The sequence below is a fragment of the Typopeltis vanoorti genome, chromosome 10 (genome assembly GCF_054136105.1).
Source record: "Typopeltis vanoorti isolate ZY-2024b chromosome 10, IOZ_Tvanoo_1.0, whole genome shotgun sequence".
NCBI classification, from domain to species: Eukaryota; Metazoa; Arthropoda; class Arachnida; order Uropygi; family Thelyphonidae; genus Typopeltis; species Typopeltis vanoorti.
This window is the reverse complement of record NC_143558.1, coordinates 66617501-67530000: the sequence shown is the minus strand read 5'-3', so window position 1 is coordinate 67530000 and position 912500 is coordinate 66617501. Positions and strand designations below refer to the sequence as shown.

General features: G+C 35.4%; 2 protein-coding genes across 5 annotated transcripts; both read left to right on the top strand.

The window, feature by feature from the left end:
* The first annotated feature begins 28482 nt into the window (after window positions 1–28482).
* Window positions 28483–233109, top strand: Fntb (Farnesyl transferase beta subunit). 2 transcript variants are annotated; one of them, XM_090398657.1, is made up of 13 exons: window positions 28483–28642; window positions 40496–40563; window positions 53499–53574; window positions 69155–69246; window positions 89572–89621; window positions 110828–110924; window positions 146612–146695; window positions 158690–158776; window positions 180406–180535; window positions 206260–206392; window positions 222888–222999; window positions 223276–223390; window positions 231378–233109. In XM_090398657.1, the coding sequence occupies exons 1-13, from the start codon at window positions 28538–28540 to the stop codon at window positions 231513–231515; spliced, it is 1287 nt and encodes a 428-aa protein (XP_090254783.1). In that variant the 5' UTR covers window positions 28483–28537; the 3' UTR covers window positions 231516–233109. The 2 variants fall into 2 exon arrangements, with proteins under 2 accessions (XP_090254783.1, XP_090254784.1); XM_090398658.1 differs by having other exon boundaries at window positions 222888–222995; window positions 231378–231511.
* A 65921-nt stretch (window positions 233110–299030) lies between these two features.
* Window positions 299031–847001, top strand: LOC150102479 (uncharacterized). Of its 3 annotated transcripts, XM_090399124.1 has the most exons (20): window positions 299085–299120; window positions 412997–413086; window positions 443192–443378; window positions 478892–479266; window positions 487974–488287; window positions 498838–499005; window positions 517276–517474; window positions 547071–547195; window positions 646809–647036; window positions 659373–660898; window positions 683561–683915; window positions 693761–693919; window positions 705324–705506; window positions 721420–721569; window positions 732630–732741; window positions 755717–755925; window positions 798646–798797; window positions 814928–815051; window positions 820300–820517; window positions 846074–847001. In XM_090399124.1, exons 4-20 carry the CDS (start codon window positions 479083–479085, stop codon window positions 846363–846365), a joined length of 4698 nt encoding a protein of 1565 aa, XP_090255250.1. In that variant the 5' UTR covers window positions 299085–299120; window positions 412997–413086; window positions 443192–443378; window positions 478892–479082; the 3' UTR covers window positions 846366–847001. The 3 variants fall into 3 exon arrangements, with proteins under 3 accessions (XP_090255252.1, XP_090255250.1, XP_090255251.1); XM_090399126.1 differs by lacking the exon at window positions 412997–413086 and having other exon boundaries at window positions 299031–299120; XM_090399125.1 differs by lacking the exons at window positions 299085–299120; window positions 412997–413086 and adding an exon at window positions 385635–385798.
* Window positions 847002–912500: the final 65499 nt, after the last annotated feature.

Here is a 912500-nt window from a genome sequence, read left to right as displayed (position 1 = left end):
CGTTGCTTGAGAGAGGTTTCTCGCTTCCAGAAAGGAGCTTCTCGGTTCGAGACGTCGCTAGAGAGAGAGACTACTTCTAGGTCGCAGACAAGGTTTTAAATTGCCGAAAGGAAGAGTTCCAATTGCCGGAGAAAAGTTTCCAGGCCAGGTTAATGTCAGATATTCACCAGTGTGTTGCGTTTTCATTACAGTTTGATAAATCAAACGACTTCACTGATATTGCTCAGTTAATGGTATTTATTCGCATGGTATTTCAAGATTATTCAAGTAAAGAAGAACTTTTGAAAATTATACCATTATTGGGAAGGACTAGAGGAGAAGACATTTTTGCGGCATTTGATGAATTTGTGAAACAACACAAACTTCCGCTTTTTAAACTTGTGTCTATTACTAATGATGGTGCTCCTGCAATGATAGATAATAAATCAGGCTTCATTTCATTATGTAAAAACGATGACAAATATCCAGATTTTTTAACGTACCACTGTATTATTCACCAACAAGTACTGTGTAGTAAAAGATTAGACACAAGATGTTTTGGATATTACATTTAAAATTGTAAATTCTGTTCGAGGAAAAGCCCTGCAACAGCGGTTATTTAAATTACAGGCAGATGATGATAGGGAACTTCTGTTGTACAATAATGTTCGCTGGCTTAGCAGAAGCCAATTTTTAGAAAGATTTATTGTATTAATTAATGATATAAAAATTTTTCTTGATGAAAAAGGAGATATTTATCCACAATTGAGTGATAAAAGATGGTTGTTACACTTATCATTTTTAGTAGATTTCTGTACGAAATTAAGTTATTTAAATTTAGAGTTACAAGGTAGAGATAAAAATTGAATTGACATGTTAAGTTCAATAAAAACTTTCCAACAATACTTACTTTTATTAAAGAAAAATATAAATGACTGCGAATTTAGACATCTCCCATATTTATTAAACTTTTTTGAACAAAATCAAGAAATGCTTCGCTATGATTTAAAAGAATTTATTCGTGAAATAGAATTGGTTGAGGAAGAAATAAATTCAAGATTTAAAGATTTTAATAAAACTGAAATGATTGTATCTTTTATCAATAATCCATTTCAAGAAAACTTGAACATCACAGAAATTTCAAATAAAATTAGTGGGCTGTTTGATATAAACCAAGCTGAATTAGAACTTGAGATAATAAACATTCAGAAGTTTACATTTAAAATCAATAAACAATGAAGTCATTTGAAAGAATGCTCATCAAAAATTCCCAATATTAACTGATATTGCGCGAAAAATTCTGTCGTGTTTCGGATCGACATACTTGTCAGAATCCGCTTTTTCAAATATGACCCTCATAAAAAATCAATTAAGAAACCAAATTACAAATGATCATTTGGATGGTTGTCTGCGATCGACCACTTCTTCATATCAACTCGACTATGAAAATATTGCGAGGTCCAAACAATGCCAAATTTCACATTAACTTTTTTTTTTTTTTAATCAACCAGCATTTCCTGTAACTTGTGAGTTTGTCATCAATCGGTTGTTTTTTCTAACTTTGGTTTTTCGAAAACAGAGAAATAAATATTTTATTCCAATATATATATATATATATTTTTTTTGTTGTTGTTGTATTAAAATATTTGTTGTATTAAAATAATTAAAAGTGATAAATAAATTTTTAAATACACAAATAAAGTTTTTAGTTGTATATTTTTTTAGTTGTTTATTTGTGCATAATCAAATATCAGGTTGGGGGAACGTGATCTATATAAGAGAGTAGATCGCCGAATAACTTTTTATAGAAAAGTAGCTCGCGTAGTAGAAAAGGTTGAACACCACTGTCCTACGCTGTTTCTATATGATTTTTTCATTCTTCTTTCCGTTTTTGGATCCAATCGTTTATTGGCTGTATTCTACAATTTTCTTTGATTTGCGATTCCTGATTCAGTTTTTCTTAACGCTTTAATCTCAGTAGTTTGACTAATTTGTCTTATCTCTGTAGTTGCTGCACATGTCAGTACTGGTCTCACTACTCCTTTCCATCCGTTATGTGTCATCTCCGATTCAGGAGATTGGCTACCATGATATAACTCATAGTTAACTACGGGAGTTACATCATGTGGTGAGAATCCTATCTCTTTCACATTGTCGTAAGTATTCATGGCTGTAGATCCGTGTGTGTTCACGGGACTGGTTTGCCTATTCTGAGGGAAACCCGGAAACTCTGAGTTTCCCGGTGAAAAAACTCTCTACCAAAGTGAGTTAGCCGTATGAGACCGGCTAACTCACCTTTAGTCGAAAGAGACCAAATAAAGGTTCCTCGCATCATGGGCGGGAATCGAACCAGAGGTGTTCGTCTATACCGACTGAACTACGGAGGCGTTGATTACTCGTTTATAGATTCTTATTTTTGTTTCTTTGCTTATGTTCTTAATTCTTCCAGATGAGGTTATCGAGGCATTCAGATATTCTGCTAGTGCTTGATCTTGTACTTCATTTTGTCTGATTCCATAATTGTTTATTTCTATTCCTAAATATTTAATTTTACTAATTTGTTCAATCATTCTCCTTTCATTTTCTTCCTTGACTACTGTTTCCTTTTCTTTTCTTTCTTTCTTTCTTTTTTTTTTTTTTTTTTTTGTTGATGTCTTCATATTTTTCTTTTCTGCTGCATTATTGAATTGAATGTATTTGGTAATCTTTGTAGGTCTTTTTTAAATTTATATTTTAAAATTAATTGACCTGCGTTTTTTTTTTTTTTTACTTTATAAACTTTATGTATAGTTTATTATGCACTCTATAATAATGTACACTGCTTAAATTCTCTTAGTCGAATAACAACTGGAAGGACATGTACGTTGTAATTCGCTTAGCAACTGAGCAGTAGGCTGGGTCACTGAGAGACAAATAAACAGCGAAAAATTTTCTAAATCTCTATTTGTGCAGAATATTCTGTTTTTGTGTTTTTCAGGGAAAATTTTGTTGTTATTTTTAATTATTATTATTATTTAATTTTTCTCCTTTACAACCATACTGGCATTAATCGAAGCGTCGTAAACAGAACGCACCCTTTTGTCTAATTTGTCCCTTCGTGACCCTGTAAATAGTCCGATTGAAACAAAAACTGAGAAAACTGGACAAAGTTTCAAAAAAAATCCGTTCTAGCAGAGGTGAACTGTTTACAGCATAACATCATTATAAATTGCCTGTTTATTTTACTCGTGAGTTTGAATTGTAAAGTATCTTTGAGAAAGCTCTTAGTGATATTATTAACTCTCTTTAAGGGTTATAAGTAGTCAATGTTGTGATTTTTGGAAAGATTTTAGTGGGTAGATTTTCCTCAGTTCCACGGAGTTTGATCTTTCGTGCTGTCAATTGCTCTAGAGATTTTGAAAAGAAACCCGCAAATACCAAACTTTTATCATCACAATCCGTCTACTGAAAGTGGATCTGTTAATACAGATGGCTTAATAATGCAGTACTAACTAGTTTCTGGATATGTCAATAAAAATACAATGATTTGGTGTAGTTAGCATATGAAGATACAGCACTGCCATGAGGCAGGTAACGCACCATCTTATGAAAGCAGTATAACACTAGTGGTTGTACTATATTTTTGTCTGTAATTTGCGGGTGAGAATAAGGTTAACCGGTTAACTAAGCTTCAATAGAAAAGCCATAATAATAATAATAATAATAATAATAATAATAATAATAATAATAATAAAGGTTCTTCTCATCCTAGAATGGATTCAAACTCACGTTTTGGTATGGGCACATGACACTAGAAATATTTCATTCCATATTATACGTATGGCAGAGTAGCTAATCGCTGGTGTTTTATGAAAACTTTTATCATAAAAATTCGAGCTAAACTCATATATAACAAGAATGCCATTTTCCACCTTGTTAGATTAAGTTAATAGATAGTTTCTTGGAAATATTTTAGCCTTGGTCAAAGCCTCATTAAATTGCGATTTGTTCCTTGTGCAATGTAGTTTCAGTGAGACGTCAGTAGATGTGTTATAAGAATATTTAATAGTGTATTACACAACGTATAGTAACAGCATAGATTTCGTGCTGAGGCGCAACAGCAGGGAGATTTTTTTAATTAATTTCTTTATATTTTTATAAACAACACTAAATAAAGTTTTAAACCATTTGTGTGTGTGTATAACAAAGTGTTTGGGAATTCTCGTCTTATTCTTTTTTGTTTAGTCTCGTCACCAGATTTTCTTAAATAGTTTCAAGAAGTGTGACGATACGCATCGCTGAAGACCATGGGAAATTGTTCTCTATGAATTCCAAACTCTTCAAGGAAAACTATTACACATGTTTTCAAAACCAGATTAGATACGAAAATAAAACGTCACGTTACAAACATAGTTATAAAAATTACGCACTGTGTCCTTCAATACTGAAATATTGAAGGATATACGTGCTTGGCATTTATTTATCTAATTTTTCAATGCTTTAGTAATAAATGCATTTAACTTTTTAATATATCCTTTTCTATCTCTTTTTTTTTTTTTAATCTAATGTAAAAGACGTTTTGTTGTATATTTCGTAGCATTATGTATTTAAAATATCTTTCCTCCTGGGAATTCTATACCGTTACCATAAAAGGGGTGGGGATAAAATGTCAAATGATGCTCGCTTGAGTTTACTTAAAAATATAATAAAAATAAAAAAATAATAAAGCACAACTGTATTTGCCAAACTGGCCGGCGGGATCCGAATTATCTTCTTCAGATGTTAAAGAAATTCCAAACGGGAAAATGTTCGCTATTTTTTTTTTGTATTATAATGAACGTTTCCGATGGACTATTGTGGATATCTATTTGTGTGCGAAGTCATTAATTGCTAGATGATTTTCGTTAACCAGCCTGAAACTATCACTAGGGCTGAAAATTTCATATTTGATTTCTAGATCAGGTTCCCAAATCATTCACTCTTTAACCTATTCACGGCACTAGATGTGTAATACATTACCAGCCTTTCGTGAGTGGGATGATCATCTTAAAAAATGCTTTAAAAAAAGACGCATGTAATGTACATAACACACACACACACACACACACACACACACACACACACACACACACACACACACACACACACACACACACACACACACACACAATCGGTTTGAAGGAAAGTTCATTTCCCAAAATCTCTGGGAAAGTTCATTATAATGATCACCTCCTTTAATATAATGATAGTCTCTGATGTATTCCATGCTTTGGCCTGAGAACTAACGGCAGTCTCATACCCATGAATTGTTGATAACTTATTACACATGCCAGTACAATGGCAAAGAGAAGAAAGTAGTGGATGGAAATGTTATAACCTATGTGGTGAATCCAGTTCATTCTTAAGGCACACCAGTGACTCTGGCTTTTTTTTAATTTTTATTTTTATTTAATCTATGTGAACGAGATAAATACGAGTAGATAGCGGTGTACTCTATGGATCTGAAACGTGGGTAATAAATAAGGAATCAAGAAAAAGAATTTTGGCATTTGAAAGAACTTGTTAAAGGAATATTCTAAGAATAGGATGGGAACAGAAAATCATAAATGAAGATCTCTATCGGAAAATACAACCAAAGGAGAATTTAATGCAAAAGATTATACAACGGGAGCTGCAATTATTTGGACACATCTGCAGAATGAGCGAAGATCGGAAGATAAAGATATTCATGTTTGGTATTATGGATGGTGTAAACAGAAAGGTAGACCATACAGAGAATGGATAGACGACAATAAAGGACTGGTGTGAAATGGGGTTACAGAACTGCGACACTGTGCACTGGACAAAGAAAGGTGGAAGAAGAGGCATCGGACACCAACGAGCAGTATATCCATGGTTCCTGATGATAATGAGTGAGATTTTTTTTAAAAAATTAAATAATAAATTTATGCATTATTTTTCAAGTATTATTTTGACACTTTTTCTTGTTAAATTTCTCAGTTAGACAGTTCAGCATTATGATTTGGATTTGTGTTTATTTATCTGATGAACCTCTCATTCATCAAAACTGTTTTCAATACAATTTGAATAGGGATCAGAAGGAAAAAAAAGTTCCATGTTCTAGATAATCGACCTATCAGAAATACTAAATATGATATTAAATTATACATCAGAAACAGCCTACTTTCTTAAATAATTATTATAACATTCAGAATTGTATAGTTTAATTTTAAGATGAGATAATTTTTTTTTTCATTTTACTTTCATTTTTGTAAAATACAAAACATTTCTTCCCAAATCATCAGCTCCCACAAACATCAGGTGGCCTTTGGAGCATTAAGTATTGTGTATATTTAATTTTTTTAAGAGGCTATCAAAAATCAAAAATAAAGGATAAAGATATGTCATTATCGTCTTGGAAATTTTACGGCTGATTTTTATGAAAAAAATAAATCGCATTGCTTTTGGCTTATCCAAGGGAGGGACATGTAGTGACCCAGAAGTGTGTTTTGTTTCTGTTCTCCTTCCTATAGAATCCGAATGATGTATGTTGCGTATTTCATCAAAGCGACAAACAGCTAACCTTAACTACCCAAAAATGAGCGTGCGAGTAACCAAATTTTTCTCCCAAAGCTTTATACAAAAACGATCACTTTCTTGAAAAACGGACGTTTTTTTTTTCCTTGTCAAAACAATCTTTACAGCATTTTTTTAAACTTGAAAATTTCTCATGCCTATATAACGATAAAAATGCCTTAATCTATACGTATGTATATTATTCTAACATTTCTATGTCCATAATTTCTGAAATTGGTAAAAATCATCGGATTGGCAGTCGATCGAATGATTTTTATCAATTTCTAGTGCTTTCATAAACTTCTTTGATTGATTTACTAGTGTGTTAATACATTTCTTCTCGGTAAGAGCCAAAAGAGAAGTTTATAAACCTTCTGACAGATGGAAGTCCCAATTACATTTTTTAAATATGTAATCAAAAGTTCGTAGAATGATTTTTTTCGAAAAGAGTTAAACTAATACTTTTTTTTCCTAGTTAGCTGAGCATTTCGCAATAGCCAGAAGTAATTTTGTTCTTTATTACATCTTTCCGTATTTGTAGCATCTGAAACGTATCGCAATAACCAATACTGAACGACATGAAAATATAAAATTTTCAGTAAGACTATAATTAAAACAGCATAACCGAATGTCGCTCCATTAATTCAACTATTTTAACAGGTTAAGAGTTTCAAAGGAGGTCTGGAAAACCTTCTTTGAAATATATATATTAATAAAAATAATATATATATAAATATATATATTATTCAGAGACTATTCTATATCCGAACTTGGAACGCTAATTTGTATGTCGTTTAGATAAACTGGCCTGATTGTCGCTCAACCTAGTTATGGCGTTTGAGGAATGATATAACCAAACTTTTTTTCTTGATAACTGTGTGTCGCTGAAATGGCACGTTAGCGGAAGTAATATCAATGAATTTATCCTGAAATCAACGGCAACGCATAACCCATTAGTCGCCTGTTATAACATTTTAAGATTTTCTAGCCACTGTAAAAGTTGGCAAGTTGCTCCAGCAAGAACTGATTAATTATGAAAACTACGGTCATGAATGCAGTAAGTTTATTTGAGAAAATTCAACAGACTATAGATTATAGAATTATATATTAAAAAAAAATAAAGTTTTGAATTAAAATTAAAGAAAAAAGAAAATCAAACTTTTAATTAATTGCTGGCGAAATTAATAAAATAAATGAATAGTTTCGCACATTCCTGATGCTGCACTTGTTCCGACTGAGTGAAAACACAAATATAAAGAGGTATTTATAAAGAGATTTCTGAATTACAAACTGTCATTTTTTTAATTCATTCGATACGCGACAGATGTTGAACATAGGAACAAGATATATTCGCAGCTCATCGTTACAAGATATAACATACCATATCTCATTGCCTAATTCATCGCGTAAATCCTTTATGTATACCTCCCATAGTTGATTTAAAATTAGATCTTGGTTTTTGTTATATTGGGTTGGATATCTTATCAGCTCTTGTCTCCTTAAATTTACCTACATAATTGTTAAATTCTGTGTATGGCATTTTAGTGAGTTGCTAATTGACTTTGTGGTTTTCGTTGGTGGTGTGAGTAGCTAGTTTCAGATTTATGTCCGTTTTGTTCCACATCTCTGACGGATTTGACCGCCCCGTTAAATCCGTCAAACGCTGTGCTTACAAAAGATTTTATATACTCCTGATCTCTTCATAGATTGATGAGGTCGTTTTGGTGATGTAGAGGTCAAAAGAGGTCTTTTTGTAGAGGTCAAAAGCAACTTTAAAGCTATGTTGTTATATTTTTGCTATTTTGTCTATAACATTTCTGATGTAAGGTAAGGTTTGGAGCAAGGCCGTATTCATGGGTGTGAGAACTGTGCATGGCACAGGGCCCCGCAAAGCGCAAAAAATTGAAAAAAGCAAATCAATTAATTTTTTTAAATTATTATATAAATTAATATTTTCTATATAATAAATATATTATTATATAGAAAAATATATGTATATAATTTTACAATCAACTATTGTTGTTATAGTAAGCGAAATAAGATCGTAGCGCTAGAGCGATAGTATTTGAAACTACTCTAAGATATATAACAATATCGTACAACATAGTGTTAAATAGGGAAAAGTGCATTTTAAAACAGGTGTTTTTAATTATTTTAAGGAGTTTTTCGATTTTAGTTTATGATTTTATAAACAAGTAAGTATATACACGTACTGTCATGGCAATTTTTTGATGTGACATTACTTGAAAAACATCTTTAAAAATATATTTTGTAAACTGGTTTTAGGTTATCCGACATCAGAATTTTTCTCCAATAGCAGTTTTCAATCTACATTAGATTTATTTATTTTCTAATATTATCTATTTTAGATATATTTTATTTATCAGGTAAGTAATTTTGTTTTAATTTATTAACTTATTTTATAATTAAATATATCGTATTTAATTCTAGAGTATGACTAGTCGTGAGAGAGATTATTATGGAAGAAAATACCCAAGTGGGCATGAAAAACGAAAGCGAAAACAAGAAAAAGAAGCGGCTGAGGAACGTCAAAGAAATTCACTGTTTAAATTTATGAAGTTGAACTCATATATTTGTTCGGATATATCAGTTGATAACGGGATTTCTGAAATAACTACAAACAGTTTTTCGGCTTCAACATTAATTAATAATGAGAGTTCTGAAATACTCAAAGGAAGCGAAGAACATGACGAGTTTGGTCAAACAATGAGTATTGAAGATCCTAAAATTGAGACACCAGAGGAGGGTGAACTATTTACTATTGATTATCCAGCAACATGGCCCAAAATTTTGAACTAACACAAATTGTACAACGTGGTCCACCGTCTCCTCCGACTGAAAATGATTTTCCAAAAGATGACAACAAGAGGTTTTTCCACAGTGAGCTGTGGAAAAACCTCTTGTTGTCATCTTTTGTTAGGACAAATTACAAACGGAGAGAAGCAAAACAGAAGATGGCTTGTATATTCAAAATCTTGCAACTCTATTTTTTGTTTTTGTTGCAAATTATTTTCTTCTGATGATAATTTTTTATCTAATGGCTTTTCTGACGGCGAGATGTAAGTGAAAGATTAAAGTCGCACGAACGAAATCCAGTGCGCATGAAATGCATGTATTCATGGACACAAATGGAATGCAATTTAAAAAATCACAATATAATTGATCAGGAAAATCAAAATGTCATAAAATTTGAAGCAAAACGGCTAAGAAATGTTTTAAGACGAATAGTAGCAGCAATTATTTATTTATCCGAACATAATTTAGCTTTTAGAGGTAATTTTGATACTTTGTACACATCCCATAATGGTAATTTTTTTGGAATTATAGAATTAATTGCAGAATTTGATCCACTTTTAAAAGATCATTTAATGCGATGTTCGGAAAACAAAATTATAGGTAAGAAACAAAATTCCTATCAATCACCCATTGTGCAAAATGAATTAATTGTTGAAATGGGAACCAAAATTCAACAAAATATTGTAAATATGATACGACAGGCAAAGTACTATTCAATAATTCTCTATTGTACTCCTGATGTTAGTAATCAGGAGCAAATTTCAGTACTTTTTAGATTTTTACATATATTTGAAGCAGATATTGAAATTCGTGAACACTTTTTGACGTTTTTAACAACTAATGACACTACTGGTAAAGGTATATATGAAAATATAAAATCACTTTTGAATAAATTAAATCTTAAATTGTCAGACTGTAGAGGGCAAGGGTATGATAACGGCGCGAATATGAAAGGAGTATATAAGGGAGTCCGTGCTTACATCTTAAATTAAAACGAAAAGGCATTTTATACTCCTTGCGCATGTCATAATTTAAATTTTATTTTAGGGGATATCGCAAAATCATCATTTATAGCAATAAATTTTTTTAATGTTATACAAAAAATATATACATTATTTGCTGCCTCAACTTTACGTTGGGACATATTAAAGAAATTTGTTAAACAATTAACTCCAAAACCGTTATGTGATACAAGATGGGAATGTAGAATAGAATCAGTTAGAGCTGTACGTTTTCAAATTCCAGAATTTTTAAATGCACTAAAAGAATTATTTAAACTGCATCAGATAATACTATCAAAGTAGAAGTGGTTTCAATATATGAACAAATAGATTCATTTGAGTTTATACTAAGCCTTGTAATTTGGTATGAGCTTTAGTCAAAAGTTAATTTAGTAAGTAAAGTATTACAAAATGCAAAAATTCCCATAGACGTAGCAACTAAGCATATTGAAGAGTTAGTGCAGTACTTTGAAGAGTAGAGAATATCAGGATTTGATAGCTGTTTTGAGATTGCTAAAGAACTGTCAAATCTATTAGAAATAGAAATTAAATTTAAAGAAAGTCGAGTACGTCGAAGAAAAGTATTTTTTGATTATGAAACGCCTGATGAATCACACATAGGTGATAACAAAGATAATTTTAGGATAAATTTCTTTTTTGTAATTTTAGATACTGTTCTACAATCTGTCAAGCAAAAAGTTTGAATTGTATGAAATTCACGAAAAATCATTTGGATTTCTTTATGATATGAAATTAATAAGGAAAATGATGAATTAAATGAATTAAAATTTTGCTGCACCCGGTTAATATTTTAAAATTCATAATTGCAAATAATTTGTCGAATATTTATCCAAATATTACTACGGCATTTAAAATATTATTGACCAGTCCAGTTACGGTGGCATCAGCAGAAAGGTTCATTTTCCAAATTAATTTCCAAAGGTTCATTTTTAAAATTAATAAAAACCTATTTGCGATCTTCTATGTCTCACGAACGTTTGTCGTCCCCTGGCAATAATATCTATAGAGCATGAAATTGCAAAAAAATTGAATTTTGATAGTTATAAATGATTTTATTGATAATCGCATTAGGTTAAATAAAATTTAATATATTAAGATTTCTTTTAAATCTTATAAGTTGTTATACATATATTTCATTCTTTATACTAAAAATGGATATTTTATTCATATTTTAATATTATTATTTATATTATTAAATAAATCATTGTTCTGGCTTATTTATATCATAATGTGTACTTACATCATAAAATAATATATCATGTACATAAACACATTTATTTTTTAATTAATTTTTTCCCTTTACTTAAATTGATGCTAAAGAGCATACTTGTTTATTTATGTGCATAAATATTTTTCATATTTGAATTAATTAATTAATTAACAAGATATTCTTCCATTTGAAATTTTCATAAATGTTACAGCTTTCAGGGGCCTCGCTTTTCCATTTCGCACAGGGCCCGCAAAATGTAGAAACGGGCCTGGTTCGGAGTCATCTGGTTATGGTCTTGGAGCATGCGATGGTTTATTTAAGACGTTATTGATAGTTCTTTGTAAATACAGTACCTCTTTACATTTGTTTTGTCTCAATCTGAAGACGTACACAGTAGGACTGCACGAAACTAGGCCGTTATTTTATTAATTTTTTTACATGGCTTTCACCAGCAATTAAGTTGGGGAAAAAAATAACGAATACAACAAGCCAAGAGAACTTCAACGGTCTTAAAATTAAACTTTGTTGAAAAAAACTTTTAAAAGGAAATCTAATAATAAATAAATATACGACTATGCAGAGTGTTCTCATATAGGAAAATTACTTTAGGTCACTTATTTTAGCAAATGAGGATGATGAAGAGAGGAGAGAGAGAGAGAGAGAGAGGGGGGGGGGGGAACCTTCAATCACTAAAATGATATTTCTACTTGCACAATGACCTCAATAACATCAGATATTCAGGAAAAAAAATTTCTGAATATTTGATGTCGTTGGGGGTGTTGAGATAATCTTAAAAAAAAAAAAAAAAGCATACATTCCATTTCCAAAGATTGCCAGGACGTCTGCAATTCAGATATCCTGGTACGAGGTTCAGACATCCTCGTAATCCTGACAGATTAAATAATTAGGATTGCCAGGCAGCCTGAATTTTTTCAGAATCGGCTTGTAATCAATGGCTCAGTGCCAGCCTGAAAGGAAGCAATTTGACGACTACTGAGATTTCTAACAGAATCATTACTTTTCATGTAATATTTTGAGCTTATTTGATTCCTTTCCCTCCAACGTGTACTTAAAAGCAAACACTCTGCCAGGAGTGATATCGCATATGGTATAAATCGAATGAGTCATACAAACCACAGAAAATTAAATAATAAAAAACAACTTTTAAAAAAAAATTCATGCTGCTATGCAATTTCATTTTCCTTTTTGTCAATTAGTACTTTAGGCAACACCCATATCCGTTTGGTCTTACGCTTCCGGTGAGACACCTGCATATCTACTATCAGTTACGCGAAATGAATTCTAATAGGTGTATAAATGAGAAAGGTTTAAAGCGATTTACTAGTAAATAGAAAATTTAAAGGCTCTTAAAAATGTATATGTTTTCATTCATAATATAATGTCTGAATAATGAGTATATTGGCTTTAAAACACAACACCTACAAAAAAAAATAATAATAATAAATAAAAAAAATAAGGAAATATAAGGTTGGTCGATTGGTAGAGCCTCTGTTACTAATGGCTCAGCAAAAAGTTAAGCAAGTTTGAGCGCGGTTGGTAGTTGGAAGCAGAGGCGTAGCTAGGGAAGGGCGGAGGGGGTGATCCTCCCCGGGCGACACTTTGAACCTTTTTGAATTTTTGCAGTTAATTCTAAAATACAGTCTCGAGAACTAATTTCCAAATATTGTAATACTACCGAATTTTCCTCACAATTGCTGTAAGTGTTGCTAATTGTGAGAGGAGTTTTTCTAAATAAAATAGATTAAGAATTACCTACATTATTATGAAATAGACTTCGCCAATGTCATCGACGATTTTGCTAACAGGAAAGCAAGAAAAATAAAATTTTAGAATGTTAAAATTAAAGTTTTATTTCAAAAATAAACATAGTGTTTTAATTTATTTCCCTATACGTCGTTTTGACTTTTTGTAGTATTTTCGGTGTGTATTGAGAGGGGCGGCAAACTCAGGGACCGCCCCAGGTGGCAAAAGCTCTAGCTACACCACTGGTTGGTAGGGAATCAATCGTTCGATGCTGTTGGCACACACTCTCCCTCGATGAGTCTTTTGGACTCCCTGGAGGTATCACATAATAATAATAAAAAAATATGAACGAATAATTCAGTTGATTCAGCAAACGGATTAATTCATCTCTTATTAATTACTTTAAAATACTTCTAAGATGAGAAACTTATGGTTATTCATCGACTACATTTATTTTTAGATTTCCTTTTCATATATTAAATGACAAAATCCGTTAGAGATGGAATATCCCTTTCTTAGTGAAAGAATTAAAATAAATACGATATATGACCATTTGTGCTGCTTTTAATGATTACTTAAGATTGATTATTCGTTACTCATAATAAAAGAATTTTAATCAACGAATTTTAATTTTCTTAATAGATGTTATCAAAGCCTTTTGATTTCTTTGGAGTATGTGCATACTCTTATCAAATTGTTAGGAATGTATATGACAAACTTTGCGTGACGTTATAATGACTGTTGGAAAAAACGGCACTAGCATATTCTCAGTATTTTTAATAGCGTGATAAATGAAAGAGAATATGGAAGCGATTACAAGCGACATAAAGAGCAAAATAAATTAAAATGAGCTAAATTTAGCAAATGGCAGGTATAATAAAATTCAATTTATATTAAACAGTCCTGTATATTTTTAACATTCTGAAAAAGACACAATTTTTGTTCATTGAGAAATTATTCAATTAAATAAAATAAATGCACCTGATCAACTTTGCTGCTTTTTAACTTCTGACGAATATTTAATCTCTTCAGGCACTATAATAAAATGTCTTTTTATATTAAATAGTCCTGCATATTTTTAACAAATTTTTAATTCTGGAGACACGGCACGTCTTTCGTTTGTTAAGAAATTATTTCTTTAAATAAACTAAATTCACCTAATAAATCTCGCTTCTTTTTTAACTTTGATATATCTCCTCTTGAAAGAACAAATTCGGTAAGCTTCTCGTCGTCTGCTAATCAGCAACGCTAAGGAGACACGACACGACTAGTATACGAAACAAAAAATAATTCTGGATCTTTTATTATAAGCCTTTTTTTTTATTTCATTTAAATTTTTAAAGCGATATAGTTTACATTAAATTAGAAAATCGACATCTTTTTAAAATTAAATATTTATTAACTAATACTTATTAATACATTTTTTTGTAATTTGACAAACTCATTATTCTAATACCCGGGGAAAATGTCACAATTACCCAAACCTAGCGTCTCTTCCAAATCAGATTTTAGATCCATAGGATTTCATCCATAGGATGCCAGTTACCCAATGGGTGCAGCCATTTTTTTAAAAAACAAAACATGTATACATGTCAGATAAGTAAGACAATAATACAAGCGATATCATTTCTGTAAGTCAGGTACGTCTTTGAAGGTACTTTGCCAGTTGCCATTTCTCCCTTTTATTGTCTCGCTTGATCCCAAACTGTTTTTTTTTTTAATTATTATTTTTTAATGGCAGTTCCAAACAGGAAGGGTTATCCAATTATTATTCAGTATCACGGAAGCAGGGTCAGCACTATATATGAGCAAGTGGAGAAGTAGCCCTGTTAATTCAATCAAAAGTACTGATTCACCAAACAGGTCCGGTATGCGCGCGCACGCACACACACACACACACACACACACACACACACACACACACACACACACACACACACACACACACACACACACACACACACACACACACACACACACACGCACACACACGCACACACACGCGCACACACACACACACACACACACACACACACACACACACACACACACACACACACACACACACACACACACACACACACACACACACACACACACACAGGGTGTCTATAAAGTCCTTTATTTGTTCAGGAATTACAAAGAGGTGGTTTCGAAGAGTAGTAGTAGAAGAAACTGATGATATTATAGAAAAGGCTCTAGGAATAGAATTCTATAGAATCTACAATCACCAATCTAGAAATAAATGCCTGTAGACAATGTAGGCAACGAAATATGAAACAGAGAAAGTGGAAAATAAGAAAACCAACAATTTTTATGGCACTAACTCAGTGGTGTAGCTAGAACTTTTGCCGCCCAGGGTGATCCCTGAGTTTACCGCCCCTCTCAATACATACAAAATACTATAAAAAAAGTCTAAACGACGTATAGGGAAATGAATTAAAACACTATGTTTATTTTTGAAGTAAAACTTTAATTTCAACATTCTAAAATGTTATTTTCTTGCTTTTCTGTTAGCAAAATCGTCGATGACATTGTCGAAGTCTATTTCATAGTAATGTAGGTAATTCTTAATCAATTTTATTTAGAAAAACTCCTCTCATAACCAACAATACTTACAGCAATTGTGAGGAAACTTCGCTGTAGTATTAGAATAGTTGGAACTGAGTTCTCGAGACTGTATTTTCGAATTAACTGCAAAAGTTCAAAAATGTTCATAGTGACGCCCGGGGCGGACCTTCTCCCCCTCTAGCTACGCCTCTGCACTAACTCAAACGATTCGATAGTCGGAAGACTATGAAATTTGCAAGTTTGCAAAAGACAGATAACAGAATGGGGGTTTACATAAAATACCTTTATTCTATGACCTGCTGATTTTCTCTGAAATTTTCCACAGCATTTGTTCACCTGTAATCAGAAAGGAACTTGAGATCATCAGCATTTAAGAAGTCTGTGAAACGATCTAATCTAAGGTGGCATGGTGACTTAATTTGAATAGGAAAGGTATGCAAAACTCTTCTATGAAAGAATGGCAAGAAAATGACTAGACGAAAACCAAGATCTATCACTATTGAAGACATGATAAATGATATGCTGGCCTGATCGACTGAGTGGTTACTGTATCAAAGTGTATCCAAGTGGTTTTTCCAACCAACGTACTTTGATTTCAAAATTTTGGTTCCAAGAGCAGAGTTCCAGGATTATCTAGTCCTGGGTCCATCCATGATATTGATATTAATGTACCGTATGCTATCAGTGTGTTTTAGGTAGAATGAAAAAAAAAATAATAGGTTATTTAGAAGAAAAAATTTGATAGGAAGCTATTAATAAAGTAAAATTAATTGCGTAATATTATCATAATATTATATTATGATATAATCCCTTTAGGGTATATGTCAAGAAATGATTATGATGATAACCATAAAGTGCGTTTGCTACTAAGTGAGGAAGAACCAATTAGATTTCTTTGTCTATACATGTTTATTCTAGAAATCATCATTATCTTTCCTTTCGTGTTAGGCTCAATGGCCTGTCACGGCCAAATAACTTAGCTTTTTTGAAACCTAATATTGCTAATGATAGGGCTGTCAGCATTGTTTGTACTGTCTGACACGGCTGTAAATTGTGTGCGTGCGTGTGCTCTTCTGGTTGGCTGTTTTGTGGGATGAAAAATCAGAGTTTCCGAAAGGAAACACTCCACTTCCGTACAAGATCACTACACCTTTTGCTAAAATGCCTTCATGAAGGTTCTTCGTATCCTAAACGGGATTCAAACCCAGGTCTTTCCAACGAATGGGCATCATTATACCAACTGAGTTACGCAAGGCTCTTTTTAGAATTGTGGCTGGATGAATTTTATTCAAAGTTGAGATTTTTGAATTCTTACAAACGTTTACCGAATAATAATCTGTTTCTTTTTGTTTGTTTCAACTGAACTATCTGCGACTGCTACATAGAATAAAATTAATAAATTAATCTCCCAACTCCTTTTCTTTCGCCAAAGCGAGTTGGCGTATTTACAGGAGATTATCAAAATAATGGAAATACGTACAAATTTTTTTTGGAGAATTTTTTATTAATAAACTTCCTACATCGTGATGTTAGAACACCATGAATTCGACGTGGAATACACTGATATATCATGTACTTAAGATAATGGAATTTTCTTAAGCTGTTGCACACAAATTGCGCAACAGCTAATTCAACATCGACTATGGCACTGCTGTGTGATAGCCGATATCATACTGCATCTCACATGGCAGATGACGTCTCTGTGATTGCTGTTGTGCAGTTAGTATCTAAAATCTTTTTTTTTTTTTTCATTTATATAATGACAATCCAGCGCGAAAGATTGTATATTTTTGCAGGGGTCCTTCCCGGAATTCTGTTCTAGAGAACATACATATTAATCCAGTTTATGTCTCCACTAAACAGGGTCGTCGTCTCAGGCCAGATAACGAGAATCGTGAACAGCCTAAGAATATTCGAACAAGAATCGTTTTGCATATTTCTGAAATCATTCGATTCAAACCATCGTTTCTTTATTCACCAATTTTTGTGGAGGTAGTACTTGAAAAACTCCAAATCAAAGTACAAATTCTAAAGAATTAAAAATGCATAAAATAACAGGAGTAGCTGCTGATTAACACGTCACTCTCCGGCTTCATAATTTTAGAACAACCTTCTTATTCCTTCTCTTTCATTCCATCTATTTGTAATACTTATTTACACTCTCCCAAAGGACTACAACCATCAGCTACTGAAGAAACACATTAACAGATTAATTTTTTCTCCTTTACCACTTACCAACACAAGGCACTTATGGTTATAGGCAACTACTTCTGTCTGCCATTGATTAAGAAAAAAATCATTAAATTTCAATCAACCAAAGCAGTGTCATTAGTGTGTATACTTCGAAATAATATTTTTGTCTAATTTAATCTCTAGAAATGTCCGATTTAAAACAAAACAGAAATGACCACAAATCTGAGTATCTGAGGCATTAAATTTTCATTAAAATCTGTTTAGCTAGAGTGAATTTATTATATGCATGTTTAATGACAGATGGACAAAACGATTCTCATTTGACGTAACCCATCAAAGGTATTGTCTTATTTACGATTCTACTCAGCCACTTTGGGAAACAATAATTAATCCATTAAAACCATCTTCACAATTTCTGAGGTGTAAAATTGTAACTAAATGTGTCAACATTTGAGGAATGTTTCTTCGTTTTCTTTTACCCAAAAAAATATCATCGTGAAATCTGTTAAGTACTTATCTATATACTGCACGCATATATATATGTAGTTTCTTAGAGTCTGAAAAGCGACGTGTTCTAAAGGTGATTTCGTTTTCATTCACACTGGATTCCAAAACTTCATATGGCAGCTGAAGTGACGCAAAACAATGTTCTGTTTCGTGGGAGGTTTTCGGTATTGCGACCACATCTTCTTCTTCTTCTTCCTTTCCAGGCTTATAGGTCAAGTGGCCTGTTCCGGACTCAATTCCATCTTTTTAAGGGTCTTCCTCTGTTGCATCGAGTACCTTTTGGGTGTTAGAATTTGTTTAGGTATTCTGCTTCTATTCATTCTTAGTATGTGTTCTTTCCATTTTTCTCTATAGCAAATAACTGTTTCATTTAGGGAGGTTGTAATACAAGTTTTTTTCTGATTTCGCTGCTTTTTATTTTGTCCATTATTGTGACTCCTTCAGTTCTGCTCAGAAATTTAATTTCGGATGATTCTATTCTTCTTTCATCTGCTTTTTTATTAATCATATCTCACTGAGATATTGTCCATATCTCACTCGAGACCACATTATTATTTAATTAAACAGTTTAATAAAAATAACCAATTAAAACAATTTAATGTTCTGTTTTATTCGGGAGGTCTGTTTCTGGGGTTTGCCTTCTTTGTTTTAAAAATATAATTAAAATAAATTAAAAAAAAAAAAAGCATTAGCTGACCTGCAGAACAGTTTTGTCAAATGGGAGAAGTGTTTAACCGGAATGGGAAGTTTCCTGTGACTAAGGAAAGGCCGTTTCTTCAAACAGATAAACACGTGGATGTTAGTTCACACCAAAGCTCCGCTGCCGACGAACTAAGATAGCCAACAGGAAGTGCACTGTGGGAAATTCTTTAGTTGAAATCTGTCCTTTGGCAGCTGATTTCCGGTTTCGCTTCTGTCCTACTAGACTAGAGGAATAGAAGTAAAACACGTTTATAAAGAACAGAGAAAATATATAGAATATAGAATGAAGAACTTGAAATTAACTTAAATGTAAATAACTTTTCGCGTTATAGTAGAAAACGTCTTGATAGTACGTGATTCATTTGTCATAATACTGACAGTCTTGATATTATTTACCTCTAATGCGAAAAGAGAGAAATGCCGCGGGGATTAATCTTCATAATTACAATAATTTGGAAGTTTGCCAGTTAGACGGAAAGCAATTAAGAAACTAAACACTTCGAAGTTAATAAAGAAACTTCCTTCCGTCAATTCAGACTGGCATGAGTTTCACATTTTTATAAAATACATACAACAAACAAACGAGATTTGAGTGTTTCCACTTTGTGTTGCACAATGGAGGATAAACTGCCAACTTACAAGCCATGAGTTGGCAGTTTATCCCCCTTCGTGATTACGAGAACCCATCTGTAAAATGCTTTATTCTTGCTCATTTTTTTTTTTTTTTTTTTTACTAGACAATTTTTACCTAAGGCGATATTACACATCCCCAGGACGCCAGTAGTGTCCGGCGCCTGTGTGCAAAACTTTAGTTGGCGCCCCTATTCCCCCCCTCCAATAAAAAAATCACTTTAAAAAAACGGGTTTTTTTTTTTTTAAGTATTTCTACTCTTTGGGGCCTTTACTATCCTGGTGCATGTGTGCGTCGCACACATTGCACATATGACCGGCGCACCCCTGCACATCACAAGATAAATCATCAAGATGTGCCCTGGTAACCTTGACCAGAAATAATAGCATATATTTCATTCAACGGTTGTCAGGTTCACTACTTTCAGGAAGGTTATGGTTTTGGTTTGGTTTTTTGTTTCAGTCCACAATATTTATGGTTTTTTATAAAACCAAAATTAATAGCGTTGTGCGTTTTTAATAGAGTAAATAAGCATTCGTAGTATTTTATGTAGCTATAAAACTGATACATCTCCAAGAAAGCGTTCAAAAATATATACTCTTTCTTAGTACACATCCGTGACTCAAAGACAAATTGCCAATGAATGTGGTGTTGGTTTGGGTACTGTTAATGCGATTTTAAAGAGGTTTAGGGAGACAGATGCTTTTCTTCTGACAGAAAAGGAAAATGTGGGCGATAAGCGGAAACTATACTTACCCAAGATCGTTTACTAGTTAGGAAAAGCAAAATGATTTCAAGATTGTTTGCTGTAGACTTAAATAGAGACTTGGTAGCAAGTAGGATTAATGTTTCTAACATGATAGTCCATCGAAGATTGTTAGTAGCAGGGGAACTGCCCACTAAACAAAAAAAGAAACAACTGTTGACGAAGGCTATGTAGAAAAAGAGGTTCCAGTGGGGAAAAATTGTACAAAAGATTGGCCTGCTGAGAAGTGGATGAAGGTCATAGTCATATTATTTGTACACGTTTCCCCAATTGAGAGCGAGTATCCTATGTTCATAAATCAGCGGCTCAGAAGACATCTCCAGCCTACCTTCAACAATATCCTAAACATCAAGCTAAAAATATGTTCTGGGGTTGTTTTACACATCCAGAATCACTCGTGACTGTTGACGGTATGATGAAAAGTGACCAATACATAAAAATATTACAGAAAAGAGTGATCTCATAGATCCAGAAAGACACCGAACTAATCTTCCAATAGGATCTTGCTCGATGCTACACTTCAAAAAAAGCGAAAGAGTTCCTTAAAAATCACATCCAATAGCTTCAGTGGCCAGGTATCTGTCCATACATTATTATTATTATTATTATTCGTGACACCTCCAAGAAGTCTGAAAACTCATTGCGGGAGGACACCTACTAGAAAACACTCCGTCTCCACTACTACACCGAACCTCTGCTACCAATCACCTACATCAACTGCCCAAAACCACCACCACAGCTAGTATTTTTTGTCTGTAAATTGCGTGTCTAAAGGGCCGATTTGTCTGTATGTGGGATGAAAAACCAGTGTTTCCGGGAGAAAAAAACCCCTGCTACCGCCGTATGAGATCGGCTAACTCACCTTCAATTGAAAAAGTCCATATAAATATTCCTCCCGTCGTGACGAGAATCGAACTTAGGAATCGAAGGGCGCAACGTACCGTCGGCCTTCCAATTGCGCTACGGAGGCGCTTATACCGAATAGAAAAAACATATAGCGAATAGAAAACCATCACACCCAAATTTCGAATCTCATCCACTTCCTGCAGTATAGAACCATCAATATAGTACACAGCCTTATATTTCTACATTCCAAAATACAAAACCTAACACTTATAATATTAAAACTACAACCTACTCCTTTGTTCAGTTCAAAAGTCTATTCAAATTTTCTTGAAGGAACCAGCAATGATACGAATAACGCCAGCAGTGATACGTATAATTCTCCCCAACTTTGCGTTATCAGCAAACAACAGAAGATCCGAGCCAGATCACATGATATATCATTTACAAACAAGGTAAACAGCAGAGTCCCAAGACCATGGGAACGCCACTGATTATCCTCCTTTTTATGTGCACTGCTCAATTATACACAACTTGCTGGTATCGTTCAGACAGCCAATCTCCGATCCATCTAACCAATACACTATCCGTGCCCTTCCTATACAATTTTTACACGAAATTATCATGTGGTAATCTAGCAAACGCTTTCTGAAAGACCATGAATATCACTGTATGTGATTCTCCCTTATCTAACGCTCGTTATCTTATCATAAAAATGCAAGTAATTTGCTAAAACAATATCTACCCTCTACAAATTCATTCTGATCATCATAAAGAATGTTATGTCCACCAACCCAATCCTGCGTTCTATTCATAACTAATCTCTCCAATACTTTGACCATAGCTACAATTATACTGACAGTTCTATAAATGAAACTTCTGTCCTAGTACCATGCTTCTGGGGTTTACTATTTTGGCTTCATTCCACTCCTTAGGAACTCTACCCACTGCAAGACTTTCATTTAGACATTCAGGTCAAGAGCAAAGTTAACTGTTGTGCACATTCCTTAAGAATATATGGTGATATGTCATCTATTCCCATAGCCTTATTAACATCTAATCCAATCAACACCTGATACACCTCTGATTCCCTCATCTCCAATTCTCCTAATATTTGCCTCCCTTCTATATATTGCACAGCATCATTTACACCTGTATGATATACACTGATAAAGTGATTATACATTAATTCCACTATATCCATTACACTTGTTATTCTGCTGCCATGACTATCTACCAGTGTCAACCTGCCATATTTGTTCTTTCTCTTACTTGACATATAGCAGAAAAATTCCCTTGAATTAATCTTGGCATGACCAGCCAATCTTCTCTCCTACTGCACCTTTCCTATCTCGTATACCTCATTCATAGCATTTTCTATTCCAACACTGCTTGCTTCATTTCACTGTTCATCCATTTCATTCCTACTCTGCTTACTCACTTAACTCTTGGCATGCAGTTGTACATTCCTTGTGCAAGATACTGCCTTATGAATTTGAATGCACTGTCAACATCTTCTCTGGTCAGCTCACATACCCAACGAACTGATGCTAATTGACTACAGAGCGTCCCATAATCACCTGATTTAGACTTCTATCATATATCCATTTTTGGCTGTATCCCTTTCTTGTTTCACCAATTCCCAAACAAGTACTTCAGGAGCACTCTCATCAACTAGCGGCAGTGTTAATACTTAACTACCACATCTTGTGAAGTTATCATCAAATCCAAAACATTAGAGCTTCTAGTTGCTTCAGTCACATGCTGCTTAATATATTTATCTCTGAGACATTCAAGAAACTAGCTCTCCTTATTCCCACACAATATCTCTTCTTTCCATTCTATATTCCTATAATTAAAATCTCCCGTCATGATCACCTTTTTACATGCCTAACCAATTTGCATAAACTTTTCACAATCAGTATTCTCTACATTCTCTGGCCTATAACAGCAACCTATTAGATATACTAGCCTGTTAATTTCAACTTCACACCACACAGATTCAAAATCTGTGCATGTACTAACAACTTCACACTTTGTGGACACAATTCCTCTGCAATCATTAACAGCACTCCCCCCCCCCCTTCCTGTTTTCAAATTTCTATCCTTTTGGAAAATTATATATCCTTCGATTTCTATTCCCGACATCACATCCTTCTCAGATAATCAAGTTTTACTTATTCCAAATATCTTTGGGCACACGGACTAAATCAATGCAAGAAACTCAGCTCTCTTGTTTAGAATGCTCCTTACGTTTTTGTACAAACATAAGTCTTTGATGCCATTCTACCAGCACCAACATTCTCTATTCTAGCTGCTATATCACACCTCTCTCTTCGATCTGACCACCCCCGTTTCCCTGATCGTGACTCTGATTTCCATTCCTACTTGTCTCATCCTTACCTTTATGCATTCCATCACCTTGTGCTGCTGCAACCACATCTTCAACCTTGTATTCATCTTCCTCCTGCCTTACAATCCGTTTAGCTGTGCTATCCTGCTTCAAGTGGATTCTGATCATTTACTAAATTAACTTCTTGACTCTGTGCCTTCTCAGAAATCAGCAGCCTTTCTAAATGTCCAACACCAAACCCATTCAAATGCAATCCCAGCAACTTTAAACCATTCCAACTTTCCTTCAAATTCACTCCTTAGATTTACAAACTGAATTCCCTTTACATCACACAACTCACATCTTAGTATTCATTATCTCCGCTCTCCTTCTCAATTCCCTGTTGTCATATTTGGGCAACAAGCTAACGACTTTTCCAACAACACTATTATCCTTTACCTTCTACAACAACTTCCGCAAGTCTCTATCGACATTCTTTTTTTCCTCTTCTGTGCCCACGACTACCATTAATTTTGATGCTTGCTGTTTCCTTTTCTTCAATGCATCAGTTATTTGTTTCATTGTTCCAACAGGAATACATTCTTTCCTGGTGGAACAATAACTAATGTTTATTAGTCATCATACCCACCTCTAATGATCGAATCCCCATACAGTGATATACGATGATCATTTGACTCTTTCTTTGTAATACTAACTTCCTCTTTGTCATCAACCAATCTCTTCTTTAGATATTTAGTATCATCTTCCAGATATTTCATTTCACTAACTCCTGTCTAAGCTCTTCTACTACATTCCCGACTCTTTCACTCATTTCTAATTTCTCTAATCTATGAACACACTTTCCACATACGTTAATGTTTTCCTTCTTGTAATTTACCCTTACCATACCAGTGCACAAAGCTTTCACATTTTTCGGTGCATACATGTAGCAATTTTTCGGAAAGCATCCACTGGGTAAAATCCATGGCTGAACTCGACCTTCGTGCCGAAGTTTTCCGTCCGTAAAGAAATGCGCTTCTTCACGGACGCCATTTTTAGAAGCAGAAGCAGTAAGAACAATCAAGCAGCAAAATACAATATTAACAACAAAAATTACAAGAACAACAACACTACTGAAGGATACTTGTATTCTTCGGTAGTGTTGTTGTTCTTGACACTAGCGCCTCAACACGTTTTGGTGATGCTGCTATCAGAATGATATCGTCAGCGAATCCTGATTGCTTAAGTATTCTCCACAGCCATCTTTTCCTTCAGTTCAATTTTCTTTTAGTATATTCTAGGGTTGTAGCAAATAATTTTGGTCAGATAGATTTTACCTGTCTAACTCCTCTTTCTATTTCCATTTCTCTTTCTTTTCCTTTTAAATTTATAACTGATGAACCTCTCTCTCATATATATGAGTTATGTTAATATAAATATCGTATTTTCGTATGTTTCCAAGCTTCAATCATTTTACATAGGTCTATTGAGTCGAAGGTTTTTTTTTTCATGAAATTTGTATATTATGTTCTTTTGTTTTTTTTTCTGTTAATTGATTTACGGCTTGTAAATGATATAAAGTTGAGAAAGATGTTCTGAAACCTGCCTGTTTTTCTTTATTAAAATTTAATAAAGGCGTTAGCTTTTTTTTATTTTATTTAATATATTGTTTATTTTGTCATGTATAATTTTTGTAAATAGATTATGAAGAACTGGCAGAAGAGTTATTAATCTAAAATTTTTTATGTCAGTTTTATCACCTTTCTTATACTGAAGCAGGAATTTTCTGGTATTACAACTTTTAGGCATTTTTTCTGTTCTTAAACACGTGGTATACTATTCTGATAGTTTCGTATGCAAGAGATATCCTCCATTTTTTTTTATTTCTATTAGTATTCCATCAAGTCCAGGTACGTTTTCATTTTTATAAGTGCATGTTTTACTTCCTCATCTTTGACTGTATATTCATTATAGTTTTCAGTATCCTTTTCTCTATTGTTACATAGGTTCTCTATTACTTTCCCTTTATTTGTATATAATTCTTGATAAAATTTAGCTTTTATCTCCCACATGTTTGTTCTATTAGTAATCATCTTCCATTATCATCTTTTGCACGTATAATATAAGGAAAACCAGCATTATTAAGAAGTTTTCTTTATAGTGTTTTTATTTTCTATTGCCGTGTTTATCATTTCTGTATCGTATATTATTACTATTATTACGGGAAACTCCAGGGAGTCATTAGACTCATCGAGGGAGGCCCCAAATCATATTCATCACAACTATTCGACATTCATACAGTATCTATCATACCTCGCCTTAAACTCATTCACTGTCACAGCATCCACCACAGACTCAGGGAGCGCATTGCACTCATTCACTACTCTAAAAGTAAAGAACCCAGCTCTAACACCTTTACTAACCACACTTTTGCCCAGTTTCCATGGATGTCCCCTAGTCCTCCCACAACCAGCCCTGTTCTCAAAAATATCTTCTGAATTAATTTTATAGAAACCCTTCAGTAATTTGAATGTCTCAATCATATCTCCCCTCCTCCGCCTATCAACCAATTTTTGCAACCCACAAATCCTCAACCTGTTCTCATACGGTTCATTCCACAGACCTGCTATCATCTTGGTCACTCGCCTCTGGATCCTCTCCACCTCCTCCCCATCAAGAAGAAACCTAGGTGACCAAATCTGAGCACAGTAGTCGAGATGGGGTCTTATCAAGGCTCGATACAGAGGAACAATAACCTGCTTGTCTCTGCTTGTCAACGTACTCTTCAGCAACCAAGTGATTTGATGAGCTGATTTGGCCACTTTTGCAATGTGTCCCCTAAATTTCAATTCCTTATCCACCAACACTCCTAAATCTCGTGCCTAATCAATTTCCTGGATCACGGTTCCACCAATGCAGTAAACTGCCGCCAATCTTTTCACCCCAAAATGCATAACCTTCATTTTGCCACATTAAATTGACATCCATTCTCCTTAGCCCAGACCTCCAATCTATCCAAATCATCCTGAAAAATTTTGACGTCATCTGCATTCACTATTGCCCTACCCAACTTCGCATCATCCGCAAACAAATGAACTGTTCCTCTCAGATCATTTCCTATATCATTTATGAACAAATTAAACAGCAGTGGTCCAAGAACAGATCCTTGTGGCACACCACTAGTCACAGGCCGTCTTGTGGACTCTACTCCTGAGTAAACCATTCTCTGATATCTCTCCATCAACCACCCTCCTATCCATCTCACCAACCCTATGTCCATTCCCATATGCTGCAATTTACTGATTAGAATTTCATGTGGTATCCTGTCAAAGGCCTTAGCAAGGTCCAGTAGAATCACTGTAAACCCATTACCCTTATCCAGTTCAGCCGTCACTGTGTTATAATACGTGAGCAAGTTACTGAGGCATGACCTACCCCTTCACAAAACCATGCTGTCCCCGATACAGTATCCCATTTTCTTCTATCCAATCTTGTATTTTCCTCTTGACTATTTTCTCTAAGACCTTGATAATGATTCCTGTTATGCTGATTGGCCGGTAATTTTCAACAGCAATTGAGTTATCTTTGCATTAGGAACACCCACCTAATAACGCGTTGGTCCACCTCTCTGTGCAATCATGGTATGCGTCTAGGAACAGATTCCACAAGATATGGAACTTCTTTCACACAAAACGTAACCCATTTCTGCTGCAGCAACTCCGTCAGTTCACGCTCATTCCTTGGAGGAGGATCAGCACTTCTCTCCCAAAGTTCTAGCATATCCCACACACGTTCAATGGGGTTAAGGAGAATTTGGGGACCAAAGCAATGTAGCGAATTCGTTGTTGTGTTCCTCCAACCACTCAGTAGTTGTATGAGCTGATGACAAGGTGGTCTGGTTTGCCATTCAGTGTTTGTGGGAGGATAAACAACGGACCTATGGCATTCCAGGAAAAGCCTCCAAGACTATAATACCACCTTCATCAGCCTGTTGAACCCCAGCTGTGCAACCAGGGAATGGAAATGGGTCTAACTTCCCCGCTGTTGTACTAGTGGATGAGCTGTGTGACTGTTTCACGTCGTTGTTTAGATACCAGTCGTGACTCCCGATGCTTACGTCTAAGATCAACCACAGCTGATGAATGTGAACCCTTCTTCTGGATGTCTATTCATGGTTAATTCAGTCATGGTACGCCTGTGAAACAGTAGTACAGGAACAACCAAAAAGAGCGGCTCTTTCTGAAATATTGGGCACCTGCTCTACGGGATCCCAACTCTCTGTCCGTGGTCAAATTGGCTTACGTCGCTACGTTTCCCCATTACTGGCAAACGTTTACTGATTACGTACATAGAATAGGTATGACTATTGATAGTTACCGCACGTGACGTTGTTATCACGTGGTACTTCGTTATCACCCCGAATATGTAAATCGGAGGGGGCGTTCCTAATGCAAAGCTAACTCAGTGTATATCACCAGTTTGCACTCCAACATCTAGAAAAATTCCGGAACCTATTAAAATTCCACTTAATAGGTGGCGTTAATGTCTAGTCTACATCTAAGTAATCATTCCGTCTATACATGCGTTGTGCGTTTGCATTGATGGTGGTGCTGGTATAGTAAGAGTTTATCTCTATGGATGTAGAATGGCGAGGAGTTTGCGTCCAATGAGTTTACGATGCGTAGATCCAAACATTGAAAATGAGAAATTTAATGATGATGGACTTAAAACGCTGTCTTCCGAAGAACAAGTAAGCCTGCTTCGCTCTATATAAAATGCACTCAGGAAATTCATATTACAAATATTGAGATAAAAAAATAACAAGAGTAATAAATAAATGCACACACACCTTTTAATTGAGCAGATCCCTTTGTCCATTCTAGTATTTTCTTCGAATATGTAGTGTGGCATAATGTTTCCGACGTTTCTAGCAATGCAGACAAATCTGTTTTTGCCGGTCACTTCAAAAGGAAGTTTTATTATTATTATTTTTTTTTTATTCGCAAGCTCTTTGCTTTATCCGCCTTTTCTTCATGTGTATGTATATATTTCACATTCATGTCTCTGCAGACATTTAGTAATAAATATATTGTTAATGCCATTTACTTTATATTTGTTCAGGGATATGAAATGCATTTATTTATATGGCATGAAACAGCAGCAGAAAAAAAAAAAGCCCAAGATATCAAGTATATTGATCTTAAATACTTCTGGACAAAAGCAACTTAAAAATTTTTAGTTACAGTAATTAATTAAATCAATGTAATGTATAAATATTAAATTAGTAATTTAATGGGACAGACCAGTGCACCTCAGTTGCATTGGTCTGTCCCATGAAGTTTTTAGTATTAGCATGACTTCCAAGCTTCCATGGAGTCCAAACATTCATTGTGGGAGGTCAAACACTCGCAGACCACAATAATTATCACACTTTGCCTTGAACACATCTATGTTGAAGTATTCATTACCTACTCTGGCAATGCATTCCACTCCTTCACCATCCACCAAGCAAAAAATCAGTTTTTTTCATCTCAAGTACACCCATTTTGCACATTCTTTGCTAGCATTGAAAAAACTGAAAATTAAAAGGATATAAAAAGTAAACTGAAAAAAAAATATATATATGTATATATATATATATATATATATACTGATATTTTTACGTTTTAGTGTGATAGTGATTTTTGTAAAAATGTACTAAGTTTTTTGCGGCTGAAGAAGATATGCCTGAGATGTGTTGGTGCTAGGAGAGGAAGGAGGTGTAAATTAGATCAAGAAAAGAAATTCGCTCCTGTTTGGAGATCTTGGATATTATCCAGAGTAAGGGGAAAATAAAGTGAGATCTTTCTTATGAGAGATAAGCAGGACTGTGTTTTGGTGCCATTAAAGTTCACAAGGTTATCCTTGCACATTTTAAGATCTTGATGCTTCTAATGATTATGCACCACATGGTTTATCAAAGAGGAGTTAGATTATACTATCATCAGTAGCTATGAATAATATCTGAGGTCAGTGAGAGCAGGTTTATATGTATTCCTGCATTGGTGAGGAGGAGGAGCCATCAACAATGACATGCAGAAAGAAAACTAGCAGCTGGCTTAGTTGTCAAGGTTTGAAGGCAGACCTTAATGTGGCAGTTTGCTGAGCAGGCCCTGTGCCAGACCTGAGTGATTGCCTTAGAAATATCAAGATCAACCACCTTAGTTTCTCCATCCTTTTGTGTGACTTTTGTCTAAATCTGGCCATCCCTGGATTGAAAGTGTTGCAATCAATATTGTTTCTCAATGACTAGCTGCCTTGTCTCTAGGTCGTGAAGATGTTAGCTGTTAGCGATATGATATTTGAGAGAACTTAAGGAACAACCAATTGGATGGTAGTTTGTTGACTGATTTATAATTTTTATTTTTTTTTCTCAACAGATTTGAATACACACTTCCATGGCTGTGCAGCATAGATGCCACTCAAGTAGGAAAAATTGGAAAGTTGATATAGAATAGATGTTCATTCTGAAGTATGGTAGGAGGAATACCATGAGAACCAGATGACTTGTTGGTATCTACATTGTTCAGAATTCTTCTGATTACTTTTTCATGCAGTGAACAGTTCATGTAAAAGTGTATGAGTGTGTGTGGGGGGGGGCTTTGCCTTTGTCATCAGTCCAGGGATTATAGGAGAAGAATACTAGTAGGTAAGCAGGGCCAGATTAAGACCCATAGAGGCTATAAGCACTTAAAAGATTTTGGTGCCCCATATATGTAATTCAAAATATAAACAATAATAAACCATAAGATAAGTTTTTATTTTTCAAAATGAAACAAAACTTATAGTAAGATGGAAAATAATGTTTATTTTATATACTTCAACTTTATTTAGATTTGAAAAGTTTTCTCCTACTTTTTTTAATTGCAAAGTCTTTGATCAGATCCTCAAAATTAATCTTATGGTTTATTGCAACAAGGCAGGTTGAATGCCTTATCTCTTCTATACTTAGTAGAGATAAGGCATTCAACCTGCCTTGTTGCATAGTTGTTCTGATGGGATTTTTAATATACTTCAACTGAGAAAATGAACGCTCAGCTGAGCAATTTGTGACCATTAATGTTAAAAATATACAAAAGACGATGTCTACATTTGGAAAGGCACACTCAATATTGTCCTGTACAATTATTTTATAAAGTTCAGTATGACTGAATCTTGTTTTTACATTTTTTGCTGCACTGAACTTATGGCGCACATATGAGTGAAATTGTTGAAGCTCAGCTGAGAAATTAGTGTTCAAGTCCTCTGGGTAAGCATCAATCAGCTTTTGACAACACTGAGAATACCTTTCAATTTCAGTAGATGATGAAGTCACTGAAGTAACATTATGTGGCACATCGCTTAGAAAAGAAAATCTCTCTGATATTTCTTTGTATATCTCTCCTCTTCTTCTCATCTCAGTTTCAAGTTTGTCAACAATTGTGTAAAAGGTAGAGATACGAAATTTATCTCTGGCATTCAGATATACTTCTGGAGCATCTCCGTCATTGGGTACCTTCTTTCTGATAGGTTTGCGCATTTCAGCTGCCTTGTAATCAACATCTGGTAGCACTTCCTTTGTAGCTGTTTCATATCTTTCAAATTCATTTTGTGAAGTGCACAATTGGTCAGCTAATGATCCATACAGATCTGCACATGTTTTTAAGTTGACATCCTCATTCTGTAGAACTTGGCTTACTCTATGAAAATTTTGCAAAATCTCATCCCAAAAATTCAACATAAAAACGAATTATAGCTCTTACATCTTATTTGCAATATTATCTGCTTCTCTTCTAGTGTCTCCCTTTTGTGACTGGTCTTCAGCTATACAGTCTAATGCTTCTAAAATTTGAAAGAAAGGATTTCAAAATTGCTGCTGTTGCCATAGCATGTGCCTCCCATCTGGTATCAGAGAGGAATTTTAAGACATTTTCATTTCCAATACAACCTTTAAGAATTGTCCACCGGCTGGTTGAGGCTGAAAAAAAGGTATAGAGCAACCGCACTGTAGAGAAGAAATTAACCGCCTCTTGACAGCAGTCAACAGCACTTTGGCCTACCGAATTTAGTGAATGAGCTGCACAGGGCACATATATAGCAAACTTGTTTGTTTCTAAAATTTTTTGCTGCATCCCCTTATAATGCCCAGACATGTTAGCAGCGTTGTCATAAGACTGACCCCTACATTTTTAAAAGTTTAGCTGACAAACTTTACATAAGAACTGCAACACCTGATTTGCCATTTCCTCACCGGTATGGCTTTTCATTTCCAGAAAGGTTAAAAAGCGTTCAATAGGCTGTCCATCTTTTAAGTACCTAAGTACAACACTTAACTGGTTGATATGTGACAGATCTGGTGTTGAATCAACTGACAAACTAAAATAACCAGAAGATTTTACTTCATCAACAATAAGCACGTGGACCTTTTGAGCCATCAGTTGAACGAGCTCCTCACAGATGGCTTTGGACAGATAAGAAGGATTTCCTTTGCCACAATTTCCATATTTTGCAATGTGATCTTCTAAAAATGGATCAAACTGACTTATGAGCTCAAGCAGCCCTTAAAAGTTCCCATTTTGCAATGATCCAAATCTTTCTTCTGTTCCTCGAAAAGCTAAGCCACATTCAGCTAACATACGAAAAACAGCTAGGACACGCCTTGGGACATGTTCCCAGTAATCACACTCTTCCTGAATTTGTTTTTCCAGCTGTTGTCTCAACCCTACACCTTGTCTGTGAGTTAAGTATGTTAGCATAGAGTCGGTGAGTAGTGCTTTTTTCATGTTGATCAATTACAATAGTATTTCATGAGTCACTGAACCCTTCTCTTGTAACAAAATGTGAGAAATTTTTAGGAGCAAACAGTTTATAAACAAAACAATAAACTGATCCTGTTGATGGTGAATACAATAACCACTCTCTTGTATTCCTCACCATTGGCTTTTGTCCCAACAAAAAGTTTCTGCAAACAGTATCTTACTAGTTTGCCACTACTGAAATGTCGGTAAGACTTGTCAAATGGCCCATCGTGGTGTTGACAGTCACTGGGTCCACAAGCAGTCCAATAAGCCACGTCATCAGCAGAGAAATCAAGCCACAACCCTGGATCTTTTGCTATATTTACTTCATCTTTTGCAGACTGAATCATTTCACCACCATCACCATGGCCCACTAAACTTTCATTTTCAGCTATTATTTCAACCTCAGAATGTTTTGTAAAGCAACTTGCATCAACATTTGCAGTAGCGATATCAAGTGACTTTACAGACAAAGTGAGGTCAGTAGTGAGACATGTGCTAGATGAGCCTGCGTGTGACACCTTGATGATTCCAACATCATATTTTGATTTTGAAGTGATCAAAGTGGTATTTGTGTCCACTTCTGATGACTGAGATTGGCTCTAATCAGGAATTGGTATATAATGTTGTGGAACTTGTATGAAGAAATCAGTCAGCTTTGCAGTCTTGGAATCTAATTCCAAAGTTCCTCTTGTTTCTTTTTTGATAGTTTTTCTTTTATGCACTACTTAACTGAACTTTTCATCTTGGCTCTTGGGATCTGTTAAATACAGAAATAAAAAGATTATTTTGTTGAATATTAGGTGGCAATCAACATAGTTACACATATCACAGGCAAAATCATACGAACAATTTAATTTTTGGCTTACAGCTGAATCTTGTGCTTTCGTGCTTTAACTAACTCTTATTTTACCGGAGTCGCACTTCTGCGACAGCTAGGCCTTTTACCAGAGGCACGTTTCTGAGACAACCACGTGATTTGTTTTATATTTGCTTCTGGAGCCTTTTATAAGACATAATTTATTAAAACAAGACCTAAAACAGACAGGAAAATAAAAAATAAAATGATTACGTTAATTATAAAAAATTACCTCATTTGACGCAATGGTAGTGCCAGAAAGCGTCGTGAGTGATAATATGGTGTAAACGAACCGTCATGTACGTGGTTAGAGTTTTATTAGGCCTTCTACACATCATTATTTATTGAAATAAAGTAGGTAACAGTAAGAAAAGATAAAAACAATGAAAAACTAATTAAAAGTTAATTTAAATTAAATTCGTCATCTAACTAAAGCAGAAATTCTGTGGCCCCCCCTTTCCATGATGCCCTAAGCACGTGCTTATTTTGCTTAATGGTTAATCCAGCCCTGTAGATAAGCCTTGTTTTTGGATGATGTTACTATCTGGATGGGCAGAAGTTGTGTTTTGTGTCCTTGAAGGCTCAACTGTCATTTGAACAGGAGGCGGGTTTTCTGATTTTGCTCTTCTCTTTTTGCAGCTGTTGCAAGTTGCAGTGTGAAAGAAGCTGTAGCTTGTTCTTGAGTCACTTGTGATGTGCTGAGTCCCCCCCCCCCCTTCGACACTCACTGCCTTGTTGGAGAATCAAGGTGTGGATGGTAGTTGGGAATTTTGGGCAGAATGAAGATGAAAGCTTTTGTTCCTGTAAGAATTGTTTCTGTTTGTTCTGAACAAGTATTTGGATCAGAAGATTGGAAACAATAATGTGATAATGGAAAGGAGGACTAGAAGTCATTTATTTCATTCCATTTGAAACCTTTATGTCGGTGGACATACTGAGAATAGCTGGGTGAAATGTTATAATTAAAAAAAAAAAACCTGGATTAGATTATGGTCTGAGCTACTAACTGAAGAAGTGATAGAAGGAGCTGGTTAAGAAAAGGTCAGTGGTTGTTAGCAAGATGGTAAGGATTATCTGGTAGGTAGATGGACCACCTGTGTTCAGTTATTGCTAATGGCAAATATCTTAGCATCTTTACCAGCTTGATCAGCAGAATTGGAGAAGGTAAGCGGTTTGTATTGTGGATGTTGAATTCCCCCAAGGAAAGTAATCACAGAAAATGCTGCTTAAGAAATAGGTAATTGGAGTGCTTATCAGGAATTTGGAGAGCAGTAAACAGCAAATCTGTGCACTGAAGATTGCTAAGAAAGTTTTTTTGAGCCAGAGCAGATCAAGTGGAGTGGGGGGGGGAGGAATCCAAGGTATGGAATATCAGTTCTGGTGAATTCACACATGTGCCACTGCAATGAAAGGAATTGTGTCAGGTAGCATTTGGGTATTTGAGGTAGACTAATTGTTGAGGTCACTGAGGTTCCTTAAGAATAATGGGTTGGATGACTGTATCACATTTAAATTGCTGTTAAGGCCTAGAATATATGAAAACTTTTTTTACAAGTATTCTTAATGTTGATGGAATGTTTTTTGGGTTGGAATCTTTTGAGGGAATTTTTGGGGAGATTGTTTTTTTGTAAGAGAAATTTTGTAATCTGCAATAAAATGTAATTTGAATATGTTGTCTTTCATTGTTAGTGTAGAAGAAACGTTAAGTAGGGGCATGCATTGGGAGATGAAGTACCCATGGACATACTACTCACACCAAGGGAACACTGTCTTCTGTTCAACAGGGCCTCAACATTCTCCTCCATTTCAAATTCCACTGTTCTCTCTCTCTCTCCCTCCCTCCAGGTACAATCTGGCAGAGTAAGTGGCAGAGTAGGATTATTTGGCAACTGGCCAGGAATCCTCATAATTCATTACTCTGAAGTTTGGCTCAGTGCACTATTTAGCACTCCAACTGCAGAAATGCTTTTACTGCTCTTGCATGAGGGAAGATCTAGCTCCTCCCTAGGCATTTGACTTGTTCTTAGGGTTTCATCTGCACTGCATATGATAAAATAATGGGGGAGATTAGACCAAGATCTCTTGCTCTGAAGACTAAACATCACAGTAACCACTTTAAGTCTCAAGTAAGTGAAGTAGTGTTGTTTAATTAGGTGATAGCAGTACTCTACCATCGAGAGGTGAGTTGCTGTTTGCTTCAACTAGAGCAATTATCATATACCTTTGTAGTGGCAGTACTTACCAGAGTGTTATGCATTTTAATTGATAGTTATCAGATCATTTGTAACTAAGAAGAGGACATGGCAGGGGGATGCTTGTCCCAATGCCCAAGTGGTTTTTGACTCCCTTCTGTTGGAACTATACATGATTGCGTGCGTGCAAATACGCACACACACATACACACACATTAGTATTGTATTTCTGTAATTTCCCTTATGTTACCAACTTTTCATGCAGTAGATTTTTGCCTGGAAATTAATTATATGATCATTCTTAACTTCAGATTCCATTTTTTCTAGCAGATGCCATTTATTGTATTAGTAGAAGCTTTAAGATCTCACTTTTCTTGTTAGGACAGGAATAATAAATAACTTAGAGAAAAATACCCATTTCTGCTCGTGTTTTCAGTTTCCCCATATTATTTTAAAATCATCAGTTGAAACTGCTGTGCTAATCTCAACCATTTTTCTAGTCATTTTTATTCAGTCATTAAAACTAATCTCAAGCAAGGATTTTATATATCAGGAATATCATTTTATATATCAAGAATACATATATCAGATTAGTAATTTCAAGTGCCTGATTTCCCAGGATGATAGCAAGCAACATCTTGCAGATATTTATAATCCAAGTATTCACAACCAAATATGTGAGCTGGTTATGCACAGCTGATATAGATTTTCTGACTTCAAATTTATGTATTTCTGTGGAAAATTAGTGAGAAATATCTTGCAAAATACTAGGTATATAGAAATCTTGAAAAACAGAACTGTTTCTTCTTCTTTTTTTTTTATTTTTTTATTTTTAAAGATCAGTTAACTAAACATTTCTTTCCATGAAACGAAACAGTGATTAGCTTTCCCTCTTACAAATTTGAGTTTTTCATCCTGCAAAACTGATGAATACACAATTCACAGTTATAAATACTGCTCTCACAGTCTTAGCTGTGTTGACCATAATATCAACAAAATCAAAGTCCGTGTTTTGTAGGCAACAGATGTTGCTGACTATTAACTGCCATATTAATAATAAAGTATTACACCTTTTTGCTACTTTTATATGGGAAATATTCTGGGTTTGGTCAGTTCCTACTGATGAGACCTCAGTAAATGTCGAAACCAGTCTGGGTAGTATCCTCTTCTTATAATTATTATTATTATTATTATTATTGTTCCGGGAAACTCCAAGGAGTCGACAGACTCATCGAGGGAGACCCTAACATCATGTCAAGAACAACTATTCAACATTCACACAGTATCTATCATACCTTGCCTTGAACTCATTCACGGTCGTAGCACCCACAACAGACTCTGGAAGCTTATTCCACTCATTTACCACTCTCCAAGTAAAGAACCTAGCTCTAACACCCTTGTCAACCACGCTCTTGCCCAGCTTCCATGCATGGCCCCTAGTCCTCCCACCACCAGTCATATTTTCAAAAATATCTTCTGGATCAATCTTATAAAAACCCTTCAGTAATTTGAATGTCTCAATCATATCACCCCTCCTTCGCCTATCGTCCAATTTCTGCAACCCACAAATCTTCAACCTATTCTCATAAGGTTCATTCCACAGACCTGCTATCATCTTGGTCACTCGTCTCTGGACCCTCTCCACTTCCTCCCCATCACGAAGAAACCCTGGTGCCCATAACTGGGCACAGAAGTCCAGATGGGGTCTTATCAAGGCTCGATACAGAGGAACAACAACTTGTTCGTCTCTGCATGTTAAAGTATTTTTCAGAAGCCAAGTGATTTGGTGAACTGTTTTAGTTACTTTTGCAATGTGCCCCCTAAACTTCAACTCCCTATCCACCAACACTCCCAAATCCCTGGCCTCATCAATCTCCTGGAGTATGGTTCCACCAATGCGATATACTGCTGCTATTCTTTTCACCCCAAAGTGCATAACCTTACACTTTGCCACATTAAATTGACATCCATTTTTCTTAGCCCAGTCCTCCAAACTATCCAAATCATCCTGTAAAATTTTGACATCCTGTGCACTCACAATTGCACTACCCAACTTTGCATCATCAGCAAACAAGTGAACACTTCCTCTCAGATCCTTTCCAATATCATTGATGAACAAATTGAAAAGCAGTGGTCCAAGAACAGAGCCCTGTGGCACTCCACTAGTCACAAGACGTCTTTTAGACTCCTCCTGAATAAACCACTCTTTGATATCTCTCCTTCAACCACCCTCTTATCCATCTCACCAACCCTATATCTATACCCATCTGCTCCAGTTTACTGATTAGGGTTCCATGTGGTATCCTATCAAAGGCCTTGGCAAGGTCCAGTAGTATCACTGTAAACCCATTACCCCTATCCAGTTCAGCCGTCACTGTGTTATAAAACGTGAGCAAGTTACTGAGGCATGATCTACCCTTCACAAAACCATGTTGTCCCCCATACAATATCCCATTTTCATCCATCCAATCCTGTATTCTTTTCTTGACTAATTTCTCTAAGACCTTGACAATGATTCCTGATATGCTAATCGGTCGGTAATTTACAACAGCAGTCTTGGAACCACCTTTATGCAGTGGAACTATTTTCCCCTCTTTCCACCCACTCGGGACTAACCCAGACCCGAGACTCAAATTAAACAAAATGGTCAAGGGTACTGACAATTCTTTAGCTGCTTCTCGTACAACACGAGCTGGTATACCATCCAATCCCACAGATGTATTGACATTGAGGTTATGCAATAGACTACTCACCTCCACTTCATTAACCACAATTCCCGTATAATCTACTGGTTTATTCGTTTCTGCAATGTCACCACCTGGATGATATACTCTTGCAAAGTGCTCACTCAGTAACTCAACTATCTCAACTGATTCAGTTACCTCCCTACCATCGGCATTCTTTAAAATCAATCTGGCATGTAATACATAGCATTATACACACCTAAAAGAATGTGTGCTTTGCATTATGGGATACTAAGGCAATTAATGTGCAGTCATTAGTACATTCACAATTAGCTAGTTGTGAAGATACTGCATGTGCGAACTTTGCTTACGCTTTGATAAAGGATTAAACAAGAATATAATTTCTGGCATCTTAATTTAAAACCAGGTTCCACATGAACTTTACATAACATGGCAGCAACACACCCACACTATAATATGCAAGTGTTTATCTGTGTTTGTGTGTGGGAAACATCTTCATGAACCTGCAAACTGAAACTGTTTGAAGTTGAATTTCTGGGGGAAAAAAAAAAGAAAAATATTTTTAGAAAAAACTAACTGCTACAAATTGTGTTAAAAATAAATAAATTTGACTCAGCTTGGTATATGCTAAAAGGCATATGTGAATAAATGTTATACATTTAACCTTTAAATTTAATAAAATTTAAATGGCTTGTGGTGTTCATTTTTTATGTGATTAAGAATTATGCAATTAAATGTTAGTCTGTATATAACTACTCATCAGCTGAGGTCAATATATATATATTATTTATAACTGTGCTGTTTGGCTGACTTGTCTTAGAGGTTAAAAACCATGCTTCTTGAGTGGAGAGAATTGTTTCTACTTAAGATGGGCTAACTAGCTTTATTTGAAAAAAAGTGCAAAATTCTGTGACAGATATAAATTTAATCTTGAGCACTTCCCATAAACTATTAATATTTCTGCTATGATTTCTGAAATTCCTAGCTGGCATCTTGATTTCTGGCACCCCAAAAAATCATTAATGCTCAGTGACATTAAAATTTCTCTAAAATCAGTAAATTTATTGCCATCTCAATGACTAATGATCATGTATTACATGAAAGCATGCTTTCATTTTGATTGTTTTGAAGTTTTGGGGAAATGTGACTTCACCAAACTGCTCAGGTGAATTAATTCTCCTGTCCATCTTGAACACAAATGATATGGTTTTGCATAATATATTTTCAGTCACTAGCAATTGAATGTGTTGACTGTGTGTGTTTACTACTGAATGTGTTTAACTACTCACATTTTCACATAGTCCAGAAACCCTGCTCTAGAGACCAAACATGGAACTTTTTTCAAGCCACTTAAGGCCTCCAATAAGTAGGATGTGGCATCACACTTGGTGATGAAATTCATCTTCCACCTAAAGACAATCACAAACATTGATGCCCATGGCAGAATTCAAGCCTATAACCTCTTGGTTGAAGAGCAGGTAAGCTAACCACTTGGCAAACAAAATGCTAACAAACACCTGCCTGGTTGGCCAAGTGGTTAGTGTATGCTCTCCAGCCAAAGGGCTGCAGGTTTGAATTTCATTGTGGGCATGGAGGTTCGATTTTTTGTAAAAATACTAGTGGTGGTGGGCAGTAGATGGAGTTGGTGTAGATGATGTGGTTTGCTGTAGTTGGTGGATTGTGAGTGGTGGAGATGGAGAGTTGTACAGTAAATGTCCTCTCTGAGTCTTTGGACTCCTTGGAGGTGTCATGTAATAATATTTAATTTGTGGTAATAATCTTGTCACTTTTATTTATTGATACAGGTGAACCACATTACAGGATTATTCTAGAATTATAAAGAATTTGATTTGTATGATTAAATGATTATTAATTTACCACTCCCCCCCCCCCTCCCAAAAAAAAAAAAAAAAAGTTTATAGAGCTTTGGGTCATAAACTTATATGATGATCAGTAATGAAAATATTGTTAATTATATAATTAGTTCCAAAGAGGAGAAACTTTCTTAAAGTGAACATTTTTCTTTTTAAGGTAAAAGTAGAGGAATCGGTGCAGACTATTTTTGATTATGTAAAGAATATGGTTGATATTGATCCTCAGTAAGTATAACTTTTTTTAATGGCTCTGATAACTTTTTTTTTTTAGTTTTCATATCACATTTACTATGAATGTGCATATACTGCTTTTAGAAAATCCATATTAGCTTTAGCTTACAAAACTGTCAATAATGGTAATATCTTTTGGTCAGAAAGATGGGTTCAAATCCTGTCTAGGATACAGGAAACTTTCTTTTTTAAGGGCCTTTTCAACCAAATATGAGTGAGACAGTCATATGGAGGTGTCAAATTTTTCATAATACTTTCAGATTTTTCATATCACAAAATAGACAGATAGGCCAGAACAACAAACACTTAAACTGGTTTCATATCTATAGTTGAAAGTTTTGAAGATACTTCCAGTCAGGAAGATACTTCATCTGCAAACTTTGTTTGCTTACACTTAGATAAAGGATTAAATCAAGAATATAATTTCTTGGCATCTTTCATTCATAGATGTAGTTCTTCACTGTAATTAAAAATGGCTGACTCGAAGCTTTCAAAATGCTCTGTAGTAATATTACCAAGGAAGACTATTGTCATCTTTGGATTGTGTGATGGACAGGGAAAGGAGTAAAAAGAATATAATCTGACCTCATTCTGGACACTCGTAAGTGTTTAGTACATTATGAAGAAGCTAGTAAAGCGAAGAAAGAGGTCACTCTTGCAGTACAAGTCCAATGGTATGGCATGTGGTTATCTAGTTTGAGTAGTGTGCAGTTGTGCTTATGCAATGGATCAGTGTTTTCCAGGAAAACATGAAAAAATCATACTGTCTTTCATCATAGCTTGCACTATTCATACTACTGCACAGAATGAATCATATACCACTTTCTTTGTATCTTGGTCCTTCTGCCAGCCTAATATGACAAAAATTGGAATCCGTCAGATAAGGGGACCTGTTTTTCACTCTTCAGGTAACCAGTTTGTTCTCTGTTCATGTGAAGAAAGGGGTGTGTACCACAGTGGTTCCATATGTTGTCATTGAATGAATTATACTGAAATGATTTTTAGTACATTTGGCTTCAGGTGTCCCCTAACATATGTTTAGCAATATGCATTTTCTTATCTACCTCTTTTGTTAATTATGAACCATTTTTGATTTGTTTAAACATCCAATTAAGTCAGCTGCTTATACTGCTACAGTTGACTCTTGCTATTGCAAACACCTAAGGATCATAGGAATTGTTTGCTATGGGGGATTTCTTCCAGCATAATGTTGTATCCTTGTAGCTTTGGTCAGAATTATTAACAGCTTAATATTAGCAAACAGCTAATATTAAGCTAATACAGTCTAAAAATTATTTTAGACTGTATTAGCTGTTAGTAATTTGTTGTTAGTGAGTTTCTTTGTAATTATGTTTGCTGTAGTGAGTAGACATAATTTGACATTTTCATATCATATTGAAAATGTCAAATTATGGTTTTACTCATTCATTTAGAAATACTATATAGATTATTGCCTAATATACAGCCTTTTTTATGTTTGATAACCATATTGAAATGATGTAATGTTAATATGTACAAAATATGATCAAAAAAGTTTTTAGACTGTATTAGCTGTTAATGGCTTATTTGTGTAGTCTCTTTCAAAGTAGTTCTTTTACTGATTTTGCTGCTGATAGAAGTAGTTATGGATGTTACACTCATAATTTCCTTGAAGATATATTAGTTTCTTATTCATTTCTGCAATGTATTGAAATCTCCTCTTTCCCTGCTAAGTTTTGAAAACAAAGTCATAAGGGGGAGGATCTGAGGAAGACAGAAGTTGTGAGGGACCAGAAATTGTTGTGCAAACTAATTGATATGAGTAAATAATACACATTTGCTTTTAGAAGACTGACGTATTTTTTTTTACGTGGAACAAATTCTTGATTGTTCTTTAAGAGATACTTGTCACATGACAGATTTTTTTAAATAAAAAAAAATGTGGGGAAAATTTGGAGAAAAGAGGAAAGCTAATAATAATGGAATGTACTTTCTGGATTTCTGTTCAGGACATGGACTAATTATTATTAACACCATGTCCTCATATGGAGAAGATGCAAGAAATAAGAAAAAAGTCTCACTGACTGTGAGACTTTTTAGTTTTGAGTAGGATAAAATTGAATTGCATATTGAAAAGAAGTGTATAAGAAAGTTTTAAAACTAATCAAAGTTGAGCAGCTTTCAGAGGCGACTTAAATATACAAACATTATTCAAGAAAAAATGAAAGAGGTTGAACACAAGAACCGAAACAGATTCGCTGGCAAATCCTAAAGGAAATGTTGATTCATTCAGAGAGGCATGTGGTAAAGTTGTCTGCAAGGATAGAAAAATCAGAATTCCATGGTGGACTCAAGAAGCTAAAGAGGCAAGCAAGAAAAAGAAGAAAGCATATTGAAAGTTCCTGGCAAGTAAGTCAGTTTGTGCTCTTAGAGAATACAGAGAAAAATGTAAGAAAACAAAGCACTGTGTAAAACTAGCCAAACAAAAGTAAATATTAGGAAGGTGGCAAAATATTGTGGAGCTATTGAAAAAGCTTAGAAATGGAGGAAATAGTACTGTAAAGGAATCAGATGATAAAGGTGACATGAAAACTGAAGAATAAGATATTCTATATGTCTGAGGTAATTACTTCGAAAGATTGCTAAATGAAATAAGTAGTGACATCACAGTGGTAGTGATGTCACTGCTCAACAGCAATGCAATCAGAAACGCATATCAATACTTGAAGTAGAGAAAGCCATTAAAAAAGCTAAAGTTGGAAAGGCTGCTGGAGTAGATGAAATTTGACCAGAAATGCTCAAATATCAAGTTATAAAAATTTTACAATGGCTGCATTGCATAATTCAGAAGGCCTGGTCAGAGGTTTGAATTCCTGATGATTGCAGTAGAGCTCTCATAGTACCCATCTATAAATAGGGAAATAAAACTGAATGAGAATTATAAGGGAATATTCTTATTGAATGTTCCTGGTAAGATTTATGCAAGTATACTTAAGAAATGGCTAAGAAAAATTGTGGAAGGAAATCTTCATGAAGAGCAAGCTAGATTTAGGCCAAATAGAAGTTGTCAGGATCAGATTTTCACTGTAAAGCAAATAGTTGAGAAATCTTGGGAATAAAACAAGAATTTGTATTTATGAGTTTCATAGATTATATCAAGCAATACATAGTCTCTATTTAAGCTGTAAGTCAACTGGTCAGCTGTTAGAATTGAAGGAGGTGCAGGAAAATGGTTTGATGTTAAATCAAGTGTGTGACAAGGATGCACATTATCTCCACTGTTATTCATTATCTATATGGATCACATTATGAAGGAAGTGGCATTGGTATTAAATCTGATATCAAAATTGATAATGTTAATCTTAGCTCTTTACTTTATGCACACAATGCTATACTTCTAAATAAATCCAATACAAGTTTATAGGATTCCCTAACTAAACTGAATAATTTGTAATATATTTGGTATGAAATCAGCAATAAAAAAACAATGAGAATAGGCAGAAACATTGAAAACATGAACTCTATCCTGAATGGAGAACCTATAGAACAAGTCGAACATTTCAGCTATTTAGGCACAATTTTTAGTGAAGATGGCAAATTAAATATGGAAGTAGGCAACAGAATTAGTAAAGCTGGTATGGTAGGAAGTCAGATGAATTAATTTATATGGAATAAGAAAGAAATTAGTCAAAACACTAAATTAGCTGTATATATAAGACAGTGTTAAAACCAGTTTTTAACTTATGGATCTGAGAGCTGGGTTAGAAATAAAAAAATTGATCAAAGACTGGAGACCACAGGTATGAGATTTGTGAGAAAGATTAGGGAAGTGAACAGTCAATGGCAGTATCATTGAAAATGAGAATATTAGGAAAGAACTTGCCATTCTTATCATTCAGGAATGTGTTAGCAGAGATAATCTCAGGTGGTATGGTCACTTAAACAATATGGCAGAGGGAAGATTAGCAAAACAAGTGTTCTTTGCCAGGTTGGTAGGAAAAAGACTCAGAGGAAGACCAAAATGTAGGTGGATTGATACAGTAAAAAGCACCTTAGAAGACAAAAATATAAGATTGATAATGTTGAAGTCTTGACAGATAACAGATTAATTTGGAAGAAAATTGTTGATTGGAAGTTAGTAATGATGTAAGTTTCATGTAGTACTATCATATCCTGTATGCCCCTTGAGGGTACATGTCAAGAATATATATTATCTATGTATTTTAATATACTAATATTTTATATTTATTATATATATTTATTATTTATATATGCAGGTATCCCTCGATTAAATGGTTAATTAATCCCTGGATGTTACTGCGTATATCAAAATCGCGTTAATCAAATCTAATAATCAATAGTAAAAATTACAATTCGTCCATGATCGATTACTGTATGAATAATTCGTTTTATATGGTACTCTTTTAGGAAAGATAAAAAATGAATGCAAAGTAAATGTCTAATAAATACTTGTACTACATTATTTACTGCAATTTTTTTTTATCAAAAGAAGTTATCAAGATCGTTTGAACAGTTTTAGTTTTTTTCTTATCAGCATAAATTCTACGATAACAAGCAAAATGACTCTCCAGACCTTGGCAAACAAGCAATAAAACATAAAGAAAAAACACTGCAAATATAATACATGATGGTACAAATTAAGTGGATATTGAATCCAACATTATTTCATAGCCGAATATAGAAACTAAAAGTTTCAGCAGATGCAAGCATATACACAATCTTATGGGCAACTCGTAGTAAAAGTGGTGTAAGCTCCAGATCACTTTCCTTAGTATTTTCCATAATGTAAAGCACATCTCCTAGAGGACATGTATGATAAATAAACTTTGGCTCTCTATTTCAGTAATACATGATGGTTTATTTATTTTCAGTTACAATCTAGAAATTATTGAACAAAATAAAAAACTAAACCATACTATACTGACATCAGAGGTCTAGCAACCTTATGATGCAAGCATATACGCAACCTTATAGGCAACTTGAGTAAGCTCCAGATCACTTTCCTTAGTAATTTCCATAATGTAAAGCGCATCTCCTAGTGGACATGTATGATAAATAAACTTTAGCTCTCTATTTCAGTAATACATTATGGTTTATTTATTTTCAGTTACAATCTAGAAATTATTGAACAAAATAAAAAAACTAAACCATACTATACTGACATCGGAGGTCACGGTATCTCATAGATACAATTTACTGTCAAATATCACATACCTTTACATAACATGTGTTAAATCAAACTGACAGCAAAAAACAGTTCAGAATATCACTCATAACATATGAATGCACAGCTAATGATCTCCAAGTTATACACTGAATTGTGTAAGAATATTTATATTAAACATTTTTCATTTATCTGTCAGATCAGCAGTGAGGTGCATTAATCAGAACTCTTGCCGCGTATATCAAGGGATTGCCGCAGTTCATTTCGGCATGTTAATCAAATCTCAAGTTAAGCAAAATCACATTAAGCAAGGAATACCTGTATTTATTCTAATATATTATATATATATATATATATATATATATATATATATATTAGATATAAAAGAGATAAAAATAAATTAAATATATATAATTTTTATATATATTAGATATATATAAAAATGTTTGCTTGTTCTGTTTGCCCACCCAATAAGAAGATACATGTTACAAAGTAAAGTAAGCTACCACCAAATGCACAACATATGCAAAACGTCCAGTGTGATTGTGTTATAGCATCTTTAAACTGATAATCACTGATTTATTCTTCCTTTCTTAGATGGACAGTTAAATTAATATAAAAATAAAGACAGCCTTATTTGTTTCCAACTAATGTCTAGCCTTAGTTTGTAAGGTCCAAGTTGCTTTGCTATCACTCTGCATCATCTTAATTTGTTTTTCATCAGTTGGTTGTGGGACACAAGTTTACTATTCCCAGTACTGAAATGTACTCCTGATTACATTCTTCTTTGACATTTTCTGTTACTTTTCCATCATTGATATTTGTATATATATATATATTAAGGTATTACTATATGTATTCTGAAATATCCTGTTTTTAATTTTTATATAGGAGCCCAAGAACAGGGTTCTATTCTTTTTGCCCCTGCTGTTTAACTTGTTTGTAAATGATATATCATGTGGACTGACTGGGGATCTTCAGTTGTTTGTTGATGATGCAAAGTTGGGAAGAATTATAAGTAGCACTGCTGATGTAATTCCCTTCAGAAAGATTTGAATAGACTTTTTACTTGGAAAAAGGAGTGGGGTTATAGTTTTGATAGCAGTAAGTGCAAGGTGTTGCATTTTGAAGTGCAGAAATATAAGACTGTGTACTATAGTGATGGCGCTATACTGCAGGAAGTGGATGAGATTAAAAGTTTGGGGGTGATGGCTGACAGTAGACTGAAGTGTAGAGGGAATATTGCTATTGTTGCAAAGGCTGCACATCATAGTGCTGCTATGATAAGTACTCAACATGTAGGGCTAAGGAAGTGATTGTGCCACTGTATAAAGCACTGGTCAGACCACACTTGGACTATTGTGCTCAAATCTGGTAATCTGGTTTTCAGTGTGATATGGAAACATTGGAGAGGTGAGTGACTAAGACAATATCAGGACTTTGGACTGCTGGCTATGGAGAGACATTGAAAATTGTGGATTACAGAGTTTGGTGAATAGGAGGAAAAGAGGTGATATGATTTAGTTAGTGAGAGGATTTTATTGGATTAATCCAGATGAGATTATAAAAAAAGAAAGCGAGAGGGGAAAACCAGAAGTCATCCCTGGAAGTTATATAAGAGTGTGGTAAAGAGGAGTGTGAGGAGTAAATTTTTTTTACATAGAGAATTGTCAGTGAATAGAACACATTACTAGAATAGGTTGTTAATGTAAGGCATATTAAGGATTTTAAGATTCGATATGATAAATATTTATTATTAAGTGACACCTCCAAGGAGTCCAAAGGCTCATCGAGGAAGGGCACCTACTCTACAAATCTCTGTCTTCACCACTGAATCCACCAACTACATTGAACTGCATCATCTACACCAACTCCATCTACTGCCTACCACCACTACCACCGCTAGTAGTTTTACAGACATCCATGCCCACTGTGGGGGATTCGAACCTGAAGCCTTTTGGCTGGAAAGCAGATATGCCAACCAGGCTGTGTGTTGTTATATGTGGCAACATACATCATATGTTGTCAGTTGAATGAACCTCCTGCGATGGGTCTGCTGACTCCATGGAGAATGCAATAATAATGATGATGATATCATATGATTCCTTTTGTGATACATTTTCTTCTGATGATTTTTAACATTGCTAAACAAAAATCATGCTTCTCCAAGGGAATGCCTCCCTGAGGATAGAGATGCAGCAGTGTTCTTATAACAGTTTCCATCACATAATTCACAGTGCAGTACTTTGTACATTGCTTGTGCATGTTTTCTCTCTCTTTGACATTTATTCATGTATGGTATTTGCATTAAATCATCATTGATATCATCAAATTCCTGACATATATCCTCAGGAAGGTGTACAAAATCTTATGATAGTACTAAAGTTACATCATTACTAACTTCCTATCAACAATTCTCCTCCAGATTAGCCTGTTAATAATGACTGAGTGGTTAGCATACTTGCTCTCCAACCAACAGGTCATTGGCCTGGATGTTTGTGATTGTCTTTAGGTGGAAGATGAATTCCATCGCCTGGTGTGAGACCACCACCCTGCTTATTGAAGTCCTGAAGTTGCTGAAGAAGTTCCATGTTTGGTCTCTGGAGTAGTGTTTCCTGACAATGTAAAAATAAATAAAAAAAAATTACAAAAAATATATCAAATTTACAAAAATGGGGGGGGGGGATCCTTAGCCAGCTCATGCTACAAATGTACTACAGGTTTAGTAATAGCCTTTCATGGGTGGTAACCATAAAGGGGGAAAAAAAAATCAAGTACTCTAATATCCATTCAAAGTTATGAATAGCTTAATGATACGATTTTAAGCACCTCCGTAGCACATTTGGAAGAACGATGGCATGTTACACCCTTAGATTGAAAAATGGCTAAGTTCGATTCTTGTCGTGCTGAGAGAGGAAACTTTATATGATGTTTTTCAATTGAAGGTGAGTTAGCCGATCTCATAGCAGGGTTTTTCCTTCCAGAAACTCTGGTTTTTCATCCTGCATACAGACAAATCAGCCTTGAGAACACACACACGATTTACAGACAAAAGTACTAGTGGTGGTGGTGGGCAGTAGATAGCATTGGTGTAGATAATGATGATTGTAGTGGCGGTTCGCAGTGCTTGGATTAAGTGGTGGAGACAGAGAGTTGTAGAGTAGGTGCCCTCCCTTGATGAGTCTTTGGACTCCTTGGAGATGTCACATAAAAATAATAATTATTATTATTATCTGTCAACATTATGATATTATTAGATGTCTTCTATAAGTCTTTTTCCTGCCATTCTGGAAATGAACATATGTTTAGCTAATCTTTCCTCTCCCATTCTGTTTAAGTGGCCATACTACCTGAGATTAGATCTGCTAACACATTTCTGAATGCTAACAATGCCAAGTTATTTTCTAATATCCTCATTTTTAATATGATACTGCCATCTGTTCAGTCTCCTAATCTTTCTCAGGACTCTCAGATCCATTAGTTAAAACTGGTTTGAATACTGTCTTATATATAGCTAGTTTAGTGTTTTGACTAATCTCTCTCTCTTGTTCTATATAAATTTATTCATCTGACTTCCTACCATACCAGCTTTTATTAATTCTGCCGTCTATTTCCAAATTTAATTTTCCATCTTCACTAAAAATTGTGTCTAAATAGCTGAAATATTTTACTTGTTCTGTAGGTTCTTTATTCAGGATACAGTTGATGTTTTCTATGTTTCTGCTTATTTTCATTTTTTTGTCTTTTTAATGCTGATTTTCATACCAAATTTATTACTGTAGTTATTCAATTTAGTCAGGAAATCCTGCAGACTCTTCCTGGATATATTTAGGAGTATAACATCTGCATAAAGTAAAGAGCTGAGATTGGCATCTCCAATTTTGATACCATTTATATCAGATGGTAATAATGTACATTCTTGTAGCACACATGACTTAACATCAAACCATCTTCCTCTACCTCCTTCAATTCTAATTGGTGTTTTATATAAGTTGCAATCAAATCTTAATTCTCTAAATTGTCATATATTGTGAATTAAGCATATTACTCTGGATGTAGGCTTTATACATAAAATTAGTGCAAATCAGTGTTTTATGAAACAAAACTTCATACCCAAATGGATATTTAATGTGCTGAACACAATAAAATAAAGATGTTGCCTTTGCTAGTTTAAATTAATTTTATTAATAATTATCACTCTGGTTGTATGTTAATTTTATGCAGTTTTTAATTTACAAATTCACCGAGATCACACTGTTAGGAATAGTGTGATCTGAGAAATGTTACATTCAAATATTAATATTTGTAAATGACAGATCTGATTAATCTTAGCCATTATATCATTTGAAGTATGTTATATTAAATTTTATACATCAATGTTCTGTATCTTAGTACAACTGTTTTAGAAAAAATATTAAGTGCTTATTGCGATGTCACCTAATAGGGGGGGGGGGAGTGCAATGCAACAAATGTTTCAAAGATTTAGGTGGTGAAAGGTATGTATCACTGTGTAAGGTTTGTAAAGCACTTTGTGCTGATTTGCCAGTCAGGAAAGTTGGCTTTTTCTTTCAGCAACTTCTGTGAGCTGCTAAATGCCTAACAGGAATTTTTATATCAGTCTAATTTCATATACATCTATAAACCATCTAAAAACTTCTGTGGAAAAGGGTGTATTGGAATTTTTGGATGTGATGGATCTTATTGGAGTGACACTTTTTCTGCAATATTGATGTGACTGCTTTTACAGTTAGCTAAACTTGTAAGGGACTATTATAACATTTCTTTTAGAACAGTGTGTGCTTATGGATATGTGGTCAGAAGGTTCTATTTATTATAATGCTACTTGTTATTTTATGAGTATGCTATACATCTGTTAGTTTTATGGATATCCTTATCAAAAAGGTGTTATATCAAATATTGTTTTGCTAGACACTTAGAAGAAATCTAACATAAAATTAAAGAATCAAGATGTTGGCAACAAAAATGTTTAATTCTTCAAATTATTATGTAGTATATGTGGGGTAAAACATTTTTGTCACTTTTTTTCACTTGCATTTGGAATCATCTTGATTAGTTTCTCATTTAAAGTATTGGTCAGATGTTCAAATGAATTTTCACTAGTTTTTGCAAAGTTACAGATGTTAATTTTGCTTGCTTGGTTGGCTGAATGTTCACATCTGCTTTACAAGTTGAGAGTTTGAATCTTACTTTGACATGGATGTTTTATGAATGTCATTAACTAGTAGTTGATTTTCAATACCTGGCATGAAGCCACCATCCAGAAGCCTAAAGTAGCTTGAAATATACCATATCTGGTTTCTAGAGAAAGGTTTCCAATTTATTGAACCTTGGTTCAACCACAATACTAAGATACAGTAAGTTTAAAGTGGGACATGTTCATTGTAAATATTCTTTAATAACAATCCCACCTTTCAATTTTTTATAATTGTCATTATAAAAAAAAAATACTGCATTGGCAGAGAACAGTCTTGATGGGATGACATTTTGAACTTCTTTTGAATTAGCTTTTTTTTTTTTCAAGTCAATACAGTTAGACAGTCCTATGTACAAAAAGTTTTATTTTAAAGAATAGTGAAATTTACAGAAGTAATTTTGTTTTCTCTTTCATTAGGTTGACTAACCTACAAGTACATAATTATTTTAAAGAAAGCAGAACTGTAAACTGGTGATGCTTTGAGTATATAGACATATAAGATTACTTATAAATATATTTTCTTGCTACTTCACCCCCCCCCCCCACTTCATACAAAAAAAAAAGTTATGTACTGTCATTAAATAATAAGCTGACAATTTAGGACAGTATATAATGCTGATAAAAATGTTTCTTCTAAACCAAGTCGACCTGGCTTCTTTGTGCAGATGTTTGCTCTCCTTAGCTTGGTTTAAACATAGATTTTCATTCTGTTTTACTAAGTAAATTTAGTAGTAGTATGTACTATATATATAACAAGCTTGAAGCTAATTGCTTTACTGTTACTATGATAAAAAAATATAAATTTTTTCTATATTTTATTTCTGATGGCTTATTTTGACAATATTGTGATTCAAACTAATTTCCTTTCTTTCTTTCTTTCTTTCAGTATTATCTGCATGATATAAGCAGGATATATGTTGATAATATATATCACAGCTCAAAAATTTTTTTTGGCTTTGTTAATTATTGGAGGGGATGGTGATGGATGAAAGATAAAATAGCAACTGCATTTTTAGTATTGAAACTTAAGGAGTAGATAATACACTTATGACCAGATTAGCACTGTCTTATTGTTTATATATATATATATATATATATAAAAACACCAGGAGCGAATATTCTAGGTGTGCGGTGCTCATCCACCAAATAGGAATATCACCGATATTATATTTTTGCATTTATTCCCGTTAAAGGCCCCTTGTTTCTAGACTTCGTATGATTCCTAAAAGTAAACACAATATACTTGTGTGTGTGTGTGTGTTCAAAATGCATACACCTTTGAGCCCTTTGAAAAGATGTACTAATGGCGCAGGGGTCAAATTCTTAGTATTCTAGTAGTTTTAAACTACTCAGAGGGCAAGACAGGGTGAGCTCTGCGACAATGGCACCTAGCGGCTGTGATTGGTTATTGTGTCAACCAGTCCAATTGAACGTTATCATTTGTTATGAGTTGCTGTTTTTGTTTTCTGAGTTTCATCTGTTTTGTATGTGTGAACTGATGTGATAGTCAAGTTTTTATATATAATATAGACAAATTTTTAATATATAATTTTGGATAAATTTATAACTCTTTTGCCCATATTTACAATGTGAAACAGTATTGTAGTCGAAGGAGGTAAGCCTTGTCCTACTCTTCCAAATTTTACACCTTTGAGTAATTCAAATATACCAAACCCAATATAGTATTCTCCTTCATTATTGTTTTCTAGTATACATTATCTTAAAACAAACACATTGTCCCCAACTCTGCACAGATTTGGTTACAATTAATTGCATTAGACCAATTAGGATGAGCACTGATGGGATATACACTCTTCAAACTTTCATACATCGATAAAAATGTAATCATACAGTCAAACTGACTTAAATTTTGTAGCGTGGATTGCATAAGCTATGACAGCACACCCAACCAAAATGGGCACGTGACGCTACTGATAAACACACGAGAAGTGGTACTATATTGTATAAGCATCACTCCATTATATAGTACCCTTTATTCAGTGTTGTCATCACCAGATGAGGTGGCAGTATAGTGTGAAATATGCTGGTTAGAAATGGCAGCGGGAGTCAGCAGTGCATAGAATTACTCAACAATTCTTGGAACTTTTTGATAGTTTGTTATAGTGAGTGAATTTGTTGCATGTTGATAGAATTTTGCTACAAAAGATCTAGGAATGCTAGTGGCCAGAGAGATGTATCTCAGAGGACACATTGCAAAAGTGATCAAAATGATGCAAAGCAATGCTGCAGTGTCAAGGACTATGCTGACAGGATATGGAAGTTATTTCTCCTCTTTATAAGATGTTAATATGTTAGCATAGAAATTTTAGGATAGCAATTAGTATGTGATGGAAGAAAGAGACAGAGAAGTCATCCGTGGAAGCTGTTAGAGTATGATCAGCAAAGATGTGTGAGGGTCAGCTTTTGCCAGGAATAGTGAATGCATGAATTAATTTTCTAGTGATTCTTAATATTTCATGGAAATACCCAAATAATAAAAACAGTAATATACACACAAGGCTTTTTGATAGTGATGATTAATATTTTCAGGTGTCCAACATTGCTACGAGATAGACATGCAAGTTTTCTAAAGAGGGGACTGCTACATTTATCAGAATCCTATCAGGTATGTCAAAAAATTGTTGCCATCATTTGGGGGGGGACAGCAAAATGGAATTTATGCAACTTTCTTACTGAAATTACCCGTTTTCTGGATAATGGACAGTTGCTTCAAACTGACCCTGATAGTTTCAGTTGTCCCTGAAACTATTCCGTTAGCATTCTGTGTTTAGTCTGGGGGGGGGGGGGGGGGACATCCATAATTTTCCTAACACAACTTGAAAGTTCATGTATTGCATTCTGCTGGCTTTAAGTATATATGAAGATAATTTTTTTTTCTTTTATGACATAATATTAAAGTGGAAGCTGTAAAAGCATATGATATGCTAAATCAGTTTTTAATTAGTATCCGATTAAAAATGAATTAACATAAAAACTGAATTAAAACTGAATCTTTTAATCTGTATCTGACTTGCCATAGGAATGCTTTATTATAATTTTTTTTTTTTTCAGATTATCCTGTTACTTTGGAAAAAATAATTTGATTTTCCCAGCAGATGGATATATCATGCTGTACACCAAATCATTAAGCACTGAACAAACAAAGTGTCATACAACCAATGGAAAGCAAGTGCTTGTATAATCATAGGCTATCCATTTGGTCAGACTCAGTATGCATCACTTGAACTATGAGACATAATAACCTCACATACTTTATCATTATTATTACACCTTCCATGGAGTCGACAGACTAATTGTGGGAGGTTCATCTAACTGACAGCATATTTATCATATAGAATCTTAAAATCCTTAATACTCCTTGCATTAACGACACATTCTGGTAATGCATTCCATTCGCTGACAACTCTCCATGAAAAAAATCCATTCCTACCTGTCTCATCCTCACCATTATGCATCCCATCACCTTGTGCTGCTACAACCGCATCTTCAACTTCATATCCATCTTCCTTTTGCTTTACAATCTGTTTATTTGCTATCCTGTGTCACAGGTAGGCCCTGATCATTTGCTACATTAACTTCTTGACCCTGCACCTCCTCAAAAAACAATAGCTTTTCTAAATGTCCAACATCAAATCCATTCAGATGTAATCCATCAGATTTATACCACCCAAACATAAAAGAAGTTTAATAAAATTTAATGCGATGGATGTGTTTCAATACTGCTACACCATATCAGGTGAAATATTTGAAACTGCAATTCTTAGATTACTGCTCTGAAATGAAAGTTATATGAATAAGCATATATTTACTACTATTGATTAAGTGCTGAAATACGCAGGAAGCAAAATTTGTGAACCAACACCAATATGTGATTTTTTTCATTAAAATATAAAAAATAACAAAAAAAGAAATAATAAAAATTAAATACGTTTCTTTTAAGATAAAAAAAAAAACTAATGAAAAGATTTTCATTAGTTTTTTTTATCTTAAAAGAAAGATAAAAATATATAATTTGCACTCAACAAAATCTACGGCCCCCCCAAGGGGGGCTGCGGCCCACAATTTGGGAAGCGCTGGTCTACATCATCTAGTGATAAATTTGATATCTCCTAGATATCAAATTTATCATTTAAGTGCTACTTAAATGATATATCATTTAATATATCATTTAAGGTTATAAGGTTACAGCATTCATATTTACGAATTTAGGGACACAAAACACACATGTTGAAATGATTATTTTACTAATTATTAATAAAATAACACTTGACGTTTCGACCCCTGTATTGAGGTCATCGTCAGAAGGATACATGTGTATAGGGAACCAAGCTACATGCTCTTGCACTCTATAAAGGTAAATTAAATCTATGCTGTTAATTAATCTGTTTCTTAGCCCGACCTCTAATGATAATTAAATAAGATAAAATAAAATTTAAATTTTAAAAAAATTACCATATTTGCCGGCGTATAAGACTCACTTTTTTCTTTGAAAATAGGTCTGAAAAACAGGGTGCATCTTATACGCCGATACTCAGTTTTTTATTACTTTCATTTCTGGAAATTTTCTCTGTTCCGAGTTACACGATTTCTTTCTTGCTTCATTGCAGTGTGTGAGAGCATTCCAGTTACGTAGAGTTCAGTGGATGCGCTTAAAACTGCTTAAATTTAATTTCTGGAAATTTTCTCTGTTCCGAGAAAATGCGATTTCTTTCTTGCTTCGTTGCGGTGTGTGAGAGCATTCCAGTTAAGTAGAGTACAGTGGATGCACTTAAAACTGCTTAAAGGAGTGCTTGTACATGTTCACACAAAAGGCTGTATGGATGAAGGAGGAATGAAGTTATGGATAGCTAAACTGTGGTCTAGGTGCCCTGGCAGACTGTTGAAAAAGTCTGCCCTGCTAGTACAGGTTCAGTTTTGTTCTCACAGAACAGAAGATGTTAAAAATAAACTCAAGGAATTGAAAACTCAGTTGGCTGTAATTCCAGGAGGTCTAACTAGTCAGCTTCAACCTTTAGATGTCTGTATTAATAAACCATTTAAGGGATTTATGAAGGAGAAGTGGAACAGCTGGATGCAGTCTTCAGATTTTGAGGTTACGCCATCACGAAGGAAGAGGCTAGCATTTCGCAAGTTTGTGAGTGGGTCAAAGCTTCATGGGATGCTGTGAAAACTGAGACATTGGTTAAGTCATTTAAGAAGTGTGACATTAGTAAGGCACTGGATGGTACAGAGGAATTTGTTGTATTAGGACTCAGATTCTGATTTAGAAGAGGTTTCAAGTGTCTCTTCATTTAGCTCTAGAGATGAATTTCTGGGTTTTGACAAAGAAGATTAAAAGGTGGGTACCCTTTCCTAGTTAGATTAGATATTTGTTGAAAGTAGACCTACTTATTACTTTATATTTGAAATACTGTAAATTCATTATAATATTCAGCAATAAAGTTTTTTTCCTAAAAAATGCGTACAAAAAAACGGGTGCATCTTATATGCTGGCAAATACGGTAAATAAATTAAATAAATAAATAAACTACAATAAACTCTGTTAAAGTCCTCGTACTAAGATTCTTCTGGATTTGTACAATTCAGATTGTTATACTGTGATTTTCTTCAGGACTTGTACAGTTCAAGTTGCTGTTGAATGTTAAGGGGGGGAAAAAAAAAACTTCAAGTTTTCTTGTAGTGGGATTTTTCTTTGGCTTGTTCTGGTTGCTATCAAGCTTGCAAATGGGTCCTCCACATTCTTGGAATGGTCAGGCCATCATTTTTGTTCAGATTTGGATTATGTTTGAGCATTTCACATGCTTCTTTAAATTTTCTCTCGAACCAGGTTTTGGTGTGGTGTAGGGACTTAGCATTTTTCCAATCAATTCTGTGGTATGTTTGGAGTGCGTGGTCAGAAAGGCCAGTTTTTCCAAAATGAAGGTATTTAATGTGTCGTTTGTGTTCGTCCTTCCTAATTGGGATAGTTCGTCCTGTTTCCCCCTATGTATGGTAGGTTACATGTGCATCGTGTTTTGTATACCCCTGGGTGCGCTAGATTCGTGAAAGAAGATCTTTGGAAGAACTGAGTAGGTGTCTTAATTTTGTCGGGGGTTTAAAGGTGGTTTTGATGTTGTATTTGTGTAGTGTTCTGTCTATTTTTTTGGAAATGCCTCTAACATAAGGTATGGTAATAGCATTCTTGAAATCTTTTTTGTTTTTACTAATATCATTCCTTAGCCACCTGAACAAACAACACAAACGTCTCCAATTCACCATTGAAAAGTGAAAAAAACAACTCTCTTCCGTTCCTAGACACATTCGTCACACGTCTTCCCTCAGGCTGTCTCTCCTTCTCAGTCTACCACAAAGCTACACACACAGGCTAGTACATACACAAAAATTCGTATCACTACCCAACACAAAAACTAGCTGTTATAAGCACCCTTAAACACAGAGCTCAAACTATTTGTTCAAATGAACAAGCTCTAAACCAGGAATACAAGATCATCAACCATACATTTATAAAAAATGGATACAGTGAAAAACTATTCACACGATCCTCCACAGAGATACTAGTAAAAACAAATCCTTGTGTTAGAAGCATTTCCGAAAAAATAGACAGAACGCTACACAAATACAACATCAAAATCACCTTTAAACCCCCGACAGAATTAAGACACCTACTCAGTTCTTCCAAAGATCCTCTTCCACACCTAGCCTACCCAGGGGTATACAAAATACAATGCATATGTAACCTACCATAGATAGGAAAAACAGGACGAACCATCCCAATTAGGAAGGACGAACACAAACGACACATTAAATACCTCCATTTTGGGAAAACCGGCCTTTCTGACCATGCACTCCAAACATACCACAGTTGATTGGAAAAATGCCAAGTCCCTACACTGCACCAAAACCAGGTTCGAAAGGAAATTTAAACAAGCATGTGAAATGCTCAAACATAATCCAAATATGAACAAAAATGATGGCCCTAACCATTCCAAGAATGTGGAGGACCCATTTTGCAACCTTTATAGCAACCAGAACTAGCCAAAGAAAAAATCCCATTACAAGAAGACTTGGTGAAGCATTTTTTTTTTTTCTTTCTCCCCTTAACATTCAATAGCAACTTGAACTGTATAAGTCCTGAAGAAAATCGTAGTGTAACAATCTGAACTGTACAAATCCAGAAGAATCTTAGTACATGAGGACTTTAGCAGAGTTTATTGTAGTTATTTTATTTATTAATTTTTTTTATATTTAATTTTTATTTATTTAATTTTATTTTTTTATTTTATTTATTTTTTATTTTATTTTGTCTTATTTAATTATCATTAGAGGTTAGGCAAGAGACACATTAATTGACAGCGTAGATTTAATTTACCTTTATAGAGTGCAAGAGCATACACCTTGGTTCCCTATACACATGTAGCCTTTTGATGATGACCTCAATACAGGGGTTGAAACGTCAAGCGTTATTTTATTAATAATTAGTAAAATAATCATTTCAACACGTGTGTTTTGTCTCCCTAATTTCATAAAAATGAAAATACAAAAATCGTCTGACTGAACAATAAAATTTCCACAATACATATTATAAAGCATTTGGATGCCATATTGGTGGTTTTCAAATCCATGTTTCTTTCTAACCTTCCATAATTGGGATTTTAATTCATTAATTATAAAAATCAAAATTCTCTTCCCATTACTGACAGGTGGTGGGTATTCTAAAAAAAAAAAAAATAACCTGTTCTGTTGTAAGTAATGGAATGCCCAACACATTACATAATCTGTTCCAAATACACAGGGCAAGAGGGCAGCTGTAGAATGCATGTTTTACTATTTCCAATCGATCTCCGATGTTAAAGTACCTCCATTTGATGGCACTGACTGGAAGGCAGCCATATGTAATTCTCCAAGTAAGATCCCTCCTGTTAGGGTACTCTTGTAACTTCATCAATTTATGAAACAAAATATTGTTGTCTGTACCTAACTGTGGAACTTCGCAGCAAAAGAAATTAAAGATTTTTTTATACTAACTTTTATTTTTTTTAATGGAAAGAACGTCAATTCGAGAATGTTTTAGCAGTCTTAGAGTTAAGCACAGTGTTGTAGTATTCAGGAACAGTCTCAGCTTTTGGATCTGTATAATCATTAACTCGAAACAAGGGACAGTGAAAACCCAAGCAGTACCAGAGAAAATCTGCACATGTGTGATCAGTCTGCAATATTTTATAGATTTTAGAAGCTGTATTGCTGAAATAGCAGAATGTTAAGACTGGAAGTTCAAAGCCTCCATGCTTCTTTGATAGTTTGAGAAATTCCTTTTTAACTTCTTGCTATCAGCTAGACCAAAAAAAATTGCAGAGTTTTACTTCATAATTTCTTTTCTTCAGCTTCTGTGATATCTGTAATATTTATTATGCACAACTGAGCAGGAAATATTATGGTTTTGAGTACCGTAGCTTTATAAGAAAAGGAGATTGGCCCTATTTTCCAGTCTTCTAGCATTTCAAAGTTCTTGTTATATAAGTTCTTGAACTGGTAACATTGGGTAATTGGAGAAGGGAATTTTAAGTATAATGAGGGGATTCTCTCTTAGGAGTTAGTCCAAAAGGAATTCCACCAAGATCCCATTTTCCATAAACTTTTAATTTTGTCTTGTCTGCATTAATAATTAATGCACTGCTTTTGCTGAAATTTTCCAAAATACCAAAAAATATATATATGAAATTATTATCCTTCAAAGTTCCCACTACATCATTGGCATATTTACTATATTTTTGGTTTTACCTAATACCTTATTTTCCTTTATAGTTGAAGGAACAGTTATTCCTCGCGCAGCATGTGTATTGTTGTGTTAGATCCTGAATGAAGGAATCTTGCAAAGAAATCATTCATTCAGGGTCTAACATACTAAACTATACAAAGAGAAATACCTGCACATCAGCTGAAATTAAAGTGAAACTTCTTCACATATGTATAAAATTGCATTTTATTTTATGTACCATGTATTTTAATCTATTGTGATCATCCCAATATCGAATCAGAGCTTGTCTTAAAAGAGGAATTTGTTAATATTATTTAAGCCTCACTTTAGCTGTATAGAATGATTGTGAGTTACCAGATAGATATTAAGTAACAATTCATAGAAGGTATACAATTACACTCCAGTGTAATGCCGGAGGCAGTGGCTTACGCAGAAAGTATGTCGACACGAATTCCGTGAATACAAGAGTGAATACAGCAAAGGGAGAGCAAGGGATGAACCCAAGGGGAGAAAAGATACAGGTCGTGTGCAAAGGGAACTCCAAAAAAGGAGGTGCTCGAATGAAGAATATAAGGGAATGCGTGCAGTATCGGCTCTCTCTTGTCTTATCGTTTTCCTGGTTCCTGGTTTGGAAGTTAGCTGGTGGTTCGAGTAAGGGGGATGAAGCGCCAGAGCTACAATGTCGGACGGCAAGCTTTCCTGAGAATGTTGTAGGATTCCATGCAGAGCCGAAGGTGAAATTTTCCAGCCCTAGCAGAATCGAACCCTCACTGAAGAGTCCCATCGAGAGGAATAGAGATGTTTCCTGAGACGCAAAGAATCAAGTCCGTAATCGGCAGTAATTATGAAGATAGCGTAGCCCCTACACTGGCGTGAGGATAGCCAATAGGCAAGAGGTAACCAGACGTACACGTGGTGCAGAAGGACGTCGGAAAAGGTTCGGTAAAGTAGAATTATTCTATTTTGTGTTTAGAATTCCTTAGAAGAGAGAAAATTATTTGTGAATGTAAATTGTGGACAGACTCTAATTAGAAAGTTAGCCTCCTTTTGAGAATAAGAATTGTTTGGAAGAGGTCTTTTTTGTTGTATGTGATTGATTTGACATAACGAGATTAGGACTCTAAACTTATAGTAACTGAATGACATTAGAATGTTAGTTATATTATCTTATGAATAGCTTGCTGAAGGGAAGTTTAGCTTAACACCATATCATTTGCTATCTATCTCAATTATCAGTCACTGTGTCTTACATGCTTTATAACCTTGGATTTAAATTTAAAGTGTGTTGATCTTTTAACTCGAGTTTCCTTATTCAGTATTGAGATAAATTGAATGCCTGAATTTCTTTAGTGTATTTTGCTTTGATATTCCAATAAACATGATTTATTTGCCTATACCTGAGTCATGCCTGATTATGATTTCGAATTACCACTTATAAAAATAGAACCTCTTTTGGCGGGAAGGAATTAGAAAGTGTATATAATCATAGATTTAGGTCACGACTGCAGTCTGAATCTATACAGTTGTATTAAAGTAAAATATAGTGTAAGAACACCTCAAAATCTAGTATTGTCTCCCTGAGTAAGGATCTTTTCTGCTATAGGATACTGGCTGGCACAGCATAATATAACTTTGCCAGTATCCGAAGAGGAAACAATCCTAGATGTGAGTATATTAGGCCTGATATCTGAAGAAGTAAAATAGCGATTGAAAGATAGAAAGAAATCGAGATGATATAAAAACAAGAAAAACAATGACGTAACAGTTGACTTCCTGTAAGAAAGGTTCAAGAACCAATGCCAAGAGCAGTGGACTGAGAGGGCAACCTTGCTTGACTCCTTTTCGAATTTTTACCGGGTCTGACAGGAACCCATTAACTAGGAGGCAAGCGGTTGAATTGGCATAGGCTCCTTTGATAACGGATAGTAGTTTTTTACCTATACCAATTTGCTGGAGGATGTGGAACAGAAAGGATGCCAGACATTATCAAATGGTTGAGTAAGGTCTACTGATAGCACTGCCATCGACTGCTTTTTCGTGTTAAATAAGCAGATTAGATCATGTAGCAGAAATAAATTAAATTCTACTGCTCTATCTGGTACTCCATACACCTGTGTGCTTTTAATTATGTATCTCATTCCCACTTTGAGCCTGTTATTGATAATGCAAAAAAATATCTTGTAGTTGGTATTAGATAAAGAAATAGGTCTCCAGCTGCTGATTAAAGTGTGATCTCTGTTAAGTTTAGGAATGAGGACAGTATGGCTTGCTAGAAATTCACTTGGTATGTGTCCTTATGAGAGAAAGGAATTAAATAGTCTAACTAGAATGGGAAGAATAAAATCCCAGACCTTGCAGTAAAGTCCTATCCCTAGACTATCAGGTCCTGGTGATTTTCTTGTCTGGCATTCTTTATAGACTGTGGTAACTTCAGATGCTAATGGGTTTGTCAAGCCCATCTTGGATATGAACAGTAAAGCCATTAATGTTCCAAGTTATAATTTCAACAGTACTATTGTCTTCAAACAGATTTTTGTAATGTTTTTGAAAGGAGTAAGGATGTCTTGAGTGGTGGACATGTCTTCTCCATCAATGTAGATTTTAGTGATGGTTCTTTCTTCGCGAAATTTTGTGAATTGTCTGTTGAAGAATGCAGCTGAAGGGCTATCTACTAAGTGCTGCTTTATTCTTATCTTAAAATTTCTTTCTTCTACTTGTTTCTACTTTTCCAGCTCTATCTCTATGCTAATGTTTCTAATGATGTTGCTACATTCTATACCATTGCGCTGGTATAGAATGTAGCAACATCATTAGAAACATTTTTACACTTCTCTCTTTCAACTTTTTCCTTTTGAGGAAAGCCTGTTCCTTTCCCCATTCCATCATATTCTGCTTTACTGCTACTTTGAATTTTAACCACATATCCCAATTCCAGGTAACATTATTCCAATTTGAACAGAGCGTCTGGAATTTAGTTGAAAAGATTATTCATGATCCAGAAGAGATCTCTACTTTTTCCATGCAGTGTAACTTAAGTAGAACTGGATTATGATCTGACATGTTGATGTCAAGTTGTTTTATCTGAATTATTCTATTTATAAGGGAAGAAGAGATATAAATTCGATCAATATCAGTACAAATACCTTGATTCATGTATGTGTATACCTGGAGATTAGAATTACTAATCCTCCATATGTCTACTAGTTGACCATTGTCGAGACATATTTTTAGCTGTGCAATCCCACTTTTCCACTCCTTGGGTGTCCTAATGTGGGATTTTCAATACAATCCAGTCTCTGGCTGCTATGGTGTAGTGGGCACCATATAAATATGGCTTCAATACCTGGAAGAATTTCCGTCTAACTGTTCCGAATTGAGCATAAACATTTATAAACCTTATTACACATCCACAGTATTTCCAGTCAGTTGTCAAGATTCTCCCTTTTGCATCCCTTTGGATATTACAGAATGACCCAAGGAGGGAGGGAGGGGGGGGGCAAGAATAAGAACTCCTACTCAGCCCTGTTAAATCTTCCAAAGCTCCAATAAGTAAGAAGTGGATATCTATCTGTTAAACTTTTTATATCTTTATATCTGCAAAAGTATGCTTCTTGGAAAAAGAAAAAAACCTGATATTATGTCGTAGCATAAGTTTTCTTATGCTACGACATAAGAAAATCATACAGTTTCTTGTTTAATTTGCCTGTGGAATCCTTGTACATTTAATGAGGCTTGATTAATGAAGTGTCACTGATAAGTCTTTAACGTATAAATTTTGGATGAACCTGATGAAGTCTTCAATCTGTGAAGGAGCAATTGTGTAACCTGCTTCTTGTAAACTGTTTACCAGTTTTTTACAGTTGCTTTCCATTATTTCAATTTCATGCCTATCATTCTTGATTTGAAAGCTGGTTATTTATTTATTTTTTTTTTCATGTAGGTGATAACTGTACTGAGAAAACTTTGAATCAGTAAACTTTATTATATTTTATTTAATTGTATCTCTTGCTTTCTCTTTATTAGCACTTCATAATCAATAAATTCTTCTGAGCCTGAAGAGTTTTCATTTGATGATCTACAGCCTTCTCCATCTTTACATTTTTTATTACTTCTTTTTCTTTTAGATGTAGTCCCTTTCTTAAATTTTTTTTTATCTTCAATTTTTTTTATGAATTCATCTTTCTTTTCGATGATGTCTTCATATTAAGTTCTTTCAGTTGTCTTACTTGCTTTTTTGTTGCTTCCCCAGTTTCTCCTTGTAGAACAGTTGCATATTTTTGCATTTCATTTTGTACCTGTTCAGTTGTTATATTAGGTTCATTATTGATAATTTCAGCTGATGTTCTGTCAGTATTTGACTGGGAAAGTTGCTCCCACAGATCTGGAATTTTGAGATTAATTTCTTGCTGATTTGGTCGCACACTTTTTGTGATTTTAGCAAGTATAGTTTGTTTAATAATACCATCTTTACTAGACTGAAGATTTGGGAACTCTTCATTATGCCTCTAACCAGTGCCCCTACTCTTTCTGTAAAAGTGCTAAAAAGACAGTTGTTAACGCAGTGTTCAGAATTTTTGCATTTCTGACAAGGTTTGAGGCACTGATTAGCGATATATCCGATCTCCATGCAGTTGAAACATTTAGATTTGGAGCAGTTGTGGTTCATACAGTGATCATATGAACCAAAATGGAGGCATTGCCATTGTACTCCGGGATAGTTTACCATAACTCGGGTTGTACCAAAATTTGGTACAGGCGTCTTTATATCCATTGTGAAGGTAACATTACCAGAAATCCAGTTTGGATCTTCACCTGATAAACCTTTTCGTATATTACTAATCTTACCCCATCTTGAAAATGTCTGATAAGAATTTCATTACTGTTCTCTATATATTCCATTGGAAATCTTTCATTTTTACTGTTTTTACTTGGATCCTGATCATTATAGGATAACTGTGCTGCCTTCAAAAGTAAAGCCATATAATAGTTTGTCCCTCGTTTCCACATCTTTAACTACAATTAAATATTTCCCTCCACTGTAAGTGGTAAAAGAATAAATCTTGTTTGTGCCCGACTATCTCTTTTAAAACCTTAAAAGAGATAGTTGGCATATTAAATAATCCCATGATTCAGAAATAATTCTACGCCACCAGCAAATACTTTATTTGAGCTATTATAAAATGGTGGCAACCATGATACCACTAAAAGTAATCCCATAATGCAGATGTTAGCTGCACTACCAGCAATTTTATTTATTTAAAAAAAACCCAGTGCTAGTCGAAACCACCACTAGCACCAGTAAAACAAAAAAGTGAAAAACAAAAGAAAGAAAGACAAAGTACTTATGAGATTTTTTTTTCCCCACTTGATTAGATTTATAATAAATTTAGTTTAATCCTTTAATTAAGTGTAAGCAAACAAAGTTTGCACTTGAAGTATCTTCAGGACTGAGGCAACTCGTGGTAAAGGTAGACCAAGCTCTCATCACTACTTGTCTTAGTATCTCCCATAATACAAAGCACATCTCATTGTGGATATGTATAATGCTATGCATTAAGGGAAGGGCCACTACTCAGACTGGTTTCGACCTTTATTGAGGTCTCGTCAGTGGAAGCCAGACCCAGAGGTGGTGATACTAAGGTTGAAGCAATGGAGAAGTCATATTTACTTATACGAGTTGCTAAAAGGTGTCTCACCTTATTATTAAATTACTCTGGATTTAGAGAAAGATGTTGGAAGTTTGAGAGCTTGGTCCACCTTTACCACAAGTTTCCTCGGTACCTAAAGCTACTACTTCAGGTGCAAATTTTGTTTGCTTACACTTGGATAAAGGATTAAACTAAATTTATTATAGTCTCAGCAAGTGGGAAAAAACTTCCAACATGTTTTTCTAAATCCAGAGTAATTTAATAATAAGGTGAGACACCTTTTGGCAGCTCGTATAGGTAAATACGACTTCTCCATTGCTTCCACCTTAGTATCACCACCTCAGTCTGGCTTCCACCGATGAGATTTCAATAAAGGTCGAAACCGGTCTGGGTAGCAGCCCTTCCCTTAATGCATAACATTATACATGTCTGCAAGGAGGTGTGCTTTGCATTATGGGAGATACTAAGACAAGTAATGACGAGAGCTTGGTCCACCTTTATCACGAGTTGCCTTAGTCCTGAAGATACTTCAGGCGCAAACTTTGTTTGCTTACACTTGGATAGAGGATTAAACCAAATATATAATTTCTTGGTATCTTTAATTTATAGTATAATCAAGTGAAAAAACTTCCAACAGCACAATTTGAGACAAAAAGCCTCACTATACTCTAATTAAAAACACAGCTCAAATCGACCACTATGTTCACTAGCACCACTTATACTGTCATTAATATCTTCTTGGTTGCTTCCTTTCAAGATCTGCTATTATTACTTCCTGTTTATTTTTCATTTATTTTTCTAAAACAAATGTTTTAGAAAATCATTTCAGAACACAAATTCAAGCCAGTATGGTAGCTAGCAGGCTACTTTATTGATAGAAAAACTTTTTTTTTTCAAAAATTAAAAAACAAACTCATTATTTTACAAACAAGGTTTGTACAGTATAGCAAATTTTTGGGTATTACAGGAATTGTTTATTATAGTAGATAGTTTACTACAGGGAATTTCTTCAGTTGTAACATTTCAATTGTGTGTTATAACAGTTAATAACAAAAATAATTTTTTCAACCACAGTGCTGCACTGTTAATCATTTTCTGAAACTCTTGTTGACTTACTGGGGCATATCAATTAAAAAAAATGGGGTCTTAGATGAGTAATTTTTTTGTGTGGCAAGTAATGTTTTACATTGAAGGGCTTGATAAAGCCCTTAGGTTGAAATTTAAAGGTCACATTACAGAAATTGCAAATATGATGACTCTCAGAGGATAATTGTGATGTTGAAAGGGTCATTGCCATGTAAGAATAGGGAAGTCATTTTACCTCTTTACAAGGTCTTGATATGAGCACCTGGACTACTGTGCACAGATTTAGTCTCTGGGTTTTAAAGAGATAAAGAAGCTGTAGAAAGGCTGCAAAGAAGTTACAAAGATGATATTGGAATTATGGAATGTAGATTATGAGGATAGATTGAGAGTATGTAAACTGCAGACACTGGTAAACAGAAGAAAAAGGGGTGATATGATAGAGGTCTATAAACGTTTGAGAGGGTATTATAGGATATCAGGGAAATATCAGTAGTTTGCTGATAATTGCAGGATGATTTAGATAGGCTGACAGTATAGGTAAAAGATAATGGGTATCAGTTTAATGTAAAGTCACACATTTTGGGATAGACAGATTACAAGCTGTGTCCCACACTGATGGAACTGTACTCTGGGATATAGATGAAGCTAGGAATTTTAGAGGTGGTAGTAGATAGAGTTGTAGTTTAGAGAATATATTGCTAAGATGGCCAAGGCAACTCATAGGATTACTTGGTTATTGAAGAACATACAAGTAGAGACAAGGAAGTTATCATCCTTCTTTATAAGGCCTTGATATACATCTGGATTGCTGTTCTCAGGTCAAGTCACTCGGATTTCTTGGAGATGAAGTAGTGGAGAGGATCCAGAGGGAAGTGATCAAGATGGTGTTGGCTGTGGAATGTTACTTATTATGATATTGAGGATTTTTGGGTTGAAAAAGTTGGTTAATAGGCAAAAAAAGAGGGCATATGATGGAAACATTTAAATTATTTGAATGGTTTGATAGAGAGGAAATATTTCAGCATTTTCTAGAGGGAAAGAACAAGAGGTCATCTCTGGAAAATGACTAAGAGTATTGTTAGGAATGGTTTGAGAACTAGATATTTTGCTTGGAGAGAGGTGAATGAGTTGCCAGAGTGTTGTGTTTTGTCAGCAAGTTCAAGAAGAGATATTGTGTAGATAGTTTGGATCTCCATGATGAATCTTTAGACTTCATGGAGGTGCTCATGCAGTCATTTATTAATGTACCTCTGACTAGGTAAGTGCATTAAATCCTTTTAATAAGGTAAATGCTAAATCATAAGAGAAATGCTGATTATTAAGAATAAAGTGCTTGCAAGGATTTGACAGTTTGAATTGATAAGCTTGAATAGTTTTAAAGTAAAAATTTGGTTCCAGATCAGGTATCTGTCTTCTACAGGGTGGCTCATAAGTCACAAAGGGGTTTAAACATTTAATAATTTTTTATTTATTATTATTATTATTTTTTATTTAATTTTTTTTTGTTAATGAAATACAATGAAATACAGAACCTGGATATATAATAAAAAAGTTATTTATTAATAACTTTTTTATTATACACCGGAAAATATCCATATTTTCCGGTGTATACGATGCACCCAAGAAATTTAATACAATTTTCTGGAAAAAACCTAAAACCTAACACAAAATATCTCAACATGTCAACTCAATACTGATAAACATCGGTAACTGATTACTCGAATAAGATATTATGAAACTTGAACAGGGACTCCCCATTCTTAGCCAATGACGCGCTAGAAGTCACGTGAAGGTCATGCATCAATTTGATTGCACCATTAGCTGCAAAGATCTTGGAACATAAAAGGGAGTGCGTATGACTTTGAAAAGAGGAAACAATCTTTACCTTCATTATATAAGACGCACTCCATTTTTAAGATGAATTTTTAAGGTAAAAAAGTGCATCTTATACACCGGAAAATACGGTAATTATTTTTATTCTTTTATTGTTATAATGAAATATAGAACCTGAAGATTTTTTTTATTAGTTATGAAAAACATGTAAATGCACATCACGTAAATGCACATCACGTAAATGCCATCCATTTTTGGCTTCACAAAGATGGATCCTTTCTATGGTATGTTCCATGACAGCTGTTAATGTTTCTGGCTGCAGCACAAATGTTCTTCTGTGCGGGTTACCTGAAAGAAAAGGTGTATGTGACAAGCCCTAGACAATCCAACAGCTGATAGGAGAGCATTTGTGCAGAAATTAGGGCGTTGCAGCCAAAAACATTAGCATCTGTTGTGGAACATGTGTAGAAAGGACCCATCTTTGTGAAGCCGAAAATGAAAGGCATAACAACTAATAAAAAAAATTGTTCAGGTTCTGTATTTCATTATAACAATAAAAAAATTATTAAATATTTAAACCCCTTTGTGACTTATGAGCCACCCTGCATAAATACCCAACACTGTAAGAAAAGGGATTTCATTATTAAGCTTCATTGAAGAACGCATTCTCTACAATAACTGAGGACTGCTTATGTGATATACCATATAGATTATAGTACTGTATATACTATAATTATATCTTAATTACGAAATTAACATTTTTTTAATTTAAAAATTAAAATTTTTCATTGTTCAGCTATTAATAAGAAATAATGTTTGTAATAATATATCGTTATAAATTGACTTTGTACTTTGCTTTCCAGTGTCTTGATGCCAGTAGACCATGGATATGCTATTGGATAATCCATTGCTTGGAACTTTTGGAGGAACCCATGAGTGAGGAAATGAAATCTCGGTAACATATCATAATCTACTAATAAATTTTGCTAGAATGAACATTTGGACTTTTAAATAATGAATAAAAATGTCACTTCTTGGTCTAAATGTTTCTAAAATTTGCCTGTTACCATATTTGTTTAAAAGGGTATTTTCATTGTCAAATTGCTGCAGTGCAACCTCATAGATTGTTCAGGATACTGTTATAGTAATATGTGATTGTTTACATTATTACTAGCTTCCTTTAACACTTTTCTGAAAAATTAATATTGCCAGATGCCTGCATTGTCAGATATTACATATCACTCCTCTAGGGCAGTGTTTCTCAACCTGTGGTCCGTGACAATGGGACAGGTTGTTCGCAGACAGACTTAAATTAATTAAATAAATATATATTTTTTTAATTATTGAAACAAAATAAAATTGAATAAGTAAAAATTATTGAAATCAAATGGAGACTTAAAAAAACCCAACAAATAGCGTCAGAATGTTCAAAGACGGAAGCAATAAAACTATATTGTTGTTCACCACCCGTCTATTATTATTCATCATTCTGCAATAAAACTATATTGTTGTTCACCACCCCTCTTTTATTATTCATCATTCTGCCACTAAATTTGTAGCAGCAGAATAATAAAAGAGGGGTGAAGTGAACAACAATATAGTTTTATTGCTTCTGCCTTCCCTTGCTGTTTTATCAGATTTAAAGTGAACATATGTTATCCACATTTCAACCAGTTGCTTGTTGTTCACTTCTGAAGATAGACTAAGGCTCAGTCTCTCTTCAGAAGTGCTAAGTGATACTTGGACAAAGTGTGTCATGAGTTAACCCCAGTATTTATATATTTATATATTTTTCGGAAACGTTTTTTAATAATGGAAAAGTGGCGTAGAACTAGGACTTTGAAAAGAAGAGCAAATGGAACAGGTGATGCTAACCCTAATTATGATACACGTGTTGTAACGGTGAGTAAATCTGATACTATTAAAGTAGAAGAAACGAGCAGTTCAAAGAAAAAATACAGTAGGAAATGTAACAGTTCATATTTGGAATTCGGGTTTACTTGGTGTGGAGATAAAGTGAACAGAAACCTCAATATGTGTTGTGTTATGAAGTGTTGTCGAATGAGTGCATGAAACCAACGAAACTCCGACATTTAGAAACTAAACATTGTGATGTGAAAAATAAGCCAATTGAATTTTTTCAACAATGCTTAGAGACATTAAATCATGGGAAAGATATAGTTTTCCAGCCATGGGTTCCATTAATAGCAAGGCACTGGAAGCATCCTATCTCTTAAGTTTGCACATAGCGAAAACAGGAAAACCTCATTCTATTGGGGAAAATTTACTACTTCCAACTATAAAAGATGTGGTATAAACTATGTTTGGCAACAAGTTACTAAAAGATGTTGATTTGATTCTTCTTTCAAATGACACTGTCATTCACAGAATTAATGATATGGCAAGTGACGTAGAATCTCATTTAATAGAAAAAGTTAAGAAGAGCCTTTACAAATAAATGAGACTACTGATGTTACAAATAACATGCAGTTAATTTGCTATGTAAGATATGCACATGATAACAACGTTCATGATTATTTAAAATAAATAGCCAATAGGCTTCATTTCGGCGATGTAAAACATTATTTAAATTAAGGGGATATTAAATCCAACATTGTTTCAAAACCGAATAAGAAACTCAAAGATCGGAATCAAAGAGTTTCATGCCAAATATAGTAACTATAAAAGTATCGTTCTAGCGTAAGCTAAAGCACGTAGTATAAGTATGTAGTACAAACTAGGGCAACTCGAAGCAAAGGTGGGGAAAGCTCTGATTGATATTCTTAGTATTTTTCATAATGTAAAACCCATCTCCTAGGAGATGTATGATGTTATACATTATGGTGGGAGGTCACTAGAGGTTTCAATCTTTATTGAGATCTCATCAGTGAGTAGCTAGACTAAAAATAATACTAAGGGTATAGCGAAAAGAACTTATATACTCTGCTATACGAGTTGTCAAAACGGTGCACCCATAAATTATTTAAAATAAAGAGCCAATAGGCTTCATTTCGGTGATGTAAAACATTATTTAAATTAAGGGGATATTCCTTTGCTACGAGTTGCCCTAGTTTGTACTACGTACTTGGACTACGTGCTTTAGCATACACTAGTAGTTGCCGATACTTTATAGTTACTATATTCGGCATGAAACTCTTTGATTCTGATCTTTGAGTTTCTTATTCGGTTTTGAAACAATGTGGGATTTAATATCCCCTTAATTTAAATAACATTCATGATGATATTCTGTTTTGTAGAACTTTGCCATCCTGAACAACTTGAAGAAATATTTCACACTCTCAATAATATGAATTGGGTACATCATTTCATGCATAGGGAAGCGTTAGCCTCCAAAGGAATGCCACCAGAATTTAAAACTGTGCTATACAACGCTGTAAAGCTAGTCAATTTTATTAAAGCTCGACTGTTAAATAACAGGTTATTTTCAGTACTCTGCAATGAAATGGGCAGTGAATATATACAAATTTTGCTTCGTTCTGAAATACACTGGCTTAAGGCTCAAAGTTTTATTATTTGTAAATGAACATAATTCTAATTTTGCATCACTTCTTGTTGGCGAAACATGGTTATCAATACTATCCTATCTTTCAGACATTTTTTCAAAATTAAATGAACTAAATCTCTCCCTTCAGGGAAATTCTTTAACTGTTTCTTGATGCCTACGACAAAATAAAGGCATTCGAGAAAAAACTAGTTTTATGGATTAATTATGTAAAAGATAGACAATTTGTACCTTTTCCAACATTGAAATCCTTTTTAGTAGAAAATGATATTTTTGTTGATTATGAGTTCCTGGAAAGGGTTTGTGACCACCTCAAAAATCTGAAACGGATTGAAACGTATTTTCTGAATAACTTTTATGAGAAATTTCTGTGTGGTTTCGCGATCCATTTCTGGCTTGCAGTCATGAGAATGAAGATAGACAATTTGCACCTTTTCCAACATTGAAATCCTTTTTAGTAGAAAATGATATTTTTGTTGATTATGAGTTCCTGGAAAGGGTTTGTGACCACCTCAAAAATCTGAAACGGATTGAAACGTATTTTCTGAATAACTTTTATGAGAAATTTCTGTGTGGTTTCGCGATCCATTTCTGGCTTGCAGTCACGAGAATGACCTTTTGTGATCAAAAAAAGAACAGTTAATTGAGCTTTCAAGTGGCAGTGGACTTAAAATGCAATTCCGTGATCTTGGTTTGGCTCGTGATCTTTTGTGTGTGCCGATCTTCGACTGAAGTTGACTAATATTGAGCGGATCGCTCCCTCCCCCCCAGCTACGCCTCTCTAACTTAGTGGTCCGTAGAATTGTTTTAGGCATTTTACTGGTCCTTGGGCTCAGAAAGGGTTGAGAAATGCTGCTCTAGGGCATTGCTAACTGCATCAGCCAACCTAGATCAGTGTTTTCTAATCTCGACCCACAATAAAAAAAATACATTTTACATCATGACCTGGTACACATGCATACACATTTTACTCACATATATATAAAATGAAAGAAAAGTTTCACAAAATAATTCCTATGATTACTACATATGATGAAATAAAAACCTAACAAAGTTAATATCAAATATTATTTTATTAACATTTACATACAACATAGAAAAAATAAAATAGAAAAACAGAAATTAGGAAATATTTTATTTAATGCAACAGTTGTACTTGGCAAAAAACATAGGATTCATTTTTATTCACATGATTAAACATTTTTGCTCACTATGCATATTCTTTTGGAAGACTGCAATGTGTCTCTGTTTAGTGATAAATATCCTTTCCTCATTCTACAGATACCATACTGTAGATGCAAGAAAATCAAGTAGCTCTATTCTATCACTAAATAGAGTATGGAGACAATAGTGTATGTATTATATGTAGCTACAGTTAGAATATAATGAAAAACATCTTTCCTCCCACAGACACTATACTGCAAACAGACAAGCAAAACACTTTTATTGTAGTACCAAATACAGTATCTAACTAAATGCACTTGTCCTAACAACCTATTTCAAATTTTCAGCTGAAGAAAATATGTGGTAACAATTGTTTATAATGCAGTCATTGAATGCAGAAATCAAACAATTTATGTAAAGCAAATTTTCAAAAGCAAATAAAGATATATAACCCTTGACATCGCAAGGTAAAAGAGGGAAAAGAAGAAGATCAGATAATAATAATGAAAATATAATAAAATTTACTCTGAAACATTCAAATTAACATGCTATATATGTTTAAAATTTTGTCAAAATGCACCTACTTAATGTGGAAGGGACATAATATACCTCCATGCACGATCCCTCCTGCATACACACTGAGGGCAAAACTCATGGAATGTTGCTGCCCAGCATGAATGTGTTTAGGCTACAAAATCTGCAAGATACATTCTGATATTTTTATGGTCATAATCTGCTAAATTAATTTCAGCAGGTTGTGACCTGCAGTTTGAAAAACACTGACTTAATTCTGACTTTTCTATATCTAACTTTTCCTCTTTTTGTTCGATCATACTACCTTAGATTAGCTCTACTCACACATTTTTGAATGCTAACAATATGAAATTCCTTTTTTAATATCTTAAATTTCAATATGGTTCTACCATTGATGTTACCTGCTTGCTCTTCTAATTTTCCTCGATTGTATCTATGGTCTGTAGCATTTGATCAGCTGTTTTATTCCTAATCAAATCATATGTGATGGAAAAAAAAAAAAAAAACACTACTGAACCTGCTGCAGAACATATATTGTTTTAGTTATTCAGTACTTTTTTTTTTTTTTTTTTGAAACATACTGTAGATCCATAAAAATAGATGTAATTAAAATGGACTTAGGTAAAATTCTTTGCTAGCAGAATTTTTGGCATACAACCTACCGAAAAAAAAAAAAAAAAAAATTGGCAAATCATCACAACTTTAGTAAAGTAACAGTCGATAAATTTTTAGATAAAATTAAGAAGGATTATTAGATTGAAGACGATATTTCCCATAATGGAGATAAACAATGGTCATCAAACCTATTCTGGTTGGGACAATGTAATGTTTCAAATTTTGCTTTATAAAGCTTCTCCATACAGAATCTACTTTTATGTAGAATTGTGTTCATCTGCAGGGTATAGGATTTAAGAATATAATATCTTGTTGAGTATAATATACATTTAGCCAATTGGAAGCATCACACAAGAAAGCAGACCTTTGCATAACTCTCTCTCATCTAGAGTATTTAATGAGGTGGAGGAATTCAAAAGGAATGCAATCAGGTTTCTCAAGTATTAACATACACTGAGTGGTCAATTTATTAGGAATACATTTTCCTAATAAATTGGCCACTAATTTATTAGTAAATAAATTAATAGCCAATGCCTAATTATTCCTAATAAAGTGGCCACTAAGTGTATGTTAATACTTGAGAAACCTGAAATGTGAAAAGGTAGCTGGAGTAGATTATGTTAGACCAGAGGTATAAAAGTTTTTACAGTGGCCACACTTCATAATTCAGAAGGAGTGGTCAGAGGGCCTAGTTCAAATTTTTGAATACAGTTTTCATAATACATATCCATCCATAAAAAGAAAACTGATTGCAGAATTACAGAGGAATTTCCATACTAAGTGATCCAGATAAGATTTATGTAGACATACTTGAGAAAAGACTCAGAAAAATTCTGGAAGAGAAACTTGGAGATGAACAAATTGGATTCATGCCAAATAGAGATTGTCAGGATCAGATTTTTGCTTAGAAACAAATAGTTGAGAAATCATGGGAATATAAAAAGGATCCGTTTTAAGTTCTGGAAAAGGTGTGATAATATGCCAAGAGAAAAGCTGTTCAAAATTTCTATAATTATATGGGATAAATAAGACATATCAAATACTGCAGTCTATATTTCAGTTGTAAGTCAGCATGCAGAATTGAAGGAAATATAGAAAGATGGTTTGATGATAAATCAAGCTTGAGACAAAGATACACATTCTCCTCTGTTATTCATCATTTACATGGATTGCATTATGAAGGAGAGTGACATTAAATGTGATTTCAAAATTGAAGATGCTAATCTCAGCTCTCTACTTGATGCAGATGATATTATTCTCCTAAATAAATCCAGTACAAATCTATAGGATTCCCTGACTAAATTGAATAATCACTGCATAATTGTCATGAAAATCAGCAATAAAAAGACCGACACAATGAAAATAGGTAGAAACATTTAAAACATCAACTACCTCCTGAATGGGAGAATCTATAGAACAAGCAAAACATTTCAACTGTTAAAACACAATTTTTGGTGGAGATAGCCTAAATATGGAAATTTTTTCTTTCAAGGTTACACAGTGGTCAGCATTCATTGTGGAGAATTTATGAAGATTTAAAAAAAAAAAACATTAGAGCAATTACTTATAATTAAGAAAATAACACTCAATGTTTTGGCCTATATATATCGATGTCATCATCAGGAAAGTATATGCACAAGAGACAAGCTACACAAAAGTAAGCTAAATCTAATTGCTTTGTTAATCGTTTATGCTAGCATGACCTCTTGTGAAAAAATAAAATAAAAATGTTAAAAAATAAAATCAATAAATAAATGTGATAACTAATAATTAAGGAATCGACAGCATACACTAGAAATATAAATTAAAACAACTTTAATAAATACTTTCCGATATTTCGGCAACGTCACTTTGCAATCTTCTATGGGAACTTAAAATAAAGAACGGGTGCACGCAAGTACTATATAACAGCAAATGAGAAAAGAAGCGAGGAAGCTACCGTTTTCCTAACGTCCTGATGGTGCCCTCTGGCGGGCTATATTGGTAGTTATTGGCCATTAGGCTGAAGTTTTTCTGATATATGTTTTCCAAATTTGGGGCAGTCTTCTGCACCCAAATATGTTGAGGTTTGGCATGTTCCTAAGGGTCAGTTTTGATGTCTCCCCCTTATTCACAAATGTCCCATCAAAGAAACCTTAGAGCTAATCCAAGCTAAATTTCCTCCCGATATCTCAGCAATATTTCAGTTCACAATGAACTCAGGCTATTTCGTTTGGCAGGAAAAATTCACAAACAGATAGAGGGGGGACAGCCATGGGTTCACCACTTTCCCCACCCTTGGCCAACTTCTTTATGAAGACTTTTGAAGAGAAAGCCTTAAACTCTCAGCCCACAAAAACCTATCATATGGCTTTGCTACATTGATGATGTGTTCGCTATCTGGCCACATGGCCTGGATACACTCCTCTCCTTCTTAACACACTTAAATAACCAACACCCTAGAATCAAGTTCACCCTGGAAAAAGAGAAAAACAATAGCCTCCCCCTTCCTAGACACACTAGTCACCCACCAACCTGATGGAACCTTGATTTTCTTAGTTTATAGAAAACCCACCCATACAGGCAGATACATTCACCAACAATTCCCCCCCCCTCACAACAATATGGAGTTATTAAGACACTATTCAACAGGGCAAAACTTATCTGTTCCACTGATCAAGCCCTAACCGCTGAACTAAATCACATCCTTAACACTCTCTCAGCCAATGGCTACCCCCCCCCCCCCAAAAAAAAAATCCAAAAAATACTTAAACCAGTTATCCACAACCTACCTCCTTCCCCCTTCACAAAAAAAATTACTCTAAATCCATCACCATCCCCTACATCTGAGGCACCTCGGAAAAAATCAACACAATCCTAAAAAAACATGACTTGACCGCCTGTTACAGACCATATAGAAAATTGGTATCCCTTATCTGCTCCACTAAAGACCAACCACTTCCCCTAGACCTACCTGGTTTATACCAGGTCCCTTGCAGCTGTAAATTGGCCATGCAGGCAGGACAGCAAATATCAGAATCTCAGAACACAAGGACTACATCCGATTTCACCAGTATAGCCACTCTGGGCTTGCAGACCATGTTCTGGATACCCGCCACAGAATAAGGTGGAAGAAAGCCACAGTAATACGCTGCAGCAAGTTCAAATATGACTATTCATGGAATCAGCCTCATCCCTTAGGAACATGCCAAACCTCTACAAATTTGGGTGCATAAGACTGCCTCAAATTTGGGAAACATATATCAGAAGAACTTCAGCCCAAAGGCCAATAACTACCAATATAGCCCGCCAGGGGACACCATCAGGACTTTAGGAAAACGGTAGCTTCCTCGCTTCTTTTTTCATTTGCTGTTATGTAGTACTTGCGTGCACCTGTTCTTTATTTTAAGTTCCCATAGAAGATGGCAACGTGATGTTGCCGAAATATCGGAAAGTATTTATTAAAGTTGTTTTAATTTATATTTCTAGTTTACGCTGTCAATTCCTTAATTATTAGTTATCATGTTTAGCCAGCATATAAGCCTTTCAACAAGAAAAAAGGAATAAATAAATGTGTTGTGTGTGTTAAGATCCATCGAGTCGTTTCCGACTCCTTGCGACTCCATGAACATACACTCTCCATTCCGATCTGTCCCTGATCATGTCCTTCAGAACCTCCAAGCACATTCCAGTTGCTTCTTTAACTCCATCCACCCATCTAATTCTTGGTCTTCCTCTTCTCCTGCTTCCATCAACTTTAACAAGCATCATAATCTTCTCCAGACTGTCATTTGCTCGCATAGTATGTCTGAAGTATGACAATTTTTGCTTGATGATCATAGCTTCAAGGGAGCAATCTGGCTTTATTCTGTCTATCACTGATTTATTGGTTTGCTTTGCAGTCCATGGTATTCTTAGTAAGCGTCTCCAAACCCATAATTCAAATACATCTATTCTTCTTTCACTTTTTCTCAGGGTCCAACTTTCACATCCATACAACACCACAGAGAATACCATTGCTTTCACGATTCTGATTTTTGTTGAGGGCTAATATCTTTATCTTTAAAGATCTTGTTTAAATTTGTCATTGCTTTTTTTCCAGTAATAATCTTCTAACTTCTTCAGTACAATAACCATCTTTATCAATTCGATATCCTAGGAACACAAAATTGTTAACTGCTTCCATTTTCTCCTCATCTGCTTCAAAATCATTAAGTCCGCATGTTGCCATAACTTTTGTCTTTTTGAGGTTAAGTTTAAGACAATATTTAGCACTTTCTTCTTTAACTTTCATAATAAGTTCCTTCAAATCTTTGCATTCTGCTAGTAAGGTGGTATCATCTGCATACCTCAAATTATTAATATTTTTTCCACCAATTTTAATTCCAACTGAAGACTCCTCCAGCCCTGCCATTCTTAAAATGTATTCGCTGTATAAGTTAAACAGGTATGAAGATAAAATACATCCTTGTTGCACCCCTTTACCTATTGTGAAATACTCAGTTTCTCCAAGATCTGTTCAGACAGTAGCTTCTTGTTCATAATAAAGATTCGTCAGAAGGATAATGAAATGCTCTGGGACTCCTATTGTTCTTAACACATTACGTAGTTTCACATGATCTACAAAGTCAAAAGCCTTGCTATAGTCAAGGAAACAAAGGTAGACATTTTTGTGATATTCCTGTGCTCTTTCTATTATCCATCTCACATTGGCAATTTGATCGCTTGTTCCTCTGCCTTTTCGAAATCCTGCCTGTTCATCTGGCATTTCTCTCCTCATGAATGGTTCCAGTCTTTTCTGAATGATCTTAAGTAAGACTTTACTTGCATGAGAAATCAATGCTATAGTTCTGTAATTTTTGCACTCTCTTGCATCGCCTTTCTTCAATAAAGGTATATAAACTGATTTTTTCCATTCTCAGGCCATCTAGTTGTGATCCAAATTTGCTGACACATAGAGCTGTTAAAATTTTAACTGCCTTTTCTCCCAGAGCTTTGAGCAGCTCAATGGGTATTCCATCTCCTCCTGGTGCTTTCTTACTGGATATCTGTTGCAGTGTCCACCTCACTTCATTCTCCACTGGTACTGGTTCCTGTGTATAATTCTGCTTTTCAAATTTCTCAGTAATTTTAGGATCCTTTGTGTAAAGGTCTTCTGTATACTCTTTCCATCTTTCTTTGATGTCTGCAGCTTCTGTAAGATATCCTTTGTGTTTACTTTTCAATATTGTCACCTTGGCACTAAACTTTCCTGTTAATTCTCTGATCTTTTTGAAAAGATCTCTTGTTTTTCCTTTCTTCTATTTGTTGGCATTCCTGGTTAAAGTATTTTTCCTTGTCTCTTCTGGCTTGTCGTTGAAACTCTGCATTCAAATGCCATACTTCCTGCAAATTTCCTGTGGCCTTCATTTTCCTCCTTTCCTGAGCAGTTTTGATGGCATCTTCTGACAGCCATTTGGACTTCTTCTTCTTACAAACTGTTGGGATATTCTTCTTTGCTTCTGTTTTAATTATATCTTTAATCTCTTCCCATAGTTCATGTGGTTCTCTTTCACACAAATTGAGTGTGTTGAATCTGTTCTGTATGCTAATATTGTATTCAGCTGGTGTGTTTCCAAGATCATATCTAATAGACATTTGTGATGTTTTCAGTTTCCGTAGTTTCACTTGTATCGTAGCCACTAATAACTCATGGTCTGTTCCACAGTCTGCACCTGGAAAAGTCTTGACAGACTGAATTGCACTTCTCCATCTTCTTTGTCTAAGTATATAGTCAATTTGATTTCTGTGTTGTTCATCAGGTGATACCCATGTGTACAATCTTCTTTGTGCTGTTTAAAGCAGGTGTTAGCAACAAACAAAGAATTTTCTGCACAAAACTCAACTAGTCTCTTCCCTGCAGTGTTTCGAATACCTAAACCAAAACGACCTGTTATTCCTTGTTCCTCAGTCTCTCTCCCACTTTTGCATCCAATCTCCAATAAATACCATAAATCTTGCTTTGGTGCTGCATCTATCATGGAATCTTGTAACTTGTAACTTGAACCTTCTTATAACTTGCCATAAAATTCTTCAGTGTCTTCTTCTGATGCTTCTGTAGTAGGTGTATAAACCTGAATGATGGTCATATTCATTGGATTGTCCACTCACTCTGAGAGAAATGATTCTGTTACTCACCGGATTATAACCCAATACATACCTAGCCATCTTTTTCCTGTGTAAGAAAGATACTCCATTTTTTCGACTTGTCTCATGTCCTGAGTAATACACCATATAGTCCCCTGACTGAAAATGGCCCATTCCTGTCCATCTAAGTTCACTTATTCCCAATATATCCAGCTTCTTGTGCTCCATTTCCAGTTTACCTTGATTCATACTTCTAACATTCCAAGTTCCAATCCTGTGGTTTTTGTGAAACAGGGAGCCTCCCTTTTCCAACTAGCAACATCTGTGACCAAGCTTCCTTCCAGGTTTGACCTGGACTCATCATAAAAACTAGTTCTACTTGTGGAAGCCCTCTGTTCTTCTCCAGTTGCATGTTGGATGCCTTCAGGCCTGGGGGTCTTACCATCCAGCACCATATCATACTTTCTCATTTTTGGCATGTTCGTGGAATGTCCTTGGCAAGGTACAGAGGTGGTTTGCCATTGCCTTTCTCTGGAATATTTTTCAACTTTCCAGTCTAGATCTGCACTGTTCTATGAAAACGGGGGCACCTCTGGAAGGATGTGACTCTTCGCCACACAGTGCTGTCTTGGTAAAGAAGAGGCTAGGTCTCTATAATAGAGATGTATTGCACATATCTTTAGCCTGGAATAAATAAATACTTATACATAATTAGTATAATAACATATACTTTAAAAATAATAAAAAAGATTATTTAAAAATAATAAAAATTGCAGTATAACTGATCTGTGGAATATACCCGTGAGGATTAGCAGCTTGAGGATTACAAAATTTGGTTGATAAGCACTTACTAAAGGAGGGATGGGAGTTTATAGGAAAAGGAAAGATGAAGAAATTTGGGAATGAATAGTCAGTTGGTAGCTTAGTTACAGGGATGGTTGACCAACAGGAGTTGTGTGGGAGTGCAGTGTCCTGAAAAAGGAAGGTGACTAGTGAAAGTAGAAGTTGGAAGTCTTCCAGTAACCTTTCTTTAATCCAGAGTAATATAATAATAAGGTGTGACACCTTTTGATAACTGGTATAGGAAAATATGACTCCTGCATTACTTCAACCTTAGTATCACCTCTGAGTCTGGCTTCTGCTGAAGAGACCTCAATAAAGGTCGAAACCAGTCTGGGCAGTGACCCTTCCTATAATATATAGCATTATACGTGTCTGCAAAGAGATGTGCTTTGCATTATGGGATACTATGGCAAGTGATGTGAAGTCATACCACCTTTACCACGAATTGCCCTGGTCCTGAAAATACTTCAGGTGCAAACTTTGTTTGCTTACGCTTGGATAAAGGATTCTTTTGTTGTCACTCAAACTATCTGATGGAATGAGAGAAAACACTGTGCCCCTCGGAAATTTCATGCTTTCTTTTCATTGAATGCGCTATATATAGTAAATAGTTCTTTAATTGTCCCCAAATCTGTGTAGGGATGTGACGACAATGTGTTTGTTTTAGGATATACAGTAGACGCCACTTGTTGTGATCGCTTTGGGAGAGTCGCTTTTTGATGATAATAACTGGCTGATAACATTACGCAAAGGATATAAAAAATTGCATAATTTATTTCAATTTATTGTTATAAACAACTTTTTAATAAGCAATAACATAAAATTTATTTTGAAAACTTATCTAGCACTGTCTGTTGTGTGTTTGAATGTAGTAGTTCATGAATAAATTGCTCAATACTCATTGAAGTTTGTTGAAGTTTGTTGCTCTATGTTGTATGCCATGACGAAATATTTGTAGCTTCTTGCATCTGGGCATTGGTTGGAAGAGCTTCTAAAATTTGTTCTGCTATACTTGTATTGGGTTCACTTTCTTCTTTTAGTTTAAAGTTCTTATTGGAAGCAGCTTGACATATTTCTGACACTGTCATCATAGCCACCACTTCAACGTTATCAATATCCAACCAATTTTCAAATTCTTCCTTTGACATACTGTCTGGGGTTTTATCAAAAATTTCATTTGTAAGATATTCAAATTCTTTGGAAGAAGGAGTTTCAGAGTTTGTTTTAAAAAAAATCCACTTTTTTGGAAGCAATTTTCAATAGCCTTCTTGGAGATTTGCTTCCATGACATTGCTACCAAATGCAATGCATCAAGAAAGGAAATCTTTTTGCAATTACGCTTGCATCAGATTGGTCTTTTATATAATCAAGTTAAGCTATAATTCTCGCATGAACTTCCCTGTGATAATAGGCTTTAAAAACTTGTATGATGCCTTGGTCACATGGTTGAATTAACGATGTAGTGTTCAAAGGCAAGAAGATTACTTTGATGTTAATTAATGATAAATTGTTTGTTTTTGTGTGCAGTGCAGTTGTCTACTAACAAGACAATTTTTTGCTTTAATTTAAGATCCCACTTAACTAACCAATTATTGAAAATGGCATTAGTCGTCCAAGCATTTGCACTAGAATTGTAGTCAACAGGCAACTTTTTGACACCTTTAAAACACTGAGGATTTTTTACTTTTCCCAATCACCAGGAGCTTTTGTTTCCCAACTTTCATATTAGCACAACAAAGAACTCACTTTCTCTTTTGATGATTTAAATCCTTTATTACTTTTATTTAGAGTCTTGTTTTGTCTGCATTGTAAATATCCCCGGGAGAATATTCAGCAATAATTTTTGGCCACTTGTTCTTAATTCATGCATCAGCTTATAAAAAATCAGCAATTTTTTTCTTCACCATGAATATGCTTGTACACAATATTCTCTCACTTTTTCCACCTGTTAAACCATCCATCAGTTGTGAAATTTTCTTTGCCCATTGTTTTTGCAAGTTCTGCTTTCTGACACTTCCAAGGCCCATTAATCAAGCATTATTTTCACGAACATTACTAAGCCAAATTTTTAATGCTGATTCAACTTTGAGTATCCTTACCAGATTGGGCTCTATTCTGATCAATGTTCTCATTAGTAAGAGCTGAAGTTTCAATGTTTGATCTGGCTTTTAAGATCTCACACAAGAGTGGGCATGAAATTTTTAAAAGTACAGCTGCACTATGCTGACTCATTTTGGGCAACTTATCATAACACTCCAAAATTCTTTGCTTTTCTTGAAAAGAAATCTTTACGTTTTTTACATGCTTCTGCCATAATAATAAGAGCTGTTTTAATGAGCACTTAAAGTCAAATTCACTTATTGAAAGAGAGCAAAAAAATAAAGTCGAAAAATCACAATTCGACTGCATTTATATCCATCTGCATTTGCCTGGAAGATATAAGATATACAGAAGAATAAGATTACAAGAAGATTAACACAAAAGTCAGATTTCGATAAATGTTCTTTGAAAATTTTCTGCTGATTAACCCTTCAAGTTCTTAATTTTGAGATGCAAAAGGCTAAACATTTGAGGATTTTGATAACAATAACCAGAACTTTGATTTTAATAGATGGCTTATTTTTAATTCATTTCAAATGGTGTGTTTTAGGACTGACTGAATTTGATAACAATAGCTGATTGATGATAATATCTGCAATCACAATAAGCAGATTCCACTGTATTAGAAAAGAATATGTAGGAGAATGCTATATTTAGCTGGTATATTGGAATTACTTAGGTGAAAATATGTGAACCATCATTAATAAGCCATGTGAGAATGGAAAATCTAAAGGAAGGAACAAGTGTAAGTAGAAATACTTTCATTACTGGCAAATGAATTATTAATAATTAACATTTGTGATATTATATGTGTGTCTTATAAGTTGTTGGATGGAGTGAATAGCATGTGATCCTATAAATTCAAGCCATGTGTAAGTGAATGTATGATGGCATGAAAAACTTACAAAGGAGAGGGAAAGAGATTTACTTGTAAAGTATAAGTAACTAACCAATAATAAATATCCACTGTATGCATTTGGAGTTTAGTAAATAATGATAGGAGGGACTAATCTAATGAACTAATCTAGATTCATTTAGGTATGGCAGGAATACATGTGGGTTGATGGATCAGCAGATCATCTTGTAAATTTGTTGTACTTGTTAAGAGTATCACTTCTATTTTCTTTATATTTTGCTTAATTTTCTAAGAATTTTCTTTTGTTTACTGAGAATTAGTATACTTTAGTGTGAATAATTCCAATAATAATAAGATACATAATATCTGATCATTATCAGAATTATCCACTCTTTTGCGAATCCTACATTAATTACTTTTTTCTTTTTTGTCATCAGCTTTTATACCTTATCAATAATAGATTTCTCACATATGCTGGTATTTTGTTGTAGATAAATCACTTCTTATAATGCATAGAAGTATTCATTTTTATTCAGGAATATATATAAATTTTTACTATGTCCTTTATTATTTTTTTTTCACCTATACTGTGAAGAAATTCAGTCTCAACAGATGCTATACTGCAGAAGGAAGAAAAACAAGTAGATCACTAAAAACAGTACAGAGGCATTTATTGTCTATGTACTAAATTTAGCAACAATTAATGTAATTAGAGACAACTGGAATGACACCCGTAATGGAAAACACTCTCCTTCCACAGACTATGCTACATACATGCAAGATAAATAGATTTATTGTAGCACTAACCATACCACCTAACTAGACACATTTGTCCTGACATCTTTCAAATTTTCAGTTCCAGAAAATATGTATAATAGCTTAAATACTTAAACTCTCTGATTCCAATCTTTGAGTTTCCTATTTAGTTTTAAAACAATGTGGGATCTAATATCCCCTTAATTTAATTAATGTTTATATCACCGAAATGAAGCCTGTTGGCTCTTTATACATTTAAGTAACTTAATGGATGCACCTTTTGGACAACTCGTATAGCAGAGTATATAAGTTCTTTTCGCTATACTCTTTGGTATTAATTTGGTCTAGCTACTCACTGATGAAGCCTCAATAAAGGCTGAAATCGGTCTGGGTAGTGACCTTCCACCATAATGTAATAACAGCATACGTTTCCTAGGAAATGTGTTTTTACATTATGGAAAATACCAAGAATAGCGATCAGAACTTTCCCCATTGCAACGAGTTGCCCGTGTTTGTACTACGTTCTAGGAATACTTGCATTTAGCTCACGCTAGTATTCGCTGATACTTTTATATAGTTTTTTATACTATATTCAGCATGAAACTCTCTGATTACCATCTTTGAGATTCCTATTCAGTTTTAAAACAATGTGGGATCTAATATCCCCTTAATTTAATTAATGTATGATAGCTGTTTATAAGGCAGCCATTGGAATCAGAAAGCACACAATTTATATAGAGCAAAAAAAATGATCAATATAAGAATGTATATATATATATATATAACTTGAAATTACCTTGAATTACATTTGAGATATTCAGTATCATCATCATTCAGTATTTCATCCCACAAAACAGGCAAACTGGTCAGAACACACAATTTATAGTTATTATATACTGCCCTTGTAGCCTCCTTAGTTGCTTTGGCTATAAATCCAAAACAACCAACCAGTTCTCTAAACTTATCATACTCATCATCATCATCAAATTCCTGACATGTACCCTCAAGGGACTTCACAAATGATAATTGCACAAATAAACTTCTACTGAAAAAGTTGCAACCAACATGTGTATGATAAATTTAGTTTAATCCTTTATCCAAGTGTGATCAAACAAAGTTTCCTCCTTAAAGTATCTTCAGGACTGGGGTAAGGTAGTACAACACCGGGTAACTCGTTGCAAAGGTGGATCAAGCTAACATCACTCCTACCTCAGTATCTCCCATAATGCAAAACACATCTCCTTGTGGATATGTATAATGTTATGCATTAAGGGAAGGGCCACTACCCAGATTAGTTTCGATCTTTATTGAAGTCTCGTCAGTGTGAGCCAGGCCCAAGTGGAGATACCAGACAGAAGCATTAGTAAAGTCATCTCTACCTATAAGAGTTGCCAAACAGTGTGCTACCTTTTTATTAAATTACTCTGGATTTAGAGAAAGATGCTGAAAGTTTATTTTTCACTTGGTTAGACTATAATACATTTAGTTTAATCCTTTATCCAAGTGTGAGCAAACAAAGTTTGTGCCTGAAAGTATCTTCAGGACTGGGGTAAGGTGGTACAACACCAGGGCGACTCCTTGCAAAGATGGAGCAAGCTACCAACACCCCTATCTCAGTATCTCCCATAATGCAAAACACATCTCCTTGCAGATATGTCTAATGTTATGCATTAAGAGAAGGGCCACACCCAGACTAGTTTCGACCTTTATTGAGGTCTCTTCAGTGGGAGCCAGGCCCAAGTGGAGATACCAGGCAGAAGCATTAGCAAGGTCATCTCTACCTATAGGAGTTGCCAAACGGTGTGCCAAGATACTTTCAGGTGCAAACTTTGTTTTCTCACACTTGGATAAAGGATTAAACTAAATTTATTATAGTCTAACCAAGTGAAAAATAAACTTTCAACATGTGTATGAGTTTTGTGAAAATGCAACTGCTTGACGTGGAGGCAGCATACAAAATGCCAAGCTACTTCCTGCCAGCGATTTATGCATGTGCAAAATGTTAAAGAATTCTTTTCCTCTCCTACCCATGACAAGTAAAAATAAATTAAAACTAATCCTATTATAGTGCAAAAAGTGGCAATATAAATTTCCTCTAAACATCTCCAGAAAGCTTGGGTTTTTTCATCCCACAAAACAGGCAAACTGGTCAGATCACACAATTTATAGTTATTATATACTGCCCTTGTAGCCTCCTTAGTTGCTTTGGCTATAAATCCAAAACAACCAACCAGTCCTCTAAACTTATCATACTCATTATCATCAAATTCCTGGCATGTACTCTCAAGGGAGTGTACAGGATATGATAGTACTACATGAAAAATTTACATCATTACTAACTTCCTATCTACAATTTTCCTCCAAATCAGTCTGTTACCTGTCAAGACTCCAACATCACCAGATCTTATATTTCTGTCTTCTAAGGTGCTTTTTACCATATCAATCCACCTATTTCTTGGTTTTCCTCTGGGTCTTTTTTTTGCCAACCTTGCAGAGAACTTTGTTTTGCTAATCTTTCCTCTCCCATTCTATTTAAGTGACTATACCACCTGAGATTAGCTCTGTTAATGCATTCCTGGATGCTGATAGTGCCAAGTTCTTTCCTAATATCCCCGTTTTTAATATGATATTACCATTGGTGCCATCTGTTCATGCCCCTAATCTTTTTCAGGACTCTCATATCTGTGGTCTCTAGTATAATAACCCAGCTCTCGGATCCATTATTTAAAATTGGTTTGAACATTGTCTTGTATACAGTTAATTTAGTGTTTTTGACTAATTTCTCTCTTATTCCATATAAATTTATTCAGTTGACTTCCTACCATACCAGCTTTGTTGATTCTGTTGTCTATTTCCATATTTAATTTACCATCTTCACTAAAAATCATGCCTAAGTAGCTGAAATATTTTACTTGTTCTATAGGTTCTCCATTCTCACAATGCAGTTGATATTTTCAATGCTTCTGCCTATTTTCATTGTCTTTGTCTTGTTATTGCTGACCTTCATACCATATCTATTAAAACAGTTATTCAATTCAGTCAGGGAATCTTGCAGACTTGTATCGGATTTATTTAGAAGTATAACATCATCAGCTTAGAGCAAAGAGCTGAGATTAACATCTCCAGTTTTCATATCAGGTTTAATACCACTTTCGTTCATAATGTGATTCATATAGATAATAAATAATAGAGGGGATAATGTACATCCTTGTCTGACACCAGATTTAACATTAAACCATCTTCCGGTACTTCAATTGTAACTGCTGACTAACACCTCAAATAAGGACTAAGTATTGTTTGATAAAATGCTCCATTGACACCATATAACTGTAGCGTTTTGAATAGCTTCTCTCTTGGCACCTTGTCATATGCCTTTTCCAGACCTACAAATACAGATCTTTGTTATATTCCCATGATTTCTCAATTATTTGTTGTAAAGTGAAAATCTGATCCTGATAGCCTCTATTTGGCCTGAATTCAGCGTGTTTTTCACTAAGCTTCTCTTCCACTTATCATACTTTATACAGTAATTGAAAGAGTTGAACAATTTATGTGATGTCATACAGAAACAATCATTCAAAAATTAGAGCTCACATTTCTTGCTTTCACTTACATGCCACCAGTAATTCCAATCAAAAAATAGCTGAAACATTTTGAAGCAAAATATTTAATATTTCTATAATTCAAATATATATTGATGAAATGTAGCACTAGTTATCAGCAATAATTATTGGGGTGGGGGGGGGAAGAATACTAATATCTCTTAAAAGAAAATGATGGTGGCTTTCCCTACATTTCTCCATTCATTTTCCACTATCATATATATAGATTATGTGCAAATGTAATGTTTCAATCGTATTATGTTTGCTTAAAAGTGTAATTAAATTATTGAAGTGATACTTTTATGTGGATGAATAGGGAATTGTTTTCAGAATATAGCTACTTTGTGTACAGCAATATGGTTTTAATTCATCTATTATGTGCATATGGTTTATGTATAACAAAACGTTATGTTTTTGAATCTTTTGTGGTAAATGATATTGGAGTTTCATTTCAAATGTAATTACTACTCTGTTGATGTTTAGGCATTCATGAGACAGATGTAATTAGAGAAATTTGGTGGAAGATGGAATCTGCCATAATGCAGAATTGTTCAAAACAGAATTACTGAATTGAACTGTGAACAATTTATAATACAGCTTTTTTCTGGAGCATTCTAGACCAGCAGCTGAAGAGGTTTTAAAACTGCATTCTTCATAAAGATGCCAGTGTATATAAGAGTAACAGTGCTGGAGAAGATGATTTTAAAATGTGCAGTGAAGTTTTGTATACAAATGTATTTGTGTGCATGGTCAACTGTGTCACCATGGCACTTTACTGTACCCAGTGAATTTGTTGAAATCCTGAAAAGCTTGATTGAAAAACTGCTGGAAGCCTTCTCCCCCCAAATCACCTTTTTTTTTTTTAAATGATACACAGATATAGACTGAGCAATAACTGCTGTTCATTAACTACAGCAATTTACTCAACTTGGAATCTTTTGCAATTCATTTTCAGTATTATATACACAGATTAAATACAGACCGAAATGAGTTGACTCTATCTTAATGTATACTAATGAAAACAAACCTCTCAGTCAATTATTAATTTATAGACCATTTTACAAAAAATAAATAAATACCAAGAAAGTATTCTGAAAATTATACTTTATTTAAATAAAAAATTACACATTTATTCAAAAAGATAAGAATTTAGCAGTAACTAATGCCTTTGTTTAATTCTAGCATTGCCCAATTTTTAAAAAAATGTCAGTGTCCAGATGGAGGATTTGCAGGTGAGCAGATAATTGTCAGTTTTTTTTTAGCATATACAAGTTCAGCAATTTTATAGAAATATACTTGGTAAAATGCTCTATCATTTAGAGAATTACATTTGCGTTCTTGATGAATTACAGATTGCAACTTGCAATCTGTAATTCATCAGGTATAACGATATAAATGTGATTATGTAATTGAGGATGTTGCAATAAGAAAATTTTCTTCTGTTGCTAATCATATGATTTATATTTTACTGTTGTCTGCCATCTTGATTAACAATAAAAAATGAAATATAAATTATTTAGAAAACTACATAAAGGCAGTAATGCATTACAGACCACTGACTTATCATTCTCATTGTTGAGCAAGGGTTTTCTGAAAATGAACTTTGAAGTTTGACATAACAAGCTTGATTGATAATATGACTTGATGCATATTTATAAATTTGTGAAAATTTCAACGTCAGATTTCATTCAGAGAAATATATCGGAATTGTTTGCCAAAAGACATTTGGCAAAAATATCTTTTTTAATCAGCCTCTGATCTTATTAGTTTGCTAATATGTCATTAATCTGGAAATGCTATTCATCAAAAATGAATGTTTTGAGAATACCCATTTTGTTCATTGTTTATGTAAGTGTTATATTTTAGCAGCTTAAGGTTACCACACTTTGGATTTGTTATATTATAATTATGGCTTGAGCAACTTATTTTGTAATAATAGCCCATGTTATGGTGATTGAATACTAAACACTACAGCTGTAGGAAAAAAAAAAGGACACTATTATAATTCTGAATATTTATTCTAAAGACATCAGCAAACTTGTTTTCTTTTATTAACAATGTCTGCATTCTTCTAGCTTGAATTTTCAATTGCAAGACCAAGTTAATTTTTTTTTATTTGTATGCAACACTTTTCATTGCATGATGTTTATTCAATAAATAATTATTTTGATTGCTTTTGTCAGTTATTTTTTCTCTTATTCATAAATTTGTGCTATTTTTAGGCATCATATGATTACATCTTTAAATTATGCAATATGATTATACTACTTCTTGAATCAGTCTGGTACACTTTTTTGAAATCAGCTGTGTATGCATACATATTTAGATGGTTTTATTATTATTATTATTATTGTTCCGGGAAACTCCAAGGAGTCGACAGACTCATCGAGGGAGACCCTAACATCATGTCAAGAACAACTATTCAACATTCACACAGTATCTATCATACCTTGCCTTGAACTCATTCATGGTCGTAGCACCCACAACAGACTCTGGAAGCTTATTCCACTCATTTACCACTCTCCAAGTAAAGAACCTAGCTCTAACACCCTTGTCAACCACGCTCTTGCCCAGCTTCCATGCATGGCCCCTAGTCCTCCCACCACCAGTCATATTTTCAAAAATATCTTCTGGATCAATCTTATAAAAACCCTTCAGTAATTTGAATGTCTCAATCATATCACCCCTCCTTCGCCTATCGTCCAATTTCTGCAACCCACAAATCTTCAACCTATTCTCATAAGGTTCATTCCACAGACCTGCTATCATCTTGGTCACTCGTCTCTGGACCCTCTCCACTTCCTCCCATCACGAAGAAACCCTGGTGCCCATAGCTGGGCACAGAAGTCCAGATGGGGTCTTATCAAGGCTCGATACAGAGGAACAACAACTTGTTCGTCTCTGCATGTTAAAGTATTTTTCAGAAGCCAAGTGATTTGGTGAGCTGTTTTAGTTACTTTTGCAATGTGCCCCCTAAACTTCAATTCCCTATCCACCAACACTCCCAAATCCCTGGCCTCATCAATCTCCTGGAGTATGGTTCCACCAATGCGATATACTGCTGCTATTCTTTTCACCCCAAAGTGCATAACCTTACACTTTGCCACATTAAATTGACATCCATTTTTCCTAGCCCAGTCCTCCAAACTATCCAAATCATCCTGTAAAATTTTGACATCCTGTGCACTCACAATTGCTCTACCCAACTTTGCATCATCAGCAAACAAGTGAACACTTCCTCTCAGATCCTTTCCAATATCATTGATGAACAAATTGAAAAGCAGTGGTCCAAGAACAGAGCCCTGTGGCACTCCACTAGTCAAAGACGTCTTTTAGACTCCACTCCTGAATAAACCACTCTTTGATATCTCTCCTTCAACCACCCTCTTATCCATCTCACCAACCCTATATCTATACCCATCTGCTCCAGTTTACTGATTAGGGTTCCATGTGGTATCCTATCAAAGGCCTTGGCAAGGTCCAGTAGTATCACTGTAAACCCATTACCCCTATCCAGTTCAGCCGTCACTGTGTTATAAAACGTGAGCAAGTTACTGAGGCATGATCTACCCTTCACAAAACCATGTTGTCCCCCATACAATATCCCATTTTCATCCATCCAATCCTGTATTCTTTTCTTGACTAATTTCTCTAAGACCTTGACAATGATTCCTGATATGCTAATCGGTCGGTAATTTACAACAGCAGTCTTGGAACCACCTTTATGCAGTGGAACTATTTTCCCCTCTTTCCACCCGCTTGTGACTAACCCAGACCCGAGACTCAAATTAAACAAAATGGTCAAGGGTACTGACAATTCTTTAGCTGCTTCTCGTACAACACGAGCTGGTATACCATCCAATCCCACAGATGTATTGACATTGAGGTTATGCAATAGACTACTCACCTCCACTTCATTAACCACAATTCCCGTATAATCTACTGGTTTATTCGTTTCTGCAATGTCACCACCTGGATGATATACTTTTGCAAAGTGCTCACTCAGTAACTCAACTATCTCAACTGATTCAGTTACCTCCCTACCATCGGCATTCTTTAAAATCAATCTGCCATGTACATTTTTCCTTTTACTTGCTACATATCGAAAAAACTGTTTAGGATTCTCTTTAGCCTGCATGGCCAATGTTCTTTCGTAATCCTTTTTTGCTTTTCTTACCACACTCGTCACCCTTCTGGCCTGCACTTTATAGCGTTCATGTGCCTGCCGGTCACCCTTCTCCTTAAATTCCCTCCATAGTTGTTTCTTTTTTTGCAACTCAAGCTTAATGGTGTTATTCATCCATTTAACCCCTACTTGATTTATTATTCGGACTCTAGGTATACAGTCAGCCATTGCTTCATGCAAGCACTTCTTAACTACCTCCCATGCACTATCAACTTCTAGTCCTTGCAGTTGTACATGCCATGGCACTGAACCAATCAAACTCCTAAGCTTGTCATACTTTCCAGTCCGATAAGTCCACATGTACCCTGTCTTAATTGAAAATTCTACACCTTTAGCCACCTCCCAAGTTAAGACCCTATGATCACTCTCACCGATTGGTGGCAACGTGGTCATATTTGTTACAGCCAAATCCTCAGATGTAATTACTAGGTCAAGCACTCTCTGACCCCTAGTATTTTCCATTGCATGCTGTCGCAGATAGTTATCCCTTAATAACCGCATAAAATCCAGTTCCTTCCTCCCGTGTGTCCTCTCCTCACTCCAATCAATGCGACCATAGTTGAAATCTCCCATAATAATCACCCTCCTTCCACCCATTTCTTCTATTTGCTTGTGCATACTGTCACCACAATCTTTTCCATCACCTGGTCTATAGCAGCACCCAAGTGTATATTTAGTTCTGCTAGCCACAATCTCACACCAAATGGCCTCAAATGTGCTCTTTTCTCTATCCTGGAATTCAACTTCTATTCTCCTTGGCTGGAGCTCATCAGCTATCATCAACAATACTCCTCCCCCCATTTTATTCTCTCTGTCATTCCTGAACACACTATACCCATCACATTCAATCCCACTAGTTATATCATCTACAGTCAGCCATGTTTCACTAATACCTATAACCTGTGGTCTGGAAGTGCCAACCATGGCCAAACACTCTTCCTTCTTGTTCCTAATACTCCTAGTATTAGTGTACATGAATTTAAGACCCCCATTAGCCCCAACCCTACCTTGATGCCTTATATTAACTATCCCACTCAGATTTGTTGTCCTTATTGCTCTGGCATATTATATTCATTCTTACATTCAACTGCCTCCATAAGGACTGTATATCTACTCCCCCCCTTAACAAATCTAGTTTCCCTGAATTTGCACATCCACTACATTCAGCAACACTTTCTCAAGTCTTCTTACACCGTAACCATTCAAATGCAAGCCATCCATCTTATATAGATCCTTTCGCCCATCAAACTCACTCCACACATCCACAAATTCCACACCACGCGTCATACATAACCCACGCATAAAGTCATTCGCAATTATAGCCCTCCTTTTAAACATTTCACTGTCATACCGTGGCAAAAGACTAATCATTCGAACTCTCTCACTCTTTTCTTTTGCTACCTCAAACAATTCATTCAGGTCTTCTATCATTTCCATTTTATCTCCTTTGAAATCATTCGTACCTGCCACAACAATCATTTCTTTCACCCTTTCCTTTTGCTCTTTAATAGACTCAGTTACGTCCTTTATGGTCGCACCAGGTTGGTACGATTTTGTCAAATCCTCTACTAACACACCTCGTACTAACGAGTCTCCATACAGCACTCTATCCTTCATTTTGTTCATGTTCACATTCATACGTCTATTTTTCCTGTCATACCTTTTATTATTGGTTGGTTCATTCAGTCTACTTTTGTTCATGCACTCTAGCTGCTGTTTTGCTCTTTCTATCGCACTATTCAACAACGCAATCTCACTCAATGCATCTATCTCATCTTTTTTGTTCTCTGAGAAACCATTTATACTATCATTCACACTTTCTACATTCACACTCTCACAATTTTCATGTACAACCTTGCCGTTTCTTGTCATATCCCTATTTCCTTCATTCTGAAGGTTGAAAAAAATATCACACTCACGATCCGAAATACACTTCAATTCCTCATTCTCCCTACATTTTCTACACACATTCAATCCTTTATTATCTTCTAACCACACTTTGACCGCACTCCGCAAAGCGTACATTTCACAGCTAGTACACTGACTCATTTCTTTTATGCTACCGTTCTTTGATAACGATGCCGAGCCTTCATTACTGGCCGCCATTTTCCTTCGCACAGGTGCCATACTTATTTCAACGTGTTTTGTCAAATTATACGTTATAACACACCAAAAATAGACGCACTAAAATATGCAAGGCAAACAAAACAAAACTACACAATATTAAGTAATTTGTATCGATAACTGAAAATGATACTTATCTTATCTGGAGCTTGCACGAACACTACACATTACGAATTCATCTATCGGCGACTTCCCGACATAGATTATGTTATAAAACACTTTAGTACACTAACCACGCTAATAAAGCTCCAATAATATACCAAAATTACACACTTAAGTCCATTAAATTGAATCCAAAACATCAATAAATCAACAAAAAACACAAATCCAAAGTTTAAAACTCTTTTTGACATACTTCACCATTTGTACACATCATGTCACATTAGATTGTAATAAGTAGATTAGAAAAAGAAATAGCTAAGATAGCATTATCTGAATTAAAAAACAGAAACTAAGAAAATATAGTAAAAGTGACTTTTGAATCTGCCAATCACTTACCGAGATAAATCTTAAAGATTGCAATGTTTATAAAATATCATTCATCATTTAAGAGCACAGAATTCATACATCTTTCATATTATTTGAAAACTTTTTCACTTCTACATGTCATACTGTATTTGTTCCTTGCCATTTTTTTAAAATGATTTACAGGAATGTAAATAATGAATTATTTTTCATTCACCCACGTATTACTAATGTATTATAGTGTTTCCAACCTTGCATGGGATTAATTTAAAAAGAAAAACAATGAAAAACAGTAGTGTTGTATCACAACTGTTTATATCGATTATCATGAAACATGGATTTCAGAGCCTCACCATTTCAGATTCAAGAAAATTGTTCTTTTAAATAAAATTAAAGTGTACTGGGATTAATTTAAAAGGGGAAGATTAACTCAGTCCTGAATGACAACTGATATTTATGTAATGCTTTATCTTAAAAGCAGTTTATTTGATCGAAAACTAGAGCACTCGATCATTGATAATGTTTATTTAAAACACAATGAATATGAAGTCACTAGACTGCTTCAGTTATTAATTCTGATAATAAATGTTTATGTTGAAAACTGCTAAATCAGAAGAGACGTGAGGTCCTCAAATATGCTGAATCAATGTAGTGACAGATTCATTAGCTTTATTTGCAAATAAAGTATGAAATTAAATTATACTGACATTGAGGAATGAATCTTTCTGTAATAATGAAGAAGCACCTATCAAATATTTAAGAATAGTTTTCTCAAATATTCATCATCATCTGGTTATTGGACATCCACAGATGCTGTATGGTTACTCCGATGCTCGGTGATGTGTCACACTAATCCTTGCCATGTAGTCTTGTATGCTTTTCTGGAGGCTTCAACTCTGAAGATCAGTCACTCCACACACACACACACACACACACACACACACACACACACACACCATCTGTCCATCTCATTGAGTCTACCCCTTTCTCTTTTTCCAGGAAATTTCTGAAAAGCCCTCCTTCCATCCTTTCAGTGTGTCTAAAATATTTTAACTTTCTTCTGCCAATATCCTTAAGGAGTCTTAAAGTTCTAATCTTTTAGACAAGTATGACTGTTGTTTTAGCCATTCCTAATCTTCTTATGATGTCTTCTGAACAGCAATTTTGCACATTAATAATGGATCCTAGGTACTCAAACTTGCTGACTTCTTCAATTCTTTCTTCATTAAGGTACACTTATTTCTGAAGAGCTTCCCTGTCTATATTTCCTTTGAGAACTATAATCTTTGTCTTGCTAGGATTAAGCTGAAGTCCTCTGTTATTACTGATCTTGTTAACTTTATCAAGAATTTGTCCTTGTTCTTCCTTGTCATTACAGAGAAGTACAGTATCATCGGCATACCTCAGATTACTGATCAATCTTCTCAAATATTAATGAATGATTATTAAAATAGATAATATAAATAAATTTATATATTTGTCTTTATGTGAGTAATGAATCTGAACACCGAAAAATTTTTACCATCTGATAAGCTGTATACTTTAATTTGAAATAAAAGAATTGTTACAGAGGATAAAAAATTGTAAATTTTTTGAAAATTGTCCATAATCATAAAGAATTTTTTTCTTCAGTGGCAGTATGGAAGAAGAATAGATTTATCTTCCAAAAGAAAAAAAAACAGAAGTGGGAATTGAAAGTTTTATAGAAACTTAATTCAGTTCTTCAGAATCACTGGTTATTTCCTTTAGCTTTTGATCAGTACCTTCTTTTAACTACTATGAAACCTTGACATCATCTATGCATTGAAGCAATGAATGTAATGTAATCTTGTGGTAATTCATGGTTCCATCTTCCCATAATATCATCTACTAATAATCTTTTCTTTACAGGTTTCTTCAAGGCCATTGATGTTTGATTAAATGCCAGAAATTCTCAATCTGATTAACTGGTGAGTTTCCTGGCTATTCTAATGTTGCAATTTTGATTATCTGTCAATCTCTGCATCCTTTTAGCCTAGTAAGCAGTCATAATCACTTCGTAGATAATATCTGTTATGAATTGCTGATATGTAATCAAACAAGAGCTAGCTTTGCTTTTGATTATATAATCAGATTACCAATCTGTGATTTACAGGATGATGCTCATTCAACAAAATCAATGGGAGCTAGTCATAAGAATCAGAAGTATTGCATGAACACATTTAAACTCATTTCTTCAATGCATAGAAACATTGTCAAGTTTGTTATAAAAATTAATAAACCGACTAGATATTAAGAATATATAGTAATTTATAAATTTTTATAGAATAACCCTTGATTAACCGTACTTCTTCTAGAGGTAGAGTTAATGCCAGTATACTATCAGTCTTTCCTGGTGGTGCTTATTTGTGTTTCAGATAAGTAATTCTTTCTGGAATTATCATTTGACAACTAATTTGAAATAAAATTGGTTGATCTGTTGCCAAGAGCAGCTTACACACAGGACATCTGAAAGCTCTAGATCAGGGGTTCCCAACCTAGGGTACCCATACCACCTGGGGGTATGGTGAATAGCAGGTAAATAAGTATATTATGCTATTAATATATTCCAAAAATAGTTATGTTATCAACCTTTCCGGGCTATTCCATGTCGGTACTGTCTGTTAGCCACACCAGCAACATTTCAGGTCTCTTTTCGGACACAGACACAGTGAGGTTGCATAGACTTTTTTCTCACTGCAGGGTCCAGTAACTCAAAATGCCTGGTTAAGATTCAAGATAACTAGTGAAATTGCCAGATTGGTGCCCCCCCTTGAGGCTCACCTCCGCCACATCTGCACCTCCTGCGCATGCATGTGACATACTGTATGGTACACACTCCATCTGCTTCATTTCGACATGCTCACAGTACACACGTTTCAGCGATAACCATAGGTTAGCTAAATCCTTTCTTTCAAGCTAAATTAGTTAATAATTTTTTAAGCTAAATAGGTTAGCTAAATTACACTTTGCTGACTTTTGCTGACTAAATTTTAATCTAATCATAAGTAGCTTATAGTTTATTTTTAGCCTATTCTAAAAATATGAGGATAGATCAAGATTTAAATACATTAAAATATTATTTATTTTTAGCTTATTTTTAAAATGAAAGGTTAGATCAGGATTTATATACAAAAAAATATTATTTTTGCAGACCCAAGGAATGACCATGCCAAAGAAACGTTGTTATCAAGATTCATATGTGCAATATTACTTTTGTGCTTGACAAAGAAGGTGTGCAAAAACCTCATTTAGAATAAAACGAGCATGATTTGGTAAGAATATCACACTTCATGACCATGGATTTATTACCCCGAAGAAGCCAGCACTGGAGGCCAGTTATTGCGTTGCAATGAAGAGCTCCAAAGAAAAGAAACCACATACAATTGCTGAGACATTAGTGAAGCCGTGTGCTATGGACATGGTTGAGTTGATGTGCAGTAAAGAAGCAAAAGAGAAAATTGCACAAATACCATTATCAAATAATACAATTTGTGATCAGATTCAAGAAATGTCAGAAGACATACATGTACAGGTAGTGGAGGAAATCAAGAAAAGTCTGGCAAGAATTAGTTTACAGTTGGATGAATCAACTGATGTCTCTAACTGCGCACAGTGCAGTTAGAGACATCTTGTTGATCAACAAAATTTTACTAATATCTAGTAAAAACATCTTGTTTTTACTAGATATATACATCAGAATGAAATAAAAGAGGAATTTCTTTTTTTTGTAAACCCTTGAAAGAAACAACAAAGGCAGTGGACATTATGAATTTAGTGAATGATTTTTTTTTTTTTTTTTTTTTTTTTTTTTTTTTTTTTTTTTTTCAAATGGCCTTTTATGGGAATTAGTAGAATCTATTTGTACTGACAGTTCTCCCGCTATGTTGAGGAAAAAATCAAGTTTCACTGCTTTAGTTAAAGAAATCAACCCAAATATTTTTACAAGCCATTGCATCCTTCACTGGTATGCTTTAGCATCTAAAACACTTCCACATAATTTGAAAGCTGTTTTGGGTTGTTGTTCAAGTTGTGAATTTTATCAAAGCAAAAGCATTGAATCACTGTGTGTTTAAGTCTTCATGTGAAGAGATTGGAGCAGATCATATCATACTGCTGCTTCATACAGAAGTACGATGGTTATCCAGAGGAAATGTTTTAGGAAGGGTTTTTGAACTTAGACATTTAATTGAAATTTTTTTAGTCGAAAAAGAATCTGCTTTTGCTTCATATTTCAAAGATCCAAACTTTGAGATTTCTCTGGCTTATCTTTCTGATGTATTTGGAATTCTTAATTCTGTGAACATTTCGCTGCAAGGTATAGATTTCATTCTCGCAGAGGCTGAAAAAAAGATGCAATCGTTTCAAGAAAAATTGACTCTCTGGGGAAGAAGGGTGGAGTTAGGTAACTTTGCCAATTTCAAATCTCTTGATGAAATCACTTCAGATCCGGCATATGAACTAAAACAGAAAGTTTGTGATAGCATTATATTGCATTTAAAAACTTTGAAAGAGGCAGTTGCAAGAATAATTCCTCCTGACCAAATGAAAGAAGTTTGGATACGTAACCATTTTCATATTGATTTAGAAAAAAATCAGTGACAACGGCCCAGTGAAAGACCAGCTAATTGATCTCCGCAATAACAAGAAACTCCGAATTGAATTCCAATCAATGAAGTTACAAAATTTTTGGTCCACACTTGGTGACACATATTCTGCTATCACCACACATACTTACATGGCTATAATTCCATTTATAACAACTTATTTATGTGAATCAGGATTCTCAGTTCTGTTTTCAATCAAGTCCAAAACAAGAAACAAACTGGAGCCTGAACATGATATGCGGGTATCTATTTCAAAAATTGTACCAGGAATAAAACTGTTGGTGGATAAGAAACAGAATCAAAGGTCTCACTAGTCAATTTTACTGCAGTTTAATAAAGATTTTACAATTTTATGACAATGTAATTGATTTATTTACCAAACAAAGCGTTTATGAAAACTTAAGAATTTATTTCTTATTACAATGAATAGAGGGTACCGGATAATTTACTAAAAGCCAAGGGGGTATGGGAACCAAAAAGGTTGGGAACTCCCTACTGTAGATTATCCTCAATAAACATTAATAGCTTGAAGCTGTCTGCTTTCTTTCAAGTATTAATTACATTACATATCATATCGCTTTTTGTAATTTTTATATGTATTACATATTTCATGTAGCCAAAGACAAAAAAAAAAACATGCTGAAAATACTGGAAAAATTAGTTCCGATTAATAGATATATGGTTTTATTCTAATTTGATACTACAGGTCACAAAACTTCTCAGTTTGCTTTGTTATGAGTTCCTCTCTCTTCCAAGTTATTCCAGTTGTTGCAGTTGTTGGCATCTACCCATTAGTTATTAGCGTGCTGCATGTGTCTCAGTTAATGATCCAGGGTACTGTTCATTTCTTATTGAATCTTTCAGTGTGGGCTCTTCACCTTCTCTTGTTTCCATAATTTGTTCCTATTACATTTATCTTGTTTATGCATCTTTTTTTTGCTACTATTGCAAATTTGTGCTAAGTTTCGTGCTGATTTATCCTGAAATGATATCTTTTGTTTTTTTCTTGTTTTTTTCATAGGTTAGTCATGAAGTGTTATTGCTTGTTAAATATTGTAATGATATTATATATACGTGAGCTCTAGAGGACTTTTAACTGAATATTTGGGAAAAAAAAAAAAATTCATCTCTAAACCTAATCAGTACTCCTCCTGTTTATTAATATGTGATTAATATATATTAATCACATATATCATGAATATTAATATACATGGGATATGTGATTCTTATTGGCTACCTCAGAAAGCTTCTGTTTGTTTTGTTAAAATATAACTGACCAATTACAATTACAGCTAATAACATTTGGTTTGAAAGTTTGTACTGTCATGAAATTCAACTTAATCTATTTCTTTGTCTTTATCTATTTTTGAGTCCAGATTATAAGAGATCAAGAAGCTGTGGGAAATCCAAAATTCTCCTTTTCTCTTTCTCATATCTATAATTTTATGTGCATTTTTTTTCCAAGGTAGACATTGATCTTTTTCTGTGAAGTTCCATCAAAGTTATATGATCACTTCAGTACTAGTCTGTAAGTTTCCTTGTTAATATTCCATGTTTTAAATAATAATAAAAAAGGATGCTATTATGTCCAGATAAACTACAAATTTAACAAATCAACTAGTTTTGCAGACTAGTCTACTTCAGGATTAAGTTGACAAACTATTATTTAAAAAGATTTTGGATGTCTGGAATAATTACTTTGAATGATTATTAAATGAGATAAGTAGTGATAGAACAGTTCTAGAAAATATTCAAGAGTAATGCATTCTGCATTCAGGAGTACATATCAATAACTTAAGTAGAAAAGTCTTCAGAAACCTGAAGCAGCTGAAATAGACATTTCAGCTGCTTCAGATTATTTGACCTGAAGCAGGCCAAATAACTTCAGGTTATTTGGCCTGCTCCATATTTGAGCATTTCTGAAATAACCAGAAATGCTCAAATATGGAGGTATAAAAGTTTTACAGTGGCTGCAGAAGGAATAGTTAAAAGGTTGAATTTTAGATTGGAGAAGAGTTCTCATTGTACCTATCCATAAAAAAACAAAATGAAATAATAAGATTTTCTTAATGAATATTCTGAGTAAGATTTATGTAAGCATACTTGAAGAGATGCCAAGAAAAGTTGTGACAAAGAAATTTTGAAAAAAGCAAAAACAGGTATATCTAGTGCAAATATGAGTGGAAAAGCCATGAAAAGACTGATAGACATATTGATGCAGTTAGACTGAAATTAGTAGACTTGAGTTATTGCTGCATTGGAAAGAGAGGCAACCGAATGAAATGATATCACAGCTGAAGGTTTAAGTAAATATATCAGAACATAATTTCGTAGCTTCACTAATGATGCTTTCAGATTTATTACCTCATTTATCTAACTTGTCTGGATCATGGCAAAGGCAAGATGTTGACTTAACTGAAATAGAGCCAGTCTTAGAAGCCAGAAAACTTTCCATCATTGAGAAAGACACTCCTGGCAGTCATTTACAAAATCTTCATCAGCATCTTTCAGGTGAATGGTCAGACCTTCACATCGATTATTCAAATTCTAATGTTATTACGTTTAAGACTACAATATATAATAAATACATAGGCACAGTTATTAAACACCTAGGAGCAAAATTTCCAGATATGCCAATCATTTCCTGCTTTTTCGAGACTTCAATGCAGAATGTCATGATCAACATGAGGCTTCTGAGATTCTTTTTGATTATTATTCTAGAAATGGAAGTCCTGTAGTTTTAACTATTATTACTTTATTATTACTACTATTATTAAACTATGAAAGTACTAAACTAGAATGGGCAGTTGCATCAAAAATGATTAATGGACAAGCATACAAAAATCTAGATTCAAGACAAATTCTGCTGAAATTAGCAACAATATCTGAGCTCAAAGAGTTTTCCAAATGTAGCAAAACTAGCTGCTGTTGGACTGGCCATACCTGTGAGCACAGCTGAATGTGAAAGGGGTTTCTCTGCATTAAAAACCTGTATGAGGAATCACATCAGTCAGAACACTCTAAATAATCTGATGCTGATTTCACTGGAGGGACCAGATCCAACAGATTTTAATTACGAAAAGCTGCTGATTCTTTGTACATTAATTCTTCTCTTCTACTTAGAAGCCCAGTTGTGAGCTTCTAAGAAGAAGAGAAGAATTAATGTATAGAATTTTAAGCTGTGAGCATTACAAAGTTTTTCATTACTTAATGAGAAAATAAGAAAAATCCTAATCTTGTTTGTTATAATTACTATATAAAATATTATCCTTGTTTGAAGTAATGTCTAATAAAATTACTATTTTAATTTCTTATGAAAAAGGGTCTTTCTTAATTCATTCAAAAATTTTATACGCCCGGCTAATGCTTCATTCCACCCGGCTGGTAAAAATTTCTGGGGAGAACACTGGTATGGAAATGTTTTTTTAATTGGATTTTCTGTTTTTTATAATTTTTTTGTCTAATTGTTGAGGGATTTTTAATTATATTAATCTATGATTATTTTTCTTTCCAGGTTAATTTAAATGAATGATTGAATAGAGTAGTTAAAATGCAGAGCAGAGACACTTTTTGGACATTCTGTCCATAGAGTACTAAATCTCCTTACTGCATCAACCGATTAGGAAGCTTTATAGTTGCTATCAGTTTATCTTGTGTACTATCTGATGGCAGGCCTGTGGAATATTTTACTAATGTATCCTCTCGTAGACAGGCTTATATGTTAGTTATGCATTAATAAATCACTTAAGGAATTGAACAACATATATACGAATATAAATTAAATTACACTTTCATAAATATTTCCGATATTTCGGCAACGTCACGTTGCCATTTTCAAAAGGAACTTACAGAAAAAGGCACGTGCACGTAGGCAATACAACACAGTAACTGAGAATGAAGAGATGAAGCTATTGTTTTCCTAAAAGTCCTATTGTTTTCCTAAAAGCCCGCTAGAGGGCACCTGATGGTGCCCTCTAGCGGGCTAAGTAGGTCTTCTTGGCCATTGGGCTGAAGGTCTGCTGATGTAAGCCTCCCAAATTTGGGGCATTCACATACAATCAAATTTGTTGAGGTTTGGAGAGTTTCTTAGGGCTGAGGCTGATTCCATAAATAGTCTTTCGAATTTGTAATTGCTACGATGTATTACTGTAGCTTTCTTCCACCGTATTCTGTGGCGTGTATCCAGAGCATGGTTTGCCAAGACCAGAATGGCTGTACTTGTGAAAGCGGATGTAATCCTTGTGTTCAGAAATTGTGATTTCGCTGTCCTCCCTGTTTGGCCAAAGTAAGACAGTTTACAACTGCAAGGGACATGGTATACACCAGGTAGGTCTAGGGGAAGTGGTTGGTCTTTGGTGGAGCGGATAACGGATGCCAATTTTCTGTAAGGCCTATAACAGGAGGTCAGATCATGTTTTTTTAAGATTTTGGTAATTTTTTTCCGAGGTGCCTCAGATGTAGGGAATGGTGATGGATTTAGAGTAATCCTTGTTGTGGAGGGGGCTGTGGTTTGTAGGTTTTAATATTTTTTTGGGGGGGGTAGCCATTGGCTGAAAAAGTGTTCAGGATGTGATTTAGTTCAGTGTTTAGGGCCATGTCATTAGAACAGATTAGTTTAGCCCTGTTGAATATTGTTTTCACCACTCCATATTGTTGTGAGGGGGATGGTGGGATTGTTGGTGAATGTACCTGCCTGTATGGGGTTTTCTATAAACTGAGAAAACCAAGGTTCCATCAGGCTGGCAGGTGACTAGTGTGTCTAGGAAAGGGAGGCTGTTGTTTTCCTCTTTTTCCAGGGTGAACTTGATTCTGGGGTGTTGGTTGTTTAAATGTGTTAAGAAGGAGTGTATCAGAGCCATGTTGGCAAATAGCGAACACATCATTAACGTATTGAAGCCATATGGTTGGTTTTTGTTTGGCAGAGGCTAAGGATTTTTCTTCAAAGGTCTCCATAAAGAAATTGGCCAAGGGTGGGGAGAATGGTGAACCCATGGCTGTCCCCTCTATTTGTTTATAGAATTTTCCCTGCCAAACGAAATAGCCTGAGTTCATTGTGAACTGAAATAGGACTGAGATATCAGGAGAAAATTTAGCTTGGATTAGCTCTAAAGTTTCCTTGAGTGGGACATTTGTCAATACAGCCATTCAGGTCTTGCAGACCATGCTCTGGATACACGCCACAGAATACAGTGGAAGAAAGCTACAGTCATACACCGTAGCAAATACAAATTCGAAAGACTATTCATGGAATCAGCCTCAGCCCTAAGAAACTCTCCAAACCTCAAGAAATTTGGTTGTATGCGACTGCCCCAAAGTTGGGAGGCTTACATCAGCAGACCTTCAGCCCAACGGCCAAGAACACCTACTTAGCCTGCTAGAGGGCACCATCAGGACTTTTACGAGAACAATAGCTTCATCTCTTCATTCTCAGTTACTATGTTGTATTGCCTACATGCACATGCCTTTTTTTGTAAGTTCCTTTTGAAAATTGCAACGTGACGTTGCAGAAATATCAGAAATATTTATTAAAATGTAATTTAATTTATATTCGTATCTACGTTGTTCAATTCCTTAAGTGATTTAGTAATGTACCCTCAAATGGAAGTGGTTGTGGGTCTCATTCCCATTGTAAGGGGTGAGGAGTAGAATTTGGAACTTTCAATCTGGAGTATACATGTGACATTAGTCGCTAACTAACCCTTCTTATAGATCTTACTTCCATTCCATTTTACTTGGGTAATTAATTTAATCATATCTTGCCATCTCGTTTTTTTTAAGTAACGTATTCTAATAATAGCTGGCCTGGTTGGCTGGGTGGTTAGCATGTCCACTCTCCAGCCAAGAGGCTGAGAGTTCAAATACTGCTATGAGCATTGATGTTTGTGATTGTCCTACAAACTCTCCATGGAAAGGGAATCTGCAATCCTACCACTTATTCTGGCAGAAGACGTCACTCCCTGGTGAGGTACAGGAGTGACGATGTGGCATCTACAGACGTCAAATATGGGGGGTGGGATTCTACTAATATGATCTCTGATGGTGTTTTGATGTTCCAGTGTCTGATTTCACATCCCAATTTTTAAGCTGTGGTGATTGTTAGTTTTTCTGTATTTATTTGACTTAAATGATATTTAATTTTTGGCAACATGAGTTGTTAGCAGTTAGTTTTGGTGGTAAAGCTACTACCTCTTTAAAATAGTCAGACATGCATTTTATGTTTAATCAGTTCCTTCCCATACAGATGTTATGATTCTACTAATGATACCTGGTCACCAGAGTCTGTTTTGTGATAACAGGTTCTACCACAAGAAGGTGAGATTAATATTTGATTGGGCAAGGGCTGTATATGTACACTATGAAGCTGAAGACTTAAAAACATTATACATCATGTTTTCTGTGAAGCTAGGCAATCACCTATCAGAGGCGCAATATGGCACATTATACAATCGGTAGCTCACTCACAAATGTAAAAATAAACTTTTCTAACTTCAAATCTTATTCGCAGTTTTGATGATTACCCTCCATTCCTCTTCATTATAGAAACCTATAGTACTTATATGACTCAAGCTGCAAGATCTATAACTGATGTCTTAAACACTGATCGCCTCCCCATCCTCAAGTGGGGTCTAGTGCAGTGGTTCCCAAACTTTTTCGGTTCACGGTGCCCTTAGTGTGTCAGGATTTTTCCACGGCGCCCAAAGTCAGAACATAGGCCTACCGAACAGTTGCAGGGTGCAGTTGGTGTGGTTAGGTTGGTTAAGTTAAAAAAGTAAATGAAACACTTATTTCAAATTCAGATATCAGAGAGTAGTTTATTCAGGAGTAAAGTCAAAAAGACGGCCTGTGACTAGTGGTGTGCCGCAGAGTTCTGTTCTTGGACCACTGCTGTTTAATTTGTTCATTAACGATATAGGGAAGGATCTAAGAGGAACAGTTCATTTGTTCGCTGATGATGCAAAGTTGGGTAGGGCAATAGTGAGTGCAGAAGATGTCAAAATCTTGCAGGATGACTAGGATAGATTGGAGTTCTGGGCTAAGGAGAATAGATGTCAATTTAATGTGACAAAATGTAAGGTTATGCATTTTGGGGTGAAAAGATTAGCAGAGTATACCACATTGGTGGAACTGTACTCCAGGAGATTGATGAGGCCAGGGATTTAGGAGTGTTGGTGGATAGGGAGATGAAGTTTAGGAGACACATTGCAAAAGTGGCTAAATCAGCCTCATCAACTCATCAAGGTTGTTGAAAAATAATTTGATGAGCAGAGACAAGCAAGTTATTGTACCTCTGTACTGAGCCTTGATAAGACCTCATCTCGACTACTGTGTCCAGATTTGGTCACCTAGGTTTCTTCTTGATGGGAGGAGGTGGAGAGGATCCAGAGGCGAGTGACCAAGATGATAGCAGGTCTATGGAATGAACCTTATGAGAACAGATGGAAGATTTTGTGGGTTGTAGAAATTAGTTGATAGGTGGAAAAGTGGAGATATGATTGAGACATTCAAATTGCTAAAGGGTCTATAGGATTAATTCAGAGGATATTTTTGAGATCACGTTGGTGGTGGGAGAACTAGGGGACACCTATGGAAGCTGGGCAAGAGTGTGGTTAGCAAGGGTGTTACAGCTGAGTTTTTTACTTTTAGAGTGGTAAATGAGTGGAATAAGCTGCCAGAGTCTGTTGTGGGTGCTATGACAGTGAGTGAGTTCAAGGCAATGTATGATAGATACTGTGAGAATGTCATATAGTTGTGTGGACATGATGTTTGGGCCTCCCTCGATGAGTATAAGGACTCCCTGCAGTCTCCTGTAATAATAGTAATAAATTCACAAACAGTTTATGTAAAAAGTATTAAATAAGTATATATGAATATTTTGAACAATCAAATCATTGAATAAATAAATTGTAATTAGTGGGATGTGTGAACCTGTTGTTGACTGCACATCTCAAATCTTGGAATCAAACTGGACACAGCCAACCTCATTTCCTGTTCCACAATTTTTAGAATCAGAATTTCCAATTCCATTTCTAAAACCATGTGGGCTAAGTGTCATTTCAGTGAAAATACTGGAATATCTCACGGTGAGCAGTTTGGGAATCACTGGTCTAGTAAATTTCAGAGCTATCAAAACAGTCTTGTTTTATTACCCTGAAGAAAGATCTTTCTTCACTCCTTGCTTTTGATAATGTTCAAATTTCTAGTCAAGATCAGTTCCCCCCCCTTCTTGGACTGACTCACAAATGTTTATGCTAGCTTATGTTGGCATAAACATATATCTATTCTTCCTCAGCCTCCAAAAAACTTGTTCTTTGTTGTTCAAGACACTACTATCCTATCAACTGTCAACACTTTAAATCCCAAATCGAACAAACTTGGAGTATTAGTCTCACATATAGGACGGTATACTTGAAATCCCCCTAAGAATTCCTGACTGCCTACAGAAGAGAGAAATTAGCTAATAGACAATCCCACCTCTTTCCCAGACTTGTTCCAGTCATTTTCTCATAGGCTGTCTATTTTTGCATTATACCTGCCTTTTTCACAGGTACTTTTGTGGGCATTGCTGTATGGAACTGACCTCTTCCTTTCACTTGTTCATGTAAGAACATGAACATAATTTATTATTATTATTACATGATACTTCCAGGGAGTCCAAAGACTCATTGACGGAGGGAGGGCACCTACTCTTACAACTCTGTCTCCGCCAATTACAATGAACTGTAACTACACCAATGCCAACTACTGCCCACCACCACTAGTGTTTTCACAGACAATCACGAACATCCATGCCCATGGCAAGATTCGAATCCATTGCCTTTTGGCTGGAGAACAGGTATGCTAATCACTCGGCCAACCAGCCAGCATTTAGATTCCTTCTTCCTCCCTTATTACTTGTTCTTGTAAGGAGGATTAATCAGGCAGGAGTTAGGTGGATGAGTATTATCATTAAGCACGAGCTGCAGAAGAAGAAATGCTGTGGAGGGTATATAAAGAGACAGGTGACCTGCATGGCAAGGAAGGTAAAATCGAATTATGAGAAGAATTTAGCCAAGCAGGCCAAAGGAAATCCCAAAGAGTTCTTTCATTGCATGGGAAGTAAGAAGAAGAATGACTATGGAAGATTAACCTTAATGAGCGATGAAGGTCACAAGGTAACAGAAGCAGATAAAATAGTCGAGCGCTATTGGGTGACCACTTTGTAACGATATATTATCCTATGGAGGTTTATTGCTTTAACATATGTGACAGACACTAATGCAAGAACAGAGGTGGATGAATTGGAAGTTTTTAGGATTTTTGCAGAATCTCAATGAAAATACAGCTGTTAGATTAGATGGGATATAAGCTAGGTGTTGCTAAAATGCTAGGCTCTTTAAGTCTCAGCTGTGTACAGTTCTATGGGAGTGGAAAGAGGGCAAAATAATTGGTCTATAATTTGCTACTGTAGGCTTAGAACCTTCCTTACAGGAGGTTCTAAGACCACAATAGCAAATTATAGACCGATCAGTATCTCAGGCATGGTGGTAAAAGTACTGCAAAAATTGGTCAAAAAGAGAATTCAAGAATGGGTAGATAAAAATATACTGTATGAGGGGTAACATAGCTTTGTGAAAGGGTAGGTCATGCCTTAGTAATTTACTGACTTTTTATAATAGGGTAACAGCTGAGTTGGATAAAGGAAAAGGCTACACAATTTTGCAAAGGCATTTGACAGAATACCACATGTAACTCTGTTACATAAATTAGAACAAGTGGGGATGGATATGACACTTGGTAAGTGGATAAGAGGATGACTGCTGGACAGATATCAAAAAGTGGTATACGGAGGAGTAGAATTTGTGCATATATGATATAGGAAATAATCTGAAAGAAAATATTCAGTTGTTTGCTGATGATGTAAAATTAGTTAGAGTAATAGTGAATCAAGGCAATGTCAATAAATTGCAGGATGATTTAAATAGGCTGTCAGTATGGGCAAAAGATAATGGGTGTCAATTTAATCTGGAGAAATGTAATGTTATGCAATTTGGGATAAACAGATAAGCTGTGTGCCACATTGATGGAACTGTACTCAATGAAATAAATTAAGCTGGAGATTTAGTGGTGGCAGTAGACAGAGAATTGAAGTTTAGAAGACATATTGCTAAGGCAGCACATAAAATTACATGACTATTGAAGAACACACACAAGTAGATATAAGGAAGTTGTTAATCTTTATTAGGGTGAGATGCATCCACATCTGCATTACTGTGGTTAGGTCTGGTTTCTTGGGGATGAGGAAGTGGTGGAGAAGATTCAGAGGTGAGTTACTTCAATTGTGAGTGGTCTGTGGAATGTTCCCTATGAAAATTGATTGAGGGTGTGTGGATTGCAGAAGTTGGTTGATAAGAGAAAAGTGAGGATATGATAGAAACATTTAAGTTACTTAAAGGTTTTATAGGATTGATGCAGGGTAAATGTTTTGATCATTTGGCTGGAGGGACCAGAACAAGGGGTTATCCCTGGAAGTTGAATAAAGGGGTGGTTAGTAGAGGTGCGAGGACTAGATATTTTGCTTTGAGAGTTGTGAATGAGTGGAATGGATGCCAGAGTCAGTTGTGAGTGCTTTATCTGTTAATGGATAAGATAGGTATGATAGATTTTGTGAATAGTTTGGGTCTCCTGTGATGAGTCTTCGGACTCCATGGAAGTGCCCATACAACAATAATAATAATAATAATAACTTTGGAGGTGGAGTTCAAGAAAAATGGGCAAATGGCTTCTCTGTAGCAGTTCATGCTTGTAAGATAGGCAATGCTACACATAGCCACTAGGACTGGCTGAAATATAGTTTGAATATCAAATTTATATCCCCCCCCCCTTGGACTGCAAGATAAAAGCAGAGATAACAAAGTTTATGTTTGTGCTTGAGGCATGGACTTGCATTTAGCAATTCCAGATATTATCATTTATGAATGAAAATTATAGTTCTGTTAATTTGATATGGAAAAAATAATGCTTACTATAAAAGTTTTTTCCTCCCTTTTAATACATTTAGGAGGCCCCAGTCAGCAAGCTCATTTGGCACCAACATATGCAGCAGTGAATACTTTATGTATATTAGGTACTGAAGAAGCATATGAAGTGATTAATAGGTAAGTACATGTCTGAAAAGTGAAACTGATTTTTGTTTTTTAACATATTTTTAAACATGTTTTTTTATTTATCTTTGAATTTAAAAGTGGATATCTTCATTTGATTATGATGTCAGCTTTTGTTAAGAAGAATTTCTCCATTCAGTTAATGGAGATAAGAGAAAGGAAGGGAATGGTCAAGACCATACTGTGCTTAGTGGTGTAAATGAAGCTCATATGTTATGCAAGTTAATTGGATATCAGTAGTTAGATGATATGTTAGAGTAGTTGCTGTAGACCTGTATGAAGAAAAAACTTAATCTGTGTAAATTTTGCTAGAAACTCTGATAGCACCTTCTGCCAGCTTTAAGATTATACTGGCTGGTCTGCCTTATTTTCCATTAACCTCTTTTTTTTTCTTTTTTCTTTTTTTTAATAGAGGTCATTTGTTGCTGATTGTCTAGGAAAACGTTAGCTATAAACATCTGTTTGAAAGCCACTTGGCAAATATTATTATTATTATTATTATTAAGAGAGACCTCCAGGGAGTCAGAGACTCATTGAGAGAGGCCACATACTACACACACACACACACACACACACACACACACACACACACACCAGCTATCATCCTTATTCTTGAATTCATTCATGCTGCTTGCACTCACAACATCCAAAGGCAATCTATTCCAATCACGCGCCACCCTCTGAGAGAAAAATCTAGCCCTCACACCCTTCATTCTCAGATTCCAAGGATGCCATCTTGTCCTTTCTCCACCCTCCATAAATTGAAAAATTTCATCAAATTGAAATCCTGTATGACCCTTTCAGAAGTTTGTAAGTCTCAATCATATCACCTCTCTTTCTCCTGTTTGCTAGTGTCTACAGTCTACAAATTCTCAATCTGTCTTCATAATCAATATTCCACAATCCTGATATCATTTTTAACACTCTCCTTTGTACTCTCTCTCTCCAGTATATCAGAATCACAACAGAAACCAGGAGACCAGACCTGCGCACAATACTCCAAGTGAAGTCTATCAAGGCCTTGTAAAGAGGCAAAATGATATCCTTATCTTTACATGTGAATGTTCGTTTCAGCATTGCAATTATCTTTTGAGTTGTATTTGCAATCTTTGCTTCCTGGTCCCCTGAACTTCAACTTGCTATCTACTAACACTCCAAGATCCCTAGCCTAATCAGTTTCTTCTAGTATAATCCCACCAGTATAATACAACATTGGAAGATGGTTCTAACTTCGCTTTTCTGGACAGCCGCAGGCGTGGGATCAGCCATCTAAGTGATGGAATCCTGAGCCTGTTGTCCTTCACTCTTGTGTGGAAATATGCAGCAGTCGAAGCCATGATCTCGTGGCTGAATGGATAGCCCTGTCCATTCGGGACAGTACCAAGATATATGTCCTACCAAGCACCAACTTGTGTTAAAAGCAAGGTAGGAGATAGTGGGAAAGGAGAAACCGTCTTTGCTAGGGCTTGAGAGGAGCTTTCTTCAAAGAAGCGATCCCAGCTTCTAGGATAGAAGGGACAGAAGACCTTCCCTTTGGGATGAACATGATACCGAGGTATCTCCACTCTTCCAGGATGGTCAAAGCATGCAACAGTTCTGTGCAGGGAAAACTCTATAGTCTTGACCTTCAGCTTCTTGTCACAACCAGAGGGGACAAGAGCTAAAGAGCAGGACTTCCCTACATTAATAGAGAAGGTAATCCATTCATTCTACAATGTCAAAATCATTGTAGAATGAGATGTAGGTTCATGTTGACAAGGCATCAAGTGTTCAGAGAAAACAGCATGGAGGTAGTCATTTAACTGATCTGTGATATCCATTCCCAGAAGGTGAGTCTGGTGAGAGATTTAAGAATTTGATGCTTATATTCTGGAAGAGGAAGATCACATTGAGATGATGTCAGTATGAGAATCAAAGCCTCTTCTTCAAGAGCAGGATGGTGACTGGAAGATGGAGAGGCAGGGAGAGGAGATACTGAGATATTACCTGTCCCATCTTATGGCAGATGGGCAACCAATTCTTGAACTAAGGCTTTGTAGCTGGCTTTCCGTCTATGACACGTGATGCCATCCAAAGATCTTAATGGTAATACCCTAAATAAAGCCTCATTGATGTTCTTGATCTCTCAAGCTGTCAACTCAATCTCATGAGCGGCGAGGATCTTTTCTTCTTCGGCAGTCCTACGTACTCAGTTCTTATTGCAGCATTGACTTCTGCTGGATGTTTTGAGGTGCGATGCGTGCCAAGGCTGACTGCGGTGGAGAATGCACGATCACAGACCTGACACATGAAGTGTCTGAGATTTGGAACTCCTTGACTGCCGGAACAAGCATGATGAGAACTTAAAGAAATGGATTGATGACAGTCCTTGCAGAGCTTTCTTTTAACTTTCTTCCTGAGGACGCAACTGGGACGGTGTGACAGGATCACCTCTAAACAAGAAACAGACATCTGGAATCACACTCGACAAGTTTCCTGGCTCCAGCCTATAAGAGTTGAAGCCTTCATCTGATGAGTTATTGCAAGTGAGGAAACTTAACACTACCAGGACTTCTAACCCTGGAAGGGAGGAATAGCATTACAGGTCAGTCAGTCACCCGAAGGTGTCCAGGAATCGCCCCTAGGAATCGCCTACTGCTGCACTTGCGAAGTGTCTCAGGGGATGTGCAAGCCAAGATGACAACGTTTCGGATTCCCAAACCTTGTAGACTCAGATCACCCGTATACCACTTTTTTGATATCTGTCAGTCAGCCATCCTCTTATCCATGCTAATATTGTATAACCCAACCCTATTTTCTCCAATTTATGCAGCAGTCTACCATGTTGTATTCTGTCAAAAAGCCTTAGCAAAATCCAAAAGTATCATGGTGTATCCATTCCCCTTGTCTAGTTCAATGGTAACATTGTTATAGAATATGAGCAAGTTGCTAAAACATGACTTTCCCTTATTAAAAGAAAGAATGAATATGTAAGAATAACTCTTCTAAATCCAGATTGTTCTAAACCCATGTTGTTCATTGCAAAGTAGAGATTCACTGTCAACCCATTTCTGAATGCAGACCCTAACCAATTTTTCCAAAATCTTCGCCACCATTCTTGAGATACTAATTGGTCGATAGTTGGATACATCGGTCTTTCAACCACCCTTGTGCAATGGAATTACCATACATTTCTTCCATTCCTGCAGAATCTTCCCTGTTCTGAGACTGATATTAAACAGCCTGGTCAAAGGAATGGCCAGTTCAGCTGAACACTTTTAGCACACGTGCTGATATTCCATCAGTCCCTATTGCTGAATTCTTATTCAGTTTGTGCAACAGCTCTAATATCTCGGCCTCATACACCTGCGTTTCTTCATTTAATGAAGCGGTAACAGTGAGCTCAATGTTGCATTCACCAGGTTGATAGCTTTTAACGAAATGGGCACTCGTTAACTGAACAACCTGTTCTGCATCTGTAACCCTCACGCCATCTGGATTTAGAAGCGTTATTCTTACATATTCATTCTTTCTTTTACTTGCAGCATATCGATAGAATTCTTGTGGGTTGTCTTTAAATGTAGAGCTAGTTTCTTTTCATAATCAGACTTTGCTTCCCTTACAACATTTGTGACTATTCTGGCCTGCTGCTTATAACATTCATAACAGACATCATCCTTATGCAAATAGTATTCCTTCCATATCGTCCTTTTCTTATAAATCTCTTGCTTAATAAAATTACACATCCATTTGACTCCTACTCTATTTATTCTTCAAACTCTTGGGACACATTCTGATATCGCATCGTTTAAGTATTGTTTAAATGCTTCCCATGCACTGTCGATATTCTTTCCATCCAGCAGCCGATCCCATTCCACTGAACTCAATATACTCCTCAGTTGGTCATAATTTCCTGCTTTGTAGTTCAGCATGTAACCTTTTCTGAATGGAACATTCATAAACTTAGTCATATGCATTCAGATGTGAATTTACTGGGGTTGTACTGAACCTTTGGCAATCTTTTGATTGCTTATGATTTTGCAAAAAAAAAAAAAAAAAAAATCCTGTGACACTTAAATTATATTTTATTCTGTTGTATATTTATATTTATGTTCATTTTTGCACAGGATTGGTCTAAAAAGATTCAATAAAACTATGGAAGTACATCCATATACCAAAAAGATGAAATATTTTATGTGAATGTGGGTCTAGGAATGCTTTCTTGCCAACTTTTAAATCATTTTTTTAACATGTATAGGCAAACATAACATGATAGTAGAAAACTAAAGGTTCATAAATGCATGCACAGCTAGTAGGCTGTCCACAACAGTGCTGCAGCATCATCAACTTGGGAAGGGGGGGGTTGCTCTTGATGCAGCTTACATATACTGAAATGAGAATTTGGTGGATAAGCACTTCACTTATAGCTTAGCAGATGGTAATAGTCTTGCAGAGATATCCAAAATGATGTCCAGACATTAAATTCCTTAAATCCATTCGTTATCCTCTTAGGGAATATGGACAGCTTGTTTCTTAAGGTTTTGTGCAGTAGCATGCTGCATAAGTTGCTGAAGGAGGAGTTTGTGCAGCATGGGAAGGGAATCATGAATTTCTGTAATTACCACTTGTGAATTCTTACTTACTAAACAAGAATTCTGATGGAATTGTTCCATTGTATCACCATGAACAGTTCTTCGTCATATATTTGAGCCACTGTTGTTAGTGATTGTTTATTATGTACTATAGTTCTTACACCCAGTCTTATGGCATCAATTTTTTTTTTTAATAATAATAATAATAATAATCTGCTTATTTTGTTTTGTGCATAATGGAGCCTCCCCTGCCTCTCATTCTAGCTTTGCTCTTTGCAAGTTTCAGAATCATACTTATTCTAAGTTAAAGATTCTACGAAATTTTATTCTTAGTTTCATCCTTTATCCAAGTGTAAGCAAACAAAGTTTGCACATGAAGTAACTTCATGACTGGGCTACTTGTATGTAGAGGCTAATGAATTCACATCAATTGCTTTAGTATCCTATAATGCAACTCACTTATCCTTATGGCATGTATAATTCTGTGCATTATGAGAAAGGCCACTACCCAGACTGGTTTCGACCGTTATTGGGGTCCCATCAGTGGAAGCCAGATGTGCATCAGTAGTGTCAGAGATCTGTGGTGCACCATGTTTTTGATCAAAGATCACCAAACCTGATGTATTATCATATCTTGTTTATTTTTACATTGATTAGGTTCTAAGTTTTTAACATTTCTAATGTCATGTCTATTTGTGTGCTCTTGTCTGCACTGCTAGTCCTAATTTACCTGGATGAGTGCTAACATGCATATATATATATATATCTCCTGAAACAGCTTGTTTGTTCTGCATAGTAAATTCCTTATGAATAATTGATTTTGTTTACTCTTGTTTTTGAGAGTAGTGAATGGGAAGGTTTTGTAGGGTGAAGGAGACTTCAAATCTTATTAGCAAGGTGAAAGTTACTTTTATTCATTGTTGATGCAACATGTTTGATATCTTTTGTCTGTGTTGGATCGTATGTAAGGGAATAATACCACTCCTGTATATCTGTTTGTCTAGGAAGCTTCTTTAAAATGTTCATGATTTTTTTTAATTATAAATATTTTATGGAAGGATAATACTGAGGTTTTTTTGGCTTCTCCCTGCTGCTGGAATATGCCCTATCTTGTAGAGTTTTTATAATATCAATTTTTTTTTGTCTGTCACAGATGGTAGTGAGACTTTGCATGGAGGTCTCTTCCTGTGTGCATTAGTTCTATGTTATAAAAATTATAAAGAAACTCAGTCACTGATGTTGATTAGCAATGCTTGTGTTCACTTAACATTTCTTTATTAGCTTTGTCACTCTCATGCTTGTTTGTGCTACATTTTCAGTTTGAGTTTCACCAAATTCTCTTCTATTGTACACCCAACCAATTTTTCACTCTTGTGGTGGTGTACCTAAAACTTTCCTTAAAATCCTTGAAGCCATCCAGATGCATGTAATTGGGCTCATTGATGATCCCTCACTTCGACCTCTATCTCACAGACACAGTGTTTCAGCTCTGTGTTTATTCTATAGATACCTCCATAGTCACTACTCCAGTGAATTGGCAACGATCATTCCTCCACTTTCTGGTGCGCCTGTTAATACAAGAGCTGCAGCTGTCCATCACCTCTTTACTATGCAACAACTGCAATCATACTGAACCTGCTTTTATTCATTCTCTTTGTTTCCATTCACTGTCCTCTGGAACAGCCTTCCTCAAGAAGTATTCCCAAACAATTACAACCTGCGACTCTTCAGAAAAGAACATCAATAAACTTCTATCTTCTCAGCACTGATGTGCCTATAGGTTTACTCGACCTCTCGTGTATGAGATCAATATAAAAAATAATAATAAGATGAAGAATTGAAAATACAACAAAATTGCTATCTTCTTACTATCCCTAGCATCTTGAAACTCAACTGACATAGAGGAAATTCTTGGGATCATTTCAGCTGAATACCTTCACAATTATTGCTTTAGTAGTTTGGTTGAATGTGAGTTATCCCTGTTCTCAAGATTTTTATGCCAGCATTACTATTGAGAAAGGACTGATTTTCCACATGTATTGAATCTGATTTGTCATTGTTCTTTTTTTGTATTGGTATTGTGTGATGTTTTGCTTATGTAATGCATGTTATAGGTGCACTGGATTTAGTATATATCTGAGTGGACCAAGGGAAGAGGGTGATCTTTGGAGAAGTTGAATTAGTTCTTTAATTTTCTGTGAGTTTTAAAATGTGCCATTAAGGTTATATTTGGATAGCAGTTATGCTTATTTTTTTTCAAATATTATTTTTATGTACAGGATGTCTGTGGTCTGAATTTTGTGTGTGTGTGTGTCCCATCACCTTTTCATGTCAGGCTCAAATCGTCTGTTCAAGGCCAAGTAACTTGCTTTTGGTAAAGTGATCCTATCTTCTGTGGTTGTAAATGGTTTATTATTCTTATGGAGGGAAAACCCTGCCATCTCCATATGAGACTGGCTAACTAGCCTTCAGTTGTAAAGCCCTGATAAAAGTTCTTCACATCCTAGACTGAATTTGAACCAAGCTCTTTCCAACCCATAGGCTTTGTCTATACTGACTGAGCTACAGAGGCTTTCAAGTGTGTATTCTGTTTAGAATTTTCTGTTTTTTGCTAGAGCAATTGTTCATAAATATGTTCAGTTGATTATTTATACTTCATTCTTTAAAACTTGCTCATCTGAGCAAATTATTGTGCTATTTTTAAGAGTGCTAACACCTACTTTTTGTATTGAGTAATGGTAGAAATATGTGTATTGGCCAGTTGGACCCAGATGAACAAAAATACGTTGATATTTTCATTTATATTTTGGATTTTAAAGCAGTAGAATCTACTTTTCTTCTGCAAGTAAAAGTTATTTTGTCCCACAACACATGTAAAGAGGATTGGTATCAGGCAGAAATTTGTCTTGTAAAAGAATAATGGCATCAGTGATTGGGACATATATATCAAATTGAAATAAAACATTAAAGCAAAGGTGAAAAAAAATTTTAAAAATATCTTAATTCACAATAGCTTCCAAATTGGGCTCATCAGCCTGGTGTTACCATCTTCATGAGTTTGTTCCTTACTCTTCATGTCTGTTGCTAGATGTCTACCTTTCAGGAACCAGGAATTGACATATGGTAAGGGTTGAAAAACAGACAGAGGAGGCCCAACCAGCTTGATAAACATCAGTGTATTCATGGTCTTCATTTGTAGAGAAGCTCTTAGATACAAAATTAATAACAGAAAAAACTCGCGTACAAATATTATTTAATAGTATAATTTTTGCCTGTGTGTCACAGGCATCTTCAGTACATATTAAGCTCAAATTAAACAATAACTGACAATTCCAAAAAGCACCACCTAAGTAGCTGGTGTAAGATAACTAAAAAGGTCAATAAATTTCCTAAAAATTAATACAATAAAAAGTTAGGAAAGATTAGCTGATTTGTAAAGTACTATCTCCCATAAAGGGGATAGACGTAAGCCGTTGGATCTGTTTAAGTTAGGAGAATGAAGTAGAGTTTCATGTATTTCTTTAAGATAATCCACAAGAGCACGGAATCTGGTAGACACCTGGCATCAGTGATTGGGAATAATGGCATCCATCTATGGCAACGGCTTACGTCTATCCCATAAAGGGGATAGACGTAAGCCGTTGGATCTGTTTAAGTTAGGAGAATGAAGTAGAGTTTCATGTATTTCTTTAAGATAATCCACAAGAGCACGGAATCTGGTAGACACCTGGATGATTAAGATGTGGAAGCTTGTGGATTATCTTATTTCGGACAAACGGGAAGATCTGCCTCTATTCGGCTAGAAGAACACCATGCAGAATATGCCATCTTTACTAGACATAGAGTTCATTGGAGAAAGACAAAAGTTCTTCACAAAAGTCAGTTCCTTATGGAACACCTTTATAAAGAAACATGTGAAACTCTACTTTATTCTCCTAACTTAAACAGATCTGACAACTTACGTCTATTCCCTTTATGCAAGATAGTACTTTACAAATCAGCTAATCTTTCCTAACTTTTTATTGTATTAATTTTTAGGAAATTTATTGACCTTTTTAGTTATCTTACACCAGCTACTTAGGTGGTGCTTTTTGGAATTGTCAGTTATTGTTTAATTTGAGCTTAATATGTACTGAAGATGCCTGTGACACACAGGCAAAAATTATACTATTAAATAATATTTGTTCGTGAGTTTTTTCCGTTATTAATTTTGTATCGATATGTCTACTCACGGTATACCTCTTTTAAAACTTAGAGAAGCTATTGTCGGTGTGATAATCAGGTTCATCTGGGAAAAGCCACGTTCACATTCAGCAGTAGAAATAGGGATGCTGTTGATAGTGTTTATTAACTGCAATAGTGCAGCAGGCATTTTCTTCTCTATCAGGAATTCACGAAAACCTCTAACAACGTGTCTTTCTGGAATTCTTAGCCTCTTACACAAACTCTCCACTTCAGTCTCACCGAAAGTAATATTCCTTTCAGCACCGTCTGGCCAACGTTCTGGATACAAAATTTTTGTCCATTCTGGAATTTGCATCTCTTCTGCAGATAGAAGGCGATCCTCCATTCGTTGTTTCAAGCAGTCATAAAATTTTGTAGGATCAAGAGAACAATTCACATTTATCGACTGGTTATCCTCTTCTCCAAATTCACTCCTTTAAAGATCACATTTTCAACTGCCTTTACATCTTCACGATAAAAAGGCCTGCCGTTGACTTTCCTGTCTTCAAACAGCCGAATCTGCCATGATATACTGCTATGAGCTTTGTAGAGTGTAATATCCCTTTCTTGCAGTTCAACATTAACCTCTGACAATTCTTGGAGAGCATCACACATCAATCCAAGATCCAAAACAAAATCAAAACTTGTTATTTTCTTCAGAAGGCCTTCAGACATTACTCTTTCAGACTTGTCTCTGTTTTCATCTTGTTTTGATGCTGTAAAATGAGCCACAAGTGCTTCATAATCTTTCCACACCGTGGACACACTTCTAAAACTAGAAGCCACCCAATGTGTACTTAAAACTCTTCCAATTTTGAAGATTTCCTTGTCAAGATCTTCAGCTACTTTGCCTAGTTCTCTGACATTTTTGGGTGACTGGTGATAGAGAAAATAAAGTTTGTCGAGAAATGACTTGAACTGGTTGATTTGTTCTGGGAAGTCTTTTTTTACAACATCACCAACAGAGAACTCGAGTCTATGGTTGGCACTGTCGTGACGTTCTATTTTCATGTTATGTTCTAAATCCGCCATCTTGGTTCAAGTCACTCTTATCAATATAATAACTAATTGCGAATTGATCACTGATCCAAAAGTAGGGAAATTTATAATTATACTGCGCCACCTTAATTTTAGATTAGTCTATATAAATTAGTAGGATCAATTCTTAATTAAGTTAGCAGTCTTCTCATTAGGCCGAATCATTTATTATTATTCTACTTGGGGCACCCGCAAGATTCGAATGTTTTATGAACGGTGCAATAAAAGGGAGTTCAGGCAAACACAATATTTAGATTAACAAAATAAAACATTTAATACACGATATGTAGCAAATACATGAATTCTTCTTTTAAATGAAACAATACAAATAACTTAATACATCTTGCTAAGTCACTCATTCCAATTCAATGTTCTAAACTTTAACATACAATTCACTGCTTCAAAATTATAAATTTTCTTAATACAAGTTAATAAAACAAAACTTCTCATTTGATCAGTCTGCACACATCTATCAGTTGTACTTAATGTTTAAATTCACAGCAGGCACTAATCAAGGTAGAAAATACTCCAAGCAATCTTATTTCGGACCTTGAACTTCGAAGATACGTTATAGTTAATGTTAGAATAAACAAACATGTATGACTACTCTTACCGGATACAATCTTCAATACATCAATTTATTGCGAGCACACTTATGAATTAACTTAGTTGAGCTAGCGGAACACATTAAATAAAATTCTCCAACGCTTTAACTGAACTACTGTTAATCGCGCTTCACTACTCTAAAAAAACAGCAATAAGGTACTGATATCCTTCCTTGTTTACTTTCCTGCAACTAGTTAAATTCATTATAATTCTTCTCAGGGCAACATAGAATTAAGACGTAATCCTAAATTAACTGGAACTAATCAGAATTTCCCATTGAATGTCCAGTTCTTTATTTATCCGATTACGACATCAATTTTCCTCTATAACAACAGCTGATTTCACTTGCAGCTGAGTATAAGATTCACTACGTTTCTTGCTTACTTCTAAACACTATGCTCTTGAATTTCTGCCCTAAAGAATTTACAATTTTCTTTTACTTCCTTGCTTATATCCTACTTTCTTTCAGGCTCCGTAAAACTCTTCCCTTTTCTTTCTATAAAATTCTTATTGCCTCCCTTTCTCCTTTTTGGTTCTAAAGTCACGCACTCTTCGACTGTTTATTTCATGCGTCTCCATGACAACCGATAAACGTAAACATTCTCGCGAATGTTACATTAGGCTATACAACTAGATTCAGTTATTACATAACGTTAAACTTTCACAAACAAGAATAAATAGAATATTTGCATTTCAATAAATGCGTAGTTAAATTACAAATACAAGTTCTTATAATATTGACATAACAATAAATAAAATAACTTATGAATATTTAATACAGTCTTTTCATTATTCATACATATATCTTTGATTAAATAATTAGACAAAATTAAGGCAGTTATATGAATATTAAATTTTAAAATAAGTTATATACATTAAAAAATATTTACAAGTCTAGTCTTTGTGATGGAAGATCATGTTGGATTCTGAAGCAAATAATAATTACTCTAATCTCTACATAATCAGAATCCAACAGCACAATGCCAAACCAAAATGTGAGGATAACGTTCCTTAATCAAAGCCACTACTCCTTTTTTCATACCCAACATCACAGGCAATGGCAACAAGATTTTTCCTCTAATAATCATCATGAAACCTCCAATTCATTAAGGGTATTCATCAAGCTATGGAAAATACCTTGTGCGGATACATTTTCTAACTCTACAATGTAATTAACATATTTGATTAAGGATACTTGTGACATAAAGATTGTATAATATAAGCACGTACGCCCAAGAAAGATATTTAATTAGCCAAATATTTCGGTCTGAAAATTGCAGACCATCTTCAGTGGCAATACAAGGTGGAATACTAACAATAGATCATTTATAAATAAAACAAGCTGCGTGATGTTATATCACTAAGTATTAAAGAGAAATAATTTTTAGCACAGACATGATTGAATTAAAAATACTAATTAATAATTTCGGGGTGCTTAAGGGTCAAAGCTGTATAACTGAGAGGAGACCTCCACATAGCCTTTAAAGGAATGCGGAGAACCGACCAGGGCTTCTGACCTAATGTCCAATCCTCACCTTCTCGTGGTGCACCCTGTTGGGTATCTACTTTGATACTGAACGAACGAGGATGGGCTGGCAATTTGGGATTTAGCCGACCAAATTGTATTCTTATTGGTTAAACCAAAATAAAAAATGATGGTACAACATGACAAAATTTCATGCCGGCTGGGGCGTCGCCCGGTTAAACAAGGCCCCCGTTGTTTTCGCCAGGGAACCAGGGCGAACAGCGAAAAGTCAGCTACTGGAACAAATCTGAAAACAAACCCCAACTCAACATCACCAGAGTTAAAGATCGGTACTATCAACTTAAGAAGCCTGAATGGCAAAGAAATGGAGCTAGCTGAGGAATTAGATAAGTACCAGATCGACATAATAGGTGTGACTGAAACAAAAAAGACTAAAACTGGTGAAATCTTTCTGAGCAATAAATACAAAATGTTATATTCAGGCAATAACAATCAAGGAAAAGAAGGAGTAGCCATAGTATTCAACACAAAATACGAGGCTAATCTTCTTGAATGGCAGTCAGTCTCAAGTAGAGTAATGTGGGCAAATATGAGAATGGGGAACTGGACAATGAGACTTATTTGTGCCTATGGTCCCACAGAAGGTTCTACTAAGGTAGAAGTGGAGGAATTTTTTGAGGCTTTAGAAAAAGCAACTGACACAATGAAAAAGGAAAAGTTGGTCCTTGTTGGGGATCTAAATAGTAGAGTAGGAAATGATTGTGAGACATACAAAAATATTTTGGGAAAATTTGGAGAAAAGAGCAAAGCTAATAATAATGGCAAATATCTGTTGGATTTCTGCTCAGGACATGGACTGGTTATTACTAACACCATGTTCCAACATAAAAATGTGCACAAATTCACATGGAGAGAAGAGGCTAGGAATAAGAAAAGTCTCATTGACTATGTTATTGTTGATAGTGATGTTTTCTCCCTGGTGCAGGACACCAGAGTGTACAGAGGATTTGAAATTGGAAGTGATCACTATTTAGTCTTGAGCAGGATAAAATTGAATTTCATATTGAAAAGAATAACATGTAAGAAAGTTTTAAAGCAAATAAAAGTTGAGCAGCTCTCAGATGTAAACTGTAGACTAAAATACAGAAATATTATTGAAAAGAAAATGAAAGAGTTTGAGAACAGGAATCAAACCTTGGAGATTCAGTGGCAAACTCTGAAGGAAACATTGATTGATTCTGCCAGAGAGGCATGTGGTGAGGTTGTGTGCAAAGATAAAAAAATCAGAACTCCCTGGTGGACACAGAAAGTTAAAGAGGCAGTGAAGGAAAAGAAGAAAGCATATCAAAAGTTCCTGGCAAATAAGTCAGCTTTTACTCTTACAGAATACAGAGACAAATGTAAGAAAGCTAAACAATGTGTAAAACTAGCTAAACAAAAGTCATGGGAGGACTTTGGCAAGAATATAGAAAATAAATATCAAGAAGGTGGCAAAATATTCTGGAGGTTGTTGAAGAAGCTTAGGAATGGAGGAAAGAGTGCTGTAAAAGGAATTAGAGATGATAAAGGTGAAATGAAAACAGGAGAAAAAGATATCCTTGAAGTATGGAGTAATTACTTTGAAAAACTGCTAAATGAAACAAGCAGTGATGACAGCACAGTGATAAAAAACACTAACCAGGCATGCAGTCAGGAATACATATCCATACTTGAAGTAGAAAAAGCCATCAAAGGCTTGAAATGTGGAAAGGCAGCAGGAGTAGATGATATTCGACCAGAAATGCTGAAGTATGGTGGTATAAGAGTCTTACAGTTGCTGCACTGCATAGTTCAGAAAGCCTGGACAGAGGGACGAATTCCCGATGATTGGAGTAGAGCTCTCATAGTACCCATATATAAAAAGGGAAATAAAACTGAATGTGAGAATTACAGAGGTATTTCCCTACTGAGTGTTCCTGGCAAGATCTATGCAAGTATACTTGAGAAACGGTTGAGAAGAATTGTGGAAGAAAAGCTTGGTGAAGAACAAGCTGGATTCAGGCCAAATAGAGGCTGTCAGGATCAGATCTTCACTTTACGACAAATAGTCGAGAAAGCATGGGAATATAACAAAGATCTGTATTTAAGTTTTGTCGATTTGGAAAAGGCATATGACAAGGTGCCAAGAGAGAAGCTATTCAATACGCTACAGTTATATGGTGTCAATGGGGCATTATATCAAGCAATACTTAGTCTTTATTTGAGTTGTGAGTCAGCAGTTAGAATTGAAGGAAGTACAGGAAGATGGTTTAATGTTAAATCTGGTGTGAGACAAGGATGTACATTATCCCCTCTGTTATTCATTATCTATATGGATCACATTATGAAGGAATGTGGTATTAAACCTGATATCAAAATTGGAGATGTTAATGTCAGCTCTTTGCTTTATGCGGATGATGTTATACTTCTAAATAAATCCGCTACAAGTCTGCAAGATTCTCTGACTAAATTGAATAACTGTTGTAATAGATATGGTATGAAGGTCAGCAATAAAAAGACAAAGACAATGAAAATAGGCAGAATCATTGAAAATGTCAACTGTGTTGTGAATGGAGAACCTGTGGAACAAGTAAAACATTTCAGCTACTTAGGCACAATTTTTACTGAAGATGGTAAACTAAATATAGAAATAGACAACAGAATCAGCAAAGCTGGTATCGTGGGAAGTCAATTGAATAAATTCATATGGAATAAGAAAGAAATTAGTCGGAACACTAAATTAGCTGTATACAAGACTGTGTTCAAACCAATTTTAACTTATGGATCTGAGAGCTGGGTCAGAAGTAAAACACTTGACCAAAGACTAGAGACCGCAGATATGAGAGTCCTGAGAAAGATTAGAGGCGTGAACAGATGGCATCAATGGCAATATCATATTAAAAATGAGGATATTAGGAAAGAACTTGACATTGTCAGCATCCAGGAATGCGTTAGCAGAGCTAATCTCAGATGGTATGGTCACTTAAATAGAATGGGAGAGGAAAGATTAGCAAAACAAGTGTTCTCTGCCAGGTTGGCAGGAAAACGACCCAGAGGAAGACCAAGATATAGGTGGATTGATACGGTACAAAGTGCCTTAGACGATAGAAATATAAGATCTGATAATGTTGGAGTCTTGACAAGTAATAGACTGATTTGGAGGAAAATTGTAGATAGGAAGTTAGTAATGATGTAATTTTTTCATGTAGTACTGTCATATCCTGTACACCCCTTGAGGGTACATGGCAGGAATTTGATGATGATGATGATGATGATTAATAATTTCAATAATTTTAAATAACATAAAATTAATATGAATTAATGAGTTATCCTGATTAGACTTTCCCAGATTTTTGATACAGATATACAGTCATTCCGATTCAGGTTAGGACGATGGAGTAAGGCCTCTATGCTTTCATTGAATAAATGTTCAAATTTATAGCGAGTTTTTGACCAAAGGATGTTGTGGTTAGTTTCTATCCCATGCTTTCTAATCCAGAGTTTTCAGGTTTGTTGTGATGAATGGAGGATTGATGTTCATGGATTCTTTTTTTTTTTTTCTAGAGAGCGTCCAGTTTGTCCAAAATATGAGAGATCAGTTGCAGGGAATTTGATAAACTCCAGGAGGAGACATAGTTGAGCGTTTGTCTTTAGAAGAAGGAAAATGGGAAAATAATTTGTTAATAGGTGAATAAGTAGCTGTTAACTCACATTTCTTCAGAATTCTTGAAATAGGTTCTGAAATCCCGGAGATGTATGGAATTGGAACTCGACGTATTGAATCTTTGTTGTTTAGTGGTGGATTATAAGAATCGAGAAGATGTTGTGTACTCTTTTTGGAAAAGCCATTGAGTTTCATGTGCTGTTGGATAGTAGAAAGTTCTTTCTGTAGAAAATTAGAAGTAGAACAGTTAGTTTTGGCTCTTTTGATTAGACATTTTATGATTCCTGTTTTTTGACAAGGATGATGGGCAGATTTTTTAAGAATATAACGACCTGTGAATGTTGGTTTCCTGTAAACTGTAGTTGTAAGAGTATTTGAAGGTGACCGGATGAGGAGAACGTCTAAAAATGATAACTGGTTTTTTTTTTTTTTCCCATTTCCATAGTAAACTTTATACAATGATGTAAGGAATTGATACTGTTTAAAAAAGAAGGTAACAAGTCTTTGTTGTGAGGCCATACAGTAAAGATGTCATCTATATGACATCTTTACTGTGAGAGTGAATTTAGATTAAGAGTGACTGACCTGCAGAGGGAGATAGATGAGCTGAAAGAGGAGGTGGAATGTCTTGTGAATGAGAGCAGAAGTATGAAAGATAAGATTAGGAGAATGGAAGAGATAAATGTAAACCGAATCAGAGTAGGGGAGAGAGAGAATTTTGGGAGCGTTAGAAGTGGAGAGAAAGAAAACAGTAGAAGAGAGGAATGAGTGAGAGGTATGGGGGTGCTAGAAGAGAAGAGAATGGAAACAGTAGAAGAGAGGAAATGAGAGAGAGGTGTGGGAATGCTAGCAGACAAGCGGATGGAAACAGTAGGAGAGATGGAATGAGAGAGAAATATGGAAGTGCTAGAAGAGGAGAAGAAAATGGAAACAGTAGGAGAGATGGAATGAAAGAGAGGTATGGGAATGCTAGAAGACTAGAGGATGGAAACAGTAGGAGAGACGGAATGAGAGAGGGATATGGAAGTGCTGGAAGAGGAGAAAATGGCAACAGTAGGAGAGAGGGAATGAGAGAGATGTATGGGAGTGCTAGAAGAGGAGAGAATGGAAAGGAGAGAGAGGTATGGGAATGCTAGAAGAGAGAATAGCAGTAGAGGAGAGGGAATGAGAGAGACCTATGGGAATGGAAGAAGAGGAGAGAATGGAAACAATAGGAGAGAGGGAATGGTAAGAGGTATAATATATGGTGACTCAATGATCCGTGGTGTTCACGATAGGATGTGTGAGGAGTGTTTGCCAGGAGGAACAATAGAAAGGGTGGATGAGATGATTGTGATGGTAGGAATAAATGACTTGAGTGGTAATGTAAGTCGGGCAGCGAGAGATATGAGATTTTTGCTTGAGGCTGTACGGAAGAAGACAGAGAGAGGAAAAATAGTGTGCGTGTTGCCTAGGTATGATAATGATGAGATGAGCAGAAGAGCAGTGATATTGAATGGCATAATAGCGAGAATGTGTGACAGAATATGTAGATGCTTGGAGTGCATTTGAGGAAAGAGAGGAATTGTATGCGAGAGACTGCTTACATTTGAATGAGGAAGGACGTAGGCATCTGGAGAGATTGCTGTTCTAAACGAGTCAGTGTGTCCCAGGGAGGATGATAGCAGGGGTGGCCTCTTGTGGGAATGGATACTTGGGAGAAGGGAGACTACATCAGGTAACACTGAGCCCAGTGGAGTCTAGAAGGGATAATGCTGGGTATAGAAACAATGGCATTTATATGCTTTATACTAATGCCAGGAGTATCCAGAATAAGGGAGAGGAATTGGTGGTGCAGACAGCATCAGCCTGGGCAAAAGTTATTGGGATCACTGAGACGTGGTTGACAGAAGGGGATATAATAACAGGAATAGAAGTTTCTAGGTACAGCATTTTTTGTCAGGATAGGAGGGGAATGCATGGTGGTGGGGCACTGCTTATGATAAGTGATGGCCTATGTCCTCTAAGAGTGGAGGCTTTGGAAGGAAGTGAGACAAATGATTTTGAGAGCATATGGTGTGAGGTAGAGGTAGGCAAGACAGGATATTTAGTGGGGTGTTGCTACAGACCCAGGAGCACAGAGGATGGGGACCAGGAGATGTTTAGACAGTTAAGTTTGGCAAGTGCAAGAAGAATGATTGTTATGGGAGATTTTAACTACAGTAGTATAAATTGGAGAGAGGAAGATGCATGTAGCAATAGGGGAATGGAATTTCTAGAATTCTTGAGGGACAAATGTCTTAGGCAACATGTAACAGAGGGAACAAGAGGTTCAAAAGTTTTGGATTTGGTTATAGCATCAGAAGAGTTGTTGACATCTCTCCCACCAGTTGGAGAGAGTGGCCATATGGTTTTGACTTGGAAAATGAATAGACATGCAGGAGTATCAAAGAGACAGTCACTTATATGGAATTATAAAGCAGGTGATTATGATAGTCTTAGACGTCAACATCGGGAAGTTTCATGGAGGGAGGAATTGGAAGGCCGGGATATCATTAGTGCGTGGGAAATTGTGAAAGAATATGTTAGCAACAATGGTAAGTTGTATACCACGAGTGGAGAAGAGAACACAATTTGGAGTAAAGTGGATGACAAACAATATTAAACAGGAATTGCATGCGAAAAAGAGGCTATGTAAGAGATATAAGGAGACAGGTGAAGAGAAGATGCATGAAGAATATAAAGAATATAAGGCACAGGCCAGAAGAGTGACTAGTGTGGTAAGGAAAGCAAAACTGGAATATGAGAGGAGATTGGCCCTAAGATCCAAAGAAAATTCTAGGGAATTTTTTAGCTATGTGGCCAGTAGGAGGAGAAATGACTGTAGAAGAATGATATTGTGGGATAAAAATGGGAATAGAGTGATTGATGCAGAGGATATAGTGGAATTGTTCAACGAACACTTTATTGGAGTATTTCATCCTGGAGGAGTCAGTTTTAATGCTAGAGGGATAGGGCTGGTTTAGAGGTACAGGAGGAGTGTGTTTCAGATACTGAGAACTCTGGATGTCAGTAAAGCTTTGGGACTGGATGGTATTTCACCACGAGTTTTGAGAGAATGTGCTAGAGAACTGACAGTGCCAGGTTAAAACCTGGCTTTTCAATGAAAGTCTGGCTCTGGGAAAGGTGTTCAGGGAATGGAAGGAAGGTAAGATAGTGCCATTGCATAAGGGTGGTAACAGACTGGAAGTGTCTAATTATAGGCCAGTCTGTGTGTCATCAGTAGTTAAGATCTTGGAGAAAGTAGTGAGGGACCGTATACAGCATTGGGCAGATGAGGGTAATGTTATCTGTGAGAGTCAACATGGATTTGTGAAGGGGCACTCTTGTTTTAGCAATATGCTAGCCTTTTATAATAAAGTTACAAGATGAGGGAAAGGCATATACTGCAATTTTCTTAGACTTAGTGAAGGCATTTGACAGGGTGCCACATGATAAGCTGATATTTAAGTTGCAGCACATGGGTCTGGATGTCAGATTGGTCAACTGGATTCAGGATTGGCTGTCTGATAGGTATCAGAGAGTTGTATATGGTGGAGCAGTTTCAAGGAGGCAGAGGGTTACAAGTGGGGTCCCACAGGGCTCAGTACTAGGACCCTATATTGTTTAACCTTTATATCAATGACATTGCCAGTGGATTGCAAGGGGATATTCAGTTATTTGCGGATGATGCGAAGCGGGGAAGGATTATTAGTAATAGTGCAGATGTGGTAGCCCTGCAAGAAGATTTGAATAAGCTAGATAGATGGGCAAATGAATGGGGGTGTCAGTTTAATGCAGCAAAATGTAAGGTCTTGAGGTTTGGGAAACATCGATGGGATGCAGTATGCTCTATGGGAGGAGTTATACTGGAGGAAGTAGGGGAAACAAGAAATCTGGGGTTGATGATTGATAGAAACCTGAAATTTAGGGGACATATTGCAAAGGTAGTGAAGGTAACACAGAGGATTGCTGCAATTATGAGGACACTGACCTGCAGAGATAAAAGGGTTATCATTCTGTTGTATAAGTCTCTGATCAGACCACACTTAGACTATTGTTCTCAGATTTGATCCCCAGGATTTGAAGGGGATAAATTAACTGTGGAAAGGATACAAAGACAGATGACAAAGATGGTTTCAGGACTGTACAAGGATAGTTATGAGGATCGGCTGAGGGAATGTGGACTGCAGAGTTTGGTGGATAGAAGAAGGAGAGGTGATATGATTGAGACTTTTAAACTGTTGAGAGGTGGTTACAGGGTTGACACTGGGGAGTTCTTTTGCTTGGTTGAACAGCGGGAAGAAGTGATGACAAGAGGCCATCCGTGGAAGTTATGAAAGGAAACTGTGAGCAAGAAGGTGAGGAGTGGTTTCTTTGCATGGAGGGTGGTTGAACTGTGGAATGCATTTCCCCTTGTCAGCTTTGGTGATAATGAGGTGATGGAGTGGTGAGAGCGAGAACAGTCAATGAGTTTAAGGAGTGGTATGATAGACTTTGTGTTTCTTAAGGGGGACCTCCCCTCGATGAATCTTGACAGACTTTATGTTCTTAGGAAGGACCTCCCACGATGAGTCTTTTGACTCCATGGAGGCCTGAATAATAATAATAATAATATATCTTACCCAAAAGGATGGTTGAGGGAATATAGATGAGAAGAGGACTTTTTCTAGATGGTCTAAATAAAAGTTGGCTGAAGCAGGAGAAAGAGGACTTCCCATGGCTGTTCCTTCTACTTGGCTGTAAAATTTGTTTTGACATAAGAAATATCCAGAGTGTATTATGAAATCGAATAATTTTGTAATGTCTTCTGGAAAGATGTCAGCCATAATTTTAAAGTCTCTTTGAGAGGTACATTTGTATATAAAGATTCTATATCAAAGCTCACCATGAGATCTGGAGGTTGCAATGAGATATTTTTCAATTTTTCTAAGAAATCTGAGGAGTTTTTAAGAAAGGAACTAGAGTTGCCTATGTGAGATTTCAATAATTTAGTTAGATATTGGCTATACGGTAAGTAGGAGAATCAATACAATCTACTATTGGATGAAGAGGAAAGTCAATCTTATGTATTTTAGGAAGACCATAAAATCTAGGAAGTCTTGTAAAATGAGTTTTAAGTCTTTCAGTTGTGTCACTATCTAAACTGATGACTTTATCTAGGAGAGAATTTAATTTCTTAGTTGTCTGTTGGTTGGATCATAATCAAGTTCTTGATATGTGAAATGATCTCGAAGTAAAAGAGAAAGTCCTGTAATTTGCGGAGTTCATAACTACTGTTGCTTTCCCCTTGTCAGCTTTGGTGATAATGAGGTGATTGTTTTTTCTCAAGGACTGTAAAGATTTCATTTCAGAAGGAGATATGTTGGAAGGAGGAAGTTTGGCCTTAAGTAGAGAAGAAGCAACTTCTAGGCGAAGAGCTTTATCACTAGTTAGATGACTGAGGTTCCGTTCAGTGTTAACTAGGAAATCTAGATATGGTATCTTATTAGGAACAATAGAAAAGTCATGTCTCCTTTTGAAAGGATGAGAGTTTTGCTATTAGTTAGAGGATGTCCGGATATATTGACGATCCAATTATCTGGAGCTTTCAAGGGCTTGAATTGTTTAGAAGAAAGAGCTTCATATTTCCAGTTTAGATGTTGACTTAGTTTATTATATTCTTGTTGAGTAGAACGTTTAGCCACATTTAGAACTACGTGTAAAAGATGTGGATCCAAGTTTGTAGAAATATAGGTGCGAAGATCAGAAATATGATGACTGTTAATAGCAAGATCACGTTTAGCAGCTTTAAGTTGGTTACGGATTGAAGATAAACTGGTGTTCTGGTAAATATGAGCTCCAGGCTCATATTTACCAGAATACCAGTTGCAGTCGTTGCAGCTTTTTTTTAAAAAATTGATCTTCGCTCGTAACCTACCTTGTATAACTGAAAGTTTTTCTAATTTACCGGTTATTTTGGTGGCATTTTCCCCGTGAAGGATTAAAATTTGATATTTTAAGGATACTTGTGACATAATGATTGTATAATATAAGCACATACACACAAGAAAGATATTTAATTAGCCAGATATTTCTGTCTGAAAATTCAGTGGCAATACAAGAACAGTTTTAAAATACAAGGTGGAATACTAACAATAGATCATTTATAAATAGAACAAGCTGCGTGATGTTATATCACTAAGTATTAAAGAGAAACATTTTTAAGCAGAGACATGATTGAATTAAAAATATTAATTAATAATATCAATAATTTTAAATAATGTAAAATTAATATGAATTAATGAGTTATCCTGATTAGACTTTCCCAGATTTTTGATACAGCTATACAATCATTCCGATTCAGGTTAGGAAGTTTAAAATGGAAGCAGTCCTAGTTTTGAAATACAGGAATACCTCGATCATCGCAGTTATTGTTGCCACGAAAAATACCGCAATAATCGAATCCACGATAATCGGAATAAATAATGCGTGCAAAATGGGTGATCATTGCCAAGGATTTTTCAAATCTATTAATTAAATTTTATATATGAAGTAAAAAAGAAATGTGTTAAATGTGTTAAGTAAAAAATGAAGATTCATTTAGAAAAACAAGATTATTCTTTAATCTTTGTTTATATATAAGGAGTACATACAGTGCATACAATTATTCCTTCTTGGATAAAAATTGGTGTAGAGTTGTCTGGTGGAATTTTTTTCATTTTTCTTCATATAAAACTTGGTAGCAACGGATGGAATTTTCAATTTCCTGACGAACTTTCATTGATCGCTCGAGATTTGGATCGGCGTTCAAGATTTTTTTCTTTAAAATTTTCAGCAGTTCTAAACATTTCGTCCATTTCTTTGAGGGTAAATTCCTTCGTTCCACGTCAATTTGTTCATCATTATCATCGATTTGAGCATCGTAAGCACGTTCTTTCTCTCGAGGTTAATTAGGTCTTCATCATCCAGCTCCTTATCAAGTGACTGAAGCAGGTTCTGAGCATCACCTTTTTCAATTTCTTTTAGTCCTAGATCGAAGCCAAGCTTAGTATGTCATTGATAACATGGTTTACTTCATTTTCAAATCCTTTAAAATCATTTGCACAATGAGGAATAATCTTTTGCTACGCCGCTCTCAGGTTGCTAGACGTTACTTCCTCCATGCTTCCTTGACATTCTCAATGCAATTTTTGATATTGAATGCCTTCCAGAATTCTGTCAAAGTCATAGCTTCATCTCCTGTAGTCCTTTCTGTTGAAAAAGTTCTTCGTAGGTAATATGCCTTAAAGAATGCGATTACACTTTGATCCATTGGCTGGATGATGGAAGTGGTATTAGGTGGTAAATAAATAACTTTTACATTTTCGCACAAATCATTCAGTGCTGTTGGATGACTAGGTGCATTATCTAATATCAACAAGATTTTAAAATCAAGATTTAATGACCTGCAGTACCTTTCAGCTTCAGGACAAAAACAGTTTTTAAACCAATCCTCAAAAATAGTTTTTGTCATCCAAGCTTTTCTATCGAATCTCCAATGGACAGGGAGAAATTTTTTATCTAAACTTCTAAGCGGGTGAGGATTTTGTGAACGATAAATAAAAAGAGGCTTCATCTTGTAATCTCCAGAAGCTTTGCCACATAGTAAAAGTGTTACACGCTCCTTCGAAACCTTGTAACCAGGCTGTGATTTTTCATTTTTTGCTAAAAATGTTTTAGTGGGCATTTTTTTCCATAATAAGCCTGTTTCGTCAGCATTAAATATCTGATCATCAGTATAATTTCCTTCATCAATGATCTGTTGCAATTCACTAGGTGCTACTTTTTCATTGGCACTTGCAATTTCACCTTGTATACGAAACTGTGAATGCTCGATCACTTTTTGAACCGATCAAACTACTCTGAACTTGCAGAGAAAGTTTCTTCCACTACTGACACCGAATCATTTTCGCTTTCTAATTGCTTTCTTTTTAAAATTTCAAACAAATTTAATGCTTTTGTTTTTATAGTCATTTGACTAAGAGGAATTCTCTTTTGGCTACAATCTTCTATCCACACTGACAATAGCGTTTCCATTTCAATCATAAGATGGCTTCTGTTTCTCGTAGTTTGGGGGACCCAGACGAGGTCGATGCACTTTGTTCTAGTTGCGTATAGTTTGCAGCATGGTTTAAAATATGGCGAACGGTTGATTCATTTAGACCGTACTCTCTTGCAATTTTGGCTTTGGTTATGCCTGCTTCATACTTATTTATCATATGCAACTGATCTTCTAAGCTGATCACTATGTTTGTTCTTGATAGCTGTAGATTTGATATCATCCTTGTTTCTTTTAGCATTCATTGTAGGGGTAAATAAGAAGAGAAATAAATATCCACATGTACTTCAGGCAAAGACGGACAGTTACTGGTGAGTAGTGAGCAGGTGCCGTCGGATAAAAACGAAGTGCTACAAGAGAATGATATCTGGAGAGTGGCGACTTGAACTGATTGCATGTGTAGTGGGCTACATCTCGTGGCTGCGATAATTTGAATTTGGAGCGCAATAATTGGAATTTTGGTATCAAATTACAAACCGCGATAAATCAAGAATCGTGATAATCGAGGTATTCCTAAAAGTTTACTGGAACGCGTTCCGGTTGAACAAAAGCCCTGGATATTCCTAATGTTTGTTTTTGTATGATAACTGTTCTTATCTTGTTATTGAGTCTTTGAAATTTGGATTTAAGAATTTGGTTATTTCCCTTCAAAATTATTACTGAGCTGATATGAATTAAACACTCTGAAGAAAAATATTTTCCAACTGCTTAAAATGAATAGTATTCTATATAACGAAATCTAATGAACTCCAATAATTTATTGGTGTAATTTGTGTAGTTTTATAGTTACCAAAATACACAGTGTAATGCCCATTAAATAATGAGACCCATTAGGTAATTAAAATACCCATCGAGTAATGAGATAACAATTTTGTGTATTGTCAAATACACAAATTGAAAGTAATCTCCCTCCAACTGCACACAACATTTATATCTGTCGTACAGGCATTCGAAGGCACAGTGGAAGTCCTGAACAAGAATCTCCTTCTGTCTGGGTCACGCAATGTTGCTGAAGCACTTCCCTTTCAAGGCATATTTCATCTTTTGGAAGAGGAAAAAGTCTGCCAGTGCCAAATCTGACTGTTCACTGTGGTGCCCTCAGGAACAAATTCACCGTGGATGATTCCAGCAGCATCAGAAAAAACAACGACCATTGTCTTGACACGTGATTTTTTGCAACCTGACTTTCTTCTGCTTGGGAGGAGATGTTCCACACCATTCCATGCTCTGGTGTTGCGTTTCCAGATCAAACTGAAAACACCAACTTTCATCACCAGTGACAATTCTTTGTAACACATCATGATCTCGATCAATTGCATGGATGAAATTTTGACAACATGCAACTCAGTGCTCTCTCTCTCTCTCTCTGTTCGTGTGTGTGTGTGTGTGTGTGTGTCAAATTATGTGCCACAAGCCCTGAACAAATCTTACTTTTGTGCAGATCTCTTTCTAAGAATAATCTGTCCATTCCCTAGCTTTCATCACATTTTTATTTGTCTGTGCAGAAACTGTCCATCCCCAGTGATTCATCCTCCATGGACTCCCTTTCCTCTTTAAGCATTGAAAACAAGTTCACGAGTCAGATAGTCATCGCTGTAAACTTTTTTTAGGTCTTGGTACACTTCTATAGCAGTTTTTCCCAATTTATCACAGCTCTTTGCTCCATGATGCAACTTCTGGCACACGAAAACTGCTGTGTCACCCAATTTGAAAGTTGCATCTGCAATTACAACACACTCTAGCAGTCAAAACTATAAACATGTTTGTTACTTCTTTTCAAAGGGCTGTCCTGTAAAAAAATCAGTCTCATTACTTAATGGACACACTGTGTATATTCTCGTAGACAGGCTTATATGTTGGTTATGCATTACTAAATCACTTAAGGAATTGACAACGTAGATAAGAATATAAATTAAATTACACTTTAATAAATATTTCGATATTTCGGTGTCACGTTGCCATCTTCAAAAGGTACAAAAAAAAAAAAGGCACATGCATGTAGGCACCATAACACAATAACTGAGAATGAAGTGATAAGCTATTGTTCTCCTAAAAGTCCTGATGGTGCTCCCTAGTAGGCTAAGTAGGTTTTCTTGGCCATTGGGCTGAATGTCTGCTGATGTAATCCTCCCAAATTTGGGGCAGTCTCATACAACCATATTTGTTGAGGTTTGGAGAGTTTCTTAGGGCTGAGGCTGATTCAATGAATAGTCTTCAGAATTTGTATTTGCTATGGTGTATATTACTGTAGCTTTCTTCCACTGTATTCTGTGGTGTGTATCCAGAGCATGGTCTGCAAGACCAGAGTGGCTGTGCTTGTGAAAACGGATGTAGTCCTTGTGTTCCGAAATTCTGATATTTGCTGTCCTGCCTGTTTGGCCAAACTAAGACAGTTTACAGCTGCAAGGGACCTGGTTATACACCAGGTAGGTCTAGGGGAAGTGGTTGGTCTTAGTGGAGTGGATAAGGGATGCCAATTTTCTGTATGGTCTGTAACAGGAGGTCAAGTCATTTTTTTAAGATTTTTTTTTTTCGTGGTGCCTCGGATATAGGGAATGGTGATGGATTTAGAGTAATCCTTGTTGTGGAGGTTGTGGTTTGTTGGTTTCAATGTTTTTCTTTGGGGGGGGGTCGCCATTGGCTGAGAAAGTGTTGAGGATGTGATTTAGTTCAGTGTTTAGAACAGATTAGTTTAGCCCTGTTGTATAGTGTTTTCACCACTCCATATTATTGTTGTGAGGGGAATGGTGGAATTGTTGGTGAATGTACCTGCCTGTATGGGTGGGTTTTTTATAAACTGAGAAAACCAAGGTTCCATCAGGCTGGCGGGTGACTAGTGTGTCTAGGAAAGGGAGGCTGTTGTTTTCCTCTTTGTCCAGGGTGAACTTGATTCTGGGGTATTGGTTGTTTCAGTGTGTTAAGAAGGAGTGTATCAGAGCCATGTGAGCAAATAGTGAGCACATCATCAAGTAGTGAAGCCATATGGTTGGTTTTTGTGGGGCAGAGGCTAAGGCTTTTTCTTCAAAAGTCTCCATAAAGAAATTGGCCCAGGGTGGGGGGAGAGCGGTGAACCCATGGTTGTTCCCTCTATTTGTTTGTAGAATTTTCCCTGCCAAACAAGATAGCCTGAGTTCATTGTGAACTGAAATAGGGCTGAGATATCGGGAGAAAATTTAGCTTGGATTAGCTCTAAAGTTTCCTTGAGTGGGACATTTGTGAATAAGGAGGAGACGTCAAAGCTGACCATTATATTGGAGTGTAAGGTTTTCTATGCTGGCTTTGAAGTGGGCTGAGTTTTTTATGTGTGATGGTGTGTTGCTAGTATAGTGTGTGAGCACTTTGGCCAAATGTTTAGCTAATTTGCATGTAGGGGAATCAGTGCCATCAACTATGGGACGTAATGGCACATTTTCTTTATGTATTTTTGGGAGTCCATAAATACGGGGGGGGGGGGGGGTTATAGAGTTAAACGGCTTTAATCTGTTGGTAACTTCTACAGGCCAAGAGTGACTTTCTTAAGGAGCCTGTGAAGTTTTCTGATTTGTGAGTTGGTGGGATTGTATTCGATAGGAAGGTAAGTAGCCCGATCTAATAGAAGAGCATTAAGCTTACCTGTGTAGCTCTTTTGGTTAAGTACTACCTTTGCATTTCCCTTATCCGCTTTGGTGATAACTATTTCTTTATTATTCCTCATTTCCTGCAGAGCTTTATATTCCTTGTTGGATATGTTGGTTTTTGGTGGTCTTGCTTTGGAGAGGACACAAGCTACATCCAGTCTTACACTGTTGGTGATTTGATTTCGAAGGTGGCAGATTCTGCGTTCCATCTGGATCATAATATCCTCACTAGGTATTTTTCTGGGAGCAATGGCAAAGTTGTGGCCACATGAAAGCACGTTGAGTGCTTCAGGGTGACTGAAGAAAGGTTGATTACAGTGTTGGTAGGAAGTTTTGGATTGACGGTAGAGTTTTTTTTTTAATTTTTCGAATTTTTTGATCTGTTGACCTCGTATTTTTTCAAATTCTTTGTCTGCGGTGGTACACGGGACATCATGTAAAATTGACCAAAGCTCATGATTTAAGTGCAACGAGAGCTCTTCTTCAAAAGCACGAATAGCTTTGTTAATGTCCGCTAAGAGAAACTGCGTGGCGGCGATTTGTTCCCGAAGCAAAGCGTAGCTGGTGTGGTTATAGATACGGAGAGCTTTTTGTGAAACAAAATGATGGTTGAATTTTACACAATTTGGGATTACCTGATTATCCCGGCAGCATTTTAGGAAAGTTAGATGATTTAATTGTCTCAATAACTTCAACTTCATTTTACAGTATTGGTAGGCCTTCCGTGCGATGGCATTTCCGTTGATGATGGTAATTCTCGTAGACAGGTTTATATGTTGGTTATGCATTACTAAATCACTTAAGGAATTGCCAATGACCAAGAACATCTACTTAGCCCGCTAGGGGGTACCATCAGGACTTTTAGGAGAACAATAGCTTCATCACTTCATTCTCAGTTACTGTGTTGTAGTGTCTACGTGCACGTGCCTTTTTTGTAAGTTCCTTTTGAAGATGGCAAGATGACGTTGCCGAAATATCGGAAATATTTATTAAAGTGTAATTTAATTTATATTTTTATCTACGTTGTCAATTCCTTAAGTGATTTAGTAATACTGTGTGTGTGTGTGTATATATATATATATATATATATATATATGGATATTTTTATTTTTTTTTTCAGAGATTACACCGCTAGGGTCAGTTGTTGATCAAGTTATAGTAGTTCTAATTTGATCAACAAATTAGTGTTGATCAAATTAAAATTAAATTAAAATGCAGTATTTATAATGTCATTGCCATTGTGAATACTGCATTTTGGATGTCAAAAAATGTTGGACTTCAGTCTTTAGTGGAATTAGGACTAAAAGCTGTTCATTTTTGCAAAGAATTTCAAAAATTTGACATCAGAAGTTGCTAGGCCTGGGTACTTGGGAGGAGACTTATACATGATCTATAAAGAAACCTGGAGTTCTTGACTAATTTTTCCCTTTCCTTTTGGGCTCTCTGTTATTGGATGTGTATTTGGATGCTGACTGTACAAGAATGGGTTGGTAATTTAGTATATAACCAACCAGATGGTATTCCATATTTACTGAAACTTAAAATACATTATATTATGATGGTGCATCATAATTGGATATGGTAACTGAGATGCTGCCTTGTTATACAAGATCCTCTACTGTCTCTGTGATAGAACTAGAGTAAACAGTAAAACTCCTGCAACAATATCAGCAGAATTGAACATTGACAATCAAAGCAAGACACTTCAATGAAGAAAAAAAAGAGAAGTTTGAACAATCAGCAGGTTTACAGAAATACCAAATCAACATAATTGGTGTTTCTGAATTTCTTGAATTAGAGTCAGCTTCAAGTAGAGTGGTGTTGTCTCAAAATGTGAAATTGTTCAGTGAGATTTTTATGTCTTGGTCCCATAGAATGTAAGAGAAGTGAGTCTAGGCTGCTGATCTCTAGTATCCATCCTATTGGCCTTGAATTTGAAATCCACTTTAGTACAGATATTTTTTAATGTCTAGGTGTTAGATGATTTTCATCACCCCTTCTCAGTAATATCATTGCTATATCCTTACAAACTTTTGTGTATGGAATTTAAATAGAATTTTTCAGGTTTTTAGAGAGGAAAGTTAGCAAAGAAAAAGGAAAAGCTTTTTTTTTTTTTTCCTAGTTCTTGCTGGAGATCTAAATTGCAAAGTAGGAAAGGAATCTGGAGACTTGTAGAAATTTTTGTAGAAATTTTGAAAATAGCTGGACTAATAATAATAACTACTTGTTAGATTTCCACTCAGGATATGGAATACTTGTTACTAACAGCATGTTTCAATATAAAAAGTGCATAAATTCACATGGAGTGTTCTTGTAGAATGTGTTGACAATACAGTCATATTTTGAATCAGAAAGGAATCAGTTGTATGCTTGACTCTACATTTCAGATTGTGAACCCAAATACTGGTAGAAAGTGAAAGAGGTTGAAAACAAAAATCAAGCCTTAGAGAATGAGTGGAAAAATATGAAGAAATTCCATAGCATAGTTGGAAGAATAATGGAGACATTCACCCTTCAATTGGGAAAGACCAAAGTTGATTCTTATCATAGCTAGAGGAATCTTTATATCGTGAATACAGACAAACTGGCCAGAGAACACATGTAATTAATAGACAAAAATACAATTACTGGGCAGTAGATAATGTAGTGTGTTGATGAATGGTAGATTATTGTCCTCCATGATTAGCCCTAGAACCACATGAAGGTATCAAGTAAAATTAATAATAAATAATAAAACCCTAAAATATGAAAGTGTATAGTGAACTTATCTACACATACACACAGAAAAATATAATCCCATAAATAAATTAAAAGAAGCAGTCTATGAAAAGGAGAAATACAATGTTCCTGGCTAATAAGTAGCATTGATAATATGGAGAAAAGGTAATTTATATGTCGAAATAGCTAAACGTTATTCATTTGGGGGGGGGGGGGGGCTTTGAGAGACTCCAGATATTCAGCCGGAGGAACTTAGTGAAGGTGAACTTATCGACATAAATGAAGGGGTTGTTGATGGGTTGTAAATGATATAGATATTATGAAAGTAGCAGTGTTATGGAGATCACCAAGAAATTTGAAATGAGTTTCACAAAAGAACTGGATAAAGATATGTAGAATAATCATTCAAGTGTGTATATCTGGAATAATTACTGTGGGATGGGGGATCAGTTACTGCAGTATATTAAATGTGAGTAATTGCATAAAGTGCAAGCTTTGCTGCTAGCTCTTAAAGCATGCAATTGTAAACATTCAAGCATCATGGCAGGAAGTAACATCGAGTGGTATGTGTGCAGTATGGCAGAAACTTTAACAACACTGTGCAAATAACTTCAGGATTCAAATTTTAAAAAAAAATGGAGTCATAGAAGAAATAGATGACTATGGAATTATTGACATGCCACCATTTGAGAGACTCTAGATATGCAGCCAGAGAAACTTAGTGAGGGTGAACTAATCGACATAAAAGAAAAAGGTGGTTGTGATGAAAAGAATGAAGCTGTCCCAGAGAAAGTGATGCAGGCAAAAAACTTCACATTAAAGAAACTATCAGAGATATTTCACAACAATGAAAGTGCAAACAATAAAATCTTGGATGCTAATCCAAACTTAGAAAGGCCAATTCACCAAGGCATAGAAAAAATGCTTACTCTGTATCATAAGTTATACGAAGAGAAGAAGGCAAGCACTGTTCAAATTGCTCTTGATAAAGACTTTAATTCTCAATATTTCTAATGTTATAATTCTATAATATAATTATATTATTATAAATATTGACTGTTAAATTATTTAAGGAATTTACAACGTATACTGGAATATTAATTAAAAGAAACTTTAATAAATACCTCCTATATTTCGGCAATGTTGCATTGCCATCTTCATGGGAGCATACAACCATGTAAGTGTGAAACATTAGTGAAACATGGCTGACAGAAGATGACACAGCTAGTGGGATTGAATGTGAGGGGTATGGTGTGTTCAGGAGAGACAGGGAGATTAAAATTGGAGGAGGTGTGTTATTGATGATAGCGGATGAGCTACAGCCAAGGAGAATAGAAGTGGAACCACTGGATAGAGATAAGAGCACATTTGAGGCTATTTGGTGTGAGATTGAAACTAGCAGAACAAAATATACAGTTGGGTGCTGCTATAGACCAGGTGATGGAATAGATGGTGGAGATAGTATGCATAAGCAAATAGAAGAAATGAGTGGAAGGAGGGTAATTATTATGGGAGATTTCAACTATGGTAACATTGATTGGAAGGAGGAGAGGACACATGGGAGGAAGGAATTGGATTTTATGTGATTATTAAGGGATAACTATCTGCGACAGCATGTAATGGAAAATACTAGGGGGTCAGAGAGTGCTTGACCTAGTAATTGCATCTGAGAATTTGGCTGTATGACCACGTTGCCACCAATTGGTGAGAGTGATCATAGGGTCTTGACTTGGGAGGTGGCTAAAGGTGTGGAATTTACAATTAAGACAGGGTACATGTGGAATTATCGGGCTGCTAAGTATGACCAGCTTAGGAGATTGATTGGAACAGTGCCATGGCATGTAAAACTGCAAGGGCTAGAAGTTGACAGTGCATGGGAGGCGGTTAAGAAGTATTTGCATGAAGCAATGGCTGACTGTATACCTAGAGAGTCCGAATAATAAATCAAGTAGGAGTTAAATGGATGAATAACACCATTAAGCTTAAGCTGAAAAAAAAGAAACAACTATGGAGGGAATTTAAGGAGAAAGGTAACCGGCAGACACATGAACGGTATAAAGCCCAGGCCAGAAGGGTAACGAGTGTGGTAAGAAAAGCAAAAAAGGATTACGAAAGAACATTGGCAATGCAGGCTAAAGACAATCCTAAACAGTTTTTTCTATATGTTGCAAGTAGAAGAAAAAATGTATATGGCAGAATGATTTTAAAGAATGCCAATGGTAGGGAGGTAACTGAATCAGTTGATATAGTTGAATTACTGAGTGAGCATTTTGCAAGAGTATATCATCCAGGTGGTACATTGCAGAAATGAATGAACTAAAAGTTTATACGGGAATTGTGGTGAATGAGGTGGAGGTGAGTAGTCTATTACAAAACCTCAATGTCAATACATCTGCGGGATTGGATGGTATACCAGCTCGTGTCATACGTGAAGCGGCTAAAGAATTGTCAGTACCCTTAACCATTCTGTTTAATCTGAGTCTCGGGTCTGGGTTAGTCCTGAGGGGGTGGAAAGAGGGGAAAATAGTTCCACTGCATAAAGGAGGGTCCAAGACTGCTGTTGTAAATTACCGACCGATTAGCATATCAGGAATCGTTGTCAAGGTCTTGGAGAAACTAGTCAAGAGAAGAATACAGGATTGGATAGATGAAAATGGGATAGGGGACAACATGGTTTTGTGAAGGGTAGATCATGCCTCAGTAATTTGCTCACGTTTTATAACACAGTAACGACTGAACTGGATAAGGGTAATGGGTTTTCAGTGATTCTACTGGACCTTGCCAAGGCCTTTGATAGGATACCACATGGAATTCTAATCAGTAAACTGGAGCAGATGGCGATGGATATAGGGTTGGTGAGATGGACAGAGGGTGGTTGATGGAGAGATACCAGAGAGTGGTTTATTCAGGAGCGGAGTACAAAAGATGGCTTGTGACTAGTGGTGTGCTGCAGGGTTCTGTTCTTGGACCACTACTTTTCAATTTGTTCATTAACGATATAGGAAAGGATCTGAGAGGAAGTGTTCACTTGTTTGCTAATGATGCAAAGTTGGGTAGAGCAATTGTGAGTGCACAGGATGTCAAAATTTTGCTGAATGATTTGGATAGTTTGGAGGACTGGGCTAGGAAAAATGGATGTCAATTTAATGTGGCAAAGTGTAAGGTTATGCATTTTGGAGTGAATAGATTAGCAGCAGTATATCACATTGGTGGAACCGTACTCCAGGAGATTGATGAGGCCAGGGATTTGGGAGTGTTGGTGGATAGGGAGTTGAAGTGGGGGTGGGGGGGGGGCACATTGCAAAAGTGGCTAAAACAGCTCATCAAATCACTTGGTTACTGAAAAATACTTTAATGAGCAGAGACAAACAAGTTATTGTTCCTCTATATCGAGCCCTGATAAGACCCCATCTGGACTACTGTTCCCAGATATGGGCGCCAGGATTTCTTCTTCTTGATGGGAGGAGGTGGAGAGGATCCAGAGACGAGTGACCAAGATGGTGGCAGGTCTGTGGAATGAACCTTATGAGAACAAATTGAAGATTTGTGGGTTGCAAAAAAATTGGTCAATAAGCAGAAGAGGGGTGATATGATTGAGACATTCAAATTACTGAAGGGTTTCTATAAGATTAATCCAGAAGATATTTTTGAGAACAGGACTGGTGGCGGGAGGACTATGGGCCATACATGGAAGCTGGGCAAAAATGTGGTTAACAGGGGAGTTTGAGCTAGGGTCTTTACTTGGAGAGTGGCAAATGAGTGGAATAAGCTGCCAGAGTCTGTTGTGGATGCTATGACCATGAATGAGTTTAAGGTGGGTATGATAGATACTGTGTGAAAGATGAATAGTTGTTCTTGACATGATGTTAGGACCTCCCTCGATGAGTCTGTCGACTCCTTGGAGTTGCCCGTAATAATAATAATAATAATGTAAGCACTACAAAAAGCAAATGAAGCAGAAGAGAGAAAATTACTGTTGTTCCTAGAGTCCTAAAGGTGCCTCCTAGTAAACTATATTGGGTTGTCTTGGCTGTTGTGTTGAAGTACTCAAGATGCAAGCTTCCCTAATTTGGGGCAGTCTCATGCACACAAATTTTTTGAGGTTTGGAAAGTTTTTTAGAGCTGAGGCTGATTCCATGAACAATCTTTCATATTTAAATTTGCTGCAGTGTATTAAATTGGTATTACAATTTTTTTTTTTTTTAATTTCCCTATACATTTGTAACCAACAAAAATTTTCCCATTGATTATTATGATTGTTTTGCATGGTTTCAGCTTGCACTATCATGTTAACAATCCCACACTGCCGGGAAAAGTGAGACCTGTATTAAATGAAGAAACATGTCATATAGCAGTAGAAAATATCCAGGAGGAATGCTATCAGAAACATATTTTTCTGTCTCAAACCTTTGGGGTAGAAAAAGCCATCAAAAATCTGAAATGTGAAAGCTAGTTGGATTAGATACTATTTGACCTAAAATGTGCCAGTAGTATGAAAGTTTTACAATGGCTCCAATGCATAATTCAGAAGACTTCATCAAAAGGTTGAATCCAAGATTACTGGAATACGACTCTCTGTAATGATTTAAAAAGGTGGTGAGGGAGTAAAAGTAAATCAAAGGAATTTCTGTACTAGACTGCATTAAGAAAGATTTATGTATGCATACCGAGAAAAGGCTAAAATATTGATTAAATTTTCCCACACACAGCATTTGTTTGCTGTAGGCTTCTCTACCTTATGCATGTGTAGGAATATAGGAAAAAAAAAAAAGGATTAAATCACACATTACATAAGAAAGGAATATAAGATTAACCACATAGTTCATGATGAGTATCTCATTACATCAGAGTGAATGCACAAAAAAGAGAATGGACCATTACATGAAGCAAGAGAGGAATGAACAGAGCTTTACAGAGTGCTTTTGTTCTGTCTCTCTGTGCCAGTCACAGAGTACTATTAGGAACTGGGAACCTAGTCATCAACATAGTTAAAAACAAACATATCCAGAGAATAAAGAATTGCAAATCTCATTACAATGATGTAAAAAAGTGTATGGTACAGAGAAGGTTTATAAAGAGAGATTAATAATTAAAATTAAGATATTTGCATACAAAATTGTATACTGAGATATATACAATAAATAGAAAGCGTATATATATATGTGTGTGTGTGTATACAGTAATACCCCACTTTATGATACTTCACTTTACAATGATCTGCTTATACAATGGTTTTAAGTTATAACCATTGCTCATTTATATGATGTTACTGAATCAACCAATATTCAGTTTTTGTGAGCTGTTTATTGATGGTGTTGCTTGCTACATCTCTCTGCTTTTTGCTATGAATTATAAACTGCTTATAACAATTATTTAATTTTATTATTGTTAATAATAATTGTAAATAAAATAATTGAAGTAAAAGTATTAAATGTATCAAGGATGAATTTAATACTTTGCTTCATTGTTGATTAAAACCTATGGAGTTCATCACTAGAAGAATAATTAATAGTAATTGATTTATTCAGAACCAAACTTAAGATTCATTTGCTTATACTAAGCAGAATTGTTAGATCTACTATTTATCAAATGATTTGACAATACTTAATCTGAAATATTAACTTTCATTTATGCATAATAGGGAAAAGCTGCAAGACTATCTGTTTCGAATGAAAAATTCAGATTGTTCGTTCTGTATGCATGAAGGTGGAGAAGTGGATGTTAGGTAAAATTATTTTTCAGTTTTGCTCAAAAACACTGAAATGTGTAAACAAAAAAACTCATACTTTTTAATGGCTTCTTTGCTTGTAACTGTTAGAATAAGGAAAATGCAGTTTACAGATAAGTTCTAGGTTCGATTTCTATCGACGATGTGAGGAGCTCAAGGATCTTCCTCAGCCATAGCCAAGTTAGCCGGTCTCGGGCGTGGACAGCAGAGTTTTTCTATCAGTTTATGTGGGGTTTATTCATCCTGCAAGCAGGAAAACCAGCCCTGTAAACACACAAGGATACATACAATCATGTGTATTGCCCTTAGGGGATGCAGCAACACGAGTAGTGAACTGGCTGCATTAATATGCCAGTAACTCCTCAATAGGAGGGGACTCAACTCGTCCTAGGATGGATGAGAAGGATAGGATAGTTGTAGAAAGCTATAAACTTACATTGCTGATCCTTCACCAGACATTTTTAAGGGGCATAAATTATCTACAAGTAATCTTTCATTACTTGCAAGAGTTATGCTCCTTCCATTCACAGCAAATTATGATTTTGCAAATTTGGAACTTTATAACCAATCTTCATCAGAAGGTATTATTATTAACCTTCTACCAGAAAGCTTGAAACCTGCAAAAGTGTCATTGGACTGAACACCACAAATTACCTAAATTCATATTTATACCTTGATAATACGTATAACTACTACCAGATGTTTAAGGTCATTTTATAAGAGCGAAACTAGAGTGTTTTCCCAACAAAAGAAAGTATTCCACAATCTGATTGACTCAGTGCTGAAAAAGAAAGTGGAGATGCAAAAAAGAAAAGCAGGTGATCCCATGCACCAAACCAGAATAAATAACGAGATTCACCACATTACATATAAGTTATCATATGTATGTTCATTCATAGTATCTTCTCCTTTTTTTTAAAATTTTTTTTTTATTCATCATCATCATCATCAAATTCCTGCCATGTACCCTCAAGGGGTGTACAGGATATGATAGTACTACATGAAAAAAAAAATTACATCATTATTAATTTCCTATCTACAATTTTCCTCCAAATCAGTCTGTTACTTGTCAAGACTCCAACATTATCAGATCTTATATTTCTATCGTCTAAAGCACTTTGTACCGTATCAATCCACCTATATCTTGGTCTTCCTCTGGGTTGTTTTGCTGCCAACCTGGCAGAGAACACTTGTTTTGCTAATCTTTCCTTGCCCATTCTGTTTAAGTGACCATACCACCTGAGATTAGCTCTGCTAACACATTCCTAGATGCTGACAATGTCAAGTTCTTTCCTAATATCCTCGTTTTTAATATGATATTGCCATTGATGCCATCTGTTCACGCCGATAATCTTTCTCAGGACTCTCATATCTGTGGTCTCTAGTCTTTAGTCAAGTGTTTTACTTCTGACCCAGCTCTCAGATCCATAAGTTAAAACTGGTTTGAACACTGTCTTGTATACAGCTAATTTAGTGTTCCGACTAATTTCTCTCTTATTCCATATGAATTTATTCAATTGACTTCCCACCATACCAGCTTTGCTGATTCTGTTGTCTATTTCTATATTTAATTTACCAGCTTCAGTAAAAATCATGCCTAAATAGCTGAAATGTTTTACTTGTTCCACAGGTTCTCCATTCACAACAGAGTTTACATTTTCAATGATTCTGCCTATTTTCATTGTCTTTGTCTTTTTATTGCTGACCTTCATACCATATCTATTACAACAGTTATTCAATTTAGTCAGAGAATCTTGCAGACTTGTAGCGGATTTATTTAGAAGTATAACATCGTCTGCATAAAGCAAAGAGCTGGCATTAACATCTCCAATTTTGATATCATGTTTAATACCACTTTCCTTCATAATGTGATCCATATAGATAATGAATAACAGAGGGGATAATGTACATCCTTGTCTCACACCAGATTTAACATTAAACCATCTTCCTGTACTTCCTTCAATTCTAACTGCTGACTTACAACTCAAATAAAGACTAAGTATTGCTTGATATAATGCCCCATTGACACCATATAACTGCAGCGTATTGAATAGCTTCTCTCTTGGCACCTTCTCATATGCCTTTTCCAAATCGACAAAACTTAAATACAGATCTTTGTTATATTCCCATGCTTTCTCGACTATTTGTTGTAAAGTGAAGATCTGATCCTGACAGCCTCTATTTGGCCTGAATCCAGCTTGTTCTTCACCAAGCTTTTCTTCCACAATTCTTCTCAACCGTTTCTCAAGTATACTTGCATAGATCTTGCCAGGAACACTCAGTAGGGAAATACCTCTGTAATTGTCACATTCAGTTTTATTTCCCTTTTTATATATGGGTACTATGAGAGCTCTACTCCAATCATCGGGAATTCGTCCCTCAGTCCAGGCTTTCTGAACTATGCAGTTCAGCCACTGTAAGACTTTTATACCACCATACTTCAGCATTTCTGGTCGAATATCATCTACTCCTGCCGCCTTTCCACATTTCAAGCCTTTGATGGCTTTTTCTACTTCAAGTATGGATATGTATTCCTGACTGCATGCCTGGGCAGTGTTTTTTACCACTGTGCTGTGATCACTGATTGTTTCATTTAGCAGTTTTTCAAAGTAATTACTCCATACTTCAAGGATGTCTTTTTCTCCCGTTTTCATGTCACCTTTATCATCTGTAACTCCTTTTACAGCACTCTTTCCTCCATTCTTAAGCTTCTTCAACAACCTCCAGAATATTTTGCCACCTTCTTGATATTTATTTTCTATATTCTTGCCAAAGTCCTCCCATGACTTTTGTTTAGCTAGTTTTACACAGTGTTTAGCATTCTTGCATTTGTCTCTATATTCTCTAATAGCACACAAGCTGACTTATTTGCCAGGAACTTTTGATATGCGTTCTTCTTTTCCTTCACTGCCTCTTTAACTTCCTGTGTCCACCAGGGAGTTCTGATTTTTTTATCCTTACAGACAACCTCACCACATGCCTCTCTGGCAGAATCAGTCAATGTTTTCTTCAGAGTTTGCCACTGAATCTCCAAGGTTTGATTCCAGTTCTCAAACTCTTTCATTTTTTCTTCAATAATCTTTGTGTATTTTAGTCTACAGTTCACATCTGAGAGCTGCTGAACTTTTATTCGCTTTTAAACTTTCTTACATGTTATTCTTTTCAATATGAAATTCAGTTTTATCCTGCTCAAGACTAAATAGTGATCACTTCCAATTTCAAATCCTCTGTACACTCTGGTGTCCTGCACCAGGGAGAAAACATCACTATCAACAATAACATAGTCAATGAGACTTTTCTTATTCCTAGCCTCTTCTCTCCATGTGAATTTGTGCACATTTTTATGTTGGAACATGGTGTTAGTAATAAACAGTCCATGTCCTGAGCAGAAATCCAACAGATATTTGCCATTACTATTAGCTTTGCTCTTTTCTCCAAATTTTCCCAAAATATTTTTGTATGTCTCACAATCATTTCCTACTCTGCTATTTAGATTGCCAACAAGGACCAACTTTTCATTTTTCATTGTGTCAGTTGCTTTTTTTAAAGCCTCAAAAAACTCCTCCACGTCTACCTTAGTTGAACCTTCTGTGGGACCATAGGCACAAATAAGTCTCATTGTCCAGTTCCCCATTCTCATATTTGCCCACATTACTCTACTTGAGACTGACTGCCATTCAAGAAGATTAGCCTCGTATTTTGTGTTGAATACTATGGCTACTCCTTCTTTTCCTTGATTGTCATTGTGTGAATATAACATTTTGTATTTATTGCTCAGAAAGATCTCGCCAGCTTTGGTCTTTTTTGTTTCAGTCACCCCTATTATGTCGATCTGGTACTTATCTAATTCCTCAGCTAGCTCCATTTCTTTGCCATTCAGGCTTCTTACGTTGATAGTACCGATCTTTAACTCTGGTGATGTTGAGTTGGGGTTTGTTTTCAGATTTGTTCCAGTAGCTGACTTTTCACTGTTTGCCCTGGTTCCCTGGCGAAAACAACGGGGGCCTTGTTTAACCGGGCGACGCCCCAGCCGGCATGAAATTCTGTCATGTTGTACCATCATTTTTTATTTTGGTCTTTTTGTTTTGGTTTTTTATTCATTCATAACATTTTTAGACAAACACAAATATTTAGCTGTTATATCAAGTAATTAGATAATTAAATGAAAATTTTAATTAACATATCTCATTGAAGAGAGAAAATGTGAAAATTGTACCTAACTATGACAAAAATGAATTAAAAAGAAGGCTATGATGACCAAAGATTTGATGTGTAGGCTGTGTAGAAGGAATGGATGGGAGTTTGAGGGAGATTGGATTTGTATAAGAGGGATGGCCTACACTTGAATGTGTATGATATTGGATGACTTGAAACTAGAGTGTTTTCCAAACAAAAGAAAGTATCCCACAATCTGATTGACTTGAATCCAGTTATTGTTGAGCCCTATGATTGTAATACTAATAACAGTTTTTCATGTGGCAATGAGTTTGAAACCATGTTGTGTGAGGTGGAATATAACAAGATCAAATGCATAGTAGGGTGTTGTTACACACCTGTGGATCAGTTGCTGATGATGAATTGCATCACCAAGTAAAGACAGTGAGTGCGAAAAGAGCAATCGTGAACGGGGAACTTTAATTACCCAAACGTTGATTGGGTAACAATAAAATCTCATGAGAAGAATAGAACTGAATTTATTGAGTTGCTGCGAGTCAACTTTCTGAAGCAGCATGTGACAGAAGGAACTTGAGGTAAAAGAGTGTTAGATTTGATTATAGTGTCAGAGGATGTTTCAGTTAAAGAAACTATTCTGCCTCTGGTTGGTGACAGTGATCATGCACTACTCACTTGGGAAGTTTATGAATGTTCTATTCAGGAACGGTTACATGCTAACTACAAAGCAGCAAATTATAACCAACTGAGGAGTATACTGAGTTCAGCACAATGGTAACTGTTGCTGAATGGAGGAATATCAACGGTGCATGGGAAGCATTTAAAAAATACTTAAATAATGCAACAGCAGAATGTGTCCTGAGAGTTTGAAGAAAAAATAGGATAGAAGTCATTTTTACTTGGCTATGCTACTAATTATATATTGGCCTTTATCCTTTATCCAAGTGTAAGCAAACAAGTTTGTGCCCGAAGTACTTTCAGGACTGGGGCAACTCGTGGTAAAGGTGGTATAAGTTCTCATCACTTTCCTTAGTATCTCCCATAATGCAAAGCACATCTCCTTGTAGACATGTATAATGCTATGCATTAAGGCAAGGGCCACTACCCAGACCAGTTTCAACCTTTATTGAGGTCTCATCAGTGGGAGCCAGACTCAGAGGTGGTGATACTGAGGTGGAAGTAATGGAGAAGTTATATTTACCTATACGAGTTGCCAAAGGGTGTCACACCCTATTGTTAAAATTCTCTGGATTAGAGATAAGACTATGGAAGTTTTTTCACTTGGCTCTGCTACTAATGTTATATTGGGTTTTATCCTTTATCCAAGTGTAAGCAAAGTTTGTGCCTGAAGTACTTTCAGGACTGGAGCAACTCGTGTATAATACATTACTGGAGTTTTGCTTTATTGGAGATACTAAGGAAAGTGATGAGAACTTATATCACTTTTGGCACGAGTTGCCCCAGTCCTGAAAGTACTTCAGGCGCAAACTTTGTTTGCTTACACTTGGATAAAGGATAAAACCCAATATATAATTCGAGTAGAAGTCAAATGAATGTGTAATCTTATCAAGCAAGAGATTCGTTAAAAAAAATAAAAAAAAAAAAAAGGATGATGTGAAAGGAATATCGTATGCATAAGGATGATGTCTGTTATGAAAATTATAAGTGACAGGCCTGAAGAGTCGCAACTGTTGTATGGAAAGCTAAGTCTGAGTATGAAAAGAAACCGGCTCTGCAAGGTAAAGATAACCCCCCAGAGAATTCTATCGATATACTGCAAGTAAAAGAAAGAATGAATATGAAAGAATAACTCTACTGGATGCAGATGGTGTTGAGGGTGACAGATTCAGAAGAGGTTGTTCAGCTGAGTGCCCATTTTGCTAAAACCTATCAACCTGGTGTATGCAACATTGAGCTCACTGCTACCTCTTCACTGGATGAAGAAACTCAGGTGTATGAGGAGGAGAAAGTATTAGAGCTGTTGCACAAACTGAACAGGAATTCAGCAATTTAGCACCTGTGCTGATATCCAATCAGCATAGGTGCTAAATTGTGTTCAGCTGAACTGGCTTTTCCTTTTAACCAGGCTATATAATTTGAGTCTCAGAAAAGGGAAGTTTGCATAGGCGTGGAAAGAACATATGGTAATCTCATTGCACAAGGGTAGTGAAAAGAAATATCCAACTGTCGACCAATCAGTATCTTAGGAGTGGCGGTAAAGATTTTGTTAAAATTGGTTAGAGCTCACATTCAGAAATGGGGTTCAGGTTTTCAACAGAAAAAAGTGTCTGTGTACACTTCTGTCGAAAATGCACTTTTCATCCAGATCCTGAATTAAGAATGGGACAAACTGTTATTCCAGTAGGTACAGAAGCCAAGTTCTTGGGAATCTTTGACATTCCTTGCACACGTTCGTCAACTAAGAGAAAAGTGCAATAGAGCATTGAACCCCCTTTGCATTCTATCCTCTACTTAGTGGGGTGCTTTTCAATATTCATTGCTCTGTCTTTATTGTGCACTTATACATTCAAAGCTGGATTATGGGGGTAAAGTCTATGGTTCTGCTAGACAGAGTAACCTGCAATAGTTGAATCTTATTCATCATCAAGGTATACGGATAGTTATTGGTGCCTTTTGCACATCACCCACTCGAAGTATGTTGAAGCAAATGAACCAGCTCAATCACTTAGATGAAAACAGTTGTATCTTAATTATACCTTACATGGACCTAGTCTCTTTTCTCTGTGTTGGGAAGCTCAATATCACACACTTCAGACTGCCATATGTCCTTTTGGTATGTGTGTGTGTGTGTGAAAGAGAATATGCAAGTTGTTGGCATGAATGTTGAACCAAACATCCCTCCATGGACATCCCAAATGACAATCCTCCATGGCAGGTTTGCACTCCATCCTGTGACCTCTCACTTTGTCAACTATAAAATTCTCATAATATATCATCTGTCTACCTGAAATTGTTTAATGCACACACAGAGCAACTTACTCTGATTTCTTGCCCATCTATACTGATGGTTCAAGAACTGATAGCTCTGTTGGCTGTGCTGCTGTGTTTCCTGACATTATTACTCCATCCAGATTCCACCTGAAGCAGCAATTATACAGCAGAGTTGCATATAAAAGAAAAGTGATACCAAAAGTGTGCAATTCATACAGACTCATTGAGCTCTTTACAGGCTATCTTCTCTTCTATATATAATCCACATCCAGTGCATAAGGCGTCACACCTGTTGTACAAAATGAAAATCTTTAATTTTGATATTCAGTTGTGCTGGATTCTCAGCCACATTGGAATTAAGGGAAATGAGACTGCAGATGCTAAATCAGCCTCAAACTTTCCATTTACTGTTTGACATTACTATATACAGACTACAGACTATTTGTAATATCAAAGCTAATTGCTCAATGGCAGTCATCATGGTAGAAAGCATTGACAAACAAATTATATGACATTAAGCCTGAAATTAAGCATTGCCATTCTAGTCAGTGTATACAGAGAAGAGTGGAAGTTGTTCTTGCTAGTGTTGTGACGGAAAAAGAGCTGACTCGCTATCCGTAAGCCAATGTGTTTCCGACACAACACAGAGACAATGAAAACCTAAGGATAAGGATATGCTTATGCCTCCAAGAACAGGGCTAAGGGAGTACTGTATATATTCACTCAAAGGTATATCAACTCGACTGAGATTAGTAATATTAAATAAGCTAAGGAAATCTGTGTTTAGAACTAATATTGTCCTTGTAAAATAAGCAAAGGAAAACTGTGTTTCAGGACCAAAATTGTGGTTATTAAATGTGCTTAAGAGATCTATGTTTTAGAACCATGTTAAAACAGTTCAGAGTTAAGGTGACCAATCGGCCGTAACTAAGTATATAACGTAGTCAATGAGAGAGGGCGCTTGCTAGAGGATGCTACCAGACAACAATGACAACGACTGTTGACTATTTATGTGCTGCTGTAACTTTTGACTGTGTATGTGTTGCTGTGACCTCTGCAGTAATTTTGTTTATATGTAGATGCTGCATTGTGGAACTTTATTTTTGTGCATGCATATTGTTTACTAATTTCTATTTGACTGTATATGTGCTTCTGTAACCTTTGTTGTAATTTTGTTTATATGTATATGCTGCAGTTAGATAGGGTGAACGGCCCCGCCTATTCCCTATACGGGAACAAATAGGCATTAGCTGGTTTTTTTTTTTTTTTTTTTGTATATGCTGCAATGCTCAGCTTGGTTTTTGTACATGCATATTGTTTATAATTTTTCTTTGTTTATGTATAGCTGTAGCCTTTTGACTTTGTGTATTGCTGTAACCTTTACTATTGCACAGTATGATGTTGTTGTTTTTTGCCAATAAACTATAAACTAACCAACCAACCAGCATTCAGAAATGGGTTGATAGAGACCCTCTACTTTGCAATGAACATCATGGGTTTTCTAAGGGAAGGTCATTTTTTAACAACTTGCTCACAATCTATAATAATGTTACCATTGAACTAGACAAAGAGAATGAATACACCGTGATACTTTTGACAGAATACTGCATGGAAGACTTGCATAAATTGGAGAATATGGGTTTGGATTATAAAATATTAATGTGGATAAGAGGATGGCTGACTCACAGATATCAAAAAGTGGTATAGAGGGGATGTGAGGCTGCAAAATTTAAGGTAACCAGTGATGTACCACAAGGATTAGTCCTTGGTCCACTGTTATTCAGTCTGTACATTAATGACATTGGGAAGGATTTGATAGGCAACATACAGCTATTTGCTGATGATGCAAAGATAGGCAGGGTAATCAGGAATGTAGCTGATATGGACTACTCTCAGAATGATTTGAATAGGCTGAAACTATGAGCATGTGAAAATGGATGTCAGTAAATGTAAAATAATGCACTTTGGTGTGATTAGATATCCAATGTTGTATTGTATTGTATTGTGTTGGTGTCATGCTGTATTGTATCAGGCTAGGGATCCTGAAGTGTTAGTAGATACGAAGTTGAAGTTCAGGGGACTATGTAGTAAAGATTGCAAATACAACTGAAAAGATAATTGCAGTTCTGAAATGAAATTTGACATGTAAAGATGATGAATGTCATTTTGCCTCCTTACAAGGCCGTGTTAAGACCTCACTTGGACTGTTGTGCACAGGTCTGGTTTACTGGTTTCCATTGTGATTCTGATACAGTGGAGAGAGAGAGAGAGAGAGAGAGAGAGAGAGCAATGGAGAGTTAAAAATGATATCAGGATCGTGGAATACTGATCATGAAGACATTGAGAATTTGTGGACTGAAGATACTAGCAAACAGGAGAAAGGGGAGGGTATGATTGAGACAAACTTCTCTAAGGATCATACAGGACTTCAATTGATGGAAATTTTTATTTTATAAAGGTGGACAAAGGACAAGAGGGCATATTTGGAAGCTTAGAATGAATACTGGTAAGAAAGGGATGAGATCTAGATTTTTTCTCTCATAGAGTGGTGCATGATTAGAATGGATTGCTATTGGATGTTGTCTATTCAAGAACAAGTGTGATAGCTGCTGTGTGTAGTATGTGGCCTCCCTCAATGAGTCTCTGACTCCTTGGTGGTCTCTCTTATTAATAATAATAATAACCTCCAGCCATAAGAGCTGTCTAATTATTTCTTAGTCACATTAATTTCCCATTTTAATAACCTGTTAAGGCCATTCTACATATTTTCAACCCTGGAAATAAAAAATGAATTTCATATGTTTGTTCTTTCTGCCCTCCCCCATCTTTATTATATCCTTAAAGTCTGGTTCAGGAGAGTTCAGCAAACTCCTGCATATCTGATGTCTAAACTATGAATGCCAATTAAATCTCCTCACCAGTTCCTGTTGAATAAATTCATCACATTACTAATAATTAATTGATTCTCATAGCCATTATGATAGAATTCTTCTAATCATTTAATGAATCTTCCCTGAATATCTTAAATTCTCAGGGCATTCATTAAAATACTAGGATGCGTAAAATTTTGAGGTATGATCTAATCTTGGCCTGACCAGAAACATAACCATATCATAAAGTCCTTTCTTCTACAAGTGAATCATCTTTAATTGAACCTACAATCTTCTTACCTGTACTACTTGTTGAACCAGTATGATTCCTGAATTTGAATTCCTTACCAGAATACCTAAATTCTTCTATTTGTTAACTCTTTCTGAAGCATGTCCATTTAACTTATTAATAAGTTAAATGAATAGGCTTCAGAAAGAGACTTATCTTATTGACATTACCTTCTTACCTATTTCCGTGTTGTTGTTGTAATCTTTTAAGAAAATCCTGTAAAGAACTTAAGTCAGTTGAGTACTCTTTACTGCTCTTTACAACACATCCAGCTCCATATCCTCAGCAAGGAGCGAAATTTTATGCTTAATATTTGAACCATTATAATTCATGATTATATTAAGTAACAAGAGCCCTAACATTAAACCCTAGGGCATAGATGGCGAACCTATGGCACGCTTGCCAGAGGTGGCACGTCAGCAATATAGTTGACCATTTTCTTTGTCAAAATAAGTTTACAGTCCAGTTGAAGAAACTGCCACCAGAAGCCCAATCTTGCAAACTTCTATTTAGAACATTTAGAAGCCATCCTCTTCTCATTCATACTGTACACCATCAGCCTTCATTTTGGGTTTGTTATATAGTGATTTTTTGTGATCTGGACCCATAATGAAGAAACATTACCTACTCTTTTTTTTATCTAATATAAACACTGTATTCACTATATCCATGAATTAAATTTACTATGGAAATGGAAAAAGACGACAAATCTTCCATTTTAGATATTCTACTCCTCCACTCATCCCAAGTGAATTAATTCTGTTTATCAAAAACCTCCTTTCACTGGAAGCTACATTCAACATCAATCTGCTCACCATCCCTCACAGAAGACTGGAATTATAGTATGACATGCTCACACTATATGTTCTACATCTTACCAATTACAGCAAGAACTCATAAACATCAAATGATATATGAAACTTAATGGCTTCTCAGAAAGGACCACACAACATCTTTTTGATTCTATTAATCCTAGCTCAGATAACAAGCAAACAATATGTCTGGTCCCTATCTCATACATTTCAGAACCAATTTCCAGAATTCTTAAATGCAATTTAGTGGCTACTTTTCTTCCTGTCAACAAATTATCATGATGGTTCCCATCTTTCTAAGATAAACACTCGCCTCTGGCTTTTCCTTGCTTGTACCAAGTTCCGTATGTAATTCTTGTTGATAAACTTATACATTGGTGATATATAACTGTCAATTTTTAGGGAAAGACTTTAATTAATATAACAGTATATGTTGTCTTTCCCTAAAAATTGACAGTCACGTTCCTTATGATTGTCATTATTCTTTCTTCAGACAAACTGGATGCTCAGTGCAAGAGAATGACAACAATCTTACATCAGGAACAGGAAATTTGAGAAATCTGTCTTGGCACAGCACAGAATAGATCCTATGGGTAGAAATATGATTTCTACCCATGGTAGAAGTCATATTTCCATATACAAGTATGAAAATGTGTATCAACATATTAAAATCTCTGGATGAGAGAGAATTAAAGCAAGTTTTTTTTCAGTAGATTACCAAGAGACTATATACTTATAGATTGGACTGTTGTATAATTTGTTATATTTAGCATTATTTTCTCTTTTTTTAGAAAAAAACTTTGGTATTGTTAGTGGAGTGGAGGAATAGGAAAAAGTATTAATTATTTCAAAGATTTTTTTTTTAATTTGATTTTTTTATAAATTTAACTTTCAGAGGAGTATATTGTGCATTAGCTGTGGCCAGGCTAACTAATATTATTACACCTGAACTTTTTGAAGGGACCAGTGAATGGGTTATGAGGTTAGTTTCTATATGTTTTATTAGCTTTGATTTATTTCATATGGTTTGAAAACATAATCTTACTGGAATAATTTAGTGTTAATAACATAAGACTGATATTTTTACTGTTGTGAATATTTTACCTGTTCTATAGTAAAACCTGCTTGTTGATTCCGAAAACTTAATTTTTTGATTTCAGTGAAAGTAACCTACAAAATTCTCATGTCTATCAAATCAATATAAAGAACATTATAAAAAGAGGAGTCAGGTAGGAAGACCCTATCTCACCAAAATTATTTTCTACAGCCCTTGAATATGCTATGAGAAAACATGGCTGACTATTGATGGAGAATACTTATGTAATTTATGATTTGCTGATGATGATGATTACCAAAAGAAAAAGAGCATGTGATTATTGAATTAAATGAAGTAAACTGGAGATAGGCTTACAAATAAATATAGATAAATCAAAAATATGGAAATACTCCAGAACAGAAACAAATTGAAATAAATCAAAGACAGATTGAAATAGAGTTGATATGAATATCTAGGACAAATCATTATAAACAAACATAAACTTGATAGTGAAATTTCAGTGAATAACAGCAGGATGAAAAGTTTTTAACCATTGTAGAAAGAGAGAGATTTAAAGGCAATTTTCTAAACTGCCTAAAAAAAAAAAAAGCTCTACAACCAGTGTATTGTCAGACTCTAGGTAGTGAAACCTAGAATCTGACTAAAAACACTTAGAGAAACTGTAAACAACTCAAAGAAACATGGAAAGTTCCATTTTGAGAATAATCCTTTTATATAAAAAGAATAATATTTAGATAAGGAAGCAAACAAAGGTAATCAACATTTCATTAGTAATAAAAGGCAACAAATGATGCTGGGCAGAATATGTAATGAGAATATCTGTCAGTAGATTGATAAAGAGAACAACAAAATGGACACCAAGATTTGGTAATTGGAAACCAGGTAGACCTAGTAAGATGGGACAATGAGATAACAAGATGTTATAGACATTTATGGTGGAGAGATGCACAAGACTGGCCAAAATGGAAGAAGCATGGAGAGGCATTTGTCCAGCAGTGGACCAAAAAAAGCTGTTAATGATGATGCTAAAGAATATTGGCTACTTTGTGAATGCCTAAAAATGACCTTTGAATCTTGCTCAACAGTCTGGTTGCACAGTGTTTTCTTGTGTTGAACTGTCACTGCATGATACAGAAGTGGTAGCCAAGAATAATCAGCCTGACACTAAGTTCCAAAAAAAATGTTCAGTGCATAATAGCCATATGGAAATTTAAAAATTTTCATATGGCTATTATGAAATGATTCATAATAGCTATAGACAAAGATAAATTGTAAATTATTCGAGTATTGATGGGATAAATTTCCTGTTCTTTCAAGAGCAAAGAGTACATAAAACTTATGTACTCATAAGCAGTTTGAAATAATAATAAAGGGGGTGCTTAAGGGTCAAAGCTGTATAACTGAGAGGAGACCTCCACATAGCCTTTAAAGGAATGCGGAGAACCGACCAGGGCTTCTGACCTAATGTCCAATCCTCACCTTCTCGTGGTGCACCCTGTTGGGTATCTACTTTGATACTAAACGAACGAGGATGGGCTGGCAATTTGGGATTTAGCCGACCAAATTGTATTCTTATTGATTAAACCAAAATAAAAAATGATGGTACAACATGACAAAATTTCATGCCGGCTGGAGCGTCGCCCAGTTAAACAAGGCCCCCGTTGTTTTCGCCAGGGAACCAGGGCGAACAGCGAAAAGTCAGCTACTGGAACAAATCTGAAAACAAACCCCAACTCAACATCACCAGAGTTAAAGATCGGTACTATCAACGTAAGAAGCCTGAATGCCAAAGAAATGGAGCTAGCTGAGGAATTAGATAAGTACCAGATCAACATAATAGGGGTGACTGAAACAAAAAAATACCAAAACTGGTGAAATCTTTCTGAGCAATAAATACAAAATGTTATATTCAGGCAATGACAATCAAGGAAAAGAAGGAGTAGCCATAGTATTCAAAACAAAATACGAGGCTAATCTTCTTGAATGGCAGTCAGTCTCAAGTAGAGTAACGTGGGCAGATATGAGAATGGGGAACTGGACAATGAGACTTATTTGTGCCTATGGTCCCACAGAAGGTTTTACTAAGGTAGAAGTGGAGGAATCTTTTGAGGCTTTAGAAAAAGCAACTGACACAATGAAAAAGGAAAAGTTGGTCCTTGTTGGCAATCTAAATAGCAGAGTAGGAAATGATTGTGAGACATATAAAAATATTCTGGGAAAATTTGGAGAAATGAGCAAAGCTAATATTAATAGCAAATATCTGTTGGATTTCTGCTCAGGACATGGACTGGTTATTACTAACACCATGTTCCAACATAAAAATGTGCACAAATTCACATGGAGAGAAGAGGCTAGGAATAAGAAAAGTCTCATTGACTATGTTATTGTTGATAGTGATGTTTTCTCCCTGGTGCAGGACACCAGAGTGTACAGAGGATTTGAAATTGGAAGTGATCGCTATTTAGTCTTGAGCAGAATAAAATTGAATTTCATATTGAAAAGAATAACATGTAAGAAAGTTTTAAAGCGAATAAAAGTTGAGCAGCTCTCAGATGTGAACTGTAGACTAAAATACAGAAAGATTATTGAAAAGAAAATGAAAGAGTTTGAGAACAGGAATCAAACTTGGAGATTCAGTGGCAAACTCTGAAGAAAACATTGGTTGATTCTGCCATTGAGGCATGTGGTGAGGTTGTGTGCAAGGATAAAAAAAATCAGAACTCCCTGGTGGACACAGGAAGGTAAAGAGGCAGTGAAGGAAATGAAGAAAGCATATCAAAAGTTCCTGTCAAATAAGTCAGCTTGTGTACTATTAGAGAATATAGAGACAAATGCAAGAATGCTAAACACTGTGTAAAACTAGCTAAACAAAAGTCATGGGAGGACTTTGGCAAGAATATAGAAAATAAATATCAAGAAGGTGGCAAAATATTCTGGAGGTTGTTGAAGAAGCTTAGGAATGGAGGAAAGAGTGCTGTAAAAGGAGTTAGAGATGATAAAGGTGACATGAAAACAGGAGAAAAAGATATCCTTGAAGTATGGAGTAATTACTTTGAAAAACTGCTAAATTGAAACAAGCAGTGATGATAGCACAGTGATAAAAAAAACACTGACCAGGCATGCAGTCAGGAATACATATCCGTACTTGAAGTGGAAAAAGCCATCAAAGGCTTGAAATGTGGAAAGGCAGCAGTAGTAGATGATATTCAACCAGAAATGCTGAAGTATGGTGGTATAAAAGTCTTACAGTGGCTGCACTGCATAGTTCAGAAAGCCTGGACAGAGGGACGAATTCCCGATGATTGGAGTAGAGTTCTCATAGTACCCATATATAAAAAGAGAAATAAAACTGAATGTGAGAATTACAGAGGTATTTCCCTACTGAGTGTTCCTGGCAAGATCTATGCAAGTATAATTGAGAAACGGTTGAGAAGAATTGTGGAAGAAAAGCTTGGTGAAGAACAAGCCGGATTCAGGCCAAATAGAGGCTGTCAGGATCAGATCTTCACTTTACAACAAATAGTTGAGAAAGCATGGGAATATAACAAAGATCTGTATTTAAGTTTTGTCGATTTGGAAAAGGCATATGACAAGGTGCCAAGAGAGAAGCTATTCAATACGCTGCAGTTATATGGTGTCAATGGGGCATTATATCAAGCAATACTTAGTCTTTATTTGAGTTGTAAGTCAGCAGTTAGAATTGAAGGAAGTACAGGAAGATGGTTTAATGTTAAATCTGGTGTGAGACAAGGATGTACATTATCCCCTCTGTTATTCATTATCTATATGGATCACATTATGAAGGAATGTGGTATTAAACCTGATATCAAAATTGGAGATGTTAATGTCAGCTCTTTGCTTTATGCAGATGATGTTATACTTCTAAATAAATCCGCTACAAGTCTGCAAGATTCTCTGACTAAATTGAATAGCTGTTGTAACAGATATGATATGAAGGTCAGCAATAAAAAGACAAAGACAATGAAAATAGGCAGAATCATTGAAAATGTAAACTGTGTTGTGAATGGAGAACCTGTGGAACAAGTAAAACATTTCAGCTACTTAGGCACGATTTTTACTGAAGTTGATAAATTAAATATAGAAATAGACAACAGAATCAGCAAAGCTGGTATGGTGGGAAGTCAATTGAATAAATTCATATGGAATAAGAAAGAAATTAGTTGGAACACTAAATTAGCTGTATACAAGTTAGTGTTCAAACCAGTTTTAACTTATGGATCTGAGAGCTGGGTCAGAAGTAAAACACTCGACTAAAGACTAGAGACCGCAGATATGAGAGTCCTGAGAAAGATTATAGCCGCGAACAGATGGCATCAATGGCATTATCATATTAAAAATGAGGATATTAGGAAAGAACTTGGCATTGTCAGCATCCAGGAATGCATTAGCAGAGCTAATCTCAGGTGGTATGGTCACTTAAATAAAATGGGAGAGGAAAGATTAGCAAAACAAGTGTTCTCTGCCAGGTTGGCAGGAAAACGACCCAGAGGAAGACCAAGATATAGGTGGATTGATACGGTACAAAGTGCCTTAGACGATAGAAATATAAGATCTGATAATGTTGGAGTCTTGACAAGTAACAGACTGATTTGGAGGAAAATTGTAGATAGGAAGTTAGTAATGATGTAATTTTTTCATGTAGTACTGTCATATCCTGTACACCCCTTGAGGGTACATGGCAGGAATTTGATGATGATGATGATGAATAATAATAAAGAATGTTGTGGGGAAGATTGCATTTAACCACCTAACCCTAAACAGTTACATAGATGTAACCGTTTAAATGTCCATCTGTGTTGATGTATAAGCACATCCTGGACACTGTGCTGGTTAAAAGGCAATTTTTTTTTGTAGAAGACAACATTCCGGTAATTTGCATCATTGTTAATAAAAATTGTATGCTCGAGCACAAAGTGCTTGAGTGTACTTGTGCTAATCTACCGTCCTATGGCGTCAAGCTAGTAGTGGGAGATATCAACGCGAAGCTGGGGAGAGAGCGTGTGTGGTGCCCTTTAGTGGGTAGTGAGGGCCTACATGAGGAGTGTAATGATAACGGGATCCGACTTGCGAGTTTTGCTGCCGCTACAGGATGCTTTGTAAAGAGCACTGTTTGTGCATAAAGACATCCACAAGTAGACCTGGAGATTGCCGGACGGTAGAACAGCTAACCAAATAGACCATGTATTAGTATATCGACATCACCACAGCTCCATCTCGGATGTGAGAAGTTTCAGAGGAGCAGATGGAGATAGCGACCACTATCTGGTAGCCTACAATTTCAGGCATAGAATTGGTGGTTCAGAAACACGCGTGTCATACCATACAATTGGCATGGGACTTGGACAAGTTGAAAACAGCGGAAGGCAAGCGGGCTTTGCAGTTAGAGTTGCAGAATCGTTTTGGGGAGTTACAGGAGGAATAGGATGATTCGGATGGGATGTGGGACACCATCAAAAATATATGGTCACGTTATCTGCCTCGAGAACCGTGGGAAAGAGAAAGAGGAGGAGAAAAGCATGGTTTAATAGAGTGTGAAGAAGCTGTAGTGAAACGAAGGGAAGCACTATTGAACTATCTAGCAGATAGCAGGAAGAAAGCTGCATATGAGAGGATGAGAAGAGTGATGAATACATGTCTACACAGGGAAAAGCAGAAGTATCTTAATGAGAGAGTGGCTAGTATAGAGAGAAATAGGGTGACGAATAATGGACGGGAGATGTACCGAATGATCAAAGCCATGCGAGGTGCCCAGACACAAGCGGCAACCATAAGCGATGAGAGTGGAAATCTGTTAACAAACGCAAAAGATGCTCTCGCTCGGTGATGTAGATATTTCGCAAACTTGCTGAATGTCAATGCTGGAACGTCAATATCGGAGGATTATACTCCTTATCAAACTGCTGAACCATTTATTGAAGAGCCGACATTTAGTGAGATTACTCGTGCTATCCACATGCTGAAAAATAATAAGGCTCCAGGAGTGGACTGCATACCGGCAGAGCTTTTGAAGAATGGTGGGGATGTCCTGCTGGAGCAGCTGCAATGGCTCATCTTGATGATCTGGTGAGAAGAACAGCTGCCAGACGAGTGGAAGGAGTCGCTGATCATCCCAGTATATAAGAAAGGAGATAAGGCTCAATGTAGCAACTATAGGAGCATCTCACTGCTGTCTACTGGCTACAAGGTGCTGTCTAACATCATGCTAATGCGCCTCACACCATATGCAGAAGAGTGCCTTGGTGAATACCAGATGGGCTTCAGGAGGAACCATTCTACAATAGACCAACTCTTCACGCTGCGCCAAGTTTTTAAAAAGTGCTGGGAATATAATTGGGAAGTTCATAATATTTTCATAGACTTTTCTAAAGCCTATGACTCAATAATATGCCCAAAAAAGAGCTGGGAATTCCTCGAAAACTCTGAAAAATGGTGCAGGTGTGTGTGTAGCTGGTTCGAGAGCAAGAGTGAAAGCAGAAGGTGACCTGTCGGACCCGTTTCAAGTACAGACTGGTGTGATGCAGGGTGATGAGCTTTCTCCGATTTGCTTCAATCTAGTGTTGGAAAAAGTAATTAGAAACGCACAGCAAGTGGCAGGTGGAGTCGACATGGGGTGCAAGTTAGGATTCTTGGCTACGCGGATGACCTGACTGTCATGTCGCATCAATGGGACGATGCAGTGGCATTGGTTACTTACTGCTATTGAGGAAGCTGCAGAAGAGGTTGGCCTAAAGATAAATGCCGAGAAGACAAAATACCTTTTTATGAGTCGCCATGCTGCTCAAGATCCCGAGGGAGCTGCACAGTTTGAGAGGGTGAAGGTATTTGGGTACTTAGGTTCTTTTGTGACAGAAGACAACAAAGTTGAGACTGATCAGAGTCAGGTAAATGCTGCAAATGTGGTCTAATTATCAAGTGCGTCCCCTTTTCGCCTCGCGCTTGCTGTCTTGGACTAAAAAGGTGGGACTATACAAGACTTTGATCAGGCCTGTTCTCCTCTACGGTGCTCTCACGGCGAGACAAGCTGATCACCTGAGAGTATTCAAGAACAAGATGCTACGACGTATTTCTAGAGGGGATCATGGCAGACGGAGTCTGGAGGAGGTGGTCCAATGCTGCCATAAACGTTTTATACAACTCGTCCGATGTCTTGATGGGCCCCAAAAGGACTGTGAGACAAGTGTGGGAGGCCTGATCAGGGAGGCCGCCAGGGAGAAGGAGATGGGCAGATCAGGAGAAGGAAGACCTGCAAGCTGTCGGGCTGGAGACCAGAATGTGGCAGACAGTCGTCGCAGAGGACCGTACCCAGTGGCGACATGTGGTGCTTGAGACCAAAAGTCCCCCCGGGCTGACAATGCCTGACTAATGTAAAGTAATGTTAATAAAAATTGCAGTAGATTCAAAGAGTTGTTCTGAGGTCTTGGTTTGTGCAATCGAATCTTACTCTGTATTAGTGACAATATAACTGTCAGTGTGGGAGTTGCTTTGGCTTGTACTACCAAGACCTGAACTCAGCCCATGAGCTCCTATATTCAACTTTTATTAGTGCATTTAAGATTCATTGGCCTGGCAGCTGTTTTGAACTGTTTGATTCTTATCAGAGACCAGGCAGAGACCTATTGGACTTTGTTTGCTAGAATAAGACCTTTGGCTCTTTATTTTTACTAATTGTTTTTCTGTTCTTTAAGTTTTTTTATAGTAGAATTTTTACTATCAACAGCTATTTCAAGTTGTATCTTTTCTAATTTTTTCCCTCAAAAGGCCTGATATCCCCATTGCAGACCACACACATTAGGAAATGTTGGTTTATAGAATAACATCCAGTTATTTTCTGATAATGCAAAGTTGAAGAAAATGAGATCAACAAAAACTGATAAACAGTCCTTGCAGGATGATTTGAACATATCTGAGCAAATTATAATGAATGTCAATTTAATGTTGCAAACTTAATGTTATGCAGTTTGGACTGAGGACATTTCAAGGTGAAATTTGGTATAGGTAGTTAGCGAAGCAGGAAAATTGGGAGTTGATGGTGGATAGAGTAAAATTTTAGGCACCACACTGCTAAGTTTGATTATGATATCACATAACAGCACTGCTGTGGAGGGCACTTACTTGAAGTTATTTTCCCACTTTTAGAAGGCTTTGGTAGTCCACATTGGGATTACTCCGAGCAAATATGATCATCTGGTTTCTGTAGAGTGGGGAAAGAGTTGAAAAGATCCATTACTGGGTAACTAAGATTATGTTCAGATTGAGGATAAGAGATGGTAGACTGCAAAATCTAACTTGTGTAGATGCAAGCGATATTTTGCAGTTTGTGGCAGGTGGAAATTAGAACTCAGGATCAACCCTGGAAGTTGAGTAATGTTTAGGAAGATTGTGAAGTGCAGTTTTTGCAGGTAGACCAAAGGATGGCAATTTACTAAGTAGGCCTTAATGACTGATATGATCAAATGCTCTTGAAATATCAAGAGTAACAGCACATGCATCTCCAAACCTTTCCATAGCATTTGTTCAGTGATGGGTGATGTAGGCAAGAAGTCAGCCATGGATCTAGAGTGGCAGAGTCCCTACTGTGGTCATTGATTTACTGGTAAGCCTCTTAGTAGTGAAGCTGACTGTTGATGACTTTCTTCATTATTTTGTTGAGGATTGAGGTGATGATGATGATCAGTCAGTAATTGGATAGCAGATTCATCTTCCTTTTTTTGGAATAGGTTGGATATATGCTTGCTTTTACACATTGTGTTAAGTGCCACTGTATAATAGGTATTTTGGAACACATTTTGAGTGCTATTGGAAAGATGCAGTCGGGATCAGAAGACTTTTTAGTGCCTAAGTTATTTAGTATTCATCTGACATCTTTTTGTTGAAAAGTCACAGGAGACATAGTGCACTGTTTCTAGTATTGTAGGAGGCAATTTGCCTTGGTCATATATGCAGAATTTGGAGGAGGTGATCTTTATTTTTTGGCTGCTATCTGGATGAGAGAGAGAGATGGAAACAATGGTGAACAGAAGCATCCATTGGCCTTTGCAAGGAACTGAAAGGTATGACTTTTAGGCACAAGGTGAAATTTCTGGTATTGATTTTTATGAAGTCATATTTTGGTTTGCTGATATTTGTTTTACATTTATTGCATGCATCACTGTGGGCTGAGTGTATAGTAGGGTTCTTGTTGCAAGTCACTTGCAGTATGTGAATTTTTTTTTTCAGCTTCTTTAATATCCCTATCCAAGTGTATTTGAAGAGTGAATAGGCTATCAGATATTTGGATTGGTAGTGGTACAATTTGCAATAAGTCAAATTGCATTGAAACAGCTGTAATAAGCAATTTCTACATATCCAGCTTAATCTGTAGTGTTAGAAAAGGGAAACTAGTTGAAATTATGGATGCTGCTATCTAGGAGGATGACACTGTGCTATTTCAATACTGAATTACAGAAAGTTGAGCTTCATGGATAAGAATGTGAAGAGGTCAGTGGTTTTTGAAACTTGGAAAGCGGTAAATGCAGCAGATGAATGTTAGTGAATGGAGCAAGGAAACCTTAAGATAGAGGAGATCAAAAGCAGAGGATTCTTATTTGGCAATTTTTGGTAAGCAGTGTTTGATCTCACCAAGGCAGAGTAGCCATCTTTGTGGCAAAAGGAATCGTGTGTAATTTTGTGTTTGGCATGTGGGATACGCTATCTACTTGGCCAACCAGGCCACACACATGTTGTGTGTGGCCTGGTTGGCCGAGTGGATAGTGTATCTGCTCTCCAGCCAAAAGGCTGTGGATTCGAATCCCACCATGGACATGGATGTTTGTGATTGTCTGTGGAATTACGAGTGGTGGTTGGTGGTAGATGCCATTGGTGTAGTTGCGGTCAGTTGGTGATTGAACGCTGAAGACAGAGTTGTAAAGCAGGTGCCCTCCCTCGATGAGTACTTGGACTCCCTGGAGGTGTCAAATAATAATAATAATTTGGACATTGAAAGTGTGTATGTGTTGGGGGGAGGGACTACCATTGAGTGTTGTCTTTAGTGAATGTGTTCGAGAAGACATAAGAACTCGTCAATACAATTCCCTTAAGTCCTTGGACTCCATAATAATATGAAGTCTTTGCTGTGTTAATATGAATAATTATATATATACAGCAATCCCTCGATTAATGTGTTCTTCAAAACAGGTGCATTAATCAAAAATGCACTAATCAAATATAATAACCTATGGGAAAATGTATAACTTGTTTGACCCTTAATTTTTTTTTATAAAAGAATTAGGGTATGTCTCAGGGACTAGTTAAGAGGAAAAAGCATGAAGCTGAAAGACGATAAAACATATTCAGAATATCAATTTATTATTCTGCTTCTTAACAAAGAATTGAGCTAACGTAGTTTGGCAAGCATTCTGTTTCTTTTTTTCTTACAACTGATGGTATGGCCGTATTGCCTCTTCTGCAAATTTTACTAATTCTCTCTTCACCAGGGAGTCACTAAGAAGTGCTGCTTAAAAACTTCAATTGTACAAAAACTATTTTCAAATTGTTTCTGTGAAACCTCTTTAGGCTTGTCAGTGATTAAATTTTCTTCATATTCTTCAGGATCTTCCTGCTGTATATCTAAATTTAGTAGGTCGGAATCACTCAATTTCTCAGAATGAGATTTAATTAATTAGATTAACTTGAAAAGCCTCTAAAATCATTTGCACAATGTGCTACCAAACGGCTCGCATATTGCTAGCAGTAATTTCATTCGCCTTTGCGACTTTATAACCAGGCTGAGATTTCTCTGATTTTTTTAGAAAAGTCGTGGAAGGCATTCGCTTCCAAAAAAAAAAGGCTGGTTTCATCGACATTAAATATTTGTTGATCACAATAGTCCCCTTCTTACACAATTTTCTTTAAAATCTCTGGATATCTCCTTATCTTCACTTGCAGCTTCGCCTGTGATTAGAACATTATGTAGGCTATTTCTCTTTTTGAAACCCTCAAATCACCCAGCAGTAACGTGGAATTCTTTGTCTTTTCCATCCTTTCTTTCCAGGTTACAAAGAGACAATGCTTTTGATTTAATAAGGCCAGTGTTTAGTGGGATTCGTTTTTGGTTACAATCTTAGATTCATGTAAAAAGAAGTCTCTCTAATTCAATCATTATAATACACCTAAACCTCTTTTTACGTGAATTGGGATATCAAAAAAAAAATTTTATGCGATTTTTATTCACTTTTATGTGACCAACCTAAAGTCTAAGTTAGGAAAAAATCCGTAATTCAAGAAAATTTTGATAATTTTGTAGAATTGCATTCTCATTTCAATTAAGAAAATTATAAATTCTTACGAATTTCATTTATTGGAAATTCTCCAAATTACATAACTGGCTGCACATAAAAAAGCAGTTCTTAGCAGTTTGAATTTGGTGTTTGAGTAGACAACAGTTACCGCATTTTTTAAGTGAAATCAAAATAAAAATCGTGTTATAAAATTAATACTTTTGCCTAGAAATAATAAATGGTAAGCTATACGTAATTTTCAAACTTTCATTTCATTAACTGAAGATTTTAATCCAGCCCTCACATGATGTTGCCGATAACCAAAAAAAAAAAAGGAGAGCCATTTCCTTGGATATAAAAATTCAAATTTTAGATCGTCTTCAAACTGGGGAAGGTGCGAACGGCTGTGAGTAAGCATTTTGGAGTCTGTGAATCAACTGTCAGATCTATAAAGAAAAATGAAGAGGCTATTAGAAAAGCGGTATGTTCTGGCACAAAATCGAGTGCGAAATTATCATCATACACAAGAGATGCTGTTCTAGAAAAGGCCGAAAAAGCTTTAGTGATGTGGATAGAAGCTAATGTAGAAAAAAGAATGCCAGGTGACGGAAATTCCATCAAGCAATCTGCATCCGGGCCCCACGATTTAGTGGGCACAGTCGGTACACATTTGTGGAAATGTATTATATTTCAAATGTGTTTTTTTTTTTTTGTTTTCCTGTGCCAAAGCCATTTGCAGGTAAGAGGTTTTACAATGCGTTTATTTACCTCTGAAAAATATTTTATGGCCCAAAAGGTTTCTTGCACCTGGGCCCCTTCATAGAGAAGGCTGGCCCTGCAGTTAAGGAGCACATGTGCAGATGCTGTACTTCTAAGTAAATCCAGTACAAGTCTGCAAGATTCCCTGACTAAAGTGGATAACTATTGTAATAAATTTGGTATGAAAATCAGCAATAAAAAGACTAAGACGAATAAGGTATAAACATTGAAAACATCAACTGTATTCTTAATGGAGAACATATAGAACAAGTAAAACATTTCAGCTATTTTGGTACCTTTTTTTAATGAAGATGACAAATTAAATATGGAAATAGACAACAGAATTAGTAAAGCTGGTATGGTAGAAAGTCGTCTGAATAAATTTATATGGGAAAAAAGAGAAATTTGTCGAAACACTAAACTGTATGCAAGACAGTTTTAAACTTATGGATCTGAGAATTGGGTGAGAAATAAAACACTTAATCAAAGACTGGAGACTGCAGATATGAGAGTTCTGAGAAAGATTAGGGAGTCAACAGATGTCATCAATGGTATAATCATATTAAAAATGACGATATTACAAAGGAACTTGACATTGTTAGCATTCACTTAAAACGAACAGGAAAGGAAAGATTAACAAAACAAGTGTTCTTTGCCAGGATGATAGGAAAAAGATTCAGAAGAAGAAGACCAAGATCTTGGTGGATTGATAGAGTAAAAAGTATCTTAGAAGATAGAAATATAAGATATCATAATGTTAGAGTCTTCACAGATAACAGATTAATTTGAGTGAAAATTGTCAATCAGTGGTGGTAATATAACTTTTTCATGTAGTATTATCATAATATCCTGTACCACCCCCTGAGGATACATATCAGGAATTTGATGATGATGATGATGACATAATATTAAAAGACAAAGGCACTTAGTCTTTGTCTTAAATTTAACAAAGAACACTTTTTGTGTTTACAACCTTTTAAAGGTTGTAATCCAAACGATATACTGTTGGACACTCACAAAGGGGGAAATGCTGAATAATATGTTATTATTTCATTAAGTTATTACTAATTTTCTATTCAATGATTTCTTTTAAATTAATCATATTTTATCAAATCTCACATTTTGAGTTTCTAAGGCACTGCTAATTGTATCAATCCCCAAGATTTTTCTTTGGCTGTTTCCTTGCCATCCAGTCTTGAAACACCTGTTGTGCTTTCCTTTCTTTTGCCATTTTGTTTAAGTAACCATAGCTCTGCTTTCGTGTTAACAATGATGATATTGGGTTCTTTTTTTTAATATAATTCTGTTATTAATCAGTTTATTCTCTGTATTTTTATTAGAACTGTCATGAGGATATGTAGAATTTTTAGCCAAAAACAAATGTGATTTTAAATGATTGACATTGGGTTTTATTATGGCATAATATTTAGTTATGTAATGGTTCATGTTTACCCCTTCATTGTATTATTTTTTTTCTTCCTACCCCAGAAGCTATTAGCATATGTGACAAAACTAGTCAATATAATCATTTGTAATATTAATACTAATAAAATCCAATGGCAGTTATTTAAAATCAGAACTGTCATATCTGTGGTCTCAAGAGAGAGAGAGAGAGACCACACATCTGTTTTGTTTTCAGCTCAAATCTCAGACTATAAGTTAAAATTGGTTTGAATACTTATATTTTACACTAGCATTCTGGGCTAATTTCTGTCTTATCTTTTTTCTTCTTCCTTTTTCCCTCTTTTGTCAAGGTTTTCTATTCATTTAACTGCAACCGTACAAGGATAAAGTGGTTAGGTCTATGCCTTCCTGTATATCCTATGTCTATAGAAGCGTTGAGTTCTCAAGGCCAGTTTGCCTGCTTGTGGGATGAAAAACTCCAGATAAACTGAGGAGAAAAACCCTGCAGTTCAAGAAAAGATCAGTCTTATTAGGGAAGATCCTGAGCTCCTCATGTTAGAGACAGGAATCAAACCCAGGACACTCCTTTCCAAGACATGTTTAAGTAACCATAGCTTTTTCAAATACATTTCTGTTAGCCACTCAGCTAACAGAAATGTTCCGTGCAGTTAGCCACTCAGCTAACTGCATGGACATTTCTGTCTTATTCCATATACATTTTTCAGTTTTTTCACCCATATTATCTTTTGATGCTGTCACAACAACAGGGGAAAAGGGTTGAAAATAAGAGTACAGTGTGCCAACACAGCTGTTTTCTTTCTTCAGCTTCTTTCTGTAGAAAGACATTTTTCTGTCTCAGTACAAACAAATCCACTGAATACCACATGCAATTAATAAATATAATACATATGCTTCATAGTTTTAGCTTCCTCATCATTAAATTCTAAATAGTTCACTCTAGTTTAGAACTTTCATCCTTGGCTGATTGTGTCATAGCAGTGACACTCCAGTTAGTGATATAATGGAAGTAATATATGCTTCCAAGGAAGCATGCTTTTCCAATATGATTCCTCATAGAGTAGTTAATTCCTTTTTTTTTTTAATATGCAAAAAAAAAAAAAGTTTAACAATTGTGTATTATCTTTCAGAGGTTAAATTAAGAACTTTTGCATTATTTTAATTTGATCATTTCACTAGGATTTTTGTAACTTCCTCTCACAAAAGGTTGAGCCTTATAGTACATCGGTATTGTGAGTAGCCTAAGGATTTTTTTTTTTTTTTTTTTTTTAACCCAAGAAAGTCTGCTTTAGAGACCAAACATCATGGAACTTTTTCTAGCCATTTCAGACCTACAGTAAGTGAGACAGTGGTCCCACGCATGGGCGAAAAAAATTCATCTCAAACCTAAAGACAATCGCAAACATCCATATTGCTTACAGTCAGATTCTAACCTGCAGCCTGATAAGTGAAGAAAGCAGATATGCTAATCACATGGCCGTCCAGGCCAGCAGGTGTTAGTTAGTTAGAATCTAAACATAGTCATGAACTCTTTTTTGCGTCACCAAGGATCAAATATATCCTTAACCATTTATAAGATTCTTGCTCAGGTAGATATCAAGGTTGCATACAAACAGAACTTAATAAACACAAAGCTCACATAGCTTCTGCTAATATCAACTTTGCTGTCTGGCTGACCATAAAGTAAAATGAAAAAGGATTGTGATCATTCACTAAAGCAGTAATTTAAATAGATATTACCAGACTCCAAGGAGTCAGACTCATTGAGGAAAGCCACATATCAGCTATCATTCCTTTCTTGAATTCATTCACACATCGAGAGAGAAGCCATTCCCATCACACATCACTGTATGAAGAAAAATATAGTTCTTACCCTTTTGATTGCATTCATCCTCTTCCCACCTTCATAAAATGAAAAATTCCATCTATTGGTATTCTGTATAACTTTTTTAAAAGTTTATATGTCTCTATCGATCCATTCCCCTCCTTTTTCTCTTGTTTACTATTTTCTGCAGTCCACAAATTTTGAATCTGTTCTCATAATCTACATTCACTATCCTGATATCATCTTTACCATTCTCCTTTACCCACCCCACTATATCTGCATCACGTTGTAAACTACGAAACCCGATCTGCACGTAGCAGTCCATGCAAGGTATAAGGACTTCATAAAGAGGCAAAATGACTTCCATATCCTTGCATGTTCAATGTTTAAGTATTGCAGATATACTCTGAGTTGTATTCACAATCTTTGCTATGTTGTCCCTGAACTTCAGCTTCTTGTTTACTGAAACTCCCAAGATATCTCTAGCCTGATCAGTTTCCTCTAGCATAATCCCACCATGTAATATGCCATTGGATATCTCATCACCAAAGTGTGTAACTTTACATTTAATACCATTGAGCTAACTCCAGCCAATTCAAATCATTTTCTGCAATTAGCATGTCAAGCATTCCTCACTACTCTGCCTATCTTTGCATTATAGCAAATAGTATTCTCTTGTCAAATCTTTCGTAATGTCATTAATGTAAAGACTGAATAACAATGGGCCAAGGACAGAACCCTGGGATACACCACTGTTCCTTAAATCTTGCAGACTAACCCCCCCCCCCAATGTACCATGTTTTGATATGTTATTCAGCAGCCCACTTATACAGACTAATAGTTTATAATCCAATTCCATATCCAAAAGCCTTAGCAAAGTCCAGAGGTATCATTATGGTGTATCCATTCCCCTTGTCTAAGTCAAACAGAACATTATTATGAAATGTCATTAAGTTACTCAAACATGACCTTCCCTTAGTAATCCCATGCTGTTCATTGCAAAGTATGGGTTTTTCTATCAACCCATTTCTGCATGCAAGCTCTTACCCACTTTTCCAAAATCTTCCCCACTAACTACTGACCTATAAGTCTCCAGAGAGACTTATAGGTCAGTAGTTAAGACACATCAGTATATGCACCATCCTTGTGCAGTGGAATTATCATGCATTCTTTCCTCTCCTGGGGAATCTTCCCTGTGCTGAGAATCAAATTACACAGCCAAGTTATAGGCACACCTCATGGGGAGTGTACAGGATATAATGATTGTACTACATGAAAAGGTTACATCATTACTGACTTTTTATTAACAGTTTTTCCATCAAATTAATCTGTTATCTATCAGGAATTCAATATTGTCAATCTTATACCGGTCTTCTGAGACTTTATCTTACCATCTGGCAAAAAAAGCTTGTTTTACTAATTTTCCTTTCTTGTTCTGTTTAAGTGATCATATCATCTGAGGTTAGCTCTGTTCACACATTCCTGAATGCTAACAATGTCAACTTCCTTTCTAATATCCTCATTTTTAATATGATTCTTCCATCGATGACATCTTTTGACTCCCCTAATTTTTCTCAGAACTGTCATACATGTTGTCTCCGTTCTTTGATCAGCTGCTTTATTAAATTGGTTAGAACACTGTCTTGTATATAGCTGGTTTAGCATTTTGACTAGTTTCTCTCTCTTATTACACATAAATTTATTATGTTATTTATTTTATTTTATTGTGTTATGGTAGGAATACCATAACAGTTTTGATGATTCGGTTGTCTAATTCCATATTTAATTTGCACAAATTTAAAAATTTTCCTAAATAGTTGAAATGTTTTACTTGTTCTATTGAGTCTCCATTCAGGATGCAGCTGATGTTTTCATTGTTCCTGCCTATTTTCATAGTCTTCCTTTTCATTGCTGACTTTCATTTCAAATTCATTACAGCAGTTATTCTATTTACTTAAGGAATTCTGAAGACTTGTACTGGATTTATTTAGGGGTATAATATATGCATAGAGTAAAGAGTTGAGATTAGCATCTTAGATTTTAATATCAGGTTTAACTGCCACTTTCCTTCATAATGTAATCCATATATATATATATATATATATTAGGGTTACCAAGTAATTTTATAAGCTTGGTTGTTTAACTCCTAATCCCAAGTATGCAAACAATTAAGTTTGTGCCTGAAACATAGTTTCAAGTCTAAAGATGATACAACACCGGGGCAACTCATTGTAAAGGTGGGTAAAGCTCTGATCACTATTCTTAGTATTTTCCCATAATGTAAAGCACATCTCACTAAAAGATGTATACTGCAATACATTAATGGGTGGGGTCACTACCCAGACCGGTTTCAACCTTTTTTGAGGTCCCCTCAGTGAGTAGCTAGACCCTAAAGATGGTACATCTATATCTCCTCCAGAGATTCTTATTAAAAATAAAAACACCTTGCAGCAACTTCTATAGGTAAAGTTGATAAGGCTCTGTATTACTAAAACCTTGGTATTTAGGGTCTAGCTACTCACTGAGGAGACCTCAAAAAAGGTTGAAACTGGTCTGGGTAGTGACCCCACCCATAATCTATTGCAGTATACATCTTTTAGTGAGATGTGCTTTACATTATGGGAAAATACTAAGAATAGTGATCAGAACTTTACCCACCTTTACAATGAGTTGCCCTGGTGTTGTACCATCTTTAGACTTGAACTATGTTTCAGGCTCAAACTTAATTGTTTGTATACTTGGGATTAGGAGTTAAACAACACAACCAAGCTTATAAAATTACTTGGTAACCCGGTAAATACAGTATCTTGGTAAATACAGTATCTCCAAGTTAAAAAATTAATTACATATATATATATATATATATATATAACAATTTGTAGTATTAACTCGGAATTGGGATATGTTCATATTTATATATACTGACTATAATCGAGACTAGAATAACAATTAAATTTATTCAAAATGCAACATGTTTCATCGGATTGTCTGACTTCTTCAGGCGTGGGAATATAGAAAGCAAATAAATACTATAAGAAACATCGTATCACTATAAAAATGACTATTATAAAATTCAGTTAGCTTTGAATTGTAGCTACAGTCCGTGTTGAAGTTCTATTGTTAGGCAGCTGCGTGCGTCTGATTTCACGAGTGTGCCAATATCGGATAGCAGAGCTGAAAGAGTCCAATAGATTATAGCTAAGGTTATTATTTATGCGATGAGGGTCCATAAAAATTTCCTTAGACTCGACTATGCATCGCTCCACCTCGTCACGGCATATATGAAGGTTTGAAGTTGTTGTCTAGTTAAGCCATGTATATTTCAGTAAACACAAATGATGAAGGCCGTCAACATGAAATAAACTGGACAACAACTTCAAACCTTCATATATGCCGTGATGAGGTGGAGCACCGCATAGTCGAGTCTAAGGAAATTGTTATGGACTCTTATCACATAAATAATAACCTTAGCTATAATCTACAGGACTCTTTCAGCTCTGCTATCCGATATTGGCACACTCATGAAATCAGACGCATGCAACTGCCTAACAATAGAACTTCAACACGGACTGTAGCTACAGTTCAAAGCTAACTGAATTTTATAATAGTCGTTTTTATAGTGATACGATGTTTCTTATAGTGTTTATTTGCTTTCTATGTTCCCACGCCTGAAGAAATCGGACAATCCGATGAAACATGTTGTGTTTTGAATAAATTTAATTGTTACTCTAGTCTCGGTTATAGCCAGTATATATATATATATATATATAGGATGAATAACAGAGGAGAATATACACCCTTGTCTCACATCTGATTTAACACCAAACATCTTCCTATATTCCTTCAATTCTAATTGCTGACTTAATATGAATTATGTATTGTTTGATGTAATGTCCCATTTACACCATATAATTGTAGTATTGTAAACAGCTGTTCTCTTTTTACGTTATCATATGCCTTTCCAGATCTACAAAACCTTAGATGTAGATCCTTGTTATATTCCCATGATTTCTCAACAATTTGTCTTGAAGTGAAAATCTGATCTGACAACCTCTATTTGGCCTGAACCCAGCTTGTTCTTCTCTAACTTGCCCTTCTAGAATTTTTCTCAAGTATTCTTGCATAAATCTTATCAGAAACATTCAGTATGGAAATTCTTTTGTGATACTTGCGTTTGGTTTTATTTCCTTTTTTTTTTTTTTAGATGGGTACTATGAGAGCTCTCCTCCAATCATCTGGAATTTGACCTTCTGAATTATGACTAAAGAAATACATGTAATAACCACAGTAATAAGTTTTAATAGGTAAATATTTCATCCTAAGTATCTTGGGACATCGTCAGTACAGTTAATTCAAACAATACTAGGAATAACAATGTTATTCCTAGTATCGTTTGAATAAACTGTACTGACGATGTCCCAAGATACTTAGGATGAAATAATTACCTATTAAAACTTATCACTGTGGTTATTACGTGTGTTTGTTTAGTCATGAATTCTCCACAGGTTTCATTGTATAATAAAGTCTTCTGAATTATGCAGTGTAACCACCGTAAAACTTTTATATCTCTGTATTTGAGCATTTCTGGTTGAATATCATTTACTCCAGTTGCCTTTCCACATTTCAAGTTTTGGATGGCTTTTCCTACTTCAAGTATTGATATGTACTCCTTAATATTTTCCACTGCTATTCTGTTATTGTTTGTTTCATTTCAAAGTAATTACTTCAGACATCTAGAATATCTTCAGTTTTCATGTCACTTTTATCACTTCTTATTCCTTTTACTGTACTTTTTCCTGTGCATAACGTAGATCTTCTAGTTGTGATTTAGATTCCATTTTATTCCTCTTATGTAAACCTGTAACTTTTTTCATAATCCAATCAGTAACTATGTTGAAAAATCCAGACATACACAACTTTCTCTCACACTGGGTTGGCTAGTGTCTGCATTATAATATTTGATTTGATGAATTGGAACATAAGCCATGAAAATTACTTAATCTTAATATGGATTTTACTTACGTAATTTTTTATTAGCATAGAATTTTTTCCCTGGTGTCATGAGCATCGTCATTATGACTTTCAGATTAAACAGAACATAAACTGGATGATTTAACAGTGAAAATGCATGAACTACACATACATGATATAGTGATATGGTCTAAATACATTAAGGTCCTAATAAAATAACTTTAACAAGAGATCATTAATTAATTTTAAAAAATTATTTCCTGAAGTTGTGATATTATTTCCCATAAAAGGGATAATTTCAGTCCATCACTTCTGTTTAGATTCAGTTGATGAAGGAAGGCTTTACAACTTTCTTTATATAAGCATTCATTGAGATAATTACTTTAATGGAGAACCTTAATCTTCTACAGGATTCGATGTTTGGTTGAGATAACGTGTTTTGCAAGTCCAGATTATTCGGGCTCATGGAATTTAATGTAGTCTAGATGTTCATCACCAATTTACTTCTTTGACAGAAATATGATAACCCACACTGCAAGGAATTTGATACACTGAAAGGGCAGCACTTTATCTTTTGCAAAGCCTAGAAAAGTAGAAATCTTGTTAATAGCATGAAAGAATACTTGTAGGCCAACAGATCTAAGTAGTTTGACTATACCTTCAGAGACACATTTCACATAAGGAATGATAACATGATGGACCACCTCTGTATTACCACCATGATGACAAGGATGATACGGAAACTCTATAACTATCAATGATTTGTTGACATAAGATTCAATAAAGCTATTAACAAGGAAGGTGTGATATATTTCCTGAGAGAGCAGCATTTCATTAGAGCAGAGAGCCCAATGTAACAGTCTTAATGGTGCCAAATTTTTGACAAGTATGATGGTGTGAAAGAATGTGAATATAAAGTCCAGTATTGGTTTTCTTTCTAAAAACTAAAAACAGAAGGCTACCATCTGGTTGTAAAAGGCTGATGAAGTGAAAAGAGGTCTTTAAAAAAAAAAAAAAAAAAATCCTCTTTTAACTCAAGTGAACTGGATATGATGGTGAAAACTGTTGATCTTATTGATCTACTCTTGTTGATCCTACAGATCTACAAGAGTATGTCAATAAATCTTGTAGATCTGTAAGGAAACCATGCCAGACTGCAAAGGATATTAAGTTTAATTAATAATATTTGAGAAATAAAAATTGATCCTTGTGCAAATGTAATGTCATCCAATGTTATAATTTTTGTCTTAAAGTGTATAACTAAATCAATTAAAGATGATACATATGGTTTTTTAATATAGGTGTCAAACATACGAGGGAGGATTTGGTGGGGTGCCAGGAATGGAGGCTCATGGTGGCTACACATTTTGTGGGTTTGCGAGCTTAGTTTTACTAGGAAAAGCACAACTTTGTGATGTTAATAGCCTTTTGGTAGGTATCTAAATCTGTATCTTAATTTTTTTATGGAACTCGCATAAAAAACTTTATTAACATAGAATTTTTGCCTAAGTATCATTGGCATCATCAGTACAAAATCACAGAATGGCAATGAAACGATAATTCTAAAATGCTCCACCTAAGTAGTTAATGTAAGAACTATAAAGGTCAATAATTTCCTAACTTATTTTAAAAAAAGGTGTGTGTGTTGGAGATTATCAACTCTGCTCTCTACTTTATGCAGGTAATGTAATGTACTCCTTAACCAAACCAGTGGAGGTCTGCAGTATTTGATAACTAACTTGAATAACTGTTTTAATAGATTTGGTATGAAGATCAGCAATAACAAGACAAAAACAATGAAAATAGGCAGAAGCATTGAAAATATCAACTGCATTGTGTATGGAGAACCTATAGAACAAGTAAAACATTTCAGCTACTTAGGCACAATTTTTAGTGAAGATGGTAAACTAAATATGGAAATAGACAACAGAATCGATAAAGCTGGTATGGTAGGAAGTTAACTAAATAAATTTATATGGAACAAGAGAAAAATTAGTCAAAACACTAAATTATCTGTATACAAGACAGTGTTCAAACCAATTATAACTTATGGATCTGAGGACTTGATCAACAACTGGAAACCACAAATATGAGAATTCTGAAAAAATTAGGCAGTGAACAGGTGGAATCAATGTCAGTATTGTATTAAAAATCTGCATATTAGGAAGGAATTTAACATTGTTAGCATTCAGGAGTGTGTGAACAAAAGTAATTTAAAAACAAGTGTTTTTTTGCCAGGATGGTAGGAAAAAGACCAAGAAGAAACCCAAGGTATAGTAGATTGATAGAATATAATCATTATATTGGATTGAGGAAAATTGTTGAAAGGAAGTTGGTAAAGATGTAAACTTTACATATAATACTATCATAATAATATCCTGTATTTCTGCTCTCCCTGCTGAGGGCATTTATCAGGAGGAAATGGAGGATCAGAAGCTTGAATTCCAGATGATTGGATTAGAGCTCTGATATTACTAATCTATCCTTCCTATTTTATGCTTGTGGGTATTTTATGTTGACATTTGAAAACCAGATCTGACAGAATATGTTGGTTAATCTTTATTTCTGTAGTATGTGCCATTTGAATATGTTCTTTTGGCCAGTTTGCCTGTTTTGTGGGATGAAAAGCCCAAGTTTCCAGGAGAGAAAATCCTACCAACTCTGTATGTAACGAGTGACTTGTCTTTAATTGAAATGCCCTGATAAAAGTTCTTTGCAACCTAGACGGGATTCAAACCCAGTTCTTTCCAGCCAAAGGGCATTGTCAAAATCAGTAAAATAATAATAACAAAAGGAAACACAGTTGGTGCTCACTATAGCAAATCCCCAGGGACCAGCACCATAGTTTGTTGTATTGCAAGGTTCACTATTAGTGAATTTAGAGAAGAAATATTATCTCCCCCCCACCACCACCACCACCACCACACACACACACTATTCCTATCCTATAAATCAAAGGAAATAGCAGGAAAGAGAATGAAAGAAATCACGTAAAACAGAAATAGGAAATGGCCAGAAATAAGAAGAAATCACAGGAAACAGAATGAAAGAAATTGTGTGAAACAGAACATAGGAAATTATGGGAAATCTTATATCGATAATAGAACATAAAAGATTGGCAGTAACTATAAAAGCACATAAAATGACGACATGAAAATGCACAAATGTAAACCATAATGGATGACATTTGAAGGAAAAGTATTAAATTATAAAAATTAAAATCCAGAAATAAGGCTTGAATTTCAAAATGTTATTCTTAGCTTCAATTAATATTACTACCTATAAGCACATTAGTACCATGCCTGGGGTGCAGGTGAGGACTCGGAAGTTTTTTGAAGAGTTGCAGGTTGTATTTTTGTTTGGATGTACTTCTTACATAAGGCTATTCTAGAGGATCAAAGTAATTGAAATAAAAGAGGAAAAGCAAGTTCATTATGTGTGCAGTTGAAGTAAAGGAGGTACTGGGAAGCTGCTGCTCTTGTATTAACAGATGTAGGAGAAATTTTTTCCTCAACTCAACGACCAAGATCTATTAGTCAGCTTTGACATAACTTCCCTTTTCACCAATGTCCCAATCAATGATACTATCCTTCTCTTACGGAACATATTCAACATCATGGCCCTCTTTGTCCACGTACTCCGCTCCGGATATTTTGTCTGGCGAAACAATTTTTACCTTCAAAAATAGGGTGCTGCCATGGGCTCACCACTCTCCCCCCCCCCAATAGCGAACTTTTATATGGAAGATTTTGAGCAACGAGCTCTAGAATCGGCGTGCCTAAAGCCCAAAATTTGGCTCGGATATGTTGACAATATTTTTGCCATTTGGCCCCATAGCCGCCAAGTACTAGATACATTCCTTAGCTACCTGAACAAACAACACAAACGCATCCAATTCACCATTGAAATTGAAAAAAACAACTCTCTTCCGTTCCTAGACACACTTGTCACACGTCTTCCTTCAGGCTGTCTCTCCTTCTCAGTTTACCGCAAACCTACATACACAGGCCAGTACATACACAAAACTTCTTATCACCACCCAACACAAAAAGTAGAGGTCATAAGCACCCTTAAACAGAGCTCAAACCATTTGTTCAAATGAACAAGCTCTTAATCATGAATATGAGACCATCAAACATACCTTTATAAAAAATGGATACAGTATAAAAACCATTCACAAGATCCTCCACAAAGATACCACTAATAACAAAAAAGATTTCAAGAATGCTATTGCTATACCATATGTTAGAGGCATTTCAGAAAAAATAGACAGAACACTACACAAATACAACATCAAAACCACCTTTAAACCCCCGACAAAATTAAGACACCTACTCAGTTCTTCCAAGGATCCCCTGCCACACTTAGCCCACCCAGGGATTTACAAAATAGATTGCACATGTAACATACCATACATAAGGGAAACAGGGCGAACAATCCCAATCAGAAAGGATGAACACAAACGTCACATAAAATACCTCCATTTTGGAAAAACCGGCCTTTCTGACCATGCACTCCAAACATACCACAGAATTGACTTGGAAGGTACCAAGTTCCTACACCGCAAAAAAACCTAGTTCGAGTGGAAATTCAAGGAAGCATGTGAAATGCTCAAACGTGATCCGAATCTGAATAAAAATGGTCTAACAATTCCAAGAATGTGGAGGACCCATCTACAACCTTCATAGCAACCACAAAGAAAAATCTCAATACAAGAAGACTTGGTGAAGTGGTTTTTTTTTTTTTTTCCCTCCTCCTGAACATTCATTAGCAACCTGTACTGTACAAATCCAGAAGATAATCGTAATATAACAATATAAACTGTATAATTCCAGAAGAATCCTAGCACATGAGGACTTTATTGTAGCTTTTATTTTATTTTATTTATTTTATTTATTTTATTTTATTTTATTTATTTTATTTTATTTTATTTTTTTATCACTAGAGGGCAGGCTAAGAAAAAAGATTAGTTAACAAGGTAGATGTAATTTACTTGTATAGAGTGCAACAGCATGTAGCTTGTTCTTATACACATGTATCCTTCTGAAGATGACCTCGATACAGGGGTCGAAACGTAAAGTTATTATTTTATTATTAATCAGTAAAATAATCTTTTCAACAGGTGTGTTTTGCGTCTGTCCCTAAATTCATAAATATGAAAGATGTAGGAGAAAGTTGAAGAATGATGGTTGCCAGTTCATTGAAGCAAATACCATTGAAGTTTCTGCAGAAATAGACATGGAGTAGAAACATTGTGTCTGTGAAATAGAAGTTGAAGTAAATTTCTAAGAGAGGGCTCATCTATGAGCTGAATTGCTTTCTTCTGAACACATCAAGAATTTTTAGAGAGGTTTTAGGTGCTCCACCTCAAACATGCGAGCAGTCTTCTAAGGATGGACAGATTTTGGATTTGTATATAGGTAAGAGTTGATTGAGTGTTAAAGAACAAAATGAAATGGTAAATAAATGAAAGAGAATATTGCGTTTTTTTTTTTTGTTTGTTTGATGCTGAGGAAGCTATTGATATTGGGTGTTTGTGCCAAGAGAGACTAAAGGTGAATCTTAGTCTAGGCAGAGAGATCTGATCTTGTCTAATGATTCGTGCATTACTGAGGAGAAAGGGATGTAAGCTGAGATCTATTTTGTGAGAGAAGAGGCAAGATTGTGTTATGATGGCATTGAATGTAAGCAGATTGTTCTTGCTCCATTGAAGGATAGTACATAGATCAGTGTTTAAGGCACTAGTTCTAGATGATCTCGATTCTTGGGATATCTGCATGCTGCATGGTTTGTCAAATGAGTAGGACAAATAGAGAGTACTATTAAATATGAGACATTTTCTTTGGATTTTATTGGACCATGATTCTTTATAAATATATCTATACAATTGCCAACCAGTTTCGCCAGCTTGGGTCTGTCTGGCTTCTTTAGGATGAGAATGGTTATTACACTAACATTAAATGCTACAACAGAAGAATGCACTAATGACCTTAAAATCAGTTTAAAAAATTGAAAAGGACGTGCAACATTAAGAGCATAAAGCATGGAGATTTAATCATTGTTAGTAGATCGCGTTTTATAGTTTTTCACGTAATTCAGTTCTGCTAAACAAGTTATTTAATAATTTTCTGATGTCTTTTTATCGAAAAATTATGGGGGCATACTGTGTTCAGATTCAGGTATAGGAGGTGAGTTCCCTTGTCATCAGTGCAGGAGTTTGAGGAAAGGAGCGATGTTATGGTGTCAACTTTATCTTTGAAGTAACTGTGATACCATCAGGATGAGTGAGTGAGGGAGAGAGAAGCAGAAGTGAGGTTGAGTAGAAGTCGTGTCTAGTCTTAGCAAGGGACTAGAAGGCACAGCTTCCATTTGGACAGGAGGCAAGTTTTCTGCTATTGGCCTTTATGAAATCAGATTTAGATCTGCTGATGACTGTTTTGCATTTGTTGTGTGCTTTGATACACTTTCTGTTGAACCAGGACTTGAAAAGTGCATGCAGATTTTGGATAGAATAGAGGATGAAGGCCTTCATGCTGGGGAAGATAATTTCTGCAACTCATTCTTAACAGAGACCCAGTTGACATAACTGTAAATTAAAGAATTGCCTCATATAGTGTTTGAACAATCTAAATTTCTGATTCAGAATTAAAGTTTTAACTTAAATTTTTGGTTTTAATTGTACTGTCTGCACTTATTTGGTTCATTATGAAGATTTCAGATAAGCAACATTAATTCAAGCTTCTGTAACATTTGGAAATTTAAATGTTTATTCTGGATTAACAGTATTCTAGTTCTTTAGTATGTCTCCCATTGTTGTGTATTTGTACTTTTTCATGTTGTCATTCTGTGTGATTATGTATAGTTCTTGCGAATCCTTTCGCATGATGTGTGATTTCTCTCCAATCCATTCTGTTTCATACGATTTCTTTTATTTCCCACAATTTTCCTTTGTGTTCTGTTGTCAGTGTATTATTTTCCATGATTTTCTTTGTCTACTGATTGTGACGTAATTTGTTATGAAATTCAGTTTGCTGATGTGAAAGTTTGAACTTTTACTGTATGTAATAGTGAACTTTAAACAGCATTGGTTCTATGGGACTTTGCTATAGTACCTATCCACTTCTTCTTTTACAGCTTTTCCCACTTAAGTAGGGTCGCTGTTTGTGATGACTCTCCTCCACAACTTCCTGTCTTGGACTGAAGCCACATCCAAGTTCTTCATCCTCAAGTCCTCCTCCACCATCTCCCTCCATGTCTTCTTTGGCCTTCCGCACTTCCTCCTCCCCTGCACATCTATTTGCATGACTTTCTTCCCACATACTCTTCCTTCCATCTCATCACATGACCAAACCATCTCAACCTTGCCTCCTGTATCTTTGCTTCTAAGTTCATAACCTTTCATCGTTTCCCCTTACATAGTCATTTCTCAGATGATCCTTTCTGGTCACACCGCACATCCACCTAAGCATTTTCATCTCTGCTACCTCCATCCTACTGATGTTAAAAGGCCACAGTTTCCATAGCATACGTCATAGCTGGTCTCACTACTGTCCTGTAGATTTTGCTTTTTAGATTGATCGGCACCCTCTTATCGCACAGCACTCCAGCCATCTCTCTCCAGTTCCTCCATCCTGCTTGTATCCTGCATCCCACTTCCTTCTCAGCCTCACCATCCTCTTTCGTTGTTGAACTTATCTCAAGTCTTGACCTTCCTGATGACATTTTCTTCCAGCTCCAGATCTGTTTCCTGGCTGCCATCCACTTTGCAACACATATACTTTGTCTTACTTCTGCTCAATCTCATACCTCTCTCTTCCAGTACTTTCCAGTTTAGCTGCCACTTCTCTTGATTCTGCACACAGCACGATGTCATCTGCATAAACATAGTCCAAGGCACGTCTTCTCTCACCTCCTCCGTCACAATATTAAACAGGAATGGACTTAATGTTGACTCTTGTTGCAAGCCAACTGTCACTGGAAAACTTTCTGTCTCTCCCAGGCAGGTTCGAACTCTTGTCTTCACATTTCTGTACATCTCCTGCACCAACCTGACATATTTCTCCGTTGCCTTCTCCCTCAGACACCTCCAGACTTCTTGCCTTGGCACTCTATCATATGCTTTCTCCAGATCAATAAATACCAGATATAGCTCCCGTTGCTTCTCTCGAAATTTTTTCGTCATCTGTTGTAACCCAAAGATAGCATCTGTCGTCGATCGACCAGGCATGAAGCCAAATTGCTCCTTTGCAATCTCCACCTCCTTCCTCAGTCTTCCATCAAGAACCCTCTCTAGGATTTTCATTCTGTGGGACATCAACTTTATTCCTCTGTAATTCTTAGTCTTGTGCACCCTCTTTACTTTTGTAGATGGGGACAAGAATACTTTCCCTCCATTCCTCAGGTATATTTTCCTGTTGACAAACTTTTATTAACAGGTCCCACAGCAAGTCAATTCCCTCTTCCATGCCTCCACTGGGATCCTGTCAGGATCCACCGATTTTCCATTCTTCATCCTCTTTATGGCTTCCTTCACTTCCATTCTACTAATATTCTGCACCATCCCCTCATAAGACTCCATCTTCTCTGTGAGTCCTTGCATTTTCCTTGCATTTTCTTCATTCAAAAGCTCTTCAAAGTATATTCTCCATCTGTTTCTTATATCTGCATCCTTCGTAATACTCTTCCTCCAGAGTCTTAGATCTGCCTCACATGTACCTGTTCACTGTAAAACTGAATATAAGAATTACAGAGGAATTCTGGGTACTTCATGATATATGTGAGATTTATGGAAGCTGCTAGGTAAGATCTACGTAAGTGTATGATTTGAATCTAAGAAAAAATTCGGAAGCAACTGCATGAAGAATAAGATAATTTTAGACTGAATAAGGATTGTCAGAGACCATATTTTTATTTTCCACAGATGTTTGAAGAACGAGATATCTAAGCTTTGTAGATCTGGAAAAGTTCTTCAAAATGTTGTTATAATTAATTAGACATTACACAGAACAATGCACATATATTCTTTACTTAGTTGTAGGTCAACAGTTAGAATTTGAAGGATTTATACGAGAAAACACCTTGATGCAAAATCAGGCATTTTTAACCAGGGTGCATGCTATCTCTACTGTTATTCATTTAAAATCATTCATTTTGATATCAAAATCAGGAATATTAAACTCAGATCTTTACTTTATGCAGATGATGTTATACTTTTCAATAATTCTACAAGTCCACAGGAATCTAATTGAACAAGGCTGCAACAAATTTTGTATACAAATCAGCAATAAAAAGATAAATATGCAATAGACAAGAACATGAAAACAAACTGCATTCTCCATCGAAACCTATAGAACACATATTTGAACTGTTTACAGTTTTTAGTGAAGATGATAAATATGGAAATGGGTAATAGAATAAAGCTGGTATGGTGAGGAGCTAATTGAATAAATATTTGTGGAATACGAGAGAAAATAGCCAGAACACTAAACTAGCAGTATATAAAATATAGAAATAAATTTGATCAAAGACTAGTGACCAGAGATATGAGAGTTCTGATGAAACAGATGGTTTCAGCGTTAGAATCATATTAAAAAGGAAAATAATAGAAAGGCACTTATATTGTTAGTATTCTAAATGAAGAAGAAAGATTAGCAAATGTGTTCAGTGATAGGATGGTCCTGAGGATGATACCAAGATCCAGGTAGATTGATTCATGCAGTTAGTACCTTAGAAGATTGAAATGACAATATAGGTAAGATCTGACAATATAGGAGACCTGACAAATAACAGATTAATTTTGAAGATAGCTGTTCATAGGAACCTTATACTAATGTAAACATAATTGCATAGTACTATCATATACCAAATGTCCTTCAAGCAGTACCCATTTTTCATTAGAATTGCTTCTGTTAAACAATGTAATGTTGTGATTAACAGTTATTTTTGTTATTAAATGCTCAGTTATCTTTCTCAAAAGGTTAGATTATTATTATCACATAACGGTTGAAGATAATTAATATGCTCTCCCATTAATTCCTCTGTTAAATTTGCTATCCTCTCAGATATTCAAACTACTATGCACTCCTTTAAAAATTTTATTACCCTTTTATCATTCCCACACAGACTGCAAGGCCCATAGCAAATAAATGCCATGTGTGGGCTGAGGTCAAGAGTAAAGTATAAAGTAATCAGTTGAAATTCCTCTTAAAGAGCTTGAAGGTTGTAGTCTTGTGGCAGATACTACACAGGGAAGGCTGTTTCGCAGACTGAGATAGATGGAATGAAAGATGACTGAGCGTAACTGGTTATTGGTGAGTTAGAAGTTCAACTGTTCTTGTATTGCTCTAGGTTTAACAGAGATGGGGAGGGGTGGGGGCATAATGTATGCAGGTTCTGCTGGCATACAATATCTGTAGAAGAGACACGATGCAAAAACTGATAATCTGTCAGGGAGTGTCTGAAAAGAGTTCTGAACAGCATCAAGAATTTTTAGAGGTTTAGGTGCTCCATCTCAAATGTGAGAGCAGTATTCCAAAGTTGGAGAGATTTGAAATTTGCATAGAATAAGTAACTGGATGATGAAAAGTAACTTGAGTGAAAGAGGTACCAAGTTTTTTAGAAACTGAGAATGTTATAGAAGTGGTGTGATTATGCCATGAAAAGTTGGGAGCCAGAGTCAGTCCAAGAAGAATGATATAATCTTGACTAAGTTGAACATTGTCAAAGGCAAGGGGAACACTAAGATTTTTAACAAGAAAAAAGACAGGACTGTTTTAGAAACATTTTTGGTGACCAGGTTATTTTCCTGTTGCAAGATCAGTGGAGATCAGTGTTTGGGCCACTTCATGGATAATATTGAAGTTTGAGATGTTTTAGCACTATAAGGTTTGTCATATAAGTAGGATAAGTGGAGAATGCTATCATCAATAAAACTCTGAACAGGGTTTGAGGTCAGTGAGAGCACTATATGAGGAAGAGGGTGGGGGAAATAATAGAACCTTGAAGAACACCTATGTTAACAGTAATATCTGAAGAGAGATATAACACCTTTCACCATTACACTTAGTGAATGATCTGAAAGAAAATTAGTAATCCAGTTGCAAATTGTTGCAAATTGCTGAGAAGGAAGCCCTTGATCTCCAACCCTATCAAATGCATTGAAGGTGGGTGGTGTAGGTGAGGAGATCTGCTGTGGATTTTGATTGGTGAAATCCATATTGGTGGTTGTCGCCAGTTAGTTGACAGTTCTCCAAACCTGAGATCCTAGTGATGACCTCTGTTACTTTAGACCATACTGAGGTGAGAGCAATAGGTCGATAGTTTGAAGGTGGATATTTATCACAAACCTGTAAAACTAATCTTCAGCTACTTTATCTGGAACTGGTAAACGAGGGGGTGATTTTGCCTTAGTCATTTATTATGGAGTTGGATGAGACGAATGTTGCCGGGTTAGCTTTATTTTTAGGTGATATTTCAATACTACTGTCTGGATGATAGGTGGAAGTACAGATGGATAAAAATTGCTCCCATCAGCTTTTGCAAACCAGGCATGTTTTCTACATTTAGTCCTTTCAGAGTCAGACTTAATGATGGACTTGCAAGCATTGAGCTTCACAATAGTCTATGAACAAAACTGGAGTTTTGGTCTTAGGCTAGGATGTATAGGATGCATAGGCTAGTATAGGATGGGAATTTTGAACAGAGTAGGGAATAGAGGGTTTCATTCCAACAGAGAATGAAGCAAATAAATGAATAAAAAAAAATTATAAAAATTAATTTTAAAAAATTCTTAGCTTACCGATAGTAGTAACATACTATAATCTAGTTATGTTTGCTTAGACGATCATCACTTTTGATGTTTAGTAGAGAAAATACACATCTAAAGATAATAACTAAATATACTTAGCTAATTAGATTATTAATCCAGTAATTCACCAAATCATCTTCAGGGATACAAAGAAATATACAAAGAAATATAAGCTCATGCACGCAGGCATGCCATCAGGAAAGGAAACATAGACTGAGTGTAAAAGGCAAGCTCCTACATGAAGATGCCTTGGTGATTAATGTGAACTCTTGGCTTAATAATCTAATTAGCTAAATAAATGTATTTAAATTAAGGGGATATTAAATCCCACATTGTTTCAAAACCGAATAAGAAACTCAAAGATCGGAATCAAAGAGTTTCATGCCGAATATGGTAAATTATAAAAGTATCGGCGGATACTAGCATAAACCAAAGCATGTACAAACTAGGGCAACTCATAGCAAAGGTGAGTCTTTATTTAAGTAAATAAATTGAATTAATTATTTTTATGTGTGTTTTCTCCACCAAACATCAACACATGAGTGATAACCAATGTTTAAGCATCCATACCAGATGAGTGATGTTACATAGAAGATGCAGCAATCAAAACATATTTTTCTCTTTTACAAAAGAGAGTAAACTGATAACAACAGCTGCACTATTTAAGTGCTACAGGACAAGCTGCTTGGTATGCTGAGCATTAGATGATTCTCTCAAACATTTCAGGCACTTCAGTGCAAAAAGAATTCAACTAAATTCTTAAATTTTAAATTAAATTAAACTTGCCAAGAAATTATATTGTTAATCCTTTATCCAAGTGTAAACTTTGCGTGTGAAGTATCTTCATGAATAGGCTACTTGTGTATAGAAACTGAAAACTTCACATCAATTGGTGAAGGATCACATTAACTGGGAAAGATCACTACCCAGACCAGTTTTGACCTTTATTGAGGTTTCATCAGTGTTTGCCAGACTCAGAAGAAATAACAAGTTTGAATTAATGTTTTAGCATTACAATTAACTTCTGGATTGTATTCACAGTCTTTGCTATATGGCCTCTAAACTTCAACTTCCTATCTACTAAAACATCTAAGTTATCTAGCTTGATCAGTTTCTTCTAGTGGCATATTATATTGGTGAGATTATACTAAAAAGAAACTGATTAGGCTTATTCAAATCATACCACAAGTACTGCATATCAGTTGCATTCCTTCCAGCTTCAGTACCATCAGTGGCGCACCAGTAGTGTCCGGCGCCTATGTACAAAACTTTAATTGGCACCCCTATATCCCTATAAAAACGTATCAGTGAGTAAAAATAAAATACGAAATATATTCTTTGGCGCCTTTATTATCCTGGCACCTGTGTGCATTGCACACATTGCACACTAGGCCGGCATGCCCCTGAGTACCATATACAAATTACAGACAGTTTATAAGATCAAAACTAATTGCTCAATTGCAGTCATCATGGCAGGAAGCATTGACATTCTAATCAACGTAGAAAGAGAAGTTTTCTTGCTAGGCTCTGCATAGGTCATGGTCATCTTACACATTCTTATTTACTGTGGGCTGATGGCCTGTATGTGAAAAATGCAATATGCATCTTATTATCTGTGATATTCTGGTGGAGTGAGACACGAGAGAGGAATGAAACACTTTACATGAGAGAGGAATGAAATTTTTACTTACCTAGCCAAGCCATATATGCTCAGGCAGATGTTATCAGACTCAAGCATATTGCATTATGTTTTTTTTAACCTTCTAATTAATTAATTAGAAGAATTAATTTGTACACACACATTTGACTGTAATTTTGTTTATATGTAGATACTGCATTGTTTAACTTAATTTTTGTACATACATATTATTTACTAATTTATCTTTGACTATTTATGTACTGCTGTAGCCTTTGACCTTGTGTATTGCTCTATTTGTCTCTATGTAGATACTGCATTGCTAAAATTAATTTTTGTGCATGTATATTGTTTACTAATTTATCTTTGACTATTGACATACTGCTGTAATTTTATTTATATATAGACACTGCATTACTTGGCTTGGTTTTTGTACATGAATATTGTTTACTAGTTTCTTTGACTATTTATGTGCTGCTGTAACCTTTGACCTTGTGTACTGCTATTCTTGTGCGAATAAACCAACCAATCCTTCCAACTCTCTTTAATGATGATGGACCAAGGACTGATCCCTGGGTACACCATTAGTCACTTTAAATGTTGTAGACTCACATCCTCTACACATCACTTTTTGATCTGTTGTCAGTCAGAAACCTTGTTATCTAAATTGGTAGTTTATAATATTGCAATATTATTGCAATCACAGTTTTCTGCCTTAACTGGACTCGGATCATTTCATATCATTAGTATTAGATACCCTCCTCTCTTATCTTGTCTCTCCTTCTTAAAAATACTGTACCCTTTAAAATCAGTGCCAGATTAGTGACTGATCAGAAGCCACAACATATTCACTAAAGCAACAAACTCAACCCCTTTGTTCTTTGTACTACTAGCATTTGTGTACAGACATAATAAGTTACCTCATGCTTTTTTTTTTAATACTCTCTGTAATATGCATGGTCCACTTAAACAACTTTCAAATGTTCATGGAGTAATTCATCACTTATACAGAAATCCTTATGTACAGAGCTTCACAAATTATGCAAATTCCTGCTCGCCATGAAAAAAAAACACTTGCCAGAGACTTCTTCCCCCCCCCCCCTCTCTCTCTCCACATTATTTTAATAATATATCCCAATAGAAGTTCCATAAATCATCAGTGGTGCTGTGTCATTGTTTGGATAACATCATTTCCTTTGTATGAGAACCATTCTAAGAAAGAAATAATTTTGGGGAAAATTTTATTTGTTGCATTAATTTTTTTTACTGGAATGGCTCTTTATATTATGCATATCCTTATGTTGTTGTGGTTTTTTTTTTTAATTTTTGTTTAGAAAATTATTTTTTACTAAATAAAAAAAGAACTATTTTGTTCTGTCTGCAGCTACTCACAGCTGACAAAATCTACTCACCATGGGAGATTGGGCAAGTGGGTTTGTTGAGCCTTGCTTATGTATAATTAATAAATACAAACTGGACAAACACAGTCATTTTTTCATCATAATCACCACCATTATTAAGCATATTTATATCATTAATATAGTTGCATAATGAACATTAGTTTCTCTTACAAACAAATTCTCACTATTCCTTCCATCATATTCTAGTATCCCTGATACCAAATGTATTCAAGTGCAGGCCATCCTTCTTATATAAATCCTTTCTTCCTTCAAACTCACTCCACACATCCACGAACTTGCAAACATTATTTATAAACAGCCTTCACATCAAGTTATTTGCCATCATAGCCCATTCTTTGTTATCATATTTATCTAATATGCTATTTTCTTTTTCATGTTCCTATCAGAACTACCATCTCTTTTACTTTCCTGATTTTCAGTTACATTTGTTATGGTAACAGTCATTAATTCTATGTTTTATAATTGAATCTCTATACCATATAATATCCATTTTATGATCTGTTTTACCTACCTGATTATCTTATCATTACACAAATATCTTACCTGATTCAATGTTTTATTTTTATTTCTTGTTTGGCTGCTTACCCTTCATGTGTTTCTGATGCCTCTCTCTCTGGTTGACTTTTTCCAGTTCCCTCATCATCTATGTAATGATTAATTTTACTTTAGATATTTCCAAAGTCAGTTCATACTCACTATCCTCAGTAGTATCCAAAATGATGTTCTGTTCATTGGGACAAACCTCCTTGTTCACGGTTTCACTATAGTCTTTGTTGCTGCTGTATAATTCTTGAGGTTTTGGCATAATTTTACAGTACTACTTTAATATTTCAGTATTCCAACAGAATATCAGGAAATATATCAAATACTATAAATACACAAAAATCAGTAGTAATATGCTTGATTATTCTCTTGTACATCTTTAGTACACTTCTTTGAGAGACAAAGCTTAAGATATAAGAAATCATCATCATCATCATCATCATCATCTTCAAATTCCTGCCATGTACCCTCAAGGGGTGTACAGGATATGACAGTACTACATGAAAAATTTACATCATTACTAACTTCCTATCTACAATTTTCCTCCAAATCAGTCTGTTACTTGTCAAGACTCCAACATTATATTTCTATTGCCTAAGGCACTTTGTACCATATCAATCCACCTATATCTTGGGTCGTTTTCCTGCCAACCTGGCAGAGAACACTTGTTTTGCTAATCTTTCCTCTCCCATTCTATTTAAGTGACCATACCACCTGAGATTAGCTCTGCTAACGTATTCCTGGATGCTGACAATGTCAAGTTCTTTCCTAATATCCTCATTTTTAATATGATATTGCCATTGATGCCATCTGTTCATGCCTATAATCTTTCTCAGGACTCTCATATCTGCGGTCTCTAGTCTTTGGTCAAGTGTTTTACTTCTGACCCAGCTCTCAGATCCATAAGTTAAAACTGGTTTGAACACTGTCTTGTATACAGCTAATTTAGTGTTCCAACTAATTTCTCTCTTATTCCATATGAATTTATTTAATTGACTTCCTACCATGCCAGCTTTGCTGATTCTGTTGTCTATTTCTATATTTAATTTACCATCTTCAGTAAAAATCGTGCCTAAGTAGCTGAAATGTTTTACTTGTTCCACAGGTTCTCCATTCACAACACAGTTTACATTTTCAATGATTCTGCCTATTTTCATTGTCTTTGTCTTTTTATTGCTGACCTTCATACCATATCTATTACAACAGCTATTCAATTTAGTCAGAGAATCTTGCAGACTTGTAGCGGATTTATTTAGAAGTATAACATCATCGGCATAAAGCAAAGAGCTGACATTAACATCTCCAATTTTGATATCAGGTTTAATACCACCTTCCTTCATAATGTGATCCATATAGATAATGAATAACAGAGGGGATAATGTACATTCTTGTCTCACACCAGATTTAACATTAAACCATCTTCCTGTACTTCCTTCAATTCTAACTGCTGACTTACAACTCAAATAAAGACTAAGTATTGCTTGATATAATGCCCCATTGACACCATATAACTGCAGTGTATTGAATAGCTTCTCTCTTGGCACCTTATCATATGCCTTTTCCAAATCGACAAAACTTAAATACAGATCTTTGTTATATTCCCATGCTTTCTCAACTATTTGTTGTAAAGTGAAGATCTGATCCTGACAGCCTCTATTTGGCCTGAATCCAGCTTGTTCTTCACCAAGCTTTTCTTCCACAATTCTTCTCAACCGTTTCTCAAGTATACTTGCATAGATCTTGCCAGGAACACTCAGTAGGGAAATACCTCTGTAATTCTCACATTCAGTTTTATTTCCCTTTTTATATATGGGTACTATGAGAACTCTACTCCAATCATCGGGAATTCGTCCCTCTGTCCAGGCTTTCTGAACTATGCAGTGCAGCCACTGTAAGACTTTTATACCACCATACTTCAGCATTTCTGGTTGAATATCATCTACTACTGCTGCCTTTCCACATTTCAAGCCTTTGATGGCTTTTTCTACTTCAAGTACGGATATGTATTCCTGACTGCATGCCTGGTCAGTGTTTTTTATCACTGTGCTGTCATCACTGCTTGTTTCATTTTGCAGTTTTTCAAAGTAATTACTCCATACTTCAAGGATATCTTTTTCTCCTGTTTTCATGTCACCTTTATCATCTCTAACTCCTTTTACAGCACTCTTTCCTCTATTCCTAAGCTTCTTCAACAACCTCCAGAATATTTTGCCACCTTCTTGATATTTATTTTCTATATTCTTGCCAAAGTCCTCCCATGACTTTTGTTTAGCTAGTTTTACACACTGTTTAGCTTTCTTACATTTGTCTCTGTATTCTGTAAGAGTAAAAGCTGACTTATTTGCCAGGAACTTTTGATATGCGTTCTTCTTTTCCTTCACTGCCTCTTTAACTTGCTGTGTCCACCAGGGAGTTCTGATTTTTTTTATCCTTGCACACAACCTCACCACATGCCTCAATGGCAGAATCAACCAATGTTTTCTTCAGAGTTTGCCACTGAATCTCCAAGGTTTGATTCCTGTTCTCAAACTCTTTCATTTTCTTTTCAATAATCTTTCTGTATTTTAGTCTACAGTTCACATCTGAGAGCTGCTCAACTTTTATTCGCTTTAAAACTTTCTTACATGTTATTCTTTTCAATATGAAAATCAATTTTATCCTGCTCAAGACTAAATAGTGATCGCTTCCAATTTCCAATCCTCTGTACACTCTGGTGTCCTGCACCAGGGAGAAAACATCACTATCAACAATAACATAGTCAATGAGACTTTTCTTATTCCTAGCCTCTTCTCTCCATGTGAATTTGTGCACATTTTTATGTTGGAACATGGTGTTAGTAATAACCAGTCCATGTCCTGAGCAGAAATCCAACAGATATTTGCCGTTATTATTAGCTTTGCTCTTTTCTCCAAATTTTCCCAGAATATTTTTATATGTCTTACAATCATTTCCTACTCTGCTATTTAGATCCCCAACAAGGACCAACTTTTCCTTTTTCATTGTGTCAGTTGCTTTTTCTAAAGCATCAAAAAATTCCTCCACTTCTACCTTAGTAGAACTTTCTGTGTGACCATAGGCACAAATAAGTCTCATTGTCCAGTTCCACATTCTCATATTTGCCCACATTACTGTACTTGAGACTGACTGCCATTCAAGAAGATTAGCCTTGTATTTTGTGTTGAATACTATGGCTACTCCTTCTTTTCCTTGATTGTCATTGCCTGAATATAACATTTTGTATTTATTGCTCAGAAAGATCTCACCAGTTTTGGTCTTTTTTGTTTCAGTCACCCCTATTATGTCGATCTGGTACTTATCTAATTCCTCAGCTAGCTCCATTTCTTTGCCATTCAGGCTTCTTACATTGATAGTACTGATCTTTAACTCTGGTGATTTTGAGTTGGGGTTTGTTTTCAGATTTGTTCCAGTAGCTGACTTTTCGCTGTTCGCCCTGGTTCCCTGGCGAAAACAACGGGGACCTTGTTTAACCGGGCGACGCCCCAGCCGGCATGAAATTTTGTCATGTTGTACCATCATTTTTTATTTTGGTTTAACCAATAAAAATACAATTTGGTCGGCTAAATCCCAAATTCCCAGCCCATCCTCGTTCGTTCAGTATCAAAGTAGATACCCAATAGGGTGCACCACAAGAAAGTGAGGATTGGACATTAGGTCAGAAGCCCTGGTCGTTCTCCGCATTCCTTTAAAGGCTGTGTGGAGGTCTCCTCTCAATTATACAGCTTTGACCCTTAAGCACCCCGATTGAGAATTTAAAATGAATGCTTGCTTCCCTACCAATAAGAATTATTTTAGTGATGTGTTCACTGCAGGTGTTTGAATCAGAAAATATAAAACAATAATCCAACCAAGAAAATGAAGCACAGAAATCACAAAGATTGCCATCTTTGGCATTTATATAATCTGACAGAACATGGATGAGTTGTTATATGAATGTTGCTCAATCGAAGAAGAAATCAGTGGTCTGGATTTTTCCATGGACAGACAGCATACACTATATTTGAAGGGTCACTAGTGAGAAAGAGGTGTAGAGTGGAAAGCAGTCATCTAGTATTCTGACAGGCATGTGAACAATTTTTGTATGGTCACTAAAGACAACTTAGCATGTGCCTCAGCTTCCCTACCTGCTGGATCAGTGCAGTTGGAAAAGAAAGCCAGTTAGTGTTTCGAACATTAAATCTCCAAGGAAGACTTCACTATTAGAAAAGTTAGAATGAAGAAAGTCAGCATTACAGAAAGGAAATCAAAGTTAAGAATGTTGTTGACATTAGGAGAGGAATAGAGAACAGCATATGTACAAAAAGTGCAAACATATACATCTTACATATGTCACCTTTGAGTTAGAGTATGTGATCGGAAAACCTGGAGTTTGAGTGTTTTGAATAATGGTTAGAGTTATCTGGTATTTGTGTGAGATCAGGTGGATATGCTGAGGCATCCTAAAAGTCCACTATTAGGAAAGTTGAACCGGAGAAAATCAACATTTAAAGAAAGATCAAAAAAGTTTAGAATGGTTATGACATTAGAGTAGTGGCAGAGATACGAAATGAATTTGGCATAATAATGAGTTAGATTTTAATATTGTTTGTTTAAAAAAAAAAAAAATTAAGATTGTTCATTGTTTTGAAATTGCATGTTATAGAATTGCAGATTAAACATTTAAAGAACAGTAACTTTTAATTATACATCCAATTTTTCAATGTCTAAAAGCTTGAAGTAACATTGGTGTACCTCCTCGCAGGGAAAGGGTAATTTTGAAGAATTTATAATAGTATTATAATTGTAATAGTATCAAACTCAAATAATTGTAAAGGTATTTATATTTTAATTTTTTAACATTTGTGTTATAAATATTACAGACATGGGGAACATTTTTTCAAATTATTAATACATTTTAATTATACAAATTCAATATACATACAGTAGATTTAGTGGAGATATTTAATGAAATTTAGCAGAGTTACAACATGGATGGCTAAAACTATTTGAATTTAAACATTTAATGCACATGGTTCGAGCCACTTGGTTGGAACATAATAAGCCTTCATCCAAATGAGGCTTAATAGAGGTAAGTCGATACATGCTAAGAGCCTTTTAAAACTTTTATATTTTTTAGTTATTGAAAAATTAATTGTAGAATAGACCTGCAATTATCTGTGACAATAAGAAAAGTACTGCATATTCTCCAAAGTGTGATCTATGTATCCCCAGAGTACACAGACTACACTGCTATGCACAATACACAAGTAGAGCATTAGCAAAGGTTGCTCGATTGGTAGCGCTCTGCTACTAATGGCTCGCAAAAAGTTAAGCAAGTTTGAGCACGGTTAGCAGTTGGAAAGGGGTCAAGCATTCGATGCTGTTGGCATACTCTCCCTCAATGAGTCTTTGGACTCCCTGGAGGTGTCACATAATAATAACCACTGTATTGTAATTAGTTGGGACGTTTCAGTAGTTATAGTGAACAAGTTGGGTTTGCTATAACGAGAGTTATCTGTAACTTTAAAGTGATTTACTAGATCTCAAATGTTTTTATAATTCCAACATTATAATAGTAATAAATCCTGTATTGTATTAGACTACCACAGTATCCTCTACATCTGTTGAAGATGTAAAGAACTAGATTAATAACCCATAATGATAATTGAAATTAGTTTGTGTTCATACGTAATTCATGTTTGACAAAAATTCCCTAGAAGATATTTGAATTCGTTATTAAAATATTGAAGTATGTGCTAACTGAAACAATACTAATCTATAATTGTTTTCTCAAGTGAATTCAAAGTAACTAATATAACAAGTTATTGAGGACACATTTTCAATACATCAGAGAAATATTTTTTAAGATAAAATGCATTTGGAAGGTTGATGCAAAATATGTCCTTCGTTCAGAAGGATCTGGGATTCAAGAAGCCTTCATGAAGCTTTTTCAGTTGAAAGTGAGTTAGCCAGTCTCATACAAACATACAGTCTCATAACCTAACCTTGCAAAATTTTAAACCAGCTGAAAAAGAGATGCAAGTAACAGACATAACATACTCACCCACCAAAGCAAGACGATACAATATACAGGGTGTCCCAAAATTCACGCAAGAAGTAATTTTGATAGAAAACACAGGTTTTTAGTTAAAAATTGTAATTTCTTATTGATTCATAAAGCATACAGTATAGGGTTATGCATGGAATAGCATATCAGGTAAATGGCCTCCATGACTTTGCTGGCACATATGCACGCTTTTGTCGAAATTTTCCATGACCATTTTGCATAAATGTGGCTGAATTTTGTTGATACAGTGCTCAATTTCCACCTTCAAGGCATGGGTGGTCGTGGGCTTGTTGGCATAAACCTTAGACTTCAAAAAACCCCAAAGAAAAAAAGTCCAACGCCGTTAAGTCACATGATCTGGGTGGCCAATTCTGATCACCAAAACGGGAATTTACACGACCAGGAAATGACTCATGCAGTAATTGAATTGTTTCTCGGGCTGTATGGCATGTGGCACCGTCTTGTTGAAACCACATGTCGTCCACATCCATATCTTGCAATTTAGGCACAAAAAACTGGATTACCATGTCGCAATAGCGAGCACCATTAACTGTTATTGCCTTAGCAGCTGCATTTTCGAAGAAGAATGGACCGATGATGCCTCCAGCCCAAAATCTGCACCAAACACTGACACGTTGTGGATGCATTTGTTTCTCAACAATCACTCGTGGATTTTGTGAACACCAAATGCGACAATTTTGTCGATTAACGAAGCCATCAAGATGAAAATGAGCCTCATCGCTGAAGATGATTTTGTTCGAAAAATAAGCATCCATAATCCATTTAACGAACTCTCTTCGCTGTGTGTGGTCAGTAGGCTTCAGTTCTTGAGTCAGTTGAACTTTGTAAGCATAAAGATGCAAATCTTTCGTGAGAATACGCTGTAGAGAGCTTCTCGAAATGCCCAATTCAAGACTACGGTGCCGAATTGATGTTCCTGGACTCTCAGCAACACTCACGAACTGCCTCGATGTTTTCTGTTGAAAGACTTGGTGAAGGACAGCCAGAGTGTATAAGATCACTAATTGATCCAGTTTCCTTGAATTTTTTTAATTAATCTTTTCACAGTTGGTGAAGTTAAATCACTATTCCGACCATATTTTGTATGAAAATTGCGAACTGTAGCTGCCAAACCTTCATTATTTTTAAAATATTTTAAAAATGCGTTGTTCTTTCGTGTAGCACTCCATTTTTAATAACCCTGAACTGTCAGCTGTCACGCTGTCTTTTTTTTCTCGTTGGCAACACTTTACCACACAAATGGCGCTAAATTTAAATCTTGCGTGGATTTTGGGACACCCTATAGTTTGCTTTGGTTGGTCTACTTGTACATCATCTTATTGATCCTCTGATTTTATAATATATAGATATGGATAGGAGAATGGCTCAGGGAGAGATACCAGAAGGTGGTGTATGGAGGAGCCGAGTCCAGGATGAGGCAGGTGACCAGTGGTGTGCCTCAGGGCTCTGTGCTTGGGCCATTGTTGTTTAATTTGTATATAAATGATATAGGAAATGGCTTAAAGGGAGATATTCAGTTGTTTGTTGATGATGCAACGTTGGGTAGCACAATAAAATATCAAGCTGATGTTGAAAGTTTGCAGGATGATTTAAATAAGCTGGTAGAATGGGCAAAAGGTAATGAATGTCAGTTCGATGTGGAAAAGGTAAAGTCATGCATTTTGGGATTAAAAGATTACCAGCTGTGTACTACATTGATGAAATAGTACTGAGATTGATGAGGCTATGGACTTAGGGGTGTTGGTAGATAGGGAGATGAAGTTCAGGGGACACATTGCTAAGGTGTCCAAGATTGCACATAGGATTACTTGGTTGTTGAGGAACACACTGACATCCAGAGATAAAGAGGTTATTGTTCCCCCTTTATAAAGCGTTGATACTTCCACATTTGGATTACTGTGCTCAGGTCTGGTCACCTGGATTCCTTGGTGACCAGACCTGAGCACAGATCTGGTCACCAAGATCTGTGCTCAGGTCTGGTGACCAGATCTGTGACCATGACCATGACCCTCTCCACAGCCTCCTCAGGATTGATGAGGAGGCTGTGGAGAGGGTTCAGAGAAGAGTGACTAAATTGGTGAGTGATGTAAAAAATGCTCTCTACATTGATAGATTGAGAACTTTTGGATTGCAGAGGTTGGTTGATAGGCAGAGAAGAGGGGATATCATAGAAACATTTAAATTACTGAAAGGTTTTTATAGGATTGATGCAGGGGAAATGTTTCAACTGTGTGATAGTGATGGAAGAACAAGAGGTCATCCCTGGAAATTAAAGAAGAGTGTGGTTAACAAGGGTGTCAGAACAAGGTCTTTTGCCTGGAGGGTGGTTAATGAGTGGAATTCATTGCCTGACTTAGTTGTGAGCTCTTCATCTGTAAATTAATTCAGGAAGAGATATGACAGAAATTGTTTTGCTAGTTTGGGTCTCTGCGAGTCTACTGACTCCATGGAGATACCCGTAATAATAATAAAATATTACAGAAGTACTGCATTGTGAAGTAGTATATTTTTTTAATTATTGTTAGTTGACTCTATACGTAGCATCAGATACCACTCTACCGATAATTAAGAATCTTCCTAATAAAAATACCCTGTGTGTGATAATATCCCTGCTGAGCTGCTGAAAGCTTTGACTGGCTATGATAAAAGAAAAATAATGCACAAAATTGCAAGGATTACAGAACTGTGATCCTAATATGCCATGCATCTAAAATTATTTTAACCATTATTAACAAAAAAATTGAAAGAGCCTTAATCGGTGAATTGAGTGAACAACAGAAAGGTTTCAGAAGAGGAATGGGAACCATTAATGCTATCCTGGAACTAAAAATACTAATAGAAAGATCACTTCAAAGAAATAGGAACATATACATATGCTTCATAGACGTTCAGAAGGCTTTCGACTGGGTAAAACATAATAAAATGTTCAATATATTATATAAATTAGACATAGAAAATCATGTACTTAAGATTATAAAAATGATTTATGCCAAACAGAAAATCCAGCTGTTTAACTCTCGAGTCTTCTGAAATAAAAAATTTATTTCATCAAAAATTTATTTCATCCTTTCACCAAATTTATATAATATCTATAGTGAGACGGTGATGAAAAAGATTGAATTAGTATCAGTGTTATAAAATACAACAATCTTAGTTCATGGAAGTTGTTTTCCACCTGGTTATGCTACAAATTATATATTTGGTTTAATCCTTTATCCAAGCGTAAGTAAACAAAGTTTGCACCTGAAGTAATTTCAGGTCTGGGGCACCTTGTGGCAAAGGTGATATGACTTCACATCATTTGCCTTAGTATCCCATAATGCAAAACACATCTCTTTGCGGACATATATAATTAAGGGAAGGGTCACTACCCAGATCGGTTTCGACCTTAATTGAGGTCTCATCAATCAGTGGGAGCCAGACCCAGAGGTTGTGATACCAAGGTGGAAGTAATGCAGAAGTCAAATTTCCATATATGGAAATTTACTTTGGGCACAAACTTTGTTTGCTTACACTTGGATAAAGGATTTAACCAAATATATAATTCGTAGCATAACCAAGTGGAAAACAACTTCCATCAACTATCTCTAATACAGAGAATTTCAATAATAACATGTGACACCTTTTGGCAACTCGTATATGGAAATATGACTTTTGCATTACTTCCACCTTGGTATCACAACTTCTTGGACTGGCTCCCACTGATGAGACCTCAATAAAGGTCGGAACTAGTCTGGATAGTGACCCTTCCCTTAATGCATAGCATTATACATGGCTGCAAGAAGATGTGCTTTGCATTATGAGATACTAAGGGAAGTGATGTGAAGTCATACCACCTTTGCCATAAGTTGCTCCAGTCCTGAAATTACTTCAGATGCAAACTTTGTTTGCTTACACTTGGATAGAGGATTAAACCAAACATATAATTCACAGCAATCTTAGTTATGCTGATGATACCATTCTAATAGCAGAAAACAGAAACAAATTAATCAAATTACTGCAGCTACTAATTGAAGAAGGTAAAGAGTTTGGATTAGATATAAATACAAAAAAGATAAACATAAAGACAAAACAGATAAAGACCAAATTTATAAAAACCTCAAAAGAAAACAGATCCGAGCCAGAAATATTCATAAACAATATGAAAATTGAGCATACATTAGAATACAAATTTTTAGGCACCTACTTTATTGCAGATGGAAAGCAAGATAAAGAAATAAAAAGAACAGCCATAGTTAAAAATGCCTTCTGGAAAAATAAAGATCTGCTCAGAAATTCTGTGGGTATTGAGACAAAGAAAAGAATGACACGAACATTAGTGTGGCCAGTTTTCACATATGGAAGTGAGACCTGGTTATTCAAGAAGAGAGTAAGAAAACAGATAATAGCCTTTGAAATGTGGTGCTATAGGAGAGCTCTGAAAATCTCATGGACAGATTATTATTATTCGTGACACCTCCAAGGAGTCCGAAGACTCATCGTGGGAGGACACCTACTGTACAACTTTCTGTCTCCGCTACTACACAGAACCTCTACTACCAATCACCTACATCGATGCCACCTATTGCAATCAAACCTCTAAAGGCTATCATTTTTAAACAAATATTTCATGATCTAAACATGAAATATTTGCACACAATCAACTGTGTTAATAATTTACATAAGAAAAGCATTTTTCAACTATTAAAATATAATAAGAATGAAATCTTTTATAAAACATTTGACTGGCTACTGATTTTATCATACAATTAGCTACCAGAAGGGAGAAGGGTAAAGATAGCGCATGCGCTTATTTTATTTTCAAACTTGGGCGCATTCGTTATAGAGGAGTTGAAACAGTAATTCCAAATAATCTATACACTGCCGAATAGACTAATTTTTGTTAGTTTACCGTATGAGTTTGTCGCTTAATATGTTTCAAAAAAATAAAAAAAAGTAAACAAGAAGAACAAGGGGCTTGCAAATTTGAGAAAAAATTAACAAAGGGCACGCGCGAGCTCACCACTGAGTATGTGGGATGAAAAACCTGAGTTTCTGGGAGGAAAAAACCTTGCCACCTCCGCATGAGATCGGCTAACTCACCTTCAATTGAAAAAATCTATATAAAGATTTCTCCCGTCATGACAAGAATCGAACTTAGGCGTTTTCTAATTGAAGGGTGCAACGTATCATCGTTCTTCCAATTACACAACAAATACAGATGTCCTACAGAGAAAGAGAATGCAGAGATCTTTATTATAGGAAATGATCTAGAGAAATATAAGATTGGCAGGACAGAGGATACTAACAGTTTTAGAAGGAAAAATTATGGGAAAAGGATCAAGATGTAAAAAACGAAGGACATGGTTTGAAGATATAAGATCATGGACAGGATCACATGGCTATGCAGAAACAAAAAAGGAAAGCCACCAACAGAAAGAACCGGAAGGACATGGTGCTGCACCCTCTCACTGAGGAAGCTACATGAAGAAAGACAGTAGTAGTATATTTTTTTAATTATTGTTAGTTCACTCTATACTTGCATTGCTAACAGTCTTAACAATTCTTACTTTTCTAATATGTTTTTTAAGATATATATAACTGCACAGTATATATATTTATTAAAACGTGGTTACCACATTTTAATAATACTTCTTATTTATAATATTTCAAATTTTTGGATAGAGATGGTTAGTTAATAGACAGATGAAGTATGAAGGGGGCTTTCAAGGTAGAACTAACAAACTTGTTGATGGTTGTTATTCATTTTGGCAAGGAGGTACTTTCCCTCTTATTCATCATACACTTTGCTCAACAGGTAATTGTTATTTTGTTAAATATAAATATGCATAAAACTACATATAAATGTATTATAGTTATTATATTATTTCTTAATACTCTTTTTTAAAACAGTTATCTTTAGATCCTGGGTAAAAGAATTCCTATACACACTACATTCACCTCTTCTAGAGAGAGAGATTTGGCAGAGCTAGATATCTTTTGTATTGACATGTTTCTAAAACATGGAGCTTGTGGCTCATTTTAATAAAATCCACCAGTAGTGTACTGATAATTAAAGGTATCCAAAAAAGCAGACATCTGTAAACTGTGTTGTTGTAGTGTATAATAACTGTTTAACTCATCACAAAATTTATGCCATAAAAATTAGCTTTTTCTTTCAGTGTAGCCTGAGTATGCATCTATACAATACTTTGGTTAGATGTGTAGTTAAAAACACTTGATGCTAATATATATATCATTATGCCATGAAACAGTACTAAGCAGAATGTAGAATGTAAGAGGATATTTTGAAACAAATCAGTGGCTTTTGGAAAAAAGGGAGAAGAAAGGAAGAAATATGTTTCTCAGAAGCTACATTGCAAAGAGTGTTAATCAAATTACTTTCTTAAATTAAGATGCCCTACAAATTTAACATAAGTTTTAGCATTGTTCGCTCCATAGCTCAGTATGGAAAGGCTCTCAATGAAGGAGAATTTATTAAAGAAACTCTTCTGAATTTTGCATATCTTGAAACAAAAAATACCTTTTTTGTTTCAAGATATGCAAAATAAAGATGCTATTATTAAGCATATTTCTGATTTACCAAGAAATACCATTAAAGACAGAGTGATGACAATGATCTCCGATGTACAACGTCAATTAAAAGGAGACTTAAATAATTGTAAATATTCTGTAGGAAGTTTTTAGTATTGAGATCACATTGTAATATAAGAAGTTTATTAAAAATCAACAATTAAAACTCGACAAGTTTCATGCATCGTAAGACTTACATCATCAGGGATAACGGTACATAAAAGTTTACATAACCAAAGCCTATTAACGATTAATTACACATATTAGATGTTTTGATAATTTCACAACTGTTAAATAATTGATAAACCAGAATTCAAATGATACATTCGTTACTGCGTGTTGAAATATTGCCTAGTTGTTGCTATCACGTTCTGTGGTATCCCGCGTGCTATATCCTAGGTCCATGGCAGTTAAATTTTTGATGAAAGCATGCCATACTTGATGTAAAATTAAGACTTGATTTTTATTGCATTGTGTAGAGATCCTAAGCATTTGTGTGACTTCTTTAAATTTTCTTGTGAAACAGTTATTATCAATATATATAACATTTTTGTATGTTGCCAGAGTTCTCGATGGCCAGTAGTGGTTGTGTGGAATGCCAGGCCTGATTTGTGCTCGCTTCTTTTTTCAACATCTTTTTGGCAGCATGATTGCATTCTCAAAATCTTGTTTAAGTAAGGGAGTTGCAGGAGATCTATTAAGAATTTTTCTAAACATCTTGAGTTCAAAACCATTAAGCGCAAGGTTCTCTTTCAGGTAGTGCAGTTCTTCATTCCTTTTAATTGGTGTGGTTGATATATTGTATGCCCTGTCTCGTAATGTTTTAATTATGCCTATCTTTTGAAATGGAGGGGGGTATGAGGTGGCATTTAAAAATCTTCTTGTTTCAATAGGTTTCCTGTATACAGAAAAGGATAACCTTTTTTTCCTCTTCATTTACTTGGACAAAGATATTAAGGAAAGTTAATTTTTTGTGCTGTGATTGTACATGGGTCAGCACACTGATATTTTTATGTACATATGAATGAACTGAACTTAAAGTTACAAGGTTTTGACAAAAGTAGTGACATTATGTTTGGATACATAAAAGCCTTTTAAACTGAACTTCAAATTTTCAAATGAGGTGTGGGGACTAAAATTTATAAGTATTTTCCTTCACAAAAAAAAACATTTTGAGGAGGTCATCTTGGATGTGCAAAATAAAATGGAGCCCTTGCATATAAAGTACCAGCACATTTTAAACTCAGTAAATGATCAGTTTGACAGAGATTTAATCAATTTAGAAGTTTAGAACAGACAATTAAAATAATTAAGTATCCAGGTGTAGTAGTATATGCTACTATGGAATTAAATGATTTCCAATGGCTAGAAATTAAAGGATTGGTGCTACAGTTAGCAGAGTTCCAGGCCAGCATCTGGACTCAAGTGTGTATCGACCTGAGGTCTCAACTTTGAGGATCTGGAAAGAAATCGCCTGCAGAATGAAGAGTGCCACTACAAACAAGAAATTTTGAATGCTTGGAAACGAATACTGGAAACTTTTAGCACCCTTAAAAATCTAGCCATGGTTTTACCCAGTTTTTCCCTCTACATACTCTTTTGAGACCTTATTCTCAGTGTTAAATAACATTAAAACAGACAAAAGAAACCAAGTGGCAGATGAAGTTAGTGCTGCTTGCTTGGGCTTGAAGTGCACAAAGTACTTCACTTCAATTTCAGACTTATCCATTAAGACTCAGCGACAAAAAAAGTCATTAATTGATAATCAAATCAAATGTAATGTGTTCCATATTTTTTTTTTGCAGTTCCGTTTAGAGTTACTATTAAAAGTATGGTAATTTTTAGTGCACTATTTTAAGCACAATTATCAGTGTACATATCGATTTTCATTCTCTATAGATTTCATTTTTGTAATTATTTGACATTTCAGTATATATAATGTGTAACACCACACGATTAGACTGCATTTTTTTAAAATAAATGAATATGTAAAGAATTATTTATCTTTTGTTTGGGGGGGGGGGGGGGCATGCCTCAGAAAATGCCTAAGCCATCATGGATCTAGTTTGAGCATTGTTTGCCTAACCTAACCTAACCTAACCTAACCTATGGGCTTTGGTCAGGACTTTTCAGTAGTTTTAATGAAGGAATTTGTAACAGTGGTGTTTGCTATAGTGAGGATTAGCTGTACATACGAGGGTGGTCTGAAAAGTTCTTGGCTCGACCATAGATGGCAACTTATTGGCAAGATTTTTTTTTTCTAAGTTGGTACATCTGTCATAAGCATCCATGTGAAATTGCAAGTCATTCTGTCAAGTATTTTATTTTATACAGCTGTCTGAACCAAAAGTGTTGTCTTTATCACTTGAAATGGATAAAATGGAGTATCATGTGGTTATAAAATTCTTTGTAAAAGAAGGTTTTACGCTAAAAGAAGTTCATAAAAGTTTATGGGCACTCTTCTCCATCATTTTTGACAATTAAGAAATGGGCTGCCGACTTTATATGTGGCCGTGCCCGCCTTGAAGATGATCCATGTGAAGGATGTCCAGAAAGTGTAAAAACACCAGAAATCATTGATCAAATGCACGATATGATATTGGATGACCAGTGAGTTAAAGTGCATGAAATTGCTGAGAATACACGCATTTCAAAAGAATGTATAGGATATATTTTGCATGAAGAATTGCAAGTGAAAAAGCTTTGCGCAAGATGGGAGCCGCGCTTGCTCTCAGCAGATCAAAAATGCACTCGCATGAAAATCTCTGAATAGTACTTGGAGCATTTTAACAAGAATAAAACTGATTTTGTGCATCGATTTATTACTATGGATGAGACTTGGATTCACCATTACACACCAGAATCCAAACAGCAGTCAAAACAGTGGACAGAAGCCAGTTGTTCAGCACCAAAGAAGACAAAGTCGGTTCCATCAGCAGGAAAGGTCATGGCATCGATGTTTTGGGATGTTAAAGGCATTTTCTTTATTAATTATCTTGAAAAGGGTAAAACAATAACCGGGGAATATTATTCTGATCTTTTAACCAGACTAGAGGAAAAAATTTGTTAGAAAAGACCTGGTTTGCAGAAGAAAAAAAGTCATCTTTCATTAAGACAATGCACCTGCCCACAAAGATGTTTTGCAATGGGAAAATTAAGGGATCTGCACTATGAATTGTTGGAACATCCACCCTGTTCCCAAATTTGCCTCCTTCTGACTTCTGTCTCTACCCAAAACTAAAACTCTTCCTCTCTGGTCAGCGTTTTTCTTTGAATCAAGAGGTGATAGCAGCTGTAGAGGGGTATTTTGCAGATCTTACTGAGAACCACTACAGGGACGGGATAATGGCGCTGGAGCATCGCTGGAATAAATGTATTAGTTTTGAGGGAGATTATGTTGAAAAATAAAAATAATTTTGAAATTATAAATTTGTTTTTTCATTGTTAGGCTGAGAACTTTTCAGACCACGCTCGTAAAATAGTGTAAACAGCACAGAACAAAAGGGAATTACAAACATAGCTCAACTTGTATTAATAAATTGTCAGGTTGACTCAAAATCATTCCTTCATTTTTACTGCAACGAGAGAGGAAAGGGGCTCAGATCATGTTGTGATACATTCTTTTAATATTTTTAATTGAAGATATATAGAACATTTAGCCTGCCAGTGGTTTCTTTTTCTATTTTTTATGCCTCAACCTGATTTATCAGCATTTTACTTCATTTTCCAAAACCATCACTTGTACCAAAAAAAGAGTATAATACCTGCTGTTCTTGTAGTATGAATTACGTTTTGCCAGTAAGAGAGAGACTGATATATAGTCGATTTTCACTATAGCAAAGTCATAGGGACATAGGAGTAAAATTGTGGATAGTTTGTTACTACAGTGAATTTCTTTTAGAGATTGTATATGGGCATTTGGGTGGTAATAGTGTTTACTTTAATCAGTGTTGAGTGTATCAAGAATCCATGAAAAAGGAAGTGGAATACAATAAATAGAGAACTGAGGTGTTGCTTTCCATATTAAGTGAATCATAACATCAACTGGCATGTTATGGGAGTTCTAATATATTTAAAAATACAGTTCATAAAGGTGATCTGCAGATCCCACCCACCTTACTGCAATAAATGAGTTGATTTTGAATCACTTATGGATGACTGATCCACTATTGTGACACTGTAGATACTTATGCATTCATAATATAATGTGATCTTTTACAAGCCTAAAACAATCATTTACACATATGGCTTGTAACATGCTTATCTAGAAGTTTCAAAGCAAAATGTATTTTTAAAGAAATACCTACCATATTTGCTGGTGTATAAGATGCACTTTTTTTCTTTGAAAATAGGTCTGAAAAACAGGGTGCATCTTATATGCTGATACTCAATTTTTTATTGTTTTCATTTCTGGAAATTTTCTCTGTTCTGAGTTACGCAATTTCTTTCTTGCTTCCTTGCAGTGTGTGAGAGCATTCCAGTTACGTAGAATTCAGTGGATTTGCATGTTGTCGCGATTGTTGTGAATGGTGATAAATTTCTGCCATTAAATTTTCTCTAAATTTCTTGGCAAATTATGGCTGATAAACATCTGCATTGCCACAATATCGCATACAAGCTACGTGTGATTGCGTATGCTGAAGAACATGGAAACAGGGCTGCAGAGAGGCATTTCAGGCCACCCCCAACTGAGAAAATGAAAGAACTTGGCGAAATCAGGAAGAGGATCTAAAAAAAGCAACTCGCAGTAAACATAACCTGCAAAGTGGAACTGCAAAATGGCCAGAACTTAAGGCAGAACTGAATATTTGGATTTTAGACCACAAAAAAGAGAGACTTTCAGTGTCTAATTTCACAAAAGATGCCAGCTGAATATGAAGGAAAAATTATTGAATTCCATTGATTCGTCATTAACGCAAAGAAACGATAAAATTTTGAACTTGTGCAAATAGGAAACATGGATGAGGTTCTGCTGACTTTTGATGTGCCCTCAAACAAAACTGTAGATTCCAAGGGCACAAAAGGTGTTACTGTTAAAACTTCGGGGCATGAAAAAACTCACTACACGGTGGTTTTATCCTGCTGTGCTGATGGGACAAAATTGCTGCTACTATTGATTTTTAAAAGGAAGACTATACCCAAAGAAAAACTGCTTAAAGGAGTGTTTGTACACTCCTTTAAGCAGTTCACGCAAAAGGCTGAATGGATGGAGGAGGAATGAAGTTATGGATAGATAAAATTTGGTCTAGGTGCCCTGCCGACTGTTGAAGAAGCCTGCCCTGCTAGTATGGGATCAGTTTCGTTCTAACAGAACAGAAGATGTTAAAAATAAACTCAAGGAATTTAAAACTCAGTTAGCTGTAATTCCAGGAGATCTAACTAGTTAGCTTCAACCTTTAGATGTCTGTATTAATAAACCATTTAAGGGATTTATCAAGGAGAAGTGAAACAGCTGGATGCAGTCTTCAGATTTTGAGGTTACGCCATCAGGAAGAGGCCTAGCATTTTGCAAGTTTGTGAGTGGGTCAAAGCTTCATGGGATGCTGTGAAAACTGAGACAGTGGTTAAATCATTTAAGAAGTGTGGCATTAGTAAGGCACTGGATGGTTCAGAGGACAATTTGTTGTATGAGGACTCAGATTCTGATTTAGAAAAGGTCTCAAGTGTCTCTTCATTTAGCTCTGGAGATGAATTTCTGGTTTTGACGAAGAATATTAAAAGGTGGATATACTCTTTCCTAGTTAGAGTGGGTATTTGTTGAAAGTAGACTTACTTATTACTTTATATTTGAAATACTGTAAATTCATTATAATATTCAGTGATAAAGTTTTTTTCCTAAAAAATGTGTACAAAAAAGGGGGTACGTCTTATAGGTCGGCAAATATGGTAAATACTAGTCTAGAGCTCTGTTTGCAACTTATTATTCTGTAAGTTTTATGTGAATCCTGTCCAAGAATGGTTGTTTAAACCTGTCATAGACTTAACATTCTAACTAAGGCAAACTAAGGATCACATAATCCAGAAGCCTTGTTCTTTGAGCTTCCATAGCTCAGTCAGTATTGATGATTGGTATTTCCAACTCTTTCGTAGGAAATACCTGTACTTTTTCATCCTGAAAAATAGGCAAACTAGCCAGAAACTTTCTGTGACTTGGAAAGTGATCTGTGTTTTTTCATGTTTCTGGCAAAGTAACAACTAAGGCTATATGAAGCCTTAATTGTTACTTTATTATTAAAATACCCTGGCTCAGAGGTAGGTGTTAATTTAATTTCTAATCAAGTGAAAAACTCTACATCTGTTTCCGATCCAGAGTATTTTAATAATAAGGTAATATACCTATTTAAATTATACATGTTTTTGGTCGTAAAATGTTAAAACATATAAGACTTATTGTTAAACTGACCATTCAATTCGTAAACTGACCATTCAAATTTTAATTCGTACGTATGTTCATACAATATTGCCTAGCAGTTTCGCTAGTAACTGACTAGCTTTCTCAAGGCTTGCACAGTACAAAAAAAACGGTAAATGCAAAAAAAAATTTAAGAATACAAAAAACGGTAGCCCTCTGTCACCACCATGTGCAAACCTTTTCATCGAGAAATTTGAAAATGAAATCTTCAACATTACTCCTAAACCTTCAATATGGTGGAGATATGCAGATGATATCTTCATCATATGGCGGGACAGCATGGAAAACCTACATATGTTTGTCAATAGAATCAACTCACTCCACAATAAAATCAAATTTACTCTAGAAGTAGAAAACAACGAACAGCCACACTTCTTGGACATACTAGTTAAAAGACAAGGTAACAATTTCAAACTGTCCATTTACAAAAAACCTATGGACACTGGCCGATATCTACATTACTCTTCAAACCATCATAGGTCACATAAACAGAGCATCATCCACATGTTGAGAAATCGAGCCAGAAACTTTATCTCCGACGATGAAGAAGTTCAAACCGAATTGTCCCAAATCGCTATAACACTATCGCAAAATGGTTATCCTCGAAACATCATCAACAAATTTCTTTACAAAGATAACCAACAAGAAAGAACAGTCTCCCAGCAAATTTCAACAGCAGTTATCCCCTTTATGGGTTCAATTTCCACCAAAATTGCGAGATTGTTAAAGGCCCATAACATCAGAGTTGTATTTAAACCAACTACTAGTATCAGACAGGTTCTAAGATCTCCTAAAGACAGTGTTCCATTTTATAAATATCCAGGTGTGTATAATATTCCATGCATGTGCGGTCTTTCCTACATTGGACAAACTTCGAGAAGCCTGGAAATAAGACAGAAAAAACGTGTTGGTGATGTAAATCACAACAGAACTATCACCTCCGGGTTAGCACATCACTTTTCAACTTCGAACCACACGATAGACTGGAATAACAGCTCTATGCCCTACATAGACGAAGATTACAGACATCGATTATTTAAAGAAGCAGCAGTAGTGCTATGTACAGGCAGCAACCTAAACAGAAATCAAGGAGCCATACTGAACGATACTTGGAAAAATCTAATTAATTCCCTCAGTTCAACAGAACTACAGTAAGCATAATAATCATATTATGCATTTCCATGTATCGCATGTTCATGATACTGAGTAGAAAGTCACAATTTCATACAGACATGTCACACGAACGTGTTACCTTAGTTAGTTAACAGGTACTAACGTTTTTTGTATTCTTAAACATTTTTTGCATTTACCATTTTTTTGTACTGTGCAAGCCTTGAGAAAGCTAGTCAGTTACTAGCGAAACTGGTAGGCAATATTGTACGAACATACGTACGATTTAAAAATCTATGGTCAGTTTAACAATAAGTCTTATGTTTTAAGGTGATATATCTTTTTGCTACTTATATATAAGAAATATATTACTTCTGCATTAATTTAACCTTGGTATCTTTCCTGGATCTTGCTCCCACTGATGAAACCTCGTCGTCATCCAGTAGCATCCTCTAGCAAGAGGGTTGCAGCAGATGAGCAGCTCTTCTCCATTTCTCTCTGTCTGTCGCTTCCATCATTCTTAAACCAGTCCATTCGACGATGTCATTAAACCACTCTCTAGTTGGTCTTTCACGTCTCCTCTTCCCCTCAACTTTCCCTTGTAATATAGTTCTTGTCAGGTGTCCCGAAGAACCTCTCAGAAGATGTCCTGCAAATCTGGTCTTTCTTTGCATAATATTCTTTAGCAGTGTTCTTTCCATCCCAACTCGTCTTAAAACTTCTTGATTTGATATTCTTTCTGTATAGCTAATCTTTTCCATCTTTCTATAACACAACATTTCCAATGCATTAATTCTTTCCATATCTCTCTTTCTGAGTGTCCATGACTCGCTTCTTCCATAACTTGCAATACTCCAAACTGTTGCTTTAAGTATTCCAATTCTGACGCCTATTTTAGTGTTCTTGTTTATTAAAATTCTCTTCGTTTCCATAAATGCCGATTTAGCTTTGCCTATTCTATTTCTAATGTCCAACTCTGAAGTTCCTTTCTCTGAGATCCAGCTACCTAAATATTGAAATCTTTCCACTTCTTCTAAAATCTTTCCTCCACATCTTATTTTTACATTATTTCCTATTTTTCTACCCATTATCATTATCTTGGTCTTTTTTTGTGTTAATTCTTAGTCCATACTCTTTACAAGAGTTTTCAATCCTTTGAATAATTTGTTGTAACCCATTTTCACTTTCTGCCATCACTACTACATCATCCGCATATCTTAAGTTATTAATGATTCTTCCGTTTATTTTTATTCCTTCTTCTACATCCTCAAGTCCTCTCTAAACATTTGTTCACTATAAAAGTTAAATAATAATTGATGAAACCTCAATAAAGATAAACAAGTCTGGCTAGTGATCCCTCCTTTAATGTATAGTATTATACACTTTAAATGGAAGTGTGCTTGCATTATGTTACCAGGACAATTAATTTAAAATCATCAGTCTTTATATAGAAGTAGCCTAGTCATGAATATACTTCACACACAAACTTTGTTTACTTACAACTGGGTAAAGGATCTGAGAAATAAATACAAAATGTTATATTCAGGCAATGACAATCAAGGAATAGGAGTAGCCATAGTATTCAACACAAAATACGAGGCTAATCTTCTTGAATGGCAGTCAGTCTCAAGTAGAGTAATGTGGGTAAATATGAGAAGGGGGAACTGGACAATGAGACTTATTTGTGCCTATGGTCCCACAGAAGGTTCTAAAGTAGAAGTGGAGGAATTTTTTTTTGATGCTTTAGAAAAAGCAACTGACACATTGAAAAATGAAAAGTTGGTCCTTATTGGGGATCTAAATAGCAGAGTAGGAAATGATTGTCAGACATACAAAAATATTTTGGGAAAATTTGGAGAAAAGAGCAAAGCTAATAATAATGGCAAATATCTGTTGGATTTCTGCTCAGGACATGGACTGGTTATTACTAACACCATGTTCCAACATAAAAATGTGCACAAATTCACATGGAGAGAAGAAGCTAGGAATAAGAAAAGTCTCATTGACTATGTTATTGTTGATAGTGATGTTTTCTCCCTGGTGCAGGACACCAGAGTGTACAGAGGATTTGAAATTGGAAGTGATCACTATTTAGTCTTGAGCAGGATAAAATTGAATTTCATATTGAAAAGAATAACATGTAAGAAAGTTTTAAAGCGAATAAAAGTTGAGCAGCTCTCAGATGTGAACTGTAGACTAAAATACACAAAGATTATTGAAGAAAAAATGAAAGAGTTTGAGAACAGGAACCAAACCTTCGAGATTCAGTGGCAAGCCTTCAAGAAAACACTGATTGATTCAGCCAGAGAGGCATGTGGTGAGGTTGTCTGCAAGGATAGAAAAATCAGAACTCCCTGGTGGACACAGAAAGTTAAAGAGGCAGTGAAGGAAAAGAAGAAAGCAATCAAAAGTTCCTGTCAAATAAGTCAGCTTGTGCTCTTAGAGAATATAGAGACAAATGCAAGAATGCTAAACACTGTGTAAAAATCATGGAGGACTAAACAAAAATCATGGAGGACTTTGGCAAGAATATAGAAAATAAATATCAAGAAGGTGGCAAAATATTCTGGAGGTTGTTGAAGAAGCTTAGGAATGGAAGAAAGAGTGCTGTAAAAGGAGTTAGAGATGATAAAGGTGACATGAAAGCTGGAGAAAAGGATATTCTTGATGTATAGAGTAATTACTTTGAAAAAATGCTAAATGAAACAAGCAGTGATGACAGCACAGTGGTAAAAAACACTGACCAGGCATGCAGGCAGGAATACATATCCATACTTGAAGTAGAAAAAGCCATCAAAGGCTTGAAATGCGGAAAGGCAGCTGGAGTAGATGATATTCGACCAGAAATGCTGAAGTATGGTGGTATAAGAGTCTTACAGCGGCTGCACTGCATAGTTCAGAAAGCCTGGACAGAGGGACAAATTCCCGATGATTGGAGTAGAGCTCTCATAGTACCCATATATAAAAAGGGAAATAAAACTGAATGTGACAATTACAGAGGTATTTCCCTACTGAGTGTTCCTGGCAAAATCTATGCAAGTATACTTGAGAAACGGTTGAGAAGAATTGTGGAAGAAAAGCTTGGTGAAGAACAAGCTGGATTCAGGACAAACAGAGGCTGTCAGGATCAGATCTTCACTTTACAACAAATAGTCGAGAAAGCATGGGAATATAACAAAGATCTGTATTTAAGTTTTGTCGATTTGGAAAAGGCATATGATAAGGTGCCAAGAGAGAAGCTATTCAATATGCTGCAGTTATATGGTGTCAATGGGGCATTATATCAAGCAATACTTAGTCTTTATTTGAGTTGTAAGTCAGCAGTTAGAATTGAAGGAAGTACAGGAAGATGGTTTAATGTTAAATCTGATGTGAAACAAGGATGTACATTATCCCCTCTGTTATTCATTATCTATATGGATCACATTATGAAGGAAAGTGGTATTAAACATGATATCAAAATTGGAGATGTTAATGTCAGCTCTTTGCTTTATGCGGATGATGTTATACTTCTAAATAAATCCGCTACAAGTCTGCAAGATTCTCTGACTAAATTGAATAACTGTTGTAATAGATATGGTATGAAGGTCAGCAATAAAAAGACAAAGACAGTGAAAATAGGCAGAATCATTGAAAATGTCAACTGTGTTGTGAATGGAGAACCTGTGGAACAAGTAAAACATTTCATCTACTTAGGCGCGATTTTTACTGAAGATGGTAAATTAAATATAGAAATAGACAACAGAATCAGCAAAGCTGGTATGGTGGGAAGTCAATTGAATAAATTCATATGGAATAAGAGAGAAATTAGTCGGAACACTAAATTAGCTGTATACAAGACAGTGTTTAAACCAGTTTTAACTTATGGATCTGAGAGCTGGGTCAGAAGTAAAACACTTGACCAAAGACTAGAGACCGCAGATATGAGAGTCCTGAGAAAGATTATAGGCATGAACAGATGGCATCAATGGCAATATCATATTAAAAATGAGGATATTAGGAAAGAACTTGACATTGTCTGCATCCAGGAATGCGTTAGCAGAGCTAATCTCAGGCGGTATGGTCACCTAAACAGAATGGGCGAGGAAAGATTAGCAAAACAAGTGTTCTCTGCCAGGTTGGCAGCAAAACGACCCAGAGGAAGACCAAGATATATGTGGATTGATAACGTACAAAGTGCCTTAGACGATAGAAATATAAGATCTGATAAGGTTGGAGTCTTGACAAGTAACAGACTGATTTGGAGGAAAATTGTAGGTAGGAAGTTAGTAATGATATAATTTTTTCATGTGGTACTATCATATCCTGTACACCCCTTGTGTGTACATGGCAGTAATTTGATGATGATGATGATGATGGGTAAAGGATTAAACAAGAATATAATTTAATAAGTGGCATTACGATGCTATTTCAAATGATTTAGAGCGTATAGTAAAGTCAGTTGCAACACTTCTGTTTTACTGATGGTGAAAATATGAACTGAACTTTTATATTTTTGTGCCATTTGCTTCTGCATACCATCCTTTAATCAGTAAAAACCAGCTTGAGTGAAGACCTATTAATCTTATATAAGCCAGGTGCTGGCATTATGTAAACAGGTAGACTTTGAAGGTGATTTGTCTGTTTTCATGTTTCTGGAAAGTTCTTTGTAGTTCCTCAAAACATAAAAGGAGCTTTTCAACTCCCATCTTAAATATGACGTTGATCTACTCTTCACTCAAATGTTTAAATTGCATGAGAACATACACATCACACATCAAATAGTTTGGACAGAAGCTAACTGTCCAACAGTGATATAACAGGCAAATTCAGAAGTAGAATGTACAATAGTGGATTTCATGTTTATAGAATGAACTCTAAGCTAAAAGAATAACATCTGACTAGTTTAAACCTGAATAGGGATATGTTATTGCAGGAGGTGGGGAAAATATAATTTTCCCCACCTCCTGATGGTGTGTATATATACATAATTGCGTACGCATGCATGCATGCACAGTGTGTGTACGCATGCATGCATGCACAGTTATTAAGAATTAAAATTTCCCATACTTCTGGTGAGGAGAAACCATCATTCTGATTTAAATTACGGCATTGCAGTATAAGGCCAAGAGCTTCATGAATGTGAGTACATTCATATTTAAAATACCTTCTGTGGATCGAGCATGCATCTGACCAAAGAATTCTGTAGTTTTTGTTAACTCTAGGCTAAGTAAGAATGGATTTGAGGTTTTTTTTTTTGTATCACATGCAGTATTTGTATTCTGAACAGCCAGTTTGCCCAAAATGCAAAAGATGGCATTTGCATGAAACTTGGTAAACACCTAATAGAAAGACGATGGTGAAAGTTTTTCTTGTTCTAGTGATTGGTTCAGAGGTATCAGAGATTGTGGATAGGAACCCCGTTTTCAACAGTGGAATTATGAGAAAGAAAATTATAGGATGGTTCAAATGTTCATCCTTTGACAGGAAAACATAATACACTATGGGAAAGTGTTCCATGACAATGAAGTCACCATCTCTGAAAGGGTGAGCCAACTATTGTTTTTTGATTGCTGTGCTATTCACCATCTCCTCCAAGCAAGAAATCTAGTTCTAACACCCTTGCTAACCACACTTTTACAGTTTCTAGGAGTAATCCCTTATCAAATTGGCCACAATTTGATCAAGGCTGAAAACTAGAAAATCAACGCTGCCAACTAATAAAACGGAAACTGATGAATTGCTAAAAGATGACATCAGTAAGTTAGCGGGAGAATGACTTTGACCCCAGAAATATTGTCAGGTGCCATCATTTCGAATCGACAAATAAAGGATGGAATGATGATCTCCTCATACCTCGTAAAAGTGACTTGCAACATGCTGGCAGGCACGGCAAAACTAATAACAGCAATTAACAAGTTCAAAGGCACTTGCCATAGTCGCAGACTCCCATCATTCAGTCTGTCCCATGACCTCTGCAATTGGATTGTCAGCTTTATAGCTGGATGTACACTGTGTGTGAAGGTGGGTGGTTCTTCTCATTATTCAACCAATGCTGGGGTTCCACAAGGCTCTGTTCTCTCATCAGTCCTCTTCCTTCTGTATATCAATGACCCACTGAAGTAGGGCATTGATACCCCAACCCAATACACAGTTTTGCAGATGACAACACGTTGCACTCCTCCCTTTCATTTGACAAACCTTAATCTACACAAAGTATCTCAACTTTGTGTAGAGTAACAAAACATCAACCTCCACCGCCCCCAGTTCTAATCTCCAAGCCATCCTTCAGCAGGGTTCAGATAATCTCATCAATTTCAGTGCAAAACTCGGGTCTGCCTTATTTCCAAAAAAAAAAAAAAAAACAGTCTTCCAGCATTATCCTTGATAACACTCAAATCCCTAGACAAGATGAGATTTCTCTTCTTGAAATCAACCAGACATCAAGCCTCTACTGGCATAAACACATCACAACCATTGCCTCCTCAGCTTCCAATAAACTAGGATTTCTCTTTCACTTGGGACGTTACTTCACTTCTGAACAGCTTATACAGATCTTATACAAATTGCAAATCAGCCCAGCTATTGAACACTGCTCTCATATTTGGGATAGGCCCCCTAAGAGTTCCCTAAAAATACTTGACTCAATACAAATAGTGCAATCAGACTGATTAATAACCCATCTTTTACCAACTCATTCCAACCACTGTCATACTGGCATTTGGTTTCCTCAGTATTTATGTTCTATAAATATTTCCATGGCAAATGCTTAAATGAAATAGCATCAAATCTGTTGGAACATTTGCAGCTACCACCCAACATCTCTTCACAGTACAACTTGTAACCCATAGAACAAGTTTCTTTCCTTCTCCTCCTTCATCCCTGCTACTGATGTATTGTGGAACAATTCCCCTCCCACCTTATGTGTTTCTCAAGGAATAGACTTTTAAATCAAATGTAAACAAGTTTCTTCTTTCCAACCCACTACCCATACACGGTACTAATGTACTATAGGTTGATTAACCAACCTCACATGTTGGTTAATCAACATGAAAAAAATGAAAAAAAAAATCTCCTTTTCTGTCTTGTATTGAAAAGTTATGCATCAGTCCTATAAAACCCCATAACTATTATGCTTCTATCATGTCCACTCTTTTTTCATCTATTGACTAGCCTTTCAGGCCCACAGACCTTCAGTCCATCCTCATAGGGAGCTTTCTAGAGACCACATCTGGACTACTACATACAGATTTGGCCACCTGGATTCTATGGGGATGAGGTAGAGAGGAGCCAGAAGTGCGTGACCAAGATTGTGGTCTTATAAAGGAAAGGAGAATAACCTCCTTTTTTTTTTTTAATAACCACATAATCTGATGTCATTTTGACTGCCTTTGCAATATGCCCTCTAAACTTCAATTCCCTTTTACAATCCCCCCCCCCCCCACACACACACACAAAAAATCCTTGGCTTTGTCTGTTTCCTGAAGTTCATTTCCATCAGTGTAATACATAGCTTGTGATTTCTTCATTCCAAAGTGAATGATAGCTTACTCTTTGCTGCATTAAACTGGTAGCCATTATCCTTTGCCCATACTGCCATTCTGAGTTGTCTTGCAGGATCTCTCCATCGTCATTGACTGTCATTCTTTTTATCTTTGCATCATTGGCAAAACAACAGAATTATTATATTTCCTCTTCAATCACTAATATACAAATTAAACAGCAGCAGACCAATTACCAAGCTTGCAGTGCATCACTAGTCACCTGCCTTCTCCTGAATTGAATTTTTTCATATACTACTCTATATTTGTCCATCTCTTTATCTAAATCACCAGCTTCATATCCATCCCCACTTGTTTCAATTTCTGATTGTCCATCTTTTCAAAGGAATGACAGAAATTGATTTTATGACAGCTTACATAACCTCTAACAAAAAATGGTCTCTGACATTTACACTTCTTTGAGATGTAATTGGAAGCTTGTTTTTGTTGTAACTCATTCTGGCATTTCTTGATATATTTACTGCTCTATGTAGAATTTATACTTGCTCCCGCTTTATGTTTGGTTGGTCTTTGACCAACTTAGTGTGTCAGATATTTTGACAATGTTTTGTATATCTACAGTATTTCATTAAAGCTAATTTATCTAATTTCACTGCTAAACAGGCATAATTTGCACAAAAAGCAATGTTTTTAATGTTATATTGATTGTTTTATAGGTTCTACTCTCCTAAATACAGAACACTGGCTCTTTAACCAGACAGCATTGCAGGAATACTTATTGATCTGTTGTCAGATGAGCACTGGTGGACTCATTGACAAACCTGGCAAGTTAGTAGATAGAGCAAACTTGTTTAATCTTTCATATATGAAATTTATGTAACGTTAAAATTCTCTTTACAAATACATTTTAATTATTATTATGATTTTATGAAGCATTGAAATAATTTTATTTCTAGATGAGTAACTTTGATAGCATATTTTTAAGATACTGATTTAGATTTTCCATATATCCTTAATATCTGATTTTATTTATTAATATTATCCTTGTTTTCATATAACAGTAGCACTACATCTAATGACATATTTTTCCCTCTTTCGTGCCAGGAATAGAGATTTCTATCACACTTGTTACACACTCAGTGGCCTCTCAGTTGCACAACATTGCTGTGGAGAACAATGTGAAAATGTATACGTAATTGGAGATCCTAAAAATGAATTAGTAAGTTATTTTGAATAAAAGCTATTGTGAAAATTTTGATTCTTTATACTATAAATAGGTAGTTCTAATAGGTTTTTTCTGTTTGCAGAAAGCAAAAATAACCTTTTTTATTTTTAAATCCCACCTACAAAAGATCTAAAACCTATAGTAGTTATTTCAGTAACATATTAGATAATCCAGAAACTCTGCTCTAAAAATGAAACTTAGTGCTTTTAAGCCACTTGAGGTCTCCATAGATTTGATGAGCGTGGTTGATTCATATTGGGTGGTGAAAATCATTTACCACCTGAAGATATTCACAAATATCAGTGATACAGTGAAATTCAAATCGCAGTCTGTAGGTTACAAAGAGAGAGAAAGGAGATGCGATCCACTGAAACTAGCAATAGGTTTCTAATGTCATCATGAGAATTATAAAATGACTTTCTTAGCTGCCTCTCGCACAACTGTTCTTATGTGGTATTTTGACCTAGAGGTGTTTCTTGAACAACTAGAAGTCATTGTCCTGAGGCAAAATAGTGTGAGGACAGCTGTTCAGAGTTGGATGCATTGAAAGAGGAGAAGCAGTTAAAAAAATTGAAACTATACTGTGTATAAATGTTAATCTTCAGCAGTTACTCTTATTTCTACTAGTTTAGAAAAAGCAGAAACAGAATATCTATGAGAAAGTGAGTGAAATGAATCCCTGAGAGAAGGGTTATCTATTAACTTATTGTCCTGTTCAAGTTTAGTGGAAAAACCTGGGTTCAAATTGTGTCTAAGGCAAAGAATTTTAATAAGGGCTGTTCAGCTGAAGGTCAGATAGCCAGTCTTGTATCAGAGTTGCACGGTTTTTCATCCTGCAAAAAAGGCAGACAGACATTCTGGACATTTGCAGCCAGAAGATTTAGGAAGACTTCGTGTTTTGAGAATTAGTGAGTCTGAGATTAGCTTAGATATCAAGTCCAAGATAGTTAGTGTAAAAAAAAAAAAAATTGTGAAAATTATTTTATTTGATGAACTAATAAGCTTTTTTTGGAAAATAATTAGATCATAAATAATTTACATTTGTAAATATTTTAATTAGCAAAAATTTAATTTACACTTATTTAATTATGCTTTGTTTTAATTTTTTTTAATTGCACCCCATTTTAAAATTATATAAAGATCTTAGTCCTTGGTGAATAAATAAATCATCAAAACTAAGAAAAAAATGCACCACAGCTGTTCACTTGTCACAATATGCTTATTTAATTACCTTTTAACTATTCAGCACATAGGAAAGAAATATGACAAAAACAAACCAGTGTATTATAAAGCATTTGACATAGTGAAGCATGTTTATAAACCTCTAATGGTGATTTGCCTTGCTTGAAAGATGTGCTCTCACACATATGAAAAATTTTATTTTGTTGCTGAAAGGCTTGTACGTTTGCATTGTTATTTCACTATAATAAATATTATTCTTTAGTAATTATTGTAATTTATTTTATAACATTTTATTTCTCAAAAATTAAAATGAAATTGATATACATTCATTCCACAAAAGACTGGTAAAATAACCGTAGCCACAAACTACCATCAGATATGTGACACACACACACACACACATTTATATATATACTGTGCATATATATGTTATGGAAAATTTGTGTTTGTTATGAGGATGAATGATCACTAACTGTTGAAGGATATAGTTAATATTTGTGAATTTATCAGACGCACCAGTCGTTAAGTATATTCTCCAATATTAAATGGTTACTTGGATTAATGAATATGTTTTGACCAGTAGGTAAGAGTTGGTCACATGATATCTCAATTATATCATGTCATACAATATTCAACATAATCTTGTTATTTCATAAGCAACAGAACTATGAATAGAGTGCTATTTGAGGAAAGGTATTTAGATCTGAGAACTGAAATAGCACAAATAAAACAACAGAGAAAGCACCAGTCGATTGTCAAAAATTAAAACAGTTGGATATAATATATATAAAGTATGACATAACGAAAAACTCATTTATTCAGTTTCAGATAATTCAACTATAAAATACTATGTCACTTCACAGATGGACTTCAGTATCATACATGAGACATATCTCTTAATTGGACATGGAGGAAGAAATAGAATGAAAAAAGTAATTAATAAGAAATATTAAAACATGACTGCAAAAACTATTATGCTTTATTTGAATTTATATGAATCTTACCAAAAAAAAAAAAAAAAACAGATTGGTAGTTGGACCAGTGAAATGAATAGTCAGTGCCAAGTTGACTTAATTGACATGCAGCCCCCCAGAAAGATCAAAATTTCAAACTTATTCTTGTTTATCAAGATAATTTGAAAAATCGATACATATGTTGCCATTAAAGATAAACACAGCTGAAGGAGTTTTCTATAAACTTTCAGATATATTTACAATATTTGGAGCTTCAAGTGTCATTCAAAATGACAATGAACATGATAGAATTAAAGTTTGTGCTGCATAGCTGGAACTAAAGATTGTCCATGGAAAATCAGGTTATAGTGAAAGTCAAGGATCAGTGGAAAGTTGAATCAAGATGTAGACAACATATTGAGTACTTGCCTTGAACCAATCAAACAACAAAATGGAGCAATGGTTTATATTTTGTACAGTTCATGAAAAATCGAGTGTAGAAAAATAAAGAACGTAGTGTAGAATCTAACAATGGAGACTATGTTGATGGCAATGAACAACTTATGGATGGTGAAAATGTTCATGTCATACAGAATATTTTGATGACAAACATGTTAATAAAACAGATAAAGGAGGAGGAGAATTGATCATATCTGGATTATATTTATCATATTAAGCAGTAATGATTGGAAATTGTTCATAATCACGTGCAATTTTAATAAATAGTAAGCTTTTCATTTTTAATGATTATATTCTCCAAAATATTGGGTGATTATTTACAACCCTCAGCAATTATGCATACTATCCAAAGTAATCAAATTGACCATAACATTTATTTTAAAAAAGCTTAATTTTATTAACTTTCATTACAGATATCAAGAAAATTAATCATTTTTAACTGAATGTTAGTCTTGGCAAAAAATTTTGTAAGTGGTGAACATGTTAATATATACAAAAAAGTGAAATGTGGTTAAATGTTTTCTAAATCCAAATTAATACATGCAATGTTGGAATTGTAAATATGGTGATAAACAGAGCATTATTAGTAAAAACAGGAAACACATGTAAAAAACATACAAAATTTGGATTTAGACTCAAAATTTTGAACAAGTATGGAGTCCAAGTAAAAATTTAGACATGCCAAGTCCATGTATTCAGATTTGAACAATCTGATCTTGTCTGGAGATCTGACTTATTATCAAAGGTAAGGAGAGTAAAGTGATCTTTACCATACTTGAAAATGGCAAGGAGAGCATTGTTGCTTTCCTTGGACGGTTCCAACATTGGTGGGGAAATCTGATGTTAGGAAAAGGATGATGCCAGAAGATCAGTCTTATCTTTGGGTAGCATCTGGATTATAAGCAGTGGTGTGTTGGAGCCAGTTCACATGCACCACTTGTTACATTTCCAAGAATTTTGTAAGCTGGTTGTTAAACTGACAGTAGCTATAAACTGTAGAGCACAATGCACTTCTATCCACAGTGACTAGTAGCAATTGGCTTGTATGGTAATGAATAACAGAATATATCGCAAAATGGATTCAAATGGAGATATTTAAGAATATTATAGAAGAAAATGAATGCCAAATTCTGTATCATAATTGATAAGGCATCTACAGTTGCGGGGAAAAAAAATATCCAAGTAATTTATTTCCAATGTGCAATTTAATCTGCTTCCAAACCAGTAATGTTATTTGTCACTTGAAACAAAGTAGTGAGTTCGTCTGCAGCAGAGTGCATTTTTAATACATTATTATCTACTTGGGAAGAAAGTTGAGTAGCTACTAAGTTGTGATTTGGCACTGTTTAAATCATCGATTGTAATTATCACTCAACAATGCACTTGAAATTATTAAAATTGGTTGAATAATGGGATGACAATTGTGTGGAATGTGGTTTACTAGCTGCTACTGCTGGATGGCACACACATCCTATATCCTATGTTATAATGTATTTTTCAAGCTGTGCTTATCTGGCAGAGAGGTTAGTCAACATTAATTTTTTTTGAAACACCTTGTTTAAATGATAATGTTCTTGAAAAAATTTCTTTACTTTCAACTGCACTTCATTTGGAATGAGTTAAATGTTCAGAAATGCAAAAATTAAATGCACAATAACAGCTTTGTAAAATGTTGAAACTAGAAAACTTGAATCTCAAGCTGAAGATTTGATTAAATCAGGTATGTCTAAAGACATCCCATTTAATAAAAAGAATAAATTCAATACTTTTTCCCTAGGAATGCATTACTAGAAAATACAATTCAACACAAAATTTACATTTTCTTTTGATGATGAAAATATTTAAAATATTTCGATTTATTAGAATAATTTATTTGACCTTATGAAGAATTAACTTCATCAGCTGGTAGGAAGAAAAATTGTATACTGTTTAAGTGAAATTTTAAAATAATATGAAATTGTTTTGAAAAAATTTCAGGATTTTGTAGATAATCATTGTAGAAGCAAATAAAAATGCTTCAGCACTTACAAGCAATTAGAAAACTAAAAAGATAGTTAGCACACTGTCACAGTCAGTAGGTAGTGCTAAAATTGAAAGAGGTTTCCTTTTATAATGAACATAATTTGTACAAGTGAGAAATAGTTTAACAGTAGATTGGATTTAATCTACTGTTAAACTATTAACAGTAGATTAAATTGAATTTAATCCAATATGTGATTTAATTAAAAATTTAATTAAATCACATATTGGATTTAATGACAATATATTTTTTTTTTCTCAACAAGAGTTAACAAATTCGGATGCAATTGTATTTGTTAAGTAATGGTTGAATTGCAGTCAAATTGACTATGTATACAAGAACTCGGCAAAAGTAATGCAAACATTTCGTGAGAATGTTGAAAGTTTATTTTTCACTTGGTTAGAATATAATAAATTTAGGTTAATCCTTTATCCAAGTGTGAGTAAACAAAGTTTGTGTCTGAAAGTATCTTCAGGACTGGGGTAAGGTGGTACAACACCAGGGCGACTCCTTGCAAAGATGGAGCAAGCTACCAACACCCCTATCTCAGTATCTCCCATAATGCAAAACACATCTCCTTGCGGATATGTCTAATGTTATGCATTAAGAGAAGGGCCACACCCAGACTAGTTTCGACCTTTACTGAGGTCTCTCTTCAGTGGAAGCCAGGCCCAAGTGAAGATACCAGCCAGAAGCATTAGCAAGGTCATCTCTACCTATAGGAGTTGCCAAATGGTGTGCCACCTTTTTAATAAATTACTCTGGATTTAGAGAAAGATGTTGAAAGTTTATTTTTCACTTGGTTAGAATATAATAAATTTAGTCCTTTATCCAAGTGTGAGCAAACAAAGTTTGCGCCTGAAAGTATCTTCAGGACTGGGGTAAGGTGGTACAACACCAGGGAAACTCCTTGCAAAGGTGGAGCAAGTTACTAACACAGTATCTCCCATAATGCAAAACACATCTCCTTGCGGATATGTCTAATGTTATGCATTAAGAGAAGGGCCACACCCAGACTAGTTTCGACCTTTATTGAGGTCTCTTCAGTGGGAGCCAGGCCTAAGTGGAGATAACCAAGTGAAAAATAAACTTTCAACATCTTTTTCTAAATCCAGAGTAATTTATTAAAAAGGTGGCACACCATTTGGCAACTCCTATAGGTAGAGATGACCTTGCTAATGCTTCTGGCTGATATCTCCACTTGCACCTGGCTCCCACTGAAGAGACCTCAATAAAGGTCGAAACTAGTCTGGGTGTGGCCCTTCTCTTAATGCGTAACATTAGACATATCTGCAAGGAGATGTGTTTTGCATTATGGGAGATACTTAGAATGTAGCTTGCTCCACCTTTGCAAGGAGTCGCCCTGGTGTTGTACCACCTTACCTCAGTCCTGAAGATACTTTCAGGCGCAAACTTTGTTTGCTCACACTTGGATAAAGGATTAAACTAAATTTATTATATTTTGTGAGAATCAGTTGGCTTGTGTGAAAAATGCATTTGAGGGGAAAAAAAATTAACATTTTATTATTGTTTGAAATTTTTGGATTCCGAACTGTTGTAAATCAGTAAAACTTACAATAAATATATAAACACTTTGTTCACTGAGCATGTTGATGTGAAAATTCAGGGAAACTTAAGCAATTAGGGTGGAAGCAAGTGAGTTTGTGTGAAGGCACACATGAAGCCAGTGAGTGTGAGAATGAACAAGTGAGGAATCTATTCTCTCAAGCAAAAATATTGAATAGGGTAGTCAATTCAGAAAGTAAAGTGGGTGGGAGAATAAAGGGGTGTTGCTGTTTTTATATACTAATGCCAGAAGTATCAGGAACAAGATGGAGGAGTTTTTGGCATTGATTAGTGCAACCTTGCCAAAAGTCATAGGCATTAGTGAGACTTGGCTAACAGCAGATGATGTAGTTACAGGGATTGAATGTGAAGGGTTTAGTATTTTCAGGAAAGATAGAGAAGAATAGAATGGAGGAGTATCTGATGATAGCAGATGAATTGCAACCAAAAAAAATAGGAGGCAGGGAAGCGGGTATCTGTTCATTTGAAGCAATCTGGTGTGAGATGAAAGCCAATAAGACAAATATACAGTCGGTTGTTGCTATATTCCAGGGAGTTCCACAGATGATCTGGAAGATATGCATCGCCAAATTATTACAATGAGTACAGGTCGAGTGATTATTATGGGGACTTCAACCATGGAGATATAGACTGGAAGGAAGAACGATTACATGGCAGAAAGGAAATAGAATTTATACACCAACTGAGAGATAATTACTTAAGGCAGCATGTGATGGAGGGGAACAGGGATGGAAGAGTATTGGAACTGGTCACAGGATCAGAAAAGCTATCTATAACCAAGGTGACAACATTGCCGCCAATTGGTGAAAGTGACCATGTGGTCTTGACTTGGGAAATAGTAAACCATGAGGAATAGTCTATCAAGAAGGGATAATTGTGGAACTACAAGGCAGATGATTATGACATATTTAGGAAGAAGCTTAAATCTGTACCATGGCATAAAACACTACAGGGTAAGGATGTTAGTAGTGCATGGGATATAGTTAAGGGTCATCTAGAACAGTGCTTCCCAAACTGTGGACCATGCTTCCTTGGGGGCTGTGAAATAATGAAAACAAATTTAAAATGTTTTAAGACTAAGTGTTCCATGCCCATAATTCCAACGAGAACACACATTTACAGACAGACTATGATGGCTGGATTGATTTTCCCATCATCTACCATTTAATTAGGTACAGCCAAGTTACATGACCAAGTCAGACTTTTCAACATCTTTCTCTAAATCCAGAGTAATTTATTAAAAAAAGGGTGGCACACCATTTGGCAACTCCTATAGGTAGAGATGACCTGCGAATGCTTCTGCCTGGTATCTCAGCTTGGGCCTGGCTGCCACTCAATAAAGGTCGAAACTAGTCTGGGTAGTGGCCCTTCCCTTAATGCAGAACATTAGACATATCTGCAAGGAGATGTGTTTTGCATTATAGGAGATACTGAGACAGGAGTGTTGGTAGCTTGCTCCACCTTTGCAACGAGTTGCCCTGGTGTTGTACCACCTTACCCCAGTCCTGAAGATACTTTCAGGCGCAAACTTTGTTTGCTCACACTTGGATAAAGGATTAAATTAAATTTATTATACAAGTCAGACTGTTGATTATAGTGTAGTGAGAGGAAGATGAAAAGTTATTCATGGATAAATCAAATTATATCAAAAATTTTCTGCAAATAGAGTATGTACTGGGTTAAAGATGAGTTTGAAAATTATATTCTTGGAAATATTATAAACAGACATTGAATATCAAATGAATATATAAAATTATATGCTTTTTCTTCTTTCCTTTAGGCTCCAACACACCCTATATTTAATATTGGTGTTGATGCTGCAATCCAGGCCACAGAGTATTTCAGGAGGTTGCCTGTTCCCAGCAGTTTAAAACATGTGCATAAAAATGATATGGCAGAACATTTAGAGAAAACATGACTTAGCATGAGTGAATGCTTCTGAGACTTAAGCCTTTACGTGATATATATATTATATATATGTACATATAAAAACTTAATGTAAATTAAGAAATACATGTCTGATCTCTGTTGGCCAAGAACTTGTTTTTCTAAGGTTATGCCGAGCCGATCAGTGATATTTGTGAAATTTAGATTTTTTTATATTTCACTTCATGCTTATCACTATATCAATCATAAACATCAAAGGAACAATGTACTATAATTTTTCTAATCAGGGAAATCAGAAGTAAGGAATGAAGTTGTCCTTAAGGTGTTATGCTGTAATCACATTGTTTTTATTTTAGCTCAATTATATCGTGAAGATTATTTTAATACATTTTGTTTCTTTATGGTCGCATAATCATCTTGAGTTACTATTATTTAAATAGTGTACAGAAGCCTTTTAGCAATTTTGGTAAATGCAAACTTAGTGTTAAAGCAGGTGATTACAAATGTGTGCCAGTTTTACTATTTAACGCAGTATGAAGACGTTAAAGAGGAACTATTTGGACTTATTTACATCAGTTATAATCATAAGCTGTTGACATCTTAAGTTGTTTGCATACCATTCAGTTTGGAAATATATTTGGAATTATAAAACACTGGAATAATGTTTTAAATTTATCAATGTTTTTATTTTTTAATATAAAAAATTTTCCATCCCCCTCCCCCAAATCCTGGTAGTCATTCATTCCAACAGAGATTGGTTGCTTATCTTATAAATTACTGTTAGGTAGCAAATACTACTACTCTACTCCTACTACTATTGCACTACAGTTTCATATATAGTAATTTATTTTTATCATAAATCTTTAAAAGCCTTTACACAAATTTTGGTACTTGCTACAAACTGGTTATTCAATGATTATAAGATGAACAATGATTACAGTAGTTACATTATTGTAGCATTACAGTAAGTATTGTAGCATTAGTGAAAAAATTTCGGTTAAACACTAAAAAGTGTTTCTCATTTAATAACACTACATTATCTACAATTTCATACAGTAGCTTATTTTTGTTATAAAATCTTTAAAAGTTTATACTTTTGGTACATAAATTTGGTACATGCTAATAAACTGATCATTTGAATAATAACCTTGCAATAAATATAGTTTGAATTCTTTACAAATTACTATAAATGTTTTTATTTGTGCCGGAGCACTTTGAAATGTACTTTTGAATTAGTAATACTAGAGAGGAAGGAAGAGATTCTGTCTAGGCAGATTTTGATTTCTATAAATTTGTTTGGAACCTTTGGATAAATATAATATGTGGATTTTTTATGTGAAAGCAATATTTTTAATCTTATAATAGAACTTCAGAATATGTATATATCAAAAAAGTGTCACTTTTATTTCTGTGCAAAATTATTTATCAGATCTGAATTTTTTTACAAAAAAAAAAAAGTGCATTGGAAATCATTATATTGCTGTTTCATTGTCATTTTGTTTAAAGGAGAGAAGAAAAAAAACTTACACTTATAAGTGAAAAAAAATTAGTTGTAATAAGGGCTACTTTGTAGTCTTTTGGAATGATTACTACTGTCTTTAAATAAATTAATTTTGTGATTTTAACTGTTCCTCTTCATTATATACAAGAAGGAGAATCGCATTTGAAATATTAAAAATTTTAATGTACTGGATCATTCCGACTTATTATATACTCTCTGCCCACAGTTGAGAGAACTGTAGCTGGCAGAGTGCCAAGAAGAGTCAATTCATGTTGAAGTGGAGGGAAGAATCAGGAATGCACGAATTGTCACCAACACATAAAATCACATGCTTTCTTGTCTGTTGGTGTACTAACTTGATTTTTGTTGTCCCTTTTTTGCATTGTTTTTTTGGTATTTATTGTATGATGGATCCAGTACCATCATCCAGTGAAATTGCAGGCTTATCGGAGTCAACTGTTAAAAGAATTCTGGGGAAAATATTGCTCTCGTGTTACCTCCTTGGAAAATATGTATTGAGACAGATGAAATTATCAAAGAATTAGGCGAACCTTTGGTGACTGATATAAGTGCTAGTGATTTGGACATTGATTCAGATGATTATGAAGATTAAAAGGATTTGAGAAAGGTTTTTTTTTTAAAAAGTTTATGCATGGTTTTGTTACAACAAGTCATAAATAATTAATCGGTTTAGGACATTTAAAGTGTCTGGGTTCTATCAACTGTAATTTTAGAATGGCTAAATGCATTTGAAAAAATGTCTGTTTTTCTGTATAATTATTTTTTTATACAAAACTTACTTAAAAATAAATTTCACTTGCGATATTTTTTATTTTATACTTTTTTGAATTTTATTAATACTATACATACAATTTTCTAACTGTTATACAAGCAAAATAGTTACCGCTTTAATAAATAGAATGTTCATAAAAGAAAAGCTAATTTTCCAACATGTAATAATCAACAAACTTATCCCATGAGACTGACTGATTACAGTATTATTACTTATTATACCATGCAGAGAAGTGTTGAGGGCTCTCTCATCTGTAGTCGAACAGTAATTACTCAGTCTTAGTTTAAAATTACAGCAATTTTTTTCTTTTCTCCCCCTGGTTTTCCTCCTCTAGAACATAAACCAGCCAGTGGATATGTAGTGGACAGACATAATAACTTGTCTTGTTGTTGATTCTAAATGACATGCATAATTTAATAGAAAGAGTATAACAAAATTCCTTTTATTAAATTATACATTAATAGTTGTGCATGTCATAAGAAGTTCCTGTGGTGACACTGAATATTTCTCAGTGAGAGTTAGTCTACACCAGGGCTCTGCCCTTAGCCTGTATTTCTTTTTATTGATATTAGATGACCTTACTGAATTGGTGCAGGGAGAGGCACCATGGTGTATGATGTAGTTTTTGATTGAGCATACAAGAGAGAGAGAGGGTTAATTCAAGATTGGAAGAGTGGTGGAAGGCCTTGAATGCAATGGATTAAGATTGAGTAAGACAGAAACAGAATATATAGTGTGCTGTTTTAGTGGAGAAAGAAATGATGAAGAGAAATAATGATCGAAAACTATATTTTGAAGGGGAGAGAAAAGTTTGGATATTTAGGCTCAGTGTTACAGAGATAGTGAGATTGGTGAAGAGGTGACTGGTAGAATTAGCACGGGATGGCTAAAGTGGAGACAAGCCAGCACTGTTTTGTGTGACAAGTGTGTCACACAAAACAGTGCTGGCTTCATGGCAGGCCTCACAACTGACAAAAGTCAGTTGTGAGGCCTGCCATGTTGTATGGATCAGAGTGTTGAGCCTGTAAAGAAAATACATGAGCAAAGGATGAATGTGGCAGAGATGAGAATGTTAAGGTGGATGTATGGAATGACAAGAAAGGATAAAATTAGAAATGAATTTATCAGCGGTAGTTTGGAAGTGGTATCAATAGTTGAAAAAATGGAGGAAAACAGGTTAAAATGGTTTGGACATGTTGAATGCGGCTCAGCCACTGAAAGGGTAAATAGGACTATGAATCTAAATGTGGATGGGAAGAGGTAGACTGAGAAAGACATGGAGAAGAGTGTGGAGCAACTGAAGAAATAACACAAGATAGGAAAGAATGGAAAAAGAGGACTAGCAAGGCCGGCCACAAATAGATGGAATAAGGAACAAGAAGTAGTAGTATAACAAAATTTCATAAAATTATGAAATTTCAATTACTGTCTAAACAGTCTTGATTCTGTAAAATTAACAATGGGGGGAGCTTAATTATTACAGCTGCCATGCTATAGATTTCCTTTCCAGATTGAAACAGTGAACCTACTTAAAAACACTTTAGTCTGCACATGAATTATATTCATAGTAATGTTTCAATACCAAGAATAATAACTTTGCTTTGAGTTCTATGTACATCAGGCATGGCCAACTTCATTCTATACGAGATATATGATGAGTGGTAGAGTCACAGGCTGCACACTTTTAGACAGAACTTAAATAAACTCTGCATTTTTTCAAGGCAATAGTTATATGTATTGACTTACTATATTTGCTAAATCATTTTACTACTTGGAGAATAATATAAACTACTTGAAACTGATCACTGTAACCAGATCAGAGCAAGTGACTTTCAATGATGCCTTACTCTGGAGCGCATAGAAATCTACCACTCCCACTAATACAACTCACACAGAGAGCAGTAGATTTTATAAATTAAATAATCTTTTTAAAGCAATTTTGATTCCGTGTTGAGAATATAAAGTGTTTCTGTCATCAGAAATAATGAATATAACTAGTATATCAATCAGAAAATCTGCGGTCAATATTAATAGCTAAATTTATAATACATATAATTTAATATAGTTTTTATCCTGCTGTGGGCCTGCTGTTGGCCACCTATGATGTACATAATGGGAAAGGCATACACTCTATTGAGAATGTATAGGCTTTCTTTAAGTCAGTTTTTATGTTATGTACAGGTAGGCATTCAAAAATCCGGCCATCAATAATCTGGTTCCTTCAGATCTCTAGCATGGATTTCGGAGCATGCATTTTCAAATTTATTGCGTTGGCACGCCACTGTTTTCTGTTTATGTTTATGTTTTGATGGTGCTGTAGTCTATAAGCATTGTGATAACCTGCTTATTCCTTCTCATTTTATCATTTATTTGCTGCTATATAGCCACATTATGGATTCAGCAAAGAAAAGAGGTGGCGTAAAATGTAAACATCTTGCGTTGTCGATCGCAGAGAGAGTTGAAGTGCTAAAAAACTTGATAGTGGCATGTCTGTGCGAACTATTTGTGAAACATACGACATTGGCTCTTCAACAGTGTATGATATTAAAAAACAGAAAAAAACTGTTCAAGTTCTTTTCTGACAGTATATAAAAAAAGAAAATGTTTGTAAGGAAGTCAATGACGGAGGGAAAAAGTTCGGAACCGAAACCAAGTTCTCATAACCTGGTTTAATTTTTGTGTAAGTGAAGGTGTGGAAATTTCTGGTGAATTATTAAATGAACAAGCTAAAATGTTTCACGAAGAGCTGGGATTGCAACACAAGTGTAAATATTCAGAAGTTTGGCTGCATCGTTTCATGTCGTGACGTGGCTTACAGTTTCGTGCGGTGTGTGGGAGAAAATGTTCAGCAGACAAAGATGCAGCTAGTGCATATGTGGATGAATTTGCAAAGTTAGTGATGAACATTTAAGTCCTGAACAAGTGTACAATGCTGATGAGACTGCCTTGTTTTGGAGATGTACGCCAAAAAGAACTCTAACAACTGAGGATTCAGAATCGCCATTGAGGTTTAAAGCTTTGAAGAATCGCATCACATGTGCTGCTCTAATGCTGTGGGTACCCATAGATGTAAGGTGCTCATTATCGGAAAAAGTTTACATCCGAGGGCCTTCAAGAGTATGACACAGTTTCCTGTCCATTACCGTGCCAACAAGAAGGGGGTGGGTTACCACTGATATTACATTGGATTGATTTCAAAACTGTTTTGTTCCTGAGGCTAGGGTTCACTGTAACTCAGTTGGATTAGACCCTATTTGCAAGCTACTTCTTATTTTAAATGAAAGCAGTGACGAAAATGAGGAAGATGTGAGAGAAAGAATCTCTATTGACAGGTTAATTACGTTGACAACTGAACTGCAGGCTGGACTAGAGCAACGAATTTTTGTAAGTGAACAAGAAATCATGAATGTTTACTTGCTCCAAAATAAACTTATTAGAGAAAGACCTAAATATATGAAGCAGCAGACACTGCACAATATATTCAAGAAAATAGCTAGGAAGCAACAGTGGATCCACACTTGATAATCCACTGCCATTAACTTCAAGTCAACCAGATGTGCTGTCACCACCATCAACATTTTATTAATTAAAATTCTGAGGAACTATTTTATTCAGTTGAACTAAAATTCTGTAGAACCATTATATTTAGTTGAACATTAAAATTTCATAAGCTTTTCATTTAGCGCTTAATTTTCTTTCTTTAAAGGACTGTACAGGTAGTCATTTTCTGTTAAAAATATACAGCATATATAACCATCCGGAATCTGGCATTTTCAAAAATCTGGCACTCTTCAGGTCTGGAGGTTGCTGGATTTTTGAATACCTACCTGCATTTGGAAGAATGCTGTTTGAAAAGTGGTGCTTCAGTTGAAGGTATATGCTATAATCAGTCAGCTCTGGCAAACAGTTATAGTGAATTTACTCACTCTAGCAAATTTCTGAAAAGTCTCAGCCAAAGTTCCATAGTATTAATGTTATTCCTGTGGAAAATTTCAATAATGAAGCTTCCACTGTTCTTTTGGTACTGAAAATTTGTTTCAGTAAGAATTGGCTGTTTAAGTTGAAGCAATATTTGATGAGGAAGATGAGAGAGAGAGAGAGAGACAATAAGATATAAAAAGAATTACTGTAGAACTGAAAGCATATTTTTCTTTTGCATTAGATGTCATTTTCTGCTATCTACCAGAAAAATGTTTTAAATCACCTTGTACATGAATTCTCCATGTAATTTTGTTTTCATTTTTCTCAATAAATGATTAACTTTTACATTTTTGTCAGTTTATCTTATCAGTGGCATGTGTCTGATTATATGATTGTAGTTTTTTCCTGTAGAGGTGTCCTAATATTATGCTGGTCAACATAATTGCTGCGCTATTATTCGAAACGATGTTCTTTCGCATTGGGCTATTATTTGTCAGGTTTCTGATTTGATTTGCACTTACTTTTATATATATCAGTCTCACGTGCAAGTGACTACAAAACCTAATGTGTTTACATTAGTGCCATGTGTGAACCAGTTAAGAAGAAACAACAAACCTGTAGTCGAACAGTAATCACTCAGTCTTAGTTTGAGATTACAGCATTTTTTTTCTTCCCCCCCCCCCTCCAGAATATAAACCAGTCAGTGGCTGGTTTATTGTTCAAAGAACAGTTTGTTCTTTGAACAAGTGGAGGGTTGTAGTCCTTAGAGAAAATGGTGTGAGGGAAGACTATTCCAAAGAATGGGGATCAAAGCATGAGAAGTTGGTACAGTATGTGTGAACCATTTTATACAATGTACAGCTGTTGACTAGCAGTTGCTGCTGTGTTTAGTCTTAAAAAAAAGTGAAAGAATGGATTGCATCCAGTTCAACAAAAAATGGCCACCCATGAAAACAGCTATAAGAGAAGGCATAAGTACTTTTTATGCAAAGACATTCTTATTTAGCAAGAACTGTTCCAAAAGAAACTCAGCTCAGGCAGGTCATGCCTCTCCATTTCTTTTTATTATTTTCCGAAATTCTTCCTTCACGAACACTACCAGTTCAGTTTTTTTTTTTTTTTTTCCCCATCATCTCTTATCTGATCTCTCCACCTTTTCCATGGTCTTCCTCTTGGTATTCTTTGTAAATTCATTCTCATTAGATGTCCAAACCACTTCAAGTCGGAATTCATAAGCATTTATTCAACACTTTTTAGTATTAAAAATATTTTATATCAACAATGTTTACTTCATTTTTGGGTTAAAACAAACTTTTTAATAAAAAGAAATACACTGATTAAACAACTTACATGATTTTTTTTTGTGGGAAGCAGGGTTAAAAACAATACACTACCACCATTGTGGGGGTGTCTTGATTATTACTATCTGCACTTATTCCTGGTGGGTTTAACAAAATCTTCCTGCTGCATAGAAATAAACTACATCATTGTTGCAATTTATTTTGTGCATTGTTTTATTTTTCTTCCTTGTGTGATATACTATATAAGAAACTTGGGTGAATATTGGCTTGAAAATAAAGTATTCATATACGTTGAACTGGTGTAATTTATTTTTGATGACACAGAAAACAAAATAATTGTGTTCATGAAAAAAGAGCAACGAGAAGAAGACAGTCATGTTTTAACTCTTCCAGAAACTTGGGAAGCAGCCACAAATATAGTTCTAATTTAGAATAATGATGTATTATAGTAATGGGTTGCTACTTAATTCTAATTTGGATTTGATTTCTTCTGATGTTGAACACTAAGCATAATTATTATTATGTGACACCTCCAGGGAATCCAAAGACTCATCGAGGAAGGGCACCTACTCCACACCTCTCCGTCTCTACCAATTGCAACTGCCTTCATCATCTACAACAACACCATCCGCAACCACCAGTATTTTCACAGACAATCACAAACCTCCATGACCACGGTGGGATTTGAACCTACAGCCTTTTGGCTGGAGAGTGGATACGCTAACCACTTGGCCAACCAGGCTGGCCAAATAAAGTATTCATATATGTAAATAGCATCTGAAGAACTGGACTTTCAAAGAGGTGTGATTATAGGAATATATCAGTGTGGCCTAAATAATTAACTACGTATTTATTTTTTTAATAAGCCACATGGTGGTTGAAAGCATAAACTAATGTTTCATACTTTTCATTTTATTAAAGTGATGCAGCAAAATGTACTGATAACTTTCCATGATCCGTCAGATTTTTGTCTTGTAAGTTGTCTATACTAATTCAAGGTCAAATGACATGATGAGTTTTAAACCTTAGCCTGACTGTGCTTAAGCTGTTAGTCTTAATTTGGCTTTATGGCTAGTCTCTCTGCTGGGGAGGTCCACTAATGACTGAAACTATCATTTGTCACATAACTGATAAATGCACTGTGTTGAAATAAGTTTGACACCTATTTCATAATGAAACTTCCTGATATGTATACTCCTGTCACACATCCCTTATGTTGCTACTCAAGGCAAACAGATATACCTTGTTGACTGCGCATCTGGATATTTTAATAGCATCTGAAGAACTGGACTTTCAAAGAGATGTGATCATAGGAATATGTCAGTGTGGCCTATTTTGTAACATGAGTAGAAAAACTGCAAACCCCAAAATCAGCAGTTAGTAGTAGTAGTAGGACACTATTTAAAAAAGTGCATAGGTTCTATAAAAAGATAGCTGCACATAAGCCAGACATCCTACTTTATGGCATTACAATGGAACTACCATTATCTCTTTCAGCAAGACAGTGCACTATGTAGTCTGCACGGTTAGCCTAGTGGCTTTGCACTTCACAACCATATGCCTGGGGAAGGAGTGTCCTAGGTTCGATTCCCATCAATGGCGTGAGGAGCTGAAGGATCTTCCTCAGCCATAGCCAAGTTAACCAGTCTTGGGCATGGACAGCAGGGTTTTTTCCACCAGTTTATCTGGTGTTTTTCATCACGCAAGCAGGCAAGCCGGTGTGAGGACACACAGATTACAGTCAGGAATACTGACCTAGCCATATGTCTGATTCATCAGCCTATGCCGGTTCCGGAGCCTGGATAAAATTTGGGGGGACTAGATGGTACCGTGAACTCCCGTAAAAAGGGGGGAACTCAGTATCATCACACGAAATTTATTTTTTTTAGTGCACTATCATCATGCTGCTGCTGTAACTGTGTGGTTTGTGGACATGAACATCATCACACTTGACTGGCCTCTACAGATCCCTGATCTTCAACCCTTATTGAATATCTGTAGAATGAACTAGGTCAAGGGACGTTTGCAACATAACATTCCAGGACCTAATTACATGCCCAGAGGAAGAATGGTCCAAAATTTCCATTGTGCTATTGAACCAAACATGGCACTTTTTTTTCAAGTCATTTCAGGCATCTTATTGAAGTGGGGCAGTGGTCTCACACTGGATGATGAAGTTCATTATCCAGTGTGATATCCTGCCTAGAGACGATCAGTATCCATGCAAGATAGTTGAGATCCAACAAATATGCTACGTCAACATGGCTGACAAGCTTATTTCAACAAGTGTATTAAGTTGGTTATGAAATTACTCTCAGATTTTCCTTTTTTTAGTTTTTACTCCATGTCTATATGCACATGTTTTCTTTTAAATTGAATTAAATTCTCATATAATTAGTACAGCTACATTGCAACCTCTCTAATCTGAATTAAGGCACAGTAGTGTTTGTATTACTGAATTTTTTATTATGGGATCTGAGTTTTTAAGAAGATGAAAATGCTTATGTGTAATGTAGTCCAAACTTTCTTGGTTCATGGCGCCCCTAACCCAAAAGAAATACCTAACAATTCCATTTATTAAGTAGTTAGATCCAAACTACTTAATGTAGTGGCTGTGTGAAACAAAAAAAAAAAAAAAAATGCTGAAGCACCATGGTGCACAATTTGGGAAGTACTGGCATAGTATGGGATTGTCCAGCATTTGTGGACACATTAATTATTTCATAATGCTAGATTGTCAGAAAAAGGACCACTATAGATTCAGTTCTAGTTTCCAGCCAGAACTTCTACTAGTTCTTCCTTCAGCAGGTTCTTGAGTTTATTTTTGGCACGGGCATGATGTAGTTTTAGCCTCCTGGAAACTCAGGTTTTTAATTTCACAATTTAAAAAAAAAAAATAACCATAGAACTCGAACTATTTTGGACAACAATAATACAACTATTAGGGTTTAGGATCACAAGATGGCAGAACATGTCTGCCATATGTCACTTCAAGATTTTACAAATGATCACTAGCTCTGAACTCAGCTATCACTAATGGCTATGAGTGAAGACCAGCTGTCAACGATTTTCCAAAAAAAATTACCTAGGGCTAAAAGAGTTCTACTGACTCTCTTTGAGAAGCAAAAAGGCATGGATGTATTAGTATAGTAGATATTTCTGTGAAAACTGAAAATCATATATATGTATATGCATGCATGATTATATCATTTCAAATTAGTCATTTTTTTTTTTTCTTCCTTACACTTTTTATGTGCCTGCTCGCTTTAAGCAAGTACAGGGTGGCCATAAATTAACTTTCCCTCTTTGGAGGTATCTGTAGCTAAAACTAATACACAGAATAAGACCACATTTTATATTGAGACTTTCGAAGGCATGGGGAGATGAATTCCACGAAGGAAAAAAAAAAAAAGATTTAGTACCAAAAGTCGCCGATAGGAGGAATTTTGGCACTGGTGGAGCCAAAAGCAGTCAAATATTTCCAGTAAAAGCAGGTAAAAAGGATTATGCAAATTTTACTGTGTGTACGTGACAGCAGCGCCACCAATTCCACTTAAAAGGGGATTGGGAATGTTCAGGCAGTTATATTAATGACTGAAGAATTGTGCGCAATATGCGTCCTATCTTACCTTAACGTGCTTTACTTGTTAAGTTGTTTTACCTTAAACAGTGCAATGTCGTAGCGCTTTGCTACAATGCGTTGCATTGCAGCAAAGAATGTTTGGAAGGCATAATTTTTATGTAGGCCGGAGCACGGCCACACGTTGAACGTTCAGTACAGTGCCTTTTATGCCAGCATTTCAGTAATGAGAGGATTATCAGTCAGTTCTTTACAGCGGCATGGCCACCTCAATCCTCGGACATCACTCCGTGTGATGTTTGGCTGTGGAGGGTATTTGAAATCCGTTGTGTATGTTGGTGGCATTCCCAACTTGCATGTCTTGAAAGAGAACATAAAACAGGCTGTTATGAACATCCAATCTGACTCCTTAGGCTCAGCTGTAAAACATGTCGCACACCGGGTGCAATTTGTTGTACACAGATTGTGTACAACAATTGTGAAAGGTCAGCATATTGAAAATCGTATATGTGGTCCAGGGGACCCTGATTCTGATGAATAAAACATTATTTCCTGTGATTTCAATCACTACATTAATTTCTGTCTCTCTCGCAAGTTGTTTTAGTTTAATTATTATTATTATTATCATCATTGTAACGTGCCACATATCCAGCTAGAATGAGTGATGTGGCTGTCGCTTACACCGTCGAAATGTTATTATTCCATTTTATCTGCCTTTAATTATCCACTTGTTTTCAGTTCCACCAGTGCCAAAATTTCCTCTCTCGGTGACTTTTGATACTAAATCTTTTTTTCGCGGAAATCATCTCCCCATACCTTCAAAAGTCTCAATATAGAATTAGGTCTCATTCCGTTTATTGGTTTTGCCTCCAAAGAGGGAAAGTTATTTTATGGCCATCCTGTATTAAAACTGGGAATGGCATTCTTATGTTTTACTGAGTTTTTCTTGTTAATATCAGTTTCATTTTCATCTTTCTCACCTATATCCTTATTTTGTTGCAGAACATCAGTTATAATTTTCTTATCAGACATTTCAGAATGTTTGTTTTAATCTTTTCCCAAAGCCAATTAGACTCAGTTTGACTGAAATTTGCATCCAATGAGATTGTGCTTCTGCTAGGTTGAATACATCTTTTAAGTTTAAATTTTCAAGTGTTGTGAAAATACTGTCTTTCTCAGCTACACCATGAATAGTTGCTTATGAAACAATTTACTAGCCTCGATAACATTTTGGTCCATTGGTTGGAATAGATGTGTATAGTTTGGGAGAAAAAATGTGACCTAACTTTAACAAGCTGTGCTGCCCTTTATCCACTTCTGGATGTGATGACCCACCAGTCTAATATCTTAATTACTCCACTGTTGCAGATCAGTCTATAATTATCTGCATCAGTTCTATCTCTACCTTTGTATTGGAATTATCTTGCCCTCCTTCCACTCATAGTTATGTTATTTATTAGTTATTTTTCCCAACCAGGTTAGTTATGCTCCCAACCAGGTTAGGGACATAACTAATTCTCTAGCACACAACAGTGTTAGCATCAAACCTTTGCAATACTTTTAATATCTTACCTCTTCTATTGTCATCTGAATCTGTCTCAGCTTCTGAAGAACTAATGTCTATCAGAAATGTATACCAAAATGATTATTTAAAAACAGCTATTTCCAGCTCATTCAGTGCTTTTCTGCCATCTAATGTATACACCTACTGAGAGATGATTACTTGAGGCAGCTTGTGATGCAGGAGACTCAAGGTGCAAGAGTATTGGACCTAGTCATAGCATCAAAAGAGCTATCCATAACAAAGGTAGCCCACATTGCCTCCAAATTGGGAAAGTGACCATGCAGTCTTGACTTGGGAGATTGTAAAAAATGGGGAATATTCTGTTAAGAAGGGGTATATGTAGAATTACAAGGCAAGTGATTATGACAGCTTAGGAGGAAACTTGAAGTTGTGCCATAGCATAAAATCATGCAAGGGAAGGATGTTAATAGTGCATAGGAGATAGTTAAGGGACATCTAGAGGAGGTTATATTAAATTGTATACGTAAAGTACAGAGAATTAATCAGCTAGGAATTAGACTGATGAGCAATATAATTAAGCATGAGCTTCAGGAAAAAAATAAATGCTGTGGAGGGTAGATAAAGAGAAAGGTGACCAGAAAATCCATGAACAGTACAAGGATCAGACAAGAAGGGTTACTAGTATGGTAAGGAAGACAAAATCAGATTATGAGAAGAAACTAGCCGAAAAGGCCAAGGGAAATCCCAAAGAGTTCTTTTGCTATGTGGCAAGTAAGAGGAATAATGACCTTAATGAGTGCTGATGGTCACAAGGTGACAGAAGCAGATAAAATAATTGAGTTACTGAGTAACCACTTTGCATGAGTGTGCATATAAGTCAGTTTAATGCTGTGCCATATCTGACAGAGGTGGATGAATTGGCTGTTCTTGGGATATTACAGAATCTCAATGTGAATACAGCTGTGGGATTAGATGGGATATTAGCTTGCATTTTGAGGGAATGTGCAAGGGAACTAGCAATGCCTGTGACTAGGCTCTTTATGTCTCAGCTCTGATCGAGTTCCAAGGGAGTGGAAAGAGGGCAGAATAATTCCCTTGCATAAGGGAGGTTCTAAGACTGCAGTAGCAAATTATAAAGTAATCAGTATCTCAGGAGTGATGGTAAAATACAGAAAAAAAAAAAAAAAACAGGAATAGGTGGATAAGAATATGATACTCTATGATGGGCAACATGGCCTGGTGAATGGTGGTTGGTCATGCCTTAGTAATTTTACACATTTTTTTATTAACAGAATGACCATTCAGTTGAATAGAGGAAATGGCTACACAATGATTTTACAAAGGCATTTGACAGAATACCACATGGAACTCTGTTATGCAAATTAGAACAAATGGGGACAGTGGTTATATGGATAAGAAGGTGATTACATGAATGGGCAGATATAAAAAAAATGGTATACAGAGGAGCAGAAACCAAAAGCTGGTGAATGTGGCATGCTGCAAGTTTCAGTGCTAGAACCACTACTGTTTAATTTGTACATATACAATATAAGAAATATCCTGAAAGGAAATATTCAGTTGCTTGCTGATGATGCAAAATTAGTAATAGCAAATCAAGGTGATGTGGATGGCTTGCAGGATGATTTAAATAGGCTGTCAGTATGGGCAAAAGATAATGGATGTCAGTTTAATGTGGAGAAATATGAAGTTTTGCATTTTGGGATAAACAGATTACAAGCTGTGTACCACATTTATGGAACTCTATTCAAGGAAATAGATGAAGCTAGGGATATAGGGACAGCAGTAGACAGAGCTGAAGTTTAGAGGACGTACTGCTAAGTAGCTCATGGCTACTGAAGAACACACAAGTAGAGATAAGGAAGTTATTCCTCTTTATAAGATCATGATGCCTTCATATCGGCATTACTGTGGTCTGGGTTTCTTGAGGATGAAATGGTGGGAGGATTTTCGGAGGCAAGCAACCAAGATGGTGAGTGGTTCGTGGAACGTTCCCTATGTGAATAGATTGAAAATGTGTGGACTGCAGAAGTTTGTTGATAAGAGAAAAGATGCGATATTATATTATATGAACATTTAAGTTAAAGGATTTTATACGATTTATGGAGGGAAAATGTTTCAGCGCTGAGCTAGAGGTCATTCCTGGAAGTTGAGCAAAAGTGTGGTGTGGAGGGGTATGAGACTAGATTTTTTACTTGGAGAATTTTGAATGAATGGAATATGTTGCCAGAGTCAGTTGTCATCGCTTTGTCTGTTAATGGGTTCAAAGAGAGGTAGGATAGATTGCGTGGATAAATTGGGTTTCATGATAAGTCTCTGGACTCCATTGAGGTGCCTATACAATAATAATAATATATTTAAGCAGTAATATTATATTATTATATAATAATAATATATTTATATATTATGAATTGAAAGCACCTCAAACCACAAAAAAGCAATAGCAAATACAATGGAAGAAAGCTATATTAAAAATAAAATTAATAATGAAACAACCGAAAAAATTAAAGCCAATAGAGATCTCATTCAAGGAAGTGGATTATCACCAATGCTCTTTAATATATATGTGTGTGTGTGTGGAAAATTTTTCAAGAGAGTGGAGGAAAAATAAAATCATAGGAATTAAAATAGGAAATTCTTTATTTCCACCATTTTCTATGTTGACGATCAAGTTATTTTTGCTGAAAATGAAGACCAATTACAAGAAAATCTACACGTATTGAACAAGTATGACATGAAAATCTCAATAAATAAAACGAAATCAATAGTATTTCAAGGTAAAGAAATTAAAAGATGCAAACTAGTCATCCACAACAAAGTAATAGAACAAGTGAACAAATTTAAATATCTAGGAAATTACATAAGCTCCAGTGGAGAAATCGGCATTGCATATAAAAAGCAAAAATTCCTAGCAGTCATTGGAACTTTGAACAGACATGTCAATAAACAGATGTCTAGAAGAACCCAAATAAAACTATACAAAATAATAGCCAAACCAATTCTGAAATATGGCAGTGAAACAGTTAGCGTATTCGCTCTCCAGCTGCGGGTTCGAGTCCCGCCGTGTGCATGGATGTTTGTGATTGTCTGCGAAAATACTAGTGGTGGTGGTGGGAGATAGATGGCGTTGGTAGTTGCAGTTCGTTATAGTCGGTAGATTGATTGGTGGAGACAGTTGTAGAGCAGGTGCCCTCCCTCGATGAGGCTTTGGACTCCCTGGAGGTGTCACGTAATAATATATTTACTGAGGTTATTCTACCATTATAATTGTTTTTCTTTTGCTTGCCTCATAGCAAAAGAATTCTCCCAGATTTCCTTTAACCTCTTCAGCTAACTTCTTTTGATATTCTGATTTAACTTTTCTCATCTAGCCGTCACCTGCCTGGCCTTATCTTTGTGCTGATCATCATTTCACACTCTGGCGATTAATTCTTCGGAGTCTGGAATGCATTCATTTATAGCATCCTTCAAACACCCCTTGACCACTTCTTATGCACTACTAATTCCTCTACCATGTTTCTCATACCATGACAGCACGGCTGTGGAGTCAAAATAGTTACCTCATTCATAGACAGAGTTGTTATTACCAGAACTAATATTCTTACACTAGGAATCCTTTCCATAACATGCTGTCTAAGGAAGCTGTCCCAAAGTAATTCTGTAGATTCTCTTTACGTGATTTCTGCTCCATCCAGTCTATATAAAATATAAACTTTCAATATCACGATAGATATATACGGTAAATATATGATAAAACTGGTACTGTTGTCTCATTATCCATGTTCTCCGCAGAAAGCTTAGTATTTCATGCATATGTATATATATATATATATACTAGGGGATCTATGGCGCCCAACCCCCCGAGTTCTGGGCTGGTAAGCCGAGACAAAAAACGTGACATAAAAACGTTTCAAATTTCGGCTTATCTTTATATATAGAGAGTATATATATATATATATATATATATATTTTTTTTTTTTTCAAAAAAACGAATTGATGTGTTTTGCAGAGTTTGTTAACATCAATAGAAACGGAGTTCTTTGTTGAGAAATGATTTTTCGACATTTAAGTATAAATAATAAAAGACATGTAATGCTCTCTCTCATACTAATAGAGTTCTGACCGTAGTATTAAAAATAGCTCTTGTTCATGGATAAGCAAGTGAATGGATTAATGACTAGACAAGGAGAAAGAAAAGACCCCACTTCGGAGGAAAGGGACGAATATTTATGTGACTCACCATGTTTTTATTCCCTTCACTCCGCCGTACGTGCACCGCAACGCCCACACGTGCACGAATTGTATGCGGGGAAAGGGAACGAGGGAGGGTGAAGTTCTGAATGAACGTGCAGGTTTCATGCTGTGCATGGCAGGCACGGTGTTAAATTATGGTTCACCTAGGATCAAGGTTTGACGCCATTTAAAACGCTGCTTCAAAGCAATAAAGAGAACCCAAAGATGGAATGTCATTGGAGCGCCATCAAAAACATTCGAGTGTGAACGTTTATATAGTGGCAATGCAGTTCAATTACTGAAATTATTTTACTTCCAAAGTATAACAAATATCCCAGACGGCCTATATAGAGTCAAACGCTGTTTTGAGTAAATGTTTTTAGATTTCCATTGCACAATTTAGCATTACGTATAGTTATTCTATATGTAACTTCTAATACAGAAGAATTCTAATTGGGATACAGTTGTCACTCCGCATATGAATGGTCGGAAGCCTACAGCACATGAGTGGATAAAAGGTTAGTTAATCCGGGAACCCTCTCCTAGAGATCAAACATGAAAGTTTTTTAAGCCATTTGAGGTATCTAATTAGCAGGATGATAGTCTCATCACGGGACGATGATTGCATCGACCATCTAAAGACATTCACAAACATTCATACCACTATCAAGTAAAAATTTTCATTAGAATATTTCCGAAACATTCGGAATTTTTCAGTTGAAATTTACTTGCAAAATCTAAAGTTAAAAAATGAATTATAATTCAAAAAAGAAAGAAAGAAATTAATCACTTGGATATGCAATCAGATTAGTTCATCTAATCATACAGTAAATATGCCTTGAGATATTCTTTGGTAAAAAAAAAAAAAAAAAAAAAGCATCGAGTGAGGCAATGCATTCAACTTACCCACCACACTCTCCATGAAAATACATGGAGGGAAAAAAATCCTCTTATTCACCACTCCCTTTTGTCATTTTGGCGCATATATCCCCTAGTTCTTGCCCCTTCCTTTTGTTTCACCATCTGAAAAATCGATTACGATACAGACATAGAGGGGGGGAAAAGTCACTTGAAGATATAATCATTAATGCTTATAAAGTCAGGCAAGGTTTTTTATAGTTCATGAAAAATTACATTGCATAAAGAAAATCGAATTTTTGAGTTTCTCCTGATTCACCTCAACATTAATTCAGTTTGTTCACCACGTTCTTTACATATGATACGAATAATCTATTCAAATATCAACTTTTAAAAAAAATCATCAGATCGCACAATTTCATTAAATAGTATATTTCTAAGTATAAGTATGTATGTATATATATATATATATATATTTTTTTTTTTTTTTTTAAATTCCATAACTCACTGGCAGGGCCGCCGTGAGAAATTTTCGGGCCCACGACAAGTCTGTGGTCCGGGTCCCACTTAAAAAAGTGCATCACTTTTGTTTAATAAAAAAAGTCATTCAAAATTCGACACATTACATACCATACAAAATACAAACATTAAATAAAAAGAAAATTTTTAAAAGTTAAACTATTAGCACATTTTTGCTTGAAATTTCAATATCTTGGTGTGCTTCCGTCTTTAAATATTTCAGTAGTAAATGCTTGTTTTTTAAATCTTTTGCCTTCTCACGATACCTTTTCTCCTTTCGTTTTTGATTTCCAGATTTATGATGATACATTTCTGTTGGTCAAATTTTTATTATTAAAAATATAACTTTAATAAGTAAAAAATCAAATTAATAAGAATACTTACTTTTATTTTTTAGCGCACGGCCTACACTATACAGTTGCACACTTTACAAACAATCACAAAACCTTCGTCTATCAAAATACTAACAAGAACGAAGCGTTCTAGCGCTAGCGCAGCCGACTGCAACAACCTTACACGAACGCGTACTGACATCATCACCCGCTATAACTACAGCGATCCGCGCCGAGAGAATCAGTGTCTTCCAGAAACTGCAAGCTAAAGAGTGTAGCCGTCTGTCTAAAACAAAACACAGTATCATTCTTGATATGCCATTATCCTTTATCATTGTTGTATTATTATGAGAATTAAAACTATGCATTATAAACACGGTTATATATGACACGTCGGGGCCCTTTTCGATGCCGGGCCCGTGACAGAAGTCTCAGATGTCACCCCCTGTCGGCGGCCCTGCTCACTGGTATTGATTTGTAATGTACTCATGTGTTTTGAGGGCCTGGTTAGACCTGTGGAAATGGCATTTACTCTTATAATTCTAGATTGCTTAGAGAAAGACTTACAGGTTTGAAAAAAGTTCTTTATTATTATTATTACGTGACGCCTCTAGGGAGTCCAAAGACTCATTGGGGGAGGGTACCTATTCTACAACTCTCTATCTCCACCATTCAACTCATCAACTACAACGAACCGCAACTACACCATTGCCAGACATCTACTGCCAACCACCACTAGTATTTTCAGACAATCACAAACATCCATGCCCATGGCGGGATTCGAACCCGCAGCCTTTTGGCTGGAGAACGGATACGCTAACCAGTCAGCCAACCAGGTCCCAGGCCGGCAAAATGAAAACAAAAACGCTAGTCTACGATCAGGGAACATTTTTTTCAGCTTCCCGAGTTTGGCACAAGAAAGTAGGGTTTCCCCTTCTGAATAGAAACTCGGATTTTTAACTCCACAGCTCAAATGAATGTGGAATACACACTAATACCTAACGCAATATCTACCAAGGCTTTAGATCACGAGTTGGCAGCACTTGTTTACTGTAATCTTTTCCCTAAAAAGCTTGATTCATTGATAGCATTGAGCTCAGCTGCCAGTGATACCTGCAGGAGTGGAGAGTGACTGTCAAAATTTAGGGCTAAAGGACTTCCATCAAATTACTTTGCTAATAAAACATGTTAGATGGTTTATTTATATGTACCTATGTTTTACAGTCCAGTTTGCTGGATTAAAAACTGAAGTTTCTTCCGTTAGGGAAAACCCTACTTGCAGCAAAAAATCAAATAACTTGAATAAACTGAAAATATGTCTCTTGTTGGTAAACTGAATCAAACCTACAGATTTTAATACTGCTGATTTAGTATCATGGAAATACCACGAAGTAATTCAGCTAAAGACTGGAGTGAAGTGAAACTCACTTGCAATTATTTATTTTTGCCAGCAAGCGAATAGGATCTGACGTAGGAGGAAAAAAAATTCACGATAGCTTTATTTATTTTTAAAACAGCATGTATAATCGGTTAAAGTAAAGAATTCTGCTGAACACACTCCCCCCCCCCCCTCTCCCTCTCTAGTTCGGTCACATATCACAAAAGATCAGATAAATTGCCGATCTCGACTTGAGTTTCGAGAAAAGCGATGGACAGATAGAAAATGCGAATGAGACATGAATGGGAATGGTTGAGAAAGTCATGAGTTTTAATTTTTTTTTTTTTATTTCTATCATAATTCCAAATATGCATATATATGTTGGTTCGTTTTTTTTTTTTTTTTTTTTTTTTTTTTTTTTTTTTTTTTTTTGGTTTCCTCTAATTTCTCCCGAGGATTATTCCCAGTTTCTCTAAATCGACCAATTGATTTTTAGATTCAACTATTCGATCTCGATCTCATTGTGACATCTTGATTTTATTAATAGCTGACTTATGACTTGATCCTGTTTTATTACTTCTTAAATAAGTACAAATAAAGTACAAAGTAAAGTACAAATAATTTTTGTACTTTATTACCACGTCTATCGACACAATAATCAAGTAACTAGCGATGTCATTATCCAAATGCCAAGATTCTCTGTCTCGACAATTCAAGCATTTCTTTCATTCTATCTCCCATTTCTGCACTAAAATAATTTCCCGTCTCTCCTTAAATTTGAACTTTTCCATGTTATGCATGATAATAATATATACTCATCATTTGTAGTTTTATTATATAATTCAACTCATCCGTCCTTTAGGATGGATAGCAGGGCTCGACAAAATTCTACTCGCCACACAAAAAATGTACTCGACTAAGAACCCAATATGTCTCAATAAATCAGTAGGAGTTTAATATAATCCGTGATGCTGTATCAGTTTTTTTTAAGTTAAAAAGATTGTGTTTAAGTTGTTTTTTAAATAAATAAAAAATATTCTATTTTGTTCGGTCTGTAGCTACTCGCTACGGGCGAGTGAAGGGTAGACCTCTGATTATTGTAAATTAATACAGCTGGCACGCCACTCATTTGCTGAGTCAGGAGGTCGGTTTGCTTATTTTGACGAAGAATAATCCGAGAAGAAAAACCTTTACCTCTGTTTAAAATGACCAGCTCACCTTTTGAGTGAAAAGACATGATAAAGATTCCTCACGCCATAGACGGAATTCAAACCCGAGTCTTTCCAACTAAAGGGCTCGTCAATGCTAAATGGCCTACGGAGGCTCAGTGATATAATTATATCACATTATTTTGCAAAGGTCTGTGACAGGAAAGCATTTTGAATATTAAAACGATAACTGACCATAAGCTCTTTTTTTTAAAAAAAAAAAGTGAAATGTAAGTTGGTCACTTGAGATTCTACACGCGCGCACGCACACACATAAAAAGGTTTACTATGACAGTGATCCTTTTGCTGTGCTGCAAATGTCTGCAGCATGATGGTGATGAGAAAGATTTAATATTCATATATTTTTAATAATGATATATTAAATTTTGCGAAGGGAGGCAACAAACAGCGGTAATTTCCAAGGCTACTTCTGTCTACTCTTCCCCCTTCCCTCATCAGCCTGACTGTTGTCAAAAGCAGACTAATTATTATTATTTCGTGACACCTCCAAGGAGTCCAAAGACTCATCGAGGGAGGCACTTACTTGACAACTCTCCGTCACCACCACTTAATCCAACTACACCGAACAGCTACTACCATCATAATTATTTTCAAACATACAGATATTTATATGCTGCTCATATGAAAAGGATTTTATTTAGCAAACGACAACAGGACCCATATACTCGTATTTACAATTTTCTAACAATGTATTCAGTATGAAGAATTTCAAAAAGTTTGTTGCTACTCATTCCTTCCTAAATGATTAAGCAATATAAGCCATAACTGTGTGAGCTACAAAATAATATGCATTATAACAAAAAGGCATTATCGTATTAAAGGTAGACTTCATGCTTACTAAGAATTCAATAAAACACGGAAGTTGTTTCAGACATTACCATAAGGCACTAGAAGTACATAAATGTTTCATACTGAAACGGCTTCGTGTCAAACGCTTCAACCAGCTTTCTTGTTACACTATGCTCGTATACTTGTTTTTACGAGATGGAAAAGAGGAGTAAAAACCAACAGATAATCCGGCTTCCATTTTCGCATCTTTGGAATGAATGACTATCATTCCAAAGATTTTTCCATGGAGAAATAAACTGACCGGCTATTTTATATTTTTTCCGTTCTTCTACTGCATGTATCCTGATATTCATACTTAGCTCATTTCTAAACACCTCTGACAGCAGTTGTTTAGAAACAGCTCACTTAGAACAATAATGTGATCCCACTTGGTCTTCACATAGTATGTGTGCCAAAAATACATGAAACTGATATTCTTCTAGATGGCATAAGTTTGCTCTCAATATTCATCCAAGCTTCTCAAAAACCATATTGGACACTGAAACTCCTTCATAAAAAAATAAATAAATAAATAATAATAATAATAAATAAATAAATAAAATAACTGGGTCAGTTGGTGGTGAGAAATTACTGGACATTCAAATCAGTCTGTCAGACATTTTAGCCAGTTTAGACGTAGTATCATTCACAAACGTTCCTGGTTGAAGAATCAGTCAGTATCCTTGAAGATATTTTTCCTCCCGACGCCACAACACTGCCTTCAATCATACTAGAAGCGGTATTTCCAGAAATACCGTTTAGACATGAGCTTCCAGCTATTCTTCCTCAGCAATTCATACATGGAAAAATTCCAAGTTCTGTTACAAGCTTGTTTAAAACGTATGACATATTTTTATTGTTTGAAAACACTCTTAAAAGACCTAGAGGAATTTGTTGGTTTCCTTAACAACCGTCACTCTGAAATTAAGTGTACTCTGGATATCGAAGGAAGATAAGAAATTCTCGATTTTAGGTGTTATCATAGTAATTAAACAAAAAGCGAAGGAATGTCGTTAGAAATCTATAGGAAGCTAACCCATAGGGGAAGATATCTCCACCTCCATGCCAACTCCTTTCATCATTCCCCAACAAAAATTGGGAATTACCACAACCTCAAAGAACCGCTACAAGAATAATCAAGGATGAAAAAAAGGGAAGATTAACTTAATATTATATTCTAGCAATTTCTTCAAAATGCCTACTCAATAAAGTTACTCAATAAATTATTCTTCTCTAGGACCAACGCTTACTGTTTGAAAGCCATTATAACGGTATCAATTCCTTACCATTGGAGAGTTTTAAGATATATACAGCAATATCTAAAACAAATCAATATTCGAACTGCTTTGAAACCTGTTCACATCCTACAGAAGTTTCTATGTGCGTCAAAAGATAGCGTTCCTTTTTGAAAAACATCCTGGAGCATACAAGATTCCATGCATCTAAGACAAAGCTTGCGTCGGATGCACTGGAAGAAGTTTTGAAATAGGACAGCGATACTGGGACATTGTTGAGTATAAAACTTTTTCACAGACCATGAAATGTATTAGTCTTATATCTTGATGCCTTATCTGGAAGGCAATTTATTTTCAAGGACGTTTAAGGAATCCTTGGAGGTAACATGATCGCAAGGTATCTTAAACAGGAACCGGAGCTTCATACGTCATGACATTTGGAAATCTCTTATACGTTTATGTAACCTATCGCACTTCTCCATTATGCCAATAGCCATCTAAAAGACCTTGTACAATAATGAACGTTCACGCTTGATATGTCAGATGACAAGCGTGACTAACTTAAGTTATTAACAATGTTATATATTTCAAAACAACTGCTAATTTTTTTTAAACTGAAACCTTTGCATAATCTCTAGTTACGATTATTTTCTTAACTTAGCTGTTAGTAGCTAGCGTAATAAGTACAAGTTTAGTTTACTATTGTTTCTTTTACAATAAGTCTACTAGTAAATCCCACAATTGTAGTTTCTCTTTGCAACTTTCCACGAGGATACTCGTATACTGGTTCAGATTGCTGCCTGTCACACCGCGCGCACACACAATTTAATTTACACTCTGGTTTTTTAAATAACGAAACATATTTGCAGTCTGGGATCATTCCGAATATGAATTACAACTGTTTCTAGATAAAATTAACCTTCTTCATCATCGCATCAACTTTACGTTAGAAAAGGAATCTCCACAGGGTATCTCCTTTTTGGATTTACACATCCAAAGAAAAGAAGACGGTTACATCGCCACGTCTGTCTTTCGCAAGCCTACATTCTCAGGTCGCTACATTCACAATTCTTCTGCTCATCATCCAGCTCAGAAAATCTGGCATTATTAAATCATTAGTTTCCAGAGCACACAAATTCTGCTCCTCTGAAGAATCTTTAAACCAGGAATTAGAAGTAATAAAAAATACAGCCATCCTAAATGGATATAAGCCTAAAACAACTCAAAAAATCATCAGTAGTCACTTCTCCATACATCAAACCAGACAAGAAGTCCATAGGATTCCCATACCTTACGTTAAAAGCATCATCTCAGAACGTCTTTCTAAAATTATGAAGAAATACAATTTTGCCACTACTTACAAACCTATCAACCAAATTTAAAACTTGTTACCTTCTCCTAAGGACAAACTCTCACCTTTGATGTTGCCTGGCGTTTATGAGATTCCATGCTCATGCAAATTATCTTACTTTGGACAGACAGGCAGGTCTGTTCAGAAACGCATCTCGGAACATCAAGACCACATTCGTCTTTTTAAACCGCAGAAATCTGGCCTCTCTCAACACGGAATTGAAAATCCAAACCATAGGATCCATTGGGAAAAGTCTAAACTTTTACATAGATCTTTATATAAACATGAACGTTTATACAAAGAAAGTTCTGAAGCTTTACTACACAGACCAAACTTAAACCGCAACGACGTTCTTCAGCTAAAAAAAAAAAAAAAATCGGCTAACGCCTTTTTTTTTTTTTTTTTTTTTTCCCCGTATACGGGAGTAGGCGAGGCCATTTAGCCCTATCTAACTTTTGGAGACTGAGTGGGCAGTTCAATCTCCACTGGTACCCAATCAGAGACAGATGGCCCAAGGCTATCACTAATTAAGGGGTACGCAGTGAAGAGAGACGGCTCAAATGTGCCGCCATCTCGTGGTCCCTAACCCTAACACAATATATTTAATGTCTGAAATAATGTGGGTTCTACGGTCGATTTTCTTGAGTTTACAGGACGAAAAACCCGAGTTTCCGGGAGGAAAAACCTGCTTGCCCGTGCCAGAGATCGACTAACTCGGGAACCGGTCGAAAAAAGGCTTAGAAAAATTTCCTCTAGTCGCCGACTAGACTCGAAACCAAGTCTTCCTTCGTGCGGCCAAGCGCGGCGGTGTGCAAACGCCACATCCGCTGAGCTACACAGGCTTCCGCAACAACGTTCTTACTATTCCTCAAGTATGGGAAATTGTCATTCAAAATTGTGTTAAATTATTATTATTATTTTTTTTTTTTTTTGTACTACTGTAGCACGTTATGCACGTTTAATGAGATTCTATTGTAATCATGCGCCCTAACTGTATGTTATTCCTATTTTTGTTTAAACTACTGTACTGATGATGTCCTAAGATACTTAGGATGAAATATTTACAATTAAATAATTTTCACTGTGGTTAATACGTGTGTTTCTTTTAATTTTAATTTTAATTACACTCTGGCAGCTCAAATATACTCCATGAAGAATGTCAAAAGATTACAGACCTTTGAGAGTGATGCAAATATTTAAAATTTTAAACTTATTTCCGTTCTCAAGAGAGAGAATAGAGCATGTATTCTCATAGTAGTTTTGTTTTTAATGCGTATGGCCAAGGTTTCCTGGCAATATAGATAAACAACTTTACATGGTCGAAATTCGAATCTGTTATCAATACACGTCATCCATGCTTCCAGCTAGTAAATATTTTTTTCTTTTTTAAGTAATTGGATAAGTCGACTTTTCTGTCTAAAGAAAACGAATGACAGGCCTATCTTCTGTGTAAACGACTGTAAAATTTAACGTTCCGGTTCTATGATCTGGCCATTTTGAGCATATAACATGCATTCAGGTATACAAGCAGTCTTCAGAAGTTGTTTTTAAAGTAAATTCATAATAGATTAATGGATTGCATTATAATTTCCTTTTCAGCACTGCATCCTGTATAAAGGACATTATTCCATTCATATTTAAAATAAGTTATAAACAAATGTAGAATAAGAACAGGAAAAAAGCTGTAATTTATCATGGTTGTTAATTATTCATTCTTTCCACTTTCATCTACTTGTATGCATGACGTTCCAGATATGTTGTTTTCTAACATCCATTAAGAAGATTACGGTATTCTTATAACGGCACAGTTGAAATGTAGGCCAGCTTTACTATGACTAGTTCCTGTCTGTTAACTTCCAGCGATATTTGCATTTCAAATGAAAGTGAACGGAAAGGTGTAGTAAGCAGTTAAGGTTTCCTCAATAACTTTACGTTTTTTTAGCTTATGATTTTTTTAAATTTTATTATTTTAGCTTCTGAGCTGACGCTGCCATCGATGATGTGTTGCTATTCTTAAATTGCAAGAAATCAACGTAAATAAATATTTGTGACTATTGTTATCCTTGAGCCACTAGTTTAAAAAAAAAAAAAACATATTTCATTTCGCTTATCCGATGAAATTGAATTACAACTCAGTGAAACATAAGCTATTCCAAGTGAAATAGGAGGAGTGAAAATGAGGCGAAATAAGTGAATGAAATGCAGGGAAAATAGTGCTCACATGTGCAAACTAGCTAGTTTTGAAAAGCAATTTTAGCCTTTTGTTAGGGTTACCAAAAACTGTAAAATGTAAAGTGTATGTTACAGTTTCCGTGTAAAATAAAGTACATATTTCAAACGACCGATACATTTCAATATTACTATGTGAAATAAGTACTGCAATAGCACTAAATTTAAGAAAAACCTAAATATCTTCAATAAGACCCACCATTGGCCATGATCACATGTTCTGCCATTCTAGGCATAGTCTGCTTTGTATCCTCAAGTTGAACCAGTCTTTATTCAAAGGTGGGGAAAACGGGGTTACTGATATGCCCCCAAACCCCACAATGCAGGAGTCTGAAGATTGTAGGGCCTTCCAATCGTCCGAGAAAGTATCTGACTAGACAAACTATTCATGAATTTACGTCGCGTAGTGTGATTCAATCCAAAATATTGGAGACAACTAAGTCAGTGGCGAATGTTCATTCAGTCTGTTAATCTAAACTTATTTACATAAACAAAAATGTTAGATGCACTGCACCTAACTTACTCGTCCCTGTAATTGGGATAATTCATTAGGATATAAATTATTTCCAAGTATCCACCAGACTTGTCCATCCGATCGGAAAAGGGTGTAGCATGATTCCTCATTCCATATTAAAGACTTCCAGTGCAACAGATCAATCACAAGATCTTTACACCAGTAAGCTGTTATTTGATTCTTATACTTTGTGTATAGCTTAAATATAGCAGTAGTCATTCCATAAAAGCAAAGACTGTACAGTTCTTTACTCAGTGTCCTGCTACAAACTCAGATTTCCATACTACCCAAGCATCTTCAGTGTTATTTTCCTAGGTCAGTCATTCTGGGAAACTAACACTACATTTCTTGAATGAAGCAGTGGACTGGAATTATGGCCGAAGCAACCAGGAATATGAAGTCAATGTATTAACCTGTTGTGCAGTTATCATTCATTGCAATATAGAAGAACATGAATGGGTAATATAGTATTTTTATCAATGTTACAAACGGCGATAATACCTCTACGAAGTCTTTAAGGCCGTCCTGACATGCCAGTTATAGCATGAGATGCGTAATAGACTCGAGGAGTATAGACCACATGTGCAGACTAGAATATGCAATCTGTGTGTTTCATTTTAAACCAGAACAGCGATGTTTCCATATTTATTTCGACACGGTGCATATAGTTATATGTAATGACGATCAGTTGGTTATCTTCTCACTTTAGCTAGTATTCCGTTAAAGGGCTTTTGTTTTAAACTCTCTCGCTGGAAACGGGAGACAACAAGAAGTCCGTCGCCTAGACAAGCGAATATCATCTTAGTACGGGAAGGGTTCGCGCGGTTAGCCTAGTGGCTGTACGCTTCGCAACCATATGCCTGGGGAAGGAGTGTCCTTGGTTCGATTCTCGTTGGAGACGTGAGGAGCTTAAGGATCTTCCTCAGCCATAGCCAAGTTAGCCGGTCTTGGGCGTGGACAGCAAGGTTTTTTTCCCCAGTTTATCCTGGGGATTTTTCCTCCCGCAAAGCAGACAAACCAGCCTCGTGAACACACGCTTCGACAGACATGGGATTCTACCGGGAATAAGGAGCAACCAACCTATTCCCCGGGATTATCGGTTACGGAAGCTTACGCTGTAAAATGTGTAAGTCTGCGCGAAAGCGTAACGTATGATGAAGACAGGGAGGGAGAAAAAGAGAAAAACTAACTTTGGAATGAAATGTGAATATCACGAACTGTTATAGAATACACAACTTGCGAAATTCGCTACAAAAATACTGCGTATTAAGTAACGATATGCATGCATTGCATATGTGAACAATTGAAGATAATAATAACGACTATGCCAGTTAAAAACAAGTTTAAAAAAACTTAATATTCTTCCTAGATTAAATTAATTAAAACATTTTTTTATCGTCCTTAAGAACAATAATTTCCAGATTTCCGCTGTCACCAAGCAGAACAAATTTGAGCTTTCTTTCACACTTTATGATGAGAAAGATTACTTACTTCTTTTGTCTTTATTGCTTGATGTTTTTCATATAAAGAAAGTACTATTTCACTCACACGCACACCCTTGCTGTAGCGATATCTTCCTGAGTAATATTCTAGTTAATATTCTTCTTATCAGTAAATTGATGGCTTTTTTTTCTTAAATAACTTTTTATGGTTACATCGAAAGTATCAATTTAGATACAACACATATTAAAATGATCCCGTTTCTAAACGTTTCATAAGAAAATTGTTAGAACCGAAAGTAGAAAATGGGGAGATTATCGGTCTCTCGTCTATGTAGTTACCGATAAATCAAAAATATAATTTTAAACTGGAACAGAAACCTTGTTATCTAACATAATAGCCAGGAGAAGCAGCACTATATCACTGAGAGGGGGGGGAAGAAAAATAGTAAAGGGTGATTAATATAAAATATATTTCAAATTTTAAAACTTAACCGGGCAGCTTAACTGAATCTTCAAATAGTAATATCTTTTTATATTTTAATAAACAGACATCTTAAAAGGCATTATTTCACGCTCATTTTAATCTTCACTTTCATTATAGAGACGTTAAATTACAGAGATAAATATTTTACATGTTAGGGTAGGTTATTTTTAGAATCGTGGTTCCAGTAACACGAATGCTTTTGCCCTAGGAGTGACACCCTAGCACACATGTATTCCCTCTTGACCTTGGGATCATTTTCTTTTCTTTCTTTTTTTTTTTTTTTTGGTCTTGTTGTTGCTGTTTTTCCCCATCTCCTTTCTTATTCTTCCTGAACTCTACAGGACCCTAGAAGTATTTTTGGGAAAGAGCACGTCTGCTGGGAATAATAATAATAATAAAAAAAAGTTTACATATTAATTGTGAACATCGTTCTCAAGTTACTTCTTCAAGTACATTGTTTAAGAAGCGAACTTTATTCGTAATTTTCATATTCTAACCATGTAACATGTAGAAGAGATTTTCAGTGAGGATTTGTAATTTTTTTTTCCTATGAAGCTTTTTTTAAACATTTTTATAAGTACCTTATCATGCTTTTCGAAGGTTAACTCGACAAGAAAACTTCGTAGATATATTAACATTCGACCACTGTTTACTGCTAAGACATTTAATATGCAGGTAGTTTCTCAGTTTAATGTTATACTGATTCATATAAATCGCATGACCTTAAAATCTAATCAGATATTAGGAACCATATTGATACCAACTATTGAAACATACCCATGCGTCTGCCAATAGCCATAGTGATTGTCTGATCATTAGAAATACAATTACTGCGTTATCACAAAAGTGCTACGCATTCGCCAGATATTTTAAGAATGAGTCACCTAAAATGAAGACAGTTCGTGAGGTTTTATCAAAGTATAATGTCCAAATACCTCATCAAATCAGGTAAGCAATTGCAATAAACGTTTGTATATGAAAACACAAAACTGTGAAAGGCTTATTTTATTTATTTTTTATTTTTATTTTTTTTTTTATCGGTTTAATAATTTTTTTTATTGTTCTTTCAAATATGTACAATGTACAGATTATGCTGTTTATTATGAATAATTATGAAATATTATGAAAGCTTATTATGAATAATAATAATAATTTAATAATAAGAAGAACATTTTTGGTAAAAAAGATATTAGATCTAGGGCATACGAGATTATGCGAATGACTATACTCATTCATTTATTCATGCGCAATATTTTTGAAATAGTGTTGTGTCACGTCTTTTGCATCCTTTGCTCCACTAGTTAATATTCTTACCCTGAACTAGATTGTATATGCGTAAAATTTTAGTCTAGATGAAGGGTCACTGGAACAGTACAGTGTAAAGTGTGTCAAGGACAGAGAACTAATCACTCTTCGTACGTGGTTTATATGTATTTAATAACTCCGCATTCAAATGTCGACTTTAAATGAATACGATTTTGTCTATGGGTCGTTTTTATACCGCAATTGTGGGTAAAATCAGCTTGACAACATTCTATGGTACTTTAAAGGAAAGAATATAAATATCTAATGTAATATCAATTACATGCGCTTCACGTTTTGCTGTTCATTATTCTTAAAATAGTCGTAATTGTACACCTATAAACGAATACTAATTTTATGTATTTTTTCTCCTTTTCTTGGTTCCTAGTCGCGATGAAAGTAAATATAAACCATTCTCACAGCCGAAATGGACTGAAACCAATGAATCTCACTACGAATTTCATTATAATAAAGCGGAAACGACTTTTCTTGTGCTTATTTTGAAAATTTACAAAGGACTATGAGTGAAGGCGATGATAGATTTTATTTATGAACTTTTTAAAAAATAAATACAAATGAATTTTTCTGTAGGAAAATTAATCAAAAGTTACTAATATATGCAGAACTTGAGTCGATAATTGATTTCAACCTGTAAGTAGAATCACATTTTTAAAAAAAATAAAAAATTAAAGAAATAAATTAGTGTACACTAAATCGAACTCGAATGCAAATAGTAGTCGTGGCGTAATACAGTAGTTTAAGTATTAACTGAATATTTTTGAAGAATGGACTGTATTTCAATGATTAGCAGGAGAGAGAGAGAGAGAGAGAGAGAGAGAGAGAGAGAGGAAGAAAGATCCTCTCAAGGACCTAAACGGAAAAAAAAAATCTTCTTGTCTCCTTGTTGCTCTTTTACATATGAGAACTGATTACGATTAAGTGGGTACTGTATCCAGTTTTAAGATAAAAAATCAATGTATATCACATTTATTTTCGACATTCCTTTTTCAGTCGAATTCAACGTAAAAGTATTTTCGCTGAAAAACTCCGACTGAGCTCCTTCAAGCAGAAACAAACAGACTGATAACACGCTTGTGATGAGTTGTGTTTTAGTTTGGAATTACGGCTGAAGCACCTTAGAGTATGAGGACCAGTGTATTATGTTTGTTAATTGAGTGTGCTTTAACTAGCCGTTTTTTTTTTTTTTTTTTTTTTTTTTTTGAGATGGGAAACTCTACCACATCCGTATGAGACCGCCCAATTTACATTCAGATGAAAAGGACAACACATCTGAAGCATGGCTTAAAAATCAATAATAAATGAGGTCTTAGGATTTAGTTGCCTCTAAATTCCGATTACTGTATATTTCGCTGTCCCGTTCGATTATTAGTTGTATTTATCTCGATGCTGTGTCTATATGTTGTCTAATTTAAGGTCTTCATCTGTTATATAAACAAGGTAAGAATAACTGTAATAGAAACGAAGAAAAATCTATACTGCTGTATATGAAGAATACTATTAATAGCAAAAGTACCTTTATAAGATAAGCTACGTCTTTCAGAAAATTAAATCGTAATGAGACGTACAGAAGATATACGACAATCTCCCGGAAATGCGGACACAGACACCATACTCACTGCAGACAGGGGTGCAACTACCTTACCGTGAAAACCCCGCAATGCGAAGTACAGGTGGATCCGGTGAACGGAACTCCAATGAGAACAAAATACTCTTAAAAGATCCCCCCACACACGTAAAGTGGAAACTTTGAAGAAACTTCTTCCCCCCCTCCCCATTTTGCGAACATTGCCGAATGTATCTATTACATTCTTTTCGTGCGCCACCATATGCTTATAATAATTCCACTGTGTTTGCCTCAATGGATTGTTATTAGCATTCAGTATGTATGATGCCTACTGAAAATTTTCGAAACTTTTCAATTTTCGTTTAAATCGGATTATTTGTATGTTTTATTTTATTTACTTTTTTAATGATCACCTTATCTCCATGTTTGTGTTTCTCTCCTTAGAGATCGCTGTATCTGATATTGAGAATATGCTTCTGTTGGCAAAATGATGTGCATATTTGAATATGATTAATGAAATGTTGCTGAGATGGAAATCACTTTGTTCTAAGTCTATAGGTCACATCTAGACCAGTCTATTAGCAAAGACAATTCCTGACGTCAACAACTTTCCGAAGTAACTAGCGCACATCTGTAGACCCCAACATATGCACATGGTACTTCCAAGATATGCGGAAGGGTAGTATCCTGCACATTTGAAAACTGGCCTTTGTTTTGTGACTACTGGAGCAAATCTGTGCGCAGGCGCAGTCTGTCGATTCTCTCTCTCAACGGCCTCCGAAGATAGGGACTGTAACTACATTCGAGATACAGAAATCCTCACTAGATTCCATGTGAAGAACCTCTCTTTCTACGTAATGGTTTAATATATTATTTTAAAAAAAAATTCATAACAATAAAATAACAAAACTATATGCTTTAATATTTGATACTCAAAGCGAATCTTAAATAAATATTAGACATTTAGACTAAAGCTTAATCCTTAGAATAACAAATAGGAAAATGATCTGAACTACTATAACTTCTGCTTACTGAATTCTAAAACATAAAAAAAAATAATAATAATAATGATAACTTTGCTTTTGTACTTGACGTATATAAAATAAGTATATAAAATCATCTCTTAACATTCCCGACCAAGGAGAATAGAAGTTGTATTTCAGGATAGTGAAAAGAGCTCATTTGAGGCTATTTTGTGTAAGATTGAGACTAACGGAACAAAATGTACAGGTGGGTGCTCTATAGACCAGGTGATGGAATAGATGGTGAAGATAGTATGCATAGGCAAATTGATGAAATGAATGCAAGGAGGGTAATTATTATGGGGGATTTCAACTATGGTAACATTGATTGGAAGGAGGAGAGGACACATGTGAAGAAGGAACTGGATTTTATCCAATTACTGAGGGATAGCTACCTGAGACAGCATGTAATGGAATATACTAGGGGTTCGAGAGTGCTTGACCTAGTAATAGCATCTGAGAATTTGACTGTAATGAATATGACTATGTTGCCACCTATTGGTAAGAGTGATTATAGGGTCTTGATCTGGGAGGTGGCTAAATGTGTAAAATTTTCGATTAAGACAGAGTACATGTGGAATTACCGTGCTGGCAAGTATGACAAGCTTAGGAGATTGCTTGATTCAGTGCCATGGCATGTAAAACTGCAAGGGCTGGATGTTGATAGGGCATGGGATGTGGTCAAGGAGCATTTGCAGGAGGTTATGGCTGACTGTATACCTAGAGTCCGAATAGTAAATCAAGTAGGTGTTAAATGAATGAATAACACCATTAAACTTGAGTTGCAAAAAAACAAACAACTGTGGAAGGAATTTAAGGAGAAAGGTGACCTGCAGGCACATGAACGGTATAAAGCGTAGACCAGAAGGGTAACGAGTGAGAAAATCAAAAACGGATTATGAAAGGAAATTAGCCATGCAAGCTAAAGAGAATCTCAAACAGTTCTTTCAATATTCTGCTAGTAAAAGAAAAACTGTACACGGCAGAATGATTTTAAGGAACGCCGAAGGTAGGGAGGCCACTGAATCAGTCGATATAGTGGAATTACTGAGTGAGCACTTTACAAGAGTATATCATCTAGGTGGTGACACTGAAGGAATGAAGTAACCATTAGTTTATATGGGAATTGTGGTGAATGAAGTGGAGGTGAATAGTCTATTACAGAACCTAATGTGAATACATCTGTGGGATTGGATGGTATATCAGCACGGGTCTTACGTGAAGCGACTAAAGAATTGTCAGTGCCCTTGACTTTATTGTTTAATCTGAGTCTCGGGTCTGGTTTAGTCCCGAAGAGGTGGAAAGAGGGGAAAATAGTTCCACTGCATAAAGGTGGATCCAAGACTACTGTTGCAAATTACCGACCGATCAGCATATCAGGAGTCGTTATCAAGGTCTTGGAGGAAGTAGTCAAGGAAAAAATACAGAAATGGATTGATGAAAATGAGATACACTATGGGGGGACAGCATGGTTTTGTGAAGGGTAGATCATGCCTCAGTAACTTGCTCAGGTTTTATAACACAGTGAGGGCTGAACTGGATAAGAGTAATGGGTTTACAGTGATACTGCTGGACCTGGCTAAGGCCTTTGACAGGATACCACATGGAAGTATAATCCGTAAACTGCAACATATGGGAATGGATATAGGGTTGGTGAGATGGATAGGAGGGTGGTTGATGGAGAGATACCAGAGAGTAGTTTATTCAGGAGTAGAGTCCAAAAGACGGCCTGTGACTAGTGGTGTGCCGCAGGGTTCTGTTCTTGGGCCACTGCTGTTTATTTTGTTCATTAATGATATAGGAAAGGATCTGAGAGGGACGGTTCATTTGTTCGCTGAAGATGCTAAGTTGGGTAGAGCAATAGTGAATGCAGAAGATGTCAAAATTTTGTAGGATGATTTGGATAGATTGGTGGTCTGGGCTAAGGAGAATGGATGTCAATTTAATGTGGAAAAATGTAAGGTTATGCATTTTGGGGTGAAAAGATTAGCAGCAGTATATGACATTGGTGGAACTGTACTCCAGGAGATTGGAGGCCAGAGACTTGGGAGTGTTGGTGGATAGGGAGTTGAAGTTTAGGGGGCACATTGCAAAAGTGGCTAAATCAGGCTAATCAAATCACTTGGATGCTGAAGAATACTTTGACGAGCAGAGATAAGCAAGTTATTGTTCCTCTGTATCGAGCCTTGATAAGACCCCATCTAGATTACTGTGCCCAGATCTGGTCACCTATGTTTCTTCTTGATGGGGAGGAAGTTGAGAAGATCCAGAGGTGAGTGACCAAGATGACAGCAGGTCTATGGAATGAAACTTATGAAAATATGTTGAAGATTTGTGGGTGGCAGAAATTGGTTGATAGGCGGAAAAGGGGGAGATATGATTGAGACATTCAAATTGCTGAAGGGTTTCTATAGGATTAATTCAGAGGATATTTTTGAGAACAGGACTGGTGGTAGGGAGGACTAGGGGACATCCATGGAAGCTGGGCAAAAGTGCGGTTAGTAAGGGCGTTAGAGCTGTTTTTTTACTTTTAGAGTGGTGAATGAGTGGAATAAGCTGCCTGAGTCTGTTGGGGGTGCTGTGACAGTGAATGAGTTCAAGGCAAAGTATGATAGATACCGTGTGAATGTCAAATAGTTGTGGTGGACATGATGTTTAGGGGCTCCCTCAATGAGTCTAAGGACTCTGGAGTCGCCCGTAATAATAATAATAATAATAATAAAACTTTAAATTATTAGAATCAGTACATAAAAGCCTCAGTAATACGCTGGCAGAATCCTCCGCCCAGCCTGCCTCTTTGGTGTTACTAAACTCTATCAACTTAAAAACTTCTGTTAAAAAACTGTTAATCAGAATCAGTGTAATGAGTTAATTATCATGGTAATAACTTTCTAATAATGATAATTTTATAATAATGAATAGCGTAATGAAGAATGATATTTCGAGAAATGTAATATTTTCTTAGTGAAATAATAGGTAGTAAAAGGAGAATAGAGACGATACCCTGTACAAGTTGATTTACTACTGTGGGTGAAGATTACGTATATCTCGTGAACCCGAAATGAAGCAGAAAATACAGTAATATAAACGACGGGTACACTTTATGGAACCACTATATTTGCACACTAATGAAGTTATTAGAGCGTCCGTAGCTCAGCAGGTATGAAGTCCTTTGTTTGGCAAGACTTGGGTTAGAATTCCATCCAGGACGCGAAGAACCTTTATTAGGACTTTTCGACTAAAGGTGGGTTAGCATATTTCATACGGCAGTAGCAGCGTTTTTCCTCCCTGAAACTTGGGTTTTTCATCTCGTAAAACAGTCAAACTAGCCGGAAGAATACACGCAATTGACAGTCATAGAGGACAATATAGAATTAACCACCCTATCATAAGCAATATGTAGTTTTCAAGAAGCCATGCTTGGCCATGACGGGTCATTGAGCCGAACACGAAATGGAAGATGGGATAAGTTATTATACTACTATCATGGGAGATCGTATGAGCGCTGAAAATCATATTTCAGCGAAAACCAAACAAGAATATAGCCGGCAGGCCGGCCGGCCGGGGGGGGAATACATTTAAGTGGGTTAGATAATACCGTAAATTCTCGTTCTTCATATTGATCGAGGCTCTTCTCTGAGTGGTGACACAGGGATTCAAGTAGTTCACAATCTCGAGTTTGCTCCCAATTCGACAGGTTTTACGTAGCCTAAAGCTTCTTGCTTGTCGTAGTCTTACTACACGTTCATGATAACAGAGTAAAAACAACAACAACAACAAAAAAAAAAGAACAGAAAGATCCGTTCTAATCGAAGAATTACAAACCTGATTCCTAGTGTACTTCCACCTTGTTCCAGTCAGCCTTCGCTAATTCCTGATTCGTTTTTCAGAGACTGGGAACGATTATTCAGGTAAATTTGTTAATTCGAGACTCTAAAGGTCCACCTGTACCAGCTAATAAACTGTGATGTTTAACAGATTATCTTGCTGTTTTAATTAAATGATAATACTAAGAAAGTCAATTACCCTCAAGAAGTAATAACTATGCATCTAAATCGTACGCTAAATTTGATTATATAGTAAACTACCTATGAAGTTTAAGAAAGCCAAAGAATATTCGAAAAAAGGCAGTGCAATTATCACATAAATCTGGATATGGATTCATGCATTACATTAAGGAGGGGATGGAATGTGTTTATTTCCATGATAAATAAAAAGGATGAATGACCTTTGTGGGGGGGGGGACAGCCCTACATGATTTTTTAAGAACTATTAGTTATATCCCCTACAACATTTATGACCAAATAAGACAATCATCATAGACAATCACAAATGAACTTGGATCCACTAAAAATGGTGTCCCACTGGAACCGAAATTGAGAATGACTCAACAGGCAAAAATGTACTGCAATTGCAGTAAATTCCATCCGGCCACATTTCCATTATTACTAATTTCGAATGGTTTATAAAAATGCCAAAAAAATTAATAAGACATATTTTACAGTATAGGCCTCTGTAACTCGGTTTGTTTCAACGGAGCCTTTTAGTTGGAAAGACCTGAGTTCGAATCCCGTAAATGACGCAAGGAACCTTTATCAGGGCTTTTCAATTACAGGTGTAAGTTAGCCGGTTTCATACGGAGTTGAAGGTTTTTTCCTCATGGAAACTCGGGTTTTTCGTTCCTCAAATTAGGGGATGTCGGAGAAGCATGGCAAGTCGGTTGCATTAATTGCCTAATACCCCTAATCAGAGAACGCAACCTATCTTTGAGACAAGAATTGGATATATGGATGGATTTTGTGTATATCATGAATACCAAAATTCATTTTGTTAAAGAAAAGGACAATCCACTTAATAGATTAACTCTCTGTTTCTTACAATACCCCAGTCACTCTCTCACAGATGTTTTTTTTTTTTTTTTCTGCTTTATGCCTTTTCGATAGATATTTTTATGGGGCTACTTTTGAACTAGCATCCGTGAATGGTTGATGACCAGCAACTGTTCTTTCCTTGCAATCCTCTCAGATCAAGAACAGTTGCTGGTCATCAACCATTCACTTCAGCATCAAACTTAATGAAACCGTCAAACCTTCCATTCTCTTTTGTCCTCCAGAATAGTCTTCCTCAAGAATACAATCTTATCTGTTCAAAAAACCATCACTAAGTTCTTTCTCTCCTTTTATCTACTCATCCTCAAACAGCAGACAGTAACGACGCACAGTAATACGTTTATAAAATCTCGTGTGCAGCGTTAATAATATTAATAATAAATAAAGTTCCAAAAGGAATAAAAAGATTTAGAAACAAATTTTCGGCGTATTTTTTTCTCTCTCTAAAGTTGAACTCCATACGGTGATTGTTTGCTGTGTTTGCGTACAATGTTATGCCGTATTTAAGTATCGATTCACAAATTCCGTGATATATATTAAAATTTAAATATATATATATTAAAACTTGGCATTTGCAACACTAGAAGTAGAGAAACATATTACCCTACGTTTCGCCACAAACCCTTTTTTCTTTTTCTTTTCTTTTTTTCACATGTGGCGAAAAAGCCAAGTGTGTGCGCGCGCCTGTGCCCGATGATATTGAACACCAGGACTATTAAATATTATCTTATAGGCCTATCATAATATACAATATCGCATATCGTAAATATCATTATTGCTAAGTAGCGATCGAGCAGATTATTTACGATTATATACTAACCCAGTTTATTCAACTATAGTAAAGATTTCCTGTTCTGCAGGGAACTTGTCACTTGCCCATTGTCAACGAATACGAAGGTAAAAATTATATCTGTCTTCAAGAAGATGGGTTCACAAGAGAAACATACTGAGAACAAAGGTAATGATTAAATTAAATCGTCATATTAGAATGCAGTGTCAAACAAAATGGTAGACAGGTGGAAAACAGTGACCTGTTCTGTAGTTTTTTACCTTCTTCGAAACAAAAACATGAAAACTTCCTTTGATAGCTAAATCGTTTCTCTCTCTCTCTCTCTCTCTCTCTCTCTCTCTCTCTCTCTCTCTGTGTGTGTGTGTGTGTGTGTGTGTGTGTGTGTGTGTGTGTGTGTGTGTGTGTGTGTGTGTGTGTGTGTGTGTGTGTGTGTGTGTGTGTGTGTGTGTGTGTGTGTGGCAGCGTAAGGGGTAAGGGAAGCAACATGATTATAATAATTGCAAATTTTACTCTCCCATTTTATTCGTTGTTCACGAGCAGGCTTAACAACAGCTATGTGACTGTTAATTAAGTCAACGTCACGAAATAAGTGACTCATCGTCTGCGATGCGAAAGCGTTTTATTAAGAAATTATTACGAAATTAGAGCATTAACCTTCAAACAATGCAAGTGCATATGTGTTCCAAGCTGCTCGGATGAATAGTGCCTTATGAGCAAGCAACAATAACAGAAGTTTGCTGACAGCTCATTAATAACTAGACCACAGATCAATAGTGCAAATGTCTCTCTGTCTTGCCTCCCCATCTAATCAACATGAACTTAATTATAGTGCGTGTTTGCAATGTAAATATTGATGGATCGTTTCCTTTTAAAAGTTGTGTTTATGTTTACATGCCAACTTTCATGGCAATATCAAATACAGGAATCGCTATTATTTTTGAGTGGTCGCGTTTTTTTTTTTTTTTTTTTTGTCAATAACGCACGCTTTACAGGGTTCACGTGATTTGTCGGAGTTTTCAAAACAGTAAAGCTCCTGGGGAAAAAGAGAAACGGGTAGACCGTCAATGAGATGGATATGTGTCTGCAGTGACTGATCTCACATCAACGAGCATCTGAGTGACCATACGGTATCTGTTGATGTCCAATGAATGGAGGTAGATGTTCGCACGTTAATGAAAAAGCGAATTCCAGGCATCTTAAACGGGAAGAAAGGAACTCCAGGATGTTTAAGGTGCCTGGAGTTCGCTTTGGCATCAGTGGATTCGGACAAAATCCGTTGATGCAGAAGGAAAGAGTGTTGGTATTGTTGGAATTACGGCCAAATTAACTAAGGCTACGAAACCAGTATTATGATATCCGTTAATAGCAAGTGGCATCCGGTCGACTCTCCTATCCATTTCCTTCTTCTTATATTATATGGCTTATCCATTATCACCATTTTTTGCGTATTTTACGGCCGCAGTTGATCTCCGATGCTTTAAATATTTGTGCTGTAATCTCGAGAACTTAACCCTTTCTGCCCTAGTGATTCCAATTGGAATCACTAGGGCAGAAAGGGCTTTCATAGCCCATATTACGTGGCGAATGATTCTAATTCTGAAATGATTCATTGAAAATGAATCATTTCAGAATTCCTATCATGAAATGTATTTTTCAGAAAAATACTTGATACTCTTGCTTTTGTAGACCTAAAGACAAAATAAATAGAAAGAAAAAATTTTTTCGCTTGGAAAAAAAAATTCAGGTCAGAAAGGGTTAATGATGATTATCACGATGGACGCATAATAAAGATGATTATTAGATAAGCGTCTCCGCAGCGATCTTAGGACCATAGGAGCATGCAAGCAGCCTTTCCACAACAAAAGTGCAATTCATAGAAGACTGGTAATTTTACGACCAGAGAAACTAAGGATATGAAGCCAGTGTATTTTAATTGCGCGTTCCTTTTAACTGGTTGCAGGATGGAAAATCGCTATCTACATATCAGACCGGCTGGCTAACCTCCACTTGAAAAGCCCTTATAAAGGTTTCTAACTTCCTAGACGGAATTCGAATCCAGGTCTTTTCAATTAAAGGGCACCGTCGTAGCTGACTTCAGAGTCAAGGGTTGAATGCCGAGATCTACCTGAACATTGTTGCCGACGAAGTACATCCATTCATGCAGGTCGTTTATTTATGAATACCTCCAACAGAACAATGTGCTATGTCACATGCTTTAATAAGGAATGCCTAGGAATAGTTACACGAACACGACAGTGATTTCTTTATTGGATTGGATCCCCCTTCCTGTCACTTAGTCTCAATCCGATGAACATGTTTTGGATGCGATTGATAGAGATGTTCATGACAAAGACTTCAAGCCCTGTCAATAAACCTGTTGGAACTGTCAGAATTTATCGCATCTAACTAATGTGGGATACCTATGGGATGTTACCAGAACGTTGTAGACCGACGTATCGGTATATCGACGATGACGTGGTCCAATGCACTTCAGGTAGATACCTCTTATAAGCTGGCCAATCAGTGTATAATCGACTTTAGTGTGTGTGTGTGTGTGTGAATTTTGCTTTCAGTTTTGGTGGTTCGTATTGACCCATTTAAACTAGAGTGAGACGCGAACCTACTTTTTTTCTAAATTATCATTTCTCTTCTTGTTAAGCACTGTATCAGTGTCACTTGTAACTTCCGTAATATGTACTATATTTAGCGTATATTAACTGTAAAATCCAGTTATAAGGATAATAATATTGTCCCACCCTACAGGAAGTTAGTAGAGTATATCCACTTAATAAACTAGCATTTTTGTTATAAGATTGATTATCAGTCAGAACAGTTTGTTGCTCACGGCCTAGAAATTACCTGCAATATCTCTTGTCACGAAACGGAAACAGGATAGGACTAATCAAAGGTCGCGAGTATTCGGAACGCAGCAGACCTTTGATCAAAATCTAGCTTATTTTGCGCAGTTCAATTCTCTACACGAACTGATCAGTAGATTGATGAGAAAGAAAAGCAAAAAATAGGCTATCTGTTTAGGAATTCCTTATCCGTATATCGTACAGCGTGATTGTAAGCATCCATTTTCCCCATAATTAATTACATTTATTAATGCATGAACAAAAATATAGATGTTTAAACTAGAAAAATAGCTTTTGACTGGAGTTAATTATTTTCTTTCACTTTTTCGTGTTTCGTCTTTGATGTAAATGAATCTTCACATAAAAAAAATAAAATAAAATAAGCTGATCCATATATACTCACTGGTTATTTTATTAAGGCCATGAGCTAAATACGCGTTGAAACGTATTTAGTTGGATTATATCCCTGAAGCAAAGTGACATGACGTTGAAAAGTGTCTCAAGAAATACTGCCACAGTCAGTCAATCCTCAAAAACTGAAGTTATTAAAAATGACATAAGTAGAACAACGAATAAGTCTTTCAATTCCATCTTAAAACTGTTGCATTCATTTCATTAAAAACGAGTTAAAACAAGTGAAATAATTTTTTCAATGAAGATATATTGTACTATACACAGTCCAGTCAAAATACAGTTATTATGGTCACTCCAATTATTTCACAGTCGGTCATTTCATATCACCAGGTGGCACTCGTATCACGGTGAAAGCTGGTATATATGTGTAATGTACTGTTCATTCTAACTTGTTGATTGCCATGTACAAGAAAAGTGACCTAGCAGACTTCGAAAAGGGCATGATTGTAGGTATCTGTTGAGGGGTTGTAGTATCCAGAAAACTGTTAATATTGTGGTTTTTTCTCAGAGTGCTATAGTTAATGTTCTAACAGTGGGACTGAACAGCAGTCGTCAGGCCAACAGTGGACGCTAACGCATCATCGATGCTCGTAGTGAACGCAGGTTGTCCTGCCCTATGCAAGCCCATAGACAAAAGACTGTGGATCGGCCAACGATGTAATCTAACTTGGAGAGAATGACAGTATTTTGCTAGACCACAATCCAAAGTTCATACAGGCATCTGAATTGGCATCTAGTCTAGAAGCTCATGCTTAAACCTAACCATCGACAACTAAGTCTACAGTTGGTACTCATTGAACCACTGAAGACTAAAAGTTGCATTTTTGGATCCCGTTGCTAGCTATGTCGTGTGAACGATAGGTGGAGGCTGGGCGAAAATCTGGAGAAAGAAATCACCCCGATGTCATGGTCCAGCAGAAACAGGCGGGAGACGGCAGTATTATTACTGTATGGGAATCTTGTCCTGGGAATTTGTTGGATCCTTGATACCTGAAGATCACACCATGAATGATACAAAGTACGTATCAATTGTGTTGATCAGGTATCCCCCCCCCTTCGTGACTGTCTTCCCAGAGTACACAGATGCGTACCAACAGGTTGACTGCTGTCATGTTTCCAGTATCACTCGAGAGTGGTTCGCCGAACACACAGCGACTTCCAGAGGTCGCCATAGCTGCCGAATTCGCCGGATATGGATCTCATAGAACATCAGGGTTATATGAATCGAGCGATACTGTATTAGACTCCTTCACTTCGAACACTCGCAGCATACCTCTTGTAACGTTCAGAGGGCTTCTAGAGTCCATGCCGCATCGCGCAGTGTCAGTTTTGGCAGCAAGAGGGGGGGGGGGCTACGAACTATTAGGACAGCGGTCATAATATTTTGACTGGACAATATATAAAGTAAACATATTAAAAACTCTATCATTTTCCATTAGATGTTTGACTGGTTCATATGAAACTCCATTTTTTTATTTTGCTAATATAACAATGGTCTTAGAATTAACATGAGCTGAGCTAAGATTTAAAAGTGGATCATCGACCTTAAATAAGTGCACTATATCAGAACTCCTGGTTTTAGAATTATAGGACGTTTCAGCTAAAAACAGTAGGCTAAGTTTCAAGAGCTTGGCCGATCGTACTGTAATATGCTTCTAGTTTTACATCTCAAATAATAATAGACGTCAGACAAGCAGACATCTGTATGCAGTAATCCTTCGATTAGTGTGTTATTGATTAATGCGATTTTCAGTTAATACGAGTTCTCCATATTCGATTTAGTGCCGTTTTTTGATCAGAAAACCGCGCTACAGTAATATTTTCAAAACGAACGCAAACGGGAAATCGATGTTGATCCCATTGTCCCGGTGTGAGCACTTGTTTACCTATTGTCTGGCGCCATGTCATTACTCTACATAAAGTACAGTACACTGTTTATTATTTTTACATTAACTTCATTAACTATATACAAAAAAGAAGAAAAGGTGAACGGTGGCGGTGATTAAAAAAAAGAAGCAATATTTGATTACGTTATAGGAAAAATTACGAATACTTAAAAAAAAAAAAAAAACACACGAACGTGGTGATAGCAAAAATTGACTAATACTTGGGAATAAATGAATCAGTGCTACGCAAGGTTTTGAACAAAAGAGATCAATATAAGGAGAAGAGCAAAGATGCATCTAATTTAGTAGGAAATAAAACATTGCAAGGTATTTTTCCTCTCGAAACTCGAGATTTCATCCAGAAAACAGAAAAACCAGTCAGAAGACAGTTTTTCACACAAAAATATATTTAGATATACGACTTTATTCTAAAATTATGGAAAGTCAATCTGGATCGGTCGTGGACCTTAAGGACCTGAAGTACCGCAAATTATTATTATTATTATTACCAGTATTGGTATTATTTTCAGATTATCATTGACTCGTAAGACTCAAACTTGTTACTTATTACAACTCCGGGAACGTATTTCACTCATTTACCATTCTATATGCGCGCGCGCACACACTCTAGTTTTCACTTTCTTGCTCACCAATCCTTATACAGCTTTAAAGGATGATCCCTCGTTCTTTCCTATAATCCTGTGCAATCTCATCTCATCTTCCTTTCATCCTCTTTTACCTTGCGGTGTCGAGGATTTATTAATCATCGGACCTTCAAACCGTTCACAGGATAAGGTGGTCAGCCCTACGCCCCGGTGTATCCTTTGTCCGTAGTGTTGAGTTCTCAAGGCCGGTTTGCCTGCTTTTGCGGGGAAATAACCCTACTGTCCACGTCCAAGACCAGCTAACTTGGCTATGGCTGAGGAAAATCCTTCAGCTCCTCATGTCTCCGACGGGAATCGAATCTAGGACACTCCTTCCCCAGGCATATTGTTGCGAAGTGCACAGCCACTAGGCTACCCGCGCGGACAGATATGTCTTGAGTCATCCTGTGCAATAAGTTCACTATATCAATCTATCTGATAGGCTTCTCTCATAAACTTATGTCTTAGTCATACCACTATTTCTATTTTACCAGATTTTGCAAAGTGCGTCTCAGTCTCTCCTCGTATTCAAACATTCCGCAGTCCTTAGACAGTTTTAGTCAGTCGATTCTGGCAAGTGGCTTGGATAAAACATTAAATAAAATCAGAAATACAATTAACTGTTTTTTTTTAATAAAAACATTATCAAAATCTGTATTTTTTTTAAGGAATATGGTATGAAATTACTTTCTTTACTGAATTATATAATTTTTGATTTTGATTAACTTATGAAAAGTTAAGTTTTTATATTATTTTCTATAATTAAAATCACATTCCAGTTTGTCATCGTTTAGGAGAGTATTAAATATTTTATTATTAGTATCTTTTTGAGATATGACATGAGTCTTTAAAAGGCAAATATTTATTGATAAATAAATAAATAAAATGCACGCTTCCAAGGTAAAAAAACAAACAACAACAAAAAAAAAACTAACGTTGTTTTATATCATATCAAAAGAAAACAGCAGACGATATGTGATGACCTATTTAGATTACGTGAAATTTTTTATTTTTCAATATCGTGACGCTTACCTTAAATACTTTAATCAAAACTGTTTCCACACACTTATGAACAGAATCAGCGCTATTGAACATAAAGATCATTCAAAATTGCAGTGTCTGCAATGGACGTTAACTTTTCGCAACTTTACGATCCATCAGATTATGGCGAGAAAATATTATCTACCTGCCAGAGACCTCTATTATTTAGTATCCTTAGTATTTTATGTTATCCCTTGACTGGAATTTTGCTGTGTAATTTATCTTCCTGAGATGGTAGGGAGTGCCGTTTGATATATGGCTTATTAATCAGTCACATTTTCCTGGATTATGTCAATATTTAGGAAATTTTGCTTTAAAAATGTTATCATACTGCACAAAAATATTTCCATTCCTTATAAAACTAAGGATGTCACTTGCCTATTTTACAAGACTAATACGAATTAGTTGCAGTGTAAACAAGTTGAAATTCGAATAGCGAGTAGAATTTAATATAATAAATTAAATGAATGCGTTCGGGTTCATTTAATTTATTATTAAATGGGCATGTATTTAATCAGTTTTTGATAATAAAAAAAATGCAAGATCAATTACTGTTTATCTTTCAAGGAGATACGAAAAAGTTTTCAAGCAGCTTTAATATCAAAATATATGGTCAAATAAGCTGAGCTGCACAACATATTGGTTATGATAAAAAGCACCGAGGCTATATCTTTTGGATAGAGCAAATAGTTAATCCAAACGATGTTAAAATTTTGCAGAATAATTTGGACAGACTGTCAGTCTGGGCAAAGGAGAATGGATGTCAATTTAGCGTCGCGAAGTGTAAGGTTATGCATTTTGGAGTGAAAAGATTACCAGCTGTATACCACACGAGTGGAACTGTACTCAGGAAATTGACGAAGCCAGAGATTTGGGAGTGTTAGTGGATAAGGAGTTAAAATTTAGGGGGGAACATTGCAAAATAGGCTGAAGCAGCTCATCGGATTACTTGGTTACTGACGAATACTTTGACGAGCAGAGATAAGCAAGTTATTATTCCTCTTTAAAAGATCCAATCTTCATATATTCAAAATAATTAATGCACACAAAGTACTTTCAGCTTCAACTCTTTCGTGATTGACCTTATGATCTCTTGTGTCTGATAATTTGCATTTCTAGCTTTCAGAGCGGATCAGATAAATACAATAGTTAATCTATCAAGTGTATAGCCACGCGGACCAGTGAAGGTTTTCTAATGGTCGAACTTGAGTACTTGAACAATTTCTTATACTGCCCTACATTTACGCTATTACAAAAGTATTCTTTTTTTGACAGACGCACAAGGCTGAAGATGCTGTCTTTTGATCTAGTTTACTAGCTTAACTAAAAACCAGTTATGGTTCGCATTAGTCTGTCTGCATAGGAAAATTAAGTTTATCTGTTTTAAGAAAATTCCAAAAATAACTAACCAATGGATGATAATACAAAATGCAGAAATACATACAAAATATATTCATCATCCTTTATTTACATCTACAAACAGGAAAAAAAAAATAATAATAAGATACATTAATTAAGAACCCTAAGGACTTGGATATTATCTGTAGACACCATTTTCTGTCATGTACATGAATAAAGCGTTCTGGAAGGATTTCTTCAAATTAAATAATTTATTTGTGCATACTGTTTGTCCATTCATTCGACCATGCTTTCTTCATCCGTATAAAACAACTAGAAAACGGATGACCTGATTTTGATGAAACTTAATAATTAATGCTTTTTAGAAAACCTGTTGGGTAGTTTCATTTTTTTTTTAATTGATCAGTAAAAGCTACCACTTTGCATCAAGACCAAAATACATTTCCCGCTGTACAAGTGGCACGCGTAACTTCACTGTGCGAGAGATGATGCACGCACTAAAGTTACTTTTCACAAGTCATTTTAAACAGAGTTAATAGCGTCCATTGAATGTAATCTCACATTTATCTTCTTGCCTTTTTTATGAGAGAGTTTTCATATTATGAAAATCATATGTAATCTTTATTTTACTTGTAATATCTTCCTCGGGATATTACGCATCCAGTGAATGTTATCTGGCACTTATCTTTTTTGTACTGATCTCGCCATTTGTTTGTAATAACAGTAGTTAAGTAACATATCGCGATATGCACTGCTGCCGCCATGTGTATTTTCCTACTGGTTGGCTTAGGAACTGCAAACAATTTATTTATTTATTGCCATTCGTAACATAAATTTGCATTGTTTCAAGTCATTCTATTACTAAAATGACTTATTAAAAATAAAATCAAAATCTATTTAAATCAAAATTGAAATGAATTAACAACTGTCAGTAGAGATCATAAATACGAAATTTAATTAACATTTTTTCTTCCAAGCAGATCTTTTAGATACATACAGCATGATACTTATGGAAGAACAAAACAAATTTAATTATGCATTGTATTGTTATTATTTATTTAACTATTGTGATTTTGCTTTTTCCGAATGCTTTCATGTCTTTTAAATGCATTGAATATGACTTGAACTTTAATTTCACGATTAATTTACTTTTATTTTATACTTGGGGGTAGTGGTATTTCTGGAGCAATATTTTTTATTCGTATTTACTCGATATTTTTATGTGCATGCACGCACGTAAAGTTACTTTTTGACACAAGTTATTTCAAGCAGTCCCTCGGGATATTAAAGACGAAATTAATTCATATGAATCCATTCAAGAATATAATATATATAATATGCGAATAGTTTAAACTTTGATTGAAACCATAATCAAGAGTGAAATGAAATCAAAACACAAAAATATTAAGTAAATACGAATAAACAAATTTCTTCAGAAATACTACTACCCCAAATAAAAATTAAAAGCAATTTAATCATGAAATTAAAGTTCAATTAAAGTTCTTAGGATCTCTGGTATATATGGGTCAGTAAGCTATTGCTTACATTTATTGAACTATTTCATTGACAGTGTTTAAATGTCGTTTAAATTTGGTATCAATAGGAACCTGAAACTTAGGAGTTTACCACCTGCTATTACCGAAATTTCTAACGTTAGTAGTTCCTTTCCTCCTCTCTCCCTATCCCTAAACATAGCTGCCCATAATAAAGTGATTGTGGTTAGTTGCCCTACTCTTGGGTCTGTTATGTATTTGGGTGGTATTTGGTATACGTCTGTCAGTTACTCTGAAAAAAAAAAAAAAAAAAAAAAAAAAAAACCTCGTACTGTCGATTGAGAATATCTCACTTACCATCATATAGAAAGTTGAAAGTTTTTCCGCTTGGTTATAAAGTAAATTACATTCCACAAAAAAAATGTCATATACAAGTAGCAAAAAAAGGGGGCCGGATCACCTTATTATTAAAATACTCTAGATCATTAGTCGAAGAGATCCAGGAAGGATTGCATCACGATGGTTTCGCTCTTAAGTTTTTCCAATCCAAAAATAAAAACAAAAACCTGTATCCTTTCAAACATATCACAGAGGAACCTACATCCTAAGGGAACTATGTATTCTGAAGATGACATAACTGTCTTGATTTTTGCAACATCATACCACTTATCAAACAACACTAAATCAAATCTGTTTTCTTCCTCCTCTACTTCCTTATATGTTGCGCCTCTAACTGTAGTCAAAATGCACTTGTCATTGAACCTGCTGAGATATCCAGTTATATCTCAGTAGGTGGAATGTTTATCTCTTCAAAAATTACTGCGATCATCTCGAAATATTTTTTCTTCTTTTTCTTTGAGCCATTTTTTTAATCAAAAATTTCTGTTTATTCCTTATTGCTCAATTTATTCATCCACAGACGTGCTTGTTATTTCGTAACCAGTACGAATATTAACTGTTATTGTGTTATTTGTAGCACTTCGTCCATATAATTATTTGTTTCTTTTCTAGCAGATTTTTTTTCACCTGTTTGTATTTCTTTCTATATACCTGTAGCTTTCAGACTTTATCTACAACTATCTCTATTTTCTTCCTTGTTTCAATTAATTTCTGCGTTATACCCGACCGACATTCTCTATTTACTTATTCAGAACTTGTTCAACAACAGGTTCTGTTTGAGTTATGTCTGCAATAGTTTCCAGATTTGCACTTTCTTCCCTATTATTTTAACAGAAGAAAGTGCTTCAGTATTGAGCTATTTGTATGTTTTTCACGTTTTTCTTTTTAATTTAATTCTTGAAGCCATTTATTAATACAAGGGGAATTGCGTTTATTTCTTTGCTAAGTTATAGGGACAGTCAGAACAGGATGATGGAAATGTAGGTGAATCATCTCTCTGAAAAATAAAAACAACAATAAGAATAAAGAGTCTTCATTACTGTAATATTCCTGGACAGTAGATAGAGCGAAATTTGTGTGTTTACTGCCATTCACTTATATTTTCATCTCCTTTGCTCTGCGTAGTTACATATCTAATGTTGCACTGCGCACAGTTTAAACTGTCTTTGATTATTATTAGAACATTTGAAACAGATATGCTGCCGCTTAGAACAAATATTTAAAGGTGCCATTTTTTTAGAAATACTTTCTTAGTTTAGTTCAGTTCAGTTCACAAAATGAAATATCCCAATTAACAACATGAAATATCCAAATATCCTAATGAAGTTCACGTTATGAGGAACTGACAAATTTTGTAGGGCTTCCATTGCTAAGTCGATATCAACGATGCCCGTTGGTTTGAACAACTTAGGTTTTGAATCCTGTCTTGGAAGCAAAAAAGAGTTTTTTAGTTGAATGTAAACTAACCAGTCTCATATGAGGTTCGGGGTTTTTATCATCCTACAAAACACACAAATGGCCAGAAGAACACACGCAGTTAGACAAATATACATACAGGGTGGTTCAAAATTCCACTTACAAACTTTGAGGGCAGGTAGAGAACATCAAAATCAACCATATTCACATAGCAAAGCATGACCGGAAACGCCACCGGAAGGTACTAACAGGGACACAAAGATACAGAAATAACACAAGGCAGTAAGTAGTATAAAAACTTTATTAGGCGTAACTGAATAGTTCAATAGTAGTTGGATACATAATATGGTAAATGAGGTGCATGTCTGCCATCTCAGCGTTCGTGAAACGACGCATGTTCTTCGTACAACATCGAAAGCTTGAATGAGGAAGCCCCAATTGATCATCTGGATCGCTGGCGAACAGCGCCATCTATCACTTTCTGGATAGATGACCGGAAAGCATGTTTCCGGTCATGCTTTCCTATGTGAATATGGTTGATTTTGATATTCTCTACCTCCCCTCAAAGTTTGAACGCGGAATTTTGAACCACCCTCTACACAAGTGGTTCTCAAAGGGTGCGCCCTAGAAGATTTCCGGGTGCGCCCTGTGGTATTCCAGAGAAATATATGTCCAGATATAAAAAATAAATATAGATACTCTATTATACCTTTTCATTACGGATATACCGCTCTTTTTGTCAACACATCATTATTATGTTAATTAACAGCGGTTTTTCTTGCAAAGAGAATAAGAATATGGTTTATTCTTGTTGTGTATAGTACTAATTTTAAAAGTGTTGGAAGTGGATGTTATGTGCATATTACTTATTTTCAGATAAATACACCCAAATAAAATGGATAGATTTCTCAAAAAGAAGCGTGACATTGAAGAATCAGATTCTGGAAGTGAGCAAAAGTTAAGTGCAAGTAAGAAAGCAAAATCGCGGCCTACTCGCAAATATAAGGAAAGTTATTTAAGCTTTGGTTTCACTTGGACCGGAAGTGAAGATCATCCTTTGCCACTATGTTTAGTATGTAGATGTAAAATGGCAAATGAATCATTGCTTCCTAGTAAATTGAGTAAACATTTTAAAACTATACACTCTAATTTACAAGATAAATCTGTAAGTTTTTTTCAAGAGATTATCTGAACAGCAAACAAAAGCAGCAAATTCTTTTAAAAGTATAATGACTGTTTCTGATAAAGCTCAGATCGCTTCTTATCAAGTCTCAGAACTGTAGCAAAAAATATGAAAGATCATACTTTAGGTGAGTCACTTATTTTGCCTGCATGCAAAAAAATGGTCATGACAATGCTAGGAAATGAAGCAGCAATGAAAATAAGCAAGATTCCTCTGTCCAACGATACAGTTCACAGGCGTATTATAGAAATGCCTTCTGATATCGAGAAAAATGTATGCAGTAATAAACTTCGGTATTCAAATTTTGCATTGCAAGTTGATGAGTCAACAGACATTACCAACAAGGCGCAACTCTTAGCATTCGTCCGTTTTATTAATGAAGATCCAATAGTAAATCAGTTTCTATTTTGCAAAGAATTGAGTGTGTCTACAAAAGGTGAGGACATTTTTAACATTTTGAATAGCTATCTTGATAAATGGCAGTTAACATGGAAGTCGTGTGTAGGCATGGAGCCCCTTCCATGGTAGGCTGTGTTAAGGGCCTTACATCTTTTGTAAAAAAAACAAAATGAGAATGTTATCGTAACTCACTGATTTCTTCATAGGGAGGCCTTGATGGCAAAAACATTGGAAGAAAAATTAAGAAGAGTTTTAGATCAAGTTGTTCAGATGGTAAACTTTATTAAAACAAGACCTGTCAAATCGCGTTTATTCGAAAAGCTTTGTATCGATATGGATTCACAACACAGATGGCTGCTTTTACACACTGAGGTGAGGTGGCTGTCAAGGGGGAAAGTACTTATCCGTGTACACGAGCTACGACAAGAACTTCTTGCGTTTTTTGAAGAGATGAAACAATTACATTTTTGTAACCTCCTTCGGTGCGAATTTTGGATTGCCAGGTTACAGTATTTGGCCGATGTATTTCAGCAGCTCAATATTTTGAATACTAGCATGCAAGGGAAAGAAGAAAATATTTTCACATCCACTGACAAAATGAAAGCGTTTCAGAGAAAACTACAGATTTGGAAAAGAAAAGATGTTGAAGGTGATTTGGAAATGTTTCCATTGGTAAGTAACACTTGCATAAATGAAACACTTCCAATAATAGTTGAACATTTAACAAGTTTAGAAGAAAAATTGAGTTCCTATTTTCCATCACTTAACACTGAACAATACGATTGGATTAGAAACCCATTTATGGAAACTTCAAGCGATTTTGGTTTAACATTAACAGAAGAATAAGAACTGGCAGCTATATCGTGGATTGATGATTAAACTGATCGTGGATTGATGATTAAACATAAGGAGTTGTTTCTTGAAGCCTTTTGGATTTCTATAAAAGAAGAATATGCGTCAATATCTAAAAAAGCTTTGAACATTTTACTACAATTTTCAACATCGTATTTATGTGAATTAGGATTTTCTACCCTCACCACAATTAAGTGTAAAAAGAGAGGAACTCTTCAATGTATTGACGAGGAAATGAGAGTTTGCCTTTCAAATATGTGCCCAAACATTGAAGCAATCGCTAGGACACATCAGGCTCATGTTTCTCATAAACACAAGAATGGATAAACTTAAGGTATGTTTCATTTTATTTTTTTTATCGCATTATTTTTTTTCTGTAATATTTGACTTAATTATTATAACATATTTCTCAGAAATTTGTATATAGTGCGCCTACAATTATTTGTAGGATTTTAAATGCGCCCCGACTTCAAAAAGTTTGAGAACCACTGCTCTATACCTTGTAAAAGTTACTGAATTATAAACTTTTATTAAATACCGTGTTGGACTTTAGCCCTAATTACAGCAGGTTTGACATAAATTCCACAGGGTGTTGGATCCCATCTACGTCTACAACATACCAGGCAGGAAAGGATTTTGCTCCCGGATCTGGTTTTCTAACGTGTCCCATACATTCTCAATGGGGGATCCAGATCTGCTCAGGAAAGATGGTGGACGTTTCTGTCATGGTCGCTGAACCACTACTGAACAATTCTTGCGCGATGGACAGTAGCATTCTAGCCCATAAAACAACCGTCACCCTCTGGATTAAAAGTCAAAATCGCAAGATGGACTTGATCGGCAAAAAGGATGGACCTGATCGTTCCTGACAGACTGTCATAGGACCACAGTTACACCTCAACAAGCAATGTAGATTATTTTTCCACTGATTAAACACCAGAAATATCTCACCTTTTGAGAAATCTGTCAGCTGTTGGCTCTGATGTTTTCAAAATCGTGGACTAGAGCATGGTGACGTACGTGGCCAAGTATTTTGCATATAAGTTGCGAATGTGACGTTTACGTATATCTGCATAACGGTCTCTAATTCCGTTATAGTGGATTAATTGATATTTCTATCAATTATCCACTCCAATTCACTAATTGGAGTGGATTAATTGATAGGTATCTAGAGTGAAGTTTGTTACTTTGGTTATAAATTAAAACTTTTGTAGTAACTTCATCGTTATTACTTCATCCAAGTATTTATTATTATCACTATTTTATTATTATTATTATTTTGATATTCTGAAGTAAATAGTAAGAACCCAAATTCTGTATGAATATTGTCAATTCTGTCTTTATATACAAACAACACAGGCAACTGCCTATAATGCCATATTATAACGAAAAAGTTGTTCTGTTTTTATTTTATTTCCGATAGTGTACAGTTTAAGGTTTAAATGTAATTTAATCAAGATTCACCACTGTTCATTGTGCAAAATCTAGCACACTTTTGCCAATCATGATACTTGATTTGAGTATCTCTTGTACTCTCCCCCCTGCTGTCATGCTGAGAAATTATCTTCTTTCCCTAGAATTTGCTTTATTCTGTATAATCAATCCTATGACTTTCATTTTTCTATTCTCTTTTTCTGCTTATTTACTGAACTCTATTCCTATACTCCTTCGATTTATCTGCATAATCAGCAGTCCACAATCTAGATATCATTCTAGTTATTGAGACGGACAACTCGCTACTGAGAAATGCTATTTTTATCGTTACCTATACAGCCTAAAGGTAGGAATAAGCGTTGTGAACTCTAATGCAGTCTGCTCTATCACTCTACAACGCTTATTTCAAATAGTGGTGAATCCAAAAGAGAGGAAGGAGAGATCGCCCCTTTCATGAAAAAAAAAAAAAGGAAAAAAAATCAAAGATTAAAGCAATCCATGCATTTTAAATTAAATAACAAAAGTAAAGCATTTTAAGGTATTCCCCGTACGACATTGCAGCAAATTTCATAACTACAGATCAGTGGAAGCAAAATTTGATTCTAGTTATCGACTTGTGGAATCTTATTTCTATAGGAATGTTTCCTGCATTTGAAATCTTTCTGATAAATAAGTTGCATTTTTTCTTCCAGAAGAGAAAAATAGCTCGAAAAGAGTGGATCGTACTTCCTTTTGGGAATGAAAAAGCTTTTTCCTCCTGGAGAGAAAAAAAAAAAAAAAAAAACTACTATCCCACACAAATGATAAACTAACTCAGAAATAGCCCGACAAAAGGCCTAAAATTTCTCTATGTGGTGACTAGAACTGAACAAGTAATAGAACTGAACATAGAACGGTTTTTCTTTTGCCGTCTAGCATTCTGAATGATGCTGCTATTATATCTGTTAATTGTGTGTGTGTGTGTGTGTGTGTGTGTGTGTGTGTGTGTGTGTGTGTGTGTGTGTGTGTGTGTGTGTGTGTGTGTGTGTGTGTGTGTGTGTGTGTGTTCTTCTGGCCAGTTTGCCTGTTTTTCAGGATATAAAAACCCGAGTTGTAGCAAATCAGAACAAAAAACAGAATCAAATCATAGCCAGAATAAAGATTATTATAGTTTCATAGTAAAATTCTATTTGTCGACTACAAGAACTCTTCCTAAGGTTTTTTATTTTTGTATTTTTCAGGCAATTCGGAGTTGAACTTTGACACAGGCAAGTAGGGTCCTCCACAGAAACTGGATTTCAACCAGAGACTAGTTTTGCCTATTACTTTTTGTTAATCTACAAATCAACATAATCTACTATAACTTGTATTATTATGCAAAATAGTACGAGTCAATGTTTTTCTAAGTAGCATCAAGGTTAAAGACCCAATTTTTCGAGAGGGAGAAAAAAAGTTATTTACTTAAACTAATTCTGTACGGGCAGAAGCAAAATAATATATATATATATATATATATATATTTTTTTTTTTTTTAGAATATAATTTATAATTTATTGATTGCTAAAATATTTATACATACAATAAACATCTTGTGTGACATTGCACCTTATAATTTTACAGAGTTCAGCACTAAGTGCTGCGTTTTCTACATTGGATTTCAATTAAAATTTTTAATAATACTTTTTTGCCTTTATATTATGTATTTACAACACATGTTCTTCTAATATTAACAATGAAGATTATACAGAATTTTTTGTATAATTTTTTTTTTTTTTCAAAGTTTGTGAAAGAGTGATTATACAAACAAATTTCTTCATTTGTATATAAGGATTACTTGTAGATGAGTGAGGCAAGTTAATCCCACCTACTTCGAAGCTTGGGTTAGCTTTTATGAAGAGAGTGAGCAGAGCCGTATTCATAGGTGTGCGAACTGTGCGGTGGCACAGGGCCCCGTGCCACCGCACAGTTTTTATGTATTTTCTTGATAAAATAAACACCGAATTTTTCATGAAAATACATTCAACTTATACCGATAACGCGCGTCGTTCTTTCGTTGGCACTGCACCGCGTTACTGCACGCCCAGTATCTCACGCGGGAGCAAGACCAGCGATCTGGCTCTATTGTTCGATGAAATAACATTAGGATAAACAATAATTGGTATAGGGCAGTGATCGCGAACCTATGACACGCGTGTCAGCACTGACACACTTGAGGGTTTCAGGTGACACACCTTGGATGTTGAAAGATATTGGTATTCTGATGAAAAACTGTGATAAATCGTGTAAGATCGCTCTCAGTTAAGGCGAAGGTAGGTTTCGGTTCATTGAAAGAATTATATTTTATAGTTAGCCTATTTCTATTTTATTTTGTAGTTAGCCTATTTTTATTTTATTTTGTAGTTAGCTTATTTCTATTTTATTTTGTAACTAGCCTATAAACAACGAGCGTTTTAAGTTTACATTTTCTTTCTTAATCATTATAATTTCCGCATAGTCATATGATATTATAAAAACTTATAAAAATTATTATCAATATTATTCGATACAAAATTATAAATACGTGCTTTATATATTATAAACTTAAAGTTTTCATTTGACTTCTGTGTGAAATTCGTTCATGCATGCATTCCAAGTCTTTCGACTGAGTAATACAAGTTCTAAACATATTTAAAACCACTTTAACAGAAAATATAATTCGCAGCATTAAATATTGAATTTATCTGAGTAAATAATGAAAACATTTTTATAGTTGCAATAAATTCAGTAAATTTTGTTAAATAATGCAAATAGTAACAACTTACGATGACGTCGTAACAAAACCTACTAAATAGCTGCTATTTAGTAACATGATAGAGAGTAAAACATAACAAGGTTGCTACGAACGTACCGGTAATAAATCTGGCAACCCTGCTGAAAGAAGTAGTGGTAGTCTTGCATGGTCTGCCACTTAAGTAATTTGAGTTGCTGGTGTATAATTCATTTCCAGTAATTGTTATTTCTTATAAATTATTATGCTTAATTGCTGCTGTATATAATTGTGTTCTTTTTTAATTTGTGAACCCTTTTACAATGGTAGCTAGCACTAATAAAAAACTAAAATGATCACAGAAAGGAAGTGGAAGAAATTTCCAAGTGCCTGGACTGAACAATATGGTGTTATTGATAGAGGCGATAATAAAGCTCTCTGTAAATTGTGTGGTGAGCTATCTGTGAGTAGAACTTGGAATGTAAGAAGACATTTTGAAACTAATCACGAATGGCTCCTAGAAAAAAACTTTTGAAGAACGCATAGAATACATATCGCAACATCTAAAACTGGCAGAATCACAATCAGGGACTTTAATTAAATTTGTTTCAGGACTTTCAAATTTAGTAGCGTCAAGTTACAGTATTTCACATACTATTGTTGAACATGGGAAACCACTTAGTGATGGTGATTATATTAAAGAAGCTTTCGTAAAGTGTGCACCATTTTTATTTGAGGACTTTCATAATAAGAAAGCTATTCTAAAGTGCATGAAAGAGTTACCATTACGTAAGAATACTATTAAAGATAGAGTGATATCAATGAATGCTAGTATAGAAAATCAAATACAACAAGACTTGAACTCATGCCATTGTTTTTCCATGTGTCTCGACGAAACTACAGATATTACGTCATCAGCTTCATTGGCTATTATTGCAAGGTATGTTCACGGTGATTCTATGCACGAGGAATTAATAAAGTTAAAAAATTTACCTCAAAACACGACAGGCAAAGACATATGCGACTGTGTTGTTAAAGTGTTCCATGAGAAACATACAGATTTATCGAAAATATTTTCGATTACAACTGATGGCGAGCCTAATATGACTGGCCGTAATGTCGGTTTTATCAAACAATTTACAGAATATGTTGGTCATACCCTGGTTTGTTTCCATCGTATTATACATGAGGAGACTCTGTGTGCAAAATCAGGCTTAAAGGATTTGGATGATGTGATGAGAGTTGCGACAAAGTTAACTAATTTTATTGCTGCCATAGCTTTAAACAAACGAGAATTTAATTCACTTTTAAGCGAAGTTGAATCAGTGTACAATGGTCTATTAATGTACAACAATATTCGATGGTTGAGTCGTGGCCAAGTACTTGAACGGTTTGTTGAATGTTTAAATGAAATGAAATTATATTTAAATACGAAGGGCATGGAGCACGAATTTTCTCAGTTGAACGATTCTGCTTGGCTCAGTAAGCTGATGTTTTTCACAGATTTTTCATTGCACCTGAATGAATTTAATAGACAATTGCAAGGTTTCGGAAAATCTGTCGATGTTATGTTTGGCACGATCCAGAGCTTTGAGAATAAACTCAAAATATTTCAACGTGATTTAGAAAGTAACAATTTTAAGTATTTCCCGAGAGTGAAATTTTTTTAACGAAACTAGCCCCAAAAATCGTGAAAAACATATCAACCAATATATCGAAGTTCTAAAGTCAGTAACTGAGCAGTTTTCTTCTAGATTTGAGCAATTTCGAATGTTGGAACAAACAATCCAATTCGTAAAGTATCCTGATGAAACAGAATTCATGGATCTTAAATTAGATGGCTTTGAGTGGTTGGATCTAAAAGATCTAAAAATGCAACTAGCCGACTTCCAGTGTAATCCTTTCTAGAAAAGAAAATTTATTGCTTTTAGAAATGAATTAGAAGAACTTGAGCGGGAACGTCTGCATGATACCGCATGTAAAAATTCAGACTGTGAAATTCTAAGCGTGTGGAATAGTCTTCCCGAAAACTTTCATGCTCTTAAAATCTTTGCTAAAGCTCTTCTAACAATTTTCTCTTCTACATACTCTTGTGAAACTCTATTTTCTGCCTTAAATAATATCAAATCGAAAGGGAGAAACAGATTCAGCAATGATTTGAGCGTTGCCTGTGTAGCATTAAAATGTACACACTATAGCCCTTCTATAAAGCAACTTTCTACCAGTACTCAGCAACAGAAAAGCCATTCAATGTAATGTAAGTTTGTAATTTCACTTTATTAAATGAATTGTATAATATGAATTCATAGATTTTATATCAATGTCCTTTAAATAAATAGTATTTATTTAAAGGACATTGATATAAATGATATGATATGTATAAGTCACCATCTATGATTATGTAGTTAAATTTATAATGCAAGTAGCACATCAACAACGTCAATATTTTTAAAAAAAAAAGATGTTTGACACACCTGGGTAAAAAGGTTCGCCATCACTAGTATAGGGAATAAATTTTAAGATCGTAGCGCTAGAGCGGTACGGTAGTATTTGAAACTACTCTAAGATATATAACAATATCGTACAACATAGTGTTAAATAGGGAAAAGTGCACTTTAAAACAGGTGTTTTAAATAATTTTAAGGAGTTTTTTTGATTTTAGTTTATGATTTTATGAACAAGTAAGTATATACACGTACTGTCATGGCAATTTTTGTATATGACATTACTTGCAAAACATCTTAAAAAATATATTTTGTAAATTGGTTTTAGGTTATCCGACATCAGAATTTTTCTTCAATAGCAGTTTTCAATCTATGTTAGATTTATTTATTTTCTAATATTATCTATTTTAGATATATTTTATTTATCAGGTAAGTAATTTTGTTTTAATTTATTAACTTATATATAAATCTATCGTATTAAATTCTAAAGTATGACTAGTGATGAGAAAGATTATTATGGAAGAAAATACCCAAGTGGGCATGAAAAACGAAAACGAAAACAAGAGAAAGAAGCGGCTGAGGAACGTCAAAAAATTCACTGTTTAAATTTATGAAGTTGAACTCATATATTTGTTCAGATATATCAGTTGATAACGGGAGTTTTGAAATAACTACAAACAGTTCTTTGGCTTCAACATTAATAAATAATGAGAGTTCTGAAATACTCAAAGGAAGCGGAGAACAGGAAGCATTTGGTCAAACAATGAGTATTGAAGATCCTAAAACTAAGACACTAGAGGAAGGTGAACTATTTACTATTGATGATCCAGCAATATGACCCAAAATTTTGAACAACGCAACACTAACACAAATTGTACAACGGGGTCCACCGTCTCCTCGGACTGAAAATGATTTTCCAAAAGATGACAACAAGAGGTGTTTTTCCACAGCTCACTATGTTAGGACAATTGCAAACGGAGAGAAGCAAAACAGAAGATGACTTGTATATTCAAACTCTTCCAACTCTATTTTTTGTTTTTGTTGCAAGTTATTTTCTTCTGATGATATTTTTTTTTTATCTAATAATGGCTTTTCTGACTGGCGACATGTAAGTAAAAGATTAAAGTCGCATAAACGAAATCCAGTGCACATGAAATGCATGTATTCATTGACACAATTGGAATGTAATTTAAAAAATCACAATACAATTGATCAGACAAATCAAAATGTCATAAAATTTGAAGCAGAACGGTTAAGAAATGTTTTAAGACGAATAGTAGCAGCAATTCGTTATTTATCCGGCACATAATTTAGCTTTTAGAGGTAATTTTGATACTTTACACACAGCCCATAATGGTAATTTTTTAGGAATCATAGAATTAATTGCAGAATTTGATCCACTTTTAAAAGATCATTTAATGCGATGTTCGGGAAAAAAAAAGTATAGGTAAGAAACAAAATTCGTATCTATCACCCATTGTGCGAAATGAATTACTTGTTCATATGGGAACCAAAATCCAACAAAATATTGTAAATATGATACGACAGGCAAAGTACTATTCAATGGGTTTGGATCCGAAGATGGTGATTTGGATTAAAGGATGGCTGGCGGACAGATATCAGAGTGGTTTACGGAGGAGCTGAGTCCAGGAAAAGGCAAGTGACTAGTGGTGTACCTCAGGGCTCAGTTCTTGGTCCTCTATTGTTTAATTTGTACATCAATGATATTGGAAATACCTTGAATGGAAATATCCACTTGTTTGCTGATGATGCAAAATTGGGAAGAGCGATAATCAATTCAAATGATGTGGATATTTTACAGGATGACTTAAATAGGCTGACGCTATGGACTGAGGTAAATGGCTGTCAGTTCAACGTGGCTAAGTGTAAGGTGATGCACTTCGGGAGGATGAAATCGCATGCTGTTTACTATATTAACGGAACTGAACTGCAGGAAGTTGATGAGATAAGAGACTTGGGAGTTATTGTGGACAGAGAACTTAAGTTTAAAGGGCATATTGCTAAGATTGCCAAAACATCACATCAAATTACATGGTTGTTGAGGAACACACTAACAAGCAGGGATAGGGAAGTTATTATTCCACTCTATAAGGCATTAATAAGGCCGCATTTGGACTATTGTGCACAGATCTGGTCGCCAGGATTTCTTGATGATGCGGAAGTGGTAGAAAGGATTCAGAGGAGGGTTACAAAGATTGTTGCAGGTCTGTGGGATGTTCCCTATGAGGATAGATTGATGATCTGTGGGCTCCAAAAACTAGCTGATAGACGTAGGAGAGGAGATATGATAGAGGTATTTAAATTGTTAAAGGGATTTTACAGGATTGATACTGATGATATTCTTAAGACCAATGCAGGATGTGAGAGAACGAGGGGTCATCCCTGGAGATTGTGTAAGAGTGTGGTTAACAAGGGTGTTAGGACTAGATTTTTTACTTGGAGGGTTGTGAATGGGTGGAATGCTTTGCCAGAACTGGTTGTGAATGCTTCAACTGTGAATGAATTTAAGGAGAGGTATGACAGGTATTGTGTAAATAATGGTTAGTGTGTCAATGTCGGGTCTCCCGCGATGAGTCTTTTGACTCCATGGAGACACCGTTAAAATAATAATAATAATAATAATAATAATAATAATAATTTCATTAATATTTAGATTTTTACATATATTTAAAGCACATATTGAAATTCGTGAACACTTTTTGACGTTTTTAACATGACGTTTTTAACAATAATGAACACTACTGGCAAAGGTATATATGAAAATATAAAATCACTTTCGAATAAATTAAATCTTAAATTGTCAGATTGTAGAGGGCAAGGGTATGATAACGGAGCGAATATGAAAGAAGTATATAAGGGAGCCCGTGCTTACACTTTAAATTAAAAAGAAAAGGCATTTTATACTCCTTGCGCCTGTCATTATTTAAATTTGATTTTAGGGGATGTCGCTAAATCATCAATTATAGCTATAAATTTTTTAATGTTATATGTTATACAAAAAATATATACATTATTTGCTGCCTCAACTTTACGTTGGGACAAATTAAAAAAATTTGTTAAACAATTAACTCCAAAACTGTTATGTGATACAAGATGGGAATGTAGAATAGAATCAGTTAGAGCTGTACGTTTCCAAATTCCAGAATTTTTAAATGCACTAAAAGAATTATCTAAAACTTCATCAGATAATACTATCAAAGTAGAAGTGGTTTCAATATATGAACAAATAGATTCATTTGAGTTTATACTAAGCCTTGTAATTTGGTATGAGCTTTTGTCAAAAGTTAATTTAGTAAGTAAAGTATTACAAAATGCAAAAATTCCCATAGACGTAGCAACTAAGCATAATAAAGAGTTAGTGCAGTACTTTGAAGAGCAGAGAATATCAAGATTTGATAGCTGTTTTGAGATTGCTAAAGACCTCTCAAATCTATTAGAAATAGAAATTAAATTTAAAGAAAGTCCAGTACGTCGAAAAAAAGTATTTTTTGATAATGAAACGCCTGATGAATCACACATAGGTGATAAGAAAGATAATTTTAGGATAAATTTCTTTTTGTAATATTAGATACTGCTTACAATCTGTCAAAAAAAATATTTGAATTGTATGAAATTTACGAAAAATCATTTGGATTTCTTTATGATATGAAATTAATAAGAAAAATGAAAGAAAATGAATTAAAATTTTGCTGCAACAGCTGTATATCAAAAATTAAATACAGACATTGATGAATCTGAATTTTACAATGAATTAATTATTTTTAGAAATATTGTTCCAGACGATGCACCCATTAATATTTTAAAATTCATTTAAAAATAATATCATTACGACATTTAAAATATTATTGACCAGTCAGTTACGGTCGCATCAGCAGAAAGGTCATTTTCCAAATCAAAATTAATAAAAAGCTATTTGCGATCTTCTATGTCTCAAGAATGTTTGTAGTCCCTGGCAATAATATCTATAGAGCATGAAATTGCAAAAAAATTGAATTTTGATAACCTTATAAATGATTTCATTGATAAGCGCATGAGGTTAAATAAAATTTAATATATTAAGATTTCTTTTAAATATTATACGTTTGTATGCATATATTTCATTCTTTACAGTAAAACTGGATATTTTTTTAATATTTTATATTATTATATATATTATTAAATAAATCATTGTTCTGGCGTATTTATAAGATAATGTGTACTTACATAATAAAATAATATATCATGTACATACAAACACATTTATTTTTTAACTACTTTTTTCCCTTTACTTAAATTGATGCTAAAGTGCATACTTGTTTATTTATGTGCATAAATATTTTCCATATTTGATTTAATTAATTAATTAACAAGATATCCTTCCATTTAAAATTTCCAAGTGAGGTCCCTAACTTTCAGGGGCCTCACTTTTCCATTTCGCACAGGGCCCCGTAAAATGTAGAAACGGACCTGAGAGTGGGTTTAGCCTTCACTATTTGTGTTGTTGCTACTGTTTATGTATGGGATGTAGGCATTGGATGCTAGTGATTTGTGATGTGTATATTAGTGTTAATGGTATCATAACTTTGTTGGTATATTTTCCAGAGTTCGTTTTTTAATATTCTGTAGTTATCTACGTGTTTTAAATTTCTTGGTAGGTTGTTGAGTTGCGTGGGTATCTGATGTGATCTCACAAAAGAACCGTAGGAGTTGTTGAAGGGTGTGGGGATGTAGAGAGTTGTTGTAAGTCGTGTTATACGATATGTGTCTCTGTTGTTTCGATAGGTGATGTCGAAGTAATTCCTTGTTAATATCATGTAGTGTTTCAGGTTTTTAATGCTCAGAATTCTGTGTATTGCCATGCGCTTGTCGGATATTGGTTGTTGCGTGTAAGGTGTCCAGATCACTGTTGACACGATTTTCCTGTGTAGTGTTTCTAATTTTGTTAGGTGGCTGCTTGATGTATTTGCATAGACTGTTATTCCGTATATGAGTAGGGATTCGCAGATACCGTGATGATGCGGGGCGTATGATTCTTGGGTTATGTATTATCAACATCTGTGTTTTGGTGCCGTTGATTAGAATTGCGTTTTGGTGGAAGTATGTTGTGATTTCGTTTAGATCTTGTTGTGCTTTGCAGAGAGCTGTGTTAATGTCTGTGTGGATTGCTAGTAATACAGTGTCATCTGCGTATTGAAATATTTGACTTCTTATGGATATGTTATGAACATCGTTAATGTATATGTTGAATAGAGTGGGTGATAATATGGCACCTTGAGGTACACCGTGTTTTATTTGTATACTCCGACTGTGACATGTACCTATTTTTGCTATTTGTGTTCTGTTTGAGAGGTAGTTCTTGAACCATGTATGCAGTGTTCCTCTTATACCTATTAAGTATAGTTTGGTATATGTCATGTTCAAGTGTATCAAATGCTTTAGTTAGGTCCAGCAGTATGAGGACGGCGTACTTGTTTTTGTCGAGAGCTTTGTTTATTGTGTCGGCGATGTCTTCTAATAAAGTAATGGTGCTTTTTGTTTTCTGAAATCAGTATTGGTTTTGTGAGATGATGTTGTACTTCTGTAAATAGTTCTGTAGTCTGGTGTGTGTGTTATTTTTTTTAGAATTTTTGAGATGACTGGTAGTGTAGCTATTGGTCTGTAGTTCTGAGTATCGTTTCTTTTGCCGTGTTTGTATATTGGCGTAATTACTGCAGTTTTTAGTTGTTTTGGAATAATGCCTGTGTCGAATATTATGTTCACGAGTTTCAAAAGTATTGGATTTATTTGTTCAAAGTGTGTTATAAGGTCTGTGAGTCTTATTTTGTCTATTCCTGGAGTGGTCTTTGGTTTTAGTTGTAGGATTGCTTCTTTCGGTTCCTGTTTTGTTACGGGTGGAAAATACATCATTTGTAGTTGACTTTGTGTCGGTAGTTTTTTGTTGATCGTTGGTAGTTTGTCTTTTTTGAGTTGTGTGATGTTGTTTGTGAAAGCATGGTTGAATGAGTCTGCTAGTTCCTCTTGGTTTGTGTCCTGAACGAAGCTTTTTGCAATAAAATCTTGTGCTGAAGTTTTCTTTTTTCGTTACTAATTCGTTGAGTGTAGCCCATGTTTTCTTCATGTTGTCGTTATATTCCATGAATTTTTGGAAGTAGTAGCGTCTTTTTGCCCTACGAATTTTTGTTGTTAGTTTATTTCTTGTGTTTTTGTATAAAGTTTGTAAATGTGTGTTACTGGGTGACTTTTTAAGTTTTTTCCATAGATTTTCTTTTGCAGATAGTATTTAGTCTGTCGTCATTTATCCATGGATTGTTGTCTGTTTGTCGCCTCGTTTGTGTAGGTTTTTTTGCTTTTTTTGTATATTTCTGTGAACTTTAGTTGAAAATTCTCGTATAATGTTACAGGATCATTTATTTTAAGTAGGGAATTCCAGTCTGTATTTTTTACTTGGTTATCGACAATCCTCTTTAGTATGATCGAGTTTTGTCGACTTTGTGGTGGTGGGAGGGGGGAGGGGTAGGAAACGTAATAAAACGAAGTTGAGACAAAGTAGTGATTGGCAATTTTGACGTTAATTACTGATGATGTATATGTATGGATGGGAGCCCGTATGTCGATATAATCAATGCATGATTTTGTTAGTAGTTATTGAGTATTTCTTCTCTTGATGGGGAGTTAATGGTAGGGTTTATGTTGTACTGACTTAGTATATCTAGATATGTGTTAGTGGTTGAAGAAGCATGGTCAAGCATATTTATGTTAATGTCTCCTATTGGGATGAACCTGCGTGTTGTACGGGGTTCGATACCGCTTAGCCATGTTTCTAACTCGTGAAGAAAACTGAGTGGATTATTATCTGGGGGGTCTGTATATTGTGTTTATTGTGTATTTGATACTATTGTGGCTATTTGTGATTTCCAAAATTAGTGTTTCCGCATGTTCGAAGTGAGTTTGTTTTTCAGTCACATTGTATTTTTCTTTGATAAATGCCACAGTGCCACCTCCTTTTTTGTTTGGTCTGCATAAGTTGTAGGTTTGATAATTATTTATGTTGTATGCGTAAATTTCTGTGTCGTTTATTGCAACTTCGGTTAGTATTAGCGCATCTATGTTTATAATGGCATAATTGAGCTGTGTTATCAATGTAAGACAGTGTTTTTTTTTATACTTCTTATGTTTATGTGTATGATAGTGAAGTTGGTATTGGTGGAAATGTTGTCTGACCATTTCTTCAAAGAGTCAAAGACCTTGAAGTTTATGTTTTCTGACTGGATATGTTCGCCTATGTTTGAGATCTCCATTATATAGTTTTTAAATGAGTTCTAATCTTATTTTTAAGGATGTGGAAAGTTAGTGTTTTATATTGGTAGGCTGCGTAAGTCGAATTCACTTGTAATTATGTATACTTGATTGTTTTCATTCTTTCTCATAAATATCTGGGAATTCTTTGTCCACAGGAACTTGCAGTTTTTTCTCTGTTTTTGTCTTCCTTGCTTGGTATAAAAGATTTTTGAAGTATGGAGTCCAGTGTTCTGTTATATAGGTTGGTGTTGGGAGTTTCTTATCAGTTAGGATCGTTGTTGTCAGCCTTGTTTTCTTGCTTGCTGTAAGAATGGAGTCTCTCAGATTTCTGTTGGTAAAACAATAATAATAATAATAAAATTTAAAATAAGAAAGTGTCCAAAAAAGCAATTAGAATCGATCCAATAACTATTTTAATCTATCGATCTTACATCATCAAATTTGCCACAAAACTCCGCAAACGCTCCCTGTGCGATATTCACTATTTCAAAGCAAAAAAAATAAATAAATAACAATAATCAACATTTTTCATTGGATTAGTGCTGTAATTTAGTCTGAAGATACAATAATTTAAATTTTGCGTGACCTAAAACGTATCCGTTGTATTTTACTTCGATTAGTTAAAGTTCTAAATTTTCATTTTCTAAGTTCTTTCTAAAGAAGATACATCACAGCGTGACGTCTGCTTTTCTTCGTCTGGGAAGATATTTTCTTCATTTCATTTGTGATGAACTTCGTGAGCTTCGTTTTGTGACCAATTTAGTTTTAGCCATAGTTAACTCTTGCGTCGTTAGAGGGCGTTAATAATGTACTGCTGGTTAGTGAATGAATGAGAAGTGTTATGTTGTAGTCTTCCTGCGTCAAAATTATGTGGTTTTTAGTGTTGCCTGTGTGCTGTTGTTTCAAGTGATGTAGAAATATGATGGCAAATGTGAGTAGGCTTTGTGTTGATCTGCTATTATAAAATGTGTAATATAAAGTATGTTGTTAGAAGAAAGTTGGCATTTGGCTTCATAAGTAGGTTCAAACGCTGAAATTATCGTATGTTATGCATTTGCATGCTATTTACGTTTCTATGTTACATTTCGGGTGTGTGTTAAAATGACGGAAACCATTTGATTACTCAATATCGGAAAATTGTAATTTCAATAGTGGAAAATGCGCATATGAATTTAGCACCAGGGAAGTGCTTTACGGGATTCGATTCCCAAGGCCGAAGCACTAGAAATCCACACCGATGACCTCATATACCGGTATCTGTACATACCGTTCGCAGTTAAGAAAGGAAGTGTCAGCTAGTCATCGAAGCACACTGTCCTTAGAAAGTTTAATACTCTATTCATTATTATTTTTTTAATAACATATGTATTAAGTTGCTGCGGTCGAAGTTATGGTACAGAGGAGTTGCGAGTGTTAAAAACATTATTACTGTCAGTTCTGACAGCTGTTTTCAGCGGAGAGACAGTCATCCTATTAATAATCAATTTTCAAGAATAATAAAATTGTCACATTTTATTTTATTTTATTTTTGAAGCATTCGGTGTATTTGCAGTTGAAATTCCATCCTTCGTTAAGTAGTTCACACAGAGGAAGTTAAGGCGCTGCGAGTATGACATGACATGTGGACTATTATGTTCTTAGCAATTATCATTACTTAAACTATAGCTTATGTATTTTATCGTATTGCAATTGCTTCGTATTGCATCGTATTGCAATTGCTTAATGTTTATTTGCAAGAAAAGTTTCACTTCGTGCGCGAAAAGTTTGGAGTAAAGTTTTAAAAAAGGGGGTTAAATACTGCGTTAGATATTGATAATGTCTTCCGGTGTGTCATCAAGTATTGTAAGTGGACGTACCTACATCGTCCGTTTGTAACAGCTGCTTTCGATAACAAACTGGAAACCAGACATTTCGACAACAAAGCTGTCGCTGATTCGTAAAAAAAGATTAAAGATGTGTTAAAATTATGATTCAAAAAATAAATCACGCTTTCACGCTTCGCTCCTTTCTCCACCCATCGCTCTGAATCCATTAAAATAGGAATCAAATCCCTAGAGGCAGAAAGAACTAACAGAACTAACTAAACATGCTTTTAACTTTTAAATGGATTTGTTGACATTTCGTTTGTAGCCTCGTGAGTGTGTAAGGGGGGGGGGGGGGTCGCTTCCTGAAATTGCGTTTAAACTTGGGTTAAAGTTTTCACAATTTCTTATTAGACGCTTTGAATTATTTTTCTTCCGTTTAATAATTGAAAATGAACAAATCTAAATCAGATCGCTAACATGATCACCTCCTTTCACCACATGGTCATGCGAAAAAAAAAAAAAATATATCATTAGTTCCTAGGCATACATTTACCATGGACAGTCCACTAATTAAGGAAACTGTAAGCCAGTGGCGCACCCAGGGAGGGGGCCAAGGGGTCCTGGCCCCCCAAAAAGAAAAAGGAAATAAACACTAGAAAATTTTCCAAAAATCTTTTCCTAATTAAAATTAATTTTTTTTTAAAATTTATGTTGTGTCTTCTACTTCTATACTACTTGTCATGTATTGGCTATCACTGCAGATGCTCAGTCATAGGTCAGCAATGCGTAATGTGTATTTGTAAATCGCCTACTCAACTCGGGCCCTCCCTCCAAGATTAAATCTTGAGTGCACCACTAATGTAAGCAATACAGTGTTTTGCATGTTTCTTAAAATGCCGTAGAGGATATTTAGAAAATGGTGTACTAAAAAATTCCTAAATGGTTCTGCCATTTTATTAATATTCATGTGCCAGCAAAATTTAGACCTGTCAGTCAATGAACACGATCATATAGTTCTTTTCAGCTGTTAGTTGTCTTTACATATGATGAATGACAAAGTACATCTTAGGCCTTTGCAAACTAATCTAACCTTTTAAGTAACTGAAGACATTGACATCCTGAGCTTATTCCCCAAACCTGTGCTATTCAAATTGTGAATATTTTTGGGAACCCTGTAGTGCCTCAAGGAATTGCACTTAAGATTGCCAATAATGAAATGGTCTTATATTTGTGTAAATATTTTGTTTATAAATAAAGGTTATTTTGAAAAGTTATTTAATTTCTGCGCCTGAAAATACATTTTTACTATAAAGGACTACTACTCCTGCCCATTTAAAAGTAGAGCAAATGCTTAACAATAAGGAATGAAAGCACCATACTTCCATTTAATTCTGTTCTTGACCAAGCAAAAATTCATGATGTATTTCAGCATTTATGCACTTTGTAAATGTCACAAAATTAGAGAACAAAAGGAGGGAAAATGGAAAGGAATGGGGTGTAGTGAAATTTATATATTACTTCCTCAATATATAAATTTCACTACATTTTTGAGTCCAGATCCATCTGTCTTAATCTTACTGTCAACACTTATCACTAAATACCATCATTTCAACTTCTGCACTGCTTCAACCTTGGTATCCCATCTGGGTCTGGCATTCACTGATGAGACCTCAATGAAGGTAAAAATCAGTCTGGATACCACTATCCAGAAAGATGTGTGCTTTGCATTATAGGATACTAAGGTTGCCTTTTAGTAAGGCAATTAATGTGACTTCATCAGCTTCTATATACAGAGTAGCCTAGTCGTGATCAAGTAAACTTTCTTAGCTTACATATGGATAAAGGATTAAACAAGAATATTATTTCTTGGCATATTTAATTTATAACCAAGTGAAAAAACGTTCTACAATACCATTTTTTGTAATATTCATTACAAAACTATATAGGTTCTCATCCTCATTTAACAGTTGCACAGTTGCATTTTTTCCCCCCATCATGAATAACTATATTATATGTAGTTCTCCAATTATTAATTCCTATCTCATGAATATATGTCTATTTACCCTTCCTTGATCTTGTTCATTGCTCTTTCTAGAAGATATTTGCAAATATCTTTCTGTAATAAAGAAACTTGTTTATACCACAAATCTGCTTTTTTTTATAATAAATTTAGTTTAATTCTTTATCCAAGTGTGAGCAAACAAAGTTTGCACCTGAAAGTATCTTCAGGACTGGGGTAAGGTGGTACAACACCAGGGCACTCCTTGCAAAGGTGGAGCAAGCTACCCCAGTCCTGAAGATACTTTCAGGTGCAAACTTTGTTTGCTCACACTTGGATAAAGGATTAAACTAAATTTATTATACTCTAACCAAATGAAAAATAAACTTCCAGCATCTTTCTCTAAATCCAGAGTAATTTATTAAAAAAAAGGGTGGCACACCATTTGGCAACTCCTATAGGTAGAGATGACCTGCTAATGCTTCTGCCTGGTATCTCCACTTGGGCCTGGCTCCCACTGAAGAGACCTCAATAAAGGTCGAAACTAGTCTGGGTAGTGGCCCTTCCCTTAATGCATAACATTAGACATATCTGCAAGGAGATGTGTTTTGCATTATGGGAGATACTTAGAATGTAGCTTGCTCCACCTTTGCAAGGAGTTCCCTGGTGTTGTACCACCTTACCCCAGTCCTGAAGATACCTTCAGGCGCAAACTTTGTTTGCTCACACTTGGATAAAGGATTAAACTAAATTTATTATACTCTAACCAAGGGAAAAATAAACTTTCAACATCTCCTTTTCTTGTATCTGCTTGTTCTAAACAAATTATTCACTTAAACTGCACTGCTGTTTGTACATTACTATAGATATCCTTTAATAACTGCATCAATTTATTTACTCATTTTACATGAAACATTTTGATCAACATGCTCTAGATTCCTCTCCTTTAAAATCCAAAGTCTGGCTTAGATACGTTGACAATGTTTTCGCAATATGGCCCCATGGCCACCAGACACTGGACACTTTCCTTAGCCACCTAAACAAACAACACAAATACATACAGTTCACAATTGAAATTGAAAAACAGAACACACTTCCGTTTCTAGATATACACTTGTCACATGTCTTCCTTCTGGCAGTCTTTCCTTCACTGTTTACCGGAAACCAACACATACTGGCCAATATATACATATAAACTCCTACTACCACCACCACCCAACACAAAAACTAGGTGTCATTAATACTCTAAAAAAGGGCTCTGAAGATCTGCTCCAATGAACAAGCACAAAAAGATGAATTTAAAGTTATCAGCAATACATTTTCTAAAAAATGGTTATAGCCATAACACCATTAACAAAATTCTCTACAAGACATCAATAAAAAACAAAGATAAACCAGACTACAATAAAACTATAACCATTCCGTACATTAAAGGGACGTCAGATAAAATAAACAGAATACTACAAAAATACAATCTCAAAGCCACCTTTTAAACCTCCTGCAAAACTGAAAAGCTTACTCAACTCATCCAAAGACCCACTCCCTCCACTGGTCCACCCTGGAGTATACTGTATTTATTGCACCTGTAATATACCATATATAGGGGAAACAGGACGCACAATTCCTATCAGACAAAAGGAACATAAACAATCCATTACACGAAAGAAAAATTTCCTCCTCTCTCAGTTCCAGGTGTATATAGAGTTCCTTGTTCCTGCAAGTTGGCCTATTATGGAGACAGGAAGATTAGCTATCATTCACATGGACAGACATAAAAAATATGCATCTGCAGTCATGACTATGGTTAATCTGGCCTTGCAGATCATTCTTTGTTTGGATACAGTTCACAGAATCAACTGGAAAAAGATCATCATACTCCATCACAGTAAATTTAGAAGAGAAAGACTGTTTTTAGAATCTGCTGCTACTCTTAAAAATCAGCATAATTTGAATAAATATGGTTGAATAAAACTTCCCAAAATATGGAAAACACTAATTCTTCAAGATGCTAGTTTACATCCTAGGCAAGTGTCCATAGGGTACCCCACCTAGTTAGGACTCTAGTTTCTCATCCACATGTTTCGCTTAGTTTTGTACTGCCTTTGTGTGTGGGTTATAAGTCTCATCTTGTACTCCTGGATGACCTCTCTCTCTCTTTCTGTGTGTATATATATATATATATATATATAATTTAGATAAAATATTGGAAGAATTAAATACTATCTTTAATCCTTTCCTAGTGTGAATGCTGGAACAAGAATTGTACTGAGCTATATTGAGACTATCAGAAAATGATTTAGAGACAGATTAACAAACAACCAGATGTCACAGTTCTGTGATGAAGGTGAAACTGTTACTATAAGTAGAAAAAGCAAGGAAACAAATAAAGAATAAAGGTTCTGGAAATGATAACAATTCTAATAAACATGGAGATTCTACATAATACTGCATGGAAAGAAGGAAAAGCATCTAAATGTGGGCAAGATTGATACTTTTAACAGTACATAAGAGAGTATGGTAGAATGTAAATATAGACCAACTGCCATAACAAATCATCTTGGTAAGTGTTGATGATACTAGTAGCAAAAGTGAGAACATAGAAGAATACACAAGAAATGATTCAGAAAAGCCAGCAATCTCATACAATAGATAGAGGTATTATCATTAATAGTAGAGACAGTTCTGTGAAAGAATAAAAATATTTATATTGTACCTTTCAGAAGGCATCCAACTGTATGGATCAGAATGATTTGGAATACATGACAATCATGTGGAGTAAATAAATTCTTTCTTTTAGTGTTCATTTTTCATTTTAGAAATTATGGACTTTACAACGTGTTATAAATAACTATTTTAATTTACCGATGTTTCGATCTTCATATTAAGATCATCATCTGGAGTATGTATACAAATATACAAGGACAAGCTGAGTTACATTATACACAGTAAGCTAAAGGAACAATGCTTTGACCACCAGTTAATCTACTGGCATGACCTCTAGTGAAAAAAAAAAAAAATACAAATAATTAATTATTTAGAAACTACATCAAAACTAAATTCTATTTAAGATAACATAGGAAAAAATTCTTTCTTATAGATAGTCTTCTTTCAGTAACAATGATATCCTATTTTTAGCATTACAATTGTTATTTTAGATTTAGGATTCTGGATTATCTACAGTCCTGTTTATAGTTAACTCTTAGAGAGAAAGTTCTGTGGGTAGAATATGTGCCTTCCTTATGCTTAGGATTTTTAGACCATCATTATTGTTCAGATTGGGGTGGTTGATAAGAATCTCACAGGCTTCCTTAAATTTGCGTTCATACCATGTTTTGGTGTGATGTAAACAACTGGTACTTTTCCAGTCAGTTCTATGTAAAGTGCTGCATAGGATTGTATATCTTTAAGATTTTAGATATTTTTTGCCTCAGACATAAGGGATGGTGATAGCATTACTGAAATCTTTCTGAAGAGAAGGTCATGGACTGGGGTAGGGATTGATTATTTTTTTGATATTGTGGGAACTGTAACCATTAGCTTAAATGTGGTGTATATGATTGAGTTCTACTGCAAGAGAGGTCTCATTGGAACAAAGGTTAGTATTTTGATGACACCATAATGTTAAGGGGGGGGGATTTGTGAATATATCTACCTTCCCGAGTGAGTTTCCTGTATACTGAAAAGGACAAGTTACCATTAGGTGTCTAGAAAGGCTAGACTATTATTAGTTTTCTTTTCCATTGTAAATTGGATTCTAGGGTTGATTGGTTTATTGGTGCAAGAACAGTACCAATAAACCAATAGCAAGAACAGCACCAAAGGTTACAGTAGTACACAAGGTAAAAAGTTAAGGCAGTAGTACATTGAGTCAAAGACAAATTAATAAACAATATCCATACACAAAAACTAAATTTAGCAATGTAGTATATACATAAAAACAAAATTACACAAAGGTCATAGGCTAAAGCAGCATAAACAGTGAAAGATAAATTAGTAAATAATATATATGTATAAACATTAAGTTAAGCAATACAGTATCTACATATAAATAAAATTGCAGTCGAATGTATTTGTACAAATTAATTCTTTGTAAAAGGTTAAAAACATGCAGTCTGAGCATATAAGACTTGGCTACGAGGGTTGTTTGAAAAGTTTGCTAAAAAAAATAAGTTAAACACATTTTTTTTTGAAAAAAATCTCCTTTATTTCTCAACATAGTCTCCATTGAGGTCTACACATTTGGTCCAGTGAGTTTCCAATTTTTTCATCCCTTCTAAAAAGTAGGATTTGTCAAATTGTGCAAAATAGTCATGGACAGCCTTGATGACATCCTCGTTTTAAGAATATTTTTTTCCCACTGATCCAAATTGTTAAGTTTGGGAACAAGAAGTCACACAGGGTCAAGTCCGGAGAATATGGCAGATGTGGAACCAATTCGGACCCCAAATCGTGCAATTTTGCTATTACGACGTCCAGTGTGTGGGATGGTGCATTGTCTTGATTTTTTGGCACATTTTTTCACATTGCACATTTTTTGTGCACCAATCTTGGCCGTTTTCTTCAGTTCTTTTTTTAAACAGTCCAACAATGATGCATAATAGACTCCTGTTATTGTTTTACCCTTTTCCAAATAATCTATCATGATAATTCCTTGGGAATTTCAAAAAACAGTGGCCATCACCTTCCCGGCTGACAAAACGGTCTTCGCTTTTTTCAGTGTTCTTTCACTGGGCATTGTCCACTGTTTTGACTGCTGCTTGGACTCAGGTGTGTAGTGGTGGATCCAAGTTTCATCTACAGTCACGAATTGAGGCAAAAAATCTTGCGCATTGCGATTCAACATCTCCAAACACTGCATTGAAATATTTTTTTGCATGCTTTTTGATCGACAGTCAACAATTGTGCCCATCACGCACACAGCTTTTTCATGTGCAATTTTGTAAACAGGATATTATACACCCATTCAGTTGAGATGCCCACAATCTCGGCAATCTCACGCATTTTCACTCGGCGGTCTTCCATAATGATACCATGGGTTTTGTCAATCATTTCCTTCATAGTGACCTCAGTTAGGTGTCTGGATCAAGCTGTGTTTCATCTTCGATTTACTTACGACCACATTTAAACTCATTTATCCAAAAATAAATAGTCTTTAATGCATGGTGCAAAGTTCCCATGGACTGCATCTTACTCAGCTTTGATCTGCGCGGCCATTCACTTCTTCAAATAAAAGTGTTTTATCACTGCATGAAACCCTTTTTTTCTCCATTTTTATGAAAAATGGGAACAATAAGAACAACATGTCGCACGTGGCTAAAGTTTTGCCAGCGGTCATGAAAATGATGATACGTGTTGACACTGGTATCAATGAATGAATTGTGTTGCCATCTGTTGGAAATTTATCAAACTTTTCAAACAACAACCCTCGTAGATAGGTAAAAATTTCATTCCCCTCTCATGTAAAGTAATGGCACTCCACCAAAATATGAAAAATAGCAAGATTGCGTATTTCATTTTTCACACACAGGTGGGTCATCAGCCCTCATGGAACCTTTATGGAGCTTAGCAAGAACAACTTTCCTCACTTCTCTTTTCATGTTGACTAGAATGCAAATGCTTAATTTTAGGCTTAATATCATTGTAATTTGTTTGTCAGTGCATCCTGCCATGATGACTGCCATTGAGCAATTAGCTTTGATCTTATAAACTATCTGTAGTCTGTATATGGCGCCGTCAAACAGTACATGAAGAAAGTATGAGCTGATCTAGCAGCTTCATCTGCAGTCTGATTTCCCTTAATTCCAGTTTGGCTGGGAATCCAGCACAGCCCAACATCAAAATTAAGGTTCATTATGTTGAATTTTTTTCTTGACAATTATTCATAAGACGACTATTACACTTTTTTTATAATCTTTGTCAAGTAGCTTTATTTTATCCTCCTACATGTTTCGCCAATCTTTTTCTATTGGCATCCTCGCGGAATACAAAACTAGTAAGCTAAAATGAAGGTTACAGACTAGGTTATAACTGATGGTTCTAATTCATACAAAAAATTGGTATTGTGCGTGACAATGTGCGTGTCTCGTTAACGTGATTTATTCGTTATGGCTCATTACGTAATTGTTATGAAAGTTCATTTCTTTGATGTTTAATGATCTGATAAAAGTTTTCCAAATTTCTGGTAAAATTAGACCTTGATTCTTGTTTAGGTTTTCAGTTTTACGGGCGACTGTAGCTGCTTCTTTAAAGGTTCTTGAATGGTAGTTATCTTCTGTGTATGGCATAAGGCTCTTATCCCACTCAATGTGATGGTTAGTAGAGGCAAAGTGGCATGAAAGGCCTGAAATGTCTTTTCTGTTATTTCTGACATATCCTATGTGTTCTTTCTTTCTCGTTTCAAAGCTTCTAGAGGTCTGACCTACGTAACTAATACCACATGAGCAAGGTATATTATATACTCCAGAGTACTTGTAGAATGGGTAAGGATCTTTCGGTGATCTTAAAAATTTCCGAATAGTGTTGATTGGTTTGAATGCCACTCTGATCTTATGTGGTTTTAAAAGGTTAGCTAATTTTTTGGAAAGGTTGCTGACAAAAGGAATCGTAATTGTACTGATATATTGGACGTCATCACGTTGTCAATGTGGTATATCAGTAAAGAGAATCCTGTTATAGAGTCTTTTTTGGGTAACCATTTAAAGAAAGTTCTCTGGATATTGTGGTTAATTCCATTAGTAGGTCATCCTTGTCTGTCGTATACTGTATAGCTCTTTTCTTGAGACTATGGATAATGCTAAGTTTCTGAGCTATGTGATGAGCTGAGTTGAAATGGAGGTAACATTCAGTATTTGTAGGTTTTCTGTATACAGATAGGTTGATACTATTATTGGATTGTTTCTTTATTAAAATGTCAAGGAATGGCAGTATTTTATCTTTTTCCATTTCTAATGTGAATTTGATGGTATTGTGGAAACTATTGATTTGGTTGAGGTAATTCATTAGTTCTTCTTTCGTATGATCCCAAATGATAAAGATGTCATCTACATATCTGTACCAAATTTTCGGTTTTGGAATGATCTGGGTTAAGATTTTTTTCTCTAGATCTTCCATGAATAAGTCAGCACAACGAGGTGATAGGGGGCTACCCATAGCTAATCCAGTGAGTTGTTTGTAGATCGTTTTTTGCCAAATTAAATAGTTAGAAGTTAAACAGTGATTGAACAAATTAGTGATGTTTTTTGGGAACAAGTTGTCTAAGATGTTGATGACTTCAACCACTGGAATGTTAGTAAACAGAGATGTAATGTCCAGGCTTGCTAGTATATCCTCTTCAAAAATAGGGATGTTTTTTATTTTATCTATAAAATGTTTTGAGTTTTTAATATAAGTATCCGAGACGTGAATGTGTTGTTGTTATAACCTAGTCTGTAACCTTCATTTTAGCTTACTAGTTTGTATTACCTGAGGATGCCAATAGAAAAAGATTGGCGAAACATGTAGGAGGATAAAATAAAGCTACTTGACAAAGATTATAAAAAAAGTGTAATAGTCTTATCAAAATTAAGGGTTTTCATTTTGTACAAGTGTAACACCTCACACAGCACTGGATGTGGATTATACGTAGGAGAGGAGATAACCTGTAAAGAGTACAGGTTATACAGCCTGTATAAATTACACACTTTTGGTAGCAGCTTTCTTTTATATGCACTTGTGCGTATAAAAGAAAATGACACCTGTGTTGACTGGCTTCACAGCAGCACAGCCAACACAGGTGTCAGTTCTTAAGCCATTAGTATATAGATGCAAAGAAATCAGTGGGCTACTCAGTATGCATTAAACAACTGCAGGTAGACAGATGAATTATGAGACTTCTGTAGTTGATAGTGAGAGGTTGCAGGATGGAGTGCAAACTTGACATGGAGGGGATGCTGTTATGTTTGGTGTAGACAGTGTTGTCATCATTCATGCCAACAGCTTGTATAGTCTCTTTGTCATGCATACCAAAAGGACATGTGGTAGCCTGACATGTGTGATATTGAGCTTCCCAATGCAGAGAAAAGAAATTAGTCCATGCAGGATGATCTGGAAGAGACTATCTTTAGGGTCTAATTACAAGACAACTGTTTCTATTTAAATGATGGAGCCAGTTCATTTGCTTGAATATAAAGAATTTGAGTGAGTGATATGTGAAAGGCACCAGTAGCTATCTGTATTCTCTCTAGATGGATGGGATTCAACCATCACAGTTATTTTGCCTTGTAGAACCATAGACTCGAGACTTCATGGACTTCATTGCTTTGAGACAAGGCAATGAAGATTGATCAGCATCCCATTCAGTAGAGGATAGAGTGCGAAAGAGATTCAATACTCTCTTGCACTTTTCTCTTAACTGACGAATGTGTGCAAGGAATGTAAGTTTTCTGTTAAAAATGAGTCCCAAGAACTTGGCTTCTCTTAATACTGGAATGACGGTTCACCCCATTCTTAATTATGGATCTGGGTGAAGACTGCACTTTCTACAGAAGTATATACAAACTCTTTTTCCTGTTGAAATCTGAACCCATTACTAAGAGCACATGGAGAAACACAATCAATTGCTTGTTGTCTTTTACTTGCCCTCATGTTACGAGTGTGATAATAAATTGTGAAGTCATCAACATATAGAGTATTGTCTGCAGTAGGAGGAAGCTGTTCAGTGATTGAGTTAAGTAAGATAGCAAAAGGTGTCACACTTAAGTCAGAGCGTTGGGTATGCTATCTCAGCCATACCATCAAGAACAGGGTATGGCTGAGATAGCATACTTCCCACTCTGACTTGGAAAGTTCATCTTGACAAAGTTTTTAATGAATACAGGAAAGTGTCCTCTGACACCAATGTTATAGAGGTTTTTAATACGGCACATCTCCAGGTTGTGTTAAGCTTTTTCCATGTCAAGGAAAACTGAAACCAGATGTTCTTCCTTCAGGAATACTTCTCTTATACAAATTTCTAAACCAACTAAATGGTCTAAAGTTGAACAATTTGTACAAAAGCCACATTGTATATTGGAGAGAGGATCATTACTTTCTGAATACCAGAGAAGCCCACATTAACCATTTTCTCTAATCTTACAAAGACAGCTGGTCAGAGCAATAGGTCGATAATTGTTTGCTTGTGTTGGATCCTTCCTGGTTTTGGGATAGCAGTGACAACTGACTGATGCCAAGAATCTGGAAACTCTTTCTCTGCAAGTATTTTGTTGTATATTAAGAGAAGGAGATCCATAGAAGATAGTGGTTGTTTTATTATTTCATAATGAATGTCATCAGGACCTACCTACTCCACTAGGGTGAGACAGTAAAAGAATTCTTTTCAGTTTATCCTTAATATTCTTCTCAATATTAAAAAATTCTGGAGGATATGAAGCTGTTGCTGAGATTCTGGCAAAATTTTCTCCCAAAGTGTCTGCAATAGCTTTGGGATCAGTAAGAATACTTCCATTATGGTCTAAGTTAGATAAACTGTGTTCTATGTTTACCTTTCATTTTCTGGATTTTTTACTATACAATTTTTGCACTGGTCATTTGATTAATTAATGAGGTAAATTGGATCCAAGATTGTTTTAGACGCTGACATCTCACATAACATGCTTTGGCCTGATCATGCTTAAAAGCTATTAAGTTTGATGTGGTGAGGTATCTATGAAATATACCCCATGTTCTGTGTTGATCATTTTTTGGCTGTCTGGCATTGAGTTCCACCAAGGCTTTTGATAGCAGAAGTCGAGATGATGTTCTCAGAATGGAGACTATTGCTGCCTGGACAATGCAGTCAATGAAATACAAGGGTGGTCTGAAAAGTTCTTGGCCTCGATTCCCCCCCCCCCCTAAGTTAGTACATCTGTCATAAGCATTCATGTGAAATTGCAAGTCATTCTATCAAGTAGTTTGTTTTATGCAGCTGTCTGAAGCAAAAGTGTTTTCTGTATCTCTTGAAATGGATAAAATTAAGTATCATGCGGTTATAGAATTCTTTGTAAAAGAAGGTTTAACACCAACAGAAATTCATTCGAAGTTCATAAAAGTTTATGGGCAGTCTTCTCCTTTGTCCTCTCATACTGAGACAGCACGACTCATAATTTTTACTTTCTTTCTCTTCATTTTTGCTTCTTTCAACAACACTTTCATATCCATTTTCATTGCATATTTCTCCCCTTTCAAATCATTTGCCAAAACAATCAACTCTTTCATTTCTTCTTTCTGCAAACTAGCAGCTTCACTAATATCCTTAATCTTCACACCTGGCAAGTATGCATTTGTCGATTTCTCATTAAGTATACCTCTTATCAAGTCTCCATACAATACCTTCTCCTTATTTCCAGTTTCTCGCACTTTCATACTTTTCCCATTCATTTTTTCTTTCATTCAAAGTATGATATGCTTTGCATCGTAAGGCAGGCCTACCATGGTGGATCTTATGATTCCACGGAGGTTCAGAATAATAATATAAGGGAACTGTAGATAGAGTGCTTAATAAAATTAAGGGAGGGAATACATAGCATCAGTGGTAGAATTATTTTAAAAATTGAGATATTAGAAAGGATGGAGACTTGGAGGCTTGAGAAAGCCTCTATGTTTGTTTTCTAGAGCAGGGTTTCTGAAGTATGCAAAAATATATCATCATTCATCATCTTCCTTATACCCACTTTTACCTTGCGGTGTCGAGGGTCCATTGATCATCGGACCTCACTCCGTTTACAGGATAAGATGGTCAGCCTTATGCCCCACTGTATCCTATGGCCTGTAGCGTTGAGTTCTCAAGGCCAGTTTGCCTGCTTTGCGGGATGAAAAACCCCAGAATAAACTGGGGAAAAAACCCTGCTATCCACGCCCAAGACTGGCTAACTTGGCTATGGATGAGGAAGATCCTTCAGCTCCTCACGTCACAGACGGGAATCGAACCTAGGACACTCCTTCCCCAGGCATATGGTTGCGAAGCGCATAGCCACTAGGCTAACCGCGCGGACTACAAAAATATATATAAAATTTAAAAAAAAATAGAAAACACAATCCTTAGCCACTCATAGTATGAATGTACTATTATTCCACTATTGGAATAAGAGGTAATGATTCTATCTTTTAAATATTAAACATTCTACCTTTCCTCTGTGGTGACTTGGTTTACTTGGTTGCTTTCTTTTATGAGAAACCCAGAGATTTATCTATCACATAATTATTGTCGTGCAAGCGAGTTTTATGATTTGTGATGTTAAATATTAACATTATTTATTATCATCATCAATTGTTTATCATCTTCTCCCTAAGTCATTTTGATTGTCATCAAAATAGCATTAGTGAGAAGAAATTACCATAATCAACCATGTGTTGTAATGCATTGCATCTGTGAATCTACTATCTTTTCTAGCAACAAAATACAACTGCTTACTGTTCACCATGCAAAATTATCTATTGTGATTTCATTATACACAAAATTTCATTACTCATTACTGTTTTTTTGAATGAGTTTGAAGGTAAAAATAAAAGCCACTATATAATATATTTATTGTAATTAGCACTGACTGTTTATTAATAGCTATACACTTTTTTTGGTATTATCAGGAGTTTAACTTACCAGAATGGCAGAGCCGCCCATTTCATAAAAGGAAAGTCAAAAATACATTAAAATGTAATTATCAAAGAAAGAGCCATACTACTTCATATACAGTCATACCCTGACTTATGCGAATCCGGAGTTACATGGTTTCTTATATGTACGTATTCCCATCCCACTTCACGCCTCACCACTAATCGTATCTTTCCGGCGCCAGCTGCATTCGCCAGTGTCGCACATGCTGTGAACAAGCATTAATGTGTTTCATGCGGTCTCCATTCATACACGATTTTTATAGTCTACAAACCTTGCAATTGTGTAATGTTATGTTCTTGATAAAAATTTTATCACATAAAAAATAATAATGTCGTCCAAAAGAAGCAAGTCCGATTCTTCTACAATGTCTTTCTTTTGTATGTAATGGTGTCTCAGCTGGTGGTATTAAGTTTAATATTAACTTATGACATTGCTGTAAGTGCCAAGATGTCAATTGTATAGATTATATACAAGTAGCAAAGATATTACTTTTGTTTGCTTACACTTAGATAAAAAAAAATTAAAACACCTAAAGGATTCTGTTCCAGTATGTCCCCAAACTTTGGACATGCTACCATTCAGGTTGAATCACAGTCCTGAAAGCAGATTGTATTCCACTAATCAGGAGGGTAAACAGAGTGGGGGCTTGAAATGCATAAGTCATGAAATTAGGCATGGATTCTGAGAAGTACTAAAGATGGGGGAGGGATATATGATCAGTTTTATGGTAAATAATTGCAGTCCAGGAAAGCAATAAGTATGTATTGTAAAGAAGTCAAAAAATGATAAGAAACTAGTATCACAAACCAAGTTTAATTGAGAACATATAGTTCAAGGAGATTTCTGTTATGTGGCCAATAAAAATAAGAGACATTGGAAAGTAACTGACAGCAACAGAAGAAACAGTGTAATTCATGTTGGAGGTTTAATGGAATATTATCAGCACTGAGAAAGGATTAAAACTAATTTTAATTTTCTCAGTGCTGACAATATTCCATTAAACCTCCAACATGAATTCTTCACAGCACTTAAGCCTCAATACACGGAAACAGTGTAATTATTTAACATGCAAGCAGTTTGATGATTAAAATCTGTGGTTCATTAGATGTTACTAAAATTGATTGCAAGGAGGATATTCAGTTATTATTATTATTATCAGACCTCCATGGAGTCAAAAGACTCATCATGGGAGGTCGTTTTTAGGAAATACAAAGTTTATCATACCACTTCTTGAACTCATTGACCGTTCCCACTCCAACCACTCTCTCAGGAAATGCATTCCAAGTTTCAATCACCCTCCACGCAAAGAAACCACTCCTCACCCTCTTGTGCACAGCCTCCTTTCGTAACTTCCAGGGATCCTGCCGTTCCACCAAGTGAAGGAACTCTCCAATCTCTACCCTGTAACTGCCTCTCGACAGTTTAAAAGTCTCGATCATATCACCTCTCCTTCTTCTGTCCACCAAACTCTGCAGTCCACATTCCCTCAGTTGATGCTCATAACTCATATTGTACAGTCTTGAAACCATCTTTGTTATCCACCTCTGTACCCTTTCCACAGTCAATTTATCCCCTTCAAATCCTGGGGACCAAATCTGAGAACAATAGTCTAATTGTGGTCTGATTAGTGCCTTATACAACGGAATGATAATTCTTTTATCTCTACAGGTCAGCGTCCTTCTCAGTATTGCAGCAATCCTCTGAGTTACCCTCACCACCTTTGCAATATGCTCTCTGAATTTCAGTTTTCTATCAATCATCACCCCCAGATCTCTTGTCTCCCCTACCTCCTCCAGTATAGCTCCTCCCATCAGTGGATCCCAAACCTCAAGACTTTACATTTTGCTGCATTGAACCGATACCCCCCATTTATTTGCCTATCTGTCTAGTTTATTCAAATCCTTTTGCAGGGCTGCCACATCTGTACTATTATTGATAACCCTTCCCAACATCCACAAACAACTGAATGTCCGCTTGCAATCCATTGACAATATCAATTGACTATTGACAACACCTCTAAAAGTTATATTTAATAATCCAAGTGTGATTGAGCTCATATCATCTCCTCCTTTTGGGTTAGGCAAAATAGTTTGTCACAGCATAACTTGGCTTCACAGAAATCTAATTAATGCTTTGATGGGTTGGTTAATCTTATTTAAATGCATAGTCTGTTATGTTTGTCAATTGAATGTTCTTCAGGCTGGTTTACCTGTTTTTGTAGGATGCTAAACCCAAGTTTTCTGGAGAGAGAGACCTGTTACCTCTGTGTGAGACTAACTTCTTATCTTCAGTTACCCCTTATAAAGGTTCTTCACAACCTAGGTTGAATTGAAATCCTAGTCTTTCTAATTAAAAGACATTGTTTTCAAACAAAGCTATGTGGACCCTTTTGAGTTTACATTGGGTATATAAAAAATATTCTGCAATATACAAAAGAAAGGCCTACTAAATGGTAGTGTATGGTATGCAGTTTTTCTTGTGCATCTACCAGATATGGTATAATAATATGATGGCTTCGCCATTATACTAATATACCATATCTTCTTTCTTCAGCAAGAAAGGCTCGCTGAGTAGTCCGTTATGAATAATGACTATAAAATATACTTGAAGGAAGCAAAGGTCGTTCACATAACCAAGTTTAAATCTGGAAGACTCTGAAGTGAGCCAAGGACAGTAAACATTCCACTTTAACTCACCTTAATTCCATATATCAACAAAAGCTAGTCAACTTATTTATGCCATTAAAGCTAACATTAGAGTACATTAAAGTTGGCAGTTCAATTCATTATACTTTGAATGGTGAGATGCACAAACATTTTATACACACACACACACACACACGCACACACATATATATACATACACACACTCATGAGCAGTTGAATTAGAGATACCTGCCTAGTAATGGGTAGCACCCCCTTTCGCCTTGATGACGGTGGCATGGCATGGACTTTACAAGGCACCAGAAGCATTGGGGAGCCAAACTGATCCATGGCCGCTGCACAGCCTCCCACAGTGCACGGAGATTGGTCGGAGCAGGGTCCAGGGTGCATATATCTCTCTCGACAGCATCCCAGATGTGTTCAATAGGATTGAGGTCAGGGAACCTTGAGGGCCAGCCAAGCATCCTCATGTCTGTGGAGTGTTCATCCACTCACTCGGCCACAATTCGGGAGCGGTGGGCCAGTGCATTGTCTTGCTGTATGTACAGGTCTCCTGCAGGTGCAGAAATGGGTGCACATGATCTGACAGCAGGTCTCTGTATTGTTCGCTGGTGAGGGACGATGGTAGATGTAGCAGGGAACCCATTTCATCCCATGTAAACAGTCCTCATACGAGGATACCACCACCACCGGCCTGAACTGTACCCTGCTGGCACGGGGAATCCATTGCTTCATGTGCTTGGTGACGAACTCGTACCCTGCCATCGGCGTGTACCAATGTGTACCTCGACCCATCGGTCCAGGCGACCTTTTTTCCATGCGTCGAGGGTCCAATGGTGGTGCTCCTGTGCCCATGCTAATCGTTGTGCCTTGTGACATGCAGTGAGCAGAGGTACCCTAGTCGGGCAGTGGCTTCTGTATCCCATAGCGAGGAGATGGTTCTGGATGGTGTGGCTGCTCACACATCGTTGTTGTCTAGCATTGAATTGGCGAATGATCTGCAACACTGTGGCCTGTCTATCTGCTGCTACCATCCGAGCTAGCCGACGCCGTTCCCTGTCATCGACACGTTGTACACCACGGCAGTTTTCCCTGGCAGCTGTGGTTTTACCCAATTCCATGTACTCATGGTACACTCTTGACACAGTGGCCCGTTAAAAAAAAAAAATAAAAAAAAAAAAAAAAAAAAAACAGTACCTGCACAACTTCGAAGATGGAGTACCCCATACGTCTGGCTCCGACTATCTGGCCGCGATCGAATTCACTGAGATCTCGAGTCTTCCCCATTCTGTGCTCGACTATTACTCAGATGGTCAGTACAAGGTCTGATGACATCCCCGTCATGCACAACGTGGCACTATTCCATTTGCCAGGACAACCACAGCACCATTTCACCAACACGTCAGGTATCTCTAATTCAACTGCTCATGAGTGTATATATAACGTAGTTATTTCTTTACCATAGGGAGTTTTCGTACAACAGTGAATATCAGTCGGATATTGTCCTTTAAGGTTCCTGAGATGAATGATGTCATTGTTAGCATGTCATTCTAGTCTCCTATCTGCCTCTGACCTCTCTCTCCCACTCCTCCAGTCATTGTAATCATTAAATTGGAGGGAGAGAGAGGTCAGAGGTGGACAGGAGACTAGAATTAGATGAACTCGAGGTATTTGGAATATCAAATAAATGGGATGCTAATAAGATAGTTGATTAGATGTCAAATCGGGTAATGTATGATGCAGTTAGCATTGCCTTTGATCAGATTGATTAATTAGGGTGCAAGTGGAAAGTTTAGCGCTAGAGGAGTGAAAGAAAGGAAATGTAGTGTCACTGAACAAACATGTCAAACAGTACCTAAACATACCTTCTGGTCTTGGAATGGAGGTGGAGAAGATTCAAAATATTTGAGGTCTGTGGAATGTTAAATATAAAAATAGATTGCAATTTTTAATAATCTTAGGGAAAAAAAAAGATATTGGCTGAAACTTAAAGAAGCTGACAGAAACAGTTTATTAGATTGATTCAGAGATGATTTTTCAGAGGGATAGTAAGTCAGGAAGTGGAAGAGAAATGAAAGTACAACATTTATTCCTGGCTATGTGAGAGTAAATAGTATATTTTTTGTATGAGATGTTGTCTGAATGGAATGCACTGCCAAAAAAAAAAAAAGATTGTTAATGCATCATCACTGAATGAATTTAATAAATAATATTCTATAGAAATCTGCAGTTCTTACAGCTGCTTATCTATTGCATTCTTTGAACATACTGACAAGCTTTATTAGTATTGTTGTTATTATTATTATAGTGATTCTGTTATAATGTCGTTTCCATGTACCACAGACTCAGATATAGCATGATTCTCAGAATGTCTTTCTCTCTTCTTCAGATTAATATTTCCTGGTACTTTTCACAAACTTTGATAAATGTACATAGTAATGTCTTCAAAGCTCAGTATGAAAAAAGTCTTAAATGAAACTTTAAAATTATATGTAATACTTATATCAAGTCAAGTTACTTGTCTGTGAAAAACCATTAAGTCTGGCATTAAATGGAATATGTTTATGTAACATTCTATACTCTTATTTGCATTCAACATGCATGTACAATATTTATTGTGTGTGTACATCACTAGAGTACAACAATAAGAACTGTAAGCATCATTAGCTATACTTCACACACAGCAATGTAAACCCTTGTATACTGTTGTAGGCACTTCATCAATGGGTGTCTGTCTGTCTGCCTTTCTAGGCCCTCATAGTAACCAGGTACAACATATAATTCTTCATGTTGTATTTATATGTTCATGTTATTTATATGTTTCATCACTATTATATGAACTATATTCAGTTCCTATATCTTATTCCTTATTCCTATATATTGTAAATATAAAGAATTCACAATATGAACATATACAAGACAGTTTAATTTTTCTGCAGTGTTTTCAAATGATTTCAAATTATAAGAATTTGTTTATACAACCACCAAATCATGAATATTGTTGTTGTTATTATTATATAAAACCCCCAGGAAGTCCAAAGATTCATCGAGGGAGGGCACCTACTCTACAACTCTCCGCCACCCAATTCGCCAAGTACAGCGAACTGCATTATCTACACAAACGCCATCTACTGCCTGCTACTACCACCAGTATTTTCACAGACAATCACAAACATCCGTGCCCACGGCGTGATTCGAACCTGCAACCTTTTGGCTGGAGAGTGGATACGCTAACCACTCGGCCAACCAGGTTGGCATATTTGGAAAGTTAACATTGTTTTTTTTGTTTGGTTTTATATATATATATATATATATATATATATGAACATCCATTGTGTTTTATGTGGACAGCTGTTGAAAATGGCCATACACTTTGAATTGATCATCTGCACATTTTTAATATCTCTGTCAAGCTGATAGTAATCATCACTTATTGTGAAATTACTGAAAAAAAATTTAGAACAAATATAAGTGTTAAAAGCTAAAGGAATGACAATGAATTCTGTGCATTCATCTGATTTTGTGTGTGTGTGTGTGTGTTTAACATGCAGTCCACACGAGCAATTGCAAACATATAGCATATTAGTAAGATGTGATAAGAGAAAGGACCTATAGATGCGCTTTTTGAATAGCTAAAGTTAGCATTCCTTTGTTGGTAATTAATTTACGGAATTAACAACGCATATAAAGTAAATTAATTAAAGATAACTTTAATGAATCACTTCTATATTTCGACAATGTCACATTGTCATCTTCAGGAACATAAAGATATGGTATGTGCACTACAGGAACTAACAAAGCAAATGAGGAAGAAATTAAGACACTAATTTTGTTCCTAAAGTCCTAATGGTGCCCTCTTGCGGGCTAATTTGGTAGTCTTGGCCATTGGGCTGAAGTTCTCATAATGAAAGTCTCCCAAATTTGGGGCAGTTTCATGCACCCAAATTTGTTGAGGTTAGGAACGTTTTTTAGAGCTGCTGAAGATTCTTTGAATAATCTTTCGTATTTAAACTTGCTGCGATGGATTATTTTTGTCTTCTTCCAACGAATTTTATGGTGGGTATCTAAGGCATGGTCTGCCAGCCCAGAGCGGCTGTACTGGTGAAACCGGATGTAGTCTTGGTGTTCTGAAATCCTGATATTTGTTGTTCTGCCTGTTTGGCCAAAGTAGGACAATTTGCAGCTGCAAGGGACCTGGTATACACCAGGTAGGTCTAGGGGAAGTGGTTGGTCTTTGGTAGAGCGGATAAGGGATGCCAACTTTTTATATGGTCTGTAACAGGAAGTAAGGTCATATTTCTTGAGGATATTAGTTATTTTTTCAGAGGTGCCCTGGATGTAGGGGATAGTGATAGACTTGGTGTAGTCTTTATTGTTGAGGGAGGGAGGGGGGTTGTGGTTTTCAGGTTTTAGTATTTTTTGGATTTTTTTGTTATTATAGCCATTGGCTAAGAAAGTGTTGAGGATGTGGTTTAGTTCCATAGTCAGGGCCTTGTCATCTGAGCAGATTAATTTTGCCCTGTTATATAGTGTTTTTATCACCCCATATTGTTGTGAGGGGGGGGGGATTGCTGGTGAATGTATCTGCCAGTGTGGGTGGGTTTTCTGTAAACAGAGAAAACCAAAGATCCATCAAGCTGGCGGGTGATTAAAGTGTCTAGGAAGGGGAGGGTGTTGTTTTCCTCTTTTTCTAAGGTGAACTGGACTCTGGGATGTTGGTTGTTTAAGTGTGTTAGGAAGGAGTGGAGTGAGTCTGAGCCATGTGGCCAAATAGCAAACACATCATCCACATAACGAAGCCAAATAGTGGGTTTTTGTGGGGCGGAGTTTAAGGCTTTTTCTTCAAATGTCTCCATAAAGAAATTGGCCAAGGGTGGGGAAAGTGGTGAACCCATGGCTGTCCCCTCTATCTGTTTGTAGAACTTTCCTTGCCAAACGAAATAGCCTGAGTTCATTGTGAACTGAAATAGGGCTGAGATATCGGGAGGAAACTTGGATGAGCTCAAGGGTTTCTTTGAGTGGGACATTAGTGAACAGGGAGGAGACGTCAAAAATGACCATTATGTCAGTGTGTTGGAGTGTGAGGTTTCTCACACTCCCGATATCTCAGCCCTATTTCAGTTCACAATGAACAAGGCCCTGACTATGGAACTAAACCACATCCTCAACACTTTCTTAGCCAATGGCTATAACCTCAAAAAAATCCAAAAAATACTAAAACCTGAAAACCACAACCCCCCTCCCCCCCTCAACAATAAAGACTACACCAAGTCTATCACTATCCCCTACATCCAGGGCACCTCTGAAAAAATAACTAATATCCTCAAGAAATATGACCTTACTTCCTGTTACAGACCATATAAAAAGTTGGCATCCCTTATCCGCTCTACCAAAGACCAACCACTTCCCCTAGACCTACCTGGTGTATACCAGGTCCCTTGCAGCTGCAAATTGTCCTACTTTGGCCAAACAGGCAGAACAACAAATATCAGGATTTCAGAACACCAAGACTACATCCGGTTTCACCAGTACAGCCGCTCTGGGCTGGCAGACCATGCCTTAGATACCCACCATAAAATTCGTTGGAAGAAGACAAAAATAATCCATCGCAGCAAGTTTAAATACGAAAGATTATTCAAAGAATCTTCAGCAGCTCTAAAAAACGTTCCTAACCTCAACAAATTTGGGTGCATGAAACTGCCCCAAATTTGGGAGACTTTCATTATGAGAACTTCAGCCCAATGGCCAAGACTACCAAATTAGCCCGCAAGAGGGCACCATTAGGACTTTAGGAACAAAATTAGTGTCTTAATTTCTTCCTCATTTGCTTTGTTAGTTCCTGTAGTGCACATACCATATCTTTATGTTCCTGAAGATGACAATGTGACATTGTCGAAATATAGAAGTGATTCATTAAAGTTATCTTTAATTAATTTACTTTATATGCGTTGTTAATTCCGTAAATTAATTACCAGTTATGTCTAACCAACGTATAAGTCTTACCACTAGAAGCATTCCTTTGGGAAAACATTGTGAATAAGGCTGTTTCAGAGGATTGAGGTTGATTGATGAAATGAAAGAGGAAGGAAAAGCTGGTTTGGTGGGTTTGCAGCTGGGCTGTACATGGATATTGAACAACTTCTGCTTGTATTATGCCTAGAGGAGGAGGAGGAAGATGCCTTTCCTTAAATTTGTTTCGCTGATACTTCCAATGTTAAGTTCAGTGAATGATTACCCATATAAGTATCAGTAGAAAAAAATTTAAGGCAAGGCTCTTTGAGTGTGTAGGAGAAAATCATCAGTTAGTCAAATTGCCCTCTTCTAGAAAGAATTAAGGCTTTTAAGATGGCTTGGTGCATCAAACAAAATATAAGGCCAGTATTCTACGATTTGGAGAATTTGTACATAAATATCAGTGAACAGGTGAGAAGTAAGGTGCTTGAATGGAAAAGCACAAATGCTGTGTTTATGCTATGGAGAAATTCTACAGGCAGGTGTTGTCCCATGAAAAGAGATATTATCTTGTTTATCAAAAAGTAAGATTAAGAGCTATCCGTGTACCACAGATTGCAGTCAAAAAGCCCACGAATTTTCCCGACGAGATGCCGCTGAAGCAAGACATTCCAGAAGGAAGCCTAACATCCGAGATGAAAGGAAGGGCATGGGAACTTTAGTGCAAGACCTTTGGATGAGTGTGTGACGCAGAGCCTCTGTAAGTTTGTTCCGTTTTTTTGTTGTACGTTTCCTTTTATAAGCTAGGAGATACGTTATAGATGGACTGATAAGAATTAAGTTAATAGTAATAAGATGTGTCCATAAGAGTGAGTCATTTGGAATGTTAATAATTGGCATAAGATTTGTGAAATAACTTTGCATAATTAGCTAATCTCTTTATGAGTAAATTAGAGTTTCAATTTGATTTAATAAGCAGAGAAATAATTGAGTAATCATATTGTATAGTTATTAATATTGAAAGGGGAAGTTGTTTCTTTATGCTGAAAGTCTAACGGATATGTAGAGAGAGAGACAGTAACCTCCCTATCGTTTAATTAATGTAAATAATTGTGTTTTATTTATATGTCAATAGAGTGTCGCCTGATCATTTAATTTACAATGCACTGTTCCTAAATAAACTCGGACTTGTGAGCGGGAAACAACTAAGGCATTAAAAGCGTAGTTTAAATACTTGAGAACCATGACTGTTTATTGAGGCATTACTGAGTCTTATGCCGATATAGAAATACTGGTGGTGCAGTCTCAACAAATAAATTTTCCAGTGTTCATAGGCATATAAAAGACTAATAAATGCGAAAGGTGACTAAAAGTGCACTGCTATAAAGAATAAAGAAATTACATTATAGGTATATAAATAGCAAACTAACAGCAAAAGTTTACAATGGCTCAGTAGCTGACAGGATACAATCACAGTAATTAAAATAAGATAGTGGATTGAAACAGTTTTGTAAATAAAGATCAGGCAACTAAATAGAAAGTGTATGTATGTGTGTGTGTGTGTGTGTGTGTGTGTGTATATATATATATATGTATATAGTGTACGAAAATTTAAGAACCATGAATGTGAACAACGTTGATTCGGGAGCCACTAGTACTAACACAATGAGAGATAGACAATTCTTTAGAACAGTGAATCCTCACCTCATAACCCCACAGTTCTCTGGAGAGGACCACGATGATGTGTTGTCCTTCTTCAAGTTTGTAGAAGAGCTAAGGAACGTTGTAAACTGGTCGGACACCCAGCTTCTAATAATTTTAAGGAATAAACTGATTGGCAGGGCCAAGAATTTCTTGTATTCCTCTCCCATACTGAGAGACACTTTGAAATACAATAAATTCAAGGATACCCTGATATCTCAGTTTTCCAAAGTTAGAAGCATGGGTCCGAACCTGTGGAGACTGCAAAAATGTAGACAAGAGAATAAAGAATCTATCACTGATTATTCCAATAGGCTGCTCACCTTAGCTAATAGCTTGAGTGTGTCCAGTGAAGAAAAGAGCCATCTTGATTGGGCAGTCTTCAACCAATTCAGGTTAGGAGTAAGAGAAGAATATAAAGAAACAGCATATAAAAGAAAGATAAGTAATTTAGAAGAATGCTTTCAGGCCATAAAGAGGAAAGGCTAGGCGATCTTCATCCTGCATCTAGTGCCAGCCAGATACACAACATTACAGAGATGTCAGATCCAAAGAGTGAGGTTAAGAAAGATCCTAAAGAAAAAAGTAAAGACGAATAGAAGGAAGGAAAATAAGGCCACAGAAATAAATAACATAGACCACAACAGATTGACTTTCGCAGAGTCAAATAACATGGAAGAACTACACTCTTATATCAAAAAAGAGGTAAAAGATTACAGCAGCCCTTGATGGAGAAACTTGACTCCATTCTAAATCAATTAGGGGAGTTCAAAGCAAAAACCTCCTAAGAACAGCTGGGCTCTGAACAAGAGTGTATTGAAAGGGAAAACAGAAGTAAAGTACCTCAGTGCTATAGATGTAATAAGTTTGGGCACATTGCCAGACATTGCTATAGTGGTAGAAGAGACTCAGATAGAAGGATGCATTGGGAATCTAATGTGGTAATGACTCACCATGATCCCACACGGAGGACTAAGGAGTGGCCAAGAAACATTAGGAATCAGCATGAAAATTCCATGACAGTAATACAGAGTAAAATAAGAGGGCTAAAGAGCAGAGTATTACTGGACACTAGTTCCCAAAAGTCAGTGATAACTGGATCTCTGTTCAGGAAGTTGCGATCCTGAGTATCCGATGGTATCACTAAGCTAAGAACACCTGTCATGTTGAAGGGAATAACAAACCCCCATCATTTATGCCTCGGAGAAATTAAAAGTAAACATGTGGAACTGACTTTTTAGAGAAACACAGGTTCTCCTGCGATTTCTCTAAAAAGGAAATTTCCATGATGGGGGATTAAGCAGTTTTCTCGGATACCCAAGAACGTCTCACTAACGGAGAGATTAGCGAGAATAACACATGGAGCAACCATTCCCAGCTAGAAAAGGGGCGAGCAGAAGAAAAACGAAATCTTGGTCAGAAAGATGGGGAAAATTCTTTGCCTGATCCCCCAACTGTTAGAGATACTGAACAGGTAAAAAGGGGAGAGACCTTGCACATCTTGAGTGTCAAGGTGGTGGCAAATGAGAAAGAGGAATTAGAGGCCACAATAAAAAATGCAAAGAATGTAATAGACGTGAACACATTAGAAAAAAATGATGGTGGAGGTCGCCATCCAGGTAACGGAAGAAATAGAAAGAGAGCAAGAGGTCAGAAGGGAATTAGATGCCCAAGGGATAATGACGATCATGAATCGCAACATCAATCACGCCAAGAAGAGCCCACAGGTCAGGCAGACAGGCAATCCCAGCTCAAAATTAGATGACAAACCTTAGTACTGTCTGACCCAGAGAATAAATGAGACATGACACAGAAACAGATTAAAGAAAAAATTTTTACCCCCGTTCATGGTTTAAAATTTTTTCATGAAGTGGGCCTTTGTAAAACTCGATGTAGCTTGGAAGTACCAAAGCGCTTTACATAGATTTTTACAGAGGTCAAGTCTCATGAGAATGTTACAAAAATAACCTTGTTTGTCTCTATATGTTTTATGCTAAATATTATTGTAAATAACCCTATGGGAATTAACTATACTTACTGCTTTCACAAAAATTTTTAGAATGTCATAAACAAAGGCAATGCTTTGCCACCAGAACTTTGTATAATAGCTCTATGTAAGGGCATAAGGAAGTTGTTTACATTTTAAGTGTATGAGAAAGTTGCTTACGAGCTCTGCACATAAAAACCTTCAAAGTCAGTGTCTAAGAGATCAGCAAGTTTCAGACAAGTTTCCACTGCCTGACAAGATAGAATTAAAAGAGTTCACGGAGGGGAAGAAAGAACGGGTCGGTCTTGACTGAAGATCAAGGAGTTGTGCCAAATTCTTTGGGGGTTGCAACCCTTGTTGCAAGGTCCCGGAGAATGCGAAATAAAAAGGGACTGAGCCGAAAATTGGGTGCGGCAGTAAGAGGCAGAATTATCATTGTCAGCAGTTAGAGGCAGAAGTACCGGGAGTAGGATCTAGAGGACTAGACGTTATGGCGAGCCCATGCCAGAGGAGAAAAATGGGAATGACGAGAGAACAGATGATGTAAATACCCGAGCCAAGTGTCAGTTGGAAGTCTTTTGTCGCGGGAGATCAACCGAAGCCAATAGCTGCAGAGCAAATTTCAAGCACCGGAGAAGTTGCCTGTATGCTGAAACCTTTTGCCTGAGCTATCCGTGTACCACAGATTGCAGTCAAAAAGCCCACGAATTTTCCCGATGAGATGCCGCTGAAGCAAGACATTCCAGAAGGAAGCCTAACATCCGAGATGAAAGGAAGGGCATGGGAACTTTAGTGCAAGACCTTTGGATGAGTGTGTGACGCAGAGCCTCTGTAAGTTTGTTCCGTTTTTTTGTTGTACGTTTCCTTTTATAAGCTAGGAGATACGTTATAGATGGACTGATAAGAATTAAGTTAATAGTAATAAGACGTGTCCATAAGAGAGAGTCATTTGGAATGTTAATAATTGGCATAAGGTTTGTGAAATAACTTGCCATAGTTAGCAATTTACTCTTTATGAGTAAATTAGAGTTTCAATTTGATTTAAGAAGCAGAGAAGTAATCAAGTAATCATATTGTATAGTTATTATTATTGAAAAGGGAAGTTTGTTTCTTTATGCTGAAAGTCTAACGGATAGGTTGAAAGAGTAACCTCCCTATCATTTAATTAATGTACTTTGATATTAATGTAAATAAATGTGTTTTATTTATATGTCAATAGAGTGCTGCTTGATCATTTAATTTACAATGCACTGTTCCTAAATAAACTCAGACTTGTGAGTGGGAAACAACTAAGGCATTAAAAGAGTAGTTTAAATACTTGAGGACCACAACTGTTGATGTAAACTTTAGTGAAGGAATTTATGCTAGTAAGAGAGAGATCTACTGGATGCATTACTGAGTCTTATGCCGATATAGAAATACTGGTGGTGCAGTCTCAACAAATAAATTTTCCAGTGTTCATAGGCATACGACTAATAAATGCAAATGGTGGATAAACATAGTACACAATAGAATAAGTAAGAAATGTTACGAAAGCAAAAGCGCACTGCTATAAAGAATAAAGAAATTGCATTATAGGCATATAAATAGCAATCTAACAGCAAAAGTTTACAATTGAATGCACACAATACGATTGTCAAAAGTAGATATGATTGGTCAAATAATGAGTGCTCATTTTGCAAAGAGTTGTCAAACTGGTGTTCATGACACACACGCACACACAGTGGATGTATCATGGTACACACTACTACATTAGATAAAAAGACAGAGGTGCATGAGAAGGTTCTAGAGCTGTTTCATAACCTGGATTAGAATTGGCAATAGGGGCAGATGGAATGTCAGCATGCATGCTAAAGGAATGCTCAGTCAAATTGGGTAAGCCCTTGACATATTTGTATAATTTGAATCTCAGGAAATATCCCATAGGCATTGAAAGAATGTATAATAGTCCCATCATACAAGGATGGTGCAAAAACTGATGTGTCTAACCACCAACCTATCAGTATCTCTGGAATGGTAGTAAAGATTTTAGAGACGTTGGTAAGAAATGGGTTGACAGACAAGTTATACTTTGCAGGGAACAAAATGGGTTTACTAAAGGTGGATCAGGTCTGAGCAGTTAGCCTATATTTTATAATAATGTTACACCTGAGTTGTATTAACACTGTATCTATTTCCTTTATCCTGTTGGACTTCGCTAATTAATGTGATAGCATGCCACTTGAAAGGCTACATGAATTCAGTAATATGGGATTGGAATGTAAGCTACTGACTTGGATAAGTGGCTGGATGATTATTAAGTGGTGTATGGGGGCAGTGAATCTGCCAGATTTAAGGGAACCAGTGGAGTAACCCAGGGGTCATTCTTTGGACCACTGTTGTTCAATCTACACATTAATAATATTGGGAAGGACCTCTCAGGAGATGTTCAATTGTTTTCTGATGATGCAATGATAGGCATAAAATCAGCAATGTTAGTGATATACAGACACTTAGATTTGAAGACACTAGAACTCTGGGGAAAATGACAGACTGTCAATTCCAGTCTCTTCAAATCTATCTACGTGTCTGTATACACTTAGATCAGATAATTGCAATGCTGAAACAAACTTTCACATGTAAAGATAAAGATCATTTTGCCTCTTTAAAAGCCTTCATGTGAAGATTTGGTCTCCTGGATACCAAGTTGATAAAGAAACTGCAGAAAGGCTGCAAAGAACAGTGTGCTTGAATGAATTCAAGAACAAGTATGATAGCTGGTGTGAGTAGTATGTGGTCACCCTTGATGATAATATTATTAAGAGAGACCTCTAGGGAGTCAGGGACTCAACAAGGGTGACTACATACTACTCGCATCAGCTGTGTGTGTGCTTGAATGAATTCAAGCACACACACACACACACACATATCTGCTTTCACATACATCTAATGGCAAACCATTCCAATCATGCACCACTCTATAAGAGAAAAATCTAGATTTCATCCCCTTCTTAGCTTCCAAGGATGCCCTCTTGTCCTTTCCCTACCCTCCATAAAAAAAAATCCATCAATTGAAATCCTGTGTGATCCTTTTAGAAGTTTGTAAGGTTCAATCATATCATCCCTCTTTCTCTTGTTTGCTAGTGCTGCAGTCTACAAATTCTCAGTCTGTCTTCATAATCAGTATACCACAATCTTGATATCATTTTTATCCTCATGTGCACTCTCTATCCATGTCATCAGAATCGCAACAGAGACCAGACTCGCACACAATAGTCAGAGGTCTTATGAAGGCCTTGTAAAGAGGCAAAATTATCTTTATCTTTACATGTTAAGGTTTGTTTCAGCATTGCAGTCATTATTATTATGTAACACCTCCAGGGAGTCCAAAGACTCTTCAAGGGAGGGCACCTACTCTACAACTCTCCATCTCCACCAACGCCATCTACCACCAACCACCACCAACACTAGTATTTAAAGATTGCAAATTCACAATCTTTGCTACATGGCCCCTGAACTTCAGCTTCCTATCTACCAACACTACAAGATCTCAGCCTGATCAGTTTCTTCTAGCATAATATAAGACAACATTGGATATCTAATCATGCCAAAATGCATGACTCTACACTTGCTGACATTGAACCGACATCCATTTTCCCATGCCCACAATTCTATCCTATTCAAATCATTCTGCAAATACTTCATATCAACTGTATTCCTGATTACTATCTATCTTTGCATCATCAGCAAATAGCTGCATGTCACCTGTCAAATCCTTCCCAATGTCATTAATGTATAAATTGAATAACAATGGACCAAGAACTGATTCTTGTGGTACACTGCTGGTTACCTTAACCACACTACCAGCCAGGACGTATATATACGTCCGAGTTACAATGGATGCGAAGTGCATATTAAAATTGTATTATCATTGATATTACATTGAAATATATGATGGATACGAAGCGTATGAGGATGCATTTTGATCCATAATGGCCGGTAAGGTGATTAAATCTTGCAGACTCACATCCCCTGTTATATCACTTTTTAATATGCCAGTCAGTCATCCTCTTTTACCCACACTAATATTTTATAATCCAAACCCATATTCTCCAATTATGCAAGAGTCTCTTCCATTCTGTATTCTGTCAAAAGCCTTAGTAAAATCCAGAAGTATCATGGTGTATCCATTCTCCTTGTTTAGCCCAATTATTATAAAATGTGAGCAAGTTACTAAAACATGACATTCCCTTAGTAAACTCATTCTGTTCATTGCAAAATAGAGATTCTGACCACCCATTTTTGGATGCACCCTAACTAACTTTTTCAAAATCTTCACTACTTCATACTGAGGTCTTTGAAATAGGATTACCATACATTCTTTCCACTCTTGTGAAATCTTCCCTGTTCTGAGACTTAAACTATATAACCTGGTTAAAGAAATAACCAGTTCAGCTGAACACTCTTTTAGCATCTGCTCTGATATTATTTCAGCTCCTGTTGCTGAATTCTTATTCAGTGTTGGCAACAGCTCTAATACCTCCTCATACACCTGAGTTCCTTCATCCAGTGAAGAGGTTGCAGTGAACTAGATGTTTCATATGGTGAACTTAATGTTGATAGCTTTTAGCAAAATGGGCACTCATTAGTTAAACAACCTCTTTTGCATCTGTCATCCTCACACCATCTCCATTCAGTAGTTATTCTTTCATATTCATTCTTTATTTATAATTATTTACTTAATTTGTCTAGTTAGTATTACAACTTATAATGTTACCTTTTGTGCTTTTAAATCTGCAGATTGATTGATAATGTTATCATAATTTAATATATTATATCATTTTCTATAAACATTATAGATAAATCATTTAAATGAGTCTGAAATAAATAGTAAATAAATATTAACTATCTAAAAATATATTAGAAAATAAATAATAAATTTAAACGTTCACTCAATTTTTAGAGGCATATTATCTTTTTGCTATGTAATTTTTGAGGCCCCTTGAGACGATGTGGCCCTATGAGCGCACCTAGTCTGCCCATTCGGTAATCTCCCACTGCTTTCAGCATATAGATAGAATTCTTGTGAGTTATCTTTATCTTGTAGAGCCAGGTTTTTTTTTTTTTTCATACTCAGACTTAGCTTTCTGTACAACAGTTATGACTCTTCTGGCCTCTTGCTTATAATTATGATGCACACACAGTGTTCCTTCCACATCATCCTTTTCTTATGAATCTTTTGCTTGATAAGATTGCACATTCATTTGACTCCTATCCTATTTATTCTTCAAACTCTCGGCATGCATTCTGATATTGCATCATTTGTTTTTTTTTTTTTGAAATGCTTTCCATGAATTTTAACATCGTCTGTATTAACTATTGCTCTACTCAGTTTTGCATTATCAGCAAGTTCCTTGAGGAAGTTGTCTTGCAACAGCTCAATAAATTCAGTTTCATTCTTCTCATGAGATTTTACTGCTACGCAGTCAGTGTTTGGATAATTAAATTCCCCTATTAGGATTACTCCTTTTGCACCCATCGTCTTTATTTGGTGATGTAATTCTATATACTAGCAACTGATCCACCAGGTCTGTAACAACATCCCACTATGTATTTGATCTTGTTAGATTTCACCTCACACTAAATGACTAAACTTGCTGCCACATGAAAAACTGTTACTAGTGTTGCAATCATAGGTCTCAACACTAACTGGATTCAAGTCCTCCTCTCCTATCCTGTCTATCCATCCTAAAAATACTGTACCCTTTACAATTGATTCCAGTTAGTATGTGTGATTCTGATAGCCAGGTCTCACTAATGCCTACAATCTGAGGGTCCTAACATTCACCAAGGCAACAAATATCCTTCAAAATTTTAACATCCTCTGTATTAACTATTGCTCTACCCAGTTTTGCATTATCAGCAAACAGCTGAATAGTTCCTCTCAGATCCTTTCAAATATCATTAATGTACAAATTAAATAATAGCAGCTCAAGAACAGAGCTCTGTGGCATACCACTAATCACATGCCTTCTTCTGGACTTGACTCCTGAATAAACTATCCTCTGATATCACTCCATCAATCACCCTCTTATCCACTTCATCAATTTTATATTCATACCTATATGCTACAATTTATTATATAGAAATCCATGTGGTATCCCGTCAAAAGCTTTTGAAAAGTCTAGCAGTATCACCGTAAACTCATTAACTTTATCCAACTCAACTGTCACTGTATTATAAAACGTGAACAAGTTACTGAGGCACGACCTACCCTTGACAAAACTATGTTGCCCTCCCCATTGCATGCAGTATCCCCCTTTCCATCTATCCATTCCTGTATTTTGTTGTTGACTTACTTCTCTAGTAACATTGACAGTGACTTTTGATATGCTGATTGGTAATTGCACCACCAAGACTGATGAAGCAAATTACGAATTTGCTACATCAGTCTTGGAGCCTCCTTTATGCAATAAACTATTTTCCCCCCTCTTTCTGTCCCCCTTGGGACTAATTCAGAGTTGATACTTGAATTAAACAATGTGGTCACAGGCACTGAAAATTCCCTAACATCTCATAAAACTCGAGCTAGTATATCCTCTAATCCCATAGCTATATTCACATGCATTTGCCCCTCTCATTTGTAGTATCTCCACCTGGATGATATACTTTCGCAGAAGTATTCACTTAGTTCACTTGCCGGCCTGGTTGACCAAGTGGATAGCGTATCTGCTCTCCAGCCAAAAGGCTGCAGGTTCAAATTCCACCATGGGCATGGGTATTTGTGATTGTGTGTGGCAATACTGGCAGTAGATGGTGTTGGTGTAGTTGTGGTCAGTTGCTGATTGAATGGTGGAGACGGAGTTGTAGAGCAGTGCCTTCCCTCAATGAGTCCTTGTACTCCCTGGAGGTGTCAAATAATAATAATAGTAATTCTACTGTTTTGCCTTATTCAGTTACCTCCTACCATTGGCAGAATGATTTAGCATTGCAGGCCAAAGATAATTCCAAAGAGTTCATTCAGTATGTTGCAAGTAAAAGGAAGAATGTTTATGGCAGAATGATTTTCATGAAACATACTGAATGAACTCTGAGATTATCTTTGAACCTGCACTGCTAATTTCCTTTCATGCTCTGCTTTTACCTTTTTTACCACACTGGTTAGCCTTCTGACCTGTGTTTTGTATTGCTCATTGTACCTGCTTGTTGCCTTTCTCCTTGAATTCTCTCTGCAAATTTTTATTTATTTATTTTATTTTTTTATAGCTCCAACTTAATGATGATATTCATCCATTTAACTCCTGCTTGATTTATTCTCCTGCTATTACTTCTCTCCAGCACTCCTTTACCACTCACCATGTACTATCAACATCTTGCTCTTGTGGTTTCACATGCCATGGCACTGATCCAAGAAATCTCTTAATGTTATACTCACCAGCCCTGTGATTCCACACATTTAGCCACCTCCCAGGTCAAGACCATGTGATCAATCTGACCAGTTGGTGGCAGTGTTGTCATATTGGGTTATAGATAAATTCTCTGATGCAGTTACTAGATCTAGCACTCTTAGTAACTGCATAAATTCCATTTCCTACTATGTGTCCATTTCTCCTTCTAATCTATGTTCCCATAGTTGAAATCCTCCATCATAATTACCCACCCTCCACTCGTGCTCATTTGCCTCCCCATCATCCTTTCCATCCCCTGGTCTGTAAAAAGCATCTAACTGTATATTTTTTCTGCTGGCTGCTATCTCACACCAGATAGCATCAAATGTGCCATTTTCACTGGCTGCAGTTGAACTTCTATTCTATTTATCAGCTATTCTACTGATAGCTGATGAACTCTTTTTGGTTGCAGTTCATCAGCTATCATTCATAATCCTCCTCTCCACCCATTCTTTTTTTCTCTATCCTCCCTGAACACACGATACCCTTCACATTCTATTCCACTAATTATATCGTCTTCTGTCAGCCGTGTCTCACTAATGCCAATAACCTTTGACCAGGATGAACTAATCAATACTACCCACCCCCTTCCATTCCAAATGCTTCAATCATTAATATACATAAAGTGCAAAATCCCTTAGGCCCACTGCTATCCTTATACTTTATACTAACCTATCCCATTTGGGTTTGTTAACAGTGATTCTAACTTAGGCATTTTATGCACATTCTTACACTCACCTGCCTCACTGATATGTGTGTATACCTGCTCAATAGCTTCCCTCCTAAAAGTTCTAGTTTTCCTGATTATGCACATCCACTTTCATTTCATTCAACAACACTTTTTCCAGACTCTGATCACCAAATCCATTCAGATGCAAACCATCCTTCTTGTGTTAGCCCTTTTGTCTGTCAAACTTAGTCCATACATCCACAAACTCCACATTATTCCTCCTGCATAACCTATGCTTTGACTCATTGTCATGGAACCAGTTGTTTTTCATGCAAAAGTTGTATAACTTCTGTTTTTTATTCTGTCTATGCATATTGTTTTGCATTCTTCCATCCAAACTTGAGTCAGATAACTCATGAAGAGCATTATACATAAACCTAAGTCATTTAACATAAAGTTCATAATTTCTTTTTCCTGTAGTCCTTCATATTTTCATGTGTCTTTTTTTTGGGGGGGGGGGGGTCTCAATTTGAATCTTTCTTTGCTTCTTTAAAATGATTGTCTCATAGTTTTCCAAATAGTCAAAATCTACATAGCACTTGTATAAAAACAAAGTAATTTCAAGTTTTAAAAATGGTTATAGCACTTTATTTAGCAAATTTCTTAACAATAGGCATAGTGAAAAATGCAGATTTCATTAAACTCCTAAACTTATTTGAATGCCAGACTCTAAATGTGTAAAACAAATGACTGAATATTATAAATTTCAAAATGTGTTGGTACACTGTACTGTCCTCCCCCCCCCCCAAAAAAAGTGGCGTGGATGTGTTTATCTGATATTGAAATTAACTTAATCCTGGAGAGAGTGAAGTTTTCAAAACTTCAAAAGTTTTGAGCATGTGGTTGGTAGCAGTGGGGAGATGACAAAATTCACATTTCAGCAACACAGATCTTGTAGTTAGTTTGTGTTATCTCTTTTCAGCAGGTCTGCTGAAAAGTGAAGTTTTTTGAATTGAAGACGTATACTATAGACTTCTGTGGAAAATGAGTTAGCTGCTCTCATAATTGAGGTGCTACTGGAAACTTGGATTATTCATCCTGTGAAAGAGGCGAATCTGGCAAAGAGCACATGCAATTTTCAAACAAAATAGTATCATTGCCTCAGTTGTTCAACCGTCCATCCTCACATCCTTGAAGAACAGTTTGGAGATTTGGTTGTATATCTTGAAATTTGAGCACTGCAACATAAGTCAGCTAAAAAGAAGAAGAGTGGAGTGCACTATATCAATGGACAGGGTTTGAAGCCAGTGAGAGAGTGTCATTTATGCACATCAGAAAGGGGATTGGTGATAGAACAAAGTCCTGAGAAACTTCTGCATTAGTAGAGAAATATGAAGAGAGAAAAGAGAAAGCTGTGTACCATGACATTGGGTGACTGATCAGAGAGAAAATTGGGTACCAACAAAGGATAGAAAGTAGTCCATAGAATGGCAATTTGCTGAATAGCCATCTCTGAGCAACAGCAACAATTTCTTCAGCCTTTTCTCTGATACATATCCAGAAGTGGACAGTAAAATCTGAGATCTTCAGTGAAGAATAAAGACTGCTAGAACCCATATTAATGGTCAAACTGTCAGCTTTCAAGTAGAAGTTGACTGTTACTGACCGTTTCCATTATTTTAGAGGAGACAAGTGAGCAACTTGTCTGCAATCAAGTGATAGCTTGATTGTAGGCTTTCATCTCTTATTTTGGAATGGGCTATATATATAGGCTTAATTTCATGATTTAGGATAGATGCTAGTTGAGTATAAGAGTGTACTGATTATATATGATGATTATTAAGTCCGAACAAATTTTAAGTACAATTAAAGGGACAGTTGTGATCCAATTTTTTGATAATTAAAAGATTGCTTAAGAGAGAGAGAGAGAGAGAGAGAAAACCTTGTATATGTTTGTAGTGTACTGTCTTTGACTTAGAGGTGATTTGCTTCAGTTGACTGTAGAGGAAAATAATAAAGTCAGGCGGTTTGGTTATGTCTTTCATCATCATCATCAACAACCATGGGTCCAATGCTTGTAGGTGTCTGCTGCCATCTTGATATGATTCTTCCATTGCATTCTGTTTTGTGCAAGATGACGCAATTTGTGTATAGAGTTTCCGTACCATTTGACGATGTCATCGCCCCATTCTCTGTTTGGTCTTCCTCTTTTGTTCTTTCCTTCAATCATTCCAAACAGCAACGTTTTTAATTTTCTCTCATCATTCATTCTACATATATGGCCAAATAGACGTAGTTTCCTTTTGATTATTTTCTGGATCAGGTTTTCTTTTGGTTGTATTCGTCTGTAGATTTCCTCATTGTTCACTTTCTGTATCCAGATTATTCTCAAGATCTTTCTATAGCACTTCCTCTCAAATGCCAATATCCTCCTTTCAGATTCTCTCAGGAGTGTCCAGGCCTCACATCCATAGAGCATGCTGCTGAAGATACAGGTTTCTACAATGCGCAGTTTAGTTTGCATCTTTATAGCTCGGCTCTTCCATATTTTGTCCATGGTTTTAAAATAGTTGTTGCTCTGGCTATTCTAATTTTTATCTCTTTTTTGGGGTCCAAGTCATGCATCATGTGGCATCCAAGATATGTGAAGTGTTCCACATTTTCCAGTTGAAATCTGTCTATCGTAACTGTGTTCAGTAACTCCCGTTGTCTGAATATCATTGTTTTAGTTTTTTTCAAAGTTGACATTTAGTCCATATCTTTTTCCTTCTGTGTATAGTGTTTGCAATGTCTGTTCCAGCTTTGCTGCATCTTCTTCAATCATGACGATGTCATCTGCAAAGCAGAGGTAGTTTAGGTGTCTTTAGGTGTTGTTATAATAGCACCATATGGATAAGAGAGAGAAATGGAAGCCTATATGGACAGAATTGCAGTCAGTTGCCTTTAAAATGAACAAGAATTCACAGTATCCCTTTATACAAGAGGTAAGTTTCTGCATTAGATTGTTCCATTTCAGATTTTGATTACATTGTTTTGTGCTTCAGTGTAGGATGAGAATGAAATTGAAGTTTGTGCAAGGCCTCTTGCAATATGTTGATTTTTGTGGGCTGTTGTGGCACATTTATTTGGAAAATGGAGGCATGGTTAATAAATGAGAATTTTGAATGGTGTGAAAGAGAAAATGAAGGCCTTCATTCTGACAGGAATAATTTCTGTATATTTTTCAGAGCAAATATTTAGATCAAGAAAGTGGAAAAACTAGTCTAACCATAGAAAGGAAGTATAGAAATTTTCAAGTATTAATCTTGCCTAGTGACATTAAATTTCAAAGGACAGAAGGTTAAAAGTGCAAGGACTACATTACAGAGACCAAGCGGAAAGCAGTTAAACTGTAACCCCCAAAAAAGCAAGATTAATTAATAAAATAATGAGTATTAAATAATTGATAACTGATTAAATGATAACTTCCCAAAGTAGGACACTCTCAGATATTTTTATTAAATTTGGTTGATGAATAAGAACTTTAATACTTTTCCTTATATAGTATAATCTTTCCATTAAAAATGGTCTTTGATGTAGCATCCCCTCCCTCCTTGATGAACCCTGTGTGGAGGAAATGACATGACTTGATTTAGCATAGTAATGGAACCAAATGTAATCTTGATACTCTTCAAGTGTACCAAGAAAATTTAAAAAAATAAATAATTTGAAAAAGTTGATCCCTCAGGGAGTGCAGAAAAGTTGCTAATTAGCAAACAGGATTGAAAGAGGCATGAGGCTTCACTGCAGGAGCCTAGAGAGCATTTCTGACCACCCTTTCACATGCGGAATAGCAACTCTTGAATTGTCTTCTGAGAAGAATAAGGATGAAGGTGTCAGTTGTTTGCACTAGAAATGAGATAAGTCATAACCATTAGAGAGAGAAGTGGATTTAATCAACATCAGTTCTTACACAAGAGGAAATTGCATAGCGAATAGTGTGTGCATTGATTATGCTTTGCTAGAGACGGTGGACACTGCAGAGTCCAATGGAAGAAAACTGCAATACTTCACAACAAATACAAATTTGAAAGACTTTTTTTTTTATAATGTAGCAGATTTAAAAACCAGTCTAATCTTAATAAATATGGTTGTATTAAACTTCCCAAGATTTGGGAAATTGTGAGAGCTAGGACCTTGGTGTCACACTAAGGTAACAAGTGTTACTTTTGTGGATTAGTCCTGTTGCAGAAGTTTATTTTTAATTTTCAATGAGCCTCGTGGTTATTTAGGTCGAAATCAGAAAAAGGTTTTGCTGGTATTAAGAGAAATTATTATTCTATTATTATTACATGACACCTCCAGGGAGTCCAAAGACTCATTGAGGGAGGGCACCTACCCTACAACTTTGTCTCTCCACTAACTATAATGAACCACCATCTGCACCAACTCCATCTACCGCCAATTACCACCACTAGTATATTCACAGACAATCACAAACATCCATGCCCATGGTGGGATTCGAACCCGCAGCCTCTTGACTAGAGAGCAGACGCTCGAACCGCTCAGCCAGGCTGGCTGGCGATCCCCATCTTTCAAAGTAATTTTATAGCGAGCTCAGATCCTTGCTCAGTGTTTCCTTAAGACCTTGGAAGGTATTTGAACCCCATGGTGTAATTTTATAGCGAGCTCAGATACTTGCTCAGTGTTTCCTCAAGACCTTGGAAGGTATTCGAATCCCATGGTGGGATTCGAACCCGCAGCCTCTTGACTAGAGAGCAGACACTCTAACCGCTCAGCCAGGCTGACGATCCCCATCTTTCAAAGTAATTTTATAGCGAGCTCAGATCCTTGCTAACTGTTTCCTCAAGACCTTGGAAGGTATTGTCTTGGGTGGCGATAGCTATGTCATCAGCATAGATACTTTCGACTTAGTTGGAGGGATGTCGCTTGTGTACAGGTTGAATAAAGGTTGGGTGAAGATAGGTACTTGTGGCAAATCCATCCTGTGGATAAATGTTCTGCTTTTTTTGTGAATTCATATGAAACTTTATTTTCCTATGGGAAAGCATTTGTTGTAGTTATTTTTACAGTAAACCTTTCTTTTGTATGGTGTCATAAGCTGATGTTAAGTCCATGAGGCAGTACCCGTTTTTAATCCCTTTTGGTATCCTGCTTCTATGTGCTTGTTAGAGCTAGGACCTGATCACAGTAGCTTCTGTCAGGTCCTAGCCTTTTCACTGGATAAGATGACTTCTATATTTGGAGAAATCTTAAGAGAGGATAATCCTTTCAAAAATATTATATAAGTGCAGAGTAATTCTATAGGATAGTAATTATTAGGGTCATCGGTTGACTTACTGGGTTTTGGCAAAGCTATTATTTTTGATTCATGCCAAAGTTTTGGGAACTGTTCATTTATTATTGAGGAGAAGAAATTAGATAGCCAGGATCTTTAGCCAAGATAAAGTGTGGAACGATGCCATCAGCTCTAGGAGCTTTACCTATTTTAGTTAGTACTAAAATAGGTAAAGTACTGCATCAATTTCATCTGGAGTTATTGGATTGGAGTTCTATAGATGTAGGACATAAAACTTTTTTTTTTTTTTGAGAAGACGATGGATCACTTTTTTGGTAGTATCTATGGGAATTTGGGGTTTAGCTTTTTGCGCTAAGATTTTTACAATACTGTTAGGGTTGGTTTTTCCTTTAGCTCTGTTTGGAGTGCTGGCCTTCCAGTTAAACAGAGCGGTGACTAAGCTTTGCGACTTGATCAGGTAAAGTTGAGGCAGTTCATTTCTTCCTGCCAGTGAGCTCTTCTACCATCATCCAAGGATCTTAAGAAAGCAGAAGCAGGGTCTGGATGGTTCTGTTCTTCATACTCTGCCAGAAGAATACTAGTACTAGTTTCAGTTGACCAGCATAGTGTGTAGATTTTTCTGAATTCTCTCGGGATGTGTTTCTTGCCAGATGCTATGAAAGTTTAGTGAATCTTATTCAATAAATTTTGACCAGTTTGCTTTCCTGAGATTCCATTGGGGTGTTGGATGCTGTTTATTCTATGGGTTATAAGGCGGAGGATTGTCTCTGTCCAGATTTAAAGGTACCGGGTTGTTGTCATAGAAGAGGTGGAGGCTGTTTGCTAACATCCAGTCTGTCAATTGCAAGCCTTTTGGGTTGTCGTCATTATTGTATCCCCACAATGTACTCTGTGAGCTCATCTCCAAGTGTGATGCCAGGATGGGCTAGCTCAAGAAGTGCAGGGTTTTGGCAAGTCAAATAGAGGAGACTTTTATATACATTGTAGGTCAAGAAGTTGTTCAGCCGGATACCAATGAAAAAGTCACTTTTTTGTGAATGATTCAACATTCTTTCCGGATTTGCTTTTGCATAGCTTGCCAGGCCATGTCTGTCATTAGGTTTATCATTGAGAAGATTATAGTCAGGAATGATATTTCCTTGTGGAGTGTGGTAAGTTTCTTGTAGAGCAACAGTGTATACTTTGTACTTGGGAAAGATATTATTTAATACCTCTGATTGCTATCTAGTGAATCCCTCGATATTCAACTGGAGGATAGTCAGGCAATTCCCGATGCTCTTGTTCATTTTTAAGGTGAATGAAATCATTTGGAGACTAGTGGACTTTTCGAACATAACCTTCTGCCTAAGCTATGGACGCGAACCATGTTGACCCAGGCGACGTTTGAGCCGGTATCTACTTGGATACTGTGTTCTCATTTCTTGTAGTGTATCAAATATAATGAGATACATTATTATACATTAATGTTTAGTCATATTTTATTTATAGTGATAAATCAACTATTCAGCCACTCCATGGTTGAAAGTATAGTATTCAATGTTTTCTTGAGCACTTGATGTTACCGGCATCGGAAGATTTATGTGATGGTGATTTCCTTTTTCAGCAAGATTCAGCTTCTTGTCACACTTCCAAGACCACTACTAAATAGTTAAAAGAAAGGTGATCAGTGTAATTCCTTGGCCGACAAACTCACCAGATTTAAACCTCCATTGATATTTTGTGAGGAATTATGAAGAAACATCTTCAAGAAGTTACCCCTAAGAGACAAAAATGAATTTGTTTCTAGTCTGCAGACCATATGGGCATGTTTTGATAAAAAAAAAAAAAAGACTGTGAACCGCTATTAAATAATATGCCCAGTCGTTTACGAACTGTCATAAAAGCTAAGGGAGATGTAACAAAGTACAGTACTAATTATCATGTTTCTAATATTTTGAACCACGTTAAAAATTATTCTAATTTTGTGAATGCCTTCAAATAAGTTTTCTTATCATTTATATTACATTTTTATGTGTTTACATGGTTATTATAATCTACAAAGTACGTAGATTTGGATAATGCTAATTCATAGTCGATAATAATTATTTTCTATGCAATAAATTAGAATTGCAAATCATTCAACACATTTTCTATGATTATTCAAATTTTTTGATTCGGAGGTGTAATATAAATGATTTTTAGGAAAGATAAAAGAAATCAAAACAGAAGGTATTAGCAACAGAATTACACATCGAAAACGTCGGATAATAGTTTTAAAGCTATTAATTTGAAAGTGGCCAGAGCATACTGTATCTTATAGAGAAAGGAAAATTGTATAAGGACAAAAGCAATGGGCCATTAAACCTTAGCTATTAAGCAATCAATTATTAGGGATTTTAACCTTGAAAGCATTGAATTAAGCAGGAAATAACACAATGCTAAAATAAAGGATATTCATTGAATTATTTAAGAGGGTATATGAAGGAACAAACAGGAAGAGATGGCAACCAACTTCGGACGATGCTTAATTATAACATTAGAGGATGCAGGGTGGGGGGAGAGAGAACGAACTGGCATTTTCAACATCAGTTTAGGAGTTGATTTTTATCCAGTGGTCACACACAAGCGGCTAACCTTAATAGGGTAGGAGTGTAGGAAATATCTTCTAAATATATGGTCTGTTTCGTGTTTCAACTCTTTTTTTTTTATAGCCATGTGACAGAATTACCAATAGGAATTACCTTATGACTATGGAAATACATTTTCAACAGTTTTGCTTTGGAATGCTTCTTCAGTTGTTAGTTTGGATGAATGGACTTATATAAGAGCGACAGCCTACACTAGAATGCCTTTGGTATCAGGAATCTAGAGAAATTACTTAATGTATTAGGCCTAATACGAAGAATCAGGGAAACTAGATCATTGTGGGAGGCACGGTGAATATATCTGTACGTAACTGTTCAATTATGTGATAATGATATTGATGTGCATAATCAGGGAGGTGAGTGTGATGAAAGAACGATTAGGTATGTAAAGGGTATCTGCACAAGTGAGGCATTAGATACCAATAAAGATCTGCAAGTTATCTAAGTGAGCCAAGAAGGCTACAGAAGTGGTATACAAAAGAGACTAGCGGTAAGTTATTTTCGTACACAGATGTCAGAGTCACGAACATAGTTGTTTGATGCCTTGGTGAACATGTTTGCTTGGCCCAGATCATAGGCATTAATGAGACTAGGCTTCCAGAGTGATATTCTATATTCGATTCCATATACTAACTGGAATCGAATGTAAAGAATATAGTATTTTTAGGGAGGGCGGAAAATATAAGAGTGATATGCTGCTAATGATATCGGAGGATTTGAATCCAGTCAAGTAGAAAGTTCTGAATGTAATGTTAGTAACAATGTTTCGTGTAGCAGTGAGTTTGAAGCTATTTGGTGTTTGTGGTGGTGTTCAAGATGAAATACATGGTGGGACGTTGTTACAGACTTGGTGGATTAGTTTGCTGGCGAAGATTCATTGCATCGCCAGATTAGACCGATAGATATCCAATGAGTAATTATGAGACTAATTATCTGAATACCATTTGGATTAGCGATGAAATCGCATGAAAAGAACGAAGTCGAATTTATTGAGCTTTTCGTGAGAACTTGCTGAAGCAGCATGTGACAGGGGGGGGACCCGAGGTCAGTGTGTGTTTTATTTGATGATAGTGTCAGAGGAAGGGACGTTCAGTTAAAGACCTGGCTGTTGTTCTGCCGTCGGATGGCGACTGATTATAACGTACTGGCCTGGCAAGTGGCCGAGTATATGGAAAAAAGACAGGAAATTATGATCAGTTAAGAAGAATAATAGGCTAGGTTGGATTTCTTGGGTGGGAAGCAATAAACAAAATACAGTAAACATTCGATTTAACGGACTAATAGGGGCTAAGGGGTGTCCATTAAATCGAAAGTCCGTTAAATCGAGAATTTTTTAAAATAAAAATATCTGTAACATTATGCTGCAATTTTATCAATATTAGCACTATAATAACAAAAAATTGTTTTACACACAATTTTCACAATTTTAGATAAGTTAATGTGAAGTTAAGGCGCTTTGAACAAACTATCAAGTTATTTAATAAGTTAAGGGATATTATATCCCATATTGTTTCTTAGCCGAATAAGAAACTCAGTTTCATGCCGAATATAGAAACTATATGAAGTTCGGCGATTCCAAGCGTAAGAATACCTGGATAGAGCAGCAACTAACCCTTGAAGGTGGTGCAAGCTGAGGTAACTCATAGAAAGGGTGGAGCAAGCTCCGATCACTATTCTTGATATTTACCCATAATGTGAACTTAACTCCTAGGAGCTGTATTATTGTTCAACATTATGAGAGAAGGTCACTACCCAGACCACCTTTTTTGAGGCCTCATCGGTGAGTAGGCAGACCAAGTTCTAATTAATAATTACTAATTAGTAATTATTAATAAACTATCAAGTTTTTTTTTGAACTTTTGCATTCTGCTGTTTTTTTATAATTAACTCCCTAAAATTACGAAAATGTGCGTAATAAAACTGCCGCAGAAAGTCACGCCACACGATAAAAGAACCAATTACAGTGCGATTGGTGTGATCACGTCCTAATCATTCGCCGAACATGTTTTATGAGCGGTGACTCATTTATGTCGGCTAAATTACTACAGTGTTTTTTCAACATATGATAGCCTATTCGCCAAAATTTGTTAAAATTAACAGGAAATTAATAACAAAAATAACCTGTTAATTTAACTATAAGTAAATCTTGGTTAAAAGCATTTTAAAATTAACAGAGCGTTAATTTTCACATGTGACATACGGACCGGAAATTTTGTCCGTTAAATCGACGGTTTATTGTACTTAAAATGTACAATATTGGGATGCCCCCTAATTAGAAGAATAAAGAGTGGTGTGTGAAATAAATATGCACTCTTATTAAGCAAGAGATTCTCAAGAAAAGATGTGAAAGAAATAATGCATTCTAGTTATGAAAATTACTAAGCTCAAGACAATAAATAAATAAATACTGTACGGAAAGCTAAGTCTGAATATGAAAAGAAACTGACTCTACATGGCGAGGACAACCAAAAATAATTCTGTCGTGATGCAGCTAGTAAAACACTAACCCTACTGTATGCGGATGGTGTACCGGTGTTGGTGGATGAAAAAGCGATTGTTTAGTTGAGTTAGCCACTTGCTAAGAGCTCAACCTTGACTACATGCTATGGATATCAGTGCTACATCTGCATTGAATGATGTGATTGAGGTGTATGAAGAGGTACTAGAGCTGTTGCATAAACTGAATAAGAAATCTATTATTGGGACTGATGAAATTTCAGCACGGATGCAAAAGGAGTGTTCAATTCAACAGAATTGGCTGTACCATTTGACCTGGCTGTATAAGGCGACTTTCAACTCAGGGAAGATTTCCTAGGAGTGGAAAGAATGTGTGATAATCTCGATGCATAGGCAAATTTGTCAACCATGTAATCATCGACTTATCAGTATCTCTGGAGTGATGGTGAAGATTTTGAAAAATTTGTCCCTCACGCAGAAATGAATTGACGGAGAATCTCTACTTCGCAATGAACAGCATGGGTATATTAAGGGAAGATCATGTTTGAGCATTCTGTCACATTCTATAATAATGTTACCATTGAGTTAAACAAAAGGAATGGGTACAACCTGATGCTTTTGGACTTTGCTGAAGCTTTTAATAGGATACAACATAAAGTGAATGCTGTTGCATAAGTTTGAGGTTAGGGGATTGGATTATAAACTATTCATTTAGATAAGAGTATAGCTAACTGGCATCTATATATATATATATATATATATAGATAAATAGATAGATAGATATATATTAAGGATACTAAGTAATTTTATAAACTTGGTTTTTTACTCCTCCCAAGTAAGCAAAACAGTTAAGTTTGCGCCTGAACGTAATTCTAGTCTAAAAGTAGTGCAACACCAGGGCAACTCGTTGTAAAGGTGCGTAAAGCTCTACATTATGGGAAATACTAAGAATAGTGATCAGATCTTTATCCACCTTTACAACGAGTAGCCCTGGTGTTGCACTACCTTTAGACTTGAACTACGTTCAGGCGCAAACATAACTATTTTGCTTACTTGGGAGAAGGAGTAAAAAAACCAAGTTTATAAAATTACTTGGTATCCTTAATATATATTATCCTCAAGGTAAAAAAAAAACTTTTCACGTCTTTATCTCATCCAGAGTTTCTTATTCAACGTAAAAGCAACTTGTATAGGTAAAGTTGATAAGGCTCTGTATTACTAAAAACCTTGGTATTTCAGGGTCTAGCTACTCACTGAGGAGACCTCAAAAAAGGTTGAAACCAGTCTGGGTAGTGGACCCCCCTCCACCCATACTGTATAACAGTATACATCTTCTAGTGAGATGTGTTTTACATTATGGGAAATACTAAGAATAGTGATCAGAGCTTTATTCACCTTTACAACGAGTTGCACTACCTTTTAGACTTGAACTACGTTCAGGCGCAAACTTAACTGTTTTGCTTATTTGGGAGAAGGAGTAGAAAACCAAGTTTATAAAATTACTTGGTATCCTTAATATATATTATCCCCAAGCTAAAAAAACTTTTCACATACATACATATATATATATATATATATATATATATATATATATATATATTTGCAAGGATTAAATTGACTAGCGGTGTACTTCACGGATCAGTCCGTGGTCCATTGTTATTCAATCTTTACATCACATATGGGCAACTTGGTATTGTTATAAAATTACTTGGTATCCTTAATATATATTATCCCCAAGCTAAAAAAACTTTTCACATACATATATATATATATATATATATATATATATATATATATATATATATATATATATATATATTTTGCAAGGATTAAATTGACTAGCGGTGTACTTCACGGATCAGTCCGTGGTCCATTGTTATTCAATCTTTACATCACATATGGGCAACTCGCGGGCTGGATCCGGTTCTCTACTTCTTTTGATCCGTCCCTAATCTATTTCAGCGAAGTTTGTCTGATTCATGGTAGGAGAAAACATGGTGTGTTCTACTAACTCACATTAAGCTGACGTCATATGACTTGCGCAAAACACTGTTTTCTCCAACCAAGGTCTCTTTCTCACTTTGACTAGCGGCGTGTGTGAACGTGTTACAACGTGTCAGTTCGGTACTTGCGTTGGTGTTGTGCTTTGTTCAGTGCCTGCGTTGATGTTATGTTCTGTTCGGTGCATGCATTGATGTTGTGTTCCGTTCAGTGCCTGCGGTGTAGAAGACAGTTTTGTTTGATAGTTCTGAATATCGCTTATAAATTTGGGACAATGTCAGGGGTTATTGCAAAAAAAAAGAAAAGTAGATGTAGAGAATCGTCAATTTCAAGACAACTGGAGATGGAGGATTATTATTTTATTCTAAATAAAGGTTTGCTGTGCAAAATCCGTATCCGTCAACAAAAAATACAACTTGAAGAGACACTTTACTTCGAGACATGCGGATCACCTAAAAATTGATGGACAACTAGGAAAAGATGAAATACAGAAGTTGAAGAACTTGGATACCCAGCAGCAAATGTTCGACAAGCAAAGAACGCAGCACCACAGCATTGTCAAAGCCAGCTTTGTGGTAAGCGAAAAAATCGCTAAGCATTCTAAGTCATTTGGTGAAGGAGAATTTATCAAAGAATGTCTGCTGGATGTTGCAAGTATAATATGTCCTGAAAAGAAAAAAGACTTCGAGAATATTCGTTTGTCGAGACATACTGTTGTCCGACGGATAGAAATAATGGCTGATGATATCAAAAAAAGTTTAAAAGAGAAGATTGCTCGATTGGAAGCATTTTCAATTGCTTTGGATGACAGCACCGATGCCTCCGATACAGCACAACTAGCAATATTTATTTGAGGAGTTGATGCTGATTTCAACATCACAGAAGAATTATTGGCGCTTCGGCCTTTAAAAGGAACAACTACCGGTGAAGATATATTTGAAACAGTCAACACAGTCTTCGAGAGATTTGGGCTTAAATGGAGTTCACTATCTGGCATATGCACTGATGGAGCCCCTGCAATGGTTGGTGCACAGAAGGGATTTATTGGAATAGTTCATGAAAGAGCAATAGAACTACAGATCCATCCGGAAAATTTAACAAATTTTCACTGCATTATCCACCAACAAAACCTGTGTGCAAAATCGATTAAATTCATAAATGTTATGGAAGTTGTAGTAGCCAGTATTAACTTGATTAAGTCAAGTTAATACTGGTCAAGTCAAGTTAATCACCGATTTAAGGAGTATTTGGCAGACCTATTTTCGGATGATGAAGATGTGTCTTATTATTGTGAAGTGAGGTGGTTGAATAAAGGTAAAATGTTAAAACGATTTTATGATCTGAGACAAGACATTGCATATTTTATGGACATAAAAGGAAACACAATTAACCAAGTAAAAGATGATGAGTGGGTGTGTGATTTAGCATTCCTTGTAGATATCACTGGATACCTAAACGAACTGAATCGTAAATTGCAAAAACAAGACAATTGGTTCATGAACTGCATGGATATGTCAAAGCTTTTTGTAATAAACTAAGATTGTTGGAAAGTCAGGTAAGAGCTAAAAATTGTTATAATTTTCCTACTCTAGCAACTCATAAAAATATCAATTATAATTGTTATGGAGATGAACTGAAGGCACTAATAGAGCAATTTGATACAAGGTTTGCCGACTTCAAAAACAAAGACGCCACATTCGCTATATTTGCTCGTCCGATGGATGCTGATGTAAATAATATGCCAGAAAACTTACAGATGGAACTTATTGAGCTTCAGGCGGATTTAGTGCTAAAATCACAATTTAACAACATTGCTTTGACGGATTTTTATAAATTTTATTTGGTGGAAGAAAAATATACGCGCCTTTTCAAGAAAAATCATTTGTCTTTTCGGCATGTAATATTAACGTCAATATTGATAGTCTCGTAGTTGAAGTACAAGGCCAATCTTCACATTAAATTGTTATATCGTTCATTATATTATAAAATTTATGTAGAGCTTTATACCAAAGCATTATATTATAAATAAATGAAATATGAAGTAGTAACTTGTTTTAATTCATTTAATATTAAATTATTTTATTTAATAATTTGGTCCGGTCCTTGACTCGGAGACAGAATGATAATTTGGCGCCCGAACTAGGAAAGGTTGTCCATGCCTGCTTTACATTAATAACACTGGAAAGGACCGTATGTGCAGTACTTGTAAAGCGATTTAAATAAGATGGAATTATACCATGTGAAAATGACTGTTAGTTTCTTCTTTCTTATCTTGTCTGGAAAAAAAAAAGAAAATATTTTTTAATTTCCACTGTAACTAATCGGTGAAATTTGACATCGTTCTCAGACTGCAGAAGTTGTGCGTGCAGCTGGTAGCATTATGTGTCACCATTACTACTACTACTCCTTGGCATTACAGTTCATTTAGGGTCTGTCTCAGGATAGCCTTCCATTCTTCACGATTCTGTGCCTTGCTCCTCCAGTTCTTTACTCTCATTTTCTTTAAATTATCCTCCACATCGTCAAGCCATCTCCTTTTTGGTCGTCCTCTGGGCCTAGATCCACCTGGTCCAGACACGAAGACCTTTTTTACGGCTCTATCATCCCCCATTCGCTGAACATGTCCTAGCTTTCTCAGTCTTCTCACCTTTATTTCAGTAATAATATCCACTTCATTGAATTTCTCCATTATTTCTTTGTTATTCCTCACTCTCCAAAGTCCATTCTCATTAATTGGGCCAAAGACCTTTCTTAATACCCTTCGTCCCCATATTTATAATCGGTTTTGATCTCTCTGGATCATTGTCCATGTTTCACAGCCGTACAAAAGTACAGGTTTGAGGATTGCTTTATATAGCTGGATTTTACTTTTTATCGAAATCAAATTAGATTTTAATAGTGGCTGAACTATAATAAGTTCTATTTGCAGCAGCTATTCTATAGGTAATTTCAACTGACATATCATTGCTTTCTGTTATTACTGAACCCAAATATTTGAACTGCTGGACTCGTTCAAAGGTTTCTTCATCTACTGTGAAACTTTGGCTGTTTCCATTTTTTTTTTTATCTCTGGCAACAATTAAGTATTTTGTTTTAGTTTCGTTTGTTTGTAGTCCCATTTTCCTTGCCTCCTCTCTCATTTGTCTATAACCTTCACTGAGGCTTCTCTCAGTCCTTGCAATGCAGTCCACATCATCCACAAAAGCCAAAAGATGCATACCTATTCATAATAGTTCCACCTCTGTTTATAATTACATTTCGTATTACCCTTTCAAAGCATAGGTCGAAAAGCATTGTTGATAGTTGATCTCCTTGTCGTAATCCTTAGGTAATCCTGAACTCAGGTGTGAGTTCGCCCTGTATTTGCACTCTACCCATGGTATTTCTGAGTGTTATTTTACCTAATCTTATCAGTTTAGGTGGAATTTGGAATTCCTTCATGACTTTAAATAGCTTATCTCTACTGATGTTATCATAGGCTTGTTTAAAGTTCACAAACAAATGGTGCAGATTAATATTGAACTCGTAGCATTTTTCCATTATAGTTCGTACTGTAAAAATCTGGTCTGTTGTTGATCTATCATACCTAAAGCCACATTGGTAGTCGCCCAGCGTTTTTTCTATAAAGGGTTCCAATCTAGTTGCTAGTACCCTCGCAAATATTTTGTAAATTACTGCTAACAGTGATATTTCTCTATAATTTTGGCACAGAGACTTGTCATTTTTCTTATGTATAGGAATGATAATAGCAGTGTCCCATTCAGTAGGCATAGATACAGTTTCCTATACCTCTGACAAGCACTTATGTATTTTGATTAATAGTGATTGCCCACCGTATTTTAATAGCTCAACTGGTATTACATCTTCACCAGGTGCTTTATTATTTTTCATTCTCTTTCGGGCTAATTCCACCTCGTTTAATTCTGATGCTTCCTCTGTCTCAGCTTTTTCCATACTTGCCAGGGGTTCGTTAAACTCATCTTCTTCTGGAACTATATTTTCCAAGCTTGTTTGGCCTTGAAGGAGATCTTCAAAATATTCTGCCCACCTTCTCAAAATGTCCTCCTTTCCACTGAGCAAGTTTCCCCCTCATGGTCTCTGCAGAAAGTTGTTCTGGGCTGAAAACCGCCTTTAATTTCCTTTATCTTATTATTCATTTTCGTAATTTGTCCTGTATTCTTCAAAATCTCAATTTCATTTAGCCTTGCCTTTTCCCATTCGTGTTTCTTTCTTCTACACATCTTTTTGGCTTGTGTTCGTTTTTCTCTGTATTCATTCTCATTTGCTCGAGTTTTTCGTTCAAGCATCTTTAGACGAGCTGTACATTTTCTACATTCCAAATCATACCATTCATTTCTTTTATCATTGTTTCTGAATCCCGGGACTTCTTCAGCCACTTTAGTAATTTTATTCTTGATCCCTTCCCATTTTTTATCTGTAGTCACATTATTTGTATGTTTATCCTCATTTTCTTCATTTATTTCTTTTTTCAATATATTTTTGTCTGATTTTTTCCATCTTTTAATTTTTGGATGTCATATCTAGGTGTTCTCTTTCCTGTACCTATTTTATTAATTTTTATCCTTTGTTTATATTTACTTCTTACATCAATGGCATCTGTCGCGTGTCGTCTATCAATCATCACATGATCTATCTGATTTTCCGTTATTCCATCTGCTGATCTCCAGGTAACATTATGTACTTTTTTATGTGGAAAACAGGTTGTACATATGATCATATTTTTGCTTCTTGCAAAATCAATTAGTCTCATGCCATTTTCATTACTTTCTTCGTGTGCACTATCTCTTCCAATTGTTGGTCGGAAGGTCTCTTCCTTTCCTATTTTGGCTTTCATGTCTCCTAGAACCATTTTTACATCATGTTTCGGAGCCTGATCATATATCTTCAATAATTCATAGAAATTCGTCTTGTCTTCTTCACACGAGTATTCAGTTGGTGCGTGTGCACATATAAGTGAAATATTGAATATCTTAAACTTCATTCTCAAACCAATTGTGTTTCCATTTTTTATTAACCAAAAATGCGGTACCAAAGGCTTTTTGATCTCCTCCAGTGTAAAAAATAGTGTGTGTTCTGGTATCAACTATGCCATTTCCTTTCCATCACACCTCCTGCAATGCTGTTATCCGCACTGTATATCTCTGTAGTTCCTCACACACACACACACACACACACACATATACACACTTTCTTCAATGTTCCTGGTCTGTTCAGGCTCAAGACATTCCAGGTTCCAAACCAATATTCATAATCCTTTTTCTGTTGTCCAGGTTGTTCTGTGAAGTCCGTCCGGCTAATTTTCCTTTTGACTTTCTTAACAAGTTGAGTTTTTACAGGACAGGGTTGTTAGCCCTGCGCCCAACCTTACAAGAAGGAACCCAGCTATACTCCCGGGTACTGGGTACCCATTTTAGTCGCCTTTTACGACATGCATGGGCTACATTGGGACTATTCTTTAACCCTGGTCACCACACGGGGTATGTGTCACCATTAGGGATTGCTATATTGCCTCATGTTAGTTCCATTATAACTGTTTCCATGTAAACGCGGTTGATTGCTCAGTTGTTTTCTACGATTTTCGAAAAAGGCGATATCAGATTTACATCAAGTTTTGTTTGTAAACTCGGAAACAGTTTCAAAAGCTTTTTGAAATGTTGTCAACTGCTATCATCAGGAAGACCATCAACACTTGGTATAAAGAGAGTTGTGCATCAGGTGCTCATTCCTGCAAGCTAAATTGTCAACGAACAGTATTGCTTAGTAGGTGTCCTTAGGAGTTTAAGGGAGGATGTTTTTTTTCGAAAACGGCCAGAAAAGAGAGACGAGCATGCTTTCGTAAACCGATATAGTGGTAACTCTCCAGATATGGGAGGTTGCTACTAAAGTTCCCATGGTTTATTTATTTATTTTTATTTACGTTATTCCGCTCGATAATTTTGATGGTAACAAAGTGTGGAAATTACCTCAGATTATCCTGGAATTTGCCTTTGCTATCATCACACTATAGAATTCTGAAGGACTTAACAAAACGTGTGGAGAGATTCAATTTTTCGGCTGAGGCAGTGTATTTGCAAATAGCAAACGACGCCCACTATTTACGGCCATGAAATGCGACTAACAAAATAATCACTATTGCACAATAAAAGACAGAAAACATTCATTTCTTTGGTACTTTTTTTTTTTGTCATAAATGAATAAGATTTGAAATGTGTGTAGAGGCGATATTAGTTGCTTACGCCACTAACACAGGTTAAGGAGTAGGGAAAGTTTTATGCTGACTGTCTGCGTACATTATAGCTCGAGTTTTACTGACATTGTATTCAATAATTAATGCGTGATTACCAAACTAGTCATTCATATCGATTATGTTTTAGCATGAGGTATATGGAATTATTGCCAAAACAACTAAGGCTGTTGAGGTTAACTAGATATAGGATTACTATGTCTGTTAATTGTGTATTTTTCTGGATGGTTTGCCTGTTTGCCGCTGTATGAAACCAGCTAACTCATCTTTTATGATTGTTATAAAGGTTCTTAATCCTACACGGAATTCGAGTCCCTTTCCCAAAGTTTGTAGTAAGCGGTAACTTTCAAGGTACGAAGAAAGTCAGTGGCTCGAGCCTAAGAGTTATCAGTTGATAAAGAAAAAGAATAAATAAAAATAAACCTTCAGGGTTTATTTTTATTATCTGCTCTCGAAGAATATCGGAATATAAATTACTTTGCAGAAGAAAAGTGAGGAAACGTTTTTAATGATTTGATAAAAATTCTTCATATCGGTATTATGAAAAATGATTATCGATTTTGTATTCACATTGACCATAGTGTATAAAAAAGGAGTTATAAGATCTGCATTATAAGGGAATCGCCACTCAATTAAAATAAATTGATCTGTGATATGGAAGACCTAACATATTAGACTGGCTGTTTCATTCTGTTATTACCGTATAGAGCAATGAGATTTAATATAGCGTATAGCTAATAAAAAAAATAGCTTGCTAATCTGTCTAACCGAAAACATCAAAAGGACTGCTTATTAATTTGGCGCAGTGCATATTATATCTTTCCAGAAAAGTGCATTAACGTTAGCTGGTATGCTCAGTATTTTTCATGTAAATTTGCTACGTGAAAACTGTTAATGAGATTCCAGTTCAGAAACCTGTATTCTAAATGACCTTTCGTTTTGATCACATCTCTGCATATTTTAATAAACAATTTCAGAGCCTATAAAAGCATGTTCCATTTCTTAAGCATTCCAGGCTAACGTTTTCTAACAAAACGAGCTCACAGTACGGAATTGCATGAGCATTATTTGAACGCTCTCGTGATTATTCTCAACTTTGCCTGAATTGCGAATACCAGTTGTGAGAGATCCTAATCTTCCCCTGGGAAGGAAACAGCCAAAAATAGTCATAAGAAACATTTCAGCTGTTGTTCTCAAAAACTGTGGAATTTTGTTTTTCGTTATACGTTCTACTACTTTTATCGTTTCTTACCCATATAAGAAAGATCTACCAGTTTAGAATTAACTTCACGTTGCGTTCGTTATTTCCTTCTTCAGCATTAGAACGTGCTGAAGTAATTTTACATTTGATAATACGAAGTGTCCTTGATCCCCCCCCCCCAACACACTTTTTTTTGAAAGAAAAGTCTTATAAAGCGTGTTTGTCTTGCATACTCTGTTCACTATAATTTTTTTGTATACTTCTCTTCCTCAATTTTCAAGCGCTTTCTTAAAAATCTATAGAGATTCAGAAAATGTGGCTTTTGTAGGACTTAATATATTTAAGTTGCTGGTAGAGATAAATAATTCTAGGTTGTCGGAAAATGACAGTAGCATCTGAGTGGAAATCTTGAAAGCTTTTGTAAAATATATGAAAAACAAATATAATGAAAAATATTTAAATGAAATACGCATTCTGTTTAAGATAAATTTCCTACGTTTTACGTGGCTGTCTCAGTACACCGATTTGAATCCTAATAACTGGAATCGATGTGACCTTAGACTTGGGTTCAAATGCGAATAAATTTCTTACAGTATTCCACCACTTATAACTATATCAAATATAAAAACGTAAGCAAAAATACAATATCTATGATTCGAGCAATTTTCTAAAACTGTAATTGTTGATTATACGAGGGTCATTTCAAAAGTTCCGCACACTGTACTTTTTTGTTAAACCAAATTTAACAAAATACATTTGCAGGCTTTCAGTATGCTTATTCTTTCTTATTACTTCGGAATACAATACTTCGTGTTAATCACATCCCTCTCAGCAAAATTCTGTCATCACCTTAGTAGTAGTGAAAAGTTCCTCTTTCTGGAGGGCTCATGACAGGATCGTGTGTGTGGTACTTGATCATAATATGAGATACTTCACGTGAAACATGCGGCCTGGTATTGTCATGCAGAATTGGGGGGTGGGGGGGGAAGAGTCTTCGCTTGCCAACATGTCGAATGTTTTTCCTCGTGTTTGGACACAGTCTTGCAGATAATTCGGTGTGATCTTGTCACAGTCGACCCTGTTCCTATTGTTCATTCTTGTCGTTAGTCATTATCATAATTAATTTAACCTTAGATTGTGGACCCTGACAATTTTTGGACTAGAAGACTTTAGATGCTTCCACTGTCAACTAACTTCAGTCTCAAAACGATGCAGCAATTTTCTACAATCACGTTGCGAGCGGCTTGCTGGTCATTTTGTCAGTGGGTGTGCCACTCACTTTCAACAACCTTTCTCTTCAAAATTTCAGTTAGAATTCTGAAAACAGATGTAGAAGATGTTTCATTTGCGATTTCATTTCTGGCATTTTGTACTGATCTTCCAGCAAGCTGTTGACGATAACAACCAATGTGTCGTCCGTAGCTATTGATGGCCTGCCACTTCTTGGATTGTCTTTAATAGTGGCTCGATCTCCGTCTCACTTCCACAAACTTTATATAGAACACTGAATCTCAGCAGAGTATTTTCCGCGTAAGATTTCAATTTTGTTATACGAACACTGCTAATCGCGCGATATCTGACTTGAGTTGTGTGCTTCATCCATTTTGGAAGTCTTATTTCGCGAGACAAGAATACCAGAAACAGAAAACTAGCAAGCGACATATTTTGTCTATTTAGCTTACAGGTAATGTGAAGCCGCAAACTATTACATCATCCGCGGTGTGCAGAATTTGAAATGAAATGATTTTATAGTTTCTAATATACCGTTCAAGAATCTGTGTGGCTTGCAGTATATAAATATCGAAAAATAAACTAGCTCTTACTGTTCTCTGGGAAAATCACATTCACATTTAGCAAATTTTATAAGATAACCGGAGCAGCAACGGCATAGGCCTTTATTGAGAAAGATTTGATGTATTAAACAGAGAAAAAAATTGTTTTCTTGTTTTTATGTAGACAGACATGCTTTTGTTTTATGATTATTAAGGAAGAATCACAAATTAAATTTCCGTTTATGTAGTGACACCAGATGATTATATTCGTTACTGTAAAACTTAAAATTTTAGTTAGTGCGAATTTCTTTTATTTCTTTCTTTTTTATTTTATTAACTAGCTATTCTGCGAAGAAGTGCATTTCGATAGAGTAGAGAACGTTCGTTCCAATGAAGGCGCATTGGAACGGACGTAATATATCTCCGTTCCCTGGGTTTTACAGCCCTTGTCCACAGAATTACAGTCGTCATTCTGTGGACAAGGATTTCTCTCAGACTGTGAAAATTAGGCTAACATCGAACTGCGCTTTTCCCTCAACAGTACGGATGTTAAGAAAGTTGAAAGCTCCTTAGTACGATTCACTCCAATGCGCATGACTAAACTTAGTATACATTAACAAAGCTCAATCACTGTATTTTAGTTCTTGGCGTTGCATTGAGTATCTTTTGTAAATATTATGGGAGAAGCATTTTCGATTTAACCGAATCTTCACGGTCTCACAGAAGACTTTAAAGAGATGAATAAATAGAAGTAAAAAATAAGGATGTCAATTCAGCTTTAATATGTATTTCATCTTAATGACGCAAGGTAGATTAAAATCTTCATCCAAAGCCGGTTATCGAAAGCGCTGGTAAATCATCGGTTAAGAAACTTTTTTTTTTTTAAATATTATAGAAAGGAAATTTATACCATTCACAAGATTTAAAAATTACTTTAAAATAGCACTGAAAAGAATGTCATATACATTTTCCCCAATATATAGATTCTCATAAAATTAAAATTTAGTCTCATTTACAGCATACACTATCTACCGATAATTGTTCGGACAATTGATACTAGCAGGCGTACCCTAATATTGGGTATGTCCACCTTTGGCTTTGATCATCTCCTGCACCCTTTGAGGGAGGCTTTCCACCAATGTGCGGCAGACATCAGGCGGAATTTGTCTCCATTCCTCCATCAAAAGCAGCACTGACTTCAGCGACAGATCGAGGACGTACTGCTCTGGATCTCAGTCGCCGCTCCAATTCGTCGCACTGGTGTTCGACGGGGTTGAGGTCAGACTCTGCACAGGTCAGGGCAGTCGTTTAACACCCATCTCTTCATACCATTCCATAACAGCTGCGGTACACCTGATTATGTATATTCTAGAATATCAAGGTACTGAGCTGCCTTCATGGAACCACGGACAACGACCAGTGGTCCCACTCTAAACCAGCTGAAAGCATCCCACATTACCAAACTTTACTGTGGGTACAACACACTGTAGTAACAGCGTTCACCAGGCTGTCTCCACACGCACACACCATGCCATCAGACTGGAAACAGGTGAACCCTGATTCATCGCTCCAGAGTGCTGTTTTTCACTAGTCAATTGTGCAGTTCACACGCTCTTTGCAACAGGCCAGACGAGTCGCTGTGTTCGTTGTTGTGATGTTCGGCTTGAGTGCCGCTGCTCTTCCATGGAAATGGAGTTCTTTTCGTATAGTATTAGTGGTCACCATGACATTACTGATGCTCTGGAAGTCATAACGGCTAGTCTCTATCGGTTTTAGCGTGCCACCCGTTTTAACTCTCCTGTCCCTGTCAGCCATTTTCGGCGGTTGCCCTGGGTGGTTTCCTGCACTAGTGATGCCAGAACGTCTCCATTTGTTGATCACATCTCCACCCGTTTATTTTGGATGCTCCAGTTGAGTGGTAATGGCACGTATGGACAAGTCACAAATGTGACAGCCCACGATGACACCTCTCTCGAAGTCACTAAGTTCATGTCGTGTTGCCATACTACCGGTATTCAGCTTCTTCCTATTATATTTACATCGGTTTTTATGCTATTAACAAACCGTGAATGTCCTATGACTTCAAATAACAGGGGTGTCCGGACAAATATGGTAGATTGTGTATATTAAGCCGTCGCATATGTACCGGTTAGTTTCTGGAGGACAAGATAGGATAGTGGTTATTTGTTTGTAACAACATATGAGATTAAACGACTACTGACCAAAGTGTGTGTGTGTGGGGGGGGGGAGTTCATTTCCACTTGGCAGTGGAAATGGCCTATAGTAAACTCACTCAAGAAAGTTATTCCAGATGTAGTATTACCCCGAAACGCTAGCCATCAAGCATTTTGTGATTGGGATCAAAATAAGTCATTTCTCTGTATTTTACGACAGAATTTAAAAGTGGAACGTTCTTTTACGTCGGTTTTGTGTGTTACAAAGTTTAAACACAAGTTTGGTTAATTATGATTCAGTGATAAAAACAATGTCAGTTTCACTGTCTGTTCCTCTGCTTTACCACACTAGCATGAAAGAAAACCTAAATAAATGTAGTGTTACTGCGGCTAAATTAAACAAATAATCTCTCAAAAAATAAATAAATAAAATACAACTTCTTACAAAAAACATCTTCCACATTCACTTCACCAGCATAACATCATCCTAAATGATATGCATAATCAAAGTCTGCAGGTGGTGATCTCCAGTTTTTGACTGAATCCCAAATCTTTGCTACAACAACCACGTTCCATATTAACTGTCAGAACTACACCGTATATTGATTCCTTTCGCCACAAGGGTGGTCCTTGTGCTTATGTGTGATCTATTATTCCTTATCAGATTGCCTAATCTTGAAGCTCCCATTTTGACCTTCTGTGGCGTAAGATTTCATTGCCTCATTAAGACTCATTCATCTACTGTCTCTACCTTTCTCCCAATTCTGAAAATCAGTTTGACTTCTTTAGATTCTTATTCGTGAAGTGTAATTTCATAAAATCCAAATTCTGTAATATCACTTATCTTCCTTGGTGACTTTAATGTTCACAATTCTAACTGGCTTACTTTTTCTAATTTTACCGACCAACCTGGAAGAGAAGCAGATATATTTGCTGCAAGTAACGATTTAAAATGATCTCCCAACCAGGATTTGGATTTCCAGCAATCCTCTCCACACACACGCACCTAATTTTTTCTAAAAAAAAACAAATATATTTTCTTAACAATTTCTCTTTCCAGGTACACTGTTAAAACAACTTCTCTTGGTAATTCAGATCAAAATCATTCAAGTTTCATCTCTTTCAGCCCAAATAGTATCATTGCAACACCACCTAACGAAGGCAGACGTCCTGGCATCATTATTCTTATCCAATTCCTACATAGGTGATGAAGGCAGATCACCTGTTTCTTTATCTGGAACATTGCATCGCATCGCATGCCTCTTTAGCCTTCTACCGGAAAAATATACAAATCATGAATAACATGGATACCAAAAAGGCTTCTAGTTCTTATGGAATTCCACCAGGTGTGCTCAAGATATGTGCTTCTGAGCTAATGCCTATTTATTATACAGAATGGCCATAAATTAACTTTCCCCTCTTTGGAGGTATCAGTAGCTAAAACTAATACACGGAATGAGACTACATTTTATATTGAGACTTTCGAGGCATGGGGAGATGAATTCCGCTAAAAAAGATTTAGTACCAAAAGTCGCCGATAGGGGAAATTTTGGCGCTGACGGAGCTGAAAGCAATCAAATATTTGCAGCAAACGCAAGTACAAAGGATTATGCAAATTTTACTCTGCGTACGTAACAGCAGCGCCACCAGTTCCACTTACGAAGGGTTTCGGAACGTTCAGGCAGTTATTCGAATGACTGACGAATTGTGCTCAATCTGCGTCCTACCTTGCCTCAGCGTGCTTTACTTGTTAAGTGGTTTACCTTAAACAGTGCAATGCCGTAGCGGCCCTTCGGGAAGTTAGAAGGCTTCATAACCTACGTACAGGTCCTACATCAGCTGTAGCACTGAGAGCTATGATTAAGATGTTTGAAGAAACTGGATCACTAGGAGTTAGACCTGGCAGAGGACGGAAAGCAGTGCAAGAAGAGACAATAACAGACGTTGTTACTACGGTGCTCGACGACACAGGGACCAGTACTGATCCAAGCGCTCGTGCCATAGCTCGCAAACTTGATATGGCTTATGGTACAGTTTGGAAAATCTTACGGAAAATGCTTCACTTCTGTCCGTATAAGTTCAGTCGTGTGCAAGCATTAACTACCGCAGATTATGAGAAGCATCTTCGCGCGAACGTCTCTTGCCCGAATGGAGGTCGACAATGACTGGCCTTGGAGAATATTGTGGGGTAATGAGGCTCATTTTTATCTGAATGAGTCGGCAACACTCACAACTACAGAATTTGGGCATCTGAACATCCCCAAGCGATCCAGCAAGTACCACTGCATTCTCCAAAAGTAACCGTGTGGTGTGGCTGGCTTCACAGCCGATTTCATAATAGGACCATACTTTTTTGAGCGTATTACCCCTACAGGTCCCATAACCTGCTCCATTACTGGAGAGATTTATCGACGAATGCTGGAAAATTTTGTCATTCCTGCATTGCAGCAAAGACAATGTTTGGACTCCATAATTTTTTATGTAGGATGGAGCACGGCCACACGGCCGCTTGTTTTCGGCTCCGCCAGCTCCAAAATTTCCCCTATCGGCGACTTTTGGTACTAAGCGTTTGCCTTCAAAAGTCTCAATATAAAATTTAATCTCATTCCACTTATTGGTTTTAGCTACAGATGCCTCCAAAGAGGGAGAGTTATTTTATGGCCACCCTGTTTACATACACACACACACACCTATACTTTTCTGGCATCCACCGTATAACAAGAAAGCAAGTCCGCATAACAACCATAATTCCCATAATTCTGAAAAGGCGGAAAAAAAAAAAAAATTCTACCATCGACCTATTGCTCTCACCTCGGTGTTGTGTAAAGTAATGGGGAAGGTCATCAACAGTCAGGGGCGAATGCTGGTCTTGAAATTCACGCTTGCGCCTGTTATCATTCAGGGAGAGAGATGTGTGATTGAAGTCTGATTAGCGGAATAATGAATTACTGGCCATTTAAAACTATATATAGGTAGTCCTCGACTTACGACGGCCAAAAATTATTATTAAAAATTCTCTAATTTAACTTTGCCGCCAGCATATACATACATATATCACATTACTTTTGTATACGCATCGCAGTATTTGACAATTTTAGGAAACAACAAGAAAATAAATACGGCGCGCATACTTTAAACGCTAGTAAAAGTTGGTTTTATCGATTCAAAAGCCGATTTTACTTACATAACATACGAATAACGGTAGAAGCTGCTAGTTCCGATTTTGAAACTGCCGAAATTATCAAGAAAAATCTGAAAAAGATGATAAAAGATGAAGGCTATTTGCTAGAGCATATTTTTAACGTAGATAAAACCGAACTGAAAAGAATGCCAGAACGAACTTACATTCACAGAGAAGCTACATCGGCGCCTGGTTTTAAGGCATTTAAAGATAGGGTTATGCTTCTTTTTGGAGGAAATGCTGCTGGTTTTAAATTAAAACCATTTCTTGTTTACCGTTCACAAAACCCCGGAGCTTTGAAAAACATTGACAAGAATAAATTGCCGGTTTACTACAGAAGTAATCCTAAGGCTTGGGTGACAATTGTTTTATTCGAAGACTGGTTCTTAAATTGTTTTATTCCAGAAGTACGTGCCTACTTTCTTGAAAAGGCGTTCCTTTTAAAATTCTATTGCTGCTTGACAATGATCCAGGACATCCTCTTCACATCGGCGATTTGAATGAAAATATAAATGGTATCTACCGCCCATACAACAGCTGTGATTCAGCCTATGGATCAAGGTTCGATTGCTACATTCAAGACATATTATCTGAAAACTAAATTTTCTCAAGCAATAAAAGCAATGGACAACGATGCTACAACATTATGCGATTTTTGAAAAAATTACGATATTACCCAATGTATCCAGAACATTGGAACTTCATGGAAGGAAGTATCGGAACAACGTATGCGAGGAAGAGGAATTTGGAAGAAGTTACTACTGCAGGAGACACTCGAAGAGTACAATGAGCATAGTATGTTAGAACAAATTGGTGAAGAAATTGTTGAAATTGCAAGAAAACTGGATCTAGAAATCAATATTACCGATATAGAAGGTGAACTGACTGATCAAGACTTGATTTTCCGAAATGAAAGCGTTGTAGAAGAAGAAAGGAATAAAGATGAAGAAGAGAAATCGTTAAAAAATTTTACTGTTAAAGGATTAGCTGAAATATTTTCTAAACTAAATTTTTTCTGATTAAAAAAGCTACTCCCGATCGCAAGAAATAACCATATATCGTCCAAATGAGTTACAGTAACTCACCTGTTTAATTAAAGACATCGTTAATAAGTTTTTGTTTATGTTAACTAATATTTAAAGGAATTTCCAAAATGCACCATTTTTGATATGTGTTTATGTATTTTTTTATTAAATTTTTCTTTCTTAATTATGTATTTATTTATTTATATGTGCTAATAAATAATTTATAAATGTTTATGCAAGTTTATATATTTTTAACCGTTTTAAGTTAAATAGAAACCTAATTTATGAAAATATAACCGAAATCAAACAAATCAAGAATTAAAAAAAAGTTCTCAACTTATGTCAGAATCGATTTACGACGGCGAAGTTGGAACGGAACCCCGTCATAAGTCGAGGACTACCGGTACTGTATTTAGAAATTTATGTACATTTAATCATACAAATACAACATTTATTTTACAAATGGTATTCTATCTTTTTCAATTTAGCTACTTGAATACAAATTCTACCCTACGGTTCTTTATGAACTGGTCAATAACATCGTCATAAAAAGTTGGTTGTAACTTAATTTTCCCAAGCAACACGTACACTTGTAAAGGCTGGTTGAAGCTCACTGGCTAGAGCTACTTTGACTGCGTATGGCCTGTGTTTAAGTCGACGTGAAGGGAGTGGAAATGGCTATGCGCTCGCATGAAATCACTGCTGCAGCGAGGACCTGTAAACTCCTATAACTGAGCAAGCCAAGGTAGCTTTGACTAGACAAGCAAGCATCGGCCTTCGAGCAAAGCTCAATTATTGGTCCGCAAGTTTAAGACGTCTTCTGTCTACAAAAATAAAAGCCTAAATGGAATGCTTATAAATGCATGCATTTATTAACAAATAAATATGACTTCTTTCCCAATTAATGAGCTTGCATAGCAAGCATGGAGAATTCGCCCCTGTCAACGGTCAACTTCGATATCAGACTAGAATTGTCTGCTAATCAACGGTCTTCAATATGGATTTCGCCAATCAAGATCCATAAGAGATTTCCTAGCCTTCATTTGGCATTTCCAAAGCGTTTGATAGGATCTGGCATCGAGGGCTTCTCAGCAAATTGCCATCTTATGGTCTGTCTTCCTTCATTTGTAATTGGATTGCCAGTATTCTCTCATGTCGTTCACTACGTGTAATGATTGTAGCCGGTCTCTCTTCGGATTTTCTTCAATGCAGATGTTTTTCGAGGCTTTATTATTTCTCTCACCAACACTTTCTTTCATTATATATAATTATCTACTTTCACTATCTAAAATCCTATTCACTGATTTTCTGATGGGGGGCAATTAGAAAATGATGTTGCATTCTTCACCTCATCACTGATATACTCAAAACACTCACCATTGTCGGCGATGGGAGGCATCAAAATCTTTGAGGCGTTAAGGTGGGGCATGATCCAAAAAACGTTGGGAAATACTGCTCTAAACCTTACAGTACTGAAACATCTCAAGCTTCAAGATATCCATAAGTACCCTAAAAACTGATCTTTACACCATCTTACAATGGACAACAACCTCATCATCTTCAACGCTTCAAAAACAATTTCGCCTGTTTTCTTGGGGAAAAAAAAAAAAAAAGTACTTTATTTTTCTCCACTTTTGATAATGTTCATCTCAGTAGTCAAGATGGGATCTTTCTCTCCCTCTCTCTTCTTGGACTGACTGTTAGCCCTAATCTTTCCTGGCATAATCACATCACTTGTATACCATCTTCCAGGAAACGGCATACTTTTTCTCTAAATGATTAAGACACTTGAATAAAATAAATTACTAGTTTCGTGCAGCCCTATTGTGTATTACTTCAGATTGAGACAAAACACAAATATAAAAAGAGAGTTCTGAAATACAAACGGTCATTTTTCAATTTGATATTTGTGTTTTGTTTTAATCTGAAGAAGTACACAGTAGGGCTGTACGAAAGTAGTCGTTATTTTATTAAAGTAATTATTTTCAAAAATACGGATACAACGAACTACTACAATTTCAATTCTTTGGCATACTTCTTTGTTCAAGACTTCGCTCCTGTCTTACTTACATTGTACAGATCTCAAATCCACTCAAGAATTTGGGATTTGAAGAGAGGATTGATGATCCACTCTCTTACAGACTCTTCAGCCGCTGTGTCGTCAGTTTCCGTATTCTGTTCTAAATATTTCTATGGTCATTATTCGGTAGAACTAGCATCCATTATCTTTCCCATTTCTGCTAAACCTACAGAAACACGAGAAGCAGCTGCCCAACATTTTATACATGAAACTGCAGACTCGCCGAACCTGAAGAATTTCCCAAGGACTGCAACCTCCTGCTCTTAAAGAAGAATATCAACAGATTACTTTGCTCTTGATCTTATTCTACATACGGCATTTATTTGCCGTATGTAGAATAAGATGGCCTTGTTGTTTCTCGTGTGTGGGAATGATATAAAAAAGTTACAAAAAAGTATTTTTTGTAACTTTTTACAAAAAATACTTTTAAAAAAGTATTTTTTGTAAAAGATTTATTTTTTATTTATTTTATATTTTTTGTCTAATCTTACAATATGTAAGATTTTCTTACATATTGTAAGAAAATAAAATTAAAAACACCCCCATTTTAAATGTGTTTGTAAGTACTTCGTTTTCTTTTGTACTTCGCTTATCCTTTTCTGTCTTCGAAAAACCAATAGTAGTTCTATCATACTGCATTTCATTTTCTTTTATTTTCTCTAGTATCGTTGCTCTGTTACTACAAACTTTATTCACCCTGCTCGCTTCAAATACATTAAACTTTTCAAGAAAGAAGTCCAGGACTTTGAAAATGAGGCAGGTGTAACGCACTGACCATAGACTGAGTTGCATCGGCTGTAATACATCGGTGAATAACCGAACTAACCCTGCCGTTGTGTCTCTGCTTAACTTATGTAAACAGTCTGCACTAGCCTCTATCTCTTTAATGTGACAGTAAACAAAAATAAAGAAGCAAAAGATTTTAAAGCTGTTTTAAGTATACGTGAAAACCCCACGAGACTGAGTTTGTTACAACATTCTTGATATAAAAATGGTGATAGGTTCAGTCGTGTTCAAACCATGCCTCCATTATCAAACTGCCGTTACATCCCTGGAGGGGGGTGGGTTGCAGAACGGCAGTTGTTAAAATGATACTCATAAAATATTCCCAAAACTATGAAGAACGTACGTATGTTAGGAAATTATTTAAATTGCAGATCTGGCTTCAGCACTCTGAAATCCATTAAATATCGAATATTAATTCAACGACACTGATAGCATTTCAGTTTGACTCGTCGCTAGTATCGAAACCCTTTTTATCACGCAAAAATGCATTCGTGAGCATGAGGGAATTGCTCTTGCACTAGAAAGTCCTAGGTTCGAATTCCATCCAGAACTTGAAAATAAGTTAGCTTTTCAAGAAAGGTCTCATACGGAAGCTGCAGAGTTTTGTTCCGCTAAACTTAACTGATCAGCTGGAGAACCCACGGAATTAAGACATACTGGGCTCACGCTCTTAGCTGCACCGAACATAATTTTCACTAATTCCCAAATCTCACGTTAAAAAAAAAAAAAAAAAAAAAAAAAGTAATAAAGTATAGCCCTGATAACAAGTTCGCTAGTTGCAAGACACGAAATGCACGTGTTTACAATATTGGATTACTCTATTTTTTTTAAAACATAAGAATTTTAGTGATTGGATTAGTCTTTTAAATTCCTAATAATATAATCTGTACAGTATGTCAGGAACAATTCGACAGATTATTAATACTTAATGTACTATTAAAATATTTCATTGAGGGTTGCGTCAGTGTTTTTAACACGATAACGTTGTGGCAGTGCTGTTTAAATTTCCGAATAACAGGAAGAGAGGTAGTTACTGACAATGAACCTCGAACCTTTTTTTTTTTTTTAATCTCCCTCCTAGGTTGCTGCCCCATTGAACAGTAGCGCCTCTTTTGGGAATCACTTTTCGATACTTCCGGTCTTCCTTTGATAATTGGATCCAGCTGCAGCTGCAGTTACGCCAGGATCAAACCTGTTTTTCTTTGCTGTTGAGTTTGAGTCGCACTCCATTGTATCGAGGAAACATGTAAAACCAGCTAGGTGTACTGGGAGAAGCAGTAAGATGCACTAGGTGAGTGAACACTGGCACGTTGAGAGCTAGTAGTGACACCTTTCATTTTCGATAGTACGTCATTCACGAGATCTCCATACTGGAGTAGCGTTGTTGGCTGAGTGAAGGATAGTTTCAGAAGCCATTTGTGCGTGCTGCAATTGTCACACTTAGGATTTTTACACGTTACTGTTTTTATTCAGATGTTGTAGGTCACGCCGGTAAGGATTAATGGTGTTAGAGTGGAAATAGTTTTCCATGCGTTGATTTTTTGCATTGCTGTTATGCATTAAAATTGATATTTCTAAGATGTAGTAAGTATCTTTTTTTAAAAAAATTTGCATATAAACGTGGTTTTTAGATTATTAAATTTCTTAATGAAACACAACATATTTAAAATACATGAGCTTAAGAAATTTTAGTGTTGTATTAAAGTGCACTTAAAGCAACAAAATAATAATTCTATTACTAAAATTAAAATAATAATACTTACGATAGTTTCCAGTTACTGCAAATGGACTCGGGATTTCTAATAATGCGTATTCCGCAAGAGTTCAATATAGTTATGAGAAATCGATATTCCTTAATAGAAGAATCAGTCAATACCCGTATCATGATACTGTTGCTGAAGTTCCTTTCTTAATCAGCAGTTTGACACACTTTGTCAATATCTCATCATTACAGTTGAATACTTCGCATTCTACAATGTGGTTTGCAGATTTTCTCAAACGGGTGTCTAACCGGCTTTGCTGATATATATATATATATATATATATATATATATATATAGAGAGAGAGAGAGAGAGAGAGAGAGAGAGAGAGAGAGAGAGAGATTTTCAGAACGCACCTGCTGTTTTTATTGCTTTACATAACCGCACTTTTCTTCCTCATTAGGATTCCGTGACTCGTTAATTGCTGTAATAGGTCTTCATTACTTCATAGCGTCGTTTGTGTGTGTGTGTGTAGCAGCTCAAGACCTAACTCACGTGGAACTAATAGTTTCACGTGGGTTTGGACTTTCGAATCGTTTTTATTTCGGCATTCTGGGCAGTTCCTTTATGTACATTCTACCGTAGCAAACATGATAGCAAGTTACTATCATGTTGGTGTAGTTAAAATTACAGTTTTAAAACAATATTAATGGTAAGTTATTTTAAGTCAGCGTAAGAATTAAAAAAAAAAAGTGCTCTAGAAACTAAACTTGGTGCTGCCCCCCCCCCCCCCCCAAAAAAAAAAAAACCACTTTAAGCTTCGAATGAGCAAAGCGATAACCTCACAGGAGATAAAATTTAATATACCACGTAAAGACATCACAACCATCCGTGCCCATAGCCAACTAGGCCAGCAAATTTGCTACTGCAAGTGCAATTAATTCTAGTGCGTAATTTTATAAAGAAATATTTTGTATATTTGACACTGGCATTCTACATATGCATTTAATTCAACGAATAGGAAAGAGTTCTAGCATCGTATTATTTTAAAATTCTGCTATTCTTTTACGTGACACGATTTTTTCATCCTCCGCATTATTTGATGATTATAAAATATCGAACTCCGTTGATTTGGGGTACAAGCAGTTTTGAATAGGAGGGTAGAGTAACAAATGTGTTCCTAACCCTCAGTTCATTATTGTCTTCAGCTAGTGGAACTGTTACGGAAGTCTTTTGTGTTTGTGGTGTCCCCGATTACCAGAGCGATGGTTCCCAAGATTGGTCATCTTGAGGTCCAAAACGTTAGCCTTTCAGTTTGGTCTCATATTGTGGCTAGTGGTTAGCAACCTCAAACAGGGTAATTGTTTTTTCTTGATCTAAAGGAGTAAATAAATTAATAATTAAACAACAAATGAAATAGAGAAATCCCTGTGTGTGTGTGAGTGAATATACGCAAGTTAGTACTTACATAGGGTAGTGTTGTTACCCATATTAGTATGGTTCATTTGCTATTCTCTCTCTCTCTTCCCCCCCCCCCCCAGCTGAATTACTCGTTTTTCTGGCCATTGGGCTTCAGAGATCTTAATTGAAATGTTATTTGATTGCTAATGTCTGCCATTCTTCGTTTTAAAAGGGTAAATAAGTTTAACAAATCAAATAGAGAAGACAGAAAACACACTACGCTAGGAGTTTGAATATACACAAGTGAATATTTATATAGGATTATCTCTTGTTAGTTGGATTTAAAATATTTTGGATTTTCCTCATCTTTTACGAAATAACTAGACTTCAATAAAAGTGGTGAAATTTCCTTTTGAATTACAAAGTGTTTTTATTTATTTATTTTTTTTTTTTATTTCACTCCCACTCACGAAAGGTTGTAAATTTATAATGGTCCATGAGTGGGCTAAGAATTTTTTAAATGAATGTTTACAATTTTTTTTTTTAATTCATTCTTACCTGCTTTGTAAACCGTGATGTAGAAACCAAACATACTTTTTTTCAAGCCACTTCAGACCTGCAATAAGCAAGGCGGTTGTCTCACGCCGAACGATGAAATTTATCTCCCACTTAAATACAATAATCACAAACATTCATGCCACATCGATATTCGAACCCGCAGCCTGTTAGTTGGAGAGTGGATACGCTAATCACTTGACCAACCAAGCCGTCAAGTTGGAATATGTTTTTTTTTTTTTAATTTATTTTTTTATAAATCATAATTAGCTTTCTTCCAGTGATTTTTAACGAAATATATTGTGAGAGCGAGATCATGGAAGTGCTTATTGATATTGTTCTAGCATTTATTTTGCTTACTTCAGTAGCTCACGGCAATGTTTTTATGAAGTACCTTATCATAAATTTTATATATGCTGCTGTAGTGTCCATGGGCTCATGTTGCGGAAGTGTTTTTAGCAGTTTCTCGGTAACCTGCGATTTCTATTCTTTATGGGAAGCAGCAACCCAGAAGAAGAAGAAACAAGAAGAAACTGGGACAAGCGACTCATATATTTAGGGTTTGAGGATATTCGGACAGAATATATTAACAGGTTTGACTGGGTCAGTATCTGCAAGCTTTGTATGTTGCCGCAGCGGACATGTAGGAGGTTTATGATTGTATGAACTGTTTTGCAAACATCAGTATATTATGATGATGGTGGGGGGCGGATAGCAAACATGAGTATATTATGATGATGGGGGGGGATAATAAAATACCGATTTTAATATTCTGCAATTCAACACTTCTAAAAGTGGGTATTTTTTCGGTTTCTTATCCACTTACATAATTTTAAGATGAAATTTTTTCCTTAAATTTTTCCTAAGCATTCCCTTGAACTCTTTAAGCATGAGGGCCAGTCAACTTTGCGCAAATTTAAAACTCTTCTGTTACAAAGCAGTTATGCATGATTCACTTTCCGAGGCATGGTATTTCTTAAGAAATCTAAACTTAACGAAGAAAAGCCTCTAAAAGTCACTCGTGTCCAGATATTGAAAATGTCAATCCATTCGTGCCACATGCTAATATCCTCCCCATTATTGTCCCAGTTTCTTAATATTTTCCGTCTTTTCTGCATCCTAATATCCCTTTACCCCCCCTCCCCCCCCAAAAAAAATGGAAAAATCCTTCATCCAGCAAGTTTCACATGAAAATTGCTATAAGAAGTGGGATCAGAGTATCCAGAGCATCACGTAAAGAAGACACACTAATAGTCATAAGTATTAATTTTTTGGAAGAAATTCCATTTTTAATTTTTTTACTTTTGTAAAAATATAAAAGGTGAAAAATTTTTCTGTTTAGCCTTTTTCTATTAATAATATTCTAAAGTTATTTAAAATAAATATGAAAGTTAATTTAATTAATTGATAACATTAAAATTATGTCTTAATGAATATGACAAGTACCATTAGAGGAATTATGTCATTATACTTTTGATCAACACATAACAACCCACGTTTAAGCTTCTTTCGATATTTAACGTATTGAAAAAAAAAATCAGCATCTTTTCATGTTTTAAAGTTAAAAAGTCAGTTTATTTTTGCGAGTTTTTCTATGGGGACTTTTTTTCAGAGCACACACACACACACAAGTCTCCAGAAATACCACTTGAATCTACTAGTTACACACACACACACACACACACACGTCTCCAGAAATACCACTTGAATCTACTAGTTACACACACACACACACACACACACACACACACACACACACACACACACACAAGTCTCCAGAAATACCACTTGAATCTACTAGTTACACACACAAAAGAAAAGTACTCGCCCATAAGTATGAATTAAGTAAAAGGTGCACATATATATTTATAGTATTATTATTATAATATGAAATATTATATCATTGTCATTTCATATTATATACATTATATTGCATATAATTTGACTGTTTTAAATTTTATTAAAAATGTGCTATATACATCCTTAATCGAATTTGAAACGGTAAAATTCAAGTTATATGCAATATTGTGAGATCTGGCATGTCTTTAATTTTTCCATTAGTCCATTTTTTCCCCTTTTAATATGTTACATGATATTTCTGTTCCACGGCTTGCTAATCAATTACCAGTCTTCCTTGACAAGAACTTGTTTGTTTCACTCTCTCATCTCTTAAAGTAAGTACACTGCGTCTGAGTTTTGGAGAAGAATTATATTTTTTTCTTCAATTTTTTTCTGTGCATCTCATATGATGGATATGGTTTTTCTTCATTTGCAATATCTGTAGAAGCAAGAAGACTCGTTACTGCAGTCTTTGATTTCCTTAACTAATTTTGTTTAACAACATCAGCAATAACTGACAAATTCTTTACATTTCATGTCGTGATACTGTTCTACTAATGGGCATATAAAGTTTTGAAGTCAGTAAATGGTTTATTAGATTTAGCTTTATAATAGACTGTATTTAAAAAAAAAAGGCATATTAAGCGTTCAAAAAGTTTAGAATCCATATAGTTGTCTAGAGTGTCTGAGCAGGCCCAGGATATTTTTTATACATTAAAGTGCAGTTTTATCTTCGTAACACAACCACTTGAATTCCTTGAGCCATTGCTTTTGAAAGCACGTCTTGATTGTTTTTAGTTGACGAAACAAAGTAAACTCTTTGCAGTATTTTTAATATTTTCTGGTCGTATACCTCGGTTTTGCACTTTACAAAACTAAGAAGTGTAGTTTGCATTTCCTTTAATTTATTGTCTATAATTAAGGACAAATTTATATAACTCAGTCATAAAATTATTTTTATAATAATTCAATTGGAGAGAAAAGTAGTAGTTTGCGAAAGAAAAAACAGAAAATGGTCAACGGAGCCAGACCAACTTTTTCGTTAGATATTGTTGTTAATAACGATCCGGTCTCCGACTTTTCTTTGCAAGATGATTGTATTTTTAAATAACGCTATAAAAAATCTTTTCATCATGTGTAATTATATAATTGAATATACAAAACTAATTCATGTTGTGAATTATGAAAGTAAGCTTACGTCAATACTACTGCAGGACTCGACAAATTATGGAGAATCCTACTCACCACGATAAAATAATCTACTCGCCCAACCAAGACCCTTCCTCCCCATTTTTAATGATCTTTCCAAATAAGTCTGTAGGAGCTCTATAAAGTGATTTGTGGTGCTGTATGGTTGTTTGGAGAACAACCATTTCTTTTATGCGAGAACCATTCGAACAAGGAGAAGTCAATAAATAATACGAATATGAAGAACAGTAAAAACAACATTGTTTTTGAAAAATATAATTTGTCACATTAATTTTTGTTACTAGGATGGCTCTTTATATACATATGTTCTTCTGTGTTTTCTTCTTGTTAAAATAAGTTGTTCAGAAACTTATTATTATTATTTTTTTAAAATTTATTTTGTCCAGTCAGCTACTTGCCATGAGCTACCATATTTGTCGAGCTCAGTAATACTGCAAACCTACTTTAAGGTTGAAGAGGAGTGTTGGGAGAATTACAGTTGTCAGTGAAATAAATGAAAATCAGTCTCGTTGATTTTTTTTTTTTTTTTTTAGTTTAGTGATATCTCTGATTTTTATAAGAATGTTGATGACTTGCAAATTATGCAAACATAAAATTATTCTGTGGACGCAGGGCAGGCTTCTCTTTATAACAAAGGGTGAAATAGATAAATAACGTTACCTGTGTCATAGATAGAAATTACTTCACATTTGGGAAACATCTGCTAGGGTTTCTTTGAGCGTATCTTCGTGCAAACTAACTTTTGACAGGGACAAACTGTCTACAAAGAAATTAACTTATTAAACACCATCTGGCTACCGCATGACTTTGGCCGAACTCTAGTCTTATGATGGCTCGCCACCTGAATTCTTCAGTTAAATGTCTTGCCTCCATATCCGAGAATTTTGCTATCCCGAAATGTCTTGTTTCTCTTTCCAGACAGGAAATGGAAAACCATTCTAAAACGCTTGCTTTTATGCCGTAGTCATATGCATATACCTCTGCCAATGCCACTCATTTTTTATACAATAACAAGACTCAGCGTCACTTTTTACATAATGTACCTGAATTTCATGTGTTTTTTTCCTTCCCCTCTCCCGAGTTATTGCAATTTTTCTCTTTGTTCCTTAATTTATGGAAACCAGTATAGCAGGGTGTTTCCTCCTGGAAATTTTTTTTTACATTTCGGAAAATATAGGTGAACCCGAACTTACGAACATGCCTTCCTTGAAATGTTCATAGTTCAATGTTTGTAAGCTGAATTAATTTTTTTTTTTTTTTTTGACGAGATATATTGTTAAACTTATATATTAAGATATATTGTTATAACTTATATTGGGAAACTTCAGCCATCGTAAAATTTTCTTAATCGCGGATTTCTGTGTTCGTTAAGTGAATTGGTTTGCAGTTTAGTCCGTGCGGTTTTCCTAAGTTCGAATTGTTCGTTTGTTTAAAGTTTGTGAGTAGAGGTTCGCCTATACATGCAATTAATAGCCATAATATGCACTGGCTTCATAGTATTAGTTGCTTCTGCCGTAATTCCAAACAACATTCTTTAATTCCTTAATTTTCTGCTTATATCCATGGTACTGATGTAGTTGAACAATGCTTCCTAACCGGATTAGTAGAAAAATGTCACAAAGAGTAATGTTCTTGTACCTGTTCTAACATTCGTTGATCATACAATCTCATGCTTAATGTTCATATAAAAGTCAGGAAAATAACCATTCTTAGCTACTACATTCCGATTTTTCGTTAATTTCAATTAAAAAATAAAGTTTTAATTGACTACTGTTCTTGCCATTTTAATCCCGTAAAAACATGCTAAACCCTGTTTCATTCATTGGCAGTATCATATCTGACAGCAGTTTTCACTTTTTTTGACATTGTATGGAATGTATTTATGCTTTGTCTCTAACATAAATACAAAATAAAAGTCCATTGTGATGAGAGTTCACAACAGTCGGGAATATTCATAGGTAATTTTCCATTCTCTGGGATTGGAAAATTATTCCTTCTCTGGAGAATAACTGTCGAACATTAGTATGGTAGTGCAAAATGAATAAATATGAAGCCTGAATCTGAATTACAGTCTTAAAAACAGTTTGAACTTTGATCGCGAGTCAAGAAAGTTCTGGAAAGTTGAAGTGTACAGTTAACATAAATGTTCACTGATTGCCAATCAGTATTTTGTATTTCTCTCCAAACACCCTACTCGGTAGACTTATTGCGTTAATTTCGCACAATCAGTTATACATGTTTCTCCTCCGCAGAAGCGCATAAACATTGATTCCCGACTACTTCCTCTTATTCCTTTTCTCCTACATGGCTGATCAATGTCTAAACAGGTAAACCTTCGGACTCACTTCGCTTGCACCATACTAAATTTGACTGATCATCAGAAATTGAATAATGATGATTACAAGAATTGTTGATGATCATGATATATACTATGTTGTTGCTAGAACGCATTTGTTTTCAGAAGACTCAATAGTGATGGAACATGTTACCAGACGTAATTTGCGCCATCACAGAAAACAACCAGACTCGTTTTCTGGAAATTCTACCACTGCAATGACTTTAATTGAGTTATAGTACCGAAAAAAAAACAAAAAAAAAAGGGGTACTAGTTTTGAGTTAATCGACTTCTAACGGAATTATTATCATGCTGTGATATTAGTCATTGCAGTATAATCTGTATCAAAAGCTTAGGCGAAAAACTGGAAAGAGGTAGGTGAGTACTGAAAAGGGTCGCGCCTTCCCTCTTTGGTGCAACAGTTTATTCTCTAAACCAGAATTCATGGAATATGCCATCAGTTTCCAGTTTGCGTACAAACTAAAAGCCATCTCAAACAGTGCTCGAGTTTGACTTGCTTGGTATACAGAGTTTCCTTTGAGACTGTACACTATTAGTTTTCAGTGAAGAATCACGGTGCACACTCTTCAAATCATAAGCATCAGGGTATGGCAGCAGCCAGGAGAACGTTATTAACCGTCTCTGAGTCCACTTTGCCATAATCCAATATAAAGTGAACTGTGAACGTTATCGGGATAATTCTGTAGCCGGCTTTTTGGAACTTCCAAAAACTCATACTGCAAGGCCTGTGACAACATGGTTCGAGGAAGTGGGAATGCGTAACTCATACTCGTACCCATCAACATAATGTCCGATCAAAGCCCTATAAAAAGTACCTTTGGGACGAATTATTACAGTCGAGGAGACACCAACACTCACATCACTAAAAGATCCTGTACATTTTGGTGATGGTGGTGAGGAGAGAGGGGCCAAAAATACTTCTACGTTTATCAAAATTAGTAGAAAGTCTGCCGAGGAATAACAGTGTTGAGCTTTGTGAGAAAAAATGTTGAACAATGGGATATGTGTAAATTTTGCGATAGTGTGTAGCGCGCACGCACGCACACACACACACACGCCCATCGATAATCATGGGACACATGATTATGATTATCGATGGACACAGGTATAAACCAAACAGCATGTATAGGAGACATAATTTATGGTAAAACTTTGATAGTATTACCAGGGCCGTCGCCAGATTAGATCGCGCCCTGAGGCAAACAATTAAATATCGCCCCTGATGGATTATAAGACAAAAATATAAGAAAATCTCCAATTGCTATTTTGTTTTTATTACAAGAGAAACATTAATGCAAAACAATTACATAATAATATTAATTAAATGTTTGCTCTACGGTGATATCGCACAATAAAACTGTTTATAAGCTTTTCTAAATTTAAATTATAAGCTATGTCCACCTCTATCGATATAATTGCTAGACCAACCAATCTTTCCTGGGTCATTGCTGGTCGCAAATAATGTTTAATCAGTTTAAGCTTGGAAAAACTTCTATCTGCACTTGCTACGCTAACAGGAATTGTTAACGATATCCGTACCTCCGAAGACTTTTCACGTACCCCCAAGGGGTAGATACCCGTACCACACTTTGAGAAACACTGATCTAATAAGCAGGTTCTAAAATGTTTAGTTTTAGTATGTATCACTATATTTTTTATTATTATTCAAATATAATAAGCACATAAACTAAACTATACGCCGTATATTTGTAAACAATCATGTTGCCTTAATGCGGCGCCTACCGCAATATGGCCGAACGAGCGCCGTTATTAAGCGGCGCCGTGAGGCAAGCTCCCTCTTATGCTACACCCTGTCGACGGTACAGAGTATTACGTTTTTCCTTTAAAGTATTTAAAGTTCTACTTGTTCTGTGTTAATCACTGCAGTTATCTGATGTTACCTCTAGTCAAACGGCATATTTCCAATCATTGCTTTCTGACATAAGGATTTTATCGTATTGTAAGGTCTCAGGTCGGACTATAACATTGCTAGAATGTAAAACACGCATAGTTTGTCTAGAACATCAATGAAAGGGTTTAGTAATTATAGTTTAGTCGTGGTTTAGTGCTCAGATAAAAAGCGTTCTCCAGGCCTCCTCCCTACCCAAACATGTTATTCAGACAATTTGCGTGTAACGTGACTTGTTGCCAGACCGATTCCCATTACTTCATTGTCCAGGTTCTGTGTGCATTGGTCCATGCCAATCGAAGATGAGCGTATTCATTGTTTTTAACAAAGCCATTGTTAAACACAGTTCGTCCTTGAAAATACGTAGTATGCAGGGCTCTGCGTCTTGTGAAAATAGTATCTGGTTTTTGTCTGACTGGTTGTATTTACAAGCACAGATTCTGTAGTATCCTAGAAACGAGGCACGTTGTCAAATGTGGAACTTGAGAATGCTAATTATGCACAATACTTTGTATACAGAACTGTTTCTCTAAATGACATTCAACTGTCATTCCACTCTGAAACAACTTTTTCATGTTCTCGTTGTTTAACGAAGGGGGTCGAAATGAATTCTGAGCGCACCGCACCATCTGTGCAGTAAGAAAAAAGGAAAAAAGTGGATTGTGTAGTACATCCTGCAGTCTCAGGGATATCCCTTCATCGTGTGTGTTATATGAATCCCACTCAGAAAAGTTGTAAACTTTAGTATTGCTGGTGGACAAAGAAATATATTATCTGGAGCTGCTATAGAGAGATTAATCATGGAACTTTTTGAGCCACTTCAGGCCTTTCGCAAGCACGGTGGTCTTCACCGAATCAATGGAAGTGTTTCCCACCTAAAGATATTCACAAACATACATACCCACGGAGGGGATTCGAAGCCACAGTATACTGGCTGGAGAATAGGTACGCCATCTACTCGGCCAACCAGACACCAGCCTGAGACTGCAGGATGTACTACACAATCCACTTTTTTCCTTTTTTTTAATGCACAGATGGTGCGCTCCGCTCAGAATTCATTTCGACCTCCTTCGTTGTATTTCAACACTGCGCTGCAAAACGCATCCAATATTGATATGACTAAGGGGAATCGGGACTTGTGATCACCCAACAGATGTGTTATCGTTATACTTCTTCTGTGGTGCATTAAACTCTTGCTACTGTGAGATAGTTAAGGTGATAGTCGAACCCTAATAACGGACTGGGAAAAAAAATAATTAAAATGTGTGTGTGTTTTACAGGGCTCGACAATTTTTTTTAACTTAAAAAATGCAGCACCATTTTTTTTAAGTTAAAGATTTTGTTTAAAATGATTTTTTATTAAGTTAATTCTGTTTGGTCTGATCTACAGCTACTCAAGAGCGAGTGGACGAGCGTATTTGTCAAGCCTTATATATATATATATATATATATATAATGGGGGGTGAACTTTTTATCGAAAAAAAAAAACGGATATTTTCTTTGAATTTTATTATTTAATTTTGCTCAATTTTCTCGTCATGACCTCTGCTCTCCTACACTTGGCCAATGATGTTCGTATAATTACATAAATTTATCACTGTAGTACCTGAACCGAACTGCAGCCTTTCCTCATCTTGACTTCATCTGATATTACAATATTTAAATTACATTGTAAAGTTAAGCACTAATTAATGAGGACAACGTATTGCGATTTGCAGTGATTTTTCCAAAATATAAAGCGAATTATAATCAATTTTTAATTGATATTTGTAGCATTTTTTTTTTTTTTTAGATTATTATAGGCTGGTCAGATATATTACTGAGATCGAAACTTCTTTTTATGAAGGGCATGTTCGTAAATATGTTGGGGAGTGTTTGTACAGCTTATTATTTCAGTAACTGCTCATGTTCAATAGCACGGCTGGAATTTCCTTAGAAATGTGAAGAATGGCACATATACGGTACTACTTCTGCAGATTGTTGAAATTGGCTGAATTTTCCTGTAATCGTGAAAAATCCATAAATCTATTGATTTTTCACAACGGGTTGATGTTTTTCTGACTTTTAAACTATTTTATCAGTTCCTCCATTTAATTTTCATTTGCCACAACCCTCATCACACTGATTAGGGTTGTTTCTTTTGCATTTGGTTAAAAGGCTTTTCTAATGAAGATGAGTTAGCCCGTCTAATATGGAGATTGCAGGGATTTTCATCCCACAAAAACAGTTGATGAGACTGTTTTGCGAGAAGTAAATCCCTCACCCCAGAAACACGCACACGCAATTAATACACTGATCCAATAGCCTTAGTTGCTTCGTCATAATTTCAGAACATCCAATCTCTTCTCTAGCTTCTTGTCAGCCATGGAGAACCATGCATTCCTTTCTCTCGATTTCACTTATCAACATTGATCAAGGCGCGTCTCACCATTGAGTAATAAGCTGGTGAAGAATTTTAAAAAAGTCTCAAACGCAGGTTTTTTATATGTTGATCCACACATGGAAGGTCACAAGACCTATACACTGCAGTGCCATGTGTGGGCAAGTGATTAATGTAGCCTGTTGATATGTCTCTTAAAGAGTGAGAGGTTGTACTTAGTGGGTAAAACAGTATAGGGGAAATTAGTTCAAAGAATAGAGGTGTACGGAATGAAGGAAGCTGATGAGAAGTAAGTTCAGTGTGTTCGAAGCTGGACAGTATATGGTTGTTGGCCAGTGGCTGCTCTAGTTCTATGGTTAGAAAGTTCTATAAATATATTGTTTTCAAAATATAAAATGAAACTTACGCAAATGACTTCTGTTGACAAGAGTGGTGTTGAACATTTAGCTGCATTATTTGTAATTTTTTCGCCATGCAGTTTTTCGTCTGCTCCCTGCCTGTAACAGTTGTTTACTTTATTTAGTAGCCAGCTCATTCCCCAGACCTCAACCCAATAGAGCAGGGGTCGGGAACCTTTTTGAACCAAAGAGCCATTCCACCAAAAAAATTAATTAAAACAAAATTTTGGGAGCCGCAACTTAATTCGATTTTTTCTGGTGACTCAAAGTTGCAGTTAGTTCAAACTTAGGTAAATTTGTTTTTAATTCAGTACTTCCAGATATCAGATACCACTTTTATGTTTACATATAAATTTTATATATATTCAATAAATAAAACACATTAAGTTTGATTAAGTTTTTAATCACAAAACATGTTTAAGTAAGCATAATATTGCAAAAAAAGTCAGAGTTTGTATTGCAAAAAGAATTAGTCCAAAAATACAATATTATGTATTTTAATAGATATTTGATTGTTTTAATTTAAAATTCACTAATGAGACTTTTTATTTTGCATCTTCTCAGCCAATTTACTTAAATCTAGATTGTATGTCGTGCACTTCAATATTAATTCTGCTTTCAAACTTTCGTCAGTCAATTTGTTACTATACAGTACTTATTTTTAATGTAATTCATTGAAGAGAAAAATTGTTCGCAATTGTACGTTGAACCGAAAAGAGTCAAAACCCCAAAAGCAAAGTCGCCTGGCATTTGAATAATTAAGTTGGGCAAGAATTCCAATATTTAAATATAATTTCCTGTGGTGTTTCTTCCATAGTTTCCTCATTTTCTTTAATTTCTGCTACCATTTCCTGAATTTTTTGTACCTAGATGCTTTTATTCTGAATTTCCAGAAGCTCCATTTGTAGTTCTGCAATTGATATTCGGGAAAAGCTTCAATATCTATTAATTTTAAATTGCAATTTAACGGATGTAATATGAATTTCATCATCTCCTGATGTTTTTTAAAATCCTGAAATCTGCTTGTAAATGAATCTAAAATTACAGTAATCATGTCAGCGAATATTTTGCAATCAACTTTTTCTTGATTTAAATTCAATCTATAATTTTTTAGATTTTCAAAATATATAAATGTTTCTTCAGTAACATCTTCGAAAAACACTCTTAGTTTCTGTTCAAAGGTAAGGACGTCCTCTAGTAATTGTAAGGTTGTGTTTCCCTTCCCTTGCAACTTCTAATTTAGCGTATTAAAATGTTCTGTCATATCAAGCAAAAAACAAAACTTTTGTATCCATTTGGGATTACTGAGAAGTTCCACATGATTTACGTTATAATTTTTAGCGGTTAAGAAAACTGTTACTTCTTTTAAGCACCGAAAAAAACGTTTTAATGCTTTTCCTCTTGATAACCATCGTACAGATGTAAATGTCACTAAATCTTTATGTTGACTACCTAGTTCCTCTAAAAATATGTCAAAAAGTCTGTGATTCAACGCCTGAAATCGGATGAAATTGATCATTGGCACAACAACATCCATCACTCTTTTTAGTTATGGTAATAATCCCAAAGAATTTGCAACTAAAGCTTCTTGATGCAAAATGCAATGAAATGAAATAACTCCAAGTGGAATATGAGTGAAGAATAATTTAACAAACCCGTTATTTTTCGCAATCATAGAAGGCGCGCCATCGGCCGTAATGCATACTGTATTATTAATATTTATATTTTTATTCTGTAAACTTGTTAGAAGGTTTTCTGAAATATCTTGACCTGTAGTGTGTCCTTTACTTTAAGTGTTAGCAGATCAAGAAGTTCTCGAATACTAGAAGATGTGATATATTTAACCATCACACAGATTGTGCCATATCGGAAATATCATTTGATTCATCAACAGCAATAGATGTAAAATCGGCAGAATTAATATCCATAATTTGCATATTTGAAACTTCTGCAGAAATTGTTACAATCCGTTCCTTGACAGTTCTAACCGAAAGAGGTAAATCTTTAATTTTTTTACGTATCTCGTCCTTATTTTTCATATCCTTAAATAGAATTTCAGAGACATTATATAGGCAATCTTTTAGAAATTCACCATCGGTAAAAGGTTTTCCCGCTTTTGCTATTTCAAGGGATGACAAAAAACTTGCTTCAGTAGTATTCGACGAAGATTTCGTCCAAGTTGACAAATTTCTTTGCTGAAGCAATGTTTTCTTTTGTAATTCTTCAATAGCTTTATTTTTTTTACTGAAGTCTAAATGTTTTCCTCGAAAATGTCGTTCGACATTACTTGATTTGTTATTTTGAAGTCGTAGATGGCAAATTAAACATTGCGGATTTCCATTTACTTCTATAAATGCATATTTTTCTATCTACATTTTATTGAATCCTCTGTTTTCTTCGATTATTTTTCTTTTTCTTGAACTCATATTAGGAGGGTTATTAACACAAATTTACTTGCAAGTAAAAACACATATTCAACATACTAACATAATAAAAATTAATTTGTGCATAACATTACCTGACACTAAATTAAACACTAGTTTAGTACCACATTAAATAAGTTAACTAACAGAATATTTATTTTGACAGTTAAAATTCGCATGTATCTAAAAACCGTGGTGTTTGACAGGACAGCTGATCAATTAGTTCAAATTTTCGCCGTGGCGCTAGTTACCTTAGGCATGCGTAACAAATTTCATGCGTAACACACGTCACATGCATAGTATCTAGCGTCACGAACAGGCCGTATCAAAAAACAATATTTAGTTGTTTGTATTAATTATGCATCTTTTAATTCAATATAAAAGAGCCGCACTTTGTTCAGCCAAGAGCCGCCGGTTCCCGACCCCTGCAATAGAGCATCTCCGGGATGAGGTGGAACGAGCAGTTTGCAGCAGCAACGTGCCACCATTCAGTCTGCAACATTTGGGCGATGCCACAGAGAATACAAGCTGTTCTTAAGGAAAAAGGGGTTCACTCGTTATTAAATACTATTCTCAATAAAGTGGCCACTCAGTGTATATTCACTATACTTCTATCCTCTAAGAAATTATCAATGTGTATATATATCTTCAAATTTTAACTATAGTGAAGTCATAAATTTACGTAAACTGTTGTATTTTTTAAGAGAGGTGCTGTAATCTCTTAGCAATCTTACCGATTTTTTTTTTTTTTTTGCATGTATTTATACGCTATAGAAGGTGAGATATGTATTTTTTAACTCGCTGCTGAAAGGATTAAGTCATATCTTGCCTTGAAAACTTGTGCAGTATGAGTATTGCGCCAGGCTACTTTGCCTTGATATGATATGTACTATTTTAGCCAGAATAGGATGTTTAAAATTTTCCAGCAGATATCCGTTGACGGTTGATCTTATCCACTGCTTGAAGAATGGTTATCAAGCAAACATGGAAAAGCTGATTCCAAAATGTGGATCGCTCTTCCACCATACTGCATGAAGATCATTTTTGGTAGACTTTGCAAACATGGAAAAGCTGATTCCAAAATGTGGATCGCTCTTCCACCATACTGCATGAAGATCCTTTTTGGTAGACTTTGGGTCAAGGATTAGTTTTCTTGAACTTGAACGAACTTTGTAGCGTTATATAAACAATCATTCGTTTCAATTGATAAGTTTTCGCTTTTTTTGGTTATGCCTAAAATTTTTATCCATTGACTATATCAGAAGTGATATTAAACTTGAAAAATCGATAATAGTTATACTGTCTCATTTATTTTATTTGGAAACAGTGGCAGTGTACAAGCAGGAATAAGTCTTTCAAACAGCTTTATTTTTAAGCATGGCAAGCGATGCATTTCACAGAAATAATTTTTAAGTTCTCCACTAGATAATTTTTTTAAAAAAATAGGTGAAAGCAGTTGTTTTGAATATTTGGTATTGATTATTTTTTAATTAAATATATTATATACCTACAGTATTTTAAATGATTTCTTTTGTTTGATTTTCGACTGTTCATTTTGCATTGTATGAAAACAAGGCGATTTGAAATTACACTGGTTGGAAAGAAGTTAACGGACACCATAGTGGGAGGAACAAACAGCCATGGCACCCACCTTTCGCTGCGATGACTGCATCAGTCTTACTGGTCATACTTTCCACAAGCGTAAGATAGCGATCAATGGGAATTTTGGACCATTTTTTCCTGGAGGCATGTAATGAGGTCCAGGACCTCATTACATGTGGGGGCTTGCATATTGCAGTCCTACCATGTTGAGAGCCTTGGTTCTGAATGTCTTTGTACAGATTCGTGTTCCAGTCGATGCGGAACTCCGCATTCAACGTGTCCGGCGATGAGTGGCGGGTTTTACATATTATCCTTCGTAGTGCCTTCGTAGGTCACGTTCGGTGAGTGGTGGGTCGTCCACTGTAGGTAGCACTTGCAGTTGACTCCCTGCACTTCAATTTCAGTCTGGTATCACTGATTGTTGACCTGGGATGACCCAGTTTGTCAACAATTTGCCGAGCAGATAGGCTTGCAACATGGCATGCTATCACAATGCCTCTTTCAAATTCCGTTAGTTCTTTTCTCGCAGCCATTTCACCTGGACACAGTTGCACTGACTTGGGAACATCATATTCCTTCAATTTATACCGGCCAAAACACATGACTCGTTACATGGCGCGATGCACGTTGCCCGTCCGTTAACTTCTTTCGAAGTAGTGTGTGTTAGCGTGGTCGTTCCTATTGAATTTTTGTTTATAATTTGATATATTTTCATGTGATTTGCTCTAGATAGCTAGCTGTATTAAGTTATACTTGCCTGAGAATTGTGCTTATTTTAATTGACTCAGAAAGTGAACTGAAAAAGCAAACATGTCCTTGTGCTAATTTTTCATTCATCTAAAAGTTTGGACATCTAGTGAGATCTGTCCTGTCTGAGTACGTGTTCTGAGTATTTGCATGTGAGCTGTTTAATGTACTTCGATGTCCTTGATTTTTCGATGACCCTCTTATCTCCGTAGCGCGAACTTGGTTTACGAGGAAGGTATTAATATGCAGTAAAACCGCACCACCTGGCTTTGAAAGTACAGTATTAATGATTTTTTTCTTTTTTTTTTAAACTTGTTTGGCGGGATCTCTTTGGCGCCACCTGCTATTAACTACGAAGCTGCGCTGATACTTTTAGACAAAATCACATTCGAACAATGTCATATTTACATTTTAGCTGCGTATATACCAAACAGTTGGCTAATAAAACGGTCTATTTTATTTGACATATATTTATCACAAGAAAACTTTTATAATTCAGCCAGCGCCAAATCCGCGTGTTTTATTACTTGCTGCCCGTGCATTACTTTGCCCCATTAATAATTTCACCTAACAACTGCTTTAGCAAGGTCACAGTAGATTAAAATTGTTACATTTTCTTCAGGAAATTTCTTTGGATGCAGTTGAAGTTGAATAGTTACAAGAAACATTTATATGCATTGCAAAATCTTGTTACTGCAGCATGGGGATGAAGTGCTTATTAGGTGTTTGGTTTATCCAGCACTTGAATAAGTCATTTTGGCGTCCCTCCATACTTATGTATGGCTATATGAATTAAAAGTTGGTTTGATTGCTATTTTAATAAGCTCTAATTATCCTGACATTGTACACATTTTGTTTACATAAAAATTTAATGAAAATGATGTTTATTGAAATAAAAGAAAACAAATAGAAGAAAATACAAAAACAAAGAAAGTTTGTTTCCTAGTTTTACAATAAGTTAAATTATCGGTTGCTGGCAAATTGCTTCGCTATTTCTTCGTTAAGTTCTAAAAGAGCACTAATGAAAAATAAAATGCAGTGCCCATCGAGAGGTCGTGTATGGCAAAAGTGATGCAAGCTGGAACATATACTCAAAAAGTAAGGAAATTATGTCAGTCATTAAACAAAAAGACTTGAATTTTTGATCAATTCGTTTTGATTGAATGGATTTTTGATCAATTCATTGAAAATGGTTTTTGGCATACATAACGTATTTTAATATTTTTTTGCTTAATTTGGATATTAAATTGTTTCAGTTGAACTGAAACCAATATGAACCCTATGGATATATTGCGATGTCCAATAGAGATACCGATTTATCTGGATAGAGGTCTCCTCCATATACAAAATTTGTATCATCATAATATTACGATACTCTGGTTTTAGAAATAGCTGTAGAAAGTTTTTCACTGGATTCGAAAATATATTATATTTGACAAGAATATAATTCGTCTTTATCTCCTTATTTCATCATTTATTCGCATACACTTGGGCGAATAAAGGTGAAAAATGAAATGAAACAAATATCGTCAATCAGAAGGTCAAGACTTCTCCTTACGAACAACTGCTATTCGAAGCTTGGGGGGGGGGGGGTCATTGGACAGCGATTTGTAATTGGGCCATTCATTGTTGGAGAAAACAAGTCAGATCATATGGTTTAAACGAATACATCACACTTGGCAGTATAATAAATAAATAAAAATAAAAATCACGATCAATTCAATCAAAATCAATTCTCTGTTTGCAGTTGCAGTATCTTATAAAATTTTATCATTTGTCGGAGAAAAACACAGTGAAAGAGCAGCTTAAAAAGCAGCTCATGTTTTTTTGTTTTTTTTTACTATTCATATACATTTATGCCAGTGATTTATTTTTACGTAAATCCTACCCCAAAGATCATCATCCTATAATATATTATGTTTGTGAGCGCGCGCTAAGGGTTCAATTATCGAGAAATCTTGCTCTAGAGACCAATCGTGGAACTTGAAACCACTTCAGGCCTCAACTACGCACAGTGGCAGTCTTATTAAGCGGAGGCAGACGAGGAGAAACAAAAATCATACCGAGTGCGGCTGCGCGTAAGCATTGCTTTTAGATGGGTCATCCATAGCGTTCAGGCAGGGTAAGATCACTGTAAACAAACCGTGCTCTGTCAGTGCTGTAACGGATCGTTAGTGTAGTGCTTATGGCTCCTGGGAGAGAGAAAGGTTATTGGATGGAATATTAGTGAGCAAGATGCCAAATTACAAGTAATGAATTAAAAGTGAATGAAATTATCACTTCGTCGATCTTTGTGGGATTGTATCGCAGGATAATGGCTCCAGTGGAACCTTAATCTACCGATGATAACTTCGAGAAATAAGGATGCTATATTTAATTCATCTGTGATTATAAGTAAGAAAATTAGAAATGTAATAATTCTAGGTGCCGAATAATCATTGTGTCTGGAAGAAGTTCTGGCATTTGTTGATTTTTATTTTCTTGATTATTAAATATAGCTGTATAATACATGTATATTCAGAGAATTTTGTAAAATATTTTAAAATTCTTCTTTTTTTTTTTCTTTTACGTGAAAAAAACAACTTATTTTTCTTTCTGCGTTATTAGTCTGTCCCAGCGGGGACAACAAATTAATTTTAATAGGGAAAATTAAGAGTTAGTTAACAAGCAACCTGTCAACAGAAGATGAGTGTACATTTCCTAATTCTGATGAACATTGACAGTTATTTTTGATCCAAATTTTAATATGATGTGAGGTTTAATTTAAAAACACTTTTATTCATTATGTTTAAATTACTAATAAATTTCAGTGTATGCTTATTTTCTGATATATTTCAATATTTACTTATTGACTTATAGTATTTGAACTCCGCTGCAGAATTGGTCTCCGAAATTGGACATCGTTTTTAAATGTTAGTATTTGTCTTTCACCAGTTCAACATTTATCAGCTAAATATTAGGGGATATACTTTTTACTGAATTAGAAAACTCATATGTAATTAAGTGTAACTTATAGATTTTAATCTAAAATCTTCGATAAAGTATATGTAAAGAACGATGTTAGTAATTTTTCTTACGTGGATAAGACCACGTGTCAGGTAATTTAATTATTTCGTTTCTCATAGATTTCCTCTTTGTAGTGATGGTGCTCACCACCACGTACTGGGAAACGCTGCTTTGGGTGTTACACAGCAGCGGTCGTGGGAACCATCGTTGCTATTAACCCAGTCAAGTGTTTCGTTTGTGAGTCATTCAGTATTACGCTTCACTAACAAAGACAACTTTGTTTAGTAATCAGCACGACAGTAAATCGTCCCTAGTATTGTATGTCGTGTATTTAAGTATGCCACGCTACTAAAATACAGTTTTGTGCAGCTGCGTTGTTATTGACTTTTCTCAAATTCTCAGTTGTTAGTGCAGAAATTTTAAAGTTGATGTACCGATCTTAATAATTCATTAGTTGAATTGCACTGAACTTCATACTGTTAGCTTATTGTATTATTTAATAATTGATTACGGATAATAATAAAATATTATGAAAAGAGGACCATTGCATTCGACGAAGTGGACAGAAAGCTGTCATGCAGAAAGTATCACGCGCATAATATGAAAAGTATTATTAGTCTGAAAATCTCATGGACAGAGCAAGTGACAAATGCAGAGGTACTAGTGCTACAGAGAATGAAAACACAGAAATCTTTTATTGCAAAAAATGATCCAGAGAAAGATGAGACTGGCAGGACATGTATTGAGGGGATCAGCAGGACAGAAGGCACTAACAGTTTTAGAAGGAAATATTATGGGAAGAGGATCAAGAGATAAAAAAAAAAAAAAAGACATGGTTTGGATATAATATCATGGACAGGATCATGTGACTATGCTGAAACAAGAAGAAGAGCTACCAACAGAGAGGACTGGAAGGACATGGTGCTGCACCCTCGCATTGAGGAAGCTGCATGATGATGATTGTTAGTCAGTCATACTCAGTTGAGCATGTTCTCATGATTTTTATGATATAGACATTTAATCTTTCACCGTTAAAATAATTGAACAGTTATTTTTGAATTATCACTTTCCTTATCTAAATAAAATGAAGTTGCTTCTAGAAGGATTTTTTTGACGTCATTGTTTGTACTGTCATAGAGAACTTTTCTCTCTTTCTCTCGTCAAATGAAGTGGTATTTTATTTATCTAATACAATATATAAGCACTCCGTGGTTATATATTGTTATGTTATTGTTATATATTGTCCGTGGTTATCTAACACAATGTTAAAGGCACTCCGTGCCTTTAACATTGTGTTAGATAAATTGGGATTTGGCAAACATTGTCACTAATGAACTTAAGGCAATTTTTTTTTTCATTTATTTAAACTTGTTACATTAAAAAAAAAATAGCAAATAGGGTTTGTTAGTAGGACTAAGTATATTCCGAGTATCGAATATATTTATTATAATAAATCTCTGTGGAGTCATAAAAAGTTTGGATATAGTCATTTATTATAGCTTTGTTGTATTTTTGACATGCGATGAGACTCCTCGTTATCGTTTAACTATTCTTTAGTAACATTTCTGGTTTTTCAACCTTCTCCTCTCTCTGAAATAATAGGAAAATTGCGAAAGTCACCAGCGAATTCGCTGGACACTTCTTGACATAAGCCGGTGTAGCAACATACTTTGTATTCCTTCTATATGGGTGTTTCCCTGGTATGATCAGTGTTTCTAACTTTCCCTTTACAAAAATTCCTTGACACGAATCCTTTAAAGTGCTTTCCGAACTTACTTAAAGCTCTGGTCGTTTCCTTCAACAGGCATACGGGTTTTATGACTTCATACATTTCATAAGAATATAGTACTGATACTTAAATATTTAGCACACTTGACGCCACGATAGAGATTCTCAAACGTTTGGTTGTAGCACACTTCTGAGCCACATCTAAAGCGTTTTCTTTCGCTTTTTTTTTTTTTTTTTTTTTTAAATTTTTATTTAAGTAACAACAATTAACTACAGGAATATTCGTAAGGGCTTCAGCTGAAAGATGAATTAGCTACTCTGTTTTAAGTTTTAAAATTTCCGTTGTTACTGATTGTTTTTTTGACTACTCACATTCTGCTTCATTAATTTTTAATCAGTAAAATACATGAACTTAGGTGCTGATTGTGGAGGCAATGCACACCCAACGTGCTCTTTCGCATTATCGCCCGTAATGATGACGCTTGTTCACTGAAAAGACAGTTTACTATAGGAACATTCGTAAGGACTTCAACTGAAAGATGAATTAGCTATTCGCTTAAGGAGGTGACCGCTTTTTTTTTTTTTTTTTTTTTTTCATATTCCGCATCACATGCAAACAAACTAAGCTCACGCAGTTTACATCATAATACATCGCTTTATAATCTTAGTTGCTTTGGGGTAATTTTACCACCCTATTACCGTGAGCAGAATTAACCCAGCGTTAGGTTTACGACGACACAAGAATTGGCTGTGAACCACGCAAAAAAATCTTTTCCTCATAGGTTATGTAGATTAGTTGCAAGAATGCGAAATAGTTTTTATACTCTTCATTTTGCATAAGGCCATACTTCGTTATTAACGAAATGGTATTACATCTGCAATACTGCTCAGGTTCTTGATTAATATCAGAATAAATCAGCTTAATAAAATTCTATGGGAGAAATGGGAACAATTTCTCATTAAAAAGTGAAACATGCTCTAACGACAAAATAATCAATTTACCGTCAAGGTTTGAGATTTTCTACCAGAAGGATTTTTATTTGTTTTATATATGTTATTTCTCTCGGATAAATACGCCTAAGGAGAAAACATGCGTTTTGTCTGATAATTTAGATTATACCGAGGGAGTTAAATCACAGTATATTTTTATTATTGTTGCCATACAAAATAGTGGAGGGCAATTTAATTCAGTGCTGTTTCTACACTGGTCACGTAACTCATGACTCTAGGAAATAATCATGCTGATCTTTGGCTGTTGTCGAAAGCGTGATCATTTAAGCCTTGTACAGGGTGTAAATATGGAATAACTCAGTTTTCATTTATTCTTTTCACTTTTATGGCATGAACACTGCGGCTTTAACGACTTTGTTTTTTATTTTTATTATTTTGATGACTGAGTTTCAAGATATGCCAAAAGTAAATTATTTATTACTTACAAAAAAAAAAAAAAGTATGCTACGACTGTTTGATTTTTATCTCAGTAATGAAAGGTAAGATTGTCTAGTGTATGTAGTGTAAATATTTTTTAAGATAACTGAGTCTGAAATGTGAAATGTTTACATTTAGACAAAGATATTGGAATTTGAGAGAATGAAACTTGATAGAGTTGGGTACCAATCTTTTGCTCTTCTTCCTCATTCATCAGTGTGGGGAGATGGTGAACTGTAACGTTACGTTAGGTTACGTTTTAGTATGTGACACATGCTTTTACACAGAGAAACTAGGAACACGTTTTTAGTTTGTACTTTGTAACTTTTTATAACTAGCAGTGCTTGCTTGCGAAATTAGTGAATCCCATTTACGAAAAGTGTAGACCTATCGTACGCCAGTACCGTGGGTAGAGTAAGGATTAGAGACTACACATCGACTTTTTTTAAAGCCCGACTGGCTAGCACAGCACACAAGTTATTGCTTGTGTAACCTGTCTTGTCAGCAAGGTATTGAGTCTTTACAAAGGCCTCTACTCACCAGGCCCATATGACTTTTTCCCTCAGAATGAAGTTTCCTTGAGTTGTGACAATTTTCATCATTAGGATAATTTTGAGAAACTCTGGCGTCGGAATTTTTCGAAATCTTCTACTGCATTTTGGAGAGATGGGAGAAAACAAGAAAAGTGAGTGCCGAAGAAATATTGCAAAGGATATGACATGATCACTAGGAACTTTTTTTTTGTATAGAAAACAAACAAACAAAAACGTGGAGGTTAAGTTTTTTTTCCGTTGAAATCATCTATCTTTTTTTTTTACTTCTTAGTTATGAGAAGGCAATCTTCGATGTATTAAGATTCTTATGTCGATTGTTAAAACTTCCATTTACTAATAGATAGAAATTTACTAATAAAATTTACAAAAGTGCTGCAGATATTTTTAATATTAACTATTAACATTACATGTAAATTGCAATTACTACTACTAAGTTTTAAATAGTTAGAACAGAATAATGCGATGCTTTTTTTTTGTATTTGGCAAATCAGAAGTATTAATAGATAACATACGAATTTGAAACCCTAATATTATTTATAATTAGAGTAAGTATAAAATGTCTAGACTTAGAATGCGGTAATATTATTCAGCATGAACATTAAAATAAAGCTTTGGTCATAGACTAACAAAAACAACTATCAGAGTAGAAGAAAGCAAAACATTATTCTGTCCCTTGTCCTTCAGTAAGCGATATTTATATAAAAACCTGATTAAATATCGCTGTCATTTAGATAGTATTGCAAATACTCCCACCCCCAGGGAAAAAAAAAAAGTTCGAAACGGAGAATGTGGCCATTGTCTGGTAAAATGTTGCACAGTCTTGATCGTATATCTCAATAAAATGGAAGTGCTTTCGAAGACGTAGAAAATCCCTTCGCTGATACACACCAGTATCCAATGTGCTTGATTTCTTCAATTTGTTTGATATGTTATGTAGATCGTTGATTCCTCAGAATTCTGTATGGAAAGAAATGACCCGTCATGCTGACTTTATGCGTAGATTTGAGGGTTCGTTAAACGAACCAGAAGATAGAACTGTCAGTATAATTTAGGCATTGTGGTTTTTCGTACAAGAGAAAAGTAGTCATGATTGCATATTCCCATAGAAATTTTCTGAAATTCTGTGTCGTCTCAAAGCAGGTAACGTCATTATCTTTTTTTTTTTTTCCTTTTTTTATTGCGAGACATGTTTTGAAGAGCTCTGTACTTTTTTAATCTCTGTGTCAACAGGACATTGTTACGTATACGAGCATTTTCGCGTAGGGTATGTTATGTGTTGATATGGCTTAGCTGATCTGAGAAGATAAACTACATATCGAATGAAGAGAGACATCCGATATAAAAGAATAAACAGCATTTTATGGAGATTTGTAGCCGAACTATTACAAGATATATATTTAGGAAATCATAATGCATATGAACCATAATATTAGTCCTAGGTCATCTGAGCTCTCAAAACCAGAGCTCTGTTCACAAGTGATATCCTCCTTCAGGAACGTACAACGCACACATAAGCAATAATACTACGAGGAGTTGATAGAGAGACTAAGAAAGAAATTCACACTGATGAATTAAATTTCTTAATTCATCAGTGTGAATAATTTATAACATGATAATATCTTAGTGTCCAGCTCACGATAAAGAACAAGACTTCAAAACATGAGTTTTGCCAGCTTGGCTGAATGATTAACACACCCAGCCAAGCTGGCAAAACTCATGTTTTGAAGTCTTGTTCTTTATCGTTTTTTGTTCTCCAACCAACAGGCTAAGCTGCTGATTCGAATCCGACACGGATGATTGTGTTTAGGTTGAAAATGCATTTCAGCATCCTTTGTGAGATTATTGTCTGCTTATTTGGAGGCTTGAAAAAGTTCCATGTTTAGTCTCAAGAATAGGGGTTTCGGACTATGTAAAAATAAATCAAAAATACAGAATAAATAAAATGATTAAAAAAAAATTCTTTAGCCTGCCCAACGGCACTGATGTACTGTGGGTTTATAAACTTTCTTGGATGTAGAGATGTACCCGCGCGCGCGCGCACACACAAAATGGAATAGATTCCATATAGATGAGACAAACACTATTCTGTGTATATAATTAAATATTAGATAGAACTCCTTTAAAGTTTTATTCCCCTTTCTCCCCGCTTATTAGCTAGTATTCATTTTAAGTCTAAATCTGGTGTTTTCAAGTATTCAGCAAGGTAACTGATGTACAAAGCGAAGAAAATCTATCTAGTATAGGAATTCGTAGATAGGGAATATGTACAATAATGTGTAAGTTACATGATTCTACCACAATTCCTTCATGATGGTTATCACAACTTCTCACTGAATATTTTTCAAAACTGTTAATTAGCTTATCTGAGAGGAGTTTTACACACCCCACCGTTGTGCCAGTGTCTTGCTCTTCACAGTCTCTGAATGGAGAAAATAATTTTCAAATTTGGATCTAATAGTGTTCCGATGCATTTGCCGAAACCATGGTGTGATTTTTTTTTTTTGGTGAGCTATTTCTTTGAACTCGGACTGCATAGGTTTCATATTTCCACAAGTAATAAATAATCCGGTAAGGGGGGGGGGTAAAAGGTTCTCATAAACACCTAGAATAAAAATTATATTAAAGAAACTGATTTACCCACAAGAAAGAATATATCTTAAAACCCCTTTAACCTCCATGTTTCATCAAATTGTAATAATTTGTACTTTTTCTTTTAGGATATATAAGAAATGTCAGAAGTTTTGAAGAAATTCGAAGAAACAGAGATGCGGGCGTCAAGTTTTTCGTGCTGCAAGAAAAGTCCGCAACTGAGATTCACCAAACTTTGTGTGAGATTTAGGGGACTGTGCCCCAGCATATCCAACAGTTGCTAGATGGGCATCCTGAGACAACAGATTCTTTCAGGTTATGAAGACCTTTCACAGCGATCACACCTGAAAATATCGATGTAGTGCATGCCATGATCTTTGATGATAAACGAATACCGAACAAAAACATTGCAAAGACTCTGGGGATATCAAGGGAACGAGTTGGATCATTATCCACCAAGATCCCGACATGCAGAAACTCTCAGCGAAGTGGGTCCCCAAATGTTTGAATGGTGACTTAACAAAAAAACGTGTGCTGCCGTCTCAAGGGATCTTGGGTCATTTTGAGAAATCAGGCGCAAATATTTTGACTCGTATTATGATTGTTCATGAAACGTGGCTTCATCACTAATACCCAGAGACAAAACAACAGTCAGTGGAGAGGAGACATGAAAGAATTGAGGTAGGAAAGGTTCTTGCCATTGTCTTTTGGGATATGGATGGTGTTATCCTTACCAAGTACCTCAAAAAAAGATGAAACTGTTACAGCAGCAGTTTATTCAACAGCTCTGAAGGGAAAATGCTGCGGGAAACTGAGCACAGGGCGTGTTGCTTTTGCAGGACAACACCTGCTCACACTGCTCATGAAACCCAACAGACAATACGTCTGCCTCACCCACCCTATTTGCCAGACTTGGCCCCATCTGACTTTCCTATTCCCAAATTTAAAGAAACACTTGAAAGGAACAAAATTTACAACAGATGAAGTCATATCTGCAGCTGAGGACTGGTTTGTGCAACAAGGGAAAGACTTTTTTTTCTCAGACGATTGCAAATGATGCAGCAGCACTGTTACAAGTGTATAACAATTCGTAGGTAGGGAATATGTACAATAATGTGTAAGTTACATGATTCTACCACAATTCCTTCATGATGGTTATCACAACTTCTCAGCACAACTCTCAGGTCTTCAGAAGAGTCAAGGGGATCTTCATGTAGGATTATCTCTTCATACGGCAATTCCACTAAACTTTTAAACAACAAAAATTTTCGCAATATGCGTTCTCACTCCTACAGTTTGTAGGCTACACGAAAGACATCTAACGAAAAACTGATATTCATAGCATCTGTTCTGCTGTCGATGACTGTTTTTCAAAAACCATTTATGCCAGCTCCTGAAAAGGTTACTCTTCTAGTTTTGATTGTTGTTGACACAGTTACACTATCTAATGTCTGAAACAAAAGTATAGTTAATAACATTAAGCAGCACCCACTTATTTCTCAGGTATTAAATTTCGAAATGGTATTCTGCACTAGTCACGATGTACTACTATTTCAAATAAATTTTACACACTAGTGTTGTCTATATGTACTATTAATTACATAGTTTTGTACTTGAATGGGAGTTGGAAACTTGAGTAGACATGGCAGTTCCGTGTTAATTGTATATTTAACCCCCTTTTTTTGTTGTCCGAATCTTTAAGTATACTGTAGGGCTTTTCTTGAACTTTTAATGTTTGTATCGCCAACATCTAAATGATATTAGTCTTTTTAAAAAAAAAAAAAAACAATCCCGGAAGAACTGTTAAAGCGTTACGCCTTCAGACTTGTTGGCAAAATTCCTGGTAAGTCCAGGAATTCAAATTGCGTATTGTTCACGTTTCTGTTTTTCAGGTGTATTTATTTTCGATGATTGCGTTTGTGTTATTTGTGGCCGGCTCCTCACTTGACCCCTGACAATTGTCTTCTTGAGGGCTGTCTGTAATACGCATGACCTTGCCCTTGGCAGGAAGTACTGAACAAGTTCAACTTACCGCAGCAGTGTCCCCCTCCCCCTTTCTTTAATGTGTATTCTTGTGTGACCTTTTCTTGTTGGGAGCACGTGAAAGTTCTTACGTGATAGGAGGGGGCGGCACCTGTCTGGGGTTGGTTTATAGAGCTTGTCGTAGATTTGTGAGGATGCGCATGATAGTCAGAACTGTCAAGTTTTCCTCGTGTTGAGGAAGCCGGAGCAAATTGCATCTGATTCTTAATGTCAATATCCTTGCAAAATACACAATTTCTATTTATAGTTACACTTTCGATATGAAATTACTGAATATTTGACTTGATTTTCAACTAAGTTCCAGGTATTTATATCCATAATGATATGTATGATATCCACAATAAATATTAGTTGTGAAATGATAGCTTTCATATATGGAAATAGCTCGGTCATTAATAGGAAAGTTTATTCATTGAGTTATATATTTCTTCAATAAAAAGTAAAGGCAGCAATTTATTAAAACTATGTACTATTAATACATAGTTTTGTACTTGATAGTACAGTGATGCAGTGTAATGTGACAACAGTCACATTACACTGCATCACTGTTCAAAAAGATTAAATAGGTTCGAAATGTCTAGTGTACCAGTCATGTCTATTAGTAAATGCTGGTGATTTTTAACAAATAATAAATGTTTTAATGTCCCTCCAACCTTGTTCCAGTTATCTCTTCCGCGATGTTTACTACTAGAGGTCACTTGCTTGTCTGAACATGTTTTTATAATTTTTGTAGAGTTGCAGATGAGTTTTTGGAATGGAAGCGTCTTCTTCTAGGTAATGTATGAGAAGATCTCTAATAACAGACGGTCACACACACACGCACGCACGCACTGTGGTTTCATTATGTCATTCTAGTAGTAAATGACGGACAGTAACTTCGTACACTGTCATTAAAACGTACTTAGTTACGGTTCGTTGAAGAACTGAAATGTATCGGAACGAAGTAGATACTCAGCAGTGAATCGAAGACCTGGAGAAGCGAATAATTGAGTCTTTTCATATATATGATTTTATTTATACAGAGTTATGGAGAAATTAGGAACATTTGAAGATTCCTAGATATCAATATATATCATCAAGAGGTCACGATGACATACACGTCATCGTGACCTCTTGAAATTTACCTATGCAGTTTGCTTCATCTGCAGGAAACTGTACTTGATATTCGTTAAAGCACTCATGGTTCACTACAGAGATATCGACAGGTAAATGAATCTACTTTGCTTCTATTCACTGTTGTTAATGAGGCAATAACAAGTAAACAGAATACATAAGAATGTCACTCTCTATTAGGGCACGGGGTGGGGGAGAATCAGAATACATTGCTGGTTGTATATTCGTACGTAATTGCATATCTTTATTGTAATCAGTATTTAGATTTCTGTCTTGCTATACGAAGAATGGTTCAAAATTCCCATTGATTGCTATCGTGGAAAGTATGCCTCTTAGGATTGCTGCAGTCATCGCAGAGAAAGGAGGTCTTACATCTTATTAAAGTGGGCGCCATAGCTGTTTGTTCCTCGCATTATGGTGTCAGTTGACTTCTTTCCGAGCACTGTATATATCGTGACTTCTTGAAATTTACCTATGAAGTTTGGGAGATCTGCAGAAAACTGTGCGTAATATTCGTTAGAGCGTTTATGATTCAGTGTTTATCGGAAAATTTCAGTATGTATATGTTGATCACAAAATCAAGAACACTTACCACATTGCGCTTCATTCTATTGAACCTGCATGGATTGAGAGATTACCACCCTTCCAAAATATGTCCTGAATTCTTAAGCACCAAGTTAGATTTTATAATGGAGGGAGGTTGCTTTTGAGCTATTGCTGTAAGAAAGGCCTTGAATAGAGTATTGGTTCAATCACTACGTCTAAATCTAGGGCTGCACTTATGCAACAGTAATTAACTTACTGCATCACCACAGAGACTAAGTTGACATATATTAGCCAAATCGACCAGCCTATCTGAACTTCAGAACTGTCTTGAAATATTATTTGTGAATAAGGAGAAAGAAATTTTGTTAAATACAATCTAAACATATTTCGAAAAGAAAAAAAAAAAATTAACGTAACACAGTGCGAAAAATTCATTCTAAAATTAATACAAAAATAAATAAAAGCAAAAATGTATTTAAAATTATATTTACAATGCAGCTTAGACCTCAACAAATATAAATAATCCGAGACAACCATAAAAGATGCGTTTCACTTTTTAACGCAAGAAAGGTTATAAACCTATAGTACATTAATAAGTGAATGGATTAAAGATTTTTTTCCTAATTTTTATTAATTTTATTTTTTTATATTCTTATAAAATAGCGTTCTTTTATGTGATATCATTCATTACCATTGCAGTTGAATCCAGAATTGCTTTTAGTTGCCCTCAGTAACGAAGATACCATTTAGTTACAAAGGCTTGTTCAAATTCTGTCTAGAATGCGAAGAATCTTTATAGATTTTTCATTTGAAGGTGTGTTATCCGGTTTTATATGGACTGGGTGGTGGTTTTCTCTTGGAAACTCTCGTTTTTCATCCCCCATAACAGGCAAACTGACCATAAGAACGCACCCGGTTAACGACCGTTATCAGTTCCTAGTCTTAGTTGCTACTCGTAAACAGCTAATGAAGTCAGTTTTTTCGAAGGTACCATTACTCGATAGAATACCTTGAACACTTAAGTTTGTTAATACTAATTATTGTACAATAATTGAAATATCGACAATCGCAAATTTAACTCTGGATACTTTCAAACTTTATAGTATGTAAATAATTATAAGAGCATGCTAGACTTAATGTTCATTTAGTCAAAGGCATGTAGTGCAGTGAATAATTTTCGTTATTTAACCAGTTCTAGATTAGATTATTTTATTTTGCTTTTATTGGAAAAATAAGTTGAAATGATATAATATTAAAAAAAAAAACTAGGTTTATTGTCGTAATAAATAAAAAACTATGAAAAATTAGCTACATTAATAGCCGGTAGCTTTCTCAGTTACTGGTTAATGAAATAATAATAAAATCTGTACAGTGAGACAATAAAAACCGTTGAGAGTGAAAACGTTGTACACAGTACTTGATTCAAATAGTAACAGCAAGTAATTCACGAGACAGAATATAAGATAAATACAACTGGTCAGTCCTCTTAGTAGCGTTTACTAGATTCTTTGAGTGTAATTTAACGTACTTTAGCCTGTGGGGGAAAGATTAGCATCCGTACTACATCGAGTATCTTAAACCGAAAGTCCTACACTGTATTGGGACTAAACACAGTATCTTCTGTAATAATGCTCTCCTTATCCATAGAAGCAGTTTTAAATCTGAATCTCCTCAGGGAAAGTTTAGGTAAGATTTTCATCCTATGTAAATATCAAAAATGTATCTATTTTATATGATGATTCTAGGGCGTGGTACTTACGGTTATGGATTAACTCGGTGTCCAAACTTTTTCTGTTCACGGCGCCCAAAGTCAGAAAACATAGGAGTGCCTAATAGTTGCAGTGCGCAGTTGGTGCGGTTACGTTGGCTAAGTTTAAAAAAAAAAAAAAAAAAAAAAAAAAAAAAAAGAAACGTATATTTCAAATTCACAATTTATGTAAAACGTATTAAATAAGTGCATATTTTGAACAAACAAATCGTAATAAGTGGGAGGACGGGTGAGCTGTTGTTCACTGCCCATCTCAAATCTTGGAAAATTGGACACAGCCACCCTCATTTCCTGTTCCACGTTGATTTTCGCACAGTACTTGTTTTTATCACAGCGATCGTTGAAAACCCGGCTTCGCACAAATATAACGTCGCAAATGGAATTAAGATTCGATGAGCTTTACCACTTAGCAGCGGATATTCATCTTTTTATGTTGAGCCCATATACGAGAAGTTGGCTGGTCAACCTATAGTACGTTAGTACCGTATATGGGTAGTGGATTGGGAAAGGAAAAACTTGTTTACATTTGATTTAAAAGTCTGTATTCCTTAGGAAATACTTCGAGGGGGGGACTGTTCCACAGTACAGCAGTAGCAGGGGTGAAGGAGGAAGAAAAAAAAATTGTTCTGTGGGTTTCGAGGTGTACTGTGAAAGGATGTTGGGCAGCAGCTGTACGTGTTCCAATGGGCTTAGTACAGAGTGGAGGAATTATTGATGCTGTTTCAGATGAACATTTCCCATGGAAATATTTATAGAATATACAAATTGCAGAGACCAAACGTCTCTGTGAGAGTGAGGGTAGCGCGTTGGTAAGAGATGGGTCATTTATCAGTCTAATTGCTCTCCTCTGTATTGAAGTCAAGCATTTTGAGGGAGCTTTTAGGAGCCCCACTCCCAATGTGAGAGCAGTATTTGATAGCTGGGTGGATTTGCGATTTGTGTAAGGTTAACAGCTGTTTAGAAGTGAAGTAACGTCTTGAGCGAAAGAGAAAACCTAGTTTTTTGGAAGCTGAGGATGCAATGGTTGTGATGTGTTTATGCCAGTTGAGACTCGATGTCAGGGTAATTCCGAGATCATTTACTAATATCCAAAAGTCAATCAGTTCCATGCTGCCAAATTTTGTCTTCAGTGTATTGTCACAAGACAGCTCAATAAGATTTCCGTGAAAATATTGGAATATTTCGCGGCGCACAGTTTGGGAACCACTGGATTAACTGATTGTTGTCTTTCTTTTTGTCTCTAAATTGCTTGTTTGTTCTACACTTCTTTAGCCTCTTTCCATCCACTGCTGGATATAGGCCTCCACTTAACTTCCCAGTTCTGCCTGCCTTTAGCCAGTGTCCACCATCTCATGTCAAATCTTTGCAGATCATTCCTCCATCTTGTTCTTTGGTTATCTTTCCTTTTCTTGGTATGGGCTCAGTGCTTAATTTTGTCCACCTTTCACCTGACAGTCTATTAATATGGCCAGCCCATCTCATCTCCATTTACATGCTTTACAACACTTCACAGTTATCGTCTACTCCAGTCATTTCTCTAGTATTTCTTATTCTATCCTATCCTTTTTTGTGTGTGTGTGTGTGTGTGTGTGTGTGTGTTTTAGTTGCCTATGTCTCACTTCCATAGGTAAACTAGCATAATGCATATAATTAAGACGTTTCTTTTTAGGCATATAGGTAAATCTCCTAACAGGTAATCTTTATACAGCTAAAATGAAATGCTTTGTTTCCTTGTGTGATTCTTCTAATTATTATTTTTATCTTGTTTTTGCTTAAAACTAACTTAATTGATAAATATAGTTCTCCACAATTTCAACACGATTATCTATTAATTTTAGTTCAGCTTGATCCGGATTTATCATCAGTTTGGTTTTGGTTAGATTAAGCTTCAATCTTTTTTTTTTTTACCTGGTTTCTCTATTAAGGTCATTTAGCATTTACAGAGTTTTTTTCTTTATATTTTGCTAAAAGAACAATGCTATATGCAAAACGTAAGTAATTGAGATTTTTTTCTATTGATGCTAACTTCATAGTTTACCCATGAGACGTTCTTAAAGATTTCTTCTAATGTAGCAGAAAACTATTTGGGTGATATTGGATTTCCTTGCCTTACTCCTCTCCCAATACCAAATTCCTTTCCCTGGTGCTCTTGCTTTATACTGGCTCTTAAATTTTGATATGCAGTTTTTAATAGGATATACTTTGTCGGATGAATTGTTTGTTTTAAGCTGTTTATTATTTCTGACTGATATAGAGAATCACAGGCTTTTTCAAAATCTACGAACACTAAATATGCAGGAAGGTTTATTCATTTGCTTTTTCTATTACTTGGTTAATAGTGTGGATATGATGTGTTGTAGAGAATCTTGTTCTGAATCCTGGTAGTTTATATGCTGTTCATCATCCCCAAACCTGGTGATCCTATTTAATATAATTCTAATTTCCAAAGTTCTTCAAATTTTTTCAGTAGTTAAAATATCATTTAACATATCCAGTATGACTTTATGATACTCCCCTATGCCATCACGCGTGAATCAAGATTCATCCGTAAAAAGCACACTTGGGAGATTTTATATGTTCACCTGATTTTGTGTTCTGCTAATATGTCATCTTCTCCAGGACTTTTATTATTCTTTGCTGACTTGAGGGTTTTCCGTAATTCTTCCATCAAAACGGATGATGGAAGAATCCGTTTCCTTTCCTGTTAGTAGGTCCCTATAAAACTCGCTACATATTTTCATGATTTCTTTTCTATATATTGTACTATTCCTTGCTTAATCTGCAATATCCATTTTTTCCTTCCATGTAACTTTCTTTTGATGATTTTTTGTTTTCTATTATGTTCTGAATTGTTCTTGAATTATATTTTCTGATGTTTTTGTTTTTTTAATTTCTTTTCTAAATTTCGCATTTCCAGAAATTCTGTATTATCTTTGTATTCTGTATCGCCTTTTCCTTAGTTCTTCCCTTTCTTGATTAGATCATGTGTAAATTAAGTTTTTCTCTAGAAGTTGTATTTGCTGGTAATGATTTTCTTAAACTTTTAGCAACTTCCACACTACGTAACTATTAATTTCGGTACAAAATATATGTTGTTAATTTAATAAAAGCATAGTCAAGTTAAATACTATGCTTAAAAGTTAAATAACATGCTTCATTCTGGATTACTATTCCTCAGGTATCATTAAGCCAGTAAACACTGCTAATAAAAATTACCGAAAAGCAGTACGAGAAAGCCAATGTGGGAAACATTTGTAGCCCGAGACTTGCATTTTCCTTAGTTAATATTAACATTTTTGCTGTACCATTTTTAGCTATCTTTTCTTCATTTTATATTAACCAGTAACGCTGACAAAGCTGCCAAATATTAAAGTAATAAGACTTGGTTATTTTGTGTTTGTGTATTTATCATGATAATAAACCCGGCTATTTAAGGTATTTCTAAAGTGTTTGGCCAACTTCTGAGTACTTGTTCTACCGCTATTCCCATGGCAGTCATATAAACATAAAGTTGGAAATTCTTTCCTAGCGATCTGTTGAATGGGAAACTGCACATCATGCAACTGAGTAGGTAACAGGCTTGTATTCCAGTACTGTGCATAGGAAATGATTAAAGAAGGCAACTAACTACCTAGGGCTACATCATAGGAAATATTCGAAATGGATTCCGTGAAGAGCAATGAATGCCCACAGCGTTGGCTCGGCGATTGCTGTACAAGCTTGAGAAGTCTCAGAGTATTCCGCATTGTCGTATAAAGAACTTGTTCATCTGGCACCAGTGCAGAATAAACATCAGCTTTCAACTGTTCCATGCAAAAAAAAATCCATTGGATTCATATCGGAAGATGGTCGTAGCCATTCAACTGCCCCCTTTCCCCACCTTCACCTACTCAAGTCGAGATAGGTGAAGGTAGGCAGTTCAACGAAAATGCGTTGGTACTTCGTCATGCATGAACCATGTGCTCAGGCATCTTACTCATGGCACGTCCTACAACAACGTCGGTAGTTCTTCCTTCAAGAAATGTTGATGCTGTAGGCCTTGACTGTTGTTGGCAACATTTGATGAAGTGGTCTCCCATAATGCCGATCCAAACATTCACATGGAATCTTTGCTCGTGGCGAGACTGCCTATTTCATGCGGATTAAGTTCCCTATGCCATCGCGCTTGCATCAAGATTCATCCGTAAAAAGCACACTTTAGAAAAAACCAGGTGTGGTGCAACCTTGCAGAAGACACTGAGCAATCCTGACTTGAGATTTGGGGGGGGGGGAGGACAAACCTGGTGACGAACCTTCATTAGAGGGATGATGACGTGATCCTAGTCATCTCTACAAAGCGATTCCAGGCGTGCTCCGATCTGGATAGAACCAGGGACACGTTATTATCCCTCTAATATTCGTGAAAGTGACGACTTATGGTGGAAGTAGTGTGATAGTTTGGGGAGGCATCTTATTCGGTGGACGCACTGGCCTGTACTAGTGGAACCGTGAATGCTGCACACTTATAGAGATGAGGTCCTGGGCCCTATGTGTCGTCCATATGTGGATGCAATAGGGGAGACGTTTATTCTGCAATACGATAATGCTAGTCCTCGTCGAGCAAAGCTCGCTGACCAATATTTTTAAATAGAGACTATCGTACGTATGGACTGGCCAGCCAGTCCACACGTACCTAGTCCACAGTCTACCTAGAGCATCCCAGACTCAGCTTGTCTGGGATGCTCTAGGTAGACATGTTACTGCTCTTAATCTCCCCCCCCCCTTCCCAAAACCTTGAGGGACTTAGGAGAGCTTTGCAGGAGCAATGGCTATTACCCACTGAGCTTCTGGATACCATTATAAACAGTATGAAACATCGTGAGTGCTGTACTGCTATGAGGGGTGACCACTTTCCTTATTGAGGTACTTTAAAAATGTCATTTTGACCTTTTGATTTTGACTATTGTTTTCATTTATCCATTTTGTTTACTGAAGCAAACTGTTTATTTGCAATTTATGGAAACCAGTGTAGTATCGAATACGTTTTTATTAACACTGAGTTATTAGATAGCCGGAAATGATCTTGGTAAAATGTCCTGACTGGGTAATATTAAGCTATCGTTATGATAGCTCTTGACGCTTGATATCTGTAATGGACATAAAGTTGCAAGTTTCAGTTTTCAGTCCTGAATGTTGAGAATCATGATTGTGAAACCGTATGTACGAGGTGCTATCCAAAAGTTCGGGGAATTTGAATCGTGCGCTCGAACCGGTTATAGTACGGCCTTCTACCGATATAAGGGATGAGCAATACCCTTTGTGAATCGGTATGCCCACAGCCGGCAAGCTGAGAGGCTGCGTACTTGGGTTACGTGCTTTCTTGTAACCTCGTGTTTTAGTGGTTTTCGGCGATTTTCTTCTCCAGCTGAAATGGCGGATTTTAAGGAGAAAGAATCTGCTTAAAAGTGCTTTAAGTTCGCAGCAATATCAAGTACCATGTTTTTGACATCCAAGGCATTGTCCACAAGGAATTCTTTCCCACCTGGTCAAACTGTCATTGGCAAGTTTTGCTGTGAGGTTTGGTTTTAAAGGGCGAGCATTCGGTGCAAACGTTCAGAAAAGTGGAAGAACAAGACTGGGTTCTTCATCATGACAACGCTTCCAAGTTCCTGGCTTCCAAGACACGGTAGCCATTCTCTATCTCCTATATTCGCCTAACCTCTTCCTCTGGCGATCCAGACACAATCGTAGGAAGTGCTCGACACAGCCACACTCGAGAACTTTCAGGGATGCATGGAATCGTGAAAAAAACCACTGGGCTCGCTGTACTTGCCTAAAGGAACGAATTCGAAGGAAACAGTGGAAATTTGGAGTTAGGGTAAGTATTTTTTTTATTTAATCATTAAGGGGATACAAATCCCTTGTTGTTCAATTGCCAGTAAGCAAAACTCTGAGATCGAGAACTACGGATCTATGAGTTTCATATATACTGAAAAACTGTCGGCGAATCCAAGTGTAAATGACCACTTGGTAGTACAACACCAAGCAACTCGAAGCAAAAGTGGAGCAAGCTCCCTCACTATCTTTGATATTTTCTCATAATGTAAAAACACATCCCCTAGGGGATATAATACTGTAATTACATTATGAGGAGAGGTCACTACCCAGACCGGTTTCAACCTTTTTTGAGATCTCATCAGTGAGTAGGTAGACCTGGAAGATAACAAGGTTTAAGTGAAAAGAACTTACATACCTTTACTATAAGAATGCCATAAAGGTGTTATAATATACAAACACACCTTTATGGCATTCTTATAGTAAAGGTATGTAAGTTCTTTTCACTTAAACCTTGTTATCTTCCAGGTCTACCTACTCACTGATAAGACCTCAAAAAAGGTTGAAACCGGTCTGGGTAGTGAGCTCTCCTCATAATGTAATTACAGTATTACATCCCCTAGGGGCTGTGTTTTTACATTATGAGAAAATATCAAGGATAGTGAGGGAGCTTGCTCCACCTTTGCTTCGAGTTGCTTTGGTGTTGTACTACCAAGTGGTCATTTACACTTGGATTCACCGATAGTTTTTCGGTATATATGAAACTCATAGATTCGTAGTTCTCGAACTTAGAGTTTTGCTTAATGGCAATTGAACAACAAGGGATTCGTATCCCCTTAATTATTATTAAGGATGCCAGAAAAATAGCCGTTTGGCTTTCAATTTATGTTATTTTTTTATTTATTTTTATTTTTTTTAAATGATCAAATTCTCCGAACTTTTGGGTAGCATCTCGTATGCACTTCATCACGAAATCCGGTCTGCTCACACAGACTTTACAAAACTTGTGTAAGTGTAAAATTAATAGATTGAAATTCTCATTCCTCCAAAATTCTGTTCTAGATATAGATTCTGCCTGCTTTATCGATTTCCGTTATTCAGTCAAGGATATGGCTGACCCATTCGAAAGCGTGACTTGTTGTGGGGACTGTTATAAAACTTAGCTGAAAAGACTGGAGACTCAAACTATTTCATAGTATTTCAAGAATTAATGTTTTTGAAGGAATATTTGTAATTATAACCTTGGCATTTCATCACTGATGTCTAGTAGTCAGTTTAGATCAAAGTTGCTCATAAAAAGGTCGTTGGGTAAATAGCACTTCACATCCTGTTAAAATAACTTTTTGACTTGAAACTGATCCCTCGTGGTTGTGCTACTTACGATGAGTGCAAATGAGGTAACCTTGACCCTGTACTCTCTTTAAGCACATAAAGCATGATTGCGTTGTTTTCTGCTATAATGAAATTCAGTTAATCTGAACTGGTTTCTGCTACTAGGTGTTGTGTTAGCACGTTTCAAAACTTGAATCGCACTTACTCAATACTGATATCATGTTTATTAAAAATGTGTATATATATATATTTTTTTTTTCATAATAAAACGTTTGTCATATAGATTACATATTAGGTAAATGCTCCAATGAACCAAAAAAAAAAATCATTATGCAAAATTCATGGAATTTGTCCGAATAATCAGTTAGACTAAAGTACATTAGGACTGTATATAAGACAATTGGCTTTCTCCATCTCGTGTTGATATTTATTGAAAACATTAAACTTAGGACAACGCTACTTCACGAACGATAATAGTATTATAAATACACATTTAGTTAATGAAGAGAAACTTGTTAGTCGATTTTGATGGTTATCTATAGAATCTCGTTTTGAATTTCATGTTATAACCATATTAGCGTTTCATTAGTAAATAGTAAGTTTTTTGCGAGTAGTAAAATGTGTAATATTCGCATTGAACGCTAGTTATGTACCATAATTTTGTACGTAGTCTATAACAATGACAAGCACTATCCTGATTATTCCTTGTAAAAGTGGTGTTGTTGGAATTATTAAAAAGTTTTGTGCAGGGTCATGTTAGTTTGAATCTCAGGTTATTGATTTAATTGTATATTTAAGCAAAGAAAGGCTTGCATCTTTCTGTAAAAAATAAAAACAGCAAAGTGATGATAATAACAACTAAAGTGCGCACTATAAATATTGAATGTTCATTGAAGTGTTTGGATAGTGCATAACTTTGATTCTATCCTATAAATGTTGTCAATGATCTGATTATTTATTCATAACAATATAAGCTGTTCAAACATAAAGTTAAGACGAAAAATTTAACTAGTTTTGCTCTATTTACATTTAAATTGGAATTATTTTAGTTTTTCAATTAAGTAAAAGGCTTAGTGTGTCAGTAACCTTTTAATACTTCTCAGTCCACTATAATAGACAGAGGTTGAGTGGACTGGAATAAATTTTTGCTTTATGGATTTCAGGTGCATATGTGAATAATATACTGTATTTCATTGAAAATGTGACAGATATGACTGAAACTACTCTTCCTGTCTTTTTATGAAGGGCTTTAGTCTTTCTATCAAATCAGAATCGATTTGATAAAAAGCTGAGAATGAAATAATGCGAATGCATGATATAATTGCTGAGATATATTCCTTTCCTTCCACGCCTATTTAAGTCCTTCGAAATGATATGAGGCTCCTCCGTAGCTCAGTCAGTATAGACCAGTGATGGCGAACCTTTTTACCCCAAGTGTGTCAGACATCTTTTTTTTTTTTTTTTTAATATTGACGTTGTTGATGTGCCACTTGCATTATAAATTTAACTACATAATCATAGATGGTGACTTATACATATCATATTAGGCTATTTATTTAATAGGACATTGATATAAAATCTATGAATTCATATTATACAATTCATTTAATAAAGTGAAATTACAAACTTACATTACATTGAATGACTTTTCTGTTGCTGAGTACTGGTAGAAAGTTGCTTTATAGAAGGGCTATAGTGTGTACATTTTAATGCTACACAGGCAGCGTTCAAATCATTGCTCAATCTATTTCTCCCTTTCGATTTGATATTATTTAAGGAAGAAAATAGAGTTTCACAAGAGTATGTAGAAGAGAAAATTGTTAGAAGAGCTTTAGCAAAGATTTTGAGAGCATGAAAGTTTTCGGGAAGGCTTATCAATAACACCATATTGTTTCTATCAATATCTCTATCAATGACACCATATTGTTCAGTCCAGGCATCTTGGAAATTTCTTCCTTTCTGTGAAAATTTGAGTTTTTTATTAGTGCTAGCTGCCATTGTAAGAGGGTTCACAAATTAAAAAATAGCATAATTATATACAGCAGTAATTAAGCAGTAATAATTAATAAGAACTTACAATTACTGGAAATGAATTGTACATCAGCAACTCAAATTACTTAAGTGGCAGACCATGCAAGACTACCACTACTTCTTTCAGCAGGGTTGCCAAATTTATAACCGGTAAGTTCGTAGCAACCTTGTTATGTTTTACTCTCTATCATGCTACTAAATAGCAGCTATTTAGTTTTGTTGCGACGTCATCGTAAGTTGTTACTATTTGCATTATTTAACGAAATTTACTATTTCAATAAATTCAATATTTAATGCTGCGAATTATATTTTCTGTTAAATTGGTTTCAAATATGTTTAGAACTTGTATTACTCAGTTGAGAGACTTGGAATGCATGCATGAACAAATTTCACACTGAAGTCAAATGAAAACTTTAAGTTTATAATATATAAAGCACGTATTTATAAGTTTGTATCGTATAATATTGATAATAATTTTTATGTTTGTATCGTATAATATTGATAATTTTTATAAGTTTTTATAATATCATATGACTATGCATGAATTATAATCATTAAGAAAGAAAACATAAACTTAAAACACTCATTGTTTATAGGCTAGTTACAAAATAAAATAGAAATAGGCTAACTATAAAATATAATTCTTTCATTGAACCGAAACCGACCTTTGCCTTAACTGAGAGCGATCTTACACGATTTATCGCAGTATTCTTCATCAGAATACCAATATCTTTCAACATCTAAGGTGTGTCACCTGAAACCCCTCAAGTGTGTTAGTGCTGGCACACGTGTCATAGGTTCGCCATCACTGGTATAGACGAAGCCCTTTGGTCAGAAAGACCTGGGTTCGATTCCCGTCCAAGATGTGAGGAACCTTTATCTGATCTCTTTCGACTAAAGGTGAGTTAGCCGGTCTCATACGGAGGTAGGGATTTTTTTCCACCCGGAAACTCAGGTTTTTCGCCCCCTCCTCCCAGAACAGGCAAAACGGCCCCGTAAACACACGTGGATTACAGTCATGAATACGTCCCAGTCATATGCCGATCCCGGATAAAATAGGGAGGTGGGGAAAGCAATGATGAACTACCTTGTAAAAATCTCACCAGGAATATTTTGTGGGCAAAGCATACAAAGTCACCTACGTTCGGAAACGACCGAAAGGGAAAATCAGTCAGTCAGTCAGAAATTATATGTATATTATGTGAATTGAGTTATAGAACAAATACTGTTCGTTATATCGGTATTGAATCGATTATTCGAAATATTTTTAGCTTAACCCTTTCTGCCCTAGTGATTCCAATTGGAATCACTAACTTTCTTGGCCTTCATAGCCCATATTACGTGACGAATGATTCCAATTCTGAAATGATTCATCGAAAATGAATCATTTCATTTTCAATGATTCATTGAAAATGCAATTTCCATGAATCATTGAAAAAAAATACATTTTCATTTTCTGAAAAATGAAAATGTATTTTTCAGAAAAATACTTGATATCTTTGCTTTTTTAGACCTAAAGACAAAATAAATAGAAAGAAAAATTTTTTCACTTGTAAAAAAAAATTCAGGTCAGAAAGGGTTAAGAAGTTAGCCGTTCTCATACGGATATAATAGATCTTTTTATGCAAAACAGGCAGATCAACCAGAGAACACAGGCCATTAACAGACATACATTTGGGGGGGGGGATAGAGATTTGTAATATGAAGTTGCCTCCCGCGATGAATCCTGGCACTCCATTGAGGTGTCATGCAATAATAACATGCTGCTTTTTTATCAATAAATCATTAAAAAACATGTATTATGTTGATTTGTTTTAATTACAATAGTGAAAAATGCTATGTCATCATACATATCTTGAATAATTTATACTACAGCTGGAGCTAAGTTTGTGTTCTATTTTAAGTCAAAAGCCCTATCATTAATGCATTTATATTTAGAGTTTATGGACGTGAAACGACTACGGTAATCATTTGAGTGCTGCACTACTTTATCTGTGGTGATTTATATAATGGTTATTATCTACCTAACTTCGCAAACTTGTTTTGTAAACGTATTTCGGGCCTCAACGAGAATGGAATTACATTTATCCATTTCTCTCATATACATCTAGGCCAGAAACCATACCGTTATCTCAAGGACAGTATGCTAGATCTTCGATCGCTTTTGTTTGCCGTGTGTTAAGTTTGGTTCATGAAATGTATTCATATTTTTGATATATTTTGTTTAGACCATGAAGGGAGCACTTTTAAATAGTGTGCAGTTCTATTCGTTGATTAGCACTTCTGAATCGTATAAAGTTATGACTTACCAACATCATTATCTATTCTACCAGCAATTTTCCTACCTCTGTATGATGCACGCACTAAACGATAGTGGCTATTTGTTACTGACTATATTTGCATCCTAATGTTACCTAGGACAATTTATCTTAACAATAAGCAGTACTACGATGTATACGTTTTATCACATCTTCAGATGCTACTTCGTTACTGCTGGTCAGTTAGGTTGCCCCGACACTGCGCTGTCTTATACAGGATGTAATAAATCAAACATCATTCTGTTTGTAACAAATAACAAACGTTTTCGTGCTCTGACCTAGACTCGTTTTGTAGAATATTTGTAGTTCCAACTTGCATTTTGTACTCCATATAATTAAGATTTCCAGCTCCCTTCTTGCATATTGTTATCCTGTTAATATGTAGGTGTATATCCAAGCAGTTATTGCGATAGGTAAAAAAACAAAATTTAATCACTGATTGAGGCGATAAGGATAATTAGTTGGACGATGTATAAAAAAAAAGCGTTAAATATATCCGAAGGGAGTAAGGCTATCGTTTTTAAATTAAAAATGAATTTAAATTAAACTTATTTAAATGCAAATGGCCACACAGACAGAGCCATTCTCATGCAAAAGAACATATTTTATTCTATATTTATTGAATTGTTATGAGACATTGTATGAAGATATTTGCCTCAGGAAAATGTCTGGAGAATATATTAATTAGTCGTATATTTATCCTCTCTTAAGACCTTTGTCGTTTTTTTTTTTCTTCTGCACAATTTGCTATTTGTCATATACAAATTGGGGAAAAAACAAAAATTGAAAAAGAGGTAACGACATTGTGTACGCACTCGAGTGAATCCTTGAGTCTCTTCCCTCCTGGTTAATCAAACACGGTTTTCTGACCTTTTGATGTTAAATTTATTGTAAAAAGTATCAATCTTGAATGGGATAACATTTGGATTAAGATGAAATTAGAATAAGATGTTAATTACATTTGGGAGTGCATTCCTTGTTTTTGGAATTCATATGCTTTAAACAATGACCGTTAGATGATTTCACCGTTTTTTTTTTTTTTGGAGGGGGGGGGGAAGAAGAAGAAAGAAGGTGCATGAAGTAGTTTTTTTTTTTTCCTATTTGAACGGTCAGTAAATTTGTTCTCATGTCATTCTTTTTGTTTTTCTGCTGAACTCCGGTTTTAACTTATGATGTTGGGCACACTCGAGCTAGTCCTCAATTTTCCTTGACCTCTCTATAGATTTTCATTTTTCATGAACAATATATCGGTATATAAAAAACAAAAGTCAACGAAAGATTTCTTAATCTAACCGTAGCAACTATAAACTAAAGACCATATCTTTATTATTGTATTGATTTTACTAAAAAAAAATTAACACAATCGTTATATATTTGCATACTTGCACAGAACCTTCGTCACTCTGTCGAGTGGAAAGAACTGGGTTCGAATCCATCTAGGATACGAAGAATCTATATAAGAACTTTCAGCTGAAGGTGAGTTAGCCAATCATTGAGGTAGCAAGATTTTTTCCCTTCTGAAATTGGTATTTCATCCTGCAGAACCAGGCATACAGGCAAGAAGAACGCATGCATTAAGCAAACAAGTACTACCTTCAAATCCAAATAGCCTGTTTTTCATTATGAAAAATATCCCCTTTCTACAGGCTGTGAAAAGCTAGATAGGAAAGTTGAATTTTATATGAAGTTAATTTTTTAATAGCACTTTTGAATCCAGGTACTTTGAGTTGGTAGTATCCTTACGTTCTCTTTCATAATTCACAAAAGACAGTGATCAACGTTTCAGGTCTCTTCCCAACTCAAAAGATTTAATGGAAATTATTCATTATCGTGTATACGAACGAACAATGTTCCCTTTAGAGGACTATACTGCAGCTTTTCTTCAGTGTTGCTTCAGAGAAAGTTTTTCATTTTGACTGTGCAAGTGAAGTGTTTTAACAAGAAGAATCTAGGTGGTGGAGAGAGAAATGCTACTAGCATGCCCTAGACCAGTGTTTCCCAAACTGTGGTCCGCGGACCCCCGGGGGTTCACGGGATAGTTTATTTTCATTAAACTTTATCTTATCATGTTGCTCACACTTGTAGGCCAAGTGTGAACAACAGGTGTGAGCAACATGATATTTGCAATACTGTTAAGAATATGAACATATCCATTTATAACAGTATTGCATTGTCATAAATGACACATTTAGTGTTGTAAAATTGTAATTTATTATTTCATCTTTATGATTTCCATTTTAGATTTTATGGGGACCGCGGTGAATTAACATTCGCTACAGGGTGGGGTGGGGGGAGTCTGAACCATCAAAAAGGTTGGGAAACACTGCCCTAGACCAAACTAGATAACTTGATACGAGAACTTTTACTCGTACTTCCACTGTTTGGTTGGAGAATATTTGGTGGCGGGGGGGGGGTAGCGTGATAATTTCTCCTGCAGTTGTTAAGCGACTCTAAGAAATAGTCGGAAGATATCAAATTGGAAGCATTTGAACTTGCTCAGATTTGATTGCAGTTTAAAGAAATGTGTCAGCGTCTATATTTCCTTGTAGAACGTTGTATAAAGGCGTAGACTGACTTCTAAGTTTCCAGGGAATGCCTTTTAAACAAACTTATTGTTAATCATTCTCTGTTGAGATGGAGTTGCTGCAGATGATCGAGGACTCATCCTTGGTACATCGGAAAGAAACGAAAGACGTAGGACTTCAACATTTGATTACAAGACTCTTGTTCGTATTTATGCATATCAGGTATAATTTATTTTATGCCATTTAACTAGGTTAGCCTTTATTGGATAAAGTGGATGAGTTCTTGCAAAAAAAGACCAACCAGTGGGTTAGCGCAGCCAGCTGAAAGTCACAATATTATGCTCAAATTCGGATTGGTTAAGATTATAACAATCAGCTGACGCTATGAGACGCGTGGATGAGTTTATAAATTGTGTGTTTTCTTTGAGACTAGTGTATTATGTCTGTAAATTGTATGTATGATCAGATTAATGATGAAAAATCTATGTTTCTGGGAGGAAAACTCGGTTCCTAGTTAAAGGGGTTTCAGTATATTCGATTTTGTCCCCATCCTTTCAGAATACTTCAATGGGCACTGCATTGCCAAACGGCAACCTTTTGCTGTTTATATAAAAAAAAAAAAAAAAAAAAGAAGAAGAAGCGAGTAACTTGTATAAATGACTTTTCAACAAGTGATATTCACACATTCTTCCATTTCAAGAGTTCCGGTTAAATAAAATAAATAATTAAATAAAAATAAATCCTTGTTCGTATTCTTCAAATTTATTTATTTATTTATTTTGCCATTTTCATTCTAGATTGTATCGGTTGAGTAGTATGGGAGAAGGGCATTGCTGAATTATGCAGACTCTCCCTCCCCCCAACTGGTGTTTCATCTCACAAAACAGGTAAAGTATGCCGGAGAATGCACGTAGTTAACAGACGCACTTACCTCGTAGCCTTTGTTTCTTCGGTTATAATCCCAGTCAAATTAAGACAGTTAAATCAAGAACAACAAAAAAAAGTTTATTACTATTTAGGACGGTTCTTAAAATTTCTTATATAAGTATAGTTGGTATAATACATGGTAATCAAGTGTTGGCTTGAAGAAACTACTACGACGACCAGTTTGAACGAAGTATTACGCATAGTTACTTGATTTAATACGCAATTTAAATGCGAACTGCAGTTTAGTTTAATATATCTTTAAACAATGGTAAAAGATGCCATAAACCCATTAGCCGACTTTGGCAGGTTTCTCAATCTTTCTGTTTTCTTATCTTAAAGATAATGCTGAAATTTTTTCCTGGCAAATACTTCGTTATCACGATTCCAAAACTAATTTATCTAACTTGAACATACCTCTGAAGCATAAAACAAACACAGATATACGCTTAAGTTTTACTTATTTTTGGTGTTTGAAAAAGATGGCTTGTTCTGCTGTATGTTGTTTGATTGGGGGGGGGGGGGGGTATTTATGGAAGTGTAGATATCCGATTTTTAGAAATTTATATATGTTAAAATTTCTCATCCTTGTGCAAAAATAAATATATAAAAATAAAGTATAATAATAATATAAATCATTTCACCCAGCACTTTTTGCATTTCAGGAGTACCGTTTAAATACAGAATATCCGTATTGTGATATTTTGAGATGGCTTTGGATTTAATTTTCTAATAGTTTTTTTGTCTAAGGTAAGGGATATTACATCCCGTATTGTTTCTTAGCCGAATAAGAAACTCAGAGTTTCATGCCGAATATAGAAACTATATAAAGTTCGGCGATTCCAAGCGTAAGCAAATACCTGGATAGTGCAGCACCTGACACCCATTTGGTTGTGCAAGCTGAGGCAACTCATAGTAAGGGTGGAGCAAGCTCCGATCACTATTCTTGGTATTTACCCATAAGGTGAACTTAGCTCCTAGGAGCTATTACTGTTCTACATTATGAGAGAAGGTCACTACCCAGACCGTTTCAACCTTTATTGAGGTCTCATCAGTGAGTAGGTAGACCTAGTTAATACCAAGTTTGTAGGCGAACAGAACTTACTTCCCTTCTATGAGAATTGCCAAGAAGGCAATTATTCGGCTAAGAAACAATATGGGATGTAATATCCCTTAACTTAAATAAGTTCATGTCGCCGAATTGAAGCCTTTGGCTCTTCATATAATTAGTAATTTATTAGGATACCTTCTTAGCAATTCTCATAGAAGGGATGTAAGTTCTGTTCGCTACAAACTTGGTAGTAACTAGGTCTACCTACTCACTGATGAGACCCCAATGAGGGTGGAAACCGGTGCCGGGCGGATCTGGCTTTGAGAGGCTCCACTTGGAGGTAGGTTTTTGCCTGTCTCTGAGTGGGGCCACCGCTGAGATTATGGCTCTGCTTGGTGGTGGGGTGAGCCTACCACTGGGTAGAGCCAATGCTAAGAAGTTCTTCTCGGTGACGGGGTGAGCCTGTCATCGAGTGGAACAACGTTGAGTTGGGCGATCTTTCGGGATCGTCTTATTTTTAGAGCCCGCTTCACCTATACATAAGGTTGAAACTGGTCTGGGTAGTGACCTTCTCTCATAATGTAGAACAGTAATACAGCTCCTAGGAGCTAAGTTCACATTATGGGTAAATACCAAGAATAGTGATGGGAGCTTGCTCCACTCTTACTATGAGTTGCCTCAGCTTGCACTACCAAATGGGTCAGGTGCTGCACTATCCAGGTATTTGCTTACGCTTGGAATCGCCGAACTTTGTATAGTTTCTATATTCGGCATGAAACTCTTTGAGTTTGTTATTCGGCTAAGAAACAATATGGGATGTAATATCCCTTAACTTAAATAAGTTCATGTCTCCGAATTGAAGCCTTTGGCTCTTCATATAGTTAGTAGTTTTTTTGTCATTTTCATGCTAGATTGTGTCTGATAAGAATCTGAATAGTATGAGAGAGGGGTATTGCTGAATTATAATTTTGTCGAAGTTCGTGTAGTCCTTGTATTTATGCATACAGAGAAATTTAACTTCTGGATTAAACTAGTTAGAAATTAAATACAACGTGATAATAGTATTGCGTTTGGGATGTTAATAAACATTACTAACGGCTGTTGAGCCTCCGCAGCTCAGTCGGTTTCAACGAAGCTCTTTATTTTTGGATAAACATTGGATTTGAATTACTAAAGAAAGAGCCAAAAGTCTTCAGTTTGGCGATGTAAAATTACATAAGTAAAGTGGATTGTAGATCCACTTTTTTTTCGACATTCGGCATTATTTCAATGCCGAATGTCTGTAGAAACTATGAAAGTTTCTAATCCTCGCAAGCTAAGAAAACTTCGGGGATGCAGAGGATTGTATTCTCATAGGCTCTCAGGTCAACTTACGACACTTTCATAGTTTCTACAAACATTCGGCTTTGAAATAATAATGGATCCACTTTACCTGTGTAATAGAATTTTTGAATCCCGTCTAGGACGCAAAGAACCTTTAATTACAGCTTAATTGAAGGGTGAGTAACTGGTCTCATACAGTGGTGGAAGGGTTTCATTCGCAACCGGATATACGGATCAGACGAACACATAAAATAGGCTAACCACCTAATCTTAAAATTACTGTTACGAAAGCCAATTCGGACAGGTCGCAGGTCTTAAGGATCTGTAAATACGGATTATTATTAACGAGTGTTACCTAATAAATGCAAATGAAATAAAATGGCAAGATTAGTGTGAGAATATAAGTGGAAAATAACATTCATTGGGCGAGATGAGTATTCTTGAAGGGCAATTAAAATCGCCGATTGCTGAAGAACAACTTCATTCTGTGCATCGTCGGTGGCCCTGTATACAGTGCATTTTAGTCTTCGTGTAAAGTGAGGTGTTGCTAGATTTTAACAATGAAATTACATGATAATTTTAAATATTGTATTTCATCAAAATGAATTGTTCCATTTTCAAGTTGTTTCATGAGGACTACCGATCTACAGATGACGGTAATAGGCATTGTTCACTTGCGAACGACCTGAAAATGCAAGTTTAACTAAAAGAACTTTTTTTTTCTTGAAAAATTGTATTATATTTTCTGAATATAGACTTGTCATTTTCAAATCTGCCTTTTTTTTTTTTTTTTGGAGATTTTTAAAAAGTTTTTAAAAATCTCCAAAACTTCATTTTACTCTTTTCACTTTTGCATTTAGCAGAAATGGGATCATGTTCGCGAAGAATAACTAATATGCTTAACATTCGCCCTTTTAAGATTGGAGACGGTAGATCCATTATCTCAGGTATTGAACCAAATCGGATATTTTGTAATACACGGATATCACGTGTAATATGTATAATATGAAAGGTATCTATATCCATGGTAGGGCAGTGTTTGTTGACTCCCTTATAGTTCGACACTTGTTCTGTGCAGTAGATATGACCTTTTCGAAATACAGTATTTTCATTTAATGTGAAAACACATGACAACACATTTGAGTTCTATTTCCGAAATACTTTTTTTTTTTTTTTTAAGTGAAAACACACGACACACTTGGGTTTTATTTACATTTTTTGTATTTTGTTAAAAGATCATGAAAGCATCCTGTTAAGTTTTTCTAAACCTGGCCTTTTGATATGTAATGAGTTCAGATTATATTTTAAACTGTAGTTAGTTATCCATTGACCATTTTCAAACCAATCCTACCATTATGCCTATATGCATTTAAAGGAAAGAACATTATGCAAAAAACGAGTTTTCATGTATTCTTGACATTGCCTTTATGATTGAGCCACAATACTGATAGTGTGACAAATTTCAATACTCAGAATTGTTGCTAGGCATCTGCACTTCTGTTCCATTTTATTTATTTATTTTTCTCTCCCCTTCCCTTCCTCCGTGAAAGGTTATGTGCAATTATTAGTTAGGGGTCTTTGCACCGGCTGTCTTTTTTGTGTACATAAAAAGCGATACTTTTTCTTTCCTGAAACCGTTGCTGAACTTCAAATTCTAACCGCAGAGTGTGATCTACTATCTGAGTACCCGAGTGTCGAAATATAGGGTCAGTGCAAGGTTATTAACGATCACTTCATTCGTAATAGCTAAAGATTCACTTTAAACTCTTATCACCAAGACTGCTGAGAAAGAGACACATTCATTGCATCGTTGTTAGAAATCTGCTAGTGTGCGTCAGAACCGGTTTTCACTGTCTTAAGAAACCACCTTAGTATAGACCTATTATATGTAAGGAAGAAATGCAGTAAGTTGTCCTTTTTATCATGCAGTATCATTTGCAGTTAATGAATAGTTTTAATTAAGAAGTACTGAAATTACCGATTACATTAGTAACTCAATGCGTGTGTTAGTTTCTTTCTCCCCTTTCACTAGTTTCTGGAGGGTTACATGTTAAAATTACACTGCCAAAATTGCACAAGGAAGAAATTACACAGGGAAGAAATTACATATAGATAAAAATACACTAAGAAAAAATTACACAAATTTGAATATTCACACCGAAGTGTTTTACTTTAGTTTTTAAATTTTTATGATGAATTTTATATTTATTTTTCGGATAAGAGTTCCGTTAATTTTGTAATACTTTATAAGACCTACCTGTTGACTTTAATTCGATTAAAATATTATTGGTATTTTGTTGTCAAATTAAACACAAACTTTCTTAATATTGCAAATATTACTTTTATTTTAAAAAATAATAAAAAACAAACACTAAGTCATATAAGCTATACAACGTAAAAAATCCAATCGTCTATTAGAGTCGTAATTTTGTACAATATTTGAAATACGTTGTTTTAACGAAATGTACCGACGTCTTGGGTTTCGTTGACCAGTTAAATGCTGCAAATAGTTTGTATGTTGTAAAGATAATTCTTTAACAATGTTATCCAAAATTTTCCAAACAGTTGGATGGAAACACTGAAAGAGAGACTGAAGTCCATAGTGCCATCCTTCGATACAATTTGTAGTTCTATCTATACGGTTGGCTGCAGAGTGTCTATGGTTCCAAGTAGAAATACTGAATAGAGGTTGTCTATAAGTGCCGTTCCTGAGCTGTCGACCTCGAATATATGTACGTTTGAAGTAAAGGAGAACTTGCTCGATTTGTTCATTATATTCGTCTAAATTAGAGAACAGATCAGCAACTTCTAAAAATGTTTCTAACACTTCTTCTTCTGGCAAACGTGCAAGTGATTATAACACTTTAATGTGCACTGCAAATGACTGATTGGATTCATATAGAAATTTTATATATGAATTCCACATTCATTTACTTTGCGTATAATAGATTGTGATAAGTGGAAAAAGCAGCCTTCGATGTTTTCAAACACGGCACGGAAAGCATTCATTGCTGCTGTTTCAAAATCGGTCAAAATTTTTCGTGGTCGAGCTTGAGGAAGTTTCTCCAGTAACATGTTCAGCATCTTCACGTATATTTCGTCCTTTTTTCCCTGGTAGAAGATCCAGTAGACAAGGAAAAACGACGCCTGAATCATATTGGACATGGATACTGTATAACTGATAATATATTTCTGGAACCACTTTAAATGTACCATCTGCTAGCCAAAAATCGTTAACTACAAGTTGATCTAGAAGAGTCTTGTGACCAATTAGTATTATACGTCCTGGATCTTCTGCCCCGGAATCATGAATAATCCATTTAGAGTATTTCTCTGGTATTTCAAAGTTTTTGTTATCTGAATTTGACGGAACTTATCCGATTGTTTTAGCTTTGGATCTATTTAATCGCCTCGTCATGGAGCTCTTCTTCGGTAGGCACATTTTTAATCCGTCTGATCACTAAACTGTTAGCTATAATTGCGCGAGCCGTTGCGCCTGGATTCGACATATATCTTTTCATTTGATTTGCAAGTTGATGAGCTTCAGATTCAAAAGTCCTATTAACATGACAGTGTTCTGAAGACTCACGGATAATCTTGTTGTCTCTGGTATGGAGCAGCGATCGACAATGTAAAGTTCTAAACTTTGCATAACGCCAATGAATAGTTCCGAAAGCAGTTTCACGGTGATGAACAAACTCGAATCCTTTGTAAATTATAATTTGACCACTTTTATTACTAACGCCGTACTCAAAATCAGCCATGGGTAAATTAAAAATTAATTAAAATAATTAATCATGAAATTTATTAACTCGCACATTATACACTAGTTGTATTACGAGTCACTAAACTAGAACTGAAGAATGCAAGACAAAAATTTACTTATATATACCTTCACCCAAACAATTCTTAGAAATTCTTGAGCAGTTCATGGTGATTAACAATTGTCGATTGGTTTTACCTTAGGAAATTATTCCTTGTAAATCTGAGGTAAGTACTAATTAGGGTAGCTAATCACTACATCATTTTGAGTTTCCAACTCAACCACCTCTCTAATCCCCTTGCCCAAATCTGCACTAGTGATTTACCTTTTGCTGGTTATAAATTTTGAACAATTTTTGGTAAATTTTATTTTATGTGTAATTTCTTACTTGTGTATTTTTTCCTTTTAATTTTTTTCTTAGTGTATTTTTATCTGTGTACTTTTTTCTTTGTTTTTGCTTCCCTGTGTAATTTCTTAATTTCGTAATTTTGAAATTACTTGTGTAAATATTTTCCTACTTGTGTATAATTAATCACAAAATTTATTAACTCGCACATTATACACTAGTTGTATTACGAGTCACTAAACTAGATTTTTTCCTTTTAATTTTTTTCTTAGTGTATTTTTATCTATGTGTAATTTTTTGTTTAATTTCTTAATTTCGTAATTTCTTACTTGTGTATTTTTCCTTTTAATTTTTTTCTTAGTGTATTTTTATCTATGTGTAATTTTTTCTTTGTGTAATTTCTTCCCTGTGTAATTTCGTCCTCGTGTAATTCTTGCAGTGCAATTTTATCCCGTGTAATTTTGTCCTGACACGTTCTGGAGATTCTATCCATTATGAGAATGATCATTTGTCCAAAGAGCGTGTAAGGATGTGTCTGAAACAGAATGGGATAGGAGAGAATAATTATCCCGAAAAAAAAAAGCCATTTTATCTCTTAACCTTCCACCAGCAAATCTGAAATCATTTTAATATATCAAGGTTTGATCCTAGGAGCAATTGTAGGATTTGGAAGAGGTGTTGATTGATTCTGTAAGAATCGGAAATAAAATTTCTGGATGGGAGTTAAATAACAAAAGATATAGCCTTAGTTAAATAACTAAGGCTATATATATATATTTACTGTATATATATACATATATATATATTTTTTTTGTGTGTGTGTGTGTGTGTGTGCCTCCCACCCATGAAAGATTGTAAACCTACAGTACATTATACCGTTGGTGAGCTAAGGAATTTTTTTTGTCTGTTTTTTATATTTTATGTATATTTTATTTATTTTTTTACATAATTCGGAAATCCTGCTCTAGAAACCAAACACGAAATTTTTTAAGCCACTTAGGGCCTCAAATAAGTGGGAAGATGGTCTCACGCCGGGCGATAAAATACATCTTCCACCTACAGACAAACATTCATGCCTATGATGGGATTCGAACTTGCAGCCTATTGACTAGCGTAAATAGCATGTCCTTCAGTAGTTCTATCAACAACAATAAATACAACATATGTATTTATCGTACACTAACCTGATGGATCTTGGGGGTTTTCACTCCCATATGAAGAAACTCAACAGATTTTAGTGAATCGCTAAATCTACTGTTGGTGCATACGAGTTGTTGCCGAATGAATGGCTCCGTTCGTAAAGCAGTCAGATAGCGGTAATTGGAAACGATCTGAATTCAAGTTTCCAGTTAATGTGTGAATATTATTTATTAGGAATAGACTTTTCGTCCTCCATTTTGAAGCCTTAATTCGTGAACATGAATACTAGAAACTGAAAACGAGCACAGGATGTTTTACTCAACGGCTGACTTACAGTTGACGTGAACGTGAAACTTGCATCATTCCACTCGCTACACATGCGCGGTATGCCAAACTTTTGAAATGATCCTTGTGTGTGTATATATATATATACACAAGTGTGTGTGTGTGTGTGTATATATATATACACACACGTAACGTTGATTTGAGTGATGTATTTTTTTCTTTGCTCAGCTTATCTAAGTCGTTTGCTTCAGTAGCATTTACTTAATATTAATATTGCATGGGTTGCTGTTTTTTTCAGTTCTCCAACAGCGATGACACACAGTTCGAAGCAAAATAGGAGGAAATACCAGTTATAAATGCAACGTTTTGCAACAGGAAATGCCTGTGGGTTCACATTCTTCGAATAAAACTTCCTTAATATGTCTTTCAGAAAAAGCTCCTTTCAAGTTTTTGTTTTCATGTTGAGCAGTCCAAATATTCATTCTTCCATTAATCTAGTAGGTCTTTAGCATTTAAAAGGTTTACGTTGTGCAGTTGTAAATATTTCGTTTAACCAGTATGCAGGCAGCTATTTAAAATATTCCAGTAGTCATTTAGATTCAATAATTTCCGCAGTTAGAAATTTCGTGACCCGAAAGTTAGCCGAAGAGGCCCAGTCAGTGCCGTGTTACTCATCCAATGATTAGGAACCATTGATTGAAATGATTTGTTGGACACTACTGGAGACACTTAAATATTTCCACTATTTATGGTTTTCTGCTAAATTCATACCAGTGCTTATGAGTAGATCCATTGCACTCAAATTTCGTATTCTTTGCTATTTCCCGCTTAAGTTATGACAGTGCTATTTACATCGCGAAAATAATTAGAAAATTGATAAAACGTGTATTGTGGCGACGACCTTTACCTAGCACACCAAGTCGCGTGCAGTAAAGAAAGTATCGATTTGGTTATGGAATCATTTTAACTGCGAAGTAGGTCAATGCCTTTGTTTGCCGGGGTACCTGCTTCTGGGAGGAGCGTGGGAAGTCCTAAGGCGTGGCGACATTGCTATCATAATACATTAGTCGTACATCTGCGGTACCAGCTACAACCTTCCTCGATTATGCCGAAGCGAGCCTGTACTTGACGATGAATAACACTCTCACCTGCGCTGTCTCCAGGATAAATCGGACACACGTGCAGAAAGGGCTTGAAAATAGTTCTAGTGGTTGGAATAATGGAGTCTGTGCACTTTACTCTTGTTTTAAAATTATGTCACGATGCTTACTATAACAATACGCAGACAATCATTATTTTGTTGCTTCATCCTGAAATTGTGAAATAATTTTTCTTTCTTTACAAAAGTTAGAAAACGCACCCAAAATAAAATATTTTGTTAACATTATAGCATTGATAAATTGGAATATTGGTAATCATTGGAGAGTTGATACCACCACTTATCTCCCGAAATCTTTTCATTGTCCGAGGGTCGACGTTTCCAATGTGGAATTAAACTCAGGTAATAATATAAACTTAATATAAAGTGTAAACTTCACTTTTTCGTCCAAGACCTTTTGTACGCTTAACATTTCTATGCAATAACAATAGATAATCTGTTACTAAAATAAGAGGCAACAAGCTTCATCGGCGAAGTAAAATTATTCAAAATGAAGTGGATATTGAATACCACATTATTTCTTAGCCGAATAAGAAACTCAAAGATAGGAGATTTAATCTAAGAATTTCATGCCGAATATAGAAAACTATGTATAAATATAAAGATCGGCGAATCCAAGCGTAAGCCAACACCTGGTAGTGCAATGCTGGGCGACTCGTAGTAAAGGTGGAGTAAGCTCCGATCACTGTTCTTAGTATTTTCTCATAATGTAAAACACAGCTCCTAGGAGATGTCTTATTGTTCTACATTATGAGAGAGGGTCACTACCCAGACCGGTTTCGACCTTTGTTGAGGTCTCATCAGGGAGTAGGTAGACCTAGATGTAATACTAAGGTTTCAATGGTCAGAACATATCTTTACTGTACGAGTTGCCAAAAAAAGGTGCACGAATACAATTACTAAAATAAGAGCCAACAGGTTTCACTTAATCACTTTTGAATAATTTTACTTCGCCGATGTGAAGCCTGTAGGCTTTTATTTTAGTAATTATATTCGTGCACCTTTTTTGGCAACTCATACAGTAAAGATATAAGTTCTGGCCATTGAAACCTTAGTATTACATCTAGGTCTACCTACTCACTGATTAGATCTCAAAAAAGGTCGAAACCGGTCTGGGTAGTGACCTTCTCTCATAATGTAGAACAATAAGACATCTCCTAGGAGCTGTATTTTACATTATGGGAAACTAAGAACAGTGATCGGAGCTTACTCCACCTTTACTACGAGTCTCTCAGCATTGCACTACCAGGTGTTGGCTTACGCTTGGACTCGCCAATCTTTATATTTATATATAGTTTTCTATATTCGGCATGAAACTCTTAGATTGGATCTCCTATCTTTGAGTTTCTTATTCGGCTAAGAAATAATGTGGTATTCAATATCCACTTAATTTTGGATAGATAATCTGGTTTTGTTGTATTACTGAAAACGTCAAAATAGGCAACAGATGATTAACAATAATAATAATAAAAAACACTACGGTACGTAAACTGATCCAATGGAGACAGTTAATTATACACGGATTGTTGGTGTTTTTATAATGAATATTCTCATATTGATTGAGAATTTTGTATATAATTCAGTTTCTTGTAAAAACATTTAATTTTATCTAGAGTGGGTAGTCTTCGCTGAAAAGCGCTTATTCACTGTGTTTGTTTTTTTAAACCATTGTGTCCCCAGTAGATAGGGACACAATTCCTTTCTACAACTTAACAGTAATTCATTTTTAATCTGATATTTTCACTATTAATCCTTGAAAAATCTAAACACATGCATCTAGGACACTCATTATTCACTTCGCTTGGTTGGTTCTTTATGTATTTAGCATGTTATGAAGTACTTGAAGGATCTTGAGTATGTATGTCCTATATCTACTACGCTGAGGTCAAAGTTACCTAAGTGTGCGACTATATTAAAAATATTTTTATGTTAATTTGCAGTGTGTATAGATATTACTTGCTTTTGAGACAGACCACGAAAATTAATACAGCCGCATGTAACATCACTTGTCTATAAGTAACTTATCTTACTCAGGAAGAGATAAGATAGCAGCCTTTGGCAAAATCAGGCATATTTGTTCGTTTGGATTTGAATTTGAATTATTGTATCTTGGGAAATCTAGCCATGTCTAGTTATTGAAGTTCTCAGTTTTCCTGGAATCAATTCTTCCTTCTTATTTCACAGACTACTACTCTCACTCTCCACCTTTCCTTATGAACACACTTCTTCCGGCTGCAACCACTAGCTAAAGTTCCCCTCCACTTGCGTGCGTGACCTAACATTGTTATGAAGTCGCTATTGCTTCCGTTATGTACATGTTTATGAGCTGGGTAGTGGCATGTGTACTGTTTATATTGCGAAATTCTGTTATCTTCATCTCAGTATGTATGCATTTAGTAGTAAATGCATATTGAAGCCGTCCTCCAGTTCTGTAGCAGTTTGTCTTGAGTTTGATTAAGAGTACTGTACTTGCTATTAATGGTAAATATCAATTATTGATAAATACGAAGGTCAGCTGAATGGGTAGGAACTGTAGTAAATGTGTCCTTAGAGCACATGCCTTTTACAGACAGAGCACACGGATGGTCCACTCTTAGTTGAATTAGCTAAGCCGCTAGATATTTTGTGGAGTTCCTGTTAACGTCTTTCCTGAATTTAGGAATCAAGGCACTCACCGAAATTCATTAAATTAAATAGTAAAACGTGCTGAGCATAATGTACAGTGAGAAGAAGAAGAAGAAGAAAAAAAAAAGCTACCGATATCAACATAAAGAATCTGAGGGAGAGTGTATTTATTATGTATTTGTATGATGGCTCAATTTGGTTTGTTTATCGTACGAGCTAAAAACCCTTATAGAAATGCATCCTAGACATGTTTCGAACCCAGATCTTTTTAACTATTAAGTGTTGTTGCTACTTGATGCACTACAGAGAACAAAAAAAACCATGTCCACTTATCGTGCGATTAGCACTGTTGGTTTTTATTACTGCATAGAAATCTGGTATCACTGTTCCAGGTTCATATGTTAAGAATTTTTATGACGTTTGTAATTAGCCCTACTGAAATAATTTCTCATAATTATCATAACGCCGTGATTCGATATAAAAAGTTATCACCATTGTGTACCCTTAATGACAGTTTAACTATGTCGGCAATACATTCTCAAATCTTTGGATATACCTTTCGCTAATTTCCTGTCTGTAGTTTGAAATTTTTTCTACCTTTAGGATAATAATATTAGGAAAATGTTCTAATACATACACACACTGAATTGAGAGTTCTGCAGGCCCATTAACAGCACTAGGAGCTCAACTTAAATTAAATTCTCGTGGGCTCACTCGTACTCATTTTCACCAAACTCTTGATATATCCTAATCTCAAATTAATTAATTTTTAAAATTAATTTTAATAAGTTTTAATTACCATAGTTTTAGATAACGTAGTACATCTGCGACATTTGATCAGATTTATTTTGCAAAATGACTTAGTTACAAAATATTCTTTTTAAAATAATTCCTTAATAATTCGATGTCCCAAACATCTGTCTGGACTGCTTTTGTGGTTGATGTTGTTCTGTTTGCGATATATTATAATTTATTGTATGTTTATTATATTATAATAAAAGAGGTTGGCATATTGATCCTAAGCTTTAGGACGTTTTCATTATCTGCTATGTAGTCGCAGCGTTGATCAACTTGTACTGTACAAGCTTTATTGCAACTCGATGATGACGGAAAGAGGCTCATACGACTTCTGGTTATATATGCACTTAAAATTGAATAACAAGATAAGTAATTGGCATTTTTCATTTACAATCTGAAAGGTCTGAACTAGTCAATCTTTAACGATTTAAAAAGCGATCTCATCGCTATTACAATTTCACACTAGAACTAAGAAACTAGGAGGAAAAAATAACCGAAGGCTGAATCTAGGAAAAACAGTTGCTTAGAAGAAGAATAGCTTATTGATTTTCTTATACTTGGAAAAAATAGTAATAAGTATGTGCGTGTTGAAATATATCATTCGCTAAGACAAAACTAATTATTGACATTTGGATCATTGTATTTTTTTTTTTTTTTTTTGAGATTGTTGATAAATTGAAATCGTATAACATTAAAAAAAATTATTGAATAACCCTCCGATTATGGTCCGAAATCTAACAATGAACGAGTGCTCAAGTTCGCATAGCATAGTTATAAATAAATATGATTTGGTCTCGAGAAGGAGGGTTTCCCGATTATCTAACTCTTCTTAGTACACTCAAGATGTACTAAAATGTAGGTTTATGGGGAGAGTATTCGAAAAAAAAAAAAAAATAGCCTCCAGATAAATTTTAAATCTTTAAGAGATAAGCAAACCGATGGGAATTTAATTGCCATGCGTTTCATAATCATACATAATATAATAGTTATCCACAGGAATAATCAAAGTGAAGACTACCCCCATCCCACTAAATTTTTTTTACCACCACATATTCATATTAATTACAAAGCATACCCTTCAAATCAATCTTACTTTATAATTTATTAATATATTTTACCAATATTGAACTATAAAGTAAGGTTTGCTTATCTCTTAGCGCATTTTAAATTTTCTGGAGGCTCTCTCTCTTGCGCATACCCTCCCCCATAAACCTTCGTTTTAGTACGCTATGAGTTAGATATATGGGAAGCCCCTTCTACAGACCAAATCATATTATTCAAGCCATTTCAGATCTTCAATAACTACTAGACCAACCCAGGTCTGTTCTTTCTGAAATCTGCATTAAGAACATCAAAGGCTTGTTACAGATTAGACTGTATATGGATCGACGAATATTATTAACAACGCAGTGCATAAAACACTCTGTTTTATTCATATAATGTTGATAGGCCACGTGTATATGCCATCCACATAGATGGTATATACATGTAGCCCAAGTGCCCTTTGTTTTGGAATAATGAGTTTATCAAGGTTGGTTGAAATTTAAGGTGTTAATTAAACTTAATATTTTTTTTTATATCACAGTAAAAAAAAAAGTACAATGTCCAGTTCTGTTTACTCCACCCCCTCCTCTCAACAGAGTTTTTTTTTTTTTTTTTTTGTGCATTCAGAAGAAATGACTTCATTATTATTATTGCTATTATTATTATTGCACGGGCACCTCCATAGAGTCATAAGACTCATCGTGGAAGATTCAAACTATCGACGCAATATTTGTCGTATCTATCCTAGAAACCATTAACAGACAAAGCACTTACAACTGACTTTGGCAACCTATTCCATTCATTCACCACTCTCCAAGCGAAAAATCTAATCCTCACGCTCTTGCCAACCACTCTTATCCAACTTCCAGGAATGACCTCTTGTTCTAATTCCTCTAGCCAAGTGTCGAAACAATTTCCCCTTCATCAAACCTATAAAATCCTTTAAGTAACTTAAATCCTCAATCTGTCCTCATAGGGAGCATTCCACGGACCACTCCTCTCTTATCCCAAAATCAGCGTCTTGGTCACTCACTTCTGGTTCATCTCCATCCAGTGGTGAGCTATGGAAATTTTAACAAAGGGCTCGCATCGTCGAGCAAAAAAAAAAAAAAAAAAAAAAAAAAAAGAAAGCCGTATTTCACACCAAAACTTTTATTAATACAGCTTGTGTACAAATTCCAATCAAACAAAAAGGACAATCAACCTCTAAAGGCTATCATTTTTAAACAAATATTTCATGATCTAAACATGAAATATTTGCACACAGTCAACTGTGTTAATTTATCCTGCATAAGAAAAACATTTTTTAACTATCAAAATATAAGAATGAAATCTTTTATAATCTTTCATAAAAGATTTGATTGGCTACTGGTTTTACCATACAATTGGCTACCAGAAGGGAGAAGGGTAAAGATAGCGCATACGCTTATTTTATTTTCAAATTTGGGCACATTCGTTATAGAGGAGTTGAAACAATTATTCCAAATAATCTATACACTGTCGAATAGACTAATTTTTGTTAGGTTACCGTATGAGTTTGTCGCTTAATATGTTTCAAAAAAAAATTTTTTTTTTTGAAAAAATAAAGTAAAGAAGAATAAGGGGCTCGCAAATTGAAGAAAAATTTAACAAAGGGCTCGCGCGAGCCCCTTATAGCTCACCACTGTCTCCATCACTTCCTGATCCCATGAAACAGGTGACCAGACCTGATTGCGGATCCCAAGAGTGGGATCGGAAATATTCTATTAATCTATTTCGAAAGATTCGAATGCGATCAACATTTATGAAGTCTTTTCAACCGAGGACGATTTCATATTTTTCATAGGAAAGTGATTTTACTCCCAGAAACTGGGTTATTTCCTCCTGTGAAATGGGCAAAACACAAAGCCATGAGTCAAAGCATATGCATTATTGTCCTGAATATGTCAAAACAGCCAGCCAGGCTTAAATTTTTTCATCCTAACCATTTATGCATACATCACGATATAATTGATAATGATATTAATTTTGGTAAATAAAATGATGCTTGATTTTACTTGATTTATTTAGATCTGCATATGAAAAAAAAAAAACTACGTGATCCTAACCAGCTTCGCCTATCAGCAGTATTTATTATGCCAGAGTTCCATCGAATTAATCAAAATGTATTCTCTAAGGATTTAAAAAAAAAAAAAAAAAAAGAAGCTTATTGAATATAACGATTGTCTTGGCCAAGTATCGAAAGAAAGAACAAAATTCTGACATGCCAAATTCGTTTATTTGTGGAATGACAGACGTACTTATAATTAGGTAACTTGCCATAAGGTCGTACACAACACACTACCGGTTTAGAGAATCAGAATTACATTTTATGAAAGAATAATTATCAATAGTTTGTGAAAGGCATAAACCCTAGATATTGAATCCATTTTCATTTGGATATTTTCTCCTCCCCGTGTACCACGGATTATCACTTGAATTTGTGTTATTCTCTTACGACTAAATATTTTTCTTTTTTTAAGTAGTTTCCACAATGACTCTTTTCCCAAGAAAAATAGCTTTTGATATTGATATTGACCATTTTGAACCATGGTAAGTTTGTGAAACCTTCACCTTGATCTCTCAAATGCTCGGTTAGAATCGTGTCCCGGAACAGTTTCGTCATTTTAGGAATTGCCTTTTAATAAGTGACAACTGTTCAACCTTTTTTTTTTTAAGTTAAAAAAAAAAAAAAACGATATAAATAGCTGTTTTCTCGTTCTCCTTCGCTCTCTGATAGAACACAGCTGCATGCCATTAAAGTCGCAAAGAGCAGCATGAAAATTGCAGGGGGAGTGTGCATAGCGTGACTGTTACTTAGCTCGTCTGTCAGGATAATGGGAGTTTTGCCTTCTTCGAATATGGGAAATGAGCTAACCACCGCTTTCATTGTACAGCACTAAACGTTTATTCGGTAATATAATATTATTACCAAAGTTCATTTTTGCTGTCAAGTTTCATGATCTTCAAGATTCATTTCTGTGTAATGAAAAAAAGGAAATATTCTATTAAGTCTGGAGGACTAATAATAAACTTTTGGTTTCAGTCGCATGTATGTCTCCATTCTTCCGTGATTAGTATTATTAACTTGCTTATTAGTTTCAACAAGAATAAAGTTTTCAGTAATTTAATTACTCAGTAACCTCGCTTTTGGAATTTTTATTCCCTAATAGGAGTATTCAGTTATATTTATTAGTGTTGCCTATCGTTTCATGTCGTTTGACGAGAACATAGTTCCTGGGAATTAAAATTGGATTTCACACATTACAGAACTTTCATTAGTAGTATCACGGGTCACTTCATGGGTGTCCAGTGCGTCACGCGATAATAAGTTAATCGTTTCCGGTTTCTAAAGAATTTTTTTCAAGATTTTCAGTTTTCATTGGCAGAAATTCAAGCAGATGGCTAATGTGTTAGGCATGTTAATTTATAAACAAGATATGATAAATATAGGCAACACACTTTGGCGTTGGAATATCTCTTTAATGGCGGCGTATGCAGAATTAAAATTGAAATGGACTGAAGTTTGAAGTTTTAATGTGTGCGTGTAGAGTTTTGAAAATAATGTCCACTTAAATTGCCACTATTGGGAAACACGCTCGGCATTTTTTTTTTTTTTTAAGTATTCAAAATATAACCACCGAATGATTGTGTTATGTGCCTGTAATATATTTCTGTTGAATGTATTACCAAATAAGTTGGACGTACGTATTAACTGCATTCCTTCAAGATGATTATAGTTGGACTATGACGATACTTTGTTTCATAAGCTGTGTACTGTAAATATATAATTAAATCAATTTAATGACAAGAAGCCGAGAGATAGAAAAATACTATTTATTATTTGAGCGCACAACTAGTTTCCTCTTCTTAAAAGACTTCATTGGGTGCATAACATGAAAAGAGAAATACAAAAAATATACATTACAAGAGGCAGCAGCTATAAATTAACTTGCAAACGTATTGCTAACATTTGAAGGTGTTCTGGATGCCATTGGGCACGTCACGCGAGCATGATCTCGTGTACACCAAAGCTCGATAGCTGAAGAGTGACAATCCAATAGGTTATAGCTAAGGTTGGTATTAAGATGGACCGGATTGAGCACAGTTTCTGCTGGTTCCACAATTCTTCTCTCCAGATCATCGTAGCATCTAAAAACGTTTCCTGTTTTGTTCCAGATCACTGGATGAGTGACAGAATCTTCATTGTTAGGTTAAGCAGCATTAAGAACGCGATTAGATAGTGCGCTGGCTCCAATCCTGCAGTACGTGATGTCTTATGTTCTTCCATACGCGACTCAATGGATTTCTCCGTCTGACCAAAATAGGGCACATTGCAGTTACACCAAAGATGTTAAACTCGTGGATACTTTAGGCAGTCATGTTTCAGCTTTGGTGTACCGAGTAAGAAACGGAGTTTGGATAGAGAGGTTAAAGAAATGTGGATTTTAAATTTCTTCAGAATTTTAGCTCATCTTGGTGAAACAGAGAACTTTTACATCATGACTATTTTCATTATGATGAGTAGGTGGATTAAATAGCAGCTTACGAACAGTCAAATTTAGTATTTTGTGAAAAGGTTGTAAGAAGGAATTGTAGTTCTTTGGTGATCTCTTCTTCACTGAGGAGAGAGCGAGCACGTTTACCTAATGTAGAAATGATGCCAAGTTTTTGAGGCTAATAATGATGAGATTGCGCTTGAAAATATCTGTTGGCATGTGTGGGTTTTCTATTAATCGAGATCTTCAGTTTGTGACACACGAGTGAGTTTGACATTCAAGAACGGGAAAGAACCGTTAACTTCCAATTCCGAGGTAAATTGTATTCTTGGATGTTGATTGTTGAGATGGTTCAGAAACTCTTTTAAAGAATCTGGTCCATAGTTCTAAATTAGGAAAACATCATTAATATACCTTTTCCATAATCTTGGCTTTCTAAATATAAATAATTTGCTAATATAGGTGATAATGAGTTGCCTGTGTATAAGCCTCTTATATATATATATATAAGAATTGGATTGACTGACAAGGTAGGAATTTTTCGTTTTGTCTCTTGTTTATTGTTGATCTTATTTTTAATGGACGTAATGTACCAGCCAGTGGCGTAGGATCGCCATGCCATTCGGGCAGGTGCCCTTTTTTTTTATCTTTAAAAAAAAAAAAAAAAAAGGCGCATAGCGCTTCTGGTAGCTCCCAGGGAATGTTGAGCAACAATTTTGAGTATTTATTTAGTATATATATATATAATCGTTTTTGTGTGCTGCATTTCACTCATACTTGAAAGAAAAGTAGAAATAGAAAAATACTATTTATTATTTGAGCGCACAACTAGTTTCCTCTTCTTAAAAGACTTCATTGGGTGCATAACATGAAAAGAGAAATACAAAAAATATACAAAAATATTATTTTTGTTTGTTTGTGTAACTATCGTAGTTGGAAGAACTCCTTGGTTGGAAAGACGGGCGATCTTTTTTAGGAAGTTTTTAAATGGAAAAGAGTTGGGCAATTTCTTTACAAAATGGTATTGTGTTAATTACATGTGTGCAAGAAAACACACGCAGTCAAGCTTCTGGTTTAAGTTGCCTTATAATCAATAACTCTGAATGAGAAAGTAATTATATTGCAAAAGTTACATTAGGATTTGTTGGTATTCTTTCTATTGGATGCTGAAGCAACACTCACATGAGTCAACTGCTCTTACCTCCAAAATAACATAGTTCCATTAATTCTGCACACTCCCACTGTACTCGTCACTGCAGCTGTTTGGTATCGATACACTGCCACCATAGGAAATAGTCACGCAATAATTATGCAGCTGTTTCCATCGTGATGTTTATTTTAAAGCTTCAACAGTCCATTACAGTCGATGTTTTGTGGACAGTTGGATTCGATCTAATGACTGCGATGTTTTGAGGGTGCTGGTTTCATGGCTGCTAAAACGCTATGTTGGGTTTAAGGGGGGGGGGAGGCTAAGTTTCTATTTAAAAAACATCTCAGGCTCTGTTCATTCTATTTATCTGAAAGATTCGACTAGCATAAAAAGTCTAGGGAACTTACTGATTTGTCAGTAATTCTGTGTCTGTTGACCAGGACTATCTATCAGATCACACGTTGATATACGTATGTTCAAATAGATATCAACGTATGATATACTTTGATATACGTATGTTCAGATAGATAATTTCTGCGGATGCCTTGCTGAATAATTGCATCTGGAATTTGATTGACTCTCTTATGATTGTGATAATTGAAGATACTATCTGGAGTGAACATCACCTCGTCCTTGAAAAGCACGATCATCAGCGTCAATATACCAATCGACGCTGATGATTGTTTGGCGAGAGTGCCTATATTCATTTTCAACGGAGAAAGAAGATTTTTATGCACGAACTTCCATACATCTGTGTGGGAGATGCCGCTGCAATCCTTCATGTGCCAGGGGGTGGATTCTGTGTTAGACCGAGTATGTTCTTTTCTGTTACTGGTACTCTGAGGGTTCTTCGTCCGACCTACACCTCTTAGTACAGAAATTTCTTATTCTATTTCTTAGTACAGAAAACCATACTACGTTGAATATCTGAGGGTATGGAATTTGAAGTCGACCCACCTCATGTGCATTTCGGTTGGTGCATCCGTAGTCTTCTTGAGTAATCGCTGCAACAAATTTGGTATGCGAAAGCAACCATAAAAAAGGGTATAAACAATGAAAATAGGCAGGTAAATGTAAAACAGCTGCATTGTTGGTAATTAACTTAGAACCATTAACATCTATTTACTCAATTTTTATTGAGGATCCACCGGTAGAATATGGACGGCTGGTACAGTGAGGAATCAATTGAATAAATTTATGCAAATTAGAGGTAGAAATCGGACAAAACACTTAAAGTAGCAGTATATACTGTGTTAGCAGTTTCTTACAACTCACTCTTTTGAGGAACTGCACAATACACAGGCAAAATCTGAGATCGGCTCACTAACAAATGAATTTGAAAAAAAAAAAAAAAAAAACTTAATTAGGTAATTTGTAGAGCTCTCATAGAATGCTGCACATTTCTTGAGGATATATGTTAAGAAATGATGACACACATTCTGTTTGCCAAACTTGAGGCGTTGATTCCTTGAGTGATTTTAAGTGTAAAAAAATGTTTATATAAACATAAGTTCCAGCAAGCGTTTGTTCTCGTAGCTTATAAAAGTGTGCGATGACTCGACCATATTTAACCTTGTGCTTTTACTGAAAAAGATGCTGCCTAAGTTTTCAAACTGCCGATATGATTTACGGTTTTTGTGACGCCAACGCGAGAGCTGCTGCTGTTGTGGAAGAGTGGTGGCATTTCCCGATTAGATTTTATTGATATATATTGACGTTTGCAGAACCTTACATCATTTGGTGTTGTATCTGAATGTGATGTTAATCACTATCTCCAAAACTTGCTTCGAATATACTATGCATTATCCCGAAATAAATCTGAATTTGTAGTTTGGAGGTGCTAAATTAATGCAAGACGAATAGCACCTTCGAGAGGCAAATCATGAGCATCTATGCCTTGGGGTTCTCTTAAAACCTGATGTTTCAGGTTATTCATGAAGTGACGTGTACTCGAGCCAGTGAACAATACTCGTGGTAAGCATTTTATGGACTAGGAAAACTGATTACGCAATAGTTGAAACGAATTTATGGCGCAAGTATATGGAAAATGTATCGCACGAACAACCAATCAATGCGATACGCGTTCAACGTTCGTCCCAGTAGAAAGGGGAGGGGGAGTTGGGAGGACATATCTAATTTTTTGCTAAATGTGTTGCCTAGCCTTTTGACGGATGTTTCTTTATTGACACAACGGAATATTATGATACAACTTTGCCATATTTTTTACATTAGGTTTTTTGATTATTTGACCCACTATTATTCGAAACATCGAACTGGTTGAGGAGGTTCTCTGGCCAGCCAGATATTCTGAACCTAACTGTTCAGAACGTTAACTGTGGTTACATGAAAGCGATAATAGAGAGAGAGAGAGAGGCATTCTATTGAATAATCGGAAAACACATTCGACATGACCGTCCATAGAACGGAAGGATTATTACGATGAGCAAAACTGTCAATGGGGACGGTAGACAAAATTCGAGCAACTATTATAAGAACTTTATAACTTTCATTAAACCTTCGATTTTATTATTAAAAAATATACTATTTTTAAAATTTTGTAATTTCTAATTCTCCAATAAACGTTTAACTAGATAATCTGCTGTCTTACTTGGTGTGTTTGTCCCAGGATAGACTAGATGAGAAAGTCAACCCAAAAAGAGAAAACGGATCCTTGTTAGTGAGCAGATATTGTCAAAAGTGAGGGAGAGAGTAAAGCATGGCTTTTTTTTCCGGGAAATGAGACAGGATTACGTTTTGGTAGCATAAAATTCACTAGGTTATCCTCGTTTGATAATGACAAGATCAGTTTTTAAGGCATTAGCTGAAGATCTTAACTTATGAATTACCTGAGCACTATAAGGGTTTGAAAATGAACAAGAGGAATGGAGAGCGTTGTGATAAGCAGGTTGTGAATAGTACTGGAGCTGTGGATATCAGAGAGAGGAGATCGTTGATGTATAGGAGGAAAAGTGTACGTGAAAGCATAGATTCCTGAATCACGCCAGCATTGATTGAAAAATTGACGAAAGAAAATGATCCGCAATGGACGTTGGGTGAGGAAGCAGGCAGTCCATTCACAAAGGAGGGGGGAAATTCCAAAAGATGGTAGCTTGGCAGGAAGGCCTCAATGCTAGAGTCGATCCAATGCTTTGGAAATATCAAGAGCAACTGCATAAGTTTCTTCAAAATTTTTCATGTCTTGTGTCCAAAGGTAGGCGAGGATGAATAGGAGTTCTGCTGTGGAACGAGAATGATGGAATCCATATTGGTAATCGCTAAGCAGGTCACAGGATGATAGATTGATAGTTGACTTTTTATTTCCTTTTTTGGAACAGTCTGGATAAAAGCTTGCTTCTAAGCTGTAGGATAGATGCCACAGGAGTATGACGCTTGAAGAGATATAATGCTTTTAATACAACTGGAGGAATATCATCAGGGCTCCTGAGTCTTTTTATGATATCCTTCTGGTGAAATTTCAGAGGAGGCATGCTGTGAACAGTTGGTGGAATAGTGGATGGGGGAGGTTTGTTGTTATATATATGAGTTGGAAGAAAATGCTGATACAAAGAGATATCCTAAAGCCTTATCTTTAGGATAAGTTACCATTGTACCATCAGGATGCAGAAGAAGTGGAAACGTGGAAGAACAGAAGTTACATCTCAAATCATGGCGAGTGACCAGAAGGCTTGACTGCTATTTGAACAGTAAATAAACTTAGTGCACTTGGTCCTTACAAAGTCAGCTTTAGATTTGTTGGTGATTTTTGCAGTTGTTACGAGCTGTAATATAAACTGAGTAAGTTTTGACTTGAGCCATTGAACATATGCTGAATTTTTGGCCTGGACTGCTTTGGCACAGTTGCTTAAGAACTTCGGTCTGGACAGAGGTCGAGGGTTTTGAGTGGAGTGAAGAATTAAAGCACTCATCCCAGCGAGAATAATATTTGTTACTAGACAGAGCAGGTGCTAGAATCAGAATAAAAATACATTGGCGTTATACAGAAGTAGCAGGATTTTTTAAATCCGTAACTAGTTACTTCCTGGGGAACACACAGTTTGTAGACCAAAATACACATGTATATTGAGTATGAGAGGTGTGGCTTTCCCCGATTGTCATAAGAAAATATATGTTTAAAAAAAAAAAAAAAAAAAGAGTCAAGTACTGAGACAGAAGTTGAATCAAAATTTAGAAACAGTTGCTTGGCTGGCACTTTTGTCTTCATTGAATTTCAGAGGACATGTAAAATTTTCTCTGATATTCGAGCATTATAACAGTAATGACAATATCGCTTAAAAATATAATTAAAAAAAAATTGTCAGGTAAGTAGCAGCTTTCAAATTGCAGCCAAATTCATGCTTTAGCAGAATTTGAACAGCAGACAAACTGTTCAAATTCTGCGGAAAGCAATGTCCTCTCTTCCTTGTGTTTGACGAACCATTATATATATTTTCTAATACATTGTCTTGCATGCTAGCAAGCCAGTCTTACTAATAAATTCAAATTGATTCTTAGTATTACATTCTATCATACTTTTAATTGTTCAGAGTGTATACGGAAACCACCCAAACGTAGTCAGTTTGCCAATGGACAAATAGTGTGAATATGTGAAGAAACTGGATCATCGTCTTTACATGAAGAATGAGAAAAATTCTCAGGAAGCTTAAGCAATATCCAGAAACAACTGTGTGCCAAGTTTGGACGGAATCAATTGAATGGTAGGACCTATAAAGTGTCTGGGACGAAAGTGACTCTCTCCTACAATTATCCCTTTCATTTTTGCTAGATAAAGCTGAAAATCTAAGGTTAGCATAAACAGTGTAAGTAACAAGACAGTTCTAAATTTCTTCCAAAATGGTTAAACAATGCGAGCAGTGTATATTATAGCTGTTTATGGAAGAGAAGGAATTTGCAACAAAAAAAAAAAAAAAAAAAAAGCGACGCTTTTTGCCCGTTTTTGCTGTTTGTTCTTTTAATTAATGAATTGGATTTAACGCCTCAGATAAGGTTAGGCAGTGTTCAGTTCATCCTTCGAATGAATGGTAGATAGTTTTTTTTAGGCCCCAAATACAATTGCTTTATACTGGAAACAACTCATCAAATAGGGAAACTCAAAAAACGCATAGTTTAAAATCGTTCATCTAAGAAACCATTACAGTTGACCATTGAAGAACGCTGGTTTGAACTGCGCGGATCCACTTATACGCGGTTTTTTATGAATAAATGCATTGAAAAATTTTGGGAGATTTGAGACAATTTAAAAAAAAAAAAATTCTCGCAGTGTCGAACCGCGTAAGAAATATCGAAAAAATTAAGAAAAAGTTAGGTATGTCATGAATGCTTAAAATATATGTAGATACTAGTCTATTTTATCATTTACTACCATAAAGTACACACAAATCTATTTATAAAAAGTTAAAATTTATCAAAACTTACGCACACAAATACCAGACCGTACATGACCATTTACAGTCGAGAGAAATGTAAAAAACATAAAGATGCAGTGTTAAATCATAACTGCGTAAAATTAATTAGTTAATTAGCATAAAATAAATTTTATAACAATTCACTCATTAGTGTATAGGCTGGACTACAACGAAGCAATCGTATCGATTGCACTGGGCTACCATAAAGCAATCATATTGCTGCTGCTTTGTTATCAATGCATGAATCCTTATACTGTACCTGTAAATAAATATGAATAATTTCTTTTTCACGTTATCTTTTAATTTTTGATGTCTAGTGTCAGTAATACGTATAATCTACAGTGTTTTATATCATATAAGATAATATTGATGTAGGTACTGACAGACATGCGATTCATCTTGGAAACAAACGATGTAAACTGACGGTATCGATAAATACAGTACTCGAAATGTATTTTAACTTCCTTATGATTTTATTTAATAGCATTTTCTGTTCGTTAGCTTACTTTATTGTAAGAATATAATATATATACATACATACCATATAAAATATGTATTAATAGACTGTTTATGTTATCGGAAAGGCTTCCGGTCAATCAACAGTAATCTATTAGTAATTAAGTTTTTGGGGAATCAAAAGTTATACGAGCCTCCATATCTCAGTCCATATGGACGAAGACCTGGGTCGATTTCCGTCAATGACGTGAGGAACCTTTATCTGGTCTCTTTCGATGAAAGATGAGTTAGCTGGTGTCTCATACTGTTTTTTTTTTTTTTTTCTTCACCCGGAAACTCGGGTTTTTCGTCCCCCAGAACAGGCAAACCGGCCCTGTGAACACACGCATCTACAGATATTGGACACACCGGCTAGGTGTAGGGTTGAACACCTTATACCGAATACGGTTGCAAGAATACTTACCTCGACACCGTAAAAGGTAGAAGAGGAGGATTAAGAGAGAAAGAACAAAAGTTATACGCGGAGTTTCGAACAACGCGGGGTCGGCACCCCGTACTCCCGCGTTATTCAAGGGTCAACTGTATTTGTACTGTTTTCTAGGAGCATGAAAATCCTTAATCCAGATATTAAATACGTTTAGGAATTCTCTCATAGTGAAAAAATTAATTAGTAAACAGTTATATTAAGGTCGAGTGCGAATACTTGAATATGTACAGTTGCACTGAAAACTATTTATTGAAGAAATTTGCTTGAAAACAGCTGACGCAGTTGAATCTAAAAAAAAAAAAAGTCAAGCTTAGTTAGGTATCATTGTCAAAAAGCTGCTAGTTTCATAGTGCAGCCACGCGTGAATATATAATGATATTAAATTGTAATTTCATGCATTGCCTTGCTTCGCATATGAACCTTGAATTCATTCTTCTGACACACAGAAGCCGATTAAATATATTTTCATCTTTTCTAATACATTGTCTTGCATGCTAGCAAACCGGTCTTACTAATAAATTCAAATTGATCCTTAGTATTACATTCTATCATACTTTTAATTGTTCAGAGTGTATACGATGAACAGCTTCAAGTACGAGTAAATAATAACTTTGTCAAGTTATTGGGATAGTAATTTCTAATGGCGATAGTGATTATGGATAACTGAATAGTTATTTTCGTATGCTGCTACGATCGAATTTGGTTAAGCATTACCTCATAATCCTGTGGCTTCCTTTTTTTTTTTTTTGAGAGGGTTGCAACTGATTGATTACTAGGGAGAGATGACGCAAGGTGGTTTCCCGTTGTCTTCCTTGTTAAGCAGTACATTTCTGCATTAATCATAATTCAAAGTTTGGGATGACTTGAATGACCTTTTCCACGATCTTAATATGGTATTCATAAAACATGACCTTCTATAATTAAGGTAAACGAGTTCATCTACTGCTGACTCCCGCTGATCTTCTATGAGATTTCTATTCACCCGTAGAGTCAAGATAATGTCGGTTCGTCTCATGCGGAATTTTAAAAGATTGAATAGCCCAAATTTTTATTGCTATTATGTGGAAGAACTGATAAAACAGCAGCAGTTATTGCAATAGTGATCCGGGTGGTAGATCATCCCTCCCCAAGGAATCAAAACAAAAGAGGAAATTAAACCGTTCAGTCTTCGTTTAAATAATTAAAAGAAGCCTCTTCTTTTTATGTTTTTATGAAAAAGAAAAACTTAATGCAAATTAAATACTTGAAAGGTTATTGCTGAACAGCTTAAGCAAGAAAATTGAAGTATATCTCAGTTTTTCTCCTTAGTATGTCATCCCATCCCTTTCTTAAACTATAGTATGGAATCGCTCCTGAATTTTAGAGAGCAAAATGAATACGACAGAGAAGTGTATGCTGTAACTATATAGGGAGATTATTAAATAACAGTGGGTAATGAATTGCTAATTATCAGTAATTCACGATCCTTATTCATTTTGTGTTATTTGAGACGTAGAATTGACGTCAGGGAATTGTACAATAACCATTGAGGTGTGTAATTTACCCCCCCCCCCTAAGCTTTTATGTCAGCTAAAAGGTCTGAATATCCTCATTGAAAAGAATAAATTAATTAATAAAAAATTGCTAGTTGTCTTACTCATCCTTTCTGGTATCTCCAATACTTGATGCCTCGGGAAAGGGTGTTGTTTCAGCCTGCCTTCGTTCAGCCCTGTTGAAATGAATTTTCATTCTTTTGGTTTATTTACCTCACGCTTATTGAAAAGGTTCGCTTGTATTCTCGCATCATCAGTAGTGAAGATGGTTGCTAGGGGTAGGCGACTTGAAAGTGTTGGTTCCGCCCACACATTTTCGTTTCGAAACGGAAACCACCCAAACGTAGTCAGTTTGCCAATGGACAAATGGTGTGAATGTCTGAAGAAACTGGACCATCATCTTTACAAGAAGAATGAGAAATTTTAAATTCTAAGTATAGTATTATGTTGCTGACCTTCCTTATTTTGTACAAACCTGGAATATTAGTTGATGGTTTTGCGCCGTTTCTTATTTCATTACAATATTTCGTAAACAAAGCGACACTCACTATTTGCAGTGTGGCTATTCTGTATGTATATCGCACTTAATCGCTATGTATAAATTTCTTCAACCAACGTGAGTTTAGTACCGTAAACAGCATTTAACTGGATAATGGGCATTTGTTTCTGCGAGCCACGAGTTTAATTCGACGTTTGCAGATGGTCATTTTGTAACCTGCTGTTGATTTTTCTTGAGTGGGGGAAGTTTATGGGTAAAGTTAGACAGAGACTACAAAATAGACTTCCTTGTCACGGTGTTCCTTAATTTCGGGAAAACCAACTAATAATGTGTCCTGTCTGGCAAAACATGGATATACTAACTCTTAGTAACCTACATTCACAGTGTGAAAACTACACATGTTCTCTTCGGTTATGTTCATGTATTAGCATTTTTATTCTCGCGAATGCATTTACTCTCGTCGTTTGCTTTATTTAACCTGAGATAAAGTAATCTTTTTTTTTTTTTTACATTTACAGTGTTTTGAAATCCCATTCTGACAAGCTACAATCCTTTTAAATTGAGGGAATATATTGATGCATGTTATATCTTATTGAAAGTCGACTTTTGGACTTTTATGAACATTGTCCAAATTGCACTTGACGTCTACAAGGATTGCCAAGTTTGACGAACCATTTGAAATTGAGAGGTACTCAAAGCTAGTTTCGGCAACAGGAGGGCTGCAACTAACGGTCTTGGACATTGATTACGTATCTGGTTTATTAACCACCGGTATATTAAGTATACTGCGCGTCATTTAATTCTACCTTACAAATTATACATAAAATTAACCTTACATTAAGAGTATTAGATCCTTTCAGGCTTTCCTTTTCTCTAAATATGCATAGATTTCCACAAAGCAATGTCGGTATTTTAAATGCAGATATCTATTGCAAAAATTGAAATACAGTAATAGATATGATTGGGAGTTTGGAGTAAAGGGATGAAATGTTGAACTCCATGTTTTGCTGGACACACACACACACACACACAATATATATATCCAACTTGTAACTTAGTTATTGCCATGTGCCTCCCATTGAGATGGCTGGAAAATTGGCCTTTGTTCTTTATTTTAACCACCTATTCAGTGCATTTTTTTTTTTTTTTTGAAGTGATTATACCATTACTTCATTATGAAATTGATTTGTATATCATAAAGCACACAGAGTTCCCTCGCCCATTTGAACTGTCATTTCGATGTCTGCTAATTAGTGAGATGGACTCTCATACACACAAAATTCAAACCTATTTTTGATAACCTATTTTTTTTTTTTTTTTTAATAAATTTAAGATAAAGGAAAGTGTAAAATTGGGGAAAGGAAAATTATGTAACCTGAAACAGGCACACCGTGTTTAATATATTTTAATATAGTAATTTTAAATAGATAAATTTGCAATTTGTAAATTTGTTCTTAGTAAAGTGTGGGGGTAGTCGGATGAGGAGAATGATGCCAGTAGTTCAGCCTTATCCTTGGATGTGTGAGATGTGGAAATATGAACAGAATTGTGCTCAGTGACGAGGGACCAAAAGGTTCGGCTGCCATTGTGTTTATTTTACATCAGTTTTCCGAGTTCGGATAGCCCTTTTACCTCCATCTCCTTCTAACTCAGTCGCAGTTTGAATTTGTCTACGATACCAGGAACCTTTTTAAAGATTCCTGGTACTGTAGACAAATTCAAACTCATATATTGCAACGACTCCGGCGTGAGTCGATGAATTTAATGAAAATAGGGTTTAAGATGAACGTAAGTGGTATCCGTATGGTTCAGTTTTGGTCGGATCACATTTATTGGGTATATTAAATATTGAATAATTGGAATTGTTTTTGCCAAATATCGGCAAAAAAAAATCTGCACTGACTGGATGGAACTTAATGGAGTTTTATATTTATAATCTGTTAGAATTATCAGTCGGACTATTTGTTGTGACGCAGTTGAGCACAATTGCAAATACAGGTCAACGTTTCATAAATACGCTTTAACTTTCGACTCTCGTTGTATTTTTAACCAGCTCGATATAATTTTGAATCACATAAATTTGTCCTGCAATATGGTAATTAGGTTAACTGTTACAATTTGTTTTCATTTGAACCATTATCGTGGCAAAGTATACTGCACTACACTACACTACGCATGTCAAAAACGACTTGCGGTTCAGTTGTTGTGATGATAATAAATGGTTTAAAAGAATGCTATTGTGAAAATGCACTTTGTTTTTATGTTGTCTGTAATCATTTTCTTACTTGTTTACTGATAAACATCGCAGTTTGTTACCTTATATGTGCAACCAAACAAAAAAAAATGGTAATTGTTAATTGCAAAAGTGAGATTAACACGTGCAGTGGTTTCTCCCAGATATAGTGATGCATTTTTTTTTTAAACATAAACTTTTTTGTGTGATAATTTTTATGCATATATTTCATTTCAGATTAATCATCATGATCCTGAGGTGGTTAAGGAATAGATTTTGAAATGCTGCAAAGATGCATTTTGCTACAAATATAAATGCACAGGACCGAGAAATTGCTGATATTGAGCAGTACAGGAGCCAGTTTTGTGGACGGCACGATTGGTCACCTTGAAACCAGTGAATGGAATGTTTCCCTTGTTCTGCAGTAAGTTTTATTGCATGCTAGATCCTTCTTTTAGCTTAGGCGATCGTAATTCCTTATTACAAGTAACGTTCAGCCTTGATTACGTGTGCTGTACATCGCAAGCGTTGTGCCAACAGCCAACCTTCGTGTAACAAAAGATCTGATATTTTCCTTATTACCTTCCTTTAATAAACGCTACCTTTTTCATCCTTTTCACATTGCTTTTGATAGGATATCAAAATATTTGGTATAACTGCAGAGTGCCAGCTCCTCAGGAATTAGGGAAATTGGATGCAACAAATTTATTAGTTTACTTAATTATAGGTAGTGTAATCAACGTAGCTTAATTGACCTTTCCACATTGAATGGGTGAAATTACAAGTGATCATAACAGGATGTGAATAGCAGGAGGATTGCCTGCTATTCACTACAAATGCCACGACGCTGTATATCCTGTACAGTGGCGTAGGCAGCAGGAAATCCAAGAATTATTTTTCCCCATTCCTCTAAGATGAGTACATGTCTGCGCGTCAATCACTTAAACTATACTGCTCAAAACAATTAGGGGATATTTTGATTTTCTTGCAAATTATAAAATTATAAAAATAATTTACAAATATAACACAATTTGTAATAAATATCAATTATTTAAACAATATCTCATCAATTACACCCTCTCCATAAGTAAGAAATATTTATTCACGTATAAAGTGTACCCAATGGTTATAATTATTTGCAGAAATTTATAATTATCCGACAGAACCTAAAATATCCCCTAATTGTTTTGAGCAGTGGAGTATGATAGATAATTCCTAATTTTTGAGCAAATTTCGTCATTCGCTTGAAATTATTGTTGCTGTTTGATAGTGTGTACCTGTACAAAAGTAATGTATGTTTATCTTTTTGTCTCTCCTGACAGATTTTCAAATAACTAATATATATTTTTATTTTACAATTTACTTAAAAATTTAAAGTATAATTTACATATTTTGTTTCAATTTTGCAATAAATAAAAATGATGCATTTTTGCTCTGAAAGTATAAATACAGTACTGTATATGATGGCGTATAAGACGACTCTCATATACTACAGAAAACCCCTCGAAATCGTCTTATACGGCGAGTATAAAAAGGGAAGCTTAATTTCTTGGATGAACATTTTGGTATAGATAAACATTTAGGTAGTTACAATACATCGTTATATAAGAAAATAGGCAGTGTTTATAAACAAATCAGATTATTTTTTGTTACATGAATTTATTTAAAATATTACAATAGATGTAAATCTTAAAAAACAATTATTAACCTTAATTTTCTTCATCATCTGTTGAAAATAGTTCTTCGGATTCATTGTTTAAATGATTGGCATATGGATCCCAGTTCGAATCCGGTGAATTGATTTCGTTTTCATCGTCATCAGTGTCCCACAACAGATCATCTTCCTTACCATCCATAAGATTAGAGATACCACACTTTTTAAATGATTTTATTACCGTCTCAACTTTTACTTTATTCCATGATTTGATCACAAAATTGCACAACATATCAAGTGATGCGCGCATAGATCCACCGTTTGTAAATGATTTTTCACCAGTCAACATCCAATTATTCCACTCTTCTTGCATGTGATCTTTAAATGGTTTGTTCAAGTAGACGTCTAGTGGTTTCTATATAGAAGTTAAACCACCTGGTATAAGAACAACTTTTGTGTTTTTTTTTTTTTTCTAGAAGACTTTTAGTATTCTCAGTTAAATGACTACGAAACATATCCCATACTAATAAACTACGTTTCTTCATTATACCGCCTGGTCGCGTGTTCCACACATTATTTATCCATAATTTCACACCATTTTCGTCCATCCATTCTTTTTCGTGAAAATGTACAAAATCACCTGAACCTAGGAAATTTTATCATAGGTTTAGTTTTACGTTTGAAGGGTTTTAACTTGGTTCCATCATCCAAACATGACAACACAACCCTAAACCTTGTTTTTTCATGACAAGGTTTAGGGTTGTTTTTTCATGACCTGTACTTCGAACTAGCGCACTCTTATTACCTTTAGACTCCACTGTTTTATTATTTATCATATCAAAGCTCGTAGGAGTTTCATCCATATTTCCGATATTTAACAATAGAAATTTATGTTCTTGTCTCAAATGAATAATAAATTTATGGAAACTGGTAAGTTTGAAACTGTCAAGATCTGCTGGTAGTTTTTGAGCAATTTTCGTTTTTTGTCGTATTACCAGATTTTGTCTTTTCATAAAACGATTACACCATCCTGAAGCAGCTTGAAATTCTATACTTTTATCCGGATTCAATCTTGACCATTTTAGTGCATATACTCTAATCATATTTCTTGTAACAAGATACCCATTCTGCAACATGATTTTCTAGTTGTGGCCATCGGGTGATCTCCGTTCTCATCGCACATTTTTTTCTTTGGCAATTTTTTAAAAATATATTCTTTCTTCCTCCATTCTCTTACCATCTTCTCGGTTATGTCAAACTTTCTTACAGCAGCACAGTTATTAGTTTGCTTTGCCATTTCGATTACCCTTTTTTTTAAATCGAGCTTCATACTTTCTTCGTTTTGTTGCTGGTTCCATGATTTTAAATAACAATTTTAATAATCCTAAAATTTAAAAAAAAATGCAAAATTAATTAATTAAAATTGTGACTAATCACTTTTAATTAGGGTAATTCGCGTAAATAATAAATCTATGCTATGCAAAAAAAAAAATGGATATAACAATACCTAACGTTGCATTAATACAAGAAAGAAGAAATTGGGGGGAGGGTCTTATACAACCGCCATAAGCTTAAAACCGAAAAATAGCCTAAGTCGTCCTATACGCCGAAATACTGCATACGGTAGGTACTACATTCTCGGTGTGGTATTAGTTTTTGTGTGTGAGAGCGAGTGAATGACACACACAAAGAGAGAATCGCCTTGAAATGTGCAGATAGGATACATTCCTTTTGTTGCTAACTTACTGCAGATTTCATGTAATCCATAAAATTCGACATTTCCGAGATAGCCCGACCTTACGAATGAAAGTCTTCTTTGCCTATAAAAGCAATCATGTGGTCCTTTAGACAGTTTAATTAGTTTATCAGCACTCAGACGAGTGCTGAAACAAGTTATATTATTTGCACCTTTAGTACAAATTCAGTAAAAATACTACCATGTTACTCGTCTCTTGTTTTAATTTTATATATTATTTTTAAATTTTTTGTGCAAAAATTGATTTGTACAAGGAATGTTTAACGTCGCTGTTGATTCAGCCAACAGCGAGGAAAACTCATCAACAGAATATTCCTCAGAAACAGATAAAAACCCCCATGATGTAGTGAAATGTGAAAACCAGGCGGAAAATCCTCAAATAAAAAAAAATTAAAAAAATCGGATGCGTTTTTGTCAGGCATTTAGACTACTTTTCAGTGAACCAATATCATGGCCAACGTATTTTGAAAACCTGGTTCGTATGGACTCCAGAAAGGTCCAGTTAAAATCGTTACAGAGTCCAGGGAACATTTGTTGTGAGTATGGGAACTATGTTTTTTTTTTTTTTTTCAGTCAGAGATGTTAAACTTAGGTCGAATGTATTTATTTGTTAAATGCTTCGACATTTGAAAGCAAGAAAGACTTCATAATTCTAAAGAGTTGAGTAAGAATGTAATCGAGAGAACTCGGAAAAACCATTGAAGTTACTCCTTTTAACCATGCAGTAAAATTAAAGATCCCAAACAATGATAGGCGCTTTTCATCATTCTGTGTGAGACCATAGGAAGGCCCGGAATGGTTTGAAAAAAAAAATTGATAGAAAATAAAACAGACCAATTATAATTATTCAAATCATTTATTTCAATCAATATACTCTCCCTCAGCTTCGATACAGCGTTTGGCACGGTCAATTAATTCGTTAAATGAGTTTTTTATATTGGTTTTTGGGATACTGTTGAGGGTTGCGGTTACTGCCGCTTGAACATTTTCAATGGTGTCGTATCGCTTTCCTTTCATCGGCAAATGAAGTTGGTGGGAGAGAAAGAAGTCACAGGGTGCTAAATCAGATGAATACGGCGAGTGATCCAACACACAAACTTGGTTTTTGCTCAAACACTGTCTCACAATGAGATGGTGCATTATCGTGCAAAAGTGACCAGCTGCCTGCATCACGATAATATTCATACCGTACGCGACGAATTCTCGCTATCAATCGCTTCAAAACTTCGAGATAAATCTCGCCATTGGCCGTTTGGCCAGGCGGAATGAATTCTTTGTGTATAATACCCTTGAAATCGTAGAAACAAATCAGTATTGTCTTTACTTTTGACTTCTCCAAGCGACTTTTTTTCGGATGCCCCTCTTCTGGTGGTCTCCACTCATCACTCTGGCGCTTTGTTTCGGGCTCATACTCAAAACACCACGTTTCGTCACCAGTAACGATCGTTTCAAGGAAGTTTGAGTCCGAGCGGTTTTAGTGATATCCTTGCAGTGTTCATTTCGATACAATTTTTTGGTCGTCGGTCAACGAAGGCCCAAGCTCGATCAAAATGTTGTGCATAGTTGATTTTGGAATCCCCAATTCATCTTCAATCAATCTCACGGACGATTTCGGGTTTTCTTTGACGAAATCACGCGCTGTTTGGATGTTAACTTCGCTCAGTTCATTTTTGGACGGCCCGGCTTTTCGTCGTCCTCAAGCGTCTCACGACCACTTTGAAATCGCTGAAACCACTCGTAAACTTGAGTACGGGATAAGCATTCATCACCGTATGCTTTTCGGTAAAACTTTTACCAAGTTTAACACAAAAGTCAATCGCAGCTCTCTGTTTGAAACTCGTTTTCCGACCGTTCGTCAAAACTCCCTGTCACTCTTGTAGTTTGCCGCTTTCGACAACAAAAAGATACAAGTGGCGCCACTAGTTTCTTCTGTTTTCGAAAAGTTCGGTTTCTTTTTGGACAGAGGGTGTAAATGCTACGATAGGTTTACAACTTATCGTGGATGAGATGGGGGAAAAGGGGGGGGGGTGGAGGAGAGTCAAGGAGATCAAGCTAGCCAAACAGATATATGAAGAGTGATCATAAGATAATGACTTCAGAAAGTGATGAAAGAAAAATAAAGTATTCGGGAATGCTTATATTGCAAAAATAAAAAGGTATATTTCAAACACGAAAAAAAAAAAAAAAAAAAAAACATGGGTTTGTTTTCATTCATAGTAATCTGCAACTGATAAAATTGTACTCCTAATCAGTGAAGGTCATCTTCACAGATTGCAATTTGTGACTCAGTGTTAAACTTTCTACATCTTTCTCTCATCCATAAATGGATGAGAGAAAGATGTAAAAAGTTTTTATCATTTTATCTATATACAAGTAGCTCAGACGTGAATATATTTCACGCGCAAAACTTTGTTTTGCTTATTTGGGAAAAGGCTTAAAACCAAGTATAAAATTTCTTGGTATCTTTAACAAATATATTGAAAAGCAGAGGTGAGAGGGTACATCCTTGTCGTACTGCTCTTGATATATCTTTCCATTCTTAGATTTGTTCTAATTTAAATGCTATTTTATTTTCTGTATATATTTCTTAAACGGATTGTAAAATTTCATTTCGCATATTTAAATCGGTTAATATTTTAAATAATTTTGTCAAAGGCTTTTTCATAATCAATAAAGGCCACCTGTGTTTCTTTTTGAAATTCTGTTCTCTTTTCTAGTAATAATTTTAGAGTAAAAATTGGATCTATGCAGGATCGGCCTTTTCGGAAACCATTTTGTTCTTCTAGTAGTTTGTCCTCTACAATACTATTTAGCTTCTCTTTTAGTATTCCTGCATATATTTTAGATCCTGTATTTAGCAGACATTCCCCTATAGTTATTGCAATCGTCTTTATTTCCTTTTTTATAGATTAGGATAACCAGTACTTTTTCCCAAGAGTTGGGAATTTTTCCAGACATCCGAACCATATTTAAAAAATTTCAGAAGTCCTTCATTAAATTTTTTCACCTGTATTTTTGTAGTTCCATATTTATATTGTCTTGCCCTAGTGTTTTTCTATTTTTCATCTTCTTTATTGTATTTTGCAGTTCTAACATTGCGATATTTTCTTAGGTCATTCTTTGTTTTATAAAGTTATATTTCATTGTTTTCATCTGTCCAGAGATTTTAGAAATAGGTCACCCATTTTTCTATATCTGTTGTTTGTATTTTTATCTTTTCTTTTATTTCTTTGTTCATGTAATTTATTACTTTATAGGTTTTGGGTTGTGGCTTAAATATATCCTTTTCTAATTCCGTTACGAAATTGTTCCATCTTTCTCTGTGTTTTTTCCTTACTTCTCATTTTGCAAGTGCACTGTTTCTTTTATACTCTATTTCTGCTTCTTTTGTTTTGGAATGTAGCCATTTCTGATAACTGTCCTTTTTTTTATTTTTATTATATTTTCTATTTCTTTGTTCCAGTGTCGTACTGTTTATTTTTCTAATCCATTTGCGCTTTATTCCTAAGTTTTCTGTCGCTGCTTTTGTGAGAAATTGTTTGAAATTTTCCCATTCCTCTTCTGTGTCACTTTATTCATGTGTAGTTTCTATTTTTAAGTCTGTACATTTTTGATATTGTTGTCTAACATGGGAGTCCTAACGAATAAATTTTGTAACTCGGTTGATAAGAATTTCCAGTTTTATGTATTTTTAGCCATTTGGTTTAAATCGAATTTTTGCTGATACCATATAATGATCAGACTTTAATTCAAAGCTTCGCTATGCTCTTACGTCTAAAATTTGCAATAATGTAGTCAATTACTGATTTGCATCCTCTGGCTAACCAAGTATGTATTTCCTTGTGCTTAAACACCGAATTCATTATTCTCATATTATTATAAATGACAAAATCTCGCAGTCTGTGACCATTTTGATTACATGTATCTTCGCCAAATTTACCTATGTTTGTTTTGTATTTTTTGTTTCCTTTTCTGGCATTTAAATATCCTGCTAGTACTAAATAGTCAGTTTTGTTTGTTTTATCAATGGCATTTTGTAATTCTTTGTAAAATATATTACTGTCTTCTTCTTTTCCCCTCTTCTGGTGCATATGCACCAATTATTGTTATGCGGCCTCTTAATGTCTTGAGTCTAATTTCTATTAGTCTTTCGTTCAAATAGTTATAATATACAGTATTGTTCTTTAGAGATTTATGTACCGTAATCATTATACCTGCTTTTGCTCTTTATTCTTTTTTCCCCCACTGTAGATTTGTATATACATAGTTTGTTTCTTTTTTACCTTTTTGTTTTTTCTTTGTTTCTGTTACTAGACGAAACTTGTGGTGCGAACAGTCGTGCTATCATACGCCTTAATGGGAACTGGAGAGGAATTTGGTCATACGATCACTGAATTTTCTGGTGTCATGATTGTTCAGGGTTCTTTTGATTTCTTTCTGAGAAGACTTCGAACACGATGCCGTGTTTGTTTTGGGGGTAGTGGAAGCTAAAGGTATCAGGCAGTAGATTAAAGTAAGATCTATTGCCTGATATACATTGCAACTTGAAACATCCGAATACGATTGAACAGGAATATCTTGGAATTCGGAGTTTGTCTCGTTATATATAAACTGGAGTGCAGAATCAAGATTTTCATCATTGTAATGAAGTCAAGAGATTTAAAACTGTAGTATAGCTGGGAAACGAAGAAATAGCAATTGCGGAGATTATCCTGTTATATCTACGATTATTCTAATGCTAAATAACAAGGAGTTTGGAGTAGTTATCATGTGAAAGAAGCTGCACGGGATGAAGAAATCGGAGTTAGTTAGGAGACGGTTGATATCTACAGAACTTTAGGATTATTAGTGAGAAAGGACTATGAATATGAGTAGTCTGTGAAATTTTTTTTCAGAAGTACTATGGTTTAGTATAATTGCGCAACGTGTAATGGCTTATTCGTGGACTAAATTTGCGTGTGTGCAATAAAAAATAAATTCTTTCCTAATGCTGATATCCACGCCTCTACCTAAAGGTCATTTATGAAGAATATGACATTCCGATACGGGGCTGCTTTGGTATTGATAGGCAGAGGTTTTTTCCCACTCGTAGGTTTCTGCCTAGTTTCCGATGAGAGCCAACAGTTCGAGACAGCTGTCATGCCAGTTAAGCCTAATTAATGCAGTGATGAGAGATGCCATTGCCTATGGTTTATTCTCATAAACGCTCTGGTCAAATCGAAACATTTGTTTCATTTTATTTGGCTATAAAATTGATGACGAGTGTCTAATATCCTCAGTAAATTCTTTCCTTTTTTTTATTTCCTAAAAGAAGTAGTCATTGCTTGCTAGCTCTGATTTTTTGGAAATGGTTTGGCAGCTGGTCTCCATCTCATCATCGTCCTATGATTAGTACGACCTGCATATACAAAACCCACGAGGAAAGGCAAATAACTGTCAGTATGTTGTGCGAGTTCTACGATCAAGTTTTCTGGAGTTGGGGATTAAAAACTCGAGTTTCCGACACGAGAAACTTTATTTCAACTCTAAAACCGAATCGAACTTATAAGGTCTCTCCTCCCTGTCCTATCCTTCAAAAGATTATGAGACATTTACATATATAAGTAAAACATTATTGACAGAAATTTATTACTTGTTGTCTTATCTTTGACTGTGGTAACTACTTTTAGTATGTCATTAATAAATTCGCGTAATGAATGGGATCGTCTTGTTCTCTCCCCTCCCCCAAATTCTGCGTTCCAGTTCATCTTGAAGATGTTTTATCGGCTTCAGATCAGGGCTCTTTGCTGACCACTGCGATGTTATTTTCATACAACATATTTACAATCATATGAGATAAACGTTGGAAGGCGTAAGGAATGGTACCTTAAAGTGATCAAGTAAAACATATGTAAGTATTCAGAACGGCATTTTAGACCTTAGTAGCCATGATTCCATGTATTACAACAATTCACACTGCAAGAAGCAACCCACATCATTATACTGCCGTCTTTGAGCCAATACTCAGGTGAAAAGCATTATCTAAGCATGGTTTCCCGAACTGTGTTCCGCGAGAAGTTCTCCTGGAATTTGCCATTTTAGTTTTCTAAGCGTTTTTCATGAATAAATATTTTATAGTGGAAATATTCTGAGTAGAATAATATTCGTGAATATGTCGAAAAGCTCAGACCCAGAACGCCTAATAACATCTGTGTAGCAAATGTTAGTGACCAAGCCGTGTATTTTTAAACGTGGAAGTATTCATGAATTATCGTTAATTTTCATACATCGAAACCTTTCAACATTTGGGAAAGGGAATACCGCTGTTTATGACCGATCATAAAAATTGCCTGCAAGCAGATTAAAATGGACGGCGTATCCTCCGTTCTCAAAACTGAAAGAAATAACATCTGTGTTGCAAATGTTAGTGACCAATCAGCAAGGAATTATAAAGAAAATTTTTCCACTAAAATTGAAGATCAAGGTAGTCGCGTCCGGTTCTCAGATCTAGTAATACTGAATACTTTCTTCGCAAGTTCGTATTGTAGGGGGAAAGTTTCGAAACCGTAGTGCCGTGATTTTTTAAAAGTAATAGGCCTGCAGATTTAAATTTTAATATGAATAAGAGACAAGGGACTTCGTTTAATTTTGGTATTAAGAAATCTCTTATTGAAGGTGTTTGTGACGCAGATAGCGAGTCATCCACCACAGCCTACAAAGCGATCTCCAGGATGTACAAAAGGAGGGGAAAACTACCAGCACACGGAAGAAAAAGTCCGCATTCATTGGTAAGTACTTATAATAATACAGTACTATAAATTTTTGGTGATCAGAATGGGATATGTCAATGAAAATCAGCACAAATTAATCTAATGATGATTATGTTTAATTGACTTTAATTAATTAATAACACTGGCCAACAAAAAAAAATTTTTTTTTGCTGATTATGATCTGACACTTGTTTTTTACTAATTTGGGTACGCTGATTTCAAATATCAAACCCATTTTTATCTATCACGTCAGTTTTTCCTCTATGGCATTTTCTTTTTGCTAATTTGTAAGATTTTGATAGTTTTAAGGAGGCAGTACTATTTAGAGGATCAAAAAAATCGATTTTTTTATATTATTTTCTGAAAGTATGTACTTTTAAAAATCTGTTCCTAACTTTTTATCAAGAAATTCGAAAAATTCCCGAAGATATAGCCTATTATTCAAAGCTGTGCGCAGATCAGAATCGGAGCGCTCACCGCTCTCGCTTGTTAGTAAACGAATAAATGCGTAAGAACCTGCAAGCACGTACTGGCCCTTTGAATGCGAGAGAGGCCGATAACCGACCTAATACATTTAGGTGATGAAAAGTAGGCGATGACAACTGCCTAAAACAAATGAATGCTATATGCGTCATAGCGGACAAAGAACGATCGAAATCAGTCAATCGTTAATCGATCGTGAAAGTATGATGAGCTTATAACGTTTCAATAAAGTCTGTGGGTTTTTTTTTTGTCTTGATAATTGCATGTTAGTCGGCAGTGAAGAAAATACATCACGGCTATATTCGAAATTGTGTCAATAGTGTAGATTCCTTCTGCTACATTTGTGGCAGCTTTACTGTTCCCAGTCAAAGGACAAATATCACTGATTTCGTTAAGAAAGTGTACTTTGCATACTTTGACGTAAAAATTGCAGATCAGGACAAGTCATGGGCTCCAAATAAAGTGTGTAAGTCATGTGTAGAAAATTTACGACAGTGGAGCAAGGGAAAACGCCAAAAATTAGCTTTTGGCATTCCAATGATTTGGCGTGAACCGAAAAATCACCTAGATGATTGCTATGTTTGTTTAGTTCAGACTTCTGGTTATCTTCTTCTTCTTCGTCTATGATCTCTTATGCTTTTAAGCGTCGAGATTTTGCCAAAGAGATTTCCATGCCGTCCTGTCCAAGGTTTGTTGTTTTGCTTCTTTCCAATTAATTCCCTTCTTTTCCAATTTTTCTTTAATTTCCTTTTGCCAACCTTTCCTGGGTCTGCCTATGTTTCTTTTTCCTATTTTCTGGCTTTCGTATACAGTTTTTGCTATTCTTCCTTCTTCCATTCGATTGAGATGTCCAAACCATCTCATTTGGGCTTGTGTTATGAATTGATTCAGAGGTGCAACTTGAAGGCTGTCTCTTATGGTTTGATTTCTTATTCGGTCTAGTCTTGTTTTTTGTGCCACTTTCCTGAGATATTTCATTTCAATTGTTTGTAGTTTATTTGTGTTTCCTGTTGTTAAACACCAAGACTCACAACTGTATGTTAATGTACCGTTCAGTGTTTCTACCAACGCTGGTAGAAACACTGAACGGTACACTGCCATTTTGGTATTTTGGGTGACTTCTTTCTTATCGAGGAGTGGGCCTTTCATTGCATAGAATAGCTTTGTTCCCCCTCTTATCCTGTTGTTAATTTCTGTGTGTAGTCTACCATCTTCTTGTATGTATGATCCCAAGTATTTAAAGGAGTGGACTTGTTCCAGTTGGTGATTCTCTATTTTTATTGTGTGTTTTTGTTGATTTCTAGATATGATCATTGTTTTAGTTTTATTTATATTTATGGTCATATTCCTTTTCTTTGTTTCTTCATGCCAAATGTTGATATTGTACTGCAGATCTTCAGCTGTATTTGCTAGAATCACTACATCATCTTCAAAAGCCATATGTGAAATCCTAGTTTCTTTCAGTTTCCTGTATCCTAAGTGGAACTTTTTTGTTTTTGTTTGGCATGCCTTTAAAATTTCATCCATTACTACGATGAAGAGAAGAGGACTGAGGATACAGCCTTGCCTCACTCCTACATTTGCTTCAAATTCTTTTGATCTATTATTACAGGTTCTTACATAATTTCTATTACTTTTGTAGAGGCTTTGTATGGCTGCTATTAAGTTATCTTGTATCTTGTTTTTCTTTAATGTTTGCCATATTAAGTGTCTGGGAACTCGGTCAAAGGCCTTTTCAAAATCTATAAAACATGAATGTAGTTCTTTTCCATATTCCAATGTTTTCTCTGATATTTGTCTAAGACTGAAGATAAGATCCTGTGTGCTTCTATTTTTTCGAAAGCCATATTGCATTTCATCCAGCGTGTCCTCTATTTGATTCCTAAGCCTCGCTTCTAAAATGCGGGTATATAATTTTCCCGGAACGCTTAAAAGTGAAATTCCTCTATGGTTTTCACATTTGCGGTTGTCTCCTTTCTTAAATATGGGGATTATTATAGCTACTTCCCAGTCTTTGGGAATAATTTTCTTTTTCCATACAACATTGAATAGGTGTAAAAGAAATTTTATGGCTTTCGTTCCTAAATTCTTTACCATTTCTGGTGTTATTTGGTCATGGCCTGCTGATTTGCCCAGTTTTATTTTATTTATTGCTGCTAACAGTTCATTTGCATGAATTTCTTCACTCTGATCTTCTATTTTGCTTGTGTGTCTTGCTCTTAGGGTTCTATTTTTTCCATGTCCTGCATCTACCAATAATTCTTGAAAGTACTGTTTCCATCTTTCCATGATGTCTTCGGAATTTGTGAGTAACTTTCCATCCTTATTTTTGATAAACTTTATGGGGCATTCTTTCTCTGACCTCATTCTTCTTAAAACATTATAGAAGAGTTTTTGGTTTCCTTTAAAATTTTGTTCTAAAGTATGTCCGAAGTCTTCCCAGCATTTTCTTTTCTCTGCTTTCACTAAGGTTTTAACTTTATTTCTTTGGTTGTTATATAGTCCTCTATCAACCTGCAGCTTTGATGTTATATATCTCTTCCATAACTGCTTTTTCATTTTAATTTCTTCTTTTAGTTCTTCAGTCCACCAGGGTGTTTTATGTTTCTTCTGTTTATTATTTAATGATACACCACAAATTTCTTTGCTTGTTTCTAGAAGAAGTGTTTTGAACCTGTACCATATATCTCTTTTTCTACTACTTTCATCTTCTCTTCTATTTTACTTTTATACTCCATGGCTGTTTCTTCTTTCTTTAGTTTGTAGTTCTTTATCTTAACATTTATTTCCTTGCTACTTTTTCTACATTTTTCAACTTTTATTTTATGGATTGTTTCCAATACTAATAAGTAGTGGTCACTGCCTATTTCAGGACCTCTGTAGACTCTTGCATTTTTGTATACTTCCAGTACGATCTGCTTATGATGGCGTAGTCGATTATAGATTTTTCGTTTCTATTGGGCTCTTCCCTGGTAAACTTATATATTTCTTTATGCTTGAACATAGTATTCGTTATCACTAAATTATTTGTAAGGCAAAGATTTATTATTCTTTCTCCATTATTATTCCGGGTTATTTCTCCTTGTGATCCCAACACTTGTTTCGTTTCTTCATCTACTTGATTCCCTACCCGGCCATTAAGGTCTCCTAGTAGTATGATATGCCCTTGAACTTCTTCAATTGTTTTTTGTAAGAGTTCGAAGAATTCATCTTTAATTTCTTTATTGGCATTATCATTTGGGCCATATGCAACAATTACAGTGAATACTTGGTTGTCTGATTTAAAATCTATAGTGATTGTCAACAACCTTGCGTTTATTAGTTGCCATTTAGTAATATATTCTTTGAGATCTGGTTTAATTATGCAAGCTACCCCTTGTTTTCCCCATTCTCTTGGGTTTACTCCTGAATAGAAAAGTATATACCCATCTTTCATTTTCTGGCAACCTTGACCTTTCTTTTTTGTTTCTGTGACTGCTAGCAAATCCAATCTTGATTTTTTTAAATTCATCAATTAATTCGTTTTCTTTTCCATGTAGACTTTTAATGTTCCATATCTCATGTACCTTTTTCCTCACTTTGTCGTTAACCATTTAGGCAGTTCGGCTATCTCTTTGTTATTTCTTTTAATGAGTGAAATTTTAAGGTGTGCAGGGGATTAACCTTCAGCACCCGAGTCTGGTGGTGGGGCTGCCACCTTCGAGGCCCCCAGACCGGCCTATGAGGGAAGTGCTATCCTGTTGGTCCGCGGGAGGTATTTTATTTCCCTCCTACCTTTCATAGTAACCTATGACGAGCATTCCCCGATCCGCCACCAGGGGACGCGCCCGATGGGGGTTACAGGTGTCCCCACACGGGGACTTCTGGTTATAATAAGAAGAATAAGAAAAAAATTGTGTATCCAAATCTCGACTCAGCAATTAGGCCAGTTGCTCATTCCAATGAAATAGCCGTGCCAATTTATTATTACTATTATTACGGGCAACTCCAGGGAGTCATTGAACTCATCGAGGGAGGCCCCAAATCATATTCATCACAACTATTTGACATTCATACAGTATCTATCATACCTCGCCTTAAACTCATTCACTGTCACAGCATCCACCACAGACTCAGGGAGCGCATTCCACTCATTAACTACTCTAAAAGTAAAGAACCCAGCTCTAACACCTTTACTAACCACACTTTTGCCCAGTTTCCATAGATGTCCCCTAGTCCTCCCACAACCAGCCCTGTTCTCAAAAATATCTTCTGAATTAATTTTATAGAAACCCTTCAGTAATTTGAATGTCTCAATCATATCTCCCCTCCTCCGCCTATCAACCAATTTTTGCAACCCACAAATCCTCAACCTGTTTTCATACGGTTCATTCCACAGACCTGCTATCATCTTGGTCACTCGCCTCTGGATCCTCTCCACCTCCTCCCCATCAAGAAGAAACCTAGGTGACCAAATCTGAGCACAGTAGTCTAGATGGGGTCTTATCAAGGCTCGATACAGAGGAACAATAACCTGCTTGTCTCTGCTTGTCAACGTATTCTTCAGCAACCAAGTGATTTGATGAGCTGTTTTGGTCACTTTTGCAATGTGTCCCCTAAATTTCAATTCCTTATCTACCAACACTCCTAAATCTCGTGCCTCATCAATTTCCTGGATCACGGTTCCACCAATGCAGTAAACTGCCGCCAATCTTTTCACCCCAAAATGCATAACCTTACATTTTGCCACATTAAACTGACATCCATTCTCCTTAGCCCAGACCTCCAATCTATCCAAATCATCCTGCAAAATTTTGACGTCATCTGCATTCACTATTGCCCTACCCAACTTCGCATCATCCGCAAACAAATGAACTGCTCCTCTCAGATCATTTCCTATATCATTTATGAACAAATTAAACAGCAGTGGTCCAAGAACAGATCCTTGTGGCACACCACTAGTCACAGGCCGTCTTGTGGACTCTACTCCCGAGTAAACCACTCTCTGATATCTCTCCGTCAACCACCCTCCTATCCATCTCACCAACCCTATGTCCATTCCCATATGCTGCAATTTACTGATTAGAATTCCATGTGGAATCCTGTCAAAGGCCTTGGCAAGGTCCAGTAGAATCACCGTAAACCCATTACCCTTATCCAGTTCAGCCGTCACTGTGTTATAATACGTGAGCAAGTTACTGAGGCATGACCTACCCTTCACAAAACCATGCTGTCCCCGATACAGTATCCCATTTTCTTCTATCCAATCTTGTATTTTCCTCTTGACTATTTTCTCTAAGACCTTGACAATGATTCCTGATATGCTAATCGGTCGGTAATTTACAACAGCAGTCTTGGAACCACCTTTATGCAGTGGAACTATTTTCCCCTCTTTCCACCCGCTCGGGACTAACCCAGACCCGAGACTCAAATTAAACAAAATGGTCAAGGGTACTGACAATTCTTTAGCTGCTTCTCGTACAACACGAGCTGGTATACCATCCAATCCCACAGATGTATTGACATTGAGGTTATGCAATAGACTACTCACCTCCACTTCATTCACCACAATTCCCGTATAATCTACTGGTTTATTCGTTTCTGCAATGTCACCACCTGGATGATATACTTTTGCAAAGTGCTCACTCAGTAACTCAACTATCTCAACTGATTCAGTTACCTCCCTACCATCGGCATTCTTTAAAATCAATCTGCCATGTACATTTTTCCTTTTACTTGCTACATATCTAAAAAAATGTTTAGGATTCTCTTTAGCCTGCATGGCCAATGTTCTTTCGTAATCCTTTTTTGCTTTTCTTACCACACTCGTCACCCTTCTGGCCTGCGCTTTATACCGTTCATGTGCCTGCCGGTCACCCTTCTCCTTAAATTCCCTCCATAGTTGTTTCTTTTTTTGCAACTCAAGCTTAATGGTGTTATTCATCCATTTAACCCCTACCTGATTTATTATTCGGACTCTAGGTATACAGTCAGCCATTGCTTCATGCAAGCACTTCTTAACTACCTCCCATGCACTATCAACTTCTAGTCCTTGCAGTTGTACATGCCATGGCACTGAACCAATCAAACTCCTAAGCTTGTCATACTTTCCAGCCCGATAATTCCACATGTACCCTGTCTTAATTGAAAATTCTACACCTCTAGCCACCTCCCAAGTTAAGACCCTATGATCACTCTCACCGATTGGTGGCAATGTGGTCATATTTGTTACAGCCAAATCCTCAGATGTAATTACTAGGTCAAGCACTCTCTGACCCCTAGTATTTTCCATTACATGCTGTCGCAGATAGTTATCCCTTAATAACCGCATAAAATCCAGTTCCTTCCTCCCGTGTGTCCTCTCCTCACTCCAATCAATGCGACCATAGTTGAAATCTCCCATAATAATCACCCTCCTTCCACCCATTTCTTCTATTTGCTTGTGCATACTGTCACCACCATCTTTTCCATCACCTGGTCTATAGCAGCACCCAATTGTATATTTAGTTCTGCTAGCCACTATCTCACACCAAATGGCCTCAAATGTGCTCTTTTCTCTATCCTGCAATTCAACTTCTATTCTCCTTGGCTGGAGCTCATCAGCTATCATCAACAATACTCCTCCCCCCATTTTATTCTCTCTGTCATTCCTGAACACACTATACCCATCACATTCAATCCCACTAGTTATATCATCTACAGTCAGCCATGTTTCACTAATACCTATAACCTGTGGTCTGGAAGTGCCAACTTCAAGTAAAGGAAGGCCTTATAAAGGACTTCCTTTACTTGAGAACGAGAATGATCGGGATATGCCAGATGTTCTTGAGGAGCAAGACCCGGATGTTGATTTAGACAATGAAAATTTAATTTCTAGTTCTGGACCGCAACGTTTTACTCAAGCGGAATTGAATGACTTAGTAAGAGATTTGGGCCTATCAAAGGAATCATCGGAATTGTTAGCTTCAAGATTAAATGAAAAAAAACTTGCTGGAGCAAGATACGAAGATAACTTTTTATCGCAGCAGGGAAAGTAATCTTGTACAATATTTTAAACACGAGTGTGGGTTTGTTTACTGTAACAATGTGTCCGGTTTACTAACTGAAATGAGTGTTGTACAATATCATCCAAATGAGTGGCGTTTATTTATCGACAGTTCAAGCAGAAGTCTCAAGTGTGTCTTACTACACGATGGGAATGTATATGGCTCAATTCCTATTGACTATTCAGTCCACTTAAAGGAAACATATGAGGACATTAAAAAGGTTCTGAAGTTATTAAAATATACAGACCATAACTGGATCATCTGTGTGGATCTTAAAATGGTGAACTTTTTACTTGGCTCTCAAAAAGGATATACAAAGTTTCCGTGTTTTCTATGCTTCTGGGATAGTCGAGCTAGAAACCAACACTGGAATCAGAAACATTGGCCTCTTAGAATATCCTTAAATGTTGGAGAACAGAATGTTATAAATCGACCTTTCATCGACAGAAAAAAAAAAAAACATTTTTCCACCTCTACACATCAAACTAGGTCTTATGAAGCACTATGTTAAAGCTTTAGATTTACAAGGTGACTGTTTCCAATACATATGTGAAAAATTTCCACGACTTAGTTATGAAAAAATTAAAGCCGGTGTATTTGATGGACCGCAAATTAGAACTTTATTGAGAGACCCAAATTTCATCAACTCTATGAACGAAATTGAGAAAGAGGCCTGGACTTCATTTACGATGGTTGCGAATAATTTTCTTGGAAACAAAAAAGCGTGCAATTAAAAAGATCTAGTGGAAACAATGCTTGAAATTTTCCAGCGCCTAGGTTGCAACATGAGCATAAAGCTTCATTTCCTATACAGTCATCTTGATAGATTTCCCGAGAATTTAGGTGCTGTAAGCGATGAACAAGGCGAAAGATTTCATCAAGACTTAAAAACTATGGAAGATCGGTACCAAGGAAGATGGGATTCTCACATGATGGCCGACTACTGTTGGAGTATTCAAAGGGATTGCCAAAACAGAACACACAGCAGAAATTGCTACAAACAAAAATTTATTCCCTGAAACTTATGTGTAAGTAAAATTGTTATTTTTTTATAAATATTCTTGTAATTTTTAATGAATATTGTTAAGTAGTTATGTATCTAATTATCGGCCTTTCTCGCATTCAAAGCGCCAAAAACGTGCCGTTGCAGGTTCTTACGCATTTATTCGTTTACTAACAAGCGAGAGCGGTGAGCGCTCTGATTCTGATCTGCGCACCGCTTTGAATAATAAGCTATATCTTCTGGAATTTTTCGAATTTCTTGATAAAAAGTTAGGAACAGATTTTTAAAAGTACATACTTTCAGAAAATAATATTAAAAAAATCTATTTTTTTGATCCTCTAAATAGTACTGCTTCCTTAAAACTATCAAAAACTTACAAATTAGCAAAATGCCATAGAGGAAAATGGGTTTGATATTTGAAATCAGCGCACCCAAATTAGTAAAAAAACAAGTCTCATATAAAAGTCAGCAAAAATTGTGTTGGACTGTGTAATTAACGATCAATTATTAATTAATACATTACAAAATAACCAAGGTGTTCCGTGAAAATTTCAGGATTTGTGAAGTGTTCTGTCGTAGGAAAAGTTTGGGAAACACTGATCTAAGACATCCAGCATACATCTATCGGACTGGAAGAGCACGATGCTTGACTCATCGCTTTACTGGACTGATTTCCATTGTCACGGTTCGTATTCTCTCTGCTTTTGTCCATGCCAGTTCATGAGTATTCGTTAACAATGGCATGGGTAGCCGCAAATTTTCCATGGAAGTTCATTGCACCTAGCTGCTCGCATCTCCAAGAAGATTATAGGGTTGAGAGAATGAGATGAAGTAATTAGTCTTCTTATTCTTCTTCTATCGTCAGTCTTTTAGGCCCAAGTTATATTTTGGGTTGTCTTACCTGTGGACTTACGTTTCTTTAGCACTTTTAACATCCTCGGACTTGGGAATGCTTAAAGAGATTTAGCTCAAATGGAAACCGACCAACATCCCACCTCTTACACGGCAACCTCTTTCCGTGCTGGCATCGTTCGGAATGCAAGATTAATTGATTTCCTCCCGAATGCTGACTTTCTTTATAGTTATGAAATTTACATTTTGCTTAGTTACATCAGTTTTCCTGCAGTTGGAAGAACGTCCCATGACTTAGGGCTGGATAGTTCACCTTTATAAATGTTTCATATCGTTATTACAATAATGAGTCTTCAGAATAGCCACATATATTTTCTATAATTCACAGGGATTGCGCCCGGTTCACTCGACCTATTAAATTAGGCGGTAGATCATTTTCGTTGTGGGATTAGTCTACTTATTGGAATGAAGTGGCTCGAAAAAGTATCATGTTTTGTCACCAGACATGATTTCTGGTTTATGTAATCCTACCAAGGTACTAATATGCTATTAGTTGACATGCTTTTGTGGACGAAATCGTCATAAAAATGTATTTTAGTCTGTTAGTCGCGTATATTCTGAGACTGGTTTGTTTGCTTTGCAGAAGAATGAATACTAAACTCATCTTAGATTAAAAAAAAAAACCTCATAAATGTTCCACGTACCATTGCAATAATCACAAATATTATAAATAGAATTACAATTAATCAATAGTTTTGCTTTGTCAGTCTTTGTTGCTAATGCTGGAACGCATTTTTCATGTTTATTTAAAGAATAACCTTTGTTCATTGCAATCCGGAGTTTTTTTTTTTTTTTTCTTTCAGTGTTTTAATGTCGAAACAAGAACTTTTGATGTTTTACAAACTTGAATCACGCCATAAAAAGCGAAGTATTTATTTATGCTTAGTAGTTGTACATCGCTATAACACTCCTCCCACAACAGTAATCTCTTCCTAGACCATGTTTTTGGTCTTATGATGATATATATATTACTTAAATTATAAAATGCTAGAAGACATTGAAAACTGATCCCAGTATGACTCACACACCAGTTGGATATAACTGTGCAATTGCAGTCGCATTTTATGAATTTGAAATACTGCGAATTCTGTATGAAATGATATATTACTAATTTCGCGCATAAAGTGAGACTTTTATGGATTGCAAAACTGCGGATTGAGTGTGTTTACGGCTCACATGGTATATACATAAGAAATTATGCTACTTATTTTGCTGACTATTATGCATTTGGGTTATCATTCATTGCTTATTTTATTATATTTTAATTTTTTTTCTTAAATATCTCACAACAGTGCAAACATAGGGTTCACCAAGTGGTGATAAACGTTCCCAGAAATCAATGACTTTAGAACAGAAGTTAGATGTGATAAAACGCTATGAAGAAGGTCAAACGAACGCCAATGATATGCCGTGCTGTAAATTTAGGAGACAGCGCTCTGCGAAATATTAAAGATAATTCTGAGGTAGAAAAAAAAAAGCAGCAATTAAAATAATCTTACATCAATAATGGGAGAAAAAAATTACTGGCGACAAGACGGCATATCAACGGCAACATAATATTGCTACTAAACCAAGCTGCCGTCTAGAATAAAGCTCGAAGTAATTTTATTTGAGAATTGATATAAAATGTAATAAAATGAAGATAACATTTAATTTTATTGTAGTGAACAACATGAAAGCCTATTATTATTACAATGACACTTTCAAGAAATCTGACTTATCACGGGGGGGGGGGGGGGAGACTAAACACCACACAACCCACTACTACGTTTTTTAATCCTTCTTCACATTTACTACGCTGTCTACCGCTCACTAATAGTACTCTTGTTTGTTAATTGCTTATGCTCTTTGGCCAATTTGCCTATATGCAAGATGAAAAATCTGAGTTTTCTATAGGAGGAAACACTGCTACCTCTGCTCTTCTCATCATGACGAGAATCGACCTCAAGTCAAAGGATGCAAATCAGAAATCTCTCTCTCACACACCACCATTAATACGATTGCTTATTTCCTTATTATATACTAATGGACACATTTATCAAGAGGTCTGATAGTGACTCTTAGGGAAGTATTGTAGCAATCACAGTGACTATCCATACTACGTCCTTCGATCTCGTATTAGTAAAAAATATAGGGTTGAAAGACTTCAATTTGACAAAGATATTAAAATAGAAGATATATTGGATCGACCCATATTTTATAGCCAAGTATAAAAAGAAACTTGGAAGTTTCGAAAATTTACCAGAGAGCTGATCAGAATTTAACCTTCAGCATCGGAGTTACCTTGGTAGGTACTACTTAAAAAAACACACGCTCTGTCCAGGAGTACGTATGTTCGTCTTTCGTTGGTGATTAAATTAGGTTTCACTGGCTTGACAGCTATTTCGAACTGGTTGGTTCTCATCAGAGACCAAGCAGAAACCCATAGAGCTAAAACTCAATACCATAACAATCCTATGTCAGAAACTTAAATTCATCATTAATGAACTGTCGGTAGATGTATTAACAACCTTCAGACAGCCAAACGCAGGATATTTTTGCCCTCAGGTGCTCTGGTTGATTAACAGTCAAAATTGCCTTTTGAAAAACGTAGAGTATCGTTTGGACTCTTCCCTTAATCTCGTTCTCGTTTATTTAAATCACACTGTTTATTTTCGCCTGGTCATTCCATTTTTGGCTGTTTATTTGTTCATCTTGCGTTGCTGAATTAATGGTCAGTCGATATATATATTTTTTCCCCCCAGTTTTCTTAGTTGATGTTCTTTTTGAAATAACATTTATCGTAAGCGCGTTGCAACTGCAATAATAATTAATGGAAAATTAAGAATTACCAAAGTTTTACATTAGGTACACTAACTACTGTCTACCGCTATGTAAATGCTACGCTTGTTCTGTTCACCCTAAACGCATTCGAAGTATATGACTTCGTGCAGATTTTAAAACTCATGTAAATGTCTTTCTTTTGTGAACCAATTGTAATTATCAGTAAATTAAATATGTTGCTCAAGTACCACGATGAATCTTTGACTCCAGGAAGTATTTGTAGTGTGACCCATTTAGGTATTTTTTGCCGTGGGCCAAAGTTTCATTTGTAGGCTCTATGAAATATTTATCCAATGTCTGTGTTTTTATACAAACTTCTGTTTTCGACCGTTTTAGGCGTCTTAATCTTAAGTAGGTATATATTATTTTGCGTATGTTAGCGTGATTATCACGCTAACATATTAAAGCTTAGCAGTATAAAAATGATTATGAAAAAAGTTTTTGCAAAAAACTCTGACGCTTTTAACTCCTTTAAAGGGAATATGCGGAGGATGTCATACCTTCATATGTACTACAGACCTCCTCTCGCTTTCGTAACTCTGAACTGATGTTATTGTATGAAATTATGAGAGTTCTACGATCGAATTTGGCAAAGGGAGGGGGGAAAAAAAAAGCAAAGCTTGGCCACGTGGATCCACACACTCAGAATCACCCACAATTTCCTTACAGAAATGTCTTGTTTGGCAGAAGTCGGCCGCGTTGACTAGCAAAGCTATCTCATTAGACTGACATTGTGTGTCACTAATGCCTCCTTCATATGGCGTGATCGCACTACAGTGAACAGCAAGAAAATGCAGATGTGTACTACTTTTGAGCTCCTTTGGAGTATTTTTTTTGTGTGTGTGTGATTTAGCATTTACTATCGCTTGATCGATGTTTTACGAGTACGTTTAAAAGTCACTTCATGCCACATTTTCGCGCAGCTGTTCATTTGTTGCACAAAGGGCAGACTGCGAGATTTCGATTACTGTCTGAAATTGCAATTGTTCGATAGAAGTCGGCCCCGTTGACTAACGAAGCTATTCCTCTCTCTCTCTCTCACACACACACACAGGTGTCACTGTGTGTGTGTCATTAATGCTTCCTTCATATGGCGCGATCGCACTACAATGCAGATGTCTACTACTTTGGAGCTCCTCGTTTTTTTTTTTTTTTTTTTTTTTTGTCTGTGTGATTTAGCATTTACTATCGCTTGGTCGATGTTTTACGTTTAAAGTCAATTCATGCTGCATTTTCGTGTAGCTGCTCATTTGTTGCACAGACTGCGAGATTTTGATTACTGTTTGAAATTGCAATTGCAAGATGTCTCATAAGTGTGTTAACAGTGCAGACTCATTTTATCATGTATGGAGAAACGACTTTAAATCTGCGAAACAAATATTTTACCCCTGTGATAAAGATAGCATATGAGGTATAGTGCACTTGGAAGGTAAAATAGAGTTTCAGGACTGTCTACATATGTTGGCTTCACAAATGCTGCAGCATGTGTAAATAGTAAGATGCGGATTAAAGGACATCCGTTCATCAATTGCATTTGCCATCCTAATAGTATGGAGGGAGCGGACACCATATCAGTAATTATCACTTCTGTTTAACAAGCATTTCTTACTTCCCTGGAAAGTTGACACTGGTAATAAAATAAACTTGCTATGAAAAATGAGTCCACTGATAGTAGTTTGTCAGTTACTAAACCACATGAGACAATGTGGGGTAGAATTGAAAGTGCACCATCATGTTCTCGTGAACTGAATCCATATTTTCAACTGCAATCACTCGAACACGCCATTAGTTAAGCAAAATTGAATGATCTGGTGAGAGATTTTAATTTTACCAAAATAAAAGTTTGAAAAACGTCAACAAAATTTAGAATTATATACTATACTATATATAGTACCATACAATCCATATGAAGCAATCCTATGAGAATATGGCTTGGCTTCTTAAATATATTAACTAAGATGAATACAAGTGGAACATTTAGTGTGATCGCAAAGGGATAACTTTAATGGATATGCAGCTGCTAGCCTTTGCTTAACATTATTATTTTATGTGGATGAGACGATAGTTATCATCATCATCATCATCATCATCAGATCCTTGACTCAATGGAGACCCTACATAACCCACACCAGCTGTCATGCCTTCTCTTACTCATTCACACCAGATGGACTTGCTGCTTCAACAAGCAAACTATTCCACTCACTGATTTGCGAGTTTATCTTCCACATATGCCCCTTGTACTCTCCCTCACCTTTCATATAACAAAAAATTCCATCAACTGGTTTCCTGTAATACCTTTTTAGAAGTTTATAGGTCTCTCTGTCATATCACTCCTCTTTCTCCTGTTTACCTTGTCTGCAGCCCACATACTCTCTGTCCTCATAATTTACATGGTATACTTGTGATGTCTTTGAAATAACATTTCTTTACACCTTCTTCACAGCTGTTCATCACCTCGGTATCCAATAAGGACCAAATCTTCATCCAGAAGTCTAGGTACGGTCCTTTCAACGCCCTTCTAAAGAGACAGAATGAATTCTTTATCCTCACATGTCAATGTTTGTTTCATCATTGTAATTATCCTTTAAGTTGTATTTGTGATGTTTGCCGTGAGACCTCTGAACAACTTTCACTCCACCAAAACTCCAAATCCTCATCAAGCATAATCCCATCAGTGTAATATGCGATTGGATATCTCATCACAGCAGAGTGCCTAATGTTACACATTCAATTGACAGCATTCTTATTTATTCACAGTACCAGCCTGTTGAAGACATTCTATGTGCTGTATATCAGAACCTGATTTTCCTGCCCATCTTTGCATCATCAACAAACAAGTGAACCTCTGTCAAGTCATTCCCAGCATTGTTAATGTATAGCAGTCGTCCGAAGACTGATCCATGAGGAAAACCACTGGTCACCTTATATTTGGCAAATTCACCACCTCTCCTATATATACCATTTTCTGATACATGACTATCAGCCACCCACTTATAAGTCAGTAGTTTGTATTCCAATCCTGCATCCTCTAGTTTATGCAACAGTCTTTCATGTGGTATCCTGTCAAGTGTTTTAGCCAACCATAGTATCACAGTGATTCATTCCCTTTATGCAACTCATTTGTGACATTCTTATAAAATATGGGCAATTTGCTCAAGACCGCCTTTAGTAAACCCATGTTGTTCCTTGTATAGTATAGCTTGTCTGTCAAAGCTCATCTGTATGCTAGTTTTTACCAACCTCTTCAAAATCTTTACCACCACTCAAGAGATCCTGATAGGTCAGTAGTCATACACCACTTTTTGCACCACCTTTGTACAATGGGACTATTCATGCATTCCTGTGGGATCTTTCCTGAACTGGTACTCAAATTATACAACCAGGTCAAGGCCTAACCAGTTCAGCTGAATAATCCATCGTCATACATGAAGATACCTTACCTGTTCCTATTGCTCAATTCTTATCTTGGTTATGCCACACTTCTAGACTTCTTTCTTCAGTGTCATGTGTTGTAGGCACCTCGTTGATAGATCTTAGCAAAATGAGCACTCGTTATTTGAACAGTCGTATCTGCTTCTGCACAAGCGTACTGTCTGCATTTTTATGAGTAAAAATTCCTATTTTGATGGAATTAGTGCTATGGAAGAAAAACTTTCCACATCCTCTTCTTGGAAAGTCTGAAATACTTCTCCCATTGCTCTCCAAACGTTAAGCTCGGTTTTGTTGAAATATTTTGTTAAATCTTTAAATAAGTATGATGATGGTTTCCAATATTTAGTGGAAACAGTTCCTAAGAACAGGTAATGCAAAATTTGACCTTAGAAATTGGTACGCTCATGAAGGAGATGCATGTTTTGCTGATGCCTTATCGAAAACATTTTTTTTTTATTCTCTTATAAGTGACAATTACGAGATTTTGTAAAATATCATAGCCTGTAACATGATATTTATAATCCACATTTTGTAGTCACATTTGGATTTCCCTCCTGACTTGAATGCTGTCATTGACGAAGATAATGGTGATCAATTCTATCAGATCTTTCTTACGTAGAATGACAGTATACAGACAATTTGAACTACAGTATACCCAATGCTGCTAGTATTTTAATCATAGGAACCACTGATTCAGTTATAAGTAAAATACTCCAAGGAAGACTTATTTTAAACTGTGAATTTAAATATACGCATGCTACAAGTTCATGTGAAATATAATTAATGTCAGCACGTCATTTTGACTCCTGAAACCCTGTGGAAATGCCGTTCGAATGCAGAGAACAAGGCCATCCAAAGAAAGATCATTATAAATTCAATTCTAATCTCTGGCTAAAGACATTTTTTCTAAGCCTTCCTTTGACCGATTCCCACGTTAGCCGATCTCTGCCAAGGGCGAGCATTGTTTCTTTTTTTTTTCCCATTGTAATTCAAGACATCGACTGAACCGTAAAGCTCATGCTGTTTTTGACCGCAATGTAGTTTTAAGGAGCCAGATGGTGGTAGTTGTCTGCCATACTGTTTTCCCTGAATGTCAATTAAAAATAATTGATAGCCTTGAGTCAGCTGTCTGTGATTGGCTGCTTATCAGTCTTCAGAAGTTAGAGCTTAACGGCCTCATCTGCTCCCTTAATGGAATAAAAGTGGATTTAAAGCGTTAGTGGAGTTATTTATGAAAAAAATAAATAACACTACTAAATAGTCCTGGCATCCCGATATGTTTAGTTTGGGACGCTAAATGTCCCGGATTTTTTAGAATATAAAAATATTAACATTTTGAATAAGAATAAGTACAAGTCGTAATATTTTTGGGTGCTTTTAAAAATATATGTTTACAAAACAAAAAGCAGAGACATATTTATTTTGTAGTTCAGTGAATTACCAGAATGTTAGAATTTTGAGAAAACGATTTAGTTCCATACATTTCATTCAACCGGAGAAAAGAATGTCAGAATGAGGGAGAGAGTCACCCAACAAAATGTTAATATTTAACTAATCGCAACCACAGTATCTGTTTCATTCGTCTGGTCGGCCGTAAATTTTTAGTAAAGTTTTGTCACGCACAAGATATCCGACGGTCCGAAATGTTTCTCGTTGGTCGACATGTTTTTGAATATTAATGCACCACGATAGTTCATTTTCTTTCAACCAATGAGAAACATTTCTTTACCAGACTGGTAAAGGCAGGAAAAGGTGCACAACAGCAAGTGGTGATAGAAGAATTGAGAGACTGTGTCTACGTGACAGAAGAAAATCATCTGGGTGTATACAAGATGAAATGGTGCAATACAATGTGAAGTTGAGTGCAAGGACTATTCGGCACAGACTGCAGGAATTTGGTACATCCTGACTTTGAATCTGCCATTTTGTTGGAACATTATTCTTATTTAAATTATCCATTTTTTTTTTTAATTTAATTGTTGGTTGATTACTGATCCAAATATAGAGAAATTTTATTATACTGCGCCACCCTATATTCAGATTAATCTAAGTGAAATAGAGGAATCAACCTTCAACTACATATATTATCTTCTTTTACAGGCCGAGGTTACTAATATCATATAAGGCTTCTGCAAAGTTCGAATAAATTTTATGAGCGGTGCAATGAAGAAAAATCAGGCAAATAACAAATTGAATTCAATAAAATCAACATTTAATACAGGGTTATAAAACATGTACATTTAAACATAATTTTCTAAGCAAGATAATGTAATTGAACAATATTCAAAATATCTCTGAGACACTAGCAGCCACTCGGTTTGGATTAAAGTTAAAATTTGCAGATCTTATTCTTCAACGCTTAAATACTATTATCACAACTTGTCTCTATTTAATGAGATAATTCAATTCTTTTATACATCAGCTTAGTTCAAATACTCATAACAAACGTAATACATTAGGCATCAAACATTCAGCTGTCATTTCTATATTCTTCCGAATAATTGAAAATGGTTCACACAGTTCAATGTTCCAGAATTTTACAGTAATTATTCTTAAAGTAGAATTCTCTAATTCACTCTTAGTCAACGAACACTTAATTTAATTATGAGGCAGTTATCATTTCAAGGGGGAAACACTTTAAAGCTCTATACTTCGGCTATTTGTAGTAGAACACCATAGTTAATGTTAAGATATATCAGGTAGAGCTAACTTTTATTTCTTCACGCTGAAATATAAAACGGACTGCTCTTACTGGGTTACACCTTTTACGCATTGGATTCACTATAGGCACACTTAAAACTTAAATTCAGCTTTGCACTATTCTTCCTCAAAACATTTGGAATTCTTCATAATATTAGAATTTCATAGAAATATTCCGAATTGCCTATTAATTCCTGGCTCTTTCTTAATCGATTTATGGCTTTTCCATATCCCCTTACTGCCACCAGTTACTTCTCTCCTTGCTGTCCTGAATGCTTCTTCCCTTTACTTTCGTTTTCCAATCAAATATGCTTATTCTTTCCCACCCAAAATCCGGTTCTAACCAGTTCAGCTTACATCCTACCGGCCTCTCTACATATACATAGCCGTTCACGTTCTAAGCACGCGCTAACTAAAAACAACTCAGTTCTCCGACCGTAACCAATCAAATCACATCAGCAGAATTCCACACATGTACGTTCTCTTTCAGAAATAACAAATAAAAAAAATAATCCGTAGTTCACATAAATACATTTAAATATAATAAATACAAATTCTTTTAATACGTATGCACAGCTTCTTATAATATTAACACAGGAATAAATAAAATAAATTGAATGACATTTTAACACAGAGTCTTTCATTACTAATACATATCCCAAATTATATAATTAAACAATAATAAACAAAATCAAAGTAATTATATGAATAATAATTTATAAGCAAGAGACTAACAACAAATGATATTTACAGGTCTTAAGTTATGGCAGATTCTGTTAAATGTGAATGAAGTTATTATAATTCCCAAATATCTTCATGCACAAATTAACAGTTGACATGTTTTTGAATATTAATGTGCCCACAACAGTTCATTTTCTTTCAACCAATGAGAAACATTTCTTTACCACACCGGTAAAGGCAGGAAAAATTGCACAACAGCAAGTGATGATAGAAGAATTGAGAGACTGCCTACGTGACAGAAGAAAATCATCTGGGTGTATACAAGATGAAATGGCACAATACAATGAGGACTGTTCGGCACAGACTGCAGGAATTTGGGCTAAATGCTAGAATTTCACAAAAAAAAGCCATTTTTATATCTCAAACAAAGGTTGAATAGATTAAACTGGGCTAAACCCCATGTTAACTGGACAGCAGAACAATGGAAGAGTGTTATTTGGAGTGATGACACCAAAATCTCACTGTTTGGTAGTGATGGCATAAAATACGTAAGGAGAAGAATTGGAGAAGATTTGCATCCTGATTGCATTACACCTACTATGAAACACCCACTTAGTGTTATGATCTGGGGTTGTATGACATCAAAAGGTGTGGGCAGAATTTGCAGGATTAATGGGAATATAAATGCCCAAAAATACATAAATGAAATACTTGAACCCAAACTGAAGCCTTCCACATGTGATGTTTTCCAAGATAATGACGCATTTATATTTCAACAGGATTCAGCTCCATGTCATGTTGCTGCTGTGTGCAAAAAGTGGTTTCAAGATAATCATATTCCACTGCTGGAATGGCCTGGGAATAGCCCAGACCCTAACCCAATCTGAAATCTATGGAGCTGACTAAAGAAACTTGTTAGTCAGAAGCAACCCAGCAATAAAACCCAATGAATAGAAGCAATAATTCAATCTTGGTTTCACATTATAACAGCTGCAGAACTAAAAAACTTGGTTCACTCTATGGGAAGGCGTTGTAAGGCCGTAATTAATGCTAAAGGTTACCCAACTAAGTGTTAACTCACATTGTGAGAATTTTTGTGTATCTCATTTTTTCTACGTGTTTCACTTTTCTTCTTTATAACTGCTGTTCTAATAAAAAAATCCTTCATAAACGCTATTGCATTACATTCTTGATTAAATTATCTTTCCATTGATATATAATTTTATGGTATTACTCAAAAAAAAAGTGGTGTTACGAGCCATCAAACCTCAGAAATACACTTTTTCCAAAAGGCTTCCACAATTTTGGCCACTAGTGTAGTTCTAATTTGAACTGTGGAATGGAATTTTTTGGACTGAAGATTTGCATTCATTATCTCAAAATAACACATTAATTGAATCTTGTAAATATTAATTTCTGTTGCATAAAAAATAAATTCATTTTTTTAATGTGAATTAAAGAAGAAATACAGCAACTAATAGAAGAACTTGTAGGGTAGATTGCAATGTCAAAAACAGACATTTTATGTAGTTTGTCTTACATGGGCTTCTTGGTCTGTGTTTTTCACCCAATGATTGTCTTGAGATGAGATAAGCAACTGAAGTCAGCTTGTCTTCTGATTAGTTAAGCACTGAGTTATTAAAATTATTTACAGAATGATAGTAATTGTAATTTAAGAAATAGTCTTATGCTGTTGGGACAAAGTCTGCCAGATTCTTTAGTCATAAAACATGTATCGCTCAGTTTTCTTTCCAAATCTTTTTGGTTCAGAGGCATGTAATGTAACCTTTTAGCCTTTCAGCACCGATTTTTGCCATGGCTGTCTAAAATAATGTTTCATTTTTTGTTCAGAATCAAAACTTTGCATTTTTATTACCTGGGATTGTGAAAGAAAATCACTATGCTTGGCATTTTTTGAAAAACAATCCAGTTTCACAAAACGAGGTGACACCAGCTAGTTGCTCCATGCTGAAGCAGTACTAGACAGAGCTGGTATTGCTTCACCGTTGCGGTACCAGCTGCTGCAGCTGACTGGGTAGTAGTGGGCAATGACATAGCTAATTTCGTCGCATGATTTTGGTAACATACATGCTGCTGGTTTACTCTGTGTTTGAGAATTTGGAGGCATGGAAGTGCACATAACAATGTTACCTATAGAACACTGTTTTTGCATGCCAACACATGCATATTTTTCGGCTTTATATATTTCTTTCACGACTTCCAAATGATGGCAATATCTGAGTTGGGGAGTGGCAGTAGCTAAGAGATAAGGAACTGTCTCCATTCATTGCTTTTGCATCATACAGAACAGACTGCTATAATGCATTGTGTCTTTCTCATTCTGATCTTCTGTCCCTGTACTCATGCAACAACTATACAGTAAACTCACTGGCACCTCCCCCTCCTTGATTATCTAATATATTATGCTGCAGAGTAAGTTCCCTCTCTTTATGGTTCATTATGTCAGAACTATTAGTCGAGAACAAAAATTTGTATTTTTGCTTTCAATTTTGTTGAAATATTTGTGGTAATCATGTTATATCTATGTTTTATTAGTAATTGTTTTATAATTATGTGTAAAACTTCCATGAAATTTACAGGAAGAAATCAGGTTGTTTCTTCTAGATGAAGATATGTTTGCCTGTTTCGCTTTATATTATGTAACTTATATTGCATTTATTTTTCTTGAAAATTTGCTCTTAATACCATTGTTCTCCTTTAATTGTGTTTTGTGTGATGCTTCATGTTTTTTTTTTGCCCTTGAAATTTTCTGTTTTCTTATGTGTGTGATGTTACATTGCTGAACTGCACTGTGTTGTTGCATTAGTTCCTTCTGTCAGCAATTTTGTGACATTTATCTTATCTTCCATATCATTATCTGGCATATACCAGATATCTTGTAAAATCTGACATACTTTGGGCAGACAGGCTGTTCTGTGGAAAAAAAGAATTAATGAACATCACTGTTATATTGAATACATGAAACCTCAAAAGTCTAGTCTGGCACAACATAGTATTGTCACTTAACACAGTATCTGGCGGGATGAAGCTCGTCTTCTCCATAGAAGCTGTTTTAAATATGAACACCTCATTCCAAATCTGAATTGGAACGATTGTCTCTCTCTCTCTCTCTCCCAAAAGTTTGAGAGATTCTCATTTTATGTAACCATCAAAAGTAGTTTTAATAATATTATTTATTAATATATTAATTTCTAGCATGTGGCATCAGTTTTTAATTGGTAAACCAATTGTTGTATGTACCTTGTATTCCTGTTTCTTTGATTTGCTTTTTCTATTCACTGATGATGTACTGTTATTTTCAGTACAAAATATCTGTACTTTCATTTTATTAAAATTAATTACTGTGGTTATCATGTAATTTTTTTTTATAGTCGTGCCACAGGTACCTTTAAAGATTAGATTTATCTTACATGTTTACTCCTATGCACATAAAGATGTTACATTAAAAAGCCTTATGCTACTAATATACATGTATTTTAAGCTAACACCTTTCACTTGTGAAAAGCTGTTAGTCTATAGTATATGTGTTAGAGACCAAATAGAGAATGTTCAAGTCGCTTCAGGCCTCCAGTAAGCAAAGTGATGAGCCCACAAGATGAAATTTGTATACCACCTAAGAACATTCATAAAACACCAATACTCATGGCAGTATTCCAACCCATAGCATATTGGGTGGAGAGCAGATATGCTAGCCACTTATCCACCCAGACCAACATTCAGAATTGATTAAGTACATTTAGTGGAAGTAAAATTAGCTTAGTAAATGTGAAGTGGATTATTATTAATAGATTTAACTAGAGGTTTTACAGATAGATGAAACAACATATAGTAAAGGAACTGAATTTCTGGGATTGTTGAGGAATGGTTTGTTTCAATAATTGAATACTGTGAGCAATAATTATTTAATGTAATTATTTTAATTACATTAAATAATTAAAATTATTTAATGTAAAATTTTTAATGTAGAGATACCTCTACATTAAAAATGTAGAGGTATCTCTACCTCTTCCAATACAGAAAAAATAACTCGCATTTCTGTCTCTTATGTTCAAGGCATTTCTGAATGCACAGTGAAAGTTTTAAAACCACTGAATACTTTTGAGGCCTTTAGTCCCATCAGAAAAACCTACATTTTTTTTACTTTTCCTAAGGACATACTTCCACCTCTACGTTTTCTAGGCATCTAACAGATTCATTTCTCTTGTGGGTTATCTTATTTTGAACAAACTGTAAAATCTGCTTTTGTTCATCTAGAAGAACACAAGTTTTATATTAAATACTATGAGCCTGAACAGTCTGGATTTGCCGAGCATCTATCTGCAAATCCAGATAAGGTTTATTGGAACAATAAGGTTATTCATAAAACAACTTTATAAAGAAACTTGTGAAACTTTACTTCATTGTCTTAACCTAAACAGATTTGATGGTCACATCTGTCCCCTTTATAGGAGACAGTATGTTTTCAATCTGCTGATCTTTTCTAACTTTATGTATATCTTTTTTTATTTTTTAAAGTTAGGAAATTATTGATCATATTTAGTTATCTTACATTAGCTACTTAGGTGGCACTTTTTAGAATTGCCTGTTATTGTTGTATGATCTTGTACTGAAGACACCCATGACACTTAGGCAAAATTTTACATTAAATAAGTTTTCCTCCATTTTTATGTTTCTTTTGATTGAGGAATGGTTATCTTAATCAGTATCTGATGGAGGATCAAGCATGTTTGAGATTTCATAGTAAGAAGGCTCAAGCATTTTCATTTTGCACTGTAAGAAGCTGTGACAATGATGTTATCTCATCTTTCCCTTAGAGGTGAGTGTGTTCATTTGCTCTTGACTTGAAGTGAAAAGGCATACAACAGCCTTTATACCTGCAACATTGTAAATGAATTATAGGGAATTCAGTTGTTTGCATATGATGTAAAATTTTGATGCATTATTTAGTATTGATATAATGGTCCTGCCAAACATCCATGCCCTTGATGAGATTTGAACCTGCAGCCTCTTGGCTGGAGGAGCCGGTTTGCTAACTGCTCGGACAACCAGGCCATCAAATATTTTGATGGTGTGGTCAAATGAATATGTATCTAATTATAAGTGTGGAAAACACCAGATCCACAGATGGAAAACTGTGTTTTGTTGGTAGGGAAGCAAAGAAGGATAGGGATTTGAAGTGCAGATATGTCAGAAACAATATGGAGGATTTGCTACAATAGTGGCAGAGGGCTTGAGTTAACCAACAGAGATAAGAATGGTATAAGGACCTGATCGGACTATATTTTGTCTGGACTTCGAGAAACGAGAACTCTGGAGAAGGCAGACAATATTTGGAATTTGCAGGATTAGCTATAAGGATTGATTACCTGTCTGTAATCTGTAGTTTTTATGTCTATCTAGGTCTATAATCTGGATAGACATGAGATGGAGGAATGATGTAATTGAAAGATAAGTTGTTGACAAGCATTACTAGATGAACACTGGAGATTTTTTAAAGGATAAAACAGTTCAAAGTGATAATGACAAGGGACTATTCTCTGGAATTGTAAAAAAATAAAAATAAAAAAATCGAATTGGTGAAAAGAAGTTGATCTTATTGTATGCAAAGAGTGCATATGTGCATGGAATACATTGCCTGAAAGAATGGTGGGAGTGCAGATAGCTTTAAATTGACGTTATATATTTTTTGACTCTGTTACAGAATGTTTTTCATTCTTCTTCTGTTTTATGCAAAGAAATTGTGCAATTTTCAGTAATATAAAAGAGTGTGGAGAAAACAATTCATTATTATTTATTATAAATTGTATATGTGCAGCTGTGTGTATGTATATATATTTCTTTTGTGACTATCCCATCCACTAACGTCTTTGCTATGGCACATTAGTACAGAGGGTGTGGCTGAGGGAAATCCAAAATCTTTTTTTTTTCCCCTGCTAGAGATCAGACACTATACTTTTTCATCTACCTTGGGGGTGTGGGGGGGGTCACTACGTAGCTGTGAGTGATGAAAATTATCCGACATTTGGTTTAAACTATATATATATATATAAAGGGGCTGCTTTTTTTTTCTCCTCCTCCTTCTGACATTAATGTGTAATACATAAGCTCTGATTATATTTCCTAAACTGAAGCCAAATTTTTGGCTTGGGTTTGTGATTTGCTTTGAGAATTTTTAAATTGCTACCAGTATTTTTGAAATGCCATTTATAAAATTGTGGAGAAGGAAATTGGAGAACACATTGTGGTGGCTTCAGTCTGTTTAATAACAAAATTGTTTAATAATAAGATAAACTGTATTTAATTTTTAATCAAGAAAATTAAGATAATTTTCTTCATGAAATTAAATGTTCCAATATAATTACAATTTGAATTATTTTATTTGATAATTTGAACTGGACCCAGTGAAATTTTATGGGTGCACTTGCTGAAACTTCTGAGGCTATGCAGCTGGCATATTCTCTCTGTTAACTGCATATGTACCCACCTGTTTTAAAGAATGAAAAACCTTGTTTTCTAGAAGAAAAATCTCTACCTTTGTATGAGACTAGCCAATGCACTTTTACTTGAAATGCTCTTATATAACTTCAGTTGTATTCTATACAGTTTCCAAGCGCAAATTATATGTCTGGTAGGGGGGGGTGAGAAAGAGATTTGTTCATTGTTCAAATTATAATTAATGCAATATTTCTTCATTATAGGAGACCGGTGATGCTGTACAAGAATATTGAAGAGTTTCCTCCTGAAAATAATTTCTTTTTGAGGATAAACATGAATCAGGCAGACTACAACTAACATTCCTAACATAATCCCATTAATTGAAAGAAGAAAAGCAATTTCTTTCTGGAATACTTACAAATTTCAGAATGACTTGCATAGATTGTCAAAAAGCATGGTTGAAGGGGAACAAAGAATTAGGTCATCTGTGAATACATTACATCTATTTGTAGATAATGTTAGAAGATTTGATGCAACTGTTTTATCAGAAGGGCAGTTGGAAAATAACAGTTGCAACTACAGAACTTCCATGGTGACAGCTATGGACACGAGCAGTTCTCAGCCTACTATACTGCAAGGTATCAATTTGTATTATGAAATATATTGATTAATAATAAGTTAAATTGTATTTATTTTTTAATTAATAGCAATATTGTTTCCAACATAAAAAATATTATGGTGCATTTTCCTTTCTTCCAGACATTCCTGCCTTTTTCATAAATACTTCCATGAATGCTATTCTACTAAATTTTTTTTTTTTCATCACTGTCTTCACTTTATTATTATTATCATCTGACCTTCATGGAATCAGAGACCCATCGTAGGAGGTACACACTATTGCACATAATGTTCATCCAACTGTGCCTTAAACTGATTCAGTGTGTCTACATTCACAACACACTTATGCAATGCATTCCACTCACCAATCACTCTCCGTGCAAAGAATCTGCTCCTCACTCCTCTGCTCACACCCTCTTTATACAGCTTCCAGCGATGGCCTCTAGTACTGCTGCCCTCTCCCCTTCTATGAAAAATCTCTTCTATGTCAACCTGATAACAACCGGTGACTAGCTTATATGTCTCAATTATATCCTCCCCCCATCTTCTTCCTATTCATGAAGCTTTGTAACTTGCATTCTCTCAATCTGTCTTGTATTCTCTAACATTAGAAACTAACTTTAAATAATACAGACATATTGGTAAGCTTTGACATCACCTCACTGTTTACTAGTATTCCCTTAAGTGATACGTTAACACTCTTAAAAAACGTTTTTCCTTCTGACATCTTAGATCTCTTTTCTTTTACCATCAATTCTGGTTATTTTTCTTGGAAGAACAAAATTTACAAACAGAAAGAGGAACCGCCATGGTTCCCCCTCCCCCTTGCTAATTTTTATATGGAAAATTTTGAAAAACGAGCCATAGACTCAGCCCCTCTCAAACCTTCTATCTGGCTAAGGTATGTTGATGATGTGTTCTCAATTTAGCCTCATGGCCTAGACATGTTAGAGACCTTCCTCAGTCACCTCAACAGCCTACATCCAAGAATTCAGTTTACAATGAAAAAGGAAAATAATAAAGCTTACCCTTTCTAGCATCTTCGTCACACACCTTCCTAATGGTAAACTTTCCTTCACTGTATATGGAAAACTTATGCACACTGGCAGATACGTTCATACTCTCCCACCACCACCACCACCACCCCACTCAACAATATAGCATTATTAAAAGTCTAACCAAGAGAGCCCACAATCTTTGTTCCAGTGGAATTGCCCTTTCAACCACATATACAACACTTTCCTCTCCAATGTTACAGTGATTACAGTATTAAAAAAATAATCGGTTCTTCCCCCATTCCCTGGCCATCTCTTCAGAAGGAATTCAGAAATGCCATCATCATACCATACCCTACATCTGTGGCACATCAGAAATAAATAGCCAAGTCCTTAAAAAGTACAACCTCCACACAGCATTTAAGCCTCACCGCAAACTTGTTACCCTTTTCTGTTCTACCAAAAATCAACTCAATCCTCTCTCAGTGCCTGCAGTGTATAAAGTACCCTGTTCCTGCAAGCTGACGTACTTTGGACAGACAGTTAGATCAGCAAACATCCACTTAGAAGAATACAAATCATATATCTGCAATCATGACTATGGTTTAGTCTGGCCTGGCAGACCATGTTTTGGGTACAACCCACAGGATCTCCTGAAAAAAAAACCACCATGCTCCACCATAGTAAATTCAAAAATGAAAGACTATTTTTAGAATCTGCAGCAGCACTCAGAAATCAACCAAATCTAAATAAATACAGTTGCATTAAACCTCCAAAAATTTGGAAAACATTAATTATCAGAGATCCCTAGATAGGACTTTAGTCACCCATGTGTTTGGCTTAGTATTGTGTTATATTAGTTTTTTGTAATCCTGAAGATGTCTCAGTGACTGAGACGAAATATTGTAAGTATTAAAATCAGTTTTAATCCTTTCTGATTGCTGTATATATTCCATTAAGCATCCAACATGATGTCCTCACAGCACTTAAGCCTCAACACATGGGATACTGTATGTACCCTGATATACAACTTTCTGATACTTATCTGACAGCCAGTCATGGATTCACCTAAGAAATCTGTTATCCAATTCCATCTGTTTCAATTTATTTAACAGCTTTTGGAAGTTTTTCCATTTGGTTATTATATAATTTAAAGATGCCAAGAAATTATATTCTTAGTTTAATCCTTTATCCAAGTGTAAGCAAACAAAATTCACACCTGAAGTAACTTCAGGATTGGGTAACTTGTATATAGAAGCTAATGACATCATATTATAATGCTATGCATTATGGGTAAGGGTGACTACCCAGACCGGTTTCGACCTTTATTGAGGTCTCATCAGTGCAAGCCAGACCCAGAAGTAGTGTCAAGTAATGTGAAGTCATTATTTAACTTGTATATTAGCTTCTATATACAAGTTGTTCAGTCCTAAAGTTACTTCAGGCACAAACTTTGTTTGCTTATACTTGGATAAAGGATTAAACCAAGAATATAATTTCTTGGCATCTTTAATTTATAGTATAACCAAGTGGAAAGACTTCCAACATCTATCTCTAATCCAAAGTATTTTAATAATAATTTGACAACTAACATGGAAATATGACTTCTGCATTACTTCAATCTCAGTATGACTTTTGGGTCTGTCTCCCACTGATGAGATCTCAATAAAGGTTGAAGCGGATTAGTGACGACCCTTCACATAATGTATTGCATTATACATGCCTGTAAGGATATGTGCTTTGCATTATACATGCCTGTAAGGATATGTGCTTTGCATTATACATGCCTGTAAGGATATGTGCTTTGCATTATGGGATACTATGGCAAGTGATGTGAAGTCATTAGCTTCTATATACGAGTTTCCCAGTACTGAAGTTACTTCAGGCATCAACTTTGTTTGCTTACACTTGGATAAAGGATTAAACCAAGAATATAATTTCTTGGCATCTTTAATATATATTTAACAGTTTGTCATGTGGCAGTCTATCAAATGCTTTTGCAAAATCCAAGTATTTCATCTCCCCTGTCCAAGGTATTTGTCACCTTGTTATAGTACATAAGTAAGTTAGTAAAACATGATCCAGGTTTATAAAAATTCAAGCAGCTGGTGATCAATTTCATAGTCCAGCTTCAAACCTATTCAAAGTAACTTCTCTTCTTTTCATTTTTAGTTACTTTGGTCCTTTGAACATCCTTCCACATGAAATATTTCCTAAAAACTGTGAACTTTTTTTTAAGCTACAGCACCTACCAGAACAGTGTTAATTATTAAAATTGTTATTATTATGTAACACTTCCAGGGAGTCCAAAGATTCATCGAGGGAGGGCACCTACTCTACACCTCTGTTTTTTCTTATATTGCTGATGTTCCCCTCTCTTCCAGAAAATTCAGCTGATTAGACATAAATGTGGGGAAAGAAGTGGCTTATATACCAACACCTCTACACATCTTATCATGCAAAGACTCATTGAGGGAGGGCACTCACTCTCCAACTCTGTCTCCACTAACTACAACGAACCACAATTACCATCATCATCATCTACACCAGTGCCATCTACCGTCCACCACCACTAGTATTTTCACAGACAATCACAAACATCCATGCCCATGGCAGGATTCGAACCTATAGCCTTTGGCTGGAGAGTGGATAACCACTCAGCCAACCAAGTCAGCATAAATGTTATAAATATAATATATATATATATACAGTGGTATCTCGCTAATCCGAACTAATAAAAACTGTGATCGTTTGTAGTAGCAAAAAGTTTGGATTAGCGAATTTTCTCCCAAGAGACAACAATAACTAGCTTTTAAGGCAAAAATAATCAGATTCTAATGGTACATCAATTTAATTCTGTAAATAAATGAATAACTGATAGAAAAAATGCTACTGTACTATAATATAAAAATTAAAAAATAATACAGTATACAAGTTTATTTTAGAAAAAAATTTAGTTTGTGTGTACCTGTATTGTTGAGGATTCTGATTTAATAAAATTGCATAGTTCAGTACATAACTTAATTTGCATACAAAATATCACTTTCTTGTACACAACACACACAAAAAAGAGTTTTTGATTTCTTTGTAAAAAAGTCACTGGTTTTCTTTTGCTTCTTGGAAGTTAAACTTTTTTCGAATGCTTCTCCACTGAGTTGCATTAGCAACACAATTTTGTGGAATGGCGTATCATTTAGCTTAGCACATGCTATACACACACATTAAAACTGTCAACTGTCAACCTGTCAACAAAAAGTAAAAAAAGTAAAAATGAAAGAGTTTGAGAACAGCAACCAAACCTTGGAGATTCAGTGGCAAACTCTGAAGAAAACATTGATTGATTCTACCAGAGAGGCATGTGGTGAGGTTGTCTGCAAGGATAAAAAAATCAGAACTCCCTTGTGGACACAGGAAGTTAAAGAGGCAGTGAAGGAAAAGAAGAAAGCATATCAAAAGTTCCTATCAAATAAGTCACCTTGTGCTCTTAGAGAATATAGAGACAAATGCAAGAATGCTAAACACTGTGTAAAACTAGCTAAACAAAAGTCATAGGAGGACTTTGGCAAGAATATAGAAAATAAATATCAAGAAGGTGGTAAGATATTCTGGAGGTTGTTGAAGCTTAAAAATTGAGGAAAGAGTGCTGTAAAAGGAGTTAGAGATGATAAAGGTGATATGAAAACAGGAGAAAAAGATATCCTTGAAGTATGGAGTAATTACTTTGAAAAACTGCTAAATGAAACAAGCACTGATGACAACACAGTGGTAAAAAACACTGACCAGGCATGCAGGCAGGAATACATATCCATACTTGAAGTAGAAAAAGCCATCAAATGCTTGAAATGTGGAAAGGCAGCAGGAGTAGATGATATTCGACCAGAAATGCTGAAGAATGGTGGTATAAGAGTCTTACAGTGGCTGCACTGCATAGTCCAGAAAGCCTGGACAGAGGGATGAATTCGCGATGATTGGAGTAGAGCTCTCATAGTACCCATATATAAAAAGGGAAATAAAACTGAATGTGAGAATTACAGAGGTATTTCCCTACTGAGTGTTCCTGGTAAGATCTATGCAAGTATGATTCTCGTAGACAGGCTTATACGTTGGTTATGCATTTCTAAATCACTTAGGGAATTGAACAACGTAGATCCGAATATAAATTAAATTATACTTTAATAAATATTTCTGATATTTCGGCAACGTCACGTTGCCATTTTCGAAAGGAACTTACAAAAAGGCATGTGCATGCAGGCACTACAACACAGTAAATGAGAATGAAGATATGAAGCTATCGTTCTCCTAGAAGTCCTGATGGTGTCCTCTAGTGGGCTAAGTAGGTGTTCTTGGCCATTGGGCTGAAGGTCTACTGATGTATGCCTCCCAAATTTGGGGCAGTCGCATACAACCTAATTTGTTGAGTTTGGAGAGTTTCTTAGGGCTGAGGCTGATTCCATAAATAGTCTTTCGAATTTGTATTTGCTACGGTGTATTACTGTAGCTTTCCTCCACCGTATTCTGTGGCGTGTATCCAGAGCATGGTCTGCAAGACCAGAATGGCTGTACTTGTGAAACTGGATGTAGTCCTTGTGTTCAGAAATTCTGATATTCGCTGTCCTGCCTGTTTGGCCAAAGTACAACATTTTACAACTGCAAGGAATCTGGTATACACCAGGTAGGTCTAGGGGAAGTGGTTGGTCTTTGATGGAGCAGATAAGGGATGCCAATTTTCTGTAAGGCCTGTAACAGGAGGTGAGGTCATGTTTTTTTAAAATTTTGATAATTTTTTCCGAGGTGCCTCGGATGTAGGGAATGGTGATGGATTTAGAGTAGTCTTTGTTGTGGAGGGCAGGAGGGGGGCTGTGGTTTGTAGGTTTTAATATTTTTTGGATTTTTTTTGGGGGGTGGGGGTAGCCATTGGCTGAGAAAATGTTGAGGATGTGATTTAGTTCAGTGTTTATGGCCATGTCGTTAGAACAGATTAGTTTGGCCCTGTTGTATAGTGTTTTCACCACTCCATATTGTTGTGAGGGGGGGGGGGGTTGTTGGTGAATGTATCTGCCTGTATGGGTGGGTTTTCTATAAACTGAGAAAACCAAGGTTCCATCAGGCTGGCGGGTGACTAGTGTGTCTAGGAAAGGGAGGCTGTTGTTTTCCCTTTTTTCCAGGGTGAACTCGATTCTGGAGTGTTGGTTGTTTAAGTGTTTAAGGAAGGAGAGGAGTTTTAGAGCCATGTGGCCAAATAGCAAACACATCATCAATGTAGTGAAGCCATATGGTTGGTTTTTGTGGGGCAGAGGGTAAGGCTTTTTCTTCAAAGGTCTCCATAAAGAAATTGGCCAAGGGTGGGGAGAGTGGTGAACCCATGGCTGTCCCCCTCTATTTGTTTGTAGAATTTTCCCTGCCAAACGAAATAGCCTGAGTTCATTGTGAACTGAAATAGGGCTGAGATATCGGGAAAAAATTTAGCTTGGATTAACTCTAAAGTTTCCTTGAGTGGGACATTTGTGAATAAGGAGGAGACGTCAAAGCTGACCATTATGTCAGTATGTTGGAGTGTAAGGTTTTCTATGCTGGCTTTGAAGTGGGCTGAGTTTTTTATGTGTGATGGTGTGTTGCCAGTATAGTGTGTGAGCTCTTTGCCCAAATGTTTAGCTAATTTGTATGTGGGGGAATCAATGCCATCCACTATGAGACATAATGGCCCATTTTCTTTATGTATTTTTGGGAGTCCGTAAATACGGAGAGGTATAGAGTTAAATGGCTTTAATCTGTTGGTAACTTCTACAGGCTAAGAAGTGACTTTCCTAAGGAGCCTGTGAAGTTTTCTGATTTGTGAGTTGGTGGGATTGTATTTGATAGGGAGGTAAGTTCCCCTCGATGAGTCTTGAGAGACTTTGTGTTTCTTAGGAAGGACCTCCCACGATGTCTTTTGACTCCATGGAGGCTTGAATAATAATAATAATAATAATGATGGAGAAGTTGGCATCAGTGTCAAAAGATGCTGCAATTTGTTTAGTGTCATAAATTTAAAAGCAAATCTTTTTGAAAATATTCCTTTATCTTGCATTCTAGAATCTGTATCTTTATTATCAACAATTTCTAAAAGAGTATTGAGCACTGTTTTTAATTGATCTTTAATAGCATTGAAGACATCTATTTTGTCTTTGTGATTTGTTGCTAACATATGACCACCTGAATGTAAAAGAATTAGCAAATGCAATAGTATCAACTTGATTTTCCCATTGAATATTCAACCGTATTTATGTTTGGTAAATGTGTTTTCAATACAACTCAATGTTTCATTGAAGCTGAAAAGTAGTTGTATAGTTGGGTGATATAAAGAAAAAAATTCACTGGTGTCAAAAGAGATTTTTGGTGTATCATCTGACTTGAAGTAATATGTAGAACAAATTAATGTGGAATGCTCCTAAACTTTTTTATGAACCTTATGTTGCGGTCTATTCTCTCTCTCTCTCTCTCTCTCTCTCACAAACACACACTTGTAGCATTATCATATCCCTATATTGTGAAGAGTTGGAAGACGTGTGTAAAGATTAAATAACAGAATAATTTATGTTGGGGAAAAAAAGTTTATATTATGAGTAGAGTTATTGGCCATGTTTTTGCAACCATACTCAATGCAACATGGATAAATTAGAATAGTAGTTGAAATTCAAATGCATGATTTTTATGTTAAAATTACACCGTACAGAACTGCAAACTTCTGAGAAAGCTTTTGGGCATTTTTATGGTTTTCTACAAATGTACAGTACTTATTCATTTTGTTTTAGGGAAAAAAAATCAGTCAAGTGCATCTTTGTGAATAATGTACTGTTTCAAAAGTAAATTAAACATGCAGTTTAGTCCTACATGATTTTTAAAAATTAATTTTAAATTGCAAATTTACTTACATCTGTCTTGTGCTGTAGTGGTCTTTTTTTGAAAGTGATTCTTTTATTGTATTTTATCTTGTGTTCCATTTGTTATCATACTTGAAGATGCCGATGATAGTTAGGCAAAAAATTTATAGCTAATAAATTTATTTCATGTAAGTTTAATTTTCCGTCTTTAATTTTTTCAAACATGGCAGCTTGCATATCTATATTGAAGACATCTATTTTGTCTTTGTGATATGTTGCTAACATATGACCACCTGAATGTAAAAGGATAGCAAATACAGTAGTTTTTTTTTTTTTAGGTGATTCTCACCCATTATAGGCTGTAAACCTAGAATACATTAGTTAAACTAAGGTGAAATAACCTAGGAATCGTGTTCTAGAGATAAAATGATCAAATTTAATTCCTTTTCAAGTGATTTCATGCCATCAGTAAGCATGATGGTAGGTTCATCCTGGAGGATAAGAGTCATTTATTACCTGAAGGTATTCACAAACATATCACACTCAGATTTGAACCCATAGCCTGTAAGATGGAGAGCAGAGACACTATTTGGTTAGCAAGGTCAGCAGTTATAATTAATACTTTTAATGAGGACTTAAAATGCAATGCTGTGAATCAAGTTTGTGCTTCATTTTTATTGGCATATCTCCCATTAAGAGTGCATTGTGTTGTATCAGATGAGAGAAGTGATATAATGCTCATTTATTTTAATTGGTTATTATTTAATGATTAATTTGCCATTTTTCAGCCACTTAATTGGATATTCAAATTTATGAAGAATAGTAATTATGGATGGAAAAACATTTTAAATGATAATTTATTATTATTTCAGGTTGCAAAAGCAACAGCAGCATTAGTAGTTCTTTAAGAGGCAGTTCACAAACAGAAAACGAAATGAAAACAAGTCTTTCCCTGACTTCATTACAAACACTAGGTCAACTAGGAACACCTCGTCATGAAAGAGAGGTGAAGTCAGAAGAAAGAAGTATTGCGCGTGCCTCTGTAACTCCTACTCGTAAGTGTAGTCCTGCAATAGATCGAGAGAGAATGATTCGCCGTAGTCCAACTAATAAAGATGAATGTTGGGATGCATTGTGGATTCACTACAACTACTTAATGAATGAAGAGCTGATTGCAACTTGCAAGGTTTGTGATTAATGGTGTATGAAATTTGAGTGTTTTTGGAGATGATACTATGTTCATTATTATTATTAAGAGAGAACTTCAGGGAGTCAGACTCATCGAGGAAGGCCACATACTACACATACCAGCTATCATACTTATTCTTGAATTCATTCACACTGCTGCTTGCACTCAGCATCCAAAAGCAATCCATTCCAATTATGCACCACCTATGAGAGAAAAATCGAGCCCTCACCCTCTTCATAGTGGCATTCATTCTGTTTACTACAACAGTTTAATGTTGAGTAAAAGAAAATCTGTTCTTAGTAATTGTTTTTCTCCTCAAAAAATATTAAGCAAGTTATAAATCAAATTTCAGACATTTCTTTCACTGATATGCTTGTGATTATTTGTGTAATAATATTTATTTCAGGTTAGGGAACCAGCTAAGGCGTTACTTAATATTGTCAGTTGATATTTTTGATGTGACATTAAAACTAAAATTTTAACCATATTTTTAATACTTATCAGTAATCATTTTCTTGTAGTTATGCAGAAACTACATAGCGTATTCTGTAGCAACAGTTGTGCAAATTTCCAGTTCTGCGAAACAAACTAGACGGCATCATTTTTATGATTTCTGTTTTTTGATTTCATTTCAAATAGGTTTTGCTAGAAATCACTGGCTGAATAACCTAATAATCTTGCTCAAGTGTAATGTTTATCTTGAATAATAATAATATGGATCTGAAAACTACAAATAATTTGCAATAGATCCACATTATCATTCAAATTCCACATTCTGTGCAAATTCTTTAGACAAACTTAACTTTGATAATAACTAATTTTATTTCATTAAACATTCACAGATGATTTATTATTATTATTATTATTGCACCTTCCATGGAGTCGGCAGACTCATCGTGGGAGGTTCATTCAACTGACAACATTTATCATACCAAATCTTAAAATCTTTAACATCATTTGCATTAACAAAACATTCTGGTAATAATGCGTTCCATTCACTGGCAATTCTCCATATAAAAAACCTACTCCCCATACTCCCTCTTCACTACACTCTTACATAACTTCCAAGGATGACCTCTGGTTCTTCCCCTCTCACCTTCTACTCTTTTTACAATCCCTTATGGATTAATCTGATAAAATCCTCTCACTAATTTAAATGTACTTATCATACACCTCTTTTCCTCCTATCCACTAAACTCTGCAATCCACATTTCTTAGCCAGCATTCCAATGTCCTGATATTATCTTAGTCAATCATCTCTGGATTCTCTTTAGTGTTTCCACATCACACTGAAAACCAGTGCTTTATACAGTAGCACAACCACTTCCTTATCCCTATATGTTAGAGTACTGCTTATCATAGCAGCAATACGATGTGCAGCCTTTGCAACACTAGCAATATGCCCTCTAAACTTCAGTCTGCTGTCCACCATCACCTCCAAAATTCTAATCTCATCCACTTCCTGCATTATGGAACCATCGATATAGTACACAGCCTTCTATTTCTGTACTCCAAAATGCAACACCTTGTGCTTATTAATATTAAAACTACAACCCCAGTCCAAGTCCACAGTCTATTCAAATCTTCCTGAAGGGAATTAACATCAGCAAACAACTGAAGATCCCCCCCCCACATACACACTCAGTCCACATGATATATCATTTACAAAAAATCAAAAAACAGGACCCAAGAACAGAACTCTGGGATATGCCACTGGTTACCATCCTTTTTTGAAACATTGTTCCATTATACACAACCTACTGGTATCTTTCAGGAAGTCAATCTCCAATCTATCTAACCAATATACTATCTATTCCCATCCTCTGCAGCTTGTACACAAACTTATGTGATAATCTGTCAAATGCTTTCGGAAAGTCCAAGAATGTGATTCTCCCTTATCTAACACACTCATTACCCTATCATAAAATGCAAGTAAATTCCTATCCACCAACCTCTGTAATCCACATTGTCTCAAACGCTCTTCATAACCATCACTCCAGAGTCCTGATATCACTTTGGTTATTCGCTTTGGACACTCTCTGGTGTTTCCACATCACAATGAAAACTGTGACCAAATCTGAGCACAATAGTCCATATGCAGTCTGATCGGTGCCTTACATAGATGCACTACCATCTCCTTATCCCCACATGTCATTTTTATCATAGCAGCAATATAATGTGCAGTCTTTGCGGCACATATGATGTGCCCTTGGAACTACTGTCCACTATCACACCAAGTTCCCAAATCTCATCCACTTCCTTAAATACAGTTCCACCAGTACAGTACAGTACATAACCTTATATCTTTCTATCTCAAAGTGTAACACCTTGCATTTATTAACATTAAAACTGTAATCCCTCTCCTTTGTTGTTCGAGCTAAAAGTCTATTCAAATCTTCATGTAGACAATTAACATCAGCACTACTCCTGATAATTCAACTTGACTTTGCATCATTGCAAATATTTGAAGATCCTCAGTCAATCCACATGAAATATCATTAACAAACAAGTTAAACAGCAGAGACCCAAGAACAGAACTCTGATCTGATCTGATCTGATCATGCCAGTGTTAGCCTTCCTTATCTGAGACATGGCTCCATCATACACAACTTGCTGGTATCATTCAGAGAGCCAATCTCTGATCCATATAACCAATATACTATCTATTCCTATTCTCATCAGCTTATACACCAACTTATCATGTGGTTTATACAATATAATATAATTTTTTTTATTTATAACATTGTGATAATAACATTGATAGCAATGATCCCTTCTGTATTATGATAGTGTCTATGCACAGATTATGGTGTTTTTTTTTCTTGTGGTTTTAAGCACATACAAATTTTTTCCCATTCCAACTCTAGATATTGCTGACCAAAACAAATTTCAATCCCCAGTAACTTTGTTTATGATTTTTGCTTTAATTACTGACATAGGAAATTATTACTCTTGTTCTTTCCACTTGAGAGACCTAAGTATCAAGGTTGGTGTGGCATTAACTTTCATTTACTTAAAAAAAAAAAAAAAAAAAAAAAAAAATGCTAGCCTGCGTTCAGTGTTTTTGAGGGGATAACCAGAGCACTCAGAAAAATAACCAGTATCAGGAGTTGGGCTATTTACTGGTAAATGCTGTTATGGCAACAATCAAAACATGCAATCATCTTGAATAGGATAGCTGGCACTTCCTTACGTTTACATAATGTTACAATTGAATTCTCTCATTAGTTTGTTTTTATTATTTTTTGTATGTATATCAGGTCATCCCAGAAATAATGTTGTTTTTAGCATTAAGTTTTGAAAGGACATAAAAGATAAATCAATTGCTAATTTAATCAAAATATATTCTCTATTTGAATCAATAATGCTCTTCGAATGCTGTGATGCCATTTCTATAGAATTCAGGAGGTTTGGAGGCAAGGAAATTGCATAGGCTCAATTTTAGTGCCTATAATGTATTGTATTATTTTCATTAATGAAATGTTGCAAACTTCAAAGTAAGTGGTAATCTGAAGGTGCAAAATCAGGAGAATGCAGAGGATGTGGAAGCTTTTCCCAGCAGAGTTCCTTAATCTTGGTATAGGTGATTCTTGCATGAGGCATGTGCTATCATGGTGAAAAACAACAACCTTTTGATTGACCAGAGAGCACTTCTCTTCCTTGAGGTTTTCATTCATTTGATTGAGTTGCTCACAGTATACTTGAGTTTTGTGATTGTTTGGTTTTGTGACAAGAGGTGAAAGCATATAATACTAGCCATACCCACCAAACGCTTAACAAAACCATCTGAGGGTGAAGGTCTTGTTTTGGCTGAGGTTAGCCTGTTCCCCTGGATGAATGCACCACCTTCCCCACTTAACACTCTTGTAAAGTATCCACTTTTCATTACCAGTGACTACACATGACAAAAATGGAGATTGAACCTCTCGAGAATGAAGAGAACATCAACATCTGCACTGCTCTTCATTCTTGATATTCGTCAGTTCGTGAGGAACCCATTTGCTGAGCTTAGACACTATTTCAAGTTCTTGCAAATGGCGATGGATGGTTGATGACGATGAATTAAGATCTTTTTCTAAATCTCCAACAGTTGCATTGGCATTTCTTGCAATAGTGACTTCCAACATCTCATTATTGAGAGAGAGAGAGGAAGGGAGGGGGGGAAGTCTTTCAAGCTAAAGTCCCCTTGTCAAAATTTTTGGAACCATTGCTGGCACTTTCACATATTCAAAACATTATTGCCATACACTTCTTGTACATTTTTTACAGTGTTAGCAGCACTGTTGCCTTTTTTTGAACTCATAAAGCATGATGTGCCTAATGTGCTCTTCAGTGACCTCCATAGTAATAAAGCGTTATTTACACAATAACTTATGTATAATGTTCTTGCAAGGTTGAATTCCTTAGAATGAGGCTGCCTCATTTTAATGGTACTTATAAAGCTTTAAAAATTCATGTCTGAACAAGTACAGTATAAAAATCAACATTATTTTTGGAATACCACAGAAACAATATGATCGTATTCAACAGTGCTAATTCCAAGTGTTTCTCATCAAATGTCTTACCAAATTACTGTTTTTTATAAATGTCCATATGTACTGTGCATTATAATAAATATGATTCCAGATTTATCAGTAATAATAATAATATCCATAACATGTCCTTTACTAGTTGATTACTAATTAACTGTTACCTAATTAATGTTCAAAACACAGCAAACTATAACAATAATTTGCCTGCTATTCAACACAAGGATATGCTGGGTTAACAAGGAACCACATTCTTTTCAAATGAAATGGTATTAAAGGAATGCTTATTATTAGAACATTTTGTCTCTTGCTATCATGAGTCAAAATGATTGTTTCAGTTAAGTTTTGCTATAAGTTGTATGAATCATAGCCTTGTTCCATTGCACAGTCTTGGTGCATTTACACTAGTGGTCAAAATTGTGGAAACCTTTTGGAAAAAGTGTATTTCTGAGGTTTGATGGCTCATAACACCACTTTTTTTTGGAGTAATACCATAAAATTATATATCAATGGAAAGATAATTTAATCAAGAATGTAATGCAATACTTTTTATGAAGGATTTTTTATTAGAACAGCAGTTATAAAGAAGAAAAGTGAAACACGTAGAAAAAATGAGATATACAAAAATTCTCACAATGTGAGTTCATACTTAGTTGGGTAACCTTTAGCGTTAATTATGGCTTACAACGCCTTCCCATGGAGTGAACCAAGTTTTTTAGTTCTGCAGCTGTTATAATGTGAAACCAAGATTAAATTATTGCTTCTATTAATTGGGTTTTATTGCTGGGTTACTTCTGACTAACAAGTTTCTTTAGTAGGCTCCATAGATTTTCGATTGGGTTATGGTCTGGGCTATTACCAGGCCATTCCAGCAGTGGAATATGATTATCTTGAAACCACTTTTTGCACATAGCAGCAACATGACATGGAGCTGAAACCTGTTGAAATATAAATGCTTCATTATCTTGGAAAACATCACGTGTGGAAGGCTTCAGTTTGGGTTCAAGTATTTCATTTATGTATTTTTGGGCATTTATATTCCCATTAATCCTGCAAATTCTGCCCACACCTTTTGATGTCATACAACCCCAGATCATAACACTAAGTGGGTATTTCACAGTAGGTGTAATGCAATCAGGATGCAAATCTTCTCCAATTCTTCTCCTTACGTATTTTATGCCATCACTACTAAACAGCGAGATTTTGGCCTCATCACTCAAATTACACTGTCCTATTGTTCCACTGTCCAGTTAACATGGGTTTTAGCCCAGTTTAATCTTTTCAACCTTTGTTTGAGAGATTAAAATAGCTTTTTTTTCGTGGAATTCTAGCATTTAGACCAAATTCCTGCAGTCTGCGCCGAACAGTCCTTGCACTCAACTTCACATTGTATTGCATTGTATACACCCAGATGATTTTCTTCTGTCACGTAGGCACAGTCTCTCAATTCTTCCATCATCACTTGCTGTTGTGCACCTTTTCCTGCCTTTACCAGTCTGGTTTTGTAGTGACTCAATCTCCTTATACCTCTTCAAAAATTTAGAAATGCCACCTTCGGTTAAGTTTTGACCAATTTTTCTTCGAATTTCTTCATAACTGTAGCCTTGTTCACTTAATAATACTATTTTACATCACTTTCTGGGTGACCAGTCAACTCTTTGCACCATTTCTTTAATTTTATTATGTTTTACAAGCTCAATAAATGAAAGAACACAAAAAAACCCCAACCAACTTGATAGCAATCACATAACACACTGACAAATGTCCTCCTCTCAGCTCCAATACATGACATCAATAGCTGAATCCTACTGTGACCTTATTGGCTCATTGCCAAAACAAGATGACACCTGATTGGCTCTCTAAACACTCATGCACATTGGCTACATTCAAATGAAGGAAAGCTACTTCATATCAACCTAAGCAAGTTGTGCTTCTTTTTTCTGGTTATTTGGCTATAACGTTTCATAGAATACAGATAATTGAACAAACTTTGTTGCATTACATTCTTGATTAAATTATCTTTCCATTGATATATAAATTTATGGTATTACATCAACAAAAAGTGGTGTGAACCATCAAACCTCAAAAATACACTTTTTCCAAAAGGTTTCCACAATTTTGGCCACTAGTGTAGATTTATTAAATAATTGAAGCTAATGGGATAATTTATAATAAAAACTAATGGTATTAAAGTAACATTATTAAACTAACATTAAAAATAAAACTAATTTTTTTGACATTGTGAGACATATTTTGTGTGATTAATTTGGATCTTTTGCAGTACTATAGTACATTTGACTCTCAGTAGCAGACACTGCTGTAAAAAAAAAAAAAAAAAAAAAAAAAAAAAAAAAAAAAAACCCTTGCTCACTATAACAAACTCTTGAAAAGTCCAAACCGCAGCTTCATAGGTGCAATATTCTGCTAAAAAACGCATTGTGGCAAACAGTCCATTATAACAAACTGTTCCTTGTAGTCCTATGAGTTCATTGGTGAGAATCAACTGTAATATTGGGCATTACATATGTGCATTTTTGTACTGTTCATTATATTTTTATATATTGAGAGTTTCTTTTGATTGTAAATATAAACTCCAGGTGATCATAATGATCACTTATGATGTAGGGACATAAAATGAATTACTTTCACATTTGTATATCATTTGCACATCATTACACTTTTTATATCCTCCATTGGATATAAAATCTATGATTTTATATCCAGTGATCAAAAATCTGTTATTTTATATCCATGATCAGATATCTGTAATTTTGCTCAGAGAAAATTATGTTGTAATTTGTCTGAATACATTATCTAAATACATTTTACAGAAATTTATACACTTCACCAGACAGGTATTTTGATTTGAGTAAGCAATTTTAACAAATGTTTGTGAGATTCATAACAGAGCATCTATCTCATAGTAACTATTAATATTTAACACAGAACATTTGATACTGGTGTAATAATACTTCTTCTTTACTTTATTAATTATATTCGTTATTAATTATATTCTTGGTTTTTTTATATATCTAATCATTTATTATTAAAACCTTCGAACTGAGCCTTTATGTTCTTTCCCTTAATAGTCGTAACACAAGTTTGTAGTCATTGCTTGAGCTAGTTCAATCATTTTTAATCCTCTCTGGCTATAATTTGACCCCCCCCTCTCAAGGTCGTAAGTATGCTATTTTTCACTTGTATAGTCTAGATTTAGGAAGTGCTTCGGACTGGAAACAATTCCCTTGTCTATCTTGATGACTTTCTCTTGCACTGATCTTTAAAAATTTGTTTTTCGACTGCGCCATTAAAGATCACTTAGAGGAATTTTATGTCTTTCCCATACATGCAAGAGAAGCATCCAGCTCAACACAGAAGTATTTCTAAAATTTAATTCTAATTCAAGCAACGCTTAATATCAGTCAATCGTGGCTATTCTATCTTCAGGACACACAGGTTCTATGTTTTATGAGACAGCGCATTGGTAAGGCAGAATCAGGAAAGTTATTAATAAACAAAACTGTTTATTCATTCTAAGTCTAGGTAATTACAAAGATTAAATCTACACATATCAAAATATCTGTCTCTGATTTAACTCAGCTAAACAACAATGGAGACAAAGAAAAGCATGTGTCTGGTTCTTACCGCTCGATTAGATTAGCATTTCTCGCTTAAGCCTTTTGATTAAAAAACAATATATAATACATGCTCATAACAAACAGACATGTGGATAGACATATATATACTTTAACGTAACTTAACTCAGGCTAAAAACAGAATTGGGCATAACTAAACTTTATAATCAATTTCCCTTTCATCACATAACATTACCAAATTTCTCTGAACTCTGTAAACAATTAGTTCACAATTAATTAGAAGTGTGGCTTTCCGACTTCATGAATGTTCTTTACGCTAACTGACTATGGGATCGGCATTCTTAGCCTTAATTTTCACAATCTAGGAAAGTTCTACAAAATTCTTACTTGCAACCATGTCAGCTAGTTCAGTACACTAGATCCTAGAGATCACTGAACACATTCCTCTTCCTTCAAGTGAAAACCACATTCAGGCACTAGTTCTCTGCAACGATGATACAGAATACTCAGAGATTGTCGAGAAACTTCATGGTGGGACTTCTGGAATAGACCGTCACTGCCATTATGAACCTCCTATCATTGTAGGCCTTCTGCTGGCAGGACGTGACTCCCCTGTCCTTGGAACGGCTGGACACAGGAACCTCTTCGAAACGAGACCACAAGCGAGAGCCAGGAACAGAGTGTTTTGGCCTCTTGATTTCTCCCTTTTATCCTATTCTCTCTACCTTGGAACTTCCTCAGATTAAACCGTCCGGATATTCTTGGAGGGGGTTTTCTCCGCCACTCCACTATCGCTGAGTTTTGGCAGAGAAAACCCCCTACCCAGTTGACCTTCACGATTGTTGGTAGCCTCAGGTCAAGATGTGTAATCCTGTCTGAGCTATTTCTTTGTTTGTACAATTTCAGTGGTTCTTAAATATTCTAACAACTTACTCTAATATTTTAACAGATTTAATACAGCAAAAAAAAATTGAGGTAAATGTTAATTCAATTACAAGTATTTTGTATAATTTGTTATTTCCAAGTAAAATCAGTATAGAAAAATTTTGTACTAATTTTTTTTCATACAAGATTTTACACTGGCACACCTGTAGACATTTGAAGACATGTTTTCTCTTCAGCTTTATATATATACTTGAATTATCAGATACTGTAGAGCACATTTTATGCATGACTACTAATTGTGCCTTGGTCCTTTTTGTTGTATGCTTCAATGTATTGCCTGGCATCAATAGTTTTCATGTTTCTGAAAATATTACTGCTTAGCTACAGCTAAAGAAAACTGCTGCATTATTCTCCCACTCCTTTCATACATACGTGCATATGCACTTGTAATCCCTAATTTACAAAAAAATTCCTGTGTATTGGGGGGGGGGGTAAAATGTTGATTCATACATTTGGGCTAATTTAGCACCTTTTTTTTTTTTTTTATCGGATTTTTATAAATCTACTATATGAAGGCATATCCAGCATGTACATTTTCTCACTCCTAGAACTGACTTTTTCCAGTTGGACAAAGTCTATTACTGCTAATAATAGACTTGTCAAAGCTAATATGTGCTTTTGTTTCAAAATGGGAGGGGAGTGGAATTTTGAAAATAAATAAATAATTCCTGTACAAACCAAAATTCATTTTAAAATCTATTAAAACTTCCCATTTATTTAACTGAATCCAGGTTTCATTTTGAAGTGTTTCATTTTACCAATATGTACAAGAATTTGAAAAACATCACTAGCATTAACATGATTACCAGCCATAGGAACAGGTTTAGGCTTCTGTGGTATGTGGACATGATGAAATTGTAATATCAGTATTAAACTACATAGAACAACTTGATAGTAAAAAATGAATATTCAGACATTCAACTAGTTTCATGAAAAAACTGTTTCACAACATCAGGAGATATAGATAATAAAATAAGAAATTATGAGATTAACAACAGGTAATGATAAGAAAAAGGTTGTGAAAGACTTATGTGTAGTTCTTTTTTAAAATGCAGGAGAAGTGATATGGATTTTGCCCCTTTCAGAAACTTTTTTTTGTTTTGCAAAGCAGGTAAACTGGGCTAAGTTATATTAGCCATAATTATAAAACTTCCTTTTTATAATTCAGTAAAAGGTTTTAGTTGCATTATAACTCAAATGAGAATTTAGTATATGATATCTGGATGATATCGATATTTTCATTACAGTATCTGATATATATATTTTAATGGCAATTTTTAAATAATTTCCAAAAAGATTTATTTTAATTTTTGAAAAGATTAGATTATATAATTAAAGTATGCAAATGTTTAAAGTATTATTATCCTCTCCATCTAAATAATTGAATTACTATTTATTTTTATTTTATTTTATTTTTTGAGAAAATATAATTAACGAAGCATTTCTAGCAGTTTTTTTTTCCCTTCATTATTATTAGGAGGCTAGTGGTGAATTATCTTGGGATGATGAAGAAATTTCTCCTACGTACAACTGGTCATTTACAGAATTCATTCAACAATTTAATTTATTGCATGATTGGCTTCATAGGTTGCAGTCTAGAGCAGCAGAAGCTGAGACTGCAATGATTAAAGATGATATCACTAAGGTAGGTGATTATGAAATATCTGTTTTAAAAATAATCTTTGTATTAATATTATTGTCTGAGATCTTCAGGGAGACCTTCATCAGAAAGGCTGTAGATCACAGACACCAGCTGTCATACCTTCTCTTAAACTCATTCACAATGGATGCACTCACTACTTCAATAGGAAAACCGTTTCATTCATTAATGGTTCAGTGACAGAAAAACCTAGCTCTCCCTATTTCTTAACTGCAGAGAAACTTAACTTCCATGGATACCCATTATCCTCTCCCCTCCATATAATGAAAAATTTCATCAGTTGATAACCTATAACACCCATTCATAAGTTTATAGACCTCTATCATATTACTCCTGTTTTCTCTGTTTACCACTATAGTTTTCACTCCCAATCTTTTATCGTAATTTACATTTTATAATCCTGATATCATCTTTGTTCACTTTTTTGCACTATTTCCACAGCCTTTCTTTATGAAACAGATTTGGTCTCATGAAACCAGGAGATCAAATCTGTGCGTAGCAGTCTAAGTGCAGTCATATCAAGGCCTAATAAAGAGGCAAAATGACTTCTTTATGCTTATGTTTGTTTCAACATTCCAATTATCCTCTGAGTTTTATTTGCAATTTTTGCAATGCGACCTTTGAACTTCAGTTTCCTATCAACCATAACTTCAAGCTCCCCTAGCCTCGTCAATTTCTTGTAACATAATCCCACCAATATAATATGTTGTTGAAAATTTCATCATGACAAAGTACATTGCATAACTTTACACTTACTGACATTAAATTAACAGCTGTTATCATATGCCCACTGTTCCAGCTTATTCAAATATTCTCTAAGTGTTGTATATCAGTAGCATCCCTGTTTGCTGATGATGCAAAAAAAAAAAAATAGGCATCATCAGCAAACAAATCAACACCTCCTTTCATGTCCTTAATATCATTAATGTATAGATTGAACAACAGTGATCTAAGGACTGATCCCTGATGTACACCACAGGTCACCTTAAATCTGGTAGATTCACACCCACCATATACCACTTTCTAATACTTGTTTATAAGCCATCCACTCGTCCAAACCAATAGCTCATATTCCAATCCCATATCTTCTACTTTATGCAACAGCCTTTCATGTGAATCCTATCAAATCCACATAATCTACAGTATCATAGTGCATCCATTTCCTTTATCCAACTCAGCTGTAACATTATTATAAAATATGAACAAATTGCTAAAATGTGATCTCCTTTTAGTAAACTTATACTCTTTTTTGCAAAGAATAGTTCATCTTTCAGCCTATTCTGTGTGTAAGTTCTTACCGACTTCTCTAAAATCTTCACCACTACTCCAGAACACATCCTTTCAGATGTGTGTGTAATGCCGTATGTGGGAAGCCACTACCTAGATCGGTTTTGACCTGTGCTGAGGTGAAAAAGTAAAGGGTATTCATCATGGGCCTAGAGTATTTAGTATAGGGGTACAAGAGAGCCTGTTAGTATTAGGAGAAAGAAAAGATAGATAGATAGTATGAGAGAGAGAGAGAGAGAGAGGCCTCAGCATATAGCCAAAAGCCATCATTTTTTTTTGTTGTTGTTGTTGTTGTTTATTTTTACCAGTCTCATGCAGATGAACAACCAAAAGACCATTTGAAACTAAAGTGCAAAGATGACCAGTTTAACTGCCTTGAGTTAGCCCTCTCTGCCTGGGATTGCTTTCCAGTCATCCCTGCAGTTGACCATAACACCACATTGAACTAAGAGGATGAAACCATTTAAAAAAAAAACACTCTTAGTAAAAATAGACAGAATTTTATCTGTCCCTGGTGAATATTGCATAATGTGGGTGGTCTACACACACAGCCAAAAATTTGATATTTCCTAGAATGCTTCTTTATAAATACAAAAATTGTGTGACTGAACAATAAAATTTCCACAATACAATATTGTAAAGCATTTGTTATGTCATATTGCTTTTTCAAATCCATGTTTCTTCCTAACCTTCCATAAATGGTATTTTAATTCATTGATTATAAAAATCAAAATTCTCTTCCCATTACTGACAGGTAGTGGGTACTGCAAAAAAAAAAAAAAAAAACTATTCTGTTGTAAGTAATTGAATGTCCAATACATTACATCTATTTCAAATACTCAGAAAAAGAGGGCAGCTGTAGAAAATGCATGTTCTACAGATTGGATCTCCGATGTTAAAGTATCTCCATTTGATAATATTGACTGGAAGGTGACCATATGCAATTCTCCAAACAAGGTTGGAGAATTGCATATGGTCAGAAGACTCTTGGATATCTTCCTCCCCTTAGGATATCTTGGACAGAAGACAGAAGACTTTTGGACCTTTATAATCATTTACTCCAAATAGGGGAAGATGAAAACCCAGATAGTACTGGAGAAGGTCTGCATATGTGTGATTGATCTGGAACGTTTTATGAATTTTTGAAACTGTATTGCTTAATTTTGCTTAATTAATGACAGAATTTTAAAACTGGAAGCCCAAAGCCTCCATGCTCCTTTGATAGTTGAAATTCCTTTTTAACTTTTTTGGTATTGGCTGGGGAAAAAAAAATTGCACAGGTTTACTATATAATTGCTTTCTTCAGCTTCTGCTGTAATGTCTGTAGTATTTATGTACAACTGAGCAAGGAAGATTATGGTTTTAAGTACTATGGCTTTAGAAGAAAAGGGAAATGGCCCAATTTTCCAATCTTCTAAGTTTTCAATGTTTTTGTATATAAGTTTTTGAACTGGTAATATTGGGTAAGTGGAGAAGGGAATTCCAAGTATAGTGAGGGGTTCGCTCTCTCTCTTAGGGGTTAATCCAAAAGGAATGCCTCCAAGATCCCACTTTCCAAAAACTTAATTTTGTATTGTCTACATTAACAGCAAGATCAGTTAATACACTGATCTTGCTGGAATTTTCTAAAATACCAGAAAAAGATGTATATGGAACCATTATCCCTCAAAAACAAAAAATTCCTTATTTTCCTTCATAGTTGAAGGAACTGTCCTCACACAGCACATGTATTGTCAACTTCCTGCAAGAAAGGTTCAAGAACCTTTGTTGAACCAAGAACCAGTGCAAAGTGTAGTGGACTAAGAGGGCAACCTTGCTTGACTCCTTTTTGAATTTTGACCAGGTCTGATTAGGAACCCATTAACTAGGAGGTGGGTGGTTGAATTGGTATAGGCTCCTTTAATAACGGATAACAGCTTTTTACACACACCAATTTCCTGGAGGATGTGGAATGGAAAGGGATGCCAGACATTATCAAATGCTTGAGTAAGGGCTAATGATAGCATGGCTATTATGGAAATACAACCATTCGCTGCTTTCTGAATATTAACTTCTGGAACTCCTTACACTTCTGTGCTTTTAATTATGCATCTCATTCCTACTTTGAGTCTGCTATTGATAATGTTGAAAAATATCTTGTAATCAGTATTATATTGAGAAATAGATCTCCAGCTGCTGAATAAAGTATGATCTCTATTAGGTTTTGGAATAAGAATGGTATGGCTTGCTACAAAGTCACTTGGTATGTGTCCCAATGAGAGAAAAGAATTAAACAGTATAACTAGAATGGGAAGAATAAAATCCCAGGCCTCACAGTACAGTTCTATCCCTAGACCTTCAGGTCCTGGGGATTTTCTTCTTTGGCATTCTTTATAGGCTGTGGTAATTTCAGATGTTGTAATGGGTTTGTTGAGCCCATTTTGGATGCGAACAGGAAAGCCAGTAATGTTCCAAGAGTTATAATTTCCCACAGTACTATTGTCTTCAAACAGAATTTTATAGTCTAACAGATAAGCTTAAGTGTTGATGGTTATTCATGACTTATTTTTCACGGTATTACCAACACCACACAATTTTATCAAAAAGATGTTTTATTAACATCTTTTTGATTTTCAACTCAGCATCATCAGAGCACAACACACTTGTACACGCGACAGTGAGTGAGTGAAACAATATAATTGCAAAAGACAAAAGATAAAATTATATCTAAAGTCCTTATTTACCAATGTACCACTTACAGACACTCTTGATTTAATCAAGTCTAAATTTCCCCCTGATATTTTTGAATTATTTAAATTTACCATGAATGCAGGTTACTTTACATGGGGAGGAAATTCTACAAACAGATTAATGGTACTGCTATGGGTTCCCCCCTCTCCCTCCATTAGCAAATTTTTACATGGAACACTTTGACAACAAAGTACTTACCACAGCTACATACAAGCCACAAGTGTGGTTGCGCTATGTAGATGATGTGTTTGCCATCTGGCCCCATGGACAAGACACTTTGGATGCGTTTGTCACCTACCTAAACAGCCAACACCCCAAAATCCACTTCACAGTAGAAAAAGAATCAAATAGCTGTTTACCATTTCTTGACACATTAGTCACCCGGCTTTCAGATGGATCACTATCTTTTCTATTTACAGAAAGCCTACACACACAGGAAGATACTTACATAAACAATCACATCATCATCCAGTCCAACATTATGGCATTTTAAAAATATTACACACAGAGCCAGAGCCATTTGTTCTAATGATACAGCTCTGACCACAGAACTCCAATATCTGCAACATACTTTCTTACCCAACAGCTATAATCCCTATAAAATAGATAAAATACTACATAGGCCCATTACTCTGCCCTCTCCTAATATACAAGAATACAACATGACCATTTCTATTCCCTATATCAGAGGTACATCGAAAAGATAGCCAAAGTATTGTTGAAACATGGCCTTCGCACCACTTTCAAACCTCATGTCAAGCTGGCAACTCTGATCTACTCACCTAAGGATAAACTTCACCCTTTAGCACACCCAGGAACGTATGAAGTTCCTTGTGACTGTGACTTGGCCTATTATGGGCAAACAGGAAGATCAGTTAACATCTGCCTGGAAGAACATGAAAGATACATTCGCTACTATTACTATGGCAAGTCAGGACTGGCAGACCATGCTTTGGATACTTCTTCACACAGGATTAGATGGAGGAAAACGAATGTGCTATTTAGGAGTCATTATAGATCTGCAAGATTATTTTTTGATTCAGCAATGGCTTTGAAGAATTCTCCCTACCTTAACAAATATGGTTGCATTAATTTGCCAAAAATTTTGGAGACTGTTATCCTAAGGAAAACTCCTGCATAGCTTTTTTTTTTTTTTTCTCATTAGAGGGCACCATAAATAGGACTTTAGATCTTTTGTCTTTTGCAATTATATTGTTTCACTCACTCACTGTCACGTGTACAAATGTGTTGTGCTCTGATGATGCTGAGTTGAAAATCAGCGAAATATAAGTTAATAAAACATCACTTTGATAAAATTGTGTGGTGTTGTTAATACCGTGAAAAATAAGTCATGAGATTTTTATAGTGTTTTTGAAAGGGGGCAAGGATGCCTTGAGTATTGGATATGTCTTCACCATCAATGCAAAGTTGAGTTGATAGTCCTTTCTTCATAGAATTTAGTGAATTGTCTATTGAAGAGTGCAGCTGAATGGCTATCTGCTGCTGTATTCTTATTTTAAAATTTCTTTCCACTTGTTTCTACCTTTTCACTTCTATCTCTGTTAATATTTCTGATGATGTTGCTCTATTCTATACCATTGCATCGGTTTGCTATGAACCAGCTTTCCTCTTTATACAGGTCTTTGAACATTTTTTCTTTTGAGGAAAGTCCTTTCCCCCAGTCAGTCATATTTGGGAGCCAGATCCAGAAGAGATACCAAGGTCCTTATAAGGACTGGCTTAAAGGGGCGAAGGGGGCAAGAATGCTTTTCATATTCCCCGTTATCTGTAGAGGACAGTGTAGGGATAAGGTGTTATTGAGCAATTAAAGCTCTGATCATGGCAGGAGGGTAACAGCAATAGCCTAGCCTCAGTTAGAACTTCATTGGCTACAGCATTGCCATCCATTACCCTCCAAGGATATTGGATTGAATGAATCAATCCACTTTCTTCCAACTCATCCTAACCAGATACCAAGGTTGAATTAATGCAGAGGTCATATACTTCCCATATGCAAATAGTAAAAAGGTGCATCACTTTATTATTAAAATACTCTGGATCAGAGATTATTGTATAAAGTTTTTTCACTTGATGAAAATTAAATTAATTTACACTTAAGACTTCTTTAGTAGACATGCTGATATCTAATCTGGCCTATCGCTGAATTGATATTCAGATGATGCAACAGCTCTTGAACCTCATTGTTATGCATCTCTATCTCTTCATGCAAAATAGTGGTTGCATTTTACACCATGTTTCATACACTTGTTGATAGATCATAGTGAAGTAAGCACTTGTTATTTGAACAATCTCATCTGATTCAGACACAAGGATACATTCACTAAAGACACACATCTACATTCACTAAAGCTATTCTTCCACATTCATTTATTCTTTTACTTGCAGCATAGCAATGAAATTCTTTTAGTTTGCCTTTAGCCTACACAGCCAATTTCTTTTTATACTCCAGTTTAGCTTTCTATACAATATTTGTAACTTTTCAGGCATGTGCTTTATATATTTCATGACTTCTCTTACTCTTATTTTCACAGTATACTTCTGTCATCTTCTTATGGATCTGTTTCTTAATAAGGTTGCACATTCTTTTCACCCTTACCCTATTTGTTTTTTGAACTCCAGGGACACATTCAGTAACTGATACCATTGGACTAAAGATAATATTCTCCAGAGTTTGTCAGAATTTTCAGCTTTGTAATTTTAGCAAGGTAACCTGTCCTAATTGGAACATCCATATGGTTAGCTACTTTCCAGGACACAGGGCATGATCACTATCATCAAGTGGTGGAAACATTCCTTTTTTGACACAATGATCAAATTCGATACTCTTTAACCTCGAGTTCCTGTTTTTACATGCTGCTTGAAAAGGTTGTTCCACATCTCAGTAAATTCTTCTTTCATACTTATCACAAGATTTCTCTTCTATCCAATCAATATTTGGATAATTTAATTTACCCGTAATGATTATTCACTTATTACCCATCAGGGTAATCTGGTGATGCATTCCATCATCCCAAGCAGCTAAACCACTAGGTATGTAGCAAACCCCCCCCCCACCACCATATATATTTTAGCCTCGATGTCACACCAGATGGTCTCAAACTCATGGGACTGCTACATAGGACATTATTGCTATTATTGCCTTCATGAGTTTCTACCCTAACTGGACTCAGATTCAGTGGTGGCTGGTGAAAATTTTAAGTGGGGGTGCTGCATATATAAAATAAGAAAAATAATTCATTTTTTCCTAATCAGTAACTAATTTATTAATAAGTAAATTTACATATTAAAAAATCTGCTTTTTTAAAAATATTATTTAAAAATGAAATCCATTCTATTTTTGCCTTAAAATTTTTCAATAAAAATATTTCACCCTCACCACAAACACACACCAAGAAATAATGCACACAAGCATACAATTTATCTGTAGCGACATTGCTCAACGAGCAGTGTCGGATTCACTTGTTACATGCAGTGGTGACAAGTGCAAGCGAAAATCGGCGAGTCTAGCTAAAACTGACTGAATGTGATAATTCCGACACTGGTTAGAGCATAGTGCATTTGTTTCGTGTAATGTACCGATAATTGAGAAAATATAGTTCTTTTCATATTTTCAACAGCGACACTCGTCATAATTCAGCCTTGTATCTATAATAAATAAATAATTATGTGTAATTATAAGATTTACCAAAAATATTTCACCCTCACCACGAACACACACCAATAATAAAAGTTTTGTATCTCACAGAAATAACACATGCAAGCATACAATTTATCTGTAGTGACACTGCTCAATGAACAGTGTTGGATTGACTTGTTCGTGCAATGAAAAGTGCAAACAAATATCGGCGAGTCTAACCATAACTGACCAAACGTGATAATTTCAACACTGCGTTCGATTGCAGTGCATTTGTTTCATAATCTAAGGCATTAATCAAACAATTCCAATTATTAACTATTCAATCAATGTCAAAACATAAGCTGTAACCTTTAACATGTTGTATTGCACTTATATAATGTTGTAAGCATTGTTATTATTTATAAACACAAACAAAATTTAATTTTTCCGTTTTTTTCCTTGAGGGTGCTGCAGTGTCACAGTGCTTATATACAAGCCACCACTGCTCAGATCATCTGATATCATAAGTAGCATTTATCCTTTTCCCTTTTTCTGTTCTTCCTAGACATATCCTTTACCCTTGATTCCAGTTACTAGATCTGACTCTAATTTCCAGTTTTTGCTAATGCCAATAATCTTAGGCCAAACATATTCACCAAGGCAGTGCATTCTATCCATTTGTTTTTGATGCTCTTAGCATTTGTGTATAGACATTACAAGTTACTTTCCAGTTTTTTTATATACTTACATCTGTAGTCTGCTTGGCTTGGTTGAGCAACTTTCTCTTTTCTGTTCACTGGCACACTAAAATGTCTAAGCCCAAAGTGTAAATTTCTACACCTTCACCAGATTTGTAACCATGCTCAATGTCTTTCATATCATTATTATATTTGCATACTATAGCTGACCTTCCACACACATTCTCATCATTCCTCCCATGATGATCTAGTTTTTCTGATTCTCTGCATTAGGCCTCAATCCAATTTATAATTTCTCCTGGCTTCTGATGTCACCATGCAAGTGTAGGCTATCCCTCTTATACAAATCTTTTTTGCCATCACACCCACTGAACATATCCAGAAACTCGCATCCATTCTACACAACCTAAGCATTGAATCATTTGCTAACATAGCCCTCCTTTTTAACTCAGTTCGGTCATATGTCAGTAGTTAATCTAACATTTTTTCTCTCTCACGTTTCTTTCCTGTTTCTTCCAAAAGCCCTTTCATATCCTCTCTCATGCTCTATTTATCATGACTTTAATCATTAGTTTCAGCAAGGACTACTATCTCCTTTACTTTTCTTTTCAGTCTCTTTATTACATTTGCTGTGTCTTTAATTTTTGCTCCTGGAAAGTTCAATGTAGTGACTGTCTCTCTCTCTCTATGTTCACTAGGCATCTACAGATGCCGTATGGTCACTCCGATGCTCAGTGATGTTCCACACCAGGCCTCACCATGTAGTTCCTGTTGTTTGCTTTTCTGGCAGCCTCAACTCTCTGAAGATCAGTCACTCCACACACGCCATCCATCCATCCATCTCATTGATAGTCTACCCCTGCCTCTTTTTCCAGGAACTTTACCTTCTATTACTGTTCTGAGAAGTCCTCCTTCCATCCTTACTATGTGTCCAAAATATTTTAACTTTCTTCTGTCAATATCCTTAAGGAGCCTTAAAGTTCTACTAATCTTTTCTAACATCCATTCATTTGTACGCCTTTCAGTATATGATATCCTCAACAGCCTTCTGTAACACCACATCTCAAAAGCAGATATCCATTTCTTATCTGACTTCTTTAGGTTCCAAGTCTCGCATCCATAAGTCACTGTTGAAAAAACAACTGCATCTAAAATCCTCAACTTTATTCCCATGGAGATAGATCCATCCTTCCAGATTTTAGATAGGTCTCTGACTGCTGTTTTAGCCATTCCTAACCTTTTCCTGACATCTTCTGAACAGCAATTCTTCACATTAATAATGGATCCCAGGTACTCAAACTTGCTGACTTCCTCAATTCTTTCACCATTAAGGTACACTTGTTTCTCAAGAGCTTCTCTGTTTGTTTTTCCTTTGAGAACCATGATCTTTGTTCTAGAATTGAGTTAAAGTCCTATGTTATTACTAATCTTGTTAACTTTGTTAAGAATTAGTCCTAGTTCTTCCATGTCATTACAAAGGAGTACTGTATCATCAGCATACCTCAGATTACTGATCAATCTATCTTCTATCCTAATTCCTGTCCTGAGCTCATCCAATGCTTCACGCATGATGTCCTCTGCATATATACTAAACAAGTGAGGAGAAAGTAAACATCCTTGTCTAACACATTTTCCAACTTGAAGCCAGTCAGTCAATCCAACACCTGTTCTTACTGTGGCTTCTTGTTCTTTATACAAATTGGCTATCAACCTGATAGTGTGTTGAGGAAAACCCATTCTTTTCATTACTTCCCACAGTTTCACATGCTCAACATAGTCAAAAGCTGTAGAGTAGTCTAAGAAACACATTATCAGAGGGAGTCTGAATTCTTTATATTTTTCTATGATCTGTCTAAGGCAAAATATCTGATCTCTGGTGCCCCTACCTTTCCTAAAACCTGCTTGTTCCTCGGGCATCTCTGCCTCAACTTTGGCCTCAATTCTATTTAGCATGATCTTTAATAAAATTTTGCTTGCATGAGATATCAAACTAATAGTCCTATAATTCTTGCATGCCTTCATATCACCTTTCTTGTGTAGTGGTATGAAAACTGACTTCTTCCAGTCTCTAGGCAATGATCCTGTCTCCCATATCCTTGTAATCAATCTATGAAACACTCTTATCCCTCCATCCCCTGTGGCCTTAATTAACTCTGCTGGGATTTCATCTGTACCTGGGGCCTTATTGCTGTTGAGCTGCTTAACTGCTCTTTCAACTTCATGCCTAAGTGGAGGAGGTTCCAAATCAAAATTTTCTTGGTGGGAGGACTCCACATTTTCTTTATCCACTCTGCTGTACAGTTCCTTACAGTATTCTTTCCATCTGTTTTTGATTTCCAACTCTTCTGTTAGTAATGATCCGTTCCTGTCTTTGATGACATTCAATTTAGGCTTAAACTTGTGCTTTAAGTCACGAACTAAATAAAACATCCTTTTATAATTAGGCCTTCTCATCTGGAACTTTATTTCTTCACATTTATTAGTATAGAACTTTTCCTTGTCCTGCTTGATGGCTCTTCTGATTTCTCTATGTAATCTCTTCTATTCTTCGGTCCCTGTGTCTCTTTGTTTTTCAGTGACTGTTAGCAAGTGCAAATTTTATGATCGAATCACCATACCATGTTACTTCTTTTTTTCTTATTATATAACTGATTTACCTTATTGTTTTTATAATTATTTATTGTTGCCTTCTCAGCTTCAACATTTCTCTGCTTTTTCTTGTTCTGCTCATTTTGCTTGTCCTGACGGAGTTTCTATAATTGTTTCTCAATGTTTTCTAATTCCCAGGTCAGTTGGCTAATAATTTTTAATTAGGATATTTCAAACATCAAGTTATGATCACTTATATCTTCAATAACAACAGTACTGCAATGAACTGTACAAAGCTCCCCCCCCCCCCCCCCGGCTGCTTTATGAGTTTTTGGTACCATTTTTCAAACAACCTGAATTTAACAATATATCTAGAGGTATATTACTAATGTACTAAATACAATAAATCCACTAAGAACTACAATAATGTACTAAAAATGCATGAGTTAACTAAAAATACACCCTCTTATCCAAGTCTTTAAGTGGCCCAAAAAAGTCCTATGTTTGGTCTTTAGAACAGGGTTTCCAGACTGTCTAAAAAATTAAAAATATGAAAAAACATAAATTTAATAAAAATGGGAGAAAATAATCCTTAGCTTTACCCATGGTAGGCTAGGAATATACTATTATCATCATTATTTATTCATGTATGAATAGGGAAATATATACATAAATATTCATAATAACAAACAACTCATGGAAATAGTCTGTTAAATGAGCCAAGTTGCTCTGTTTTGTGCCAAATGGTAAATGTCAGATGGGTCACGAGTTTCATCGTGAAAGAGGTTTGCTTATGTGTTGCCAAAACTATTTTCTTAGTATTCCTCTTCTTCTGTATCCATTAATTGGCCTGTAGCGAGCAAGAGCATCCAACTTAGTTGAAGGTGCATGTCTAAGTTGATGTCCCAACCACCTCACTGGACTTCTTTTGAATTGTTTGGATTAGGAGTCTTTGCTAGCTTTCTTCAAGAATGATAGTATTAGGAATGTGATCTTGCCACATGTATCTTAGTGTTGTCCCAAAGCATTAACTGCTGGTTGAGAAGGGATGTTCCATGTCTGGGAACTATATGTAAAATATTATTATTATTAAGAGAGCTTTCCATGGTGTCAGGGACTCATCGAGGGAGGCCACATACTACACACACCAGCTATCATACTTATTCTTGAATTCATTCACACTGCTTGCACTCACGGCATCCAATGGCAATCCATTCCAATCATGCACCACCCTATGAGAGAAATCTAGCCTTCACCCCTTTCATAACGGCATTCATTCTCAGCTTCCAAGGATGCCCTCTTGTCCTTTCCCCACCCTCCATAAATTGAAAAATTCCATCAGTTGAAATCCTGTATGACCCTTCCAGAAGTTTGTAAGTCTCAATCATATTACCCCTCTTTCTCTTAGTGTGCAGTCTACAAATTCTCAATTTAATAACTTGATAATCAGTATTCCACAATCCTGATATCATTTTTAACACACTACTTTGCACACTCTCTCTCTCTCCAATATATCAGAATCACAAAGGAAACCAGGAGACCAGACCTGCTCACAATAGTCCAAGTGAGGTCTTATCAAGGCCTTGTAAAGAGGCAAAATGACATCCTTATCTTTACATGTGAACGTTCGTTTCAGCATTGCAATTATCTTTTGAGTTGTATTTGCAATCTTTGCTAAATGGCCCCTGAACTCCAACTTCCTATTTACTGGCACTCCAAGATCTCTAGCCTCATCAGCTTCTTCAAGCATAATTCCAGCAATATAATATCACATTGGATATCTAATGACACCGAAGTCATTAACTTCGGCATCATTAGATATCCAATGCTCTATTCTGTCAAAAGCCTTAACAAAATCCAAAAGTATCATGGTGTATCCATTCTCTTTGTCTAGTTCAGTGGTAACATTGTTATAGAATGTGAGCAAGTTGCTAAAACATGACCTTCCCTTAGTAGACCCATGTTGCTCATTGCAAAGAAGAGATTCACTGTCAACCCATTTCTGAATGTGAGCCCTAACCAATTTTTCCAAAATCTTCACCACCACTCCTGAGATACTAATTGTTTGATAGTTGGATACATCGGTCTTTTTCAATTCCTGCAAATCTTCCCTGTTCCGAGACTCGTATTAAACAGCCTGGTCAAAGGAATAGCCAGTTCAGCTGAACAGTCTTTTAGCACATGTGCTGATATTCCATCATTCCCTATTGCTGAATTCTTATTCAGTTTTTGCAATAGATCTAATAAGTCGTCCTCATATACTCGTGCTCAATGTTGCGCACGCCAGTTGACAGCTTTTAACAAAATGGGTCCTGAATAGTTGAACAACCTCTTCTGCATCTGTTACCTTCACATCATCTGCATTTAGAAGAGATAGTCTTTTATATTCATTCTTTCTTTTACTTGCAGCATATCGATAGAATTCTTGTGGGTTGTCTTTTGCAGGCAGAGCCAATTTCTTTTCATACTCAGACTGCTTTCTGTACAACAGTTGTGACTATTCCAGCCTGCTGCTTATAATTTTCATAATGCACATCATCCATATGTACACGGTATTTCTTCCACATCATCCTTTTCTTACGAATCTCTTGCTTAATAAGATTATGCAAGACCTAATACTATCATTTGACTCCTACTGCATTTATTCTTTGAACTCTCAGGACATACCTTGATATCACATCATTTAAGTATTGTTTAAATGCTTCCCATGCACTGTCGATATTCTTCCCATCCATCAACTGATCCCATTCCACTGAACTCAGTATACTCCTCAGTTGGTCATAATTTCCTGTATTGTAGTTCAGCAGTGCAACCTTGTCTGAATGGAACATTCATGAACTTAGTCACTTCCCAAGTGAGTACCTCATGAACAGTCACCAACTGGAGGCAGAATAGTTACGTCTTTAACTGATCCCTCTGACACTGTAATCAAATCTAACACTCTTTGACCTCAAGTTCCTTCTGTCACATGCTGCTTGAGGAAGTTGTCCTGTAACAGCTCAATAAATGCATGTTCATTCTTCTCACGAAATTCTACTGCTACCCAATCAATATTTGGATAATTAAAGTCTCTCATTATAATTATTCTTTTCATGCTCATCTTGTCTATTTGGTGATACATTTCTTCATCACTAGCAACTGATCCACCAGGTCTGTAACAACACCCCACTATGTAATTGATCTTGTTAGATTCCACCTCACATCAGATGGCTTCAAACTCACTGCCACATGAAATACTGTTATTAATAGTACTACAATCATAGGTTTCAACTATAACTGGATTCAAGTCATCCAATAACATTAGCAGTACACCCCTCCTCTCCTATCCCCTTTATACATGATACCAGTTAGTATGTCTGATTCTGATAGCTAGGTCTCACTAATGCCTACAATCTGAGGTCTCAACATATTGACTAAAACAACAAACACTCTACCCCTTTGTTTCTGATACTCCTAGCATTTGTGTACAGACATAATAATCTACCAGCATGTTTTTTTGTATATTCTTATCTGCAGTCTACATGATACAGTTGGACAACTTGTAGATCTCTATTCTTCTTTAGTGCCTTATTCATATAGACATTTTTGCATATGTTTGGTGGATCCAAACCAGCTTTGAACACAAAGTCGAAATCATTCTTTCCTTGTCAACATTTCCATGACAAATCCTATTCCGGTCATTAACACAGTTATATAATATTGTCGCTGTTACACTCACATTCTCACCATTTCTTCCTTTATAGTTTAGTTTCCCTGACTCTCCATGTTAGATCTCATACCAGTTATTAGTTTTTCTAGACTCCTGATACCAAACACATTCAGATGAAGGCCATCCCTCTTATACAAATCCAATCTTCCCTCAAACTTACTCCACACATCCAAAAACTCACATTCATTCCTTCTACACAGCCTATGCATCGAATCGTTTGTCATAGCTTTCATAGGGGGCTGAAAAGTTATGATGAAGACCTAGAACAAAAATGATATTAAAGCAATTAATATAATCACAAGAAAGAAGACATCTTAAAACCCCTTTAACCCCCATGCTTCATCTTGAGACAACAGATGCCCCAGGTCAGGAAGATCTTCCACAGCAATCACACCTGAGAATATCGATGCAGTGCATGCGGTGATCCATGATGATAATGAGTACCAGCCAAAAACATTGCAAAGATTCTGGGGATATCAAGGGAATGAGTTGAGATCATTATCCAGCAACATCCTGACATGCAAAAGCTCTCAGCGAAGGTGGATCCCTGAATGTTTGAATGCTGACCAAAAGAGAGAATGTGTGCTATCATCTCAAGAGATTTTGGGTCATTTTGAGAAATCAAGTCCAAATTTTTTGGCTTGTATTATGACTGTTGATGAAACATGGCATCTGATTATTTCCTATTCCCAAGTTTAAAGAAACACTTGAAAGGAACAAAATTTACCACAGATGATGAAGTCATGTCTGCAGCTGAGGACAGGTTTGTGCAACAAGGGAAAGCCTTTTTTCCTCAGAGGATTGCAAGTGATGCAGCATTATAGCAAGTGTATAACACTTTGTGGGAAATATGTAGAACATGTTTCATCCTGATCCAACCGATGCCCCCAGGTCAGGAAGACCTTATGCAGCAATCACACCTGAGAATATTGGTTGGAAATAGTGGGATTCTTCTGTAATTTGCTGGATTGTTAGGTTGCCTTTTTTGGATATTGATATTATTAGGCCTTCTTTTCATTGTGATGGAACTGGATGCAGCTAGAGCTGTATTACAGATATGGAAACAACTGTTAACAGTTTTTTCCAATGCCCTTTTCCTCTATGTTTAATAACTTCTGCTGTTATACCATCCAATCCAGGTAATTTATCATTCTTTTTGGGTTTTTATTGTAGTTGCCCAATTGAAAGAATGATGGTACATTGTGCCCTTCGATTGAGTTGCAAGTCAGTTAGAATTGAAGGAAGTACAGGAACATGGTTTAATGTTAAATCTGGTGTCAGATAAGGATGTGCATCATAATCTCTGTTATTCATTATCTATATGGATCGCATTATCAAGGAAAGTGGTATTAAACCTGATATCAGAATTGGTATTAACATCTGAGAACTGAGATTAACATCTCTGCTCTTTGCTTTATGCAGATGATGTTATACTTCTAAATAAATGTGTTACAAGTCTGCAAGATTTTCTTACTAAATTGAATAACTGTTGCAATAGATATGGTATGAAGGTCTGCAATAACAAGACAAAGACAATGAAAATAGGCAGAAGCATTGAAAATATCAACTGCATTGTGAATGGAGAACCTATAGAACAGGTAAAACATTTCAGCTACTTAGGCACGATTTTTAATGAAGATGGTAAATTAAATATGGAAATAGACAACAGAATCAACAAAGCTGTTATGATAGGAAGTCAACTGAATATGTTTATATGGAATAAGAGAAAAATTATTTAAATCACTAAATTAGCTGTATACAAGACAGTGTTCAAACCAATTTTAACTTATGAATCTGAAAGCTGGGTCAGAAGTAGAACACTTGACCGAAGATTTGAGACCACAGATATGAGAGAGTCCTGAGAAAGATTAGGGGCATGAACAGATGGCATCAATGGCAATATCATATTGAAAATGAGGATATTAGGAAAGAACTTGACATTATCAGCATCCAGGAATGCATAGCAGAGCTAACCTCAGGTGGTATGGTCACTTAAACAGAATGGGCAAGGAAAGATTAGCAAAACAAGTGTTCTCTGCCAGGTTGGCAGGAAAAAGACCCAAAGGAAGACCAAGATATAGGTGGATTGATACGGTAAAAAGCACCTTAGAAGATAGAAATATAAGATCTCATAATGTTGCAGTTTTGATGGGTAACAGATTGATTTGGAGGAAAATTGTAGATAGGAAGTTAGTAATGATGTAAGTTTTTCATGTAGTACTATCATTCCTGTATACCCCTTGAGGGTACACGTCAGGAATTTGATGATTTCACTTGAAAATGCTTCTACAAATAAGAATGAAAATCCACTTCCTTACTTAAATTAATGAAAAATTTACCAAAAGATATATTGGAATCTCAGTGCAAATAATTATGGGATAAAAATGAAATAAGGATATGTAATTTTGTGTACAATTTTTTAGCTGGGTTAAGACTTTATAGCTAGGATAATATAAGTATGATCAAAATTTTTGGAATTTTGCTTTGTAGCGTATTTTTTATTGTGTCATAAATAGTTGTTCTGTATGCTCAAGCATTTTGAATAAAAATTACATATGATTCATTTAATGTTTTATTGCTTAGAATTTCCAAAATTGTTCCAATTTTAACTTGGACATCCTGAACTCAAAAAATACAGTGGATGAGATCACCTTTGAAGATCAACCTGGTTCCAGACATGCTTTCAGTTTATAATAATTTACCTAGTCTCAACTGCTTGATACTAGGTCAAGCATTTGAAGCTAATACAGTTACAAGCACTTATAGATAGTCAGTACAAGGGAAGCTATGCAGCCTTGATTGTCACCACCACTACCACCACCTTTGCAAGGATAGCACAAGCTTCAGAAACATTCCACATGAGTTGACACCAGAATGCCAGTCTCAGTATCATGTTGATGTCCACAGATTGTTTACTTTTTGAAGTAAATTTGTTATCAGTGATGAAAAGTGGATCTACTCAGTAATCTGAACAATCACTGTTTCAACCTAGATGGAACAGCACTTTGGGCTCAGAAAGAGGTTAGTTGAAGAGGTCATAATGCACAGTTGCTGGAAGTTTGAGGATAGCCTGCTTTGAACTGGTTCTGGAAGGATACTAAGTCTGTTTTCAACACCTAGAGATGCATACCTGCTGTTCTGTATAAACACTACCTAGACTGATTAAATGAATGTAGGTATTTCTCCAATAAGACCAAGATCAGACTGCATACAGCAGTTTGGATGCAAGAAAAACTCAGGGAGCAAAAGATGAAGCTTTTTCTTCACCCAATATATGGTTTGAACTATCTATCATCACTTATTTTACTTGATAATTCATGTTTTGCTTAGATGGTGCCTCACCATCATTGATTAGTTAGATCTGAATGTTGAAAACTATCCCTAACAGAGCATATGTTCATTATGTACTGTAGAGGAATCAGCCTGCTTATGAAGGAATCAATCAAAGCTATAGAACATAATGAATAACAATGTTTTTTAGTTTGTGATTTAGGAAGTGTTAAATCAAAAAGATCATAATTCCAAAAACTTGTGATGATAATTTTATTTATTAATGATATTAAGTTGACAAATTTCATACATTGTAAAAATTTTTTTTTATCTAGTCAGTAATAGAAGAGCTTCAGAAAGTGGCATATCTTTGTAAACTTTTTAATGATCAGGCTCAGAAACTGGCTAAGAGATATCCTGATATGAATGATGAAATAAACAGGCGTCTGAATCTTTTGAATAATAAGTGGGAAGCTGTAGAACAGTCTGTTAATCCACATAAACCTCAGCCTACTAAAGATGGTGTGTTCCATGGTAAGTAAAGAAAATGCTTATTGGGAAAGATTGATTTGACTTCCAAGTTTGACAAATAAAATGGCTGCAATATTTGTCAATTTGCAATTTATTGTGAGGTTTTTGCATAAAAGTACACACCTTTGCAAACTGACTTTGCTTTAAAGCAGGTATATTTCTCTGTTGAATGATTTCCACTTATTATTATGTAACACCTCTAGGGAGTCCAAAGACTCATCGAGGGAGGGCGTCTACTTTACACTTCTCCAGTTAGATATTCAATTCAACACTATGCCCAAAATCTATGGGCATAGATTTTTTTTTTTAAGGTGGGAGATGAATTTCATCACATAATGTGAAACCATTTCTCTGTTTACTGGAGGTCTGAAGTGGCTTGAAAAATCCCATCTTTGGTGTCTAGACCAAGGTTTCTGAATTATGTAAAGAAAATTAATTTAAAAAAAATACAAAAAAATGTAAAATTAAAAACATAAAAGAAGCAAAAAGCCCGAATCCAACTATGATATTAATGGTTTATAACCTTTTGTCAGTACGAGTTCCATAAACAGACATAAGAGTTGGTAACTATCATTATAATTACGTTTTTAATATATCTAACCATTAACAGTTTGTGTCTAAAATGGTGACTGTTCAACTGCAACTATAAATGCAACATATGCATATTTACTTGACAACAAATAAAAATATATTAATGTTAAACATTTTTTCTTTACTCATTTCAACATGTTCAATGTATTTTATTTTATTTTTTTTTTTTTTTTGCAAATGCTGAGTTAAAACAAGGTATGTGTCTTGCATGACTAATTTACTTTTTTTTTAACAAGTAACAACATACAGCAGAATTGCAGTTTTTTTTTTGTGATTTCTCAGAATTATTTAAGCTTAAACATAATTAACTATTTAAACTAACTCATGGCTGTCAGGATTCGGCACATTTCAAGTTCTCTACTCTTAGATCATGATTATCAAACTTTATTTTAAATTAAGCATGCATTTAGGACTAAAGAACTATTAAAGCTGATTAGCTGAAGGGATAGTGACTGCACTTCAACTTGTGTACTGTAGGTTTCATTTCCATAGAAGATTTTTGTAAGTGGTAGTAGAAGATTTTCATTGCTTGTTGACATCATTTGCATTTACTAATATTCTCCACACCTTGAAATCATTCATCCTTTTAAAGAACCCAGATGCAGTTCAAAAAAGTACCCAACCATAGATAGGTGGATAACTTCACTTAATGTTTGCATTGATTGACTAATGAAAACCAACTGCTTAACATGCAGTTCGTCATGAGTAGTGTTGTGGAAGATTCAAAAATGCATGATTTTTTTTCCCCTCAATTTTTTTTTTAATTTTATAACTACAAAATAAAATGTGGACAACTAGTGTGGGTAAGCGTAAAGTTATGCACTGGCATGAAGATTTCTTACTATTATTATTATTATTCAGGCCTCCATGAAGTCAAAAGACTCATCGTGGGAGGTCCTTCCTAAGAACATAAAGTCTGTCAAGACTCATCGAGGGGAGGTCCCACCTAAGAAACACAAAGTCTATCATACCACTCCTTAAACTCATTGACCGTTCTCGTTCCCACCACTCCATCAGGCAATGCATTCCATGGTTCAACCACCCTCCACACAAAGAAACCACTCCTTACACTCTTGCTCACAGTTTCCTTTCATAACTTCCAGGGATGGCCTCTTGTCATCACTCCTTTCCACTGTTCAACCAAGCGAAAGAACTCCCCAGTGTCAAACCTGTAACCACCTCTCAACAGTTTAAAAGTCTCAATCATATCACCTCTCCTTCTTCTATCCACCAAACTCTGCAGTCCACATCTCCTCAGCCGATCCTCATAACTATGCTTGTGCAGTCCTGAAACCATCTGTCATCCGTCTTTGTATCCTTTCCACAGTTAATTTATCCCCTTCAAATCCTGGGGACCAAATCTGAGAACAATAGTCCAAGTGTGGTCTGATTAGAGACTTATACAACGGATTGATAACCCTCTTATCTCTGCAGGTCAGTGTCCTTCTCATAATTGCAGCAATCCTCTGTGTTACCTTCACCACCTTTGCAATATGTCCCCTAAACTTCATGTTTCTATCAATCATCAACCCCAGATCTCTTGTCTCCCCTACTTCCTCCAGTATAACTCCTCCCATAGAGTATGCAGCATCCCATCGATGTTTCCCAAACCTCAAGACCTTACATTTTGCTGCATTAAACCGATACTCCCATTCATTTGCCCATCTATCTAGCTTATTTAAATCCTCCTGCAGGGCTACCACATCTGCACTATTACTAATAATCCTTCCCAGCTTCGCATCATCCGCAAGCAACTGAATATCCCCTTGCAATCCACTGGCAATGTCATTGATATAAAGGTTAAACAATATAGGTCCTAGTACTGAGCCCTGTGGGACCCCACTTGTAACCCTCTGCCTCCTTGAAACTGCTCCACCATACACGACTCTCTGATACCTATCAGACAGCCAATCCTGAATCCAGTTGACCAATCTGACATCCAGACCCATGTGCTGCAACTTAAATATCAGCTTATCATGTGGCACCCTGTCAATTGCCTTCGCTAAGTCTAAGAAAATTGCAGTATATGCCTTTCCCTCATCTAATGTTCTTGTAACTTTATTATAAAAGGCTAGCATATTGCTAAAACAAGAACGCCCTTTCACAAATCCATGTTGACTCTCACAGATAACATTACCCTCATCTGCCCAATGCTGTACAAGATCTTAACAACTACTGATGACACAGAGACTGGCCTATAATTAGACACTTCCGGTCTGTTACCACCCTTATGCAATGGCACTATCTTACCTTCCTTCCATTCCCTGGGCACCTTTGCCGAAGCCAGACTTTCATTGAAAAGCCAGGTTAAAGGCACTGTCAGTTCCCTAGCACATTCTCTCAAAACTCGTGGTGAAATACCATCCAGTCCCACAGCTTTACTGACATCCAGAGTACTCAGTATCTGAAACACACTCTCCTCCTGTACCTCTAAACCTCGAACCAGCCCTATCCCTCTAGCATTAAAACTGACTCCTCTAGGATGAAATACTCCAATAAAGTGTTCATTGAACAATTCCACTATGTCCTCTGCTCACTCTATTCCCATTTTTATCCCAAATATCATTCTTCCACAGTCATTTCTCCTCCTACTGGCCACATAGCTAAAAAAATTCCCTAGGATTTTCTTTGGATCTTAGGGCCAATCTCCTCTCATATTCCAGTTTCTCTTTCCTTACCACACTAGTCACTCTTCTGGCCTGTGTCTTATATTCTTCATGCATTTTTTCTTCACCTGTCTCCTTATATCTCTTCCATAGCCTCTTTTTCGCATGCAATTCCTGTTCAATATTGTTTGTCATCCACTTTACTCCAAATTGTGTCCTCTTCTTCACTCGTGGTATACAACTTACCATTGCTGCTAACAAATATTCTTTCACAATTTCCCATGCACTATTATATTGATGGGATAATGCTCCAAGAAACTAATCAAGCTAGGGATCTCGGAGATATGGTGGATAGGAAACAGACGTTCAAAGGTGACATTGCAAAAATTACAAATTCAATTCACAAGAAGAATTGGGATATTGTAACAAACATTGACTTGACACGTAAGGAAAAGGAAGTCATTTTCCTCTTTACAAGGCCTTGATATTACTGCAGCTACACTACTGTGTGTAGATTTGTCCTCTTGGATTCAGAGGGATAAAGAATTTGTGGAAAGGGTACAAAGAAGAGCAACAAAGATGATATCGGGATTATGGAATATAGATAATGAGGACGGATTGAGAGCATATGGAATGCAGACACTGGTAAACAGGAAAAGAGCGGTGATTTGATAGATCAAATTCTATAAACTTCTGAAAGGGTGAATAGGTTTGTTATATGGTGAATGATATTTTTTGTTATATGGAAGGTGGGAAGAGGTCAAGAAGGATTCTGTGGAAGTTAAGTTTGTGTATGATTAAGGTGTAGGGGGGGTGAGAGATAGGTTTTTCTCTCACAAAGCAATGAATGATTGGAACAGTTTGCCTCTTGAAGTAATGATTGCATCTAGGTGTGAATGAATTTAAGAGAAGGTATGACATTTCGTGTGGATGATGTATGGCCTCCCTTGATGAGTTATTGTTTCCCTGAAGGTCTAATAATAATAGTTTATCAATCAGAAACAGATTCATTTCAATTAGAAACAGATGAAGCTCCATCTGTTTCTAAGAGATGCAATACTACTAACAGAAGTGTCAAATTCTTTCATTTTATTTTGACACAGACGTCTGTCAGTGAGCATAGAACTATGAATATGACATAAGCCAAGATTCAAAAATTGATTATCACATAGATAGTAATATTCTTATATTTGCGGTTCTTAACAGATGTCTAATCATCAGTTGCTGAAGTAAATGGTTCGCTATGAAGTATATGCTGTGATGTCTAATTGATCACCTTGTTTGCTAATTTTGTCTGCATGTTCCATGGCAGTTTTTCTGATTGTGGTTTAAGATTTAGGAAATGTTTATTATTATTATTATTATTATGTGACACCTCCAAGGAGTCCAAGGACTCATCACAGGAAGACACTCTACTCAACTCAGCTACACACATCTCACCCTCTCCACTACTATTTAATTCTTCCACTACAACATTACTACCATTAATGCCATCTACTGCTTATACTACTAACATCCCATCATCATCATCAACAACAGTATTTTTGTACATAAATTGCATGTGTTCTGAAGGCCGATTTGTCTGTATGCAGGGAAAAAAAAAACCCGAGTTTCCAGGAGAAAAAACCCTGCTACCTCTTTATGAGATCAGCTAACTCACCTTCAATTGAAAAAGCCCATATAAGGATTCCTCTAGTCATGACAAGAATCGAACCCAGTTCTTTTCCATTCGAAGGGCACAATGTTCCACAATGTTTCTTCCAGTTGTGCTACGCTATATATTTATATTCTTTCTTGATTAATAACTTTTGCAGATCTTAAGATGTACAAAATTTACTGAAGGTAAACCCATCCTACACCATCATGTATACTACTAAAGTAGAAAAAATCAGGAATTGTTTTATACAAATATGAAGTGATTTTTGATTAAGAAAGAATCAAAATCACCCTTAACATTGATAATGTCAGTGGAAGGTGCTGTATTGTCAGTTTTTTCTTTCTCTCTTTTTAATAAGTTATATTTTCAATACCCTCATTTATCAAATAATCAGGTCACATGAAATATTTTATTCTTTCTTTGACTTTTCACTATTTGACACAATATGTAAACAGCTGATAACAATACTTATTGCTCTCTCTTAATCAGAACAAAGAATCACAGTAAATTTGTCTTTAATGTACATTATCAAAATTAACAGATCTGATTGATTTCATTCATCAGGGCACATATTTCTCTGTTATAATGGATCCCTTTGATGGCTTATAATGATTTTTGAAACTTTATTCTATAACGCAGTAGGCAGGGAAAAGTGCTACCATCGAAACCATATACCTAGTCTTGCCATAAATACTGTTTAAACTTCAGCACACCCTAGAGGTGCAGTGTCCACAGAATTGTGAGAGCCTGGTTCTGTTAGTGGCACTGTATGCAGCCAACATTAATCCAATGTGTATGGATTAACATGCAGTGGGGGAGATCATGAGAACCTATAATAGCACTTCACAAGATTGGAATGCAGCCATCTGTTATTTTCAACATGCTAAAAACACTCAGGATCAGTAGGATATCTGTGTATTGAACTATTAACTGTTATAACAATACAGAAGACTTATCTGACCACCAAAGACAGGTCAACCATACTGCATTAGGACGCAACAGCTTGTGAGAGAGCTGTGAAGGTACACCATCACCGTAATCCTATGAGAACACAGAAAGTGATGTTGCAAGAGATGAATGTTTCACAGAAAACAATGTGATGTGTACTAACTGATGACTTGGGGATGAAAGCCTGTCATCATTCTTCTGGACACTTCCTAACACCACAGTTTATGTGGCAGAGTGATAAAATCAAAAGCACTTCTCCAGTGGTATGCGAATAACAGACATATAGATATCCTCTTCGCAGAGGAAAAGATTTTCATGTTTTCATCTGTTTAATTGCCAAAATGATTGGGTATATGCCCCAGATGGGTCTACAGCACTTGGCATAGCACCAAGGATTTGCCTCCAACCACAAAACAGTGGTTGGAGGTAAATCTATCTGATTGGCCATCTGGAAGTCCTATTTTGAATCTGTTGTTCTTCAAGTTATAGTTAGAGCTTGAGAGAGAGAGAGAGTAGCCTGCAAGAAATAACACCCCAGCATCACCAGCCTGAAGGTGGATTTCAAGAAAGCATCGCCAGCATTCCCATTGGAGGTTGTGTGTACTGCTTTTGACATGTGGCCTCATAGACTTTGGGCATGCATGAAGGCAAAAGGGACATTTCGAACATTGAGTGCTGCTATATGCACATTATACATGTGGTTTGTATATGCTGAAAGGTGTAAGTGATTTACTGATAGATTACAGGTTTATGTGCTGTTCAATTTGTAACTGTATTTATGACTAGAATGTGTATATGTACAGGAGGACATTAGAAACCAATAATTGAGGAAAATTCTATATTTAGTTGGTATATTTAAACTAACCAATGATGAACAACATCTGTATATATCAGTAGATTAGTTCTGGAACAAAAATAATCCTGTATAGCAAAAAACATCTCCCACCACAGACACTGCACAGCTGTAAGCAAACCATCTTTATTGTAACATTAATACAGCATATATAGCCATGCACTCTATTTAGTGACAGAGTAATTACAATATTTAGCATAATTCGAGACATTTATCACCCAGTATAGTGAAAACATCATTTTCTCACGATCACAGCTTGCACAGGTCAGGGAAACGAGCCAGAAAAAGTAGTAGAAGTTTTATTATAGCATTGAATTAAGTACAATGTCATAACAAAGTATTGCAAAGTAATTGATAAGGGAAATTTACTCATTTATATATACAGGTATCCCTTGATTCACACGATTAATTAATCCCTCGATGTTACTGCATATACCAAAATTGCGTTAATCAAATATAATAATCAATGGTAAAAATTACAATTCGTCCATGATCGATTACTGTATTAATAATTCGTTTTATATGGTACTCTTTTAGGAAAGATAAAAAATGAATGGAAAGTAAATGTTAATAAATGCTTGTACCTACGTTACTATTGCAATTTTTTTATCAAAAAAAAAAGTTATCAGGAGTCATTTGAACAGTTTTAGGTTTTCTTATCAGCATAAATTCTACAATAACAAACAAAATGACTAGACCTTGACAAACAAGCATTCTTCGATTAACATCTGGATCCATATCCATTACTTGCTGTTTAAGCGATTCTAAATTGCGAAATATTCCATCCAGTTCTTTAATTGTTATCTCCTTTGGAACTTCATCTTCACATTCCATTTGTTGATGTCTTCATATGCGAGTTGTTCAATTTCAAGAAGATCATTGTCACTGAAGTCTTTTGAGTTTGAATCAAATAATTCTGTAACATCTTCTGCATCAATACCATCAAAGCCAGTCTTCACCAGTTGCAACGATTTTCTTCAGCCACATTGTTCACAGGATTTTGAAAACCACCTAAGTCATTAGCGCATTCTGGCAAAAGGTTTTTTCAAACAGCTCTCATGCAGCTAAAAGACACTTGCTCCCACAAGTCATGAATGTTTTCAATTGCATGTTTAATGTTAAAATTTTTCCAAAATTCTTGAAACATAATCGCATTTTCTCCCGTTGTTGTTTCTACTGCATTTGAGAATGTCTTTTTAAGAAAATAGGCTTTGAAAGTTGCAATGACGCCCATGTCCATGGGTTGTATCAATGATGTTGTATTTGGTGGAAAAAATAAAATTTTCACATCACACAGATCATTAATAGAATTTGGATGACCAGGTGCGTTATCTAAACACGAAGTTCTGCTGTATTTTTTAAATACACCAGAACAATTGGAGCTTGTAATATACCTCTTAATGGGAAGAATGACGTCATCTTCTTATGACTTTCTTTCTCTCGGCCAGGAAACACTCCTCGAGGCTTGCATGTTTTTGCGTGGTAAATTTAAAGGAGCGTTAATCAAAATTCTTGTCGCGTATATCAAGGGATTGTCGCAGTTAATTTTGCTGCATTAATCAAATCCCGCGTTAAGCAAGGGATACCTGTACTTCACTTAGTGCAAAAATAAACAGATTTGTGTGGTGCAAATTTTCAAAAGCAAATAGTTATATTATTAATATCATTACATCTAGGATTTCTGCATGATTCACAAATAATGTTTTTAGAAATAAAAGCTTACTAAATTGAAACTGGCATGCTGCATATTATTAACAATTTGAAAAAAATGTGCCCACCTGATCCTCAGCTCACATGGAACTCAGCTTAGCATGTTAACTTCATAATTTACTAGTGTATAAAGTTAAATTACATACAAAATATTTTGAAGTAATAATGCAAGCAGTCAAATGCTAACATAAGCATGTGGCTACACAGCCATCATTCCAGCTTTTTAAATTCTGTTGTCTGTTTCCATTTTTTATTTGCCATCCTTACTATAAATTGTGCATAAATAATTTAAATGTTTTATTTGCTGTATAGGTTCTCCATTGAGGATGCAAATGTTTTCAATGTTTCTGTCTATTTTTTTTGTCAAAAAGACATCCCCGGGGAATCCTATGGACTGTACTGGATTTATTTAGAGCAGTGTTTTCCAAAGCATACTGTCTGGAAATACACGAAAAGTTTTTAAGGGGAACACGGCACTTTTTAAATTTTAAGGACTTTTTTTTTCTATTTTGATATTTTTGTTAACAGTAAATGCATGTCTATTCTTTAATTAATGTTTTTTCAGTATCTAAAAATTCTAAATAAAGTTTTAAACAGAATGTGTTTCTTGACATGTATCGGCTGATCTCTGTTAGGGCCTTGTCTGATTGACAGCAGGATCAGATTTCAACAACATGGTTCAAAATGTTTGAATTTAAAATTTTAAATTCAAATAGTTCAACCCATAAGGCAGAACTCTCTGCTTAATTTTGGATCATTCATATTCTAAATCGTTACCTTCTCAGTGACTGTTTTGTCACCTTGCAAGCATGTATACATTTTTAATTGTGTTGTTTATATCACAAGTATGACTATTATCATGGATAATAGTCATACTTTTTAGTAGTCGTGATGCAAGTTATCAACAAATCTTGAAATGCAGTTTAATAAATGCATTTAAGAACTGCTGGCCTGGTTGGCTGAGTGGTTTTCGTATTCACTCTCCAGCCAAAAGGCTGCTGGTTCGAATCCTGTCATGGGCATGGATGTTTGTGATTGTCTGTGAAAATACTAGTAGTCGTGGTGGACAGTAGATGATGTTGGTGTAAATGATGTGGCTGGTGGATGAGGTTGAGTGGTGGAGACGGAGAGTTGTAGAGTAGGTATTCTCCCTTGATGAGTCTTGGACTCCCTGGAGGTATCAAGGATTTTAGACCTAGAGTGGCCTGTTCTGCCTTAGAAGTCATCGTTGAATCTCTTAAGAGGACATCCTGGTTTTCTTTTTCCTAGTAGTTTGTAATTTAATTAATTTGGTAATCTTTCTTTCAACGTGTTCCATCCATTTATGTTTATATTTTTTAAAATATTTTCTATTTCTGATTCCTTGTTTAATTCTTTCATAATTTCATTTCTTTTGTGATCGAATAGAGTATACTTTGCAGTTTTTCTCATAAACTTCATTTCAGCTGTTATTAATCTTTATCTTTTTGTTTTATTGTCCAGATTTTACTTCCATACAATAGGATTGGTAAGGCTAATGTATTGTATACTTTTAGTCTGTTTGTTTTTGAACTAGGTTAGGTTTAAATATAGAGTTAATTACACCTGTTATTTTTAAATATTTTGCAATTTTTAGGTTTATATCTTTTTCATTTTCATATGTAATCATACATCCTAGGTAGTTAAATGAATTAACTTGTTCTAAAGTCTTGTTATCTATTACTATTTTAGTTCTTACTGGATACTGTCCTTTAAATGTCATTGTTTTTGATTTTTCTGTTGATATTATCATTCCATAATCTTTGGCTATTTCATTAAATTTAAAATATCTTTCTGTAAGTTATCTTAGAATTTGTAATTATTTGGTCATAGTAGGAGAAAGTTTAATACCTTGATGGAAATTTTTATTCCATTTTATTATTATTTCATTTAGATAAATATTAAAAAGAGTTGCCGAAAGGAGACATTCCTTTTGGACTCCTTGGTTACATGATACATACATGATAGTTCATAATTTAATCTTATTTGTATTTGATTATTTTCATATATACTTTTGATAGCTTTTAGAATATTATTTGATATTTGTCTTTCTTTTAATATGTTAAATAAAATGTCTCTTTTAACTTTGTCAAATACTTTTTCAAAGTCAATAAATGTAATATATGTTTCTAAATTGTATTCTCTTTCTTTTCTCTATTATTAATTTTAGGCAAAATGCCAGGTCTATACATGATCGTCCTTTTCTAAGTCCATTCTATACTTCTAAAATAAAGTTTTCAGAATATTTTATTAATTTGTTATTTAAAATTCTACCATATATTTTGTAACAGAATACGTATACCTCTATCATTTTTAGGGTCATCTCTACTATCTTTTTTAAAGATAGGGATCACAATTGCTTTGCTCCATTCTATTGGTGGGTTACTTGTTGAATATTTAAAAGATTTTATTTAAAAATAATAGGAGTCTTTCTTTGAACCTTATTCCTGCATATTTATATAATTTTGAATCTAACTTATCTTCTCCAGGTGATTTTCCATTTCTTGTATAATAAATTTAGTTTAATCCTTTATCCAAGTGTGAGCAAACAAAGTTTGCGCCTGAAAGTATCTTCAGGACTGGGTTAAGGTGGTACACACCAGGGCAACTCGTTGCAAAGGTGGAGCAAGCTACCAACACTCCTATCCTAGTATCTCCTATAATGCAAAACACATCTCCTTGCGGATATGTCTATTGTTATGCATTAAGGGAAGGGCCACTACCCAGACCGGTTTCGACCTTTATTGAGGTCTCTTCAGTGGGAGCCAGGCCCAAGTCAAGATATCAGGCAGAAGCATTTGCAGGTCATCTCCACCTATAGGAATTGCCAATTGGTGTGCCACCCTTTTTTAATAAATTACTCTGGATTTAGAGAAAGATGTTGAAAGTTTATTTTCCACTTGGTTAGAGTATAATAAATTTAGTTTAATCCTTTATCCAAGTGTGAGCAAACAAAGTTTGCACCTGAAAGTATCTTCAGGACTGGGTTAAGGTGGTACACACCAGGGCAACTCGTTGCAAAGGTGGAGCAAGCTACCAACACTCCTATCCTAGTATCTCCTATAATGCAAAACACATCTCCTTGCGGATATGTCTATTGTTATGCATTAAGGGAAGGGCCACTACCCAGACCGGTTTCGACCTTTATTGAGGTCTCTTCAGTGGGAGCCAGGCCCAAGTCAAGATATCAGGCAGAAGCATTTGCAGGTCATCTCCACCTATAGGAATTGCCAATTGGTGTGCCACCCTTTTTTAATAAATTACTCTGGATTTAGAGAAAGATGTTGAAAGTTTATTTTCCACTTGGTTAGAGTATAATAAATTTAGTTTAATCCTTTATCCAAGTGTGAGCAAACAAAGTTTGCGCCTGAAAGTATCTTCAGGACTGGGTTAAGGTGGTACACACCAGGGCAACTCGTTGCAAAGGTGGAGCAAGCTACCAACACTCCTATCCTAGTATCTCCTATAATGCAAAACACATCTCCTTGCGGATATGTCTATTGTTATGCATTAAGGGAAGGGCCACTACCCAGACCGGTTTCGACCTTTATTGAGGTCTCTTCAGTGGGAGCCAGGCCCAAGTCAAGATATCAGGCAGAAGCAGAAGAGACCTCAATAAAGGTCGAAACCGGTCTGGGTAGTGGCCCTTCCCTTAATGCATAACAATAGACATATCCGCAAGGAGATGTGTTTTGCATTATAGGAGATACTAGGATAGGAGTGTTGGTAGCTTGCTCCACCTTTGCAACGAGTTGCCCTGGTGTGTACCACCTTAACCCAGTCCTGAAGATACTTTCAGGCGCAAACTTTGTTTGCTCACACTTGGATAAAGGATTAAACTAAATTTATTATACTCTAACCAAGTGGAAAATAAACTTTCAACATCTTTCTCTAAATCCAGAGTAATTTATTAAAAAAGGGTGGCACACCAATTGGCAATTCCTATAGGTGGAGATGACCTGCAAATGCTTCTGCCTGATATCTTGACTTGGGCCTGGCTCCCACTGAAGAGACCTCAATAAAGGTCGAAACCGGTCTGGGTAGTGGCCCTTCCCTTAATGCATAACAATAGACATATCCGCAAGGAGATGTGTTTTGCATTATAGGAGATACTAGGATAGGAGTGTTGGTAGCTTGCTCCACCTTTGCAACGAGTTGCCCTGGTGTGTACCACCTTAACCCAGTCCTGAAGATACTTTCAGGCGCAAACTTTGTTTGCTCACACTTGGATAAAGGATTAAACTAAATTTATTATACTCTAACCAAGTGGAAAATAAACTTTCAACATCTTTCTCTAAATCCAGAGTAATTTATTAAAAAAGGGTGGCACACCAATTGGCAATTCCTATAGGTGGAGATGACCTGCAAATGCTTCTGCCTGATATCTTGACTTGGGCCTGGCTCCCACTGAAGAGACCTCAATAAAGGTCGAAACCGGTCTGGGTAGTGGCCCTTCCCTTAATGCATAACAATAGACATATCCGCAAGGAGATGTGTTTTGCATTATAGGAGATACTAGGATAGGAGTGTTGGTAGCTTGCTCCACCTTTGCAACGAGTTGCCCTGGTGTGTACCACCTTAACCCAGTCCTGAAGATACTTTCAGGCACAAACTTTGTTTGCTCACACTTGGATAAAGGATTAAACTAAATTTATTATACTCTAACCAAGTGGAAAATAAACTTTCAACATCTTTCTCTAAATCCAGAGTAATTTATTAAAAAAGGGTGGCACACCAATTGGCAATTCCTATAGGTGGAGATGACCTGCAAATGCTTCTGCCTGATATCTTGACTTGGGCCTGGCTCCCACTGAAGAGACCTCAATAAAGGTCGAAACCGGTCTGGGTAGTGGCCCTTCCCTTAATGCATAACAATAGACATATCCGCAAGGAGATGTGTTTTGCATTATAGGAGATACTAGGATAGGAGTGTTGGTAGCTTGCTCCACCTTTGCAACGAGTTGCCCTGGTGTGTACCACCTTAACCCAGTCCTGAAGATACTTTCAGGCGCAAACTTTGTTTGCTCACACTTGGATAAAGGATTAAACTAAATTTATTATACTCTAACCAAGTAGAAAATAAACTTTCAACATCTTTCCATTTCTTGTTTCTTTCAGGCTGATTTCTAATTCTTCTTTAGTTATTTCATTTTCATTAAATGTTTGCCAGTTATCTTTTTTAAAATATTTATTTGTCCACAATTCTGTATAGAAATTTAGAAATTCTTCTCATTTCAATTCGGTTTAATTTTACATTTTCTTTAGTATCTTAAATGCTTATCTTAAATACTTAAATGTTTCAAAATCGCATATATGTTGGGTCTTATTTTATATAAATCATGTTCTAAATTAGAAACAAATTTGTTCCATGATTCTCTGTCTTTTTCTGACTTCTCTTTTAGCTATGGCTCTTATTCTTTTATATTCTATTTCATAACCATTTATTATATGCTTCTTTTTTCATTTTGATTATTTCTTTGATTGTATTGTCCCGTATCTTCAGATTTTTCTTTTCATTGGATTTTTTTTTGGTTTTTCCTATGCTTTTATTTGCTGCTATATTTATTGTCATTTTTATATTAAGCCATTCTATTTCTTCATTTCATTTTATTTTAACTAAATATTAGTTAATTCTTTGTTCATATAGCCATTATATATTTGTGTAATTAATAATCTAATTTTATAAACAAATGTTTTAAATTTTCTTTCTGTTCTTGTTATTTGTAGCCATTTAGGTGGTAATCTTAATTTTATTTTAACGAGGAAGTGGTCACTATTTATTTCATATCCTCTGTGAACTAAAGAGAACTTTGATGTTATGAAAAATGAAAAGACATTAAAGTTCATCAAATAATAATAACTTAATAATTTAATAACTGACATTAAACATCAGTTTAATGTAGAAAACTCTAGTTATGTATTTTGGGACACAAAGATTACAAGCTGTGTACCACATTGAGAGAACTGTACTCCAGGAAATTGATGAAGACAGGGATTTGGGGCTGTTAGTAGTAGTAGATAGTGAATTGAAGTTTAGAATGTATATTGCTGAAATAGCCAGGGTAGCTCATACGTTTAGTCGTTGAAGAGTAAACTAACAAGCAGAGATAAAGGAGCTCTCATTCCTCTTTAGAAAGCCTTAATAAAACCACATATGAATTACATGTCTAGTCATCTGAGTTTTGGGGATGAGGAAGTTGGTGGAAAGGATCCAAAGGCGAGTGACCAAGATGATAAGTGGTTTGTGGAATGCTCCCCTATGAGTATAGATTGAGGGTTTGTGGATTGCAGAAGTTGGGTGATAGGTGGAAAAAAAAAGGGGGGAGGGGATATGATATAAATATTTAAGTTACTAAAAGGATTTTATTGGATTGATGTAGAGGAAATGTTTCAGCACTTGGCTAAAGAGGGCAGAATAAGAGGTCATCCCTGGAAGTTGGGTAAACGTGTGATTAGCAAGGACATGAGGACAAGTTTCTCTTGGAGAGAGTGGTGAATGAATGGAATGGGTTGCCTGAGTCAGTTGTGAGTACTTTGTCTGTTAATGGTTTCAAAGAGAGGTATTATAGATATTGTTTTAATAGTTTGGGTCTCCCCCGATGAGTTTAGGACCCCCCATGGAGGTGTATATGCAATAATAATAATATGTTTGCAAAGTTGGGCTTCCTATGCTTGGATTTCAAAACAAAATAAAACTATTTTCTTGACATGTAGTCTCATGTATGACTAAAAAAATCAAATATAGAACCAAATTTCTTAAACTAACTTCTTCCCAACAGAAATAATTTCATTTGTCTCATTAAACTTTTTTTTATTATTGAAAATTTAAATTTCATAATTGTTATTTCTGCTGTATACATATCGGGTTAATATAACTAAAATGTATTTAATAATTAAAAAATTTCACATTTTTAATTTATTATAATGCAAATGTTAAAAAAATAATACTTTTATAGTTATTCAAATGAAATATTACTATAACTTCTCCCAAAGTGCCTTTTCTTGAAAGGGCAGTACACCAATGTTACTAAAATTTTAAAAAGGCTATGTTGGTATGGAAAGTTTGAGAAACACTTATTTAGAGTATAACATAGCTTGCATAAAGTAAAGAGCTGAGATTAACTTCTCCAATTGTGGTACCAAGTTTAATACCATTGTGATCACATTATCATTGTGATCTACAGGGTGTTCGGGATAAATTTGACATATTTATAATTAATTATATTTTTCCGTAAGTTACATGTATTAACACACACTTCTCTTCATTTAAAAGGTTGGACCCTTCTTCATTCATATACAAGATGTCAGAAAGGATGGATAGCTGGAACCCACCTGAATCATGGAAGAGAATAACTTGTATCATGATAATTCGTGCCGGCCATCAAAATCTGGTTCTTTTCCGATGAGAAAAACTTTTGCCAGGATCAAAAACACAACACGCAGAATAACAGATGGCTTGCATACAGTACAAAGGACATTCCTCGTGTAATGCAGACTAAATTTCCCCAAACTGTGATGGTTTTCGGATGTGTATCCTCTGAAGGCAATGTGATGCCTCCGCATTTTTTCCAAGAGGGCCTCAGGTTGACTTCAGATGGCTACGTGGAGTTGCTAAACACTGTAGTCAAGCCCTGGATAACAAGGGTAGCCAATGGTAGGCCGTATGTATGGCAGCAGGATTCGGCCCCTTGCCACACCTCTGGGAAAAGTCAAAAATGGTTGTCTGAAAATTTCTACGACTTCACCAGTCCAAATGTTTGGCCTCCAAACTCCCCAGACCTTAACCCCATGGATTATTTTGTATGGGGCGCAGTTGAAAAAGACACCAATCGCACTTCCAGTAATACAAAAGCCCAGTTAATGGATAAAATTAAAACAGTTTTTGCGGCCCTTCCCAGGAAGACTGTAGCATCAGCTTGTTCGAGGTTCCGAAGCAGGATTGAAGCTGTGATCGATGCTAATGGTGGTTATTTTGAGTAAATCTTGTTGATAGTATTGTAATTAACTCTGCCTGTAATGTTTTTTGTCAATTCATTAAATTTAATAGATACAAAGAAGATTTTCTTTTTCCTTACGAAACTGTCAAATTTATCCCGAACACCCTGTATATAGATCAGTGGTTGCCAAAGTGGTCGATATAACATTGTTAGGGATCAATTCGGGTTCAGGGGTCGATAGAAAAATATAAGACATCATTGTACGGGTAATATTTAATTCGGTTAACTTGGATTACCTTCCTGAATGACAACGCAATTGAGAGTGAATCGTGGTTACAGTGACATGAACAGGACCTGTAAGATGGAGCGATGTCATGAAAATTGTTACGGAGGCCAATCAAGTAGACCAAAATGACGTATTTACCAATAAACTGATGTCGATGGTTCCTGCCTGGCCGACTCGTGGCGGGAGCGAGATTGCAACACGTGTGCGGTTGCTTATTTACTTATACTTACACATATTCGACCCCAGTCTCATTTTTGCACATCAACATACAAGTGAGCATTAATGTTCTAAAATTCATCAACATACATGTTATAATTCAATCGTTTTCATTCACGAACTAAACTTCTCTATGTTGAAGAGTTGAGTAGGGCTGGTAGTTTTGTACATCCTATAGAAATACGTGAGTAGGTATATTATTTAGACTTATTACTTTTGCTCAGTGACTTCAATTTTAATTATTTTGCAACAACCCCAGTAACCACAATGCAGCTTCAGATTCTAAAAAGAAATGCAGACAATATTTGTTAGAATATTTGAAACTTGGGTTTATTGCTTCATTAAGAAACGAAACAAGGCCTATGTGTCTTCTTGTGAAAAAACTTTTAGTAACGATGCAATGAAACCAGCAAAAATGAAAGATCATCTTCAAAGACTCCATCCTGATAAGAAAGATAAAGATCTTGACTTTTTTAAAGAACTGAAAGAGAAATACACACATCGACCAACTATAAAATCATTGATGAAAGTACCTGCTGAAGCTGACAATAAACAACGATTAACAGCCTCCTACAATATTTCTTTTAATATAGCAAAAAAAGGAAAACCATATACAATTGCAGAGGATATTGTTATACCTGCAATTAAAGAAGTAATTGAAACCATAATGAAAAAAGATTCTGGCACTGTTTTAAAATGCTTACCATTGAGTGCGAATACCGTGAAAAGACGTATTGGTGAAATGGCTGAAGATGTTGAAAAAACTGTAGTATCAGAACTCAAAAATAGTTAGTTCTCCATCCAACTTGATGAATGTACATTCGATAGTTCTTCTATTCTTATGGCTTATGTAAGATATTATATTAAAACCAAATCAAATTATTGACGAAATTTTATTTGCAAAATATCTTGAAAGTGATGGAACAGGGTTGACAATTTTTCAGTGATTGGAGGAATATTTAAATAAGTATGATATTCCATTTACTAATATAACAGCAGTAGCCACAGATGACACACCTGCAATGGTGGGCCGTTATCGAGGTTTCACTGCCTTTCCGAAAGAAAAAGTTCAAAGTGTACGTACTATTCACTGTGTGTTACACCGAAACCATTTGGTGGCAAAAACTCTCAGTGACGAACTGCATGATACTCTAAGAGTGTGTATTAAATCTGTCAATCAAATTAGAGCTTATCCTCTTAAATCGCGATTGTTTGCCAAACTTTGTGAAAAAAATGATGAAGTAACTCAGTAACTTGCTCACGTATTATAACACAGTGACGGCTGAGCTGGATAAGGGTAATGGGTTTACGGTGATTCTACTGGACCTTGCCAAGGCCTTTGACAGGATTCCACATGGAATTCTAATCAGTAAATTGCAGCATATGGGAATGGACATAGGGTTGGTGAGATGGATAGGAGGGTGGTTGACGGAGAGATATCAGAGAGTGGTTTACTTGGGAGTAGAGTCCACAAGACGGCCTGTGACTAGTGGTGTGCCACAAGGATCTGTTCTTGGACCACTGCTGTTTAATTTGTTCATAAATGATATAGGAAATGATCTGAGAGGAACAGTTCATTTGTTTGTGGATGATGCGAAGTTGGGTAGGGCAATAGTGAATGCAGATGACGTCAAAATTTTGCAGGATGATTTGGATAGATTGGAGGTCTGGGCTAAGGAGAATGGATGTCAGTTTAATGTGGCAAAATGTAAGGTTATGCATTTTGGGGTGAAAAGATTGGCGGCAGTTTACTGCATTGGTGGAACCGTGATCCAGGAAATTGATGAGGCACGAGATTTAGGAGTGTTGGTAGATAAGGAATTGAAATTTAGGGGACACATTGCAAAAGTGACCAAAACAGCTCATCAAATCACTTGGTTGCTGAAGAATACGTTGACAAGCAGGTTATTGTTCCTCTGTATCGAGCCTTGATAAGACCCCATCTAGACTACTGTGCTCAGATTTGGTCACCTAGGTTTCTTCTTGATGGGGAGGAGGTGGAGAGGATCCAGAGGCGAGTGACCAAGATGATAGCAGGTCTGTGGAATGAACCGTATGAGAACAGGTTGAGGATTTGTGGGTTGCAAAAATTGGTTGATAGGCAGAGGAGGGGAGTATGATTGAGACATTCAAATTACTGAAGGGTTTCTATAAAATTAATTCAGAAGATATTTTTGAGAACAGGGCTGGTTGTGGGAGGACTAGGGGACATCCATGGAAACTGGGCAAAAGTGTGGTTAGTAAAGGTGTTAGAGCTGGGTTCTTTACTTTTAGAGTAGTGAATGAGTGGAATGCGCTCCCTGAGTCTGTGGTGGATGCTGTGACAGTGAATGAGTTTAAGGCGAGGTATGATAGATACTGTATGAATGTCAAATAGTTGTGATGAATATGATTTGGGGCCTCCCTCGATGAGTGTAATGACTCCCTGGAGTTGCCTGTAATAATAGTAATAGTAATAAGTATCACGCCAATTACTCTTACACCTCTAGACAACCGTAAGATGGTTGTCTAGAGGTGCAAGTCTACAAAGATTTGTTGAATTGTTCGACTCAACCCTAGAGTTTCTTACAGATGTTAATTTGTTTTTGAATGATGAACTGAAGAGAAATAAGAATCATATTTTCTACTTGGCAGACTTATTTTCAAAATTTAATGACATACAGATCCGTCTACAAGGTAAAGATGTCACTGTTAGTCAAGCTTGGGTGATTCTTTTAGGCTTCCAAGCTAAATTAGCCTTATTTAAATCATCATTGTTACGAAAAGATTTTTAGTACTTTTCGAATCTACGGCAATTGGAAGTAAAAGATGAAGACTTAGAAATATACACAAAACATCTTCAAAATTTGAGCGATGATTTTAAATTGCACTTTGCAGATTTTGAAAACATGCACATTCCAGATTGGGTTATCACGCCATTTTCTGCAGATATTGAAAATATCGAATGTAACTTACAAGATGAACTTATTGAATTGTCAGTTGATCTTGAAGCTAAGATGCTTTTTAAAAATAGGACTCTAAGTTACTTTTGGATGAATATAAATGTAGAAAAATATCCAAAACTTTCTGAAGTGGTACTCCCCTTTTTGCTTGCATTTCCAAGCTCGTACATGGTTGAAGCTGGTTTCAGCCATGTTAATTCCATTTTAACAAAACAAAGAAATAAGCTATATATGAAATTCCGTGGCGATTTAAGGCTGAAACTTACTAATTTTTGAACCCAACATTGCTAATGTTGTCAAGAGTCACGAAGCACACCCTTCACATTGACAACGTTAGTAAATTGTATACAAAGTTAATAAAAGTCTTATTTTCATATGTATAAGGAAGATTGTATTATTGTTATTTTTTATCTAAATTAAATTTTATATTTTATATATTATTTATCCCTCCTATCAAATATGTAATGTTAAGAAGGACGTAAAAAACGTATCCCTTTGATGTTAAGCCAATATAATGATATATACTATATTATACATACAATAAACACTGGAACTATAAAATAAACAATCTAAAAATTCACATAAGCGTCTTTTTTTTTTGCTTGTCCTATTACAATTACGTAATAGTAAAATAGAGGGGGTCGATAAAAAGTCAAGAAACTCTTGAAAGGGTCGACGGTCAAAGAAGTTTGGTGACCCCTGATATAGATGATGAATAATGGTGGAGATAATGTGCACACTTGTCCTACAGCTGATTTTACATAAATTCATCTTCATGTACCTTCTTCAATTCTAACTGATGATTACCGAGAGAGACCTCCACATAGCCCGTTTAAAGAATGTGGAAAACCAAATGTGACTTCTGACTTGATATCTAATCCTTGCCTTCTTGTGGTTATTTTTTATTTATTTTTATTTTTTTTTTTTTTTAAGAATTTCGGTTTAATATTTAATAGTAATTGTGTAGTTTTTCTTCATACTACATACACTAATTTTATTCAATTGTTGTGTAGGAATTTATATAGACTGATAACCATAAAACATTGCACATGCCAATTGAGCGCTATACAGAAATACACTGTTGAATTAAACTATTCTAATATTTAAATAGTGTGTGTGTTTAAATATAGTGGTGGTCAATCTCAAAATGCACTATTTGAAACTGATGACTAAACTAATTTTCAACAATCTAATCTGAAATATCACTGGCTTTGTTTTAGTATAGTGCTCTCGTAGATAGTTTTATCAAATGAGTTTAGAAAGAATGCTAATTCTGTTGAGGTAAGTATGCGAATTATTATAAAATTGAGCTATGGTAAACTATCTTATTCTGTGAGGTGTGGCTATCAAGTAATGAGAAAAAATTGTTATTATTATTAATACGGGGGGTGTCTCCATGGAGTCTGATGACTCATCGCGGGAAACCATATATTGACACACGTGACACACTTCATCATTCACACAATACCTAGCATACCTCTAGCAACGCATTCCACCCATTCACCACAGTTCAAGCAAAAACTCCAGGGGTAACCCCTCGTTCTCTCTCTCTCTCTCTCCCTCCTTCTGCACTGTGCCAAAAACCGTCATCAGTGTCAATCTTATAAAAAAACCTCTTTAATAACATATGATTTTATCATATCTCCTCTCTTACACCTATCAGCTAGTTTTTGGAGTCCAGAGACCTTCAGTCTATTCTCATAGGAAGCATTCCACACACCTGCCACAATTTTTGTGACTTGTATCTGAATCCTCTTCACTTCTTTATCACCAAAGAATAGAGGCGATCAGATCTATGCGCAGTAGTCCACATATGGCTTTATACTGCCTCATAAAATGAAACTATAATTTCCCTATCCCTGCTTTTCAGTGTGTCTTCTTCAACCATGTGACCTGATGTGCTGTTTTGACCACCTTTGCGACATTCGCGAAAGAGACCTAACTTTTGTGTTTGATTTACTGAAGATATGTGATGGGTACTATGTGATGGAATTTCATCCTGCTGGTGATGTTGCTCAGTTAAACTGCTGTTTAACTTTCATGAACCCTGGAAAAAAGAGGAAGTGATAGACCTTTATTGAGATGGATGGCTTGTCTGGAGTGAATGGTCTTCAGAAAATTGAAGCCTCAAGAAAATTATTAAATGCAACATCAAAAAAACAAAAGAAATCTGGATGAATGAAAAATATAAGGAAATAGAAATTCTACAGGAAAAGCATGACAATTTTAATCTTCTTGTGGTTAACTCTTTCAGTAGATATCTATTTGGATACCAAATGAATGAGGATGGCCTATCAGTTTGGGATTTCTGTTTTGTTCTGTTTTATGCTTATGTGTAGTCCCCCACTGTATCATGCAGGCTTTTGAAACTAGAGACCCATTGGAATAGGGTAATTAATCCTTATTTCTGTAGTAGTGTACTGTGGCTGTATATTATGTACTTGTTTGCCAGTTTTGCAGGATGAACATCCCGAGTTTCTGGGAGTAAATAACCCTGCCACCCCCATATGAGATTGTTTAACTCACCTTCAGTTGAAAAGACCTAATAAAGGTTCTTTGCATCTTCGATGGGATTTGAATTCTGGTCTTTCTAACCAAAGGGCATTGTTGAAACTGACTGAGCTATGGAACATCTAGTTTATGATTACTTTGACCAAATTGCTTAAACTAAAACAAAACGATGGTACTATGTGATGGAATTTCATCCTGCTGGTGATGTTGCTCAGTTAAACTGCTGTTTAACTTTCATGAACCCTGGAAAAAAGAGGAAGTTATAGACCTTTATTGAGATGGATGGCTTGTCTGGAGTGAATGGTCTTCAGAAAATTGAAGCCTCAAGAAAATTATTAAATGCAACATCAAAAAAACAAAAGAAATCTGGATGAATGAAAAATATAAGGAAATAGAAATTCTACAGGAAAAGCATGACAATTTTAATCTACACAAAGCTGAAAGAGGCCTCAGGTATATTTAAGAAAAAACAATTCTGTATCCTTTGAAACAAAAAGGGAGAAATAATATCTGAAAAGGATGACAAAATACAAGAATGGGTGAAATATATAGAAGAACTCTTTACTGATAACAGACAGAACCCAGATAATACTAATGAACATATGGAAGGTCCATGCATTCTAAGTTCAGAAGTAGAATATGCACTAAACTCAGCTAAAAATGGTAAAGCCTTAGGCCTGGATAGAATACCAGCAGAAATATTAAAGTTATTAGAAGGTGACAATATTAATATATTAGTAAAGCTATTTAATAAGATCTACAATACAGACATAATCCCTCAAGACTGGTTATTACAGTCGACCTTCATCATGCTATCTAAAAAAGCAAATGCAAAAACTTGTAATGACTATAGAACGATCAGCCTAATGAGTCACGTTCTCAAAATGTTTCTGAAAATAATTAAAAAAAGAATATACAGAAAATGTGAAGACACCATCAGTGATACCCAATTCGGCTTTAGAAATGGTTTGGGAACAAGAATTGACCAAAACAAGGAAATATTCATTTGCTTCATCGACTTCGAGAAAGCATTTTGACAAAGTCCAACATGCTAAATTATTGCACTATTAAAAAGAATTGGATTAGATGGTAAAGACATCAGGATCATTGAAAACTTATATTGGAATTAAAAGGTATCTGTTCAAGTTGATGACATTATTACAGACTCCATTAACATCAAATGAGGAGTAAGACAGGGATGTGTGCTGTCATCTCTTCTTTTTAACATATACTCAGAAGCCATATTTCAAAAAGTCTTGAAAGGAAGGGATTAGTGTAAATGGTGAAATCATCAGTAACATCCAATATGCTGATGACACAGCTCTCTTGGCTGACAATATTCATGATCTTCAAAATCTTCTGGAACTAGTGAATGAAGAGAGTGAAAAAATGGGATTAAAAATAAATATCACCTAAACTAAATTCATGGTCATAAGCAAGAAACCAATTCTTAATTCAGCAATTTCTTTAAATAGAAAACAAATAGAAAGAGTGGCAAAGTTTAAATATCTCGGATGCTGGTTAAATGAAGATTGCAATCCAGAAATGGAAATAAAAGTTAGAATTGAAATGGGAAGAAAAATATTTTCTCTTGATGAAATCAACACTGTGTAACTGCAGTTTAAATTTGGAACTTAGAGTATGCATAGTTAAATGCTATGTATGGTCTGTCGGTGCAGAAACTTGGACCTTGAAGACAACATCAATAAAAAGACTTGAAGCCTTTGAGATGTGTTTATACAGACGAATGTTAAAAATCCCATGGACAGCAAAAAAGTCCAATCAGGAAGTACTGGAACAAATGGGGAAATCCCGTGAACTTTTAGATACCATAAAAAGAAGGAAAACTGCATATCTTGGTCACCTACTTCGTAATGAAAAATATAAGATACTTCAATTGATTATAAAAGGGAAGATAAATGGAAGAAGAGGACAAGAAAGACAAAGAAAATCTTGACTGGCAGACATCAGACAGTGGACTGGTATGAACTCTGAGAGACTGCTCAGAGTGGCTGAATCACTCAAAATTTGCCAAGGTTGTCACAGACCTCTGATAGGAGATGGCACTCGAAGAAGAAGAAAATCCAGAAAGGACCACATCACTAATGTGCATAGTAACCATAATACATCTGGTGCATGACAACTGGGCGATTCACAGTGGGCAACGGTTAATTGGGCGACCATCATGTGGGCAACAGAAACTTACAAATTTTTGCATGCTTAGCAGGCATGCAATTTGGCAGGGTTTTTTTTTGTAAATATATGTAAAATATATATAAATATAAATATGATTAAGACTTATGAGTTATAAGTTATGAGTTATTTCCATATAATTGAAAAAAAAAACTAAAAATAACCCAGACCTAACCTGACCTAATCTTACCTGCATGAATTTGCCTCCGATATTCTAATTTTCGATAAATTAAAAAATTTTATTTTTTCGAAGAATTGATCATTCGAAAAACTTTCGAAGAATTATATCATATATCAAAATTTGTAGGATCATTTGCGAAAGAGATGGATAAAATGAAAATTATTTAGAAATGAAAAGGTATAATTGTACAATATTAAAATAAAGAAAAAATGGTTTTTAATTCATTTATTAATATTATTTTGTAATTAACAAATATTTACACATGTTACATATATACATTAAAACAAAAAAGTATATGAAATTCAAAATAATTTTTATTTTAAATTTATTAATTCATATTATAGGTATACGCAATACCATGTAAATATTCTATTCTATTTTCCCTATTGCAATTTATAAATTTTTTCAAAATTTTTGGTTAGCTTCATCATAACGTCTACGTTTGTGCTGATGTTGAAAACCCCTGCTACTGCTCTTTCATAAGCAACATCATATGTTGTTTTTAATTTTTTATAGTCCATTTATAAAAATCCATAAATTTGGATGACTTGTGCTGCTGCCAAAGCTCAATTGCAATTTTCGATGACAAGCTTCTGCAAAATTATTTGTCCTATCGCTTCCATTTATTGTTCTTTGGTACATAGACCAAACGTTTGAGGAAAAAATTGGTGGAGCCATGGTTCTATTATTCTTTAAACAACCTATGTATGTGTTTATAAACCATTCTAAAATTGGTTCAAATTCATTGGATAAATGATTCTCAAATTCAGAAATAGCGTAAGTAATATCTTGTTCTGGAATGAAAGCAAGCGAAGTGATCATTTTTGAATTTAAAGTGAATTGTGCATCACAATGTATCTGGTTAAAAGTTTGCATGAAACTAAATGCTTACAAAGATTTTGTACGAGATGACAAAAGTAACCATTTATGTTACTTGCAGAAATACTATACATAAAGCTTGATGATTGGCGATTTCATAATCAACATTTATATTTTGGGGATCTAGTAATGGCCACATTTCATGTATCATATAAAATAATTTGGTGTATGTTTCAAGAGTCTTATTAGGTATAAGATAATACAAAACAGGGAAAACAGGACCTCCATCCTTTCTAGCCAAAATAACAAAAATATGAGCAAAAAAAGGGGGAGAAAGTAAAAATATGCCATTCACAAATAATTCATTCATGCTTTTGCTCCCCATTGCATGACTTTCATGACCAAAAATTAATATTCACCTTATGATGTAAACAAAAATATTTATCAACTAGCTGACTCATTTTTTGTATGTGAAATTTCAATATAACTTCTGTATAGTTTTGTAATTCTACACAATAAAATAAACTTAATTATAAGTGAGATTTTTCAAATTTTATGTTTATACCGTTCTTTTAACTCGTTTCTCAAAAAAATATTATTTAAATTTACTGGATAGTAGATCAATAGAATAGCATTGCATATTTGATCTATTATTTTGTTGACCATCTCCAAGTTGACCGTGTCCCAATACATCTGCTGATATCCAATGAAATTATGGATATGGATTGCTCAGGATACAGTGTATACAGAGGATTTGAAACAGGAAATGAACACCATTTAGTTTTGAGCAAGATAAACCTGAATATCATGTTGAAAAGAAAAGTGTATAAGAAACTTGAAAAGAATAAAAAAAAAGCAGTTTTCATTTGTGAACTGTAGACTCAAATACAAAAATATTATTCAAAGAAAAATGAAAGAGTTTGAAAACAAGAACCAAACCTTGGAGACTTATTAATGGACTGAAGAAAACATTGATTGATTCAGCAGAGAGGCATGTGCCGAAGTTGTCTACAAGAATAGAAAAATCAGAACTTTATGGTGGACTCATTAAGTTAAAGAGACAATTATGAAAAGCAGAAAGCATATCAAAAACTTAGAGCAAATAAGTCATCATGTGCTTTGAAGGAATACAGAGAAAAATGTAAGAAAGCAAAGCAGTATGTAAAGGTAGCTAAACAAAAGTCATAGGAAGAGTTGAAAATAAATATCATGAAGCTGGCAAAATGCCCTGGAGGCTACTGAAAAGCTTAAAAATCGAAGAAAGGGCACTGTAAAACACATCTGGAATATCTCACGAGAAGTAGCAATGTGTAAAGAGGACTCCCGTTTGAGATAAGTTTTTTGAAATAATCAATAGTATGTAAGTGTGTACATGAGTAAGAGTTGCTATAAATGTTGAGCGCTTGCAGTGTTATTAGTGTGTGGGATTTTTTTGTTCGAGTTTATTTACAAATTCTTTGAAATTAGAGCCATAGTAACCTGCAAAGGAAAGATGGTGGTGGCTTTGTCCATGCAGGAATTCAATTTCGATTTCAGTCATTTCGTGAAATGTGTGGTGTGCTATATGTATTCATTCGATTATATAGATAAATTGTGGATGTTTAATCTGGATTGAAGGAGAGGGTGTGTGAAGTGTGAGCTGAATGAGGACTTGATGAGTGCTAATATGTTGATAACTGAAAGTGTTAGTAGCAAGAATGCTGTGAGGAGTAGGACGAGTACTCATCTGATAGAAAAGAATGGTATAAAGGAGCAGCAAAAAAATGTTAAAGTTTTGAAAAAGAGAACGAGCAATCTGAGAAACTTAACAATTGATGGCAAGAAAGACGAAAGTGATGCGAATGTGGCAGAGGTTACAAAACAAATTGCAGTTAAAGATAAGGTGGTAAACGGTGTTGACTGTCAATAAGCATGTATAACGCAAGGTTTGAAAGTTCAAAAATTCAAAGGATGAATGAGAGCGAAAGTGTGACACAAGATTTGAAAGATCATTTGGTTAAGATGAGGCAAGAGATGAAATGGATGTGGAATGAAGTTAAGAGAAGTCGAGATATGTATGGAAGTGTGAAAATGATGAAAATGTTGGTATAAAAGAGGTAACGAAAGACCCGCGAGTGGCGTTGTATGGTGATTCAATTATTAAAAGTGTACTGGATGAGAGGATACATAAAGTATATTTTACTGGAGATAGAATGAGTAGTGATTGAGGCATTAGATATGAGAAGTAAGCATGCAAAAGAGTTGGTAGTTATAATAGGTACAAATGACTTGACTGCAAACAAAGAACATGTCATATTGGATATCAGGAGGTTGTTGAGATGGATAAAAGGATTGCTCAGGTATAACAGTGGTGAGATGAGGCAGAGAGTAAGGATTATTAATGATGTGTTAACAGAAATGTGTGAGGAGAAAGGCGTGCAGTTTGTTAATCTGGGGAATGAGTTTGAAGGGTGAACTATATAGGAGCGATGGACTGCATTCGACTGCAGTGGTTTTGGTATAAGTTGCTTGGAGAGACTGCTGATGAATAATAGAGAAGTGAGTGACAAGAATGAATCTGATCAAGTGGCAAGTGATGTGGAAAAGAACTGGAGAGGAAGACAGGAGAGATTGAATTGCTGGTTGTGAATGAAGAAGTGAGCAAATGAGAAAAGTATAGAAAATGAGAAAACAGGTGTGGAAGACGAACAGGAAATGGGGAGGCTCAAGATGGACAGAGGAAAACAGCGTGAGAAAAGTAGATGCTCCAAAAGGATGTGAATACATGCGTAGACAAAAAGGGGAGGGGATGACCTGGGATCAAGAGAAAACAGTTGGATCTGAAGAAGATTCAAAGATAAATAAGAAGAAAAAGAAATGGCTTTGAGTTAAGCATGGAGAAGTCACATCAAATAAGTGGTGTCACTGGAACCAGCTACAGATCCAGGAATAAGCTGCTATGTTTGTATACAAATGCTAGAAGTGTAAGAAACAAGACAAAATAAATGGTTGCATTAATTGAGTGTTCACACCCGAAAATTGTTGGAATAAGTGAGACATGATTGAATGAGGAAATCCTGACAGGAATAGAGATGGAAGAGAATAATGTGTTTCGTGAGGATAGAAAGGGTAAAAAGTAAGGTGGAGTGCTATTGATGATAGAGAAAGAGTTATGTCCATACAAAGTAGGGATGCAAGAGGGAAATAGTGCCAGTGATTTCGAGGCAGTATGGTGTGAGATAGAGGTGAACAGAATGAAATACTTAGTTGGATGTTGTCATAGACCTGGTAATGTGGATGGTAGTGACTATGAAATGTATAATCAAATTAGCCAAGCAAATAAAAGGGTTATTATTATGGGTGATTTTAACTATGGCAATATAGACTAGGATGATGAGATAGCAACTGGAAGTAAATAAAATAAGTTTATTGAGTTTTTGAGGGACAACTATCTTAGACAGTATGTAACAGAGGACACATAAGGATTGAGGATTTTGGATTTGAATTAAAATTTATGTATTTGTTATATTTTCATATTCTAAAGAATATGGAATAATAAAATTTACCATTATTAATTAATCAGTCATGCATACATACGTTTTCATTGGATAAATCACTCAAATCCTCAGTCATTCCCTGTGCACTGAATAAGTTTTTTTTTTACATCTTTTTAGTTTAAATAATTATATTTGTATTTATAATAGAAAAAGATTGCTTTCTGCAAATTTATTCCCAAATTAGCCCACACATGTTTTCCTTGCACTTTTGGTCATGCACTTGAATTTGTGGCTGGGAAGAAAAACAAAGCCAACTTTGTTTTCTTCAGGTTCATCTTTCATATCACTGTTCAGCTCTTTCAGAATGCTTAATGAAAGTTATTTGATTTTTTCTACATACTTTTGTTTTGCGCTTTCCCTTATTTGTGTGTTCATTCATTATATTCTTATCATTTTCACAATCCCACTTTGTTTTCAGAATTGATTCTCTGTGGTATTGTCTGCTGTGCATAATATCACAATCTGATCATGGATTTAATTTCACTGCATAAATGATAGAGAAAAAGTTTTTTTTTTTTTATTTTTCTGATTAATTAGAATAACTACAGCCTGACATTCTCATAATTGGTTTTCTCTGTATTTTCCAATGTTTCAGAAGTATCATGCCAAATGCGTTGCTTGAGAAGATGGTTAAGAGAACTAGAAACTAGACTTCATCCACTGACTGTGTGTTCAACCTGGTCACTTGAGGATCTTGAAGAAAAATATAGCAATCAGCAGGTAAGAGTTTTGTTTGATATAAAATTGTGAACTCTTGATGATCAAGGAAAAAAATTTAATAAAAATCACTCTATTTGATAACTTTAATTATATAATATAAATATAAGTAATTATATAATATAAATATAAAGCTATACATATACCTTAAATAGGTATACCTTTTTATATTTTTATTATTTAAATGTAATATATATAAAGTAATCGAATTTATTCATTACATTACAATTACATATTACAGTATTGTATTGGGTAGGACGACTTTCATTGTCACTAACGGAATCACTGCTATCTGGTGACTCTTTTTCTTTTTGTGCGACTTTAACAAGGAACCTATCCAATGACACTTGCTTTTGCCTCCTTTTGAGGATTTCACAGAAATACAACATTGTTAAACAGATTCATCGCTCTCGCACTGCTACAGCCTTAATCGGGTGGTGCTTTTCTACAAAATTTTGCACTGTTACTGACATTTTACACACCTCCCTAATCTCATATGAAGAGAGGGATGTCTCTGTCTTTTTCTCCTCCTCCTCAGACAAGATTTCCTCCATAACCTCTTGCTGTTGCTCGCAATGCAGATCCATCAGTTCGTCGTTGGCCATGTTCCTCCACCAGCTCTTGAATGTCGTCCTCATTCACCTCCAGTCCCATGGTCTTCCCCAAGGACACAATTTCATCGACAACTGGCAGCTCCTGTTCATGAGCAAACCCCTTGATGCAATCAGACCACAGTTTTCTCCAAGCAGAATTAAGGGTTCTCTTGGTGACCCCATCCCAGTCTTTATCGATGATCTTCACGCAGTTTACGCTGTGGAAATGATTTTTCCAAAACTCTCGGAGGGTAAGGTTAGTTCCTTCGGTGAAATAGTGCCTTGGTGAAAAGCTTTTTAAAGTTCGAAATGACCTGCTGATCCATGGGCTGGAGTAATGGAGTAGTGTTGAGAGGAAGGAACTTGACCTTAATGAACTTGAATTCTTCCAGTAAGTCGTCCTCAAGGCCTGGAGGATGAGCAGGAGCATTATCCATGACCAGCAAGACTTTGAGTGGCAATTTTTTTTCTAAACGGTATTTCTTCATTGCAGGACCGAAGACCTGGTTAATCCACTCAACGAACAAGATACGAGTGACCTAAGCCTTGCTGTTGGACCTCCACATAACGTTTAAGTGGCTCTTCTGCACCTTGCATTTCTTCAAGGCTCATGGATTTTCAGAATGATACACGAGCAGGGGCTCGAACTTGAAATCACCACTTGCATTAGCACACAGCAAGAGGGTGAGACGGTCTTTCATGGACTTGTGACTGAGCATTGCATTCTCTTCTGCTGTAATGTAGATCCTCTTTGGCATCTTTTTCCCAAAAAGCCCCGTCTCATTGCAATTAAAAACTTGCTGTGGCAGGTAACACTCGGAAACCATGTGCTTCTGGAACTCGGCAACGAATGCTTCAGCTGTCTTTGTATCCGAACTTGCAGCCTCTCTGTGCTTCACAACACTGTGGATGCCACTTCTCCTCTTAAATTTATCAAACCATCCCCTACTCACCTTGAAGCGTTCTTCATTTTCTGTAGACATACCTGGCAGTTTACTTCAGGTCAGCATACAAGGCCTTTGCCTTCTCACAGATCAAGTTCTCGGTCACAGTATCACCTGCTAGTTGCTTCTCATTTATCCACACCAAAAGCAACTTTTCTACATCTTCCAGAATATGTGGCCATTGCTTTGATACTCTCATGACTCCTTTTGCTACATCTAGCCCCCTTAGTTCTTCTTTCTTCTTTAATACTGTGCAAATCGTTGACGTAGACTTCTTATAAAATCTTGTGATGATGGCCACTTGCATACCTTGTTCGTGCTTCCCGATGATATCCTTCTTAACTTCTACCATAATCATCTCCTTCTTCTTACCGCCTTCCTTTTCAACCCTTTTCTTCATTGGGGCCATTGTCGTAGTACAGTTAATGAAGAACAGTCACTACATTTGGACACAAAATAAAAACATGCTTTACGCACACACGTGGTCACAACGTTAGCACATATGTTGACTGCACGAATGAGGTATGCCGACTGAGACCAAGCATGCAAGACGATTACCCACAATCCCGAATGGCTTGTGATCACATGACGCCCGGCAGACAAAGCATATAGGTAATACTCGTATTGCAAGACCTCGCTCGTTTATCCAGTTAAAATTTATTAAAAATTTTTGCTTGTCTTGCAAAACACTCGCAGACCAAGTTACTCACAATCCAAGGTACCACTGTATTATGATGGTTTCAATGATTAACAGTGTTAAAAATTATTGTTAACAGTTTGATAAAAAATATGTTTGCTTGTAGTATTATCATACTAGGTAAGCCAGGTTCCACTGTAAGTGGCAACTAGTTTTTATTAAGTTATATCACTGCATGCACTATTTGCTTACTTCCTATTCTCTAATGCAAGGCAAGACATAAATATGACAACTGTCTAAGGTAAATTCATGGGTGCTTTTGTAGCTTCTGATAATATTTCTTTCTTAATGCTAGGCTCAGAAAAACGATCATTATAAGTCCTTTTTTAGTTGCTGACTAGAGGAATTTTCTAAGCCTTTATTCGGCAGGTTTTCAAGTTGGTCAAACTTTGGTGTAGGCAGATAGACTTCCCGCTGAAACTTAGATTTTTAATTCTACATCTCAGAAAAACTGACTATCCAACTCTCACTATTTCACACATCAGGACCAGTTAAAGTTTAGGATCATGAGATGTTGGCATTTGTCAGCCAAGCCTTCACTCTGATGCCATCGAAATCATTGGCAGTCATGCATGCAGCTACAGATGGATACCAGCTACCTTAGAAGAATTAAAAGGTATTGGAGGATTGATTATTTATATAGGAAACTCTTGGAAAAGCCTGCAAGAAAACTTTTGCAACAATGTTTTGACACAGTGTCATTGTATGTTTATAGGGAAATTAAAAACTTGAAAGGAATCCCAAAAGATTCACAGTTGGATAACTGCGAGTAGACTTCTATACTTAGCTTATAAGGAATGTGGAGAACTGAATGAAACATATAATCCAGTATCCAGTTTTAACATTCCTGTGGTGTGTCCCATTAATAGGTATCCAATTGGATGTTGAATGAACGAGGATAAACTCAAGTTAGGAATTAGCCAACCAACTGGTAATCTATATCAGTCGAAACTCATGATAAATCAACATAATCAGAAATTATGCCAGCTGGGGAGTCACTTGATTATACAGAACCTTTGCTATATTTTTTAGGAAACCAGGGCAAATAGTGTGGAGTCAGCAATTGAAACAGTCTCAACAGAATTTAAGATAAGCACCATAAGCATATGAAGCATAAAAAGAAACAGTTGGAACAAACAAAGGAATTAATAGAAATACCATTTTGACATAATTAGAATAGGTGATATCATTCATAAATAATATGATAAACTTCTTGAATGGTAGGCAGTTTCAAATAGTGATTGGACAGTTTCAAAATGATAAATTGGACAGTTCAGCAAATTGGTAAGTACCTGCTAGATTTTTGCTCCGAATACATACTAGTCATTACTAACATATGCTATTAATGCCTTTTATTCTCCAGTGCGAACAGGCAAGGCCACTAACATCAAATTCCATTATAAAAATTATAGAATAAAGAAAAATTTTTAGTAGGTAGTATAGAACACGAACCTCCATAGCTTTCTGACCAAAGCTCTTTGGTCAGAAAGACCAGGTTTCGATTCAGTCAGTGACGTGAGGAACTTTATCTGGTCTCTTTCGACAAAAAAAAAAAGTGAGTTACCAGTCACTATGGAGGTAGGGAGTTTTTTTTTTTATTTTTTCAAGCTATTTCAGGTCTCCACTAAGTTACTTAGTGGTATTTTATACTGGACAATGAAAGTCATCACCGTAGACATTTCAACCATCCTTGTTCAAAAATGTATAGCTCACTTCCCCTCCCTTTCTACCTTAGACATTTCAACCATCCTTATTCAAAAATTTTAGACATCTCACCAGGGCCGCATTTACCATAAGGCGCATGCTGGGGCCTCACTCTATGGGGGTGGGGGGGGAGCACATTTTAAAACCTCACTCCCCACAAACAACAATATAAAAAAACAGCCTAGTTATATTTGCAAAATAAAACACTTATTTTTAAATATTAATTCGTAATATAAAAACTAGAGGCTGCTGAAATATTTGTGACACAAAAAAAGGGTTAAATATCATAGGACAGTAAAGGAAATTCCAAGCAACACAGTACTCGTAAAGACAAGCGACACATAAGTCGCTCCCCCCCCCTCCCAAAGTTAATCCGTTAACGGCTCTAAAATCGCTTCAGGGATTAATGGCAGAGGTGGGTAATTGCTGATGAAGTTTTGATCAATGAAAAATGCTGGGGTGGTCTGGCTATTTCATCCACCTCGCCTGGTAGAGAGGTTAAGTGTTGTTTGTACGCACGCATAACAACTGATAGTTTACTAAAAATAAAGAGCCAGAAGATTTCAGTTCGGCAATGCAAAATTATATAAATCAAGTGCTAAATCCAGCATTATTTCAAAGTCGAATGTAGAAACTATGAAAGATTCATACAAAATTTGACCAGAGAGCTTATGGAAATGCACCCGCCAGCATTTACGAGTTGCCCTAGCGCCGACTTGGCAACTCGTAAATGTCGATATGTTGTCTGCACTAGGGCAACTCGTAAATGCTGGAGAGTGCATTTCCATAAGCTCTCTGGTCAAATTTCGTACGAAACTTTTATAGTTTCTACATTCAGCTTTGAAATAATGCTGAATTTAATATCCACTTGATTTATATAATTTTGCATCCTCGAACTAAAGTCTTTTGTTTTTTTATTTTTAGTAAATACTTTACGCACTGACCGAGAGTTCGCTTACGAAAAATACACCTCCGACACTTCGAGTTCCTTAGTACTAAACGAGAGTTTTTGCTCTCTTAGGTTTCTTCCAAATCTAGTTCCCGGTGAGGGGAGCTTAGATTTCTGAGGGGTTTCCCTTGAGATAGCATTTTGAGTATCTAGGGAGAGTGTTTTCCACCATGGCCCAATGCTTTTTCCTGGAATATGAGTGGTTCTGCTCAGTGGTAGGGTGAGCCTGTCATTGAATGAAACCAATGTTTTAACATTCATTGAGTGAAACCATGTTTTAACCCTAGTTGGACGATCTTTTGGTCCCTCATAGGGAGTGGTCTGGGGGATCGTCTAATTTTTAGAGAGGGCTTTACTTAAAAATTGTCCCCACTGAGGGGGCTTAAGATTTCAGGTGAGTTTTGCCTTGAGAGAGCAATTTGAGTCTCTGAGGAAGTGTTTTCCGGCATGGCCCATGTGGGGTGCCTTGTCAGTGGATGCTTTTCCCTGGAATATGTGATAGGATGTGCCTGTCACTGAGTGGAACCACTGCTGCTTAGACAATCCTTCACTCACTCGTACAGAGTAGTCTGTGGGAATCGCCTAATTTTTAGAGAGGCCCTTACTTAAAAATCGGGGCTTGTCCCCGCTGCAGAGGGCTTAATATTTTGAAGCTCTGGACACTGGCGTTTTCTGACAGGGCCTGTATCGAGGCTGTGTCGGTGGGTGCTTTTCCCTGGAAAATGAGCGGTTTGCTCAGTGTTGCGGTGAGCCTGTCTTGGAGTGGAACCAACACTAAGCTGGGTGATCTTTCGGTCACTCGTAGGCAATAGTCTGGGTAATCGCCTAATATTCTTAAATAGTTGCTGATCTCTGAGGAGAACCAACCAGTTTGAAACAGCTGTCAGGCCAGTGAAATTTTATCAAAATAGACCAGCAGGAGGTCAATTCAGAGCAAGCGATCATGTCTTCTATAAAGTCCATGCTAGGGCAACTCATAAATGCTGGAGAATGTATTCCCGTAAGCTCTCGAGTAAAATTTCGTACGAAACTTTAATAGTTTCTACATTCGGCTTTGAAATAATACTGGATTTAATATCCACTTGATACTTGATTTATATAAACTGATAGTTCAGTTACCGTTATTTGGCTAGTACTTGAAATTATATACAAGTGTATATATATCTGATTATATGGTTAAGTAGTTCTCGCAGTCGGTAAGAATATATTTTTCAATCAATTTATTAGTCTTATGTTACAATTATGATAATGGTAACATGTTAGATGATTCACGACATCTTAAGTTAAACGTAACAACAGATACCACTCTACCCACAAGAAAGGAGGTAGAACAGGTAATTAAGAATCTTCCTAATAATAAATCCCCTTGTGATTATATTTCGGCTGAGCTGTTGAAAGCTTTGACTGGCAATAATAACAACTATTCAGTGGAATCGATTCAGGACATCTATAAAACAATACAATTACCTGAAATTTTTACATCTATCTGCATACCAATTCCAAAGAAGCAATGCACAAAATGCAAGGATTACAGAACTGTGAGCCTAATATCCCATGCATCTAAAATTATTTTAACCATTGTTAGCAAACTAATTGAAAGAGCTATAAGCGGTGAATTAAATGAACAACAGAAAGGCTTCAGAAGAGGAATGGGAACCATTAATGCTATTCTGGAACTAAAAAATACTAATAGAAAGATCACTTGAAAGAAATAGGAACATTTACATATGCTTCATAGACTTTCAGAAGGCTTTTGACCAGGTAAAACATAATAAAATGTTCAATATATTAGATAAATTAGACATAGAAGATCATGTACTTAAGATTATAAAAATGATTTACACCAAAAAGAAAATGCAGCTGTTTAACAATGAGACTTCTGTAGTGAAAATAAAAAGAGGAGTTAGACAAGGTTGTATCCTTTCACCAAATCTATTTAATATCTGTAGTGAGACAGTGATGAAAAAGATTGGAAAACAAAAAATAGGAATTAGTATCCATGGTATAAAATACAACAATCTTAGATATGCTGATGATACCATTCTAATAGCAGAAAACAGAAACAAATTATTCAAATTACTGCAGCTACTAATTGAAGAAGGTAAAGAATTTGGATTAGATATTAATGCAAAAAAAAAAAACAAAAATTTATGAAAATCTCAAAAGAAAGCAGATCCGAGCCAGATCCAAGGCAATCCAAAAGAATTTTATTGTTATACTGAGTAAAAGAAAGAATAAATGTGGAAGAATCACTTTACTGAATGCAGATGGTATCCTTGTGTCAGAAGCTATTAAGATTGTTCAATTAATGAGCACTCACTTTGCTAAGATATATCAACCTGGTGTATGTATATTGTGCACAGTTCTGTTACTGCATTGGAGTAAAGGTGCATGAGTAAGAGGTTGAAGAGCTGTTACATAACCTGGATAAGAATTTGGCAATTGGAACAGATGGAATATCAAAACGGATTCTAAAAGAATGTTCAGTTGAACATTCTTTTAGCATCCATTGGCTAGGTCCTTGCATGTTTGTATAAATTGAATTGCAGCTCATAAAAGATACCGCAGAATTGGAATGAATATATGATAGTTCCTTTGCGCACAGGTGGTGCAGAAATTGATGTGCACATCAGTATTTCTAGGGTGTTGGTGAAGATTTTAGAGAATTTTGTAACAACTTGCAAATAGAAATTGGTTGACAGAGAATCTATACGTACTTTGCAATGAAGAGCATGCATGTACTAAAGGAAGATCATGTTTCAGAAGCTTGCTAACATTATATTATAATGGTACTATTGAGTTAGACTAGTGCAGTGTTTCCCAAAGTTTGTTCATATTTTATAACAATCTTACAGCTCAGTTAGATAAACGGAATGGATATGCTGTGATACTGTTGGGCTTTGCAAAGGCATTTGATATCATACTACATGAAAGGATGCTGCATAAGTTAGAGAATGTAGGATTGAAATATAAGCTCTTGGCTTGGATAAGTGGATGGTTGACAGACAGGCATCAGAATCTGGAATATGGTGGATGGGAATCTGCTGAATTTAACTTACTTCAAGGATCAATCAAACTATTGTTGTTTAACTTATACATCTATGATATTGGGAAGGATCTAACAGGATCAGCTGATTTTCTGATGATGCAAGGATAGTCAGAGCAATCAGGAATGCTACTGAAATTTTTTTTCGCTTAGTTATACTATAAATTAAAGATGCCAAGAAATTATATTCTTGGTCAGTGTAAGCAAACGACGTTTACACGTGAAGTATTGGACTACTTGTATACAAGGCTGCCACGTGGATAAGAGGCATCTTTGTATAAAGTTATATTTCAACGCTCCCACAAATAGAATTTGCAAATTAAAATGAAATTAATTTCAAGAAATTTTTATTTATTTAGTATATAAATACAAGATATATGTATGTGTGCATAAAATAGAGCATCTTTAAAAAAAAAATTATTTTTTCAATTATCACAAAAAAATCACGATTCAAACCTGCTTTGATGCACCACTCATGAAGAAATACTTCAAGGCAAATTGGCCAGAGGTGTAGGTGTGTGTGTGGGGGGGGACACTTTGAACCTTTTTGAACTTTTGCAGTTAATTCTAAAATACATTCTCGAGAACTCATTTCCAAATATTGTAATATTACGAATTTTCCTCACAATTGCTGTAAGTGTTGTTAGTTGTGAGAGGAATTTTTCTAAATAAAATCGATTAAGAATTACCTACATTACTCTGAAATAGACTTCGCCAATGTCATCGACGATTTTGCTAACAGAAAAGCAAGAAAAATAACATTTTAGAATGTTGAAATTAAAGTTTTACTTCAAAAATAAACATAGTGTTTTAATTTATTTCCCTATACGTCGTTTTGACTTTTTGTAATATTTTTGATGTGTATTGAGAAGGGTGGCAAACTCAGGAACTGCCCTGGGTGACAAAAGCCCTAGCTACACTGCTGAAAGCGACTAATTGGTTGTTGAGTTAACTGTTCATTTTTTATCGCCTTACTGTTTATTTTAATTCATGCAATTCTGTGTAGTAAAGTATGAATTTACTACAGGAATAAGAGCATCATATAAAAATTTACTATTATTTATTGTCTTGAAATGGCGCCCCACCTGATCAGGCACCTATGTGACTGGCACACCCACACAGGGCGACCCTGGTAATATTGCATACAAAGCATCTGAAGGAAGGAGTATCGGCACTTATCCACAAGTTCTAGTCGCCATTCCATTGACTGGACTGAGACAGAAAGTGACATGAATCAGCTATCCGTTTAGTAATACCACCGATTCTCGAGTCTTATGAGGATAGGGATCCCATTTTTTGAAAAACAAAAAACCGGGACACAATAAATTTTGTAGAATTAAGGTTTAAGAGAAATACATTTTATTTATTAACATTATGTATTTTAAAATAAAAAAATTAAATATTTATTTGAATTTGAATTTGATTTATTAATGTAGATAACATAAATGTTTATACATACGTCAAATAAATAGAATTCTAATAACACTTAAACACAGATGACAATACTTAAACACGTAACGCTTAAATCAAACATTAATAAGTATATGAAATATAAAGACATAGAATAAAGATATAAAATGTTAATATGTCAATAAAATGGGAACTACAATGTAAATACAATAAGATGTAAAATATGAACAACACGAGCCTTATGCGTATTGTGTAGATGCATAATATCTGAAATTATATGAAAAATAAAATTTAATTTAATTTAATTTAAAAATTAAAAAAATAAAAACAAATTTATAATTAATTTTTAATATATACCTCCTCTCTTCCTTATTCTGCCTCTTCTTGTACATTATAGCTGGTCCTTGCCTGCCCCATTTTACTGCTACTTGCAGAATCATTATATTTGGTTGAAGAATGGATTTTGTGCAAGAGTTGTCGATTCTTAGATACTATATCGAAAAACTCTGAACATGACATGTTTCTGTAATGGGTTTTAACAGCATGATAGATTTAGCTGTGTACATTTGCAAGCGATTCCTTTCATTTGTCCATAACGAATTCATCAATGAAAAAATTCGTTCAATAGAAGCATTTGATCCTGGTAAGGTCAAACAAAAACTTATAATTGAAGCTATTTCACTGTAAGTAATTTGTTCCTTTTTAAAATGACCAAAGATTTCTTTCCACCTATCCTGAAGTTTACAACTGGCATTATTCCATTCATTAATTTTATACTCAATTGCATACATTTTAACATGGCTGTACTCATCAAATAAGTTCTTTTCATTTAAGTTGAAATTTGGTAAGATGGTCTTAATTTCTTTGACACATTCCATTAAATTTTCCCAAGATATGTTCAAGCAAGCCCATTCCATTTTAGTAAATACACTAAACTGATTTTGAGTCCATTCCTGAATATATTGAATTGCAGTGAAGTAGAAATCGGAGATGTTGTCTCTAAATGATGATTCAGTCATTAAACCTTCTAAACAAAGATTTTTCATTTCGATTTTCACTTCACTTTGTAAATACTTCTCATTTTCACGCAATAAAATTTTCGTAATAAGAATGTCTATCTCTTTTTTTACCTCACAACCCATAGCATCTTCTCTTTCGATTCGCTGGATTGCCTCAGAAAATATTTTCATCTGATTTTTTAAAAATAGAAGATAAATGAAAGACTTCTTATTACTGAAAAATGTATTCAAAATAGTTGGATTTATCTTGAGACAAGAAATAGGATTTAAGCCCATCGTACATTTCAATAAAACGAATTAAACATGGCTGCAGTGAAAGCCATCATGTTTTGCTATGACCTAAAATAGTCTTGTATTCAGTTTTCACAAAATCACAAAAAGATTTCAGACTTTTGACTCTGACAGTGAATTGATGAAAATGCCTGAAAACTTTACCCAAAATTGTTTGAATATCTATTGGTAAGATATCAGGAGCAGTTTGTACAGTATATGTATAATGTGAGCTGCACAACCTACACCTATTAATTTTCTGTTTAATTTGTTTTGTAATTTAGTAAAAACATTAATTTTACCTTTCCTTTTTAATCCACCAATATTTGTGTTGGTATTATCTGCCTATTATTTTATCAGTAATGTTATATTTTTGGGCAGCATTTAAAATGTGATCACAAATTACATCAGAAGTTTCTCCAGGAAGGCTAGAAAATTCTAATATTTCTGTTGAAATCCCTTTATCAACAGTGAAATACCTCGCATTGATAGGTACAATCTTAAGATCAATATGATTAGATGCATCTATGGATATGCAACAATATTTTACATTTCTCAGATCTTCCAATATTTCACTTTTTACATGTAGTGATAAGACATTGGTAATTATTATTATTTGACACCTCCAGGGAGTCCAAAGACTCGTCGAGGGAGAATGTGCCAACAGCATCGAACGAGTCCGACTACTAACCGCGCTCAAACTTACTTAACTGAGCCATTAGTAGTAGAGGCTCTACCAATTGACCAACCTAGCCTTGCACTTCGTTTATGCTCATGAAAATTTCTTATTTAAGAATTTTTTTTAAAATAGAGGACGTCCAATCCATAGATTGGAAACTGTGATTGTGTTTAACTGCATGAAAAACAAATGTAGCCTCTTGTGCAACCAACTCCATTTCTTGGCTACCTAACTTTTGATACCCAAAAAATGATGTCAATGATTGACTTGAACCTTTTGCAGACACAGCAGACTTGTGCTTTTTTATATTGATATGGTCAGTTACAGTGTGCACCCAGGATTTAATCTTGGGGGGAGAGGGGGGCGAGTTGAGTGGATAAAAATATTTTTAATACAATGAATTTGCATTAAAAATATTTTTATCCGTTCAGCTAAAATTCGTTAAATTTCATTCATTCAATAAAATTCATTAGGTGATTATAAAAATTTATTTAAAGAATAAAATCCAGTTTTCTTTTCTTTTTACAAAGCTCTTGAATTATTTCAGTCGTGGTTACATTAATCTCTCTCTGTGTGCATATATATATATATATATATATATATATATATATATATATATATATAGCAAAGCCAGTCCGTTCAATCGTGATTGTGTCATGGTAGATCTTAAATAGGTTTTTAAAAGGTGTAAGTTAGAAAATGACCTTTTACTGACGCATGTTGTTATCGGAAGCGTTGCAAATATTTTTAATAAGTTATAGATGTTAGGATATATCATTTTGTCACACTTTGAAACTGCATCAACGGCATTTTAGCATGGAGCTATTGCAAACGGTTTTTCAAATTTCTTATACCACAACTTGAATTCAGCGTTCAAAATTGCCTGGATTTGTATAAGGCAAATCACCGGCATAAAATTCACACAATTGACAAAAATCTTCCATTGCACTTGCTGTTGGAGCATCTTTTCCATTTGGTAGAAGAGAAAAAATTATATTTCAAAATGTTGCGGTGCCGATGAAACGTTCATGAAGTTGAGTCAATATTTGGTCAATAAATGGAATGAAATAGTTCTCCTGAAATACTCTTCTACAGAATCGGCTGGAACATTGGACCTTAATGTTTGTTTTGATGAAGTCCTTGGCTTTTTAATGTCAATATTAAAATTATTGGCTTTTATAATGCTTCATCATAAATATCTTTAAATGAAGAATCTGGTGTTTCACGAACGGTATTTAATTGAGCCACAACATCATCAACAAAATTTAGGACAATTAAGAGGTCACCGTCAGATTTTTGCATTATTTTAGACAATGGTAAGGTGCACGCAAATATTTTTTGCAAGCTAAATAAAGACATTATAAATCTTAAAAGATATTAATATTATAAACATCAAGTACGTCCTGTCTTTTAGGGGTATTGAAGAAATTGTGTACTTTTTTAATTATGCCAATGCAATTTCTTATTTGTCACAGATATAGCATTTCCAAGTGCCAAATTCAAACTATGTGATGCACAATGAACATATAAAGCTTGTCGATATTATTATCACATAACATCTCCAAAGACATATCGAGGAAGGGCACCTACTCAAGAACTCTCCGTCTTCACCAACCACAACTACAATCATCATCATTTACACCAACGCTGTCTACAGCTGACCACTGCCACTGGTATTTTCACAGACAATCACAAACATCCATGCCCATGGCGAGATTCGAACTCGCAGCCTTTTGGCTGGAGAGTCTGCCAACCAGGCTGGATATATAGATAAAAAATTTAATTTTGTGGATAAAAATTAAAACAAAGTTTTAATTTTATTTAACCAATAAATAATATGATAGAATTATGTTACTATTTACTTTTAATGAGATGGATAACTTCTCGACCTTGCAGAGTTGCTGGATATCTGGCTCAGTATTGATCAACTTCAGTCGAAGATCGGCACACACACTAAGACGAATTCTGTATTTTGTTTTTATTTGAAGGAGCGATGAAAATCATTTCTCGCAAAGATAGGTTGTAGAAAACTGCATGACTATTTTCGACTTCTTCAAATAATTCGAGAAATTCACCTCACTGAAGGCGGGATCCAGAATCGAGCCAAACCACGATCACGAAATTGCATTTTAAGCCCACTGTCACTTGAAAGCTCAATTAGCTGCTCTTTTTTCGATAACAAAAGGGCGTTCTCGTGACTGCAAGCCTGAAATGGATCATGAAATCACAGAAATTTCTTATAAAAAGTTATTCGGAAAATGTTTCGAAATTCTGTTTCAGAGTTTTGAGGTGGATAGTATTTACCTTTTGAATACTATCCGGGGAAGCTCCAACCCTCCCCTTCCCTTTCATCACGCGTTCGTAATCAGGCTAATGTTGATGTTGACTTTATATATGCATTCAAACCTGTAAACAATTGTTGAATAATAACACAATAATGTAGGCGTAATTACCGTAAATGGAGAAAAGTCACAAAACAGAAAAATGTTCCTACAAAATAACCAACTGTATTTACCTTTAAATGCGATCCACTGGTCGAGTGTCCAGCAAATTGTGATTGCGTGGTTGCGATTAGTTAAACATACAGTTGAGCTGTATGTTTAACTAATGTCTTTTTACTCAATTCTTAATCTCAATTTAACTAATTGAGACCATCTCCCTCATTCTGACATTCTTTTCTCCGGCTGAATGAAATGTATGGAACTAAATCGTTTTCCCAAAATTCTAACATTCTGGTAATTCACCGAACTACAAAATAAATGTCTCTGCTTTTTGTTTTGTTTTTAAAATTTTTAAAAGCACCCAAAAATATTACGACTTGTACTTACTCTTATTAGAAATGTGAATATTTTTATTTTCTAAAAAATCCAGGACATTTAGCATCCCGAACTAAACATATCGGGACACCGGGACAAAAGTAATAAAACCAGGACGTATGGGATCCCTATATGAGGATGGCTTGGTTTCTGGTTCCAATACTAGAAGTTTATAAACTTTTATATACCTTATGATTCCCCTTAAAATATTTTATAAATTTCACACTTTTCATTCCAGAACAAGTACAAATAAACATGTTTGACATGAAAATCAGTACGAGTACACACATTTCTTATAATATAAAATATAGACTTTTGAAGTATTGCTGAGCAATCATTGTCTTGTATGTTATTACTGCCAGTGACGTTTGCATGTTTCAGCATGACAGTGCTCCATGCCATGCTGCACTGTGTGTCCGAGATTGGCTTCCACAAAACAATGTTGAAGTGTTGGACTGACAGGCTCAAAGTCCGACCTCAACCGTCGAACATCTTTGAGGCAAATTAGAACACCGAATTCACTCCAGTCCACAGCGGCCGTCATCAGCCAGGTGAGGGGGGGGGGTAGCGTTGCTCGAGGAAATGGAAGAATATTCCTGTTGCGACATATCAGAAATTGGTTGAAAGCATGGATACACCTTTTTGCTACTTGTATATGAGAAATATATGACTTCTACATTAGTTAAACCTTGGTATCCCTTCTTGATCTGACTCTCACTGATGAAACCTCAATAAAGGTTGAAACCAGGCTGGGTAGTGGTCCTTCCTATAATGCATACCATTGCACACATCTGAAAGGGAAAGTGCTTTGAATTATGGGATACTAAGGCAATTGATGTGAAGTCATCAGCTCTATATACAAGCAGGGTTGCCCTGTGCAGAAGTACAGGTTGTGCCCTGCACAGAGGTGCCTGATCAGGAGGGGGTGCCATTTCAAGACGATAAATAATAGTACATTTTTGTACAGTGCTCTTATTCATGAAGTAAAACTTTACTACATAGATTGCATGAATTAAAATAAATAGTAAGGCAATAAAAAATGAATAGTAAACTCAACAAACGATTAGCCACTTTGTTTTGAAGTACTGCTGTAAACGGAGACTATGTGTTGCAATTTATAAGCCACCGTTATTATTAATTTTATATTTATTCCTTATTCTCACTATTCCATCTTACTATTGCATACTTAGTTTATCTACCTTTTGCACTGAGTTTTATGCCTATGGATACTAGAAAATTTATTTGATAGGACTGTGCCACCAGTATCTTTTAATTGGCATAAAACTCAGTAATATATGGCTGGTTGATTTCTATCTCTCTTTCTCTAACACATTCCTTCAGTAAAACTTTACACAAACAGTCGTGGTCTATTTGCACTTAACAGTACGCTTTGGCTATCATACTTGGTTTCCAGCTCTTAAGTTCGTTTTTTTTTTTTTTTTTTTTGGAACAGTGCATTGAAAAATAAACAATCAGGCAGCACTCTATTGACATATAATTAATACACATTTATTTACAATAGAAACAAAGCACATTAAATAAGCGATAGGGAGATTACTCTCTCTCTACCTATCCTTATATACTTTTGGTATAAAGAAACAAACTTTCCCTTTTCAATATTAAATCACTATACAATTTAATTACTCTGTTACTTCTCTGCTTAAAAAAATCAAATTGCCGAGACTAATTTACTCATAAAGAGATTAGATAACTAGCTATGGCAAGTTATCTTACAATTTATATTCCAGTTAACAAGTCAGAGGACTCTCTTATAGATATTTCTTATTACTATTTCTTATCAGTCCATCTATGACATATCTCCTAGATTACAAAAGAATGTGCATAAAAAGATGGGATACACTTACAGATGCTCTTTGTCACGACACCTTCCAAAAGTCCTGCATCAAAGTCTCTATGGTTTTTCTTTCATCTCAGGCCTTGGGTTTCCGTCTGGAAAGTCTTGCTTCAGGGGGATTTTCGTCAGAAAAATCAGCAGGTCTTGGACTGCAGTCTTCCTGCTACGCAAAAGCACAGGCAAGAAGTTTCAGCATACAGACTTGAAGATCACTCTGTGGCTTTTGGTTTTGGTTGACTTCCCACAGCACTAGGACATCTGACCGGCACTTGGCATCGGCTGTTCTCCCAATTTTTCCTCTGGCATGGGTTCGCCATAAAGTCTGTTCCTCTGGGTCTGACTGGTTCTCCGCCGACTGCCTCTGGCTTTCTTTGGTAACAGCGCTTCACCTCTGCTCTCTCGACAACTGGATCTGGACACTCCTCACGATGTTCGGCTCAGTCTCCTTTTATTTTTGCCTTCTCAGGACCTTGCAACAAGGGTTGTAAACCCTGAAGAAATCGACATACTCCTTGATCTTTTTGTTAAGGCTGACTCTTTTTTTTGTTTTTCCTCCATGCACTATTTTTCTTTATCTTGTCGGGCTAGCTTCTGAAACTAGCGGATCTCTTTGATACTAACTTTGAAGGTGTTCATGCACAGAGCTCTCAAACAATTTTCTGACACACTTAATCATAAACAACTTTCTTGTGTTCTTATACGTATACAAAGCTTCCGATGGCAAAGCATTGCCTTTGTTTTTGACATTCTAGAAACTTTAGTTAAAACAGTAAATACAATCAATTCCCATAGGGTTATTTACATTAATCTTTGACATAAAATACATAGAAACAAACAAGGTTATTCTTGTAACAGTTCTCATGAGAGTTGACCTCTGTAAAAATCGATGTAAAGCGCTTTGGTATTTCTAAGCTACATCGAGTTTTACACTGCTTCATGAGTGGTGCGTCAAATCAAGTTTGAAATGTGTTGATTTTTTTTGTGATAATTGAAAAAAAAAAATTTTTTTTTTGAGATACTCTATTTTTATGTACACATGCATGTATCTTATTTATATACTAAATAAATAAAATTAAAATAAATATATGTTAAAGATACCAAGAAATTTTATACTTGGTTTATATATATATATATAGAATAAATAAAAAAAATAGCTTCTGTTGCTCAGAGGAAGTGGCACTTGAGTGCACGAAGGAAGACTGATTCAAATCTAATCACCAACTAGATCAACATTTTGTAAGCCTTTTTCCCGTGTTAGTCGATATCCGGCACGAGCAAGTGGGTTTTTTAAAACAGCCTTGTCTCCTCTCTATATAGGAATAAAAAATGTTAGCTGGTTTAATTATTTTATTTTATAAATAAAATTTCTTTAAATTAATTTAATTTTAATTTGCAAATTCTATTTTATGGGGGTGCTGAAATATAACACCTTTTGAACAAAAGCGACTGCCTATGAGGATAGATTGAGGCTGTGTGGATTGCAGAAATTGATTGCTAGAAGAAAAAGAGGGAATATAATAGAAACATTTAAGTTGCTTAAAGGATTTTATAGGGTAGATGATAAATGACAGGAGAAGTGTTTCAGTACTTGGTTAGAGACGACCAAAACAAGTGGTTATCCCTGGAAGTTTTGAATAAAGATGTGATTAGTAGGGGTGTAAGGACTAGATGTTTTGCTTGCGGAGTTATGAATGAATCACTCCACTCATTGTGGTGCTTTGGACTCTATGGAGGTGTCCGTATAATACAATAAAAAAAATTCTGTAATTAGTCTAGTGTGGTAGTCTCTCAATACTTTTTCTAAAAGCATATTCAGAGATGCTGGTATGTTAAGTACTCAAAAAAGATTTGTGAAAATTTTCTTCGTTTGCCTTGGAGACCACCACAAAGTTTCGGTCACAGCGCAAACTATAATCTACACACACACACAAAATTGAAATACTATGTATACTGTTATATAAATAGTTTCTGTAATGGCATACAGGTCACTAGTTGAATATGGGAAGAAATTACTAATGCTGAAACTACTTATTTAGTTTCAGCACTTCATGGTTAATCTGATTTTGTAAATCCTCCAAGTTGTTTTTGTAATAAGTTAATGCCGTATCATCAACAAATGATATCATTTTGCCAAAGTGTGTACTCGCACAGATCATTTACATATATTGAAAATAGGATAGGTCTTAGCACCAAACCATGTGGGACTCTGTATTGTTTTTGTTGCGCTGTTGAAGGTGCTTTAACCGGTATATTCCTTGCTCTTATTCATATAGGATTTGAACCAATGATTAGAAATTCCTCTTAATGCCGTATCTAGAAATTTTGAGAAGTCATGATGCATACAGTCGAGTGCTTTAGACATATTAAGAAAAACTGCTGCTGTACTCCAATTGCGCTTTTTCCGTCTCAATCTGAGGCGAGTAAAAGTGTATGAATTTAGGTAGCTATTTAATCGTTTTTATTAGGATTTCAATACTGTTGAGACTGTATATAGTATAGATACTGGCCTGTAATTTCTGATTTCTTATCTTTTACCTCCTTTAAATAACGGAAGAACAGAAGCAACCTTTAAATGTTCCATAAATTTCATTTGTTCGAAAGTTTTATCAATAATTATGTGTAAAGAACGTTAACTTATATGTAATCATATGTAGTTTTTTGACATTTATATGATTATATTCCATTCTCTCCCTATTTTTAATCCAATTACCGTACTACATTATTTACTTCATCCTCATTTACTGCGTACGGCGACATTGAATTCTTTATCCACATGACTTACGTACTTTGTCCTGTCTGCAAGTGCTAAGTACTATACTATAGTTAGGAAAGAGATTCAACATTGCCCTCTGGGAATTCACGTGTTTTCTCTTTTGTATTGCCAATTACCATGTTTATCAACCACCATTCATTACTTTTATCCCTCGCACAACAAAGAAATTTCGTTAGAAGATAGTTTTCTTTGGTGTACTTTATTTCTTTCTATATGCGTTCAGCGAAATTTTTGTAGCATTTTCAAACCTTAAATTGTATTTAATGTTTAAAAATTGGAATTTCTGTAATCCAATGTATGCGATCTTTTTTGCAATTTGCAATCTTCACATTTAGTCATTTTGATGAATTCCTCATATAATTCATTTACATTTAATAATCATTGTTTAGCAGTTGATATATTTTTTAATCTCAAATGAATGATAATTTATGCTAGTTCAGATGATGTCATTGCTAAGATCATTGTTCATATCACTACTGTCCGGTAGAGATAGATGCAATAGTATAGAAATGAAAGTAACCGCGTACATTGCTTATCATATATAAAATTTTATTTAATTCACACACACATATATATATATACACACACACACACACATGTCACTATACAGTGCCGGCTCTAGGGTCTTGGCCGCCCGCATGCAATTTCTATCTAAGTGCCCCTGTAACGATCCGGGCGTGTGTGGGTTCTTCTACGATAATAAAAATTTAAATTATTTGAAATTTCTTAAATAAATTTTGACAGAACAGCCACACGATGGTTCTCTAAATGTAACGAACCGGGGGTGCCGGCGGAAGCGGGCATGCAGAACATGTCCTCTTCCTCCGGCCCTGTCACTATACATATTGCATCTAATTTTGGGACACCTAATTCCGTCAATACGTCTACAGGAGGACTTTTTTGTTTTTTTTTTCATTACTCCCGATGATAATTTTCCTTGTTGCGTTTTTTAAGCACTAAAAAAATACGATCTTCAGCTGCTAATTCCGCTACAAAGTGAATAATGCACATGTTATTGAAGACTCAGTCAAAAGTATTCGAATTCCTTTGGTTTGACGATAACGCTGTAAATGATTCTGATTTGATGTTAATTTTAAGCCCTGATTTCTTCGGTTTCGCTTAACCAATATAAAGATTTTTTTTTTTTTTTTTAATTGTATTTGCTAAGGGGAAAGGGGAACATATACTGCTTGGAAAGAAGTCAACGGACACCCATGGGTATAAGTTGACTTCTTTCTAAGTAGTGTATGTTGAGTCTTCATTAACGTGCATTATTTACTTTGTAGCAGCTGAAGATTGTATTTTTAGTGCTTAAAAAACTCAACAAGGAAAATTATCACCCAGAGCAACAGAAAAAACAGCATCCTCCTGCTCACAGAATTAGAATCCCAAAATTGGATGCAGTAAGTATAGTGACATGCATTTTTAGCTAATTTTATACAGTATATATGTAATTCAATAAAATTGTGTATATGATAATGCAATGTACGCTGTTAGTTTCATTTCTATACTATTGCATCTATCTCTACCGGACGGTAGTGATATGAACAATCATAGCAAATCTGAACTAGCATAAATTATCATACATTTGAGATAAGAAATTATCAACTACTACACGATGAGGAATTCATCAAAATGACTAAATGTGTAGATTGCAAATTACAATATATTAAAAGACATGCAAAAAAAAAAAAAAAGAGAGAGAGAGAGAGAGATCATCGCATACATTGGATTACGGATGAACTAAAACTACGATTAGGATTAAAGAAAAATTATACAATAAGCATAAAAATTCCAATTTTTAAACATTAAATACAATTTAATGTTTGAAAATGCTACAAAAATTTCGCTGAACGCTTAAAGAAAGAAATGAAGTACACCAAAGAAAACTATCTTCTAACGAAATTTCTTTGTTGTGTGAGGGATAAAAGTAATAAATGGTGGTTGATAAACATGGCAATTGGCAATACAAAAGAGAAAACACGTGGATTCCCATAGGGCAATGGTGAATCTCTTTCCTAACTATAGTATAGCACTTAGCACCTGCAGATAGGACAAAGTACGTAAGTCATGTGGATAAAGAATTCAATGTCTCCATACGCAGTAAATGAGGATGAAGTAAATAATGTAGTACGGTAATTGGATTAAAAATAGGGAGAGAATGGAATATAATCATATAAATGTCAAAAAACTACATATGATTACACATACGTTAACGTTCTTTACACATAATTATTGATAAAACTTTTGAACAAATGAAATTTATGGAACACTTAAAGGTTGCTTCTGTTCTTCCGTTATTTAAAGGAGGTAAAAGATAAGAAATCAGAAATTACAGGCTAGTTTTTATACTATATACAGTCTCAATAGTATTGAAATCCTAATAAAAACGGTTAAATAACTACCTAAATTCATACACTTTTACTCGCCTCAGATTGAGACGGAAAAAGCGCAATTGGAGTACAGCAGCAGTTTTTCTTAATATGTCTAAAGCATTCGACTGTATGCATCATGACTTCTGAAAATTTCTAGATACGACATTAGAGGAATTACTAATCGTTGATTCAAATCCTATTTGAATAAGAGCAAGGAATATACCCGTTAAAGCACTTTCAACAGCCCAATAATACAATACAATACGGAGTCCCAGAAGGTTTGGTGCTAGGACCAATCCTATTTTCAAAATATGTAAATGATCTGTGCGAGTACAAACTTTGATATTGTTCGCTGATGATACGACATTAACTTATAACAAAAACAACATTTGAGGATTTACTACAATCACGCGTTTGTAGTCGGTAGTGAAGTGCTCAAACTAAATAAGTGGTTTTAGAATTGCTAATTTTTTCACATATTCAACTTGTGACCAGCTTTCCATTCTTAACATTTTGCCATTATAGAAACTATCTATATAACAGTATCCTATATGTAAGAAATAACATTTGAATTTTTTCTGTTCAAAATGTAAATGATAGTTTACGCTGTGACTAAAACTTGGTGGTAGTCCCCACGGGAAACAAAGAAAATTTTCACAAATCTCATCCCATTCTTAAGGTGCATCGTGTAACGAGTCACGCATTTGTAGTCGGTATAGCTTGGAGGAATATGTTGCTCCCAAGTCAGTTCAACTACATCCGCGTAAAATGACTGCGAGAAGAGAACTGACGGAGTTTCAAAGAGGCGTTGTGATAGGATGCCATTCTGCAAGCGTATCTTCGGTAAATTTCAACAATTGGGCCATGCTAGGTCAACAGTCAGTGATACCATACCGAGATCGCAGGGAGTCTACTGCAAGTATAACCGCAGTGGACGACCCATCTCACTCACCGAACATGAGCGTACGATGATACGACGAAAAATATGTAAAAACCGCCATTCGTCGGCGGACACGTTGAATGCGGAGTTCCGGGCATCGACCCCACATTACCCGAACCAACATGCAGTGTTGTCTTCATTTGGTGCAAAGAGCGTGTACAGTGGGACGTGGAAGCTTGGAAAGCTTCCACGTTTATGTTATGGAGGGACGAATCACGTTGCACCCACTACCGAGCAAATAGACGCGTATGCCCGGTGAATGTCTCTTACCAAAGTACGTAACCTCAGCTATGAAATCAGAGGTGTCGGTGTGCTGATATGATCCTGGTTTGGCCTTGAATCTCTGTGGTGCTACGAACATTGAGCTCCGAGAAGTATCTGAGCATTTTGGACAATGCAATGTTTTCTACTTTGTGGCGTTTCTATGGAACTATCCATTGTCTTTTTTAGCAAGACAATATACCTTGTCATAAAGTTGCTGCTGTAACTGCGTGGTTTGTGGATATAAACACCACCACACTTGACTGGCCTGCACAGAGCCCTTATCTCAACCCTACTTAAAACCTTATGGAGGTCCTAAACTTTGTGGAACGGACTGACCTCCAGTTCATCTCACAAATGCTCAAATAGGGTTGAGATCAAGGCTCTGAAAGAATGATCAAAAATCCCTATTGATCGCTATCGTAGGCTTATGGAAAGTATGCCCTGTATGACTGATTGCTGCAATCATCGTAGCGAAAGGTCTTACGTCGTATTAAGGTGGGCACCATGACTATTTGTTCCTTACACTATTGTGCCCGTTGACTTCTTTCCAAGAAGTGTATCTTACGGATGCGTTTTTATGGGTGTACTCTTCATAGGAAATTGCAAAAACTATATGAAAAAATTTTCGTGAGAGAAAATTAACTGACAAACACTATTTTTCCCCCTTTTCCAAAAAGATGTTTTTTTTTTTCTTTTCGAAACCCACAACAGATGAAAAAATAGTAACCGAGGAGTTATTCATGTTTATTTAAACCTTGCATTATGTATCAGTTATGAAACGATTTTCAACCTATATATTACTGACGGCTATATAAATTGAAATTGAAATCTAGAAAATTGAAAAAAAAAATTTTTTTTTTCTTTCTTTTCAATGGAATTCATCTTTCATAATATATTTTTAATATTTCTGTTTCTTAGTCCTTTACATTAGTGTAAAGGACTAAGAAACTTTTCATCTACGGTTTTTAAATTCTAAGTTTTTATTCTACAATGTATTTTAACCTTTAGAAGTTTTATGGTGATATTTATCATTAACATCACATCATTCATTGCCGAATCTATTCTTTGTTCATATTATATCTTTTAATCACATCCTATTATTTTTACGCTTTTATACTTTCGTATTTATATCGCAGTTTTTAAATCTTTAAGATTAAGTGGAGTTCTATCGCATTCAAGTGACGAACATTGAGCTGAACGTGGTGTATGCCGGACTGATGGAATCCGGAGGGTAACACGATCCCATGACTTGGGTTTCCATCTCGTATAGCAGTGCTTCCCAAACTTATGGATGTAAAGGCCCCTTTGGAAAAATTTAAATATTCCACGGCCCTCATCGAAAAAAAAATTCACAATACAGTCATATATTATTATAATATTTATTGTATTTATATTCAATACAAAACATACACAGCGAATATTCAAAAATCAAATGTAAATATTACATTTTTAGTATCTTACATACACATTTGACATGCAACATCATCTTATATTTTTATATAGATAGATATATAGTATTGTTAAGTAGATATAATATTCACTTAGTCTTAAAACATTTTAAATTTGTTTTCATTATTTCACGCCCCCCCCCCCCTCAACAAAATAACGGGCCCCAAAGGGGCCGCGGCCACAGTTTGGGAAGCGCTGTCGTATAGGACACTTACCTTTATTAAGGAGGGGTCTTTTAATTTGGTTTTAATATTTGAGAGCAGGATTTTCCCGTTCCTGAAACTTAGATTTTTTATCCTGGGAACATGATATTATGCAATTAATGAGCGTAATACACTGACCTCATAGTTAGATTTAGTTGTTTTTGCCATAATTCCATCTGAAACACAACGACATATTCCAATTTAGAGAACCTCGAGAAAATTATGCAGTTCATGATACATATATATATATATATATATATATATATTTTTTTTTTTTTTTAAATATTTTTTATTTATTTATTTCAAGTAAGTCATGGCTGTTTTGAATCACCAGTGTCTCTCTCTGAGTACATAGATGCCAAAGTTATTTGGATTCAACGCGTTCCTAACAGCTCTCTTCTCATGCATTTATGTGCTTAACTTCGAACCAGAGTTCTCATATACATGTAGTACTTTTCAGTCCATCTGTGAATCCTGTGTTCTTAATGCAGTGCAAGACACTCTTGCACTGCAAGTGCAAGATATGAATTTTTTTTATTTTCAAGATATGATTATGAAAATCATATCTTATGATAAAAAAAATCATAACATATGATTTTTTTATAATTTGTTCATTTCTTCCCCCCCCCCCTCATTCTTTTGTCGGCTGCATTTAAAGTCTGATAGTTTTAAATAGTGTGCATCTGTATGTCGGCCGTTCTGTGATCGTTATATTATTTTAGAGGAGGAAGAACCGTGCCAGTTTAGGTTACTGTCAAGACAAGGATGCACAGCCAATACTAATCATTATGATTTGATTCTTGTTTAGAAAACGGGTGCAACAGAACTAAAGTTCGTCATGACGAAAAAGGGAGCAGTTTAAAGATGAAATTGTGTTAACTGCGACCTTTATCAGCTGTTGCAGCTCTGCTGCTAAGCATTAGTCCGTTACTATTGTCAGAAACTTGCTGATGACGCAGTGCGTTAGCACATCTGTCACAGCATTTTCCTTTCCCTTGGTGGCTCACCAGCTGTCCGACATGATGACGTGGCCATTTGTAATTCTCGTCATTTTCTGTGATTTAGTAATTATTCAGCCTTTTTTTCTAGGTAATGCGGAATTTAACTGCAATGATAAATTTTGCGAATTTTAATATCGCATAACATCAAACATTTATTGGTGCTATTTTATGCAAATATGGTGACAGTGTTACGCAGGCAGTGTTTTTATATGGCTCCCACTCACTCACAAATGTTATATGCAAACCTATCGTACATTTGTACTGTTGGTGGACTAAGGATTTTTTACAAGTTCAGAAACCCTGCTCTAGAGACCAAACATTTAACTTTTTTCCAAGCGCTTCAGACCTTCAGTAAGCAAGAGATGGTCTCACGCCAGGCGATAAAATTCATCTTTCACTTAGACAACCATAAACATTCATGCCCACGGCGGGATACACACCCGCAGGCTCTTAGTCAGAGAACGGATGCGTTAACTACTTGGCCAATCAGGCGGGCATTTGCCTATATCTATATTTGAATCAGTCTACTGACATACATATATGTATTTTGGGTTTTCGTATTTCAATATATCTTAACGATTTGAGGGAGCGGAAATGCAGTAGCTGCATGCATTAATTCGCTAATTCACTTATTTTAGCCATTCCACATTTTATTATAATTTGTAACTATTTCAAATTTGGTTGGTATCGGATGTAGTCTGTTGCCTGAATATTCAAAAAGATGTTGTAATACTTTGTTACAGTTGCAACTCACTCCGAGACGTTTGTTGTACAAAATGCTTGTTTGCTATGATAATGATGTCACTCTTGATGAATTATATTACTTCCTTTTCGATTTAACTGATGCTAGATTCATTGGTTAAATGAATAATACAAGAGCATATTGTAACAAGAATAATGAGTTCAATCGATTATAAAAATTGCTATAGTAAAACATAGTAGTCAGTTTGATGTCTATCGGTTGTTCTAGATTATTTTAATAAGACTGGTATTATAACCCTAATGCTGGAGCCCAGGAATATTAATGTAGAAAGAAAACAAAGATTTTCATTGTAATCACGTATATATACATATACTGTGGGATATGATCAACCTTCTAGATAGTGTAAGATGCGCCTCATCGGAATCCCAGAAAAATCATGGAAATGTTTAAAAAATAATCGTAACACGATTACAATGTGTTAAAGGTGAATTATTGTGGTTTTCAAAATTGGACAAACGCTATGAAATAGGCATTGTAAATTATTAAAATACTTATCAGAAAAATATTGTACAGCTCATCCCAAATATTATAAAAGAAATCGATAAAACTGTATATATACCAATTAAAAATTAATACAAAATAGATACACATAACCACCAATTAAAAATTAATACAAAATAGATACACATAACCAGGAAAAACAAAGATACTCCTCACTAACTATTGCCCATATTTGGCCAAGTGAAAATGGACACAACCAAGTTATATATTTTTACTGAGTCATTCATGTAACCATCTCCATTATGTAATGTTTTTCGAAATGTATAAAACCGCTATTAATTAATTCAAGCATTTGTAATTAAAATTGCTGATGAACTGGCCAAGCATAGTATAAATCTGACATTGGAAGAAGTTAGAATATTGTTGATTGTCAGCGCAGCCTCTTTTTATACACCATCGTTGGCCTCCTCAAATGACATCGTTCACTCATTGACCAAGAATAATCAAAACCTAAATACCTACTCATGACAAATTCTCGTCGGCCAGTTTGTTTTTTATATGAATAAAATAAAATACACAAAATTTGGATTCCCAATGCCAAAGCATCAGTGGGAGAGCGTTGGGAATCAAAACTATTCATCTCCCCCTCCAATCTCCACTAGTGTCTCGTTTTATGGGTGATATAATGGATAATGATTTATTTATCGGAGAAAAATACGTTATTCTAAAACAATTATACTTACTCAGTGACTTTAGTAGGTAGATTATAATATACAGTAGAATGCGGAAAGATTCCATTAATTTCTTAAGTTTAATCTTCACTAGATGATTTATACAATAATATTTTTGTCAAAATTTTATTATTTGGTTTCCTTAGTGCCGAATCAGTTATCATAATTTTAAAGCTGCTAAACACTAAAGTTGATAGTTGTATTGGTCTTACTTTCCTTAATATTGTAGCAGGTATTCCTTATGAAAGTGTTTGTTTTAGCAAATAGATTTTTGTACTCATCGAAAATATTTTAGTTGGATTGTATAAAATTAATGTCAAATCACCTTAAACTTTCGCCCGAGAGGAAGGAAAACTAAAAGTTTCCTGAGACCATCTGAGACTAATTTATCGTTACTTCAAAAAGCATAAAAATGTATCTCGCGTCTTGAGATTCGAACCAATGTTCTCCCCCAAGCTCGTGTGTGGCTATTGCTTACTGCGCACAAAACTCGTCTCCCCGCTCACTGTCAAAAGCGAAAACTTAGAACCACCAGTATATTACTTTTTAATATTGCTTCAATATGTATAAGTTAGGTACAATTATATTTCCGGTTGGGGTAGAATATGTAACTTCTCACTTGTTTTAAATACTTTTTGAGAGTATGTAAAATGTGTTAATCGCTTTTTTGTTTTGTTTTTCGAAAATCGCTGGTTTTCCCTCAAAAAGTAGGCTAACTCATTTATTGCTCAGAAGACATCATGACTTCTCTGACTTGGAGAAAACGTTGATTTGAACTAAGGACTTTCCAATCAAAGAATACCTGTTTTTCTTTCAACCTAGCCATGAAGCGTTATATGCCACTTTAATAAGGTTGTACTTATAGGTATAGTCTGGTTGACTGAATGAATATCGTTACTAACCCATAGGCTGTGGACTTGAATTCCGCTGAGACATAAATGTGTGCCACTCACTCTGATTAATAGAGAGGCCTGCAATAGTTTTAAAATGTATCTTATTTGGTTTCTAGAAAAGGTTGTATGTAACTCATTAATTAATTATATATATAAATCCGCTACTATTCTTGGACGTCATAAACCGAGAATACCACCTGTTCAGGGAAGACTTTTGTATGGGCATATGAAAAGTAAGGAATAATTAATATAATCTAGTGGACCTCGGAATTTGGAATTAGGTGCAGCTTTCGGTAAAAGGGAATACGCATTCATGTTAATTATTGAACTGTTTTAAGACTTCTATTCCATATTGTGAAAGGGTGACACATGTTTTGCAAATGAAAGGTACGAAAAAATTATTTCCGTATTACCAGTTTACTTGTAAGAACAAGTTAACATGTTCTGAACTAAAGGAAGTATTCACTTCTTTTAGTTTCGAACTGTCATAAGAAATGCTTTATAGGGTTCGTCACGAATCGAAAATTCTGTTTAGATAGGCTTTGCCTGTACTGCACCACTCGTTGCAGTAATTGTGGTCTAAATTGTCAGTTGGAAGGAAGTAAAACAGGGGGTAGCTTTGTGAGAGCAAGAGGAAAAAAAATTGAGGATATTGTCATGGCTCAATACCGAAGTATTTAGGGTTCGCCAGTTGGTCAAGCATTGTAACCACCCAACTGTAGCATCGTGATAATTTTTTTTTTCTCGTCATCTGTTCAACATGGCTATTTATCTCTGCTTCATATTATTTGAGCGATATAAATCAAGCAGTTTGACAATTGTTTCACATAATGTGTTTAGGGAGTGGTGAGACATACTAATAGAATATGCTCCTCAAAACCGAAAACAGTAAGACATATGTAGATTATCGACAGACTAGCTTCGGTTACAAGGTAGCTTCATAGGTGGAGTTAGCCAGTAATGACTAAGGAAATTAAATGTTATTTGTGAGTGACTCATGCTCCGTTTGGTACTTATTCTTGATTTTGTTAGATATTGAACCAGAGTTTTGTCGACTTTTAACAGTATTTGATACCGTTAAGTGGCACTATAAGAAACATCACATTCATAATTCTTGTTTTCTGATATAGTACATTCAGGACACTAATTTACCATATTTTATCCGTACACTGAGTTTTAAATAATAGTTTCAGACAAGCATTCTAAAAAATAAATAAATAATAATAATAAAAAATCGGCCGGCCGGATATATGAAATGTTGTTTGTATTTGAATAATATACTAAGATAAGCTTGAATAATGTTCCTATGTTAATAATACGTTCTGTTTGCTCGTATCAATGTACGGATCTGGAGAAATCTGCCTCAGAGAACATATCAAAGATGTGCAGAAGAAACGAGCACATAAATCAGAATTGGCATTTCACACCACCAAAAAAAAAGTATGAAGTACTTTGGATATTTACAAAAATTGACGGTCATAGAATTCAACAACTACTTTCGCAGATTTAGCGAAACGATACGCTGTTCGACCCAATGTCATAAAATCAAGGACTCATCTTAAACCATCTTTGCTCAGCATATATGAAAGACCTGCGTATTAATGAATTAGGCTAGGAGAGAAGTTACACAGCACATCGCAACAATGAACTACGTGGCTGATATCTCGTTACTATATTTAACATCTTGTTTTTGTTAATTCAGTATACACATTAATTATTTTAGAAATCTCTCCGTTAATACCTTTTTTAATTAGTATTTAAATCGGAAGAAGTACATGACAAGATGTACGAAACTAGTAATTAAATAAAATGGTTTTTCTAATAAGTTGTACGTGGTGCTTGCCAGACAAAATAAGTATGGAAATCAATTCTGTTCAACGACGAGTCATGCTACATTTTTCTTTAGTCTGATGGGCGTGTTTGACTATGCAGGATTCCTGGAGAACGAATTTTACTTGAGTTTGAAGTGGTTTCTTTTGGTTCGGTTAGAATAGTGCATGGAATCATGACTGGTAGGTGCTGCATTGATGTTCTGGACAGTTACACATGTCCCACATGTGATAGTTTTATAATACCTATACTCATATCCGGTTAACACGATAAGGATTGTCTCAAAGCAATGATTGTGAATAAATGATTCAAAAAGAATAACATCAGAACATCATATTGGCCGGCAAGGAGCCCAACCCAATCAAATCTCGATAGAACATCTGTGGAATTAAATGGAAAGTAGAATTAGGCTCTGCCAAGGTGTCTATTTTATTTAATTGTTACTAGTGGAATCGAATGTTCTACAGGAAAAAGTGGAGAGGACAGTGCCATCAGTTTTACCAGAAATTCATAAAAAAAGATATTACCAATTCATAATATCTCGATTATTATGATAATAGGCAATACAAGGCATTGTTAATTCTTACCAGTAAAGTCAAGCTTTGTTTATATTTGCAAGAGTCCTATGATTTTTGGTAGGATGGTATATAACTCTCCTGCCTTTAATTGCATCATATGTTGGATATCATTCCGCAAGCTTTTTTACTCGCCATTTACGTTTCTTGTCTCGTTTGCTCATGCTATTTGAATAGAGGGAGCGGTATTTCGGATATGGACTCTTAATTTCAAGAATACTGTGAGGTACACCTTTTGACTTAGCAGTTAACTGCATCAATATATTACGATGTGGCATTTATGACGAGTCCATGAACGACACTATTGCCTACACTATGAAACGCTTATTCGATCAGTGGTCCCATGCGGTTAAAGTATTTTCACTTAACCACTTGTTTCAAAGAAACAGTAAAATGTCACTGGTTTGGAAAGGTGTTAAGGGTATTGTATAAGTCAAAAGTCACGTAGATCAATGCTAAAAATGGCATTCATTGTCACTTTAATTCTTAGAATGAAAGCGACTGCGTCGTGTCTAATGCATACATTTATTCTGGTACGTTGTGAAGTTTAATACCGTTAGTTGAGCGGAGCTTAAAATTTTCTTGGACATTGCCTCTTTCCTGATTATGTTGGATATATCACTACAGAATTATCTTTGTTGATCACTACCCTAATTCGCGGCAAATTTTCCTCAAGTTTTTTTTTTTTTTTTTTTTTTTTTTATGCGACATTGTTTGTTAATGCAGAATTGAATCAATAATGTGTATTTGATAAGACGCGAAAGTATAAACAATTATCCTGTTGTGAAACAAGTAAAACAACTTATTAGTTTACAAAAAAATTAAATAATATGGCATTTTTGGGAAGATTTAAAATTTAGAGAGTTTCACCAAGGATATCTCTTGGAATGAAGGTCTTTGAAGATATTATAGAGCTGGGGATAAGAACAGTTTGAGAATTTAGTGACTAAGCTTAAATTCAGTAGTTTTTTTTTTTTTTTTTTTTTTCTCTCCTTGAAGTAAAAATACTTTAAACTACCAGGCAGAAGAAAAAGTTTCCTGTATTGGTTCTTATTCTGTAATGGCTTAAGGTAATATAGTAATATCTAGATGTGAAGATAATCTTTTATTCTTATTAAGTAAAAAAGTACTTAATAAAAAAAAATTAGAAAGAGATGTTTGCTTTTTTTAAAAAAAATCTTTTGAATTGGATGGAAAAGTTATACGATTTCTCTCTCTCTCTCACAGAGAGAGAAATCGTATAACTATGACCCCACATAGTTATAGTTAGATAACTATAACTATGCTATATACTATGACCCCACATGTATGGGGGTCATAGTATATAGCACTGATTTTAATGCGCAGGTAGAAAAATGAAATCAGTAAGCAAGACAGTTATCTTGCACTGGTCGATGAAGAGAGAAGCAATTGTCCATTGCATGAACTGCATCTTCAGCTTCATGCAGTGATCTCGAAAGCACAGTCCATGCAATGTAAACTTCTGTTTTTATGTGTCCATATGAGTCGGCATGTTCCAGGATCACTCGATGTTTGTTGTGAACAGAGCTCGTCAAATTATGGGAAATCCTACGCACCAGGAAAAAACAAATGTACTCCCGAAGACCTCCCTTAATATTTAATGATAGCAGTATGTCAGTGAATTAATAGAAATTCTGTAAAGTGATTACTGCGCTGCTTAGAGGGATTAGTGTTGTTTGGAGAACATTTCCTTTATATGAGAACCGTGAACCATTCCAAGAAGGAAACATCAATAATAAGAAAAGGACAGTAACAATAACATTAATTTTTTGGAAAATATACTTTCTTTGGTTTTTAGTAGAATGACCCTTTATATTATGCATATTGTTCTGTTTTTCTTAAAGTAAATATATATATGTGTGTGTATGTGTATAGGGGGGAGGGATTTCTAAGCATCGGAGTCTCTCGGGCTGATTTCAAGATACTTTATCTGCTTGCCTTGCAAGTCAAACTGGCAATGTGGTGAACTTTCAGAAAATGATTTCTCGATTCCCCAGATCTGGGGCTGCGTAAACATTAGTATCTAATGTTGGGGCGTAGGCCTCTTTTGGCTTTCTGGCTCCATATGTATGGGGGTCATAGTATATAGCACTGATTTCAATGCTCAGGTAGAAAAATGAAATCAGTAAGCAAGACAGTTATCTCGCACTGGTCGATGAAATTTGTCTCTTTGCTAAAGACTTTCTGTAGTGCAATTCGAATCCGCAGCTTGTTGTTTGTAAAGCAGGAATGCTATTCCCACGACATTCCATATACAATTGTACCTCCCTGTCACATTGAATAATTTTCCCAAATAATAACTATAACTAAATTTAGTCTTCTGTTCATATAATTTTAATACTATTAATACTATTTTAATAATAATAATTAGTATAATTTTGCGTAGTTCATGGACTTTCAAAACGAGACCTTCTCATACGAGGGGGTGGAAGGGTTTTCCCATCCAATAAACATGCGCACTGGCCTCATGGCCTTGTTTCTTGTCATTTCAAACACGAACAGCCATTATTGAACGAGGCAAGTGTGTGTATACACAGACGCACCTATATGGAACTCTTCTGTTGCTAAGTTTTGTATTTTTGTCTTACAAATCGAACTTTTGGATTTTCTACAATCCACCCCCCACCCGCCTACAAATAAAAAAACCTCCCCATAATTAAAAAATAAACCTGTCTGCCCTGTTCAATATTGGCAGTAAACATCAATAAAACATCACTGGTTATCAACTTTGAGATTTATTTTTAAAATAACTTAAAAGGGGGAAAAATCCAGTTTGACACTTTTCTGAGAATGTGTTCGCCTTTTTCTATGTAGTCACTTAAATCATATGCATTGTACTACTTACTGTTGAGCGATTGACTTATTTTCTTAGTGATTGTAGTATTATAAAGTTGTAATAATTCTTTATGGTATTTTATGGTGTGTGTGTGTATATATATATATACACACACACACCATTATATTATAACAAAATGAGATTTAAATACGTTACTCCAACCTCTGTGCATCCTGGTTTGCAATAACCTCCAATCGCTGCATTATTAGACACTTCTACTTCAAGTTTAAGCGATTAAAACAAGAATTATAACAAAAGAACGAGAATTATAACAAAATTCTCATTTTGTTATAATTCTCGGGTTTTAAGTCAGTTAATATTAAAAATGAATATATATATATATATATATATATAGTGTCTAATAAAATTATAACTATTTGTTTAGACCATTGTTGAGAAACTATTAGGCTAGATAGACATTTATGACAGTTTCATAAACTGGTATAGTGTCAGAATAGGTCATGAACCTTAATTATTTGGGAAATTGGGTCAGAGACTGATATAGGTTAGAAACCATAGCTAGTATATTAGTTTGTCATGAGTTAACTTCATGCTAGTATGACAAAGGGTTAATAGCACATGCTAGTCGAGCTCGTTGACTCTATTCCCCCCCCCCCCTTCAAATTACCGAATTTTAAAATTCTGATATAGGGGATCATAAATACTGATAAAAAGTTTTGAGATTGATAAGATTTTATGAATGGGAAGAATTTAATTAATGAAACTGACGTAACACTTGGTAATGTAATGAATGTGCCATTAAGTAGGAAGAAAATTATAAATAGTCCCGAGTTGAAAATTTTTAGCGTTTTTTTTTTTTTTTTTGTAATTTTTGGATTGTTTCTATTTTCATGTTCTAAGTATTTGAACATCCATTAAGCATGTTAAGCGGACTGTGTGTCTGATGGAATACAAGGCTGAATCAAAAATTATCGACACAATTTCTTCTTTTAAACTACTATTACCCGGTGGCTTGGCGTGTTTCCAGTGAAGATGCTCGAACAAATTGCTGCTTGATTATGTAGACATAGTTGTGCGAAGTTAGCGTGATCACCACTGCTCACGTTTTACAGTCTAAGAATGAGGAATAGCAAATATGTATTAAATGAAGTGTAATACTGTAAAACATGAATTCAGAGTTTCGAGTGGTTTCCCGCTGGTTTAAAGATGACTGAACGTATAAAAAAGAGACAAACCCGTTGTTTAACTGAAGTAACAGTTAACTATCTGAGCGCGTTGTTATTCTGAATGTAACAAAAAAAGTTTTCATATTTATAAAACTTTTTATATATATATGAAGAATTTAATCGCTTAAACTTGAAGTAGAAGTGTCTAATAATGCAGCGGTTGGAGGTTATTGCAAACCAGGATGCACAGAGGTTGGAGTAACGTATGTGTTTTTTTCCTGATTCGAAAGATAAACTCATTTATTTACATTAGAATTTTACATGAGTAACAAGTTTTCTATGAGCTCAGACGTTTTTTCAAACGAGTTGGGGGAGGTTTTAGTGATGTGCTTGGAATGCTATTCTTTCTTTCTTTTATTTTTTTAAATCTCTATGGAAGGAATAAATATGGTTCCTCCTCGCTATAAGAGGAACTTTTCATCTTTTTTTTTTTTATCACTTCTTTAGGATGTTGAATATCTTCGTTTTCTCCTTAAGGGAGAAAAGAAAAGCTAACCGCTGATATCTACAGAAACCAACACTATTTTCAATCACTTGCAGCAGAATTAGAAGAACAGCACGTGCTCTTGGTGTGTGTGTGTGTGTGTGTGTGTGTGTGTCAATCCTTCAACTGGCTGTAAAGAACTGTGATCGGCTAACTTACCTGTGAATAAAAGTAAGTTAGACAATGCTATGCAGAGGTGGTAGGGTCCTCCACCACACCTGACAAAATCAGCTGGTATGTTATGTGTGTGAACACTCCGTTTATAAGCGATGTTGCAGTTATCAAGATTTTAATAGACCAGTGAAAATTTCTTCACTGAACGAATTTTGGTGAGTTGTTTAACTGTTTCCAGCAGATAATGACAGTATATTAAAGGTACAAAAATCAGTTTTGCTGTCATTTGTTCATAGGAAGTTATGAGATGTATTGAAATGCATCATTTGATGGAAGTTGTCTTTTAAACTTCCATATTTCATCGTTACAGTAGTATTTATTGCAGTTGCAATCAAAAACAGTGTTCATATTTGTGGGAGACATCATTTTAACCTTGGGCCTCATCTTGAGAGGAATTAATACATAAATATTGTAATAGCGTAACATCAATGGAAACATTTGATTCGCAGCGCGCGATAAGTATATCTTCATTGGTGTTTTGTGAAGAAAGTAGTTATTATATCCACTATGCGATCTCTTTCAGTAATTATAGGGTTTGGGAATATAAATTTATCAAATTTGAATGGACGTTCCTAGAAATGAAAGAAATATCACTGTACCAAAAAAAAAAAAAAAAAGGTCATTGGTTATATTAATAACCTCTTGTCCAAATAATAAAATACCGATGTTATTATTGGATTTTAAGTTACGCTCCTGGGATTTTCAGACAACTTTTTCAGGTTGTACATAACAGTCTACTAACGTTTCAGTTATGCGGGAATTCAATCAAATCACCAGTGATTTGATTGAATAAGTTGCCAATGTGTGCACTTCCTTCCTTCCTTAGGCATTTTTGTTTTTCTCATTCTTCATGTCGGATAATTGAATACTGTCATCAATGTAGCTCCCCCCCCATCTTGCATTTAGTGATCAAAATTACGTTATTTACTGTTGTATGAATGTATGTGGTATATCGTTGGTAAATCAACTTCTTAGATTATTTACCAGCCAATTTTTTGTAGTAGTGTTGTAGTTCATAAACACGAAAGTTTTCATTTATTCATCAAGGGATGCATTTTTCTACCAGATTTCCTTTTCTGAATATATTTTCCGATTATATGAATTATCGAAGCAAATTATCATAATTTTAGATTAGGGAAGACTTTCAGTTTTGGATTCTCACGGGAGTTTTCTGACATCAAAGTGTGCGTCCAGCGAAGTGGCCAAATTGTTTTCCTTGAAGTGTGACCTCGCATTTCCTTTCTAGATGGCTACATCACGTATGGATAACGGAATGCTGTATAGTCAGTCTTTCAGTTCAGCTCCACTGCGTTTTACGACTATTATTTCTGCCCATATGTCAAAGAAAAAGTATGCTTCTTATGACGTGCTTGAAAGTTTTCATTCCATCAGATGTGACTTGCTACTTAAAGTAAGCAAATACTTTGATTTCTTGTTATGATTTGTCTTTATTACAGACTTCATGTACATCATATTGATTCTGGATTATGTGTGATAGTATTTGCGACCTTCTCCAAGCATTTTCATTCACGGTGAATTATAGATCTGCGTTAACAGTTGAAAATGTAAAATCTGCAGATCGCAAGAAGTTTCCATACCCATTAAAGCAACAGGGAAAATAACATACGAGGGTGGTCTGAAAAGTTCTCGGCCTAAGAATGAAAAAACGAATTTATAATTTCAAAATTATTTTTATTTTTCAACATAATCTCCGTTAAGACTAATACATTTATTCCAGCGAGAAGAGTTTTAGTTTTGGGAAGAGATAGAAGTCAGAGGGAGCCAAATCTGGGAAATAGGATGGCTGTTCCAACAATTCATAGTGCAGATCCCTAAATTTTCCCATTGCCAAAACACCTTCGTGGGCAGGTGCATTGTCCTGATGAAAGATGATTTTTTTCTTCTACAAATCCGGTCTTTTCTCACGAATTTTTTCGTCTAGTCTGGTTAAAAGATCGGAATAATATTCCCCGGTTATTGTTTTGCCGTTTTCAAGATAATTATCTTATTATGTATATTAATTATAATTAATAAACAAAATACCTTTAGCATCCCAAAACAACGATGCCATGACCTTTCCTGCTGATCTCATCAGCAGGAAAGTATTCTTTGGGAAATACATCAGGGGATGTATTCCACAGTAGGGATGACGGAGGAAGAAAAGAAACTTGTTCTGTGGGTTACAATGTGTACTGTAAAAGAATGTTGGGTGGCAGCTGTACGTGTTCTGATGGGCTTAGTACTGAGTGGGGGAATTATTAATGCTATTTCAGATGAACATTTGCCATGGAAATATTTATAGAATACACAAATTGCAGAGACCAAACATCTATTTGAAAGTGAGGTGTGTGAGTTGGTAAGATATGGGTCATTTATCAACCTAATGCTCTCCTCTGTATTAAGTCAAGCATTTTGTGGGAGCTTTTACGAACCCCACTCCAAATGTGAGAGCAGTATTCGATGACTGGGCGGATTTGTGATTTTATAAAGTTAATAGCTGTTTGGAGGTGAAGTAACGTCTTGAGCGAAAGAGAAATCCTAGTTTTTTTGGAAGCTGAGGATGCAATGGTTGTGATGTGTTTATGCCAGGGGAGGCCTGATGTCAGGGTAATTCCAAGAAGAGAAATATCATATTATCTGGAAATTTGAGTGTTATCGAAAATAATACTGGGAAAATAGTTCTTTTTTTTTTTTGTGAGAAATAGACAGAACTGGGTTTTACTAATATTGAAGTTGACGAGGCTATCTGAGCCCCATTGGAGGTCAGTGAGGTCAAATGAAAGGAAGGAGTGGAAATATTTATATGCAGTGTGCTGTCATCTACAAAAACTGTATTGGGTTGGAGGTCAACTGAAGTAGGTCATTAATATACAGACGGAAGAGAGTTGGTGAGAGAACAGAACCTTGTAGAACCCAGCATTAGTTGGGTTTTACAAGAGATGTAGAACGAGAGATGTTAAGGATTTGGTAGCAACGGTAAAAGTTGAAAATTATAGAGAACTAGTTAAACTTATAACTAAGTACCATAAACTTCTAGACGTTTAATAAAGACGCGCGTTAGGCATAAAATAAGGTTTTAAATAACAGCTTCACACATGTAAGAGAAAACTGCACTTCAAATTTGATCATCTATTTTTTTGAATCGTGTGAAACTCTACCCCACTCTCCTAATCTTAATCGGAAAGACTGTATACTTACTCTAAGTTCTGGGAAGTGATTGCTGTTAATTGTTTAATTTTTTAATTAATTATACATTTATGCTCACGTCTCTGATTATGCTAATTTTTTCCTCCTACTGTGTACAGCTGCGTATAATATCACGGGCATTGTTGTATGACTCGTTCTTATATTCAGAATTTATGTGTTATTACCAGTTCTTCTGCCCTCTCCTAGAATGAAGCTCATGGCATATTGAGCGAAATAGATAGGAGTAATAAATTCTATTTAGTTTTCTCTTACATGTGTGAAGCCGTTTTTAAAACGTTATACTAAATACCGTAAGATGGGACGCTAGGATGCCATTTGAGATTCACTTGTTATATTCTCTTCCGGACGATTCCTTTCCTGAGAATTGGATGACTAGGAGGGTGAACGGTTCCACTGGAACACCATGAGAATTGAACAATGTTACAAATGAGATGGTATGTATTATGAGAAGCCTACCATTCATTTCCTGAAAGAAATAAGCTTGAGGCACTGCATATAAACACTTAAATTTGTGTATTTTGAGTTAATTCTGACTGTTTATATTCTTACAAAATACAGAGCCTCCGTAGCTCAGTCGGTGTAGAACTGGGTTCGATTCCCGTCCATGACGTGAGGAACCTTTATCTGGTCTCTTTCGACTAAAGGTGAGTTATCCGGTCTCATACGGAGGTGGATTCCCCCCCCCCTCTCGGAAACTCGGGTTTTTCGTCTCCCAGAACTGACAAACCGACCCCGTGTACACACACTTCTACAAACAAAATACCCCCCCCCCCACAACGTTAGGTTCTACGGCAAGTCGGTTGGGATTACGCGCGTCAAATCGCATCATGTAAAAAAAAAAAAAAAGGCGGACCCCAAATAGATTGGGAAAGTCACAAGAGGAAGAAGATATTCTTACGAAATACATTTTTTTTTTAAATCTTTCTCATTGAATAACCTCAGCCAAGTTTGTTTTGTCTTACTTGCAACAATTAACTTCGACGTGCTGAATAATAATAAAAAAAAAAGTTTCATTTTTTTAAAATTTGATGCTCTAAGCTACACCGCCTGTTTTAATCGCAATTTTAAAAGTAATCTTGTTGACCAGTGTATACGGTGGAGTAAGCATACGGATATGTATATTCTTGTAGTCACTCTTGGCTTATACTGTCATGAAGAAAACAGGTACACCCATAGTCGATATTGCATTCATTTACATATTCTTCGCGTGACATTGTTTGTGGAAAAATGACGTGGCAAGGAAAACTTGCTAGAGCTGCATAGATTCTCGATCTCAGTCTAGTAAGAATACCTTTGGGATGGACTGGAACTTCAGGTGCCATCAGATCAAAGTTCAAGAACTTGGTAATGTCAGTCCTGCGATTTTGCTGTTGAGATAAAATATGGAACTGTTTCAAGCCTCTAATAGGAAGAATGGTTCAAATTACGTGACTCACCATAAACAGAGTAAGTATGCTTAAAAGGGCAGAAAGCATGATTAAGGCCAAAGAACCCATTCGCTATTGAGATATGCAATTCAGTTTTCTCTAATGTCATTTCCATATTTATTGAACGTTGTGCATAACACTTCAGTTTTTATAAAAACTGAGGATTGAACCTATATTATACCTAGTAACACTGGAGTCACATAATAATGATGTGGCAGAGGCGATGTAAATCTCAATGTCATCGAATAAATGCTTTTAACTCTCTTTACACTTTCATTCTAGGTCAAGTCATATAAATTAATCTCCAAAAGCTATGTTTAAATCAGAAGCGTGACTAGTATTATAAATCTGACAACAAAAATATCATCGACAGCAATAAAATATTCAGAAATTTTGTTATCCATTTACCATAGACAAGTTAATTTGGATTGCTGAAAAGTAATTTTTCGGGTTTGTTTCAAATCTCAAATAAGTATTTAAATATCTTCTAGCCAAGCGCAATAACTACATTTAAACAGTTAAGCATCTTTAACAATAATCGATTACATTGTATGATGTATGTCAGTAAGAAAATACCATGTCATCGTAGAACTTTCTAATTAGTTCTAGTCTAGTTAGAAAATACTATAACTGGACGGCATGCTGTGGTTTAACTTTTCATTCGTAGTTCATAGAACTTGTATCTCGTATTCGTGGCACTACTACCTAAGTAGATTAGAACTGTATACGTGCGCCTAGGGACCCAGTACAGAGCTCTTTGTTTTCAATAACAGATTAAGTACTTTTGTACTCTGCACTCAATGACAAAAACGTTGCTGTATGCGAATTGAGCGCAAATAAATCTTCGAGATAGGTAGCTTAACACAATATTTATGTTAGTTTGAACTCAGCTATTCTTGAAGAAAAGGTGCAGCTGAATAGTATATAACAGTATTGAAACTATCCGGGGGATTCAGTGCAGTTTGAGGAAACGTTTCCGATCTCCATAACATTAATTTTAATTATAATTCTTCATTTCCGAGTGGAAATGAAGAATTATAATGAGCGAGTTATTTATAATTGGTTAGTTTAGCTATCGCTAGACTTTGTATTCCAGTTGTTTATATCACCAAAATATCTTCTCAGAAACTCGTGATTTTCATCCTACAACACAAGCTGATCGGCCAGAGACCAAATGCAATTAACAGACATAATATGCTAAACTAAAGCTCAATAAAGAAAAAAGAACATAGCAGAATTCAGTTACTCCAAAGTTCAACGTCTTATTTCTTGCGCACCCATACACATACAAAAATTCCAAATACCCTAACAAGAATACGTGCTTTTCATTCTTTGGATAACAGTTCCCTTGGCATCTAAAAAAGTTAGACCCCATTCCCCATTCTCTTGAGAATCCTCGCTTCTAGGAAAGAGGTACTGGCCCTAAGCATTACTTCTTCCCCGAAAATAACAGTACAGTACCGGTATTTGTAATACAGACAGAAGACAACCATCCATGTCCTCGAAAGACCTGGAATTGAATTGCACCAGAAAGAGAGACTGGAAGGTCTTTGCTAACTGCATACAAATGTGCAATGGCTTTTTTTTTCTTTTTTTTTGAGAGCGGCAACACTACAACAAAAATTGCACCTCTGACTGGTACGGTATCACCTACATTCCGAATAGTATCTCCTGCTGACAAAAAGTGGAGTGTTGTAATATCCAGCGGACTCTCACCAACAGCCGCAGGTGGGGGAAAGAAATATAAATAAAAAATTCATCTTTGAGTTCTATATTCAGAAATGTTCATAACATTAAAAATATGTAAAATTAAAAAAAATGTTAGCACATTGCTAATTTTTTTTAAATGTCTGAATGGTGCCGTATATGGTGAAGATTAAGAAAAAAAAGGAGGAATCATTGACGTGCTTTTTGAACAGTTGAAAGTTGTAATTTTGGGGAAGACGCTGAGGGAAGCTGTTCCAAAGAACGAAGATAGATGGAATGAAAGAGGAGGAATAAACGTTTGTTAAGTTTGGACCTGGACTGTAAATGGGCATCGACCAGCAAAACTGTCTCTAAATGTCTTTAGAGAGTGGATCTGTGAGAGAAAGATCATCAGTTAACTGGATTACCTTCTTCTGAATAGCATCAAGCAATCTTTAGCATGGTTGGTCGAATTTGAGATTCATACAGTGTTAGCAGTTGGACAAGTAGGACGTAGTGCCTCACCTACCCAACTGTGAAAAGTGGAAAAGTACACCAAGATTTTGGCGGCTGTAGAAGTGATGACAGATGTGTTCGTGTGAGGAAAGGCTGGAGGGTGTAGGTCACCCCAAGAAGAGAGGTCTAGTGATGTTTGGATATCTGGGTATTATCGAAAGTTAGGAAAAATGAAATTAGATAGGTCTGAATTTTAGTAGCACGAATTCTACAATATTGTCCTTGTCTCATTAACTTATAACAAGGAAATCAGATGTTAGGGCATTGGTTATGATAGATATTGAGGTTTCTAATAGTTGAGCACTACAAGGTTCGTCAAAGTAGGAGAGTGGAGCGTAGTGTAGTGTACTGTCAGCATAGCCTAGGATAGGATTTGAAGTTAGTTGCGCATCTCATTTTTGTAAAGAAGGGGAAGCGGATGAAAGTATGGATTGCTGGGTTACTGCCGTATGGATAAGAGATCTGCGAAGAGGATTCTGTCTACTGTGACACGTAGTGAGCGATCAGAGAGGAAGCTGGCGATCCCGTTACTAAGCACAGAAGGCAGAACATAGGATGATAGTTTGCTGAACAGGTTTATATGCCTAAGAAATATCGACAGTCACCAGGTTAGGTTTTCAAAACCTTTCCGTGGCTTTAAATTGAACACTTAGTGTCCAATTTAAATGAAAATTGAATTATGTAAACCTCAGTAAAAATCTTATAAAAACCATATTTTATCATAATCTCTGGTTATAGTCCTAACGACCAGTGTGACAAGTGTTGCATTGTGTTGAAGATAAACGCCTAGAATAGTGATTTTCAACCTTTTTCATAATATGGCACACCTAGACTAATTATTAAAATTCTGCGACACACTAAAAATATATTCTTTTAATTTTTTTTGACGATCTGGCAAAAAATAGGCATAATTTTGATTGATTTACACATACAAGATATTAATAATAGTAATTACTTATCCTTTTTGCTCCAATTTTTAAACTATATTTTTGACAATTTGAGTAAGAAAAACAAAATTATTTTTAAAAATTTTTATTCATTTTTTTCGAATGAATATATAATATCCATATTAAAGGAATACTATTGAATAAAATTAACTGAACGAAAGGAAAAAAAACAATAAAAGAACTCTTACCAGTTACCTTAAAAATAAGAGAATTAAATGAAGTTATTTTGGAACACGCTTATCAAAAGATTAAAGCTAATTAACACACAATTTAAAACCGATTCATCAACCGTAAGTTTCGTAAAATATAAATAAGGGAGCTTCCGGTGCAGATGGAAGACTAGACACTAATAAATAAATGCGCAAATTACGACATTATTTCTTTCAATTAATTTGTTTTCACAAATCTCGCGGCACACCGATTGAAATTCGCTGGCCTAGAACAAAACTGATATAACCACAAAAAATGTACTTAATAGTAGAATTATGAAGCTAACTTATATTCTTTCTTGTGGTTATATCAGTTTTGTTCTAGGTGTTTATCAGAACTTTCCAGCCCCCCCCCCCGCACACCTCGTATATGTAGTGTAACCTATTCTTGTCGGTGGTGGTCGGTAAATGAATATAGATGGATAGATATATATAGAGAGAGACAATAAATAGATTTTTTGTGTGTGTGTTTGTATATTCTTATTATTATTCATTCTCTCCTCTTTTACCTTGCGGTGTGGAGGATTTTCTACATTTAACCGATACCGTATTAAGGATAAGGTGGTTAGTCTTATGTCTCCGGGTGTTTCCTTTGTCTGTAGATGCGTGTGTTCACGGGCCAGTTTGCCTGTGCTGGGGGGACGAAAAACCCTAGTTACCGGGTGAAAAAGAAAACCTTACCTCCATATGAGACCGGATAACTCACCTTTAGTGGAAAGAGACCAGATGGAGGTTCCTCACGTCAGTCATGGGAATCGAACCTAGTCTTTCCAACCCTTTGGTTGGAAAGACTAGGTTCCAACCAAAGACTGAGCCGCTACGGAGGCTCATTGTATATCCCCCCCCACACAAGAAATCTATTTAGTGGTAGCTTTCTCGTAGTGACATAATTTTACCACAGAATTATAGTCATTCGATAAATGCATAATTATTATTACGGACGACTCCAGGGAGTCCTTAGACTCATCGAGGGAGGCCCTAAACATCATGTCCACACAACTATACGACATTCTCACAGTATCTATCATACCTTACCTTGAACTCACTCACCGTCATAGCACCCACAACAGACTCTGGCAGCTTATTCCACTCATTTACAACTCTAAAAGTAAAGAACCCAGCTCTAACACCCCAGCTTCCATAAGTGTCCCCTAGTTCTCCCACCACCAGTCCTGTTCTCAAAAATATCCTCTGAATTAATCCTATAGAAACCCTTTAGCAATTTGAATGTCTCAATCATATCTCCCCTTTTCCGTCTATCAACTAATTTTGCAACCCACAAATCTTCAACCTGTTCTCATATGGTTCATTACATTGACCTGCTATCATCTTAGTCACTCGCCTCTGGATCCTCTCCACCTCCTCCCCATCAAGAAGGAACCTAGGTGAGCAAATCTGGGCACAGTAGTCGAGATGAGGTCCTATCAAGGCTCGGTACAGAGGTACAATAACTTGCTTGTCTCTGCTCGTATCCGTACATATATTTGGAATTTAATGAAGTTTAGTATTCGAATTTTAAAAAAAATTTTTTTTAAAGGTAATAATAAATAAACATTGTTTAAGTCACTTAGTCACATCAAAATTATATGTTACACTGATAATGTAATTTTTCTCTGATAATGTAAGTATTTAGAAATCTTAATTATTCTGAGATATTAGAAAAGAAAAGCTGAATCTGATGGGAGGTCACAAGGTTGTGAAAATAATTCCACGCAAACTCACTGTATGGGTAAAGGATATTAAAACAAGAATATAATTTGTTTTCTTGTTTTGAAAAATATTCAGCTTTTATAGCAAGTTTTAGCATTTTCTAGTTTATATCTTCAAAGGAGGTACTAAATATTATGACATAGCAGAATTAGATTTCATGATTTGTCGTGTTCGATTATGATGGTACACAACAAACCATTATAATGAATATTGATAAAGGGGGAAAAGCGGAATTTAAAACTATTTTTACCCCCTGTGGTGGCCGGGATAAGAATAGCGCCACTGTAGCCCATGCATGTCGTACGAGGCGACTAAAATGGATACCCAGGGAGGGTAATGGATGGCAATGCTGTAGCCAATGAAGTTTTAACTGAGGCTCGGCTATTGCTGTAACCCTCCTGCCATGATCAGAGCTTATAGCTCTATATTACCCCATCCATATATTTTCTTCTACAGATAACGGGGAATATGGAAAGTATTCTTGCTTCCCCCCCCCCAAAAAAAACTACTTTTAAATTTTAGGAATTTAAAGATATTATTTGACAGAAAAAAAAAGTTCCTTGCTTACATTGGTTATCTTCGAACAGCATAAAATTTATGTTTCCATTTAGAATTTAATCCTCCCATATTATTAACTCAGCGACCTGCAATTGAAATATACTGTATAGTGTGTTCCTTTATTTCTCGAGACCTCGTGTCACTAGTTCTTTCGCCAGTAGGGGTGCGCGCGCGCGCACACATTTATGTCCAACTTGGATGACGTCGGCCAACGTCACATATAACGCGATGAGAAACTTGTTCACGTCTCAGTGCTGACTAGTTCGTAGCTCTCTTCATCAGACCCCGTATAGTTCGGTTCAGGTAGTGTTCCCCACAATGCCTCCGGCCGCCTTTGTGTCGCCACGTGAGTGATCCCGCCAAAAATCAGTGTTGATACATGAATTTGCAGGGTGAAATCAGGCTGTATCACTAACTAGCTTTGTTGGAATTCAAAATTTTTATTGTCGGAATGATCAGTATTCACATATATTGTTGGAGGTAAGTGAGTTTCATTACTTCAGTATTCCTTCAGCTTAGACAGGTGGTTTGTGAAGTGTGCAGTTGACAGCCAGCTGCTGGTGATGTTAGGGGATAAAGAACGTTCGAGACACTATCCCCTTTGAATGCAATTTGTCCATTGATTTTAGTTAGACGTATGCATTCCGGTCGTGATGAAGGGAGGACTCAACTGAGTCAAGTGCCGCGTGAGAGATCTCTTATTTTTGTTCTTGATATTAAGTTGAGCCTCCTTTAAGTTTTAGCCTCCGATTTCAGTTAAGTTTAATCCGGAACCATCAATGTAATACTTCAATACATGATTCAGACATAAGCTTTCTGGAGGTTTAAAAATTCGTATACAGGCTTCGTCGAAATATATACTACTTTACGGACTTTGTCAAATAATGTATGGTATGAATTTAAAAGATAAAAAAAAAATAAATATTGAAATGTATAAAGGTCAACTGTCACTTGTTACACTAGGTAATAGGGAAAAAAATCATAAATTTGTATGGCGCTTTTCTCGAATAACAATTCACATATGTATACTCACACACACATCTCACACCTATTTGCGGCTTCTTGACTATACAGAATAACCATATCATTTACTTCGTTGGTGTATATGTATGCATTACACCAGTGGATATGCGGATTACATAAACCTTCTCCTTTCAGAGAAAGGAGATTAAATGCTTGACCCATTGTAATTAACAAGTCTTGTGGTAGCTTGTTAGTGGAGATAACTTGGAATGTTGTACCCCTATAAGGAATTGGACCTGAAAAATATGTTATCCCTTCACTAGTGATACTTAAGCCGCAAAGGAAGAGATATAACAACCATCAAGAACACCACTATAATTTAATTTATTATATTATAGTCATTATATTATTATAGGTACTGAGCTAGAATAACATACAGCATGCTACGAGGTAGTGTTTATATAAAACTGTCTGAAATGCTTCCTGTTGTCCTGAAGAATAAATTTTCCAAGACCTCAGGATATTTGTAACAAGGTGGAGAAAACTAACTTATTAAAAAGTTAAGCGCATTTAAAAAGTAATTGTCATTAATTTCAATACATGTATAGTAAAATTAATAGCAAATAAAAAACATAGCTTAGTCCATCTACGGTACTAACATATTGTAAGTTTAAGACCTGTCATTGGTAAGTCTCATTTAAAAAAAAAAAGAAAAAATCTCGCTGTATACTTCATCAATCTTTTCTGAATACTCTCGATTTTCCTAACATCCTTTAAAAAAAACCTTAGTGAATAAAGTTGAGTCATCTAGTATTGACCTGACCTGGTAGAAACTTATAATACAGCTAATCCTCGTTTGTCGCGAAATGCGTTCCAAGAAATCCACGGAAAGTGGATTGCCTCATTAAACGGGGATACCGTTTTTCTTTCACGTATTTGCCTGTTTTTGTATGATTTTTAACTTTGTGTCAAAATAACATCACTCCCCTTTTTATGTGCCGGTGTATCCTCATTGGTATGACTTTCCTTCGCTGGTCTTATTGATATGTTTAATAATTATGGGTGCAAGTTAAACTTGTAATAAATTATGTACGTCTGGAAACAATAGCATCGGAACTTTATCGAACCAATGTTTACTTACTACCTCAGTTTATCAAGTTCGTTTTGAAATCAGCAACGAAGTTTGAACTCGCAGATATGAGATGATGTGCCTGTGCACATTCGCACAAATGCGCAGCAACGTACAGACAGTGAAGTAGAAAATTGCATAAAAGCGAATCCGCGTAAATTAAATTGGGAATTGTATCATAATTTTTGTCCTAAAGCATTTTTTTAAGTAACCCTACAATCTGCTGAAGTTTTCCAGTTGGCTTACCAATATTATTTCTGAACTTAAATTTCCTATCAGCCATACTCAAATCTTTATATTCATTAACTCTTTCTAAAGCCTTCCTATCTATTAACCTTATATCCATTAATATAAGCTTAATATAATCCTCTTATCGAATCGCATATACTCTTTTATTTTCTCATCAAATTCTAGTTCACATTTCACTCTTCCAATCATCTTCAATAGTATCTCTACCACGCACAAAATATAAAATAGCTTATTTATCAAGGCTATACAATTACATCCCTTCAGTGTAATCTCTTGCCATGATCTGCACCTGTTTCCAAATTTGTGAGAGCTGCTGGATATCATCAGCAGAAATTGCCTGTTGATATCAGTGATAGTGCGACCTGCTGCTACTCGAAAAACCTTGCACATCACGAAACTGCAGAGCTCTGAAGGGTTCTTTTATTTTGGGGAACAAGTTGAAGTCATAAGAAATCATATCTGATGAATACGGAGGATATTTCAGTACTTCCCATTGCCACCTGTCCAACATCTCTATCACAAATTGCGACACATGACATGTGCATTGTCGTGCAACAAACATGGTGGAGAATCTGTGAAAAAGTCGCTTTCTCCTTAAAAGCAGGACGCAAATGATGCTCTAGAAATTGTTGATAGTACTGTGCGTTAACAGTTTGCCCTTGGAGCACAGCATGATGAAGAACCCGTGAAAAAATGTCGTTTTCTCCTTAAAACCTGGACGCAACGTCGTAAGCGACTGTCAGTATGACTTTAATTTTGCAGATTCCTGATGAAGTTTTTTCGGACGGGGTGATCCTGAATGGCGCCATTGTTGAATTATCTCTTCAATTCAATTCAACTCATAAGCCCTTATCCAAGTTTCATCAATGGCTACAGTACTATTCAGGAGTGTAATCCCCCTTCGTATCGTTCCAGATGGAGGCCAGCAACCGCGTACTTCTTCCATTTTTGCATTTCAGTTAAGTGATATGGAACCAAATGAGCAGTGCCGTAACTAGCTTTTCATGGGCCCTGTGCAAGAGTTTATTTTTGTCCCCTCCTTTTTTTTTGAAAAAAAAAACAATAGAAATAGACATTTTTGTTTATAAATATATGTTTATGAATCGGTCCCCACAGCGGCATAATTTAAAATTTGAAAATATAATACTGATTATTTTTGATATCCCCATTTCAGGGCCCCTTCCTCCTGGGCTCTGTGCCTGTGCACCCGTTGCACCTGCTAGTTAAGACAATGCCAATGAGCTAAAATTTTGCGCATACCGAGGCTTTTTTAGGATGTGTGCCAAACACTTTGGTGGTTTATCCCAGCTTCCTGTGGCAACTGGCATACAGTCCATCGCCTGTCAGCCGCGAGGAATCCCCGAGCAAGCTCAACATGTTCATCTGAAATGGCTGGTCGTCCTGCACGGCAATTATCATTCGGGTGATCTAACCACCCGTGCACTGACCCGTCTTGCGACAGTGGTACAGTACTGTACTGTCGCCACAGGCTTCCTTAAGACCACGATTAAGTCTCTTGCTATTTTACCTTGTGCAACTTGGACTTTGATCCAAGATCAATACTATAGGTCACTGTCGCCACAGGCTTCCCTACGGCCACGATTAAGTTTGCTCACAGTTTTACCTAGTGCAATCTTGATCCGATCCAGGATCGTTCTAATCTCGTGAACATACCTAGAGCGTTGCACCCTGGGACCTTGACTTAACCACTGCGATACAGTCCATTCTAAATAGTGTCCTTGTGTGGAGATTAGCACCTCTATCTGTCAAGTACATTCAATACCAACTACGTCTCCTAACGGTGTTGCCACTACTTTATTTACAACCCTCGTGTGTGTGTGTGTGTGTAATATGAGAGTATTGCTCTGGCGCATAATTCAAATGGAAGGTTGATCGAAATTAGAATAAAGTACATTGCTAACTGGGCAACATTATTTAATTCGTTAACAATCCACACGTTTATCCTTGATTACGGTACCACCGTAATTATTCTCCGCTATTTCTTCTCCCCCTATTATGACTAAGTCGTTCCTGCTCTCGGAACTTTTTTTTCAACCGAAAAACTTCGCTTCGTCTGGAACTGGGTTGACTCAACCTCGATTGTAAAGGCCTTGAAGTATTCTTGTCCTTGAGTGGTTGCGAATTCTAGTTTTCATAATAGAGAAAAGTGTTCAGATATTCCTATTTATAAATGTGGTTTCTTTCTTGCTTATTAAGTTCTTCCCCTTCTTAACTGGTCAGAGTTATTACAACTGTGATGCTCGGTTCCGAATGCACACCTATCCTAATCACGCCATTTTTCATTTGTTGTTTTTCTTTGTGTTTGTCCCCTGCAGCAAATCAGTTACATTTATGTTATTAGGTCTCTGCACTAATCTCAGTAGCAGAGAAAGATAGAGGCAAAATTCATAATTTCGCAATGTTCAAAATAACTAGGATATGAATGCGTGAACAATATAAAGAAATAAAGAATGATATTAGTGAGTGAGATTTTGTTACTCTTAAAATACTTCCTTGTTATATTTTGAAAAAACAAACAAACAAAAGTATATAGTAAAGAAGTTAGGCTAAACTTCGTAATTGACTTTATATGGGATTTTTTCAGTTGAGGGTGAGTTAGCCGATCTCCAGGAAACTCGGTATTTCTTCCCTCATACAGGCAAATCAGCCTTCAGGACGCACGCAATTTACAGACAAAAAATACTAGTAGTGATGGGGGGGGGGGGTAGATGGCGTTGGTGTAGTGATGGAGACGGATGGAAGTGGTAGAGATGGGGTTGTAGAGTAGGTGTCCTCCCTCGATGAGTTTTTGGACTCCTTGGAGGTGTCACGAAATAATAATAATAGTATTAAAGTAAAAGCAACGATCATGTGCATTATTTTTAATTGAAACAGGACAAAATTGTACGTTTTAAATAACGCGCTTCTCCAATGAAAAAATTGAGTAACAGTTTGTCTGATACTAAAATGTGTGTGTGTATGTATATAGTTGATTTGAAAAACTAATGCATTTTTTGAAATCGGTAGCTACCCAGTCTTCCCTCACCATCGCAGTAATTAATTTCGTCCTCCACACCCGTATTAGGTGAAAGGCGAGGTTAATACTGCTTGATTAACTGCCAGCGTCACGTGTTCCTAATCGTCTAGTATTTTAGATTTGTCTTCCTGTATTTATTTATTTTTCCTGTGTTTCTTCCTGAAAGAAGGGGGGGGGGTGAATGATCTCACTTATCCACGCCTGTGATTGATTGATTTAAAATTTATTTATATCTGATTTATCCCCTCCTCCGATAAAACGTTTCCTCTGGTCATTTAAAATTGTCAGTTGTAGTCATTACATGTACTCCTTGTTCGGATTCTCGTAACAGACTAGACGTTACCTGATGTAGAATAGCATAATTTTCTTACTTTCAAAGAAGTGTTCAATAAATGAAAGCGTTCATGATGATTCAGGTTATATTTTACTGTTGACATAATGCCCAGCATACATAAAATTCATATTAAGTAGATGGATATATAATGACACTGATATTGACAGTAACCCAAAATCAAATATACAGTACTAGGGGGATCCCCCTGACGCCTACCCCCCCACGAGTTTCGGACTGGTCGGCCGGTTCTCCTTGAATTCTGATGCTCGAAAAGGGGGTTCCTCCCTCCCCGAGTTCCGGACTGGTAGGCCGGTTCTCCTTGAATTCTGATGACGAATTTTGAAAACTCGAAAAGGGGGGGGGTTCCTCCCCACCGGCACCCAATCCCCCGAGTTGCGGACTGGAAGGCCAGTTCTTGAATTCTGATGACTCGAATTTCGAAGACTCGACACTCAGGGTAGCCCCTGAGTTTCAAATAACTTGACAAAAAACATGGCACATAAACATTACAAAAAAAGGCTTGTCATTTTATATTATAGAGTAGATATAGAATACATTTTAGTGAGGAAATCTGGCAGCGGATTTCATGAGAATTCAAGTTTTGGAGAAGTGAACTATGTGATGGACAATGGTAGACAAACAGCTTTAATACTATCAGCTTTTTTAGTGAAGTACTTAAATTTATTCAGCATATTTTATTTTGTGATAATACTACATTTGCACATGTAATTTGTCGTCGGTGATGATGATTTAATCATTCAGTCGTGTCCGCCTCTTGGTAATTTTGTAAGCAAGTGTTCTTGTCACAAAGTGTTCCCTGTAAGATTTTTAGTGCACCATTGCTTTCCCCAACCCCCATTTTATCTGATTTTGGGACTGGCATATAGCTGACGAATCAGGCCTATGGCTGGGCCGTAAGAATCATTTCTGAATTTATTCTTGCACGTGATTTGTGCATTTGATGGCAAGGTTTTAAGTTGGTAGCGTTGTATATAAATCTGTGAAAAGCAGAATGAAACTCAGGTGTTAATTCACTCCTGTGACAGCCATATATTGAGATCTCTTTGTGATTTGCACATTTAAATACATAGGTTCAGTTGGGTTGGAAGTATTTTAATTTGAATCGTTCTATTTTTACCCATTTGCCTTAAGTCTTGTGTACTCATCTTTGCTTCGTTCCGCTTATGTTTTTCGTGCTAGGTTCATTGACTTAAAAGGAAAAGAACATCGTACTACTGTATGTTTTAAAATCAGTTGTCCATACTAGCAATTTCCTAATATGCATGCTTTATCATCTACTGGAACTAAAGATCCGTAACCCAGTAGCATACTTTATTTTTTCTAGTATGTTTTAGTGTTTAGTTCGATATCTTCCGGGAAGCTTAACATTTTCTTTCCTTAACGGTTTCTAGGAAGTATGATAGTGCTTCAACAGTCGGAATCTGGTAAGGGTAAATATAAAGACTTCGTTTTAAACGAATATCAATGCGCTTTTTTCTTGATTTAAACCGCAACCAATTCACAGGAAAGAAGAATATTACTTCTTTGGGTGGGAACATGTTATAACCTTTTCTTTTCCAATTTATATGCTAAACTTAACCACGGATTAAGCTACATTTTGAAACTTGCTCGGCAGTTTTAATGTTTACATTAGAAATGATCCATTTAATATATCTGTTTTCTAAGAATTTTCACATTATGGTATGTAAAGAAAATGATGCTATGAGCGTGTGCAAATAACCAAGTTGAAATAATGTGTTTATTTTCAAGCATGAAAATTCGTAGGCACATACTGTGTATCTGCACATTTCCGAAATGTCTTTGTCACATATTTTACATTATATACTGTCCTAATTTTTTTTTTTTTTTGCATATACTTATCGCGGAAAATTTGGTATCAAATGAAGTTGAATGACCATTCGATTCGACTCCGAGGAATTTATATTAAGATGACAAATTTAAACTTATCATTTCTAAATTCTCACTTATTTTGTTTGAATAATCAACAGCTGTCAACTCACAGTACCGTATTCATTTGCATACACTACGAGGTAAAAAGCACATCTGAAGTTCCAAGAATGAGAATTTGGTTTGATTGGAATTATGTTCATATCAGTTAAGGCTACGAGGCAGTGTATTCCGTACTGGTCTACCTGTTTTATGTTATGAAATACCCGGAATTTCCAAGAAGAAACTCTTCCACCTCAGTATGACACCGGCTAAATACTTTCGTTTAAGAGTTAGGAAAATACGGCTTTGCGATAAAAGCCTGGATAGAACAAACCTCTTCGATTTATTATGGTAAGAAACAAGTTGGCTCATCACCAACAGTACCAAAACTGGGTACTCCTCGCTTTCAGCAAGTACATATTAAGAGCTGTTTAGCCTGTGAGTCACATACTTCATTGATTTATCGCAATATGGAATTACTGACCAACCTTCGGTTGGTCAATAGTTCCATATTGATTCCACAGGAAAATGAACTTTCAGGTTTTCTACAGCTTCTGTACCCACTTCAACGCAAAGTGTTGAGGTCTAACGAACATTCATAGCCAATATTCAGTCTAATATATGGGTTATAAATTTTCTCTCGTTTTGTATTGGTGGAACAAATGGACTAGTATCTATTATCCGCATACAAATTGGTATATTTATTATTGGAATTTATAACTAAAAGGATTCTTTTTAATTTCATTTATAACTAAAACCGATTCCGCGCAGTTATTATATAATAATCTACCTCAAATTAAATTGCGCTGAAGTCTGTATTTTAATAAATTTTTTCTTCTACTTATTTATCAATAACTGCTCCGAAAAAAAACAAAAAAAAATGTTAGGTTATGCGGATCAGCGCTCTCCATTTCTTTTTATCATCCCAAATTTTCTTCGTGAACACCGTTTCTTTTTTTTTTTTTTTTAGATCTTCTCTTATCTGGTATTCTTTTTGGTCTCTTCCATTCCTATTTCATCTGGTACGTTATTCTTGGTATTCTTTCTGAATTCATTCTCATTATATGTCGAAATCACTTCAAGCTAGAGTTCCCAAGCATTTCATCAACACTTTCTTTGTCAAAAAACATTCACAATGTCCACATTTCTTATTCTATCTTTCCTTGTATTTGCCAACATTTTCTTTAAAACTCATTTCCACTGCTTGTGAAAATGAGTTTTAAGACAAAATAGCCAAAAAGTAACTTCTGACTTCTGATAATCATTGCACTTCAGTGGAACTTCACTGTCCCACTGTTATATATATAAAAAAAAAAGGTTTGGCCTAATGAAATTATCTTCCTGTCTAATTCTCCATTAATAGAAAGTTATATTTCCCAGAGATCTGAAGTTTTTTCTCCAAGATTTGGCCATTGAATCTGACGCCATTAACGCTTAAATTTTTTTCCTCTCCAATTTAGAATGATGCCCATAATTATTCTATGTCACACTGTCCCATTTCTCCAATTTCTTCTATAGCTCCTCTTCTGAATGTGACCAAATCACAACGCCATCTGCAACCACAGTTTCTCTTTTATGGTCGTTAACCATATCAAGGACGCCGTTCCTCACCACTGTTTTTTTCTGAACCTTCCCAGATTGAACCTAAACGAAGACATTTCTCCAAATCAAGAAATGCCATAAATAGGCTCCTTACAAATTTCCGGTGTCTTGCCATCATTTCTCTTACAACAAAAATCAAATGGACAGTTGGTCGTCCTTTTCTAAAATCAAACTGCTCTTCTCTTAGACCTTTCTCTATTTTATCTTATTTTTGTTGCATTGTTCTTTCATAACTCTTTGTACAGTGACACAATATTTTTATATCATTTGTGAAATTTCTTTTGTGCTTAACGTTGAATGTGTCTTAGCAAAACATGCCATAGACTGTTTGTAATAGGTATTTAAATTGGATCTGATTTTAAAAATATTGAAAATTAACCAAAACAAAATGTGGCATTCATGTTTAAAGTTCTCTTTTAATGATTTTTTAAGGTATCTTGCGCAGTAACACCTTAAGTAGTATATAAATGCCTATAAATTGCTTTGTTCAATCATCTATCCCATTTAATAGAGCCGCCCTAGTATATTTTGATAAAATTAGACATTTGATCTAAATGTTAAACGGCGCATCCATTCATATAAAGTTTCTTTATGCTAGCGAATGTAAATATTTTTGAATGAATTCTATTCTGATCAGAGAAAAACTCATCACAGATGAACGGTTGATATCTTTGGCACAACAAGGAATCCTCTTAAGAAATTTTTTATTTGATTTTTATGGCGTAGACATCAAAGATCATACTGCTTCAGGACACAGGTTACAGCAGTGCATATGGTAAACTGTTAGTAAGAAAATCACAAACATCCATGCTCTTGTCTTGATTCGAACCCGCAGCCTCTTGGCTGGAGAACTGATACGCAAGCCACTCGGCCAACCAGGCTTGCCTAGTTGGCCGAGTGGCTTGCGTATCAGTTCCCTGTTAAGAATATGGACACAACGATTATTAAACATATGATCTACCATTATGGCCATATTTACCTCATCTTCTGAATAGAGGTATAAAAATTCTTTATCTATTCATATATGCAAAATATGCAAATTGAGTTTGTAATTAAATCCTCAGTATTTATTATAATTTATAACTACGCACATTATAAGATGAATGCATTTAAATTTTAATTATCAACGTTATTTACGCGATCAGCCGCTCAGCTTCATCATGCGACATATTTGAATCTTGACCGACAATTAGCATTTTCATTCAGCAATGGTAGGCAGGTAGAGATAGCGCAGCTATGAAGACGTGTATATGATTGGTGCGGTATTAACAGAGGATCGCGCGACTCAATGACAAAGGCAAGCCGACGATTGTTGAGTTATGCTGATTCTCTTCATACAAATTCCAAAATATCTGCAACTGCTATAACAACATTCACCATCTATTTCTTAAAGTTTTAAACTTTTTTCGTGTGCGAGGTATATGCGAAACTTGATTTCTTTTTTCGTACAGTAAAATCAGGGGTGCGAGATATACGCGAGGGTGAGTTATATTTGAATAAACACGGTACGTTATTACTTCGCCTCATCTTATATAGGAGGTGAGACATGCGTCGTGTCCACTGCCTCGCATAGTTGTCTCTACACTCATTCCTAACCGTTTGTACAAAGCAGTGTAAATATGAATTCATCTGATCCCGTCGATGCTAAAGATACTGGTGTCCTTACTTTCGAATTTTTATCAACAAGTGCTTATGAATAATGTAATGACTGTAGAACTATTTGGTATAACATAGCATCAGTCAGTATAATTTAGTTTCTTAAGTTAATTTCTTTGTCGGCCTGCCTAGCCTAGCCTAGGATAGCATATTTGCTCTATAACCAACTTACTCGAATCCCACCATCCGGGCTAATGCTTTCTGGTGATAGACGAATTTCATCGTCTGCTGTGAAGCCATTACCTTGTTTGTTGGAGACTTGTAAAAGTTCCATGTTTGGTCTCTAGAGAGTTTCCGGATTATCTATTTAAAAAAATTCAAGATTTACATTTAAAAAAAAAAAAAGGGGGTGGCGAAGCAAACTATATTCTCTGTAGATCTCCTTAATCGTTTTTTGTTTCTGTCATAGATGGATATCACGGCTTGCAACTATTTTTTGCATCATATACTTTGGTTTCATCCCTTCCCCCATACTTGTCGGAACTGACAATAAATTTCTTCTGGAAGCCAAGTATATTGTATTTGTACATTTTGAAACGGGGTTTTGCTTGAAATTTCTGTTTTATCTTTAGAAGTATTACAAATGCTGGATAGTGACATTAAAAGCGTAAAGAAGAATGTTATTTTGATAAACACTCAAAATACAGTTCTCTGCACCTCTGCTGAATTTAGTTGTATATAGTCCGCATAGAAAATTCTTGTGTTAGGTACATATTATTATAGAGATTTTCCCCTATTTGATATGAAAGTGAAATTTGTTGATTCCGAAGCGGAGTACTTCTTCCTGATAATTTTTCCTATAATTCAGAATGCCTTTTCTTTTTAATTCTTTGTGAAGTCAGAAGAAAAGCTAACTCCATTTTTCAAGACGAGCATATTTATGACTTTTGGAGTTAGTTGGAACTTAAGGAGTATGATTCTGGAGTCATACCTAGCCAGTAGTCATCCAGGGGTATCAATCGATATTTATTTAATGAGACCTAATTTGCTTTTGCATTTCTCTAAACCTGTCTCATAAAGTTGACTTCCTGAAGTATGTGCTCTGTTTTTGTAAACCGCGAACCTCAGACCTATTTGCTTGGTCCTGCGTCCGTGTAAACAACATGCTCTCAGGATAGGACGACCTAAGCAACTGTTTCTGACTATGGTGTCGTTCATTTGACACGAGGCTGCATGTCGACCTAACACTTCAAATATATCTCTGCAAACATTGACTTTATCAAAAGTTCTTTTTTTTCCTACCAGGTATCGTTTTTATGTCGGTTACAAGCAAAGGACTGTACTTGGATAACTGTGGAGGAAGACGGAACTTGTTAACATTAGGGCTGGAATAACCGTACTTTGCATTCTTCTAGGAAATACATTTCGGTGTTTCTTTCGTTCCAGAGAATAACAGAGAGAGTGAGTAGGCAGAAAAATTTATTCCGTGAGTTTAAATTATAGTGACGAAATTACAATGCCATTTTTGAAAAATATCTTGAAAACAGCGGAGAAAAATTTATGCATTAGAAACTGAAAATCTGTTGGTAGGTAGGTGGAGCGAATCAGAGAGAGAGAAAAATAATTAATCCAGATGGTTGCTTCTACAGAGAATTCATTTTTAGCTTCATATGATTGGACTCATTTTGGTTATTACTATATTTATATCGTATTTTTAACGGAGTAACGCCTCAGATAAAGAATTTTTATATACTGAGAAGGCGAGAAAGATCATGTTATCTAAAAAAAAAAAAAAAATCATTATCCATCGAACGGGAGACTGAATAGAAAATCCCTTTTTTATCAAAAGTAAGACATTTTATTTTTTTTTTATAATCATAGCAGTTAATAAGATTAATAAGTTAAGATTATCTGTTAATAAGATAATAAAATCTCCATGATCAATTGTCTGGTGATCATTATTTAGCCAATTTCTGAGAATAGACCCGAGTACTAACTGATGTCTAGAGAAATAATCGAAGTTGGTTTGTGTGGTACACATTTTATAGTATACTGACATCAGCATGCTGTAATTTGTGGGGGGGGGGTAGAGTATATGAAAGCACAGTCTTAAAACATAGTCACCTATAAGAATGGCGAATAGCTAGGTTCTAAGGATTAGAAAGCAGACCTTAAGAGCAAAGCTTATTTTAAAATGCCTCTAAGGGATTTGACGCTTTTTACAAACTTTTTGATGGTATGTCCAAAGTGACTGCTATGCGGACTCATGTCAGTAAAAGTTAGCGATTTTCTTTTCTTTTTAAGCATCGAACCAAAAGCAATAGGACGACAATTTCCGTGGAAGGATTTTGCCTTTCTTAGAAATAGGAATACTGCTTAATCTCCAGCTTACAGGATAAATACCAGCAAAATAGCAGAGCATGAAAAGGCAATGTAGTGCAACATAAGTGCTCTAGAGTTTACTACCTAGAGCATAACCCCGGAGACAGTGTGGTATTCACATCCATCAAAATTCTTCTGATCTCTTTCCGACAAGAACTTAAAGAGGCATTCAGTGGGATGTATGGTACTCGATATAGTAAAGATCTACCTAAATTACTTGCGCGAGTGTTCAGAGAACTGTTTGCTTTTTTGTGTCAGTGATGTTATAATAGGGGTGATTCGTATGTTAGAAGAGGTAGGAACCGGGTTGAAAGAAATTGTGATCAATTTCTCCTGTTAGCATTATGAAAATACATAGATCCACAATTTGATAGCGAAAGAGAATACACGCAAGCATCTTGACTGACTGAATTATAATTTGTTATAATTTATCAAAATTCAAACAGACCAGGAAGTATTTGTGCGTGATGCAAGCTTTTGTTTTTGTCGTTTCAATACCAGTTTTGGACTTGATGAATTGTTTGCAATAGTGCGTGTTTCCTAATCAGAGAAAGAAACCGAAGTCTTCGATGAAAGTCCGTTTGATAATTATTGACTTAGTTTGCTCTAATCCTAGGACGCTATTTAGATTTAGTTTAGGTATCAAATAGATTTTCACCTATAATAACGTAGTAAATTATCACAAAACCTTCAACATCACGCAAATTGGTAAAAGGTGATAAAAGGCAGAAAAACGGCAGTTTGCTTAATAAACGAATTATTTATTCATAAATAATTCGTTTATTAAGCATATTAAAATGTTAAAAGACTTTTTTTATATCTTAAAAACACTTTGCTTCATTCACTTCTAAACACGACCACTTGTACTCGTATTATTATCCAAACTGACAGGAGAATGATAACCTCTGTTAATGTGATTTAAGTGTCATTTAGTAGCATGCACTGACGATTCTAAATTATCGCCAGTAAATCTATATTTTGACATTATCACATCTTATGATCTGTTTCAGCGTTGTATATTCGTTGGTTACGTAATATTAAACAAATTTAAGATAGCTTAAATTTGTTTAAGATGTACTTAGATGTACCCCATACAACCAAATGAAAAATAGCGAATTTTTGGTGAAAATAATTGTTCTTCTCTTTGGCTTCTTTCCATAAAAATAAAATAAATAGAAATTGTATGTTGTGTATTAACTGCTTTGGATTAAGATTCCACCGATTTGAAATGAACGAATTTTGATTATTGAATTATGTACTTCAGTGATGCTTATTAATCTTTCTACTGTTAAATCGCAGTCATTCCTATGTACCGCCGTAATGCAGATGTGGCAACTGAGATAATTCACGAGTCTTTAATTGTACGTAGTGCAGTTAAAGATATTTCACTATCTGTCTACCCAACATGCTCTTTTATAAATTAAATAAAGTTAAAAAATTACATATTTTGAATTCCTCCACGTATTCAAATTTATATATTATAGTAAGTTGTTAACGTATCTTCTTTCCAACCAAAAGGCTGCGGGCTTGACAATCACAAGCATCCCTGCCCACATTGGGATGCTTGTGATGGTCTTTAGGTGGTAGTTGATCACCCGACATGAGATCACCGTCGTTTATTGGCCTGAAGTGGCTTGAAAGAGTTTCATGTTTGGTCTCTAGAGCGAGATTTCCAGATTATGTAAAAATAAATCAATAATTTATTTTGCTTTCCTTCCTGTAGCTTGATTTCTAACTTCATTATTTCTTCTACCACGAGTAAGATTTGTGCAATCCGACATTCCATGTCAAAATGACAAACCTAGGATCCCCTCTTTCATTTCTGAAGCTTGACTATGCAGTCTAACTATCCAAATCACAAAAGCAATGCATAAACATTGTACTGTACTTATTTAGCGCAAAATATTCTGTACTCTACCTTTGTCAGTAGGAAATGAAACCAACCCAGACAAGTTTGGGTTGGATTTGTCTGGTCACAGAATATTTGTATACAGAAATGAGGAAAAATTGTTCAAATAATTGTATAAATTATTAGATGTCGGGAATAGTTTCGAAGAGATTGGTTGTGTTCAAGATCTTGTGTGTAAAATTTAAATATTTAATTACTTTTTAAATTAATTTTAAATTATTTTTATATAGTGCAGTGTTTTTCTGTATATAATGTTTTTCTCTTATATTTGACCTAATGATGTTGGCAATGTATTACATAGCCGTCTGTAACTGTGTTTTGTAACCTGGATGAGCTGTTGCTCTTGGGTTGCACATTTTCCAAAACAATTTCTGTGATATGAAGTTTAGAATAAAATTATTTCATTTGAATAATAAATGTTCATTGAATATTCATGATATTTGGATGATTTTCTTAGCAACTCATCCTTTTTTTTTTATTGTAGTAATCCTTAAATCGGTTAATTTGATTTCCTTATCACCGCAGTTCAATGCAAGTGAAGATTTGTCGTTGATTTGGAATGTTCATTTCCATTTTCACCCCGGTTTAGTACTCGACAGAATCATCGTGTTGAATAATCTTTAGTATTTGACACGATGATTCTGCATGTGCTCTGAGTTTGTTGGCAGAATATAAAAATTCTACTGGTTAACCTATGTCAGCGCAGTAGGGTTAAATATATCACAGCTGATCAAGCCATTTAGTTATCGCTTGATCAACAGTGATATATTTAGTTACTGTACACAGCCACCTGAGATCGTGGGAAACGCCTTCTGTAATAACTCCCAGGTCTTACTGATAGCTATGAGTAATATCTTTGAGTTTTGAATGTTTCATTTTGTCTTTATAACTAACATGATGACATTAGTTATAATCGGTTTATGTTCTAGATTCACTTATAAATGTCGGAGTAAATTTTCGTGAGATGTAATCTCACGAAAATTACGATACTGCAAATTTAATAGAAATTATCTTCCATTATTAATATACGGATACGCTAACCACTCGGCCAAACAGATTACTTTGCTGACCTGATAGACTGAGTAGATTCGACCGCCCCCCCCCGCCCCCAAAAAATAATTCTCTTAAACCAAATTCTCATGCCTTCCATTTTTTTTTGATCATCTTCTTACCCCCTCCCCCCCCCTCCTCCCATGGATTGAAGCGTAGGCAATATAAGACTAGAATGCAATGGCCGGTCATATTCACAGGAATTCAGATCCATAACAAGAGTCTGTGAATTAGCACTAATTTACAATCAGTACGGATGAACTGACGAAAGGAATGGCGGATGCTAGGGTTGATGTCTTGTAGTGTACCTTGAGTAATTTGATTTAATAATAACCTGATATAAAGACTCATATCTCGTATTCTCCCACAGCTTCATACTATTCCGGTTGGATTTGGTGGCGTTGCATCTGTAAGCAGACCTCACACGGATATTGTGAAAACGACTAAGAATGATGCTAACTTGTGCAACTACTTGAGCGGCAACATTCGGAAACAGACTCTGTTTGTGTAACTAATCCCCCCCCCCCCCCCCAATGATTCAGCACGGATGCCAGGGTCGATGTCTTGTAGTGTACCTTGAGTGATTTAACTGGATATGGAAAACTTAAAGAATGATGAACTCATGCCTCAGTATTTCGACATGATGCTGATCTATGAGATGAAGTTAAATGTCGACTAATCCAACAGTGGTCAGAATAGGCATCTTATTTGTAACTGGAAATAACTTGGCACCTTGATGCAGACTGTCTGAAGATACAGATACACTGTTATCATCGTCTGTGCCATTAACTGAGATGACTCCATTTCAATTATTTTATCTTCCCCAGATCGCGTTGCTACCTTCACAGAACTCAGCACAGATGGAAATGAGTGACTCAGAAATCAGTAGATTTCTGAGTCTTACTAGGGCGAACGCTTGGATGATATATGCAAATTTGGATTAGTGGATAGTTAGGTTCCTGACCTTCTTTCACCTGTTATCGACATTGTCTTCTCTCTAATATCCACATCTCTCGTGTGTTTAGTTGTGTGATTCTTGATGTCTTCTGTTCCTTTGCAGCTTTACTAATTAGAGTCGCAAAGGGATCTCCAACACCTTCCTCGGAGAAGATCGTTCTGTATCATTACTGATAGAAGAAACAAGCCAGTAGAAAGTTTTAGAGAATGAAATATTTCTCATATAAGAGCTGACTCAATGTGGATTTTTACTCACATGCGGCTTTCGTCCTAGTTTTATAATAACTTTAATGTAACAATTTTAAAAATAATAAATATTGTTTAAATTCTCTAACATTCACAGTAACGAACAATTCGGTTATTCTTTTATTTATTCGATGTCATTAATGACATAGTGGAAGTAAGTCAGCGGAGAGTTTTAGAGCACCCTCCATCCAAGAAAGAGCCGAAATTTTATTATATATAATATACATTAATGGGAAAAGGGAGAAATTTTTGTAATTGCTGTTATGTTGATTTCTAATACCAGTTCGCATTTTAGAATAAATTAAGCGTAGCATAAAACGAGATATTTTATTGATTTTGAGGGACTGTTTCGTAGGTTATTTGAAATATGAGAAAGACTCGTAATTACCTGAGAAGCCATAACCTGTGTTACTGTGCTTTAACTAAAATTACTTGTTTTAGCTCTGAATTTCTCATCAGTGTAAGAGATTTACAGATCTAAACCTCATTCTGTAACCATGCGGACGCGTCTAACAACTCTGAAAGTGATCACCTGATTTGGATAGAAATACAATATATTGATGCTATTCATGCTAACTAGAGATAAGTTCGAACCCACAGTCCTTGGAAGCTTGAAGTGGCTGATAAAGTTCCATGTGTTAGTCTCCAGAGTAAGTTCTTCCAGTATTATCTAATCCTTCTCCTATCCCCAACAGTAAACATGCTATAGTTTCTTTCTTGAAGGATACTGATAAAGTGAACTTTTTCAAATGCAAACAGACATTTGTTTCTGTTGTTAGATTTAATACTTATTAGTAATCTTAAATGTTTTCTTGTTATAAACTGGCTCAGTTTACTAGCACTGCGAGCCCTGAGGGCTCATGCTTACCAAATTATAAAATGATAATAGCTATTATTACCTTATCTGACCATGATAAGATAACCGCTATTTATAGCTCTTAGTGTCAATATGTTGTATTTGAGTTTTCCATGTACTCTATTCTGAAGATGATATGCGATACACAAATAAATATCTATATGTTAACAGTTTTAATTTTTTTAAAAATATTCTTACTATGGATACGCGTGTGTCCATAGTTGTGCTTCCACTAGAAATTTTTCAATCTGAACCAAATTATTTGTAGCATTTCTTGTTCCTTGTGTTTATTACCAAACTTAATCTACAATTTATATTAGTTCGGCATTTTTACTAGTATTTAAAAATGTTAGTCATCGAAAATGCTAATATGAGCGTCCAGTTTAGATTTTCATTGCTAGATTTTTCGATCCCGATGGCAAAGCATGGAACACATGTATATAACCCCCCCCCTCCAGCTGTAAAAATTATCAGTACTACGCTGCAGTATACAGTGCAATTTCGTTTAAGGCTACATCTGAAAATGCACAACTTAGTCTGCTTAGAAGCTTACTAACATATGCAGATTTTTTTTTCTTTCACACAGGGAGTACATACATAAATTTTTATAAATTAGTTTGATATTTATATTCACATATCACTTGAATTTTCCATTTCAAACGATATTCACATATCGTTTGAAATGGAAAATATTCTTACTGGAATTAACTCCTAAAAATTCATAGCATTGTTTCATAAAGCTTGAATTTAGTCCATAGTTGCCTTCACGCATGACAAGGCATACTCTGTTGGGATTATGTAATGGAACGCCTGGTAATAAAAAAAATAATTCGAAACTGAAGTCATAACAGCATTTATCACTTGCGCCTGAATTTCCACGCTTGCTTTTTTCAGGTCCTACTTATTTGGGAAGTTGTGGCGGTGTTCGCAATATTTTGAGAAATCTTTCCACTTTTACACAATAAATGGCAACTTTCTGACACATTTGGTATTGGTTGAATCAGCAATCTTATTATTGGTACTCGGTTGCATAAGCTATCAGTATCATATGATGTGTATTCGGTTAGGGTTTTTGCTAGAGAAAACGCTTTCGCGCAAGACCCATCCAACTTAGCCTTGCTTAAAAAGCTACGTAAATTTCCTGTCATAGATGGATTTGAATTCTTAATTGGTCACCGACATGTGACCTCAATCACTGAAGCATCATACGTCTAAGAATTAATTTTATTTGTAAATAATAATAAAAAAAAAAACTAATTGAGCACATGACACTACTACAGAAGGACGATTTTGTTTACATATTTATTTCTCAAAATTACTTTTCTGGCCACTGCTGTTGGACCCAGCAGCACGCCGAAAATATATTTTTTTTTCATTTCCTTCATATTATTTATATACATAACACATTAACATTAAAAAAGTTCGCTCACAGGTGCATCGAAATATATATAGTATTGAGTATGCTAAGTACTAATTGTGCATCCACAGTTAAAGTATAATACTACAACTGGAATAACTTGTTGGGAATAGTATAAAAATATTTCACATTAAATAACTAATAGTTTTACACCCATATACGAAGCTGACGTTGCGTGATGAAATATATATATAGAAATTTTTAGTGGTTTGACATCGTTATAAAAGCGATTACGATAGCTAATTATTCAGAGAAATTGCTACTTTATTTTAAGATAGTGCAGTTTGCAATAATTGTTGAACTCCTTTCTGCTTGATGGCAAGGAACATCAGCTTTATAGCCGGTAACCAACAGGTTCGCGTAGAATACAAATGAAAGAAAGCGAGTTGTCCGTGCTCTAACCGGTCTAGGTCTTGCTCAGCCGGAAGTAAGGATAGAGACTAACGACCGCAGAATTTCTATATGCCTATTAAATATTCATTTTAATTGCATATCTAAGGTTGTTGAATAGTGTTTCTATGAAACAGCAGCAATATCTCAAGTAACTACCAATATATAGCTGTAATAAAAAAAAAAAAATTGTATTATGATAGCTTAGATCAGCATGTCCTAAGACTACTGCGACCCCTGGCTCATAAATTGTCCTTTGGCTCGATATATCTTTACTTATTTCTTAAGTTTTTATGTTAGCGATGTTTCTGACAAAGCCTTCACTTTAGGTAAACTCTGGTTCAGATGATATAAAAATTCTAGTAATTACTCAATTACAGTCTTTTTATAAAACTGTGAATTACGATATCATATCGAATTAAGGCATGCCCCGGGATCTTGTTTAATATTGCCCGAGGTTAAGAAAATTTAAATTTGGACTGGCCACCACGAAGGTGTGTTTGTAATTATAGTTAGAGGTCGTGCACGTGTGCTACAACGTTGCTTACCAGCTTTTGTCGTTGATACATGTATGACTTTACCTTGATACTGTTTGTGAGTAGTATTTTTTCCAGATGGCGCTAGTGAGCTTTCCAAATGATAGCCCTTCGTGATCAGTGAAACATATAGCTTAAAGTGTACTTTCGGACAGCTGTTTGTAGCCCTCAATGAGTGTGATTTAAATGAAATAGCGTTGGATGCCCAGTTTCGTTTGTGCGCCATATTCTGAACGAATGTCTTCACTAAACGACCTAGATAGTCATTTTAAGAAAGTATAGGGTGTTAATGCTTATTCGGCTTCACATACGCAAACTTCAAGTAAGTTGAGCTTTAGTATTCTTTCGCGATGTATATTTATAACGAAAAGATATAATAAATAGTACAGTACTTCATTTTTTTAATTAGAAATTTTCACCAAACTTTTGAAAAAATTGAAACGCGTAATGAATCTAGTGTAATTTCCTTTATGAAAGTTTCAACGAAACACACGAACACTTTGTAAAATATTGCATGGTTTTTATAATGTCAGTATTTTGAAGCGACTCCTATACATTAAAACCATACATTCTGTACTGTAGTGCAGAATGTATTATTCTGTACTACATCGCGTTATAATAATTCATTTTATGAATTATTATAACGCGATGACGATACATTTCAGTGAACCTCATTGTATAAGTTATTCATATATGAAGTCATCGACTTTGGAATACGACCAAGTTGAACTGCCGCTAAACAAGCGATTGAGACTGACTAAATTGATAATGTTAACTGCATAATTCAAAAAGTTAATAGTTAAAAAAAAACGTATTAGTGAAAAATAGATCATCAGTTCTAATTCCACAGTTATTTTTAGAAACTCATTTGATGCAGTACTAAGAAGATCAATTCCTTTGAGTGCTAGACAAACACGCGCACGCTACCAGGTATTATACAGTAATATCTGCAAGACAATATCCCAAGTAGGTTCCAGGATGATTTCCCATAATAGTCGAAAAGGGATGAAAGAAGGGAAGAAGAGTTATGTCATTTTGTGGAGTTGTCATGAAAAAAAAAAAAAAAAGATTCTTCTTAAGTAACTTCTCCAATTTGGAAGTTATTAATCGTGGTATGCCAGAGTGTCTGATCCTCTGCCACTCTTTTGATCTCATGTTACCGATCCATTTCTTTACATCAACGCAAGAAGTTCATCCCTCTGATTTTTCCTACAGTACTTCTAGAGACGTGTTCCCTGCTGCTCTCCTTAATATGTGACTTGCCATCTTGCACTTTCTCTTTATAACGTCTTCCAAGAGTGTTCTTTTGGTTCCCATTAATTTCAATACTTCTTCATTGGTTTTTTTCTCGTAAGAAATCTTCAGTGGTCTCGTCCACGTCGCACTTCGATAATTCATTGAATTATGTCATTTAATTTCGAATTTGCGTTCATCTAGGGACATAAATTATGTTACTTCTTTCAATGAGAGTATGTTCTCAGACTTGTTTGTTTCCTTTGTATAAGGGAAAAACCCACTCTCATTTGAGTGGGGTTTTGAGCCATAGATTGGTTCAAAGGTTGATGTTCCTTGCTTTCTTGCCTGGTTTTCAAATTAACTAGCATCTATCAGTATTTCGACTGCGACACAGGTATCGAAAAGCAATCCCATTGTAACCGCATAGTTATTGTATTCATCGGTGATATATTTTGTTCTGAATTATTTTGTTAAATTGTGTGCGCGCCAATCGACTTCTTGAAGAGTTGTATTCGCTGAAGAAAACGGTATGAGGAAGGCTGTTCCAAAGGACAGGTATATGAAGGCAAGTATATGTTGACCAGCAACAGTCCGAACACGGGAGACTGCTGGTCAACATTTAATAGAATTTTATCTGCATAAGTTGTTGCTATATGCATATTTCTGCATATGTTTCCCTATTCATACCTGAGTAAACTTTAATGAAGTATTCCTCTGTAATCTCCTAACACTTTGGGAAAGAAACGTCCTACAAATTTTGAAAAATTAGATTCATTTGAAATAGTTGAGTTTTATTCATAAGTTTAGTAAAGATTTTAAAAAAAAAATGGCATAGTGTAAAACAACCACATAATAAATCCGTTTCTAGGCAGAATTTAAATTTTAATCTCAAAACTAAAATAGCACGCATGAATGAATGAATATCAAATTTATCAGCAAAATATCAAACTAAGGTGAATGCTTTCGTTGGTATCTGCAACACAGTTGTGGCCCACTGCTCGGTACATTGTTTGGATCGTGTACAGTGCAAACTGTATCAGTGGATATGAACCGATCAAACCACCAATGCAACTTTTTATGAATTTAATGCACTTTACATATGAATTTTCTCGTATTGCAATTGCGTCACGTACTCTCCTAATTATTTACTTTTCATTTTGTTGCTGAAAGTTATCAGTCCTGAACCGTGAACCAGGCTTATCTCAAAAAAAAAAAAAAAAAAAAAAAAAAAAAACAGAGCAAAACTTTTTTTAAGAAATATTTATTTGAGATGCCGAAATGTGAATGATTTGTATGAAACATAAACAGGCTCGTTGAACAATCCATGGAGTTCATTTTTAAGACTATTTAAGATTACAAAAGGAATGTAAATTTTTACTAAAAATCATTTCTTTAAAATGTATTCAATAAGAATAAAATTAAATCCATTAATTAGACACACACACATATATAATAGCTTAGTGTTTTCCTCATATGATGATCATTGATTAGCATACACCACTATCTTCACGAGATGTCAATGTTATTACATTACTTGGAAGGCAAACTCGATTCCCAATGTGAACCTTATTTCACTTTTCATTCGTGGTTTTTAAGGACTTAAAATCACTCTGTGCACAGTTTGACCTTTGTTGTCTCATTCCATTATTTTGCGAACTCGAAAAAATTTCTGCGTTTTAAGTTCCTTATTTTATTATTCTATAAATAATGTTTTTATTAAACTTATTACAAAAAATATTTTGTTAATTTATTTTTCCACGGAAAAATGCATACAACATCAGGATAATAAGAGCTACTTATTAATATGATAAAAAAAAATTCATTTGCAAAATATCCAATTCATGGTACATTAAAATTTGAGTTGGTTTGGTTCTTTTCGGGCTCTACTGATAAAGAAGGATAGACGAATATTGTAAACAACAATTTTGAGCATAAAGTTATGACAAGTTCGGTATGAACTGCACGTGTAGGTTTTCATACACCCCGACTTCTAACTCGACTCTAATCATATGTATTTGAATACGTCGTGAACAACTATAGGTACTGCGACTCTAATTTTGTCTTTTTTTTGTAAAAGGCCAGTTTTGAAACGTATATTTTATCCTTAATTCTATTGGAAATAATTAAAAAAAAATCTCTAAGGTTTGCAACGTTAGAACTCGCTAGGTTGTTAGAAAACTGCTTTTTTACTTGAGAATAAATATTCCAAGTTTGTCTCATCGCACGATATTTGTGAAATATGGTGGATTGCCTTGTATATGTGGAAAATGATATTAGGACGTCCTGAAAGCTGTAGAACAGTTGAAAAGCTTAGATATTGTTATTGATATTATTAACAACTTAGATATTATTAGTATTTAAAAAATTACTGTCTATTGTTTCTTCGCAAAGAAAATTAGGGTTAGCTCTTCTTTATAACTGAACATCACATTCACTATTTACATTTCCTGAAATATGGAACGTTACCACGTAAACCGAATGGCCAACACTAGATATCCTAAACAGTAAAATATAAACCAAATAGGAAAAGAAAGCCGAGTAGACTTCAAGAGAGACTATTAATATATATATATATATATATATAATATCCGAATGTTATGATGGTTACTTCGCTGAAAATAAAAATACCTTATTAAGGAAATTGTCTTCTTCTTTCATCATTCGTACATACTGGCTTGCCCATCGGTTTCTGTGAATACGATTTGCATGTTATAGGATTTATAATGCAGTCTTTCTGAAGCACTTGCAAACAGTGAACTGAGGAACCAAGCGCAAATTTGTATGTTAATTGTATGCCAGGCTAGGATTTCATAAATATGCTCGCTCAACGCTTGGTTAATACGTTTTCGCTTATTCTCTACAGTTTTTTAATCATTATACCACCGCTAGATATATATCCGATTCGCCTAAATTCATTTTGCATACGAGTTACTGATTCAGACTGCTATAGAACAATTTTGAGCATGTATGGGCAAGAACATTCGCGTAGATGAGCAACTTAGGTAAGGTAATTATTAACAATTCACTTTGTAAAATATGGGTATTATTTTTGGAAACCAAACCTTGTATAATAATTTGGACTTCGTCTTACCGGTATTTTTGAAGATGCGACATCTATAAAAAGATAAAGTGAGCATTTAAAATTTCACACCTACCATTTAGTAATTTTAATGTGCTATGCACGAAAATGTGCCAACTGTTTTCGTCTGTCCCCGTTCTATACAAAATATTACTTTTTTTTTTTTTTTTCATAGTTCCAATAAAAATATCGGTAAGTTCGCGTTATAACATTTTCACACTTAAAAATAACCATATACAGTACTGCTCAAACAATTAGGGGATATTCTTGTTAAAATTATTTCACGCCAAAATGTATAATTTGTTAAATTTGTAATAAATATCGATTATTTAAACAATATCTCATCAATTACATCCTATCCATAAATAAGAAATATTTATTCATATGTGTAAAGTACCCAATAGTTATAATTATTTGCCGAAATTTATAATTATCTGACAGAAACTAAAATATCCGCTCATTGTTTTGAGCAGTGTAAAAAAAAAAAAAAAAAAAAAAAAAAAAAAAAAAAAAAAAAAAAAAAAATGGCATGAGTATATCAGTAGTAGGAACATTGTACGCTGAATTCTGCTTCAGCGTATCGTTTTTGTTCATTTTCAGTCAAGAATTTGGGTAAATAGTCCAGAAATGTTTTTATTAGTGGGAATTTTGGAGAAAACTAACAGCAAAACATTTATAGGATGTGTGTCAAATATGCATGGGATTTGTGAAAATCCTTAGATGACAAAAAATAAATAATAAATGCAGTTTTGGAAATCAGCTTATATGTTATGCCTTTAACAACTTATTCGAATGCTGTTTTGATCTCGCAAAAACAGACAAATCTGACAGGGTACGTACGCAGTTATCACACTCCCATACTGTGTAGAGTAGACGGTGGATTGTGAAATGTTATGCAGTTTAGTTGTTCTGTTATAAGTACTAGGACTGCATGGAGGTGAGATGTAATAATGATAATGGATGACAAATTTTGATTTATGGGTCAGTGCTTTCTTCATTATTTTTATAGCATAATACTGCAGTAAAAAAAAAAAGCTGCTCTACATTGGCAACAATCATTTATGGGAGTGAAAGAGAAGGCCGATCACTAAACATGAATTATCATTTCCTGAATAAACTTTCAGTAAATGATTTAATAAATATGTATAAATATTTTTTACTCCTATCTACAAAACATTTTTGTAAACTGCGTTGCCAGAGGTGGTTATGCTTCATTTGTTAATGAATTTAAAGAGAAGTATAATAAGTATTGTGTAAATAATGGTTAGTATGTCAATGTAGGGGTCTCCAGTGATGAATCTTCTGACTCCATGCACCGTTATAATAATATACCGTTGTTAGGCTAAAAAGAATTTTTCTATTTTTTTTTTAAATTTCATATTTTTGATTTATTTTTTACATAGTCCAGAAACTCTTGAGACTAAACATGGAACTTTTTCCAGCCACTTGAGGCTTTTAGTAAGCAGGACAGGTGTCTTACCCCGGATGATGAAATTCATCTCGCACCTAAGCTACACTTCCTTTTCTTAACAGAAACTCATATTTCTTCTTCGATAACTACTCATGCGTTTTCCCAGTTATTCGGACTCCTACCATCTCAAAGGGAGCAATTATACGGATGTTCTCTCTCTCATATACCATATTGGAGAATCTCAACCTAATACTCCTGTTTTTGATCAAAAATCTGTTCTGTTAAATTCGTTTTCCGTTTCCGCCGGTTTCCCATTGCCATCAACCATTTCTGAAAACTCTTTGATTTCCTTTCTTTAAATGCTGATTTTCTCAACTCTCAACATTCTTAATAGAGAAATAATCTTCTGGAATATTTTTAATGTTCATAACTCATTAGCTTTCCTTCTCCAACTACACTGATTCTTGAGTTAGAGATACTGAGGAATTTGCTATTACTAATTGCCTCGCACAAATAATTCACGTGCCTTGATCTCCTCCTTTCTAGTATCTCTTCTGTATCATGGATGTTTTCTAATTTCCCTGACTGGTTTGCCACCTTTCTCTCTAGTTATACATTACTTATAATGGTGGACAGATTTTTATCCCTTGCAACTAATGCTAGTAGTTCAGTAAGGTATATCAACGACTTCTAGTGCACTGTAAATCTAATACATGGCTTTGCTAATGACATTAAACTACACCCCCCCCCTTTACCACTTGACAAATTCTGTTCATAAATCACAAAAAAAACTCTAAGAATATCACCTTTTACAATCGTAAATTTTGATCTCCAAACTAGCTGTTCTTCATTGGGATTCTAATAACCGTGTTACATTCCGTGCTAACAGCTTATTCCTTCTCCCCAAAATAAAAAATAAAATAACCTCTTTGCTTCAATTCATGCTTGTCAAAACACCTAAATCTGACAAGGCGGGATTTCTCTCTCTATCTTGAGATTACTCCGACAATGACTATAAACACTAGAGGGACACGCCCTTCATTCAGGGGAAAATCCATCCCCCCCGGCGCTCTTTTTTTCGCTACATTTTGTGTTACCTTTCAACGGCCTCCTGGTCCTCCGCTCACACTTTTATAACAATATTATTTTTCAACAAACACCCGCTTAATTTTGTCTTGGCCGCTTCTTTTTGAGGTAACGACATTCCCATGCTCGAGTCCCAAAGATTTAGAGTTTCTAGAATTTCCGTGAACACCCGTAACTAATTTGGATTCGACGAAGCTTTGGTCGGGAAGACCTGAGGTTAGAATCTCGTCTATGACGGGAAGCCGCTTTATCAGGAATTTTTAATTAAATGTCTCATATGGAGGTGGAGATTTTTATCTCCTAGAAACTCGGTTTTTATGTCCCTCAAAGTGAACACATAGATGTACATGCATAGAATACTATTGACATGCTACCCCACCAACTATTAGGTTGAGGAGAAAGAGAAACAATTGTCGTGTACCTAATAAGGTTATTATTACTCATCAAAATTAAGCAGATGTTTGCTCAGTTCGTTTATGATTTTGCAGGTGGGGACAACCCTCTGACGTTTTTTTAGCAAGTCATTTGTTAAAAAATTACCAGCACATTCCTGCCTATATCTCAGCATTCTCACCAGTCTCTTTCACACAGCGGCGTTCATTTTCTGCAGATATTTCCATGATTACTGTTTATCAAATTTGGCATTGATAATTCCCTGTCCTCTAAACCACGTGCGTCAGTAGATAATGAACGCTTCAAACACACAATTTTCCTTCCTCCTGCTGCTGAATTTTGAAACAGGCCTCCACCCCACTATGTGCTAAAGACCATCAAATTAACACAATGTCTTCACATTGTGTTAATTACTTTTTTTTTCCTTTTCCACAACTTTCTGCCCATTCACGGTTCATGCACTGTAGGTTGAACAAACAACTTCCCATGTAGGGATTACCAAGAAAAAAATATATATTATTAAACTGAAAATCTTTGACATAATTTCATTGGTAAAATGACATTCTTTTAGTTATTATTTAAATTTAACAGTATGAATTAAGTTCAAAATTTAAACTAAAAATTCAAAATAGTAATTGAATAATGATACTTGAATTTATTAAACAATATCTCTTATCGATCTATGATACCTTGTTGCACAGATAGCCAGTTCTGGTTCATCTATTTTCCTGAAATATTTTCATGCCTATTGTTCATCAGAATTGACATTAAGTAGCCCATTAATCTCCCCCCACCCAGGGCCGGATTTAGACTTGCTGAGGCCCTAGCTATACAAAACCCAGAGGCCCCTCTACTGTTTTAAATTACATCAGCTGGTCTCAGAAAAATTTTAAATATATACGCCTTTTTAATATATGAAAATATATTGTCTTTTAATTTTTATTAAAAAAATAAAGTGCGTTTACAAAATCACAGAAATAATTATATAATTAAAAGGTTTTAAAAACGACAAATAAGGCTCATAGAACAGAAATTTTTAAATTAAAATAGGAAAATAAAAATTAAAAATTAAATTAATATTACAACATAATTGGTAGTATATATAAAATTAATCTTTTATTCAGGTGAAAATTTGACAGAAGACATCATATAAAATTGGTACCCAAAATTCCAAATAATACGGGTATATATATATATATATATATTTCTTTCAAAAGCAAAATCATTAATTATGTCATCAAAAGATATGCTACGTAACTTATCGCTTTCTATATACATGATGCTAAGTGCAGACAATATTTCTTGAGACATAGTTGCTCTCAGTTCATTTTTTATTCTCTTTAGCTGTGATATGTCTGACTTCATTTGAGTGATTTTACTACGAATATTTTTTTTATCAATTCTTATATTTTTTTTTGTTTTTTTATTTGAGGCCCCGGCAGATTGCTAGGCCCTAAGCTGTAGCTTTTTTAGTTTATACGTAAATCCGACACTGCCCCCACCCCATTTCTTCTAATCTTGTTGAAGTCTAGTTGAGGCACCTTCCATTCAGAGCTGAATTCTAGCTTCATTGAACAACATTGTTCACCTCATTTAGTCTTGTTCCTTGGAATTTTTCCGTCTCGCACACATGTATCCTAAAAAGAAATTGCGACCTACAGCTATTCATTTCCAACGGTATTCATTGGAAATGAATTGAAATTCATTTCCAATTTTTTTGTGACAAAAATGGGAGATTTCATCTGTTTGGGAAAAGTCTTTTAATCCTTCAAAACTGTATTTAATTTTACCACTCAGCTGTTTTCGGCTTGTTTTTCAGTATTATTTTGACAGTAGTGGGATAACGTTATTCCACTTACTTTATTTGGATATAGAAAATGTGATTCACCAGTGTATGAATTGTTGAATATTCTCATGTTGAACATTCATCTTCCTGCAGGTGCGATTCGTAGTATCATCGATTTCTTTTTTCTTTCAATATTTCTTTAGATTTCTTCAACGTTACTCACCTCATTTGATAGTGCACTCACTCTTGCAAATAAATCATCCATCCATCCATCCATTCGAGGTATTTTTACCTCTGTCCTAAATTCCCTTGTTGCTTTTTAGATAGAATAAAATTACTGTGGTGCAGGTAGGGTTATTTAGGACTGCTGAGTCAGGTTGTTATGCTTTGCTTTCGGCAGTCTGATTAGTGCTCGGATATGCCATGAGCGGTTGGTGAGTCACCAGTTCTGCTACAACTAAGATGTCATAGTTTCAAAATGAAATGCTTGCACTGGGATATGTAATTTTCCAGCAAGCTGGCTGCTCCGTGCCTATCAAAGTTGTAACATTCACTGGCAAGAACCACTTTAAGATTGTGTGTGCGCGCATTACAAATGCTCTTAGCTGCAATAATTGATGTTATGCAGTTAGGTGTGTGTGTGTGTGTGTGTGTGTGTGTGTGTGTGTGTGTGTGTGTGTGTGTGTGTGTGTGTGTGTGTGTGTGTGTGTGACCTTTTCAGTGGAACTAAACTTCCCATTTTTTTAGACTCATGTGCGAGCGTTTCAGCAGTGGTAATGCCAAATTTCGGCGAATTTCCTTGAGGGTTAAGTGCTGCCTTAACATTTGATGAGGTCTTTTCATTGAGGCCACGATGACAATGATTACCTATACGTTATCCAATCCAAACAATACTTTAGGGCAAGAAGATAAACATCTTCTTGCCCTAAAGCAAAAAATGATATATCATTATGTTGGATTATCGAATACGGAGCAGATTTCTAATAGCAGAACAGCTGGCGAATTCCCCCCCCCCCCCAATTATTATAATTCCAATTCGCATTCGGTACCGTTTCATTGAAATTAGAAATGCCAATGTGTGTGTTTGTGTGTGCGTGTGAAAATAGTAGCCCTTCCAAGCTGATCACCGCTCATTACTTGTGGTTAGTGGTTATTTCTATTTTTTTTTTTTTTTTTAACACTGCAGGATTACTTTGTGGACCACCAAGAAAATCCTTTTTAAAAATAGCTATGCTAAGCGCCGATGTGTAAATTCTTTTTAGTGCTTGATCTTTGATGGCGAATAAAATAATCGACGCGTGCTTGCTTAAGAACATCAGGGAAGAAATAGATTTCTTTCCCTGAGATCGCCCCCCCCCACACACACATGCACATCGTATGGCATTAATCTAACTGGACATTTTCTCTAACTGAGAGATGCATCGCATTGAATTTGAGTACATTAAATGTCAATGTGAAAAAGCAGTGAATAAGTATTAGTTACGCTTCTATTACGTAGACAACAGAAGTAACGTGAAAGTAATACGAGCTCCTTGGTTTCCCTAAAAATTTTCGCCTTTTTTTACATTTAACAGTACTGTATCAGATTATAGTAACAGCCGAAGTTCAGCTTTGCGTTGAAACGGTTCTCGTCCGGCAAAATCATTTAGCGATACAACAAGAAGGTAAGAACTATACAGAAGCAGTTCAGAAGTAATAATTAAAATTAAGTAGACGAGCAAATCAGAAAAAAAATTAAATGCAGAATATATTTTTTAAGAAAAATTGGATTAAAAAGTAGACTGACTTTATACACACACACACACACACACACACACATACAGTCATCCCTCGAGTTACGTCCTTTCGAAGATACATCCGTGATCCCATAAGGCAGTGTTTCTCAAAGTGTGATACGCGACCCCCGGGGATCCGCGGCAATTTTTGGCTATGCATCATTAACGCATGGAATAAAATTTTAAGTTTGAGATCGTAAAACGTTCCTATTGTATCACTGAATAAGGTACAGAGACATCTGCAGGTTGTGTAATATGTTTCTCAACAAACATATTAGAGTGCAATTAGAGACAACTGGGATAAAAACCGAGACTAACTAATGAATCGCATGACCCCTCCCACATAAAATGCTGTATAGTAGATAATCAAAACCATCTGGTGCACCGGCAACATATGGTTTTGTTTGAGTGAACGTGTTAAAATTAAGAATATATAGTGAATGTGCTTCAGATATTATATAAGGAATTCGGTTGAAGAGAATTAGCATTTCAACTGAACTGTCAGCTTGCCTTTGTCAATTAGTAGCGCGATCTTTTGTTAATACCGCACAAATCATATGAGCGTCTTCATAGCTGCTTTTATCTCTACTGGCCTACCATTGCTGTCTGTTTCGAGTTCTGCTTTCACTAGCCATTTGTTGAAGGACTGTTCGTTAAATACGGTAATTTTTTTTAGTTTTCAAATTCTTAAGTATGGATCGCCGGTTAAAGACTGGATTTTTAAAATGCGCAAAAGAGAGGAAAATAGTAGATACAAGTAGCTGTCAGCAACAAGAAAATGTTGATATTGTATCTGGATCAAGTGAAATTGATAAGTGTGTGTCGTCTGACATCTCTAAAGAACCAACTAGGAAGAAGATGAGAAAACTTCGTAAGTACGATATAAATTACTTGAAATGTGGATTTTCATGGACTGGAAATGAAGAGGAACCTATTCCATTATGTGTAATTTGCGGTGAAACTTTAAAAAATGAATTATGAAACCATGTAATTTAAATCGCCATTTTGAATCGAAACATAATGAATGCAAGGACAAACCTGTCGAATTTTTTCAAAATAAACTAAAAAATTTAAAAGAATCTCAAAAAGTGATGTCGATCGTGTCAGGAGGTGAAAACATGAAGGCTTTAGAATCGTGTGTCGCTATTAATAGCAAAAAGTGGCGCAGCGGAAACAATTGGTGAAACTTTGGTCAAGCCTGCAGCAAAAATAATAGCGGAAATTATGATCGGAGATAATGCAAAAAGATCTTTTGATCGGATTTGCCTTTCAAATAGTACCGTTCATCGAAGAATCACTGAAACGGCTGAAAATATAAAACAAACATTGTTATCCGATAGACGTAAGAGTCGTTATTATGCGTTGCAGGTAGATGAATCCACCGACATTACAAATTTTGCAAATCATCTAGTGTTCGTTAGGTACGAAAAAAATCAAAAAATTCATGACGTTTTATATTGCCAACCCTTGCCAGAACATACAACAGGAAAAGAAATATTCAACAGTATAAATACCCTTATGCAGCAAAACAAGCTTGGTTGGAAAAGTTGTGTTGGAATAAGCACGGACGGAGCGAAATCCATGGTCGGGTCTAAAAAAGGGCTTGATTCAAGCTGTTGCACCAAATGCAAAGTCGACACACTGCTGCATACACAGGGAGGCTTTGGCTACACATATGATGTCTACAGACCTAAGAAAAATTCTTGATGAAACTGTAAAAATCATAAATTATATTAAAGGCCGTCCTCTGAACGTCAGACTTTTCTCTCAACTTTGCAAAGAAATGGGAAGCAACTATACACAACCTCTTTTCCATATCGATGTTCGTTGGCTTTCTCGTGGAAAAGTCCTTACTCGTTTATTTGAACTTCGGAATGACTACAAGTTTATCTTGATGAAAAGTTTGACTTCAAAAAGCATTTACATAATTGGAAATGGCTCAGTCAATTAGCATATCCAGATATATTTACTGTATTAAATAGTCTTAATTTCTCCTATAGTAAACTTAAACACTCTCCTCTTTACCGACGACCAAATAATAATTACAAATTCTGAAGACAAACTACAGAAAGCTATTTTAGATCTAAATGAGATATCCAAAGATTATATGATAATATCAACAGAAAAATCAAAAACTATGGCTTTTAAAGGACAAGATCCAGCAAGAACTAAAATAGTAATAGATAACAAGATCTTAGAACAAGTGAATTCATTTAACTACCTAGGACGTACGATCACATATGAAAATGAAAAAGATATAAACGTAAAAATTGCAAAATATTTAAAAAAACAGGTGTAATTAACTCTATATTTAAACCAAACCTAGTTCAAAAACAAACCAGACTAAAAGTATACAATACATTAGCCTTACCGGTCTTAATGTATGGAAGCGAAATCTGGACAATAAAACAAAAAGACAAACAAAGATTAACAACAGCAGAAATGAAGTTTATGAGAAAAACTGCAAAGTATACCCTATTTGAGCACAAAAGAAATGAAGAAATTATGAAAGAATTAAACCAAGAACCAGTAATAGAAAAAATTAAAAAATATAAACATAAATGGATGGAACACGTTCAAAGAATGAAAACAGAAAGATTACCAAAACAAGCCATTAGGAAAAAGAAAACCAAGACGTCCTCTTGAACGATTCAACGATGACTTCTAAGGCCGGAACAGGCCATGCTAGGCCTAAATCCTTGATACGCTGATGATGAAATAGTCTTAATTTATCTTTACAAGGCAAGGAAATTTCTATATTTCATGTCCAAGATAAAGTGAACACCACGTTGGCAAAAATGAAGTTATGGCAAAAGCGGGTTGGTAATGGAGAATTTGACGCGTTTCCATCGTTTCATGAATTTCTCGCAAGATCAAATGAACAAATTGATGATGATGTGAAAATTACTATCATGCAGCATTTAAAAAGCTTACAAATGAATCTAGAAAAGTATTTCCCTGAATTGGACATTAATATCGAGTGGATAAGCTACCCTTTCAATAAAAACAAATTTATGCCAAAGGGTCTATCGTCAATAGAAGAACAACTTTTAGAACTAGTTTCTGATAGTTTCCTAAAAAAAAAAAAAATGAATACAGCGAGAATACGTTATCATCATTTTGGCTACAAATACAGAATGAATTTCCTGAATTACCGGATAAAGCTCTAAGGTTCATTTTTCTATTTCCAAGTTCATATCTGTGCGAAGTTGGATTTTCGGCCCTTGTAGATATTAAGACGAAGAAGAGGAATCGCATTATAGCTGTCGAACCGCATCTGAGATTGAAATTAACAACTATAGAGCCAAATTTTGCTTAAATTTTATCTCACCATAAGCAATTTCACTCCTCTCATTGATGATAAATTATTTCAAGTAAAACTATATAGTATCTTTATAAAGTTTGTTCTATTAAAAATAAATCATTTTTTGTTTACATGAACATATAAATTCAAATAAAATGGATATTTAATTTTTTAACATTTTAAATTAATTTTAATTAATTTGTTTGTTAATTAATTAGGGGGTACTTGGTAATAATGAAAATTTAAGAAGAGGTCCGCGGATATCTGAAGTTTGAGAAACATTGCCATAAGGGAATAAATAACAGTTTCGGCTATACTTTCGAACAAGACGCAAGCGAACGTAAGGTAAAGCACGCACAATGGCAACAGCGCTTTCAACGGCAACCTCCTTCGGCAGTCGGCACGTGTCTTCAACGTGCTTTTGTGTTTGAGAAATGGGTTATTTGTGTATTTATCGTTAAATATTTCTCGAAGTTTTGTGCAACATGGCCCCTACATGCACAATCAAAAAATCCTAGTGAAGAATCATAGAAAAAGAGGCAACTAATTAATCTTGAAACGCAGTTGCAAATTATAAAGCAACATGAAGCTGGTAAGCCACTCAATGTGATCGCACATGACTTCGGATGGTCTCATTCTACAGTGACGACCATTTTGAAAAATAAGGATAAAATCTTAGAGGCTGTGAAAGGATCGGCTTCCATTAAATCGACGATAGTGACGAAGCAACGACAAGGTTCTGTCTGTGATTTGGAAAAGCTACTTGCATCATGGATAGAGGACCTGAACCAAAAGCGCATACCCCTTAGCACTAGGACCATAACCGCTAACGCACTAAGTTTCTTCAATATGTTGAAGGAGAAAGCAGGATCCGATTACGACTATGAATTCAACGCTTCTTCCGGTTGGTTCATGAGATTCAAGCAGCATTTTGCGCTGCATAATGTGAAGCTGTATGGGAATCTGCAAGTGCTGAGAAGGCTGCCAAGAAATTTGTGGAAAAATTGGATAAAACTATTAACAGAGGAAAATTATTTGCCACAGCAAATATTTAATATGGATGAGACGGCCTTGTTTTTGAAAAAAATGTCCGAGCGGACATTCATCCACAAAAAGCTGAAATCTATACCTAGTTTCAAAGTTCTTAATGCCCGTATCGCGATTCTGTTACGGGTAATGTGGCTGGATATAAACTGAAACTATTTGTGATATGGCACAGTGAGAATCCACAAATCTTCAAAAACATTAGCAAGCATACTCCCAATTCATTATCGGAGCAATAATAAGTCGTGGATGACTCAAAAATTGTTTGAGGATTGCCTTAATCAACTGTTATGCGAGTGAAATAAAAAGCTACTGTATGAAAGAAAATATACAATTTAAAAACTTTATTAATTCTAGATAATGCCCCAGGTCATCCGTCATAGCGGTGATCTCACCAAGTTCAAGGTCATGTTTCTCCCTCCAAACACTACTTCATTGATCTAACCGATGGATCAGGGAGTTCTTGCAGTGTTTAAGGCTTATTATCTACGGAGAACTTTTTCACAAGCCATTTCTGATACTAACGGAAATTACCAGAATCTCATGTAATTCTGGAAAACATTCAATATTTTTCATGCTATTAAAAATATTGCTGTGGCTTGGGAAGAAGTGATCTCTCAATGTATGAGTGGCATATGAAAAAAAAAAAAAAAAAAAGACATTACAAAGGTTCGTGCGTGATTTTGGAAGTTTGTAATAGTGAGCCTAGCAAACAATCTGAATCTCGAAGTGAATAATAACATAATTCAACTCACAGAAAGTTCCCCTGAAGAGTTGACCAAAAGAATTGGTCGAACTGTAGGAACAACAGTTGCAGAGGAGGAAAAACGAGAAAAGGAAGAGGGAGAAGAGAAACAGGAAGAGGTAGTTAAACGATTTACACTGAAGGGTCTTGCAGAAATGTTCTTTGCAGTTAGCGATGTTCTCAAAATGGCTGAAGACATGGATCCCGATGTTGAACGCTACTTAATAATAGAAACGAAAGCATGATGCGTTTGCTTGCTATGAACAAATTTACGATGAAAAGAAGAGGAATAAGCAAAGCCCATTGGACGTTTTTATCAAAAACAAAGGTTACACAAGAAGAGCCACAGCCTTATTGTTCACACAGGGAAGGTAATGAAGATATGATTGTGGAGGAAGATTTGGGTGATTATTCTCCTGTTTTATAGTGGCAGTAACGCACAGTACAGTTTTGTAATAAGGTTTAAAAATTGAAATGACAGTATACTTATTACGGTTAAGTCCCTAACCCCTATAACTCTGTTGATTTAATGTATCGACTTACGTCCTGCCGGATGGAACGGAACCCGGACGTAAGTCGAGGGATGACTATATATACATACATACATATATAAAAAAGGGCAGTTTTTTTTTTTGAATATATAGCTGACCTATACTAGAAAGGGTATCCAAAACCTAGACAGAAGCTATGGCTGAAATGTTTGTGCCGAGTAAGGCTGGAGGTGTAGGAAGCTCAAGAAAGGAAATCTGATCGTATTTGGATATATGGGTATTATTGAAAGTTAGGGGAAGAGACGTGATGTCTTTCTCTCGAGAAATTAGACAGGACTGGGTTTTGGTTTGACGTCTATAAGGTTGTCCACACACCCCACTGAAGTATAGCAAACAGATCCGAGTTAGCACGTTGGTTATGGCAGATTTTGAGATTTCTGATACATGGGGCAACAACTATAATTCTAGTTTAGATGACTGCAGGTGATGGCGCACATCATTTATATTGTTGTTTAGACTACGAATGTTATAAGTGAAGTGCATATGAAACTTTTTTCGAAGAATTAATGCTTGTGCTTTTTGATGCTTGTTTTGATTTTCATGGTTGGATTTTTGCTTTTAATGTTTTGGAATTGCTTCTTCAGCGGGAGATTTTTTATGATCAGCAGTAAAACAAGGTTGTACTGCGGATCATTGATATTCCATCACTCTCAAACATGCAAGGTAGATGGCAGCAGGATTTAGCACTAGCTGATCGGTAACCCTCCGGATTTGTCATTATCAGGATCGGGTCCCTTGAAGTAACTAGCTGCCGGTAGCAACCATATTATTGCTGTATCCCCTAATGGAGGCATGTCGTCCATTCGGAATATTGCCCGAATGGAGGACAGTATCTCCATTTGGGATATTGACCAGTGTAGGCAATATCTCACATACAGTGTGTATATGAGAAGATTTGGTAATTGAGGAAGAATATCATTCAAGTTTGAAATTTCGAGGTCAAGTAAAGATGCGTTTAAATAAACCGTAGAATTAAGAAACTCATTAACTAAATTAAATCGAGATACAACAAACAATTATGATACAAAATGGTTGACGGAAAAATTACCAAGCTCCTGAACTTGTTTAAAATTTGTTCAGCTGTTTCAGTTGGGTCGTTTTAATGGCAAAATTAGGCATAAGTGAATTATGTTAACATTACATATGCTATAATTAGTTTTAAGTTCAACTGTTGTGATAATGAATGGTGTCACTATATGAAGATATTACAAAACACATTACATTTTCTTGATATATATATATATATATATAAGAAAATTTATAATAGGCTGGAAGGAGAGAATCTTTCACCAAGCAGTAATTTTTGTTTTAAACTCAGAACTGGTTACCATTGAAAATTACTGCTCTGCACCTTAACATCATAACAGCTGAATAAATATTAAATCTGATAAGTTTTTAGAAGGCTCTTAATTTCTGTTTTCGGAAGAACTATCATAATGTAACATTTACCGAAATTCTAAGAACTATTTTGTTAAATAAAAAATAAATACGACAGGTGTGCCAACGTTACAGCTCCTCACCGTAGCCTTTGGTACATTTTGACACTTAAACCCGTTTTAGGTTTAGGTATTTCAAACATAATTTTGTTTTACCCAAGTATGCTCTAAAAAATGATCAGATTGAAACCAAAATCGAAGCTGAAGTTTTCTGTAGTAAACTTCAGCGATTGATCCCTTGAATGATTTTAAGCACATCACTTGGATCAATAGGATCCTATTTCTAAATAAATTCTTAATACGTAATTTAATTTTATTACACCCAGCCAATTCTTATTAATATTAATGAATATTAATATGAATATTTTTGTTTGTTTTTAACAATAACTCGATCCCGTGACGAGAATATTTCTGCGTAATAACGTAAAACTTGCAATACAATAAGTTTGCTTTCTCATCGTTTATAAAAGTAGAATTTTGCTTTTTCTCAGTTTTTGTTCGAATCCTAACTCGTAAGCGTCTCCTTACTCAGTAGCAATATCGTCATTGTTGGAAATATTTAGATTCGATTCTCATCTATCAGATTGTACGAGCAGAACACTATAAGGGCTTTTCAGTCACAGGTGAGTTACCCGTCTCACTCAAGTGGAAACGTTTTCCTTCCGGAATGAGTTTTCCATCCCACTAGCAGCAAACCGGCGAAAACGCAGTATAGAAACAGTACATGTTCTCATCTGTAGTGTCTTTGGAATAATTATAAACAGTCATCCAGATGTTGAACTGAAAAATTCATCAATACTGTAATATGATTTATTAACCACTCGCATTAATCTTCCGTTTAAGTCCAAGGTTCTTTTCAGAAGAGAATAGTTAGGTTGATTAGTGATTTCCCATTCATTTTATCCCTCATCCCCCACTTAATCACATATTTAGTTTTAGTTGCACCAATTTTCTATAGTTTATAAATTGGTAGCTAATCCGGATTAGCATCTGTAATGTCGCTACTTTTCATTTCGAATCACTAAATTTCCCAGAACAAACAGGAGGTTTATTATTACGTGACACCTCCAGGGAGTCCAAATATTGAAGGATGGTTTCATTCTTCATATTTATATATACAGATCCCCCCCCCCCAAGGTATTTATTTGCCAAACATCAGCGATTGATCCTTCAATGATTTTAAGCAAAACATCACTTTGATCAACAGATCTTATTTCTAAATAGTATGGAAATATAGCAGTTACAAAGGAGGGGGGGGGACAAAAGTAGAATATAAAACATTTATTTAAAATATGTTTTTAATCTTATCTTAAAACTTACTTTGCAGAATCAGTTTTTTTTTTTTTTTTTTTTTTTTTTTTTTTTTTAAGAAATGAACATATATGAATCTCCTATAATCTTCTCTTTCTTTTCCTCCTTTTTGTGATCGACGTTACTTCTGACATCCCATTCCATAGATTGATATATCTTTAATCCTCCGTTATATGATCTATCCTGGCTCAATTTTTGTTCCATTCATTTGCTATTTCTGCTGCTTCCAAAATTCAAATAACCACTCTAGCAGCTATATTATTATTTGTCTTTGAAGCTTAATGACTCCAGTCAGAGCCGGCGCTAGGGTCTTTGCCGCCCGCATGCAATTTCTATCTAAGCGCCCCTGTAACGACCCGGGCGTGTGTGGTTCTTTTACGATAATAAAAAATTTAAATTATTTGAAATTTCTTAAATAAATTTTGACAGAACAGTCACACGTTGGTTCGCCAAATGTAACGAACCGGGGGTGTTGATTAGGCAGGATAATCGTTAAAAACCGAATATTCAAAAAATTCTCAAAAATTAAAGCAAATTTTGATTATTGAATATAATGATACAGAGATTATAGCCTTCTCACCGATCCGAATCGCTAACAAAATTAAAATGAATTTTAATTAAAGTTAAAATATATTTGAACTAAAGTTTAAAAAATTCTTCATTTTACAAGTTACTAAAATTTTTACAAGTTACTTGTAAAAAAAAATTTAATTTTTTTATAAGTGGAACTATCTTTTAGGAAAATAAAAGAAACTCAAGATAGATGAGAAAATAAGAAAAGAATTCAGAAATAATTAGAACATTTAATATAAGTATTCAAAAAATAACATCTTTACAGAATACCAGAAAATAAATTAAATTACATAACGCTTGAAATTTTTTAAATTAAAATTTTAGGGTTTTTGATTTCATATTCACAAAATTAGAAATAATGGTCTTAACGTCTAATTCCGCACATATATCATTTTCAATAGCTATTAACGCCAAACTAACAAGCCTTTTTTGTGACATACTTGTTCTTAAGTAGGTTTTAATCAATTTCAACTTGGAAAAGGAACGTTCACCGCTCGCTACACTAACAGGTAAGGTTAATAGTATTCTTAAAGCAATTGAAAAGTCGGGGAAAGATAAATTATTGGACACAGTAAAATTAAGAATATCGAAAGGGTTTTGAATATTTAAATTATCCTTCCGAAAAATATCCCGGAAAGCACATAACTCGTCATATAGTTCTATTTCATTTACGTCTTTATTGTCGCCATCCTTCAAGAGAATCTCTAAATCGTCACAATTTTTTCGTAAAACTTCGTTATTAATTTGTAGTAATCTATACAAGAAATTAAAATGATCATATTATGTTTTTAGTTGTTCACAAACACATTGCAGCGTCTATTAACGAACACATTGAAGCGTCTAGAAGTGTATAAAACACATTCACTCTAAATTTATCTACTGGCGATTGTGGCGTTTCGTCGTGAAGCTCGCAGTCAAATTGTCGTGTCCTATTCCGTCGTCGAACTTCCGTACCAGTTTTAAATTCTTGTTCTCCATCCACCTCTTCAGTCAGTTCTTTTGCCGTTTTTAGAACATCTTTAAAATTCTTACAAGAGTATCTGATCGATACTCTTGTAAGAATATTTTTAAGTTTTCGATAGATTCTAAAGCACGTGTAATGTTCATATTTTTGTCTTGAAGCATTTTACTTACAGGGTTTATTCTGTTAAGTAAATCATGCCAAGTTGTTTGTAGTCCTTTATTTTAGCACATAATGTTTGTGCTTCATGCTGAGTTTCTTTATTAAGATTTTCATTATTTAAAATTTCAAAAAGTGCATCGTAAATTTCTCGTAACTGATATCTTAGAGGGCGGATTGTATTAATTTTACTTTCCCATCGCGTTTCTGATGGCTGTTTCAATGTTAAATGTTTTACGAACTTTAAAAGGATTGCCCAACGTTTGTAAGAGAATGAAAAAAATTGTATATTTCTTGAATAATTGCAAATAAACTAATTGTATCTGCATTCAATTTGGCTGCATCGTTAATGATTAAATTTAGAGTATGAGCAGCACACGCACTTAAAAAGCTCGAGGATTTTTGTTCAAAAGCAAATTTTGGAGTCCATATTTTTTCCCTTTCATATTTGCCCTATTGTCATACCCTTGACCTCGAATGTCTTCAATGGGAATGTTCCGTTTTTCCATTATTGTTGCACATAAACCACGTCCTGTAGAATCTGATATATCTGCAAAACCTAAAACATTTTCCCTGATCTTGACAATTCCATTGTTACAGAAAACAAAGCGAATATTAATGGTCATTTGTTCTGTTTTACTTGCATCAGGTGTGCAGTCTAAAATTATGGAATAATATTTAGATTTTCGAATTGATAATAAAATTGTATCCCTGATTGCGTTACTTAGTTTCCAATATTTCATTTTGACTGTATTTACTCAAATAGCGTACTCTATTGTTTCATTGTAAGGCCCTTTCAACATGATTTTCCATAAAGGGATCAAACTTCGCAAACAGTTCGACTGATTTTAAAAAATTGCCGTTATTCCTTTCATATAATTTATCAGATGATCCGCGAAAAGCTAAATTTTGGCTACCAAGGAATTTTATAATTTCAATCAAGCATTCTAAAACACTCCTCCAATGTTTCTTTTCCATTTCATACATGCTTTGAGCCTGACAATCAATAATAGTTTTGTTTTTTAAGTTTTTATCAAGTTGCTTCCATTTTAAGAAATTTTTCATGTGAGTTAAACTAGTCTCATTGATTCAGTAGGTGCGAAAAGTTTGCAACAAAATTAAAAAACAGAATTTAAAGTTTCGGAATAAATGAGCCATGTTCTTGGCACGAACTCCCCGTTTTCCATTTTTCTATTATAATACGTGTCGCCAAATTTACGACCATGTGTATCTCTGGGATATATTTTTCTTTTGAACAGGCCCCATTTCAATTAAAATAACTCGTAATTTTTCATAATATTTCCCCTTTCACCTGGATCTTCTAAATTTACATAGACTAACAATGTGTTAGTTTCGTGGTCACAACTAACTCTTCTCCTAACTGTTTTTCACTTAAATCATGCGTCTTGTTATCTTGTTCAATAGTTGCAATAGTACTTTCATGCAAACTGGATGATGTGCACGGTTCTTCAACTCGGATTTCCGATGTATCGAGTTGGTTACAATCTGCATCAGAATATTTTAATATTTTAACAAATTTATTAAGAGCCCCAGTTTGTGTCTGAATATCTGCTTCTTTTGCAGCATGACGTGCACCGGATAACTTTTTTTAAATTTTTGATTTCATTTCTGTTTTATACCCACAAGAAATTATTACACGACACGACACAGAGAGACGAAATAATAGTCCGCACTGTCAGTAGCCTACTGAGATGCGTACCATATCACTGGTTAACTAACAACAAATGTTTTTGTACGAAAATTCGTTTCTGCGCATAAAAACCGTTCACCGTTTCACTTTAGATAGACTGCAGTAGACACAACATTCTGCAGGCAAGCGTTTAGCCCTCTCACTGCAAAATTGTAAACAGCTGGCTGATCAAAGAGGTGGCAATATACAATTTTTTAAAAAAAAATTATTCAGTGCATTCGGCCTTATTTATTTTAATATTGATCATTCTAAGAATATTTTATTTTTATGATAAAAATTTTGTTTCTTAAAAATGAACTTATGAACCGTGCCCCAGCGGCGGCGCCCCCTTTGTAGCGGAGCCCGCATACTCTGCATGCCCGCTTCCGTCGTCCCTGACTCCAGTGTTTAACTTCTTGGGATAGTTTCTCAGTATGCGGCGAATACGTCGTAATTTTCATTTTCAAACATGACGAAAGACTCACGTTATTTAGTAGGTTTCTCAACTTACTTTTAATAAAATTCATATTAGAAAATATTTGCTCACAGAAATATGTCGATCCGAAAATCGATAGAAGTCCAAATGCGTATGTTTGAAATCACCGAATGTAAGTGTCCGGTAAGCAATTCCACGTGCCACAATCTTATCTTGCTTTTTAAGATCTTCTATTTCAGACAGTTTTTTTTTGTATTGCAAAGGTAGATTTTTGTCTTTCCAACTCCTCCAGGTCAGCTTTAAGATTTCTAAATTTTGAATTCCACAAATCCTGGGTTTTCAGGTCCTCTAACTGAAGTTGAAATGCAGCCTCATCAATTCCAGCAGAAGGCGAAAAATTTAATTCGGCAGGATTAATTTCAAGTGGTCGCATTAAAAATGACATAGTTGCCTTGTTCTTTCTAAATTCCTCAAATCTCCCATTAAATGCAGATCGCATATTTAACACAATTTCTTTGAAAAAGGTTAAATTTATGGAATTATTATCAGCTTGTTGTTGATATTTCTTCAACGTATGAAAATGTAATAACGTGCCTTTCTCTAAGTCTGCCGCAAACAAATATAATTTTTATTCAAACGAAATCACTTCTAAAAGCAAAACTGCTGTAAGAAACTACAGGGAAATTCCATTTCCCTGTAGTTTCTTATTTAGTGCGTTTAAATGGGAAGTTATATCCACCATAAAGTAGAATTTTTATAAAATGTAAATAGAATGTAGAGAAGGATTATCGCGTATGATTTCAAAGAGTTCAAACATGAAAGTATTAATTTTTTCAGCATCACATGTACTATTTTCGCTTGTAAAATATCCTTGACTTAATGTAAAATGTCCTTAATTTATTGCAAATGCTAAATGTAGGGTTTTTAGTTTCTACTTTAATAAATAACATTAATTTTGCATTATTCAAAAATAGATTGTTTAGTAACGAAAAGAGCCGCAATTATTCATTCAAAGAGCCGCAGGTTGCCGACCCCTGAGTTAGACTATGCTTGAATTTTCGAAACTTTTGCGTACTTCGTACTTAAAATGATTTGTTTTCTTTAACAGAACAATAAGAATATGTGAACGTGATACTTTTATTTCATAATAAAAATATCGCTAATTGAGCTGTAAAAGTTTACTTGAATTTCGACTTCGTGTTAGTTTTTCCATCCTGACGTTTAGTAGGTTATAGACCCTGGAGTAGTTGAATGCATTTAATGGTCCTCTTTCGTTAATGCCACCCTTCAGACTGCCCCCCCCCCCCGCTATCCATATTATCTTTACGCCTGAGTTGCTCTAATCCACTAAAATGACCCTCAAATTTATATGTGCAGTATCTAATAAGACATTTGTAATTTTATTAGCTTTAAGTTGTGCTTTAGAATGAAAGTATGGCTGCTTTACCTTTTGCATGAGAGATTATTCAGCAGCAGTTCAAGTGTGTATTTTAACTCCCTGTAAATAAGAATGCATTGTCGCAAATTCACTCTTGTGTAACCTGAACTAGTAGACTGGTTTAACTAGTATTCCCCCCCCCCCCTTTTGCTGTCCTTTTCCTTCAAGCAACTGTAGCTATGATCTTTGAACTCAAATTGTTTTCATATCACTTATACAGATAAAATATCTCTAAGGAAAGAAAATCTTTAAAAAATATTGATACATCATATTTAGTCTCTTTCCCGAAACAAGTTAGTGATAAAAGCTGATCGAAAGTTTCATATACCACATACAAATTACGAAATCGACAATGGCAAGTTTTTATACTCTGTATTGTCATGTGATTTGTGACTTCTAAAGAATTTTCATTTGGATAACTGAACCATGCTCTCGTCATTTATATTTACTCATTTGGTTTTCAAATAATTAGCCGATTGGAAAGGGTGTGATGTATTCGATCAACCCTATGCCTCCATATTATAAATATGGAGGCATACTTGATTTTTTATATATCTAGAAGAGTTCATGATACTGGCCTAAGAAAATGTGAATTCCATTCTCTGTAGTCAAAGAAATCATAACTGCAATGAAATCATATTGTACAAATTAATTTTGGACAAATAAAGAAATTAATACTTTGTTTTCCCCCACTTCTGTGGTACTTGACTTCACAATTTTGTAGTATTGAAAGCACAAGTGTGAAGTATGACTGTGAATATGATGAAACTGCCTAAATTTAATATTCTTAAAACAGGAGGAAGAGAGGAAAGAATATGTTGGTCATGAGGAGGAATATGATTGTCTTAGATCAGGGAAAAATGTTAATAGATGTATTTGTACAGAAAGGATATGCCAAGGAACAAAAGCTTTCTTGATACATATCTAGGTCAAAGTAATCCCTAAGGCAGTGATTCCCATGTTAGGCTATGATAGGTGGGTACAGTGGAAAAGTACTATCACACTATCATGTTTTCTCCTTTCTTTTCATTAAATAATTTTCACAAACACTATCACAGTAAGCAGTTTATTTGTTTAATAAGTTAACAGATTTTAAAGTAAAAATATACAAAGACGGCTAATGCATGATAATTACACATTTCAACTGATATAATAACTGCAAGGCTGATTACATTTACAATTATTTGAATAACTAATGCTGTTTATATTATTTTAAAAAAATGGTAGTAATGTTTGGTGTTGTGATCCACAGGCCAGCTTTTTCAAGGCCAATTTCTCATATTGCTGTGTTCTTTAACACTTTTGCACAGGCACACACACACACACACACACAGCAGTATGAGAAATTAGTGTGTCTGGGAAAAGACTGAAGAAATTCAGAAATAAATCTTTGTATGGGCTTTTTAATTTGAAGGTAATAATAAATTTAGTTTAATCTTTTATCCAAGTGTAAGCAACAAAGTTTGCACCTGAAGTATCTTCAGGACTGAGGCAACTCGTGGTAAAGGTGACCAAGCTTTCATCACTCCTTGTCTTAGTATCTCCCATAATGAAAGCACATCTTCTTGTGGACATGTATAATGCTATGGCATTAAGGGAAGTGCTTACCCAGACCAGTTTCGACCTTTATTGGGGTCTCGTCAGTGGGAGCCAGACCCAGAGCTGGTGATACCAAGGTGGAAGTAATGGAGAAGTCATATTTACTTATATGAGTTGCCAAAAGGTGTCTCACCTTATTATTAAATTACTCTGGATTTAGAGAAAGATGTTGAAATTTTTTTTCCCCACTTGGTTAGACTATAATAAATTTAGTTTAAACCTTTTATCCAAGTGTAAGCAAACAAAGTTTGCAGCTGAAGTATCTTCAGGACTGAGGCAACTCGTGGTAAAGGTGGACCAAGCTTTCATCACTCCTTGTCTTAATATCTCCCATAATGCAAAGCACATCTCCTTGCAGACATGTGTAATGCTATGCATTACAGGAAGGGGCCACTACCCAGACCAGTTTCGACCTTTATTGAGGTCTCGTCAGTGGGAGCCAGACCCAGCTGTGGTGATACCAAGGTGGAAGCAATGGAGAAGTCATATTTACCTACTCCTGAAGATACTTCAGGTATAAACTTTATTTGCTTATGCTTGGATTAAAGCTTAAACTAAATTTATTATAGTCTAACCAAGTGGGGAAAAAAAAATTCAACATCTTTCTCTAAATCCAGAGTAATTTAATAATAAGGGGAGACACCTTTTGGTAACTCATATAAGTAAATATGACTTCTCCATTACTTCCACCTTGGTATCACCACCTCTGGGTCTGGCTCCCACTGACGAGACCCCAATAAAGGTCGAAACTGGTCTGGGTAAGCACTTCCCTTAATGCCATAGCATTATACATGTCCACAAGAAGATGTGCTTTCATTATGGGAGATACTAAGACAAGGAGTGATGAAAGCTTGGTCACCTTTACCACGAGTTGCCTCAGTCCTGAAGATACTTCAGGTGCAAACTTTGTTTGCTTACTCTTAGATAAAGGATTAAACTAAATTTATTATAGTCTAACCAAGTGAAAAAAAAAACAAAAAACTTCCAACATCTTAATTTGAAGGTGTTTGCTGATCTCATACATTTTGTTTCTCTTCCCAGACACTTGGTTTTTCATCTAAGAAAACAGGTGAATTGGTTTGAAAACATGCATAATATTTTATTTATGTTATGCACGTTTTCAGCCCAGTTACAGAAATACTGTGCATCAGGTGTTGTGAATTTGTGTAGTTGTAGAGTGACCTTCTATGATACATCTCAGACTTCAAGGAAGTGTCATGTAATAATTAATGACATTAGTGGTTAAAATATATAAAATACTTGATTTGCACAAATTTCATTCCATAAAAACTGTGTCCAATGCAATAAGATTTACAGCCTGCAATTTATCGACTCTAGTCATTAATACACATCAGAAACAGCCGGTGAAAGTTTTAAGTGGGGGTGCTGCATATAAAATTAAAAAAAAAAAAAAAAAACTTTTTTTTTCTTAATCAGTAACGAATTTATTAATAAAAATATTTACATATTAAAAAATTGCTTTATTAAAAAGGATTTCATCCTTACCACGAACAAACACCAATGATAAAAGTTTCGAATCAATAGCAATGACAAGCACAAACGAATATCGACGTTAGATCGTAGTGCATTTGTTTCGTGTAATGATAACTGAAAAAATATAATTCTTTTCATATTTTCAACCGTGACACTCATGATAATTCAGCCTTGTATCTATAATAAATAAATAATTATGTTATTTTAACAAAATAAAATAAGATTTACAAAAAATAGTTCACGAACACGCACCAATGACAAATGTTTCATATCTCAAAGAAATAACGCACAGCAAGCTTATGATACAATGCCCAAGCGGCAGTGTATAGTATGATGTAACGTGCAACGACAAGGGCAACGAATATCGACGTTAGATCGCAGTGCATTTGTTTCATAATCTAAAGCGTTAATTGAATAATTCCAATTATTAATTATTCAATGTCAAAACATAAGCTGTAACCTTGTTGTATTGCATTTATATAATGTTGTAAGCATTGTTATTATTTATAAACACAGACAAAATTTAATTTTTTCATTTTTTCCTTGGGGTACTGCAGTGTCGCGGTGCTTATGTATGAGCTGCCACTGATATACATCCAATCTCATACCAAAGTAGCAAGGTTTTTCATATGATCCACATACATGATACTTATACTTATACATACATGATAATTATATATATCGAATAATATAATAACTGTAAGGCTGATTACATTTATAATGATTTAAATAACTAATGCCATTTACGTTACATATAAAATAATGTGATTAATATTCATATAATTTAAATAAGATCTGAGATTTTTGAAATTCATTGAAGTGTTGATTTTTAAAATAATAGGCAGTTTCTAAGCATTACATTGAGTGCTATAGAGAAGTATTTCTGTTGTAATTAATTTCAGTTTGCCAATAAACTTTCAGCAAAGTGATATCTTTTGCTGATATTCCATTTTTTTATTAACATTGTGCATGTTTATGCATTCAGTATGAATGTACTTGATATTTATAGTATTTGATCTGATCCTGTGGTTCCCTCTCTTAGAGAGGGTTGCAGCTGATTACTATGGAAATAATGACGCAAGTAGTTTCCCATTGCCTTCCTTGCCGTATATTTTATGACTCTAGCCTGTATGTTCACGAGTCCGGTTTGCCTGCTTGTGGGATGAAAAACCCTGCTGTCCACTCCCAAAACCAGCTAACTTGGCAATGGCTGAGGAAGATCCTTAAGCTCCTTGCCAACGGGAATCGAGCCTAGGACACTCCTTTCCCCCAAGCATATGGTTGCGAAGCGTAAAACCACTAGGCTAACCATGCAGACTATTTATAGTATATACAATTAATATAGTATATTAATTATAATATATACAAATACTTTTTTGAGGGGCAAAAAAGTTTGCAAGTTGCAATTTGCTTAAAACATTGAGTTTGACTTAGAGATCTTGTACAATTCATAGCAGTTTTCATAAAAAAAAACATCCTTTACTTTTCAAGTTGATTTATACAAATTTATTCATTCTTTCTGGTGATTTTGCAATCTCAATGTATTCTGCCATATTCTCCTATTTTTTAAATTTCTGTTCTTGAAAGCAAATTTGTTTTTGTATGTCCACATTTTTTTTTAACTAAATACACAAACTCTAAATTGTAATCATCCTCATGCATGACTGATTTTTTAGCAGTCAGTCATCTTTCCACTAGACTATTTAGATTTTTCTCTTTATGTTTGGTGTCTGATATGCTCTAATGGAAACAGGAGGGCATTGCCCAGGATAGAACAGGATACTGTTTTAAGATATAAGAAAAGCAGATAAAATTAAAGTACAAAAATAACCAAAAAAATTGACATTTTTTTTCCTCTTTGGTAAAGAAATACATTATAATAAATATTTTATAATGGCAAAATTAATACAATTCCCAGCCGTTCAGTGTCAAGTGTTTACTGCAAAGTTCCTTTAGAAATTATAGTATGTAATCTTATTCATCAGTTGTTTCTTCAGTGAATAGAGAAACAGATTGCTTATGCAATTGCAATGAAAGATTATTATACAGTTGACACTTATGACAGCAAACTAATATGGATAACAACAACAGTTTATTATAACAGAGTTTGCCACAATGAATTTCTTTTAGAATAGCATTGTGCCTGTTCTATCCTGGGACATTTCAGCAGTTTGTTATAGCAGTGTTTGCTGTAGTGAGAGTTGACTGTATATTTCTTAAACAAATTCAAAAAATCAATGAAGTATTTTGTTTGCTTTATATATCAGCATTTTCTTTTCATCTTTATTAATTTTGTTTATGGCATTTAATTTTAATATTAATCATATAAGGCTGGAGGTAAGATTTATCATGACGGGGGGGGGGTGATATGTCATAGTGTCTGTCATGTTTGTGATAGCAAGTATTGCCATTGATATTATGAAAGCATTACCTTCCCTAGATCACATCTACATGCATACTAAGACCTCTGTGGTAAATGAAAAGCAACAAAGCACCTTGCTTTATTAGCTGTGTGTAAGATATATTTTTAAATTCGTATACATATACCAGTTTCATTCTTTATACATGATAGGAAATTTTTTATATACAGAGTTTCTGTATTGCATTCATTACTTGTTATATTTTAATGGATCTGCATTATAGCAATAGATGCTAATGTTCAAATAAAAACCAAAGTCAGACCCCTCTTTTTTTCTCCACTCACTCTCTCTCTCTCTCTCACTCTCACACACACACACACACACACACACACACACGCAGTGGGGCAGATACCTTTAGAGTACAGTTGTCAGATTTCTTGGTTGTCAAACCGGGACACAGGACTGATTTCTTGGTTGTCAAACCGGGACACAAGACCGAATCGACGAAATTTTGACAATAACAAAAAAACACACATCCTCTTTCTACAAATGAACTACAAATATCACAGCCATGAGATTCTTTATTTATAAAGATAATACAACTCAACTAGAAAAAAAATCACAGAGACAAATAAAAGATTCTACAATTCAACTAAAAAAATCACAGTAACAAATATGAAAATTCTTTGTTTTATAAAGATCTTACAACTCAACTAAAAAAATCATAGTGATAAAGATAAAATATTAGATATTCAAGTTACTTGACTTTATACTTGAATCAAGTATAACACAAAATTTAAAGAAAAGAAATGACAAAAACATTTTTTTAATTATAACTATAAGAAATAATACTATGGGCTTATTTTAACTATTTAAAAATTACAAAACTAATATTAGTTATCCTTTGTTTTAATTAACATATTACTCTTTCTTTTTGAACTTATCATTAGATTTGGGCCATTTTCAATAGAGTCTTATTCAGTAAATAATCATGCATTTGAAGACGATTAAAATCGTAGTTTTCGAGACATTGAAGAATACTTTCAACAATATTTATTGAGAGTTTATTTCTATCCTCCGTCCATTGGATTTCCATTAAGGAAAATATTCTTTCCACGTTACCATTGTGACCAGGTATAGAAAAAACATATTCACATATATTATACAAATCTTTATATTGCTCCGGAAATTCTGTTTCCATTTTTGAAAATATAAATGCCCATTTTTCTGAAGCCATTTTTTTTATTCCACTTTGAAGATTTTAATTCTTCTTCTAATATGATTTTCAATGCGGTGATTTGATTAAATAAGTGTATCATTTATATCAATATTTTTTGTCTCCAAATATTCAAAACTTTTTTCCTCATCTTCCCATCGGAAGATGCGGAAAAAATGAAAATACTGAATACTTTTATTTTTCCAATGGTATTGTCCGCTGTTTTAAATATTCAGTCATTGTTTCATAAAATGTTATTTCTTCATGAAATTCATTGATTTGTTTTTTTGAAATTAATCCACTTTCTTCATATTTTTTTATTATTGTTTTAACTTGAAATGGTATAAATTTTATAACCTCTATAAAATAGATTTTATAACCTGTAAGACTTCTATAATCGACACTTTTTTCTTCCTTCAATTTTTAATATTTGAAAATGAATACTACCACATTGACTATATATGAACCAAAGATAGGCTTCACTAAGAGGGTTTTAAAAAAAATCTAGTAAAGTCTTTTGTGCTTTTTCCTCTGACAAGAAAAAAGATTTAAGAGTCAAATAATTTTATAGTTCGCTCGATAGCAGGTAGCAGCGATAACCATCTTGTTTTACAATGTGACAGTAATTTTTTGTATTCTACATCCACAAAATTGCAAAAAATCTTTTAATCTCTCTGTTCTTACACTGTATATAGCAAAATAATTAAATAGTTTTAAAATAATTTGTTCACTATTGCAAGATAATTGGTCAGCTGCGGTTTGTAATGCATTGTGTAATATGTGGGCTGGACATCCAATTCCTTCAATGTCTGCTCCAATTTTTGTAGTACATTTTTCTAAAGCTAAATTAAATAGGATGGGTGACAGGGATTCTCTTTCTTCTTGTCTTAATAGCAAATTCATATCATGCTTCGGATGTCAGTTGTGCAAATTTTGACTAAATTTATTATCTTACAGGATGTCCCAGGTTCATATAATGCCCTCCAAAGGCCTTTTCTATGAATGCTATTGTGTGCTTTTCTAAATATGAACAGAATCTGATTATATTCCCATTTTTTTCTCTAATATTTGTCTTAGTGTAAAAATTTATCATCTAGATTTCCTCAGAATCCTGTTTGATATTCATATATATTTCCTTTAGCAAATGGAAAATTATAGAACAAGTAAATCATTTCAGCTGTTTAGTTTTAGCGAAGATGGAAAATTAAATATAGAAATAGATAACAGAATAAGCAAACCTGGTATAGTTGGGAGTCCCTTGAATAATCCTTATGGAATAAGTGAGAAATTATTCACAGAAGATATTAGGAAGGAACTGGACATTGTTAGCATTCAAAATTATGTAAGCAAAGGCAATTTCAGGTGTGGTCAAAATGGGAGAAGAAATGTTTTCAAAACCAGGTATCTAATGCTAAGATGTCAGGATAAGATCCAGAGGAAGATCAAGATCAAGTTGTATTGATGCAGTTAGAAGAGCTTTAGATGACTGAAATGTAAGATCTGTCCAAACAGGAGTATTGACCAATTGCTGAGGAAAATTGTCAGTAGAAATTAATAATTGTGTAAACTTCTTGTCATAATATTTTGTACATATCAGGAATTTGATGATGAAAATATAATACTATGAAAGCAAATGTCTTTTTAAATTGTGTAATAAAGTTAATTTAAAAACAGTGCAACCTGAAAGAAAGAAGCATTTGATGTGTTAATATAAGAGATCTCAAACTCACTTCATTCAGCAACTCGCATTCAGTGTCCTGCTAGTTTTTGTAAGCTAATTTTTCACTGAAAAGTTTCCATGCATAATGTGTTTCGAAATGTTCATGGGAAGCTCACATTAAACAGTATTCACAAAATGCTTATCATACTTCTTAAAACTCATTTACTAAAAAAAAAAAAAAATCTCCATAACCAACTCTGGTAACTTATTCCACTTATTCATCACTCTGAAAAAAAAAAAAATAAATAAAATAAAAAAAAAATAGCTCTTACATCATTGTTAACTCACACTTTTACATAGCTTTCAGGAGTGGCTGCATGTCCTGTTGTGAAAACATTTTTCTGTATCCATGGTATAAAAATCCCCTTAAGTCACTTATGTTTCTATTATATCTCCATTTTTTGTCTGCCTATCAACTGAATTCTACAGACCTATCACTATCTTGAGTACCTGCCTTTGGATCATCTCCACTTCTCTCTCATATTCATGGAATCCATTCATACCAAAAGAAAATGTCATGAAATATAAATTCCCAATTTTTTTTCTCTTGAAACAAAAGCAAAAAACATATAGATTATAAGCTCCATTTCATAATACAACAAAATTAGTAAAAGGGTGAAAGTAATTTCACCCTTTTACTAATTTCACATGAAAATAATAGTTATCAAATAATATAGCAAATATAATTTATTATTATACAATATGAATACAATACAAAATAAATATAATACAAATATAAAATATCGTATCTTTTGAAATTTCCTTAATCTTTGGACTGTACAAAGTATTAGCGGTTTGTATACAAAATGACTTTGAAATCCCTAATTTATATATATATAAATTGGGGATTTCAATAATCATTTTATAATAAGTATAATGTATCATGATTATTTAGTATAATTGATGTGGCAAGTCCTTGGACTCCTTGGAGGTGTCAAGTAATAATAAAATAATAATAGTAATTTTATTTTGTGATTGTTTTCTATATTTTTACAGATAAATATATTGAATGTGTAATTTTTCTTCAGGCTCTTCAGAAAGAAATTGAATCACTAGGCAAATATGTGTCATCATTATTAAAACTGTGTGATCAACTAGGAGCAAAAAGTGAAGAAAGCACAGCACCAGTTCTCTTTTGGGATGCTGAAAGAATTCGACGAGTAGCTGTTAACTTGGAAAGAAGATGGCATACATTATGGCTGCGATCTCTTGAATGGCAATGTCTCATCGAAGGACTTATCCATAAATATAAAGCAGTATGTATTACATCTGCTTTTCTTGTAAGAAGCTTCAGAATATTATATTAAGATGAGAAAATTTGAATCTTGGTGGCAATTCAAAACTGAAAAATGTTTGCACGCCTGATTATGCTGAGCCCACAGCCATGATATTTCATTACATTCTTTTCACTGGAAGCAGAAAAGAGGATTTCAAATATGGGATGGGGATGATACAGATCCAATACTCAGTACCAAGATTCAGTACTGTGGGAAATGAGAACTGTAAAAAAAAATGTGTTGTTCTTGACACCAAGGTTCAAAACTGTCCTAGATAGTTAAATTTATTTATCAGAGCTAGATCAGTACAATTACTGTTGTAATGTATTGCTATATTCTTGCAGTGTTTTGTAAGAGTATATGTTAATTTGTTTACATGTATTTTGTTTTATAATTTATTTTCTAATGACTTGTGCTTGATAATGGGTAAGCTCAGTTGATAACTGGAGAAACATTCTTTCAGCTTTTGATTGTTGAGCCAAAACAGATCTATGGAAAAGTAATCGCTCAATAATTTCAAAAGAAAAAAAAAATTTTTATAATGCTTTAATATTACAATTAACATATTTAAATTTTCACTGATACTCTTTATTTTATCAAGCATCTACTGAACAAATCTCTTTTCATTAAAGCATCTAAAAATTTTGGCTGTGTTGTCAGGTTTTTAAGGAAGATTAATTAGTTTAGCTTTGATCAGGCTGTTATTCTCCTTCCCACCCCTCCCTCAACAAAGGCTGGGTTTACCCTTGGTGTCAAGTTAGTCTTATACAAAAATCATAGGGAAACTTAAGTTTTCATTTAATTTCTGGTATTGAGACCAAGTTTTTAAACATAAAACAGATTTATTAAAATAAACAATACCGAAAGTCATCAGAATTACATCATCAGGGGTACAAAACTTCGTATAACAAAGACTAGAAAAAATTTATTACACACAATTGATGTTATCAGAACTTCAAAACTAGTACATGTAACAAAGTGATGAAAAAAAAAAACCATTGCATTAATTAATATGTCCATTGGAACAATTCTAGTTGTTGTTGTTACCACATCCTGTGGCATGATGCATGTCATATCCCATGTCTGTGGTTGTTTGATTTTTTATGAAAACAGGCTGAACTCGGTGTAGGATTATACCTTGATTTTTATTATGTTATGTAGGGATATGGAGCATTTCTGAGCTTCTTTAAACTTTATTGTAAAACAATTATGATCAATAAATGGCATTTCTGTTTCTTGCCAAACTGTTTGGTAGCTTGTGTTTGTTGTGTGTGAGGCTAATCCTGATCTGTGCTGTCTTTTCTTTTCAATGTCTTCCATGTTCAGATGTGCCAATATCCCCAGTCTGGCCTATATAACAAATGCTAAAAGAGTGGATTAACTCCTTGTTTTTCATAGGAGTGTGTGGAGGTTTTGGTAGATAAGAAATTCAAGATTTTATACATTAGCAAAAAAGGTCACTTTAATGTTAAATCATGGAGCACCATTGCAATTTTGTCTATAACATTCTTGATGTTAAGGTAATTGCATTTTTAAAATTTTGTGTATTTAAATGAGTTGTCAGAGGCTTTAAACAATTTTGTTAATTGTCTTTGGTTTGTACCCTTGAGGTGAGAGTGCCTCAGATAGCACAGTTCTTCTCCTTTTTTTTTCTTTTTCTTTTCTTTCTGATTTACTGGATATGTTATAGGCTCTATCTCATAATGTTTTAATCAACCCCATCGTTTGTAGTTGATGGTGATGTGAAGTGGCATGTAAAAATTCTTCTTTTTTCTTCATTTACTTTAAGAAGGATGTGAAGGAATGGTAATTTTTGTGATCTTCCAGTTCAAGAGTGAATTTTATTATTATTATTATTACATGACACCTTCAAGGAGTCTTTAGGCCACCACACAACAACTCGCCATCTCCTCTACTCATGCCACACATCATGACATTGCCATCATGTGTACTGTCACCCAATTCGCTATATACAGGATGAAAACCGGAATTTCTGTGAGAAAAATCCCCACTACTTCCATATGAGATCAGCTAACTCACCTTCAATTGAATAGCCCCATATAAACAATCCTCTCATCACAACAAGAATCGAATTCACGTCTTTTCCATTCAAAAGCTGTAATATTCTGATGTTTGTTCTTCCATTTGTGCTATGGAGGTGCATAAATATTTTTGTTTGGGTGCAAGCCGTTCAGATAATCTCTAAATTGAGTTGTCTGTTGTCTTGTCTCGACCAAACAAGAAAATATCAATTTAATGTAATCAAGTTTTTTTTTTTTTTTATATAATTTCAGTAGTGTTCTTTACAAAATTTTCCATGAAGAGATTTGTTAGGGTTGGTGACAGGGGAACCCATGGATAAATATCAGGAACAAACATAAGGACTTACCATAACTTCATTTATTAAACCAATCAGTTTAAGACACACTAAGAATTCTCTTCCATTTTATGTTTACTGTTTTATTCCTTCACATTCCATATAAAGACTTCTTCTATCATAATGAGAATTGAACTTAGTTCTCTTCCAGATGAAGAGTACATGTTGTGATGACAGTGGGAAGAGTACTTCCCACTGTCATGGAGGCTATTATCCAGTATGCTTTCATAAATCTTGCTTAAAACTGAAAAATCACAGAGGAATCACTTAAATAGGAAACTTTCTGTAATTTTTATATTGTTTCATTCTCCTTTATAAATGGATGTCATGAAAGTTCTCTTCATCTGGAATTCCACCTTCTGATTATCTGTGAATATCATCCAGTTGTCTCTTCATGTTTTTATAGCTCTGTCAAATTTTTATACATCATTCATAATATACCCCCAAGGGGTGTATATGTGATACTGAAATATACTCATGCCTGCATTCCTCTCTGCCAATTTATCATTACTTATCTCCCTTAATATTCTTTTCAATTAATTATTCTAGAGAAACTGAATATTCTTATTTCAATTTTTATGTCAAACGTTATTTCTGATTTCATTTACAGTACTCTTTTCTCTATTTCTTAATTTTTTCAGTAGCCTCTAGAACATATACTGCCCTTGTGTTATTTTGTATATAAGGTGCTACCCAAAATTTCAGTTAATTTGACAATAAAAAATTATGAAACCTAATTCCCGGTTTCCACTGTCTCCTTTGAAATATTTCCCTCAAGCATATATACAGTGATTCCAGCGGTTTCTGTGATCCTGCCAAGATCACTAGATCATGTCAAAATGATGCCCTTTCAGCCAGAATTTTATCTTGGGGAACAGGAAATAGTTTGCAGGGGAGGGGGGGAAGGTCAGACAAATAGGGGAAATGGGGAGTGAATGTAGTGTTTTTGGAAGCTAGGAACTGTTGAGCAACTAGTGATGTGTAGGTCCAGTTGTTGTTGTTGTTGTTCCACTTGTCTGGACATTTAGGTCCAGTGCTCTTCCTTAGTTACTTCAAAGCATCAGGTAAAATTTTTTTATTGACAGCTTGACCATGGGGGAGGGAGGTTCTTGTGGTCAATGCCTTGGGTGTCAAAAAAAAAAAAAAATCAATATTGACTTCATATTGCTCTGATCTCTACATGTTTCTTTTTGGCCTTTTAGCCTTATCACCAGACACTACCTTAAGCATTCACTGGATTTCTACTGCAGTTTTTTTTTTGAAGTTGAAGAAAAATTTAATGCAGATTCTTTGCTCCTTAAAATCTGCCATTTCAGTTTGAGAAGAAAATCACTGACCCACATAAACACGATGTTACAAAAAATGCACTTAACCAAAGAATACGGCCTCTCAGTCTGCCAGCTATTGGCATACTGATTCATAAAGGGTACTATTTTCCTCTTATAGAAGTATTTGCACACACATTCAAATTCTCCAAACGTTTGGGTAGCATTTTATATTCTTCTCATGACTTTTGCTAAACTATATTTTACTTTCTTCCATTTTCTTTGCATTCTCCAAGAGTATATTCTAACTTATTTCCATGAAGTTTTTTTTTTTTTTTTTTTTTTTTTTTTTTTTTTTTTTTTTTTGTAAGAAAAAAAATGCCTCTTTAACATCATGAATCCACCACGAGGTTCAGATTTTTCTATTCTTCCAGGCAACTTCATCACATTGCATGGCTAAATCATCAGTGTTTCCTTCAGATTTTGTAGTCTGTGTTGTCTGGATCTTCTTTTCAAAATCATTGTTTTTCCCATTTATATATGCCTTCAGTGCTCAACTTTGATTCTTTTCTTTCTTTTCTGTATGTTTTTCTTTTCATTATGATAATCATTTTTCTCATGCTGAAAACTAAATGGTGATCACTTCCTATTTCAAATCACTGTTTATTTCTGTATCTTGGATCACTCTGAAGATATCATCATGAACAGTAGCATAACTGATAAGATATTTCTTGTTTCTTTCCATGTTGAATTGATGCATAGTTCTATTTTTGAACATATCCTGAACAGGAATCAAATAGGTAATACTTATCATTGTTATTAGCTTGGTTCTTTTTTTCCCCTTTTCTTTTCAAGACATGGAATTCATTTCCTACTCTGCAATTTAGGTCTCCAACAAGAAGAACTAGCTCCTCCTTGGTCAGCTAACCTCTCCAAATTTATCTGAAATTCAATTTATGCAATATTAAAAACACAGAGAAAAAATAGTTTAATGAAAATAAAATATATTAAGATATTGTAGTAGTAGTCAATAGTATTCATAAAATGGCCTCAAGAACACACATAAATTGATCAGCAACAGAATACTAACAAGAGCAGTAAAGTTGAAAAAAGGATTTGCCATGCTGAAGAGAAACTTGACGATGTCTGATGAGGAAACTCGATGAATGAATTAACCCTCAAAATCACAAAATGAAAATAGATTATCAGACAGATGACAGGAATTACGAAGGTTGAGGCATTTAAAGGAACATAAGAAAGACAAGAAAATTAAGATGCAAAATGAGAAATAAGCACTGAATCAGGTACGATATTGCATTCTAATGGTAATCAGGTGGGTAAAGTCAATTATAAAAGGATATTATTTGGTATGACAATACCAAATAATATCATTCCATCATAAAACATTCCATTGATGACTACATTATTACTTCAAGTTTTCCTGGAGCAAAAATATAATAAACACCATTGAAAAACAGAAAAGAAAAGAGATGGCAATTCTGTTAGGTATGAATGAACTCAGATTGTAGCCATTAGTAAGACTTAGCTAAATATTGGATGATTTTGAGTCTACTTAGGATAGAATGCTATGACTGCAGTACTAGTACAATTTTCCATATGCCAATGAGTTTGAAGCCATCTAGTATGAGGGTGGAGTCTGACAAGATCAAATACATAGTAGGGTGTTGTTAGAGACCTAGTGAATCAGTTGCTAGTGATGATGAAATGCATTACCAAATAAACAAGATGGGTGTGACAAGTAATCATCACGGATAACTTTAATTATCCAAACACTGATTGGTTAGCAGTGAATTCTAATAAGAATGAAACTGAATTTATTTCGAGCTGTTCTGAGATATCTTCCTTAAGGTGCATGTGACAGAACTTAGGCAAAATAGTGTTAGATCAGATTGTAGTGTTAGACTGGGGTTCAATAAAAGACATGACTCTTCTTCCTTGGGTTGGTGACAGTGATCATGCGGCACTAACCTGGGAAGCAGCTAAATATTTGGATATTCCACTTAGAAAAGATTATATGCTGAACTACAAAGCAGGGAATTATGACCAACTGAATAGTATGCTGGGTTCTGTTCCATGGTATCGAATATTGGATGGAAAGGATATCAGCAGTGCATGGGAAGCATTTAAAGAAATTCTTAAATGATGCAATATTGAAGTGTGTCCCCATTTCCCAAGGTCAAATAGGGGAAATGGGGAATATTAATAATAATGAATTCCTATGTGTGTCCCCAAAAATAGATATCATGTATGATGAAATAGAATGGTGTATAAAGGAAGTTGGAGGCAAGAAAGATAGAGTTATTTGTTCTATGGGTGACTGTAACACAAAAGTTGGATCAGAGAGAACATCTACACATGTGGGTCATTTGGACTAGGAATTTGGAATGAGAGAGGACAAAAGCTGATTGATTTCTGTAACAAGCACAGTCTCATCATAACTAACACTTATTTTGAGCAAAAAACCAACAGCACATGGGAAAATCCAGATGGAAGAAACCATATTGTAGTCAGTAAATGTTACTTCAATGGAATACGGAACTCAAAGGTGATGCCAAGTGCTGACTGTGGATCTGATCATAGACTGGTCTTAATGAAGATGAATATTTGCCTGAAAACAATAAAATTTAAAAGAAGTCAACCCCTAAAATGGGATCTGCAAATGGTACAAAATCCAATAATAAAATCAAAATTCAATGAAAATATTTCAGAACTGCTGTCTGCACAGTTGCAACACGAAAATGAACCCTCTTATTGGAATAGATTACAAGCAGCTATCATAACATCTGCTAAAAACCACATCAATAAACAAGAAGAAAGAAAGAAAAAACCATGGATAACTCAAGACCAAGAGGTAATCAACCTTATTGATGAAAGAAGAACATGGAAAAGAGGAGCAAATGAAGAAGAAAGGTTAAGATATAAAACTTTGGATAAAAGAATCAAACAGTTATGTAAAAGATTGAAAGAAAACTGGATAAATAGGCAGTGCACTGAGATAGAAGAATTACAAAATAGGAACAAAACCAGAGAAGCATTCCTGAAAGTGAAAGAACTTAATGGAAAAGCAAAACATACACAGTCTGATGACATCAAGGACAAAGATGGAAACATACTCCTTAATAAGGAAAGATAAATGGAAGATGGGTGGAGTACTTTTCAGACCGCTATGAAGATGATAATGGTAACAAGTTAGATGATTCACGACACCTTAAGTTAAACGTAACAACATATACCACTCTACCCACAAGAAAGGAGGTAGAACACTCAATCAAGAATCTTCCTAATAATAAATCCCCTGGATGTGATAATATTCTGGCTGAGCTGTTGAAAGCTTTGACTGGCAATAATAACAACTATTCAATGGAATTCATTCAAGACATTTGTAAAACAATACAATTACCTGAAGTTTCTACAACATCTATCTGCATACCAATTCCAAAGAAACAATGCACAGAACTGTGAGCCTAATATCCCATGTATCTAAAATTATTTTAACCATTGTTAACAAACAAATTGAAAGAGCCATAAGTGGTGAATTAAATGAACAACAGAAAGGCTTCAGAAGAGGAATGGGAACCATTAATGCTATCCTGGAACTAAAAATACTAATAGAAAGATCACTTGAAAGAAATAGGAACATTTACATATGCTTCATAGACTTTCAGAAGGCTTTTGACCAGGTAAAACATAATAAAATGTTCAATATATTAGATAAATTAGACATAGAAGATCATGTACTTAAGATTATAAAAATGATTTACACCAAAGAGAAAATGCAGCTGTTTAACAATGAGACTTCTGTAGTGAAAATAAAAAGAGGAGTTAGACAATGTTGTATCCTTTCAACAAATCTATTTAATATCTATAGTGAGACAGTGATGAAAAAGATTGAAAAACAAAAAATAGGAATTAGTATCCATGGTATAAAATACAACAATCTTAGATATGCTGATGATACCATTCTAATTTCAATAAATTATTGAAAAAGGTAAAGAATTTGGATTAGATATAAATGCAAAAAATACCAAATTTATGAAAATCTCAAAAGAAAGCAGATCTGAGCTAGAAATATTCATAAACAATATGAAAATTGAACATACAACAGAATACAAATATTTAGGCACCTACTTTACTGCAAATGGAAAGCAAGATAAAGAAATAAAAATAAGACCAACCATAGCTAAAAATGCATTCTGGAAAAATAAAGATCTCTCAGAAGTTCTGTGAGTATCGAGACAAAAAAAAAAGAATGATAAGAACATTGGTGTGGCCAATTTTCACATATGGAAGTGAGACCTGGATATTCGAGAAGAGAGTAAAGCAACAGATAATGGCCTTTGAAATGTGGTGCTATAGGAGCGCTCTGAAAATCCCATGGACAGAACATGTGACAAATACAGGTGTCCTACAGGGAATTATAACACAGAGATCTTTATTACAGGAAATGATCCAGAGAAAAATGAGATTGGCAGGACATGTACTGAGAGGTTCAGCAGGACAGAGGATACTAACAGTTTTAGAAGGAAAAATTATGGGAAAAGGATCAAGAAGCACAAAAACGAAGGACATGGCTTGAAGATATAAGATCATGGACATAATCACATGGCTATGCAGAAACAAAATGGAAAGCCACCAACAGAGAGAACTGGAACGACATGGTGCTGCACCCTCTCACTGAGGAAGCTACATGAAGTCCCTAGACTTCAAAGGATAAATAGGATAGGAGTGCAATGAATGTAGTCTTATTAAGCAAGTGTTTCTTAAGAAAGAGGATGATGTTGGAAGGAATACTGTGTGCATAAGGATGATATCAGTTATGAAAATTATAAAGCACATACCAGAAGAGTTACAACCAGTGCTTTTTTTAGTAAAACAATAGGTGCCAGCACATATTCTTTGTTAGCAGGAAAAGTTGAAAAGTAAAACCATATCACATCTGTATGTCATATGTCTGTTAATAAAGGTGCAGTATGCCACACCATTGCATACTGTCCCAAAAAAAGCATTGGTTACAACTATTCTATGGAAAGCTAAGTCTGAGTATGAAAAAGAAACTGGCTCTGTAAGCTAGACAACCCAGAAAAAATTCTGTCATTATGCTACAAGTAAAAGAATGAATGTATCATCTTTTAAAAATCATCTAACGCCTTTTTATTCCCTTATACGGGAAGTAGGCGAGGCCATTTAGCCCTATCTAACTTTTGGAGACTGAGTGGGCAGTTCAATCTCCACTGGTACCAATCAGAGACAGATGGCCCAAAGCTATCACTAATTAAGCGGTACGCAGAATGAATGTATATGAAAGAATAATTCTAATGAATAAAGATGCTGTGAGGGTGACAGATGCAGAAGAGATTATTCAACTATTAAGTGCCCATTTGGCTAAAAGCTGTCACCCTGGTGTATGCCAGCATTGAGCTCACTTCTACCTCCTTACCTGATGCAGAGATTTAGGTGTATGAGGTCCTAGAGCTTTTGCACAAACAATAAAAATTCACAAATGGGCTAATGTGGGGATATTGGCACACAAATGCCAAAAGTGTGTTTGGTTAACCTGGCTGCATCTTGTGGAGAAAATGTGTGGTGGTGCAAAGGCTGATCTTAAATATCATGTCAGTGTCTCTGGAGTGGTGGTGAAGATTTTGGAAAAATTAGTATATGAGGTCACATACAGAAATGGGTTGATAGAGAATCTATACTTTGCAATGAACACCATGGGTTTATTAATAGAAGTATACTTGAAGCAACTTGTTGTTTATTATTTTAACGGTATAATAGAACACAGAAACTAAGTAAATAATTAATTTATTAACTTGATGCTGATATTTCGCTGGTATTATAACCAGCATCTTCAGAGCACAAAAACACTTTGTCACAATACGCGAGACTAAAACAATATCGTGTACTTAAACAAAATTGTAGCAGCAACACAAAGACTAGAATCCTGATTTTGGCGCCCTCTATCTGAAAAAAAAAAACAAAAAAAAAACGCTATCATATATTACAAGAGTCCTAGAAAAGTGCTAGTTTTTTCTTAATATGACTGTCTCCCAGATCTTCGGCAAGTTGATACAGCCATATTTGTTGAGATTTGGAGTGTGTTTTAGGGCTTCTAAAAGAACAATCTCTCTGATTTATATGGGTTTCTGTGTAGTACTTTTGTGTTTTTCCAGTTGATCCTGTGTGCAGGGGTATCCAGAGCATGGTCTGCTAGGCCCGACTTCCCATAATGATAATTCCGGACGTATCGTTTATGTTCGCTGATGCGGATATTCACAGTTCTTCCTGTTTGACCGTAGTAGGCTTGATTGCATGAGCAGGGTACTTGGTAGACTCCTGGATGTGATAAAGGAGGAATGCTGTCCTTGGGTGAGCGGATGAGGGTGGCTAATTTGCTACATGGTCTGAATGTAGTGCGTAGTTTGTTTATTGAGAATTCTTGAGATCTTTTTGGATGTGCCTTTAATGAAAGGGATGGTGACTGTTTTGTTGTAGTTCTCTGTGGTGGATGGTGGGAGGGGTTTCTTAGGAGTGTTTAGTATTTTGTTTATTTTTTGTGGATTGTAGCCGTTGGCCAAGAAGGTGTGGCGTAAGTGAGTCAGTTCAGCAGTAAGAGCCTTGTCATTTGAACAGATTGCTCTCGCTCTATGGGTTAGCATTTTTAATATGCCATATTGTTGAGAAGGATGATGGTGTGATTGTTTGTGTAAGTATCTGCCTGTATGTGTGGGTTTTCTGAAAACTGAAAATGATAAGGAACCATCTGGGAGACGTGTGATGAGTGTATCCAGGAAGGGCAGACAGTTGTTGGCTTCCAGTTCCATAGTAAAGTGGAGTTTTGGATGTTGGCTATTTAAATGTGCTAAGAATGTTTTCAATGTCTCAGGGCCATGTGGCCAAATAGCAAGCACATCATCAACATAGCGTAGCCAAAGTGTTGGTTTGAGAGTGGCTGTATTGATTGCTTGTTTTTCCAGGTGTTCTATGTAAAAGTTGGCTGGGGGGGAAGGGGGGAGCCCATGGCTGTCCCATCAATTTGTTTGTATATTTTCCCTTTCCATGTGAAATATCCTGCATGTATTGTGAATTTGAATAGTTCAAATATATCAGGGGGGAAGTGTGACTTCAGTAGATTGAGGGTTTCTATTAGTGGTACATTTGTGAATAGTGAAGTGATGTCAAAGCTTACTATTAAGTCTGAGCTGTTTAGGGTGAGGTGTTGTAAGATGCTTTTTAGGTGTGCTGAATTTTTGACAAAGGAGGGAGAATTGTTAGTGAGAGTGGCTAGTAGCTTCGCTAAATGTCTAGCCAGTTTGTATGTGGGACTATTTATACTATTTAAATGTGAACAAGTTGAAGCAACTTGTTCACATTTGATAATAATGTTACAATGGAGTTATACAAGGGATTGAATTCACCATGAGATGTTTGAACTTTGCTGAGGCTTCTGACAGGATACAGCATGGAGGACTGTTACGTGTATCAGAGAATGTGGGATTGGATTATAAAGTATTAGCATGGATAAAATTATGGCTGACTGACAGCAAAAATTGGTGCATGGAGAATAGAAGTCTTCAAACTTTAAGGTTACCAGTGCTGAACCTTGGTTCATTGTTATTCAGTCTACATTAATGACATTGTGAAGGATTTGGCAGATGACATACAGCTGTTTGCTGATCTTGGATAATCAGGAATGCAACTGACATTCGGTATTTGCAGAATGATTTCAATTAGCTGGAATTGTGGGTATATGAAAATGATTGTCATTTCAGTGTTAGTAAATGTAATGCTATGCACTTTGGTGTAATGAGATATTCCCTGTCATATTATATTGGTGGAATAATGGTAGAAGAAACTGATCAGGCTGATTCACAGACCACACAAACAAAGATTCCAAGTACAACTCAGAGAATAATTGCAATGTTGAGACAAACCTTGACATGTAGGGATGAAGTCATTTTGCTCTTTGCAAGGCCTTGATACCATCTCGCTTATATTATGGTGAAGGTATGGTCTTCTGGTTTCTGTGGTGATGCTGATACAGTGGAGAAAGTGCATATGGGAGTGTTAAAGATGTCAGAATTGTGGAACACAGTGAAGATTGATTTGTGGACTTGAGACATTAGCAATTGGGAGAAAGAGGAGTGATATGATTGAGACTTACAAACTTCTTTCAGAAGTTTGTAAGTCTTACAAACTTCTGAAAGAAGTTTGTAAGTCTCAGTCATGAGACTTACAAACTTACAAGAAAGAGTCATGCAGGATACTAGTAGATGGAATTTTTCATTTTATGAAGAGTGAGGAGAGGGCATTCATAGAAGGTGAGGGTGATGCACTCGAGTAGGGGGTGAAATGTAGGTTTTTCTCTCATATAGTAGTTTATGGTTGGATTGATTACCTTTTGGAGGTGGTCAGTGCAGGTAGCATAAATGAATTCATGATAAGGTATGACATCTGGTGTGGATGATGTGTGTACCCTTCCTTGATGAGTCCTGGACTTCCCTGGATGCCTTTCTTCTTCTTCTTATTATTATTAATAATAAAACTTAACTCAAATATGATAACATCTTGAGTTTGCTTCCATAAATAATAATTTAGGATTGGATATTGTGTTTGTTATATTAATCGCATTTATAAGTTTTTCTTTTATAGGGTTTCTTTCCTGGTGATCCAAACTTCGAACTTAGCTTTAGTGAAGAACCAGTGAAAAAATATCCAAGACTTAGTGGAGACTGGGATGATATTTATCAAAATGACTTTGGATTAACAATGGAAATTGATAGTACAAAGAAGGATGTTTCTGCAAATGGTGGCTCTGGTGATTATGAAGATAAAGAGATAAATCGAGAAAATGAGACCAGAGAAATTGGTATAATTTGTGATGTTCCTGGAGATTGTCCTAATACTAATGACAAAGGGATCATGGTTGGCACTACTGGTATTACTGAATTAAAGGCTGGATGTGGTGGAACAGTAGGCCCTTTTGAAATAATTCAAGATGTTGGTTATTCTAGTGAAAGTTCGACACATTTTTCAAATGATGAAAGGCAGGAATTTATTACAGTCTACAACTATAATTCTGGAAATCACAAGCCACCATTAATATCAGAGTATGCTACAATGAGACAGGAAGAAAATGTGCTTGGTGCTAATAATGTGTTCACATTGCAAAATCAAAGCAGTCCAAAGTCTTCCTCTAGAATTTACCTTGGTCCTGATAAATATCCATTTATGACATATAAAGATTGTCAATTTTCAAATGATGATTATCTTGATGTTATGAAAAGCAAAGCATCATTTTCACAGCCTGATTCCTCATTTTATAAAATGACACCTATCGATCCAGAGAATTGTGATGAAAACTTCAAAATTAGTAAAGAGTGTAATACTTTACATAGCATTAATGATATACCTGTCAAGAACATCAGTGATGTTTCTAGCAATGAGCAAGAAACCAGTAATTCTTTTGGTGAAGTTTCAACACAAGCAGATGAGAAGTTTGAAACGGATTTGTCAACATTTAATAATAGTAAGTGTTTATCTTCTACCTTAATTGGAGAAATTTCGGATCCTTCTGTTGTAACTGTTACTTCCGATCCAGAAATAACTCAACCAAAACAGTTACTTAGTTGTAACAGTATTCATCACTTAGCAGTTCAAGCAGAAAAACTTGTTGATGAGGATGGTAGCTGTGATTCACAATCCTTGTTGTCAGGTAAAAAATCTGCACGGACAGCAAGGGTTCACAAATGGTTGCGAACTTGTTCTTCTGCATGTGAGAGTAATTCTCAAACAAATGTAGATACTACAAATGGTCCAGTTGTTGATAGCTCATGTGATGCAAGTGGAGAATATACTACTAATGAGTCTGAAGGAGAGCAGTCAACTAGCTCTGATGATAAAAATAATAGCCTTGTCCTCACCAGGTCATATGGTTCTGTAGAAACTGTTATTTCTTTAGTAAAAGAAGAGAAAGGCAGCTGTGGTGAACAAACAAACAGTGCTGAACATTCATTCCAAGTTGTAATGAGAAGTAAGAAGAGGCGTAGCAGAGATAGGCCATGGAGTGTGACAGAACTACGGCATTTGTCTGAACATTTGAGACTCTCTCCATTTTCAACTTCAGATGGAGCACTAGACAGATTAGTTGTTTCACATAGAAAGGAACGACCTTTTAGGTAATTGAAATTAAATGGTTTCAAACATTCAGTGTTATATCATCATATATATTAAAATACTTTGTTTTATCTATCTGTATACCTTTTATTGATTTGATTTTATGGATTGATCACTATTACTCCAACATAAACTCTCCCTCTCTTGAAAACAATTAATATTCAGAAATACATGTTGTGCATATTTGGAAATACATTGTTAAATAAGATAAACAAATTCTAGCTATCAGTGAAGTATTTTGCTTTTTTTTTATTTATAATTTTTGGTTCATCCACCTCATTAAGAATAAATAGCCAAATTCAGAATATTAAAAATGTTAATCTTTCATAATTTTGCATACTGTAAAAGTGCATATAATATAATACAAAGCCACTTGCTAACATATTGCAAAGCCATGCCACAGCTGCAGTTTTTTATCTTCTCTCTATTGAGTGATAGTGTAGTGTTTTTGTATACTTCAAATCCAGTTTGTCAATTTATCTACTATTCATTTAATACCATTGTATTATATTTTCCTTTCCACATTTTGTTGCACCCATTTGTCTCTGTTGCTCTCCAAATTCTGATAACCACTCTAACTTTCCTGATTATTTACCTCTGAAACTTGATTCTTTGCAGTGTAAATGTTAAAACAGCAAGGATAACCTTCCTTGAGTACTTCAATGCAGATCGGCTTCCCTTTTCTACTTCCAATGAAAGTAGAGAAGGGAAGCCAGTCTGCATTGGCTGAAGTTGGAAAAAAAAGAAACTTATTTTGGTAATGATCTAATATGCATTGTCCATCTACTACTCACCAGAATACCAGTTCATTATTTCCATCTTTCCAATGTCCTGGGCCTTTTCTTAACCATCTTCTTCCAAACATAGTCTGCATATCAGCTCTTCATTCTGTAACTTAGGCTAGAACCTTATTCACAGCCTTTTCTGTGGAACAACCTTCCTCCAGCTATTCTTGGTCTTGTGTTCTCTGGGAAGATGGTTCCAGTCTCCATTCTCCTGATCTAAACATTTATTAAGTATTATCCTTTTCACCAGCGCTCCAGATCTTTTTTTTCCCCCTTTAACAGTGTGCTCAAAGCAGTCAATGAAAAAAATTTTGACACATCTCAAGTGGAACATAAAAACACTCTGACAATGCACAAAACTACTTCAGCTCACAACAATAAAAAGCACTCTTTCTCAAATGGCACTGAGGTCTTCTGGTCCTTAGGCAAGTGTAACTTCTACATCTCTCACATCTGAGTAATGTTATCCAAATATAAGGCTGACTGTAGGCATTGTTTTTCTCCAGCTTTTGTAAAGATAACTAAGTCAAATTGCCTTCCATTGTACTAAGAATGGCCCGCTGTATCCCCTCCCCTTTGATCTTTTGCCAAGAAAGACATCAACAGAATACTTGTTGGTGTTTAAGTTATCCTTTAATAGCTGGGATACCAACAAGCTTTCTTGTCCTAATAGTATATCCTTCCACCTCCTATTTTGCTCAGAAATTAGGTTTTAGAATTAACATATCATCCTTATAATCTGTTTATGCCAAACAAGATTCTTTGACATAGAAACAAACATATATGAAGTCTATTCCTCAGAGATAAGTCAGTCATTTTCACATTATTCTCACCTCAGTTCTCTTGAACACAAAAGGTAATAAACAGCCAACTTCTTCACTACCTGTAGGCTCATCTGAGTAGCGGTTACCAGATAAATTCTACCGTTCTCACTCTACAGCAAATCTATCCAACATGATCTGCATTTGGACACAAACCATGAAAATGTCTGAAGAAATATGTGGTTTCTTTTGAGATTTCAGTTCATTTGGTAATCTAGCATAGAGACTTTCCAAGCTACCACTTAACCTAATGCAGATACTTAGATGTCGACTATCTCTCCTGTTTTAGTTTAATAAAAATAAATGGATTTAGATGTGAAAAACATCCAGCATGTATACCTGTTTCTGGGTTGCAGACCATGCCATGGCATCCTCTTCAGGTGTGGTAAGGATATCTTGATTGTTGGGCTGACAGTCTCATAATAATAACAGCCTCCCAAATTTTTGGTAGCATGACACAGCAGTCATTATTTATTTAGATCAAGGGAAGGTTGTAAAACAGTGGCAAATTTAGATCTACCTATCTATAAATAAAGATTTTTCTCAGATAATTTTATTCAGTGAGAGAAAAAAATCTTTATTTATAGATATGTAGATTTAAATTTGAGACTGTTTATGGAATTTGCCACTGTTTTACAACCTTCCCTTGACCTAAATAAATAATGATTGCTGTGTCATGCTACCAAAAATTTGGAAGACTGTTATTATTATGAGACTGTCAGCCCAACAATCAAGATATCTTTACCACACCTGAAGAGAATGCCATGCTATACAAAGAATTGCAGAATTACATTATTTGTTACTTAGTCTGTTGTCCTTCCTTCTGCAGTTTAGTCTTATCATCATCATCTTCATCATCAAATTCCTGCCATGTACCCTCAAGGGGTGTACATGATATGACAGTACTACATAAAAAAATTACATCATTACTAACTTCCTATCTACAATTTTCCTCCAAATCAGTCTGTTACTTGTCAAGACTCCAACATTATCAGATCTTATATTTCTATCGTCTAAGGCTATTTGTACCGTATCAATCCACCTATATCTTGGTCTTCCTCTGGGTTGTTTTCCTGCCAACCTGGCAGAGAACACTTGTTTTGCTAATCTTTCCTCTCCCATTCTATTTAAGTGACCATACCATCTGAGATTAGCTCTGCTAATGCATTCCTGGATGCTGACAATGTCAAGTTCTTTCCTAATATCCTCATTTTTAATATGATATTGCCATTGATGCCATCTGTTCACGCCTCTAATCTTTCTCAGGACTCTCATATCTGCGGTCTCTAGTCTTTGGTCAAGTGTTTTACTTCTGACCCAGCTCTCAGATCCATAAGTTAAAATTGGTTTGAACACAGTCTTGTATACAGCTAATTTGGTGTTCCGACTAATTTCTCTCTTATTCCATATGAATTTATTCAATTGACTTCCTACCATACCATACCAGCTTTGCTGGTTCTGTTGTCTATTTCTATATTTAATTTACCATCTTCAGTAAAAATTGTGCTTAAGTAACTGAAATGTTTTACTTGTTCCACAGGTTCTCCATTCACAACATAATTGACATTTTCAATGATTCTGCCTATTTTCATTGTCTTTGTCTTTTTATTGCTGACCTTCATACCATATCTATTACAACAGCTATTCAATTTAGTCAGAGAATCTTGCAGACTTGTAGTGGAATTATTTAGAAGTATAACATCATCTGCATAAAGCAAAGAGCTGACATTAACATCTCCAATTTTGATATCAGGTTTAATACCACATTCCTTCATAATGTGATCCATATAGATAATGAATAACAGAGAGGATAATGTACATCCTTGTCTCACACCAGATTTAACATTAAACCATCTTCCTGTACTTCCTTCAATTCTAACTGCTGACTCACAACTCAAATAAAGACTAAGTATTGCTCGATATAATGCCCCATTGACACCATATAACTGTAGTTTATTGACTAGTTTTTCTCTTGGCACCTTGTCATATGCCTTTTCCAGATTGACAGAACTTAAATACAGATCTTTGTTATATTCCCATGCTTTCTCGACTGTTTGTCGTGAAGTGAAGATCTGATCCTGACAGCCTCTATTTGGTCTGAATCCAGCTTGTTCTTCACCAAGCTTTTCTTCCACAATTCTTCTCAACCGTTTCTCAAGTATACTTGCATAGATCTTGCCAGGAACACTCAGTAGGGAAATACCTCTGTAATTCTCACATTCAGTTTTATTTCCCTTTTTATATATGGGCACTATGAGAGCTCTACTCCAATCATCAGGAATTCGTCCCTCTGTCCAGGCTTTCTGAACTATGCAGTGCAGCCACTGTAAGACTCTCATACCACCATACTTCAGCATTTCTGGTCGAATATCATCTATTCCTGCTGCCTTTCCACATTTCAAGCCTTTGATGGCTTTTTCTACTTCAAGTATGGATATGTATTCCTGACTGCATGCCTGGTCAGTGTTTTTTATCACTGTGCTGTCATCACTGCTTGTTTCATTTAGCTTTTTCAAAGTAATTACTCCATACTTCAAGGATATCTTTTTCCCCCATTTTCATTTCACCTTTATCATCTCTAATTCCTTTTACAGCACTCTTTCCTCCATTCCTAAGTTTCTTCAACAACCTCCAGAATATTTTGCCACCTTCTTGATATTTATTTTCTATATTCTTGCCAATGTGCTCCCATGACTTTTGTTTAGCTAGTTTTACACACTGTTTAGCTTTCTTACATTTGGCTCTGTATTCTGTAAGAGTAAAAGCTGACTTATTTGCCAGGAACTTTTGATATGCTTTCTTCTTTTCCTTCACTGCCTCTTTAACTTCCTGTGTCCACCAGGGAGTTCTGATTTTTTTATCCTTGCACACAACCTCACCACATGCCTCTCTGGCAGAATCAATCAATGTTTCCTTCAGAGTTTGCCACTGAATCTCCAAGGTTTGATTCCTGTTCTCAAACTCTTTCATTTTCTTTTCAATAATATTTCTGTATTTTAGTCTACAGTTCACATCTGAGAGCTGCTCAACTTTTATTCGCTTTAAAACTTTCTTACATGTTATTCTTTTCAATATGAAATTCAATTTTATCCTGCTCAAGACTAAATAGTGATCACTTCCAATTTTGAATCCTCTGTACACTCTGGTGTCCTGCACCAGGGAGAAAACATCACTATCAACAATAACATAGTCAATGAGACTTTTCTTATTCCTAGCCTCTTCTCTCCATGTGAATTTGTGCACATTTTTATGTTGGAACATGGTGTTAGTAATAACCAGTCCATGTCCTGAGCAGAAATCCAACAGATATTTGCCATTATTATTAGCTTTGCTCTTTTCTCCAAATTTTCCCAAAATATTTTTGTATGTCTCACAATCATTTCCTACTCTACTATTTAGATCCCCAACAAGGACCAACTTTTCCTTTTTCATTGTGTCAGTTGCTTTTTCTAAAGCTTCAAAAAATTCCTCCACTTCTACCTTAGTAGAACCTTCTGTGGGACCATAGGCACAAATAAGTCTCATTGTCCAGTTCCCCATTCTCATATTTGCCCACATTACTCTACTTGAGACTGACTGCCATTCAAGAAGATTAGCCTTGTATTTTGTGTTGAATACTATGGCAACTCCTTCTTTTCCTTGATTGTCATTGCCTGAATATAACGTTTTGTATTTATTGCTCAGAAAGATCTCACCAGTTTTGGTCTTTTTTGTTTCAGTCACCCCTATTATGTCGATCTGGTACTTATCTAATTCCTCAGCTAGCTCCATTTCTTTGCCATTCAGGCTTCTTACGTTGATAGTACCGATCTTTAACTCTGGTGATGTTGAGTTGGGGTTTGTTTTCAGATTTGTTCCAGTAGCTGACTTTTCGCTGTTCGCCCTGGTTCCCTGGCGAAAACAACGGGGGCCTTGTTTAACCGGGCGACGCCCCAGCCGGCATGAAATTTTGTCATGTTGTACCATCATTTTTTATTTTGGTTTAACCAATAAGAATACAATTTCGTCGGCTAAATCCCAAATTGCCAGCCCACCCTTGTTCGTTCAGTATCAAAGTAGATACCCAACAGGGTGCACCACGAGAAGGTGAGGATTGGACATTAGGTCAGAAGCCCTGGTCGGTTCTCCGCATTCCTTTAAAGGCTATGTGGAGGTCTCCTCTCAGTTATACAGCTTTGATGCATTATGCCTTGGTCACTAAGGTATCTTTGTGAATAATTATTGGCTTAATAATTAAATAAAACTTAGTTCATTATTATCTCTAGATATCTCTTTCTGACTTTTCACCTTTTGCAGCTGAGTTACCAGGTTGTTCTTTGGTCACTCATTCATTGTGTCACAGTGAATGGTTTCCTCTCTTCACATTTTCCCACTAATGCCAAAGTACCACAAGGCTCTGTAATTTCACCAATTCTCTTACTTCTTTTCTATTCTCTCACTGACCTCAAATTCTGTCTTATAGCTTTAATGATTATACACTCAGAACCTCTCCTCCATTAAATGGAGGAGAGGTTCTGAGATTCCATGCTTCAAGATCCTTCATAACTTTGTATGAAGATTTCATTTCGTTTTCCCTTACCTTTGATAATAATCAGATCTCCAGCAAGATTATATTTCTCATTCTTGAAATGATTTACAATTTTATCCTTTCCTGGTACATATACATCATATCTATAGCCTCCTCATTATATATAAAAAAAAAAACTTGTTCTTTTCTGTTCAAGCTATTTCTTACGTTGAACAATTTTTATAAAGCCCAAATTTTCCCATCTGTACACTACTTTCTCGCATTTGGAGTGGTGCATCTACAAGTGCTTGTAATACAAGAGGACAATTTACTCAGTAGACTATCCCTCTCTCGTGAACTCACTCCAGTTTCATTGTTATAGGTGTTATGTTTCTGCTTTATGACTTTCCTGTTGATATTGCCATAAGTTCTGTCAGCCTCTCTCTCTCTCTCTCTCTCTCTCTCTCTCTACGATTATCTCCATTGTTCTCAATCCTCCCCCCCTCTGCCTTTCCTCTAAACATGTACATAAAAATATGAGCTAGTACTAGTCACATCCACATTCAGTTCAGCTTTAAACTTGCTGGGCTACCTTTCACTTTTCTCCTCATTCATTCTACTGCTTGTCCTCTGGAACAGTTCCTTGCATTATTTGCTTCATGGAAATCTCTAGCTATTCAAAAGTATATCAGTAGACTCTTTCTTTTCCTTAATAAACTTATCCACATATGACAGCACTGTTGTCTCAAGATTTTGCAGCCTCTTATGTGAGTGATGATGTATTAAATCTGCACATTGGGTTGCAAATATTATATAAACACCTGAGTGTTTTATAAATCTTAGTATAACATTATGTATCGCCCATCTGGGTGTATATATTGCTCCATTCCTCTGTCAAAATAGTAATAACTTTTTGTAGTAAAGTCAGATGGTGTAAAGACATTTGAATTCATTTAAACATCTTTACACAATTTGTCTATGGGCAAATCTTATGTATATGTGTGTGTGTATATATATATATATATATATATATATATATAAAAATAAATTATTGATACAATTTTATTCTATCTTGTCAAAATGACCTGTTGTAAAGAAAATTCATTGAAGCTAAAAATACTTGTTGATATTTTCTGCAAATTATATTAAATATCAAGCAAAAGAAAAGCTTCATCTTGATTATACCACTGATAAATGCATTTTATCCTATCAATACTGAACTGATCTGTGCTGTTTGTGATACCTGGCTGTTATGATGTCATTTGCACAGTCTCCATGATTGAAAATGGAGTATACTATATTGAGAGAGAAGAACAGCTGAAATGGACATGCAGGGGGAGAAAAAGAAAGAAAGAAAGAAACTTTTGCCATTTCATGTTCTCACCTCTTTCTCTTATTTCCAGATGATAACCTCATTCAGAAACAGAATTGACATGCTGATATTATTCTCCATCGCCAGCATAAGAAAATTACTTCTGGCTATACCAAGAAGAGAGTACTTCTCTTTTCATCAAGGCATGTCTCCCTCAACCTGGAAATAGCCTATAAAATAAAATAAATAAATGTCTGCCACCAAACCATAATCCCATTTCACATCATCTCAATCTCTCACAAGTTATGAAAGTCAACTTCTTCACTACACAGAGATTTAGCAATTGAACAACTATATGGATCCACTTCTCTTGATCTATAACAGATCCAGCTGATATGACCTGTCTCTGAACTAGTTATGGAAAGATTTGGAAATGTTTAATTGGTTCGCTTGGCATTATATTAGTACCATGGGTGAGCTAAGTGCTAGATAATTCAGAAACCCTGTTCTGAAGATAAACATGGAACTTTTTCAAGCTGCTTTTGAGGCTTCTAATAAGCAGGATGTGGTCTCACACTGGGCAAATAATTTTATCTACCAGCTGAAGACATCCATGTTATGTTGTGATTTGAACCTCCAATCCACTGATTGGAGGGCAGATGTGCTAATCACTCATCCAGCCAAATCATTTGGTTCATTTACTCTTCGTCCATCCACTGTTGTGTTGTATGGCATTCTGTTCTAAGATGTTCTGACTTATGGTTGCAGTGCCTAGGACTTTTTTTTTTTGCTTCTCTTCTTTCCCCTGTACATTTAATCATCTCTCACTGACCTCAAATCTTGTCCATAGTTTTGCAGATTTAGTACATTCTGTTCTTCAGTTGGACAGAAAGTCTCAACACCTGAAACACTTACCAAAACACAGTCCTCTTTCTCACAAGAAAGAACTCACACTTCATTTCTTCTTACATCTGCTATTACCTTGAACTCCAGGCAAGGACAGATTTCTTCTTGGACTAATAAACACCCCTAGCCAGTGGTGAGCTATGGAAATTTTAACAAAGGGCTCGCATCATCGAGAAAAAAAAAAAAAAAAAAAAAAAAAAAAGCATAACTTAGCCCTTATAATACTTATGTTGCGACTTTGTAGAGCTTCTGACAGATATGATAGATCTTTTAAAAATTCCAAATTGAGAAATCGGTTTAAAAAGTCCTTTTTTTATTTATTGTTTGATGCAAAATGCTTGCATAAAGCTGGGTAATTTTTCCACAAAGCAAGAGCCGTTCGTAAACTGCAAGCTGCCCATCGTGGTCCAAACACAATGCCGATCTTTAAAATTTCGATACCAAGGTCTTTTGCAATCTTATTTAATTCTCGTTTATTTTTTGGTGATCGATGATAAAAAGCATATAATTAATCCATAAATATTTCACAATGATTCATTTCTTTATAATGTTTTTTATCGAATCGTCTAATGCTAAGTGTAAACGATGAGCACAATTGGGAAATTTTTGTAGAAGTTTGATTGCAACACCTGATTTGTTTCCTAATATTACACTAGCTCCATCAGAACAAAATGCAATGAAATGATTTTCTATATAGTTATCAGAAAATTCATATGAATTTAAAGTAGCAATTATAGTAGCATGTATACATTCCACTGTGGTATTTTCTAGTTCTACAAGATTATTAAACAAGAAGAACAAGTGGTTCACAAATTTGAGAAAAAATTAACAAAGGGCTCACGCGAGCCCCCTTATAGCTCACCACTGCCCCTAGCCTTTCCAAGCAAAAATACATCACACTGGCAGCTTCTTGATTTCCAAAAAAAAATGAGTGTCCTTTTGTACTCAAGACAACCTTTCACTTGTAAACTGCTAACTCTACAAATCCCAAATCTATCCAGCCTTAGAACATTTTCACATTTATAGTGGTACAAAATCAATACAAATTCTTAATATTTTCCAGAAGAGGGCATTCCTATTAATTAATGATTCCTTTCTCACAGGATCATTTCAGCTTCTTTCTCATAGTTGTTTTGTTTCTGTCTCGCATCTTTTCTGTAGATGCTGTCATATGCAATGTCCAACTATTAAGCTAATCTTCTCCTCTTTCATTCCATCTGTCTCTATCCTCCTCCAGAACCATCTTTTATATGTATTTTTCAACAAGTCCTACAACTTTGATTTGTTTAAAATGAAAAAAAAAAAAAAAATTGTAGGTCCTCTTTTCTTTTTAACCCTCTTTCTTTTTAGCACAAAAGAAACCAGTGATCTGTAAGTTTAAAAAAAAATGCAGCATAGTGTGTAGCATCTACATGGATATGTTATATCATATGGTATACAAGATGTAGTGGTGAGAGGCACTGCCGAAGGCAAGTTATGGCATGGAGACTGGATGCTCTCTGAATGTTTAACATATCTAAGTCTGTCTCCTCCGACGATATGGTCTCCTTTTTTCTCAACTTTCAAATATTAACATGACAGAAAACCTAAAGAAATGTAGTTACTGCAGTTCAAATAAAGCATTAACCCCTCCAAATAAATAAATAAATAAAAATATTAAAATTTTTTCTTATGCATTCGCTTTATCAACATTTGCGATATAAATTCAACCTAAATGATGTGTGCACATCACATGCAGAAATCCAAACCCAATTTTCTGTTTTTGACTGATCCTCAAATCTCTCCACTACAATGACTATTCAAACTATATCCCATATGATTTCTTCTGCCACAAGGGTGGTTCTTGTGCTTTTGTGTGATTCAATATTTCCTTGCCAGAGGATGTCTAACCTTGAATCTTTTTTGCCTTCTGTGGTTTAAGATTTCTCTGCCTCAGTAAAGGGGATAAAAATCCCTTATTGTTTTTCAGCCAGTATGCGAAACTCTAAGATCAAAAACTACAATCTAAAGGTTTCATGCCGACGAACTGTCGGCGGATCCAAGCATAGGTGACCACTTGGTAGTGCCACACCAAGGCAGCTCGATGCAAAGGTGGAGCAAGATCCCCCACTATTCTTGATATTTTCTCATAATGTAAAAACACACAGCTCCTAGGAGATGTAGTACTGCTTTACATTATGAGGAGAGGTCACTACCCAGACTGGTTTCAACCTTTTTTGAGGTCTTATCAGTGAGTAGCTAGACTTAGAAGATATCAAAGTTTAAGTGAAAAGAACTTACATAATAAAACAATACTAAACTTTACTATACGAATACCAGAAAGGTGTGCCACTATATTATATTATAACATATTATAACTAAGATGAAAAGCCAAACGGCTATTTTTTTTGGCGAGGTTGATATGTAAAGGGGATAAAATTCCCTTATTGTTTTTCAGCCAGTTATAGCTACTCACTGATGAGACCTTAAAAAAAAGTTGAAACCGGTCTGGATAGTGACCTCTCCTCATAATGTAAAGCAGTACTACATCTCCTAGGAGCTGTGTGTTTTTACATTATGAGAAAATATCAAGAATAGTGAGGGAGCTTGCTCCACCTTTGCATCGAGTTGCCTTGGTGTGGCGCTACCAAGTGGTCACTTACGCTTGGATCCACCGACAGTTCGTTGGCATGAAACGTTTAGATCGTAGTTTTCGATTTTAGAGTTTTGCATACTGGCTGAAAAACAATAAGGGATTTTTATCCCGTTTACTTATCAACCTCGCCAGAAAAAATAGCCGTTTGGCTTTTCATCTTAGTTATAATATGTTATAATATAATATAGTGGCACACCTTTCTGGCATTCGTATAGCGAAGGTATGTAAGTTATTTTCATTTAAACTTTGATATCTTCTAGGTCTAGCTACTCACTGATGAGACCTCAAAAAAGGTTGAAACCGGTCTCGGTAGTGACCTCTCCTCATAATGTAAAGTAGTACTACATCTCCTAGGAGCTGTGTGTTTTTACATTATGAGAAAATATCAAGAATAGTGAGGGGAGCTTGCTCCACCTTTGCATTGAGTTGCCTTGGTGTGGCACTATCAAGTGGTCACTTACGCTTGGATCCGCCGACAGTTCGTCGGCATGAAATGTTTAGATCATAGTTTTCAATTGTAGAGTTTCGCATACTGGCTGAAAAACAATAAGGGATTTTTATCCCCTTTACTTATCAACCTCGCCAGAAAAAATAGCCGTTTGGCTTTTCATCTTAGTTATTTCTGTGCCTCATTATGTATGATTCATCTGCTGTCTCTGCCTGTCCCTAATTCTGAAAATCATTCTGAAAAATCCATGAAGCTTGATGTCCTGCAACCCAAATCCCAACAATAAAGTCATCTTCCTTTATTACTAATGTCTACAACTAACTGGCCTTCCCATTTTCCAGTTTCACTGACCAAACTGGAAGAGGTACAGAGCTATTTTTCTCTGAACAATGACTTATAGTAGATCATTCATCTCCCAACCAAAATTTCTGATAATCCTCTCCACCCACCTATATTCACATGTGGCTTCAACTTTTGTTGGATCACTTTCAGCATAACTTTACTTGCATGTGAAATTTAAAGCAGTTGTTCTATAATTCTCAAAATTTATTTAATTTGATTTTTTTGGAATTGGGATGAATACTGACGTTTTCCAATCCCTAGGTCGGTATATTTTCTTCCACACCTGTTGACAAATTATTATTATTATCTGAGATCTCCAGGGAGTCAAGGACTCATCGAGTCCTTGATTTTACAATCAATATATTCACTACTTAATCTTCAGCTGCTCATCAGCTCCATGAGTTTTTCCTTTTGGCAGTTGTTCCATTGCTGATATCACTTAACTTTTCAATATTATGGGTTCTTCAATAAATTCTCTCCTTCAATATTATCTTTCTTGTACAAATCCTCTACATACTCTTTCCATCTTTTTTTTCACTGCTTCTTCTTCTATCAAATATTTACATGAATTACTTTTTACAACTTCTAATGTATGGATAAACTTCCCTGTAACATCATTTATTTTTCTAAACATATCTCTTGTTCTACTCATAATATTGCTTTCTTCAATTCGCTTGCGCCTTTTGTTTAGATGATTTTCCTTATCTCTCCTAGCCTGCCTTTGGAAATCTACACTCAGTTGTCTAACCCTTTCTTTGTTTCTCTGAGGTCATTTTTCTTCTTTGCTATTTGAATAGCTTCTTCTGACAACCATTTACAATCTTTCTTTCTTGTTGCTTTATTAAGAACTCTTTTATCCTGTCTCACTCTTGACAGTACCTAAATATATTCAAGATGAGATTTACCTTCTTAGGATGATTCTAACTTTAAATCTCTCTCTCTCTTGGCACAAATATCACAAATATTACCTCCTCTGTATCCAGAAAATTAGTTTATCTCTTTTACTCAAGGTTACTTGATCTCCAAGCAGCTTCTAATCCCAGACAAATCACAAATCTGCCTGACCATTGAATACTGCTCTCACATCTGGGGTGGTGCCCTTAATATCTTCCTAAAAACACTGGATTCTGTGCAGAAAAGGACAGTTAGATTGATTGATGATCCCTCTCACTAATAACTCCACACATTTCACACAGGCATTCCATGTCTGCAGCCTACATTTTCTATAAATACTTCTATTGCTACCGTTCATCAGAATTGGCATCAATAATCCCCCCCCCACCACCAACCTCTGTCAAATTTATCTAAACACATGCAGCAGCTAATCGACACCCTCTCATAATTCAATTCTAAGCCCACAGAACAAATTCCTTCCTCCTCTTTATTCATCTCTTCCACTGCTGCCCTCTGGAATAGTCTCCCATCACATGTGTTTACCAAGGAAAACAATCCACAGCACTTAAAGTCAAATGTGAGAAGTTCGTTATTGCCCATCCACAGTATTAGTGTATCATAGGTTGACCAACCTCTCATGGATGGCTTCAAAATAACTAAATGAACGAGGGAAATCAAACAAGTAAAATATTTTTACTATTTGGGCACAATTTTTAGTGAAGATAATGAATTAAGCATGGAAATAGACATCAGAATAAGCAAAATTAGTATGTGGGATTCAACTGAATAAATTTATATAGAATAAGATAGAAATTAGTCAGATACTAAAGTAGCTGTATACAAGCTGGATTAGAAATAAAATAGTTGATCAAAGATTACAATTATGAGAGTTTCAAGAAGACTGTAGATATGAGTGTTCTGAGAAAAATTAGAGAAATGAACAGATCAATGGCAGAATCATTAAAAAGGAAGATCAAACTTGTAGGGGAGACTAAAGAAAAGATTTGTGTAGTGGATAGTTTGCTATATTGAATTTCTTTTAGTATAGTGTTGTACATCTGAAGCTATGGTCAGGACTTTTCAGTTTTTTGTTATAGTGAGTTGACTGTAATAGGAAGGAACTTGATATTAGCATTCAGGAATAGGTGAGCAGTGCTGATGTCAGATATTATGGTCACTTAAAATGAAAAAAGAACAAGTAGCAAAACTGGTGCCAGGATGTCAGAAAAAAGACTGAGGAAGAACAAGATCTTGGTGAATTGACACAGGTTAGAAGTATCTTACAAAACTAATTTGGAGCAGATTGTCCATAGGACTTTAATAATAATTTAAACCTTTCATATAGTTTCCCACCATAGTATCTTGCACTCCCCTTGAGGATGTATATCAAGAATTTTCTTTCTTCCTTTTTTTTTCTTTAAAAAAAATAAAACTCAAAACAGTAAGTTTTTATGGCATAAATATAAAATATTTTTTTTTATATTGAGAATAGGAATATCTGTAAAATTTGGTTGCTCTTCCCTAAATGACTGAATACCAGTTGAGAGAGAAAAGGAAGTAGGATTATATAATCACTCTTACAAAGAAATAGCCCAGTTTTAGAAATACCTGTTTCAGTAAAATTAATATTTTATTTCCCTTCTTGAAATAGAAAAATGAAGTAATGGATTTTGGACACCAAAATGCCAAATTCTCTCTCTCTCTGAAAAATCTCAAAAACCATCTCAAACAGACTCTAGTTGTCTGTAATTCAGTACATGTGTATGCAATTCATCTAGAGCATTCTTTTATAAATCTGAAGATGAGGTTTTTCTGAAATATTAATGTATAGGGTGGCCATAAAATAACTTTCCCTCTTTGGAGGCATTTGTCTAAAACCAATAAACGGAATGAGACCAAATTTTATATTGAGACTTTTGAAGGCACGGGGAGATGAATTCCATGAAAAAAAAGATTTACTGCCGATAGGGGAAATTTTGCCGCTGTCTGAGCCAAAAGCAGTCAAATATTTGCAGTAAACACAGGCAAAAAGGATTATGCAAATTTTACTGTGTGTGTGTGTGTGTGTGTGTGTACGTGACAGCAGTGCCACCAGTTCCACTTAAAAAGGGATTGGAAACGTTTAGGCAGTTATTCGAATGACTGACAAAGTCAGTTCTTTCCGACGGCATAGCCACCTCAATCCCCGGACATCACTCCATGTGACTTTTGGCTGTGAGGGTATTTGAAATCCGTTGTGTATTGGTGACATTCCCAACTTGCATGTCTTGAAAGAGAACACAAAACAAGCTGTTATGAACATTCAGTCCAACTCCTTATGCTCAGCTGTAGAGCATGTCGCACACTGGATGCAATTTGTTTTACACAGAAAGGTCAGCACATTGAAAATAGTGTATATGGTCCGGGGGATCCTGATTCTGATGAATAAAACATTATTTCCTGTGAGTTCAATCACTACATTAATTTCTGCGTCTCTCGCAACGTGTTGTTTTAGTTTAATTATTATTCTTATTATCATTGTAACGCGCCACATATCCAGGTGGAATGAGGGACATGGTTGTTGCTTACACCGAAATGTTATCATTTCCATTTTATCTGCCTTTAATGTAATTATCTGCTTGTTTTCGACTCAGCTAGCTCCAAAAATCCCCCTATCAGCGACTTTTTTTTTTTTTTTTTTTTGCGAGAATCATCTCCCCATGCCTTCAAAAGTCTCAATATAAAATTTGGTCTCATTCCATTTATTGGTTTTAGCTACAGATGCCTCCAAAGAGGGAAAGTTATTTTACAGCCACCCTGTATATAAATTTGTCATATTTTAAAAATCAGTCTCAGAATTGGAAAGAAAGAAAGCATTGCACTTTGATATCATCTTTTATAACAATGGGATAATATATACGAAATGTGGCTATTAAATAACAGGACTGGTTGCAAAAATATGGTTTATTATTACAGTTGTACAACTTAATTGTTATCCCCCTTCAACATACTCCCCTCATCTATACACTGTTGCATACAAATTTTTCATTGTTTGAAGCAGTGTTGCAAGTCATCAGATGTTATCTGCTTCAGTAGCACTGCTGTTTTCTCCTTTACCTCATCCACTGACTGAAAATGGGCACCCTTCAATGCAGATTTCAACTTTGAAAAAGGGTAAAAGACATATGGAGCTAAATCTGGCGAGTAAGGTGAATGTCCAACACCAGGATCTTCTTATCAGCCAGATACTTCTTTATAGACAGTGCACTGTTGGCTAGAGCATTGTCCTGATGGGGAATCCAAGCATTGTTCTTCCACAGATCGGGTCTCTTCTTCCTCACTCGTTCTCTCAGCTTGACCAGAACCTCAAGGTAATAATATTAGTTAACTGTCTGACCTCTGGTACTCATTCAACCATTACCACAGCATTGATATAAAAAAAAAGAAGAAAAAAAATGATCAGCATTGCTTCAGTTTTGACTTCTCATTCTTGCATTTTTCATTCTCGGTGACATGGGAGTTTTCCAATGCATTGTCTTTTTGTTTCTAGATTATACTGGAAATCCACATCTCATCACATGTGATGATCTTCTCCTGAAAGTCCGGCTCCGCTGTCAGCCTTTCCATGACCAGTGCAAACTTGTTTCTGGATGTCTTTCTGCTCCTGCACAAGTTTTTGGCTTGCAGCACTGCTTCCAAACAATGGAAAATTCGTATACAATGGTGTATAGATAGAGTAGGGAGGGGGAGGGGTATGTTGAAGGAGATGACAATTAAGTTGTACAATTGTAATAATAAACCACATTTTTCAACCAGTCTTGTTATTTAATAACCACACCTTAGATATATAAAATTATAAGCACTATGACAAACTAAGTATCTTTCCACAGTGAACCAGATGTCATGGAAGTGTCTTCTTCTTTTCAGCCATTTTCTGTCCACTGCTGGATGAAGGCCTCCTCCAGTTCTTTCCACCTTTCTCTGTTCTTGGCAATGGTTAATTTTTCCAATTTTCTGGTATCTTCCCCTCTTCTAGGCATAGATTTTGTAAGTTTGTGACATGGTGAATTATATTGTTTCCTCCCCATTTAATTAATTCTATGTGAATTAGGTTTTCACCAGGACATTTTTCATTTGTTTTAATTCTTGTTTTATTTCATCTGAAGTGAATGGGGAGATGAATTCCATATGCGATGGAGAAGGATCACTATAGAGTTCTTTATAAAATTCTTCTAGCCTGCTTAGGATTTGTTCTTGCTTTCTCATTGTAGTTCCATTCTTATCTTTTATTGCAGTTATTTGACTTTTGCCAACCGATAAATGTTTTCTTAGTATTTTCATATTTTTATCGTTTTCTTAGTATTTTCATATTTTAATCGTTTTCAATTGTTTCTTTTATTTTTTAGTGTTATAAGATCTTATTTCATTTCTCATCTTTTTCCTTATTGCAGAACTATGCAAAATTATGTTTTGCATAGTTCTGCATATTCAATTTTAGAAATTAAGTTTTTGTCTTGTTTCATATTTTGCCTCTTTTTTAGTAGTTGTAAGGTTTCCTCTGAAAGTTTATGGTCTTTTTGTTGTTTGTTGTTTTTGAATTCATTGACTGCTGAGATTATTACTTCCATTAGGTTTTTGCTTATTTTATTTATGTCTTCTTCAAATATATTAAGTCTAGTTTTTGATTGAGTTTTTCTTTGTAATCCTTCTTGTTTTTGATAGGTTTTAAATCAAAACCTTGATTTTTTGTTGTTTAGCCATTTTATTCTTTCCAATTTGGGGTTTATTTTAATTTTGGCTCTGACCAGTCTGTGGTCACTTCCTGTTTTTACTTGATTTAGTACTGAGGTATCTTGAACTATTTCTTTATTATTATACAATATATAATCTATTTCATTTTTTATTTCTCCGTTTGGACTTCTACATGTTCATCTTCTTTTGAGGGCTTTCTAAAAAAATGTCATAATATAAAGCTTGTTACTGATAGAGAATTCTGTAAGAGCCATTCCTGAGTTGATGCTTGTACCATATATGTGTGATCCTGTTGTATCTATTTGGTGAATGGGATGACCTACTTTAGCATTAAAATCGCCCATAACTATAGTAAAGTTTTGATTGCTATTTCTTTGTTTATCTAGAGTGTGCTGCAGTGAGTCATAAAATGCTTCTATCTCTTCATCAGTGTGGGATGAGGTGGCAGCATATATTTGGATGATCCTGATTTTAAGTTTAGAGTTTATTTTAAGTGCAATTTCTATTATTCTTTCATCTGTATAATTAAATTCTTCTATAAGGTGTATAATTGTTTTCTTAATTAGAAATCCCACTCTGTATTCTCCTTTAGTTTTCCATAATAGTATAAGTAGTCTCCATTTTTTAGTTTTATTAAATGTTCATCATGCCTGCGAACTTCACTTAAACCTATGATGTCCCATTTAATATGTTTTAGTTCTTGCTGTAAGATGGTAAGTTCTTCCTCTTCTTTAAGTGTTCGACAATTAAATGTTCCTATATAGAGGAAAAGAGGATTGTATTGATTTGTATTGTATTATTGTGTTGAGAAAGGCCGTAAAGCCCATGGCTAGAATGGTCAATCACTAAACTTAGTCACATCCAGTGATTGCCCATTCTGGCCATGGGCTTTACGGCCTTTCTTTCTTCTTCTTGGCATTGTAGTGCAGGGGTTGTGGCCTAATCTCCCATGCTGGCCACATAACGTCTTGGGAGATGCATTTTATAGATTTCTGCCAGCTCTTTGCTTAGTATCAACTTTGCCATGGCTCATTACAACACCAAGTTTCCCGCGGGGTCCACGTGGAGGCATGATACTAAGACTTCTTGGGTATGGCCCTCTGGACTTCACCGAAATATTGGCACTGGCATCTATATCAATTCCATCAGGGTTTTTGACTATGTTGTAATAGTGCCAGCCCACCACGGAAATCCATCCCAGGCTTAACTGTGCTCAACATGCTACAAGCATGACTGATGGCTAGTCAGCCAAGATCCTGGTAGGAGAACACAGCTAATCCCCATGGAAGTATAGTGTACTAATAATATACTATACTAGGAGGCTATCCCCCTCCCCCAGTGCCTATGGCGCCCAACCCCACTTGTTCCAGACTGGTAGGCCAGTTCTCCTTGAATTCTGATGACTCGAATTTTGAAGATGGTAGCCCCTGAGTTTCAAAATGTGACACAAAAAGGCTTATCATTTTTTATATATAGGGTAGATATATATTGTAATTTTTCATGGAAAGAAAATTTAATTTTCAAATGATAATTTATTTTGGTAAATTTTATAAAAAAAAAAAGACATTTTTCATAAATCTTTGACATAGAATTATTTTTGAGGTAATAGTGCAGAAATAATTTCTGTACTTCATCAATTTCCTGATATGTACCCCCAAAGGGTGTTCAGATTACTCTGACAGCACTACATGATTAAGTTTACATTATCATAAATCTCTTATCCATAATTTTCCTCCAAATTAGTTTATTTCTTGTGAGCATTCCAGTATTGTCATATCTAACATTTTGTGTTTCTAAGCCACTTAATCATTGAATCAACCTGCCTAGACATTGGTCTTCATGTAGGTCTCTTTCCTGCCATCTAGGCATGAAACAGCTATTTTTCTAATCTTTCCTCGCCCATTCTATTTAAATAGCCAATACCACCTTAGTTAGCTCTGCTTACACATTCTTGAGTGTTGAGTTCCTTTCTAATTATTGTCATTTTTAATATGATTCTGCCATTGATGCCATCAGTTCACTCTCCTAATTTTTCGCAGAACCCTCATATCTGTGGTCTCTAGTCTTTGATCAAGTGTTTTATTTCTAACCCAACTCTTGGATCCATAACTTAAAACTGGTTTGAGCACCGTCTTGTATACTGCTAGTTTGGTATGTTGGCTAATTTGTCTCTTATTCCATATAAATTTATTCTGTTGTCTATTTCCAGATTTAACCATTTCACTAAAAACTGTGCCTAAATACTTGAAATATTTTACTTGTTCTATAAGATCTCATTAAGAATACAGCTGAAGTTTTCTATGTTCTTGCCTATTTTCATAGTTTGGTCTTTTTATTGCTGATTTTCATGCCAAATTTGTTACAGCTTTTATGCAATTTAGTTAGATAATCCTTGAGACTAGATATGTTCAGGAATATACATCATCATCTGCATAAAGCAAAGAGCTATGTTTGTCATGAATTCTAATAGGGCCTAATGCCACTTTCTTTCATAATGTGATCCATATAAATCATGAATAAGAGTGGAGATACTGTGCATCCTTGTTTTACCCCTGATTTTACATCAAACCATCTTCCTGTATTTCCTTTCAGTCATTTCAGTTATTGTCAGTCAGCAATTCTAACTGCTGACTGACAAATAGACTATGTATTGCACTCTGTATGATGCTCCATTCACCCTATATAATTGTAGTGCTTTGAAAAGCTGGGCATCTTGTATGCATTTTCCAGATCTACAAAACTTAAGCACAGATCCATTTTTATCTTATGAATGGAATAAATAATATATAGCTAAAAGTTAAAAAATATTCAAAGGGAATTCCAAGTCAAATAGTTTAAGTGGACTCAGGGGTTACATTATCCTGGCAATTAATCTGTTTGTGGCTTTATCATTAAGGGATTAAAAGCCAAATGGAACTGCAGTATAAAAGGTAGAAAAACTGTGAGCATTTGTATCCTCGCGTAAGGTAGTTCATATATATTTTGGCTGGGAGGCTAATAATATTAAACAGTTGCTTTGTGGTTCAGCTTATTACAAAAATGTAAACAATAACAATAAAATCTCAGTATTTATAAAATAAAAATATAATTCATAAAGATTAAATGGAAAATCTTTACATTAAACCAACACCTTGCCAATTTATATGTCTAAACTATATCCCCCGTTTCCTCTTCCTTTACACAAGACTATACAAACTGCACATCTTCCATGTTTTTTTTTTCATATCCAACATTCCAGAGAGCAGGAAGCACCTACTTTAATGAATCATATTTAGACCATTTCTGATATATCTTCTTTCTCTTGAAAACCAAGTGATGAAATCTAAGCACTGACATCTATATGACGATCAAGGCCTTATAAAAGATAACCATAACCTCAATATTTTTCCATGTCACAATCCTTCACATCATTTCAGTGATTTGTTACGACGTCCTCACAATTTTAGTATTGCATTCTTCCTAAAGTTTAATTATTGTACACATCCTTATCTCCTTCACTAGTTGTTACTCTGTCTGATCTGTGTTCTTCAAATTTTAAAGCTTTACACTTCATAACACCATTTGCTTGCTCGTTTACAGAGTCTATTCAATTTATTTTATTTCATTTTTTTATATGAGGAACCCATCCATGAGAGGTTGGCCAACATGTAGTACACTAGTTCTGTGGATGGACAAGAAGGAACTTGTTCATTTACCTTTGAGCTCTGGATTGTATTCTTTGGGATATACATAAGATGGCAGACTATTCCAGTGAGCAGCAATGGGCGAGATGAATGAAGAGGAGAAGAAATTTTGTCTGCGAGTTTGGAGGATGCACTCCGAGAGAGTGTTGATTAGTTGTTGCATGCTTTTGAGTGGATTTGATAGAGTTTGGGTATTATTTATGTAATTCTAATGAACAGTGGCCATGTAAGTATATGTAGAAAAATGCATGTAAAAGAAACCGAGTGCCTGCATAAAAATGAGTGAAGTGTATTAGTAAGAGAGCAGTCATCAATCAGTCTGACTGTGCTTTTCTGTACAGAGTCCAGTATCTTTAGGGAGTTATTAGAGGAACCACCCCAGATGCTACAGCAATATTCAGTGGTTGGATGGAATTGTGATTTGTATAAAGTTAGAAGCTGGCTCAAACAAAAAAGAAAACCTTTTTGGAAGCAGAGGAGGCAATATTTGAATATGTTGGCACAAGAAAGGTTTGAGGTTAGTGTTATCCCAAGAAGATAATCTCTTTGTGAATAGGGATTTGGATACTGTCAAAAATAAGGCTGGAAGAGAAGGGTTCTCTTTTTTGTGGGAAATAAAGCAGAAGTCTGTCTTGCTAACTTTGAAATTGAAATTGACAAGATTATCCAGACCCTACTGGTGAATGCTTTAGACATCTGTTATATTTATCGTAGTAATGGTTAAGGCTCTGGAGATTAGTGATTTGTGCATTGCCAAATTTGTCAAGTGAAAAAGAGGAATGCAATGTGTTTCAGCAAAACTGTGTTTTGGGTTGGTAGTTAGCTAGAGTAGATCATTTATGTATAGAAGGAATAGGTTGGGTGAGTTGAACAGAACCATGTAGGGCCTCTGCATTGATTGTATACTTAGAAGATAAAGAACCATTCCCCATAACTGATGCAAGCATCTGGTCAGAAAGTTGGTGGTTCAGTTGTAGAAGTCAGGGATAAGACCAAATGATGGGAATTTACTTAATAGGCCATTGTATCAGACCCAGTTAAAAGCCTTGGAGATATCATGGGCAATCACTTAAGATTCACCAACTTTTCCAAGTGAGTAGATCACCTGTTGATTGACAGTGATCCATAACATCACTTTTGCTCCTCATGATTTTCCCTTACTTTGCGTCATATGCAACAACTACATATCTCTGATTAAAGAAACCTCTTCAGATATCATTAGCGTGCCAAGTTAAAAACAATGGCTCAAAAACAGATCCCTTGAGAACACTGCCACTAGTGATTTATCTCATCCAGGACACTCCTTCTCTTCATACACAACTTACCTACTAAATTATTAAATTTTAAAAAATTAAATTTCTACATACAAATATGCATTTTTAATGCATGTTTGTATGTGGAAGCAAGCTAATTGGAAGAAATGAAGTGTCAAGTTTGCAAAATGGTGGAATATTCTTGTTCAGCCAAACCTATTTTTTTAAATGTATATTTTAAAATATTTCAGCAGGAGAATTACAGACCATTTTACATTAACAGATGCAAACTCCAGTTCAAATAATTGAATATCTGGCTATTGAAAACTTCAACTGTTTACTTACAGATTTCGAAAATCATCACCATTAAAGGATAATTTAAAACCTCGTCGTCATCGAAGTCGCACTAGTCTGTTGAACTCTACTTGTTGTTCAGATTCAGGTTCTGATGGACTCTCTGCAGTGGCTAAGCAAAACTGTGTTCCTCTTATTCGCCATTCCGGGTCAGATAGTGCCCCTCACTCTACTCCAATTCATCGGCGAAGTTCAGCATCTTCGTTGCACAATGTTACCACTTCAGATGGTACCACAAGTTCTCATCATTCCATTTTAAAGAGTCATAAGTCATTACCAAGATCATCACGATCATCTGGTAGTAGCAGTAGTAAAAACAGAACATCAGTAATATCTAAAGCTTATCAGGTATCTGTATCTTCAAATTTTCTTACAAAACAATTCTTGTTGTTAGTATCTTGTTCAGATAAGGTTTTATTATAATTTGAATTCTTATGAATTTAATTTCAGTAAATTATAGAAATACATTAAATTGAAAAAAATGTGATTCTAAGACATTCTATACTAGTGAATACAAATAAGTGTCTTAAAGGCACAGAGTAGTTCCCTGTTGCAGATTGTATTTAGTCTGTTGAAAGTTTATTTTTCACTTGGTTAGACTATAATAAATTTAGTTTAATCCTTTATCCAAGTGTGAGCAAACAAAGTTTGCACCTGAAAGTATCTTCAGGACTGAGGTAAGGTGGTACAACACCGGGAAACTCGTTGTAGTGGTGGAGCAAGCTAACATCACTCCTATCTCAGTATCTCCCATAATGCAAAACACATCTCCTTGCGGATATATATAATGTTATGCATTAAGGGAAGGGCCACTGCCCAGACTAGTTTCAAGCTTGATTGAAGTCTCTTCAGTGGGAGCCAGGCCCAAGTGGAGATACCAGGCAGAAGCATTAGCAAGGTCATCTCTACCGATAGGAGTTGCCTACCTCCCACTGAAGAGACCTCAATAAAGGTCGAAACCTAGTCTGGGTAGTGACCCTTCCCTTAATGCATAACATTATACATATCTGCAAGGAGATCTGTTTTAAATTATGGGAGATACTGAGATAGGAGTGATGTTAACTTGCTCCACCTTTGCAACGAGTTTCCCGGTGTTGTACCACCTTACCCCAGTCCTGAAGATACTTTCAGGCACAAACTTTGTTTGCTCACACTTGGATAAAGGATTAAAGTAAATTTATTATTGTATTTAGTCTGGTTGACTGAAGTGGATACTGTCTCTGCTCTCTAATAATTTGTGAGTTCAAATCCCACTGTGCTATGGATGTTTGTAAATGATGTAGGCCATTGGATGCCAGAAGGGATTTTACAAAGTATCATTTACTAACAAATGTGTTGATGTTTAGCAAAAGAATGAAATAGAAGACGTATGATAAAACTGTTTATAAAATTTATACGAAGGGATCATAGGCATCTTTGCTATAAATAAATTGTAATATAGGCATACACAAAACATATCAGAAAAAATTAAACAATATGAAGATGAAGTTCTTAGTATAGACCAGAATGGTCATATTGTACTAAAAAAGAAAAAAAAAGGGAAAAGACAATGAACAACATTAAGGAGCACTATCTCTTATAAAAGAGATAAGTATAACCCATTAGATCTCTTGAGATTGCCATCATTTAGCATTTAACTCTCTTTGTATAATTATTCCACAAGGAAACTGCATTTATATTTCGAGCCAGCATTTTTTATTTATTTATTTATTTTTTTATCATCTTAATGCCTAGAAATCCATAATTTTCACAAATGCAAACATTTGGTCACTTTGGGTGTTGGCATAAGTGCTGGCTTAAGTTCATAATTAGTTCTAATTTGAATTTATTTGGAAGAAATAAGTGTAAAGTTAAGTTTGCTCTCTAGCTTGCAAAATGGTGGAGTATTCTTGTACAGCCAAACTCATTTTTTTTAAATGCATATGCTAATATGAATTCCGCACAGAAATAATGAAACACAGATTTAATAGCTCCATTATTTTATTGCCAAGAGATTTTTTAGGATACAGTATAAAAATTGTAATAGCACACATACAAGAACACTTGAAAGAATTAGTGGAAGATGTTAGACTAGAAGCCTAATGCCCTATGAGAGTGTGATTAATCCTGGCTGGTTGGAAGATCTAAGAATTAATATTTTCCAAATTGGGAAGTTTAACACAACCACATTTATTTAGATTGTTTTTTTTTTAGTCTCAAATTGTATTTGCTGCAGTGAAGCATAGTACATTTTTCCCATTTTATCACAGTTATTCTTCCATAATGACATTATGCAAGGTAACCAAGGGGGATGTCGAAATGCATGTGCATAAATGTCAGACGTATCAGAAATGAAGAAGGGTTTTTGGTATTGGTTATCTCAGCTTGGTCAAAAATTATTGCCATCAGTGAGATCTGGTTGACAAAGAATGATGTAGTTTACAGGAATAGAATGTAAGGGATATTATATTTTCAGAGAGCATAGAGGGAATAGGGCAATATTATTATTAATGATATCAGAAGAACTTCAACCAACAGAAATAAATGTTAAGGAGGATTGTAGGTCTGAGGGAAATATGGTTCATTTGAGATGATCTGGTGTGAGATCAACCTGCTCAGCCTTCACCACTCATGCATTAGCATGAGTGCAGGCTGAGCAATTATCATGGGAGACTTCAGTTATAGGAGTATAGTTTGGAAGGAGAAAAGGGCATGTGGCTAGATGGAAAGGAATTTATAGAGATACTAAGGGATAATTACCTGAAACAGCATGTGATGGAGAAGGGGGGGGCAGGGATTTGAGAGGATTGGATCTGGTAATAGCATCTGAAGATCTATAACTACAGTAGCAACTCTATCACCAATCTGGGAAAGTGATCATGCTGCTTTGTTTTGGAGGTAGTTCAGCTTGTGGTTCAACTATAAAGCTGCTGATTATGACGAACTTAGGGTGGCAGCCTGGAGCAGTGCCATGGCATAAGCTACAAGGAATGAATATCAGTAGTACATGAGAAGTGATTAGGGATTGTGTGAGTGAGGCAGTATCAGATTGCATACCCAGGCTCAAGAGTAGAAAAAAAAAACTGAGTAGAAATATAAAGCAGGGATTGTAAAAAAAAAAAAAAAAATCTTGCAGAAGGAATATAAACAAAAATGATCAGCATGCTCATGAGCACAGGCAAGAAGGGTAACTAATATAATAAGGAAGACTAAATCAGATTATGAGAAAAAAATTAGCTAAGCAGACCAAAGTAAAAATTAAACATTATGAAGGAACGTGACATGAGATTGTTTACATTCAAAAACGTGAGTAGGACTAATATAAATTAGTATGGTCATTTAAACAGAATGAGAGAGGGAATGTTAACAAACAGGTGTTTGATGCCAATATGGCAGGAAAATGACCCAAAGGAAGATGATCTAGTGGATTGATTCAAAAGTGCTTTAGAAGACCAATGTTTGATATGATAGTATTGTAGGTGCTGGTAAATAACAGACTAATTTGGAGGGAAATTGTTGATAAGGAGATTAGTCATGATGTTAACTTAATCATGTAGCCCAGTAACCTATACACCCTTCAGGGTACATATCAGGAAATTGATGATGATAGGTCTAGATGCAAAATACACTTTCCCTGTTGCATTTGTTGTTTAATTTACTTTGGCCAATCCAGTAGATATGCAGCTGCTCATCACGGGGAATATCAAAATTACGTTAAATAGTCAGAAGAATCTGGTCTTGCAGAATATATTTCATCTGTAAAACATCAGATTCTTTGAAAAAAAAAGAATAAATGTCTGTATAAAAGCAACTTCCTTATGGAAGTTGGGATTATCATAAAAAGTAATATTATGTGAACTGTTATTATAGTAATGAGTACTTCACACAGACACTTTGAAAGTTTTAATGGGCTGAAATTTTTGCATGTACTAAGCATTGGTAGAATTTACTTATTATTATTATTTCCTGGTATCTACCAGATGTGGTTATTTAGATGGTTATCATAGGGTTTAGATTAATGTAAGAAATATTTGATAATAAGGTAATAATTGTTTTATTTAAGTATTAAGTCAGTATTCTGCTTTGGTCCCATGGCATGATAACAAGCATAAAGCTAAGCAAATGCATGCATGCAAAGCACATGAGAAGCAAGATAAATAACAGACTGAGTAATAAATGAAATAATCCTGCAATTCTTAGATGTCTATTTCTTCCATTAAACTAAAACATGAGTGCTTGACTGTCCACTGTCAGAGTGAGGACACTGATAATATGTCACTGAGGCATCTTCACAGGCATAAAGATAAGCATATATGCAGTCACTCAGAAAGAAGAAAACAACATCTACATACTACTCCTGTTCCAGGAAATGACAATGAGGTCTTCCTCATAGTTGTTTCCTGTCATTTTGCACCAAATAACTGCTTAGTTAATCTTGCATCTTTGATTATGCTTAAGTGCATACCACCTAGATTAGTTCTTTTAATTGTTAAATATTAATGAAGAAATTTCTTTTTAATGTGATTTTACCGTTGACCTATTCGCTCTCTTAATTATCCTCAGAACTTTTACATCTGTAATTTCAGATCTTTCACCTGTTATTTTTTCTGACCATGCTCTTAGAATGCATGTTAAAGTTGCTTTGAAACATTCTTGTTTATACAATCATATTCATTGATTTCTTATTTCATATAAATTTATTCAGCAAAATCTCCATATCTTTGAGGAAGAAAATTGCATTTAATAATCGTTTTACATGTTGTATGGGTTCACCATTGAGAATGTAGTCACTGATTTTTATTTTCCTGTCTGTTTTCATAGTTTCATTCATTTGTTATGATTTTCATATCAAAATTGCTACAGCAGTTAGTTAATTTTTAATTTTTTATGGGGTTGGTCAGCCTATAGTACACTGGCAAGAATGAACTTGTTCATATTTATCATAAAAAGCTGTGGATTGCATTTCTTGGGAAACCCATAAGATGGCGGATTGTTCTAGTGGGCAGCAGTGGAAGGGATGAACGAACAGGAGGAGAAATTTGTTCTTTGAGGTTGAAGATGCACTGTGAGGGAGTATTGATTAGTCATTGCATGCATTTGAACTGATTTGACAGAGAGTGGAGTTATTGATACTAATTTTGATGAACAGCAGCCATAGAAGTAAGAGAGGAGGGAACTGATCTTTGGTAGAACAATAGATCAGCCTCTTCCTCTCTCAGTTCCTGGAGTATATAAAGTACCCTGTTCTTGCCAGCTAGTTTACTTCAGACAGACAGTAGATCAGCAACCATCTGTTTAGAAGAACACAAATCATACATCTGCAATCACGACTATGGTCAATCTGACCTTGCAGACCATGTTTTGGATACAACCCACAGAATCTCCTGGAGAAAAACCACCATGTAATTTTTAATATTTTTTACAAAATCTAGAAACCTTACTCTAGGGACCAAACATGGAACCTTTTTAATTCATGCCACTTCAGGCCATCATGAGAAAGCTGTCTACTATACAGAAAACCAAGAGTTGGTGTGGATACTTTAGAAAAAACACTGCATCATACCAAACTTTATCTGCAACTGTATCCTTAAAAGACATATGGTGTCAGCAAAGTTATATGGACTTGGGCTGATTTCAAGATTTCTTTGTGTCCTTGCAGGACATATTGGTGACATGGAGGACTTATCAGAGAATGATGTCTCAAATTCTCAGGATAGCAGTTGAATAGCACAGAATACTGTTGGGGTTTAGGCCTCTTCTGATCCTACATGGGGGGGCCATAACATGTATCACTGTTTTCAGTGCTAAGTTAGAAAATAAAATTTCCAATAGGATGAATTTCAATGCCCATGGCAGTATTTGATCCTGCGGCCTGTTGATTGGAGAGTGGATAAACTCCCCCCCCCCCCCCTTCCCCCCACACAATGTTTTCCTTCCATTGAATGCATTGTTTGTTCTCATGATTCTCAAAGTCCGTACTTTTTTTATGTATATTTTATTCTTCAGTTATCTGCATACACAATGATGAGTTCTTGATGGTGTATTTTCTCTGCTCTTTGTATATCTTAAAAGTTTGTTATCATCTTGTACACTGCACCCCCCCCACCTCATTAACACCTTCATAGATATTGTAACCAAAGATGTAAATAACCTTTTTCAAAATATGGTTTGTACTGAAAAATATAAAGTAGTATGAGTTGATGTTACTTTTATGAAGTAATATCAACTGATGTTACTTCATAAAATTAACATCAGTAGTGGATCTGAGATGAAGACACTGTTCCTTAGAAAATATTGCTTTTACAGTTTAGAAAATAGACTCATTATATTTTAATATATAGAACAACTACAAACTTACTACTTCATATAGACTGCTGGGAGCATAATTCAGTTTCGATGGTTTTGTGAGGTTTAGACAGAATTAAACTTAGAATCTCTTCTTCTTCTGCAGCTTCTCCCACTTAAGTGGGGTCACTGTTTATTATGAGTCTCCTCCACACCTTCCTGTCTTGGGCTGTCACCACATCCAAGTTCTTCATCTTCAAGTCCTCTTCTACCAGCTCCCTCCATCTCTTCTTTGGCCGCCCACGCTTCCGCCTTCCTTGCACATCCATCTGCATGACCCTTCTTCCCACATATTCGTCCTCCCTCCTCATCACATGACCAAACCATCTCAACCTTGCCTCCTGTATTTTCGCTCCTAAGTTCGTAACTTTCACTGTTCCCCTGACATAGTCATTCCTCAGATGATCCTTTCTGGTCACACCGCACATCCACCTAAGCATTCTCATCTCTGCTACTTCCATCCTGCTAATGTTATTTTTCCTCAGGGCCACAGTTTCTATAGCATATGTCATAGCTGGCCTCACTACTGTCCTATAAATTTTGCCTTTCAGATTGATCGGCACCCTCTTATCACATAACACTCCAGCCATCTCCCTCCAGTTCCTCCAACCTGCTTGTTTCCTGCATCCCACTTCCTTCTCACCTCCTCCATCTTCTTCCACTGTCGAACCTAAGTATCTAAAGTCTCTCACCTTCCTGATGACATTTCCTTCCAGCTCCAGGTCTGTCTCCTGGCCACCGCCCACTGCGCAACACATATACTCTGTCTTACTTCTGCTCAGTCTCATACCTCTCTCTTCCAGTACTTTTCTCCATCTTTCCAGTTTAGTTTCCGCTTCTTCTCTTGAATCTACACACAGCAAGATGTCATCTGCATACAACATTGTCCAAGGTGCATCTTCTCTCACCTCCTCTGTTACCACCTCCATCACAATATTAAACAGAAACGGACTTAATGCTGACCCTTGATGCAAGCCAACTGTTACTTGAAAACTTTCTGTCTGTCCCAAACAGGTCCGAACACTTGTCTTCACATTTCTGTACATTTCCTGCACCAACCTGACATATTTCTCCGGCACCTTCTTCTCCCTCAGACACCTCCAGACTTCTTGCCTTGGCACTCTATCGTATGCTTTCTCCAGATCAATAAATACCAGATGTAGCTCCCTTTGTTTCTCTCGATATTTTTCCATCATCTGTCGTAACCCAAAGATAGCATCTGTTGTTGATCTACCAGGCATGAAGCCAAATTGTTCCTTTGCAATCTCCACCTCCTCCCTCAATCTACCATCAAGAACCCTTTCTAGGATCTTCAATGTGTGGGACATCAACTTTATTCCTCTGTAATTTTTACAGTCTTGTGCATCCCCTTTACCCTTGTAAATGGGAACAAGAGTACTCTCCCTCCATTCCTCGGGTATATTTTCCTGTTGGCAAACTTTCATGAACAGGTCCCACAGCAGGTCAATTCCCTCTTCCCCCAGTGCCTTCCATGCCTCCACTGGAATTCTGTCGGGGCCCACCGCTTTTCCATTCCTCATCCTCTTCATGGCCTCCGTCACTTCCATTCTACTGATGTTCTGCACCATCCCCTCAGAAGGCTGCCCATCTCCTCTGTGAGTCCTTGCATTTTCCTCATTCAGAAGTCCCTCAAAGTATATTTTCCATCTGTTTCTTATGTCCACTTCCCTCCATAATACTCTTCCTTCAGCATCTTTGATCTGCCTCACATGTAAGATGTCCTTAGCTGCTTTATTTCTACATTTCGCTAGTTGGTAAATTTTTCTCTGTCCTTCCTTTGTTTCTAATTGATTATACAGATCTTGATATGCCATGGCCTTCGCCTGTGCCACAACTCTCTTGGCTTCTTGCTTTCTCTCTTTGTACACCTCTCTGTCCTCTTCCACTCTTGACTCATCCCACTTCTGCTTTGCCTTCCTCTTAGCTGTCACTGCCACTTGTACATTATTATTCCACCACCAGCCCTCCTTCTGCTCTCTAATCTTTCCAGATGTCTCACCAAGCACCTCGATTGCACAGCTCAGGATTACTTTTGAATTATGTTTCCACCAATCTTGTACACTTTCCAGTCCATCCGAAATCCTCTCTAACACTCTCTCCCTAAAATGATTCCTCACACTCTCTTCTTTTAAGCGAAACCACTTAATTGTCTTCATCCCATGGCAACCAGAAGTGCTTATCTTCGATCTTAATTTAAAGTCTGTGCACAGCAGTCGGTGTTGTTGTGCTACTTGATCTGTTGGAATTACCTTACAATTTGTCACAACCTTAAGATGTTTTCTTCTAGTCAAAATGTAGTCAATTTGTGAGCTGTTGTTACCACTTCTAAATGTTATCAAATGTTCTTCCCTCTTGAAGAAAAACGAGTTCACAATTGCCAGATCAAACGCTACTGCAAAGTCCACAACCCTCTCTCCTTCCTGGTTCATCATTCCCACTCCATGGCCACCATGCACCCTTTCACAGTCTCTATTCTGTCTTCCTATGTGCCCGTTCAAGTCTCCTCCGACAATCACCATCTCATTTTCTTCCAATTCCCTCATTTCTTCATCTAACACGTTCCAGAACTCATCTTTTTCCTCTGCTGTACAACCAACTTGCGGGGCATATACACATAATACGACCACTCGCTCTTCTCCAAGACCCAATTTCATTCGCATGATCCTGTCATTCCTTCTACCCACGTCCAGTACTTCACCCTTCATTCTGCCACACACCACAATTCCTACACCATTTCTTCCCTCGTTATTCGCTCCAGAGTAGAACAATTTATATCCATCTCCCAATTCCTTTGCCTTTCCCCCTTTCCACCTTATCTCCTGCACACATAAAATGTCCAACTTCCTCTTCCTCATCATGTCTGCCACCTCTCTTCCCCTTCCAGTCATGCTTCCAACATTCAGTGTTCCCACTCGCAACATCCTCTCCACCTGCTGGGCTCGCTTCTTTAACCGCACCCGCCCTTGATGCGGTAGCCTTTGTCCACTTCTCACAGCTGTAGGGCGATGTGGCTGCGCGTCGCTTAAGGGGTACGCCCTAGCCCTTATATCATTTTCTCTTCGACTCATAATCATAGTTTGAGTTGGCACTGAAGTTTTACGACCGGATGCCCTTCCTGACATCAACCCTCGCATTTATCCGGGCTTGGGACCGGCACCTATTGAGGCTAGCTTGCCTCCTTCGGTGGCTGCATAAGACGAAATGACTTAGCAAGATAGGAAAGACTCACCCCTAGCCCTCGAATACTCTAATAGCATCAGGGGGAAGGAGCAAGGAGAGGAGAAAGAAGCAAAGAAAGAAGAGGAGGGACCAGTCTACAGAATAATATAACAGATATATATTACATGAAGTAAGGCATGGTCCAGCATCAGGTACCTCGGGTTTGCCATGCCCGTACTCACTAAAGTGAGCCCTTGAGGAAGAATTAAACTTAGAATACATGTGTTTATTGAAACGAATATTCTCTTCTATTTCAGAAATGCACTATCATGCTGATCCTGTTCCATGGATTAAAGGTTATCCATTCCATTGCTGTTCTTCATGCCACTTCATTATCCTTTTGAATTGTTTCTTGTTTAGTGATTATACTCATAATAGTTTCTGCTTTCTCCCAATTAGTGAAAGAGAATGGTTAAATTGAAGGATAAAAATAACATTGTAGTCTACAAAAATTTATTGGCGGTACTGCATTGTCATCTACTCTCCATATTCATTTACAATATTAGTTTTTCTTGTAGTAAATTGTATATCTCATTCACTCCATTCAGATGTTGATTATATTTTTATACTGAAATTTTCATTTTAGAATTTGAATTTACATTTTTTTTTTTAAATTACCTTCATGCTAGAGTATAAAAGGCCATTCAACTGGAAACCAGAGAAATGAACCAGCACATGAAACTGTTTTGCCTCAGCGTGCCTTGATCTCATCAGTTGGTGATAGTGACCAAGCCTTTGCTCATACAGATCAGAGTTCAGTATCTGATCAAGTTTGGGATGGTTACCAGGTAAATTCTGAAATATAAATAATTTTTAAAAAAATAAGAATTTATTTTTATTTAATAATACTCTAGATATTGAGATATTGATACTTGTTCATAATATACAGTATATTCCTGTTTTTGAGGAACTCTGTAATTAAGCATTAGCTTTATATATATATATATATATATATATATATATAGAATTTTTGATTCTGTTTATTTATCAAACATTCAAATGTCCTTTATTGAAATATTAGTAAATTCCTAGGTAGTCTTGCATAGTGATTTAGGATATATCTGTTTAGAGTAGTATAGAGAATTACAGTCACACACATAACAATATCAACATTATTATCATTATTTCAGACTTCCATGGAGTCACTCATAATGGAAAGTCCCTCTGTTGTACACACAGCTCATCATGCCATGCCTTAAATACATTTACATTCTCAGCAGACCTGCACTCTCAATCAATGCATTCCAATCATTCATCACTCTCCATGCAAAAAAAACTGCTTCACTTATTTGCTCACAGACCCTATCCCCCCCCCCTTCCAAATCACCTACCAATCTATGAAAAACTGATTCACCATTAATCTGATAAGAACTCCTTACCAACTTATATGATTCATATCTTATCGTATAAGTAACTTCACCTTTTCCATACAATCTTTGTCTAAGGCATGTCAAGTAAGTCCACTTTTTGATTGTCCATATCGAATATATTTTTTATGTTCTTTTTTACTATGGTGGTCTGTCCTGTCTGTCCAGAGTACTAGATTCCACATTGATAGGGGGATACCATAGACACCTGAGAAGGAGAGAGGATCCCAGCAGTCCTTAATTTGTCTAAGGAAAGTGGGGACTTTGTCTAAAGGTTTGTATACTGTTCTGATTTTGCATTGTTTCAAGAAAGAGCGCAGTTTATCTGTTGTTCCTTTAGTGTAGGAAAGGGATGTGGTGTATTTATAGTCTGGGGATGGTTGTCCTTTTTAAGAAATTTGTTGAGTGCTTTTTGTTGCAGCCATTCTATTATGCTAGATGTAATGCAGGTCCTGAGGATGAAATTCATTCTACTCTGGAAGCTCAAGTTTTTGAGAAGGGTGGTGATGTGAAGTGGCATGTAAGTATCTGCCTGCATGGACTTCTGATATAAAATGATAGGGACCCATCTGGTTACCTAGCAGCTAAAGTATCCAAGAGGGCCAGAGTTTCTTCTTTTTCATTTTCTGTAGTAAAACTAATTTGGAGATGGATATTATTGTAAAAAGTTGGAGAGAGAGCCTATAGGCCATGTTGAAAAGACATGTTTAATATACTTCAGCCATACTTTGGGTTTGAGAGGGAGCTGAATTAAGTGCCAATGTTTCAAAGGATTCCATGTATAAGATGGCGATTGGGATGAAAGTGGGGAGCCCATTGCTATGTCTTCAATATGTTTAAAGAGCTGGTTATTAGAGCTGAAATACCTCAATTTAAGTCAGTGCTTAAAGAGTATGCAAATGTAGGGGTGGGGGAATATTTTGTAAAGAAGCATTAGTGTATTGTTCACTGGAACATTAGTGAAAAGGGACAATGCATCAAAGCTCACTAAGCAATAATTTTTCTCTAATTGAAGGTTCTGTACTGTATAATAGTTTTAAAGTGTATGGAATTTTTTATGTAAGCATATCTTGTTAATATGTTTGTCGAGTTCAAATGCCAAATGTTTGGTAAGTTTATTGCTAGAACAATTTTTGACATTAATGATGGGGTGTAGCAGCTCTCCTGATTTTTGCACCTTAGGTAACCCATTATAGTCTTTCTCAATCTAAAAAAGTGGACTTGCTCAACATGCCTTGGACAAAGACCATTTGATTAAATGGAAAAAAGGTGAGGTTATTACACACGTTGTGGTTTAAATCACAGTGATCATTCCTAGAAATGGTTCGTGTTACAGAACCCAGTGAACTGTAATAGAAATGGTTTAACTACATAAATTTTGGAGCACTGTCCTACCTATCTGTCCACCATCATTAATCACTGAAAATCAACACCAAGAACACCACATATCATCTTCTATACATGTGACTGTCCTTGTGCTTTAGCTCCTTTTAATTTTCACCCTATGCTGATTGTGTGTATTTAGTATGCCTCTGTAAATGTCATTAAAATAAGCACCTTCACGATCTTCAGCTCTTTCCCAATGAAATACAAGTTTGTAAATTCTGCTTTTATAAAACGTTTTATCTTTAGAAGCAATAAACCTAGCAACCGCTGCTTCCATCTCTGTTTTATTGCAGAACTGTCTATTTCACATGTGATTGTAACAGCAAAAAAAAAAAAAAAAAAAGGTTATATCACTTGGAGAAATGTCAGGAAAATATGGAGAATGAGGGAGTTTCTCCCATCGTAAAGCACAAATTTTCTCACTGGTAAGTTTTGCAGTATGAGGTTTTGCATTGTCCTATAAGAATAGCACTTTCTTCCAATTAACTAGTTCTGGCTGTTTCTGAAGTAACTCGTCATGCACATGCTCGAGTTTGTATCAAGTAGATATCAGTCATAATTGTTTGGCCTGCAGCAAGAAACTCGTAGTGGACGATACCGGCTCCAGTCTTTAAACATAATTTTCTGGGGATGAAGAGGTGCTTGAAGTGTGTGGTACTGGATCATTTAGTGACAACCAATGATAAGTTTGCTTCCTGTTAGAGTACAAGATCCATTTTTCATCACAAGTGAGCAAGTAATCCAAAAACGGCTCATATTTATGACATGAATAAAGTGAAGAACTTTGAAATTTATTGTCATCTGATAATGCATGTGGGACCCATTTGCTTAGATTCCATGATTTACCCAGTTGATGCAAGTGTAAACGAATTGTTTCACCACTCATTTTAAACATTTGTAAAAGTTATTGACATGTTAATGTGGAATTATTTTCAACAGCAGCATGTAATTCTTCATTATCAATAACGGAGGGACTTCTTGAATGTTATTGCATCTTCAAGTGATTCATCACCAGAAACAAATTTTTTAAACCATTTCTGTGCAGTATGTTCTGCTACCACATCTTTTCCAAATGTCAACATATCTTGCATCGCACGTCTGTGAAACCTTCAAATTGAGTTTAAATTCATAAGGCAAACAAGCCCAAATTACACCAGGTTCAACTGACATTTTAAAAGGGTTCAAAGTTACAGACAAGAGTACACACCAAGTTAGAGTGTACTGATTGACTGATGCACATTTGTGGCTTATGAAGGCACATAAATTCTGCTCTGCAAACCACTACAAAATAAAAAGAGTCATTTCCGCGAACTCTACCGAAAACCACATGAACTTAACCAGATATTTAGTTTATTTAATAAATTGTCCATTTCATTCCTGTTTCTATGTAGTTTTGTTCCAGAAATGTTAACATGAATCATTACAAATATGGAAATCTGAATATGAAAATACTAATCAAGGCCTCATGCAGTGGAACCAGAATCTTCTTACTTCTAAAAGTCTGTATCCTCTGCATCATTGCCAGAAGGTGTCCTCTAAATTTTAGATCCCTATCCACCATCATCCCCAGATCTCTCATCTCATCCACCTCTTCCAATATTATCCCAACCAAATGTATACTCTATATCCTATCTGTGTTTTCTGAATTTTAAAACCCTGCACTGAACTGGTAACCCCATTCCCAATCACTCAGTCTGTTCAAGTCTTCTTATACTTATGAAGTCACATCTGCTCTGCTCCTGACAGTTCTTTCCAACTTTGCATCATTTGCAAACGACTGAATATCCTCATTTAAACCTTCCCCAATATCATTAATATACAGCTTAAATAGCAATGGTCATGAAACAGACCTTTGAGGTACACTGCTAGTGAATTTTATTTTCTAGGATATTGCTTTCCTGTGTACAATTTGCAGATACCTATCAGACAGCCAATTTTTTATCCATTTCACTAATCTAATATCCAACCCTATCTGTTCTGTTTAAGTATCATGCGACAATCTGTCAAAAGTCTTAACCCATTTGTACCATGGGTGGGCTAAGGATTTTTTATCAATATATATACAGTAGAATCCACTTATTGTGATTGCAGATAATGTTATCGGCTGTTGTTATCAAAATTAGTCAGTCCCAAAACACACCATTTAAAATGAATTAAAAATAATCCACTTATTTCAAAGTTCCAGTTATTGTTATCAAAATCCTCGAATGTTTAGCCTTTTGCATCTCAGAATTTTAAGAAATAAGGGTTAATCAAGAGAAAATTTGACAAAGAACATTTGTCATAATCTGACTTTCTTGCTAATCTTCCTTTAATTCCTAGGCAAATGCAGGTGGGTAATCTTAATCTTCCGTAAATCTTAAATCTTCCAGGTAAATGCAGCGGGTATAAATACAGTCAGATTGTGATTTTTCGAGTTTATTTTCATGCTCTCTTTCAGTAAGTGAATTTGACTTGAAGTGCTCATTAAAACAGCCTTTGGCATTATGGCAGAAGCAAGTAAAAGAACATAAAAATTAATCTTTTCAAGAAAAGCAAAGAATTTTGAGTGCTATGATAAGTTCCCGCAAAATGAGTCAGCAGTGTTACGGCTGTACATTTAAAAATTTCACAACCACTCTTGTATAAGATCTTAAAAAACATCAGCCATTGAAACTTCAGCTCTTACTAATGTGAACATGGATCGGAAAAGAGCCTGATCTGGTAAGGATACTCAAGTTGAATCAGCATTAAAAATTTGGTTTAGTAATGTTCGTGAAAAGAATGCTTCAATTAATGGGCCTTTGATGCGTCAAAAAGCAAAACTTGCAAAAACAATGGGCAAAGAAAATTTCACCGCAACTGATGGATGGTTTAACAGGTGGAAAAAAGCGAGAGAATATTGTCTACAAGCTTATACATGATGAAGAAAAAAGTGCTGATTTTTTATCAGCTGATGCATGGATTAAGACCGAGTGGCCAACAATTATTGCTGAATATTCTTCTGAGGATATTTATAATGTAGATGAAACAGGACTCTATTTTCATGCAATGTCGGAACATACTTATTTGTTTAAAAATGAAAGTACTGTACTAAAGGATTTAAATCTTAAAAAGAGCAAGTGACAGTTCTTTGTTATGCTAATACGAAAGGTGAGAAACGAGAGCTCCTAGTGATTGGAAAAAGTAAAAATTGTCGCTGTTTTAAAGGTGTCAAAAGTTTGCCTTTTAACTACTGTTCTAGTGCAAATGCTTGGATGACTAATGACATTTTCAGCAATTGGTTAGTTAAGTGTGGGATCTTAAATAAAAGAACATCAAAGTAATTTTCTTGCCTTCAAACACTACATCGTTAATTCAACTATGTGACCAAGGCATCATACGAGCTTTTAAAGCTTATTATCGCAGGGAAGTTCATGCAAGAATTATAGCTGAACTTGATTATATAAAAGACCAATATGATGCAAGTGCAATTGCAAAAAAAGATTTCCCTTCTTGATGCATTGCATTTGGTAGCAATGTCATTGAAGCAAGTCTCAGAGAAGACTATTAGAAACTGCTTCCAAAAAGGAATATCTTTTTGTGTTAATTGCTATGTTTCACATCCATATGTTGTTATAGGTCTCATAATTGTTTTATAAAGTTTTAATTTAGAATTATGATTAAGAATCTTAGTACTCATTAACTTTTTATAAACACAATAATACTTATTTCCAGCCATGATTCTTCTATTAATTTCATCGGATATATTATTGTTGGTTGTTATTAAAACCTAAATATATAAAACTATCTACAACTTCAAATCTGTATTCACCTATATTATATCTTGTAATATTTTTATTTATTGTCTTTCCACATTGCACATATTTGGTCTTCTATTCGTATAATTTGTAACCCAACTAATTTAGTGTTTCTATTAAGCTCTTCAAATTTCTCTTCCAAATCTTTTCTCCTATGACTTATTATTGCTATATCGTCTGCATATGCATCATCAAATTCCTGACATGTACCCTCAAGGGATGTACAGGGTATGATAGTACTACATGAAAAATTTACATCATTACTAACTTCCTATCTACAATTTTCCTCCAAATCAGCCTGTTACTTGTCAAGACTCCAACATTATCAGATCTTATATTTCTATCGTCTAAGGCACATTGTATCGTATCAATCCACCTATATCTTGGTCTTCCTCTGGGTCGTTTTCCTGCCAATCTGGCAGAGAACACTTGTTTTGCTAATCTTTCCTCGCCCATTCTGTTTGAGTGACCATACCACCTTAGATTAGCTCTGCGAATGCATTCCTGGATGACGACAATGTCAAGTTCTTTCCTAATATCTTCGTTTTTAATATGATATTGCCATTGATGCCATCTGTTCACGACTCTAATCTTTCTCAGGACTTTCAAATCTGCGGTCTCTAGTCTTTGGTCAAGTGTTTTACTTCTGACCCTCAGATCTCAGCTCTCAGATCCATAAGTTAAAACTGGTTTGAACACTGTCTTGTCTACAGCTAATTTAGTGTTCCGACTAATTTCTCTCTTATTCCATATGAATTTATTTAATTGACTTCCTACCATACCAGCTTTGTTGATTCTGTTGTCTATTTCCTTATTTAATTTACCATCTTCACTAAAAATCATGCCTAAGAAGCTGAAATGTCTTACTTGTCCCACAGGTTCCCCGTTCACAACAGAGTTGCCATTTTCAACATATCTTCATACCATATCTATTACAACAGTTATTCAATTTAGTCAGGGAATCTTGCAAACTTGTAGCGGATTTATTCAGAAGTATAACATCGTCTGCATAAAGCAAAGAGCTGACATTAACATCTCCAATTCTGATATCATGTTTAATACTACTTTCCTTCTTAATGTGATATCCATATAGATAATGAATAACAGAGAATAATGTACATCCTTGTCTCACACCAGATTTAACATTAAACCATCTTCCTGTACATCCTTCAATTCTAACTGCCGACTTACAACTAAAATACAGACTAAATATTGCTTGATATAATGCCCCATTGACACCATATAACTGTAGTTTATTGACTAGTTTTTCTCTTGGCACCTTGTCGTATGCCTTTTCCAGATTGACAGAACTTAAATACAGATCTTTGTTATATTCCCATGCTTTCTCGACTGTTTGTCGTGAAGTGAAGATCTGATCCTGACAGCCTCTATTTGGTCTGAATCCAGCTTGTTCTTCACCAAGCTTTTCTTCCACAATTCTTCTCAACCATTTCTCAAGCATACTTGCATAAATCTTGCCAGAAACACTCAGTAGGGAAATACTTCTGCAATTCTCACATTGTTTTATTTCCCTTTTTATATATGGGTACTATGAGAGCTCTACTCCAATCATCGGGAATTCTTCCCTCTATCCACGCCTTTTACTATGCAGTGCAGCCACTGTAGGACTTTTATACCACCATACTTCAGCTTTCTGGTCGAATATCATCTACTCCTGCTGCCTTTCCGCATTTTAAGCCTTTGATGGCTTTTTCTACTTCAAGTTTGGATATGTATTCCTGACTGTATGCCTGTTGAGTGTTTTTTACCACTGTGTTATCACTGCTTGTTTCATTTAGCAATTTTTCGAAGTAATTACTCCATACTTCAAGGATATCTTTTTCTCCTGTTTTCATATCCCCTTTATCATCTCTAACTCCTTTTACAGCACTCTTTCCTCCATTTCTAAGCGTCTTCAACAACCTCCAGAATATCTTACCACCTTCTTGATATTTATTTTCTATGTTCTTGCCAAAGTCTTCCCATGACTTTTGTTTAGCTAGTTTTACACACTGTTTAGCTTTCTTACATTTGGCTCTGTATTCTGTAAGAGTAAAAGCTGACTTATTTGACAGAAACTTTTGATATGCTTTCTTCTTTTCCTTCACTGCCTCTTTAACTTCCTGTGTCCACCAGGGAGTTCTGATTTTTTTTTTATCCTTGCAGACAACCTCACCACATGCCTCTCTGGCAGAATCAATCAATGTTTACTTCAGAGTTTGCCACTGAATCTCAAAGGTTTGGTTGCTGTTCTCAAACTCTTTCATTTTTTCTTCAATAATCTTTGTGTATTTTAGTCTACAGTTCACATCTGAGAGCTGCTCAACTTTTATTCGCTTTAAAACTTTCTTACATGTTATTCTTTTCAATATGATATTCAATTTTATCCTGCTCAAGACTAAATAGCGATCGCTTCCAATTTCAAATTCTCTGTACACTCTGGTGTCCTGCATCAGAGAGAAAACATCACTATCAACAATAACATAGTCAATGAGACTTTTCTTATTCCTTGCCTCTTCTCTCCATGTGAATTTGTGCACATTTTTATGTTGGAACATGGTGTTAGTAATAACCAGTCCATGTCCTGAGCAGAAATCCAACAGGTATTTGCCATTATTATTAGCTTTGCTCTTTTCTCCAAATGTTCCCAAAATATTTTTGTATGTCTGACAATCATTTCCTACTCTGCTATTCAGATCCATCTGCATAAGCACATATTTGTATTAAATTATTATTAATAAATCCTATTATATTTAACTTTCTTATTATTGCTTCTCTCCATCTTTCATGTAACGAAAAATTTCATCACCGATATCCTGTAATACCCATTCAAAAGTTTATAGACCTCTATCATATCACCCCCCCCCCTCTTTCTCCTGTTAACCGGAGTCTGCAATCCACATACTCGCTATTTGTCTTCATAATCTAAATTCCATAATCCAGATATAATCTTTGTAACTCTTTGCACCCTTTTCACAGCTTTTTATCTCCTTGGAACTCAAGAGACAAATCTGCACACAATAATCCAGGTGTGGTCTTATCAAGGCCTTATAAAGAGGCAAAATGACTTCCTTATCATTACATGTCAAGGTTTGCTTCAATATCGCAATTATCCTCAGAGTTTTCTTTGCAACGTTTGCTATGTGACCTTTGAACTTTAGATTCCTTGCCACCAATACACCAAGATTCCCTGCCTCTTCAGTTTCCTGTAACATAACCCCTCTAAATATAATATACTGCTGGAACTGTAATCATGCCAAAGTGCATAACTTTACACTTACTAACATTAAACTGACAGCCATTTTCATTTGCCCAAATTTTCAGCCTATTCAAACCATTTTGTAAGTGCTGAATATCAGTAGCATCCTTGATTGCCCTGCCTATGTTTGCATAATCGGACTGAATCCTGAGATACACTACTGGTCACCTTAAATCTGGCAGATTCACACCCACTGTATACCACTTTTTGATGTCTGTCAACCATTCCCTGATCCAGGTTGAGTTTATATTCCAACTTCATATTCTCCTGTTCATGCAACACCATTTCGTGTGGTATTCTATCAAATGCTTTAGAAAAATCCAACATTATCATAGTGTATTCATTCCCTTTATCCGACTCAGCCATAACGTTGTTATAAAATATGAGCAGATTGCTAAAACATGACCGTCTTTAGTAAACCCATGCAGTTCTTTGCAGAGTATAGCATGTTTGTCTGCCCATTTCTGTATGCAAGTTATTACCAACTTCTCTTCACTACCGCATTAGAGATACTGATATGTCAGTAGCTTGACACATCATTTTTTGCACCACCTTGTACAATGGAACTATCATACATTCCTTCTATTCCTATGGTATCATTCCTGAGCTGAAGTTATACAAACATGTGAAAGGCATTGCCAATTCAGATGAACAGTCCTTTAGCAAACAGGCTGATATTCCATCTGTCCCTATAGACAAATTCTTATCCAGGTTATGCAAAAGCTCTTCAACCTCATTTTCATGAACCTGTAACTCATCCAATGTAGCAGCAGCACTGTGCACCATGTTACATACATCTTGTTGATATATCTTAGCAAAGTAAGTACTCATTAGCTTCTGACACTCAAGTACCATCAATAAAGTTATTCTTCTTCCAAATCCAATCTTTCTTTTGCTTGTGGCATTAATGATAAAATTCTTTTGGATTGACTTGTTATCAGTTATTTTTGTAAAGTGAAAATCTTGCCCTTACAATCCTCTCTCAGCTTGTTCTCCTTCAAATTTCTCTGTAATTTTTATATTTGGTTTAATTTTCTTCTTTTCTATAGGTAGAAATTCGAGAACATTACTCCAATCATCCTGAATTCAGCCTTCTGTTTTGACTTATGCAATGCAATGACTGTCTCCATATTTGAGCATTTCTGGTTGAATATCATCTATACTCCAGTTGCCTTTCTGCATTGCAGACTTTTAATAGCTTTCCTACCACTGTTATATCACTGCTTGTTTCATTTTAATAGTCTTCTAAAATTATTATTCCAGATATCCAGAATCTTTAGTTTCAGTTTTCATATTGTCTTTGTCATCTCTAATTAATTTTACAGTACTTTACTCCAGCTTCTAGGACATTTTGTTATCTTTCTGATATTTATTTCTATATTCTTACTTACCAAAGTAAGAATATAGAAATAAATATTGACTTTTGTTAGCTAATTTTGTACATAGCTTAGTTCTCTTACATTTTTCTCTCTATTTTCTTTGGGCATCTTCTTGCTTACTTGCTAGGAACTTATGTGTTTTCTTTTCTAGTTCTGATGATTTTTCTCTCCTGGACAATTTCACCACATGCCTCTCTAGCTGAATAAATCCGTGTTTATTCAGCTATTCCACTGAGACTCCAAAGTTTTGTTGTTTTCCCCTCAAACTCATTAATTTTTTTCTTGAATAATGTTTGCATTAAGTCTACAGTTCACCCTTTGATCTTGAATTCTTTTTAAAACTTTCTTACCTATTTTTTTTAGATATTTTTCTTTTCTGTATGATATTCATTTTTATCCTGCATAAAACTAAGTGATGATTAATTCTGGTTTCAAATCTCATGTATAAAAACTCCAAATCTCTTGTATTCTGAACTAGTATGAAGATATCACTATCAGTATTAACATAGTAAGACTTCTTCTATTTTTTTCCCTCTGTCTTCTCTCTCTCCATGTAAATTTGTGCACATCTTTGTTAACACATAGTGTTAGTGATGAGTAATCCATGTGCTGAACAGAATGCCACCAGACACTTACCTTTATTATTAGACTTATCCTTTTCTCAAAACATTTACCATGCTGTTTTAAGATCAACAAGGAGCAACTCTTCCCTTTGACTGACATTATTGTTGTTTTAATTGTTGAGAAGATAAATTCTCTATGAAATGCAATCACCACCTTTCAGCCAGTAACTTCTGTGCCATGAATAATGTACTGATAAAAATAATTAGTGAATTGACAACCTTTAAATTACAGCTGATCTGCTTTTCAGTATTTGGCTCACTTTTTTTTTTTTTTTTACATAGAATTTTTTTTTTTTATTATGATAATCATGATATTCAATTTTGCAAATTATGTTAAATTGTATTTATAGAAAATAACTTAATGAACTTTATTATGTCATTAAAAAAATAATATTTCAGGATCCTCCATACTTCAGTGAGCCATACTCAGAACAGACTGCAGATGAGGACCAGATAAAACGTCTAACAGAATTTGGTGATGATTACTGTAGCTTCATAAATAATCATTCTGATGGTTCTTCAGTGAGCAGTGCAGAAAAGATTTCAAGATTGCAGTCTACTGTACTTTCCTCACATTTACAGGTAATTCGTACTTCTTTAGAAAATGCTTATTTAATCTCTGTATTTATTTGTGTTTGTATTTGTAAAATAACCAGTGACTATTGTTCTGTAAATAATACTTTCAGACACAAAAGTACAATAAAAGAAAAGAATTGCAACATTCATTTCAAGATTACATTTAATCATCTTATTTTGTACACTCACAAACTACAACAATCAAATAAGAACTACTATGGTTGAGCATCCCATGAATGATACAGCCCATTGCTGATTGTACTTATTGATGAAATGAATTGCAATGATAGCAGTCTGATGTTAGACACCTGTAACTTTGATGCTGGAATGGCATAAAATGATTTCATTTATTCACTTCAAATTTGGATGAATTAATGTTTTGTATTCTACTTAAACCTGCATTTTTACACTCCTCTACTCTCTCTCAAATTTTGATAAATTCCTTTATCTAATAAACATTATTTTATTGCATTTGCTGTTTCTACTCCTAAAACTTTTGGAAATAATTTTAACTAATATTGGTTGGTAACCACAATCATTGGATGACTAATGTAGGCTCTAGTCAGCATGCATAGATGAAAATGCAAAGAATGCAACAGTTCACCATTGTTATCTCATGCTTCTAATTGTAGGAGCAGTGGTGTGCGGTATGTTGATGTATGGCATGATTTTAATGATTGAAATGATTTGTATTTACAGGATAGTTTACTTTGAAATGGATTTGAAGTTAAGTGTTTGAAGAAATTGTTCCCTGAAATAGTGAATATAATCAAGAAAACCAGATGAGGTAGTTAGAAAAGGTAGTTACATAAGAGTTTGGACATGCACATTAAAGTGAGAGGTCTAAATTGTGATTTTATTAACAGTAATAACAAAGGAGGAGGAGTGATTAGTATTGTAAGGCTAATTTTGTCAGACAAGAAATAAGATGACTGCAGTGAAATAAGAATTTTGTTGAAAATTGTTTTGGTGCTTATTTGACCCAGTAAGATTTTAAGACTTAAATACTCATGACCCTAGTGTGTGGCTGTCATGCTTATTCACTAATGCTCAAATTATGAATGAACAATGACTTCTTAGCATCGGAATGCTTAGAAAACAAAAAATTATTGGCATTACTGAAATCTAGTTGATTGACATAGGATCACAAATGGTGGTGGTAATAATATGAGTAACAAAGGAAATGGATTTGAAGATGGTGGGCATGAGAAACAGGTCAACAGGACAAAATTAACCAGATACAGGTGCAGCTATAGACCTAGGTTTTCTGAAGATGACTGCACCATATAGAATGGGTAAACCTCATAGATATAAGGATGGCTGTCATTATGGGATGATTCCAACTATGGTGATATAAATTGGTGGGAGAAGAAAGCATTCAAAATGAAGTAAACAATTTATAAAATTTAAGCAGTTATTTATAGAATATTGAGGGTAACTAACTTAATGAGTGTGTGAGGGAAGGAACTTGCAGTGAACAAATATTAGATCTAGTAATAGCATCTGAGAATCTCTATAAATTAGGTTATTGTACCTCTTGTTAGTGAGAATGATCATGCAGTTTTGACTTCAGAGGTACAAATCATCTGAGAGCTTTCATTAAGAAGGCATATATGTAGAACTGTATGGCAGGAGATGGCAGCTCGAAGTTGTGTGTGCCTTGTTATAAGAAACTCATGGTAAAGAAATCAGCAGGAATGGTTAGTAATCAAAACATTGCTGAAAGAAGTGATATCTGACTTCATTCCCTGAATTAGGAGAATAAATCCCATAAGAGTTAAATGGATGAACTTTAAAAAAGTCTAAAACTGTGAAAATAGGTAGGAACATAGAAAACTTCAGTTGCATTTTCAGTAGAGAAGCTAAAGAACAATTAAAATATCAGCTATTTAGCTACACATTTTAGTGAAGATGGCAAACTAAATTTAGAAATAGGCACCAGAATTAGCAAAGCTGGTATGGTGGGAAACCAGTTGAACAAATATTATATGGAATAAGAAAGAAATAGCAAAATACTAAACTAGCAGTATGCAAAGCAGTTTTGAGTTATTAATCTGAGAGTTGGTTAGGTGTTGGAAAAGATTGCATGTAGGAGGTTATATAAACTCAAGGGATGGCATACAAAATAGGCTTATGACACGGTTAAGATTGTGGCTGACTGAATAAGTATCAGAAAATGATATGCAGAAGTGCTGAGTCTTAAGAGGAGGGCAAGCTGGTTCTGTACTTGAACCATTATTGTTTAATTCGCTTATATGGAATTTATGTTTAAATTTATATGGAATAAGAAAGAAATTAGTTAAAATACTAAACCAGTATTATACAAGACAATGTATAAACCAGTTTTAAGTTATGAATCTGAGAGTTTGTTAGAGATAAAGCCACTTGATCAAAGATTAGAGACCACAAATATGAGAGTTCTGAGAAAAATTAGGGGCCTGAACAGATGATATCAAAAGCAGAATCATATTGAAAATGAAGATATCAGGAAGGAAGGAACTTGACATTGTTAACATTCAAGAATGTGTGAGCAGGCCCAATCTAAAGTGGCATGGTCACTTAAACAGAATGGGAAACGTAAGGTCAGCAAAACAGGTGTTTGATGCTAACATGACAGGAAAAAGACCCATAGGAAGACCAAGGTCTGGGTAGATTAATTCATTCAGAAATGCCTTAGAAAAACGAAATGTTAGATATTGGCAGTATTGAAGTGCTGACAAGTAATAGGCTTTGGAGGAAAATTGTTGATTTAAAAGATTAACAATGTGAACTTAATCATGTAGTACTATCATTATCCTGTACACTCCCTTCAGGATATATATATATATATATATATATATATATATATATATATATATATATATATAATTATATATATCAGGAAATTTATAAAGTTCCTTAAAAGGAAAATGTTCTGGATCCAGTGCCAGTTTGATTCTTTTTGCAGTCTGATTTTGTATTTATCAATGGCAATTAATATCCTACTGATGGCCATGGTGATAAATATAAAAATATACTGGAGATATTTATTTATTGATTTCTTTAATAAATTGTATATTTTTCTACAAGAGTTAGCTGTCCAAGCATTTAATAATATGTCTAGTACAAGTATTCCTTTAAAACATCTGAAAATCAGACTGTGAAAAGAAGATTTGTGAACAGAAGGAAAATCCAAGAGAATGTTTATGCTTTGCGAAAAGTAAAGGGAGAATGACCATGAAAAATAACTTTAGAGAATACAGATGGTAGGAATGTAACAAGTCTGCCTGGAATGTATGCCTTATTTTAATGGAAAAACTGGATGAAAGTACAGAAATGGCTAAATTAGAGATATAAAGCTATTGCAAGAGTGATTCATACACAGAAGTGAAATTGGTTGGAATATAATCATGGATATATAATACAAGGAATTGTAAGAGTTGAATGGGGGGGGGGGGGGAAATCAGCTAACACCTTTTGAGTCACATAAAGGGAGTAGGCGAGGCCGTTTAGCCCTGTCTAACTTTTGGAGACTGAGTGGGCAGTTCAATCTCCACTGGCAGCCAATCAGAGATAGCTGGCCCAAGGTTATCACTAATTAAGCAGCACACATTGAAGAGAGATGGCTCAACAATTGCTGCCATCTCGTGGTCCCTAACACAATAGATTTAATGTCTGAAATAATATGGGTTCTACGGTCGATTTTCTTGAGTTTACGGGACGAAAAACCAGAGTTTCCAGGAGGAAAAACCCCCTTGCCTTTGCCAGAGATCAACTAACTCGGGAACCGGTCGAAAAAAAAGGCTTAGAAAAATTTCCTCTAGTTGACTAGATTCGAAACAAAGTCTTCCTTTGTGCGGCCAAGTGCCGTGGTGTGCAGACACCATATGGGGGAATGTGGGAATATTATGATATTTCTGGAATTTTCCAAAGCATTTGAAAGATTGCATGTAGGAGGATATTATATAAACTCAAAGGGATGGATATACAAAATAGGCTTATGCTTATGACATGGTTAAGAAAGTGGCTAAGTATCAGAAAATGATATGCAGAAGTGCTGAATCTAAGAGAAGAGAAGCAGTGTGTGCGCACTACCTCAGGGGTCTATACTAGAACCATTATTGCTTAATTCACTACTTGTATATGGAAAATATATGACTTCATTATAATACAATTTAATGAACTAACTACAGCACATAGAGAAATAATTAAACTGCAGGTTTAATTGTTTCAATATTTCATCTCTGTCACAGAGATATCTTCAGGAATACAATGTTAAAATTGTAATACCATGCAAAAACACACAAGAAAAAATAAGGGGAAGAAATGATATTAAACTGTCTGAAGACTAAAGTACTATGGAGGGTGCCCTTTGTGGGTGCTGTTGGCTAGCCTTAGATGTTGGGCAGGGTTTTAAGAATTAAAGTTTCCCAATTATGGGAAGTTGAACACAACCATGTTTATTAAGAATAGGCTGATTTTTAAATCTTCTACTGATTCTAAAATGAGTCAAGTTTGTATTTACTGTGATGGTGCATGATAGTTTTCTCCCTTGATTCTGTTCAAAGTAAGGCATAATCTGCTAGGCTTCACTGACCATATTTGTGGTATGTTTTTTTTTTTTTTTTTTTTTTTGTATTCATCTAGGCAGATGTTAGCAGTTTATTGTGAACACCTGGAATAGAGAGGGGAGGAAGTGGATCCTTAGGAGAGTATAGAAGGGAAGCCAGCTTCAAATGAGGTTTGAAAGCAGTACAGAGATTATATTTTTTTTAAGTTTTGCCCCCCCCCCCCCCGAAGTACCTTGGATATAGGGAATAGTAATGGCATTACTGTAGTCTTTATCCTGGGAAGGATGTGGGGTGGTGGAAGGGACTGATAATTTGTAGATCTTTTTGGCATTGTAACCATTGCACAGGAAGGTTTGGCGAATAAAGGCGAGTTCTGCCATAAGGGAAGCTTGGGGTGGAACAGGGGTGGTATGGAGGCTCTGTCAAGGGTTTTGATGACACCATACTGTTGAGAGAGGCGGGGGTGATGGGAAACTATGTATATTTATGTATATATCTACCTGTGAGGGTGGATTGTCTGTAAACTGCAAAAGACAGATGTGTGATCAGAGTATCTAAAAAGGGCAAACTGTTATTTACTTCTTCAATAGTGAATTGGATTCTGGGGTGTTTACTGTTGAGGTGGAGGAAAAAGAGTAATTTGTCTGAGCTATGTTGCCAAATGGAGAACATATCATCAGTATGTCTTAACCAAACAGAAGGTTTGAGTCTACCAGTATCAAAAACATGCTAAAAAAGAAAGAAAACATTGTGGATGGAATATAAAGAAAAGGATGGACAGCACATACTCGTGAGAAGTACAGAGCGCAAACAAGAAAGGCGACTGATATGGTTAAGAAATGCCAAATCAGATTATAAAAGTAAGAAGGCCAAAATAAATCCAAGAGAGCTTTTTTGTTATCTAGCAAGTAAGAGGAAGAATAATTTTAATCAATGCCATGGTAGGAAGGCAACAGAAGCAAAAGAAATAGTTGAGTTGCTAACTGATCACTTTGCAAAGGTTTATCATCCAGGTGGAGATTTTTCAGTTGCTGATATGATAGAGACTAATGTCAGAATTGAGGTGATGAACAGGAGGTGCTCAGCATATTGAAAAATATCAGTGTGAATATAACAGTGGAACTGGATGGCTGTCAATTCATATGCTTTGCAAATGTGCCTGCTCTGGTGAAGTTGTTCAATCTAAGTCCCAGTTCTGGCAAGGTTCTAAGGGAATGAAAAGAGGGTAAGATAGTTCCATTACATAATGGTTATTATGCATAATTATGGGGACATACTGCTGTGTTCAAGAACTTACTTCAATTAAATTACAATTTTTGTCGAGAATTACACCCAGGTAATTTGTTTCTGTCTGCCAGGGAATTTTAGTATTGAATAGTACCACATCTCCTGTGGGAGGCATTGGCCTTTTTGAGAAAGAAAAGAACGGCTGAGTTTTTCTGGGGGGTTGACTTCCAATCTCCATTTGGAGAACCAACCCTCCAGCTTTAGAAGGTTTTCTTGAAGGCTTTCTGGTAATGAAATGGGGTCTGAGAGATCTGGTTAGTATTGCTGTATCGTTCATTCACATACAGGGCCAAAATGGAAGACACCGGATTGTGCGGGATGTCTGACATGTATACAGAAAACAGCAATGGAGCCAGTAGAGATCCTTGTGGCATTCCAGCAAAGATATGACGCTGGGACAATGTAGAACCGTTGATTTTGACTTGTATTGATCATATTCTGAAGATATGAATGGATTAAATGAACCATTTTTAGTGAGGTACCGGCTGAGATAAGTTTGTGCAGGAGGCCAAAATGACAGATTTTGTCAAATGCTTTGGATAGGTCTAGGAAAACAGCTCCTGTGCACTGGCGGCAGTTGTATCTGGTGGTAATGTAGTCAACAATTCTGTGGATTTGCTGGGTAGTACTATGGTGTTGCCGAAAACCAAACTGTTTTTTAGAGAGGATGTTTAGGTCATTTACTGAGGTTTGGAATCGTGAGAGGATGACCTACTCCGCAACCTTACCCAGATTGGAGATGAGACTGATTGGACGATAATTTTGTGGTAGGTGTGGGTCTTTGCCTGGCTTATGTATAGGAATTACATGAGCCAGTTTCCAGGTGAAAGGAAAATAGTGAAATCTTAAAATTGCATTTATTATACTGGTCAGGTGCACTACAGCTTTTCGAGGCAGCAGCTTGATCACCCTGTTTGAGATGTCTGGACCAGGAGCTTTATTGTTCTTAAGTTTTTTAATAATATCATATAATTCAACAAGTGATGCGGGTGCAATATGGTCAGCACTGGTATCTGGGAGATTTAATGCATGCCTGACCTGTCTGTGAATTTTGTATAAGTGATTGAAATCTAAGTGTTATAAGAAGGTTTGCACTGCTCCTCTAGATTCTTTAGTATGGCTTCTGTGTGGACTAGGCCCTGGTTTGAGATTATGGGGGAGAGGGATCTATTTTTATTTTTGATGTTTCTCAAAAATAAAAGATAGAGTGATCAATAGGCGAGATAGAGGCTAACTTTTTATCCCAAACTTGGTTTCTATGAGTTTCAAGTGCATCTCTTACTGCTTCATTCAATCTATTAAGCACTGTTTTGTCCTGAGGAGTGCGAGTGTTACGAAATCTCTTCCTAGCTCTGTTCTTCTCTCTGATCAGGTCCATAATATCCTCAAGCAAACGACCAGGCTTGGGAACAGGTTTGTGGAAGGTTGCAACCGTTATAGCGGACTTAATCTGTTGGGTGAGGCTAGTCACTGCAGATTCCACATCTTCTGGTGTGCATATGTGAGGGACAGGTCCAATTTGATCCCTAAGTGCTTTAGACAATCTCTCCCACGATATGCCTGAATGAAAGGGAGGAAACAGGCATTCTTGTTCTCCCAATTGCAGTAGAATTTGTTTATGATCCGACGACAGCTCGTTTAGTGATTTAAGGCTGTACTGTAGTTTAATGTCTTGCAGGATAGCTATATCCAGGATGTCAGCAGTGCCAGACGTACTGAGATGAGCTGGTTTGGTAGGTCCAGCCACAATAGCATAGTTTGATCCTGTGTAGCTGGAAAGGATGTGACCATTTTTATTGATAGATTTACTGTTCCAAGCAGGATGTTTTGTGTTGAAGTCTCCAGCGATGATGACCAGTCCTTTTACTCCAAGGATGGCATCCAGATCTGAGGTCAATAATGTCTTTAATGGAGGGTTGAAAGGAGAAAAAATTTTAAGGTTTCCAATTGAGTTTGTGAGGACATTAATTCCTGTGATTTCGAGGTTGGTGGTTGTAGGGCTGGTTATTGAATGATGGTTGATATAGAGGCTGGTTGATATAGTTTTTGATAAGGGTGGCTGTACCTCCACTCTATACCCAAGTCTGTCGTTTCTGTAAATCTGATACCCTCTGATTTTTAGGGTGTCAGCAGGCCTCAGGTGAGTTTCATTGATTAGAAATATATCTGGGTTGTATCTATTATTGAATTCCTGGATTTCTAACAGCTTATTTTTGATACCGTTGGCATTCCCAGCGATAATCCTAAGCGAATATGGGGCAATTCTTTTCCTATGCATCAGAGAGTGTAGATAATATGGATTGGGTTTGCTGTAAGAATCTTTTTGTAACACTTAGTGATGGATTTGAGTTGCTGAAATCCTGCAGCATGTTTGCAAGAGAAGAGGTGATAATAGCTGATAGATTTGAATGTAGATTAGTCAGGTGCTGGGTTCGTACTATCTGTTTGGAGCGGGCCACATCAGCATATGTTCTCACTTGATGTTGAAGATTCATTTTCTTAAGGGGCTCAGTTAATGATGGGCGAGCACCTGTTGTCATGTTCTCACTCTTGGAGGACTAAGCAGCCTGAGCTTCAGGAACTCTCGCACTAGATGACGAGGTAGATTGATTATTTGGATCATTCCATCTGTTTTTGGGGTGATGTATACACCCTCTATAATTAGCAGGGTGAGGATCCCACAATTAGCACGCTTCACCAGGGTGGATTTTGGCTTGCCGCAGGTATTTGTGGGGTGATTACTTTAACATGCAGAGAGAAGCAAGTTGTTGTTCCTCTGTATCGAGCCTTGATAAGACCCCATCTGGACTTCTGTACCCAGTTATGGGCACCAGGGTTTCTTCGTGATGGGGAGGAAGTGGAGAGGGTCCAGAGACGAGTGACCAAGATGATAGCAGGTCTGTGGAATGAACCTTATGAGGATAGGTTGAGGATTTGTGGGTTGCAGAAATTGGACGATAGGCGAAGGAGGGGTGATATGATTGAGACATTCGAATTACTGAAGGGTTTTTATAAGATTGATCCAGAAGATATTTTTGAAAATATGACTGGTGGTGGGAGGACTAGGGGCCATGCATGGAAGCTGGGCAAGAGCGTGGTTGAGAAGGGTGTTAGAGCTAGATTTTTTTACTTGGAGAGTGGTGAATGAGTGGAATAAGCTTCCAGAGTCTGTTGTGGGTGCTACGACCCTGAATGAGTTCAAGGAAAGATATGATAGATACTGTGTGAATGTTGAATAGTTGTTCCAGACATGATGTTAGGGCCTCCCTCGATGAGTCTGTCGACTCCTTGGAGTTTCCTGGAACAACAACAATAATAATAATAATAATTCTCGCCACATTTTTGGCATCTGAACTGAGCTTTGAACATGGCTTTTGGGCATGGCCAAATTTTTGGCATCTGTGGCACTGCCCAGAAGATGCTTTCTTTCTCAATGGTTCTGGGGTGAATTTGAGTCCACAGATTAATTTTAGATTGTATATATCTTTGTAAATATTATGAATTTCTACTAAGACTAAAGGCATAGGTGTCTTATTTGATCTAAACATTCTAGTGACCTTTATGGGAGGTAGATCCTGTATAATGTCTTTAATGGAGGGTTGTAAGTTGAGGTCAGTAACTATTTCATCCGTGTCAATATCTTCGGAGACTCCTTGTAGGACCACTTTCAGATTTTTTCGGAGGCAAGTGAAAATATGTGATATTGTGTTCCTCTTGCATCCAGCTCCTTTGTAAGATTTCTATAATCAGCCACCATGACGGGCTGAATTTTTATGCCCTCGTCTATATTTTTAGCAGATCTATAACTTATTTGTAAGTTAGCCATGATGGTTCTTAGTGTTGTCCATCTCTGCTTTTCCCTTAGAATAATCGGTGGCACCTTTTCATTAGGGGGAAGCAGAGGGATCTGCTTCTGGGAGCATCTTCATCCATACCAACATCAATTGTTGGCTCAGTGAGAGTTTTTCGCTTCCTACGAGCATGGATCTCTCCTGATCAGAAGGAGTAGAGGTAGAGACAACTAGATTGGGTTTTTACTCCATTTGAGGAGAGTCTTCATTTTCCTCAACATCGGCTTCAGGTGAAGAATATAGGTTTAAGTAGCCGGGCCAATCCTGTTCAAATTTCTTTAGAAGCTTTTTAATAAATGTGAGTGCTAGCGCTTTGTCGAGTGACTCGATACTGTTGTCAGGGTTGATCATACTAGTAGGCCATGTCAGCTTGAACTTCTTTTGGAGTTTATTAACAAGCACAAGAACCGGCTCTTTATCGAACAAATCAGTGATTACATCTAGATCAGGCACGCTCGTATCGATTTATTTGCGTATGAGCGCTATTAGAAATCCCGCAGGTCTAAAGACCTGCCAGCAGAAATTTTGTAGAATATCAAATCAAAGTCTTACCTTGATATTTCACAAAATGAAGAACGCTTACCTCTATATATCATACAGAAATCCAAAAATCACAATGCTGCATAACTGCATACTCTCAAAAATGATGCGCGCCAAAACAGCACTCCGACTACCAATACAAATGTTGGCGTGATATCAATGCTGAAATAATGCAGAAGTCATATTTTTCCATATATAAGTAGCCAAAAGGTGTTACACCTTATTACTAAAATGCTCTAGATTAAAGATAGATGTTGAAAGTTATCCACTTGGTTATACTATAAATTAAAGATGCCAAGAATTTATATTCTTGGTTTAATCCTCTATCCAAGTATGAGCTATTAAGGCAAGTGATGTGAAGTCATTAGCCTCTATCTATGACTTGCTCAGTCGTAAAGTTACTTCATGTGCAAACTTTGTTTGCTTACACTTCAATGAAAGATTTAGATTATTGATTGTGTTGTAGCAGAAATTTGCTGCTGGTACTTAAGGCAAACAAATCTTTCATAAGTCATTTCAGTAATTAGCAACAGGCAGCTAATAATAGATGCTTAATGAAATACTCTGTAACCTCAAAACATGTATTTAGAAAATGATTGGGTGATTGCCTATTATTTTAAAACTGTATTATAAGAGATTACTAGAATTGTTATATGTTATATCCTATGGCAGTGGTGTTCAACCTTTTTTACTACGCAAGCTACTTTTCTATAAAAAGTTATTAGGCGATCTACTCTCTTATATAGATCACATTCCCCCAACCTGATATCTGATTACGCACAAATAAACAACTAAAAAAAATACACAACTAAAAACTTTATTTGTGTATTTAAAAGTTTATTTATCACTTTTAATTATTTTAATACAACAAAAAAAAAAATATATATATATTGGAATAAAATATTTATTTCTCTATTTTGGAAAATCAAAGTTAGAAAAAACAACAAATTGATTACAAACTCACAAGTTACAGGAAATGCTGGTTGATTTAAAAAAAAAAAAAAAGTAAAGTGAAATTTGGCATTGTTTGGACCTCGCAATATTTTCATAGTCAAGTTAATATGAAGAAGTGGCCAATTGCAGACAATCATCCAAATGATCATTTGCAGTTTGGTTTTTTGTAGTTTTGATTTTTTATGACAGTCATATTATAATCAAAAAGCGGATTCTGAGAAGTATGTCGATCCAAAACACAACAGAATTTTTCGTGTAATATCAGCAATTTTTGGCAATTTGGCCAAATTGCCAAAAATTGCTGATATTATTATCTCAAGTTCTCCTTCAGCTTGGTTTATATCAAACAGCCCACTAATTTTATTTGAAATTTCTGTGATGTTCAAGTTTTCTTGAAATGGATTATTGATAAAAGATACAATCATTTCAGTTTTATTAAAATCTTTAAATCTTGAATTTCTTCCTTCCTCAACTAATTCTATTTCGCGAATAAATTCTTTTAAATCATAGTGAAGCATTTCTTGATTTTGTTTAAAAAATTTTAATAAATATGGGAGATGTCTAAATTCACAGTCATTTATATTTTTCTTTAATAAGAGTAAGTATTGTTGGAAAGTTTTTATTGAACTTAACATGTCGATTAAATTATTATCTCTACCTTGTAACTCTAAATTTAAATTGCTTAATTTCGTACAGAAATCTACTAAAAATGATAAGTGTAACAACCATCTTTTCGCTCAATTGTGGATAAATATCTCCTTTTTCACCAAGAAAATTTTTTATATTGTTAATTATTACAAGAAATCTTTCTAAAAATTGACTTCTGCTGAGCCAGCGAACATTATTGTACAATAGAAGTTCCCTATCATCATCTGCCTGTAACTTAAATAACCGCCGTTGCAGGGCTATTCCTCGAACAGAATTTACAATTTTAAATGTAATATCCAAAACATCTTTTGTGTTTAATCTTTTACTACACAGTACTTGTTGGTGAATAATACAGTGGTACGTTAAAAAATCTGGATATTTGTCATCGTTTTTACAGAATGAAATGAAGCCTGATTCGTTACCTATTATTGGAGGAGCACCATCAGTAGTAATAGACACAAGTTTAAAAAGTGGAAGCTTGTGTTGCTTCATAAATTCATCAAATGCCGAAAAAATGTCTTCTCCCCTAGTCCTTCCCAATAATGGTATAATTTTCAAAAGTTCTTCTTTACTTGAATAATCTTGAAATACCATGCGAATAAATATCATTAACTGAGCAATATCAGTGAAGTCGTTTGATTCATCAAATTGTAATGAAAACGCAATACACTGGTGAATGTCTAACATTAACTTGGCCTGGAAACTTTTCTCCGGCAATTGGAACTCTTCCTTTCGGCAATTTGAAACCTTGTCTGTGGCCTAGAAGTAGTCTCTCTCTAGCGACGACTCGAACCAAGAAGCTCCTTTCTGGAAGAGGGAAACTCCTCTCTCAAGCAACGTAGATCCAGGCAATCTCTCTCTCTGACGGTGACTCTGGACTGGGCGGTCTCCTCTCTGACAACAATTCTGGAACTGGGACCCCTTCTGCTTGCTTCAGTCCCTTTTTATTAGGCCTCCTCTGAACCTTGCATGAAGTTTGGCACCCCCCCCCCCCCCCCAAGAATCAGTATGAGTCGTTCATCTTAAGTTTCAAATTCGGCACGCCTTTTGTTCTCCTCTGCTTTCTTTTGATTGTAAGTTGCCGGCCATCGGAAAGTTGTTTGAACACTTTCTGACTGACTTCGGAGATGTTTACACTTAGAGCCTTCAAGCCTTTCTCATGCATACAAGTTTCTATAACAATCTTTCTAATGCCCGCTATGTACAGCTTCAGTGACAAAGACATTGCCTTTGTTTTTAACACTCTAACAAAATCTTATTAAAAGCAGTATATACAGTTAGCTTCAAAAGAGTTATTTACAAAAACATCTAATACAACTATACCAAGACAAAGTTTATTTTTTTACAATATTCACATGGGACTTAACCTGAGTAAAAAATCGATGTAATGTGCTTTGAAATTTTTAATATTTAAGCCTATAATTGAGTTTTTACACTTTGCTTATAATCATATTCACTCGGCTCACTGTTTGACTTCCACTGATCCAAATTAATTCATTTATCTGGACTTATAAGAAAATTACTGATTTGACAATTTTAACAAAAAATAAATAAACAATAGAAATTCACTTAAAGCGAATTAAAAATAATACAAAATAATGATAAATAAAATATTATGTTTTCAGTTTTAATTAAATTTGTAAGTAAGGAGGAATACACAAGAGATCGACCAAAAATCGCTCCGTAATAAAGGGTTGAACACCCATGTCCTATGGTATATGTTATATGACCCTTGTGCTCACATGTAAAATGATCCTAGATATAGCCATTTCACTTTATAGTGATTGTCAACCACATTTATATTTTTTTATATAACCAATATGGCTAAGACCCTTTGGTTAGGTACACACACGTTGTACAGCTCATTCTACTTTTATTTCCCTTTTCTGTTTTTTATTCTTATATACTTTTTAAACCTATCATCACCATCAAATTTCTGACATATCCTCAGGGGGGATGAACAAGATCTTATGGTAGTGCTACATGAAAAGTTACATTATTTCTAACTTCCTGTCAATAGTTATCCTCCAGATTAACCTGTTATCTGTCAATATTCCTATATTATCAGATCTTATATTTCTGTCATCTAAGGAACTTTTTACTGTATCAATCTACCTACATCTTGTCATCTTCTGGATCTTTTTCCTGCCATCTTGGCAAAGAAAACTTGTTTAACTAATCTTTCCTTTCCCATTCTGTTTATGTGGCCATACCACCTGAGATTAGCTCCTAACACATTCCTGAATGCTAACAATGTCAAGTTCTTTCCCAATAGTCTTTTTAATATGATACTACTACCATTGATGTCATCTATTTACTCAACTAATCTTTCTCAGAACTCTCATATGAGAAGTCTCCAGTCTTTGATTAAGTGTTTTATTTCTAACCAGCTCTCAGATCCATAAGTTAAAACTGATTTGAACACTGTCCTGTATATAGCTAATTTAGTATTTTGACTCATTTCTTTCTTATTCCATATAAATTTATTCATTGATTTCCTATCATACCAGTTTGCTAATTCTGCTGTTCTATTTTCAAATTAAATTTGGAAATAGACAGCAGCCATCTTGAATTTGCCATCTTCACTAAAAATTGTGCCTAAATAGCTGAAGTATTTTGCTTAATACTGAAGTTTTCTATAGGTTCTCTATTCAGGATGCAGTTGATATTTTCAATGTTTCTGGTTATTTTCATTGTCACTGCCTTTTTAATGCTGATTTTCATACCACATTTATTACAGCAGATGTTTAATTTGATCAGGGAATCCTGCAGACTTTTCCTGGATATATTTAGGAGTATAACATCATCTGCATAAAGTAAAGAACAGAGACCAACACCTCCAATCTTGATATCAGGTTTAATTCTGTTTTCCTTCATAATGTGATCCATATCAATGATGAATAACAGTGGAGATAAAGAACACCCATATCACATATCTAACTTAATATCAAATCATCTTCCTATAGCTCCTTTAATTCTTACTGCTGGTTTATAACTGAAATAGAGATTATGTATTGCTTATTTTTAAACCTATTAGTCTTTATGTTATCACTTGTGCAGCACTTGTATTACTTCTTCAGTATTAATAAGTGTAAATTAATAAATAAAGAATAAATATTCACATTTAAAGTTCAAATTCACAAATATTTAATATGTGGGAGAACAGTTATTGGTGTCAGATAATTATCACCGTATTTCTAGTTCAAGTACACACGCCAGTCCATGCTCATCAAGAAGTTGTTCTAGCAAAATAGATGATTCTGGTTGCAATTTCTTATTTACCCCCCCCCCCCCTCCTTAAAAATGACAATTTTTGTAGACCGAGAAATTTTTATTTGTGATCTATTATCCAGTTCTTTTTTTGCTTCTAGGTTAGGTCATTTTGTAATATGTGCATAAAAACGATATGCTTATTCTTTTATAACTTTTATAAAATGCTTTCTCCATTCATGTGTCATTCTTCTTGGCTGGAGATGCAAGTACCAAAAGGTTGTCCCGTTTCTGTGCTCTTTTGCATACTTTATCACATTTAATTTGAAACCTAATTAAATACGTTAAAAAAACCTAAATTCTCTTTTACTTGCTATGCATTCTAGTAGAAAAATTTATTTCCTAGAATAAGCAAGTGAAACTTTGTTTCTCTCTTTCTATCGGTTGCTTTGATGGTCATGTTAATATACCTTCAGACCGTAAGATGTAAGGGAATTTAATACAGTATTTTCAAGGGAGGGGAGTGTGTTTTTCTGGAATGGAATAACGTAGGTTGATTATATAGTAATATATCATTTATCCAACCTTCAAATCAACAGCCCTTCAATTAACTGACCCTTGCATGCCAATCGACTTCTTGTATAACAGCATTTAATTGTATTTCAGTTGCCCAACCCTTCAATTATCAGAATGGCCAATTGCCTTCCTAATTTGCTCAGATAAGTGGTAGATTACTCTGCATATCTGATTTTATTGGCTTCAAGCATTTCATCATCATTGCCAGTGCATAGAAAATATTAATATTATAATTTTTAGTATATTTTGTAAAAAAAACTTCCTTCAGTTGTAAATTGTTTATTTATTTGTTTGTTTTTTCAGGCTTCAAACAACAATCAGATAGAATACTTACATTTTGATTCTGATTCCGATGTAGAAGATCTTCATCATGTCCTTAGTGAAGCCAAAAATGCTCTCCAATATACATATCATATACTGAAGAATGATATGGATTTAAATTCCGCAAACTATGTAAGCTCTGTTTGCTTTAATTGAGATTATTTATTGAATTTACTTGAATATAACTCACACTTTTTTTCCAAAAATTAAAGCTAAAAAATTGTGGTGCGAGATGTGTGGAGATTTTCGGAAACTAAAGTTTTTAGGAAAAAACTGAAAATGGTATGATTTACCAAGAATTTCCTGTTTGCTATCACTACTTTCAATGTCGAGAGCAGTTTCCTTGTGGGCATCGTCAAAGTCATCTTCTTTCCCATTATTTCAAGCAAAAATTACCAGTAATTTACAAGACGTGAGATATATAATGTAAAGATAATGAGAAGATAAGCAGAGTGCAATACTGACAGCAGTGGTAGGTCAATAAAAATAGAGCAGCAATGAAGACACACATTGATTGGTAAGGTATTAACAAAAGATCGTTGGGGCAAGCCAACAAGTGTTGAGTTGAAATGCTTATTCTCTTCAATCAAATTCCATAATATCTTAAACTGCCATAACAACATTCACTATATATTTCTTAGTTTTAACACTTTCACAATGGGGTGGTGTTTTGTACATTTATTGTTCTGAAAAGAACTTCTCATTACTGTTTGTGTACTGCTTTCATGTTAAGCTGGCAGGTGGACTTGCACACATTATATGGCATGCTTCAATTCGCGATACAATTTTGTTTGAAGTTAGCCTTTGTGATCTGTCTTAACATTGAAAATTTCAAATGCAATCAAACAAATACTTATTTCACATAGTTGAAAAATTGGACAATAGTTTTTAGTTAGATACTGTATTTGTCAGTGCAACATATGGTTTTGCTTGAGTCTATGCAGCATAGTTTCTGTGGGTGGGGACATGTGATTCATTCGTTAGTGCCATTTTTATCCCAGTTGTCTCTAATTGCACTGTTTGTTGAGAAATATATTACACGGACTGCAAATGTCTCTGTAACTTATTCAGTGATACTATCACCCTGACGTGAATGTGTTTAAACTTTAATGTTGGATGTATATGCGAAACTTTTTAATTTCTTTTTTTGTAAAGTAAAATTAGGGGTGCTTAAGGGTCAAAGCTGTATAACTGAGAGGAGACCTCCACATAGTCTTTAAAGGAATGCGGAGAACCGACCAGGGCTTCTGACCTAATGTCCAATCCTCACCTTCTCGTGGTGCACCCTTTTGGGTATCTACTTTGATACTGAACGAACGAGGATGGGCTGGCAATTTGGGATTTAGCCGACGAAATTGTATTCTTATTGGTTAAACCAAAATAAAAAATGATGGTACAACATGACAAAATTTCATGCTGGCTGGGGCGTCGCCCGGTTAAACAAGGCCCCCGTTGTTTTCGCCAGGGAACCAGGGCGAACAGCGAAAAGTCAGCTACTGGAACAAATCTGAAAACAAACCCCAACTCAACATCACCAGAGTTAAAGATCGGTACTATCAACGTAAGAAGCCTGAATGGCAAAGAAATGGAGCTAGCTGAGGAATTAGATAAGTACCAGATCGACATAATAGGGGTGACTGAAACAAAAAAGACCAAAACTGGTGAGATCTTTCTGAGCAATAAATACAAAACGTTATATTCAGGCAATGACAATCAAGGAAAAGAAGGAGTAGCCATAGTATTCAACACAAAATATGAGGCTAATCTTATTGAATGGCAGTCAGTCTCAAGTAGAGTAATGTGGGCAAATATGAGAATGGGGAACTGGACAATGAGACTTATTTGTGCCTGTGGTCCCACAGAAGGTTCTACTAAGGTAGAAGTAGAGGAATTTTTTGACGCTTTAGAAGAAGCAACTGACACAATGAAAAAGGAAAAGTTGGTCCTTGTTGGGGATCTAAATAACAGAGTAGGAAATTATTGTGAGACATATAAAAATATTTTGGGAAAATTTGGAGAAAAGAGCAAAGCTGATAATAATGGCAAATATCTGTTGGATTTCTGCTCAGGACATGGCCTGGTTATTACTAACACCATGTTCCAACATAAAAATGTGCACAAATTCACATGGAGAGAAGAGGCTAGGAATAAGAAAAGTCTCATTGACTATGTTATTGTTGATAGTGATGTTTTCTCCCTGGTGCAGGACACCAGAGTGTACAGAGGATTTGAAATTGGAAGTGATCACTATTTAGTCTTGAGCAAGATAAAATTGAATTTCATATTGAAAAGAATAACATGTAAGAAAGTTTTAAAGTGAATAAAAGTTGAGCAGCTCTCAGATGTGAACTCTAGATTAAAATAAGAAAATGCAAGAGTTTGAGAACAGGAATCAAACCTTGGAGATTCAGTGGCAAACTCTGAAGAAAACATTGATTGATTCTGCCAGAGAGGCGTGTGGTGAGGTTGTGTGCAAGGATAAAAAAATCAGAACTCCCTGGTGGACACAGGAAGTTAAAGAGGCAGTGAAGGAAAAGAAGAAAGCATATCAAAAGTTCCTGGCAAATAAGTCAGCTTTTATTCTTACAGAATACAGAGACAAATGTAAGAAAGTTAAACAGTGTGTAAAACTAGCTAAATAAAAGTCATGGTAGGACTTTGGCAAGAATATAGAAAATAAATATCAAGAAGGTGGCAAAATATTCTGGAGGTTGTTGAAGAAGCTTAGGAATGGAGGAAAGAATGCTGTAAAAGGAGTTAGAGATGATAAAGGTGACATGAAAACAGAAGAAAAAGATATCCTTGAAGTATGGAGTAATTACTTTGAAAAACTGCTAGATGAAACAAGCAGTGATGACAGCACAGTGATAAAAAACACTGATCAGGCATGCAGTCAGGAATACATATCCATACTTGAAGTAGAAAAAGCCATCAAAGGCTTGAAATGTGGAAAGGCAGCAGGAGTAGATGATATTTGACCAGAAATGCTGAAGTATGGTGGTATAAAAGTCTTACAGTGGCTGCACTGCATAGTTCAGAAAGCCTGGACATAGGGACGAATTCCCGATGATTGGAGTAGAGCTCTCATAGTACCCATATATAAAAAGGGAAATAAAACTGAATGTGAGAATTACAGAGGTATTTCCCCTACTGAGTGTTCCTGGCAAGTATACTTGAGAAACGGTTGAGAAGAATTGTGGAAGAAAAGCTTGGTGAAGAACAAGCTGGATTCAGCCCAAATAGAGGCTGTCAGGATCAGATCTTCACTTTACGACAAATAGTCGAGTAAGCATGGGAATATAACAAAGATCTGTATTTAAGTTTTGTCGATTTGGAAAAGGCATATGACAAGGTGCCAAGAGATAAGCTATTCAATACGCTGCAGTTATATGGTGTCAGTGGGGCATTATATCAAGCAGTACTTAGTCTTTATTTGAGTTGTAAGTCAGCAGTTAGAATTGAAGGAAGTACAGGAAGATGGTTTAATGTTAAATCTGGTGTGAGACAGGATGTACATTTTCCCCTCTGTTATTCATTATCTATATGGATCACATTATGAAGTAAAGTGGTATTAAACTTGATATCAAAATTGGAGATGTTAATGTCAGCTCTTTGCTTTATGTGGATGATGTTATACTTCTAAATAAATCCGCTACAAGTCTGCAAGATTCTCTGACTAAATTGAATAGCTGTTGTAATAGATATGGTATGAAGGTCAGCAATAAAAAGACAAAGACAATGAAAATAGGCAGAATCATTGAAAATGTCAATTATGTTGTGAATGGAGAACCTGTGGAACAAGTAAAACATTTCAGTTACTTAAGCACAATTTTTACTGAAGATGGTAAATTAAATATAGAAATAGACAACAGAACCAGCAAAGCTGGTATGGTATGGTAGGAAGTCAATTGAATAAATTCATATGGAATAAGAGAGAAATTAGTCGGAACACTAAATTAGCTGTATACAAGACAGTGTTCAAACCAGTTTTAACTTTTTTAAGATCTGAGAGCTGGTTCAGAAGTAAAACACTTGACCAAAGACTAGAGACCGCAGATATGAGAGTTCTGAGAAAGAGGCGTGAACAGATGGCATCAATGGCAATATCATATTAAAAACGAGGATATTAGGAAAGAACTTGACATTGTCAGCATCTAGGAATGCGTTAGCAGAGCTAATCTCAGGTGGTATGGTCACTTAAATAGAATGGGAGAGGAAAGATTAGCAAAACAGGTGTTCTCTGCCAGGTTGGCAGGAAAACGACCCAGAGGAAGACCAAGATATAGGTGGATTGATACGGTACAAAGTGCCTTAGACGATAGAAATATAAGATCTGATAATGTTGAAGTCTTGACAAGTAGCAGACTGATTTGGAGGAAAATTGTAGATAGGAAGTTAGTAATGATGTAAATTTTTCATGTAGTACTGTCATATCCTGTACACCCCTTGAGGGTACATGGCAGGAATTTGATGATGATGATGATAAAATTAGGGGTGCAAGTTATATTCGAGTAAATACAGTATGTGGAAACAATGCATGATCATTTCAAAATGATGTTATAAAAGTTTATTCGTCATTAGCTAATGATGAACATATTCTTATAAGAAAACATGTGGAAAATATAATAGTTTTTTTATTTGCCTTGGAGCTTTAATGAGTCTTTATAGGAGGAATTATAGCAATTATTCATTTTAATCATTTTAGTTCATTGTTCAGAAATGTATTTAATATTAAATCATCCATATAATATTAAATACATTTCTGAATGATGAATTGGAATGAATGAATCAATCAAAATTTCTCTTTTAAGTTAACTTGACCAACTGATAGTTTGATCAAGAATGGCAGTTTGGTGAGTAGGTGCAGGGGCCTACTCACCAACTGCCATCCAGTGGTCTGCCTTCCCCACTCTGCAATTGGATTGCCAACTTTCTCACTGGTCGCTCACTATATGTCATGGTTGGCTTACTCTCTTCAGATTTCTTTATCTATGCAGGATATTCCCAGGGTTTGTTCTTTCACTCACTCTTTTTCTCTTGTACATAAACGACCTGCTCGCACAGGCTTCCAGTCCCATCCATAGCTTTGCTGATGACACTACACTCCATTCCTCCTTATCATTTGACAAACCTGTTAGTGCTCAAGTATTAGAATCCTCAAGATCTACCACAGCCAGGGACCTGAACTCAGATCGCCTAGCTATATCCCAGTGGGGCAAGGGGACAACTTTGTAAACTTCACTGCCACCAAAACTCAGTTCTGTCTGATCTCACAAGAAAGAGCTCTCATCCCTCTCCCTTACCTTCACTAATACCATGAAATCCAAACATGATCAGATTTCTCCTCTTGGACTGACTTGTACCTCCAAGCTTTCCTGGCACAACCATATTTCAACTATAGATTCTGCAGCTGACAAAAACTTGGTGTACTTTTTCGCACAAGATACTGCTTTGCAGTTGCTATACAAAGCCCAAATCCAGCCATCCATGGAATATTGCTCCCATATTTGGGGTGGTGCATCAAAATACTCTCTAAGATTGCTCAATTCTATCCAGAAGGGGGCAATCTGGCTAATTAATGATCCCTTTCTCACAGATCCACTTCAATCCCTCTCTCATAGACATTCAATTTTTGCCTTGTGCCTGCTGAATTGGTCCCTATTATTCCTTTACTCTCTTCCAATATCATTAAAACAAGAGCCATTGCTAACCAACACCGTTTTACAATCCATCTTAAAATTCACCGAAACTAACTTCACTACCTCCTTTTTTATTTCATCTACTTCTGTCCTTTGGAACACTCTCCCTTACTCAGCCTTCCCCAAAGATTACAATCCTCAGCTGTTAAAGCAAAATGTGAATAGACTCTTTCTTTCTTTCTTCTATTCCTCTTGCCCACACACACAGCACTAGTGTGCTACAGGTCTTGTGACCTTTTGTGTGTAGACTAGATTGAACTGAGTATTGAAGCTGTTAATCTCTAAGAGTGTGTCAATAATGTAATTACATGGTCTGGGATGAGTCTTTATGTTTTAAAACTAATTTCATCAGTAACTTACAATACATTATAAGAACGAAGTATATAAATTAGCAGCTACTTAATGGATTTATCAAGTAGCTAATGGCTTGCTGAATTGCAAACATCTTTGGAGAACATCAACACTCACTATACTATAATCAAGTACTTGTGGAAACAGTTCATTCATAAGTCAGAGTACATTTGTGGTCAGCATTGGCAATGAAGCATTCACTAACCTCTCCTGACTGTATAAGTTTACTCCAAATCTGGGAGACAAAATTTGGAAAATCATGAGATAGAAAAGAAGAGGAACTAATAACATCAGTTAAAGATAATTTAATTGCAATGTGCAATTTTAATACAGTGTTTGGAGAGGACAGTGAAAGTGAAGAAACAGGACAGTTTGGACTAGGCAGGAAGAATGCAAGAGAAGAACGATTGCTAGATTTCTGTAAACAACATGGCCTTATAATTGGTCGTATGAAACAAAACAGGTAAATTGCTTACTGGTAACAAATCGATGGAAGGAATATCTTGAAGACTTATGTAGCAGAGAAAATATGAATGTTAACTTATTGAACCAGAATATGAAGTTGAAAAAGAAAATCTTGGTTCAGGCACGCTGCATGAAGAAATTAAGAGCAATTAATGAATTACATAACTGGAAAACTAGAAACAGGTGAGATACCTGCTGAAATGTTAAGAAATCTAGGAGATGCAACACAAGAAGCTTTATTTAAAGTGATTAGGTTAATCTATCAAGAAGGACAGGAAATGCATTATTTCTATAAAAGTTTGACTTTAACAATACCCAAGAAAGGGAAAATGCAAAAAGTAGCTAAGAAAAGGGCATTAGAAGATTTTGGTAAGAATATAGAAGATAAATATCAGGATGGTGGCAAAATGTTCCTGAGGCTCTCGAAAAGCTTAGAAATAGAGGAAAGATAAATGGTGGAAAAATGAAACATGATAGAATGGTGTAAGAGAAAAATTCAAGAGGAATATTTTCATGAGTACATATCAATACTTGATGTAGAAAAAGCTATCACAATATCTTAAATGTGGAAAGGCAGCCAAAGTAGATGATATTCAACCAAAAAATACTCAACTTTTTTTAAAATTTTTTTTATAATAATAATTTTTTGCTGATTATAAAATGCTCAAATATGGAGATATAAAATTTTTATAATGGCTGTTCTGTATAATTCAGAAGACATGGTGAGAAAGTCAAATTCTGTATGTTTGGAGTTAATCTCTCATAGTACTCTTATGTAAACAGAGGGAAATAATGTAAGAAATAAGACGAATTTTCTTACAGTTTTCCAGGTAATGTTTATGCAAGCATACTTTAAAAGAAGCTAAGAAAAATTTTTTTAGAAAAATTCTAAAAAAAAAGGACTATAAAGATCGAATTTTCACTTTAAAACAAAACAGTTCAGAAATAATGGGATACAAGATGATAGCAGGTCTGTGGAATGAACCTTATGAGAATAGGTTGAAGATTTGTGGGTTGCAGAAATTAGTCGATAGGCGAAGGAGTGGTGATATGATTGAGACATTCAAATTACTGAAGAGTTTCTATAAGATTGATCCAGAAGATATTTTTGAAAATATGACTGGTGGTGGGAGGACTAGGGGCCTTGTCAACCACGCTCTTGGAAGCTGGGCAAGAGCGTGGTTGACAAGGGTGTTAGAGCTAGGTTTTTTACTTGGAGAGTAGTGAATGAGTGGAATAACCTTCCAGAGTCTGTTGTGGGTGCTCGACCGTGAATGAGTTCAAGGCAAGGTATGATAGATACTGTGTGAATGTCGAATAGTTGTTCTTGACATGATGTTAGGGCCTTCCTCGATGAGTCTGTCGACTCCTTGGAGTTGCCCGGAACAATAATAATAACAATAATAATACAAAGATTCTTCATATGGATTTAATAGATCTGAAAAGGGCACATGAAAACACGCTAAGAGGAAAAACTGTTCAAATTGCTACAGTTGTATGGTGTAAACGAAATGTTGTGTTGTGTGTTAATACAGTTAGAGCTAAAGAAGTTTAAGTTGCAGCCTCACGTATCCTGTGTTGTCACTCTTTATCCCCCCCCCACACACAACACACTTTTTTTTTTAAATATTAAATAGAGGGCTCTGGTAATAGTTTTGTCACTGCTCATTTTACTTTTGTATGAGCACATCATGAGTACTAACACATGACCAAGATTCTAACACTCTTAAATCTAAATACAAACTTTGATTACCATATATGGAAAACCTATCCTTTATGGGTATGATGGCATAATGTTTTTTTTTAATGCTTATATATGTGCTATTTGACTTCTGTTGAAAGTTTATTTTTCACTTGGTTAGACTATAATAAAATTAGTTTAATCCTTTATCCAAGTGTGAGCAAACAAAGTTTGCACCTGAAAATATCTTCAGGACTGAATATGGTCTTGCACAACCTTACTGGGGTAAGGTAGTACAACACCGGGCAACTCGTAGCAAAGGGGGACCAAGCTAACATCACTCCTATCCCAGTATCTCCCATAATGCAAAACACATCTCCTTGCAGATATGTATAATGTTATGCATTAAGGGATTGGCCACTACCCAGACTAGTTTTGACCTTTATTGAGGTCTCTTCAGTGGGAGCCAGGCCCAGTGGTGGAGATACCAGGCAGAAGCACTAGCAAGGGTAGTGCAACACCATATTCAGTCCTGAAGATATTTTCAGGTGCAAACTTTGTTTGCTCACACTTGGATAAAGGATTAAACTAAATTTATTATAGTCTAACAAAGTGAAAAATAAACTTTCAACATCTTTCTCTAAATCCAGAGTAATATAATAAAAAAAGGTGGCACACCTTTTGACAACTCCTATAGGTAAAGCTGTCCATGCGGTTAGCCTAGTGGCTGTGCGCTTCACAACCATATGACTGGGGAAGGAGTGTCCCAGGTTCAATTCCCATCGAAGATGGTGAGGAATTTGAGGATCTTCCTCAGCCATAGCCAAGTTAGTCGGTCTTGGGCATGGGCAGTACGGTTTTTCCGCCAATTTATCTGGCGTTTTTCATCCCGCAAGCAGGCAAATCGGCCCCATGAACACACATGGATCTACAGTCATAAATACTTAACTCCCCATGAGGGGGCTCAACTTGCCCCAATAGGGACGGAAGGTCGAAACTAGTCTGGGTAGTGGACAATCCCTTAATGCATAACATTATACATATCTGCAAGGAGATGTGTTTTGCATTATGGGAGATACTGGGATAGGAGTGATGTTAGCTTGGTTCCCCTTTGCTATGAGTTGCCTGGTGCTAAATGTCAACAAGTTTATATTGGGTGCTGTCACATTGGGAGAAGTTATTAAATTCACTAATAGTTTAATAATAGTTTTTCAACAAAAAGAAATCAGAAAACTGCTAAATAACTTGGATATTAAAAAATCATCTGTTTTTTCTGATGGCATCTCTCCAATTCTTCTCAAACATTGTGTTCCAGAGTTAATGCCTACATTGTCTCTAAAATCTATTGTACATATCTGGGACTTTCATTAAATCATCAACATTGTCTTCCTGTGTGAATATGGGCAAAAAAGTTATGCATTTATAGAAAATTATATATTAAAAACTTCTGTTTTATATAATAACTTGCCTATCACGTCAGTTCATACTTCATGCACACAAAACAGATGAAACCCAGAAAACAAAAACAGCAACTCATGACAAATGACAATGTTCGGTTGGATTAGTTGACACTCAAAAGCCATTGATTTCTAAGTGCTGTTGTCTGAGTGCTTACCCTGCTGTGCCTTCTGTGAGGGTTAAAAACCACTGGAACACTAAGAATTTGATCCGCTGCACCAATATGTTCAAAGGTGTATGTATTTTGAACACACACACACACACACACACCTGGGCTATTAACACGAATGCGATGCCATGAAGCATAAACATTGTATCGCGGTAAACATTGAATATTTATCCTCTTCATGAAGCATTAGTATATTGTGTTTGAATTTTAGGAATCATGCAAAGCCAGGAAACAATTAGGGGAGTCTTTAATGGGAATAAATGAAAAAATGTAATATCGTTGATGTTAATGTTCTATGGATGTGCACACATGGAATATTCACCCCAATATATGTATATCAAAAATAATAAATAAAATAAAAGACAGTTATAATCACTGTTTGGAATTTTGAGTATTTTAAGTGCTTCAGTATATTGAGTTTTGAGGTTTTAAGTATCAGGATATCTTGTGCCTAATGATTGTTCTGTAGACTTCTAGTAATTCAGAAAGTTCTTTAAACTTTCAATGCAAACTTTTCTTTTTTTCTTTTTTTTTTTTTTTTAAGTGTATATTACATGGATATCTTTATTCTTCTCTTCATGTCTAATAATGACAACACTTCTAGACTACCCTTTTACTTCAAAGGCTAAAATAACAAATGTTTCATTTATATAATAATCAATCATATGATTTATGAAACACTGAAAGAGCAGTGTTAAGTGATTTATTACTGATTTCATTTATTTTTACTTACTACTCAGTTGGAATAGTAAGTAAAAATTTACTAAAAATTTTAAAATTTTACTAAATCCTCAATTGGAACAGGATCCTTTTTCCTAAAAGTAGTGAAACTGATTTCCACATGGGGAACCCTGCTCTGGTTGATAGTTTCACTGCTTTTATGAAAAAAAGTTTTACATACTTACTGCTTCTTTATCAACACTATCAGTCCCATATACTAGTGTTCATATTTCACTGTAATACTCTATTTCAGTGAATGTAATAATATTGTGTGTAATTATATACGTACAGACTATATTACCCTGATCAAGACTATCATCAAAGTATTTTAATTTTTCATAATTTGTTGTTAAACATTTTGTCAAATAATTAATCATAGTAGACAAGGAAGTTGGCCTGTGAGATGTTATGCATTTGTATATGGATCTATAGGTCGAATGAGTTAGGAAGTCTGTGAAATAAAGTATAATCATTTCAAACATTTTCAGCTCTCTGATCTTCTAGATTACATAAAATCCTACAGATGGGATCTAGCCATAGATCCCATCTGTAGGATTTTTTTAAGAGTATATATTTTTTAAGAGTATATATAGTTAAATAATTTTGTGGAATCACTGCTATACATGATAACTTGTTTCTCTATTTCCAGAGTGAATTAGTAGCTACATGCCATACTCACCTGAAATGTTTACAAGATATAAAAGATCATCTGTATGGTGACGTAGCAAACCTAAATGAAGAAAATATGCAAGAGTTAAAAGGTTGAGTATTGCTTTCAAAATATTGAATTACCATTAATATTTATTAATACCATGTAATGAATATTGTATACAGGTGACCCTCGTATAATGTGGATGTTAGGTTCCACATAAATGCCGCATTATATAAAATTGTGCTATGTGAGACTCAGATCACATAGAAAAAGTAGGATTATGTTCCGAAATCTTTTTTTTTTAATTTTTTAATTATATAACCAACAATGATATATCCAACAAAAATATATTTTTATTTAATACAAGTAATTCATGTAAGTTAAGAAAACATATAAATTATGAAATAAATACATAGTATAAAATTATAAAAATTACAAATTGTACGTAAACTTCATTGCACATAATGCATAAATTCTTGTAGAAAGGCTTATACGCTGGTTAAACATGATAACTAAATACTTAAGGAATTGACAGCATACACTAGAAATATAAATTAAATCAACTTTAATATATAATTTCCGATATTTTGGCAACGTCATGTTGCCATCTTCATGGGAACTTAAGATAAAGACACATGCACGCAAGTACTACATAACAGCAAATGAGAAATGAAGCGAGAACTATCGTTTTTCCTAAAGTTCTGATGTTAGCCCCTAACAGGCTATATTAGGTGTTCTTGGCCTTTGGGCTGAAGTTCTTCTGATATGTTTTCCCAAATTTGGGGCAGTCTCGTGCATCCAAATTTGTTGAGGTTTGGCATGTTCCTAAGGGCTGAGGCTGATTCCATGAATAGTCTTTCATATTTGAACTTGCTGCAGTGTATTGCTGTGGCGAGTATCCAGAACATGGTCTGCAAGCCCAGAGTGGCTGTAGTGGTGAAATCGGATGTAGTCCTTGTGTTCTGAAATTCTGATATTTGCTGTCCTGCCTGTTTAGCCAAAGTAGGACAATTTACAGCTGCAAGGGATCTAGTATACAACAGGTAGGTCTAGGAGAAGTGGTTGGTCTTTAGTGAAACAGATAAGGGATGCCAATTTTCTATATAGTCTGTAACAAGAGGTCAAGTCATGTTTTTTTAGGATTTTGTTGATTTTTTCTGAGATGCCTCGGATGTAAGGAATAGTGATGGATTTAGAGTAATCTTTTTTGTGAAGGGGGGGGGGGGTGGATAACTGGTTTCAGTATTTGGGGGGGGGGGGGTTGCTGTTGGCTGAGAAAGTGTTAAGGATGTGATTTAGTTCAGTGGTTAGGGCTTGGTCATTCGAACAGATTAGTTTTGCCCTGTTGAATAGTGTCTTAATAACTCCATATTGTTGTGAGGGGGAGATTGTTGGTGAATGTATCTGACTATATGGGTGGGTTTTCTATAAACTGAGAAAACCAAGGTTCCATCAGGTTGGCAGGTGACTAGTGTGTCTAGGAAGGGGAGGCTATTGTTTTTCTCTTTTTCCATGGCGAACTTGATTCTAGGGTGTTGGTTGTCTGAGTGTGTTAGGAAGGAGAGGAGTGTATCCGGGCCATGTGGCCAAATAGCAAACACATCATCAACGTAGCAAAGCCATATGGTAGGTTTTTGTGGGGCATAGTTTAAGGCTTTCTCATCAAAAGTCTCCATAAAGAAGTTGGTCAAGGGTGTGGAAAGTATTGAACCCATGGCTGTCCTCCCCTCTATCTGTTTGTAGAATTTTTCCTGCCAAACGAAATAGCCCAAGTTCATTGTGAACTGATATAGGGCTGAGATATTGGGAGGAAATTTAGCTTGGATTAGTTCTAAGGTTTCTTTGAGAGGGATATTTGTGAATAAGGAGGAGACGTCAAAACTGACCATTATGTCATTATGTTGGGTTATAAGGTTTTCTATACTGGCTTTGAAGTGGACTGAGTTTTTTTGTGTGTGATGGTATGTTGCCAGTATAGTGAGAGCACTTTGGGCTACATCAGATTTCACCAGTACAGCCACTCTGGACTTGCAGGACAATCCTTTCTGGACAATCCTTTCTTGCCAAGTCCAATCCTTCCGCTAATTCTTTAACGGATTTCACAATCAGAATCTTTGATAGAACTTTCCCTGCCATTTGGTTCGACGTCATCTATTATTGGTACGAGTTCCTCTTCATTTAAATCTGTTTCCCCAGCAATTAATTCACTAATTTCATTTTCAACCATATCGCAAAAGCCTTCTAAGTAGCCATTACTATAAAAATAATTTTTTTACATTGAAAAAAAAAAAAAACCATTACATATTGTATGTAACTCACCAGAAAATGAAGTGCTCGGCTTGTGATTTTTAATGTGCAGCAGAAAAACGAAGACAATTTTCAATAGTAAACACTTTATATGGTAACCAATTGACGAATATGCATGCTAAAGGATATTTCCCATAATATAAATTCGCTGCTTATAACTACATGCACGATACAGACAGACGCAAATTTAACAAAGATAAAATTTGATTTTTAAGTTGCGCGGTGAAAAATATATGAAAAGATAAAGGGTAACCGCAATTTGTAGACTGTGTTATATCAAAACCGCGTTGTATAAGTACTGCATTGTACAAGGGTTACCTGTATTTGGTAAATTTTTTTCTTTGCTTTTCACATAACTGTAAATTTGAAAATTAATTATATCTCAGGGATAATCTACTTTTAAATTCTACTTTTGTAGGAAAGTAATTAATTACTGAGTCTAAGGTGTGTTCTGGAAAGGAACACACCTTATATTTTGGATTATAATTGATCATTCATAATTATTAATATGTTAATTATTTATCACTATAAATATGTTTAAAAATGACAAGTTAAAAAAAAAACATTATGAAAGTGAAACCTTTGGTTGTCCTAGTTGCTGACTGGACAGCATCTAAACTTTCCACCTTACAAGCCATAGGTTCAAATCCTATGGGATCTTATAGGATGTGTGGAAATATTTTTACATAGTAGATATTTTTGTTACCCATGACCATAGCTCTGCTTGTTGGAGCCTTGAAAAACTACCATTTCCTTCATTATTATATGGTAATCATCACCATTCATTATGGCAAATTATGGAGATTACTACTATTGTTAGTGTAATAACTTAAAAGCTTTTTTGTCTGTTTTATTCCAACATGGTAGTATGGGTTTTCATAAGTTGCCATAATGAAAAAAAAAAAAATAATAATAAAATACTGTCATCATTGGTCTCTAAATGTGGAGTTCTCTAGATTGGTGTCTAGATTAATGTTTCACAATTATCCTTAGCCTGCTCACAGTATAACATGTACTAGATGCACATTAGTACTGTGAGTAGGCAAGCTCTGTGGATGGAATTCACATAAATGTGTCTGTGTGTTTTATTTTTTTTTTAATAGAAATAAAATTTTCTCTATTTTTCAAAAATTTAAGATCGCTTAACTTTTACATTTAAATTAATGAATTATGCCACCTGCCTTATCTGGAATATCATTAAAAAGTGAAAGTAACCATTTAAGGTTATTCTTATGTCTCAGATATTGCAGATGCAATGTATACTGATGACTATTTACATATTATATTGCTTTCACTAATCTAGTCATGATTTGCTATCAGTAGTGTAACTGAAGATTAGTTTTTGGTTGCATTTTTTACAGCAACCGAAAATCTAGTCTCTCAAGTGAAAATATTGAATAGGATAGTCAATTCAGAAAGTAAAGGTTGGTGGAGAAATAAAGGGATGTTGCTGTTTCTATATACTAATGCCAGAAGTATCAGGAACAAGAGGGAGGAGTTTTGGGCATTGGTTAGGCATTAGTAATACTTGGCTAACAGCGATTGAATGTGAAGAGTTTAGTATTTTCAGGGAAGATAGGATGGGGGAGGAGTACTACTGATGATAGCAGATAAATTACAACCAAAAAGAGTAGGAGACAGGTGGGAGGGTGGCTATTAATTTGAAGCAATCTGGTGTGTGATTAAGACCAATAAGACAAAATATATAGTTGGTTGTTGCTATAGGCCAGGGAGTTCCACAAATGATCCAGAAGACATGCATCACCAAATTAGTTACAGGTTGAGTGATTATTATAGGGGGCCAACTATGGAGTAAAGACTGGAAGGAAGAAAGATCACATGGCAGAAAGGAAATAGAATTTATACACCTGCTGAGAGAGATAATTACTTAAGGCAGCATGTGATGGAGGGGAGTAGGGGTGGGAGAGTATTGGACCTAGTCATAGAAACAGAACAACTATTCGTAGCCAAGGTGACAACATTGCCTCCAATTGGTGAAAGTGACCATGAGATCTTGACTTGGGAAATTGTAAAACACGAGAAATATTCTATCAAGAAGGGGTAGTTGTGGAATTACAAGGCAGGTGATTATGACATGCTTAGGAAAAAGCTTAAATCTGTACCATGGCATAAAACTCTGCAAGGTAAGGTATATTAGTAGTGCATGGGATATAGTTAAGGGTCATCTAGAGGAAGCAGAATTAAATTGTGTACCTAGGGTAAGGAGAGTTAATTGGGTGGAAGTTAGATGGATGAGTAATATCATTAAGCATGAGCTGCAGAAGAAGAAAATGCTGTGGATGTTATATAAAGAAAAAGGTGACCAGCAAACTCATAAACAGTAAAAGGCTCAGGAAAGAAAGGTGACCAGCATGGCAAGGAAGTCAAAATCAGATTATGTGAAGAATTTAGTCGAGTAAGCCAAAGAGTTCTTTTGTTATGTGTCAAGTAAGAGGAAGAATGACTATGGAAGATTAACCTAAATGAGTGATGATGGTCACGAGGAGACAGAAGCAGATAAAATAGTTGTATTATTGAGTGACCACTTTGCAAGCATATATCTTCCTAGTGAGGTTACTGCTTTAACCTATGTGACAAACACTAATGTGGGAACAGAGGTGGATGAATTGGAGATTCTTAGGATATTGCAGAATCTCAATGTAAATACAGCTGTGGGATTAGATGGGATATCAGCTAGGGGTTTTGCAAGAATGTGCAACAGAACTGGCAATACCTTTGACTAAGCTGTTTAATTTAAGTCTCAGCTCTGGTAGAGTTCCAAGGGGGGTGGAAAGTGGGCATATTATTCCTTTGCATAAGGGAGGTTCTAAGACTACAGTAGCAAATTATAGACCAATCAGTATCTCAGGCATGGTGGTAAAAGTACTAGAAAAATTGGTAAAAAAGAGAATTCAAGAATGGGTAGATAAAAATATGATACTGTATGAGGATCAACATGGCTTTGTGAAGGGTCGGTCATGCCTTAGTAATTGAGTAACAGCTAAGAGTTGGATAAAGGAAATGGCTACACGATGATTTTGCTGGTTTTTGCAAAGGCATTTGACAGAATACCACATGGAACACTGTTACAGATTAGAACAAATGGGGATGGAAATGACCCTGGTTAAGTGGATAAGAGGGTGGCTCCTGGGCAGATATCAAAAAGTGGTACATGGAGGGACAGAATCAAGGTGAAAAAACAGGTGACTAGTGGTGTGCCACAAGGTTCAGTGGTGGGACCATTGCTGTTTAATTTGTACCTAAATGATATAGGAAATAACCTGAAAGGAAATGTTCAGTTATTTGTTGATGTGAAATTTTGTAGAGTAATAGTTAATCAAGGCAATGTGGAGAGCTTGCAGGATGATTTAAATAGGCTGTCAGTATGGGCAAAAGTTAATGGGTGTCAGTTTAATGTTGAGAAATGTAAATTTATGCATTTTGGGATAAATAGATTAGAAGCTGTGAATCACATTATGGCACTGTAGATGAAGCTAGAGATTTAGGGGTGGTGGTGGTAGACAGATAGTCAAAGTTTAGAGGACATATTGCTAAGGTTATTAAGGTATCCCATAAGATTACTTAACTAGTGAAGAACACATTAACAAGTAGAGATAAGGAAGTTTCAATTCCTCTTTATAAGGCCTTGATCAAGAATCTGAATTATATTGCTCAAGTCTGGTTCCCTGGGTTTCTTGGGGATGAGGAAGAAGTGGAGAGGATTCAGAGGCAAGTACCATGATGGTGAGTGGCCTGTGGAATGTTCCCTATGAGGATAGATTGAAGATGTGTGGATTGCAGAAGTTGGTTGACAGGAGAAAAAGAGGGGGGGATATGATAGAAACATTTAAGTTGTTTAAAGGATTTTATAGAATAGATGCAGGGGGAAATGTTTCAGCACTTGGCTAGAGGGACCAGAACAAAGGGTTATCCCCAGAAGTTGAATAAAAGTGTGGTCAGTAAGGGTGTGAGGACTAGATTTTTTTACTTGGAGAGTGGTGAATGAGTGGGAATGGGTTGCCAGAGTCGGTTGTGAGTGCTTTTTCTGTTAATAGGTTAAAGGAGGGGTATGATAGATTGGGTCTCCTGTGATGAGTCTTCGGACTCCATGGAGGTGCCTGTATAATAATAATAATGTTCATTTGCAGCAGCATTTAAACATTACTGCAGAATATATCCAAGTTTTGTTTAATTTTTTTCTGAAATTAAGCTAAATACTATATTGTACTATATTTGTGAAAACACTGTTGTACATAGACAGATAGCTGGATGAATAGGTGAAATCCTAATATCTTTTGAATATTATATGATTTTAAGTTGTTTCTGAATGAAAGATATCTTCTAATGTATTTGAATAAAATATTCCCTTTGGATAATTGCATTTTGCAACTGGTAATAGTGTCATTATGAAAGGTTTCAAAGGATTTTTGCTTTGTACATCCAGTTTAATATAACCTAACAGAATAATAATAATTAGTATCATCAGGGACCTCTGAGGGAGTCAAGGACTCATTGAGGATGGACATACATCACCCTTACCAGATGTTAGATATTATACTTAAACTCATTCACACTGGATGCGTTCACTGTTTCAATAAGCAAATTGTTCCATTCACTGCTCTGTGAGAGAAAAATCTAGCTCTCAGCCTTTTTCTTAACCAGGCACAAAATAAATTTTCCATGGATGCCCCCCCCCCTTCTCTCTCCACTTTCCCAATAATGAAAAATTTCATTAATTGATGACCTATCACACCCATTCAAAAGTTTTAGACCTATATCATATCACTCCTCTTTCCAGTGTCTGCAGTCCACATGCTCTCAATCTGTCTTCGTAATCTATATTCCATAATCTCAATATCATCTTTGTTACTTTTATTTACACCCTTTCCACAGCTTCTTTATCCCCTCTGAACTCAGGAGACCAAATCTATACATAGTAATTTAGGTGCAGTTATATCAAAGCCATGTTAAGTAGCAAAATAACTTTCATATCCTTACATGTCAATGTTTGTCTTCACATTGCAGTTATCTTCTGAGTTGTATATGCAATTTTGCAAAGTGACCTTTGAATTTCTGATCCACTCTCCAGCCAGAAGGCTGCGGGTTCAAATCCCGCCATGGGCATGGATGTTTGTGATTGTCTGTGAAAATGCTAGTGGTGGTTATCAGTTGTAGATGGTGGTGGTGTTTGAAGGTAGTTGCAGTTGGTGGAGATGGAGAGGTGTAGAATAGGTGCCCTCCCTCGATGAGTCTTTGGACTCCCTGGAGGTATTTCGTAATAATAATAATAACTGCAAGATCCCCAGTCTCATCAATTTCTTGTAACATAATCCCACTAATATAATGTGGCATTGGGAATCTCATCACGCTAAAGTGCATAACTTTACATTTACTGACATTGACTTGACAGCCATTATTATTTGCCCACTGTTCCAGGTTATTCAAATCACTCTGCAAATGCTGTATATCAGTAGCATTACTGATTGCCCTGCTATTTCTGCATCGTCAGCAAAATTGAACATCTATCAGATTCTTCCAAATATTAATATACAGATTGAACAATGGTAATCCAAGGACTGATCCCAGTCGAACACCACAGATCACCTTAAATCTGACAGATTCACACCCACTATATAGTACTTTCTGATACCTACACTGCTTGGAAAGAAGTCAATGGACACCATAATATCAGGAACAAACAGCCATGGTGCTCACCCTCCATAAGATGTAGGACCTCCTTTCACTGCAATAACCGTAACAATCCTACACGACACACTTTTCAGAAGTGTACAATAGCGATCAATGGGAAATTTTGGACAATTCTTCCTCTGGGCATGTAATGAGGTCCTGTGGAGTGGATGTCCCTTGATCTCCAGTTCATCCCACATATGTTATCTAAGAAATTACAATACACAGGTGAACGTCCTGTTGAAAATACCCTGCTGAGTGTATTATCAATGGAGGTTCATCAATGGCATAGGTCAGGACCGAACATATGCAAGTAGGATTCAAAATACACTGATGAGGTGTCAAAGTAAGATCCAATTACACCAGTGAAGATAACAATATGCCAGGCATTCACCTTTCGGGAGGTACCTTCCTGTTCACAAATTACTTGTGGATTTTCAGTACCCAAAAGATTGTGCTGTGTTAGTTCACATGACCACTAATGTGAAAAGTGGCTTCATCACTAAACTCCATCAGATACACAATATTTGTCATTTCTGCTAAAATCTGGCATCATTTTGCATGAAAATATTTTTGACTTGTCAATGCTTAGATGGCTTGGATATGGTATGGGTGCATTTGGAGGTCCTGCTTTAAACTTCTCTACACAGTTTTCCGTGAAATCCCTGTTTCCAAACTGCATCATTTGGTAGACTTTCCTGGACTATTCAGAATTGATTGCTGAATAACAGCAATGTTAATTTCACTTCTGTCTGTTATGGGACTTCCAGCATTACCTTTGTAGTTGTCCGCAACTGAAACAGTCCAAACAAGCTTTTCGTATCTACAATAAATTGTTAAATGGCTTGGTGGGTCTCATTGAAATTGTTCTTTTAACTTTTTGCAGATTATGGTTGGTAAACGAAACACTTCCATCAGGGGCACGGCAGTAGTGTCCAGCGGCTGTGTGCAAAACTTTAGTTGGCACCCCACCCCCACCAATAAAAAAAAATCATGTTTTTTTAAAAAAGTATTTCCTCCTCTTTGGCACCTCTGTGCTTCGCACACCTTGCACATATGGTCGGCGCGCCCCCGACTTCCATCAAGCTTGCCACCACTCTTCTTTCTTCTAGCATTAACCTCCCCATTATATCTGAGAAAGAAAAGAAAATTAAAATGTTCATTCCATATAAATGTCAACATAATTTTGTCATTACCCTATGTATATCCTGTTGAAGTCAAAGTAATTTTTATAAAAAGATGAGATTTGCAACATTTATGGTGAGCTATACTTGTAGGATTTTTTTTTTTTTTTTTTTTTTTTTGGGGGAGAGGGATATATAAGGCAGTAAATTCTGGAAGAGTAGGTTAGCTTGCTTAACAGCATTTAATACCAGAATTTGGTTAACCCTAGAGTTGTATGGTTAAGTCATGACTTTTTTCTATATGTAATTGCCAGATGGAACATCTCTTCCTGGGAAATTACTGCCCTACAGACCTTAACAGGAATGTTATGGTGATATTCTATCTGTTAATTGTGGAATGCCTCTGTGATATAGTCACAAGAAAAACATCATGACATTTGTCCTTTAAAAGACCTGGATTCAAATGTCAGAATGCAAGGAAACTTTACCCGTGCTTTCCAGCTGAAGATAAGTTAGCTGGCCTCATATGGATGTCAACAGAGTTTTTTTCCCTTGTAGAAAATCAGATTCTTCATCACACATTCACATGCAAAAAAAAAAACAAAAAAGCCAGAGAATGAACACACACACTTAATACAATTAACAAACTAACTAGATTCCTTGGCTTTAGTTAGTTTGGCCATAATTCCAAACAAAAGCCTCGGTTATTGGCTTCCTTTTTTCACAGGCACTCCTGTTATTTGAAGTTATGGAACATTCCAGGTTTGGAATGTTCCATAATTCCAGGTTTGGAATTAATAATATAAACTGGTGTACAGACAGTAGGAAGCAGTATTTCTTCGTAGCAATTGAATACAGTTGGTATGGCAACACGATGTGACCTCAGTGACTGAAAGAGAGAGGTGTCATCGTGGGCTGTCACATTGGTGTCATGTCCATACATGCAGTTGGCGATGTGATCAACAAATGGAGACATTCTTGCATCACTAGTGCAGGAGAATACCCTGGGTGGCTGCCAAAAATGACCAACAGAGACAGGATAAAATGGATGGCACGCAAAAACTGGCAACAATCGGCACAGACCATCCGTGATGAGTTCCTCCAGAGCACTAGTAACAGCATGGTGGGCACTAATATTGTATGAAAAGAACTCTATTTACTGGATTTACACAGAAGAGCAGTGGCACACAAAGTCAAACATCACAATAATGATCAAGGCGGCCCATCTGGCCTAATGCAAAGAGCTTGTGAACTGGGTAATTGACCAGTGGAAAACGGTACTATGGAGTGATGAATCAAGGTTCACCTGTTTCTAGTCTGGCAAGGTGTGGAGGCAGTCTGGTGAATGCTTGTTACCACATTGTGTTGTATACACATTAAAGTTTGTGGTAAAGGAGTGCATTCAGCTGGTTTGGGACCACTAATTGTTGTCTGAGGTTCCATGAAGGCAACTCAGTATCTTGATATTCTGGATAATCTGGTGATTCATACACTGTGGAGTTTTTATGGAATGGACCTGTGTTACTGTCAAAATGACAATGCCCCAAGGCCACAAAGCTGTTATGGAATGGTATGAAGAGATGGGTGTTAAACGACTGCCCTGGCCTGCACAGAGTCCTGACTTCAATCCCATTGAACACCTATGGGGTGAATTGGAGTGGTGATTGAACAGCATGTCTTCGATCTGTCACTGAACTCAGTGCTGCTTTGGAGGAATGGGGACAAATTCCAATAACTAACACTTGCTAGTATCAATTGTAAATTGTTGAAGTATCCAAACTTAAAATCAGGATCATCCAAATATATGCTCCCACCTTATCCCACACTGATGAAGAGATAGAAGCATTTTATGACTCACTGCAGCACACTCTAAACAAAAAAAGAAATAGCAATCAAAACTTTACTATAGTAATGGATGATTTTAATGCCAAAGTAGGTCATCTCACTCACCAAATAGACACAGAGCCATTCCAGAGTTGCTGCTTGTACCATATACATATGGTACAAGCAACAATGGCTCTTACAGAATTCTCTATCAGTAACAAGCTTTATTATTATTATTATTATTATTATTCCTGATACCTCCAAGGAGTCCGAAGACTCATCGTGGGAGGACATCTACAATTCTCTCTACACCTAACCTCTACTACGAATCATCTCCATCAACGCCATCTACCGCCCACTTCCAACACCACCACAACTAGTAATTTTTGTCTGTAAATTGCGTGTGTTCTGATGGGCCGATTCGTATGTATGCGGGATGAAAAACCCGAGTTTCCGGGAGAAAAAACCCTGCTACCTCCATATGAGATCGGCTAACTCACCTTCGATTGAAATCGACCAGATAAAGATTCCTCCCGTCGCGACGAGAATCGAACTTAGGCCTATTCCAATCGAAGGGCGCAATGTACCGTCGTTCTTCCAATTGCGCTACGGAGGCGCCTATTTATATTATGAATACATTTTTTTAGAAAGCCCTCAAAAGAAGATGGACATGTAGAAGTCCAAACGGAGAAATAAAAAATGAAATAGATTATATACTGTATAATAATAAAGAAATAGTCCAAGATAACTCAGTACTAAATTGAGTAAAAACAGGAAGTGACCACTGACTGGTGAGAACCAAAATTAAAATAAACCCCAAATTGGATGTTTAGTGATCCAAAATTTTAACAGAGAACAAACCTAACATCCAACGAATTCAAAAGCAACAGAAAGAACCATAAACTTTCAGAGGAAACTTTACAACTACTAAAAAAAGAGGTGAAATATGAAACAAGACAAAAACTTAACTTCTAAAATAGAATATGCAGAAATATGCAAAACAATAAGGAAAAAGATGAGAAATGAAATAAGATCTTATAACACTAAAAAGAAACAATTGAAAATAATAAAAATATTAAAATACTAAGAAAACAACATTTATCATTTGGTAAAAGTCAAATAACTGCAATAAAAGATAAGAATGGAACTACAATAAGGAACCAAGAACAAATCTTAAGTAGGCTAGAAGAATTTTATAAAGAACTCTATAGTGATCTTTTAATAGATAAATCAAATATAAATAACTCTTCTCCATCGCATATAGAATTCACCCCTCCCCCCATTCACTTCAAGTGAAATAAAACCAGCATTAAAGCAAATGAAAAATGTCCTGGTGAAGACCTAATTCACATAGAATTAATTAATTAAATGGAGAGGAAACAACCTAATTTATGCCTAGAAGGGGGAAGATACTGGAAAAATGCTACTCACTGTTATTTAAAAAAGGGGACAAAGAACTATAGACCAATTAGTATTCATGCTAATCTGTACAAAATTCTCACAAAAGTAATAACAAACAGGTTAACTCCTCTTCTAGACTCAAATCAACCAGTAGAACACGCAGGATTCCATAAAGGCGTTAACACAATTGATCATATTGATCATATTCATGCAGTAAAACAAATAATAGAAAAAGCAGAAGAAAACTCTAATTGCCTCTCTGTTTAGCCTTTATTGATTATGACAAAGTCTTTGATTTCATCAAAAATAATGCAATAATCAAAGCACTCCAGCATCACTGAAATCATAGAGAATATATGAACCTCCTCCAGGAAATATACCACACTACAACAGCAACAATCCAACTTCACACGAGTAGCAATAAAATATCAATTGAAAAAGGTGTCTGACAAGGAGACTCTCTATCATCCAAAATCTTTACAGCAGTCCTTCAAGAAATATTTAATAATATAAACTGGGAAAATCTTGGTATAAAAATTAATAACAGAAACTTAACACACCTTAAGATATGCAGATGATATAATTTTTGCAAACACTCCAGAAGACCTTAATATAATGATAGAAGACCTATATCATGAAATCAGAAAAGTCGTTCTAAAAATAAACAGAGAAAAACTAAAATCATGTTTAATCATTTTGTAACACCAAAAAACAATAATAGAAAACAATTTCTTGGAAAAAGTCTCTTCATATACATACTTAGGTCATCTCATTGATCTAAACTGTGGACTCCAAAAGGAAATAAATAGGAGAGTTCAACTTGCCTGGAGTGCATTCAGAAAATTGAAAAGCATTTTTCAAAACAATGATGTCTCACTCTGTTTAAAAAGGAAGACATTTAACCAGTGTATACTTCCAGTCATCACATATGGTTGTGAAACTTGGTCTCTAACTAAAGCACTGGCAAATAAACTAGCAACAACTTAAAGAAAAAATGGAGAAGTTGATGCTAGGCATCACATTAAAAGATAAGAAGCCAGACTCATATTACTGACATCATTCTTCACCATAAATGACTAAAATGGAAATGGGTCAGGGCCATCACTCATCTTCTCTTATATCCAGAAGAGAAGATGAGTGATGGACCATTCTAACGAACTGGATTCCAAAAGAAGGGAAACGAGGCCGAGGACGTCCTAAAAGAAGGCGGAGTGATGAATTGTCAAATTTTAGTGGGGAAAATTGGTCAACCATTGCCAAGAACAGAGAAATGTGGAAAGAACTTGGGGGGGGGGGGGAACCTTTATCCAGCAGTGGACTGAAAATGGCTGAAAAGAAAAAAAAAGTGTATATACAGCTATTTTCTGAAAACTTTTTTTTTAACAAGAATGCAGATTACCATGATCCTTGGAAAAGATTATGGTAATCTGCATTCTTGTTAGAAGAGATCTCTATGTGACATCAACTTTTGGGAGAAAAATCTAAAAGACAATCTCTGATGTTGTAGGATAGTAGTTACAATATATCTTCTTTAAACTTAGCTGGCAGATCTGCAAACAGAAGATTTGCCATCCTAATTTGCTGAATGGCTAGTGTCATCTTTCAACACTACTGGTATCAATTTGAATCTCCATGTGGCATGGATGATCAGATGCATTTTTAGGTAGTGGATGATTTTCATTACCAAGTGTGAGACCACTATCATCCTTCTGCTTGCTTGGAGGCCTGTAGTAACTTGAGAAAATATTATGTTTGATCTCTAGAGTGCTATTTTTAGATTTTCTGATTCTTAGCCCACCCACAGTATTAATATTGTCTAAGTTGCAAGCAAATGTCTTTTAAAGGCTGGATTTCTGTAGTTACTTCATGACCTTAAAAATAAGTACACGAGATTCATGATCTAGACTTCGCTTCACCTTAAATAGTCTAAACCACTCGTTGCCTTCTGATGCTAATCATCTAAGTTTACCACAGGACTCTTACAGTGGTCATAGTGTTTTCTTGTGCTCGGACTTGTCTTTTAGTTTCTCCAAAAGTTGGTATCTCATAGGACTCTAGTCAAGAAGAGTGGCCCTACCCTCAGATTATGGTGATCTTGCATTCTTGTTAACAGTCTTCAGGACCTCAATGTAGACATTTAATTTTAGTCACTTTGCTCATATCAGGCATTGCTATAAGGCTCTGATTTCATAATCATAATCTTCCCCCTCAGAGCACCTACATAAGAAACATCATAGGATTTCAGGATTAACCAGTGCTGCAGTTAAAAGGTTGTGATGATCTAGGCTTTAACATGCTTAAGTCCTATTTAATTGCAGCATTAGTTAATCCTGAAGTTTTATGATAAAAATCATGATGTTTCTTACGTAGGTGCTCTGAGTTTTATTATATTTTCTTATGTATATATACCTATAGTGGACTATTTACATTACACATATAATTCTCATGCCTAATAGTGAAAAATTTTAAGAATAGTCTTCTTCCTTTGCAAGCAGCTTACTTCAGCTTTATAACTTGATTTCAACATGGTCATGACCATACTTCATTAATACAGTCAATTGTTCCTTGTATATAACTGGAAATACTGACAACCTCTGTAGTCAATTCGTATTGACAGTGCCCTTCATTGTAAAGACTCAAGCTCAAATCCTATCTAGGACATGAAGACATAAGGACTTTCAGTTGAAGGTGAGTTAGCTAATCTCAATGGAAATGATAGGATTTTTCATCTCGTAAAGCAGGCTGACTGACCTGAAGGAACACACACACACATTGTAATGCACAGCCTGATAGTTGGATTGCCATCATTTAAAGTGGTTCAACTAAAATGATCATGATACTGATATAAGTGTCAGAACATGAAAATTATTAATAGCCAATAAATGATTTTATTTTTTTAAAGAAAAAAAGTTCTTGTAAATTATTACAAATCTCAACATGAAGAAAGCAATTTTGGGCATAATATAATATGCAGTAACAAAAATCAGAAGTGTGTTATTATGCTCCTTTGACATTCCCACAGTGTAGGAATACGTAACAACACACCACTTATTAAGAAGAGTCTAATATTGTCAGAAAGCAAGATGTAGATTTATCAAACTCAAAACCCTGAGGTTGAAATGTTAAATAAATAAATTTAATGAGTTTCTATTATTAAATAGTTTTCTGACTGTTCAGTATGATTTAACAACTTATTAAACATCTTATTAAATTATTTCTTGGGTCACTTTGCTACCTTTACCCCTCTCCTAGTTCTGATTACCTAATACTGAATAATCGTCATAATTCTCCCAACTGGTGTTGGGAGAATTATGAAGTTTTTATTTAATAATAAAAACTCATTAATTTAAATTTATTTACTTAACATTTCAACCTCAGGGTTTTGAGTTTGATAAATCTACAACCTTTTCATAACTAGCTTTTCTCTCCAAATACACTGTATGTGTTATTTCTCCTCTTTCCAACTCCAAAAATTAACCTCATCTACATTTTTTTTTTTCCCTACAGATTTTCTCCCAACCAGTCTCAACCTTGTATTGTGGTACTATAACAATGCTAGTTGGGATGATCTCTAGTTTCTATGTCTACTTTCTTTGGTCTGATTGCTGTTTCTGTAATAAAAGGCAAAGTTCCTGGAAAAAGAGGAAGGGATAGATCCTCAGTGTGATGCATAATTGGTGTCTGGAGTGAATGATGATGATCATTAGTTGAGTTGAAGCCTCCAGAAAAAGCACAAAAACAGAATCACCTGGCAAGAACTAGTGTGGCACATCACTGAGCAATAGAATGACCATACGGCATCTGATGATGCAATGATGCATAGTGGATAGATGGATGGACCAAGAAAGAAGTGTTGTGACAAAAACTAAAAAATTCATACTTGAGGAGATGCCCATCAGTTTAAATACATAGGTAATATCTGTAATAAAGGCAGAAGATCAAGACAAGATATTAGAACAAAAAATTGCAAAAGCAACAACAGTGTAAAGACTAAAACCACTGTGGACAGATAAGCTTACAATTACCAACAGATTGCATCTTATTGACACACTGGTTAATTCAGTTTTGTACAGAAGTGAAACTTGAATTTTCTTAAAAGAGGTTATTGACATTTTGCAGTGAGGTGCTATAGACAACTTCTAAAGATCATGTCCCAAATTTGAAAGTAAGGTAAAGAATCAATTCCTTTGCTAGTCCAAGAGATAACATCATAACAAAGATTTGAAGGAAACATTTTCATCTCACTTGGTTGTATTGGCAGATCTAATAGCATCTCAGTGCAATTTCTTGAAAAACTTATTCCAGGAACTTGATGAAGAGGTAGACCTGTAATAAACTGGATAGATAATATAAAGAATGGGCAGATGATTCACTTACAGAACTAAAAGCTAAGTGTCAATCAAAGAACTGAATGGAAGATTTTTATGAGGAATATTTCCTGATATCTACTCAATGGTCATATTGTAGACCAGGGTTTCTCAAACTTTTTCTATGATGGAACACTTCACAAATCCTGAAATTTTCATGGAACACCTTGGTTATTTTGTAATGTATTAATTAATAATTAATTGTTAATTTAGCTGATTTTTATTATTAATTAATAATTAATTAAACCAATTAAGCATAAACATCATTAAATTAATTTGTGCTGATTTTCATTGACTTTTCAATATGGTGATCAGAATGGGATATTTTCAATATCCCATTCTGATCACCAAAAATTTATAATATTATTATAAGTACTTACGAGTGAATGCAGACTTTTTTCTTGTATGATGGTGGTTTTTTCCCTTCTTTTGTACATCCTGGAGATCGCTTTGTAGACTGGTAGTGGATGACTCGCTATCTGTTGCGTCATAAACACCTTCAATAAGAGATTTCTTAATACCAAAATTAAACAAAGGCCTTGTCTCTTATTCATATTAAAATTTAAATCTGCTGGCTTATTACTTTTAAAAAATCACGGCACTATGGTTTCGAAACTTTCACCCTACAATATGAACTTGCGAAGAAAGTATTCAGTATTATTAGATTTGAGAACTGGATACAGACTACCTTGATCTTCAATTTTAGTGGAAAATTTTTCTTTATCTTTTCCTACGGCAGAACACTTTGCAAATCCTGAAATTTTAACAGAACATCTTGGTTATTTTGTAGGATAGGTAAATATAAATAATAAATAAAATAAATGAGTAAATCTATGCGTTATGAAAATACAAACATTTATTGTCAAATGTTAATTATTAAAACAAAACACATAAAAATAATAAAATAAAGTAGGGTATATACACGTGTATTGCAAATTAAGTTCTTAATGACTCCAATGTTTTTGGGTCTTTGAATTACAAATTCTTTTGATATCAGGCACAGTATTAGAAAGTTGAAATCTCATATTTGGTGTAGCATCGAGTCTGTTCCTGGACTTTGATTTGGTTGCAGCATAATATGAAAATCCTGCCTCGCATAGATATGTCGTTGTAAAAAAGGAAGTAAAATAAGAATAGCTAGTTTTGACACGCTGGGGTATTCTTCTGTTAAATTTGTCCAGAAATCATTTATTGGCAGTTCCTTGTATTTTTGTTTTAAATCACAGTCAATAATTAAGTCAATTAGATTTTCATAATCACTTACGCTGAAGCCTGCTAGCTTAGCTGTCACTGTAAATGGATTCAGAACCCAGGAATTGTCCTCACCGGATTTTGGAAAATATTGCAAAAGGGTTGATTCTAAGTCATGCAGGTGTTCTAAAATTACGTTAGAAATTTCTTCATTTACTTTAGAATTTATTTCAGTCAAAAATTCATGCAATGTGGTAAAACAATCAAAATTATTCTGTTCAACTGTAGAAATCCAGAATTGCAACTTCCTATCAAAAGATGCAATTTTATCTCTTGTATTAAAAATTGTAATATTCTTTCCTTGTAATGATAAGTTAATTTCATTGCACTTTGTAAAAATATCTGCCAGATATGCAAGACTCATCAACCATAAAGAATTTCTTAATAATTCAATAAAATTTTGTCCTAAATTATGTGACATCAAGAAGACCATTAACTCACTACAAAGTTTAAAAAGCCTCAATAATGTTTTTCCTCTGGATAGCCATCTCACTTCAGTATGTAATAAAGTTGTGTTATATACACTACCCATTTCATCGTACAAAAGTTTAAATAATCTGGATTGAAGTGGTCGAGATTTTACATAGTTGATCATTTTTACGGCTTCATCCAAAATAGTTTTTAAATATGTAGGAATTCTTTTTGTTACTAGTGCTTGTTTTACTATGCAAAACACAATCACTTTTGGTGGCTCTTGTAGCTACTTGCAGGATAACATGTTACAACTCCCTTCATCTTTCCTACCATTGCTTGAGCACCATTTATACAAATATCAATACACTTCTCCCAACCGATTTCCTGTTTTGTAATATAATTATTAATACAGTTGAATATATCTTCTCCGGTAGTTTTTTCTTGGAGATATTCGCATGAGTAAATCTTCTTCAATACTTTTATGAAATATGTAATGAACAAACACTAGTAATACAGCGAGTCCTGCAACATCTGTAGATTCATCCATTTGCAATGAATATTCACTGCAAAGTCAATGAATTATTTCTTTCTATATGTCAGCAGAAAGAACTTTGATGCAGCGTGAAACAGTATCATTTGATAATTGTACTGCATCTATTTTTTTAGCAACCTGCTCGTTTAATAGGCATGATACAATGTCTTTCACACAAGGCTTAATGAGCATCTCACCAATTGTATGAGCTTCACCATGAAGTGCAATGCGGTAACTCACACGAAAAGATGCCTCTGTTGCATTTTCAGTTGTAGAAATTGTAGCCATTTGAAGTTTAGATTTTTCTAGCGAGTCGCGTCATCTCTTAAAAAATGTATATCTTTTCCTTTGTAATCAGTGCGTTTCGTTTCAAAGTGCCTACGAAGTTTAGCTGGAGCCAAAGAACTGTTTACTAGCATTTTATTACATAAAACGCACATTGCATCAGGAGCATGTGTATTGCCAATACACGTAAATCCATAATTTAAATAACTTTCATGGTACTTCCATTTTGGTCTATTTTTAGATGACTCTTGTTCTTTAATATTAGCTTTTGAAGAAACCACAGTTTGTAATTCCATATCTTCTCTAATCATACGAGTAGATGTGTCAACAGAAGCACTTGCTCCTCCTTGTGTTAAAGTTCTTGTCTTTAAACAAGAATCCATGGGTAATTTTTGAATAATATTCAAATTCCAATATTTGTCAGAGCTATAATAAAAACAAATATAATTGTGTTATAAAGGTAACTTTAGTATGAAAAACAATAAGATTATAAATAAGAAATGTTGAATAATATAAAAGTAAATGAATAATGCAAAATAGTAAAAAAAAAGACTGCAAGACACAAAAGTAAATGTGAATTGTAGCAATACTTGTAAGAAAAGTACTACTGTGTAAAATAATGCAAATGCAATTGTAATAAGAATGATTTGATAAAATGTTCAGCAACAAAAATTAAACAGTTTGAAATAAATCAGATATATTAATTATAAAATTAGTTAAAAGAGTAAGAAGAATTCTATTTTTAAAAGATGAGGACCCAGTCCCAACAAATTTACTCGTAAATACCTTTCCAAAATTTTTTAAAGTTCATACATTAACATAAGTATTAATAATTAATTTATTGCATAATCATAAAGAGTATTAGTACACTTATGTATACGGTGTGGCATGTTGACAAATATAAAATTCTATTTAAATTAGTTATCAATCACTGGACTAATGAAATTTTGTAGCATGTTGTAGTTTCCTCAGGCAAACATCATTAAATTAATTTGTGCTGATTTTCATTGACATATCCCGTTCAGATCACCAAATATAATTTATAATATTATTATAAGTATTTACGAGTGAATGCAGACTTTTTCTTCTGTGCGCCGGTAGTTTTCCCCTCCTTTTGTACATCCTTGAGATCTTTGTAGCTTGAAGTGGATGACTCACTATCTGTTGCACATCACGAACACCTTCAATAAGAGATTTCTTAATACCAAAATTAAACAAAGTGCCTTGTCTCTTATTCGTATTAGAATTTAAATCTGTATTCCTATTACTTTTAAAAAAATCACGACACTCCGGTTTCAGAACAAGCACTTGCACACTGCCATACGAACTTGCGAAGAAAGTATTCAGTATTACTAGATTTGAGAACCGGATACAAACTACCTTGGTCTTCCATTTCAGTGGAAAAATTTTCTGTATACTTCTTTGCTGATTGGTCACTTGCAACACAGATGTTATTTCGTTCAGTTTTGAGAACCCCCCCCCCCCCCATTGTTGTAATCAGCTTGCAGACAATTTTTATGATCGGTCATAAACGGGGGTATTCTCTTTCCCGATTGTTGAAAGATTTCGATGTGTGAAAATTAACGATAATTCATGAATATTTCCATGTTTAAAAATATGCCATTTGGTCACTGACATTTGCTACACAGATGTCATTTCCTTCAGTTTTGAGAACAGCCACCATTGTTATAATCTGCTAGCAGGCAATTTTTATGACGCGTCATAAACAGCGGTATTCCCTTTTCCAAATGTTGAAAGGTTTCGATGTGTGAAAATTGACGATACACAGATGTTATTAGGCGTTCTGGGTCTGAGCTTTTCGACATATTCACGAATATTATTCTCCTCAGAATATTTCTACTATAAAATATTTATTCATGAAAAATGCTTAGAAAACTAAAACGACAAATTCCAGTACTTCTCGCAGAACACCTATTCACCTTCCGCGGAACACAGTTTGAGAAACCCTGTTGTAGACCATGGGAAGAAGAAGAAGAAACAGCAGTAATAACTTATATCACCAACAGACTCATAAGGGCCAAATGCCTCTTGCTTAAATGGCAGTATAGCCTTCTAGTTTTTTTCAAGGCTGTTAGATACAACTTTTGCCCTTCCTTGTTTTCACCCTCTTTCTCACATCCAGTTCATACTACCATCACCTAAAGGCAGGTAGGTCTCTTGGTATCAATTTTTTACTCCAAGTATTGTGTAGACAACTAAGACAAATCTCCTCCCATCATTGTATTCACTCGAATATAACCCACCCTCACATATATCTTGCATCTCTGATTTTACTTTACGAAAAAAGAAATTAAAAAGTTTTCATAGCTGCGCTATTTCTACTGGCCTACCACTGCTGTCTGCTTCATGCTTAGCTTTCACTTCTCAGTAGTCATTTGTTAATTTGAATCTTTGGGGACAGTGATAATTGTCGCGAAAGATTTGCATATATTGCATGATGAAGGTGAGCGGTTGATCACGTAAATAACGTTGATAATTAAAATTTAAATGTATCTAATTTATAATTTATAATTAGCACATTATTTTATAAATAATGTGCTAATTATGATAAATTCTGTTCAATTTATTTTTACCTAAAAAGCTTTAGTTTCTGAAAATCCCTGCATATATCTCACCATGATTTTTTAACTTTACTTTTTTTTTGGTGGGGAGGGAAGCACGAGTTATATTTGAGTAAATATGGTATACCACAAACAGCTCACAGCATGCCCTCTCTTAGGTTATGTCAGAATATCAGAAAAATCCTTAGTACTCTTGATACAAATGAGCCCTTGGTCCTGGTTGTATGCCTCCAGTTGTGCTAGAAATGAGTGAGCTAGCATTACCATCCATCCTGTATTCCCTATACCAGCTATCACATTTATCTAACATTTATTCAATAGCATTCAAGCAAGCATTTATCAATCCTATGCTTAAAAATGAAATAATAATAATAATTAATTAATAAAGAGGAGTTGTCTCAGTAAAACGCATGTAGTGCTCAAATGATGATTCAAGTTTTAAGACCTTCTATAACCAGTGCCTTAACACTGATCTCCTCACCATACTCAAGTCTAGTGAATTTCAATGCTACCAAACACAGGTCTGTCCTTTTCAGAAAAAAAAAAGATTTTATTCACACCCCTCTTATCCTTGATTATGTTTTGATCTCCAGCCAAAGTTAATTTTCTCTTCTCAAACTGATTTTTATATTTAGCCTATCCTGCAGAGCTTTTAAGGTTGTTGTGGTTCGTAAGCTGTAGATTTTAAGAGGCCCCTCTACTGGGTAAAAGGTCCAAGGTCCTAGGTTGAAGGACCTTGAAATGTAAGGCCCTAAGCTGGTCTGGTTGATGCATAAATCAGGTCCTGGTATCTATCCTTTTCTCATTCAGAATGATACTTCACAACTTCCAGCACTTTATAAATTCAAAATCTGCCCAACCTTAAAATGTGGTTTTTACATAATGCTGGATTATATTCAGAAGACAGTCTGCTTAACAATGTTTCTCCTATTTCTGTATTATGTCTTCTTTTATATAGTTATTTTCATGAACATTGCTCCACATAAATTATCATAACATTCATCTGCTTTCCTCAAATCATGTGAAAACAAATGCTTCTGGTCATTATCTATACATAGCTCATTTTTGAACTTCTCACTCTCTTTTTTCAATCTATTTGTCTTATTTCTTCCTCATACCACTTTTCCCAATGAATATACAACCTCCAACTCTTCAAGAAATAGATTGAGATTCTTCTTTTCTTCCTAAACATTGCCCACACAAGGCACTGTTGTTTTAGATTTCGTCACTGCTTGTTTATGGATTGATTTAAAATAAATAAATAAAATGCATCTTGGAGTAAATTTTAATTACTGCTGTATTATTTTAGATTTGATTACTCAGTGGGAGTCTCTACATTCTGATGTCATCAGTTTGAAACAGAGAGAAGCTTGTCCTTCAGATAAAGATCATAGTGAGCTGGAAAATGTTGTTGCTTCACTAAAAGATAAACTTGGCAGCTTAGCAGCATTAGCCACTAAACCATTGGAATCTTTTGTGAGTCATGAAGAAGTTTCTAAAAACATCAAAGATATTGAGGTATGTTTTATTTGTCACGTGAATATTTTATAGTGCCATACAGTGATCTCTCATTTTACTAATCTTCAAATAATGAAACTTTCAATTAACCATACTTTCAGTTAACTAACCAGAAAATAGATCAGAAATTCAACATTACTGGATAATTAAGCGATATTACTGTGTGTGTGTGTGCGCGTGCATTATTCTTTTACTTCTGTCTATATCGGTGAATTTAAAGTAAAATGGTTTAAATTTTAAAGTTTCATTTAAAATTTCTGAAATAGACTTCAAAAAGAGAAGAGTAGCTGTAGTATTCAGCATTGAACGTGAAGATAAACTTCTTGAATGGTAGCCTGTTTAAGTAGGTTGATGTGGACAAATTTCAAAATGGAGAATTAGACAGTAAGACTTGTCTTTGCACCCACAGAGGATGCTACTAAGAACCCTCATGGTCTCAAAAAAAAAAAAAAAAAAAGTGGAGACGTGTGTCGTTGCACCCACAGAGGATGCTACTAAAAACCCTCTGTGGTCTCAAAAAAAAAAAAAGGAGCCATTTTTTGTGTCATTAGAGAATGCAACTGACATAAAAAATGAAAAGCTGGTCCTTTTTTAAGATGTCATTAAACCTGCCATTCAATTCACTCTTTTCTTCTTACATATGATATCATACATATAAATAATCTAGTACAAGTCTTATGGACTTCTTAATTAAATTGCATAACAGCTGTAACAAATTTGTTATGAAAATCAGCAATAAAAAGGCAAAAACTTTGAAAATAGGCAGAAGTAGAAAACCATGGCATCCTCACTGGAAAAATATAGAACAAATAAAATACTTAAACAATTTAAGCACAATTTTTGGTTAAGATGGAAAGTTAAATTTGGATATAGATAATAGAATAAGCAATGTTAGTATGGTGGGGAGCCAATTCATCGGCATCGTTGAATCTCTTAAGAGGGCGTCCTGGTTTTCTTTTTCCTAATGGTTTGTAATTTCAGGCTTGTTTTGGTAATCTTCCTGTTTTCATTCATTCAACATGTTCCATCCATTTGTGTTATATATATTTTAATTTTTTCTATTACTAATTCCTGGTTTAATTCTTTCATAATTTCGTTTCTTTTGTGATTAAATAGAGTATACTTTGCAGTTTTACTCATAAACTTCATTTTAGCTGTTATTAATCTTTATTTGTCTTTTTGTTTTATTGTCCAGATTTCACTTCCATTCAATAGGATTGGTAGGGCTAATGTATTGTATACTTTTAGTTTGGTTTGTTTTTGTACTAGGTTTGGTTTAAATATAGAGTTAATTAAACCTGTTATTTTTAAATATTTTGCAAGTTTTAGGTTTATATCTTTTTCTAAGTGATTTTCTCTTATGTAATCATACATCCTAGGTAGTTAAATGAATTCACCTGTTCTAAAATTTTGTTATCTATTAGTTCTTACTGGATCTTTTCCTTTAAAGGCCATTGTTTTTGATTTTTCTGTTGATATTCCATAATCTTTGGCTATCTCATTGAAATTTAAAATACCTTTCTCTAAGTTATCTTCAGAATTTATAATTATTATTTGGTCATTGGCAAAATGGAGAGTGTTTAAGTTCACAGTAGGAGAAAGTTTAATACCTTGATGTAAATTTTTATTCCATTTTATTATTATTTCATTTAGATAAATATTAAAAAGAGTTGCTGAAAGGGGACATCCCTGTCGGACTCCTTGGTTTATCTCTCTCGTATATGATAGCACACGATTTAATCTTATTTGTATTTGATTATTTTCATATATACTTATGATAGCTTTTAGAATATTGTTTGGTACTTCTCTTTCTTTTAATATATTAAATAAAATGGAGAACATTATTCTACTTTTAAGCCAACAGAGAAAAGTAATTAGAATGAATCTATGGAAAACCACCCTGGAATGGGGAGCCAATTGAATCAGTTTATATGGAATCGGAGATAAATTAGCCAGAACACTAAATCAGCAACAGTCAAGTGTCAAGCTATTTGCAATCAAGATTAATTTGCTAACAGATCTGCAGTTCTCCAAAAAAAAAAAAAGTAATATAATGGTCATAGAAAGACAGCTGCAGCAAGCCATTGACCAACTTTCAAAACAGATTTGCTAATCTGTTTTGAAAGTTGGTCAATGGCTATCACCTCCTTATCCATACATATCTATGTTCTTCACATTATAGCAGCAATTTTCTGGGTAACTCCAGGATTTTCTGATATTGCTTTTTCTAATTTAGCATCATTAACAAACAACTGAATATTTCTCACATCCTGAACTATATCATTGATATATAAATTAAGCAGCAGTGGTGAAAGAACAGAACCCTCTGGTAACACCACTCATCTTTTTTTAAGGGACACAATACACAACTTGCTGGCTCCTGTTATTCAACTGTGAATTCCTGTAATCAAGCTACCAAATGGCTATCCATCACCATCTTACTGAGTTTTAACAGTAACTTATCATGTGATACACCATGAAATCATTTAGCCAAATCCAGATAAATCACTATATAAGCTTCTCTGACAAATACACAGTCATTCTATTATAAAGTGTAACTAGATGACTAAAGCATGACCTCCCCTTAACAGGTCTGTACTATTCCCTCAAAAGATTTCCATTCTCATCAGTCCAGGATTGTGTTTTGTCTCTGATGCAATTGCCTCTTAATTGCATCAGAGACAAAATTTATGACTACACCTGATATATACACTGGCTTATAGTTTGATACTACTGACTTGGATTCTCCCTTATGCAGTGGCATTATTTTTTCTTTTTTCACCCTTCTGGAATCTTCTGCTAAACAACCAAATTAAGGACACTGCCATCTCATTTGCATATTCCCATAATATACATGCTGTTATCCATCCAGTCCAACAGCCTTATTAAAATCAAGGTTACTTAATATTCTGAACACTTCCCATTCTTGAAATGTCAGACTTCTGTCCTCTTTCCTATTGTTACAGAACATTACTCCTTACCCCCCCCCCCACATGAAATACTCATTGAACGTTTCCACGATATTTTCAGCAGATCTAGTGTTCTATCTCCAGCAACTAAATATATGAATCATTTACATGAAAACGCAAGACAAAGGTAATATTTATTTGATTTTAACGGCATGCATTTCAGTCTGAAACTTATAGACCGAATTCGGTGGCAAAAGCAGTTGATCCAATGCTACCTTGTATGAGGGCTACCTTGCAGCCCCCCCCCCAAAAAAAAAGAAAGAAAAAGGAAAAAGACCAGAAAATTCTCCAAAAATCTTTTCCTAATTTTAAAATTCTTTTATTTTTTTTTTAAATTTATGTTGTGTCTTGTCTTCTATTTCTATACTACTTATGAATTAGCAGTCACATAAGGTGGGAATATCCTCTGGCTCTCGGGGATCATGGCTGTTGTGAATGCAAGGCGAACGAAGTAGTGCTCGGGTGATACTTTGTTTGCCCGAGCCAGGCCAGAGATCGTGGGTATCATGTATTGGCGATCACTGCAGATGCTCAGTCATAGGTCATATGCATTGTGTAGTGTGTATTCTCAAATCGTATACCCAATTCGCCCCCCCCCCCCCAAATAAAAAAAATTTAAATCTTGAGTACTCAGCCCCCTCCAAGATTAAATCCTGAGTGCTTCACTGCAAGGTAGAATGCAAATAATGGGTTTATTCGAAATAGAATGAGCCGAAAGATGTCATATTTCCATTAACTTTACATTATAACTGAGGAAAAGGTTAATCATTACTGGAAATATAACATCATGTGGCTCATTCTATTTCAAATAAATCCATTGTTCATTCTACCTTGTATCAACTGGTTTTTTCCCACCAAAGATGGTCTGTAAGTTTCAGACTGAAATACATGGCCTTGTGATCAAATACATATTACTTTGCCTTGTGTTTTCGTGTAAATAATTCATATATTTAGTTGCTGGAGATAGAACACTAGATCTGCTGAAGATGTGGAAACATTCAATGAGTATTTCAGTGGTGGGGGGTAAGGAGTAATGTTAAATAACAAGAAATTGGACAGAAGTCTGAATTTCAAGAATGGGAAGTGTTCAGAATATTAACCTTGATTTTAATAAGGCTGTTGGACTGGATAGATAACAGCATGTATATTACAGGAATATGTGAAAGAGCTGGCAGTCCTTAATTTGGTTGTTTAACAGAAGATTCCAGAAGAGTGAAAAGAAAAAAAAATAGTGGCACCAACTAAACAGAACTGCTACCATCATCATCACACAATACTATCTATTGTCCATCACCACCATTTATTACTAAAAATAAAGAGCCAAAAGGCTTCATTTCAGCGATGCAAAATTATATAAATTAAGTGGATATTAAATCCGACATTTCAAGGCTGAATACAGAAACTATAAAAGTTTCGTGTGAAAATTGACCAGAGAGCTTGCGGGAATACACTGCCGCACTACGAGTTGCCCTAGCTGAACTTAATAGGAAAGCACAAATGCTAAAAGTGCCTGTATATTGCCTTCTATTGGTCCATTTATATACGATTTCACTAGTCTGACTCATTGTTTTCGTCAGAGACTAGAAAGAAACCTAAGAGAGCAAAATCTCTCAGCAGTAAGGAACTTGAAATGTCAGAGATGTGTATTTTCCATAAATGAATTCTCGGTCAGTGCGTAAAGTATTAATATTTATACCACCACCACCACCATTAATATTTTTTTGTCTGTAAATTTCATTTGTTCTCAAGGCCAGTTCTCCATGCAAGGGAAAACAACCTGCTACCACTGTATAAGATCAGCTAATTTATCTGCAATTAAAAATACCCATATAGAGATTCCTCTCATCAAGAAGAGAATTGAACTTAGGCCTTTTGCAACATAAGGGCGCAATGTACTGCTATTCTTCTTATTATTAATCTCCTTACTCACACATTATTTCTTGTTTCTAATTAATTCTTTCATGGTTAAATCAGCCTAGGCTACTTATCTAAAATATCTAGTTATCTCACTAAATATCTAAAATTTGTGGTTATGATTATGAAATTATGTTGTTCGTTGTTCATAGGACTTAAAGCATGCACAAAATACCAATGAACAAATAATATCTAGAAAGCCGAAAAATTTTCATCCAAAGCCAAATAATGCTCATCATTATCAAATTCCTGACATGTACCCTCAAGGGGTGTACAGGATATGATAGTACTACATAAAAAATTTACATCATTACTAACTTCCTATCTACAATTTTCCTCCAAATCAGTCTGTTGCTTGTCAAGACTCCAACATTATCAGATCTTATATTTCTATCATCTAAGGCACTTTGTACCATATCAATCCACCTATATCTTGGTCTTCCTCTGGGTTATTTTCTTGCTAACCTGTCAGAGAACACTTGTTTTGCTAATCTTTCCTCACCCATTTTGTTTAAGTGACTATGCCACCTGAGATTAGCTCTGCTAACGCATTCCTGGATGCTGACAATGTCTAGTTCTTTCCTAATATCCTCATTTTTAATATGATATTGCCATTGATGCCATCTGTTCACGCTTATAATCTTTCTCAGGACTCTTATATCTGCACTCTCTAGTCTTTGGTCAAGTGTTTTATTTCTGATCCAGCTCTCAGATCCATAAGTTAAAACTGGTTTGTATAGTGTTCTGACTAATTTCTCTCTTATTCCATGTGAATTTATTCAATTGACTTCCTACCATACCAGCTTTGTTGATTCTGTTGTCTACTTCCATATTTAATTTACTATCTTCACGAAATATCGTGCCCAAGTAGCTGAAATGTTTTACTTGTTCCACAGGTTCTCCATTCACAGTTGATATTTTCAACGATCTACCTATTTTCATCATCTTTGTCTTTTTATTGCTGACCTTCATACCATATCTATTACAACAATTATTCAATTTAGTCAGGGAATCTTGCAGCAGATTTATTTAGAAGTATAACATTTATTTATTTAGAAGTATAACATTGTCAGCATAAAGCAAAGACCATATATTAACATCTCCAATTCTGATATCATGTTTAATACCGTTTTTCTTCATAATGTGATCCATATAGATAATGAATAATAGAGGGGATAATGTACTTCCTTGTCTCACACCAGATTTAACATTAAACCATCTTCCTGTACTTCCTTCAATTCTAACTGCTGACTCACAACTCAAATAAAGACTACGCATTGCTTGATATAATGCCCCATTGGCACCATATAACTGTAGCGCATTGAATAGCTTCTCTCTTGGCACCTTGTCATATGCCTTTACCAAATCAACAAAACTTAAATACAGATCTTTATTATATTCCCATGCTTTCTCGACTATTTGTCATAAAGTGAAGATCTGATCCTGACAGCCTCTATTTGGCCTCAATCCAGCTTGTTCTTCACCAAGCTTTTCTTCCACAATTCTTCTCAACTGTTTCTCAAGTATACTTGCATAAATCTTGCCAGAAACACTCAGTAGGAAAATATCTCTGCAATTCTCGCATTCAGTTTTATTTCCCTTTTTATATATGGGTACTATGAGAGCTCTACTCCAATCATCGGGAATTCGTCCCTCTATCCACGCCTTTTGAACTATGCAGTGCAGCCACTGTAGGACTTTTATACCACCATACTTCAGTATTTCTGGTTGAATATCATCTACTTCTGCTACCTTTCCACATTTCAAGCTTTTGATGGCTTTTTCTACTTCAAGTATGGATATGTATTCCTGACTGTATGCCTGTTGAGTGTTTTTTACCACTGTGCTATCACTGCTTGTTTCATTTAGCAATTTTTCGAAGTAATTACTCCATACTTCAAGGATATCTTTTTCTCCTTTTACAGCACTCTTTCCTCCATTTAAGCTTCTTCAACAACCTCCAGAATATCTTACCACCTTCTTGATATTTATTTTCTATGTTCTTGCCAAAGTCCTCCCATGACTTTTTTTTTTTAGCTTTCTTACATTTGTCTCTGTATTCTCTAAGAGCACAAGCTGACTTATTTGCCAGAAACTTTTGATATGCTTTTTTCTTTTCCATCACTGCCTCTTTAACTTCCTGTGTCCACCATGGAGTCCTGAGTTTTCTATCCTTCAGACAACCTCACCACATGCCTCTCTGGCTGAATCAATCAGGGTTTTCTTCAAGGCTTGCCACTGAATCTCCAAGGTATGGTACCTGTTCTCAAACTCTTTCATTTTTTCTTCAATAATCTTTGTGTATTTTAGTCTACAGTTCACATCTGAGAGCTGCTCAACTTTTATTCGCTTTAAAACTTTCTTACATGTTATTCTTTTCAATATGAAATTCAATTTTATCCTGCTCAAGACTAAATAGTGATCACTTCCAATTTTAAATCCTCTGTATACTCTGGTGTCCTGCACCAGGGAGAAAAAATCACTATCAACAATACCATAGTCAATGAGACTTTTCTTATTCCTTGCCACCTCCCTCCATGTGAATTTGTGCACATTTTTATGTTGGAACATGGTGTTAGTAATAATTAGTCAATGTCCTGAGCAGAAATCCAAACAGTTATTTGCCATTATTATTAGTTTTGCTCTTTTCTCCAAATTTTCCCAAAATATTTTTGTGTCTGACAATCATTTCCTACTCTGCTATTTAGATCCCCAACAAGGACCAACTTTTCCTTTTTCATTGTGTCAGTTGCTTTCTCTAAAGCATTAAATGCTTTGTTACATATACATTGAAAAAATAAGGGATAGCATGTTCATAAAATACAATACTCTTGATATTCGAAAGAAAAACAGTACCATAATAAGCATTTAGAGAAACAGTTTTTTTTGTTATAGGAATCATTTCAGAATTAAATTTTTCTCTTTTCCCAAGGCTGCTAAGTGGCAACATCAAAAAAGTTGTTCTTGGGTTAGTATCCAATATTCCCTCTAACCTATGCACACCAATTTTTGCTTTCAAAATTTGTTATTTGCAGTCAGTTTTTTATGAACATACCATGAAACAAATTATATAAATCATACTTGTCACTTACTTTATTTGGTAATTTCTACAATGTCTCCATTCTTAGTTACTTTTAGTTTGTGCCATATATGAGAACTGACAGCAAGTTGCAGAGGCATATTTGTTAAGTCTACTGTCTAGACAGTACTCATGCAAATGGTGATGGATTTTTTGTAGCTACACAGATTTACAGATTGAAATAATTTAGTGCTTGCAATTTACTGGTTACAGCTAGACAAAAATGCAATATGAGAAATATTGCACAACCCTTTTTTAGTGCATTGAACCGTCAAAATGTTAATGTTGAAATTAAAGCAGGAAAAGAACTGGAAATTCCTTTGCATTTAATGTCCATGTTTCACAGCCAATATAGGTAGAATCCATTGGTTAAAAATTCCTTTTCAGGCATAATGATAATTGATTTTTTGAATATTGACAGTAATTTTCCAAATGCTTTCAACCCAAGCATTGTATGTTTTTAAAATATTTATACAAAATTTCAAAGCATCCGTATAGGTAACATTCCTGGTGGTTACATTCCAATAAAATCTGGTGTAGTGCAGAACCACGTTGTATGGGACTAACAACCAAAAAAAAAAACAAGGAAGGGGGTTTCATCAGAAGCCAAGAAAAATATACAATTTTGTTTTTATACTATCAGAAACTTGATTTTTATTAAAAATAGGGAATTTACAACGTACACTAGAATATAAATTTAAATTAAACTTTAATATATATTTCCAATATTTCGGCAACGCCACGTTGCCATCTTCAAAGGAACTTAAAATAAAGACACGTGCACTCAGGCACTACACACAGTAAATGAGAACAAAGCAAGGAAGCTGTTGTTTCTTCTAAAAGTCCTGATGGTGCCCCCTAGAGGGCTATGTAGGTATTCTTGGCCGTTGGGCTGATGTACTTCTCTCAAATTTGGGCAGTCTCATGCAACCAAATTTATTGAGGTTTGGCATGTTTCTTAGGGCTGAGGCTGATTCCATGAAAAGTCTTTCAAATATGAACTTGCTACAGTGTATTATTGTGGCTTTCTTCCACCATATTGTGTGGCGTGTATCCAGAGCATGGTCTTGCAGTGTAGTGCCCGCGTACGGGTGTCTTTATTTTAAGTTCCTTTGAAGATGGGAACATGACGTTGCCGAAATATTGGAAATATATATTAAAGTTTAATTTAATTTATAATCATGTGTAATCAACATATAAGCCTTTCTACGAGAATTTATTAAAAATAGTAATAACTGATAATTAGAAACCATTCTTTAAATAAATCAGCAGTTAGCCTTTTTTTTATAATTTTTTTCTAGTATGTAGTAGGGCGTTTTTATTTATATCTTTCATTGCACAAAGATTAGTGATGCAAAAACTAGCATAAGACAAAATAACATGTAGTTATTTTAAGTTATTAAAGTTTAATAGCCAGACATTTCATCCTGAAAATTGCAGGTCATCGTCAGTGGCATAAAGTTAATGTGGAGTACAAGTTAGAATGCAAATAATGGATTATTAACGATAGTAAGGTTTTGACCCTCCATTGCCAGAATCAGAATGACTGCCTCTCCTAACCAAATATATATATGAAAAAGTCTCATTCTAATCAGAGATCATTAATATATATATATATATATATATATAATGCTCCTTCTGTTAACCATTCGCATTGTTCTATTTGTACAAACATGCTGCTCTTGCAATTTCAGATAATCCATTGTTCAATTTCCATTTTGTGCCAGCCTGGCTGGCCGAGTGGTTAGCATATCCGCTCTCCAGCCAAAAGGCTGCAGTTTCGGATCCTGCCGTGGGCATGGTGGATGTTTGCGAGTGTCTGTGGAAATACTAGTGGTGATGGTCGGCGGTAGATGGCGTTGATGTAGTTGCAGTCAGCTGGTGGATTGAGTAGTGGAGACAGTTGTAGAGCAGGTGCCCTCCCTCGATGAGTCCTTGGACTCCCTGGAGCCGTCAAATAATAATAAATTTTTATGGCATAAGTATCTCAAAAAATTCAAACTAGCATAGGGTTTGTGATGCAATTTCTTAATACATTACTGCACATAAGTAATGTTACATGATCTTTTGATGCATTAAAACCTGGTGCAGTTTTTTTTTTAATAAATATCTGTTGGGAATTTTTCCTCCCACCAAAGTCCTGTCTGATCAGCATTGAAAACTTGATACATGCTGTTCAATTAATTTTTAAAAATGAAGTTGAGTAATACACTCTGGGAAAATTAATAAATAATCAAGTAAAAATCAAAATGACCATGTAAAAACCCTCATGAAGCAAGCTTAGAAATCGCATTTTGTAATGTTCGCAACTTTCCAAGTTCAATAATACCAAACCTAACACAAATCTTCCCTTCTTCAAAAAAAAAAAAAAAAAAGAAATTTCCCAATATTGTAATACTGTCTCTGGCATTGGCAAGCAGGTTTTTTCGCCCCGTAAACTCAAGAAAATCGACCATAGAACCCACATTATTTCAGACATTAAATACGAGTGTTAGGGTTAGGGACCGCGAGATGGTGGCACTTGTTGAGCCATCTCTCTTCGCTGCGTGCTGCTTAATTAGTGATAGCCTTGGGCTAGCTCTCTCTGATTGGGTACCAGTGGAGATTGAACTGCCCACTCAGTCTCCGAAAGTTAGATAGAGGGCTAAACGGCCTTGCCTACTCCCTATATACAGGAATAAAAAGGCGGTAGCTTTTTTCATAACGTTTAGCGACTCAAAACTTGAGGATTCACAAAACAAACAAAAGAAGATTGTGTTGAGAAATTACAACCAACGTCAGAGTTTCCCCTCCCAAAACTCAAAAATGCCGTGTTATGCAAGGTTTGTCACAATTCTCACATCAATAATCATTATGTGAATCCACCAACTAAACCGAGCCGCCACTAATGGCACATCTACAACAGAGTCATCTATTGCCCACCACCACCACAAGTAATAGCGAGTTGTTATTATTATTATTATTACCACCGCCCCAAGACAGCATGGAGTCAAAGACTCATCTGGGAAGGCCTTTTATCACACACACAGATCATCATACCATGTTTTAAACACATTCAAACTCTTTGCAGACACCACATTCTCAGGCAAGGCATTCACAACTCTGCACGAAAAAAACCTGCCTCTCACTTCCCTACTCGCACCCTCTTTATGCAGTTTCCAGGGATGACCTCTGGTTCTCCCCTGATCTCCCACTATTCTCTGTAAAACTTCTACAGCATTGATCCTATAACAACCCCTTACCAACTTGTAGGTCTCTATCATATCTCCCTCTTCCTCCTGTCCACCAGACTCTGCAAATTACATCTTCTCAATCTAATCAAAGCCTTATACAACGGAACAAAAATCTCCCTACTTCTACATGTCAGTGTCCTCCACATCATTCCCAGAAGCCTTTGTGTTGTCTTCACAATTTTGGCGATGTGTCCCCAAAATTTTAGATCCTTATCCACTATCACCCCCAGATCTCTTATTTCCTCTACCTCCAACAATATATTTTCACCAAGCATAAATTCTGCATCCCATCTTTGTTTTCCAAATTTTAAAACCTTACATTTTGCAACATTAAACTCAGATCCCCATTTCCATGCCCAATCACTCAATCTATTCAAGTCTTCCTGTAAGGCCATAACTTCTTCACTACACTTCATGGTTCATCCCAACTTTGCATCATCTGCAAACAACTGAATATCTCCATTCAAATCTTCACCTATATCATTAATATACAATTTAAACAGCAATGGACCTAAAACAGACCCCTGAGGCACTCCACTAGCGACTTTCCTTTTCCTGGATATCGCTCCCCCATACACAACTTGTTGACACCTATCAGATAGCCAGTCTCCAATCCAATGCACCAATCTAATATCTAACCCCATGTGCTTTAGTTTGACCGTCAACTTATCATGAGGTACTTGATCAAAAGCCTTTGTAAAATCCAAGTATATTACTGTGTATCCTTTTCCTCTGTCCAAGGAAGCAGTCACTTTATTGTAATAAGTAAGTAGATTACTAAAACATGACCTCCCTTTAGCAAATCCATGCTTTCCATCAAAAATAATGCCATTGTTATCCACCCAACTCTGGATCCTAGTTCTCACAAGCTTCTCCAACAACTTGACCACAACACCTGCCACAGATAGGCCTATAGTTTGATGCTTGAGTTCGATCACCTCCTTTATGAAGTGGCACAATCTTGCCCTCCTTCCACTCCTTAGGAACTTGACCGAGTGCAAGACTCATATTAAAAAACTATGTCAAGGCAGGTGTCACTCTCTTGCACATTCCTTCAGAATACCCGGTGATATATTATCAAGTCACACAGCCTTATTTACATCTAGTTTACTCAACTCCCCAAACACCTCTTGCTCACTTACAGTCAGTCTCTCCTCCCCATCATCAACTGCTCTTAATCTCTCCATGAAGTCACATTCACAAGATTGAAAGATCTTTATGAACTGCTCATTAAGTATCTCCACCACACATTCTGCAACAGCTGTCTTTATACCATTTCCTCCAATCAATGTCATCCTTCCATAATCATTCTTTCTTTTGCTGGCTACATATCGAAAGAACTCCCTAGGATTCTTTTTAGCTTCATTAGCTAAGTTCATACCTCTCTTTAGCTACTCTCACCAACCAAGTCACTCTCCTTGCCTGGTCTTTGTAGAACTCATGAAATTGGTTACTTCCACTTCTCTTATGCTGCCTCCACAATGCCCTTTTTCTCTGTATTGCATGCTTAATCTCTTTATTCATCCATCTCACACCAAACTTATTTAACCTTCTTACCCTTGGAATACATTTAGACATTGCATCTACTAAACAGTTTTTGAAAATCCCCCAAGCTGCATTGATCTCTTTTCTAGCTAACTCCTCATTTCATGCTACACCCTCAACCTGTTTCCTGAGCTCTTCATAATCACCCCCCCCCCCGTAGTTCCACATATACGCTTTTCTCACAGAGGTCCTCGCACTGCTGGCAACCACCCAGGTAATCACCTCGTGGTCACTCACCAATTGGTGGATGATTTGACACCTCATTTACAATTACATCCTCTGATGAGTTGACCAAATCCAAGACCCTCAATCCTCATGTGCCCTCTGTTATATACTGTCTGAGATAGTTATCCCTCAAAAACTCAAGAAACTGATTTTCTTTACTTGTAGTTGCTATATCATCATTCAAGTCTATATTGCCATCAACCATAATGATCACCCTTTTCTTATTTACCTGGCTAATTTGATTATACATTTCATTATCACCACCATCCACATTACCTGGTCTATAACAACATCCCACCAGGTATTTGATTCCATTCACCTCTATCTCACACCATACTGCCTCAAAACTACTGGCCCTGTTTCCCTATATTCTAGAACTTTTTCGTTCTAGAATATAGTTCTAGAATATAACTCGTTATATTCTAGAACTTTTTTCGTTTTATTGCATTTTAGTTTTTTCACTTTAAGAAGTTTGATCTTCACAACTAATTTGGTACTGAATATACTGGTATCAACAAAACTGGATACCGTGTTGTACGAGGATTGTCGCCATTCTTCAACCGTATTAGAGTGAAATCGTGTTATATAGGAGGTTGCATGTATATCTATCCCCTTCTTCCCCCCCCCCCCCCCGAATCTAGGTTTCAAGGTTGTCCATCTGACAGAACAATGCTATTTGCAAATATAAGACATTCGTATTATCATTAATTGCCACTGTCGAACCTAAACATTTCTTAAAATGTTTTATTACTGACAGAGAGGTTGATAAAATAATTAAAGGCTTTCCATTTCAAAAATTGCACCAGTTGTTAGAAAACGCACAAATTTTTTAAGTACTTTAATAAAAAAAAAATACTGTTTTCCTGCCGAGTAAAAAAAAAAAAACAGCTAGTGCAATACACCGTGAATTTTATAGTTTATTTAAACTTGTTTGATGCAATGAATCAGTTTGTGTGCATTGTTAGAGATATTGGTCATCTATCGCGTTAAATATCGAATCCCCCCCTCACACACACACCACCCTGCTTTTCATCTTCTTAGGTCCAGTGTTGACAGCGGACCCTTGTGGGCTCGCATGGTGTGCTCTGTCACGTGTTAAAATGTAAATTGCCTTTACGAGACATGCAGAAGCCATCGGCAAATATTTGTCCAGGGTTGACAGCCTTTCTCTCGAACGTAACTGCTCCTACTGGCTATTGGTATGCTGCATTGGTGGCCGCGATAATTGGAGCATTGGCCGGGAGCAAGGGCGCCGTCTCTCGGTCTGTCTCTGGAGATGGTAGCGGTAAATTGAGTTAGGGCCAGTCGGCCACTGTTTGATCAGCTCAGACCCCTACTTTTGGTTTCTGGACCATGAATGTTACATAGGCAACCAACACCCCAGGTACTCCGACAAGTGGCCAGGGCCGTAGCGGTCTCCTTTCTTACAGCTGACAGAACTCGTAATCTTGATCGTTACACTAGAAGTATTTCCAACTACTGTAGATAGTGCAGTTCCGAACAGCATTTCTTCTTCACTTGTGAACAAAAATTCTGTTATTGACGGTATCTCTTATATATGTAAAATTGTTTAAAATAGCATAGTTGATAAACTTCCCACGAGCTAGTCTCGATTCGGTCACCTTGGGGCGGGAGGAAAACACTTTTACTCTTAAAAAGGATATGCACTATTCTTTGAAAGCCATAGTTAGATACTAAAATTGGTATTGCATTTAATAATGCTTGCTGTGGAAATGCAGGTATTGTAAACTTTACAATATTCATTAATTTGTATACTGCACGTGAGTAGTAAGACATTTTCGTAATAAAATAGCCACACCTGTCATTAAGTATAGAAGATTGACTGCTGAATATGTACGTTATTGGGATTGGGTCGAAATATGGGAACTTTGAATTGTTTTTCTTTTATTATTAGCCCGAGGAAATATAAATGAATAAATAAAAAGTTGGGGGAACAGTATAAAACAAAGAGCCACATTACTATGAATATCAAAATCTCATATTTGAGGTACTGGTTGTGGAAACGATTTAAACGTTGCAAACACATACTCAGACTGTGGTATGCTGCGGAATGATTAGCTAATCGGCACTTTTTTTGTGTGTCGTAAAACGAAAAAATAATTATGTACTAATAATTTCCATTAAAATTTAATAATATTCATTTCTGCCGTTTAATTTTAAAATGATCGATAATGATAAAAGCACCCATGAAAGAGGGTTCATGGAGTGTTCTCAAGTAATTTCACTGGCGTATTTTGGTAGTATGACACTAACACATAAATTATCATATTATGTGACACCTCCAAGGAGTCCAAAGACTCATCGAGGGAGGGCACCTACTCTACAACTCTCCCTCTCCACCACTCAGTACACCAACTACAACAAATCGCAACTACCATCAACCAATACGGTCCACTAGTCTTTACACACGGCGGGATTCGAACCCGCAACCTGGAGAGCGGATACACTAACCACTTGGTCAACCAAGCCGTAATAAATATGTAATATTTATTGCATTAAGACAATTTCTCACTCTTTTAGAATGTATTAGTTTTGAGACAGACCTCTTGCAGGATACTTGGGTTTGAAGATAAGGTAATGTGTATATTCTTTCTAAGCGCACTAATGCTGTTATGCTCAAATTAAATTTAATTGAAACCTGATAAAAGCATGACATGCAGTTTATAATTTTCAGTAGCCAAGCCAGTTTCACACCAGTCATCATTGACAGTATACACCACCTTGTCTAAATTAATTTTTTTTTCGTAATCTTCATGAAAATTGGGTAGTTTTGGATGAAACTTGAAAGAAATCATTTAGATTATCTTGTTTTGGACATGAGAAGTAATCACTTTGGCATTCACTATCTTTGCGTTCATCTGAGAATGAGGACAATAATGTGACAGAAACAAATAATCTGGATTTACAGATTATTTGTTTCTGAAAAATTCTAAATTTAACAGCGCTTCGAGTTTGAATATCAAAACATTCTGAAGTCGACGGAATGCCCCGACTAACGTCCAAGTATTCCATACTTGGACGTTAGGCGGGGCATTCCTCTTTAGCTTTAATACTGATTATCGTGACACAACTTTGTGGTGCATATTTATAGAATCAGATGATCACGTTTCTATAAAAATTGCGGAGAACCAACGACGTCTGCATCAACAGTGATAATGTAGTGCCGGTGGGTGGCAAGTCTGGTTAATCACATTCGTAATTGAAATATCACGTGATTGTGGTTTGTGAAAATATATCTTTTTTTAGATTCTTGTGATTAGATTTTTAACACATTTGCTTGCTTTAAACAGATTTGGTTTTAACTTCGCCCACTTTCCCTTCACATTTCTGGGTATATTATTAAATAATAACACTATATAATGTACAGGGCACTAACTGGCATACAAAAGTGGTTATTGCTATTATTTAGCAGACACAAATACATCTAGTTACTTTCATAGTAAACAAATTAATACCGTAAAATGGCATTTGCACAGAAGTGTGCCGCAATTCAAGCACGTTCATTACATTGTCGTATGTGTCAGTGGCGCACTCAGGATTTAATCTTGGAGGGGACCGAGCACTCAAGATTTAATCTTGGGGGGGGGGGGGTGCGCGCGAGTTGAGTAGATTATTTGAGAATACACACTACACGTTGAATACGACCTATGACCGATTATCTGCAGTGATCGCCAATACACGATACCCGTCCTCTGGCAAACTAGCGCTCGGTCTGCCAGAGCACTACTTCGTTCGCCTTGCGTTCACAGCGGCCGTGATTCCGAGAGCTATAGGGTATTCTCACCTTATGTGACTGCTAATTCATAAGTAGTATAGAAATAGAAAAACGACACAACGTAAATATAAAAATGAATTTTAATTAGGAAAAAAATTTTGGAAATTTTTCGAGTATATTTTTCTTTTTATTTTAGGGCCCCCTGGGTGCGCCACTGGTATGTGTATTTCCCGCTCGCTTTTGATAAGTATGTTTATTTCCGACTGTATTTGCTGAATAAAAAAGAAGCTTGAATGTGTTTTAAAAACACCACAACATTATTCTGGACAGCCCGCCCCTGATCCCTACTAGAAACCCTCCAGGTGATGCACCTGTTCCTGGTGGAGGGGAGCTCCCACTGGCTGTACTGTCTCTGTCATTCAATTTTTTTTTCTATGCTTTTATTCCCGTATTTTTTTCTTCACTCCACTTCTCCTGAGTCTTTTTGCTACCCTATCTTCATGACCACCACCATCATGGAGATCCAAGCAAACAGCCACTTGTTTGCTATTCAGTTTTGACCCGTAGGCGTCAGGAAAAGGGAATCCTGGTTGGTGTTGCATTGCTTTGGCCTTTGCTTCGATGGTGCGGGCAGTTCTGGATGGCCGCCTGGTCAGGATCAGTTGGCCTTGTGGGCTTGCCTACAAGTGTCAATCAATGGGATTGCAGTGTCTGCTTTACCCATGGTGGCCGGGGTAGCCCCGGCGTACCACTCCCAGACACCACCGTGAGCAAGGTGCATCGTGCTATGTAACGAGTCATGTTTGTAGCCAGTATAAGTTGGAGGAATATGATGCTCCCAAATCAGTGCAACTGTGTCTGGTGGAAATGACTGCAAGAAGGGAACTAACAGAGTTTGAAAGAGGTGTTGTGATAGAATGCCATGTTGCAGGTCTATCTTTTCGGCAAATTGTTGACAAATTGGGCAATCCCAGGTTAACAATCAGTGATATTATACTGATATGGAAGCGCAGGGAGTTAACTGCAAGTGCTGCCCACAGAACAATCCACCACACCCACCGAACTTGATAGGGTGCTACAAAGGATAATATGTAAAATCCGCCATTTGTTGACTAGCCTGTTGAATTCGAAGTGCCGGGCATGGATTTGAACACGAATCTGCACTAAAACATTCAGAACCCAGGCTCACACATGGGCCTGGGTTCTGAATGTTTTAGTGCATTTCTAAGCTTCCATGGTAGCTTAGAAAGCTGTATTATGGAGCGACGAATCACGCTACATTCTCTACAGAACAGATGGATGGGTGTTGCGGATCCCGGTGAACGTCTCTTACCAAAGTACCTAACCTCAACTATGAAATTTGGAGGTGGCAGTGTGATGGCATAGTCCTGTTTTGGACTCACACCTGTTTGTGATGCCACGAACATTGAACTACGAGAAAGATCTGAAAATTCTGGACAATACAATGCTTCCTACTTTGTGTCGTTTCTACGTAACTGACCATTGTCTCTTTCGGCAAGACAATGCACCGTGTCATAAGCCTGTTGCTGTAACTGCGTGGTTTGTGGACATGAACGTCACCACACTTGACTGGCCTCCACAAAGCCTTGATCTCAACCCTATTGAACATTTGTGGGATGGGCTCAAGGGATGTCCGCTCCACAACAGTTCAGGACCTCATTACATGGCTACAGGAAGAATTATCCAGAATGCCTATTAAACGCTATCGCTGTTGTGGAAAGTATTCCCCGTAGGATTGCTGCAGTTATCGCAGCTAAAGGAGGTCCTACACCTTATTAAGATGGGCGTCATGACTATTTGTTCCTCACACTATAGTGTCCGGCGACTTCTTTCCAAGCAGTGTACTTTCATGGTAGCTTAGAAAGCTGTATTATGGAGCGACGAATCACGCTACATTCTCTACAGAACAGATGGATGGGTGTTGCGGATCCCGGTGAACGTCTCTTACCAAAGTACCTAACCTCAACTACCTCGACTTCTTTCCAAGCAGTGTACTTTTATTCCCGTGACAGTCATCATGGAATAGAGACCAATGACAAGCTCCATCAAATCGAGTCTGAAATCAAACTGCGACATTCTAGTCTACGCAAGGACCGGAAAGAGGAAGTTGTTCTTGCTCGGTTCCGCACATGCCAGTCTCTTTACGTCCTCCTTCATATTGAAGGATAATGACATTATGTGTGAGTTCTGAAATACCGGATTAACTATCATTCACATTTTAAGGCACTATCCCCGTTTCGTCAGTGGTCACTATTTCAGTGCTATGCATTCATTTTATCGCGTACATATCCTATATATATTATTTTTATTTATAGAATGTAGCTAATTTATATAAGCTTTTAATACTTTTATATGTTTTTACAAACTTCTTTACACTTGTTTCTATACATGTTTTATGCTGTTCCTTTATTTGTTCATTAATTAATAATTAATGAACAAATACCTCGTGTATTTCCATGATTCGTATTATCGCAGTATGACTTAGCTCTCCTTGCGCCTCTAACCTTTAACCTAGGCATGCCAAACTCATTTTACCTCCAAGGGCCAAATTAAGAATTATACATCAAGCCGCGGGCCGCAACAGAAACATAATCTCAAAATAAAAAAGAAACAGATTTTTTAATATTAACATTAGAGTACATAAATACAAAATACAAACATGTTACAAAAAATACATATAACATATAAAGTTTACATATTTAAATAAAATTATACATATCATTTTTTTAAACAAACTTGACAACGTTTTTCATTAACGAAATCTTCAAATTTTGGTTGAATTTGTTGAGCTGTGGTTATTTTCAATATTGCTTGCACATACTGGTCTGTCAATCTTGATCTTTCCGCAGTTTTATTATTCTATAAAGTCGAAAATAGTTGTTCGCATAAATATGTGCTACCAAACATAGATAAAATACGACTAATTGCACATAACATATTGGGGTATCGATCGGGCGATAAATAATTAAAGAACTTTGGAATTCCAACATCCATATACTTTTGTTTCAATACGGAATCACACTGAATTTCGATTAATTCCAACTGTAAATTGTCATTAACAGTTTCAACATCAATCGATAGAGGAGAAGTAAATATGTGAAACTGATTTTCATATTTCTTAAAATCTAAAAATCTTCTTTCGAATTCATTTTCTAATCACTTAATTTGATTGGCATATTCTGAAAATTTCAGAATATGCTAATCAAATTTTTCAGTGATTTTCGTAATAATGATTGACAACATTCAAAATGGGATAAATTTTCTTTTTGAATTTGTTTTTGCCAAAGTAATAATTTCTGTTTGAAAATGTTAATATCGTCCAATAACATGGTAACTACATGTTTGCCCTGTAGCTTCAGATTAAGTTGACTAAGGTGACTTGTAATATCAACTGAAAAAGCCAGGTCCATTATCCACTGATCATTTTTTAATATTTCACATTCATAATTTGTCGATTCTAAAAAAAATGCTAATTTCGTCCAGCAATTTGAAGAATCCCTTTAAACTTTATGACTGAAAAGCCATCTAATTTCTGTATAATAAGGTAGATCGCTATATTCACTTTCTATATCTTCTAGAAAGTTACTAAATTGGCGATGATTAAGCCCATGTGCACGAATATAATTTACAATTTTACTGACATTTTTAGGACATGTCCAATATTTAAAACTTTGGAGCATAGTTTGCTGATGAATAATGCAATGCAAATGTTGAAAATTATTATTACCTTGTTCTTTACATTTTTCTTTTAAATTTGTAACAACTCCTTTAACAACACCGGTCAAGCAAGAGCTCCACCAGTTGCAAGACAAACTAGCTTTTTTAACGGTAAATGGTATTCATTCAAAACTTCCAGAAAGGCGTCAAAAATATCAACTCCAGTGGTTGTATCGTTCATAGGAATAATTTCTAGAAGTTCTTCACTTACTTTTAAGTTCATATCACATCCACGAATGAAAACAGCCAGCTGAGCGATATCCTGTACTTTCGTCAATTGCTGCAAGGGTTTCATATAGGTCTGAAATGTTGGAATTATTGATTTTAGTTGTTTCCTTAAGTTCCCGGCTATATCATCAATTCTGCTAGCAATGGTATCTCGAAAGCTTATATTTTTAAATTTCTTTAATTGATTAGGACAACACTTCAACTGCTTTAATAATACATTCGCGAATAAATTCCCCTTTAGTGAATGGTTTCGACTTGCTTGCAATTAAATGTGATAACAAATAACTGGTTTTTACTGTAGCTCTATTATCTTCAATAGGTTTGGTAAATACACTTTGTTGATTTTGAAATGTCAACTTTAATTCTGACAATTTATCTTCACGAAGTTTCGCAACATATTTTTCATAGTTTTCTTTATGATTTGTATCGTAATGCCTTTTAATACTATATTCTTTGCAAACTGCAATAGAGTTTCTACATATCAGGTATAATTTTTTTTTTTTCCTCTTGAATACAAAAATATTGTAACTCTCATTTTTCTTGAAAACTACGATGTTCTTCAATTAATCGTTTTTTACTCATACTGGATGAAAGTTTCGACATTATTTTTATAAATTCTTTATTAATTATAAAGAAAACACTACACTTTCTTACCACTTGAAAATTGCTAACAGCTAGCCTCCTATTGCTGTGGTCAGCTGATGTAGCCGCGTAAGTAGACTTGCTCGTTAAAATTCGATATTTATGCAGTTGTGTAACAAGATTTTTTGAAATGACAAATGGAACATTATTTCCTTTAGAAATTGCAGAGTAGTTTGGCATATTATAATCTATATATATATATATATATATATATATATCTTCTAGGCTAGACAATTGTGGACCAGATTTGTTTGTCTTTTTCTTCTGGCTTCTCTCTTAGCTAAAGTTATTCTTTTGTATTCTATTTCATCTTCTAATCTTTTACTGCTAAAGCATTTGTGGTATGTTTCGGTTTTTTTTTCTCTTTTCTATTATTTCATCATCCTATTTTTTTTTTTTTTTTTTTCATTTTTAAGAATTTTTGGTGTTTCCTGGACTTTCATTTGTTGCTATGCTTAGTGTTGCCTTTATGTTATACCATTCTGTTTCTATTCCCCCACCACCACCCAGCTTTAACAAGCAATTTAATTCTTTCCTGATATAGCTATTGTGTATTTCTGTCATTTAATAATCCTAATTTTGCAATGGGATTTTTTGCTTCATTAATTGTAGCCATTTAGGTTTTATATTAGTAAGGAAGTGATCATTGCCTATTTCATAGCCTCTATGCACTTTAGTAATTGTTTATTACATTATTATTTTTACGGCTATTTTGCCTGCTTTTGTTTAGGAGTGCCCCTTTTTTTAATGTCATTGGCTTTTTACTCAAGAATTCTCAGGCCATTGCAGATGTATTTTAGAAACAAATATATGTAGCATAGTAGAAGAAAATTCGCACATACCTTTTCTTGGATGTTGTTGCTTGTCTTCTTTCTGCGGTGTGCATACTTCTGCCTCTTATGGTGTTGAAAGGGGAGTGGGGAGGATTAGGCAATGTGGGAGGATTAATTCGAAAAAACCCGTTTATATATATATATATATATATATATATATTATTTTTAAGGGTGGGCGAAGCGCCTTTTTTGTTGTAGCATGGGAAAGAGATGAAAAAAGGGGACTAAAAATAGAAACTGTTTTTTTAAAAGAAAGGGAGGGTTTATGGGAAAAGGGGGCCGGGGAGAGGGTTTCCGATAAACCCTTCCTCTAAAAAAGTTTCTATTTTCAGCCCCTTTTGTCATCTATTTCCCACCCTACAAAAAAAATGTCCCGCCCACCCTTAAAAATAATATATGTATATGTTATATATATATAGAAAAACTTTTTTTTCAAATAAATCCTCCCACATCTCTTCTAAGCCCCACTCCCCTTTCAATACCATAACAGCAGAATTATGCACACCGCAGAAAGAAGACAGGCAACAACATCCAAGAAAAGGTATGTGCGAATTTTCTTCTATTATACTACATATATTTATCTCTAAAATACATCTCAATGCCCAAAGAATTCTTGAATAAAAAGCCAATGGCATTAAAAAAAAGGGGCACTCCTAAATAAAAGCAGGCAAAATAGCTGCGAAAATAATAGTTTTTAGGAGGAGTAACATGGGAGTTTTCCCCAGAAATAATACCTATGTATGTTTATTACATTTTATTTTGTATTTAAAATAGAGTAATCCATAATTAATTTCCATCCTTTTGCTGGTATAAAGTTTATGTATATCTTTATAGAAGGAATTCACTACAAAATCAAGTAAATTAGTCTGTTTATTGTTAATCGAACTTTCATTTCAATGTTTGTAGTAATTTATCTGTTTTGAAATAGGTTTATTAAGTAGGTTTTGTGCCTTTTGATCTCTGCTGACGCCACTGTATATCAAAGTTCTCAGTTTCCATGATTCTTTTAATTTCTTTCTTTTTTTTTCTTTCTTCAGTAATTATCAAAATTTTAACTCCTCCGGTAGTTAACATTGTGTCATTCTGCTTCTTACATCCCAAGTCGCAATAAGTATTATACATTCGAACCCCAACTTAGGAACATGCCTTCTTCGAAATGTTTTTCTAAGTTGAATATTCATAGATTGAATTCCCCCCCCCCCCCATAAGATCTATTATTAAATTTGTTAATGCTTTTCTGAATTACCCCTTAATACAAAGTTGGTAAAAACTAATCTTCTTCTTCTACGCGTTATTCCCGCTTCCTATGCAGGGTCCGCGTGTTACTTTTAGATGCGACTTCTTGTTAGTACTACTCCCAACCGACCCGTCGCCTGGTCTGCCGCTGGGGGGGGGGGAGATATTTTTGACTATAGAGGCGTATGTTCACGGGGCCTGTTTGCGGGATGAAAAACGCCAGATAAATTGGCGGAAAAAACCCTACTGACCGCGCCCAAGACCGGCTAACTTGGCTATGCCTGAGGAAGATCCTCAAATTCCTCACGTCTACAACGGGAATCGAACCTGGGACACTCCTTCCCGAGGCATATGGTTGCGAAGCGCAAAGCCACTAGGCTAACCGCGCAGTACAAAGTTGGTAAAAACGAATAAATGTAGATAATTCATTCTGATTGATTAAATGGAATGTCCTTACGCATACTGTAAGATGTACGGTATGCGTAATAGTTAGGACATGACCGATATAAAGTTATTTTCGTATTGATTAATTAATATCAAAATATTTTCATAATGCACGTTTATTATAAAAGTACATACAGTACATTGAAAGCAATTAAATTTTTTCAGGTTTTTTTTTTATATATTTTATTTTTTATTTCTTTGTATAGTTTTAATAGACTAACTTTCTGTTAATGCCTTTACAGAAAAATGAAACACTGGTTTTTTTATATTTTGATTAGGAATACAAATTATTAAACAGCGTTCGATTTCTAGACGTAGATTTCTGTGGTTTTTAATAACTTCACAACTGTTAAATAATTGAGAAACCAGAATATATTAATGTGGTGTCTCAATACCGAAAACTACCAATAACGTTCCATTCCTTCGACCGCCATACAGGAAATAATGCGCGCTAAGCGAAATTGCGTTAAGCGAATGCAATAAACAATAGGAATAATTATAATTCATCCATCAGTTAGCGTAAATTTGAAAAAAAAAAAGTATAATCTATATTAGAGGATAAAATCAACAAAGTTAATAAAACCCAATTGCTTAAATTTTTATTTAGTGTCTAGACATTTGATTGAGCTACTTTTTTTACAAAAAAAAATTAAGTAAAGATGTTTGAATCCTGCTCGACTTTTTCATCTTGTCATGCAATTTGCGATAGCTGGCGACCGCTTTATTAAGATTTCGGCGGACTTCGAAACTTCGTTCCATATCAGGATCAGCACCAAACAAAATTTCCTAATGGTCAATGTGATTGAACACTATCTCAAGTTCTTTTGCAGTTAGCTACTTAGTCGTAACGTTCTCTTCTTGTTCGCACTCCTTACCTTCTTCATGTGTACGCTGTTCTTCTAGTTCATGGAGATCATTCTTGCTTAAATTCTGAATTTAAATCGACAAGTTTTTCACATCTTAATTATCCAGTTCATTAAATCCAAGGTCTTTTCCAGTTGTGCTGATTTCTTCAATAATGTTAATCTTCGATTTTGCGCACGATAAACTGGCATCGGCTTGAGTTTAAAGTCACTTTCTGCATTGCCTCCTATAAAAGCATAAGACTATCTTTAGATACATTGTATCCTGGTTAAGATGCTTCAGTTTAAGCTTGGAAAGTTTTTGTTGGCATACGCTTCCGAAAGAGATCAATTTCGTCGACGTTGAATATTTGTCAATCGTCATAATCACCCTCCTGAATTATCCTTTGCAATTCTTCAGGAAACTTGGCTAGCACACTAGTAGATTCCCAAGTTAATATTACGTTATGCAGTGCAGTTTCGATTTTTAAAACGGTCAAACCATCCTAAACTCGCAGTATAGCTTTCACATTCCTCTTGAAACTGAGTCTCTTTCAATTATGTAAAAATATTGAGAGCTTTTCTTGAATACTCCCAGTACAAAGGGGTATTCCTTTTTGGTTATAATCCTCAATCCAGAGTGACAGAAGACCCTCCATCTCAATCATAAAATGTCTTCTATTTTGGGTGATCCGCATGCTTAAAGAAGCAGTAGCACCTTTTTCTTGTTCTTTGTATTCTTTGCTCTTATTTAATATTGTTCGAACTATAGACTCTCTGTATCCCAATTACTAATCCCACTATCCCAGTTTCACACAATCATTGTATTACTAGCGCCACTTTCATCTCTCTTAATGACTTCCAGCCAATCCACTTGCTGCAGATTGGCGACAAAAAATTTCACATAACTTAAAAACAATCAAGTTAACTGATTAATCACTCGCATAAAGCGGGATTTAGTATCATTTCACCCAGTCACGCTACTGATTATTGTGCATATTGAATTCACGTTAAGCGAGGTTTTCCTATATATTTCCTTTTTTACAAATAGCGATGTACTGAACAGAACTTGCATGTGAGTATAATCACATCATTTAAAATTGCTACAACTGTTTGCCGTTATAAACATGATCACTGCAAGAAAACAATTTTTTTTTTTTTAAATTTTTTTTTATCAGATTTAGTTTCTATTGACATAAATCGAATATTTTTCCACTTTTAGCACTACGTTGCTGCTTCTTGCCATATTTCAAAGGTAATAAAAATGATATATTTACATACTCGTATATGTGTATTATCCTTGAAATATGCATAAACTATTAATGCTGAAGCTGAAGAATATTCAATATGACAGAAAATGGGGGGGGGGGGGGACTACAGGACTAATTTTCCATTGTGCATCATAAAATGTAAGCATGGGATTCTGTATTCATTAGGTGAATTTGGAGTCGCAGTTTATTACCTCCCTCTTTTTTTTTTTTTGCTATGTTTAAAACATAGCAACACGTTTTTCATTTCTTCAGAAAAGGACCATGGAATGGTCCTTTTCTGAAGTCAGTGTTCTTTTGTAGCTTAAAAGTAAAGTAAAATTCGCCATGTCACGTTACTAACCTGCCGATGAGTAGTTCTGTGGTAGTGGGGAGGTGGCTACCTTAAAGGCCTCTGGATGTGCCTTCTTCCAGCTTAAGATGTTATGCGTATACCGACAGTACACAGTTGCTGGTGCCATCTTTTGTGACAACAAATCAACTATACGAAGGCAGGATTGGTAGATGATCGAGAGAGGCAATCTTTTGCTCATCATCTGGTATTCTGGTATATGAAAGAGTTACTTTCAAAACACATCTCTCCAGTTTTATTAGATGTGTCATTGAATTCCCTTCCAGTTACTTCTTTCCAATTTTTTGAACTCATGAACATCAAGATCAATTCTAAAAGTTTTTATAGATAGATTCAGTGGTGAGCTATGAAAATTTTAACAAAGGGCTAGCATCATCGAGCAAAAAAAAAAAGCCATATTTCACACAAAAACTTTTATTAATACAGCTTGTGTACAAATGCCAATCAAAAAGTATGAGGGGACAATCAACCTGTAAAGGCTATCATTTTTAAACAAATATTTCATGATCTAAACATGAAATATTTGCACGCAATCATCTGTGTTAATTTATCTTACATAAGAAAAACATTATTGAACTATCAAAATATAATAAGAATAAAATCTTTTATAATCACACATAAAATAGTCTGCATTTTTTATAAAGAAAATAAATTTGTTTTGTTTGCGATAGAAGTTTTTATGACAAACAATCAATAAATAATAAATAAATATTATCTAAACACAAAACAATATTGATATACATTATGTTTCTCTTTTGTTTTTATACTTCAAGTGATAATCAACAGTACCAATCAAGGGACGTTATTTTATAGTCCTATTTATTTATATGCGATTACCAAAAGGGAATTCTTATTTGCAAAATGGTGGTAACAGTAACTATAATATTTTATTTAATAAAATCACTTTGTTAGGTTACCATATGAGTTTTTTGCTTATTATATTTCAAAAAATTATGTTTTTGTTTTTTTGAAAAAATAAAAATAAACAAGAAGAACAAGGGGCTCACAAATTTGAGAAAAATTCGACAAAGGGCTCGGGTGAGCCCCTTATAGCTCACCACTGGATATATATTAATAAGAGTAAGTCACAAATAGAATGGAAGTTAGTGTAATGAGGGTTGCTGGAGCAGAAGTGGAGTTAATTACTTCTCCAATGTATTCAGAGAAACAAGCAGGATTGAAGAAGGGATGATAAAGTAGAAAAGGTATACTTATAGATCTGTATCAGAAAAAGAAACTTTGCTGATATTTTAAAATGTTTGGCAATTGATAGAGCTGGGGATATGGATGACATATCACACTTGGTAGTGGGTATATGTCATATTTCATTAAACCACTTAATATTTTTTAGCAAATCAATGAGAATAGGAATCATATCCACTGACTGGAAATTTGCAAGGATAATAATAATTATTCTTGCAGTAATAATAATAACAATTCACAAGGGGATAGGGACATACTGCATAAAATGGAGAATTATAGGTCATTCAATCAATCTTTATAGGAGGTATCAATAAATCACTGTAATCAAAAACTGTTTCCAGTACTTTTACAGAGATGACTCATTGATCTTAATAAATTAATGTTTTATGAAGTCACTGCAATAGCTATGGTGTAATTTATTTAGATTTTGGCAAAGCCTTTGATAATGTTATTATCAACCTGCTATTTAAGCTGCATCAGTTGAATATCAATGATTATTTAGTTAAATGGATGTCATCGATTGTCAGCTAGTTATGAACAGAGATTAGCAGGGTTACCATTTGGAAACTTTGTTATTCAACATATTTATCAGTGATCTCCGTGGAGTTTTTTGCTTGGTTACAATGTAAATTATAATAGAACCAAATTATATTCTTGTTTTGATCCTTTATCCAAGACTAAGCAAAGAAATATGGGTGAGAAGTATCTTCATGACTGGACTGTTTGTATATTGCTAGCGGCAGATGACTTCACATTAAATTGCCCTAGTACCCCATAATGCACAGCACACTTTCTCTCAGATGTGTATATTGCCATTGCTATAGGGAAGGTCACTAGACCGATTTCAATCTTCACCAGCACAATTTTTTGTGAAGTCATCTGCACACAAGTACAGTGGTGTAGCTAGAGCTTTTGCTGCCCCTCTCAATACACACCAAAAATACTACAAAAAGTCAAAACAACATATAGGGAAATAAATTAAAACACTATGTTTATTTTTGAAGTAAAACTTTAATTTCAACATTCTAAAATGTTATTTTTTTCTTGCTTTTCTGTTAGCAAAATCATCGATGACATTGGCGAATTCTATTTCATGTAATGTATAATTCTTAATCAATTTTATTAAAAAAACTCCTCTCACAACTAGCAACACTTACAGCAATTGCGAGGAAAATTTGCAGTAGTATTACAATATTTGGAACTGAGTTCTTGAGACTGTATTTTAGAATTAACTGCAAAAGTTCAAAAAGATTCAAAGTGCCGCCCGGGGTGGACCACCTCCTCTTCCCTTCCCTAGCTATGCCTCTGCACAAGTAGCCCCTAGTTATGGCACTTGATGTGCAATCTTTTGTTTGCTTACTCTTGGATAAAAGATCAAAACAAGAATATCATTTCTTTCTATTATAATTTAGTAATACACGCTTAGGTATTAATTGTTAACTTTCTCTCTTTGCAGATGATGTAAACTTGTATACAGAGTATTATTCTGATAAAGATTTGATATCTTAACCTTGCCTTAAAAGATAAGGTTAAGATATCAGAAAAACGTGGGCAGGAAAGTTGAGTTTAAAATTCAATTTGGAGAAATGTGTGTATATTTGATTTGTATTAAATTAGGATCAGACGGTTGCAAATTGAATGGAAATTATTTGGAAGAAGTTACTGAATATAAGGATTTCAATATTATCATGGATGAGCAATTGCATAATAATTGTCTAATGCCTTTTAATTTTCCGAAATTGGTGGAGTGTTTTAGTCCTTACTTTTGGAAATTAGTGGGCAGTCCATCTCTATCCTTTGCTGTCACCAGTAGTTAAGGCTCTTTATCTGACGGATTTTAGAGGCATTGCAGCAAGTGACAGCAGACAGTTGTGGCCATTTTGTGATCCTAAATTAAGAAATTTAACTTCAGGATTTATGGGGGTGTGCTGAAAAGTTGTAATAATTACCATTAAGGAATTGAGGTGTTTAAAAAAATTTTTGATTGAACAACCTCAGTTGTTGATATCCCTGCACCCCCTTTGTATGTTTTAAAGACAGCTACTAAAGCATAGATTATCACTGGTATTCATTTTTAAAAGAAGTTTCACTTGCAGAAGTGAAACTTCTTTTAAAATTTTTTTTAGAAATCCAGATTTCTAATAGACATTAAAACTGAAAGTATAAAGTGTTCAGTAAGTAAATTTGAGGGATTATCATAAAGTTCAAAATTAATTATATCATGTATAATGTAGAACTCGATCTCTACTGCAACTGGCTGATCAAGACCTGCTAGGACAGTGTTTCCCAAACTTTCATTGCATGCATATCCCTTGTAAAATTTATTGCATATCCCTAGCAATACAGACATACCCCTTCTTAGGCAGAGACAATTTGGAAGAAATTGTAATAATATTTCATTCACGCTCGAATAATTATAAATTTTATTTTTTATCATTGTCATTATAATAAATGACATGTGAAACAATTTTTTAAAATTATTAACTACATTTTAGTTTCATGACTCCAATAAACACACAGTTGATTTAGCAGAGAGATTTAAGTTTCAACTCATGGTTCAAAGTATCTGAATTTAAACTTTTAATACAAACATTTCGAACCGTGCAGTTGGAACACAATCATACCCTTCAACCATATGTGGCTCTAATGGTAGTCAGTCATTACATGCAAGAGTCATATTTTATTTAAAACTTCCTTTAGATTTTTTAAGTAAATTGATTTCAATAAATTGAGGACACAATTTATTGAAAAATTAATTGTAGAATGGAGCTGCACTTTATTATTGTTATTCATGACACCTCCAAGGAGTCTGAAGACTCATCACAGGAGGACATCTACTATACAACTGTCTCCACCACTACATCGAACTTCTACTACCAATCGACGCCACCCACCACCACCACAACTAGTATTTTTTTGTCTGTAAATTGCATGTGTTCTGAAGGGCCAATATGTCTGTATGCGGGATGAAAAACCAGAGTTTCCGGGAGAAAAAACCTTGCTACTTCCATATGAGATCGGCTAACTCACCTTCGATTGAAAAAGTCCACATAAAGTCCACTTATCTACAATAATACAGAGACAAAAAGTAATAAATTAAAAAAAGCTGTGTCTCATGCTTTGGGGAAACACTGTATTAGGGTATAGAAGAAAGAAGTAATATCAGGAACTAATTTTTACTTTTCTGATGGGAAATTATGGAATGGTCATCCTCAAAGTGTTGTGAATACGGATAGTGTTGAATTGCTAAGAATGAATCAGTCAAAATGTTATGGGTGAAAGGCAAGTTAAGAAGTGTGTGTGTGTGTGTGGTCATGTTGTGGATATGATTGTTTACTGTCATAATTACCGTTCATATAAATTTTGAATGCCATTTATTTTATATTAACTGTTAAAATAATGTCATTTTATAATATGTAGTAGATTACATTGACATATAAGGAAGTCTTTTTACAAAGCTTTGATATGACTTCATATGAGTGCAAAGGAGAGTGTTAATTATGATATCTGGACTATGAAACATACATTGAGGACAGAGTAAGAATTAAGACTACAGACATTAACAAACAGGAGAAAGAGGGGTTTATGATTGAGTCTTATTTTCTGAAAGCGTTATGCAGGATACTGCTAGATGGAATTTTCATTTTTATGCAAGGTGGGAAGATGAGAAAGTCCCCGTGGAAGTTTAGAATGAATGCAGTCAAGAAAGGGTATATGTCAAATTATTTTTTCATGGAGCAGTGACTAATTGGAATGGAGTCTTTGGAGGCTGTGAGTGCAGATAATGTGAATGAATTCAAGAATAGGCATAACAAATTCAAGAAATACAAGTTTAGTGATCAGGACATTTGATCATAAGTAATTGGCACTGTTGAATATGTTTAATAGTGTTGCTGTATATACGATGAATAGGAACATGAAAACAAAAGACATTATGAATGTGTGGAAGTGCATGCTATTCTGTTCAAGGCTGAGAATAGCTGAATTATGTGTTTTGGTTGCCACAGTGGAAATAGTTAGTATGAGCATGTGGCCAAGCTGTTGATATTTGATTGGTCTGGCCTAGAAAACTTAAGCAATTGAGTTAATGCTATTGCCACTTTTGATGGGCATAAGTTGCCTGGTGGAGGGCTGAAATAATCCTTAAGACTTTGTAACACCTAATAGTGCAGTTGTATACATTTTGTCTGCATCATTTATTTTAATTATGTACAATATTAGCTTGGGGATCCACATTTATCATTCTCGGCAGGACATATTATAAGTTACCATTAGACTTGAGAACAAATTCGAGTGCCTCTATAGCATAATCGGAAGAACAATGGAACAGTGTACCCTTCAGTTGGAAAAGAACTGGGTTAAATTTTTATCATGATGAGCAGAATCTTTATATGGACTTTATTAATTGAAGGCGAATTAGCCAATCTCATCTAGAGGTTGTAAGATTTTTTTTATCCCACATACAAATCAGCCATGATAACATGCAATTTACAGACAAAAATACTGTTAGTGGTGGAGCAGTAGATGGCTTTCTGTGCTGATAGTGGTAGTGTTATTGTGTATTTGGAGGATTAAGGTAGCATAGAGTGGAGTAGTGTGCCCTCCCACAATGAGTCCTTGGAGATGTCATGTGATACTGTATATTTATAAATTCATATTTTTGAATATATATCTGTGAGCTCTTGCTCCTTAAATATCACAAAACAATTTTTTTTTAATGTAAGACTCATGGATGTCTTCAGAAATTCATATTTTTAAGGGGATTGTATTCAGCACCAATACCATTATATTCTTTAAATACAGCAGCAGTTTGCATCGGAAACCTCATTTTCAATTCATAAACTTAAAAAGAAAAACAGTGTTTGTTCTACCTTGCAAAGCAGTTTTATTTTTATAGATTAAGACATTTCCATTAACAAAAATTTTGGTGTAATAGCAAACACACAGATGATCATGAACCATAATACCAGTATAGAATATTGAAACTGAATGGCTGCTCCTTTGATGGATGATTGGCTTTGTTTGTTTAGCTCTGCTCAAAATTTCATTCTTCTTTTCAGTAGCATGAAACTGTATTTTAAACATTGTTTTCAAATTCCAGATCAGTAGTTCCTAAACTTCACTGTAAGCATCATCCTTCACAATAATGCCAAATATTATGAATCCCCTAATTCTAATTGTATTTGTTGAATCCATTCAATTATTCACTCCTTGTATTGTGTCTTAACACTCCCCATCTTCAGCAAGCTATTTATTATTGTATTAGGTCCCAAATAGAGTAAGTAAAAATAACAATAATATAGATAACACTAATGAAAGCAGATTAACAGATATTGTCACTGCTTATTAATCTAACCTAATCCATGTGTCTAATGCAAAGCAAGTATGACGACATGTACATGACTCTCCTTAGTGCAAAACAACTGCTTAGGTGCATTGGCTTTATTTTTTCCATTTTTATCTTGCTTATTCTTAATTCATCATCATCATCATCAGCCATTATTGATCTACTGCTGGATGAAGGCCTTTCCAAGATTACTCCAATACTCTCTGTCCACGGTTCTCCTTTTCCATGTCACTCCTGCAAATCTGATGATATCATCAATCCACCGTGATTTCAGTCAGTGTCGTAGTGGTCGTTTTCCTCTCGTGGAATCCAGTCCGATACTTCTTTTGCCCATCGCTGATCTTGTCTTCGGGCAATATGCCCAGCCCATTGCCACTTCAGATGTTTCACTCTTCCTATGATGTCAGAGACTTTGGTTTGATTTCTTATCCATGTATTCCTTTTGTGATCCAATCTCGTGATACCAAGCATACTTCTTTCCATACTAAATTGTGTTGTTCTTAATTTTTGAATTTCCTTTGCATTCAGTGTCCATGTTTCACAGCCATATGTCAGTATAGGAAGAATGCACTGGTTAAAACCCTTTCTCTTTAGGCATAATGGTAGTTGGATATTGAATATTGAATTTTGAATATTGAATGTAATTTTCCAAATGCTTTCCACCTAAGTATCCTAATATCTGTTGTCCTAACATATACATATACTTAGGAAATGAATTGTCCTAAGTATATGTAATGACCTACTTGCTTAATTTCCTCATTATTGATTTTTATTATCTCTGGTTGGACATAGTTATTGAACATAACTTGGGTCTTCTTTAGGTTTATCTTTAGACCTGCTGTTCTGCTAGCAATTTGGAGCTCATGGATACGAGTCTGTAATTCATGTGCAGTTGAAGTAAAGATAACCATGTCATCTACAAAGCATAAATGGCTTAAATATCTTCCATTTATCTTCAAACCTTTCCCTTCCCAATCAAGAAGTTTGAATATTTCTTCTAGGCACGCTGTGAATAATTTTGGAGATATTGTGTCTCCCTGTCTATATTCCCACAGTAGAGATGTTTCCATTGAAATGAATTGCTGCTGTGGCATTGGTGTATGCTAATTTGATGGTTCTGATGTAGGGCTCCTCCACTTGTTGGTTTCGTAATGCTTTAAGTATTGCACAAGTTTTAAGTGAATCAAAGGCTTTCTCATAGTCAAGAAAACCAAGACATAGTGGTAATTGATATTCATTACACCATTCAATAATCTGCTGCACAACTTGAATATGGGTCCATTGTACTAAAGCCCCTTCGAAAGCCTGCCTGTTCTTTTGGTTGCACTAAGTCCAGAGTTGCACAAAGTCTATTAGCTAAGACTTTTGTAAACACTTTGTAGACCACTGATAGTAGACTGATAGGTCAGTAGTTTGTCAAGTCCTTCTATCTCACCATTTTTATGTATCAGAATTAGGGTAGCCTTCTTCCATATTGTTGGTACATCATTTTTCTTTAGGCATAAAGTAAATTCTTAATTATGCTTGATTAATTAATTCTGTCGTTATGAATTGTTCTTCACTGAAACCACATTTGGAGAACTACTGCCCCCCCCCCCCCCAGCCTCTTTGCCATCTGCATTAGAAAATAAGTAACTGCTGTAGTTAATATTTCAGTGCATTTTAATTTCATTTTATTACTTATTATTGAATAATTTACAGACATTATTTAACTTGCATTCATTGTAAATGTAAACATCAACTGAGAGAAAAAATGCACTTCTTTTCAACATTATTGATTTTTGAAGGTTATTGTTGAACTGAACTTTTGTGACACTATTTTTTTAAATAATGTGAGGTAATGAGCAGGAAAAGTTTAGGCAGAGTAGATTGACAAGTGCAAAAGTGAATGATAATTATGAGAGATTTTAACTAGCAGTGTAACTTGGGCAGAGGAAACAGCATACAGTTGTAAGGGAATGAAATTTCTGGAATTCTTGTGGGACAATGTCATTGCAACTTATGGCACATGGGACACAAGAAGCAGGAGTTTGGGATTTGGTTTTAGCATCAGAGGACCTAATTGTAACTCAGGTTTATCCTTGCCTGTGGTTGGTGAAATGAGTGTACAATCTTAACTTGAAACACCTGTGAAAGTATCAAAGAGAAAGGAATTTATCTGGAATTATAAGGCAGATTATTGTAATAATAGTGTTAGAAATCAGCTTGAGTCATTTCCATGAGGGAGGGGGATATCAGCAGTGACAAATTGCATACCTCATATGAAAAAGATAACACAATTTGGTGTTGAATTTGAATGACTAATGAAATCTAACAGTAAGTGCAAATGAAAAAAGAGTGGATGAAAAAAAAGTATAAAGAGAGAAGGGATGAGAGCAGTTTCATGAGGAATATGACTCAACCCAGGGAAGTGATTAGTAAGGAAGACAAAATTGGAATATGAGAAGAAATTAGAACTAAGATCCAACGAAAATCCTAAGGAATTCTTTTATTATGTGACAGTAAGAGGAGAAATAAACGTGGACCAGTTGACCTTATTATGTTGAAATGAGGTCAAGTGATAAGTGTGAATGACATAATGAAGTTGTTTAATGATCATTTTAAAAATTTTATGGAATTTACAACTGTGTTAAAAAAAAACTTTTTTTATTATCCCGACGTTTCGATCTTCACATCAAGATCATCATCTCGAGCGTACATAAGTATACAGAACAAGCTGAGTTACAACAAGCTAGCATTAAACATAAAGAAGACCATCTAAAAGAATGTTTATTCCTGTCATTGCAAAAATAGAATTTAGCTTGATGTAAAAATTTATTTTATTTTATTTTATGTTTTATTTTTTATTTTTTTCACCAGAGGTCACGCCAGTAGAATAACATGTGATCAAATCATTGTTTCTCTAGCTTACAGTTAATGATGTAACTCAGCTTGTTCTGTATACTTATGTATACGCTCCAGATGATGATCTTGATGTGAAGATCGAAACATCGGGATAATAAAAAAAGTTTTTTAACACGGTTGTAAATTCCATAAAATTTTTAAAATGAATGCTGATCACCGTGTAACCCTAAAAGAAAGGATTGTTTAATGATCACTTTATTGGGGTATTTCATTCTGGAAAAGCAGGATTTATTCCTAGAGGAATGGAGACGGTAAAAAGTTTAGAAGTGTATAAAAAAGAAATTATCAGCTGATTATTGAAGTTGCATAATTTTTAATTTTGATAAAGGCAAGTTATTTGGTTACCCCGTCCTTTAGATGGAAGATTTTTTTTTTCTTTCTTTTTTTTTTTTTTCTGGCAGCCATTTTTAATTGGTAGATCCAGATAATTTTCACAATTTTGTAAAATTTTAAAAGGAATCACAGCTTATTCCAGACTGTCCAATTTCTGATTTTGTTTTGTACTGTTTTAATGCTCAAGGTGTCTTTTTTTTTTTTTTATTTGTTGTTTGCATTCTTAGACATTCTAATTTTTTCCAAGAAGGTAGCCACCTGCTTTAGTCATTTTGTATGCTCTTTAGACTCTAAGTTGAATCCGCAAGTCTTTTTTTTTTTTTTTTTTTTTTGTGAGCTTTATGTATGCTCAAAATCTATTAAAAAAATTCCTTCAAAGTTTGCAAAACAAATTATAACCTTGGAGCTCAGAAAAGTTATGTGAGAGGACCAAATAACAATTTGAAACTTTTAGAAAGGATACTCTTGATAAATGGCTATAAAGCAAGATTGGTTCCATTACTTTTTCTTCCTTTCAGCCTAAACTGCCTTTTGAAAATGAAGAAATATGCTCAAAGAATGCATTTTTGATACATTCTTTCAGCATTCTAATTTTGCATATTGAGTATATCTACTTATGGCATAAATTTTTAGAAACTCCTGAGTAGTGTGAAGTAAGCAAATTACATGTTGAGAGCTTTTAAATGCTCCCTGATAATTTTTTATCAGCATTAATATAAAAGTAGAATAAAAGATTTTAAAAAAATGCCATGTAGAGTGAATAGCATGTGATCCTGTAAAGTCTAGACATGAATAAGTGAATTTATGATGGTATAATTAAAAAAAAAATTTACAAGGAGAGGGAAAGAGATTTGTTTGCGAAGTATACTAGTAATTTAGCTAGGCAGGCAATGTAATATCAGATCACTGAAGTTCACACTGTAGTTCGAAGTGTTTCTAAAATTTTAATCTATTTTAACCAATTTTGCTTTGCTAGGTAATAAAAATAATTGGTACTCAAGACTTAAATGCAATTTATTTCTCCAAGGAATGTAATGATCTTGTTAATTTTAATAGATGTTCTGTAGTAAGTTAGACATAGCTCTTACTTCTTATGTTGTTTACTTTTCTCTGATTTTCTAAATCTTCTCTTTATGCAGCTTTCCTTTATGTTGTCTTCACTGGATATGAGAAAGAATTTTATGCTGGCAGTGTTGCTACTTTTTTGTTTTTCAGACAGTCACTGATAACACAAAATGTTTCATATTTTAAACATTCTTATTTTTTATTTTTTTTTTCCAATATGTATCTGATAAAAAATGATGATACCCCAGCAATTAAGGAATGGGGGAAACCGAAGCAACCATTAAAAGAATAAAGGATAGGAAAATTCCAGGAGTGGATGATATTCAAGGAGAGCTGCTGAAGTCATTAGGAAAGGAAGGAATAAAACTTCTATCCATAATCTTTAATAGAAGTCTGGAGACTTTGGTCTCCAGGTACCTAAAGACTTTGTAAGATCTATTTTTATTCCTATTCCCAAGACTACAGGAATGATGGATTGCAATAAGCACAGAACTATCAGTTTGATTAGCCACATTGCAAAAGTCCTAATCAACATAATAAATGAAGAATGGAACAGATGATAGAGAGAGAGAGAGAGAGAGAGAGTTAAATGAAGCACAGTTTGGTTTCAGGGGAACAGGGGAAGCTATTACTATGGATATTGGGGGAAAGAATGATTGAGTGCAATAAAGATTTATATCTATGCTTTGTGGATTACAAAAAACCTTTCAATAATGTTAATCACTTATTTCATTTGATATTTTGCATAAAATAGGAATAGATGAAAAAATTATCAGACTATTGTTCAGAATATATAAAATTCAAGAATCCAGGATTAGATTTGAAGGAGAGGATACTGAATGGATCCCCCATAAGAAAGGGTGTGGGATGTCCCACTCCTTTTTAATGCCTATAGTGAATGGATGATGATGGGAGGCCTTGGAAGATCTAAAGGATGGAATAAAGATAAATGGACATCTGATAAATAATATAAGATATACAGATAATATTGTACTTATGAGTGAAACAGAGGAAGGTTTGCAAAGAATTTTGAATTGACTGAACAGAGTTGGAAATGAGAGAGATAAAATGAAAATAAACGTTCAAAAGACAAAAGTGATGAAGATTTCAAGGAAAGGAAAGGATGAGGTGGAAATCACTTTGAACAGACAAGGAATAGAGAATGTAAAAAGTTTTGAATACCATGGGAGTTGGATAACAGATGACAATAGAACTGATTATGAAATTAAGAAAACAGAATTAAAAAAGCAAAAGCAGCATTTTTCCAAATATACCACATATTAGGAAACAGAAAAACAGTTAAAAGTAAGAATCCTCAAGACAATGAACTGGAGCATGGGGACATATGGATGTGAGTCCTGGACAATCAATAAAGAAATGAGTGACTGATTGAATGCGCTTGAAATGTGGTGCTTGAGAAAAATGGATTGTATCAACTGGACTGAAAGAGTGAGCAATGAAGAACTTATTAAAAGATTCAAGATGAAAAGAGACTATATGGCTATCCAAAAGAAGAAAAATAGCATTCACAGGACATTGATGAGGGGTTCTTCTGGAGAGCTCTCCAGAATCATATTGCAGGATGGTGGAGGGAAGGAGAGGAAGACCACGACTGCAATGGGAAGACAACATCAAAGACTGGACGGGAAAGAGATAGAGAACATGGAAGCAGACTGTTCATCAGCTGCAACCCTCTTAATAGAGAAGGCCATGGGATTAGATTAGAATATGTGGCCAGTAGAAGGAAGAATGATTATTGGAGGATGATGTTGGTCAGTGATAATGGGAGAATGATAAACACAGAGGAGAATAGAGGTGTTTAATGAACAGTTCATTAAAGTATTCCATCATTGTGATTGTAACATAATGCAGAATTTGAGATCAATGGTATTATGTGGGATGGTGTGTGTGTGTGTGTGTGTGAACAAGAGGTATATGAGGAATTGAGTAAACTTGATGTCAGCAAGGCCATGGGATTTGATGGTATCATGCATATCTTGAGAGAATGTTCCAGGGAGTTAACAACAGCTTCAGTGTACATTTTTAACACGAGTCTTAAATTATTTTAGGTTCCAAAGGAGTGGAAAGATGGCAAAATTGTTCATAAAGGGGGTGATAAGACTAAGGCTTCAAATTATAGGCCAATGTGCTTGTCTGGAATTGTAGTCAAGGTGTTTAGAGAAGCTAGTGAAGACAAGGATTTAGAACTGGATGGACAGCAGTAGAATTCTCTTTAATGGACAGCATGGGTTTGCGAAAGGAAGATCGTGTTTTAATAATCTACTGAACAAAGTGATGAATACATTGGACAAGGGAAATGCATATACAATAGTATATTTAGATTTTGCTGATGCTTTGATAGATTGCCACATGACAAACTAGTAGTTAAACTGGAAGATGGGGTTGGATAGTGCATTAGATTTGGAGACTGGCTATGTAATTGATATCAGTAATTTGTGATATCCCAGAAAAGGAAAGTCATTAGTAGCATGTGTCCCCCCTCCCCAACTGTCTGTTTTTGGGACATTGTTGTTTAATTTGTATGTAAATGACATTGGAAAGGACTTAAATGTGATATACAGTTGTTTGTAGATGTGCAAAGTTGAGGAAAGTTATGAGAAGTAGAGCAGGTGTTGTAGCCTTGCAAGAGGACCTAAATAGACTGTCTGAATGGGTGAGTGCATGGGGATGTCAGTATAATGTTACAAGGTGTGAGGTTTTAAAATTTGGGAATCAAAGGTGGGATGCAGAGTATAGGATTGGTGGGGATATTGTGGAGGAGATGAAGGATTTGGAGGTTGTGGTGGATAGGAACTTGAAATTTTGTGGACATTTTTACTAAAATTGTGAGGACAACAGCAGATTATGCGAATGGTGCAGAGAACATTGATGTGTAGAAATAAGGATGTTTTGATTCTATCGTGCAAGACTGATCAGGCTGCATATGGTTTACTGTGCACAGATTTGGTTGCCAGGTTTTCGAAAGGATGAGGAGATGTTGGAGAGCGGTAGAGATGATTGACCGAGTTGGTTTCTAGTTCTCTGGAATGTGGAATATGAGAACAGACTGATATAATACAAATTACAGAGCCTAGTGGATAGAAGGAAGAATGGAGACATGATCGAGATGTACAAGTTGGTAAGGGGTAATTACCAGATTGACATGGGTGAGATGTTTCATAGAATATCTGGAGGGGGTGGGTGAGAATGAGAGACCATCTCTGGAAGTTTTATATGGTTATGTGTAAGCAAGGATTTGAGGAGTAGATTTTTTGTGCTGGGAGTGGTGGGTGATTGAGATGCATTGCCTGAGAGTGTGGTGAGTACAGGAACAGTGAATGCATTTAAGGTACGATAAGCTGTGCATGTGAAAGTGGGACCTCCCACAACGAGTCTCATGATTACATGGAAGTCTGTTGATGATAATAATAATAACAACAATATCAAAAAAGACCAACAGAGCACTCCATTATCACATTCACACCAAGAATCAGCCAACATGGGGCTGAACAGAACCTGGGTGAGGAGTGAAAGAGATGGGATGATGAATAATATGTTGAATTCTATCTCAACCTGCATCAGCGTTTTGTGTGATGAGTCACAGATACTCATGGTCATCAAACTTTCAGGTTTAGAGACAAGAATTTTAATGCTTTATGTAATTTCTGTTAATATCCTACTCTTTCCTGGATTAAATTATAAATATATCTAATTTTAAAACCAGAACAAGGACCGTATAAACATCAATGACCATATTATTTTATCACTTTAGTTATCAAAATGTTATTCTCTTGAAAATAAAATGGAGTGAATTGTAAAAAAAAAAAATAATAAAAATAAATTACAGATTAGAGTTCTTCAAATTAAATTCAACTTTTTTTAATTCAATTATTTTTTTACTCTCCCATTTGTTGTTGCCACATGGCTCACCTCCCACTCATGATCCTAAAAGGAAAAAATCTGTCTTGATAGGTGGATGTACTAAATACTCTGAAAGAATTATCAAAAAAATTGCAGTTTTCTTCCTTTTCAAAATTGTTTAGGCTGAAGAGAAGAAAAAATATAACAGGACCAATGTTGCTTTATACTCGCCTATCAAGAGTATCTTTCTTAAATATTTCAAAAGTTATGTAGGGGAACCAAATTTTTATTTGGTCCCCACATAACTTGTTTGAGCTTCAAGGTTAGCTGGTTTAAACATGTTTTTTTTTTTTTTATTTAATTTTATTTATGTTCTTCTATGAAAAAAATTGAGACAATTTTTTTTATAGAAGAACTTAATCATGATGATTTTGGGCATATAAAGCACACAAAAAATAAGACTCGTGGACCTAGGGCCTATGTGATAGAGTACAAAATGAGGGGGAAAAGCATTTGAAACACCCAAAGAAGTGGGTGGTTGGAAAAAATTAGAATGCCATCTTGGAAAAAATTAGAATGCTGGAAAATGCAAAAAGAAAAAAAAAACACTTGGAGCATTAGAATGACAAAATAAATCAGAAATTAAACAGTCTGGGAATGAGCTGTAATTAATTTTAAAACTCTCCAAAACTTTAAAAATTCTGTGGATCTGTTAAATAATAATTGCTTCTATAATTAACAGGATTACGTGCCTTCGTAGCACAATTGGAAGAACGATAGTACATTGCACCCTTCAATTGGAATAGGCCTAAGTTCAATTCTCGTCATGATGGCAGGAATCTTTATATGGACTTTTTCAATCAAAGGCGAGTTAGCCGATCTCATATGGAGGTAGCAGGGTTTTTCCTCCTGGCAACTCAGGTTTTTCATCCCACATACAGACAAATGCCCTTCAGAACGCATGCAATTTACAGACAAAAAATACTAGTGGTGGGCAGTAGATGGCGTTGATGGAGATGATTGGTAGTAGAGGTTCGGTGTAGTGATGGAGACAGTTGTATAGTAGGTGTCCTCCCTCAATGAGTCTTCAGACTCCTTGGAGGCATCACGAATAATAATAATAATAATTCCATGAGAAATGTAAAAAAAAAAGTCCCCCCCCCCTACCCTAAGGATAAGGTAACCAAGTAATTCACTTTTATCAAAATATGATAAAAGCTATGCACCTTAAATTTCATTTTCAATTTGGTGATTTCACATGTAATAACCCATGTTTTAAGAGAATGTGCTAAGGAACTGACAGCTCCATTGATCTGGCTGTTTGATAAAGTATAGCTACTGGAAAAACCAAGGAATGCAAGGAGAGTAAAATATTACTAATGCTTAAGGACATTGGTAGAATGGTGATGTCAGACTATAATAGATCAGTTTGTATTTCTTCTATAATTGTTAGGATTTTGAAAAAATTAATATGTGATTGTGTGCAAAATAGGGTAGTGAGGGTATTGTCTATGGGAGGCTGTTTTTACTATATACTGAATATAATATTGAAATGAATTTGAATGTTTAGGGTGTGATCCTCTCATCTTTGTCTTGTTTCTTAGCACTGCACAAGATTTCAGATTGAAATGCCTGCTGTAACTGAGTTTATATTTTTACTAAGATAATTGCATTTTTATATGACCACATTTCCTAATCCTAATATTGAGTTTCTTATCACTAGATGTCACTACCTACACTTCATGATTTGAAGAGAGAAATACTTGAAGCCAAAGTACAAATTCACCGATTCATGTCAACTGCAGGACTGTCAAGTTGCTATCTCAAGGCTGATATCACTGAAATATATCAACAGTGGGAGGATGTTTATGAACAGTTAGTATACATTTCTTTATTTAAATGAAAATAAATTATCCATGGGTACTTGTAAAATAATTTTGTTTTGACCAGAGAAATGATTTTCCCTTTTAAGGCCTAGAGGCACTTGAAATGTAATCTAAGGCTTTGAAATCTAGTTTGACCTGCTGAATTATAAAATTTGTGACCAAGATAAACAGTAAGTATAATACTTACTACAAATTTCCCACAAATTCTAGAAGCTATCTGGAAGAGATACTGGGCTAACTGAAGACTTTCTCACACTCGCTACAGTCCCTCTTGTCACAGATTATCTCAGAAAGAGATTATCTGTGATAAGAGGAATGGGAGCGAGTGTGAGAAGGTCATTAGTTAGCCAAGTTTTTTCCAGACAGCATCTAGAATTCATTGGAGGTGTGTAGCAGGTATTATACTTTGTTTATATTGATCACATTTACTTTCACGAGCCGTATTCTATAAAACTGGCATCCATCATTTCCACTTTGTAGTAATCCTAATACCTCCATGTATAGATGTAATATTTACTCTTTGATTAGAATGACTTGAATATGAATCATATCTAGGATGTGAGGGAACTCTTATAAAGGCCTTTTCATTTGAAGATGAGCGAGCCGTTCTCATGTTGAGGTAGAAAGAATTTTCAATCTGCCAGAGCATGCAGTTAACAGACATGATACCCTGGCCTAATAGCATTAGTTACTCGGCCCTTAGATTCTGATAAAATCAATCTTTGTTATCAGTGATTTAATAACAAGGTAGAGCTCTCTCCCTTCTCCCTGCCCTCACTCCACCTATCCTTTCCCTTTCCCTTCCTTCCCACAATAAATTACTAAAAATAAGCATATAATAAGCACAAACAGCAGCTGCTCAAAATCCATTCACAGTCCAACTGTGAATACACTGAATGTACTTCTCTCTCTTTAGCCTGTCTCTATTCTCTGGAGCAGCCTTTCTCACTAAGTGTTTCTCAGGGATTACAATTTCAGATTTTCAAAAAGAACATAATTAGATTCCTTCCCACACATAACCCCCCTGTCCACACATAATATTAATATGCTACAGGTTTATCAATCTCATGCCCGTTGTGCATGAGATTGATATATGTGAAAACATACTGGCACAAAGTTCAGTAAGTTTTCTTTTTTGTGTTCCAAATAAATGACTCCATTAACTAAACACTTCAATCAGGTGAAAATTCCTTATACCAATAAACTGATGTATACATAATTGTTTTTGTAGCCATTTACCTCAAATATATTTAAAAGGAATGATTTAAGGAGGATATCCAGTTACTCGCTGATGATACACAACTGGAGGTGGCAGTAGTTAATAATGATGATATAGATCCTATGGAATGATTTAAATAGATTGGCAGTGTTTGCCAATTTCAGAAGTTTGTGGACAAAAGATAGTAGTTAGTTTAATTTCAGCGAAGTATAAAATAATTCACTTTGAGATTAAAAGATTATAATCTGTGTAATCTTTTCATTGCCATGACTAGGGTGTGATGTTGGACAGGGAGTTGAAGTTTATGGAGCATATTGCAAAAGTGGGTAAAACAGCTCAAAAGATCACTTAGATGTTGAACACATTGACAAATAGTGATAGAGAGCATTATTATTTTTACTCTTCATAAGTCTTTGTACAGCCACATCTTGACTACTGTGTTCCGGTTTAGCCACCTGGGTTTCTTTGGGATGTGGAAGTGGTACAGGTGAGCCAGATACAAGTAATCAGGTTGGTGACAGGTGGGATCTCACAGATCTACCTTTCCAGGGAAGCACAAAGTTTAGTTGATAGACGGAAAAGAGGGAGACAAGATGGAAACAGAAGTTTCTAAAGGGATTTTATAAAATTAATTCAAAAGAAATTTTTATGTATATATGACTTAATTGACGTGATATTGTGTGAGTTTGGACTAGAGGACTAGATTTTTTGTTTGGAGAGTGGTAAATGCATGGAGTAGATTGCAATAAGCAGTCAGGAGTGCTTTGTTAGTGAATAAGTTTGAGAAGTATGATCGATATTGTGTAGGCCTCCTGTAATGAGTGTTTAGATTGCATGAAGTATCTATAAAAACAGGGTGTAGCCTTCACTATTGCAAGTGACCCTAATAAAATAATTACCATTGTCATGGAAGTTGAAGACATGAAAATGCTAATTTTTGTGCTAGGGAATGGACTTTCACATAAGCATCTCCCTGTGTATATATGTAAGTTTACTGTAAACCAAACACATCAACATGCCATTAGGATCCCCTCTCTGTAGTATGTTAGCTTTTCATCCATAAAGAAACATCTAAAGGACTTTAGTTCAACATCTGCTCTGCAGTTTTGGTGCATTGAGAATGACAATTTAAATACTTAACAGAACTTTATATAAGTTTTCATTTCATTTTTATGAAATGAAAACTCAGGTAAAGTAAAAGTGATGTAAGATCATTGTACATTTAGAGCTCCGGTCAGCCTCTTTCAATAGTTTGTGAGCAAGTTTGCTATAGTGAAAGTTGACTGTAATAGCTTTCCTATCTGTCAAAAATAGGATAATTGGGGTGAACATGACATATATACTCTTGGCTGTGCTCAAGGATGGACTCTACCCTTGATGTCAAAAATAAGTAAAGCAAATATTGTCTGCAGTACAGATGCCACAAATGACTCTTAGTTCAATTATTATAATAATAAATGTTGTCACTATGGAAGAATGTTGTTCTGAATACCAGCTTTTCATGGTTGTCCCCTTCCCCACCCAAAAAAAAAAAAAAAAAACAGACAAATTAGCCAGATAATGTATACAGTTAACAGATATAACACTAGCCTTGCAGCTTTCGTTGCTTCTGTTGTAATTCCATCAACTAAGTCTTAAACTTGTAATAATGAATGCTACCACTATGCAAGAATATTGTTCTGAATACTAGAGCAACATTCTTGCATAGTGACAGAATGAATGAATGTCGTTCTGAATACCAGCTCTTATTGATAAGCCAGATAGCCCAATACAGTTAACAGGTTTTATTTATTTATAGTGTATGATGATATAACAGCTGTGAGGTCCCTTTTACAGGGAAGTACAGCACCATCTCAATCCCCCCAAATTTTATCTGGGCTCAGGACTGGCATAGCTGACGAATCAGGCCTATGGCTGGGACTTAAGTATTCCTGACTGTAATCTGTGTGTGTTCATGGGCCAGTTTGCCTGCTTGCAGGAAGAAAAACCCTGCTGTCCATGCCCAAGACCAGCTAACTTGGCTATGTCTGAGAAAGATCCTTAAGCTCTTCACGTCAGTGAACAAGAATTGAATCCAGGACACTCCTTTCCCAGGCATATGGTTGCGAAGTGCATGTCTACTCGGCTAACCAGGTGGATATAGTTAACAGGTATAATGATACTATGCACTGTAGACATAATGTTGCTTTGCCTGATTATGCCACTACAAGTAATTCAACTGAAACCACAATTGAAATGAGCTTGACATTTTAATAGTGATCCAAAATACTAAATTCCATTGAATTCTATCCAGCTAGTGCCAAATTATTAATATTAGTTCGAATGATCATTTTGTTAGTAAAAATATGCCAACTCAAATCAAAATTTAATCTTATGTGCATCCTGAATTCCATCTTTTCTTAAATTCCTTTCAGGCAGGGTGGAATTACTGCAGTATATCATTTTGATATATTTTCTTCTTTGTATATTTAATAATGGTTTGATTGATACAAAAACTGTAATGGCTTGAAAAATCTTTGTAATATTTCCATAATATCACGTTCCAGTTAAATTGATCATACTAGAGTCAGGGAATAACTTGTACAGACAGAACTTACTCTGCAGTTATAGGAAGTTTTTTCACATGGTTAAAAGTAATTTCTTGTCAAGTTTAATTTGCTTTATAACTAAGTGAAAAAACTTTCTGCAGCTATCTCTGATTAAGAGTATTTTAATAAAGTGATAATATATATAGGACTTCTGCATTAATTCAACTTTGGTATCTTTCTGCATTTGTCTCCCACTAATTAGACCTCAGTAAAGGTCAAAACTGGTAATGCTTAGTATTATGCACATTTGAAAGAAAGTGTGCTTCATGTGCAAACTTTGTTTGCTTACACTTGGGTATATAGGATTAAAGAAGAATATAATTTTGTTTCAAGTTTAATTTACTTTAATATAGAATATTTTGAACAGATGTTTTTGTAGCTGTCGTTTGATCGTTATGCATGTCAGAACTGGTATATTGAAAAGAGAGAGGGAACCAAAAGCTCACAGCAGAATTCACTGAACAGCTATATGATTTTTTGGTTCCCAGCAATAAGTTTTCATTTTTTGTCCTTGAAATTTTCATATGGCCTCCTTAGGTCTTGTTGGGCTTGCTAAGCTTGCAAATTTCTCTCTCTCCTTACACTGTGGGTTATGGCATGACAATTATGCCATTCCTGGTTTTCAGGGCATTGGCATTTAATCTTAATGAGTCTTACATAATCATACTGCAGAAGGCCAGGAGAGATAGAATAATAGTTCCACCATTGGCCGCAAATTTGAATGAGAGAGAGACATGGGGAGATGCTCTTTTAAGCCTTTTTTTTAGACAGACTGAATTGTCTGGTGTTTGAGGAGAAAGGTTTCCCTTTCAAATATGTGCCTGACAAACTAACATCGTGGTAAATCAAAACTAATTCTATGATGGTGAAATTTTAATCAGTTTATGGGTGTTGGTTTATAACAGATTATCATCAGAGACCTCCAGGAGTCAATGATCCATGAAGAGGCCATAGATCACCTTGCCAGCTTTATGCCTTTTCTTAATCATTCACACTCACCACTTCAACAAGCAAATTGTTCCACTCTGCTCTGTGAGAGTAAAAAATCTAGCTCTCTTTGCTTTGTGAGCTATTAAACTTCTCCTGTTGGGTATTTCCCAATGTCATTAATGTATAGATTGCACAACAACCAAGGACTGATCCCTATGATCTCCCCCCCCCTCGTGTATATATATATATATATATATATATATATATATATATATATATATATATATATATATATATATATATATATATATATATATATATATATCAGTTTCTGATACTGTTTGTCGGCAATTTGCTTACTATTATTATTTGACACCTCCAGGGAGTCCATAGACTCATCGAGGGAGAGCACCTGCTCTACAACTCTGTCTCCACCAACTGACCGCAAATACACCAACGCCATCTACCACCGACCATCACCACTGGTATTTCTACAATCACAAACATCCATGCCCACGTCAGGATTCGAAAACCTGCAGCCTTTTGGCTGGAGAGCAGATACGCTAACCACTCGGCTAGCCAGGCTGGCATAATTTTATGAGTCAGAATTGTATAATCCAATACTGTACATTCAACAGCCTTTTGTGTGCTATGCTATCATGTATTTTAACAAAGTCCAACAGTATCACAGTGCATCCGTTCCCCTCAGCCATAACATTACTATAAAATGTAAGCAAATTAATCACACATGACCTTCCTTTAGTAAATCCATGCCATTTCTTGCAAAGTATAGCCTTGTCTGTCCACTCATTTCTGTATGCAGGTTCTTACCAACTTCTCTAAAAATATTTGCCACCACCACTCCAGAGATACTGATAGGCCAGTAGTTAGACCCATTGGTTTTTGCACCACCCTTGTGGAACAGAACTATCATAGATTCTTTCCATTCCTGTAGAATCTTTCCTGTGCTGACACTCAAATTATACAACCAGATGAAGTGCCTAACCAGAACATTAGCATACCTGCTGATAATTTGAACAATCACATATGATTCTCATTCAAGCGAATTGTCTGCAGTCAATAAAGTTATTCTTTCTTTTACTTGCAGCATAACAGTAAAATTCTTTTCTGGTTATGAAAAGAAATCGGCACAACCAATTTCTCTTCGTACTCCAACTTTGCTTGCTGTATGAGACTCGTGACTTTTCTGGCCAATTCTCTATATTTCATAACTCCTCTTATCCTTATTCTCATGGATGATAGTTACAGTATTTGGATTGTTATTAATGAACAGGCTGATCTCTCCTTGTGTGATGGATAAAGATAATTTTAAAATTATTACAAACGAAAAAATAGTATTTTTTTAAACCATGCAGAGCACATTTGTTTAGGAAAACTATTTTGAATTGAAATGTACATTATTCATTATATATATATATATATATATATATATATATTTACACGAATCTCCCCTTAGTGTACATTTTAGTACCATGGATGGGTTGAGGCTAGATAATTAGTCTCCTACTCTGGAGACGAAACGTGGTGTTTTTAATCCAATTCAGGCCTGCAAGAAGCGGAGTAGCGATCTCACATCGTGCGTTGAAATTCGAACTTGCAGACTTTTGGCTAGAGAGAGGGAGATGATTCTCTTTCCACTCGGCCACTGATAGTCTGGGTTTGTATTTGTATTTTAGGAGGATATTAGCAATTCGAGATATATGGTCTTTTGTTGCTGACGGAATGTGGGGCGTTAATGCCGAACAATGCAGACTGTTATCGCGAGATTAAGCTCTCTGATTATACCCTCCCCGTCATAGACGCGAAACATAAAACACTGAAGTAGGCAAAAAAGTGCGATTCTGGTCTGTTAATGAACGCTTCGGGATAAAATTCTTGAGATCCGAGCTTAAAAAAAATTTATGCCATACCTGGCCTAGTGACGGAAGGATGAGGGCAAGACAGGGGCATCGCCCGCCTTTGTTCGACTGGTTCTAACAGTTTGGTCCTTGTCTTAGTCAATAAATTGTCCTTCTCGTAAACGTCACAGTTGGAACAGACAGCTGATGGAACGTCAGATTAGCGGGGAGGACAGAGAAGGGGTGACCGGTACTCTCTACCCGAGAAAGCCCATTTACCAACCGCTATTTTCCAGATAGTTGTTACTTTAGTGAGGGTGGTTCCCTGTCAGACCCTGTGATAGCATACCGTTTAAAATATGGTGCCGATAAGGAGCTTACACATGAAGGATAGCAGCTATTCTGTAAGTCACCGTGAGATATCAGGGCAGAAGTACTTGATCTGGCCTCCACCTTTCTCTTTATGTTTTCTTTCTCCTTCTTTTATTGGATGAGGAAATACGGCTTGCTTATTATGCGCGCGCATTTCTCCAATCTTCAGATCGTTTTAAAATGATAATTTCCAAAAGAGAATTTGGAAGGTTAAAAGGCGACTTGTCTTCATAACATTCATTCGACTTGCCTGGCATTAATTACATTTATAACTCCAACGTTTGAATTTGTTTGTGATAAATTCTTGTGGTGCTCCATTTTGTGATACAAAATGATAAAATTATATTCAATAGAATAGCAACCATACTCTATACAGCATGCCTCAAAGGGATATAATCATTTTCATAGCAGCGTTACACTGCTGGCTGGCATGATTCGTAATAATTTTTTGTTCCGGAAACTAATTTTCTCCCTCGTTGGGAAACCTTGATGTAAATTAATGTTGCTTGTATCCGAACTATATTTGTGATGGTTCATTAATTGTGTAAGGGATGAAATCTTTAAGATGCTATTTTACGAGTAGCTTAAAATATTCTGTTAAGCAGCTTTTGTAATGGTATGTTTTGCGATGCATTTTCTAAGAACGTGGAGTAAAGACACACACTTACTTAAAAGCTACGTGGTCAAAATGTTATTATTAACTTTTTCATAGTTTTATTTTTGCAAAGCAGAAAGGGGGATACTAGTTAAATTAGGAGCGGGGGGAGAAATGTGCTTTTGCTAACGACTTTTTATTAGTTTATGTGGCTGTTTCAGATAGAGGAGAAAGCACGTGTGAAGCATATTCCAGCTCGGATGTTCGCTCCGCTGATTCTTTTAGCTTTGCAGCTGTTACTACAGGTTTGGCGATCACGATCCCAGATAGCCTATTACAGAGTACGACGTGTGAAGGGTGTGTTTTTTGTTGGCTTTGAACTTGTGGTTAGAAGTGCTGAAGATGGCTAGTTTGGTTATTTTCCATTACATTGATCTCGGATAAATGGAACGTTTTGGATGCTGTTTTTCTAGCTGTGCTTAAGAATAAAGAATGACTGATACGGATGCTATGAGTTGACAGCCCCCTCCACACCTCTTACCCAAATACATGAAATCACACGCCATCCATTTCCAAAATAATTTAATATCTAAATGATTTTATTAATTTCAACAAACTCGTAGAAAATACACACTAATCCAGAATAATAGCTGTTTATAATTCATATCCTAGAAATATTGCAGCTTATCGTCATCGTGCTTTTTGCTAGAAAAATCCTCAATCAGTTAATTTTTCAGTCACTTTCTATCTCTATTAACCGACACCAGTTCTCACATTTCTTTGATATACTTGATAGTAATCTATAATTAAAAATTAAATATTTTTAAATTATTTGTAACCTTTAAACTTATTTCTTGCCGCTTGCTGCGCACACACACACAGATAATAGTATATCATCACTATAGTCTACATCAGCGCTTCCCAAACTGTGGGCCGCGGCCCCCTTGGGGGCCGTACGTTTTGTTGAGGGGGACCGTGAAATAATGAAAACAAATTGAAAATCTTTTAAGACTAATAGGTTTTTTTTTTTATCTTAAAAGAAACGTATTTAATTTTTATTATTTCTTGGTGCGGCTTCACAAATTTTGCTTCCTGCGTATTTCGGCGCTTAATGAATATTAGTAAATATATGCTTTATTCATATAAGTTTAGTTTCAAAGCAGAAATCTAAGAATTGCAGTTTCAAATATTTCACTTGATATTGACCTTTTGTGTAGCAGTACTGAAACACATCCATCACATTAAATTGTTATTAAACTTCTTTGAGGTTTTTAATTCTTTCTTTATTACTACTCGTTTTACGTTTCATGTGCTTGCTGCAAATGTACAATAACAGTACAGTATATCTACAGTATATCTATGTATATAAAAATATGAAATAATGTGGCATGTCAAATGAGTATGTAAGATGCTAAAAATGTAATATTTGTATTTGATTTTTGCAATATTCGCTGTGTGTGTTTTGTATTGAATATAAATATTATAATAATATATGTCTATATTACGATTGTTTTTCGAGGGGGGTCGTGAAATATTTTAATTTTTCCAAAGGGGGCCCTGACATCCAGAAGTTTGGGAAGCACTGGTCTACATCACAGGTGGTGATGTTATGTTAAGGCGATTTGGAGTTAGTTATGATCAGATTTAATAACAGCTGTTATTATTTATTAAAAAAAACATGAGACGTTTTAACTTGAAATCATTATAGCTTGTTATCCAACACACCTTGCAGACATGCTTGGCTCCTTACAAGAGGAGGATGTAACTCTAGATCCATTAATATGATGGGATGATACCTCTGCTTTCTCTGCCTCCTTCTCATAGAAGAAAATAAAATCATTAAAATTTCTAGTGTCTTGGGTGGAGTAAAATTTGACATCTTGCATATCGTTCCTGGGGAGGAAGAGATACTGTCGTCCACAGTTAACTAAAGAGGAAGCAATCCAAAAGCGGAAGTCTCATGCGTTCACCAAACAGACATAACTCAACAATTTCCCATAGTGCAATTGTCGCTTATTCCTCCTGAACATGAGCCAGTGTGCTTCTGTCTACAAGAGACCTATTTGAAATTTAGTGAGGATCCTCAATTGCGGTATACCTCTACTAATACTTAATACTGACATAGAGGCAGTTCACATTCAGCTCTCAGTAGGATCTCTTATTACAGAATGACCTTGATAAGCTCATGTTGCAGATACCCTTAATGGATGATTTTCAACAGTCAGCTCCTCCTGTTAATGAAGAAGTGACTCACTGAGGGTATAATCACAGTACAGAGTACATCACGCGTCCACGCAGCAGCAAATATCCAAAAAATCAAGCGGTTTCCATCGTTCCCCAAACCATGGTGGAATTTAGTATGTACGGCAGCCAAGAAAGCCCTAAAACAAAGCTCTTGGAGTATCGTCTGCCGATACCCCATTACACGAAACAGTTGTTCTCAAATTTGCTCGTGCCTAAGCAAAAAAAAAAAAAAAAACCTGAATTCAATCCACATCTTCTATCATGAAATCAATACACTAAAGAGGTCTAGGAGAAAAGTTTTTTTATCAGTTTTTGTTGCTGCTCACTGATAATATAAACATTAACGGAAATAAAAGTCAGTTGCTATTAGTTCATCTTCTTGTACTCCTCAACACTTAGCTGGTTGATAGTTATTACTCTTAAAGTTAATTTTAATTGAAAGGCATTGCAAATGGATTGTAAGTCATTTTGCAGCATTCACATTTAAAAGTATTTGTCTATACTTAGTCTAAAACCACGTAATCCATAAGAATTTTTCTATACAGGTTTTATTTAAACTCTCTTGATCGAGAAGTAAATAAAAATTTGTACATAAAGGAAGCAAGAAAAGTATTTACTTTTAGAAAGCCTAGAAACCAGGTGTGTGAGCTATTTGTAGCAAATTTTCAGTGTTGAGGGGGACGGTTAAGTACCAACAAACGTTATTACAGCAACAGAATTATTTCCGATTATATTGTATGAGCTATCACGTTGTACATCATAACTATTCAGCATCTGACCGATGTACATCCGAAGGTTTGTTAATCTGAAAAATTGCTATAAGATCCTGAAGTTATGCACATTCCTCCTGATTTATATTTTATTGAATACTACCGGTAGTTCAATGCAGTACCTAATCTGACAACGTTACCCTGGTTAGAATTGCCAAATTAATTGAGAACAGAAAGTTATAACATACAGAAAGGTTCAGAAGATAAGCCGGAATTGAAAAACCGAATTTCCCAAAAGGGGAGGGTTTCTCCACTTTGACTAACTCGGGGACGGGAAAAATTAAGTGGGAAATCCCCTTTACAACCCCTCTCTCACTAATACACTTCACTCACTCACTTTCACACAGGAACCTAGTTTCCACTGCTTGCATCTTCTACAAATACTTATACGACCACTGTTCATCAGAACATCAATAATATCTCAACTCTGTCAAATCCGTTCAAGCGCGTATAGCAGCCGATCAAAAGTCCCTCATATTGCATGTCCAAACTCCCAGGCAAAAAATTCTCCTCTTCGTTCATCCCTTCCATGCTACCCCTCTAGAACATCTACCATCTTATGTTTCCCAAGGAATAAAATGCGCAACTCTTCAAGGTAAATATGAACAAACTGTGAAGATCTTTTCTTTTACCGATCTAGTATTAAGGAAATTACCAGAAGACTAAACAGGCGCTTCTTGTAGTTTGATTATATTTGCCACAATGAAATTCTTTTTTGAAGTCCATCATGCCTTTATTTTCTGATGAGATATGGGCTGCCACATGTTAAGAATTGTCAATAAAACTCTTCATGTGGCACACTAGATTCACAGAGAAAAACACGAAAAATATTTAGATATCTGCTAAAAAGGTCATTGAAATTAGCTACAACTAAGAAATTACATAAATGTTATTATAATAATTTGACTGAATGGTTAAGATATCCCTTTTCCAACTAACAGGCTGTGGGTTGAATCCCGCCTTTAGCATGGATGTTTATAATTGTTTTTAGGTGGGAGAAAGAATTTCAATGCAATGAAAACGAAATGTTTTCGAGTCAGGCCTCCAAATAAGTGAAGCCGTGGTCTGACACCAGGCATTGAAATTCCTTCTCCCACCTAAAAACAATTATAATTGTTTTTAGGTGGGAGAAGGAATTTCAATGCCTGGTGTCAGACCACGGCTTCACTTATTTGGAGGCCTGACTCGAAAACATTTCGTGTTTGGCAGGGATGGATTAAGCCAACTTTGAGGTCCATGGCAGTAAAATTTACGGGACCTCCTAAAAAGCGTTTATATATGTATGTGCTACAAATATTTTATGGAAAAAAAAAAAAAAAGAAAGAAATATATTTAAGTTAGAGTAAAAAGTGAAATCTTTTCTTCGATTTTTCTCTAGCAAATTCATCAATTATTTTCGAATAATCGATGTTATTTAATACGGATCTTATTAAGTTTTTTTTTTTTTTTTTTTTGTCTCCTGAGCAAGGTCTTCAGATTATGTAAAAAAAAAAAAAAAAAAAAACGTAAAATTAATAGAAAAAATTCCTTAACTCACCCATACCAATGTACTATAGGTTTCTAACCGTCTGTGGGTGGAATTCACCTAAAAATATCTCATTATAAAAATATTTTATTAAAGAAACGTTTCATGGAACATTATTCCAAGTCATTATCCCCATTCGGCCATTTCCTCGGATCTAGACATTTCGGATTCTCAATAGGTGTTAGTGAACTAGTTTTCCTTCAAACATCATTTGGTAATGTAAAAAAAAACTGAAGATCTGGAATGATACAATCAAAGAAATAATTTAAAATAAAAAAGAAGCCTATCACAAATGGTTAAGCAGTAAAAGATTAGAAGATGAAATAGAATATAAAAGAATAAGAGCCATAGCTAAAAGAGAAGTCAGAAAAAGACATAGAGAATCATGGAATAAATTTGTTTCTAATTTAGAACATGATTTATATAAAATAAGACCCAATATATATAAGATTTTGAAACACCTAAATGCAGATACCAAAGAAAACATAAAATTAAACACTGAATTAAAATTAGAAGAATTTCGAAATTACTACACAGAACTGTGGACAGACAAATATTTTAAAAAAGACAACTGGCAAACAATTAACGAAAATGAAAAGGAAATAACTGAAGAAGAATTAGAAATCAGCCTGAAAGAAACAAGAAACGGAAAATCACCTGGAGAAGATAAGCTAGGTTCAGAACTATATAAACACTCAGGAACAAGATTCAAAAAAAGACTCTTATTATTTTTAAATAAAATTTACTCAACTGGTATCCCCCCAATAGAATGGAAAAAAGCAATTGTGATTCCTATCTTTAAGAAAGGTAATAGAGATGACCCTAAAAACTATAGAGGTATCAGTATACTAAATTCCTGTTACAAAATATATAGCAGAATCTTAAATAACAAACTAATGAAATATTCTGAAAACTTTATTCTAGATGTACAGAATGGATTTAGAAAAGGACGATCATGTATAGACCCACCCTTTTGCCTAAAATTAATAGTAGAGAAAAGAAGAGAATATAATTTGGAAACACATATTGCATTTATTGACTTTGAAAAAGCATTTGACAAAGTTAAAAGAAACATATTATTTAACATACTAAAAGAAAGACAAATACCAAATAATACCCTAAAAGCTGTCACAAGTATATATGAAAATAATCAAATACAAATAAGATTAAATCACAGCTATCATATACAAGAGATATAAACCAAGGGGTCCGACAGGGATGTCCCCTCTCAGCAACTCTTTTTAATATCTACTTAAATGAAATAATAATAAAATGGAGTAAAAATTTACACCAAGGAATTAAACTTTCACCTACAATTAACTTAAACACTCTCCTCTTTGCAGACGACCAAATAATAATTACAAATTCTGAAGATAACTTACAGAAAGCTATTTTAAATCTAAATGAGATATCCAAAGTTATGGTATGATAATATCAACGGAAAAATCAAAAACTATGGCCTTTAAAGGACAAGATCCAGCAAGAACTAAAATAGTATTAGATAACAAGATCTTAGAACAGGTGAATTCATTTAACTACCTAAGATGTATGATCACATATGAAAATGAAAAAGATATAAACGTAAAAATTGCAAAATATTTAAAAATAACAGGTGTAATTAACTCTATATTTAAACCAAACCTAGTTCAAAAAAAAACAAACCAGGCTAAAAGTATACAATACATTAGCCCTACCGGTCTTAATGTATGGAAGCGAAATCTGGACAATAAAACAAAAAGACAAACAAAGATTAACAACAGCAGAAATGAAGTTTATGAGAAAAACTGCAAAGTATACCCTATTTGATCACAAAAGAAACGAAGATATTATGAAAGAATTAAACCAAGAACCAGTAATAGAAAAAAAATTAAAAAATATAAACATAAATGGATGGAACACGTTCAAATAATGAAAACAAAGATTACCAAAACAAGCCTTAAAGTACAAGCCATTAGGAAAAAGAAAACCAGGACGTCCTCGTAAACGATTCAACGATGACTTCTAAGGCCGGAACAGGCCATGCTAGGCCTAAATCCTTGATACGTATGATGATGATCATTTGGTAATTTGTACTGGCAGTATTGATTCTCCTTTTAACCTAATTGTCAGAGCAGTTCTTAATACTTAAACGGTTAGGTAGTTTGGACTTATAATATTTATATGGCTAAAAACTCTGTATTTGAATAAAATAAAGTTAAAACGGTTATTGGTAATTATGGTAGATTTTGGAGATAATGTTCTCATGCGGAATGCTATATGAATGCAGTTTCAGTCCAAAGAAATTGCGTTTTGAAACCTAAGCAGTGAATTATGGAGATTTTTTCTGTTGAAAGCCAATGCAAATCAGGCTGTTCCTTATTATTCCTTATAAACTTTTTTTGCCAGTTCTAAAATGTCTGGTTTCATTGGCTTTAGTCATTCAGCTGCACTGAAATATAGATGTATATTATTGATTGAAGCACAGAAATGATCTGAAAGACGCTGCCTTATTTGCTGTATAAGTTCGACAGAATTTTTGCAGCGCACGTCAATATTTTTCTCTTCAGGTGCAGAAAAATTGCCTTCTAATACATCTTTTTTCAAATTCATAAACCAATATTTGGTTTAGGAATTATGTAATCTTGAACTGAATTACTTTAAGTTTTATTTAATATAATTTTTTTTAGAAATTATGCTATGCAGTGTATTCATTTTTCACTTCTGCAGTTAACCTTCTGTGTGGCTTATTTCCTGTTATATATACGGGCTCCACAAAATTGCAGTTCGAAAATCGATACGAAGTGTACAGGATGGTGAAAAACATCTCGAAGAATATTGTTTTGGCCATCAGTAAGTTTCGCAAACCACAGCGCAAGTGACAACGTGATGACAAGTTGAAAGATTATGAATCTTTATCATTTACCCTTTCTGTTATCTAATAAATATTTGCGCATTTTTACGACTCCGTTATAAACAAATTCCTTTCTCTATAAATAGATAGATCTTACTGTACTAGGTGTTGTGGGTACGCCCTGTCATTTATGAAGTTGGGTGGTATAGTTTCTCTTCCGTTTTCAGCTTTAATGAACTTCGTATTAATGATATTCAGGGATGTGAAAGCAAGATTCACATTGCAGGTGTCATCAGTGCATATTAATAGCTAAATTATGTTCGGCTGTTACTTTACGAGGTCGTTAAAGGCAGGTGAAAAGGATTAATGGTCACAGCGGATGGATTGATTTTAGCACTTGGTGTAAATGTGGCATCCGCGATGAGAATTATGAACAGAATAGAAATTGGAACGTCGTGCGGAATATAAACAAGCGAAGGTAGCTAAAACAATATCTTCTATAAAAGATGCTGTTAAGAGCGGAAACCCACGTTATCTCCCCCCCCCCCACACACACACATCGCAAAATGTCGCAGGAAATCTTTGGCTGAACATTTCATAATTTTCTGGTGTGAAAGTATCTCCTCCATGGGTGTACCAGGCATTATGACCGAACATTCGACGCATGTAATTAATCGCCTGTCAATTACACCTTTCACTAAATAATCAGATATGCTTTAGTGTTTAGTATTTTTGCTGGATTCTGGAGTGAAACTAAGCCTAATCTCCAATTTCACTGAAATTCATACTTCTAATTTCAGTATATGAAATAATACCAACAACCAGCTTAATTATGATCAAGGTCGTCCATGAGGTACATGCCAGCTACGGAATCCCCCTTCCCAGCTTCTCTTCTCCGCTTCTTTTCATTGATGGCTGTTAATTGGCATGCGTCTCTCCCTCCCACTAAACGTTCCATATGTATTTGTATGTTTCGAGGCATGGAGCAGCTATCTCATTTTTTCCCATCATAACTCATTCTCTTATCTTATTATAATGGTACCGATAAGATGGAATGCATCTCTACATCATGCCATATCTTTATGGCATGATGTAGAGATGCATTCCATCTTATCGGTATTATATTATATGCTTTTCTATGACAATCACAGTTAATGTATTTCATATTTATATTTTTTTATTTATAGGAGTTTTACCCAGTTGACAAAGTTGCAAGCTCTTCAGGTAAAATGGGATCAGTACACCGATAAGTACCAGCACACAGTAGATGCTCTCAAACAGCTACAGCAGGATATCGCACTTCCATCCTGGGTAAGAGATTTTTTTCGCCGTGTTATGATTTTAATGCAGATATCACTCTAAGCAAGCTCCGATTCTTGTAATGTAACTCAGCGGATAGATAATCTTATCATGTTTAAATAAAGTGTTTCGCATATTATCTCAGAACTTTGGAATACAGATGTCCCTTAGTAGATAACTTGTTTTTTGTGTTCTATATATTCCATCACACTCCTGCTTTCATTCTGTTGTTTATCAAGTTAATATCGGAAGTAAAGTGTTGCTATTTTGCTGGGTTTTAGAGTAAGTAGTCATTACTTGTTTGTCATGGGTTCACGATGTGAATTTTTTTTTCAGTACTTCGTTGAAATCAGGCAGCAATTAGTTACGATATTATTCAGGTAGAAGTACATGAAATTTATTCGAAATTCATTATCGAAAAAAAAAATTAGTATGATTATCGCTTATAGTTTCAGCTTGCGAAATGAAAAATTTTTCAAGGAATTTTAATATTATTTAAACTTACGTGTTTGTTAAACAGGATGATAAATATAGTGAATAATTTTATTATTCACTATATTTATCATCCTGTTTAACAGTATTTCGCTTAACAGTAAACAGTTGTTTCGTTTTATAAGACAGTTTAGTTACCAGAGTTCCAGTACAATAACCCGATATATAAATGTTAATTCATACCCTCATTCTGCGCAGATTTATGCCATAATAAAAATATTAGCATACAGAGGACATGTTCAAATGACATTTCACTTCAAAAAGAATTATAATACATTTTCAATAATTTCATTAATGATAGTTACAATCCTTATATAGTGCAGATTACATGTTGCATAAAAACCAATAAATATAGGTTGTTATATCCGTAGTTTGAGAGCCTCTGTAACTCAGTCGGTAGACAAATCCTTTAGTCAGAAAGACCTAGGTTCGCTTACCATCCAAAATGTGAGGAACCTTTCTCTGGTCGTTTTGACTAAAGGTGAGTTAGCCATCTCATACGGAGGTAGGGTTTTCCCCCCCATCGGAATCTCTGGTTTTTCTTCTTCCAGAACAGGCAAACCGGCCCCGTGAACACACATCTACAGTCATAACCCCCCCCCCCCCCTCCTTCCCTGAACAAAAAACCGCCTTTGCGACAAGCCTAGCGGACTCTGCATCAAGCGGGATAAAAGCCTTATAAAGAGGGCTTTTAAAGTTTCTACGGATATGAAACAAACTAATAGATCATTTCAAACTACTACTAGTAGTAGTTCCTTATATCAAAGGAGTATCTGAAAGGATTAAAAACGTTGCAAACTTCCTATTAACCAACATTAAAGCTAGCTTTTCTTATTCGTTCTCCATAAGATACGCCCATTATCAGTACTTGGAATATATTGTATATAGAATACATTGCCACTGTAAACTCATTATGGTAGACAGTCTGACAGATCTATAGCTAAAAGTAGAGACCAATCCTGAATTATATAGTTATGGACAAAGTGGATTAGCAGACCACTGCTCGACACACCTCATGCAATTGTATCGAGGAGGACTGTTACTTTAGAAAGACTACGATTCAAAGTGACAGATTACTATAGGCATTTCACTGACCTAAATAAGTATTGTTGCAAAAAAATTTCAAAACATCTGGGAGACGGGGGTCATTCTACGTTTAAATCAACTAACTTAATGGCCAGAGGCATAATCAATGTAATTGAATGAGATCTGTCTCAGTTACTGATAGGTGAAATATTGGAATGATTTTTTTTAACTTCTATATTGTGAATAACCATTGAATTTTTAAGGGATATTTTGGCATAAGAAGGTGACAGTGCACAAACCGGAAACATTAAAAAGTCCTATTTCAGCTCCTTGTTTAAGCTTGTGGAATATACGTCTGTAATAGTTTATGAACTGTTCGAGTAATAAGCCTGGAAACGAACCACAGAAATGAATTCTTAGTAGGCAGATGCATATTATTTTATTATTTAATATGTAAACATTAAATAATAAAATAATGTACATACATTATTACACTTTTTTTTTTTCGTAATTGGAGAGTTTGGCAAGATATATTTAACATTTAAAACAAATACTATTTGTAGACAGCCGAATTTTCCCATGTAATATTCATGCTTCGCAGTTAGCTTGCTGCTAAGCCCATATAAAAATTCAGAAATATTTGGGTTTGATTTGTTAGTCCTCTTCATCAAAATAATTCGCAGTTGATTTAAACTGATTACCTAAAGGTATGTTCCCATTAAAAATAGTATCCTCATTTTATAGTTTTGTTTTGTTTGTTATGACATCTTAAAAATCATAAAAAGGTGTACCAAGTACTGAAGAAACAGGACGTTGGCTGCAATTTAGAAGCGTCTATTTTACCAATATTTTTTTAATATTTTTTAATTTACATTCCCGACAATTAAGACACTAGTGTGAGTACTTCCTGATGCTTCGGTAGGTTTTTCCCACTTATAAATGATTTTTTTATTAATTTTTTTCTTCATCTTAAAAAAAAAAAGTAATCTGCTCCTCGACCATGTGGGGAAATATGCGGTTAAAGTCGGTTTAACGATATGACCTGTAGTGTGTGTGTGCGCGCGTGCGTCATTCGAGTTTCTTTTCCTTCTTTTACGATCCAATCCTCCATTTTGGTCGACCTCTGTCAGGGTATTATAAACAACTTATGATTTTGAACAACCAACTTTGATAAAATTATTAACTATGTGACCTGTAGAAGTGTTTGTAAAGGATCGGACTCAATTTAAATTTTTTTTTTTTTAATCGGATTGGCGAAATTCCTAGGAGTAAAATTAGTTGCAGTCGGTTGAATGATGCGATCTGGAGGTGTCTAGACGAAAGCCCATAACTCATCCCTTCTATTTTAACGTGATCAGGTGAATGACTGGGGATCTTCAGCAACTTGAAATCATTTGAGCGAAATTATCCGGAGAAGTGTCTGCTTAGGAAGAGAAAATATAGAAGAATGACGCTTTGGGTCATTCTTCTATATGGTCGAATTTCTGCACTAATAATTCTTAAGAGCAGTCAGTGACTCGTTACAGGACACTTGACTTATCTTCTCTGGCACTTTGATTTTACGCTCGTAATTAATAAAATGTCATTTAATTCGTGGCATCAGCAGAATGATCTTTTGTTAAGTACTGAACATGACCAAACCTCACTACATGTTTGAATGAGTGCTGTGTATCAAACAACGTTCCCTGTAAGCCAGGGAAACAAGGCATGTTGTCTTCCGGACAGCAAATGGACCTAAGGAACCCAGGGCAGAGGGAACAATTTTCGAAAAAAAGTTCATAACATGCTTTACATTTATAAGCTCCCAAAATGATATTTAAAAAGTCGAGTAGTTAAATATTTTTATTCAACTGAAAACATGATTGTGCATAAAATTGCACCGTGCGTTTTGATCCCCCTCAGCAGATCCAACTTAAAACTTGGAAAAATTACACACTATTCATACATTAATATTACGATAACAAAAACACATATCATTAGTCTTTGAAAGTGAGCGGAAGACAGTCTTGTGTGTGGATTTTCGACGTCCGTCGGTATCGCCCCGTCCTCAGGTTGCATCCCCCATCTTGGTGGTGTCTGTGGCCCAACTCCGAGTTTTTAACCACAAATTTTCCTAATATACTCTACATGATGTATCGAAAGATTATGTCAGACGATTTTCGTTTGTTGGTGTGAAACTGCTTTCCGTTTATGTGATTGTTGGATGCTACGTGGCTTGAAAAAAGTACCATTTGGTTTCTAATGAAGAGCTTTCGGATTCGCGTCGATCCACAATTTGCAGTCAGGAAGTAGGTATAAGCATTGTTGCTTGTTGGCTCAGAACTTTCGCCAGTAGTTTTTGAATCAGTTTGGAGCATGTCCGTATACTGGAATTGCAAAAAGTAAAAATAATATTGTGCAAAGCAAAAGCTGAAAAGGCGTAGCGCGCGCACGCACGCACGCAAATGGGGTCCGTTTATAAAAAGACCAAGTTAGCCTTTGGGTTACTTCAAAATTATTTTATCGCATTTATGATTTAATGAACTGAGCATTACCGGCTGCGCATTATATTTTACACCTGCATCGTGTCATCATATAGCCTGCATAGAGTGAAACGAATGTTTACTTCTGCCACCGCCACAAAAGTAATCGACAACACCAGTAAGCCGATTTTCTTATAAGTATAGTACTATATTTTTCTGCTGCAACAGAAGAGTAAATAATTTAAAAAAGTCCATGCCGTTTAAATAGCCGCATAACATTAAACTTTTAATTCTTATCACTGACAGCACGAAATATTAATCCTGAGCCTAATTTTTATATTTCAAGAAATTAATCAGTTGTACTTTTTTTCATTGCAATAAGCATACGACCCAATGAGAAATTGCTAATATTGTAAGCTCAGACCACTGTAGTGCTAACAATGTAAAAATTTTAACATCTGAAGGGACAAGCGTGAGCTAATGCTCATGTCTTTCCTGCATTGTCAGTGTGGCACGTGTATTTGTCGCCAATAAACTATGGGGATTAAAGCTTAACTGGATTAGGGTAATAAAGATAGGCGATAAAAATTGGCGTAATTTAGACCTACAGCTTCCCCACTCTGCCCTGCTTGCGATTTATTTCTGACGAACAATTGGAACGAGTCACGCTGCCGTTTGTCTATACTGCTTACAGGGGGAAGTGTTGTAAAGGGGGATGGGTTTAAAGCGGGTTTCAAGAGCTCCATTAATACCTCCCAAGTGGAGAGACCGTTAGCATGAATTATAGAGTGCAGTCTCCAGGATATGAGCAGTAGCTCGCCTCAATGAGTTCCCAGTAGGTGGCACTAATCGTGAGTAGAAAAACTTAAAGCTTCATGTACCACACGAAACAATTTATACCGCGTCACTTTATATATACTACTTGCAAAAAAAAAAAAGTGTCATTTATAATTGAACCTTTCACCTTCTTTGCCGCTATTGATCATCGGTTAAGGTCTCCTTTTTGTTGTCTTTCCATGGCCGAGCATTCCAAAGCATTTATGTCGTCGTGGCAAATAATAGCCCTTTCCATGCCCCCACGTGCAATCTAGAAATTCATGACTTTGAAAATATATTCGTAGTTCAGTTCTGTTCGCATAGATAGTATTGTTTCACCAAAGATGTATGTAATAATATTCTTTTATTTTTGCATGTGTTGTGCTTATTTAGAGTGTGCAATGTGAGAATGATAAACGGACTAATAGCAATTAAGTAAAAATGCCTACTTGTTATTGTTGCAGGAAACTAGGGAAACAGTCGCTAGTGCTGCTACTGCTAAAGTCCACCTAGTACACTTACAGCAGGTGGTCCAAGAGCTAGAAGAGCCACTGGCTAGCGGGCGGACTTGGCGTACCCTCTCACAGGACGTGATGCAGCTAGAAACTGAATTCCAGCAACATGCCAAGATCCTAAATATAGTCGACGATAGTGGAATGAAAAACAGAGATTTCGTTAATAGGCAAGTTTTTTTCGCTGTTTTTAAATGGCCAAACCGCTTAAGGTTAAATGCTACGCTACTATTAGCATTATATATATATATATATATATATATATATATATATATATATATATATATATATATATATACTGTGTGTGTGTAGAAAGTTTTTTACCTTGGGTATACTATGCGTTAAAGATACCAAGCAATTTTATAAACTTGGTTTTAATCCTGTTTCCCAAGTAAGCAAACAGACAAGTAAGTCAAGTTTGCGCCTGAACATAGTTCAAGTCTGAAGCAACTCGTGTAAAGGTGGAGTAAGCTACAATTAATTTCCTTAATATTTAACCTTAATGGAAAGCATTAAGGGTAAATATTTATGATGTATGCATGATGCTATGTATGATGCTATGCATTAAAGGCAAGGGCCACTGCCCAGACCGGTTTCAACCTTTATTGAGGTCTCGTCAGCGGGAGCCAGACCCCAAAATGCCAAGGTTGAAGTAATGCAGAGCTTATAAATTTTACCTAAACAAGTTGCCACGAGGTGCTTTGACCTTATTAAATAAAATTGCTTGGTATCTTTAACGCATAGTATACCCAAGGTAAAAAACTTTCTACGTCTTTCTCTCATCCTGGGATTTTTATTTAATAAGGTCAAAGCACCTTGTGGCAACTTGTTTAGGTAAAATTTATAAGCTCTGCATTACTTCAACCTTGGCATTTTTGGGTCTGGCTCCCACTGACGAGACCTCAATAAAGGTCGAAACCGGTCTGGGTAGTGGCCCTTGCCTTTAATGCATAGTATCACATCTCCGCAAGGGGATGTGCTTTGCATTAGGGGAAAAAACTAAGGAAAGTGATCGGAGCTTACCCCCACCTTTACCACGAGTCGCCTCAGGCTTGAACTATGTTCAGGCGCAATCTTGAGTTACTTGTCTGTTTGCTTACTTGGGAAATCGGATTAAAACCAAGTTTATAAAATTGCTTGGTATCTTTAACATATATATATATATATACATACATACATAATTGTGTTATATAAAGTTTTCTTCCGCTGAGTTACAAGTAACTCCCGTATAACACGGTCGTTGGGTTCCTAAAAGAATGCCGTGTTATACGAAACAAAGAACTAGTCCAAAAAAAAACCGGGTTAGGTTCCAAAAGTTAAAAAAAAAACTATACTATTTTATTTTTATAACTAAGAGAAATGTATGTTTATTAAAACAATAATTGATCAAAAGTATTACATATTAATATTATTACATAATGTTTTCTTCATCATCACTACTAAGCATAATTAAACGAGGGCGTTTTCTTTCTGGCAAAATATCCTCATCTTCTGAGCTTTTCTTCAGCTGAGAGATCTTTATAAATTTCGTTGTGTGGAGCTAAGCTTGCGAAAGTTCTCTCTTAAATTTTGTGCTTCTTTCAGTGGAAGGATCTTCATTTAGAAAATATAACTCCAATTGGTCGGTTAAGTCTAGGCCTTTCTTTATGCTTTTTAGGGAAAAAACTTCATTTTTTCCATCTGTGCTATCGTGCTCTGAATTAATTTGGTTTATCCCAGATGCCATTTCCACCAAATTTGCTTCATCAGTCTCTTCTTCCATCAGTAATTCTTGAATATCTTCGACATTCATACCGTCAAAACCTTCCCCTCCTAGAAACTTAGCAAGTTCTATTATTGCATCCATTATGTTTTCTGCTGGTTCAATTCGATTTTCGCTTTGAACTGACTCTGGCTATGTATTTTTCCAACAGGCATTTAACGTTGTCGGTTTTATTTCTTTGATGGATGAAGTTATGAGATTAATACAGTCCAAAATTGTAAAATGTTTCCATGACTTCGATAGATTCGTCGTCGACTTTATTCAAAACCCATCGCAACGATTTCCTGGTGTAATTAGTTTTAAATGTTGCTATAATTCTCTGATCTGACGGCTGAAGTAATGAACTTGTATATTTGGTAGTAAGAAAATGATGGCTAGGTGCATTATCCAATATCAGTAGAACTTTAAAATATAGATTTTTCTTGGTACAAAACAGTTTTGAAACCATCAGTAGTTACCCACGCTTTCTTATTTGCCGTCCAATATACCGGTAAAGCACTCTTATTTATTTAGGTTTTTCATTGCACGAGGATTGAGGGATTTATAAATTAGCATGGGTTTTACCATGTGATCGCCTGAAGCATTATTGCACATTTGTAATGTTACACGGTCATTTAATGCTTTAAAACCTGGTGCAACTTTTTTATTTTTTTTGAAATAAATGTTCTCTTGGGCATTTTTTTTCCACCAATGGCTCATCTCGTCGGCATTAAAAACCTGATGTGTTGTATATCCACCCTTTTCAATACTTTTTTGCAATTCCTTTGGATAAGTTTTGGCAGCTTCATTATCAGCTGATGCGCTTTCTCCTTGTATTTTTTTTTTTTTTGTTTGTTTGTTTTCTAAAACGGCTGAACCAACCTTTGCTAGCAAAAAAGTGGGGGTAAAAAATGGAAAAATCTCTTAGTATTTCGATTGATGACTGCTCAAATAAACGGATCCCACACACCAATGTTATTAAACATAAAACTTGAAAATTTTTTAAACTACTTAAAAGAAAATGGAGAATCTGTGTGGGATCCGTTTATTTGAGCAGTCATCAATCGAAATACTAAGAGATTTTTCCATTTTTTCAAGTGTTGGTGCTCTGGGACGAGCTGTCATATTTGCGGAGATAGAACAACCCGCAGTAACGGAAGCTCTAATTTTCTGTATGGTCCGGATTGTTGTTTCATTTAAATCCAAGGTTTTTTGCAACATATGATACTTTTCCTCCCTTTTTAAGACGATCCAAAATCTGTATTTTTAATTCTAGCGGATGAAATATCTTTTAAGAGGTACTTTTACATTGTTCAGGGCTACGAATTAATTCACAAAAAAGGAATATTTAATTCTTTAAAAAAAGTTCAATAATACACACAAGGAATAGTACAAAAGAAGAAAACAGTGAAAGTCTTAAAATATGTTTAATAGTCCACGAACAAAATGAATTTAAAATTCTAATAAATTCTAAAATTGTGTACGCAAATATGACACGACATACACGCTCGAATAAAAAATATCGAATGAGATAGTACTTGCTCTTAAAAGCTCTCATCACGTCCCGTGTTGTACGGAGATTTTCCCAGTCTCGAACCGCGTTAGAGCGAGAACATGTTGTAGGAATGCCGTGTTATACTGGGGTTACTTGTATTATACTTGACAAGAAATTATGTTATTGTACGCGTGAAGTATCTTCACGACTAGTCTACTTGTATATAGAGGGCTGTTACTTGTCATCAATTTCAAGTATCCTTTAATATAAAAACATTATGGGAGGTAGACAGTACCCAAGATTAAATTAATGCAGGAGTCATGTTTTCTACATACAAGTAGAAAAGTGTTATACCCTAATTATTAAATACTCCAAATCAGAGATAGTTGTAGAAAGTTTTCCCTGCTTATAAAGTGTATCTATCATTCTTATTTTAATTCTTTACTCAAATGGAAACAAAGTTAGTACTTGAAGGTATCTTCACGACGATTCAACCTGTCAAGTATAATATATGTATTGTATTATACTGTATATATAGCGCTTATTACTGCGTTTTCCTAAGTATGCCGTACTTTCGGAAAACGTAGGTTTTTCAAATGGTTTTTCAAATTTTAAAGGGATGCAGAGGCAAAACGAATGTTTTGCCTCTGCATCCCTTTAAAAGTTTATTAAGGTCGTCGGGTAAGCTGTAATGGCATCAATTTTATCATGATGAGAATAATTTATGTCAGAAAGTGCAACGAAAGTTTTTTAGCGATACAGAAACTGATATTTTTATTGGATCACACCTAATATATACGTATAATTACCAATATTCCTTACTTCCCTCTTCACGTGTCATTAATGAATTTACTTAGGCACAATTAGTAATATATGGACTAGTAGAAACGAAATAATATTGAAAGAATTAATTAATAGTTCTACCTGCTTAACGTGTTTATTTAACATAAAAAGTTTCTTGAAGTCAACTATAAACAGGTGAACACCAGCTGTCATAATATTGTGGAGTTGTGTAGTTGCAACAGGTAATTGATATCAGCTTACAAGAATTCGTCGTGGAGAGGGGGGGGGGGAAGAAGAGGGAACCGCTGCTCGATGAGTTAGCGGGAAAATGGAAGGCTTACTGAAAAATACCATATCATTGCTCCTCCCTCTTAACTAGATTTACAGAAAATGTTTTATTAATATTTGTAACATATCAGTACACACTTATAAAAAACGGAGAAATAATATTTACTATACTCGTACACTGAATTATACTCCAGAATTACACTTAATGTTTATGTAATGAAAACTGTTCTAAACAAACGCCGTTTCAAAATGATTTATTTTGCTGATATTCTTAACTTTGTGCTCAAGAATAGCTGGTGCCTTAGATAAGTTATGTTTGGAAACCTTAAATATCAAGTTAAAGAAAAAACAGAAGCTTTCTTTTTCGGGAACCTGAATTGCACGCCCTTTCACTATGTTACTCTCGTTATCCCTCCGCAAAATCAGAACAAGACAAAAAAAAAAAAGTGAGGAGAGTGCTAGTTATGTAAAAAAAAAATATATATATATATATAACTTTGTATTTTTAATTGTAATACAAATTTGAAATAAGTGAACATATACTGATAAAGCAAATATAATATTCGAAATATGTATCTGCTAGAGAAAGCCTTAATATATTTTGTAAGATTTTAAATTAATGCTGGCTAGAAACAGTTCCGAATTAATGGAACTGTAATATCTGAAATATCCTTTATTGATGATAATGCCCCCCCCCCTTTTTTTTTTTTTTTTTTTTTTTTTTTTTTTTTTTTTTTTTTTTTTTTTTTTTTGTGATGTGGATTTAAAATAGGTAACTGCATAATTTTGGAAATAGTCAATTTGAATTGAACAGTTTTAAAGCATTTAGTAAAGAGAGAATTGTAATAACGTGTCTGAAGCTCTTAATCACAATGAACTCGCCGATATAAAATTTTTGTAGTTTATGTAGAAAATGTAGGAAATATTTTATTATTATTATTATTATATCTCACGAATATGCTCAACATGGCATAAAGAAAGAACCCCTAGTGAGCATGGAACGTGATCGTCACTGTGAAAATTGAATAAAATATGCAATATAGTTGTAAGACATGAACGTCACGATTTTTTTAAGTGAATGATTCTTCCGGCGACTGTTCAGCAATATTCCTAAAAACTATCGCATAGTTAGATTCTCGGGCTTCGAAATGCTAACGAGTTCGTTTTTTCTGTTGTATTTTAAAATTGTGTCTATTTACCGTCTGTTATGATACATTTGCTTTGTTTATAGGGAAAAAAAAACTCAAAATACCTCAGTGCGGAATATTAGTATACTATAATATTAAGCTTGTCAGAAAGACAGCAAAATGTGAAAGTAACACATATATATATATAATGCTTTAAGCATATATTCTCATAAATGCGAAAATTTCTTATGAAATTTTCTCACATTTACTTCTTATTTATCTTTTTTCTCCAGTCTTCAGGACATCGAATCAACAGATTTGGAACCCCAGAATCGTTGATTTTGGGATTTCAGAATCAACGGTTATTATTATACAAAAACATCCTGTAATCAAGATTTGTCGACGGAGGCAATAGTCAGAAGCAGTTTAACGGACATAATGCCTATTATACCTCATCTTAAACTAGTTCAATTCTGTGCACTCTCAACCTAAAAAAAAAGCCAAGCCCCCCCCCGTTGTGTACTACATCTTTATACAATTCAGAGAATGACCTCTTCTCCCTATCCTCGTCATTTGAACCTTCAACCATTTGAAAAATATCCTGGGTATCTTCACAAATTAAAAACTGCGTAGTCGCACATGCCGGATCCAACTGAACGGATGTAGCCACGTCTTTTCATCATGTTTATTACAATAATGTGAATTCTTGGCCCAGTACTTGATTATCTAGCACTATTACCTCGGATTAAGCTACTGAATGAATATCTCTCCTGGCTTTTATTTTAAGATTTGTAAAATGCATACGATTTCAACAGTGCAGTGATTATTGGATTTTATTGAATACGAAGGTATCTTGTATCATAGTATTTTTTGAGATCCTCACTCACAAAAGCTTGCAGCTGTATAGAGCACATTAGAACAGAGGGTAGGCTAAGGTTTTTTTTTTTTTTTAATGGTCCTGATTTATTTTATATAATCAGGAAATCCTATTCTAGAAACCGAACATATAACTTTTTGAGGCCACCAAGAAGCAGAGTTGTGCTGTCACGCTGGAAGATGAAATTCATCTCCCACCTAAAGATTTAATCATAAACATCAATGCCCCCGGTGGTATTCGAACCCACAGCCTGCTTGGTACGCTAACAGCTTCGCCAGCTATACCGACGTAATATACAAAGTCCCATGCTTTTGTGAATTTGTTTTCTAGGAAGAGGGTGAAACACCTATTTTGCAGGGAATCGGCGAATATCGCCTTGACAATAAATGTCTGTCGATTCCCTGTAATAGTGATATTTGTCTTTCTAGAGATGTAGAACATCTTGAATTAGTCATGATAACGATAGACTGTTTTGCTTCCAGCGAAGACGTTTTAAAATGTATTGGCTTATTATCTATTGCCTTAATTTGGATATCTTCAGTTCTAACTGCGTGATTGATTTTGTAGTAGAGACTCACAGCGCTATCTCAAATATTATTTCTTTATGTAAGCATGTAGATATCGTCGACCGTTTGCCTCACGTGTTGCCATGGTGAATTGACAACGGTATCAATCATTATCAACGATTAAGTTTTATACAGCAGAAATGAACGCATGTGCATCCCTAGAGGCCACTGTCACCAGCAGCACGAGGTGTAGCCCTTCGTTGATTGGCGTGAACGTGCAAGATGTCAGCTTTAGCTAGTACGTGTTGCAATCCTATTTTTGTGATAAATTAAATCCTCTCACGCAATGTGTAGTTGACTTCTTCCTTGGCGGGATGCCTTTCGTTACTGATTTAGTTCCTCTGCTCAAGTTCAGATTACTGTGGGTTGCAGTCCGATTTGGTGACCTGCATAACCTTAACGGTTTGTGTTCATTATCACAGTCGTGTTCATATTATTATTATACGAACATTACATATGAAGTCATTGACAGCATCTAAATGCAATGTGAGTCGTATTCACGCTATCCGTAATGGGCTGAAAATTATTTAAGTCTTTGTTTGTCACAACAAATAAAAAATTGGGAGAAAAAAAAATAAAAGAAGGCGTGCATGAACTATTATTCTACCTGTCAATTTTTTTCACGTCTCTTCGTGCGTCATGCGTCACAACCTTGACTATTTTATTAATTTCCTTTCATGCTCCGTGGGATAAACTTATGAAATATCTAACAAATATATCCAGTTCTACACCAGAAATGGAAATTCTAATTTTTCTTTTGGAAAAAGCCTTTTGTTATTATTTTCAATGAGGTATTTAAATAATTGAAAGGAATTCTAATGCTTTCGTTGAAAATTGGATCTAGGCAGTGCTGGTACTAATGTAGCTAAAACCTTTTGAGATTTTTGAGAAGTAGATCTCTTTTTTTTTAAAAAAAAAATGCTTGTCTCTTTTTTTTGGGGGGGGGGGGGAATAATCTCAAGTTGCTTTTCACGCCGCATGAATGCTGACCTAGCCATATATTTTATTATTTTTTTTTATTTTTAGCGAAATCTCTGGACATTATCTTTCGACGTTATCCTAAGGCTATTAATATCAACGCATACTTGGAAACATTGGGTATTTCTTTCCGGGATCTCCGGAAATTTTGACATTATGGTCCGTCTTTGTATTCAGAGACGCTTTGTCTAAATGTACCTCTGCGGCCATTAGCATGATCCCAATACTGCCTTGCTATTAGAGACTTGCCACAACTTACGATCGCTATGGAGCAAGGCATAAAGGCGAAGAGTGGCGAAAACAGGTCATTCTTAAACAAGAGGAGCAAAATGTCCTTTTTATCAGCTTCTCCGGAAACAGGCCTATAAGTCAGCCTTGCTCATGGTGTAGCAAAGGAAGCATAGAAATCACCTTATTATACCATCGGGGCCATCTTAATGGATGACCCCATGCCCTTGGAGTGCCCTGAACGAGCGACAAAATCGCCACATTATTATTGCTGCAGTTGAACTAATTGCTAATGAATGGAAGTCCTTCACAAGCCTGCCTAAAAGCTCGTAAATTTTGCCGATTGTAGCCCGTGCGAGATTAAGCTTTCGCTGGGGACTCAACTGTTGACCCAATAAACAGCCGGAATTGGCAAAAACAGCCCTACGGAGTGCGAGGAATTACCGACTACTGTTATCGCCGCTATCGGTGTGACATTAGCGACTGACCCGGAACTTTTCCCCATACACGACCGCACAACCGTTCCCTCAGCAGGGCTGCTTCCAGCTATCGCTTCGCTGCCGCAGTACTGTTACCAAGTGCAAGATAGGGAAAACGACCTTCAGCGACGTACTTTACGTGATCGTAGGTATTAAGGGAATCCCTCGAGGGATGTGTGATGCTTGCAACGTTATCGAAGACGCAACAGATCTTACCGTTATCTACTCCCTCCATGAAGGTCTAAATGAGAAGTACTGCTAATAGCTTCACGTTTATAATGGTATGTGTATATTGAGGGTGTGCCTCCCTATATAGGCAGTCCTTAGGTTTGGCTTACAAGGTATACAGACTATCTATGATTCGAATTTACAATAGAGAGAGATCTTTTGCAACCACAGACAGTTTCACATTTGAAAGGGCAATGTTTTGTGTACTTCATTTATCTAGCGGTAGATATTGCAATTTCAAAAAATAAAATAAAAATGTGCATATTCAAATCATTGCCTTTAGTATTTTTGCATATTTTGAAATCTTGGAGCTCAAAGGCTTAAATCGTCAGTAGTTGGGAGGCTTTAGAAAATATGAAGCTTTAGCGCAATAGTATTCAAATCAAGAAATCAAATCAAAGGTAATATGTAGTAAGCAGCTATAAAATTGTCTTTAATAATCATGTTTGCTGGGAAACTTTTATTCATTATTTTCTAAATTGGAATTTGTCAGTGAAGGTATAGTTCAGTTGTAGAGCATTCAACTGCAGATTGAGAGGTCCTTGTTTAAATCCTGAGCACTCCTTACTGTTTCTTTCCTGCAAAATACAGTTTTGCGTTTGCTCACCAAATTAATAATAATAAAAACATTCTCCCAACAATAGTGTTTGATAACACTATTGTTGGAAGAATTAGTTATTAGCGCAGTAGGAAGGATGCTATCAGTTCACACCAAATGCCTCAGTGTTGACCAAGCTGTTCAGTATCCTTATTATTATTATTTTCTGATGAATGAATGACTAGATAAGGTATCAAGCAAGCTATTCTTAGTAATGTAAGAGGTAATTTGCCATGATTGTTGTTTATGCCATGGTTTGAGGAGAAGAATGATTTGATTTTTTCCTTATCTTGGGGTACCATCATCGTCATACTATCAGGATTAGTGAAAGATGAGAGCACACAGAAGTTGCACCATTGGCCCTAGTGGAATAGAAAGCACAACTATTATATGCAGGAAGCAAATTTTCTGTATTTAGCCTATTTAAAATCAGATTGGGGTTTGTTGGTAGTTTCCCCTACACCTGTTATGAATTGTAGTATAGGCTAATTATTCAGGTGGAATTTTGGTCTCAAGCTGGAATGGAAAATGAAGGAAAATGAAAACAATTCTAGTTAGAATTATTTATTTTATGTAGAACACTTATTTGGATCAAAAGGACAGAAACAGAAATCAGACAATGAATAGGTGGACTATACAATAGAGGTCATTCCGTTTGGCACCAAAGGAGGACATGAAACTGAAAATGGCTAAGTGAAGGGTATGTTAGATGAGGTCATAATCTGAGTTACCAAGATGAAGGAAAATGACATCCATAATGTATTTGAAAGGAGAGTTACTGGTTAATAAAGGGTCAAGTGTGCTAAACAGGGTGGTGAGGATTATCTAGTATTCTGGTATGTAATGAACTACTGTTTCAGGTCATCACAAACAGCAAATACCTTGACATTCCCTACCACCTTGATCCATGGAACTGCAATAAGGAATCCAGTTTGAGTTATAGAAAATTGAAATGTCCAAGGAACATGACCTTGGTGTTTGAGTATTCGAAATGCAACACATCAGAGTTTAGATATATGTAATAAAAGAAGTCAGTGTAACTGTCAGAATTTGGAGAGCAATAAAAAAAAATGACAGCAAATTAGCACAACAAAGTGTGTCAAAGAAGTTTTGAACGAGAGCAGATCATATCAGGGAGTGGAGAGGAATTTCAAGTTTGGCATAGGATGGCATGTCTAACAAAGGCACATGTGCTGCCTTTTGACGAAAAGAATTGTGGGAGATTTATTTTGGACAGTTGAGGTGTACAGTAGTTGAAGTTGCCATTAAGAATAGCAGGTGCAGTTTGGATGATGAAGTGGACATAGAAACTTTTTTCTATGCATTAAGGATATTTTTTATGGATTTTGTTTTTATTTATTTTTGGATTTTTATTGTCTTTTATGGATTTTTTAGAGAGTTGGACTGCATGGATTTGCTAAAGGGAGGTCATGTTTTAGTAATCTACTTACTTATTACAATTAAGTGACTGCTTCCTTGAACAGAGGAGAAGGATACACAGTAATATACTTGGATTTCGCAAAAGCTTTTGATAGAGTGCCTCATGATAAGTTGACAGTCAAACTAGAGCAAATGGGGTTGGATGTTAGATTAGTGCATTGGATTTGAGACTGGCTGTCTGATAGGTATCAACAAGTTGTGTATGGGGGGTGCGATATCCAGGAAAGTCACTAGTGGAGTGCCTCAGGGGTCTGTTTTAGGGCCATTACTATTTAACTTTTATATTAATGATATTGGCGAAGATTTGGATGGAGATATTCAGTTGTTTGCAGATGATGCAAAGTTGGGACGAACCATAAAGAGTAATGAAGATGTTGTGGCCTTGCAAGAAGACTTGAATAAATTGTGTGATTGGGCAAGCACATGGGGATGTGAGTTCAATGTTGCAAAATGTAAGGTTTTAAAATTTGAAAAACAAAGATGGGATGCAGAATTTATGCTTGGTGAAAATATATTGTTGGAGGTAGAGGAAATAAGAGACCTGGGGATGATAGTGGATAAGGATCTAAAATTTAGGGGACACATCGCCAAAATTGTGAAGACAACACAAAGACTTCTGGGAATGATGTGGAGGACACTGACGTGTAGAAGTAGGGAGATTCTTGTTCCATTGTATAAGGCTTTGATTAGGCCACACATGGACTATTGTGCCCAGATTTGGTCACCGGGTTTTCAGAAGGATGAAGAGATGTTGGAAAGGGTCCAAAGGCAACTGATTAAGGTAGTTTCTGACCTCTGGAATGTTCAGTATGAGGAAAGATTGAGAAGATGTATTTTGCAGAGTCTGGTGGAGAGAAGGAAGAGGGGAGATATGATAGAGACCTACAAGTTGGTAAGGGGTTGTTATAAGATTAATGGTGGAGAAGTTCTACAGAGAATAGTGGGAGATCAGGGGAGAACCAGAGGTCATCCCTGGAAACTGTATAAAGAGGGTGTGAGTAGGGGAATGAGAAGCAGGTTTTTTTCGTGCAGAGTTGCGAATGATTGGAATGCCTTGCCTGAGAGTGTGGTGTCTGCAAGGAGTTTGAGTGTGTTTAAGACACGGTATGATGAGATGTGTGTGTGATAAAAGGACCTCCCAGATGAGTCTTTGACTCCATGTGGTCTTAGGTATTAATAATAATAATAATAAATTCCAAGATTCAAAAAAAAAATACTTCTCCAATTTTCTTCTAGTTTGTCTATCCCTTTCCTTTTTTTTAACACCTCTTCATGTGAGATTATATATAAGTTAAACAAGAGACCTTTACTATATCAATGGTTTAATAATGGATATGTCCTAGCACATTACTTAGCTAATAATAATAATAATAATAATAAATTCCAAGATTCAAAAAAAAAATACTTCTCCAATTTTCTTCTAGTTTGTCTATCCCTTTCCTTTTTTTTTAACACCTCTTCATGTGAGATTATATATAAGTTAAACAAGAGACCTTTACTATATCAATGGTTTAATAATGGATATGTCCTAGCACATTACTTAGCTAGAATTATACATTTTTCTGTGATAACTAAGGTATGCATTATTGTGCAAGAATGATAAATAATTTTGGAAGCCAACATCAGATTTACAAATACTGAGGTCTTTACAAAATAATCATTCTGCAAATATCTATTTTTCACTTGAAAGAAGCTATGGGCAATGAAATGCTTATTTTTTACTTATTTTTCCGAGTTTGCTGCAGAATTTTTCTGTAATTTTTCTTCAAAAAATTACTGCAAGTAGTACACAGTTAATATAAATATAATAATATTTATATGTAGAAATAAATAAATCCTATAATGCCTTCTCATTCTCCAAAAGGAGCAGGTAGCACTCTTTTAACCTTAAATCCCAACCTTTTTGGAATTTTTTGAAGCCAAAGCAGCTAAGCTATGCCTGTTAATTGCATTTTCTACTGGCCAGTTTGCTTTGCAGGATGAAATACTTAGGTTTCTGTAAGGAGAAATCTTGCTGTCTCCATATCAAACTAACTCACTATGAATTTGTAGACTGCTGGTCTCTACTTTACATCACCACCACCACAGTTGGGTATGCGCTTCTGTAGAGCTAGACAAAGGTGATGTTCTTGGTATTCTTAACTAGTATTTATTTGTATATGTGTCCTTCTGTTAGTTTTGCTGATTGCAGAACTAAAAATCTGAGTTTCTGTAGGGAAAAATTCTACTCATCTGCATCAGAGATCATTAACTCTGGAGTGAACAAAATATTCCTAGAAAAATTTTCTCTATTTAGTAATTAGATTTATGTCTTTTTTTCTACTTTTTACACCATAGAGGTCACAATGCCAGGGAGACAAGTTAATAATATTGATATTATTATTATTATTATTACTTCTTGGCCTCTGGGGTTATAAGAGTTTATTTTATATATTTTTATGTTGAATTCTTAATGTTGGTGCATCCACTACCCTTTATGTAATGACTTGGGAGTAACTTTCACGTGCCCTATTATTTAGTGTCCTGCAATAATGCTCTTAAATCTATCTGATGAGCTTCTCTCACTTATAAGTAATATAATATAATAAATCAGGGTGCTTAAAGGTCAAAGTTGTATAACTGGGAGGATACCTCTATGTAGCCTTTTAAGGAATATGGTGCACCTTGTTAGGTATCTACCCAGATAAGGAATGAACGAGGCCAGCAATTTGGGATTCAGCTTACCAAATTGTATTCTTATTGGCTTAAACCACAATATACAATGATGATACAACATGACAGAATTTCATGCTGACTGGGATGTCACTTGGTTAAACAAAGCTCCCGTTTTTTTCATCAGGGAACTAGAGTGAACAGCAAGAGGTCAGCTGCTGGAAACATTACAACTCATCATCCACAGAGTTCAGGATTGGTACTGTCAACGTAAGAAGCATCGATAGAAAAGAAATGGAACTAGCAGAAGAATTGGATAAGTTCCCAATTGATATAATAGGTGTGACTGAAATGAAGACAAAAACAAGTGAGATCTTTCTGAGCAACAATTACAAAATGTTATATTCAGGCAATAACAATCAGGGAAAAAAAGGAGTAGCTATAGCATTCAATATCAAATATGAGGATTGAATGGCAGGCAATGTCAATAGAGTGATGTGGACAAATATCAGAATTGGGGGAAACTGGACAATGAGACTTATTTGTGCTTATGGTCCCACAGAAGGTTCTACTAAAGAAGAAATGAAGAATTTTTTGAGGCATTAGAGAAGGCAGCTGACAGAATGAAAAAAAAAAAGGAAAAGTTGGTCCTTGTTGGAGATCTAAAACAGCAGAGTGGTACATGATTACCAGATATATAGAAATGTTTTGGGAAAATTTGGAGAAAAGAGCAAAGCTAATAATAATGGTGGTAAGTACGTGCTAGATTTCTGTTCAGGACATGAACTAGTTATTATCGACACCATGTTCCAACATAAAAATGTGCACAACATGAGAGAAGATGAAGGAAATAAGTATCATTGACTGTGTTATTGTTGATAGCAATGTTTTCCACTGGTTCAGGGCACAAGAGTATACAGAGGATTTAAAATAGGAAGTGATTACTATTTAATTTTGAACAGAATAAAAAATGAATTTCATATTAAAAAAGAAGAGTATGTAAGAAAGTTTTAAAATGAATCAAAGTTTGAGTAGCTTTCAGAGGTGAAGTGTAGACTCAAATACACAAACATCATCCAAGAAAAAAAATGAAAAGGTTTGAAAACAAGAACCAAACCTTGGAGATTCAATCACAAACCTTAAAGAAAACTTTAATTCAGCCATTGTGGTGAGGTTGTCTGCAAGGATGGAAAAATCAGAACTCCATGATGGACTCTGGAAGTTAGAGGCAATCAAGGAAAAGAAGAAAGCATATTGAAAGTTCCTGGCAAGAAAATTGCCTTGTGCTCTTAGAGAATACAGAGAAAAATGTAAGAAAATTAAGCCTTTGATAAGAACATAGAAAATAAATATCAGGAAGGTAGCAAAATATTCTAAAGGCTATTGAAAAAAGTTTAGAAATAGAGGAAAGAGTATTGTAGAAGAAATCAGATGATGAAGATGATGTAAAAACTGAACATAAAGATAATATAGATATCTGGAGTAATTATTTTGAATTTGAGATTGCTAAATGAGATAAGCAGTGCTAGCATGGTGGGAGGAAAAAAGCCCAAAAACCTGACATGTGGAAATGCAGCTGGAGTAGATGAAATCGACCAGCAATGGTTAAATATGCGGTCTAAAAGTTTTACAGTGGCCGCACTGCATAATTCAGAAAGCCTGGTTCAAAGGATCAAATTTTGGATGATTGGAGTCAAGCTCTCGTAATACCCATCTATAAAAAGGAAAATAAAACCGAATGTGAGAATTGGAGGTATTTCCCTGCTGAGTGTTCCTGGTAAGATTTATTAGTATACTTGAGAAATGGCTAAGAAAAATTGTGGAAGGAAAGTTTGGTGAAGAACAAGCTTGAATTCAGACCAAATAGAAGTTGTCAAAATAAGATTTTCACTTTAAGATAAATAGTTGAGAGATCTTGGAAATATAACAAGGATTTGTATTTAAGTTTTGTCGATCTGGAAAAGGCATAGGATAAGGTACCAAGAGGAAACCTCTTCAGAATGCTATAGTTATGTGGTGTAAATGGGACATTTATATTGAGCAATACATAGTCTCTATTTAAGCTGTAAGTCAGCAGTTAGAATTGAAGGAGGTCAGAAAGATGGTTTGATGTTAAATCAGATGTTTAGCAAGGGTGCACAGTATCTCCACTGTTATTCATTATCTATATGGATCACATTATGAAGGAAAGTGGCATTAAATCTGATATCAAAATTGGCAATGTTAATTTTAGCTCTTTACTTTATGCAGATGGTGTTATACCTCTGAATAAATCCAGTTACATGTCTGCAAGATTCCCTAAGTAAATTGAATAACTGTTGTAAGAAATTTGGTATGAAAATCAGCAGTAAAAAGACAAAGACAATGAAAATAATCAAAAACATTGAAAACATTGATGTTTTCAATGTTTTTCACTAATTCACTTTGAAAACTTGTTCAACAGAAAACAACTTTATTGTTGAACAAGTAAAGCACTTCAGCTACTTAGGCACAATGTTTAGTGGAGATGGTGAATTAAATATGGACATAGACAATAGAATTAGTAAAGTTGGTATGGTAGGAACTCATCTGACTAAAGTTATATGAAATAAGAAAAAATTGGTCAAAAATGAGGATATTACTAAATAACTTGCCATTGTTAGCATTCAGGATGTTAGTAGAGCTAATCTCAGGTAGTAGGATCACTTAAACAGAATGGGAGAGAAAAGATTAGCCAAACAAATGTTTATCAGGATAGTAGGAAAAAGACTGAGAGGAAGACCAAGATGTAGATGGATTGATACATTAAAAGTGCCTTAGAAGACAGAAATATAAGATCTGATAATGTTGGCATCTTGACAGATAACAGATTAATTTGGAAGAATTGTTCATTGGAAGTTAGTAATGGTGTAACTTTTTTTCATGTAGTACTATCATAATTATCCTTCACCCCCCCCCCCCCCCCACAATGGTACATGTCAGGAATTTGATGGTGAACGTGATGCAATTAGTCTTGTTTGCCAAGCTGAACAAATTGCATTCTTCAATCTATTTTTATGCTCAGTATTCCCTGACAATCTTACCTCTTAATTAGTTAATTACCTCTGAATCCTTTCCAGTCTGTCTTATTTCCTAGACATTCAGAAGACCCAGGTCTGTGCATATGTAGCCTAAAGAATGTACAGTTTCATTATTGCAGGTTATCAGTATCTTTCTCACTATTGTGGAAATCCTTATGACTTTTGCAGCTGCACAATGTGTCCCTTAATCTTGTTCTTTATCTTAATTTATCTTAGATCTTTAACTCTCACTTTCTGGTGCATAGATTATTCAGCACACTGTATTCCATTTTGAATAATGTTCAAAGCTTTACTTGGTATTAAACTGAAATCCCCACTGTCCATCAACCCAGCCAGTTCAAATTTTATTGTCACCTCCAAGGATGCATTACAGGTCATTCTCTGCCACAGCCCACTGTGTACACTACTTAGTCCTCCATATATTGCCCACTAATAGTATTTTTGTCTGTCAGGTGTGTGTTTTTCAAATCAAAAGGTGCTTTGCCCTTTTGATTTGAAAACAACATGGTCAACATCAAGACACTATCAGAATTCTCTATTACCATCTCCAGTTTTGTCATCTATGGATGCCTAAATATCTTATTTTGAGTCTTGGACTGTGCTGTCAACATAAGTTGCAGACACTGCTCTCACATACCCAGGTCACCAGGCTACTATCAATTCCCATAATTAAATCAGGTTTACTTAATATCTTGAACAATCCACATTCATTGACTTTTGGTCTCCTTTCTTCCTTCACTTTTTTTTTTTCTTTCTTCCTTCTTTGCATTACATACGCAGAAAAATAATAATTACATATTTCTACTATATGATTTGCTGCTGTCTCCATGACACCATCTCCAACTGCCCATGATTATATTTGGCATGGTCTACCAGTTTTGCCATATTCTATGTTTTTCATCTTTACTCCCTCACACGCACATGCATGCGCGCGCACACACACCTACCTCGTGTATCTGTAAACTATTCTACTGTTTATACCTTCTTCACATCTTCCTACCACTTTCTACCTAATCTCACTAAGGTAGAACTAAAAAGTTGGTATTTGCACTTTAAGTAGGGATGAAAATAAATAAAAATGAAAACATGGATATAATTTTTTTAAAATAAATCTTCTAATGCTAAATTTCTAAATTTAGCATTTCTAGACTTCTAAATTTTATATTCCAAAAGGAATATGTGAAACTTTTTTAATTTTTTTAGAAGATTGATTGGTCAGTCAGTTTCTACCCTTAACCATCACTGATAGATTAATCTATTATTATTAGCAATTTCAAGGACATCGTGGGGGTTAGTGTAAAATAACTGCTCTTGTCTCGTGGTCCTGTCTTAAATCCTAATGGCCATATGTTAATTGTCTGAAATAGTGCAGGCTGATTTTTACCAGTTGCAGGGTTTTCTGAGTTGCATTGTTAAAACTCAATTTCTGGGAGAAAAAAGGGAACCCTACTTACATGCTTGTGCTACCAATCAACTAACTGGAGGACAGAGCCCACAAGTGGGGGATTCAGGCCCACAGCAAAAAATAATAAGTCTCCCGAACCCCCGATGCAAGGACAGACTGACTAATGATACTGTCGAGAAAAACAGACTCTCAAACTAGATCACTGGGCCCCCTGCAATTTGTAATCCCCCCCCCCCTTCTATCGGTCTGAATTCAGGAAGTAGATGAAAAAATGACATAGAAAAAGTTTTCTGGTTAGTAATTAGAATCAGACATATAACGGTCCTTGGTGTTATGTTGTGTCGTGTCTTCTATTTCATTTCTGTACTACTTATGAATTAGCAATCATTGCAAATGCTCAGTCATAGATCATATGTGATGCATAGTGTGCATTCTCAAATCGTCTACTCAACTCTCTCCCCCCCCCCCCCCCCAAGATTAAATCCTGAGTGTGCTACTGCTCTAAACTGCCTCTTAACCTATCATTAGCGCCTCCGTAGCGCAATTTGGAAGAATGACGGTACGTTTCGCCCTTCAGTTGGAAAAAGCCTAAGCTCTAGTCCCGTCATGACAGGTGGAATCTTTATATAGACTTTTTTCAATTGAAAATGGGTTATCAATCTCATATGGAGGTTAGTAGGGTTTTTTCTCCTGGAAACTCGGGTTTTTCATCCTGCATACAGAGAAATCAGCCCTTCAGAACACACACAGTTTACAGACAAAAAATACTAGCTGTGGTAGTGGTGGGCAGTAGATGGCGCTGATGTAGAGGTTTGGTGTAGTGGTGAAGACGGAGAGTTGTACAATAGATGTCCTCCCGCGATGAGTCTTCGGACTCCTTGGAGGTGTCACTAATAATAATTTCCTACTTCTTAGTTCTACATTTCCTATTTTTCACTGGATCATGCCTGTTTGAGCACCTCCTATGTTAGAACTGCATGGTTGTGAGCAAGCACACAACCACAGGAGGCAATATGGAGACTTCGTTTACTCTCATCAGGTCAAGTACTAATAAGTGCTCAATTTAGTGAGAATGAGAAGGAAACTTCCTTCTCATTTTCTCTATCACATGCTGTATTATGTAATGGTCCCTAAGAAACTCGCTTGGAGTATTCTTACTTCTTTCCAGTCGGTGTCATCATTGCGAAAATCTACGAGGCTGGTCCGAAAGGTTCTTGGCCTAACAATGAAAAAAAAAATTTTATAACTTCAAAATAATTTTTATTTTTCAACATAATCTCCCTTAATACATTTATTCCACTGATGCTCCAGTGCCATTATCCCATCCCTCTAGTGGCTCTCAGTAACATCTGCAAAATACCCCTCTACAGCTGCAATCACCTCTTGATTCGAAAAACTCTGACCAGCGAGGAAAGGAAGAGATAGAAATCAGAGGGAGCGAAATATTTGGAATACAGTGGATGTTGTAACAATTCATTGTGCAGATCCCTTAATTTTCCTATTGCCAAAACACCTTTGTGGACAGGTGCATTGTCCTGATGAAAGATTATTTTTTTCTTCTGCAAACCAGGTCTTTTCTCACAAATTTTTTTATCTAGTCTGGTTAAAAGATCGGAATAATATTCTCCGGTTATTGTTTTACCCTATTCTAGATAATTAATAAACAAAATGCCCTTAGCATCCCAAAGCACCGATGCCATGACCTTTCCTGCTGATGGAACCGACTTTGTCTTCTTTGGTACTGAATAACCAGCTTCTGTCCACTGTTTTGACTGTTGTTTCGATTCTGGTGTGTAATGGTGAATCCAAGTCTCATCCATAGTAATAAATCGACATCCAAAATCAGTTTTAATCTTGTTAAAACGCTCCAAGCACTGCTCAGAGATTTTCATGCAAGTGCGTTTTTGACCTGCTGTAAGCAAGTGCAGCACCCATCTTGCACAAAGCTTTTTCATTTGCAATTCATTATGCAAAATATATCCTACATTTTCTTTTGAAATGCCTATAGTCTCAGCAATTTCATGCACTTTGACATTTCCGGTCATCCAATACCATATCGTGCATTTGATCAATGATTTCTGCTCTTGTTACACTTTTTGTATGTCCTTCATGTGGATCATCTTCAAGGCTGGTACAGCCACGTTTAAACTTGGCAGCCCATTTCTTAATTGTTGAAAACAAAGGAGAAGAGTGCCCATAAACTTTTATGAACTTTGAATGAATTTCTTTTGCCGTTAAACCTTGTTTTACAAAGAATTTTATAACTACACGATATTCAATTTTATCCATTTCAAGGGATACAGACAACACTTTTGCTTCAGACAGCTGTATAAAACAAAATACTTGATAGAATGACTTGCAATTTCGCATGGATGCTTATGACAGATGTACCAACTTAGAAAAAAATAATCTTGCCGATAGTGTTGCTATCTATGTTCGAGGCCGAGAACTCTTCAGACCACCCTCGTACTATGATGAACACTTACACTTGACCTGTTAATGTTATCTTCCTAGCCATCTCAGAGGCATTCCTTAAACAATCAAGCATCACTTTTCAAAATGAGTGAGGAAACAGGGTACTTTATGTACTTCATGTGCATATTTGCAAAAAAAAAAGTTTACAAAAATCAAATATTGATTTTTTCAAATAATTCAGATTTTTGCCCATGAATTTCAGTGAATTACCCATAATTTTTTAATATATAACATCAACCAACATCAATCAACAGTACAGAGAGAGAGAAGTGTAAAAAAGTGTCAAATCAGCTCAAAGCCACTTAAATCTACTGTTCCATTTTTGTAATTTAAGTAATCATAAGTATATAAAATATATATATATATATATATATATATATAATAAGTATATAAAAGAAGGATCATAAGTATAAAATTTGCAATTTTAACTTTTGATTTTGTTGCATATAGTTGCACCTCTATATCTGATATTCTATTTTCTATTTCCTTCATCCAGCAGAGCTGTCATCATCTATGAGTAGCTTTCAAAATGTCTATTTTGCTTGGTAATCACCTTCAGCCAGCAAATTCCACATGTATTTCAGCATGTGGAGTCTAATAAATAAATAATACCAGGCAGTTTAATAAAACCATATGCTCTGTCTTTAAAATATTTTATGCACATTGTGACTGTGCATGATTGCAAATGCCTTACAATCATGCACTCAACTTTTCTCTAAAATCCTGGAGGAAAAGAGCATCCAGACTTGTAATATTTCACTGCAAGCATATATTCCATAATGCTGCTCATATCTTTAATTCTAATTTAACTTGCTGACCTCTAAGGTTCTTTGTTACAAATATCAGCTACTTATTCCTTTTTTGGCTTGAGCTCTTTCAGTCCAGTCCAGTCTAGTCTAGGATTCCTGTCTCAGCTAAGTCTTCTTGGCTGTTATCCTCTCAGCACTGCCACAGTCTTCCTCTAGGTCACTTTCCATCAGGTTTCATCTTGCATGCTTGTTTAGCCATTCTCTCTTTGCCTACATGTTCAAGCCATCTTAATCTGCAAGGATTTATTTCATCAAATTCTTCTTCTCCATTTACCTATTGTGTCTCTTACAGCTCCAGACTCTTTTGAGAATTTTATTTTCAAAGATCTGCAAAGCTTTTGCATCTTGGGTTGCTATGCTACACTTTTCTGCTCCATACAAAACAATAGATCTAATGATTGTCTTATATTTATTTCTATTTTAATCCTGACAGAATTTTGGAAGATAGTAAATGCTTTAGTGAATGATAAGATTTTGTGGAGACATGCATTTCTGTATGCATTTTGTTATCTCAAGTAACTTGGTTGATTTGTAATCCTACTTTTTCAGCAGAAGTTTTGAGTTTTCTGAAAGTTATTCTAATGTCTTCAATATTTTCTCCAGCTAGGCACATATCATCTGCATATCCTAATATTACTATTCTGCTGGTGTTGTTTTTTGCAGTTTCACAAATACATATTTCTAAAGCCAAGTGAAAAAGGATGTGCAAAAGGGCATCTCCCTGCTCCAATCCCATCTGAATAGCAAAAGGTTCAGATCTATTAGCCAGTACTATGCTTGAGTTGTCAGTGGTGCAAATTTTGATTAAACACGTTATGAGGTCCCAGTTCATTTAATACTCCCCAAAAGCCTTCTCTATGAATGCTATCATTTATTTTATTTATTTATTTTCTAGTATTTGTCAATGTAAAAATCTGGTCAAATTATTTCTTTGGAATTCTGCTTGATATTTACCTATATTTTTATTTTCTTCAGCATAAAGTAAGATTCTTTTTAGTATGATATTAAATAAAAATTTATAGCCTGCTGACAGCAGCGATATTCCTCCATTATTTTCACATTTATTTTCGGTTCCTTTTAAATATGTTGAAATGATTAGTGACTGTTTCCATTCTGAGGGTTTCTCTTCTTTTCCATATTAAATTTAGCAGTTTATGCATATGTGTGATATATTCACTTTCACTGTATTTGATAAATTTCGCTACTATTTTGTCAGTGCCTGGCTTTTATTGTCTTTGAGCTGCTTTATATTTTCTTCTACTTTGCCAGTGAAGTTTAAATATTTCTGACTGACAGGTATAATGAGTATTCTGTTTAAGTCTCAGCAGGTTCATCACAGTTCAGGAATTTATTTGACAAAAAAAAAAAAAAAAAAAAAAAAAAAAAAAGTTATATTCTTGTTTTAATCCTTTACTTAAGTGTGAGCAAACAAGTTTCTATTCGAAGTTCATGATTAGACTATGTGTATGTAGTGAATATAACTTTTTTTTTTTGTCAAATAAATTCCTGAACTGTGATGAACCTGCTGAGACTTAAACAGAATACTGCTACTGACTCCATAGGTACCTAGGTATCCTATAATACAGAGCACACCATTTTCCTTTCAGACATGTACATTGCTATGCAATATGCGAAGTGTCACTACCAAAACTTGTTTCAACCTTTAAAGAAGAGTATTTAAGAGGTCCTACTTAAAAAACAGGACACTGGGTCTCTCTCTCCCTCTCTCTCTCTCTCTCTCGCTGTGTGTGTTGGCACTGCAAAACAACACTGTGCTAGAGCTAAGCCAAGCTAGTAACTGGTCAGCAGAAACTAAATCTAGTGGTAGGGTAAGTGTCCTCTGGATGACCTTTGTCTTCCGTGTGTTGAGGCTTAAGTGCTCCGAAGAATTCATGTTGGAGGTTTAATGGAATATTAACAGCACTGAGAAAGCATTAAAACTAATTTTAATGCTTCCAATATTTCGTCTCCATCACGGAGACATGATCCATTCTCCGTGATCGCACTACCAACATACCACTTGAACACGATCCCACAAAAACTCAAGTTAGAAAATTAAAAAACCTACTTAAAAAAGTGTCTTCCTGGCCTCCTGAAATTACAAAAAAACTCAAACCTTTTGGTTCTCGTCTCCCCCCCCCCCCCCCCCTGTATATACGGTTTACCAAAAATCCACCAACCTAATCTCCCCTAAGACCTATAGTAGATGCCACAATGCACACTGCTACAAATTATCCAAACAGCTAGCTAACTCTTTGACCCCCCCCCCCCCCCTCACTGGTCTTACCACATCCTATGTAAAAACTCTACCCACTTTAAAAACTTAATTGAAAATCGTACTTTAAATAATACAGACATATTGTTCAGCTTTGACATCATCTCACTGTTTACCAATATTATCCTAATTGACACCTTAACACTTAATACTAAGAAATCAGAAGGAAAATCGTTTTTCTTCTGATATCTTAGATCTCTTTTCCTTTGCCATCAACTCTGGTTATTTTTCTTGGAAGAGCAAAATCTACAAACACATAGAGGGAATTGCCATGGGTTCCCCCCTCTTGACAATTTTTACATAAAATATTTTTGAAAAACTAGCCATAGACTCTTCCCCTCTAAAACCTTCTATCTGGCTAAGATATGTAGACGATGTGTTCTCTATTTGGCCCCATGGCCCAGACACATTAGATTCCATCCTCAGTCACCTCAACAGTCTAAATACAAGAATCCAGTTTACGATGGAAAAGGAAAATAACAATAGTTAACCCTTCCTAGACACCTTAGTAACACGCCCTCCTAATGGTAGCCTTTCTTTCTCTATATATAGAAAACCTACTCACACAGGCAGATACATTCACAAACTCTCCCACCACTACCCCTCTCAGCAATATGGCATTATTAAAACTCTAACCAGTAGAGCCCATAATCTTTGTTCCAGTGAAACTACTCTTTCAACAGAACTCAAACACATACACAACACCTACCTTTCCAATGGCTACAGTGACTACAAAATTAAAAAAGCAATCAAGTCCTTTCCCATTCCCCGACCATCTCTTCAGAAGGACTTCAGAAATGCGATCACCATACCTTACATCCGTGGTACATCAGAAAAAAATAGCCAAATCATTAAAAAAGTACAACCTCCATACAGTTCTTAAGCCCTACCGTAAACTTGCTACCCTTATCCGTTCCTCCAAAGACCAGCTCCCTCCTATTTCAGTGCCTGGGGTATATAGAGTTCCTTGTTCCTGTAAACTGACTTACTTTGGACAGACACTTAACTTTAACACTCACTAGATCAGCATCTATCCAGTTAGAAGAACACAAGTCATACATCTGCAATCACGATTATGGTCAATCTGGTCTTGCAGACCATGTTTTGGATACAACTCACAGGGTCTCCTGGGAAAAAACCACTATGCTCCACCATAGTAAATTCAAAAAAGAAAGACTGTTTGTTGAATCTGCTTCTGCACTCAGGAATCAACCTAATTTAAACAAATATGGTTGCATCAAACTTCCTAAAATTTGGGAAACATTAATTATCAGAGATCCCTCTTTACATCATAGGACACCTGCAAATGCCCATAGAGGGTGCACCACCTAGATAGGACTTTAGTTTCACTCACTAGTGTATTGTATTGTATTTGTGTGGTGTGTGTGTGTTGTTACAAAAAGTTTTTGTAATCCCTGAAGATGTCTCCGTGACACAAAATATTGGAAGCATTAAAATTAGTTTTAATCCTTTCTCAGTGCTGTTAATATTCCATTAAACCTCCAACATGAGTTGTGTCTTCATTAGATTAAGACATTTTCAGTTTGTTGTGTGCTACAGAAGAATGTTTTCTTCCATTGGAGTTATATATCACCACTACAATTAATTAAAAGTTCACTATTTTAACTTTAAAAAAATATTTTTTTTCTTTTGAAATAATGTTCAGTAAATAACAGTATTTGCTTTATTTAATGCTAAACTGTCTTTCTTTAACACATTGGCCTAAAGTGTAAACTTGCTGTCAGTGTCAATATGTTAAGTTATGCATATGATACAAGATAACTCTTAAATGATATCCTAATATAGAAGCTAACAATGAGTTATCTTGTGTTTGGCAGTCAATGTGTTAAATTATCAATACGTATATATGTATTTAACGTAAGGTTTCCCTCACTTTTATTACATGATATAAACTTTATGAATAAATAAATGTTATGAAGAGTTTTATACCTGAATCTCAAAGGTTGTACTGTTCTTTGTGTGCATGCATATGTCATTGCTGGGTTAACATCAATTGAGTTCTGCGGCCAAAACTGAAATAATATGTTTGCTGGGGGGGGGGGGGATATTCTGCTGTATTACATTGTTTTTCACTCAGCAGCTTGGTCTGTAGTCCCCTTGCTTTAATCTGAGACTATGCATATTGGATGAAATGGTTGATAATGAATTCTTATTAGTGTTGGTGTTTATTGTTTAATTGAAGATTATTTTTATACTTTTTAGGACATTTAAAAGTTCGTCATCACAAATAAAAGGATCTTATCCAAGAAAAATGACTCACCAGAAAACATCTGATACTTTGTGTTCTCTACAAGAAATAGTACCATTACAGTCTCTTAGAGTCCGTTCCCGTATCTGGCGTGCTATGAGAGCAGCTTTACCATTCCAGTTGGCAGTGGTTTTACTTTATTGCTTAGCCTGTCTTCTTGAACCACATTGTTGTGATAACCTAAATAATCTGAACTTTTCCTTTTGGCCACACTTGCGTTATGTGAGGGGTCCACCTCCAATTTGAAATATAATGTGGAGAGTGCCAGGAATTATCCAAAATTTTAAATTTTTCCATTAGTGATGACACCACATATCCACATGCCATTAAGAGTTGTGAAGGAAGGTGCACGGACAGTAGCATCCTGCCCTAAATTGCATGTAGTGTGCTTCTTGATGTTGACCAGTATTCAGTGTAATTGTCTTTGTTAAGTCAAATGGAATTGTAATTAATTATTAGTATTTCATTGTTTAGGTTTCTTTGACTGATCACTAACTGTGTACAAGCAGCTCTTGATCAGTTAACACATTGATGAAGTATTTTTTTTTTACAATGTTTTAGAATGTCTTAAATAGTTAATGTCAAGATTAGCATTGATATTCAGGTAGTATGATTTAATGTGCACTCCTGTATTCTGTGTACTTGCTCATTCTGGTAGTGATAGTAGTATTGTTCCATTTGATGGTTTTAATTGTTATGCGATTCCATTCTCAGGGGGTAATCTACTAAAAAAGAGGGTTAATTTTACTAAATATGTAATGTAGACCAGAATTTCAAGAGATTTAAAATTATAAATTGCTCTGCAAAAATAATATAGCAATTTATACAATAGCATTTTTTTTTTTTTTTTCATATAAAAAGTTGTCTTTCATCTTTCATGATTTTTATCTGTGTGGGGGGGGGGGGGGTGGGGGGGGGGGGGGGTGGGGGGGGGGGGGGGTGGGGGGGGGGGGGGGTGGGGGGGGGGGGGGGTGGGGGGGGGGGGGGGTGGGGGGGGGGGGGGGTGGGGGGGGGGGGGGGTGGGGGGGGGGGGGGGTGGGGGGGGGGGGGGGTGGGGGGGGGGGGGGGTGGGGGGGGGGGGGGGTGGGGGGGGGGGGGGGTGGGGGGGGGGGGGGGTGGGGGGGGGGGGGGGTGGGGGGGGGGGGGGGTGGGGGGGGGGGGGGGTGGGGGGGGGGGGGGGTGGGGGGGGGGGGGGGTGGGGGGGGGGGGGGGTGGGGGGGGGGGGGGGTGGGGGGGGGGGGGGGTGGGGGGGGGGGGGGGTGGGGGGGGGGGGGGGTGGGGGGGGGGGGGGGTGGGGGGGGGGGGGGGTGGGGGGGGGGGGGGGTGGGGGGGGGGGGGGGTGGGGGGGGGGGGGGGTGGGGGGGGGGGGGGGTGGGGGGGGGGGGGGGTGGGGGCTAGAGGGCTCTCAACACTTGACGTTATTTTATAATCACCCGGTATATTATTTTAAATGACTGATACCGAGGGATAAAGAGATGACATGGTTTATTTAAAAAGGTACTACTAGTTTACTAGTTTCGTTGAATGGATCAACTTCTTTGGATATCACAATCAAAGAAATATACAAAAAATAACAGAGACTTAAAAATTGCATTAACAGTACTAGTCCGAAAAAACAGTAGTACAGGTATCCCAAAATTCACGCAAGAAGTAATTTTGATAGAAAACACAGGTTTTTAATTAAAAATTGTAATTTCTTATTGATTCATAAAGTATACAGTATAGGGTTATGCATGGAATAGCATATCGGGTAAATGGCCACCACGGCTTTTGCTGGCACATACGCACTCTTTTGTCGAAATTTTCCATGACCGTTTTGCATAAATGTGGCTGAATTTCGTTGATACAACGCTTAATTTCCTCCTTCAAGGCGTGGGTGGTCGTGGGCTTGTTGGCATAAACCTTAGACTTCAAAAAAACCCAAAGAAAAAAGTCCAACGGCGTTAAGTCACATGATCTGGGCGGCCAATTCTGATCACCAAAACGGGAAATTACACGACCAAGAAATGATTCGTGCAGTAATTGAATTGTTTCTCGGGCTGTATAGCATGTGGCACCGTCTTGTTGAAACCACATGTCGTCCACATCCATATCTTGCAATTTAGGCACAAAAAACTGGATTATCATGTCGCGATAGCGAGCACCATTAACTGTTATTGCCTTACCAGCCGCATTTTCGAAGAATGGACCGATGATGCCTCCAGCCCAAAATCCGCACCAAACAGTGACACGTTGTGGATACATTTGTTTCTCAACAATCACTCGTGGATTTTCTGAACCCCCAAATGCGACAATTTTGTCGATTAACGGAGCAATCAAGATGAAAATGGGCCTCATCGCTGAAGATGATTTTGTTCGAAAAATAAGCATCCACTTGTTGTTGTTCCATAATCCATTCAACGAACTCTCTTCGCTGTGTGTGGTCATTTTTAACAACCCTGAACTGTCAGCTGTCAAGTTGTCTTTTGGCAACACTTTACCGCACAAATGGCGCTAAATTTAAATCTTGCGTGAATTTTGGGACACCCTGTACAATTTGAAAATAGTAATGCGTGCTTGAGTTCCAAATAAAAGTTGACTACGTGCTGTCATGAGTGCGACAGTATTGAACAGAGGCAATGTGTGAGTCAGAATGATTGAAACTTAGGGAGTTATTGAAATGGGAAGAATCTAAAGCAATTTCTCTGGACTCGACAATCTTTCTTTCAAGTTCATCATAGCACACATGAATATTAGAAGTTTGTGTCCAGTCCACAATGTGTTGGCGGCCTTCATCTGAGTTAACGGAGAAAAGAACGTGGCTAGAGAGAGCACTGGCTCTAGTCCTGTTGTAGGAAATATCTCTACAGTGTTCTTTCAGACGAAGAAGAATGGATTTAGCAGTTTGGCTGTAGTCTTTCACCAAAACTAGCTAAAATTCTCAGAAGAAATTTAACTTCAGAACTTGCTTCATTACGCTCTCAAAACTTCGATCCATACTTAGTAAACCTAAAGAGAAGCATCTTCCAACTCAGTTTCTAGCAGTCTACAAGATCTTATGTGATTGTGGAAAGCCATACTACTGCCAATCTGCTAAATCCATCCTTCTTCGTCTGGAAGAACGGTGTTCTTCGTCTGTCAGGCCCTTTCCAATATATATATATATATATATATATATATATATTGGAAAGGGCCTGACAGCAGATCTTCAGTTGTTTGCTGATGATGTTAAGATAGGCAGGGCAATCAGAGATGCTGATATATAATTAACAGGGTGATTTAAATATCCCGAAAGTGTGGACGAAACGATAATGGCTATCAACCCAGTGTTAGTAAGTGTACAGTTATGGACTTTGGTGTGATGAGCTATCCAGTGGTGTGTGTGTGTGTGTGTGTGTGTGTGTGTGTGTGTATATATATATATATATATTAGTAGGATTATTCTTGGAGCTATGGTGGACAGAAATTTGAAGTTCAAGGGTTATATTAGCTTCTGTTCCATGTATCTGTTCTCTAAAACAGCCTTCCTCCTCCACATTAAGCAAGGACTACAAATTTCAGAATCTTAGAATTTTTACTAATGTTATTTTTAATAATGTGAAATTTAGTTCCAATGAAATTAACTTTAGCCAATTAGATTAGTAACAATAATGCTGTTCATTCAAAGTGCTTGAATTCAGAAAAACAGCTTAAAAACATTTTTAAAGTTTTTGCCTAAACTATGAAAGTATAATTATCAAATACTTCTGGGACTGATGGTATTGTTTACAATGGCAATTCAACTAAGTAGTTGTTTGGGATTATGCAAACTAAGTTTAGTAGGCTAATGTATTATATCTGTTAACTGCGCATGTTCTGTAGTCCTGTTTTCTATTTTGCTTAATGAAACTTGATTTTTTGAAGGAAAAACCTATCATCTTCCAGTGAGACAGTGAGAGTCCAGTTAGCTTCTCTTCAGCTAAAAAGCTTTCTTAAAGATTCTTTGCGTTCTAGATGGGATCCGAACTTAGATCTTTTCAACTAAAGCGCATTTTGCAGACTCCTCAAAACAATCCAGACTAGTTAAAAGGGAACAACCCCCCCCCCCAACAATTCCGTATAACAACAATCATATTTACGTAAAAAGTCTTTTAAATCTTTTGAATTTCTAAGTGCGCCACTAAACAAGACAATGCTTTGTTACGTTGTGCAGTTCATTATAATATAATATAATATGGGTTAGAAAAATAGTGCGGAAGAAACCCACTTAATCTCTAAATGAAGTCAGTGACATGTACGATATTTTAACGCAGAAATCTTGACAGTATTTAACGCAGAATTGCTATAAAGTCTCCCTGGTGGCCATATTGGAAATTAGTGTTTTATTATATCATCCTCTATTTCTATTAGAACATGTTATATGTATTATTTTTTGTTTATTATCAAGTAAAAAAAACTATTTTATTATAATGTTAAAAAACAAAACAAAACTTTTATTTTGCAAATGTTTTATCCTAACGAATAAAACAGATACTACTCTCGCTTCACATATCGTTTGCTGGTTACGAAAGTATTATGGTGTTATTTTTATTGTTAGAAAGTGCTACATTACAAGTATATTATATTATTTGGGATATGACAAATTTATATTAACCTTTCATTGTGTTAATTAATACATACTTGGGATATATACATATATCCCAAGTATTTATAACTGTAAATGTCATCGTTAAAGAATAAAAGGGGTAAGTTTTAAGAAATGTGTATATATATAACTAATTGCATTTTTAATATAAAAGCAGATTACAAAATTAGGCCAACTGTATATTAGATATAACTTGCTAGAATCGTTCACCTTCGAATTTAGTGAGTTGGACTGTTTATACTGAAAGAAATTGGTTCAGTGACTCATCAATGGCGAATTCGGATCTATTGAGTAGGCATTTATTTTAACATTTTAGGTTTTTTTAATATTAATGCATTTAGCAGAGTAGCTAGGTTTTTAGCATCCTGGGCAAATTGTGTAGTGGGACAATTTTGATGATTGCTGAAATATCCTGACACTGTAGCCCTTGGCAACTTCCTCAATGCCGAAGTGTTCCTACCCTACTGAATACAACATACTGGGATTTTTGATAATGTATTTAAAATATTTAATTTATATTGCAATTCAAAAGAATTACAATGAATATTCACAATGTTGTTTTTGTTGTTATTTTTGAGAAGAGGAACGACTACTCTTTTATGCCCACATACTCCGATAAACGATTGAACGCTACTGATATCAAATTAGAGTTTAAATATAAAATATGAACCATATAAAAATACTCGAAATTTATACGATATGAGAGTAAAGTGAATAACGTTGTTCTCAGTTTGCGTATGATTTGCAGTACGCGTCGTGTTCATTCTTTTTTCTCAGTCATGAATTGTTCTTTCGAAGAGAACGAACGCACTGTATTCGCAATTCAGAATGAAAAACGAAGCCACACCTCTTAATTTCAGCATTACTAAATATTTCGAACATAAACGGCAGCATGTACCTAACCGCATAAATTAAATGGTTAAATTATGAATCATTTTAATAAAAATGACCTGACTTTGTATACAAACTTAAGTAAATTAAATGACCATATTACGTTAATTAAAGGTTAGTAATCATAATAGTAATAACTTGGAAACATAAGTATAAAGATGTTCATTAGGTGACTTTTGCTGCTTTGAAAGAAATAAGAAATTCATACGCTGTTCAATTACTTTTTTTTTTCTTTCTTTCTTTCACATCATATTTAGATGTTTGGATTTCTTCTTAGGTTAATATATATATAATTTTCGATACAGTGCAGAATTTTGAGTTTTTTTTTTTTTTTTAGTGATGTGTCAGCTCACCGAATTAAATCTGGGGGACTGATAAACTTGGCCATTATTCTGCATTCTATAACTTAACCTGAATTTTTCTTATACTTTGTTACAAACGGCAGCTAACGCTTCAAGATTGCAATCATGGGGCCATTTTGTCACCAGAATGCAAATCTAAGTCTGCATTCTGAAGATCGCACAACTGCCATTTATAATGCGTACGGTCTTAAGAATAAATCTCGCTCGACCAACACCACCAGCGCAACTGCCATTTTTTGATTCTCTACAATACGCTTTCAGGGATCTTGAGAAATTTAGTTAATCTACTTCGATGTCTTCGTGGTGCTCTTTAGCGTTTTCATTGGGCCTGATAAGATCTCGCCACTTTTCCCCGTATTGGGGATTCGAGCATGGCAGTTATGTGGTTATTTGGAATTACGTCCGAAGCAACTGAGGCTATGTAGTCAGTGTTTATGTCTGTATGTGTTTTTCTGGACAGTTTACTTGTTGGCAGGATGAAAACTTGAGTTTCTGGGAAGAAAATCCTTTCGGCTTCTTAATGAGACCGGCAGGGGCGCGCCGGCCATATATGCAGTGTGTGTGTGCGACGCACACAGGCGCCAGGATAGTAAAGGCGCCAAAAAGGAGGAAAAAATCACTTTAAAAAAAAAACGTTTTTTTTTAAAGTGATTTTTTTATTGGAGGGGGGAGATAGGAGCACCAACTAAAGTTTTGCACACAGGCGCCGGACGCTACTGGCGCGCCCCTGGAGACCGGCTAACTCGCGAGATTCGAACCCAGGATTTTCCAACCAAAAGGCATAACGATACTGACTGCGCTACAGAGACTCAACCTATGAGCCTCTCTAGCAGTGGCATAGCTCATAGTTATGCCACTCCCCATAGTGCATTAGTACTATTAATGTAGTACTGATACCTATAGGTTTATCATCTTTCTTTGGTGAAATTCATATAAAAAAGTAATTATTGTATTTAGTGTACTTGATCCGTCTTACATTTGGAGTTCTTATCTCTAAATAGCATAGACGTAAAAATGAATTGGCGACCAAACAGGACAAAGATATCTAATGGTAGATAAATGTCATTCCTCAGTATGAAACCACTATCCTGTTTATTGGCTACCTGAAGTAGTTTGAGAAAGTTCCATGTTTAGTTTTCTAGAGCAGAGTTTCCAGATAATAGTGACCCTACCCATCTATAGTGCATTAGTACTATTAATGCACTTATTGGTGTTTACCATCTTTCTTGGGTGAAATTCATATAAAAAAGCAATTATAGTATTGAGTATATTCGATCCGTTTTACATTTTAGAAGTGGTTTGAGAAAGTTCCATGTTCGGTTCTCTAGAGCGGGGTTTCCAGATAATCTAACTCCTAACCATACCCCCCCCCCCCACACACACTCCCCATAACGCATTAGTACTATTAATGTAGTACTGATGTACTTATAGGTTTATCATCTTTCTTTGGTGAAATTCATATAAAAAAGTAATTATAGTATTGAGTGTACTTCATCCGTCTTACATTTGGAGTTCTTATCTCTAAATAACATAGACGTAAAAATGAATTGGCGACCAAACGGGATAAAACATCTAATTTCTGTGTGGATAGTTCAGAAATCACTTAGGTCAGTAAAGAATATTTTCAAGAAAAAAATTTTTTTTTCTCTTTTCAACTATAATATTAGTGTAGAATAATGACCACGGAAGACTACTGAATGCTATGTTGCACGGTTAAAAAAATTACCCCAATCTTTTATATGTTTTCAACTTTTATTTTTATTTTTATTTATTTATTTATTATTTTGTTTTTCAAGCGACAGTAACATATTCGAGATTTACGCAGTCAGAATAGTAATTAGCTTCGTCTTTTACCACCAGTTGTGGATGATTATTAAGAATGCAAATACAAATCGTCCATTGTTATGAATGTCACCTAAAACCCCCGAAAACTGTCGTGTTAGTATTCTCTTCAGTGAACTGTATTATGTAAATCGATTCACTTTGCCATTTTGATGAAGTTAGTCGGTAGATAATCTAACGCTGATTCAAAAGCCATGAAGCGTACGGGAATAAAAACATATTTTAATAAGCCAAATCCTTCTGATATACGGCAGATCCCTATCAAAAGTGCTTATAAGAAGTTGAATGTGTAACATTGCTAAATGAACATATACAGTTAACAGATACAAATCCATTTAATGAATGGAATGTGTATTGTGGAATGACTTCCCGCAGTGACTACTCGGACTCCATGGAGGCGCTATGCAATAAAAATAATAAATAAATAAACAATAATGATTATTATAATAATAATAATTAATAATAATAATAAAATAAATAATAAATACCAAATAAATAAATATACTGTGCAGAGTATATTTATAGATTGAAGAAGAAATATGATTTACTTTAAATTGTATTCTAAATTAGAACAGAATTTCCTGTCTCTCTTGATTTATTCCTGTTGATTTTAGAAAGGCCATATCAGTATTAGTTTTTAGGGATTAGTTACAGTAGCGTAATGAACAATAGTTAACTATCACCATTCTTTTTTGAAAATATTTTCCCACTTTTTATAGTCATGCATGCATAATGTAGTGTGTACACACAGTGTATTTCCGTTTTCGTGGCGAAAAAAAAAAAAAGGTGGGGGGAAGCAGCTAATCTCGCATTCCTTTTGCGAATTCTCAAGTAATCTGAACTAACGTGTTATGATGAAACCAGGACTTCTGTTGTCATTTTTCAATGCCATTAGTGGTTACAGAGGTCGAATGTGATAGGACAGTTATCCCCCTCAAATATTTGGAGAAGGGAATGACACGCCGACAAAAATCTACCTTGGCCTTTCCTCCTTTGAGGGACGTCGCCTCACTTATCTCTTTCTCTGCTTCCTGCTGTAGGCGGCGATGATTCTCTATTAGACTGCCAACATCTGCCACGTGCGAAGTGTACACACCTGTTCCAGTATTGCGGCCGTAATTAAGTGTGGATATATATCAGAACTTAATTAATACTGCTTATCTGCTAACGCAGGTAGCAGATTTGATGCTAGACAGACAACGTATAATGTATAAGGGGGAACTGATCGTCTTGTAAACAGCGACTAACTAGTTTACAGATCACATGCTGGAAAGACAATTGTAGAGAATATCAATTGGACCCAACAGTATGATGATTATAGGATAATAACTGAGAAGCTGATTTCATGAATAAAAAAAATTAAATCAGGTATTTTATTATTATTATTATTATTATTATTATTTTGCATAGTTGAATGAATCATCACGTTTAACTTCCTCCTGACCTATTAACATCTGCGTGTGTGTATGCTGATAAATGTATGCATTCTCTGTTTTTCTGTTTCCTGCCGTCACGAACCTGAGATCTTTTGCTAATTATTTTCATTAAAATACTAATTATACTAATTATATATATTGACTGTCATCCCATTTTTAGAGAGACATGCGACTTCAAAAAACATATTCGATTCAAGTTAATTTCGCTGAACAAGAAAGCATTATTCGATACAGTATTAGACAATCATCTTCGGAAAATCATTTTATTTTTATAGACCACCTTCAGCTTATCTCATTGAATTTGAACATGATTTTGGAATCGGATTGTTGTGAAAATATTTGAATCAGTGCTCGATCATTTGTCAAGTACTTTATCCACAGGTAGCTGTATCCTTCTGATCTGATATAGCTCCCATGAAGGGGGGGAAGGCATATCAGAAGGATATATAGCTACCTGTACATAAATTACATTCTTTGCAAGCGTTGTAAACCACTTCCTTAGTCTTTATTTATTATTATTATTTTCGTGGGCTATGTCTCGTATTAAATTATTTTAAATTTATGCGCACTGCAACGTAACTGCAATTATTGGAAATTAATGCTTAAGACAAATTAAATGCATGCCAGTTAGGATTTAGGAATTAAAAGCAACAACACATTACATTGGTAATTTACTAGATTTTTATATATACAGAACATTTGGTTAACTTTGCTTGACAATACTTCCAAAAACATATTATTGTTACATTGGTCCTTACGAGATTAGCCTTCATTTTTTTTTTTGGTCGCATTGAAAGTTTCTGGTTAATTAATGTAAATTATATTAAGTAGCATATACCATTTATGTACACATTAACAAGCGCATAATTAGGATAATTATTTGCAACAAAAGTTTTTAATTTGCTTCATAAGTTTGAACTCCAATTTTCAGTTGGAATGAAGGTGAGTTTTAATCTGTTAGCTAACTTTTAATTTTATGAACAACTCTATTTTTAATTCCGTTTCATTCATTCGCGGAAACTTTAGCTCCCAAACTGGCTCTTAAAATCACGATATTTATAGTTTGTTAGCTTTAATTGAGTTATATTTTTATTTGCGACGTGAGACTCACAGGTTGGACATCCTTGAATTTTGATATACTCGTGCTACACAAAAAGATGGATGAACATATTATTCTTCGACTTGTAAACTGTTGCATTTCCCAGTTTCCAAAGAAGCGATTATCTACACTTTCTACTTTCCCTCTTCTCTGTGTGCTAATGCACCACCACCTCTACAGATCAGAGCAAGAAAAGAAGCCGCAGGCTTCCATGTGGGTGGATCTTTAGGACCTGGGTCGAGCCCGCTTCCTCTACTGATCAGAGCCACGAAAGAACCGTCTTCTGGAGGTAAGGCCTAGTGTTTCTGACAGAAGTAGAGCTTGCTCCTCCTCTGCCACCAGTTGCTCTGGTATTGCACTACCTCCAGGGTCAGCTCATTATACTAAAATCAAAAATCGCCAGTGATTATACCGGTAATATTCCCTAGTAGTATAGTAACTACTTGTGTCTGAGAATTTCGTTGTCCACAAAACCACGTGACACAGATCAGTGGAAGCGGGGTCATGGAAATTTAATTAAAACTTCTGCATATCGTTCGTTTTTTTTTTTTATTTTTAAATAAAATAAAGTAAAATTTTAATTTTTAGTTTTTTAGTTTGTAAAATAAACATCTGTGAAAATTTGGAAAGATAATAATGCTTCGATCAATGTCTCCAAGCTTTATTAGGAAATCCCTATTATTACACGAATGTTATTTATGAGGACATATAAAAATCATTTAACAAAGCCAGTGTTCCACATACAGAGAAAAATAAATTGTATTTACGAAGGACTCGTAAAAAAGTAGAGTACTTCCTTTCCCTGTGAATTAATACTGGAAGACGGACGTAACTTCTGAAAATGCGGACGATACTAAAAAACACCTGGTGTCCCATTAACGGAATTTATGGATCGGGAAATATACTACTGCGTTGACAACCACAAGTGACAGGGCTGTTCATAAATACACTCATTTTTAATCGCTTGTCAACCTTGCAGTAGTCAACTGAAACTTGATATTGCAGAACATTTAAGTATAGTGTTAAAAAAAACACACATCGGAATTGGGATATTAATTAGTCGAAGGTACGCAAATACCAGTATACGTATGCATAGTTTAGATATGATCACAATAAAATGGAACGGCTCCGTAGTGCAGTCAACAGGTGCAAGGACTTCGCGATGGTTGCTCTTCGTTTGACAAAACCTACGTTCAAAGACGATGAAGGTGTGTTAACCTATGTCATAGGATGGTGGTAGTAGGGATTTTTCATCTCTCGAAACAGGTAAAGCCTGGGAGAATATATATACTATGACAGACATAATATGCTAGCTGTATTCACAGATATTAATGCCGCTGGGGAATTTGAACCCACTTTTTTTTTTCTTTTCTTTTTTTTTTCCTTTTTTGAAAGAGAGAGTAAAAGCTCTGTCCAGATATCAGCAAAGTTAAACTGGATTTGGAAAAACAATAATGATTATTTTTTGCTTGATTTGCCGAAATTAAGCTTCGAGAAAGGTCCAGTTTGTAAATTAGCAAACAGCCGTGGAAGATCTTTCATGAACTGTGTATCTTTCTCATTCTTTGACAATATAATAGTTTAAAAAATACTGTAATCATTACATACAATACAAATTTTACTGTATTGTATGCAATTTGGTGTTTCTATAGAAAATGCTATTATATAAAATGGAATAATACATTGTTAGTTTACTCGGATTTGTAAAGGCTTTGCAGCACGTAATGAATAAAAAAATGCTGATATAAGACTTCATTTAGCCATGAATTGTGAAGAATAACTCAATATAAACTGACAAGCTATAAAAAGCTAAGCGAAAGATGTATTCTACCACCTGTAACTCTTGATCTGTTGGCCACTTATTTTCACTAGAATATTCATAGTTTATTGCAACTTTCAGTAGGAGACAATGATGTGAAGCTTTATCAGTCCTATCTTGTAGTGAATATTCATAGAAACAGCAAAGACGTCGACTTTAGTCCCATTAATCATACTAGGTCATTGAAAAAATGGAGAACATTTTACTTTCGGAAACCCAAAAGTCTTTTTTTCTCCTCTTGTAACACGATAAAATATATCAAGAATAATAATTTAAAAAAATATATATACAATGAAATATCCCTTACAGATGTAAATATGCATACTGTTTGAAAAGCATTTTTTAAGGCAGTAATTTTCAAAAGTCATTTTGTTAATTGCTTGTAAATCACGCTTTATTCATTAGGGACATACGTTGTCGCCCCCTTGGCTGACCTGTTCTGTCGATATCGTGGTTACCGGAGGGAGAAAATTTATAGTGTCTGGGTAGCCCGCTACTTTGTTTTAAGCAGTCAGCTGAAGAAAGGTGAGGGGTGCTAGACGGCGCGTTTAATGTTTATTAATGGCTGACGATGAGAAAGCTGTAAATTAAATTTTACGTGCAATTTTTTGACAAACTGATATTAAGTGAAGTATTAATGCTGGCGGATGCAAAAGTTGTGGTGAGGAACTTTAGGGTTGCTTCATCTTTCTTGACTCTTGTAAGGTTATAATAGAAATAAATAAAACATTCGTGAATTGTGCATGTATTTTATTATATTTCGAATGGAAACCTAAATTGTTATTTGTCAGATGAATGATATTCACGAAATAAATAAATAAAGACTTCAGATATTTCAGTTTGCCAGACATCTCCATGTCACGTGTGGGAGAAAGCACTCGTATTCCTTTATATTCCGGACTAGAATTCCATCCAGGACTTGTGAGGATAATTTTCTGGGCTTTTTTAATAAGTTTTTCCTTACTTTATGGAAATTCGTCCATAAAGTAAGGAACGGTAGGCAGAACTGAAACATATATTTCAGTTCTGCCTACCGAAATATATGTTTCAGTTCATGAGATCTGTTTAAATAGCTCTACGGCAAATTAGTATATTCTTACATGCTAAATTTACTAATGCAATTATGGCAAATTTCTTATCACTTAATACAGGATTCGTAATGTTATCCAAAAGTTAAATGAAAAACTAGCAGTAGAAAATGAAATCATTTCATTAGCATGTGGGACCGATTTTAGTGGTTTGACAAATAGAACATTTGTTCGCAGAAGTAAAAAAAAAAAAGGCACAAATTTATGCAAATAATCAAAAAATTTATAAAAGATATTTTAAAATACCAGATTTACCGAAAGTTAATTTTAAAAACTTGTAGAATTATTTATCCTCTAAAACGCTTACTGCATGAATATGTTTCTCTTAAGACATCACACACTGTATACATTTATTAAATTAATCGCTCTGCGATTTCCTTATGCAATGTGTCATAGAGATATACTATGTTACAAAAGGGATTAGAGCACACCAGAAGAAACCTTCAAATAGAGACGTGCAAATTATGTAAATAGCGTTAGGCGTGTATAAGGAAGATGTTTATAACTACGGAGTTAAGTTTGAACTAAAATGTAGCAGTACAGAGCTTTACGACAGCGAATAAGAATAGGTTATATTGGATGTCACATTACAGGGCTGATCATATTCTGAGACATTAAACTTTCCGGAACAGTAGTATAGAATGTTATACGAAAAGAAAAATTGAATAGATTAATGGAAACCTTTCCCCCCAAACACCACGATGTTTTACAGTTTAATGGCATTATCGAGACAGCACAGGATGAGTGGCAATAATCATTTGCATGAGGAGCACAAAGAGCAGGAGAGAAAGGCAACTTGGTTGGTAGGGGCAGCAAAATTGAACAGCAGAGAACAAAAAAAAAAAAAAAAAAGAGAGAGAGTTCTTTTAATACGTGGGCAGTAGAAGAAAGAATTATTCAAATTAAGGGGATATTAAATCCGACATTATTTTAAAACCGAATAAGAAACTCAAAGATTGGAATCAGAGAGTTTCATGCCGAATATAGTAAACTATAAAAGTATCGGCGATTACTAGCGTGAGCTAATGCAAGTAGTCCTAGTACGTAGTACAATCTCAGGCAACTCGTTGCAAAGGTGGGGAAAGTTCTGATCGCTAATCTTGGTATTTCCATAATGTAAAAACACATTTCCTAGGAAATGTATGCTGTTATTACATTATGGTGGGAGGTCACTACCCAGACCGGTTTCAGCCTTTTTTTGAGGCTTCATCAGTGAGTAGCTAGACCAAATAGATACCAAAGGGTATAGTGAAAAGAACTTATATACTCTGCTATACGAGTTGTCAAACAGATGCAACCATTAAGTTATTTAAATATAAAGAGCCAATAGGCCTCATGGAAGGATGATATGTAGAATGATAACCAATGCGAGGATATAAGTTGAGATATTAAAGGAGCAATTTATAAAGGTATTGTAAAATCTCGATGTAGCTTAAAAATACCAAAGCGCTTTACATCGATTTTTTATAGAGGTCAAGTCCCATGAGAATGTTGTAAAAATAACTTGTTTGTCTCTATATATTTGGTGCTAGATATTTTTGTAAATAACCCTTTGGAAGTTAACTGTATATACTCCTTTAATAAGACTATTTCAGAGTGTTAAAAAAACAAGGCAATGTTTTGCCGCCGTAACTTTATGTAATAGCTCTATATGACGGCATAAGAAAGGTTGTTTATGATTTTTTTGTGTGTCTGAGAAAGATGTACAAGCTCTATGCGTAAACAACTCCGAAGTCAGTGCCTGAGAGACCAGAAAGGTTCAAACAACTTTCCACTTGCCTGCAACTTACGATCAAAAGAGTGCACGGAAGAAAACAAAGAGCGGGTTGAACTTAAAAGGAGATGAAAGAGTCATACCGAATTCTTCGGGGTTTACAAACCTTCGTGCGAGGTCGCAGAAGAGGCATAATAAAAAGGGACTGAGCCAAGCAAAAGGGGCTTCCCGGTTCCAGCAGTCGCTATAAACCGGGCTTCCAGACGTCGCCGGAGAGAGAGCTTCCAGACATTGCCGAGGAGAAGGCTTCCAGACGCTAGAAAGAGGGAACACAGTTGAGAGTTGACGGCAGTTTCAATTTCCTAGAGGCGGCAGTCGTCCAGGCATTTTCTGTGAGCCAAAGCAGAGGAGAAAAGGTGATGTAAATTACCCGAGGCAGCTTCGCTCGGAAGTTTTTCTTTTCGCCGTGGGAGAACAACCTTTTGCCGGATCTGTATGAGTACCGCAGGTCGCAGTCCACAGCCCGCTATTTTCTCGTTGAGATATTACTGAAGCCAGACATTCCTGAGGAAGCTCAAGATCTGAGATGAAAGAATTGCCTTAGAACTTTTTGTGCAAGACTTTTGACTAAATGTGCGATACAGAGCCTTTGTAAGTTCCATACTTTTGTACAATTCTTCTTACAGTATGCTATAGAAAGACTATTAAGAATTTGTTTAATTGTCATTAAGAGAATCAATTGGCATGTTGGAAGTTGATATAAAAATTGTAAAAATAATTTAACTGAGAATCAGCTAACCTCCTTGCAAGTAAACTAGGAGTTTAATAAGTGGAAATTGTAAACAAAGAGTGAAGAAGTTTTTGGGTTAAAGAAAGTTTTTAATGCTAAAGATTTTATAAATGAATAGAGAAGGCAATCTCCCTATTGTTTAATTCATGTATAATTTGTAAATAAATATGTTTTAATATGTCAATAAATATGTCACTCAGGGGCTCACTTTAGTGAGTACGGGCATGGCAAACCCGAGGCACCTGATGCTGGACCATGCCTTACTTCATGTAATATACATCTGTTATATTATCTGTAGACTGGTCCTGCCTCTTCCTCCCTTGCTTCTTTCTTTCTTCTCTTCTTGCTCCTTCCCTCCGAATGCTATTAGAGTATTTGAGGGGAATTTTTCCTATTTTGCTGTGTCATTTCGTCTTGTGCTAACAGGACATTATCAAAACTTTAACATGATAAAGCCATCAAAAAATGTTCATACCGCATCGTCCGTCGCGCGGGTTACCAAGGGACGCGTTCGGGTTTTAGGCAGAGGGACACGTTCGAAAGAGTTTCCTCCAACACTCTGCTAGAGGAAACTCCATCAATGGGCCCGCTACCCGTTTGGGGAGGTGTTTAGGGGCAGCGCAAAGAAATGATTCTGCAAAAGGACGGAAATGGCAACGACAACGGCACCAGACTATGGCTTTAGGCAACTGGAACATCTCTCTGACAGGGAAGGAGTTGGAACTGGTCAAGGAAGCCAAGCGCTACCGGCTAGACTTAGTCGGGCTTTCTTCGACCAAGAGGAGAGGTTCTAGAACTGTCTACCTGGATAAGGGGTGGAAGCTCTACTACTACTCTGGTGTGAGCCCAACAATGTCTGCTTAGGCAGGTGTGGGGATACTCACAAGCCCCCAGCTGTCAGACTGTTGCTGAGTGGATCCCATTGGGGGGACGGGTATGTGTGTTAAGGCTTCAGATGAAAAACCATGATTTGGCTGTGGTACAAGCCTATGCACCTAATCTGGAGTCGGAATACTCTGCCTTCCTAGAGGAAGTGGATGCTGCTTTTGACAAGGTGGCAGATATGGAATCAGTCCTGCTAATGGGTGACTTCAATGAACATGTTGGAACAGATGACCAGACATGGATGGGTGTGGTTGGGAGGAACGGCGCCCCTGTCCTTAACACGAATGGGTTGAAATTATTGGACTTCTGCTGTACTAACAGCTTGTCCATAATGAATACCTTCTTCCAGCACCGATAAGTCCATAAGTATACCTGGTACAGGAATATACTAGAACAAAGGTCTCTGATTGACTTCTTTATAGTCTCAGCAGACCTATTTTCTTCAGTGTTGGACGTTCGTGTGAGAAGAGGGGGCAGAACTGTCAACTGACCACCACCTTGTTGTGTGCACTCTACGGCTTCAGAAACCAGATGCTACCATCAACGCTGGTAGGCCTAAGCAGCTATACCGCGTGAAATGGGAGACATTGGAAAATGAGGGTGTGAGGAAGAATTTTGCAGATGACATTTCCTCCAGGTTCAAAGAGATTCCCAAGCATACTGCAGATGTTGAGGAGGAATGGAAGCTGTTCAGAACAGCTGTCACAGCCTCTGCACTCTCTCATGCTGTGGCAGAAAGCAGCTCGGCGTGTCAACGGGCAGCGAGAAAAGGACACCTTGGTGGAACCAAGAAGTCCAAAAAACTGTCCGGGCAAAAAAGGAGTCCTACCTAACATGGCTTAGGGTCAGGTCACCGGAGATGCGTTTGCGGTATGCTGAGGCACGAAAAGCTGCTGCTGTTGAGGCAGTAAAGACAGCAAAGCAGAAGGCTTGGGAATCCTTTGGAGAAAGATTAGACTCATCCTTTGCAAATGCAAACAAAGTATTCTGGCAGACCATCCGCCGCCTTCGAGGTAGGAAATCGTGCACAGCAAGGGCATTTAAGGCCTCTGATGGTGCACTTTTAACAAGCGAGAAGGATATCCTCCACAGATGGAGGGAATACTTTGAGAGCCTTCTTAACCCGAGTGGCCCAGCAGTTGTGGACATCGAAGAAGTGCCGATCGGGGCAATGACTAGTCTCACAGCAGAAGAGGTCCATTTAGCAATAAAATCACTAAAATCGGGCAAAGCTGCTGGTGATGATGAAATTCGTCCCGAAATGCTAAAAGCCTTAAATCGAGACGGTGTTCTCTGGCTGACTCGAGTGTGTCAGGCTGCTTGGCTATCTGGGCGAGCACCAAAGCAATGCAGACAGGCATAACAATACCAGTCTTTATGAAGAGAGACCAGAAGGATTGCATAACTATCGTGACATCTCTCTGCTCAGCTTGCCTGGGAAAGTGTATGCGAAGTGCTTGGAAAGACGGTGCAGGAGCATAGTTGAGTCAAAGTTCCAGGAAGAACAATGTGGCTTTCGTCCTGGTAGAAGCACAACTGATAAAATCTTCACTTTAAGTCAAGTCTTTGAGAAATCTTGGGAATATGCCAAGAATGTCTACATATGTTTTGTGGACTTAGAGAAGGCATATGACCGGGTTCCTCGGGATAAGCTTTGGCAAGTAGTACAGGAGTATGGAGTGGATGGCCAACTATTAGCTGCCATCAAGTCCCTGTATGAATGCCCAGAGTTTTGTGTCAGGGTAAACAGCACAAAGTCTGAACCTTTCACAGTCTCCATTGGCCTCCGTCAAGGGTGTGTTCTGTCACCCCTCCTTTTCATAATATTTATGTACTGGATTGATAGGCACAGCCGAGGCAGTGAGTGTGTCAGAATTGGAAGATGTAGCATTGGACGTCTGCTTTTTGCAGATGACCTAGTTCTGCTTAGCTCTTCCAAAGATGACCTCCAGCAGACCCTGGATTGGTTTGTAGCTGTTTGTGCAGACGCCGGAATGAAGATCAATGTGGCCAAAACTGAAACATCTGTGGTCTCAAGACAACCATCCCAGTGCACTCTAAATGTAAGTGGAGTCCCAATGAGGCAGGTGGAGAAGTTTAAATACCTTGGGTCCATATTCACGAATGATGGAAAATGGGATGCAGAGCTAGATACTCGAATTGGCTTAGCAAGCTCAATATTGTGGGAGCTTGGCCGTTCGGTAGTATTGAAGCGGGAGTTAAGCCAGAAGGCAAAGCTGGCTGTCTTCAATACAGTCTATGTCCCCATCCTCACGTATGGTCATGAGAGTTGGGTAATGACCGAAAGAATGCGGACACAAATCCAAGGGGATGAAATGAGGTTCCTTCGAGGAGTTGCGGGGCTGACAAGACTCGACAGGGTCAGAAGCTCTGCAATTCGGGAAACCCTCAATACTCAACCGCTGCTTCTCTGTGTTGAGAGATCACAGTTACGTTGGTACAGGCACCTGGTCAGAATGCCACAGGAGAGGCTCCCTCAGCAGGCCCTCTTTGCCAAGCCAGAGGGTGGGAGGCCACGTGGAAGGCCAAGGACTCGCTGGATAGATTATATTCAAAACCTTGGGTGGACACGTTTGGGAATTCCACCAGAACACCTGAGCTTGGTGGCAGAGAATCGTAACCATTGGAAGTTCCTCTTGCAGCTGTTGCCCCTACAACCCAATTAGGAAAGGTGGGCCTTGAAGATGTATGTATGTATATGTTTTAATATTTGTTAAAGGAGTGCTGCCTGGTCTTTTATTTTACAACTGCACTGTTCTTAAATAAATCTGACTTTGAGTGGGAAATAATTTAAGACAATAAAAACGCAGTTCCGTTATTTACGAACCACGACTGATAAAGTAAACATTGATAAAAGAAATTTCGCTCGTGAGAGAGAGAGGGAATTCTACCGGAAGTTTTATTTAGTCTTATGCCGATACGGAAATACTGATGGCGCAGTCTCAATAAATAAATTTTCAGTGTTCTTAGGCATACGGCTAGTAAATACGGAAGGTAGATAAACAATAGTAAGATAGAGGAAGTAGACTAAGAAAGGAAATTATATATATATATAAATAATATTAACGATAGCAATAAATTGCCTCCGTTTACAGTATTCATCCTTAAAAGTGACATCATGCAGATTTTAGGCAAGGTAGAGGCGATGAGAGATCTTAGAATCTGGGGGACAAGTAACTGAAATTTCACGGATACATTGCTGAAATTGTGAGTACAGCACAACGGATTATGGCAACGATGCGGAGGATGCTGACGTGTAGAAGTAAGGATGTTATGATTCCATTGTATAAGGCTTCGATCAGGACGCATATGGATTATTGTACGTCTGGTTTTCAAAAGGATGAAGAGATATTGGAAAGGGTTCAGGGACGATTGACTAAGATAGTTTCTGTCTGGTGTCTGGAATGTTGACTGTGGAGACAAAATTGAAGTAATGCAATTTGTGGAGTCTGGTGGATAGCGGGATAACAGGGGGACATGGTTGAGGCATATAAGCTAGTAAGATGTTATTACCAGATCAATGTTAATGAAGCTTTTCAAAGAGAATGGGTAGGTTTTATTCCACCAACAGTGGTGGCTGATTGGAATTTATTGCTTGAGAGTATAGTGAGTGCGGAGACAGTGAATGCACCTAAGACACGTTATGATGAACTGTTTCAGACAGTGGGACCTCCCATGATGAGTCCTTGGATTCCATGGAGGTCTGATGATAATAGTAATAATAATAATGTGATAACAGCCTGGCACATCCTATGAGGATGACTACATTGTAACAGCTGTAAAGCTAATATTGGAGGTGTAGTGTAGTGTAGTGGTATGGAATTGTTTCACAGCTTTTTATCTCTGTTACCAGAACCGGCTAGGTATTTCCGTTTTAGCTTAAGGTATTCTTTACTTCTTCCAGCAATACAATTCGCCTGTCACGCAGCAGTTTATTAAGACTTGGTTTTAGGATAACAGCTTTAAATGGACTGGCCAACTTGGAACTTGATATCAACTCTATTGAACACCTGTAGAAAGTGTGTACAATCATCCCCGAAGATCATTGTCACCAGTAGAACTCAAGACAATCCCCATTAAATTCTGCGATATAGACCAGTGCTTCCCAAACTTATGGATGTAAAGGCCCCTTTTGAAAAATTAAAATATTTCACGGCCCCCATCGAAAAAGAAAATCGTAATACACATATATTGTTATAATATTTACTGTATTTATATTCAATACAAAGCATACACAGCGAATATTGCGAAAATCAAATGCAAATATTACATAAGCGTTTATAGTTCTGATGCATGTGATCTGTGCTATCAGCGCAGCCAATTTTATTTTTAGTGTACACAAGCAATGAAACATTAATTTAAAGCGCGAAAAACTTGGCTGTTTTAAATCAGCGCAAGATTTTGCTTTGTAAGCATTTTTGTGCTTCTTATCAATACCTTTCATAAGCATATATTTACTAACATTCATTCAGCGCCGAAATACGCAGGAAGCAAAATTTGTGAACCAACACCAATGTGTGATTTTTTTTCCATTAAAATATAGAAAATAACAAAAAAGAAATAATAAAAATTAAATACGTTTCTTTTAAGATAAAAAAAATCTGCTTAGTCTTAAACATTTTAAATTTGTTTTCATTATTTCACGCCCCCTCAACAAAACTAACGGCCCCCAGTTTGGGAAGCGCTGATATAGATTAAAGGAGGACCTATACCTTATTTAAAAATATTTTGATCTTGTTTGCATTTCTTTGGTTGCCAGAAGTATTGGATTTGTTTATAAATTTTCGTAATAAAATAAAGTAGCTATTATAAAACACCAAGCATGTAATGTTCTGTCTTCTCTCTTCCCCCCCCCCCCCTTCCGTCAGGAAAAATTCAAAGCCAGCGTTTACGGATATCACTAGCTGTACAACGACCAGATTAGATACTACCAGTGAAGCGAACTTTTTGCCTTTCTCCAGTCATTACAGCACTTCCATAGAGCGGTGAGACTCATCACGGGAAGCCATCTGTACTACACATACACACACTCTTCCACAGCGAAACTTTGTCTATTTTTTTTTTTATCCCACTTCCACCCACGAGAGGTTGTAAACATTTGTGCCGTGGGTGGGCTAAGGATGGGTTTTTCAATTTTTTTAAAAAAAACTTGTTTGTATTAAGACAGTATTTTCTGGATGTTTTGCCTGCATTGCTGGGAAAAAAATTTCGTAGGGAGCCGACTAAATCACTTTCAATTAGCACTCATATGCTCTGCATCTGATATTCTCTTCTTTTTTTTCAAACCCGGAAGCTCGGATTTTTCGTCCCGCAAAGCAGACAAATTGGCCATAAGAATAAACACAACTAACAGACATAATATTCTGGTCTCACAGTCTGCGTTGCTTTTGCCTTAAATCCAAAACAGCCAACCAACCGATCCTTTTTCAAATTATTGTTTATATCCTCATATATACATATGATAAATAGTCAAGTGAATTACACAAATGTGGTTTGTCTACCCCGATATTCACATTACAAGTAGTTGCTTATTTTATAGGCGCAATGTACTTCTAACCTGGTCCTTCGCGACACTGGTTTAAATTAAGGTTCAAAATCATGACATTTAATTTGAAGGCAAAGAACATTTATCCTATTTTTAGCAGAAAATGCATTTCAGATGATGAAAGGAAAAAAAAAAAAAAAAGATTCCTATTGGACTTGTGATCAAAATTCATGTGGAATTTTGATCAAAATTGCAACTAAAAATGATAAAATTGCAACTACTTAAGTATTTTACAGCCCAAATAAAAAAAAAAATAGTTTCGAAAAATTAAAGTATTATTAATATAAAATGTTTAGTTTTATTGCTGTTTGGACTGCAATCCGTTCACTCAAACCGGTTATTTTTGGATACTCCTCCCAAAATAACCGGAATTATATATATACTGTATATATATATATATATATATTAAATTTTATAATATCATATTCTACTCTCCTTCAGAGTACTTCCCTGTGAGTGAATGCACTTGTCCCAGCGTTGTTTTCCCACTGCTGGAAACAGTTTTGGAACTGTTCAACTGGAATTCTGATTATGGCCTCCAGCAACTTTTCTTTTACTTCCTCCTCATCAAGGAATCGCTGCCGTTTCGTCGTTTTTTTTTTTTTTGTCTGTGGGAATAAAACAATGCACATGGAGAAAGTCTCATTCACTCGATTTTTTTTTTTTAATCCTCTGTGAGAAACGATGTTTCTCACAGAGGATTTTGTGGACACACGTTTCATTTGCAAATCTGTTAAAATTCACTGACACGAACTCCATTACAAATTCGTCTATTCAGAAACTTGCTCAATGGTCTTTCAGCGATCTTCACTGATTGCCTGGCGAATTTTTTCGATGTTTTCATCATTTCTGCTTGTCAAAGGTCGGCCAGATCATGGTTGGTTTACAACTGACATGTTCCCATTTTTGAAACGGAAAACCACTCGTAAACCTGCGTTTTACCTAAAGTGTATTCCTTAAAGGCTTGCCAAAGATAACAATAGTTACAGCTGCATGTTTACCCAAAAGAAAACAAAATTTCACCACACTCTCTGTTCCTTGTGGTCAGACATCACCAAATCGCCAAAAAAAGCAGCCGAAACAATGAATCAGTTCACAGAGGATGATGCCAGTTGCCAGAAACTGCACACTCACGATGCCTTAGCGGCATCATCCGTAACTAGAAAATGCATACGCGTCAAGTTAGATTCCGGTTATTTTTGGATACTCCCTCATATGGTAAATATATAAATATACGGGCTGTATACTTTACCAAACTTGATTAACGGAGATGCATCACGAATATACTTAAAAAGAAATTAACATTGTTAAATGACTCTGGTCCTGCTACTACACAATAGTTATTATTATCGAATACTGTGCTCTGTTTTATATACAAAACAGGAGCTATCGTTTATTATTATTATCTGCCTGAGGTTACAGATAATCTGCTAAGGCAAGCCAATCACTATTTTGCATTTTTTCTAATCTGTAGTTTTTCTTCATGAACACCGTTCTTCCATCTCCTTACTCTTTTCTAAATCTTTTCTTATTTGATCTCCCCATATTTTCTATGGTCTCCTTATCGATCTCTTCTAATTTTTCATTTCATACGTTCTACCAATTCATCTTAGCATTCCTTTAAGTTCACTGTTTTACCCAACTACTTCGAGTGAGAATACATGAGCATTTCTTCGACACATTCTGGTCAAATAGTCAAGAAATAGTACATCAGGAATGTATTGGTCCCAATACATTACGAATACGCTTCTTAATATGTCTTTTCTTGATTTTATAAACATTGTCTTCAAAACTTTCATTTTATTGATTGTATTCTGCTTTTATCTCTGGTGGTCTCCATGTTTATACTACTTATCTTATTATTGAATGTATATAATCCATATTTTGGTGTCAAAATTTTAGATTGGTCTAATTTATTCTGTAATTTTTTTTTTTTTTTTTTTAGAATGTGCCCATCACCTCAAGTATAACCCTTTCTGGTTGTTAATAATCTTTAGAAACTATTCATCACCACCACAGCCTACAGCACTGGAGAACAAGACGCTTCCTTATCTCAATCCATTATTAAGTATGAAACTCTGAATTACTAAATGTGGCTTTCACAGAATTCTCCCTTTTAAGATACATATTTTTGTACGTAGCTGCTTCTCTTATTTTGTACTTGCCTTTTCCAAGCTTGCCCATACTTTTTCCTTAATTTGAACCCAGTCAGAGGCTTTCGAAATTCAGAAATTTCGAAATATAAAGGGAGTTTTCCAAACTCCCATTGTCTCTTCATCATTTTCTTTATACAAAAAATTACATGAAATGAAATCACTTTCGATCAAAAGTCGTAGGAAAAGTTAACAGGCGAATGAGATATTGTAGTTTAGAAAAATGGGACAGATATAATCCTTCTTTTGCTTTTATTTAATTTTTATTATTCATATAAGGTAGATTAAACAGAAACATAGTATCAGTGTTTAGGTATCTTTATGTCATATCCACCCAAGAAAGGTTGTAAATTTATAGTACCAAGGATCCATTAGCCCTGCTCTAGAGACCAAGGACGAATCACTTTAATCCACTTCATGCCTTCGCTGAGCACGATGGTTGTCTCTCACTGGACGATGAAATTCTTCTACCACTTAGACATTTCCAACTACTGATGCCTACAGTGGGATTCGAACCCACAGCCCTTTGATTGAAGAGTAGAGACGCTATCCACTTAGACAACTAGGCCGACTAAATCGCTTTCATTAACATTTGTTTTTCCAATTGCCCTTCCTGTCAGTAATAAACCCAAATAGCGTTCAATTCCTGAACACTCTTGAGGTATTCTGCTTTCCGCGATTTCGGTTATCTTCAACTTAAGCATAGGCACTGTTCATTATTTATTTATTTATTTTTCACTAACTAGTCACATTTAAACCATACCTGCTGCGCGGACAAATGAAAGACGTTATCAAAAGGATCCAAGTTAACTGGCGTTCCTTAGAAACGTTTTTAGACCGCACACAATGACGCTATCAGCAAGAGCATTTCAACTTTGACTCAACAATACTCTGGTATGTTGATACATCACTGGCTGAAGAATGTCGGCTCATTAGTTGCGGTGGTTTCCTTCGCTTTCTGAGATACACTACTTGCGATTTAGAGATACTGTTTGCTCGTCGAACCAGTTAAAATAAGAATATTGGCGCCGCTTACAGTGACTCGATTGAAGGTAGGAATAAACGTATGTAAAAGCGGATAGAATAAATAAAAAATGCCCAATATGCATTCGCTGAGTTTGCACTTCTACAGTAAAATATCTGATGTCTACCAATTGTTCTGTTAGAGAAAGGAACATGCCAACTAAATCTCTAGGTGGTAGATGACTTTCATTATCCTGTGAAACATCACGGCCTTGCATACTGGAAATCTGAAGTGGCTGTTTCTATGTTTGGTCTCATAGCAGGGGCTTCACTTTCTTTCTCACCCTCTTTTCTAACTTGCCATGCTGGTGAATCTTTCACTGACATACCTAACATACTGTGAGTAGGGAGCCAGTACCTACTCCATTTGAGGATACACATTATTGCTGTAATGCAGTTTCATATTTCACTCAGAACAAATGAAAGTAATCCTGTTGCAACTTCTCTACCATTTCCTACTTTGAGAGGTAATGGACACTGTGGAGGCCACCATGGGCAGGAATGAGTCTAATTGTTTCCCTATGCGGGAAACATGTATTTTTTTTTCCAACTCTGCTTGTTTCTGGGTCTGTATTTACCTTTCCGAAATCACTAGCCATGAAAGACTATTAAAAGTACAGTAACTTCGGTTCAGAAAAAAAAATCTCTCCACGTAAATCGTACTGATCATCACACTAAAAGTCACACAAATCATCCAATTACAACCAAAGTCATAAAACAACAAAAATACAGCCAGCAAAACTCGTGAATTCGATCCCCAAAACACGTCTATATCCACTTTATGGAATTACTTACATACATCTGAAATAGACTTGTTATTTTTCACAGAACCTCAGTTCAGAGTCTGTAACTGCTGTCTACCTTTAATTTATCTACATTAAGCTTTACTTGATTTCTTTCGTATTTCAAAGGCAGTACCTGTAGTTTGTCAGATCTGCACTTGCATGTCAGAGAATGTCAAAAGTCGAATAATACCTTTATTATCTACTTATATCACTTTACAAATTCTGAACAATGTTAACAAACTGACTTCGCTTCTCGACACCCACCGATCTTTCCATAAGAGTTGGCTAAGTACATGCTGTGAGTAAGGATCTAATACAAATTATCTATCTATCCACCAGAATACGGATAATCCTTACAATTTCGACAGTCTGAATCTTTCCTTAATTAGCTCTTCTTCCAAATATACGAAACATACTCTTGATGTTAGCTTTCCACTTATGCACTTATTAACTCAGACTGTAACCTTATTCACGTTTTCATTTCTAAAGAACACCTATCACCCAGTCATTCTCACTCTCATATCTTTTAGTATTCAGACCTGGACGAATTCCGTCCAGGACTAGAACTTTTTTTTTCAACAAGATGAATTAGCTGATCTCATGCAGAGATGGTAGCAATTTTCCTCTTTAAAACTGGAGATTTTGATCTCTCAAAAGAGGCAGACCTGCCAAAAAGAAGAAAATATGAAATTTACAGGCATAAACTGACTTTGCAGCCTTAGTTGTTAGGCTGTAATTCCGAAACAACACTGTTCTTGGTACTTCTGTAATACCAAATGGGACCTCAGTGATTTCTGTTCCTCTTTTCCACAGTCTGATTATTGTCTACGTTCTCCCTATTCTAAATCCTGCTTGAACAAGCGAAATAATCCTTGCTGAATGAGGATATTCGTCATCACTCTACCCCCACGTCCCAAACTACTACCCAAAGGTTGGTTCTCCAACAATTGTATCAAAACTCCAAGAAAAACCAAGCATGCATTGAAACTGACAACAGGTACAAAGATAAAATAAAGAAATGGGAAAAAATGCTAATGCTTTTTATTTCTCGAAGGAAGTAGGCGAGGCTGTTTAGTCCTAACTAAATTTTCAAGACATGGTAGACAGCTAATCTTCACCATTAACTATCGCAGATAAGGCTATCAATAATTCTTAATGGGCATCCAGGGAGAAGGCAATATGGCAGACATCGGCCTTCATCTCGTGGTAGCTGAGTAAAAATAATTCCAGTACGGACGGTACTCTTTGGACGTCGGGTTGGAGACATTAGCTCCCTGTGCACCTCATGATCAGGGGCACACTACTAACAGGGAGGAGGCTGCTCCATCCCCCACATGGTCATAACGATATATACTGTATATTATAGTCTGAAATGGTGTTGGTTCAACTATTTTATTGAGGTGTGGGATTAAATCCCTTGCTTGTCGTTTCATTGATCGACTAACTTGGGAACAGCTCGAGAAAAGGGTTAGAAAAAGTTCCTCTAGCTTGAACTTTAAGCAAACTTGTTTTTTTTTTTTTTTTTTTTTCTTGTGGGCAACCTAGACGTTATGGATGCATTTGCCATTTTATAGGAGTACACAGGGCAATAAATAAATAAACCTTTCAAAGTCAGGTTTATGTCGAAAACTTAGCCATATACTCAAGTGATAGTCAGATATGCTTTGTTTCTTTATACTAGAATTGAAGGGGAAGACTGGTGAGAGGAGGACTATCTTATCTTTGGCCTTTCTAGAAGTCTTCATTCTCTCACATCACCCAAATATAAGGTCGTCCTCCTGTCATCAGTCTTCCACTTCAATTCTGGTTTAAAGGAACAAGGCAGATCACCTCCCACTTTACTAAGAACTGCTCCGTGCATGTCTACTCTGATCTTTCACCAGAACGATATCAGAAGAATTCCTTAACATCTTGGATATTAAGAGGTTTCTGGTCTTAATGTTATTCCTCCCTTTCTCAGTTATCCTCAGAATTTGTGTTCGAGAATTCACATACACCTTATGTCATTCTTATGACTGTCATACTTGTCTGGCATTATACTGATAGCATGGAAACAAGCCTATATTGAACATAAAGTTATAGTCCCATTGTCTTATTTCAGTTCTCTAAAAAGACAGAGAAGGCAGCAGCCAACTTTATTGTCTAGAGGATAATCAATTAATTAATGATTTACGGTATAGATTGCGCCACTTTTGCTCCGCATTAGATCTCCCGCAAATCTTATCCACCTTTGATGCAAACTATAGAAGACATGAAGAAAATTTGCAGGGTATTTAACTGGAATAGAGATCACTTACCAAACCATCACCTTATGGTCCAACTCCTATTTGTAAGTATGTTGTCATTTTCAAACCGATATATATATATATATATATATTATTTTTTGTTGTATACAGAACCAACTTGCGAATATATTCTGACACCTTTGTTTACTACCATACTATAGCATGTTCCATACATCTTCTTCGTGATATTATGGAATAAGAATATACGCCTCTTCAAAACCGGACAGATTTGGTTCTTTCCTCTTCCTTTTCTCTTTTAAAGAGAAGACAGTACTTATGAATCTGCATAATGTTGCTATATTTCCAGATTTACGAGTATATTCATTTGTCGTTTTTAACTTTTTTGTGGAGTGAGCGGCTAGGTTCTGACATTTATTATATCCCTTTTGCATTAAAACATTAAAATGTTCATTATAATTATAAACTGTTTTCGAATAGTTATATTTTTGCATTTGAGATCCCCTTTAAATTCGACGGCTGGAACTCGTAAGGACCGTTCATAAAGGAGGTAAGAGATGATGGCAATTTCCAATGATCGCTTAGCCGAATATGCAACTTTGATATATGCGCTTTTGAAAATTATACACTATCCAAGATCTGTAGTTCCAGCAATAACAGTCCTGGTAATCGACGACTGTCTGTTGTCAACGCCGGTGATCACATGACTCACTGAGGAACCATATTCGTGCTCTTGAAAATTATAATCTTATAAAACACCATATTGATCTCTTAATCTGTGATATATACGCTTGTGATTTGGCCATTATCCTAGCTGTCTCTCACAAGTAAATTGCAGCCAGATAGTCATTAATGGTTACTTGTGAGTTTGTTGATAACAGGCAAGGTGGAAACAGTACTTATTCTGATTCCATCAAAAGCAAGTCCATAACAAGCTCTTTGAGACTTCTTCCCCCCCCCCCCCCAGTTTTTTTTGATAAATAAATAACGAAGTATGAGTGCCACATTAACGGCCAACTTAAGGCGCTGAAATTCTTAGTGGCAGGATAAACTGGTTTGGTACATTAATTTGCAGCGACCATGACACTGTAGCCATCATGCAAAGAAAACTCCCGCCCGGTAACGACCTTCACTAGGGCACGTGCTAATCCATCAACCCCTGCCTATCCCCAAGGCACTGACCTCCGTGTGGACAGACACCAACCGGCAATTTTCCTCCGTTTTTCCTAATTATGTTGTCTCGACAGGTGGTGAAATCAGAGGACCCCTTATCAACATGACACAAGTCGCACACCCTATACAGCAACACAGTACTGTAATCTTGAGTCAATGCCTGCGAATTTTGTCTTCTTAGAAAGTTCCTCCCCATACTTGTTAACAAACACGCTCCCAACTTCCTAGTGCCTGATAACAGGGCATCGATTTATATAGAATGATTACATGGAGTTCAAGCGTTTTTATATCTAATAACGAGGTTCAGTTTTTCATATTAGAATTCATCTGCATCCTATTCTTTAAAAAAAACCAAACATAACTTCACAGAAATATGTGAAATGATTTTGTCCTTGTTAAGAAAGACAGGCTTACAACTGTGGAATTGTTTGTGAAAAACCAATAACAGCAATCATGACCAAATGTTTAGCATTTGACATTTATGATGGAAATGGGTGTTATGACCAAGAGAGAGAGAGGATGTGTGTGTGTGTGTTTAATAGTAAAACACTGGCATAAATCTAGGTTGTGTGGAGTAAAATCTTATGCCATAAATCCTAAAACGCATATATGCCATGTCTCGCATATCTGTAGTGTCCTCACGTTGAGTCAAATTACAAGTTAACAATGTCTGTCGATTCACCTGTGTGTGTGTGTGTGTGTGTGTGTGTGTGTGTGTGTGTGTGTGTGTGTGTGTGTGTGTGTGTGTGTGTGTGTGTGTGTGTGTGCGTGTGTGTGTGTGCGACTTCTCTAATTATTAAATTTATGTATGTCATATAGCCAAGTAAATCCGTTTCATCAAATAAACTGAAGAGAAGAATATGGTGGAATCAACAGAAATTGTCCTCAGTCCGGTACGCCTTAATACTAACCTATCTGATTGACACTCTTCAACTATCCAGCTTTGGCGTTCAAGGGATCATCTCCGCGTGAAAGTGCCCAACAATACTATGGCATCTAGAGAGAGAGAGAGAGAGAACTCCCTCTGTGTGTGCGTGTGCGCGCGCAACTAGTTATAAGTGCAAACGAAGAGCGTATGTACAATCTCTGACTGTGTCGCAATTGTTTGAAGTACAACTTTTGAAAATTTCTGTTCGAATCTCCAAACTTTTATCTAACCTCAAAAACAATAAAACAAGTAAAAGCGCGTGATAAAAACCATCATCTTAAAATTCAGCACTTCAAAACTAAACACATAAGAAATAAATAAATAAAAAGAAGGAACATCGAATCAGTCCATACTTCTTACACACATCTGTAAAGTCAAGAATGAGGTTGCTTTTCTGAATATCACACATTACTTCCATCTAAATGGGAAGTTGGTTATATATTGCTATATTATCCATATTCGAAAAAAGTGCAGGAAAGCTCATATCCTCTGGATACACTTTAAACAGAAAACCGAGAAACCTTATTTCTTGACTTTAATTTCTCATGATCCCATATCTTTGAAGTTGAGAGTCTTAAAATACTGTTGGTTTATTGGTTGTATGGGAAATTGTTTAATTTCCGCGCGCGCGCGTGTGATCCTTAAGTCATCCCCAGTTCCAGATTCGCTCTCCAATTACCATTTAATTCTTCAAGTTCTTGGTATTTTTTGCTCCCAAATCCAGATTTTACTTTTAAATAATTCCTAAAACCAAGTCCCCACTTCTCTTTCAGACCAAACATGCAGTACCTAGTCCACACTTGCTCTTGTTGTACACCCGATATCGCGACTGTCTAGAATGGCCTCGGATCAGTTTGTTTGTGTTGGGGGATGCCATCATCCGTTAAAAAGACATTTCTGATTTCATAAGAATATTACCGGCGAATCAAATCCATGTTTTTTAATCAATTGAGTTCTTTTTTTCCGACTGCGCTATGGAGATGTTTTTTAATTGGTGTGTGACATTAATAAACTGGTGTCACAGACATATACACTAATGCATTTTTATGAAGTGATTTCCCTGCGGTAGAATGTTTTCTAAATTGATGATGATGATAAATGATAATGTAACCTGTATGAAGAAAGATAAGTTCTGCAAATAAAAAATGATATACAAAATGAGTGTCTACAAACAAAAACATGCCAGAATTATCATTAATGATGATAACCATGGCTATGTAAAAGTGCCAGTTGTGCAAAATTTCTAGATAGATGAATGATGAAATCCCATATGTGGGATTTCATCATTTATTTGATGATCTGATCTGAAAATAAATACTAGTTAGCGATTAATAATTTCGCACTATCTTATTTTCTAAGCTTTGATAGGGCGGTTAATCAGGCCAGAAAAACACGCGCAATTTTACAGACTATACAGATAGTATAGTCTGTAAAATTGCGCGTGTTCTTCTGGCCTGTTTGCCTGATTTGCGCGATGAAAAACCCGAGATTCCAGGAGGGGAAAAAACCTCTTCCATCATCGTATGAGGCTGGCTAACTCGCCTTACTTGACAAAGTTCTTCGCACTATGAAATGATTGAAAACCAGGTATTTTCAACCAAAGGGCACCGTCAAAACAGACTGAGTTACGGAAGATCTCTAAAAATTTGGAAATAAGAACACACACACACACACACACACATAGTTATGCATAAACTTTGAAAGCTCATAAAACCTTGAATAGGCCTTCAGAGGCCGTTATACAGAATTCTGTGGTCTTAGCTCTTATCGTTAGGAAGAGTTCTTCATCAAATAGAGACACAAATATCAGTGTTCTAAATAAATAAGTATAAGATTATTTGAATAATTAATATTTCATGGGTAATTTGCATTTTCCTTTAATCATTATAGAATTTAAGTAAATCTATATGAAAAGGTCTTCATTTCTGCTTTAAATTAATATATCATTACATCAACCGATCACTATGTGCATGCATATATATATATACTGTATATATATAATATATTGACAACAGGTGCATTTCTGGTGCAACTCTCAACCCTTGATCCTGTGAGGTTCTGTTGCAATAATTGCATATTGTTACAAAACTTGATATGAAATTAAGCATTACAGGTCTGCTTGCTTGGATTAGGACTCGTATTTAGTACGTTGCGAGAATCCACTGTTCTTTGGTAATGACACTCCAATAAAACAGACAGGTTTCACACCTAATGATCACTACCTAATAAAGCTCACAATTATCCATGTAACCTTAGGATTCGAACGCACAGCCTGTTGTTTGACGAGCGGGAATGCCATCCACTCTGCTAGCGTTTTTGGCCATGAAAGAGGATAAGCTGTTCACAGTTCTATTATACTGTTTTAGAGGAGGGAACGTGCAAGGATAGAACGTCTAGTATATCTCTAATTAATTTCAAGAAAAAATAATACTTTAGCATATATATAGTCTGCCATGCGTTAATAAAAAATTAAAATATCCCTCCATGTGAAATAATAGAAAGTCAAGAAGACTCGAATTCATTTAGTAGGCATAACATGCATTTGCATGGAAACGAAATAATTGGGGTGGCATATAGAGAATAAGGTAGGAGAACGACTTTTTTTAACGCATGCAGACCATATGCATGTTAAAGTATTCTTTTTTCTTGAAGTTAATGTGCAAATAGAGTTAAGATATATGCAATCAAATGATTAATATTGCATATTTTTCTCTTCTGAAAGTGAAAGTCAGTGGCCTAATTAATTTAGCAGTAAACCGGTTTATCTAATCTTTGTATGACCTCTGGCAGTGAAATTAAAGTTGTCAAATACCATTTATAAGAAACATTTATAGCAATTTGATTTTTTAAAAAATCAAATAGTATCGGTATTATAGGTTATGGACGACTGACGTATGCCCTAATCTATAGATTCCTAAAATATAGGGACGATCATCATAGAGCTGTAATTACAATATCGTCAAAAAAAAAAAAAAAAAAAAAAAAAAAAAAACGATGTTAATATTCTTCACTGGATCAAGTCTTTTCAACTGCCGGACTCATTGGCCACATTATTAGCATATCCGTGCTCCAACCAACAGGCTATGAGTTTCGACCACCGTGGACACGGATATTTTGTGAATGTCTTCAAGTGAGAGAGGAATTTCATCGTCCTGTTTACTGGAGGCCTGAAGTAGCTAGAAAAAGTTCCATGTTCGGTCTCTTGAGCTGGGTTTCCAGAATGTATAATCCTTAGCCCACCCTCAGTACGAACACGTAGTAACGATAGGCTAATGGCCTTTCGTAAATGGTAATCACATTAAAGAAACGAGGTAGTCAGCCACACGGAAATGATAGGGATTTCAAACTCAATCAACCATCATTTAAAAATCAGGACACGCATTATCAACCTTGCTGATTAGTAGTTTCGTTGCTTTTCTTGAAGAAAGGCGTATGCTTAGCATAATTTCAAACGTATATCGTACTTACATGTATAATCCCATCCCTTTTACCGATTTTTGTAAAATATATTTTTGTTAACATAAAATGAGGATGTTATTTAGGATTGCACATAAGACTAGAAGTGTAATTTTTGCATGTATTATAAAAATGTACTATGAGTTGTAAGCCTTTCTTGGATCGGATTATCACGAACATATCAAATCCACATTATCACTAAAAAATTAGCTACACTAATAATCGTCCATCACAAGCATTAACAAGGCTTCATTACAGAACGATAGCCTCTGTATAGTGTTGTAATAGAATCAAAGAGATTCACTGTCCCAGAGTAATCCAGGGAAGACAAAGAAAGAGATTCTATAAGATAATTTATATCACGATATATTCAGTTTTAATAGTTTTTAGAAAAAAGTATTAATTTAATACTTTTTTTTTTTTTGATAAATGGACTGTAAGTCTGATATGTTGTTGTTATATCTGATGACCAGTGTCTAATGTTTGCAACTAGATTTCATGTCTTTTTGGATTAAATGCGGAGCGACAACTCGGTAGCAGTGATAAGTGTTCGACTTACGTGTAACTACGCATGCTTACAGCACTAGTTTGAGCCAAGCAGTCATCCATGCAATTATTGAGACAATTTTGAATTCATGTTATGGGATGACTTGAAAAAAATCGTTCAGTTGATTTTAAAGTTTCCGTCTCTTAATGAGATTTTGCAGAATCCGGATTTTAGTTCCTATAAAGATTGGAGCACTACTCTTATTCTACTGCTACTACTAATAACACTGCACATCTGTGATAACGAAAATGCTGATAAAAAGGAATGTCACTGAGGATTTCTAAATACACAGCCGAAATTAGATTCGATATCGAATAACTTGTACGTCTTTGCGTGAACATCTTCTGCATTACTTTCCTTAATGATGTGAATAATCTCCTCTGATTATTTGAATAATCTCCTTAGATCAGTAGCTTATCCCGGCTCATTCAGTCTGTAGTTCGGTCACAGATTAAATAATCTTGGTCCCTACTTTAAAGATTTTTTTTCCTACTTCAGGCTTCCATAAGTGAGGTAGTGGAGAAATTCTTTTATTAAAATCATTTATTTAAGGATTCTCACAAGCATCCACGTCACAAAGCAAAAACTGTGCGGACTTGGCTACGAAAGCCGACTAAACATTTTTTGTTCTTGCTAATAATCTCTATCGGGTTTTAATTCTTTCATAAATGATTTGTGTTAAACAATGTAAATACTAAAAAAACTTCCCCATTTCAGAACATTTGTCTACTAACATATCCGCTATAAATTATATGAGAATTCTAACTTTCCTCTTATTCCCGATATATTTGTAATGTAATAATGCTTTAAAGGAGCACCCCACCGTTTGTGAACTCACTTTTATGGAGCCCATTTTTTAAATAGTTTAAACTGTTCAGCAACAAATACTATGACTTGGTGTTTCATTTCCTTATAATTATTTTATTCTTTAGCAAATATATCACAACTTTTTATTCTTAAAAGCAAGCTGTATATTATGTTTTTCTTCAAAAGAAAGAAAGATAAATTCTGTATCGAGTAAACTTGACGAAGCTGAATGACAAAAATTCTGAACTGAGTTGATGCAAAAGCACCGAGAGATAAATAACTTAATTATCGTCATATTCTTTCTTGGTTTCTCTCGGTAGAATTCCAGTGGGTCTTGTTAAAGTATATTTGTCAACTGACATTCATTTAATGAGGTATCCACTATATGTGCTGGTGTTTTTTCTTTTAAATTAGTGCGGTGTAACTGTATTTTCAACTGAGAACACGCTTTGAGGTCATTGTGTGGCGTATGTGTCTCCATCCATGCGTGCACATGGGTGGAGTTTACCTGCGTTTTATCTCACGAACAGGGGTACTACTGAATCTGTTACAGAGGCTACAATTGGTCGGACTCTTATTATCACACATTCCCTCAATAAAAGGCACTCAACAGATTAGTAGCTTTCTATCACGAAACCTTGCAAATAATTGCATCGAAGTTCTGCCATTGGCACATAGTTTTTTGTTCCCATGGTAACAGAAACATTAACAACTTCCTGTGTTTGACTGACAAGCATATTTAACCAATAAAGACCTATAATCTGATATAATCTCGATACCAGTAATGAATGCGAGATTAAGTTTTTCCTAATACTTGCTTGACAGCACTATTAGAGATATGCAGAGTAATATCACGTGATATTGATTTGGTACAGTACCCAGTTGTTTCCGAGAAACTAGCGTCTTCTGGAGAATAGGGAGAGAGAATGAAATATTCGCGGAAATATTTTCCCACTAGTGAGTGTATTCAATAGAAAATTCATCGTTAAGAAGAACGTCTCATGAATAATGACTATGATGAAGTTTCGCGCCAGTAGATGGCTAAATTATTTTTCAAACAAAGTCAAGACTGATGACACGATAACGGATTTACGTCAAAGAGGAAGTTAATAAGTCATCTGCTTGCTAACAAGCCAAAATATCTTGCCAGCAGTACGATAACAGTGAGTTACAGATAAGACAGTTTTTGAGGGGAAAACTATTTGGCTAATTATAATGACCACTATTATTGGTTCTTGCCATAGCACTGACGTTCAGATTAATTGGCTAATTAGTCAACAACACAATTGTCTATTGGCGTGCTGAGGGCCAATATTTTAGCATCTCCGGATTCCTTTGACTGAACATGAAGCTTATATTTTGATAGCCATCCAAATAAGAAAGAAACCACTGCTAACCCATGTTTAGAACTCCATTTCAGCATATTTCCATTTCAGCAGTGTTTCCATTTCAGCATATTTACATTTAAATAATCCTATATTATTATTTCATTTTGATATCCTTATTCTAGCCAGATGATATACATTCAAGATGTCACCATTTACAAACACTTAGTTATTTAATAACAGTAGGAGGAACATAGTAAACTTTGCAGATCCTAGTAGTATGCTAAAATTATGGGATTTTCCGTATTCGGCCACGAACCTTTCATGCACAGGATAGTAAAGCCTGACGATGACAAATCCCAGTTACTTCAGTGAACTGCATATAGCTCTCCTCTCTCTCTCTCTCTATCTCTCTCTCTCTCTCTCTCTGTGTGTGTGTGTGTGTGTGTGTGTGTGTGTGTGTGTGTGTGTGTGTGTGTGTGTGTGTGTGTGTGTGTGTGTGTGTGTGTGTGTGTGTGTGTGTGTGTGTGCGGGCGCGTTTTTATAATAAAAAAATCTTAAGATAACAAAATAGATACACAAAAGTAAACAATTAAAGAAAAATATGATGATCGTGATGATTTTATAGGAATTCGACAAATAATCAACTGAGAACCATTTTTTATTATTTCTGAAATATAATAAATCATTTTATTACATAGTATTGATTGCATAAATGTTATATTGCAGGTATAAATTACATATAATTAATAATTAGTAGATATTTGGTTGTTCTGCTCTTTATTATGCTATATATAAACTTATGTCTCCACGATGTTTTGCATTTTTTTTTTCCACCCAGGTTGGAAACGTATACCGTATTAGTACCATGGGTTGGATAAAGTTTATGTAATCCGAAAACTTTGCTCTTGAGACTGATTGTAGTACTTCCTCCCCTTCCCTAAAAAGCCACATTAGTTTTCCAAGAAATAAAGTTGTGGTCTCACACTGAACAGTAAAAATCATCTGCTACCTTAAAGTTACCAAGAAGAAGTTATGGAGAAAATATTTTAGCATTCATTAAGTAAGAATCCGTGTATACCTATCTATCATATATTAACAATAATACGATGTAGTAGTACCTCTCTTGGAAAGTCCATAGCTCAGTTGTTTTGGAAGATCTGGGTGTGAATCCCATCTTATAACGCGAAAAACGTTTATCATGGCTTTTCAGCCAAAGGTCGGTTAGCTAGTCTCATAAGGAGATAGTGTTTTTTTTTTTTTTTTTTTACGGAAACTTGGGTTTGTCGTCCCGCAAAGCAGGCATACCGCCTCCTCCCCACATCCTCTTAGAGAGAGAGAGAGAGAGAAAGAGACTGTGTGTTTAAAAGGAAACTATGAGCAACGAGTTAACTACTATGAAACTTATATAGAATATCCGAAGAGTGAAATCATTCTGCCACTCAACAAGAGGAACAGTGAAACACCGAGCGAATTACTGACTTTTAAGTATTCGAATGTTCACTTTCCACCACCTGCATCGTCAGATAGCAATCCTAGATTAAGGTATTCGTTTATTAACCCTCTTCATTGCTGGATACATCCTTATGCATCATGGAGATTTAGATTTCTTATCCCGATTAGAGGGTGGCCCCATACGGGGGAGGGGAATTGTGATGGAAAGCGCGTCACACACAGAGCTTCTGGGCACCAAGAACCTTCTTCATTAGTTTTCATGGTGATCCTATCTTGCTTTCTATCCCAGAGGAATGGCAGTTGGTCTATTTAAGTGTTCAGCGAACCGATGAGGATGAAGGTTAGGTAATGGAAGAAGTGGGTGGGAAGAGGGTAAATAGGGTAGAAGTAATTCATTACGTCCACACTAATTGTAGGAATGTCAGTAACACCTTATATCAAAGTGACTTCTCTTCTTTTAAAGACCTTATCTTTTGGTTTAGTAGCGATCTTGATGCACAGTGAAGTAGTTTTCCGCATTATTCAGAAGGGGATTTATACAAGTTGTACTGAGAGAGAGAGAGCTCATTCTCTATAGTTATTGCTATACTTAACAGTTCTAACGGGTTACCCTTCGTCTCAAAATCCGTTACAACCCATATATTTAGGAATGTGCGCAGAGAGAACTTGCTCATTAATGTGCCCACGTTTTCATAGTTTTTTAAACATATCAGCCTAGTGATACCGGCTAGTTTTTTCGCTAGTATTGACTTCATATTTTCTGGGATTCAGACTTAGTGTATATATATATATATAGTATATATATATATATATATATATACCTATTTTAAGAAGAACACTTGTAACTGTTCTTTGCAAACAGTTTTTGTTTGACATATTGCAATGTTATGAACATTACAGAATATATAAATGAAAGCTGAATTAATAATGTGATTTTATAATTTTTCCTGAACGTTGGTTCAGGAAAAATTATAAAATGCAAATTACAAAAATTATAAAATTATAATATGCAACCTTCCACTGACGTCTCTTTTGGCCTGGATATGAACAGGAGAAAACACGCCATGACTTATGTTCATGTTAACGCCAGAGAAACAAGGAAATACTGTGCAATTTCTGGGGTCTCCGAATATCACTGGAAGTGACATTCTGGGATGTCACTTTGTGTGACATTCCGAAATGACATTACACAATTTATCAGTTTGTAACTTTTGTATGTGAGGAAAAAACTTATATAGGAGTTACTTAAATATAAAGAGCCAATAGGCTTCATTTCGGCGATATAAACATTATTTATTTAAATTAAGGGGATATTAAATCCCACATTGTTTTAAAACCGAATAAGAAACTCAAAGCTTGGAATCAGAGAGTTTCATGCCGAATATAGCAAACTATAAAAATATCGGCGATTACTAGCGTGAGCTAATGCAAGTAGTCCTAGTACGCAGTACAATACCGCGCAACTCGCAGCAAAGGTGGTAAAGTTCTGATCGCTATTCTTGGTATTTTCCATAATATAAAAACACATTTCCTAGGAAATGTATGCTGTTATTACATTATGGTGGGAAGTCACTACCCAGACCGGTTTCAGCCCTTTTTGAGGCTTCATCAGTGAGTAGCTGGACCAAATTAATACCAAAGGGCATAGCGAAAAGAACTTATATACTCTGATATACGAGTTGTCAAACAGGTGTACCCATTAAGTTACTTAAATATAAAGGGCTACTCACTGATAAAGCCTCAAAAAGGGCTGAAACCGGTCTGGGTAGTGACCTCCCGCCATAATGTAATAACAGCATACATTTCCTAGGAAATGGGTTTTTACATTATGGAAAATACCTAAGAATAGCGATCAGAACTTTACCACCTTTGCTGCGAATTGCCCGGTATTGTACTGCGTACAAGATCACTTGCATTAGCTCACGCTAGTAATCGCCGATATTTTTATAGTTTGCTATATTCGGCATGAAACTCTCTGATTCCAAGCTTTGAGTTTCTTATTCGGTTTTAAAACAATGTGGGATCTAATATCCCCTTAATTTAAATAATGCTTATATAGGAGTTTAAACATGGATATAGTGATGTCAATGAACAGTGATGTTGATTTTAGAATCATTCGATTGAAGTTAGTATTTCATTACAAGAAGATTACTAATAACAAATATCGTTCCATTTGATATTTTTATATTATAATGTTGAACAACATAAGACTGAACAATGATTAAGAAAAGATTCTCCAGAAGCTGCATATGAAGAGTGAAAAACCTTTTGATATGCAGTTTAATGAGAAAATAATCATTTTGAACGCTTTTGTTCTTCAGTGGTGCTAATGGTAGTATATCAGTGTTGCTATTTTCTTTTTTGCTGTTATCTGAATGGAAACAGTGTCATTTAATAAATATCATAATGATTCCTTTGTATATAATAACTATCCTACGTATAAAAGAGAAACTATCATAAGGATATAGATTATTTTTATCTCCATAATGGTATCCAACTGAAAGTTGGAGTGTACTGTAATGATGTGGAGTTGCTTCTGGTGGTATGGGTGAGGTCCACCAGTTATAATGCATATATATCCATGATTTCTAGGTCCTACGTTGATGTTACGGATCCTGGACCATCAATGCGTGTGTGTTTGAATACATCCGTGTCCTATCTTGCGGTAATTTTATGAAACCAATCCATAACTATTTCATGATGATAGCGCCCTGTATCATAATGCAAGGATTATAAACACATAGCCTGAAAGGAATAACATTCATATATTGCACCGACTCACACAGATCTCCTCACTCTCTATAGGACATCCGTAGGATGGATTGGAACGTATAAATAGGGCGTGGCAACTACAGTCGTCTTCATAGTGTAACTTACTAATGCTTTACGGAAAGGATGAAACAGAGTACCACCAGCTTTAGTAGAAAATCTTCAGCAACATTTTGAAGTAGTTAATACTACCAAAGGCAGGAAAAGGCGTTATTGATTGATTCCTGTTATTATAGCGATGTTTTGCTTATATCTGCAAGTTCCGTGACTTTTGGTAAGACGGTGTATTGAAATATCCTCAGTAACAATAACCTTCCATTTTGATCATATTTGCTCATCGATAGTCCTTTTATTTAAATGCTGCCATTATTACAATTTAGATTGCGAGCTAAAATTTGGACTGAGTTTTTAGACAATCACTATAATACATTATTGCTCATTAAACTCAGTTTACACCATCCTGCAGATGGCTAAGACCTGTTGCATAAATTGTAACCCGTATTATACCATTATCGTTCTACTGCATTCCAGTGTAAACCTCAGCCGCGAATAAAAGTCACTCAGATCGAATATATAGAGGCCCAGTACCTCGAATGTATTTGGTTAGTAATGCAATCAAAGAAATTAGCGAATTAATGAGCCGTCTACATGCTTTTGATTCACAGAGACACTTTCATATATGAATACAAAAGTTCATACGAATAGGTGTTTGGAGGCAGTTAGTTATGAGGTTAAGAGATTAGTTAGGAGCAGTGGCGGCTCGTGGCTTGAAATCGTGGGGGTGCTGCAACTTTCGAAATATACATACACACTGTAAGTACAGTGTATACGTGTTTGGATAAAATATCAAAATTATGGTAAAAATTTAAAAAAAAATTGAACATGAAAAAATATTGTTTATTATCGATAAAATTATACAGTTTAGTATAATTCAAAATTACTTAAAAATAAAATCCATTATCATAACCCGATAATGTTCTAAAATAAAAACTATAACAAATGTTATGTCTTTAATTGTAATGTCCAAATATTTAAAGAGATTGAGTAAACACGATAAGCACTACGAACACTCTACTACTGGCGCAAACTGCACATAAACAATAGTGGAACTGCGTGACGGACAGTACCGCATTACGCTAATAGCTGGCATCTCACTATGACGTGCATATGCTTGCGCGCGTAGCAATATGACACTGTGGTAAACACAGTTCTGCTAGCGTCCTTCGCTCTCCTAAATGCTATAAGATGGATTTTTATTATTTTTTATACAAAATAAGAGAATTATATAGGATTGTGAATGATAAAATTAAATATTACAAGAAAATATTAATAAATATATTTATGTATCGAGAAAAATTGGTCCTGCAGTGCTTATGCACGAGCTACCCCCCCCCCCCCTGGTTAGGAGATTAATTCTTATTTTTGGCTGAGGGATTACAGAGTGCGATGGGGTTGTTTAAACTTCTCTGTGTCTTAGGACAACTAAGACCATCTTTCTTTTCGCATGTTTAATATTTCTTTTTCTTTCATATTGATTAATATGAATTTTTTTTTTTTTCCAGTCCAACCATTTTCAGTGTCATAGAGGGACAAAACGTGCCGAAATCATATACCATAACTTCGCTCTCGCTGGATAGAATTTGGGATTTAGTATAAACTTAAAATGATCTTTGGTTTGATTTTAATTTCAATGGAATCATTTTTATTACAAAATTATTCAAGCTGATATTAATAATTATGCCCTAGTGGAATGGAATTGAATAAAATTTGTTATTTTCGAACTTCTTTGAAATTCTTGAATCGTTTTAATTTTTATTTCAAACGGATCAATTATAGTGATAAAATTAGACAAAACAAAATCGCGAAAGCTAAAAGAAATTACAAAAGGCAAAAAACGAGTTGACTTCTCATAAACGTTAATAAACTTTGTCATACTCTTTAGATTTGCATAAAACTGCTACCACTCTTTAGGATGATTTGTCCAATGTAAATTTTATTATACACACTATGATAGTTCGCATTAAATCAACAGAAATATCAACATTCAAAAAATCGAACAGTTTTAAAATGGGATGCAATATAAAGAGTCAATAAGATTAGGATTAATTTTTACTTGGTGATGTTGGTAAGGCAGTAATTTTTATTTTTTTAAGTAGTTTAAAATTTAACTAATTTAGATTCAAGACCGCTTGACGAAAGCTTTTTTTTCCATTATAATTCTATTCTTATTGGCACAGCAATTTGAAAAAAATAATAATTATTTTCTCTGGTCCGTTTTGATAATTTTATTGGCAAAGTGATTCGAAATGGCAATAATAACTCCTGACTTGATTGATAAAATTAAATGAAATTTAGGATCAATTTTAAAATCTATTATTTCAACTGGAACATTTTGAATGACAAAATGAGGCAAAATATACACTGTTACCAAAAACAGCTCTAGGTCCAGTTGTTGTGATGATGAATCACTTGTACAAACTCTAGTACAAACCTATTTTTTTTATTATTGTCTGCAATCGTTTCCTATGATTTGTCTTTAGACTTTTAAACTGATGTTTACAATTCTTGTGTACTAATTTGCTATTAACAACAGTTCATCCTATTTTGGAAATTGTGTTTATTATTAATTAATAATATATTTATTGTTACGAATGCGAGGATATTTCACGAAGGATTTTACACTTTCTCTTAAAATGTATATAATTTTGTGTAAACAAATGATACAGTCACGAAATAGCGTTTAAACTTACTTGAGTTTATTGAGTTAAAAGTTTTCCCTTTTCGTAGGTGTGGCCTTTTTTCTCCAAGATGAATTGGCGGAAAGAGATACGCCCCCTGGTGAAAATCGATAGATAAGCATCGTTAACAATTTATGAAACTTGGAGGTTTTAATGAATGAGGTACATTACATGCCGTGTATATAAGATACAACCTTGTACCCGGTGGGTGATTACGTTAATTAAAATTACGTGATTGGGACCTACTGGAATAGCTACTGGCTTTATCCAGCACTTCTAAGTAACTAGCTGCTTAGATAATAAATCCACACAATTCTTTCCGTTCTTTCCTATTCTGCGTGACTTGACCATTTCAGTTATTTATTACAAGGCGTTCCTTGGATGCTCGGAGAAAGCAGGACAGCGAAGAAATCCATAACCAACAAATCTATTATTAAAATGTATTTTGTGGCATTTTATTATATAATATAATATATATAATTAACAGGTTAAATATCGTTTTCACATGATAATCAACTCCTGTCACAATGCGTAGATGAACACCGTTTGCGATATGAGACTTCCAAAATCAAAACCATCATTTGGAAATATAAACTACCTAATACTTCACTAAAGATTCTTTGCATACACATATAAATGTCTATGTAAGAAATGGAACCGTCTATAGATCGGTCTGCTTAAAAATGACACATCTAAATTTAGAAAAAGATCTCTCAAAAATTAGGGATGGAATGATTTTAGTTGGATGGCTTCATAGCTCGACAAACAAGAACAATTATTGAATGAGCAGTGGAAGTTGGATCACTAAAAGCGAATAAAAATAGATGAAACCTACTTCGGGTATAAATGGTCATCAGAAATAGTACTACTAAAGAAGAACCACGGGGATTTTTTTTCCTTTTAAATTATGAAGATCCCATACACGAGAGATTGGTCAATCTATAGTACTTTGTACCAGGATAAGCAAAAAGTTGAGAGAAAGAAGAGACTTGTTCCCGTTTGATTTTAACTTAATAAAGAACTTTAACAGTTTATTAACAACAAAAAAGTACAAAAATTGAATATTCTAATCCAACCTTTTGCGTAACAGTAACTGAGGAATTTTAGGTTAAAGATAACAAGGGAAACAAAGTAATTTTAATTAAACCACAGAATATTAGAAGCACTTTTAAACTAAACAATTATGTGTGTAGAAAACTTCTGAAAGACTAATTCTGCATTTAAATCAATAAAAAATCGGTCACCTTTCTGTTTCCAGAGGACGTAGTTAAAAGATATTGAATGCTTGTTTGATATTCTTGCTTGATAACTTTGTGTTCTTATTCAAATTACTTTGTTGCAAATACTTCAGGTGCAGTTAAACGAATTATTGGATTAAAATATTCAATTATTTTTACTTCTGTATTGCTGATAAGTTATTAAAGTTCCTTATTAACATATATAACCAACACGTTATTGAAGAATGAGTTACCACATTCATCCTATATCTTACATTTTTATATTTGAGGCGATGGCTACTTTCAGGGTTATAATTTGTCCAACATCAGGCCTGTCCCATGAAGAACATGATGGTCAAACCGCTCATCTTTTATAATCTCCACATCCCCATATCAGTATAGCATTAGTCAGGAATTTATGGAAAATATTACAAAGTGGTATACGGCGCAAAGTTCACTTCAAATTTGTTTCCCCCTGTCATTAAAGGAATTTAGAGGAAGACTTGCTACAGAGTCAGTTTCAATCACTCCAGTTATCTCTATAACATTTAATAGAATCCATACCACGTTAGACTGGATAAGCTATTATTATTGTTTCTGAGTTTCTGTAAATGAAGTGTACTGGCATTATACCAGAAATTATTTACACTTAGATTTATGTATTTGTAGATGTTTGAATGAATAAATACTGTGCTAGGGTTCATTAATGATTTTACGTTAAGTGGTTTCATCCATGAGTTGTAATTGCTATACAATTATTTTATATTAGCTGCTACCTGTAATAGAACAAGACCTGATCGTGTAAAAGGTAAATATCAGTCAGTATCGAGTTGGACTGCGTTCTTATTTTTCGTGATGGTGAAGGAAGGAGTAAGCGTGAACTAGACAAATCGCTACCGTAGAATGGTAACGATTTGTTAGTTACACGCGTGATATTTATTAAAACAACGATGCTATTACAAGTATTTGTGTGGGCATACTGGTTGCCCTTAGCGACGAATTCATTTAACCCTCGAGGGTTTGTAACGTTAATGGAGTGATAAGAGACGCCGAGAGAGAGAGAGAGAGAGAGAGAGAAGGGGGGGGGAGGAAGAGAGGAGAGGAAATAAATATCTGAACTCTTAGCATGTTCGTTACTGATAGCAAGCTGGAACTCGTTGAGATCAGTTACCTACTGAGCCTCAGTGTTGAATCAAAATCTCCGGCTGAGGTTCGCCCTTCCCGTCATCTAGCTGCAGTTTCAGACAGATTTGTTGCGGGAGGTCATTTTTAGGCTTTAAGGTCGTATATACTCTTTAATAAAGTCAGGGAAAAGTTAGCCGTTCACTAATTACAGACACATGGTTTTGGAAGGGGGAGGGAAGAGGTTCGGAGTGATTTATTGCTGCTGTTTAACTGTGACTATGTGACGGGTGCCAGAAAAGAAAAAAAAAAAAAAAAACGACGTGGCGATGCCATACCTGGGTGACGAAGAATAATTACCACAGCCTTGTCACGTTACTTACAGTTACGATATAAACTCCGGAATTAAACTGGGGGATAGGGGTTGTAAATCGTGCTTACCAAATAGTAAACTTCTACTCCTCACTTGGAAGTTAACTAGAAAAACTCTGTACGTGCTCTTCACAAAGGAGGCGTAAATCACTAACGTTGAGGTAATCAACCATTCCTTCGGACCAAGAGTTGAGCTTGCGAGATGATTTTTAAACTCACCTGGTAGGCGTCATCTCATAAGGAGCATGCTTTTGCTGTCGTCAATCTATGCTATTTATATAAAACTTTATTATGTGCTCCTTGAAAATATTACTTCTAAATTCTACTACGCTTAACAAGTTATATGCAAGCTGCAAGTTTCCGCTCATCCAGCTTCTTAATTAAATCTAGATTTACACAGCCTTTTATATTCAGGTCGCTTCAGTTACATCACTAAATAAGATAGGCAGAATATAAGAATGCGGCTGAAGATTCGGAACTTCGTTTTTCTTACGAAATAAAAAAAAAACGTCTAAAATAAATAAATAAATACCGAGTGCATCTCTCTCTCTCCTCATTTGCAATTTTCGTAGTTACTGCGTTTATTTGTATCGTTTTATGTTGATGTACATTCAGCATTTTTTTAAAATTCATTATGAACTACCTTCTTTCGCTTTTGTTTCTTCTTCTAAGGAAGGATTTTTTATTAAAGTAGGCTTATTAGCAATTTTCCTCTGTTTACCTTGCCCCTTCCCACAAACTTCTCATTTCAACCTTTCTATTTCGTCTCGATTTGACCAAACATATAGAACTTTCTTTCTTTTTTTTTCATACTATCTATGCATTCTTCAATCTTTTATGTTAGGGTAATATGCATATAGTTGCAAGTAGTAGTAGTAATCTCTTTTTATACGGTAGGATCACTGTTTCAATATTGTTATTTAGTTTTTTAGAGGTGTAAGGGGATGTTACTTGGATGGTTCTCTATATTTATTATTTATTACAAGTCGATTTAAAATGAGCCGAGAAAGCCTCTTGGAGTTATAAGGGAAGCAGCGTGCTCTATTTTCGTTAGGGGGACTTATTTATTATTTTTATTTTTTATTACGTAGACTGCAAAGTTGAGATCTTTGGTAAGAACAACTTACTCAGCTGTAGGTAATACACATTTAGTTTGTTCACGACGTTTTTTTTTCTTCTATGAAATAGCTGATTACGAGAGTTTAACATGTATATGTGTTCTGGTTTTGAGATGTTAAACTTCCTAATAAGTTTGGCATTGTTTCATTCATAATTCTGTGTTGAGCATCAGCGTTATATTCAGCCATAATACAGTATCCAAACTTTAACATATGATATTCTTTCACTCTTCAGATATGTTTCCTGTTTTTCTGTTCACTAAGACAACACTTGGCGTTGGCGTCTTGTTCTTTAAGTAGTCACTGAACATTTCAAACTGACAAAAGGCAGTCAATGCGGAAGTTAGCCCAACGATTCAAGAGTTTGTCGAAAATTCAGCATTTTGGATTCGATAAAAACTATTAGCGATGCTTAGAACGAAGTCACACCACTGAATCGAACATTAAGGGATTTTGGAAGAAGCTCTGTCTTCAGTTAATTCAAGACTTTGAGGTTTTGACTTGTGTGGTAAAGGCAACGACAATTGTGATTGAGGTAGCTACTCGATTAGCTACATCTACTGAAGATGCCAATGGATTGGTGAACTCACAATTACGTTCCTTTCATGTGAGTTCAGCAATGGATTGCTGAACTCACATGAAAGGAACGTACTATCGAGGGCCTAATCAAAAGGGCAGAACAAGGAATATTAAAGAAGCAATTAAAGAACATAATCATACCTTTACATTAGGAAGAGTTGCAGAGACTTGAAAATATCGACTCCAGTCTAAAAAAAAATTAGAAACTGATGATCCAAATTTTAAACAGAATTTGAAGGACTTAGCTACGGTTGGCAATGCTTTGTCATGCTATAGGGGAATTTAAAGAAAAGGAACTCCTTAGTTCAGAAGAAACTACATATCTACTTTTATTTTAAGAAGCTCCGAACAATAACATTTTCACTTTTGCATAATTATGTTTATTTATCATTTAATTATTTACGTGCCGAGTTTTAGTTTGGTGGTTCAAACTGTGTTTGTAGTATTATAAACTACATTATTATTATATGTGTGTTTTTTTCCTTTGATAACAATCGTTTTAACATTAGCGAATATCAAAATGTGGGCAGAGGATAACAACGATCTTCCATGCGAAAGGTTTTTTTTTTACACTTTCCAGCAAATGTATTCGCTTTGGAATTAGAACTGGTTTGAAATTATGTCAGAGGCAACTAAAGCTTGTAACATTATATTATTTAATAAATACAAGATAATATACTGTAAATGTATTTGAAAATTATATTTGCCAGTCTGTTTGGTCCGATTGGATAATTTCTCTGGTATGCAAACTGTGTGTGTGTGTGTGTGTGTGTGTGTGTGTGTGTGTGTGTGTGTGTGTGTGTGTGTGTGTGTGTGTGTGTGTGTGTGTGTGTGCGCGTGCGTGCGCGCGCGAATCCTACTATTGTAACATTGTTGTTCATTAGACTGCAGATGGTGTTCATCACACAGAGTGAGATCATCATTCTGGTTACTGAAGGCGTGATGTAGGTTGAAAAGTGTCATTTTTGGTTTCTGGAACAGGATTTTTGGGTGATTTAACCCTTATCCTACATAGCACTAAAGGTGTTATAGATTTATAACCTTTCATGGGTGGAGCTGACATTAAAAATATAAACGCAAGCGGTTAATAATACAAGCAATATTTATTGCCTTTGTTATTTGACTTTTTTTTTTTTTTTTTTTGGAAAGGGATGGACAAGCCCTGAGGTTCGAGAAGGAAAAATTCCACCTATCTCCCTATGAAACCGACTAACTCACTCTTATTTAACAGCCTCTTATAATGATTCCTTGTGTACTAGGTAGGGATCGGACTCAGGTCTTTTCAAGCGAAGGAAAAATATATTTTTTGCACTCTGTAAGAAAAATATAAGATTACAAGGCTTGCAGACCTGACATGAGTAGGTAAATCGAAATACCTCTAAAACCAGAAATGTTATTATTTAAAATAACAGATTATTCTTTTAATATTATAATTATAATATTAAAATAGATTATAGATTAATTATAATATTAAAATTAATATTATAATTAATCTATAATAAAAACTATAATATATTATAGATAAATTATAATTATTATTTAAAATAACAATAAAAATCTACTCGATTTAAAACCTCCGCGATAAATGCTCTCAAGAGCAGGGAGAGATAGCTACTGGTAGTCAATCAGTTTTGATTCAGGTGGTAATCCTAGTCACACCAGACTGTGTGACTAGGATTACCTATTAGAAATCACGCCGAACTATGTGATTTCATTTTTTTTTTAATTCATTGATATGTATTTGCAATAAGAAAGTAAAGCACTTGGTTCTGCAATCTTCCACATTAATCTCTTTGGGAAATACTGCACTGATACGTTTATAAATATTAGTAGCATGCTTATTAATAATGAGGTTAACATTAAGACACGGTGTTAGAAGTTTCTTGCTGTTATTATCATCTAATGCACCCATCATATATAAATGGTGGGTGTGCGCATGCGTGAAGTGATATGCTTTCCCTAACTAATGTTTTAATACCGCAGAAATATAATATTTTCTAACTGACGTACCAAAATAAACATAAATTTGAGACACGCAGCAGGGATATCAGAGACACAATTTAGATTCTATATATATATTTATTGGTATAAATATTGTCTTTATATATTTGTACCAATAAATATTTGTATAGCTTTTGACATTCGTCTGATAAGTTTGCTGTTATTCTAGGTGGCATGAACAAACAACAAAAAAAAACTTATTTTTTTTACATGCACATTTTTATTTCTTTTACCTTGGAAAAATAGCCAATTATTTTTATCCAGCAAAACAAAATTATATATACCAGAGGAAATGTCCCAGTGTGTGCCGAAGAACCGTGATAAAAACTCGTGATGACGATGACTCTTGCCGCCTTGTTTTTAGAGGATTGAGCGGTGAATGGGTACATTGTCATCGCATGGATCATTACGCTAATGATTGACTTGTTATCCACGGACAGATGACCGCACGACGAACACAGTTTTTCAGCAGGCTGTCTTGATCTCTTGCCGAAAATTTCTCGTCACCAACTACCCTAACAGGAAACTACCCAGTCAAAAGCCCTATTTATTTACCTGCAGCCTCTGTCCCTGTCATCGAAATCAGAGGGAAAATAATACCGGAATTAATCATTCCACGAGATAACTGAAAATCGCTCTTTGGTCTGACAATGTTGCTCTTTATAAATGGGTCCTCTACGTGCTTCGGTTCTTCGACTCTTCCTACGAAGTCGTTCACACACAAGATTATCTCTCTCTCTCCAGAAGTGAGGTATCCCGGGTTCACGAGTCAGCGATATTATAAACAGAGTCCCTGAAGGAACATTATAATAAGTTCTTTTTTTTTTTATCAGCCCCAAAGTTTGTAAAGAAAATTTGGCAGAACGTGATTAGTTTTCCTACACTAATTACTACATGGTCGTATAGTCACCTGCATTTGCGACTTCTCTTTTAAACACGGTCGGCTCAATCATATATAGCTCGGTGGACACTATAATTGGCATCTTCTGAAGTCAGCCACGTTGGCGCTGTCGAACTTTCCACCTGTTAGAACGGTGACAAACTTTCTAGCGTTTGAATGATTTAAGTAATCTCATTTACCGAAATTACCGTCATCTTCCTGTCAACTTTCATATTCGTTCAAGAAGGTTCGAACCATCTGTATTTGTTACTACGGAAATTTCAATCTAGAATACCGCGCTGATTTTTAGACGTGTTGCACAAATAATACATACTGTCTATTAGCGCCTCGTTTTCGTCTGTTTCTCACACAGACAGTAATGCTATTTTGACTGAACGAATTTTGATGAAATATAACATTGGATACCCCTCTAGTTTATCTACGATTTATCAACTAAATTCACACCATTTAATTTCTTCGCAAAACATTTCAGACTGCAGCTTAATTCCAGCGTTAAGCTAAATACATCGACGAAGACTATATAAACATGGTTGTTTATCTTAAAGTAGAGAAAAGACGCATTTTTATTTTAATTTTTTTAATATACAAGTAAATTTTTCCAGCTCTAAAGTGACATTAAGAAATATACACAGCAACGATTGATATTGTTAGTACCCTTGACAAAATATTAAAGCAGTCGTTCTCTTGTTATCTTCATTGAAGAAGAAACAGAAATGTATTTCAATTATATCACAGCAATGCATTAGACTTCAAAAATAAAAATAATAAAATAAAATAAAATGAAAACCTGAGCGATGTACTAAGACCATATGTTTATAGTTACTAATTGGCGTAGATGTAGGCCAGACAACAGGTTCAAATGTCTGATGACTAGAAATAGTGTTATGAAAGACCTGTACTGGTTACGCACGACTGTATCTGCTAGTTCGACTTGCAGTTATTTAACTGTTTTCTCACAAACCAGTTGACCGCTTTAGACAACTGCTCGTCTTACATCTTTGGAATTCTAAATACCACGCCAACAATTGGAATTAAAAACAATTATTTAGTCACAATTCTGTTCCTAAACTTATAAAAAAATTTATTCCTACTAAGGTTTGTTTATTCCTACCCGATACCTAACTTTTAAGAGAATCTAGAATACAGAATAGAACCTGTGTGTACACACACACACACACACACACACACACACACACACACACACACACACACACACAATGCAAATAGTTTCCATCCCTAGAAAAAAAAAACAAAAAAACTTCTGTTTCATTCCCATCGATGATATTTGGAACATCGTTTTTCACGGCTTTTGCAATTCAAGTTGCATAGTCGGTCTTAGATGGGGGCGGCAGTGTTTTTTCTTGAACATGTTTTATCCTCACAAAACATGCAAATCAGGGCACACGTAGTTGACAGAAAAAAACTTTTCTCATTGACTGCTTTGGCATTAACTCCAAGCATCACTGAAAGAACGTTCATTCTAGAAGTTAAAGCTAATAAAAACGACTTTTAGCATCAACCATATCTTTAAAAAGGATTGGTCTTGTTTTTCCATTTTATCTACAGAAAACGAAATCGGTCGATATTTGAATTAACATGTTTACTGGTTTTCTCATCCAATGTGAAGGCAGACAAGTACTTTCCCTTTTATTATCGGATCTAATAAACATTCGTAATAGTTGTTATTGCCCTTAATCAAATATAACATGAAACTACTTCAACAATATCTTGCTATCCGAATATTTAAAAAACTTAGTTTTATTAAAATTGTATTTTTAGAGCGCTTTTCTCAGCGACTACACCACTTTTAATCTGTCGGATTTCAGATTTTCAGGTGTATCTGAGTTGCCGCCCCTTGCATATGTTTTCGAAATGGAAAAGTTTCTTTCCCCCCTCCTCTTTCCCTTACAAATCGAAAACCGGAGAAACAGAAGACATCGATATACGGAAATGTTATTTGACCTTAGATAGGATTGTCTTCATTAAACAAATTAGGTTTATAGAAGGTCAAGTTGTTTTGTCAGCACATACCATTGGGATTGGGACCTTATTATACTGTTATACTTATTATGCACTATACTATCTGATTAAAAAAAAAAAACAAGACACCTTTCCGGTTCTGAAAAAAAACTCGATATAATTTTAGAACTATGATTTATATTAATTTTTTTTTCTGTTCCTGTACTTTAATTTTCATGAATAAGTATAAACCTCTCCACAAGAAGAGGACTGACAGAATTCTATTTCAATGCCAGTAATACTTTGGTTCTAGATAACAGATTCGTAAAAATTTTCATAATAAACTATCCGAACCATATGGAGAGAGAGAGAGAGAGAGAGAGAGAGAGAGAGAGAGAGAGAGAGAGAGAGAGAGAGAGAGAGAATGCATAGTTTAATATGAAGCTGTTGAATTCATCCCGTGATTCAGAGTACTTAGAAATCTCAAAACACTAAGGATGATCCAGCAAGTTCAAGTAGTCTTAAGGAGGATGTTCTAGCAGCATTCTTTCTGACCAGCATTTTTCCCATCTTAAGAATGGACAAACGTGAATTATAATCTGGCTTTTATTGGATATATCAAACAGATTCTGTTCATAGTTAGTCCTCTACTTACTCCATTACAATAAAGTGTACGGCTGAAAAATTGAAAGAAACGTTGAAAAAAAAAAGCTAATCTCGACGATGACATAAAGAAAGCAGATGATGTGGAATGACTAACTTCTTACTTTATTTCAGTATTTTTGAATGAATAGTGGTAACAAAAGAAAAACTATTTACTTGACTGAAAAAGTGAAGATTGAGGCTATGCCATTATGGAGATGTTTCTTGTTACTGGCTAGGTTTGTTCGTATAAGTCTAGGCTGCTCTCGATAACTATAGACCTAAAAAACAATAATAATATCGAACCTCAGAGCCCCAGCAGATCAATACCAATCATTCGAGTTATCTGTGGAAAAACTATGGAACTTAAGTTAAAAGAAGCTACTGTTCGCCGTCCTGATTGGCAAAGTGGGCTTGAATCCCGCCATGGGCATGGATGTTTGTAATTGTCCTTAGGTGAGAGATGAACTTCATCTTCTGGTATGAGACCACCTCTCCGCTTACTGGAGGCCCGAAGTGGCTTGAAAAAGTTCAATGTTCGGTGTCTAGAGCAGGATTTCCAAACGATGCAAAAAATAAATAAAAACATAAAAAATACATATAATTAATAAAATCAGAAAACAATCCTTAGCCTACCCACAGTACGAATGTATTTTAGGTTCCCAAAAAACTTTCGTGGGTTGGAGTCATATAAGAAACAAATCTAGAATAGAAAATGTTCAATAGAGGATAACTGTTAACATCCTAGCCGAAGATGGAGTTGGGTCAACAAGTTATTGATTTCATTAACTCGAATTATGATACACATTTTTTTTAAAAAAAGTAATATTATTAATATTAATAAATTCAGTTATATTAATTTATTAAAAATATTTACTCAAAATATTAATTAAATTGATATTTTGAGTAAATATTATTACTCAAAAATTATATTAAGAAAATAAGAAACGTTAAAATTCTACGAAGCATTTCTCAGTCGACCTGCCGAGTGAATTCTGAATCCTCTGTTATCACTTACATAAGAGTTTCCACAATGAAATGTAAGGTATAGAATAATAAATGATTCTAAGTTAGATTCTCTTCGCCGTATGGGACTTTTTCTAAGATTTTCTTCGGCTAATTACCGATTTGGTCGACCTCCGCCACAGACAAAAAATTTTATTTTTTTATTTATTTTTTTATTTTCTGCAGGAAACTTCGGGTTTTATTCCCCGCATTTCAATAATCGACCTTAGAACTCATACTGTTAAAGACAATAATACAAGTGTTAGGGTTTAGAGCCGCAGCAGTTGTTTGTCACATCCCTTCTCTTCCGAAAGCCTTCGTTCATTGATATGTTGAGCGTGCTATCAGTGAAGGACGAAGAATAGAAACTGGCTGCCACACTTGTCTTCAAAAAGTTAGGCTAAAGAAGCTCCTCCTCCTACTATTACTCACTTTGGAGAATAAAACTCTTAATATGATTTATTTCATTTTATTTATTTATTTTTTTAAAATTAAATAAGGAAATATAATGGAAATACCCAATCTCTATATATGATAATATGTTGTAATGCTTGGTATATCATTCCCAGTATTTTTGTGCATTTCTACCAACGAGATGCGCTGTACGGTTTGATACAATCAGTGAGGCCGAATGCTGCTAAGACGCGCGCAAAAACTGCATCAGTATGTTTATCGTAGGTGTTTTAACCATATCAACAATGAGTAATGACATTCATGCAGATTAATCTTATACAGTAGGGATAAGGTTAATTACTGATTGAATCTATTATGGCAAAGATTTTGTCATATACTTTTGAACTTGGCTCAACATGAATTTGGATCTAGGAGTAAAACAGCGGAGAGTTTTTTTTTAAATCTAGAATGAAAAGAAAAAACAGAAATAAGCAGATAAACAAACCAAAACCAAGGAAAAAATATGAATCATATTTATTCCTCAGTTTTATAAGTGCTATAAACAGGACATTTCTATTTCAGAAGACGAACCCCATAAACGCTATTCTGCATTTGCTGCTGTTCTCTATTTCCCTTTCCTGACACATTTAATTATTATTATTATTATTATTATTATTATTATTACGTGACACCTACAAGGAGTCCAAGGACTTATGGTGGGAGGGCACTCCACTTTACGCAACCCGACGTCTACACCATAACTACACGCAACGCCACCTTCTGCCACTAATAGTATTTTTTGTCTGTAAATTGCGTGTGTACTAGGGCCAATTTGTACTGTTGACAAAAAAAAAAAAAGTCCATATAAAGATTCCTTTCAACAAAGATTCCTTTATTGTGCGTGAGTTTTAGGTCGGTTCATCATGAATTTGGGTGTAGGAGGAAAAAGTGAAGAGGTTTTTTATCTAGAATAAAAAGAAAAAAAAATAGGAAGCAGAATAAACAAACTAAAATCAAGGGGGGAAATATGAATCGTCTTTATTCCTCGGCTTTATAAATTCTGATTGGTCATGAGGAACGACGACCTTAGCTTTAGTAATATACCATGATGGTGAGGACAGAATTAGATTTAAAGTTAAAAGTTAAGTTTGCGCTTAACAAGTAAAACGAAAGTCGAGATCAAGATGCTTTTTTTTTGAACCACCAAGTTCAATCAAAAGTTTTTTCCCTAGGCATCGTAATCTATTAAATTACTTCATTATGAATTTTAATTATAAAAGTAATTATAAATAAACAAATTCAACTAAAATATGAGTGAAAAAATTAATTTAAAAAAAGTAACTATACAGGCTTAAGGTAACATTCATAAAGGTAGATTGCAAAACAAAAGATTACAGGTTCAATGGTTCAATCCTAAAATTTAATTACTGACCAGAAACATTTCGTTCTTTTTCTTTTTTCTTTCTTTTTTTTTTTTTTTTCAGTAGATTTTAGAGTTAGTCGATCTGTGGACAGATAAGCGAGATTTGTTTTTCTCTCAGAAGAAAATTGAAAGTGGAATACAAACAAATATATAACTGTTTTAGCAAACGCTGAACTTCAGGCAGTGATGAACAGTGAACACCTGTTGCCTGCCTTTTTGCTCACAGTTAGAATTAGGAACATAGTAGCCTTCGTAACTCAGTCAATATAGACGAATCCCTTTGGTTGGAAAGACCTGCGTTCGATTCTCGTCAGTGACTTGAGGACCCTTTATCTGGTCTGTTTAGATGAAAAGTGAGTTAGCTGGTCTCATACGGGGGGGGGGATAAGGTTTTTTCACCCAGAAACTCGGGTTTTTCGTCTCCCAAAACAGGCAACCGGCACTGTGAATACACCCCCCCCCCACCCACACACACGGATTACAGTCATGAATGGTCAGAGAAGTGACGAACCGGCTGCATTAATTCGTTGCAAGTCCTTCAGGGTGGACTCAACCTGTCCTAATGGACGGATAGAAAAGATAGCATTAGGAACATAATGCTCTAGACTGTTCATCAAACATTTGAACTGCAGAATTTGTGAAGACCTGCGGCCTATTGATTTTGCTAGAGGTTAGAGCTAAAACAGCTTGGCTTAATTTGGGAAATAAACAAGCATCACAGGATTTATTTATTTTTTTATACATTTATAATTAAAGTATTTAATTTAACTGTGAATTAAATAATAAGTTCATAAGCATAGATAAATCTATGCTAAATCTATTATTATATAACTTCTAATAAACGTTATATGTTTATTATAAGTTTAATAAGTTTTTATAATTATTTGAGAAGATAGACACATATAGAGATAATAACTGCAATGGGATGCAACTGAAAAAAACTTTTAGTTTAGTCAAGGGGAAAAAAATATTGGTGGACTTTTTTGAATTTTTTACAGCTGGTAGGCGTCTGATAGTATAGCGTTGAGCTCGGCAGTCACGCTCTTCTGGTTGGCTTACACTTAGTCAATCCTGCGTTCTTCGAATTTAGTTTTCAGTTTAAAAAAAAAAAAAAGAAAGAAAAGAAAGAAAGTCCGCTGGTACCAAATCCTACGAATACGGCGGGTTTGAAAAATCCTCCATATTCGTTGCAAAACAAAGCATTCCAAAATACAGAACAGCACTGTGTTAGATTTGGAAGCGGGGAAACTACTTCATGTTTGACGCACCATGTGCAAGTGCATTGTCATGCAGCAGCTAACAGCTGTTTGTTCGGTGCTGCTTCCATCCCACTCGTCTCATGCCTGGATTCAGACGTTGCATGACACCAAGACAATATTGACTTTTATTAACCGATTAGCTCTTAATCAGTATAGCGATTATTAAAAACAAGAAATAACCCCCCCACACACAAAAAAAATTTTTTTTCAGTGTTTTCATAACTATTTTGGGATACAGAAACGAATCAGTGAAACAAGTCCTTGCATCACTATCTCTACTTATCGGCGTTTCATTGTCATTCTTTCACTGATCGCTCTAAGTATGATTTAGATTAATTGAAAAATATTACCTTTTGCAATCGTCTTCAATTCAAGATATATGTTGAATAGTTCAGGCAAGTACTATTTTATTATTTTTCAGCTACGAGAGTTTCTTAAGAGGAAGTTAAACTTTCAGCCTTTTAGTCTTCTGATCCTTATTTAAACTCATGCTTTAATCTAGTCTATTATAAATCAAGAGCCAAAAAAAAAAAAATAAAAGAAGGAAGAGGGAAAGGAAACTGGTGATACTATACAAGGACAGATGAAATATATACCGAAGAATTTCTTAAGGCATTTGGAGAAAAAAGTTAAGAGACATCGTAATAATTAATTGCCCTTCATATCAAGAGAAAGTAACTATGCATGTAGAAATCTATATGTAGTTACTTTCTTCGATAAGAAGAGCAACTGAATTATTACGATGTCTTTTAACCTTTTCTCCAAATGCCTTAAGAAATTCTTCGGTATACACTTCATCCGTCCCTGTATAGTATCACACCAGTTTCCTACGTAGATCTTCTTTTCTTTTATTTTTTGGCTCTTGATTTATAATTTTATTATTTTGCGTTATGGATTATATCGTATTTATGAGTTATATTTTGGCTGCTTAAATCATATTGGATAGTATCAACTATGTTATGAAACATTCCCATACATTACGTTTGCAAATTATTCATTAGCAGTCTACAAGGAAGACGTTATTGTTTAGACCAGTCGCTTTACATTTATTCCCCACTTAAATATTTCCTTTAACCTAATGTATATCAATGTTTCTATCACTACAGCGGTATAGTATACCGCTGTAGTGATAGAAAGATAATTTTAAATTATCTTTAATTAATTATATTTATATTTAATTATATTTAATTTTAATATATATATGAGAATAAAATCTGAAAAATATGAAGAGAATCGATAAATTTTTATCAGTAATATAGCTTCTTCCTTTTCTAGGTATTTATTCTTTTAATAGGTATTCGTTGAGAATCATTCCCCATTTTATAAGACATAATAATTAGACATATAATTATTAAAAGAAGACAGATGATTATAATTTTATAAGACAGTCCTTTATGAGAGAAATGAAAACAAACAAACAAAAAGGAATTGATATATTCTCATGCAGGTATAATTTAATATCTTTTTCTCAACTTAATTTAACTTTAATTTTATTTTATCTGCTTATTTTAATTTAGGTAAGTTTCCGTTTTTAATAAGCTCATAAATGCATAAACAAAAAAGTAAATAAAAGTCATAATAAAGCTGGTTTGGGGGGAAAAGTTTTGAAAATGAACCGCGCAGAAAAGAATTTTCGAGTTGAATACATCATCATCAGCTAAATACATCATCGTCGCACACATTAATGGCTCCAGGGATATCTATCATTTAGTCGCTGTTGTCTTTAAGATGGGTTTAATATATTTTCCTGCCCGATTTAAAGTGTAAGATAGTAATAGTTTCATACTGTACTTATTTTCTGTAGCTACTGAAACGAAGTTGACTTCTGAAATCGCAGAAGTAAAGCCAAATTTCATAATGACAGCATCACGAAGTGGGAGTGTTATCTATTGCCCTGTTGTGACCTACACCGCTGTGGCGCCTTCCTATCTCGGACACTAGAACTATAATTTTTCAATTATTTTAATTGTAAGCAGCCGCCTTTTACGGAGATGGACAGAATGTCAGATACACAGAGAGACTGATTGATTACGCTCTTTCGCCCACGTTTCTATAGAACACCTGCGTGAACAGAAGAGTCGTAATTTTTGGCTAGTAACAGAAAGTTAACACACTTTTTTCTAAACATCTCCTAATTAGGCAGCAAGTTGTGTAAAAGAACTCTGTGCTTTTAGCACAGTACAATACAACGAAATTTGCAATGATATATATAAATTGTGTCCGTGTGTGCGTGTGTGCGCGCGTTGCTTTTCAGGTGAGTTTTTTTCGCTCTTTAATCTTTAAGGATTGCCTACTTTTTAAATGACTGAGCAAAACTGCTCAGTAACATAACGAATTAGTTTTCAAATTTCATATTGTGGTATCTTCAATAGCCTAGGAATATTTCGATTACACTCCTATTTATTTTCATTAAATAAATTTTACAAATAACCACGTAAGTGTATTATATTAAGTATATTATATTCATATTAAGCATATTATTTATCTAAATTTAATAAATAAATGCATTTTAGGAATAAGGTTTTTAGATATAGATATAAGAGTAATGTATCGCATAATTCGAATATATATATTGCGCTTTCTCAGCAAAGTTTGTCTAGTAAAGTTATACATTTAACTTTCATGTTTCTCTTGATACAGAATCACTTTCCCTCACACAGAGTTTGGAAACTACTGCTCTAAACACACACACACACACACCACTACACGAGAGAGTATGAAGTAGTTTTTTTTTTTTTTTAACAATAAGCACTTAAATTGATACAGAAATTCCAATATTATGAGGTAAATACCGGTCCTTTTTGATACAGATAATACTACATTTGAACTATTTCCTTATATAGTTTTGATATTTTGTATTGGTTTAAACAATGCATCAATCTCATCGAGGATTATATTTTTTATGAACATAAAACTTTCAGAGAGCCATTTAAATTGGAAAACTGTAGTTGAAACACTAAAAATAATTTTGAGTCGCAGTTAGTTTCAAATTAATGATTCAGTAGTCTATATTTAAGTCCAAATTAATTAGAAATTATATTAACCGCTATATATGGTATACTTTTGTTCTTGAAAAAAGAAAGAATCATAGAATTCATCAGATAATTATTTTTAATGGGGAAGAGATGTGTAAAAATCTATACGTACTGTATAGAACGATTTGAACGAGTATAAAAGTGTATTTTGATGGACATCTAGCCAGCTTTTTTTATAAAAATATATTATTACTGTAATTTGTCGAAGAAAGTGACCATCAAATGCAAAAGCTCTCTCAAATATCAGAAAAGCAATGTTTTGATACGAACAGATAAGACGGGATCACGTGCTGCATCAGAAGACATTATTGCCTAGATAATAGCTATGTCTATAGACGTAGTTGTATTAACTGGGAACAGCATAACATGCTAATCAGGGACTGAGAAACTTTTTTTTAACTACCACTAGAGTCTTTCCTATGACAAGAGAAAATATACTGTCATTACCTTTGATAGTTGTCCTTATTTGGAAAGTACGGAAAGTAGTTCTAAAAACACACCCCAGCATTGTCGCTGATGTAACAATATGTAGAACAGCAGAGGATATACTTGAAAAAATGTGAGTTATTTTTTATCCCTTTTGTAACTGTTTCTTTGACGCTCACTTGCCTCCCCCTTCCTCTTATGCACACACACACACGTATATCTCTCCCTTTCTTTCCCCCCCCCCCTCTGGTGTCCTGTATAGTTGTAGAAGATTTACCTTTGGTTTTCGAAACCGGACTGACATCGATGAAGTATGTTCGGACCACAGCTGTAGTTGTAGGTAATAGTCTAATAGGATACGGAGTTCGCATCCAAAGGATGTCTTGATACTGGGGGCGGTATGGGTTGGGACACCGTTCTCAGAGCCACCAAAGAGGGTCCCAGCCCTTAATGGGCAACCCTTTATCAATGGTTACGTGTTCAGGGAGATAAATATCCGTTCTTTGTGGTCTGGCTGAAAGCAGCGTTGACTTTGTATCTTTGAGTGGGTTGTTTATGTGCTCGTGCAGCGACAGGGGCATGAAATATTTGCAAAAGAGGCCGCCGTTTCTTCAGATAGACCATACAAACCCACGGTCCGATTCGCCTTGCTTTAGTCACAATGTACTTGTAATTTTGGTCGAGAAAAACTTAAACTCTCCCAACTGAAAGGCCGTCAAAGAGGCAACGTGCCGTGAATCCCTGAGCGGCTTGGTGCTTCCCTTGTCGGCGACAAGTTGCAGGTCACGATCGCGGCGGGCCTGCCTTTAGCGGTCCACACAGGTCGCTGGATATTGCGTTCACGTCTGCCGTCGTCGACTATTGAGCTTGCTTTCTTTTCGTCGGCCACCAAGAGGTTGGGCATTTTCTCCGGTCCGTACATTCAGACGGGAGAGTATCGAATTGGTCGTTACTAACAACCCCTCTCTGTCACCTTCCTGCATTTCTCTCCCCTTTTTCAAGTCGCCTTAAATTTGAAGCTCATTATCATCGTCACTACTGCTTCTTTCTTTTGTCCCCCAACATCCCCCCATACTTCCCCCAGAGACTAATGGAACGCTGACCAGAACTGGAAATTCTCCACTCTAATGTAATGGGAGTTTAAAACTGTCTCCGTCACCCTCAATGTGCGATGTATGGAGGCGTTACGGGAAGCGATCTCTTCGACTTCCTAATTGCCCTGTTTGATGATTGTATGACGGGGTAGCTGTTTCGCAGGGGACTTATTTTTGGGATATCAATGTACAATGACTAATGGGTTTTGTATTCCGTGGCCTACGGATCAGGTAGAGAAAAATAGGTAGGTGTTGTATTTATGTTTCTTTTTCATGAGATATAAGGATTCAGAATACATAATAATACATTATTATAAATGTAGATTCAGTGAATCATTAACAATTTTATTGCTGATATCATGGAAAACTAGCAATACCAAATATACTTTTCATTACAATAATATCAGTAATATTCGATACTGCTAAGGAAGGTGGTATTCAATACTGCCTTTCTTACCACTCTATTTATTTATCATTAACTGGTAACCAAATAAATGCTGTTGCTTTATTTATTCATTAAGTTGTATTGAAACAATAACCAATAGTTGACAGAAAGTAATAAAATAATATGTTAATATAGAAGAAGACCAGCGATTAACTAGCGACTTCTTCTTCCAGTTGCGTGCAATGAAGCAGAAATCCACTCCCACTTTTACGATGGTAAAAGTGGGTTCCTACATCATTGTTACCTGTACGCAAGAGGGATATAGAAATTGAACCTTTTCATCGAAAGTTACTCTAACAGTTATTGGCTACTTACTATTTGGTTATTTCAGTATTATTATTTTGTATAAAATAATGCTACAAACTACTTAATTAAATGTGCTGTACGATAGTATAAAAGTAATAGGTTAATTATTATAGTTTCAATTGCTAACAGTTTAACTCATCTTAGTAAATTCTTTAATTATCCTTTTTTTTCCCTATAACTCTGTTATTATTATTATTATTATTGGTTGTGTTATGTTTTATTTTTAATATAAAGTTTATTTATGGCTGGGTTTTATTTGTTAATTTATGTCTCTGTAATATGAGATTTATATAAATTCGCATATAAAATATTATTATTAACAGTAGTACCTATCGATACAAAATTAATGACGGAAAAAACTCACGTACAAAGATTATTTAATAGTATAATTTTCGCCTGTGTGTCACAGGCATCTTCAGTACATTAAGCTCAAATTAAACAATAACTGACAATTCCAAAAAGCGCCACCTAAGTAGCTGGTGTATGATAACTAAAAAGGTCAATAACTTTCCTAAAAATAAAAAAAATAAAAATAAATTAATTAATTAAAAAAATCAATACAATAAAAAGTTAGGAAGGATTAGCTGATTTGTAAAGTACTATCAGCTAATCAGCTAATCTTTCCTAACTTTTTATTGTATTGATTTTTTTAAAATTTATTTATTTATTTTTATTTTTATTTTTTTATTTTTTTATTTTTTGGAAAGTTATTGACCTTTTTAGTTATCTTACACCAGCTACTTAGGTGGCGCTTTTTGGAATTGTCAGTTATTGTTTAATTTGAGCTTAATGTACTGAATATACTTCGATGACGGCTAATTTCGCCTGTGACACACAGGCGAAAATTATACTATTAAATAATCTTTGTACATGAGTTTTTTCCGTTATTAATTTTGTATCGATATGTCTACTCACGGTATACCTCTTTTAAAACTTATAGCAGTACTTAGTTTTGTTAGTATTTCAAGTATTGCTACTAATGCTACTTTTAATTAATATTGCTCTTACTGTTACTACCTGATAATTTATTTTGTGATAATTCTACCTACGAAAGTTTAGAATACTATACTACATTGGGTATATAGCATAGGGCTGGTTGCATAATTTCAGAACTGTTGTACACATCAAATTCTTGAAAAGTAGTTTGATGTGTAGAACTCGAGCCTCACTCGGTGATGAAAATCATCTGTCACTTAGCGTTGTGGATCATTGTAAAACATCGATCCAAGACTATTTATACGAAGTGTTTGTCATGAAATGGCAAAATATTATAATTTAATCAACTATACTTAATTATTTATATTCGTTAAGCCAAAACATTTTTGGTTCGATTTCCGCATTTTTTTCTTTTTCAATTCATATTATGTGTATTTGTAGTATTGTATCTTTTAATTGCCTGTATTTATTTATCTAACGGAGTTGCATGTTTTGCGGGACGAATGTTGCATATGAATATTGCTCCCGAGAAACCGAGGAAAAAACTCGTTTTTTTTTTTTCCCTGGATGAATGTTTTTTGAACAGTTCTTCCACCTTCACTATTAGATCAGTTAACTCACCTTCAGATGAAAAAAAAATGAAAGTTCTTCGCGTTCTAGACGGGATGCGAAACCAGGTCCTTCTAACTACAGCACATCTTCGATGCCGGCTAAACTACGGAGCTCTGTCTACATCTCTCCCTATTAATTGCATGTACGTATTTATTTGGCGAGGTTTCATGCTTTACAGGATGAAAATCCTGACTTTCCTGGAAGAAAAACTCTTTGCCCTCTTATGAGACTAGCTAACTCGTCTTCAAATGAAAGATTCGTATAATAGCACTTCGCATCCTACAAGGGATTCGAACCCAGGTCTTTCCAACAATAGTACATCATCGATACTCGCTGAACTATGGAGCTCTGTCACGTGTAAGAACATTGTACATGGTTTCTGTGTCAGACACTGTCACATATAATCAATCACTCTTTAAAATTCACAAAAATTGAAAATATAATCGATCTCCTCTTGAAAATTGCACAATACAAGTTTCACGAAAAATGGATATTTTAATATCTTGAATTTATAATTAGAATAATTTATAAGATATTCTTTGTCTTCATATCTTTAGTTAGTTATATTTTGTACTACTGCGAAAATGTGACAATTTTTTCCGCTCTAAAGGCTTAAGGGAAGTTTAGCATCACCCTGAGCACCTTTACTCTCCTTAATACATTCTGATATTCAAGAATTAATTGATTTAAAGAAGTTGATCATTAATGAAGCACTATAACCAGAGTAACATATCAATCTGGTCATCTGTTAAATGATATACTGCCAAAGTATTATCAAATTCATCACATAGTTTATTCAAGGATATCAAGTCTAGCGACGCCGTTCTACTTCTTTGTTTTCCTTAAGGAGAATCATGACCAGCATTTCTTATTTTTGGAGTTTGATTTGTGACTGATTTAAAAAAAACAACAAAAAAACATTGGTTTGTTAGCAGTACAAATGAAATGAACATTACTTAATTTCAAGGAATTCTGTGTTCAAGAATTTTTGTTTATCATAAAATACATATTGCAGGTTTATTTCTTAGTGTCGCATGCACTGTTTTAGATTAAGAACTTCAACTTATTAATATTCATTCTTTAAAATTTTACTTCGATAAGTCGAGTCATATTCTGTTCAATAAAGAGTAAATTATGTTCGTGTAACGAACATAATTTACTGTTTATTTATTGCTTGAAAAGAAAACCTTAATAAGATGTAGGACTTCCTTTCGCTGCGATGACTGTTACAATCCTACGGGGTATACTTTTCACAAGCGTACGATAGCAATCAATGAGAATTTTGGACCATTCTTCCTCTAGGCATGTAATCAGATCCTGGACTGTTGTGGGGCGGACGTACATCCCTTGACCTCACCCGACGCTTCAGTTCATCACACAGATGTTCAATAGAGTTGAGATCAGGGTTCTGTGGAGGCCAGTCAAGTGTTCATGTCCACAAACAATGCAGTTACAGCAGCAACAGTTTTCTGACACGGTGCATTGTCTTTCTGAAAAAGACAATGGCCAGTTCCATAGAAATGCCACAAAGTAGGGAATATTGCATTGTCCAGGATGTTTAGATACCTCTCAGAGTTCAATGTTCCTGGCACGACAAACAGAGGTCCGAGGGCAAACCAGGAAAAATAGGACCATACCATTACGCCGCCACCTCCGAATTACATAGCTGAGATTACGAACTCCCACACCCGTGCGTCTTCTCGGTAAAGGTCGTAGTCTGATTCGTCGCTCCATAGCAAAGTTTTTTTCATGCCCCCACTGTACATGCTTTTGGCACAACTGAAAGCGACGCTGCATGTTGGTTAGGTAATGTAGTGCTTGCATACTGCGGTCCTACCATGAAAATCTACGTTGTGAGCCTCGGTTCTGGATGTTTTTGTGAAGATTCGTATTCCAGTCGATGCCTGGAACTTCGCATTCAATGTGTTGGTCGACGAATGGTGGGTTTTACATATTATCATTCGTAGCACCCAATGGTCACGTTTGGTGAGAGTGTAGGTGAGTTGTCCCATGCGTGTAGCACTTGCAGTTGACTCCTT

What these genes read in the sequence shown, in the direction of transcription:
- LOC150102479 (XM_090399126.1), top strand. Translation starts at nt 479,083, where the DNA reads ATGGTTGAAGGGGAACAAAGAATTAGGTCATCTGTGAATACATTACAT. An exon ending in AGCTGATTGCAACTTGCAAG is followed by an intron (nt 488,288 to 498,837) that starts GTTTGTGATTAA and finishes CATTATTATTAG; the next exon opens with GAGGCTAGTGGTGAATTATC. An exon ending in AAGTTTGGGATGGTTACCAG is followed by an intron (nt 693,920 to 705,323) that starts GTAAATTCTGAA and finishes ATAATATTTCAG; the next exon opens with GATCCTCCATACTTCAGTGA.
- Fntb (XM_090398657.1), top strand. Translation starts at nt 28,538, where the DNA reads ATGGCGAGGAGTTTGCGTCCAATGAGTTTACGATGCGTAGATCCAAAC. An exon ending in CGCTGTCTTCCGAAGAACAA is followed by an intron (nt 28,643 to 40,495) that starts GTAAGCCTGCTT and finishes TTTCTTTTTAAG; the next exon opens with GTAAAAGTAGAGGAATCGGT. An exon ending in ATTTATCAGAATCCTATCAG is followed by an intron (nt 53,575 to 69,154) that starts GTATGTCAAAAA and finishes TTTGCTTTCCAG; the next exon opens with TGTCTTGATGCCAGTAGACC.